Source organism: Rana temporaria, chromosome 2 (assembly GCF_905171775.1).
Source record: "Rana temporaria chromosome 2, aRanTem1.1, whole genome shotgun sequence".
In the NCBI taxonomy this organism is placed as follows: domain Eukaryota; kingdom Metazoa; phylum Chordata; class Amphibia; order Anura; family Ranidae; genus Rana; species Rana temporaria.
In genome coordinates this window covers 488,840,449-489,993,881 of record NC_053490.1, presented here as the reverse complement: position 1 = coordinate 489,993,881, position 1,153,433 = coordinate 488,840,449, and the positions used below count along the sequence as shown (strand labels likewise).

General features: G+C 42.4%; 3 protein-coding genes across 5 annotated transcripts; 2 read left to right on the top strand and 1 right to left on the bottom strand.

Annotated features, from left to right (window-relative positions):
• The first annotated feature begins 312,354 nt into the window (after positions 1-312,354).
• On the top strand, positions 312,355-312,796 carry LOC120928687 (protein FAM32A-like). The gene has a single exon (XM_040339683.1). The coding sequence runs from the start codon at positions 312,375-312,377 to the stop codon at positions 312,711-312,713; it is 339 nt and encodes a 112-aa protein (XP_040195617.1). The 5' UTR covers positions 312,355-312,374; the 3' UTR covers positions 312,714-312,796.
• Positions 312,797-370,125: 57,329 nt separating this feature from the next.
• On the top strand, positions 370,126-875,379 carry TMPRSS15 (transmembrane serine protease 15). Its single transcript, XM_040338815.1, has 25 exons — positions 370,126-370,480; positions 415,217-415,335; positions 415,414-415,481; positions 446,276-446,427; positions 448,845-448,940; positions 476,106-476,225; positions 521,580-521,688; positions 538,593-538,702; positions 548,223-548,366; positions 563,842-564,000; positions 572,565-572,667; positions 575,342-575,492; positions 578,603-578,744; positions 604,211-604,300; positions 614,299-614,424; positions 631,015-631,155; positions 674,128-674,238; positions 675,698-675,824; positions 743,614-743,709; positions 797,688-797,737; positions 805,484-805,649; positions 814,649-814,830; positions 854,175-854,270; positions 863,939-864,078; positions 874,864-875,379. The coding sequence occupies exons 1-25, from the start codon at positions 370,348-370,350 to the stop codon at positions 875,017-875,019; spliced, it is 3,087 nt and encodes a 1,028-aa protein (XP_040194749.1). The 5' UTR covers positions 370,126-370,347; the 3' UTR covers positions 875,020-875,379.
• Positions 875,380-931,106: 55,727 nt separating this feature from the next.
• On the bottom strand, positions 931,107-1,062,421 carry CHODL (chondrolectin). 3 transcript variants are annotated; one of them, XM_040338812.1, is made up of 7 exons: positions 1,061,994-1,062,414; positions 955,853-956,165; positions 948,835-948,992; positions 943,978-944,025; positions 940,199-940,282; positions 939,749-939,851; positions 931,107-931,645 (listed from the first exon to the last, which is right to left on the bottom strand). In XM_040338812.1, exons 1-7 carry the CDS (start codon positions 1,062,082-1,062,084, stop codon positions 931,561-931,563), a joined length of 882 nt encoding a protein of 293 aa, XP_040194746.1. In that variant the 5' UTR covers positions 1,062,085-1,062,414; the 3' UTR covers positions 931,107-931,560. The 3 variants fall into 3 exon arrangements, with proteins under 3 accessions (XP_040194746.1, XP_040194748.1, XP_040194747.1); XM_040338813.1 differs by lacking the exon at positions 931,107-931,645 and adding an exon at positions 939,322-939,453 and having other exon boundaries at positions 1,061,994-1,062,421; XM_040338814.1 differs by lacking the exon at positions 943,978-944,025 and having other exon boundaries at positions 1,061,994-1,062,413.
• Positions 1,062,422-1,153,433: the final 91,012 nt, after the last annotated feature.

Below are 1,153,433 nucleotides of genomic sequence, written 5' to 3'. Positions count from 1 at the left end.
AATGTCAGAAATGACATTAGACCAACGCCTCCTCTTTGAGGGCCTCCTCATCACCCTGGCAAATCAGGGGGTGAGGGGTCTTCTCACAGAGGACACTGTGATTTGCCGCCATCCCCATCCTCACACACCACATAACTCACAACCTCCCCCACCTTCTTCTTCTTCTCATGCTCCTTCTCAAGCTCCCCCACCTTCTTCTTCTTCTTCTTCTCATGCTCCTTCTCAAGCTCCCCCACCTTCTTCTTCTTCTCATGCTCCTTCTCAAGCTCCCCCACCTTCTTCTTCTTCTTCTCCTGCTCCTTCTCAAGCTCCCCCACCTTCTTCTTCTTCTTCTCCTGCTCCTTCTGAACATTCTTCTTCCTCTTCTTCTCCTGCTCCATCTGAACATTCTTCTTCCTCTTCTTCTCCTGCTCCATCTGAACATTCTTCTTCCTCTTCTTCTCCTGCTCCATCTGAACATTCTGCTTCCTCTTCTTCTTCTACTACTCCTCCTCCTTCTACTGCTCCTCCTCCTTCTACTCCTCCTCCTTCTACTGCTCCTCCTCCTTCTACTGCTCCTCCTCCTTCTACTGCTCCTCCTTCTACTCCTCCTCCTTCTACTCCTCCTCCTTCTACTCCTCCTCCTTCTACTGCTCCTCCTCCTTCTACTGCTCCTCCTCCTTCTACTGCTCCTCCTCCTTCTACTCCTCCTCCTTCTACTGCTCCTCCTCCTTCTACTCCTCCTTCTACTGCTCCTCCTCCTTCTACTGCTCCTCCTTCTCCTCCACCTCCTCCTCCACCACCGTCGGCTACTCATCCTCCACCACCTTCGTCTACTCCTCCTCCTGGCATGAGTACTACCCCTGTGGCACCACCTCCAGCCAGGCATAAGAGGAAGGCTGCTGAGAAGGCTGCAGAGAAGGTGAAAGAGCAGGCTGCAGGGAAGCCACCAAGGAAGGCCTTGAAGAAATCAAGAAAGTGACTCCCTTACTTCCATGTGGTGTACCAGAGTTCAGGCTGCTGTAGTACCACAACCTGGTGACATCTGCCTGCCCTGCTCCAGTTTCTGACCTCGGGGAGTCCAAGACCTTGATGCGTGACTTCCTGAATGAACCTCTCAAGTCCCCATTTTGGCCTCCAACTGATCACCAGTCACATCAGGCCACACCTGGCTGTGCACAAATGGCAGCAAGCTCTCCAGTGCTGACTTTTGCATATCAAATTTTTTTTTATTACCAAAATAAATGGTACATTTTTTTTTTACTGTTCATACTTGTCCTTGTATTTTTTTACATTTCAATTTTGCAAGTGAGAAGGCAGGTTCTTATTTTGTAAAAATTGGATATAAGGTGTAATTTGAAAGGGACACATGAGATAAGACAAAGCAATAAGGTTTCTATGGGGGGAACTTGACATTACAAAAAATAAAAGGATTAGCATTTTCTAAAAATTTAGAAATAAGGTGATTAAAAGCAGGATTTAAAACACACGACCAAAATAAGGTGACAATAAAAAAAAAAAAAAATATTGAGTCCAGTAAGAAAAAGGTTCCACCTAATTTTAAGGAACTCTGTGTGAATATCGTAAAAAAAAAATTAGTATATTGCAGTTTTGTGCCCTTAGGAAAAATTGTGTAAAGCGCTGCAAATAAACGATTAAATAATGTTGGAAGCGACACGAATGTGCTATCTCCAATCCAAACGCTAGTTTTACCTATGTTGGTCTCCAGTGTCAAGTTTTTGACAAGTTTCTTAGCATACACACGACCGAGTTTCTCGTTTAAAAAACAGCCCGATGAAGAACTCGTCGAGCCAAAATCCACTGCCATCGAGAAAATAGAGAACCTGCTCTCTATTTGCTCGACGAGTTCCTCGGCGGCTCCATCGGGCCAAAAATGTACACACGACCGAGTTTCTCGACAGAATCCGGCTCTTCACCGAGATTCTCGACGAATTCTGCCGAGAAACTCTGTCGTGTGTACGAGGCCTCATAGGTAGGAGGAGAACCAGGAAAGAGCAATGTCTTTGAGGCCAAGCGAATGGGCTTTTTTTAGCAGGTGTAGTCAACAAGATTAAAGGCAACAGAAAGGTCAAGTATTATGATTATGGAGTAGTGGATCTTCATTTAAGCAGTTAGTAAATCATTAGTGAGTTTTGGTAGAGTTGTTTCTTTGGCATGTAGCTAGTGAAAGCCAGACTGTAAGGGGTCAAGAAGGTTGTTGTCAGTTACATAGAAGCACAGACTATTGTAGACTAGGGGCCAGATTCTCGTAGGGAGCGTGTACTTGCGAGCGGGCGTAACGTATCCTATTTATGCTACGCCTCTGAAACTTTGACAGGCAAGTGCAGTATTCTCAAAGCAAAGTTGCGGCGGCGTAGCGTAAATAGGCCGGCGTAAGCCCGCCTAATTCAAATATGGAACATGTGGGCGTGTTTTATGTCAATGTATTGTGACCCCACGTAAATGACGCTTTTTACGAACGGCGCATGCGCCGTCCGTGAAAGTATCCCAGTGCGCATGTTCCAAATTAACCCGCAAAAAGCCAATGCTTTCGACGTGAACGTAAATGACGCACAGCCCTATTCGCGAACGACTTATGCAAATGACGTAATCGATGGAAAATTCAACGCTGGCCCGACGTCCATACTTAACATTGGCTGCACCTCATATAGCAGGGGTAACTTTAAGCTGGAAAAAGCCTAACGTAAATGGTGTATCTGTAATGCGACGGACGGGAGTACGTTCGTGAATTGGCGTATCTACCTGATTTACATATTCTAGGCGTAAATCAGCGTACACGCCCCTAGCGGCCAGCGTAAATATGCAGTTAAGATACGACGGCGTAGGCAAATTATGCTGGTCGTATCTTAGAAAAATTCTGGCATATCTGATTCTTTGAATCAGGTGCCAAGATACTCAGAGGTACGACGGCGTATCTGGAGATATGCCGTTGTATCTCCTACGTGAATCTGGGCCTAGGTGTTCTGAAAGTTTAGAGGTAAATGGGAGAAAATAAATGGGTCTTCACTTGTCCCGGCTGGTGGAGTCCAGTAAGGGCTTTTTAAGTATGGGGTTGATCAGCACATGCTTTAGAGCAGCCTTTTTCAACCAGGGTGCCCAGGCAAAATTCAGGTTTCTCCAGGGGTGCCTTGGCAAATGCCTAAAAATTTTAAAAAAGACAGAAGGTGGATCAAGCCTGCCTTTTAGTTACACAAAGCCACATGTTTTCATTGTGCAACATCACAATCTTGTAGTCGATGGTGTCCTAACAATCATTGATATCATTGGTTAAAGGGGGGAGGTTAGGAACCTGCACTACATCCTTGTTTGCCCCTCCCCTTCCCCTGTCCATCAGCATTGGGGTTCCATTAGCTGAGTGAGGGAGAGAAACTTAGAGAGAAGAGAAACACTGGAATACTAGTCAGTACCAGTATACAAAGGTGTATTTGCCTTGGAAAAATAAATCACCTCTAACGTAGGATGTCCTACATGTGCGTGGATGTTGCTATTAGTTTGCTATTAAACTAACTATTAGTTTGGTATTTTACATATTAGGATGGTTGCCGCAAGATTGACTTGACTGAAAAAAGGTTGAGAAACACTGCTTTAGGGGGGAAGGAAAGGTGCCAGTAAAGAGGAAGAAATTTAAGATGCAAGTGAGGAAGCATAGGATAGAGCATGATAGGGACTATAGTAGTTGTGAGGGAACAGTATCCAGCATACAAAGTGGTAGGCAGGCTTCTAAGAAAAGTTTTGGCAATCTCTTCTGAAGTACCAAGGCCAAAGGGGGGAACTATTGAATGTGGTTTTGTGCAGGGTATGTTTACCACTTAAGGACCGCCTCCTGCACATATACGTTGACAGAATTGACGATCAATGATGTCACACGTCCAGCCCTGCCCCCCTACAGTTAGAAACACATATGAGGTCACACATGACCCCTACAGCCCTCCCTAGTGGTTAACTCCTAAACTGCAATTGTCATTTTCACAGTAATCAATGCATTTTTATAGCATTTTTTCTGTGAAAATGACAATGGTCTAAAAAATGTGTCAAAATTGTCCGATGTGTCCGCCATAATTTGGCAGTCACGAAAAAAATCGCCATTAGTAGTAAAAAAAAAATTATTAATAAAAAAAGGCCATAAAACTATCCCCTATTTTGTAAACACTATAAATTTTGCGCAAAGCAAACGTTAAACGCTTATTGCGATTTTTTTTACTAAAAATAGGTAGAAGAATACGTATTGGCCTAAACTTTTTTGGGGATATTTATTATAGCAAAATGTAAAAAATATTGCATTTTTTTCAAAATTGTCGCTTTATTTTTGTTTATAGCGCAAAAAATAAAAACCGCAGAGGTGATCAAATACCACCAAAAGGAAGCTCTATTTGTGGGAAAAAAAGGACGCCAATTTTGTTTGGGAGCCACGACGCACGACCGCGCAATTGTCAGTTAAAACAATGCAGTGCCGAATCACAAAAAGGGGCAAGGTCCTTAGCCTGCATATTGGTTCGGGTCTTAAGTAGTATAGATAACTGTGCAGTGGAGATGTCCCCACAAGTTACATCAATATTGTTTTTTAAGTGATTGGAAAGCTCCTGGCAGTCAGTTATTTACTGGGTGAAGGTGGTGGTGGACAAAGTACAGAGGTAAAGGTAGAAAAGAGCTGAGGAGGACTGGATGCTAGAGTTCTAATGAGAGTGAAATAGACGTCCCATGGCTCAATTCCAGGGCATATCCTAGTCTGCCTCTGAACCAAATTCATGGCAAAGTAAGTCTGTAGACTATAGACAATATTTCAGACCACAGACCTCCATGCCTTCCAACCCACAAAGAGGCCGAACTTTATTGGTATCACAGCTTTATAGACAAAGTGACATAAGCAAGCATCATCATATGGGTGCATCCGATTGGCTCATTCATATAGTCTTCTCTCGTTACATCCCCTCCTTGCCACAAGGCTTTACACTCAGTTGCCATATTGCTTTGGTCGGGGGGGGGGGTTGAACATCTGCTTTCAGTTTTCAATTCCGGGCTGAGATTTAACTCTATAATGACTCTATTCAAGGAAAACAACAGTGTCCTCTCACAGAATACTGAAACATGCGTGCATATATATATATATATATATATATATATATATACACATATATATATATATATATACACATACATACATACATACATACATACATACATACATACATACATACATACATACATACATACATACATACATATCAAGAAAAAAAAGAAACAAAACAATATAAGAAAAGAAAGCAATATTTGAGTGGTTAGGAGAAAGAGAACATAAACACAAAATAATCATTTTATCAACTCCATCACAGTCCCCCCTTAAAATTACTTTTTATCAGTACTGTCCCTATGCGGTTTGTCCCTATGCCTGGCCCCCCTATCAGGATCTTTTTTTGCATTTCGCTTAGCGATCGGACAGGGCTTGTCTGTAGTCTTTACCAATGAAAAAGTCAGGAGGCGGTCAAGCACTATTCTTTCCCTCATCATTTGAGAATGTTGTATGTGTTTTTTTAACAGGTAAGGACTGCAATGGAGGATACGGTCCCTCTTCTTCCTCCTTTATTGGATCTCTAATATCACCGAAATTCAAAAAGTAGGAGTTACCTCTTCAGCTGCCTTTCCTAACAGCTTCTTTATGCAGGGCAGAATACAACAAACCATTATCGTAAATAATATAAGCAGAAACAAAATTGCTATACCCATCTGAGTACAAATGTGTTGTCACCCACAATACTGGTCCCAAGTAACATTTTACATACACCCCCCTTTTCAGCTAAAATCATGTCTAGGGCCATACGATTTCACAAAGTCACTTGTGAAGTGGCCTCTAGTTGTTCAGCTAAACCTTGGAGTGCATCCCTGGTATCGTTTTTTTTTTCAATTGTATTTTGTGCGTGTACTCGAGAGAGGAGCTGGACTGCAGGAGTTGGGAGTAGGCAGGCCTCCCCCAGAGGCAATCTGCCACCTTTCTCCATGCCCCGGGTGGCAATGGCGGGTGTGTGAGGGGGTCCTCCCACACAACCCGCCCTACCTGCTCCGCTTTAAAGCCCAACGGGGCAGAGGGACTCCCTATAAGGGAGTGAGAGGATCTAGCCCGCTCAACCAGCCCCATTAGTCCTTCGCCTCTCTTTTTAGAGACCGCGTGGTCAAAGTGCGTGCATGTTAACCCAATTTCTCCAATCCCTGGTATAGTTAACAAACTTCTGTTGGTTATAGTAGATATAATTAATCCAATCTACATTCTTATTTGAAACCTCTTTATCCCATGACTAAATTACATTTTGTAAAAGCAACAATCTTACCAGATTACTGTATTTCTTCTTTTTACTATACATTCAATTATAACTGTTTTAATTTTGCAAAAGAACATTATTTATATTGGGCTTTCCTAAATATTCTATTTCAGAAAGAAACTTAATCATGTTGAATTACACTTTTTTTCAGAACCAATCATACAGTATGATTGAATGAACCACATATGCTCTGTCACACTATCACTGTTAAACAAACACATGGCAGTCTTAGTTCATCCTTCAGTGTAGACAAACATACAGAAAGTTCCACTGTGCTATTATATGGATCCATTTATAAAAGCACAATATTCCTTCCCAATAAATACATCCGTCAACTAAAAGCTTGAAAAAGTTACTTTTGAATACACAACTGTGGTTCTATCACACTGCATCATTTATTCATAATGTATCTATATCCCACTTCAAAAAGGGAGAGTATAGCCTCAATTAAGACTGATAAATAATATATCAATGTGCCATCATCCAGAATATACAATTGAAAAAATGAGACCAAATGAGTATAGGGTAAAGGCTGCTTGAGACCTATTTCCTATCATTAGTCACAGGTCAAAAAGGTGTTGGCTAGGATTTTCAAGGCACTGATAACATGACCATAGAATAATATAAAATAATATTTATTAACATAAAACAATATACAATTTTAGAAGCATTAGGGACAGGCCCCACAGATCAGAAAGGCAATGTAATGAAACAAGACCGTAAAGTATCTGATGGGTAGAGCCAGCCAGCGACCTCGACCGGTTTAGTTTTGCGGTAATACCGCTTTCTTCAGGAGGGTCTATAGAATACATGAAAATTGTACAATAGAAACAAGCATATTAAGTACATGTCAAAATAGAATAACAGAAAAGCAGTGTATTGTCAAAGGGAGTTGAGTTCGCTCACCTAAACTGGTTCATTGATCAGGTTTGGGCTCAGATACCCCCCATGGCGCACGAGGGGGAATAATGTGACAGGGTCTAATGAAAATAAATAAAGACTTTTAATGATTTTGTTAATGATGTGTGCGTGACAAGGGAGAGGACCACCGAGTGAAAGAGTGAAGTGCTGGATGTGGGAATAGAAAGGTGATAAAAAGGTAGTAAGGGAAGACTAAGAAAAAGGAGGAGGGGGAGGAAGGGGAAGGAAGGGAAAAAGAGGGAGGGGAGAAAAAGGGGAGGGGAAAATGGAGGGGGGAGGAGGCAAGAGAATGAGAGAAAGACAAGGGAGACAGAAGGAGGGAAAATTGCAAAGGGGAGGAGGAGGGGATGGGGGGGAAGGGAAGGGGAAGGAAGGGAAGTAGAGGGGGTTGAAAAGCAAGGAAAATGGGAAGGGAAAAGAAGGGAGGGCAAGGTGGAGGAGACAACAAAATTGGGGGGGGAAGACAGATAATTGAGGAGAAAGTAAAGAAGAACGGGGGAAGAATAAAAGGAGGGAGGGAAGGGGGAGGCAAGGGGAGGGGGGAAGAGACGAGGGGGAGGGGGGGTTTAGGGGGAAAGGGGGGGAGGAGGGAGGGGGAAGAGGAAATTGAGGGGGAAGAGTGAATGTGGGGGTAAGGGCAAGCAAGGGGATTGAAACTAAGAAAGAGAGGGAGGGTGCAACCAAACCCCATATTGTCAAACAGTCAAGAGCGTCATGTGAAATGAAGCTCCTTACCACAGAAGCCTGTTGAGGACTAGTAGAGCTGGGGCGAACAGAAAATGGGTGTGTTAGCTCTGAAGGAGTTAAGTCATTATTAGGGAGTGATTCTTACTGTTAGGGGGCATGGCTACACGTGACAGACACCATAAGCCTTCAATGACAGATTCAACGTTTATATGTTTTTCGCTGCTTCGTCGAATCTTCCTCGTTCATGTTGAATGGTCTACCCCAACACGTTCTCTATGGTGTCGAATCTTTTCTCTTTATGTCGAATCTTTCCTCTCTTTGTAGAATAATCTTGGATTATTAGAGTTAAGGTTAGGCACATTCGACCGCAGGTTCGATAGATACAGATTGTTATTGTCAGCATCATGTCGAATCTCCTATCTATATCGAACTGTTGTAGCAACGAAAATAAAACATTTTTGTATGTCGGATCTTTCGGATTCTGCACGTTTATTTTCATTTGTTAAAACGATAACAAAAATACCTGAAAATCGGACGAAAATGCATTCGGACGAAAACAAATGCATATGTCTAGTTAGCATGCGGGTTAAGTATTTTCAGGAGATGATCAATGCAGTAGTAATGAGATAGTAGGAATGAGGCTGATGTATGTAAGCTATGGGGTGGAGAAAAGGAGTAAAGTATTAAAAATGTGAAAACTTATAACACAAGATTTGTACTTGGATTATCATATTCATTCAATAAAATACTTTGACAAGGAAGAATTTGAAAACCGGGGATACTAGTGTGAGAAAGAAGAGTAGAGAGAGCATATTAAACAGTAGAGGGAGTAGGAATCAAACTTGTAAGAGAAGATTTACAAAATGATTGTTTGCTTGCAGTCAGTCCGGAGCAGAGCATAGTTATTTTTTCTTCTTACTGCTTTAGTTAAACTGCTTTGTTCACCTTCTTAACACCCATCAAAAAAATTCCTGACTGTGATATATACATTTATAGGTAGATGGTGCAGGCAAGGATCCATCAATTGATCAATTAGGAACTGATAAAACACACTTAAATGGAAGAGGAAATTATCAAAAACCAGACCAACCACAGACACAGGCCAAAGTCATAAAATATAGTTAATTCTTTGATCTCAAAAGGCAAAAGGAAGTGAGAATTGTTCACCAAAAAAATGGAAACGTTTAAAAGTAGCTTAGATAATTTATCATAATGATTGCAAAATGTCAGTACATATCATGGAGGTCGTTAAACATGGATTTTGAAGCAGCATTTACCATAATGATTGCAAAGTGTCAGTAGAAGCTGTGCTCATCTCAACACTAATGCAAAAAACACTCAGGCAAAAAATGCACTAAATGTGACTCTCTCTGTCTGTATACAGTTGTGAATTCCCTTTTAGTACGTCAGGCACATTATGTACGCTTAATATTCAGCAGAACAAATTAGGGAACTGTGTTTGCTTAGTATGTGAAGGTCTGTGGACTTGTTATGTATACTTGGAGGCCCATTGATAATAGTGAGCTGTAATTGCTCACAGATATCACACTGTTACTCCACATTTCACTCTGCATGATATGCTTCATTCAAAAATGCAGAACACAGTGATTAGTGGAGAGGCCGCTTACAGGTTATGTGATGCTGCTTTATAAATTAGGGCTCTTGGTGTATCTATCTTTATATGGAAAGTTGAAGTTGCTTTAAAGGGGTTGTAAAGGTAAACAAGTAATGCAAGGCTTTCTCCCTGGTGTGGAGTGTCGTGCTTGCCCCCTCCTTTGGACTACGGGAGAGTCAGGATGCCCACAAACACACAGGAGGGGGCGAGCACCGAAGGGGGGGTGGTGGTATGGGTCGGAACAATACCACCACCCCCCCTTCGGTTCCAATGGAGCTTCTCTGAAGCCCAAATAATGAAACACAATATCCATTACCACTTTCTTTCTCTTTTTTTCTTTTTCTTTTTCATAGGGGTTATATGCTCTCTCTCACAGCATACATCATAATTACACCCTCCCTAACCCACGACACCATTCCTAGCTCCGTTTCACACATATTTTGATACACACACAAAGGATTATTGTTTCCATCGGTTTCACATCCTAATGGCCTTCTGGAGAGTCATGATCGAGTTTTTTGACAAACCGACTATTTACGGTGTCCTACAGTGTCATATCACTGCTGACATAATGTCTATACACACCAATTTTGTATTTGATGGACATATTTATATATTAGATCATGATCCCCATCAGGCTATGGTTGCGATTATCATTGGTCGCAAACAATTATCAACCGTTGGACACAGGGGTTTTTGCTATACTCTCAGGATGTTCTTTTTTTGGCAAGCCCTCGGGTTTGTTCTACACTCATCCGGATGTATATATACAAAAGGCTATTGATTATATTAGGTTTTCACCTCTACGGCCTTTGGAGAGTCATGCGTTTGTTCCCCGATAATTATCTCCTGCACTAGATAGTCATGTTTTTGTTTCCCGATAATTAACCCTTGCATTACACGATTACCATGCTTCCAATTTTCGGCCCATGATTAGATACATAGAGGCCGATATATATATATCTTGATAGCGGCCTTTTGGCAATCTTAAGATATTTACAACACTCATTTGAAGCATATGTTTAATGCATTTTTTGGGCTAATCATACAAACTGGATATTTAATTATATTATATTCTATGTCCATGACCCTATATTTACTGCAGTGTCTGGACTGCTACAGACATAAAGTTGACATACATACCTTGTGTTTGATATCAAATTTTTGTTCTAAATCACGACCTCCACTATGTTTGTTAGCACTAAGTCACACTTGATAAACCATATAAAAATAAAATTATAAAAATAAAATATTGAAGTCAACACAAAGACACAAGAATTAATATTTTCTATTATAAACAATTTTTATATTTATGATTTTATTAATTTTCTATTTTAGAAAAGCATATATAGTAAAACACAAGATAAATATAAAATAAAAAATAAAAAATAAAAAATACAGAAAATATAATGTTAAAAATACAGATTTACAAGCACCTTAATATTTATTCCCATGTTCGGGTTCGATGGGGAATTTCACATTATTACACAGGAGTGCTTACATCTTTATAATAGTTGTTTTTTTCTACAATGCACGAAAACTCCATTTCTATTTCTATTTTTATTTTTTATTTTTATTTTTAATTTTATTTATTTTTAACGTTTTAATATACTTAGAATACGCACACAAAATGCAACTTTATGTGGAGTCACACATAGGTCACAATGGCTACGCTATAAATTCGGAAGCTTTAAGGGTTATATAGGTGTTTTCTTTGTTATTCACATGTTTTATTTATATGCATGTTCTTTAGATCTTTTTTCCTACTTTAACATGTTAATTGTAAAAGAGGTCATATCACCTGCTTTATATGATTTGGATTGAATATGTATGCAATTAACTGTCTAATTATTTGATTGGTCTAGCTTCGCCATTGGCGAATGTTTTCTCACATGATGGTGGTATAGGTATATATGTTATTTTAGTGTGAACCTGTGTTAGCCATGACTAAGCGCTAATTTGCAGCGTGAAACGCGTCGGCCATTCTGTACTCGTTGTTTGCAGTGTCTGCATGTACTTTTTACAATAAAAGACCAACTTTATTTTAAAGTCATTTTGGAGTGTGGCTATCCAGAGTTTTTTTCGTCTATGTGCTACAATCAGCATTGCCGGCACCCTGGTGATTCAACAACCCTTGATGATCCACGAGGCTCACCTGGAGCGGTGAAAGAATTGTCTATTTTCTTTTTCTGATTTCTCATAAACAAGGTCTTCTACCCACTTTATTAATCGTGCTGTCCTTCTCTGAACGCTCTCCTGTTCAAGGATATATTTCCTGAGGATTGGTGAATGGTGACCTAAACTGAACATTATACTCAAGATGAAGCAGAACCATAGTTTTGTAAAGTTGTAGATGTCTATTTTAATCTTTTGGGTAAAGTCTTTATAATGCATGATAGTAGTCTGTTTGCCTTGCTAGTTGAATTACATGCTATTTTCAAGTTTTTGGTCTACCACAACCCCCATTTTTCATCCTCAATTTTCCTAGAGGATCTCTCACTAAGGAGTAAATTTCAAGCCTCCAAGTGCATACATATAAATGTTTCAATATTAAATCATATCTGCCATCTATCTGCCCACCCGTATATTTAATTGAGGTATTCTTGTAAAATTGCTATATCCTGTGGTCAAGTTATTGTCCTGCAAAGCTTGGCATTAACAGATAACACTGAGATTATACTTTTTATTCCAATTTCTATATAATTTATAAACAAGGTGAACAGAACTGGTTACAGCACTCACAACTCTAGACCGTTTGGAAACAGAGGCGTTTATCACCACTCTTTGGACATGCTCTTGTAACCAGTTTTCTATCCATGTGCATGCATTTTTTTCAATGTCAATAGACCTTATTTGTAACTTAAGCATTGTGGGTTACTATATGGAATAATTTAGCAAAATCCAAGTAGACTACATCTATTGGCCTTACTCTATCAAAATTACTGCTCACTTGCCCAAAGAATGGTAAAAGATTGGTCATTCTTTCAAAAATCTATTTTGATTGCTACAGATAATACAATTTTTACTGCAAATTCTTGGATTTTGTCCCTTACCATCCCTTCAAATATTTTACATACTATTGATCTTAGGCTGACTGGTCTGCAGATTCCTGGTACTTATCTTGATTTCCTTTTTGAATATTGGTACCACATGTGCTTTTCATCAATCTATTGGTATTATGCCAGTCATTCTAGTCAGTAAGGTGTCCTTAAAAGTTATGGACAATGGTCTTAAAGGGGTTGTAAAGGTAAAAAAAAATAATCCTTCGATTTTGCTTTTAAATGTCCTTATTTCTTCTGAGAAATCCTCACTTCCTGGTCTTCTGTCTGTAACTACACACAGTAATGCAAGACTTTCTCCCTGGTGTGGACAAAGCCTCTTGAGGGGGGAGCGGGCAAGCAGGAGTGTCAGGATGCCCACTAACACAAAGCTCCTTTCTCTAGCTGCAACGTAGATAGCGTCCTGACCCTCCTGCTCGCCCCCTCAAGAGGCTTTCTCCACACCAGGCAGAAGGTGTTGCATTACTGTGTGCAGTTACAGACAGAAGAACAGGAAGTGAGGATTTCTCAGAAGAAATAAGGACATTTAAAAGCAAAATCGAAGGAAGAGGTAAGTAAAGGAGGACTGCACTAAGATAAAGGAAGCTATTTAGGGAAAAAAAATACCTTTACAACCCCTTTTAACGTTGCTAAGATCTTTTTAAAAAAAATATACATGCATGAAGTGCTATAAGTAACAAGAAGAGAAAAGTGTACAAAAAGTGTTGGTACACAATGCAACATTGCTAAGCTCTTTGGGGATTCTTGGGTGTTTTTTTGTCTTTCTTGGACATATATTTAAAGAGTGCACTAGCGCACAAGTGTCTTCCAGAGCCTCCCAAGCAGTTGAAGAGACCACCAACGCCCCCTGGCATACTCAGTTCAAAAATTCAAGAGAATGTCCAGCACTTCGGGAACAATTCTAAAAGGTGACCCTTTTATCCTCCAAATAACTTTCCAAGCCTTTTACCAGATTTCCAATTTAAGTACAAAAGTGGCGGGTTGAACACTTTATCACTGGTGGTGCACTTATGTTGGTATATTCACATGTGAGCACAATATAGAAATGTTTGTTTCTATTTATTTATAAATTACTACTCTATATAAGTTTCTTTTGAGTTACACATGTTATGCTTTGAAGATATTTAGGAAGCAACGGTGAATAAAGGAAAAGTCACACAGTTGGTGATTTTGACAGTTTATTAGACTCATTTGGCATAAGTAGAATGGTACTGTAAGAGAAATCTGGTAAGAGGATTGGAAAGTTATGTGCAGGATAACGCTCACCTTTTATAATTGTTTCTTGAACACATACAGTAGTTCTTTATGCAACAGAGGTATGTTCAATATAGTATGTTTATGCTTGTTTTTTTGATATATTTGAGGATTTTATTTTCAGTTTTCTTTACCTACTGCAGCAGCATGATTTAGATGCCTTGATCACACTTTTGCATTTTTTTAGCAGTTTTGAAATGCAGAAGGTGACCCTAGAATTTGGCCAATTTATCCACCTGTTGCCTTTTTTCTTTTATATTTGTTGCCCAATGGAGTACACTGGTTAATACTATCACATAATATGTCCTTAAAACACTCCTATTTGACTTCTTTATTATGAAAATATGGTCCTATTTAGTATCATACAGTAATCCCCGGTTCACGCCAGGTGTGGCTTTGAAGTTGTGCTACTTCAGACTTCATGTGCAGCTTGCCGACATCTGTGCAACTTCATACACAGATGTCAATGCAAGTCGTACATGAAATCAAAAATAGTGTAGGAAAAAAAATTCTCTGTGACCTATGGCGCACTGATTTGAACGGTTCAATGGCAACAAATTGGGCACAATTTGTCATGTGACTTTGATTTGTCAAGTTGCATGACAAGTAACACCCAGTGTGAATAGGGGCTTAAAGCGGTTGTAAACCCATTTTTTTTAAAACCTGAAAGACAAAGGCATAATGAGCTAGTATCACTAGCATACTAGCTCATTATGCATTACTTACCTTAGATCAAAGCCCCCGAAGCCATCCTTGTCTCCCCCTCCGGCCGCAGACATCTCTCCGGATGGTTACTTCCGGGTGATTCTGTGATTGGCTGGAGCGGCGATGTCGTCACTCTGCGCATGTGAGTGGGAGCGGTCAAATCACATTGAGAAAACTGGCATTCTCAGTGCGCCTGTGCCGTTGTCTACAGCGCGCATGCGCCGTAGACAACTGTGTATTCTTTTTGGCAAATATCTACTAAACCGTGTAGGTTTAGGAGATATTATAAACACCTACAGGTAAGCCTTAATCTAGGCTTACCTGTACATGCAACTTGGCAGAGAGGGTTTAAAACCACTTTAAGAACACAAAGGTGTAGGCTCTTTTGAAATGTAGTGTTATTGTCATACCCACATGTCTATCTTTCCTGTAATTTATTGTGAATGTAATTACTCTGCGATCACTGTTACATAAACTATCCCTATTTTTCACATCTGCGTTCAGCTGTGCGTTGCTTAACCACTTCCGGTCACGCTAATGCCGATATACGTTGGCACTTTGAAGAGGGATATTGTTGTTATGGCAGCAGCTAGCTACCATAACCCCAGTATCTTCTTCTTCTTCTTCTTCAGTGAGCGATCCGGTTTCAGATAAAAGTGGATTCGCTGCAAGATCACTTTAATTGGTGGCAGGGGAGGGCCCTCCGTGCTCCAGAGGCGTCTGCAGCTGCGGAGGCGATTGGATCCTTCTTCCTGCTTGACATGGAGCTGAGTGAGGGGAAGATGTCTCCCACCCAGCTCCATACCATTGCAGGACGGAAGCGACGTCAAAACATTACTTCCGCTCATAGCTCTAAGGCCTCGTACAGACGAGCGGACATGTCCGATGAAAACGGTCCGCGGACCGTTTTCATTGGGCATGTCCGCTGGGATTATTTGGTCTGATGGCTGTACACACCATCAGACCAAATTCCCCGCGGACAGATGACACGGTGATGACGCGGTGATGTGGCGGCGACGATGACGCGGCGACGTGCGCGAACCCGGAAGTTCAATGCTTCCACGCATGCGTCTAATCACTTTGACGCCATGCGCGGGTTCTCGGGCCAGCGGACATGTCCGATGAGTCGTACTGACCATCGGACATGTCCGACTGACAGGCTTCCAGCGGACATGTTTCTTAGCATGCTAAGAAACATTTGTCCACCGGAAACCTGTCCGCTAGGCCTTAAAACTGTCCAGTCGGCCCTACACACGGTCGGACATGTCCGCGGAAACTGGTTCGACGGACCAGTTTCAGCGGACATGTTCGGTCATGTGTACAAGGCCTCAAAGGGGCATTTTTTATTTTTCAATTGACAATTTTTTTTTATTGAATTTTAGTGTAAATATGAGATCTGTTGTCTTTTTGACCCCAGATCTCATATTTAAGAGGTCCTGTCATGCTTTTTTCTATCACAAGGGATGCTTGCATTCCTTGTAATAGGAATACAAGTGACACATTTAAAAAAAAAGAAAAAAGTTAAATAAATAAGAAAAAAATGTTGTTTAACCTGCCCCATCCCACCTAGCTTGCGTGGAGAAGCGAACGCATACATGAGTATCGTCCGCATATGAAAACGGTGTTCAAACCACACAAGTGAGGTGACACTGTGATCGTTAGAGCGAGAACAATCATTTTAGCACTAGACCTTCGCTGTAACTCAAAACATGCAACCTGTAGAATTTTTTAAACATTGCCTATGGAGATTTTTAAGGGTAAAAGTTTGTTGCCATTCCACAAGCGGGCGCATTTTTGAAGCATGACATGTTTTGTATCAATTTACTCAGCGTAAAATCATCTTTCCCAATGTATAAAAAAATAGGCTAACTTTAATGTCTTATTATTTAATTCAAAAAAGTAAAAAAGTGTATTTTTTCCCAAAAAAGTGCACTTGTAAGACTGCTGTGAAAATACGCTGTGACAGAAAGTATTGCAATGACCGCTATTTTATTCTCTAGAAATAAAAAAAATATATAATGTTGGGGGTTCTAAGTAATTTTCTAGCAAAAAAAAAAAAGATTTAAACCAAATCTCAGAAAGAGGCTCAGTCCTAAAAAAAACAGTACAACATTATTTCTAGATGGGTCTTCCCCCATTTGACCCAATAAATTGCCCTGCACTACATTCAAGAAATTATAGGCTTTAGAGGTTGATTTACTAAAACTAGAGAGTGAACAATTTGGTGCAGCTCTGCATGGTAGACAATCAGCTTCCAACTTCAGCTTAGTAAAGCTTTTACAATAAAACCTGGAAGTCTATTGGTTTCTCTGCAGAGCTGCACCAGATATGGCACTATCCAGTTTTAGTAAATCAACCCCACAGTGTGCAGTTCCATTTGTCCAATCAACATCAGGATAATTGAAGTTCCCATAGGTATAATATTTCCCTGCTTCTCTCCTGCCATTTCTAACTGTGAAAGGAAAAGTATATTTTCCTCATTCATGAGGAAAAAGGGCCTATAACATACATCCATTAGATTGTAATCTGTCGTAAATGTACAGTATGCATGTAAAGCACTGCATAAATTGTTGGGGCTATATACAATAAATACTGTATTTTCCGGCGTATAAGATGACCTTTTGTACATAAAAATATCCCCCAATAATCTGGGGTCATCTTATATGCCGGTACCTTTATGCAGAGTCCGATTTTGGGTGTCCATTGTTCAAAAGCCGCGCCTCCTTCTTGTCCTATCATGGACGTCCTCTTGTCTGAGGCCGAGGACGAGAGGACATCCGTGATACGCGGAACACTAAACACAGGCTCTGCTTGGAAACTCAGTGTTCCGCCTATCACGGAACAGGACAAGGAGGAGGCGCGGCTTTTGAACAATGGACACCCAAAGTCTGACTCTGCATACAGGGATAAGGTATGGAGATGGGCCCAGTGAGGTAGGCAATGGACACAGTGAGGTAGGCAATGGACACAGTGAGGTAGGCAATGGGCACAGTGAGGTAGGCAATGGGCACAGTGAGGTAGGCAATGGGCACAGTGAGGTAGGCAATGGGCACAGTGAGGTATGCAATGGGCACAGTGAGGTGACTCTGAAGGGGGTCATCTTATAAGGTGAGTATATCCCAAAACCAACCTTTTAGCTGGAAAAGTAGAGGGTCGTCTTATACGCCCAGTCGTCTTATACGCTGGCAAATACGGTATTTGTAATTAGTTAGTTAAAGGGACCACGGCTGTATGTTATATCCAAAACCATTGAAAACTGGATGTTTTCCAACTCTGCTTTAATTTGTAAATTTAAAATGTTAGGAAACATTCAGTATAGGTCAAAAAACATATTAAATGTGTACTTAAAATTTCAGCGTACTGTAAGCTTTTGACTGCTGTCAACATTTGTATTTCAAAATGTTAGAAATGTCCTTTTACCGTTCTTCTATATAAGAACGGGTTTTAGAAATCAAATAGTTTTATCTTCCAATAAATATATTGGAGATTTACTCTAATTAAAATATGTTAATGTTGACCTTGACTGAATTAAAAGAAAAATATTTTGAAATCCATACCAGGCTTTTAATAATAACTGCTGCTATACAGGGGAATACAAATGGCTAAACAGACAGGTTAAGATATTTATTTTATCTCTAAGTAATTTAATTATTCTTAATGGTTATGTAACTGGATTAATGAGCGTTTTGGCCTTCTGAAGTTCAGATTTAAAGTGACTGGCCCAGATTCAGGTAGATTCACGCAATATTTGCGTGGGCAAAGGGCAACGATTTTGCCCTGCGCCCACGCAAATATTTTGAAATGCCCGCGATTCACGGAGCAGTAGCTCCGTAAATTGCGCGGGCGATATGCTAAATAGCCGGGCGTAAGGCTGCCTAATGTAAATGATCCCGCCGGGGGCGGGAATCATTTAAATTAGGCGCGCTCCCGCGCCGAGCGAACAGCGCATGCTCCGTCGGGAAACTTTCCCGACGTGCATTGCGGCAAATGACGTCGCAAGGACGTCATTTGCTTCTAAGTGAACGTGAATGGCGTCCAGCGCCATTCACGAATCACTTACGTAAACGACGTGAAATTTAAATTTCACGAGCGGGAAGCGCAGCTATACTTTAGCATTGGTTGCCCCTGCTATTAGCAGGAGCAACCTTGTGCTAAAGTCGCCGTACGGAAACTCCGTACCTTGCGTGCGCAGGGCCCGCGCAACTTTTGTGAATCGGTGGTAGTATGCAATTTGCATACTATACGCCGATCACAATGGCCGCGCCCCCTAGCGGCCAACGCAAGAATGCAGCCTGAGATATGAAGGCATAAGGAGGCTTATGTCTGTCATATCCTAGGCTGCAGTCGGTGTAACGAGGTTCCTGAATCAGGAGCACTCGTTACACCGGAGCAAGTAAGCACTTGCGCCGCGCAACCTATGGTTGCACGGGCGCAAGTGCTTCTTGAATCTGGGCCACTGTGTACATGTCTGCAGCATTAAATTATAGCTAAAGCCAACATTTTTAGAGGGAAGGTTTAAGATCACTGCCAGTCTTTGTTTTTGGCATCTATGGTCTGTGTTGCTTAGGGAGATTTCCCTTCCCTAGATTTCACAGGAAGTGAGGGAAAATCCTTCTTATACAATTTTCAGAGAAACGTTCCCCCCCCCCCCTTCCTGGAATATTTCTAATTCTGTATTATTTTTCTGGTGCTGACTTTCATTTCTAGTGACATGGTTGATCAGGACAATTATAAAGAATGAATCTCCCTAAGTGGGATGCAGACAGCAATAAAAACCTTACAGCGATACATACACGTCCCCACTCAATTCAGACCTAAAAAAAACATATAGTGTAATTGCTTACTGCACATGTAATTGTCAGGCCAATCTTAGTCTGGTACACGTAAGCTGAACATTGGCTGGTAATGTCTTTCTGTTGAATGGGCATGCTTGCAAACCAGCATTCGATCGGGAGCCGATCAGTGCTGGCAGCCAATGGCTGAAAGTGCTGTCCTGTGTGTTTTGGCATGGAGCAGTCCCCCTGTCAGAATGCAATATCTCAGTGGGGAGACCACTGTACTGACATTGGAAAATTAGTACAGCCCGTTCCTCCCAGCCTGCTCAGTTTTTTTTTTTTTCGTTCAGCCCACTGGGTTAAAGGAAAAAAAACGCTGATACTGTATACTAGGCATTAAAGTGGAAGCATAGGCTTAGGTTCAATCAACTTCCCACAACATACGTTTATATTCACAACTTTTTATATCTGTGTGTTTGCACCTTTTTTTCATTATAATGCATTGCAGTCACATAACTGCAATGCCTCTTGGTTCATACAACTAGGGCAGCTGGTGGGAGTGTCTCTTTTCTCATGTTCCTCCACTCAGAGCACTCTCATGAATAAGGGAGTTCATTAACGAGAATGTATGACATTATAGATTACAATAGTGCATAATATAAAAGTTTTACATAGTATACATACAAATAAATTGTAGTTTTTCATTCTTAACTGGAATTCCACTTTAGCTAGTAAAATACTGGCACCACCTTGTAATGAAGCTTGCCCACCCCTCCTAACTCATTCCTATTGGTCAGTGAGGCAGTCCATCATTGCAAAATGCCACTAGAAAAGTATGTGCGTGGGTGTGAGAGGAATCAGCATTACATTTGATTGTTATGTGTAGGCTGCTGCAGTAGCCTGCACGTTATACTGGCTAGTGGGGATTGGCGAACGAGCATGACTTTGGGCCAAACATTTGCCTGTTCTGCTGTTCGCCGAACACCTGAATTTGCAGGGTGTTCACTGGGTGTTTGCCCCAAGGAACCCCCTGCAATTAACTGAGCACTTACCCAATCAGGGCTCAGTGTAAGCTGGTTGTTAAGGAGTGGGGCCGGGAAGCCGGCTTTGGCGTCCTTAACAACTGACGAGTCATCAGCTGTTAATAGGTTTCTTTGGTGAAAGCTGAACAATAAAAAAAAAATGTGCCGGTAAAAAAAAAAAATGAAAAAAAAGTCATGAGGTCCCCCCCAGTTCACACCAGACTCTTCGGGTCTGGTATGGATTGGGGGAACCCCATGCCAAAATAAAAAAAATGGCGTGGGGTCCCCCAAAATCCATACCAGATTCTTATCTGGGCATGCAGCCTGGCAGGTCAGGAAAGGTAGGAGACGAGCGAGCCCTCTTTAACAAGGGGTCCCCCAGATCCTGCCCCTCCCCCACCTGAATGGGTGTAGGGTACATCATACCCCTACCAATTCACCAAAAAAGTAATAAACACAAGAGACAGTTTTTGACAAATCCTTTATTAAAAAAGAAGAACAATAGTGCCCCAATGTAAATCCATCGCCAATCATGTCACCCACCATATCCAAAAAATGTTTTAAATCAAAAGTGATCTCGCCTCCTGTGAGTCCTCCTGTCAAATGCCTCCTCTGCACTTTGACATTTTTTATATAGGAGAAGGGTGGGGCCACCTGGCTACATCACCTGGTAGACCACCCCTTCTGACATCACATGCCCAGCATGCACCAGTCCGTGACGCCAGGTGGCCTTGCCCCTTACCTACTGTATGTAGGAAATGTCAAAGCTACTACGTACCTGATACCCATTCACATGGGGGGGATCTGGGGGCCCTGGGGGCTTGTCAAAGGGGGCTTCCAGATTCCAATAAGCCCCCCGCCCACAGACCCCCTACAACCACAGCCAACGGTTGTTGAGAAGAGACCCTTTCCCCCTGCCGCAAAGCACCACCCCATGTTGAGGGCATGTGGCCTCGTATGATTCAGGGGGGCAACACTGAAGAAATGGCAGCACTCCAACATCCATCAAAATTATTGTTTAATAAACGAACATCCCAAGTGTTACAAACAGTTCAAATGGCAGATGTGTTTCACACACTAACAGGTGTGCTTATTTCTTAGAAAGATAAGTCAGCATTATTCTCCTTATATAAACCTATCCAATATAGCAAAAGGTGATACAAATCATATAAATTGCAGACATCTTTCTAGCCAAATCTGATTCACATAAACATTAATGAGAAATAAAAAGACATAGAAAAACTTGCACATATTTGGATATCCATTCATAAATAAACTTAAAAAGGGTCACTAAAGGAAAAACATTTTTTCCTTTAACCACTTAACTCCCGGACCATATTGCTGGTCAAAGACTAGGCCACTTTTTGCGATTCGGGACTGCTGCGTTTTAACTGGCAATTGCGCGGTCGTGCGACATGGCTCCCAAACAAAATTGGCGTCCTTTTTTTCCCACAAATAGAACTTTCTTTTGGTGGTATTTGATCACCTCTGCGGTATTTAGTTTTTGCGCTATAAACAAAAATAGAGCGACAATTTGGAAAAAAATGAATATTTTTTACTTTTTGCTATAATAAATATCTCCCAAATATATAAAAAAAAAGTTTTTTTTCCTCAGTTTAGGCCAAAACGGGTGCCCGGCGGTGATCGCGACCGCCGGGCATGCGCGTCGGCGTCAGGGGCGAGCGAGGCGCCCCTATTGGCTGCTGGAAGAGGTGACGTATAGCTACGTGCTCTCACCCAGCAGAGCCGACTGAGTTATACGGCGGCTGGTCGGCAAGCAGTTAAAATAACAAACATGTTATACTTACCTCCACTGTGCAGTTAGTTTTGCACAGAGTGGCCCAGATCCATGCCTTCTGGGGTCCCTCGGTGGCTGTCTCTGTCCTCCCCGCAATTACTCACCACAGTCATGCAAGAGCACGCATGGTGGTCAGTAATTGTGGGCGCGCTCCCGTGATACAGCGAGCGGCCATAGCCGCTCACTGTATCACTCGGCCCTGCCCCTCGGCGCGCCGCATCACTGGATGTGATTGACAGCAGCGCCAGCCAATGGCTGCGCTGCTCTCAATCCATCCACTCTAGCCAATCAGTGGCCAGGCTGAGCGACGAAGAGGATATCGGGACCGCGCGGGACTTTCGACGGGTCAGATAAGTAAAACGGGGACTCGGGGGGGGGGGGGCGGCAACACCAGATGTTTTTTCACCTTAATGCATAGATTGCATTACCCCCCTGGTGGTATTCCCGAGTCTGACTTGGGGTGAGATTTTTTGGCTATGAACGGCAACCCCGAGTCAGAATCGGGCTCGCCTCGCTGAATCCACAGGCTTGGTTTACTTACCTTGTCCCTGGATCCAGCGATGCCACCGCGCTGTGTGAGCGAGCGGGACCTCGCTCGATTCACACAGTGTCCTCCTGTGCCGCCGATCTCCGTTCCCTGCAACGTTACGACGCACGGGAGCAGAGATGGGCACCAAATTCAAAAAGGTAAACAAACACAATACATACAGTATACTGTAATCTTTTAGATAATAAAAACTTCTTTCTGACTGCAAACTGTAGATTGTCCATAGCAACCAAAAGCGTCCCTTTATGTTGAAAATGGTTTTAGAGCAGCTAGAAAACAGCGATAATAAATTATAATCACTTGCAGAATTGTGCCATAGCGATTTGTGGGGAAATTCGTCATAAACAAATAAAAGTAATGACAGCGACAATTCTGCAACTGAGCAAATTTCTGTGATTTTGAGTTGATTACATTATTGAATAATTGTTATTATAATTATATTATTATTTGTTATAATTATTTATAATTATTTATTATATTATTTATAATTTTGTTTTTAAAAAAATGTCATACCCGGGATGCCTACTAGACTCTTGTTTGGTCAGATTTAAATGAGTTATTCCTAAGAATTACAGGCCTACAGTATAAAATGCCAAATTTCCTTGCAAATAATGGTACCGCTTTCAGCACCTTTTTTCTGAAATAATCATACCGCCAGGGAGGTTAAGGTGAAAAAAAAAATCATTTACAACTCCTTGAATAGTAGTGGTAAGGATGTGCCAATATAGACATTGCATGTGCTATGCAAAAACCTGGAAAAATGTACCTATGAAGTATGTATAGATGTGTATAGATGTGTATATAGAAGAGAGAAAACATCCAAATTTAAAAACATTATAACCTATTTATATCCCAATGGTTTAAGATGAATATACTGTATGTTTACTATGCTCCATTGAACCTGAGTAAATACAGTATATATGTAAATACATATGAATATATTTAGCTAGCCCCACAATAAAAACATTAATCAAAAGCATGGGGAAGCTATCAAGGTATAAGGACAGAAAGATTATCTGTTCCATGTGACATCAGTACCATGTTCGGTCCTAATGTGGTAGAGATTTTTCAAATCCATATTTATAAGATTTGTAGTATGAAGATGTATATGTCTTTCTTTTACAAGGCTTTATTATTAATGTGACCGGAATTTGTCTTTAGATGACTCTGTCATCTGAGGAGCATGTTTTTGGAGTCAACAGCTTGCCCAGCTGTGGAAGTTCACCTAACAAAAGGTTCTTTTGACCATATGTTGGCATAGGGATGTTACCTCAATGGGGGGGGGGGTGTGATAGGAAATGCCCCCTCATGGTATTAAAAGAAGTTCCTGTTATCTGTCTGATTCAAAAACACATTTAGATTGACTGTGTTAATTAGACAAAAATGTCAGGTGTGTGTGTGTATAGAGATTGGCCAGACAGGAAATATCCATTTAGCCAGGTGTCTTGTGATATGCTAATTGTGGGAACTGGACGAGGTAGTGTTCACAAGACAAGTTTTGTTGTTGATAAATATGCAAACTCCAAGACAGTTCTTATGTCAAGAGGATGTGACAACAGGGGGTTACTGGGGGGGTCCTTATGTGTCATTCTGAAAAGACACATATTCAACCAATCATATCAGAGGTTTTTTAATTCTTAGAGCGGGAAAATTAAATCTGAGGGGTATAAAAAAACAGTCCTAGCTTGACTGGGGAGTAAACTAAATCATCAGTGTATGATGTCCTAATCAAGCAGACTGAATCATGATGGATGAGCTGACCTAGACATGGTGATGTGATGTAATCTCTCTCCCTCTCTCCCTCTCTCTCTCTGTCTCTCTGTCTCTCTGTCTCTCTGTCTCTCTGTCTCTCTGTCTCTCTGTCTCTCTGTCTCTCTGTCTCTCTGTCTCTCTGTCTCTCTGTCTCTCTGTCTCTCTGTCTCTCTGTCTCTCTGTCTCTCTGTCTCTCTGTCTCTCTGTGTCTCTGTGTCTCTGTCTCTGTCTCTCTCTACAACTTATCATTATTTATTGTTGAATCCTCTATAGCCATATTCTTATTAATATCATGTATGTTGTATCAGTATTCAGCAGTATCCTCTCTGTTTTAAAAAGTGATATCATTTATGTTATGGTTGTAAATATTGGATTAATACAAGTGTCTTCTCTGTATCAATAAATGTAATAATTTTTCTCTTTTTCACACCCCTATCGTTTGCTTTAATTTTTATATAGACAAAATGTTTTTTATAGCTTATTTTAATTATTTACGTGCAATATTAATATTTCTATAACACTAACTAGATAGATAAATTCATATATGGTATATAAATTTGTATACATATATATGGAACAATATGAGCGTTAAAACACAGCCCAAATTTTAGATGGTCCCTATGCCTTATTCAATCTATGGGAGAGACTCATGTTTAATGATTCTCGCTCGCCCCCCCCCCCCTTCCTGACCTACCAGGCTGCATGTACGAATAAGGGTCTGGTGTGGATTTTGGGGGGACTCTACATAGTTTTTTTTTTAATTATGCCTTTGGGTTTCCCTCCAAATTCAAACCAAAGGGTCAGCACCCCCCCCCCCATTTTCCTAGCTATATTAATTGGGATTTGACTTTTTCTTTCCTTCGGAATGTCATTTAAGCTGATGCATGTCATATACAAGCTACAGATGTGCCACTTTACAGACACATTAAGGGGATCCCCCCAAGGCACTATATTTAATTGTTGTAATTATTGTTATTTAAAGCAGAGGTTCACCCTAAATACTAAATACAGCTCATCGAGACCAGCTAATTATGTACATGAACATTTGGCTATTAAAAAATGTATAGTGCATTCAAATACCGTGAATCTGTTGTCTTCAGGAGACACTTCCTGGTCTCCCTCCCGCAGCAGTGGGCGTGTCTCCTCTCTTCCCCAGCGCCCCAGTGTTTGCTGGGAGTTGATCGCAATTTCTCCTGGGAGCACAGTGTCGTGCTTTCCAGGAGACAATTCATAACGCTAAACAACGAAATCTTGCGGGATTTCACTCGTCATGTGACTCAAGAAGCAGGTCACATGACGAGGGCGGATCTAATTCCGCCATTTTAATTAATGGCAAATGGGTAAATCCGTCAACACTGCTCATGCGCGGGATAGAGCGGCGAATGCTGGGATATCAGCATTCACCGCTTCCCGGAAGTATTTGCTTGTGGGCTTCACAATGCCCACAAGTAAGATGGAACATTCCAGGAGGAATTTTTATAAAGTATTATCTACGGCTGATTGACAGTGCGGGGAAATAGAAACATAAGACAAGTGAGTACAAGCTTGACAAACCTAAATCCCGTAGATGCACATAAAAAAAAAACTATGTCCCACAGAACCCCCGCTTTAAATTACGTCTCCTGAAAAAAATATTGTTTCTTTATCGTTACATCACGGGACACAGAGCGGCATTCATTACTATATGGGTTATATGGAGTACCTTCAGGTGATGGACACTGGCAATCTCAAACAGGAAATGCCCCTCCCTATATAACCCCCTCCCATAGGAGGAGTACCTCAGTTTTTACGCCAGTGTCTTAGGTGTTGGTCATGGTTTAGCTTGCCTCCGCATCCTTGGGATTAGGTGAGCTAACCGGTTCTGTCCAAAGGCCTCAGCGCTAAAGTGGTCAGTAACCGGACCCCAAACCCTTGGGGTATAGCCCATAATGCTTTTTTTTTTAGAGAGCTGGACCCTGGGCCCAGAACTTAGAAACCTTTGGGTGCCTAATGTTTCTGTTGCCAGAGTGCTATATGGGCCCAGGACAGTGGATCCTTCATAGGAACCCAGGGCCTGAAGGTCTAGACATCCCCACGGAGATGGGGGAAGATTGGGCCTCTTGCTTGGCAAAGTCCTGCGGCATGGAGCAGGTAAGTGAGGGGAAAACTTGCGGAACTTGGTTCTTAGCAGGTTTTTTCTGGGGGGTCACAGGGGACATGCCTAAAGTTATGCGCTGCATCTGGCAAACTAGTCACATATCTTAATGATAGGATGGCTCTATGTGTATTTTTTCCCCATAAGAAGTGACCTCCCTTGTAGTGTTGGAAAAGCATTTGAGTAGGGCCTGTGTAATATAAAGTGTATGTGTGTGTCAGAGAGCTATGCTTACCTGCAAGCCTCCAGGCGATGCTCCATCAGTCTTCCTCCTCAGAGCCTGCAAAGCAGGCAAAACGCTGACCTCCTCGTGGTTCCAGCTGGAGCAGAGAGGCTCCCTTCCCCCCAACCCCCCCCCCTATCGGCGCGCGCGCGTTCACGTGTTATAGGCGCAATTCGCGCCGTTTAGCTGAGGGGGGAAGGGCGGGTCAGTGGTTTAAGGAAGGGGCGGCCCTTCCTTTTCGTTCCAAACAGCATTCGATACATTGGAACTGGGGAGGAAAGACCAGAGCGGCAGCACGGGGCGCCGAGGACACACAGTGGCCAAAAAGAATATTGCAGTCTTCAGAAGACTGTTTTCAAGCCTAGAAATAGGCTGTTTCTTTCTATCTCATAGTTTTTCTTGCAATACTACTCAGGGGGACAGAATGATTTTTCTTTCCTGGATTTGAAACAAAAAACAAAAAAAAAAAAAAAAAAAAAGTCATCTAGGGGAGAGGAAGCATTTTTTATCCCCCAAACAGGTGTTTGGGCAATTAACTTTTTTATAGTTCCAAGTACCAATAGGTAGCAGGTGTACCTCGGTATTGTACCATGGCATCCGGGTCAGAGGGTACAAGAGGTGGGGATTCCCCCAGAGAGTCTGAGGTCTCGGACAAAGCTATGCCGCTGCTTTCCCCACAGGGAGCCTTGGGGCCATCGGGATCTGGGGCTGGAGCTGGCGCGGGTCAGTCCAACCCTAAGATGGTCACGGACGAGGTATTACTCACCTCTTTAAGAGAGATGGAGAAAAGAATGGGAAAAATGATAGCCACAGCTATGCGGGGCAGTAAACGGATTAGATCTCCGTCGCCCGAGCGTGGACCCTCAGAAGAGGAGGTCCTTTCCTCAGGGGAATTGGACGATCTCTTGGACAAGGACCAAGTAGGTTCAGGGATCGAAGATCCGGATACAGAGGAGTCTGGAGCAGTCTCCCAAGGGGAGGGCTGGTGGATTCAAGCCTTAACGGACTTGGTCCATAATGCATTCAACTTGCCAGTACCAGATCTCCAGGTATAGACGGTTTCAGCTTTGGGCTCACTGAGGGCGCCTCAAAGCAATGCAGTGTTTCCGATCCACCCTCTATTAGAGGGAGTTTTGTTCCAAGATTGGAACAAGCCAGATAAAATCTTCTTACCACCTAAAAGATTCTCTGCCCTATATCCTATGGAAGATAAATTTTCCAAGAAATGGGCTACTCCTGCAGTGGACGCAGCCATCTCATGTGTTAACAAGTCGTTAACATGCCCTGTAGAAAACATACAGGTATTCAAGGATCCAGTTGATAAACGCTTGGAAGCACTACTTAAGAACTCCTTCACTACGGCAGGGGCAGTAGTACAGCCAGCGGTGGCTGCGATTGGGGTTGCTCAAGCATTATCGGATCAAATTAAGCAGATGCTTAAACTTATTCCTGCCCAGCAGGCAGAAGAATTTTCGGATGTCCCTAGGGCCATATGTTTTACAGTAGACGCAATTAAGGATTCTATCCAGCAAGCGTCATGTTTATCGTTATCCCTTATCCATATGAGAAGACTCTTATGGTTAAAGAGCTGGGAGGCCGAGCCCCCATGCAAGAAGCTCCTGGTAGGGTTTCCCTTCTATGGAGAACGACTCTTCGGAGAAGACCTAGATAAATACATTCAGACCATTTCAAACGGCAAAAGTACTCTCTTGCCAACTAAAAAGAAGTTTCAGGGGCCTGCGTTTAAACGACAGTACTCCCCTGGGCAGGGGCCCTCTAATGCCAAACAGTATCGACGGCCTCCTGCGAAAGCAAACTTCGGCTTCAACAGCAAGTCTCAAGGACAGGCTGCTAGAGGCAGAAAGCAGTGGTTTCGCAAACCAGCAAAACCAGCCCCCAAGCCCTTATGAAGGGGCGCCCCCACCCACGAAGGTGGGGGGAAGGCTGCGACTCTTTTCAGAGGTTTGGGAAGCCAGCATTCCCGACGAGTGGGTACGGTCTTCCGTGGCCACGGGCTACAAATTAGATTTCCTAAAGTTTCCTCCTCCTCATTTCCAGGAGTCGAGGATTCCAAACGATCCGGAGAAGGGAGCCGCATTAATGTCGGCATTAAATCATCTACTTTCCCAGGAAGTAATAGTAGAGGTACCAGTCCTGGAACAGGGACTAGGTTTCTACTCCAACCTATTCATCATCCCGAAGTCCAATGGAGATGTCAGGCCAATTTTGGACCTAAAGCTGGTAAATGCATACCTAAAGATCCGCTCATTTCGGATGGAATCCGTGCGGTCAGCAGCTGCCACACTCCAAAAGGACGACTTCATGGCGTCCATAGACATAAAGGATGCCTACCTTCATGTTCCAATTTATCAGCCACATCAAAAATATCTACGCTTCATGGTGGCTTCGCGTCACTTCCAATTCGTGGCGCTTCCCTTCGGGTTGGCTACGGCCCCCCGGGTGTTCACGAAGGTCCTAGCTCCAATCCTAGCCAAACTAAGGATCCAAGGGGTCACGATCCTAGCATACCTGGACGACCTCCTAGTCATAGATCACTCGTCTCCCGGCTTGGAGCGAGCAGTGGCCCTCACGGGCCAATACCTCGAGAAGTTCGGCTGGGTCCTAAATCGAGAAAAGTCAGCTTTCCTGCCCACAAGGCAGTTGGAATATCTCGGCATGAGATTAGACACAGAACAACAAAGAGTGTTTCTACCTCTGAGGAAGGTCAAAGCCATCAAGGAATTAATCCTACTGGTTCTAAGCAAAAAGGAACCGACTATTCGCCTATGTATGAGGTTACTAGGCAAGATGGTGGCCACATTCGAGGCGGTACCATACGCCCAGAGTCACACTCGCATCCTGCAGGCAGCCATCCTGTCAGCATGGAGCAGAAGGCCACAGGCCTTGGATATCCCGTTGCCGCGCTCATCAAGAGTCCGACAAAGTCTGTGTTGGTGGTTAGATCCTCAGAACCTACTGAAGGGGAGATCTTTCAGCCCAGTGGCTTGGAAGATAGTGACCACAGACGCCAGCCTGACAGGCTGGGGAGCAATTTTGGATGGTTGCACTCGCCAAGTACTTGGGCAAAGCTAGAGGAGCAGTTGCCCATCAACATCTTGGAGCTCAGAGCTGCTCGACTAGCCCTCAGGGCTTGGACGTCAAAATTGCAGGGGTTCCCGGTGAGAATTCAATCAGACAATGCCACGGCCGTGGCATACATAAATCACCAAGGGGGAACCAGGAGTCAAGCCGCTCAGAGAGAGGTAAGCTTGATTCTCCTATGGGCAGAGGCTCATGTGCCCTGCATATCGGCAATATTCATTCCCGGAGTGGACAACTTTCAGGCGGACTTCTTAAGCCGCCAGACTCTATGGCCGGGGGAATGGTCTCTGCATCCACAAATCTTTCAAGCACTCTGCCAAAGATGGGGAGTGCCGGACGTGGATGTCATGGCATCGAGACTCAACAAGAAGCTAGACAGGTTCATGTCCCGCTCAAGGGATCCGATGGCCTGCGGAACCGATGCGCTGGTTTGCCCTTGGCATCAGTTCAAACTTCTTTATGCGTTTCCCCCGCTTCAGTTACTACCCCGCCTGCTGCGCAGGATCAGGGTGGAGCACATACCAGTCATCCTGGTAGCTCCAGCATGGCCCAGAAGGGCATGGTACTCACTAATCTTAAAGATGGTAGTGGGAGACCCTTGGACTCTTCCTCTACGGCCAGACCTGCTATCGCAAGGTCCGATCCTCCACCCTGCCTTACGGCATCTAAATTTGACGGCCTGGAAGCTGAATCCCTGATTCTCAGGGGTAGAGGTCTGTCTCAGAAAGTAATCTCTACCCTAATCAGAGCCAGGAAACCGGTCTCTAGGGTGATTTATCACAGGGTCTGGAAGGCCTATGTAGGCTGGTGTGAGTCCAAGCTATGGCTTCCTCGCAAATTCACCATTGATAGAGTTTTAAGTTTTCTCCAGCTAGGAGTGGATAAAGGATTGGCATTGAGCACAATCAAAGGACAGATTTCTGCTCTGTCAGTGTGGTTTCAGCGGCCGCTGGCCACCCACTCGCTGGTTAAGACCTTCCCTCAAGGGGTCTTACGTATTAAACCTCCAGTTAAATCCCCGCTTTGCCCGTGGGATTTAAACCTTGTTCTGTCAACTTTACAGAAACAACCGTTTGAGCCGTTGGCTGAAATTCCTTTGGTTTTACTGACAAGGAAGTTAGTATTTTTGGTCGCCATAGTTTCCGCAAGAAGAGTATCGGAACTGGCGGCCTTATCCTGTAAGGAACCATATCTTATTTTTCATAAGGACAGGGTCGTTCTCCGCCCTCATCCTTCCTTCCTACCGAAGGTTATATCCAGTTTTCATTTGAACCAGGATTTGGTATTACCATCCTTCTTCCCTAAACCTACTTCCAGAAAGGAAAGGTTGCTGCATACCTTGGATATCGTCAGGGCCATGAAGGCCTATCTTAAAGCTACAAAGAAGATCCGGAAAACAGATGTGCTGTTCATATTACCGGATGGGCCCAAGAAGGGGCAGGCAGCTGCAAAGTCCACCATTTCTAGGTTGCCAGGGTTGCCTCCTCCGTTATCATTAAAGGCTCATTCTACTAGGGCCATGGGCGCCTCCTGGGCAGCACACCACCAGATCTCTATGGCTCAAGTTTGCAAGGCGGCAACCTGGTCCTCTGTCCACACGTTTACAAAATTCTACCAGTTGGACGTAAGAAGGAATTCTGATACAGCCTTTGGGCAGGCAGTGCTGCAGGCTGCAGTTTGAGACCCTCGGATTCCGGGGGCTCCTCTTTTTTGAGTTAAATTTAAAATTTAAGATTATTTTTCTCAACTAAGTTGGATTTATTATGATTTGAGTATTCTCTAAATTAAATCCTTTTGTCTTGGAGATGTTCTCCCTCCCCTCATTGTAAGCATTGCTTTGGGACATCCCATATAGTAATGAATGCCGCTCTGTGTCCCGTGATGTAACGATAAAGAAAAAGAGATTTTTAATACAGCTTACCTGTAAAATCTTTTTCTTGGAGTACATCACGGGACACAGAGCTCCCACCCCTCTTTTGAGGACCATTTTGGGAGGCATACTGCTTGCTACAAAACTGAGGTACACCTCCTATGGGAGGGGGTTATATAGGGAGGGGCATTTCCTGTTTGAGATTGCCAGTGTCCATCACCTGAAGGTACTCCATATAACCCATATAGTAATGAATGCCGCTCTGTGTCCCGTGATGTACTCCAAGAAAAAGATTTTACAGGTAAGCTGTATTAAAAATCTCTTTTTTTAAATATTTTTTTTATTGATACATGTTTCCCTGGACAGTACCCAGACCCTCATATCCCTTCTATGTCCAATTACTTGCATAAAAGCCTTCAAAGTTGGCACTTTTGATTTTTCCTGTTCGGTTCCCATAAACTTCAATGGGGTTCACCGTTTTAGAACAGTTGACCGGGTGTTCGACCCATCCTAACTGGTTAGCTTTATTTTTCTTTTTAAAGTGACTGAGTCTCTTTAACATAAACCTGTACTTTGCCAATACGGAGCAAATCAAGTGCAAGTTTAATGTAATACTGACCATTGCTGCTCATAATTTACTCATTCAATACTTGTTTTGCCTGAGGAAGCAAATCACATGCCTGGTACTTTCTTTTATGAGATAAAATGTAATTCCCCTTTCTCCTATTGTAAATGCCAGAGATGGTGATTCAGCATGACAGTAAGTTAGAATAACTCTCTCCCCATATGGCAAGAAAACCCAACAGGAGTTCTAATCCTTAACAATCCCCTTGACTCCCCCCCCCCCCTCCAACCTCATCTGTGAGAATTTTTTTATGGGGGGAGCACGTACCTAGTTTTGAAAGGTGCCCACTTCCAAATCTAGTCAGATCACCATAGTGGATCCACCAGAAGTTTTACTCCCCCCTTCCCTGCCTGAAACCTTCGAGACATGCCACAGGTCCCTGAAGGCTGCAAGAACATTTTATAATAAGTCACAGCCAGTTGCCCACAGTTAACATGCCGGTGTCGGGAACCCAAAGACCTGTGAAGAACTGGTGCTGGATCAGGTGAATCAGGTGAAGATGGTGCTGGATCCTTTGATTAACCACTTCAGTCCCAGAAGGATTTACCCCCTTCCTGACCAAGCCATTTTTTTGCGATACGGCACTGCGCCGCTGTACCCAAACAAAATTGATGTTTTTTATTTCCCCACAAATAGAGCTTTCCTTTGATGGTATTTGATCACCTCTGTTTTTTTTTTGCACTATAAACAAAAATATAGTGTCAATTTTGAGAAAAAAATGCAATATGTTTTACTTTTAATAAATATCCCCCAAAAATATATATAAAAAAAATATGTCTCAGTTTAGGCTAATATGTATTCTTCTACATATTTTTGGTAAAGAAAATGCAATTAGCGTATATTGATCGGTTTGCGCAAAAGTTAATGTGTCTACAAGATAGGGGATAGATTTATGGCATTTTTATTTAATTTTTTTATTAGTAATGCCCCGATCTGCGATTTTTATCATGACTGCAACATTGCAGCGGACAGATCGGACACTTTTGACACTATTTTTGGACCATTGACATCTGTACAGCGATTAGTGCTATAAAAATGCACTGATTACTGTGTAGATGTCACTGGCAGCAAAGGGTTTAAACACTAGGGGGTAATCAAGGGGTGAACTGTGTTCCCTCAGAGTGTTCCAACTGTAGGGGGATGGGCTCACTAGAACATGACAGCAATCACTGCTCCCGATAACTGGGAGCAGTAGATCCCTGTCATGTTGTTAAGCAGAACAGGGAAATGGCTTGTTTACATAGGCATCTCCCCATCCTGCTTCTCTGTGCCATGATCATGGGTCACCGGCTGACATCGAGTCCACGGGACCTGCAGGCATACACCCTCGCGAATGTCGTTTTGCGCACCCGTGCCACTTTGCCAGCGTATATTGGCGTGGGCTGCTCAAAACATTTTTTTTTATTGTTAAGAAATGTGCCACTATAACAGTAGCAATCCTATTTTCTATGACTTACACTGCCAAAGACCAAGCACCAGGAATACAAATTGCAACATGTTACCATATCTTGCTGCAGCTATCGACATAAAGTAAAACAGTTGTACTATAAGGCAGTGTTTACAATCAAGGCCATCTTTTTCAACAAGCTAAAAATAAACAAAAAACAGAGAGAGAGAAAACCAAGGGTAGGAGGCATCCAATAGAGGGGAACCAGCCAAACCAGACTTCCAGATTTATAGAAAAGAGAAAAAAAGAGACATATACATATATACAGTATCTCACAAAAGTGAGTACACCCCTCACACTCTTTTCATGTAACAACACTGAAGAAATTACCTTTGCTACAATGTAAAGTAGTGAGTGTACAGCTTGTATAACAGTGTAAATTTGCTGTCCCCTCAAAATAACTCAACACACAGCCATTAATGTCTAAACCGCTGGCAACAAAAGTGAGTACACCCCTAAGTAAAAATGTCCTAATTGGGGCCAAAGTGTCACAATTTTTTGAGGCCACCATTATTTTCCAGCACTGTCTTAACCCTCTTGGGGATGGAGTTCACCAGAGCTTCACAGATTGCCACTGGAATGCTCTTCCACTCCTCTATTATGACATCACTGAGCTGGTGGATGTTAGAGACCTTGCACTCCTCCACCTTCTGTCTGAGGATGCCCCACAAATGTTTAATAGGGTTTAGATCTGGAGAGATGTTTGGCCAGTCCATGACCTTTACCCTCAGCTTCTTTAGCAAAGTAGTGGTCATCTTGGAGGTGTTTGGGGTCGTTATCATGTTGGAATATTGCCAGGGCTGTCTTTAATGTTGATTGGATCCTGGGGAAAACAATTCTAGCCCCCCCCCCCATGCAACTTTGCTCTCCACCTGCTCTGAGACATACAATAAATATCAGCTTCCGCTAGACATAAAATCAGTTTACTGTATCAGATCAGGCAGTGATTGTGATTGGTTGACAGAGGTTACAGCATATCATTACCACTTACTGACTGGTTTCTCGAGGTTACAGCACACATTACGGCTCATAACCTCTAGCAACTGATTAGTTGCTAGAGGTTACAGCACATGATTTCTTCTTGTTGATTGGTTGCTAGAGATTACTGTACTACTGTACAGTAATCTCTAGCAACCAATCAACAAGAAGAAATCATGTAAATTTGCTGTCCCCTCAAAATAACTCAACACACAGCCATTAATGTCTAAACCGCTGGCAACAAAAGTGAGTACACCCCTAAGTAAAAATGTCCTAATTGGGGCCAAAGTGTCACAATTTTTTGAGGCCACCATTATTTTCCAGCACTGTCTTAACCCTCTTGGGGATGGAGTTCACCAAAGCTTCACAGATTGCCACTGGAATGCTCTTCCACTCCTCTATTATGACATCACTGAGCTGGTGGATGTTAGAGACCTTGCACTCCTCCACCTTCCGTCTGAGGATGCCCCACAAATGTTTAATAGGGTTCAGCTTCTTTAGCAAAGTAGTGGTCATCTTGGAGGTGTTTGGGGTCGTTATCATGTTGGACCCTGTGTTTACATGTAAATAACTACCATTCATATGTAGCATCTGGGTTCATATGTAAATACCTGAGGACGGCAGCATTCATATGTAAATAAAGGCGGCATTCATATGTATATCATGCCCCTCTGCAGTGAAGAGATGATGTGCTGTAACCTCTAGCAATCAATCGGTGAGCAGTATTACTATACTGCTCACCGATTGATTGCTAGAGGTTACAGCACATCATCTCTTCACTGCAGAGGGGCATGATATACATATGAATGCCGCTTTTATTTACATATGAATTCTGCCGTCCTCAGGTATTTACATATGAACCCAGATGCTACATATGAATGGTAGTTATTTACATGTAAACACAGGGTCTGCCGGTGAGTCATCTGTACACAACAATAGTGCAGAACCGGGCAGCAATAGTACCATGACTTTACACTGAGATATCAGGACACAGCACAGCACTAAAACTTCAAGGGACAAGGGAATTTAAACTGGGATAGTTGGCAAGTATGAGGCAGCTGCTTTGGGCTCCACAAAAATGACATGGCCCAGGGCAGCTTCCCCTTTTGCCCTGCCTTAAAGACAGCCCTGAATATTACCCTGTGGCCCAGTCTCTGAAGGGAGGGTATCATGCTCTGCTTCAGTATATCACAGTAGATGTTGGCATTCATGGTTTCCTCAATGAACATCGATGGACTCTAGGACAGGTAAGTGTCATAATGTTAAAAGTCAGCAGCTACAGTATGTATAGCTGCTTACTTTTCTTTTTTTAAGGGGTGGGTGGAACTCCGCTTTAACTAACGAATTTATAAAAAAACTTTACATTTTTATTTATTTTTTTCATTCCAAAACGGCGTTTCCAAAAGAAAATCAGGTACAGGCAAACAGCTTTTCACTTGATATTGTGTATTTATTACAGATTTTTCTGTTTGCCCTGTAGTTTTCCTTCAGTTTAATTTCATAAAAATAAATAAATAAAAAACTTTAGCTATGAGCGATGTCAGTAAAGTCTGTAAGTGACTTAAAATGTTGCATCTTTTTTATGTCACTTTTATGAAACTTTTCCCCCCAGAGGCACAGTTTGTTTCTGTCATTTGTCAAAACACACACACAAAAAAAATTGCTATCTAAATTCACAATATTTGTAGTTTACGAGTAGCCTAAATTTTACTGCTAACAGAAACATTGTATATCGTTCAGAAGACAGAAGTCATAAACATATAAAAAGTCCAAAACTGTAAAAATTATACACTTGACAAGAATTATCCATCTATATGTTGTGTAAATATATATTTTTTGTTTTTTCTCTGTTTGCATTTTTAATTATCACCTATTAGGTTTATTTTTTTTATATTGTACAACATGAGAACCAGATGTAGAGAAACAGATGGCAGAGAACATTACCAATATTCATTGCACAGCTTTCCTGAGGGCCTTTGGCTAAGACATTTTTCATATTCATGCTTTGATGACAAAATACTCATGTCCTGTCCTTCATAATATTCCGTATAGCGTGTATATATTTAAATTTTATATCAAAGTGTACTGTTTTATAAATGTAATTCGATGATTGTCTAGCTCGGTGGGTGCAGATATGGGTTAGTTAATATTTTCTTGGTAGGAAGGAGAGGGGCATGGCATTGAGGGTTCAAAGTTCATCAGGATGTATTACTGGGAAGAGGCATAATAATAAAAAAAAACATTTGAGTAGTTTTGATGGGTCAAATCCTACAGTCATGTGTCTACATAGCAGTGAACAAATGGGTGCAAAAAAACATAAAACCCAACAGGACATGGGTGTGAGACTACTACTAATTATACACCATAATATACATTTCAAAAAACAGTCCATCATGAATGTGCATGTGTATAGACAATAAAAAATTATGATGAGGTTCTTCAATGCAGTTTATCTCCAACACCGTGCCTCATATAGTGCAATATGCTTATATCAAACTGCTCCACCCGAAGTGATATATTTATATGTGCTCACCAGATGTCACTGGCCACAGAGTGACCACCAGGCATATAATATAGGGACTCCTTCCTCATTAGGCTCAATCCTTCCAAATCGCATGTGATTCCAATGAACAATCTCCCAAATCAATCGGATTCCCACTTGATCATAAATGTAAATGATACTCCTCCAAGTATTTCACTCTCAAGTGCATATCCACAGTTCCTTTCAAGTAATCTGTAAGGTTGGACTCCCCAAAAACAAGCCACAGAAAGGCAATATAGTGTAGTGTTGTCTTTATTAAAAGCACTTACATGCATATAAAAGATGCCAAAGATAGCAACACAACTGTGTGATGAGGCAGGGGCCAGTCCGTCACTTCATGGGTGATACAGGAAGCACAGAGTGCATCTCAGTTGAGAAGTTAAAGTGATTGTAAACCCTCTCCGACAACTTTTACCTATAGGTAAGCCTAGATTAAGGCTTACCTGTAGGTGTGCATACTAGCTCATTATGCCTTTCTCTTGCAGGGTTTTTTTTTGTGGAAAATTTCTATAGGGTTTACTTCCTCTTTAACAAAAAAAGAGGAAAGCTCCAATGTCAGGCGAATGCAGGCTTCAATTTCAAATCCAACACCCACATGTCTACATAGCATCAGCTTCATGACACACTTCCCTTAACCACTTAAGGACCCCTTCACGCCGATATACACCGGCAGAATGGCACGGCTGGGCACAATCACGTAGCTGTACGTGTCTCTTTAAGCCCAGTCATGGGGTCGCGAGCACGCCGCCAGTGGCGTGCTCACGGCCTGGTCCGAAGATAAATGACCGCGCCCGCGGGACCCACGGACACGATCACCGCTGGTGTCCTGCGATCAGTGACTGGAGTTGAAGAACGGGGAGAGGTGTGTGTAAACACACCTTCCCCGTTCTTCATTGTGGCAGTGTCAGTGATCGTCTGTTCCCTGATATAGGGAAAGATGATCACTGACATCACACGTCCAACCCCACCCCCCTACAGTTAGAAACACATACGAGGTCACACTTAAACCCTACAGTGCCCCCTAGTGGTTAACTCCTAAACTGCAATTGTCATTTTCACAGTAAACAGTGCATTTTTATAGCACGTTTTGCTGTGAAAATGACAATGGTCCCAAAAATGTGTCAAAATTGTCCGATGTGTCCGCCATAATGTCGCAGTCATTAATAGTAAAAAAAAAAAGCATTCTCCCAGCTGACTGTAAGTTAGCTTCTTTGAAGGGTGGATGGTTCTCTTCCCCTTCTCTTCTTGCTCAGACGCATAGAGTTCAGCTTCTACTTCTGGAACGTCTTCTTCTTCTTCTTCTAGAGCATCTTCCTCAGGAACAGTTTCTTCTTCTGGAATGTCTTCCTTTGGAACATCTTCCTCTGGAACATCTTCCTCTGGAACATCTTCCTCTGAGGCTTTTTCTTCTGGAACTTCTTCTTCTTCTTGTGGAGCATCTTCCTCCTCATCAGAAATTCCTTCGCCAAGCCACAAAGTCTCCTCAAGAAGCGTGGCAGGAGGCACAAATTCGGGAGCTTCAGGACGAAGAGCGCCATTGTCAACCATGTCAGTGGAAGATGGAGTGGGGTCTACGGTCTCTTGAGACAACCATAACCAGTCTGATTCCATCCCTTCCTCTTCTGGGTCTTCATGTTCATGATCTTGAGAAGACTGAGATCTGGTGACTGGTCGTGACCCTCGGGAGGTCGACGGGGTCAGTGGTGAATCAAACATGGGAGGTAGATGAAATGCTTCAGAAAGAGGCAACAGGTGGTTTTGGTGCCACGTCTTGAGCGGTCCAGTGCTACCTTCTGGTCTGACCTGGTATACTGGGAGACCGGGTAACTGTTTGCAGATAGTGTATGGCTGAGATTTCCAACCGTCCGCCAGTTTGTGTTTCCCTGGTACACCTAAGTTCCTCAACAAAACCCTATCTCCCAGCTGCAGATCTTGAACCCTGACTTTTAATTCATAACTCCGTTTATTCCTCTGCCCCCTTTGGTCTGAGGTATCTCAAGCCTTTTCATAGGCCAATTTCAGGCTTCTTCTTAGTCTGTCAACATACCCCTTATGGGAGGTGGCTGAAGCATTGTCCAAGGAGACACCGAATGCCAGATCCACTGGAAGCTGAGCTTCTCTTCCAAACATCACTATCAAGGGGGAGATTCCTTGCGCTAAGGAAAATTAAGTGAACTTAATCAAGTAAATAAATAATTAGATAAATAAATAAATCAAGTGAATAAATAAATAAGTAAATTAATAAAAAAAAATCCAGCAGCAACACTAAACATGTGATATACACGTAATGTACAAATAAAGAAAAAAAGGTCAGTTGCGCTCAGAATCACAACATGATGTTGTGAATTAATGTATGAACCAAGTGCAAGTGCATTTAGAAAAAATCTGTGAGGATACCCAAATAATATGTGAAAACCTTTAGGAGTAATCTAAATAACATGCTAGCATAGATCAAGCACTTGAATGAAAAAAAGTCTCTGTTGGTCCGTTAAGGATGCATTTATGCCTAGGAACACAAAAATATAGTCCCAATGCGAGAAAAAAACAAGAAACAAAAACACATAAATTGTCCAATTAATGAACAGAGGCAATTGCAGAATACAGATATATCCAGGGACTGATCCGCCACCGATCTCTGATTAGAGGAATCACACAATCCCACCGAAGGTAAGTAAAGATGTACTCTTACCAGATCCAGGGTTAAATCAGGCATATCAATCCACTTGGGCCATGGAGAAGAGGGACAGACTCGACTACTGCTGACAGGTAAGGGTCTCCACTGGAAATTTCTCCATTACGCTTGTGACTCCACATCCCATTCGAGGAACCAAGGAAGGAACAAGGCTCAAATAGTGAAGTACCATCAAAACGTTTTATTTAAAAATATGTGCAACATATACACACACAGTGGTAAAATTTTAAAAATTGCCGGCTAAACCAAGCAAATAGCAGTAGCAACGTGCGCCCATGCTTCCGGGGTCACGTAAACGCGGTGTCGTTTAGTGCGTGGCTCCACCCTGACCGGTTTTATCACATATGACGTTGTCAAAGTGCCCTTTGACAAGAGTACATCTTTACTTACCTTCAGTTTTTTCTAAATGCACTTGCACTTGGTTCATACATTAATTCACAACATCATGTTGTGATTCTGAGCGCAACTCACCTTTTTTTCTTCCAAACATCAGCCGGTAGGGGGAGTATCCTGTTGCATCACTGGTGGTGCTATTGTAGGCATGCACAATAGCAGCTATGTGCTTACTCCACTGTTGCTTCTTTTCTACACTCAAGGTTCCGAGCATGTCCATAAGAGTGCAATTAAAGTGCTTCGGCTGAGCATCCCCCTGGGAGGTGGTAAGGGGTAGTCCTGTTTATTTTTTATACCCAGCAAATCCAACAGCTTCCTAATGAGGTTACTCTCAAAGTCTCTTCCCTGGTTGGAATGTATGTGTATGTGTAATCCATAATGGACGAAAAACGTTTCCACTAATACCTTCGCCACTGTTGAAGCTTGTTGATCCTTGGTTGGAAATGCTTGGGTATATCGGGTAAAATGATCAGTTATCACCAAGACATACCCCAATCCACTCAGATCAGGCTCTAGGCAAAGGAAATCAATGCACACCAGCTCCATGGGTCCTTGGCTTTGCAGGTGGCCCATTGGGGCAGCCCGCTGTGGCAAGGTCTTCCTTTGGATCCCCTGCATGCAGGAGTGGCAATACCCTTCGACTTAAGCCCGCATGTGGGGGCCAGTAGAACCTGTCTCTGACTAACTGAAAGGTTCTCTCAGATCCTAGATGGCTGTGGTTTTTATGAAGGGTGTTCAATACCATCTCTCTATATTTGGTGGGGAGAAACAGCTGCCATCTCTCTTCCGAACCATCAGAGGGGCCCCTTCGGTAGACCACCCCCTGATGTAACTGCAACCGGTCCCATTCTCTATGTACCAGTCAAGCCTCCTTAGGTGAGTCTGTGAGAAGTACTTCTGGGCATTTCTCCTCTAGAGCTTTTAAGATTAATCTTCCCAGGGTGTCTTCCTGTTGGTCCATCTTCAGCTCTTTTTTTGATAGCTTCAGGAGACCCTCCTCTCTTACTTGAGTTACTTTACAATAGCGCTTGGGTACTCCAACAGGTGATACTCTTATCTCCTCAGCCATGGACCCTCCTCTGGCCTTGAGTTCCACCCCTTGATATAGGGCCATACTCTTTCTGGGGTTAATTGAGTCCACTCTTCAGTGGAACCTTCAGGGCCCTGAGGTCTTCTGGATAGGGCATCTGCATCTCTGTTTCCAGCACCTGGTCGATACTTCAGACTAAAGGCAAACCCTGAGGGCTGCCAGCCACCGATGTCCTGTAGCATCCAGCTTGGTGGTAGTGGGGAGATAGGTGAGCGGGTTGTTGTCGGTTCTCACTACAAATTCGGCCCCATACAGATAGTCCTTCAGTTTATCCACAACGGCCCACTTGAGAGCCAGAAATTCAAGTTTATGTGTCGGGTAATTTTTCTCTGCTGGGACCAGACTCCTGCTTACATATGCGACTTGACGCAGGTGACCGTCGCACTCTTGGTATAACACCCCTCCCAATTCATCTCGGCTGGCATCAACATGCAGTTCGTATGGTCTTTTGGGGTCTGCATAGGCCAGGACAGGGGCCGTGGTCAGGCTGTTTTTCAACTGGATAAAAGCCTCTTCACATTAAGGCCCCATACTCACGACCAAACATGTCTGCTGAAACTGGTCCGCAGACCAGTTTCAGCAGACATGTTTGGCCGTGTGTTGGCCCGAGCGGACCATTTTGGGACGGATCGGACAGGTTTCCAGCGGACAACTGTTTCCCGGACTTGTTTTAAAACAGTCCGCTGGAAACCTGTCCGCCCGGACATGTACGGTCGTCTGTACAGACCTACCGTACATGTCCTGCCGCCCGCATCCCTCGCATGCGTCGAATGACTTCGACGCATGCGTGGAAGCATTTTTAAGGCGGCCCGCCCACGTCGCCGCGTCATTGTCGCGGCGACACCGCGTCATCGACGCGGCGACACCGCGGACACGCCCCGCGTAATGTTTACGCGCGGGCTTCTGTTCGATGGTGTGTATAGCCATCGAACAGAAGTCCCCGGGCAGTCCCCGGCCAGACATGTCCGATGGAAACGGTCTGCAGACCGTTTTCATCGGACATGTCCTGCCGTGAGTACTCGGCCTTAGGGTTCCACTGATCCTGGATCGATTCCTTGGATTTCCTGGGCCTCAAAGTGGGCTTCACAGACTTAACCGCCTCTGGGGTTTCATCTGCTTCTTCTATTTTCAGCAATTCATTCAGGGGCCTGGCTATCTTGGCAAATCCCTCCACAAACCTTCTGTAATAAGAGCAAAAACACAGGAATGATCGGAGTTTGGTTACATTAGTAGGCCTCGGCCAGGCGGTAACAGCTTCCAGCTTACCCGGATCCATAGCCACTCCTTCAGCAGTCACAATGTGACCCAGATAGTGGACTGAAGACTGGTAGAATTGACCCTTCTCCGGAGACAGCTTCAATCCTTCCTTATGCAGTCTCTTCAAGACCTTCTCCAGCCTTTCTTCATGCTCTTCCAGGGTTCTTCCAAATACAATAACGTCATCCAAGTACACCAGAACTTCTATCAGATTCATGTCACCCACTGTCCTCTCCATCAGTCTTTGGAAAGTGGCTGGAGCTCCTGATGCATGCGGTTAAACTCGAAGAATCCCACAGGGGTAATAAAGGCCGTCTTCTCCCTGTCCTCAGGATGCATGGGGATTTGGTAATACCCACTCTTCAAGTCCATCACACTGAACCATTTGGCCCCAAAAAAATCTGTAAGGCATCTTCTATCCTGGGGTTAGTATACTGATCAGGGACAGTTCTTCGGTTCAACGTTCGGTAGCCGATGCACAATCTTAAGGACCCATTCTTTTTCCGAACCACCATGATCGGGGAAGCATAAGGGCTTCTAGATTCCCAAATTATTACAGTCCTCTTGAGCTCTGCCAGTTGCTCACGCAAATCTTCCAAATCTCCTAGAGGGACTCGTCTGACTCTTTTCCTAAATGGCTTGTCTTCCTCTAAGCAGGTTGTGTGAGTGGCACTCTTCGCACACCCCATGTCATATTCATTCTTAGAAAATATTTTCTGCCATCTGGCCAACTGAGCTATGGCCCTCTCTTTCCACTCTGGCGGAAGAGCCATGACCCCTGTGCAGAGCTTCTCTAGCATTCCTTCTCCCCTTCCTCTGTTTTCCATTCAGATGGGGCGATTGGGGTGGCTGAGTTTACTTGACCCAGCAACATACTGGCCGGTACCTTCACTGCGGTCATAGTTTCTGATGCTCACCGAGACCTTCCCATGATTCCTCCGTAGGGCCTTCAAAGGGACCACTTCAGGGACCACTTCTATACCCTTACTGTTCTGTGGGTCAGCTTCTAGAACAACAAAGGGGCCTGGTTGTCTCCAGCTGAGCTTGACAGAAGCCTTTAAGCAAGTCACCTCTCCTGGCTGCAGCATCCTTTTGCTTCTTCCCAGTCTCCAGATCCTTCCGACTCCTTCTTTGGGAGCCTTCTTTTCCAGAACAAGGCGCTGGTAGGCCTGTCTCAACATTGCAGGTGGAGTATCTTGCTCTTGAGCTAGAGGTGCCAGGATCCTCTGCACCAAGTCGGTGTTAGTCCCTATGATAAGAGAACTCTTTTCAGCCCCTGGTGGGTGGGGGCAAACTATCGCCAGTGTGTCGAAAGTCTCGGCTTTTCCAGCCACTGAGGGGTCAAAAGTCAATTTGATTGGCAAATATCCATCATAGGGGAAATTTTGGGTGCCGACGCCCCAGATCTCCAACTCTTCCAGCTTGCGTAGAGGCAGGTGCTTGAGGTGTTTGTCATAGAAATTCCTATATAGGAGAGTCACTTGGGCTCCAGTATCAAGGAGACCCTTGGCGTAGATTCCTTCTATTTGAATGGAAACTATTGGGGAAGGCCCCACTAATTTGGCAGGAAACATCCTTCTTGACGCCTTCTTACTTGACTGCCATCTGTGCCTTTACTTCTTTCTTCTGTGGATTCCTATTAGGTTTGAACCCTTGCTGGACCTGGCGTGCATTGATCTCCTGCCTTTTGGCAGCTTGTGACGTGGGAGGGAAAATATTTGACTGCCCTGAAACAACAACAGGGGAGCTTGGCGGGGGCTTGTACCTCCGACGCTGCCTTCTTTTTTTAGAGGATGTCTTGGAGTCAACTGAGACCCGCGGACACCCGGGTGACTCCTTTACCGGGGTCCTCTGAAGTTTTCCGCCGGGTGGTGGTGGTACTGAGCTGCGGCCTTCTCAGGACTTGGGCATACTTCCATGATATGTCCTACTCCTCCACAATTGAAGCAAACTAGTAACTTCCAGTGTTTCCTTAGGGAATCGTTATTGGAACAAATAGGTTTCCTTGATTCTGATGAAGCATCCCTACTCGGGTCTTAGTTGTTTGACTTGTCAGGGTAGTCACCAATTCTATCAACTGAGACACTTGGGCCTTCAAGTGTTCCACCTGATTGTCCCCTTCTTTGGCACCAATGGTTCTGACTTTAGCAGTGGGTTCGGGCTTCTGGGGCTCCCTCTTATTATCCAGCATAATTTCTTCTTCTCTAACTAGCCGGATAAGGTCAGGGTGTTCCAATACACTTCCCGCTGGGCGGGTCCGCAGAACAAGGACAATGGGGTCTAAAGGCTAAGACCCCCATATAACTTGCTCCGTACGGACCTCATCAACCTTTTTCGGATCCATTCCCTTCTTCAATAAGATCTGGTATATGATCCGGTCCACCTGTCTTATGAACTCAGACATTTTCTCCCCTTCCTTCTGGTAACAGTGTTCCAACTGATAGAGGAGTTCAGTGGCCCTTTCAGTCCGCCAATACACATCTTGCAGTGCACTCAGGTAATCTTGAGCTGTACAGTTTTTTTTACTGAGTTTGAGATTTCGCATGATCTCTAAAGCGGGGCCCCTTAAGCTCTCTGTGACCCTTTTGTCCAACCATTCCTCAAACCCATCTTCCGCTGAGGGCACCGGCTGTCTACCTTAGAAGACCCTAAGCTTCCGGTATCCAGCCATCACATAGTCCGATGGATCTTTCTTGCACTTGGCTATGATTTCTCCAAAGACAGCATACAGCTCTGGGTTAAGAGAGGCTAAAGATGGGAATTTGGTTCCCACACTTGAACTGGGAGTGGCTTGGCTAGTGGATGTGGAGCTCCCTCCTGATAGATCTGGATGTATGAGAAAAAGTTCAGTCTGATCAGGTGCCTCCACACTTGGATCCTTAAATTGGTCAGGGATCCCTTTTTTCCATTCACACAAGGCATAGGTGGGACTTGGGTGTTTGTCCTTACATCAATCACCCAAGGCTTTCAATCTGGTCATAGAAATGTCATGTTGAGATTGATGTACGATCGCGCCACAAACAAAAATGTTGTGATTGAACAACTAAATTATGTGATTAGTGAAAAAACACAAACTAGAAGCAGCCTCCCTAAAACAGTATCTGAACAGTTATATATGGATAGGTAGGGTAGGGGGCGCTAGGTGCAAAAATATGTATGTTAACCCTTGATAACAATTGAATAAATAATTAAATGATACACTTAACAAATTTAAATGTTATACCCATGCATAACATGTGCAATCCATGCAATAAGCAAAAAGTGTAAAAAACAAAACAAAAATACAGTCCCAACAGAAGTGCATTCGATGCTTTCCAATTTTCACACTTGTGATAGGCTTATTATCCTGTTGCTCAATACGGTACCGAGGCTGTCTGTGATTCGCCGCTTCATCCGTCACTCCTACACGGTTACTGGGTATTTAAAGCACCTAACGACGTGAGTGGGTACGCTTCCTGATGATGTAATCCATACGAAACGTACGTCGAGGCGTACACCACTCATGTTACCACGCTCTTCCGAGTCTTGCTGGTTGTCGGGACCTACACGCTGACACGCACGCCATACGTACGGATTGTCACTGTATGACCGCAACGGAGATCCTCTCATTCCACTGATCCATGCCCACAGCCTCAGTGCCGGGATTGTGGCACCACTTCTAGTAAGAGGCCATCTGGCTAGTTTTTTTATATTTATGGAATATGAAGTTTTAATCAATTAAAAAGGTATCACACTATTGTGGTCTCTCTTCTGGTTTATGCATCTCCTAACATCTGACCTCGTGGGACAGGGTTCCCCCAAAAGCTCATTTGACTTCTTTTTAGTTAAAGAGTCAACGGGAGTTGGTAAGGAGCCACCTTTATTCAATCACGTTGGGTGTCATACATAATGTTATGGTGAAGGCTATGTAAACACGGATCACACTTCTCAGCAATCAAACAATTTTTTGGCACATATTTAAGTGTGAAAATTGGAAAGCATCGAATGCACTTCTGTTGGGACTGTATTTTTGTTTTGTTTTTTACACTTTTTGCTTATTGCATGGATTGCACATGTTATGCATGGGTATAACATTTAAATTTGTTAAGTGTATCATTTAATTATTTATTCAATTGTTATCAAGGGTTAACATACATATTTTTGCACCTAGCGCCCCCTACCCTACCTATCCATATATAACTGTTCAGATACTGTTTTAGGGAGGCTGCTTCTAATTTGTGTTTTTTCACTAATCACATAATTTAGTTGTTCAATCACAACATTTTTGTTTGTGGCGCGATCGTACATCAATCTCAACTATCTAGAACTATTTATAGTTTTTTTATACGCTGCCATGGACGTTTTTAATTTCATGCAAGGTCGTGAGATCAATGTCGATGACATTTTTCAACAACAGCCCAGTCCAAATTTGGATTTGGATAGAGGTTTTAAAAAATTACAATATGATCTAGAAAAACAAATTCGTCTTTGGTGGGACATAGCTTCCTTCCAGATGTACATCTCAAAAAATCTTACACCCAGAAGATTGAGATGGGATGTGCATCCTAGTGATGGGATCGAAGATCTTACACAGACTGACGAGTGGTTTCAATTTTTTAACGCCTGTGAGCAAAAGCTTTTACAACTAATGATCAGAAGGCGAAAATCCAAAAATGTGCTGTTGGAGGCCAATATAGTGGATTTAAGGGAGCAGATGCGACCGCACATGGGCACCCAAGAATTTCTGGATAGGTCAAAAACGTTGCAGGTTCATCTGTCCAAGTATGATGGAGAAATTAAACAAAAAAAGTTGAAAAAATACCAGAGAGACATTTTAGATTATAATGAACATAACGTTTATAAATGGCAGTCTGATTTGGACCCAGAGGGATCTAAATCGACACCAGTGGAAAGAGAAAAAGAAGTGCGTAATTTGGTCACCCAAGTAACCAATAAGCAAACCAACAAAAATAGCACCCCAAAAAAATCAAATAAAGGTCCATCAAAACCTAAGGGTTCATACCCCCAAGGAGGTAATAGTATGCCACCATATAACCAGACCCCCAAACGTCCTCCATCACAGGACTATTATCCTGTACCATATGGGGTTGCCACCTATAATAGGTTTGGTCCATTAGATGAAAGGGGAGGAGATGGTAATTATTATTATCATAATCAGGGCCCTAATTATTATGTGCCTAGACCTCCACGAGGGCACTATAGAGGTAACCATAGAGGGCGGTCATCACATTATCAAAATAACCAACAACCGGGGGGGGGGGGAATGGAGGGGATGGAAGGAGCCCTACAAAATCCCAGCCCCAATAGTCCATTACCCCACAAAAAACCTAGACAACGAGGTAAGAGAGGGGGAGCCCGAAAGAAAAAGGCCGCAAGACGATTAAATGAAGGTATTTACAACCTAGCGGGAGTCGATTTCTCTAATGCAGAACTGGAGGTCCTCTCGAGAGGTATGAAATTTGCCCCTGACAAGAACATCAACAAATTCGAGGTTTTTGTGGATGTTGAAAAATTTGTCAGAAAATTAAATATTAAAAAGCATTTTGCACAACAAGATCCATATCCCATTTCTGCTGACACTACTGGGTTTCAGCATACCAATCTCAAAAATAATTCAACCTTTAACCCCAAAAAAGGTTCTCACCATCATGTTGAAGTTTTTAAGAATATGGTCCAGGAAGAAATTAAATCTTTGGAGCCAAAAAATTCCCATACTAATAGATCATTAAAAGAAGGCATAAAACAACTGGAAAAAAATAAAAACATTGTCATCCGCACTGCGGACAAAGGGGGTGGGGTGGTGGTCCTCTCTAGAGAGAACTATTACAAAGAGGTACAATGACTTTTGGAAGACACCAGTACCTATGCACCACTTAGAGGGGACCCATTGGTTAAATTAAACGAGGAACTATCAGTGTGGGTAGAGGAGGGAGCTTCCAAATCCATACTTACCTCTAAAGAAGCACTCTATCTGGTGCCAAAAGTTCAGAGGACACCTGTATTATATATCATACCAAAAATACATAAAAACAAAGAAAACCCCCCCGGCCGCCCTATAATTAGTGGCATCGGTGCTCTATATTCTAGGGTCGGCGAGTACTTGGATGTCTTTTTACAACCGTTGGTGATTCAAGGTAAATCATTAGTGTTGAGCAGAATACGCCATATTCGATTTCGCGATATATCTCGAATATATAGTCGAATATTCGAGATATATTCGCTAAATTCGAATATTCGTGATATTTTATCGAAATGAAATGATTGCGAATTTTCGCTATTGCGAATGCGAAAATAATTGCGATTTTTCGATAACTGCGGTAGGAGCACTCTAATTGGCTCAGAATATTCGTGATATTTTATCGAAATTTCGCAAAATGCGAATGCGATATTGATGGCCAAATTTCGACAACAGCGCTAGGAGCACTCTGATTGGCTCAGAATATTCGTGATATTTTACAATACAAAATAATTGCGAATATTCGGCAAATGCGGAAGGAGCACTCTGATTGGCTCAGAATATTCGTGATATTTTACAATACAAAATAATTGCGAATATTCGGCAAATGCGGAAGGAGCACTCTGATTGGCTCAGAATATTCTTGATATTTTACAATACAAAATAATTGCGAATATTCAGCAAATGCGGAAGGAGCACTCTGATTGGCTCAGAATATTCTTGATATTTTACAATACAAAATAATTGCGAATATTCAGCAAATGCGGAAGGAGCACTCTGATTGGCTCAGAATATTCTTGATATTTTACAATACAAAATAATTGCGAATATTCAGCAAATGCGGAAGGAGCACTCTGATTGGCTCAGAATATTCTTGATATTTTACAATAGAAAATAAAAAGTGTTTTGCATTGGTGGTGATTCTTTACTCTATCCAGCCGTTTGTCAATCAAACACCTTGAAGATTGAACACGTTCATGCTGCATGCTTTGGACTTTTTTTCACTTCACATATCAAAGACATTTTTATGAAAGATTATTTTTCTATTATTGGGACTATATTTCTTTATATATTTGTTTCACTGTGTATTTCACAAGTTATTTGCGCTTGCTTATTTTATAATTTGCCCACATGTCTTGTCACTAGACATATTTTTTATTCTTGTAGAGCGACTCCATTTTCTGTCTTGTATTAATTTATGTTGTATAACATTTTTGAGTTGCTGCTGTATTCTCCCCTTTTTTTAAGGTATGCGCAATTTTTTCCTTCTTACAAAAAATAATATCAAACATACAAATAGTCATAACAGAAACATACACAAAGCCCCCCCCCCCCCTTTGCATCAGAGACAATCAGAGTTCTCCTACCACAGTTATCGAAAATTCGCAATCATTTTCGCATTCGCATTAGCGAAAATTCGCAATTTTTTTTTTTTTTTTTTAATATTCGGCAACATAAAAGGATCGCCTCAGCTTAGCTACTCGGCCCAGGGTCTCTAATCATACCAGCAATGCTTTTAGACGTCGATAGGATGTGATCTGTTTTAAAAATAAAATTGAAAAAATGCGAATATTCGGAATTGCGAATATTCACCGCGAAATTTGAAATATATCGCGAATACTCGAATATGCCATATTCGAGCCGAATATTCGCAATACGAATATTCGTGAGCAACACTATAAATCATATTTAAAAGACAGTACTCAGTTGATTAATGATTTATCCACTGTGACGACCACAGCCAATACATGGTTGGTCACAGTGGACATGGAATCATTATATACCAACATAAGGCAATCAGATGCCATTGTAGCAGTGACTTGTGCCCTGCAAGAAGGTACCAGTTTACAAGCCCTTCAAATTAAATTTATAATTGATGGTCTAAGAATAGCAATGGGGAACAACTATTTTTGGGCACAAGACAGTTTCTATAACCAAATAAAAGGTGTTGCCATGGGGGCAAGGTATGCACCTAGTGTGGCAAACCTTGTCCTCAATAAGTGGGAAAGTGAGACAATATATAAGAATACCCAACCGGCCCTCCTATACTATAAGAGGTACATCGACGACATCATACTGTTATGGGAGGGGCCTCAAGCAACTTTGTTAAATTTCCTTTTTGAATTAAATGAGAACCAATATGGACTAAAATTCACAGCAGAAATGGATCTATTAAATATCAATTATCTTGACCTTACACTAACAAAAAAGGATAATAATATTAGTACAAAAACATTTTTTAAGGCAACAGACCGTAATGGTTTTGTACCTTTGTCGAGTTGCCACCACCCAAAATGGCTGGGGGCCATACCAAGGGGCAATTCATGCGTTTACGTCAAAATTGTGACCAGCTTGCTGAATTCGACCTACAGGCAAATGTACTAATGGAAAAATTTAAGGAAAAGGGTTATAAACCAGTACATCTGAAAGCCTCCAAGGATTCAGTCTATGGTATGGATAGACAGAGCTTATTGGTTCCAAAACCCCAAATTCCTTACCAAGGTGAGATATCTTGTGTATATGGGTTTCACCGACAGTACAAAAGTGTCGAAAAAATCTTCAAACAATTTTGGCCTATTCTGTTAAAAGATCCTGACCTGTCAACAGTGTTACCAGCCAAACCCAAATTTCTGTACAAAAGGGCTCCTGGGTTGAGGAATATGGTAGCACCCAATGTACCGGACCCCCCCCCAAGAAACCTCTTACCTTTCTAGATGGATCTGGGTTCCATTATTGTATGAGGTGTAGATCCTGTAAAGTCACCAACAGACAGGGAAAGAAAAAACTAAAATTCAAATCTAATGTGACCCAGCAAGAATTCAATATCAGGCCATTGATTACTTGTCATTCTAGATTTGTCACCTACGTTTTGGAATGCCCATGCTCGTTGCAGTATGTGGGGCGCACCACTAGAGAGCTAAAAATTTGAATCAACGAGCATGTGGCCAACATACTAAAAGGGTATCCCAATCATAGTGTGTCTAGGCACTTTGATCTTTGCCATAATAGGGACCCCAAATGAATGACATTTTATGGGATTAATAAAATTATGAATCATTGGAGAGGTACTGACCTCACCAAATCTGTATCCCAAAACGAGACCCAATGGCTGTACCGTTTGCATACTATGCAGCCCCAGGGCCTCAATATTGAGCTGGACCTCAATTGCTTTCTTACTAACAACTAAATGGAGTTTGCTTATATTAATATCACATGGAAGTTATTCAGTTAATTGTGATTTTAAACATATTGTATATATTTTAAATAAAACATTTTTTTATACGTTAGGTATTTATTATTGATTGGTATGTAGTCTGTTTAATTAAGGCTGTGACATGTTGGATGTCTATCCGAATGTCCAGTAATCCAGAAAAATACCACTATTAATATATATTTTTTATCTATTATGATCGTGATAAAAGAAGTTTGGCCTCCTTAGTCATAATGTAATGTCCTATCGAATTTTGCAGTATTGTTAAAATACGTCAAATGTTATCGGAGTGTAACAACAATTGTGATAGGCTTATTATCCTGTTGCTCAATACGGTACTGAGGCTGTCTGTGATTCGCCGCTTCATCCGTCACTCCTACATGGTTACTGGGTATTTAAAGCACCTAACGACGTGAGTGGGTACGCTTCCTGATGACGTAATCCATATGAAACGTACGTCGAGGCGTACACCACTCACGTTACCACGCTCTTCCGGGTCGTGCTCGTTGTCGGGACCTACACGCTGACACGCACGCCATACTGCCGGCCAGATTGTCACTGTATGACCGCAACGGAGATCCTCTCATTCCACTGATCCATTCCCACAGCCTCAGTGCCGGGATTGTGGCACCACTTCTAGTAAGAGGCCATCTGGCTAGTTTTTTTATATTTATGGAATATGAAGTTTTAATCAATTAAAAAGGTATCACACTATTGTGGTCTCTCTTCTGGTTTATGCATCTCCTAACAAATTGACTGCGAGACCGACATCTGACCTCATGGGACAGGGTTCCCCAAAAGCTCATTTGACTTCTTTTTAGTTAAAGAGTCAACGAGAGTTGATAAGGAGCCACCTTTATTCAATCACGTTGGGTGTCATACATAACGTTATGGTGAAGGCTATGTAAACACGGATCACTCTTCTCAGCAATCAAACAATTTTTTGGCACATATTTAAGTGTGAAAATTGGAAAGCATCGAATGCACTTCTGTTGGGACTGTATTTTTGTTTTGTTTTTTTACACGTTTTGCTTATTGCATGGATTGCACATGTTATGCATGGGTATAATGTTTAAATTTGTTAAGTGTATCATTTAATTATTTATTCAATTGTTATCAAGGGTTAACATACATATTTTTGCACCCCCTACCCTACCTATCCATAGAAATGTCATGCTCATAGAAATTGTGCAAGTGCTCGCGCATCATCTGTTGCTCACATGCACTCATCTGTTGCTCGCATTGGCACAAAGCGGGCTATTTAAACCAAACCTGTGCTATGCTTCAGTGGTGTCTTTCCTGCAGCATTCCTGTACTTAACTGCAACCTGTTACTCTTCATCTGACTGGAGTGAGCAGAGGGGCACCAGACTAAGTGCAGCATTTAAAACCAATGATTTAAGAAAAACAACAAATGGCAACTCACAAGATGGCTGAGTTATACAAACGAACATATTCGCCAGCACACGTGGATCGTTGATTACGTCCAAAAGTTTAATGCAAAACAAACATCACAATAGTGCAATAGTCGCACTATTGTGATGTTTGTTTTGCATTAAACTTTTGGACGTAATCAACGATCCATGGTGTGCTGGTGAATATGTTTGTTTGTTTGATGGTTCCAGTGCCCAGCTGGTGATCGTTTCAGCACTGACCTTTCTTCTATGAGATGTTTTCCAGGAACGCGTGCGATTGGAATATTGACTAGGCTGAGTGATACAGGTGTTGTATATGTAAAGTAAGAATGTTCATATGAGAGCCTCTTTGAGTCGTCCTGATGCCACTGCAGCCTTGGACACAAAGGGCCAGATTCACAAAGGTTAGCGGATCTTTAGATCCGTGTAACCTATGTGTTTTAAGATCCGCCCTCGCAAGTTTGTGAGGAAAGTGTCAAATTCACAACACACTTACCTCCAAACTTGCGACGGCGGATCCTAACTCCCCCGGCGGAATTCTAATTCCGCGGCTGGGGGAATGTACTATTTAAATCAGGCGCGCTCCCGCGCCGATTTAAATACGCATGCGCCATCCGGGGAATTTCCCGGCGTGCATTGCTCCCACTGACGTCAATAGGACGTCAGTGGTTGCGACGTGAGCGGGACTTGCGACGCGCGTGTTCGTGAATCGGCGTACGCAAACGACGTAGGAAATTTCAAATTCGACGCGGGAACGACGGCCATACTTAACAATACTTACCCCTGCTTTTAGCAGGGATAAGTATACGACGGGTACCGCGCTACGGAAACGACGTAAGAACACAGCGTCGGGTCCGCGTACGTTCGTGAATTTCGCGTATCTCGCTGATTTACATATTATTCAGTGTAAATCAGCGGGAACGCCCCCGGCGCCATTTTTAAATAAAAAAAAAGATCCGACAGTGTAACACAGTGTGACACTGTCGGATCTCAGCCCTATCTATGCGTAACTGGTTCTATGAATCAGGTGCATAGATAGGACCAGTAAAAATCAGAGATACGATGGTGTATCTGTAGATACACCGTCGTATCTCTTTGTGAATCTGGCCCAAACTGTGCTTCTGGATGGAAGTAGGAAGTGGCTAAACGCCACCGTAACCAGCATAGAATGAAAGATGGCGACAGGCTGAACATGTCACACGGAGGGTCTGCTGATCTGGAATGGGTGATAACGTCTTTCGAAGCTACAGCTTCTTCTTTAGCTGAATAATTAGGCCTTTGCTTTAAAACAAAATATATAGGCCCGGATTCACAAAGTACTTGCACCGACGTATCTCGAGATACGCCGCGTAAGTGCAAATATGCACCGTCGTATCTGTTGCGCCTGAATCAGAAATTAAGATATGCCTGAAAATAGGCTTCATCCGACCAACATAACTTGCCTACGCCAGCATAGAGTGGATGCATATTTACGCTGGTCGTATTTGGCGCTCCCATTGATTTTCTATTCACATATGCAAATGGGGGAGATACGCCGATTCACGAACGTTTGTACGTCCGACACAGTGTGTGTAAAGGAGGTGTAACTCAGCAGCATCCATGCAAAGGGTACACAAGCCGTCGTATTTTACGTAGTTTACGTAGGACGTGAATATGACTAGGCGTAGGTTACGTTCACGCTGCAGGCAGTGATCCGGCATATCTTAGGGAGTAGTTCCGACGTTATTGTGAGCATGCGCACTGGTATGCACCCACGGGACAGCGCATGTGCAGTTGGCGATTTGTATCTGTCTGGCGCTCGGCCCATCATTTGCATGGGGTCACGCCTCATTTGCATGGCTCACGCCCACTTCCACATACGACGGCTTACGCCTAGGAAACCCAGCGCAGATTTGGCAGCACTGGCTTTGTGAATCCAGTGCTTGCCTCTCTGTGCTGCGTCGGAGTAGCGTAAAGGAGATACGCTACAGCGGCATATATATGCGCCGCTATATGTGAATACGGGCCATAATGTTTTCTATGAAAAAGAAACAAAACCAGTTTTACATATAAACAAAAAGTGCCAGAAAATTCCTGATTTTCAAGTGGTTAAAGCTCTCTTAAGAATTTGTAATAATATACAGTATATACAGTATTCATAGTATAGATTTGGGTTGATCTTCTAACAAAAGTGAAGATACTGTTTTGGTTTATAGTTATATAGATTATTAAAAAACTTTTCTATAACCTTTTTTGAAGATCTACATACTAGATTCTGGATTAGGTATTGACACATTGGCAAAATTATGAAGCTCAGGAACAACATAAGGATAGAAGTACTGAAACAGGAGATTTAAGCAACAATGAAAAATGTGATCGGAATGCTATTTACAGATAAAAGAGCCTACTTTGTGTAGAATGTTTCTGAATTATGAAATCATTTATATGTTAATGAGAACAATTTACATGTAATTCTTCATGAGTTTGTAAGTCCAAGAACAGACTGGATTAATAAAAAAGTAGAGAAGGATTTGGAACGACTTGTGTATGAGTATTTATGTGTTTCATCTCTACCTTTCTTATACCTTTTATAACTTTAGAGAAGTGTTAGAACTACAATTTTAGGAAATGCTTATTTTTAAAATGTTTATTTGCCTTTGAGATTTTTAACTTCCATATTCTTCCATAGTTTTATCATTTTAGTTTTAGGTTAAGCTACAGATCTGTAGGTTATATATTACCTGGCTACCTGCAAGTTATACGGGTGTGATTAGCACTCTTGCTGCTGAAATAAAATTAATGGCGGATTAAAAGGACTGTACTCATTTACCAAGTAAGATATCACAATATTTTGTGTTGAAAGTATGGTTTCCCCATAAACATTTGTTAGTGAAAACAATATAAAAAAAAAACCAATGCGTACGCATAACAGGTCATTTGTAATAAGCCGATCATACTAATGTATAGGTGTCAATATTGTATCATAATTAACCACTTCAAAAACCTCCTTCTTGCTAAGGTTAATTTTCAGATTCCAGCACTGTCACACTTGAATGCCAATTACTCAGTCATGCAACACTGTACAAAAAAATTATGACAGAGCTTTCTTTTGGTGGTATTTAGTCATCACTGGCCCGGATTCAGGTAGATCTGCGCATTTTTTACGGAGGCGCAGGGCAACGTTTTTGCCCTGCGCCCCCGCAAATTTACTGCGCTGCCCTTGATTCACGGAGCAGTAGCTCCGTAAATTGCGTGGGCGCACCAGCAAAATGCCCGGCGTAAGCGTGCACAATTTAAATGATCCCGTAGGGGGCGGGAATCATTTAAATTAGGCGCGTTCCCGCGCCGATCGTAGAGCGCATGCTCCGTCGGGAAACTTTCCCAACGTGCATTGCGGCAAATGACGTCGCAAGGACGTCATTTGCTTCAAAGTGAACGTGAATGGCGTCCAGCGCCATTCTCGAATCACTTACGCAAACTACGTAAATTTGAAATTTTGCAACGCGGGAACGACGGGTATATGTAACATTGGCTGCCCCTGCTAATAGCAGGGGCAGCCTTACGTGAAAAACGCCGTACGGAAACAACGTAAACTGCGTACGCAGGGCTCGCGTAACGTTGTGAATTGGCGTTAGTATGCAATTTGCATACTATACGCTGAGCACAACGGGAACGCCACCTAGCGGCCATCGCAAGAATGCAGCCTAAGATATGCGGGCATAAGAGCCTTATGCCGCGCATATCTTAGGCTGCAGTCGGCGTAACAAGGTTCCTGAATCAGGAGCATTCGTTACGCCGGGGCAAGTAAGCAATTGCGCTGTGTAACTATGGTTACACAGGCGCAATTGCTTCTTGAATCCGGGCCACTGAGTTTTAATTTTTTTGCTATATAAACAAAAAATACAAACTAAACTAAAAATGTTGCAAATAAATAAACGTTCTTCATAAATGTAGGTAAAATTTCAGCAAACATAACCCAAATCAGTATATATTATTTATTCTATCTTAAAGTTATAGGCCCGGATTCAGAAACAATTTCCGTTGGCGTATCTATTGATACGCCGCGTAAATTCTAGCATGCACCGGCGTATCTTCTTTCTGTATTCAGAAAGCAAGATACGCCGAAATTTGGCTAAGATACGACTGACGTAAGTCTCTTACGCCATCGTATCTTAGTTGCATATTTACGCTGGCCGCTAGGTGGCGCTTCCGGAGATTTACGTGCAGAATATGCAAATTAGGTAGATACGCTGATTCAGAAATGTACATCCGCCCTGCGCATTTTTTTACGTCGTTTAAGTAAGACTTTTTCCGGCGTAAAGTTACCCCTGCTATATGAGGCGTAGCCAATGTTAAGTATGGACGTCGGACCAGCGGCGAATTTTGCGTCGTTTACGTCATTTGCGTAAGTCGTTTGCGAATAGGGCTTTGCGTAAGTTACGTTCACGTCGAAACCAATGAGGCTTTGTGGCGTAATTTGGAGCATGCGCACTGGGATACGTCCACGGACGGCGCATGCGCCGTTCGTAAAAAACATCATTTACGTGGGGTCACACTGAATTACCATAAAACACGCCCACATCTTCCTATTTTGAATTAGGCGGGCTTACGCCCGCCCTCATACGCTACGCTGCCGTAACTTAGGGCGCAGGTTCTTTCTGAATACAGAACCTGCCTCACTAGGTTACGGCGACTGAAAGGAAGTGAGCACTGAGTGTGTGCACTTCCTGTCAGTCCGGCCGGGAACAGGAAACTGAATCTCCTGTACCATGCGGTTACGGTACCTGGCCGGACTGCAGGAGGAATTTGGAAAAGAGCTCGGCCACGCTACAGGCTGCAGCATTTATAGAAAGCGGCGGCGGCGGTGGCGCTCTGCTGGGGCCCCAGGCCAGCTCGGGGCCCCAAGCAGTTGCTTGTTTTGCCTGTCCTGTTCCGACGGGTCTGACTGTTGTGCACTGGTAGGTTGCACTGACAGGTGGCACATGACATATAAGCTGGCGGCAGCTCTCCCTGATCGGGACCAATGTCCCTCTGTTAGCCGCCGGTGATTGGCTTTTTTTTCTCCTCACGCTATAAGCGTGAAGAGAAAAAATAGCCGATAACCACCTCTGTTTACATCACATGATCAGCTGTCATTGGTGCATCTGTAGCATGCATAGATCATGCTGCAGCAAAAATGACAATTCTAAAGAAAAAAAAAGAGTCAAATCACATATAAAGTGTCTCAAGGTTGCAATAGCCGGCACCCGGCTATTGAAAAAAAAAGAAAGAAAAAAACAGCATCCCCCCCAGCCCAGATTTTAAGGGGAACTTCAAACCCCCAAAAATGGCATGAGACCCCCCAAAATCCACACCAGACCCATATCCGGGAATATCGGCCTGGCAGGTTAGGAAAAGAATGAGCGCCCCCCCTTCTGATCCATACCAGGCTATATGTCCTCAACATGCGGAGGTGGCAAGGTCACCTGGTGACACTGCCCCCCTTGTGATGTCACGGATTGGTACAGACCCTTTAGGTCTGGTATGGACTAGGGGGGACCCAATGCCTTTTTGTCAGCAGGGAAGCCCATTAACAGCTGATGACTCGTCAGTTGTTAAGGATGCTGTGTCTGGCTTCCTGGCCCCACTACTTAACAGCAAGCAGTGAGACCACGGGAAATACTGATGACTAGTTTGTTTCCCTCTGCATGCTTTTTTTCGGGGGGAACAACTTCTAGAATTAATTTTATGTTTAATAAGGCGTTCCCTTTATTCAGTGGATAAATCAAACATTTATCAAGTTATTCCAGTACCATTCCAAGTCCCTAAGACAGCATGTCATTGCCAAAAAAAGGCTTGTCTCAGACACTGAGCCATTCTGTCCATTTTGCAGCTGACTGCCCCAGATTATAATAAGGAAATTGTCTTTGTACATAGTAAGGATGTTGTATTACTATAACATTTTCACTTCAATATAGGGTCTGCAAACAGTCAAAGGACCGTGGGGAAAAATTAGCAAATGATCTCTGTTTAGAGCGTGCTGTAAGATTAAAAACAAAAATTCCACCTTGCCAAATGAAAGAATTGGTTCTAGCAATGTAGGAGTTAAACAAAGAATTATGAATGTTAACTTGCAATGAAACAGGAATTCAAGAATATTTAAACAAACTCTGAACCTTCTGGATCATTGTTCCTTTCTCCTCACAGAAAAGGGCATGGCATTTGTATTGTAAATAAGTAAATCAGGGCTTTTTTTTCTGATGGAACATGCTCAAATGCTGTTCCGCCATCTCCAGCATCCCTCAGACTGTCACATAACACAGAAGTCAGTACAGGAAGTTTTCCATACCATTAATTTCCTCCACCGGCTTCTGTATGTTAGAGCTGGCATCCAGGGCATGTGCCTTATGGGTGCCCTGGAAACAGGTCCAGATGCCTCAAATGGGGATTCCAGAGGCAGCTATCCCTGTATTTTGCCCATCAGATCTGTGTAGCATGGAGCTGAGAGAAGTGCTCTAAAACTCTTCCTCGGTTCCATGCTACACTGATCTGACAGGTGGAGCTGCACAGAGGAGACTGAGGAAAAAAGCCTGATGTGCCAAATAGAACTGAGTCAGCTGCACTGCTAAATGTCAATGCAAGTGAGAGCTGCAGAGGGAAAGGGGAGAAAGGGGGGCTGGTTGTGCAGAGAGAGTAGAGACTGTGAAGTTGTGGATGTTCTGCAGAGGTCAGAGCTGGGAAGGAGGGTAGAGATTGTGTAAAGTGAGAGCTCTGGGTAGGGGGATGTGTACAAAGTTAAGAGAGCTGGAGGGGGTGTTAGCTTGGGGTGCAGAGATGTAAAATGGGGGGTTGTAGAGGTTTAGAGCTGAGGATTGGGGTGAGCTGTAGATGAGCTGTGGAGAGGAGGGGAGAGGGAGATTTGGGGAATGAGAGTAGAGAAGGTGAACTATAGATGGGGAGGTGAGCTGTGGACGGGGGGAGAAGGTAAGCTTTGACTACATCCATTATTTGGCAACACTTTTTACTTTTCTTTCCAGAGGAATGACAGGAATGGGGGCCAGAAGGGGGTGGAGGTGGGGGCAGGGAGTTGACTGGGGTGGTGGGCTCCTGCACCTATGCTCTGAGTAAAATTATTAATTACCCAAGCTAAAGAAAAATCTATGACTTTTCAAACTTTAGCTAATCCCCCCTGACCCCCCCCCCCCCATGCCGGGAGCGTATTCTTACATTGATCCAGTAGCCACAGCCTACATGTGTTTGTTTATTGTTCTAAAAGCCTTCTGTCGATTACCCATATTTTCTATGGAGCCAAGTCTGCAGATGATACAGTTGTGTAAAAATGGTTTAATAGCAGCACAATAGTAATAAACCAGACTGGGCACAAATTTACGAGACAAAAAGCACAGGCAGGGGTTTTACTACAAGAATGAAGATACCACATACTGTAGGATAAAGCAGTGCAAAACTGGCCAGTGTATCCTTGTTATTTTTATGAATGAGCATAGGGAGGTGCAGTACATGTTAGTGATATAATTTGAGGTGTTTTTTTTTGCTTCAAACAGAAGGCAGCTGCAACAATAGATGATCAGTAGGGATGAGCAGAACTCCCTCAGTTAGGGTTCGTAGCAGAAAATGCGAAAAGGCCAAAAATTTGTGTAAACACCGTTAAAGTCTATGGGACACGAACATGCTAATTTTAAAGGTTATTGCCGTTATTGCTATAACTGCAATAACGGCTGTTTTTACAGGAGCAGTGATTTAAATAATGCTTAAAGTGAAGCACATTTAGTTTAAAATAGCTTGAGGCTGTAATGTATTGCCGGATGTATTAATGTGTTAACAATTTTAAAACATTTTTGTAATAAAAGTTATTTAATATTATTATGTCTCGATTGTCCTTCACTGGTACCAGTAAAGTCCGCTCAGTTTGTCCAATTTCTAAAACAATTTTCCCATGGATGTAGTACCCCCATAGCCTATATAATCTTCATTTATATATATTATATAAAAACATTTAATTACATGCCCCTGTTAAACAAGGGAAGACAAATTGGGCCTTTGGTTTTGAAGGTGACACCACACTGTAACCCCTCACAGTTACTCTTGTTGGGTGGAGGAATGGGCCCTGCTGTTAAATATTATATTAACAATTGTAATTACATGACCCTGTTAACAGGGGCAGAAAAATTGGGCCTTCTGTGGTGGTGGTGCCCTAAACCAAAAATATTGTTGAAAGCTAGCATCATCATGATTGAGGAGGAATAGGATAGTCAGTACAGGCTTCAAGAGATACCAGATCCATATCAAATTCAATGAGTTACAACAGCATCAGGTGCTTGATAGCTGCTGATCCAGGAATGAATCATCTTTATAAATGTGAGCCTATCAACAGAGTCTGTTGACAGGTGCACTCTTTGATCCGCTACAAGCCCTCCAGCAGCACTGAATGTGCGCTCAGAAAGCATGATGGATGCAGGACAGGCCAGTAGCTTGATTGCATATTGAGCAAGTTCTGGCCCGTGGTCCATTTTCAAGACCCAGTAACCCAGTGGATGCTCTGTTGGAAAGGTCTCTAAGGCCCCATACACACGATAGAATCCATCCGCTGAAAAATCCCAGCGAATGGGTTTCAGCGAATAGATCCTATGGTGTGTACACTCCAGCGGATCTTTTTCCGCGGATATTTATCCCCTGGGATGGATTCCAGCAGATAAATATTTGCTGACGTGCTAAACAAATCTATCCGCTGGAATCCATCCCAACGGATGTATCCGCTGGTCTGTATAGACTCACCGGATCCATCCGTCCGAAGGGATCCCCCGCATGCATCGTAATGATTCGACGCATGCGTGGAATTCCTTATATGTCAGCGTCGCGCACGTCGCCGCGTCATAATCGCGGCGATGGCGCTACACGTCATCGCCAGAGGATTTCGGCGTGGATTTCAATGCGATGGTGAGTACACTCCATCGCATGGAAATCCGCACAAATCCTCGAGAGGATTTATCCGCGGAAACGGTCCGCTGGACCGTATTCGTGGATAAATCCTCTCGTGTGTATGGGGCCTAAGTCTGCCCCTGGAAATTTCTGCACCATATAATGTGAGCTGGAATGGCCTTACATGAAAATAAATGGCGTTTTGTAACCTGCCACTGTGGTACAGCACATTCCACAAATTTACAAAAGGGGGCAGAGTCTACCAGCTGTAAAGGCAGCAGTTGCAGTGCTAGCAATTTAGCCAAGCTAGCGTTTAGATGCTGAGCATGTGGATGGCTTGGACTGAATTTCTTTTTAAAGTTCAGCAACTGGGGTAGGGAAATTAGCCTGCTGAAATCAATTGGTGGTGTACTGCTAGCAGATTGGCTGCAAGCACTTGTGGCACCTATTGCTATACCTTCATTCCTCTCAGTGCAGGTTTTTGAGAGGACTGAAGGTATAGTAGGGTTGGGGATCCCAGATGAGGAGCAAGGAGAAGTCTGCCTTTTTCTATGATGTCGGTGTTTTAAGTGCTGTTGTCAACGGAATTTACCAAGGAACTTTTAAAAGTTAGCAGGGAGTCAGCCGCACCCTGGACATGCAGAGCTCTGCGGTGTGATGCAATAAAGTGGCTGCCCTTAAGCTTCCCCCTGGAGGACATCCTGCCTCATTGAAGTTGTGCCTCCTCCTCACTTTCCTCCTCCTCTTCTCTCAGGCACTCAAGGACAGTCTGTGACCTCATCAACCTCCTCTTCACTGGAGAAAACTTGGCAGTATGCTGCAGCTGGGGGAACATGACTGACAGTTTCTTGTCCTTCTGTGGCACCCCCTCTCTCTAGGTTCACGTTACTCTCTTCCTCAACCTGAGAACCAACATCGGAGCCCTCAAAATTCTGTGCATCCTCCAGCAGCATGTAACCAATACTGTGGTTGAATAATTCTGGGGACTCCTTCACGCATGATGGTGGGGCTACGGAAGGAGAGACTTTGGACAAGGAGTCGGTGGAATAGGCCACTTTGACAGTTGCGTTGACAGACAAACTACTCTGAGCCTGGGTGACAGAGGATGAGGACAGCTTTGTTATCCAATCCACCAACTCTTCTGCATGTTTGTGGCTCAATAACATGGCCAGCAGCAGAAAAAAAAGAACAATCATGTCCCAGGGCTACCTGCAGAGGATGCACCATGTCCACGACCACCACTGTTGACTGTAGACACAGACTCTTTTAGTAGCCTGTGAGCGTATGCCTCTCCTTGGTGGCCTTCCGGACATGTTTTTTTTGTAACACCACACTACACTGTATTATATACTGTGTACACCGCCTTAAGTGTATTAGAAACATTACACCACCGAATGCACTGTGTATATATAGGCTACACTGGATGAAGAGTGTGTATGTATATATATATATATATATATATACATACAGTGCCTTTCAAAAGTATTCATCCCTCTTGGCATTTTTCGTGTTTTGTTGCCGCACAACCTGGAATTAACATGGATTGTTTGAGGATTTGCATAATTTAATTTACAGAACATGCCCACAACTTTAAAGATGTGTTTTTTTTTGTATTATTATTGAGAAGCAAACCACAAATGGGAAGAAATAACAGAAACAGTCAATGTGCATAACTATTCACCCCCTAAAGTCAATACTTTGTAGAGCCACCTTTTGCGGCTATCACAGCTCCAAATGAATGTGGATAAGTCTCTATGAGTTTGCCACATCTTACCACTGGGATTTTTGCCCATTCCTCCTTGCATAACTGCTCTAGCTCCTTCAAGTTGGATGGTTTGCACTTGTGAACAGCAACCTGACCACAGATTTTCTATTGGATTGAGGTCTGGGCTTTGACTAGGCCATTCCAACACATTTACATGTTTCCACTTAAACCACTCAAGTGTTGCTTTAGCAGTGAGTTTGGGGTCATTGTCCTGCTGGAAGGTGAACCTCTGTCCTAGCCTCAAATCACACACAGAGTGGTAGAGTATTTGCTCAAGAATATCCCTATATTTAGCACCATCCATCTTTCTTTCAACTCTCCCAGTCCCGACTGCTGAAAAATATGATGCTGCCACCACCATGTTTCACTGTGGGCACTGTTCACATTGGGGATGGTGTTCTTTGGGTGATGTGATGTGTTGGGTTTGCGCCAGACATAGTATTTTCTTTGATGGCCAAAAAGTTCAATTTTAATCTCATCAGACCAGAGCACCTTCCTCCATACATTTTGGGAGTCTCCCATGTGCCTTTTTGCAAACTCAAAATGTGCCATTTTGTTTTTTTGCTGAAAGTAATGACTTTCTTCTGGCCACTCTGATATGAAGTCCAACTCCTATAGTGTATACGGCTTATTGTTGTCCTATGTACAGATACTCCAGTCTCTACTGTGGAACTCTGCAGCTTCTCCAGGGTTTCCTTAGGTCTCTGTGCTGCCTCTCTGATTAATGCCCTCCTTGCCCGGTTCATGAGTTTTGGTGCACGGTCGTCTCTTGGTCAGGTTTGCTGCTGTGCCATGTTCTTTCCATTTGGTTATGATATATTTGATGGTTCTCCTAGGGATCTTCAAAGATTTGGATATTTTTTTTTAAACCTAACCCTGACTTGTACTTCTCAACAAAATTGTCCCTTAAGTGTTTGGTCAGTTCCTTGGTCTTCATGGCAGTGTTTGGTTAGTGGTGCCTCTTGCTTAGGTGTTGCAGCCTCTGGGTCCTTTCAAAAAGGTGTGTATATGACAGATCATGTGACACTTAGATTGCACACAGGTGGACATCATTTCACTAATTATGTGACGTCTGAAGGTAATTGGTTGCAACAGAGCTTTTTATGGGCTTCATAACAAAGGGGGTGAATACATACGCACATGCCAATTATCCTTTTTTTATTTCTGAAAAATTGTTTTCTGTATATATTTTTCTAATTATTACCAACTTAGGCCTAGTACACACAAGAGGATCGATCCGCGGAAACGTGTCGCGCCGTCGCCGCCATGATGACGCGGCGACATGCGCGACGCTGTAATATAAGGACTTCCACGCATGCGTCGAATCATTACGACGCATGCGAGGGATGGATTCGGACGGATTGATCCGGTGAGTCTGTACAGACCATCGGATCAATCCGCTGGACTGGATTCCAGCAGATCGATTTCTTAGCATGTTAAGAAATTTTGATCCGCTGGAAATCCATCACCGGGAAAAATATCAGCGGAAAAATATCTGCTGGATCGTACACACCAGGGGATCTATCCGCTGAAACTGGTCCGCGGATAAATTCCAGCGGATAGATCCTCTCGTGTGTACGGGGCCTTAGACTATTGTGTTCTGATCCATCACATATAATTCAGATAAAAAAAAGTAAAGGCTGTAATAGGTAACAAAATAGGTAAAAAGCCAAGGAGGGTGAATACTTTTGCAAGACACTGTGTATATATATATATATATATATATATATATATATTTATTCACACACACACACCTCCTATATATATATACAGGAATGGGTGCTCACTATGAACACACGCAAGGTGCTTTCTGTTGCTACTTATGTGTAAAAACCGAAATAGATTCCAAAATATAAATTTGTTTTATGCATACATGGCATCAGGTTATGCAAATAAAGTGTGCTTGCCTGGAAACTCACAAAACATGTCTTGGGTCTACATTGCATTAACTTCAAATCTTTAGTAAAGACACACTTTAAAAATGTTTAACAGTATTTAGACATCAAAATGAACAAGATTTTGCAACTGCAATTTGCATATTAAATATGCTGCACAGGGATATTTCCTATTCTTATATATTTACTTGCACAATTTGATATTGGCCTTTGGCAACTAAAACCTGTAATTTTTCATTCACTTGAAAGTGCAGAACTGGGCATAAATAGTAATTTTATTGTCTATTATATAATTTGCATGCTATTATAGCCTACAGTTGGATTGTTGGCACATTGATACAATTTCATTTGTAGTAAATCCTAAGTTTTTATTGCTGCCTATTGTTTATATTTTGTGAACCATAATGTGGAAATGAAATGAGATATACACCTGCAATTATACTTTTTTAAACACGCATTTTAGCAAAAATCTCTTTTTAATTAAAATTACACTTTCATAATAGCATTCAGAGTACACGCCTCTCTCTGCTATAGTATTATGCACTGCAATGTGATTTCAGCAATGCTACCTATAATAACATACTGCAGGGACGCATTAAGCAATATGAAGAAATAATGAGTAAAATGTCCTGTCTTTCAGGCACAGTGATTCTCATGCACACAAAAATGCAAGCTGTATAGCTACAGTATGAGATCATTTATGGCACTGCTGCCTCTGACTGCTAATTGCTGAGCACGATTTGATGTCACTACTGTGCTGTTCACTGTTCTCCTTGCTGAAGAAGAAGATGGAAACTTGCAGTGCAAGGATCTCCTTGCTTCTGCTTTATCCATTCTGTGAACATGTGCGTTCTGCAACTCTCCGCCTGTTTTCTTGATATTTTCCCCATGAGTCCACCAGTCATGAGGGAGGCAGCTCTGAAATGGAGAGGCAAAAACCTCCCTCGACAAAGATGGCCCCCTCCACACAGTGACAGTACAGAACAAGTCAGCAAAAGGAAAAAGATCATTTATTTATTTTTTTAGACGCAGCTTTCTCCGTTAAGGGGCCTTTTTTGATAATTAACTAGAGTTTGTATAAAGATGTGTCCAAGGATCAATATAAAATAATTTCTCAGATTAACCGCATTTATTGCATTTACTATGTGCTTATTGCCCTGATTTGCCCAATCACTAACTTTATTAAGTGCTAGGAAATCTGAGCCTCAGTGGAATCCAAATGTCTTTGTATATCTACCATCTTGGTGACATAACTTTACCACTTAAGCACCAATTCTTATATAACTATCCGCAGTGTCCAAGGTTCATCCTGCACCCAAACTTCTCCTCTATATGTAATGAAGCTCTTTTACTTAAAGTGTTACTAAACCCACAATAGTAAAATCAGTATATGTATATGCAGTAAAGCATACTTGTTATACTCTGTTGAACTCAAGGGGTTAATACTCTGCATTGTGTAAAAAGGTTGTTTGATCCTCCCCTTTTGTTTTACTGTTCCCAATCAATCTACTGATAGTACAGAGCCTTGGGGGCACGCTGCACATGCTCAGTTTGGTGTCTATTGCAAGAGAGTTTTTTTTTTCTTGGGAGGGTGCATGTGATCAGCACAGGGCCAATCAGCATTGTCCAGACAGAGGATAGGGTGTCCTGCAGCCTCATAGGACAATCAGGGGAGAATGAAAACTCCTTCTACAAACTTTAACCAGCGCTTGGCCGGACACTGATAGAAGTCACAAGCCTGATATATACTGCTGAAGACAAAAAGGTATTTAACAGTTTATATTTACGAAAAAAAATTACATTTCCATATAATCGAGAGGGGGGAGTTTGGGACTTTAAATGAGGCACAATAAATGTACCTCCATCCCTGGTTCAAGTACGTAGGAAAGGAATGTGGGAATTTAAATGAGGCAATTGACTTGTGGAGGTAGAGTGGTTAGTAAACATTATTTATTTGTGGTGAGTAATTAGTGCAGCGCTGATGATCAACAATATAGAAAGTGCACACTGGAACTAACACAATGTGAATTGTGAAATGTAAAAACAAATTTGAGTAATATAAACTAATAATAAAAGTTCAGAGAAGCGAGTAAGCTTCAAATAACAATGTGAGAGAAGTCCATGTGAAAAAAAACAAAATGAAGGAAAATTATTCCCATTTAGATGACTCAGAGTGAGAGGAAAATGAGTTGTCTGCAGTTGCTCTCAAAATCTTCAAAACATGTACAGATTAGGTAATGGGGTGGACACATCTGTTATACAACAGTGGGTCATACAGGCTTGTGATTCCAAATGGTCTGGATCAGTGTTAGATGGATCCTTGCGGTCCCCAGAGGCCTGAATCAATCCTGGATAGAAATGGTGGTCCAGCAGGTTGAGGTATGGAGTTGACACTCTTGCACTGACAGATGAATACCAGGGTAATTCCATGCGAACTCCAAAAAAAAAAAGGAAATAGAAAGAGATGCTCCCAATGGTGCAGGTCAAACCATGTTTGGTTTATTTATAAAAATGTCATACATGAATGACAAATAAATAGTGATCACAATAAAACATAAAAAGCAATGTGGGGGGCAGTAATTCTCGTCTGACGCGTTTCGACTTTAGCGGTCTTCAACTGGGGCATTTATTTGTAACAATGGTATGAAGCAGGTAAAAAAGTATTTTCATATATATATATATATATATATATATATATATATATATATATATATATATAATATATATACATACACACGGTATAAACATAATGGATACATATATGTCAGCTTGGCAGCACATGGGAGATAGTGAATATTGATAAAATGTAATGAAAGGTATTGGCACGCATTGGTACACCATATGCAAAAGAGCTGCTGTAAGATAGATACTCATACACATTAATAGTTGCATAGTACTCAATTCATTTTTAATGTATAAAAGATAAATATGGACCAGTGAATAGGTAATGAGCCAGACTTGACTGAGCACCCCATGGAAACTTGACGCGTTTCATGGCTATATGCCATTCATCAGGAGTTGGGTACAGAAATAAACTGTAAATACAAATGCATATGTAGTATTAGTTCATTTGTTCTTCCCCTAAGGGGAGAAAAGACCTCATGGGGAGAAAGAAATCTATACTGACAGGTCGGCTAGAGCAGTGTTCCAACTCCAGTTCTCAAGGCACACCAACAGGTCATGTTTTCAGGCTTTCCATTATTTTGCACAGGTGATTTGATCAGTTTCACTGCCTTAGTAATTACCACAGCCGTTTCATCTGAGGGAAATCCTGAAAACATGACCTGTTGGTGTGCCTTGAGGACTGGAGTTGGGAAACACTGGGCTAGAGCACTGTGCTTGGCTAGCATCGAGGCAGATGGGACCACAAATGGTTGTCAGTTCCGGAGCTGAGGCAAGCAAACCCACCCCCGCCAAGAAAACATCCACATAGCATGCTCTATTGCGACAACACATTCCACATGTGTGGAGATGATTGCAAGTATGGTGTTCTGAAATAAAATGATTAAGATATGTGAAAAATATGTATGGAAAAAGTAAAAAAAAGTGAGAAAATGTGAAAAGTGAAAAAACATGAAGAGTGTTTGGGATTGAGAAGAAAAGGGGGAAGAAAAAATAAAATAAAATGGTATATTTTAATGAGTGTTATGTATATATATATATATATATATATATATATATACACACACACGCCAATATAAATGGGTATGCTGCGTGTGACAAAAAAAAAAGGCGGAGAAAAATGTGCATAACTTAAGTGTGTATCCAAAGAATGGGCTGTGTGTGCTACCTCTCTGGTGTCAAACATGTAGTGAAATGATAAGGCAATCAAGCTCACCTGCTTATGTAATCCAGGTGTGGGGCGGGTCCCCGGCCAACGTCATGCACAACGTCAAATGAGAATAGGAGTTGGCAGTCGAATCCACCACCGGCGCAAGTGCCAAAGTGGAACATTTCCATGTTTTCAGTACTGTGGGAGACCAGATATAGTGAATGCAGGGTCCTGGGTTTTGAAACACTTTAATCCTAACACCATAAAGAACCTGTGCGATATTTCCCCTTAAACATCATTCAGATTTTTTATTTTCTGATGAAAAGAGCGTAATTAGATATTTTCGAGTACTGCCCTTTCCTTGCATTGCTATTTAATGATGTTCACTCTTGCCTGCTTTTGTCTGGATAGCACCAATATTCTTACATACCTCAGTATGGATTAATTTCTGCTTAATCTATAAAAATGAGTGGATCAGTTCATGTTTCAAAAATAGGTTTTGGAACCACTTCCCAATTTACAGAACAACTGATTAAGTTATCCCCATTAAAATGAAAAACAACTTCAGAACAGCCATGAAGACTTCTCAGATTTTTTTCTCAGCCACTGCTGTCATAAGTGGCAGTCGCAGCACAAATAACATCATCAGCGTTATCTTCAGCATCCTTGACTGCTGGAACATGCAAAATAGCATAGCTTATTTCTCTATAAACACAGACAGTGGTGTCAGACCAGGGTCATAGATGGTAGATGGACAGTATGGTCCTGGCTATTCTCAATGCTCCAAATACCTAAATCTGAAATGATGACCCTGTAAACTATTGAGTCTGAAGGCTAGACCAGTAGGACAAATCCACTCCATATGCTATAATATTTGGGGCAGCAAGTGGCATTTTTGTAGGTTTTTAGCTGATGCAACATGCAAAAGAGGGCATGCAAAATACACTATATTACAAAAAGTATTGAGACACCTGCCTTACTTTAAATGCATCCCAGTCTGTCCACAAGGTTTACGAGTGTGTCTATGGGAATGTTTGACCATTCTTCCAGAAGCGCATTTGTGAGGTCCTACACTGATGCTCGATGAGAAGGCCTGGCTGGCAGTATCCGTTATAATTCATCCCAAAGGTATTCTATTGGGTTGAGGTCAGAACTTTGTGCAGGTCAGTCAAGTTCCTCCACCCCAAACTCACTCCATGTCTTTTTGGACCTTGCTTTGTGCTCTGGTCCAAATTATTTGATGGAGGGGGATTATGGTGGGTTGGGCTTGTCCCCTTAGTTCCAGTGAATGGAACTCTGAGGCCCCGTACACACGGTCGGTTTGGTTCGATGAGAATGAATCGAAGTTCATTTTCATCGGACCAAACCGACCGTGTGTATAGGCTATCGGTCTGGTTTCCTTCGGTCCAAAATTTCTAAACATGCTTCAAAACCGAACCGATGGACCACTGCCCCATCAGACCAAACCGATGGTTAGTACAGAAAAGCATCGGTTTAAAACCCGCGCATTCTCAGAATCAAGTCGATGCATGCTTGGAAGCATTGAACTTCATTTTATTCAGCACGTCATTTGTTTGACGTCACCGCGTTCTGACCCGATCGGATTTTGAACTGATGGTGTGTACGCATATCAGGCCATACGGCCACTTCAGAGGTGAACCGATGAAAACGGTCCGACGGGCCTGTCTCATCGGTTTGGTCCGACCGTGTGTACGGGGCCTAAGGCTGGGTTCATACTAGTGTGAATTGGATGCAGGTTTTCTTGCAACCAATTCACATGACAGGAGATTGTGACCGGTTCTCTATGGAGCCGGTTCACATATCTCTGTTGTGACTGAAGAGCGGATTGCACAAAAGTCCTGTGCATCTTTGGCTCCATTTCAGGGCCAAATTCAGACAAAAAGTTGTCCCTGATTCGTCTATGAAACTGAGAACAAGAACACACAAGCCCCTGCTGTGTGCCACATCTGGCAGCAGTGTAAACCCAGCCTTAAGGCGTCAACATACCAAGACACTTTGGACAATTTCATGCTCCCAACTTTGTTTGGGGATGGCCTCTTCTTGTTCCAACATGACTGTGCACCAGTGCACAGTGCACAAACCAGTCCATAAAAACATGGATAAGTGAATTTGGGGTGGAGGATTTTAAGTGGCCTGCACAGAGTCCTGACCTCAACCCAATAGAACACCTTTGGGATGAATTAGAGTGAAGACGGTGAGCCAGGCCTTCTCATCCAACATCAATGCCTGACCTCACAAATGCGCTTTTGGAAGAATGGTCAAACATTCCCATAGACACACTTCTAAACCTTGTGGACAGCCTTCCCAGAAGAGTTTAAGCTGTTAGAGCTGCAAAGGGCGGGCCAACTCAATATTGAATCCTACAGGCTAAGACTGGGATGCCATTAAAGTTTAATATAGTCTATTTGACAGAGTAATGTCCCATACACACGAATGGATATTCTATCGGACTTTTGCTGTCGGAATTTCCGCCAACAAAAGATTGAGAGCTGGTTCCCAAATTTTCAGACGGAAAAAATTCCTATCGGAAAATCTGATTGTCTGTAACAATTCCGATGTGCAAAATTCCTACGCATGCTCGGAAACAATTAGACGCATGCTCAGAAGCATTAAACTTCATTTTCTCGGCTTGTCGTAGTGTTGTACGTCACCTCGTTCTTGGCGGTCGAAAGTTCAGAGATTTTTTTGGTGACCATGTGTATGCAAGCCAAGCTTGAGCAGAATTCCGTCGGAAAAACCTCCCAAGGTTTTCTCAGACGGAAAATCCGATCGTGTGTACGCAGCATTAGGGTTCATGTTGATCAGCATTCTTATCAAACTAGGTCTGTGTTGAAATGGAAAACACAGCATTTGAAAAGAAAAAGGCTAAAGTTGTCTTGCTTTTCCTGCGGTTTAAATGCACTTCAACAGGACATATTGCAGAGAAACATAACACAATGCAAAGCAAGTTAAAAGCAACCTCTGAACTGTCATGTACTGTATATTGCTTAAAGGGGTTGTAAAGGTACAATTTTTTTTTTCCAAATAGCTTTCTTTACCTTAGTGCAGTCCTCCTTCACTTACCTCATCCTTTGATTTTGCTTTTAAATGTCCTTATTTCTTGTAAAAAATCCTCACTTCCTGTTCTTCTGTCTGTAACTCCACACAGTAATGCAAGGCTTTCTCCCTGGTGTGGAGTGTCGTGCTCGCCCCCTCCCTTGGACTACCAGAGAGTTAGGACGCCCACTAACACACATCTCTTTTCTCTATCTGCAACGTAGAGAGCGTCCCGACTCTCCCGTAGTCCAAGGGAGGGGGCGAGCATGACACTCCACACCACGGAGAAAGCCTCACATTACTGTGTGTAGTTACAGAAATAAGGACATTTAAAAGGAAAATCGAAGGATGAGGTAAGTGAAGGAGGACTGCACTAAAGTTAAGGAAGCTATTTAGGAAAAAACAATTGTACCTTTACAACCCCTTTAATTGAAGTCAATGAGAATTTTTCTAACCTGCATGTTCCATACCTTTATTTCTAAAAAGAAAACTACATTTAAAATGTATATTAGTTCCATATTTTTATTTTTTTGTTATTTAACCACTTAAGGACCGCCTAACACCGATATACATAGGCAGAATGGCACGGCTGGGCACAGGCATGTACCTATACGTCGCCTTCAAGAGGCCAGCCGTGGGTCGAACGCGACTCGAAGCTCCGTGACCACACCCGCTGGACCCTCGGACCCAATCGCCGGCTATGTCCCGCGATCGGGTAACAGGAGCTGAAGAATGGGGAGAGGTGTGTGTAAACACACCTTCCCTGTTCTTCTGTGTGGAAGTGACACTGATCGTCTGTTCTCTGATATAGGGAACGACGATCAGTGACGTCACGCCTACAGCCACCCCCCCTACAGTAAGAATCACTCCCCTAGGGCACACTTAAACCCTTAGCGCCCCCTAGTGGTTAACCCCTTCACTGCCATTTTCACAGTAAACAGTGCATTTTTATAGCATTTTTCACTATGAAAATGACAATGGTCCCAAAAATGTGTCAAAAGTGTCCGATGTGTCCGCCATAATGTCGCAGTCATGAAAAAAATCGCTGATCGCCACCATTACTAGTAAGAAAAAAAATTATTAATAAAAATGCCATAAAACTATCCCTTATTTTGTAAACGCTATAACTTTTGCGCAAACCAATCAATAAACGCTTATTGCGATTTTTTTTTACCAAATATAAGTAGAAGAATACGTGTCGGCCTAAACTGAGGAAAAAAAATGTTTTTTTTATATAATTTTTTGGGGATATTTATTATAGCAAAAAGTAAAAAATATTGATTTTTTTTTGAAAATTGACGCTTTATTTTTGTTTATAGCGCAAAAAATAAAAACTGCAGAGGTGATCAAATACCACCAAAAGAAAGCTCTATTTGTAGGAAAAAAAGGACGCCAATTTTGTTTGGGAGCCACATCGCACGACCGCGCAATTGTCAGTTAAAGCGACGCAGTGCAGAATCGCAAAAAGGGGCCAGGTCCTTTACCTGCATAATGGTCCGGGTCTTAAGTGGTTAATAACAATTTATGCCAATATGAGCTTTTTCCATTCACCCCTTTAACCCTGAATCATGTTCTAGTCTTGTCCAAAATAACATGAAATTCCGTTTTTCTTGTTCTCTCTGTATGTTGCTTTGATCGAGTGAATAGGGTGTGTTGTTTTCCCTTTTTTACTAAAAGTACAGCAATTAAAGGGCATTGATTTTTGGTTATCTTGGAACATTTTGTACAGTTATTATCTCTGAGAGGCTTGACACGGTTTGAATATTAATTTCAGGTGCTCCTAAGCAACGGCACAGAAGCTTTTAATTGAAATATTACAATCATTGTTTCTATAATGGCTTCAGTAGACTCTCTTTTATTCCTGCTTGGTTGGAGGGATTTCAAAAATTATAGTGTGAGCATTTTCTTTCAAAGCCGAGAAACATATATTAGTCCATGTACTTGAAGTACACAGAAGCCCAGTCAATAAAATCTCATATAACCTTTAACATTGTTATGTTAGTTCAAAAATAATTTCAATTATAATTAAACCCTGGGATCCATCCATGAAGATCCTTCTCCAGATGCTTGCTGTTACTGGGGAAAATGTTCTGTTACTGTCTCCCAATTGTGCTTTTAACCTTGTCAACTAGTCAAATGGTCTTCTGATGAGAAGTACAAAGGGCCATTTTAATGCACAATTAGCAGGCATTATCCACTGTTGTTATCATGACATAACCTACCCTGAGAAATACATTTTTTTCTGGACTGCATATAAACATGAAATTGGCTACACAGAGGCTAAAGAAGACAAAAAACATTGGGGCAAATCCACAGACATGCAGCCTAACTTAACTTTTCAGAGTTAAGTTACACTGCCGCAATTTTCCGAAGTTAAGTACCGATCCTCAGAGCACTTACCCGGAAAATTGCGGCAGCGCAACTTAACTCCGTCCATCGTAAGGCGTTCCTAGTTTAAATGGGCGATTCCCATTTAAATTAGGTGTGCTCCCGCGCCGGACGTACTGCGCATGCGTGTGACGTCATTTTTCCCGACGTGCAGCGCGCGAACGTAATTTACGCCGGGCTTTGTGGATTGCGACGGGACAATAAAGTTGCGACGGGTGAAAAAAAATTTACGCGCCGGGAAAAAAAATTCAAATTTAAAAAAAAATCGCGGCGATCGAAAAAAAGGTCTGGTTTTACATGGTGTACTAACTTTACACATTGTAAAACCAGCCCTAATTTTACGCGTGCAAATCGTAACTTACGCAGAAAACACAAAGCTTAAAAGCTTTGTGGATCTGCTTAAGTACTCATTTGCATACGCTAGGCGGCATTTCGACTCGAAATGCCCCCAGCGGCGGATGCGGTACTGCATCTTAAGATCTGACAGTGTAAGTGTCTTACAGATGTCAGATCTTCTGCCTAACTTTGGAAAAATCCTTTTGAGGATCGTTTCCAAAGTTAGGCACAGAGATACGCAGGCTGAACAGCAGTTCCGCCTGCGTATCTCTTTTGTGGATTTGGCCCACTGAGATGCAACAAAGGATGACAATTTTTTTTTATTTTTTTTTATTAAAATATAATGTAAAACATAAAATGCAGTGCTTTCCATGAAAGATGTACAAAGCAAAATTAAGTCCTTTTTTTACCTAAGAGAGGTGACAGCTTAACCACTTCAAGCCCCAGAGGATTTGGCTGCCCAATGACCAGACCATTTTTTGCAATTGGGGACTGTGTCGATTTAACTGACAATTGCGCGGTCGTGCGACATGGCTCCCATACAAAATGTACGTCCTTTTTTTCCCACAAATAGAGCTTTCTTTTGGTGGTATTTGATCACCTCTGCGGTTTATATTTGTTTTGCTCTAAACAAAAAAAGAGTGTCAAGTTTGAAAAAAAAATGCAATATTTTTTACATTTTGCTATAATAAAAATCCCTAAAAAATATATAAAAAAAAATGTTTTCCTCAGTTTAGCCTGATATATATTCTTCTACATATTTAAAAAAAAATCACAATAAGAGTACCTTGTTTGGTTTGCGCAAAAGTTATAGCGTCTACTCAATAGAGGATAGCTTTATGGCATTTTTATTATTAAGTTTTTTTTATTAGTAATGGGGGCGATCAGCGATTTTTATCGTGACTGAGACATTATGGCAGACACATCGGACACGTTTGACGCTATTTTGCGACCATTGTCATTTATAGAGCGACCAGTGCTATAAAAATGCACTGATTACTGTGTAAATTATACTGACAGGGAAGGGGTTAACCACTAGTGTGTCCTAGGGAGTGATTCTAACTGTGTGGGGGCTGGGCTCCCAGTGACACAACACTCATTACTGCTCCCGATGACAGGGAGCAGTAGATTAGTGTCCTGTCACAAGGCAGAACAGGGAAATGCCTTGTTTACACAGGCATCCCCCTGTTCTGCAGCACAGTGACACAATCGTGGGACACCAGCGGACATGGAGCCCGCAGGTTTTGCAGGCACGGTCACGGAGCTCATGGCAGGGATGCATGTGCCCCAGCGGTGGCAAGCGTGCACCCACGCGACGTGAAATTCAAAGCAACGTATACATACACGTTGCTTTACGCAGCTGTGCCATTCTGACGATGTATATCGGCGTGACATGCTCGGCAAGCGGTTTACATGGTAATGTGAATGTAGCGCTAGTGGTACTGAAAAAACCTCACTAAGTGAGTGTGAACGTTAAGTGTACACAATAAAACATAAACAATGAAATAACGTGAATATAAATATAAGTCCACGTGGAAGGAAAATTGTGATAAGCAAATGTCCATCAACATAACATGTCAAATGATGGCAGAAGATGAACGTGTAACCATAAGGATCACCCAGTGGAACTTTCTCTCAAAAGGGTAAGAAAAGATGGAATACGCTTACCGGAACCAATAGATCTATCTGTCAGCATCAGCAGATCATTCGGGCATGAAAAATCCCAGCAGGGAATAGGCTCAACTTGTTTGAAGACTCTGGATAACAGGAACCACGGACACAACCACTGGGCCAGATGATCCACAGCTTGATAAATGGTATCCTGGAATGTAGAAAAGGCTCAGAGCTCACAGGGTATCCACCCTGTTACCAACGAATGTTGAGACATAGGAAAAACCCTTGTAGGGGTCAGATGAAGGGCATGATGGAACAACTTGAAAAGAACTTAATCCGCCAAAATATGGAAGGAAAAAGGAAAAAAGGGCTCCAATGGTGCAGGTCAAAATGATATGAAAATGGTTTTATTGAAATAAAACCAAGAATACATTAAAAGTGATCCCAAAGAACAATATAAAAGGCAATATGGGGAGTAGTGTCCCAAGCCCTACGTGTTTCGTCCGACTAGGACATTTGCCTAGAGAGAGTTTCCAACCGAAAAGATGACAGCGCTCCGCTTTGTTACTGGTGCCCGCTGAGCTGCAATCTCGCTTAAAGATCGAAGGTTACATGCTTTATTCTATCTATTATACTTTAGTTTGTGTTTACCATGTTAAGCTGTCACCTCTCTTAGGGGAAAAGGACTTGGTTTTGCATTGTACAAACTTTTTTTTGAAAAGCGCTGCATTTTATGTTTTCATATAGATTTTTTTTGTGACCAGCAAATGTGCTAGCGGCTTTCTAGCATTTTCCAGTTAGTCTAAGCGCGGATATTTTAGTGTTTTAATTAAAATATAATGGCAATTGTTTATGTTACACAGTGCTTTAAAAAACAAACATGCAATACTTTGCGTACTGTGTATATTGTTGTAAATCATTTCTGGCTAATTTTATAAAAAGCAGTACGCTTCAGAAACTGCTTAGTGGCTAACCCTTTCATGATCTGGTGGCCAGTGAATCCTCAATGCCTAGGTCAAATTTAGCTGCATTTTATATATATATATATATATATATATATATATATATACAGAGAGAGAGATAGATAGATAGATAGATAGATAGATAGATAGATAGATAGATAGATAGATAGATAGATAGATAGATAGATAGATAGATAGATAGATAGATAGATAGATAGATAGATAGATAGATGGTGGGGGTTATTTACTAAAAGCAAATCCACTTTGCACTATAAGTGCTCTTGGAAGTGTAGTGACTGTAGATCTGAGGGGGACATGCAAAGAAAATAAAAAACAACATTTTAGCTTGCACATGATTGGATGATAAAATCAGCAGAGCTTCCCCTCATTTCAGTTCTTCCCCGCAGATCAAGTACACTTGTAGTGCAGAGTGGATTTTCCTTTAGTAAATTAACCCCAGTATCTCACAAAAGTGAGTACACCCCTCACGTTTTTGCAAATATTTTATTATATCTTTTAATGTGACAACACAAGAAATTACACGTTGCTACAATGTAAAGTAGCAAGTGTACAGCTTGTATAATAGTGTAAATGTGTTGTCCCCTCAAAATAACTCAACACACAGCCATTATTGTCTAAACCGCTGGCAACAAAAGTGAGTACACCCCTAAGTGAAAATGTCCAAATTGGGTCCAAAGTGCCAATATTTTGTGTGGCCACCATTATTTTTCAGCTCTGCCTTCACCCTTTGGGGCATGGAGTTCACCAGAGTTGCACATGTTACCACTGTTACCATGTCTTCTTCTACTCCTCCATGATGACATCACAGAGCTGGTGGATGTTAGAGACCTTGCACTCTTCCACCTTCTATTTGAGGATTCCCCACAGATGCTCAATATGGTTTAGGTCTGGACAGGGCCGCTGATAGGCCAGTACAACTGGCCCTGTTGTACCGGGCCCGACCAGCAGGGGGGCCCAGGCAACCTGAACAGAGAACTAATTAATGCGAAAAAAGAAATCCTCCAGCCACCATGACTGAACATTGTGACTACTGGGTACGTGCTTGCTTGGGGGGGATTCAAGATCTACTACTACTGCAGCAGCATCTATACATTATGGCATTGGCGGCATGGGTGGCACTGTATGCAGGTAGCACATGAGTTATGGCCCAGACAGTGCCACCCATGCTGCCAATGCCATATTGTGCTGCAGACAGTGCCACCCATGCTGCCAATGGTATTATGCCATTAGTGGCATGGGTGGCACTGTCGCCCGGCAACACATGCGTTATGGCATTAGTGTCATGGGTGGCACTGTTTGCAGCACAATATGGCATTGGCGGCATGGGTGGCACCGTCTGGCCCATAACGCATGTGCTGCCTGCAGAGACAGTGCCACCCATGCCACCAATGCCGTAATGTGCTGCAAAGATAGTTTCAAGGCGGGGTCTGGGGAGGGGCTGAAGGAGGGACCAAGGGCAGGACCAGGGGTGGAGCTGAAGGGGGCCCCTTCAGGTAGGCTGTACGGGGCCCCATGATTTCTATCAGCGGCCTTGGGTCTGGAGACATGCTTGGCCAGTCCTTCACATTTACCCTCAGCTTCTTTAGAAAGGCAGTGGTCTTCTTGGAGGTGTGTTTGGAGTCATTATCATGTTGAAATACTGCCCTGCGGCCCATATATATATATATATATATATATACACATATATATATATATATATATATATATATATATATATATATATATATATACACACAGTATATATATATACACACACTCCTTCTCAGTTAACCTCTGCACACTGTGTCTGTGTCTGGCTATACACCCTAAAGTACCTCTTTCACACTTATGCATAAAAACATGGGTTTTTTATTTCCAATTATTGTAATATATGTTCAAGTTGGCCAACTGCACTAACTGGCCAGTTCCTTCAAATCGCAAAATGCCAAATACTTACCTGAACATAATATACTTTAACCACTTCAGCTCCGGAAGGTTTTAGCCACTTCTTGACCAGTCAATTTTTTTTTTTTTTGTGATACGGCACTGCATGGATTTAATTGACAATTGCACGGTCGTATAACGCTGTACCCAAAGAAAATTGATGTCTTTTTTTCCCCACAAATAGAGCTTTCTTTTGGTGGTATTTGATCACCTGCAATTTTAATTTTTTGTGCTATAAAACATACCCAATAAAATAATCAGTTTAGTCCAATATGCATTCTGCTACATATTTTTGGTAAATAAAACCCAATAAGCGTATTTTAATTGTCTCGCACAAAAGTTATTGCATCTACAAACTATGGGATAGATTTATGGCATTTTCTTTTTCTACTAGTAATGGTGGCGATTAGAAACTTTTAGCGGGAATGCGACATTGCGGCAAACAAATTGTACACTAAGTGCCACTTTTTGGGGACAAGTGACACCAATACAGTGATCAGTGCTAAAAAATACACTGTAACAGTATAAATGACACTGGCAGGGAAGGAGTTAACACCGGGTGCAATCAAAGGGTTAAGTGTCCCTGGGAGGTGCTTACTAACTGTGTGGGGGACGGATACACTGGAGGAAAAGAGAGATCCATGTTTCAACTTAGCTGAAACACACAATCTCTCTTTTGCTCCTTGACAGATCAGCGGTTTGCCTTGTTTACATGCTCCATCTCTTCACTGAAAGATCGGCGGGTCATGGCGGCCATCGTGTCCAATCACAGGTGGAGCGGCGCTCCTGGGGTGCGCATGCGCCCCCTAAACCAAGTACAGGTTAGGGCTGGGAAAAAAATTTATTTGAATCTAGAATTGAGTTGAGAGGTCAAATCGATTCAGATTTTCAGCAAATTGATTTTTTAGATTTTGTTTTCACCAGGCGCGAGGCCAGACACCGCGGACTAGGCCGAAGCTGTGGCCTTGCATAAAAACTCCTGCCCGCAGCTCCTCAAGACCGGCACGGTGTCCATTAAAAAAAATCTTGATTCGAATCGTGAATCAAGTTTTTAAAAAAAAATCTCATAGTGATTTTTTTTTAGAAAATCGCCCAACTCTAGTAGAGGTACATCATTTTGCACAGCCAGGCTGCCTTGCGGTGTGGTGGGTGGTCCAGAGGCAGTTAATGATCATATAGTGCTAATATTGGGTAAACTGATTCTGATGGATTAGATCTACAGTCGCAGGCCTGTACCCTAAACATGTATAGCAATATATGAGGGTAAGGGTATCAATAGCACACTACAGAAATAACATATTCTGAACATGCCATTTCTAGTAAAAATTTATATAGAATAAAATGCCATAAATCTATCCCCTATATTGTAGACGCTATAACTTTTGCGCAAAGCAATCAATATACGCTTTTGCGATTTTTATTACCAAAAATATGTAGAAGAATACATATTGGTCTAAACTGTGGAAAAAAAAAAAGTTTTTTTTAAATAATTGGGGCTATTTATTACAGCAAAAAGTACAAAATACTGTGTTTTTTTTTTAATTTACACTCTTTTTTTGTTTATAGAGCAAACAATAAAAACTGCAGAGGTGATCAAATACCACCAAAAGAAAGCTTTATTTGTGGGAAAAAAAGGACCTAAATTTTGTTTGGGTACTACATTGCACGACCGTGCAATTGTCAGTTAAAGCGACACATATCGCAAAAAATGGCCTGGTCATTGTGCAGCCAATTCTTCCAGGGCTGAAGTGGTTAAACTTCCATTTTATAGAAAAAAAATCATATATTTTATAGATCTATAACCAATTATTAGTGGATCTCAAACTTTTCAGAGAGATAAACTTGGACTGTGCTGGATAAAGTCAAGCAGCTCCAGGGCTTCAGTAGCCAAGGTGTTCATAGCGAGGGGAACAGGTGAGAAATACAAATACATTTAGAAATTTCCACCCAAGTCTCGAAATGAACTGTGAAAAAGAAACCCTTTAAACAGAGCTTTACTTTTTAAAACATGCTGGAGCAGCACAATAAATCATTTTCAGATAGCACTGCAAAGTTCACAGAGGTCCAGATCAAATTAATCCTGGCAAAGCAATTTAATTAAACCCATCAGCATATTTTAAAATAAGATAATGGCTAGTATGAAAGCCACAAATTTCATTGTTTTAGGAATTGTATTCTAGCTGCAAACTATAAATATAAACAGTTGAGGTGAGCCCTGTAAACATGAATTAACTTAGAAACATAAATAGGAATTTGTATGGAAACACTCATGTGTGTATATAAATAATATATATGGACAGAACTGCACCAGGGATTCTGATTACATCAAACTCAGTGCAAATTTAAAAAGGAAATTTATGGAAAAACAGAGAGAACTTGGCCAACGCAGCACATGAGTTTTATCTCCATGGAAAGCCACCAAAACTCGACCAACCCACACATGACTGCTCAACCAGATTCTTAACCACCTTTCATTCCAAACATAAGAACATGGAAAAAATACTATATCTAAACATTGGAACATACTTCAACAGGACCCTCACCTCAAATCCGGACTACCATCCCATCTACCGGAGGGCTCCCAATTTGAATAATTTAAAATCGCCCCTAGCAAACTGAAGCCTATTTCCATACCACCCTCTGTGCCCATTCTCATACCGATTACAGGTATGTACCAATGCCGTAAACCATTGTGCAAACCATGCAAATTTGTTCAACACGGTCAGAAAACTTTCAACACAAAAGGAAAAACGTACGAGCTGAAGGAATTCTTCAACTGCTCATTTGACTTTGTAGTGTACGGCCTTAGTTGCCCATGCTGCCTTATGTATGTAGGCCGCACTATACGACCTCTGAGACAAAGATTCTGGGAACACAGAAGATATATAGAGGCCGGTACAGACCCTCACAGTGTCCCCACAGTGTCCCCAGACACTTTACAACGGTACACAAAAAATCTACCATAGGACTCCAGGTGTGGGTCATCGAACAAATCGATAGATCCCTCCCGGCAGCCGAAATATTTAAGAAACTTTGCGCCAGAGAGACTTACTGGATCTATAGTTCTGGATCTATAGTTTAGATGTACTCTCACCTGGAGGCATCAATGAGAGTTTCGATATCCATAACATCTTATAATACATTTTATCTTTAATTATTGATTTCCAATAATTAATTTACATTTTTATCTTTAGTATCTAGTGCTATATGCATTTATATATATATATATATATATATATATATATATATATATATATATATATATATATGTGTGTGTGTGTATATGTACAGTCGACGTATGCTTGGAAGCATTGAATTTCACACATCAGCACATCGTTGTGTTTTACACCACCGCGTTCTGACACAATCGGTTATTTAACCTATGGTGTGTACGCACGACGGACCATCAGTCAGCTTCATAGGTTAACCTAGGACAACCGTCCTTCAGACTATTTTCATCGGATGGACTGATCGTTTGTACGGCCAAATGCCCCCCGCCCCTAAAGAGGAGCTCCAGTCTCCCCCCCAAAAAAGTCAGCATCTATACAAATACTGTAGCTGTTGACGCTTAATTAAGGACACTTACCTGTCCAGGAATCCAGTGATGTCAGCACCAGAGCTGATTCTTTAATCGGCTTTGGGGGCATCTTGACTAAGGTAAACTGGGCATGAAGCCTTTCGGCGTAGCCGACAGTTTTCTTCTGCTTATAAGCAAGTCGGCTGTGCTTTGTAAATGGTCCTGCAATCTTCTGTGTGTTTCAGAAGGCTGTAGGGGGAGGGGCCAAACAGCTTTGTATATTTCCACGGCGAGCTTACCCAGAAGTGGGAGTTGGTACCTGTCAAGACCAGATACCTGCTCCCCCCTCCCCCCAAAAGGTGCCAAACGAGGCAGTGGAGTGGGGGAGGGAGCAAACAAGTGGAGCTTCCCCTTTTGGGTGGAGCTCCGCTTTAAACTGTAACAAGCAGTGGACAGGGTGCTGATGCTGCAATGCTTTGCACCCACAGCAAACTGGACCCAACTTGTAGCAATGTCTTCCACCGAACACTAGACATTCATGTCAAGGGGATGCACCGCAAACTCCCCGCAACCTTGTGAAATGTATGTGGTTGCGGTACATTTGTTGGTAAAATGGCGCTAAGGTTGGCTGTGAGGAGGCGTCACAATGCTTCCTCACCGCCTGTCAGTAGCCTCTGAAGCTCGATCCAAATGTGGATTGGGCTTCAGAGACTAGGGAGATTTAGACACATGTCTAAATCTACCCTTAGGCTACTTTCACACTGAGGCGTTTTACAGGCATTTTTGTGCTAAAAAGCACCTGAAAACTGCCTCTTCTGCAGCACCAATGTGAAAGCCTGAGTGCTTCCAAACTGGGACGGTGCACTTGCAGGATAGGAAAAAAATTCCTGAAAGTAGAATCTTTGGGGCAGTGCAGGAACACTGCCCCTCCCATCCCATTGGAATCAATGGGCACCGCTCCCAAAGCACCTGCAAATGGCTTATTTTTGGCTCACTTTTCTGGCACTTTTAACAATTTCCTCGGCCACTAGCGGGGGTTAAAAGCTCCCCGCTAGCGGCCAAAAGGCATAGCTATAACAGCTGAAACAAAGTATTAAACTGGTTAAGAAGAAATTAAAAATAAAATGGCGTGGGGGTCCCCCGAAAATCCATACCAGGCCCTTGTCCAAGCAAGCAGCCATGGCAGGCCAGGAAGGGGGGAGAGCGAGATCCCCCCCTCCTAAACCATACCAGGCCGCTTGCCCTCAACAATATTTTTTTTTTTTTAGCTGAAGTGCTGTAATAAACATCGGAAAGATGCACTACTTTACAGGCAGACTAAGGGAACATTTTTATTGTTTCTCTTTAATCATTATTAAACTCACTGCTCCTGAAAAAAATGTTATTTTAAAAAAAAAATTGCATGGATACATGTCCCCTGAGGCAGTACCCATGTCCCCATTCTCTTTTTATGGCAATACCTTGCATATAAGCCTTTAAAATAAGCACTTTTGATGTTTAATGTTCGTGTCCTATAGACTTTAACAGTGTTCACAGTTCGCCCAATTTTTTGTCTGTTCGCATGTTCTGGTGCGAACCGAACAGGAGGGTGTTTGGCTCATCCCTAGCTGTGCTCAATCACAGCTGATCATGGATGTAAATAGAAGCCAGTTATTGGCAGAAGAGAGCTGAAAACCAGCTTCTCTAAAAGGGACATGTACACTGATAATCATTATCAGTGCAGTATAAACAGCGACCACCAGTGCTGCCAATCATTGCCTCCTCATCAGTGCTGCCTATCAGTGCCCATCAGTGCAGCCTATTAGTGCTGCCTATTATTGTTGCCCATCAGTGCCCCCTATCAGTGCTGAATATTAGGGCTGACTATCAGTGCAGCCTATCAGTGTCCCCTCATCAGTGGCTATCAGTGACAGAGAAAAATTACCTGTTTCCAAAATTTTATAACAAACTATGAAAGTTGTTGTTTGTTTTCTCTGAATTTTTGGACCTTATTCATTTATTTAGCAAAAAATAAAAAACCCAGTAGTAAAAAGGTTTGCTTTGGTATATGCCCTCCTGACAATGCCTAGTAGACATGTGCACAACAAAAAAGGTTTTTTTATTCTTTTAGTTTCGTCTTGTTCTGTAGATTCGTAATTTTGTAAGATGCAAGTTTTCCTATTCGGACCCGTTCGTATTTTCATAACAGTTTTATTTTCGTTGATACTGAATGATTCGTAATTCTGTCTAATTTATTTACGTTGATTCGAAATTCGTAATTTTGTTAGATAATAATTTTCGTTTAATGGATTCGTAATTTTGTACTTTCGTAAATACATTGTGGCACGGTTATCAATCTCGTATTTTAGTTTCAGTTTCAACACACGGCGAAACCATATTAAGATAGACTTTCTCTTAAGCCCCGTACACACGGTCTGACTTTTTGCCAACAAACTTCAAAATGAGCACGTTTTCCAAAAAATCGAGGCTTTACACTGTCCAATGTGACTCAGCACAAAAGAGATAAGCTGAATAGCTAAGATATTAAGTAAGATACATCACTCACCAACTACACTGCCCAGTGCCCATTCGAAAGAACGATTCGAATACACAAATTTACGAACAGACAAAGAAACGGATTTACAAAACACACAAATAAAAATACGAACATACGAATGAAAATAAGAATATACGAAATTACGAACAAAGGATTTAAAATACGGAATGCAAATTGTTCGTTATAGATGTCATTTTCGTTCTTTTGCTGTTTCGGTGTTTCGCATTTTAGTAAGTTTGTCCAATCGTACGTTCGTATTTTTGCTTGTTCGTTATTTTTCTTATTCGTAATTCTGTAATTTTCGTATTTTGGTACTTTCAGCTATTCGGATGTTCGAATTGATCCGAAAGTACAAATACTAAAAAATGTGTACGAAAATCCATTCGTTACGAACGGAATCGCACATGTCTAATGCCTAGCTCCCAATGCCATGTTTGACAATCCCTTCCCCAACAGTTATGTAGAAAATAGAATTTGCCTCCCATTGCTTTTAATTGGGCTTGCAATAAAGTAAAAAATTTGCTGATATTTGGGCGTGTTCACCGAACCCATCCTTAAATTGAACTCAGGTAGATGACTATTCAGTACTTTGGTTGTTTCCACAAATCCTTTCCCCTTTTAAGGACAGGAAATTAATTTGGACCAGACAAATGTTATGCACAAACTGATTCAATGTTCACACATAGAATTTGTGTTCTTAATGCCAAAAGTTATTTGTATAAAGGTGATGTGACATCTGAATCAGCACAATCTTAAAAAGGTCAATAAGAATGTTTTAAAAAGTATATATATATATATTTAATTTTTATGTGCATATTATCAATCATAATTTCTTAAAAGGGAAGCAAAAGCCACTTAGGGCCAGATCCACAGCGGCCGAGCTCAACTTAACTTTTCAGAGTTAAGTTACACTGCCGCAAATCTCCCAAGTTAGGTGCCGATCCACAAAGCACTTACCTGGAAATTTGCGGCGGTGTAACTTAACTCCGTCCGGCGCAAGGCGTTCCTAATACAAATGGGCGATTCCCATTTAAATTAGGCGCGCTCCCGCGCCGGACGTGCTGCGCATGCTCCGTCGGGTAACTTACCCGACGTGCATTGCGCTAACTGACGTCACTCCGACGTCATTTGCTTAGACGTTAACGTAAATGGCGTCCAGAGCCATTCACGAACGTCTTATGCAAACGACGTAGAGTTTAAAATTTCGACGCGGGAACGACGGCCATACTTAATAGGGCTTAGTCAAATAGGACTCAGCCCTATTTTTACGCGGCGTAACTTGACGTAAACGACGTAGATTTAGCGCGACGGGCCCGTCGGAACGTTCGTGGATCGCCGTAAGTGTTCATTTGCATATTCTAGGCCGGCTGCAATGGCCTCGCCACCTAGCGGCCGGCCTAGAATTGCATCCTTAAGATCCGACAGTGTAATTCAATTACACATGTCGGATCTTCTGCCTATCTATGGTAAACTGATTCTGTGGATCAGTTCCATAGATAGAAACAGGCATACGACGGCGTATCAGTAGATACGCGGGCGTATCCCTTTTGTGGATTACCCCCTTAATACAGGTACCCGGAGAAGGCTACATAACAGTGAATCTGTTGGTTTTCTCTGCCCTGGCAAATTACATATTTACTTGAAAGTATATTGAACCCCAAAAAAAATTATTTATTAGTTTTGAATAAAGTATTGTTTTATTGTTTTTACTTATGTAATGGTAGAAATAGATAAAATATAGGAAAAGATGAAATATATATATTTCTGTCCATTGATATTTGCTGCTCTTTGCTCGGGCCAAGCTCCCTGCAGATAATTCCTAAGTTGGAAATGTGAATATTGTCTTTTTCTATGAACGTCCATAACAGTAATAATAATTAATCCAGAGAGCTCTAGAACTCACTGAGTGCTGCATTACTTCCCATAGGCTATAATTAGTGCTTATTGACTCTGCTGGAAAAATTATTACAGCCATAAGCCCACAGTCATCGGTTTTATTATTGTCGCATGTCATCTTAATGTACCAGCAAAGAGCATGGGCTTCTTAGAAAGTCCAAAATAACAAAAGTGACCAAGGAAGGTATAATTTATCTAAGTGCTAGCACTAAATTCATGGTCTTCATATGCATGCTTTAATAAGTATATAAATGGGCATTCATGTACTGCACATAATTACTATTTGCCCATACAGTAGTTAACATTATAATATATATTTTTCAATCAAATGAGAGCTGGATCAAAAATAATAAGTGAAAACGGCATAATTATAAAATAAGGATTCCATGCAATAAAGCACACTTATATTCGGTAATGCACCCAAAGAAAAGTACCATTTGTCAAATGTCATTTTTAGGTTTACAGTATATTAATATGAACGGCACTGTGCAAGAAGAAAGAAATACAGGATATATATATAATGCAAAATCCACAACACAATTCTAAAAATAAAAAGTAATAACAAATCTAAGGCCCCATACACACGATAGAATCCATCCGCTGAAAAATCCCAGCGAATGGGTTTCAGCGGATAGATCCTATGGTGTGTACACTCCAGCGGATCTTTTTCCGCGGATATTTATCCCCTGGGATGGATTCCAGCAGATAAATATTTGCTGACATGCTAAACAAATCTATCCGCTGGAATCCATCCCAACGGATGGATCCGCTGGTCTGTATAGACTCACCGGATCCATCCGTCCGAAGAGATCCCCCGCATGCGTCGTAATGATTCGACGCATGCGTGGAATTCCTTATATGACAGCGTCGCGCATGTCGCCGCTTCATAATCGCGGCGACGGCGCGACACGTCATCGCCAGAGGATTTTGGCGCGGATTTCAATGCGATGGTGAGTACACTCCATCGCATGGAAATCCGCACAAATCCTCGAGAGGATTTATCCGCGGAAACGGTCCGCTGGACCGTATTCGCGGATAAATCCTCTCATGTGTATGGGGCCTAAGGGAGGGAACTGATGAGATTTTACCAAATATAAAAGACAAGGGGCCAGATTCTCAAATGAGATACAATGGCGTATCTCCAGATACACCATCATATCTCTGAGTCTGGCCTGTCGTATCTATGCGCCTGATTCTTAGAATCAGTTACGCATAGATTTCTATTAGATCCGACCTGCGTAAGTCTCTTACGCCGTCGGATCGTAACTGCATATTTACGCTGGCCACTAGGGGCGTGTACGCTGATTTACCCGTCGAAATATGTAAATCAGCTAGATACGCGAATTCACGAACGTACGCCCGGCCGACGCAGTACAGATACGCCGTTTACGTTAGGCTTTTCCCAGAATGGGACTGGAAGTGAATGGGGCTGGACGTCATTTACGTTCACGTCAAAACCAATACGTCCTTGCGGCGTATTAGGAGCAAAGCACACTGGGAGATTTCCATGGACGGCGCATTTGCGCCCTTCGTGAAAAACGTCAATCACGTCGGGTCACAGAACATTTACATAAAACACGCCCCCCTGTTCCAAATTTGAATTAGGCGGGCTTACGCCAGCCTATTTACGCTACGCCGTCGCAACTTACGGAGCAAGTGCTTTGAGAATACAGCACGTGCCCGTCTAATTTGCGGAGACGTAACGTAAATAGGTTACGTTACGCCTGCAGAAAGTTACGCCAAACTACGAGAATCTGGCCCATGACATTTAAGGCAAAAAAAATACAAAAACAGCTCCAGCAGCGGAAGGGTTAACATACCAAGATGTCCACCAAAGGTGTCAGTTAAAGGGTTGAGACATAACATTTAACCTTTACAGGGGTGCTTTTAATGGTCAACTTTTGTTCATATACAGTAGGTAAAACCTTTAACCCTAAAAGGAAAAATAAATTTTAACTGCTTAATACATGTTATCAGGAGTTCAGCTTTAAAGGCTAAATTCACCATTTTTTTTTCTAAATAGATAAATTTTGAATCATGGATGGAGGACAGTAAGGTACGTGTCTGTAGTTTGTATGGAAAACATTGATATTTTCTCAAAAAAAGTACATGAATGCTACATAGGGGTGCTGGAATTTAGAAAAAAAAGGTGAACTTAGCCTTTAAATCATTAGTCACTTATATAAAATCTACTAGTCCATCTAACAAAGCCCTCTCCACTGATTGGCAATGCCCCTGTCCAACAGTCGCTATGTTGCTCCACAAATACATGGCGATACCTACATCTGTGGACTCTTCTATCTGGACGATCCTTGTTTCTACTTTTATCTTTGATGGGTCATAATTTGTGTCCTTCTCTGACACCTGTTGTGCTTTAAAACTTTAGTGTTCTCGCCTCTAAGAAGCCTGTTATGATTAGCTTCTTTCTACTGATTAATTTATGCTCGGTATAGCCATTGCCGTTAGTATTTATAAATACCCTGGATTGCCTGCCAGATGGTAACGTGCTATCATTAAAGCATACTTTAAGGCTATAATCGAAGGTTCCCATCCCACACTACAATTAAAATATGTTCAGTCTCTAAACATTACTTCTTTTGGATAAGAAATTACGCTAGCTCCTGAAGAAGCGATTCTCGCAAAACATGTAAAGCTAAAACGTCCTACATCTTAGTCCGGTTATACATATTTGTGTTTTGACCTCTATGACCAATTTTGGAGGGTTTTAATTGTCACACTGCAGTTTTTAAGTATGTAATTATATAATCCAGACATATGAATGATTAAGAGTACAAAAAATGAACAGTCACATTTTTAGCAGGGAACATACAAGTTTGGTCGCATACAAGGTAGTTATACCATAAGATAGAAAATAAGTAATGGGTTCAACATGACTCTGCTGGGCAGAAGCATACATCAACAGTCTATCACCTATATGAAGAGACTCATATTATACAAATATGTAGGGACATGGACAATGGGTAAGCAATTATGGTGGGGTGGAATGAGGCTCTGTGTTAAAATCAGAAGAGTCCCACTTCTCCCAAATAGCTTCAGATTTGGGTAGAGAATCGTCTATTACAGCTGTAAGATGTTCCATCCTTCAAATATCAGCAATTGTCGATAAAAATTGTGTAAAAGTGGGAGGAGAGGTAGCTCTCCAGCATTGAGGTATGACACGTTTGGCTGCCAGTAAAAGAAAAGCCATCAGTTTGCGAAGATTTTTGGAGATTTTCGGGAGAGGTATGCCTAATAACATATATAGAGGTTGAAAGGGGACGCTTATCTCTAGGGTCTTTTCCAGGAGATCATGGACCTGTGACCAAAAGGGAGTTATTACAGGCAATCCCAAAAGATGAAAATGAGTACCCACAGAGGAGCCACATCTCCAACATGTTGGGTCAATTTATGCGGTGCTAGAAATTCGGGGGTTCTGTACCAGAACATAAGTATTTTATACGTAGTTTCTTTCTGGGCCACACACCTACAAACCCCAGAGGCAGCGTCCCAAATTTGTCTCCAATCTCCCAATGAGATGGGATTATGCAATATGTAGGACCACTTCCTCATGTATGAACAGGTATATTAGGAGAGGGGAGAAGCTAAATGTAAGATTTTGTAGATAGTGGAAATCTGGTGGAGTTCGTGAACTGCAGTTTTTAATTTATTGTTCTTTTTTGTGTTTTTTTTTTTTAAACCACTTCCAGACCTGCGCACGACGATGTACGTCCTATTTTTAAAGATTGATATCTCGGTAACGGCAGCAGCTGCTGCCACAACCGAGGTATCGATCTTTAGTGTGCGCGGTCTGGTACACGATAACGGCGGTCTCCATGGCGGATTTGCCGTGAGATCGCCGTTATTGGTGGCGGGAGAGGGGCCCCCCCTGCCGCCGCTCTCCCGCGCCCTCCGCCTCTTACCGGAGCCATCGGTAGCGGCGGAGGAGATCGGGACCATTCAGCAGCTGAGCGGGGACGAGACTGAAGGAAAAAATCTCCTTCGCCCGTCCCCATAGCTCTGCTGGGCGGAAGTGACGTCAAAACGTCAGTCCCGCCCAGCCTCTTAAAGAGACAATTTTTTTTTTGTCATTTGAAAAAATGACAGTTTCAATTTTTTTTTTTTTTTTTTTGCATTTTAGTCTAAGTATGAGATGTGAGGTCTTTTTGACCCCAGATCTCATATTTTGAGGACCTCTCATGCTTTTTTCTATTATAAGGGATGTTTACATTCCTTATAATAGGAATAAAAGTGATACATTTTTTATTTTTATTTTTTTCAGTGTAAAAAGTAATAAAATAAATAAAAATAAATAAGAAAACCTCAAAAAAAAATTTTAAAGCGCCCCGTCCCGACGAGCTCGCGCGCAGAAGCGAACGCATACGCGAGTAGCACGTGCATATGAAAACGGTGTTCAAATCACACAAGTGAGGTATCGCCGTGATCATTAGAGCGAGAGCAATAATTCTAGCCCTAGGCCTTCTCTGTAGCTCAAAAAATGCAATCTCTACAATTTTTTAAACATCGCCTATCGAGATTTTTAAGGGTAAAAGTTTGACGCCATGCCACGAGCGGGCGCAATTTTTAAGCGTGACATGCTGGGTATCATTTTACTCGGCGTAACATTATATTTCACAATATATAAAAAAATTGGGCCAAATTTATTGTTGTCTTATTTTTTAATTCAAAAAAGTGAATTTTTTCCAAAAAAAGTGTGCTTGTAAGACCGCTGCGCAAATACGGTGTGACAAAAAGTATTGGAATGACCACTATTTTATTCTCTAGGGTGTTAGAAAAAATATATATAATGTTTGGGGGTTTTAAGTAATTTTCTAGCAGAAAAAACTGTTTTAGTCTTGCAAACACCAAATCTGAAAAACACCTAAGGTCTGGAAGTGGTTAATGATATTTTTGTATCAAATTTATAATACAATTTTTTACCTTTATGTAATTGATGGCTAAAAAAATTTTTTCACTTCCAATATTTAACCAACTAACGTTAAGGACGCAGCACTGCTTTACCTTAGGCACCCACAGTTCCATCCTGTGTTGGTGGTTTGAGAACTTTTAGCTCCACAAATACAATCGAGGAATGAATGTAGTCATCATAAGTCAGGAGTTGTGTAACTGGCTAATCACCAGATAAAAATAAACAAATATACGTAAAATAAAAAAAGAAAATTAATAGAGCCACCACATTAAACGATTGGTAAGCTACAACATATTTTTTTTTGTTGGGTTTAATTACTCTTTAAAACAATTTGGGTGAAGTGTGAAATTCTGTTTTAGTCCACCAGCATCTACCAAAAGGTAACATGAACTTTAGTAAGGTAACTCTCTTAATCTGTCAGAGAAAATGTACTGTTGGTGTCAAACTTTTTTTTTTTTAAGTAACATATTCTGTTTCCTCATGATACCGATTAGCTGCTGTTTTTAATTTGTACTTTTTATTCACATTTTTACACCTCATCTGCAACTACTGAATTTGTGAACTGCAAGAAATCTGTAGAAATAAACCCAACATTTTGAATACGTTATGAAATGCTTTCCATTAAAAGCAGAATGAATTGCACGCAGCGTAATATTGTGACTGTAATATCCAATATGAAACCGCAGCTGCGTCTAGCTGAACAACTATATCATCTGTTACGAAATCAAATATAGGACTGTCATATTACACATAAAATAGAAAAAACGAATATGTTGACTTCACATCTTATTTGGGCAAAATTTGATTTCTCTATACAATAAAAGCATTTCAAAGCCAAGTAGAATGAAAATGACATGACACCCAAGGTGCTACCACTGGATGCAAATATTACTGTATAGTGATATATATAAATAGATTGAAATTGGATTTAACATACTGGGTTTATACTTTTTGGTAAAATGACTGTCAGATATATTTTATTAGCATCACCCTATTTTATTTTTCTTTCAAATCAGTATGTCGGTCTGATGTATTCACATGAACAAAATGTCAGAGGCTTAAAGGTATTTCTAATTATAAATGGATAAAACCTTTCTCTTCTTGTTTATTTATACAGATAATTTTTTTAACTAATAATCTTTATTATATTTTAATAAAGACAGTACAGATTGATATCAAATTCAGTACAGATGTTTGTCAGAAAAAAATGTTAAGACAGTATAATCATGAATATTATCCTAAAAGAACTTGTATATGTGACACATTGGGCCCAAAGAGAGCAGAGCCCAGTGCTTAGCCACTTAAGCCCTGGACCATTTTGCTGATCAAAGAAGAGGCTAACGTGAGGTTTAAAGTATATCTAAAGCATTTTATATTTTTGATAGAATGGAGAAGAATAGTTATAACCTTTACCCTGTCAAGTTTTTTTTTTTTTTTCAATCAGACTGGTCACCAGGACAAACAGAGAGGGAAACAATAAAAACTTTACAGCGGTTAAAACCTTTCATCGCTTTAATTTTTTTTTAAAAATACGCTTTTTTTTAACCACTTAAGACCCGGACAAATATGCAGGTAAAGGACCATGCCCCTTTTTTCGATTCGGCACTGCGTCACTTTAACTGACAATTGCGAGGTCGTGCGACATGGCTCCCAAACAAAATTAATGTCCTTTTTTTCCCACAGTTAGAGCTTTCATTTGGTGGTATTTGATTACCTCTGCGGTTATATTATATAATAAATAAAGCGACAAATTTAAAGATGGGACGTACAGGTACGTCCATTTGCCTGCCTGTGCCATTGTGTTGGTGTACGGTGGTCGGCAAGTGGTTAATGTAAACTGTTAAAAATAAACAGGAGCATAACCAAGGAAAGGAAGGGGGTGTAGAGTAGATGGGGTAGTAAAAGGGAGGAAGGTTTTGAAGTCAAAAAGAGAGAGTGGGATAAGGCAGAGGAGACACAACCATATAGAGGGCTCAATTTATTCAAATTATTTCCTGTGGGTACATGGTTTAATGCTTACAGTGATGTAAACGGGTCTTAGGGTTTGAAGCCTAGGTCAAAGGTTCCAAAGGGCTCAAGATATGGCCATTCTATTTCCTTCTAGCCAGGTAAGCTTAAAGTCAAATCGATTCGGTTCTTTTATTTAAAGATCAATATTTAAAGACTTTATTTAAATAAAATAAATATTCAAGAAAATATTGAAAATGTAAAGTCTTTATGCTGTGCATAGATCTATTCCTTCCCCCCTTAGCAGATCGCAATCTGATGTAAAGATATTATTTAATAGATAATATAGAGGCATTGAAAGCCTTTCTGTCCTTGGTGGAGTACTCATGAAGCACAAATTTATTTTATATTGCTAAAAATGCTTATTGATGTTTCTATAGACAGGTTAATAACATTATCTTCTGACACAAATGTGTCATTTTGGTCAAGGGATCCGCAGAGAAGAAAGTATTTGCAGTGAGCTAGATAACAACTTGAAATTGAGGTTTTCATCCAACAAAGGCATTTTCAGGGCAGCTATTAATGATTGAGGTTAAATGTTACAATCAAAATATATTTATGGATTTATTCACATATTTACTTTATTTAAAACATTTCTAGAGGTTTCCTTAGACATGCAGAATTTTGTTGATGCAGTGCTTCTAGTGCATACCTATGTAATGCATTAAAATGCATGTGTGTTGGAGCTGCATTGCATTTGTGCATTGGTGTCAGGTCACCTATGGCCAGATGACACGTGCACCCCATTGGGGTCAGGGATGCACCACAGGGTAGTGAACCCTATAGCCGACTGCTGCAATCAGAGAGGAAGCGTGAATCCAAGATTCCCCAGGGCACGGAGTCTAAGACCCAGCTTTGTGTTCACCAGAGCCTCTAGTGGTGAGGATAGCCTTTGCCGCAGCTGGATCCAGGTCACAACCCCTGGGATCCCCTAGGTCACGCTCCACAGGGAGAGAGGGGAAGCAGAAACCAGGACAAGTGATAGTGATGGGTAAGCCGAGGTCAGAGCAACAGGCAGACAAGGGTAACCGTGGGACAGGCAAAAGGTCAGGGTCACAGGCAAACAGGAGAAGTTAGGGACGAGCCAAAAACAGTACACAGGAAGGTAAACGTACCACACTGCAGACAGGAACTTAAGCTAACAACACGGTTGAACAGCAAAGCAGACCTGCAGTGCAACAGTTAATATAGACTTCCTGGTATGGCCTGGGGTGGGGCCATACAGGAAGGAGAGGTAATAAAAAGGCAGCCAGAAGAGAGTCAGGCCTCTGATGGAGACATGAGAAGAAGGTAAGCTGCCAGACATTATTGCATGTCCATGACAATTGAGGTGCCATTTAAAGTAAATAGCACTGCAATGCCCTAACACACATAGGGTTCAATAAAGTATTAATAACACTGTTCTAGTTGTAGAGTCCCTTTAAACCAACTACAGTATTTGAAGCTGTTGACTTTTCTTTTTAATTTAATGGCCATAGTTCCTGTTTGCTTTCTCTACTTTGACTTCAGGTTCAATACTGCCGTTTCAATCATTTATTTTTAATTATTCAAAGATCAAGTAATATACTCTCATCCTCTGGTTCCTATTCCCTCAGTAAAACCCCCTGTTTAATTACCGTGTATACCGAATATAAGCTGAGGCACCAAATTTGACCACAAAAAAATGGGAAAACGTATTGACTCGAGTATAAGCCTAGGGTGTCCATCTGCATGCCTCACTGTGCCTCACTTTGCCTCACTGTGTCCATGTGCATGCCTCACTGTGCCCATGCCTCACTGTACCCATGCCTCACTGTGCCCATGTCTCACTGTGCCCATGCCTCACTGTGTCCATGCCTCACTGTGTCCATGCCTCACTGTGTCCATGACTCACTGTGTCCATGACTAGACTGACGTTTAACATGGGAGTCTATGGAAGGGGTGCCCAGCTTTGAAAAATCGGTGCTCCCCAGCCGTAGGTCCCCCAGACAACAAACATTGCACACTTGTAGAGGAGAAATGGGGCTACATGTGTGCCAAGTTCCGGGTCGGTCCCCAAAGTCTGGGAGATCAGGCGCAAAAAGGTGTCTCGAGTATAGGCCAAGTGGGGCATTTTCAGCACAAAAAATGTGCTGAAAAACTCGTCTTATACTCGAGTATATATGGTAAGTGACAGTCACATAACAAGTAAAAAGTTAAAACTCTTGACAGAGTAAAGAAAGAGAGAAAAATAATGCATAAAATGATCAGTCATAGCAAAGTTTCCTTGTGACTCCCAAGGTATCTCTTTAACCGATCTTAGTCAATGAAAAAACATTTTGCACTTATAAAGATCGTCTTTGATTTTTCCAGGGATCAATAACTGCTCTAACTTGCCTTTATCCATATTATCAGTAAGGTCACCTGCAACATTTTACATAGTGAGTAGCTGACAGAAGCCCCACAGAATTACAGGTAATTGAAGCATAACAGTTCCCAGAACTTTATCCACTGAAATATACAAACTGTAATAATCATACATCATATTCCAGTCACTAGTCACTGAACACCAAAAGAAGACTCGTTCTCTCCAAGGCCTGATTGAGAAATCATTGTAAGAACAGTAATGCCATGCCTGAAAATCATATTTTCAACTAGCAAATGACAAGGAAGGCTAACTTACTTAATGCCAGATGTTAAACCTTGGCCCAGCAATGCTGAAAATGTCTTTCACGTGCAATAGTTAAAACATAATAGAGAATAAAAAGTTTATCTATTATCTTGTGCATTAAGAACTTTTGCATAGCACTTTTTAAACATATTTTAACCACTTCCTGACCGCCGCACGACTATGTATGTCGACAACATGGCACGGGCAGGCAGATTGGCGTACAGGTACGTCCCTTTAAATCTGTCGCCCCTATTCTGCCTAGTGACACTGTCACTGATGACTGTTCCTCGTGATCAGGAACAGTCATCAGTGATGTGTCACATGTAGCCATGCCCCCTAACAGTAAGAATCACTCCCTAGGGAACACTTAACCCCTGCAGCGCCACCCATTGGTTAACCCATTCACTGCCAGTGTCATTTTTACAGTAATCATTGCATTTTTATAGCACTGATCGCTGTAAAAATTACAATGGTCGCAAAATAGTGTTAAAAGTGTCCGATGTGTCCGCCATAATGTCGCAGTCATGATAAAAATTGCTGACTATAGCATAACTAGCAAAAAAATATTAATAAAAATGCCATAAAACAGTCTATGCTATAACTTTTGCGCAAACCAATCAATAAATGCTTATTGCAAATTTTTTACCAAAAATATGTAGAAGAACACGTATCGGTCTAAACTGTGGAAAAAAAAGTTTTTTTTTTAATATATATTTTTTGGGGGTATTTATTATAGCAAAAAGTAAAAAATATTGTATTTTTTCAAAATTGTCGCTCTTTTTTTGTTTATAGCTCCTTTTTTCCCCACAAATAGAGATTTCTTTTGGTGGTATTTAAACACCTCTGCGGTTTTTATTTTTTGCGCTATAAACAAAAATATTTTATACTTTTTGCTATAATAAATACCCCCCAAAAATATATAAAAAAAACTATTGTTTTCCTCAGTTTAGGCCGATACATATTCTTCTACATATTTTTGGTAAAAAAAATCGCAATAAGCGTTTATCGATTGGTTTGCGCAAAATTTATAGCGTTTACAAAATAGGGGATAGTTTCATTGCATTTTTATTAATATTTTTTTTTTACTACTAATGGCGGCGATCAGCGATTTTTTTCGTGGCTGCGACATTATGGTCGACACATCGGACAATTTTGACAATTTTTGGAACCATTGTCATTTTCACAGCAAAAAATACTATAAAAGTGCATTGTTTACTGTAAAAATGACAATTGCAGTTTGGGAGTTAACCACTAGGGGGCGCTGAAGGGGTTAAGTTGGACCTCATATGTGTTTCTAACTGTAAGGGGGTGGGGCTGGACGTGTGACGTCATTGATCGCCTTTCCCTATATCTGGGAACAGATGATCAATGACAGCGCCACTGTGAAGAACGGGGAAGTTGTGTTTACACACACCTCCCCCCATTTGATCACCTCTGCGATTTTTTTTTTTTGCGCTATAAACAAGAAATGAAAAGGAGATGTTTGGTACATATGGCATAAGGAATTATAACATTTGCCCAACATGGCCTAACAGATCATGAGATAACATGTGATTTGTCAATAGGAAACAGCATAGATAATGCATTTAAATTTGTATAAGAGCATTTCATCAACAAACAACCTTAATTCTATTATGTTTCAAGATAATTCAGGATGGGTCAGAGATGAGTATGGGATTATTACCCACAAGCTTTCGGTTAGAATTGGAGAGGGGGATGAGATGAAGTTTCCCCTAGCACCCCTAAAGGGATCATGCTGTGGAAGGGGGGGCTCCCCCTACCCCTGACTCCCCCAATTTTAGACCCTGTTCACCACCCAGGAGAGTGAGTACTCACTATTTAGAAATATTGGAGCAACCAAAACTGGTTAATAGACTAATGGCAAAACCGGACCTGGAACTTGAATGGTAGGAGCAGGGCCAAAGGGAACTTTGAAGGTGATTTGGAGAATACGAGTTCCAGTGATATTTAGCTCTGATGTTGCTGCTCCGTGTACATTAATACATATAAGAGAAGTCAGGATCGGCTTTGCTTTGAATGCATTGACATAAGTCAGGGGGAGGACAAAGGGTGGAATAAAGATAAGGAAAGGGAAGGGAGCAAGAAGAAGGTGGTGAGTCAAGATGGGATAAAATGGGGGGTTCAGTAGGGTCAATCAGAGCAATATCTTTCAAAAGGGGACAACACCTGGGCTAAGGGATATATTACAGAAATTGGCCCATTGTTCCCAAATACGTTCAAATATACGGGGGCTATCTTAAATAATGCCTACTATTTTTTCCTGTGCCATGATCCAGGAAAATGTATGCTTCACCGCTGTAATCGGAACCAAAGTTTTTTCAATGGGCAGCTATTGTAATTGCGGTGCCCAACAGGATGAAGAACATCAATGCTTGGGTATATTTGTCTACATTATTCACTTTAAGGTTAAGGAGTGCTATGTCTGGTGTTTGGGGGACCTGTGCTGACGTCACTCTGTGGATCAAAGGAAAAACGTTGTTATGCATGGGCAAGATCACCAGATATGTGACATTGTTCCTATGTGGTTATATTTTCGAAAACACAGTGGAGAAGCATCCGGGTAGATCCTGGCAAGGGGGCGGGAACCCTGTACTCACAAATACTTTTTCAAGGCACTATATATATATATATATATATATATATATATATATATATATATATATATATACACACACACACACACTGTATAACTAGCAGATATTGCCTCTGATTTATAAAATGCTGTATATATCAATATAAATGATCTATATTAGTTCTGATTGTGAATTAAAACATAAAAAAACATTAAAACATAAATTACAAAACAAAACATTAAAACATAAATTACATTTAATTATGTAATAATCATTAATGATATGGAAATATACTGTAAACATATATACAGTATATATATATATATATATATATATATATATATATATATATATATATATATATATATATATATATATATATATATATATATATATATATATTTACAGTAGTGATTATATATATATATATATATATATATATATATATATATATATATATATATATATATATATATAGTGCATACAAAAAAGGACATAGGTACCCCCTACCCCAAATCAGTTTTGAAATAGTATTTAATTAGCCAAGGACATTTTAAAAAGAAGCAAAGTGAATGTAATTTCTCAAATTACCATAATTTCTTAATGGTTGCCACATACAAAACCGTCACAAAGTGCCAATCATAACTCACAGTATGGAGGGAGAACACTCAAAGTCAACACCTTCCTTTTAAATAATCTTCACCTTTATCTTCCAAATAATAGCATTGATTATAATTGTCTGAAGTTCATAATCCATCTTCATGGGGACGGGACTAAGAAGACAGAACGTAAAACCGCTGTCAGCAGCTTCACCCAAGCTGAACTTAAGTGTCGGCATCTCAAATCTGTGTTCGTATTTTAGCAGCTGATTAATTATTTCTCAGGCAGTCAGTTTAATAGATCTCCAGTGGAGAATTTAGATCTTTAATTTAATATTCACAGAAGGGCAAGGAGGAGTCATGAATATCAGCAGGTTATTAATTAAGATATAATCAGAGGGAAGGAAACATTTCTTGTTTGAGGAGGTGTTCATATGGATTTGGTGGTGGAAAAAAAATTAGGCTGTTTTAGAAAATCTTGGTTGCATCTTTATAAATCCATCTGTGTGTTTCTCTTGTGGTAATATGCTGCTTTTGCAGCAGAAATACAGTTTTGTATCACGTGAAGTATGCTTAGGATATCTATGATTTAGAAATTAGATTTTTTAATTACAATTCAAAGAACCAGTTTGTTACCTCACTCAAGATTCAATTGGACAGATTTATGAAAGCCCAAATATAAATTAATATTAACTGATGTGCCAGGTAAAATGATTCACTGCTTGGTGGAAAACTGGGCAGGGAATATTTTGGATTCCCTATGAGTTCATCCCATGCTTGTTTACCTTGTGTACTGGTCCAAAGTAAATGGCAGTTGTCCATCCTTGCCTACCTAAAGCATCTACAGTTTGTGCAGTTTTCCAAAAAGTTATTTTTTAGTGGGACAGTCCATATTTTGGACCCCACTAGCCAGACTAAAGAATATATCTATTTTTTTTTTCAAACATGAGAACAGATTGTTAGAGGCTTACTGAGGTTGGGACTAAAGTCTTGGGGCCAAATTCTCAAAAGAGATACGCAGACTTAACTCCATTTTTCTAATTTTACACGGCGCGTATATTTGCGCGCGATCGTCAAAACGACTTAAGCAAAGATTTCCGTATTTTCAGCCGTACTTAAATTAGTTACACCTGCGCATTCCCGGGCGCAAATTACGCTAGGCTCGCCGCTGTTTTTGATAGGCAAAGATGCAAATGAGGGAGTTAGGGCGATTCTCAGAATTAAGTGTGTGTGCCGTATTTTCCGCCCTGTGCGCACCTGTTAGTTTTTCTGACTAAATTTCCACATTATAAAACCAGCCCTAATTTTACACATGCTGTGGAAGGGTTTGCAGAAGGAAGTGACTAGAGGTTACAGCTCTAGTTGTGAAGGTTGTTTTTGAAAAATGCCAGGACCAGCAATGATTTTGACGGCACTTGCTGCCTTACAGGCACAAAGGAGGAGGAGGGCACAGAGGAGGAGGATGAGGGCACAGGCGCGTGTTTATCGGCCACGCCGTGATATTTGGCAAATGCCAGTTTATGAGGTCATTGGCAACTACCGATTTGATAGGGAGGCCATCCTGGAGATCACCCAACTCCTTCATGAGGATCTAATCGCCCCAACCCTACGTTCCCATGCCCTGACACCTCTTGAAAAAGTTATGGCAACCCTCCATTTTCTATCGAGTGGCTCATTCCAGCGAGCATCTGGAGGTGTGGCTGGGATGGTGCAGTCAACCATGAGTAAATGCCTACATCAGGTGGTCCCTGCCATACTGCGGCGCATTAGCCACCAGTTTGTCATGCCCACCCAGGAGGACCAGCGTGTGCAAGCAATGACAGACTTTTACAATATTGCTGGCTTTCCTAAGATAATCGGGGCGATTGACTGCACCCATGTGGCACTCCAGCCCCCCCATGATACTGAACACCTGTTCAGAAACAGGAAAGGCTGGCATTCAATCAATGTCCAGATGATCGTAGATGCACATGGCCTCATCTGGCACGTTTGTGCCAAGTTTCCCGGCTCGTGCCATGATAGTTTCATACTAAGGCAGACCAAGATCTACAGAGACTTTGAGATGAACGTGTATGGAGACAGCTGGCTGATTGGTGAGTGACATTGGTGTCAGGTATGCCCCCCCCATGATGGAGACATCACAAGGGGCACATGCATGACTAATATCCTCCTGTCTTTTCCCTTACAGGTGACTCAGGATATGCATTGGGACCCCACCTGATGACCCCCTTTAGGAACCCCCAAACACCCGGAGAACGAAAATACAATGAGGTGCACAGCCAGACCCGGGCTATAGTAGAGCGGACTTTTGGCATGCTAAAGTCACGATTCAGATGCCTGGACAAGACTGGGGGTACACTATTGTATTCCCCAGACTTTGTATGCAAAATTATTGGTGCATGTTGCATACTGCACAATTTTGCATTAAGAAGGGGCATGCATGTGGAGATATCTCCTGACCTAACCCCCCACCCAGGCAACCCCCCCCCCCCAAACCCCTCTACCCGGTCTGCTGAGGGCCAGGCAATCAGGAGACAACTGTCTGAAGGCATCTTTGCCCAGTAAATGCATCCTAATACTATTTTTGTTTTTGATTTGCCAAGACCAAATCACAGAGATTATGTGACCTTTAAATCTTTATTTTGGTAAATAAATGCACATTACTTATATGCCAAAGAGAATGTTTATTTTTATTTACAAAACGCACATTAATTATCTCACAATGAGAATGCATGAATGCACGTCACTGTGGTCCCTAGCACAGACACATCACATGCACATCGAATTGGATTAGATCCAAGTACCCCCCCCCCCCTTTGGTACTTGGGAGCAGTAACGCCCCGCCACGGCTCCAATTATGTCACTGTGCATTCATACACCATTCAGGAACCTAGGATGACTTCTCCCTGGTCCTGGGGATCCCTACTCCACCAAAACTGAGGGTGACACCCTTATGTTTTCAGGAATGCCATCCCCCCACATTCACACATCATTCACACACATATACCAAATCATAAGTACAGTGTAAAAAAAAAAAAAAAAAAGTACCCCTGCAAATTAGGGATGTTGCCGAGTGCTCCTTCTGGGCTGCCCACGGGCACGGGCACGGTCACGGGGACGGGCACGGGGACGGCCACGGGGACGGCCACGGCCAACTGGGGGATCTTCACGGGGGGGGTCTGTGCAGGGGAGGGAGTATTTTCAGGGGGGGGGGGACTGTGCAGGGGAGGGAGTATTTTCAGGGGGGGGGACTGTGCAGGGGAGGGAGTATTTTCAGGGCGGGGGGACTGTACAGGGGAGGAAGCAGCCTCCCCTGGTGTCTGTCCTCCTGCTGGCCTTCCCTCCAAGGCAACGGCTATCCTTGTCAGACAGGAAGTTATGTCAGCCGTATTGGCCTGCACAGCCCGGGTATTGGCCTGCACAGCCTGGGTGAGGGCAGTCACCTCCTGGGCCACACCTGTTGTGGCGTTCCTCAGGTCCCACAAACAGGTGATGACCCCCACGGAGTTGGTGGCCACGTCACCCAGTGACTCCCTCATTGCACCCAGGCTGCGCTCCACCTTGCTCATAGTTTTTTGTATTGCAGACAGACTGCGGGTCTGCCGGACATTGTCCCTCAACAGACTGACCGGCAGACGCACCAACCCCCCCCTGTTTTCAGGGGTCGGCATCCTACTTGCCCCTGAGGCTTGTGGCCTTGGAGGAGGAGTTGGAGTGAGCCATGGGTGCTGCTGCATGTTGGAGGAGGGTTGGAAGGGGCGACCCATGATGGTGGCCTGACTTCTGGGCGCCTGTGGGGTTCCCTCAGGGGATGATTCAAAGGTCATATCTTGGCCCATCATTATTTCCTGCCCAATCAGAATATTGTCATCTTCCTCCCCCTCATCCTCCTCCCACTCAACATCCAAATTAGGGGAGTTGTGGGCACTCCCCTCCCATGGCGAATCCTGCCCTTCTTGGGACTCTGCATGAGCCTGTCTTGGGGGTGGTGCAGCAGCCTGCCCTGATGGGCCTGCAACCTCCTGACCTGATGGGCCAGCAACCTCGTGACCTGATGGGGCTGCCACCTCCTGGGCTGATGGGGCTGCCACCTCCTGGGCTGATGGGGCTGCCACCTCCTGGGCTGATGGGGCTGCCACCTCCTGGGCTGATGGGGCTGCCACCTCCTGGGCTGATGGGGCTGCCACCTCCTGGCCATCTGGGGAGGACACAAAACAATCACAGGTTGTTGGATCCATACACTTGGCACATCTTCCCTTCCCCCACCCACACATGCTAATCACCAGATAGAAATTCCTAAAAATTACCTGTCCTCATAAGAGGATCATTGTCAAAGCCAGGCAGGCCCACCACCTGCTGTGGGTGGAAACACTGGGCCACTGCCCATTCCTCCTCACTCATCCTGACTGGGCAGGGTCCCCCTCCTCCAGTGCCCCTGGTATGGGCATGCAGCGTTGCCAGCTTGTTCCGGGACACGCTCCTCAAGTCATTTATTTTTTTTTGAACTCCAGCGATGGTCCTGGTCTCCCCCCCCCCCCGCCGCATTGATCCGATCGGTGATCTTTTGAAGGATCTCCTTCCTCCTGGCCGGGGTGGTGGTGTGGCTCTCAGGGCCATGGAGAAATCGCCCAAATTTAATGACGCCCTGAGCAAGTATATGCTTCTCTGCCGGAGAAAAATTTAGCTTCCTGCGCTTGGGAGCCATGACAGACAACACCCAGCAACAGGGAACTCAGCCAACAAACAAACAACAATACACACACACACCAAAGAAAATACAAACAAGCCAAAATAAAAAATAGACAGACAGCTACTATTAATTCGAAAACAAACAGGCAAAAAAGGAAAACAAAAAATATAAACAAAACCCAAAAAAAACTATTAGGAAAAACAAACAGGCAAACAATCAAAACAAAAAACAAATTAGCAAAAACAAACACCAACTATACCCTCCAACTCCACAAACACTTTTCTCACTAAACAATCTTTCCAACAAACACTGACAAACGTTCAAAGCAGAAGCAACTTGCTTTAGGAAGGGAACACAGGGAAATACTTTTGCAATTGAAGTGTGTTTGACTGGGGCTATTTAGACACAGGGCGATCTTCAAACTAAGTACGCTTGGCCTTTTACCTATCTCACTGATTGCGCTGACCAAAGTTCTGCACATGCGCATTGAGGTCCAGATTCGTGCGCGCATGCGCAGTACGGCCGGCACTTCATTTGCATGGGGTCACGGCTCATTACAATGAAGCACGCCCACTTCATTCCCACTTGCCATAACCACGCCTTAGGCATTGAAACTTAAGTTAAGGATGGCGCAGTTTTGTGCGCAAATGCACTGAGAATACGGTAGTTACGACACCAACTTAGGGCGCCGTAACTTAAATGACATAAGTTAGATAATCCTAAATTTACACATGGTTTTGAGAATTTGGCCCTTGATTTGTGTTTGTAAGTAGAGACAAGTGAAACAAAGAGTTTATATTTCTTCCCAAATTTTGTAAAAAATTATAAGATTTTGGTAAAATTTCACAATTTTTTCAAAATGTATTTGCCGAAATTCATGCAAAATCCATGTGACAGGCGGAGATAGTGACTTTTGATAGTTTTTCTTTCAAAATATTTTATTTTCAGAAAATGAATATTACAATTCAGTACATTACGGTACATCTTGTTATGCATAAAATCTGGTAGATGATCTCTTAGAATAAATACTACTATTTTGTAGATAAATAAAGTCATATAATTAAAACGACAGATGTGGATTTATCATGTTAAATAATTAATATGAAGAATTTAAATAAGAGTTTCTCCTATACAGTATAGGCCAACTGATAAACTGAGACATTTCTGTCTTCCTGGTGCCCCTTATCGGGAACTAACTGCACCAGGGGAGGAACTTTGATAGTATTTATGGGTATAATGATTTAATAACTCTTGGTGGCTACAGATGCTCCTTTCAAATATCCAAGACCAGTTCTTGTGTGCCTCAGCCTCATTGTGTCAAATGATCTCACAGAAAGAAATAAAAACATTTAAAGAGACGTCATACAACTAACACTAAAATACATAAAAAAAGGGAGCAACAATTGCATATGTAAACAAATGCAAAGAACTCCTGAATAAAATATATTAACTTCCTTAATGAAATTGAGAGTTTGCACTTCTTTGTTGATGGTAGAATAAGTTATTTTATAGCCAAATCAATTTAGCCAAAACCACTATACCCATCCCTTATTGTAAGAATCAGACTGAATGATGTTGCCTGGACAGCAATATGAGGAAAGGAGCAGAGAAGCGAGAGAGAGAGAGAGAAAGAGAGAGAGAAACAGCTTGAATTATGATCCCCTCTTGCTCCCAGACCCCACAGCTGCCTACAGAAGTGGCCTTGCATTGGCCATAGACAGATCCAAATTTGGCTGGTTTAGCAGGGACTAAATTTCAGTCAGTATGTGGCTCTCCCTATTCAACAGAGATTGGTGTTTAGACCAATTTCTGTTGAATGGACAAGCTGGAATATTTTTGCAGATCAGTGGCTGCAGCCGCTGATTTGTATGTTCTGACAGTGGGTGCAGCTGTCAGAATACAATGTCCCGTCAGAAGGGATTCCTAAATCCACCTCATTTATGTTAATGGAAGGATATGTTCATTTTTCTTTCATTCAACCCGCTGGCTGCTTAAAAAAAAAGAGCCGTCAATGGCTAGCCTAAGTTGTATTTCCCTTAAGGTGCCACTAGGTATTTTAAAAGGCATCTATTTGACTGTCAGAACAGTCAGCAGCGTATGTATCCTCCTTCTATTGTTTTCCTACACGTAGAATAGACTGAAAAAAAATACAGAGCAGCCACTTTATAATAACTTATGTCATCATTCTTCAAGCTCTGTAAAATCATGCTGTATTTTGCATTGTTTTGTTAAAGGGTTCAGTGCTTTTTTATCATAGTACAGACAGGTTTGCAGGTTGATATATTTAGCATAGTTTAATCTGACAGTTATATTTGCAAATACGACTACCTGGGAGTCATTTCATTTTATTTCTGCTGCGGGATAAATCATATTAAGATTATTAATTAACAGTAAATCATCCGAATTGAGTTCTTTGAGCTTTAAAGTTCGATTAGTTTCCTTTTGTGGTTCATTACTTTCATGATGTTTATTAATGACTAGACAATTAGGCATAATAATCACATTACATTTGCTGATTTTACAAAAAGTATAGCAGTTAATCCTCGTGGTAATACAAATCCAAAGTCACCGATAAGTCCTACAAAGAATTTTAAAGCTTTTCTCCAGAATATGACCTTTAAATTATAAATGATAAAAAAATATATAATTTTTTTTAGGGGGGAAAAAGTTTGGAACAAAAATAAAATGAACATGCATCAAAAAAATCTATATTATTAATATTATTAATACTACTACTACTACTAATACTACTACTACTACTACTACTATTTAGTTATGCTTAACCAGTTATACTGAGGCAGACTGGCTCCCCTGGGCCAATAGTCGTAGCTGTACGTCGGCCGCTTTAAGAGCTCTAGGGGGCGCGTGCGCCCCTGGTGCGCCGACTAAGCCAATGCGCGTGCCCAGTGGCTGTGATGTTTGCTGGGCACCTGTTATTGCTTCTGAGAGAGATAGAACAGAGATCTGTCAATTTAAACAGAAATAATTCTGTTCTGTCAGGAGAGAGGAGACAGATCTCCTGTTAATACTGGTTATGAACAGTGAATGTTTTCCTCCTCCAGGCAGGTCTATACCCCCACAGTTAGAAACACTCCCTAGGACACACATTTAACTTCTTGATCTCCTCCTAGTTTTAACCCATTCACTGCCAATGACATTTATACAGTAATCAGTGGCTATTTTTACCTCTGATCACTGTATAAATGTCAATGGTCCCAAAAAAGTCAAGAGTCCGATCTGTCCATCGCAATGTCACAGTCCCACTAAAAATCGCTGATCATCGCCATTACTAGTAAACAAATAATTATTAACAAAAAATGCCATAAATCTATCCCATAGTTTGTTGGTGTATAACTTTTGTGCAAATCAATCAATATACGATTCTTACAATGTTTTACCAAAAATATGTAGAATACATATCGGCCTAAACTGAGGAAGATTTTTTTTTTTTTTTTGGATATTTATTATAGTAAAAAATATATATTTTTTTTCCAAATTGTTGTGTTTTTCTTTTGTTTATAGTGCAAACAGCAGAGGTGATCTAATCCCACCAAAATAAAGCTCTATTTGTGGGAAAAAAGGACTTAAATTTTGTTTGGGTACAGCATCAGATGAGTGCGCAATTGTCAGTTAACCACTTAAGACACATCGGACAATTTTGACACATTTTTGGGACCATTATCATTTTCACAGCAAAAAGTGCTATAAAAATGCATTGATTACTGTGAAAATTACAATTGCAGTTTAGGAGTTAACCTCTAGGGGGCGCTGTATGGGTTATGTGCGACCTCATATGTGTTTCTAACTGTAGGGGGGCGGGGCTGGACTTGTGACATCATTGATCGTCTTTCCCTATATCAGGGAACAGACGATCAATGACAGCGCCACTGTGAAGAACGGGGAAGGTGTGTTTACACACACCTCTCCCCATTCTGCTCCTGTGACCTCTCCCCGTTCTTCTGCTCCTGTGACCGATCGCAGGACACCGGCGGCGATCGAGTCCGTGGGTCCCGCGGCCGCGGTCACGGAGCTTCAGACTGGGTCACGTGCGATTCTGCCGACATATATGTGCAAGAGGCGGTCCTTATGTAGTTAAAGCGACGCAGTGCCGTATCGCAAAAAATGGCATGGTCATTAAGGAGGCAAATCCTTCCGGTCCTCAAGTGGTTAAAGATAGGGAGGGGGGTGTTCGACTCATCCTTAGTTAAAGACATATGTAAAGACGAATGCTAAAAGACAACATACAGAAGATTGCTTCTACTGTTGTTTTCTTTTAGGTCTCATTTGTGCAGCCTGGATTCAAACTGCATTCAGAGCTGCTCATCTATAACTAATCACATGTAACCAGTCAGATGTGTCGTTACATATGTACAGTGGGGTATCTGTCAGTCATTGATTTGTACAGACAGCTGGCCAAAGCTGAACACAAACACCTATGGACCTGGACTGCACAAAGATGCTAATTCCTGACAGTGTTCTGCCCTTTGTGCCTATGTGAATTAGACCTTAAGAATTGATAACACTCAGTCTGTGGGTCTTTGTATTCTTTTATGATTGTTTCTCTTCAGTCTGGCTGCCTTCTGGTATTGCCACATCAATCAACAATACTTGTTTCTTCACAACGCTTGTTATATCAGAACTGTTATATTGTAGATGTCATCTATCTCGAGGCAGAAATCCTATACTTCTATTATTTGATTCTCGATTACTTTCTCTGTTTAGTGATCCTGACATTTTTTTGTGACCAAATATGATAATATTTGTAGATGCTTTAGAGCAGTGGTCTCCAAACTTTTCTTGCTTTTATCCAGTCCTTGGGGCTCTATGATACCAACAATGGGGCAAAATTCACCCCACTGACACCATTTCCTCCCAATGACACCAATAATGGGATGCAATCAGGGCTGGACTGGGACAAAAATTTGGCCCTGGACTTCATCCAGACTGGCCCACTTTGACAGGTCTCTCCCATGGCAACTCCCACACCCCCCCGGCCACCCAAGCCCCCTCTCCCCCTTTACTAGCCACTAGTCGTTCTACTTTATTAGAGTAGAACGGCTGGTACTGGTACTTTTATAGGCAGTACCAGTGGGGAAGCTAGACATTATTTCACCCGGGGAAAATAATCAGTTTGGTGCCCCCCCTTATAGGACAAGATTAGGCAGAAGTGAGAAACTCCCAGGCCATAGCTGTTGAGTCAGCTGTCTGTCCCCTCCCCCATGCTCCTCTGGTCCTCCCCCTGCTTGTCTGTTCCCCCCAGGTGAGCGCTGCGGGGAGGGAGAGACAGAGGAGCAGAGGGGGGCGGCGGTCTGCTGTCACTGAAGACGGCCCACTGAGCCATCGGCCCACCGGGAAACTCCCTGTAGTCCCAATGGTCAGTCCATCCCTGGATGCAATTATTCCCACTATTACTCCCATTATTTTTTCCCCACTGACGTCAGCAGGACCTTTTCTACTCCCACTGGCCACAGTCCGGCCCCCCTTTCATTAGAAAGTTTGGAGATCCCTGTTTTGGAGTATGATTGTCACCACCTTGTCTTGCTGCTTCTTATAGCCCATCTGCACAATCATTCTTCTTTGTATAATCAGAATTTGAGTTTGTATGTATTTTCCTGGATTTGCTTTGATTCATTGAAATTAAACACTTATGAAATAGCTGATTTTTGATATGTCCTTTAATGCCACTGCTGTACACACTTTGTAGAATGACTTGGACCTCTTTATAGTAAAAGGTGCACAAAATGTTAGTGAGAAGTTAGTAATAACATGTGCAATAGTTTATATTTATAATTTATATACTTGCCGTATAACACGCACAGGCGTATAACACGCACCCTAACTTTAAGGCCACGTACACACGGTCGGTCCATCCAATGAGAACGGTCCGAAGGACCGTTCTCATCGGTTAACTGATGAAGCTGACTGATGGTCTGATGTGCCTACACACCATCAGTTAAAAAAACGATCGAGTCCAACGCGGTGACGTAAAACACTACGTCGTGCAGAGAAAAATTAAGTTCAATGCTTCCAAGCATGCGTCCACTTGATTCTGAGCATGCGCAGGTTTTTAACCAATGCTTTAGCATACTAACCATCATTTTTGACCTATCGGTTAGGCGTCCATCGGTTCAATTTTAAAGCAAGTTCTAAAATTTTTGACCGAAGGATAACTGACCAATGGGGCCCACACACGAAATGAAATGGTCCTTCAGTCCGTTTTCATCGGTTTGGACCGACCCTTCTAAGAGGGAAGTTTCAGGAAAAAATCTTTCCACAGCCCCCTGCGTATAACAAGCAGGCACAGTTTACCCTCTATTTTCAGGGTAAAAAGTGAGTGTTATACGCCAATAAATACAGTATTCATTACAGGTACTTATACACGTAGCTCCGTCAATTTACACAGTGCTTTACATATGTATTGTACATTCACATCAGTCCCTGCCTTCAAGGAGCTTACAATCTAAGACCCCTAACTCACATTCATACATATTGTATACATACTAGGACCAATTTTGAGAGGAGCCAGTTAACCTACCAGCATGTTTTTGTGTTATTGGAGGAAACCGGAGTACTCAGATGAAGGAGAAGGGGGGCCGAACTTCCAAGAGAATGCCATCTCCGGAAGTGGGGAAGGGTACATGTCAAAAACAAACAGGTATCCATTCCCCCCTCCAACCTGAAAGGTGCAAAATGTGGCACAGGAGGGGGGGAGACGGATAAGCGGAAGTTCCACTTTTAAGTGGAACTCCGCTTTAATGGTATATTGGTACCTGGAATTTAGGAAAAAAATATTGTTAGCTCTCAAAGTAGTTGTAAACCCTAAAATACAGTGGGGGTTATTTACAAAAGACAAATCCACTTTGCACTACAAGTGCACTTGAAAGTGCAGTCACTGTAGATTTGAGGGGGACATGCAAGGAAAATAAAAAACAGCATTTTAGTGTTTTTTTTTTTTGCATGCTAATCTCAGGTCGAATCTGATGAGTTTACTAAAGTCACGAAAATTCTCTTCTGACAGAATAAAAATGCGGAAGTGATGTCACGTGTTAATGCATTTGTATTGCATTTTTGAATGACAGCTGTACTGAGTAAACAAAAATCGTACGATCTGGCATCGTACAAAAAAATTTTTTGTGCATGTGCGATAGAATAATATCAGATGAACTGTCATGATCGGCTCTGGAAAGCTCTGTACTAACGATCCGATTATCATAGGATCACTTCGAAAACAAAATTTTTCGATTTTCGGATCGTGTGTATTACCTTGCGACTTGCCAGGGCAGGACATCGAATGGAACGATCACCCAGTTGAAGACTGAGGAAAAGCTTCCTGTTGTCTATAGCAGACTGATGATACAATTGATTCCTGGATACCCCTCTTAGGCAGACCTTTACAAACTTTGCCTATATGCTCAATAATTGCTTTTAACCACTTGGACTGACCGCCCCAATTTACTGCTACAGGGTGGCCGCGCTGCGCAGGATCTTGTATTAAAATATATATATATATATATATATATATATATATATATATATATTTATATATATATGTGATCCTGTATTTCCGGGTATTGGGTGCGCATGCACACCACGGGAGGCTCGCTCCCGCTTTGATGTGCACAGCGAAAGCCAATGTCCACCGACACCCGGTGATAATTCCACAGGCAGAAAGACAGTCTGCCCATGTAAAAAAGGCAGATTGTCATTTTGTCAGTATGGAAGGCATTGATCTTGTGTTTCTGCAAAGCAGGAACACAGATCTTTCCATTCCACTAGTGCAAGCACCTCCCCCACAGTAGTAAAACACATTTAATCCTTTGATCGCCCCTGATGTTAACCCCCAATTTGTCCGCCACAATATTGCAAACCCGCTATAAGATGCTGATCACTGCCATTACTAGTAAAAAATTTAATAAAATAAAAAAACATTTTATAAATAAATTACATAGTTTGTAGACACTATAACTTCTGCGCAAACCAATCAATATACGCGTATTGGGATTTTTTTACCAAAAAGATGTAGCAGAATACATATTGGCCTACATTGATGAAGAATTTTTTTTTTATTTATATAGCAGAAAGTAAAATAATTATATATATATATTTTTCAAAATTGTCGGCCTTTTTTTGTTTATAGCACAAAATAAAAACCGCAGAGGTGATCAAATACCACCAAAAGAAAGCTCTATTTGTGGGGAAAAAAGGACATAATTTGTATTTGGGTAAAGCGTCACAAGATGGTGTAGTTGTCAGTTAAAGTAACGCAGTGTGGTATTGCAAAAAAATGGCCTGGTCAGGAAGGGGGGTAAATCTTGCGGAGGGCAATAATAAAAAATAATACTCTTTAAGAAATAGAAAACCTAATTACTGCTCTTACAAAACTCAAGCTGAATACTGTATATCATGTTGCCTGGTCCATGTTATATTTAGCACTGGGTGCCTTCATACTCTCAGGAAACAAAATTAGGTAATTTTACTGAGTGTTCCATTATTGCATTATTAGTTGAGAAAACCACACTGATCCAAAGTGCTGAAATAGTGCATTAGTGTAAAATAGGCTCCAAATAAGAACCAGTTATATCTGAAAGAGAATACATGCCTGCATTGTCTAAGCAGACTTGAGGGTGTTAAAGGGTCACTAAAGGAATTTTTTTTTTTAGCTGAAATGACTGTTTACAGGGCATAGAGACATGATAGTTAACTGATTCCCTTTAAAAATGATTAAAAATAGATAAAAAAACAATCATATAATGTGCCTGCAGTGTAGTTTCGTTTTTGCTGTTGTTTCCTGGTTCTCTGATGTACAGAGAGCCACTAGAGGGCAGTCAGCCAATAGAGAGCAGTGATACTTTGTCTAAAACTCCTCAGCACCAATCCAGTTTCATTTTACACACAATAATCACAACTCCTTGATTAGTGACCACCGTGAGAAATCTCCCAGCACTGTGGTTATCAGGAAACAGGCAACCAGGAAGTGTCCAGAACAGAGAGGATTTACAGCAACATGAAAGCAAAAAACGAACAATGAGGACATGAAACCAGGACTGCAGTAAGGTAAAGGAAGCTATTTAGCTAAAAAAAAAAATTCCTTTAGTGACCCTTTAAGGATAAATACACCTCAGGAACCAATGTTAGCCCTTGCCTATAAAAAATTAAATAAAAAATGATTGCAGCGTCTTGCTCTTTCAGATTCACACATTTAGATCTCTAAAGCCCTGTACACACGATCGGTTTGTCTGATGAAAACAGACCGTTTTCATTGGACAAACCGATCGTGTGTGGGCCCCATCAGTTTGTTTTCCCATTGGTGAAAAAAAATAGAACATGTTTTAAAATTTTCTTATGGATAAAAAACCGATCGTCTGTGTAGAAGTACATCGGTTAAAAATCCACGCATGCTCAGAATCAAGTCGATGCATGCTCGGAAGCATCGAACTTCATTTTTCTCAGTACGTCGTAGTGTTTTACGTCACCGCGTTTGGACATGGTCGGATTTTTGACCGATGGTGTGTAGGCAAGACTGATGAAAGACAGCTTCATCGGATATCCGACGAAAAAATCCATTGGATTAGATTCCATCAGATATCCGATCGTGTGTACAGGGCTTTAGAAAGCTCTAGACAGTTATTGTTTTAAAAGACTAATAGCCAGATTCAGGTAGAGTTACGCTGGTGTATCAGTAGATACGCCATCGTAACTCTGAATCTGCGCCGTCGTATATTTAAGTGTATTCTCAAATTGAGATACACTTAAATCTAGCTAAGATACGACCGCCGGCGCCGTCGTATCTTAGCTGTCTATTTAGGCCGGCCGCTAGGGGCGTGTACGCTGATTTATGCCTAGAATGCGTAAATCAGCGAGATACGCCTATTCACAAACGTACACTTGCCCGTCGCAGTAAAGATACGCCATTTACGTAAGGCGGCACGTAAGGCGTTTTCAGGCCTAAAGATATTCCACCAAGAAGATGGCGCAGCCAATGTTAAGTATGGACGTCGGAACCGCGTTAAATTTTGAAATTTTTACGTTGTTTGCGTAAGTCGTCCGTGAATGGGGCTGAGCGTAATTTACGTTCACGTCGAAACCAATAAGTCTTTGCGGCGTAATTTGGAGCATGTGCACTGGGATATGTCCACGGACGGCACATGCGCCGTTCGTTCAAAACGTCAATCACGTCGGGTCACGATTCATTAGCATAAAACACGCCCACCTCTTCACAATTTGAATTAGGCGCGCTTAGGCCGGCACATTTACGCTATGCCGCCGTAACTTAGGACGCAAGTGCTTTGTGAATACAGCACTTGCCTCTCTAACTTACGGCGGCGTGGCGTATATGAGATACGCTACGCCTGCCTAACGTTAGGCACGGATACCTGAATCCAGCTATAAGTCAGGATTTAAAGTGTTTGTTACACCAGTATTTCATATTCCTGATATGTTCCTGCTGTACCATGTACCATGTACTTGTATGACATATTATCCTGTTCTCTTTGTATTGCTTCCTTTGTGTGAAATCCCTGATGTTCCTGCTATCCTCCTCTTACAAACTGACCACGCTAAGCACCAAAGCACACCATGGTCAGTTCTCTAGCTATGCCATATTTGTTTTGGATCCATCATAAGGTAATAAGGATCTAGCATCTGGTATATTTTTTTTTAGTTTATTTACTTTAACACTTTGCCTCCAGGTGAATGGGTAGGGGTACGATGTACCCCATATTCATTCACTTAGGGAGGGGGGCCGGTTTCTGGGGGCCCCCTTATTTGAGGGGGCTCCCAGATTCCGATAAGCCCCCCGCCCGCAGACCCCGACAACCAACTGCCAGGGTTGTCGGGAAGAGGCCCTGTCCTTATCAACATGGGGACAGGGTGCTCTGGGGTGGGGGGGTCCCACAGTGTGCCCCCTGCCCCAGAGCACCCAATCCCCCCATGTTGAGGGCATGCGGCCTGGTACGGCTCAGGAGGGGGGGCGCTCGCTCGTCCCCACTCTTTCCTGGCTGGCCGGGTAGCGTGCTTTGGATACGGGTCTGGTATGGATTGTAGGGGACCCCCTACGCCGTTTTTTCGGCGTAGGGGGGTCTCCTTACAACCCATACCAGACCTAAGGGCCTGGTATGCTCCTGGGGGGGGAACCCATGTCGGTTTTTTATTTAAAAATTGGCGTGGAGTTCTCCCTCTCAGGAATGCATACCAAATACCGCAGCTAGAATTGGCGGGAATCCAAGTCGGATCCCCGTCGCTTCTATGACGCGCTCGCTGGAATGTGCTTTGTCTATTCCAGCGAGTGCGAGATGTCGGCACCATGTCGCCGAGAATCAGAGATGCTGTCGTGCTAGAAACACATTCTCGGCAACATGTACTGTACCTTTCTATATTCTTGCCATCTTCTTATACTCATTCTTGCCCATAACCATTGAGTGCACATATCCTTTTTAACACTAGGCAGGGGGTGATTAGAGAGCTGAATGCATGGCTAAAGACCTGGTGTAGGAAGGAGGGATTTGGGTTTCTAGAGCACTGGGCTGACTTTTCATTGGGGTGCAACCTATATGCTAAAGACGGTTTGCACTTGAATGGAAGGGGGTCTGCTGTGCTGGGGGAGAGGTTTATGGGAATGCTGGAGGAGTATTTAAACTAGGATTGAGGGGGGAGGGTGAATTAGAATTACATCGAGCAGACAGGTCAGTTAGTGGTCAGACATTAATGGAGAGTGGAATGGGGATAGATGGGGGAAGGGTTATGGCAGGTGACAAGAAAGTTCCCATGTTGCAAACAGCCATTGGAAATAATAGTGCCATTTGTACTACTATAAATTATATGAAAAACACCAGAGAAAAAAAATGTAACAATACATTTAAGTGTTTGTTCACCAATGCCAGAAGTCTGCCAAGCAAAACAGGTGAGCTGGAAGCTCTGGTGCATGAGGAGAGCTATGATGTAATCGGTATTGCTGAAACTTGGCTTCAATCTTCACATGACTGGGCTATTAATATTCCTGGCTATGCTCTCTTTCGGAAAGACAGGGTAAAAAGGAAAGGTGGAGGGGTCTGTCTCTATGTGAGAAGTGACCTCAAAGCAAGCGTGAAAGAGAACCTGGTTGATGGAGAGTGTGATGAGGCTGAAGCATTATGGGTGGAACTGCATACAGATGTGCGTAGTTCAAAATTAATCATTGGAGTTTGTTATAAACCACCCAATGTTAATGAGGAGGTGGAGACTCAGCTCCTTGCACAGATGGAAAGGGCTGCAAGGTCTGGGACGGTGATAATAATGGGGGATTTTAACTACCCAGAAATTGACTGGATTAATGGCACTTCTGGGACAGTTAAAGGACAAAAATTTAAAAACCTATTGCAGGACAATTTTATGGTGCAGTTTATTGAGGCCCCAACTAGGAATGATGCCCTGTTGGACCTGATAATCTCAAACCATGCAGAGCTTATTACTAATGTTCAGATAAAGGAACACCTGGGTAGCAGTGATCATAACATGATTTCATTTAATATTAACTATAAGCAAGAAATACATACAGGAAATATTAAAACACTAAATTTTAAGAGAGCAAATTTTCCAAGGATGAGGGCTGCTCTCCAGGACTTGGACTGGGAGGGACTATTGGCACAGCTGAACACAGAACAGAAATGGGAATTCTTCAAAAAGACTGTGTGGAACCTCACTGCAAAGTATGTTCCCATGGGCAATAAGTTTAAAAGGCTAAAAATAAAACCTATGTGGCTCACGGTCAAAGTTAAAAAAGCTATAAACAAAAAGAAAGCAGCTTTTAAAAAATATAAAAATGAAGGAACACTAGTGTTGTTTAAATGTTACAAAGAATATAACAGGATATGCAAAAAGGAAATCAAGGAAGCAAAAATTCAAAACGAACGACAGATTGCAAAAGATAGTAGGACAAACCCCAAAAAATTCTTTAAATATATTAATAGTAAAAAGGTGAAGTCTGAGCATGTAGGCCCCTTACAAAATAATCTAGAGTGGGTGACTGGGGACAAAGAGAAGGCAAATTTATTAAATGTTTTCTTCAGCTCTGTGTATACAATGGAGCATGGGGGAGCTCATGTCCAAAATGGGGGTGGGAGTGACACAGCCTCAAATCCACAATGGCTCAAAAGTGATATGGTCCAGAAATATTTAGACAGAATAAAGGTGGATAAAGCACCTGGACCTGATGGCATCCATCCACGGATCCTAGGTGAGTTGAGCTCTGTCATTTCAAAGCCACTGTATCTAATATTTAGGGACTCATTAAAGACAGGAATAGTACCACTGGATTGGCGCAGGGCCAATGTGGTGCCCATATTTAAAAAGGGAACAAAGTCTTTACCAAGTAACTATAGACCTGTTAGTCTAACTTCTATAGTTGGGAAGATACTGGAACGTTTAATAAAAGACCACATGGATGAGTTCTTGCAGGAAAAAAACTATTTAAGCAGCAGACAACATGGATTCATGAAAGACAGAAGTTGTCAGACAAACCTGATTTCCTTTTATGAAGAGGTAAGTAAAACCCTGGACAGAGGGGTGGCTGTGGACGTGATATATTTGGATTTTGCAAAAGCGTTCGATACAGTTCCGCACACACGGCTCATGTGTAAGGTAAGGTCTACAGGATTGGATATATCAGTTTGTAAATGGATAGAAAATTGGCTGAAAGACAGAATTCAGAGAGTCGTGGTTAATGATTCTTACTCTGAATGGTCCAATGTTATCAGTGGTGTACCCCAAGGTTCAGTGCTGGGACCCTTACTTTTCAATATATTTATAAATGATATTGGGTCTGAGATCAAAAGTAACATTTCTGTCTTTGCAGACGACACCAAGCTATGCAGTGGAATAACGTCCTTGCAGGATGTCTCCAATTTACAAGCCGACCTCAATGCTCTGTCTAATTGGGCGACTAAGTGGCAGATGAGGTTTAATGTAGATAAATGTAAAGTTATGCACTTGGGGGCTAAGAATATGCATGCATCATACATACTAGGGGGAGTACAACTGGGGGGATCTGTAGTGGAGAAGGATCTGGGGGTTTTAGTTGATCATAAGCTCAATAATGGCATGCAATGCCAAGCTGCGGTTTCCAAAGCGAGCAAAGTCCTTTCTTGTATTAAGAGAGGTATGGACTCCAGAGACAGAGATATAATTTTGCCCCTGTACAAATCATTAGTAAGACCTCATCTGGAATATGCAGTTCAGTTTTGGGCACCAGTTCTCAAAAAGGACATTGGTGAACTGGAGAAAGTGCAGAGAAGGGCAACCAAACTGATAAGAGGCATGGAGGAGCTCAGCTATGAGGAAAGATTAGAGGAACTGAATTTATTCACTCTTGAGAAGAGGAGAATAAGGGGGGATATGATCAACATGTACAAATATATAAGAGGTCCATACAGTGAACTTGGTGTTGAGTTATTCACTTTACGGTCAACACTGAGGACAAGGGGGCACTCTTTACGTCTAGAGGAAAAGAGATTTCACCTCCAAATACGGAAAGGTTTCTTCACAGTAAGAGCTGTGAAAATGTGGAACAGACTCCCTCCAGAGGTGGTTCTGGCCAGCTCAGTAGATTGCTTTAAGAAAGGCCTGGATTCTTTCCTAAATGTACAGAATATAACTTGAGTATTAAGATTTGTAGGTAAAGTTGATCCAGGGTAAATCCGATTGCCTCTCGGGGGATCAGGAAGGAATTTTTTCCCCTGCTGTAGCAAATTGGATCATGCTCTGCTGGGGTTTTTTGCCTTCCTCTGGATCAACTGTGGGAATGGAGTTGGGTGTATAGGATTTTACTGTGTTTTTTATTTTTGTTTTTTTATTTTTTGTGGTTGAACTGGATGGACTTGTGTCTTTTTTCAACCTGACTAACTATGTAACTATGTAACTATATTCTGCAGGCATACCCGCAGCCGCTCAGTCCATCCATGATACAGGAATTCCTGTCAGCTCCCCACGTCTCAACCACAAGAGGCTACACACAGATTTTCTGTCATATATTTCCATTTGGAAGTTTGTAATAAAGGATTCTCCACAAGCGACTTGTTTTGCATGGCACATTATCTGCGTTTTGCCGCATTGCTTCCTGGACGATCTGTTTTTATACCACATTTGTATGTATGCTGTGTATGTTATTTGTTTAACGTTTGTCCGTGTCTGATGCTCTACCACCTAGGCACCTCAGTAGTGCCAATTAACCATCCAATTTGACTGTTTATTCTATTGTTGATAGCAGTATTGTCATGTGTTTTTTTTAACTGCCTGGTTCTAAGGAAGAAGGTAATCCTTTGAAACGCATCAGTCAGCAGTGATTCGCACGTCCTGTCTCTAGGATCTGGAGACTGCTATCAGTAGACGGATTGTCATAAGCCAAAGACTGTTACATTGTGGTTTTCTTTCCATGCTTGTGGAGTCTTTTTTATTACTTTCTCTTTTAATAAATATATCAAAGGATAATGCACAAGGCTAGTGCGCCCTCTTTTTTTTATTTTATTTTTTGACTGCTAGGATATCCCTATCCTGGAGCGCAGCAAGCCTGAGATATTATCCAATCTGAACTTTGGATAGCCTGGTCAACACATTTGTGCGCACGGTTATTTGTTTTGCTGCTATTTATTTTTTTAAACTGACTTATTCCAATTAATCATACCTATTTTTCTACATATGCTTTATTATGATCCTTGTCTCACCAATAGTAACCCCTGTTGTTATCTTACCAGGGGGGTCTTTTGTCTTTTTGCATTCATTGTTGCTTACAGTGACAACGCCAAGATTGGTGAGTGATCTATGAGTATGAATAATTTATGGCATATTTTTTCCTTATACACCCGTGTTAATTGAGCAACTTGTAGCTCCTTGTTGTGAAGCAAAACATGTAGTGAAACAGATTGTACTTATCCTCTGTGGCTACTACTTCCAGCACCATTTCTGGCACCTCCAACTCACCTGGTTGCAGCTGCCCCTTTCACTAGCCCTCCAGTCTAACTCTCAGGAGATCTCTCAGGGAAAGAATGAAGACTTAAGCACACTCCTGTCTTCAGGGACACTGACTAAATATGACAGTCTCCCCCCTTGTTAGTTCCCAAGAGTGTTGTTACTCACTCTGTCCTCTCTTGCTCCTGTGCCTCTAGGAAAGCCTACTCCTCTGTATTGTAGAAGGATTTTTCCAGCACCCAACCATTGGCTTAAGGCAGGACACACTAGGGGGTACCCCTAAGGGCCAATGACAGCCTCCTCAACACTGCATCTTCCACCTGAATGCCCCTGTTGGCATGGCCCATGTCTATTTATGGAGTGGTCTCAGCCCCCTGCCAGTCTATCTCTGAGGATTGGCTGAGGTTCCATAAATATTCAAGGCAACTCCTCCTAAACTCCACCCACTAATTCTAGAAGATTCTCCAACCTTCTAGACCAGGGGGGAGGCACCAGAGATCTGCCAGGATGAGTCACCCAGCCCTGAACTTTACTGAACCCTGACTCAGATTCCATGGCTCAGTCTTAACTATATTTTACCTACTCTATATTCTCACATACCCTGTACTAACTTCTAGCACACACTAGAGGGTGCTACACATGCATGATGCGAAATTGAAGTTTTGGACTTTTTTACCTAAAGTGAATAGCCATTTTAAATCTTCATCCAGTGTTAACTTGGGCACCTATAAACATGCACTTTGTATTCAGTTTCCATAAAGTATTTATATGCATGAGAATACATTGACAGGTAATGTCTAGGAGGACTATGCTTTGGTTGTCACGGCTGGCATTCCTTACAATTAATCAGCTGCTGAAATGTCTATCATTAATTCAATGCTCAGTATTCAGTAATAGGATGGTTATTAAAAGGAGGCCGAGACTGGTCTGGTTTGAAGGCAATTTTCTTACCAATGTACTCTTCGAGTGAAAAATTGTAAGTCATTATGAGATCGAGCCTGTTCCATCTATCCTTAGTTGAATGTATTTTAGATGTTATATAAATTGTCAGAGCATTACAACCCATACGGTGTTCAATCATATGGCTGTCATAAGCATAGAATGCCACAAAAATGGAAAATTAGCAATAATTGCAAAAATTGAGAGCATTTTGTATAGTTCGATTTCACTAAGCTGAAGAGTAGAAAGGAAAGGAGTTTGCAAAGATTAGTGTACTCAGTGCAGAATATTTAATTGGCTGCATTAAGAATTTGATATAATGCTTTTAAGGTGTGCTCTCAAAAATGATATAGGGGAAATACAATACTTATTATTGTTTAAGTTATATGCCAAGGTAGCTTCCACACAGAAGTTTTTATGCAGCTAAATGATGTTTCTAGCTTTTTTTTTAGAAATTGAGCATATAGAACAAGTGCAGACGAGCCATGTTTGAATTCTAATGCCATAGCGATGAAATATGCATATTCATAATCAGTGCTGGGACAAGGTCTTCTAGAGACAAGGGCAAACATGCCAAACATGCCCCCCCCAGTGAACGATATTGGCCTATGTAACCCCCAAGATTTATCAGCATTATGTATCAGCAAAAATCCCCCCACAAAAACACTGAGCACTAATATTCATGGTTACCCCCTAAGCATAAATCCCCCTCTTCCCAGTACAAATCTGCCCCATGTGGAAATCCCCCCTCTCATAACTATGACTAAGCACTAGTTTCAGTGTGAAACGCATCTGCAGTCGGGTTTTTATTTTATTTTGCTGTGACTTGTAGTGATGTCCTTCTTTAAATAAAGGCTACAATTTGTTCAAAGTGCGGCTGTCCAGAGACAATTTTTGTTCCTGCCTCAGAAATCCCCCCTCTCATAACAATCTTTGGCCCCCTCAACCATAAATACCCCCAGCTCAAAAGCCCCCCCCCAAAAAAAATCCATCCCTTCTAGCAGAAATACTTTTCCCTTAAAATGTCCCCTCATAGTACACATATGCACCCCATTTTTCCGTTTTCAACACAAATCTCCTCCCTTCAATCACCTTGTGGTGCCCCCCACCTCACATGATACCACAGTGCCCAGGGCAGCCTTCTCTCCTGCCCACCCCTTGTCCCAGCCCTGTTTATAATATACACATGTAGAGAGGACTTCAATCAGAATTTCTCTTTAGTCTGCAGAGATGTCAAGGCAGACAGACTGGAGACGAGTCCTTTATTTGGATGAAGTTGATGATCTCATTGGTCAGGGACTTTCATGGGTAGTGTTAAAGTTAAATGGTGTGACGGGATGGTTTGATAAATAATATTGCACAGTTTGATGTTGCAAATAAATGGCAAGTATCACAAACAAAAATGTGTTTTCAGGTCCTAGAGTTCCAGATCTGTTAAATGATAATGATGCATTTAACTGACACCTACAATGAATAGAGTGAGTCCCTGTGTACCAGTGTGGATTTATTTGCAATGAGAGTTAGTGGAATCCAAACTTGGTGGAAAATACTTTTTTTTTTTAGGAACATGGTTACCGTATTTATCGGCGTATACCGCGCACTATTTTGCCCTGAAAATCAGGGCAAAATCGCGGGTGTGCGATATATGCCCATACCCGCTTTCCCGCGCCGAGTTTGAATACTGCGCCGGCATATACCGAGCGCAGTACACTCGTGTATAGTAGGCAGTCTCGGCTACACTCGCGCTCACGTCCTGTACGTCCAGGACGTCAGCGCGAGAGTAGCCGAGCATTGCCGACTATACGCTCGGTATATGCCGACGCAGTATTCAAACTCGGCGCGGGAAAGTGGGAAACGAGCGGGGAGGACGCCGCAGAAGGACGCCGGACCCGATGAAGAGGACACCCGAAGCCGCAGACGGACGCCGGACCCGACGAGGCCGCCGATGGACGCCGTGCAAGACACCAAACTGTAAGTACAAAAATCTTTTTTTCACAGGAATTTCTGGGCAAATTTAGGGGTGCGCACTATACCCCAATAAATACGGTATATAGTTCAGATAGATGAACCTTGACAGCAAACTATGCTTCATTGAAATGATCATTACTGCATAATTGCAGCATACAGTGCCTTGAAAAGGTATTCATACCCCTTGACATTTTCCACATTTTGTCATGTTACAACCAAAAACATGTGAAACGCATCTGCAGTCGGGTTTTTATTTTATTTTGCTGTGACTTGTAGTGATGTCCTTCTTTAAATAAAGGCTACAATTTGTTCAAAGTGCGGCTGTCCAGAGACAATTTTTGTTCCTGCCTCAGAAATCCCCCCTCTCATAACAATCTTTGGCCCCCTCAACCATAAATACCCCCAGCTCAAAAGCCCCCCCCCCCAAAAAAAATCCATCCCTTCTAGCAGAAATACTTTTCCCTTAAAATGTCCCCTCATAGTACACATATGCATCCCAATTTTCCGTTTTCAACACAAATCTCCTCCCTTCAATCACCTTGTGGTGCCCCCCACCTCACATGATACCACAGTGCCCAGGGCAGCCTTCTCTCCTGCCCACCCCTTGTCCCAGCCCTGTTTATAATATACACATGTAGAGAGGACTTCAATCAGAATTTCTCTTTAGTCTGCAGAGATGTCAAGGCAGACAGACTGGAGACGAGTCCTTTATTTGGATGAAGTTGATGATCTCATTGGTCAGGGACTTTCATGGGTAGTGTTAAAGTTAAATGGTGTGACGGGATGGTTTAATAAATAATATTGCACCGTTTGATGTTGCAAATAAATGGCAAGTATCACAAACAAAAATGTGTTTTCAGGTCCTAGAGTTCCAGATCTGTTAAATGATAATGATGCATTTAACTGACACCTACAATGATTAGAGTGAGTCCCTGTGTACCAGTGTGGATTTATTTGCAATGAGAGTTAGTGGAATCCAAACTTGGTGGAAAATACCTTTTTTTTTTTAGGAACATGGTTACCGTATTTATCGGCGTATACCGCGCACTATTTTGCCCTGAAAATCAGGGCAAAATCGCGGGTGTGCGATATATGCCCATACCCGCTTTCCCGCGCCGAGTTTGAATACTGCGCCGGCATATACCGAGCGCAGTACACTCGTGTATAGTAGGCAGTCTCGGCTACACTCCAGGACGTCAGCGCGAGAGTAGCCGAGCATTGCCGACTATACGCTCGGTATATGCCGACGCAGTATTCAAACTCGGCGCGGGAAAGTGGGAAACGAGCGGGGAGGACGCCGCAGAAGGACGCCGGACCCGATGAAGAGGACAACCGAAGCCGCAGACGGACGCCGGACCCGACGAGGCCGCCGATGGACGCCGTGCAAGACACCAAACTGTAAGTACAAAAATCTTTTTTTCACAGGAATTTCTGGGCAAATTTAGGGGTGCGCACTATACCCCAATAAATACGGTATATAGTTCAGATAGATGAACCTTGACAGCAAACTATGCTTCATTGAAATGATCATTACTGCATAATTGCAGCATACAGTGCCTTGAAAAGGTATTCATACCCCTTGACATTTTCCACATTTTGTCATGTTACAACCAAAAACATAAATGTATTTTATTGGGATTTAGACCAACACAAAGTGGCACATAATTGTGAAGGGAAAGGAAAATGATAAATGGTTTTCATTTGTTTTTACAAATAAATATGTGAAAAGTGTGGTGTGCATTTGTATTCAGCCCTCCTGAGTCAATACTTTGTAGAATCACCTTTTGCTGCAATTAGAGCTGCAAGTCTTTTTGGAGATGTCTCTACCAGCTTTGCACATCTAGAGAGTGACATGTGTGCTCATTCTTTGCAAAATATCTTAAGCAGGTTTGCAGTTGTGCCATACTCTTTCCTTTTTCAGATGAAAGGTTGAACAGTGCTCTGTGAGATGTTCAACGCTTTAAACTTCTCCACAACTTTATCCCTGACCTGTCTAATGTGTTCCTAGGCCTTCATGATGCTGATTGTTCACTAAGGTCTTCTAAAAAACCTCAGAGGGTTTCACAGAACAGCTGTATTTATATTGAGAATACATTGCACATAGGTGGACTGTATTCACTAATAAGATGACTTCTGAAGGCAATTGATTCCACTCAATTTTAGTTAGGGGTTTCACAGTAAAGGGGGCTGAATACAAATGCACACCACACTTTTCAGATATTTATTTGTAAAAAAAAAACATTGAAACCCATTTATAATTTTCCCTCCACTTCACAATTTGCCATTTTGTGTTGGTCTATCACATAAAATCCCATAACAATACATTTGTGATTTTGGTTGTAACATGACAACATTTCAAGGAGTATGAATACTTCTTCAAGGCACTGTACATCCGCCTAAGTTTACACACTTCACAATATCTGCAGAGTAAAAATAAAATCAGTATTTTTACTAGAAAAAAGTGTGTTCGGTCGAATCCAATGACTCAATGATACAAAATAAATATGGATGTGCTGAACACAAAGAATACCAGGGTAGTTGCATATTCTTAGGTACCCACATCCCCAGATAAACCCAAATGGATATTGTGGGTGGGACATTATAAGGGAGGTTAGAGCTTTGTATTTTCATGTGTGTGTTCCAGAGTTCAGCACACACATGAAAATACAAAACTCTAACCTCCAACCCTCTAAAGTCCCACCCACAATATCCATTAGGGTTTTGTTATGTGGGGATGTTGGTACTCAAGAATATGCAACTACCCTGCTATGTTTTGTGTTCAGCACACCCATATTTATTTTGTAGAGTCAATGGATTCGACTGAACAGACTTTTTTTTTTCAGTAAAAATGGGAAAAACCAAGTAAAACAGTTAGCATTAGCATTAGCATTATTTTATTACTTCAATACAGGGCTTTAAAACTCACCTCCGTACCGGGCCTATTCTGGCACTTCTCTCCTACATGTACAAATCATCATTGTTTTGCTAGAAAATTAATCAGAACCCCCAAACATTATATATGTTTTTTTAGCAGACACCCTAGGAAATAAAATGACGGTCATTGCAACTTTTTATCTTGCACGGTATTTGCGCAATATTTTTTCAAACGCCTTTTTTTTGTAAAACAAATGGTTTCATGAATTAAAAAATAACAAAACAGTAAAGTTAGCCCAATTTTTTTGTAAAATATGAAAGATGATGTTACGCCAAATAAATAGACACCTAACATGTCATGCTTTAAAATTGCGCACACTCATGGAATGGCGCCAAACTTTGTTACTTAAAAATCTCCATAGGCGACACTTACATTTTTTTACAGGTTAGCAGTTTAGAGTTACAGAGGAGGTCTAGAGTTAGAATTGTTGCACACGCTCTAATGCACGCGGTGACACCTCAATGTGTGGTTTGAACGACGTTTATATACGTGAGCGGGACTTACGCGTGCGTTCGCTTCTGAGCGCGAGCTACCATGGACAGGGGCGTTTTAATTTTTTTTTTTTTTTACTTATTTATTTATTTTTTACACTTTTTTTAAATTTTTATTCCGATCACTTTTATTCTTATTACAAGGAATGTAAACATCCCTTGTAATGGGAATAGTGTGTGACAGGTCCTCTTTAAGGGGAGATGCGGGGTCAACAGCTCCCTTCCCACACTGACCCCCTCGGAAGCGTGAGGCCACTTACCTCTAACTCTGGCTCTAACATGAATGCAGCACACACCTGCATCATTAGTGTGCTTGCTTCCCAGACCCCCATTTTAACCAGTGGCATGGGCTTGACCTGCCACAATAATTACAATGATACTAATCAAGCAATAAGCAAAAAGGATGTTCCTCAACAGATATACTGTAGGTGAAACTGAAAATAATATGAGTCTGAGAAGCATCTAACAAACCACAAAGAAAACAGGAGCTTCATCTATTTTGCTATAAGCATTGTAGGAGCAACATAGAAACATATAGCAGTGTATAACAAAAAAAAGGCAAGAATGTAGATACTATACTTATCCAGGGAGGTCTAAAGATAGTGAAGGACTGCAATTTTCTCAAAAATATAGTCATATAGAAATGGGCAGTGTCAGTACACTCACTGACATAAAACTTTGTTAAACTGCTTGTTAAATCTAAATGATCTTGTTTGGTTGTACTTCTCTTATGGATCACAGGAGTGCAGTTCGTTTTGCACTCCTGTGAGCCATTTTCATGTGAAGTCCACTCTCTGCTGACATCTCGGATGTCAGTACAGGCACCGCGTCATCTTGACAATAAAGTCTGTATCTGCCAGATGCCTGGACTGACACCCAGCTCAGCCTCTCAGTGAGCCGCTGAGAGCCTGAGCTGGCCATCCCCACCCCCTCCACAGCTCAGCGCTCTAATGACCGAGGAGGAGGTAGAGCAGGAGAGCTGTGACTGACAGTCTGCATATCTCTGCTCAGGGATCTTTCAGTGTGGAGGCGCCGGTGGACAGATGCACTTACAGAAGAATGATTCTAAAAAAAATTAATAAATCTTTTACTTCTCTTTTAAGCACACAACTTCCCAACCCGGTCCTTAACAGCCAGCTATTCTTCACACAGAATTTGAATCAGTCGAAAATTTGGAATTTGTTAGAAAATAAAGGAACCAAATGAAACTAAACACATTTTTTTCATTCTGCACATGTCTATCGACTTTGTGGAGAATAAACAAAATAATCACATTGGTCAAATCCAAAGTCGTGACAAAGTCGCACTCATTCAAATGTGCGATACAATCACATAAAAGTCACATCCAAGTCCCATCAAGTCGCAAGGAAAATCACCCAATTTCTAAGTTGCACAATTGTGAATGGACTCTAGGTTGCTGTCTGGTAGAAAAGCACTGTGATGGTCTGTGTCTGACTGCAAGGATCATGAAAATATTATATGAATCCCCACTTAAAATACATTAAGGTCAATTTACAAAACTGCATGTGATATTTTTAACTTTGTTCGTTATGCCATTTAGTGATATTTAACATAATTTGCATTTGATTATTTTTTCTCATGAAACAGTATTTTTTTTTTCATGAAATACAATTTTATCTGAAAAAATGCTTTCTGCTCCCCTTTTAGAACCTCACAATTCATGCCAGAAGGTATAATGGTTGCAATACAGTTTATGGGGCAGATCCACAAAAGAATTACGCCAGCGTATCTATTGATACGCCGCGTAATTTTAAAGTTCCTGCGTCGTATCTTTGTTTTGTATCTACAAAACAAGATACGACTGCATTTGGGATCGATCCGACAGGCGTACGTCTTAGTACGCCGTCGGATCTTAGGTGAATTTTTCCGCCGGCCGCTAGGTGGCGTTTCCGTCGAATTCCGCGTCGAGTATGCAAATTAGCTAGTTACGGCGATCCACCAACGTACGTCTGGCCGGCGCATTTTTTTACGTCGTTTGCGTTCGGCTTTTTCCGGCGTATAGTTAAAGCTGCTATATGGTGGCATACTCAATGTTAAGTATGGCCGTCGTTCCCGTGTTGAAATTTGAATTTTTTACTTTGTTTGCGTAAGTCGTTCGCGAATAGGGATTTGCGTAGAATGACGTCACCGTTGTAAGCATTGACTTGTTCCGGTTTAATTTCAAGCATGCGCACTGGGATACCCCCATGGACGGCGCATGCGCAGTTAAAAAAAAACGTAATTTACGTTGGGTCACAACATATTTACATAAAACACGCCCACATCACAACGATTTGAATTGCGCCCTTACGCCGCCAAAGATAAACTACACTGCCGTAACTTACGGCGCGGATTTTTTGAGGATTCAGGAAAAAAAATAAGTTACGGCGGCGTAGTGTATCTTAGTTACGCTACGCCCGGCGGAATAATGCGCCGCTGACTGTGGATCTACCCCTATGAGTTTACTTTTACATGCATAATATTGCACAAAATCATAACAATTTCAAGTAATCAGTGTAATAAATCCTGAAAACATATATTTTTTTTAATAATAATTAGGAAGTAATGCACAGTAATCACATGTTGCATGTTGTTTGATTTTGCAAACTGATCCTATTGTGACTGATTAAATACAATTTAAGAAAAAAAATATATTGCCTTTAGTGACCAATCATAGTTCTTTCGTTTTTTAACGAAAGAAAAGGGAAAACCTAACTGGTGGCTATTGAAAAAACAGCACTTTGTACTGATTGTATTTCCTTTGTTTTTTTTTTTTCTCAATCAGACTTAAAGTAGAACAATGGCCTTAAAAAATTATGTTCTGCAGCATTTAATTATAAATTTATCTTCACTTATAGTTTTCCCATAGCCCCCTGCAAAGTCCCAAATATATATGTTGAGACAACCAATTAAGTCCACCTATGGCAGTTTCCTATGATGTGGCGAAAACAATGCTGCACTGATTTTAAATTCAGAGCAGAGTTGTCACTCTTGTGTAGGCTATACCTGCTTGCACTACATTAAACTGGGGGCATTGCAAAGTGCATGACTATCAGCATTGTCATAGTTAATTCACAAACCCATAGCTTGTCAATCAGTCCTGGACACACCTAGTTCTGTCCACTCCTTTCTGGATTGACAAGTTGTAACTGAATTAGGCACTTGTTTATATTCTCATATAGGAGCCTTTAGTTTAATGAGAGCACTTTTAAACTTGATTATAGGCAACATTTTCCAGATTGCCAAAAATGTCCACAGAAGCTAAACTTTAAATATTTACATTGACTGCAGTCTACCTACCCAGGCATAAATGTCCACCAAAATCTTGACAAATGTGCTATTTCCATTACGAACACTACTTTTAACGAAGGTGCCCTCCCGTCTCATACTTTATTCTGAGCATGCGCGGGTTTCTAAGCATACACAAGAACGTGTTTCTTGTCATAAACCTGCCTGACGAGAACCACGATGAGAAAATTGAGACTCCCGACGAGAAAAAAGAGAGCATGTTCTCTTTTTTTCTCGTCGAGATCCACGACAGTTTTTGTGACGAAAAACATACACACAACCGTTTTTCTCTGCAAAAAAAAGCTCTGCCAGCATTTTTCTTGATGGTTTTTGCCAAGGAAAATGGTCGTGTGTACGAGGCTTCAGGGTCCAAACTTTTGCAATGTTTTATAGTTCCGCCGCTAACCGAACCAAACCTGGGGTTGTTCGGCCCAACTCTAATGCCTGATATACCAAAAGGTTGGAGACCACTAATAAAATCACTGAATACAATAACTAATATAGAATCACCCAGAATGGTTATATTTAAAGTACTATAACCTAGAATAAAGGAAAAAAGCATTACAGAGGATAACATGCTATTTATAACATTACTATAAATGTTGTTATAAGACATTGACATTATAGAATACTGCAGTAAAATTAACCACCAACAACACAAATTGCTGAGTTACATAAGCTTTGTGTAGTCCTATTTATGCTATAACACAAATGTATAAATGATTGGGCAATGATTGAGGTGTACTGGACATTTTTGAGGTTGAGGAGGTTATCTTCACAGATTAACAGTGGGCATTGAGTGAGAGAGGTAACCAGGTACTGACACTAGAGAATAGGCAGGATTAGAGTAAAGCATGGGTGAAGATGGCCATAGTCGCAGTAAGAGCAGTATAACTATAATAACTTATGCAAACTACATTGGCTTGTGGAAACATATCAGTGGTGGTAGAATGGTGTTAATAGAAAAAAAGAAGGAAGATCATAAAACTACCTGTGGAGGCAGAAGAAATGGGAATTGAACATTAAAAAATGAGAATGAAATCTGTGCTTATGCACTAACAACCTCAAAAATTCAAGTCTATTGGATATTAAAGGCAAGAGCAGTTAGCTTGGCTCTAATCCTTATTGGTCACACTGTAGACAGTGGGGGGGGGGGGGGAAACTGCCTTTTGAGGTAGTAAGTAAGCACATAGGGCAGGACTGGTCTTTCAGGCATGGTGGGGATCTTTGGTGTGGGGGTTTTATAAAATTAGTACTTTTGTACTTTAAAGGCATGGCCTTCACGTAATGAGAGTTCTCTAAATAGTTATTAGTATTATGATTAGTATTATTATACAGGATTTATAAAGCACCATTCTGGAAATGATTTTGAAGATAACATCTACAGAAGTACATTTTCAATAAATTCGGATAACAAGTATGTTAAAAAGTGTATTCATCTCAAAATCGGGTGCTACAGGTTTAAAACATGTATTTTTAATGAACATCTTTAAATAATTGCACCAAGATAAAAATAAAGATTGTCTGAAAATAATGATTTGTTTTCGAAGCTCTGATGAAAGGGTTTTAATCTGAGCTGAAAAGATGAGTCTTTAGCTAATCATCATAAAAAAAAAAAAAACTTTCCTCTTGTAGCATCCAATTACTTTTACTTTTGAGTGCTACTCAGTTTAAATAAACTAAACAAATGATATTTAAAATAAATCTGTGCTTTTGAATTGTAAGTATCAAAAGAAAACAAATATGCATTTGATAACTTTGCAGACACCAATTAGCAACGTATTTTTAAGCAAACTCTATAAACCTATGGTGTTACATTCACTATACATATTTTACTTTCCCCATCCAATTAAAGATACACAGCAGTTAAAACTGAAATGTAAAACTTAGCATGCATACAGAGAGCACAGCCCATCTGCTCAGTACTTCAGCCTTCCATGCAAGTATACATTCTATCCTGCTTCTTTGCCTTTTGTTGGTAACCATGTGAAGAAGAGATAAAACATGCAATGCTTCTAGACATACAATCCTTATCGGGCTGTGAGTACAAATAATTGTTTTAAAGTCAGCAGATACGGTACATTTTAAGCCCTGATGAAGGTGATATTGTGTGGTTCGTGAAACACATTGGCTGTAATACGTATTTTATGTTTGGAATAAAACCTAAAAAAAAAAATGTACAGTCTGAGGTTACTGCTCCAGTTCCTTGGTTCATGAGAGCAGCCTACTCAGATGCCCCATTGGGATACCACCAGCACATTTATTTCAATAGTTCTAAAGTATATTTACTTATGGATCCAGTGTCATTAATCTTTTACTTTAAGCATATGATAATGGCAGTTTTTAGGTTCCATCATTAAGTTGCTTGATTATTGGATTCAGTTGATGCCTGAATTTGCTCTGATGCGGCGTACACACAACCGTTTTTCATGACGTGAATTTTTTTTTTTTTTAATGTCATTAACCACTTAACCACTTACCCCCCGGACCATATTGCTGGTCAAAGACCAGAGCACTTTTTGCGATTCGGGACTGCGTCGCTTTAACTGACAATTGCGCGGTCGTGCGATGTGGCTCCCAAACAAAATTGGCGTCCTTTTGTTCCCACAAAAAAGAGCTTTCTTTTGGAGGTATTTGATCACCTCTGCGGTTTTAATTTTTTGCGCTATAAACAAAAATAGAGCGACAATTTTGAAAAAAATGAATATTTTTTACTTTTTGCTGTAATAAATATCCCCCCAAAATATCTAAAAAAACATTTTTTTTCCTCAGTTTAGGCCGAGACGTATTCTTTTACGTATTTTTCGTAAAATAAAATCGCAATAAGCGTTTATTGATTGGTTTGCGCAAAAGTTATAGCGTTTACAAAATAGGGGGTATTTTTATGTCATTTTTATTAATATATTTTTTTTACTAGTAATGGCGGCGATCAGCGATTTTTTTCGGTACTGCGACATTATGGTGGACACTTCGGACACTTTTGACACATTTTTGGGACCAGTGGCATTTTTATAGCGATCAGTGCTATAAAAATGCATTGGATTACTATAAAAATTCCACTGGCAGTGAAGGGGTTAACACTAGGGGGAGGGGAAGGGGTTAAGTATGTCCCTGGGTGTGTTCTTACTGTGGGGGGGGTGGCCTCACTAGGGGAAACACTGATCCTCTGTTCATACATTGTATGAACAGAAGATCAGCATTTCCCCCGCTGACAGGACCGAGAGCTGTGTGTTTACACACACAGCTCCCGTTCCCCGCTCTGTAACGAGCGATCGCGTGTGCCCGGTGGCGATTGCACCCGCCGGGCACACGCACGGGAGTCGGGAGCGAGCGGGGGGCGCACGCACCCCTAGTGGCCGCTCTAAGAGCTGATGTCATACTACGTGCTCTCACCCAGGACAGCCGACCTGCCTCCGTACATTGACGGCGGCTGGTCGGCAAGTAGTTAAGGACCGCCTCCTGCACATATACGTTGGCAGAATGGCACGGCTGGGCACAGGCACGTACAGGTACGTTGCCTTTAAAGCGGGGGTTCACCCTAGAAAAAATTCTAACATTACATTGAGCTGACTTCTGACACTGACAGTATGCTGATCTTTTTTTTTTTTTTTCGTACATACCGTTTTATCGCTATTTTTCACCCCGGCTTCTGGGTAGTGAATCCTGCGGGAGTGGGCATTCCTATTCACAGGCTAAGTGATTGACGTGATGAGAAAAGCTTCCCACCGGCACATACGGCCACGTCACGAGTTGCCGAAAGAAGCCGAACGTCGGTGCGCAGGCGCCGTATAGCGCTGTATAGAGCCGACTCGCAGTCCTGCTTCTTTCGGCAACTCGTGACGCGGCCGTATGCACCGGTGGGAAGCTTTTCTCATCACGTCAATCACTTAGCCTGTGAATAGGAACACCCACTACCCAGAAGCCAGGGTGAAAAATAGCGATAAAACGGTATGTAGGAAAAAAAGAAAAATCAGCATACTGTCTTATACGCTTATTGTGATTTTAACAAAAATAGGTAGAAGAATGCGTATCGGCCTAAACTGAGGAAAAAAAATTATATATTTTTTGGGGATATTTATTATAGCAAAAAGTAAAAAATATTGCATTTTTTTCAAAATTGTCGCTCTATTTTTGTTTATAGCGCAAAAAATAAAAACCGCAGTGGTGATCAAATACCACCAATGAAAGCTCTATTTGTGGGAAAAAAAGGACGCCAATTTTGTTTGGGAGCCATGTCGCACGACCGCGCAATTGTCAGTTAAAGTGACGCAGTGCCGAATCGCAGAAAGGGGCAAGGTCCTTAACCTGCATATTGGTCCGGGTCTTAAGTGGTTAAAAACGACCATGTGTGGGCTCCAGAGCATTTTTCATGATGTGAAAAATGGGCATTAATTTAGAACAGGCATTCAATTTAGAACATGCTCTATTTTTTTGCGTCGTTTTTCATGTTGTCGTTTTTCACGTCGTGAAAAACGGTCGTGTGTCGGCTTTAACGACGTGAAAAAGAAGCAAGTTATGAGACTAGCGTTCGTAATGGAGATAGCACATTCGTCACGCTGTAACAAACTGAAAAGCGCGAAGACTGAAAAGCGCGAATCGTCTCTCACCAAACTTTTAATAACACAAAATCAGCAAAAGCAGCCTCAAGGGTGGCACCATCCGAATAGAACATCCCCTTTATAGTGCCATTGTACGTGTTGTACATCACCACGCTTTGCTAGAGCATTTTTTTTTACGATCTTGTTTAGGCAAGGCAGGCTTGACAAGAATCTGGTTGAAAAAAAATTGTTTTTTCTAGACTATTAAAAATGGTCGTGTGTGCGCGGCATTACACATTATAAAATTTTTGGTGTTTTACTTTATATGCTCAATATATGCATAGCATAAGTAGAATATGCAGGTGTTCTTGATTTGGAAGGACTGTCCCCTTATTGGGTCAAAGTCGCAATGTCTTCTTTCCTCCTCATTTGTACCTCATTTTGGTAAAAAAAAAATTGTAAATTCCAGAAAACAATATAAAGGACTAGTAGTGGTAAAATATAAAAAAAAAACTTTTTTTGTGTGTATTAAAAGGGTTGTAAAGGTTTGTTTTTTTATTTTCTAAATAGGTTCCTTTAAGCTAGTGCATTGTTGATTCACTTACCCTTTCCTTCAATTTCCCTTCTAAATGTTTTTTTTCTTTGTCTGAATTTCTCACTTCCTGTTTCTCCTCAGTATGCTTTCCACTATCATCCGAGCGGTGGAAAGTCAGCCAAAACAGCTTACTGAACACCTTACTGAGGAGGAACAGGAAGTGAGAAATTCAGACAAAGAAAACAAAGACAAAAAACATTTAGAAGGGAAATCAAAAGAAAAGGTAAGTGAACCAACAAGGCACTAGCCTAAAGGAACCTATTTAGAAAAAAAAAAACCTTTACAACCCCTTTAATTCTCCACATAACAGGAGTTTCGTAGGGGTGAGTCCTTTGCCTAGATTTTTTTGCTAATAGGTATTCCATCTTTCTGGGTCTGTATATGGAATAAGTTAAAATATTGTTAATTTTTATCTGGATTACACCAATAATGTTAACATGAACCTGTCAGTTATTTTAGATGTGTACATTACAAGTCTTCTGTAAAAGCAGGAAGGACAAAGTGAACATAAAAGTCATAAATAAAGTCATAAATAAATAAAAGTCTGTGCTCCCCTATAATCTTAGTTTCACATTGGTACCAAGGGACAACTGCCCTAACTTCATGACTTGCTCCTTCAACTAAGGCTGGGCATATACTGTACATCCCAACTTTTGGCCTTTTAGCTGACAAGAGACAAAGAGATAATCACTTTAAAAACATGGATGGACGGACTTTCATTATGTTCATGTGTCCACAGCACCTACAATATACTGCTGGTCTGAACTACACTGGTGAACAGTGACTACATCTGATAGGATGCTGTCACTGTTTGAACAATAATTTCCCACCTGGCTGAGTAAATTTTTAAACTAACTTTGGTAGAACCAGGTAGTGCTTGCAGGGCCATCCAACACTTAAATTGTGTCTGAAGCAGCAGTAATCACCTATGCCTAACTTAAAGAGGAAGTAAACCTCCATCACTAAATTGTACCTATAGGTAAGCCTATAATAAGGCTTACCAATAGGTAGTGTAAATATTTCCTAAACGTGTACTGTTTTGGAGATATTTACTGTACATGCAACGAGTGACATCACTATCGCGTGAACTCTAATGGAACGGCAACTGTTTATTTAGAGCCTTGTGCCATGATGGCGGCTCCTGCACATATGCGCAGGAGTGACATCATCGCGGCTTCGGCCAGTCACAGAACCGGAGTCCACGAACCTGGAAGCAAGACAGGTGAAGATGAAAGCTGCCTCCAGTGATGACATTGCATCGCTGGGAGGCTTCATTTTCAGGTAGGTTTCACATTGTGCGCTAATATGCGATGCATACTAGCACAAAAATGCCTTTACATTGCAGGTAAGAAAGAAAAAAAAATTGTAAAGCAGTTTACAACCGCTTCAGGGCCCACCCATATACCATGCTCTCAGTCAAGCTTGAGCTTTCTAGTGTATATTACCTCTTCAGCCCCAGAAGATTTTACCCCCTTCCTGACCAGAGCACTTTTTACTTTAACTGAAAATTGCGCAGTCGTGCGACGCTGTACCCAAACAAAATGTGTGTCTTTTTTCCCCATAAATAGAGCTTTCTTTTGGTGGTATTTGATCACATCTGCGTTTTTTTTTTTGCACTATAAACAAAAGAGCGACAATTTTGAAAAAAAAAACACAATATCTTTTACTTTTTGCTTTAATAAATATCCCAATTTTTTCCTCAGATTAGGTCGATATGCATTCTTCTACCAATTTTTGGTAAAAAAAATTGCAATAAGCATATATTGATTGGTTTGTGCATAACTTTTGAATAACTTTTGTGCAAACTCATCAATATACACTTATTGCACTTTTTTTGTGAGACCATTGACAATTTAACAGTGTTTAGTGCTATAAAAATGCACTGATTACTGTAAAAATTTCACTGGCAGAGAAGGAGTTAACACTAGGGGGCGATCAAGGGTATTAAATGTGTTCCCTCTCTGTGTTCTAGCTGAAGGGGTATGGGACTGACTAGGGGAAATGACAGATCGCTGCTCATACTTAGTATGAACAGTCAATCAGTCATTTCTCCACTGAGAGAACTGGAATCTGTCACACACAGATCCCGGTTCTCGCTGTGTCATGAGTGATCGCGGGTGCCTGGTGGTCATCGCACCTGCCGGGCACTTGCATCGGCTCCAGGGGCGAGCAGCGGGCACCCGCGCCTCTAGTGGCCACAGGGCGAAGCGACGTAACATAACGTTGTTTCGCCCAGCCGAGCAATGCTGCTGCAGCAAAACTGGCCGGCAAGTGGTTAAAGGGGTTGTAAAGGAACATTTTTTTTCATAATAAGCATCCTTTACCTGCAGACATTCCTCTTTTCACTTCCTCATTGTTCGTTTTTGCTCAGAAGTTGCTCTATTTCTTCTCTGTTCTGTTCACTTTCTGCTTGTCTGATTTTACAGACCACCGTGATGGGAGGCTTTACTGCGGTGGTCAGTAACGTGCTCGCCCCCTCCTGGGAACTACATCTGTGTGGCAGGATGCTCTCTACATGTTAGAGACTTCAAGGAGGTATGAATTACTGGGCGTGCGGCAATTCATACTGGGAAATGTAGTTCTAAGGCCCCATACTCACGACCAAACATGTCTGCTGAAACTGGCCCGCGGACCAGTTTCAGCAGACATGTTTGGTCGTGTGTAGTTACGAGCGTACAGAATTTCACCGTACATTTGCCCGCCGGGCCGTTTTTCAGCAGACATTTATTTGCAAACTTGTTTTAAAACCGTCCGCTCAAATCCTGTCCGAACGGACATGTTTGGTGGTGAGTACACAAAACCAACGTACAAAAACCCCGCGCATGCTCAGACTAAATGAGGCCACGGGAGCGCTCGTTCAGGTAAAACTCACGTTTGTTTGGGATATGGCACATTCGTCAATAGAAAGATTAATTCTAGCAATAGAACACTGAAGCAAACCACACAATAAACAACGCTTGATGCCGTCGTTTTATTCATTCTTCTCTTGCTATAAATAATCAGTTATTTAGCTCATGTTATTTCAACTGAGTTGTTCCATACTGAAAAGTGACATTTGTTAGCTGTGATGTAGTAAGATTTTAGCAATCTTTTCTTGGCCCGACGTATCATATTTTTAGTGGTCCTCCACATGTCTAATTTTTTGCTTTTAATGTTTAATGTTTATCTTTCCCACTTTATTTATGTGTTTATAGTTATGTCACCATTTAGAATATTTTAATAGGAAATAGTTTTGATTTTGCTTTTGTTTGTATATTTAACTGGATTATTTTGAAGGTTGTTTAAATTGTCTACCATGTTGGCACACCAAATGCCCCCCCCCCCCCATGAGTTAGTGAATATTTTAGATTAAACATTTTATTTGTTTGTAATGTTTGATGCCTAAAATAATACCCACAGTATTACAAACAATAGGCACGTTTTTCAAATCAACAAAAAGGCTTTTATTTTAGCAAATGATAAAAAGGAACAGAAACAGAATGGCAGCACTTGAACAGCTAGCAAAATACATGCAAACTTGCATTTCAAACATGGTGAAGGCTAAACTAGCCAACCTCAGGAGGCACACAAACTAAAATCTGAAGCAGCAGCACATAACCAAAGGAACCCAAGCTGTGGTAGTCCAAACAAGATGCCATTTGTGGGGGATCAAATGGAAGGCAGGGCATCAACGTCTCCTCTTCCTTGCAACCTTCCTTCCAGGCTGCCTTACAGCGGGTCTTCCCTGGGCCCTTGCAGGTGGGGATGATGTGGCAGCAGGAGTATGATGTTCAGCAAGCCGGGCCGGGTCACATAGCCCAGTGTCTGGGGTCAGCAGCTCCCTCTGCATCCACCAAAGGGCCTGGTTGATGATGCCCTTGGCCAATTGCCTCTGCTCCTCCGTGCCTTTATTGAGATCATGTGCCACGGAGGCACTGTAGGCCTCAGTGGGGTTGAGGGGGGCCCTCATGATGGCACTCGCCTCCCTAATCATTTGGAGGCTGGCTTCCTCCACTGCCCCCAATTTCTTCTTACGGCCTGGTGGCCTAATATAAAGGGGAGGAGCCTGGCTGGTGGTGCTTGTCCTGGGGAGCTGCTCAACGCCACTGGGCCCGGCCTCCTCCTGGCTGCCACTGACCCCTTCGGCCTGGCTGTCAGTGAGGAGAGGATCTGCCACCTCCTGGCTGGTCTCTTCTTCCTGTGTAAAAAAAAGGGACATGTTGTAATATATTTAGGAATATAATCACTCACATTTTCATGCTTGAATCTTATTTTTTGCCTTGAATTTAAACTTGAAAACAGACTCACCCTCTGACCCCTGCAGTTGTCATCCCTGACACCTATTTGTTTGCCCACGACTTTAGATTTTTACTTCCCAGCTTGTATTTTATTAACCAATATCAAGTCAAGAATCAAACAATAATTAATATTATTACATAAATAGTTATGAAACTACTATACCTCATCATTGTAGAGGCGCAGATCTGCCTCTCTGTCAGCCAGGCCCTCTTCATCCGACTCTGCAGGGCTGTGGTGATCTGGGGAAGTCCCGCTGGGAGGTAGCGTAGAGGGAAGGTTGGGATTCAGACTTGACATTGATGGCCTGCCTTCCAGTTGATCCCGCAAAAATGACATCTGGTTGTAATACCACAGCTTTGGTTCCTTTGGTGGTCTTGCTGCTGCTCCAGATCTTAGCTGCTTTTGGTGAGCTTTGTACGCTCTCCTATATGTGCCCCTGAGGTTGGCAAGTTTATCCTTCACCATGTTGGCACTGCATTCTGGCACCCATGTTCTCATGTATGCTGCTAGCTGCTCAAGTGCTGCCGCTCGTAGGTCCTTGTTGTGGTAGGTGGGCTGCGTGGAATCCCACAGGATGGGCATTTCCCTAAATTTATCCAGCAAGTGCTGGATAATCTCTTGGGTCTGCAGGAGATCCATTGGGAAATGATGATTTAGTGATTTTTATTCTAGATTGAAAAAATAAAAAGAAACCAAAAACACAATTAAAAAAAGCCTCAGCATTTACATTGATAGAATATGTTGTTTAAAAAGTAGTACCTATATAGAAATACAAACACAGTGTCTCTTGTTTAGAAAATGCTGGCCAGCTTGGCCCCATTGGTTGGTTGTAGCTAACATTATTTTTATACATGCCGCCCCTTTGGTTACATTGCAGTAAATAATTGAAATCTAGAACCATACACAATTATTACAAATGACAGCATTCATCAAGGCACTATTGCATGTGTAGATATCCTGCCCCTCAGCATTGATTACATGAAAGAAACTTCCTAATGACCTCTGTCCAACCAACACAGAACAATACTTGGCCTGATCTGAATACACCCTACATAATTGATAATGAGTCACAGCATTTTTGACCTCTCTATTTTGTGATGTCTACAAAAGCATTTGGGTACGAAAATCACATTCTGGTATCCAAGAGACATAATAGCTTAATAAAACTGTGCAACCAACAGACCAAACCCCCATCCCATGGCTCTACATTTTATAGCCCGCTGCTGATCCCATGTTTAAATTTCTTACCTGCCTCTCTCAAAATCCTCATTTGCTCGCTGAATTAACACGTAACCTACGTAATCACGTCAAGCGCCTTTTATCCACTCCGCGTATGTATGAAACGCCGCCCTCGTCACCTTTGCCATGCCCCTAATCAATTGAAAAAGTAAATATGGCGTTAACTGTGTAGGTTCTGGAATCGCGCGAATATTCTCCGCGTAACCTACGTCAATACGTTGTTGGCATTCGCGACACTCCGCATATGCAAGAATCCCTGCCCTCATCTCCGCCCCTGACGGGACATTTCCTCGTTTCCACGCCCCTAATCTCTGTGGGAAGGAAAGATGGCGATGTCACACGAGCGGGCACGGAGCTCTCATGGCGCAAGTGAAGGGACAGAGGCAGGACCGTCCCGATCCAGGCCTAAAAGATATAAAGCCACTAATATGGCGTTTGAAGAAATGGTGGAGTTGGTTTACATCATGAGGAGGAAGGATTATGATGGTGAATGTGGGCCCTACAAAACACCGAACCGTAGAAAGTCACACATAATGGACAAGGTGGCAAGGAGAATGAGGAGAATGTTTGGTGTCACCAGGTCAAAGGAGCAACTCCGGAAGCGTTGGTCCGATTTAAAATTGAGGGAGCCACATCACATGAAGAAGATCCTCAAAATTCTGCGTAAAAGTAAGTCCATATTATTTAAGGGGGGGGGGGAATGTCTGCAATAATGTGTTGACATGTATTTTTTCACATCTGCCTCCTTGGCCTGCTTGTACTTTTGAACACGTGTAGATACTGTATTGTGTTTATGTCAAATAACAACCCTTACCAAATTTCGTGAAATAGTAAACACGCGTAATATGACATTGTTAAGCAAAAATGCGACGTTACTCCAGGAACAACACACCTGGACATGGCTGACTGGCCCCAAACTTGGTTTTCCAACATTGTTGAATAGCAAAATCACAGAAATTAAATTGAGTGCATGTGACAGGCAAACAAGATTCATTCTCCAAAATGCAAATAAAGCTGATGTTTTAACATCTGGAAATGCAAAGCACCTGTGTCTCAATAATCAAAGTATATTTATTTGGAGGGTCGACGAGAATTAATGTTTTGGGGGGACATCCATGTGTGTCACTTCTTTGCAAAAAAGGGGCAGGATCAGAGCTTGGCCTAGAACTACGCCAAAAATGGAGGATTGCTGAAAGAATAAACAAACAAAAATCATCATAAATGTATCGTCTATGCAATGTGTGCGATTTATGATATCCAATATCAGTGTGCTGATGAGTATACCTTTTGTTTTTTCTTATTTCTTATAGGGGAAAGAAGACGCCAGCAATTGGAGGAGGCAGAGAGGGCCAGACACCCACAAAATCAAACACCTCCACATGTTGAGGAGGAGGAGGCTGTGGAAGGAAGAGAGGAGGATGTGGAAGGAGAAGAGGATGTGGAAGGAGAAGAGGATGTGGAAGGAGAAGAGGATGTGGAAGGAGAAGAGGATGTGGAAGGAGAAGAGGAAGGAAGAAAGGAGGAAGGAAGAGAGGAGGAAGAAGTAATTTTGGACTTAGAATTTATAGCAGATGAAGGGCAAGTGGCGGAAGAACAATTTGGCGAATTGAAAGAAGGTGGATTGATGGATGAAGGAGGAGTCGAAGATGATGGGGAGGTGGTGGAAGAAGGAGGAGTGATAGAAGATGATGGGGAGGTGGTGGAAGAAGGAGGAGTGATAGAAGATGAAGAAATTGGGGATGTGGAAATTATCAGGCCATCAGGTCAGTGTCACCCCTATATTAATAGGGCCAAACATATGCAGATAGGCTGGAAACTATTTACATATTTTGAATGCCAATTTGTTTCTTTTTAGGGGATGAAGATGGTGTAGCACATTTTTCACGTGCAAGTGCTTCTATAATTGTACAGCAAGTAATGGAGTGCAGCACGGAAATGGACAATATGCGGGAAAGGATGCTAGTCATGGAGCAGAATGTGCGAAATGTCATTTCAGAGTGTAGCACGGAAATGGACAACATGCGCCAAAGGATGCTAGTCATCGAACAGAATTACAAAAATATCATTGACATGATGGGCCGTGTCAAAGACTGAACCACAGAAGCCCATCCCCCGCCCATCCCCCGCCCACAAAACCCTTTTTAATTTTTGTACTTTATAATACGCTAAAATTTCTAAATGCACACACAGTGTGCCAATATGTGCTATCTGCCATCACAGACTATCTATTGTCTGTGCTTTGTGGGTACAAACCCCTCCTCGATCCTCAAGTAGTTGAGAGGAAGAAGGGTTTGCTCCCACAAAACACAGACATTGATCACCCATGATGTCAGATAGCACATGTGGCCATTTGTCTGTTTAACCAATGACATTTGGCAAGTTTTCACTGAATGTGTGCATTTAGAAATTTTGGCGTGTTCCAGTGTGAAAGCACACCATCCATGACTGACTGCTGTTCTTTTTTTAAATTTTTGTTTGGTGTTGATCTTTTTTGGTTTGTAAATGTTTACAGTTTCAGATCACAAAACGAACAAGAAATCTCACCTAAAGAAATAAGTTAACGAATTTTATTTAAAAAAAAAAAAATCTTTTTGTTGTGTTAAAATCTTGTTGAAAAAATTATACACAAACAAATACAAAGCCAAAAAATGTTTTGTAGAAAAACAATACCCAAACATTTCTAAATGTAAATAAATGTCTTCGAAACAAATACAAAAAAAAAAAAAAAACATTAAAAAATAACCAAAACAATTTCTACATAAATTATTCTGGGTTATTGAAAACCAAACTAAATAATAACTTTAATTTTGAACCAAAGTCTAAAAAACTTATGTTTAGAAGTGTGTATATATATATATATATATATATATATATATATATATATATATATATATATATATATATATATATATATATATATATATATATATATATATATATATATATATATATATATATATATATATATATATATATATATCTATCTCTAGAGATAGATATATAGGAGACAAGCCCAAAAATTCTGGCGTATAGTTTCAGTGAAATTATTCTTACATTGTGTTTCGATCAGTATTATTGCTAATCACTGTCAATAAAGACAAAAAAAATAATAATTCAAAGCCAATATTTTGTACCAAAAATTTGCAGGAAATGTTTTCTGCAAAAAAATACACATTTCTTGTTGAAAAATGACTAAAATAAAAAAATTTAATTGTGACATCAAAAGCAGCAAAATGAGTGGCTTCTTATTTCTAGACTGAATACCCAGTTAGTAGATGAGTGAATAATGTGCAAATGTGGTTAGTTAATACATCTGAGTAAGTAAATTTGGCACTAGAAGTGCACTATTTTTGGAGAGAACCTGGAAGACAGAAAAATAGAGAAAAAGCAGTAATGACAAACAACTGTATAAAGTCCAATGGTCTAATTATTTATTAGTTGTGAGAATATTCCTTTCTTTGGGGGGCCGAATTAGAAAGAAATATGATCTGGCATAGCAATGGCCCCCCGACCCATGAAGTACTCAACATATTTGTCGCGTACCTCACGAGCAGATTGGGGGGCCAAGCCAGCGCGACCAGTGTCCAGGCCAGGAATGTTCTCTGAGGGTAGTCCTGCCTCAGAGCCCATGGAGGCTAGGTACGTCTGGGAGTGCCTGCATAGAAAATTGTGCAAAATGCAGCAGGCAAATATAATGGTGTTCAATTTATATTCCGCCAAATGTATCGATGTCAGGAACAGGCGGAACCGGTTGCTGAGGATCCCAAAGGCATTCTCGACTACCCTCCGAGCCCTGGACAACCGAAAATTGAACACCTTCCTCTCTAAGGTGAGGGTCCTCTGGGGAAAAGGCCGCATTAGGTGAGGTCCAAGGCCGAAAGCCTCGTCCGCTAGGAACACAAACGGAAGTCCTTCCACATTATCTTCATCTGGTGGCAATGCCAGACCACCAGTTTGGAGACGATCATAGAAATCAGTCCGTGAGAACACTCCCCCATCTGACATCCGGCCGTTCTTCCCCATGTCCACATATAGAAACTCATACTGTGCCGACACCACCGCCATCAACACAATACTATGATAACCCTTGTAATTATAATAGTAGGACCCCGAGTGGGGTGGGGGCACCATGCGGACGTGTTTCCCATCTATTGCTCCACCGCAGTTAGGAAAATCCCACCGCTCTGCAAATTGGGAAGCCACAGACTGCCATTCCTGTGGTGTGGAGGGTAGCTGTGGGGACAAACAAAAAAAGAGATTTAGTACTTTGGCACATAAACATTGCAAACATAATCCTACAAGCATCCTTGTGCAACTTTACATTTTTAAAATAGCATTTTCAAATTATGAAGGGAGAATTTCGGGGCACAAATATATAGGCCCACTTAATTAATAAGAGACTCCACAGCCCTCTGATGGGGACAAAAACACTTTGAAGGGGGGGTGGGGGGTGTTTAAACTGTTTTTAGAAAAAAAAAAAAAAAAAAAAAGTGGCAAGGTGGGGGTTGGCCCGAAGATAGCATGCTGGACAGGTTAATATTGGGTAAGATCAAAATATGCAGGTAGGCCAAAATAAAAAGAACATGTAAAAGCTGATATCAACATGCATAGGGAGAAAAGGGAACGTTAGTTAAACACACAGCATATCTGGGAAATAAAATAAAAAGTTAGTTTGCCACATTATTAAAGACACATTGTGAGGTTAAAATGAGGAAACTTACCTTCATATACTCCTCGTGCATAACTTTAATGATGGCAGCACACGTGTCCGGTATGATGACCCCAAGCGCCTGCGGAGAGATGCCTGTCGAGAACTTGAGGTCCTGCAGGCTCCTCCCAGTCGCCAGGTACCGCAACGTGGCAATAAGCCTCTGCTCGGCCGTGATGGCTTGGCGCATCACAGTGTCCTGCCTCGTGATATAGGGGGACAGAAGATCCAGCAGACTGTTGAATACGGGGTCCGTCATGCGGAGAAAATTCCTATAGTCATTAGGATTATTCTCCTGGATTTCCCTAAGCAGAGGCATATGAGAGAACTGGTCACGCTGGCGCAACCAATTCTTGGTCCAGAAACGCCTCCGCCCCCTGTTTCTGGCCAAAGTACTGGAATAATGAACATATCCAGCAGCCATCCCATAAACAGCACCAACTCGCGAAAATTGACGCTGCTGCTCCATCATGGCTTCAAACCGGCCGGCTGGTCAGTCAAGAACACACTCCAACAGAAAGCACAATCAAATCCAGCGGTACCTGCAAAGAACGCACGACACACAGATACGAACGCACAGTACGAATCTGCAAAGCAGAACGAACTGCACGCCTGTACCCGAATGCCAACTACGTACCCACAAGCACACGCACTGAACGAGAAAATACTACCTGCTAAAGCCTGGAGACCGAGAAGCGCGAATCAGCTCTAACCAAACCTTCACTAACACGAGCAAAGCCGTAACTAGCAAAAGCGGAACAGAGGGCGTCGCCATTGACTTTGGCCTTTCCCTTTATAGTGACGTCAAACGTGGATTACGTGCACGCGTTCAGGTCCGCAGGGAAATATGGTCCGCTGGTGTGTACAAGCCAGCGGGCCAAATGAAAAAACAGCCTTGTACGCCGGAAACAGCCCGTCGGACATTTCGAGCGAACATGTTTGGTCGTGAGTACTCGGCCTCACATGAACGAACGATGCAACCAGGAAGTGAATGAGAGAACAGAAACTAGAACGCCGAAGGTGATATAGATGAAGGAATTTAATAGGTATTTACTCGTTTTTTAACAGAATCATTACACTATTCTGTCTGTCTACCTTGCAGACATTAATTTTAGGCAAAAAATGTTTTTCCTTTAGTGACCCTTTTGTAGAAAATAAAAGCATTAACAGAGAAGCATACAAACTATGATTTTCTAGATAAAAATGGTAATATACAGTATTTTTCGCTCCATAAGATGCACCTGACCATAAGACGCACCTAGATTTTAGAGGAGGAAAATATGAAAAAAAATTAAAATATCCTGAACCAAATGGTGTACTAAAATATTTAATAAAATATAACAGAATAATATTTCTACACTGACAACCAATGCAAGGGGGCACCCTACACTGATCCCCAATGTACCTGAGACATTTACATGACCACAACAGGAGTATTTGCATCAAGCACCAATGTATTGAGACATTTTCACTGACCAGTGATGTAACAGGTGTATCTACAGAACCCATCTCTCTACTAATCTCTGTATTCTTATCTCCCTCTCAGTACAACTCTGCCCCTCTAACTCATCTTCTAACCTCTGTCCCCCAAACCCCTCATCTTCTAACTTCTGCACTCCAACCCCTCCTTCCCATTCAACACTGCACCTCTGCACACCTCCTCTGCTCACCTCAAACCCCCCCTCTTTGATCACTTCTACATGCCCCCTATGCTCACCTGCATGTTGTTTACATCTTCTTGGTGGGCGGCATACAGAGGTGTGACCGTAATTTGCATATAAATCATTAACCCAACAATGTCCGCACAATTTACATATTAATGCCGATCCTGTGGGGGTTAAATAAAGAACAATACCCTTTTGTTTCCCTCCCTGTAGCAGCTGAAGGCAGGGGAGAAACAGGATTTAGCTGGGGCAGAGAGATGCATAGGGCATCGTTCTGCCGTTGAAACGTACCCCTTATCAGCAACTCTCCTGGTCAGTATTCGCTCCATAAGACGCATACACATTTCCCCCCGTTTTTTGCATCTTATGGAGCAAAAAATACAGTAAATTTGTTGTCTCTAATCTTGGGGGAGAACTTTTCCTGAACTCTAAGCAAATGAAAAAGCCACAGATTAATGCAGCTAACAAATATAACATAATTTACATTTATTTTTAAATGCAGTAGTGTAATTATCTGAATTATTTTGCAGTCCATGTACAGCTGGGGTTGGAGTGTAAGAGAAAGAAGCAGTAAAACATATCAGTTCATGTGCTGACAAGAAGCATGCTGATAGGAAGAGATAGAGAGATGGGGTGGATTGGGCACCATCTGGAAATGGATTAGACGATGATGTGGCTACCAAAAAGGGGACAACTAGCAGCAAAAAAGTACTGCAGGAGAAAGACCTAGAATGAATATCACAGCAAAAACTGTGATGTGCTTTTATATTTTAATTTTGGCTGGATTTCTGCCTTAAATTTTTTAACTAGATGACCAATTTGCAGACCTTTCATTATGATCCCCAAAAAATAACTATCCTTTCACATCCTATCCATTTTCATTAAAATGAATATAGCTACTTGACAAATTAGCTATTTGTACTGTATACATCTTTACATATTTCACATTCTTTCCTTCATCTGTTTCATTTGTTTTGGAGCTGTCTTCCCTGATTCTCAAGTCTGATGATAATATTTCAAGACAAACACGGAGAACTGGATAAGAAGGAAGGAGATTAATGACATCACATAACCAGCAAGCCAAGAGCTCTGCCAAACCGAATCCTCAACCAATTCTTCACATCAAACGCATAACACAGGAAGCTTTTTTCACATTTAAATTATATAAAAAAAATCTTTATGAACACAATAGGTCATATTAAAACAATGTAATTTGACATGCCAGGTCTGCACTGTCCCCTAGATTTGATGTGGCTTAGTCCATTAAGTTCCATTTATTACAAATAATGTAAAACACAGTTTTAACTTTTTTTGGCAAAGGTACATTTTGCAAAGCAGGATGGTAAAATAATACATTTTTGGAGTACTATTCGCTTTTTTTTTTGTATAGGCGGTAGTATTTAATAAAAATACAGTCATATTTTGATGGTCTGTATACACCCATTTTCTGCTATCTATATAATGCTATATACAATATCTCCAGTTCTACAGTTGCTATGTTCTACAATTGCTAAACCCAAAAGTAAATACTTTTAACTATTTACAATGGTTAAGTATCATATATTTAAGGAGTATATATTTAAAAAAAGGGAATGAGACATTCACCAAACATTCACTGCACATCATTGTACATGTGTTTTAACAATTTCCCATCCACCATATAGCCAAATGACGTGCGCAAAGTGGTTTAGGTATCCTGACTGAACGTCATATGACGTGATTAGGATAACGAACCGGCGTGCACCCGCAGGCGGGGAACTCAAGGAAATCAGTGGTGCGGTGTGTCAGTCTGACACATCACAACTCTCATCTAGGTAAAGAGTCTCTGATGGAGACTCTTTACCACATGATCAGCTGTGTTCAATCACAGCTGATCATGATGTAATCAGAAAAAGCGGAGTATCAGCTTTTCCTCACTCACATCTGTCAGGCGCGAGTAGAGGAGAGCTGTTCAGCTGCTCCTCTGACAAGGGGGGGGTCTGCGCTGATTGATTATCAGTGCAGCCACCCCAAGGATGCCCACCCAGGACCACCAGGGATGCCCACCACTTGTGACCACCAGGTATGCCACCCATGGCCACCAGGGATGCCAATCAGTGCCAACAATTGATGCCAAGCAGTGCCCACAATTGATGTCAAGCTTTGCCCATCACTAATGCCTGCCAATGCCTCCTTATCAGTAAAGCCCATCAGTGCCATCTATCAGTATACATCAGTGTCCATCAGTGCCCCCTATCGGTGCCCATCCATGCCCATCAGTGCCATCTATCAGGGGCAATCAGTGCTGGCTATCAGTGTCCATCAGTGCCACCATTATGTGCACATCAGTGTCACATATTAGTGCCCATCAGTGCCACCTATGAGTGCCCATCAGTTTCACTTATCAATGCCCATCAGTGCTGCATATCAGTGCCCATCAGTTCCGCCTATCAGTGCCCATCAGTGCCACCTCATTGGTGCCAACTCATCAGTGCCCATCAATGAAGGAGAAAATCTACTTGTTTACAAAGTTTTGTAACAGAAACAAAGACATTTTTTTTTTCAAAATATTTGATCTTTTTTTTTATTTGTTTAGCAGAAAATAAAAATCCCAGAGGTGATCAATTGCCACCAAAAGAAAGCTCTATTTGTGGGAACAAAATGATAAAAAAAATTGTTTGGTTACAGTGTAGCATGACCGCACAATTGTCATTTAAAAAGCTACAGCGATGAAAACTGAAAATTTGCTTGGGCAGGAAGGGGGGAAAGTGCCCGGTATTGAAGTGGTTAAATTACATTAATTTGCCTGCAGTGACTGCTTTGTGAATGTCACATTTACTGGTCTATAAGTATACAAGTCTGTGTAAGTCATAAGAGAACAATCCAGGGAAAAAATGTAGGCTGGTAAATGCAAGCTGATAAATCTCTCTGGGTAAATCATACAACCTGAGATGCTGAAGGGCTTTTTGCTTGTTTTTTTTTTACAGGCACTAGATACCTTAATGTATCTACATATATCACCAATCTTATCAGGACAATAGATTAGCACCTTCAACCATTATTCGTGTGAAATTACATTGCCTGGAATTCATAAAGACTGGAACAGACAGATTTAGCAAAAAGTGTCTCATGCATTCTAAAAGTGGTGACGAATGTGCCAAATTCATGTACCTGTCTAGAACTTGTTCTAGAAATTTGGCTCATGCTGTGCCACTTTTGAAATTCATGTGAGACACTTTTGCAAAATCCGTCTAAGCCAATTTTCTCTCTGTACACCAAAAGAGGGTTGGTCTTAATTAGCTCCACTTTTACATTTAGTGCATTCAAGAAAACACAATGTAAAGCTTCACATTCAATGCAACACAATGTAAAAGTAGAACATTTTAGAACTATCTGATATTGGTGCAGAATTCGCTGTCAAAACCAAAAATGTCACAAATGCTTCAATAATTTAGCTCAATATATTACCAATAGGGATTAATGTCAGAAAAGTGGCGCAGCAGCTTTACTGAATTCCCCAAAATGTACTTAAGCTGATAACACATAAACAATTCTAATTTCATGTGTCTTTATAGAACACACAAATTAAACATTCACAGTGCTGGAAGAAAAGTAAGTGAACCCATAGGCTCCTAACCCTTTTGTATTGAATTGTATTGTTTCTTTATTGTCTCCCTTTATATTGTAAAGCGCTTCGCAAACTGTTGGCACTATATAAATCTTGTATAATAACAATAGGCTAATTACATCCACGAAAGCTCATTGAAGTCAGTAGTTTAAATACCTGAAGTTAATGAAATGAGTTTGGACGTGTGGCTTAGGGTTTACTTTTATTGTTAAAAGACACTCATACATTTTAGGATTGCTTTTCATATGAAACATGAGTTGATGTGAATAAAGCCTTGCAAAAACTGAGTTGTCTGAAGACATACAATCAAGAGTAGCTGATCTGCATAAGGCTCGGAATAGAAAGAAATCTCAAAATGTTTAAGCCCCCATCAGTCGACATTTAAAAAATTGTCTATACTGTACATGGAGACAGTTTAGTATTGTGGCTACTATTCCTTGAAGTAGGCATCCAACCAAAATGACTCCCAAGGCATAATGCAAAATTCTCAATGAGGTAAAGAACCTTCAAGTAACAGCTAAATGCTTGTAGACATCACTGGAACTGTCAATCAACCCTGTTTATGATTCTACATTCTTCAAAGTCTTTAAACAGGCAGGGGGGCATGGCAGAGCACCAAAAAAATGTGATGATAACCTGGAGTTTGGTTAAAAGCAACTTGACAAATTGCAACACTGCTGGGAGAATATTTTGTAGACCAATGAAACAAAAGTGAATTGTTTGGAAAGAATACTCAGCACGTAGAGTGCAAAAAAGGCACAGCTTACCAACATCAAAATATCTCAACAGTGAAGTATGGTGGAGGGAACATCATTATTTTGGCTTGCTTTGCTGCCTCAGGACCTGGACCACTTGCCATCATTGAGGAGAAAATTAATTCCTACAGGAAATCTTACAGGATAATGTCAGGGCTAATCAAAGAGAAAAAAAAATACAGACCTATCTATCTATCTATCTATCTATCTATCTATCTATCTATCTATCTATCTATCTATCTATCTATCTATCTATCTATCTATCTATCTATCTATCTATCTATCTATCTATCTATCTATCTATCTCTCTATCTTTCTACAATAAAGCCACACATGCTTTCCACAGTGTTTTTATTTTATTTTTTTAAGCAAGTAAATTGCTATGAATTAATGGTTTTCATTATTTCAGGATAATAAACCTTGAATAAAATATATTGAATGATTTTATTTTGTAGTCCTATTTTTTCTAGATATGAACTAGCTCTTCTCCTACCATACAATTAAGTTTAAAGAAATTAGTACTATTCTCCTGATTAAACTACTTGAATTAATGAGATATTTTGTCTTAATTTTATTTTTCCAAGTAATGGCAATTTCAGCTATAATGCTAGCACATGGACCCCAGGGGGAGCCAGAGATCAGAAAAAAATGGGTAATTTTATACTGACAATTGATCCATCGTACATATTTTATTGTTATAACAATCATATAGCACACACATTACTGAAAGTCCTTTTTTTTTTTTTTTAAAGATACAGTTTTTGGCATTTGTGGCATGTCTGGAATACTAGCAATTGTTTGTTCAAATATTTGCTTCAACTTTAAACTTGCTTAACGTGTGAATTTTAATTTACTTAAAAGCTCAAAGTCCAAGTTTACCAATTCGTACTAAAATGCAGGAAAACAAAAGCTAAATTGTAATCATTAGTCATTTGGAGCATTTCTTCTATTGTGAAAGCTCTCTAGCATGCAAAGTAGCAATTCACTTTTCTAATTTGCAGAAAACCCTGATTGATTAATGTCAGAGTAACCTTGAAGATCTAATTATTACCTAAATTAATTCCATTCCTTGCTTTGTTACCATTTGTTCATTATTTTCTTTCTTTCAGTAATTGGTATCTTTCGAGTAAACAACATCTTTGCCACCAAAGTTTATTGATTTACACAATTGCTCGTTCTGGTAATGTACAGACATTGTCTAGAAAACTATTTCAGCTCAAGTAAGTGGTCATTTATTTGATAGAATTTTTTAAAACAAACTCTAGAATTTCACAACCTCTATATGTGTCAATTTCAGATGACAAGGAGTTATTGTTCTAATTGCAAAATATCAACTATATAAACAGTACAAAAACAATTACCCGGAAAGATTGCAATTCACAGTATAAAATATATATGTATTTTTATATGAGAACTAAACAATTCTTAAATGCATTTAATAATAACATGACACACCTGCACCCTAACAACATCTATTAAAAATTGAATGAAAATCCACAATTCTAAATATCCACATTTTATAGTAGCAGCTAAGCCTCCAAAAGCTTAGCTGCCCTCATGAGATGTGAATATTTTATGTTGTGAATTGCAATCTTCCCTGATAATATTTTTGTGTTATTTATAAAATTGATAAACTGGGATTACAATTATATATCACACCTTGTAGCCTGTAGTAGATACATTTAGAGATCATTCATTTTAAGAGTTTGTTTAAAGAGTACTTTCTCCCGGAGACTCCACATGTTAGTTTAAGCAACAAGTCACATTCTATTTGCCGTCACATTCTATTTGGTGTTTTTTTTTTTTTAGAAAGAACACATAAAATAAAATAAAATACTTTACTGGTACCAGAGAAACTGCAACAGTTAAAATTACAAATAATTTATTAAATGATAACATTTCACGGGGTGCAAATACCATGGTATAACATATCCCTAGTATAAAGTCACATCTCTCATATTAACAATATGTAATATAGATAATTCAAAACATAACTTTATAAAATGGCGGTCCAAGAAAAGCATTTTGCATAGATGCTTCCTCATGAGGGAGTGACCCATCTAAGAAAATATATGTTAGATATTCAACTTACAACTGATGTTCATTTAAATCAATTATCAATATCTATAAACAATGATCAATTATCAGACTTACAGGTCACCCTAGGACCAAACCCAGGGGTGGCATCTGACAACAGCCAGCAAAAGCTCATATTAATGAAGAATAATGGCAACCCAAATCCCATCAGGGCAATCAACAGAGGCTTTCCCATTGTATTCTTATATGTTATCATTTAATAAAGTATGTGTATTTTAATGCTGCTATACATACATACATACATATATATATATATATATATATATATATATATATATATATATACATATATGTGTGTGTATATATATATATATATATATATATATATATATATATACTGTATATTTAATATAAAATCCATTTTCTTTAAAGGAGTTGTAAACCCTCATGTTTTTTCACTTAATGCATTCTATGCATTAAGATGAAAAACCTCCTGTGCTGCAGCTGCCCCCAGAGCCCCCCTTTTTCTTACCTGAACCTGATCATTCCAGCGACAGGGATGAGCACAGCACCTTCCGCCTCTCTCTCGGGTCCTCATTGGATAGATGGGCTCCTGCTGCTGTCAATCAAATCCAGTGACACAGAATTTGGGGGTGGGGCAGAGTCCTGCTGTCTGTGTCAAAGGACGCAGCAGAATGCCCGCACAAGTGCCCCCATGGAAAGTGTCTCTCCGTGGGGGCACTCAATGAGGAGGAGGAGCCAGGAGCGTCTAAAAAATAGGAGATAGTTTTATGGCATTTTTATTAATATTTTATTTTTTACTCGTAATGGCGGCGATCAGCGATTTTTATCGGTACTGCGACCTTATGGCGGACACTTCGGACACTTTTGACCCATTTTTGGGACCATTGTCATTTTTATAGCGATCAGTGCTATAAAAATGCATTGATTACTATAAAAATGCCACTGGCAGGGAAGGGGTTAACACTAGGGGGCGAGGAAGGGGTTAATTATGTTCCCTAGGTGTGTTCTAACTGAAGGGGGTGGGACTGACTGGGGGAAATGACAGATCGCTGTTCATACATTATATGAACAGACGAACAGTCATTTCTCCCCCTGACAGGACCGGGAGCTGTGTGTTTACACACACAGCTCCAGGTTCTCGCTCTGTAACGAGCGATCGCGGGTGCCCGGCGGTGTCCAGGGGCCGGATTCAGAAAGAGATACGACGGCGTATCTCCTGATACGCCGTCGTATCTCTGAGTGCGCTCGGTCGTATCTATGTGACTGATTCAGAGAATCAGTTACGCATAGATATCCCTAAGATCCGACAGGTGTAAGTGTCTTACACCGTTGTATCTTAGGCTGCAATTTCAGGCTGGCCGCTAGGTGGCGCTTCCGTATTTTTACACTAGGAATATGCAAATTAGTATTTACGCAGATTCAGAAACGAGCGACCGCCCGGCGCTTTTTTTTTTTTTTTTTTTTAATTTTTACGTCGTTTGCGTAAGTCATTTGTGAATATGGCTGGACGTAATTTACGTTCACGTCGAAAGCAATGACGTTTTGCGGCGGATTTTCGAGCATGCGCACTGGGATGTTTTCACGAACGGCGCATGCGCCGTTGAAAGAAAAACGTAAAATACGCAGGGTCAAGCAAAACTTTAATAAAACACGCCCCCCACATCCCCATTTGAATTAGGCGGGCTTGCGCCGGCCCACATACGTTATGCCGCCGTAACTTAGGGCGCAAGTTCTATCTAGGATACGTTACACCGGCCAGAGACATACGCACAGGTATCTGAATCCGGCCCCAGGAGTCCACAGGGATATCATGTGAGTGCAGCTCAGTACAGAAGGTACCACCAATGTTAAGGAATTGGAAGAAAGAAAGGAAGGAGCCATAAGTTCACTGAACCAGCCTATTTACTTTGAGATTTAGGTATGCATAAGGCCTTTAAGATAAAATGGTGCGAAAAAAAAGTTGACATGGGGTGGTGAGCTTTTCCTTTTCTTTTTATTTATTTTTATAAACAAAAGTGTAGCGTTAAATGTTGCATTTGGGTGGAATTTACATTTTTAAAATGTCTTAACTAAACATTTATAAAATACATCTTTCCTGTTAGCCTAAGCAGGCCCCTCAATGCAGTCTCTGTTACAAAATATAATTCCAGTAATGCAAGAAATGGGGGGGGGTTATGAGCATGGACAGAATCCTGTGATATCCTGGAAGATCTATTTCATTGTCATCATATGACAGTAAGACCCCAGCAACATGGACAGCAAGGAAAAGCAAATCTATTCTGAATGGCAAGGAATATGATTTTGTCTTCTGTTGATCAGCTTTCTCCCCAACCATGAGAAAATGAAGACAACATTTGTTTAGACAGCAGCTCAGTCATTTAGCCTGCACGTGAGGCAGGCAGCTGAATCAGCAAGTTTGATCAAGAAAATGGTATATAAAATGATTCAACCTTTCCCATCTAACAAAAACTTTAGTGTTGTGATCCATCAATTTCCTCTGTTTGTTATATGGATTTCATTTTTCTGAATTAATGTCTGGTCTGCAATAATGCTGTAAGTTTTATGAACATTTACAGGTTTTTGTTGCTTTCTTTGTAGTAACATTTTCTCACGTGGCTCTCAAACTAAATTGACGTCCTTTTTTTCCCACAAATAGAGCTTTCTTTTGGTGGTATTTTATCACCTCTGCAGTTTTTATTTTTTGCGCTATAAACAAAAATAGAGCGACAATTAAAAAAAAAATGCAATATTTTTAACTTTTTGCTATAATAAATATCCCCAAAAATATATAGAAAAACATGTTTTTTCCTCAGTTTAGGTCAATACATATTCTTCTACATATTTTTGTTAAAAAAAATCACAATAAGCATGTATTGATTGGTTTGCGCAAAAGTTATAGCGTTTACAAAATAGGGGATAGTTTTATGGCATTTTTATTAATATTATTTTTTTACTATTAATGGCGGCGATGAGTGATTTTTTCCGTGACCTTTTGGTGGACACATCAGACACTTTTTGTGACCATTGTCATTTTCACAGTGAAAAGTGCTATAAAAATGCACTGATTACTGTGAAAATGACAGTGAAGGGGTTAACCAGGAGGGGGCGATGTAGGGGGTAAGTGTGTAAGGGAGTGTTCTTATTGTGGGGGGGGTGTGGCTGTATGTGTGACGTCACTGATCGTCATTCTCTAACACAGGGAACAGACGATCAGTAACAGCCACACTGGGAAGCAAGGGAAGAGGTTTGTTTACACTTACCTTTCCCCGTTCTTCCTCTCTGTGCCCCTTTCGTGGGTTCTGTTGGCACGGTATCGGAGGACAGGACCGGGTCACGAGTGCGCCGCCAGCATACATACCTGTACATCCATATGCCCAGCCGTGCCATTATGACAACGTAAATAGTGATGCGGCGGTCCTTAAGGGGATAAACAGGAATCCTGGGGTCAAGTGTTTCTTAAAGTGATATTAAAGGCAATTCTTAAAAAATTTAAAAATGTACAGTGGTTTTTCACCAAGCAGCCCCAATCCTCCCCTTCTTGTGTCCCCTATTAGCACTCCTGCCCCCCCCCTCCTGCCAAGTGCTCCCAGAGCAAGCAGCTTGATTTGGGGGCACCCAAGCAGGCTCTCTCCTGAGCCACTGGTCTGTGTGTCCATTCACACACAGAGCCGTAGCTTGCCCAATGGCTCCTGCAGCTGTCTCAGCCAATGAGAAGTGAGAGCCCCCACAGAGCCAAGGCTCCCGTGCACATTGCTGGATCGCAATGTGGCTGAGGTAAGTATTGTGGGGATGGGGGGCTGGCACACGGAGAAGGTTTTTGACCTGCTTTAATTGCCAGCAGGAATTAGACAAGGTTTTATAAACTGACCAACTGCTTGGTCCCCAAGATCTATTGACTGGGATTGCATGAGGCTACCCACAGATTTGACAGACAGTTAAAGTGTTAAGTGGCACTTTGGGAGCGGCAAGGGGGAATTACTGATCAAATAATTTAATATATATGGTGGGTCTGGGCCCAATCATCCAAAAAACATTAATATATGAATGCTGAAGAACATAAGATTTTTGTTGGTGCCACAGCCTTTTTGTGTGTGTGTGGGGGGGGGGGGGGGCTTTTTTTTCCAGCAGCAGCAAAAAAATTGCTGTTCCCTTTTCTGAGTCACAGGTGGTCTTCTTTCTGCGTCACCACTGTTATTTTTTTGGCCTTCCTTATTTTATTTTTGTTTTTTTGCAGCAGCAGTAAAAAAAAAATTCCACAATTGCTTGCAAAATGTGTAAATTCAGCGCCAATATACAAAATATAATAATAGTGTCTAAGCTGCTCCTCTGTGTTAGGTGTGGACCATAAATTTGTAAAGGGTGATTGTAGAGGGCGCTAAACCATTGTATCACTTCCTTTTATGTGTTGTGTTGTGTTTTACGTTTGAATTTCCCTCCCAGTTCCGCTCCCATGCACCATTGCTGCTGCAGGGAATGGAACCAGGAAGTCAGATGATGGTCGGACGGAGTGGCGGGGATCTCGCTGGCGATCACAGCAATGGGAGATCATCGCTGGATCGCCAGGAGAAGGTAAGGGAACCCCGCTGCAGGCTCTGCACAGCTACCCCGAGTGTGACTCGGGGTTACCGATCCTAGCAGAAAAAAAAAACACCCCAAGTCACGCTTGGGATTACCACCAAGGAGGTTAAATCCCCTCCTCTCTTCTCTATTCTTTTCACTTTATCTATATACTGTACTTCCCCTCCCTCTCTTTTACTTCTTAGAATATTGAAAAGTAACACATTTTATTATTGTATCTTCCCAGACCCAGGACAATACAAGGTTGCTCTCCTTATTTCTCCTTTTTATTAGTCTACCTTCTCTGTGTGTCTTGGGAAATGTTTGTTTAAGTGTGTTCTTTCAAATGTAGTTATATGTCAAACCTTTTTCAGCAAGTGTTTATTCTGTATGTCATTACTTTGTTTAATAAACAGATGTTAAACAAAAAAAATAAAAGCAAAGCGCCATGTGTGGCAGAAAACTAACACTGCACATCATGTTGTGGGGATTCTTTTCTTCATCAAAGGCAGGGGAACTGGTCAGAGTTGTTGGGAAGATGGATGGAGCCAAAGACAGGGCAATCTTAGAAGAAAAACTGTTATGCCCTGTACACACGATCGGTTCATCTGATGAAAACGGACCGATGGATTTTTTCATCAGATATCTGATGAAGCTGACTTTCATCAGTCGTGCCTACACACCATCAGTTAAAAACTGATCGTGTCAGAACACAGTGACGTACACCACGTTCGACAGCACTATAAAGGGGAAGTTCAAATCCCTTGGGGCTGCTTTTGCTGATTTTGTGTTACTGCGTGTTAGTAAAAGTTTGTTTAGAGCCGATTTGCGCTTTTCAGTCTCTGTGCATTTCAGATCGTTTTCTGGTGTTCAGTTTGTGCTTGTGGGTTCGTATCTGTCTTTCAGTGCGTGCAGTCAGGTCGTATCTGTTTTGCAGTGCGTTCCTGTCCGCTCGTTTTCTGTTTTTCAGGTCGTTCTTTATAGGCCTTGCTGTTCCTAGGTGCGTTCTGTTTAAAGTTCGTTCTGACCAGCCGTCCGGTTTGAAGCCATGTTGGAAGTACGTTCTCATTCTCGAGTTCGTGCTGCGTATGGGCTTGCTTCTGCAGTTTGTACTGTTACCCGATCTGAGGCCGTGAACAGGGCGAGGAGGAGTTCATGGGCCAAGAATTGGTTGCGCCAGCGTGACCAATTCTCTCATATGCCTCTGCTGCGGGAAATCCAGGAGAATAACCCTGATGATTTCAGGAACTTTCTCCGTATGATGGACCCTGTTTTTCAACGTCTGTTGGATTTGTTGTCCCCCTATATCACGAGGCAGGACACTGTGATGCACCAAGCCATCACTGCCGAGCAGAGGCTCATTGCCACATTGAGGTACCTGGCGACTGGGAGAAGCCTGCAGGACCTCAAGTTCTCGACAGGCATCTCCCCCCAGGCGCTTGGGATCATCATCCCCAAGACGTGTTCTGCCATCATCAAAGTAATGCAGAAAGACTATCTTAAGGTAAGTTTTCTCCTTTAACATCACATTCTATGGCCCGGATTCAGAAAGACTTTACGCTGGCGTATCTATTGATACGCCACAAGAGTTTAAAGATGCCCGTCGTATCTCTGCGCAGTATTCTTGAACGTAGATACGCCTGAAATCTGTCTTCAGCCGACCGACGTAAGTCTTAGTATGCCGTCGTATCTTGGGTGCATATTTACGCTGGCCGCTAGGGGCGCTTCCGTTGATTTACTCGTTGAATATGCAAATGACCTAGATACGCCGATTCACAAACGTAGTTCCCTCCGGCACATCTATATACGCCGTTTACATAAGGCGTCAGTCCGGCGTAACTTTTCCCCCTCATAAAGCAGGGGTAAGTCATGTTAAGGTATGGACGTTGAAAACGAACGAACAGCGTCGTATTTTACGTTGTTTGCGTAAGTCGTATGTGAATAGGGCTGGGCGTAGGTTACGTTCACATCGACAAAGCATTGAGCCGACGTATCTTTGGGAGTATTTGCGACGTGACTCTGAGCATGCGCGCGCATGCGCCGTTCGATCCCCAACTCATTTGCATGGGGTCACAGCTCATTTCAATACAACACGCCCACTGCCTGGATCATTTGAATTAGGCGGGTTTGCGCCGGACCATATACGCTACGCCGCCGTAACTTCGTGCGCAAGTTCTTTCTGAATACACTACTCGCCTGACTAAGTTATGGCGATATAGCGCATATGAGATGCGCTACGCCTGCCTAAAGATACGCGCATCTTTCTGAATCCCAGACCAAGTCTTTAATGTATGCTAATGTCTTGAATTTCTTTCATCCTTCCCTAATTACCATGATTGTAATATGCTGTGAATGTCCCCATGCATGCTGTAAGCTTTTAATGCTCCTTTTTTTGCCTACATGCATATTTACCTTCACTAACCTCTCCAGCATGCTATACTTGTTCCAAACACACCTAGCCTAGTCTGTTTGAAAAAAAAATTGTCTGCTCCATTGTAGTTCTGCCCCCCCCCCCTTAAAATATGTCCCAATGTATTGTTTCTCATTCAATTTAGGCAGAGTGCTAGAGGTTTTTTTTGAGGGCCCAAACTCAGCTAGAATTCCCCCCCCTCTTAAAATGTGTCCCAATGTATTGTTTCTCATTCAATTTAGGCAGAGTGCTAGAGGTTTTTTTTTTGAGGGCCCAAACTCAGCTAGAATCCACCCCCCCCCTTTAAATTGTTTAATGGGCCATCAGAGGGGTGAGGAGTCTGATAAGTGGGCCTATTTTATGTTTGGCTTTAAATACTCATTCAAATAAATGTTATACTGATGTTGGACAAGGATGTCTTTTTGTGATCTGATTGCAATGTTTATGTGCAAAAGTACAAATTTTTTTGTTTTGTTTGACTCCACAGTTTCCTTCAACGCCACAGGAATGGCAGACTGTGGCATCCCATTTTTCCCAGTGGTGGGACTTCCCTAACTGCGGAGGGGCAATTGATGGGAAGCACATCTGCATAGTGCCGCCACCCCGTTCGGGGTCATACTATTATAATTATAAAGGTTTTAATAGTATTGTGTTGATGGCGGTGGTGTTGGCACAGTACGAGTTCATGTATGTGGACGTGGGGAAGAATGTCCGGATGTCCGATGGCGGAGTATTCGCTCAAACAGAGTTTGCCCAACGTCTCCAGACTGGTGGCCTGGCACTGCCACCAGATGAAGATAATGTGGAGGGACTACCGTTTGTGTTTGTTGCGGATGAAGCTTTCGGGCTGGGACCACACCTGATGAGGCCGTTTCCCCAGAGAACCCTCACCCCGGAGAGGAGGGTTTTTAATTCCCGGCTGGCCAGAGCCCGGAGGGTTGTAGAGAATGCCTTCAGGATAATGGCCAGCCGGTTCCGCCTGTTCCTGACAGAGATCCACAAATGGCGGAATAAAAACTTAACACCTTTTTTTTGCTGCTGACACTCAGCGCAGACATTCAGTTTCGTATCTTTCTAACCTTGGGCCTGAGGCCGGACTATCCAAAACCCTGACTGGCCTGGACACTGGCCGTACTGGCTTGGCCCCCAAAACTGCCCGTGATGTACGTCAGAAATACGTGGAGTACTTCACGGGTAGGGGTGCCATCGCTATGCCAGACCACATACAAAAAAAAACACCAAATGTAATCTTTGAAAAACCTGTTTTGTCATTCTTGCTTGTGTTTCTTTTATCTGTTTCCCTGGTTCTCCTAGTGCACTTGTAGTGCCAAATGGATTTCTCTGTTTTTAGTAAATAACCACAATTGTCACAGTAATCACTCACTTTTAAATGTAAAAACTGGTATTGAGCATCGAAAGAAGAAGCCACACATTGTTGTATTTTTTTGGAGGGTTTTATTCTGTGCACAACTTGTGCGTTTTTAACATTTTCTTGTAGAAATTTTAATTTTTTATCTTTTTTGGCCTAAAACCAGGCATGGTTAAAACAAGCAAATATCTACAAACAATGGAACTTACAAAGTTCAACCCCTGAACAAGCCAACATTTGAAGATGCTCACAGTTTGTGTGGCAAAATGGGGTTTTGATCCTGATCCCATGCCAAATGTCAACATGTGCTATCTGCCATCATGAGGGATCAATGTGTTTTGGGGGTGCAAACCCTTCCTCTCACCTACTTGAGTAGCGAGGAAGGGGTTGCACCCACAAAGCACAGACATAGATATCCTGTCATGGCAGATAGCACATGTTGACACACTGTGTGAAATTTTGGCTTGTGGATTATTATTATATAGCAAATGTGGGCGCAGAACACAACATATAAAAATGGTGAGGGGGGGTGGGGTCAGTCTACTATTCGCCCCAACATGTCAATGATGTTTTTATATTTTTGTTCAATGACATTCATCCTATTCCTCATAATGTCCATTTCACTACTACATTCCATTATTTCTTGTATCACGATTTTTGCACTTGAGAAAGGAGTAGTAGTAGTTGCTGTGAGACCACCATGTTCATCCCCTAAAATAAAAAAAAGGGTTTATTAGAAATATGCAGGCTTACATCTCTTTACCTGAAGCTGTGGTGACAGACACTGACCTGTTGTGCTGATAATCTCCACCTCTCCTTCTTCCACCTCTCCTTCTTCCACACCTCCTTCTTCCACACCTCCTTCTTCAACCTCTCCTTCTTCAACCTCTCCCTCTTCCACATCTACCTCCTCCACATGCTGATGTTGGTGTTGTTTAGCATGTTTGTGCTTCCTAACCTCCTCTGAATGGTGTCCTCCCAGTCTTCGATCCCCTAAGAAAATCAAACAAAAGGTATACTCAGCACAGATATTGGAGGGCAGAAATAGAAAACATTTCTTGAAAGTGGGGCACAATTGTCTGTTTTGGATCATTCCTAAAATCATCACGTTTTTTATTCGGAGTTTCCCAAAACTGGAATACTGACGCTTTTTGTCAAAGTGACACACATGGAGGCACCCCAAAGTATCCTTTGTGTGAGACCCTAAAAAGGTTGTATTGGTGGACCACACAGGTGCTCCAGAGTACAGATGTGTAACCAGCTGCTTAGTATCCTCTCCTTTACACTGAATGAATCAGGTTTGCATTTCACATTCTAGTAAGTTCGAACAAACACATCATCTTGACAACAATGTTTATAAATGTTGTTTTACGCCAAATAGGCATGACCACGTGTGGTTTTCCTGGATCTGCGGAAAACTTCTGATTTTTGAGGAACGATGTTTACTACGAACGTAAAAATGATACACTTTGTCCACTAACCTGAAAGTTGCCATGTTCAAAAGTACAACCAGGCCAACCAAGCACATGGAGAAAAACATGCAAAAATATAATAAAGAAATTTGCAATAAACACATGAAAAATACGTACTTTTGTCAATAATTTTCTTGATCTTCCTATACTGCTCTGGCTCCTGCAATTTCAGGTCAGACCACCTTTTACGGAGCTGCTCCTTGGATCTCCTGACCCCAAATTTATGGTAAAGACTCCTCGCCACTTTGTCCATTATTTGGGCCTTCCTCAGATTAGGGGTGTGGTATGGCCCATGATCGCCATCGTAATCTTTCCTCCGCAGTATGTCCACCATCTCCACCATCTCTTCAAATGACATATTCGTGGCATTGTATTGTCTGGGCCTGGATCGGGATGTTCCCGCCTCCGGGCTTTCCTCGTCGGTACGGGGTATACCACGCACATGTGACACCGCCATATTGTCGTTTCACACTGAGAAGGGGCGTGGAATAGAGGAAAAAGTCAGTCACGGGCGGGCAAAGAGGAGAAGTCTCTGCAGGTTATCAGGGACGCAGCTGCCATCATGAAAGCCCCCCTTAACCCTGTAGAGGGCTACAGCTGCTACCTGGCAGATCAACTGCAGTGAATGGAGGAGGGACTATGGGCCCTAGCTGAAGAACTATTCGCCTCTGTGATTCACAGGGGAAGAAGGGGCCAGCTGACTGAGGCCACACACCTCAGTGATCTGGCCCATCCTTCTCCTCCTCCTCCTCTCCCTGCTGCCACATTCTCACCACCAGTACCACAGCCTGCAAGGGGGCATGGAGGGAGCCATGGAAGGAACGCTGCAGGGAGCCATGGAAGGAAGGCTTTAAGGAAGACCAGAAAGTGATTCCATGGCTTCAAGCTGATCTGACAGAAAACGGAGGTTGTTGTTGGAGTACCACAGCTTGGGGACATGTATGACATCTGCTGCTGCTCCTGATTTCAGTGAATTGGGGACCAGATTGTGATCCCAATTAGAGGGACTCCTCAGATTATTTATTTTGCTGTTTATCCATGTTGTCTGCCTTTGGGGTCCAAAGTTATGAGGAATGATTACATACTAAACGTATTCTCCTTAGAGAAGAGACTCTTAGTAGGAGATATGATTGCTTTCAATATACAAAACTACAAAAAATGTATAAACTAAATGGAGCAGTTTAACCTTAAACTACGTAGGGGGTTCTTTACTGTTATGCCGTGTACACACAACCATGTTTCGGGTTGTAAAAAATGAAGTTTTTAAGGGTCTAGAAAAAATGTTTTTTTCAACCCGATCATTAAAACGGCCTTGCCTACACACTATCGCGGAAAAAAAAATGCTCTAGCAAAGCGTGGTGACGTATAACACGTAAGACAGCACTATAAAGGGAAAGTTCCATGCGAATGGCGCCACCCTTTGGGTTGCTTTAGCTGATTTTGTGTTAGTAAAAGACAATTCGCACTTTTCAGCCTGTTAAAGCGAGATGAATGTGCTTACTTCATTATGAACGGTAGTTTTACCAGAACGAGCGCTCCCGTCTCATGACTTGCTTCTGAGCATGCGCTATTTTTTCACGTCATTAAAGCCCACACACGACTATTTTTTACAACCTTAAAAACGTTGTGAAAAATTAAAGCATGTTCGAAATTTTTAATGGCCATTTTTTAGATCGTAAAAAATGCTCTGGAGCCCACACACAATCGTTTTTAATGACATTAAAAAAAACTTCATTTTTTAGAACCCGAAAACAGTCGTGTGTACGCGTCATAAGAGTGGTAAGTAACGATGTAGAAATCCCTTCCACAATTGGTGGTGTTAGTGGGAAGGGTCGATAATTTCAACAAACTCTTAGGCCCCGTACACACGACCAGTTTCCTCGGCAGAATTCAGCTTCCGACCGAGTTTCTGGCTGAATTCTGCCGAGAAACCCGGCCGTGTGTACACTTTCAGCCGAGGAAGCCGACGAGGACCTCGGCGAGGAAATAGAGAACATGTTCTCTATTTCCTCGTTGTTCTATGGGAGCTCTCGTCCCGCCGAGCTCCTCGGCGGCTTCAGGGCTGAACTGGCCGAGGAACTCGATGTGTTTGGCACGTCGAGTTCCTCGGCCGTGTGTACGAGGCCTTAGATGATCATCTTAGCAAAGGCAATCTATAGGAATATGGGAAATGGTAGAGAAATAAATACATACACACTCGTACATCTACACCCACAGAGATTGAACTGGGTGGACGGATGTCTTATATATTTTATTTATTTATTTATTTATTAAAATGCTTATTGAGAGCACAGTCTTTACCCAGAGGCCTTACCAACTATGTAACTTTGTAACTTGGTTGTATTTAACAGGTTCCCTGTTCACATCTAAAAAGCTTCCTACAGTATCTAACTTTACCTATGTTAGCTCCTCCAGTAGTAGTAATCCTTACTTTAATAACAAAATGGAGAATGCTGGTATAATGTTTCAGAATAAACAATACAGAGTTAAAATAAGTGGTGCATGAATATAAATGATAACTTGGTGCACAGTGCCATTCTGCAGACAGAGAGAACAAAGTAGACTGTTACATAACACAAAGCTGAATGAAGTCTTTAACTGTGCAGATTTGGATGTATTTATTTAGGACTGCAATGATAATTGCTGAAAAATAAAAGCATTTTACTAACAATTATATCTCATCACTGTACACTGGTGAGGAAGAACGATATTTGTTTCACAGCACACAAATTGAAACAATAATGTTGTAGCTTATTAAAATATCTTTAACTTGTCCCCTAAGGGCTCAAAACTAAAATATAGGTAAAGAAATAAAGTGACTCAAAATCCTTCAAGGGAAAGCTAGCATAATTTACTAACACCTATACCAACAATGGTTTATTTTTTCAACTTGTTAAAGGGTTAGTTTACTCAGTTGTCAGGTTTAGTGGATTGCTCATTTGAAATGTTCTTTTTTTGTGCATTCAAATTGCACAGTGGCACAAAAAGATGATGAATGCTATAAGTGTCATAAAACTAAAGTTAATGTGATTATAAGGGCTTGTTTTTAATTTGTATTTAAAATAACAAACATATCATACTTACCTCCACTGTGCAGCTTGTTTTGCACAGTGTGGCCCTGATCATCCTCTTCTGGGGTCCCTCCATGGCCCTCATGGCTCCTCCTCGCATCAGATAACCCCCTAGGAGAATCGCTTTTCCGGGGTGTTACCTCGCGGGCATGATCCTGAGTCCATAGACACGAATGCCGAACTCGGCCCTGCCCCCAGGGACCCGCATCATTGGATTTGACTGATAGCAGTGCGAGCCAATGTCTGCGCTGCCATCAATCTATCCAATCAAGAGCCGGGACCCTGGGCAGAGAGGGGCAGCTCGTCTCCGCTGAGGGGAAATACGGGGCTCATGTAAGTAAAACGGGGGGCATAAGATGCATTAAGGTGATAAAACACCAGGATTTACAACCCCTTTAATGCAACTCCCTATGAACCAACTAAAATGTAAAAGTGCTTAAAAAATACATACCTGAAACAAAGCATGAAGGACTCTATATAATCTAAGCAATAAAATTAGGAGTTTGACAAAGGTTATGGGTTCTATAGATCCACTCTATTCACATTTAGATCCAGCATATATGCTTGTATATTGAAATGAAGGTGAAAACGAATAGGAGCACAAAGAGTAGCTATGACTGGGTCTCAAAGTCTGTTGGCTTATTTTCCAAAATTCTTAAAATCACACTTTCAAAAAGCTTTAATGGCATTCCTTTGCATTAGACAATTTACTCACCTCTCTTGTGGCCCATGTCTCTTGTCTTAGCTCCATTCAAGTACTGCAACCTCTGTCAGATTATTCCATATTCAACACTTCAGGGAGTGTCTGATCCCTGTACCCACCACCTCATGGTTAGGTTACATCTTCTGACCCCTACATCAGTGCTTCATGTTTTTTTAAAGATATAGGGATTAGATAATGGAACCACAACAAAGAGGTTAGGTAGCCCTACCATCCCACAAGTGGCAATTGCTGAAGAGTCTAATAAAGGGTGCAGTGCTGGAAAAAAGGAGATGTTGAAGACACAAGATGCCACCACGATAAATCGGAAGCGCTGAATGTCAATTTGCCAACCTTGACTTTACAGAGTATCCAGACTCAATTCCCTTTTCAATGGCACCAGACATGCCTTTACCATTTAGGAATCCAACTGACCCACACCATCTCTTTATAAGGCTAATTATCCGACTTTGTTTGCTAAGCTATTAGAAGATGTGCAGGCCTGATCTGATGTTATGGATGAGTAGAATTGCCTCAGTGAAAATGACAGTCCTACCAAGGTTACTATTTTTTTTGTTAAAAAGAAGAAGGTACGGGGCGCTCACTGACTAAATAACTATGGGCCAGATTCACAGCGGAGATACGACGGAGTATCTCAGATACTCCGTCGTATCTCTCAGAGTATCTATGCGACTGATTCATAGAATCAGTTACGCATAGATATCCCTAAGATCCGACAGGTGTAATTGTTTTACACTGTCGGATCTTAGGATGCAGTACCGCGGCCACCGCTGGGGGGAGTTCGCGTCGTATTCCAGCGTCGGGTATGCAAATTAGCAGTTACGGCGATCCACGACAGATTTTCGCGTTCGGTATGTCGTCGCTAGTATAGTTTCCCGTCGCGATTTTAGGTGTCGTTTGACCTGCCCTAACTTTAGACAGCACACGTATGTGCTGTTTAAAGTATGGCCGTCGTTCCGTCGAAATTTTAAACATTTTTTGTCTTGCGTAAAACGTCCAGGAATACGAAATACGCACGTCGTCGCCGTTTGAAAAAATGACGTCACTTCGCGCAAAGCACGGCGGGAATTTCGAAATGGAGCATGCGCAGTAGGTCCGGCGCGGGAGCGCGCCTAATTTAAATGCCACACGCCCATTTGAATTACGTGGGCTTACACCGGAGGCCACCAGCGTAGGTTTTCATTGCAAGTGCTTTGTGAATCAGGCACTTGCGATGAAAACTTGCGGCGGTGTAACGTATCTACGATACGTTACGCCGCCGCTAGTCTACGTGAATCTGGCCCTATGTAACTAAATTGGTGAACACGTGAGGATTGTTCGCTGCTCTGCACAGTGATCCTTTTATTCTTGCTCTTTTCAAAATATTAATAAAAGCGATTGAAACAGAAGACAGGATGACAGACAGGTGAGTATGATAGTTCTACTATTTCAGTGAACTGCCAATACTTTTTTTTTGGTTAACTGACATTATCACTTTAAAGGAATCCTGTGCTGAAAGAAATATGTAGCCAACAATTGCTTATCTCTTTTTAGAAATATTGGTGTCCTACATGGCATGATGATCATTACTTTAGTAACTAACCAAGAACAAGTATACAGATAAGTATATCTCTAGTATATCTCTATTTCACTTGTTGCATACTTATTTCAGGTCCGTGTTTAAGAAAGTACTGATTTTAGGGGCAGACAATATTTTTTAGAAGAAAGTCACATTTGGTAGGCCTCTTATTTCTTCCAGCACAGGTGTCTTTTAAATCTATTCAGTGCGGCTCCCATTTGCAGCTCAAAAGTGAAAAAGCATTAATTTATAACCCACTAAAACATTACATTTAAATTTATGCTTAATTTACAATATTTCTTCTTCTGTATTTTTAAATGACACATGATTAAGTACTATTAAAAGGTTCCTAGATTCAGTTCTCATGTGGAAAGGTTTAATGGAAGTAAGGAAAAAGTGTGCACTACTGTTCTGAGATTAATGTGACTAGTGCTATAGTTGATCATGCATTACTGCACAGGTTAAAGAACTCTCAAAAAGGTTGAAATAAAAAATAAATTGAAAAATTAAAAATGCATAGCATATGTTTTGTGGTGAAGGCATGTAGCACTACCGCCGTAGGAGCCGCTGGTAAAGGTGGGTCCTCTGTTCTTTGCTTAAACCTCTTTGAGAACTTCAGCCCCTCTGACACATTAGCTTGATTGTACAAGCATGCAATACCACAGAAAATTACTAAAAGTAATAATTAGTACCCAGTAGTAATACTTTATCAAAGAAAACTGGCACTGAACCAGCTAGTAAAGTAAAACTTAAAGTGGTTCTATGCATGAAGGAAAAACAACCTTCTGTATGCAGCAGCCCCCCTAATAATTACCTGAGCTCCCCCTTGATCCAGCGATGTGCACGGGATCATCGGCTCTCAGGGGACTCTCCCTCCCCATTTGCTGCTGTCAATCACAGCCAATGAGCCAATAAGGAGACAGAATGGGCAGGTCAAAGTCGCTGCTCCCCATCTGCATGGATAAGCAAAGCAGCAGTTTGGGAGCACACCTCTGTGGGTACCCCCATTGCAAGCTGCTTGCTCTGTGGGCACTTGACAGGAAGAAGGGGTTTTAGGGATCAAGGCTGCTCTGTGCTAAACAACTGCACAGAGCAGGTACTGTAAGTATAAAAAAAAAATGTAATGTTTGCCTTCAATATCACTTTAATATTATATCACCTATAGCCTCGTACACACGGCCGAGGAACTCGACGTGCCAAACACATCGAGTTCCTCGGCCAGTTCAGCACTGAAGCCGCCGAGGAGCTCGGCGGGACGAGAGCTCCCATAGAACAACGAGGAAATAGAGAACATGTTCTCTATTTCCTCGTCGAGCTCCTCGTCGGCTTCCTCGGCTGAAAGTGTACACACGACCAGTTTCCTCGGCAGAATTCAGCCAGAAACTCGGTCGGAAGCTGAATTCTGCCGAGGAAACTGGTCGTGTGTACGGGGCCTGAAAGTAAGAATAAAAATGCATATGGTGTGTAACGAAGTAAGAAAAAAATGGAACAGCATAAACAGTAGCAAGATCACCTAAAGTGCACCAGTGAGCCGTTATAAAGCTTGATTTACTGAACACAGGAACTATACTGCCAAAGTGCATTGATGCACGATGCTAAGCCTAAACTGACTGGGTGTGCACTGTCTATGGAAATTAAAGTGACGGAAACAAGGCGGACTGGCAGGATTGTTTTACAGCAGGGGGCAGTCCTTTACGTTGTTCCCTTCCTGGCTATCGTTTTGGACCTTTTAAGAAGTATTGGTGCAGTTTACAGCAGTTTTAGTAAACGAACAGTCAGTATAGGTATTGCAAAGATGCAGTAAAGTTGTGGTACAGGTGCAGTATAGGTATACTTAAAGTTCTGACTCCAGTAACTCAGTCCCTGCTAGCCGTGTGAACAATGGGCAGTACCTTCTCACTGACAGTGGTACGGCAGGGAACTCTCACTGTAGGAAGAAAGGCCCCTTCAGCCTCTCCACAGGACACCTCCAGAGATTTACCAATGGGAAGTAGAGGGTAAGAGGATGTTCTGGTCTTCCTGCAGCAATATTGCAGATGTGGTTGCTGTGGACTGTGCTGCACTGTTTTGTGTGTCTTCACTGGTCTGGCCTCTCAGCAGTCTGGTCAGGATGCAACAGATGTGCTCTCATTGGTTCCCTTGGCCCTAAGAAGAAGCAATCCTTACAGTAGTCTAGTAAAAATTATTCCACCACTACCTTCCTGCCTCAGGGTGCTGTTGGGAATTGTAGTGCAAATAGTCCATGAGTCCCAATTTATGACTGTTGTTCTGGACTTTAATTCCCATCATCCTCAATATTGTGCAAATAAATCCATAGGCTTTTCTGGCTTTAGTTCTCCCTGACTGCAGTCATATTGAGCATAACAGCAGAAAGTTAAAGTAAACTGATTGTATAGAGGGAAATATCTCCTTCTCCATGCTTCTGTAGTCCAGCACCTGGCTACATGCAAATGTGTAAATAAAAGTGTAGCGCTGTGACTATAGGTAAATCATTATTAGAACAATAAAAATAAATATGATGTGCAAAAACAATGACACACAGAAATGTCAACTATATGCATGATGATCATAGAACAGTGAGTCCATAATAAAGTGCATAAGTGCAAATGTATACAAAAAATCAGCTAATACAAGCTGAATGTGTAGGGAAGTGAATGTCACTGAGTAGTAAATCAAAAAATAAGTTCAATGAAGAACCAAATGACAACAAAATATGCTGAATGATCCACACTGGGAAAATAACTGGTCAGGTGCAATCCAATTCTGAGACGATGACATCCCTATGTCTTACTTACTGGGTCTTGGGGGCAAACTTATGCCAAACAGTCTGGACACCTACTGTAGGCTTGTTTAAGTGACTAGTGGATGATTAGCATACTGTTTATGTTAATGTGATCAAACGCTTACCTGATTTTGTGTGGTATATATTCTGTGTGAATTTACAATAAGTCAGTTCCAGTTTGCACCAAAGCTAGTGTCATCTAGTCCATGGGTGCGATATTCAACTATAACACCTGGTTCCTGGTTCCAGAGTAGAAGAAGCTATATCTTGACGGAGGCATCCAAGCTGTGTCCAATTTCCCGAAATGTGATGACTGTCATATGATTTCCTGTTTTGAATGAACACCAATAAAAAAAGACTTTGGAACACACTACCAAAGCTGTTTAGAGTTAAAGTGTTTGTTAAGAATTTTTTTTCTATAGTTCCCCCTGTTATATTACAGTAAGCTTCCCGGTGATTACTTCAGAGCGTTGTTCTGTGCTCAGCTGACTGCCCATTGGGCTCCTCTCCCGATGTGATAGCTGCAGGGGAAGGTGCTGGGAAACTGGCAGGATCGGGCAGGTATTTCCGGTGATACAGGGGGCCAAATTACACAGCACAGGCACTGTGCTGTATAACATGCTTTAACCTCTTGGCCCCTGACCATTTGGCTGGCCAAAGACCAGAGCACTTTTTGCGATTCGGGACTGTGTCGCTTTAACTGACAATTGCGCGGTTGTGCGATGTAGCTCCAAAACAAAATTGATATCCCATAAATACAGCTTTCTTTTGGTATTATTTGATCACCTCTGCAGGTTTTTTTTTTTGCTCTATAAACAAAAATAGAGGGACAGTTTTGAAAAAAAAGCAATATTTTTTACTTTTTGCTATAATAAATATCCCCAAAAAATAAAAAATAAATGTTTTCCTCATTTTAGGCCGATACCTATTCTTCTACATATTTTTGGTATATTTTTCCTGACCCCTGCACCCAGTATGTTACTTTTTCTTATGCCTGTACTTTGCGTGTTATACACTCCTGACCCCTGCACTCAGTTCATTACACACTCCTGACCCCTACAATCGCACACTACTGTTGCATACTCTGTCACATTCCCCTGATCCCTGCACTCTGTTGTTATTTACTCTTGATCTCTGCTCATATTTTTCTTTACTCCTGAGCACTTTGTGTTACACAGTCCTGATATTATAGTCTACACCACATGTGCCACATCATTTCCCTTCTAATACTGCCTAAGGTATTTCGGGCCAGATTCACAGAAGAGATACGCCGGAGTATCTACTGATACTCCGGCGTATTTTAAAATTTGCCGCGTCGTATCTTAATTTGTGATTCACAAACAAGATACGACGGCTTTTGGCTAAGATTCGACAGGCTTACGGCTTTGTACGCCTTCGGATCTTAGGCTGCAATACTTCGGTCGCCGCTGGGTGGAGTTTGCGTCGTTTTCCTGCGTTGGGTATGCAAATGAGCTTTTACGGCGATCCACAAAGTTTTTCGCGTTCGTTACGTCGTCGCTACTAATTTTTTCCTGTCGCAAAGTTAAGCATGCTTTTACATGGCTTAACTTTAGACGAGCCATGTTAAAGTATGGCCGTCGTTCCCGCGTCAAATTTCACAATTTTTTTTTTGCGTAAGACGTCCGGGAATACGAAAGTACGTTACGCATGTCGCCGTTCAAAAAAATTACATCACTTCGCGCAAAGCACGGCGGGAATTTCAAAACGGAGCATGCCCAAAACGTCCGGCGCGGGAGCGCACCTAATTTAAATGGTACACGCCCCATTTAAATTAGGCGGGCTTGCGCCGGACACCTTTACGTTACACCGCCGTAAGTTTACAGGCAAGTGCTTTGTGAATCAAGCACTTACGCTAAAAACTTGCGGCGGTGTAACGTAAACGGGATACGTTACGCCGCGGCGCAGGTACCTGAATCTGGCCCCTCGTCTTTATACTTATTGCTGCATCTTGCTCCAAAAGCCTGCAACAATTTTTTTCAGGACGCGTTAAAAATGGGATGTGGATAAAAATGTGAATTTTTTGTTTTTCATAAAGTGGTTATAGTGGGCATGATTCCTTAAAAAATGGAGCTATAGCTTTTGTCACAGTACATATTTGCGATTTGCTGATGAATTTAATTGAAATAAATAATTAAATAATGCTTTTGATTTAGAACAGAGTTCTCTTTTTCTGTCTTTTTGGATAAAATACTATGATACCTTGGATCTGTTTTAGAGCTGAATCATTATATGAGACATAACAAATGATAAGGTGTACAATCTAATGAATCCCAATCAATGCTTTTTGTAGAGAGGATGAGTTTTTTTTTTTACTTTAGGCACAAAAGTAGTAGTTGCAGTCAACTGTATAGCAGATTTAGCTCTTCTTTTGTGCCTATTTGGGGAAGAACAGTATGACAAAGAGAAATGTGTTAGTAAAAATGAAATTATAATCATCTCTTCAAAATGGCTAAGGAATATCTGAGAACAGCCAGTCCCCCAATACAATCAAAAACTGACCAAATTTTCCACTGGAGAATAAATCAAGTACAGAATTTCTTTTTATAATTACACCAGATTTCATTTTCATAATGGAAAGTGACATTAAGAAACCATTCAAAGTTTAATAATGAAGCATGGCCTTCCAAGCATTATAGAACAAAATTGATACAAGAACACGTTAATGTCTAAATTCAGCACAATGTTATATTTCATGAAATGCGTATGATTATGTAGAAAAGGCATCAGCAATTTCCAGCATTCCAGCTGTTGAGAAACTAAAGTTAGCTACATACTGTAAGATGGAGCCACCCAAGCAGATTAAGTCAGGGGTTCAAACATCCCACACTCTACAGATTGAACCGCAGGTGCTCATGATGAATTTTTTGCCTTTTAGGTGAACAACAAAATGGAGCAGTTACACAATGGCCAGCTTTATGAGCAATTACTAACAAATATATTTTAATTTATTTTAATGATATGTAAATGTATGTTGATCAAACAAAAGAGTTGTAGCCTCCATTATACATGCCAGACAAATAGTTGGCATCATTTCAAAAACATTTCCAGGGACAATTTATATTTGCTGTGCATACAGCTAGTCGTTGTAAGAGGAGAATAACATTTAAAGAGAGGTGGGTCAGTCATTTACAATGAGTGTTGTTCTATAAGAGACATACTGTATTTTTTACCTATTCTACAATTCAATTTCAAAATACTGTATATATATTTAGGAAGATTTCTCATACTATGGAAAGAAAGAAAACCAAGAGAGTTTTGTTTGTTAATTTAATTGTTTATGTACTTTTTTGTACTTTTTCATCCTAATGCCGCGTACACACGACCGTTTTTCGGGTTGTAAAAAATGACGTTTTTATTTAATGTCATTAAAAACTATTGTGTGTGGGCTCCAGAGCATTTTTCACGATGTAAAAAATGGGCATTAAAAATTTTGAACATGCTTTAATTTTTCACTTCGTTTTTAACGTTGTCGTTTTTAACGTCATAAAAAATGGTCGTGTGTGGGCTTTAACGACGTGAAAAAAACGTGCATGCTCAGGAGCAAGTTATGAGACGGAGCGCTTGTTCTGGTAAAACTAGCGTTCATAATGGGAGTAAGCACATTCATCACGCTGTAACAGACTGAAAAGCGTGAATCGTCTTTTACTAACACAAAATCAGCAAAAGCAGCCCAAAGGGTGGCGCCATCCGAATGGAACTTCCCCTTTATAGTGCCGTCGTACGTGTTGTACGTCACTGCACTTTGCTAGAGCATTTTTTTTTCACGATCGTGTATAGGCAAGGCCGTTTTAACGATCGGCTTGAAAAAAACGTTGTTTTTTCTAGACCAATAAAAATGTCATTTTTTACAACCCGAGAAACGGTTGTGTGTACGCGGCATTACAGTCTATTTAAAGTGCCTCATCCCAACAGCTCTTGTGGGGAATACAATGATAAACATCAACTATACTGCAAACACCTTGGCATAAAATATCTATAAAACATAATTTAACATTGACCTTTCTGCCGGGTGATCTTTCTGCTGAGTACTGCAACAAATGTTGTGGCTGCTGATGTTTTGAAGGTTTTAGTACGTGGAAAATGTCCTGTGTAATAAAACTAGTTAGGACTCTGTCACTCAGCTTATTATAGTGTACAACGTATGGTGAATGAGGCAGAAGCATAAGGTACAACATAGTGAATACAGTGCAGGGGTCAGGAGTATAATGTACAACATAGTTGTCACATACCTTGTGGCAGAGCCTGACATTCTGCTATGGCTCAAAAACCACAGATGTTGTGACAGTGGCCTTGAGAGCGTGGCTAGGTATGAATGCCTGTAGCAAGTCCTGTCAGCCATGGCAATGGGTAACAGGTGCATATCCAGAGACAGGTCAGAATGCTGGAACAGCAGATGGCAGCAGAGACAGGAGACCCAGGACTGGGCAGACAGCAGGCAGCAGGCAGCAAGTGCTTGGAAGGCAGCTAGCAAGTACGGAATGACTGACAGCACTCAGCAGGTAAAGAACAAGCAGGGACTAGGTAGCATGCAGAGCAGGATAAATGGATCACTGGATGCAAGGTCAGACCAGGTCAAGCTGGGTCAGTCACAGGAATCCAAAACAGAAGCAGATACAGGAACTCAGGAATACCTGCAGATCAGACAGTAATTCCCTAGTGTAGCTGATGCACTTATATAGGCCACTTGGCACCAGAATTAGCCAATGTGCGAGCATGTATATGTGCGCGCCTGCACACAATAGTTAAATCACCCACAGGCTCTTTGTGTATGTCTCATAGCTTCACTTGTGCTATGGCCAGCATGTCCCTGACAATAGTAAATACAGTGCAAGAGACCGAACTATAAAATACAAAAATACATTATAGCATACATAAAAACACAATAAAACTGGTGCTGGAGGACTAATGAGCTAAAAAACACTGGGAAAATGTCCATGAAAGTTATTTAAAGTTCATAAAAGTCCATGTAAAATTTGTTAAGCAAATCACATGTAGGTGATAAACACTGAACACCTGCGGCAGCACCCTTAAGAGTGAAGCAGACTCTGCAAAAAAAAAAGCAATAGAAGATGAAAAGGGTGCCAGACTAAGGGCAGTGGTTAAAAAATATGGAATTTATTGAGACACAGTAAAAATTGCCAACTCTAGTTAGATGATACAGCTGGAGTCAAGGATATCCCTGGGATGATGGCATTGGTATCTTGTGGCCAGGATGAGAGTGGAAGCTGTCGGCCATGGTACAACCAGCGTGGAACGCAAAATGGCACCGATACCGGAACTGATGTTAGCGGCGAGCATGATGCCGTGGATAGTGGGTGGTAACATGTTTCAAAACCTCCTGTTTCTTCTTCAGACCTGATTGGATGGATTACTAGACAGTCTAATAAAGGCAAGGAGATAAGGTGGGTTTAGATACAACCAATTGGATCTTGCATCTCTGGTATCCAGGCAACCAGACAACCAGGACTGCAGAGATTGGCAGTGGGCCAACTTAAATGCTGTAGCATAGCTTAAAGTGGCTACTGCCAAAATTCATTGTTCTATCCACAAGTTGATAGGCAGTCCCCTTGAGGGCGTGAATGCGCGCAAAATGCGTCAGAAGGGGCTACACACTGACACCACTGATACTGCGTCCTCATGCTGGGAGTGGTGGCCTTATTTTGTAAGTCTTTTGCTTTTTGTCCATTGTATATAAATATATATATATATATATATATATATATATATATATATATATATATATATATATATATATATATATATATATATATATATATATATATATATATACAGTATATATATATTGCAGTTTTTTAAGTAATCCAATTTTACTAAATACTACACTATGCGAGCATCATTCAGGCTCCCAGAGCTTTTTTTTTGCACAGTGCCCATCTCCCTTGAGGTTCACCTTGCTGATTACAACCCTGAATGAGATGTCACCAGGCTCCAGGATATTAATCCAAGGCTCATAGTGATTTGATATCTGTGCCAGTCTCCTATAAGGTTTGCCCTGCTGATTACAACTCTATATGGGATGTCAGCAGGCTCCAGGATATTGATAAAAAGCTCATAGTGATTTGATATCTGGTGAGTGCATAGAATAATGATGGGATACCACAATTAAGAAGCAGAGAGCAATACTCGGATCTTCAAGTCTATGATTATATGCTGTTTCACATTTTCTCTCTGGTGAGTGTTTAGGTACACTACATGGTCATGACTGATCTTTGGAAACTATTAAGGACTTTCTACATAATTGGATTGATTGCACATGGGACTATAACATTGTACAGCAGGCATATATCAGGAATATATATGAAGTGTTGGGTTTTCTTTAAGTGTCTAGATTTTCCCTCATCCCTACTCCACAATGACTGCAACTACTCAGGTCAGTGAGGGCTAGTTTTAACATATTATTTATTAAAAGTTTAAAAGTATTGGTTTATGAGTCAGGACATAGTAAAGTCAACATATATGAAAACTTTTTTTTTTTTTCTAAATAAAAAACTTTCTCCAGAGATAGGAATGTCTCAAAGTAACCCATTGTTGATCTACAGTATGTTAAGCAGCTGATAATTGATTTTTTGGTGTACATGCTTCAATGAGGAAGCTTAAACATAAAGAACAAGGAGACGTCTTACTAGCTTTGTATTACATCACATCATAAAATGTGTACTTTATGTTTTCATTTTTTGCACTGTTATTAAGTATTCAAATCACTTTAAAATGGAAGAATATTAACTTTTCTCTCTATATATGTCATTAACTGTAATGTCCGGAACTATTCACAACTCTCTGATGTTGGCATTGAAACCTTTGAGAAAATCAGCTCAGATGCCAACTGTTTAGACCTGTTATATATGGCCATACATGGGCATATCACCAAAGACAGGTGGGCTCTTGTCCTTACTTCCTGCATGAGAATTGAAAACACTTTTGAAATTATCTATAATAGACAGTTGCTAGGCAGCAAAGTGCTGAACAAAATTACCTTAAAATCTGCTGTAATTTTTCATCCTTTGTCTAAGTATAATATGGGAATCTAATCCTTTATTTTCATCTTAAATGAAAGAGATACAGAACAGATACAAGATAAACTGGTTGATTCTTAGCCATTGTCAAATCTCTTTGCTTTTGTCTTGTCAGTAGAATTTATGACTTGGTGTCACACAGTGCCGAAGCCATGATCACCTTGGTGTAGGTGTTTAAACAAATCAATTCACTGTCATGTAGTCTAGATTGCATTTAATACTGTACTGAGAAGAATATGAAGATATGTTTTTAAAGTTAAACTACAGGCAGATATAAAAATAGCTAAATATATTTTCAATGCAATTAGTGTAATTGTTTAGATGTGTCTTGATATCATCCTTCTGTAATCTCTGGTACAGCAGGAACTAGGCTGCTAGACATGTAGCAATGAATGGGGGAAATCAGGGTCTGTTACAGTGCACATGTGCTAACAGTGAATGCACTGAAAAAATAAAAGCAGAGTAAGCCAAAGAAATGAACTCAATACTGTGCTGTTGCTGGTTCACTGTCCTATCAGCAAAACTGGAATGCATTTTTGTCAATGCTGTGTTGCAGTGGAGGTCAATGGTCCAGCTGTGCTCTTTGGCAAGTTTTTTTACAGCTGTTATTACATACACTATTTCATCCAAAAGTATTGGGACGCCTGGCTTTACACGTACATGAACTTTAATGGCATCCAAGTCTTAGTCCGTAGGGTTTAATATTGAGTTGGCCCACTTTTTGTTCTATCAGGTTGAGGACAGTCAAGTGTCTCCACCCAAAACTTGCTCATCCATGTCTTAATGGACCTTGCTTTATGCACTGTTCCGAATCATTTGGTGGAGGGGGGGGGGGGGGTTATGCTGTGGGGTTCTTTTTTAGGGGTTGGGCTTGGTCCCTTAGTTACATATAAGACTTATACGTACACACAAGCGGTTTTCCAGTCGGAAAAAAAAAAATTTTGCAACATATTTCTTCTCAAGCCTGCCTTGCATACACACGGTCACACAAAAGTTCAGTGAACTTTTGACTGCCAAGAAGGTGGTCACGTAAAAGACTATGATGAGCCGAGAAAATTGCTTATGAGCATGCGTCGGTTTGTTTCCGAGCAATCGTGTTTTTTTGCGCGCCGGAAAAGCATACACCCGAACGGTTTTCCCACTAAGATTTTTTCCTGAAAATAGAGATCCTGCTCTCTTTTTTTCCAGCAGTTTTCCTGCTGATGGAGCATACACCCGGTTGGGATTCCCGGCCAAAAGCTCTCATCTGACTTTTTCAGATGGGAAAACAGGTCCTGTGTATGGAGCATTAGGGTGTCAGCATACCAAGACCTGTTGGACAATTTCATGCTCCCAACTTTGTGGCAACAGTTTGGGGTTTGGACCAAACCTCCCTCATTACTGGTTTTAGAAGAAACTGTAGCACAGGCCTAAACTAAGGTAGTAAAGAGGTGGGCGGGAGTAATCTCCTAGAGGAGGAGGGCAAGAGTAAGTTGTGTTTTAATGAGATAAGCTGCTGAAGAGCTTTCTCAGTCTACTAACAGCTACGGCGTCCTGCCGGACAGACAAGAGTAGATATGAAAGAGTTTTTTATAAAAGAAAGCAGAGGGCAAGTTGAGGCCTGCTCCAGAACATAAGGACAGCTTTTTCTTTTTAGCAACAGAGGTACAATGATGGCATGTATAACGTACATAGGGAAGTTGTACATTAGAAAAAAAGGCAAACTTAGCCCTTGCCTAGGAGAACAAAAGTGCTTGGATTTAGTCTAGTGTTTCTAACTTACCATGGGAAGCTTTAACTTGGTTGCACTGCAAAGAGGAATTAGAGGATGAATTCACAGAAATGTTGCCATAGATTTTGTGGCAAATTTAGGAAGGTCAGAATTTCAAATTTATTTTATTCCCTGGTCCTAACCATAAGAAACAAAAAGGAGCCTATGTAAAAAACAACTATACATTCCCATTAAGATGGTACTATCATTTTTATTGCACATATGTGACATGCTTCTGGATCCCCACAGTACCACAGTACCACAAACTAAACAAACTTTTGGTGCACATTTTTGTAAGGCTTGTACTATTGATTTTAGTAGCTGATATGTTTAATAAGCTTGTTTTTTAAGGAGTGTTTAGTATTAACAAAACATTTTTAAATTGTTAATTTTTCACTTTTATCATTATTCATCTTGTTTTTCTGGAGTGTGGCCTGCAAACAAAAGAAGCTTAGAATTAATAGTGAAATGGACTCAAATAGAAAATATGAATACGATGTCTATTTTTTCTCACATCAGTTTTCACATTTTCAAAGCAATATACAATATTGTAGTTTCATGTTACTATTTGTCAAGTGCTGCTCTTTCTCTTGCGTGGGCCAAAATTGTATGCAAATACTAACTTTCCAAAAGTGAATATGTCCATAGAAGTCATGCTCTTAGAGCCAGATTTTTAACACTGGGGCTGGTAGGCACCTAGAGCAACAGTCCTTTACTGATATTAAAATGGCATAGTATATTGTGATTAGGGATGAACCCGCAGTTTGAGTCAAATGCAAGTTCAACTCGAACATTGGGTGTTCGTTTGTTCTAAAACGAACTGAACATATGGGGCGTTCGCGTGAAATTCAAACAAAATTGCATGCCCCCCCCCCGAAATCCATACCAGGCCCTTATCCAAGCATTCAACCCGGCAGGCCGCAAGAAAAGGGAAGGACGAGAGAGTGCCCCCCTCCTGACCCATACCAGGCCACATGCCCTCAACGTGGTACTCTCTCGTCCCCCCCCCCCTTTTCCTGGCCAGGTTGCAGGCTGAAGGGGCCTGGTATCGATTTTGGAGGGGACCCTCACCCTTACACCATTTTTTTTAAATTGGGGTGGAGTTTCCCTTAATACCCCTACCAGACCCGAGGGGCCTGGTAATTGACTGGGGGGAACCGTCTTTTTCAATTATTTGTATTAATCATTTTTATTACAAAAATTGCAGCCGTGCGCAATTTGAATTTCCCACAAATAGAGCTTTCTTTTGGTGGTATTTGATCACCTTTGCGTTTTTATTTTTTGCGCTATAAACAAAAAAAGAGCGTCCATTTAGAAAAAAAAGCTGTATTTTTTACTTGTTACTCTAATAAATTTACCCCAAAAATATATATAAAAAAAACTTTTGTTTTCTTTAGTTTAGGCAGATATGTATTCTTCTACATATTTTTGGGGAAAAAACATATATTGATTGGTTTGCCCAAAAGTTATAGCGTCTACAAAACAGGGGCTAGATTTATGGCATTGTTATTAATATTTTTTTTTTAATAGTAATGGCGGCGATCTGCAATTTTTATTGGGACTGCGACATTATGGCGGACACATCGGAGACTTTTGACAATATTTTGGGACCATTGTCATTTATACAGTGATCAGTGCTATAAATAGCCACTGATTACTGTATAAATGACACTGGCAGGGAAGGGGTTAAACACTAGGGGGTGATCAAGGGGTTAAGTGTGTCCTAGGAAGTGATTCTAACTGTGGGGGGATGGGCTACCACTGACATGACATCGATCACTGCTCCCGATGACAGGGATGACAGGGAGACAATTGCCCAGTCGTGCGACGTGGCTCCCAAACAAAATTGGCATCCTTTTTCCCCCACAAATAGAGCTTTATTTTGGTGGTATTTGATCACCTCTGCAGTTTTTATTTTTTGCGCTATAAACAAAAATAGAGCGGCAATTTTGAAAAAAAAATCAATATTTTTTACTTTTTGCCATAATAAATATCCCCAAAAATTTATAAAAAAACATTATTTTTCCTCAGTTTAGGCCGATACGTATTCTTCTACATATTTTTGGTATAAAAATCGCAATAAGCACAAAATTTATAGTGTCTACTTATTAATAATAATTTTTTTCTAGTTATGGTGGTGATCAGCGATTTTTATCGTGGCTGCGACATTATGCGGACACTGTTGACACTATTTTGGGACCATTGTCATTTTTACAGCAAACAGTGCTATAAAAATACACTGGTTATTGTAAAAATGACACTGGCAGTGAAGGGGTTAACCAGGAGGGGGTGCTGTAAGTGTGCCCTAAGGGAGTGATTCTTACTGTGGGGGGGCGTGGCTGTGCGTGTGATGTCACTGATCGTCGTTCCCTATGACAGGAAACAGATGATAAGTTTAAACTTACCTCTCCCCGTTCTTCCTCTCTGTGACCCGATTGCGGGACACCAGCGGCGATTGGGTCCGCTGTTCCAGCGGGGATGGTCATGGAGAAGAGGACCGGGTCGCAAGCATGCCGCCAGATGCGCGCTGCGCGACCAATGGCTGGGCTCTTAAAGGGGATGTGTACGCCCTTGTACCCAGCAGTGCCCAGCAGTGCCATTCTGCAGACATATATCTGCGTGCGGCGGTCCTCAAGTGGTTAAGGGGAACCCCACACCAAAATAAAAAAAATGGCATGGGGTTCCCCCCAAAAGTCCATACCAGACCCTTATCTGAGCACGCAACCTGGCAGGCCGCAGGAAAAGAGGGGGGACAAGAGAGCGCCCCCCCTCCTGAACCGTACCAGGCCACATGCCCTCAGCATGAGGAGGATGTCCCCATGTTGATGGGGACAAGAGCCTCATCCCTACAACCCTTGCACGGTGGTTGTGGGGGTCTGCGGGTGGGGGGCTTATTGGAATCTGGAAGCCCCCTTTAACAAAGGGGACCCCCAGATCCCGTCCCCCCTACGTGAATTGGTAACGGGGTACATTGTACCCCTACCGTTTCACAAAAAAAGTGTGAAAATCTTAAAAATGACAAAAGACGGCTTGGGACAAGTCCTTTATTTAAAAAAAAAACATTCCAGCTATGTAATCCAGTCTGTCCAGCGTTATAATCCATTCTCAATGTCCCGCGATGATCCATTCTCCAGCGATGCTCTCCAGCGAGGAACGAAGCATGATCTTACCTGCACCGGAGGCACCCACCTAATGACGCACAAGCTGTTAGACAGTTCTTTTAAGCACTTCCTTACTGGGCACTTAAACCCCTTCCTGACCAGAGGACTTTTTGCGATTCGGCACTGCGTCGCTTTAACTGACAATTGCGCGGTCGTGCGACGTGGCTCCCAAACAAAATTAACGTCCTTTTTTCCCCACAAATAGAGCTTTCTTTTGGTGGTATTTGATCACCTCTGCGGTTTTTATTTTTTGCGCTATAAACAAAAATAGAGCGACAATTTTGAAAAAAAAAAATAAATTTTACTTGTTGCTATAATAAATAGCTCAATTTTTTTTTACGTTTTTTTTTTTATCCTCAGTCTAGGCCGATACGTATTCTACATATTTTTAGTAAAAAAAAAATCGCAATAAGCGACTGGTTTGCGCAAAAGTTATAGCGCCTACAAAATAAGGAACAGAATTATTATTATTATTATTTTTTTTTTACTAGAAATGGCGGCGATCTGCGATTTTTATTGGGACTGCGACGTTATGGCGGACACATCGGACACTTTTGACACATTTTTGGCGTCATTCACATTTATACTGCAATCAGTGCTATAAATATGCACTAATTACTGTATATTTTTTTTTTTTTACTAGAAATGGCGGCGATCTGCGATTTTTATTGGGACTGCGACGTTATGGCGGACACATCGGACACTTTTGACACATTTTTGGCGTCATTCACACTGCAATCAGTGCTATAAATATGCACTAATTACTGTATAAATGTGACTGGCAGGGAAGGGGTTAACACTAGGGGGTGAGGAAGGGGTTAAATGTGTACCCTGCATTGTGTTCTAACTGTGGGGGAAGGAGGGTGACTGGGGGGGATGACCGATCTGTGTCTCTATGTACAAGAGACACAGATCCGTCTCCTCTCCCCTGACAGCACCGCTGTCTGCGAGAGCCGGGAATGAGAGATGATCTCATATGTAAACATATGAGATCATCTCTCATTGGCCGCACAGATCGCCTAGGAAACGGCCGCTCCGATTGGCCGTTCACGGCGATCTGTGACTGGCTGTGTCCAAGGGACACGGCCAGCACAGCAGTTCCCCGCTGCGCGCTCGGTAGCGCGCGGGGAACGTGCAAAGGGGCGGCCGTAAAAAGACGGCCTGTTAGAGATTGGGAGCCGCGCTGCGGCCGTACAAAGTCGTACGGCCGTCAGCAAGTGGTTAAAACCGAGGGCGGGGCCACCTGTGATGTGGACGGATGACCCGTCCCCTCTAACACATCACGGGGGTTTCCCATAATGCGTTAGAGGGGGCAGGGTCACACGTCACGGGTGGCCCCTCCCTAAGTTATTAAAGAACTGTCAAACGGCTTGCGCATCATTAGGCGGGTGACTAACCACACATTTTTCAGCTGCTTCCACTGATACTCCAATTATGGAGGTTGAATCTTCCATGAAACCTTTAAAACCATCCATGACTTGCTGTGAATGTTTCAGTCGATTCTTCTCCTTTTCTGCACTTTCAAATTCTAAAAAATACTGTGTGCTTTGGTTTGAATCAATAAAAGACTCATGACATTCTTTTTTCTATTTGGTCGTCAATCCCTACCGCCAGCAATTTCTCCAAAATGCAAAAGCACTGAAAATGTATAGGTGTGAATCCAGCCTCTTTCACTCTATCCTTATCCTTTAGGATTATTGAAATGGTAGAATGTGCAAGTTCCAATTCACTTGCTATTTCTTTAACTTTCTTGCCAGCCTCGTATTCCTCATATATACAATGCCTCATATATGATCTTATTTTTCATATCAAGGTCAATAGCTTTTCTTTTTTTCTGAGCACTTTCTGCAGGTGCAGGCGTGCTTTTTCTCTTTGCTGACATGGCGTGGGCAATACCTGTACAGTACACGCACACATTACATTACAGTACTGTAAATAAAGACATAAATCAGTACAGTATAGAGACATAAGAGATAAAACAGTACAGTGCGGTACACAGTAACGACATAAGTCATAAAACAGTAGTGTAGGAGTATTAAGAATGCTGGAAGGGGCATTTACGAGAAGCGAGTACAATACATACCTGTAAAATTGTAGGCCAGGAGTGAGAATGAGGCTGATGCAGAATGATGACATGACGTCCTTTGCGTGGGTCAGGAGATCCAGAGAGTTGGTCATAAATCCAATTGGTTGCGGGTCAGGGAAGCTGGTTGTAAGTCCGAGCAGTCGTCCTGCGTGGGTCGGGAGAGCTGCTCGTAAGTCCGAGTGGTCATTAACTGGTTTGCGTAGATATACAGGGGCAGAATGGCTCCCCTGCTTACAAGTACGGGGGGTTCCTTTAACAGCCGCCAAAGGGCACCCACGCACTGCCAGGTGGTCTTGCGTGCACCCACTGTGCAGCGGGGGACCCGATGTGTGTGGCTGGCGATCGCGTGCACGAGCGCCAGCATGGGGATTTGTGTGTGTAAACACACAAAGCCATGTGCTGTCAGAGGAGAGGAGACATGTCGTTTGTTCCTAGTAAGTAGGAACAGCGAAATGTCTCCTCTCCTACTCATTCCTATCCCCATACAGTTCGAACACAGTGAGGGAACACACATTTAACCTCTTGATCGCCCCCTAGTGTTAACCCCTTCCCTACCAGTGTCATTTACACAATAATCAGAGCATTTTTATAGCACAGATCGCCGTATAAATGTCAATGGTCCCAAAAATGTGTAAAAAATGTTAGCTCTGTCCGCTGCAATGTCGCAATACCGCTAAAAATCAGAGATCACCGCCATTACTAGTAAAAAAATAACAATAAAAAAGCCATAAAAAAGCCATAAATCTTTCCCATAGTTTGTAGACGCTATGGGGTAGATTCAGAAAGAATTTACGCCAGCGTATCTATAGATACGCCGCGTAAATTCAAATCTGCGCTGGCGTATCTTCTTTCTGTATTCAGAAAGCAAGATAAGCCGACATTAGCCTAAGATCCGACTGGCGTAATTCTCTTACATCGTCGTATCTTAGGGTGCATTCTCACGCTGGCTGCTAGTTGGCGCTTCCGTTGTCTTTGTCTGACTACACATGCAATTCCAAAAGTTCCCAGCACCTTAAAGAGGAGGTCCAGCCCCCCCCCCCCCACGAGAAATGTAAAGCCAGCAGCTACAAACACTGACTTTTAGGCTGGATTCACACCTATGCATTTTTTGTGCTTTTTGCATTTTGCAGATTTGCACTACAATCCATTTACCATGGTTTCCTATGGAACACGTTCTGTAGTGCAAATCTGCAAAATGCAAAAAGCACTAAAACTGCCTAGGTGTGAATCCAGCCCTAATATATTGACACTTACCTGTCCAGGGAGCCTGCAATGTCACCGTCATTCCTGTTGCGGGAACCTGGCACAGCCGGTTTCCTACTGCACACGCGCAAAGTGCTCTGTGCTTTCTAATTGGTCCGGTGGCAGAGCAAGGAGAAGGGGGCCGAACTTCTGAGAGAAGGTGTCGCAGGCCCATGTCCTGGAAGTGGGGAACGGTACCTGTCAAAAACAGGTAGCCATTCCCCACTCCCCCCTGAAAGGTGCCAAATGTGGCACCAAAGGGGGGGGTGGATTAGGCGGATTTTTCCATTTTGAGTGGAACTTTGCTTTAAGTATGTTGTTACATAGGATATCAGTTTTTCTACATGGCTGTGCAGTATGTGCCTATTTATGTTACTCTTTTTTTACTGTATTTAGTTAATTCAATTGATAAATCTGAGCAGTGTGACTCTTTAGTGTACATGGAATTTTGGTGGTAATATGTTTAACCACTTGCTTACTGGGCACATATACCCCCTTCCTGCCCAGGTGAAATTTCAGCTTTCAGCACTGTCACACTTTGAATGACAATTGCCTGGTCGTGCGACGTGGCTCCCAAACAAAATTGACACCCTTTTTTTCCCACAAATAGAGCTTTCTTTTGGTGGTATTTGATCACCTCTGCGGTCTTTATTTTTTGCGCTATAAACAAAAATAGAGCGACAATTTTGAAAAAAAATCAAATTTTTACTTTTTGCTATAATAACTATCAAATAAAAAATTTTTTTCTCAGTTTAGTCCGATACGTATTCTTCTACATATTTTTGATAAAAATAAAAATCGCAATAAGCGTATAGTGATTGGTTTGCGCAAACGTTATAGCGTCTACAAAATAGGGGATAGAATTATGACATATTTTTTTTTGTTATTATTTTTTTTGGTAAATGAGCCCCTGAGCGTCAACGGGTTTTGTCGGTCCGCTTCTTTAGGACACACAAAGGAGGGTGCACAAGGAAACGGTCTCACTAGAATAAGAACACGCAACTGGTGTTAACAAAAGAGAGGAATGCACTTTTTCATAAAATAAGAAGCAACCATAAAGTCCTGACAGAGCCAAGGATGGTGTAGAAAATCCATCAAATGTTGATGATACACAGCCAATAGTTAGCCTCTGTCGGGAGGGGGGAGGGGGGTGTAACAACAAAAAGTTCAGGCCATCAAACAATAGACATGTGCATTCGTTTTTGTCCAAATGCCTGGTATTTTCATTATTGTTTTAACAATGGAATGCGCAGAATCCGAAATCCGAAAGATCCGACATAAAAAAATGCTTTTTGTTTTCGTTTTTATTGCTACAACAGTTCGATATAGATAGAAGATTCAACATGACGCTGACAATAGCAATCTGTCTATAGAAAATGTGGTCGAATGTGCCCAACCTTAACTCTATTAATCCAAGATTATTCTACATAGAGAGGAAATATTCGACATAGAGAGAAAAGATTTGACACTATAGAGACTGTGTTGGGGTAGACCATTCGACATGAACAACGAAGATTCGACGAAGCAGCGAAAAACATACAAATGTCAAATCTGTCATTGAAGGCTTACGGTGTCTGTCGAAAGTTCTAAGAAGATTCGACAAGCAGCAAAACTGTCTGACGCCGCAATCGTACATTTCTGGTCAAATGCTCAGCCCATAGGCTATAGAAGAATTCAAATGTTGGTTGACTAGTAATAATAATTTATAAATATAATTATTACTAGTGTCATACAGCATTAGAATTCTTCTATAGCTTGCAGGCGGAACATTCGTCCGTAAATGTACAATTGCGGCATCGTACAGTTTAGCTGCTCCGCCTAATCTTCTTAGAACATTCGACAGACACCATAAGCCTTCAATGACAGATTTAACCTTAACCAGTTCCCGACCGCCGCATGTATATGTACGTCCACAATATGGCACGTACAGGCAAATGGGCGTACAGGTACGTCCTTGCCTTTCCTGGGGTCGGGGGTCCGATCGGGACCCCCTCCGGTAAATGCGACGGCCGGGAACGATGTACGGGAGGTCTGGGATGAGGGGGCGGCTATTGGTTTTCAGCCGTCCCCTCTCGATCTCCCCCGGCGAATCAGCATCCTCCTGAGCCCGACCTGCCTGTGTAACTGTAAACACAGGCAGGGAGGAAGTGACGTTTTCTCCCCTCTGGCGGTCTTTTCGTCCGGTTCCAGAGGAGAGAAGACGTCAGTACTGTGAGTTGCACCAAGCACAACACTAAAACAGCACACATAGGCACATAACCCCCCCCGATCACCCCCCCCAGCACCCCCAGATCACCCCCTGTCACAGTGTCACTGATTGCAGTGATCATTTATTTTCTGATCACTGCTTTTAGTGTCATTTGTGACAGAAAAAAGTGTCAGGGCAGTTAGGTTTAGGCCCCTTTAGGTCCAGGGTAGCCCCCTACCCCCCCAATAAAGGTTTAACCCCTTGATAACTGCCCTAGTTAACCCTTTCACCCCCTATTGCCAGTGTCACTAAGCGATCGGTTTTCTGATCGCTGTATTAGTGTCACTGTTGCCGCTAGGTAGCTAGTTTTTTTTGAGGTTCGCCGCCAGGTTTATATAGCGTTGGTACCCCCATAAATAAAGGTTTTAACCCCTGATTGCCCCTAGAGTTAACCCTTTCACCACTGATCACTGTATAAGTGTCACTGGTGACGCGGTTAGCCAGTTAGTTATTTAGTTATTTTAGGTTCGCCGCCAGGATTTTAGAAAGCGTCAGGTACCCCCATATATTACCTAATAAAGGTTTTAACCCCCTGATTGCCCCCTAGTTAACCCTTTCACCAGTGATCACCGTATAAGTGTTACGGTTGACGCTGGTTGGTTAGTTTGCTGTTTATAGCATCAGGGCACCCGCCGTATATAACCCAATAAAGGTTTAACCCCCTGATCGCCCAGCGGGTGATATAAATTAAATTTTAGCGTCAGTCAGGGTCTGCGTCGCCCCAGGCAGCGTTAGGTTAGTGCCAGTACCGCTTACACCCACTCGCAAAGCATACACCCCCCTTAGTGGTATAGTATCTGAACGGATCGATACCTGATCTGATCAGATCTATACTAGCGTACCCAGCAGTTTAGGGTACCCCAAAAACGCATTGTTAGCGGAATCAGCCCAGATACCCGCTAGCACCTGCGTTTTCCCCCTCTGCCCAGCCCAGCCCACCCAAGTGCAGTATCGATCGATCACTGTCACTTCAAAAACACAACACACAACTGCAGCGTTCGCAGAGACAGGCCTGATCCCTGCGATCGCTAACAGTTTTTTTTAAGCGTTTTCTACATTTGCTTTTCTAGTCAGGTGCTTTTTTTACCTGTGAATCATCACCAGTGTACGACTAAATTTAGAGTCCAAAATGGCAAAGCGAACGTACACTGATGAAGAGGCCTTGTTGTTCATGACCATGTCAGATAGTGAAGAGGAGGTCACGCATCTGTCAGAATCTGGGTCAGAATATGAACCTGTTTATGACAGCGGCTCCATGTCAGATAGCTCGCACGACGAAGTTGAGGTCCCTGCTAAGGCCAGGCGTACCCGATCCCGTTCTCATGTTGTTGAGCAGCAAGAACCACAGGACCCTTGTATGGAGCAGAGAAGTACTAGCGCCGCTATTCCTTCTGGTGGATTGGCAAGCACCAGCGGCCTAGTACACCCTGGTCGTTTATCCAGCACTGCAGTAAGACGTGGTGACGTGGCGAGTCCCATAAGTGCAGTTCAAGCTGGCGAGGTGGCAAGCACGAGTAGTGTCCCGCTGCCACCAAGAAGAAGACAGAGACAGGCCCGTCGTTCCCATAGTGCCCTTCCTGTAGAATTTGCCTATCCTGATTGGGTCCCCACCACTTCTGCAGAACCCGTACTTCCCCCATTCACTGGCCAACCCGGTATTCAGGTGGATACAGCGAATTTTATGCCACTTGAACGAATGAATGAATGAAAAACTTATATAGCGCGGCACATGCGAACTGAATCGCCTCTGGGCGCTTGATGTTTCGTGTCTCATGACATCAAAAGAGCAGAGTTTTAATCCGTCTTCTGAAAGTCAGGTGGTTTTCCTCCAACCGAACGCTGGTTGGTAAAGTGTTCCATAGTCTCGGACCTTGAAAAGCAAACCTTCTTTCTCCTTTGGACTTGTATTTGGTTTTTGGCACCTTGACCAGATTTTGGTCAGTGGATCGCAGAACGCGATTATAATTGTGAGGTTCTATCTTGTCGCAAAGATATTGCGGAGCCTTCCCATGGATGCACTTATGTGTCAGGCAGAGTGCTTTAAATACAATTCTGTCTTTTACTGGCAACCAGTGAAGGGTTCTCAGCGAAGGTGAGATTGATTCCCATGTCCTTTTCCCAGTCACCAGTCTGGCGGCCATATTCTGTACGACTTGCAGACGAGCGATTTGGTACTTTGGGAGCCCGAGGTAAAGGGCATTTGCATAGTCCAGTCTGGAATTCACGATTGTTCCCACCACGACTGCTACGTCTTCTTTGGGGATAAATGGAATAAGTCTGCGTAGTAGGTGCAACAAATGGTGCGATCCGCTGACTACTGACCCTATTTGTGAGTCCATTGTCATGAAGGTGTCAAAAATTACTCCTAGACTTTTGACTTTGGAGCTAGGGGTGATGCTTTGGCCCAGAATGGGCGGCGGTGTCCAGGTTGTTGCCAGTTGACTCTTTCGGCTGGCGTGAAATATAAGAAGTTCTGTTTTGGAACTGTTGAGTTTAAGATAACTCTAAGGCCTTGTACTCACGACCGGATCTGTGCGCTGGAAACTGTCTGCCCGACAGTTTCCGGCGTACAAGGCTGATTTGTGTTTTGTTCCGCTGGCGTGTACACACCAGCGGACCAAATTCCCGTCGTACCGGAACGCGTGCACGTAAACTACGTACGACGTCACTATAAAGGGGAAGACCAAAGTTAATGGCGCCGCCCTCTGTTCCTCTTTTGCTAGTTACGTGTTTGCTCGTGTTAGTGAAGGTTTGGTTAGAGCTGATTCGCGCTTCTCGGTCTCCAGGCTTTGACAGCGTGTATTCACGGGTTCAGTGCGTGTGCTTGCGGTAACGTAGTTGTCATTCGGCTATAGGCAAGCAGGTTGTTTCTGCTTTAGCAGTTGCATCCTGTGCGCTCGTATCTGTTTGTCGCGCGTTTGTCGCAGGTAGTGCTGGATTTGCGAGTGCTTTCTGTTTCAGTGTGTTCTTGACTGACCAGCCGGCCGGTTTGAAGCCATGATGGAGCAGCAGCGTCAATTTTCGCGAGTTGGTGCTGTTTATGGGATGGCTGCTGGATATGTTCATTTGTCCAGTACTTTGGCCAGAAACAGGGGGCGGAGGCGTTTCTGGACCAAGAATTGGTTGCGCCAGCGTGACCAGTTCTCACATATGCCTCTGCTTAGGGAACTCCAGGAGAATAATCCTAATGACTTTAGGAATTTTCTCCGCATGACGGACCCCGTATTCAACCGTCTGCTGGATCTTCTGTCCCCCTATATCACGAGGCAGGACACTGTGATGCGCCAAGCCATCACGGCCGAGCAGAGGCTTATTGCCACGTTGCGGTACCTGGCGACTGGGAGGAGCCTGCAGGACCTCAAGTTCTCGACAGGCATCTCTCCGCAGGCGCTTGGGGTCATCATACCGGACACGTGTGCTGCCATCATCAAAGTTATGCATGAGGAGTATATTAAGGTAAGTTTCCTGGCTCTAATAATGTGGCCAACTAACTTTATTTTTATTTTCCCAGATATGCTGTGTGTTTAACTAACGTTAGCTTTTCTCCCTATGCATGTTGATATCAGCTTTACATGTTTTATTCTTGGCCTACCTGCATATTTGTCCCTTACCCAATATTAACCTGTCCAGCATGCTATCCTAGGGACAAACCCACCTTGCCATTTTTTCAAACAGGACTTTTTGGGGTTTTTCCCCCCCCCCCCCCCCTTCAAACTTTTATTGTCCCCATCAGAGGGCTGTGGAGTCTCTTAATGAAGTGGCCCTATATATTTCATTTTCCAAATTCTCCATGCACATTTTTCTAATGCAATTTTAATACTGTGAACTGTCACAAGGATGCTTGTAGGATGTATTTGTTACAAAGTACTAAATCTCTAATTTTGTTTGTCCCCACAGCTACCCTCCACACCACAGGAATGGCAGTCTGTGGCTTCCCAATTTGCCCAGCGGTGTGATTTTCCAAACTGCGGTGGAGCAATAGATGGGAAACACGTCCGCATTGTGCCCCCACCCCGCTCGGGGTCCTACTATTATAATTACAAGGGTTATCATAGTATTGTGTTGATGGCGGTGGTGTCGGCACAGTATGAGTTTCTATATGTGGACGTGGGGAAGAATGGCCGGATGTCTGATGGGGGAGTGTTCGCACGGACTGATTTCTATGATCGTCTCCAAGCTGGTGGTCTGGCATTGCCACCAGATGAAGATAATGTGGAAGGACTTCCGTTTGTGTTCCTAGCGGACGAGGCTTTCGGGCTTGGTCCTCACCTCATGCGGCCTTTTCCCCAGAGGACCCTCACCTCAGAGAGGAGTGTGTTTAATTTTCGGTTGGCCAGGGCTCGGAGGGTAGTCGAGAATGCCTTTGGGATACTCACCAACCGGTTCCGCCTGTTCAGGACATCGATACATCTGGCGGAATATAAATTGGACACCGTTGTATTTGCCTGCTGCATTTTGCACAACTTTTTACGCAGGCACTCCCAGACGTACCTACCCGACATCGGTTCTGAGGCAAGACTACCCTCAGATCCCCTTCCCGGGCTGGACACTGGTCGCGCTGGCTTGGCCCCCCAATCAGCTCGTGAGGTACGCGACAAATATGTTGAGTACTTCATGGGTCGGGGGGCCATTGCTATGCCAGATCATATTTCTTTCTAATTCGGCCCCCAAAGAAAGGAATATTCTAAAAAATAATAAATAATTAGACCATTGGACTTTATACAGTTGTTTGTCATTAATGCTTTTTCTCTTTTTCTGTCTTCCTGGTTCTCTAACTAACTTCTTCAATTGTAATGCATAATTGATTTCTCCACTTTTAGTAACTAACCACATTTTGCACAGTATTCACTCATCTACAAACAGGGTATTGAGTCTAGAAATAAGAAGCAACTCCATTTGTAAATGTTGAGGTCAATTTTTTTTTATTTTTGCTTGTTCATGACCCCAAAAAAATTTTTTGATTTTTTTCATTACTCCCTGCTTTTGTACTTAGGAGTCTTCAAAATTTTTTAAAAAATTTTTTTTTTTTTCAGGTAATTCAACCAAAAATATTATGCAGATTATACATTTATTAACAAGTTCACTTTTTTTTTCCTCAAATATAGTTAGATTTATTGTTTACATATATATATATATATATAGATTATATTTGGTGGGGTGTTTACCGCCTTAAATTTATTTTTGGCCATATTTTTTAGGCACAAAAAACAATAATTTTGTAACCATTTTTCTTGTTTTTGGTGTGTTTTTCTAAAACAAAATTTTTGGGTGAGAATTTGGAGTCAAATCTCTACTTCACTAAATTCAGTGATTAGAGAGATTTATAATTCTATATATATATTGAAAATAATTTTTGGCGTTGTTTATTCTTTATGGTCTAAACTTTATAGTATCCCAAAATGTTCAACATGGTCAAAAAGTAACAAAATCAAATTCAAAAAAAATAAAAACTCACAACAGCAGTCAGTCATGGTGTGCTTTCACACTGGAACACGCCAAAATTGGAAGATACACACATTCAGTGCAAACTCGCCAAATGTCATTGGTTCAACAGACAAATGGCCACATGTGCTATCTGACATCATGGGTGATCAATGTCTGTGTTTTGTGGGAGCAAACCCTTCCTCTCAACTACTTGAGGATGGAGGAGGGGGTTGGACCCACAAAGCACAGACATTAGATATTCTGTGATGGCAGATAGCACATGTTGGCACACTGTGTGTGTATCTTCAAATTTTGGCGTATTCATTATTCAAACTGTTAAAATGTTTGTGGGGGCGGGGGATGGGCGGGGGGTGTTTCAGTCTTTGACACGGCCCATCATGTCAATAATGTTCTTAAAATTTGCTTCGATTACCATCATTCTTTGCCGCATATTGTCCATTTCCGTGCTGCATTCCAAAAGGACATTTGTTACATTCTGTTCCATGAGAAACATCCTTTCACGCATATTGTGCATTTCAGTGCTGCACTCCATTACCTGCTGAATAATTATAGCAGCACTTGCACGTGAAAATCTTGGCACACCATCCTCCTCCCCTAAACCAACAAAAAAAAAATGGCATTTACAATATTATTTTTCAATGAGGCCTATCTACATATGTTTTTTGGAATCAAGCTAGGGTGACACTGACCTGATGGGCTTCTCCTTTCCACCTCTTCGACATCTTCTATCACTCCTCCTTCTTCCACCACCTCCCCATCATCTTCAATCACTCCTCCTTCTTCCACCACTTCCCCATCATCTTGGACTCCTCCTTCATCCATCAATCCACCTTCTTTCAATTCGCCAAATTGTTCTTCCGCCACTTGCCCTTCATCTGCTATGACTTCTAAGTCCAAAATTACTTCTTCCTCCTCTCTTCCTTCCTCCTTTCTTCCTTCCTCCTCTCCTTCCACATCCTCCTCTCCTTCCACATCCTCCTCTCCTTCCACATCCTCCTCTCCTTCCACATCCTCTTCTCCTTCCACATCCTCCTCCTCCTCCACATGTTGAGATGGCAGATTTTGGCCTTGTCTGGCCCTCTCTGCCTCCTCCAAATGCTGGCGACTTCTTTCCCCTGAAATAAACCAAAAAAAATGTAGACTCATCAGCACACAGATATTGGAGAGCATAAATCGCACACATTGCTTAGAAGATGCTTTCATTTAGTTACTTTTATCTTTCACCAAACCTACATTTTGCAATTACTTCTATATGGCAAGCTCTGATCCTGCCCCTTTTTAGCAAAGTGACACACATGGATGTCCCCCCTAAACTGTATTTCTGGGATACCCTACCAAAACCCATTTTTGATTTGGGGAGACACAGGTGCTCTGCATTGCAGATGTGAAAACATCTGCTTTATTACCACTGTTTTTAGAATGAATCCTGTTTGCCTTTCCCATTCTCCTTCTTTTTTTTTATAGAACTAGCTTTTACACAATGTTTACAAACAAAGTTTTTGGCCAGTGAGCCATGTCCAGGTGTGTTGTTCCTGGAATAACCGAGCCTTTCTGATAAACTATGTGATGTTACGTTGTTTACTAAGAACACTGTTTGTAAATATGTAGTTATTTATGTTCTAAAAAATAAATAACAACATGTCTTTAAAATTACAAGCAGGCCAAGGAGGCAGATGGTGAAATATACATGGCAACACATTATTGCAGACAATCACCACCCCCCCCCCCCCCAAACCCAATATATATTTACTTACTTTTACGCAGAATTTTAAGTATTTTCTTCATCTGATGTGGCTCCCTCAATTTTAAGTCTGACCATCGTTTCCTCAGCTGTTCCTTGGACCTGGTGATCCCAAACATCCTCTGCATTCTCCTCGCCACCTTGTCCATAATATGTGCCTTTCGGCGGTTAGGGGTCTTGTATGGCCCTAATTCACCATCATAGTCCTTTTTTCGCATGATGTAAACTAACTCCACCATTTCCTGGAACCGCATATTAGTGGCTTTATATCTTCTTTTCCTTGATCGGGACGTCCCTGCCTCTGTCCCTTCACTTGTGGCATGAGAGCATCGTGCCCGCTCGTGTGACATCGCCATCTTTCCTTTCCCACAGAGATTATGGGCGTGGAAAAGATGAATTCTTACGCCATGGGCGGAGAAGAGGGCGGCGTTTAATACATACGCGGAGTGTAGAGAATGCAAACAACGTGTTTACGTCCGTTACGCGGAGAATCTTCGAGCGCATCCAGAACATACACAGTTAACGCCATATTTCCTAAAATCATTGATTAGGGGCCTCGCAAAGGTGACGAGGGCGGGGTTTCATAAATACGCGGAGTGTTAAAAAGGTTTACGCCGTGATTACGCATCTTACGCGGTAATTAGGCGAGCGTGAGAAACGAGGAGCGAGAGACAGGAAGGTAAGGAATTTAAAAATGTGATCAGCAGAGGCCTTGAAAATGTAGACACATGGGATGGGGGTTTGGGCTGTTGGTTGCACCCTTTTTAAGCTATTCTGTCTATGGGGTACCACAATGTTATTTTGGTATCCAAATGCTTTTGGACACCTCACAAAATAGAGATGTGAACAATGCTGTACCTCATTGACAAGTTTTTGAATGGTGTATTCAGATCAGGCAAAGTATTGTTCAAGTGTTGGTTGTACAGAGGTCATTAGGAAGTGTCTTTTATGTCATCCATTGTCAGGGGTATGAGATTTACACATGAAAGAGTGCCTAGATGAAAACTGTCATTTGTAAGCATTGTTTAATTTAATATATTTAAAATATTTACTGCAATGTGAACAATGGCTCTGCATCTAGCAAATCAATGTTTGGTACAAGCAATGCGGCCGAGCTGCCAATCATTGTTTAAACAAGAGAGACTGTGTTTGGAATTAGATATAGGTAATAAATTTGAAGACACATATTAGATCAAGGTCAACGCTGATCCTTTTGAATATTTATTTTTCTGTGGTTTATGTTTTTGTAATCTAGACTCAAAAAGAAATATAATTTTTCAAAAATTGCAATGGACCTCCTACAAAGCAAGGAATCTATAGAGGCCTTACTTCAAAAATACCAGGACACGCCCATCCTGTGGAATTCAAAACACTCGTTATATTGCAATAAAGAGGTACGAGCGGCAGCACTAGAAGAGCTAGCAAATTATATGCAAACTTGGGTGCCAGGATGCACTGCCAACATGGTGAAGGATAAACTTGCCAACCTCAGAAGCACATACAGGAGAGCATACAAAGCTAATAAAATCAAAAAATCGGGAGCAGCAGCAAGACAAGCAAAGGAACCCAAACTGTGGTATTATAAACAGATGGCTTTTTTGCGGGACGAAATGGAAGGCAGGAAAACGATGTCCAGTCTTTCTTCCAACCTTTCCTCCATGCTACCTTCCAGCGGACATTCCCCAGATGACCACAGCCCTGCAGAGTCGGAGGAAGAGGGCCTGGCTGACAGAGATGCAGATCTGCCACCCTTCGATGAGGAGGTATAGTAGTTTCCTCTATATTTATGGCCTAAATAATTCTTGGTGGATTAATGATTAGATATTGAAAAAAAAAAACCAAGCTGGAAAAAAACAAACAAAAAGGTGTACAGACAAATAGGTGTCAGGGATGACAACTGCAGGGGTCAGAAGTAGAGTGTATTCAAGTAATAATGAACAGAAAATACTGAACGAAAAACATGAAAATGAGTGTGGTTTTATTTAGCGAAATTGTAAAAAAATTCCTTTTTTTTACACACAGGAAGAAGAGATCAGCCAGGAGGTGGCAGATCCTCAGGTGTCTGTCAGCCAGGAGGAGGCCGGGGTCAGTGGCAGCCAGGAGGAGGCCGGGGTCAGTGGCAGCCAGGAGGAGGCCGGGGTCAGTGGCAGCCAGGAGGAGGCCGGGGTCAGTGGCAGCCAGGAGGAGGCTGGGCCCAGTGGCCTGCAGCAGGTCCACCCGGCCAGGAGAACCACCACCAGCCAGTCTTCTCCCCCCCAGGTGAGGCCATCAGGCCGAAGGAGGCAGTTGAGGCCTGTGGAGGAGGCAAGCCTCCGCATGATCCAGGAGGCAAGCGCCATCATGAGGGCCCCCCTCAACCCCACAGAGGCCTTCAGTGCCTCATTGGCACATGATTTAAATGAAGGGGAGGAGGACCAGAGAAGACTGGCAAAGGCCCTGATGAACCAGGTACTTTGGTGGATGCAGAGGGGCCTGCTGACCCCAGACACTGGGCTATGTGACCCGGCCCGGCTTGCGGAACACCATCCTCCTGCTGCCACATCAACCCCACCTGCAAGACCCCGTGTTCGATCCGCTGGAAGGCTGCCTGGAGGGAAGGCTGGAAAGAGGAGGAAACGTTGATTTTCTGCCTTCCATTTCCTTCCACATAAAGGACATCTTGTTTGTACTACCACAGTTTGGGTTCCTTTGTTTGTGTGCTGCTGCTTAATATTTTTGTGTTTGGCTCCTGAGGCTTGGAAGTTTATCCTTCACCATGTTGGAAATGCAAGTTTGCATATAGTTTGCTATCTATTCTAGTGCTGCCGTTCTTTTTATTTTTTTGTGATGACATTTGCCAGAATAAAAGGCCTTTTGCTTTCATTTGAAAACATGTCTATTGTTTGATATACTGTGGGGATTATTAGGCAGCAAACCTTTAATAAATATACAATGGGTAATTTACAAAGGACACACTCCTTGGGGGGGGGGGGGACATTTGGTGTGCCAACATGGTTTAATATTCTCTAATGAAACACCAAAAAAAAAAAAAAAAAATTAAAAATACATGTAAAAAAAAAATTGTTTAAATGGTGACATAACTAGAAACAAAAAAAGAAATTAAAAAAATGCACATTCCTTTACAAAAATGAATACTCTAAATTATGGAGGACCACCAACCAAAACACACGTCTGGCATAGAAAACATTATTAAAGGATTACATCACAAGCAAGAAATGTGACATTTCAGTATGGGACAACTCTATTGAAATTGCATCAGCAAGAGAACGGGGTTATTCTAGCAAGAGAAGAATTAATCAAACGAGGCTTTAAAATGTGGTTTAGTGCGCCTTTTTAAGACATTGTTCTCTTGCTAGAATAAAAGGTTTCTAATGACGAATGTGCCATATCCCAAAGAAACGCGAGTTTTACCTGAACGAGCGCTCCCGTCTCCTCATTTGGACTGAGCATGCGCGGGGTTTTTGTACGCTGCTTTTGTGTACAGACGACCGAACATGTCTGACGGACACGATTCCAGCAGACTGTTTTAAAGCAAGACCAGGAAACAGTTGTTCGTTGGAAAACGGTCTGGCCGACGATTGTTTGCTGGAATTCTGTACGTTACTGCCTACACACGAACGAACATGTCCGCTGAAACTGGTCCGCGGACCAGTTTCAGCAGACATGTTTGGTCGTGAGTACGAGGCCTAAGTCATCCAGTTTTCTATCGAAGAGAGACATTTCTCTAAACTGAGATGATGATCCTTTTTGTTGCAGATGCGAAAATACAATTGCGTATCGTCTGCATAAGAGTGATAAAGTAGTTCTTGGCTACTGATAATATCAAAGAGAGGGCGAAGATAGATGTTGAACAGTACCGGTGACAGGGGGGATCCTTGGGGGACTCCACATGGCACCGTGCGTTTTTCCGACGTGAAAGATCCCAGTTTCACTGTTTGTGATCGGTTTTCAAGAAAGGAGGAAAACCATGGTAAATCACCTTCTGCGATTCTGGCTACCTCGGCCAGTCGCATCAGTAACATTTTGTGGTCTACTGTGTCAAAGGCTGCGCTTAGGTCCAGCAGAACCAGTAGACAGGATTCTCCCTCGTCTGCGGCCTCGAGGGCATCGTCCCATATTTTGAGTAAGGCCGTTTCTGTCCCGTGTCCGGGACGGAAACCTGATTGAAATGGATCGAGTAGATTGTGGGTATCCAGATGCTGTTGCAGCTGTTGTACCACTATTTTCTCCATTATCTTGGAGAAAATATTTAGGCCTGTTATGGGGCGGCGGTGAGTTGGGTCCTTGGGATCCAAGTTAGGTTTTTTCAAGATGGGCTGGATTGTGCCCTCTTTCAGCAGGGATGGCACTATGCCTTCCTTAAATGACTGATTTATAAGCTGTGTGATGGGAGGCGCCAGAATGTCGGCGCATTCCTTCAGCAGCTTGGTGGGAATGATGTCATTGGGTGCTGTGCTGTTCCGCAACGCACCAATGATATTTTTGGTGGTATCGATGGAGATGGGTTCCAGAGTGAACTTAGTTGATTGTAGAAGGTTTCTGTTGGTGTTTTGTGGTTGTTTGAAGAGGGGGCTGAGGGGGGTATTATTTTGCAGAATACTTACCCGGATTCTTTCGATTTTGTCGATGAAGAAATCCGATAGTTCATTACAGAACTCTTGGGTGTCTGAATTGGGGACTTCAAGACATCCCGGATTCATGGTCTGAGTGACCATCTTGAAGAGTTCTCGGGGGCGGTTCATGGCGCTGTTAATCGTCATAGAAAAATGATGTTTCTTGGCTTTGAAGATTTCTTTATGATATTGTGTTGTTATTGCCTTGTAGATGATGAGGTGATCTTCTGAAGGGCTTCTTTTCCAGGCGGCTTCCGCCCTTCTGCGCTCTTGCTTCAGTAGGGACAGCTGGTTGTTGAACCAGCCGGACTTTTTTTTCCGGATGCAGACTTTGCGTTTCGGTGCTACTAAGTCGGCTGATTGTAGCAGAGCTGCATTTATGGCATCCAGTGTATCTTGATTTTTATTCGCTGTATTTCACAGAAGATCTCTATAGATCTATTGTGGACCAGACTAATTTATATGCTGGTACCTACATCGCCGCTAACCCCCAGTCTGTCCTTGCCAAAGAATGGAAACCTCTCGAGGTTTCCGAATTTAAGACCTTTCTGGCCCTTACCCTCAACATGGGCATACACAAATTTCCGGAATTGCGGATGTATTGGTCCACACATCCCATTCACAATATGCCCATTTTCTCTGCTCACATGGCCAGGAATCGATACGAGGCGATCCTGCGGTTCCTGCATTTCAGTGACAATACACTTTGTCGTCCACGTGGAGACCCTGAATTTGACCGGCTCTACAAAATTCGGCCCCTCATAAACCATTTCAACGAACGTTATGCAGCCTTGTTTAATCCCCAGCAGGTTGTATGCGTTGATGAGTCCCTGGTTAAATTTGCTGGCCGCTTGTCTTTCAAACAGTACCTTCCCAGCAAGCGTGCCAGATACGGGGTCAAGCTCTATAAGCTTTGTGACAGGCTACACATGGAGCTTTAGGGTTTATGAGGGAAAAGATAGTGAGGTAGAGCCGGAAGGATGCCCAGATTACATGGGGAGCGCTGGCAAGATCGTTTGGGACTTGGTGTCACCCTTATTCGGAAAGGGGTACCACTTGTATGTGGACAATTTTTACAGCAGCGTGCCACTTTTTAGTCACTAATTTGATCAACAGATTGGAGCATGTGGCACCGTGCGACCTAATCGCCGGGGCTTCCCCCAGCGGCTTGTAGATGCCCGTATTAGGCTGGAGGCGAGAGCCTGCTGCAGATGTAAAAATTTGCTCGCTGTGAAGTGGCGGGACAATAGGAATGTTTTCGTTCTTACCACCCTTCACGCAGACACGACAGTCCAAATTCGTACGGCGACTGGTGTTGTGGAGAAACCCCTCTGTGTCCACGAATATAACCTTAATATGGGAGGGGTGGACCTCAACGACCAGTTGATGGCGCCGTATCATATTGCCCGTAAGACGAGACGCTGGTACAAAAAAGTGTCTCTACATTTATTTCAATTGACTTTACTGAATGTTTTTGTCTTATACAAAGCTTCAGGACACACTTTATCCTTCCTTCAATTCCAGGAGGATATGATCACAGAACTCCTGTATTCAGGCGGTACTGTACCTCACCAGCCCCTACCAAATGCAGTAAGCCGACTGCATGAGAGGCATTTTTCTTATGCCCTCGAGAGTACCCCTACCCAACGAGCCCCCCAAAGAAAATGTCGTGTCTGTACCAAGCGCGGATTTAGGCGTGACACCCGTTATTTTTGTCCCCAATGTCCTGCCGATCCTGGTCTTTGTATTGGTGAATGTTTTGAACGCTTCCACACACGAGTTAATTATTAGTGTAGGGTAAAAACATTTCACAGGCTAGGCACACTTACACAGGGTCTCCCAAGATGCCATCGCATTTTGAGAGACCCAAACCTGGAACCGAAAAGTTCAACAGTTACTGTTACAAAAAAAAGTGTTAAAAAAAAAAAAAAAAGTAAAAGATAAAAACACAAAAAAAATATAAAATAAAAAAACCAAAAATAGTTGTCATTTTATTGTTCTCTCCCTCTCTATTCTCTCTCTATTGTTTTGCTCTTTTTTACTGTATTCTATTCTGCAAAGTTTTATTGTTGTTATGTTTTTTCATGCTTGCTTTTCAGGTATGTAATTTATTTTACTGTTTTCAGGTACGCCATTCAGCTGTTGCGCGGACTTATTTATCTTGACAGCAACAGTGTTTGCTCCCACGATATATAAAGCCACGACTCCAGTGCTGTAGGAGGTGATTTCACCACCACAGTTAAAAAAAGAGCATATATGCCGAAGCATGGGGGCATTAGGGGCGGAGGAGCCATTTTGCTCCTAATGCCGCGTATATACGGTCGACATTCCTACGGAGGCTTGCCCGTGGAAAAGTCTGACCGTGTGTATGCGGCATAACTTTTTATGCCGCGTACATATGGTCGAAATTCCGACGGAGGGAGGCTTGCCCGTGGAAAAGTCCGACCGTGTGTACGCGGCATAACTTTTTTGCGGGAGCATGCCCCCATGCTTCGGCATATATATATTTTAGGCACAGGTTGCGATAAATGTTTTATTTTTTACTATGTTTATTTTTTGGTATTTGCTTTGCAGGTATGGTATGATCTTACTGTTATACTGTAATGTTACTTTGTTTTAATGTTAACCATCATTTGCTTAGCAGGTACGCCATTCAGTTGCAGCGCAGATTTATTTAGCGTGACAGCAATAGCGTTTGCTCCCACGATATATAAAGCCGCGACTCCAACGCTGTAGGAGGTGATTTCACCACCACAGTTAAAAAAAGAGCATATATGCCGAAGCATGGGGGCATTAGGGGCGAAGGAGCGATTTTGCTCCTAATGCCACGTACGTACGGTTGACATTCCTACGGAGGCTTTCCCGTGGAAAAGTCTGACAATGTGTACACGGCATAGAAAAGTCCGACCGTGTGTACGCGGCATAGAAAAGTCCAACCGTGTGTACGCGGCATAACTTTTTTGCGGGAGGATGCCCCAATGCTTCGGCATATATAAATGGTGCATGTATGCCCATCATTAGAAGTGGGTGGATGAAGGGAGGTATTCTAATGGTGGGCATACCCACCGATCAATCTTTTTTTCGTTCAGCCAACAGGCTGCATGAAAAAAATATTACAATACATGTCCAACAAGAACCATCAACGTACTGGTATGTTGCTGGAATTTGAATGGTTATACCAGAATGATGCCTGCGGGTTTAGGCATCATCTTGGTATCATTCTTTTCAGCCAGCGGTCGGCTTTCATGTAAAAGCAGCTCTTGGGTGTCTGAATTGGGGACTTCAAGACATCCCGGATTCATGGTCTGAGTGACCATCTTGAAGAGTTCTCGGGGGCGGTTCATGGCGCTGTTAATCGTCATAGAAAAATGATGTTTCTTGGCTTTGAAGATTTCTTTATGATATTGTGTTGTTATTGCCTTGTAGATGATGAGGTGATCTTCTGAAGGGCTTCTTTTCCAGGCGGCTTCTGCCCTTCTGCGCTCTTGCTTCAGTAGGGACAGCTGGTTGTTGAACCAGCCGGACTTTTTTTTCCGGATGCGGACTTTGCGTTTCGGTGCTACTAAGTCGGCTGATTGTAGCAGAGCTGCATTTATGGCATCCAGTGTATCTTGATTTTTATTCGCTGTATTTCACAGAAGATCTCTATAGATCTATTGTGGACCAGACTAATTTATATGCTGGTACCTACATCGCCGCTAACCCCCAGTCTGTCCTTGCCAAAGAATGGAAACCTCTCGAGGTTTCCGAATTTAAGACCTTTCTGGCCCTTACCCTCAACATGGGCATACACAAATTTCCGGAATTGCGGATGTATTGGTCCACACATCCCATTCACAATATGCCCATTTTCTCTGCTCACGTGGCCAGGAATCGATACGAGGTGATCCTGCGGTTCCTGCATTTCAGTGACAATACACTTTGTCGTCCACGTGGAGACCCTGAATTTGACCGGCTCTACAAAATTCGGCCCCTCATAAACCATTTTAAAGAACGTTATGCAGCCTTGTTTAATCCCCAGCAGGTTGTATGCGTTGATGAGTCCCTGGTTAAATTTGCTGGCCGCTTGTCTTTCAAACAGTACCTTCCCAGCAAGCGTGCCAGATACGGGGTCAAGCTCTATAAGCTTTGTGACAGGGCAACAGGCTACACATGGAGCTTTAGGGTTTATGAGGGAAAAGATAGTGAGGTAGAGCCGGAAGGATGCCCAGATTACATGGGGAGCGCTGGCAAGATCGTTTGGGACTTGGTGTCACCCTTATTCGGAAAGGGGTACCACTTGTATGTGGACAATCTTTTTTTTGTTCAGCCAACAGGCTGCATGAAAAAAAGATTACAATACATGTCCAACAAGAACCATCAACGTACTGGTATGTTGCTGGAATTTGAATGGTTATACCAGAATGATGCCTGCGGGTTTAGGCATCATCTTGGTATCATTCTTTTCAGCCAGCGGTCGGCTTTCATGTAAAAGCAGCCCTAGCGGCTAATTAGCCTCTAGACTGCTTTTACATTCAGTGGGAGGGAATGTCCCCCCCCCAGATATAAACAGCGCCATTGGGAAAATGGGAAAGCATTTTATCACACCGATCTTGGTGTGGTCAGATGCTTTGAGGGCAGAGGAAAGATCTAGGGTCTAATAGACCCCATTTAAAAAAAAAAGAGTACCTGTCACTAACTATTGCTATCATAAGGGATATTTACATTCCCTGAGATAACAATAAAAATGGTAAAAAATAAATAAAATGGAAGGAACAGTTTACAAATAAAATAAAAAAAGCGAAATAAATATATAAAAAAACAACAAAAAAAAAACAACAAACCTGTCCCCCCCTGCTCTTGCGCAAAGGCGAACGCAAGTGTCGGTCTGAAGTCATATGTAAACAGCAATTGCACCATGCATGTGAGCTATCACCGCGAAGGGCAGATCAAGGGCAGTCATTTTAGCAGTAGACCTACTCTGTAAATCTAATGTGGTAACCTGTAATGGCTTTTAAAGGTTTTTAAAAATGTATGTAGTTTGTCGCCACTGCGCGTTTGTGCGCAATTTTAAAGTATGTCGTGTTTGGTATCCATGTACTCGGCCTAAGATTATAATTTTTATTTCATCAATAATTTGGGCAATATAGTGTGTTTTAGTGCTTTAAAATAAAAAAAAGTGTATTTTCCCCCAAAAAATGCGTTTGAAAAAACGCTGCGCAAATACTGTGTGGAAAAAAAAAATTCAACACCCACCATTTTAATCTGTAGGGCCTTTGCTTTAAAAAAATATATAATGTTTGGGGGTTCAACTTAACTTTCTTGCAAAAAAAAAAAATGTTTTTATGTAAACAAACAGTGTCAGAAAGGGCTTTTTCTTCAAGTGGTTAGACGAGTGGGTGATGGGTGACATAAGCTTCTAAATGTTGTGCATAGAATCCCAGGACAATTCAAAACCCCCCCAAATGACCCCATTTTGGAAAGTAGACACCCCAAGCTATTTGCTGAGAGGCATCTCGAGTCCGTGGAATATTATATATTTTGACCCAAGTTGTGGGAAAACTAAATATTTTTCTTTTTTGCGCAAAGTTGTCACTAAATGATATATTGCTCAAACATGCCATGGGCATATGTGAAATCGCACCCCAAAATACATTCTGCTGCTTCTCCTGAGTACGGGGATACCACATGTGTGAGACTTTTTGGGAGCCTAGCCGCGTACGGGACCCCAAAAACCAATCACCGCCTTCAGGCTTTCTAAGGGTGTAAATTTTTGATTTCACTCCTCACTACCTATCACAGTTTCGAAGGCCATGAAATGCCAAAATAGCACAAAACCCCCCCAAATGACCCCATTTTGGAAAGTAGACACCCCAAGCTATTTGCTGAGAGGCATCTCGAGTCCGTGGAATATTTTATATTTTGACACAAGTTGCGAGAATATGACAAACTGATTTTTTTTTGCACAACGTTGTCACTAAATGATATATTGCTCACACATGCCATGGTTATATGTGGAATTGCACCCCAAAATACATTCTGCTGCTTCTCCTGAGTACGGGGATACCACATGTGTGGGACTTTTTGTGAGCCTAGCCGCGTACGGGGCCCCCGAAAACCAAGCACCGCCTTCAGACTTTCTAAGGGTGTAAATTTTTGATTTCACTCCTCACTACCTATCACAGTTTCGAAGGCCATAAAATGCCAAAATAGCACAAAAAAAAACCAAATTACCCCATTTTGGAAAGAAGACACCCCAAGCTATTTGCCGAGAGGCATGTTGAGTCCATGGAATATTTAATTTTTTGGCACCAAGTGATTGAATAATGACCAAAAAAAAATAATAAAAACTTTTTTACAAAACGTTGTCACTAAATGATATATTTCTCACACATGCCATGGGCATATGTGGAATTACACCCACAAATACATTCTGCTGCTTCTCCTGAGTACGGGAATACCACATGTGTGGGACTTTTTGGGAGCCTAGCCGCGTACGGGACCCCGGAAACCAATCACCACCTTCAAGATTTCTAAGGACATAAATCTTTGATTTCACTCACACAAATCTTGAAGGCGGTGATTGGTTTTCGGGGTCCCGTACGCGGCTAGGCTCCCAAAAAGTCCCACACATGTGGTATCCCCGTACTCAGGAGAAGCAGCAGAATGTATTTTGGGGTGTAATTCCACATATGCCAATGGCATGTTTGAGCAATTTATCATTTAGTGACAATGTTTTGTAAAATTTTTTTTTTGGTCATTATTCAATTACTTGGGGCAAAAAAATTAAATATTCCATGGACTCAACATGCCTCTCAGCAAATAGCTTGGGGTGTCTTCTTTTCAAAATGGTGTCATTTGGGGGGGTTGTGTGCCATCTTGACATTTTATGGCCTTCAAAACTGTGATAGGTAGTGAGTAGTGAAATCAAAAATGTATGCCCTTAGAAATCTTGAAGGCGGTGCTTGGTTTTTGGGGCCCCGTACGCGGCTAGGCTCCCAAAAAGTCCCACACATGTGGTATCCCCGTACTCAGGAGAAGCAGCAGAATGTATTTTGAGGTGTAATTCCACCTATGCCCATGGCATGTTTGAGCAATTTATCATTTAGTGACAACGTTTTGAAAAAAAAATTTATTTTTTATTTTTTGGTCATTATTCAATCACTTGGCGCAAAAAAAAAAAATATTCCATTGACTCAACATGCCTCTCATCAAATAGCTTGGGGTGTCTTCTTTCCAAAATGGGGTCATTTGGGGGGGTTGTGTGCCATCTTGGCATTTTATGGCCTTCAAAACTGTGATAGGTAGTGATAGGTAGTGAGGAGTGAAATCAAAAATGTATGCCCTTAGAAATCCTGAAGGCGGTGCTTGGTTTTCGGGGTCCCGTACGCGGCTAGGCTCCCAAAAAGTCCCACACATGTGGTATCCCCGTATTCAGGAGAAGCAGCAGAATGTATTTTGGGGTGCAATTCCACATATAACCATGGCATGTGTGAGCAATACTGTATATCATTTAGTGACAACTTTGTGCAAAAAAAAATCAGTTTGTCATATTCCCGCAACTTGTGTCAAAATATAAAATATTCCATGGACTCGACATGCCTCTCAACAAATAGCTTGGGGTGTCTACTTTCCAAAATGGGGTCATTTGGGGGGGTTTTGTGCTATTTTGGCATTTTATGGCCTTCGAAACCTTGATAGGTAGTGAGGAGTGAAATCAAAAATTTGTGCCCTTAGAAATGCTGAAGGCGGTGCTTGGTTTTTGGGGCCCCGTACGCGGCTCCCAAAAAGTCCCACACATGTGGTATCCCCGTACTCAGGAGAAGCAGCAGAATGTATTTTTGGGTGCAATTCCACATACAACCATGGCATGTGTGAGCAATATATCATTTAGTGACAACTTTTTGTAATTTTTTATTTTTTTTTGTCATTATTCAATCACTTGGGACAAACAAAAAAAATATTCAATGGACTCAACATGCCTCTCAGCAGTTTCCTTGGGGTGTCTACTTTCCAAAATGGGGTCATTTGGGGGGGGTTTTGTACTGCCCTGCCATTTTAGCACCTCAAGAAATGAGATAGGCAGTCATAAAATAAAAGCTGTGTAAATTCCAGAAAATGTACCCTAGTTTGTAGACGCTATAACTTTTGCGAAAACCAATAAATATACGCTTATTGCGATTTTTTTTACTGAAGACATGTGGCTGAATACATTTTGGCCTAAATGTTTGACTAAAATTTAGTTTATTTGATATTTTTTACTTTTTGTTTTAAGATTTTTTTTTTTTCAAAATTTACGGTCTTTTTCCGTTTATATCGCAAAAAATAAAAATCGAATAGGCAATCAAATCCCATCAAAAGAAAGCTCTATTTGTGGGAAGAAAAGGACGCAAGTTTCGTCTTGGTACAACATTGCATGACCGCGCAATTACCAGTTAAAGCAGCGCAGTGCCAAATTGTAAAAACACCTCTGGGCATTAAGCTGGATATTGGTCCGGGGTCGAAGTGGTTAATTAATTTGGATTTTCGGACAAATGCATTTTTTAACAAAATAAAATAAATAAAAACTAATTTCGGGAGTAACTAAATAAATGTATTTTTTGTCATTTGGGGGGGTTTTGTGCTATTTTGGCATTTTATGGCCTTCGAAACCTTGATATGTAGTGAGGAGTGAAATCAAAAATTTGTGCCCTTAGAAATGCTGAAGGCGGTGCTTGGTTTTTGGGGCCCCGTACGCGGCTAGGCTCCCAAAAAGTCCCACACATGTGGTATCCCCGTACTCAGGAGAAGCAGCAGAATGTATTTTGGGGTGCAATTCCACATACAACCATGGCATGTGTGAGCAATATATCATTTAGTGACAACTTTTTGTAATTTTTTTTTTTTTTTTTTGTCATTATTCAATCACTTGGGACAAAAAAAAAAATATTCAATGGACTCAACATGCCTCTCAGCAGTTTCCTTGGGGTGTCTACTTTCCAAAATTGGGTCATTTGGGGGGGTTTTGTACTGCCCTGCCATTTTAGCACCTCAAGAAATGAGATAGGCAGTCATAAAATAAAAGCTGTGTAAATTCCAGAAAATGTACCCTAGTTTGTAGACGCTATAACTTTTGCGAAAACCAATAAATATACGCTTATTGCGATTTTTTTTACTGAAGACATGTGGCTGAATACATTTTGGCCTAAATGTTTGACTAAAATTTAGTTTATTTGATATTTTTTACTTTTTGTTTTAAGAATTTTTTTTTTCAAAATTTACGGTCTTTTTCCGTTTATATCGCAAAAAATAAAAATCTAATAGGCAATCAAATCCCATCAAAAGAAAGCTCTATTTGTGGGAAGAAAAGGACGCAAGTTTCGTCTCGGTACAACATTGCATGACCGCGCAATTACCAGTTAAAGCAGCGCAGTGCCAAATTGTAAAAACACCTCTGGGCATTAAGCTGGATATTGGTCCGGGGTCGAAGTGGTTAATTAATTTGGATTTTCGGACAAATGCATTTTTTAACAAAACAAAATAAATAAAAACTAATTTCGGGAGTAACTAAATAAATGTATTTTTTTGACGAAAACAAAATTCCGAAACAAAATATTTCAGTGTGCACATGTCTATCAAACAAAGGAGATGGCTAACCCATCCAGTCCTCAGAGGCCAGAGGTTAGAATAGGATGTGTACTCCAGGGAGGCTATATGCAATCACATATTAGTAACTGGGCAAACCTAAAGGTGTGTGTGATCATTCATACCCCATCAAGTTATAACTTTTGTTATGACATGAAGGACACCTAGCCTTATGGTGGGCAAAAATGTAATAGAGAGGTGTCTAAGTGTTTATTTTATTGTGCATTCATATCATGCCATATTTATATTGAATTTAAGATTAGTTGTTCTTTATACATTAACATTAATAAATACAAGGTATTGCCCTGGAGTCTATTGAAAAACAACTTTGTCTACAAAAAAACATCAGCCTCTCTTTTTACTGTACTACTCTTAGTGTAATATTCCCTTGCTGACAAAGATGATACTTCTTTTCTACCTAGTTGGGCGGAATTCTGCTGCAAGAAACATTGGGAAGCACAGCACTTACAAGTCTTGTCCTGCTTCCAAGTTGACATACTGCACAGTAATGCTATGTGAGAACATTGTGCTTTTGCCAGGCCCATCTGAAATGATTTTATAGCTGTACAATATACCACAGGTTGCTCAATGCATTTGACATCTGACAGACGCTCATTCAAAGCTTTTGGAGATAAGAATACAATATCTGCAGCATCAGTGGTATAAAAAAAAACTGACTATTACTAAAAGACAATCCCTCTCTTACTTTCAGCAAGAGATAAGCACTGTCTCTGTGTTTGATTAACAATGGCCAATTATATTAATCAAAGACTGATTCAGGGATTATTTTACCAGGCTTAGAAATGTCATGCAGATTATTATCGTCATTCAGACAATATATTAAAAATATGGTTTATTTCTAGAAAAATAGGAAATAAAAAGCAAAATAATCAAAGTAGCAGACATTGTTTAGGACACATACTTAAACATGTGCATGTTATATTGGTTATAAATTGACAGGTTCATTTAAAACAAATGTCCTTTCTTTGTGCTAAGCCATTAGCATTTGGATGTAAATCGAGCATAAATGAAGTCTTATGACTCTGTCCTGTCTGTTATGAGTGAGAAAACAGATTTCAACAGAACCACTCCAAGCTAATATGGATTCAGTGTATACGGGGTAGGGCTGGTTCCCCTCCCCTCGGCTTGGTTCTCACCTGAACCCGCCAACAGGCAAACCCTATTAAAGTCTATGGGACACAAACATGAACAATCAAAAGTTTTTTCAGGAGCAGTGATTTTAATAAACCTTAAAGTGAAACAATAAAAATGAAAGAGTCCTTTAAATATCGTGCCTGGGGGTCCCCTTAGTCTGCATGTAAAGTGGCGCATCTGTGCAATGTATAGAACAGTGCTGCAGCAAAATGAAATTTCTAAAGGAAAAAATGTAATTCAAACTTGCTTGCAGCTGTAATGTATTGCTAAGTCCCGGCAATATATATAAAAAATCAAAGAAAAAAATGGTGTGAAGCCTCCCCCTTAGTCCATACCAGGGACTTAGGGTCTGGTGTGGATTTTAAGGGAAACTCCATGCCAAAATTCTAAAATAATTGACATGGGGGTCTCCCCAAAAATCCATACCAGACCCTTATCCAAGCATGCAGCCTGGAGGACAGGATAGGGGGGACGGGCGAACCCCCTCCTAAACCATACCAGGCCACAAGCCCTCAATATGGGAAGGGTTCCCTAAAGCACCTTGTCCTCATGTTGATGGGGACAAGAGCCTCTTCCCGACAGCCCTGCCATCGGTTATCGTGGTCTGTGGATGGGGGGCTTATCGGGAAACCTGGAAGCCCCCTTTAACAAGGGGACCCCCCATATTCTGCCCCCCTATGTGAATGGGTATCAGGTACATTCTACCCCTACCCATTCACCAAAAGAAGTGTCAAAAAGTAAAAACCACAATAGACAGTTTTTGACAATTTCTTTATTAAAAAAAAGAAGTGCCCCACGATGTCTATCCATCTTTAATAATGCCGCCCAATCCTGAAAAATCGAAGAAAAAAATAAAAAAACTCTACCTCCATGGGGGCTCCCGCGGACTGCTGTCTTTTTCCTTTGACAGCTCTTTTATAAGCGGATGACCCCGTCTGACGTTGCATGATGTTAGAAGGGGGCAAGGTCAGGCGGTTACGTCACCAGGTGGCCCTGCCCTTGCCTATATAATATCTGTCACAGCCAAGAGTCAGCAGTCACCAGGAGACTTCCCATCACCACTTCAATACACTGTATTATATACTCTGCACTGACTGCATGTATAGAGTATATACTGTACTGTACACTGACTGCACTGTATTATATACTGTACACTGACTGCACTGTATACAGTATATATATATATATATATATATATATATATATATATATATATATATATATATATATTACACTGCCTGCACTGTATATATATTCTACACCGTGTGCATATATATATATATATATATATATATATATATATATATATATATATATATATATATATACTAAACTGCCTGCACGCCACTAACTAACCTGCTAACCTGCCTAATATAACTCAAGTTCTCTCAATCTCCAGGTTACCACACTACATACGGCTGTGAAAGCAGCCTTATATAGCGTGGGGCATGGACTTAGCCCCCTGAGCCATGATTGGCCAAAGGCATGGTGCCTTTGGCCAATCATGGCTTTCACAGCAGATCGCGCTGTGATTGGCCAAAGCATGCAGGTCAGGTGCTAGCTTTGGCCAATCAGCAGCTGTCAATGCACTGCGATCTCACAGTGCATTATTAGGCGCTCCGTGGCACTCTAATTTGCCGCAAACGCCCCATATGAACAAACGAACAGTGGATGTTCCAGTCAAACCTACGTTTGATTGGAACATCCAGACCATCCCTAATAAGGGGATGAGTTTGTACACTCATTGCCATTGCCAGGTGACAAGACTTCACCTCCACCCCAGCCCCTAGGGCCTCTACTGTTCTTGCATATGAACCCAAGAAACAAGACTTCTAATCTCTGACTTTAAGTTAAACAGTCAGTTAAGGAGTGAGTGAATAACTTATATAGCGCTACAAATGCGAACTGAATCGCCTCAAGGCGCTTGGTATCCATTTCCTTCCAATTAGCCTTCAGCCTAAAGGCCAGGTCATTTGCTTCCATTCGAATATTAGTTGGTAGTGCGTTCCACAGTCAAGGTCCTTGGACTGCAAATCTACGTTCTCCTTTGGTCTTGTAGCGGGCCTTGGGGATTTGTAGAAGATTTTGGTTAGTGGACCGAAGAACGCGATTGGTGGTGTGGTGTTTTTTTTTTTCTCGCACAGATATTGGGGGGCGGTTCCTTGTACACATTTGTGCATCAGGCAGAGGGCCTTAAACGTGATTCTGTCCTTTACGGTCAACCAATGGAGGGACCTCGGGGAGGGAGAAATTGACTCCCAGGTTTTTTTCCCATTAGGGGTCGTGCCGCCGTGTTGTGGACGACTTGTAGACGGGCGATCTGGTATTTTGGGAGCCCGAGGTAAAGGGAGTTGGCATAGTCGAGCCTGGAGTTGATTATTGTACCGACCACTACTGCGGTGTCTTTTTCCGGTATGAACGTAACGAGTCTTCGTAGCTGACGGAGAAGATGGTGGGATCCGGTGACTACGGGCCCAATTTGTGCATCCGTTGTCATGTCGGAGTCAAAAATGACTCAGAGACTTTTGACCTGTGCTTGGGGTAATGGTCTGTCCCAATATGGGCGGAGGTGTCCATATTGCCCTAGCAAGTCTCTTTTTGCTTGCGTGGAGCAGAAGTAGTTCTGTTTTTGATCCATTAAGTTTAAGGTGACTTTCTGTCATCCAATTATCTATGAAAGTGAGGCATTTTTCAAGTCCGACGTGTTGGTCCTTTTTGTTGTTTATTCGAAAGTAGAGTTGAGTGTCGTCGGCTTAGGAGTGGTAGAGTAGATCCTGGTTACTGATAATTTTGAGGAGTGGGCAAATATAGATATTGAATAGCACGAGTGACAGGGGGGATCCTTGGGGGACTCCACATATTAGAGTTTGTGCTTCCGAGGTGAATGGTCCCAGATTCACTATCTGGGATCGATTTTCCAGGAATGAAGCGAACCATGGTAGATCGGAATCAGGGACTTTAGCTACTTCTGTGAGCTACGGAATCAAGGACTCTAGCTACTTCTGTGATCTACTGTGTCGAAGGCCGCACTAAGGTCCAGCAGGATAAGAAGACATGATTCTCCTTCATCTGCTGCTTCGAGAGCATCATCCCATATTTTGAGAAGTGCCGTTTCCGTGCCGTAACCTGGACGAAAAAAACTGATTGTAGAGGGTCCAGCAGTTTGTGGGAGTCTAAATATTGTTGTAGCTGTTGTACTACAGCTTTCTCCATAATCTTGGAGAAGACCCTGAGGCAGGTTATAGGTCGACGGTGGTTTGGGTCCTTCGGGTCAAGGTTGTTTTTTTTTTAGAATGGGCTTTATTATGCCTTGTTTTAGGGAGGGCGGTACCGAGCCCTCCTTAAACAATTGGTTTATCAGGTGTGAGATTGAGGGTGCCAAGATCTCGGCAGATTCTTTCAGCAGTTTTGTGGGGATGATGTCATTCTGTGCTGTACTGTCATGCAGGCTACCGATGATATTTTTGGTAGTGTCGATGGAAATTGGCTTCAGTTTAAATTTTATTGATTGAGGCATATTTGTAATAATATTGCCTTTTTGATTTGTGGGGGCAGGGTTCATGATTTTATTTTGCTGAATTGTTTCACAGATTTTTTCAATTTTGTTACTTTGTTCAGCAAGTATGGTAAGCTGTAAGTTCCTGTACTTGTATCTTAGTTGCCTTTGTTCTTTATCTCACTGGCAACATCAGATCTTCCACAGGAGCATTTAAAGTGGTATTTAACTCAAACGCGAAAATGTATTATATTGCAGTTTACCATTTTTTAGATATGATGCACATGAGCTCCGTTTCAACATCTGGCATGGTCCCTGTGTGTATTTTGGTGATTATGCAAAAGCTGAGGAAACCCTATCAGATAAATGTATTCCCCTCTCCTTCCGATTCCGAACGAATTGAAACGCACATGAATTGTCCAGAATTCCAGAATTCTAGCCTTATAACCCCCCCCCCTTTTGTGTTAAAAATTTGATCTCCATGTTTACTCACTTCTCATTGGAAAAAAAAAATGTCCTTGGGGTTTGGATTGAGGTGTCACTTGGTCTGATCTAATGTCTCTAGAGGTAACAGTGAGGAAATTGGGTCCAGAGCTTCTATCAGACCAGTGTTAAAATGGGAGTTAAGCAGTGGGATCTGACCCCTCCTGTCATTCTCATACAGTAATCAGTGCATATTGGGATTTATCTCTATAAGAGCAAAGACGGTAGAGAGGGAGAGCTGTAGATCATCTTTATTTATCTCTAGCATTTGGTGAGAAAAATGTAGGGAAAATCGAACTTACTAGATTTCTTGCAATGCCAGTTCAGAATTCACAATCTCACAGAGAATATATATATATACATATTTTTTTACATTGCATTTACACTGGAAGCTTCATTAGGTAAGCCATACACACACATATTTCACACATTTACATATTTCTCTTGTTCCATTGGGATCCTTCATCCATGTTAAAGTGATTGTAAAGTCTAAAGACAAGTATTTGCACCCACTTCCGGCCACACAGTCAGCGGGTAGACTGCGGGCAGGACATCACCTCCCCCCCCCCTCGTTGTGTTCTGGGAACACTCGGCTCCCAGAACACAGCGGGAGACAATCAGCAGGTGCAGCGCGACTCGCGCATGCGCCGTAGGGAACCGGGCAGTGAAGCCAGAGCGCTTCACTTCCTGGTTCCCTCACCGAGGATGGCAGGGAGGGGCAGCAGAGTGACGAGCGACCTCTGCTGCGGACGGCGCTGGAGTCCGGGACAGGTAAGTGTGCTTATATTAAAAATCAGCCGCTGCAGTATTTGTAGTCGCTGGCTTTTAATATTTTTTTTTCAGCTGACATCCGCTTTAAATACACAAACAGTGACTGTATCTGATAGGATATAGTCAATATTTAGCAGATAATATTCCACTTGACTCTTTCAGCTTTTTTCAATCAACGTTTGCCAAGTCGGTTGGTGTCAACAGGGCAACCAACGATGAGTATTTTGGCTGATTCAGCAGGAAACATCTGAAGTTCAAGACAGCTTTAGTAAAGCCTCATACACACGATCGTACTTCAAACAAACTTTTCCGTGGATTTTTGTCCAAAGGGAGTTTGCCGGGCACAACCATAGCATACACACAGCAGGACTTTTCTGCAAACTTTCCCAAAACATTCCCAACATCACGTGTTTTTTCTGCTCTTTACCGCCACCCTTTGGTCAACTTCTGCTATGGCTGGTTGATTTTAACATTGGTTCTGGACATGCATATTTGCACTTTGTACAAAAGGCTTGCTGTACACGCGGTCGGACTAGGCACTTTTGTTGACCAAAGGGTGACGGTAAAGAGCAAAAAAGAGCTTAAAAATACATGTGATTTTGGGAAAGTTTGCTGAAAAAGTTGTGCCGTGTGTATACTTACCAAGTTAACGGCCAATGCCCTTCAAACAAAAATCCACAGACAAGTTTGTTTGAAGTTCGACCGTGTGTATGAGGCTTAACACTGGTCTGTAGTGCATGTTCATACGTCAATACCATAAATAATAACATATTCGATTTTTTACTCCAGCAGTATATAGGGAGTGTGGAAATTGTAGAGAAATGTTAACTAATGCATTACAATTTAATTACACTCATTAGATTTTAGATGACTAAAATGTACTGGAGATTTAGTCGACTAAATACGACTAAAACTAAAATAATTGCAGAAGACTAAAATGGGACTAAAACTAAAATTACATTTTAGTCTTAAGACTAAAGGCCCGTACACACGGTTGGACTTTTTGCCAACAAACTTCAAAATCTGCAAGTTTTAAAATTTGTCCGATCGTGTGTACGCTCCATCGGGCCAACTTTTTCGGGTTTCATCGGACAAAAAGTTCGGACAAGCTTTACGATGGTGCCTAGTCCGACCGTGTGTACAGCAAGCAATCGGACTTTTGTACAAAGTACAAACGGGCATGCTCAGAAGCAAAGACCATCCGAAAGCGTTCTGTCTGGTAGAACTAGCGTTCGTATTTGAAAGAGCACATTCGTGACGCGGCAAGTTCTGAAATCAAGAAAAGCAGCGCACATTCTCTTCTTCTTTATAATGTGATAATGCTAAAAGCTGCTTTGTTGGTGATACTGACGGAGTAAAAACAAATGTCTTTACTTTGGATTAGTGTATTTTGGTTATATGAATCAAACATATTTTTATATATTTTTTTGTGGGTCAAATTAGCACAACCCCATTGCGCAACATGTCTGCTTGACGAACGGACGTTCAAAAACGAACAAAATTGCACGAAACTGAAAATCGCGAATGCACACAGACGAAACCTCTACTAACTCTCAATTAGCAGAAGGAGCCCAAAGAGTGACGTCGGAGAATTGAACTTCCTCTTTTAAACTCTCGTCAGTACGTTGAAGCGTCACTACGTTTGTGTTTGTTGCCGAAAAAGTCAGAGCATGTGTATGCTATGGGTGTGACCGGACAACTCCCTTCGGACAAAAATCCAAGGGAAAGTTTGTTTGATGTCCGACCGTGTGAACGAGGTTTAAGACTAAAACTATATCAAAATGTTCTGCCAAAATTAACACCGGTGTCTCTTCAAACAAAAATCATATCACAAGAAGAACCTGCAAACTACAGATTAGGACTTGCAGTTCCCTAACAACTGGAACTTTTTTAGAGTGATCATGATGAAACAACATGCAAATTGTTTGAGAAGAGGCATCACCTTGCCATTCTAACTAAGAATTAACAATAACAGTTCTTGTGACTGTCTCTTCTGTAATACATTTGTTTTCACAGTTTTTTTTTTGTTTTAAACACACAAAACAAGCTATATATGACTTCATGTCAATAATTAAAAAAACATACATTGTTATACTTTTAAACATGCTGTATTTACCACACTGTAAGCTACAGCCAAAGTATATGAATAAAAGATGTTTTAGCTATTCCGTGTAATTAAGAGATACAATTATTATTCATTAGGTAGTTTGTCAAATGTATAAAAGTGAATCACAAAAAAGGTGTTTTAAAAATGTACAAAACATGGTGAAAGAACTATAGTGACACTTAGTGGTCACTGCTTTAACTGATTGTTTTAGTTCTCATGTTGATGACATCACGGCTGGTGTTTTGAGGCTCACTTGAATGCTCTGGAGTTTATGGAAGGATATGCTACTTAAAGGGCAATGCCACACAACTGAACACTTACTTGAAACATATTTAGGAGCTGTTTTATCTTCCAAAATATACACTCATGTACCACTTTATTAGGTACACCTTGCTAGTACCGTTTTGGAACCTCTTTTTCTTTAAAGGGGTTGTAAACCCTTGTGCTTTTTCACCTTAATGCATCCTATGCATTAAGGTGAAAAAAACACCTTGCAGTGTCCGGCCAACCCGAGCCCTCGTTTTACTTACCAGAGCCCTAAATTTCCGTGGGCGCTGTGACAGACTCGGACCCTATTATGTCTAAAATCATCCTATGTCCACTAGGGGTATACTGTAGGATGACTGAGAAATTATATCTTGGACTACCTGAGATGGGATTATTATGTAATTTTTATCCACAATATATTCCAGGATATCTGTAAAGAACTGTTGTTGATTCTGAACTCAACGGGTTAATTGTAAGAGTGATTCATTTATACTGTTAAATGCTAATGCCATCTGTCTGTTCTCTGTGCTAATTGACCCTGCTATTGTGTGAAGATGTCCTGTGTTTACACTTATAAAAATGTGTATTGTATAGCAGGTGAGCGAAGACGTGACGTCTACCCTGACAGGTCAAATCTATGAGTCGCCTAGTCTGGGTAAATGATTAGTTAATTAGCTCATGTTAATTTATGTTCTGGTTACCCCCTCTTTAAACTGTATATAAGGTTTTATTTTTGGTTTTATTAAACACTCCATGTTTAGCACACAAACAAGTCTTGTCTCGTTGTGTGTTGAGGGCAGCTGGAATATCTGATATCTATATCCAGACTGATAGGATGCGGTATATGACGGAAGCACTCAAGCGGAATGTGGGACGTTCCGTTACAGGCGCGACCCCGCATTGCTCTCTCAGCTCTTTATTGGATAGATTGATAGCAGCGCAGCCATTGGCTCCCACTGCTGTCAATCAAATCCAATGATGCGGCCGCTGGGGGCAGAGCCGAGTCTTATGGACGCCGAGTGTATGACACGTTAAAAACGAACTGTATGACACGTGCAAAATGAAATGTACAGTGGAGGTGAGTCTGATATGTTTGTTATTTTAAAAAAAAATTAACCTTTACAACCACTTTAACCTCCTGAGCAGTATTCCCAAGTGTGGCTTGGGGTGAAATTTCAGTACTATTAGCGGTAACCCCGAGCCAGACTCGGGATTGCATTGCAGTATCCAGGCATAGTTACTTACCTTGTCCCCTGGATCCTGCGATGTCTTCCCACTGTGTGTGCAAGCCACCATGTCTCGCTCGATTCACACAGTGCCTGTGTGCCGCCGAGCTCCGTTACCTGTGACGTTGCGACGCACGGGGGCGGATTACAGTACTGTATCAAATAATTACACATCCTCTTTGTCCCTAGTGGTTTGCCCAGTGTCCTGCATGCACTTCTATATTATAAATAGGGCTGTTACTGATTAAATTTTTTGTGTAGAAAAAAAGGTTTTGGCTATACATAAGGTGTTATTTACAAAAGCAAATCCACTTTGCACTACAAGTGCACTTGGAAGTGCAGTTGTTCTAAATCTAGATCTGAAATGAGGGGAAGCTCTGATGCTTTTATCATCCAAACATGTGCATGCTAAAATGCTGTTTTTATTTTCCTTGCATGTCCCCCTCACATCTACAGCGACTGCACTTCCAAGTGTACTTTCAGTGCAATCTCAAGTGCATTTTGCACTTGTAGTGCAAAGTGAATTCACCTTTAGTAAATAGCCCCCACAGTGTAAACAGTATATTAGTGTACACTATACAATGTTCCTGCAGCTTGACAAAATGTAGCAATTTTTTCAAAACACTTGTAAATACTATATGAGGTTGGATTACTAAAACTGGAGAATGCAAAATTTTGGTGCAGCTTAAAGAATATGTAAACCCAACATATCATATTCCTTATATGTGCCTGCTGTACCATGTACTTGTATGATAAACTATCCTGTTTTTTTTGTATGTTTTCTTTGTATGAAATCCCTGGTGTTCCTGACAGTCCCTCTGCTTTTCCATTAAAAACCGACTACACTAAGCAGGAGAGCACCACATGGTCAGTTCTCTAGCTGTGCTGGGAACTCAGCCTGCTCTCCTCCAATAATCAGACTTGTCCTGACAGACCCCTCCTGTACAGCCATTCACTGGGAACTTCCAGGAGCTGCTGCTTCTCCTCCCCCCAACTGTTATGCAGCTGAGAACAGATGGAATGTGATCACTTATAAAAAAAAGGAGGAACAAAAAGGTTTGTATAATGTTTTTCTATATCTATACACACATCTTTGCATCTTTCATTTCTATTTAAAACTGAATGGGTTAATTTACAAAGCGACTGTTTACAATCACTTTAATTGAACAAGTTGAAGTTTGAAGCTGATTGGACTCTCCAGTTATAATAAATCAACCCCTATATGTATATAGCTTTCCTATTGGTGGTGTATTTACCTCTTGACCATTTTCCCAAAAGGACATATGTAGTGAGACATGTTTTAAGGATAACTAATCATGCTATATTTGTTTATTAATTATCCTGCACAGGATTTTATGTGTTTGATTTTTTTGTTTTTGTTTTATTAAGTCTAATTTCTATATGTGGCACTCCGCTCTGCAAGTATATTATTATGTTATTTCCTAGGTACAAACACTGATTATTTTTTGAAATTGTAATCTAACTCATTTAATCACACAGGTAATTACGCACGTTTCCCTCCATTGTATTTATTTATGAAGTTTAGTTATATGTATATAAAAAAATTCATGTCCCACTGTAACTCCTTACAGTCACTCTTTTCATCAATTATCACAAATATATTAAATACACAGCAAATTATACATTTTGATGTTCTGAGAAAATAGTTTGTTACCCTTGTTTTTCCTGTATACATTTTTCCAATTTGATTATGGGGGATTCTTTTTCTCATCCAGTTATCAGTCGAATGATTCAATTTAGAGGTTTCTTCACTTGTCAGAGTGAATTTATTACCTACATAGTGAAGTGTCCATGTGGACCTTACGATGTGGGTAAAACCACACAAAGTAGATCTAGACACAAATATTCTATATAAAAAAATCACAGATATAACCGCCTGTTGATAGACACTTTATGGTTTCTCTGCTTACATGATTATAGAGAGCATTGCTAGGCTCAAATGCAGGTATAACTGTGAACTTAAACACTTCAATACCATGCACTTACGATTCGCACTGATTGCCACTTATTGGCACTGACAGGTGGCACTGATGGGCATCACTGATGATGAGGTACTGATAAGTTCTGAGAGGTGTTACTGCTGGGCAGTGATTGGCACTGTGGTGGGCACTGGCAGAATTTTATTTTTGTACATTGCTGGGCACTGGTTGGTAGGTGATTGGTACATTTCAGGGGACTGTGCTGTTAATCAATGTGCTGATATAAGCACAGACCCCCCTCTCTGACAGGGAGAGCCACTGATCAGCTCTCCCAGTCAGCGCAAACCGAGGAATGACGTCTATCGGCACTTCCTGGTTCATGTGATTGGTCACAGCTGATCATTGTGGTAAGAAGCCTCTGACAAAGGCTTCTTATCATGATCGGAGATGCGAGGTGTAAGACTAACACGCTGCATTCGCAATCGCCACACTGTGCACCCCCACGGGCGTGCGCTGGCATGTTATCCTGCAGGACGTCATATGATGCCCAGTCAGAATAACAGAACCACTTCCCAGATGTCAATATGCTATTGATCGGGCAGGAATTGATTAAACAACATGAGATGGAATGCATACATTGACAGGATACTATCCAGCCGGTTGCTTTTGGGGCCGTCACATGCCCCTGCATCGATGTCACATTGGGGGCAGTGGCTGTGTTCAATAAGCAGATGTATTCCAATTGATATCAATGGGACTGCCTGCTCACCCGTACATCCCTGTGCAGGTAAACATGGTCATCCATGGCTGTACAGTTATGTACCCTCATGTGAATGAGACCTAAAAGTGTTAATACAGGCTAGGGGTACTGAATTAAAATTCATGGGGGTTCAGTCAGTAACATTTTCTTTCGTATAGTCCTATGTAAACAATCCTATGCCCACAGTTGATCCAGAGAAAGGAAAAAAACATCAATAAAGCATGATTCAATCTGCTGCAGCAGGGGAAAAAAGTCCTGCCGTGTGTATGCATACTAAGTTCACGGCTAACCCCCATTCGGAGCAAAATCCACGTAAAAGTCTGATGGAAGTCCGATCGTGTGTATGAGGCTTTATGATGATTAACATGCATTACCAATGTTCTTCACATCAGCAATTTTACGTTTTACCAAGTATAACATCTATATGCAGCACTGCTCTGCAAGAATAATAATATAGTTTTCCAGGTACGTACACCACTGATTCACTATCAGATCCGCAGGCTGACACATGGTTTACCATAATAACTAGTTTAAATAAATACATAGTTCCCCTCCATTGTACTTACTGTTTAATTATATATGTAACAAAACGCATGTCCTACCATTACTCTTTACCGTTACTCTTTTCATCACTTATCACAAATATATTTTATATACAGCTGATGATAGTAATTTAAAGAAGCTTTATGTGCTTCTAACACTTACAGGGAGTCCGATTTGAAAAAAAAGGTTGCCCAGAGGGTATTACTATTGATTTTGTGACTTTGCCAGGCGAGAAGAATAAAAAATAATTTACGGTTTGTACAACCTGCAGTATTGTCGCTTTTATGTACATATAAAATTGACCAGAATTGATTGTCATACCATTTAAATTAATAGAACGCCTTCGTGACAAGAGGCAGGTAATTTAATTTTCACCCAGAAGGTATATTATACGTGTGTATGGCGTGAATCTTCCACTAGATAGAAAGATGCCAGAAGAACAAATATCGAACCTTTTATTCGACTTAATTAACCTTAAAATTAAATAATGACAAGTACCAAATTGTTACAGTGTCATGGTGTAAGATCAACAAAACGAATCAAAGAAAGGTCATTGAGTCAAATCTTGATTTCGCTACGGGCGAAGCATATCTAAACATACACAGGCTCATTTAATAAAGCAGTGTAAAGAACAATGGTGTTGGGCAGAGTGCAATAACCCATTGCAAATAGATTTTATTTGTGAACAATTCAGTCAGCAAAAGGCCAATTGAGATAGGTTTTATGGGTTACTGAGCTTTTCGCATTGCTATTTGCCCTGTTAAAGGGGATTCCAATCAAAAATGATAGTTCCATTTTTGGTATCTACTGGAAGGTTAAAGCGGGAGTTCACCCTAAAAAAAATTTTAACATTAGATTGATGCTCATTTTGTCAAGGGGAATCGGCAATTTTTTTAAACATCGAAGCTGTACCGTTTTAGAGAGCGATCTTCTCCGGCGCTTCCGGGTATGGTCTTCGGGACTGGGCGTTCCTATTTTGAGTGACAGTCTTCCGAAAGGCTTCCGACGGTCGCATCCATCGCGTCACGAGTAGCCGAAAGAAGCCGAACGTCGGTGCGGCTCTATACGGCGCCTGCGCACTGACGTTCGGCTACTTTCGGAAAATCGTGACGCGATGGATGCGACCGTCGGAAGACTGTCGGAAGACTGTCAATCAAAATAGGAACGCCCAGTCCCGCAGCCCATACCCGGAAGCGGCAGAGAAGATCGCTCTCTAAAACGGTAAGTACAGCTTCGATTTTAAAAAAAATAGCCGATTCCCCTAGACAAAATGAGCATCAATCTAAGGTTAAAAATGGTCATTTCCGGGTGAACCTCTACTTTAAAGCACCTAATGCCTTTAGTGTCTCGAAAGGGCTCTGGTGGTTCCAGTGTGTGCGTGTTGAAGTCTTTTTTATATTATGACGAATATTATAAAGAATACATAAGTGGGACCACACAATAGCTAGAGGAACCCCCATATCCCCAAGGTGTGTGGGAAAAGTGCTGGGAATTTTTTTTCTTTGAGTTCCTAGGAAATATACAACTCACCAGCCACTTTATTAGGTACAACTTGCTAGTACCGGGTTGGACCCCTTTTGCCTTAATTCTTCATGGCATAGATTCAACAAGGTGTTGGAAACATTCCTCTGAGATTTTGGTCCATATTTACATGATAGCATGCTGCAGATTTGTCGGGTGCACATCAATGATGAGAATCATCCCATTCCACCACATCCCAAAGGTGCTCTATTGGACTGAGGTCTGCTGACTGTGGAGGCCAGTGGAGTACAGAGACCTCATTGTCAAGTTCAAGAAACCAGTTTGAGATGATCTGAGCTTTGTGACATGGTGCATTATCCTGCTGGAAGGAGCCATCAGAAGATGGGGACAATGTAGTTATAAAGGTATGGACATGGTCAGCAACAATACTCAGGAAGGCCATAGGGTTTAAACAATGCTCAATTGGTACTAAGGGGCCCAATGTGTGCCAAGAGAATACCCCCACACCCTTATACCACCATCCTGAACCATTGATACAAGAAAGGATGGATCCATGCTTTCATGTTGTTAACACCAAATTCTAACTATACCATTTGAATTCTGCAGCTGAAATCGAGACTCATGAGACCAGCAAGTCATCTTCACCACATATAGATGCCTAAATGTACTGATTTACTGCCATGTGATTGGCTGATCAGCAATTTGTGTTACCAAGCTATTGAACAGGTGTACCTAATAAAGTGGCCAGTGAGTGTAGGTAACACTGTATAATGCAGCCACAAAAAACTTTAATGCCCCATCTCCTCAGCCTGTCTACACTAGTAATATTTTTTTTTTAAGTGGATGTAAACCCAATTCATGAAATTTGAGCTGGGGACATATATCTGCAGTATTTTGTTATTTCTCTTCAAAGAGCTAAGTCCTGTAGCTCTCTCCTGAACAGTTCCTCTGTTATCAGCCTGATAACTCCTGACAAATTCTATGACACATCAAATAAAAGCAGCCTGACATTTCTGTCCACGGAGGTTGCTATAAATAGATTAGCAGGGAGCTGGCCCTGTTACAAAACACCTCTGAGCTATTTTAGCTATCTTGGCTGTATGCCCAGACATCACACTCTGTGTTAAACAGGAAGATACATTTTCTTAACACGATCTGAGCTTTCTAAACAGGATATAAATGTGAAGAAAGCAAAACTGTTAAACTTAGCAGCTGTCTGTATTGAAGATGCTAGGGAGAAGTTGTTTGGGGTAATTTTCAAAAAAGATGAATTTGTACTTTAAAGAGGCACAGTATAGGGTAATTTTGAATGTTTGGGACCTTTCCCTTTTTTTTTTATGATCAACCTCACTTTAAGTATGAAAACTTCTGCTTCTGTCACATACATAGATGACACATATCTCACAGCCTAAGCAGACAAATAGATGTTACAGATTGGTCAGGAAAGAGGTTAGGAAGCCAGAAATAGGCCTCGTACACACGAACGAGAATCTCGACGTAAAAGAAACATTGTTTTCCTCAACGAGTTTCTTGTCAGGCTTGTCAAGAATCTTGTCAAGCTTTCTTTGCATACACACTGTCAAGACAAAATCTCGTTGTTCTCAAACGCGGTGACGTACAACACGTACAACGGCACTATAAAGGGGAAGTTTGATTCCACTGGCTTTACCCTTGGGGCTGCTTTTGCTAATCTCATGTTACTGCGTGTTAAGTAAAAGTTTGGTGAGAGAGGATTCGCGCTTTTCAGTCTGTTACAGCGTGACAAATGTGCTATCTCAATTCCGAACGCTACTTTTACCGAAGGTGCGCTCCCGGCTCATACTTTATTCTGAGCATGCGCAGGTTTCTAAGCATACACACGATCGCGTTTCTCGTCGTAAACCAGCCGGACGAGAAACACGAAGAGGAAATTGAGACTCCCGACGAGAAAAAAGAGAACATGTTCTCTTTTTTTCTCGTCGAAATCCACGACAGTTTTCGCGACAAAAAACATACACACAACCGTTTTCCTCTGCAAAAAAGCTCTGCCACACATTTTCTTAATGGATTTTGTTGAGGAAAACGGTCGTGTGTAGGAGGCCATACTGTTAATAGTGTTTCAATACCTCAGACTACATGGCTCTGCTTTAAATAGCCAGCACCATGCACATGCACAGGTGTTCAAGCTTGAATCTGGCTGTGCAGGCTGGCACTAGTGATTAGCTGAACTGCCCTGGGTTTGGTTCAGCAGGAATTTGCCAAACCTCAAAGAAGTTGAACCCAACCCCCACTGAAATCAATGGGAGACTAATCTTTCAAATCAAAAATGCATATTTACTGGGCTTTTATGCAAGGGGGTAGGGATGGGCTATCTGTTTGAGTCGAACATGACTTAGACTCGAACATTGCCTGTTCGCCCGGGATGCGTTAGAGGGGGTGGGGTCACCCGTGACCCCACGGGAGACCTCCGGAAACCCCCATTGCTACACGGGAGGTGGGGTCACCCGTCCACATAACGGGTGGCCCCGCCCTCGGTTATATAAGAAATGTCAGACGGGTAGCGCATCATTCGGCTTTTTTGGGTGAAATGGTAGGGGTACAATGTACCCCGTTACCAATTCACATAGGGGGACAGCATCTGGGGTTCCCCCTTGTTAAAGGGGGCTTCCAGATTCCGATAAGCCCCCGCCCGCAGACTCCACAACCATCGGGCAAGGGTTGTGGGGATGAGGACCTTGTCCCCATTAACAAGGGGACATCCTTCCCATGTTGAGGGCATGTGGCCTGGTACAGTTCAGGACAGTTCAGGAGGGGGGATGCTCTCTCATCCCCCCTCTTTTCCTGCGGCCTGCCAGGTTGCGTGCTCGGATAAGGGTCTGGTATGTTTTTTTGTGGGGAACCCCACGACATTTGTTTTTTTAATTTTGGTGCTTGGTTCCCCTTAAAATCTATACCTGTCACGGAAGCATGAATCAGACGTACAACAATAGATAAATGAAATAGGAAGGCTTTATTGAAAACCAAACAGCAAGGTAAAAGTCCAAACGGATGATCAAACAGTGCAGAGTCTTCCACCGGAGCCAGGGATCAGGAGCCAGAAGGATAGTGCGAACGAAGCCAGGGATCAGGAGCCAGAAGGGTAGTCCGAACAAAGCCAGGGATCAGGAGCCAGAAGGGTAGTCCGTGGAAGCCGGGTTGGTAACCAAAAGCAGCAGCACAATCTCAGGAGCATGTGAATACAAGAGGACCAAGCAGGGAAATGAAGCAACAGACCTCCTATATATATGCAAGGCATCCAGCTCCTCCTAGTTGGAAGGAGGAGCCAAAGGGTGTGGTAAGTTATAAGAAGCCCAGAAACCAACATGGCCGCCAGCACATGTCATATGAAAGAAGCCAGCAAGAGGTAAGACCATGACAGTACCTCCCCCTCAAGGGCCCCTCCTCCGCGGCGCAAAAACGGTTTCTGGGGGAAGCACGCGTGGAAGTCTCGGAGCAAGGCAGGAGCATGGACATCTGCGGAGGGAACCCAGGAACACTCCTCTGGACCATAACCACGCCAGTGGACCAAAAACTGCACCCGACCACGGACCAAGCGTGAGTCCAGGATATCGCTCACCTCATATTCCTCATGATCGCCCACCTGGACCGGACGAGGCCGAGGAACCGAGGAGGTGAAGCGATTGCACACCAGTGGTTTCAACAGGGAAACGTGAAACACGTTGGAGATCCGCATGCCAGGTGGGAGCGCAAGGGCATAGGCAACCGGGTTTACCCTGCGAAGCACTCGGAAGGGACCAACAAAGCGAGGAGCCAGCTTGGGAGTGGGCACTCGAAGGTTGAGGTTGCGAGTGGACAACCATACACAGTCTCCGACCTGGTAGGAAGGAGCAGGCGCCCGTCTGCGATCAGCCTGGAGTTTCTGGCGCTGCGCAGAGACCTCAAGGGACCTCTGGATCTGTATCCAAGAAGCACATAGAGCAGAAAGGTGATCCTCCACAGCCGGAATATCTTGGGGAGAGAATGACTCCGGTAACACGGCAGGTTGGAACCCATAATTGGCCATGAAGGGAGACGTCCCAGAGGAAGAGTTCACCGCCGTGTTCCTGGCAAATTCAGCCCAAGGCAGAAGGTCAACCCAATTGTCTTGATGATCGGAGACATAGCAACGAAGGAATTGCTCCAGGGCCTGATTGGATCGTTCTGCGGCCCCATTGGACTGAGGGTGGTAGGCCGAGGAGAAGGAGAGATGAATCCCCAACTGGGAGCAAAAGGCGCGTCAGAACCTGGACACAAACTGACTCCCCCGATCCGACACTATCTCCTTGGGCAGACCGTGCAACCGGAAGACCTCCCTGGCGAAAACCGTGGCCAACTCTTGTGCAGAGGGTAATTTCTTGAGAGGAACACAGTGGCACATTTTGGAAAACCGATCCACAATCATGAGAATGACCGTATGGCCTCGGGATGCAGGAAGGTCCACAATGAAGTCCATCCCAAGGTGTGACCATGGACGCTCCCCGGTAGCGATGGGTTGCAGAAGGCCCAACGGAAGGTGCCGAGGGGATTTACTCTGGGCACAAACAGAGCATGCCGCTACATATGCGGCGATGTCAGAACGTAGAGAAGACCACCAGAACAAACGTGAAACAGCCCAGGACAGCTGATTCTTTCCAGGATGCCCCGCGGTCTTGGAGTTATGGTAGGTTCGCAACAACCGAGTGCGCAACTCCACAGGCACAAAACATCTGCCGTTGGGTCTCCCAGAGGGAGCACCAGATTGGGCCGCCAAAATCTGCTCTCCAAGGGGAGAGGTCAGGCTGGTGCGAATGGCGGCCAGGATCTGATTAGGAGGTATGACCAAAGTCAGTATCGATTCCTCCCTGGACAGCTCGGAGTATTGACGTGATAAGGCATCCGCCCTGACGTTCTTGGAACCGGGTAGGTAAGAGACCACGTAATTAAAACGTGACAGGAACAGAGCCCATCTGGCCTGATGTGGTGTCAATCTCTTGGCCTCAGAAAGGTAAGTCAGATTATTGTGGTCCGTCAGGATGAGAACCGGAACCACCGAACCCTCGAGCAAATGCCTCCACTCCTTGAGAGCCTGCACGATGGCCAACAACTCTCTGTCACCAATCTGGTAGTTGCACTCCGCGGGAGACAGTTTCCGGGAGTAAAACCCACAGGGAAGCAGAGCACCCTCTGGTGTTCGACGCTGAGACAGAAGGGCGCCTACTCCCGTCTCAGACGCGTCCACCTCGAGAACAAAGGGCAACCCAGGGTTGGGATGAGACAGAATTGGAGCTGACACAAAGGCAGATTTTAGAGCCTCAAAAGCCCGGATGGCCTCGGGTGGCCAGACCTGGGAATTACTGCCCTTCCTGGTCAGATCCGTGAGAGGCTTGGCCAGCATGGAGAAGTCCCTGATTAACTTCCGATAATAATTGGCGAAGCCCAAAAAGCTTCGCAGCAGAGGCAGAGCGAGCCGGTACATCGAATACCTTCCGAAGAGAAGCAACAAAACCGGAAAACTCGGCAACCACTGGATTGTTGTTCTCCCATAAAGGGCTGGCCCAGGCCAAGGCCTTGTCCGAGAGCAGCGAGATCAAGAAGCCCACCTTAGATCTCTCAGTAGGAAAGGCATGTGGCAGCAACTCGAAATAAATGCCCACTTGGTTAAGGAAACCTCGGCACTGAGTTGGCTCTCCCCCAAAGCGCTGCAGAAGGGGGGCAGAACCGGTCATACCCCGAGACACCGCAGGCGCAACAGGTGTCGGGGTAGACTCTGGCGCAACAACCGGAGCGGCAGTAGGAGCGGACCCAGGAGCGACAACCGGCCTATCGGCAATGGGAGCGAGATGAGCCGTGCGTGCAAGCAGGGTTTGCAACGCCTGAGCGAACTGACCCAGCAGGTGATCCTGCTGAAGTCTGGCAACCAGCATGGGTAGCGAAGGTGGCCCTGTACCGTCAGAATTCATGGCTTGGTCCTAATGTCACGGAAGCATGAATCAGACGTACAACAATAGATAAATGAAATAGGAAGGCTTTATTGAAAACCAAACAGCAAGGTAAAAGTCCAAACGGATGATCAAACAGTGCAGAGTCTTCCACCGGAGCCAGGGATCAGGAGCCAGAAAGATAGTGCGAACGAAGCCAGGGATCAGGAGCCAGAAGGGTAGTCCGAACGAAGCCAGGGATCAGGAGCCAGAAGGGTAGTCCGTGGAAGCCTGGTTGGTAACCAAAAGCAGCAGCACAATCTCAGGAGCATGTGAATACAAGAGGACCAAGCAGGGAAATGAAGCAACAGACCTCCTATATATATGCAAGGCATCCAGCTCCTCCCAGTGGGAAGGAGGAGCCGCAGGGTGTGGTAAGTTATAAGAAGCCCAGAAACCAACATGGCCGCCAGCACATGTCAGATGAAAGAAGCCAGCAAGAGGTAAGACCATGACAATACCAGACCTGAAGGGTCTGGTATTTATTTTTGGGAGGAACCCCATGCCATTTTTTTTAATTGCTGCAGGGTTCCCCTTAAAATCTATACCAGACCTGAAGGGCCTAATATGGAATTTGGGGGGGACCTGTATTGCCTGTTTGCATGTTCTGGTGCGAACCGAACCGGGGGGGTGTTCGGCCCATCCCTAAAAGGGGGTATCAACAATAGCATGAAGGGTGGGTACTATCCTGTGGAACATGTAATGATGCAATATTTTTTTAATTTCATGTGGCTGGAAGCAGTCATTTTTTAAGCACTGACATTTGCAAAGGAGAACATTTTAAATACAGACAAATGGCATCTCTCTCTTGTTTTTTTTTTTTTTTGTTTTGTTTTGTTTTAAAGGAAAAAATTGCAGAAATGTCCTCAAAATACATAGCAGACCCCAAAGGGATTCTTTCATTGTAAGTGAAGGGACCAGGTCATGTCAGTGGTTGGAAAGGACACATGCTGGCTCATTAGCAACCACTGCAACCACTGCCAATTTCATCCAGGCCAAACACCCTAATCATTTGGATGAATATCCAAACAGCCAGTGTTTAGACTGAACGAATGCCTGGATAAAAACACTAAGCTCATCCCTAGCTGGCACAATCTAACTGACCGCTTCTATATATGTTTCTATTGACAAAAAATTTAGCACATTAATACTCTATTATTTTAATAAAAGCTCTTTTTTTTCTAACCTGACTGTCCTTTCATCTTACTAAATGAAAGAGTAATGCCCTGTACACACGATCGGTTTGTCTGATGAAAACGGTCCGATGGACCGTTTTCATCGGACGAACCGATCGTGTGTGGGCCCCATCGTATTTTTTCCCATCGGTGAAAAAACGTAGAACCTGTTTTAAAATTATCTGATGGTTAAAAAACCAATAGAAAAAAACGATCGTCTGTGGGCAAGTCCATCGGTTAAAAATCCACGCATGCTGAGATTCAAGTCGACGCATGCTCAGAAGCATTAAATTTCCTTTTTTTAGCACGTCGTAGTGTTTTACAACACCGCGTTCTGACACAAACGGATTTTTAACTGATGGTGTGTAGGCAAGACTGATGAAAGTCAGCTTCATCGAATATCTGATGAAAAAATCCATCGGTCCATTTTCATCGGATGAACCGATCGTGTGTACGTAGCATAACAGTTAACAAATATGAACATATCAATATTATTCTTATGATGATACAACAATTAAACAATAATCTGATAATGCAATTACATCCACTCAATTATCTTTAATGTCTTTCTCATTCAATTAATCACACATGCACAGATGCACACCTAAACACACATAAAAACTGTAACAGGATTCTAAGAAGTTAGGGATTACACAGCCTTCATTTCAGTTTCAGAGCAATACAGAAATGTCTTGTCCCCCTATGTTCCTAGGTTGCTGCATGACTTTCCTAGCACTGGCTTCCTGGGATACCAGATTCCTCTACAGGGCCACTGATAGAGGGGGACCATCAGTCCTCCTGTAGGGGGCCCGGACAGCAGAGGGAATCGATGTGGTCGGGCGGAGGGGTCAATTACAGAAGGATGCCCTGTGTGGCTCTCTACAGCAGCTGAAAGACAGTTTATCTCCCTCCCACCAGCTTTCAGCTGCTGCAGAGAGAGACACAGGGCATTGTTCCTGTAATTGCTTCCCCCGCACCAATCCCCCTCGATGTTCTGCCTGAATGTGATCCCCCCTGAGTGCTCCCCTGTCACTGTGCTGCCTCCCCTACAGGGCAGCCAGCTTCTCTGTCCCATAAAGAACTAAATTAAAAAAATAAATAAAATTGTAATAAAGACTTTTTAAAAATTGTAAAATAAAATAATTAAAATAAATTAAACTCAAATTTAATTTTTTTTTTTTTAAATTTAAAAAATGTTTAAAGAATGTAAAAAAACAACAAAAAAAGTGTCTAATTCACATTGTCTATTAAAGTGGTTGTATACCCGCATTTTTTTTTTTTAACCTGTAAGGCAAAAGCCATAATGAGCTAGTATGCTAGTATTTCTAATAGCAGCCCTGTTCCTCTAGGTCTGCTATGAATCATAAGAACAAGCAATCCTCCGGGCCACAAAATAAGATAAAAATGAATAGCCCATTAAAAGATAAAGATAACAAAGCAAAATTCTGCCACTAGATGTCCCCAGTCTGATAGTCAAAACATAGTCTGTGCCCATGTTTTCTTGGACCCGCCCCTAGCCTGTGACCAAGAAGAAAGACAGTATGTAATGAGCTAATTTCTCTTAGCTAGATTCAGAGAGAGTTACGCCGGCGTATCAGTAGATACGCCGACCTAACTCAGAATCTGCACCGTCCTAAGTTTAAGTGTATTCTCAAACTGAGATACACCTAAACCTAGCTAAGATACGACAGCCTGCGCCGTCGTATCATAGGGTGCAATATTTAGGCTGGCCGCTAGGTGGCGCTTCCGTTGAGTTAGACGTAGAATATGTAAATGACTAGATACTCCTATTCACGAACGTACGTTCGCCCGTCACAGTAAAGATACGCCGTTTACGTAAGGCGTTTTCAGGCGTAAAGTTATTCCATCAAATAGCTGGACTAGTCAATGTTAAGTATGGCCGTCGTTCCAGCGTCGAAATTTTTAAATTTTACGTTGTTTGCGTAAGTCGTTTGTGAATAGGGCTGGACGTAATTTACGTTCATGTAGAAACCAATACGTCCTTGCGGCATACTTTGGCGCAATGCGCCGTTCGTAAAAAACATCAATCACGTCAGGTCACCCCCCATTAACATAAAACACGCCCCCTCAGCCTAATTTGAATTAAACGCGCTTACGACGGCCCCATTTACGCTATGCCGCCGTAGTTTAGGAGGCAAGTACTTTGTGAATACAGTACTTGCCTCTCTGACTTAAGGCGGCATAGCGTAAATACGATACGCTACGCCACCTTGAAGTTGCGGTAATCTACCTGAATCCAGCTATCTGTCTACATTTTTTTCTTTCTGTCAGCATTCTTCTGGTCAACACAAGGACTTATTGGTTTATTTGACTTCTTCTACGACATACTATTTCTGTTGTATGGAAACTAACAGGCTCATATCATGTAAAATCCAGGTACATACACTGTTTACATTCAATGAAAACATTTAATTATATATTAATGAATACAGAGATGTATCAATATGTGTCTTTTATATCTTTTTAGAGTTTTGCTTTAAACACTTTCTTGGTTAGCCTAATGCCGCATACACACCATCACTTTATGTGATGAAAAAAAAAGACATTTTCTGTGAAGTAAAAAACGACGTTTTTGAAACTTCAATTTTCAAAGACGAAGTTGCCTACACACCATCGTTTTTCACAATGCTCTAGCAAAGCGAGGTTACGTTCACCACTTTTTTCCATTGAAGCTTGCTTCATAACTAGCTTCTGGGCATGCGCGGGTTGAAAAACGTCATTTTAAACGTCATTTTTTGCTACACACGGTCAATTTTTGTGAAACAAAAAAAGACGTTTTGAAAAACGACACATAAAATTGAAGCATGCTTCAATTTTTTTTGTCGTTTTTCACAAGACATAAAACAACGTTTTCCCCCACACACGGTTATTTAAATTGACGTTTTTAAAAATGTTGTTTTTTTCATCACATAAAGTGATGGTGTGTACGCGGCATTAAAGTGGTTGTAAACCCCAGTCATGGAATTTGAGCAAAGCACATAAATGGTCGTGGGCCACAATGAGCGGAGCGGGTGGGTGGCATGTCCTTGTCTGCTCTGCATATGCAGAGTGGACACTGACACGGTCCACTCTACTTTTTAGCGGATCATATTGGAGGTAGGATGTAAGTTGGTTTATGTCTGCCACTACTTAGAGGTGAATGGAGGGTCCAATTGGTCGGACTTGGGGCCCAATGCTGCTTTCACACTGATGCGCGGTGGGTTTGCCTGCACCGCGGGTGCTATGCAGTGTACCTTTTGGCTTTCCTGCACTTTGCCATAGACTTCTGTTATATTCTGCAGGTTTGTTGCACTTTCAGAAAGCTCACCAAACTCGCAGGTAATAACAAGTCTTTGGCTCAGTGCAGGTAACCCACAGGTAAACTGCTCTGCACCTGCAGATCAGTTTTAAAGCAGCCCAGTAACCACTGCGGAAAAGATAGATAGATGGATATACAGATTTTTAGTAACAAACTGACCTTTAATAACAGAGGTCGCGGGCTACATCAGAGGGCTCCGCTGGTCACATGTGGCCCCCGGGCCACTGGTTGAGCACCCCTGTTTTAGGCCTTTGTACACTGTAGTACACCCTTGTATGCCCCCTGCATGCCCGCATGGGGATGAACAGGTGTTCCATCATCATGTATCCCCATGAATGTAGTCCCAATGATGCATGGGACACCTGTGCATCCATACATTGGTGTATTGCAGTGTATGAAGGCCTAAAAGTTAAATTGCTCCAAATATAAACATTTTTCTTTATGCTTTATGACCAGTTTTGACAGATTTCACTGCTATCCTTCCTGTTGCATTCATTGATTGCACGGACATAGTCTCTGCTCCTAATTTGACATATGTGTGAGTGCAGGTGTGGGCCTGAATGCAGACAGTGTGCACCCACATGGATGTGTGCATGCATCCGTTACATCCCAATTGACATCAATGGGACTAGCTGCTCGTGGATGCACAGAACGCCCCCTTGCATGTAAACATGGCCCTCACATGGGCATATTCTGTGGTATACCCATGTAAATGATGCCTTAAAGTGGATACAAAAGGCATACATACATGAGAGATGAGACTCGGGGAGAGTACACATGCACACTTCATGAAACGGCCCATTTCTGGGATCGTGTGTAAAGGGATCCATTGTTTTAAGAAGTCTATGGTTCAAGCAAGTATTTCTGGCTGAAAGGAAATGTATGAACCCCCTGAAGAAGACCATAACCCCTGAGGTTGAAATGCATCGGGGTATTTCCATACATCGGATGGTGCAATTTTTGACAATGTATCATTTTTGATGTATATATCCATTTCAGCCTTATTAAATCGGACCTAGTGTACACCAGAGCTCATAGTCTAATATCTGTACATCTGTACAATACGTGTTCAAATTATCTTTTTGGACTAATAAACCAGTGATTTTTTACAAAAAACGTTGATTCTTATTTGCTGCTAAAAAGCCCCATGGGAAATTTTCCACTTTTTTTCAAGGAAACACTTAGGCCTAGTACACACGAGAGGATTTATCCGCGGAAACGGTCCGGAGGTCCGTTCCCGCGGATAAATCCTCTGGCGGATTTTGATCTCATGGTTGTACTAACCATGAGATCAAAATCCCTGCAGAATTCCGTCCGCGGTGACGTGTCGCGCCGTCGCCGCGATGATGACGCGGCGACGTACGCGACGCTGTGATATAAGGACTTCCGCGCATGCGTCGAATCATTATGACGCATACGGGGGATGGATTCGGATGGATTGATCCGGTGAGTCTGTACAGACCAGCGGATCAATCCATTGGACTGGATTCCAGCGGATAGATTTCTTAGCATGTCAAGAAATTTTGATCCACTGGAAATCCATCCCCGGGGGAAAAAATCTGCGGAAAATGATCCGCTGGATCGTACACACCAGGGGATCTATCCGCTGAAACCGGTCCGCGGATCAATTCCAGCGGATCTATCCTCTCGTGTGTACGGGGCCTAACATATACCCAGTGAAGTAAACAGCCTCAGATGATACACAGGGATGAAACAAATCTCCCTACATAAGTTTTACATGTGTATCTGCTGTCTTCAGCTTTATATATTCTTTAGAAAGTTCAGATAATTAGGAGATTTTCCCCTTATTTTATTGGGAAAAAAGTGTGCGTATACGCCGATAAATACGGTAAATCCAATATGGTGATAGGAACCTTTTGCTAGTGCTTCTTTCCTCTAATACATTTAATGATCTTTATGCTGACATATACCATACATATATAGATTCAATTACATAATGTAATAATCACTTTAATTATCTGATCCACTACAGATGTTATTTTTTTCAACATCATTTTATTTTTACTATAAATTCTTGATGTGGAAAGAGTTAATTAATGCAGGTGAATTTACTATTTATTTTGCATAACACGTCAGAATTATACTGAAGAAGGATAATGGTCAGTATTGTTATTGAAACGTGCATCCTATGCCTCCAGCTCAATGTGAACACACTGGAAAAACTGTGCCGTGACCTGCCATACATATTAAAAAGAGTGAATCGTTATTATCAAAAGAATGGTTAAAGGCCAAAACTCTAAACACCCTTTTACAATTAATTCCTGTAAGGCAGATGCTTTCTCATAGCTACAAGATATCATTTAAAAACAGAACATGTGCTGCAGAGTAGAGTTTTTCTCTTAATAAAACAGATCTACGCCCAAGTCTTGAGATACTTCATTCAAAAGCCTCAGCTTGGCAAAAGCAAGCCATTCAACTTCCATTGTTAAATTATAAAGAGCAAGCAGGTCACCGAGGTGACTTACAAAAAGGACGAGAAACAGAAAACAAGAATAGCCAAGCTTCTCATAGCGGAATAAAAAAAATCTACCATCTTGCTTGTGGAAGAACTGCAAGACATGAAAGGGAACTGAAATATAACAGTTTCCCTTACTTTAATTTGTTCAGTACAGAAAGTTTTGAAAGAGATAACAAAGCAAAATATTTTTTAGAAGCAGTATCCCTCCTGTGATTAAAGGGAGACTGTGGTGTATTTTACAGACGACTCTGTTCATAGTTACCATTGTAACTTTTAGCTGAAAGTCATTTCTCATCTCAGTTTTATATTGTTAATTTCCTGTTACATAGTTTTGTGATCGAATTTGGAATTTTTGGAGAGTGTCCCTCTAGTGCAGCCTGTTTCAACCTTTTTAGCTCAGAGAAATCCTTGAAATACATTTTAGGTACCTGGGAAACCTTTCTAAAATTAATTTTATCTACAGCTCACAGTGTATTAGAATGGTTAGCAAATTGTAGATATAATAATAAAAAATAAAAAAAACATGCTTTATAGAATCAATAAAATTAAAATATAATGAATAAATAATAAGAAAAAAAGAAAAGACATTAACAATTGTAAAATGTTCTCTTATGTTGAAGGTTACTGGAATAGTACACTGTACAACACTGGTTAGTGGAATGGCATTTCTTACTATGCTGAGATGGCTATTTATGGGCAGTAGTACAGGGATCCTTACACTGATGGACAGTTGGAAGAAGAATGAACTTTACAAACATGGTTACATTAGTGGTTAATCAAAGAACCCCTAGTAACCTTTGGAGGGATCCTGGTTGAAAAATTATAATCTACTGTCTATCTGCATGTAAACGAATGCTAGCAAAGTCCTAAAAGACCCAGAGAAAGTCACAGTGTACATATTGATTTTAGCACATCAGTATTGGGTAAGTCTGTAGACTTGCACTGAGTAAAAAGATCAAGTACATAGTCACTGGGGGATTTTATCAAAACTGGAGCAGCCAGAATCTGAAGCAGTTGTGCATGACAACAATCAGCTCCTATCTTCAGCTTGTTCAAGACAGAAGTTGATTGGTTGCCATGCACAACTGCTTCAGATTCTGGTTGCTTCAGTTTTGATAAATGCCCCTCACTATACTTCATATAAAATTAACACAAGGTTACAGCGCTCAGGTTGTTCATTGAGAATAATCAACATGAGAAATAAAAACAAGGGTATAATGACAGCAGCATTTCATGAATATTAAATATTAAAGTCCATAAAAGTGAGTACAAGAGTCCATGCTGATAAGATGTATTCACGTGATAGATATCAACAGGTAACCAAGGGCTGCTCTCCAAGAGTGAAGTCAACTCGAGCATACATAGAAAAAAAGACAAGAAAAGCGCCTCTAAGTTATCTGGTTTAATTATAGCAATAGGTGCAGGTATCCAACAGGGTTGGCTGACAGGGTTCACAAAGGTACACAGCGCGTTTCAGAGCGTGCGCTGGTCTGTAGAAAGTCCTGCCTGCTCCTTTCTCAAGTGTGTACCTTTGTGAACCCTGTCAGCCACCGTCCCTCTGACGTCACCATCCAGCAGACGAGCGGCTTGTCTAAACAGCGCTCTCATACAACTACAGACTCGGCTCTCCTGGCTTCAGAGCGGAGATCTCTCACAGATTGCAGGCACAGCCCGGCTCCACCTGATCACCATCACTTCTATCCTTGTTCCTGCTAACCTAAATGTAAGTGTTGGATACCTGCACCTGTTACTATAATTAAACCAGACGACTTTTTTTCCGTCTTTTTTTCTATACTTCATATAGGTATTAGCAGAAAGCAAAGTTGTCACAGGCATTACAAAAGTTATTACATTAACATTATTACATGCATACACACCTACTGTATATGCAACAACTTAAATTAGGACCACACAAAAGTAATACTTTGGAGGTATTCCAATAGACCAAATCATCTGTCTTTGTTTTTTTCAGGGACTATGGTAGGAGAAAAAACGTACAAAGTTTTCCATACTGCCTAAAAACCTTACCCAGGCTATGTCAGTAACTAGATTCTTCCAGTGACTTATCTGCACGTAGGCAGGTTGAATAATGTAAGCCAGCAGCTGGACCAGTCTGGGGATAGAGTTAAATGTTTCCAGTTCAGTTCCCAGACTTTTGATCCTAGCCAGCCCACCTGTGCTTATAAAAGGGGGACAGCTGAGGTCCAAAAAGGCAGGTTGAGGTGGGTTCTGAATTGAGAGCATCACCTGTGAACGCGGCCAGTGGTGCTATTCTGGAACCGGGATTTGCGGCGAACATGCAAGCATTGGACAAGGCTATTATGGACTTTCACCTCATGGAAGTATCCCTGGGCCACTACATTATCTTAGTTAGGATCAGGGACAGGTTGTTGTTCTAATTGAACTGTATGTAGCATCACGTTTATTAAAGTTATATTTACCGTTATAAGCCTGGTCTGAAGATATTCAAAGGGGTGCATGTTGGTTCTGGCGTATTCCAAAGAACCTGGGTTTGTAAAGCACACGTGTGGTTTGAAGTAACACTAGTACAAAGTGTTAACATGGCAAGAACAAGAAGAGGAGTGCAGTTTCTATGGGTAACTAAGCAAAGGAACAAGCTTCAAGCAACCAGTTATTAAGCGTGGTACATAAGGTGACAGGTCCTCTGGTAGCAAAGGGGACGTTGTTCTGGCTCCCTCCCTAGTAGTGGGCATCCAGTGGCAACTGGATCTGAGCCCGCATTACTGAGATCTATGGCCTGGTCATGAGGTATAGGAATGAAAGAGTTAAGTGAGAGCACACATGAGGTCCATGCTAGGTGCTTGGAGAGACCCAATTATTGGGATTGAGGTAATAGATGCACACTGGAATGGTGGAGTGGGCACAGGCACAGTGCAGTTACAGTGTGTAGTGACTTGGGGCAAGTCACTTTTCAAAGGAATTCTGTACTGGGTCAATGTGAAATCTGCACTGTTGAAATTCATAGAACACATTTATTTCCATTAATACAAGGCATTTTTTCATAGATCGAGGTGGAGAGGAGGGAAAGTTATGTCATCCAGTCAGAGAGCACCTTTTATTTTAGTATGAATGGTGGCAATGCTGAGAGAGTGACCCACTGTGGTCACCATGCAGTGGGAAAGCCACTTGCACAGATACCAGGAAGAACCCAGAAGATCATAGATATTACTGTAATTTCTAGTATAGTGATTTTGAGCTTCTCCAGTGGCCTATTGGATAAGTGGACTTATGCACACTGTATGCACGCTGTAGCGTGCCAAGCTTGACCAATATAAATATGCAGAAATATCCTTTCTGTATCATTTTGAAAGGGTAAGGTTTAATCCCTAGCATAGGTTGAAGCTGAGAACAATGAAGGAGATACATTTATTCTAGAGTCACCAAGAGGCAAACACTGTTATTTCAGTGTTTCGGATAGATTTTCCCTTTACAGTGACTTCATTTATAATAATATTCATATATCTTCTAATCTATAGATTTCCTTTATTGAAACTCCCTGAGCATGTTATGATATTTTTGCTTGAAACCATTTCTTTAATATAATCCATGAAACACCTGGATCATGACCATTATTCACCTAGCCATAATAGACATGAAATGTACAATAACACATTTTTCAATGGTTTGCTATATTTCTCAGCTTTGGCTCTTATATGAAAAGCCAAGGAATGCCATTTATCTAGATGTGTGTGATGAATGTAATTCTCTCTGTGGATTGTTATTCTGCTTAAATGGACTTCTGCACTCGCCTTCCTCCCTCACCACTACCCTTGGGTGATAGTTGCTAGTTTGTCCGTGCCTGTATGTTTAAAGGGGCTTTCCATCTTTGGATGACATCAATTTATTGGCCTGTGCAATCTATCCTGCATCTTTCATACAACACATTGCCTTTCTTTCTAAATCCTAACTTTACTCTGTAGCTATATATTAATATCCCGAAACACAACATTTATTTGTATTGCCCTGGGATACATATGATGCAAAGCTGGCCACTGGATATTCTGAAAGAATCCCACAGAGCTGAATTGTATCCTAAAATTATGGAAATAGATAATTCTGCCTGAATATAATAAATGTGTAACTAAAAGATAGGAAGAAGCTAGAGAGTAATGCCTTGTACACGCGATCGGAATTTCCGGCGGAATAAAGTCTGACTGACTTTTTCCATTGGATATTCCGATCGTGTGTATGCCCCAACGGAGTTTTTTTATTGGAAATTCCGATTAATTCTATCAGAGTTTACATATAGAACATGTTCTATTTTTCTCCGGGCAATTGCCTGATCGTGTGTACGTGGCATAAGTCAGTGCTTTCAGTTAAAGAGGAGCTCCAGGCTCCTTCAGAAAAAAAAATAAGTCTTTTAGGAGACTGTTAGCCCTCATGGACAATGGGCGTTAGAAAAAATGAGCTGCAAAGCCACTACCAACGCCAGGAAAATGCGACAAAAAAAAGTGCTTTTAGGAGCTTTTTACATTGGCGTTAATGCACCTTTAGTCGCATTAGCAGCTTTTACCAGCGTTTCTCTGCCTCTATTCAAATTCAGTGGTTCTCTATAAAAGCCCATTGATTTTAATAGAAGTCACATGCAAGTCGGATCATGATGATCCAACTTGTGGTGCGACATGTACTCTGAGGATCTTAAAGGAGAACCCCTCGCCAAAATAAAAGAAAAAAACCTGCGTGGGGTCCCCCCCCCAAAACCACACCAGACTGTTCGTTCTGGTATGGATTTTAAGGGGAACTCCCTATACCTGGTATGAACTTGGCAATGAACATGCCAATTTTTTTTTTTCATTTTGGCGAGGGGCTCCACTTCAAGATCCTCAGAGCACAAGTTGCACCACAAGTTGGATGATCCGACTTGGATGTCACTTATATTTAAATCAATGGGTTCTCATAGGGAACCATTGATTATGACATGTCAGCTTGTAAAACCAGCTGTAAACACACCCTGTGTGTATGAGGCCTCAATATTAAGACAGTTACATGTCCAGAAATCCAGCGGTGTCCTCACCCTTGATGATTTTTTCAATCGGGTGCTGCCATCACCGTCTCCAGCTCTCCACTAAAGGAAACCGGCAGTGATGCCTTGTTTCTTCATAGACGGTTCCTTACTGTGCATGTGCAAAGCGTGCTGTGCTCTGTGAATAGACCAGCTGTGGGGGTAGGAGGAGGAGGGCCGAACTACCGGCTGGCGGGCAATGAGGTACCAAGGATCGTCATGGCAAAACCAGGTACCTGCTCCCCCACAAAAGGTGCCAAATGTGGCAGTGGAGGGGGGAAGGAGGCACACAAGCATTGCTCGCCCTTTTCTTTTGGGTGGAGCTCCGCTATAAAGCAAACATGTTCAGATAGACAGTATCAGGTGGTCCAAACTGCAGTTATGTCATGGAATTTGTCTGGACCTCTATTTGTCTTGCCTTTCATGATTTAGCACCACCCTTCCATTTTACAGAGCAGATCTAGAACAGTTACTAGAGGTAAAAAAAAAAAGATCACATTCAAAGGTTTTGTATGTATGAGTGGCAGACTCAGAAAAAAAGTTAAATGCAGTATGCTATATGGCTCCTTCAAGAGCATCTAAACTATGGAAGCTATCCTAAAAAAAAAAAAGAAGCAAGTAAAATCAAAGATCTTGGCACCAGTATTGCCTTTGGTATCTTTTCAGCTGATCTTTTACACATTACTGGCTTTCCATCAGGGGCATTGCTAGGTCTACAAAAGATCCGGGGCTAGAGCCCATAGCAGCGAAGTAAAGAAAGTCATATGCTTGGGGGGCATACACATGTATATAATATACAATAATATATATGTGTGTATATGTATATATATATATATATATATATATATATATATATATATATATATATATATATATATATATATTGCAGCCCTCAAAATTTCCACTCGCCTGCTAGCATTTGGCAAGTGGATTAAAGCTGGGGGCGAGTGATGACAGGGCTGCATGACCAACAGTCCAATCTGTGCCTACACTTAGACCCCGCTGCGATTGGCGGTCGGAGAGGAAAGACAGAGCAGTACACAGGTGCTCTCCTTACAATTCATGGGACCTGACAGTATGACCTCTCTGAGCCCGCCCCCCGACCAATGTAGCTGGAGACTGAGAGCAGGAAGTAATGAGTGAGGTGGAGGATTGCGATGATTACCACTCCGGGTGTCCCAGGTAGGCAGTGCTCACTGAAAGTTGCCCTGACATGAGAGCGGCAGCCTTCCAGTTTGTGCAGTTTTCTTCTCCTTGTGCTCTAAGTGTCCAGAAGTTCAGCCTGAGCACTGCGAGCAGACTGGTCTCAATGTGTGCTGTGCGGTGTCAGTGTGCGCTGTGCTGTGGATCTTGGCGCTGGATTGTACTCCCTCCCGCTGTGCTGCAGCTCCTCTCCTCACTGCCAGCCTGAATGAAAGGGGGAAGTGGGGACATGCAAGCGTGGAGCCGCACACAGGGGCTCCTTATGATGAAATGGATAGGAGAGGGAGAGAGAGAGGAGGATGGATAGGAGTTGCAGAGGAGACAGCAAGAGAATGGGGAAGAGACCCGGTTCTAGTGCCATGTCCCTCTGGTCTTCCCCCAGTGCCCTGTCCCTCTCATCTACCCCAGTGCCCTGTCCCTCTCATCTACCCCAGTGCCCTGTCCCTCTCATCTACCCCAGTGCCCTGTCCCTCTCATCTACCCCAGTGCCCTGTCCCTCTGGTCTTCCCCCAGTGCCCTGTCCCTCTGGTCTGTCCCCAGTGCCATGTCCCTCTGGTCTGTCCCCAGTGCCCTGTCCCTCTGGTCTGTCCCCAGTGCCCTGTCCCCCTGGTCTGTCCCCAGGGCCCTGTCCCATTTTGTTAAAGTTGTAGTTGGTAATATTTAATTGTGTGACTTGATTCTGCATAAAACATTCAACAGTGTGAGTGAGTGAGTGAAAAACTTATATAGCGCAACACATGCGAACTGAATCGCCTCTGATTCGCCTTATCCATGAGACAATCTATAAAGGCATGTTTAGGGGCGCAATTTGGTGCGGGGCATTGTATGGATTAGGTGGGGCAACTGGTGGCGAGTAACTCTTGAGGCCTGGCTAGTAGCTCAGGGCTTGAAATTGTGAGCCCTGTATATTGTATATATATATATATATATATATATATATATATATATATATATATATATATATATATATACAGGGCTTTTATTCAGCGGGAACGCAATTCCAGCACCTCTAGCACTGAATGTATGTAATGGCAATGGGTACTGGGGTATGCTGGCAGGAATCTATTTTTGTGTGGGTCTATTGTTGCTGGGAGAGGAATTGTTGAAGGAGATGTCTATTGTTGCTGGCTTCTGGGAAATTTGTTGTTGTTCCTGGGGGTCTATTGTTGCAGGGGTAGATCTATTGTCATTGGGGTGGTATTTTGTAACAGGCGGCATCTGTTATTGCTGGGGGGATTTATTGTTTCTGGTAAAGGGGATCTATTGTTGCTGGGGGATCTATTGTTGCTGGGGGATTTATTATTGCTAGGGGATCTATTGTTGCTGGGGTGAGTCTAGTGTTTCTGGGGGCATCTATTATTGCTTGTGGATCAATTATTGCTGGAGGGATCTATTGTTGCTGGGGTGGGGTATATTGTTGCTGGCTGCAGAGGATCTTGTTTACTGCTTTTCTTGCTATTATTAACAAACACTATACACTATACTTGGCACCACAGTTGGTTCTGTATTCTCTAAAAGGGCCGGTACTGGGAGATGGGTAAGGGTGAAACCAAGGGACAGTGCTCAGGGGTAGGTAGGGCGCGGAGGCAAGGAGTGACTCAGAAGAGGGGAGTTCCTGCACCTAATCTCTGAGAAAAAAAAGCCCTGTATATATGTATATATATATATATATATATATATATATATATATATATATATTGTATATATATATTGTATATTGTATATGAAGATTTGTTACATATCTGGGTGCAGATTCCCCCCTTACATCAGGGTCCCTGGAGAGCCTCCCTACTTACGTCAGGGTCCCCAGAGCCCTCCCCATTATATCAGGGTCCCCAGAAAGCCCTACCTTACAACAGGGTCCCCAGAGAGCTTCCCTACTTACATCAGGGTCCCCAGAGAGCCCCCCTTACATCAGGGTTCCTCAACCTCACCAGTGCCCAGCAATGTATCCTCACCTGTGCCCAGGAATGCAGCCTCATCTGTACGCATGAATGCAGCCTCACCTGTGCCCACAGTTCAGCCTCACCTGTGCCCATTATTGCAGCCTCAATAATTCTAGCACAAGACATCCTCCATAACACTAAACTGATGACCTATAGGGGGCTTTTGAAGGGTCGCCTATAGAAAATGTAGGGAACTGAAGTTTGTCGCCATTTCAAGGGCGCAGACAAATTTAAGGTTTTGGGTATTTATTAACTCAGTGAAACCTTACCTTTTTAATTTTACCAAAAATTTGGGCAATTTATTATGTTTGTTTGCCTTTGCGGTAATATTATGTGATAAACATTGGAACTACCACTTTTTTATTCTCTATGGTGTTTGCTTTCAGAAAATGTATAATGTTTGGGGGTTTTGTATAATCTTCAGGCCTAACATTATTTTTTAAACATGTGTGCAAAAGAAATGCAAAAATAGCTCTGGCAGCAAAAAGGTTCATTTTTGATGAAGGAGGCATTGTACAAATCACTGAAATAATGAGTTGGATGTTTTTCATCTGCATTTTATGATAAATACAATTGTTCCAGACTCTAAAACTATTTGGCTCTTTTGTCTTAATAATACCTGCTTTTTCAGTCACATTGAACATCGGTGGTCCTGCTCAGTCCTTTTTCTTTAAATTCCTTGTAATAAGAACATATAGGACATTTTGTTATTACCACTGTTAATTAACCACTTAAAGGCCCCCTACCGATGATATACATCGGCAGAATGGCACGGCTGGGCACAATCACGTACCTGTACGTGACTCTTTAAGGCCCAGCCGCGGGGTCGCGAGCGCGCCGCCGGTGGCTCGCTTGCGACTCGGTCCGAAGCTCCGTGACTGCGCCCGCGGGACCCGCGGACCCGATCGACGCCGGTGTCCCGCGATCGGTCACCGGAGCTGAAGAACAGAGAGAGGTGTGTGTAAACACACCTTTCACATTCTTCATTGTGGCAGTGTCAGTGATCGTATGTTCCCTGATATAGGGAAAGATGATCACTGACCAGCCCCGCCCCCCTACAGTTAGAAACACATATGAGGTCACACTTAACCCCTACAGTGCCCCCTAGTGGTTAACTCCTAAACTGCAATTGTCATTTTCACAGTAATCATTGCATTTTTATAGCACTTTTTGCTGTGAAAATGACAATGGTTGCAAAAATGTGTCAAAATTGTCCGATGTGTCCGCCATAATGTCACAGTCACAAAATAATTTGCTGATCGCCTCCATTAGTAGTAAAAAAAAAAATATTAATAAAAATGCAATGAAACTATCCCCTATTTTGTAAACGCTTTACATTTTGTGCAAACCAATCGATAAACGCTTATTGCAATTTTTTTACCAAAAATAGGTAGAAGAATACGTATCGGCCTAAACCGAGGAAAAAATAGTTTTTTTTATATATTTTATAAAGTAAAAAATATTGAATTTTTTTCAAAATTGTCGCTCTATTTTTGTTTATAGTGCAAAAAATAAAAACCGCAGAGGTGATCAAATAGCACTAAAAGAAAGCTCTATTTGTGGGAAAAAAAGGATGCCAATTTTGTTTGGGAGCCACGTCGCACGACTGCAAAATTGTCAGTTAAAGCGACGCAGTGCCGAATCGCAAAAAGGGGCAAGGTCCTTAACCTGCATAATGGTCCGGGTCTTAAGTGGTTAAAGAACACCTTTGTTTCAGTGGCTTCATACAAATAAAATAAAAGACTTGAAATGCATTACTAACCTGCAATAAACTTGAAATCTATGACCATGAAACCCACGTTGCTTAATATATGTGAAGTTTCTTTTGGATATTGAGCTGGCTGTTCCACTGTTATGAATAGAAGTGATGACTTCCCTTCCAGCAAAGACTTTGCTTCAAAAGTACAAGTAATGACTTGGAAAAGTGTAATAGCATTACATAGCACGTAGCAGCAATTCATAATCAGGCTCTAGAGATGTAATTGCCTATGGCACAACCTACTCTAAACGAGGAAAACAGCATGTGATTTAATGTAAAAATTCTAGATAAAATCCTAGTAAAATGCATAAATTAAACATAGGAGTGATAGATGAATAAAAATATATTTGTAAAATTAATATATAGAAGGCTTTGAACTTGATACGTGGACCAAGTCCAGCCAAACATTAAAAAAAGGCATGTTTCAGAGAAATAAGGTAAAAGACTTTAGGTTTTATAGCATGAAAGATTTGTAAAGTTATAACAGCCAACAGCCAGTACTCCATACTCCTTCTACTTGACCTTTCTGCAGTCTTTGATACTGTTGACCACCCGCTCATTCTCAATAAACTCCATTCCCTTGGCCTCCAAGATTCTGCTCTATCCTGGTTCTCTGCCTATCTATCACAGCGCTCCTTCAGTGTTACCTACAACTCTGTCTCCTCCTCTCCATTGCTCCTTTCTGTGGGGGTCCCCCAAGGCTCTGTTCTTGGACCACTTGTCTTCTCTATCTATGCCTCCTCCCTTGGTCACTTGATAACCGCCCACGGCTTTCAATACCACCTATACGCCGATGACACCCAAATCTATCTGTCTACTCCTCACCTCACTCCTCCAGTCTCCTCTCGCATTACTAACTTACTAACTGACATCTCAGCATGGATGTTGCACCACTTCCTTAAACTCAATCTCTATAAAACTGAGTTACTAAAATTCCCCCCTGCCCGTGCCCCCCTCCATGACTTTTCCATCAAAATCAACAATGCAACCATGAGTCTCTCCCCTAATGCCAGGGTACTAGGTGAAATCCTAGACTCTGACTTGTCATTTCAGCCTCAAGTCCAATCGTTGTCAAAGGTTTGTAGAATTCACCTCCGTAACATCTCAAAAATGTGCCCCTTTTTAACAAATGAAACCACCAAACTCCTTATTCACTCCCTTTTTATCTCTCGCCTTGACTATTGCAACTCCCTTCTTATTGGCCTGCCTCTCTATAGGTTATACCCTCTTCAGTCTATCATGAATGCCAGACTTATCCACCTTACCAACCGCTCAGTGTCTGTCAAACCTCTCCTCCAATCCCTACACTGGCTCCTTATCACCCAGTGAATTAAATTCTAAATACTAACCACAACCTACAAAGCCATCCACATCTTTGCCCCAAGCTACATCACCAATCTTGTCTCCAAACATATCCCAAACCGTCCTCTCCACTCTTCTCAAGACCTCCTACTGTCAAGCTCTCTCGTCTCCTCCTCCCATGCTTGTCTCCAGGATTTCTCCAGAGCCTCTCCCATCCTCTGGAACTCACTACCTCAACCTGTCCGGCTATCCCCTACTTTTGCTACCTTCAGGTGATCCTTGAAAACTCATCTCTTCAGGGAAGCCTATCACGTCTCCAACTAATCTTTTACCACTTCCATCATCTCATTCTCCACAGTTACAACCTTTTGTACCACCTGCCCCACCCTATTAGATTGTAAGCTCTTCTGAGCAGGGCCCTCTTAATCCTCTTGTATTTTATTGTATTGTAACTGTATTGTCTTCCTTTGTGTATTGTAAAGCGCTGCGTAAACTGTTGCCGCTATATAAATCCTGTATAATAATAACATAAGTTAAGGAAGGTTCAACACTTTCTCACAGGGTGACCAGACAGATAAGTTCAGAATGGCGCACATATCTCCCCAGTTTCCAGGTACACACTGAAGCAGTGAATCCACCTGTTTCCTATCAGTTAGTAAAGAATCTTGGCTTAGAACCTAGCAGTAGAACCACCATGCTAATGAAGCAACACCAGATAACCAATTTATTATGTGGTGACATACACCATATTTACACCGTTGGCTAAACATCCCACTGGCTCACCTTTGACATAATAGACGGTCTCTAATACTTGGCCTCCATCTGGCTTTTCTATGGTGGTTAAAAAAATTACTTGAGACACACATCAGATATATTGGAAAGGTAAATTTAATCCCTAAGCGGGCAACATTTAGTTTACGAAAGCACTTGGCATCATAAACAATTAACATGTTTTTTTTTTCAACATAAAATAAAATTTTCACCTTATTCTATTATAATATCTTCTTTTGCACCTCATTGTGCCATTCATCGTGGACAGTGTTACTGGGCAGAGGTTGGTGTCAGTAGAGCAGTGGACAGTGTCAGTAGAGCAGTGAGCAGTGTCAGTTAGACAGAGGCGGGTGTCAAAAGGGCAGTGGATGATGTCGGTATTTTTTTATTATTATTTTTGTATTATTATTTTTTACAATGTTTTTTTTTTATTATTATTTACAATTATTTTTTTTATTATTTTTGACAATTTTTTTTAACAGCCCTGTTTTGGTGAAACATCAGGAGTCTAATTTCTCACTTTTGAGAAAAAGAAAGGAGGTTGAGGACTGTGTTCCCAATGTCCATCTCTGCAGGTTTAGCTTCTAGATCTCCTTGTATTCTTTAATTGAAGTAGATTTAAATAGTTGAAAAATAACTTTTACATTAATATTAAAATATTAAAGCTGATATTAGATTTATGGTAATACAAGTTTACTTTATTAACAACCCCGCTAGTAGCGTATACTCATCTACCATTGAATTAGCACTGCTCCATTAATTTGCCACGACCAAGTTAAAAATACATAGTGCTCACCAGTATGGGGCTTCCTCCCACAAAACAGTACAAATGCTTAGCGACTGTGGCATTAGGGTTGGTAGTCCTCAATCCTGTTCAGGCACCGGGGAGTTTATATACTAAAGGCAAATAGGCTGTTCATGGAAAATAAGAAAGGTGGCAGCACATCCAGGAAATGAAATCAGTAACTTTATTGAAGATCCATAAAAAGATGAAACATGACATACATACGGTCCAAGGGTGCTCAGTTGACGTGTTTTACACTGTGAAACACATCTACTGAGAACCCTTGGAACTTATGTGTGTCATGTTTCATCTTTTTATCAATCTTTAACAAAGTTACTGGGTTTTATCACCTGGATGTGCTGCCACCTTTCTTCTTTTCCATGGACTGTTATGGCTGTGGACCAGACAGGCACCTGGTTCTGCACATGAGTGCATGACATCTCACAGACTGCTTAGAGCAGTGTGAACCCAGCTCTCTTTTCCAAATTGGCTGTTCAATTTGCAAGGGAATTTGCCTTAGCTTAGTAAATGTGAAGAAGCTCTGCTGACTTCTTTTTTTTTTTACTTTATATTTTATTGATTTTTATATTGCACATACATGATATAAAACACATTTCTCACCCAAGTGAAAATATACTTTTCCATATTTATCCCTAACTTTTTACTACTCCCCTCCCCCCACCCCCTCTAACATACGCCTCCACCTCTCTATGTTACGCCCCCAATACCCCATTTGACCTCATTGCATACTCTTAATTTCACCATATTTCTTCGTTAGCTATAACTTTTTCCACTCTTCCCATCTTTTTGAAAACCCCTCTCTTGTATCTTCATAGCAATGTCTTAGATATTCCATTTTTTGTGTCTCTTCTATCATATCAAACCATTCGCCTATCTTTGGGCTTTCTACTTCTTTCCAATTTTTTGGTATCAAACTTTTGGCCGCATTGATCATGTGTATTATCATTGAGTTTTTATATTCCTTTATCGGTATGTTTACTAAATGAAATAAACATGTCCAAGGCTCCTCAGGTAAGTCTATCTTAGTAATTTCTTTAATATAACTTAGTACTTCCTTCCAATAAATCGCTATCATGGGACATCCCCACCATATGTGGCCCATAGTTCCCACCGGTCAACACCTCCGCCAACACTCCGTTGTTTGTCCTATTTGGTACTATCCTAGAGTCTCGGGCGTTCTATACCACCTAGATATGCATTTATAGTTCATTTCCATCATCTTGTTGTTTACTGTTGATCTGTGGACAAGTTTCAAGATTTTTCCCAATTCTTGATTCCTTCCTCGTTTCCCCAATTCCTTCTCCCATTTTTTTATGACTGTCGTCACTTCCACCTCTTCCACTTCCCTCAAAATGTTATATATTCAGGATATATTCCCACAATTTTTTTCCATATTACATAGGCGCTCTATTGATGTTAGGTCATCTCCTTCTCTTAACGGATGGGGGAGCGCTGCTATGAAGTGCTTAAAGGAATGTAAAGGAATTTTTTTTTTTGCTGAAATTACTGTTTACAGGGTATAGAGACATAATAGTTAACTGATTCCTTTTAAAATTGATTAAAAATAGATAAAAATCAATCATATAATGTACCTCTAGTTTCGTTTTTGCATCTAGTTTCGTTTTTGCATGTTATCCTGGCTCTGTGCTAGACAGAGCCATAGAGCAGTGATGGTTTGGAAAATGAAACTAGAATCTCCCAGTACTGTGGTCATCAGGAAACAGACAACTAGGAAGTGTCCAGAACAGAGAAGAATTACAGCAACATCAGAGCTAAAATGAACAATGAGGACATGAAACCAGGACTGCAGTAAGGTAAAGGAAGCTATTTAGTGACCCTTTAAGCTGCAAGCACCACCACTCGATTATATCCATCAGATCCTTTTTTATTTTTAGTTCTTGTATGGTACATATGTCCCGTAGCTGTGCGTTTTCTTTTTTAATCCAATTTCCTCATATTGAATTTTTTCCCGGTGCAAAATAGTTATTTTCCTTTAGTGCTATCAATGGTGAATTATATTTCCACGTATTTTTCTTATACACCGTATACCAAGTTTTTAATACTATCTGTGTCAGTGGATGTGTATTATCCCCCAATGACCTATATTGTGGAGGTGCCCCCCTTTACTCTAGGTAAATACATGGAGTGATGGGGGAGCAAGGGGAAGGTATGTACATGCAGAAGGGTGGAGTTGGACATAAAGTGATCCTATTTCTTTATGATTTATACTTAAAGTACATGTTCCATTAAATGGTGAAGTTTACTAGAAATCCATCTCACAGGCTTATCTTTTTCTGCTTAGTAGTGACAGCAGGTGGTACCATCTGTACATGCAGTTATCCTCATCACTGCCACTTCAAGACTGATTTCAACCTTAGCTGGCATGTCTAAAGCCAAATTTTATGTAATTATACTGACACAATTGAAAAAAGTTATTGCATTACTTTTAAAGAAATAAATATGTATTAGAGGAGGCTGTACCATCTATGCATCCTCTTCATCTTTCGTGTAATATTCTAAGAGTAAAAATAACACATACTCTATAGCTCTTCTGTGTCTTCATTTCTGATGAATAAATGAATTCTAATACATTTTGTCACTTGGTTCATATTTTTTCTGGGTTTTAAGTGATTCACGGTTCATTTTACACATCCTTTAGGACAGGGGTATTGAGTTAAAATTGAGGACGGTCTGATCCGTAAAAATTTCTTCCAGCAGAGGTCCGATTCACATGTTTATTCATAATGGCACCTCTGCACATTGAAAAATGTGGCACATTTTTGCTAGCGCTAAACCGCATCATGTGGCTTGGTGTGGCACAATTTAAAAAGGTCAGGGACTTTTCTCTGCATTTCTGCATTTAAGGCAGCCCACCAAAAATGAACAAGCTGCTTACACATAGAATGCAGGACACAATGGTGTGATCCTAGCCACAGATCCTTAACATCACAATCCCATTATCACATCAGTGTTCTCAGTCCCCCCTGCACATCCCCCTCTTTTATGTCACAGTCCACCACTTAATAGTCCCTTTTCACAGCAGTGTCCTCAACCGCCCTTCACATCATACCCCCATTTCACATTACAGTCCTCGGCCCCCCTTTATATCATCCGTCTCCTTCACATTGCAGTCCCCAGCCCTCCTTCATATTCCTGCCCCCCCCCCCTGTTATATTGTCCCACCGCCTCCTTCACATTGAAGTCTTTGGCCCCCTTCTCATCACCCCTGATATCACCCTCATCATTCAAAGCAGTGACATAGCCCTCTTCCCTGTCCTACCTTATACAGGGTGGATGGCAGGAGGAACATCAGTTCTAGAACAGACATCGGGAAACAGGACAGCTCTGAACGAAAGACATTGCACATTTCCTGTTACCAGCTTGTAAAAGGTTGCTAGGATTGGCCTGAATCCTAGCAATTAGTTAACTGGGGCAGCACCTGCCCTCTGTCTAGCATTGTGCTGCCTCCCGATGTCAGCTATTCAAAAAAAACAGTGCTAGCGGTTGCTGAGAGAAGAACTGGCTCCTAAATGGCCCAGATTGGGTCCAGATTGGGCAGTGAGTTGGCCCGGATCTGGACCGCCATTTAGTGATGCATGCTTTGGGAGATATGGTGGGATTGCTATTCCACAGCATGATAAGGCAAAATTCCCCCCTGTATGCCCACTGCTTTGTGGTGGTGTGCAGGAGGTGTGTGGTGAAAAAGGGTACTGCAAGCTGTATTTTTTTTTTTTTTGAGAGAAAATCCACCAGTTCACACTGCACAACGGTCAATTGAACCTTATGAAAAGTCTGCAAGACATTGCAATAAAGTTCATGATAAAAAGTGAACAGTGCAATGTGCTGAGATCAGCGCATCAGCACTACAGTGATCCTGCTTGACCGCACTGCACACAAGCTGCTGCATTGAAACTCAGCGGCTGTTGTGAATTAGCCATAAAGAATCTATAGACTATATAATTGATAAAGTAAAAGTAGAACTATAGGCAAAACCTTTCTTTTTTTCATTTTGGATAGAATGATGGAGGGCTACAACCCCTATGATATTATTTTTTTCGCCATTTCTGTCCCATTGTGGAGATTTCCATTCACTTCCTGTCCCATAGCCTAACAGGAAGTGAGAGGAAATCACAGCAATTTCCTTTTCTTTCTTGGGGTCACCCAGGTCATCAGAACTAGTGTCCCCATTAGAAGATTTTGCCTCTATTACTTTTCTGAGGTCAACCCAAAATTTGAGATTTTCTTTTACTTTTTCTTTTAACGATAATGGTTAACAGGATTAATTGAGAGGGTGAATCTTCTTATTGAGGATACAGACAGCAATGAAAAATTACAAGTGTTTGAATACTTTTGCAATTTCCTATGCAAGTAAGTGAACAGTCAATTTACCTTTAGTATTTACCTTTAGTAAATCAACTCTTTTCACCTCATTGTTTACAGGACTTGAACGATTTTGGCATCAGATACAGCCAGAGTTTGGTTATTCTGACACCTGCCCTGCAGAGAGATTTGTCCATGTGTGCTTTTTAGCATGGATGGGGGGATCTTTTTAGCCATGAATGAGGCCTGATGGTCGAAACGCTTTTGCCTTTTTGACTGTTGTCTACATACAATAATAAAACAATGTTTTAGCTGACTTTCTCCCTTTTTTGCATGGATTACATGGAGGTTTGCAGAGACTTCCCAGGCTGAGCGATGTGTACTTGAGGTTCAACAGGCATTGCACAGGAGGTAGTAGCTCAGATGCACCTGTTCCAGGGGGAGTCTACACAGTACATTACCCCTGTACAGTATGTTTTAAGTCTGTGAGAGTGAGGAAAAAGGTATAGCTGCTTGTTCATCTACCCCTAGACAAATCTAGAATGTAGCCCTTGCAGTGATTAGGGGGCCACTTGCATGGGAAATGTTTTCACTAAACCCGGAGTTCACCCTTAAACTGATCTGTAGCTAAAAACATGTGTGCTCCAGGACTGTTGCTGTTTAATGTGACTGTATTGCAATAATTTCCCTTTGAGATTATTAAAGTGTTCTGAATTTGAATTTTATAGTAAAATACTATGGGGCAGATCCACAAAGAAATTACGCTGGCGTATCTATTGATAGGCTGCATAATTTCAAAGTTCCCACGTCGTATCTTTGTTTTGTATCCACAAAACAAGATACGACGGAATGAGCGATCGATCCGACAGGCGTACGTCTTAGTACGCCGTCGGATCGTAGGTGTAATTTTACGCTGGCCGCTAGGTGGCGTTTCCGTCAAATTCTGCGTCGAGTATGCAAATTAGGTAGATACAGCGATCCACAAACGTACATCCGGGCGGTGCTCTTTTTTATGTCGTTTGAGTTTGGCTTTTTCCGGCGTATAGTTAAAGCTGCTATATAGTGGCGTACTCAATGTTAAGTATGGCCGTCGTACCCGCGTCAAAATTAGAATTTTTCACATCGTTTGCGTAAGTCGTTCGCGATTAGGGATTTGCGTAGAATGACATCACCGTTGTAAGCATTGGCTTGTTCCGGTTTAATTTCGAGCATGCACACTGGGATACCCCCACGGACGACGCATGCGCAGTTAAAAAAAAACGTAGTTTACGTCGGGTCACGATGTATTTACATAAAACACGCCCCCATCACAATGATTTGAATTGCGCGCCCTTACGCAGCCAAAGATACACTACGCCACCGTAACTTAAGGCGCAGATTCTTTGAGGATTTGAAAAAAAAAGTAAGTTACGGCGGTGTAGTGTATCTTAGATACGCTACGCCCGGCGGTAATATGCGCCGCTGTACATGGATCTGCCCCTATGTATGTCTAAAATGTTTGGAGAATAGCCTGATATCTAAATGGCTACAAGGGCCAGGTGCTTTTGCATGCACATGGCCATCCAGAGACGTGGTGAGAAGCACCATCTAGCGTGGAGCACACATGACCATCAGGGTAAACCCGCTGTGGGCAGTCGAACGTAGTCAGTGAACATCAAGTTCTGCCACAAATTAGGGAAAATGATGACGGAGATGTATGAAATATTGGTGCAAGTGTACGGGACAGAAGCTGTGAGCAGATACATGTGTATACCACTGGTTTAAATGTTTTTGTGATGGCAAGTAAACGACTGAAGATGAGCCAATTTTGGGTTGGCCACCAACAAGCAGAACCCAAGACATGAACGAGCGAGTAAAAGTTCGGCCTGAACTTCGCCTGTTTAGGTGTTCTCGGAATATCCACATTTTCTGTGTGTTCACACAATCAATATTTTGTAAAGGAATGGGCCTGGGAATCTTCCTTAACAATGGGTGAGTCGACTGCTGTCAGCAGGCTTCCCTGACAGCTGAAGAGAAAAAATGCTGGTAAAAAATAAAAAATAAACAGTGTGGGGTCCCCCTAGTCCATATTACGCAAAAATGTAAAATAAAAACAGCGTGGGGTCCCCCCTAAATCCATACCAGACCCCTATCCGAGCATGCAGCCTGGCAGCCCCCCCCTCCTTAACGATACCAGGCCACATGCTCTCAGCATGGAGGTGGGTTCTTTTGCGCAGAGGGTGCTCTGGGGACAAGTGCTCCACTGCTCCTTTAAAAATTATTGTTTTAAAAAAATCCTTTGCAGTGATACATGTCCCCCAGGGCAGTATCCGGGCCTCCATACCCTTTTTATTGCCAATTACTTGCATATAAGACTTCCAAATTGGCACTTTTGATTTCTCATGTTCGGCTCCCATAGACTTCAATAGAGTCTGCAGTTCAGGGATGAACTTTTCTGCTGTTTGGGTGTTCTAATGTGAACTGAACAGGAGGGTGTTCGGCCCATCTCTAGTGACAACATTACTATAATTATAGGAGCCTACGGATAAAATTTTCACCCCAATACAGGGGGCACGCTGAAACTGGCAGGGCTAATAGGTATTTTAGATAAATATACTAGTCATAAAAGTTAAGTTGGGCTTTAAAAAAAACTAAATCCTTTCTTGAATGACTCTGTAAATGGATGAAAGATTTCATGCTGATCTAAGTAGATGATTGTAATCAGTTATTCTTCAGTATATTACATTTCAGTTAGGCAAAAGCAAAACAATGTTGATTGCTTGGCCACATGCATGAGCTACAGTATATAGATCCAATAATGGAATGTATAGTACAACAAATTATAAGCCAAGACATGTCTAAACGTGTAAAGTCACTGCATACTGACAAGGCCTATTAGCATGCAGTTGACAAGTGTAAACATTATTAGCTTTTGCTGTAATGATGTTCTCTTAGTTCTTAAAGCTACTAATAGTTTTAGTTGCTAATGAAGGAAATTTTGCACCATTGTAAACAGTTGTTCATTAATAGGCAGGGTGTTCTAATATCAGTAGCAAATAAACAATGAATACAAGGTGCCAGAAAGTGTTATTCATTTTCTAAGGAGAACGCATAGCAGGAGCTGGATACAACAGCTCTAGTCCTCTCTCTCTTTAAAGCTTCAGGAGGATACAAAATACACACATATGTATGTGATAATAAATAATGGACTGAATTTTTTATTGTAAACACTGTAAGCACCTAAATTTGACTTAGTGCAGTGGAGTGGAAGGGAGATCAGTCACCTTGCACAAGGAGAGAGAGAGAGTGTGGCGTTAAGACCCCTTTCACACTGAAGTTTTTTTCAGGCGCTTTGGCGTTAAAAAAAAGCACATGTAAAGCACCTGAAAGAAGCCTCATCTGCAATCCCAATGTGAAAGGGCTCCGCTAAGACTCCTTTTACACTGGGGCATTTTTCAGGCGCTTTGGCATTAAAAAAAAGCACATCAATGGGAAGAGGCACTTTAAAAGCGGTGTAATCACATTGGGATTGCTGGTGCAGCTTCTTTCAGGCGCTTTACATGCTTTTTTTTTTACGCTAAAGTGCCTGAAAAACACCCCAGTGTGAAAGGGGTCTAACTAGTCTTTATTACAAGAAGCTTCTGCAACATTTTAAGCTGGATTACTGCACAGATCTGGAAGAAATACACAAAATCACAGCAAGATTCAAGTACGATGAATAATTAGACAATATTTGCTTATCTTAGAATTCCTAATCCAAAGAGAAACCCAACCACATGGGACCCTACATATGCCTCCAATAGTAAATACACATCAATTAAAAATATATTATTGATTTTTATTGTTACAAGCATTAAAAACATGATGGATACATTCAAATGTGTACTAAAAACAATCCATGTGTTACACACAAGGGGCCGGATTCAGAAAAGAGATACGACAGCGTATCTCCTGATACGCCATTGTATCTCTGAGTGCGGTCGGTCGTATCTATGCGCCTGATTCAGAGAATCAGTTAAGCATAGATATCCCTAAGATCCGACTGGTGTAAGTGTCTTACACCGTCGTATCTTAGGCTGCATAATCATGCTGGCCGCTAGGTGGTGCTTCCGTATAGTTACGCGAGGAATATGCAAATGAGCTAGATACGCCAATTCAGAAACGTACGTCCCGCCGGTGCATTTTTTTACGTTGTTTACGTTCGGCTTTTTTCGGCATATAGTTACCCCTGCTATATATTGTTAAGTATGGCAGTCGTTCCCGCGCCGAGTTTTGAAATTTTTACGTCTTTTGCGTAAGTCGTACGCAAATACGGCATGTACGTCATTTACGTTCACGTCGAATCCAATACGTCCTTGCGACGTAATTTGGAGCAATGCACACTGGGATATTTTACGGATGGCGCATGCGCCGTTCAAAAAAAATTTGAAAACGCGGGTCAAAATTTAAATAAAACACGCCCCCAACATCCCAATTTGAATTAGGCGGGCTTATGCTGCCACACATACGTTACACCACCGTAACTAAGGGCGCAAGTTCTTTCTGAATACAGAACTTGCGCCAAAAGTTACAGCGGCGTAACATATCTGAGATACGCTACGCCGGAAGAAATATACGCTCATCTTTCTGAATCCGGCCCAGTGTCATGATTATAGCATCAACCTAACTTCAACACATCCCGGTTGAAATGTCGGTATGGTAGAAATCACCACCTCAATCTCCCCCACTTACCCACAAATATGTGTTATATTTGTGTGCATTAGAGGTGCTATGAGAGTCATTAAGGTCACTCATCTAGATGTTTTTTAATATGTGTTTGTATACAAAGTTTTTAACTTTATCTAATTAAAATTCTAAGTATTTTTTATCATATTTACGTGTGTGCCTACAAAGTCCATATCTACATTCTATTCTCTTCTAGAGGTACAATTAAGCCCTATTGGGGAGAAACCCGTCAGCGTGAGTGATCTATGGAAGGAATTTTGAGCTGAAGCTGATTCTTGAATGACCTGGTTGACACGTATGACAGGACCCCTCTCAGTGTTTGTTGATGATACAGAGAGTCATGCCGCATACACACGACCGTTTTTCATGTCCTAGAAAAAAAATTGTTTTTCTCTACGTGATTCTTGTCAAGCCTGCCTTGCATACACACGTCGTGATCATGAAAAAAAAAAATGCTGAAGCAAAGCGTGGTGACGTACAACACGTACAACGGCACTATAAAGGGGAATTTCCATTCAGATGGCACCACCCTTTGGGCTGCTTTTGCTGATTTTGTAGTAGTAAAAGTTTGGTGAGAGACGATTCACGCTTTTCAGTCTTCGTGCTTTTCAGTCTGTTACAGCGTGACGAATGTGCTATCTCCATTACAAACGCTAGTTTTACCAGAACGAGTGCTCCCATCTCATAACTTGCTTCTGAGCATGCATGTTTTTTTTCCAGTCGTTAAAGCCTACACACGATAATTTTTCACGACATGAAAAACGACAACGTGAAAAACAACGTGAAAAATTAAAGCATGTTCTAAATTTATAATGGGCATTTTTCACGTCAAGAAAAATGCTTTGGAGCCCACACACGGTCATTTTTTATGACATTTTAAAAAAATAGATTTTTTTACGTCATGAAAAACGGTCGCGTCTACGTGCCATCAGACCTGCTCTGTTGGGGCTTTGGCATTTGGCAGCAGTCTTCTGAGCCAGGGGGTAATTTGTAGGGCTTTTGAACAGTGCTCATATATATGCTTTCACAGGGGGGTGCCAGAAACATGACTTGTATCCAAATTTTTGCAGTGTACAGAATGCCTCCAGGTTTCCATTTTGTGGTGAATTTTGCAGAAAATTACAGCGGCTGCAGATTAAAAATGGAAATGTAATTTCTGAATAATATTATATTACAACATGCTTCATGCAGCAACAGTTTTTGGTATATTATTTGTTTTCGATTTTGCTATATTTTTTCACGAAAGTGGAGTTAGTCTTTATCCCACTCAACCTATTCCGGAAGACATTTTTTTTAAGGCTTGTTTTTCACTATATCTCAATTCATGCCATGTCCAATAACATTTTATGTAAGGTTTTCCAAAACAATCTGGGTCTACATCCCATGGTTTACTTTATGTCTTTGACTGTGTATTTCTCTGAAATTTGGACATTACTCTCTGTGCTGGGAGAACAAGTTGAATCCATGGTAACAGCATCCACTATCACTGCTGTACAAATTGTTGCTAATCATATACGATGTATGGGAACTTTTCTGGCTTTACTAAAGTCTAATCCATAACTACAGAACTAAATACAAATAGTAAAGTTCACATTGATATCAATACCTATTGATATATTGTAAAAGCACAATTTTAAAGCAGTTCTAAAGCCTTTATATTTTTTAACTTAATACATATGCATTAAGGTGAAAAACCTTCGGTGCTGCAGCTCCCCCGCCCCCTTCTGATATCATGTGACAGCATGTGATGTCAGAGGGGGTGGGATCATTTGATCACATCAGCGGGTGGCCCCGCCCTTGCCTCTATAAGAGCTGTCAAAGCGAAAAGACAGCAGTCGCCGGGCGGCCTCCCATAGGGGCGGAGTATTTAAAAAAAATGTGTGGGTCAGTCGGGCAGTGTATTTGGATTTGGATTTACATTGCGGGACTCTTTTTTTTTTTATGACGGAATTGTCAAAAACTATCCCTTGTGGTTTTTCATTTTTTACACTTTTTTTGGTAAGTGGGTAGGGGTACAATGTACCCAATGCCCATTCACATAGGGACGGATCTGGAGGCCCGTTAGATGGTTTCCGATAAGCCCCCCTCCCGCAGACCCCAACAACCACAGGCCAGGGTTGTCAACATGGGGACAAGGTGTTTTGGGGTGGGGGGCACAGAGCCACCCTTCCCCAAAGCATCCACCCTCTCCATGTTGAGGGCATGTTGCCTGGTATGGTTCAGGAGGGGGGCGCATGCTCTTCCCCCCCTATCCTGACCTCCAGGCTGCATGCTCAGATAAGGGTCTGGTATGGATTTTGGGGGGACCCCACGCCATTTTTTTTTAAAAGGGCCTGGTATGGACTAGGGGGACCCACACCATTTTTTCCCTCATTTTTTTACACCTCATTGCAAAGAACTCTCTGAGGATCTGAAAAAAAGAGTTGTAATGTAATGACTTTTTTTACAGAGTTCTGGGTTTGCTGTTAAATACAATCATCACCTGTTAACCTAGAAGAAAATATACATTCTACATTCTATTTTTGGAAGATGTAAAAATAAGATAACAAAGACATGTTTGGTCCCCCAGACCCCCCCCCCCCCCAGAACAAAATTATGTATGCTTTTACTAATGTCTGCCTTACTGCCTAAATATTAGACCCACAACTGAGCTATAAAAATGTTTTGGTAAATATAGCATATACAGATGTGAATGCTGAAATTGCTAATAATGCATGAATTCATTTGATTTGCACTGTATATGAATGCTTTCTTCTATCTCCTTTTCTAGGTGACTTGTAAACCGCAAAGTTATTTTACTTATTTGGGAGATATTCTCCTAGAGCAGTGATGGCAAACCTTGGCACCCCAGATGTTTTGGAACTACATTTTCTATGTTGCTCAACTACACTGGAGAATGCATTCGCATCATGGGAAATGTAGTTCAAAAACACATCTGGGGTGCCAAGATTCGCAGTCACTGGAGGTGACATCCCTAGTGTTCTTGCCCAGGCCAGATGACATGCTCTCTTTCAAATTAAAAAGAGGGTTCCAGAAGCTCATTGCTTAACCACTAGAGTACCAGCCCTTAACCCCCCTGGCGGTATTCCCGAGTCTGACTCGGGGTTACATTTCTGTGCTGCGATCGGTAACCCCGAGTCAGACTCGCCTCGCTGAATCCACAGGCAGTGTTTACTTACCTTGTCCTTGGATCCAGCGATGCCACCGCACTGTGTGAGCGAGCGGGTGCTCGCTCGATTTACAGAGGGCCTCTGTGTGCCGCCGATCTCCGTTCCCTGCGACGTTACGACACACGGGGGCGGAGAACGGCACCAAATTCAAAAAGGTAAACAAACACCTTACATACAGTATACTGTAATCTTATAGATTACAGTACTGTATGTAAAAAATGCACACCCCCTTGTCCCTAGTGGTCTGCCCAGTGCCCTACATGTTCTTTTATATAATAAAAACTGTTCTTTTTGCCTGCAAACTGTAGATTGTCCATAGCAACCAAAAGTGTCCCTTTATGTCAAAAATGGTTTCAGAGCAGCTAGAAAACAGCGATAATAAATTGTAATCACTTGCAGAATTGAGCGATCGTCATAAAAAAATAAAAGTAATGACAGCGACAGTTCTGCAACTGAGCACATTTCAGTGATTTTGAGTTGATTACATTATTGAATAATTTTTATTATAATTATATTATTATTTGTTATAATTATTTATAAATATTTATTATATTATAATTTATAATTTTGTTTTTAAAAACATTTCATACCTGGGATGCCTACTAGACTCTTGTTTGGTCAGATTTAAGTGAGTTATTCCTAAAAATTACAGGCTTACAGTATAAAACGCCAAATGTCCTTGCAAATAATGGTACCGCTTTCAGCACCTAAAATCGGAAATAATCATACCGCTAGGGAGGTTAATACCCATTCATTATAAGGCCATTTCTCAGGTTTTAGCACTGTGACGGTTTGGCTGACAATCATTCCTTTATTCTATTATGTAACCTTGTACTCAAATTAATTTTATATATTTTTTTGAGACAGATAGAGGTTTTTGGTGGCTATTATGAAATATTAAAATATTTCCTTTACTTCCTGTTAAAAATGCTTGAAAGCGATAGTAAACCACAACATTGGTAAAAAAAAAAATCCCCTGCAAGGCAATTACATAATGTTCTAGTATGCATCTCATGAAATACTTACCCACGAATGAAGCCCTCCAGTGTTGCACTGTCACCGCTGACAGGGCTTCCATCTTCACCCGCTCTTGTTTCCGGGTTTGCAGGCTTTGGCAGCTTGAATTGTGAACCACGATGAAGTCACTCTCACGCATGCGTGCGGGGAGTCACAGCTGCGGCACAGCGCTCTGAAGGAACAGCATGTGTATAGATTGCATTAAGGTGAAAAACCTTGAGGGTATATAACCCCTTTAATTTTATAATAAAGCTTAATGGGCCAAATTCTCAAAAAAGCTGCCTAACTTAACTTTCAGCAGTTAAGTTACACAGGCGTTAAATTTCTACCTAAGTGCCCGATCCACAAAGCACTTACCTAGAAATTACACGCCGTGTAACCTAAGTGCCTCCGTCGCAAGGCGGTCGTCTGCTCGAGGGGGCGATTCCAATTCAAATGAGGCGCGCTCCCGCGCTGGACGTTCGGCGCATGCGTGTGACGTCATTTTTCCCGACGTGCATCGCGCGAACGTACTTTACGCCGGGCTTTGTGGATCGCGACGGGACAATAAAGTTGCGTCGGGTAAAAAAAAAATACGCGCCGGGAGAAAAAATTCAAAATTTAAAAAAAAACGCGGCGATCGAAAAAAAGGTTTGTTTTTACAAGGTCTAAACAGTTTAGGCCTTGTAAAAGCAGCCCTAATTTTACGTATGCAAAACGTAACTTACGCAGAAAACACAAAGCTAAAAAGCTTTGTGGATCTGCCTAAGTCCTCATTTGCATACGCAAAGCGGCATTTCGACTCGAAATGCCCCCAGCGGCGGATGCGGTACTGCATCCTAAGATCCGACAGTGTAAGTGTCTTACAGATGTCGGATCTTCTGACTATCTTTGGAAAAATCCTTCTGAGGATCGTTTCCAAAGATAGCCACAGGGATACGCAGGCTGAACAGCAGTTCCGCCTGCGTATCTCCTTTGAAGATTTGGCCCATTATGTTCAGGTAAGTATTTGGCATTTTGCGATTTGAAGGAACTGGCCAGTTAGTGCAGTTGGCCAACTTGAACATATATTACAATAATTGGAAATAAATAACCCATGTTTTTATGCATAAGTGTGAAAGAGGTACTTTAGGGTGTATAGCCAGACACAGACACCGTGGGCCAAATTCTCAAAAAAGCTGCCTAACTTAACTTTCAGCAGTTAAGTTACACAGGCGTTAAATTTCTACCTAAGTGCCCGATCCACAAAACACTTACCTAGAAATTACACGCCGTGTAACCTAAGTGCCTCTGTCGCAAGGCGGTCGTCTGCTCGAGGGGGCGATTCCAATTCAAATGAGGCGCGCTCCCGCGCCGGACATTCGGCACATGCGTGTGACGTCATTTTTCCCGACGTGCATTGCGCGAACGTACTTTACTCCGGGCTTTGTGGATCGCGACGGGACAATAAAGTTGCGTCGGGTAAAAAAAAAAATACGTGCCGGAAAAAAAATTCAAAATTTTAAAAAAAACGCGGCGATCGAAAAAAAGGTTTGTTTTTACAAGGTCTAAACAGTTTAGGCCTTGTAAAAGCAGCCCTAATTTTACATATGCAAAACGTAACTTACGCAGAAAACACAAAGCTAAAAAGCTTTGTGGATCTGCCTAAGTCCTCATTTGCATACGCAAAGCGGCATTTCGACTCAAAATGCCCCCAGCGGCGGATGCGGTACTGCATCCTAAGATCCGACAGTGTAAGTGTCTTACAGATGTCGGATCTTCTGACTATCTTTGGAAAAATCCTTCTGAGGATCGTTTCCAAAGATAGCCACAGGGATACGCAGGCTGAACAGCAGTTCCGCCTGCGTATCTCCTTTGAAAATTTGGCCCAGTGTACCTGTAGGTAAAAATCAAAATGAGGGTTCACTACCACTTTAATTAGATGTAAAGTACCCCACTCAACTGTGCAATTATAAAAAGAAAATCCCCTTTTAGCAAAAATTATGAATTAGCAATTTTATAAAGAAAATCTATTGGGGATCCCAGACGGGAGGTGAAGGGGATGGAAACCACTAGATGACCCGATGTTAACGTGTGAACTGTACCATCTCATTCTAATGGTCAGTGTTTATTTTTTGCACTCAAATATGTACTGGACTATTGTTGGTTGTCCATTCTTGTACTATTGAAAATATTCAATAAAAACAATATAAAAAAAAAAAAATCTATTGGGGTCCTATCATTTACCTCAGCCTGCCTTTACACGCACATGAACTTTAATGCCATTCCAGTCTTAGTCTGTAGAGTTCAATGATGAGTTGGCCAACCCTTTGCAGCTATAACATCTTCAACTCTTCTGTGAAGGCTGTCCACAAGGTTTAGGAGTGTGTCTATGGGAATGTTTGACCATTCTTCCAGAAGCGCATTTGTGAGGTCAGGCACTGATGTTGAACGAGAAGGCCAGTTTTGCAGTCTCCGCTCTAATTCGTCCCAAAGGTGTTCTATTGAGCTGAGGTCAGGACTCTGTGACAGTCAATTTCCTCCACCCCAAACTCGCTCAGCTGTGTCTTTATGGACCTTGCTTTGTGCACTAATGTGCAGTCATATTGGAACAGGAAGGGGCCATCCCTAAACTGTTCTCACAAATTTGGGAGCAGGAAATTGTCCAAAATGTCTTGGTATGCTGACGCCTTAAGATTTCCCTTCACTGGAACTAAGGGGCCAAGCACAACCCCTGAAAAACAACCCCTCATCATAACCCCCCCTCCACGAAATGATTTGAACCAGTGCACAAAGCAAGATCCATAAAGACATGGATGGAGCCAGTTTGGGGTGAAGGAACTTGATTGTCCTGACCTCAAACCGATAGAAAACCTTTGGGATGAATTAAAGAGGAGACTGAGATCCAGTGCTTCTTGTCCAACATCAGTGTCTGACCTCAAAAATGTGCTTCTAGAAGATTGGTCAAACATTCCCATAGACACGCCCCTAAACCTTGTGGATAGCAGAACAGAAGAGTTGAAGCTGTTATAGGTGCATAGGGTGGTGTTAGGAAAATACTTCCCCTGTGATCAGTCAAACTTCAAGTGTTCTAGAAGCAAGGTAATTTATTTCAAATGTACCCGTACAGATGGATGAACTTACATGCTAAGAGAAAAAGCAGAAGTCATACCCAGACACAAGGTGTGATCTTTTTATAGAGTCAACAGGAAGAATACTATTGGCTAAAAGTTCACCGGTGGCTTATGACAAAAAACAGCTTTATTGCCAATCACAGTGCCTTTTTACAATTCGTAGCAAAGCTTGATTTTAAGGAAGTAACACAAACAATAGAAAAATACAAGTTAAAAAAAAACGTGTCTTTAGAAGCCATTACAGAAATTGGAATCCATTTTACATTCCTATAAAAAGTCACACAAAAAACTTTTCCAACAGTGGGCCAACTCAATATTGAACCTTACGGGCTAAGACTGGGATGCCATTAAAGTTCATGTGCGTGTAAAGGAAGGTGTCCCAATACTTTTGGTAATATAGTGTGTATATATATATATATATATATATATATATATATATATATATATATATATGAATCAAAAAAAGTTAAATATACTATTAGTAAATTAGTATATGTATAGGTAGATATATAAAGATATATATCTATATATAACTATGTTTTCATGAGAAAGATACGAGGCAGAGTGTTGGGAATTACTGTTAGAGTAACTTTATTCGTTTATACTTTATGTGCATAAAATATCTAGCCATGGTCAATAATCTTTGCAATTATTGCACTATTCCTAGAGATGTGTAATGACATTTGAGTTTTCAAAGGAAACAGTTTGACCTTTTAAAAAGGCACGTTCTCTAAAGGTTTGAAAGTTATATCTTTCATCAAACCAAACAAATGCAAAAACAACTTCCTGACTTACAGTGCCTTGAAAAAGTATTCATACCCCTTGAAATTTTCCACATTTTGTCATGTTACAACCAAAATGTAAATGTATTTTATTTGGGATTTTATGTGATAGACCAACACAAAGTGGCACATAATTGTGAAGTGGAAGGAAAATTATTAATAGTTTTCAAAATGTTTAACAAATACATATGTGAAAAGTGTGGTGTGCAATGGCTCCCCCCTGAGTCAATACTTTGTAGAACCACCCTTCACTGCAATTACAGCTGAAAGTCTTTTTGGGGATGTCTCTACCAGCTTTGCACATCTAGAGAGTGACATTTATGCCCATTCTTCTTTGCAAATTAGCTCAAGCTCTGTCAGATTGGATGGAGAGCATCTGTCAACAGCAATTTTCAAGTCTTGGCACAGATTCCCAAGTGGATAAAGCATAGCATATACAGTCGAGCAGTTTGATATGTGAACCTATAGCATAATGCATACTGCTCATTAGTGTAAAACATATCAAATATCATGTATAGCACAGAATATAGAGTGATGCTGTCTAGAATGTGCAGCTCAAATAATAACACTCCCATTCGAGTGATGGTATTCACATACTGTATACACTATATTACCAAAAGTATTGGGATGCCTACCTTTACACGCACATGAACTTTAATGGCATCCCAGTCAGTAGGGTTCAATAATGAGTTGGTCCACCTTGCAGCTATAACAGCTTCAGCTCTTCTGGGAAGCATTTCCACAAGGTTTAGAAGTGTGTCTATGGGAATGTTTGACCGTTCTTCCTTCCAGAAGTGCATTTGTAAGGTCAGGCACTGATGTTGGATGAGAAGGCCTGGCTCGCAGTCTCCACTCTAATTTATCCCAAAGTGTGTTCTATTGGGTTGAGGTCAGGACTCTGTACAGGCCAGTCAAGTTCTGCCACCCTAAACTCACTCATCCATGTCTTTATGGACCTTGCTCGTGCACTCCAAATCCCCCTTCCAGCACAAATTTCCCTCCCTCAATCATTCCTACTAGTACAAATCCTCCTACCCCCCCCCCCACCATATTAGCCTTTCTAACACAAACCCCCCAAATCCCCCACCCTAGCACAAATCCTCTTCCCCATCTCGCTTCTTAACACAACCCCCCCCCCAAATCAGCACTCCTAGCACCCCCCTCCCCAAGCTTTCCCTCCTAGAACAATTCTTACCTCTTGCCGCACCCCCAAATTCACCCTCCCAACACAAATCCCCCAATCTCCTTGTGGTGCCCCTGAAGCTCACATGATGCCACAGTGCCCTGGGCATCTGCACCCCCTGACCACCCCTTGTCCTGGCCCTGAGTGACATCACTGAACATCCCTTACAGGATCCAGTGATAGCCCAGGATTCCAAAGCTCACATGTTCCAGCACTGTCTAGGAGTGCATTTTCACAGGGTATGGATTCTCATCTTCTCCTTATCCTGCAAGCAGGCCCAGTGCTGTCATTCGCTCTTAGGTGAGCACATTTGAAGCTAGAGCATACAGTAAGTAATTTTTATATTATGTTTCTCATACTTTCCAAGTTCTGCTTTAACTTACCTAGGGCCTTTTTTTTGTCCTTATCAAGCTCTGGCTAGGGAAAGTAAAGAGTGGAGGGGGTACACATGCCCCAAATAATTTTAACTACTGTAACATTTTAGACCACTCCATTTTAGTGTACCTATTACTTTTTTTCAAAGTAAGTGCTAACTGTGCATTACTGTAATAAGAAATGATGCACAGTTCATATCGTCTTTTTGTAACCAAATAGACATTTTGATTTAAGACTCTCTGAGTACTGTATCTGTACAGGAATAGTTCAACCTAGTGTCCATAATCTTCATAATTATTGCACTCTTCCTAGAAATGTTTCAAGCTTTTTTGAGCTTTTATAGAGAACTGTGTGACCTTTTAAAAAGGCACGTTCTTTGAAAGATGAGAAAGTTCCATCGCTTTCCTTCTCTGGACTACAAATGCAATTGTATAAAAATCAATAAGAAATGAGCAGCCCCAGAATTCCATAGGAATTAGAGTGCCTGCTCTGACTGCTGAACTATCTCAGATTTTACCTACGCTGAATGACTTCCTTTAATGAATCACAAAAGGGTTTCAGAGAATTTCTTTTTTTTTTTTCTGCAATATGTTGTTATATCTAGGCTTATGAGGTCTCTGTTTATTATTGTCTGGTCTCCAAGACAACAGAAACACTAAGCAACAGTAAGGGGGCCACATAAATCAATAAATCCCAATAGTGTACCCATAATTCATAGGGAAATCGGAATGTAAATCAATACAGTGGCGTTGCATACGCTTTCCACGTTAACAGTTTATAAAAACCATCTCTTCAAACAGTCAAACTTAAAATTGATTGTGCACTAATTACCTTTTATTCTGCTGGTATTTTATTACTTTTCATGTTTTAAAGCCTTGAAGCTTTCCATCCCTACTTGACATCAAAAGTCTTTAGTATCAATACCTTTCTAGAACTAAAGCTTGCCGAGAATATAATCTCTCCAAACAGTTGCAATAGGCTAATTGCTGCTGGGAATTTTATATACTTAAAAGAAGCACATTGTAATAAGATAATTTTAAGCTTTGCTATGAATGAACATTTAGAATAGCAATTTGGCAAAAAGTTCCTTGCATATCATTTAACATGTAGAAAATATTATTCAGGTTTTAAAAATGTGATTAAAATGCACCTTCATATTTGCAATTTTAATAGACGATAATTTGCTTGTCTTGTGAACAAAAACTGCATTTAAAGGAAACCTGTCAATGTTAAAAATGCGTGTGTTGCCATTGCTGACTTTCGTCTGGGAACAAACGGGGGCGTCAGCCTAGGTGCAGCAGATTAAAACAAAGATTTATTCATAAAAGTCAAATGGCTATTGACAAAGGTAGTATATAAATGGGCATATCTCAAAAGAAAAAATAGAAAAATACAGTGCTAAAAATGAATATACCTAACATAAGCAAAAGCTCTACCGTGAGATACACACAGACATAGACCAAAAACAAAAATCTGCACTTAACATATACTAGATAGAAACAATTATTAACCACTTGCCGACCGCGCACCGTCGAAATACGTCCACAAGGTGGCTCTGCTGGGCGAGAGCACGTAATATGACGTCCTCTCTCCCAGCCGCCACTAGGGGCGCGCGCGCGCCCCCCGCTCGCCCCCGACTCCCGTGCGTGTGCCTGGCGGGCGCGATCGCCGCCGGGCACACGCGATCGCTCGGTACAGAGCGGGGACCGGGAGCTGTGTGTGTAAACACACAGCTCCCGGTCCTGTCAGCAGGGGAAATGCTGATCTTCGGTTCATACACTGTATGAACCGAGGATCAGTGTTTCCCCTAGTGAGGCCACCCCCCCCCACAGTAAGAACACACCCAGGCATACTTAACCCCTTCCCCGCCCCCTAGTGTTAACCCCTTCACTGCCAGTGGCATTTTTATAGTAATCCAATGCATTTTTATAGCACTGATCGCTATAAAAATGCCAATGGTCCCAAAAATGTGTCAAAAGTGTCCGAAGTGTCCGCCATAATGTCGCAGTACCGAAAAAAAAAATCGCTGATCGCCGCCATTACTAGTAAAAAAAATATAATAAAAATGACATAAAACTACCCCCTATTTTGTAAACGCTATAACTTTTGCGCAAACCAATCAATAAACGCTTATTGCGATTTTTTTTTACGAAAAATATGTAGAAGAAAACGTATCGGCCTAAACTGAGGAAAAAAAAAGTTTTTTTATATATTTTTGGGGGATATTTATTATAGCAAAATGTAAAAAATATTAATTTTTTTCAAAATTGTCGCTCTATTTTTGTTTATAGCGCAAAAACTAAAAACCGCAGAGGTGATCAAATACCACCAAAAGAAAGCTCTATTTGTGGGAAAAAAAGTACGCCAATTTTGTTTGGGAGCCACGTCGCATGACCGCGCAATTGTCTGTTAAAGTGACAGAGTCCCGAATCGCAAAAAGTACTCTGGTCTTTGGGCAGCAATATGGTCCGGGGGGTAAGTGGTTAAATGCACAGTATAACATTTTTAGTCCATTAACATCTTTCGTAAATGGGAAAGGTGAAAAAGTTGGTGTATCACTTTAAAATCCCTCTTATGACATTGATGGTATTAGTAACTCACACCACGACAAAAAAATGTGCCTCCACCACATAAAAAACACGCTTACCAGATGGCAAGCTTTAGAAGCTTGCAGCTTAATACCCAGCCAGGGCCTTTTTCATCAGAAGGGAAATCCGATGGCAGCTCCCATAGTAACATATTCCACCATGTAATAAAGCAAAGCAGATGATCTTAGCCTTTACCAGGATACAAAGGGTCCAACTCTGTGTTCAATGGATAAACTCACAATAATGACCCAGAAAGAAAAAAATCACCATAGTTTAAAAGCAACTTTACCTTTATTCTAATAAATGACAATGCACTTACATTAAGAAGCAAGTATATGAGCATGTGTTAAAAAAGCCAGCCGGCTTGCAAAAAAACACCTGTCCCTCCGGGATCATAACAACGCGGTGACATCAGCACATCCCTCCACCCGACACGTTTCGTCACAATCTGACGTCGTCCTGGGGCACAGACAGCGTGCTGACTCACCGCTTATTTATACCAAATACAAACCACACCTCGATCTGAGCCTCGGGCGGTCAACCACGGTTCCTCCATAGTTGAAAAACTTGTAATTGCTACTCTATATAATTGAAAGCTGCAGTATAAAAATGAAAGCCCATTACTTATACTTAAATTATAGCTAAAATAACAAGTGGTTAACATTTTTTAAAAAATATTATAAATAGAATAATATATAAAAAAATTCTAAACACTGGGAAGTATCTAAAAAGAGCACTCAGGGGTCACAAGTAGCTGCAAAGTCTAATACCACTCTTCAGCGGTCCCCAGTGGCAAAAACATAAAATAGGATAATACATGTAAATTGGGGTGTGTATCCGAAATGGAAATATTTAAAAACACACATACACCCAAAAATGGGTTTCAAAATTGATAATAATACTTACCATCTAGAGATGGCTAGTAAGTGGGTAAAATATCCAAAATCACAATTTATAATTAGAAAAATAGCATTAAACTATGCGAAAGTCACTGCTACAATAAAAGGCTCACCACGGTCAAAACCTAAAAATAAAAACTTTATGGTAATAAACCGCTGGGCCAAGTCCAGCAGAATTGACCAAAAAGACCCCAGTAGGGTTACCAAAGTAATAAGGGCCTCATAACAACCACAGAAGCCCCCAGGGGCCAAGATAGAAAACATTGCAACAATAGGTACAGGAATATCAGAAGTTTGTTGAATGATATTTCTACTTATAATGAGTATATTTAGCAATTTATTCCAGTAGCTAATGTTATGGTTAAGAATTATACATCTTAAGGTACCAGGGATGCCAACTGAGAGACCAACTGGGATGCCAACTGAGATTTTGTTATTCGTAAGGTAATTGGGATTATAGTTCTTTTTGTTCAAATAATTGGTAAAAATAAAAACAAAATGGGTAAACACAGAAATGATTATGAGTCTAGAATGGTCTATATTGATTAATGAAAATTAATTAAGAAAATATGTAATTTTTTAATAAGAATTACATACTTGTTTTAATTTTATTTTCTAGATATGTGTTTCGTTTCTAAATTTAAATAAAATGATTCGATTATTTTCTGAACTTTCTTTTTTAAATTCTTCCATAACCATGCAACAAGCACAACCAGGGCTTTTTTTCAGGGGGAACTTGGGGGAACTCAGTTCCACCACCTTTGGCTCAGACCCTTTGGTGCCTGCTCACCACAATCACTTGTAAACACAGAAGTCTGGTTTCTGTGTTTACAAGTGACAGCTTTGTAACTCCCTGAACTCTTCACTTTGTATGTAATGCAATTCTGGTATTTAATGCCCCTTCAAGACCCTTCTACTGTTTGTGAAATCTGAACGGGCCGTGGTTGAGTTCCTGCACCTATTTTCTGAGAAAAAAAGCTCCGAGCACAACTAAACTTCTATTTGTTACTACTTCTTGTTTTTCACAATTATTTTATATTATATTCAAGGACGATTGTTTTTGGATGAACTTCAATGATTTATTCATATGGACTTGCATCATAAGTGACATATTGTTTTTTCAATCATTATGTGGGGGGAGTTGGGATGTGATTCTTATATATGAATCCTTTTATGAGTGTTTAGAACTTGAAATTATTATCGTGATGACAAGTTAAAGGAAATATAGAATAAATATAAGTGACTCTCTGTTGACATTAAAATGTGATACTTCCTCCCAGGCCCGGACTGGCCATCGGGCAAACCGGGCATACGCCCGGTGGGCCGCGGCCACCAAGATGCCGCCAGGCACAAGCTGCGCCGCTCATGTAGCCTCTCCGCGGCCGCCCGGGTGGACGTAAACACAGAGGGGGAGGAGCTAGATGAGAAGCCTTCGGCCTCTCCACGGCCGGGGGGTGTGACTGCGAGGGGGAGGAGCCAGAGCCGACACCTGCTGGCTGCTGCTACAACACCGGACCGGATTCCAGAAAACGTGAGTGCAGCCCCCCCCCCCCGCTCCTGTAACCTGGATAGGAGGAGCAGTGGGTGCGGCTGTATATAAAAAATATTTTTCTCAATCTCCCTTCTGCTGTATTGGAATGCCTGAGGCTGCGAGAGGTAGAGGAGAAGCAGGCATTCCAATACTGCAGAAGGGAGACGATGGAGAAAAATATTTTTATATGCAGATGCCCCCACTGCTCCTCCTCCACCTCCCATACTCTTTGCCTCCTCGTGATCTCCACCTCCCCCCAGGGCTCTCTGCCACCCCCCCCAGGGCTCTCCACCTCCCCCCAGGACTCTCTGCCACCCCCAGTGCTCTCACCCTCCCCCCACTGCTCTCACCCTCCCCCCAGGGCTCTCTGCCACCCCCCAGTGCTCTCTGCCACCCCCCAGTGCTCTTTGCCACCCCCCAGTGCTCTCTGACACCCCCAGTGCTCTCTGCCACCCCCCCATGGCTCTCAATCTCCTCCCCAGTGCTCTCCACCTCCCTCCATGCTCTCTGCTACCCCCCCAGTGCTCTCTGCCACCCCTCAGTGCTCTCAACCTCACCCCAGGGCTCTCAGCCACCCCCCGCAGTGCTCTCAGCCACCCCCCCCCAGTGCTCTCTGCCACCCCTCCAGGGTTCTCAACCTCCTCCCAGGGCTCTCCGACTCCCCCAGTGCTCTCTGACAACCCCCCCCTCTTGGCTCTCTGCCACCCCCCCCCCCAGGGTTCTCCACCTCCCCCCAGTGCTCTCAACCTCCCCCCAGGGCTCTCCGCCACCCCCTAGGGCTCTCCACCACCCCCCAGGGCTCTCCGCCACTCCCCATTGCTCTCTGCCACCCCCAGTGCTCTCTGCCACCCCCTAGGGCTCTTTTTCACCACCCCCAGTGCTCTCTGCCACCCCCCCAGTGCTCTCTGCCACCCCCAGTGCTTTCCGCCTCCCACAGTGCTCTTTGCCACCCCCCAGTGCTCTTTGCCACCCCCCCAGTGCTCTCCAACTCCCTCCATGCTCTCTGCCACCCCCCAGTTCTCTCCCCCCCCCCCCCCAGTGCTCTCAACCTCCCCCCAGTGATCTCTGCCACCCCCCAGTGCTCTCCACCTCCCTCCATGCTCTATGCCACCCCCGAGTGCTCTCTGCCACCCCCAGTTCTCTTTGCCACCCCCCAGTGCTCTCTGCCACCCCCCAGTGCTCTCTGCCACCCCCCATGGCTCTCAACCTCCCCCCCAGTGCTCTCCACCTCCTTCCATGCTCTCTGCTACCCCCCCAGTGCTCTCTGCCACCCCTCAGTGCTCTCAACCTCCCCCCAGGGCTCTCCACCACCCCCCAGGGCTCTCCGCCAGCCCCCAGTGCTCTACGCCTCCCACCGTAGTGCTCTCTGCCACCCCCCAGTGCTCTCTGCCACCCTCCAGTGCTCTCAACCTCCCCTCCAGTGCTCTCAACCTCCCCCCAGGGCTCTCTGACTCCTCCAGTGCTCTCTGCCACCCCCCCAGAGCTCTCTGCCACCCCCCAGGGTTCTCCACCTCTCGTCAGTGCTCTCAACCTCCCCCCAGGGCTCTCTGCCACCCCCCAGTGCTCTCCACCTCCCTCCATGCTCTCTGCCACCCCCAGTGCTCTCTGCCACACCCCAGGGCTCTCTGCCACCCCCAGTGCTCTACACCTCCCTCCATGCTCTCTGCTACCACCCCAGTGCTCTCCGCCACCCCCCAGTGCTCTATGCTACCCCCTGCAGTGCTCTCTGCTACCCCCTGCAGTGCTCTCTGCCACCCCCCAGTGCTCTCTGCCACCCTCCAGTGCTCTCAACCTCCCCTCCAGTGCTCTCAACTCCCCCCCAGGGCTCTCTGCTACCCCCCAGTGCTCTCTGCTACCTCCCAGTTCTCTTTGCCACCCCCCAGTGCTCTCTGCCACCCCCCAGGGATCTCAACCTCCCCTAGGGCTCTTTTCCGCTACCCCCAGTGCTCTCTGCCACCTCCCAGTGCTCTCTGCCACCCCCAGTGCTCTCCGCCTCTCCCCATAGTGCTCTCTGCCACCCCCCATTGCTCTCTGCCACCCCCCCAGTGCTCTCAACCTCCCCTCCAGTGCTCTCAACCTCCCCCTAGGGCTCTCCGACTCCCCCAGTGCTCTCTGCAACCCCCCCCCCATGGCTCTATGCCACCCCCCAGGGTTCTCCACCTCTCCCCAGTGCTCTTAACCTCCCCCCAGGGCTCTCTGCCACCCCCCAGTGCTCTCCACTTCCCTCCATGCTCTCTGCCACCCCCCCAGGGCTCTCTGCCACCCCCAGGGTTCTCCACCTCCCCCAGTGCTCTCAACCTCCCCCCAGTGCTCTCTGCCACCCCCCAGTGCTCTCCACCTCCCTCCATGCTCTCTGCCACCCCCCCAGTGCTCTCTGCCACACCCCCCAGTGCTCTCTGCCACCCCCCAGTGCTCTCTGCCACCCTTCAGGGCTCTCTGCCACCCCCCCAGGGCTCTACACCTCCCTCCATGCTCTCTGCTACCACCCCAGTGCTCTCCACCACCCCCCAGTGCTCTCTGCCACCCCCCCGCAGTGCTCTCTGACACCCCCCCGTGCTCTCTGCCACCCCCGCAGTGCTCTCTGCCACCCCCCATTGCTCTCTGCCACCCCCAGTGCTCTACACCTCCCTCCATGCTCTCTGCTACCACCCCAGTGCTCTCCGCCACCCCCCAGTGCTCTCTGCCACCCCCCAGTGCTCTCTGCTACCCCCTGCAGTGCTCTCTGCCACCCCCCCCCCATTGCTCTCTGCCACCCTCCAGTGCTCTCAACCTCCCCTCCAGTGCTCTCAACTTCCCCCCCCCCAGTGCTCTCTGCTACCCCCCCAGTTCTCTTTGCCACCCCCCAGTGCTCTCTGCCACCCCTCAGGGCTCTCAACCCCCCCCAGGGCTCTCAACCTCCCCCCAGGTCTCTTTGCCACCCCCTAGGGCTCTTTTCCGCCACCCCCCAGTGCTCTCTGCCACCCCCCAGTGCTCTCAACCTCCCCCCAGGGCTCTTTGCCACCCCCTAGGGCTCTTTTACGCCACCCCCCAGTGCTCTCTGCCACCCCCCTAGTGCTCTTTGCCACCCCCCTCCAGTGTTATCCACCACCCCCATGCCACCCCCCAGTGCTCTCCAACTCCCTCCATGCTCTCTGCCACCCCCCAGTGCTCTCTGCCACCCCCCCAGTGCTCTCTGCCACCCCCCAGTGCTCTCTGCCACCCCCCCAGTGCTCTCTGCCACCCCTCAGTGCTCTCCAACTCCCTCCATGCTCTCTGCCACCCCCAGTGCTCTCTGCCACCCCCCCCCAGTGCTCTCTGCCCCCCCCAGTGCTCTCTGCCACCCCCCAGTGCTCTCTGCCACCCCCCAGTGCTCCCCAACTCCCTCCATGCTCTCTGCCACCCCCAGTGCTCTCTGCCACCCCCCAGTGCTCTCTGCCACCCCCAGTGTTCTCTGCCACCCCCCAGTGCTCTCCAACTCCCTCCATGCTCTCTGCCACCCCCAGTGCTCTCTGCCACCCCCCATGGCTCTCTGCCATCCTCCAGTGCTCTCAACCTCCCCTCCAGTGCTCTCTTCTACCCCCCCAGTGCTCTCTTCTGCCCCCCCCCCAGTGCTCTCTGCTAACCTTCAGTTCTCTTTGCCACCCCCCAGTGCTCTCTTCCACCCCCCAGGGCTCTCAACCTCCCCCAGGGCTCTCCGCCACCCCCTAGGGCTCTCCGCCACCCCCCAGGGCTCTCCGCCACTCCCCATTGCTCTCTGCCACCCCCCAGTGCTCTCTGCCACCCCCTAGGGCTCTTTTTCACCACCCCCAGTGCTCTCTGCCACCCCCCCAGTGCTCTCTGCCACCCCCCAGTGCTTTCCGCCTCCCCCAGTGCTCTTTGCCACCCCCCAGTGCTCTTTGCCACCCCCCAGTGCTCTCCAACTCCCTCCATGCTCTCTGCCACCCCCCAGTGCTCTCCACTTCCCCCAGTGCTCTCAACCTCCCCCCAGGGCTCTGTGCCTCCCCCTAGGGCTCTTCACCACCCCCAGGGCTCTCTGCCACCCCCCATTGCTCTCTGCCACCCCCCCCTCATTGCTCTCTGCCACCCTCCAGTGCTCTCAACCTCCCCTCCAGTGCTCTCAACTTCCCCCCCCAGTGCTCTCTGCTACCCCCCCAGTTCTCTTTGCCACCCCCCAGTGCTCTCTGCCACCCCTCAGGGCTCTCAACCCCCCCAGGGCTCTCAACCTCCCCCCAGGTCTCTTTGCCACCCCCTAGGGCTCTTTTCCGCCACCCCCCAGTGCTCTCTGCCACCCCCCAGTGCTCTCAACCTCCCCCCAGGGCTCTTTGCCACCCCCTAGGGCTCTTTTACGCCACCCCCCAGTGCTCTCTGCCACCCCCCTAGTGCTCTTTGCCACCCCCCTCCAGTGTTATCCACCACCCCCATGCCACCCCCCAGTGCTCTCCAACTCCCTCCATGCTCTCTGCCACCCCCCAGTGCTCTCTGCCACCCCCCCAGTGCTCTCTGCCACCCCCCAGTGCTCTCTGCCACCCCCCCAGTGCTCTCTGCCACCCCTCAGTGCTCTCCAACTCCCTCCATGCTCTCTGCCACCCCCAGTGCTCTCTGCCACCCCCCCCAGTGCTCTCTGCCCCCCCCCCCAGTGCTCTCTGCCACCCCCCAGTGCTCTCTGCCACCCCCCAGTGCTCTCCAACTCCCTCCATGCTCTCTGCCACCCCCCAGTGCTCTCTGCCACCCCCCAGTGCTCTCTGCCACCCCCAGTGTTCTCTGCCACCCCCCAGTGCTCTCCAACTCCCTCCATGCTCTCTGCCACCCCCAGTGCTCTCTGCCACCCCCCATGGCTCTCTGCCATCCTCCAGTGCTCTCAACCTCCCCTCCAGTGCTCTCTTCTACCCCCCCAGTGCTCTCTTCTACCCCCCCAGTGCTCTCTGCTAACCTTCAGTTCTCTTTGCCACCCCCCAGTGCTCTCTTCCACCCCCCAGGGCTCTCAACCTCCCCCAGGGCTCTCCGCCACCCCCTAGGGCTCTCTGCCACCCCCCAGGGCTCTCCGCCACTCCCCATTGCTCTCTGCCACCCCCCAGTGCTCTCTGCCACCCCCTAGGGCTCTTTTCACCACCCCCAGTGCTCTCTGCCACCCCCCCAGTGCTCTCTGCCACCCCCCAGTGCTTTCCGCCTCCCCCAGTGCTCTTTGCCACCCCCCAGTGCTCTTTGCCACCCCCAGTGCTCTCCAACTCCCTCCATGCTCTCTGCCACCCCCCAGTGCTCTCCACTTCCCCCAGTGCTCTCAACCTCCCCCCAGGGCTCTGTGCCTCCCCCTAGGGCTCTTCACCACCCCCAGGGCTCTCTGCCACCCCCCATTGCTCTCTGCCACCCCCCAGGGCTCTCAACCTCCCCCCAGGGCTCTCCGCCACCCCCTAGGGCTCTTTTTCACCACCCCCAGTGCTCTCTGCCACCCCCCAGTGCTCTCTGCTACCCCCCAGTGCTCTCTGCCACCCCCCAGTGCTCTCTGCCTCCCCCAGTGCTCTTTGCCACCCCCCAGTGCTCTTTGCCACCCCCCCTCCAGTGCTCTCAACCTCCCCTCCAGTGCTCTCAACCTCCCCTCCAGTGCTCTCAACCTTCCCCCCAGTGATCTCCGCCTCCCCCAGTGCTCTCTGCCACGCCCCCCTCCAGTGCTCTCAACCCCCCTCCAGTGCTTTCAACCTCCCCACCAGTGCTCTCTGCCACCCCCCCCCCCCAGTGCTCTCTGCCACCCCCAGGGCTCTCTGCCACCCCCAGGGCTCTCTGCCACCCCCTAGTGCTCCCTGTCACCCCCTAGTGCTCTCCTCCTCCCCCATGCTCTCTGCCACCCCCCTAGTGCTCTTTGCCACCCCCCTCCAGTGTTCTCCACCACCCCCATGCTCTCTGCCACCCCCCCCAGTGCTTTCCAACTCCCTCCATGCTGTCTGCCACCACCCAGTGCTCTCAACCACCCACCAGTGCTCTCCACCTCCCCGCATGTTCTCAGCCGGAGGTGCCGGTTAGCATGTCATGGGCTGCTCAATCAAAAATGCCTGGGCCTATTTTTTGTCCCAGTCCGGGCCTGCTTCCTCCTACACAATCTTTGTTAGTTTAGTAGATCATTGGAAGATTGATATCATAGTAATAACTAATAGTGATCATACTAGCTTAGTTTAGATGATAGTTGTTATATTTAGGTTTCTTAATTCTTTTTTAGGAACACATATTAATACACATAGAATTTATTTTTATTAATTTTGATAGAGCACATAACTTGGGGAAGTTGGATGGATAGTTTGTTATAACAAGGATAAATTGTACATTTGGAGTATTAATATTAGTTAGATTACAAAATGTATCCTAATTTTAAAGGAATAGATTTAGGAATCATACATAACTTATGGATATATACTTCTAGTGAAGAAGGTGCTAATTATATCTAGGGGGGAAACAAAGGGTATAGCTAGAGTACATACAGGCTTGTGTGAAAGAGAAGGATTTGATTTAATGTGTCTAAACAGAATTACTGTTGAATTAAATAATATAAAGTGTTGAAAAAAAACAGGAAATAGAAAAAAAGTTGCTTTGCTGATCATGGATTGTAAAAATGATTTAGTTATTAAAATTTCTTGAAATGGAAGAGATTTTATTTATTAAATAATAATTTATATTATAGTGCAATATAATTTGATATATCAAGGATATTATTTATTTATTCCTTATATCAAAATAATTCTATGATAAGGTCAATGTTATAAGAGTTTTACAAAAACGAAAATAAACGAATGAAGTTGAAGGAAGAACATCTTTGATGATATTACATCATTTGGATGGAGAATTAATTAAAACAAATAAATTATATAATAATTTTATAGTTTCTTGATGGAATGAAATAGTTACATTTTCCACACGAATACATGCTTATGTACAATATATGACACTAGGTTCAGATCTGAGAGCAACTAGGTTCAGATCTGGGGGCCACTGCATAGTGGTAATAGTCTTTGTAGCTACTGGTGACCCCTGCATGCTCTTTTTAGGAACTTCCCTGTGTTAAGACATAGGAATTTTTTATATTTGTATTTATTTATAATATATTTTGAATTAGCAATGTTAACTACTTGCTATTTTTAGCTATGGTTTAAGTAATAGTAATGGTCTTGTATTTTTATAATACAGCTTTCAATTATTTATAGTAGCCATTACAAGTTGTTCAAATTGAATGGGATTCCCTCTTCAAATATGGACAATGCCTGGTTGACTCAGATCGAGGTGTGGTTTGTGTCTGGTATAAATAAAAGGTGAGTCAGCATGCCACCCGTGTCCCAGTACGACATCATATTATGACAAAACAGGAGGAGGGACTTTCTGATGTCACCGCTTTGTTACGATCCTAGGAGGACTGGCGGTTTTATGCAAGCCGGCTTTTACACATGCATATATACTTGCTTCTTATTGTAAGTGAATTACCATTTATTAGAATAAAGGTAAAGTTGGTTTTATACTATGGAAAGTTTTTTCTTTCTGGGTCACGCTTGTGAGTTTATCCATTGAACATGGAGTTGGCCCATTTGGATCCTGCATACAAAAAAGAAATAAGCGCGCAACTCCAAACATTTAAATGTGCAATCACAAGGGAGTGAAATAATGTTATATCAAAACCATAAAGTGATAAAAAAATGATGTGTTGATACACCCTGTACCAGGTGAACAAAAAAGATATAAATAAACCCAAAATTAATAAAAAAAAAGAAGGGGTAATTGAGTGATCAAAGTCCTTTAAAAAAATATATCAAAGAAAATCCTGACCAACAGATACTTCCAAGCAATAGTTCATTAATCGCTGCAGACTTTAACCCAACATCTTGAAGAAACTTGAATCTTTATATTCAGCTGAAGAAATATAAATACTGACTCTTACCCAATCGTTGGACCCCGGTTTTAAGGAGGTCAGATGAGCTTGTGCATTAGCCTGCCAGCCCCAGGTGTATAATCAAATATCTTGGGGAGGAGTGCTTCTATCTTGCAGGAAGGAAGAGAAAAGGCTTCAGCTGTCTTTCCAGGCCGTATGACACAAAAAGAATGGTAGTCAGATTTCAGTTTTCAGCTTGGAAGATGCGGGATAATAAATTCTGAACACGTAGACTCAGTGGAAATGGAGGGAGAAAAAATAGATCCTCATAGTGTAGTATATCCAAAGAATTTATAAAAAAAAAAACACTTTAAAAACTTCACAGCAGGCACCAATCCACTTTTAAAATTCTCACAGCAAGTCACTTCATCATAAAAAATATGTAAAAACTCAGGATAGAAAAGAAAAAAACAGCATCAAAAAAATATATTGTAAATAAATTATACAGCCAAGGAACGAACCAAAGAGCTGGAGTATATGAGTGTGATGGCGTTTTAAGAATAGCTCCACCCGACATGTTTCTCCATAACTGGCTTCAACTGGGAACGTTCCCAGTTGAAGCCAGTTATGGAGAAACATGTCGGGTTGAGCTATTCTTAAAACGTTCCCAGTTGTAAAAGCACCTATTTTTATGAATGGGAGGCAGTTTTCAGGTGCTTTACAGGCGCTACTTCCAGCACTAAAATGCCTGAAAACTGCCTCAGTGAGAGGGGTCTATTTGGAACATCTGACCTTGTTTTGTAGGCTTATACAGCGTCTTCACCAGGAGTCTAAGAGGTTATACCTCTATAAGTAAACACTTGTGATTACAAACATATACATACGGTTATGACCAATAATACCACAAATAGATACATATCACATACAGTCCTTGATCTAGTATAGGGTTTAAATTGTCAACATTAAAACCTTCTTGTGTATAAAATCAATAGCGGTTTGGTTTTATACCGGATTGCTAGTGATGAGCCAAACTGGCCTGGGTCTGGTTCAAGCAGGTTTCAAAGAAGTTCAGATAAAGAACCTGAACCCTATTTAAATCAGTGGCAGCATAATCTATCAAATTAAAAAAATGACAATTTTCTAGCCAAATAGGCAAGGGGCACCAAAAATAGCTTTTGGGGTGGGCACTTTTAAAAACCTAACGTGAAACATTAAAGCAGAGCTCCACCAAAAAGGGGAGGCTCCACTATAAGGCCTCCATCCCCCCTCCTCTTCAACAAATGGTACTTTTTTGCAGGGGTGGGTACCTGGTTTTGACAGGTACCCATTCCCACTTCCATTCCAGGTGATCCAAGTGGAAGTTCTCCTCTCCCCCTCCCTCCCTGCAGTTTTCTGGGATACGGGAAGCCACAAGCTGTCACAGTCAGGTGCCCACAGTTGAAACGCCAGCACTGGCTAGAGTTTGGCCAGACACCTGAACAGCCAAAATTTGGCCTGATCCTAGGTTTGTCTCTTCCTAAAAGACTGTTTAGCCTTGTCTATAAATCTTCCATGGTTTCTGGAATCAGAGTCAACTAATATACAAGGTTTGTGTGCCCTTAATAACAGAAGATTGTCTAGTCTTTCTAGCAGTAGATATAGTCAACTGACTACGAGGACAATCCCCAAGATGTTATAAAATCAGTATTTTTGCTTTTATTTGTAAGATTAAAAAATAATGGTCAACCATTTACTGTAAAATAGTTGCCTGAACCTTGGCTCAGATAAAAATTACTTCTTCTGATGTCTGTGGGCAATAGACCAAAAACAAAATAAAATGAAATGATTCAAAGGGCATATAAACCGTAAGAGTAAGGAATATATTTCAGAATAGTATCAGATGGAATAAAGTAGTGGATAGGCCATGCACAAAAGATGAGAATTTTAAATCACTAAGGTAATAGAGGTGGCTTAACCACTTTAGGTGATCATTCTCAGCCTATAAAAAGTCAGGACCTGGCAGTATTGTCTCTACTATTGTTATTTAATTATATTAGGGATCTAAACAGCTCTGCAAACACAGATATAAAGTGAATTCTTAAAAAAGTTGATTTGTTAAAATGAAATGAATAACCTTTAAAGTTAACTGTATAAGATTGTTTTGCCTTTGAAACCAATATGTAAAGGAGTATTGTATCTAGCTGCATTAGTTTGAAAGGAAAGCTTGGAGCAGATATGTTAATGTTATGCATGGAAGCCTCTCTACACTTTCATTATACTTTCATTATGAGTACAAAGAAATCTTATGTTGTCTTGCTTTACATTTTCTCTACTTGAAATGTACATAATGAATTTTAAGTGTCAGTAAATCAACATTGTTTGCCAATTATTGCACAGAAAATGAAATTGTAGATTTTGGCTTGTTGCTCAGTACACTCCTATTCAGGATATGAAAGATCGTTCCCCAGTGCCTTCTGTCCTGAATATCATTTTGATTTCATTAAAGCAAGCACAACAATCTACAGAGATGTGTATGACTTTTGTGCGGTGCATTTTTTTCTTTTTCAGACTTTTTTTTTACTAACGAATTGTCAAGCATATGCAATAAAGTCTGGCAGCTTACCTGTCTCCATGTGTTCATTAGAGGCCTGACCCTCTTTCTGGCTGTCTTTTATCCTTCCTCCCTGGATGGCTCCACCCCAGGCCATCCCAGGAAGCCTTTATTAACCACTGCACTGCTAGTCTGCAGGGCTGTTCAACTTTGTTTGTAGCGTGTTCCTGTCTGCCATGTGCTAGTTTACCTTTCTGTGTACCAACTTTGGCTCGTCTCTGACTTCTCCTGTTTGCCTGTTTCCCTGACCCTTTGTCTGTTCCTTGATTACCCTTGTCTGCCTGTTGCCCTGACCTCGGCTTACCCATCACTATCACTTGTCCTGGTTGTTGCTTCCCCTCTCTCCCTGCGGAGCGTGACCTTGGGGACCCCAGGAGTCGTGACCTGGATCCAGCTGTGGCGAAGGCCATCCTCACCACCAGAGGCTCTGGTGAACACAAAGCTAGGTCTTAGACTCCACGCCCTGGGGAATCTTGGGCTCACGCTTCCTCTCTGATTGCAGCAGTCGGCTACAGGGTTCACTACCCTGTGGTACATCCCTGACCCTAACAGGGTGCCTTTGTCACCTGGCCACAGGTGACCTGACATGAATGCAGCGTGGCCCAGTGTGAATTTACTCAAAGATATAAACATTGGCCACCTTAGATAAACAAGGGACATTAAAGTTTGAATGCAATGTGAATGTGAATGCAAGTCATGAAAAAAGAAAAGCCACTGCACAATATTAACCTCTTCAGACCCGGGCCATTGTAAAAAGACGGCCACAAGGTGGCTCTACAATGTCGGGAGGCCGTCTCTTTACGGCCTCGGGTCCTCCGGCCACGGGGGTGTGCCGGTGCGTCACTGAGATGCTGATGCGCGTGCCTGGCGGCCGCGACGTCCACCGAGTGCCCGCTATCAGCAGTGACAGAGCAGGGACGTGGGTCTCTGTGTGTAAACACAGAGATCCACGTCCTGTCAGGGAGAGGAGACCGATGCTGTGTTCCTTGTACATAGGGACACAGATCGGTCACCTCCCCCAGTCAGTCCCCTCCCCCCACAGTTAGAATCACCTAGCAGGGTACACATTTAACCCCATTTCTCGCCCCCTAGTGTTAACCCTCTTCCCTGCCAGTCACATTTATACAGTAATCGGTGCATATTTATAGCACTGTTTGCTGTATAAATGTGAATGGTCCCAAAAATGTGTCAAATGTATCCGATGTGTCCGCCATAATATCGCAGATCGCCGCCATTACTAGTAAAAAAAATTAAATTAAAAAAATGTCAGAATTCAATTTTGTAGCCGCTATTACTTTTGCGCAAACCAATCACTATACGCTTATTGAGTTTGTTTACCAAAAATATGTAGAAGAATACGTACTGGCCTAAACTAAAAAAAAAATATTTGGGATATTTATTTTCAAAATTGTCGCTCTTTTTTTTTGCTTATAGCGCAAAAAATAAAAACCGCAGAGGTGATCAAATACTACCAAAAGAAAGCTTTGGGAGCCACGTCGCACGACCACGCAATTTTATTTTAACGCGTGACAGTGCCGAAAGCTGAAATATCGTCTGGACGGGAAGGGGGTATATGTGCCCAGTAAGCAAGTGGTTAATAACATATAGCTCCACTTACATTTAAAAATATATATTTTTTAGTCTTTATTTTGCTGTGATTAGGGCTGCTGATAGGGGGTCCTCCTGTAGGAAGGTCCAGGAACACAGGGGGGCCCAAACAGAAAGAGGAATTGGTGTGGTTGGCAGAGGGGCAATTACAGAAAGATGCCATGTGACTCTCTGCAGCAGCTGAAAGCCAGTTTCTCTCCCTCCTGCAGGCTTTCAGATTAAAAGCTGCAGGGAGTGACACAGACACAGGGCATCATTCCTGTAATTGCTTCTCCATCCCTGTTCTGCCTTCTTTTGATCCCCACATGTGCCCCCCTGTCCCATAAAAAAAAATGGAAAAAAATACATTTTAAACATTATAATAAAAAAATGGAAACATTGTAAAATAAAATAATTAAAACAATTAAAATGTTGTTTTATTATTTATACTGTATTATTTATACTAAAACTATAAAAAAAGGCTAATTCACACAGGTTCTCTGTTATTGTATGTTTGTGCCCGCTAATATTTATGATTTTAGTGTATTTTTTGTGAAAATATTGTTGAGAAATATTGAAGGGACCCTGTCAGGTAGGCTGTACGGGGCCCCGTGATTTCTAACAGCATCCCTGGATGTGATCAAAGGTTCACTTGACCTCATCCTCTTCCATGGGACTAAGGGCAGAGCCTGCAGGAAATGCCTGGTGGCTCCTGTGAGTGTCACACAGACAAGGGGACCTTTAGCTCCATTGAAATGCATAACTCCCAACTGTCCCTGATTTTGAGGGACTGGCCCTCTTTCCTCCTCATTTGTCCCTCATTTTGGTCTGATCTATATAGTTGTATGTAAAATGCACTTTGTATCTTTCAAAAAGTGTTTTCCAGTGCTAAGACCTCTTTTATCCAACTTCTAAATTGCTGCATCTGTAAATTTCAAAAGCCAGTATAAAGGAATAGTAGTGGATAAAAAAAGCACTTGTGGGTTTAACAATTTTTTTTGTATAATTCTCCTAAGGGTGTGTGTCAGGGGGTGTATCCTATATCTACATATTTTTTCTAATACATGTACCTTATTACCATCGCAAAAAAAAATGGGAGGTGTGGAAATGGGACCCACTGAAGTCAGTGCAGCGCTTGCCACTGTCAATTTAGACAAGTTGGCTGTTTTGACAGAACACATACACACATTTTTGCTGATTTAATGACAACTTGCATTGATTTTTGTTGTTTGAAGTCACAAACCACAATGAAATCAGAAGTCCTGAAGTAGTCCAATTTCAAAGCTGCACCTGCGTGAACGGGGGCTTATGCCCATCTAGAAATGTGGCGTGCCGCCAGAAATCGTAGAGCAGTGAAGTGGAGGTGTTTTCAAGGCAATTTGACAAGGGACAAGCTCTTCCATTTGATAAAGTCACAAGTCATGTGACAAAACATTTCAGAGGCAGGTCCAAGTGATGTCATCATGCCCAGAACAAGAAGTAAGCTGCTGTTAAGAACATACACAGGAGTTGATGGTTTTCCTTAAAGGGGCAATGTCCTGTTGTTAAAAGAAGGCCCTATAAGCACTATATGAAAGTGCACTGATTTTTTATTTATTTTTTAAAAGGTTTTTAATAAAGGAATGGCATATTTACAATACTGAACTATGAGAGGCTATATATATCTTTTTTGAGTGATTGTGGTTGGGGAGAGTCATAGGTGTGCTCAGCCTATTGCATTACAGTGTGCACCCTTAAGCTCAAACACACATGCATGTTGCATGTGTATGTGTCTACATATATATATGATGCCGGTACATTGTTCTCTCTGCTGGCACAGTGAAAGGGAAGAGCATAAACACTTCTCTTATGGCAGAGCCGGTAAGAGGGAGATCTTTCCCATGTTCCTGCTGTTACACAGAGCGATAACACTAATGCGCATGGGATGATTAGGGTGTGCCTGGGCACACCTGGCACACCCTGTGCTCACCCCTTTGGAGAGAGAGATCAGAGGAGGGTGATTGATGACCACTGGTTGATAAATCTGGAGATATCCCTGGATCGAATACCAGTGTTGATATAAGGGCAACACGTGTATTGATCTTACTGTTTAGTGGGTCATAGATCTAGGTAAGTAGGTGGTGGTGAACACAATACTGGTGTTGGAAGAAGATATGCTGCATGGATTTGATGGACATTGTAAATTTAATGGAATAAGACAGGTGTCTATCGCCTGATTTTTTTTTGTATGTTTTTGAGTGTCATACGAATACCGTATTTATCGGCGTATAACATGCACAGGCGTATAGCACGTACCCTAACTTTAAAAAGGACGTTTCAGGGATAAAAACGTTCCACAGCCCCCTGCGTATAACACGCAGGCACAGTTTACCCTCTATTTTCAGGGTAAAAAAGGGAGTGTTATACGCCAATAAATACTGTACAGTATTTGAAATAACCACACAGACACTTTTATGTAATATTAAAGGTATTTTATTAAACACATTATTATGGCACATTATTATTTATTTTAAATGTGTGAATCTATTGTTTTTACTGTATCAATCTTTTTTTTTATTATTTTTGTCTTTGTTACCTGTGTCACAATTTAAAGAGCACTAAGGCTTATACATAGAAACATATGTGAATCCTAGATCGATTGTTTCTTTTTATCGATCATTTTTTTCTCGCTTTTGTAATATTTATTGGTGAGTCAGTTTGAATTAGCCCAGAGGCTTACACTTAGATACACATGTGGATTTTATATCGATCCTTTGTAAAGATCAATCGTTTTTGTTGCACTGGACTTTGTTGTTGTGGGAACACATGGCATTGGATTAGCTGCAACTTATATTTGTTTGGTTATTGAACTATTCTGGTAGTGAGTACGTTTTATCCTTGTTTTAATTTGACATGGGTAACATTTTTTTTGCCACCAAAAAGGTAGATCTTCTGCAAATTATTATTCTTGGCAGTGCTGCCCTTTTTTTCTAAGTGGCTCTATGGTAAAGACTTGGTAAAGACTTGGATAATGAGTTTGCATTCTTTCACATTTATTTATATATAAATCGAGGGTCTGCAGGCGGGGGGCTTATCGGAATCTGGAAGACCCCTTTAACAAAGGGGACCCCCATATCCAGCCCCCCCCCATATGTGAATTGGTAATGGGCTACATTGTACCTCTACCATTTCACAAAGAAAGTGTAACAAATTGTAAAAAAACGCACAGACACCATTGGGAAAGTCACTGGCTCCCGCCGCATCATTTTGGTGGAGACAGGATGTGATGCGCTGTGGACATCTCATTGTTGGATCCTGGACCTGGATGAGGAGATCTTCTCATCGCTGGACCCCGGAGAGGAGATCACCCATCGCAGGATACCGACAGCGTTGGAGTGGAGACCGAGAGTGGATTACCACCGCTGGAATCTTTTTTTTATTTTTTTTATCTTTAATAAAGGACTTTCCCAATGGTGTCTGTGTTTGTTTTTTTTTACAATTTGTTACACTTTCTTTGTAAAATGGTAGGGATACAATGTACCCCATTACCAATTCACATAGGGGAGGCCGGGATCTAGGGGTCCCCTTTGTTAAAGAGGTCTTTCAGATTCCGATAAGCCCCCCGCTCGCAGACCCCCACAACCACCAGGCATGGGTTGTGGGGATGAGGCCCTTGTCCCCATCAACATGGGGACATGGTGCTTTGAGGGGTCACAGACCCCCAAAGCATCCTCCTCATGTTGAGGGCATGTGGCCTGGTACGGTTCAGGAGGGGGGGCGCTCTCTCATCCCCCCTCTTTTCCTGCGGCCTGCCTGGTTGCATGCTCGGATAAAGGGTCTGGTATGGGTTTTTGGGTGGAACTCCATGCATTCTCAATTGAATTTGGGGGAACCCCCATGCATTTTTTTTTTATCAATGACTTTCAATGCCTTTTCTCTGTATTGCCGAGAGCCGACAATTCATTATAGTGGTTTTAAATTACTTTTTTTCCTTCAGAAATGACAGTTTGTGCAGGAACAGTTCTAAGCACGGGAAACGAGCGCTGCTTTACAGGCATACTATAGATACCCCCTAGGTACGAAATTTAAAGGAATATTTCACTTTTATTGTTTCACTTTAAGAATTATTAAAATCACTGCTCCCGAAGAAACACTTTTTATGACAATAACTTGCATATTAGCCTTTAAAATTAGCACTTTGGATTTCTCCCATAGACTTTTAAAAGGTGTTCCGCGGATTTTCAAATTTGCCACGAACACCAAAAATTGTTCGCTGTTTGGCGAACACGCAATGTTCGAGTCGAACATGAATTTTCGAAGCTCATCCCTAGTCTTCAACAGGAACGCAGGAGAAAGTCTCTTGTGATGTTAACACGGCCGAAGGCAGAGAGCAAATGAACTGGAAGGCTTTAAGTAGGCAGAGCTGTAGAGCAGGATTATCAACAGGTGGATCACTGTGGAGAGATGGAAGTTGGAAATTAGCTGACAGCTGAGCTGCCAGCACAGAGAAGGAAGGGCTAAGCCCAGCCCTGACACTACACAACCTTTTCTACATGCACCTGCATGCCAGGGAATACACACTGGCAGGGGGGGGCGGAGTGCGAATGGACACATTGTATGCTGGGGGCTGGACTAGGGAGGTCAGCTACACCAGGCGAACAGAGACTGGAGGCTTCTGTCACACACAAACACACTGCATTACCTCACCACTAGGGAGAGTGAGAATGCCACTATGCCACTGTTATTTTTTGGGGATATTTATTATAGCAAAAAATAAAAAATATTGAATTTTTTTCAAAATTGTCGCTCTACTTTTGTTTATAGCGTACAAAATAAAAATTGCAGTGGTAATCAAATACCACCAAAATAAATCTCTATTTGTGGGAAAAAAAGGACGTCAATTTTGTTTGTGAGCCACGTCGCACGACCGCGCAATTGTTAGAGAGACGGCGTGCCGAATTGCAAAAAGTGGCCTGGTATTTGACCAGCCAGGTGGTCCAGAGCTGAAGTGGTTAAGGTGACCCAGTTAAATAAAAAAAAATGATGGGTTTTAACCCTTACCTACTCTATTAAAAAATTATTCTAGTTACACTTTAATTGCATCCAAAAATATAAGATGACCAATGACACCTCATATATGATAGGACTGGAGAGAAATGAAGAGCTTTGTATAGTGAGAATAAGCCCTGCTTATCTCTAACAATTATCTGCCCTCTAGACAGAAGCCACATTTCACGTCTAGTGAACACTGAAGAAAGAAACAGATTCTATTTCACATCTCTTGAGCAGAGAACACGGTACATTCAGGACACAAGGGAAGGCGCTGATGGAAAGAAGTCACACACAAGCTGGAGGAGACACTTCACTTTAAATGTATTTCCATTCATTTAGTGTGGTGCTCATTTATTTACATTGTCATGCTATGGCAGGGAAAATGCGAAACACAAGACAGTTTCATTATATCTGTGTCTCAGTCCCGCTAATCTCTTTCTTCTTATCCTGAGTTATATCAAAATCAATCTTTAAACTGCTTGCCAGATAGGGCTTCGTTCAAGCAATAGGCCATTTTGCTATGTAAAGGTAAGCTTTCCAGTTCCTCAACTTTGTTCATTTTGCAGATAATGACATTTCTCCTTCAGCTCTGATTTCTGTTGCAGGAAATTGCATCTTCGCTGAAGAATGAATCTAGATAGAGTATTGCCTGTCTGTAGTTGAAGACGAGCTTAACTCAATTCATCGTGGGACTGTTCTAGGAGAGTAATGCCTGAAGGAGTACCTGACTCATGCGCATAGTTGAAGTAGCCATTCTGCGCACCAAAGAACATGTTTAAAGCATAACTCCAGGCAAACAGCTAAAAGCACAATTAAAAAACATACAATTGACACTTGAAAAATTAGAATATCGTACAAAAGTTCATTTATTTCACTAATGCAACTTAAAAGGTGAAACTAATACATGAGATAGACTCATTACATGCAAAGCAAGATAGATCAAGCTGTGATTTGTCATAATTGTGATGATTATGGCTTACAGCTCATGAAAACCCCAAATCCACAATCTCAGAAAATTAGAATACTACATGCAATCAATAAAACAAGGATCGTACATAGAACAATATTGGACCTCTGAAAAGTATTAGCATGCATATGTACTCAGTACTTGGTTTGGACTTCTTTTGCAGCAATTACTGCCTCGATTGGGGCGTGGCATGGAAGCCATTAGCATTTGGCACTGGTGTGGTGTTATGGAAGACCAGGATGCATCAATAGCAGCCTTCAGCTCATCTGCATTGATCGGTCTCATGTCTCTCATCTTTCTCTTGGCAATGGCCCTTAGATTCTCAATGGGGTTCAGGTCAGGCGAGTTTGCTGGCCAATCAAGCACAGTAATCCCACGGTCATTGAACCAGGTTTTGGTGCTTTTGGCAGTGTGGGCAGGTGCCGAGTGCTGCTGGAAAATAAAGTCAGCATCTCCATAGAGCTCGTCTGTGGAATGAAGCATAAAGTGCTCCAAAATCTACTGGTAGATGGCTGCGTTGACCTTGGACTTAATGAAGCACAGTGGACAAACACAAGCAGATGACATGGCTCCCCAAATCATCACAGATTGTGGAAACTTCACACTGCACTTCAAGCATCTTGCAGTGTGTGCCTGTCCATTCTTCCTCCATACTCTGTGTCCTTGGTTTCCAAATGAGATGAAAAATTTGCTCTCATCAGAAAAGAGGACTTTGGACCACTGAGCAACAGACCAGGTCTGTTTTTCTTTAGCCCAGGTAAGACGCTTCTGACGTTGTTTGTTGTTCAGGAGTGACTTGACAAGAGGAATATGACATTTGAAGCCCATGTCCAGGATCCGTCTGTGTGTGGTGGCTGCTGATGCACTGACTCCAGCCTCAGTCCACTCCTTGTAAAAGTACCCAACACTTTTGAATGGCCTTTTCCTGACAATCCTCTCCAGGCTGCGGTCATCCCTGCTGCTTGTGCACCTTTTTCTTCCACACTTTTCCCTTCCACATAATTTTCTATTAATGTGCTTTGATACAGCACTTTGGGAACATCCAACTTATTTTGCAATAACCTTTTGGAGGCTTTCCCTCCTTATGGAGGGTGTCAATGATGGTTTTCTGCACAACTGTCAGGTCAGCAGTCTTTCCCATGATTGTGATTCCTAATGAACCAGACTGAGAGGCCCAGGAACCCTTTGCATGTGTTATGGCTTAATAAGCTGATTAGAGTGAGACAATTTGAGCATAGAATATTGCATGTTTTCACAATATTCAAATTTTTCCCGAGATTGTGGATTTGGGGTTTTCATGAGCTGTAAGCCATAATCATCACAATTATGACAAATCACGACTTGAACTATCTTGCTTTGCATGTAATGAGTCTATCTTATATGTTAGTTTCACCCTTTAAGATGCATTAGTGAAATAAATGAACTTTTGCACGATATTCTAATCTTTCCAGTTTCACCTGTATATGTTTACTGTTTTACCTACCGTATGATTTGTAAATTGGTACAGCCAGTCTTGCAATGTATACATGACAGCTGGTACATGTAGTTCTTGATCATAGACCAACTGAATTTTCAGTTTAAATTAGCAGCAAACAAAATACAAGTTAAGTCTTACAATGTATTTTTGTTTTTTAACCACTTCAGCCTCGGAAGAATTGGCTGTATATGACCAGGCCATTTTTTGCGATTCGGCACTGCGTCGCTTTAACTGACATTTGCACGGTTGGGGGAAGCTGTACCCAAACAAAATTGACGTCCTTTTTTCCCCACAAATAGAGCTTTCTTTCGGTGGTAGTTGATCATATCTGCGATTTTTATTTTTTGCGCTATAAACAAACCTCCCCTCTGAGTCGGTATAGTATTGGAGATACGCACATGTGCGTTTTATGCATGCACCTATATGAGCATGTGTGTGTGTGTATGTCTGTGTCATGCTATGGTCCTAGGTTTTACAGGCGTATATGTGTGGTTATATATGTATATATCCATGCACACATATACTGTATACATGATCATGGCCGTGACCAGTGTGAACCACAAGCTGGCGTCGGACCAGATGTGAAGTCACAGGAATCAGATGATAGGCATTTCAAAGATATAAGGGGCGGTAATGCATTTTGAAGCAGAACCTTCTTCTGCAGACCTAAAGGTGCTACTTGGATTTTGGGCCTCCCAATGTGACTAAGCTTTAAAAAAAGTCTTACACATGTGGCATCCCCAGGATTACCAGAATGTGTTTTGGAGTGTGACTGTAAGAATGCCTATGCTGTGTTTGAGAAATATTTTTTTTAAATAACAAATCTGACACCTGTTACAAGGGAGAAGAAGATAGGAGAGGCTCATGTATGCAAATATAGGTAACATGGCCGTAAAGGTGGAACTACTGTAGTCTTTTACCTATTCCGGACCAGCCGCCACAGTTTTACTGTGGCAGGTTGGCTCCCCTGGGCAAAACAATGTTACCTTACATCGCTTCGCCTTTTGGCCACTAGGGGGCACTGCCAGAGCCAATGCAAGTGCCCGCCAGGCTCGATGAACGCCGGGCACCCGCGATCGCTCTTGACAGAGCGAGAACCGGAATCTGTGTGTGTATCCTGGTTCTCTCAGAGGAGAGGAGACTGATCGTGTGTTCATACTGAGTATGAACACCAATCAGTCTCTCCTCCTAGTTAGCACCATCCCCCCACAGTTAGAACACACCTAGGAAACACAGTTAACCCCTTGATCAGCTCCTAGTGTTAACCCCTTCCCTGTCAGTAACATTTATACAGTAATTAATGCATTTTTATAGCACTGATCGCTGTATAATTGTCACTGGTCCCAAAAATTGCTGATCACTGCCATTGCTAGTAAAAAAAATAATAATAATAAAAATGCCATAAATCTATCCCCTATTTTGTAGACACAAAGGCCCAGATTCTCGTAGATGGGCGTAAAACTGCGGCGGCGTAACGTATGTCATTTACGTTACGCCGCCGCAAGTTTTACAGGCAAGTGCTTTATTCACAAAGAACTTGCCTGTAAAGTTGCAGCAGCGTAGCTTAAATCCCCCGGCGCAAGCCCGCCTAATTCAAATGAGCCGGGTAGGGGGCGTAGAGCATTTAAATTAGGCGCGTTCCCGCGCCGAACGTACTGCGCATGCGCCGTCCCTAAAATTTCCCGACGTGCATTGCGCTAAATGACGTTGCAAGGACATCATTGGTTTTGACGTGAATGTAAATGGCGTCCAGTCCCATTCGAACGACTTACACAAACAACGTCAATTTTTAAATTTCGATGCGGGAACGACGGCCATACTTAACATTGGTTGCCCCTCATATAGCAGGGGCAACTTTATGCGTCGCAAATCTAACGTAAACGTCGTAACTTCACTGCGTCGACCACGCGTACGTTCGGGAATTCGCGTATTTTGCTAATTTGCATACTCGACGGGGAAAACGACGGAGGCGACACCTAGCGGCAAAAAAAAAAATGCATTTAAGATCCGACAGCGTAAGAGCCTTACACCTGTCGGATCTAATGGATATCTATGTGTAACTGATTCTAAGAATCAGTTGCATAGATACAAGGCCCAGATTAGGACTTACGACGGCGTACATTGCGTTGCGCCGTCATAAGCCCTTTCAGAATCTGGGACTATAACTTTTGCGCAAACCAATCAATATATGTTTATTGCAATTTATTTATTATATCAAAAAGTAAAGAAAGCTCTTTTTGTAGGGAAAGAAGGACGTTTTGTTTGGGTACAGCATCTCACATCACACAATTGTCAGTTAAATTGACGCAGTGCTGAATCGAAATAAATGGCCTGGTCATTGAGCAGCCAAATCTTCCTAGGCTGAAGTGGTTAAAGTGAACACAGTTTCACCTAATTCGTTAAAGGATAACCAAATCTAAGAATCGAAAAAACTGTTTAGTGCAACTTACAGCCTATAGATGTGATGGATGCAATATTCTAAGAAAAAATATATTTTCAACAAATATAGAAAATAAAATGTAACAAAATGTAAATGGACATCTTCTGTAAACTAGAAATAGTGCTGCATCCTGTAATGGAGATAAAGAGATACAAATATGTTTTTAGTATTTTCCTCCATAGATAACAGTTGAGGGGTAACATAGCAACCCAGGGACAAAACGTTTTTTATTTGCAGGATTGACAGGTAAAAATAAAGCAATATATATATATATATATATATATATATATATATATATATATATATATATATATTTATGGTCGTTACCCTCTGAGAGAGAGATGTGGATCACATAAATACGCAACAAGACTTACAACATAAATAGACCTGAAGTGTGCCTTGGTGGTCTGGTCAGTATGCCAAGAAAAGGGGGCATACCCAAGGTAAGTAATGGGTAGTTAATTGAAGAAGGATATGCTGAGAAGTGCCCTGAAAAAGGGGAGGGCGGGAGGGTGTCGAATGCGATTGAATGCGCAGACTCACGGACATGAGGTGAGCTGGGAAGAGTCGGCCCCGTGACGTGTAGTACCGCATACTGAACCGACAAAGAGCATGTGTGAGTGGGCTGCTTAAATACCCTCCGGGCTCCTCCCATAAACTCAGGCCACCATACTGGCCTTCTTATTTATGGTCGTTACCCTCTGATAGAGAGATGTGGATCACATAAACACGCGACAAGACTTACAACATAAATAGACCTGAAGTGTGCCTTGGTGGTCTGGTCAGTATGCCAAGAAAAGGGGGCAAAAGACTCAGATAGGGAAATAGTTTATATTGATTTCTTGTATTTATTGAGCCAGCTTGGTAAAGGCTTGTGCCATTCCTTCATGAGGATTTGGGATGTATGTGGCAAAACAAGGAGACTTCCATCAGCCTGGTATCTTGATTACGTAGTCTGGTACTCCCTGTTGGGAGGCAACTGAGGCTGCTCTAATTCGGAAAGAATGTCCAGAGAACTGACTGGGGTTTGAAGCCCAAGTTACTTAGGAGGATTCTGACATGCTTGACACACTGGCTGACACTCAGGGAGCTGGTTTAGAAAGGGTAGCAACGAGCTACCATCAGATTGGCTGGGTAGATGGAGCAGTAGTGGGTCGAGCACCGTCACTGGGCCTCAGGCGTTGTCAGTCTGAAACAGGTTGATGTCAACCCCAGGGGCTGGTTTGTTGCGTTTGCAGACTGAGAGTGTAGTGGTTCGAAAGCGAGTCGGGTGGCATCGGAGCAGTGTGTGACTGCCGGAGCCGCTGACTAAATTCACTAGGTTGTAGGGAACCGTAGAAGGCCTGGTAGATGGCTGTTTGGGTGACTAGTCTGGGCAAAGCCCTAAACAGGGAACGAGTAAGGATTTTAGACATGTCCCTAAAGAGGGGACTCTTGAAAGGTAGGCGCTTGCCACTGACTACAGGTTGGTGCTTCTGTATGCCCTGTAGGAGGGACTTGACTGCATGGGCTCGAGAATACTGATGGTTTACTGGGGTCCTGCAGGGACAGGAAATGCTGGATGCCATCTAGATATGGCGTGATAGTATTGAGAAATGGTCAGCTACATGTGGCAATACGATATGAAGGCTAGGATGTGTCCAACGTTGCCTATTGCTGCTCCGGGGCAAGGGGCCAAAAATGTGCGATTAGTGTTCCAAGCAGTGCGATAGGCTTTCAGTGTGTTGCGTGCCAAGGAGTGGTTAATAAGTTGGATTGCGTTGGTGAGATGTGACTTCAGTCCATCGTCAGCAATGTCCATGGTGGGACAGGGATAGCTCTTGCTGGAAAAAACATCCATTCCAAGGTTGGAATAGGAAAGCGCATCAGCTGCTTTTTGCATTTGCCTGGAAAAGGTCTACATAAGATATTAACTGGTGACGGAGTGACAGCTGTGCGAGCCTGCGCAGGAAGTGATGGGGAGTGATTTAGATCTACCTTAATTGATGATGTCGGCTGTGGCCTGATTGTCTGTGGTGAAGAACAGTGTCTGTCCTGTTCAAGTGTGGTCCCAGACCTGGGCAGCTGCCACGATGGGGTGCAGCACAAGGTATGATGAAGACTGGGTGAAGCAAAAATTAAGAGAATTTCTGGGGGCCAAGTTTTGGAGAACCAGTGGCGGCCTAAAAATGGCTGCAAAAGTCTTTGGTGGCTCGGCTGACACTGCCGGGATGAAGATTGAAATGCTGTTCTATCAGGTGGGGAAGTTGTCCCACATAGCTAAGTCTGCTACTGATGCTTGGTCTAGTTTGAGAACTTGGACTGGATCTTGCATTGGTGTGAGAAAATCAAGACAATACACAGGTGCTCAACAAGACGATATACATGCACTCGCAGGCCAACGTGCACTCGCAGGCCAACGTGCACTCGCTGGTGCTGGATGAAAACCTGAACTAACCGCAGGGAAAAAACACAGAGAAAAGATGAGTGGCCCGCGTGCCACTGAAGATGAATGGCCAACTGGGTGCCACTGTGTGTTTGTGTGGCTGATTGTTTGTCACTGAGGTGTGTTTGCAAGTTTAGTTTGTATTCGGGTTTGCACGTAGGTGCCTGCCGCAAAGTGTTTTATACTACTGCAGACAATATTGTGCGGTTGCAAGGGTGTCAGTGAGTGTCAGGTTGCTAGGACGATATTGTGTGGTTGCAGGGGCCTTGAGTATGAAGGTTTGTTTTGAGACGGCATTGCGTGTTTGCAAGGGTCTCAGTCTGGTTTGCTGAGACGATATTACGTGGTTGCGATGATTATGAGGTTTGTTTTGAGATGGCATTGTGTGGTTGCCACGACTTTGTATGGCTGCAAAGGTCTGAATGGGTGTCAGGTTGCTGAGATGAGATTGTGTGGTTGCAAAGGTCTAGACGGGTGTGAGGTACCTGAGATTTAATTTTACATTTAGCAAGGGTCTCAAATGAGTGTCAAGTTGCTGAGACAATATTCCCCTTTATTTTTTTTTTATGAAAACGACTGTGAATGAAACGCTGGTAAACATGAGTTACCGCATCTGGCAGTGTTTACAAGCTGTTACAGGCATTGGCGTTTCGAATGCGTTTCGAATGCCTCTGAACATCCAACTGAACCCATTTTTTTTTTTTTTACCAACAGCAGTGTACATGAGGCCAAAGATGATTTGTCTGGCTGCAAGGGTCTTAATGAATGCCAGGTTGCTGGGGCGAGACTGCATGGTCACAAAGGTATTTGACGAGTGGGAGGTTGCTCAAGACAGTATTGCGTGGTTGCAAGGGTCTCGATGAGTGTGGCGCTGCTGAGACGGTATTGTGTTTGCAAGGGACTCAACAATGGTGTGAGGCTGCTGAGACGGTATTGCGTGGTTGCAAGGGTCTTGATGAGTGTGGGGCTGCTGAGACGGTATTGCGTTTGCAAGGGTCTGAACTATGGTGTGAGACTGCTGAGACGGTATTCCGTGGTTGCACGGGCCTTGATGAGTGTGGGGCTGCTGAGACGGTATTGCATTTGCAAGCGTCTGAACTATGGTGTAAGGCTGCTGAGACAGTATTGCGTGGTTGCAAGGGTCTCGATGAGTGTGGGGCTGCTGAGACGGTATTGCGTTTGCAAGGGTCTGAACTATGGTGTAAGGCTGCTGAGATGGTATTGCGTTTGCAAGGGTCTCAACAATGGTGTGAGGCTGCTGAGACGGTATTGCGTGGTTGCAAGGGTCTTGATGAGTGTAGGGCTGCTGAGATGGTATTGTGTTTGCATGGGTCTCAACAATGGTGTGAGGCTACTGAGATGGTATTGCGTGGTTGCAAGAGTCTTGATGAGTGTAGGGCTGCTGAGACGGTATTGCGTTTGCAAGGGTCTCAACAATGGTGTGAGGCTGCTGAGACGATTTTGCATGGTTGCAATGGTCTCAACAGGTGTCAGGTTGCTGGGCCGAGATTGTGTGGTGACAATTTTTTTTTTGCACTTTTTATATTTCTGTTTGCGTTTTTTTTTTTTTTTTGCGTTTTGTAAGGGTCATGTGTTGCAAGGGTCTTAACAAGGGTGTCAGGCTGCTGAGACAATGTTGTGTGCTTGCAAGAGTCTCCATGAGTGTGGGGCTGCTGAGACGGTATTGCGTTTGCAAGGGTCTCAACAAGGGTGTCAGGCTGCAGAGACGAATTTTGCGTGCTTTCCAAGAGTCTCCATGAGTGTGGGGCTGCTGAGACGGTATTGCGTTTGCAAGGGTCTTAACAAGGGTGTCAGGCTGCTGAGACAATTGTGTGCTTGCAAGAGTCTCCATGAGTGTGGGGCTGCTGAGACGGTATTGCGTTTGCAAGGGTCTCAACAAGGGTGTCAGGCTGCGGAGACTAATTTTGCGTCGTTGCAACGGTCTCAACAGGTGTCAGGTTGCGGGGCTGAGATTGTGTGGTGGCAATTTTTTTTTTCTTTGCACTTTTATTTCTTTTTGCGTTTTTATTTTGCGTTTTTTTTTAAATTTATTTATTTGCGTTTTTTTTTATAATAATTTTTTTTTTTTTTGTAAGGGTCATGTGTTGCAAGGGTCTTAACAAGGGTGTCGGGCTGCTGAGACGATTTTGTGTGGTTGCAAGAGTCTCGATGAGTGTGGGGCTGCTGAGACGGTATTGCGTTTGCAAGGGTCTCAACAAGGGTGTCAGGCTGTGGAGACGAATTTTGCGTCATTGCAACGGTCTCAACAGGTGTCAGGTTGCTGGGCTGAGATTACGTGGCGGCAATTTTTTTTTTTTTTGCGTTTTATATATTTTTTTCCTTTTTGCGTTTTTTTTTGCATTTTGTAAAGGTCATGTGTTGCAAGGGTCTCAGCAAGGGTATCAGACTGCTGAGATGACTTGCATGGTTGCAAGGTCTCAATCAATAAGAATTGGGTTACTGAGAAAGGATAGAAACACCTGGTTTGTTTGTACCTTAAGCAAGCAGTATAAGGTAGAAGGACAACGCCTGTTTGAATCGTAGGTTCCGCAGGGGCCACTAACGAACGATATGGGAGACAACGAATGGTAGCAAATTGATAAGACATAAAGAATGTAATTACAAATCTTACTTGCGACAGTGGGCCATGCGAGTGAGTTTGCGGCGGACTGTGGCTGGAGTGAAACATGTCGGGAACGTGTAGCGTGATGCCGTGCATGGGGCAAAACAACGAGGTTTGGTGTAGAAAATAGAACACAAGAAGTGCGTATCAATGCTTTGTAAGCTCCACTGCTGGAACCAAACATATGGTACAGGTGACACCATGAGTGGCCACGAATTTGACATGACAAATAAGGTAACGAATCCTACCTGGGACAGTGAACGTGTGACTGGGTTTGCTTTGGACTGGAGTGAATGTGCAACACATCCCAAGAGTGTGGTGTGGTGCCATGCATGACGCACAGGCAATAACTTTGGTAAATAAATGAGAGAGAAGAACCGTGAACAAACAACTTGTAAGTTCCGCAGCGGGAACTAAAACACACGACATGGGGGAAACAATGAATGACAACGGTAGAAAGTATGCAATGTATCTGATAAGAAACGGTTGTAAAATGCATGAAATGAATCCGATACAAATTGATAGTAAGAAGTATTGAACAAATCTGATACAGATTGGTTGTAGAGTGTATGCTACCCCTTGCTTTGAAACCGAGCACCTACCAACCACCCATCCCCCCAGGCTAATCAAATGCAGACAAGGCACCATGTGAGTCCAATTACCACCTCAATCTGCCAAAGAACCCATACAAACACATGTCAATCTCCAAATGGATTTACAAATGAATCGTATGTTTGGCAGAAGGAAGTTACAAATGTACCAAGCCTGAGCCGAATGATGTTGGAACATGAGCAAAAGTAACTCAGAGGCAGATTTTTTTCCCAAAAGGGATGCAGGATAGGAAGCATAACGAATTGCAAGATTGCACAAGATACGAAAAGGTTTGAATCATACCTGCGAAGTAAGCGGGAACCGCCGGCGAAGTCCATGAAGGGAGAAGCCGCAAAGCGCTTGCGATGTCGAATGCGATTGAATGCGCAGACTCACGGACATGAGGTGAGCTGGGAAGAGTCGGCCCAGTGACGTGTAGTACCGCATACTGAACCGACAAAGAGCATGTGTGAGTGGGCTGCTTAAATACCCTCCGGGCTTCTCCCATAAACTCAGGCCACCATACTGGCCTTCTTATATATATATATATATATATATATATATATATACATATATATATATATATATATATATATATATATATATATATATAAGATAAAAATGGTTGCCACCAAATCAAGGACTATTAAGCTACAATATATTACATTTTTGGTTCTCAGTTTTAATGCACTTTAAAATTAAATGTTGAAAAATCAACACACACTTTGCTAGGTGAACATACTTTACTCCTTTAGTAAATGAGCCCCTTTATCTTTGTCCATATTCTAGGTAAGAATCCTTTGCTTTATGTCCCATTTGATGCATTAGGTCAATTCTGTATTCAAGCCAGCTCCGTAATCGAATAGAAACTGCAGAAATCTTTCACAGTTATAGATGGAATACCTTTCCGCTATTAGATTGGTATGTATTCATTTGTTTCCAGCTTTTGATTTCAAGTATTTTACATCTATCTGTACAATTTACTTTTAAATTGCTTGTTGGATGCTATTGTCTTTTTACATTTTTAATTAAAAGCAAATAATATACTATGGATAAAAGCAATAGACCTTCATTATTGCTCACTTCTCAAACATGAAAGTGTTTAAAACATATGCCATTTTGTTAATTTATTAATTTACTTAGTCACAGTCAGAACACTTCAAAATCACCACGTCCTCAAACTTTAGAAACAGCAGAAGCTTAATTTAGCTATGCGCTTTGTTCTCTGCCTATTATTTCATGCCGTTCTGAACATAAACGACAATGAAATGTCATTTTCTCTTGTTAAACCTTTTTTGTATTCTGATTTCAGTTTATAGGTGTCTTACACATGGGCAAACAGAGAAAAGTTTCTCTAGTGATGTGCACATAGGGTTTTGCATAACGCAAACATTACTTTTATCTTGAATTGAATATTCAGAGCCTCGTATTTCCAGAATCATGAAAGTGAACATGTACAGAGCTTAATATTGAGGATACCACTACTGACCTCTTGCTCTTTTTTTTGTGTCGATGCTTTGGGAAGGAAAGGGAAACTTTCATAAACTGGGAGGTAGAAGAGTTTCGCTCAGAGTGAGAACATGGGAGTACATCAGCGTCCCTCTCATAAGACAGGATTTTTTTGTCCTCCTACATTTACGTACCAGTTGTGTCCTGAAGAGAAACCAGAAGAGGCTCTGGAGCCTACCAGATGCTGCCCATTTGGCTATAAAATAAGGAAAGGGATATCAGAAGGTAACAGTTGGCTGAAAATGCCACAACAAGCTGCTTCTGTCCCCCTCTTACTATTTGTCATGGCCAGTTATTATGCGAAAGTGTTTCTTCTGACTTAAAGTGGTATTAAACATTTGGCTTAAAAAAAAGTGGTTTTGCACAGAGCAGCCCCTCACCTCTTCTTCTCTGGTCTTGGCTCCTCCCTCTTGACCAGTTCCCCAATAACAAATTGCTTGCTATGGGGGCACTAGCGCATGCTCACTCCCGAGCACTGCTCTTTGCGTCCATAAGATACATAGAGCCTCAGCTCAGTCCCTTGTAAGGGCTGAATGCATATGTAGACAGGTGCAGTTAGCCTCCCCAACTGTAGATGGCCTTGTGCCATTATTGCATGGGAAGAGAAGTCTCATAAGGGAATTGGTCCCTTAGAAATTCTATACAGTGTCATAAGTGTGGAAAGCAATCTAATTGGACACTGAACTCCCATGAGACTTCAGAATCCATCTTGGGTGAGGGAACCTTTTAAATAAGGGACCCCATGTCATTTTGTCATGCTTCTGGCGAGTGTGTGGTAGGGAAAGGAACTGGCTTGTGCGGGACAGTGTTTAGCACAGGGTCAGGTTCTAGATGAGGAGGGATAGTTCAGGGAAAGATATTTTTTACAGTTTTCACTCCAAGAAGCAGTGCAGGACTGGCATAGTTGCCAACACAGGAAGGGATACTACCACTGTAAGGGAAGCCATCCTCTGGTAATATCGCCTGTAAACACTGAAACTGTATGTTCTTTGGATTTTATATGCTGGTGCTAAAGAGCAGTTATCTGTGCTGTTAAAAAATGGTGTCAAATTTATATAAAGACATCCGCGTTGTGTCATGCATGGTGCGTCGTGACATCACGCCAACTGGCGTTGGATGGTGACGACTGTGTTGGGGCCATGTCCTTTCCGGAACGCCGGGACCCTGGGGGTCATTAGACTCATCACCGCTCAGGTACGCCCAATCTTAGTATGACTCATATATAATTAGATGGATTCACTGGGATTTATCTTAGATCCCAGACAGACACCACAACGAACAGACCTTACCGGTATCCAGATGAAAGTAAGCTATGCCTGACATGTTCTAGGGCCTTTTCACTGGAGCTCTGTTTCCTTATATACATGCCTACTCCTTCTACTTTGTTACTTTTTCTCAGAACATCAGGGCTCTGTGTACTCCTTTACTCATTCCCTCATGGATCTACACCTTCACTTATCTTGGATTTGTCCCTCAATCGGGACCTTTCCCAGACAATTTCGCTACTTCTTCACTCAGTAGCCTAATTAGGCTCTTTATTACTTTACTTTCACACTTTTCTTCCCTCATCACTCGCATACACATGTTTCTCTTTTTTTGCATCCTGCTTTATCACACATTTTGGTACACTTAGCACTTTTTTACTACACTACGCAGCTCTCAGTCAACATATTTTATCATACCACATTTTCTCTGGCTATTTAATTTATTATCACTGCTACACTATATGCACCACCGTACATTTCACCCTCTCTCACACATCACACTCACTTATTTATTTATTTATTTATATTGACACCTCATTAGGCATTTTTATTTAATCATATTTACCACTGGCAATTTTCATTCATTGACTCCATTCTTTGTTACGACATTGCATTTCAGTATTAATCACCTATATATTATATATTTTCACATTATATTTTGCATACAGTTCATTTCATTCAAGTATTACGAAACTCAATTACATTCTTCTAACCAATTTTCTTTCATACATTTCTTTACTTTATATCATTTCTACAGCATGGGGTGCCTGCTTTTGGTTCGAGTCCTGTATGGCTTCCAGTCTGGTCCTCTGGGTCCTCTCCTCCGGGGCCTGCCCCCTCGCCTTCACTTTCAGATGCGGGGTATCCATGCGGCCTCTCGTAGGCCCAGAGTCCTTCGGTCCTCCCACCCAGCCGAGCCGTTGTTCATCTGGCTCTCCCTGCCTCCATGTGGATCTCACTATGCATTGGCTGCAACCATAGGGCGCATGGTTAGATTACAGACCCAGCACACGGGAAAGGTCCTTTTTCTTTCCCCTAGCCATTTAAGGGTAAATATATTTATTATGTACAACACTGTCAATACGGTTGATGTCTCTTTGCTGAGAGTGTCTTTGTTTTTTAACAACCTCACCTGTACAACGTATTTTGTTCTAGAGCATCTCCCTTTCACCCCCTGAAGATGACCGCCCTCTACAAGGTCGAAACGCGTCAGGGTTTTATCATCTATCATGCGTATCATGTTTGTATCTTTATAAAACCATACCATGCTTCTGGTGGTTTGCCCTTACGGCCTAATTAATATGCTGTTGATTCATGTATACATGTTTGTATTGTGATTACTTGTTTACTCCTTGATTTTAACACAATAGATATGTTCTCTGTGAGACGTATAAAACACAAATACAACTTTTATAATAATTTAACATTTATTATTATTATTATTATTATTATTATTATTTGCTGCAACACAAAGCCCCCTGGGTAATTTTCCTTTTTCTTCTGCATATTGTACCATTATACTCTTCTGAAATCTAGGTGTCCAAAAATCACTGACAGCAAACTGCCTGATAATTATTCTCAAATCTTACAGCCACATGCAGTATTATCTACATCTTCTTACAGGTTTTAAAGGCAACCCTGGATTCCATGCATTTCTATGTCAGCAGTTCAACACAAGAGATGAGCTTGAGTGTCCTTCAAACTCATCTTTGGCTGAACTCCAAACGTACACACTTTGTTTTACTGCAGTGACATATAGGCTGGGTCTTTAAGCTCACATAGACAATGAGGTAGGCTACAGGATGGGAATGACCCGCAGTTCACTGGAATTAAAGAACAGCTCAAGTTTAGAGGATGGCTAAGCTCATGTCTAAATATTAGAACTTTACTTTATTAATATTATTGAATACTAGGACTTTATAAGTTTATTAGGTGCATTTATAGGCTCCGCAATGGTAAATATGATTAGCTAACTAAGCTGAAGCTTGCTGCATATGTGACAATATTTATCCCCCTTACAGTAGAATAGCAATGCAGCTTCAGCACATTTCCAAGTGAGTGCTTCTTGCTTTAATTCAGTAGTTCCATTTTCAGAAGCACACACCATTCATCGCATCCATCTGCTGTCACGATTCTTTTCCTGGGGACACATTCAAATATGCACCCTGTCTGTGCCTATATAGTACATTGAGGCTTCACTGCAGTGATTTATTTAGGTACAATATGCCAGCACTGCAAGGGTTAATGTAGCTTGCATAGGGAGCTTATGCTCAGTCTTAATGCCCCTTGATCCAATGCCTGCTTAACCAACAGAGACTACTTACACTGCTGTTGTTAATTTTCATGAGGACTTTCTCCCTGGATAGATAAAGAAATATTAAAGTTGATTTCCAGACACTTAAAAAAAACCTTCTTTGTAGTGGAGCTGTGCCTGCACTAAATGGGGTTACCTGCTAGTTTATCATAGAGGAAAGCACTTCTATTTACTCTATCCTCCACCCTCTTGTAGACACTGCTCCCCCATGCACTGGCAGTGGACTGCCCATTTGCATCCTCAGCTATGAACACTGCATTGATCTTAATTAGGGGTCTCCAAAACGGACTGCAGCCATTGGGAGAAGAAATTGTCCAGGTGTCAGTGGGAGTAAACAGTGCATCTTTGACATTTAGGGGAGGAATAGTGCACCCGCCTTTTGGCTCATTCCCTGACTACACTTCTGCTTGATCCCTACCTGTTTTTTTGGGTTAACAAACGCTTTAAATTGACCCAAAGGAAGGAAACAAGGTACTTCTGTGTCCAGAAACATTGTTAGCACCTCACATTTGACTATAATAAAAATAAATTACATATATTAAATTAAAATGGCTGCAATTATAAATGTTTGGCTACATTCATAAATATAATATATACAAGAACAATCTATAAAAAAACATATTTAAAAAAATATATAAAAATGTACACATACCTATATATATATGATTTCCTACACAGGGGATAAATAAATAACATTTATAATTGCAGCCATTTTAATTTAATATATGTAATTTATTTTTATTATAGTCAAATGTGAGGTGCTAACAATGTTTCTGGACACAGAAGTACCTTGTTTCCTTCCTTTGGGTCAACTTCAAGCGTTTGTTAACCCAAAAAAACAAACCAAATAAAACAGATCCTGTTCCCAAGCATGTTATACAGCACAGTGCTTGTGCTGTGTCATTTGGCTCTCTGTATCACTTGTAATACCTGTCTAATCCTGCCAGTTTCTACCCTGCCCCAGTACACTGACTCAGATTTATTAGGGCTGCTGAGCTCTGACATCAGAGTCAGTATGTGCCTCCGTCATCTGCAGCCCTGCTGCTGTCTGTCTCATGTGTCCTCTCTCCTTCCTCCCCTCTCTGCTCATGTCAGTGCCTCCCCCCCGCTCCTGCTGCTCTCATAGTTAACAATAGAAGCCCCCATCCCCTCAGTATTAGAACAAGAAATTCCCCTGTGTCTATGTCATAAACATGCTTATCTGTACCGATAACACAGTGTCTTCCTGCGATCATGTGACTTCTTGTCTCTCTCTCTCTCCTCTCTCATCTCCTCCCAGGCTGACATCAACTGCATTGCCCGGCTCATTTCGCATTTTGCATGTTCTGTGGCAGCCGTCTACTATGGATACCTGTAAGTGAAATAGTTTATATTAAATGCAAACATTTTATGTTTTATTAGGATCTGACATGATCGTCGTTTGGGTGGAGTCCCCTGGATGCTCTGGAGCTGTTCCTGATGTGGTTCCTTTGTACATCCCCTGCTGATGACCCCTACCTGGACATATTTATCAAGCCTGTTTGACCCTTCATAAGAAAGGGTCCAGGCTCTCTGGCAAGAGTCTAACCTATTGTGGTGGTGGCGTGTTCACTTGGTGAAGGGGTTTGATAACCTTATCCACAGTTGAATCATGGAGTTTGCCATTTGACCATTATGCGCAACACACCTTTATTTTGTAACAGGAATTATGCCCCATTGTTGGCGTCAGTGGGAAGAAAAGTGCCCCAAGGGCCAGATAAAGGTCGGCAAAGGGCTGCATCTGGCCAACCTGCCGCAGTTTGTAGACCACTGGTCTTGATGATGTCAGAACTTGAAGCATGGAAGTGGAGGTACTGTGGGGACTGATCTAGCAGTACAGAGGAGCCTCCAGAAGTGGAGGATCAGACTGGTAAATCTATTTTTCCATGCCCCCTACCCCCAAATAAGCAATTACCTCCAAGGTTTCCTGGAATTCGGCTTTAAGCAGGCACTGTATCAAGGAGTGTTAATATTGATCATAAGCACCCTAGCTGATCTTCACTCTTCTTTCACTCTTTTCATATTAAGCTGCCCTGCCTCCTCCCTCCCACTCTCACAAAAAAATAAAAAAAAATCTGTGCGTGCTCTAGGCCCCATTTGAAAATGTTCCTATCTTTGTATGTTCCCAGAAACTCAACTGCACATGTTGAGATGTACCCATGGGCTCTGCCAGGACTCAAAGTGTCAGGAGCCATAATGGTGGTGCCTGAAGGGGTGGAGCCACCTGGGAGCTGGACTTCGTTTTCAGCAAAGTTCTGCTTGAACTCTCCTTGTGCTGTAAATTTGCACCTAGCAATGACTACTGTGATCTTTCTGTGTACTTTAGGGGCACAGACAATACAGTGCCTTGTAAAAGTATTCATACCCCTTAAAATTTTCAACATTTTGTCATGTTACAAAAATGTAAATGTATTTTATTGGGATTTTATGTGATAGGACAACACGAAATGGCACATAATTGGAAGTGGAAGGAAAATTATAAATGTTTTTCATTTTTTTTACAAATAAATATTTGAAAAGTGTGGCATGCATTTGTATTCAGCCCCCTTTATCTGATACCCTTAACTAAAATCTAGTGGAATCTATTGCCTTCAGAAGTTACATAATTAGTAAAAAGAGTCTACCTGTGTGTAATTTAATGTCAGTATAAATACAGCTGTTCTGTGAAGCCCTCAGAGGTTTGTTAGAGAATCTTAGTAAACAAACAGCACCATGAAGGCCAAGGAACACACCAGACTGGTCAGGGATACATTTGTGGAGAGGTTAAAGCAAGATTAGGTTATAAAAAATATCCCAAGCTTTTAACATCTCACGGAACACTGTTAAATCCATCATCCGAAAATGGAAAGAGTATGACACAACTGCAAACATACCAAGACATGGCCGTCCACCTAAATTGACAGACCGGAGAGCATTCTTTATAGAGGCCCATGGTATCTATAAAGGAGCTGCAGAGATCCACAGCTAAGGTGGGAGAGTCTGTCCACAGGACAACTATTGGTCGTGCGCTAAACAAATCTGGCCTTTATGGAAGAGTGGCAAGAAGAAAGCCATTGTTAAAATAAAGTCATAAGAAGTCCTGTTTGCAGTTTGCTAGAAGCTATGTGGAGGATACAGCAAACATGTGGAAGAAGGTGCTCTGGTCAGATGAGACCAAAAATTAACATTTACACACGATAACACTGCACATCACCCTGAACACACCATCCCCACCGTGAAACATGATGTTGTGGGGATGTTTTTTTCAGCAAGGACAGGGAAGCTGGTCAGAGTTGATTGGGAGATGGATGGAGCCAAATACAAATCTTAAAAAAAAAACTGTTAGAGTCTGCAAAAGACTTGAGACTGGGGCAGAGGTTGACCTTTCAGAAGGACAATGACCCTAAACATACATCCAGGGCTACAATGGAATGGTTTAGATCAAAGCATATTCATTTGTTAGAATGGCCCAGTCAAAGTCCAGACCTGAATCCAATTGAGAATCCGTGACAAGACTTGAAAATTGCTGTTCACAGACGCTCTCCATCCAATCTGACAGAGCTTGAGCTATTTTGCAAAGAAGAATGGGCACTCTCTAGATGTGCAAAGCTGGTAGAGACATCCCCAAAAAGACTTTCAGCTGTAATTGCAGTGAAAGGTGGTTCTACAAAGTATTGGCTCAATACAAATGCACGCCACACTTTTTAGATATTTATTTCTAAAAACTTTGGAAAACTATTTATCGTTTTTCTTCCACTTCACAAATATATGCCATTTTGCATTGGTCTATCACATAAAATCCCAATAAAATACATTTACGTTTTTGGTTGTAACCTGATACCTGACATAATGTGGACAATTTCAAGGGGTATGAATACTTTTTTAATGCTCTGTACACATTTTAATATGTGCCTGAGAAATGAATTGTTGCAGTAGACAGTGGCGATAAATGGTGTGTGCACACTTTATGGCTCCTGCAAAGGGAACTGTTGCATTGGGAATGCTTTTAAGTGGTGTTGTTACCCTGCTGTAAGGAAGATAAACAGTGTCACATACAATGCACCCAGAAAGTATTCACAGCACTTAATTTTTTCCACATTTTGTTACGTTGCAGCTTTATTCCAAAATTGATTAAATTCATTATTTTCCTAAAAACTCTACAAACAATGCCTCATAATGACAATGTGAAAGAAGTTTGGGAAAGGACATGTTGGAGTCCTGGCGTACTGTATTCCTAAGAACCTGGGTCTGTAATAGGACTATGGAGTATGAGTAACACCACTACAAGCCTGCAAGGCTAAGAACAGCGTTAGGGTGGTACCTGGTAAGGTGACAGGCCCTTCAGAAGCGAGGGGGTCGATGCTCTGACTTCCTTCTCTGGCTGTCTCCTCTGGTCACCGGGAACAGACTAGCATTACAGAGGTAAAAGATCTGATCACTAGGTATAGGGAACGAAAGAGTTAGCGTAGCAATTTATTTTCTTGGAAATGAGGTAGTAGAGGTACGCTGGACTGCTGGAGTGGGCATTAGACATGTGTGGTCTGTTTCTGTTTCGTTCCAAATTTTTCATTATTTGGAAATGTAGATGTATCAGAAATTCTGAATTACAACAGTTCTGATTTCAAACAAATCCAAAATAATGAGACAAAATTTTTAAATAAATTTGAATTCAAATCGAATTCAAATGAAATTTGAAATGGTTTTGAGTTCAATAAAAATTTCCAAATGGAATATAAAAGAATATAATAGAATAGAAAAAAAAAAAAGGTGTTTTTCAGCTGGCTGGAGGAGACTAAGAGATGTCGGAGTACAGCTTGGCTCAGAAGGGGCCTTTTAAGCTAAAAGGGGCTGGGGAGCTGAGTGTAGGCAAGAAAAAGAAAAAGAAAAACCAAGACAAAAACAAACTCGTACAACAAATGATGACTAGCAAGAAAAATGAGGAGGAAAAAAAGAAGCCGGCTTTAGATACAAGAACACCAGCTCAGATTGCTTTTGAAAAAATGCAGGAAAAAAGACAAATGGAAAGAATTTTGAAGAAAGCTACAAAAACACACAAACAAAGAGTTGAGGACTTTAATCGTCACCTGGACACACTCACGGAGCATTATGACATCCCGAAAGTTAGCTGGACAAAATAAGATTGTTTTTATTTTATTATGTAACTTCTATATTGTATTTACTTTTTACCATTTGCATCCATGTAAATAAAAGAAATTGCGAATAAAAAAAAAAAAAAAGAATAGACTAGAATAGAAAATAAAAATAAAATAATTGAAAATAATAAAATAAAATAGAAAAAAAACAATAGAATAAACCAAAAGCAATATAACCATCTTCCGAAATTCAAATTTAGAATATAATATAATTTTTTTTATAGAATAGAATAGGAAAAAAAAGAAGAAAATAGAAAAAACAATAGAATAAATACAAAGAATATAACCATTTCCCAAATTCTAATTGAATACATTTGAATTAAAATAAAATAGAAAACAATATTGTAGAATAGAGTAGAAAATCATAGCAAAGAATAGAACAGATACAACAATAAAGAAGAATAGAATACAATAAAATAGAAATACTATAACCATCTACCAAAAATTTTAATTCCAGAATAGGAAAGAATATAATAAAATAGAATAGAAAATAAAAGAATAGAATAACATTTTTTTTAAAAATTGAAAAAACTGAAAGAATATAACCTCATTCCAAAATTTGAATTTCAAATAGAATAACTTTGAATTTTGAATAGAAGAAATTTGAAAAGAGTAGAATATAATAAAAAAATAATATAAAATAAAATAATAGAATAAAAAGGAATAGCATAGAATAACAATAGAATAGACTGAATATAACCATATATAAAACAATATAATATAAAATAAAATAGAATATAAAATAATAGAATAAAAAAAATTTTAAGCAAGAATGTGTATGTGCAGAAATACATCAAAATATTTAAATTCAGCCTAATGTGCGCAGATCAGATTTTTTGCTTCTGTTAAAAAAACAAAAAACAAAGTTTAAACATTGACCAAATAATTTATGAAGCTTGAACTTTGTCATCTTATTTTATGATGGCCATAAATCGTAGATAAGCCCACAGATCTCTCTCCTAATAAAGGAGCCTTATCACATAAACAGACTGATTAATGTGGAATAATGATGTTTAAATGTATCTATCACCTTTTACTTAGCTATGTTTGGAAGGTAAATATTTAAATGTATTATTAATGACTGCACTTAAATACTAATTAATATTTTACAGTGCTTAATATGAAGTTTGGAGCCATCAGTACATTTCTGGGCTGGCAGCCTGCCAGTCACGTAAGGGAGAATAGACAAAAATGTCACAAGCCATTGAGACACAAGGCAGGAGGCACAACGGATGGATGAAGAAAACTATTGTTAAATATTAATGTTGTTTTAATATTTTAAGTGTGAACTTATAATAAATAAGATTGGCCACAGACGGGTCAATTACTCATCCTTTTCGACAAAGATTCAGTAAGGCCTTTCATAGCCCAAAAATATTGGCGATTATCTAGGTCAAAGGTCTCCAAATTTGTTTTTACAAAGATCAGTTTACTGTCCTTTAGTCTTTAAAGCGGAGCTCCACCCTAAAGTGGAACTCCCACTGATCGGAACCCTTCCCCCCCTCCGGTGTTACATTTGAAACCTTTCAGGGGGAGGGGGTGCAGAAACCTGTCTAAAGAAAGGTATGTGCACCCATTTCCGGCCACACAATCTCGGCTAAACTGCGGGCATAACATCCCCCCCCCCCCCCCCCCCCCCCGTTGTGTTCTGGGAACACTCGGCTCCTAGAACACAGTAGGAGCCAATCGGCAGGCGTAGCGCGACTCGCGCATGCTCTGTAGGGAACCGGGCAGTGAAGCCGGAGTGCTTCACTGCCCGGTTCCCTCACTGAGGATGGCGGGGGGGCAGCAGAGTGACGAGCGATCGCTCGTCCTCTGCTGCGGACGGCGCTGGACTCCAGGACAGGTAAGTGTGCCAATATTAAAAGTCAGCAGCTGCAGTATTTGTAGCTGCTGGCTTTTAATATTTTTTTTTCAGCGGACATCCGCTTTAAGGGGGCCAGACTGTGGTCAGTGGGAGTAGAACGTGTCTTGGTGTCAGTGGCAGTAAACAATGCCTCATATTTGGTACTAGGGGAGGAATAGTGCCCTATTGCTGGTGTCAGAGGGAGGAAAAGTATACCGTAGTTGGTGTCAGTGGGAGGAATAGTGCTCCATCATTAGTGTCAGTGGTATTGTTGGTGTCACTGGGTGTAGTTTTTGGCGTAAGTAGAATAATGCCCCAAGGGCTAGACAGAGGGAAGTTTGGAGATTACTGATCTAGGTGATACAATGTTGGTACACTATATGACTGATCATTTAAAGACACCAAGATAATTGGAAACTTGGTCATCCCTATGATTGTGCTGTTTGAACTTTCAGGGGTTTCATAGCTATATAGCAGTTGATAACTAGATGTAATCCCTAATTTTGTATGATGTTGAATTTGGATTTAATTTTAATGGCCAGATCCAAATTTAAGTCCCTTTGTTGACTTGACTGTGGGTGCCACCAGAGCCCATCCTTCTATTTTAGCATCCCTGGGGGAATACTTAAAGCTGGGGTACCCAAACTTTTTAAACAAAAGGCTGTTTCACTGTCCATCTGTTTGGGGCTCAACTGTGGTCAATGGGAGTAATAACATGTCTCTGTGTCAGTGATCAGTGTAGTAAAAAGTGAAAGTAGAAATGCCCTTACATCAGTTCTCAGAGGGTGAAAAAAAAACATCCCTGCATCCATGGAAGTAAAAAATGCCTCTGTATGAGTCTGTAAAATAAAAATACCTCTGCCCCAGTAAAACTGTCACTGGTGTCCCTGTGTCAGTGGAAGTTATGGTGCCACTGTATCAGTGGTGCACCTGCTTCAGTGAAAGGAATGGTGCCGCTGTGTCAGTGGTCACTGGGAGGTATGGTGTTCCTGTATCAGTGGTCACTGGGAGGAATGGTGCCCCTGTGTCAGTGGCCATCAGAAGGAATTGTGCCCCTGTGTCAATGGTCATTGGGAGTAATGGCGCCCCTGTATCAGTGGTCACTGGGAGGAAAGGTGCCCCTGTGTCAATGGCCATCAGAAGGAATGTTGCCCCTGTGACAATTGTCATTGGGAGCAATGGTGCCCCTGTATCAGTGGTCATTGGGGGGAATGATGGTGCCCCTGTATCAGTTAGATATGTGCATTCCCGTTCGTACGAATGTTATTTTCGTACGAATGTTATTTTCGTACGAAAATGTTCATTTTCGTACCCGCGGAATAATGTGTACATACGAAAAAATTAAAGCACCAAAATATGAAAACGACGGGATTACGAATGAGCCGCATAACGAACAACCGCAAATACGAACGATCCGACGAAAATACGACAAAACGAAAACGAAAAAAAAACGAAAATGACATCTATAACAAAAGATTTGCATTCTGTATTTTGTTTGAATCCTTTTTCTGTTCGTATTTTCAGTCGTATGTTCATATGACATCTATAACAAAAGATTTGCATTCTGTATTTTGAATTCCTTTTTTCTGTTCGTATTTTGGATTCAAAATACAGAATGCAAATCTTTTGTTATAGATGTCATATGAACATACGACTGAAAATACCAAAAGAAAAAGGATTCAAAATACAGAATGCAAATCTTTTGTTATAGATGTCATTTTCGTTTATTTGAATGGGCAGTGAGTGTAGTTAGTGAAGCAGCTTCTCTTTTGTGCTGAGTAGTACAGTAAAGCCAAATAAACTTTTCTGTGGATTTTCATCTGAAGGGAGATCAGTTGGCCAGACTTTTGAACCCAAAAATGGTTTTCTGATGGAGTTTAAAAACGAACAAATTTTCTGAGAACAAACGGAAAACGATCGTTTTTATGTTTGTTGTTAAAAAGTCTGACCAAGTGTATGGGGCTTAACAATAGATAATATGGATGAGCCGCGTGTTGAAAGTGCGGCGAATCCCGCAATATATTTACGAAAGTACAAAATTACGAAAATACTTTTTCTGTTCGTATTTTCAGTCGCATGTTCATATGACATCTATAACAAATTGTTATAGATGTCATATGAACATACGACTGAAAATACGAACAGAAAAAGGAATTCAAAATACAAAATGCAAATCATTGACGAAAATTCACGAAAATTATTGTCTAACAAGTAACGAACATGAATTAAACAGAATAACGAACCATCCTGCATGTACGAAAATAAAATGGTAACGAACATACGAAACGATCGGAATACGAAAAAATCTCGTCGTACGAAAAACGAACGGGAACGAACAGGAAAATGGGCGTCTTACGAAAAACGAACGGAAACAAACCTACGGAACGATACGAAACGGAACAAAAAAAACGAAAAAAAATTCTGTGCACATGTCTAGTATCAGTGGTCACTGGGAGGAATAGTGCCCCTGTGTTAGTGGCCAGTGGAAGGAATGGTGCCCCTTTGTTAGTGGTTAGTTGGAAGACCCTTACCCGAGCATGCAACCTGGCAGGCCACAGGAAAAGAAGGGGGGGCGAAAGAGCACCCCCTCCAGAACCGTACCAGGCCACATGCCCTCAACATGGGGAGGATGTCCCCATGTTGATAGGGACAAGGGCCTCATCCCCACAACCCTTGCCCAGTGGTTGTGGGGGTCTGCGGGTGGGGGGCTTATCGGAATCTGGAAGCCCCCTTTAACAAATAAAAAAACCCAGATACCGACCCCCCCCATGTGAATTGGTAAGGAGTACCCCTACCATTTCACAAAAAAAAATTTAACATTTTAAAAATCACAGTAGACGGTTTGGGAAAAGTCCTTTGATACATGTCCCCTGGGGCAGGACCCAGGTCCCCAAACACTTTTTATGACAATAACTTGCATATTAACCTTTAAAATTAGCACTTTGGATTTTTCATGTTTGTGTCCCATAGACTTTAACAGTGTTCACACTAATTTTTTGCATGTTCTGGTGCGAACCGAACCAGGGGGGTGTTCGGCTCATCCCTACCATTTGTCACTAGTCAGTGGGAATAATGATTCTCCTGTGTCAGTGGTCACATAGCAGAATGGGGCCCCTGTGTCAATGGTCAGATAGAGGAATGGTGCACCTGTGTCAGTGGTCAGTAGGAGGAATAGTCCCGCGGTGTTAGTGTACAGTGGGGGAAATGGCGACCCTGTTGTCAGTAGTGAGTCGAAATAATGGTGCCCCTGTGTCAGAGGAAAATGTTTCTCTCAGAATTGCATAGCTCCCAACTGCCCTTGATTTTTAGGGACTGCACCTGATTTGGAACAAAGTCCTTCTATCCCTCTTTCCTCCTCATTTGTCCCTCATATTGAGCTGTATATAAAATGCACTTTTTACCTTTCAAAAAGTGTTTCCCAGCACTAAACCTTTCATCCAATTTCTGAATTGCTGCATTTGTAAATTTTAAAAGCCAACATAAAGGAATAGTAGTGGTCAAAAAGAGCACTTGTGGGTTTAACTAATCATTTTTTTTGTATAATTCTCCTTTAAAGTGTCGCAGGGTGTGGGTGTCCTATGCCTACATACATTTATTGGTGTCCCTCGGTCCCTTCTCAAAAAGTTGGGAGGTATGGAATTGCTGTTCAGTGGTACACCTGTGTTCAGGTTTCATTTCCTGCACTGCTCCTCTAGATTATGTCACAGCTCACATTATCTTGCTATAATACTATAAATCATTATAGTTACATTGCCAGGCTCTGAAACGCTCTGAATCCCCAAAGGCCATAGTTTGTGTACCACTGATTTAAAGGAAGTGGCTCAGGCTGTTTTTTGCTCTCTCCATCTCATCAGACAAGGCTGCAAAAATTTGTACTCACTTTTTTGGAGCCTGGTTTAGAAATTCAGTGAAACTTCTGGTTTGAAAATTCAGAATTTCAGAGGTTCACATGTTTGGCCCAACCACAGCTAATGAAACTTTTCGAATGTTTGTTCATCTCTGTTGACAACAATCACTTCTGCTGATTCATAAATCTGAACAATGCCCTTTTTCAAAGTAATTTTGTAATCTACCTATTTCTTCAGTCATTGGTGATAATTTCACTTGTAAAATTGTAACTTGGTGTAAAAAATACATGTCCCCTGGGGCAGGACCCAGGTCCCCAAAAACTTTTTATGACAATAACTTGCATATTAACCTTTAAAATTAGCACTTTGGATTTTTCATGTTCGTGTCCCATAGACTTTAACAGTGTTCACACTAATTTTTTGCATGTTCTGGTGCGAACCGAACCAGGGGGGTGTTCGGCTCATCCCTACCATTTGTCACTAGTCAGTGGGAATAATGATTCTCCTGTGTCAGTGGTCACATAGCAGAATTGGGCCCCTGTGTCAATGGTCAGATAGAGGAATGGTGCACCTGTGTCAGTGGTCAGTAGGAGCAATAGTCCCGCGGTGTTAGTGTACAGTGGGGGAAATGGCGACCCTGTTGTGAGTAGTGAGTCGAAATAATGGTGCCCCTGTGTCAGAGGAAAATGTTTCTCTCAGAATTGCATAGCTCCCAACTGTCCTTGATTTTTAGGGACTGCCCCTGATTTGGAACAAAGTCCTTCTATCCCTCTTTCCTCCTCATTTGTCCCTCATATTGAGCTGTATATAAAATGCACTTTTTACCTTTCAAAAAGTGTTTCCCAGCACTAAACCTTTCATCCAATTTCTGAATTGCTGCATTTGTAAATTTTAAAAGCCAACATAAAGGAATAGTAGTGGTCAAAAAGAGCACTTGTGGGTTTAACTAATCATTTTTTTTGTATAATTCTCCTTTAAAGTGTCGCAGGGTGTGGGTGTCCTATGCCTACATAGGTCCCTTCTCAAAAAGTTGGGAGGTATGGAATTGCTGTTCAGTGGTACACCTGTGTTCAGGTTTCATTTCCTGCACTACTCCTCTAGATTATGTCACAGCTCACATTATCTTGCTATAATACTATAAATCATTATAGTTACATTGCCAGGCTCTGAAACGCTCTGAATCCTCAAAGGCCATAGTTTGTGTACCACTGATTTAAAGGAAGTGGCTCAGGCTGTTTTTTGCTCTCTCCATCTCATCAGACAAGGCTGCAAAAATTTGTACTCACTTTTTTGGAGCCTGGTTTAGAAATTCAGTGAAACTTCTGGTTTGAAAATTCAGAATTTCAGAGGTTCACATGTTTGGCCCAACCACAGCTAATGAAACTTTTTGAATGTTTGTTCATCTCTGTTGACAACAATCACTTCTGCTGATTCATAAATCTGAACAATGCCCTTTTTCAAAGTAATTTTGTAATCTACCTATTTCTTCAGTCATTGGTGATAATTTCACTTGTAAAATTGTAACTTGGTGTAAAAAATAGACCTATAAATTGCTAGACTAAAGACAAAAAACAAACAAAAAATGGTTAGTAACCCACATCAACTTATTAGCAACTAACTTTTAGGCTGGGTTTACACCGCAGCACAGAGCGGCTCACAGCAGGTCTGATTTTGCATTGACCACTTAGTGCCCCTGTTCCTCATTCCAGCACCCGGGTGTTGACTGTTGTTTTTTCTCCTTGTCTGTGTTCACCTGTTAGGTGAGATGAAAGAAAAATCCTGGATCGCCGCACTCCTCAAAAAACAATGTCTTTATTCAAAACATGAAAAAACAACAAAAATTCAAATAAAAAAACAGCCAAAATTCATGCAGTCAAACAAGAAGTGGATTAGGAAAAAATAGCTGACATGTTTCGCATCCTGTGATGCTTACTCGTAGCTGATGAGCGGTATACTTTTCTTCACCTGTTAGGTGATTGATCTGCTCAGTCACCCGATATAAGCAAACCGAACACTCTATCTCTTGCTTGTGATAGAGACAGACTTACCTGTATTGTTCTAAACCAAGCCTTCTGTTAGTCTGCCTTACTTGCTGTTGGATCCCCTGTGTATGACCCAGATAGGACTGGATGATCCCCTGAACGCAGCCTGCCTTTTACCCTGGAATGGATGCTGGATGATCCCTTGAACTCAGCCTGCCTTTACCTGAACTGTCTTTGAACCAAGCTATCTGCTTAAACTGCAAGTAGCTGTTTGCTTTGCTCAGTTCACGTCTGCCCAAGCGTGGTGGCCAGGCCCTATAGCACTGTCTTGGGAGCAACCAAGTACCGATAGGCCTGCTTGTCTTAGACCCCTTTCAGAGAGCTTTCACACTGGAGCGGTGGGCTAGCAGGACCCCTCCAAAAGTCCTGCTAGCAGCATCTTTGGAGCGGTGAGAGGAGCGGTCTGTTTACCACTCCTCCACCGCTCCTTCCCATTAAAAACAATGGGAAACCGTGTCTATACCGCCGACCATTCGCTAGGGACCGAATATCGACGCAATTCTGACGGTATAGTGCTGCTAAAAGTAGCGGCGCTATACCGCCACCGCACCTCCGGCCCCAGTGTGAAAGGGGACTTAAGGGAAAGGGGGTTGCTATAGGTGAAGTGCACAGTAGCCAGCTATAGTGTCTGACCACCTGCATTGGGGTAGACGTGACATTTGTGAAACATTTTGGGCTGAATTCATACCTGAAATGGACCAGAAGGTACACAGGACTCCTGTGCAATTCGCAGCGGAGCTGCTCAGAGATGTGTGAACGGGCTCCATAGAGAGCCAGTCACAATCTCCTGACATGCAAATTGGATGTGAGCAAACCCACATTCAATTCGCACTAGTATGAACCCAGCCTCAATATTTTTCATTATATTGCTCTGTACTTACTAAAAGCCAAACCCAATTACTTTATGTGTGCCCTGAATCATTGATGATGCAAGGTATTATACTATAATATATATATATATATATATATATATATATATATATATATATATATACGCTGTAGTTAGTAGGGAACACTAACACTAAAGTGGTTTGTGCTTTAAAGCCAGGACTCAGGAGTAGAATTAACATATGACACATGCTGACTGCCATGACTTGTGCTGTTATTTCTCTGAATGTGTTGGCAGCTTTAATAATCTCTCCCAAAGGTTAAAGCTCAGCATGAACTTGTGTTTGACAACACAGTCTGAAATAACGCTGGCTAATATTAAGTTGTTGTCAGATTAAACTGTAGGGCACTATCTACTCTATCACCCCATGTACAGGATGCATAGCTTAATTCCCATGTCCACTGTGAGGAATAATAAACTACCATACACACTATAGGAAATGTCTAAGGCCCCATACTCACGAGCAAACATGTCTGCTGAAACTGGCCCGCAGGCCAGTTTCAGCAGACATGTTTGGTCGTGTGTGGGCGCGAGCGGGCCGAATTCCAGCAAACATTTGCCCGCCGGGCCTTTTCCCAGCGGGCAAATATTCCTGGACTTGTTTTAAAACAGCCCGCTGGAATTCAGCCCGCTCGGACATGTACGGTCGTCAGTACAGACCTACCGTACATGTCCAGGCGCCCGCCGTCCCTCGCATGCGTCGAATGACTTCGACGCATGCGTGGAAGCATTTTAAAGGCGGGCCGCCCACGTCGCCGCGTCATTGTCGCGGCGACACCGCGTCATCGACGCGGCGACACCGCGGACACGCCCCGCGTATTGTTTACGCGCGGACTTCTGTACGATGGTGTGTACAACCATCGTACAGAAGCCCTCTGGCAGACATGTATGGTGAAAACGGTCCGACGGACCGCTTTCACCATACATGTTTGTCCGTGTGTACCCGGCCTAACGCTGACAAAAGAAGGAACCATTGGATAATTACAGCCAACAGTAAGCTATGGTTAGTAGATTTTAGCTTGCTATTTAAAACCCATAATAATAAAATGGAGAAAGTTTCAACAATCTCCAGATTTTTATTGCAGTCTTTGCACCATAGGGGGACCCATACAGGGATTCAAATGAATAATAAGTGTTGGGAAATATTTCTAGTAGGAACGCATAGATGAACAAAGACACCATTTTAGTACAATGGGGAAAGAAAAGAACTTGGGCAGTGCTTTAACCACTTAAGCCCCGGACCATTTTGTTGCTAAATGCCCAGGCCAGGTTTTGCGATTCGGGACTGCGTCGCTTTAACAGACAATTGCGTGTTCGTGCGACGTGGCTCTCAAACAAAATTGGCGTCTTTTTTCCCCCACAAATAGAGCTTTCTTTTGGTGGTATTTGATCACCTCTGCAGTTTTTATTTTTTGCGCTATAAACAAAAATAGAGCGACAATTTCGAAAAAAATGCAATATTTTTTACTTTTTGCTATAATAAATATCCACCAAAAACATATATAAAAAAAATGTTTCCCTCAGTTTAGACCGATACGTATTCTTCTACCTATTTTTGGTAAAAAAAAACGCAATAAGTGTTTGTCGATTGGTTTGCGCAAAATTTGTAGCGTTTACAAAATACGGGATAGTTTTATTGCATTTTTATTAATTATTTTTTTTTACTACTAAAGGTGATCAGCGATTTTTTTCATGACTGCGACATTATGGCGGACACTTCGGACAATTTTGACACATTTTTGGGACCACTGTAATTTTCACAGCAAAAAATGCATTTAAATTGCATTGTTTATTGTAAAAATGACAGTTGCAGTTTGGGAGTTAACCACAGGGGGCGCTGTAGGAGTTAGGGTTCACCTAGTGTGTGTTTACAACTGATGGGGGGTGTGGCTGTAGTACTGATGTCATCGATCGAGTCTCCCTATAAAAAGGATCACTCGATCGATGCAGCCGCCACAGTGAAGCACGGGGAAGCCGTGTTTACATACGGCTCTCCCCGTTCTTCAGCTCCAGGGAGCGATCGCGATGGGGCAGCTATAAACGAATAGCCGCACCGTCGTCCCGGATCACTCCACGCGGGTTAACGACCGACGCATGTACCGGGGGGGTCCCGATCGGACCCCTGACCCGCGGAAAGGCGGGGACGTACATGTACGCCCATATGCCTGTACGTGCCTTCCACACCCCCACGTCCTGCTGAATTTATCTTCACTACCACGCTAGCTGATGTGGTTTCCTCAGGGTACTTTGGTTTCCTCACACGCTCCAAAGACATGCTGGTAGGTTAATTGGATGGATCATATCTATTTTTTCTATTATATCTATATTGGCTCTTGTATTTATGAATGTGAGTTAGGGACCTTAGATTGTAAGCTCCTTGAGGGCAGGGACTGATGTGAATGTACAATATACGGTATATGTAATGTACCTTTAATAAATAAATACATTAATACATCAGTCTGGGCATTTAAATATTGTGCTCCTCTGCCCCCATTTTTTTCTGGGGTGGCATCATGGAACAAAGAGGACATACTTGGTCAGTGTGGTCAGGGGCTGTCTCAGGTATGTGGTTACAGCATTTTTTCAAATGCCCAGACCCCGACAACAGCTGGGATGGGCAGCAGAAAAAAATCAAAGCAGTGGGGACCAGGTTATGGGGAGGTGTAGTTAATGAATTTGACCTTTTTGGTGAAAAGGTAATGTAGCGGATGGTTGGTACTAGATACTCTCATCCGCTATATCACCCTGCTGCCAGATCTCCATATATCACTCAGAGACAATGAACAGTAATTTTGCTTTGTTTTGTTTTTGTTTATTTGGGGGACATAACTTGGTTTGGGAAAGGGAATATGGGATGCCCATAGTACAGATCACTTTGCCATCATAGTTTAGAGAATCATTGAATAAATTGAACCTTGAAGAACTGATGGACTCTAACATTCACAGTCTCTTTCCCTGCAACCTGTAGGTTGTCACTCCTCCTCTTTACTGACTCCCGCAGACTACCACTTCCAGGACTCTTCTCCTCTCCAAAACTTCACTGTGCAATGCAAGTTCCTCCGCCCCATCATATTCACATTACACCAGGGATCACTCTGAATAGTCCCTTGCTTACTGAACGTGCTGACTTGTTAATAAGCCAGGGGCCTGCAGTACCCCTTCTTGCGGCCTAGTTGTTTAGCAGTTGTTTAGAGTTAGTTGGTGGACTACTGATCCCAGCTAGCCCTACTTGCAGGCCACATTGATTTGACACAAAACCCCACAGTCTCTCCTCTGGCCTCGCACCCAGCTCCCCTGGCATGCCTCTTCCAGATATCCACTGTCACTCACTCACCGACCTCCTCCTGCCCTGAGTCCATGGTGAAGAACTTATCCAGACATGCATACCAACTGCGTCTCTGGCTCCTCTGTTCCAGGATACCGCCTCCATGACCGTGTAAGGATGAGGCTCTCTTCCAGCCCCCAAGCTCCTCTGCGGAGGCATGTACCCACCCCAGATTGGGATGGGACTCCTACTTGCAATCTAATACTCCCTTTTTCACATCTCCCAGCCGGCAACTCCCCTCCACTGGGCAAGACCTGATCTTATGAAGGAGGCCTGCCCCCTGCCAATTCCAATTCAGGATTGGTCATGGCTCCTCACAAGAGCTCCCTGTCACTCCAATTCCCAGCCATGCCCCTCTTCCAGAACATTCTCCCTGGAAGCAGGAGAGGCGCCCAAGAACTGAAGCACAGGTGGTCACATCCACTGCTACACTAACCACTCTCTGCCCCCAGATCAAAAACAAAAAGGCCTGGTTTGCAGCATAGGTCTTCCTAAATTTACCTGCCGGGCAGCAATCACTGCTATCACAAAAATCCTCACCTCTAGCACCTACCTATGGTAGAGGGTGCTACAGTAAACTAATCATTTAATGTCCTAGCAATCCCTGTTCCACTCATATCCTGTCCTGGTTTCACATGAGTCCCATGAGAGCAAAATTGTGTCCCAATATGCAACAAAAAACCTGATAGAAGTTGTAACCCTTTCCTAATAGACTCTGGAGTTAGGCAATAATGTGTTACTAAACCCAGTAATATGAAAATAGTTCACCCCATACCCTCAACCCCCCCCCCAACCCACAGTGCCCACAGCTTATACATTTTCTTTTTACATAAAATATTGCCACTATATACCTTTTTGAATGATCTGTATACCACAGTTACATCATAAACTGCATAGTTTCTTCAGTGCTGAGAGTTCAGGAAGGTGGAGATTTTCAGCCTGTATACACGCCCACAAGTGTGATGTCAATATAATGTGACCTAGCTATCTCTGATGCCGCGTACACACGACCATTTTTAATGGTCTAGAAAAATCAATGTTTTTTTCAACCCGATTCTTGTTAAGCCTGCCTTGCCTACACACGATCTTAAAAAAAATGCTCTAGCAAAGCACGGTGACGTACAACACGTAAAACGGCACTATAAAGAGGAAGTTCCATTCAGATGGTGCCACCCTTGGGGCTGCTTTTGCTGATTTCATGTTAGTAAAAGTCTGGTGAGAGACGATTTGCGCTTTTCAGTCTTCGTGCTTTTCAGTCTGTTACAGCGTGATGAATGTGCTATCTCCATTACGAACACTAGTTTTACCAGAATGAGCGCTCCCATCTCATAACTTGCTTCTGAGCATGCGCATTTTTTTCACGTCATTAAAGCCTACACACGACCGTTTTTCACGTCGTGAAAAACGACAACGTGAAAAACTATGCGAAAAAATAGAGGATGTTCTAAACTTTTAATGCCCATTTTTCACGTCATGAAAAATGCTCTGGGGCCCACACACAATAGTTTTTAATGACCAATTTAAAAAATTGCATTTTTCACATCATGAAAAACGGTTGTGTGTACGCGACATGAGAACAAGAAACTGTTCTCTCCAGCATAAAATACACAACTGAGCATGTGCAGGTTGAGGTTGGTTACCTTGCCTGTTCTTTCCAAGGTAGACATTGCAGGAGGGGGAGGATCTGTGCATACAGGATAAAACCGCCTTTTTCAGAGGATTAACCCCTAAAGTTCCACAGTGAGTATAACACTCATGCTATTCTGCATATACAGACAGATTTTACTGTTGTGGGTTTAGTAACACTTTAAAGGGGGTTTCTCAAGTATATGCAGATTTTCTAAATGCTCTTGTGGGGCTTGTCCCCACAACTAGTGCTGCGATGTGACTAAATGTGCCCACATATGTATCAAAATGCAGCAATTTCAGCAGGAACCAGACAAATTTTGATCCATCTATGGCCTTTCCCATTTATGAGAAGTTAAATTATTGATCAATTTCTCCATTTGATCAGTGACTGCAGTCAATTAACTGTAGCGCTGATCAGCATATTCTGATGGTGGGGGAATTCCGCTGTCAGATTACAAAGACACCGTGGGGTGGATTCCTGCATTTGCATCGAATGTGTGGGTGGGGAAATGAGGTCATTTTTATTTGTTTCATAAAAGTTTTATTGAAAAATACCAATTGTACAGAAAACATTGTAAAATGCTGAATTTTAGTACAATAGTGATGTACAATAATTCAAGCATTAATCTTCTAAAGAAATCCAAAAATGTGCATCTCTAAAAAGATGGATGTTACAATAGGCTTGCCACTAAAATAAACAAAAGGCCTAGGGGTATGTGCATGAAGGACTGTGGGTTGATGAATATATAAACAAATCTCTACATGTTTGCTTAACCCAATACAAGTATGTGCATCCAAGGATATAGTTTGAACTTTGAATAAAGGAGAACAAACCCCAAAGGGAAAAGAGCGAAAGTGAGGGGAGAAGGGGTGGAGAAGAGAGAGAGAGAGAGAAAATAAGAAGAGAAATTAAGAAAAGGTAGGACTAGTAAGTGTCACCCACTAGTAGCCAGTCAAACAACAGAGGAAGGACCACAAGTGAGTTAAAAGGAGTAAAAGGGTGATACACTTCCACGCACTAACTCCATAAACTCACCCTTGTATTCCTAAATAGGACCCATATTCAGTGGTCTCCTAAGTCCAGCCAACAGTATCATGTATTTGTAAACTAGGACATCCTGTCTTTGTGAAATTTGAATCAGCTCTTCCATCTCCTCCATGGTATTTATCCTGTAAAACCATTTGCATATCGTATTGTAAGACTGTAGTGCACCAATGGTAAGCAATTGGATTAAAAATCCTTATATATTGTAATAGGCTCCACTTACAGTTACCAATGTTTCAGATAAACATAAATTCTCTCAATGTATATGTATGGGGTCCTCTTACGCCTCTCTGTTTTCCTCTACGCGTTTCATGTGATAAATCCACTTCTTCTGTAGGACTTCAAGGATATGTAATAGTCATCAAAAGCAAAAAAACAAACAAAAAAACACATTTTATATACACAACATATAAATCTTTTATAAACATGTACATAAATATTGCTTACTATGCAGTATCTTTGGGTTTGTTCATTCAGTTCAAGCCCATGTACATCTATAAAAGATCTATATGTGTAAAAAAAAATGTTTTGTTTTTTAATGACTATTCCGATTACAAAAACATGTAACTATATTAGAATTAGGTGCTTGACATACTGTTTGCTCTGTGTACCAGATAACTATTCAGCCCACTGGTTGAACAAGAAAAACTGACCCATGTATGGCCAACTTTATGGTTCCTACATGACACAGTGGTACAGTTTAGATATTTGAGGCATGCTACAATGAAACATGTCCAAGTTGTTGCATGCTTTTTATAAAGTGCAGTGATACAGTAGGCATCCTACCTAGATTGCATATTGAAACTGTGGGTCTTTTTAACTGAAGTTTTTAGCACACATCTAAAAAGAGCCTTTCAGCGGTGTTTCACCTCCCCCTTCCAAAAGTTAAAAGTCCGCAGCTACACATACTATAGCTGCTGACTTTTAATAATAGGTAACTTACCTGTCCTGGAATCTAGTGATCTCCCCCCCAAGCCAAAACTTCTATCAGCTGTTGGGTGCTGCCCCTGCCATCGCCAGACAGGGAACCCAGCATTGAAGCCTTGCGACTCCACAGCCGGGTCCCTACTGTGCATGTGTGAAGCATGCTGCGCTCTCTTACTGGACCGACAGCAGGGGAATGAGGAGGGGGGCTGGACTTTTGAGGGATCTCACCGTGGCGAGGTCCGACAGAAGTAAAACATTTACCTGCTCCACCCCCAAAAAATCCCAAATGTGGGGGTCAGATAAGCGGAAGTTCCACTTTTGGGTGGAACACCGCTTTAAGCATAGCACACATTAATGTATTTTAGTGTTATTTTTTATCTTTTTAAAATTGTCCTTGTGCAATTTTAGACACAGTTTCCATCAGATACATCTCCATGGAGATGAAAAGCATATCATTTAAAAACAAAAAATATATATAATGCATAAATTCAATGCAACAAACAAAAAGATGTGAAGGACCCTTAGTAATTTCAACAACTACAAATAATGGTTTCAGGTCTGGAGGGCACTTACTGAAGCTTGACAAGGTGGCATGCACCAATGTCCTCCGATAACTTTACTGATATAAAAACTTCAAAGCAATCATGCCACGCTTTTTGTACTTGTAGTTGTACTTGACCTTGGACGTAGATTTAAGGTCAAAAGCCCTCTGTTACCACTGTTGCCACAGTAAGTGCTTGCTGAAGCTCTCATTATATAAACGAAAACTTCAAATTTATTGAGAAAGAACACATAAGCTATATACAGTTCTGTATATGCAGGAATTTAGCAAATTACTGTATAGAGAAGGGTCATACCTGTTTCTGCCATGAAGATATTGAATTATTTGCCTGACATATCAGCCTGTTAAATTAATGTGATCCTGAGTTACAGACGTAGCAATTTTAAAGATTTGCAATTTTAATTGGTTCTATTGATACAGTGCCTTGAAAAAGTATCCATACACCTTGAAATTTTCCACATTTTGTCATGTTATAACCAAAAAGAAACATTTATTTTATTGGGATTTAGATAGACCAACACAATGTGACACGTAATCGTAACGTGGAAGGAAAATTATAAATGCTTTTCAATTTTTTTTACAAATATTATTATTACTACAGCAGGACTTTTTGGTGTCAGGTGACATGGCGATTTCTCACAGCTGTGAGAGGGTCAGGAGGTATTTTTAGGGATTGTGACCAGTGGTCCTTAGCTCGGTCTCATTTGTATAAGAAGGGAACTATTAGACATGTGCGATTCGTTTCGTACGAATCAAAAATTCGTACACATTTCCGAAAAATTCGTACATTCGGAAGCATCCGAAATACGAATTTCTATTCTTACGAATTTTATACGAAATACAAAATTTCGTTGACAAATTTTACTTCAGGAGTGGGAGACTGCTCAGACTGGTACTGATAGTTGATGAGAGATTCAGAATTGGACAAAATAAGTTAAGATTGTTAATATAGTTTTATTCTTGTCATAATAATTACAATTATTCGTTATGATGAAGTTAAAAACCCAGGAAGTCAGCCCAGCACATGGATGATGGGAGCCCCTCATAATGAGCACAGCAGGGGTACAGCCCCAGGAGGAAGTCAGCTCAGCACAGGGCTGGTGGGAGCCCCTCATAATGAGCACAGCACAGGGATGGTGGGGGCCCCTCATAATGAGCACAGCGGGGGTACAGCCCCAGGAGGAAGTTGGCACAGCACAGGGATGGTGGAGCCCCTCATAATGAGCACAGCACAGGGATGGTGGGAGCCCCTTATAATGAGCACAGCAGGGGTACAGCCCCAGGAGGAAGTTGGCACAGCACAGGGATGGTGGGAGCCCCAAATAATGAGCACAGCACAGGGATGGTGGGAGCCCCTCATAATGAGCACAGCAGAGGTACAGCCCCAGGAGGAAGTCAGCACAGGGATGGTGGGAGCACCTCATAATCATGAACATAATGAGTCAATGACTGCCATATTGAGAAAGCAATTTTTTGCTTTTTAAATTCATCATAACGAATGTTCGTAATTGTTATGAAAAGTTAACGAATCTAACGAAAATTCGTATTTCGTACGAAACAAATTCAAATTGAATTTCAGACACAAATTTCCGTCTAATACGAAACAGAATGGAACGACACAAATTTATTGACGGCGCACATGTCTAGGAACTATTTGTTTTTTGTATATATTTTCTAATAAATTTGTAGCAGTCAGTCTTAATTGGTGTCTTATTTCCATTAATGGCCAAAGTCTGGACATATTAGAACTTTAAAGGGGTTGTATAGGTAAAAAAAAAAAATTCCCTAAATAGCTTCCTTTACCTTAGCGCAGTCCTCCTTCACTTACCTCATCCTTCGATTTTGCTTTTACATTTTTTCTGAGAAATCCTCACTTCCTGTTCTTCTGTCTGTAAGTCCACACAGTAATGCAAGGCTTTCTCCCTGGTGTGGAGTGTCGTGCTCGCCCCCTCCCTTGGACTGAATCTCCTGTAGTCCAAGGGAGGGGGCAAGCACGATACTCCACACCAGGGAGAAAGCCTTGCATTACTGTATGGAGGTACAGACAGAAGAACAGGAAGTGAGGATTTCTCAGAAGAAATAAGGACATTTAAAAGCAAAATCGAAGGATGAGGTAAGTAAAAGAGGACTGCACTAAGGTAAAAGAAGCTATTTAGGAAAAAAAATTGTATCTTTACAACCCCTTTAAGCTTATTGTAGCAGCTCAAGTTCAAAGAACGTTTGCATAAATGACACCCAATAGTTACCTTCTGTTACTCCAAAAAGCATTGCCGAGTTTAGCACGGCTATTGTCAGTGCGCCTGCGCACCGTTGTCTACGGCGCATGCGCCGTAGACAGCGGTCCTGTCATTCGGCGAATATAATGCTAACACCTACAGGTAAGCCTTAATCTAGGCTTACCTGTAGGTGTAACTTGCAAAAGTGGGTTTACAACCACTTTAATTCACTCTATTCTTTATAAATAAATGGCATTTGACCTGGAGAGAAAGGAGCCTAATAACATTGGATTGTGCCACTATTCATACAAAGTGAATGTGCATGCAGTTTTGCAGGATGAGTAGCTTTTCAAATATACTTCCAAGTGTCCCTTTGTACAGAGGAGACAATTTTGCCCAAAAGGAACCTGCATTCTTTTCTGTCACCTTCTCCCAATTTCAATACAAAAAAATAAATAGATAAAATAATGTTCAGTAGCTTATGCAATAAATGTAATTTAGCTAAACTGTGAATATCAACGCAAAGTACAGTGATACTACATGTTCATGGATAGAGTAGCCATTATTTTTAAATGCATTTCAGTATAATTTTTTTAACAACAAAATTACACTTAAACAAAGCTAAAAGCATTATTAAGAAAGACGACCATTAATGTGTCACTTTTGAATTAGGTAATCTAATATAGAAATATCTAGCAGGGAAAATCTGCATTCATTTGCAGATACTTTTCAAGACAGTTACAGTAGTATAAACTTATCAAAAAAATATGAGTTTGTTGTAAAATGTTTTATTAAAGGGCTAGTATAAAATAAACAAACAAACAAAAAAAAAAACGACTTCTAGCGCGACTTTGCGAGACGACTTCAGCGCGACTTCAGAGAGACTTGAAGCTACTTACAACGCGACTTCAAGTTGCCTCCAGGACAGGCGACTTTGCCAGTGGCCAATCAAACAATAATCAGCTCTGTGGGAGGGAGGGGTTTGCCTGAGAAAACGACCGTATTTTCCGGCGTATAAGACGACTTTCTGGATGCAAAAAAATGCATCCAAAGTCGGGGGTCGTCTTATACGCCGGGTACGGTCTCTGCCATCACTCACTTTTTTCCTGAATAGGCGGTGCGGTGCGGGGACGGTCTCCGTGCTGCGAGCGTCAATGATTTAAAAGACGCTCCTTCTTCTCAGCGTGTTCTGTGATAGGTGGAACACAAATCTTCCCAGCAGCGCCTCTGTTCTGTGTTCCTCCTTTCACAGATGCCTTCTCATCCTCGGACGAGATGAGAAGACGTCCCTGATAGGCGGAACACAGAACAGAGGCGCTGCTGGGAAGATTTGTGTTCCGCCTAACACAGGACAGTCTGAGGAGAAGGTGCGTCTTTTAAATCATTGACGCGCGCTGCACGGAGACTGTCACCGCACCGCCTGAAAAAAAAGTGAGTGATGGCACAGTGGGGGCAAGCTCAGGCACAGTGGGGGCAAGCTCAGGCACAGTGGGGGCAAGCTCAGGCACAGTGGGGGCAAGCTCAGGCACAGAGAGGGGGCAAGTGATGGCACAGAGAGGGGGCAAGTGATGGCACAGTGAGGGGGCAAGTGATGTAATGGCACAGTGAGGGGGCAAGTGATGTAATGGCACAGTGAGGGGGCAAGTGATGTAATGGCACAGTGAGGGGGCAAGTGATGTAATGGCACAGTGAGGAATGTAATGTAATGGCACAGTGAGATTTGAAAAAGCCTGTTTCTGTCAGCGGTTCTGGCTACCCCTCGGCTTCCAGAAAGACTAGTAAGAAGGGGGTAGTCTTATATGGCAAGTATATCCCAAAACCAACATTTTTCCTGGAAAATTAGGGGGTCGTCTTATACGCCCAGTCGTCTTATACGCCGGAAAATACAGTATTTTTTCTTCCTGTAAAGTTGCTTCAGTTAAGACAGTGATCCGACTTTGGAGGCAACTTCCATTGAAATCAATGGGTACAAGTTGCCTACAAGTTGCCTAGAAGTCGCCTTGAAGTAGTACAGGAACCTTTTCTGAAGTCGGAGCGACTTCAGTAGTGTGCATTAAGACGGATCTCATTCACTTCAGTGGAATTTTTCATGTCGCGCGACTTGGGGTGACACAAGTCGGATCCCAAGTCGCTGTAGTGTGAACCGGCACTTAAGACAGTTTATGTAACAATCCAGTAAAAGCATTTATGAATACATACAGTATTTAAACATCTCAGGAGCATTGTTGATGGAAGGGGTATTTTTTTTAATTGCACCCTTGCTTCATTCTTGATCTGCTGAGGAAGGAAGATTACTGCCTCCTATGATTGGCTGTGATTGACTTGGCAAAAAGAATAGCGCTAACAATCATGTTCTGTATCCAGTTTTCTGATATAGAGCACTCCTCCTAAAATGTACTGTATATCTAAGCATTATCCAAATCTACCCCCAAAACCTCATTTTCCTCTAAATCATATCCCAATATGTTTTTTTTTTTTTTTTTTTTATTGTTTTGCTGTTCACTTTAATACCCAATAATGCGCAGGTGGTTTATGTATTATTGGATAATTGAGGGAGAATTTTCAACTACTTTAGAAAATCCTCCTAGGACCCATTTCACACTAGGGCAGTTTTCAGGCACTTTAGCGCTGGAAATAGCCTCTGCTAAGTGCCTGAAATCCGCCTTCCATTCTTTCAAGTGTGACTTTTCACACTGGGGCTGGGGCTTGCAAGAACATTCCGAAAAGTCCTGCAAGCAGCATCTTTGAAGCGGTTTGGGAGCGCTGTATTTAGGACTCCCAAAACGCCCTGCCCATTGGAATAAATAGGCAGCGCTTTGGAAACACCTGAAAAGCATTTCGGAAGCGCTTGCAACACGGAAGTTTTTAACCCCTTAACTGGGGTTAAAAGTGCCCACGCTAGCAACCGAAAAGCGCCGCTAAAACGACCGGCACTTTAGCACTAATGCGGCCGCAGCCCCTGTGTGAAAGGGGTCTTAGTGTGTGGGCAGGCTTCAACAAACAAACAAAGGGAGAGCCGGCCACTCTGGAATACCTTCTGAAGTTTATTGAAATATGGTTCAGTAAAAGCAGCTAACATGTTTTGGCAACTCTAGCCTTGATCACAGTCCATTGCGCGTGTGTGTGTGTGTGTATATATATAATCTACAGTAAAACCTTGGTTTGAGAGCGTTTTGCAAGACAAGCAAAATGTTTTAATAAATTCTGACTTGATATACAAGCAATGTCTTGATATACAAGTAGTGTCATGTCACAACTGAGTATAAAAAGGAGAGGAGCCTCTAAGTGTAGCAATATGGTTACATTTAATGAAGGTATGACATTTAGCAACATATTGCTACACTTAGAGGTGCCTCTCTTCTCTTTTTATACCCTGTAAAAAATGCTTTGATATCCAAGTGCTTTGGATTACAAGCATGTTTCTGGACCGAATTATGCTCGCAAACCAAGGTTTTACTGTATAAAAAATATAGTCATCAGAGAGTGACCTCCCATTAATCAATTGGCCTCCTCCCATTAGAGAAAATTGGAAGCACCATTGTGAGTGTGCAGAGTCTGTTTGAGAAATGTTCTCAGAGTACATCACAATTGTTTAAAGTCAATGATCTGGACAATCGATCTAGATGTGGGAACACATGGAAAATTAAATATGAGGTATAGAAGAATAGAATTGAAAATATGTATAAAAAAATACATATATTAAATCAATAGATACATGTGTGTCCCTTCATGTACAATATCTGGTTATTACAGCAAAGAGTAAAAACAGAAATAAAAATGAAAAATGAAAAAAATATATATATATAAAAGTCTATATGAGGTATGTAAAAAAAAAGACACAAGCCAGCAGCAATATTTTGCTGGGCAAGAAGTTAGCTTATGCTTGAGGACTAGGGTGCCAAACTGTGGGGGGCAGGCAGAGTTATGTAGTCCAGCAGGTAGGTCTGACAATGTTGGCTGGGGTTTCAATTCAACAGAGGCACTGTGTTTGTCAACTTATATAATGGAGTAAATATCTGTGCTAATCTAAAACAAACATGGGGTGCTGCAGCTCACAAATAGCCTAAATACTGAAGCTAAAAATGAATGGATAAAATATAAAATGAGCTTGCAACCATTACTAAAGAGTGAGTAAGCGAAAAAAAAAAAAAATGGGGGAATTTGAATTAAACAAAAAAGTATGGTAAGTGAATTATCTCAAAAAAAGGGGAGATTCATATAAATATCAATATACAAGAAAATATATATGAAACAATTAGTAAACTGTTCAATATAAAAAGTGAACACAGAAACTATTGCATATGCCCCCAGAAAAAATTAAATATTGTCCATATAAGTGAAATGACCGAGATATGAGACACTGTATATCTTCCAATATTCTGAAGTCAGGAAATAATATTAATACCGCTTACCAGATTCGTAGGATCTCAAATTATAGGGATCAAAGACACCTGTGCACAAGCCTGCCAGCGGGAATATGATCCTCCTGTGGTTCTTTTCAGGGGAAAATACTTCTTCTGTTGCAGCAGGATATCCGATTTTAGAGAGAAGGCTTCCAGATGAGAGTCATCCTATATTTTCAAACAGTTTTGGATGGTCTCATTAAATAGAGGATAGTAGAAAGGACTTCATGGTGTAGTATGTCCAAAATTAATTTATTTAACCAGTTAATCCCCGGACCATCTGGCAGCCAAATGACCGGGCCACTTTGTGCGACGTGACTCCCAAACTAAATTCACGTTCTTTTTTCCCACAAATAGAGCTTTCTTTTGGTGGTATTTGATCAACTCTGCAGCTTTTATTTATTTATTTATTTTTTGCGCTATAAACAAAAATAGAGCAATATTATGTACTTTTTGCTATAATAAATATCCCCAATTTTTTCTTTTTAAAAAGCTATTTTTTTCTCAGTTTAGGCCAATACGTATTCTTCTACATATTTTTGGCAAAAAAAAATCACAATAAGTGTATATTGATTGGTTTGCGCAAACGTTATAGCGTATACAAAATAGGGGATAGTTATATAGCATTTCTATAATTATTATTTGTTTTACTAGTAATATAAAACAAGTGCAATCAATATTAATGCAACCTGTAAACAAACTACTTGGAGAATACCGGAAGTGTTGTGGAATACGTTTGGCACATGATCTTTACTTTTTTTGTAAGCAATTTTACTATTCTTTATTAAACTTTTATTACATACTTCACTATGGGAAGCCTCTCTTTTATATTTTGAGCACTATCGAGGGCTATACCTTAGCTATAGCTTGTACTGTTGTAACGCAGTCGAAGACTAGGAGACCACTCTAGGAGACATATAGCCGAAACACGCCATTAAAGAAAGTAGTCTAAAGGAGTCATTTTATCTACAAGGAGGTAAGCGCTCTGTGAGCCCACTTTTCTAAAAGAACACTGGAAGAACATCTGTATTTTTATGAAGAACATTGATTATCACTTTGGGACATTTTGTGTCACCATATTGATTATTGCACATTGTCACATTTGTTTACAGGTTGCATTAATATTGATTGCACTTGTGTTTTACCGTATTTCAATTGCGCTTATCATTTTATATTCCATTTATTATTGTGATTTATATTTACACATTTAGATTAAGCAGCAGTTTCACTTCACCTCATTATTTATTTTTACACTTGGAGGCGCGAGAGCCCACTTTAACACTGTGATTTTTATTGTGACTGTGACTTTTTGCTGGACACTTTTGGGACCATTGTAATTTTTACAGTAATCAGTGCTATAAAAATGTACTGATTACTGTAAAAATGACACTGGCAGTGAAGGGGTTAACCACTAGGTGGCGCTGAAGGTGTCAAGTGTGTCCTAGGGAATGATTCTAACTGTTAGGGGGAGGAGTTACCAGTGACACGTCAGCGATCACTGTTCCCGATCACAGGGAACAGTAGTTACCTGACATGTCACTAGGCAGAACAGGGGAATGGCTTGTTGACAAAGGCATCATCCTGTTCTGCCTTTGCCGACTGCAATCACAGGCCGCCCAGGCACATCGAGTTCCCGGGACCCGCGGGCACACTCACGAGGCACATGGCGGGCCCGCACGCCCGCTGGGCGGCAAATTTAAAGGGACGTACAGGTTCACCCGTGCCATTCTGCCGACACATCGCGTTCGGCGGTCAGCAACTGGTTAACCTGCCTGGCGGTCTTCCCGAGTCTGACTCGGGGTTAGATTTTCCTGCTGCGAGCGGAAACCCCGAGTCAGACTCGGGCTTGCCTCGCTAGATCCACAGGCACAAGTTACTTACCTTGTCCCTGGATCCAGCGATGCCACCGCGCTGTGTGAGTGAGTGGGACCTCGCTCGATTCACACAGTGCCTCCGTGTGACGCCGATCTCCGTTCCCTGCGACGTTACGACGCACGGGGACGGAGAACGGCGCCAAATTCAAAAAAGTAAACAAACACCTTACATACAGTATACTGTAATCTTATAGATTACAGTACTGTATGTAAAAAAAACACACCCCCCCTGTCCCTAGTGGTCTGTCCTGTGTCATGCATGTCATTTTATATAATAAAAACGTTTCTTTCTCCCTGCAAACTGTAGATTGTCCATAGCAACCAAAAGTGTCCCTTTATGTCAAAAATAGTTTTAGATCAGCTAAAAAACAGCGATAATAAATTATAATCACTTGCAGAATTGTGCGATAGCGATTTGTGGGGAAATTCGTCATAAAAAAAAAAAAATAATGACAGCAACAATTCTGCAACTGAGCAAATTTCAGTGATTTTGATTTGATTACATTATTGAATAATTTTTATTATAATTATATTATTATTTGTTATAATTATTTATAATTATTTATTATATTATAATTTATAATTTTGTTTTTAAAAAAATGTCATACCTGGGATGCCTATTAGAATCTTGTTTGGTCAGATTTAAGTGAGTTATTTCTAAAAATTACAGACCTACAATATAAAACGCCAAATTTCCTTGCAAATAATGGTACCGCTTTTAGCATGTTTTTTCTGACAGAATCATACCGCCAGGGAGGTTAAAACAATGTAGCAACGCTTACATCCAAGAACGCGGTAAGAAGATTTAAAAAAAACATCCGCGGCTCAAGTCAGCTGACTGTTAGCGTGATGACGTCAAGGGCTAGAGCTCCACCCGATGTGTTTCCCCATACAAAGCATTGACTGGGAACAGAGCTTCAATACCGGACACTATTACCTCCTTCTTAACCAGGCCAATTTTAAGCTTTCAGCGCTGTCACACTTTGAATGACAATTGTGCAGTCATGCAGCACTGTAACCATGGGAACTTTTTTTAACACAATTTGTTTTTCTTTTGGTGGTATTAAATCACCATTGGATTTTTCTTTGCTATATAAATGAAAAAAGACAAACATTTTTGAAGAAAACAAATTTTTCTGTGTTTCTGTTATAACGTTTTGCAAATAAATAATCTTTCTTCGTAAATTTAGGCCAAAATGTACACTGCTACATTTCTTTGGTGAAAATAATCCAAATCAGTGTATATTATTTAGTCCACAAACTATGGTATATACAATATCTGAAAATGTATTATTTCTGATGTACTGACAGCCTCTTGAGGCCGGAAAATGCCAGGATAGTACAAATATCCCCCAAATTAGCCCTTTTTGGAAAGTAGACAGTCCAAGGTACTTAGTAAGAGGCATGGCAAGTTTTTTGAAGTTGTAATTTTTAGTCACCTTTTGGGGAAAATTAAGAAATTCAAATAAATATGTTTTCATGTTTTTTTTTAAATGTTTTACATACTGTCACCAGTACAGTACAGCATCAACATATAACTTGTGATCAGGGACACTGACTGGTGACAGTATGTAAAAAAAATAATCAATTTTTTTCTATTTTTTTTTTTATTTTCTTAAATATTTTTTATTTTTTTAACATACAGTAACCAGAGGAATACAATGTTACGATAGTAACACTGTACTACTCTGTGGAAGTGATCAGGAAGATGGCTTAGAACTGTGAATTTTACAGCAATAAGAAAACAAATTCTAAATGAAAACTATTTATTCAGCATTTACTACTGTGATTTGCAGTGATTGGCCACAGCTAATCATATGGTACATATGGGCTGTGATTAGCCCTGTCTGTACTATGTGATCACTGTATCCAATCACAGAGCTCATCACAATAGTACACATGAAGAGCATGTAACAAAGCCATTCATTGTTTACAATTGCCATGTGATCTGCTGTGATTTGCTACAGCGATCACAAAGTACTGTCAGCGGGCCATGTCTGATGGACACAGCAGGTGACAGATTGCGTCAGAGTGCGGCCCAGGAGTGATCCTAAGAAGATGGCATATGCCGTCCTTCCAGGATAATAGTGCTCGCACCCGGCTGCCATACTACAATAGGCCGGATGGAAGAGGTTAAATACAAAGTTAGAAGAACACTGGATTTTTTGCAGACCCACCATTTTATTGTGCATTTTTCAAACATTTTTAAAAGGATAAAATATGAAGAAATGTTCAGGCATTGCAGAGATGTACAAAATATAGTATGCTATTTTTCCCCCTGATATGTACTTTAATTTTAAAAAAACTGACGTCTACATGTAGCTCATGTCACAAATCAAAAAGGTTGTGTAATGGCGTGTTCTTGCTGCCAATTTACTCTCTGACCAAAGGTCATCAAGGGTGTTTGGGCAATAAATACTTTGTGTGCTATTGGGAGGGTGGGCCCACTTTTTCCGTGTGGAATAGAGCAGTTTAAGCCTTAAAGGATCCAAAATAGCCATTTTTATTCCCTGTGTGGATTAGTAAATTAAAAAAGCAGGCTACATGAACATGTTTGCTATGCTTGCACATCATTGTATTGGAGGCTCTTTTGCTCAAGGCTAAAAATGTACTTTTTAGCCTTGATGGTCCCTTGTAGAGAAGTTCCAGAAGAATCATAAACCGGCTGTTTTTTTTACTTATCTGCGTAGGATTTGATGTAGATTGCCACATCCAGAGTTTTCTCTGCAACAACTGATTTCCCCCAGACTACCAGGTATCAAGCAACAGCCTTGGCCATGGGAATCATTACAATTTAATGGTCAGAATTCAGCTTAGTAAGCAATTAAAACAGCTTCAGGATGGAGGTCTCTCCAATTTCTAGACCAGTGTTTCTCAACTCCAGTCCTCAAGGCACCCCAACAGGTCATGTTTCCAGGCTTTCCATTATTTTGCACAGGTGATTTGATCAGTTTACCTGCCTTAAACTGGCCATACACCTATAGATTATCTGCAGATTGCCTATGGTTAGATGGAAAAAGTGCAACAGATTTCTCCATGTACGCTCTACTGTGTGGATGGAGGAATCTCCCACTGGGCCAAGCTTCAGTATCTTGCTAGTCGGTCCCACTGGTTCTCAACCTAAACAATGCCTCCACCCAATCAGAATGTTCAGCTATTGTAAGAGCCAGCGAGTCCAAGTAGTAAGATATGGAAGCTTGGACCAGTGGGAGATTCTTCCATCCACACAGTTTAGCGTAGATGGAGAAATCTGTTCCACTTTTTCCATCTGACCATAGAAAATCTGCAGATACAGGCATACCCCACTTTTAAGTGCACAGTGGGGTTTATTTACTAAAGTTGAAAAGTGCAAAATCAGGCTCACTTCTGCATAAAAACCAACAAGCTTCCAGGTTTTATTACCAATGCTTAATTGAAAATGCTGGGGTTAGAAGCTCATTGGTTTCTATGCAGAAGTGAGCTTGATTTTGCGCTTTCCATCTTTAGTAAATAAACCCCATTGTGTACTTAAAAGTGGGGTATGCCTGTAATCTATAGGTGTATGGCCAGTCTTAGTAATTACCACAGCCGTTTTGAGGCAGTAAAACTGATTAAATCACCAATGGGAAAGACTGTTTTAGACTACAAGGACTTCTCCATGTTACTTCATAGAAATGTTCCAATCAACCAAAATGTACTGTCTTATCTTGAAAGCCCCATTTTATTTATGTTGGTTTGATGTCCAAGGTTACAATGAATGAATATCAAAAGTGAGCAGTGTAAAAATGTTACAGTGTTTATTATATCATGCAAATGGCTTTGGACAGTTAGCACTAAATGACAGAGGTCATCTTTACTACCCACCACGCAAGCAGAGCAAATCAGATCCAGAATTCCAGCAATGAGCCTAAGCATATCAGGGACATTTGATTAATTTGTTTTTAATCTGTCAACTGTGAAAAGAGGTACCATGGCACCAGCTACTAAGAAGTCAAAGTACAACATTGTTACCACATGTGAAGATTGCATGCGACTGACAAATTCTAGGTAGAAAATAATATCTGAATTTATATTGTGCTATTCCACTGCATTTTAGAGACTGCATTTAGCCATTGAGATCCTGAAAGAGCTCTCAATCAAATGTACCTACTACCTTACTCATATAGTTAGCAGTGCAATTTTCACTTGTGGCTAAAAAAAACTACCTGAAGCAGTCAAAAGAATGCCATGAAAAACCAGTGCATATTTGCCAATTCATCTTTATTTATTCTCTCTCTAATAAAGTTTTCAAAAATCCACTAAAGCCCTGTACACACGATCGAATATCTGATGGAATCCAATCCGATGGATTTTTTCGTCGGCTATCCAATGAAGCTGACTTTCATCAGTCTTGCCTACACACCATCGGTCAAAAATCCGACCGCGTCCAACGCAGTGACGTAAAACACTACGACGTGCTGAGAAAAATTAAGCTCAATGTTTCCGAGCATGCGTCAACTTGATTCTGAGCATGCGTGGATTTTTGACCGATAAACTTCCACACAGACGATCGTTTTTTTCTATAGTTTTTTTATCCATAGGAAAATTTTAAAACATGTTCTACTTTTTTTCACCGATGGAAAACAAACCGATGGGGCCCACACACGATCAGTTTGTCCGATGAAAATGGTCCATCAGACAAACCAATTGTGTGTACAGGGCTTAAGGGGCAGATTTACTAAAACTGGTGCACACATAATCTGGTCCAGCTTTGCATAGTAACCAATCAGCTTCTAACTTCGGCTTCTTCAATTAGGCTTTGACAATGAGCCAAGGTTCACATTGGAGCAATTTGATGTGTGATTTGACATGTCAAATTGCATGCCAAATGTAGGCATGCGATTAACCACTTCAGGACCGCACACTGTATATATACGTCGGCACTTTGAAGATGGATATCTCTGTTATGGCAGCAGAGATATATATCCATCTGGGGTAGATTCGCCGCCAGATCACCGTTTTCGGTGGCGGGAGAGGGTCCCCCTCTCCCGCCACTCTCCTGCACCCTCCACCGCTTACCAGAGCCGTCGGTATTGGTGGAGGTGATTGAGTCCTTCTCCTTCCTGGGTAAGGATACAAGTGAGGGCAAGATGGCCCCTACCCGTCTTTACACCAAAGCAGGGTGGAAACTTCACTTCCGCCCTTAGCTCTTAAAGTGCCATTTTTTTGGTAATTTTAGTCCAAATATGAGATCTGAGCTTTTTTTTACCCCAGATCTCATATTTAAGAGGACCTGTCATTTTTCTATTACAAGGCATGTTTACATGCCTTGTAATAGAAATAAAAGTGTCCCAATTTTAAAAAAAAAGTGTCAAAATCAATAAAATAAAGTCAAATAAATATGTTTTTTTTTTTTTAAAGTGCCCGGCCCCAACAGGCTCTCCCCGCAGAAGCGAACGCATATGAAAATGGTGTTCAAACCATACATGTGAGGTATCACTGAGATCTTTAGAGCGAGAGCAATAATTATAGCCCTAGACCCCCTCTGTAACTCAAAACACGCAACCTGTAGAATTTTTTAAACGTCGCCTATAGAGATTTTTAAGGGTAAAAGTTTGTCGCCATTCAACGAGTGGGCGCAATTTTGAAGCGTGACATGTTGGGTATCAATTTACTCAGCGTAACATTATCTTTCACAATATAAAAAAAATGGGCTAACTTTACTGTTGTCTTATTTTTTTCCAAAAAAAGTGTGCTTGTAAGACTGCTGCGCAAATACGGTGTGGCATAAAGTATTGCAATGACCGTAATTTTATTCTCTAGGGTTTTAGAAAAAATGTAGAATGTTTGGGGGTTCTGAGTAATTTTCTAGCAAAAACAATTGTTTTTAACTTGTAAACACCGAGTCTGAAAAACAGGCTTGGCCCTTAAATGGTTAAGGCACAATTAAGACACCTGCCTACGAGTTTGTTTTGTGAAATAAACAAATCAATGAGTCAGTTGGAAGATTAGCCATGCTAATATGTGCAATAAGATCTAGTATCATGGCCAAATAACTTTGCATGCGTAGGTAAAACTACCATAAATGGGGGGGGGGGGAGCCAATAGCTCCATATTTCCTCCTACAAAGCAGTGATATTTGTGGAACAAATGTATGAATTCTTGCAGGAACATTGTACAATCTGGAAAAAAGTTTAAAATTCATCTCCGCTGTATTGGCATCCACAGAGGAGGTAAAAAAATTGAAAATGTTTATGAATTTGATTTTGTGGTAAGCATGAGAAAAGTTCTTGTAGCTATTTCTCAATATATGGGGAAGATATGGTACTTATTTATAGGGACCTATATTTTAACAAAGATAACATTTGTTTGTTGGGTGGAATCCCAAAAAAACAAATTCAAAATGGACTTAGATCCCTTTATAAGCTTACCCAGACCTTTTGCAAATGAACTCTCTAGTTCCTAGCTCCAGTCAGACATTTGCATGAGAGAGAGAGCTCTTCTGTCCCTTTTATCCTAGTGTGTCATATGGGATTAGCCTATTTATGTTAAAAAATGTAACATTAACATCTTAAATTATCCAATTATTTAATCATCTCTTGTATATACAGCATGTCTCCAGTGGTTTTCTGTAAGACCCCATTCACAGTAGAGTGATTTTTCTTGCACCTGCCTCTGTACTGCAAAGCATGACAATGGAAATCACATTATTTTCTATAGTGCCCATTCACATCAATTTAACATGGAGCAGTGCAAGTTTCGAAAAATGGAGGTGTTTCTTTTGGTGCAGTATTTTTGATTGCATAAACTTCAATGAGAACGCCATTAAACACACATGAATAAAGCATGAAAAACACATGTACATGCATTTGATGCGTTTTTGGGTTATGTGTATAAAAAGCAGTCTCCTAGAAAAAAAAAAGTAGGAAACATGAACATTCATCAAAAATGCATGTAATAATGCACAAACATTTGCTAAAAATATGCACTGAAACATGCATAGTGTGAATATCAATCTGCACAATCTCGTGAAATAAAGTGGTGTAAACATTTTTGGGAATAATTAATAATAGCTGCTATCACTAACAAGTGTTCTCACTTAACTTAAAAGGTGCAAATAATCAATAAACAGTGATGCGCTATAAAAAAAAACATCAATAATAATAAAAGTCTAACTAAAAATGGTAATCAATAAACATATATTGCTAGAAGTTCATATATAGTATCTGTGACTAATTTAAGTGAATTAAAAAAAATCAATACATCAAAGGTGCAAAAGTCCAAAGTGCTCGTGCTTTCCTCCACCAGTCTCACAGACTGCTCACCTCACATCTGAAAAAAATCCTCTGTTCTCCTCTGGGGATAATAGAGAAGGCTGGCATGGTGCTGGTAATCACTTTCCTTCTTCAAACCGCTTTTTCCCATGGGATAAAATCCCAGATCAGCTCACCAGATATGATGGATATGCAAAAGAAGGAAGGAAGAATCTAGTGCTCTCAATTTAAAATGTTTATTTATATGTAAAAAAGGTAAGGTATAAAACTGACAAAGATGGCACTGTAAGGCCTCGTACACACGACCGAGGAACTCGTCGGAAAAGACACATCGTTTTCCTCGACGAGTTCCTTGTTAGGCTTGTCGAGGAACTCGACAAGCTTGCTTTGCGTACACACTGTGAAGACAAAATATCCTCGTTCTCAAACGCGGTGACGTACAACACATACAATGGCAGGGGAAGTTCGATTCCACTGGCACAACCCTTGGGGCTGCTTTTGCTAATCTCATGTTACTGCGTGTTAAGTAAAAGTTTGGTCGGAGACGATTTGCACTTTTCAGTCTCTTACAGCGTGAAAAATGTGTTATCTCCATTACAAATGCTACTTTTACTCCCGTCTCATACTTTATTCTGAGCATGTGCGGGTTTCTTAGCATACACACGCTCGAGTTTCACGTCGAAAACCATCCCGACGAGGAACACAACGAGGAAATTGAGACTCCCGTCGAGGAAAAAGAGAACTTGTTCTCTTTTTTCCTCGTCTAATTCCTCAACGGTTTCCTCGATGAAAAACGTACACACGACTGTTTTCCTCTGCAAAAAAGCTCTCCCACCAAGTTCCTTGATGGATTCTGTCGAGTTGCTCGGTCGTGTGTACGGGGCCTAAGCCATGAAAGCTGAAAACACATTTCAGACACAATGTGGGTTATTTACTAAAGGCAAATCCACTTTGCACTATAAGTGCAAACTACAAGTGAAAGTGCACTTAGAAGTGCAGTCACTGTAGATCCGAGGGGTACATGCAAGGACAATAAAAAACAGCATTTTAGCTTACACATGATTGGATGATAAAATCAGCAGAGCTTCCCCTCATTTCAGATCTACCCCTCAGATTTAAAGCGCCTGCACTTCCAAGTGCACTTTCAGTGAAATTTCAAGTACACTTTGCACTTGTAGTTTGCACTTGCAGTGCAAAGTGGATTTGCCTTTCGTAAATCACGCCCAATGGGCCTCAAGATAACCGCTATGTAACGTCAATATGCAGGCTCCATCCCCTAGACGCGTATCGTCAAAGCATTGACTTCTTCAGTAGGGGAAGTTAATGCTTTGATGATACGCGCCTAGGGGACAGAGCCTACATATTGACGTTACATCGCAACCATCTTGAGACCTATTGTGTCTGAAATGTGTTTTCAGCTTGCACGGCTTACAGTGCCATCTTTGTGAGTTTTATACCTTACCTTTTTTATATATAATTGAACATTTTAAATGAAGAGCACTAGATTCTTCCTTCCTTCTTTTGCATATCCATCATATTTGGTGAGATATGATCTGGGATTTTATCCCATGGTGGGAATAAGCGGTTTGAAGGAGGAAAGTGATTACCAGCACCACGCCAGCCTTCTCTATTATCCCCAGAGGGGAACACTGCTGATTTTATTCAGATGTGAGGTGAACTAGTGGAGTAAAGCACAAGCACTTTGGATTTTTGCAAAGTTGATGTATTGATTTTTTTAATTCACTTCAATCAGTCACAGATACGATATACAGTCATGGCCGAAATTGTTGGCACCCATAAGTGTTTCCAAAAAATCAAATATTTCTCACAGAAAAGTATTGCAGTAACACATTTTTTGCTATACACATGTTTATTCCCTTTGTGTGTATTGGAACAAAACAAAAAAGGGAGGAAAAAAAGCAAATTGGACATAATGTCACACAAAACTCCAAGAATGGGCTGGTCAAAATACTTGGCACCCTTAACTTAATATTTGGTTGCACACCCTTTGGAAAAAATAACTAGACATGTGCACACTGAAATATTTTGTTTCGTAATTTCGTTTTCGTCATAAAAATAAATGTATTTAGTTACTCCCGAAAATCGTTTTGATTTATTTTGTTTTTCGTTGGGAATAGCTTTCGTCCGAAAATCCAAATATACTTGGTTCCTGTCGAATGGTTAAAGAATATTCGACGGAACATCAAAATTTTACGCCGAATCGTACATTTCCGGTCGAATATTCCGCCTACAAGAATTCTAATGTTGTATGACTACTTGAATCTATAATCTCTCTATAATGTGGATGTCGAATCTATTCTCTCTATAATGTCTAATCTATACTCTATAATGTCGAATCTATTTTCTCTAAAATGTCGAAATCTATTCTCTGTAATGTCGAATCTATTCTATAATGTCGAATCTTTTGTCTATAATGTCGAATCTTTTGTCTATAATGTCGAATCTTTTCTCTATAATGTCGAATCTTTTCTCTATAATGTCGAATCTTTTCTCTATGTTGAATCTTTCTTCTATAATGTTGAATCTTTTCTCTATAATGTCGAATCTTTGCTCTATAATGTCGAAAAGTACTGTATGTGTGTAGTAGAATATCAGGTTCGATAGAAAGATTGCTATTCAGTCAGCGTCATGTCGAATCTCCTTCTATATCGAATTGTGGTTATTTGCAATGAAAACGAAAATAACACATTTTTTATTACGGATCTCTAGGTTTTTGTTTTCTGCGCTTTCGTTATCGTTTGTTAAAACGATAACGAAAATACCTGAATTGCGGACGAAAATGCATTCGGACGAAAACGAATGCACATGTCTAAAAATAACTGAAATCAGTCGCTTCCTATAACCATCAATACGCTTCTTACACCTCTCACCCGGAATTTTGGACCACTCTTCCTTTGCAAACTGCTCCAGGTCTCTCTTATTGGAAGGGCGCCTTTTCCCAACAGGATTTAGATCTGGACTCATTGCTGGCCACTTTAGAACTCAACATCACTTTGTTGTCATCCATTTCTGGGTGCTTCTTGACGTATGTTTGGGGTCATTGTCCTGCTGGATAACCAAAGATCTTGGACGCAAACCCAGCTTTATGACACTGGGCTCTACAGTGCGACCCAAAACCCCTTGGTAATCCTCAGATTTCATGATGCCTCACACATTCAAGGCACCCAGTGCCAGAGGCAGCAAAACAAGCCCAAAACATCATTAAACCTCCACCATATTTCACTGTAGGTACTGTGTTCTTTTCTTTGTAGACCTCATTCCGTTTTCGGTAAACAGTAGAATGATGTGCTTTACCAAAAAGCTCTATCTTGGTCTCATGTGTCCACAGGACATTTTTTCAGAAGGATTTCGGCTTACTCAAGTACATTTTGACAAACTGTAGTCTTGATTTTTTATGTCTCTGTGTCAGCAGTGGGGTCCTCCCGGGTCTCCTGCCATAGCGTTTCATTTAATTTAAATGTCGACGGATAGTTGGCGCTGACACTGATGCTCCCTGAGCCTGCAGGACAGCTTGAATTTCTTTGTAACTTGTCTGGGGCTGCTTATTTACCATTCGGACTATCCTGCGTTGCAACCTTTCATCAATTTTTCTCTTCCGTCCACGCCCAGAGAGATTAGCTACAGTGCCATGGGTTGCAAACTTCTTGATAATGTTGTGCAATGTGGACAAAGGAACATCTAGATCTCTGGAGATGGACTTGTAACCTTGAGATTGTTGATATTTTCCCACAATTTTGGTTCTCAAGTCCTCAGACAGCTCTCTTCTCCTCTTTCTGTTGTCCATGCTTAGTGTGGCACACACAGACACACAATGCAAAGACTAAGTGAAAGTCTCTCCTTTTTATCTGCTTTCAGGTGTGATTTTTATATTGCCCACACCTGTTACTTGCCCCAGGTGAGTTTAAAGGAGCATCACATGCTTGAAACAATCTTATTTATCCACAATTTTGAAAGGGTGCCAAGATTTTTGACCAGCCCATTTTTGGAGTTTTGTGTGACATTATGTCCAATTTTCTATTTTTCCTCCCTTTTTTTTGTTTTGTTCCAATACACACAAAAAAAATAGAAAAATGGTTGGGGTGCCAACAATTTCGGCCATGACTGTATAAACTTTCAGCAATATTTGTTTATTGATTACCATTTTTAGTTACACTTCTATTATTATCAATGTGTTTTTTTTTATGGTGCAGCACTGTTTATTGATTATTTGCACTTAAACATGCATGGTTATGCAGCAGCACTAGTGTAAACATATACTAAAGTCTCCAATCTACTGAGTTTGGTAAGTAAATTGGGAATCAGTTTGGATCATTCCTTCTTATACTTGGATCCAATCACAATCAAGTTGCATTATGAACCTCACAGCCTTATGAACTTTCCAGATAGAGGCGAGGGATACTTTGGAAAGAGAATTATCAGAAAAGTACTGTAAACAATAAAATGGTCTAATATTTATTTCTTAATGCTAGGGCTGTGTAATACAATTTTTTCCCGTTTCCATGCATATCTTTTTTTGGTAGGCTGGGTAGGGAGTTAGTGATGGAAACAGATGCATTGTCAAATATCGTGACATGATCAATTTGTCTTTCTGCTGGGTGTAAGGTACTCCAGAGGTATCTATGACCTAAATCTAATGAAGCGTGCATTTAAAGTATTAATACGAGAGGCTGGGTTCCCAACAGATCTTGAAGAGGAATCCATAGATGAATCTTAACAAAACTCCCTCTACCACAAGATGTCCCTCTTTAAACCCCACTTTTCAGTGTATGAGAGAGAAGTAACAAGGGATGTTGATTTTGGGCAGTATACATTTGCAAACATGCAGTCAACATTGTGCAAGGTGCCTTTCAAGAATAAGTACATTCCATCTGGGTCAGTAAGGGTGCATTCTGGACCGTTGAAGTCACAGGGGATAGTGCCACAAGGTAATGTAGCCAGGTGGCCCCTCCCTTACCTATTTAGGAACTGTCAGATGGAAGAGCAGGCAGTTTGCGGTTATCCATCGTCGCGGGTGGAGCTTTTTTATTTTCTGTGGTGCAGCGGGCGGCGTGACTCACGATGGATCTACATCTGGGGACATTGTTTTTTTAAGGAATTGTCAAAAACTGTGTACGTGTTTTTATTTAATTTTGACACTTTTTTGGTGAACGAGCATACACATTGGGGGGGGGTGGCATCTGGGGGTCCTCCTTGTTAAAGGGGGCTTGCAGATTCTGCCTGCAGACCACACAACCCCCACCCAGGGTCCCCATCAACATAAAAAAGTGCTTTAGACTGCAGGGGCCCCAAAGCACCCCTCATGTTGAAGCCATGTGGTCTGGTATGGTTCATGAAGGGGGGCGCTTGCTGGACTGCATGCTCGGATAAGGGTCTGGTATGGATTATGGGGGGGACCCCGCACAATTTTTTAAATAGAATTTAGGATGGGGTTTTCCTTCCAAATCCATACCAGACCCCTGATTTGTCTTTCGTGGCAATTCTTTTTACATTCATCTGTCAACTGATAACTCATCGGTTGTTAAGGACATGGTGGCCGGCTTCACGGGCCCACTCCTTAGCAACCAGTTATACACAGTGGGGTTGATTTTCTAACGGCAAATGAATTGTGCACTTTGCAAAGTGCAGTTGCACTCTTCAAGAGCAGGTTGCTCCAGAGCTTAACAAATTTTCAGAAGCTCTGCTAACCTCCATCATCCAATCATGTGCAAGCAAAAATGCAGTTTTCTTTTTTTCCTGGCACATGATTGGGTATTCTTTGCAAAGTGAAGCTTTACCTCATTTACTAAGCTCTGGAGCAACTGCACTTGCAGAGTGCCTTTAGTAAACAAACCTCATTTTCTTTGACCTGGAGTTAGGTTTTAGTTTTTTTTTTTTACAACAGATATTCCATTAAGTATTACAAATATACTTTTTAGCTCAGATTGCTTTTATATGAAGAATACACTTTAAGCAGATGATGATATAGTGGCTTTCAGTTGTTGGTAATTAATGGTGACTAGATTTGTTGTAACATGCCCTAGGGCAGTGTCCTTTTGGCTGGTATAATGTGTAAAGTATGGGTCACCAGATACATTTCTATCATCTTACAAGATGAAAAGCCTTTTGTATTTTAAAAATGTCTTATAAAGCACTGTAATTAGAATTCTTCTTTTTATCGGGTAGCTGTCAGTGTAGTACCATTATTTACACACTGAAGGCCAAACAGCTAGTGTCCTGTGAGAGCTTTACACACATTGCACAACTCAAGTCACGTAATGGATCATACCGGTGAAAAATTATGACTCTGGTCGCAAGGTGTCAAAAGTACACAAATTCTCTTCCATGCAAAAGCAAATAATCAGGAACCATCAAATAGCACAGATGGAACCGAAGAGCATGAAACTGGGTGGGTGGTTGTCATTTGTATCTCAGTGGCTAAAAATAGCAAGAAAAGTGTTCTACTAGGGTTGAAGCCATCTTTAGCCAGCAACATGTTGATTAAGGTATACCTTAACCTTATTCAATTCAAGATCAAATGTTCTTTCAACAGATTGACTTTTATATTTAACTCTCTGGGGGCATGTGTCCCCTACTTTACCACTATTCCATTGCTGCAGCCATTGTAAGACATTTCAGCATGCTACATGTCTGGGAGTGTCACATACCTGTTACCTCTACCCTGGTTCCATATTCCTACTTGTATCTTACTGCTTAGTGTTGTTGTAATGAAGGGTCAAAGGGTGGAACCACAGTGTGCAGCAGGGTACACAGATATCTGATTCTCCCAGAAGGGGTGAATACCAAAGAGATTTATAGAGACTGCAGCACTGCAACAGAGGGGAGGTAAAAGACACAGGCCATGGGTTGGGTAAGTAGAAATTATTGTGCATTATTGGCCCCGTACACACGACCGAACATGTCTGTTGAAACTGGTCCACGCACCAGTTTCAGCAGACATGTTCGGTCGTGTGTACGGCCGATCGGACAGGATTCCAGTGTACATTTGCCCGCCAGACCGTTTTCGAGCGGGCAAATGTTTCTAAACTTGCTTAGAAACATGCCCGCTGGAATCCTGTCCGTTGGACATGTTCGGTCGTCTGTACAGACTTACCGTACATGTCCGAGCGGCCGCCATCCCTCGCATGCGTCTAATGACTTTGACGCATGCATGGAAGCATTGACCTTTCAGCGTCGCGCACGTCGCCGTGTCATCGTCGCAAACACGTCACCGCGCTGTCTGTCCGCGCGGATTGACTCTCATTTCTGTATGATGGTGTGTACAGCCATCATACAGAAATCTCCGGGCGGGCATGTCCGCTGAAAACGTTCCGGCGGACCGTTTTCATCGTACATGTTTGCCCGTGTGTACAAGGCCTTACACATTTTCTGTCATTCCAGTTGCATTAAAATAATGCCCTTTGTTGCCTCTGCAAAGGGGACAAGCCAGTTACAAATACATATTATTAGAAAATGTTCTATAAATGGCCAATAAGGAAGTAGGGTGGTGATGAGAATACTTTTACTTACCTTTCACTTGATGAAACTGTTTAAAAGGAACTTCTTAACTTTAGCATGACAAGGCAACATAAACAGTTCTCAGCAGCAATTTGTCAAATTTTTCAGCCTTAATCTGCTTGAAATTAGTATATACTGGAGTATGGTCTGGTGGCAGCTGGTTATGTTAATGTGAGCTCCACTCTGCATTCCTGTGCTTTATGCTATCCAACAACACTCTGCATCTGATTTCAGGCTCTCCATCATGGCACGGCAGGAAAGGACACAAGCCTAGTCAAAGCCCTTTTTACAGTAGTGATGGACTGCTCAAGTACACTTTGTCCTTGGAATTGAGTAGATGTCAAGCCCCGTACACACGATCGTACCTTTGTCCGACCAAAATCACATTGGAATTCCGACGGAATTCCATTGGAGCAAAAGAGAACATGTTCTCTATGTAAACTCTGATGGAATTCATTGGTATGGGGCATACACAAGGTCGGAATTTCCGATGGAAAAAGTCCATCTGATTTTTTCCATTGGAAATTCCGATTGTGTGTATAGGGGCTTTAGACACACTCTTGCTCTTACTCACCAGCAACATCAGATAATTCTACTGATTCAGACAATGGAATAAGAATAAGCACATTGGCCCAGAGGCTACTGACCAAATCTGATCTGGCGTAGATGCTGTCTAACCTCAAGCAATCCCTAAAATTCTGTATGCTCTGAGCTACCTTCATTACTGAAGAGGGTCAAAGAGACAGAAGCTTGTTTAGAGCTACACACTAAAGGTATCACTGTCTGAACTCCATGTTCAACAAGACTTGTTCCCAGGTCTGCCTTATATAGAATTAATGATCAAGAAAGCAGAAACTCCTGAAATGAACTCCACATGTGCCAGTTATAAGAGGTTAACTATGATCTGAACTTGCAGATTTGTTAAATGGATTCTTCAACACTGTACTGGGTCAGGACCATAGGTGCCTACTTCACTTAAAAAATTTGACAGGGTTCACTGTACGCTAAGACCATGTGGTGCGATGAGAGACCATCCTAGAACATTGTTATTTAGATTACCCTAATACAAGGGGAAAGCTCTGCACATGTAGAAACTATCCTCAAAAGTGAATTTTATATATTACCGGATCTGGTTATAAAAACGTTAGTTTATAGATATGCATTGGAGCCACACCTAAAGCATTTGAGCCAAAAATATCAAATGCCAGTGGAGTTTTCATACTTGCCTCATTGGCAAATCAATGGCACTTCAGATGTCCTATGGTTCTCTAAGTACTTACAAGATTTCTGCACAAGATTAGACATTATTCCACCTGCACTGGCAGGTTGGTCAGAATGGATGTCCACCTGGTTGGATCTTGCTACAATGCAATGGAAAAGAATGAGTCCTAAACCTAGTACAACCCCATACCCCTATCCTGGCAGTCTTCACCAGTGCTGAGATGTGGATTGTTAATACTTCTCCTACTTTATCAAAAGCAACACACTTGCAATATTTTATCTGAATCTTTTAGATTTTAACATTAGTTTCCATTCAGTTTGTTGATTTTCGTATTTTAATCAGGGTCTATTGTAACAACAACATGTACAGTACCTTGAAAAAGCATTCATGTTCCACACAATTTTCCACATTTTGTCATGTTACAACCAAAAATATAAATGTATGTTATTGGGATTATATGTGATAGATAAACTTTTTGGGAGCAACATGACAAAATGTGGAACATTTCAAGGGGTATGAATATTTTTTCAAGGCAATGTAAGTCAGAGGCCTCGTACACACGAACGTTTTCCTCGACAAAATCCATCAAGAAATTTGGTGGCAGAGCTTTTTTGCAGAGGAAAACGGTCATGTGTATGTTTTTTTTTTTTCGTCGGGAGTCTCAATTTCCTTGTCGTGTTTCTCGTCGGGCTGGTTTACGACGAGAAACACATTTGTGTGTCTGCTTAGAAACCCACGCATGCTCAGAATAAAGTATGAGACGGGAGCGCACCTTCGGTAAAAGTAGCGTTCGTAATGGACATAGGCCCAAAGCTTTTAACTTTTTCACTAATTTGTCAGGAACTACTGTGTTAAATGCAGAGCCAAAATCAATGAATAACATCCTAACATATGTGTTTGAGTGCACAAAATATGTCAAGGCAGTATGCAATGCAATAGCAATTACATCATCTGTGCATCTATTTGAACAATAGGCAAACTGATACTTATCCAGATCAACAGGAAATGCTTGCCTTAAGATGTGATAATACAAGCCTCTCAAAGCATTTCATGATGATAGGAGTTAGGGAAACTGGGCGATAATTATTCAAGCTTGTTATTGCTGATTTTTTTAGGTATTGGGACAATAGTAGTAGATTTAAAACAAGAAGGTACTACAGCCTGCTTCAATGACAAATTAAAAATATCAGTAAAAACACCTGCTAACTGGTCCGCACATCCCCTCAGTATACGGCCTGACACCCCGTCTGGTCCTGCTGCCTTTCTGATGCAGCAGCGCTATGTGATATATCATATATATATATATATATATATATATATATATATATATATATATATATATATATATATATATATATATATATACATATATATATATATATATATATATATATATATATATATATAATTGCTGTGAGCAATATACACGTGAATGTTGAAGCAACTTGAATTCCCAAACAAAGAATAAAACAGTACAAAATATAGAAATTAAATACTTGTTGTCAAGCAACTGCACAGTGAAAAAAATATTGAAGTGAACATCAAAATATCAAAAATTCTTAATTTTAGCAAGTCCACAGTGAGAAAAAATAAAATAAAAATATATAAATAAATTCAGTTCCTCAAATTTTTCCTCATAGCTGAGTTCCTCCATGCCTCTTATCAGTTTGGTTGCCCTTCTCTGCACTTTCTTCAGTTCCTGGATTTCCTTTTTGAGAACTGGGGCCCAAAGCTGAACTGCATATTCCAGATGAGGTCTTACTAATGATTTGAACAGGGGAAAAATTATATCTCTCTCTCTGGAGTCCATACCTCTCTTAACCACTTAAAACCCGGACCAATATGCAGGTAAAGGACCTGGCCCCTTTTTGCGATTCGTCACTGCGTCGCTTTAACTGATAATTGCGCGGTCATGCGACGTGGCTCTCAAACAAAATTGGCGTCCTTTTTTTCCTACAAATAGAGCTTTCTTTTGGTGGTATTTGATCACCTCTGTGGTTTTTATTTTTTGCGCTATAAATGAAAATAGAGCGACAATTAAAAAAAAAAATGCAATATTTTTTTACTTTTTGCTATAATAAATATCCCCCAAAAAATATATATATATATATATATATATATATATAAAAAATCCTCAGTTTAGGCCGGTACATATTCTTCTACATATTTTTGGTAAAAAAAATTGCAATAAGCATTTTACTACTAATGGCGGCAATCAGCAATTTTTTTTCATGACTGTGACATTATGGCGGACACATCGGACACTTTTGACACGTTTTTGGGACCATTGTAATTTTCACAGCGAAAAGTGCTATAAAAATGCACTGTTTACTGTCAAAATGACACTGGCAGTGAAGGGGTTAACCAGGAGTAGAGATGTACAGAACTGTTCGCCGGCGAATAATTTTTGCGCATTCACGTTTGCCGATGCGTGCGAACATATGCGCTGTTCGATCCACCTCCTATTAATTAACATTGAGCAAACTTTGACCCTCTACCTCACAGTCAGCAGACACATTCCAGCCAATCAGCAGCATACCCTCCCTCCCTGACCCTCCCACCTCTCGGACAGCATCCATTTTAGATTCATTCTGAACCTGCATTCTTAGTGAGAGGAGGGAGAGTGTTGCTGCTGCTGAATTTATAGGCAAATCTATAGCTAGGCTAGTGTTTTCAGTGTCCACTCCAGTCCTGAAAGACTCATCTGATCTCTGCTGTAAGGACAGCACCCCAAAAAGCCCTTTTTAGGGCTAGTATATCAGTCTGCTTTTTTTTTCTCTGTAATCTAATTGCAGTTGCCTGCTAGGCAGCGTGTGTGTGTCAGGATCACAGCGTACACTATGCCCAGTGCCACCCACCACTCATCTATCTTGGTGGCACAGTAGATAACATTTAAAAAAAATGTATTACTGCAATAGAATAGTAGTCAGTTGCCTGGCACATATATGTGTCAATTCCCCTTCGTGATCGTTACCTTGTTTTGGTGAAGGGGCTTGCATATCACAATGAAGCGACCACCTCTATGAGTGTGTTGGCAATGGCAATGTTGGCACACCCCAGATGATAAGGTCATTGCTTCATTGTGAACAGACCAAAAGCGATCGGCTGGATAATTTTGCATAGAAAAAACATTAATTTTCTTTGTGATTATTAAAGCCTACTAGGCCAACAATGGGCCCACACTGCAGAATCATTGTTTTCTGGGTCACTTAGCTGTCACTAAACTACCTGAGCATGACCATAGGCTTTGGAAAAACCCCATCGCCTGCAATCTCCAAAACGTTCATTGACGTCAGTGAGGACAAGGAACGGGACATGGCTAGCTTGGTATCCAACCTTGTGTAAATGGGGAGTTTGCGGTTGTGCAAATGGACTGTTTGCAGGTGTTTGCGGTGCGTTAAACGGGGAGTTTGATCTGTCAGCGTTTGGTCTGTCACTGTGAACCCTAACCCTATTATAGACAGGGTTACATATAGGGTTAGGATTAGGGTTACAGATGGGGTTAGGGTTAGGGTTACAGATGGGGTTACAGATAGGGTTAGGGTTAGGGTTACAGATAGGGTTAGGGTTACAGATAGGGTTAGGGTTAGGGTTACAGATATGGTTACAGACAGGGTTAGGATTAGGGTTACAGACTGTAACCCTAACCCTAAACCTGTCTGTAACCCTAACCCTGTCTGTAACCCTAACCCTATCTGTTACCCTAACCCTGTCTGTAAACCTAACCCTAACCCTATCTGTTACCATAACCCTAACCCTATCTGTAACCCTAACCCTAACCCTAAGCCTTACACTACCTGATCGATACAACATCATACCTGATGTTTTAAAGCACGTTATTCCAAACAATTTATGATTGTTAGGTGATTTATGCCCTTTATGGATTAAAAACGGACTCTGCGACAACTACGTAATTTTCCATGGGAGTTTTGCCATGGATCCCCCTCTGGCATGCCACAGTCCAGGTGTTAGTCCCCTTGAAACAACTTTTCCATCACTATTGTGGCCAGAAAGAGTCCCTGTGGGTTTTAAAATTCGCCTGCCCATTGAAGTCTATGGCGGTTCGCCCGTTCGCGAACATATGCGCAAGTTCGCATTCGCCGTTTGCGAACGCGAAATTTTAGGTTCGCGTCATCACTAACCAGGAGGGGGCGCTGTAGGGGTTAAGTGTGTACTAAGGGAGTGTTCTTACTGTGGTGGGCGTGGCTGTGCGTGTGATGTCACTGATCGTCTCTAACACAGGGAACAGGCGATCACTGACAGCCACACTAGGAAGAACGGGGAAGGTTTGTTTACACTCACCTCTCCCCGTTCTTCCTCTCTGTGACCCGATCGCGGGACACTGGCGGCGATCGGGTCCCGCGGGCACAGCCACGGAGGACAGGACCGGGTTGCAAGCCCAAGGCTGGGCATCTTAAAGGGGACGTACCTATATGTCCATGTGCCCAGCCGTGCCATTCTGCCGACGTAAATAGTCAAAAAATCTAAATAGCCTCATCTTATACACAATGCTATAGTGCCTGGCCACCTTGCCAGGGCAGGCATGAACTAAGCAAAGCAAACAGGTGCTTGTGGTATGCAGACAGGTAGCATGGTTATTTGACAGTCCAGGTAAAAGTCAGGTTGAATTCAGGGTATAATAGTCCAAAATCTGATCCAAGGTCATATACAGGAAAATCCAATCTAGCAGAGCAGGGCAAGCAGATGGGGGGCATGATCAGGAATAACACACGTACCACTCTCTATCACAAGCATGAGAGTGAGGGTTCGGCTGGCTTATAACAGGTTTCTGCCCAGAGACTAATCACATTAATCACCTTGCAGGGAGACAGACAGACAAGGAGAGTGCCACAGCCAAAATCCATAGAATAAGGAGTAGTGTAGTGATATAGATCCGGGTCACAGCACCAATGTAGTGATATAGATGTATAGTATGATGACTTATAAATTACGTTGTTTCGCAGCAACACAGGTCCTCCAGAGAACGCAATTTTAATTAACTTCCAATAACATACAAAGTCCAAATCCATAGATGACACAAACAGATCCAACAGAGTAATTCAGAATTCCATCTTTTCCTAGACTTGTGCCATGTTCATATCAGAGAGAATACCGGGAATACATTTTTCTCTGTGACAACCAGAACTCCCAGATTATATCTCCCATTCACTGAATAGCTGAGCAATTTTATTGGTCGTCTTTGATCTAACATCCTGTCATTCAGAGTAGCAGGTAGCCGGAGTCACTAATAAGTATGCATCCTCGCATACTAATAAGCCCCCTCTAATAAGTTATTAGATTGCATGTGACCTGGGTAATTGTTTGTTTGATTGGTTTGATGTGTAAAAACGACTCCATCCTGTCTCTGCCTATTTGACAATAGACAAACCTCGTTTGACTTGTAACATGTAATTACAGGTCTCATGTGTAAACTAGACTTATCATTTAATTTAATTCAACTGATTGAGTAATGGTTTGATGTGTAGAAATAGACCCTTCCTGTCTCCCCATCCACTGACAATGTAAAACCAGACCCATCCTGTATTTTTTGCACATTGACAATAGACAAACCTCTTTTGATGTGTAACATGTAACTACAGGTTACTGAAATGAAAAATAGTGATGTGTTCAATACTTATTTTACCCAATATATATATATATATATATATATATATATATATATATATATATATATATATATATATATATATATATATATATATCAGCTACCTTATTCCCATTGCACAAACCAGCAGCACTGAGATTCTGAAACCAAATGCATCTCATCTAAACATTATGCTTTTGGTATTGATAGAACCAGGCAAAAAGCACATTTTAGATACCATCATATGCTTAAAGAAGGTCAAACCAGGAGCCCTGATTTATATTAGTACTAAAAAGCTAAGGGATCAGATGCAACACTGTGTTCCCAATAGATTTGATGATGCATATGGGAACATATCTGCTTTTTTATTTACAAGCTTCTAAAATCGAAAAATAGAGTGGTACCTGGCTACTCCTGTATGTAAAAGCATGAGTTTGATACTAGAAGAACAGAAATTAATTTGCCATTTCTATAATCAATGTAGAAACAGTTCCTTTTTACTGTATGTGCCTGTATTTTCAGCCATTTAGATGTTAAATAGTTCTTTCTCTAGTTCTTTTCCACAAGACAGAGCACATAAAAATTGTGATGAAGCAAAAGTAATAAAGCATTGATATAGTATAGAATTTTGCCGAAGCCACCAATATTTTTTTAAAGATCACGTTAAAATATGGATCTTCTTGATGATGGGTAAGTGCAAGAAGCAATTAAAAATGTACTATTTGTTTGTAAAGTGGAACTTAATTGTAACTGAGCACCACAAAATGAAAATGGTATTTCATTATTCTTAATGAAAAAAAGTTATAGATTTAAAAATATTGAAATTGACTCTTGACTTGGTAAAAGTAAAGTCAAATAATAAAAATAATATAAGGCTTTCTAACACTAGAACTAAAGTTTTGGTTTTGACTTAGAAATCAAATAAAAGACAATCTTTGAAGTCAAACAACTCCTGGATGAGCTCTAGATTATGTTTATGCCTGGCCATCACAACATTGCAGTGTGGTGCGTTGCACTGCACTAACACACATGCTGTATGCTGCATATTCACATGTGTTGCATTAAGGCAGCCCATTCAAATTGCCACAGCACACCCACAACTGGATAATGGACCTTTTTTGGTAAACACTGCATTTCATCATGCAGATGGTTCTCATCTGTGTGCTAAAACACGTCTTTGGCAAGGGGTGCCATTGAATGTAAATGGCACCACAACGCACTGTACCTTACCTGCAGCAGTGCATGGTAAATGCACATTACCACAATCATAAATTCACATACAGTGTTGCACTAAAAATATTGAGTCAAACACTGGTGTTAAAGATAAGTCCCAATGTAGTGAAAAGGTTTTATTTGACAGCATCCGCACCATCTGCCACCTTTAATTTAGTGATCCTTCGACTATCACTTCAACCATAGGCAAAGTGCTCGCTTACAGCTTGCACAGACCTCCTATTACGGAAGGTCAGTGATACTTGTAGTTCTAAACCAAACAATGGCCTTTACCGTCCAAGGAACCTCTTGGACCCACCATCCAGGTGATGATATCACAGAGGATCCCCAAAATACAAAAAGCTTGCCATAGTATAAAAATCCTTAAAAACTTTATTTAGAACATAAAAGGTTGCACCTACAGCAGGAAGAACATGTGTTTGCATTAAAAACACACAACACAGTGCTGATTATTGAATCCCGGAAGGATGGGTTGCTGTGATCTAGCCACCCGGCTTGTGTGTTTTAAATGCAAATGTATGTTCTTCTTGCTGTAAGTGTCAAAGTATAAAGTTTTTGTTTAGAAACATTTCTAGGGGTTCCAGGGGTTTTGGACGATTTTAAGGAAGAAATGATAGATGCTATTTCTTCCCCTGTGCAAGGAGCATTTAGAATTTGTTGCTGTCCTTCCGTGAGTTGAGGTAGCTAAAGGGCATCTAACCAGGCTTGAGGGGTGGGGCAAGTCTGGGGTGGAGGGGGAGACAGAAGGGTTTGGTAGTAAGAAGGAAAGATCATTAAAATGTCTGTGAGATGAGTGGTGCCATTGCCATCTTTTAATTTGTATGAATGCATAGGTTGGATGGATTGTTTCAACTTTCTGACAAACATAGCCGAAGGCGAATTGTTGTGCAATAGGAATCCCGTAAAGTTGCGGCGCAAATCTCATCTATGTAATTTTGGCTAAAGAATTCAGTGAGGCGTTCAGATAGCTGACTAACTATGGTACGGTCAGTGAGTACAGAGTCATTGAGGCGCCAAGTCCTTGTTGCACTAGGGAGTCCTATCCATGATAGATTGCATGAGACTATGTGGTGATCAGACCAAGGGCATATGTGTATGTCCACAGACGTGGAGTTAGCAACCAGTATAGGGGAGCAGAATATGTGGTCTATTCAGGAATAACTATCGTCGTTATGGGCTCTCCAAGAGTCTATTAGTTGATTTGATCTATGGGAATATTTAGAGCCTATATGGCTTCTATCCAATTTTGAATGGGCCACTAAATTAAAATCCCCTCCTATCAGGAGGTGATGTGAGTGGTATCTGTCAAGCACTTGGAAAATTGCCTTAAAGGAAGCTTGGGATGCATTCAGGGCATTCACTGAGGCTAGGGTGGTCACCTGAAGCGATCCTCTGATTATTACAAAATGGCTATCTGGGTCTTTATAAGCCTGGTGAACATCAAACAGGACAGAATTTGTCATCAGTATAGCTGCCCCTCGTGACCTGGACTCATATGTGGTGAAGTAACACTGTTCAAAGGACTTGTCTAGGTAGGATGGGTGATTGTGTGTGGAAAAATGTGTTTCTTGAAGCAGTAGTATGTCTGCTCCCAAGGTTTTATAAGACCTGAATGTGTTTTCCTTTTGTGCAAGGAATTAAAACCTTTAAGGTTATGAGAAATTACCTTAAGACCCATTTCCTTCTAGGGTGGTGCAGCTAAAGGATCAATAGGAGTCCAGGTTGAGGGGTAAGCTCATAGAACAACTGACAGAACAACTGTTCATGGAGCTCCTAGCCCTTTCTTCCCTCCTGCTTTATGCTGTGCATGCGCCCCCAAAGTGTAACGTTTTTAAGGATTTTTATACTATGGTGAGCTTTTTGTATTTTGGGGATCCCTTGTGATATCGCCACCTGTATGGTAGGTTCACATGCCCTAAGAGATTCCTTGGAAGGTAAAAGCTCCGACTGGGTTTAGAACAACAAGTGTCACTGACCTTCTGTGATAGGAGGTCTGTGCAAGCTGATAAGCGATCACTTTGCCTATGCTGGAGGTGATAGTCAAAGGAACACTTAAAGGTGAAGGATGGTGCAGATGCTGTCAAAGAACCTTTTTTCACCACTTTGGGACTTATCTTTATCACTGGTGTTTGACTCAATATTATTTTTAGCGCAACTCTGTGTATGAATGTATGATTTGGGACTGTGTTATACCTCACAGTAGTAGTGTTGATAGCTGTTGTAGATGTTTTTTTTTTTTTTTAGATTAATTGCACTGTTTTGTCATTGTATTTGACATTACCACAATGCATCCCATACTTTACTGCAACATATGGTATCATGCACCACACTGCAATGGTGTAGTACAAGAAAATGCTTCATATAGTTTATGATCTGTGAATAAAGGGGAAGCCAATGTATGGTAAATAATAGGTGCAGCTGTTATTGGATGGACCTTTAAAAATAGATTAGTTGTGCTATTTGATTTTAAAAATATTTTAGTTTAATTCATATTATGTCCTGCTTTGTCTTAATGGCAGTAACAACCATCACATATATTTATGCCAACAGAAAATTAGAAATATGGTCCACTAAAATAAAAAAATAAAAAAATCTTTTTTTTTTGTTAGCTGTAAAATATAAATGGCTAAAATGATGTTACCTTTAGAATGTAAATTTTAGAAAAATGTACAATATTCTGTTTTTTTTTATTATGTGGAAAACATGTAAACATGTAATATATATATATATATATATATATATATATATATATATATATATATATATATATATATATATATATATATTTTATCATTTCTTTCATTACATGTTAGACTGAATAATATGGAAACACACATATTATCTAAAGAAAAGAAAAAACGCAATACATCAACATTAAAAATAAATAAATAAACCCAATACAAATACAGCAAATTTCTCAGCTGGAAATGCTCTTCACATGATAAATGATATCTTTTGTTCCCATTTCTGTAGTGTGCTCCATTCCATTTGTCACAATTCATCAGAGGAAGCAGATTTCTTCACACCCTGAATAAATAGCCTTATCAGCAAATGTGACTGTTTCCAAAAGACTTTTAATACCAATTATTCAGTATTAATTCACATTTGTGCCTCAAATGTATTTAGTTGAAAGTTAGCATTTTTAGAGGTCAACCTATAAAGGTAGACACAAAAGCTTTTATTGTGAAATTGGACAGATTTTGAAAACATTTTGCCTACTTATGCAATAATTAATGATCTAAATGACACAGGGAAAAAAGGTTTGTGTATTTGTAGAAGAGGAATTGAAAGATTTCTCCAAAATGTGTGCAAAAATAGGGAGATTTTGACATAATGTTAATGTATAGAATTTGGTAGGAAAGGCAAAATCCTCGACCAAAAATATACCCCTCATTAGATTTCCCACTATATTTTATTTTTCACATAAATAAAAAGCAAAACATAATAAAAGTAAAATGTAAAACATTACAGCAACAGTAATGATAAAATACATAAAAAATATGAATAAAAAAACATAATAATAAAAATAAAGTATAAATTATTAGAGCAATAGTACATATACAGTATACTGATCTAGTATTTAAACAAGGAAATACTGAATAACAATGAAGCTACTGTAAACTACTCTAAATACATCAAAAATAAATCACCTCTAAATAAAATAAAAAAGTCTAGAAGTAGCACAATGAGTATAATTGATATTGGCAGCATTGATTTCTAGGTCCGTGTGTATCATGGAACCATCTTAAAGACATCTGGAAATGGGAAAGACATGTATAAAAATCATAATATATAGCCTGTGGAGGCCTACAGGAGTGGGATTAAGGGTGAGGAGGGTTAAGGTAACAGAACTGGGACGATTGAGTTGTAGGGTAAAGGAACTAGAGTTTAGCTCTAACTTTCTCTGAAAGAGTAATGTCACTTTTGTTGAAAACAATATACTCTGGGTGATCAAAGTACCTTGCAAGGATTTTAATAAACATTGTTGTAGATTCCTACCTGCTTCTTCTCTGAAACTAAAGTCCTTTGGATGCTGATTCTAAATGGGACTGATTGCTTCAATAAATTCAGCTGGTGCACTCTTCATGTTCTAATGAGAAGAAAGGTTGCAGTTTCTGCATTAGGCCCCTTTCACAAGGTCGGGCTGTTCAGATCCGTCTGTTAATTTTTTCGGCAGACCTGAACGGCCGCTCCATACGTCTCTATGGAGCGTCGGATGTCATCGGTGACATGTCCGCTGAGATCCGATCCAATCCGCTAAAATCAGACGTATCGCCATCTATCCATGGTGGATCGGATCGGGTGTGATCTGAGAAAAATTTACATGCTGTCCATTTTCGTCCGATCTTTCCATAGGAAACAGCGGTGCTGGACAAGCCCCTCCCTGCTCAGTGAGCAGAGGGGGACCTGTCATCCGCTGGCTCAGCTGAGATCAGTGGAGAGATCTACCGCTGAGCTGGCTGACCGCTGCAAGTGGATCCGTCCCTGTGTGGAAGGGGCCTTACTCTAGATGTATTTAATGTTTGTAGAGTATCTCACCAAAATGTAAATGTCTGTGCCTAAAATTTGACTTGTATCTGAGAGCAGATTTCTGGGAAAATCTGTGAGCCAATCATACAAGCAGGAAATTACATTTCTGGAAGTGTTCTGTACAATTACTGTGTACAAAACACTTCCAGGTAGCCATATTGCATTGCATTTTATAGAAAATTACAGTGGCTACAGACTGAAAAAACATTTTTAATAACATTAAATTAAAACATGGCTTGTGTAGCAATTGTGCATGCTATAATATTTTTTAGTTGCTATATTATTAATGAAAGTGGAATTACCTGCTAAGGTTTTTTGCAATTATTATAGGGAAACAAATACTGTCCATGTTCTTTTATTGTACATAGATTTCTTCTAACACAAAACAGTTTTTTTTGTTTTTTTTTACAATTCTTTAGCAGTATGTCAATATACAGCTACAAAGAGTGGAGCTGATTTACTAAAAGAGAATCAAATGTTCGCTTTGCAAAATTAATTAATTAATTTGCAAAATTAATTACATAACAAGCCGTTTGAGGGACCGCCCGATCCTCTCGTTATCAAGTCCCACCTGTAGGGGCCAGGAGAGCCAGTTTGTTTGTCAGAAAAGCGTATACCTATTCTCGTTTTGTGTGTAGGAACATTGCTTTTATTCTATTTAATTAATAAACATTTTTATATGTGGTAATGCACTAGGTCAGTGCGCCCTCCTTTCTTTCTTTTTCTCTTTAGCCATATGAACACCCATTGTTCTAAGGAGGGCTGCAAGACTTAGATCTTGTCTTAAAGACTGGACTACACTACCCGTGTTTAGCGAAACACCAGAGCGCAGGAGATTTTTGTTCTGTGATAATCCATTTTTGTCAGCTGTTTCAACACATCCGCCATTTTCTTCTTTACAGCATCAACTGACTCAAAATGTGTCCCTTTAAGCACTGATTAAACTTTTGGGAATTCATTCTCACATCCCTCGCTGAATCTTTTGTGCCACTCAAACACACCCGCACGAGACAGGTTGTCATTCCCATAAGCTGTAGTGAGCATTTTAAAACACTCTGTTGGTATTTTGTTAAATTTTACAAAAAAAACAAATTGACACGCTGTTCAACTTTTAAACTTAGCATTTTTTCAGCAAACTACAGAACACACAACCAAACTCAATGGTGACTCACAATCAACTGAATGTCATAGAGTGTTGCTGCTTGTCATGCAGGTTAAAACATGTTCAAGGTCACCATGCATGCAGTTATAATTGGTTCTGACTGCTTTGGTTACTAGGTGGGATCACAGTCTGGTTATTTACCCACTGGAAGGATTTGCCCACCCTTATTACCAGACCATTTTTTGCGATAAGGCACTGCATGGCTTTAACTGAGTAGTCGTGCAACGTTGTACCCATGAGTAAAGCTTTCTTTTGGTGGTATTTGATCACATCTGCGGTTTTATATTTTTCGCACTATAAACAAAAAAAGAGCGACAATTTAAAATATATATATATATATATATATATATATATATATATATTTATATATATATATATATATATATATATTTTTTTTTTTTTTTTTACTTTTTTGCTATGATAAATATCCCAATAAAAAAAATGCATTTCTTCATCAGTTTAGGCCAATATGTATTCTTCTACATATTTTTGGTAAAAAAATGCAATAAGCGTATATTGATTGGTTTGCGCAAAATTAGAGCGTCTACAAAATAGGGGATAAATGGGAGTGACTTTTTCAATATTAATCAGCTGAAGCACTTTTAGTGTTCCAATGAGGAAAATGCTGGCTCTGCATTCCTTTAAAAGTGATGAACCCTTTGGAAGCATCTCACCAAACATTACATTTTTTTTGCAAAGTATGCCTAAAATCTGACTTTAGTGTAGACTGGGAAAATCAGTGAGCCAATCACACAAGCAGGAAATTACATTTGTGGGGGTGTTCTGTACACCCATGGTGTGCAGAACACCTTCAGGTTGCTGTATTGCATTGCATTTTACCAAAAATTACAGCATTGAAGATTAAAAAGGAAAAGTAATTTTTAATAACATTAAATTACAATAGGGCGTCAGTGACAATTGTATATGTTATATTATTTTTTTGTTTTTTATTTGCTGTTTTTTTTTCCCACAAGACATGTTACCCTACCTAAAGTAGAAATTCGATTTGATAAGTGTAATTTTTTCATGCATATGTAATTTTTTTCAAGGAATACATTGGATATTTTTAGTGTGGGTATGTTTATACTTTAATGTATTTAGCTACAAAAAAAATATATATACATAAAAATGTGTGATATTCCATAGAAGCTAATCAGATCCTAGCAGTACATAGGGGGTTATTTACGAGCAAATCCACTTTGCACTACAAGTGCAAACTACAAGTGCAAAGTGCACTTGAAATTGCACTGAAAGTGCACTTGGAAATGCAGTTGTTTTAAATCTGAGGGGTAGATCGGAAATGAGGGGAAGGTCTGATGATTTTATCATCCAATCATGTGCAAGCTAAAATGCTGCTTTTTTAATTTTACTTGCATGTCCACCTCGGATCTACAGTGACTGCACCTCCAAGTGCACTTTCAGTGAAATTTCAAGTGCACTTTGCACTTATAGTTTGCACTTGAAGTGCAAAGTGGATTTGCCATTCGTAAATAACCCCCATAGTTACATAGTTGGTCTGGTTGAAGAAAAACACAAGTCCATCTAGTTAAACCAATAAAAGGGGAAGAAAATACTAAAAAACAAAAATCATGCAATCCTTTATACAAAATGCTTTACGCACAGTTGATCCAGAGGAAGGCAAAAAAAAAAAAAAAAAAAAGCAAAGCATAATCCAATTTGCTCCAGAAGGGGAAAACATTCCTTCCCGATCCCCCAAGAGGCAACAGCATATTCCCTGGGTCAACTTTACCTATGCATGTTAGTATCCAGTCATATTATATACATTTTGGAAAGAATCCAGGTCTTTTTTAAAGCAATCTATTAAGCAGGCCAGAACCAGCTCTTTGCCCAGTAGGGAATCGGGCAGTGAAGCCGCAAGGCTTCACTTCCTGATTTCCTCACGGAGGATGGCAGCGGAAGCAGCCGAGGACAGAGGGATTGCTCAGCCTCGTTGCTGACATCACGGGAAAGCTGGACAGGTACAGTAAGTGTCCATTTTTTAACCACTTGCTGACGGCCGTACGACTTTGTACGGCCGCAGCGCGGCTCCCAATCTCTAACAGGCCGTCTTTTTACGGCCGCCCCTTTGCACGTTCCCCGCGCGCGCTCCCGAGCACGCAGCGGGGAACTGCTGTGCTGGCCGTGTCCCTTGGACACAGCCAGTCACAGATCGCCGTGAACGGCCAATCGGAGCGGCCGTTTCCTAGGCGATCTGTGCGGCCAATGAGAGATGATCTCATATGTTTACATATGAGATCATCTCTCATTCCCGGCTCTCGCAGACAGCGGTGCTGTCAGGGGAGAGAGGAGACGGATCTGTGTCTCTTGTACATAGAGACACAGATCGGTCACCCCCCAGTCACCCCCCTTCCCCCACAGTTAGAACAATATTAGGGTACACATTAACCCCTTCCTCACACCCTAGTGTTAACCCCTTCCCTGCCAGTCACATTTATACAGTAATTAGTGCATATTTATAGCACTGATTGCAGTATAAATGTGAATGGCGCCAAAAATGTGTCTGATGTGTCCGCCATAACGTTGCAGTCCCAATAAAAATCGCAGATCGCCGCCATTTCTAGTAAAAAAATTAATAAATAAATAATAATGATGTCCCTTATTTTGTAGGCGCTATAACTTTTGCGCAAACCAGTCGCTTATTGCGATTTTTTTTTTTTTTTTTTTAACAAATAATATGTAGAATACGTATCGGCCTAGACTGAGGATAAAAAAAAAACGTAAAAAAAAAATTGAGCTATTTATTATAGCAACAAGTAAATTTTTTTTATTTTTTTTCAAAATTGTCGCTCTATTTTTGTTTATAGCGCAAAAAATAAAAACCGCAGAGGTGATCAAATACCACCAAAAGAAAGCTCTATTTGTGGGGAAAAAAGAACGTTAATTTTGTTTGGGAGCCACGTCGCACGACCGCGCAATTGTCAGTTAAAGCAACGCAGTGCCGAATCGCAAAAAGTCCTCTGGTCAGGAAGGGGTTTAAGTGCCCAGTAAGGAAGTGGTTAAAAGTCATCAGCTGCAGTATTTGTAGCTGCTGGCTTTAAAAAAAAAAAACGGGTGTACCTCCGCTTTAACCTTCATAAATTTGCTAGTGCCGGATAAAATACACTAACAAATGTATTTACTAGTAATATATACAATGTATGGACAATAGTCTGTCTTTTTTTTTTTAAGACGCCCAGTAGATATGGGTTGATCCTGTACAAATTTGGGGAGCGGATTTACCAAAGCTAACTTTTCAAGTGCAGTTTTTCCCAGAGCTTAGTAATTGTGGTAATGCTCTGCTGATTTCCATCACATGCAAGCAAAAATACTGTTTTATTATTCTTTCACCTGATTGGGTGTTCTTTACTTTCATAATCACTTTTTCTTTATTAAGACAAATTCCAACTTACAACATAAAGATACACATTGCACAAAATATCTAAATAAATCCTTTCATTGACATACACCACACTAACCATCCCCCAACCCCCCACACCCTGAGAAAACGCACGTGTCCTTGATCATGTCCTCTTCAGAAGAGAAAAGAGAAAAAGAAAAGGCCCACCCACACCTGCTTGACATAACCAAAACGCAATTTGTGCAATACATTTTAATTAAGAAGAGAGCTTTGTAGTGCCCTATTACATGTGTCAAGCAACCAACAGTACAAAAAAAGTAAAAAAAAAAGTATAATATCAAATTACTATTTTCGTGTCCTATTATATTTGGTGTTTTAATTAAATATAGCCTCCCCCTACTATTTAATTTTGTACCTCTCCACCTTTCAATCTACCCTTCTTTATGTGATTCCATTACGTGTTACCCATCCCGTGCCTAATTTACTATTATAAATTATAATAGATTGGGTATTCTTTACAATGTGAAGCTTTGCCACATTTACTAAGCTCTGGGGATAATGAGTGCAACTGTGATTGCAGAGTGCATAATCTTTTTGCCTTTAGTAAATCAATGCCACTGTTTACTTGTCTTAATTTTTATCAACTACAAAAGAGCATGACCATCAATGTAATTTTTTATACAATTAAAACACTTAACAGCTTTCTGTCTGGCAGGATCTCTGAGTATCGTACAAATGTAAGCTGTAAAGTCAGTTATTTAAATGACTTAGACTCATTATTCTGAGCTACTGTTACAGATATGATGTAAGGCTCTCACAATGCAGAGATGTCCCAAAGGTTAATATTTATCTATATGTTAATGGTTCCATTTCCATTTAAATAGCTGCATGACAAAACTTTTTTTTTTTTATACAACCTGCAATTAATGTTTATGGCCCTCAGTGGTTGTTGAAACATTGGACATTTTTCAATACTATTCTAGAACTCCTGTAGAGTGTCCATGAAACATCAGTAAAAATTAATGATTAATAATGAATGAAATCAAACAATTGATTTAAGAAATCATATATATATATAAATGCGTCTATGGATGGTATCACTCGGGTAGCAAAAAAGCAAGTGCCTTCTAGTGACATAAAAACAGAGCTATAAACAATGAAGGGGAAGACCAGGCAGCCTCTCACTAACACAGAAGTTTGGCTTATTACATTGCTAGTATTGTTCATCCTTATCTCTGTTGGACTGGTGGTGTTTGCATGGATTATTGTTAAAGATCTGACTGCCGCAGGTAAGAACTCCAATTGTTTTATTTTTTTGCTATAAATAATGTTTTTTCTCTTTTTTTTTTGTTGGAAGAAAGTAAATGTAGCTAGCTTAACAGACATGCTTACTGCCTTATACTGGTTTACAATTTCTTCTTGAAGTGAATCTAAATCCAATTTGGGAAAGGTTCACTATCTATTTTTGTCCAAGTGCCCAATGTAACTGAGAGTAGCAGATAAATCCCCAAATTTGAGTTGCCACCAGAACAAGAATATAGCGTGAAGATTCCAGTGAGGTGGAAATTGTGTTTTTGTCTTTTTTTCAACCTGCCGGTTCAATGAAAAAAAATGACCCGATTCCCCTTTCCATTTGAGGTGGATGGGGGAATCCTTCAACTGCGCCTTTGTATTTTGAGAGTGGGAAATCTATTAGAATACACAAATAAACACTACAGGTTATAGCCTACAACTATAGCCTGCAACGCTGATCACATGGAATTTTCCAACAGGTTGGTTGAACAGAAGTCAATCAGTGGAACCATTTCTGTTCAGCCACAGTGCCCAGCTTATACAAATTTCAATTAATGTATGGACAGCTTGAGAGAAGATTTCCCTTACTTTGAAAAGATTTTCTTTTACTTCCAGCTGTGTCTATAAGAATGTATACCTTTAAATATACTTTAAGGAACTCAGAGGCATGAGAATTGTTTCCCAATGTAACTGATTATAATATGCATGCATGTATCTTCAGACACCTCTTGGCCCCTTATTCTTGATTATTATTTTTTTTCCAAAAATAACATGGAGCAAGGGGTCCTTTTTTTCTCCCCCTACCTCCGCCATAGTGCATGCTTGGTAGTCTAAGTTTGCATATTTATGGATAGACATTTCATAAAAATCTGAAACCTGTACGTTGCTTTAGTTGGTGATTTCTATGATTTTCTTTGACTGGCCAAATGGGGGTTTCCACTGTCCAAAATACATTTTATAATCCTGGAAATCATGCTAAACACATGCACAAAAAATGTGTCTCAAATACTCCAGCCTAGGTGAATTAGACCCCTGATGAGTTTCATTCTTTTTCAAAAAGAAGACAGAAAATAGGGCATGTCAACTCAAATCTGGGCTAATCCATAATTATTTCTCACTCTACTCAACTACATTTGTCACCATTTTTTGTTACCAATCATCTACAAGTTTACAGACTGTGAAAAATGGAAGCTCATTAAAATGGTTGTAAACCCTATTAAAAAAAAACCTGGTATCGATGATGCAACTCCCGCACATGTGTGAGGGAGCTGCCGGTAACGGCACACTGACTGAAGCAATGGCACATATGTGCCGTTGCTTCAGTTTGCTCTAGTGTGCATGTGCTGATGACATTGGCACATTATTATTATTATTATTATACAGGATTTATATAGCGCCAACAGTTTGCACAGCGCTTTACATCAGGGGAGACAGTACAGTCACAATACAAATCAATACAGGAGGGATCAGAGCGCCCTTCTCGTTAGAGCTTACAATCTAGAAGGGAGGGTCAAGTGGAACAAAGGGTAGTAGCTGTGGGGGATGATCAGATGGACTCAAATAAAAATACAGTTGTTAGGTGTGGGAAGGGTAGGCTTCTCTGAAGAGGAGGATTTTCAGGGACCCTATAAAAGCTAATAGAGAAGGAGATAGGCGGATAGATTGGGGTAAGGAGTTCCATAGGCTTGGAGAGGCTCTAGAAAAGTCCTGAAGATGAGCATGGGAGCAGGTGATGAGAGAGCTAGAGAGTAGGAGGTCTTGAGAAGAATGAAGAGAATGATTAGGTTGGTATTTAGAGACTAGGTCAGTGATGTAGCTGGGGGCAGAGTTGTCGATGGCATTGTAGGTAATTGTAAGTAGTTTTAATTTAATTCGTTGGGTGAGCGGAAGCCGGTGGAATTGACAGAGGGGAGTAGCAGAGACAGAGCGGTTGGTAAGCTGGATGAGTCTGGCAGCAGCATTCATGATGGACTAAAGGGGGGTTAGAGTATGCAGAGGTAAGCCAATGAGGAGGGAGTTGCAGTAATCAAGGCGAGAGATGACCAGGGAGATGATGCACATGCAGGGAACATGGGACAGGGGACAGGGGCTAGCTCCTAAACCGTGCAGGTTTAGGTGATATCCTGGGTAGCTACATGTAAGCCTTTATTTTAGGCTTACCTGTTGAATAAAGTGGTTGTAAAGGGTTTACAACCACTTTAAATATGACTATACAAAAATATTTTTAAACAATATAACAAAATTCTACATTTGAGAATCGTCCAATCACAATTTTTATTATGTATTAATCGCATCCAGCCTAGAAAACTGATTTGGTGGTTGCATGCCAAACAATGGGGAGCTACCTAATTATGATGGTGTACTACCAGCATAACTAGGATATGTTGCTTTTACATTATAGTTTATTGCAGTGTTTCTCAACTGTTTTACCTTGGTGGATCACTTGGCAAAAAGTTTGAGATCTCTGAGAACCCCGGAACATTGGACCTGATCAGCGAGATGTTGATATAACAGTTATTGTAGAAATAACATTAAATCAAGGTTTTTAAACCAGTGTCATGTGAAACCCTTGAGTCCTGCGAGAAGTTCCCAAGGGTTCCGCCGCAAATCATTATTTTGGCGGATGTATAATTTTCTAATATTGTTTTTGGTGTGCACTGACTGTGAGCGTGCATTGATACTGGCTGCCTCCTATGTGATTGTGGCTCCAGTGAACTCAGAGGGAAGTGCCATGAGAAGTAAAGAGAACGGAAGCATGTTCCTGAAGCAGGAAATTACATCCTGTGTATGGCAGTGCCAAATGCACACTGCAGAAAAGGGTAGCAGAGAACAGGTGTACTCAGTTGGATCAGACTGAATGTTTGTGGGGGTGAGATCATAATAGCTTTATGGTATGGCAAACTAAAAAAAAAAGCTAATATGATCTCACCTCCTGCTACATTCAGCCATGTGCTCACCTTCTGTTTCAGCCACGTGCTCCCACTCTCTGCTCACCCTCTCCACTGTCTACATTCAGTGATTCCATTACTCACTGTCAGTACACATTAAAAATAACATTGGGTGGCCATACATCTGCCATAATGTTGATTTGCAGTGAAACCCCGGGGACTTCTTGCAGAACCCCAGTTGAGAGTAATAACATGATATTAAAAATATCAGCTAGGTACAGTATAATTAGAAAATATTCTCTATATATGATACCAGTTGACTGTCTTCCAATGTAATAAAAACATGTCTGCAAAAATGTTGGGAGTTATCCTTATTTTATGGACAGCTAACCACTAATAATACTGTCTCAATGACACTCCTGTCAAGACTCATCTACAAAAAAAGAGGGAGGGTTATCCCAAGCAAGTCACATAAGAGGGGGACAATACAGGGACACCGTGGTCAATTAATACAGCTTTATTAGTCTGATTAGATTACTTAGATTACTGAGGAGGGAGGGGCTCCATGTGGAGTAGGGAGTGAGCAGTTGCCACACCTGTGCACCGTTGAACTCGGAGGAGATGCAGGTGATCAGGGCTGGCGTTTAGCACGTATGGCGTGTTGTGTGCTGATCCAAGAAGGATAACCCGGAGGCTTGTACGGGAGTGCGGGAGCACGGACAGAGCTGGCTCGGGGAAGTCGGGTCAGAGCGATCACTGGAAGTCGGGGGGTGTGAAGCATTGTCCATGACGCCCAGTGATGATCGTGTTACTCATAGCCCGTAGTCCGTAGCAGCGGCACGCCAGCGGTATGCACGCGGTATGCACTCACGGACTCATTGCCCAGGAGCCATTTAGCGGTAGCAACGGATGCTAACGGAGGTCTTCAGGTCCTCGCCCCGTCTTATCCCGTCTCCCCCTCCCCTCCGTCCTACCAGCCTTCCTTACTTTTCCTCACCATTTACCCTGAACCTTGAACCTGCTTCTATCTCTCGCATGTTGGCCCGGTGCTTATGGCTTGAGGTGCTAGAGTAGTGCTGGAGTAGTACAGACGTGGCGCGGTGCACGTTGACAGTCGGGTCTGTCGGGAGGAGAGGAGAGATTGCCGCAGCCTGGAGCAGAGTACAGAGTGAACGCGAGCAGAGGCAGCATTGTGAAGGACCGATTTTTGGATTCCTCCTCGTTACCTGCCACAGACCACAGAGCTAATAGAAGCTAATAGAAGCATACAGAGGACAACAGGATCGGGAAGATTCTAAGTGGCACAGCGTATCCCAGGTTTCGTGAGTAGTAATAGAAGTCACAGAAGTCACAAAGAATAATATACAATATAGGTGTAAACTTGCGTAATATGTAAAATGTTTATAGGTCCTCAAGCATTATAAGGACTCGGAGTGGTGAGTAGAACATTTCAGTCCTTTTTAATAGACGTTGTATTTGCCTGGCAGTCTGTAAAAGTTGAAAAATCGCTGAAAAATCACTGACATAATAACTTTATTGACATAAGGAGCAGTGGGCAGAAAAAATAAATAAATGGGACGGTGATAAACTATGATGGAGATTGTGACCATATTGTGACTATATCATATACATATATCATACGCAGTATAGTGATCATCTTATAGTGCTACAGTTGCATTGAACTGTGGAATTGTGAGAATGCACTAACAGGCACCATAAGAGACATCTGGTTAATGGAATTGATTAGCGATTGAAATAAGAACGAAAATACATGACATTTTTGATACCCTAAAACCTCCCAATACTGCACTTAGTCTGTGTAAAGAAGTGTGTGTAAAGAAGGAAAAGAAGAGAAAACGAAGAGAGACAGGGAGTGACAGAGGAAAAAAAAAAAAAAAAAAGAAAAAAGAAAAGGGGAAATAAAGCATGTACATAATTTATCCCATGGAAAACAGGTCCTTTCCTGTCCAGTCTCGGTAACCCCTTTGATCATTGGGGGAAGAACAAATAGTTTCTAAAAACCAAAGCCAATGACCAGCGGGATTAGCTAAATAGCGGTGATCGACAAGTGGGTTCCGGCCTGCCTAAAGAATTTGGAAGTTTGAAGAAAGGGTTTAGTTGTTAATAAATACTGAAACGGCTTTGATTGCTGAAGGAAAAAGGGAAAGGGAAAAGAAGGGGAAAAGGGGAAAATGTATAGGAGTATTGATAAAATATAAACTCTTTTGGCTGCCCGGCACTCCCGGAATAGATTGGTGGGACTGTTGATCTTCTTGGCACTGTCGGTCTTTTTTGCATGGTCCTTTTTTTTTTTTTTTTTTTTTTTTTTTTTTTTTAACATAAGTTTGGAGTTATGCATGTATAAATAATAGAATGAGGGGTAGATTACCTAGAGGGGCTACAGCAAACCCACCAAAAATAAGTGCAAGCCCAAATTCAATTAAAAAATATATGTTAAAGAACACAGTTAAAGATACACCGGAAAAAATGGCTTCAACAAGAAAAAAAACCACAGAGAATTCGCAGAAAATGGGATTAAGAAGACAATCCCAGGGGTTGGAAGGAGCAAGATCCTCTACTATAGCAGACGAGGAAGACGATGAGGTGGAAGAGAGCGGATTGACAGAAGATCAACTTCCAACCAAAGGAGAAATTGCAAAAATGTTTGCTAGGATGGAAACGGTAATGAACAAAATGGAATCTTCTCTAAAAGGAGAAATGGTACTTATTCATGAAGACATGAACCACATCCTGAGGAGAGTAGAAGAAACAGAGGAGAAAATAGATCTACAGGCAGTAGAAGTCAAGGAACTTAAAGATCAGATGAAAGATATACAGAAAGAACAAAGGTATTTAAAATACAGATTGGAAGAGCAGGAAAATCGAAATAGAAGGAAAAATCTGAAGATTAGGGGACTCCCAGACGAACAAGTTGAAGATCTACAGGGAAAAACTGATAAAATTTTTGGCCAGATGTTGGGTAAAACTGCAACAGAAAAAATAAAAATAGAAAGAATTCATAGAATAAGAAAACCTGTTGGAGTCGCGGATGAATTACCGAGAGATGTAATCGTAAGATTCCACAACTTTCAAGACAAAGAGCGAATCCGACTACATCTGAAAGCCAACGGTCCTGCTAAATTTGAGGAATCAACGTTACAGATTTTCCCTGATCTAGCCCCCGAAACATTGGCAAGGAAAAGAGTGCTAAAACCATTATTGGAACAATTAAAGCGACAAGAAATCCAATATTTTTGGGGCTTCCCAGCATGTTTGGTTGGAAAAAAAGAAGGACGCTCTGCTACATTAAGATTCCCTGAAGACACAATTTCTTTTTGTAAAAAGCTGAATATCCCAGAGACTGAGATACCGGGATGGTGGGAAAAAGCCCAGAGGGGGCCCAATGACGATCAGCAGCCATGGAAACAGATCTTAAGAAAAAACAAATAGTATATTTTATAAATAAAAGGGGGAGATGAAGGGATGGGAGGGAGAGGGGGGCAGTAGATGAGTGGGTGTGGAAAAGATAGAAAGAAGACAACAGGGGGACAGATGAGGGTAGTGGACCTACTGGCCTAGACCATTTTGATAAGAGAAAGGACGATGGTAAAGAAACGAGAAGACGGGGGGCACAGGAACCCCATTAGGGGAGGGCATCTGCTCGCAAACCCGCCTACCTAGAGCTCAACCTCGAGGGGGGAGAACCGTAGGGCCACATGGGTGAGGGCCACGGATCTATAGACCTAGGGAAGGTCATTTTCCCCCAATCTAGGGGGGGTAGAGGGAGGAGGGGAGGGATGGCGGAGGGGGGGATGGGTTGGAGGGAGGAGGAGGGAGGGGTGCTTGGTGGGGGAGGGAGGGGGGGTAGAAGAGAGGGAAGCAGAGGGGCCAGTAAAATTTTTGTAATAAATTATAATTCTATAGTTTCGGATGCCAAAAGTTAATATAATATCATACAATGTTCGAGGGTTAAATGCGCCAAGCAAAAGAGAGAACATACTGAGAGAATTGATATTCCTGAAGGCAGATGTTGTCTTTTTTCAGGAAACCCATCTGACTAGGGACTCCAAGAGTAGGGTCCGATCAGATGAGTTTCCCATGTGGTTCTATGCGGATTCTCCTATAAGTCGTGCCAAAGGTGTAGCTATAGGATTCTCTAGGAATGTTAGATTTGTACTAGAAAAAATGAAGATAGATCAAGAAGGGCGTTTCCTTTTTTTAGGGGGGAATCTGAATGGGGTAAAGGTGTCCCTGGCGAATGTGTATGGCCCGAATAAAAATGCGGTTAAATTCCAGTCAGGAATATTAGACGAGTTTATGAACTTTAAGATAGGAGATGGTATCCTGGGAGGAGACTTCAATACATGGTTAGATCCCAAATTAGATAGTACGTCTCATGCACAGGGCTCCGGAATTAGGGAGAGGAAAAATCTAAAAAGGAAAATGTTCCAACACCAATTGGTTGATGTTTGGAGATCCCAACATATAAGTCAAAAAGACTATACATACCGCTCCCCTGTGCATGGGACGTATACCAGAATAGATTATTTTTTAATAGAACATAAATTACTGGAGGTCGCTGAAGATACAAAGATTGGTATTACAACTTTTTCTGACCATGCACCAATTTTATTACAACTGAAGATAGGAGAGAGGGCTTGTGGGAAAAGAAACTGGAGACTTAATGAAGATTTACTAACGGACGTAGATATAGAGGAGAGATTAAGGAAAGAAATAGAACAGTTTTTTTTAGAAAATAATACAGAAGGAATGTCCGAAGCAATTATATGGGAAACGCATAAAGCATTTGTTAGGGGAATTCTGATTAAGGAAGGAGCAGAAAAGAAGAAAAAAAATCATCAAAAAAAGGTAAAAATAGTTAAAGAAATATTCGACTTAGAACAATTGCATAAAGAAACGAGACAGAGAGATCTCCTGCTGAATCTTAACATTAAAAGGGAGGAATTAAAGGGACTAATCGATCATGAAACCCGAATAGCCTCAAACCTAGTTAAAAAAGAAAGATACCTATGGAGCAATAAGACAGGGAAATACCTGGCAAATTTGCTGAAGAAAAAAAAAATGGCTAATTATATAGAAAAAATACAAACAAATACGGGAGAGATAAGATATAAGACATCAGATATAGTTAAAAGTTTTTTAAAATTTTATGAAAAATTGTACTCAATTAAGGAAAAGAGTAATAAGGAGGAGGATATATTAAAAGAGGAACAAATTAAAACATACTTGAGAAAGGCAGATTTAACAAAGATCGCGCAGAATAAATATAATAATCTTGAGAACCACATAACAGAAGAGGAAATAAGCAAAGCCATTCGAATGTTACCAAATGGGAAAAGCCCTGGCCCGGACGGTTTGACCAGCTCATACTATAAAAAATTTTCAGATATATTAATTCCCAAATTATGCTCTTATTTTAACGGCATTGGCGAAAAATGGGAGATGAGGAAAGAGTCGTTGGAAGCGATTATATCAGTAATCCCCAAAGAGGGCAAGGATGATTCTTTATGCTCCAGTTATAGACCGATCTCCCTTTTAAACATTGATTTAAAAATCTTCTCCAAGATTCTTGCAATAAGGATGGAAAATGTGATGCAGGAAATGATACACACGGACCAGGTGGGATTCATTTTAGGTAGGCAAGGAAGGGACAATGGGATTAGAACCCTATTAGCGATAGAGGAGATTAGGAAAAGTGGAGCCCCAGGTCTACTCCTAGCCATAGATGCCGAAAAGGCCTTTGATAGGGTAGACTGGGGCTTCATGCAAAATACTTTAGAATCAATGGGCTTTGGCCCGAGATTGAGAGGATGGGTAAGAGCTTTATATAACAGACCGACAGCGAGAGTCAAAGTCAATGGGTGTTTATCAGAGCTGTTTGAAATGAAAAATGGCACCCGACAGGGATGCCCTTTATCACCCATGTTATTCACGTTAGCATTAGAACCCCTCCTAAGAACAATAAGACAAAATTCGGATATCGCGGGGTTAATATCCGGGGGCGAGGAACATAAGATTGCTGCTTATGCAGATGACATATTATTTTACGTTATGAACCCCAGGACCACGCTACCTAACCTGATGGAAATAATAAATGAGTATGGTAAATTATCCAATTTCAAAATTAACCCCGCGAAATCAGAAATTTTGAGTATTAACATTCAAAAAAAAGATAGAAGTGCCTTACAAAAAGATTTTAAGTTCGCCTGGAAAGAGGAATTAACATACCTGGGAATTAAGCTAGCAATCTCTAGAGAGAGCTTATATAAAATTAATTTTATGACGTTATTAAACGAGGTTAAAACCGAGTTAAATAGAATTGCTCCGGGGCAATTGTCCTGGACTGGAAGAATAAACATATATAAAATGACAATCTTGCCAAAGATACTTTACAAATTACAGATGCTTCCGATACCAATTCCCCAAACCTATTTTAAAAAATTACAATCACTCCTTGTAAGATTTATTTGGAGGGGGAAAAAACCACGGGTTAAAATGAATATACTGATTAAAGATAAATCACAGGGAGGGTTAGGGGCACCGGATATTAAAAAATATCACCAAGCAATTGTAATAACACGCCTCATGGATTGGGCAAGAAATAATACAGAAAAAAGGTGGGTACATTTAGAAATCACGACGAGTAAACTACCACTGGGAAAACTAATCTGGGTACCGGCACAGTATAGAGGAATTAATTTAGAAACGCACTATATTACGAGATATGCTTTAACTATATGGGATCAAATTCACAAAAAAAATAAATGGGAATATAACTCACCCCTACTCCCTTTAACGGATACACAGTATTTCTTACCAGGAGAAAAAAATAGGTTTGGAAAATGGATATTGCAAGAAAATATAAAACTAAAAGACGTTATGAGGTCTAACAGGCTTTTAACAATTCAGGAACTAAAAAATAAACAGGATATGATTCTTATTAATGAATGGCGCTATATACAATTAAAACATTTTTTTGATAGTCTTCCCCAACCAGTTAGAGCAGAAACAAATTTACTCCCTTTCGAAAATTTATGTGAAGGAAAAACGGAGAAGGGCATCATCTCTAAAATATATCAGATATTAAATGAAACAAAATCACAGAATGCTCTACCATATATCGCGAAGTGGGAGGAAGAGTTGGGATCCCGGGTAAATGATTTTGAGATCAATCAAATAATAACTAGGGTCCATGAAACCTCAATAAATAATGATACCAGGGAACTAAACTATAAATGCTTGGTTCAATGGTACCTTACACCAGATAAATTACATAAAATTTCAAAATCTACCTCACAACAATGTTGGAGAGGGTGTGGTGAAGTGGGCTCAATGGCGCATGTTTGGTGGAAATGCACCAAAATAAAAACATATTGGAGGGAAATAAGGAAAAAGATCCAGGAAATTACAAATAATGACCTCCCAGATGACCCTTGGGTATGCGTATTACATGGATCACGAATTCCCACAAAACAATACTTGAAAACTTTGGTTCCACAACTCTTGAATGCAGCAAAACACCAGATAGCGCGTAATTGGAAGAAAAAAGAGAGCCCTTCCCTGCACGGGTGGTGTAATAGAGTGGAGGAAATTTATAATTTAGAACATCTAAGATTTAAAGATGAGGCGAACTGGGAAGAATTTGTAGAAAAATGGGAAAAATGGAAAAAATTTAAATACACAATAGGTTTCGCTGATGCTATGGATATCCAGTGAACTAGGGGGAGACAGGTATGTTTTATGTTTTTTGATTTTTTTTTTTGATTTTTTTCTTTGGGTTTTTTTTTTTTTTTTTTTTTTTTTTTTTTTTTTTTTTTTTTTTTTTTTTCTTTCTCTCCTTTTTTGGACACGACTTGGATAAGCACGTACTGATAGGATTGATGTGGGAGAGACCATCCGGGCCCAAGAGATTCCGGGAGGCCTCTCGCACACATACAAGCAAGAACCAGGGCGCAAGGGACAGTGATGTAATTAAGAAAGGGAAGCTTGGGTATAATATTGGCTCCGAAACTATCAAATTAATAAATAGATACTGGCAGGGAAAGATGAGGGAGGGGGGAGGGGGGGAGGGTTAGGATGGGTAGTTTTTTCCCATACAGATCTCCAGAGTGATGTAGTTTCTCTGAAAATTAAAGTGGAAATGGAAAGGGAGGGAAAGTAATTTTTTCCTTTTTGAAATATTTAAACGGAAAGAAAAGAAGGAAGGGGAAAAAAAAAAAAAAGAAAAAAAAAGAAGGATAATATATATATATATATATATATATATATATCAAATAAAAGATTACCACCCACTTATGATGCGATACCATAGAGGAGATGATATCGGCATGTGAAATATGGGCCAAGAGTCTGGCCCCCTCCTCGCCTAAAAGATCCTTTTTATCTTTGGTGGAGTCTGAAGTGGGAAGAGAAGAAGGAAGAGGAAGGGAGAAAAAAAAAAAAAAGAAAAAGAAAGAAAAAGAGAAAAAGAAAGAGAAAAAGAAAAGGAAAAAAAAAAAAAAAAAAAAAAAAAAAAAAAAAAAAAAAAATACAGCTTTATTATGAAAATTACATCATACTAATTTCTAGGCACAATAATGAAACTCCACCAATCATAACATTTTTAAAAAGGCAACATTATCTAGCCCGGGATTGTCGCACCTGCACACACACCCATACACACCATCTTACATTCCAATGTAACATATGTGAAGGACCCCTGATGTGGGTAGCAGCAAGTTCACCAAAGTGGATGCTTGTATTGGAATTTTATGCTAGCCAGCCATACTAGTTCCATAAATGCCGCAGATGTCCATCAGAGCTGGTTAGTGTCAATGAGGAGCATGTCAGGTAAAGGCAGGCAATGATGGGAAGGATTTTTCAAAGTGTCACTGCCAGTAACCAAACAGATTAGCAGGATGTAGAGGCAGCTTCCCATTAACTGCCCAACTTCCCACCTCCACTGCACCGTCATTTTCATATTCAATAGTTCATGTTCAGCCAGCCTGCTCTGGCTCCTCCATCCCTGACCCTGTTTCTGAACGCCTTAGGATTCGGTTGGTTAAAGCTCACTGTGCATTCATTGCTAGTCCTTAGGAAGCTGTCTGGGGGAGTGTTATGTGCGTGATGCCGCGTTTCATTAGCCAATGAACGCTAACTTTCTCATCTCATCTATAAGGCTGTTTACATTCTTTTTTTTTCTAAATTTAACCCCAACTACTCTTCTTTGTAAGGTTGGCCTTACAGTAAATGTTCAATTTTCTTGTACAATTTTCTTTTAGATTTACCTTAAACTATGTAGTTCAAGGGCCTGCCATTGGATACAAATGAAAGTTGTTTAGTTTTGACCTCATATTACATGGTTTTTGGTAAATCTAAATGGAAAATTGTACAAGAGAATTGAACTTAGTATTTTAATATAAACATATTCATTATAAGAATTGATAATAATATGTAAACAGTTTTTTTTCCCCGTCAAACCTTATTGAAAATGATGGGCTTACATACAAGGGCTCACCATCAGACTTTCTAGGAAACATGTTTTACAATTTGAGTAACTACAGGGCATTTTGCAGACAGTGGAGTAAAAAGATATATTTTCAGTAAAACAATGCTGGCCATTATTTACTTACATTCTGAAGATCTGCTGTATCAAACTTGATGAGATATTTGACCGTGTATTGACATCATCACTCTCAGTTACATAATACCGTAAAATGGTGAAAGCACTGCTTATGAATTGGTAGGTTATAAAATGCCTGCTGCAGGTCCCCCAATATTATAAAAGTACATTTTTCAAGCCCCATATAGGTATGGGGACTGTTATACCGCATACACACCATCACTTTATGTGATGAAAAAAAAACAACATTTTCTGTGAAGTAAAAAACAACGTTTTTGAAACTTCAATTTTCAAAGACAAAGTTGCCTACACACCATCGTTTTCTCACAATGTTCTAGCAAAGCGAGGTTACGTTCCACCACGTTTTTCCATTGAAGCTCGCTTCATAAGTAGCTTCTGGGCATGCGCGGATGAAAAAACGTCGTTTTAAACGACGTTTTTGCTACACACGGTCAATTTCTGTGAAGTAAAAGTTGACGTTTTGAAAAACGACAGCATGCTTCAATTTTTTTTGGTCGTTTTTTAGAAGACATAAAACAACGTTTTGCCCCACACACGGTCAATTAAAGTGACGTTTTTAAAAACATCATTTTTTTTCATCACATAAAACGACCGTGTGTACGCGGCATTAGATTCATACAATGTAATTTTTTAACAGCCTTTTTGGAAAATAGTGCAACACATATTTTTCTTATTTAAAAAAATAAAAATTAAAAAAGAAAATATTAAACAGAATTAAATTCACTTTTAATATTGAGAAATAGACGTAATAGGATATACTGCCAGAAGCAGCTGATCACACAGGAAATCTGCCACTTAGAAAATAGTATTTGGACATACAGCAATTTATAAATTAGGAAAGTTAATTTGTTTCCGCTGAATCGGACAGTGATTTTGAATAATGTTAAAATACAAATAATAATACATGTAGTGAAACATTTACATTGGGCACAGCCATGTTAAATAGGAATTGGCTGAATTGAGAGATTTAATTTCTCTTAAATTCACTCCAAAAATAAGAGATGTATGTGAAAATGTGTAAGTTCTTAAGGCTTTATGGACTCCAACGAGCTTCTCGAGTTATACAGCTTCTGTAACTCTGAGAAGCTTGTTGGAGTCCATAAAGCCTTAAGAATTTACACGTTTTCACATACATCTCTTATTTTTGGAGTGAATTTAAGAGAAATTAAATCTCTCAATTCAGCCAATTCCTATTTAACATGGCTGTGCCTAATGTAAATGTTTTACTACATGTATTATTATTTGTATTTTAACATTATTAAAGTCACTGTCCGATTCAGCGCAAAAAAAAATATTTTCCTAATTTATAAATTGCTGTATGTCCAAATATATATATATAATAGTTTTTTTCATAGCAAGAAACAAAGAAGCGAAGAGACAGGAAAAAAATAAAATAAAAAATAAATACATTTGAAACACAATTTTTAAATGCCACACATACCAAGAACTATTATGAAACAAACTAGACTATGCTAGCCTCCTGCTACAAAAAAAAAACACCCTTTAAGAAAAAGTAGATTTTTTAAAACGCATTTTATTTAATCAGCTTCATTGCAAAATAGGTAATTTTGTGTTTAAATCAGTTTAGATGAAAGCACTTTTTCTAAACCCTAACCTAGAATCAGCAGCATTCAGGCTTAGAGTAGCATTAAAAGTCCTGATTCTTTGTAGCTTCTTCATGGCAGTTTTACTGAACTGAACAAAAATCAGATTGTTAAAAAAGGTGAAAAAAAAAAAGACAAAATTCCCGCCGCTGATTACTCAGCAATTGCAACATCATTCAAAAAATAAATAAATATACAAATCAATGTTTCATCAGTGTGTCTTGCCTCACATGTGACAGATTTGATTCAATTACATGTAGTACCTTGGTGACTTAAACACAGCAGGATAACCCAGTGACTTACTGCTGTGAATGTAAAGATCATTGTAGATGTTTCTGAATATCTATTCAGCAGAAGAACCCATAGCACCTAATGATTGCCTTCACTGCACGTTGGTGTCTGATACAGAAAAGCAACTATTCAGATTCTCCCTCTAAGCTTTGTCACTGATGGAGACGTGGAAGGTGTGCACCTGACCTTTGTCTCTGACACCTTTATATCTTTGTCAGCATGAAATAGATAAATCACTAGGTACATATTAATCTGGAGCCCATGTTCTTATGCTGAATCTGAGTGAATTATCCACCTCGCGCTGTATGTTATCATGAAGTAGCAAATACAGCTTTACAAGGAACATCATGCAACGCTACTGAAAACACTCACATGAATACTGCAGTTAGTACTGCTTTAATACCTCTTGCACTTAAACTTGTGTTACTACTATGTTTACAACTGCTCTTACTAAAAGTATTAATAATAAGCAGAAGAGGAGCTCTCTAATTCCGACTCCTTTAGGGTATGCTTACACATGTGGCTGTCATTGGCACACTTCTAAAAAGCAATCTATGATTCTTTCCAGAGGCATTTATCACAAGGTAAGGAGGTGATATGTCTCAACCAAGTAAATGCCACACCACCACACCATTGCACATTCTCAAGGATCGGTTGCTATGTGGCCCTATTTGCTTTAAAACCCCCGCCTCGCCACCTTCCACAGCTTTCTTGGGCTCTACTGTTCCTCCGTGAGACCCTGAGCAACCAGCCGGTGCTTCTTCTAGATCAGGGGTCTCCAAACTTTTTACTTCGAGGGCCACATTGTATATTTTACAGATATTCGCGGGCCGAAAAAAAAAAGAAGCTATTTAAAAATGACTCCTCAGCTATGGAATACAGTAGAATTAAAAAAAGGATCCCCCTCACACTTGTGTCCCTCATCAGAGCCCCCTCACACTTGTGTCCCTCATCAGAGCCCCCTCACACTTGTGTCCCTCATCAGAGCCCCCTCACACTTGTGTCCCTCATCAGAGCCCCCTCACACTTGTGTCCCTCATCAGAGCCCCCTCACACTTGTGTCCCTCATCAGAGCCCCTCACATGTGTCCCTCATCAGAGCCCCTCACACTTGTGTCCCTCATCAGAGCCCCTCACACATGTGTCCCTCATCAGAGCCCCTCACACATGTGTCCCTCATCAGAGCCCCTCACACTTGTGTCCCTCATCAGAGCCCCTCACACTTGTGTCCCTCATCAGAGCCCCTCACACATGTGTCCCTCATCAGAGCCCCTCACACATGTGTCCCTCATCAGAGCCCCTCACACATGTGTCCCTCATCAGAGCCCCTCACACTTGTGTCCCTCATCAGAGCCCCCTCACACTTGTGTCCCTCATCAGAGCCCCTCACACATGTGTCCCTCACACATGTGTCCCTCATCAGAGCCCCTCACACACGTGTCCCTCATCAGAGCCCCTCACACATGTGTCCCTCATCAGAGCCCCTCACACACGTGTCCCTCATCAGAGCCCCTCACACATGTGTCCCTCATCAGAGCCCCTCACACATGTGTCCCTCATCAGAGCCCCTCACACATGTGTCCCTCACACGTGTCCCTCATCAGAGCCCCTCACACATGTGTCCCTCATCAGAGCCCCTCACACACGTGTCCCTCATCAGAGCCCCTCACACATGTGTCCCTCATCAGAGCCCCTCGCACATGTGTCCCTCATCAGAGCCCCTCACACATGTGTCCCTCATCAGAGCCCCTCACACATGTGTCCCTCACACGTGTCCCTCATCAGAGCCCCTCACACATGTGTCCCTCATCAGAGCCCCTCACACATGTGTCCCTCATCAGAGCCCCTCACACATGTGTCCCTCATCAGAGCCCCTCACACATGTGTCCCTCATCAGAGCCCCTCACACTTGTGTCCCTCATCAGAGCCCCTCACACATGTGTCCCTCATCAGAGCCCCTCACACATGTGTCCCTCATCAGAGCCCCTCACACTTGTGTCCCTCATCAGAGCCCCCTCACACGTGTCCCTCATCAGAGCCCCTCACACATGTGTCCCTCATCAGAGCCCCTCACACATGTGTCCCTCACACGTGTCCCTCATCAGAGCCCCTCACACATGTGTCCCTCATCAGAGCCCCTCACACACGTGTCCCTCATCAGAGCCCCTCACACATGTGTCCCTCATCAGAGCCCCTCGCACATGTGTCCCTCATCAGAGCCCCTCACACATGTGTCCCTCATCAGAGCCCCTCACACATGTGTCCCTCACACGTGTCCCTCATCAGAGCCCCTCACACATGTGTCCCTCATCAGAGCCCCTCACACATGTGTCCCTCATCAGAGCCCCTCACACATGTGTCCCTCATCAGAGCCCCTCACACATGTGTCCCTCATCAGAGCCCCTCACACATGTGTCCCTCATCAGAGCCCCTCACACATGTGTCCCTCATCAGAGCCCCTCACACATGTGTCCCTCATCAGAGCCCCTCACACTTGTGTCCCTCATCAGAACCCCCTCACACTTGTGTCCCTCATCAGAACCCCCTCACACTTGTGTCCCTCATCAGAGCCCCTCACACACGTGTCCCTCATCAGAGCCCCTCACACACGTGTCCCTCATCAGAGCCCCTCACACATGTGTCCCTCATCAGAGCCCCTCACACATGTGTCCCTCATCAGAGCCCCTCACACTTGTGTCCCTCATCAGAACCCCCTCACACTTGTGTCCCTCATCAGAACCCCCTCACACGTGTGTCCCTCATCAGAACCCCCTCACACTTGTGTCCCTCATCAGAACCCCCTCACACTTGTGTCCCTCATCAGAACCCCCTCACACTTGTGTCCCTCATCAGAACCCCCTCACACTTGTGTCCCTCATCAGAACCCCCTCACACTTGTGTCCCTCATCAGAGCCCCTCACACATGTGTCCCTCATCAGAGCCCCTCACACTTGTGTCCCTCATCAGTACCCCCTCACACTTGTGTCCCTCATCAGAACCCCCTCACACTTGTTGTTATACCTGAAGGGTTTCACATGTACTGGCACTTTAAGGCTGGCTCCACCCAGCAGTGATGACAAGGGTCAAGGGGCATAGTAGCCATCTTAGAGAGACCACATGTAGGAAGCAGAGTGATATGTAATGTCCTGAGATGCATGTTGCAGTGTACAGCCTGTACTGAATAAACATCCATTGTTCCAGCCCAGAGTCTTGTGTCTCCCACAACACAGAGGATATAACAGTGGCGACGAGGATGGGATTTACAAAGTGTCTATCAGTCTGAGAGAGAGACAAAGACATTGTGGATTGTCACCTGGATAAAAGCAATCACAGATCCCAGCAGGAAAATGTCATTAATCGGGACATTAAGTGAGTTTGGAGAACAGACATCCTGGAATTCCTGGGTTGAGAGACTGGAACAGTATTTCAGTGCAAATGCCATCCCAGACAACAGGCAAGTAGCAGTGTTTCTGACAGTGGTTGGGGCCAAGACATATGACACTCTGAGAGATCTGCTTTCCCCTGTAAAACCAGCAGCTAAGACATTGGCAGAGCTGCTGACACTGCTAGAGGATCACTTCCAGCCTAAACCATTAGAGATTGCAGAAAGATTTCGCTTCTATCAGCGGCAGCAACAGACAGGTGAAGAGATTAAAGCTTATGTGCTCGCCCTTCGCAGACTAGCCTCGACCTGTTCTTTTGGGGACTACCTACCTACTGCACTGAGAGATAAGTTTGTCATGGGACTGAATTGTGAGTCAACACAAAAGAGACTGTTAACAGAGAAAGACCTTACCCTTACAAAGGCAATTGAGATAGCTTCAGTGATGGAAATGGCAGTGAAAGATACAGAGGAATTGAACCCCCAGAGCAGAAGGGAAGAGGTGAAGCAGGAAGTTTTCAGGACAGCAGTCAAGCCAACTGCTGCAAACTGGAAATACAGACCCCCACCAAGCCGGGGGTCAGCTTGCTACCGTTGTGGCAATACAGACCATGACCACAAAGTCTGCCGGTTTAAGGATCAGACCTGTCATAATTGCGGTAGGACCGGCCATCTGAAACGAGTTTGCCGTAGCAAGAAGGTGCGAGATAAACAAGCTCTGAACCCCAAGACAAAGACATATATGGTGGGAAGATATACATCATCATCTGAGTCAGAGGATGAGGAAATGCTCCACAGGTTAGACATACATCATATGCATTCAGCACCCTCCGCAATGACTGTAGATGTAACCGTTGAGGGAAAGAAACTCAAGATGGATGTAGACACAGGAGCAGCAGTTTCAGTTATCACCCAGAAACAATGGAGACAACTTCAGACCCGAAAAACTGTCCGCCCAACACCAATCAAACTGCAGACATACTCAAAACAGATACTCCACCCACTGGGTTACGCAAAAGTAAAGGTATTGTACAAGGGTCAGACAAAGAGACTGCCATTATATATCCTAGAAAATGGGGGACCCCCTCTCTTTGGGAGAGACTGGATTGCTCACTTTGGTATGCCAGACATCGCCATAAGTCCCTGTAACACCGTTACCATTCCATTAGGAGATAATGAGGGATGGGTGGTGTCCCTGAAGCAGCGGTTCCCAAAGATTTTTGATGACCAGTTGGGAAAAATAAAGCATGACTGTGTGAGACTCAAGCTGAAACCCAACGCTCAGCCTAAGTTCTTCAAAGCTCGGACAGTACCTTTCGCACTCCGAGCAGGTGTGGAAGCAGAACTAAGTCGGCTGGAGGAACAAGGTGTCATCTCAAAGGTAGAGCACAGTGAGTGGGCATCACCAGTTGTACCAGTAAAGAAATCGAATGGGGACTTGCGCATTTGTGGCGATTTCCGCATGGCACTGAACTCTCAACTGGAAATAGACCAGTATCCCCTACCCAGAGTAGATGACATTTTTGCCTCTCTTGCAGGAGGTCAAAAGTTCACCAAGCTTGATCTCAAACAAGCATATTTACAATTTGAGGTCCATCCTTCTTCCCGTAAGTTTCTGACCATCAACACCCACAAGGGACTGTATCAATATAATCGGATGGTGTTTGGGGTAGCCTCTGCCCCAGCCATTTGGCAACGAAAAATGGATGAGATTTTGGCGGACATTCCTTTCACTCAGTGCCTGCTAGATGACATGCTCATTACAGGACGGACCGACCAGGAACACAAGCAGAATGTGGAGCTTGTGTTGGCGAGACTCCAAGAACAGGGTCTGAAAGTGAACTTAGCAAAATGCCAATTCATGGTGCCTAAATTGGAGTTTTGTGGCCACCTTGTGGATGCAGAAGGTATACACACCACGGAAGCCAAGGTTGATGCTTTAGTCAAAGCTCCAGCCCCAACCAACGTCCAGCAGCTGCGATCATACCTTGGCTTGCTGAACTATTACCACAAATTCCTGCCAGATCTGGCACACACCTTGTTTCCGTTGAACAAGCTTTTGGAGAAACACTCCAGATGGGACTGGTCGGCTGCATGCCAACGTGCTTTTGAAGTTTCTAAGCGGAAGCTGTTGGCGTCACGCATGCTCGTGCACTATGACCTCCAGAAGCCTCTCACCTTGGCTTGTGATGCCTCACCCTATGGTCTGGGGGCGGTACTATCTCACATCTTACCAGATGGGTCAGAAAAACCAGTGGCATTTGCCTCCAGGTCTTTGACAAAAGCAGAAAGCAATTACTCCCACATTGACAAAGAGGCTCTTGCGCTGATATGGGCAATTAAGAAGTTTCATCTTTACCTGTATGGTAGGGAATTCACCATACTGACGGACCATAAACCACTCCTTCAGATCTTTAGCCCTGACAAAGGCATCTCCCAGACTACTGCGGCCCGCCTCCAACGCTATGCCCTATTCTTGGGGGCATACAGCTACAAAATTCAGTATCGTGGTCATGATGCCAATGCTAATGCGGACGCTATGTCCCGACTGACAGGGAGGTCCATGGACTCTTCTCCACCGGTCAAGAGTTGTCGTTACACCAGCCTGTCCTTCTTGTCTTCTGGGGAGATAGCAGCCCATACAAACAAGGATACCTTTCTGAAAACAATACTCTCCTGGGTACGGTCCGGTTGGCCTGCAACTGTCACACAGGAGTATGAACCTTATTTCCGTAGGCGTATGGAATTAACTGTGGCTGGCAACTGTGTTTTATGGGGAGACCGAGTGATCATTCCACAGACCCTCCGGAGACACATTCTGGACTTGCTACATACTGGTCATCCCGGGAGCACACGTATGAAACAAAAGGCCAGAGGCTATGTGTGGTGGCCAAACCTAGACTCAGATATCACAACATATGTGAATGCTTGTGCTGGATGTGCACAAACGGCAAGAGACCCTCCTCGAGGGTGCGTCCAGCCCTGGACTTGGCCCACGGTTCCTTGGTTTCGCCTACACTTGGACTTTGCAGGCCCGATCAGAGGACACACCTTCTTGATCATAGTGGACGCCCATTCAAAGTGGCCTGAGGTCATTCCTGTTACTCAGCCAACGACTAAGGCAACGGTTTCCATACTGTTACATCTCGCTGCTACGTTTGGATACCCCAGAGAAATCGTCACAGACAACGGTACACAATTCACCAGTCAGGAGTTTCAGCGTTTCCTGACTGCCCACAACATCAAGCACAAGTTGACCGCACCTTACCACCCGGCTACAAATGGTCAAGCAGAGCGGTTTGTGCAGACTTTTAAACGCTATTTCAAAGCTACAGTGGCTGCAAGTAAACAACAGTCCCTGTCACCCCAGCAGCTGGACTCCTTCCTTTCTGCTTACAGAAACACACCACATGCAACCACTGGGAAAACTCCAGCAGAACTCCTTCTGGGGCGGCAGCCATGGACTGTTTTGGATATGCTCCGCCCTCAAACAGTCCAGGAACATGTACTACAGTCCCAAGACAAGATGGTCAAACACAACGAGCTCCCCCGATTCACAGCCCAACAAAAGGTATGGGCCCGATCTTATGGGGCTTCCAACACCCGTTGGCTTCCTGCTGTCATTGCAGAGACCTTGGGACCCAAGATGTACAAGGTCCGCCTGGAAGATGGTTCCATTTGCAGACGTCATGCGGACCAACTGCGTCCTCGTTCTCAACTGCCCGAATCCCTGATGCCGGCTGAACCACCAGTATCTCAAGGATCTGCTCCCAGCGAATCAGGATGCACAGAGACTGATGATTGTGGGGACTCTGAACTTTTGAACTCAGCTCCAACAGAGCCCTCCAGCTCTGGTCCGGAGGTCTGTTTACCCTCTGAGCTGGGGGATCCGTTCTTGGCCCCGCCGGTACCCATTCCGGCCAGCCCTGTTTCCTCCGGTCCCGAATCGTTGGATGCCCGGCCTCAACGACACTGTCGCCCTCCTGACCGGTTTCAGTTGCAAGAGCGGTTACGAGACTTTCGACGGGGCCGACGGAAGTGATCCGATGACATATTAACCCTGCAACGGTTCCTGGAAGCTTGAAGTCCCATAATTCTCCCGTGTTTGGAGGACTGTTATTGGACAGCTATCAGTTAATGTTTTGTGCCTGTTATTGTTTTGTTGTGTTTTTTTTTTTTGTTTTTGTTTTTTTTTAGGGATGGATGGAAGGTGTTATACCTGAAGGGTTTCACATGTACTGGCACTTTAAGGCTGGCTCCACCCAGCAGTGATGACAAGGGTCAAGGGGCATAGTAGCCATCTTAGAGAGACCACATGTAGGAAGCAGAGTGATATGTAATGTCCTGAGATGCATGTTGCAGTGTACAGCCTGTACTGAATAAACATCCATTGTTCCAGCCCAGAGTCTTGTGTCTCCCACAAGACTGAGGATATAACACTTGTGTCCCTCATCAGAACCCCCTCACACTTGTGTCCCTCATCAGAGCCCCTCACACATGTGTCCCTCATCAGAGCCCCTCACACATGTGTCCCTCATCAGAGCCCCTCACACATGTGTCCCTCACACGTGTCCCTCATCAGAGCCCCTCACACATGTGTCCCTCATCAGAGCCCCTCACACATGTGTCCCTCATCAGAGCCCCTCACACATGTGTCCCTCATCAGAGCCCCTCACACATGTGTCCCTCATCAGAGCCCCTCACACATGTGTCCCTCATCAGAGCCCCTCACACATGTGTCCCTCATCAGAGCCCCTCACACATGTGTCCCTCATCAGAGCCCCTCACACTTGTGTCCCTCATCAGAACCCCCTCACACTTGTGTCCCTCATCAGAGCCCCCTCACACTTGTGTCCCTCATCAGAGCCCCTCACACACGTGTCCCTCATCAGAGCCCCTCACACACGTGTCCCTCATCAGAGCCCCTCACACATGTGTCCCTCATCAGAGCCCCTCACACATGTGTCCCTCATCAGAGCCCCTCACACATGTGTCCCTCATCAGAGCCCCTCACACATGTGTCCCTCATCAGAGCCCCTCACACATGTGTCCCTCATCAGAGCCCCTCACACATGTGTCCCTCATCAGAGCCCCTCACACATGTGTCCCTCATCAGAGCCCCTCACACTTGTGTCCCTCATCAGAACCCCCTCACACTTGTGTCCCTCATCAGAACCCCCTCACACTTGTGTCCCTCATCAGAGCCCCTCACACACGTGTCCCTCATCAGAGCCCCTCACACACGTGTCCCTCATCAGAGCCCCTCACACATGTGTCCCTCATCAGAGCCCCTCACACATGTGTCCCTCATCAGAGCCCCTCACACTTGTGTCCCTCATCAGAACCCCCTCACACTTGTGTCCCTCATCAGAACCCCCTCACACGTGTGTCCCTCATCAGAACCCCCTCACACTTGTGTCCCTCATCAGAACCCCCTCACACTTGTGTCCCTCATCAGAACCCCCTCACACTTGTGTCCCTCATCAGAACCCCCTCACACTTGTGTCCCTCATCAGAACCCCCTCACACTTGTGTCCCTCATCAGAGCCCCTCACACATGTGTCCCTCATCAGAGCCCCTCACACTTGTGTCCCTCATCAGAACCCCCTCACACTTGTGTCCCTCATCAGAACCCCCTCACACTTGTGTCCCTCATCAGAACCCCCTCACACTTGTGTCCCTCATCAGAGCCCCTCACACATGTGTCCCTCATCAGAGCCCCTCACACATGTGTCCCTCATCAGAGCCCCTCACACATGTGTCCCTCACACGTGTCCCTCATCAGAGCCCCTCACACATGTGTCCCTCATCAGAGCCCCTCACACATGTGTCCCTCATCAGAGCCCCTCACACATGTGTCCCTCATCAGAGCCCCTCACACATGTGTCCCTCATCAGAGCCCCTCACACATGTGTCCCTCATCAGAGCCCCTCACACATGTGTCCCTCATCAGAGCCCCTCACACATGTGTCCCTCATCAGAGCCCCTCACACTTGTGTCCCTCATCAGAACCCCCTCACACTTGTGTCCCTCATCAGAACCCCCTCACACTTGTGTCCCTCATCAGAGCCCCTCACACACGTGTCCCTCATCAGAGCCCCTCACACACGTGTCCCTCATCAGAGCCCCTCACACATGTGTCCCTCATCAGAGCCCCTCACACATGTGTCCCTCATCAGAGCCCCCTCACACTTGTGTCCCTCATCAGAACCCCCTCACACTTGTGTCCCTCATCAGAACCCCCTCACACTTGTGTCCCTCATCAGAGCCCCTCACACGTGTCCCTCATCAGAGCCCCTCACACACGTGTCCCTCATCAGAGCCCCTCACACATGTGTCCCTCATCAGAGCCCCTCACACATGTGTCCCTCATCAGAGCCCCTCACACATGTGTCCCTCATCAGAGCCCCTCACACATGTGTCCCTCATCAGAGCACCTCACACATGTGTCCCTCATCAGAGCCCCTCACACTTGTGTCCCTCATCAGAACCCCCTCACACTTGTGTCCCTCATCAGAACCCCCTCACACGTGTGTCCCTCATCAGAACCCCCTCACACTTGTGTCCCTCATCAGAACCCCCTCACACTTGTGTCCCTCATCAGAACCCCCTCACACTTGTGTCCCTCATCAGAACCCCCTCACACTTGTGTCCCTCATCAGAACCCCCTCACACTTGTGTCCCTCATCAGAGCCCCTCACACATGTGTCCCTCATCAGAGCCCCTCACACTTGTGTCCCTCATCAGAACCCCCTCACACTTGTGTCCCCCATCAGAACCCCCTCACACTTGTGTCCCTCATCAGAACCCCCTCACACTTGTGTCCCTCATCAGAACCCCCTCACACTTGTGTCCCTCATCAGAGCCCCTCACACATGTGTCCCTCATCAGAGCCCCTCACATGTGTCCCTCATCAGAGCCCCTCACACGTGTCCCTCATCAGAACCCCCTCACACTTGTGTCCCTCATCAGAACCCCCTCACACTTGTGTCCCTCATCAGAACCCCCTCACACTTGTGTCCCTCATCAGAGCCCCTCACACTTGTGTCCCTCATCAGAGCCCCCTCACACTTGTGTCCCTCATCAGAACCCCCTCACACTTGTGTCCCTCATCAGAGCCCCCTCACACTTGTGTCCCTCATCAGAACCCCCTCACACTTGTGTCCCTCATCAGAACCCCCTCACACTTGTGTCCCTCATCAGAACCCCCTCACACTTGTGTCCCTCATCAGAACCCCTCACACTTGTGTCCCTCATCAGAACCCCCTCACACTTGTGTCCCTCATCAGAACCCCCTCACACTTGTGTCCCTCATCAGAACCCCCTCACACTTGTGTCCCTCATCAGAGCCCCCTCCACACTTGCGTCCCTCATCAGAGCCCTCTCCACACTTGCGTCCCTCATCAGAGCCCCTCCACACTTGCGTCCCTCATCAGAGCCCCTCCACACTTGCGTCCCTCATCAGAGCCCCCTCCACACTTGCGTCCCTCATCAGAGCCCCTCCACACTTGCGTCCCCCCCATCAGAGTCCCCCCCCCCCCATCAGAGTCCCTGCACACATGTGTCCCCCCCCATCAGAGTCCCTGCACACATGTGTCCCCCCCATCAGAGTCCCTGCACACATGTGTCCCCCCCATCAGAGTCCCTGCACACATGTGTCCCCCCCATCAGAGTCCCTGCACACATGTGTCCCTGCACACATGTGTCCCCCCCATCAGAGTCCCTGCACACATGTGTCCCCCCCATCAGAGTCCCTGCACACATGTGTCCTTGCACACATGTGTCCCCCCCATCAGAGTCCCTGCACACGTGTCTCCCCCATCAGAGTCCCTGCACACATGTCTCCCCCCCATCAGAGTCCCTGCACACGTGTCTCCCCCCCATCAGAGTCCCTGCACACATGTCTCCCCCCCATCAGAGTCCCTGCGCACATGTGTCTCCCCCATCAGAGTCCCTGCACAAATGTGTCTCCCCCATCAGAGTCCCTCCACACCCCCCTGAACATCTACATCCCCATCAGAGCCCCCCTCTTAACTTGTGTGAAGCCCAGCCTCCTCCAGCACATTTTTCTCCCCATCACCTTCTGCTATTCCCCGTAGATCAGTGTGTTCTGTGCTGCTTCTCTGAAGAGCTGGTTTAGAGCAGACACACACTGCACTTGCCGGGTCCCGCCCCTCTTACACGGACAAGCTGTTACAGCAAAAACGAAACTTAATCTAACTCCGGGGGAGGAGCTGGGAGGAGCAGCAGGTCTGCACTGAAACACAGGCTTTGTTGGGACACTCCCTCAATGCCTGTCAGAAGGCAAAGCAAGCCCCGCAATTCGAGCAGACTCCGTTCCTGCAGTGAGTCTGGTGACTGAAGCTGCGGGCCGGACAAAACCTCCTAGCGGGCCGGATGTGGCCCGCGGGCCGTACTTTGGAGACCCCTGTTCTAGATGATCGGAGAGCTAAACAAAGCCAAGGGACGGCTTTCATCGGCTCTTGGCTATGGTAACCCAGAAGCGATGACCTGACATCACTTCCAGGTTTACCCAGACGTCAACAGCGCCATTTTCAAAAATTAAAAGCATTCAAACACAGGGATCTTGGTGAGATCTAATGCTTTTAAGTGCAGAGGAGGGAAAGTATCTGTCACTGCCTATTGCTGTCACAAGGATGGTTACATTCCTTGTGACAGCAATAAAAGAGATACATAAATAATTGAAAGCAACAGTGCAAAAATAAAAAAATAAGCAATGAATTAAAGTTCCCCTGTCTTCTCGTGCTTGCATGCAAAGGCAAACACACAAGTCAGTCCCACGCGAAAACAGCAATCATCCCACACATGTGAGGTATCACTTCGTACGTCAGATCACGGGTAGTAGTTATAGCACTGGACTAAAGTGATAAACCAATAAAGGCTTTTAGAGCTTTGCCTATGGATAGTAACATTTACATTGTTTGTTGTCGTGCACAGGCGTGCGCAATTTTAAAGTGTGACATGTTTGGTATCTATTTACTCGGCGTAACATCATCTTTTATATTTTACTAAAAAATCAATGTATTGTGCTTTGTTGCATTAAAGTGGTAACCTATAAAGGCTTTGCCTATGGATAATAAAGTTTACATTGTTTGTTGTGTGACATGTTTGGTAGCTATTTACGCGTAAGATCATCTGTTATATGTTACTAAAAAATTGGGTTATGTATTGTGACTTTTTAATTAAAATTCAAAAAAAGGATATTTTTCCGAAAAAATAGCATTTTGCAAAACCTACGAATTTTAAACACATCAGTGGGGAATGTTTTATAGTGATATGAGGCATTTCTACAGCATTACATCAGCTGCCTTAGCTGTTAAGGTGGTGGCAGTAAAATGCAGCTCAACTGCATGTTTTTACTTCTTTATCTAATTGTTTCGCAATTCAATCAAAATGATCAAATCTGAAAAGAAATAGAATAGCCTGATCTATTTTGACTCAATTTCAATCATATTCAATCAAATTGAGTCGATTGGCCAGGGCAAAAAACTACCAACTGCATCGATCGCAGCACTGAAATTACTTATACTTACGTATTATGAATAACTTACCTGAGATCGAAGCCCCCGCAGCGACCCTTGTTACTCTCCTCCACAGCAGCCATAATACCTGGAGTAACTTCCGGGTATCGCTGCTCCGGCGCTGTGACTGTCCGGAGCAGCGATGACATCACTCCCGCGCATGCGCGTGGGAGCCATTGGAGACGACACGGTCCCATTCGCTAACGACAAGCTCAGTGTGCCTGTGCCATTGTCTATGGCGCAGTCTTTTCTGAAAAGATCTCCTTAACTGTGTAGGTTAAGGAGATATTTCTTGCACCTACAGGTAAGCCTTAACCATTTAAGACCCGGACCAATATGCAGGTTAAGGACCTTGCCCCTTTTTGCAATTCGGCACTGCGTCGCTTTAAATGACAATTGCGCGGTCGTGCGACGTGGCTCCCAAACAAAATTGGCGACCTTTTTTCCCACAAATAGAGCTTTCTTTTGATGGTATTTGATCATCTGCGGTTTTTATTGTTTGCGCTATAAGCAAAAATAGAGCGTCGATCAGCGATTTTTTCCGTGACTGTGACATTATGGCGGACACATCGGCCACCTTTGACACATTTTTGGGACCATTGTCATTTTCACAGCGAAAGGTGCTATAAAAATGTACTGATTACTGTGAAAATGACAATGGCAGTGAAGGGGTTAACCACTAGGGGGCGCTGTAGGTGTTAAGTGTGACCTCATGTGTGTTTCTAACTGTAGGGGGTGGGGCTGGACGTGTGACGTCAGTGATCGTTGTTCCCTATATCAGGGAACAGACGATCACTGACATTGCCACATAGAAGAACGGGGAAGGTTTGTTTACACTCACCTCTCCCTGTTCTTCAGCTCCTGTGACCCGATCGCGTGACACCCGTGGCGATCGGGTCCACGGGTTTCGCGGTCACGGAAGCTTCGGACCCATGGCTGGGCTCTTAAAGAGGACATATATATACGTCCATGTGCCCAGCCGTGCCATTCTGTCGATGTATATCGTCGTGCGGCAGTCCTTAAGTGGTTAATCTAGGCTTACCTGTAGGGCCAAGTGGTCTGTTAGGCCTCGTACACATGATATGTTAACCAGAGGACAACGGTCTGAAGGACTGTTTTCATCGTTCAAAACCGATCGTGTGTGGGCCCCATAGGTTATTTAACCATAGGTTTAAAAAAGCCAACTTGCTTTAAAATGAACCTATGGATTGGTAACTAATAGGTCAAAACCGATCGTTAGTAGGCACAACCATCGGTTAAAAATCCACGAATGCTCAGAATCAAGTCGACGCATGCTTGAAAGCATTGAACTTTTTTTCAGCACGTTGTTGTGTTTTACGTCACCGCGTTCTGACACAATCGGTTATTTAACCTATGGTGTGTAGGCGTGACGGACCATCAGTCAGCTTCATCGGTTAACCTATGACAACGGTCCTTCAGACCGTTGTCCGCTGGTTAACCTATCGTGTGTACGAAGCTTAAGGGTTTTCAACTGCTTTAATAGCGCTTGTACTTCATCTTGTGTTACTACTATGTTTACAACTGCTCTTACTAGAAGTAATAATAATAAGCAGTGGAGGAGCTCTCTAATTTCAACTCCTGTAGGCTATGCTTACACATGTCACTGAAATATTTGTTTATGAATATGATCATTTTTTGAACAATCAGATTATGAGATTACATGGTGGATACAGAGATGTGATCAATGACTTACAATTGTAAGTTACAACTGTATCTTAGCCATCAATCAAAATCCACTTCCCTGTGTGTGGTATGTTGATCGAATGGGCTGTCAACTATAGATTGATTCAATTCTATTTATTGAAGCATGTACGGCCACCATAATACTGATATCATTTTTTATGTTAATTGCATTCATAATAAGTAAAGTGTTAGACTGGGTTGACATTGTTGAGAAAATGTGCAAAGGTGCATCTATTGTTAAGGACACCCCAATGTACCTTTCCAACACACCTGCATCACAACACACCACAATGCACAGTAATACAATAGCGTTAGGAAAAAAGTGCATACACATTTCTGGTGCATTTTGCTGCATTATGCAATCCAATAAAAATGAATACCTTTGCACAGTGCACTTTAATGCTCAGCATAACGTGCATGCATAACAGGGGTGTGTTACTGTGGCACAACACTGTGAATCCAGCCTAAGAGTAACACGTACAGGTATTTATTACCCCTCACAGAGCTCACTTTACACACCCCTGCTGGTGCCTTTATCCACATTTCTTTTTAGAAGGACAGAGCCAGTCTATGTTCAGACATCATCCAGGCTTTACTTTACGGGATGGAGCTGCTAGAGATGTCACAGTCATGCGAATCCTGGTGCCTGTGCATCTCATTGCTATGAAATGTCTGGCAAAGATTAGCACTTACTGCAAACTCTTACCCTGTGCCTTGCTAGAAAGTTATCACAGTCTGATCACTGGCTGAGGAAATGCTTCCTCCTGCCTGCAGCGGATTGATGACATTAACCACTTCAGCCCTGCCCTATAAAAAACACACACCAGTTCTGGGTTTGCTTTTCACAAGAAGCATTGCCTGATGTGAATGATGCCTTGCACAAAAGAGCTCCCAGAAGACCTACGATTAAGAATTGTTGACTTGCATAAAGCTGGAAAGGGTTATAAAAGTATCTCCAAAAGCCTTGCTGTTCATCAGTCCATGGTAAGACCAATTGTCTATACATGGAGAAAGTTCAGCACTGCTGCCACTCTCCCTAGGAGTGGCCTTCTAGTAAAGATGACTGCAGGAGCACAGCGCAGGCTGCTCAATGAGGTGAAGAAGAATCCTAGAGTGTCAGGTAAAGACTTACAAAAGTCTCTGGCATATGCTAACATCCCTGTTAGCAAATCTACTATACGTAAAACACTAAACAAGAATGGATTTCATGGGAGGATACCACAGAGGAAGCCACTGCTGTCCAAAAAAAACATTGCTGCACGTTTACAGTTTGCACAAGAGCACCTGAATGTTCCACAGCAGTACTGGCAAAATATTCTGTGGACAGATGAAACCAAAGTTGAGTTGTTTGGAAGAAACGAGGCACAGCACACCAACATCAAAACCTCATCCCAACTGTGAAGTATGGTGGTGGGGCATCATGGTTTGGGGCTGCTTTGCTGCGTCAGGGCCTGGAAGAATTGCTATCATCAAAGGAACAATGAATTACCAAGTTTATCAAGACATTTTGCAGGAAAACTTAAAGCGTTGTAAACCCGCGATTAATGAGGCGCACGTGCACCCCCCGCTCTTTTTAAAAAAAAAGTTCGGGTTCGGGAACCCGAACCCGAACCCGACCTCCGAACCCCATTGAAGTCAATGGGACACGGACCTTTAGTAAAAAAAAATAAAAAATGCGTGGAGATCCCCCCAAATTCAATAACCAGACCCTTTAGGTCTGGTATGGATATTAAGGGGAACCCCGCCGTCAATTTAAAAAAAAATGATGTGGGGTTCCCCCTAAATATCCATAACCAGACCCTTCAGGTCTGGTGTGGATTTTAAGGGGAACTCCACCCCAAAATAAAAAAAAATGGCGTGGAGTTCCCCCTAAAATCCACACCAGACCCCTTATCCGAGCATGTTGACGTGGCCGGCCGCAGAAAAGAGGGGGGGACAGAGTGCGCCCCCCCGCCTCTCCTGAACCGCACCAGGCCACATGCCCTCAACATTGGGAGGGTGCTTTGGGGTGCCCCCCAAAGCACCTTGTCCCCATGTTGATGGGGACAAGGGTCTCATCTCCACAACCCTTGCCCGGTGGTTGTGGGGGTATGCGGGCAGGGGGCTTATCAGAATCTGGAAGACCCCTTTAACAAAGGGCACAGTACAACAAGTAAATTATGCGCAAGAGCTCAGAATATTAATATCACAGCAGAATAGTCAGTGTTAACAGCACATAGAACAAATGTCAGGAGTCAGGAGAGGAAGTTCAGGCTGTTGTTGTTGTGGTTGGAAAAGGTGCAGGTTTGCTTTGATAGGGGTATGCTCTCAGGGCTGCCGTCAGTGGGGAACAGAGACCATGTCTCAGATCTAGGAGGACAAGCAAGGAGAGAGGCGCCTCTGGGTGCAATACTTTAAAACTGTTTTTATTTTACAATAGCCAAAGATTAAAAACCACTCACATTTTGGTGTTGAGGAACAGGCATATAGGTGGGATTCTCCAGAAGGGAGAGGTAGATGTCATCTGGTGCGTCTTTTTAAATCCTTCATCAGGTCCCTGGTGTAGCGCTGTGGAATGAGGGGGGATCAGTCCTTCTGCCGCTGCCCAGCATTCGGAAACACGTGGCTTGCCTGGTGATGTCATCACCCATCGCCCGCTGGTATACCCACGCATCCAGTGCCTGTTGAGGACCGTCCCGTCCACCGCAATCACCTGCTACCATCAGCGGCAGAAGGACTGATCTCCCCTCACTCCACAGCGCTACACCAGGGACCTGATGAAGGATTTAAAAAGACGCACCAGATGACATCTACCTCTCCCTTCTGGAGAATCCCACCTATATGCCTGTTCCTCACCACCAAAATGTGAGTGGTTTTTAATCTTTGGCTATTGTAAAATAAAAGCTGTTTTAAAGTATTGCACCCAGAGGCGCCTCTCTCCTTGCTTGTCCTTTAACAAAGGGGACCCCCAGATCCTGGCCCCCCCTGTGTGAAATGGTAATGGGGTACACTGTACCCCTACCATTTCACCAAGGAAGTGTAAATAGTAGTTTTCAGAAAAAAAACACACACACCGTAGAACAAATTACTTTACTAATTAAACCAAATAAAAATCCAGCGGTGAAAAAAAACGATCGGTGCTGTTCCCTGCTCCATCGTTGTCTCTATCCAGCGCCGGGTGATGTCTCCAGCGACGGACGATTGGTCCAGCAATGAGAACATCCATCCATTCAGAGCACAGCTCAGCAAATGACGCACCGATGCTTTGACGTTTCTTTTATAGGGGAGGCGGGCCACGCGTCACGTGACCCCGTCCCCCTCTGACGCACACTCTGCTACGTCACTGGGACAGCCCAGACATGCCCCTTGCGTTTGAGCGGGATAAACACACAGCTCCCGGTCCTGTCAGGGGAGAAATACCTGACTGTCTGTTCATACAATGTATGAACAGCGATCAGTCATTTCCCCTAGTGAGGCCATTCATACAATGTATGAACAGCGATCAGTCATTTCCCCTAGTGAGGCCACCCCCCCTACAGTTAGAACACACCCAGGGAACATACTTAACCCCTTCCCAGCCCCCTAGTGTTAACCCCTTCCCTGCCAGTGGCATTTTTATAGTAACCCAATGCATTTTATAGCACTGATCGCTATAAAAATGCCGATGGTCCAAAAAATGTGTCAAAAGTGTCCGAAGTGTCCGCCCTAATGTTGCAGTACCGAAAAAAATCGCTGATCGCTGCCATTACTAGTAAAAAAAAATATATTAATAAAAATGCCATAAAACTACCCCCTATTTTGTAAACGCTATAAATTTTGCGCAAACCAATCAATAAACGTTTATTGCAATTTTTTCACGAAAAATATGTAGAAGAATACGTATCGCCTAAACTGAGGAAAAAAATCGTTTTTTTATATATTTTTGGGGGATATTTATTATAGCAAAAAGTAAAAAATATATATTTTCTTCAAAATTGACGCTCTATTTTTGTTTATAGCGCAAAAACTAAAAACCGCAGAGGTGATCAAATACCACCAAAAGAAAGCTCTATTTCTGGGAAAAAAAGGACGCCCATTTTGTTTGGGAGCCACGTCACACGACCGTGCAATTGTCAGATAAAGCGACGCAGTGCCGAATCGCAAAAAGTGCTCTGGTCTTTGACCAGCAATATGGTCCGGGGGTTAAGTGGTTATATGGCATTTTTTTATTATTTATTTTTTACTTATAATGGCAGCAATCTGCGATTTTTATTGTGACTGTGCCATTATGTCGGACACATCGGACACTTTTGATGCTATTTTGGGACCATTGTCATTTATACAGCGATCAGTGCTATAACAATGCACTGATTACTGTGTCAATGACATTGGCAGGAAAGGGGTTAACCACTAGGAGCGAGGAAGGGGTTAAATGTGTCCTAAGGAGTGATTCTAACTGTCAGGCCGCGTACACACGGTCGGACAAAACTGATGAGAATGGACCGAGGTTCAGTTTCATCGGTCCAACATCGGTCCAAACCGACCGTGTGTATAGCCCATCGGTCTGTTGTCTTTCAGTCCAAAATTTTAAAACCTGTTTTTCAAAACCCACGCATGCTCAGAATCAAATCGACGCGTGCTTGGAAGCATTGAACTTCGTTTTATTCAGCACGTCGTGTGTTTGACGTCACCGCGTTCTGACCCGATCAGTTTTTGGAACGATGGTTTGTACGCACATCAGACCATCAGGCCACTTCAGCGGTGAACCGATGGAAATGGCCAGTCGGACCATTCTCATCGGTTTGGAACGACCGTGTGTACGCTGTAGATCACTGTCCTGTCACAAAGCAGAACATTGAAATGCCTTGTTCTGTTCTGCCGCTCCATATCATGATCGTGGGCGCCCAGTGGACATCGAGTCTGCGGGACCCATGGTCACACTCGCGGATTTTGCAGCGCAATGCCGCGTCTTAAAGGGGGATGTACGGGTACGTCCATATGCGCAGCCGTGCAATTCTGCCGACATAAATAGTCGTGCAGTAGTCAGCAAGCAGTTAAAGACAGAATTATTTTTTTGGATAGAGTGAAGAAGGATTAGAACACCAGTCAGTTTTTGTTATTGTCTGGGCCTCTGTTAGAGAAATTCACCCTCACTATTTTTGGATTGACATCATGACAGTAAGGGGGAATCCTCCGATGGGGACACTAGTTCTGGTGATCTGCGGGGGCCCCCATGGATTCCCTTAATTTTTTAGGGATCACGTGTGAGGCCCCACCCAACTGGAGCCTCAGATCCCCAGATGTTAACACTTGTTACAGAGAAACATGTTGGGAGGGGCCTAACATGTGATGTTGTTCAATAAGTCGGGGGGACCGTTTGGGCCTGCTGGCAGTTTGTAATACATGCTGTTTTATTCCTTGGAGATTGCAAGTGTAATTTCATTGTTTTATTGAAATGTGGTTCTCCCTCTTTACTTTACTTTCATCCCCTTGATGGAGTCTATTTCAGCTTAGGAGTTCAGGGAGCTTTTGTATTCTGGATTGTGGTGTATGTGGCTGCTATGTTCAGTGATCTCCTTCTGGGACCAGAGCAGCTGGTAAGGAGCTCATTTAACCATTTGTGGTGATTTCTTTTGGATGCACTTTTCATGGTGATGCACATTATAATCTTTTCACTGCAAGAGGGAGGAAATGCTGATGTTTTGGAACTGAGCACCTTTTGCACTATAATACAGTTGCACTATAATTTTTGCACAGTTTTGCACAGTTCTTGCACATTATAAATGGACTTGACTTACAGTACCTTTAAAAAGTATTCATACCCCTTGAAATTTTCCTAATTTTGTCATGTTACAACCAAAAAAGCTACTTAATTTTATTGGGATTTTATGTGATCGACCAACACAAAGGGGGTTATTTACTGAAGGCAAATCCACTTTGCAATACAAGTGCAGTTGCTGTGGATCTGAGAGGGACATGTAAGGATTGTGTATATTGTAAGAAGAACAGGGGTAATATGTCAGGTATTTTTTTTTTTTTTTTTTAGAAATGGTTTTAAATGGCAAGAAAGCATGCTATATATAATATAATATGTCATGTTACACTGCCATTTTCGCTATAGATAGGCTTAATGGAGTTATTTTTTAATTTAATTTTTCTCGAAGTTTCAAAGGTATCTTTCTTTGATTGAATCCAGTATACTGTGGCTGGATTTGGTGTGAGAAGAATTCTTGGAATTCTCTGTTTTGTAACATATCACTCTTCATTTTCGCTCTTCAAGTCGGCAAGCCAGTTCAAGGATTCACTGACACAATTTATCTATTACCTGGACTCTGACCGCTAATGAATGCCATGGCAAACCATCATGAAGAAGGCTTTTCTGTAATGTATGGAAGTGTCATGTTGTTAGGTGTCACAGTGAATAAGAGTACATATTTTCTTGGTTTTATTTCTCTACGTAGAAAACTTAAAGCAAAATTTTATCAAAATTGTATTATCTTGTTTTTTTGTTTGTTTTTTATAAGTGTTTTATTTTGATATCATTTAACTTAGCAGGAAAAAAAATTACAATGCTAACCCAAATCAATAGTATAACCCAAAACAATTTTTTTTAAATAGAGTAGACAAGGGTTAGAATAGAACCCCTATCATGTTCTTATTGATGTCTGTGTCCCCACTAAAAAATAATTTTCACTCTGCCTTGCTGACATTTGTCATGCTGACCACGCTTAGGATGCTAACCAATGTTAATGTGACCAGATCACCGGCTGCTACTGTAAATGATATACATAGGTGTTTTGAGCACTACCTGGTTACATAAAAACAAATCCCCACTTGTGTACTCATGATACATACATTTGCAATATGCAATTAAACCAATTTTGCAATAAACAATTGAAAAACAAATTATGGTTGTTCACCAGTTGCTGTTGGCTCACTTCCTAAATTTAGACCCGCTTACATGAGCCCTCTTATGAGGCATACCCTTGCTATCTGGGATTCCACCAAATATTTTTGTAAATTGCTCTCCCCACACTTAACTCTCTCGCCCAATGTTTCCTGCGGGACTGGAGTCCCCTGGAGCCTTCCATTGATGGCACCTTCATAATTTTGTTGCGCCCATTCTTTTGCTGCGCAATGCATGCTCCATGTTCCAAATTATTACGATTCCTACAAATAAAATATTGTCTCTCCACCATATTCACAAATGAAGCCCTTTAAAATTGGCTATCACTATTTGAGCATATATGTCACCATACACCTCTCTCTCCTAAACTGATCTCTATTCTCTACTCTCAATTGAATAATTCCAACCACCATACAGACCACACTTACGTTTCCAAGTGGGAGACAGATCTCCTGCTCACCAGAGATAGAGCAGACTGGTTGCATATGGGCCATAATAATCTCTTGCACTAATAATGTGGACACTATCAAGTCTGCTTTCAAAACAGTTACCAGGTGGTGCCTTTCAGCATTCTCATACTGGCCTGTGCATTTGTGGCTGTACAACGCCGGGTGAGGTGTTACATACCTGGTAGACTTGTCCTATAGTTATGCGGTTTTTGACTAAGGGTTTTTTAAGCTTATACATTCTTTGTTTGATCGCTCTTTCCCTAGAGATCCTTGGCATGTCTTATTACACCTTAAACCACCTGATTTTACTAAACCCAAAATTAAAGGGGTTGTAAAGGTTCGTTTTTTATTTTCAAAATAGGTTCCTTTAAGCTAGTGCATTGTTGGTTCACTTACCTTTTACTTCAATTTCCCTTCTAAATGTTTTTTTCCTTTGTCTGAATTTCTCATTTCCTGTTCCTCCTCAGTAAGCTGTTATGGCTGACTAAACCCCAGCCAGAACTGCTTGGATGATGGGGGCAAGCTTACTGAGGAGAAACAGGAAGTGAGAAATTCAGACAAAGAAAAAAAACATTTAGAAGGGAAATCGAAGGAAAAGGTAAGTGAACCAAAAATGCACTAGCTTAAAGGAACCTATATAGAAAATAAAAAAACTAACCTTTACAACCCCTTTAAATTGGTGACCTACATTTTGCTAGCGGCAGAACAGACTATTGCTAAAGCCTGGAAGGAACAATTTGTTTCCTTTAAGGAAGTTCGTCGACCGATCGATGGGTTCTTTATTGATGAGAAACTGGCCAGCATCCTGTTGGACACGCAAAATAAATTCTATTGGAATTGGAACCCATGAATACAATATGCCCATCCATCACTTTCTATAGAGAGCTATGCCTCATTATAATATTCCAGCTTTGGGAAACTGGTTTTTGTCATTCCGGGCACTCTCTCCCTCCCCCCTCACTTTACCTCTCTTTCCCAACTTTTCACTTTGAACTTCTTTACTCTATCCTTCTTTCTTATTTCCTTATTGCAGATCCTGCTCCTTATGCAGACTTGATTTTTTGATCTGCTTATTGTTTCTCGGCCTGTGATAAAAATTTACCTGGCTCATTGATATATACTCTAACCTGCCGGCTCCATTTTTTTTTCTATGAATATGCTATTTCTGCTGTTGGATGTTTTTATATTCTTGACAGCTACATTACAGCTGTCTACCATTTTCTTTGCAATTACAAAAAGTTTTGTTATGCTCTGTTTTGAACATTACATTTTCAATAAAAATCTATTAAAAGTGAAAAATAAATTATGTAAAATTCTGTGAAATAAAGAATGGATAAATACATAAATAAAAACGTGTCATTCATAAATTAGTCCATATCATGTATCTTCATACATGCAGAATGTGATCATCAATTGTGCAATTTTTGAAGTGCCAAGTGCTGTCTTTTTGAAGAACACCCTGTGGGAGGGGCAAAATGCATCAGGCAATGGGTTAAGACATAATGTCCGGTCACTGAGACTTCCAGTTCGGCATTTTGTTTGCAATTCTTCATGCATAAGTGAGTGTAACTGCGTTTTAACTTTGTCAATTATTTTAATAAACAGAATTAAGCTATTTGCATTCCTTTTGCCATCCTCTTTATGTCCCCCTATGAGTAAAAATACTGCATTATGGCACGCCTCTGAGGAACATAACCTTTAAGAAAGACTACAAGTTCCAGCATATCCAGGACAATGTAAAATAATATAGGGGTCTACACCAGTCGGTGAGTGAGTGGAGACACTGAAGGAGAGCACCATTTACACTTTATTTAAAGAGACATCACTTGGCACTTCAAAACGATTGATTGTTACATTCTGCATGTATGAAGATGCAAGGATATGGACTAATTTATGAATGACACGTTTATTTATGTGTTTACCCATTCTTTATTTCACATTATTTGTTATTCAATTGTTTATTGCAAAATTTGTTTAATTGCTTATTGCAAATGTATTTAACGTGAGTACACAAGTGGGGATTTTATGTAACCAGGTAGCGCTCAAAATACCTCTGTATGCTGACCAATATCACTTAGAAAAAGGAGTGAAGGGAAAATCCAAAACTTTGACTTGCTGCTAGAATACAAATATAGGGCAAATCTTCCTATGGGGACACTTGTTGTGATGATAACTGTCTGTGAAGAGATTTATCTCACATTTGGGAACTTTGCCCTGATTTCTTGCTGTGAATATAGGGGAAGTGAATTGGAATCTCCCTTCAAAAATAAAGGATGTTTGAGCAATTTCTTGCTAAAATGGAAAAAAAAAAAAACATTTTACTGATGTCTACCATAATCACAGATATTGGTAAACTTTGACTTTGACACTTTTATAGCACAGAACGTGCAATCTTTAAAAAAGGTTCTGGAAAGTCAGTAATGTCATCCCTTGTACATATAGGTCACATATATAGATACAGTACATGTATACCCCAAAGAGCCATACTGTGATTTTGGTGTGGAATTGCATCCCAATGCATTTCAGTGTTTGTTGTCTTCTTCAGAGGATAATGCAAAAAGAGTACATGCCACGAAAAAAAAAAATATGATAACAAAATAGTATAGAATACAAATGCAATTTTTGAGATTTAACATAGTAAAGGATAATGAATAGCGAATGCAAAGTAAATCAGCAATCTTATAATGATGACAAAGGCCAATCCACATAAGGTATATTTACTTTGCATTCACTATTCATTATCCTTTACTAAGTTGAATCGCATATATTGTCGATAGTGTCAAATCCATATGTAGCTGCCTCCACCGTGCTTATATTCTCAAAATTAGATATAACCCAAAGCATTAAAATAAAATTGGTGTGACGCTTAGTATATTACTGACTGTAAATAAATAAATGAATTAATTAATTAATAACTTGGGTACGTTGGGTTTTTGCATATAGTGCCATATACATATGTGGCATCCATCCCATCATGATATTTGCTGTGCATTAGTACATATATTAAAGCAATATGAAGTCTCAAAACATATAGAACGTTTATGTATAAAGTTCAAATAAATACCAATTTTCTAAAAAGTGCAGTATAAAAAGACTGGTGACTGGTATGGCCACTCCTGATGACATCAATGTGATGAAACGCATTGGGTGGGGTCTGCTGCATCACTTCCGCATTTCTGGTTGGTGGAACACAGGTGGTTATAGGAAGTAATATGTGTGCTATATCTTGTATGCAATGCAAGCATTATTACAGAGTACATGGATTTTAAATGTTCCTATGGTTTAATATAAAACATTACACTAATGGAGGCTGTTCTTCGGTTCTTTTCTCCCCTCATTTGCATGCAATGAAGATTGAGATTTTTTAGCACCAGTAACTTTATACAGCACTTTATGAAAATGTTATTTTATTTGTACTTTGCACAGAGACTTTTTATATTTTAAGATACTTCATATTGCTTTTTTTTTAATTACAGGCATACCCCACTTTTAAGTACACAATGGGGTTTATTTACTATCGCTGGGGAGTGCAAAATCAGGCTCACTTCTGCATAGAAACCAACCAGCTTCCAGATTTTATTACCAGGCTTAATTGAACAAGCTGGGGTTAGAAGCTCATTGGTTTCTATGCAGAGGTGAGCCTGATTTTGAACTCTCCAGCTATAGTAAATATACCTCATTGTGTGCTTAAATGTGGGGTATGCCTGTACTAATGCACAGCATACAACATGATGGGACAGTAACACATGCATATATGGCACTATAGATTTAGGTAACACAAGTTATTAATTTATTTATTTACAGTCAGTAATATAATAAGCTCCACAGCTATTTTATTTTAATTCTACTTAAATGATGCTCGAAGTCAGGGGGATCGTAGTGCTGCCAAGGAGATATTAGCAGGGTGGGCTGAATGATGGTTATGTTTGGATTGATTTAGAGGCCAAAGGATCTGCTGTTTTTTTTTTTTTCAAACCTGATCCTCCTATAGTCACACTATTATTGTCACCTTATAAATCACCGCAGTGTACTTTTTGTCCTGCAATTTCCCCCCACAGCAATGCTTCAGAAGGCCTAAGGTTAGCAGCATGGCAAACAATCAGCCTTGTGTGAAAATGTAAAAAAAAAAAATCTTGGTAAACAATAAAATGTTGTAGACTAACCATAGAAAAATAAAGTTAAAACAAAAATATCACTCCAAAGCACCCCTGGGTGTAAATGCTTATTCCTGATCGACTGCTCTCTAAAGAAACTAAAAGCCATTTCTAGAAATAGGTTTGTATGGAACACACATCACACTGATGTCTGCATATACAAGTTTCTAAAGTGTTTTGCAACCTGCTGAGTGTACTACATTCATTATCTGTTATTCATGATTGCATACTGTATATAGCTTTTTCATACATTGCATAAATATAGATAATAAATACAGCTTGCTATATTAATATATATATATATATTTTATTTTAATCATTTATGGAAAGTAAAGAAGTGTTTAGGACAGCTATAAGTATTTTAAAATTATCAACACACTTAAATAGTTTCAGGTTTGGAGCATTTTGCATTGCTCTTCTTGATTGTGTGTACCTGCACCAATTTTTTTCTGCTTTTCCCTAAAAAAAAAAAAGATACAGTTGGTCTGTGATACTTTTTTTTTAAGTCGTAGAAAATGGGAAAATTTGGGACTATGTTGGGGCATGTTGACTATACGACTCCATCCCTAATCCTTATTAAAAGAGGGGTGTTTTTGGGACTTTAGCCTCGTACACATGCTCGGTTTTCTCGGCAAGAACCAGCAAGAAAACTGGTAGCAGAGCTTTCTTGCCGAGTAAACCGAGCATGTGTACGAGGCTTTCAGGTTTCTCGTCTGGAAATCTGGCCAGAATCTCGACGAGAAAAATAGAGATCCTGCTCTCTATTTACTCGTCCAGGTTCTTGACACCCTGTTTCCCAATGAGAAACCCGAGAGTGTGTATACTTACCTGTCGCCATGGAAACTCAAAATGACTTTGACGCATGCGCGGTAGCTTCCACGGCATAGGTAGGGTAAAGCAAGATGGTGGCGATGGCATCGAATGTGATGAGTGCATGCTTGTCGTATGTGATTACATCACCGCGTTCTTGCCATTCAAGAGAACCACAGTTCTTTTGAAAGGTCTGTGTATACACTCGGGCGGCAAGAGATTCTTGCCAAGAATCTTGTCGGAAAAAACAATGTTTTTTTCCTGACGAGATTCTTGCCCGTGTGTACGAGGCCTTAGAGTGAGGCATGTGTGGCATGGAAAAATAGTCAATGTTAAAAACAAGGGGGCAGATTCACAGAGCAAGTACGCCGGCGTATCTACTGATACGCCGGCGTACTTTCAAATTTCCTGCGTCGTATCTTTAGTTTGAATCCTCAAACCAAGATACGACGGCATTTGGGTAAGATGCGACAGGCGTACGGCTTCGTACATCTTCGGATCTTAGATGCAATACTTCGGCGCCCGCTGGGTGGAGTTCACGTCATTTTCAGCGTTGGGTATGCAAATGAGCTTTTTCCGACGATCCACGAACGTACGCGCGGTCGTCGCATTCTCTTACGTCGTCTCTAGTCGGCTTTTTCCGGCGTATAGTTAAAGCTGCTATTTTGTGGTGTATAGATAGACTTGCCATGTTAAAGTATGGCCGTCGTTCCCGTGTCAAATTTTGATTTTTTTTTTGCGTAAGTCGTCCATGATTCACGCCCCCTACCCGCCGAATTGAATTACGCGCCGAGAGATACACTACGCCGCCGTAACTTACGGCGCAAAATCTTCCTGGATTCAACATAAAGCCAGGTAAGATACGGCGGCGTAGCATATCTCTGATACACTGCGCCTTTCTAAATCTATGTGAATCTGCCCCAAGAAGTTTATTCTCTTGGATGATGAATGTATATCAAGTTATAATGTACATTGGTATATAACCATAGACAGCATGTTACAAAAATATATAGAAAAATGTGTATATCCAGGGCGCTCCAAGCATTTGAATCCTGACAGATAAAGTCTGTGTTGGAGAGGGTAGCAGATCTTCACACACTTTAGGCACCTTATTTGTTTTTCTGTTTACAAAAATATATATATACATGGGAACTAAAAGGCATATAATGGTACACAGTCCCGCTATAAGTTGATCACGCCATTACTAGTAAAAAATACATAAATAAATAAAAATATCCCATAGTTTGTAGACGCTGTGGCCCAGATTCTCAAAGGACTTACGATGGCGCAGCGCCATGTACGCCGTCGTAAGTCCTAATCTGACCCGTCGTATCTATGCGACTGATTCTTAGAATTAGTTACGCATAGATATCCATTAGATTCGACAGGCGCCGGATCTAAACTGCATTATTTTTTTTCACCGCTAGGTGGCGTTTCCGTCGAATTCCGCGTCGAGTATGCAAATTAGCTAGATACGCAAATTCTCAAACGTACGCGCGGCTGAGGCAGTAAAGTTACGACATTTACGTTAGGCTTTTCCCGGCGTGTAGTTGCCCCTGCTATATGGTGGCATAAGTGCGGCGCATCAATGTTAAGTATGGCCGTCGTTCCTGCGTCAAAATTTTTAAATTTTGCGTCGTTTGCGTAACTCGTCCGTAAATGGGGCTGGACGTAATTTACGTCCACGTCAAAACCAATACGTCCTTGCAGCGTATTAGGAGCAATGCACACTGGGAGATTTCCACAGACGGCGCCTACGCCGTTCGTGAAAAACGTCAATCACGTTGGGTCATAGTAGATTTACATAAAACACGACCCCCTGATCCAAATTTGAATTAGGCGGGCTTACGCCGGCCGATTTACGCTACGCCGCCGCAACTTACGGAGCAAGTGCTTTGAGAATACAGCACTTGCCCGTGTAAGTTGCGTAGGCGTAACGTAAATCAGATATGTTACGCCTGCCCAAAATTGCGCGAAGATACGAGAATCTGGCCCTGAAACTATTGCGTTTTTTTTTAACGAAAAATATGTAGCAGAATACATATTGGCCTCGATTGATGAAGAAATTAAATTTTTTACATGTGTTTATGTTTTATAGTAAAACAAATATTTTTTCAAAATTGTCAGTCTTTTTTAGTTTATAGCGCAAAAAAAACCCCCACAGGGATTACATTAATTTGAAGCATACCCTTATCTTAGATGAAGGTCTGGTATAGATGTTAATAGGTGACCTCCACACACACAAAAAAAGTAAGAGATCCCCCCTAATATCCTTGCCAGACCCTTATCCAAGGATGCAACCTAGCAGATCAGGAAAGGGGGGAACCAGTGTGCAGCACTGGGAACCCATGATGTCACTGACCTAAAATGGACATGCCCATATATGGTCAGTGCTGTCAACCGGGAGACACCACCCTTTTATATACACTATATTGAGATGCCTGCCTTTACACAAACATAACCTTTAATGTCATCCCAGTCTTAATCTATAGGGTTCAAGATTGTGTTAGCCCACCCTTTGCAGGTATAACAGCTTCAACTCTTCTGGGAAGGCCGTCCACAAGGTTTAGGAGTGTGTCTATGGGAATGTTTGAGCATTCTTCCAGAATTGCATTTGTGAAGTCAGGCACTGAGATTGGATGAAAAGGCCTGGCTTGCAGGCTCTAATTCATTCCAAAGGTGTTCTATCAGGTTGAGGTCAGGATTCTGTGCAGGCCAGTTAAGTTCCTCCACCCCAAACTTACTCATCCATGTCTTGGATGCCATGGATCTTGCTGTGTTGCTTTGTGCAATATATATATATATATATATATATATATATATATATATATATATATATATATATATATATATATATATATATATATATATAGATAGATAGATAGATAGATAGATAGATAGATAGATAGATACACAGATGTGCTGATAAGTTTACATACCCTGGCAAAATGTATGATTGATTGAATGATAACACAAAAACATTTCTTTCACTCATGGTTAGTGTTTGGCTGAAGCCATTTATTATCAATCAATTTTGTTACCTATTAAAGGTAACCATCCTCACATGTGATCAGTTTTCTTCTAATTAGTGTGTGTGTATAATCAATGTAGATCAATGAGTTTCTGGACTCCTGGCAGACCCTTGCATCTTTCCTCCAGTGCTGCACTGACATTTCTGGATTTTGAGTCATGGGGAAAGCAAAAGAATTGTCAAAGTATCTGCGGGAAAATATAGTTGAACTGTATAGAACAGTAAAGGGATACAAAAAATATTCTCTGAAAAAGGCCAAGAAATGGACAAGAAATCATAAATTCTGTATATATAATTATAAAAGTCATAAATATGTATACGGTATATACATATATTTATTTATTTGTTTTTGTATTTTTTTTTTTTTCAGATCAAGTTAATACAGTGCAAGGATCCTTTAAAATAACTTCAGGAGCAACATACACATCTGAATTGCAAGATCCAAGTTCATCAAACTTCAAATCACTGGCTTTTGATGTCCAGAAAATGGTATGTGTTCTTTCAGTTAGTTCTTAATTACTTTTATTTGGCTGTATTAGTGATATGATAATATATTCTTTTTACCAGATCAATGAAATCTTCCAATCTAGTCAGCTGAAGTTTGAATATAGAACATCTGAAATTGTGCAATTCCGGTAAGATTAGAAACAGCAAAAAAAAGAAAAGGATTTATCTGTTTATTTTATTTATACCCAGTCAAAACCTTTTTTCGGTTTAGACAGAATGGGGAAGGATTAGAATCCTTGTAGATTTTTACTTCTATCCGGGGCTTCATTAAAGAGATTACCCCTCATGCTCACCAACTTATATAAAACATGTGATAATATCAAGTAAATGAATGTTGCAGCCAGCCACTGTTATGTGTTCCCATACCACAAATCACAATGTACCACTTGACCTCTAGAAGATTTACCCCCTTTCCTGACTAGCCAATTGTTTTTGCTTTTTGGCACTGCATTATTTTAATTGACCATTGCACAGTCATGCAAAGCTGTACACAAATCAAAATGTATATACATTTTCTTCCCACAAATAGAGCTTTTTTTGTGGTATTTCATCACCACTGTTTTTTTTTATTCTATGTGCTATATACAAAAAAAGGAAAACATTTTGGAAAAAACAACAATATTTTTTTACCTTCTGCTATAAAACATATCCAATAAAAAAATGGCAGCCAATCTGACACTACTTGACACTCTTTGGGAACCAGTGACACTAATACAGTGATCAGTGCTAAAAATATTTACTGTACTAATGACACTGGCTGGGCAGGGGTTAAACATCTAGGGCAATTAAAGGATTACATGTGTGCCTAACCAGTGTTTATGTATGTACTGTGAGGTGCTTTCACTAAGGGATGTGCTTTGCTGGGTAACAAAAATCAACACATCCCCACTGACAGGAGCTCTGTATTGTTTAGTGAGTGAGTGAGTGAGAAACTTGTATAGCACAACACATGCAAACTAAATCGCCTCAGGGCACTTGGTATCCGTTTCAGACTATATTTTGCCTTCAGAATAGATGGGTTTTGAGTTTTTTTTCTGAAGGCCTGGTGATTCACTTACATTTGGATGCTGGTTGGTAAAGCGTTCCACAGTCTAGGTCCTTGGACTGCAAATCTTCATTCTCCTTTAGACTTGTATCTGGCCTTGGGTATCTGGAGTAGATTTTGGTTGGTAGAACGGAGAATGCGATTGGGGTTGTGACATTTTAATTTTTCACATAGATATTGGGGCGCACTTACTTGTACACATTTGTGCGTCAGGCAGAGTGCCTTAAATGTAATTCTGTCTTTTACAAGCAACCAATGAAGGGATCTAAGCGAGGGGGAAATTGATTCCCAGGGTTTTTTACCTGTTACAAGTCATGCCGCCGTATTCTGGACGACTTGTAGATGAGCAATTTGGTACTTTGGTAGTCTGAGGTAAAGGTCGTTTGCATAGTCGAGTCTGGAGTTGAATATCGTTCCCACCAAGACTGCTATGTCTTCTTTTGGGATAAAGGGATTAAGTCTACGTAGCAGGCGCAGCAGATGGTGGGATCCGCTGACTACTGAACTTATTTGTGCATCCATTGTCATGTGGGAGTCAAAAGTGACTCCGAGACTTTTGACTTTGGTGCTAGGGGTGATGGTTTGTCCCAAAATGGGCGGGGGTGTCCATGTTGTCATGGCAAATCTCTTTCGGTTGGCATGGACCAGAAGTTCTGTTTTTGAACCGTTGAGTTTAAGGTAACTCTCCGTCATCCAATCTTCTATCAAAGTAAGGCATTTCTCTAGTCCGAGATAATGATCAATATTTATTGCTGATGCGAAAGTAGAGCTGGGTGTCATCCTTGTAGGAATAGTAGAGTAAATTTTGGTTGCTGATGATTTTGAGGAGAGGGCGAGATAGATATTGAATAGTACAGGTGACAAGGGTGACCCCTGAGGGACTCCGCATGACACGGTATGTTTTTCAGAAGTGAAAGGACCTAGTTTCACTATGTGTGATCGATTTTTCAGAAAGGAGGAGAACCAACGCAGATCGGAGTCTGTCACTCTAGCTACGTCGGCTAGGCGAGATAGCAACAATTTGTGGTCTACTGTATCAAAAGCTGCGCTCAGGTCCAATAGTACCAGAAGACAAGATTCTCCTTTGTCTGCTGCTTCGAGAGCGTCATCCCATATTTTGAGAAGTGCTGTTTCTGTTCCGTGACCAGGACGAAAACCCGATTGAAGTGGATCCAGTAGTTTGTGGTGTCTAAATGATGTTGTAGCTCTGTCCTGTCTTCCTCCTCGCAAATTAGCGGGTGCTGGTAGGCAGTCATCAAGCCTCACATCAAGTGCATACCCCCCCACCCCCACCCGGAAGTGCCGGATCACGTACTAGATAGATAAAAAGTGCAGTGCAAACAATAATAAATCACAAAATGAAAATAAAGCAATGCAAACCTAAAAGATCATAACCTACATAAATATATGTTCAATTCATAATGTATCAAACCATACATCAAACATATATCACCTCCAATCCTTGATTTAATGCAGTGATATAAATCTTCATTAAAGGGTAATGCTCCTTTAACCACTAGCCGACCGCGCACCGTCATTATACGGCGGCAGGTCGGCTCTCCTGGGCGAGAGCCCGTAGCTATACGTCCTATCGTATAGCCGCCACTAGGGGGCGCGTGCGCGCCGCCGGAGGCGCGCGCGCGCTCCCCGCTCGCCCCCGACTCCCGTGCGTGTGCCCGGCGGGCGCGATCGCCGCCGGGCACACCCGATCGCTCGGTACAGAGCGGGGAACGGGAGCTGTGTGTGTAAACACACAGCTCTCGTTCCTGTCAGCAGGGGAAATGCTGATTTTCTGTTCATACAATGTATGAACAGAAAATCAGTGTTTCCCCTAGTGAGGCCACCCCCCCCCCCACAGTAAGAACACACCCAGGCATACTTAACCCCTTCCCCGCCCCCTAGTGTTAACCCCTTCACTGCCAGTGGCATTTTTATAGTAATCTAATGCATTTTTATAGCACTGATCGCTATAAAAATGCCAATGGTCCCAAAAATGTGTCAAAAATGTCCGAAGTGTCCGCCATAATGTCGCAATACCGAAAAAAAAATCGCTGATCGCCGCCATTACTAGTAAAAAAAATATTAATAAAAATGCCATAAAAATACCCCCTATTTTGTAAACGCTATAACTTTTGCGCAAACCAATCAATAAACGCTTATTGCGATTTTTTTTACGAAAAATATGTAGAAGAATACGTATCGGCCTAAACTGAGGAAAAAAAATGTTTTTTTATATATTTTTGGGGGATATTTATTACAGCAAAAAGTAAAAAATATTCATTTTTTTCAAAATTGTCGCTCTATTTTTGTTTATAGCGCAAAAAATAAAAAACGCAGAGGTGATCAAATACCACCAAAAGAAAGCTCTATTTGTGGGAAAAAAAGGACGCCAATTTTGTTTGGGAGCCACGTCGCACGACCGCGCAATTGTCTGTTAAAGCGACGCAGTCCCGAATCGCAAAAAGTACTCTGGTCTTTGGGCAGCAATATGGTCCGGGGGGTAAGTGGTTAAATATTAGTGCAAATGATTATTAAACATTTCTGTCCATCACAGTGCTCCAAATAAAAAAATGTGCTCTAGATAAAAAACTCCTCATAGTGTAGTATTCCCACATAATAAGATTTTATTAATAAAGTAATAAAATATCCACTCTCAAAAAATGTGCACTGAAACCCAGTGCACAAGATGTATTGACTTCTTAAAAATATTTAAACGTTGCCCCCTTAAGGATAGACATCAATGGGAGTGACATCTGTAACATGGCCAACCTCAGACTTCTGGACATGATGACATCACGTAGCCCAGCACTGACGCGTTTTGTCAAGTGGTACAGTGACCTCCTCAAACCTGAATAAAAACATGAAAAAATAGTCTCTATCTTTATGTTCAATCTTGAATATTGAATTAAGTATGCCATGTGTAATCCTCTGGTGGTCTTCTGTGTCAGGTGGGACTTAGAGACACATTGACACATGCAAAGACATTGCACACTGGGATCATGCCTGTGATCCTATAACCTCCCTGGCGGTATGATTATTTCAGATTTTAGGTGCTGAAAGCGGTACTATTATTTTGCAAGGAAATTTGGCGTTTTATATTGTAGGCCTGTAATTCTTAGGAATAACTCACTCACTCATTGTAGGCATCCCGGGTATGAAAAAGTTTGAAAAACAAAATGATAAATTATAATATAATAAATAATTATAAATAAGTATAACAAATAATTATATAATTATAATAAAAATTATTCAATGATGTAATCAACTCAAAAACACAGAAATTTGCTCAGTTGCAGAATTGTCGCTGTCATTACTTTTATTTTATTATGACGAATTTCCCCACAAATCGCTATCGCTCAATTCTGCAAGTGATTATAATTTATTATCGCTGTTTTCTAGCTGCTCTAAAACCACTTTTGACATAAAGGGACACTTTTGGTTGCTATGGACAATCCCCAGTTTCCAGGAAGAAAGAACAGTTTTTATTATACAAAAGTACATGCAGAACACTGGGCAGACCACTAGGGACAAAGGGGGTGTGTATTTTTTACATACAGTACTGTAATCTATAAGATTACAGTATGCTGTATGTAATGTGTTTGTTTACGTTTTTAAATTTGGCGCAGTTCTCCGCCCCTGTGTGTCGTAACGTCGCAGGGAACGGAGATTAGCGGCACACAGGGACACTGTGTGAATCGAGCTAGGACCCGCTCGCTCACACAGCGGGGAGGCATCGCAGGATCCATGGACATGGTAAGTAACTTTGTCTCCTGCTGCTGCGAGGCGGCCCCGAGTCTGGCTCGGGGATACCGCTTTTGGTACAGAAATCTTACCCCGAGCCAGACTCGGGAATACCGCCAGGGGGTTAATAGATTACTTCAACTCTCTATACACATATAATTACCCAATAATGTTGGAGGTACTTATGTCATGTTAGAGTTCATCAGGATTGATAAATTTTCAAATATATATACCATCGTTTATAGACTCTATAACTTCCACAGAGACTAAATAATATATACAGATTTATGTTATTTTATTGTACATAAGAAATGTAGCAGACTACATTTTGGCTTACATTTATGAAGAAAGATTATTTGTTTTTAAAATTGTATTATAAAAATGAAAAAAAAAATAAGCATTTTGTATTTTTTTGTTTACATAGCAAAAAAAAAGAAGAAAAAACCCAGGGGTGATTAAATCGCACCAAAAGAAGGCTCTATTTGTGTGGGAAAAAATATATATGAAAAAAATATATATATAAATTAAATTTGCATGCAGCATTGCATGACTGAGCAATTGGCAGTTAAATTAGCACTGAATAGAAATAAAATGCCAGGTTATGAAGGGGGTAAAACCTACCGAAGGTTAAGTGTTTAAAACAGTATACTTAAAAAATCTACAATATCAACATTCATTAGAACAAACACATAATTGTGAATGAATATACAATCACCAATTACAGAGTGGAATTATGTTCCAAAGGAACACAGGCTCTGGTCATGATATTTACTTTTAATATCCTTATAAGTTATTATAATAGATGCATTATTTTAAATACAATGAAAACTTTTACTGGTAAATAATGTAAAGTGACAAAACCCGATTTAGTACATATAAAAAAAAGCCTGCATTTAGTGTGTTTAAAAAGTATGAATCTGGGTGTACTTTGAAACTACGGTATGCCTTCCTTTAAAAAGCTCTCTCTGCTGCCCAAGGGAGTGCATATATACAATTAGCATGTTCTGTTTCCCTGAAATGACAGCTGAAGCTCAGTGTTAAGGATATTCCAGTCCTCAATGTCAGCTTTTATGTTTCCCCAGCAGCAACAAGATGGCCAAAAAGTAAATGAACTCAAGTTCAATAAGGACACAGGCCTCAGAACAATTGCTAGGCGATAACTGAATAGGTAGCTTTAGACAGTTACCTAAAACAAGCAGCTTCTCTGAATAGTGCAGAGATAAGGTTGGATGCAGTTCATTATATTAGCTTGAAATAGAAGTAGTTAAGGAAAATAGTTTTCTGGAAATATTTTATTATTATCATGAAGATTACGTTTAAATTAGATAAGTGTTATACCCCGTGTTTTTGGTGACATGGTGGTTAGTTTACTAAAGGTAAACAGGTTGTTCACTTTGCAAGGGAAGTTTTACTTTGCAAGGGGATTTTCCCCAGAGCTTAAAGGGGTTGTAAAAGTTAAAGCGGTTGTAAACCCACACACATCAATACTATATTCATAATATTCTGAAAGGCAAATTAAGTATGAATCGAATGACCACTTTGTGTATATATAAAAATGTTAGCTTACAGCATATGTTCTTAATAATCCAAACCTTATTTCAGTATATTCGCCAGCGCCATCTTCACTGTGGTCTTTTGCATCTAAATCTGCTTTGTATTTCCGCCCACAGAACGTCCTTCTCTCGATAATCCCACGCATGCGCACTAGTAAAGAGATATTCCAAGCCTCGTTTCCGGTTACTATGGAAACGTATAGAAAATAAATCACAGCGTGCTTCAGAAAGGAGTGACAATACCTCCGGGAGCACGCTGTGTAAGCACATTCCTCAGACACATTCCACAGACTTTAAAACTGGCTGTCTGTCTGCCATCTGGCTCTCCTGTACCATGTGACGTACAGGTCACATGGCTCTTGTGCATGTAGTATCGCAGGATGTCGGGGCTGACGTCTAAAACAGGAAATGACGCAGCCCCGACATGGACACTGAATCTTTCCGGCCAGGTCTCAGCTGGCCGGAATGAAGGATGACACGGCGCATGCGGGGTATACGTAATGACTCAAGAAAATATCGATAACACGGACAGGAGGCAGGTACAGAAAAAATCACTCATGGCAATTCATTGTTAAAAAAAACTACAAGATGATATGCAAAGATGAAATTTTGGGTTTACAACCACTTTAATTATTTTTTCCTAAATAGCTTCCTTTACCTTAGTGCAGTCCTCCTTCACTTACCTCATCCTTCCATTTTGCTTTTACATGTCCTTATTTCCTCTGAGAAATCCTCACTTCCTGTTCTTCTGTCTGTAACTCCACACAGTAATGCGAGGCTTTCTCCCTGGTGTGGAGTGTCATGCTCGCCCCCTCCCTAACACACAGCTCCTTTCTCTATCTGCAAAGTAGAGAGTTTTCTGACACTCCTTTTTGCCACCTCCCCCCTCAAGAGGCTTTCTCCACACCAGGGAGAAAGCTTTGCATTATAGTGTGGAGTTACAGACAGAAGAACAGGAAGTGAGAATTTCTCAGAAGAAATAAGGACATTTAAAAGCAAAATCGAAGGATGAGGTAAGTGAAGGAGGACTGCACTAAGGTAAAGGAAACTATTTAGGGACATTTTTTTTTTGCCTTTTGAAACCCTTTTAAGGAGGGAGGTGAAGCTCTGCTAACTTCAATCATCCAATGATGTGAAAGGCAAAAATGCTGTTTTCATATATTCATGTGGTTGGATATTCTTTGCAAAGAAAAATTTCACCACATTTATGGAGCTCTGGGAATAATTCACCTCCAAAGTGACCTTCCTTTTCAAAGCGAACAGCATATTTGCTTTTAGGAAATCAACCCCTACAGTAGGTGCCGCCGATTTTGTATATCCAGCGTGATGGGATCGCACTGGATATTGCCGCTGTGAGGCTGTGCTTCTCACCGCCCCCACGAGATGCAGCGCATTCATAGGAATGTATTGCAGGCGGCAAGCAGAAGGAGCGGGGCGATTTTTTACAATATTGTGGTCAGGTACTGTATGTCATAAAAAGGCCACATAGTCTGCATTCAAATAAGGGGTAAAATACTTATCTCTCAGGTAGCTGGCGGTTTGGACATTCACATTTTAAAAGTTGCAGTGGTACTTTGGTACCCAATCGCATGAACATAATAAAGCATAAAAGATGTCTAAAGTCCACCAGGCATCCAATGCACCTTTATGTATTGAAGGCTCTCCAGTCTCTGGAGCTTTTGAAGACTGCAAAGATCTGAGTAACCCCCCACAGGTGAGGTTTTCTTTTCAGCCTTTTTCTTTTTTTATTATGTGAACATGAACTATCCTAAAATATTAAAAGGTGGCAACAGCACTGAAGTACAGGTAGATACATGTGGCAATCATTAAATTGACCACTGTGTCTCTGTGTAACCTGTGGATACTAAGCCAAGGCAGTACATGGGGCCTCATTTTCTGCACAAGTTGAGATTAAAGTGCACCTGTGTCCAGACTATGATCAATAAATCAAACAAGCAGTGCAACAGCTTTTTAAAAAAGCAATCCATTACCTCTATAGCTTTTTTCTCAAAAGAAGTTATGCTTTTCCTGAAAGACCATAACAAAGAATGTAGAATTATGTTTCAGATTGTTTCGAGCAGCCTAGAAACACTTTCTAGTTCTCTACATTAGAAAGCTAGAACAACCCACTGCCTGTGATTTGCATTTTAAAATGTGTTTTCTTCACAGTGCTCATAGATATGGAGACAGATGAGGAATTTTTGAACTGAATTACTTGTTTAAAATATATGTAAGAGCTTTTAGACTTGTACACTTGTAGAGCTGTGTTTGGGGCAGCAATATAAGGAGATGGCAGCACCAAAACACAACATTTACAAATGAAATATTGTGGTAAGAATGTGCAATGGCTGTTCAGAAGCATCCAAAGGCTTGTTGTAGACCAAGAAATGTGAAACCAACTCTCCTTTCTCTAGTTAAAAAAGCTTCTATAGATATATAAATCAGGAAAGAATGCTTTCACCAACAGCATGTTCTAGCATTAGTTTTCACTACAAAACTTTTGTAAAAAAAATCTTTGTTTGTAATGATTATTTATATATGAAATGAGTAGAGGACTTTTAAGAATGCATTAAATATTAAAGTAATAAAGTTTTTTTTTTAGCATTTTCATTGATATTTTGGAGACAGGCTGATTGCAAAACTGTAAATATAATATTGATTTTTGACCCCCAAATACCCCATATATAAAAATATGTAATAATTTGCATAATATCGGTGTCCTTCTCCTCCAGGAACTCTGTACCTTAGATATCATGCACCATAATGCCATGCAGCTCCTCAATATTAATATATATCTATATATATATATATATATATATATATATATATATATATATATATATATATATATATATATATATATATATATATATACACAAAATCCCACCAAAGAAATATAAAAAAGTGCATATATTATGAATTACAAATATGCAAAAACTATTTAACTATTTAACTGCATGCTGGTAATTAACTCTCTTCCTATTCAACATTCATTATATAATAAAATATTATATAATAATATAATAATATAATATAATATATTATATAAGTTTGATAAGGAATACGTTCCCACATACTTTGCATGTATCTGGGATCTGCAGACATAGACACACAGATAGAGACTGGGGCATTGATCTCAAAATTGGGTAACTACCATCATATTAAGGGGGTTAATAAAAAGACACTTACTGGTCCAGGGATCTGGCGCTGTCCTCACCCGGGCCAGTTCTGTGCCGGTCTTCTGGTCCCTGGCACCGGCATGTTTACATTGGGAAGCAGGCTGTGATTCCTTGTGACTTCACAGCTGGCTTCCCACTGAGCATGTATTAGCCGCACTGCACTTTGTGAATGATCCCACAGCCTCCTGGGACCCATAACATCTCCCAGAAGGCTGTGGGAAAAAAGGGGGCATGCTTCTGAGCAGAAGTGGGAGTGGGACCTATTAAAACAAGGTACCCGCTCCCTCGCAAAAAAAAAAAATGTGTCCAAAAGTGGGAGAGAAGGGGATGAGGAGGCAGAAAAGAGTAACTTCCCTGAATGGGCAAAGGTTTCGCTTTGAGTCTATAAAAGGGGAAATATCTAAAGTGGTTCTGAGGATGTTTTGGGAGGGATGAGGTTTTTCTCTACCTAAAGTAGTGCTTCAGATCAAGATAAAGAAACAAACTAATTTTTATTATTTTCAAAAGCCTATCTGGCAAGATTTCTGTGTTATCAGATAACTTGTTGCAAAAGAGAAGTGAGACATCCTAAATTAGAACTCGGCTACGCAGAGAGAAGATATTTATTTTGATTCCAGAATGGTGTTCTTTTTTTCTACTAGATATTAGAATAAAAGAAAATACATTATAACTAGATGTTTTCCTATTAAAGTGATATAGGTTGTGCTGATTGTACTTTAAATAGAAAAAGTAAAACATTAATGTAGAGCACCGAATAGCTACTATTCCTGATCCTGTCCATGTGACAGTCCACTCCTTCAATCTCACAGTGATTCCATTCATCAGATATAGTCTTCAATTGGAAAGCCACTCAGGCCTCGTACAGACGAGGGGTTATCCGCTGGAAACGATCCGCCGGACCGTTTCCAGCGGACATTCCTCCTCCGGATTTTGATCCGATGGCTTGTACACACCATCGGATCAAAATCCGTGCGGAAAACATCCGCGGTCACGTGTCGACGATGAAGCGGCGACGTGCGCGACGCTGGAAGGTAAACACTTCCATGCATGTGTCGAATCATTACGATGCATGCGAGGGATGGGAGCGGACAGACTGATCCGGTGAGTCTGTACAGACGACCGGATCAGTCCGCTGGACTGGATCCCAGCGGATAGATTTTGTAGCAAGCTACAAAATTTTTATCTGCTGGGAATCCGTCGGCTGTATTTTTATCCGCCAGGAAATGTCCGCTCGGACGTACAGATGACCGGATCTATCTGCTGGAACTGATCCGCGGGTCAATCCCAGCGGATAGATCTGGTCGTCTGTACGAGGCCTCACCCTTCTTATCTCCTTCTCATTATCAAAAGGATATTGTGTTCTCCCACAGAGATCTGATAATTGTAGAAAAATGCATTACTTTATGTTAGCCCTACACCTCTAAGCATATACCACTAAGTTAAAGGAGTTGCAAAGGAAATTTTTTTTTGGGCTAAAATTTATGGCTGCAAGGTAGACAGACAGAATAGTGTAATGATTCTGTTAAAAAACGAGTAAATACTTATTAAATTCCTTCATCTATATCACCTTCGGCGTTCTAGTTTCTGTTCTCTCATTCACTTCCTGGTTTGCAGCGCTCGTTCATGTAAGAACTACATTTCCCAGTATGCATTGCGGCACGCCCAGTAATTCGAACCTCCTTGAAGTCTCTAACACGTAAAGAGCGTCCTGCAGCACAGATGTAGTTCCTAGGAGGGGGTGAGCACGTCACTGACCACCGCAGTAAAGCCTCCCATCACTGTGGTGAGTTACAATCAGACAAGCGGGAAGTGAACAGAACAGAGAAGAAATAGAGCAACTTCTGAGCAAAAATGAATAATGAGGAAGTGAAAAGAGGAATGTCTGCAGGTAAAGGATGCTTATTATGAAAAAAAAATTCCTTTACAACCCCTTTAACGCAAAAGCACACAGGACAAATCATCTCCCTATACCAAAAAACATTTATTAAAATGTAATTATATAAATCATTCCACTTACAGTGAGTGTGAGTGCTTCAAAGCACTCTTTTTTAATGGTCATGTTAAACTGACCCCTCTCAGCTTCAAACAGATACATGTTGTAAATTGTACACACTAGATTAATCATGTGGTGCACACAAAGCTCCATATGACGCATTTCATCACTGGGCCTTTGCAAAAAGCTCCTTGTGGGTGGGCGAGCATTATCAAGCTAGGAAGGGAAGTGTGTTACGTATACTCCAATGAGATTGCCAAACAAATGTTAGCGAACGCAATAAACCTTTCCTGCATTCACTAACACAGGTGTAACCTGCCTTCCTGAAAGTGTTCCAAGCAGTAAATCATATATTTATTTGGTATCTGCTTATCAGAGTCTATTTAAGCACAGTCAACATTTTAAGTACTGATAAAGAGGGAGTATGTTTGACTCCTAAAAGTGTTGGCATTATTCTATGAATCCATTTTTTTATATATAAAATTACCTTGGATGTTTGTTTGATGCTCTCTTTGGATTATATGGATTCACAAGTCTGAGTCCTTTTGTGGAGGGCTGTCGAACCAGAACCAGGGTGACTAGTTACCATTTCAGTGGCTCTTAGGAAATCTGAATCTAGTGCCCAATTTGTTCTTGTGTTAAGAACTGTGCTACTGGTAGGACCACCAAGTGAAAATTAAGGAAAAAAAGCTAGAAAAAAATCTTGAAGTGGTTGTAAAGACTGAAGGTTTTTTACCTTCATGCATAAAATGTGTGTAGCTGCTTCCCCCCAGTTCATCCAATCCTTACCTGAGCCCCCTCTGATCCAGCGATGTTCACGATAATCTCGGCTGTATTGGGACTCTTCCTCCTCATTGACCGAGACATTGGCATCCAGCTGTCAATCACAGCCAGTGAGCCAATGAGGAGAGTATCGGGGGGTGGAGCGAGCCACAGCTCTGTATGTCTTAAGGACACATAGAGCAGCATCTCGGGAGTGAGCCAGTGGTTTAGGTTGATCAGAACCACATGTGAAAGTTACATTAATTTACAGGTACCATTTAACCCATGGTTCCCAATTTCTGTCAAAGAATGTGCAAGAGATTGACCTAATGGCTAGGAGTCTTTCATATTGATAGTTGAGAATAACTTGTTCTAAGATCTCTGAAGGGTTTGGGATGAGGTTGCTCCTCCAGTGTCTGGCAATGACCAGTTTGGCAACTGTTAGTATATGTGTAACTACTATCCTATATGGGGGAGGATATTTTTCTATACCTATGTTTGGAATGGCCAGAGCAGGATCTGGCATTGTGAGTATACCGGTGATACTTGAGATGATGCTAAATATCTTCTTCCAATAGCTAGTGAGATTTTTGAAAGCCCAGATTATATGAAGACTGGTACCAGAATGCCCACATTCTTGCCAACATAAGGAAGATTGAGAGGGGTAATATTTTGCCAACTGGAGTTCTTTACCAACGAGCTACTATTTTCTGTGTTAATTCACAGTGATTGATACAGTGGGAAGCTGTGTAATTGTATCTAAAGGCTGTTGTCTACTGTTGGGGTGAAAATATTGTCTTTAGATCTGCTTTCCATGACAATATAGGAGGACATTTGACAAATTTTTGCTCTTGCTGAAGTATGTTGTACAGTAAAGATATGCCTTTATGAGAGGATGATGTATTCGTTCCACACCTGAGAATTAATTTGGATTGAGGGTGGTGGATGTTTAGCCAAAAAGTTAATAATGTGTGTGTGCGTAAATTGAGATGTTTTAGTAAGGTTATATTGTGTTGCCAATGTTGCAAATTATTTGGATGCACCAATTTCCAGTAAATCATCTATCCATTGGATGCCTTTCTATATCCACTGGTTGACTGAAATGTAAGGGCTTAGTATTTCCAGTACTTCTATTGGTAATTTAAGGTTTATACTGATGGGATCCTGTTTAGATTGGTGGAGAATAGTCCTCCAGGCCAGGATTGAAGCTTGCATGGTGGTTTGACAGGATAAGCGGTTTCCTAATGCAGTCATCACATCGAAGAACTGGTAAACTGCAATGTAAAATTTTTGTTTCTGGATTAAGATACTCTTTAATTATTATACACTAAAGACAAGTTTCAGGTTATAGGTAAAATAAATAAATTAGCCTATTGCAGGAAACAATGTCACTACAATCAGCAGAGCCATGCATTCTACCATCAATGTTACCATTATATAACTGCTGATGGTTAAAGCGCCCATAGATTGATCAAAATTCAACTGGTTCAGTAGGAACCTGCAAAAGTTCAATCTTTCTATGGCCAGGCTGGTTGTACTGAAGTCAATCCAGCGAACAACCTCAGTATAACCTGACTGTCAGGCTATAGCAGCCAGCAGTGATCCTTGTATTATGCTGGTGGGGAAGACTTCCTGCCCTCCTTGTTGGCAGAATATATTAGCGCTGTGGGAGGGATTTCCCCATCAACTGCTGCTGTTGGAGGAAACCAGCAATTTAATTTCCTTCACTGTGTGGTTGAGCCCAGGTTCACACTGGGTACGATTTCCTTCGATTTGAGATGCGATTTCACATGTGAAATCGCATCTCAAATCGGCGGCATTTGCCGCCAATTGTCGGCAATGACACTGTCCTAATCGGTGCAAAGCCGCATCTGCGGCGCTGCACCGATTTCAAAAAGTATTTCCTGTACTACTTTTTGCGATTTCGGGCCATGATTTACATAGACATCTGTGCAGAAACCTGCACAGATGTCTCTTAAATCGCGGCCGAAATCGGGACTGCCAGCGAGAGTGAAATCGTGCGAGTTCAGCTGAACTCGCACGGCTTCACTCCCGCAGCCCAGTGTGAACCAGGGCTAAAGGAAAGAAAGTTGCAAAATGTATGGGATGCCTAAGTCTATAGCCAGCCTGGAAATGTCTGTAATGGAACCTCCTTCTCATACTCTAGTACATGTAGAAGAAGCTGCAGTGGGCTATGAGATATAGTAACTCTGGGACCATAGGTGTGCACAGCCTATTGCATTAGGGTGTGCACCCCAAAGCGCAAACACATATGCGTGTGTATATATACTGACGCTGTCATTAGAGCAGGGCACAGTGTCAATAGGGCAGATATTGTTGTCAGTAGGGCAGTGGACAGTGTCGGTTGTTTTTATTTTTATTATTTTATTTGTTATTATTTCTTTACAATTTTATTAGGGGTCTAAGCAGGGGGAATGTGTGCCACATGGGATAATTAGGATGTGCCCAGGCACACCTGGCACACCCTGTGCACATGCCTATGTCTGGGACCATTGAACACTAATATTCTCTCATTTTGCAAGCTTATACGCAGAATTTCTCTAAGAAAAAGAACTCAAGAAACTATAAGTATTATCTAGCATACAACCAGCTGAACAAAATTAATGCCTGGATGAAAATTAAGTGGTAGGTTACTCCCCAGGGTCAGTGTAAATACAGAAATTTCATGTCTGACTGAAACGTACTTCTAAAGCAAGAAAAAAAAGTAAATGTAATGAAATATTTAGCTTAACAAGGCAGTGAAACAGTTTAACATGGCTATCACAAAAACTTGCTAAGGGCTAAGTGGTACATGAATTTTGGTTCTACCCATGTGTGTTAAAGCACACATGCAAAAATGTCTTTAATCAATTCTATAATCTTCATGACCTCCACAACTACATGGCACTTACTTTGCATATATAAAACCACCTTAGTGTTAAAAATACGTACTGCACTGACTCAGAACATCAGCATAATAAGCTACCCTGGGCAGAGATAATGGGCAACGAGAAGTCAAAACTTGCCGAACAGCAGCAAACTATTTGTTCAATAGGCAATGACGCTGCAGGATTTAGCAAACATCAGTAATTTTGGATCACTTCTGTAAATTAGAAGCTGCTTGTATTTGTGCATGCAATGTTCTTTTCCATTCCTTATTACAATTGAATTAATCCAGGCCAGGCTTAATTGCATTTACATTTCTTACATTTGGCAGTCATTACTTCAGAATTCTAACACTTCCTAATATATTTTGGAGAGAAGTTAGTGAACATCTGTACAAGGTAAACACGCAGGGAATTCTTCAGCTTAGAAATGTGTAAAGAAATGTAGTACACAAATGCACTTACAGTCTGAAGGTTTACTTTTTAGAATAATAGGAAAGTATTGTGTTATTGTTGGTATTTTGTTTAGTATGTTTATGTCTAAAAAAAACTAAAATGTTACAATATAACTTGTTTACAGTCAAGTTAATATAAATAACTAATTTCTCTCTTTACCTGTTAAATTTGGGCAAGGTCATATAATGTTTAGGTCCAAGGAAGAGAGCAACCAGCTTTTGCTTTGCTCTCTCTTTAAAAACAAAACATAGTGCTCTGTGACCAGTGTCATTGTAATCCCTGTATTTTATTTTTAATTGTGAAATAAAGATTGGGATACCAAGGAAAGGAAAGTTGGGATACCAAGGAAACTGGTCAGATGCATTTTTTCTCTCCAACTGACCATGTGGTGGTGTTGTTTGTTAGATGGACCAATGCCTTTACACATTAAATTAAGTCTTAAAGCGGTGTTTTGCCCACCACTACAAAAATTAAATGTCAGCAGCTACACATACTGCAGCTGCTGGCTTTTAATAAATGCACACTTACCTGTCCTGGAGTCCAGCGATGTTGGCACCTGACAGCTGATGTTTCCATCTGCTGTCCATCAGCTGACAGCTGATGTTTCCATCAGCTGTCAGGTGCATGCCACCGCCATTGTGGATAAGTGAACCCTACAGTGTAGCATTACGGCCTCAAGCCGCGAACCCTACTGTGCATGCGTGAGGCTCCGCTCTTTTTTCCTAATACCTTGTCAGTCTTTTTTTGTTTATAGAGCAAAACCGCAGAGGTGATCAAATACCAACAAAAGACAGCTCTATTTGTGGGAAAAAAAGGACCTCAATTTTGTTTGGGTACAGCATCGCATGTCAGTTAAAACAAAGCAGTGCCGTATCGCAAGAAAATGGCCTAGTCAGGAAGTGGGTAAATCTTTCTGGGGCTGAAGTGGTTAAAAATATTCCACAAATAAAAAGTTTGTTCGTTAAGAGTCGGTGCCATATAGATATGTAGTCTTTAGTTTTATATTTTGAATTTCCTTGGTAGCCCTGTAAAGTAGATATTTTTATAGTAGTTGTTTCTAGATTTTTTTCTGCTTTAGGCTCCAGATGTGGGTTTAAAAAAGAATTTTTCAGCCTGCCCATACAACAGAACAAAAAGATGATAAGAATATGTTAGTAAAGCAAAGTCTGAAAACTTTGGGACAAGGCCAACCAAATATGAAAAATTGTTCCAGGAATTCTATTCTCTAAAATATAAAAGCGAAGACTTTAGAATACATTTAACTAATAAAATTAGTAGGATGTACCATCTAATCAGTAAGATTTTTTTTTTCTCCTAGGGTCATCAGTAAATATATGGACAGTTTGAAAAAATCAGATTTTTACACTTTCCGCAAATGTCCGTGATGAGCATCGGCATTGGTCCAATTCCAAATTAACCACATAAAGTCGTTTGTTGTTAGATGAAGACAGGCACTGATTAATCACTTCATTACTGGGCACTTACAGTAAACCCCCTTCGTGCCCAGACCAATTTTCAGCTTTCAGCCCTGATGCATTTTGAATGACAATTGCGCGGTCATACAACACTGTACCCAAATTATATTTTTATAGTTTTTTTCCCACAAATAGAGCTTTCTTTTGGTGGTATTTGATCACCTCTATGGTTTTAATTGTTTGCGCTATATACAAAAAAAGACAGAACATTTTGAAAAAAAAACACAATTTTTTACTTTTTGTTAAAATAATATCCCAAATATTTTTTCAAAAAATATTTTTTTCTTTGGTTTAGACTAAAATGTATTCTTCTACATATTTTTGTTAAAAAAACGCAAATAGCGTATATGGATTGGTTTGCGCAAAAGTTATAGCGCCTACAAAATAGGGGATAGATTTATGATTTTTTTTTTTTTTTTTTACTAGTAATGGCGGCGATCTGCAATTTTTTTTGTCAGGCCTGCAATATTGCGGCGGACATATCGGACACTTTTGACACAATTTTGGGACCATTCACATTTATACAGCGATCAGTGCTATATAAATGCACTAATTACTGTATAAATGTGACTGGCAGGGAAGGGGTTAACACTAGGGGATGAGGAAGGTGTTAATATGTATTCCCTGGGTGTGTTCTAACTGTGTGGGGGAGGGGGACTGACTGGGGGAGGTGACCGATGCCGTGTCCCTATGTACAAGGGACACAGATCGGTCTCCTCTCTCCCTGACAGGACGTGGAGCTCTGTGTTTACACACAGAGCTCAACGTCCCTGCTGTCACCGCCGATCGCGGGTACCTGGCGGACATCGCGGCCTCCAGGCACACGCATCGGCTTCCCAGCGATGCGCCAGGCACAGTGTTTCCCCGCTGCGCGCCCCCAGTGGCGCGCATGGGGAATGTAAACAACAGGACGTCCAGGGACGTCCACCCGGCACTTGAGAGCCGCGTTGTGGACGTCTTTCGTCTACAGCGCGGGTCCCAAGTGGTTAAAGGGAAGAGATACCATATGTCTAGATTGCTTATCGAAGTGCTTGATAAAGAGAGATATTTTGGGGTTGATTTACTAAAACTGGAGAGTGCAAAATCTGGTGCAGCTGTGCATGGTAGCCAATCGGCTTCTAACTTCAGCTTGTTCAGTTAAGCTTTGACAAAAAAAAAAAAAAACTTTCTATGCAAAGCGGCACCAGATTGTGCACTTTTCAGTTTTGATAAATCAACTCCCTTTTCTTCATTATCATAGGACATAAGTGCATTCATTAAAAATTAAGAAAAGTAAACTTAGATTTTCTGGACAACTATAGTTTATACCTAATAGTTTATAGCATCTATTGATAAATTACTTTCAGATGTGTATAAGCCTGAGGTTTATTAGTAGACTCTAATTTGTCTACCATTATTTGGAATGGAGGGAGACCTGTAGTGATGTGAGGATTTTGAAGAATAGGAGTAAATGGAGAATGAAAGGATTCGACTTGGGTATAATCAGCCTGCCCATACGATAATTGAATCTCAGGCATTCCCTGCTGAACCAGTTGAATTTTGATCCATGTATAGCTAGCTTTAGAGCAGAAATAAAGAGTACAAATTTAGCTTGGTGGAATTTTGCAGTCTCTTTGTGTATTTTACTGACAGCTCTTCATACAGTGTCATTTTCAGGCACTGGAGGTAGAACTAACATTAAAGCACCTTTCAGACTGCTTAGATGCAAATGCCACAGTCAGAAATATATAGAGGCTTTGTAAGGGAATCCCTGTGAGACGTCTAGTGTGCAGATATGTGCATTTTATGCAAGAATTTGTGTGCATGCACATGCGCAATTGCTGTTGGGGCTATTTAAAGGATACTCATGTCCATGTTTTGTGCTGACTGATCTTCAGCTGTTCCCTGTATCCTTCGTTTATCCTCTATAAGTCCCTTGTTGCTGACCCGGCTTGCTCCTGACATGATCTTGGATTCTGCTTTTGACCTGTCCTTAATTCCTGACCGAGCTCCGTTCCTGACTTCAGCTTTGCTCAAGAGTTTTAGGCAGGTGTGAAGAAATGCTGTAAAGCAAAAATGCTTTCCAAAATAATTATTTTAAATGTTTATTTTTATCAATTTGCAAAATACAAAGTGAGCAAACAGAATATAAGGGTAAATTAAATCCATATTTTTTTGTACACACAATACGGAAATCAGATGGGAAAATTCATAAGACGAGCTGTCTGATGATTTTCGGTTTGTTAGCACGGTGCTTTTCGACAGCTGATTTCACCTTTTCGTCAGACCAAAGCTGGATGTGCAGACTATAACATTTTTGTTGGATGTTGTGAACTCAATGTCCGATTTTTGTTTCATTAGTATGCTTTTCGTACGTAAAAAATTGTAAGAGCAAGACTATGTATGCTCAGAAACTAAAGAATACATACAAAACTATTCAACACATTACGTCACTTCTGACATTGTATTCTGTTGTACAAAAATGTTCATATTGTTAGTAACCTCTTCACTTTCGACAATCAGACTAGCATGCCACAAAAATTGGATGTTCGGTTGCCTGAAAATGTAAGCGTGTGTACGAGGATTTACACTTGCACACATTGTACACTTGCACAAAGTCAGGGATTGTGTAGGAGTCAGGTGTATGTAGGAGTCAGGTGTATGATTAACCAGTTACACCAAGTAGGTGCCAATGATCATCAATTTCTTATGTAGGTTGATACACCTGTGTAGGAGGCTTAAAACTGAGTGAACAACAGCCAAACTCTGTTACTAAGGTGAGGTTGCTGAAGACAGTTTCATATCACAGGTCATACACCATGGCAAGACTGAGCACACAAGGTAGTTATATTTCATATACTGTGCTGCATGTGGTCCCCCAACTCCCTTTATACTTGAACTGCAGTTCTGCAAAAGTTTAAAATTTGTTCAGAATCAATGGAATCTTCAATGCTGGCAGATATTTATCCATCATGCCATACCATTAGGGAGGCGTGTGATTGGCCCCAGATTTATTCTGCAGCAGGACAATGACAACAAACATACAGAAGGGCCAATGTCATTAAAAACTATCATTAGCTTGATGAAAAACAAAGGGCCAAATCCACAAAGATCGTGCCTAACTTAATTTTTTCCATCTAAGTTACACTGCCTTAAAATTTCTACCTAAGTGCCCGATCCACAAAGCACTTACCTAGAAATTTTGGGCTGTGTAACTTAAATTCCGCCGGCACAAGGCGTTCCTATTCAAATGGGGGCGATTCCCATTTAAATTAGGCGCGCTCCCGCGCTGGCCGTACTGCACATGCTCGTGACGTCATTTTCCCGACGTGCATAGCGCGAAATGACGTTACGCCGAGCTTTGTGGATTGCGACGGGTCAATAAAGTTGCGTCGGGAAAAAAAAAAGATACGGCGGGAAAAAAAAATTCAAAATTTAAAAAAAATCGCGTCGCTGGACAGAAAGGTCTGCTTTTACATGGTGTACTAACTTTACACCTTGTAAAAGCAGCCCTAATTTTGCATATGCAAACTAAAACTTACGGAGAAAAAACAAAGCTGAAAAGCTTCGTGGATCTCTGTAAGTGCTAATTTGCATACCCGAGGCGGCATTTCAACACGAAATGCCCCCAGTGGCGAATGCTGTACTGCATCCTAAGATTCGGCAGTGTAAGTCCCTTACACATGCCGGATCTTCTGCCTAACTATGGAAAACTGATTCTGTGGATCAGTTCCATAGTTAGGAACAGGGGGCCAGATCCACAAAAGAGATACGACGGAGTAACTGCTGTTACTCCATCGTATCCCTTGTCCTAACTTTGGAACTGATCCACAGAAGCAGTTTTCCAAAGTTAGGCAGAAGATCCGGCATGTGTAATTGAATTACACTGCCGGATCTTAGAAAGCAGTAACGCATCCGCCGCTGGGGGCATTTCGAGTCGAAATGCCGCTTCTAGTATGCAAATTAGCACTTAGGGCGATCCACAAAGCTTTTCAGCTTCGTTTTTTCGCCGTAAGTTTTAGTTTGCAAGTGTAAAACTAGGGCTGGTTTTACAAAGTGGAAAGTTAGTAACACCATGTAAAAGCCCATTCAAGCGACGGCATTTGGTATGCATTCCTGAGGGAGAACTCCACGGCAATTTGTAAAATCAAAACCGGCATGGGTTCCCCCCCAGGAGCATACCAGGCCCTTAGGTCTGGTATGGGTTGTAAGGAGACCCCCCCTACGCCGAAAAATCAACGTAGGGGGTCCCCCTACAATCCATACCAGACCCGTATCCAAAGCACGCTACCCGGCCAGCCAGGAATGGGAGTGGGGACGAGCGAGCGCCCCCCCTCCTGAGCCGTACCAGGCCGCATGCCCTCAACATGGGGGGGTTGGGTGCTCTGGGGCAGGGGGGCGCACTGCGGGCCCCCCCACCCCAGAGCACCCTGTCCCCATGTTGATGAGGACAGGACCTCTTCCCGACAACCCTGGCCGTTGGTTGTCGGGGTCTGCGGGCGGGGGCTTATCGGAATCTGGGAGTCCCCTCAAATAAGGGGGCCCCCAGATACCGGCCCCCCACCCTAAGTGAATGGATATGGGGTACATCGTACCCCTACCCATTCACCTGGAGGCAAAGTGATAGTTATTAAACACACAACACAAGGGTTTTTAAAATCATTTATTAGTCTGCTGCGGAGGCCCCCCCTGTCTTCTTTAGCTCTAATACCAGGGAGGGCTTCTTCTTACGCTCTCCGGGGGTCTTCTCTGCTCTCCGGGGGGGGTTTCTTCTTCCGCTCTCCGGGGGGGGTCTTCTCCGCTCTCCGGGGGTCTTCTTCTATCTTCGCCGCTCTCCGCTGTTGACTCGGCGCACCCCGATTCTTCTGCAGCTGTCTGTGCCTTCTCCTTCAGCGCTGGCTGCCTGCTATCTTCGTGTGTTAGCTCAATTACTAGCAGGCAGCCAGCGCGGTCTTCTGTGACGTCATCTTCTTCTATTCTCTTCTTCTCCCTTCTTCCGATGTTGACACGTCGCCTCTTCTCACTGCAATGATGGAAGCGCGCCTTGCATCCCATTTATATAGGCATCACCGTCCCATCATGCTCCGGTAGGTACCCACGTGGGTAGGCACCCACCACGTGGGTACCTACCGGAGCATGATGGGACGATGATGCAGAAGATGACGTCACAGAAGACCGCGCTGGCTGCCTGCTAGTAATTGAGCTAACACACAAAGATAGCAGGCAGCCAGCGCTGAAGGAGAAGGCACCGGACAGCTGCAGAAGAACCGGGGTGCGCCGAGTCAACAGCGGAGAGCGGCGAAGATAGAAGAAGACCCCCGGAGAGCGGAGAAGACCCCCCCGGAGAGCGAAAGAAAAAAAACCCCCGGAGAGCGGAGAAGACCCCCGGAGAGCGGAAGAAGAAGCCCTCCCTGGTATTAGAGCTAAAGAAGACAGGGGGGCCTCCGGAGCAGACTAATAAATGATTTTAAAAACCCTTGTGTTGTGTGTTTAATAACTATCACTTTGCCTCCAGGTGAATGGGTAGGGGTACGATGTACCCCATATCCATTCACTTAGGGTGGGGGGCCGGTATCTGGGGGCCCCCTTATTTGAGGGGACTCCCAGATTCCGATAAGCCCCCGCCAGCAGACCCCGACAACCAACGGCCAGGGTTGTCGGGAAGAGGTCCTGTCCTCATCAACATGGGAACAGGGTGCTCTGGGGTGGGGGGGGGCCCGCAGTGCGCCCCCCTGCCCCAGAGCACCCAACCCCCCCATGTTGAGGGCATGCGGCCTGGCTACGGCTCAGGAGGGGGGGGCGCTCGCTCGTCCCCACTCCCATTCCTGGCCGGCCGGGTAGCGTGCTTTGGATACGGGTCTGGTATGGATTGTAGGTGGACACCCTACGTCGATTTTTCGGCGTAGGGGGGGTCTCCTTACAACCCATACCAGACCTAAGGGCCTGGTATGCTCCTGGGGGGGGAACCCATGCCGGTTTTTTATTTGAAAATTGGCATGGAGTTCTCCCTCAGGAATGCATGCCGAGCGACGCTGTCAAATTTTTTTTTTTTCCCGACGCAACTTTTTTAAGCCGGCGCGATCCATAAAACTCGGCGTAACGTAACTTCACGCATGCGCAGTACGGCCGGCGCGGGAGCGCGCCTCATTTAAATGGGACTCGCCCCATTTGAATAGGAACGCCTTGCGCCGGCCGGATTTAAGTTACTCAGCCTGAAATTTCTAGGTAAGTGCTTTGTGGATCGGGCACTTAGGTAGAAATTTTAAGGCAGTGTAACTTAAATGGGATTTTTTAAGTTGCGCCAGGTTTTTGTGGATCTGGCCCAGGGATACGACGGCGTAACAGCAGTTACGCCGTCGTATCCCTTTTGTGGATTTGGCCCAAAGAGTCCCGGAAATGCTGGCTTACTCCCCACAGAGCACTTATTTTAACATCATCGGCCCGGATTCAGAGAGCAGTTACGACGGCGTATCTCCGTATACGCCGTCGTAACTCTGAGTTGCGGGTTAGTATCTATGCGTAGATTTCCCTAAGATCCGACCGGCGTAAGTGTCTTACACCGTCGTATCTTAGGCTGCATATTTACGCTGGCCGCTAGGTGGCGCTTCCGTAGATTTACGCGAGGAATATGCAAATTAGGTAGATACGCCGATTCAGAAACGTACGTCCGCCCGGCGCATTTTTTACGTTAGGCTTTTTCCGGCGTAAAGTTACCCCTGCTATATGAGGCGTAACCTATGTTAAGTATGGACGTCGTTCCCGCGTCAAATTTTTTAAATTTTACGTCGTTTGCGTAAGTCGTTTGCGAATAGGGCTGTACGTAAGTTACGTTCATGTCTAAAGCATTGACGATTTGCGGTGTAATTTCGAGCATGCGCACTGGGATTCTTTCGTGAACGGCGCATGCGCGGTTCGTAAAAAAATGTCAAATACGTGGGGTCACAATTAATTTAGATAAAACACGCCCACATCATCCACATTTGAATTAGGCGGGCTTACGCCGGACCACATACGTTACGCCGCCGTAACTCAGGGCGCAAGTTCTTTCTGAATACGGAACTTGCTCCCTAATTTACGGCAACGTAACGTATCTGAGATACGTTACGCCCGCCGATAGATACACCATTGTATCTGAATCTGGGCCATCAAGTCTGTCTGCAATTACATGAAGAGACAGAAGGATTTGAGGCACATCCACAGAAGATCTGTGGTTATTTCTACACAATTTTTCTAAGAACCCACCCACGAGTTCCTTCAAAAACTGTGTGCAAAGTGTACCTAGAAGAACTGGTGCTGTTTTGAAGGCAAAGGGTGGTCAGACCAAATATTGATTTGATTTGGATTTCTCTTCTGTTCATTTACCTTGTTTGTTTTTTTTTATTTATTTTAGTAGTTGGTGTAAAATAAAAAATTTTGACTTCTATTTCTCAAAGCTTTCTTAATTTACATCATTTTTCACACCTGCTTTAAACTTTTGCATCGTACTTTATATTGATTTTTTTTGAAAACACACCCTCACACAGACAGCCTAAGTGAAGTCTGTAAATATTTGTTCAAAATAATTGTTTTTCTATTCGAGCATTTTACATCAACTGCTGTATCATTCACTGCAAGTTACATGGTGTTCTTCCTGACATTTGTTATGGAAGTAAAGAAAATATTCACAATGTACTGATGTTGAAAACTAAAGGACAAATACAGATGCACAATGTAACCTTCTAACAATGGTTTGTTTCAAATTCATTATGTTGGCATTCACCCAATATCCTGGTTTGATTTGATTTGCCCTGTGGGAGCTTAGTGACTTTAAAATGTATTTATGGTTTTACAGATTTTATAGAGGTGAACCGGCAAAGAGAATCTTCTGAAAACTCGATGCATCCTATTGGTTAATTAGTGTAAATTAGGGATGGGCCGGACACCTACCGTTTTGGATCACAACAAAACATGCGAACAGGCAAGAAATGTGTACGAACATGCAAGCCCTATTAAAGTCTATGGGACACGAATATAAAAAATCATTGATCATTTTAAATTGCTTATATGCAAGTTATTGTCATAAAAAGTGTATGGGACCCGGGTACTGCCCCAGGGGACATGTATTAATGCAAAAAAAAACAAAAAAAACAACAACCGTTTTTTCAGGAGCAGTGATTTTATTAATGTTTAAAGCGAAACAATAAAAATGTAATGTTCCTTTAAATATTGTGCCTGGGGGTCCCCTTAGTCTGCCTGTAAAGTGGGCACATCTGTGTGATGTGTACAACAGTGCCGCAGCCAAATTACATTTCTAAAGGAAAAAATGTCATTTAAACTTGCTGTAATGCTGTAATGTATTGCCAGCTCCCTGCAATATAGATGAAAAATAAAGGATTTTATTTTAAAAGAAAACAGCATGGGTCCCCCCATAATCCATACCAGGCCCTTTGGGTCTGACATAGATTTTAAGGGGAACTCCACGCCAAAATTTTAAAGAAAATGTCCATGGGGTCCCCCCAAAATCCATACTAGACCCTTATATGAGAAAGCAGCCTGGCAGGCCAGGAAAGAGGGGGAAAGCACCCCCCACCTTAAGCCATACCAGGCTGCTTGTCCTCAACATAGGGAGGGTGCTTTGGGGCCCCCCCAAAGCACCTTGTCCCTATGTTGATGGAAACAAGGGATTCATCACCACAACCCTGACCTATATGGCTTATATACAAGTTATTGCCATTAAAAGTATATGGAGACCCAGGTACTGCCCCGGGGGACATGTATCAATGCAAAAAAAATTTTTTAAAGCGGCTGTTTTTTCAGGAGGAGTGATTTTAATAATGCTTAACGTGAAAGAATGAAAATGAAATATTCCTTTAAATATCATGCTTGGGGGGTCCCCTTAGTCTGCCTTTAAGGTCCCCCCCAAGCATATTGATGGGGACAATGGCCTTGTCCCCACAACCCTGGCCCGTTGTTTGGGGTGTTTTCTGGTGGGGGGGATCTGGAAGCCCCTTTACATTTGACTCGCATATCGGGCCCATCCCTGGTGTAAATATGAACCAAAGCTCAGTAATTATTTCTGCAAAAGGCTAGAAAGTATAAATAACTAACTGTTTGCTATGATCTGTAGTGGAATACCAGGGGGGGGGATGATTCCTCGCCTTTATCACTGTACTGATTGAATACAAAAACTCTCTGTTTTCATTATAGACTTTAATTTAGACCCAGTAATGTCATCATTGGGTCTTTGTGCTTCTTGATGGTGGGAAATGACAAAAGGTTGCTGGGTTGCTGAAACCGTCACAGTATCTAACCTCAGTACTCCTCTCAAGAACTCTCATGTCATATGCAAGCAATGAAATAGTCCTTGGAAATGAGTTATAAATAAACTATGAAAAATCAAAATGAATGTCAGTCTCGAGGAATAGAGCTTCCCAAGCCACATTTGCATACAGACTGCCCTAGGTAACATCCACATATGATGCCGAGCCTGCATGATTGAAAGAACTGAAATTAAATGAATGGGAGGTGACAGGGCAGGGATAGTAAGGCTGTGGAAGAAATGGCCATATGATGATGAATGTTTTGCAGTCAGGAAATGTGGTGGGCTCTGTCTGACTTCCTTTAGGTCTGTAAAGATAGATTTTTTTCTAGAAGGTTCTAGATTTCCAAAAATTTAAGAGTGCAAAATCTGGTAGAAATCAATAATTTTCCATATTTATTTTGTCAAAGCTTCATTGAAAAAGCTGAAGTTAGAAGCCGATTGGTTACCTTGCACAGCTGCACCAGATTTTTCACTCTCCAGTTCTAGTAAATCAACCCCGTATTTTGCTTTCTGCTGACTGGCATATTTGTCTGAGAGAAGAGTCTTGTATGCAGCAGACTTTTGGCTAATGATGCTCCAGCAGGAAAGCAGAAGGAGACAAAGGTAATTGTTCAAAGATGTCACATAATATAGTGAATGGTGTACCTAGGAGATATCACCTTTCCTCCTTTGGAAAGAGCTATCCTCGGCAGCATGCAGATCTTGTTTTCTGGCAAGAAGCCAGGTGCTTTATTGGACACACTTCTGTACATTGATGCAGCCTGGTACTGAAATGGCACCTAGTACAAACATGTTTGCTTTTCTGCTTGATAATAGACTGTTGCTGATGAAGAAAATGTTAAAATTTTCATCACTGTGCATGTGTCTTCTGTCATTTAGAGGCATAAAGAAACCTGTGAGAAGGTTGTAGTGGGAAGTCATGAGGGAGTGATGTGACTTGAATGACATGAGGCTGTTGTGGAGTATTGAAGATAATAATATATACTACAAGTGATGGAGGTATCTTTTATGCAAAAAGAAAGGTGCTCTTCCTGGAAAGTATGAGCTCAGGCTGTATAGAAATGGCAGAAAATGTTTGTTAAAGAGTAAGAAGGACAGTGAATGTGAAAACCTGCCCCCCAAGTACAGATGTTGGAATATCCAGAGATTTGGAATTCTGCCAAAGCCATATCAAAGATGCTAGAAGATGTCAGTTTTATAGACATTGATACGGCCTACTGAATTCAGGATGTATCCAGAGGAAAAGCCTAAATTTCCAATTTAATTGGAAAAGCCTGCATCTTTGGCTTTATTTTATGCTTAATATTATTGTATTGTTTTATCTTCATCTTACAGGGATTTTCCCTATACACAACAGGTATACATATATAATAACCATCTGCCAATACTAGTTGAATACATTATAAATTCTTACAGATCTTCAATGCATATCATCTTCATAAAAATAAAAATAAAAAATAAAAACAGAAAAAATTAAAATAAATATCTGATATCTGCTGGCGTCAAAAGGAAATATGCTCCATATCTGGTGGGATTGTCCCCCTGTGAGAAGGTTTTGGAAACAAATCTTTGACCTTTATGGAACATTAGTGGATATAACTATCTGTGCATCACCTAAAGTGGCCCTCTTAAACATGATTTCAGGATCCTTAAAGAAAGCAAAGGAAGATGTGCTCAGATACTTCCTTGCTGCAGCTCGAGCAGTTATCCCTCGATACTGGAAATCAAGGACAGTACCTTCCCTGGGGGAATGGGCAATAGAAATAGACCTTGCTAGAGATTTGGAAGGCCGGCTGGCACGGGAAATGGGAAGAGAAGAGCAGTTTTCCCATACATGGTCCGTATGGTCCGAGTTTAGAAAATCAGATGAATTGCCTATCTGGGTTAAAGGGAATCTTACCATTATGTACATTGGAGGGATCACTAATGTTTTTTGTTTTTCTCCTCTCTTTTTATTGTTTTTTCTGGCTTGGAATGCCGCTTGACGGGTATCCTAGACAAAGGTGGAAAGCCCTTTTCCTCCACTTTTTTTTCTGTTTTTTTTTTCTGTTTTTCTTTTTTCTTTTTCTTTTTATGAAGATGATATGCATTGAAGATCTGTAAGAATTTATAATGTATTCAACTAGTATTGGCTTTATTTTATAGGTGCATTGATGAAAAAAACTGATCAGGGGCTCATTCTGGCTTTACTTGTTGCATGTTTAGTAAGGTGGCTTTCACACTGATCATTTTTTCTTCTGCTTTTCCGCTAAAAAAAGCGGAAGAAAAATACATGATCATGATATCCTGTGGAACTCCTCACACTGGTCAGTTGTGGGTCAATTTTTGGGTCATTTTCTAAAATACTGCTTGCTGCATTTTCAGTGCATGAACCTCCCTCCCCATTGAAATAAATGGAAACAGTGTCAAAAATGCACTGCGATTGTGTTTTTGTCGCCTTTTTTGAGACATGTCGTTTTTTCATAGATGCAGTGGAGCAGTGTGAAACTAGCCCAAGTCTTTTGCAAACTTGAAATATTGGCAAATGCAGCTTTATTTTGGGTGCCTTTAACCACTTCCCGCACGGTCAAGAGCATATTGATGTCTGGGAAGTGATTTCATTATCCTGACTGGATGTCTATTGATGTCTATTGATGTCCTGCAGGATAACAGCCGCCGCGCACCCAAGGGGGCGCGCATCACGGCGATCGGTGGTGTGGTGTGTCAATCTGACATACCGCAACACCGATCTCAGTAAAGAGCCTCCAGCGGAGGCTCTTTACCACGTGATCAGCCATGTCCAATCACGGCTCATCACGATGTAAACAGAAAGAGCCGTTGATGGCTCTTCCTCACTCGCGTCTGACAGACGCGAGTAGAGGAGAGCCGATCGGCGGCTCTCCTGACAGGGGGGGTTTGCACTGATTGTTTATCAGCGCAGCCTCCACTCGGATACCCACACTGGACCACCAGGATGCCGCCCAGGACCACCAGGGAAACACCCAACATGTGGATGGTCAGGTAAGTCCCCATGGCCATTCACATGCACAAACAGAACATATGCCAATCAGTGCCCACAAATGGGCACTGACTGGCACCATCATGGCACAATTTGTTATGCCCCGCAATGCCACCCACCAGTGTCCATCAGTGCCACCCACCTGCCTTTGTTGCACACGATCGTGAAAAAAAAAATTGCGGTGATGTACAACACATACGACGGCACTATAAAGGGAAATTCCATTCGGATGGCGCCACCCTTGGGGCTACTTTTGCTGATTTCGGGTTAGTAAAAGTTTGGTGAGAGACGATTTGCGCTTTTTAGTCTTTGTGCTTTTCAGTCTGTTACAGCATGACAAATGTGCTATCTCCATTACGAATGCTAGTTTTACAAAAAAGAGCGCTCCCGTCTCATAACTTGCTTCTGAGCTTTGCACGTTTTTTTCACATCGTTAAAGCCTACACACGACCGCTTTTCACGACGTGCAAAACGACAACGTGAAAAACGACGCGAAAAAATAGAGCATGTTCTAATTTTTTAATGCCCATTTTTCACGTCATGAAAAATGCTCTGGAGCCCACACACGATTGTTTTTAATGGCATTTAAAAAAAATAGAATTTTTCACGTCATGAAAAACGGCAGTGTGTACGCAGAATTAGGCATGGTATATACATAGTTACATTGGTCCAAAGTGGACCAATTTAAAGCGGAGCTCCACCCTAAAGTGGAACTTCTGCTCATCGGATTCCTCCCCTCTCTGGTGCCACAATTGGCACCTTTCGGGGGGAGGCTGGAGTCTGGCTGCGGCCATGACGCAGCAGTGGCATCACCGCGCGGCTCCCTCATCCTCCTCCCCTGGCCGCCGGGCTAATTGGAGAGAGGATCAGGGCCTCACGCATGCGCAGTAGGGTTCCCGGCCTACTGCCAACATCGCTTAACTCCAGGACAGGTAAGTGTCCATTTATTAAAAGCCAGCAGCTGCAGTATGTGTAGCTGCTGGCTTTTAATATTTTTTCCCGGACCTCCTCTTTAACTACGTATATATCCATTCCTGGGATTCACCTTGCATTTGAGATTGCTTGAGATGATTTAGAGATCCTTCTGAACTCCTTCACAATTGCTTCTGACCTCCTTCTGGCCTACATCAAAGTTGCATCAGGGTGCTTCCAGCTACTTTTGCATTAAAATTTATATCACTTGTATTATGAGAAAACTATTGATGCAAAAAAATGCCCACATACTGTATACATGACCTTAGAATGCTACCTCCCAATAAAAAAGCCCCCGGCCTCTGAGATAAGCTCTGCTTCTCCACAGTGATTTCTGTTTTTCATTGTATATGGAAAGTGAATAAAGTGTAGAGTTGAAGGAGGCAGCTCAATACTACAAGACAAGGCAATACTCTCATGTTCTATTTCCCAGCACAATTTCTGATTGGTTATTGTAATTATTCTCGTTGCAGTACTTGCCCTAAAGTAGGAACAATCCTGCAGCATAAAGATTTTTATCTAATTCCTGATCACTTCAAAAAAGAAATAACCTCATTGACTTTCTTTTCATTGTTTGTCTTAGAAATGGAAGCGTGATCGTGGTTTTCAATGCGCTTTTTGCTCAAATTTTACCAAGCGAAAAGATTCAGACAGAATTGAGAACTGGGATTGAGAATAATAATTCTAATTTTACAAAGTGGTTTGAAATAGATGTCCAAAGTGTCATCATCGCAGGTAAGTACAATATGTTTGAGTTAGAGGGGGGTTTTTTATTTCATGTTTGCTTGCAAGCTATCACTGATTGAGGTCTGCCTCCCATTTGTGCATGCATATTTACTAACCACTTTGCTGGGCACTTTCACCCACTTCCTGCCCAAGCCAATTTTCAGCTGTCAACTTTGAATGACAATTTTTTTTCACACAAATAGATATTTCTTTTGGTGGTATTTAATCACCACTGGGTTTTTTTTTTTTTTTTGCTAAACAAACAAAAAAAAGACCAAAAAAATAATATTTTTTTGGGCACTAATAGGCAGCACTGATAGGTGACAATAATGGGCACTGATTGGCAGCACTGATGGACACTGATTGGCAGCACTGGTGGGCACTGCTGGGACTGCATCGATGATCAGGACACTGTTCATCAGTGCCCTGATTATAAGTGCTGATGTCCTTTTAACACAAGCTGTTTTTTTTGCTAGAAAATTTCTTAGAACATCCCAATATTATATACTAGCACCCTGGAGTTTAGGCAGGGTTGTTCCTAAATGTACCTGCAAGAAATAGCTACCTGGATAATTGTTAGGGAATAGGGATCATCTGATTCTCTTCTGCCACTAGGTTGCCAAGTATCTGGTGGCATTAGAAAAGAGAAAGGCATTGCAAGGTCAAATTATAGATATATGGGGTATCTCAGCCAATGGGCAGGGGTTTTCTTAAATCCCTTTGCCTGCTGGGAGAGCCTATATATTTGGATGGAGTCAGGTGATCGTGTTCGGTGCCACCTGGACGGCTGTCTGGGTGAACGTGTGTTGTATTGCCCGGGCTGCTAGGCCAGAGATTGGGCCTATCCCAGGCACATCTGGCTGCTAGGCTGTCTGAGAGCCTATCCAGAAGCAAGAGAGCAGGGCAGGGTTGGGATTGCGGGTTGCAGTCCAATTAGATATGAAAAGTTCTGCCGGCCGGAGAACCTGTCATGGTCAGAGGTAGAGGGGAAGGTGTCACCACTAATGTACCATCCACCTTATTACCAGGGACCACAGTAAGTAACTCAAGCAAGTACCGGTGTAGTATTCTCACTAACCCGGGACGGTGAAGAAACTGAAAACTTCAGTGGGTATCAAGCCAGGGACCCAGCCAGCAAAGTTGACACTTGCAGAGTAGCCTGTGTGTCAAGCCAGTGACCGAGCAGGCCAGTGGGTTGAAGCTTGAGAAGTATCTTAAGTGCCAAGCTAGGGACCCAGCAGAGAAGTGGGGGTGACGCTTGAGGAAGATACTACAGTGAAGATTGGAGGAGCTCAAGGGATTCAGTAGCAGATAATTGTCTACTATAGTGAGAGAGACTGGGAGCTCAGTAAGCTGAAGAACTACAAGAAGTGATTGTAGTAGAAGTGTAGGAACTGTTACAATTTGTGTTAGGAACTGTTAAAGACTGTTGCCATAGGATACAGTATTCCCACACATGCAGATGTGGCATCTGGCTGGATGCCTTTTCCTGCATGGCTGTCCTCCTGTTGAAGTCTCGGAGTCTGCCAATAAATCTTTCAACTACCTAAGGGGGTCCTGGCCATAACCCTCTCTCCCAAAGTTCTATTAAGAGAAATAAAAATCTATTTTGCATTCAAGAAGTGTCTGGCCCCCAATGCACTATGCCTACACCCAGTGATGACTTCACTTAAAGAAAAAAAAAAGTATGTAATAAAAAGGAAAGGTTTAAAAAATACCATTGTAATGTTGATGAGGGTGAAGGAGGAAACAGGGGTGACCAAATATAAGCAAATTCAACTTTTTTTTATGAAATGTATTTATCTGTTTTCAATGAAGTTAAGCCTTTATGAGCATATACTGTAGCTTGACTAAAAGTTTCACTGTAGTTTTCACTACAAGAACGCTGTGGTCCAAAATAATATAAGTAAAGAACAGCTATATAAAACCTGAAATTGTAGAAGTTCACTAATGCCCTGTACACACAATCGGTTCGTCTGATGAAAACGGACCGTTTTCACCGGACGAACCGATCGTGTGTGGGCCCCATCAGTTTTTTTCCCATCGGTGAAAAAAACTAGAACCTGTTTTAAATTTTTCATATGGTTTAAAAAACGATAGAAAAAAACGATCGTCTGTGGGGAAATCCATTGGTCAAAAATCCACGCATGCTCAGAATCAAGTCGACACATGCTCGGAAGCATTGAACTTCATTGTTCTCTGCACGTCGTTGTGTTTTACGTTACCGTGTTGGACACGATCATATTTTTAACCGATGGTGTGTAGGCAAGACTGATGAAAGTCAGCTTCATCGGATATCTGATGAAAAAATCCATCGGTCCATTTTCATCAGACAAACCGGTCATGTGTGCAGGGCATTAGAAGTAAGAGCATCATGTTTAGCAAAAGAACATGTTTCTAATCAACTTGATTTGTTCTTTTTGTAGATGCACTGTTTATTACCACAGCAAGTCCTTCCACATCAAGTCTAACCACATCAAGATTATCCACACTTGGTAGCAGAGCTACAACAGCAGGTGCAGGTTAGTAAAAAAATATTTAGAAAAAAAAAATGTTTATTGGGGAACCACTTTTTTACTAAAATGAAAGACCAGAAATATTGCTTTTAGAATATATGCAGGAGGAGGTATGATGACACAAAGACTAATGTAGACTTTGGCATTTAAGTCCTCTAGGCTAAGAATGCTGTGGGTGTTATTTATGAAAGGCAAATCCACTTTGCACTACAAGTGCATTGCAAGTGCAACTGAAAGTGCACTTGGAAGTGCAGTCGCTGTATATCTGAAGGGGACATGCAAGGAAAATAAAAAACAGCATTTTTGCTTTCACATGCTTGGATGATAAAATCAGCAGAGCTTCCCCTCATTTCAGAGCCTCCCCTCAGATCTACAGCGATCTACAGCAACTGCACTTACAAGTGCACTTTCAATTGCACTTGTAGTGCACTTGTAGTGCAGAGTGGATTTCCCCTTAGTAAATCAACCCCTATGTGTTCTAGTAAACACATTTCTTAATTCAATTTGATTGACAATAGATTTTTACCGCAACTGTGATATGCTCACCCTGCTTTCAACACTTCTACTCCAGGCCAATTCTGCCACTTCTCACATATATGTAAACATCTACATTTCTTTGCTAGAAAATTTCTTATATATATATATATATATATATATATATATATATATATATATATATATATATCAGCAAATTCCTGTTAGAAGTGGTAAAAGGGACATGATATAGGAGGTGGTCATAGGCTGTGCGGACATGGTGCAGGTGGACATGTCAGCAGCTGTGGACATGGTACAGGAGGACATGTCAGAGGCTGTGTACATGGTACAGGAGGACATGTCAGAGGCTGTGGACATGGTACAGGAGGACATATCAGAGGCTGTGGACATGGTACAGGTGGACATCTAAGAGGCTGTGGACATGGTACAGGAGGACATGTCAGAGGCTGCTGACATGGTACAGGAAGACATGGGAGAGGCTTCGGACATGGTACAGGAGGACGTGTCAGAGGTTACGGACATGGTATAGGAGATGTCAAAGGCTGTGGACATGGTACAGGAGGAGATGTTAGAGGCTGTGGACATGGTACAGGAGGACATATCAGAGGCTGTGGACATGGTACAGGAGGAGATGTTAGAGGCTGTGGACATGGTACAGGAGGACATATCAGAGGCTGTGGACATGGTACAGGAGGAGATGTTAGAGGCTGTGGACATGGTACAGGAGGACATATCAGAGGCTGTGGACATGGCACAGGAGGACATATCAGAGGCTGTGGACATGGTACAGGTGTACATGTCAGAGGCTGTGGACATGGTACAGGAGGACATGTGAGAGGCTTCGGACATGGTACAGGAGGACGTGTCAGAGGCTACGGACATGGTATAGGAGATGTCAGAGGCTGTGGACATGGTGCAGGAGGAGATGTTAAAGGCAGCAGACCTGGTACAGAAGGACATGTCAGAGGCAGTGCGGGCATGGTACTGGAGGACATGTTAGATGCTGCAAACATGGTATCAGAGGCTGCAGGCATGGTATAGAAGATGTCAGAGACTGCGGGCATGGTACAGAAGGAGATGTCAGAGGCTAAGACCTCACAGACAAGTGCCACTGCTCCCTTACATTTAAAAATGGTGCCACCCGGTGCCATTACGTCACTGCGCATGTGCCTATCTGCCCAAAAATGGCACATTGGCAGGCTTTCTCGAGTGGTGGCAGATGTGCAGTTGACATGTTGGCCCAGGCCCGCAGTCAACTTTTTTTACCGGCGCTGTTCCCAAACTCACTCATCCATGTCTTTCTTTATGGACCTTGTTTGTGCACTGGTGTGCAGTCTTGTTGGAACAGGAAGGTGTCATCCCCAAACTTTTCCCACAAAGTTGGGAGCATAAAAGTGTCTAAAATGTCTTGGTATGCTTATGCCTTAAGAATTTCCTTCACTGGAACTAAGAGGCCAAGCCCAACCCCTGAAAAACAACCCCACACCATAAACCCTCCTCTACCAACTGATTTGGACCAGTGCACAAAGCAAGCTCCATAAAGATATGGTTGAGCGAGTTTAGTGTGGTTGAACTTGACTAGTCTGCATAGAGTCCTGACCTCAACCTGATATAACACCTTTGGGATGACTGTGAGCCAGGCCTTCTTGTCCATATCACCTCACAAATGGACTTCTGGAAGAATTGTCAAACCTTCCCAAATACACACTCCTAAACCTTATGTACAGCCTTCCCAGAAGAGTTGAAGCTGTTATAGCTGCACAGGGTGGGCCAACTCAATATTGAACCCTATGGACGAAGAATGGGAAGCCATTAAAGTTCATGTGCATGTATATATATATATATATATATATATATATATATATATATATATATATATATATATATATATACACATACAGTATTGTGAAAAGGTATTTGCCCCTTCCTGTTTTTTTATTTTTGCATATTTCTCACACCTATATTTTAACCACTTCCCTACCGGCCCATAGTAAAATGACGTCCACAAAGAACCTCTGCCGTTCTGAGTGGACGTCATATGACGTCCTGGGTTTTGTGGGGGGATATCTGAATGATGCATGCAGCTAGAGGCATCATTCAGATATCCTTCTAAACTGCCGGCGATTCTGCACAACGTAAGAACGATCATAGCGGCGGTTCCGCCGCTAGATCGTTCTTACAGGCGGCGGGAGGGGACATCCCCCCCCTCCCGCCGCCATCCGGTGCTTCTCCGGGCTCTCCCGTGCCATCGGGGGCCCGGAGAACGAATCGTCCGGCGCGCGCAGGAAGCATATAGATGACTGGTGACCAGATGGTCACCAGTCATCTCTATGACCGTCGGAGGACCCGGGCGCAATGTGATGACGTCACGCCCGGGTCCCCGTAAGTAAACAAAGCCGCGATTGCGGCTGCTAAGCAACAGCAAGCAAGAGATCGGTGAATTTTTTTCACCGATTTCATGCTTTCCAGCCTGGAGGAGAGATGTGGGGTCTTATTGACCCCGCATCTCTCCATAAAGAGTACCTGTCACACACATTCCTATTACAAGGGATGTTTACATTCCTTGTAATAGGAATAAAAGTGATCAAAAAAAAAAAAAAAATTTAAAAAAAAAGTGTAAAAAAAGAAATAAATATATATAAAAAAAAAAAAAAGAAATAAAATTTATTTTTTTAACGCCCCTGTCCCCGGTAGCTTGCGCGCAGAAGCGAACGCACACGCAAGTCCCGCCGACATATGTAAACGCCGTTTAAACCACACATGTGAGGTATCGCCGCGTGCGTTAGAGTGCCAGCAACAATTCTAGCACTAGATCTCCTCTGTAAATCTAAACTGGTAACCTGTAAAAATTTTCAAATCGTTGCCTATGGAGATTTTTAAGTACCGAAGTTTGGCGCCATTCCATGAGTGTGCGCAATTTTAAAGCGTGACATGTTAGGTATCTATTTACTCGGTGTAACATCATCTTTCCTATTTTACAAAAAAATTGGGCTAACTTTACTGTTTTTTAATTTTTTTAATTCATGAAACATTTTTTTTCCAAAAAAAAGGCGTTTGAAAAATTATTGCGCAAATACCGTGCAAGATAAAAGGTTTCAATGACCGTCGTTTTATTCCCTAGGGTGTCTGCTAAAAAAACATATATAATGTTTGGGGGTTCTGCGTAATTTTCTAGCAAAAAAATTATGATTTGTACATGTAGGAGAGAAGTGCCAGAATAGGCCTGGTATGGATGGGTGTATAACTGCCCGGTATGGAAGAGGTTAATATTACGCAATGATAACCAGAGTAAATCCAAGATGCACTGGTTACTGTGAAAATGACACTGGCAGTGAAGGGGTTAACCACTAGGTGACGCTGTAGGGGTTAAGTGTTCCCTGCATTGTGTTTCTTACTGTAGGGGGGATGGGCTCTGTGTCACATGACACTGATCTCCACTCCGAGTACATGGAGCCGAGATCAGTGTCATTCTCACTAGGCAGAGCTGCCGACGTATATATACAGTGGGTGGTCCTTAAGCGGTTAAGTGAATAAAGTTGTTCAAACCTGCCTGGCCCTATGTGAAAAAATAATTGCTCCCTTACATGCTAAATCATGAATGAACTGTGATTAACCACAATTTTTTGGAAAGCTGAGTTAAATTTCACTTGCCACACCCAGGCCTGATTACAATCAAATCAAGATTGGTTTGAACTGATGTGTGTACAAGCTGGTAATGGCTTGTTTACACAAGACTCAAGTGACAAAATCCTTGTTGCTTCCGGTTTCTGACATCACACAGCAGAAGGAACTGCATCCATTCCTCTCACTGTGTCTCAGGAACCAGATGCCACCGGTTGTATCCTTGTCATGCCATGCCATTGCTAATTGCCATCAGTAAAGGCAGCGGCGGGAGGGACCCCTTCCGTTACCTGTAAATGTAATCCAGCAGCTCTTTAGACGCTCAGATTACTTTTATCAGCTTCAGAATTTAATGACAGCCTGCAGCGATGACCGAGATGTCACCCTTCCAATCCAGCATTGTACAGATATGTCGCTGGTCAGCAAGTGGTTAAAGGCAAACAAGTCAAATGGTACGCAGGACTCAGCCATTTGGCCCTATGTACAAATTTCGAAGCCAGAATGCCCTTTTTCTTTGTGCGTTTTTTGCATGTTTCCATATTCCCCAAGGAACTTCCAGAACCTTTTCATGCTTTTTCAGCGCACCTTTTGGCATGTGTCTAGCGTGTTTGCTGAACAGCAAAATGCACAGCAAAATACGCATCTGCCAGGGCCGGACTGGGAATGAAAACCAGCCCTGGAAATAATTTCATACCAGCCCCATAACATTATTATACCAGCCCCACAGCATAACGTCAGAGAGAGAGGGGGGTGCAACAATATGAAAGAGAGAGAGAGATGCAATGCTCTGCAGGACCAAAACAACTATAAATGCACATTTATTTTTACCTGAAAAAAAAATGAATAAAAAATCCACGAGAGAGAGAGAGAGAGAGAGAGAGAGACAGAAAGGGGACTGCAATGGTGAAAGAGAGAATGCAACGGTGTGAGAGAGAGAGAGAATGCAACGGTGTGAGAGAGAGAGAATGCAACGGTGTGAGAGAGAGAGAAAGTGCAACAGTGAGAGAGAGTGAGTGCAACAGTGTGAGAGAGAGGGAGAATGCAACGGTGAGAGAGAGTGCAACAGTGAGAGAGAGAGAGAGTGAGAATGCAACGGTGTGAGAGAGAGAGAGAGAGAGAAAGTGCAACAGTGAGAGAGAGTGCAACGGTGAGAGAGAGGGAGGGTGCAACAGTGAGTGGGAGGGTGCAACAGTGAGAGAGAGTGAGAGTGCAACAGTGAGAGAGAGTGAGAGTGCAACGGTGAGAGAGTGAGAGAGAGAATGCAACGGTGTGAGAGAGTGCAACGGTGAGAGAGAGAGAGAGTGCAATGTTGAGAGAGTGCAACGGTGAGAGAGAGAGAGTGAGAGTGCAACGGTGTGAGAGAGAGAGAGAATGCAACGGTGTGAGAGAGAGAGAGTGCAACGGTGAGAGAGAGAGAGTGCAACGGTCAGAGAGAGTGAGAGAGTGAGAGTGCAACGGTGTGAGAGAGAGAGAATGCAACGGTGAGAGAGAGTGAGAGAGTGCAACAGTGTGAGAGAGAGAGAATGCAACGGTGTGAGAGAGAGAGAGAGAGTGCAACGGTGTGAGAGAGAGAGAATGCAACGGTGTGAGAGAGAGAGAATGCAATGGTGTGAGAGAGAGAGAGTGCAACAGTGAGAGAGAGAGAGAGAGAGAGAGAGTGCAACAGTGAGAGCGAGAGAGAGAGAGAGTGCAACGGTGAGAGAGAGGGAGTGCAACGGTGAGAGAGGGAGTGCAACGGTGAGATAGAGAGAGAGAGAGAGGGTGCAACGGTGAGGGGGAGAGTGGGAGGGTGCAACGGTGAGAGAGAGTGAGAGTGCAACGGTGAGAGAGAGTGAGAGTGCAACGGTGAGAGAGAGTGAGAGAGTGCAACGGTGAGAGAGAGTGAGAGAGTGCAACGGTGAGAGAGTGAGTGCAACGGTGTGAGAGAGAGAGAAAGAGCAACAGTGAGAGAGAGAGAGTGCAACGGTGTGAGAGAGAGAGAGAGTGTGCAACGGTGAGAGAGAGAGAGTGTGCAACGGTGAGAGAGAGTGTGCAACGGTGAGAGAGTGCAACGGTGAGAGAGAGAGAGAGTGCAAAAGTGAGAGAGGGAGTGCAACGGTGAGAGAGGGAGTGCAACGGTGAGAGAGAGAGAGAGAGGGTGCAACGGTGAGGGGGAGAGTGGGAGGGTGCAACGGTGAGAGAGAGTGAGAGTGCAACGGTGAGAGAGAGTGAGAGTGCAACGGTGAGAGAGAGTGAGAGAGTGCAACGGTGAGAGAGAGTGAGAGAGTGCAACGGTGAGAGAGTGAGTGCAACGGTGTGAGAGAGAGAAAGAGCAACAGTGAGAGAGAGAGAGTGCAACGGTGTGAGAGAGAGAGAGAGAGAGAGAGAGAGTGTGCAACGGTGAGAGAGAGAGAGTGTGCAACGGTGAGAGAGAGTGTGCAACGGTGAGAGAGTGCAACGGTGAGAGAGAGAGAGAGAGTGCAAAAGTGAGAGAGAGAGTGCAACGGTGAGAGAGAGAGAGTGAGAGAGTGCAACGGTGAGTGAGTGCAACGATGAGAGAGAGAGAGAAAGTGCAACGATGAGAGAGAGAGAGTGCAACGGTGAGAGAGAGAGAGTGCAACGGTGAGAGAGAGAGTGTGCAACGGTGAGAGAGAGAGAGAGTGCAACGGTGAGAGAGAGAGAGTGCAACGGTGAGAGAGAGAGTGTGCAACGGTGAGAGAGAGAGAGAGTGCAACGGTGAGAGAGAGAGAGTGCGAGAGTGCAACGGCGAGACAGGGGGGTAGCAAAGGTGACGGGGGGGGGTGAACCATGCTATGGTGAGAGTCTGAGATGGTGCACCCCCCCTCTCTCTGTCACCTTTACTGCCCCTGCAAATTGTAATCTGTATAATAATCTCTCTCTCTCTCACCATTGCACCACCCCCCCGAGATTATTGTACAGATTACAATTTGCAGGGGTAGCAAAAGCGACAGAGGGGGGGGCACCATGCAGAGAGGGGGAGGGGGGAACCATGCAATGCCTGGTGAGAGAGAGAGATTGTTATAAAATTAAAATATGCAGGGGCAGCAAAAGTAGGTGACACTATACTGTGATTGCAATGTGTTCACCTGACCTGAGTTCCTGTGCTCCAACTTCGAGGGCGGCCGACGCCATTCACTCCTCCTGTGCCCTCACTTGTGACCTGCCTGCATACAGACATTGTGGGCGGGGCTGGCGCCGCACAGGCAGATGGAACTTGGAAGGGGAGATAGAACAGAAGAACCACAGCGTTCTGACGTTCTCCTGCTCGGCTCCTCCCCGCAAGGGTGACATGATCACGCTGATTCCTCCGCAGGCGTCGGATCCGATGAGAAGGAATATGTGGCGGCGATCATGGCGGCCGCAACCCGCCGGCTCGCCGCTTCTTTTCCTGACATGCATTACAGTGATGACACGCCAATCTATCCCTCCCTGCATAATTTATAAAGTTCGATGGCGGCCTGCGCTGTGGCGATGGCGGCCGCAGCAGCGGCCTGCGCTGTGGCGATGGCGGCCGCAGCAGCGGCCCGCTGCTGTTTTGTATGGGCTGTAAGCGAGACAAAAGCAGCCTCAGGGCACTGAATGCAGGCGGCCTACCGGGAATTTTCCCGGGATCCCGGTAGGCCAGTCCGGCCCTGGCATCTGCTAACCAAGTTAAGGGTACCATTAACAATCAATGGCACCGCAAAGATTATGCTCATTTTCAGCGCATTTCCTGTGTGTTTTATCACTCGTTCAGGAAGTGCTAAGTGTGAATGCAGCCTCTAACATTGCAAAAATAGATAATAAGGCTGCATTCACATCTAAGAGTTGCAGAAACATGTGAAAATGCACTGATACATGATACTTGCTTGCGGTGCCATTATTCCTTTAAGGGCACCTCAAACATGGGTATCAATCCCATGTTTTGTCATGCATTTGCCATGTAACAAAACAAGCGTAAATTTGCAAAAATATAAAATGCTAAACATGCTTGGCTCCGTGTCAACAAAAAGTACTTGAGCTAATTATGATGTATTTTTCACACGTTGTGCACTGTTGGGCTAAAAACTTGACAGAAATATGATTTAAAAAGTGACTCATTGCATCTTTTAGGTTTGAATGCAGCCTATGGGCTGGCTCATACCACAATTTTAGCATTCCAGATGCATCTTTGCATGTGCATTTAGACACGTTTTTTTGTGTTTTTCAAAATGTTCTAGTGCATCTTTCCTCTGTTTTTGGCTTGAAAAATCTGAGAACAATCGTTTCTTGTGTGTTCTGGTGCGTTTACATGTGTTACATAGATACATAGTAGGTGAGGTTGAAAAAAGACACAAGTCCATCAAGTCCAACCTGTGTGTGTGTGCTTTTTATGGAAGTATTACAGTGTATACCCCTGTATGTTGTGGTCGTTCAGGTGCTTATGCAATAGTTTTTGGAAATTATTGATGCTCCCCTCTGAAACCACTGCCTGTGGAAAATAATTCCACATCTTACAGTAAAGAACCCTCTACGCTGTTTAAGGTTAAACTTCTCTTCTAATTTAAGTGAATGGCCACATATCTTTTTAAATTCCCTTCCATGGAAAAGTTGCAGCATTTGTACATTGAAATCATGTTCCCTCTCAAGCGTCTCCTCTCCAGAGAGAACAAGTTCAGTGCTCGTGACATTTTCTCAAAACTAAGGTCCTCCAGTCCCTTTATTAGCTTTGTTGCCCTTCTCCAGTTCCAGCACATCCATCTTGAGGACTGGTGCCCAGAACTGGATGGCATACTCCAGGTGCGGCCGGACCAGAGTCTTGTAGAGTGGGAGAATTATTGTTTTATCTCTGAAGTTAATCCCCGTTTTAATGCATGCCCATATTCTGTTTGCTTTGCTTTCAGCAGCTTGGCATTGCATGCCATTGCTGAGCCTGTCATCTACTAGGACCCCCAGGTCCTTTTTCTTCCTAAATTCCCCCAGAGGTTCTCCCCAAGTGAGTAGATTGCATTCATATTCTTGCCACCCAAGTGCGTTATTTTAAATTTTTCTACATTAAAACTCATTTGCCATGTAGTTGCCCACCACATTAATTTGTTCAGATCTTCTTGTAATATTAATATGTTCCAGGACAAAAAAATGCACCTTGCGAGCTACCAAGTATGTTCACACCTAATTTCAATTCAAATTATAATGAGCTGCTGACACCGGTCACATTCCCATATATATGTGCAAAAAATACAAATCAATACTGTAAGTGTGACGGGCTGTATATGACAATACTAATGTGTATATATACATTAAATCCATGTGCAACAACCAACAATGAACACTGAATAATAATATTGGAAATAATAATCTATACACTACTATGCAGATGTATCAAAGTTATCAAAAATAATAATACTAACATGCAGTGAAAAAGTGCTAAATAAAGTCCATCAAAATGCGAATAAAGTGTCCCCTGTGACTTGACACTTCATGTGAATCACATTTGATTAAACAATACTGCGGTCCAATATAAAGTGCTTCAACAACCGCTGTGCCACCTCACATGCTCCTCCCTATAAAGTGTATCCTCACCTCAGAGCGTGTGACCCCTAAATTAAGTTGAATCATAAAATGCTTGTGAGCCTCTCCAGAGCTCAGTATGGTGGATCTAGATCCGCTGCCTCCTGCACTCTTCCTTATGACAATCTTCCCATCCATGGACAGCATACAAGTAGATGTCAAAAAATCCAACAGTGCTTATGTCATTTAGACATGATATAAATGATATAAGGAATATAGGATATGAGGAAGACACATGACCTTGTGTCGAAACGTGTAGGGGAGGGGTGTGGATGGTGAAGGCAACCGGACCCTTACGAGGAGTATGCTTTCAGCAGGGAGATAGCAGCTTTGGAGGTTTTCTTATATTATATTGCCTAATATAGCCTGGTGCGCTGGAAGCACCAGTTACATGTGACTACCCTGTTTTAGATTGTTTAAATAAACATTCATGTCTGAATGATATAAGCACTATTGGAGTTTTTTTACATCCACATGCACTTGTATGCTGTCCATTGTTGGGGAGATTGTCATAAGGAGTAGCGCAGGAATCAGCGGATAAACCAACACTTTACGTTTTAAAATTGTAGTTTGAAGATGGTCACTTTAACAGAAAAAGATTGCTTATAATTACTAAGTGTTACGGGCCTGAAGAACTTAGATTCAACATAATAAACCTGTTCAGTGAAGTTTTAAGTTAATTAAGTACATTTTTAAATATACTTCATAGCCAAAAGGAATTTTATTTCTCATTTTATGGCATGTTATGTATCACTATCTTGTTATGTAATGTATATATAAAGTAGCGGCAATGAAACTCCAAGATGAATTTCTTCTGTGGCCAACACCAATCTATCATAATATACCAGTCCATTCCTAATAAAAAAAAGAATAAAGTGGAGGGAGATTTAGTAAAACTGGTGCAAATAGAATCTGGTGCAGCTGTGGATAGCAACCAGTCAGCTTCTAAGTTTGCGTTGTTCAATTTAGCTTTTAATAAAACCTAGAAGTTGATTGGTTACGATGCACAGCTACACTCGATTCTAGGTGCACCAGTTTTAGTAAATCCTCCCATCGTGTTTGTACTGCACAAGGGCATCTGTATTGTTGGCCGCACTTACCCTGAACTCTGTATGCCCCACTGGATTATTGCAGTATTTGAATCAAAGGCTAGACTAAAAAAAAAAAAAACACCACCACATCTAAATACTACAGCAATGTGCACCACAAATGTTCCCTCTACTTTTCCTGCTGTGGAACTCTTGAGCAAGTAAAGCCTTTTTTTTTATTAAATGAACGAGAGAAATAGTGCAAAAAGCAGAGGAGCCTTATCAAATAATCAGTTAAAGTAATATGAGTACACCCCCCTTTCACTAAGGCAATATAGCATGTATCTATATTTGCTTAGAGATGTCCATGCTATAACCCCCTTCCCCCCCCAATTCCTATTCCTGGTCAGTAAATAAATGGCACCAGGTGACCTCACTAATTGCCTTAATAACCACTTCTTCTGTGAGGTAGACTGCCTCACAGAAGAAGTCCCATTGGACGGTACATATGTCAGGCTGGCCACGGAGCAGCGGTGATGTCCAAACACGCATGGAGGGTGCTGGACAAACTATTGTTTCCATTTTGAGCCTAATTGTATAGTTTTTGTTTTTCCTTAACTGAAAGCTCACTAATGCACAGATAGACCCTGGAGGGTCTTAAAATCTGGTAAGCAGATATACTTACCCTGTCTATCCTGTGGGGAGCACTGTGTGTCTTCACAAATTGAACATTGGATCAGCACACGTTTTGCGTTCACTTTATGAATGTGGAATTGGGACATTTGGACTATTAATAATAATTTTTATTTTTCCCTTTTTTTCACGTTTTCATCTTTTTTGCATTATATTAGATTTTTTTTGCACTTTAATCATTAAGGTCATGGTTTGACAGCTCTACATGTTTTTGATTTAAATTTTGGTCATGGATCATCCGTGTCACTTGCATAATTTAATTTACTCAATATGCACTTAGCACAATATTGCTTATTTACTACTTAATAACCACTGACAGAAGGGAAGCTGTCGTATTTAGTAGTGGTAAAAGCACTACTATATATGACATTTGGCTCCTGTGAACCAGAAAAAAGTACCATATTTATTTGTGTATAACACACACTTTTTTCCCCTGAAAACAGAGGGTAAACAGTGTCTGCGTGTTAAACGCTGATAATATGTTTTACCAACAGGGGGCGGGGATCAGGGAGTCCACCACGGGAGCCACCCATTGGGAGGGTCAGACTGGGGGTCTCCTGGGAGTGCAGGGGGAGGGAGCTGTATACTGGATGGGGGGCTGTGTATTTTGAAGGGGGCTGTATACTGGATGGTGGGATGTGTATTGTGCAAAGGGCTGTATACTGGATGGGGGGCTGTGTATTGTGCAGGGGGCTGTATAGTGGATGGGGGTTTGTGTATTGTGAAGGGGGCTGTGCACTGAAAGGGGCTATGTAATGGATGGGAGGCCTGGGTATTGTGCAGGGGGCTGTATACAGGATGGGGGCTGTGTATTGTGCCGAATGCTGTATACTGGATGGGGGGGCTGTGTATTGTGCAGGGGGCTGTATACTGGATGGGGGGCTGTGTACTGTGCAGGGGGAGGGGGACTGTGTACTGTAAAGGGGGCTGGGAAAACAATTTTCCTTAAACTTCCCTCTTAAAATTGGGGTGAGTTTTATACACCGATAAATATGGTAATTCATTTGGACGAATGCCTGAACAACCAGACCTTGAGCTGATCACTATTAGTGATGCTTTGCATTGATGTGCCTGTTTTCAATTCAGTTCCTATGGAAGTATCAAGGGATCGCAAAAGATTGAGATTCCGGGTCTAAAAAAAGTATGTATGTATATATATATATATATATATATATATACAGTATATATATAGCGGCCTGCTACTTTTTAGCCAATGCTGCTTTAAACTCAGACTGTATGATTTTTTCCAAATTTGGGCCTCTGTTTCAGCCATGGCTGTACTGTGAGTGACCACTATTGTTGTCTGGGGTGTCGTTATCACCCCAGGCCAAGGGTGGCAGCAGTCAGGTCAAGGTGTTTTGGGTGTTCCCTTTTGGCAGCCAATCAGTGGGGGTTGATCGTCCTGCTGTGCATGCTGGGGAGGAGTACCCTCCGTGTGTGGCCTTCATGGCCAGGGGGTGCGTGTTCAAGTGTTCCTGGCTCTGGGACCACGTTGGTCCGGGGTTGTGATCTACTAAGTAGGCCCGGTAGTCAGACTGGGTCTACGTTTGCAGAGTGGTCCTGTGCTGTCCGTCCTCGAGGGAGGAAGCAACTCGATGAAGAACCTATCTTGGAGAGCACTGAGCATGATGCTGGTATCTCGGGAGAGGCCTTGAACTTCATCGAAGAACACACCATTACTGAAAGGCTGAATGATGGTCGCCTGTCAGTTTTAAGTTTGCAAGAAGTTAATCAGGAGAGATCCGGGTGCTTAACCACTTAAGACCCGGACCAATATGCAGGTTAAGGACCTTGCCCCTTTTTGCTATTCGGCACTGCGTTGTTTTAACTGACAATTGCGCGATCGTGCGACGTGACTCCCAAACACAATTGGCGTCCTTTTTTCCCACAAATAGAGCTTTCTTTTGGTGGTATTTGATCACCTCTGTGGTTTTTATTTTTTGCGCTATAAACAAAAATAGAGCGACAATTTTGAAAAAAATTCAATATTTTTTTACTTTTTGCTATAATAAATATCCCCAAAAAAGATATAAAAAACATTTTTTTTCCTCAGTTTAGGCCGATATGTATTCTTCTACATATCTTTGATAAAAAAAATCGCAATAAGTGTTTAACGATTGGTTTGCGCAAAATTTATAGCGTTTACAAAATAGGGGATAGTTTTATGGCATTTTTATTAATATTTTTTTTTTACTACTAATGGCGGTGATCAGCGATTTTTTTGTGACTGCGACATTATGGCGGACACATGGGACAATTTTGACACATTTTTGGGACCATTGTCATTTTCACAGTGAAAAGTGGTATAAAAATGCACTGATTACTGTGAAAATGACAATTGCAGTTTAGGAGTTAACCAATAGGGGGCGCTGTAGGGGTTAAGTGTGACCTCATATGTGTTTCTAACTGTAGGGGGTGGGGCTGGACGTGTGACGTCAGTGATCGTCTTTACCTATATCAGGGAACAGACGATCACTGCCACTGCCACAATGAAGAACGGGAAAGGTGTGTTTACACACACCTCTCCCCATTCTTCAGCTCCAGTTGCCGATCGCGGGGCACCAGCGGCGATCGGGTCTGCGGTCATGGAGCTTCGGACCGGGCCGCGGACGTACCCTTACGTGATAGTGCCGAGCTGTGCTATTCTGCCGACGTATATCGGCGTTAGGCGGTCCTTAGATGGTTAATCTTGTGTTGAGAGGATTTTGGACCGAACATACCTCTATCTGTTTTGAAGGTCTGTGGCAGAGACTTTACCAAGTTCCCTGCGTCATCCTGGCTGCTAGGCTAGTGAGAGAGGCCTATCCGGGTGCGTAATACCCACTCTGGCTAGAGTGGCAACGAAAGCTGTGTTGCTGGAAGCAGGAGTGTTTCCCGACAGAAGTTGTGCACCTGAACCTATTACCTGTTACCCTTCCACCTCTTCAACTACTTATTTTATTCTTTTACCAAGTTCAGCAAATAAATCAAAGAAAAAGAAGTCTAAAGTGTGGACTTTTTCTCAACTCTCATCTGATACCTTAGACAACGAGGAAATAGAGGTAACATACCACCCAAAACAATCCAGCAGCTCCTCCGGGGGTAGTGATTGATATATATATATATATATATATATATATATATATATATATATATATATATATATATATAATTTGACAAACATTTAGCTGATGATCATAAAACACAATGTTCATCTGAATAGTTGCCAGGATTAAAGGGGTTGTAAAGGTTCAGGTTGTTTTTTTTTTTTAACAAACATGTCATACTTACCTCCGCTGTGCAGTTGGTTATGCACAGAGTGGCCCTTATCCTCCTCTTCTGGGGTCTCTCTGTGGTGTTCCTGGCTCCTCCTCTTCTCGAGTGTCCTGTCAGAGAAGTGCTCTCCTATGGGACACCTGTACGGGTGCGCTCCCGTGTCCTGCTGCTGCATCTGTTGACACAGACAGCAGGACTCCGCTCCGCCCCCTAACACATGCATCATTGGATTTGATTGACAGCAGTGGGAGCCAATGGCTGTGCTGCTATCAATCTATCCAATCAGGACACGAGACACCGGCCAGAGGTGGTGAGCTTGTTCCCATTGCGGGGCTCAGGTAAGTATAAAGGGTCTCGGGGGCGCTGCTTCAGTAAAGAAGGGTTTACAAGGGTTTACAATCCCTTTAAATGAAAAAAATGTCTCTCTCCACATCACCTTAGGACACTCGGCCGGCCCCTTCCACTCCTTTACATTCTACCTGAAGTCCACCTGTGAGAAGGAAGGAAATCTTTTTCAACGATAGCAATGTTTCATTAGAATACTGCAATAGCTTCAAGAACACTTCACAAGCACAATACAAAAATTATAAAAAAAAATCATACTCCATGATACCCAGCCTGTATATGTTTTTTCAACTTCTACCATCATGATTAGGGATGAGCTTCGAGTTTGAGTCCGGACCTCAACCCGAAAAAACACCTTTGTGATGAATTAGAGCAGAGACCACAAGCCAGGCCTTCTTGTCCACATCAGTGCCTGATCTCACAAATGCGCTTCTGGAAGAATGGTCAAACATTCCCATAGACACACTCCTAAACCTTGTGGACAGCCTGACCCAGAGTTGAAGTTGTTATAGCTGTGAATGGGCCAATTCAATATTGAACCCTATGGACTAAGACAGGGCTACCATTAAAGCTCCTGTGCGAGTAAAGGAATGTGTCCCAATACTTTTGGTGTATATAGTGTATATGTCCTTCTTGGATCCTAGACCAAGGTTGCACAGTTGCTAACATTATATGGAGGTTCAGTATGATCCTGTATACCTCACAGCTTTGCCCATACGTGTGTGACCATGTTTTTGAAAGCTTTGGCCACCTACTTTAAAAAAAAAAAATTGGATTCAAAAACCTGACCTGAATCTACCATTGCTTTATAATGTTATGTGTAGCAAGCACTACCCTCGGAGGAGCTGCTGGTTGTTTTGGGTGGCACATTTACCTTGTGGCTCTTCAAAATTCCTAGGGGTGCATGATGCATTTAGTAGAAGTAAAGAAATGTCCGCAACAGGTGCTATTTGCTGTGCTCTTTATTACCCAGCCAGGTAAAAACAGTAAAACTTGTAGTGAGGAAAGTAAAGTTGAAGGAAGAAAGGATTATAGCAAATTCAGGCGTGATGGTAGGGAAACAGTCCTGCTCCCAAGCCTAACACTTCTCTGCGCCACTCTTGCCAGAGTGGGATTGGCGTACCTGGACATGCCTCTCTCACTGACCTGGCAGCCGGAGTTTCACTCGAACATTTGTAGGATAAAGTCCCTGCCACAGACCCTCCTTAGTGAACTTGAACTTGAGGAAAAGTCTCTGCCACAGACCCTCTCTGATTTGTAGTTACGGAGGAGATCCTCCTTGGTGAATTACGCCTGGGTCTCCTTCAACTTGTCGCCCAGGTACCGACTGACAGATGATCAATCCTTCAGTGTCTGGCTACCTTGATCCCGGGTGGTTTGTCCAGGCCCTTTTGTAACGCCAGCCTCTCAGACGGAGCTCCTCAGACGGACACCCCACCGTACAGCACTACCGCTTAGGATCCTCAAAAGTGGGAACCCAGTCACTCACTGGGTCCCCGTTGTTGCTCAAATGTTCCAGGCCAACATGGCTCCGGAACCAGGAACACTGTGTGGCACGCACGCCCCAGGCCAGGTAGGCCATAACGCCAGGGCGCCGTTATGTGGCCACCCTAAAGGTGTGTGCCACAATGGATGAAAGAGAACCCAGAACTAATGACGTCTGCCCCATATACCCTCCCCCAGCATGCACAGCGAGGCCAAACCATCCTGATTGGCTGCTGGGGAAGAGCACCCAAACCTTGACTCCACTGCTGCCACCTACTGCACTGGGGTTGGAAAAACACCCCAGCACAACAGAATAAGCCCACAACACAGCCAAGCCAAGACAGAGACCCTGTATTGCACATAACAGTTTGGATCAGAGTTTAACTACACTCTGATCTCCCTCTAAATTTAAATCGCACCAGTACCTAAAGTAACCAGGCGTTACATATGTTTAGAGAACATATGGTTTAGCAATGTAGAAAAAGAATATTGCTGTTCTGTGTTAAAAATCTTTATGAAAGCTTCATATAATCATTGCGTACTTTCCATTTCTTCTGGTCTCCCTAATATGATGCAAAATATAAAAGTGTCTCATAAAAGCAAAATATACTCACGATGCTGAGCAGAAGAAAGTAAAAACGTTAAATTCTTTAAAAGACACGCAGAAGCTAAATCTATGTATAGATAAATATATAGCCATATAAAATCATAGTTTATATAGCTAGAAATATGTATATTTGTAAAGATATTTTAAAATGACTACTGTGGCAGTTTGGTCTACCAAGTAGCAATATAAACTGACATTTCTTATGTCAGCATAATCCAAAATAAATGGCAAAAAAGTAAAGTATTGAACTAAGATATAATAATTTGGCCTTCCTTGTCATGCTGTAAAATTTATTTTAAAATGGTCACTGAATGTGAAAGGAATGCAGATTTTAACAACTGTGAAATATTACATTTCTCTCTTTTTTTTTTTTTTTTGCTTATTGTGGCTCTTTTTTCTGCTTTTTTCTGTGACTCCTTTTTGCCTGTATATAAATGTAAGCGTTAGAACATTTTTTTTGCTTGAATTTTAGACACATTTGAAGTCTTGACACTATAAATAGAACAGGTCCCTTTTGAATATTGTCTAAGTTTCCTAAGCTTTTGATAGATTTCACCCTGAGATGTGGGCAGCTAAAGCAAGGCTGTATCAAATAATTCTGGCATTCAGGTTTTTGTATAATTAATAAGAAGTAAGTTAGCCAAGGTTACTGGATGTTTAACCCAGGATTTCTTTCTTTCTCTAAGTTTGATATTAGTTTCCACCCTAATGTAACTTAAAGGTACTGTGTAGTGAAAAACTGAATACAATTTGTTAACATATTTGCTAAAGGTCAGTATTGTAGGTGTTGCTGGACACTTCTGTTTCAAGTGCCTGCTACATGTATGCTTGTGGAATTTTCCTTTTAACACCCTTGCATTTATTCGTTCTGCTGAATTTCTGTTCAGTCTTTTCAACGGAAGGTTATGCAGATGCTCCATTGAAAGGTGGAATTTTTATGATCAAGTAACTGAAAATTAGTGATGCCTTTCTGCGACCCTTTGTTAGATTAACCGCTTGCTGGCAGAATCACACGGCTGTGTTAAGCAACGTACAAGTATTTGCTGCCGTGCGGGCATGCGCGCCCCTGCCTCGAGCTCTGTGACCGTGCTTGCGGGACCTACAGACTCGATGTCCGCCAGTGTCCTGCGATCATGTTACAGAGCTGCATCTCCCTGTTCTGCCTTGTGACAGGACACTGATCTACTGCTCCCTGTGATTGGGAGCAGTGCTCAATGCTGTGTCACTGGTAGCCCAGCCCCCTCACAGTTAGAATCACTCCCTAGGACACACTTAACCCCTTCTTCTCCCCCTAGTGGTTAACCCCTTCCCTGCCAGTGTCGTTTACACAGTAATCAGTGCATTTTTATTGCACAAAATGCTGTATAAATGACAATGGTCCCAAAATAGCGTCAAAAGTGTCCGATGTGTCCGCCATAATGTCACAGTCACGACAAAAATCGCAGATCGCCAAAATTACTAATAAAAATAAATTAATAATAAACATGCCATAAAACGATTCCCCAATTTTGTAGACACTATAACTTTTGCGCAAACCAATCAATATACGCTTATTGCTTAGTGCTCTGGTCAGGAAGGGGGTAAATGATTCCGGGGCTGAAGTGGTTAAACCGTGCCCACTCTTATATATTTCAACAGTGTTAGAAACTCTTTTAAATAAACATTTAATGAAAAATAATATGTAGAAGACCATTGCCGTTCTACTCTTTTTTTTAAGAATGCTGGTTGCCTCTGTGTCATGCTGATCCAGGGGCTTCAATACTTCCTGACAAAGTAGTCTGCAAATCAAAGAAGCTTTTAATTCACTCTGGTTTACTAATCTGCATGCTAGGCCTGGATTAATATAATAGACAGGGACAACTAGACATGTATTTTATGTATAAGGGCGCCAGCGATGGCAGCTTCCTCCTTTTTTTTACAGCCATTTTTTTTCAGTTAGCTAATAGCAATCCCCCTTTTGTTAACTACAACCCTGACCTCCCATAGTAAAGTTTCAATGCCCATTTAGTCAAAGAGGTATGAGTAGTTAGGATTACATGCCATATCCCAGGCTTCCAGAGCATTTTCCTCTCCAAATGATCCATGAAGATGCTGATGTGGGATCCAAAGAAAGTTGTTGCTACCACAGATGGTGAGGGATAAGCTAAGTGTTCCTCTCTGTAAACCCCCCTAGGCTAAATGAGCATTAAAGCTTTAATTAATGGAGGGAAAATCGAACAACAGGTGACCTTCACTTTTAGTGCCTATAGGTGGTAAAAAAAAAAGATGTAGCTCCCGTGAACTATTCTTGGCCAGTCAATAGAATCACAGCCATTACCTAAAGGCTTATTTACACATATTCATAAAAAAATAAAATAAAACGAGAACATGTTTGGTATAAAAGAGGGGATCCTTGTAGAAAGGTGTTGTATCTGTTGCCAAATGTTACCTGCCTACAGGCTGCAGTGATGAAAATCTAACCCTATACATTCAACAGATCATTTGTGTCAAGATAAGCTTTGGGATTTTTTTTACTTTAGGTCAGTTATTTTGGAGTTCATTGGAAATGATTTGCAGTTCACGGATTCATTTTGTATGCTGTCTGGTGTTGTAGCTTAAAGCTTAAAGCCCAAGTCACAGAAACAGAAATTTTTTGACAGACATTGTACTAAAAACCTCCATTTTTTTATAGCTTTACCTCCACTTTCTTGTAAGGCTTCTTTCAGACAGGCAGCAATTTGTATCGCTCTTTGAAAAAGCATTTTGGCTTGTGGGGAATTTGGCAGGCGGCGCCGCCTGGCAAGTTCTACGGACCAAGTTAAAAATGCTTTACTTTGTGGCTGCAACATGTGTACAGCCCTGTCAGACTATAACGTCAGCATTTGGGTAGGTGGGCATCCAAAGGGGGGGATCACAGCTTAGCTAGCCTATTTTTACTGCATCCAGCATTTGAAAAGAGTGTGCTGGGTGTCTAAAAATGACTGTGCAGTCCAATAGGCACCAGGTTCAATCAGACTGCCTAGTACACTTTAGAATTTGAAAACCTGGCCTCTCTTTCTCCACACTACACGTCTGCATGAGGTTGCTTGTAATGGGGGTGGCCATTATTTTTTCATGCCGGCATAGGGAGCTGGAGTGGGAGAACAGAAAGTGGAATTCCATGAAGAGAAAGAGGGCATTCTAAGTAAATTCCAAGTAAAAAACTATTAAAATCATAACAAACAGCTGCATTGGACAGTAAAAAGAAAAAGGCGAAAAAAGTTGTGTTTTCAAAAAAAGGCGTGTTTTGTGTATTCACATACATTTAGCAGACATTACAATCTTTCCATAGATGTTTTTTTTTTCAGTTCCTTCTTCACTTTCTATGCTAAAAATTAAGGTCCGGATTCAGAAAAGAGCTACGCCTGATACGCCGTCGTATCTCTGAGTCCGGCCGTCGTATCTATGTGCCTGATTCATAGAATCAGGTTACGCATAGATATCCCTAAGATCCCACAGGTGTAAGATGATCATTGGGACATATGATTTTACTGGGAAATATGTGGGGGACCAGTGTTTTTACTGTGTGGGGACATGTGTGTGGTGATACTATTTTGGTGACATGTGTGCGTTTACACTGTGTGTGGTGACACTGGGTCGGTGATCAGTGTGTAAAAAGCTGTAAAAAACAGCTCATACTCACTGATCACCAGCCGGATGCAACGATCTGCTCTCCTCTCCTCACTGACAACTTCCATGTGAGGAGAGGAGAGCCGATCGCCTAGCAACCAGCTCTCTATTTACATCAAATGATGGGTGTGATTGGACACAGCCATCATGACAGCCATCATGTGATAAGGAGGGCCAATCACAGAGCTCTCCTGCGGATCGGAGATGCGCCGTGTCTGGGTGACGCAAGCACATCGGGAATGTGCCGATGCGTGGGTATGTGCGCGCGATCCTCCTCATTCTGAGGGACGTTCCTGAAAGAGGAAGCACCCACCCGGCCATATATATGTGCAGTGGCCAGGTGGGAGGTGGTTAAAAAAAAATCAAGTCTATTCAAAAAATTTCAGAGTTTCTTCTGAATACCCAAATTCCTTCTGTGACTGGACAGATGTTCTTTGCACTGTCTTATCAGTCAGCAAGTCTTTCCTAGCAGAGCATGGCTTGCTAGTTGCAGTGCTTGTTATCATTTATTAAATAGTTAGTGGTCTTTTATTAATATATGGTGGTTTTGTCAAAAAAAGGATTGTTTAATCAGTATAGCTACTCCATATGTGAATGCTGTATAGTTACCAATACATAGAGACATTAAGGTCGATTTACTAAAGAAGTAGAGTATGTACATGTTTTTTTCATTTAATCTTTAATTAAATGTTATATACAAATAATACAGTTGTTATTCAACTGTCAAGGCTTAAATAGATAGCATTGTTAACACCTATAGTTTTGCAAAATTATAAGAAAATGTTGAGTAAAAATGCTTCATATATGCAATTCCTTCTGTGCCTTACAGCCCCTGAAGGGATGTCATTATATATGTGGTAGAGAGTTTAGACAAAGCCAACGATTCTATTGATATGGAACAGGGGACGTTTAAAGGGCCAACCATTGAGATAAGTTGGAAAGGTTTAAGAGTCTGCTTAAAAGCAAAGCAGCTACCTCTTGAACATTTGGGCGAAGTACCGAGTGTTAAGAGTGAAATATGGGGTCCTACAGTAGAGAGGGAAAAATCAACAGGATGAAGTAAGATAAGGGAGCGAGAGGAAACAGGGTAGAAAGGCAAAAAAGGGGGTTAAGTAACAAGGAAACAGAAGTGGAGAGTGTGGCATTTCCAGACGTTTGAGACAAAAGTCATCTCCAATGTATATTACAAAAACTCAGTGGAAGTGAGGAGAGTTGAAACATCTGAATGTGTGTTCTTCCAAATTTTTACTAAGGGTAGAGGTTAGGTTCTCCATAATCTGTATATCATTGACCCTGGCAAACCATTGACTCAAAGTGGGTGGGTTTGTTTGTTACATGCCCTGGTAACATTAGTGGAATACATCAGTTGTGCTAATAGAATCTATGAGATCATATGTGCAAAAACAAAAATGAACAAAATAAAAAAATATATATATGTTACACTGGTGAATTTTACATGAAAAAGAAAGTGAGTCCTCCATGAATAATAAAGTCCATGTGAGAAATCAAATCCAGTGTAAATAGAGAGGCTCAAACTGTCCAACACTGAGGCCTCGTACACACGACCAGACATGGCCGATGAAAACGGTCCGCGGACCGTTTTCATCGGACATGTCTGCTGGGTGATTTTGGTCTGATGTGTGTACACACCATCAGACCAAATTCCCCGTGGACAGAATACGCGGTGACGTGGCGGCGACGTGGCGGCGATGTGCGTGAACCCGGAAGTTCAATGCTTCCACGCATGCGTCGAATCACTTCGATGCTTGCACGGGATTTCGGGCCAGCAGACATGTCGATGAGTCGTACTGACCATCGGACATGTCCGACGGACAGGCTTCCAGCGGACAAGTTTCTTAGCATGCTAAGAAACTTTTGTCCACTGGAAACCTGTCCGCTAGGCCGGAAAACTGTCCGGTAGGCCCTACACATGGTCGGACATGTTTGCGGAAACTGGTCCGATGTTCGGTCGTGTGTACAAGGCCTAAAGCCTTGTATACACGATAGGTTAAACCAATGAAAACGGCCTGAAGGACCGTTTTCATCAGTCCAAATGGATCGTGTGTAGGCCCCATAGGTTATTTAACCTTAGGTTAAAAACATATGCAAAACCATTGGTTAAAAACCCGCGCATGCTCAGAATCAAGTTGACGAATGCTTGGAAGCATTGAACTTCATTTTTTTCAGCACGTCGTTGTGTTTTACGTCACCGCGTTCTGACACGATCGGTTATTTAACCTATGGTGTGTACGCACGACGGACCATCAGTCAGCTTCATAGGTTAACCTAGGACAACTGTCCTTCAGACCGTTTTCATTGGATGGACTGATCGTGTGTGCGAGGCTTAAGATTTTCAAAAGGGACCACGTGAAGTTACCACCACCAAGAATAGATGTACGCTTACCAGCTGGTTTTGACACTCTGAACAGAGAAGTAAAAATAATGTGCTCCAAAGAGAACTCCTTCCACTTCTAGCATCAGGGGTACTTCAACCCAATGGAAAAAGGATCCAGCAGTATATTATTTGAATCCACATCCATATTGCTATGAAGGAGGTTCTAAAACTCCTATTTTAATGTTAAGTTATACTTTACTTTGAAAGTGAACATGCTCCACTCTGTAGTAATTCAGGGTATCTGTGTTGTGTAATGCCCCTACACACGATCGGAATTTCTGATGGAAAAAGTCAGATGGACTTTTTCCATCAGATTTTCTGATCGTGTGTAGCCCCATCTGAGTTTTTTCATTGGAAATTCCGATGAATTCCATCGGAGTTTAGATATAGAACATGTTCTATTTTTATTACCGATGGAATTCCTGATCGTGCGTACGTGGCATTGGTCTGATGAGTGCACATTTTTATTATTCAATATAAAACAACATTTTAGTAATAAGTAAACACAATCATTAAAGACAAATGCAAACACAACAGCATCATAACCATCAATTGTAATAAATTATGAAGAAAAATCGAATGCTTTGTTATTCCATTTTTTTTATTTATTTTTATTTGAAGTGTTTTTTTTTTCAGAATTGTGTTTTTTCATGCAATTATTTGATGATGGAGCAAAAACTCAAGCTCTTTTTCTCTAATGACTTTAAATGCTGCATGTCTTTAATATAATTGTATGCTTTGTTTGGTTCAATATAATGATTATGTTGTTGAAGATTACATAAATAGTGGAGATGGGTTCCGTTATGTTACCTTTTCATCCCAGGATGTTGTTATGCTCCTTCAGTACTTCAAAGAGTCACTGTACCATTGTTTAAAAACTCTGAAGATGCTCACAATAGATTTTTTTTTTAGATAAAAGCAATATTTCGCAAGGTCTTCAATAGATATTTTGTTCTGTATGGACTAAACACTTTACTGCAGAAAAGTTTCGTTTTTGTTCTGTTGTTAAAGATTAGAGGTTTAAGGGTCATTTCATGAATGTCACATTCAAACAGTGTAATGCACATGGCTTGCTCAGTTTTGTAACACAATTTGAAAGTGCAGTAGAATAAAAACGAATTATCTGCCAACTTTATATTGTTAATTGCAGTTTTGTATATCTATATGCTGAGATGGCCATAAAGGCCACTGGTCAGCTCACCCAGTGGTATGCTATCCCCTTTGCCCTCTCTATGTCATGGATTATGCAGAAAGCTAAATCTCCCCTTAAACTGCCCTTGCCAAAGAAAAACTGGAAAATGCCCAGAATAGGTCCAGAAGCACTGTAAAAAGCCTCTAGGTCTGGTTGCAAGCAATGGCATGCAATGGCATGCAAAAAGTAAAAAAAAAAAGAAGAAAATACAGTAAGAGGTGCGCTACTGCTGAAAAAAAACATATGTATGGAATGTAAATATACAGTATATGATTAAAAAATTGTGCCAAAAGTGTCTGATGTGTCCACCATAATGTCACAGTGACGATAAAAATCGCTGCTCGCCACCATTACTAGTAAAACAAAATATTAATAAAATACCATAAAACTATCCCCTATTTTGTGAATAGGGTAAACTCCTGCGCTGTCTGAAGAGTGAAGGGGAGGGGAAAACTAAAAATACTGCTGCAAATATAAAATTCTACCTCGATAGACTAAGGTGAAACAGAAAAAATTAAATACAATACTTGCGCTGTAAAGTGTGGGACAAAGAGTGAATATTGGGTGATAACGTTTATACAGTGGCTAGTGAGAATAATATTTGGTGAGAATAATATTATAAAGCATATATAGCAATGAAAATAACACAAGGACAGTCCTTAGTAAAAATCTGCACTCTGAAAAAGTCCAGATCCGGCACAGTCCTGCCGTGTATTGGTGTGCTCCAACAGAGATAAATCCTGATCTCCAACGGTGCAGGTGTTGTATAAAAATAAAAATGCAAGAGATACACTTTAGGAGAAGAAACACGAAAAAAGTTCTAAAAGAAATATATATAAAACCCTTGGATCCGGAATATAGGTGGAATAGAATAGTTGAGCCAACACCAAAGTTACATGTATACACCTTTGGTGAACCCAGCTGCTCACCTCAAATTGACCGCAATGTGTCCAGATCAACCTGGTCTAGATGGTTATAGTCCACAAATAGGTAACACACATAAATCTCCGTCCGTTGTTTAACATGAAAAAACAAAGTAAAAAGACAAAAAAAGAGGCTGATGGTGAAATACCGTCACAAGAAGGAGTTGGCAATTGGGATCTTGGCGAGTGGGAGTGCACTCACATGTAGGTGAGAGATCTCAGGCTCATATCCACGAGCACCGCACTCGTCAGTCCCTCTATCTTTCCTCTGCTCTTTCTACTAAATCTCGGAATTCAGAGCCAGCATCTGAATTCCGAGATTTAGTAGAAAGAGCAGAGGAAAGATAGAGGGACTGACGAGTGCGGTGCTCGTGGATATGAGCCTGAGATCTCTCACCTACATGTGAGTGCACTCCCACTCGCCAAGATCCCAATTGCCAACTCCTTCTTGTGACGGTATTTCACCATCAGCCTCTTTTTTTGTCTTTTTACTTTGTTTTTTCATGTTAAACAACGGACGGAGATTTATGTGTGTTACCTATTTGTGGACTATAACCATCTAGACCAGGTTGATCTGGACACATTGCGGTCAATTTGAGGTGAGCAGCTGGGTTCACCAAAGGTGTATACATGTAACTTTGGTGTTGGCTCAACTATTCTATTCCACCTATATTCCGGATCCAAGGGTTTTATATATATTTCTTTTAGAACTTTTTTCGTGTTTCTTCTCCTAAAGTGTATCTCTTGCATTTTTATTTTTATACAACACCTGCACCGTTGGAGATCAGGATTTATCTCTGTTGGAGCACACCAATACACGGCAGGACTGTGCCGGATCTGGACTTTTTCAGAGTGCAGATTTTTACTAAGGACTGTCCTTGTGTTATTTTCATTGCTATATATGCTTTATAATATTATTCTCACCAAATATTATTCTCACTAGCCACTGTATAAACGTTATCACCCAATATTCACTCTTTATCCCCTATTTTGTAGAAGCTATAACTTTTGCACAAACCAATCAATATACGCTTATTGCTATTTTTTTTACCAAAAATATATAGAAGAATATGTATCGGCCTAAACTGAGGAAAAAAATATGTTTTTTTTATATATTTTGGGGGGGGGGGGGGATATCTATTATAGCAAAAAGTAAAAAATATTGCTTTTTTTCCAAAATTGACGCTCTTTTTCTGTTTATAGCGCAAAAAATAAAAACCGTAGAGGTGATCAAATACCACCAAAACAAATCTCCATTTGTGGGGAAAAAAGGACATCAATTTTGTTTGGAAGCCACGTCGCACGACAGCGCAATTTTCAGTTAAAGCGACGCAATGCGGAATCGCAAAAAGTGGTCTGGTCTTTGACCAGCCAAATGGTCCGGGGCTGAAGTGGTTAATATAGTAAGATCCCCATACTGGTCACATTGGAGCAGGTTAAAATGTTGTCAAGGTTGGATATTATCACCAATTCACTGAAGCATTTTCTTCATAGACTAAATATTTTATTTTTGGACATTTGCTGTACACCTTGTTGGAAATTTGATTGTATATATTTATTTGTATGTGTATATTTAAGCATTCATTTTGGTCTACACATTCGTGTGTTTTAACATCCACACCAGTACACAGGTTTGGCAGTGCTGCACTATAGATAATTAATATTTGTTCACATATTGTAACAATAGCCTAATCTTGTTATCTGTCCAAACCTTCCAGACAAAGATAAGATAGAGAGAGCAGGAGTTAATTTCTACTACAATTCACATAAAAATGTGTGTTTTGAGTGACCTTAGCACAACTGCAGTGGTTCCTGGGCTGCCCTTTTGCTGACATGCTCTAACATAGGCTCTTAAGTTTTTCTTCAGAATCTACAGATCTCTTTTGAATATGTTGGTGTCCACAAGAATAATAATACAACTGTAAGTCATGTATAAATTTATTTTTGCTTTACAGCCGCATGTCCCCTCAATGAGAAGTTGTGCGCGGATAATCTTACATGCATACAACAATCCCTGTTTTGTGATGGGATACCAAACTGTCCAGACGGTTCTGATGAATTCACCAAAACATGCGGTAGGATCAACATAATGAATTCAGTCAATATTCTTTTGATCATTCAACATTTTATTTTTTTACATTTTAAGATTTTTATTGAAAGTTTGAAATAAGTACATGGCAGATGCTTAAAAGCATATAAACCAAGTACAACATGGTAAATACAAGGAATTCAAAATTGCGTTAACACAAAATTCAAATTCACAAATCGTAGCACAAACCAATATATTGGTATGACTAAAATGCCACTGGGTCATGTTTCGCTTTTTGACCCAAACTCTACTCTATCTAGGGTTGCCAACCTTTACGTATGTGGAGTATTTGTTCATACTAATAGCATGGGCTTTGTCATAAGAGAAGTTAGTTCTGACTAGGGAGAGGACTTTCAATGGGTTAGGCACAAAGAGAGATTTCCAGTGTCTGACAAGTATAGTTCTGGTTGCCGAAAGAAAATAGGTAATAATTGTATGATATTCTTTCGGCCATTGATCAATGTCTAAATTTAATAATGCTAAGGCAGGGAAAATATGCCACAGTATTCAGGTAATTTCATAGATTATTGTAGATATCTTATGCTAAAAACTGTTTACGCACTTGTATATGATACAGAGAGCCCACCTGCCTGGAATTCCGCCAGCACATAGGTGAACTGGTGATGGGAATTTTGGATATGTGTAGAGGTGTGTAGTACCATCTAGATACAATTTTTTGATGCAACTCCCAATGATTGGCATTGCATGATGCTAAATACAAAGATCAGAATATGACAATCCATTGAGCATTAGAAACCTGTTGGTTGAGATCTGAAGCCACGTACACACGATTGGTTCGTCTGATGAAAACGGACTGTTTTCATCAGACGAACTGATTGTGTGTGCGACCCATCGGTTTGTTGTTCATCGGTAAAAAAACTAGGAACTTGTTTTAAAATTATCTGATGGTTAAAAAAACGATAGAAAAAAAAGAATCGTCTGTGGGCACGTCCATCGGTTAAAAATCCACGCATGCTCAGACTAAATTAGGAGACGGGAGCGCTCGTTCTGGTAAAACTAGCGTTCGTTATGGAGATGGAACATTCTACATTTTTAAAAATCTTGTATCGTTTAATGCAGCGCATTTTTTTCTTCGTTCTAATGCTAGAATAAAGAAGTTGTTTTGCTGATATTATTTAGACAGAGTTCTCACATACTGACTTATTTAAATTTTTGCTTGTGATCTCATGAATAATGTTTTTTTATTTTTTAAAAGCCAGATCTCCATAATAATTTTCTTTACTCCACATCTCAATTTCAGGTGATATATATTTTTTTGTATCAAGTTATCACAACAACATTCCCCCCCCCCCCCAAGGAGGTTGTGTCATTTGTTAATTACATATTGTATTTCTGAAATGTTTTATGGCTATTCCCCAGAAAAACACATAGACAAGTATTTAACTTAAATTTAATCTCCATTCATTCTGGTCCAAAAAATTAAAGATAAAGGGCAACAATTGAACAATCAGCCAAATATATGCAGACTTTGGACCCCAAAGGCAGATTCCACCATGACAAACAACAAAATAAATAACCTGAGGAGTCCATCTAATTGGGATCACAATCTGGTCCCCAAATCACTGAAATCAGGAGCAGCAGCAGATGTCATACATGACCCCAAGCTGTGGTACTCCAACAACAACCTCCGTTTTCTGGCAGATCAGCTTGAAACCAGGGAATCACTTTCTGGTCTTCCTCTAAGCCTTCCTTCCATGGCTCCCTGCAGCGTTCCTTCCACGACTCCCTCCATGCCCCCTTGCAGGCTGTGGTGCTGGTGGTTAGAATGTGGCAGCAGGAGGAGGAGGATAAGGATGGGCCAGCTCACTGAGGTGTGTGGTCTCAGTCAGCAGGCCCCTTCTTCCCCTCTGAATCACAGTGGCAAAAAATTCTTCAGCCAAGGCCCATTGACCCTCCTCCATTTTCTGCAGTTGGTCTGCCAGGTAGCAGCTGTAGCCCTCTACAGGGTTGAGGGGGGCCCTCATGATGGCAGCTGTGTCCCTGATAACCTGCAGAGACTCCTCCAACTGGGACATGCACTTTGGTCTTGTTGGTCTCATCTGGAGGGGACACACCTGTGATTCAGTGCTCCCACTGGGCCTGGGGACCTGCTGACTGCCACTTGGCCCAGCCTCCTCCTGGCTGCCACTCACCCCTTCCTCCTCCTGGCTGCCACATTCCGGAGCCTCCTCCTCTTGGCTGAGCTCTTCCTGTGTATAAAAAAGGGACATGTTTTTTTTTTTTCTTCATCAATCACACACATTTTAAAGCTCATGACTGTTGCAATTAGAATGTTATTATCGAAATTTAACAGACTCTCATTCTGACCCCTGCAGTTGGCATCCCTGTCACACTAATATCTGGCCACATCTTTTTTTTAATGTTTAAATCTTTCATTTTGGTTAAAAAAACATCTTGTTAAACCAACAATAATTCAAGGCCAAGAAATATGTTGTAAACTACTATACCTGACTGAAGATGTTCAGATCTGGCTCTTCGAGCTTAGCCTGCTCCTCAGCACCCTCTGCAGGGGTGGGTGGAACGGTGGAAGGAACACTGGAGGGAACGGTGGAGGGAAGGGTGGAGGGAAGACTGGAAAGTGATTCTCTGGCTTCTATCTGATCGTCCAGAAAACGGAGGTGTTGGTAGTACCACAGCTTGGGCTCATGAACTTTATCTGCTGCTGCTCCTGATCTCCGCGTAGCGCGGAACTCTTTATATTGCTTCTTATAAGCATTCCTCAGGCTATTTATTTTGTTGTTTATCATGGTGGAATCTGCCTCTGGGATCCATGTCTGCATATAAATGGCTAATTGCTCAATTGTTGCCTTTCTTACAACGCTGTTATGATAATGCTTATTCTTTATCTCCCAGAGGTTTCGCATTTCCCTGTATTTGTCAATGAACCTCATCATGTTATCAGGTTGTCTCAATTTATCCATAATAATTGCTAGAAGATCAAACAAAAAACATATAAACACTAGGTCAGCTTAAATTGTCCTAATCTTATCACAATCTTGACCTTTAAACGCAGTGTGTACTGCTGCCACTAAATTATTTTCCAGCTCTGCACCATTGTTGTGTAATGATGATTTACCTGTAGACCCTGGGCCGGATTCAGAAAGAGATACGACGCGTATCTCCTGATACACCGTCGTATCTCTGAATTCCGCCGGTCGTATCTATGCGACTGATTAAGAGAATTAGTTACGCATAGATATCCCTAAGATCCGACAGGTGTAAGTGTCTTACACCGTCGGATCTTAGGCTGCAATTCCAGGCTGGTCGCTAGGTGGCGCTTCCGTATTATTATGCGAGGAATATGCAAATGAGGATTTACGCCGATTCCGAAACGAACGACCGCCCGGCGTTTTTTTTTTTACGTCGTTTGCGTTCGGCTTTTTCCGGCGTATAGTTACCCCTGCTATATGAGGGGTAGCTAATGTTAAGTATGGCCGTCGTTCCCGCACCGAGTTTTGAAATTTTACGTCATTTGCGTAAGTCGAAAGCAATGACGTCCTTGCAAATGGGATATTTTACAGACGGCGCAAGGGGTCAAGTTAGATTTAAATAATACACGCCCCCAACATCCCCATTTGAATTACACGGCCTTGCGCCGCATCACATACGTTACACCGCCGTAATTAAGGGCGCAAGTTCTTTCTGAATAAAGAACTTGCGCCCAAAGTTAGAGTGGCGTAACGTATCAGAGATACGTTACGCGGGCCGGACAGATACGCTCAGACAAAGAAAGATACCCCCAGGAATGGGACTTTAAAGGCCAGACTCAAAAGTACAAAAAGGTTTATTGGATTGACCAGGGAAGATACCGGTTGATGCTTGAAGGCACCCTCTACAAAGGGGCCTTTGAAAAATAAGGACCCCCCGTATTGGGACCTTTGTTTGTTGCGGGAAGGGCTGCACTCGAGGAGACACACCCCGAGCCCACTGACCACTGTCACCCCATAAAGGGACCTCTCTATCCATAGACCAAACGATTGAGAATCTATACACCATACAACTCTCTGGCCCCTGATGATGGTCTTCTGCTTACCCACAAGACCAGAAACGTGTCGGGTATCCTCCACCATCCCTTGGAGAGTTTTTTTTTATTATGTTGTATTATACACTGTTGTGTTGTAAAAAAAAACATTTCTCTCTTTTTCTTTAACACTTGGTGCACTTTTTCATCCCTGGTGTTCTCTATCTGCATACCATTTTGCAAGTGTTTTTATGTAGAATTACCTCGACCTTCAAGGTCTATTGTCAGCAAGCATCAACCAGTATCTTGCCTGGTCCATCCAATAAACCTTTTTGTACTTTTGAGTCTGGCCTTCAAAGTTCCATTCCTGGGGGTATCTTTCTTTGTCTACACATAGCAGGGATGTCGCCATCCTCATACAATATGGATCTGTGAACTCTTCTCCTTTACGACAGATACGCTCAGGTATCTGAATCCGGCCCCCTGTGTTTATATCTAAATAAATTAGCGGCATTCATATGCAAAAGTAATGAGAGCATTCATGAAGGCACCAATTATGTGTATATCATGCCCCTCTGCATTGATGAGATGATACACTGTTTAATCACCTCTGTCCAACAATCACAATCATTGCCTGATCTGATACACAGCAAAATAATCTGTTTTTGAGTCTTGCAGATATATATTGTATATGTCTCAGAGCAGATGGAGAGCAAAATTGCATGGGGGGCCCCAAGATTAATTTGGTCAAGGGTCCAATCAACATAAACCCGACATCCCTGCCTTGATATCATGACTCAAGTAAATATAGGCCACTGCTGGCCCCATTTAAATTTTTACCTTTGTTTCAGTCATTCGGCACTTCCGCTCATTCTTACTCCGCGTACCAAACGTAGTCACGTTGTTCTCATTATATATCCAGCGCATGCGTGAAACGCCGCCCTCTTCACCCGCCCATGACGGACTTTTTCCTCTATTCCACGCCCCTTATCAGTGGAAAACGACAATATGGCGGTGTCACATGAGCGTGGTATATCACGTACCGACGAGGAAAGCCCGGAGGCGGGAACGTCCTGATCCAGGCCCAGACGATACGAAGCCATGAATATGTCACTTGATGAGATAGTGGAGATGGTGGACATACTGCGGAGGAAAGATTACGATGGCGATCATGGCCCATACCACACCCCTAACCTGAGGAAGGCCCAAATAATGGACAAAGTGGCGAAGATTCTTTACCATAAAGTTGGGGTCAGGAGATCCAAGGAGCAGCTCCGTAAAAGGTGGTCTGACCTGAAATTGCGGGAGCCAGAGCAGTATAGGAAGATCAAGAAAATTATTGACAAAAGTATGTATTTTTCATGTGTTTATTGCAAATTTCTTTATTAGATTTTGGCATGTTTTTCTCCATGTGCTTGGTTGGCCTGGTTGAACTTTTGAACATGGCATCTTTCAGGCTAGTGTAGTATTTTTACGTTCGTAGTAAACATCGTTCCTCCAAAATCCGAGGTTTTCTGCAGATTCAGGAACACGTGGTCATGCCTATTTGGCGTAAAACAACGTTTATAAACATTGTTGTCAAGATGATGTGTTTGTTCGAACTTACTAGAATGTGAAATGCAAACCTGATTCATTCAGTGTAAAGGAGAGGATACTAAGCAGCTGGTTACACATCTGTACTCAGGAGCACCTGTGTGGCCCACCAAAACAACCTTTTTAGGGTCTTACACAAAGAATACTTTGGGGTGCCTCCATGTGTGTCACTTTGCCAAAAAGCATCAGTATTCCAGCTTGGGGAAACTCCGAAAAAAAAACGTGATGATTTTAGGAATGATCCAAAACAGACAATTGTACCCCACTTCCAAGCAATGTTTTCTATTTCTGCCCTCCAATATCTGTGTGCTGAGTATACCTTTTGTTTCATTTTATTAGGGGATAGAAGACTGGGAGGACATCATTCGGAGGAGGCAAGGAAGCACAGACATGCAAAACACCACCAGCATGTGGAGGAGGTAGATGTTGAAGAAGGAGGTGTGGAAGAAGGAGGTGTGGAAGAAGGAGGTGTGGAAGGAGAGGTGGAAGAAGGGGAGGTGAAGATTATCAGCACAACAGGTCAGTGTCTGTCACCACAGCTTCAGGTAGAGATGTAGGCCTGCATATTTCTAATAAATCCTTTTTGTTTAATTTTAGGGGATGAACATGGTGGTGTCACAGCAACTACTACTACTCCTTTCTCCAGTGCTAGTGCAAAATTTGTGATACAAGAAATAATGGAATGCAGTAGTGAAATGGACATTATGAGGAATAGGATGAATGTCTTTGAACAAAAATATAAAAACATCATTGACATGATGGGGCGCACAAAGAAACGCCGATCTACGTGTATCTACCCCAAAGTGCCTGAAAAATGCCTCCGCTGCAGCCCCAGTGTGAAAGCCTGAGTGCTTTCACACTAGAGTTGTGCACTTGCAGGACGTTAGAAAACATCCTGCAAGCAGCACCTTTGGAGCAGTGTAGGAGTGGTATATACACAGCGTTGTGACGTCACCCGCAGCCATCATGTTAAGTTTGTTTACATGCTGCATCATCTGGCACCAGATTTGGTGCCTGGTTTGTACGTTTTTTACTATATATTTTTTATTAAATATCATTCATTTTATGCAGAGAGCACTGTGTCCTTGTCCTTTTTATCCGCATGAGCGCATGGTACCTCGGATAACACTACATATTGGCTTATACTCTCTCCTGGTTCCTGATCGTATTTGGATCCATTTAAGTGCCCGCAGAGGAAAGTGTGTTTGACCCTCCATAATTAAAGGGTCCCTTTGGTGAGGTGAGCAGACATTTTTACCATTGATGGAGGTTTATCACACCCACTGAGTCACCTGTATGTCTTTATATGTGTACCAGCATTAAAGACCTCAAGGATGGTGTATTATACATTTATGGACTGTTGTCATTAGCGCTGCACCATCTGCTTTATATTCATCTAAGGGATTTTAATCATTGACCCTGGTGTTCAGCTGCTTTTTTTAGGGTTATTATTAGTCCATTGCGCTGATTTGGTTTCTCTCATACATATACACCGCTCCGCCACTGCCCCTGCCCATTGAAATGAACACTTTTCAAGCGCATTTAACCCTTTCTTCGGCTGAAAAGTGATGCTAAAACATCGGTAAAGTGGCCACGTTGTGCGTGTGAAAGGGCTCTAAACATCTTATTCCGGTGCAGTGCATTGTGGTCGTTCGGCGAGCCGAGCAAACCGTCAAATGCACTGATAATTTGGTTGTTCTGAGAAAACAGCCGAACAGCCAAAGTTTGGCCCGAACTCATGTGCGGGCCGAACCATTCGCCCATCTCTCATGACTGCTCTATCTAATGACTTGCTACATATCATTAATTTCAGTGATGTGATCTACTAGCATGGAGTCTCTCTCTTTCTATGGCAGCAGCATAATTCTTCATAATGTAAAATAAATGAAAATCCAGAGTTCAAAGTTGTTCTCAATGCCGAGATTTCAGCTTCAGGAACAACTTTAAGGTAAAACGTGTTTAGTTATATCCATGACCTTTTACTTGTGCTTACTGCATTACTCTAAAGCTCTCCATACACACAAATATATTTTTTTGTTAAGCCCCAGGGCTGAATTAGAGAAATGTAATTAATTCCTCCATCCATGCTAAACAGAATGGATGGAGAAATGTGCACTACTGGCTAATGTATTCAGACAGATGACACTCATGGCTGTCTGAAAACATGAACAATGATTACATCTGATTGAATACAGTTACTTTTCAGCTGACAATTTTACACCCAGCTCTTTCGATCTGTCAAGCACAGATGGATTTTTAGATGGATTGGATGGATTTTCAGACAATTCCTGCTGAAAGTTGAATGATGCACGGACAGTTTATTGCTATCTACACATGGACTTAGTCTATCTGGCTATTTGCAATAAAAAAATTGAAAAAAGTACTTACAATTGCATAAAAAATGCCATGTATGAAGCCAGCATAGGCAATGCCAAGATTTGTTGGGAGTGGAGGAACCTCACCATTCACACATAGATCACATAGATCATGTCCTTTAGGAACAACCATGTTTCACCAAGCCAAGCAATTACTGCGACATCTTTAGGATAGGTTCACACTAGAGCATGGAGTGACTCGCAGCAAGGGGTCCAGTGCATCTTCATTCACCAGTTCAAGTCCAAATTCAGCCAAAATTTCGGGCTAAATTCAGACCTGAAATGCAACAAAAGACACACTGGACTCCTGTGCAATTTCCCCCGGAGCCACTGTGGGGATATGTGAACCGGCTCTAAAGAGAGCTGATCACAATCTCCTGCTATGAATTGGATATGGAGAAACCCACATTCTATTTGCAATAGGGTGAAGCCAGCCTTAACCCACAGAAATCTATGCTTGCAACAAAGAGGGTAACTTGGCTATGGGTTCCATGTCCTGCTACTTATGGTATATACTGTAGTTGCTGAATTTTCAAGGAAAAATAAGCGTACATCATAGGACCATCCAAGCTTAAATCTACCTTGGGTAGTCTATCTTGCTTCTAAAGCAAAGATAAAATATTAATTTCTGTACATCTTTTAAAAGAAATAATCTATTATTACATTGTTAACATTTAGAAACTGAATACATACATATTTTGTAGATGATACATTTACTCTAGCTTTTTTTTATCCATCATTTTATACTCTAAAATAACCTTGCTTAAAACACTTTCACTGAGACTAATGTTTCCACTTAGTTATGTCTGAAATGCACAAATGAATGAATTTAATGTGCTATAAGTAGTAGTTGAGATGTACAGTTTAAAATATGCCGTATGAAATGTTATTTCCTTCAGAACGGAACAGAAATGTAACTTAGCTACACATTTGAAGTGTACCTGTACTAAAGTAAATTCTTTCAAGTAAAACTACCACAGGTTGGGTAATGCCAACCCGCCAAAGTCTTTGGGTCTTTGGAGGTAATCTAACTTCGTCCTGGGTGGTCTATCCTTCCAGATCGAAGTACGGAAGATAGAGTTCACTATTCTAAAGTTTTTTTAAGGAACAACCACCGGGTGATCGTGAAGACAAAAAAGTACTGTAGTTATGGTATGAGAATCATTTTTATCAGGTTCACTTTGCCCGCCACCGATATGCGGTATGTTGTTGACCCTTTCCCTAAACCTTTGAACTAAGGGTGAGATGTTTAGATGGCTAAAATCCTATGGATTGGAGGTAACCTGGATCCCGAGGTATTTTAAGGATGTTGTAATGAGTATTGGACAGGAAGAGGCCACTGATTTTGTGGCATCCCCATCCAACAGTAGTAAAGCAGATTTTGACCAATTGATATGTAAGCCAGAAAAGGTACCAAATTTTGTTATAGTTGTCATGGCCTCCCACAGGGAAGTGTCAGTATCCCCTAGCATGAGTAAGGTGTTGTAAGCATATAATATCACTTTTTCCTGCGGGGTGCCATAACAAAATCCTGTAATACGTGGGTTAGCCCTGATCTCTATGGCCAAAGGTTCAATAGCCAGTGCGAAGAGAAGAGGGGACAGTGGGCAACTTAGCAAAATTGCAAAATCATGTGACAGACAGCCAAAGGCTAAAGTAAATTCTAGAAGTGTGAATTAAAAAGACGTTAAGTTGTTTTGCATATATTTTCCTTTTTTGTTGTTTGTTTTTGCATTCAGAAATAAAAAATAGAATGATATATATACTGTCCGTATGTATGTATGCATGTATGTATGTATGTATATGTGTGTGTGTATATATAGATATATATATATATATATATATATATATATATATATATATATATATATATATATATATATATATATATATACACAGTTGCAATAAAAAGTATGTGAACCCTTTTGGAATGATATGGATTTCTGCACAAATTGGTCATAAAATGTGATCTGATCTTCATCTAAGTCACAACAATCGACAATCACAGTCTGTTCTCTTCTGTTTAAGCCATTCTGTTGTTGATTTACTTCTATGCTTTGGGTCATTGTCCTGTTGCAACACCCATCTTCTGTTGAGCTTCAGCTGGTGGACAGATGGTCTTAAGTTCTCCGCAAAATGTCTTGATAAACTTGGGAATTAATTTTTCCTTCAATGATAGCAATCGGTCCAGGCCCTGACGCAGCAAAGCAGCCCCAAACTATGATACCCCCACCGCCGTACTTCACAGTTGGGATGAGGTTTTTATGTTGGTGTGCTGTGCCTCTTTTTCTCCACACAGTGTTGTGTGTTTCTTCCAAACCACTCAACTTTGGTTTCATCTGTCCACAGAATATTTTGCCAGTACTGCTATGAAACATCCAGGTGTTCTTGTGCAAACTGTAAACGTGCAGCAATGTTTTTTTTGGACAGCAGTGGCTTCCTCTGTGGTATCCTCCCATGAAATCCATTCTTGTTTAGTGTTTTATGTATCGTAGATTTGCTAATAGGGATGTTAGCATATGCCAGAGACTTTTGTAAGTCTTTAGCTGACACTCTAGGATTCTTCTTCACCTCATTGAGCAGTCTGCGCTGTGCTCTTGCAGTCATCTTTACAGGACGGTCACTCCTAGAGAGAGTAGCAGCAGTGCTGAACTTTCTCCATTTATAGACAATTTGTCTTACTGTGGAATGATGAACAGCAAGGCTTTTGGAGATACTTTTATAACCCTTTCCAGCTTTATGCAAGTCAACAATTCTTAATCGTAGGTATTCTGAGAGCTCTTTTGTGTGAGGCATTATTCACATCAGGCAATGCTTCTTGTGAAAAGCAAACCCAGAGCTGGTGTGGGTTTTTTATAGGGCAGGGCAGCTGTAACCAACACCTCCAATCTTATCGATTGGACTCCAGTTGGCTGACACCTCACTCCAATTAGCTCTTGGAGATCTCATTAGTCTAGGGGTTCACATACTTCTTCCACCTGCACTGTGAATGTTTACATGGTGTGTTCAATTAAAACATGGTAACATTTAATTATTTGTGTGTTATTAGTTTAAGCAGACTGTGATTGTTTATTATTGTGACTTAGATGAAGATCAGATCACATTTTATGATCAATTTGTGCAGAAATCCATATCATTCCAAAAGGGTTCACATACGTTTTATTGCAACTTTATATAAATATAATTAATGTTTACCCTTAAGCATCCCCACAAGTTCAAGGACTTAGCACTATAATATAGCCCCTTAAGGGTCCCTAACTGCAAAAAAACACAAACTGGTCCTGAAAGAATCTAGACTTTACAGATACCTGATGAGACAGTTACCTCAATATATATGCTATTAAAAACATATATTTATTTACATAATCATTAAAAGCATTTTGGTAAAACATATATAGAATTTCATCCACAGTATAGAAAGAACAGAGCCATCCATAAGATGAGAAAACACTTTGGCATGGCGTCATGCAGTTAGACCAAATTGGTCTTCCCAATATCTCAACACCTACACAATAGTATGCAGTAAAGCGTCCCTTCTTCATTTGTCAATGTGTTTTGTGGCTATGCCGCTTCTTAAGGACAGTAGGGTATTATAATTATGCACTAAATACAATAAAGAGAAAGGACAGTATAAGTACTCCTATACAAATTCTGTACTTTACCATACAAAATCAAACAACTTGTATTATTTTATACTCTAACACGGCACATGTGGAGATGACAGAGTTAGGGGCGGACTGACCATTTGGCCACTCGGGCACTGCCCGAGGGCCCCATGCCACTAGGGGGCCCCATCAGGGTTGCCAGCCTCAGGAAAACCAGGGACAGTATGTAAAAATCTGTGTTTTTTTAACAATCCCAAGATTATAGCTGCCCTGCCTGTCCAGTACCTTTTCAGTCTGTGTATGTATACTGTGTGTGTACACTGTATGTGTATACTGTGTGTGTATATTGTGTGTATGTGTGTGTATACTGTGTATGTATACTGTATGTGTGTGTATACTGTGTGGCCCCATAATCTATTGCCTGGGGCCCCATAATCTCCTATTGCCTGGGGGCCCCATAATCTCCTATTGCTCGGGGGCCCTATGAGTTGTCAGTCTGCCCCTGGACAGAGTCCAGTTGTCTCTCTGGGCAGACAAGATGCTGCAGGAGATGCATCACAAACCAATGGCAGAGGAAAATATGGGAGTCACCCACTGCTTGTATCGCTGATAGTAAATAATATACAGTCAGGTCCATAAATATTGGGACATCAACACAATTCTAATCTTTTTGGCTCTATACACCACCACAATGGATTTTAAATGAAACAGTTAGTTAACGCAGTTAGTCTGCGTTAACTGCAGACTTTCAGGTTTAATTTGAGGGTATTTACATCCAAATCAGGTGAACGGTATAGGAATTACAACAGTTTGTATATGTGCCTCCCACTTTTTAAGGGACCAAAAGTAATGTTACAATTGGCTGCTCAGCTGTTCCATGGCCATGTGTGTGTTATTCCCTCTTTATCCCATTTACAAGGAGCAGATAAAGGGTCCAGAGTTCATTTCAAGTGTGCTATTTGCATTTGGAATCTGTTGCTGTCAACTCTCAATATGAGATCCAAAGAGCTGTCGCTATCAGTGAAGCATGCCATCATTAGGCTGAAAAAACAAAACAAACCCATCAGAGAGATAGCAAAAACATTAGGTGTGGCTAAATCAACTATTTGGAATTGGAACATCCTTAAAAAGAAAGAATGGACCAGTGAGCTCAGCAACACCAAAAGACCAGGGAGACCACGGAAAACAACTGTGGTGGATGACCAAAGAATTTTTTCCCTGGTGAAGAAAACACCCTTCACAACAGTTGGCCAGATAAAGAACACTCTCGAGGAGGTAGGTGTATGTGTGTCAAAGTCAACAATCAAGAGAAGACTTCACCAGAGTGAATACAGAGGGTTCACCACAAAATGTGGATGTAAAATCTAAAAAAGCCTTCACGGTTCTGGAACAACATCCTATGGACAGATGAGACCAAGATCAACTTGTACCAGAGTGATGGGACGAGAATATTATGGAGAAGAAAAGGAACTGCTCATGATCCAAAGCATACCACCTCATCAGTGAAGCATGGTGGTGGGTAGTGTCATGGCGTGGGCATATATGCCAATGGAACTGGTTCTCTTGTATTTATTGATTATGTGACTGCTGACAAAAGCAGCAGGATGAAGTCTGAAATGTTTCAGGTAATATTATTTGCTCATATTCAGCCAAATGCTTCAGAACTCATTGGACGGCGCTTCACAGTGCAGATGGACAATGACCCAAAGCATACTGCAAAAGCAACCAAAGAGTTTAAGGGAAAGAAGTGGGATGTTATGCAATGGCCAAGTCAATCACCTGACATGAATCAAATGGAGCATGCAATTCACTTGCTGAAGACAAAACTGAAGGGAAAATGCCTCAAGAACAAGCATCAACTGAAGACAGTTGCAGTAGAGGCTTGGCAGAGCATCACCAGGGATGAAAACCAGCGTCTGGTGATGTCTATGTGTTCCAGACTTTAGGCTGTAATTGACTGCAAAGGATTTGCAACCAAGTATTAAAAAGTGAAAGTTTGATTTACGATTGTTAACCTGTCCCATTACTTTTGGTCCCTTAAAAAGTGGGAGGCACATATACAAACTGTTGTATTTCCTATTGCGTTCACCTGATGTAAATGGATGTAAATACTAGGGATGAGCCGAACATCTCCCCCCCCCGTTCGGTTCGCACCAGAACCTGCAAACAGAATTTTAAAGGCTAATATGAAAGTTTTTGTCCTAAAAAGTGTTTGGGGACCCAGGTCCTGCCCCTGGGGACATGTATCAATGCAAAAAACTGCAGTTTTTTCGGGAGCAGTGATTTTAAGTGACTTTTTATCCTTCAGAAATGACACTTTGTGCAGGGACAGTTCTAAGCACGGGAAACATGCGCTGCTTTACAGGCGTACTTTACACACCCCCTAGGTACGAAATTTAAAGGAATATTTCACTTTTATTGTTTCACTTTAAGCATTATTAAAATCACTGCTAACGAAAAAATGGCAGTTTTTTTTAACTTTTTTTGCATTGATACATGTCCCCTGAGGCAGGACCCAGGTCCCCAAACACTTTTTATGACAATAATTTGCATATAAACCCTTAAAATTAGCACTTTAGATTTCTTCCATAGATTTTTTCAGGGCGTTCTGCGGCTTTTCGAATTTGCCGTGAACCCCAAATTGTTCGCTGCTCAGCGAACAGGCAATGTTAGAGTCGAACATGAGTTTGAATCGAACTCAAAGCTCATCCCTAGTAAATACCCTCAAATGAAAGCTGAAAGTCTGCAGTTAAATCACATCTTGTTTGTTTCATTTCAAATACATTGTGGTGGTGTATAGAGCCAAAACTATTGGAATTGTGTCGATGTCCTAATATTTATGGACCAGACTGTAGGTGATTGACTTCTCAAAATAAAATAGTTTTGGCTGGGATAAAACCTGGGAAAGTTAAATAATCATAATTAGCCACCATTGCATCAAACAATCCAAGGTAAGCCAAGGTATAGAGAATGTATCTTGGGAGAGATCAACCAGACATGGCAAAGTATTGAACTATGGGATGATTAAATATAACTAAGAAAAAAATAGGAACATCAAGCATATAGCAAACAGCAAGATATTCTAATAAAAATATAATTTGGGTTTTACGCATAATACTAACTTTAGAAAATAGACCTTACAAATTGTTTATCGTAAAAAAAAAAAAAAATGTAAAAATAGGTACAAGCACGAAAATATAGAGCAAGGACATAAATGCAACAAACGTGGATAGCTGGTGCAATTTCATCAGAAACATGGAAGCATAGATCTATATTCTTTTCCTTGTAAGAAAACCTTTTTTTTTCCTGATCAGCGGGAAAAGCACTGCCAAGTCCTATATTTACACCAGTGATTGCAATGTAATTTATTATATTACAAATCCATTTACTGCCTTTCTAAATCGGATTTCATGGGGACTTGAAAACATATTGCATGATCCAGGAAGAAGTGGGTTTGTTAAAGTGGCAAAATGTCCACGCAGCATAAGATCAATTGGTCACAGACTGCACAAAATTGTATTCACTCCAAGTGCCAGCTATCCCCAACAGTAATACACAAACTTTCATTTCCAGCACTACATCCTAATAAACTGCAGGATTTGTTCTTTTTACTTTTGAAAAACAGACATGAGCTTAAATTCAGAAATTTTATGAGCAAAAATGTACATAATAATGTTACAAAGCTCTAGGAAAATCATTACACCAAATAAATTCTGTGTGGCCTTCCTATTACTATTACAGTGGTAAAAAAACAAACAAACAAGAATGTATTATATTGAAGCTTACTAATTCTTTGATGTGGTGCTGTATTAGTTTTCTTATTTTCTTTTATTTTCACGTGGTGATCCAGCCAGTAAGATTGTTATGTTAAAGCAGCCTTTCTTTATGTAATACTAAGCACATAGGGCCAGATCCACGAAAGAATTACGCCAGCGTATCTCTTGATACGCCGCGTACTTTCAAATTTTGCGCGTCGTATCTTTGTTTTGTATCTACAAAACAAGATACGACTGCATCTCGGATCGATCCGACAGGCGTACGTCTTAGTACGCCGTCGGATCTTAGGTGCAATTTTTCGGCGGCCGCTAGGTGGCGTTTCCGTCGAATTCCGCATTGAGTATGCAAATTAGCTTGTTACGGCGATCCACGAACGTACGTCCAGCTGGCGCATTTTTTTACGTCGTTTGCGTTCGGCTTTTTCCGGCGTATAATTACCCCTGCTATATGGTGGCGTACTCAATGTTAAGTATGGCCGTCATTCCCGCCTCGCATTTTGAATTTTTTACGTTGTTTGCGTAAGTCGTTCGCGAATAGGGATTTGCGTAGAATGACGTCACCGTCTTAAACATTGGCTTGTTCCGGTTTAATTTCGAGCATGCGCACTGGGATACCCCCATGGACGGCGCATGCGCCGTTAAAAAAAAACGTTGTTTACGTCGGGTCACAACGTATTTACATAAAACATGCCCCTATTACATGCATTTGAATTCCGCGCCCTTACACCGCCAAAGATACACTACGCCGCCGTAACTTACGGCGCAAATTCTTTGAGAATTCGAAAAAAAAAAAAAGTTACTGCGGCGTAGTGTATCTTAAATACGCTGTTCCCGGCGGAAAGATGCGCCGAGGTATGTGAATCTGCCCCATAATGTTTAATTTACATTGTCCCTTCTATTTCTGTATGTGGATGATGGCACTGTAATTATTTTATTTTAAAAAAAAAGTACCCTTTTCATAATCAATATACAGCTGTCACATGACCCAGATCTTTCCCAGCCTGTCTGCAGGGAAACATAAGCAGGAGGAGCTTCTAGTTCTCTGCTGGTGGTCACATGTTAAAAAAAAGACACAGCCTTTGGATCACATAGTAAAAATAAATAAATATTATCAATAAACTGTTTTAAGATGGCATACAAATATATATTTGAAATCAAATATTTATTATTTTGTGGAAATACTGTGATGTTGGTGAATTTCTGCCAGTCACAGGCTGTGTCACGCTGCTCCAGCCTGTGTCTTAGAATAAGAGGGAGGTGAAGCCACCAATAATCTACATGTACAATTCTGCCCCATTGTGTTTAGCTGGTTAGTGGGCATGGAGGAGGAGGGAGGGAGTGGGCTTTCATTTACCACTGTGTATACACCCACATAAGTGACTCTATAGTCACATGGGCTGCTCAGATGTGACATCATTGGCACATGTGCTGTGAAGGAATGGCCACCCGTGGCATTTCTTCTTCAGAACCCTGTGCCATAACCAGCGGCTCTCGAGCTCATGCATCACGTGGCTCTGGCCAGTCACATAGCCGGAGCCTGCGGACCCAGAAGGAAGATGGGCGAAGATGGATGCGGCCTCCAGCGGTGATGATGAGGGCTTTGTTTGCATGTACATTTAACAGAATGTGCTAGTATGAGATGCATACTAGCACATTATGCCTTTACTTTTACAGGTCAGAAAAAAAAACTTCTTTAATATGTTAGCCAAATCCATCTAAATCTGCTAGTGCATCTAAAACTGCCTTCCTCCCAAAATTGACAATGCAGCTTTCCAAAGGTGTTTCCATCCAGAGTGGAGAAGCCCTACCTATGACAGGAAGTATGTTACTGGCCATATCACCAGCTGAAAATAAACACCTATAAAAAGAAAACTAGTGCAGACACAACATTCAGGAATTGGTCTACTATTTAATTTTGTGACAGGACATCAGGAGAATGACTAATAGCATACTGTATCTCCCCCAGATTCCTAGACAAGCCAGTATTTGGAGCACACCCAAGTTTTGAATTTTTCAGTATGTCCAAGTTGGAATAGAGACAAGACTCTCAGAAAACTATTAGCAAGAGGGGTGATTTCTGGTAAACAATTGCCAACCTTTAACCTCCTGGGCGGTGTTCCCGAGTCTGACTCGGGGTGAGATTTTTGGGCTACGATCGGTAACCCCGAGTCAGACTCGGGCTCGCCTCGCTGGATGTACAGGGAATTTTACTTACCTTGTCCCTGGATCCAGCGATGCCACCGCGCTGTGTGAGCGAGCAGGACCTCGCTCGATTCACACAGTGCCTCCGTGTGACGCCGATCTCCGTTCCCTGCGACGTTACGACGCACGGGGACGGAGAACGGCGCCAAATTCAAAAAAGTAAATAAACACCTTACATACAGTATACTGTAATCTTATAGATTACAGTACTGTATGTAAAAAAAACACACCCCCCCTGTCCCTAGTGGTCTGTCCTGTGTCATGCATGTCATTTTATATAATAAAAACGTTTCTTTCTCCCTGCAAACTGTAGATTGTCCATAGCAACCAAAAGTGTCCCTTTATGTCAAAAATAGTTTTAGATCAGCAAAAAAACAGCGATAATAAATTATAATCACTTGCAGAATTGTGCGATAGCGATTTGTGGGGAAATTCGTCATAAAAAAAAAAAAATAATGACAGCGACAATTCTGCAACTGAGCAAATTTCAGTGATTTTGATTTGATTACATTATTGAATAATTTTTATTATAATTATATTATTATTTGTTATAATTATTTATAATTATTTATTATATTATAATTTATAATTTTGTTTTTAAAAAAATGTCATACCCGGGATGCCTATTAGAAGCTTGTTTGGTCAGATTTAAGTGAGTTATTTCTAAAAATGACAGACCTACAATATAAAACGCCAAATTTCCTTGCAAATAATGGTACCGCTTTCAGCATGTTTTTTCTGAAAGAAACATACCGCCAGGGAGGTTAAAAAAAAAAAAAATGTGATTACAAGTTTGCCATGTGCTCCATTTTGTGTGTAGACCTTGCCATTGATAGGAAGGACAACTGTCTACATGATCTAATATTTTATGTACTGAGTAGTATTTTGTTTTTATCTTGTTTTGTTCTGCAAACCTGCATCAACAATGCTTCTTTTAATGCACCCAGTGTATCTGTTCAAATGTCTTCTTCATAGTTCCCTTCATATTTCCTTCATTTGCATGGACTCCTGAGGTACCAGATCCATCTGTCCCTCTTTTCTTCCTGAGTTTCCCTCTTTGTATAGACTTCTATTTTTAAACAAATGACTCCAAACCTTGTATCCAACTTCAAATATATTTAATTGGTTATTAGAGTGGGAGAAATAGAGAAATTGGCTCCTGCTGCTGTCAATCAAATCCAGTGACACAGGAGTCAGGGGCGGGGCTGAGTCTCGCTGTCTGTGTCAATGGACGCAGCAGCAGCAGGATTTGGGAGTGAGCAACTGATGAAGAGGAGGGGTCTGGAGCTCAAGTGGCCAACCCAAGAAGAAGAGGATTGGGGCTGCTCTGTGCAAAACCATTGCACAGAGCAGGTAGGTATAGGCATGTTTGTTATTTTTATAAAAATAAAATCCCAAAGCTTTACAACCACTTTAATTACACTTTTCCCTACTAAACAAGGACAGAGGTCACATTTTTTTACTTACATCTATGCCTACTCCCTCCACAGGTTGATTGGAAATACAGTTTACATACTGTAGAACAGGGGTCCTCAAACTTTTTAAACAGGGGGCCAGTTCACGGTCCCTCAGACTATTGGGGGGCTGGACTATAGTTTAAAAAATATGAACCTATGCACACATCTTATCTGAAGTGCAAAAAAACAGGAAAAACCAATACAATATTTAAAACTATTTTAATCAACATAAACTTATTAGTATTTCACAGACTCCACTCATCACAGAACCCCTCCCCAAAACAGACCCCCCTCATCACGGACCCCCCCCCCATCACAGATTCCTCTCCATCACAGATCCCCCCATTAAAGATTCTACCCACATTAGGCCCCCCATCACAAAGCACCCCAACACAAACTTCTCTCCATCAGCCCCCAATAACTGACCCCCATCACAAAGCCCCCCAACACAAACTCTTCTATATCACAAATCCCCCAATAACAGACCCCCCACCACAAACTCCTCTCCATAAAAAAAACCATAACAGATCGTCCCCATCACAAAGCCCCCCAACACAAACTCCTCTCCATCACAAAGGCCATAATAACAGACCCCCCATCACAGACCCCCATAACAGATCCCCCATCACAGACTCCTCTCCATCACAGATTCCCCCCATCAAAAAGCCCCCATATCAGGTCCCCCCATAGCAGATCCCCCCATCACAGACTCCCCCATCACAATGCCCACCCAACACAAACTCCTGTCCTGACATAGCCCCCCATAACAGACCCCCCATCACACACTATCCCATCACAGATCTCCCCCATCACAGATCTCCCCCCATTACAGATCCCCCCATCAATATTACACTGATGCCCCTTCTATAACATCTCAGCACTCCACCTCTCTGCTACCTCAATCACACAAGATGTGAAGCATGGCAGGTCCGGACAAAGGGCGGGACTTGGCTAGTGAAAGGCAGGTGTTTGATTGCTGAAACTGCCCCACTGCTTAACTCAAAAGTCCCGCCTTTTGTCCAGACCTGTCATGTTTCTCATCTTGTGTCATAAAAAGGTAGCAGAGGGGAGGGGAATTGCTGCGATATTAAAGAGGCAGTCCACGGGCCAGGTAAATCACACTGGCGGGCCGGATTTGGCCCGTGGGCCGTAGTTTGAGGACCCCTGCTGTAGAACAATAAGGTAAGTGTAATCTTTTCTTTTATTTCAGACTTCTTAAGCTCTCTCAGTCTATAAATATGTACACAAAAATCCCACTTTTATACTTTTCTAACACGTAATTGACTGTTAGGGCTATAGGGACCACATACACAGAAAGCACTCTTTTCATAGCGTAGTAGACCTTGAAGACCCCTTTTGTGTCTGCTATTAGCTGCTGGCCATATTTCTATTCACTTTATTTCTAGCCCTCATTATAAGAGTATCCCATTCTGTAACCCTCACCATCCGTCTCCTGCTGGTGCTGACACAGACAAAGAAAAATGTCCGTATTCTCCAGGATAAACAGCCATAATAATTTAGAGGCGAGGGTTGAACTGAGGACTAGCTGTCCATAAAAAAGAATTCGTTGCATTGGCACATTTAGTGGCCCTTATCGCTGGCTCAAAAATTTGAACGATACATTTTCATTTCTAGGGCCTTGTTAAAATTCAGTACTATTTTTGAGCACTTTCTCATTTTCATCCCTCTCGCTGATTATTTGTTCTTCTTTTTTCTGTGTTCTTCACCGCAAGGAAAACTCATCCATATTTATGTGCTCTATCTTTTGCCAGCCCCTTTCATTTGTATTAGGCAGATAAGCCCTACTTAGTGAGTTTGCAATGTGTAAGTCATGGCATTGACGATCATTTCTGACATGCTTACAAATCTTGAGATTTAACCGCTTTGGATGGTTCAGTACGGAAGCCTTTTGTGAGTTTAGCCAGTGGCATCCGATCAGAGCACATCCCTATATATCAACCCCACGTATTCCAGGAAAATGACTTTTTTCCCAAATAACAGTGTTCGCGGAAGCTTTTCAAATTGACATCCTCTCTCTCTCTCTCGCTGACTGCATGTGCCTGGCTTGCAATTGCTACAGGATGTTTTTCCTGTGTTAGGGGAGCTCCGAGATCCTTTACTGATGCATCACATTGTAAAACTAATGACTCGTCCTGGATCTAATGCTTCTCAAGTCAGGGCTGCAGCTTCTGCGAGAGGCAATTTTATTAACTCAAGCCATGCTTAATGCTTGTTTTGCAGACTCGTCACCTTTATCTGTTTTATGCTTGTACAGGGAAGAAAAATAATTTTATTTCAGAAACAGAAAGGTTAAACTGCCCCAATAGTCCAGTTGTATCATTTTTATAAATGAGTTTATGTATGAGAATTCAGTCAAGACAAAAATCACTAGTTGACTCATAAAATATCTGGCTATATTCACTTACGTTTTAAATAGAAACTCCATAATGCCTGGATTGAAGTTTAAGGCTGGATTCACACATGTGCGTTGCGTTTTTGAGCTCCGTTCTCTTTGCCAAGTTCTCAATCAGCTGTTCAGCGGATCCAGTATGTGTTAGCTGCGGATTTGATGACCATGGAGAGAGGAGGGAAGTCTCGATGCTGTTAACATGAGGGGGAACTTCACACCAAATTTCAAATAAAAAACCAGCATGGATTCCCCTCCATGAGCATACCAGGCCCAGGTTTTTTATTTGAAATTTGGCATGGAGTTCCCCCTCATTATCCCTGTTCAGAACGCAACACATGTGTGAATCAGATGCGTGCCCATAAAAGATAATGGGCCTGAATTCGCACCTGAGCCACACCGCAATGCCTAGAAAACGCACACATGTTTTAGGCAATGCGCAGTGCGAATGCATTGCACATATGTGAACCAGCCTCATTGAAAACAATATATTTAGAAATGTTCTGCGAATTGGATGACGTTTAAGCGCAACCAATTCGCATAGGTGTGAACCCGGCCTTAGACTCAAGAAGTTCTCAGTTTTGGCTGCTGTATTGATAACCATTGTTTCTTCAGAGTGGATATATAGTGTGTGGATATCTTCGACTGCTGTATGACTGCCAAGGCCGCCATGTGGGGGGGGGGCAGCCGATACAACTGTAAGGAGTCCCGGGGCCCAAGGGGCCCGCCCCCGCCAGAAGAAGGCAGGAAGGAGAGCTGTGTTGTGCACTATAGAAATGATCTCACAGCTTCTGCTGCTCTGTGTCATCAACCTTTTTACTGCCACCTTACAGGGAGTGGTCAGATGGCTTGTGTGTTTACAGAGTTGTGTTTGTGTGGGGCTGACATATAAACAGATGTGGGGGGGCTGACATATACACAGTTGTGAGGGGTCTGGCATATATACAGGTGTGAGGGGGGCTGACATATATACAGGTGTGAGGGGGGCTGACATATATACAGGTGTGAGGGGGGCTGACATATATACAGGTGGTGGGGGGCTGACACATATACAGGTGTTAAGGGGGCTGGCATATATACAGGTGGGGGCTGACATATATACAGGTGTGAGGGGGATGGCATATATACAGGTGTGGGGGGGCTGACATATATACAAGTGTGGGGGGCTGACATATATACAGGTGTGATGGGGAGGGCTGACATATATACAGGTGTGGTGGTACTGGCATATATACAGGTAGGGGCTGACATATATACACAGGTGTGTGTGTGGGGGGGCTGACATATATACAGGATTGAGGGGGCTGACATATATACAGCATTGAGGGGGCAGAATGCTTACAGGTGAGGTGGATGCTGTGTGGATTCGGTTTGATGGCCCATGGGCAAGCTCTGGGGAATGTTGGTGGTCAGGCTCGGGGGGGCCCAGGCCTAAAGCTGTGCAAGGGGCCCTAAAAATTCTTCATGGCTGCCCTGATGACTGCTAATCATAAACACAGAAATCATTGTGTTACAAGTGTTGTAGTATATGTAGTAATATGTTGGGTGTTATATATATATATTGACCAGGCCAGATTTCAGTAACCTGTAATTACACGTTACAAGGCAAAAGACACTTGTCCATTGTCAATGGATGGGGAGACAGGAAGGGTCTATTTCTACACATCAAACCATTACTCAATCAGTTGAATTAAATTAAATGCAGAGAGACAGGATAAGTCTAGTTTACACATAAAACCTGTAATTACATGTTACAAGTCAAAAGACACTTGTCAATTGTCAAATAGGCAAAGAGACAGGATGGAGTCGATTTTACACATCAAACCATTACTCAGGTCACAGGTAATCTAATTACTTATTAAAAGAGAGCTTATCAGTATGCAAGGATGCATACTAATTGGTGACTCCGGCTACCTGCCACTCTGAATGAAAGGATGTTAGATCAAAGACGACCAATCAAATTGCTCAGCTATTCAGTGAATAGGAGATATAATCTGGGATTTCTGGTTGTCACTCAGAGAATATATTCCCACTATATTCTCTATACGAACATGAAGGCACAGATCTAGAAGTGGAGAGAATATATATTCTCTAAGTTGAGACTTTGAATTACTTTGTTGGACTTTTGTATCATCTGTGGAATTTGGACTTTGTTTGTATTGGAAATTAATTAAAATTGCGTTCTCTGGAGAACTTGTGTTGCTGCGGATCAACCTAGATCACTACAACAAGCAGTCAGAGAGGGGACACAGGGAGCTGCAGCTCGGCTCGGGTACCCCCATAGCAAGTTGCTTGCTGTGAGGGGGCACTGGCCAGGAGGGAGGGGCCAGGAGCAGCGAAGAGGGACCCCATAAGAGGAGGATTCTGGCTGTCCTGTGCAAAACCACTGTGCAGAGCAGGTAATGTGCAATGTGGAAAGCAATGGTAATGTGGAAAGTGCACTGATCATTGGCAACCACTCGGAAACAGTTGCTGATCTGATCTCAGCACAATACAGTTGCTATGGCATCTCTGTACAAGCCTGTTAGTTTTGACCCTGATCCAGCAGGTTCAAAGACAAGAGTGAACTATAAGAGGTTAAAGCTAGGTTAGAGATCAGGTTTGAGTTAGGATTAAATAACATGTTTGTTATTAACCCCCTTGGCGGTAAACCCGAGCGTGACTCTGGGTTGGTTTTCAATGATAGGATCGGTATCCCCGAGTCACGCTCGAGTGTGCAGCGGCGCGGCTTACCTTCTCGCTGGATCCACAGACAGTGTTTACTTACCTTGTTTACTTACCTTGTCCTGGATCCAGCGATGCCACCCTGCTGTGTGAGCGAGCGGGTCCTCCTCGCTCGATTCACAGTGTCTCCGTGTGCCGCCGATCTCCGTTCCCTGCGACGTTACGACGCACGGGAGCGGAGAACGGCGCCAAATTCAAAAAAGTAAACAAACACTTTACATACAGTATACTGTAATCTTATAGATTACAGTACTGTATGTAAAACATACACACCCCCCTTGTCCCTAGTGGTCTGCCCAGTGCCCTGCATGTACTTTTATATAATAAAAAAATGTCTTTCTGCCTAAAAACTGTAGATTGTCCAAAAGTGTCCCTTTATGTCAAAAATGGTTTTAGATCAGCTAGAAAACAGCGATAATAAATTATAATCACATGTGCGATAGCGATTTGTGGGGAAATTCGTCATAAAAAAAATAATAATAATGACAGCGACAATTCTGCAACTGAGCAAATTTCAGTGATTTTGAGTTGATTACATTATTGAATAATTTTTATTATAATTATATTATTATTTGTTATAATTATTTATAATTATTTATTATATTATAATTTATAATTTTGTTTTAAAAAAAAAAATCATACCCGGGATGCCTACAAGACTCTTGCTTGGTCAGATTTAAGTGAGTTATTTCTAAAAATTACAGGCCTACCTACAGTATAAAACGCCAAATTTCCTTGCAAAATAATTGTACTGCTTTTGGTACGTAATTCCAGACAGAATCATACCGCCAGAGAGGTTAAAAAAAAAAAAAAAACAAGACCTTACAATCACTTTAAGGGAATTGACAGGTGCGAGTCATACACAGTCATGGCCAAAAATATTGGCACCCCTTCCTTTCTGTCAGATAATGCACCAATTTGCCCCAAAAAATATTACAATTACAAATGTTTAGGCATTCTAATGTTCATTTATTTTGTTGGTATTATTATGACACAAAAAAGCGGAGAAACAAAAAGCCAAATCTGACACATTCCACGCAAAAATGAACGGACACACGGAGACACACAACAAGAAGGTTGAATCAATTTTCACCATTTTAACTGGATGCTGGTGTGATTTCTATATTGTCAGCACCTTTGAATTGATCCAGGTGAGTTTAATTACAAATTACAGGAGCATCACAAACTTGGAATGCAATTACAGTATTTCTTACAATTTTGAGAAGGTGCCAATAATTTGTCCAGTCCATTTTTGTTTTTTATATAGCTAGATTCAGAAAGAGTTAGGCCGGCGTATCAATAGATACGCTGACCTAACTCGGAATCTGCGCCGTCCTAAGTTTAAGTGTATTCTCAAACTGAGATACACTTAAACCTATCTAAGATACGACGGCTTGCGCCGTCGTATCTTAGGGTGCAATATTTAGGCTGGCCGCTAGGTGGCGCTTCCATTGAGTTCGGCATAGAATATGTAAATGCATAGATACGCCGATTCACAAATGTACGTGTGTCCGTTGCAGTAAAGATACGCCGTTTCCGTAAGAGATACGCCGCGTAAAGATAAAGCTGCCCCCTAGGAGGCGTAGTCAATGTTAAGTATGGCTGTCGTTCCTGCGTCAAAATTTGAAAATTTTACGTCGTTTGCGTAAGTTGTCCGTGAATAGGGCTGGACGTAATTTACGTTCACGTCGAAACCAATACACCCTTGCGGCATAACTTTGCCGCAATGCACACGGACGGCGCATGCGCCGTTCGTAAAAAACGTCAATCACATCAGGTCACCCCCCATTAACATAAAACACGCCCCCTCAGCCTAATTTGAATTAGGCGCACTTACGCTGGCCCCATTTACGCTACGCCGCCGTAACTTAGCAGGCAAGTACTTTGTGAATACAGTACTTGCCTAGCTAACTTACAGCGGCGTCGTTTAAATACGATACGCTACGCCGCAAAGATGCTGCAATGTACCTGAATCCAGCTATTAGAGTTTTGCGTGGAATGTGTCAGATTTGGCTTTTTGTTTCTTCACGTTTTTGTGTCATGCCAATACAAACAAAAGAAATACATACGAGAATGCCTAAACATTTGTAATTGCAACAATTTTCCTGGTGAAGTGGTGCATTCATAAATGCAGGGGTGTCAATATTTTTGGCCATGATTGTACCTCCATTTGTTTAGATATAAAAGACACACCTTAATTATTATTAAGGTACTTATATAGCGTCGTCAATTTACGCAGCGCTTTACATATACATTGTACATTCATATCACTCCCTACCCTCAAGGAGCTTAAATCTAACTCACATTCATATACTAGGGCCAATTTAGACAGAAGCCAATTAACCTACCAGCATGTCTTTGGAGAATGGGAGGAAACCGGAGTACCCGGAGGAAACCCATGCAGGCACAGGGAGAATGCAAACTCCAGGCAGGTAGAGTCGTGGTTGGGATTTGAACCAGCGACCCTTTTTACTGCTAGGCAAGAGGGCTAACCACTACACCACTGTGATGCCCATAATTAATGCAGCTTGATAATCATTAATACATTATTATATAGAGAAAAAAATGCCAAGGGATTGTTAAGTTGGCAGACAGACAATCATGCATTATATAGATAAAAATATATATATTTTTAATATACTATAACACTTTAAAAATATGAAATATAAAAATCCATCAAGAATCATTCAGTATGGTTCACATATGTAGTTACTTCCACTCTACTTATTTTGCCAACCACTGGTTTCTAAATTCCGGTACACTCAGGCCGAATGTTGGGCGGCACCGGCTGGTTTATATTGAATCGGCCAATGCCATCCAACATTCGGTCTGTGTACTGCAGCTGGCAGATCCCCCCTCCCCAAAGCACTTGTCCCACCTCTATCCTGGCCTGCTGGGCTGCATGCTCGGCTAAGGGTCTGGTATGGATTTTGTCATGGGGTTCCCCTTAAAATCCATACCAGACCCGAAGGGACCCCACACCATTTTTTTCATACATTTTTCATTGCAGTCAATTCTTTTTTTTTACATTCAGCTGTCAGTGTGGAAACCCACTGACAGTTGATGAGTCAGTGGGTGGTCAGCTTCCCGTCTCGCTCCTTAACAACCAGCAATTCTTCACACAGAATTCAAATCCGTTGATCATCTTTCGACTGATCCGAATAGTTCTGAAAAGTTGGAGTTCGTTAGAAAACAAATATACAAAACAAAATAAAACAAATTTCAACAAAATTCATCACTATTTTTTTCGGAGATTCAGATACAGAGATTCTGAATCTCTGAAAAAACAAAAATTCATCCTAAATTATATTCGGATTAAAACGAATTGCACATGTGTAATTAATACATCATTAAATGTGTTTTATAAATGCAAGAAGTGAAAATACCCTAGTTTGACCTGGTATCAGCATCTAGCAGTCCCTGTACAGCAGAGCTGGAAGAAAAGTGAAAGGAAGAAAAATGTTGGTAGGAGAAGAAAGCAGAGTGACATACATGAGCTCATCACTCTGCTGCTTCTCATTTCCCTGGTGGGTCAGATGAATTGGGTTAAATGATGTTGACCATCAGATTGAGGACATCCAGTGACGAAAAAAGTATTTCAGAGGAAATACATTGAACCTGCACCCTACATTTTAATCTGTCAAGTACTGTAAAATATAAAATAAAAAACGTATTTCTTTAAGCCCATAACCTTTGACCTTAATCCTAACTCAAACCTGATCTCTAACCTAGCTTTAACCTCTTATAGTTCACTCTTGTCTTTGAACCTGCTGGATCAGGGTCAAAACTAACAGGCTTGTACAGAGATGCCATAGCAACTGTATTGTGCCGAGATCAGATCAGCAACTGTTTCCGAGTGGTTGCCAATAATCAGTGCACTTTCCACATTACCATTGTTCCTTACCCACATTCATAATCACTGAGTTAGGGTATCAAATACACACAGGGCCGATCCTAGGGTCACAGGCGCCTGGGTGCAGAAATATTTCTGGTGCCCCCACATGGGAGTCGTTATTTTACTACATCCTCCCCTTTACAAATGTTTCTATGGCAATGACTAAACCACAGAGATGCTCCCCCAACAAAGTCTTCATTAACCTGGGATCCTTACATGATCTCTTAACAATAAACAAAACACAGGAAGAGAAGCAGAGTACTTTATTGGGACCTGGAGGGGGGCTTCTTTGATGGACACAGAAAGGCCTTTGTTAGAGAGTCTGTTAGATGTTCGGCGCCCCCACCTCTGCAGGCGCCTGGGTGCAATGCACCCTGTGCACCCAGCCTAAGATCGGCCTCAAATACACATGCAAACACTATTCACACCAATAACATAGGCTCTATACACCATGCCATGCCACATTCATATGTGTTGCTCCTTTCAGGGGTGTATTTCCTTTCATGCAGTTTGTTGATTGTGGATCTGTAGTTTTAGATGTCATGGGTGTTCATCTAATCTTATTTAACAAATGTACTTGTTTCTCTTGATTAAATCTATCCTGAGAACCTGACAAGATGGACAGAAATATCCAGCTCCCCTCCCGGAGGAGTGTATTTTCCTGATTCCCAGGACAGATAGGAAGTTAATGGCTTGTACGTGATCCTGATAAAACCTTGAAAAGGGATGATTTAATGTACTGTACAGTCTGAGATGACAAAATAAAATAGGACATTGGATATAAATATGTATTGGCAAGCTTATATTTAAGTATTCTTTACAATGTTAATATGTACCACACTAAGGTAAGTGAAAATTTATTTTCAAACTAAACATGTCCCAATCCTTCAGTAAATCAACAACATTGACCTTGATTTAATTTGCAAAGTGAATTTTCCATTATCTTAGTAATGAAATTTACTTTGCAAAGAATAACCAGCAGTTATGAGCAGGCAAAAAAACTTGAAAGCAGAAAATTCACTATGAAAAAGAACGTGCTCCACACTTTTAGTGAATCAACCACAGTGTGTCTATATTAGGCTTAGGAACTATATGAAGTATTCAGCAAACAGTAGAAACATAGACAAAAATTCCCATATTGAAACAAGTATGTTTAGGGTTTAATAATTTTCTTCACACAAATAGAGCTTTTTTTGGTGGTATTTAATCACTGCTGTGTTTTTTTTTTTAAGACTTTTTTTGACAGTAAATTTTGTAAATCAGTAATTCTACTCCTTCACTGATGTGCGCTGATTAAGCTGCACTGATGGGCAGTGATAGGCTGCACTGATGGATACTGGTGATCTTCACTAATGGGTACTGATGAGGTGACACTTATGGACACTGATTAGGTGGCACTGATATGGGGCACTGATGAGCACTGATAAGAACCACTGATAGGTGGCACCGGTCGGCACTGATAGGTCGCTCAGATAGAATGATGGGCACTGATAGGTGACATGGATAGGCATCACTGATGGGCAGCACTGATGGGCACTGATGGGAGGCACTGATTCGGCATTGATGGGCAGCACTGATGAGCAGAGACTGACTGGCACTGAAAGGCTGCACTGACTGGCATCACTGGCCATCATGGTGGTACTAATGGGCACTGCCGTAGCTTTCCTGTAATCAGGGCACTGATCTCATATCTACACTAAAATGCAAAAAAAAGATTAAAAAAAAAATTGTCATTTGAAAAAAGAAAAAGACTCTTTAAGAGCTATGGGCGGAAGTGACATTTTGACATCGCTTTTGACCTGCTATGGTATGGAAATGGGTGGGGGCCATCTTCCCCTCACTCGTCTCCATACCCAGCCACCAAAAGGACACAGGAGAGTGGCGGGAGGGGGGCCTTCTCCCGTCGCCAACAATGGTGATCTCATGGCAAATCTACTGCAGAGACCACCATTATTGGAAACCGGACCACCCGCTGAAGAAGAGGATACCTGGTTTATGGCAGCTAGCTGCTGCCATAACAGAGATATCCCTCCCCAACAATCTGATGTATATCATCGTGCAGCGGTCCGTAAGTGATTAAGGGGGTTAAGCAGTTACAGCAACAGTTGTTTTTCCTTTTGCAATAAAAGTTTTACTACATACATAAAAGCTGGCCATTGGAAGCACCACTGTCAGTGTTAAATTGTTTGTCTCAACCCTCTAACTGCCACTTTTGCTGGACAGCTTGGTCTGATAAAGGAAGCTAAAAAAACTTCATCCGCCTCAACAGTTAAATAATAAAAAAATAAAATCATAGTTACAAATGGGTTTCAGAAAAACAAAAACTGCTGTGGTAAAGTGGTAGTAAGCTTTGCTATTTACAACCACTGACGGTTACAACCCTCTTCTATACTTAGTGAAGTGAACAGACTCAGATGATACACAGAGACTAAACAAATCTTCCTACATATGTTTTACATGTATACCTGCTGTCTTTCCCTTTCTACATTCTATAGAAAGTACAGATGTTGTTACAAATGTTTCTTCCTGTTTTAGCAGTGGGTATGGAGTCTGGGCATACACCAGTTGTGGATGGTGGACCTCTAGAGGGGTCTTGCGGTCGGTCATCCAGTCCCACATTTAGGTTGCGGGCAGGCAGCGCTCCTGTGGGCGATGGACTGCAGCTGCTATCATGTCTCATTCTCCTCTGCATCACGTCTGATTCCATTGTGTGTGGGTCTCATCCCTCCTCCTCCTTGGTGTCCAATAGGATCACCTGTCCAGCCAATCGGGTGACAGTCTCAGGACCCGCTTCCTGATAAGCCAGGAGGAGGATCAGTGTGGCAATAGCAAATATTAATTTGCTATTATCACACAACTGGGTGGGCTCGGAGCGCAGTGCTTTGCGCCCCGAGTCCATCCTTTTTTTGAAGCCTATTAGAGTCTCTGGTTCTAATCACTGTTTAAAAAAAACACTCCCCCATTGGAATCCATGTGTCCCACGCCCTGCATGTAGATTAGGGGGCCAGATGCATGGATAGGGGGCCTGTGGCCATGTGCCCCTAATGGACAGACCACCACTGACATACACTGTGTGAGAGCTGACTGGAGGAAAGTCACCCCCCCACCCACATAGGCAGATAAACAAAGAAACTTGTAGAGCTGCAGTCTGAATAGACATGCTCTCTGCTTATCTATCACTAAGTTCCCTCCCCCACACAAATTTACAGCTACTTTTGTCTCATGTGTCAGAGAGCTTGTCAGAAGTTATCATGCTGATAACAGGAACAGAGCAGCAGAAAGACATGGCACTCAGAACTTTGGAGAGAGATAAGTAAACACTACAGATATATGTGCCCAGATCAGATTTCATAAATGGGGTCTACAACCACTTTAATGTCATAATGTGCTAATATGCACTACATACTATGCGGCTTCATTCCAGGGAGCACACTCTGGCCATTTGAATGGCCGGGCCGCAATGACGTGACTCCTACGCATATTTCCCGGAGTCACGATCATGGTACAGCACTCTGAATGGCTGTCGCACGCAGTGTGCTTTCCTTTCAAAGTGCAGTGTGCATTCACTGGCGACATCACTGGCTACTACAAATGTGAATATCTCCTAAAGGGTGCACGTTTAAGAGATATTCACTGTACCTACACGTAAGCCTGAAAATGTGGACTTTACCACCACTTTAATGTCAGTGACAGAAGGATACATTTTGCTTTTAGTACCACTTTAACTTTAGACACTTTGTTGCTATTAGGACGTGGAAGAGTTATATAAATCTCTTTACAAAGTTATCACCCAACAAGCAATTTTCTCAGCATTCTCTTAAAATTCTTTAGTCAACAATTACTTTATACCTGTATATCAAGCCAAATTAGTGAACATTCATCCGACCTTCACCCAACCTCAGACATTCAGCAACATTTGTTGTTCAATAGAAAATGAAAATGGTCTTACTGTAACATTCACATGTGAAATAAATATACATTTTCGGTTCATTAACCTGACATTGCTTCAAGCTGTTTCTAACTAGAATTCACCAACTTTTGAAAAATGAGATTTTCACCTAAAATTGCAATTGTCTATGGAAAGTGGTAAACCAGATTCTAATATGGGTTCAGCACTTTTGTGGTTATTTTTATTTCATTTTATATTTTAGTGTACAGAAAACAAACAACCTGGCATCTTTGTTTCCCTTTCCTGAGCAAATTAGCCAGACACACCATGCTTCTATGGTTATTGACTTGTATTCCCATAGTAAGAAAGTGGTGAGCCCGTGTGCCCTTCAACATTGTGAGAAAAGCTTTGAGAGGGGTTCCCAAAAACCAGTAGAGAAGACAACCGTCTACCTGCTTCCCATATGGGGGTCCAGTAGGTGCTTGCCCTTCCCCTGGTAAAATTATTTTAGGATATTAGTATTTTTACCAGTTAATAAGTTCATGTAGGCAAACATGGGACATATAAATACAACAATAGGATGAATGGTAGCAAATATGTTAATACTTGTAATTTTCCTGATACTTTCCTTACAAGTTTCAGTAGTGTCATGGTAGTAGGTCTAACCCAAGGCCAGGAATGTGGAGAAGGAAGAATAGATTTCCTATTTTTACTGGTTAAACTCCAGTTTGAGTAGTGACTGGGTTCCCAACACTGATGTGTTTCAGTTTTCTTGCAAACCTGGCTTGCTAATGGGTCCTGAGGACAAGAGTTGAGAACCACTGGTCTAGAGCAGTGGTTATCAACCCTGTCCTGCAGGGCCCACTAACAGGCCAGGTTTGCAAGATAACTGAAATACATCACAGCTGATATCATTTGCTCCTCAGTGATTGCAGTATTCTAGACTGCATCTCCCCAAGGTAATACATAAAACCTGGCCTGTTAGTGGGCCCTGCAGGACAGGGTTGATGACCACTGGTCTAGAGCAAACAATAGCATATTCACTGGGTAACACAGTGGAAAACAGCACATGTTAAAAGGTGTATGAGCATTACACAATGTTAGGATACAGAAGGTAAACATAGTTAGCCTTGGATAAATACAAAAGAATGGACTCTACCAATGCAACCCAAGGAGTGGAAGCAATGAAATTAGTAACTGAATGTATAGAACAGGCTGCTAAAACATAGCCAGATAACAGAAATAGCCTATAGGCTGAGTACAGCAACATATACTACAGGGAATGTCTAAAAAGGCTAAAGGGGGGGGGAGGCGAAAAGGGCCCATGACCCGCGAATGTCACAGAGTATCCTTGATTTTAAGCTTGCCCAGTGAATTGGGATAGGTCAGCACGTAGGTACCAGTCAGTGTAGCAGAAGGGCTTCATATGTGAGGAGATTTCCTTGGGTGAGAAAGAACATTCCATGAAGCGACGACACCTGGCAATGAAACGCTGCATGGACTTGAAGTTTTGTGTAATAGTGTCCAGTTTCTCCAAGAGGAACAATGATCTGAGTGTGTCACGGTCTGGAGTCAGGCTCAGAGGCCAGTAGCTATAGCAGCAGAACAGGTCACCCTGGCTGATGACACGGGGTCACCTGAGGTGCGGAATCTAAGCGCTAACCGGTATTCACCAGAGCTTCTGAAGGTGAAGATGGATTTTGCTGCGTGTTAGCGCCAGGTCGCGGTCCTCAGGATTGCCCCACCAGGAGGTGAGAAAGCCGGGGTACGATAGCAGATAAGCAGGTGAGGATCAAACAGAAGCGTAGTCGATAACAAGCCAAGTGGTCGGTAACGAGTATTTGTAGGTTGGGATCAGGCAGAAGCGTAGTCGATAACAAGCCAAGTGGTCGGTAACGAGCAGTAGCAAATATGGACGGCAGCAGGGAAGACAGGAGCGAGATATAGGCTGGAGATAGCACAATATTCTGGCAAGGAGGAAGTGCAGAGACATGGCTTATATCAGGAAGTTTGTGGGAGGAGCAAGGGGTTCAAGGTTCAAGACAATCAAGACACAAGGCAGGAATGTTCAATGGATCAGATGGGTTTGTCCAGCAGATCAGACAGGGAGCTGTCCAGCATCCCAGATAGCTCAGTGAGAAGGTTCACTGCCAGACATAGCTGAGGTCCCAGGTTCAAATCCAGGTCCTGACAGTACTCCCCTCCTCCCAGGACGTCCACTGGACGTCTTAGGGCCTGGTTTGTGAGGGAACCTCTGATGGAATTCTCTTGTTAATCTAGGAGCATGAACGTTCTGCTCAGGCTCCCAAGAATTTTCTTCTGTCCCGTATCCTTCCCATTGAACCAGATATTGCAATTCGTTCCTATAGATCCTGGAATCAAGAATTTTCTCCACCACGTATTCTTCCTCACCCTGTACCTCAACAGGTGGAGGGGGTGGAAGTGTTCTTCCAGAAAAAGTATTTTCGTGAAAAGGTTTAAGTAGCGAAATGTGAAACACAGGGTGAATCTTCATACTTGCTGGAAGTTTTAGGCGAAAGGCAACTGGGTTGATCTGGGCCAAGATCTGGAAAGGTCCCACAAACTTTTGTCCCAACTTTGCAGATGGAACATGAACCTTCAGATTTTTAGTAGATAACCAAACTTGATCTCCCACATGAAAGGTAGGAAGTGCTCTGCGATGTCTATCTGCAGCCTTCTTGTAACTTTCCTGAGCTTCCCTCAAAGTCTCGATCAATTTTCCCTGGATCTCCTGTAAAGCAGTTAATCTGTTGGTAACAGCAGGAATTGGAGTTGAGATAGGGAGATCAGGGATAAAAGCTGGATGAAGCCCGGTATTTAGAAAAAAAGGGGTCTGAGAGGTGGAGCTATCACCTTAGAGAAGTTCCTTATAAATTTTCGGTAAAAGTTGGCAAACCCGACAAATCGTTGGATTTCCTTAATGTTTCCGGGGGCAGGCCAATCTACCACTGCTTTAATCTTCTCAGGATCCATGCCCACACCATCTGGAGAAATAATATACCCTAAGAACTGGATCTGGGTTTGTTCAAACTCACATTTCTCCAATTTGATGTAAAGTCGATTCTGCCTTAATCTTTCAAAGACAATGCAAACATGCTTGCGGTGCTCTTCCAGGTTATCAGAAAAGATAAGGATGTCATCCAGATAAGCAATGACAAATTGGTCCAACAGATCTCGAAAAACATCATTTATGAAGTGCTGAAAGGTCGCAGGGGCATTGCAGAGACCAAAAGGCATGACCAAGGACTCAAAATGCCCATATCTGGTTCTAAAGGCGGTTTTCCATTCATCTCCTGAACGAATACGGACCAGGTTATATGCCCCCCGTAGGTCAAGTTTTGTAAACACTTTGGCAGAATGAAGTCTTTCCAACATTTCCGAGATCAAGGGGAGTGGATAACGGTTTTTAATTGTGACCTTATTCATGTGCCTGTAATCAATGCATGGACGCAAGGTGGAGTCTTTCTTTTCAACAAAGAATAGAGCTGCTCCTGCAGGAGATGTTGAGTGTCTAATAAAACCCTTTTCTAAATTTTCATCAAGCCACTCCCTGAGCACTTTTAATTCAGGTTCTGAGAGATTAAAAAGGCGGCCAAAAGGTATTTCGGCCCCTGGAAGCAGCTCAATGGGGAAATCGTATGGGCGATGAGGAGGTAATTGATCTGCATTTTTCTTATCACAGACATCCCGGAATGCATGGTATTGTGGAGGCAAGTCGTCATATGACTGGGTAGTTACCACACCAACTTGCAATTCCTTGACCAGCGGAGAACTTGTTTGATAAGATTCCCTACAGTGTTCCTTGCAGTGGGAGGATGTGAAATCTATGGTCCGTGCTCCCCAGTTGATAGAGGGATTGTGAGTGGAGAACCACGGAATGCCCAAAATGATGGGAAATTTGGGTGATGTGATCAACTGAAAGCTGATGGTCTCACGATGATCCGCCTCAAACTGGATTACCAAAGGAACGGTTTTATGGGTAACAGGTCCTGAGGATAAGGGTGAACCATCAACTGTCTCCATCTCAATAGGAGAAGATGTATTTATGGCTTGAATGTTATTGTGGTGGGCAAACTCTATATCCATAAAGTTTCCTCCAGCCCCAGAGTCCAGCATAGCAGAGCAGGGGATTTCACGGCCCTCAGAAATTAGCTTAATGGGCATGACAAAATGAGTTAATAAAGAATTAACCTTATTTGCTTCCTGAATTAAAGGAGAGACGGACTGAGAAATTGAGTTTATTTGTTCAGATACTGTAATATCTGTTGCTGCAATTGTTCTTTTAAATTTATTGGGACAATTAACTGCGTAATGTCCGGAGTCTCCACAATAAAGACATAAGTTCTCTGAACGTCGTCTTTCTTTCTCCTGAGTAGTAATAGATCTTTTAAGAGCATCCACCTGCATAGGTTCAGGAGTGTCAGAATCAGGAGTAAATCTTGAAACCTTAGGAGGATACTGAGTAGTAGAAAAACGCATGCCACCATTACTGCCTAAGATTCCCAGTCTCTCCTTTCTCCTTTCAGTAAGTCTTTGATCAATTCGAATACACAATTTAATAAAAGCCTCAAGGTCGTCAGGACTTTCTACTCTGGCAAGCTCATCTTTTACTTGTTCCGCGAGTCCTTGACGGAACTGACTCTTTTGTGCTGCTGGATTCCAATTGGTATCTGAGATCCAGCGTCGAAATTCAGTTGTGTACTCTGCAACAGAGCGTCTACCCTGCCGTAAATTGTGCAATTTTGCCTCAGCAGTAGTGCAGCGGTTAGGATCATCGAAAACTTGGTTCATCGCAGTCACAAAAGAATTGAAATCATCTAGGACGACATCATCTTTCTCCACATAAGGGGAGGCCCAGGCTAAAGCTTCCTCAGTCAGGAGGTTGATAATAAACAGCACCTTTTTCCTGTCCGAAGTAAATGCAGCAGGTTGCATCTGAAAGTATATGCGACATTGATTAAGGAACCCTCTATAATGGCGGCGGTCTCCGTTAAACTTAAGTGGTAGGGGCATTCGTGTATTAGTATCTACGGCAGCAGTGTCTCGAGCACGAAAGTCACGCAATTGTTTATTCATATCAAGGATTTCCTCTTGTAGTGCTTTCACTTCAATTTGTAACTCAGAACATTTTTCCTGGTAGTTAACAGCAAACGTCTGCAACTCAGCGATTTGCACCCTGAGAGGAGCTACAGCAGCTGCTACAACGGCCTCCATGTTTTGGGCCAGAATATTCTGTCACGGTCTGGAGTCAGGCTCAGAGGCCAGTAGCTATAGCAGCAGAACAGGTCACCCTGGCTGATGACACGGGGTCACCTGAGGTGCGGAATCTAAGCGCTAACCGGTATTCACCAGAGCTTCTGAAGGTGAAGATGGATTTTGCTGCGTGTTAGCGCCAGGTCACGGTCCTCAGGATTGCCCCACCAGGAGGTGAGAAAGCCGGGGTACGATAGCAGATAAGCAGGTGAGGATCAAACAGAAGCGTAGTCGATAACAAGCCAAGTGGTCGGTAACGAGTATTTGTAGGTTGGGATCAGGCAGAAGCGTAGTCGATAACAAGCCAAGTGGTCGGTAACGAGCAGTAGCAAATATGGACGGCAGCAGGGAAGACAGGAGCGAGATATAGGCTGGAGATAGCACAATATTCTGGCAAGGAGGAAGTGCAGAGACATGGCTTATATCAGGAAGTTCGTGGGAGGAGCAAGGGGTTCAAGGTTCAAGACAATCAAGACACAAGGCAGGAATGTTCAATGGATCAGATGGGTTTGTCCAGCAGATCAGACAGGGAGCTGTCCAGCATCCCAGATAGCTCAGTGAGAAGGTTCACTGCCAGACATAGCTGAGGTCCCAGGTTCAAATCCAGGTCCTGACAGAGTGCCTGCTTCACCGCAAATATTTGTGGTGGAATTGGATAAATCCAGGCTTGCATGAGAGTCCTGCGTGCTGCTAAGATACAGACATGAACCAATTGGGGAAGGTTCTTATAATGTGATGTTGGTGGCGGGTTTGGTGTGTTTTCACGACCGAAGACACAGAGCATGATATCTTTGGGCACGGAGACTTGGCAGATTTGAGTAATGTAGTTGAGGACTTGGTCCCAAAAGAAGGAAGTTGCTTGACAGTCCCACAGGCTGCGGAGAAGGGTCGAATGGGAGGTAGCACCTCAGGGACAGGAATATTGAGATGGGTCTGCAGAACTGTGGCAGGGAGGGTTGTGAGCTTGATGTGCGATCTTCAATTGTGTTTCACGCCAGGTTTCACAGACCACCAGTGAGCGGACCTTTTGCTATCCTGCCAGAATAATTTTAGGTGCATTCTCCTCGCAGAGAACAGACATCCAGGGTTTGAAGGGTGTGAGGCGGTATTTGGAGGCTTGATGGGTGAAGAGATTGGAGAAAAACATCTAAAATTGAACATTGGTCACGACTGAGCAGTGCTTCGATGAATGACCCTTGGAGAGGGTTGTAAAGTGAGCTATAGCAAGTTTTGAGATAGCTGATCAGATGGTGATAATAGAAAGCTTGTGATACAGGGAGAGAGTATTGTGCAGCTACTCTTGAGAAGGATCTGAAGGAGCCGCGGGTACTGTGTGAAAGGAGTATCCTGTGCACATAAAACCATACAAACTTTTATTCCTGTGTGCATCCCATTTTTTTAAATTTTCTCTGTGACACTTGTATAAAAAATAAGAGATGCAGTTGTCACTGTGACAGAAAAGCACAAACAGCAATAAAAAAGTATTCAGATGTTATGATCCTTCCTTGTCTGTGACTTCTTCTGTAGCTATTTCCCATAATTTCCTGTCTCTTTTCAGTAGAGACATACATGGCAAATCAATGTGCCAGGTAGATAGATAGATGGTACCAAAGAAGCATGTAAACCTTTTTTTTTCTTCAAATGTACTAATTTAAAATGCTAATTAGCATTTTCTCAAGCACCTTGCTTTTGATTAGCTGTTATGTATGTTAAATCCTCTTCTTATGTATTTAATTTGTTAAAATATGCATACCTTGTTTATAAACAGATATTTGAAAAAGGTACGAAGTTAGAATGTGATACTATATAATGTATTTTGTATAAGTGTGATTTTATTAGATGTGGTGAAAAATACTTTAAAAAGTAAAAGTATTTAAAAGTTAATATGTTTTTATTGAGCACTGCAATTACTGAAAGTTGCCCAGGACAGTTATCACTGCATTCAACACTTTATATATACGTTCTTTGCAAGCCTATGCTTCCAACGCTTGATTTACTATAAAATATTATTAAAAGGCAGCCTGCATCATGCAAATCACTTGCTCGGTATAACAGATAATTTTATTCCTTAACCATATACACTACATTGGCAAAAGTATTGGGACACCTGCTTTTACACGCACATAAACTTTGTCCTTAGGGTTCAACATTGAGTTGGCCCACCCTTTGCAGCTATAACAGCTTCATCTCTTCTGGGAAGGCTGTCCACAAGGTTTAGGAGTGTGTCTATGGGAATGTTTGACCATTCTTCCAGAAGCGCATTTGTAAATTCAGGCACTTATGTTGGACGAGAAGGGCTGGATTGCAGTCTCCACTCTACTTCATCCCAAAGGTGTTCTATTGAGTTGAGGTTGCCAGACAATCATGAGAGCTGTTGAACCAAGTCTCTGAAATTCCTACAAAATCTAAATCCTTCTCGAACAACAGTAGCTCTAGTTGTCCCATCTTGTCCACCAGACTCCTGGGATTGGTGGACATGCCACGTTGTTTAGACTGGTCGCATACTGACTCCTTATTGGGTGTTCTGAGGTTGCAAATAGGACTTGTTACTATACTTACCTTGGGTCTAGATGCTTTTGTCAACCTACTGCTAATGCCCCAACACTACCCTCTTTGAATATGTTTTGCGCTGACTATCTCTACCTCTGGACCCTCCCCCATCGCCTAGTTTAAAAGCCCCTCTAACTTGTTGGCCATCTTCACTCCCAGAAGATCTGCAACCTCTTCATTTAGGTGCAGTCCGTCCCTTCTAAAGAGCTGGTGACCGACTGAGAAGTCAGCCCAGTTCTCCAGGAACCCAAACCCCTCCTTACTACACCAGCTCACTTGTTTACTTTCCTAACCCCCCTCTGCCTTTCTGGTGTTGCTTGAGATGCCAGTAGTCACTCAACTCCAGCAATGCTGGTCCCTGACTGGTTTCACCAATGTCACTCAATGAGGTGTACCTATTGGGATGTTCCAGCGCAGAACCAGACTCCCTGGCACTTTGCCCTCTACACTTCTTGACTGTCACCCATCTACTCTTCTCTGGTGCCTGCCGGGTACGATTCCAACTCTCCTTTAGTGTGGAGGGTCTTCTCAGTGCTGACAGTTGCTTCGCTAGATTCAGAACCTGTTCTTCCAGGGAAACAATGTGCTTACATTTTTCACATTAGTTTTCACCCTTGATCGGATGATCAAGAAATGCATACATGCCACAAGATGTACACTTGCATCACCACACCCGCCGGACATTGTACCTACTATTTTGATGGGGATTGAGGAGTACAGTACCTGCCCGCGAGAATGTATTTCCAGCATGATACCATTGCGCTGGTGCTCAGCGGTGCAGGCTGTACATCTCGCGCTCGCTGCAATAGGAAAAACACATTTCCTATTGCAGCGTGCGCAAGAAAGAGAGGGGAGTGTCTCTATGGAAGAGACTTGTCGCCTCAATGTCAGCATGCCTTCCCGCTCATTGGGAAAGGAAAAAAATGATTTTTCCTTTCCCGATGAGCGACAGAGCTCGGCGCTGGCTCCCGCAAAGGGGCTCGCAGGTGTCAATTTTGCCGATAACAGAGGCGAGATTGACACAATATCGTGGTCAGATACTGTATACTCTGTCCAAATTAACAACTAGCTTCCTGACACTAATACTTCACAATACACAGGGACTCAACAATACAATACACAGGTACTCACAGCCCATGGGTATCTACAGCCCACATGCACTTACAGTCCATGTACACTCACAGTTCATATGCACTCACAGCCCATGTGCACTCACAGCCCATGTGCACTCACAGCACACATGCACTCACAGTCCTCGTGCACTCACAGTACACGTGCACTCACATTTATAATTATATTAATTTGTCCAATTACATTTGAGCCCCTGAAAATGGGAGGGTTCTGTATAAAAATGGTTGCTGTTCCTAAAATGTGTACTTGATATTTATGTTCAACCCCTTGAATCAAAGCTGAAAGTCTGCACTTCAAAATAATTTGGATGGTTTCACTTTAGTTTTATTCTGGTGGCATACAGAGCCAAAAATATTAAAATTGTGCCTGTGTCCAAATATATGTGGACGTAAAACCCCACACACACATACACACAAAGATGCTAGATATGAAACATAAAAGTCTGCTTATATAAAAATAACAATTCTTTATTAAAAATGCAAATGTGCGAGTACATGGTTAAAACATTACAAGCTGATTTTAGTGCAATGGAGTGTCTGACGTGCCTTTGGTTGCCATAGGTTTCTAAAAGATAGACATGGGTATTAAAGCATGTACAGTAAAGAAAATAAATGATAGGAATGATAGAAAGCAGGTAGGAAAAAACCTCCAGTGAATTGAAAGTCTGAATTACACTATTGTATTTTCCCAGACATAACCATATGGGTTACACAAAAAAAAAACAACAAAACAAATATATATCCCCAGTGAGATCAGCACGCTAACAAACAAACTGTGCAGATGCTACAGGATCATTATTCTGCTATACAATTTCCATTATAAATAAACTGTAGTGAATAATGTAATTAATATAAAGCTAACAGAAAAAGTTGTGGTTACAGAAATGAACTTAAAGGAGTAGTAAAGAAAAAAAAATGTCACCTTAATGCAATCTATGGATTAAGGTGAAACAACATCTGATGACGCCGCCCCCCCCCCCCCCGAGCCCCCGTTTTACTTACCTGACCCCTCGAATGTCCCGCACGCGGTCCCGAGATCCTCTTCGCCGCTAAGCCTGGCCGCTGATTGGCTAGAGAGGATGGATTGAGAGCAGCGCAGCCATTGGCTGGCGCTGCTGTCAATCACATCCAGTGACACGGCGCGCCGAGGGGCGGGGCCAAGTGATACAGTGAGCAGCTTTGGCCGCTCACTGTATCACGGGAGCGCGCCCACAATTACTCACCACCATACGAGCTCTCTCACATGACTGTGGTCAGTACTTGCGGGGAGGACCAGAGACAGCTGCCGAGGGACCCCAGAAGACGGGGATTGGGGCCACTCTGTGCAAAACGAACTGCACAGTGGAGGTAAATATGACATGTTTGTTATTTTAAAGGAAAAACATTTTACTAACCCTTTAAAGGGGTTGTAATCGTACAATTATTTTTCCTAAATAGCTTCCTTTATCTTATTGCAGTCCTCCTTCACTTACCTCTTCCTTCGATTTTGCTTTTAAATGTCTTTATTTCTTCTGAGAAATCCTCACTTCCTGTTCTTCTGTCTGTAACTACACACAAGGCTTTCTCCCTGGTGTGGAGTGTCATGCTCGCCCCCTCCCTTGGACTACAGGAAAGTCAGGACGCCCACCTACACAAAGCTCCTTTATCTATCTGCAACGTAGAGAGCGTCCTGACTCTCCTGTAGTCCAAGGGAGGGGGCAGGAATTACACTCCACACCAGGGAGAAAGCCTCGCATTACTGTGTGGAGTTACAGACATAAGAACAGGAAGTTAGGATTTCTCAGAAGAAATAAGGACATTTAAAAGCAAAATCGAAAGATGATGTAAGTGAAGGAGGACTGCACTAAGGTAAAGGAAGCTATTTAGGGAAAAAAATTGTACCATTACAACCCTTTTAATGTGCTTCTAAAGGCTTTTTTTTTTTTTTTAAGAAATAACAAACATGTCATACTCACCTGCTCTGTGCAGTGGTTTTGCACAGAGCAACTATGATCCTCCTCTTCTTAGATTACTTGCAGCACTCGTGGCTCTTCCCTCTTGCCGTGTGCACGCAGAGCACCACTCTCCTCATTGGCTCCCCGACTTTGATTGACAGCAGTGGGAGACAATGGTGCCCATTGTTGCGTCTCAGCCAATGAGGAGGGAGAGGCCCTGGAGAGCCGAGGCTCTTTTGCGCATTGCTGGATCGAGACGGGGCTCAGGTACGGTAAGTACTAGGTGGGCTGAAGAGGCTACTTCACTGTGGAGAGCCTTGAGCCTTTAGAACCATGTTTTGAAGGTGACACAATGGGGGAGATTTACTAAAACTGAAGAGAGAAAAATCTAGTGCACCTGTGCATGGTAGCCAATCAGCTTCTAACTTTAGCTTGTTCAATTAAGCTTTGGCAATAAAACCTGGAAGCTGATTGGTTTCAATGCAGAGCTGCACCAGATGTTGCACTCTCTAGTTTTAGTAAATCAACCCCAATGTTTTTTATGCATTTAACTTCTGGCCTGCTGTGAATACATTTTTTAAAATTTTGTTAAAACTTTGTGAAACAAACAAAAAAATAATTTGTGGAAGTTGTCTCCAGAATTACCAACAAATGTCTTTGCCTTGCCTGTTTCTGCTGCACCAGATCACAGAATGGCCCCACCTTGCCTGATAATGCAATGATGCTTTTTTGGCTGCCAAAAGTTGCATACCTACAGGCTCCAGTAATGAAAGTCTGAGGCCGCGTACACACGGTCGATCCATCCGATGAGAATGGTCCGACGGACCGTTTTCATTGGTTCACCGCTGAAGCAGACTGATGGTCTGATGTGCGTACACACCATCAGTTTAAAAACCGATCCGGTCAGAACGCGGTGACGTAAGTTCAATGTTTCCAAGCATGCGTCGACTTGATTCTGAGCATGCGCGGGTTTCGAACCGATGCTTTTGTGTACTAACCATCGGTTTTGACCGATGGTCAGCCGTCCATCAGTTTGATTTTAAAGAAAGTTCTCTAATTTTTGTCCGAAGGACAACAGACCGATGGGCCGTACACACAGTCGGTTTGGACCGATGAAACTGGACTTCAGGCCGTTTTCATCGGTTTGGTCCAACCGTGTGTACGCGGCCTAACACTTATCGCATGTACTGGCTTACAAACCTATAACTTAAACGATTCCACTTCACTTCAAACATCTATGCATATTAAGCAAAAGCACAGTTTTTTTAAATGTGTTTTGAAGTAAACATAGATATACAATGGGAGCTAATTATGTAAAAAATATATATATATCATAGCCATTCATCCAATATGTATTTGCTATTTCCCTCTAGTGTTCTCTCTAACTGATACAGTACTGTATCTCCTATGACAAAGATCTATAGGCCAGATTCACAGAAGAGATACGACAGCGTATCTCCTCATACGCTGTCGTATCTCTGTGATCCGCCCGTCCTAACTATGCGACTGATTCATAGAATCAGTTACGCATAGATAGCCATAAGATCCGACAGGTGTAATTGACTTACACCGTCGGATCTTATGATGCAATTCTAGGCCGGCCGCAAGGTGGCGATTCCATTGTGGTCGGCGTAGAATATGCAAATGACTAGTTACGGCGATCCACGAAGATCCGCGCGTTCGTCGCAATCCCGCACGTCGTCACTAGTCGTTTTTACCCGTCACAAAGTTACACCTGCTTTAACATGACTTATATTTAGATCAGCCATGTTAAAGTATGGCCGTCGTTCCCGTGTCGAATTTCAAATTATTTTTTTTTGCGTATGACGTCCGGGAATTCGAAACGCCGTAACGCACGTCGCATTTAAAAAAAAACATTGGGGCGCCGTAACTTCGCGCAATGCACGTCGGGAAATTTGAACACGGAACATGCGCAGAACGTTCGGCACGGGTGCCTGCCCCATTTGAATTAGGTGGGCTTGCGCCGAGCGCATTTACGTTACACCGCCGCAAGTTTACAGGTAAGAGCTTTGTGAATCAGGCACTTACACTGTAAACCTGCGGCGGTGTAACGTAAATGGGATACGTTACGCCGCCGCGGAGTAACGTAAATCTCTGTGAATCTGGCCCTATGTATTTACTGTGCTCCCCAGCTCCATTTAGTGCCCTTTATGTGGTATTTTACTACTGCCTATAATAAAAAGACCTTCATTCGGAAGACAAATTAGCCCAATGAGCACTAGTTTTAGCCCTATTTACACATGCAAATACATTGGCTTCAAATCTACATACCTACAATCTACATATCTACAATCTATTATACATATACATCATAAATTCACCCCTCTTTTTGTAGCTATTGGTTTAGGTTATTTTTCAAACAAGGTATAAAATCCTATAAAAGTGATATCATGCCTAAAGCTAACAGAAAATGGAAATTCTAGATACATTCCAATATTGAGAGGGTTTATTCTCTCCTTATTCTCTGATAGGATTACAAAAGACCAGTTTATATATAAATAAGCAATTGCTACATTTTATTCCCAGGCTCACGCTGTGATGGTCAGTTTCTGTTAACTGGAGATGAAGGAACATTTCATTCTCAAAATTATCCAGAAAATTACGAACCAAATCTATTTTGTCGCTGGATAATAAGGTACGTGCAATTTAATCTTTAAACTGATCGCTACTTATTTGATCATTTTTGTATTTGTATTAAACACTTAAAGCAATTGTGTGCAGTAGCAAACAGAAAATGCACAAATGGTGATATTGCTAAAATTTGTTTTAGAACACTTATCCTTAAAAAGCAAGTCCTTCTTTTCCCAACAAGTTACCTACTCTACTGTCCTCAATGATTTCACATCTTTGCTGTTGGGTCATTGGGGGGCCATACATTCTCTTTACAGACAGTCTTCTGGTTAGTCTGTTCTTGGCCAATAGATTTCTAGTTCTTTCTTCAAGAAGCCTGTCTATAATTGAGATCAACAATAGATTTTTCATAGGAAATTTAAAGTGATTGTAAAGTCTTGTTGAGGCTGGGTTAACACTACTACACTACTTTCATCCTACTTTGCTCTGTGTTCAATGTTTCCCTATGAGAGCGTCTTGTAGCGTCCTACACAAGTCGGTCTGACTTTGAAAATGCTCCCTGTACTACTTTTGGTCCTACATTGATCCTACTTCAGGCCCATTGAATATCATTGAAGTCGGACCAAAGTAGTATCCTGTTCATGAAAGTAGGATGGATGTAGGACCAATGTAGGATAATGTAGGACCAATGTAGCAGAGCAAAGTAGGATGAAAGTAGTGTAGTAGTGTGAACCCAGCCTTAACCTCCCTGGCGATATGATTATTTCAGAAAAAAGGTGCTGAAAGCGGTACCATTATTTGCAAGGAAATTTGGCGTTTTATACTGTAGGCCTGTAATTTTTAGGAATAACTCACAAACAAGAGACTAGTAGGCATCCTGGGTATGACATTTTTTTAAAAACAAAATTATAAATTATAATATAATAAATAATTATAAATAATTATAACAAGTAATAATATAATTATAATACAAATTATTCAATAATGTAATCAACTCAAAATCACTGAAATTTGCTCAGTTGCAGAATTGTCGCTGTCATTACTTTTATTTTTTTATGCCGAATTTCCCCACAAATCGCTATCGCACAATTCTGCAAGTGATTATAATTTATTATCGCTGTTTTCTAGCTGCTCTAAAACCATTTTTGACATAAAGGGACACTTTTGGTTGCTATGGACAATCTACAGTTTGCAGGCAGAAAGAACCGTTTTTATTATATAAAAGTACATGTAGGGCACTGGGCAGACCACTAGGGACAAAGGGGGTGTGTATTTTTTACATACAGTACTGTAATCTATAAGATTACAGTATACTGTATGTAATGTGTTTGTTTACGTTTTTGAATTTGGCGCCGTTCTCCGCTCCCGTGCGTCGTAACGTCGCAGGGAACGGAGATCGGCGGCACAGGAGGACACTGTGTGAATCGAGTGAGGTCCCGCTCGCTCACACAGCACGGTGGCATCGCTGGATCCAGGGACAAGGTAAGTAACTTTGTCTGCTGCTGCAGCGAGGCAAGCCCAAGTCTGACTCGGGGTTACCGCTTTTGGTATAAAAATCTCACCCGAGTCAGACTCGGGAATACCGCTAGGAGGGTTAATTAAAAATAACCAAACATGTTATTCTTACCTCCTCTGTGCAGTGGATTTGCACAGAGCAGCCCGGATTCTCCTCTTCTCGGGTCTGTCTTCGGCTCTCCTGGCTTGCTGTGGGGCCACCGGAGCCAAGTCACAGCTCCCTGTGTCCATTCAGACATGGAGTTTCAGCCTGGCTCTGCCCACTTTCTATTCTCAATAGCTGACTGCCTTTGATTGACAGCAGCGGGAGCCAATGGCGCCACAGTGCTGTCTCAGCCAATGAAGAGGGGAGTCTCCGAGACATTCCTACAATATAGCTGGAGCTAGAGGGACCACAGGTAAGTATTAGGGGGGCTGAGGGGGGTTGCTGCATACAGAAGGCTTTTTATCGTAATGCATAGAATGTATTAAAGCGGTGTTCCACCCAAACAAAAACTTACCAAATACTTACCACTTAAACACTTACCTGTCGATGTAGGCCCCTGCAGCTGATGTTTCCATCAGCCGTCTGGTGCTGCTGCCACCATTGCAGGTTAGGGTACCCAGCAGTGTAGCCATTCGGCTTCATGCCGAGAACCTACTGTGCATGCGCGAGGCCCGCTCCTCTCTCCTACTGGCTCGGCGGCTGGGGGAGGGAGCCCCAGCCATGACGTCAATATCCGTGGCTGAGGCTCCTGGAAGTGGGAAAGGATACCTGTCAAAGACAGGTATCCTATCCCCCCCTCCCCCAAAAGGTGCCAATTGTGGCAACGGAGGGGGGGGGGAATCAGATGAGCGGAAGTTACACTTTAGGATGGAACTCCATATTAAGATAAAAAAAAACTTCTGACTTTACAATCACTTTAACATACAGTATGTGTGGACTAATGATAGTGCCAAGGCTGTCTTAACCACTTGAGACCTGTGCTGTAGATGAAAGACGTCCACAGCGTGCCTCTTAACTGCCGGGTGGACGTCCCTCAACGTCCTTTAATTTGCATTCCCTGTGGGTACCTGGTGATGTCCGCCAGGTACCCGCTATCGGCAGTGACGGCAGGGATGTGTGGCTCTGTGTGTAAACACAGAGCTCCGCGTCCTGTCAGGGAGAGAGGAGACCGATGCTGTGTCTCTTGTACATAGGGACACAGCATCGGTCACCTCCCCCAGTCAGTCCCCTCCACACACACAGTAAGAATCACACCCAGGGAATACATTTAACCCCTTCCTCACCCCTTAGTGTTAACCCCTTCCCTGCCGGTCACATTTATACAGTAAGCAGTGCATTTTTATAGCACTGATCGCTGTATAAATGTGAATGGTCCCAAAATAGTGTCAAAAGTGTCCGATATATCTGCCGAAATATCGCAGGCCTGACAAAAAATTGCAGATCGCCGCCATTGCTAGTAAAAATAAAATCTATCCCCTATTTTGTAGGCGCTATAACTTTTGCGCAAACCAATCAATATACGCTAATTGCGATTACGTATCGGCCTAAACTGAGGGGGGGAAAAATTGGCATATTATTATAACAAAAGGTTAAAAATATTGTGGGGTTTTTTTTCAATTTTTTTTTTCTTTTTTTGTTTATAGCGCAAAAAAATAAAATCACAGAGATGATCAAATGCCACCAAAAGAAAGCTCTATTTCTGGGAAAAAATTATAAAAATATAATTTGGGTACAGTGTTGTATGACCGGGCAATTGTCATTCAAAATGCGTCAGCGCTGAAAGCTGAAAATTGGTCTGGGCAGGAAGGGGGTTTAAGTGCCCAGTAATGAAGTGGTTAAGGAAGGCACATTGTAAACTGGGAGCCTTGTAAATGGAAGACGTTTTATTTGTTGGATGCAAAGTTTATTTTTCTGTTAGAGAGGGACTGGAAAGGGGTTTACAACTTCCCATGGCATTTTTTACTGACAAAACATGGGCAAATTTACTGATGGAGTCCATTTTTAAGGACAATTTGAAAAATATCTGAACTCCTGTTAAAAACTAAGACAATCAATATTTAAACAGAATACACATACTATGGAAATAGTACACATAACACATAACAAGTAATTTGCCTGATTTATACTTATAAAAGTCAACGCATGACAAATTATCAGCCTCTGATATTTACCAACAGTTGTAAAAGTCACAGATTTTTTCAAACTGTCAGTAAATTTACTGACGGTTGGCAGCTCTTGATTGGAACTGTGAACTTGTGCAGAAAGCTTAGGAATTTTTTTCCGTTTGTTTCCCTTTCTGTGGTGGTCGTCAATGTGTATTTGATGCTATAAATTCAATAAAGCTAATTGTCAGCAGTTGAAACCTGAACTGCTGCGTGGACCCTCACTAGTTCTACAAAAACTCCACTGAGGCCGCCTACCCCAGGAGGCAGCGAAAGCTAACCTGCTAAAGGTGCTTTAGAATTCACATATTCTGTTCTAAGTCAGATTGAAAGCTGGTGTAGCATAGTCATAGAATGCATATCTTATAATTGGCTTCTAGGGTCTATTTTTTCACTTCTCTTCTCCAAAAAATGTATGCTTTATTGTTCATTGTACTTCTCTCCCAACTTAAGACAATTAACAAAGACACCTTTTAACACAAACTATGGGGTAGATTCACGTACCTTTAGGCGGGCGTAGCGTATCTCCTATACGCTACGCCGCTGTAACTTTGAGAGGCGAGTTTGGTATTTTCAAAGATTTTGCCGCCAAAGTTACGGTGGCGTAGCGTATTAGGGCCGGCATAAGCCCGCCTAATTCAAATGTTGAAGCTGTGGGCGTGTTTTATGTATATTAACTGTGACCCCACGTAAATGACGTTTCGATCGAACAGCGCATGCGCCGTCCGTGGACGTATCCCAGTGCCCATGTTTCAAATGACGTCGGCAAATCGTCATGCTTTCGACGTGAACGTAAATTAGGGCCAGCCCCATTCACGGACGAGTTACGCAAACGACGTAAAATTATTAAAATTTAACGCGGTTCCGACGTCCATACTTAACATTGACTGCGCCATGTTTTTGGTGGTTTATCTTTACGCCTGAAAACCCCTTACGTAAACGGCGTATCTTTACTGCGACGGTCGGGCGTACATTTGTGAATAGGCGTATCTAGCTAATTTACATATTCTAGGTGTAAATCAGCGCACACGCCCCTAGCAGCCAGCGTAAATATGCAGTTAAGATACGATGGCGTAGGAGACTTACGCCGGTCGTATCTTAGCAATATTTAAGCGTATCTCAGTTTGAGAATACACTTAAATATACGACGGCGGGGATTCGGACTTACGACGGCGTAGCTACTGATACGCCCATCGTAAGTCTTTATGAATCTATCCCTATGTATCTAAAGCAAACATTTCTGCCAGGCCCAACTTAAATTATTAATCAATTACTCGAGTATAAGCTGAGCCGAATATAAGCCACACAATGGAGGTTCTCACCATCATTCCCTATATGGTATATATTTACATACACGCTATATTGTCAAAAGTATTGGGACGCCTGCCTTTACACACACATGAACTTTAATGGCACCCCAGTCCGTGGGGTTCAATATTGAGTTGGCCACCCGTTGCAGCTCTAACAGCTTCAGCTCTTCTGTGAAGGCTGTCCACAAGGTTTAGGAGTGTGTCTATGGGAATATTTGACCATCCTTTCAGAAGCGCATTTGTGAGGTCAGGCACTGATGTTGGATGAGAAGGCTTGGCTCACAGTCTCTGCTCTAATTCATTCCAAAGGTTTATTATCAAGATCCTTCACCCCAAACTCGCCCATCCATGTCTTTATGGACCTTGCTTTGTACACTGGTGCACAGTCATGTTGGAACAGGAAGGGGCCATCCCCAAAGTTGGGCTCATGAAATTGTCCAAAATGTGTTGGTAGGCTGACACCTTAAGAGTTCCCTTCACTAAAACTAATGGGTCAAGCTCAACCCCTGAAAAACAACCCCACACCATAATCCCCTCTCCACCAAATGAGTTGGACCAAGTCAACTGATGTAAGCAATGTATACCATATTGGACAACTTTCCATATCTATGTGTCTCACTAGTATGGCAAATCTAAGGCCCCGTACACACGACCAGTTTCCTCGGCAGAATTCAGCTTCCGACCGAGTTTCTGGCTGAATTCTGCCGAGAAACCCGGCCGTGTGTACACTTTCGGCCGAGGAAGCCGACGAGGAGCTCGGCGAGGAAATAGAGAACATGTTCTCTATTTCCTCGTTGTTCTATGGGAGCTCTCGCCCCGCCGAGCTCCTCGGCGGCTTCAGTGCTGAACTGGCCGAGGAACTCGATGTGTTTGGCACGTCGAGTTCCTCGGCCGTGTGTACGAGGCCTTACTTTCGGGGGAAGATGTTCTTCACCTCACTAAGCAGTTGTGTCTGCTCCATATCCATGTTCAGTGTCTTTTTAGGGTAGCGGTGGGAACTAGTAGGCAGATAACAACAAAACCTGGGGAATGCCCAGGGAAAAACCAAGCCTCCTTACCGACCAACTCGCAGAACAACCAAATTAACCTGTCTAACAGTATGTGTTAAAAACAGGGGTTTTGTCCGCACGCATTTGCAAACGCATGCGTGAGCCAAGGCAACCTGTAATCTGTGGTCCTAACACTAAACAATGAGCGTCCCCACAGTGGAGGCACATGCATTCTAATGGATAGATAGGGTAAGGTCGACTGAAAGGGAGCTTCCCCTCCTTAAAGGTACAGGAGCACACCAAACACCCAGCATATAGCACAATGGCTGCAAAGGTGTTGTAGTAGGCATTCCCACTTTCTCAGAAGACATCCAGTCATATTTTTAATAGTATATGTACACAGCAAGTTGGCTTTATTCTTCAATCCTAACATATTACAGTATTTGGTTGGTCTGAGCTTTTTTTCTTAAACATTGAGAATAGATTTCACTTTTAAATACAAGTTAGTAAAGTGTATATTATGCTGTATGACGCATTTTCTATTATACAACTTCTAAGATTGTAATAATCTTCAGCTTAATTTGCATTAGCCACCATTCAATGAAATACTTGTAATACATCCAATTGTACATTATAATTCCTATATACGTTGGTAACAAGTTTCATGTAGTTTTGTACAGTGTTTTGTTCAGTGCTCCCAGCGAGTATGTCACACAGTGTAAATAAGTAAGTGATCCGGTATAGCATAACATAATACAGTAACACTGAAGAGGCTCTAACAGCTGCTTCTATCTAACCTAGTAATTCCAAATTACAAGCTTTTTATAAAATGCCAATCTTCATTTCTCAAATACTTTATGTTGTAAAAAAGATAAATGCTGTATGCTAGATGTAAAAACTCACATTGTGTTTGAATATTATATAGATATTATTTATAACCACATACCTAGTGTTATTGTGGCAGCCTTTTTTATAGGTCTGCATGCCAAAATTATGGGCCGGATTCACAAAGACTTACGCCGACGTATCTACTGATACGCCGTCGTAAGTCCAAATGTGCGCCGTCTTATCTCTGAGCTGATTCTCTAAATCAGATACGTCTGAATTGTGGCAAGATACGGCCGACGTAAGTCTCCTATGCCGTCGTATCTTGAGTGCATATTTACGCTGGCTGCTAGGGGCGCTTTCGTTGATTTACGCGTCGAATATGTAAATAAGCGAAATATGCTGATTCACAAATGTACTTGCGCCCGTTGCTGTAATCTACGTCGTTTACGTAAGGCGTTTTTCCGGCGTAAAGTTAAACCACCAAAAAGCTGGTTTAAGTCGTTTAGGGTATAGACCTCGGAACTGCCGTCGGATTTTACGTCGTTTGCGTAGGTCGTACGTGATTGGGGCTGGGCGTAGGTTACGTTCACGTCGAAAGCATTGAGCCGACGTATCTTAGGGAGTATTTGCGACGTGATTCTGAGCATGCGCGCGCATGCGCCGTTCGTTCGGCCATGCATTTACATGGGGTCACGCTTCATTATAATACTACACGCCCACTGCCTTGCTACTTTGAATTAGGCGGGCTTACGCTGGCCACTTTACGTTACGCCGGCGCAAGAAAGGGAGCAAGTGCTTTGTGAATACAGTACGAGCCTCTCTATGTTACGTCGGTGTAGCACATATCAGATGCGCTACGCTGCTCTAAAGATACGCCGATCTCTCTGAATCTGGCCCTATGTGAGTAAATTACTTAATATAACTGAACAAACGAAATAACTAAAACTAATAAAACACTATCATGTTAAAGCTGAAGAGATATTAAAGGCATCATCGAATACTGTTATGTATTTATTACAAAAAATAATAAAATGCATTTTGCTGTATATGCAGCTGGTGTAGGCACCTGAAATTAACTTGATTTCTACCTCTATAATTCACTTTAAGATTGGAAAGAGGAGGGCCAATACTTGGGGCCTTCCGGTGTTAGTATATCGACATAACTGTGTTGCTTAATTGCAGAAGAGAAAATTCAGGTTATCGGGCTTTCTGTGTCGTGTAACTGCGTGCTGAATGGCAGTAGAGGAATGGAAGGGATATGGAGATTTAATTAGAGTAGTTTTAAATCTAAAACATGTATTGTTTTACAGGTTGCCAATTCTTAAACGTGGTGGTTGAATTTATTTTCTTTTTTTAGGGTTTCTTTACTTTATTTTCACCCACTGGTCAAGCCAGTGCATATGTTGTTTTATTTTGTTCTGCAAAAATATCAATTAGAGGGTTGAGACAAACCATTTAATACTGACAGGGGTACTTACAACAATTGGCTTTTATTTAGTTATGTAAAATCTTTATCCCCCTTCCAAAAAAACAGTTGTTGTAGTTGCTTATGCAACTGCAGTAAAAGCTGGAGTTTGGCTTCAAATGGTTAGTGTAGCTAAATCCACTCCACTACAGCACTCTAATACAGGAGATGTGTTATTGACAAGATCCCCATGTGAAAACAGAGGAGAAAAAGCCTAGGAAAAAAATGCAGCCACCACCACTAATGGATGGTTAGCATCAATATACAGGCAGTCCCCTACTTACAAACACCTGACTTACAAACGACTCCTACTTACAAAAGGAGGGAGACAACCAGAAGTGAGAGGAAATCTACCCCTAGGAAGGGAAACTCTCTCCTGTAAAAGTTAATATGGAAAAAAGTTGTCTCCACTGATGCTTTATCACCAATCCTTGTTTCACTAATAACCCCAAATTTTCAAAATCCAATTGTCATTGGGACAGAAAGTGAGGTGAAATCTTTCCACACTTAAAGTGTATCTGCATATCTTCATACTATTAGAGCCGGTTCGCACAGGGGCGGCCCGACTTTGGGGGCGACTCGGCAAGGCGATCTTAAGATGACTTCAATACAGAAGTAATTTTGCAAGTCTCCTCTGAAGTCAACGCAAGTCGCCCCGAGTCGCCCTTTAAAGTCGTACAAGAACCTTTTCCTAACTCAGAGCGACTTGAGTCGCTCCTATTAGAACGGTTCTATTGAACAGAACGGGTCACGAAAAAACTTTAGCTGACATTCTGCTTACAAAAATGTTTATGGAATCCAAAGTATTTTTTGTTGAAACCTGTCTGCACACATCAACAGTAGATCGAATGGCCTTTTTATTCCTGGTAAATTTGTGCTTGGTCCCACCCACTAGGGATCTCTGGTCTTTTATGGTGATTTTCACTGCCTGTATCTCTGGATCTACAAATAGGTTTTATTAAAGTCGTTGTAAACCCTTACATTTTATACATCAAATTGTATAGCGCTGTCACTTCATGATAACCTAAAATAAATAAAAAATAAAAAAACTATAAAAAAGAAAGTCTAAAATTTGTGTACAATGACTTCCGTTGTTTCTATCAAAATTTGTGAGCTAACGATCTTATCCACCACGAAAACTTACCTAATGCTTACTCCACCATTAAACCTCTTACCATCCTGAGGTTTTAAAAGCTTGCCCTTCATCAAAGGAGGAGGAATGTGTACAGTAAGTATCCCAGCAGGATCCTCTATTTCTCCATTGGCTTCAGGAACTCAGAGTTGAATTCATATTATTCATTGGAGGAAAAGGTATAAATCGGAGATAGTATCATACCACAATTAGATTAAATTCTTATTATGAACATTAACATACTCACAAAGAATGTGTGTGAATAGTGCAAAATTCCATCCAGAATGCCTGTGCTATTAACTCTATATCACCATGTGGAAATAATGTGATCCATCGTCAATCAAGCTCAATGTGCCGCTTACCAGAAGCTAATACTACTTAATCAAAGGTAGGTTTATTATGCTTGCCACTCATCATAAGAGGGATTATTTGATGCAGATTAATAATTTTCACAATAGCTCCAAACAGTGGTGTCAAGACCCATTCAAGATAAAGAATAAACTGCACATAGCATAATACCTTAAGATTAAAATCCACATATATTCAGCCATAAAAAAAACATGTTCACAAAAGGGTATAATAAAGCCACATATACATCAGCACTGCAAACTGAATATTCACAATGATGTCAGATTGTAAGCACCTCCCTATGCGTTTCATCAGATGTGACGTCTTCGGGGGATTCAGTAACACAATCTGACAGTGATGGAGCACAATGTAAAGCAGATGGTAGAGGAACTTACTTTCTATTGCTATTCACAAATATTAGTAACAAATTACAAAATCCACTTACTAAAAAGGTCTGTAGTGGTACCCTAAGTGAATTATTTTTATGCTAATTCAAATTTGTAATAGAATATGATTATTTTATTTAAAACGGTAATCTTCTGTGGTAACACCATTAAGGAGCAGCATCTAATACTTAAAAATCCCAATTAAACTTCTTGTGCAAATATAGAAAGATAAAAAAAAAATATTCAAAAGTGATTATGGAGACCCAGGATAGTTAAAATATTCCTTATTAAAAAAAAATGCAGCATATGCACAATATATATATATAAAAAAAAATGGTAAAGACCCTAAATAGCAAAAACCAAAGACCCAACTGAAATGGAATAAATTCCTCTTTTACAAACAGGGATTTATATCAATTAATTTGATATCCCAATCCATATTTAAACCGAGGGGATCTGATAAATCAGTTTGGTTTCCATTCCATTCTAGGTATTTCTCTTTAACTGCTCCCTTTCCAGTGGTGGGTGAACTTGTCAATCCCCATGATTTTAAGTCCTGTAAGGTCTTTATGATGTACATAGGTATAATGCCTGGATTGGCTAGGGCCCTAGAACTCTTTCTTTGTGACATGCTCTCTTTTCAGTTTTCTAAATTGCACGTACATTAGTTCTGCCACAAGGGCACTCCAGTAAATAAATTACATTCTGCATATAACATGTGATGAAATCTAAAAACTGGCCCTAGGGTCCTATCATATTTAAGTACATGCCTGTGTTTCTTCTTTGTAGTACTGGGTGGTAATTAAAGGTAAGGTGGTAATTAAAGCCCAGTCAGCATTTTTAGAGAAATCCTTGTCTAGTTCTGTTAGTATTTAAAAATTATGAGAATAGTGCCTATTTCCATTTTTTTGTTTTAACTAATACCTAATTAAAGAAATCAAAATGCTTGAAAGAGTACAATGCCTTTACAACAACCCATTGCTCCAAAATGAAAATAATTTGGACAAAGAGACATCAACTCCAAGCTCCAAGTGTTTCATTAAAAAGTCGTTTTTATGAGGAGATAGTAAAGGTAGCATCACTGAAAGTGTTATATATCCCTAATAATCTTAACTCTTAACTCCATTTTTAATGCTTCAATTGTTAAAGTCCAACTCCAGGCAAAAAAAAGTCACTTGTTGGGTGGTGCCCACACTGCGAGGGTTAGTTGCTCATTCATGCCTAGGGGAACAACAAAAGTGAATATACAGTACTTGCTCCTCTCCACAGCTAGACTGGTCCCCTCAGCTTCTGCACCCTTGAGCCCTAGTGCTCTAGAGTCCTGATCATATCAAGACTAGACCTGACCTTATCAAATCCCTGCTATAGATGTGAGGATGCTGAGAGGCGGTCAACCGCTGAATAGTGGGTGAACGTCATCTGTCTTGTCTATGCCTAGTGACATCACTTTGTCGTAAATATCAGGACACAAGAAAGGCTTAGGTAATTCCATTACTAACAAAACACACAGTGACGTGAGTTTGGCAGTTTTTTAAGGTGATTTTATTGCGTGTGCAGTCCAGCTTTGGTCTCCAATCATCATAAAGGAGGTCCCTGAACTAGAGAGAATCTGGAGAAGGGCAATGAAATGAATGCAGGGCTGTAGGACCTTCGTTATGAGTAATAACTACCAAAATTAACACTATTCTCCCTAGAGAAGGGGCACTTTGGTGGGGATATGATCACACAATGAAGTTGGGTGAAAAGAGGTTTAATCCTAAAATGGGTAAGAAATTCTTTAGTGTTAGATCGGTAAAGATATTGGATTTCCATTCCACAGTTATGCCCTGTACACACGATCGGTTCGTCTGATGAAAACAGACCGATGGACCGTTTTCATCAGACGAACCGATCGTGTGTGGGCCCCATCGTTTTTTTCCCATCGGTGAAAAAAAATAGAACCTGTTTTTAATTTGAAAAAAACAACATTTTTAAAAAACGATCGTCTGTGGGGAAATCCATTGGTCAAATTGGTCAAAAATCCATGCATGCTCAGAATCAAGTCGACGCATGCTCTGAAGCATTGAACTTAATTTTTCTCAGCACATCGTAGTGTTTTACGTCACCGCGTTGGACAAGATCAGATTTTTAACCGATGGTGTGTAGGTAAGACTGATGAAAGTCAGCTTCATCGAATATCTGATGAAAAAATCCATCGGTTTAGATTCCATCAGATATCTGATCGTGTGTACAGGGCATTAGTGGTGTCAGTGGGGAGTGTGGATACATAAAAAAAAATGTTTAGATGAGTTTCTTAGCAAACACAATGTACAGGGATATGGAAAGTGGTAGAAAAATAAACACACTCACACATACAGGTTGAACTGGATAGACCAGTGTCTTTATTCAGTCTTCAATATATATATATATATATACAGTATAGTGCAGCGCTATCAAAAAAAAAAAAAGACAAATACAACATTATTTAAGAAAATAAAATAAAACTTTGTGACAATATTTATGTGACATAGTAAGTACCTAAATTCATCAAAAATGCTATAAAAGTCCAAAAGTAAAAATGAAGAAATCAATAGAATATGAGAATAGATTCCAGTGTCCCAGAAGAGCATATTCCATAGGAAAAGACAGATAACTGCATGCATAGAAGAGCCAGCTTCCACAGCCCCGTGCTAGCAGCTGTTTTATCACTTGTAGGTGTTTTTTTCTTTGTACACATATCTAGCGTGGCTATTTTTTGCATTTTTATTCACTCTTTATTCAGTCTTACCAACTATGCATTTTTTTAAATATGGGAAATCTATATTACTTTTGGGGTAAGGAGTTGTTTTACCACATGGAGTTTGATATGAAGACCTAGTGATCATTGTCTTGTTCATTTAGGATACATTTCTCAGGTGTCTACATAGTTTATTTATTCAACATTTATGCATCGATACATAGACTTTTTTCACTTGCTTTTAAATTATTTATGGCACAGAGAATGTTTTTTTTTTTTTGTTGTTTTGTATTTTAAAATGTGTTTTGCTGCAGTTGATTAGCTCTATTTTATTGGAGATTTTAGTTCTGTGCCTATTTTTGTTTCAAATTTTGTAATCTTATTAGCACAGCAGCTGGTATATTATTCAGGTATTAAAGATTAGCACTACACATATAAATATATCTAGGTTTTCTCAAAACATCACATGTATGAATTCACACTGAGCCTTGTGTATGGAAAGGTGTTTGAGAAGACTCTGTTCTCCATTAAAATTCTTTATTTTATTACTCTGTTGTTCAGCGCAAACAATCAGTATTTTATGTTTTTCTTACTAAGTTCCCCATGTGTTGCCTGAAGCAACCAGTTGTTCACTGTTACCTTAGTAACCAAATATAACTTTCCCTTAAAAGTGGTACACGTCATTTTATTATTTTTATTTGTTATTAAATGAATTATTGCTCAGTGCATGTTGATTACTTGTATGTTATGTATTTTTAATGCTGTATTAATTTTCAAGTTTATATTGTGATCATTTTAGTCCAGTAGTGATACATTGTACAGAAAAAAAAAAAGAAAAAAAAAAGCACAGAATATATACATATATGTATGTATTATAGTATATGTATTTATATAGGGAGATATACAAAGCTTGGCTTTAGATATACCTTATCTGAATCTCACCATTTACCATTTAGCTCATAGTGTCCCTTTAACTCTTGATGAATTACTGAAGCTATAAACCAGACACTGAATAAAGTTCTGAGGGTAAGACAGGCTCATGTGAAAATCTTGTAGAACATAAAATGCCACATTCATCCTACGGTGAATATTCTTTCAAGTGAGAATAGATCCAGTGTCGTGCAGTGTACCTTCTATAGGACTTATTCATCAAAGTATGTAACATATCTCACGGCTTAATGAGTCAGCCCACATAATTACAATGCATGAAATCGATTTACAGGAGTTTCGTCTCGGAAGAAATAGTCCCTTAGATTAATCTGTTCTAACATTTGGCATTATATTTCCTTTACTAATAAAACAAACCTTTATCTTTTCATATTTTAGCCGTCTGAACTACAGTTAAATAAATGGTATTGCAAGCATATATACCAATTTAAGCCTCAAAGAAAGACATTTATCAAAAATATAAATGTAATAGGTCATGTAAAAATAGGTAATGTAAAAAATCACACCATTCAGTCCTGCCACTGCCAGAAAGGCCATTTACTTGACAACCTTTTAAGCCAATGGTTTATGGACTATTTGGAGCAATATACTGCACATGTCAGTGGAAGGGCTATACTTCTGCTTTCAGGAATACTATTTTCCTTTTGTTGTGCTCAAGGCAGGAGGCTTATTTTCTACATATGTTATTATATAGTCCAGGAAATCTTAAGGAAACACAAGCTTTATAAAACGTTTAGGAATATGTATAATAAAACCCTATCTTTGTCATAGTTCATAAATGCATTTCTAAAGCCTAGCTAAGGTTTTATCCTCTAATCTGCAGAGACAATGTGCTCTGTTCTCTTAACATCAGAGTCATAGGATAGTCAGACATCAGTAGACCTGCAGGGATAGGTCCCCATTTTTCTCCAAGGGTCCCTAGGTCCTTGGAAGAACCTTTTCTGGAAAGACTTAGGCCTCGTACACACGACCGAGTTTCTCGGCAAAAACCAGCAAGAAACTTGCTGGGAGATATTTTTTTGCTGAGGAAACCGGTCGTGTGTACATTTTAGCCGAGGAAACTGTCGAGAAACTCGACGAGCCAAAAAGAGAGCATGTTCTCTATTTCCTTGACGGGAATGGAGAAAATTGGCTTGTCGAGTTCCTCGACAGCCTAACAAGGAACCCGACAAGGAAAATGATGTGTTTCGCCCGTCGAGTTCCTCGGTCGTGTGTACGAGGCTTCAGGTCTGTGCAGATTTTAATTGGGCTCATTATACTGACATGTTCCCGCGAACCTCCATAGCTCTACATTGGCTCCTTTAAGCGGGATAGCAGGCAGGGGTGCCAATGCGCGTGGCCGGTGGTCGCGGGCATGAGAGCCAGAACAGGGACGCAAATCCAACTGGCTGGTGTTCCAAATAGCTAGGAACAACAATATGTAATTTCCTTTAGTCTCTTCCATCCCCCTACAGTTAGAAAACTCATGAGGGAACACAGTAACTCCTTGATCACCCCAGAGTGTTAACCCCTTCCCTGCCAGTGACATTTACACAGTAAATCAGTGCATTTTTATAGCACTGATCGCTGTATAGTTGTCAATGGTCCCAAAAATGTGTCAAAAGTGTCTGATCTGTCCATCCTAATTTCATAGTCCCGATAAAAATCGCTGAGCACTGCCATTACTAGTAAAAAAAAATTATAATAAAAAGTGCCATAAATCTTTCCCCTATCTTGTAGACGCTATAGCATTTTTCCCAATCAATATACGCTTATTGCAATTTTTATTACCAAAAATATGTAGAATAAATATCGGCCTAAACTGAGGAAAAAATTAGCTTTTTGGGGATATTTATTATAGCAAAAAGTACAAAATATTGTGTTTTTTCAAAAATGCCTTTCTCTGCAGCCTCAGCGGAACAGGTAGTGAATGAAGTGCTCTGTGCTGAGTAGCTTCATGTTCATTCACAAACTGAAGCATAGTAAAACACAGTTTACTATGCTTCAGTTATGAATGAACACAGTGAGTGAGTGTGTTCACTGTGTTCATTTAGAAGAGGACGGGGCCGGTAAATTACATATTGGGAGTTATTTACTAAAGGAAAATCCATTTTGCACTGCAAGTGCACTGAATGTGCACTTGGAAGTGCAGTCGCTGTAGATCCGAGGGGGTCATGCAAGGAAAATAAAAAACAGCATTTTAGCTTGCACATGATTGTGCACATGATGATTTCAGATCTACCCCTCAGGATTTACAGCGACTGAACTTCCAAGTGCACTTGCAAAGTGGATTTGCCTTTCGTAAATTAACCCCATTGACTAGCCCTTTGCCCTGCTCTCCATCCTGAAACAGCAGTGGAGAGGAGGGGAGGAACACATGGGGGAGCCTGGGCAGTAGTGAGAATTGACACCACCCAGAGTGATTAGGGTGTGTCCATTCATTGAAAAAATTGACATGGGTTCCCCCAGCTCATTACCAGGCCCTTTGGGTCTGGTATGAATATTAAGGGGAACCCCAAATTAAAAATAAAATGCGTGGGGGTCTTCCCAAATTCCATTACCATGCCCTTCAGGTCTGGTATGGATATTAATGGGAACCCTGTGCCAAATTTAAAAAAATGGCGTAGGGGTCCCCCTCAAAATCCATACCAGACCCTTCATATCTGGTATGGGTTTTAAGGGGAACCCTGCACCAAAATAAAAAAAATGGCGTGGGGTTCCCCCCAAAAGTTCATACCTTTTCTGAGCACGCAACTTGTCAGGCCTCAGGAAAAGAGGGGGGACGAGAGAGCACCCCCCCTCCTGAACCGTACCAGGCCACATGCCCTCAACATGGGGAGGATGTCCCCATGTTGATGGGGACAAGGGCCTCATTCCGGGAAACCGCAGGAAACCCCTGTTGCGTCAGAGGGGGGCAGGGTCACCCATCCACGTCACGGGTGGCCCCACCCTTGGCTATTTAAGAGCTGTCAGACGGGTTGCGCGTCATTTGGCCGGGCACCTCCTATGGAGGCTGTATCGTTCGTAGTGGTGGGTCCGGGTCATAGAAGGATTACAGCACTGGAATTTTTTTTTTTATTAAAGGACTTGTCCCAAGCTACGTGTGTTTTTTTTTTTTTTTACCTTTTTTGTCCCTTTTTTGGGTGAAAGTGGTTAATGTTCTTGTTATTTTTCTATTTTCATACAAATTGTTTTCTTTTACAGTGTTAAGAACAGTTTGAACATCGAATTAAAATTTGTGTCTTTTGATATTGAAAATTACGCAGATGTGTTAAGGTTTTACGAAGGCTTTGGACCAAACAAAACCCTGAGAGGTAAGCTTCAATGTTCAGGTATATTTTTAAGAAAAATGTCAGGCATAAGCTACACGTTGGGAAAAAAAAAGATTTACTATGACAGTTTTTTTTATATAGACATCTGCTACGTAAATGGAAGACTTCACCTTGGTGTTACAGTTTGTCTTTTATCTAAAGTTGTTTAACATGTATGCTACGAGTCAGGAAAGAAGCAGATACACTGCTATTGTGAACGATTCTGACACAAAACACAGTTGCGATAAAGTTGGCTGAATTTATGTCTTTGCTAACCCCAAAGTGTAGGAAGATGCAGGAAATTATTAATAAGTATGCTTTTGTATTGTGGAACTGCTGACGCATATTGTTTTCTGAGTAAAAGAACTCCTGATCCTACTGAGAGATTGTAGGCATGAAAAGTCCTGTGCTTGCTCCTTATGTATTTTGTGTTAACACAGTGTTTTGCAGCAACAGCAACATCATTGTAAAAGATTATAATAAGAAGAAGGAGCAGCTCTGCCACAGTATGTCATCTGAAATTGTAAATGTTGCAACCGTGTCAATTCAGTATCATCTGCACATATCCAAAAATGCACACACAAATCTTTAGGATCTTGACATTCAATTCCCGTAGCTGATATTTAGAATGGGACAACAGAATGAAATACATTGGAATCATTATATGAGCATTTTTTTTTAAACCAAATTAGTATTCCATTAGTTGAACATTGTTGATATTACACACACAGAGAAGAGGTATTAAAAAAAAAAAAAATTAGAGTCCCTGTCACCACCTTAAAAAATTGCAGGCAAAAGCACCAAAAAAATAACCTATTTAACCACTTTAGCTCCGGAAGGTTTACGCTTCTTCATGACTAGGCCATTTTTTGCGATACAGCACTGCGTTACTTTAACCACTTCCATACAGGGCACTTTTACACCCTCCTGCCCAGATCAATTTTCAGCTTTTAGCACTCTTGTACTTTGAATGACAATTGCGCGGTCATGCTACACTGTACCCAAACTAAAATGTTATCGTTTTGTTCTCACAAATAGAGCTTTCTTTTGATGGTATTTGATCACCTCTGGGATTTTTATTTTCTCATTAATAAAACTCAAGTGAAAAAAGTGCAAAGTCCATATGAAGGGGTATCGCAAAAAGATGACAGAAAGTTCTCTGAATGGGTGATAAGAGGTCCAAATGCAATCCTGTGAATCAGTACAGCTGATGAGAATAGCCTCCACCACTTAAGTTCTAGCTGCTTACCAGAACGAAGGGTTAATCAGACATGTATGACACACAAGCCAATTTCAGAAATCCAGGATATGCTGACACTCTTTCTCTGTCTCACAGATCTTGCTCATCAGACCAAATTTTCTCCATAAGTGTGACCCAAAAGAAAAGTACTGACATAGCGTGATACCGTTTTCAAGAATTTAATAGTAAAAAGTAGTGCACTCACATGTATGCAGGTAAAAAAGTGCGTGTAATCATAATAGCATAATAACTCTGCTGTCCGCTCGTCCTTCCGGGTAGACAGCGTGGTATAATCCGTGGTGACGTCAGCACGCCGCTCCTCCCTATGCCGTTTCGTCACAACAATGACTTCTTCCAGGGGCACGACGCCCCTGGAAGAAGTCATTGTTGTGACGAAACGGCGTAGGGAGGAGCGGCGTGCTGACGTCACCACGGATTATACCACGCTGTCTACCCGGAAGGACGAGCGGACAGCAGAGCCGGCCGGCTATTATGATTACACGCACTTTTTTACCTGCATACATGTGAGTGCACTACTTTTTACTATTAAATTCTTGAAAACGGTATCACGCTATGTCAGTACTTTTCTTTTGGGTCACACTTATGGAGAAAATTTGGTCTGATGAGCAAGATCTGTGAGACAGAGAAAGAGTGTCAGCATATCCTGGATTTCTGAAATTGGCTTGTGTGTCATACATGTCTGATTAACCCTTTGTTCTGGTAAGCAGCTAGAACTTAAGTGGTGGAGGCTATTCTCATCAGCTGTACTGATTCACAGGATTGCATTTGGACCTCTTATCACCCATTCGGAGAACTTTCTGTCATCTTTTTGCGATACCCCTTCATATGGTCTTTGCACTTTTTTCACTTGAGTTTTATTAATTAGATTGCACTGGTAATTTTGGTGCACCATCTTCAGCATATTGTTATTTTATGTTGGTTTAATTGTATTTGCAGCGCAGCTTCTACTTTTCATATTTGCTATTTTATGTTTTATCTGACATATGAGCTGCAGCAGCCTTTTTTATTTTTATTTTATTTATATTTTTTATTTATTTATTTCCTATTATAGTGTCACACTATTCACGTTTTTTGAGACCTGCGCAGTATTTTTCCTAAACACATTTTTATTTTCTGCTAAAAAAAAAAAAAAATTACAGAAAATTTGGAAAAAAAAAAAAACGTTTATTTTTTTGTTTCAGTTACAAAACATTGTAAACAAGTACATTTTCTCCTTCACTGATGGGCACTGATGGTACTGCACTGACGGACACTGATAAGGCGGTACTGATGGGCACCGATGAGGTAGCACTGATAAGGTGGCATTGATGGGAACTGATGATGGGCACTAATACACGGCACTGATGGGCACTGATAGGTGGCACTGATATGCAGCATGCATGGGCACCGATATGCAGCATGGATGGGCACAGATAGGCGGCATTGATGGGCACAAATAGGCGACACAGAGGGGCACTGATAGGCGGCATGGATGGGCACTGATAGGCGGTATGGATGGGCACTGATAGGTGGCACGGATGGGCATGGATGGGTACTGATAGGTGGCATGGATGGGCACTGATGTACTGTAATGTGTACTAATGGGTGACAAACAATAATGCCTGCCAATCAGTGATGCCCATTGTGGGCACTGATTGGCATCCAGTGTGGGCACTGATTGGCATCCAATACGCATCCATTATTTATTTCTGATTGGCATCTCTGGTGGTCTAGGGTGGCATACCTGTGGTGGGCATCCCTGGTGGTCTGGTGGCATCCCTGGTGGTCCAGTGTGGGCATCCTCGGGGGGGGTGGCTGCATTGATAATCGATCAGCACAAACCCCCCTGTCAGAGGAGCAGCCGATTGGCCCTCCTCTACTCGTGTCTAATATCGTGATCAGCCGTGATTGGACACGGCTGATCACGTGGTAAAGAGTCTCCTTCAGAGACTCTTTACCTAGATCGGTGTTGCGGGGTGTCAGACTGACACCCTGCAACAACGATCGCCATGATGCGCGACCCCGGGGGGCTCAATATCCTGATGACGTCATATGACATCCAGTCAGAATATTGAAACCACTTTGCCGCCGTCATTTTGCTATATGGCGGGCAGCAAGTGGTTAACCTCTTTCAAACCGCCGCCTGTACTTACACATCGGCATAATGGCACGGCTGCGCAAAGCAACGTACCTGTATATTGCTTTGAAATTGCTACCATGTGGGTGTGCGCTCTGTGACCATGCCCACGGGACCCGTGGACTTGATGTCCGCTGGTGTCCTGCGATCGTGTCATGGAGAGGCAGAACAGGGAGATGCCTATGTAAACAAGGCATTTCCCTGTTCTGCCTAGTGACAAGACAGTGATCTACTGCTCCTTGTCATCGGGAGCAGTGATCAGTGTCGTGTCACTGGTAGCCCAGCCCCCACACAGTTATAATCACTCCCTAGGTCACACTTAACCCCTTCCTCGCCCCCTAGTGGTTAACCCCTTCCCTGCCAGTGTCATTTAAACACTAATCAGTGCATTTTATATATAAATGTCTACATGACAATGGTCCCAAAATACCGTCAAAAGTGTCGCCATTACTAGTAAAAAAATAATAATAATAAAAATGTCATAAAATGATCCCCTATTTTGTAGACGCCATAACTTTTGCACAAACCAATCAATATACGTTTATTGCATTTTTTTTTTGCCAATCAGCCTAAATTAAAAAAATAAATTAGATTTTTTTATATATTTGTTGGGGATATTTATTATAGTAAAAAGGAAAAAAATTTCATTTTTTTCTAAATTGTCGCTCTTTTTTTGTTTATAGCGCAAAAAATAAAAACCGCAGGTGAACAAATACCACCAAAAGAAAGATCTATTTGTGGGAAATAAAGGATGTAAATTTTGTTTGAGTGCCACGTCACAAGACCGTTTAATTGCCAGTTAAAGCGATGAAGTGCCGAATGGCAAATCTTGGCCCGGTCGTTGGGCAGCCAAATCCTCCGGGGCTGAAGTGGTTAACTGACAATTGCATGGACATGTAACGCTGTACACAAATAAAATATTTGTCCTTTTTGTCCACAAATACAGCTTTCTTTTGGTGGTTTTTGATCACCTCTGCGTTTTTATTGTTTGCGCTATAAACAAAAAAGCCCGTCAATTTTGAAAAAATCTACATACATTTTTTACTTTCTGCTATAAAACATATCCAAAAAAAAAAAGGAAAAAATGTTTTGCTTCTTCCGTTCATCAGTTTAGGCCAATATGTAGTCTGCTACATATTTTTGGTAAAAAAAAAAATCGCAATAATCAACATTGACTGGTTTGCGCAAAATTTATAGGCCGGGATTCAAAGAGATCGGCGCATCTTTAGTTAGGCGTAGCGCATCTCATATGCGCTACGCCGTCTTAGCATTGAGAGGCAATACAGTATTCACAAAGCACTTGCTCCCATATGTACGCCGGCGTAACGTAACTGGGCCGGCGTAAGCCCGCCTAATTCAAGGTTGTATTATAATTAACCGTGACCCCATGTAAATGCATGCCCGAACGAACGGCGCATGCGCGCGCATGCTCAGAATCACGTCGCAAATACTCCCTAAGATACGTCGGCTCAATGCTTTAGACGTGAACGTAACCTACCCCAGCCCCATTCACGTACGACTTGCGCAAACGACGTAAAATACGACGCTGTTCCCTGCGCCCATACCTTAACATGACTTACCCCTGCTTTATGAGGGGTAAAGTTACGCCGGACGTACGCCTTACACAAACGGCATAGCTTACTGCGACGGGCGCAAGTATGTTCATGAATCGGCGTATCTAGCTCATTCACATATTCAATGCGTAAATCTACGGAAGCGCCCCTAGCGGTCAGCGTAAATATGCACCCAAGATACGACGGCGTAGGAGACTTACGTCGGTCGTATCTTGGCATAGTTCAGGCGTATCTGCTTTCCTGAATAAGCGTATATATACGACGGCGCACATTTGGACCTACGACGGCGTATCTGGAGATACGTCGTCGTAAGTCCTTTCTGAATCCCGGCCATAGTGTCTACAAACTGTGAGTTTTTTTTTTACTTGTAATGGTGGTGATCAGCGACTTATAGCGGGACTGCGATATTGCGGAAATCGGACACCTGACACTTTTGACCAGTAACACTAAAACAGTGATCAGTGCTAAAAAATATGTACTGTCATTGTACTAATGTCACTGCCAGGGAAGAGGTAAACACATTAGGGGTGATCAAAGGGTTAACTGTGTGCCCTGGGAGTGCTTTCTAACTGTGTGAGGGGTGGTTGTATTGTGGGAAGGCAAAATAGGGTTTTGCTGCCAAGATCACTGCCTTGCCCTCCGGTCTACCATTCTGCCTGTCTCCAGAAGGATCTGCGGGTCCAGGTGGACATCCCGTCTGCTGGAACCACTGATTGGCTCTCGCTGTGTCCAATAAAAGTGGGTCGCCAGTAGCGGACGTGCGCGCCACAGACCCAGGAGGGGCCAGATCACGTACCTACTACACGATATGGCTCAGAGCAGCAGCCCTGCCGCAGTATGTCTGTGTGGGGCAGTCAAGAAGAGGTTACAATGCTTACATGCAGTGATTTTCATTTCCATAAATCATTTGTTATTTACTTGCATTGTGCCCCTGAACTTGCTTAAAAAAAGGATCTGCGGGTCCAGGTGGACATCGCGTCTGCTGGAACCGCTGATTGTCTATCGATGTGTCCAATCAAAGTGGGTCGCCGGTAGCGGGCGTGCGCGCCACAGACCCAGGAGGGGCCAGATCATGTACCTACTACACGATCTGGCTTAGAGCAGTGTCAAGAAAGATCTTGTTTATTCCTAATCAATAGCGAGGGGGAATGGAGCTTGGCCAGTACAATGAGTAATTAGACATGTGGTGGCTGCTTTCATTTATCTCTCACTGGAGTTCCAATGTGGTGGTAGTGGAAGCCAAGCAGCCCAATGTATTTAGACGAGGTGTGCAAAGCTGATATAGGAAAATTGTATCCACCACTTGCTGAGATCATCAGCGGCTGGTGATGGAGTGCCTAATCAGTAAGTAAGAGAGAATTTAGACTATGGGCCAGATTCACATAGAGATACGACGGTGTATCTCCTGATACACCGTCGTATCTCTGAGTTTCGTCGGTCGTATCTATGCGACTGATTCATAGAATCAGTTACGCATAGATATGCCTAAGATCCGACAGGTGTAACTATGTTACACCGTCGGATCTTAGGATGCAATTCCAGGCCGGCCGCTAGGTGGCGATTCGGTTTATTTATGTGACGAATATGCAAATGAGGAGATACGCCGATTCAGAAACGAACGACCGCCCAGCGCTTTTTTTTTACGTCGTTTGCGTTAGGCTTTTTCCGGCGCATAGTTACACCTGGGTCTATGAGGCGCAGCCAATGTTAAGTATGGCCGTCGTTCCCGCTTCACGATTTAAAAATTTTACGTTGTTTGCGTAACTCGTCCGTGAATGGGGCTGGACACCATTTACGTTCACGTCAAAACCAATGACGTCATTGCGACGTCATTTAGCGCTATTCGATCGGCGCGGGAATGCGCCTGATTTGAATAGTACACTCCCCCTAGACACCAGGATTTTGAATTCCGCCAGGGAATTTACGATACGCTGCCGCAAGTTTTGAGGTAAGTGCTTTGTGAATTACCCACTTGCCTCAAAAACTTGCGGCGGCGGATCTTAAATCACATAAGTTACGCGGATCTAAAGATCCGCTTACCTATGTGAATCTGGCCCTATGTGTGTGCCACTTTCTAGCTGATAGCTAGTAAAATGTGCCTGGTGAATGAGGAACAGTGCAATGTTGCGTACACGCGGTCGGAATTTCTGACAACAAATGCTTGATGGGAGCTTGTTGTCATAAATTCCGACCATGTGTAGGCTCCATCAGACATTTGCTGTCGGAATTTCCAACAACAAAAATTTGAGAACAAATTCCATTCTCGTAAATTCCGATCGCGTGTGGACAATTCCGACGCACAAAATTCCACGCATGCTCTGAATCAAGTACGAGATGGAAGCGCTCGGTCTGGTAAAACTAGTGTTCATAATGGAGATAGCACATTCTCATTGGTAGTAATACATATAACTAAGATTTTGTAACCATTGTTAAAAATTAGTAACTTTCTCCTTCCTAAGCAATAGGTAGGCATATCTACTAGACCCAATCACACAGTTATCGTAAAATTAAAGGCACAACTTCCTTATTTTGGATAGAGTAAGGGAGAGTTATAACCAAAGTAATAACCCAAGTTTCCTATGAAAAAAAAAAGTATGATGTAAATCCATCATCAATTACATCAGCATGCCTGCTAAACCAAAAATGACCACGCCTGCTCATGGATATGTGTGATTCTTTCATTGCGCTTTGCTTAATGACATCACCACAGACAGCTAAAATGTACACAAACGGACTGAAAAGTGCGAATCGTCTCTCACCAAATTTCTACTAACACGACTGGTATTGAACTTCCCTTTAATAGTGCCATCATACGTCTTGTACGTCACTGCGTTCTTGGCGTTCGGAATTTCTGACAACATTTGTGAGACCGTGTGTATGCAAGACAAGTTTGAGCCAACATCCATCGGAATAAAATCCACGGTTTTGTTGTCGGAATTTCTGCTCGTCTGTATGCTGCATTAGTGTGTGGACATACTCTCCTGTCCCTTAACTCACTTTTGCTTTCCTGACCTTTCATCTCTTCTCCTGTTCGTTTTCCTCCCTTTCCTTTTCTCTCACATCTTCTCTACTCTCCTGTTCTTTTTGCCTCCTCGTCCTTTTCTCTCCCATCATCTTCTCTCCTCTCCTGTCCTTTTTACCCCCTCCTCCTTTTCTCTCCCATCATCTTCTCTCCTCTCCTGTCCTTTTTACCCCCTCTTCCTTTTCTATCCCATCATCTTATCTCCTTTCCTGTCCTTTTTGTCTCCCACTCCTCTTCTATCTCATAATCGTCTTTCCTTTCAACCCATTTACCTCTCCTCCTGTCTCCTTTCATCCTTCTCCTCTTCTGACCTGTCACACCATCTCCTCTTATCATCTGTATCTTAAAGTGGATGTAAACCCACTACTCACCCAGAATAAACTAATGGCACAGTATTAATGTATATATATATATATATATATATATATATATATATATATATATATATATATATATATACACAAGCCTCCTGCATGTATCGCCACCTTGCAAATGTTAATCCCTTTAGCAGTAGGAGCCCCGCAAAACTTTGGAGTCAAGGAGCGGGCCTTTTTGCAAGGGCTTAGTGGGCAAAGTTCTGATATCACAAGACTCCCTGCCCACCTCTACACTCTTCTTCTCTTCAGTCACACTCATCATGCCCCATGATGAGTAACATCCATGTCCAGTCATACTGAGGTGTTGAGCAGCCAATTCTGGGAGATCTGGGGAAGAAAGGAGGGGGGATGTTAAGTTGGAATCGTAACACACACTCTGCCCTCTGCTCGTTCATGGGATAAAGAATCGAGATGTCAGTCACAGCATTGGGGGATATGGCGACACAAACTTATCTGTATGTAGTTTTTTTATCTTACTAAAAAAAAAAGACAAGAGGATTGCTCAGAGCTGGATTAACTCTTCGTGGCAAGACTGGGCACAGGTGACTTGATATCCTCTACTGTACCAGGTAGAAGTCTTCATTAAAAAAGAAAAAAATCAGGTTTACATCCACTTTAAGTATTGCTCTCTTTCACGCATTTCTTTTTATTTTACTTATCATGTAATAATTAGATTCATTCAACACAGCCTAATGAAGCACAACAATGTACAATTCATATCAAATTGAATATAGTCTATATCTATGTGCTGATAAAAGATATCCCAGTAAATTTGGTTTTCATAATATCAAAGCTATTCAACTATTCTAATGCAGTCATGAATTGTATCACACATTAAAATATGTAATATTTGATATTCTTTATCATTTATTCATTCAAGGCAATAAAATTACAAGTGTAAGTGTAGTAATTAGTGCACCGCAACAAGTTAAAAGGACCTTTAATGTATCTCAAAGAGAATGCCATTTTGTATCACTGTAATTGGCTTTTATGAAAAAACTTTGTCAGAGTCTGTATGGTAAACAGGTTAAAGCAATTACAGTACATTTAAATAATTTTTCCATCATGACTATCCTTTGTGTGCAAAATTAACATCAATGTCGTTTTGAACACTGAATACTCAAATGTTTTATCAGTAACATAATGAGTTTTTTGCTCTGCATTTATTTTTAGCTTTTCATGATCGCTCCACAAATCCTGGGATAATTCGGATTTTTTCTGATAAAGCAACAGTAGAATTTGAAACTGATTCGTTTTCTTATGGTCGGCCAGGCTTTTTAGCAATCTACACAACTTTTACCAACAGCAGTATATCCAGTAAGTATATTTTCTTTAACACTATAGAGTGAAAATCTTCTAATGCAGTCATCTGTTAAAGTGACACCTGCCAAAGGTGGGATTTCCCTTCATTTTTGGGAGATTTCCACTCACTTCCCCCAGTGTCTTTAGTACAGGAATGATTAAGTACCCTTACCAGCTATGGTGGACCCAAATCACTGTACGGCGGTGGGTCTGACATGCATGGACAGCCCAATGACTGGTCTGGATGTTGGGGGATCGCGTTTCTTCCTTTCCACTGGGGTACAAATTTCCACTGGGAACAATGGCAGGATCAAATCTGCTTCAATTTCCTTGCCGTGGTGAGATGGATCACTTTTTCATCTGTGCTATATTAGATGGACTCCACACGCAAAAAGAAAATGAAAAAACAAAAGAGGACACCTCCTCATAGTGTAAAAAAAGCTAGAAAATGTATTCCAAAAAATTCCATCAATAAAAAGGAAAAAAAAACTCCATTACTGATTAATGTAGTCTGGAAATCTAAATGTATTAAGTCTTAGGGTGACACAGTAAGCTACAGCCAACATATTTCTGTTTTGCTAAAGTCCCCATTATTAGGGCTTTAAAAGATGTGTAAGACTGAGAAGCAGGGTTCATGGGGAAACAAATAGATTAATCTATGTGATATTAAAGTTCTGCAGCAGTCAAACACTTTGACTTTGTGGAATGTTTTGTGATTATAATTGCCCTAGGGTGGTAATCACACACTCATTAATAAACATGTGCCACACCCTAAAATATATGGATTCCAGAAAAAAACAGAAACCAAGTGGTGTTGTTTTTTTCAAAAAAGATGGACTTTGTAGGCACAAATAGGTAAAATTTGGTAATTTTAATATTGCAACGCAGTACAGGTCTCAAGCTGGGTGGAGTAATGGATACTTTGACTTTGTGTGTAGGACTTCCATTGCTGACCTTCTTTTGAAAATGCTAATTGCCTAGCAACAATATTGTTTTATTTGAGGTATGAAAATCAGGAAGCAGAGAAAACCTAATCCTAATCTGCATACTTGTTAGACATGTGCACACAGAAATATTTTGTTTCGGAATTTCATTTTCGTCCGAAAAATACATTTATTTAGTTACTCCCGAAATTAATTTTTATTTGTTTTGTTTCCTTAAAAAATGATTAGTCAGAAAATCTGAATGAATTAAGGTCAAATCTGTCATTAAAGGCTTATGGTGTCTGTCGAATGTTCTAAGAAGATTTGACAGAGCAGCTAATCTCTACGACGCTGCAATCATACATTTCTAGTTGAATGTTCCGCCTAAGAATTCTAATGTTGTATGACACTAGTAATAATTATATATATAAATTATTATTACTAGTCAACCAACATTCAAATTTTTCTGTAGCCTATGGGCCGAGCATTTGACCAGAAATGTACGATTGCGACGTCGTACAGTTTAGCTGCTTGTCGAATCTTCTTAGAACTTTTGACAGACACCATAAGCCTTCAATGACAGATTTGACATTTGTATGTTTTTTGTTGCTTCATCGAATTTTGGTCGTTCATGTCAAATGGTCTACCCCAACACTATCTCTATAAAGTCAAATATTTTCTCTCAATGTCGAATCTTTCCTCTCTATGTAGAATAATCTTGGACTAATAGAGTTAAGGTTAGGCACATTCGACCACAGGTTCGATAGACACAGATTGCTATTGTCAGCGTCAAGGCGAATCTCCTATCTATATCGAACTGTTGTAGCAACGAAAATTAAAATAAAGCATTTTATTATGTCGGATCTTTCAGATTTCGGATTAAAACGATAACGAAAATACCCGAAATTGGGCCAAAAATGCATTTGTACAAAAACAAATGTACATGTCTAATACTTGTTCAAAGTATTGAAACCAAAAAATCATCATGATAACCAGTTAAGTTAACCTGCTCACACCTGCACTATAGCCCAAAGATGGCTACAGCGTGGGCCTAAATTGCCGGGATGGTGTCCACATACTTCCTCCCGAGCATTTGCTGCCTGTGCACCCCCTGTGGGGCGTATGCGGCGTCCTCTGTGATCAGTGAGTCCATGAGACTTGGCTGATCACAGAGCGGAGAAAAGGGGCCGATCCTGGCCCCTTACCACATGATCAGCTGTCATTGACAATCATTGCCTGAAAAGGGTTGGGCTTGGAGCGCAGAGCACTGCACCCCAAACCCACCCACTAGCGACAATAGCAAATTAATATTCACTATTGTCTTCTGGCTTCCTCTCCAAGCCAATCAGGACAGAAGGCAGACCAGGTTGCCTGAGAGGAGAAGCCGAGGAAGCCATAAAGGGTGAGTGTGGGGGGGGCATCACCCTGGAGGGAGATAATGGGGGGAGTCGTCACTGTGAAGGGGTGAGTGCAGGGGGTGTCACCGTTGAGGGGTGAGTGTGGGGGGGGGCGTCACCGTTGAGGGGTTGAGTGCAACCATCACCATAGAGAGGCTGAGTGCGGGCGGACCTGGGGGGGTTTGTTTGCCCCACCCCCCAAAAAAAAAGTTTAGCACCTGCCGCCACTGCTATTAACCCTTGCGGTTTGGGCCCATCCCCACTGCAAGGGATCATTTTTTGTCTGCACAGGGTTAGGCCCCGTACACACGACCGAGTTTCTCGGCAGAATTCAGCCAGAAACTCGGTTCAGAGCTGAATTCTGCCAAGAAACCCGGCCGTGTGTACACTTTCGGCCGAGGAAGCCGATGAGGACCTCGGCGAGGAAATAGAGAACATGTTCTCTATTTCCTCGTTGTTCTATGGGAGAACTCGGCCCGCCGAGCTCCTCGGCGGCTCCAGGACTGCCGAGGAACTCGATGTGTTTGGCACGTCGAGTTCCTCGGCCGTGTGTACGGGGCCTCAGGCTTTATTGGATCTGACATGTTAACTCGCTTTCATCTTTTAAAATACAACAACATGATATTACTTTAAACATTTGTTGTGCTAATGCTAAAATTTCTATAAGCTTGCATTTAGACTTTGTGCTTATTACTCCTAGTTTCTATGCAGGCAAAATGTGCTGGCTTTGATAAATAAGCAGAAGAATGCTGTTATAGGGTAATGTTCCCCAGAGCCAGTTTTCAACAAGCTTTAGATCAGGACCTGTTGTTCTGGCATTTGCAACTCCTATTTCTAAAATAAGCTTGCCTTCTGTGCTCGCTGAATGGCTTAGCTAGAGAAAGTAAAGCACCTTTCAATATTTCAGCATGTTTTATTTTTGGCTTAGTTTCTGCAGCTCACTAATGAATTTGGCAGAACAAAGGTTTGTTTTGTGCATTTTGGAAAGATGGCAAAGCTAGTTTTCTGATTTAAAATGTGGTACTTGTCAGTAGAAAAAGAGGCAATATTTTTTGAATCTATGTACAAAGAATAAAAATAATATGCTATCGTTTTAAAATGACTTTCAATTAAGGGGCAGACATGCATGAGAGAATGAAAGTAAGCACATTACGTACTTGCATTTGTTTCCCTTGACATGCATTCTGTGGATTTGCATGATCATGTGAAATGCAGGGTCCAACTGAGGTGATCTGATACATTTCACACCATGGGTGGTAGTCTTCAGGGATTTCAGCGCAGGGATTTTAGGTTGAAAAATCCTACATGTCGATCGCAGCAAAATTAACTATAACCTCTAAATGGAAGTCTACAATAGCCCCTACTCTATCTGAAGTTATTTTTTAGAGATAAAGGGGTTGTAAAGGTACAACTTTTTTTTTCCGAAATAGCTTCCTTTACCTTAGTGCAGTCCTCCTTCACTTACCTCATCCTTCCATTTTGCTTTTAAATGTCCTTATTTCTTCTGAGAAATCCTCACTTCCTGTTCTTCTGTCTGTAACTCCACACAGTAATGCAAAGCTTTCTCCCTGGTGTGGAGTGTCATGCTCACCCCCTCCCTTAGACTACAGGAGAGTCAGGATGCCCACTAACACACAGCTCCTTTCTCTATCTGCAACGTAGAGAGCGTCCTGACTCTCCTGTAGTCCAAGGGAGGGGGCGAGCACGACACTCCACACCAGGAAGAAAGCCTTGCATTACTGTGTGGAGTTACAGACAGAAGAACAGGAAGTGAGGATTTCTCAGAAGAAATAAGGACATTTGAAAGCAAAATGGAAGGATGAGGTAAGTGAAGGAGGACTGCACTAAGATAAAGGAAGCTATTTAGGAAAAACAAATTGTACCTTTACAACCCCTTTAAGACACAATACACAATCCCCAGATTTAATTCCTACTGGGAGACAAGGGTTGCGTCATATCCTATTGATGATTAATGATTAATGGTGGCTGACTTACTTCTAGAAGTGGTACATGTGGTGCATGTGAACTGTTTTTTTTTTTTTAATTGTTACATTATTTATGTTAATATTGTTATATTTTTGTCTTTTCCTTCTTTCTGTTTGGAGGGAGTTACGGCTTAATATACACGTGGTCAAAAGGGGAACAAAACATAAAGTGAATGTATTGTGAAAAATAGTTATATGGCAGCATGTATAGCATTATATGAAGGTGCGAGCATGTGGTCTGTGGCACAGTTTGATCCCCATGGGGGTGCCGGGAGCACGGTATCGATACCATACCTAGAATTGATCTAAGGTTAACGTAACCAATTAACCTACAAAACAAAAGAATTCCTTTACTTGCAAATTTACGTGATGTATTATTGTTATCCCTACAGACAGGGCAATGTGTATTTTGCAATATTATGTAACTGTTGTTAAAACACCTAATAAAAACGAATTGAAAAGAAAAATCCTACATGTCACTAAGCTTAAAAGGATCACTGGAAACAAAATGCCCCTTACAGTAAAGTAGAATTAAAGTGGTACAAACCTCTAAAATACAAAATTAACAAAGCATATCCTCCTATAATGGGGTCTATTTACAAAAGGCAACTGCACTACAATCTCATTGGGAAACATGCACAGCTGAGACTGTCAATCACCTGCAGTGTGTTGTGGGAGGGTTGCAGAGAGGGTTGGCAGGGGGAGGGGAATAGCCCAGGATTGTCTGGTACTCTTATATGTGACTCATGCAGATAGCAGAGGAATAAGAGAGGTGACGTAAATCAAGCTAGGTGCTTTGGATAGAGGCAAGTACACAGAGGGGTTGGTTTACTAAAGGAAAATCCACTTTGCATTGCAAGTGCATTTGGAAGTGCAGTTGTGATGGATTAGGTAAAATTCCTATTTTTCTATCTGTATGTGTATGTGTAAAGTTATTTTTTTTCTTATCACCGAACGCTGTATCCAGGCCTAGGCCAACAAGGCCCAGGCCTAGGGCAGCACTTTTCAGGGGAGCAGCACAGAAATAGTCCCCGCCGGCTTGCACTACACTGTTAGTGTAACGCAAACTGCTTCTAATTTTGACTGTCCTATCATCCTGGACCACAAACCTTCCTCACGGTGCTATATGTTTTCTGCTGCACCATTGGCATGGTTACATCTTGTTAGTCCCCTCCATAAAATTATCAGAAATCTGTGCTTAAAGTAGAACTATAGGCAACACATTTTTTTTTTCATTTTGGATAGAGTAAGGGAGGGTTATAGCCCCTGTCAGTTTTTTTTTATCGTACCTGATCCATAGCCAAGCAGGAAGTGAGAGGAAATCTATGCAAATTAAGGGAATCAAATGCCCCCCCCCCAGGCCCTAAGAACTAGTGTCCCCACTCAAACATTTCAGGGCGGGTCTTAAACAGAAAGGGGTGTGGCCTTGACAGGAAGGGGTGGGTCATATCAGCAGCTGCTCTCACTCCCCGTGTGAAGTATCATTTTTCACTGCAGCAGCAGACATTAACTCTTTGCATCCCTGGCTTAGCCTGCATATCAGCCAGCTTTCTTTCACAGCAACAGGCGATTCCAGTTTCACAGCCCCCCAGCAGTACCCCTCCCACCGAATGAAGAATGTGTTCCTAAGATGGCGCCTTCACCTAGGGCTACACCCAACATGTTGATGCCCAGATCCTAGAGGAAGTTCACCTTATATGGACACTACCATTCAGAAGATGCGGGTATCTAGATGACTCTTTGCTTATGATGCACTTGCCCATGACACTCCCCGCTCACCTATAAAACCCCATGTATCCGGAAGCAATAGAAAAAGTATCATCAATCTGAGCACAGTCTCAGTGTGGTTTTTTTCTCGTGCATTCACTAGATCATATAGGCCAGGACGGGGGCAGATACTCACCAGGTGATTAGTCTAATTCAAAACACAGTCACTGTAGATCTCAGGGGGACATGCAAGGAAAATAAAAAACAGCATTTTTGCTTAAACATGATTGGATGATAGAAATCAGCAGAGCTTCCCCTCATTTAAGATCTTCCCCTCAAATGTACAAGACTGCACTTCCAAGTGTACTTGCAGTGCAATGTGGATTTGCCTTTAGTAAACCAACCCCTCTGTGTACTTGCCTCTATCCAAAGCACCTAGTTTGATTTACGTCACCTCTCTTATTCCTGTGCTATCTGTATGAGTCACATATAAGGCCTCGTACACACCAGCGGATCTGTCCGCTGCCGGATTTCTGTCTGATGGTTGTACACACCATCAGACAGAAATCCGTGCGGACACGATACGCGGTGACGTGGCCGCGCCGTCGCCGCGACGATGACGCGGCGACGTGCACGGCCCTGGAAGGTCAATGCTTCCACGCATGCATCGAATCACTTCGACGCATGCGAGGGCTTTCGGCCGATGGGACATGTCCGGTGAGTCTGTACAGACGACCGAACATGTCCGACGGACAGGCTTCCAGCGGACATGTTTCTTCTAAGAAACATTTGTCCGCTGGAAACTGTCCGATCCGCCGGACAATTGTCCGGTCGGCCGTACACACGACCGAACATGTCTGCTGAAACTGGTCCGTCGGACCAGTTTCAGCGGACATGTTCGGTCGTGTGTATGGGGCCTGAGAGTACCAGACAATCCTGGGACATGCCACCCTCCGCTAACCCTCTCTGCCCCCCTCATACAACACACTGCAGGTGATTCACAGTCTCAACTGTGCATGTTTTCCAATGAGATTGTGTAGAGGGGGTGTCACCTTTTCCTCCACTCATGTCTTAGATTATCCTTAGCTCCCTGCTCTATGCTGTGCAGTGAATGACATCAGATCCCCATCCTCTGCCTGCTAAAGCTCACAAATTCTGGAATTTAAAAAGATGTATAAGAGGGGTCCTGCAGATAAACAGGTACAAATTATTTGTTTCATCTCTGTGTATCACCTAAGACAAGTCACTTTACTGGGTATGTTTTTTAGGATTTACAACCACTTTACAAACAATTTTTTTTTTTTTTTTTTTGGATAGCGTAAGTATAACTCCTGTCTTTATATCTGTGTCCCATTGAGGAGATTTCCCTTCACTTTGTGTTCAATTGTCCCATAGCCAAAACAGATAGTGAGAGGAAATACCTCCAAATTGAGGAAATATCTGGGTGTCCCCATTGGAATATTTCCAATTTATTACTATTCTGTTGACAACCCAACATTTGGGATTTTTTTCTTCACTTTTAATGTTAAAAAGGACAAATAGCAAAGGTGAATCACCCTAAGGCCTCGTACACACGATAGGTTAACCAGAGGACAACGGTCTGATGGACCGTTTTCATCGGTCAAACTCGATCGTGTGTGGGCCCCATAGGTTATTTATCCATAGGTTAAAAAAAAGCCAACTTGCTTTAAATTTAACTGATTTCTAACTGATAGGTCAAAACTGATCGTTAGTAGGCACGACCATCGGTTAAAAATCCATGCATGCTCAGAATCAAGTCGACGCATGCTTGGAAGCATTGAACTTCATTTTTTTTAGCACATCGTTGAGTTTTACGTCACCGTGTTCTGACACGATCGGTTTTTTAACCGATGGTGTGTAGGCGCAACGGACCATTAGTCAGCTTCATCGGTTAATCTAGGACAACGGTCCTTCAGACCGTTCTCATCGGATGGACTGATCATGTGTACGAGGCTATATGGGGACACAGACAGCAAGCAAAAAGCTGACAGATGTTCTATCTCCTCTCCATTATATCAAAAAGGAAAAATAGCCTTTAGTTATATTTTACAAACAAGTAAATATTTCATGAGTACAAAACAGTATTGGTAGAAGGTGAGGTCACAATCTCGTGGAGCTGCTTAGAAAATACAGGCTTTCACAGTAGAGGAGAGTGTAAAAAGTTCATCAGATAACAATACAATTGATTGAAGTGCTAAACATCTATATCAACAAGCAGGGCCGTTTTTAATATGGTTTGGGCCCTGGGCAAACATTTTTTTTTGGGCCCCCCTCCAGCTTATTTTGGGCCTGGCTGGTTCACATGTATGTTTTGGCGGTCCTCATTTGTGCAGGCACAGCAGCCCATTGATTTGAATGGGCTGCCATGCCTTTGTTTCCTGCAGAAAAAAGGTGCATTCAGCATTTTAAAAATACAGTTGCCTTGAAATCCATTCTGCTTTTGCACCATGCTACTTACCTGCAGTTCTTGCACACACAAACGCACTGTGTTTTTAAAAGCGTGACCTAAACATCTAAAAATGCAGCAAGTTTGACAGTGCGGCAACTGCAGATAAGTCACAGCAGACATCATAATGGACAGACAGTGTTGTATTTCAGTGCTTGATGGGCATAGGCATGCCGTGTGCGCAGCCTATTACATGAGGCATGCATTTTCTTTGCAGGAAATGCAGGCATGACGGCCCATTCAAATGAATGGGCTGCTGTGCCTGTGCAAATGTGGGCCACCAAAACACATACATGTGAACCAGCCAGGCCCAAAAAAGGCCATCAAGCAGTTAAATACAGACAGTAATGCCATGTGCTCTGAGGCTTTACTCAGCCTGGACTGCAGGTCTGGTCTGTGATTTAAAGAGTTCCTCTATTTTACACATGGCATGGCATGGGGTCCCATGGTGCTAAAGCAGAATGGACAGACGGTGCTGTGACCCCCATGCCATGCCATGTGTAAAATAGAGGAACTTTTTAAAACACTGACCAGACCTGCAGTGAATCATCAAATATTATAAAGACTTTGGGCACACTCTACAGAAAACTTCTATTTACAATATAGATTAGCAAACAGTGACATACCTTGAGGAGCAGGACATGAAGAAGTCAGCCTCGGGAAGAGCAAACTGGGGATGTTATAAAATCACATTCTAATTCACTTTTATATACAAGCAGCACCCAGTGGCAGGAAGGGAGAAGTGCACGTCTAAAGGGAAGCCAGGGGTGCTGTACATTTTAAAACACTGGGAAGGGAAGCAGTACTGTCACTGGCTGCGTGCCGCTGATGATTTTCAGCCTGATTTGTGGCAGCACAGGGGCTTAACAGGCGGCAGGGATCAGGAATTATGAGGGCCACTTACACAGCTTCAGGCATGGGCCCCCTGGAGCAGAGAACCAGGGGGGGGTGCCGCGAATTTAGAAGCGGGGGGCCCTTTACAAAAAAAGAAATAAAGAAAGAAATAAAGAAAAATATATATAAAAAAAGGGGTGTAGCCATCCGGGGCCCTGGGGACCTCTGGGCCCTTTAATAAATATATATATATATATATATATATATATATATATATATATATATATATAAAAAATAAAAAGAAAAAAAAGAAATAAAATAATATGAAAAAAAATGTATAAAAAAAAGGGGGTTGCTATCTGGGGCCCTGGGGACCTCTGGGTCCTTTAATAATAATAATAAAAATAATAATAATATATTATATATATATATATATATATATATATATATATATATATATATATATATATATATATATATATATATATATATATATATATATATGAGAAATAAAGAAATATATAAAAAAAGATTTTTTTAGAAAAAAAGGGGGGTTGTCATCCGGGGCCCTGGGGACCCCCAGACCTCTAAAAAAAAATTGGCCCTTTAATAAAAAATAAAATAAAAATATATTTAAAAAATATTTTTTTTTTATTTAAAAATAAATAAAAAAAGGGGGGTTGCCATCTGGGGCCCTGGGGGCCTCCAGGCCCCTGGGGACCCCTAAAAAAATTGTCCCTTTAAAAAAAAAACCTCTAAAAAAAATGTGGCCCTTTAATAAAAAATAAAATAAAAGTATATTAAAACATTTTTTTTTTATTTAAAAATAAATTAAAAAAAGGGGGGTTGCCATCTGGGGCCCTGGGGGTCTCCGGGCCCCTGGGGACCTCCGGACCACTGTTGGGCCCCCAACAGTGACAGGGCCCTGGGCAGCTTCCCCATTTGCCCTGTGGTAAAGACGGCCCTATTAACAAGTCATATAGTAGGAGCTATCAAACTCCTTTCACTTATTCAACATAGACATTAGTAAAACTATCTTTCTCTATATCATTTAAAACTAAAAATTAAATATATTGAGGTAGAAATCAGGAGCTAGAGAAGAAAGAAAAGCGGAGAGAAGAGACAAACTGGAAGAGGTAGTAGACCTAGGGCTCTCGAAAACCTTAGGAGTAAAACAGAATTGAACCAATGAGTTGGATTTGCAACTTGCTCTTGGAAAAGTAACCCCTTGTTACTACCACCTATAACCACTTCCCGCCCGGCCTATAGCAGATTGACGGCCGGGAAAGTGATTTTGTAATCCTGACTGGGCGTCATATGACATTCAGCAGGATAACATCCCAGTTTGGTGCGCAGCGCGGCGATCGCGAGTGCAGCATGTCAGTCTGAATAGCCGCATCTATAATCGTGGTAAGAAAAGGGCTTCTTACCACGTGATCAGCTGTGACCAATTACAGCTGATTATCGCATGAACCAGGAAATGCTGGTAAATGGCATTCCTCAGTTCGCGCTGACAGGGAGAGCCGATCGGCGAGGAAAAAGAGAACTTGTTCTCTTTTTTTCTCGCCGATTTCCACGACAATTTTTTTGGCAGAAAACATGCACACGACCATTTTCCTCTGCAAAAAAAGCTCTGCCACCAAGTTTCTTGATGGATTCTGTCGAGGAAAACGGTAGTGTGTACGAGGTCTAACTCGTGATATAATGCTGTTGGAGGCTTAAAGTGGTACTAAACCTTTGTGTTTTTAAAAAAAATAACAAACAAATCATACGTACCTCCACTGTGCATTTCGTTTTGCACAGAGTGGCCCGAACGTCCTCTTCTGGGTCCCGCGGCGGCTCTCGCGGCTCCTCCCCGCAAGAACTAACCCCCTCTGGGAAGCTCTAACCCGAGGGGGTTACCTTGCGGCCTCGTGTGATACAGGCGGTGGCCATAGCTACCGATTGTATGATTCGCCCTCACCCCTGACGCGTGGCATCATTGGATTTGATTGACAGCAGCACAAGCCAGGCTGCCCTGCTATCAATCTATCCAATGAAGAGCTGAGAAGAGACGAGAAGCCTGGGCAACGATCGAGCGTGTTCGCGATGTGGGACTTTCCAGGGCTCAACTAAGTAAACTGGGGGCGCTAATCGTCGGATGTTTTTTCACCTTAATGCATAGAATAAATAATAAAAAAAAATATGTACCTTTACAACCCCTTTAAAGCATCTCAAGTCACTCCACCTCTCAGACTGTAAATTTAGGCTAATCAACAGGAGAATCAGGGGTGTAACTATACCTGTATATAATACCTTACAGTATTGATAGTCATGTCTGGGGTACTGAAAAAAAAACAGGAACTTCTAATTCTTTTTTTAAGCGTTCTAAAGATCACTATAAGCTTGCAGTGGGTGAGTATTAACGGAAACCATTTCTTTGGCATGTTGCAGCCATAACACTATTTTTATGACCGTGAAAAGCTGATTATTCTCTTTGATATTCAATTCATATACATTGCAAATTGAGAACAGCATTTTCCGTCCAACATCTATCCTTGCAGCAGCAACATTTTAAGTGCTTACAAGGCAAAACTTTATAGTCACAGTTGAGATTTATCAAAAGTCACTTAAATTGGAGTGATGGCCCTTAGTTCTCTCTTTTTTTATTTATGTTTATTTAAAATTGCTCAAGCCTCAACTCTGCTGAGGCAATATTACCCGGCTATATGATTCCCTGTGATAAAACTATATTGTAGAGTTAATAGAAATTCAAGTTTCAACCTTTTTTATATAGTGGGGCACTAAAGTTGGTATTGGTATACCATCAGTTATCCTCTTTATAGCTCCTAAAGTGCTTTTAAAACAAATACAGCACTGCAGATTTATTCGGAGGAATACCATTACCGTTGAAATATACGTGCTTCCCTGAAAGGTTAAAATAAACACAATTCTGAAGAGAGGAAATTTTGTTCCCACAAGTAAATAGTCCTTCCTTCATTTTATTAGATATTGTATTGTTATAAATATACCTGTATTTACTGTTGTGTGGTTTTGAAGAGGTCCCAGTTCAAAGCTGATCTCTTAGTCTGGTGTGGATTACTATCAGAACAATGGAAATGGATAAAAAAACTCAAATGCAGTTTAGTAGTGGGGGGCACAATGAGGAATGGTCCGGTCTTGTTTTAAAAAACATAAATAAAGAATGATTATATCTTAAGACAATGCCAGTGGATGAGAGTGAAATTGCTCAAGTAGAAAAACATTTTCACAATTTAAGTGAATGTCAAGACAAAATCTTTTTTCCAGCTTCAAAGTGGGCAAGGATTAGAACTCCTGTGAGGTTTTTACTGCTATCCAGAGCTCCATCAGAAGGATTTACCATCAATTTTTTCCTTGCTGACAAAAGTTTTACCAGACAGGAAGTGAGGGAAATGGCCAATCGAGACACAGACAGAAACAAAACTTGGCAGGGGTTCCAGCCCATCCGGACTTTACTAAAGAAAAGTAGTCAGGTAAGTCCCAGGTAGCAGTAAAACCTTAACTGGAGTTCTAACTCCTACCCACTCTATCCAAAAACTAATAAAAAAAATTGGCTGGGCAAATACTTTGATGGGATTTCCCAATTAACAACTTAAATTATTCCAATGGTATTTTCATAAGCATCTACCATAGACCTTGCTCATCCACATGTACAGGAGCATAAACGTGTGTATGTGTATAAATGTGTCAAATTATTTTTCAACCTCTTTAAGTTGCCAGTATTGCAATGTCTCTGTATAAACTGGTGTATACAGGCATACCCCACTTTTAAGTACACAATGGGGTTTATTTACTAAAGCTTGAAAGTGCAAAATAAGGCTCACTTCTGCATAGAAACCAATGAGCTTCTTACCCCAGATTGTTCAATTAAGCTTTGGTTATAAAACCTCGAAGCTTATTGGTTTCTATGCAGAAGTGAGCCTGATTTTGCACATTCCAGCTTTAGTAAATAAACCCTATTGTGTACTTAAAAGTTGTGTATGCCTGTATACGCATATGCACTCAAACATAACATTTTCTATTTTTATTCTTATATTACAGCCTTGTATTCATCATCGTATTACTGATCCTTATGCAGCTGTGTCCGTTTGTTCCATAGACAACACTGCACCTGTGTTCAGATCAGTAAAAAACATGGCATATTTTTTTAATCCAATGTGCAAGAGGCTTAGAAGTTGATTTACTAAAGTCAAATGGGCTGTGCACTTTGCAATGTGCAGTTAGTTGTACTCTGCAAGAGCAGCTGTTCCAGAGCTTAGTAAATGAACAGAAGCTCTGCTGACTTCCATCATTCAATCATGTGCAAGCAATGGTTCTGTTTTTATCCATTTCATTTTCTTGCACGTGATTGAGTATTCTTTGCAAAGTGAAGCTTTGCCTCATTTTCTAAGCTCATTTACTAATCTTATGGAGAGTGCAACTGCACTTTGCAAAGTGCACTGTCTTTTTGCCTTTAGTAAATCAACCTCTTATGCGTCATAAACTCGATCAAAATTTCCGATGGAAAAAGTCAGGCTTACTTTTTCCATCGGAAATTCCGACCGTGTTTATGCCCATCTGAATTTTTCCATCAGATATTCAGATGAATTCCATCAGAGTTTAGATAGAGAACATGTTCTCTTTTACTCCAATGGAATTCCGTCGGAATTCCGATGTGAGTTTGGTCGGACAAAGGTCCGATCGTGTGTACGGGGCTTAAGAATGTAACAAGATTTAGCATTCTAAGTGTAAAGGTCTTTTATTTCTTGTCATTTTTGGGAATGACAACAGACCGCCACAAGTTTCAAAGTATAGACTGTGATGTGGCAAATAGCGTCCATGTGTAATCTTAGTTGATTGTTCCATATTAAAAAAAGATTAATCTGCATGGTAATTATGAATGGGCTATCTGTTCGAGTCGAACATGATTTTGACTTGAACATTGCCTGTTTACCGAACACCGAACAATTTGGGGTGTTCGCGGCATGGATTTTTGGGGGGAACCACACGCCATTTTTTTTAAATGGCGCAGGGTTCCCCTTAATATCCATATCAGACCTGCAGGGCCTGATATGGAATTTGGGGGGGGGCCCACACTTTTTTTCAATGGCTTTTATCTGTATTGCCGGGACCCGACAATTCATTTTAGCCGCGATCAGTTTTAAATGACTTTTTTTCCTTTAGAAATGTCATTTTGTGCAGGGACTTTTCTAAGCACGGAAACATACGCTACTTTACAGGCATACTAGACACCCCCCCAGGTATGAAATTTAAAGGAATATTTCACTTTTATTGTTTCACCTTAAGCATTATTAAAACTGAAGTTTTTAAAACTTTTTTTGCATTGATACATGTCACCTGTTGCAGGACCCGGGTCCCCAAACACTTTTTATGACAATAACTTTTAACCTTTAAAATTAGCACTTTTGATTTTTCATGTTCGTGTCCCATAGACTTTAACAGTGTTCGCGTGTTCGAACAAATGTTTTGCCTGTTCACATGTTCTGCTGTGAACCGAACTGGAGGGGTGTTCAGCTTATCCCTAATGGTAATGTATGTCTGGGGAAAAAAATATCCATTGAAGCTCTGCAAAACATCCATATTTATTTATGGTTTATCCTTTATGAATGCTGTAAATACAGAACAAATCCTGTTGATTCTGCCAGAAATCAAATGAGCTCCTAAACTCCAGTTCTGACAACACTGCCTTTGCTGCACTGCAATTTCAAGCAGTGTTGACAGCCCTGCCTAAGTTCTCCCTTGCTGGACTACAGAATACTTCCCCACTCCATCTCTATAACATAAGGAAAAAGCGTTCTCTATCAACTACAGCTGCTCCTTCAACCACCAATCATAGGCTGATTCTAGTGCCTAACTACAGAGAAAATTCAGGTCAACATATCGACTGAGCTGTATGGCAGGGCTGTATAAATCTCACTGGATAGACAGAAATATAAATCAGTGGCACATAACATAGTTGTATATATTAATACAATTCAACTGTGTAGTTAGCTGTTTCTTCAGTATTACAGCAAAATATTCCTCTGAAACAATTATTGACTTCCATCCAGTGCCGTAGGCTGCCATTGCTGATCTCAAACACAAAGTTAAGTTGCTGTAACCCTAAAAGTTTCCCTTTAAAAAAAATGTTTTTATTGTCTTTTTTTTTACTCCAAGATGAAAAGAAGATAGATTGCACTTTTGAAGATGGATTTTGTTTCTGGATTCAGAATATAAGATTGGATGAAGACTGGATAGAATGGATACGATACAATGGCCCAAGTGGTCTTCCAATAGTTGGTCCTGATGTTGACCATACAATTGGAAATGCATCTGGTAAATTTTCCTATTTTGCTTCCACCTGATTGCAATGTGACTTTCTGATTCAAATTTAACATGTGGTTCCTTGATAATTAGAGGATGCTCAGTGTAACAGCTCAGATGTAGCCTGCATCACCAGTAAAAAGCCTTCTTTTAAAAAAAGTAGTGAAAGCAGAAAGCAGCAGAGTGCTGCAAATTGATGCTTTTGTATTCACCCATGGGCAATGGATTATTGATAAGGTTAATTTTCTGGGATTACTTACAAACAACATTTTATGCTGAGAAACTAGACAAAACTAATGCACCCCATTAATTGGTTGGTGGTTGTACTTGGTGAGATATATTTTTTAACTCTAAAAAGCAAACATCTATGTAATGATACTGGTTTGGTGGCTTATGTGTATCAGTGAAACATTCGTATGTTGGTAATCTATTGCACTAGGGGCAAATTTGTTTAGGAATTAAAGTAGGTATATCTGGGTCACCTACTGTTATGTAAATTGATACACTGAGTACTATTGTCTTCCAGCTACATCAGCTTAAAGTGTTTTCAAGGGCTGGACACTTTTTGCCTTAATGGATTCCCTGCATTAAGGTAAAGAATGTCCTAGTGTTTGTGCCCATCCGCAATGGCGCTGCTCTCTGTTCCTCTCCTCATGGGACACAGACGTAGAAGCAGGAGCCATTTTGCTGTCACTTATATAACGTGAGGAGGGAGCAGTGAGGGTGGTTTGGGACAAAGCCTGCAGCTGTGCCCCCACAGCAAGCATCTTGCTATGGGGGCACACACTGAACAGGAGGAGACAAGAGTTCCAGCTGTGGACCCCAGAAGAGGAAGTCCAGGGCCACTCTACAATACCATTGCACGGAGCAGGTAAGTACAACATGTTTATTGTTTTCCTAACTTGGGCCTAACTGAAAGTACTGATCTAACGCTCCAGAAAGTGAGTCCTTTGGCTGGTAACACTGTATGATGCTGGTGGTAAGGATGTGTGTATGTATATATATATATATATATATATATATATATATATATATATATATATATACAGTACATGTGTGTAAAGGCTGGCCGAAGGCTAGCCTGTGTTTGTGGGAGGAGTCTGCTGAGTACATAATCCTCCTCCCCTGTCGGGTCCTGTGTTGGCGCCTTTTCAGGGTGCCCACCCACCCGTTTCCCCCAGGATTCATACATTCTTTTACTCTTTATACATTTTCTTATTCTTACATTCAGGGTATGCCCTCTTTTCAGGCATACCGACCAGTTAGCCAAAGGCACACCTCAGATCTTGGTTGTTAGGGTTATCGCATTTCTTACTTGAAGACTCTGACTACAAATATATATATATATATATATCTATGTATATATATATATATATATATATATATATATACATAGACTTGTCAGCTCCAACACACACAAACAAAATTACTGCTGTGAGTCCAACCTTTTATAGAAAGGGGGTTGAGGTATTCATTCCCTCAAATTATTGGCTCTTGTGACTCAAATTACTATCAGTAGCTATTTAAGGTATTATAGGCTTTCCTTACTTCTGGTAGTAAATGTGCATAGTTGCTAGCTAAAATCTAGGTTTCACATAGACTTTGATGGAATTTGAAAATGTCACAGGCAGATTAAGCATGAGGTTCTGGTTCACTGCCACCAAGGGTTCATGATGAAACTCCAGAATTGGCAAATTTGATGAGTCAAATTTGCCAATTCTAGAGTTTTATCGTGAAATTTGCTAATGTGATTTGTTAAATTTGAAAATTCCAGAGTTTTAACATGCAGCAAATCAGAACCTCATCCTTAATCTGCCTGTGACATTTCCAGGCTCCATAAAAGTCTATGTGAAATCTAAAAACCTGACAGCAAGAACCATATATCATAAAAAGACTGGATATTTAGCTTGTTTCTCAAGTTGAATCATTTATGTTGTGTGGGTGCTTACCGAATTCTGTCCAGCATTGTAATGGCTTTTTTCCTTGATTAATCGTGGAGCTGGAATAACCAGTTAGTCCACTGAGATGTGGGCCTAAATAGTTTCCCATCAAAACAGTGAGAAAATATAGGATTTATTTCTTAAAGCATATCTCTACTAAAAGTAACATACAGGCTGCCATCGATGCTATGTCCTTCTGAAAATGCTAGTTAAATGACTGTCACTTTAATCCCCATTTCCATACTTTCTACATAGGTAACATTGAATCTTCAGATCAGGAATTCTGACTTGAATAGATAAATGTTTGTTACCGGACAATTACCCAAAGATTATTACAGTTAGAGAAAGCCAAGCACCTAGCATTTTCAAAACAGAGTCAGCTGTGGCATACTAGTCTATTGGAACAGATTTTCTTTACCAGACTGTACTGTAGACATGAATGAGTTGATCTATAGCCATTTACGGAAATTAATAATTATTATATACCTTTATTCTGCTAATAAACACTAATTCACAAAAAAAGGTGGGCATTTAATGGTTCCATGCACCAATGTTACTATATATACCGGTATATATATATATATATATTAGCACTGAATGTAGCATCCTGTGTTCATCAATTTCTTAAAAAAAAAGCTTTTGATAATGGAATCAGCAGAATCTGTGAGCTTCCAGTTTTTGGAGTCTTGAAAATTTTCATACAAATCTGTGCAATATGTAGAAAATCATTGAATTCGGGAAACCTGGTTATTTGGATTTATAAATAGTAAGATTAAAGCCAGACTGCGCAAATCTGAAAAAAAAATACAATACAGTATCAAATTCTCTTCATTTTTAAATTGATCCACATATCATTACCTGAAAAGTAGAGCCAACACTTGCTGAAAATATAGAGGAGGAGGGAGAACCCAATGATTCGGGAGGTTGCAGAAGGTTGCTATCAGTTTTTCAGGCAGTCCAGATCAGACCCTCTAGTCGCCCGCAACCATCCAATCTGATCCTGTCTGCCAAAAACAAACAGGTGGTGGTCCTATTTCCCATCCATCTGGTGGTCCTATTCCCCATCTGTCTGGCAGGTCAGATCAGATGGCATCAGAAATGGACAGACGGTCCGTTTCCATCCAACTGCCCCAAAGTGGAGAGCGGGAATGTGTCTGTGTCCACTCTGCATACTGTAGCTGTTACGTACCTAGTAGGTGAGCACCAAATTGCAAAGGAAGGCCTCTCTTATGCCTCTGACTTAAGACCCATGATAGGGTAACAGGAGGCACAGGAGTGAGATGTGGTATGAGTACCTGGCAGAATCAACAGCCTAATGTCAGTCCAGAAGTTCAAGAGGTTCTTTGCAGGAGGTAGAGGACAGGAACTGGAACAGCAGACTGGTACCCGGAGCAGGATGGATCAGTAGTTAGGTGCAGCAGGCAGGAACAATAACTGCAGACTGGAACCTGAAACAAGATGGATCAGCAGATACAGTAGGCACAGCAGGCTGGACTGGAACAGCGGACTGGAACCAGGAACAAGCTGGATCAGTGGACAGGCACAGCAGGCTGGAAATGGAACAGTGGACTAGACCCAGGAACAGGCTGGATCAGCAAACAGTACATCAAGGCAGACACTGGAACAATGGCCTCAGAGCTGGCAGCAGATTTGGAAGAGGTTTTCGGATGGAAAATTAGGATGGTCAGGCAAGCCGGGTCGGTTATCAGGCGGACAGCAGAAGGACCAGAGGAGCAGGCAGAAAAATAGTCAGACAGGCCCGGGTCAGGTGCAGGCGGTAACAGGGATGGTCACAGGCAAGCCGGATATACACAGGAACAGACTTCAGATAAGCAAGGAACACACAGAACGCTGTAGAGCAGACAGCAAAGTTCACATGTGTCAGTCTGGTTTAAATAGCCCACATGACACTAATAGGTGCGCGCATCCCCGTGCACGCACGCACATACGCATTAGCACCCGCGATCGTGCACCAGTAGGTCTGGATCGCCTGTTGCTGGCAGGAGATTCCTGACAATAGTGAAGCAGACATGAAACTGTCTTCCACCTGCTCAGCAGAGATCCCCTGCTAGGCAAGTGGAGACACCCAGGTGAAAGGGGCATATACAGTGATCAAGTGCTCCTGTTCTGTTCCTCCTCAATCCGTTCAATAATGTGTCAACACAGTGCTCTCATACAGGTGTCTCCATTTGTTTTTTACTTTACAAACACCAAACATTACACTGGTGATATTGTGTTTTAATAATCCTCCACCACCACCACAGAGAACTCACCAGAAACACACGACTACCCTCTACAGGCAAGTCATTCTGTGCTTGTTTTTCCAGGGTTCTATTGGCGCCAGGATAAACCACTCAACTTCTCCTTTATGTTCCTTTCACAGAAAAACTCATGTCATATGGAGGAGGGAATGAAAGGAAATCACCATAACATAAAAATCTTTTTAAAACGCTTTATTTTAAAATCACTCAAATTATTCACAATTCTACTACCACTTAGGTACAGGTGCATGCTGCCCTAACCCCGGCATCTTATTTTCATTCAGGCAGGCGGCATTCATATAAAAGTGGTCCAAGGGGCGGATTCGCTGTAAGATCACTTTTATAGGCAGCGGAAGTTGTGCATCCCCCCCTCCTGTGGCTTCACGGTTGTCTCCGAGCTTACCAGAGCCGTAAAAAAGCCTGGAGCTGATCCGATCCCTCTGATGTGAGGGCAAGATAGCCCCAACTCGGCTCTATGGCTCTATGCCCTTGGACGATCAGAGCGGCGTCTGGCATCACTTCCGTCTCTCAAGCTTAAAGGGATTTTTCCCCTCTTAAAGTCCTTTTTTTTTTTGCTTTCGAAGGTAAATGAAAGATCTGGAGTCTCAATAAAGAGGATCTGTCATGCTTTTGTCTATAAATAAAAATGATAAAAAAAAAATAAAAATCAAAGGGACAGTGTAAAAAAATTATGCCCACATATGTAAACGGTGTTCAAACCACACATGTGAGGTATTGCTGCACTTGTAAGAGCAATAGAAATAAGAGCAAGAGAAATAATTTCAGTGCAAGATCTCCTCTGTGAATGAAATAGATGATGGTGACTGCGCTGTGTGAGGAAGGGTAAAGAGCAGATGCACAAGGAAGTGAGTAGCAAAAACCCACTACTGAGTAATCGCTAGAGCCAGTGAGGGTGGGAGGTCTGTGAGTCAGTAATGGTGAGCATAAATTAAATATTAATCATACACTATAATTAAATTAAATGATGAACATCACAAACATGAGAAGCATGTAAAACCAAACAGCTTAGTTAATGTGAATAGTGCCAAAAAGTTCAAATATAACACAATCCAGATGAGGTCCCAGAAGTCCCAGAAGAGAGAAGATGTGGGACCGTAATAGGTAAAGAAGTCAAATAACAGCTTAGTTGATGTGAATGGTGCCAAATAGTTCAAATATAACACAATCCAAATGGAGTCCCAGAAGTCCCAGAAGAGGGAAGATGTGGGACCACAATGAGGTAAAAACGTCAAATAACACAAATAAAGTCTTAAAGTGCACTGTGAGCGATAATAGAGGCCCAAGGGGGTGCCAAAAAGTTCAAATAAAACACAATCCAAATGGAGTCCCAGAAGTCCCAGACGAGGGAAGATGTGGGACTGTAATGAGGTAAAAACGTCAAATAACACAAATGAAATCTTAAAGTGCACTGTGAACAATAATAGAGGCCCAAGGGGGTATCCCGTGGTTGAAGAGCAGACTTCGGTGCGCACACCTCTAGTGGTATAAAAGGCTCACCTCCAGGCCATAGCACGGACAGCCTAAAACCAATTTACACACTGTATGTTCACAGGCTCAGCAGGGTAGAGGTGACATCAAAATCTCCACATCAAATGGTCATGTTGAAAGTGAAAGACAAGGGCAAATATGGGATAATACTGTGACTGCAGGTGTGGAAGATAATATATCACATGCACGTGCACTCACATGGAGGACTCTAGCAGCGGGCCTATCTCCTACGAACAGCGAGTTCCTGCGATCCGTCTTGATAGGTGTACTTCCTCTATCTTTCGTTACCACCTAGGCATCCACTGGGTATTGGGTGCTCGGAGGGGTATATAAACAAAAGACAAAAGGAAGGCAATGGTGCAGCTCCGCATAAAAAGGTTTAATAAAAGAAAAGTTAAAAACTCACATTTCCAATGGTGAGATGTTTCCAAAAAAAACGAGCGCCGTGCTCGTGTTCCTCCTGTTAGGATGTGTGGGGTCTGGTACTTCCTGTCCCTACGCGTGGCGTCATGTCACATGACTTCATCTGATGAATGATGAACTTTTTGGCACTATTCACATTAACTAAGCTGTTTGGTTTTACATGCTTCTCATGTTTGTGATGTTCATCATTTAATTTAATTATAGTGTATGATTAATATTTAATTTATGCTCACCATTACTGACTCACAGACCTCCCACCCTCACTGGCTCTAGCGATTACTCAGTAGTGGGTTTTTGCTACTCACTTCCTTGTGCATCTGCTCTTTACCCTTCCTCACACAGCGCAGTCACCATCATCTATTTCATTCACACATTTCTGGCCAGGACCGGTTCCAGGTAACTGCAGCAGTGCCCCCCCCCCCCATAGTATTTAGCACCGATAGCGCGAGAGCCCTTCCAAAGATCTCCTCTGTATCTCTATCACGGAGTAACCTGTAAAATAAATTTAAGCGTCACCTCTGGAGATTTTTTGTCGTTTTTTCGCCATTCCACAAGCGTACGCATTTTTAAGGCATGACCTGTTAAGTATCTATTTACTATAAAAGCTGGGCTAATTTTACTGTTTTTTTATTTTTTATTATTATTATTATTCATTAAAGTGTATTTTTTCAAAAAAAGAGTGCATTTGAAAGACCGCTGTGCAAATACGGTGACACATTTACATAAAATATTGTAAAGACCGCCATTTCATTCTCTAGGGTCTCTGCTAAAAACAAGATATATAATGTTTGGGGTTCCAAGTAGCAAAAAATCATGATTTTCACTTATAAGCAACAACTGTCAGAAAAAGGCCTGGTATTAGCTGGTGATCCTACCATGAATGTCCTTATTCATGTGCTTTCTGGTAAAGGAGCACAATCTCTGTCCTAGTCTTACAACTGTGCTCCTGCATTGTCATTCTGCCACAGGGGGTTTCAATTGAGACAAAAGTTGGTTATTTTAACACACATTATGCAGGAATGATCCACTGTTGTTACCATTTGGAAACCCACTATGAGAATTGCCATGCAGACAATAATAGATTGCATGTATTAAGTGACTGCAAAGAAGCTGCAACAGCTCGTAGACAATGCATGGAGGTTGCGTGTTTTATGATGAATGGTACTTTAGTAAACTAAATGTCATTTACCCAGGGTTTAGAGAAATGTTTAAAAAAATGCTTTTTACCCATGTTAACCTGGATTAATGTAAGAATTAAAAAAATACAAAATGTATTCTAGTGGAGGCATAAATTTAAAGTGACTCTGCTATTCCTCTTGCTATGCCATCTAACAATACATGCATGCAAAGGATATTGTAAACTCTTAATTGCTTTCTCTTTTATGTTACATCTCTCAGTTGTGCTATACACTTTAACTATTTTCACTTTATCTTCCTTAATTCCTCCTTTTCCCAATAGCTGCAATTATTTACTTTTCTATTTCTAATAGACATGTGCTTTCTTTTTGTTTTGAATGCATTTTCGTCAGAATTTCGGGGATTTTTGCGTTTAACAAATGATAACGAACGTGCAAAATCTGAAATCCGAAAGATCTGACATAAAAAAATGCTTTATTTTAAATTTGTTGCGATAATAGTTCGATATAGATAGAAGATTCTACATGACGGTGACAATAGCGATCTGTGTCTATCGAACCTGCGGTTTAATGTGCCTAACTTAACTCTATTAGTCCGAGATTATTCGACATATAGAGAAAAGATTCTACATTATAGAGACATAAAGATTCGACTAAGCAGCTAAAAACATACGATCACTGAAAGCGAACATTTATCGTCAAATGCTCCACCCATAGGCTATAGAAGAATTATTTTGTTGATTGACTACTGTAGTAATAATAATTAATAAATATAATTATTACTAGTCATACAACATTAGAATTCTACTATAGCATTCGACCGGAAATTTATGATTGCGACATTGTACAGTTTAGCTGCTTAGTCGAATCTTCTTAGAACATTTGACAGACGCCATAAGCCTTCAATTCACAGATTCAACCTTAATTCGGATTTTCAGACAAATGCATTTTTTTAACGAAACAAAATGAATAAAAACAAATTTCAGGAGTGACTAAATTTTATTTTCTTCGGACGAAAACAAAATTCCGAAACAAAATATTTCAGTCTGCACATGTCTAATTTCTAATGGCTATGAAGAAGCTTGGCAGTAGGTTGGTAGCGAAGACACAATATATTGTCAGAAGTATTGGGACATCTGCCTTTACAGGTATTGGGACCTCTACTTTTGACAATATATTGTATGTTTGTCTGTGATCCAGATGGCAGGGGGGTGGGAGGCATAAGTTAGTACCAAAAAGCAACTACACTTTAAGCATAATTTCAGTTACAGCCTAACTTATATTTGTTATTTGTATGTTGACTTTAGGTTTTTATATAACAACTCCACGAACACCTGGATATGGTTCACAAATTCGCATTTCAAGTCTACCTTTAATTCCAACCTCAGAACCACTCTGTCTTAGTTTTTGGTAAGATGGAACAAAAAAAAACAAAAAAAAATGAATCACTGCGTCTCAAAAAAAGAAAATTATGCTATTCTCTAAAGACACTTAATTAACATTATTTAAAAGGTTAAATAGTTTTCTCAAGCATAAACAGAAAAGTAATTTCACTTAATCATGTAAACCTTTTATTAAAATAATATGATCTGTCACTTCTATTTCTTGTTTTCCTGCATACATAAGCAGTACATAAGCAGTATTAATTAAGGAAATGTAGGACACAGCAAACGACATCAGCAGCTGGATTTAATAAAACCTTGCAAACCGTAGCTGGAAGATTTTGATTTGTGAGTACAGCACTCAATAATTAATGAAGCCTAAGGTCACTTAGCAAACATGCCTCCTGTGTTGAGGTATGCTAACTAAGAGCTAAATGGGATCTTGAACTGATATTAATTTTGACACTATGACTAGCAGGCATTGCTTTTGAATAGTAAGACATGCAAACCACAACAGGTGCAGATGCTGGATAAACTTACCATGAGCCTATCTGCTTGTGCCACTAGGCTATTTTGTATTAATAACAGACAACATTATAAAATACTACAAAGTTGTGCATGTTATGTCACGTGACCACCTAGAACACCTTTACATAGAAGGTGTGGCTTGGACATGACAACACTGTATATATGAAACCAATAAAGTAGCTATAGAGAAACTTGCATTTCCATTGATTACAGTTAAACCTAAGCTGCCATTGCTTTCTGTCCCTAGCCAATGGACCTTGGTTTGAAAGTGCAGATAATTCATGGGAGCTCCTCTTTAAAGTCGTTGAAAAACCCTTTACAACCACTTTTACCTACAGGTAAGCCTAGATTAAGGCTTACCTGTAGGTGCTCGAAATATCTCCTAAACCTCCACGGTTTAGGAGACATTTACAATTGTCTATTACAGTAGACAACGGCGCGGGCGCACTTTAGAAACAGCGATCGTGCCGTAGCTACAGGAGGCTGTGCTGTGACTGGAGGCTCCTGCATGGAGTGACGTCATTGCAGCTCTGGCCAATCACAGCGCTGGAGGCGCGATATCCAGAAGTAACCCCCGGGAGAGATGTCGGCCGCCCGAACGGTGTACGAAGACGGCTGTAGGTGGATATTACATAATGAGCTTTGTCTTGCAGGTGGTGTTTTTTTTTAAAGTGGGTTTACACCCACTTTAAACTCACTTGCATATTTTTTGTACCTAATAAGGAAGGTTTTTTTTTTAGCTTACGTGTTTCCCCTGAAGAGGTCATGTTTCACTGTGGTGCCCTTAACCTCCCTGGCGGTATGATTCTTTCAGAAAAAACATGCTGAAAGCGGTACCATTATTTGCAAGGAAATTTGGCGTTTTATATTGTAGGTCTGTAATTTTTAGAAATAACTCACTTAAATCTGACCAAACAAGATTCTAATAGGCATCCCGGGTATGACATTTTTTTAAAAACAAAATTATAAATTATAATATAATAAATAATTATAAATAATTATAACAAATAATAATATAATTATAATAAAAATTATTCAATAATGTAATCAAATTAAAATCACTGAAATTTGCTCAGTTGCAGAATTGTTGCTGTCATTATTTTTTTTTTTTTATGACAAATTTCCCCACAAATCGATATCGCACAATTCTGCAAGTGATTATAATTTATTATCGCTGTTTTTTAGCTGATCTAAAACTATTTTTGACATAAAGGGACACTTTTGGTTGCTATGGACAATCTACAGTTTGCAGGCAGAAAGAACAGTTTTTATTATATAAAAGTGCATGCAGGGCACTGGGCAGACCACTAGGGACAGGGGGGGTGTGTTTTTTTTACATACAGTACTGTAATCTATAAGATTACAGTATACTGTATGTAAGGTGTTTGTTTACATTTTTGAATTTGGCGCCGTTCTCCGTCCCCGTGCGTCGTAACGTCGCAGGGAACGGAGATCGGCGTCACACGGAGGCACTATGTGAATCGAGCGAGGTCCCGCTCGCTCACACAGCGCGGTGGCATCGCTGGATCCAGGGACAAGGTAAGTAAAAAGTGCCTGTGGATCTAGCGAGGCAAGCCCGAGTCTGACTCGGGGTTACCGATCGTAGCAGGAAAATCTAACCCCGAGTCAGTCTCGGGAACACCGCCAGGCAGGTTAAATCACTTCTTGAAACTTTGGATCTTGGGAATGCACACCTAGGAGAGTGGTGGGAGGGGGTCACAAGTTAGGGCTTGGATGGGAGCTCTGTTGGATTGTGAATTTATCATAATTCAATTCTTTAGACTGGTAATGAGTCCTGTAGCAAAGTGCACTTGAAATTTCACTGAAAGTGCACTTGGAAGTGCAGTTGCCGTAAATCTGAGGGGTAGATCTAAAATGAGAGGAATCTCTGCTGATTTTATTATCCAATCATGTGCAAGCTAAAATGCTGTTTTTTTTATTTTCCTTTCATGTCCCCCTCAGATCTACAGCGACTGCACTTCCAAGTGCATTTTCAGTGCAATTTCAAGTGCACTTTGCACTTGTAGTTTGCACTTGCAGTGCAAAGTGGATTTGCCTTTAGTAAATAACACCCAGCGTGCTTGACCCTGCAATATGAGTTGCTGATACATGTGAAATATTCACTTTGCTGCATTGTAGTTGTGACAATATATTTTATTTTTTATATTTTTTAGGTATTTTATGTATGGCCCCAATGTATTCCATTTCAATGTTCTAAAAATATTTGGAAATGGCTCTGAACAAGTTGTTTTCTCTAAAGAAGGAAACTATGGCATGAACTGGAATCCTGGACAGGTCACCCTAAAGGAAACTTCTGAAATGGTGGTAAGCAATGTTACTGTTTCAGTTTAAATCAATATTAAAGTCTTGTTTAAAAAAAAAAATAATAATAATAATAAACATGTCATCCTTACCTGCTCTGTGTAATGGTTTTGCACAGAGCAGCCCAGATCCTCCTTTTCTTGGGTCTCTCACCAGAGCTCCTGCCCCCCCCCTCCTGCCGAGTGCCCCCCGCAGCAAGCAGCTTTCTATGGGGGGCACCTGAGCCAAGCTGCTGCTCTGTGTGTCCATTCAAACATGAAGCCGTGGCTAGGCCCCACCCCCTCTCTATTCTCATTTGCTCACTGACTTTGATTGACAGCAGCAGGAGCCAATGGAGCCCACTGCTGTGTCTCAGCCAGTCAGGAGAGAGAGTCCTAGAACGCCAAGGCTTTCGTGCAACACCACTGGATCGAGATGGGATTTAGGTAAGTATTAGGGGGGCTAAGGGGGGCTACTGCACACAGAAGTTTTCTTATCTTAACCACTTCACCCCGGAAGGTTTTACCAACTTAATGACCAGGCCATTTTTTGTGATACGGCACTGCATTACTTTAACTGACCATTCTTCCCACAAATAGAGCTTTCTTTTGGTAGTATCTGATCATCTCTGCTGTTTTTATTTTTTGCACTATAAACAAAAAAGATTGAAGATTTTGAAAAAAAAAAATGTAAAGACAAGATCTCTATCTTCTCAACTGTCAGAACGGCGATCTGCCTTGTTTACATAGGCAAATCGCCATTCTCACTCTCGCAGGAAGGAGCGCAAGTAGCCGGCGGACATCGGTTCTGCCGGACCTGTTGATTGACTCCCCCTCTGTCCAATCAGTGCGTGATCACGCCCCGAGGCGGCATGCCCCCTGATGGATAGTGCATTAAATCAAGTACAGGTACATGATTTCGCGGAATAGAGCCAACCTGCCGCAGTACATGTAAATTAGGCAGTCAGCAAGTGGAATGCATTAAGGTAAAAAAAACTTTTGCCTTTAGAACCACTTTAATTTCATAACAATATCATTGACATGTATTCTAAATTTGAATGATCATATTACGATACATTGCCACGTGTCTAGGTGGAAGCAATGGTATACACAAAGCCTCAGTAGACATTTTAGAGAAAAGTGAGGACATAGAAAAAAAGGTTCTAATAAAGTTCATTTATTTTTCTAATTAATAGGTCAAATTAATATGTCAAACACAATATTATAAAGGAACACTGACTCCACCCACAACTACATCCAAGGGAGGGGATCTCTCTAAAAGGGGTCCTAACATCTGCTTACACACTGATTATGAATTCTGCCAACATAGTACAGACAGAGTTAATTATAGAAACAATTCTCTGAGATTAATAAATATTGTTTTAAAGTTATATTACGTAGATGAGCACATGTTACAAATATAAAGTAGGTGTTATCCTATTTTGGCTACAAAAGGGGAAACATACCTTAATCAATTGCTAGGCTTTTAAATTACCTGAACCTAATAGTCCTCCTCACACTCACCATACCACAGTAAGTATACAAACTTAGGTAGTGTAGAAGTGGGCCACCGCACACACTTGTATTGATATTAGCCTAGGTACACTCCAAGACAAAAGTATGTAGAATATGCTACAGAGAGTAGGTGCACTCAGCAAGACTTTCAACAGGAGGAACTTTTGACACCATTTTAATAATGTCAACATTTTTGCGGGTGCAGCCCACCATTCTCAAGACCGACAACCTTGTGTAAACCTAAGATTGGCAGTTACCCAAGTATAAGAGCTGGAACCTATTCCAGCCCAGGCAGTGGTTATGTCCTCTTACAGGCTAGCTGATTTGCAGGGAAGTGCACATGCATGGCCTAGTCTCTATGAGTACTAATAAAAAATCAATTTACTTGTAGGTTTGCAAGCATGGAGAGGCTTATATGCTGTTAAGCCTAAAAGTATAGATATCTTAGTAAAGACTTTTAGTGAATTCTTAACACAGGACGAAACTTGCATGAATGCCACTAAATGTTGTTATATAGTCATGCAGGAATACACAGGCTTGGGTTATTTTACAGTTCCAGTTCCCTGACAGTAATCACAGGAACTGCAGTCTGCTCACACAATTTGTAATAAAATCATCTTTGCCATTGTGAAGCTTCCCTCCAACCACTTTGCATATTATTTTATATACTGTGATTCTGTACTTGCCAAAAAATGCAGAAATCTACCTAAACTGAGTCTGGCTGCAAACATGTTAACTGTGGGCAGCTGAAGCTACTGCCTGTTCACTTCCTGGATTTACACAGAGGCACCCCTCAATCTCTGCAGCCCTGCAGCTCTCATTGGCCATCTTATAACTCACCCCCTTCCCGTCCTAGACAACTCTCATGAGAGTGAAAGACAGAACTGTGCATGATGTCATAAGCCTAGGCTAATAACCAAACAAGAAATAGGAAGTGCTCTATATAAGGTATTTACTAGCAGAATATTTTTTTTTTACTATCCAAAGTTAAAACAACAAGGAGAGATTTAATACATGGGAAGTTAAAAAAAAAATGACTGACGCTTTAAGTTCCCATTAAGGTTATACACTTCAAATAAATAATTTATAAAGTCTGAAAAAATAATATTTAAGTCAGCAGTGCTAAACCACCAGTAGGACATGAACAACATTGTGCCTCACTACTAATTTTTAGTGTGACCATTTTCCACTAAAGGAAAATAAGATACAATTTTAACCTCTTGGCGCCGACATGCATGCAACTATGCATGCAACTATGTGGCCTCTTGGTGGGTGGGACTTAGCGCTGAGTGGCTGCATATTTGTGTACCACATTGCAAACACAGCTGTGCCGAGACCGTGTGCCCTGCATACGCCCGTCAGTTACCGGCGGCAAACAGAAAGTTCATAATCATTTCTTGCAATTGGGAGCTTTCCAATCATGTTACCTCTGCGACATCCAATCACGGTGGCCACATGATCATAAACCCCGCCCTGCCTCTCGGCATTTGAAACCCCTTAAAGCGCAAAGAGGCACCAGCGCCAAGGGGTTAAAGACTATTTATATGCCATTATTTCACAATGTATCAAGTAACAGTTTCACATTTTGAAAAAAACAAGTATTTTTTTAATTTTTTTTAGGTGGCATTTGAAGCCATTACAAATGGATGGTATAGTGACATTGCATTAGATGATCTAAAATTGTCTCTTGGAAAATGCAATGAAAGTATGTATCCCGAACCAACTCGTGTTCCTACTCCGGTTATCACGACCCCTGGTCCATGTGAGTACCATGCCGTCATTTTGATTACATGCTAGATGTTGCTTGTGTGTTTTTGCAGTAATTATGATTTGTTTGTGAATCACGTTAGCTCTCAGGCTTGGCTGCCTATTAGAATCAGTCTTGTTTTAGAAACAATGACTTTGACAGATGGCAAAATCAAGTGCCATGAGAAAGAGTGAATTTATTGGCTATGCTGACTACTATATTCATACAACAAATCTGTTCAGCCACTAGCAATAGTGGAAACTGCACATTTTGTGGCAAGATGGTCTCATTAATTGCTTCACTAGCAATGTTTGTTTCCCATTTGCTCAAGCCTGACATATTCTGTATTTTATCACTGTAAAATTAATGTGCTGTTATAGATCCAGAAAACATAACAAATGTTCATGTATTATCAGTTCTTATGGACTATTAGGTCGTTTATAAATGAAAACAAATTATATAATATAGAGGCTCAGTATAGTTTAGGCCTGAAAAGCAATTCTCATTTCTGTTTTTCTGTAATGGTATAAGTTTTTATTAAAGCGGGAGTTCACCCGAAAATCAATTTTTAACATTAGATTGAGGCTAATTTTGCGAAGCAGAATCTGGTGTTTTTTTTTAAATCAATGCAGTACTTACCGTTTTAGAGATAGATGTTCTCCGCCGCTTCCGGGTATGATCTTCAGGACTGGGCGTTTCTATTTGATTGACAGCCTTCCGACGGTCACATACAGCGCGTCACGAGTTGCCGAACGTCGGTGCGGCTCTATACGGCGCCTGCGCACTGACGTTCGGCTACTTTTGGGAACTAGTGACGCGCTGTATGCGACCGTCGGAAGGCTGTCAATCAAATAGGAACGCCCAGTCCCGCAGCCCATACCCGGAAGCGGCGGAGAAGATCTATCTCTAAAACGGTAAGTACTGCATTGATTTAAAAAAAAAACACCCGATTCTGCTTTGCAAAATTAGCCTCAATCTAATGTTAAAAATTGATTTTTTTGGGTGAACGTCCACTTTAATAATAAAAATTGTGGGCATACTGCAATAAGGGAGGGTACAACATTTAATGGAAATGGTAGAAATTGGCTAAATGTGATGCTATAGTGCAAAAAAAATGGGATTGTTTACTTCAAGTTCTACAGTTAGTACACACTTTCATACAATGAGAGTTATTTGGTATGACTCTTTTCCAACCAGATTCTTCTACAGTCTCCTCTCTGAGGACACCAGGAGACACTCCTGGCTGACCCATTCTGTAGAAAAAAATATATCAAGCAAGTTGTTCCTGACTGATTGCTACTATTTTGTCTTAAAAAAAACAATACCTGGAAGTTCTGTCTGTTCCCCTTCTGTCTCCCCACTCCATAGTCACAAATATGTATGCTAAGTGTACATGGTTGATGTACCGATGTAGGTACATGTTGATGTGCCTACAAGTGAATGGGAAAACCAGTTGTGGGACAAACTTCAGGTTGGTTAGACTGCTTTCGCACATCTGAGCAGCCTCTTAGGTAGGCAGTCACCTTTAGGGTGAGGTAGAGCTATAACTGGCAGAGGAATTGTCTGAATGATCAAACAGAATCCTTACCTTGCCCTATGTACCTTAGTAGTTGCTGTTGCAGGTATTTCAGAAGGAATGAGGAAGGAAGGTCATTATTACAGGGTACAAAACTTGCTCCACTCACCTTCCTTTATAGCATCAATACCAGGTGCTGCTGTTGCACACTCCTATCACCATTGTCTTACATGGTCATTCTATTTCATAGATGTCAAGCGTAACAAGTAAAGAAATTCATTGAATGGTCAGACAGACAGTAGTTTTGAACCCTACTAAGGTGCTGAGAGAAATTAAAACCTAAATCTCTTTTTTCTTTCACATTAAATTGTTTGTTGGCAGGTGTTAGTGTCCTTCTTTTTTTTTTAACAGTAAAGTTTAGTGTCCTTTAATTGTTGCCCCTCCTATAGTGTTGTAATTGGCGGAGATAGTGCAACTTAATATGCCAGCATTGGACACTTTGGGTATAGGAGCAGGACACCCCTGATTACCAAAGATGTATTGCTGTGCTAGAGCTATAGAGATCCCTCCACAGAGCTCAACTGCCAGGGTGGTGAGTAAGGACACTTTGGGAGCAGAAAGAGGACATATTGCGGTTCTGGATTCCAAATTGTAGCTTGCTCTACATGTTTTTGCTCTACCACTTCGTTACCCAAAGTGTCCACAGCTGGCATATTAAGTTGCACTATCTCCATCCTCCTATAGCGATGTAATACTTGGAGATAGTACAACTTAATATGCCAGCTGTGGACACTTTGGGTATGGGAGCAGGGCACCCCTAATTACCAAAGATGTACTGCTGTCCTAGAGCTACAATAGAGAGCCTTCCACATGGCTGAACTGCCAGGGTGGTGAGTAAGAGCACTTTGGGAGTAGAAAGAGGAGATTTGGGGGTTCCAGTTTCCAAATTGTAGCCTACTCTACATGTTTCAAAACTTGGCTTTGCTTCTTCAGGAGTTATATTGGTGCACCGATGTGAAAAGGCAAATTTACATATTAACCACATATACATAGATTCCAAAAACAGTTATTTCCACGAAAAATTATATCAACTTACAATATATATTTAAAATAATCAAAGTAGAGCAAAGGGCAAAGGCTGGCAAAAGTGTTGAATTCAACAGGTGAGCACACCAAGAGGCTATAGGCAGCAATGTATCCTGGTAAGTATACAGCACAAGTCTTTGTATAAACATGATCACCTCTACATAATTACTATCTGTACACCTGAATTGCCTAGACCACAGATGCCACAATCAGTGATGTGAACTTTGTATGAAGACCTCAGGCAATCTTGGATATCAATAACAGTGTATGTACAGTATACCATGTGGGTATTGGGGTTGTGGGTGCCAAAAAATAAGGGAGTCACTGTTGCAGGGATAGTAGGCCACCTGTTTCCCAGTAACAGGTGCTGCTCTCATGCCACTCCCATACAAATTTTCTGACATGGCTAATCCTGGATAAAAAGGCAACAACAACTGGAGAGATTACCATTTTGACATTTGTAATTTGTTTGCCCATTCTGCACTATGCTTCTTTAACTGGAAATGACATGGTCATGCAACGCTGTACCCAAATGAAATGTACCGTATATATTTTCTCTGGGAAAGTGATCAGGATGTCCACTCAGATGAACGAAAAAGAACCTGCCCAGCCATCAATCTGTTATTGGCTGGGCAGGAAGGTGTTTACAAAAGGTAAGTATACAAGAGTATGCAGTATAGATAGGAGTAAGGAAGAGGAAAAGTTGTTAAGAATGGTTAGTGTTAAGCTTTACTACTACGTTAAATTGTGTAACCTACAGTAAATATCAATAAGAGAAGGGGGATCAATATGAAACATCTGCCCTACATGTTTATGATGACATAATAACTCCCATAGGTGCTTTACCCAACCAGATTGTATAAGTTTGATGAAATTTTGTATCTTTGAAAACACAGAAAACCCCCTTAAAGCAAGTGTAACCCTAAAAATAAAACTGCCAAAGGGTACATATATTTTAGTAGAAGAATTTCTACTTTCTTTGCCAGAAAAAGCTAACTTTTTGTTTGTTACTAACAAATTCTTGGGGCCAGATTCACGTAGAATTCCGGCGGCGTAACGTGTTGCATTTACGTTACACCGCCGCAAGTTTTATCGGCAAGTGCTTGATTCACAAAGGCACTTGCCTGTAAACTTACAGCGGCGTAGCATAAATCCGTCCGGCGCAAGCCCGCCTAATTCAAATGGGGCGTGTATCATTTAAATTAGGCGCGTTCCCGCGCCGAACGTACTGCGCATGCTCCGTTTTGAAATTTCCCGCCGTGCTTTGCGCGAAATGACGTCGCACCGACGTCATTTTTTGAACGTCGACGTGAGTTACGTCCTTTTCTATTCACGGACAACTTACGCAAAAAAAAAATTTGAAATTCGACGCGGGAACGACAGCCATACTTTAATTGATTAAAGAAGAACGACGGCCATACTTTAACATGGCAAGTCTAAAGATAGGCCACGAAATACCAGCTTTAACTATACGCTGGGAAAAGTCGACTAGCGACGACGTAAGAGAATGCGACGGCCGCGCGTACCTTCGTGAATCGCCGTAAACAGCTAATTAGCATATCCAACGCGGAAAACGACGCAAACTCCACCCAGCGGGCGCCGAAGTATTACACCTACGATCCGAAGGCGTACGAAGCCAGTCGGATCGAAGCCAGAAGCCGTCGTATCTTGGTTTGAGGATTCAAACTAAAGATACGACGCGGCAAATTTGAAAGTACGCCGGAGTATCAGCAGATACCCCGGCGTACTTCTTCTCTGAATCTGGCCCTTGGCATTTCTGATGGCTGAGGGCAAACGATATGATAAGTATGTCATCTTGCACAGCATACTTTTTTATTATAGCATGAGCCCCCAGCTCTCCAAGGGACTTTAATTACACTGTAAGTAAGATAACATGGGCAGATTGGGGAACATGTATATGTGTCAGTTAAAACTACAGTACATAAAATATGACAATGTGACTTAGGCTGGCCATACATAGGTCGTATTTTGAAAGCATTTTCTTTTGAAAATCTTAACTAAGAATTTCAGTTTGAATTTCACACCATTAGTGGGCTGCAGCAACGGCCGATTTTTGTGCATCCATCTAATTTTGAGTAATCAGGCATGTTGGAAATAAAAATAAAAAAAAACATGCTAATCATTTCTAATCAATGATGAGAGAATCGTGCAAAAAATAAAATTGAAAAAGAAATGCGCATGAGTGCAAAATAAAATTCCCATAAAGACAAGAAGATTCCCAGCCATGAAAATTCTTTTCTGTAGCAACATGAGGTTAAATTGAAGGCTTGGCTGGTCAAATTTCAAAATCAATAGTGACACCATCAGACCACAAAACAAACAACATTTCTGATTTTCGAAAGAAAATTTGTTCGGAATTCGACCCATGTATGGCCTGCATTAGAGCACGCCACTCATGTACTGAGATAAATTACAAATGCTACCATTGCTGACCTGCCTCTGAACATGCTGGTTTGTTGGTTTTTCCCTGAGGTCACTTTTCAACCGCCTTTCTCTCTGATTGCTACAAGTTCCCCTTCAATAAGGAGAAAGTACTCATGATCAGGAGAAGGAATAGGGTTAAGTGTGACTATTGCTAAAGTAAAAAAACAAGATCCTAGCATCTATGGTGAGGGAGATGAAGTTGAAGCCACCATGTTTTAGTAAAACAGCGGTTCATCATTCTAGGGAAACATAGCAACATTAGCCTTGTTCCCCGGGGGAGTATGTGACATCCTTCAAGGAGAATAGTAGGCAGTAGTGATAACATTTGTAGTCCAGTCAAGCCAAACTACACTAGGGAAAGTGTACCTGGCAACAGTATCTGCAGCATTCCAACTCTTTGTACCTTTACTGACTCAGAGAAAACCCTGTTGCTGCAAAAATAAAGGTATCAGTTGGTGTCTAGAGGTAGTAGTATCAGTTAAAGTGCCTTGAAAAAGTATTCATACCCCTGTGAAATTTTACCAATTTTGCCATGTTACAACCAAAAATGTAAATGTATTTTATTGGGCATTATTGTGATAGACCAACACAAATTGGCACATACAGTAATTGTGAAGTGGAAGGAAAATGATTAATCGTTTTCATTTTTTTTTAAGAAATATGTGAAAAGTGTGGTGTGCATTTGTAATCAGCTTGTTTTTGGGGATGTCTCTACCAGCTTTGCACATCTAGAGAGTAAAATTTTTGCCCATTCTTCTTTTCAAAATGACTAAAGCTCTGTCAGATTGGATGGAGAGCGTCTGTGTTGCTACAGATTCTTAATTGGATTTAGTTCTGGACTTTGACAGGACCATTCTAACACATGAAAAGGCTTTGATCTAAACTACTCCATTGTACCTCTGGCTGTATGTTTAGGGTTGTTGTCCTGCTGGAAGGTGAACCTTCACCCCAGTCTCAAGCCTTTTTCCAGACTCTAACAGGTTTTCTTTTAAGATTTCCCTGTATTTAGCTCCATCTACCTGCCCATCAACTCTGACCAGCTTCCCTGTCCCTGCTGAAGAAAAGCATCCCCACAACATCATGCTGCCGCCACCATTTTTCACGGTGGTATGGTGTGTTTTTCTGCCACAGAAAGCATTTTACTTTTAGGCCAAAAAGTTAAATTTTGTTTTTTTCTGACCAGAGCACCTTCTTCCACATGTTTGCTGTGTTCCCCACATGACTTCTCGCAAACTAAAAACCGGACTTCTTGTGGCCTTCTTTCAAGAATGGCTTTCTTCTTGCTACTTTTCCATGAAGGCCAGATTTGTGGAGCGCAGACTTAGACCCCTTTCACACTGCCGAAGCCCATAGCGTCGGCGGTAAAATAGCTGTAAAACACCGCCATTTTACTGTCGGATTTGCGGTGCATTTCGGTCGCTAGCGGGGTGCTTTTAACCCCTGCTAGTGGCCAAAAAAGGGTTAATACCCCCCTGCAATGCACCGCTACAGCAGCGTATTGCCGGCGGTACCGCGCCGCTGCCCATTGATTTCAATGGGCAGAAGCGCATTGGCAGCAGTGAGTTCACCGCTGCTAATGCGCTCCAAAGAAGCTGCTGGCAGGACTTTTTCTGACACCCTGCTAGCTCACCGCTCCAGTGTGAAAGCCAGAGGGCTTTCATACCGGAGTGAATAGAGCAGCAGTTTAAGGACGGTTTGCAGGCGCTATTTTTAACGCTATAGCACCTGCAAAACGCCCTAAGTAGGAAAGGGGTCTTATAGTTTTTCTGTAGACAGATTCTTCTACCTGAGCTATGGATCTCTGCAGCTCCTCCAGAGCTACCTCTTAGCTGCTTCTCTGATTAATGATCTCCTTGACCGGCCTTTCAGTTTAAGTGGATGGCCATGTCTTGATAGGTTTGCAGTTGTGCCATACACTTTCTATTTTCAGATGATGGATTAAACAGTGATATGGAGATGGTCCACTGGACACTGAGATGGTGAAAGCTTGGCATATTTTTTTATAACCTAAACCTGCTTTAAACTTCTCCACAACATTATCCCTGACCTGCCTGGTGTGTTCATTGGCCTTCATGATGCTGTTTTTTTCCACTAAGGTTCTATAACAAATCTGTGAGGGCTTCATAGAACAGCTGTATTTAGACTGAGATTAAATTACATACAGGTGGACTCTATTTACTAATTAGGTGACTTCTGAAGGCAATTGGTTCCACTTGATTTTACTTAGGGGTATCAGAGTAAAGGGAGCTGAATACAAATGCACGCCACACTTTTTACATATTTATTTGTAAGCAATGTTAAAACCATTTATCATTCTCCTTCCACTTCACAATAATGTGCCACTTTGTGTTGTTATATCACATACAATCACAATAAAATACATTCATGGTTTTGGTTGTAACATGACAAAATTTGAAAAATGTCAAGGGGGTATGAATACTTGTTTAATGCACTGTATGTGAGAGTTCTCTGGCCTACAGTTTTGATACTAGACACAAACATTGTCACATGGAAGAAGGTTACATGCCTTACCATACCCAGAAGCATGGGTAAAGCAGGTAGTGGCACGGGATCACTGATATAGTAATATATCAGTGATATATATCAAGGAGAGCCTGTTCAGACATTGGATGAAAAGACTGACAGTATCACTTTAAGCTTCATAAAGGTTCATGTTTAAAACACAAATCCATTACTAAATGCAGAAAAATCCAATAAAAAGTCTTTAAAAGTCAGAAAATTGTATATAAAAAAAAAATCTTTATTAGTAGATGTTTATACTCACAATTACAAACCCCCTGCCAGTTCTATTGATTTCTTGTGGGAAAAAATCTATACCTCCCACCATTTAAGCAAATCAGTTCAAATCATACCATTTGCATTCAAATGAAACGACAAGGTTACGTGAGGTGAGCTGTCAGCACTGCAGTTACAGTTTTATGTGTCAGCATTTATTTATTTATATCTGTTTATTTATGAAACTAAATCAAAGTAATTATAAATAAGGTAAGGTTGTCATGTTTTAACTATCATCTTAAAAAAAAAGATTATCGATCCTCAGTTTCCTGACCTGTAAGGCTGCATGCTCATGTCTGGTATGGATTTTTGGGGGGGAACCCACACTTTTTAAAATTTTGGCTCCCTTTAAAATACATACCAGACCCAAAACACTGTTTTTTTCCTTTATTTTTTATTGTCGGCTATTTTTCGTTTACATTTAGCTGTCAGTGGGGAAACACACTGACAGCTGATGAGTCATGGGTTGTTAAGGACACGGCTTAACAACCAGTTATTCTTCATACAGAGGGGGCATGTCAGACATCAGCAGAGAGATCACTGCTTACACCCAGAGAGCAATGGTCCCACTCTAAAGCCCTGTACACGTGGGCTGAATATATTCAACATAAACTGGCCAAAATTCAGTCCGTGTCTACGGTAGCCTACTCAACCAAAAACATCTGCATCTGATTAGCACTCGCAGCCAATGGCTGCGAACACTGACCGGTGTGTTCTTGCGCGGGTGGGGGGGTCAGTGGTGGGATCACTGTACTAACATCAGATAACCCGCTGGTTAAACAGAAAAAATACTGATAGTATGTACCTAGCCTAAAGCTGCTGGCATGAAAAGCACTTTCTACTAAGGTTGTACCATAGTTGCTTTCCATCGGCCCCTCAAAACAAATAATCAGCTCCAGCATTTTTCCTGCAGACTGACCCCTCCCACTTCTTTTTTAACATCTCCAGGGGTGTTCCAATGGTGGAAGGGGAAACAGGGGAGGGGGGCCTTGGTAAGTTTAGACTTGGACCTCAAAGTCAACATTAATAATATTTTAGACTAATATTTGCTACAGAAAAAAGGAGAATGAGACCCATTCCAGCCTAACAGCATACCAAAAACAGAGAGGTAGTGGAGTTGGGACTTTGAATGAGGTATAAGGGTGTAATAAATGAAATAAATGAAATAACTTGGATGTCATGGTTCCCTACAAATTGGCATGATGCGGTATGAATAAACCAGTAACCACAGTACATTTATGATACAGAAATGTAATAACACAAGAGCAATTCATAATCATCATTAATTTAAAAACACATGATTAGTTAGGGAACATTTAAACTTGGTAATAAATACATCAAGGAATAATAAATAAAGAAACGACATGCTCAACATATGCAGAAATTAATAAATGATGATAAGGGCTTGTGTAGGGCATCCGAGGATGTACACTAGTCAGGAGTTTGGATGCATGAAAAATAATCTACAGTAGTTTGATTCAAAATGGCTGACTTAAAAATGGCCGCCATGGTCACCACCCATCTTGAAAAGTTTCCCCCCTTACATATACTAATGTGCCACAAACAGGAAGTTAATATCACCAACCATTCGCATTTTATTAAGGTGTATCCATATAAATGGCCCACCCGGGTGGATCCATATAAATGGCCCACCCGGGTGGATATATATTAATGGCCCACCCTGTAGAATGAAATGAATGTAGAGATTTGTAGTGGTAGTTTCTGGGGATACACTACTCCCCATAGACAAACCCAATAAAATGACATTTTTGCTACAGCTGCCCATTTATGCTGTATTTACAGTACCTCACAAAAGTGAGTACACCCCTCACATTTTTGAAAATATTTTATTACATCTTTTCATGTGACAACACTGAAGAAATTACACTTTGCTACAATGTAAAGTAGTGAGTGTACAGCTTGTATAACAGTGTAAATTTACCACCCCCTCAAAATAATTCAACACACAGCAATTAATGTCTAAACTGCTGGCAACAAAACTGAGTACACCCCTAAGTGAAAATGTCCAAATTGGGCCCAAAGTGTCAATATTTTGTGTGGTCACCATTAATTCCCAGCACTGCCTTAACCCTCTTGGGTATGGTGTTCAGCAGAGCTTCACAGTTTGCCACTGGAGTCCTCTTCTACTCCTCTATGAAGACATCACAGAGATGGTGGATGTTAGAGACCTTGCGCTCCTCCACCTTCCATTTGAGGATGCCCAACACTATCCACCACCACACTCGACGTGCAGATCCTAATGGTCTTGCGTCCGGTCCAGCCAGCGCTGCTCTTCGAGTGCACACAAACCCACAGGAGCAGGATACAGGGGGGAAAAGAGTGAGGACGTCACACAGTTGCCATGACAACATGCTTTGGAGGCATAGCCTCCTTCCTCAGGTCACCATGGCCAGTTCTGAGTGGAACCTATCCTGTTAAACCGCTGTATGTTCTTGAAAACCGTGCTGCAGCTCAGTTTCAGGGTCTTGGCAATCTTCTTATAGCTTAGGCCATCTTTATGTAGAGCAACAATTTTGTTTTCAGATCCTCAGAGAGTTCTTTGACATGAGGTGCCATGTTGAACTTCCAGTGACCAGTATGGGAGGTGAGAGTGATAACACCAAATTTAACACACCGTCTCCCCATTCACACCTGAGACCTTGTAACACTAACGAGTCACAGGAAAATGGCTAATTGGGCCCAATTTGGACATTTTTACTTGAGGTGTACTCACCTTTGTTGCCAGTGGTTTAGACATCAATGGTTGTGTGAGTTATTTTGAGGGGGCAGCAAATTTACACTGTTATACAAGCTGTAAACTCACTACTTTACATTGTAGCAAAGTGTAATTTCTTCAGTGTTATCACATGGATAATAAAATATATAATATATAATCTATAATAAAATATGTACACAAATGTGAGGGGTAGACTCTCTTTTGTAGGATACTGTAGCTCTTTATAAAGTAAGACTTATATTAATTTGCTTCCTTTGCTAATCATCGCCAAAATTACAGAGTAAGATAACGAATGATGTAGAGATAACTGTGCTGATTGCCTAGCACATGATGTAAGTGCCACAATAATGTAGGAAACATGTGTGTTAACAATAGACTTGATATATCTCTGCCTGTATGTTTGACAGAGAGTACTAAACATGATATTGATTAAATCTTATGTATTCTGTGAAGATTACAATTCGAACATCAGTCATTTTTATGAGATTACGCTTTTTCAATTTTTTCCTGTCATTTTTTTCTCTTTTAACAAACACCTACTCCTTCAGTATGTGTAATCACTAGTTATTATGTGTCATTCATTGTAGGGAATGATATCTGTCTCTTCTCTGCTAATCTCCTCAATTTTATATCCTTTTGTGCCAAGAGACTGAATATTAGGAAATGTTTGTCTGCTAGAAAAGGTCTCGTAACCTTGTAGGAGACTGCTTCTTAATTTGCACAGAAGGATAATAAAATATGTCAGGTCTAAAGTAGTCAGATAGTGATTTGTGGTGGAGAGGTTATATACGTAAAGTTGTTGTGGCAGTTAAAGCTTAGAAGTGAAACTCCGCAAAGAAAAAAATCCCCCACTGTTCTACTATTAACTAGGGCAAGATAGGGGAAGTATCGGGCCCTCGAGCAGATGTGAAAATGTGAGTTTTGCAGTAATTTGAATAAATAGCTGATTCAAAACAACAGTAGCAGAAAGTTAGATATAGAGGCAAGTTTCAAAAGTTGCTTCTTATTAATTGGGTTTGGTTGTGCAAGAAAAATATAGAGCAACAAAATGGTATTGTTACGACAATACAAGAGAAACAACGATACATGAGCAACAAAAGGGCAATTTTGGAAATAGACTAATAACAAATTTGCAAATGTGTCAATAAACATAAAACAAATAGTTACTGATGGCAATACATAGATGATAAAATACAGTGGCAAAATGCATTTGCTCAGTGGTGAAAGGGAGGCACTGGAGGAGGGGAGAGTTTGAAATCACCACTGATGGCCATTTCAAAGTCACCATTAGGTGGTCAAACTCGTAGCAGCACACATATGTATATGTTCATCTTGCTTTATGGCAAAAAATCCTTTGCCTTCGAACAGTAAGGCCCCTTTCACATGTTCGGATCCGGTGAGGATCCGTACATGTGTATCCGCTTGCTCAGCGGGGATCACTCCATTGATCTCCGCTGAGCCGGCAGATAAAAAGGTGGTCCAGACCGCCATGTCAGAACTCCGCTCTCCGTGGATGAACACGGACCGTCTGTAAAGCTTAAAAAACAAATAGGTTTTTAATCCGTCTGCAGAATCGGAGGATTGTGGACACTGATGAGTAGGGATGAGCCGAACACCCCCCTGTTCGGTTCGCACCAGAACCTGCGAACACACCAAATGTTCGTGTGAACTTTAGAACCCCGTTAAAGTCTATGGGACTCAAACATTTGAAATCTAAAGTGCTAATTTTAAAGGCTAATATGCAAGTTATTGTCCTAAAAAGTGTTTGGGGACATGGGTCCTGCCCCAGGGGACATGTATCAATGCAAAAAAAAAGTTTTAAAAACTGACGTTTTTTCGGGAGCAGTGAATTTAATAATGCTAAAAGTGAAACAATAAAAGTGAAATATTCCTTTACATTTCGTACCTCGGTCCCGGCTCCCTGCTCCAACGTTGTCAGTATCCAGCGATGGGTGATCTCCTCTCTGGTCCATCGATGAGAAGATCATCCGGGATCCAGAGCGCAGCATCGCCCGCCTCCTCTCTCCGCCGGACACAGCCCGGCGATTGACGCGGCTGAAGCTGTGACATTTCTTTTATTGGTCAGGCGTCATGTGACCCCGCCCCCTCTGATGCAAGGGGGAAGCCAGGCTTCCCCAGTGACGTAGCAGAGGGTGCATTAGAGGGGGACAGAGTCACATGACGGGTGGCCCCGCCTCACCAATAAAAGAAATGTCACAGCTTCAGCCGTGTCATTCGCCGGGCTGTGTCCGGCAGAGAGAGGAGGCGGGTTCTAAAAAACGGGCAAAACAAATTCGAACACGCTCTATTTTTTAACAACGTTTTTAATGATGTCGCTTTTTGGGTTGTAAAAAATGGTCGTGTGTGGGCTTTAACAACATGAAAAATCTGCGCATGCTCAGAAGCAAGTTATGAGACGGGAGCGCTCATTCTGGTAAAACTACCGTTCGTAATGAAGTAAGCACATTCATCTAGCTGTAACAGACAGAAAATAGCGAATCGTCTTTTACTAACACAAAATCAGCTAAAGCAGCCCAAAGGGTAGCGTCATCCGAATAGAACTTCCCCTTTATAGTGCCGTTGTACGTGTTGTACGTCACGGCGCTTTGCTAGAGCATTTTTTTTCACGATTGTGTGTAGGCAAGGCCGTTTTAATGATCAAGTTGAAAAAATCTTCGTTTTTTCTAGAGCCTGAAAAACTTCGTTTTTTACAACCCGAAAAATCAGATCATGTGTACGCGGCATTACTCTGCCGCGAATAGCCAAGTAAAAGTGCCTCTTTAAAGTTTCCTAATATGAATATGTGTACCCTATAGATGTAAGGATGTATTACTCTTCTATGCACTCATACAATGGAAATATGTTCTAGTAACAGCAAGAGATGTTTGTTCAAGGTATTAACAGACATCAAGATTTCTGGTATGTTGGAAAATGTCTATATTTGCAGTTTTTACATGCATAATTCTGATGAAACATTTAAATGTCTATGGACCATAGCCGTTTTTTGGCCAGGATGGGGTGAGGATCAATGCATGTCTCCATCAAGGACAGGAAGATTTTGGACTATAATATGGTACATATAACCTACATCGGGGATATGCAATTAGCGGACCTCCAGATGTTGCAGAACTACAAATCCCATGAGGCATAGCAAGACTCTCTGACAGCCACAAGCATAACACTCAGAGGCAGAAGCATGATGGGACTTGTAGTTTTGCAACAGCTGGAGGTCCGCTAATTGCATATCCCTGACCTACATCAATGCCATTTTTTGGAGGGCAATTTTTTACTATTGGAAAAGTGTTGGAAAGCTTTTTTTATGCTTTAGAAAAATATTTTAAATAATTGTACACTGCATATTAGCTGAAATACCAGAACCCCATTCAAAAAGTATTAAGCTGTACGACAAACAAACAAATATATTTTCATTATTTTTCACACAAATCCAATTATAGAGGAGAATTGGAAATCACTTAAAAGATAATCAAATTAGTTGAATCACTGAAAGAAGGAATGTTTGCAGAAAGCTTAAACATCAACAATGACCAACGTAATTATAGTGAGGAATATTATCCGTGCTGATTGTTCTAGAAGACAGATTAAAGAAACGCAGTTAAAAAACTAATCGGTAATATTAGCTGTTACATATTGTACTTTTGTGGGCAGGATATGTGCCTGTAAACGCGAATAAGTGCACAATCTAGTCAGGTCATGACTTAATTTACACAATCTCCTATGTGAAATAATGAAGAGTATAATGTATTATATATTGTCTAGATAATTTGGTCGATAAAATGAGACATTTGTTTTAATAGGTACTCTGCTCCCAGCATGACGCAGTTTTCATTCTTTCCAGCTGTTCTCACCAGCTGTTACTTTTCTTGTGTAAACTATTACAGAATGGGAATCTATTTCTTTATGAAAGACTGTAAGGTCTTGGGTGTACAATTGGCCATTCCTAAGAGGAGACCCAAACTGGTCATCAGGCCATTTGGGTATGTATCAGAAGATACATAATGTATACATACAAATAATATATATATATATATATATATATATATATATATATATATATATATATATATATATATATATATATATATATATATGTATATACAGTACAGACCAAAAGTTTGGACACACCTTCTCATTCAAAGAGTTTTCTTTATTTTCATGACTATGAAAATTGTAGATTCACACTGAAGGCATCAAATCTATGAATTAACACATGTGGAATTATACATAACAAAAAAGTGTGAAACAACTGAAAATATATTTCATATTCTAGGTTCTTCAAAGTAGCCACCTTTTGCAGCAGACACATCTCTAGAACTGGTAAGAGGAGACTGTGTGAATCAGGCCTTCATGGTAGAATATCTGCTAGGAAACCACTGCTAAAGAAAGGCAACAAGCAGAAGAGACTTGTTTTGGCTAAAGAACACAAGGAATGGACATTAGACCAGTGGAAATCTGTGCTTTGGTCTGATGAGTCCAAACTTGAGATCTTTGGTTCCAACCCCTGTGTCTTTGTTCGATGTAGAAAAGGTGAACGGATGGACTCTACATGCCTGGTTCCCACCGTGAAGCATGGAGGAGGAGGTGTGATGGTGTGGGGGTGCTTTGCTGGTGACACTGTTGGGGATTTATTCAAAATTGAAGGCATACTGAACCAGCATGGCTACCACAGCATCTTGCAGCGGCATGCTATTCCATCCGGTTTGCATTTAGTTGGACCATCATTTATTTTTCAACAGGACAATGACCCCAAACACACCTCCAGGCAGTGTAAGGGCTATTTGACCAAGAAGGAGAGTGATGGGGTGCTGCGCCAGGTGACTACCTCTTGAAGCTCATCAAGAGAATGCCAAGAGTGTGCAAAGCAGTAATCAAAACAAAAGGTAGCTACTTTGAAAAACCTAGAATATGAAATATATTTTCAGTTATTTCACACTTTTTTGTTATGTATAATTCCACATGTGTTAATTCATAGTTTTGATGCCTTCAGTGTAAATCTACAATTTTCATAGTCATGAAAATAAAGAAAACTATTTGAATGAGAAGGTGTGTCCAAACTTTTGGTCTGTACTGTATATATATATATATATATATATATATATATATATATATATATATGTAGCACTACCCCCGAAGGAGCTGCTGGTTTGATTTGGGTGGCACGTTACCTCTGTTTCCCCGCCGTCTAGGGTACTGGACGAGAGCTGTAATAAAGTCAATGGGCCATATTCTCAGTGAAGTTACGATGGAGTAAGTCAGATACTCCATCGTAACTCCCTTTTTAGGCCAGTGTATCTATGCTCCTGATTCTCAGAATCATTTTTGCATAGATACACTTAAGATCCGCCATCTTACACTGGCGGATCTTAAATGCAATGACGCCGGCCGCCGCTAGATGGCATTTACGTGAAGGAGTCATTTGCATATGCAAATGATCCTTCTACGCCGATTCCCGAACGAGTTTGCGTTGCGTAACCGTCGCTAACGTCGTTTGCGTAAGCGGAAACTTACCCCTGCTATATGAGGGGTAAGTTTCCCCAAGTCTCGCGTAGGCCATGTTACGGATGGCGTCGGGTCAGAGGCGCATGCCCAGTTCTTTTGCATCGGGGGCGCGCTTCATTTGAATAGAAGCCGCCCCCTTGGAGATCCGCCAGGCTACGCCGGGACACTTACACTCCGCTGTCCCAACTTATGGAGCAAGTGGTTGGGGAATACAACACCTGCTCCAGTAAGTTGGGACAGCGGAGTGTAAGTGCCCTAAGCGAAGCAGGCGGAGATTCTTGGAGAATATTGCCCAATGTCTTTTCTGTGCTTTTATTACCCAGCCGGGTAAAAACGATAAGTAGAAATAGGTGAAGGGCAGGGCCGGATTAACATAGGGGCTGATGGAGCTGCAGCTCCAGACCCCTTCCTCAAAATAGGCCCATTTGCCCAAAAAAAAAAGAAAAAAAAAAAAGATCGACTTCGAGGATTGTAGCTCAGCGACCAGGGGTCACAGAGACTACACATTTTGGGGGTATGTACCTGACCCACCCCACAACTGTTCAAAATATAGGGCTGCTATCATTAATGGTTCTGGAGATACGGAGATGCTTGCGCAGCCTGTCAGAAGCTACATACAAAGCGACCAGTTTAAATACAAGCTGACACACTCTGCAGCAGCAGACTGAGAGGATGAGATCACAGGGCTTATAATAATTTTTTGTATATTACGTATGGTAATTAACCCCTTGTCACCCAGGCCGATTCTGACACTTCTCTACTACATCTAAAAATCATCTTTTGTTTTTTGCTAGAAAATTACTCAGAACCCTCAAACATTATATATATATATATATATATATATATATATATATATATATATATATATATATATATATATATATATATATATATATATATATAAAACACGAAAGTTCTCACAATTTTTTTTGTATACTAAGCCAGCGGTCACCAACCCTGTCCACAGGGCCCACTAACAGGCCAGGTTTTATGTATTACCTTGGGGAGATGCAGACTAGAATACTGCAATCACTGAGCAGCAAATTATATCACCTGTGATGTATTTCAGTTATCTTGCAAACCTGGCCAGGGCCGATCCTAGAGTCACAGACGCCTGGGTGCAGAAATATTTCTGCCCCCCCCCCACATGGGCGTGGTTATAACTCCTCCCCTTTACACATGTTCCTATGGCTACGACTCAAACACAGAGATGCTCCCCTAAGAAGTCTTCATTAGTGTCCCCCATCAGAGTCCCCCCCAGCAGGTGTCCCCCATCAGAGCCTCCCAGCAGGTGTGCCCCATCAGAGCCCCCCACATCAGGTCAGATCAGTACTTGTCCAGTAGATCCCTGTAGCTCTGGCGCGCTGGGAGCAGAAGCACATTACAGGGGGCGGGCATACATGCCATCTTTGGTTACTTGGAGGGTGGCACTCGGAGAGCATTTCTAGGAGTGCACTGGATGATTGGCAGCAGCTCCGGCCAACCCAGAAGCCTCTCATCACACCGCCTATGGGAGAAGAGCCAACACACGCAAAGGGGGCGGGGAAGACAGGAGACTGCTCCATGCACACCGGACAGAATTAATTAGTGGAGCCTAGTGCCAGTACATGTTTCTGTAATAGGCTCCGCTGTGGTACCCAGCCCAGATTCCGGGGACATCGGGAGGCATGCGCTCTTGTCAGTTGCCAGCAGAGAGAGCAAGCGGGGTGGGGAACCGCAGCACCCGCTACATGCACTCTGCCTCTAGACACAGACAAGGAGGAGGGAGGGGAGCACTTTGGAGCTTCGGCACCCCCACCTCTGCGGCGCCTGGGTGCGGAGCACCCCGTGCACCCTGCCTAGGATAGGCCCTGAACCTGGCCTGTTAGTGGGACCTGAGGACAGGGTTGATGACCACTGTCCTAAGCGATACTTTAACTTTTTTTACAGGTTACATGTTTAGAGTTACAGAGGAGGTCAAGTGCTAGAATTATTGCTCTCGCTCTAACGATCATGGCGTAGGTAACCTGTGTGTATCTGGCTCTGATACTAGCCAGGGCCTTCTCAGAGACTGACTAGCATCTCTCCCCAGCCTGTCCCCCACACACCCTCTCACCTGCTGACCTATGGATGGGGGAATCACTTCTGCAGTGTTATTGTGTTCTGCCTGTGAATACAATGATCAGTGTTGCTAACTATAGCTGGCAGCACTGATTGTTTTGGGAAAAGTCAGATAATAGACTGACTTGTGTAAAACCAGCTAGCCCATACATAGATCGACTATGGCTGGTCTTTGCTTAATTGGCATCATTTCAATATAGATATAGATTTCAATGTATGTACCGCTGAACCACTACGCATTTCCTAAACATCCTTCCACAAACCTTTACATTTTTCCTTCCCATATTCCTTCATCCTCCTCACCTGTACATACTCTCCACACTTCTCTCCTGTACATACTGCTCACTGTCATACCCTCCAGACTTCTCTTCTATGCATAGTGCCCGCTGTCATACCCTACACACTCCTCTCCTGTACATAGTGCCCACTATCATACACTTCTCTCCTGTACATAGTGCCCACTATCGCACTCTACACATTCCTCTCCTGTACATACTGCTCACTGTCATACCCTCCACACTCCTCTCCTGTACCTAGTGCCTACTATCCCACTCTCCACACTTCTCTCCTATACATAGTGCCCCCTATCGCACTCTCCACACTCCTCTCCTGTACATACTGCTCACTGTCATACCCTACACACTCCTCTCCTATACATAGTGCCCACTGTCATACCCTCCACACTTCTCTCCTATACATAGTGCCCACCGTCATACTCTCCACACTCCTCTCCTGTGCATACTGTTCACTGTCATACCCTCCACACTCCTCTCGTATACATAGTGCCCACTGTCATACCCTCCACACTTCTCTCCTATACATAGTGCCCACCGTCATACTCTCCACACTCCTCTCCTGTGCATACTGTTCACTGTCATACCCTCCACACTCCTCTCGTATACATAGTGCCCACTGTCATACCCTCCACACGTCTCTCCTGTACATACTGCCCACTGTCATATCCTCCCCACTCTTCTTCTGTACATACTGCTCACTGTCTTACCCTCCACACTCATTTAATGTACATACTGCTCAGTATCATACCATCCACACTCCTCTCCTGTACATACTGCTCGCTCTCATACCCTCCACATTCCTCTCCTGTGCATACTGCCTATTGTCATACCCTCCACACTACTCTCCTGTACATACTGCCCACTGTCATACCCTCCACACTCTTCTCCTGTACTTACTGCTCACTGCCTTACCCTCCACACTCATTTAATGTACATACTGCTCAGTATCATACCATCTACACTCCTCTCCTGTACATACCGCCCACTGTCATACCCTCCACACTCCTCTCCTGTACATAGTGCCCACTGTTAGACCCTCCACATTCCTCTCCATCACCTGCACATACTTCCCAGTTTTATACCGTCCCTACTCCTCTCCTACACCTCTTACCCACAAAAACAGTTCTTTAAAATTATACTGAATATCCTTAATATCACCAGCTTTAAAATGGGCACACTTTTGTTAGTTCAACTAAAGGAAATCTTCTCAGTCCTCATATTTGTTCTGCCCATTATTAGTACTCATTTAATTTTGTGATTTCTACTGTGATGTATAGAGGAACATAGGGGATCTCAGCTACTCTAAATATAGCACTTGTAAAAAAAGTGTCCCTTAAAAATATTTTTGAAATGTTGGCAACTATGCACTTAGGCACTGCCCAAGGGCCACCGGGTCAGTAGGGGGCCCCATGAGAGGCTCCTGGGATCCTGTGATAATAAAGCGGTAGTAAACTTTGCTAAGATTACTACTTTTTAGAGGACCTGAGGTAGGTTATGTCATATTGTACAAATATGCACAGAATATTAGCACATTGGGGTACACTTAAATTGTCAGACTGAGCCTTCCAGTGCTTCGATCTGTGATCTGTCCGGCAGGTCCTGGGCGCTTCCATCTTCACCCGGTCTTCCTTCTGGGCTCTCTGCCTTTGGTCACTTGCCTTGGCTGGGCTGCGTTGATGTCATTCCCATACATGCTCATGCGCATCCTCTCTCTCTCATCCCCCATTTCTCTCTCATCCTCCCTCTCTCTCTCTTTCTCATCCTCCCTCTCTCTCTTTAATTTAATTTGTTATAACAAAAAATTGTTTGTATATTTATTATTTATAAAAGGCCCACCAAAATCCTCAGCACCAGGCCCATGATGTTCTTAATCTGGCCCTGGTGAAGGGATAGAAGAAATGGGAATGGCGAATTCAGGGGCATAGTGCATCTGGATAGGCCTCTCTCATCGGTCTAGCAGCCAGAGTGTCACTCGGAAACTTTAGGTTGAAGTCTCTACCACAGACCCTCCTAAAGGTGAAGATAATCTCGGTCCAAAATCCTTCTCAACTGTATTCAGCACCCAGATCTCCGTCAAACAGCTTTAGTTACACCAGGAAACTGATAGGCGACCATTGTCCAGCCTCTCAGATACAAAGTGTCCTTCGATGAGCAAATAGGCCTCTCCTGAGACACCAGCCTCGTGCTCTGTGTTCCCCAGACAGGTTCTCCATCGATCGGCTTCCTCCCACTTTGGACGGACAGCACAGGACCACTTGCAAATTGTAGACTCAGTCTGCCTACCGAGTCTACGAGGTAGCTCAGTGCTCTGGACCAACGTGGTCCCAGAGCCATGAGCACTGCAACCCCCCCCCCCCCGGCCAGGAGGATGACACACGGGGGGTGGTGGGACGACTGCCCAGGTGGAAGGTGGCAGGGTGGTGACCTCGAACCAATGGTGCCTGCCCCCTAAATACCCTGATTTCACTGCTGCCACATACCGTCCGGGGGGCCTGAAGTCCCCAGACATCAGGATAGGCACACAGTTCAGCCAGTACAGCCAGGGCTGGAACAGAGGCCCTAAATGTAGCCAAATAAACCTGGTCAGAGTCAATTAACCCTCTGACCCCCTTCTAAATTTACAACAGCACCTGCTTTTAAAGTAGCTAGGCGCTACATATATATATATATATATATATATATATATATATATATATATATATATATATATATATACAGTATCTCACAAAAGTGAGTACACCCCTCACATTTATGTAAATATTTTATCATATCTTTTCATGTAACAACACTAAAGAAATTACACTTTTCTACAATGTAAGGTAGTGAGTGTACAACTTGTATAACAGTGTACATTTGCTGTCCTCCCAAAAAAACTCAACACACAGTCATTATTGTCTAAACCGCTTGCAACAAAAGTGAGCACACCCCTAAGTGAAAATGTCCAAATTGGGGTCAAAATGTCAATATTTTGTGTCACCACCATTATTTTCCAGCACTGCCTTAAGCCTCTTGGGCATGGCATTCACCAGAGCTTCACAGGTTGGCACTGGAGTCCTCTTCCACTCCTCCATGATGACATCACAGAGCTGGTGGATGTTAGAGACCTTGCGCTCCTCCACCTTCCCTTTGAGGATGCCCCACAGATGCTCAGTAGGGTTTAGGTCTGGAGACATGCTTGGCCAGTCCATCACCGTTACCCTCAGCTTCTTTAGCAAGGCAGTGGTTGTCTTGGAGGAGTGTTTGGGGTCGTTTCCATGTTGGAATACTGCTCTGAGCCCCAATCTCTGAAGGGAGGTGATCATGCTCTGCTTCAGTATGTCACAGTACATGTTGGCATTCATGGTTCCCTCAATGAACTGTAGCTTCCCAGTGCCAGAAGCACACATGCAGCCTTAAGGCAAGACACACTTGTCTTATCACAGTTTCCCAAGTGACTCTTACCACAAGATTCAATAAAACAAAATCAGTAAGTGCTGATGTGGCCTTAGATAGATGAAAGCTGAATGCTGATAACTTAGGGATTTCTTGTCGTCTTGTTTCTTTTGTGACTGACAATTTTTACAAGAGATTTACAAAATTGTATCTCTGACTGTTAAAAAAGCAACAATATTCTTGAATCTTGTAAGTTCCCCAGCCTATATTAGTCATATTCACCAATTATTGCAGCTAACATTTGAAATTTAGTAACAATTATCCTTACTTCATAGCAGTTTTGTAAAAATAGCCAACTGCAGTTAAGATCAGACTCACTACAATAAATCTGAACTCCAACCAAACAGCTAAATACAGTGCTGCCCCAGTAGGAGCCACTGCAATTTAACTGGTTCTTCCCCAAAGTTAGCGAGCAGGTAACATTTCACTCATTCTGGCTCAATTATTAGTCTAGGCCCTAGACCCGTGCCATAGGTTTACCATTACTGGTCTAGGGGATGTATTTTAGGATTGTTATTGCTGAAGTACTTGGGATGGGATGTAAGGTAAAATGGGATACTCCAGATTCCCTGATTCTTCACAGGACGAAGTAATCAGAAACTGCTTCACTGATTACAGAGGAGCCAAAAAAACTACATTTGCCTAGGAGGGTGCTACACACAGATGAAAAGCAGCAAATATGATCAGGCACCTGCTAAAAAGAGCAAACATTAGAGATGGGCAAGAATAGTGTCAATCCTGTAAACTATAGCTGCTAGAAAATACTCCTGAGAAGGAGGGCCATGAAGAAAGCTGCAAAAAGTTCTATAGAAGCGCTTAGATCCAGGTAATGCTATCTTGACTATTTGGATACTACGAGTGAAAGGCATAAATCTGGCAGCATGTCAGTTTCCATTAAGTAAAAATATAATGTTTATTGTAAGAAAGTATAACCCCTTTCACACTGGGTCGCTTTGCAGGCGCTATAACTCTAAAAATAGTGCTGCAAAGCGACCAGAAACAGCCGATGCTGTCTCTCCAGTGTGAAAGCCCAGAGGGATAAAAAAAGGCCTGATAGCAGCATCTTTGGAGTGGTGAAGGAGCGGTGTGTATACCGATCCTCCACCTCTCCCGCCCATTGAAATCAATGGGCACCGCAGCTATACCGCCAGCAAAGCGCCTCTACAGAGGCGCTTTGCAGTGGTTTTAACCCTTTCTCGGCCAAATAGTGTGGCTAGATTGATGGTAAGGCACCGCTAAAAATAGCGTTGCTTTTTCGCCAACTCCGCCCCCGCCCCAGTGTGAAAGGGGCCTAATTAAAAAGCTGTGCAAACCAGTGGTGTCAGATTGATGTATACATTCACCAGTGGCTAGATCTGCTTACTTGTCCTCAGATGGACCATTATGTGCTTTGATGCCTGCAGGCTCCAGCATAGGTGTATAACAGCTGGACTGGGCAGATGGATCAGGGGACAGATGGGAGGCACTGAGGCAGGTGTTGTAAAATGCCATATACCGCACTGGAAAGGTAATGGTTATGAGAAGCTGTAACTGATCTCCCTGCAGAGACACTGTATGAAGGCGGCGGCTAGCAATGACCTCACTCGCTGTGCCAGAGAAACAGAGCAGAAGCTAGTAGAGAGAGGGACACCTGGAGAGCAAGCAGGTAGCATGGTTTTGTCACTATGACAACATGTTTTGCGCGCCTGCGCCTTGTCAAGTCCTGTGACGGGATGGACCAACGTGAATTAAAATTCTGTATCAGGCTAAATACATTATGCACTGGTGATATAATCATACAAGACAAGTTCTATGTATGTTCAGATACAAGATCTTTTTATATAAAATAATTTATTTTTAACACAAAAGATAATACTGTGTCAACATATAAAAGGCATGTGTTTAGTATATTGTATTGTATGTCTTATGACTGTAAGTACCATCTAAAAAGTCCCAGTAGTTGTTATTTTTTCTTTAAAAAATGCTATGGTCCAGATTCAGGTACAATTACGTTACTCCTCGGCGGTGTAACGTATCCCATTTACGTTACACCGCCACAGGTTTACAGCGTAAGTGTCTGATTTACAAAGCTCTTACCTGTAAACTTGCGGCGGTGTAACGTAAATCCGCTCGGCGCAAGCCCGCCTAGTTCAAATGGGGCGGGCACCATTTAAATTAGGCGCGTTCCCGCGCCAAGCGTACTGCGCATGCTCCGTCGGGTAAATTACCCGACGTGCATTGTGCTAAATGACGTCGCAAGGACGTCATTGGTTTCGGCGTTAACGTAAATGGCGTCCAGCGCCATTCACGGACGACTTACGCAAACAACGTGAAATTTTAAATTGACTTAACATTGCTTAGAACACCTAGAAGGTAGCCCTAATTTTACGACGCATATCTCGACGGAAACAATGGAAATTTAGATCGACGGGCATCGCGGACGTTCGTGAATCGCCGTAACTAGTCATTTGCATATTCTACGCCGACTGCAATGGCCTCGCCACCTAGCGGCCGGCCTAGAATTGCATCCTAGGATCCGACGGTGTAAGTCAATTACAACTGTCGGATCTTAGGGCTATCTATGCGTAACTGATTCTATGAATCAGCCGCATAGTTAGGACGGGCGGATCACAGAGATACGACGGCGTATCAGGAGATACGCCGTCGTATCTCTTTTGTGAATCTGGCCCTATGTTCCTTCTCAAGACATTTACATCCAGTCTGAGTGCAGCTGTATAGGCAATTACACTGTATAGGAGATTAATACCAAGCCAAATGGAGGTACCAGATACATTTAAAAAGAATGTTTTATTAATGAACTATTTAAAGGTTTATTAATGAACAGGGAGCTGTAATAATTTGTGCCTTTTTATTATTTTAAAATACATTTAATAATACCGTGCATCGTTTTGTTGACTTGTCGATTTTATATCTACAAGAAGTTCAATTTTAAAAACATAAGGGTGTTATAAAAAAACTATGATTGTTTTATATATACTGTATACAGTGTATACTTTAAATGTCTAAGACCAACTTGGGGGAGATTTACTAAAACTGGTGCACACAGAATCTGGTTCAGATGTTCACAGTAACCAATCCGCTTCTAACTTCAGCTTGTTCAATTAAGCCTTTGACAATAAGCCCTGGTTCACATTGCAGCGATTTGGCATGTGATTTGACATGTCAAATCGCATGCCAAATGGGCGGCTATTGCCAGCAATGGCACCATCCGAGTCGGTGCGACGCCGCATTTGCGACGCCACACTGATTCCCAAAAGTACCACTTTTGGTGACTTTGATGCGACTTCAATGTACATCTGTGCAGAAACCTGCACAGATGTCTCTTATAAATGCACCCAAAGTCAGGACTGACGTGCGGAAATTAAGTTGTGCGAGTTCAGCTGAACTTGCACAATTTCATTCCCGCTGTCAGTGTAATACCTGGGCTAAAAACTGGAAGCTGATTGGTTACTTTGCACAGTTGCACCAGTTTTTGTAAATCACCACTTACATATCCATTAACAAAATACAAGTGAACTATAATATAAACATAATTCATCTTTTCTGTTTTCCATAGATGATTGTGGTGGCCCGGCTGAATTATGGGAAACCAATGGTACCTTTAGCTCTCCAATGTACCCTCAAAACTACCCCAACCTTGCTTCATGTAAGTGATATGGTAGCTGGTATCTTTAACCTTTACATCTACAGTCCAGATATAACATACTGCATATCTGATTAACCTTATGAAAAACGACATTAGTAATTTTTTTTTTTTATTCGGCTTTTAGAAGAAATAGTAAAATAAAGTAATTATGTTAGCAATATCTTGATGTGGCACCCCAAGGATGTTAACGAGATAAATAAATCTTAATTATCTTTATGAAATGTTCCCTATTTCTATAATATACTTTACTCCGTCTTTTCATAAGGGCTCACCAGAGCCTTATAAATACATCAAGAGAGGCTTCTGCTGTGTTGAATTAATTATTATACATATCAAAAGAAGAGAAAGCTAGTTTTACAGCCACACACTATGTGAATGATTTACTATGGATGTTTTAAAAAAAAAGTAACAGTAAAAAGGTATGCTTTATGTGCTTTATGTAGAGAGAGCAAAAGGGGATATGGGTAATTTTCAATGAAGGAACATAATCAGCTAAATAAAGGACATTTTGTTTTTCATTTAGCAGCTGTTACTGCTTTTTGATATCTACATATGCTTTAATAATATTGTGTTTTATTTATTATTAAGATAGTAATACCCAATTAGAGATTTTATTAAACAAATACTGGCCAAAACTAAAAAAAAAAAAAAAAAAATAGTCCAGCTCAGTGGGTATATCTCGGGCTGCTATCTCATCCTTGATGTTACCCGAGAGACCATGAGAAAAAGCAGCCACGAGGGCCTCATTTATCCAAGCTAACTCTGCTGCCAAAGTATGGAATTCAATGGTGTAATCGGCAACAGTTCTCGTTTGATGGATATGAGGCTCTTAGCAGCAGAAGCAGAGCGTGCAGTAACGTCAAATACCCTTTTGAAAGAAGCCACAAATTCTGGGTAACTCAGGACCACAGGTTTTTGTGTCTCCCATAGAGGGTTTGCCCAGGCCAAGGTTCTCTCAGAAAGCAAAGTAATCATGAAACCTAATTTGCTTCTGCCTCAGGAAAATGCCTGGGGCAACATCTCAAAGTATATCTCAAGCTGGTTGAGAAACACTCTGCATTGAACTGGAATGCCCCCAAATCACTGGGGAATCAGAGCGAAACCAGACATACCTCTTATAGAGGAAATACTTGAGGCAGGTGCCTGCACAGAGACCGGAACAGCAGCAGGGATGGCCTGCAACACAGGAGCAGCCACACTGGGACATTCCAAGTGAGCCGTGTGACTCAGGAGCGTTTGTGACGCCATTGCAAACTGATCCAAGCGGTGATACTGGTCATCCAATCTGGAAAAAATATTACCAACGAGTGGATTGATTGCATTTTCTGAATTCACGGTCTACTGTCAGAAACCATGAATCAGACCGGGACAGAAGTACAGTTAAATCACAATTGTTTAATTATAATAAAAAAAAGATAAACAGAGAAAGCATAGTCAAGACATAGCCAGAGTTCAGGAACTGGATCGGATAGTCAGCCAAGCCAAAGCCAGAGAGCCAGAGATATACGTAGTAGAACAGCAAGCAGGATCAGGAGCCAGAAGGAATGTCAGCCGAGCAAAGTCTTTGACAGGAATGCAGGAGAAAGTCTCTGTGAAGTTTGACCAAGGCGAAGGCAGAAAGCAAATGAGCTGGAAGGCTTAAGGAGGCAACTGACGAGCAGGATTATCAACAAGTGAGTCACTGTGGAGAGATAGGAGCTGGCAATTAGCCGACAGCTGAGCAGGCCAGCTCAGAGAAGGAAGCGCTGAGCCCAGCCCTGACAAATACTTACCCTATCTTCAGTACTCTCCCCTGTAGACTCTCTATTCTGAAGTCCAGCACTGGTCCTCTTCCAGGTTGAAGACTAGCATTATTGAATCCACTTCCTTTAAGCCCAGGGTGCTAAGGACATAGCTCCAAGGGTGTATTATGAATCCACCTTGGGCTCACAGGAGAATGCTGAAGAGCATGACACCACATCTTTAAGTGGTGCTGTTCTTAAAAACATTCAGAACCCAACCACTTCCAGGGAAGGAGGATACTGTGCATTATATGACCAGGCCAGAGACACCCACCAAAAAGGTATGTATAAGGATAAGTAAAAAAAAATATATAACATGAGCGCAACTATAATTTCCTCGCCAGGTGGTATTGGTGCCCTACTACCCTGTATAAAATAGACTTGTCCATTCCAAACAGCTGCTGGAGATGTTTTAAGGTCCCAGGCACCATGAAGCATATTTGGAGCACTTGCCCGATCATAACTCTCTGGGACAAAATTTAAAAAAGTCTTCTTCGACACTTCTTGACTTCTGCACAGACTGTTATTGCCAGGAAATGGCGAAAACCACAACCCCTGTCCTTAGAATGGGCCTGTATAATAGATTTTATTTGCCATCTAGAAAATTTGATCTCCTGGGAAACAGATAAAACAGATGGTTACACCTTGACCTAGTCAATCTGAAATCACTTCCAACGTTCCTCTAAATTTGCCTCCTACCTTTGGTCTCCCTGCCATTATACTTGCTATCCTTCTTAGATACACAGTTGTATCTCTCCTCATAGTGCTTGGGTCTTACACCCCCTCCCCCTCCTCCTATTTTTGTTCTTCTACCCATGTTTACTGGTCATTACAACTTTGTTCAGACTTCTACACATTTGGTGTACCATAACCATACTGTTGTTATGTATGCACCTGAGGAGTGTTTTCTTCTTGTTCTCCTCATTAAAAGCCCTCTTCAGATGAAGGTTATTTTAATGTTTCCTATGTTACTGGTACTGGCATACCACTGAAATGTCACGCCATGCACACATTGACTGATTGCCTACCTCACGCCCCCTTACTTAGACGGTTATGCTCCTTTCTTATCTACTTATTGGAGAATTACCATGTTGTACTTTGATTTCACGTATGTACTAGTATGTACTGTACAGCCTACAGTTACTGATGTATGTACTTACTGAATATGGATCTAAACCTGAACCTTATTATCCTTCTCTTTGTTGTTTGCATTCTGCCTGAAAACATACCACATATGCCCATAATGCCCTACAGTCAAAGTCTGTCCTTAGTCTTCCAGGTTCAATAACAATGGTTGTTATGCAACCCATAAAACAGAGGATAATATTTGGAAAGAATAGATGATACTTGCAGGGAACACCTCTAAATTGAAAACTGAGTATTGCAGCCTATGGAGGAATATTTAATAAAAATAGTACCATGTATACTCGAGTATAAGCCAACCCGAATATAAGCCGAGGCACCTAATTTTATCACAAAAAATGGGAAAACGTATTGACTTGAGTATAAGCCCAGGGTGAGAATGCAGCAGCTACTGTAAGTGGAAAAGAGGATCAACAATGCCCATTTATAGCTTCACTGTGCCCATTTGCAGCCTGACCTTACTGTGCCCACTGCCCTCATTGTGCCCATTGCAGCCTACCCTCACTGTGCCCATTGCAGCCTGCCCTCACTGTGCCCACTGCAGCCTTCCCTCACTGTGCCCATTGTAGCCTGACCTCACTGTGCCCATTGCAGCATCATTTTGCTGATCTGTGTACCTGATTTGTTCCGTGATAGGCGGAACACTCAGTTTCCCAGCAGACACTGTGTTCAGTGTTCCACCTATCACGGACATACTCTCGTCTATTACGGACGAGAGGACGTCCATAATAGGTGGAACACTGAACACAGTGTCTGCTGGGAAACTGAGTGTTCCTCCTATCATGGAACAGTACAAGGAGGAGACGCAACTTTTTAACACTGCTCGCTCGCCATCTGAATATACATGTCACGGAAAATCAGGTACACTGACTTGAGTTTAAGCCGGGGGGGGGGGGGCATTTTCAGCCTAAAAAAAAGGGCTGAAAAACTTGGCTTATACTCGAGTATATACGGTAGTTTGGCTTTAAATACTTATAAGTACATATCGTAAAACCTAAATAGAATTTATTTTTTGTAATGGAAACATTAAATCATTTAATGGCATACTTAAAGTTTAAATCAAAAGGTTGGATCTTAGAGGAAGAGAAGTTAAGGAAATTGAAATACCTCACCAAACTAAGTGATAAAATATTGAAAAATATCTTTCAGTACAGCAGCTGCTTATAGAATCACATAATTACAAAACAGACTTCTGGTAATACATTTTCTACACCAGCATGAGAAAAGATACTTTGGGAAAGCTAATTAAATCATATCCATTGCTCTAGGATTCTACCAAAAACCTTTATGTTTTGGCCCAGGAATGCCGTTAAGCATTCCATCAATGTGAACTAATTTATTCTTAACTCTAATGAATTTCCTGGGTGATATAACTTGTTGTCTTCAGGTTGCAGAAATACAGCTTGGTGCTGTCATTAATAAAAGCATTAATAGTTAGACAGTATTTTTTTTTTAAAACTTTGTTTTCTATTGGCAAATGTTTCCTGAAGGTTTAGCTAGTAATAAAAGAACATAGCTTAGTTGCTAACATCAATTATCTTTCCAGCAGAGCTGACAGGCCTTCAGTGGCAGGATTCTATAGAACGGTTTGACAGCATAGAAAGTGTCTTGATGTTGACTAAGCCTTCCTAAAAAAAATTGTACATAGTGCTCCAGCTTTGTAGATAAAGTTGTCATCTTTGTGACAAAATTGTAAAGCATGAAAGTTAAATGATCAACATTGTTAATATTTTATATGCAAGGTTTATATACTGTATAAACATAAGAAAATATCAGAAACTTCTAGATAAAGTAGAGCCCTGGCCTCGACAGAATTATACACCTTGGAACATCAATTGCAATCCAGGTTTTCTTGCCCAACATCAGTACTTGACATAAAAAATTCACTTTTACCTGAATGGGCACACATTCCCAAGGAGACACTTCAAAATCTTGTAGAAAGTTTCAGAACAGTTGAGGATATTATCACCACAAAGGGGAGGAGAGAAAACTCCAAGCTAATTCCCATGGTTTGAGTGGGAATTCCAAAAAGCTCATATAGGTAAGAGAGCCAACTACAGTGGAACCTCGGATTGCAAGTAACGCGGTTAACGAGCGTTTCGCAATACGAGCACTGTATTCAAAAAAATCCTAACTCAGTTTGCGAGTGTTGTCTCGCAAAATGAGCAGGATTCAGGCCAAAGCAGTGTGCAGTACCGTATTTGGCCTGAGGTGGGGGCGCCGGAGCCGAGCGGAGCCGAACAGCGCCAATCGCAGCCGATCGGCGCCATTCAGAAATGCACGGAAAGGCCTGAGGACAGTTGGGCAAACCTTGGGAACGGAGTCTTTTCGAGGTTTGCCGAGGTGTCCTCTGGCCTTTCCGGCCGTTTCTGAGACTCTCCGGTGCCCCACCACCTCTGGCCACATGCAGTATTGCATGCCAATGAAGTCAATGCGGGACAAATCATTTTCGTTTTTATTGACTTCAATGGGAAAACTCGCTTTGATATGCGAGTTCTTTGGATTATGAGCATTCTCCTGGAACGGATTATGCTCGTAATCCAAGGTTCCACTGTATCCACATATGTCTGGCCATATAGTGTATACAGTATATAGAAAGAGATATAACTTGACATTGATTAAAACACCCCTTTAAAAAAATGATATGTAGTGCTCAAGCTTTGTAGATAAATTAATATCTAGAGCAAACCAAAAAAGTTGTTCCATCTCGTGACAAAATGTAAAACAGAACAGTGTGATGATCAACTTTGTTAAGATGGTAGTAAACTCTGCTAACAATGTAAAAAAAGCAGGCCCCCCTGCAGTGTTGTGCCATAATGTGCTAGCATGCACTGCATACTAGAACATTATGGCATTCTTACCTATCAAGCAAAGTCCCCCACAGTTGTGCTGTCTCTGCTCAAGGCGCTTCCATCTTTGCCTGGACTTCTGTCTGAGTCCACACTGTCCAACCATTTAAATGGCCTGGGCCGCATCCGCGCAGGGGGTCACATGTACAGTGATGCAATCAGATCTAGTCGGTGTGAATATCCCTTAAACAACACAAGTTTAGGAGATAATAATTCTACCTACAGGTAAGCCTTATTAAAGCTTATCTGTAGGAATAAGAGAAACATAAGAGTTGAACTACTTGCCAACCAGCTGCCGCAGTTTTACTGTGGCAGAATTGCACGGCTGGGCAAAGTGACATTACCTTGCGTCGCTTCGCCTTTTGGGCACTAGGGCCGCACGCAACAGCGGCTCGCCAACGGAGCAGATACGAGTGTCTGGCAGGCGCAATGACCGCCGGGCACCCGCGATCGCTTGTGACAGAGGAGAAGAGGAGACTGTGTTTTCCTGACGAGAAACCCGAGTGTGTGTATACTTACCTTGTCTCCATGGAAACCCACGCATGCTCGAAATGACTTTGACGCATGCGTGGTAGCTTCCAAGGCATAGGTAGGGTGAAGCAAGATGGCGGCGATGGCATTGAATGTGACGAGCGCAAGCTCATTGTAGTCGATGACGTCACTGCGTTTGTGCCACTCGGCCGGCAAGAGAATCTTGCCAGGAATCTTTTCAGAAAAAACAACGAGCTTGCGCTCGTCACATTCGATGCCGTCGCCACCATCCTGCTTCACCCTACCTATGCCTTGGAAGCTACCATGCATGCGTCAAAGTCATTTCGAGCATGCGCGGGTTTCCATGGAGACAAGGTAAGTATACACACGCTCGGGTTTCTCGGCAGGAAAACACTGCAGAGAATCACGACGAGAAAATAGAGAGCGGGTTCTCTTTTTTATAAATTGGGTTAAGGGATGTTGGCGCTGCTTATGCTTATTGGTAAGTGTCCACAAGATGTCCTATGTATTATAAAATATTTGTAGGGGAGCTTCAATTACTAGGAGAGACCAATGAGGATGGGTCTCCTAGACCTGTGCGTTATTGTATCCAAACGTCCAGGTGCAACCCCCTATTAATGCTTGTAATCAACACTGGTGACCCAATGGTCTGTTGGTTCTTCCAGTGAGAATAATATATATGTATCCAGACGGTAGGGGAGCAGCCGGTATATTAAATTTCTGAGCTAATAATGTCCTATATACTTGATCTGGTTCAAATAATTAATTCAGATTATATTGAAAAAGATTTTTTCGGTGCTTCCAATGTGTAACCCCAAAATAATAATGTGTGCAATGGGTGCACAAATCCAAATGATGGATACAAGATATTGTAGATCTCCACAATTAATATATTAATAAAAGAATAAAGATTGTAATAAATGATTAAGTGTCTCCCAGGACACTGTGCATTGAGTGATGTTCCAAGTATAAACCCTTACTGTATTTAACTAAATAAGTAGGTGTTGTAAAAAAATAACAAAAATATTGAATTAGTAATGCATGGTCCAGGACGCTGTGCAGGCCAGAAGGGTGCTATATGCTTGAAGGCTTCTGTGTAAATCTGCTCTGGCAAAGAGCGTGTTTAAAAAAGTATATGTGTTAGGAAAAAAATTTAAAAGGAAAATGACAGCAATAATTATGACCAACAACCAACGTCGTTAGGTAATGAACCAAAAAATGTGCAAAGCAACAAATGATAAATATATATCTGTGCCGTCCCTATGTAGGGTCCTGAGAAAAATGTGTTTATATATACAACATATATAGGTACTAATATGTAGTGAAGATCCAAAAATAAATGGAAAAAAACAGCATCAATAAACAAATGATCATATAGAAAGTGAAGTAAACCGTGCGGGCTAAGCCATATAAAAATAAAAATAAATGAACTGGGAACCCTCACTGGGTAGTGGCTACAAGTTCTCTTAGTTAGCCAAGGTCTCATGAACCAATCAAAAGTTCAATGTAGAAACAATGTATCACTGATGACAGAGTGCATATAGAAAGAAAAAAATATATAGTGACTTCATGTGGTTTTCTTCTTGATGAATTTTAGCGTGACTTTTGTGCTCCCCCTGCTGGGTCCCCACTCACCAGATGTTGGCACCCCTAAGGGCAAAAGGCAATGGTGGTGGTACCTCGTTGTTTGTTGTTGCGCTGGTTGTTATTTCTATAGCGCAGGAAAATTCCTTCTCACCTCTCCAGAGGGGGGGGGGAGAAAATCCAATCAGCTTCCAGGTGTCCAGAGGATAGCAATCACAAAAGAAAAAAAGGAATCCACATAGTGTGACACTGTGTTTTGCAAAACAAAAGACCACCGTCTTTATTTAAAAAAATATATAATATATATCCATATATCTCTCTGCTGGTTAAAGGTAGTTTAGACAGTTCAACCACCAATCCCAAACATACATGGGTTAGCTAAAGATATCAGCAGGACATAGTTTTTAAAAAACGTATCCAAATAAAAATGTAATTGAAATGAAAAAGTAAAAAAAAGGGACCGTTCAGAGAACAAAGTTACATAAATGGAAATAAAAAAACAAAGTTAAAAAATGAGCCACAAAGGCAAAATTAGCCCTGTTATCCGCTTATGCTCACGAGCTAGTAAGCGATGCCTGTGTCTCACGATGACCGCCGTACATCAGCAAAGGGCGTTCGTGGCTTTCCGTTCAGGCAGATCGCGGCTCGGAGGATAACGCTACAGTCAGCTGGGAGGGCGTGCGTACGTGTGTGCTTGCGTCTGGGTCATCTGACGCGTTTCGTCGTATGACGTTATCCTGATAACGTCATACGACGAAACGCGTCAGCGGATAACAGGGCTAATTGTGCCTTTGTGGCTCATTTTTTAACTTTGTTTTTTTATTTCCATTTATGTAACTTTGTAAGGGTTTATACTTGGAACATCACTCAATGCACAGTGTCCTGGGAGACACTTAATCATTTATTACAATCTTTATTCTTTTATTAATATATTAATTGTGGAGATCTACAATATCTTGTATCCATCATTTGGATTTGTGCACCCATTGCACATTTTGGGGTTACACATTGGAAGCACCGAAAAAATCTTTTTCAATATAATCTGAATTAATTATTTGAACCAGATCAAGTATATAGGACATTATTAGCTCAGAAATTTAATATACCGGCTGCTCCCCTACCGTCTGGATACATATATATTATTCTCACTGGAAGAACCAACAGACCATTGGGTCACCAGTGTTGATTACAAGCATTAATAGGGGGTTGCACCTGGACGTTTGGATACAATAACGCACAGGTCTAGGAGACCCATCCTCATTGGTCTCTCCTAGTAATTGAAGCTCCCCTACAAATATTTTATAATACATAGGACATCTTGTGGACACTTACCAATAAGCATAAGCAGCGCCAACATCCCTTAACCCAATTTATTACTATTTCCAGGTCTCTTTGAGGCTTGTCAGGGAGGCAGCAGCTTAATATTATTTATTCCTAAGCGCGGATCCCTTCCCTTTAGGGTTCTCTTTTTTCTTGTCTAGATTCTGGGCAGTTTTCTTGACGAGAAACCTCAAAGCCTCGTACACACGCACGGTTGTTTATATGAGTTATCATGGGAAAAAGGTGTCACCACTGAAGCTTTATCGCCAATCCTTATTTTTACAACAACCCAAATTTTTCAAAATCCAACTGTCACAGGGCCAGAAAGTGAAGTGGAATCTTCTGAACAGGGGCACAGACAGCAAAACAAATTATCAAGGGGTGTTAACCCTTCCATATGCTATCCAAAAAAAAATAATTGGGCCTGGAGTTACTTAAAAAATGTAATTGTTCCAAATTACAAACAAATTCAACTTAAGAACAAACCTGTAGACCCTATCTTGTTTGTAACCCGGGGACTGCCTGTACTGGAGAAGTTCACAGTGTCAATGGGCTGTCATAAAGGTCCACATTTTAATTGAATTTTACTGTATATGTACATTTCATAATAAACCTATAAATACTTTACAAGCAGCTGATCTGCCAAATGCTATTAGAGTGCCCTTGTATCAGGTTTTTTCACCAAAACCAGATGAACTTGATAATGTTCATTTTAAAATAATTATTTCACTGTAAACACTGACAATGCAATGTTAAAATGATTTTCTTCGTGCTAGCTTCCTTTTCTTTCCTTCAAACTTTGATGTTTCTTTTTCCTCCCTTACTCTAGGTGTATGGTATTTGAACGCAGCTGTAGGAGAAAATATCCAGCTGCATTTTGAAGTGTTTGATCTGGAGTACATATATGATGTTGTTGAAGTTCGAGATGGCAAAGGACCAGAATCATTGTTACTGGGCAAGTATCCATTCTGCTTTAAGATGCACCTTTCAGAAGTTTTCTTGTGTACAGTACATTTTGTGTGAGTGCCATAAATTATTGCAAGGTAGCAGTTAGCTGCTCGATCTCATGCTGTCACCGAGGAAGAACTGAGACAAACCACCAGACACCCAAGTGCAGGCTTTGCGGCTGAACTTCAACTCATAAAAAGCAGGTCACAGAGTTCACAGCTCTTTTGATGCACTAGTTACTCAGAGGCATGCTGGCAAATTATCATGCAGAAGATGTGAGAGTTCCCAATAACCCAACAGGAGGGTGATGTATTGCATGTTAACACTGCAAAAAATACCACCAGAGAAGGACGTATGAACTGTATGTGATTTTTTTTATAAATTTTTTTGTAACCCAAAGTAAATTGAGTGGACTTTGCAGGCATGAGAAAAAAAATTATTACTTTCTTTTCTAAATATATTATTATTATTATTTATTTATGTATAATTGTTATTATTATTATTTTATCAGTAGTAATAGTAGTAGTAGTATTTTACCTCCTTCACTGAAGGGAGTCTAAACCTAATGCCGCATACACACCATCACTTTATGTGATGAAAAAAAACGACATTTTCTGTGAAGTAAAAAACGACGTTTTTGAAACTTCAATTTTCAAAGACGAAGTTGCCTACACACCATCGTTTTTCTCACAATGTTCTAGCAAAGCGAGGTTACGTTCCACCACGTTTTTCCATTGAAGCTCGCTTCATAAGTAGCTTCTGGGCATGCGCGGATGAAAAAACGTCGTTTTAAACAACGTTTTTGCTACACACGGTCAATTTCTGTGAAGTAAAAGTTGACGTTTTGAAAAACGACACATAAAATTGAAGCATGCTTCAATTTTTTTTGGTCGTTTTTTAGAAGACATAAAACGACGTTTTCCCCCACACACGGTCAATTAAAGTGACGTTTTTAAAAACGTTATTTTTTTTCATCACATAAAACGACCGTGTGTACGCGGCATAAGAACTAAAAATGTAATATATTGCAGCTTACCACTCCTGCATTAGTTACCAAAAATAAGTTAAGGAATAGCTCACTATCATAGTTATACACGTTTAAAAAAGGCTGAGTATTTTCATTACAATATTGATTTCAGTAAATCGATCATATATAGTCAAAATTTAATTCAGCAATTGATACATAGAGGTTGATTTACTAGGCTGATTAAGTAAGTAGGAAGTAGGAAAGTTGCATATTCAGAATTATCGTTAGAGCTTAATGAAGTAGGTAACTTTAACTTTAACTTTGCTAAGAATACCCAATGACGTGCAAGGGAAAAAAAAATGCTTGCACATGATTGAATGATGCAAGCCAACAGAGTACCTTATTCACTAAGCTCTAAGGAACATTTGCTTGTACAGTGAACAGTCTATTTACCTTTAATAAATCAACCCCATAGCGTCAACATTATTAATAAAGTACATAAGGATGAATGGGCAGATTACCCTGAAAGAAGCTCTCAGACACAAGGCAGAGTAGGTTGAGGTCTCATAGTTGAACATTTTGAAGTGGAACTCACTCTTTAAAATGGTTGTATCCCCTGCTTAGACATTTTTACCTACAAGTAAGCCTATAATAAGGCTTACATGTAGGTAAAAAGAATATCTCCTAAACCTGCATGGTTTAGGAGATATTGACCTTGCATGCATCAGCTGACATCAGCGTGAATGCGTTCTGCAAGTCCGGTGTATCCTACCAGAACTTTCCAGAATGGAGGGATCCCGTGTCTCAGGCCACTCACAGCGCCGGAGCCAGTGATCCCGGGATAACCGGGTGCTGCTGCAGAGCTTCGTTCTAAGTTCTAAGCTCTCAAATATACTCAGAATGCTGACCATCCAGACATATTCCATGAAATGTTCAGTTTTGCAGCTGTTAAGGATACCATGGGCTGTTTCCATGCATGTGCAATAGCAGGGCTTTTTCTTGAAGAGAATAGGTACAGGAACTCCCCCTCTCCACGTCACCCCTTCTTTTTGCCCCTACCCACTTTTGAGCACCATCCCTTGGTTCCACCACCTACCTATCTCCCAGTTTTACCATTTTTATGGGAAAAGAGAACCAAACATCATTTGTGGTACTAAATAAAGTGTATGGAATTTGTTAATGATAACAAAATAAGCAGTAACATTGATCCCCTGCAGCCAGAAACAACTGATCCACTGGCAACAATAGATCTCCCCCAGTAATAATGGACCACCAGCAACATAAGACCCACCCCAAACAACAATAGATTCCCTACCAGCAACAAACAGACTTTCCCAGCAACAATATACCCACCTGCAAAAAAATAGATCACCTCCAGCAGTAGGTGCACCTCCGACAATAGATCCCCCAGCAGCCAGCATCAACAGAACCTTGACATTACATACATTCAGTGGCAGAGGTGTTGGAACTGCGTCCCCCCACGTTCCCACTGAAAAAAAGCCCTGTGCAATAGTAAATTTGGCCCTGAGGAGAATGAAAAAGATTAGCTTCTGCTTACTCTTAGGCTGGCCATACATTATACAATGTTCTTCTATAGATTTCCTTTAGATTTACCAAAACCATATAATAGGAGGTTAAATCTGAACACTTTCAATTTTTATGCAGGCAGGCTCTTCTACTACACAGTTGAAGGTAAATGTAAAGGAAATTGAATAATAAAATTGTATGGTGTATGGCCAGCTTTAGACACACCTTCTACTGGTGAGTTAAGTAATGCTATTTTTGAGGACTTGGAGACCAAAATTCCTGTAATCTGTCATATCAGCTGGAAGATCTTATTCCAGAATCCCCTGATTCTGGGACAGTCCCACCAGATATTTAACATCAAGCCCAAAAGTTTGAAAGCTCACAAAAAATAGGGGCGAAAGGATAGGTAAAGTTTAGCCAGTCTTAATGGGACTAGATACCAGCTCATCATTACTTTGAGGTTTGCTTCTATCAAGGGGATGTCAAGTATGCCTTTGAAAGGAGTGAAAAAAGGCCCTATGCCAGTTATCCAAGTCCTATACTTTCAACTTATATTTTTCCCAATATAGCATGCAAAGGAGATTGGCTGAATCTGTTGCGAGTGACTAGTAAATCACAGAGATTCCGCCACACCATTGCTCATAGGCTGTGATTCTGGGGGGGAACTTGCTTGTCCACACAAAATAAGAAATTTAAAGAGACCTGAACCTATCCATCAGAGCATGTCCAACTTACTGACACAAAAAATAAGGGAGATCGGGCCCAGAGGACTTAAAAAAATGTCCAATCCTATTCAACCCTTTGTTAGCCACCATTGAAAATCCTTAATGTCCATACCAATGGGGAACTGAGGGCTATAAAATAAACGGGCTAATAGGTGGATATGGGAAACCAGTTCTAGGTGAACCCTAATGCCCCGTACACACGGTCGCTTTATGTGATGTAAAAAAACGACGTTTTTAAAAACGTCATTTTAAATGACCGTGTGTGGGGAAAACGTCGTTTTATGTCTTCTGAAAAACGTTTTTCAAAACGTTGTTTTTTGTGTCATAAAAAATTATCGTGTGTAGGCTAAAACGACATTTAAAACAACGTTTTTAAACCCGCGCAGCATGCTCAGAAGCAAGTTAGGACGTGAGTTTGAATGGAACAGAGTGCCGTCGTATGTGCTAAACGTAACTGCGCTTTGCTAGAGCTTTTGGAAAAAACGATGGTGTGTATGCTACATCGTTTTTGAAAATGAAGTTTGAAAAACTTCTTTTTTTTTCATCACATGAAACGTTGTTTTTTTCTATCACAAAAAACGACCATCTGTACGCGGCATAAGTCCTACAAGGCCACCGAATGTGAACTAGATTTTCTTTGCTAGATTTTTTCCCACAAACGTGGAGTTACCCTTTAACTGTCATCTGATCTATTCCTGCACTCATTTTGGAATATATGGAAGTATGAAAAATTTTAATTGCCTTATTGTTTTCCCCCAGGATGTATGTGCATGTTATAGTATTTTAACCCAATATTATATGGTGTGTTTTTAACTGTATTATTTAGTACGTATAGTATTACCCATACGCAGATCTGTAATATAGTTGGCTTTATTGTCTTTCCACCACAATCCTATAGTTTATGGTTTAAAATGAAAAAAAATTAATGACACAAATCAGTGATTGGATAGGCTGAAATGTTTTGGTTGATTATTATTATCTGCTACTAGTGCTATTATTATTATCAATTTATAGTGCACCATTATTTTCAATTTATGGTGCTCACAATGAGTCTGCTAATTATCTTTTACTAACTTATCTGGCTCCACATTGGATATGATGTTGGGTCGATAAGGCAACATTCAGGGCTTAAAACAAGCTTGCTAGCAAATGATGATATTTCCTTTGTACCAGTTTAGAGCACTAATTAAATGTTCCTAACATATACTTGTCAGTAGAAGCATGAAAGAATCATCTGGTAAAGACTTTATGATCACTGCTTTAGGGTCGGGTCAGCTCTTGCTAAGAATTTTGTTCTATAATCAGCTGCCTGTACCGTGGTAAGATCCAAAGGAAAAGGAAAACCCTAATAATCTTCCACTGTAACTGCATTTATTGTAAAGGTTTCATGAAATGTCAGGTTGTCACAGATTTAATGCGTTTGCACGTTAGCACATAACTGTAAACCATGATTAAGTGGTATTGCGTAAAACGAGCCAAGGCTTTTCTAGCCTGACATTTGATGAGCATTTGCAATAAACACAGTTGAAGTAAAAGATTGTGCAGCTTTACCCTTTTCCTGAACCTTGCTGTGAGGAAGCCAAGAATTGGACTGCAGCCACTAACTTTCTGTACTTCATGTATGGCTTAGCATAGGGGTGGAAGTGATATATGTCTTTGCCATGGCTGTACTGTGAGGCTGAAATTGTATAAGTAGACTTACCAATATATAAAAGGTTTGTTCTCTTTAAAAAGCAGCCACAGCCTAAGTAGAATATCTGGTCCCCCACCGGCATGCTGCAGAGAATGACCCATGGTCTCTGTGTTAAAGCAGTGGTCTCTCTGCAAAGCTCTGACATGCACTGATTTAGAGCCAGGACTCTTCATGGAGTATGAACTTTGCTGATTACCAGTGGCGGCTTTTGGGGGGTGGCAAACAAACAACAACCCCCTACGGCGAGGCAGGAATGAAACAGAACCCCCCATGTGGGTGGTCAGCACTTAGCCACTCATTTTACGGGGCTGTGGTGTCCTCTCCTCCTGAAGTGCGGGCAGCGGCCACGGTGGCTCCGGTGTCCGCTCCTCCAGCTTTCTCCACCGCCATGTGTCTCCTCTTCCACCAAAGCGCTAGGCATCCAATAGATCGCCTGACGCTTTGGCCAATCGGAAAACAGGTCTCACAGACCTGCCTCCTGATTGGCGGGGAGGAACTTTAGTGTGATAATAGCGAAAATTCATTTGCTTATCGTCTCACAACTGGGTGGGCTCGGAGCGCAATGCTTTAATCAGGTGCTTCAAAAAAACACCCAGCTGCATTTTAATCCATGTTCAGATGCCACTGATATGTAGGTCAGGGGGCCGGATGCATGGGTAGGGGGAGGTGGCGCCCATGCGCCCTCTATGGACGGGCCACCACTGCTGATTACAGCGTTAAAGGTCTGACTCAGCGAGTGCATTTGGCCCTCTGCATAGAGACCTCTATGCTACCACAAAGTAAGCAAGGATTCTTTTCTGCAGCATGTTGGCAGGGAAGAGGCTTTTTTTTTTACTCAGGCTATAGCTGCTTTCTAAAGAAAATTAACTGTAAGACTTTGAACCCATTTTTTTTATGTACCTAGAATGTAATTTAGCTGATTAAACTAAAAGTCCAGTTGGGCTTTAACCCCTTCACGCCTAAGCCTTTTTCTGATGTTTGCTGCTTACAAGTTAAAGTCTGTATTTTTTTGCTATAAAATTACTTAGAACCCCCAAACATTATTTATGTTATTAGCAGAGTCCCTAGTGAATAAAATGGCTATTGTTGCAATATTTTATTTCACACCGTATTTAACCACTTTCCCACCGGACCATTTGTCAGCCTTAAGACCAGAGGTGTTTTTACAATTTTCCACTGCGCTGCTTTAACTGGCAATTGCGCGGCCATACAATGTTGTACCCAAACAAAATTTGCGTCCTTTTTTTCCCACAAATAGAGCTTTCTTTTGATGGTATTTGATTGCCTCTGCGATTTTTAATGTTTGCGATATAAACGGAAAAAAGAGCGAAAATTTTGAGAAAAAATGATATTTTCTACTTTTTGTTATAAGAAAAATCGAACAAACTCAATTTTAGTCATACATTTTGGCCAAAATGTATTCAGCCACATGTCTTTAGTAAAAAAAATGCCAATAAGCGTATATTTATTGGTTTGCGCAAAAGTTATAGCATCTACAAACTAGGGTACATTTTCTGGAATTTACACAGCTTTTATTTTATGACTGCCTATCTCAATTCTTGAGGTGCTAAAATAGCAGGGAAGTACAAAACCCCCCCAAATGACCCCATTTTGGAAAGTAGACACCCCAAGGAACCTGCTGAAAGGCATGTTGAGTCCATTGAATATTTTTTTTTTTTTGTAACAAGTGATTGAATAATGACAAAAAAAAAAAAGAAATTACAAAAAGTTGTCACTAAATGATATATTGCTCACACATGCCATAGTTATATGTGGAATTGCACCCCAAAATACATTCTCCTGCTTCTCCTGAGTACGGGGATACCACATGTGTGAGACTTTTTGGGAGCCCAACCACGTACGGGGCCCCGAAAATCAAGCACCGCCTTCAGGATTTCTAAGGGCGCAAATTTTTGATTTCACTTCTCACTACCTAAGACAGTTTTGAAGGCCATAAAATGCCCAAATAGCACAAAATCCCCCCAAATGACCCCATTTTGGAAAGTAGACACCCCAAGGAATCTGCTGAGGGGCATATTGAGCCCACTGAATATTTTTTTTTTTGTACCAAGTGATTGAATAATGACAAAAAAAAAAAAAGAAAAAAGAAATTACAAAAAGTTGTAACTAAATGATATATTGCTCATACATGCCATGGTTATATGTGGAATTGCACCCCAAAATACATTCTGCTGCTTCTCCTGAGTACGGGGATACCACATGTGTGGGACTTTTTGCGAGTCTAGCCGCGTACGGGACCCCGAAAACCAAGCATCGCCTTCAGGATTTCTAAGGGCGCAAATTTTTTATTTCACTCCTCACTACCTATCACAGTTTTGAAGGCCATAAAATGCCCAAATAGCACAACCCCCCCCAAATGACCCCATTTTGGAAAGTAGACACCCCAGGCTATTTGCTGAGAGGCATGTTGAGTCCATGGAATATTTAATATTTTGCCACAAGTTGCGGGAATATGACAATTTTTTTTTTTTTTGCACAAAGTTGTCACTAAATGATATATTGCTCACACATGCCATGGGCATATGTGGAATTACACCCCAAAATACATTCTGCAGCTTCTCCTGAGTACGGGGATACCACATGTGTGGGACTTTTTGGGAGCCTAGCCGCGTACGGGACCCCGAAAACCAAGCACGGCCTTCAGGATTTCTAAGGGCATACATTTTTGATTTCACTCCTCACTACCGATCACTACCTATCACAGTATTGAAGGCCATAAAAGGCCAAGATGGCACACAACCCCCCCAAATGACCCCATTTTGGAAAGTAGACACCCCAAGCTATTTTCTGAGAGGCATTTTGAGTTCATGGAATATTTTATATCTTGCCACCAGTTGCTGGAATATGACAAACTTTTTTTTTTTTTTTTTTTTTTTGCACAAAGTTGTCACTAAATGATATATTGCTCACACATGCCATGGTTATATGTGGAATTGCACCCCAAAATACATTCTGCTGCTTCTCCTGAGTACGGGGATACCACATGTGTGGGACTTTTCGGGAGCCTAGCCGCGTACGGGGCCCCGAAAACCAAGCACCGCCTTCAGGATTTCTAAGGGCGCAAATTTTTGATTTCACTCCTCGCTGCCTATCACAGTTTCGGAGGCCATGGAATTCCCAGATGGCACACAACCCCCCCAAATGACCCCATTTTGGAAAGTAGACACCCCAAGCTATTTGCTGAGAGGCATGGTGAGTATTTTACAGCGCTCATTTATTTTTGAAAATGAAGAAAGATATATATATATATTTTTTTTTCTTTTTTCAATTTTCAAATCTTTGTGACAAAAAGCAAGATCTGCAAAATACTCAACATACCTCTCAGCAAATAGCTTGGGGTGTCTACTTTCCAAAATGGGGTCATTTGGGGGGGTTTTGTGCCATCTGGGCATTCCATGGCCTCCGAAACTGTGATAGGTAGTGAGGAGTGAAATCAAAAATTTACACCCTTAGAAAGCCTGAAGGTGGTGATTGGTTTTTGGGGTCCCGGACGCGGCTAGGCTCCCAAAAAGTCTCACACATGTGGTATCCCCGTACTCAGGAGAAGCAGCAGAATGTATTTTGGGGTGTAATTCCACATATGCCCATGGCATGTTTGAGCAATATATCATTTAGTGACAACTTTGTGCAAAAAAAAATAAAATAAAATAATAATAATTCTCTTTCCTACAACTTGTGTCAAAATATAAAATATTCCATGGACTCGAGATGCCTCTCAGCAAATAGCTTGGGGTGTCTACTTTCCAAAATGGGGTCATTTGGGGGGGTTTTGAACTGTCCTGGCATTTTATGAACAACATTTAGAAGCTTATGTCACACATTACCCACTCTTCTAACCACTTGAAGAAAAAGCCCTTTCTGACACTGTTTGTTTACATAAAAACATATTATTTTTTGCAAGAAAGTTAAGTTGAACCCCCAAACATTATATATTATTTTAAAGCAAAGGCCCTACAGATTAAAATGGTGGGTGTTGCATTTTTTTTTACGTCGCAGTATTTGCGCAGCGATTTTTCAAATGCATTTTTTTGGGCAAAAATACATATTTTTTTATTTTAATGCACTAAAACACACTATATTGCCCAAATGTTTGATGAAATAAAAAAGATGATCTTAGGCCGAGTACATAGATACCAAACACGACATGCTTTAAAATTGCGCACAAATGCGCAGTGGTGACAAACTACATACATTTTTAAAAGCCTTTAAAAGCCTCTACGGGTTACCACATTAGATTTACAGAGGAGGTCTACTGCTAAAATTACTGCCCTCGATCTGACCTTCGCGGTGATACCTCACATGCATGGTACAATTGCTGTTTACATATGACGCCAAACCGACGCTTGCGTTCGCCTTTGCGCAAGAGCAGGGGGGGACAGGGGTGCTTTTTTTTTTTTTTTTTTTTTTCATTATTATTTAATTTGCTTTTTTAATTTTATTTTAAACTGTTCCTTACTTTTTTTTATTATTTTTATAATTTTTATTGCCATCTTAGGGCATGTAAATATCCCCTATGATAGCAATAGTTAGTGACAGGTACTCTTTTTTGAAAAAATTGGGGTCTATTAGACCCTAGATCTTTCCTCTGCCCTTAAAGCATCTGACCACACCAAGATCGGTGTGATAAAATGTTTTCCCACTTTCCCAATGGCGCAGTTTATATCCGGGGAGGGGACATACCCTCCCACTGCTTGTAAAAGCAGTTTAGAGGCTAATTAGCCGCTGGCTGAAAAGAATGATACCAAGATGATACCTAAACCCGCAGGCATCATTCTGGTATAACCATTCAAAGTCCAGCAACATACCATACGTTGATGGTTCTTGTTGGACATGTATTGTAATCTTTTTTTTTTTTCATGCAGCCTGTTGGCTGAACGAAAAAAAGATTGATCGGTGGGTATGCCCACCATTAGAATACCTCCCTTCATCCACCCACTTCTAATGATGGGCATACACGCACCATTTATATATGCCGAAGCATGGGGGCATCCTCCCGCAAAAAAGTTATGCCGCTCACACACGTATGTACGCCGCATAAAAAGTTATGGCGCATACACACGGTCTGACTTTTCCACGGGCAAGCTTCCGACGGAATTTCGACCGTATGTACGCGGCATTAGGAGCAAAATCGCTCCTCCGCCCCTAATGCCCCCATGCTTCGGCATATATGCTCTTTTTTTAACTGTGGTGGTGAAATCACCTCCCACAGTGTTGGAGTCACGGCTTTATGTATCGTGGGAGCAAACGCTGTTGCTGTCACGCTAAATAAATCCGTGCTGCAACTGAATGGCGTACCTGCTAAGCAAATGATGGTTAAACATTATAACAAAGTAACATTACATTTTAACATTAAGATCTTACCATACCATACCTGCAAAGCAAATACCAAAAAAATAAATACAGTAAAAAATAAAAAAAATTTTAACGCAACCTGTGCCTAAAAAATATACATGCCGAAGCATGGGGGCATCCTCCCGCATAAAAAGTTATGCCGCATACACACGGTCGAACTTTTCCATGGGCAAGCCTCCGTCAGAATTTCGACCGTATGTACGCGGCATTAGGAGCAAAATCGCTCCTCCGCCCCTGCTGCCCCCATGCTTCGGCATATATGCTTTTTTTGTAACCGTGGTGGTGAAATCACCTCCTACAGCGTTGGAGTCACAGCTTTATAAATCGTGGGAGCAAACGCTGTTGCTGTCACGCTAAATAAATCCGCGATGCAACTGAATGGCGTACCTGCTAAACAAATAATGGTTAACAATAAAACAAACATTACAGTATAACATACCATACCTGCAAAGCAAATACAATAAAACATTGTAAAAATAGAGAGAATAGATATAGAACAATAGTGAGTGGACAGTAGAGAGTGAACATAAGAGAACAATAAAGAGAGGAGAAAAATACAACCACAACTATTTTTGGATTTTTTATTTTATATTTTTTTTGTGTTTTTGTGTGAGTTTTTTTAATTTTTTTTCCACTTTTTTTCACTTTTATAAAAACTGTAAGAAAACTGTAAACTGAACCTTGCAGATTATGGTCTCTCAAAATGTGATGGCCATCACATATTCCGAGACCCTGTGTTGGTGTGCCTAGGACTGTGTGGTGCTGTACCCTACGCTAAAACTCAATTAGTGTGTGGTAGCGTTTGAAACATACACCAATGCAGAGACCAGGTTGGTCAGGACAGTCGGGACAATAAAAGCGGGTGTCACGCCTAAATCCGAGTTTGCTGCAGACACGACATCTTTTTTGGCGGGTTTTTTGGGTAGGGGTACCAGGGAGGACAAAAGGAAAATGCCTCTCATACAGCCGGCTCACTGCATTTGCGTTGGGAAGGTGGGGCACAGCACCATCTGGAAACAGAAGGGCTTCGACGATCTCTTCCTGGAATTTTAGAAAGGATCCAGTCCGTCCTGAAGCTCTGTATAGCACATGAGCGTTCAGCAAAGCCAATTGAAACAAATACACTGACACTTTTTTGTACCAGCGTTTGGACCTCCGGGCAATTAGGTACGGCGCCAACAACTGGTCATTGAGGTCCACCCCTCCCATGTTAAGGTTGTACTCGTGGATACAGAGGGGTTTCTCCACAACACCAGCCGCCGTAGGAATTTGGACTGCCGTGTCTGCGTGAAGCGTGGACAGAACGAAAACATTCCGTGAATCCCTCCACTTCACTGCTAACAAATTATTACACTGTAAGCAGGCTCTCTCCCCCCGACTAAGACGGGATTCTACAAGCCGTTGGGGGATGCCCCGGCGATTAGGTCGCACGGTGCCACATGCGCCAATTCCATAATCAAAAAGGTGACTAAAAAGTGGCACGCTTGTGTAATAATTGTCCACGTACAAGTGGTACCCCTTTCCGAATAAGGGTGACACCAATTCCCACACTATCTTACCAGCGCTCCCTATGTAATCAGGGCAATTCTCCGGCTCTACGTGACTGTCTTTTCCCTCGTAAACCATAAAGCTAGATGTATAGCCTGTTGCCCTGTCACAGAGCTTATACAACTTGACCCCGTATCTGGCACGCTTGCTGGGAAGGAATTGTTTGAATGACAAGCGGCCAGAAAACTTAACCAGGGACTCATCAACGCAGACAACTTGATGGGGATTATACAAGGCTGCAAACCGTTCGTTGAAGTGGTTTACGAGGGGCCGAATTTTGTAGAGCCGATCGAATTCAGGGTCTCCCCGAGGACGACAGAGTTCATTGTCACTAAAATGCATGAACCGCAAGATCTGCTCGTATCGTGTCCTGGCCATGGAGGCAGAGAAAATGGGCATATGGTGAACTGGGTGCGTGGACCAATACATCCGCAGCTCACTCTTTTTAGTAATGCCCATGATGAGGGAAAGGCCCAGAAAGATCTTAAATTCGGAAACCGTAATTGGCTTCCAATCTCTGGCAAGGGACAGCTGGGGATTAGCGGCGAAGAATTGACCAGCGTACAAATTGCTTTGGTCCACAATAGATCTATAGAGATCTTCGGTGAAAAACAGCGAATAAAAATCCAGTGACGTAAAATCAACTGTATTCACCTGAATTCCGGGTTGGCCAGTGAATGGGGGAAGTACGGGTGCTGCAGAAGTGGTGGGTACCCAATCAGGATTGGCGAATGCAGCAGGAAGGGCACTATGGGGACGGGCCTGTCTTTGTCGTCTTCTTCTTGGTGGCAGCGGGACACTACTCGTGCTTGCCACCTCTCCAGCTTGAACTGCACTTATGGGACTCGCCACGTCACCAAGTGTTACTGCAGTGCTGGATATATGACCAGGATGTACTAGGCCGCTGGTGCTTGCCAGTTCACCAGAAGGAATAGCGGCGCTAGTACTTCTCTCCTCCATACGAGAGCCCTGCGGTTCTTGCACCTCAGCGACAGCAGAAGATCGGGGTCTGGTACGCCTGACCCTAGCAGGGACCACTCCGTCGTCAGAGCTATCTGTCAGGGAGCCACTGTCGTCTACAGGATCGTATTCTGAGCAAGAATTTGACAGATGCGTGACCTCCTCATCACTATCTGTCAGGCTCATAAACAAGTAGGCCTCTTCATCACTGTACCATCGATTTGCCATTTTGGGCTCTAAATTTAGGGGTACAGTGGTGAGATTCACAGGCAAAAAAGCACCTGACCTGTTAGTGACCGAGTCAAGCGCTACCAAAAAAACTGTTAGCGATCGCAGAGATCAGGCCTGACTCTGCGAACGCTGCAGTTATGTGTTTTTGTGTTTTGTGTCAGTGATCGATCGATCGATACTGCACTTTGGTGGGCTGGACTGGGCGAAGGGGCTAAACGCAGGTGCTAGCAGGTATCTGGGCTGATCCCGCTAACCATGCGTTTTTGGGAACCCTAAACTGCAGGGGACGCTAGTATAGATCTGATCAGATCAAGTATCGATCCGATCAGATACTATACCACTAAAGGGAGGCGTATGGTGCGTGCGTGGGTGTTAGCGCTATTGGCCGCTGCCTGGGGCGACGCAGACCCTATCTGGCGCTAAAACCAAACTTTGATCACCCGCCGGGCGATCAGGGGGTTAAAACTTTATAGCAAAAAATATGGCGGGTGCCTTGATGCTATAAAAAATTAACTAGCTAAACTGCGTCACCCGTGACACTTATACTGTGATCACTGGTGACAGGGGGTAATGAAGGGGTTAAACCTTTATTGGGGGGGGTTAGGGGGGGTCCCTAGACTTTTTAGGGCCTAAGACTGATTACCCTAACACTTATTTTTGTCACTAATGACACAAGTACAGCGATCAAAAAAAAATCTGATTGCTGTACTGGGTGACACAGTGACAGGCAGTGAATGGGTTAATTTGGGGGGTGATCGGGGGGTGAATTGTGTGCCTACGTGACCTGGTGTCAGTGTAGTGTTGTGCAACTCACGGTTAGATGCTCTCTCCCTCTCGGTCTGTAACGGAAAGACCGACACGAGGGAGAGAGCAGTACTTCCCCTGCCAATGTTTACAAAACATTGCCAGGGGAAGACAACCATTGGTTAGAGCGATCACCAGGTCCAGGCCAGATTTTATTGGCCTGGACCTGGTGGTTGATCAGTTCTGCATCGAATCTGATCATCGGGAACGGCGGGGGGGCGCGCGCGCGCGCCCAATTTCCGTTCACGCGTCGGACGTCATATTAAGTGATCTCGCCCAGGAGAGCCACCTTGTGGACGTATTTCGACGGTGCGCGGTCGGCAAGTGGTTAAGCAAGAGTCTGTCAAATGCTCACGTTCATAAATAATAAAAAAAAAATAACAGTAAAGTTAGCCCAATTGTTTTGGAAAAAGTGAAAGATGATGTTATGTCGAGTAAATAGATACCTAACATGTCATGCTTTAAAATTGTACACACTCATGAAATGGCAATAAACTACGATACTTAGAAATCCCGATTGGCGACATTTTAACCCCTTCCATATAGGGCATTTTCACCCCCTTCCTGCCCAGACCAATTTTTAGCTTAGTTTTTAGCGCTGTTGCACTTTGAATAACAATTGCGTGGTCATGCAACACTGTACCCAAACTAAATCTTTATGTTTTTTTCCCCCCACAAATAGAGCTTTCGTTTGGTGGTATTTGATCATCTCTGCGGTTTTTATTTTTTGCGCTATTAACAAAAGAAGAGCGACAATTTAAAAAAAACTCAATATTTTTTACTTTTTTATTTAATAAATATCACAATTTAAAAAATATATATATATATTTTTCCTCAGTTTAGGCCGATAAGTATTCTTCTACATATTTTTGTTAAAAAAAAAATCGCAATAATCGTATCTATCACCTACAAAATAGGTGATAGATTTATGGCATTTTTATTTTATAATTTTTTTTACTAGTATTGGCGGCGATTTGCGATTTTTTACTGTGACCGTGACATTGCAACAAACACATCGGACACTTTTGGGACCATTCACATTTATACAGCGATTAATGCTATAAATATGCATTGATTACTGTGTAAATGTGACTGGCAGGGAAGGGGTTAACCACTAGGGGGCGTTGAAGGGGTTAATATGTTCCCTAAGGTGTGTTCTAACTGTAGGGGGGAGGGGACTCTCAAGGGGAGGAGACCGATGTGTGTTCCTCTGTACTGGGAACATACATTGGTCTCCTCACCGCTGACAGGAGGTGGATCTGTGTGTTTACACACACAGATCCACACTCCTGCCGTGATTACCGGCAATCGCGGGCACCCGGCGGCAATCGCGGGCACCCACGCCGGGTCACGAGCGCTGCCGCTGTCACGCGCAAACGCCGCCGCCGGCGCGCGCGCGCCCTACATCGCCGGGAACACAGCACGTCATATGATGTCCACCCGGATCGGCGAGGGGTTCCTGCCATGGAGGGATCTGGGATGGGTTCTATAAAACCCCAAATCCCTCTTTTGCACTTAAAAGCATTCAAATCGCCAAGTTTGGCTGCATTGAGTACTGAAATGTTTTTTTTTACTTTGGTGCCGTTAAGTCTTCAGTAAACTGAAAGTGACATGCCAGCTGGTCGCTTGGTCCTCCCGGTGGGTGGCCCCCGTCCTGCCAAGGTCATGTGCAGAAGTGAACGCATACGTGAGTAGTGCCCGCTTATGAAAACGATGCTTAAACCACACATGTGAGGTATCACTGCAATCGGTAGAGTGAGAGCATAAATTCTAGCCCTAGACCTCCTCTGTAACTCAAAACATGCAACCTGTGGAATTTTTTTCAACGTCGCCTATGGATATTTTTAGGGTAAAAGTTTTTCGTCATTCCACGAGCGGGCACAACTTTGAAGCATGACATGTTGGGTATCAATTTACTAGGCGTAACATCATATTTGACAATATATATATTTTTTTTCCAAAAAAGTGCACTTGTAAGACCGCTGCGCAAATACTGTGTGACAAAAAGTATTGCAACGACCGTCATTTTATTGTCTAGGGTGTTAGAAAAAAAAATATATAATGTTTGGGGGTTCTAAAAAAAGGTTTGCCTTCAGTTCTACTTTAATTTATATATAGTTAATGCAGCTAGTGTATATACCTGAATTTGACTTGATATCAGCCACACAAATCCCTATACAGCAGTTCTAACTAGAAGTTGTAGGAGCAGGACTAGGAACCAGTCAGGTGTCCTGCATGCAAATACAACAAGGAACATGCTGATGAAGGAATATAGGGATGACGTCTTTAATCTGCTGCTCTTTTACTGTGTAATGAAAAGACTAGGGTGGAAAAAGGGATATTACTGTTACTACATTTTAAAACTGTAATAGAATATTCTGCATTATCCTCCTGACTGTGTGAGTGGGTTGTGTAAATCTCAGGACTGGATGGACAGAAATACAAAATATTTGGCAAGTAAAAAAAAAAAACTCCATGATATGTAGTTCATCTGTGCTTTTAATTGTTTGTCTGGGGTTTCACTTTAATCTGCCCTATATTAGTAAATGTAAAAAAAAAAAAAAAAAAGAACACATTTGTGTAAGGATTGCAGTCAGACTTAGAATCTTTTGTTGTGTATGCAAACGCGGAACAGTGAATATTAAACACCACTGCTGATTTTTACATACAGTGCAACAATAACACAAGCAATAAAAATGTCTACATAAATGTCAAGAACTGTAGTTCAAATTCAGTAGCATTAAATGTAAATGTTTTTCTTTTATTCAGCTGTTTATACAGGAGTTAATCCATTGCCTGATGTTTTCTCCACAACCAATCAGATGACAGTGTATTTCACATCAGATTCAACTTCAACAGCAAAAGGATTTCTGGCCAACTTTACCACTGGTTACCACTTAGGCATGCCAGGTAGGTGATTACTTTTAGCTTTAAGTGTTAATAAATAGGAGTGAACCTATCCATGCAGATCAAGATCTAACCTTACTTAAACCAGGTCCGGTGCAAAGATTTGTGTCTATTATCCTCCTCCCACCATCCTCCTGCCACCACCTCCCCCCTAATACCTACCCGAGCCCCATCTGTGTCTAGTGATGTCCACTGCATTATTTTACCTGACAATTGCACGGTCATGCAATGCTGTACCCAAACAAAATGTATTTTTTTCCCGACAAATTGAGCTTTCTTTTGGTGGTATTTGATCATTTGATCATTGATTTCAATTTGTTGTGCTCTAAACAAAAAACCCTGACAATTAAAAAAAAAGAAAAAAACAATGGGCCAAATCCACAAAAGAGATACGCAGGCGGAACTGCTGTTCCGCCTGCGTATCTCTGTGCCTAACTTTGGGAGTGATCCTCAAAAGGATTTTTCCCAAGTTAGGCAGAAGATCCGACATCCGTAATTTAGTTACGCTGTTGAATCTTCGGATGCAGTACCGCATCCGCCGCTGGGGGCATTTCGAGTCGAAATCCCTCCTTGCGTATGCAAATTAGTACTTACGGAGATCCACAAAGCTTTAGGCATTGTGTGATTTGCGTAAGTTACGAATTTGCTTGCGCAAAACTAAGGTTGGTTTTATATGGACTAACTTTAGTAGACCATGCAAAACCATACCTTTTTTTCGATCGCCACGTTTTTTTTTTAAATTAGATTTTTTTTTTTCGTCGCGTAACTTTTGTTTTTCCCGTCGCAACTTTACGAACCCGTCGCTATCCACAAAGCCCGACGTAAACTACGTATGCGCGATGCACGTCGGGAAAAATGACGTCACAAGCATGCGCAGTCCGTCCGGCGCGGGAGCGCGCCCTAATTTAAATGGGAATCGCCCATTTTAATTAGGGATCGCTTAAGATGCAAGGAGATCAGCTACACTGGCGCAATTTTAGAGGTAAGTGCTCTGTGGATCGCTACCTAAAATACTAAAATTGCGCCAGTGTAACTTTCCTGCCTAAAACTAAGATCCGCAATTTCTTTGTGGATTTGGCCCAATATTTTTTACTTTCTGCTATAATACATATCCCCCCAAAAATATTTATTCATCAGTTTAGGCCAATATGTATTATACTACATATTTTTGGTAAAAAAATTGCAATAAGCGCATATTGATTGGTTTTCACAAAAGTTATAGCGTTTACAAAGATTAGCGTTTAAGGAAAGATTTAGAGACTTTATTTTTTATTGTTTTTACTAGTATTGGCGACAATATGCGATTTTTAGTGGGACTGTGACATTGCAGCGGACAAATCTGACCCTAAGGCCCCGTACACACGGTCGGACCGAACTGATGAGAATGAACCGAAGTTCAGTTTCATCGGACCAAACCAACCGTGTGTATAGGCCATCAGTCTGTTTTCCTTCGGTCCAAAATTTTAAAACATGCTTCAAAACCGAACCGATGGCCCGCTGCCCGATCGGACCAAACCGATGGTTAGTACAGAAAAGCATTGGTTCAAAACCTGCGCATGCTCAGAATCAAGTCGACGCATGCTTGGAAGCATTGAACTTTGTTTTTTTCAGCACGTCGTGTGTTTTACGTCACCGCGTTCTGACCTGATCGGTTTTTGAACTGATGGTGTGTACACACATCAGACCATCAGGCCACTTCAGCGGTGAACCGATGAAAACGATCCATCGGACCATTCTCATCGGTTTTGTCCGACCGTGTGTACGGGGCCTTAGTGACACTTTTTGGTGACCAGTGACACCAATACAGTGATCAATGCTATAAAAATGCACTGATACTGTATAAATGGTACTGGCAGCGAAGGGGTTGACACTAGTGGTGATCAAAGGGTTAAGTGTTCCCTAGGGAGGTGCTTTCCAACTGTCAGGGGGATGGGCTCACTGGGAGTAGAGAGAGATCGCTGTTCCTGATCACTAGGAACAACTGATCTCTCCCTCCTCCCATGTCAGAACGGGGATCCGCATTGTTTACAAAGGCAGATCCCCGCAAAAGCCAGTGCACGAACCGATGTACCAGTACATCGTTTCTCACAGCCGAGCCACCTTGCCACAGTATAACTGCGAAGGCTGGTCTGCAACTGTTTAATTTGCAGGGATTTCCTGTTTTGGCTATGAGACAGGAAGTAAAGGGAAATCTCCCCAATAGGAAGCAAATGGCAAAAAAAACTAACATGGGTTATAATGCTCACTTACCCTAACCCAAATGAAAAAAAAATACTTTTGCCTATAGTTCTACTTTAAGTACTGGAATAAAAAATTAAGTTCAAAAGGGGAAAATGGCATTTTGTGTGGATATGAACTCAACAAATAAAATGGTGGTAGCGCATCAAGAGAACCTACAACTAAGTGGATTTTAGGCAGTTTTTTGACTGCTAACTTTTTGGGTAAACAGTATTTAAAAAAAACAAAAGCTAGACAAAAGAAAGCAGCTATTGTTAGCTGTTTAGTTTATTATTTTATTACATTATGCTTTTTTTTCTTTGTATTAATACAAACAAAGGAAAAGAAAGATTCTGAATAATAGCTTTTTGTTGCAACAGATGACTTTTATTTGATACAGCTTCATAGAACATTGATGTATTTGATCTGTAAAACAGTTTTCTGTCATAAAATGAAAACAGAAAAAAAGTTCTGTTAAGAAATTATTTATATTGCAGTGCTTGTGACAAAAATTACAGTCAATTTAACATACAAGGAATAAACAATAAAAAAGTGTGCTCTAGAGTGGCACAAAACAACAAGCTCCTATTGTTACAGTAACTTCTGAAATATTACCCATTTTTTATTTTAATAAAATACAATTTTTATTTGTATTATAGCATAACATAAAAGTTACATCTTGATTGTAGAAAAAGAGTTATCCTTGAAATTTGTGTCTGTAACAAAGTCCACAGAAATGTCTTTATTTGGATCAAATGCTAACAACTTCATTCATTTAATAACTGGGCAGTTCTCACCTATCTTGGTCAAGGTATATTTAGTAGTAGTTAAGCGCATTCAACCATAATTATTCTTTAATGTTGAAGACATTGGATAGATTCAGGCCCGTTTGAATTGCAAAACTCCAAATGGACTTGTATTTCCACCACCAAATGCTAGTGCCTTGGCTACAATAGACGCGTCCTAGTCCCATGGTTGCAAGTCAATAATGCAAGATGTAGCACGACCTCCAAATATTTTTTTTCCTTCAATAAGGTTTATTTTGCAGATGATGGTGCATTATAAATAAAGCTGCCCCCTGCTCCTCCAGATGAGCTTAAAGTGATTGTAAATTATTTATTTATTTTTTACCTCCCTGGCGGTATGATTCTTTCAGATTTTAGGTGCTGAAAGCGGTACATTATTTTGGATGGAAATTTGGCGTTTTATATTGTAGGCCTGCAATTCTTAGGAATAACTCACTTAAATCTGTCCAAACAAGAGTCTAGTAGACATTCCGGGTATGATAAAGTTTGAAACACAAAATCATTAATTATAATATAATAAATAACTATAAATAATTATAACAAATAAGAATATACCGTATTTATCGGCATATACCGTGCACTTTTTTCCCCCTAAAATAAGGGGAAAATCGTGGGTGCGCGATATACGCCGATCCCCTTTTCCGCGCTGTGTTTGAATGCCGCCGCTGACATATACCGAGCGCAGTACACTTGGGTACACTTGGCCAGGCTCGGTTCCCCTCGCGGTCACGCCCTGTGCCGCCTCCTAGCCTTTATGCGAAAGGAGCCGAGCGTGGCCGAGCGTGCCCGAGTGTACTGAGCTCGGTATATGTTGGCGGCGGCGTTCAAACACAGCGCAGGAAGCGGGGATCGACGCAGGAGAAGCGGGGAGGACACCACCAGGGCCACAGATGGATGCCGGAACGGACAAGGCCGCCGATGGATGCCGGGCAAGACACCGACGAGGGGCATTCAAACTGTAAGTATTTTCTTTTTTTCAGGAAATTTCCCTTCCACGTTTGGGGGGTGCGCGCTATACGCCGGGGCGCGCTATACAAAGATAAATATGGTAGAAATAATACAAATTATTACTTTTAGTGTATTTATTTTATGCAGTACTGTAATCTGTAAGATTACAGTATACTGTATGTGTATTGTGTTTTAATTTTTTTTATTTGGCGCCGATCTCCGCCCTGTGCATCGTAACATCGCAGGGAATGGAGCTCGGGAGCACACGGTCACTGTGTGAATCGAGCGAGGAGGCAGCTCGATCACACAGCGGGAGACATCGCAGGATCCAGGGGACAAGGTAAGTAATCTCCGCCTGGATACTGCGATGCAATCCCGAGTCTGGCCCGGGGATTCCGCTTATGGTACTGGATTTCCACCCCGAGCCAGACTCGGGAATACCGCCAGAGTAGTTAAATAACAAACATATCATACTTACCTCCACTGTGCAGTTCGTTTTGCACAGAGTGGCCCCGATCCTCCTGTTCTGGGGTCCCTCGGTGGCTCCTCCCCACAATAGCTAAACCCCTCTGGGAAGCTCTCTCCGGAGGGGGTTAGCTTGTGGGCGCGCTCCCTGTCATACATTCTGCGTCCATAGACACAGAGTGTATGACTCGATCACGCCACCCAGCGTGCATATCCCAAAATTTCAAGGGTTAAAGTGAAATATTTTTTGCAAAGTGAAAATGTACTACCTTTGGTAGGCTCCAGGGCAAATTCCCTTGCAAAGTGAACAGCCTGTGTTCCATTAGTAAACCAGGACTTTCCTAAAGTCACTCGCTCCCTGTCCAAATCCCAAAATACAGAAAAAAAATGCTTATTGATTTAAGTACTACTATTATATCTGAAGAGTATCTAAACTAAAATATATATGTATATATACACAACATACTGGGGTTGATTTATTAAAGGCAAATTGACTGTGCACTTTACAGTTGCTCCAGAGCTAGTAGATGAAGAGAAGCTCTGCTGACTTCCATCATCCAATCCTGTGCGAGCAAAAGTGCAGTTTTTTTTTCTTTGTATGTGATTGTGAATTCTTTGCAAAGTGGAGCTTTATCTAACTTACTAAGCTCTGGTGCAACTGCACAGTCTTTTTGCCTTTAGTAAATCTTCCCCACTGTATATATTTCAGAGTATTAGTCTCTAAGCATTGTGGCTGCTTTGGTTTTCTATTTTTAGTCTACTTTCCTTTATTTTCACTCAGTATTCATAGAACTAACACATTTTCTGTAGCCATGGCTGCCTCCATAGGTACAGTGGAGGAGAGCAACAACAACTCAGCCAGAACTACAGCCATGTCTGCCTTTGCTCATCTCTATTACATGGAGGTAATAATTTACATAAGAAATATATAAAAAAATATAAATGTCCAGTTTAGCTCACAGGAAGTAACAAGTAACACAGCATTTCTGACAACATCAATGTATATACAGTATTACCTTGGATTGCGTATAACACGGTTAACAAGCATTTTGCAATACATGCTATTACTTTTAAAAAATCCTGACTCGGTTTGAGTGTTGTTTCGCAAAATGAGCAGGATTCAAGCCTCTGCGGTGTGCAGTACCACATTTGGCCAGAGGTGCAGGGGTGACACTCTGAGCTGTTCGGATGCACTCGGAAACACTCAGTAACACACGGAAATACTCTGTTCCCGAGTGCATCTGAGCAACTGTGAGCGGTCTAGGGGCCAGATTCTTAAAAGGCTTACGACGGCGCAACGCCATTTGCGCCGTCGTAAGTCCTAATCTGGCCCGGCATATCTATGCGACTGATTCTTAGAATCAGTTACGCATAGATATCCATTAGATCTGACAGGCGTAAGGCTCTTACGCTGTCAGATCTTAAAAGCAATTTTTTCACCCGCCGCTAGGTGTCGCATCGTCGTTTTCCCCGTCGTCTATGCAAATTAGCTATTTACGCAAGATTCCCGAACGTACGCGTGGATGACGCAGTGAATTTACGACATTTGCGTAACCGTAAACTTGCCCCTGCTATATGAGGGGCAAGTTTACGAAGGTCCGTCGTATGCCATGTTAAGTATGGCGTCGGGTCAGCGTCGGCTTTTTCCGTCGTTTACGTTGTTTTCCTAGGTCGTCCGCGAATACGACTTTACGTCAATGACGCTCACGTCGGCGTCATTGACGTTTTCCGTCGTGAGCTGGAGCATGCGCACTGGGCTATTTTTCTGCCCGGCGCATGCGCAGTTCGATCGGCGCGGGGCGCGCTTAATTTAAATACAAGCCGCCCCCTTTGAATTACGCGGCCTTACGCCGGCCCATTTACACTACGCCGCTGCAAATTACGGAGCAAGTGCTTGGAGAATACGGCACTTGCTCCAGTAATTTGCGGCGGCGTAGTGTAAATGGCTTACGCTCCGCGGCCGCGGATTCTACAAGAATCTGGCCCTATGAGTATTTCTCTCCGGCACCCCCACTTCTGGCCAAATGCAATACTGCATGTGGAACAAATTATCTTTGTTTCAATTGACTTCTATGGGGAAACTCGCTTTGATATGCAAGTGCTTTGGATTACAAGTATTGTGCTCATAATCCAAGGTTCCACTGTATTCTGCACTTGCTGAAAAATGTTCTAAGTCTGAAAAGTGAAAATTGATGCAGCCACCATTTCTAAGAACTGATTGCAGCAATATATTTACTTTGGCTTGGGGTTAAATATCAGTACCATTAGCGGTAACCCTGAGCCGCATTGCAGGATCCTGGTGCAGTATACTTACCTTGTCCCCAGTCCCCCGCTGTGTCCGCGGGTTGTGTCCTCCGGCTGATGCCTCTGTGTGCCAGGCTCGGCTCCCTGTGAGCGTTGCGATGTATGGGGGCGGAGCCTGGAGGCAAATTCAAAAAGTACTACATTCATAACACATACAGTACACTGTAATCTGTAAGATTACATTACTGTATGAAATCATTTCACATCCATTTTGTCCCTAATGCTTTGTCCAGTGCCCTGCATGCAGTTTTATATTATATATACTGTCCTTTTTACCTGGAAATTTGAGATTGTCCATGACAACCAAAAAGTGTCCCTTTACGTCAAAAGTGGTTTTAGAACAGCTAGAAAACAGCGATAGTAAATTAGAACACTTACAGAATTGAGCGATAGTGAATCGTAGGTAAATAAATTGTATTATTATATATATTTTTTATAATTATTTATAGTTATTTATTATATTATAATTTATGATTTAGTGTTTCAAACTTTATCGTACTCTGGATGTCTACTAGACTCTTGTTTGGACATTTAGGTAAGTGAGTGAGTAAATTGTATAAGCGCTACAAATGCGAACCAAATGGCCTCAAGGCGCTTTTTGCATCCAGTGTCGGCCTGTGTCTGTAGAAGAGGTGGGTCTTACGTTTTTTCCTGAAGGCCAGATGGTTTTCTTCCATGCGGATGTCCATGGGTAGAGAGTGTTCCATAGCTATGGTCCTTGGACTGCGAATCTTTGTTCTCCTTTTGATTTGTATCGGGTCTTCGGGATGTGGAGGAGGTTTTGGTTAGTTGACTGAAGGGCGCGACTAGGGGTGTAGTGTTTTATTATCTCGCATACTGTAGGTATTGCGGAGCGTTTCCATATGTGCATTTGTGAGTGAGGCAGAGGGTCTTGAATGTAACCCGATCCTTTACAGCTAGCCAATGGAGGGTTCTCAAGGACGGGGTGATTGATTCCCAGAGTTTTTTTCCCGTTATTAGTCTGGCTGCTGTGTTCTGGACGACTTGTAGACATGAAATTTGGTATTTGGGAAGTCCGAGGTAGAGGGTGTTTGTGTAGTCAAGTCGGGAATTGATGATTGTTCCGACTACTACTGCTGTGTCCCCTTCCGGGATGAAGGGGATGAGTCTACGCAACAGGCGAAGAAGGTAGTGAGAACCGACTGATCCTATTTGTGCATCCATAGTCATGTCTGAGTCAAAGATGACTCCGAGGCTTTTGACTTTGGTGCTTGGGGTGATGGTTTGTCCAAGGATGGTGGGTGGTTTGCATGTTGTCCTAGAGTTTTTCTTTCGGTTTGCGTGGAGAATTAGAAGTTCGGTTTTGGATCCATTGAGTTTGAGGGAATTCTCCGTCATCCATTCGTCGATCAATGTGAGGCAATTTTCTAGTGCGTGGTATTGGTCTTTTTTGTTGACTAATATAATTCATCTGAATATGCATTAAATATCCATTTAGAATTACAGAACAGCGTGATAATAAATAAAGTGCATTATGAATAAGAATTACAGGCCTACAATATAAAACGACAAATTTCTATGCAAAACAATTGTACCGCTTTGAGTCGCAAAAATCTAGTCGCAAAAATCTATCATAATCATACCGCCGTGGCTACAACTACTTTATATATAAAGTAATATAAATTACTTTATATTCAGTACACAGGATGGCTACAACACAATTTTACATTTCTCAGAAAGAAAATAGTGGTGTAGGGGAAACATGAAATGGCACCTCTTGATCCCAGGTAAAGAGGTAATATTTTTGTGTTATTACATGGAGGTGTTGAAACTATGGACATTTTTATTTTGCATTTATACTGCAAAACTCTTTTCATGTGGAATATTGGTATACAGTTATAATTTGTTTAGTTCTGGAACAAAGAATAAAAACCTAAAACAAATCATTGTGTTTATGCTTCTATAAACTGTAATTTCAGACCAATATAATTCATCTGAATATGCATTAAATATCCATTTAGAATTACAGAACAGCGTGATAATAAATAATAATAAAGGAAAAGAAATGTACCGAAGCTAGACACCTATAGCACCTTCTGTTCTCACGAGTGAGATCATGCTTCAGTGGGATTCTATTGAGCATAATATCATATGGTATGATCACATTATTGGCAATCCATTAATAATACAGCACTGTGTTGTTTGATTTATGAAGTGGAACTTTGTTTTTAACTAACAAAGATCAGCAATTACAGTCCCAATGAAGTCACCTTTCAAATTAAGTTAAGCACTATAGCATTGAACTGCAATACAAGTTAATTGGCTGTGTGAAATGGACTGTTTCCAGTAGACACTACCAGATAAATGGGAAGCAATAGAGCACGGTGTGTTGTTGTGTTAGTGTACTCTGTGATGCTGGTGGAGCTTTGAGAAAATTAAAAACATACCCATATCTATAGAAAAATAATTTGTGACTAATTCTAGTGTGAACTTTCCAACTCTGAATAGTAATATTAAAACGTAAAATAAGATTCATATTAAGATGACCAGCATTGATTTCTGCAAAATTACCGTAATTTTGCCACAAGTTTCACAGGCTAAAACTTATAATTTTACTCATTGAGCTATTTAGGTAAAATGTGTTTTAATAATAAAAAAAAAAGACTACTTTTATCCCTTCTGGAATAAAAACAGGCCGAGGATAGTTAAAATGAGCTTCCACAACCCTCATAGACAGCAAAAAAAACTGTAGCGCCCCCTTACTTTCAGTATGGGCACTACGCTAAAATTAGTGGGGAATGGGAGAGTTATTTGCTCCCATTCATAATTTGCTGAATTTGGGCTGCTGTCATTCCTGAACTGTCCTGTGGGTTCGTCTGCGCTCCAGGGGTGCCAATTCCACCCCTGGGCGACAGTTGGCGCTAGAGGGGTTCTGGCGGAGCCACTTTTCCCCAGGAGCCAATTAGAGGAGTTTTCCCTCGCGGGGCATGCAGGGGGAGGGTATATCTGTGGCAGACGCCATTTTTGTTGGTTCTTCGCGGGTTCCAGGTGTGGCACCTACCTTTAGGGTGTGCGCATCCAACAGACCCCGGCGATATGGCCTACCAGGGGTCGCATGCTACGCGGAGCTCCATGTTGCTGAAAGGGGCCCCAGTTACTTTGGTGGGGGGTCGGCTTGAGGAGAACCCGGAGGCAGGTTGTCCAATAGGGCTTGAACGAACCATCGAGGATCTGGTGACCGGGACATTGACAGGTACACTTCAACTGTCACCCGGTGACCCTGACTTAATTTACTGGGAGGATTCGCTCAATTTGTTCAGCTCATCCAAGTACTAGGCCTGTGACAGAGGTCCCTAGAGCCAGGTCTGTGGCAGAGACCTGTTCCTCCCAGCAACTTTAAAGTAGCGCTTCAGCTGCCAAACTCGTGGCAGGAGTTTGTCCGGGGGCACTTCACTCACTCTGGCTAGAGTGGCGATGAATTTTATATTTTGGCGACGAACTGTGTTTATTACTACTGAGAGCAGGATTGCTCGCTTCATATCCAGGCCTGATACTGCAAAATTTTCTACCGCTTCATCAACCTTTCCTCTCTACCTCATGTTGATGTTGGTCATGTTGGGCCGAGAATAAAGCATTCAGAAAACCTTTATTTACTGACTGGACATTCGCTCACTAATCTACTCATGAACTTCTCCCCTAGACAACGGTAAGGCCCCGTACACACGACCGAGTTTCTCGGCAGAATTCAGCCAGAAACTCGATCGGAGCTGGATTCTGCCGAGAAACTCGGTCGTGTGTACACTTTTCAGCGAGGAAGCCGACGAGGAACTCGTCTGCCAAATAGAGAACATGTTCTCTATTTCCTCGTTGTTCAATGAGGAAAGTCGGCCCGCCGAGATCCTCGGCGGCTTCAACACTGACCTCGACGAGGAACTCGATGTGTTTGGCACGTCGAGTTCCTCGGACGCGTGTACGGGGCCTAAGAGGTAACTTAGTACGCCGATCCCTAAACAAACAGCGGCTCCTGAGGGGGTAGCGTTTCAACACTTTCATTCTGTTTTACAAATTTAAAATTTTCAATGAAATGTTGGGACAATGAAATATTGGGACTGATCTATAATGATAACAATAATAACACATTGCCTTGCTAGGATCTCCACTACAATCAGACATTATCAGTTTACCCTCAGTGTGTCTCAGTGTATCATGACAGAGAAGGACCCTGACTGTTTTAATGCTTCTCACCTGTCATCAAGATAAATAGACTAGTTGAATACCACAGTACAACAAATCAGAGATTATCTCCTGTGTGACCAGGCTATGGACATAAAAGTATTTATTCTTTAAAAGCCGTATATGAGCTTTAAACAAAGCCCTTGGTTGCACCTGTAGCTGCAAGCACTGTACAACAATTCATCCTTAAATTTTAAAGTTGGAAACACTTTCACTTTCAGCTTGCCCTGCTCCCCTCTGCCAGCAATGACTTAGCAATTCATCCAGCCTTCTAAGCTCCAGTGGAAACATACTTGCTAGTAAAGAGCAGAGTGCTGAGATCCAATCTGAGTGACTTCATTGAGAGCTTGTTATAAAGCTTTAAAGTGTAAAAAAAAGCTTAAGTCTAACTATTCTTAACCACTTCCATACCGGGCCTATTCTGGTACTCTTCTCCTACAGGTAAAGATTTAAAAAACATTTTTTTTATAGAAAACTACTCAGAACCCCCAAACATTATATATGTTTTTTTAACAGAGACCCCAGGGCAGTGGTAGGCAACTTCGGCACTCCAGCTGTGGTGAAACTACAAATCCCATGAATGCCTTGTACACACGATCGGAATTTCCGATGGAAAAAGTCTGACATACTTTTTCCATTGGAAATTCCGACAGTGTGTATGCCCCATCAGAGTAATTCCATTGGAAATTCTGATGAATTCCATTGGAGTTTATTCCGATGGAATTCCGTCGGAATTCCGATGTGATTTTGGTCGGACAAAGGTCTGATCGTGTGTACGGGGCTTAAGAGTCATACATGTGTGTGTCAGGGTCTTGCAATGTCTCATGGAACTTGTAGTTTCAAAACAAATTGTTTGGAGATAAAAAAACAAAAAACAAAAACTCTAAAGTTAGCACAATGTTTTTGAATAATGTGAAAGATGATGTTATGCTGAGTAAATAGATACCTAACATGTCACACTTTAAAACTGCACACAGTCCTGGAATGGTGCCAAAATTCAGTACTTAAAAATCTCCATAGACGCCCACTTAAATTTTTTTACAGGTTACCAGTAGAATTGTAGCTCTCGCTCTAACGTTTGCGGCAATATCTCACATGAGTGTTTTGAGCGCCATTTACATATGTGGGCCCAACAGTTTTTTTTGTATTGTTTATTTTCAGTTTATTTTTTTATGTTTACACTTTCCCTTTAAAAAAATTGATCACTTTTATTCCTATTACAAGGAATCTAAACATCCATTATAATACGAATAGGGCTTGATAGGTCCTATTTATCCTCTAAGCTGGAAAGGCTAAGATAAAAAAAAAACGATCTTGGTCTTTTCAGCTGAGTACACGGCAGTATTTACAACTGCCAGGCCGTACGTCATAACATTGTGCCATTAGAAGCACCAGAGGGTGGCGGGAGGGGGGGCGCACCCTCCCTCCAACTGTAAAAACGATCAAACAGCTGAGCTGCCGCTATGATTGTTCTTACTGTGCAGGGCATTGCCGGCTGAAAAAGATGATATCTGAATGATATTCCCACTCAAAGTCCAGGACATGGACGTCTTGGGCGGGAAGTGGTTAAATGTCCCCTCCTTCCTCTTTCTACCTATCCTGCCTGACCTGACCTGTATGGCCTGACCTGTATAAAAAAGATCTGTGTACTTACCCATTTTTAAAAGACTGGGCCTGAATAGATAAAAGATAGGTAAGTAATGCCCCATACACACGATCGGAATTTCCGATGGCCTAAAATCCGATGGAATTTTTCATCAGAATTCCGTTCAAGCTGTCTTGCATACACACTGTCAGACCAAATTCCGACTGTCCAAAACACGGTGACGTAAAACATTACGATGAGCCGAAAAAAATGAAGTTCAATGCTTCCGAGCATGCGTCGACTTGATTCTGAGAATGCATGTTTTTTTTTTTCTCTGTCGGAGTTGCACACAGACGATAGGAATTTCCTATCGTTTTTTTTTTCCATCCGAAAAAAATAAAACATGTTCTATTTCTAAACACAGGCGGAAACAAGTCTGATGGGGCCCACACACGATCGGAATTTCCAATGAAAAAATCCATCAGACTTTTTTCATTGGAAATTCCGATCAATTGTACGCGGCATAACTCTCACATGGTCGGATCATACCTACACTTCCAACCGCTTTCATATGTTTATGGCCATCCCTAATACATAAGCCTGCATGAAGTCAAGGTTGAGTGAGTTATAATTAGGGTTGTCCAGATACCGATACCAGTATCGGTATCGGGACCGATACCGAGTATTTGCGGGAGTACTCGTACTTGCCCAAATACCCCCGATACCTAAATAGAATACTCCCCCCCCCCCCCGCCGCTCCTGCCGCATCGTGCCGCCGCATCGAGGGACATGGCTAGAGGGACATTGCTGCATATGTGAGGGACATGGCTAGAGGGACATTGCTGCATATGTGAGGGACATTGCTGCATATGTGAGGGACATGGCTAGAGGGACATTGCTGCATATGTGAGGGACATGGCTAGAGGGACATGGCTGCATATGTGAGGGACATGGCTAGAGGGACATGGCTGCATATGTGGGGGACATGGCTGCATATGGGGGGGACATGGCTGCATTTGGGGACACATTTAAAAAAAGTATCGGTATTCGGTATCGGCGACTACTTGAAAAAAAGTATCGGTACTTGTACTCGGTCCTAAAAAAGTGGTATCGGGACAACCCTAGTTATAATACTTTTGACACAAAAATGGGTTAGCAGGTATTCTGTGAATATTTCAGAGTAAATGAAGAACTACTTTAAAATGCAATTTATCCTCAGCCATCACCACAAATAATGGTAAGAATCCAAAGAATAAAATGAAATTAAATATTTCTAATGATCATTTATGCGCACTGGTTGAAGTCGTTTTCCTTTTCATGTCAAGGCATTAAATGTAGCAATCTACTCGGGCTGAAACAAATGTGTCCCTCCAGAGATGTATTCTTTTCAAAAAGACATATTAGGTGTTGCATGACAATATATTTCCTTAATTTGTCCTCCTCTCTTATCTGAATTGCATTTACTTTGTTCAGCCAAAATATGCTTTTCTTTTGTGCTGTTTCAGCTACTTTGTAGTTAATGTTGCTGAGAAAAGTCAAGCTTATTCTTTCTGCTTCATATATCATCAACAACGGTGGCTGGATAGCAGAAATGATTATCAATAGGAGGATGATTATATTTGGTAATGATGTATGAAAAAGCAAAAAATGAAAAAAAAACCTCCACACACAGAGATCCAATAACACTGGATTAGCATACAGTATGTGTGTGCCGTGCCACAAAGAGAAAATAATTGTCTTTTGATTCTGTTTTATCAGCATTTTGTTATTGTTAAAGGGACAGTCAACCAAAAAAATGATAATTTAGTTATACTGTAGGTGGAGCCTGGTGCATTCAGTCAGGATTTGTAATTTGGACCGGTCATTCTTATGATACACACACCTTTGATGGTCAGTAAGCTCAATCTGCTACTACCTAGTTTATCATTGTAGAATCCTTGATCAGATTTAAGGCTTGCAACCCCAATTCAAGTAAAATAGGGAGCACTGCAAACTAGGGTTGTCCCGATACCACTTTTTTAGGACCGAGTACAAGTACCGATACTTTTTTTCATGTACTCGCCGATACCGATACTTTTTTTTAATGTCATGTGGCAATTTGACTGATGGGCACTGATAGGTGGCACTGACTGATGGGGACTGATAGGTGGCACCTATGGGCACTGGCTCTGACAGGTGACTGGCACTGATGGGCGGCACTGACAGCTGGCTCTGATGGCACTGATATGCGGCACTTATGGGCACTGATGGCACTGACAGGTGGCTGGCACTGATAGGCGGCAGTTATGGGCACTGATGGCATTGAGAGGTGGCTGGCACTGTTAGATGGCACTGACAGGTGGCTGGCACTGATAGGGGGCGCTTATGGGCACTGATGGCATGGCGGCGCTTATGGGCACTGATGGCACAGACAGGTGGCTGGCACTGTTAGATGGCACTGACAGGTGGCTGGCGCTGATAGGCAGCACTTATGGGCACTGATGGCACTAACAAGTGGCTGGCACTGATGGGCAGGCACTTATGGGCAAGCACTGAAATGCAGCAATAAATGATATGAGGAAAGGATTTTGAAATGCTATACTTCAGTGCCCATCTTGGTACACCCTGCACTCGGCATTAGTAAGTATCAGCAGACATCTTGTTACACCCAGCCCAAACTGCTTCTGGCATACTGTGGCCAAATGCAGGGTGTGCCAAGATGGGCGTCGGGATGTCCAAGCTCACGCCAACCGAATGTGATGGTCCAGTCACCGATCCTGATGCGGCTGCACCCTGCCAGCTTGCCTAGCTAGTTCTATTGCAGGTGAGGACTTGCTCTTCGGTCCGCTGACTTTGCCCGCTCCACCCACTGAGCTCGCCCGCCCACTCTGCCTACTGACTCTGCCCGATCTGCCTTCTGATCCCGCTCGCCCTCTCCGCCCACTGAGTCCACTCAACCTCTCCGCCCACTGAATCCACCTGCCCTCTCCGCCCACTGAGTCCGCTTGCCCTCTCCGCCCGCCAACCAAGTATCGGGTCAGGCACAAGTACTTGCACAAATGCTCAGTATCAGTCCCGATGCAACGTGCAAAATTGCGTCACAATTGTGCAGAAACTATGGGGTTAAAACAGGCAGTGAGGAGGTGTCACATCACCTCCTACCTGCCTATCAAATGGCAGTATAGGTGAGGAGATGGGTGATGATCTACTGTTCAAAGAGCAGGCTGGAGCCTTACCTAGGAAGCTGTACTGCTTAATCAGGAGGATGAATTGCCTACATATTTTTACCTATTTGGCTATGCAATGTGCTAAATTTGCTTTACAGAATTAATAATCCCTGGGCAGGTTAAAGAGTAAATATACTGTATATGTATTCAGTCCGTGTATTTAGCTGTTTTCCTGGAGTTTCAGTTTTTAACTTTCCAGCATCTAATTGACCCCTTAAAATTACCTTAAAATGATTCTTACAAATGAAGAAAACATTATCCCAAAAATGTCTAATTTGGACGAATCTCTCACTCTCTCCTTTCCTATTTGACAAGAAATTGATAATATAATTGCTACCTCATTACAAGACTATTTGAAATAATTGCAAAGAAAACAAGATTTAGCCTAGCCAACATCTGGAGAGCAGACAGTGGCTTGTGAGGGCTTTAATAATAACCAATGCATGGAGAGGTAACTGACAGGTAGCGTTACTAATAACGATTACAGATAGGGCAAAATGAAATCCAGGAGTGACATTATGACCCCCTTGTTATCAGCCAATACTCTTCTTCTGTTTGCAGCAGTTTGGTAGGGAGCACAAAATTGACAAATACATGGTAGGCCATATTGGCTTCAGAAGATTTGTAAAAGTTTGCAGAGATGGAAATTTGTATTTATTTATTTATTTACATTTGTTTTTCCCTTTTCCTAATATATACCCATGACATCAAATATATATTTATATATTATATCACTTGTAATGAAACTATTACAGCAATCTGTTATTCGTTTCAATGTCAGACGTAGCAGTTACTGTAAAGTCTTCTACTTTTTGAAAGGGGAGGCTAGGGAGGGTAATTCTGCTATATACCACGATGCTGAATCTTGAAAAGAATTTAATTTGGAAATGTACATTATTGCATACATTTTACATAACGTCACAAGATTTACAAAAGGGGCAAATCAAACTGGATGGTCAACATTAGACTGCTCGCCCAACCAAGAAGGGTAAAAGCAAACAGGAACGAGAAATTAATGTAAGCTCTCAATAGTCTGTTATAGAGAGTGGGGTTGATTTACTAACAGTAGAGGCTGCCCAAGTGCCCAATTGGTAAATCAAATAGTTACTTTGAAAACTTTGTGTATGTTCACTTTGCCAAACGAATGATAGTGTGAGCAAAGAATAAAAATAAAAACAGAGGTTTTCATCGCACAACATGTCCAAAAGACACAAGTCCACCTAGTTCAACTTATAGATAAAAAAGAAACACATACGGCCAGATTCAGAAAGGACTTACGCCGACGTATCTTCTGATACGCCGCGTAATTCCACGGATGCGCCGTCGTATCTATGCGCCTTATTCAGCAAACAAGATACGGCTGAATTTTGGCTTGATACGACCGACGTAAGTCTCCTACGCCGTCGTATCTTGGGCACATATTTACGCTGGCCGCAAGGGGCGCTTCCATTGATTTACGCGTCGAATATGTAAATGACCTAGATACGTCGATTCACGAACGTACTTACGCCCGTAGCTGTAATCTACACCATTTACGTAAGGCGTACGTTCGGCGTAAAGTTAAGCCTCATTAAGCAGGGGTAAGTCATGTTAGGGTATGGACATCGGAACAGCCGTCGGATTTTACTTTGTTTGCGTAAGTCGTACATGAATGGGGCTGGGCGTAGGTTACATTCACGTCGAAGGCATTGAGCCGTCGTATCTTAGGGAGTATATACGACGTGATTCTGAGCATGCGCGCACATGCGCCGTTCGTTCGGCCCTTCATTTACATGGGGTCACGCTTCATTTCAATACATCACGCCCACTACCTGCCTACTTTGAATTAGGCTGGCTTACACCGGCCCATTTACGCTACGCCGCCGTAACTTAGGGAGCAAGTGCTTTGTGAATACTGGCCTTGCCTCTCTATGTTACGTCGGCATAGCGCATATGAGATGCGCTACGCCCGCACAAAGATACGCCGCTGTATGTGAATCTGGGCCATAGAAAACATCCATAAAGAATAGTCTCATTTGCTCCTACCTGATCTTCCAAAGACAATCTGATATTCCATAGATCAACTGTGATCTCTGGTTTTATTAACTATAAATATTAATATTATTGATTATAATGATAATAATAATAATATAAAATGTTATACAGCGAAACCTCAGATTGCGAGTAACGCGGTTAACGCGCGTTTTGCAATACAAGCATTTTTTTTTAAATCCTGACTCGGTTTGCAAGTGTTGTCTCGCAAAATGAGCAGGATTCAAGCCTCTGCGGTGTACAGTACCACATTTGGCCAGAGGTGTGGGGGGCGTCGGAGTAGATCAAAGCCGTTCAGGAATTGCTTGTTAACAGTCGGAAATACTCCATTCCCAAGCCTTTCCGAGGGTTTATGTGTACAGCCAAGCTGTCCCTGAGTATTTCGGAGGCTCTCCAGTGCCCCCACCTCTGGCCACATGTGGTATTGCATGCCATAGAAGTCAATGTAGAACACATTATTTTCGTTTCCATTGACTTCTATGGGGAAACTTGCTTTGATATGCGAGTGCTATGGATTACGAACATTCTCCTGGAATGGATTATGCTCGTAATCCAAGGTTCCACTGTATTTTGTGCATTTAGGAATGCATCCAATTATTTTTTTAAACTATCTACTGAGGTGGACAGAACCAGCTCTTTATTTAAAATAAAACTTGATTTTTCTTATCACATTATTGATTGATTAAAATTAACAGAACTTCAACTTATTAATTAGAATCAGTGAACATTCACTTTGCAAAACATATAATCTCTGGTTTTATAGTTGATTAACTCCACTCTATTAGTTAATTACATTTTAGCCTCTTAGTAAAGGACACATAATCTTGTTAGTAATAGTACCATCATCCAAAACATCTATGTTGAATAGAGATAGGGCTTTTAGGTCCCCAAAACCATAAAGACCAAAGGGGAGGGCAATTGGACTATTGTGGTACAAATGAGTAGGTAAACTCAAAAAGGTAAATACATATATGAAAAATTATACATTTTATTAATGTAACATCAGATAGAAACACAAACAAAAATATACAATATAAAAGAACGTCGTGACAAACCATACATGTCACCGAAACTAATGATCCACAAAAGGGGAAAATCGCGGTGGAAGTAGGAGTCACAGGGGAAGTCTCTACTAGTTTTGAATTTTGAAGTTGAAATTAATTGGCATACTGTACAATCAGTGGCTGCAAAAGGTTAAACACGCGTAAAAAAGGCATACAGTCAAACCAAACAGCAAAATGGTACAATATAAACATTGGGGAACAAGGGCTGTGCTGCTTACCTAAAAAGATCCCCATCAGCTCAGGTGCCACAAGCCACCAAGGAGAGTCTCCCGTGGCGGCCAGGGGGGACATGTGTGAAGATGGACCTATCAACTAGATATTTAGAGTAACCATGAGTAGATAAATAACTACATTTTTAAGGGGACAATGTGTGCATGCGTGATACGTGATACATCCAAACTGTGCAAGGTAAATACTGAGTGACAAGTGGGGGAGGAGTGGGGAAAGTGGAGGAAGGTGGGGTGGGAGTGGCAGGAAGGGGGGAAGGGGGGAAGGGAGGAAGGGAGGAAGGGGGAGGGGAGAGGGGGAAGGGCAAGGTGGGTAAAGTGAAAAAAGGGGGGGTAGGGGGCAAGGAAGGGAAAGGCAACACAGGGGGGGAAGAGGGAGGGGAAGAGGGGAGATGTAGAAAAGGAGAGGTGGAAAAGAGGGAGAGAAAAGGGAGGGGGAGAGGGGAGAGGGGCGAGGGGAAGGGGAGAGGGAGCAGGGCCTGAGAACAGGAGAAAGGGGAGGTAATAAACTAGTATACCTATACAAGGTAGAAAACGGCGGTAGGGGTCCCAGGACCAGAGACCCAGTTGGAGCTGGTGCTTCAAAACATGGTCATTGGTAACAGTGATTGCTAATAGTAAGTAGAGGGGTCAATTACAATGTATCCCACTAAAACCTTGCAGAGCAATAGCCAATGGTAACCTAAAGGTACAGAAAGAAAAGGAGGAAAGGGGTACCCTTGTTTAACGGGGCTTGAAATACCAACCACATGACAAGGACATAGCAGCAAGAGTGGATAAACTTACTTGGTGCTCAGTAAAACAAGGGATGTCTTGGGACCCGGCGTCCATCACACCCAAAGCAGGGCTAAGTCCGCTTATATGTCCCCTACTGAGTGACGTCAGCACCTAGCAACAAGCTTTGCTGCGCGGCATCGCTCAGTTTTCCCGCCCAAATGACACAATCGCGACAACGCTACGGCTGAGGCCAAAAGGCCGTGCCAGCACAAGGGCAAGTGAGGCTCGGCCCCGGGGTCGGGGTTAAATGCCTCACCAGGGTGGACACTTGGACGGACGACACTCGTGAAACAACCGGGGCAGGAGGCCTATGAGCTGAAGGGAGGAGAGGCCATGCAGCTAAGCCCAACATTTAATCAATTTACTGCTGTGTATAAAAACCAGTAACATATGGTAACATATGGCATAAATATGAGATACAGAAGAAGTACAAACACATAATGGTATGAATATACAATACAATATATATATATATATATATATATATATATATATATATATATATATATATATATATATATATATATATATACATATATATATATATATATATATATATATATATATATATATATATATATATATATATATATATATATATATATATATATATATATATATATATATATATATATATATATATATATACAGTAAATGGCATAAGCATGCCCTCCCCCTTTGGTCTTTATGGTTTTGGGGACCTAAAAGCCCTATCTCTACTCCACTCTATTAGTGATATTAATAAAGGTTCAAAAGAAACAGCTTCATATTTTTCATGTGATAATTCATAAGATCTTTCAAAACCTTGTTTGCTGTAATGTCTATGGAATATGCATGCATTTTATATGAACAGGTATGCTAGCAATAAATTATTTACTGTGTTAGCAATGGATAGCCATGCGAAAGTGAAATAAAGGAGTAGTTTTCTTGGCTTACTGAATACATTTTATAGCGCCAGCTTTCAAGAAAAGTTCTGTTTCTGTGTTCAGTTCTATTTGCCAGGCATAATGTCATATACATAGCTGAAAAATCAGTGCATGTGCACTGTGGTACCCCCACAAAGCAGGTGTTATGGCTTTATTGCTGTCAGTGTTTTTCTCCACCCTTAATTATATCTATGCACACTTATGCCGCGTACAGACGGTCGTTTTTTGTGATGAAAAAAAACGACGTTTTAAATCATGAAAAAAAAACGACGTTTTTGAAACTTCATTTTCAAAAACGACGTTGCCTACACACCGTCTTTTTTTTTAAAATGCTCTAGCAAAGCGCGGTTACGTTCAGCACTCTTTTCCATTGAAGCTAGCTTCATAACTTGCTTCTGAGCATGTGCGGGTTTTAAACGTTGTTTTTCCCACACACTATCATTTTAAATGACACAAAAAACAACGTTTTGAAAAACGACACAAAAAATTCTTTTTTTGTCGTTTTTCAGAAGACATAAAACGTCGTTTTCCCCACACACGGTCATTTTAAATGACGTTTTCAAAAACAACGTTTTTTTTTTCCATCACAAAAAACGACCGTCTGTACGCGGCATTAAAATGGAACTAAACCGCCGCAAAATACCTCCACCTTCCATATGCCCAGAATTCGGTCATTCTGGGACAGCTGAAGTTTGCCAGGAATGCAAATTTGCAGCTCTTTATGCATTAGATGGAAAACTGCAAATTAGCAACTAAATTTGTATTACTGCAGAAGGAACATGATGTAGCTGCCGTTGTGCTGTTTTAAAAAATGTTGGTTTAGCTTCATTTCAATTAGGTTTTGTTCCAGTATGACAAGTGAATGTTAAATTGCCCCAAAATGTTGTTAGGTATGCCACAATTTAGAAAGCGTACATTTGAACAATGTGCGGGCCACATTTGATAGTGGATTTTATAAATTGTCCGCTGTACACAATATGCATATTTGGGATCACGTTTGTGTTGTTCAGCCTGGTTTGCTGACGCATGGATGCAAAAGCATACGTGCATTCTCCCGGATAGCAGAAAATCATATGTTGTTTGCAGTGTTTATTATTCTTCTTAGATGTTTTTGTGTGTTAGGGGCAGCCAGCCAGAACCAAATGTTTGAATTTAACAAATGCTCTGTTTTAACATATTTGAAATATTTGTATAAGTGCTTGCAATGCTGAAATGTTCCCAAAAAAGTTAGGGCCAGATTCACAGAATAGATACGACGGCGTATCTCCTGATACACCATTGTATCTCTTGTCGTATCTATGCGGCTGATTCATAGAATCAGTTCTGTATAGATAGCCCTAAGATCCGACAGGTGTAATTGACTTACACCGTCGGATCTTAGGATGCAATACTTCGGCCGCCGCTGGGTGGAGTTTGCGTAGTTTTCCAGCGTCGGGTATGCAAATTAGCAGTTACGGCGATCCACAAAGGTTTTCGCGTTCGTTACGTCGGCCCAAGTCTTTTTTTTCCTGTCGCAAAGTTAAGTGTGCTATTAACATGGTTAACATGGTGTAAAATTACTCCACAATGTTAAAGTATGGCCGTCGTTCCCGCCTCGATTTAGATTTTTTTTTTTTTCGGCGTAAGTACGTTACGCCCATCGCGATTCGCAAACACATTGCGCCGCCGTAATCTCGCGCAAAGCACGTCGGGAAAATTGCGAACGGAGCATGCACAGAACGTCCGGCGCGGGAGTGCGCCTAATTTAAATGGTACACACCCCATCTGAATTGGGCGGGCTTGCGCCGGACGTGTTTACGATACACCGCCACAAGTTTGCAGGTAAGTGCATTGTGGATTAGGCCCTTACACTGAAAACTTGCGGCGGTGTAACGTAAACGGTTTACGTTGCGCCGCCGCAATTGTACCTGAATCTGGCCCTTAATGTTTTGATAAGCACTCTGTGTCAAAATGATTTAAGTAAAATATTTCCTTTGTTGTTGGCATAACAAAATTAAATTAGTAATTTCAAACACCTATTTTTGCTTTATGTTTACTAGATATATATTAAATCAATGGCATGCAAACCATTTTTGCATGCCATTGAGAATCAGTTTTTCAATTCTACCTCTTCAAAGTTAACTATGATGGCCAGCTCCACCCTGTGACCCCCCTCCGTATCATAGCAGAAGTCTGAGACCAGCCTGGTCCTCTGTGTTCTTCTTTTATCCTCGCTCCAAGATTTCCCTATCTGTTATTTTCCATATATATGTTTGGACTTGTCTGTCACGTACCTCGTAGCACAGCCTGACGTGTAGAGGGAGACCTCTCGTATAGCCACGACTCAAGGGTCAAGGGTGTCCGCTGAAGTAGCGGATGGCAATAGTAACAGCAGATGCAGGCACATAGCAGATATAGGACCAGCTTCACTAGGTGCTATGCAGAGCAGGACAGACAACTGGATGCAGAATCAGAAAATCCAGGCTAGCAATGGAGGATAAGCATAAACAGCAGACAGAGATTGGTCAAGATGCAGGCAGAGGTTGGCAACAGGTTATCAGGCAGATGGAAGATATAACAAAGTCTTTAAGACAAGCCAAGGTCAGTGTAGGAGGAGAGCAAGCATGGTCAGGATAAGCCGGGTAAAACACAGGAATCAAGCACAGAACACAGGAACAGGTATACGGGGTAAAGCTGCAGATCAGACAGCAATGAACTAGTGCAGCCGCTGCCCTTTAATAGGCCATTTGGCGCCAGCATTAATGGCTAACAGGCGCATGCATTTGCACTCGTCTGTGCATGCTAATATTTACGCGCATGGTCGTTAGCCTATGCCTGGCAAGACGGTTACCTGCAAATGCTTGTCTGTGCAAGCGTATCTGCCTCTGCCTTGAAGATTCGACGCACTATGGCCAGCTCATCCCTGACATCTCCTGTGCTCGAGGGCCCAGGTGTTAGAGTTAAATCCTAGGACATCTGTTGTCCCTGGACATAAATGCTTCTAAAATATTACATATGGCTCAACACTTTTGTACAGTGTACAGAAGCCCTATCCGATTTGGTAGCAGTATGAGTCAGTAATCTTCTGTTGTTGAGCCAGAGATAGTGATTCTTCTGAATATGTGGTAGGAAGGGGAGCAGGTGTTTTCAATGGAGGTAAAAACAGTTAATTGCAGAGACTAATTATTGTGTCTGTCCTACAACTGTGGATTAAAGGCATTGATCAAGAGGTTGTTCAAGATTTGCTCATCTCCTAGTTACTGTACCAAAGGGGATTTCTAGATTATCAGCCTCTTACTGAAGTTCCACAGACATTCAAGATCTTAATATATAGATATAATGGACTTTTAGGGTATCACCAACACCTCAAATCTTTTGCCTGCCCATATTTGGTGCATCTGCTTTGCTGTCTAAGCTGGACTATGATTCATGTTTCAAGAAGATCACTCAGTAGGTCCCACAGAGGTTCAGAGAATGCTTAAGGCCTCGTACACACGACCGAACATGTCCGCTGAAACTGGTCCGTCGGACCAGTTTCAGCAGACATGTTCGGTCATGTGTAGGACCGACCGGACAATTTTACAGCTGACCGGACAGGTTTCCAGCGGACAACTGTTTCTTAGCATGCTAAGAAACATGTCCGCTGGAAGCCTGTCCGCCGGACATGTCCGATGGTCAGTATGACTCATCGGACATGTCCGCTGGCCCGAGAACCCACGCATGACGTCGAAGTGATTCATCGTCATCGTCGCCGCCACGTCACCGCGTCGTAACCGCGTCGTCACCGCGACGTCTGTCCATGGGAAATTTGGTCTGATGGTGTGTACAGCCATCAGACCAAATGATCCCAGCGGACATGTCCGATGAAAACGGTCTGCGGACCGTTTTCATCGGACATGTTGGGTCGTCTGTACGAGGCCTCACAGTCCACAGGAGTCTGAAACTGAGATGTTGGTTCCATATATCTTTGCCTTTACCCAAATTTCTTTACATGTAACTGTAGCAAAGAAGCAGTGGAATGAGTTGAAGAGAAATTGTCCAGATGGATTGTACATAAATATTACAAGAGCTTCAAAAGGTCTACTCCCTCAGTTTTGCTGATGCCAAGATCGGGAGCTTTTAAAAGAGGAGTGGAAGAAAGTGGAGAAGAAATCTGTACTCCAGAATAGATTTACTGAGTTTTACCCCTTCTGATGCTGAAGACTGTCCCTCTGTTACATGTCACCCTGCCCCCTGAAAAACTATGTAGCCTTTAAAAATCTAAGTAAATGCTGAGGGGATGCTGACTTTAAGAAGATTTGTTTTACAGTGGGACTGGCTTCAAGGTCATCAGTGATACTGGGCAGCAAACTGGCATTTCCCCAACATATTCAATAGGATATGTAGGAAGCTTCAGTCACCTTTGCCTTTTAGTATAGCTGTTTTGTCAGTCTCTACTATAGCTCATTAAAATCTTTCAGCAGTGTACCAGTTGTTTGGATTATATTTTCTTTATTTTTCTTTTTTTACCCCTTCTCTTTGACATCGCTAGCTAAATCCCAGGAGTGTGTTGACATGAAGAGGCCAGGAAAACAGAAAAAAAATGTTTTCGGATCATAGAAAGTTTGCTTAGGATCATGCCTACACCAGAGTCTTGTTTTATTCTGGATTTTAAATAATTTTTATTGTCTTGTTTAACTGAATCTGTACACATCAGGTCAGAGGCATAATCTTCTTGCCAGTGATGAACCATTTCTAAACCTTGCAAAGTGTTCACAGCCTGCTAGCAAAGTTTTTAACGTCTATTAAGTTATATAGATGACCTTTTTAAAATATTTTTTTAGCTAGTCAAATCTTTTCTATTTCTTTTATTTTGCTTGTGGTGGTGGGTGGCCCTTACTGCTGCACAGCATGGCACTCATGTAATGACGAAGGAGTATTGTTTCCTGTAGCACTAAAATAAGCCCAGGCTACATCTAGTGATGTAAAGGAATTATTGCAAGGAAGCTCCTAAAGAGAAGGTGAGTATTACAGCAAAAGCTGCTGTTTTTCTTTTTTCTTTTCTTTTAAAAAGGAAAACAAGTTTAAAAATGTGCTAATTATAAGTCACTGAACTAGAATAACCTGAAGGAGGCTCTAATTGGTTACAACTTACCACAAAACAAAAAAAACACTATGTGTTTGAACATAGCTTTCTTTAGTCGTCTTTTTTTCTTTTTTCTTTTAATGAAAATTTCTTTATCTTTATATATAATATAATTTTGTACTGCTCTGACCTATAGTCTGTCAGTCAATTAAGTGAGAAAATTTACATTACAATGGTTCATAATGTATTCCTTAGCGTGTTTTGTTATTGCTATTTCTGCTGATTTTTATTTTTTTCCCTTTTTGTTGTGGTACACTTTTTTTTTAATTCAAAGCATTATTAAGATGTGGCAGCTACAGCCTAGTTGATCCCATCATTCCTTTGTATCTGTGCTTGTGATAGAGTTCTTTTAAATTTAAAATGAGAAAAACAAAAATGGAAATATGGCAATTTTAGAAAAATGTCAAATGTTTTCATTGAGTTAGGAAACAGGAATTGTAAGATACAGTATGCTAATAATTTAGGAGCAACTTCAGATTAGCTCCCATAGTACAATAAGATTTGAAATATTGTGCATTAAAACATTGTCTCAGGTAACCAAGGAAGTTTATGACTTTTTCGCAGTTCAGCAGGACGTGTCTTTTGCATGATGATTTCAAAACACTACATCTGTAACATCAATGTCAGCTGTGCATCTTAGCAGTGTCCATATACTGTACATCAGTGCTTAGGAATGAATGTGTCCAGAACTTTACAAAGCACAGAGTATTTCAATGTACTCAGGTCCTCCCTCTCCCGTATTTCCCTTTGTGTAATAAAGGCTTTGCAATTAAAATTCTCTCCTACACACTGATTCTAAACTTTTGTCCATTTTTGTAACTATTTATTACAGTAAATCTCTTAAAAGTATAATCATTCCTCCTATATACTATCCTAAATGTCCTTACACATCTATACATAAAGGTGGACTATCATCTGTGCAATGTGTGAAGGCACAGAGGGGCATCTGATGTCCTGGGGCCTCTATGGTAAGGACTGCCTATCCTGTAATGGACCCCATGAAGTCCAAGGCCAGCTTTTGCTTTTAATCTCTGAGTTGTATGAGTTTTGATCAGCAGTGGCCATATAGTTACAGCTCCAGTTTCACAAAAAAAATATGTTGGCATCGGTAGTCAGTGCAGCACTTCTTCCATTGACCGCCAAAGTAAAGGGCCCATCTTCCACTGATCACCAATGTAACAAGGCATTCTACAATGAACACAAATGCAAATTAAAATTTCTTCACAGGTCTCTAATGTAATGGAAGTGTGTCTGTTAAATACTGATGAAGAGCATAGGGGTGTGAGCCAGCATTAATATGGTAAAGGAATAAGGTGTTTTACCCTAGTGGTTCTAAAGGCTGAAGGTTTTTTTTTACCTTGCTTTCTCTATTTTAATTTAAAAAAAAGCTTCCCTTCCCAGCCCCCCCCTCTTTATACTTACCTGAACCCAATCCAGCGATGTGCAGAAGAGCAGTGGCTCTCTCAGCTCTCTCCCTCCTCATAGGCTCATAGGGCTGCTGCTGTCGATCACAGCCAGTAAGGAGGGAGCAGGGGTGGGGCCAAGCCGAATTCTGTGTTTCTATCGCTTGCTATGGTGGAAACTCAGCAGAGGGAGAAAACAGGAGTGCCGGCGGGAGACCTGAAAAGAGGATCATTGGGGCTGCTCTGTGCAAAACCATTGAAAAGAGCAGGTAAATAAAAAGGTTTTTGTTATTTAGAAATAACTAATTAAGGGTTTACAATAACGTTCATGCACTTTCTACATCAATATATATATATATATATATATATATATATATATATATATATATATATATATGTATATTGATAAAAGAATCGACGTGTATATGTGTGTGTAAATATGTATTTATATATATATATATATTTAGTTGTCATACTATCCCTCATATGTTTTCTAGTTGAAGTTTGTTACATTATGATTATAGAGTTAAAAAACCCAGGCCAATTAATTTCAGCTACAAAAGGGCTCCCTGAATAACAGGGGGCCGATCTGAGGAAGAAGTCCACGCCCTCCGAAAAAATGTTATCCTGAAAACTACAGCGTCCTCTATCAGTTGGCTTCACCAAAGCTCTCACTAGGACAAGTGGTATAGGCACCCCACAGCCCTTTCCTGACCAGCTGTTCTTCAGTCAGTGAGCGGCTCACTTGTGGCCTGTCGGCAGCTGATGAACCTGTGTCTGTGGAGCCAGCCCATCCAGCCATCCAGCGGTCTTCTCATTCACTGTTTGACGCTGTTTATTCACCTTCACTTGTGAGTGTATTGATTTTATATCCAATAAAAGACGTTATTGCACCATGAGCCTGTGCGCTCATATTCACTTTTGTTTTCACAGTATTCAATTTCTCGTTGATCACTGAGCTGCAAGAAGTATGGTGCTGACCAGATTGTTTCCCATTAAGCATTCTCATTAGGGGTTCCTTGGTCAGTGTGTCATCACTTTGGATTGGACATTGCTAGCGAAAAAATACTATTTCAGTTGTGTTTTCTGTTTCTACATCAAGGTATAAAACCTTCCATGATAAGGTCCCCCCTAGCCCCCTAATTACTGTACTTACCTGAGTCTTATCTCGATCCAGCACTGTGCCTGTCTGCAGCAACTCTTCTCCCCTCTCTTTTTCCTCACAGATTTCAGAGGCAGCAGTGCAAGCCATTGGCTCCTTTTGCTGGCAATCAAATCCTATGTGTGTCTATGGATGTACACAGCCTAACTTGGGATCACTATGGGAACACTCAGAAGGGAGGAGCTGAGAGAGCCAGCGGGGGACCTTATAAGATAATAATAATAATAAATGTTATTTTATATATTGCTTTTAAAGGTAGCTTCTCAAAGCGTTTTACAAGGAAAACATAAGAAAAATACAGGATAACATATATAGGAAAAAGGGACAATGATGTGAAAGCTTGTCAAAAGAAAAAAGTTTTTATATTTGATCTGAATGAGTTTAGAGAACATGACTCTTTGACGTTCTTAGGAAGTGAATTCCAGAGTTTTGGAGCATAGCAGGAGAAGACTCTGTCTCCCATTGAGTATAGGTGAGCAAAGGGGACACACAGAAGACCAGAATTTGAGGAGTGGAGGTTACGAGGGGGTGGGGGGAGGGGGTGTTTATTATATTAGGGAAAAAACTGAAGCTTTACAACCATACATGAGGTTCGGCTCCTGCCAAACAAGTAAATAGTCCGGTATTCGGACAAATGCCCAAACAGTAAAACTGTCCACTCTATTATGCTATTGCATTTGTGTAAAGGCAACTAACTACTGTGTGCTGCCTATGCATGCTATGTTAATGCAGCCCATTCATTTAGGTCTGGTTCACACTAGTACTATTTCAGATGCGACCTACAGAAACCGCATAACAAGCAAAATTACATTGTTTTCAATGGTGCCAATGCACCTCAGCATGAAGCAATTTTAGAAAAGGTTTCTGTACTACTTCAGTGCATTTCGATTGCAATTTTGGCTGTGAAGAATATACAAACCTTATCAAAGCTTCCAAGTAGCCTTACATAATCACACTGGAAGTCGATCAAAATCAATGTGAACCTAGCCTTAAATAGGTGACCAGTACACATAATGGAGATGGCAGTTGTCAGGTTCCCTATAATTGCTGTGGGATCCAAATCCATTTTCAGCCACCAGTGACCCTCATCATCACATTATGGACACTCTCATTCTTGGCAATAACCGGAAATCTTAAAAACCAGGGGAGGAACTCTGAACCCACCCCAGTATATAATACACTATTAGCATGTTCCAGAGTCGGGGCTAAGGCCCCATACACACGGGAGTATTTATCCGCGGATACGGTCCAGCGGACCGTTTCCGCGGATAAATCCTCTCGAGGATTTCAGCAGATTTTAATGCGATGGAGTGTACTCACCATCGCATTGAAATCCGCGCCGAAATCCTCTGGCGATGACGTGTCGCGCCGTCGCTGCGATTATGACGCGTCGACGTGCACGACGCTGTCATATAAGGAATTCCACGCATGCGTTGAATCATTGCGACGCATGCGGGGGATCCCTTCGGACGGATGGATTCGGTGAGTCTGTACAGACCAGCGGATCCATCCGTTGGGATGGATTCCAGCAGATGGATTTGTTCTGCATGTCAGCGAATATCCGATCTGCTGGAATCCATCCCAGTGTACACACCATAGGATCTATCCGCTGAAACCTATTTGCTGGGATTTATCTGCGGATGGATTCTATGGTGTGTATGGGGCCTAAGAGATGCTGTGCAACTGTCTATAGTGCACATTATGTACAAGGAGTTTGTAAATTAAAGTAAGCAGCACTCTTGTTTTCGAGCTGAAAAGACCATGCACTGTGATCATATTAATTTTCATATGTTCATATGTTGATTTTATTTTGTTTTGAATGTTTATTTCTAAATTTAGATTTTGTTTCAGTTGATTAATTTGGCACCTTAAAACTCCAGTTTTCGCACTTTGTTAATGTTTCTATTATGGGGAGGTGGTGCCTTCTGATGAGACCCCCCATCCTTGGATAAAAAAAACTATTGCTCCTTTTAGAAATCTTGTCTTGCTGTGACAAGGAGGAAGAGAATAGGAAAGCGTCCAATATAGTAAGTTAAAGACTTGAAGATTTATTGTGACTTCAAGTATTGATGTTGTGAAAGAATTGTGGTGGTTAACTGAGCTAGAGGGAATTCATAGGAAACACATAGCTATCACGGGTCCCTTTTTCCCACAGAAAAGCAGCTTTTAACAGACACTCACTGACAAGTGGAGCGATATGTATAGTTGCTGTGCTGCATCACTCCCTCTCTCTTTAGCTAGCGTCTATAGTTCTCTTTTAGAAACGATCCTTGAAGTCACAATAGGTCTACATTGACATGGACCATTAGGCTCTTTGACAGCAAGAATCAGGGATTCCTACTGGCTGCATTTTGTGCAAGCAGCTGCAACTGTAGCCAGATACTGTAGATACCCTGTACAAATCAATAACCACCACTGCTGTTCACATGTACCTGCTTATTCAAGCAGGTACATGTGAATAAAGCTTCTTAGCGCCCCTGGGTGCAGACCGTTTGCACCCAAGGACAGCAGTTCTGGCGGCCCATGAACTGGCCACTGCTAATCATCCAGTCCGTATGTGACCCTTCCACAGAGTGCTGCTACATTCAGAGGCAGCATTTAGCTCCATCTGAAGGCTGCAATCCAGTCTCCTCTATCTGCCTGTGCAAATATAGCCCAATTTTTCAAAAGTAACCTGTTATGCCTCATACCCAAGATCAGTTTTCCTGACAAGAAAAGTGCGATGTGAGGTTTTTGTCAGGAAAACCGACCGTGTGTATGCTCCATCACACTTTTTTGGACAGTTTTCCTGCCAAGAAAAGATTGAGAGCAGGATCTAAATTTCCGTGATAGGAAAAAATCCTATCGCGAATCGCGTTCGTCTGTATGCAATTACGACGAGCAAAAAAACACGCACGCTCAGAATCAAGCAGAAGAGCCAAACTGCCTATTGAACTTCATTGATCTCGGCTTATCGTATGTGTTGTACGTCACCGCGTTCTTGATGTTCTGAATTTCAGTGTGAACGTGTGTATGCAAGACAAATTTTAGCTGTTTTCCTGCTGGGAAAAAAAACGCAGTTTTCCTGTCGGAAAAATTGATCGTGTGTACAAGGCATTAGATGGGAACTTTGCTTTGCTCCTGCTCTGCATCCTTTAATTACAGCAAAGGCATGGTTCATCTGCTGTTTACTGAGTCTCTTCTGTGTGCTGCCACTGTGTCTCAGGGGAAAAAATAAAGTTTGTTTCCAAGTTAATGATTAAACAACCCTGATTACTTTTTATGAATTACCATATCTCACTCTTCTCTTTTTTTGTGCTTCTTTTCTTTTTTTATATGTATACTTTAAAAAATTGTCCTATTAAGAAACAATTACATTTAACCACTTCGTTACCGGGCCTATTTTGGCACTGTTCTCCTTTATGTAAAAATCACAATTTTTTTGCTAGAAAATTAATCAGAACCCCCAAACATTATATATTTTTTTTAGCAGACACCCTAGGGAATAAAATGGCGGTCATTGCAACTTTTTTTCTCGCACGGTATTTGCGCAATAATTTTTCAAACGCCTTTTTTTAGGGAAAAAAACAGTTTCATGAATTAAAAAATAACAAAACAGTAAAGTTAGCCCAATTTTTTTGTATAATGTGAAAGACGATGTTACGCCGAGTAAATAGATACCTAACATGTCACGCTTTAAAATTGCGCACACTCATGGAATGGCGCCAAACTTCGGTACTTAAAAATCTCCATAGGCGATGCTTTAAATTTTTTTACAGGTTACTATTTTTGAGTTACAGAGTAGCTCTAGTGATAGAATTGTTGCACATGCTCTAACGCACGCGATGATACCTCACATGTGGGGTTTGAACGGTGTTTACATATGTGGGCGGGACTTGCATGCGCGTTCGCTTCTGCACGTGAGCGACCGGGACAGGGGCGTTTTAAATTTTTTTTTTTATTATTTTATTTTATTTTTTTACTTCTTTTTTTTTATTTTTACACTTTTTTTGACATTTTTTTTTTGATCACTTTTATTCCTATTACAAGGAATGTACACATCCCTTGTAATAGGAATCACTGTGACAGGTCCTCTTTATGGAGAGATGTGGGGTCAATAAGACCCCACATCTCTCCTACAGGCTTACAAGCATGAAATCGGTGAAAAACATTTCACCGATTACATGCCGACAGCCGCGATTGCGGCTTTGTTTACTTCCGGGTACCGGGCGTGACGTCATAACGTCGCGCCCGGCCCTCCGACGGTCATAGAGATGACTGTGACCATCTGGTCACCAGTCATCTCTATGGTTCAGCAACGCGCGCCGGCCGATTCGCTCTCCGGGCCCCCGATGGCACGGGAGAGCCCGGAGAAGCACCGGATGGCGGCGGGAGGGGGGGGACGTCCCCTCCCGCTGCCTAGAAGAACGATCGAGCGGCAGAACCGCCGCTTTGATCGTTCTTCTGGTGCACAGAATTGCCGGCTGAAGACAGAGATATCTGAATGATGCCTGCAGCTGCAGGCATCATTCAGATATCACCACTCAAAGTCCAGGACGTCCCAGGACGTCCTACGGGTCTGAAGTGGTTAATAACTGATAGTTACAGTTTGAAATTAATGAGACTATTTTGTAATTTATTTTTCTCCTGGGCAAACTAACCCATACTTACATATGTTTATTTGATTTTATTTGAATTTGATTGTTTTTTTTTTCTCGCTTATTTGATATATTTTTTAATGTGGCTCTTATGAACATCCTGCTATAAATGCCTTACCAAAGAAATCTTAATACTATGGTAAAATACCTTAGTACATTATTCTTCCATGTTTTGAGACTAAACATAGTAATATCTCCAAAATCAGATATTATTTTGGTCCTCAAAACATTTGAATCGTTAATGTTAACAATATAAGGAAAAAAAAATTGTCCTGGGGCGGAAATATAAACACACTGCAACATTCCTCCCCTAATTCCGCATACACACGACCATTTTTCAGGTTGTAAAAAATGAAGTTTTTTTTTTAATGTCATTAAAAACTATCGTGTATGGGCTTCAGGGCATTTTTCGGGTTCTGAAAAACGGGCAAAAAAATAAATTCGAATATGCTCTATTTTTTAACGACGTTTTTAACGTTGTCGTTTTTCGTGTTGTAAAAAAATGGTCATGTGTGGGCTTTAACGACGTGAAAAATCCACGCATGCTCAGAAGCAAGTTATGAGACGGGAGCGCTCGTTCTGGTAAAACTACCGTTCGTAATGGAGTAAGCACATTCATCACGAAACAGCCAGAAAAGCGCGAATCTTCTTTTACTAACACAAAATCAGCTAAAGCAGCCCAAAGGGTGGCGTCATCCCAATGGAACTTCCCCTTTATAGTGCCGTTGTACGTGTTGTACGTCACCGCGCTTTGCTAGAGCATTTTTTTTTCATGATCGTGTGTAGGTAAGGCCATTTTAATGATCGGGTTAAAAAAAACTTTGTTTTTTCTAGATCTAGAGCCTGAAAAATGTAATTTTTTACAACCTGAAAAATGGTTGTGTGTACACGGCATAACTCTCTTTGGTTTTTAATGGCAATCATTCTAAGGCTTCCATTTCTGCCAACTGCTTCCAGACACTGTGCAGGCCTGGTGTACACCATCACACTGCATAACTGCATGTTGGTGCAACACTCTTCTTTCTGAATAGCAACTCAATGCACCTTGTCAACAGATGTGCATTGCAGCACACCACAATGCACAGTAATGGAGTACTGTATGTGCCCTGTTACAAAAAAATAACATATTTTTTTAGGCCATTGAAATTAATGCAGTTGTGTAAATGTGCCACTAATCGAAAAATTTGGTAAAGCCATTAGCTGCGTTCTGTATAAACCCAATTTTCTCTGGTTAGGTGGCAACATTTTGTGCAGCTGTGCATGGTAGTCAATCAGCTTCTATCTTCAGCTTGTTTAATTCAGTTCCTATGCAGAGCTGCACCAGATTTTGCATTACATAATGCACTTGCATTAATTCAATACAAATTCAGAAGTCAGGACTTTTGAGGCACCAAAGACTGAATATAAAATAAAATCACTTTTATTCTATTACAAAGATTTAAAGGGATATTAAAGTCCTTATTTTTTGTTTTAAAATAACTTGTCATACTTACCTGATCTGTAAGCAGCCCAGATCTTCCTCTTTTTTGGTCCCTTGCCGGCTTTCCTGGCCCCTCCCTCTTGCTGAGTGTCCCCACAGTAAGCAGTTTGCTATGGGGTCACCCAAGTCGAGCCACTGCTCTGTGTGTCCTTTCAGACATGCAGCCATTGCTCGATCCTGCCCCCCTCTCTCCCCTTATTGGCTCCCTTACTTTGACAGCAGCGGGAGAAATTATGTCCACTGCTGTCTGAGCCAATGAGGAGGGAGAGTCCCGGATAGTCAAGGCTGTTTTGCAACATCGCTGGATCAAGATTGGCTGCTGCACATAGAGAGATTTTTTTATCTTAATGCAAAGAATGCATTAGGATAAAAAACATTCTGCCTTTAGAACCACTTTAAGATCAACCAGGTAAAATACACACATTTGAGCAGAATTTGACCTCACAATACACATTTTTTTCCTGTCACCCAGCAATTTTGTAAAGTATTGAACCCCCAAAAAGAGGGGGGATTGTATTTTAAATTCAGTGTAAGGTATCTCAAAAGTTCTGCCTCCTGTATTTTTATTGATTTAACGTCTATAATAAGGAATGTGGCAGTCTAAACAACGACCACCCTCTATAAGACCCCTTTCACACTGAAGCGTTTTTACAGCATTTTAGCGTTAAAAATAGCGCTATTAAAACGCTCATAAAATGCTCTCCATGCATCTCAATAGATTCTTTCACACTGAGTCCTGCAAGCAGCATCTTTGGAGCAGCTTTTGGGCGCTGAAAAAAAACGCTCCAAAAACGCCACTCTCCATTGAAATGAATTGAAAGCGCTGTAAAAACGCCTTGCCCTTTCACACTGAGGCACTGCAAAAACGCCCTAAAACGTAAGGGTCTTAGCGGTGCTTTACCAGCGTTTTTTGGGCGCTGGCAGTGTGAAAGGTCTCTGAAAGCACTCTTCACATTGGGATTGCATATGGGGCTTCTTTTCAGGTGCTTTCAGGCTTTTTTTTAACGCCAAAGCGCCTGAAAAACGCTTGAATAACGGCCAAAAAACACCCCAGTGTGAAAGGGGCCTTACGTTTAGTGCACATGTAGTTGTCAAAGCTAGAGATATTCTTTTTGATTGCTAGAGATATCCTTTTTCATTTTGTCGCTAGCCTGATGGAAGCAAGCAACATATATTCATAAAACCTATTTCCTATCAAAAACTGCATTGACTGACCATGACTTCCATTGTCTGGTAACTGTCATAGGGCAAACATTGTGGAAAGGTTGGACGCCCAATTAACATTATACTCTTCTATTTTTTGTTACTCTGACTTGTGTATACTTCATGTCTAATACTGAAATTAAACAAAAATGACCTCATATTTAATAATACCACATGGATTTCATTTTAGGGAAACTAGTATTTAAAGGCTGTCCAAAAAGTCTTCAATATACTTATTTCCTGTATGATCACAAGTGTTTAATGCCCTTCCAAACATACAAATTCATGCATTATTTTTTAGCTGCTTTTCCTAAGCCCTTGTCTCTTTAACTTATTGCTGTTTATTGGTCCAGCGTCTAGTATTTGGGTAAAATCAAACATTCATTTCATTTACACATCCAAAACTTGAAGCTAAGATGGGATCTCTCAGGCCTCGTACACACGGCCGAGGAACTCGACGTGCCAAACACATCGAGTTCCTCGGCCAGTTCAGCACTGAAGCCGCCGAGGAGCTCGGCGGGGCGAGAGCTCCCATAGAACAACGAGGAAATATAGAACATGTTCTCTATTTCCTCGTCGAGCTCCTCGTCGGCTTCCTCGGCCGAAAGTGTACACACGGCCAGTTTCCTCGGCAGAATTCAGCCATAAACTCGGTCGGAAGCTGAATTCTGCCGAGGAAACTGGTCGTGTGTACGGGGCCTCACTGTTTCCAAGACTCAAAATCACAATAATGCATTCAACACAGCCCATGTAACCACAACACTTTCCTTAACATGTTGGGTATACTGTAATAGCTAGATTCAGGTAGGGCGGCTTAACTCTGTGCGGGCGTAGCGTATGTTATTTACGTTATGCCGCTGCAATTTAGAGAGGCAAGTGCAGTATTCACAAAGCACTTGCTCCGTAAGTTGCGGCAGCGTAGCGTAAATTGGCCGGCGTAAGCCCGCCTAATTCAAATGTGGAAGAGGTGGGCATGTTTTAAATGCGTAAATAACGCTTCGAACGAACGGCGCATGCGCCGTCCGTAGACGTATCCCAGTGTGCATGCTCCAAATCACGTCGTAAATAGTCAATGCTTTCGACGTGAACGTAACTTACGCCCAGCCCCATTCACATACGAGTTACGCAAACGAAGTAAAACCTGAAAAATCCGACGCTGTTCCGACGTCTATACTTAACATTGGCTGCGCCATCTTTTTGGTGTTTTATCTTTACGCCTGAAAACGCCTTACGTAAACGGCGTATCTTTACTGCGACGGGCGTGTGTACGTTCGTGAATAGGCGTATCTTGCTGATTTACATATTCTAGGCGTAAATCAGCGTACACGCCCCTAGCGGCCAGCGTAAATAGACAGCTAAGATACATCGACGTAGGAGACTTACGCCGGTCGTATCTTAGCAACATTTAAGCGTATCTCAGTTTGAGCATACGCTCAAATATACGACGGCGCGGATTCGGAGTTACGACAGCGTATCTACTGATACGCCCGTCGTAACTGTACCTGAATCTAGCTATATATGTTTCCTATTATTCTGAGACCTCTGCAATTGATCTAGAACGTTCAGTTCCCCTTCACAGAACTAAAGAATGCATCTCAGCTCTATTGTTATATTCTAAATGGTGTTATAACGTTCTAACCAGTTTCTACTCTCCAAGATAAGAAATAAATGTATTTCGCTAACATTGGAACATTTCAGTGACTTTCAAATTCAACAAAACTTGTGCTTCAGTTTATCTGCTTAGTTCATTCATTGCATGCAAACATTATTATACAAATTTTACACATTTCTCCTACACTACATATAAACATACAACTAGCTACTGTATGTTTTCTAAACTCTGTTAAATATGTGCAGTGCCGAGCATTGATTGGGGTATTTTTATTTTATTTTTGGTATCTTTTTTGATTGTGGTTGTTTAGGAGTAAGTTAAGACTCTCTACCTTACTACATACTTGAAGTGACTGTCAACCATAGGACTTGAGTCTGTGGTTTACCTTAAAGCCAAGTCACTGCATCAAAATTGGCAAAGATGTTCAGATGAGAGGGAGGAAAAGTGTATGTAGTAATTTGTATTTGCCAGCTGTACAGAGAGACAAGGATTCTGACAGAAGGTGAAAAGCAATCCTTAGGTTTGTAGAAGACATTCCCTTTCAACACATTTGCAAGCAGATAAAATCCATTTAACAAGTATCTTAGACCACATAAATCAAAATAAATCTGTCATTTCAAAGCATGTGTTTAATTAAAAAGCACAGATGTAAAGGACTTAACACAACTGTTAAGCCCTGTACACACAATCGGATATCTGATGGAATCTAATCCGATGGATTTTTTTGTCGGATATCCGATGAAGCTGACTTTCATCAGTCTTGCCTACACACCATTAGGCCTCGTACACACGGCCGAGAAACTCGACGGGTAAAACACATCGTTTTGCTCGTCGAGTTCCTTGTGAAGCCACCGAGGATCTCGGCGAGCCAAATTTCTCCATTGCCGTCGGGAAAAAAGAAGACATGCTTTCTTTTTGGCCCGACGAGATCCTCGGCGGTTTCCTCGTTGAAAAGTGTACACACGGCCGGTTTCCTCGGCAAAAAAACCAAAAAAACAGCAAGCTTCTTGCTGGTTTTTGCCGAGAAACTCGGCCGTGTGTACGCGGCCTCAGTCAAAAATCTGACCGTGCCAAAACGCGGTGATGTAAAACACTTCGACATGCCAAAAAAAATTAAATTCAATGCTTCCGAGCATGCGTCGACTTGATTCTGAGCATGCGTGGATTTTTATCCGATAGAGTTCCACACAGACGATCAGATTTTTCTATCGTTTTTTTATCCATAGTAAAAATGTAAAACATGTTCTATTTTTTAACACCGATGGAAAAAAGACTGATGGGGCCCACACACGATCGGTTTGTCCGATGAAAACAGTCCATCAGTCTGGACAAACCAATCGTGTGTACACGGCTTTAAAGGTCTTATCGACAAATTGACATTCATGTTCATCAAAAATGAGTGAAGCTCCTTTAACCACTTGAGACCCGCGCTATTGACAAAAGACGTCAACAGCGCGGTTCTCAGGTGCCAAGTGGACGTCTTTGGACGTCATTTGAAATGCATTACCTGAGCGCGCCACTGGGGGGCGCGCGGCGGGTAACCACTGTGCCGCCGCATCGCTGGGGACCCGATGCGTGTACCCGGCGGCCGCGATGTCCGCTGGGTACACGCGATCGTTGGGAACACAGCCGGTAACAGCAGGGACGTGGAGCTCTGTGTGTATACACAGAGCTCCACGTGCTGTCAGGCCCCGTACACACGACCGAGTTTCTCGGCAGAATTCAGCCAGAAACTCGGTCGGAGCTGGATTTTGCCGAGAAACTCGGTGGTGTGTACACTTTTCAGTGAGGAACCCGTCGAGGAACTCGTCGGGCCGAAAAGAGAACATGTTCTCTATTTCCTCGTTGTTCAATGAGGAAAGTCAGCCCGCCAAGCTCCTCGGCGGCTTCCACACTGAACTCGCCGAGGAACTCGATGTGTTTGGCACGTCGAGTTCCTCGGTCGTGTGTACGGGGCCTTAGAGGAGAGGAGACCGATCTGTGTCTCTTGTACATAGAGACACAGCATCGGTCACCTCCCCCAGTCACCCCCCTCCCCCCACACAGTTAGAACACACCCAGGCTACACAGTTAACCCCTTCCTCACCCCCTAGTGTTAACCCCTTCCCTGCCAGTCACATTTGTACAGTAATTAGTGCATTTTTATAGCACTGATCGCTGTATAAATGTGAATGGTCCCAAATTTGTGTCGAAAGTGTCCGATACGTCCGTCGAAATATTGCAGTCCCAATAAAAATCGCAGATCGCCGACATTACTAGTAAAAAAAATATTATGAAAAAAAATCATAATTCTGTTCCCCATTTTGTAGGCGCTATAACCAGTCGCTTATTGCGATTTTTTTTTTTTTTTACAAAAATACGTCGAAAAATACGTATCGGCCTTAACCTGCCTGGCGGTGTTCCCGAGTCTGACTCGGGGTTAGATTTTCCTGCTGCGAGCGGTAACCCCGAGTCAGACTCGGGCTTGCCTCGCTAGATCCACAGGCAAAGTTACTTACCTTGTCCCTGGATCCAGCGATGCCACCGCGCTGTGTGAGCGAGCAGGACCTCGCTCGATTCACACAGTGCCTCCGTGTGACGCCGATCTCCGTTCCCTGCGACGTTACGACGCACGGGGACGGAGAACCGGGCCAAATTCAAAAAAGTAAACAAACACCTTACATACAGTATACTGTAATCTTATAGATTACAGTACTGTATGTAAAAAAAACACACCCCCCTTGTCCCTAGTGGTCTGTCCAGTGTCATGCATGTCATTTTATATAATAAAAACGTTTCTTTCTCCCTGCAAACTGTAGATTGTCCATAGCAACCAAAAGTGTCCCTTTATGTCAAAAATTGTTTTAGATCAGCTAAAAAACAGCGATAATAAATTATAATCACTTGCAGAATTGTGCGATAGCGATTTGTGGGGAAATTCGTCATAAAAAAAAAAAAATAATGACAGCAACAATTCTGCAACTTAGCAAATTTCAGTGATTTTGATTTGATTACATTATTGAATAATTTTTATTATAATTATATTATTATTTGTTATAATTATTTATAATTATTTATTATATTATAATTTATAATTTTGTTTTTAAAAAAATGTCATACCCGGGATGTCTATTAGAAGCTTGTTTGGTCAGATTTAAGTGAGTTATTTCTAAAAATGACAGACCTACAATATAAAACGCCAAATTTCCTTGCAAATAATGGTACCGCTTTCAGCATGTTTTTTCTGAAAGAATCATACCGCCAGGGAGGTTAACTGAGAATTTTTTTTTTTTATTTTTTTTTAAATGGGAGATTTATTATAGCAACAAGTAAAAAAAAAATATATTTTTTTTAAATTGTCGCTCTTTTTTTGTTTATAGCGCAAAAAAAAAAACGCAGAGGTGATCAAATACCACCAAAATAAAGCTCTATTTGTGGGGAAAAAAGGACGTCAATTTTGTTTGGGAGCCACGTCGCACGACCGCGCAAATGTCAGTTAAAGCGACGCAGTGCCGGAAGCTCAAATTTTGCCTGGGAACGAAGGGGGTTTATGTGCCCAGTAAGCAAGTGGTTAAACTACTGTCATTACCTGGTTGGCACTCCAAAATCTAATATAGATATATTATTTTTGCATTTGCATAGTGTGGAATAACATTATTTATTAAAGTTTAAAACATAAAGGCATCTATTAATTGGAGGAGCTGGATGCAGCTGGGATTTTTTCTGCAAACACCGTGCAGTGCTGGTCAGGGCTGCACAATGGAGCTCTCCAAAGATTTTGCCGCGATTTGCCGCGATTTCGGCCGCAATTTAATGTAAATCGCGGCCCGAAATCGCAAAAAGTAGTACAGGAACTACTTTTTGAAATCGCAGATGCAGCGTCGCACTGATTAGGACAGTGCCATTGCCGACAATTGCCGCCGATTTGAGATGCGATTTGACATGTCAAATCGCATCTCAAATCGTTCCAAATCGTACCCAGTGTGAACCAGGGCTGAAAGGACAACATCTCAAAGGCTGGTTTCACTGCATCCAATTCGCATGACAAGACAGTGTGACCAGCTCTCAATGGAGCCGGTTCACATATCTTCGGGGTAGCCGCTGACTGCACGTCAGAAAGGTTCTATGTGTCTTTGGATCAGTTTCAGGTCCGAATTCAGGCAAAAAATCAGACCTAATTCGGACCTGAAACGGTGAACGGGGATGCACCAGACCCCCTTCTGTGAGCCGCTCCGCAGATAGTGTGAACACAGCCTTAAGCTTTCCCTTAAGTGTTATGAATCATATCAACTTTAGATTTTATGAAATAATATACAGTATATTTAATATTACATGAAATTAAACAGTAACATTTGATGCATATCGAAAAGAAAGGATACTTTTTCCATACTAAATCTTGTTTATAAAATCTTCAATAGGACCAGTGGCAATTGGTGCTCTAAATTTGTGAGGGGGGCGCAAACAAACTGAAAAATTCAGAAATTCAAAAAAACATCAATTGCAGCCTCACTGTGCCATCAATTGCAGCCACTGTGCCACATATGCAACCTGTGTGCCAATCATATGCAGCTTGTGCCCAGCACCATGTGTAGCCTGTGTGCTCATCATATGTAGCGCCTGTGTGCCCATCATATGCAGCCTGTGTGCCCAGCACCATGTGTAGCATGTGTGCCCATTATATGTCGCCTCTGTGACTAATCATTTGTGCCTCTGTGCCCATCATATGCAGCCGGTGTGCCCATCATATGCAGCCTCTGTGGCTCATCATATGTAGCCTGTGTGCCCATCATATGTAGCCTGTGTGCCCATCATATGTAACCTCTGTGACACATCATATGTAGCCTGTGTGCCCATCATATGTAGCCTGTGTGCCCATCATATGTAGCCTGTGTGACCCCCCCTCCCTGTCTGACTGTCACACACGTACCCCATCCTGGTGGCAGGTGATGGCGGCAAGCAGTGGGACATGCAGCAGGTGACGGCAGCGAGCTCTTGTGTCCTCCATGGCTCTCTGTCCTCTCCTGTTCGTTTCCTCTGCTCTCTCCCATTCAGGACGCCTGTGCCTTCAGCCAATCGGATGATGGGTATTAGATCCATGCCTCAAGATTGGCTGAGAGGCGGTTCAGTGCTAGCAAAGCAAATATTCATTTGCTTTGCTAACCCACCTGGGTGAACTGCAAGCACAATGCTTTGCGTTCGCAGTTCACCTGTTTGAAGCCTAATCAGGTGCATAAAAAAAAACTGCCACTATAATTCAGACGCCCAGTGACTGAAAGGGGCCAGATGCCTGAATAATGGGTTTCTACAGTGGCCATGGATAGATTCATACAATGCATGAACCTATCCTATATACACAGAGGGGTTGGCTGGAGAGAGGGGGCGGCGCCCGTGCGCCCTTATGGACACACCGCCACTGCATAGGGCAAAGTTCAATAACTAAAGCTGGCCATGGATGGATGGAAATTCAATCATTTCAGCAGGAACTGGACAAATTTCAGTCCATCTATGGCAATTCCCATTTGACAGAAGTTAAACTAATGACCAACTTTTCTTAAATGGGACTGTTGTAAAACTTTGATTCATTATGATTCTGCAGCAAATTGGCTTTGTGCATGTGAATATACCGTAAACTTTTTTCATTCCAGCTCCTTGCAATTCAACATCATTTCAGTGTAACAGCGGTGAATGCATTTCACAAAGGAGCGTCTGTGACGGGCACCACGATTGTCCTGATGGGTCAGATGAAAAGGACTGTGGTAAGATATTGCCAATAGATGAATGCTTTTATGGTGCCAATCTATATGTACCTCACCTGTGTTTGCTGACTTTACAAGTAAAATTTCAAAATGTATTGGTAAAATAAACTAATTGTGAGTTTTTTCAAATCGAATGATTGATTTTTGGAGGACCCTGGCTATTCCAACTAGCTACTGGCTTTATTGGTATAATCTTGTCCTGGGGTGATATTCCCTCCCTAAGGCCTCGTACACACGATCAGTCCATCCGATGAGAATGGTCCGAAGGACTGTTGTCATCGGTTAACCGATGAAGCTGACTGATGGTCCGTCGTGCCTACACACCATCGGTTAATTAACCGATCGTGTCAGAACGCGGTGACGTAAAACACAACGACATGCTGAAAAAAATTAGGTTCAATGCTTCCAAGAATGCGTCGACTATATATATATAAATGCATACATCAGTTTAGGCCGATATATATTCTTGTACATATTTTTGGAAAAAAAAAATGCAATATACGTATTTTGATTGGTTTGCGCAAAACTTATCACGTCTAAAAACTGGGGGATAGATTTAGGAACTTTTTTATTATTATTGTTTTTACTAGTAATGGTGGCGATCTGCGATTTTTAGTGGGACTGTGACACTTTTTTGGGGACCGGTGACATTATTACATTGATCAGTGTTATAAAAATGCACTGATCAATGTAAAAATTACACTGGCAGAGAAGGGGTTAACACTAGGGGTGATCAAGGTGTTAACTGTGTTTCTTAGGTGTGTTCTAACTGTAGGGGGTGGGCTGCAAGGGACATGACAGAGATCACTGTTCCCAATCACTGGGAACAGTAGATCTCTGCCGTGTCTGCTGTCAGAATAGAGATCCGTCTTGTTTACAAAGGCAGATCCCCATTCTGCCTCTGTACAAGGCGATTGCGTGTCACCGGCGGACATCAAATCCACCCGACCCACCTGCACGCTCCCCAGCACACAGCAGGCATGCCCACTATTGGGCCTGCGCGAGCCACTGAACAGCTACGGTGATTTGCGCAGGAGAGCCAACCTGTCGCCGTATAACAATGGCGGCTGGTCGGCAAGTGGTTAAACAGATATAACAAAATGCTTTTCTCGGTATACAGCAGATCAAAAATCAGCACATAAGAGAAGTTTGTTGTTGAGGTTTACATTCACATTACCTCTCCAGCAAAAACTGATATAGCTGTATATACAGTACCCCTGAAAGCTGCTCTGTAGGCATAGGTCAAGTTGGGTAACTTTATTATAAACAGATTACTAGCCCAGTCCAAATCTGTTAGAGAGGAAGACATGAGCTTTAAAGAATTGTAATGAAAACATATACTCTTGGAGCACTAGGCACTAACAAATAAACCAGAAATGCAGTAAAAATATATATAAATAGTAATTTATTTTCTCATACACGTAAGTAAAAAAAATTAAATTAATTTTTCTTTTTATAGTGCGTATATCCAACAGCAGTTCAAGTGGATTAGTTGAGTTCAAAGTTGACAATCAATGGCATACAGCATGTTTCGATCTCTGGAATGAAGAGATTTCCAATAATATTTGTCATCAGTTGGGTTTAGGGTAAGTAATCCCCACTGCTCTATGTAAGAAATGTGTATTGTTATCCTTGATGTGTCACCCTTGTCGTGTACAATTCATTTACTGTTACACACCAAATGGTTCTGAACAATGTAAAGCTGTTAATTCTTTACCAGATAATAGAAAGAAACCAAAAAAAAAGAAACCAAAAGAAAAAAACTCGAAAATTTGTGCCGCGTTTAATACATATATTTTTTGTTATTTTGTTCAGTTTTCTGAACGCATACTTTAAAATGTATTCGAACAAATTTTGTGAAAGTGATGTATTTTAAAATCTAGCATGGGGGAAATTAAAATACAGTACATGTACCTGTTATGGCGCGTACACACGATCATTTTTCGGGTTGTAAAAAACAATGTTTTTCAGCCTCTAGAAAAAACAATGTTTTTTTCAACTTCATCATTAAAACAACGTTGCCTACACACGATACTGAAAAAAAAATGCTCTAGCAAAGCAAGGTGACGTACAACACGTATGACGGCACTATAAAGGGGAAGTTACATTCGGATGACGCCACCCTTGGGGCTGCTTTAGCTGATTTTGTGTTAGTAAAAGACGATTTGCGCTTTTCTGTCTGTTACAGCGTGATGAATGTGCCTTCTCCATTACGAACGGTAGTTTTACCAGAACGAGTGCTCCCATCTCATAAGTTGCTTCTGAGCATGCGCGGGTTTTTCACGTCATTAAAGCCCACACACGATTATTTTTTACAACCCGAAAAACGACATTGTTTAAAAACGTGCAGAAAAAATGGAGCATGTTCGAAAAAAAATTTGCCCGTTTTTCAGAACCCGAAAAATGCTCTGAAGCCCACACACGTTCATTTTAAATGACATTTTTAAAAAACGTCATTTTACAACCCAAAAAATTATCGTGTGTACGCGGCATAAGACATATGTTAATACATGATTTTAGGCTGCTTACAAACAGTATCATTACCCTCACATAAACACCCCATACTAAGTAAATCCTTATGTAATGTATATATAAATATTTTTTCATATAACTTCTACATATTTTTTCCCACTCTTCCTCTTTGGTATCATAGTAAGTTCACATCAATGAGTTGTTGAGATTTTACAGCCTAAATGTTTTTCTGGAAATATCTGCAAAAAAAGCCATAGATACAAGACCTGCAAAATTCTACTCTAAAAAAGCTGCTTATTAATCTTACTATTGAAAATGAAAACTTCAAGTGCTAATCAATACCTTCTTTTAGGAATATGCAATGATTATAAATATGAGCTGTTAGATTTTTTTACAGGATAATAAACAATAGGCTAAAAGCAATAATGCAATAATGCAAAAATAGAAATTGTTTGTCATTTATATGATTATGGAATACATACAGTATATGTGATTACTATTTGTGCTGGTTGGACATTAGTGTACTTTACAAACATTGCTATTTAACTGCTTAAGGACCGCCGCACGACTAAATACGTTGGCAGAATGGCATGGCTGGGCATATGGACGTACAGGTATGTCCCCTTTAAGAAGCCCAGCCATGGGTTGTGAACGTGCGAGTGTGGGAAAAAAAGGACGTCAATTTTGTTTGGGAGCCACGTCGCACAACCGCGCAATTGTCAGTTAAAGTGACGCAGTGCCGAATTGCAAAAAAGGGCCTGGTCCTTTAGCTGCATAATGGTCCAGGGCTTAAGTGGTTAAAGAAAACATTAAACAGTACCAAAGGGTAGCCATTGTACTCTATGGGTAAGGTAAATGCTCAGGTGCTCATCCACAAGTGGATAGCCATACAAAAAAAAGAGGTTTAGAGGCACTAATGGGTCTTTCAGAGGAAATAAACCAAAACAACAGCATTTAGTTGTCAACGTTTTAACAGAGCTCAGTCCTGAGAAAGATAGACTGAGTTCTTTCGAAACATTGACAACAAAATGCTGTTTCTTTGATTTCTCATCACTGTAGGAAAAGACAATTTTAGTAAGGTTAAAAAAAATCACCAGATAAGGGATATCACTGAGAGCCGGTTCACACTGGGGCGACTTGGGATCCGACTTGAAGTCGCCTCAAGTCGTCCCAAGTCGCGCTGTCGAGAAAAACAATGCAAGTGAATAAGAGCGGTGTTAATACACACGACTCGAGTCGCTCTGACTTCAAAAGAAGTTCCTGTACTACTTCAATCCGACTTGTAGGCGATTTGTACCCATTGATTTCAATGGAAGTCGCCTCCAAGTCTGATCCAAGTCTGATCACTGTCTTAACTGAAGCAACTTTCCAGGAAGAGAACATACATTTCTCAGGCAAACCTCTCCCTCCCCCTCCATCCCCTAGAGCTGATTGTTGTTTGATTGGCCACTGGAAAGTCTCCTGTCCTGGAGACGACTTCAAGTCGTATTGTAAATCGCCCCAGATCGCCCTGTGGTTCATGCTCAAGTCGTGTCGGAGTCGCCTCTGAAAGTCGCGCTGGAAGTCGTGTCGCCCTAGTGTGAACCGACTCTGAAGGTAATGTTTACTTTGTATTTCATTGCTTTAACCACTTACAGACCGGAAGATTTTCTCCCTTAATTACCAGGTCATTTTTTGCAATACGGCCCTGCGTCGCTTTAACTGACAATTGTGCGGTCGTGCAACGTTGTACCCAAACAAAATTGACGTCCATTTTTTCCTACAAATAGAGCTTTCTTTTGGTAGTATTTGATCACCTCTGCTGTAAAAAAAACACACACACACCGTGGAAAAAAGTACTTTATTTAAATAAAAATAATAATCCAGTGGTGGTAATCCACTCTCGGTCCCCGCTCCCTGCTCCAACGTTGTCGGTATCCAGCGACGGGTGATCTCCTCTCCGCCGGGGTCCAGCGATGAGAAGTTCCATCCATCCAGAACCCAGCATCGCCGGCCACCTGTCTCCACCGGAGACAGCCCGGCGAATGATGTGGCTGAAGCTGTGACATTTCTTATATAGGTGAGGCGGGGCCACCTGTCATGTGACCCTGTCCCCCTCTGACACACCCTCTGCTACGTCACTGGGGAAGCCCAGGCTTCCCCGTGCATCAGAGGGGGGAGGGGTCACGTGACGGATGGCCCCGCCTCACCTATATGAGAAATGTCACTAGCTTCAGTTGCGTCATTCACCGGGCTGTCTCCGGTGGAGACAGGCGGCCGGCGATGCTGCACTCTGGATCCCGGACCTGGATGGACATCTCATTGCTGGACCCCGGCGGAGAGGAGATCACCCCTCGTTGGATACCGACAACGTGGAGAGTGGATTACCACCGCTGGATTTATTTATTTTTTCTTAATAAAGGACATTTTTCCACGGTGTGTGTACTTTTTTACAACTATTTAAACTTCCTTAGTGAAATGGTAGAGGTACAATGTACCCCATTACCAATTCACATAGGGGGGTGGCCAGGATCTGGGGTCCCCTTTGTTAAAGGGATCTTCCAGATTCTGATAAGCCCCCCAACCGCAGACCCCCACAACCACCGGGCAAGGGTTGTGGGGATGAGGCTCTTGTCCCCATCAAAATGGGGACATCCTCCCCATGTTGAGGGCATGTGGCCTGGTATGGTTCAGGAGGGGGGGCACTCTCTCGTCCCCCTTCTTTTCTGCGGCCAGCCAGGTTGCGTGCTCGGATAAGGGGTCTGGTGTGGATTTTTGGGGGAACTCCACGCCATTTTTTTAAAAAATTGGAGGTGGAGTTCCACTTAAAATCAACACCAGACCTGAAGGGTCTGGAATGGATATTTGGGGGGAAACCTACATCATTTTATTTTTAATTTGACGGCGGGGTTCCCCTTAATATCCATATTAGACCTGAAGGGCCTGGTAATTAAATTTGGGGGGACCCCCACGCTTTTTTTTTTTTTTTTATGAATAAATTCTCTCTGAAATAGAAGAGAGATTATATTGCGTTCAGGGGGAGACAGCAGAGGGGGGGAGGGTCGATGTATGTTTTTTTTTTTCTCTCCTTTATTATTGTTATAGTTATATTTAAAAAAAAAATCTTTTTTTTTTTTCTCCCCGGTCTATGGATATCCACGGCCGGAGGAGGAGATGAGGTGGAGATGGGGGTCTAGAGGTGGGGATAATAGGGGAGGGAAAGGAGGGGTTTAAAATGAGGAAGGAAGCGTGACAGGGATACTGAGGGAATTAGTCCATTATATAGAGAATATATGGATAATTAGGGTGGAGAGGGAATACTTGGGGAAGTCGGAAATTTAGTTAAAAGTAGTGAGTATTTTTGTTTATTATATCTCTCTTAGGGGAATGGTCTGAATTTATTAGTGATATAGATATTATAATCTCCTTCGGAAAGTAATTTATGAATAGAAAATAAAGTTGAAGAGAGAGAACAAATGTAATATCCATATATATGTTGATGTATAGGACTTTGCCTAGTCCTTTTCTTATGTTTTCTGTATCGCTTTCTTGCTCTTTGTTTTTGTTTTTGAAAAGAAACAAAATGAAAATAAAAATATAGAATTTAAAAAAAAAAAGAATTCTCTCTGAATTGCTGGGAGCCGACAATTCATTTTAGCCGCGAGTGATTTTTAAATGACTTTTTTTCCTTCAGAAATTACACTTTGTGCAGAGACAGTTCTAAGTACGGGAACCATGCACTATTTCACAGGCATACTTTACAGTTGTTTTTAGCTACTTAGTCGAATCTTCATGTCTCTCTATGTCGAATATTTTCTCTCTATGTCACATCTTTTCTCTTTATGTAGAATAATATTGGACTAATAGAGTTAAGGTTAGGCACATTCGAACGCAACGAAAACGAAAATAAAGCATTTTTTGTTACGGATCTTTCGGTTTTCTTTTTCTGTGCTTTCGTTATCATTTGTTAAAATGATAACGAAAATACCTAAAATTTGGATGAAAATGCAGTCGGACGAAATCGAATGCACATGTCTACTGTACAGTGTCCTCACGTATTTCATTGGTCTTGTCTTTGAAGTGATTGACCATCTCTTGGGCAGTGATTGAGTTAATTGGTAGCGAGGGGGTGGGGACAAAGCAGAGAGTTAAAGGTAGAGAAGAGCCGTAGAAATTAAACTAAGTGGATTGTGGCTGTTGCCAGTGAAGGAAGGGTGGCAGATATGGGGGTTGAGGTTTGAAAATGGAGGGCCAGAATTGAGAAAAATGTCCCATAAGATTAGGAGAAGGAGGGTGAGGAAAGTTCAATGGGAGCTGGATGTGTATGAGCGCACATTTCTCACTGCCCTGGTGTTTAGGTCAACATGTGGATTTCAGTATTTGCAGAAGGTGATGGGTGCATTAACAGGGAGAGGGTGATATGTATAAGCTGTGGGGTAGAGAGGAGGGGTAAAGTAAGGACAATTCGGGAACAGAGAACACTAATGTGAGAAGGAAGAGTAGAGGGAACATATTAGCAGAAAGAGAGTAGGAATCATACTTTATAGGAAATGAAATATCAAATGCTGGTTTGCTTTCCGTCTTTCCAGAGTGGATCAGAGTTCTTGTTGTTTCTTCATATTGCTTTAGTTATCCTGCTTTAGGACCGGCTCATGTACATATACATCGGCACTTTAAAGATGGATATCTCAGTAACGGCAGCAGCTGCTGTCCATCTTCTCCGTGGCCGATCCGGTAAACAATAATGGTGATCTCTGCGGTGCATTCACTGCAAGATCACCGTTATAGGCGGCAGGAGAGGCGATCGGGTCCTTCTCCCTCTGTGTCATGGATACGAGTGAGGGCAAGATGGCCCCCACCCATCTCCATAGCATAGCATGGCGGAAGCGACGTCAAAACGTCACTTCTTAAAGGCACATTTTTGTTGTCATATTTTCAAATGAAAACATTTTCTAGACCTCCTCTGTAACTCAAAAGATGCAATCTATACAGTAGAATTTTTTTAAACGTCGCTTATGGAGATTTTTAAGGGTAAAAGTTTGACCCCATTCCACGAGCGGGTGCAATTTTGAAGTGTGACATGTTGGATATCATTTTACTCTGCTTAACATTATCTTTCACAATATAAAAAAAAATTGGGCTATCTTTACTGTTGTCTTTTTCCCAAAAAAGTGCACTTGTAAGACCGCTACGCAAATACGGTGTGACAAAAAGTATTGCAATGACTGCCATTTTATTCTCTATGGTGTTAGAAAAAAACAATATATAATGTTTGGGGGTTCTAAGTAATTTTCTAGCAAAAAATCCTGTTTTAAACTTGTAAACACCGAATCTGAAAAACAGGCTCGGTCCTTAAAGCGGGGGTTCACCCTTAGAGGGCACTTTTTCCCCTTAGATTCCTGCTCGTTTTCTCTAGGGGAATCGGCTATTTGTTTTAAAATATGTGCAGTACTTACCCGTTTACGAGATGCATCCTCTCCGTCGCTTCCGGGTATGGGCTGCGGGAATGGGCGTTCCTTCTTAATTGACAGTCTTCCGAGAGGCTTCCGACGGTCGCATCCATCGCGTCACGATTTTCCGAAAGAAGCCGAACGTCGGTGCGCAGGCGCAGTATAGAGCCGCACCGACGTTCGGCTTCTTTCGGCTACGAGTGACGCGATGGATGCGACCGTCGGAAGCCTCTCGGAAGACTGTCAATCAAGAAGGAACGCCCGCTCCCGGAGACCCATACCCGGAAGCGACGGAAGAAGATGCAGCTCGAAAACGGGTAAGTACTGCTCATATTTTAATACAAATAGCCGATTCCCCTAGACCGAACGAGCAGGAATCTAAGGGGAGAAAAAAAAAATTAATAAATTAAATTAAGTGGTTAAACTGCTGTGTTGAAACTGCTACGACACGCCTTAAAGAAACACTAAGAAAATAAACATTATTGCCGCGACTGACCCCCTGTCTGAGACTTCCCCAAGAGCTGATCTAAATTTATAGGGAGATGGGGCAGGGAAGTATTAGTCAATTGATCAAATTAGAAACTGATACAATAACAGACACTTGAATGGAAGGGGAACTTGTCAAAAACCCAGACCAGCCACAGACGCTGGCCAAATTCATGAAAGGTAATCAATTTTTTTATCACTAAAGGCAAAAGGAGGTAAGAATCAATCACTAATTATATAGATAAGGATATTGCAAGCATTCATTTATCATTTTGCATAGCAGTGTCAATTATTAGGCCTACATGACAAGGGGATTGTACACAATCTCCTGAACTATAGCGAAAGTGAAATATTTGATATGACCGGTGTGAGAACTCGCTTCAAATTATACAGCTAAGGAAACATCCACTGAATTTTAATTTTTAAGGGCTTTTCTTGACCAGTTTTAGTAAAACAAAGTTCAACACAGTTCCAGAAATCAAAATGAGCCTCCCTTGCAGGGGTTTTCAGCATTGGTCTTCCATCAAATACACAAATGACATTCAGCCTCCTGGCTTACATATTCAACACTACTGCTCTAGCCTTACCCTTTTAAGCCCTTGTCTGTGTCCTCCAGACAATCTTCTCATAAACTCTCTGCACACAACTTGCAGCCGCTTGCTGCTCTGGCTCCTATTGTCAAAAAATCAACTATCGCAACGGAGCATTGGGAGCCAGTCACTGGGGGACCATGTATTAATGCCAAGATTAAAACAAAAAACAACAAAAACTAAAAAACAGCATCTCTACCTACACAGATCTCCACCAGGCACTGACAATATGGCTGCTGTGAGCCCACCTGTTTAACCACTTGTTGCCAACAGTACTCAAATATGCGTCCTCATTGGGCTGGGCTTTTTTTCCATAGGTATTTGTCTTTGTGCTGGGTGTACGCTGTGCACAGAGACCAGTATCTCAGCAGGAGCCCTGGTTTCTGTACTAATGATTGGGAACCGAAACTACTGTTTCTGGGTCACCTGATCGCTGTGGTAGCCTCTGAATGGCTATCACAGTGATCAGTTACTGTAAGGCCTCGTACACACGACCAAACTTGTCTGCTGAAACTGGTCCGCGGACCAGTTTCCGCGGACATGTTCGACCGTGTGTAGGGCCTACCGGACCGGATTCCTGGGCTAGCGGACAGGTTTCCAGCGGACAAAAGTTTCTTAGCATGCTAAGAAACTTGTCCGCTGAAACCATGTCCGTCGGACATGTCCGATGGTCAGTATGACTCATCGGACATGTCCGCTGGTTATGACGTATAACCAGCGGCCCGAAATCCCGCGCATGCGTCGAATTGATTCGACGCATGCGTGGAAGCATTGAACTTCCGCGTCAGAGAACGTCGGTGTCATATACGTCACCGCGTTCTCTGTCCGCAGGGATTTTGGTCTGATGGTGTGTACACACATCAGACCAAAACATCCCAGCAGACATGTCCGATGAAAACGGTCCGCGGACCGTTTTCATCGGACATGTCTGGCCGTGTGTACAAGGCCTGACGCTCGCCCCTGTGTTTCTCTCTCTTGCAGAGTTTAATTTAGTACTTATCTGTTCTTGTCTAATAATCTATATTCCTGGAGCCGCAGGCTCCCCCCCCCCCTGTACTTTTTCCTATACACATTACATGTTCAACATGCTCTCCTACTCAATTTCTGCCTCAGCATGTGTGCCCATAGGTAGCATTGTATTCTGCCATGCAGTGTTATTTTTGTCTTTAGTGCCTGGATAGGTTTATTTCTATTCTGCAGGTACTTCTGTTGTTGTTTTTTGTTCTCCCAAATTTGGAAATTTTTACATGATTGTTTTTAGCTGGAACTTTGACATTTTCACTTGTTAATGTCATCACATGTGGGTGATAATGAGAGGAGGGGTTTTAGGGTGTATATATATATATATATATATATATATATATACACAACTAACACTTGTTGTAGGTAATCCTTGCTAGTACTGGGTTGGACTCCTTTTTGCCTTCAGAACTGCCATAATTCTTCATGCCATAGATTCAACAAGGTGTTGGAAACATTCCTCAGGGATTTTGGTCCATATGGACATGATAGCATTACACAGTTGCTCCAGATCTGTTGGCTGCACACCATAGGTGTGCGCAGCCTATTGCATTAGGGTGTGCACCTCAAAGCATCAACACACATGCATGTGTGACATATTTACTGGCCTCTTCCCTGCTCTCCATCCATGCAGGAGCAAGAGAGCACACAGAGGGACCCGGGCGGGAGAAAGAAGAGAAACAGGGACAGGAGGGGTGGCATATATTGGTAATGTTCACCTTTATTTTCCTCCGGTGGCAGCTGAATTTCAGCAAGAGGGAGAGGAGGAGAAGCCTACTTTCAGCTGCTGCAGGAGAAAAATACAGATCGGTTCCACTAAATTCCATCCTCCACCTCCTCTCCGATCCAGCTTTCGGGGGTCGACAAGGAAAGATCGTTGTTTACCTGCCACCCGTGATCGACAGGTAGATCGCAATTTACAGGTTGTCAACCCCAGGATTAGGGTGTGCCCAGTCACACCTGACACACCCCTTGCGCACACCCATAATGCAAATATCCACCTTCCAAAGATGCTCTATTGAATTAAGATCAGGTGACCTTGGAGGCCAATGGAGTACAGTGACCTAATTTTCCTGTTCAAGAAACCAGTTTGAGATGATTTGAACTTTGTGACATTATCCTGCTGGAAGTAGCAATCAGAAGATGGGTACATTGTAGTCATAAAGGGACTGCCATGGTCAGCAACAAGTGGCATTTAAAACAATGCTCAATTGGTACTAAGGGGCACAAAGTGTGCCAAGAAAATATCCCCCACACCATTACATCACCTCCACTAACCTGAACCGTTGATACAAGGCAGGATGGATCCATGCTTTCAAGTTGTGTATGCCAAATTCTGACTCTACCACGTGAATGTCGCAGCTAAAATTAAGACCTCTGCCCATTCTCCCCTGACCTCTGACATCAAGAAGGCATTTTCATCCACACAACTGCCGCTCTTTGGATTTTTTCCCTTTTTTGGACAATTCTCTGTAAACCCTAGAGATGGTTATACATAAAAATCCCTGTAGATCTGTGCACTGTCAACCATGTCACGTTTAAAGTCACCTAAATTCCCTTTCTTCCCCATTCTGATGCTCAGTTTGAACTTGAGCAAGTCATCTTCACCACATCGAGAGGCCTAAATGCATATATATATATATATATATATATATATATATATATATATATATATATATATATATATACTGTATATACTGTATTACGAAAGTAAGTATTGGGGCACCTGCCTTTACACGCACAGGTGAACCACGCACCAGAGGTGTGGGTATGGTTTGTAGTGCGGGCTGGAGCAATGGGAAGGCCCATGGTCGGGTCCGTCTGCCGTCCCTCCCCAACCGATGGAGCACCAGACGCCACTTCCCAGCACAAAGATATTCCAGCTCGTGGGACCGCAATCTAATTGCCAGCAGCCTGGGAGCGATTGTCACTGGGTTATGTTAATTAGGCAATTAACCTTTTAAACTTTAAACTGCCACCAGATAGGATTGGCCTATCACCCATTCACAATATTAGCAATTAGGGTTCAATATTGAATTGGCCCACCCTATAACAGCTTCAACTCTTCGAAGAAGGCTGTACGCAAGGTTTTAGAGTGTGTCTATGGGAATGTTTGACCATACTTCCAGAAGCGCATTTGTAAGATCAGGCACTGAAGTGGACGAGAAGGCTGGTCTTGCAGTCTTTGCTGTAATTCATCCCAAAGATGTTCTATTGGGTTAAGGTCAGGACTCTGTGCAGGCCAGCCACGCTCCTTCACCCCAAATTTGCTCATCCATGTATATATGGACCTTGCTTTGTGCATTGGTCCAAGAGGCGATTATGGTGTGGGGTTGTTCTTCATCTCAAGAGATTTTGTAAAATGTTGTGCTCCCAACTTTGTGAGAATAGTTTTGGGATGGCACCTTCCTGTTCCAGCATGACTGCACACAAGTGCACAAAGCAAGGTCCATAAATACATGGATATGCAAGTTGGGGGTGCAGGAACTTGACTGGCCAACACAGAGTCCTAACCTTAACCGATAGAACACCTTTGGGATGAATTAGAGCGGAGACTATGAGCAAAGCCTTCTCGGTCAACATCAGTGCCTGACAAATGCGCTTCTGGAAGAATGGTCAAACATTCCTATAGACACACTCATAAACCTTGTGGAAAGCCTTCCCAATAGAGTTGAAACTGATATAACTGCAAAGGGTGGGCCAACTCAATATTGAACCTTAGGGAATAAGACTGGGATGACATTAAAGTTTATATGTGTGTAAAGGCAGGCATCCCAAATTCCTTTTGGTAATATAGTATATAAATTCACATATATAATATACTGTTTTATTAATAAAGAGATACAAAGAGTAAAAGCATATTCAATGCTTCACTGTACCATGAATTGTGCTGAACAACAGCAATGTGTATGTGTATTTTGTTACAGTAAAAGCCATGATGCTGCTTCCTCGATCGGCAGCATAAACGAAGACACCAGGGTATTTAAGCGCATTGTTATGAATTCAAAGAATAGCTAAAATAGATACTTAAAACCATTGTGAAACAATAGGCAGCTCTTATGAGTATAAACAGATAACAGAATACATAAGCACCATGCATGCATTTATCATGCAGAATGTAGCCAGGATCATAAGGGAAGCATTGGTAAATTAGACCTTGGAAAGGTACACAGTCTAGACAATAAATACTGGTTCAAACAAACAACAAAATACATCTTTTCTGAATTGCTACAGACTAGAAGAAGAGCTGCTTATACAAATTACACAGCTAACTGTTGTCCTTAAGAGCACCTGTATATCGTTGTGCTGCAGACATAATAATAGTGAAGAGCGATTTTATTGATTTATTTATGTATTTACGTACAAAAGTTTTATGGGCCTATTTAATAAAGTAGTACACAGAAAAAACTGAAGCACAAAAACCAATATTATCCAAACAGAATTAATTTTACTGATTGAAATGGTTGTACGCATTGGGCCCATGAAAAGCTGTATGCGACATCCATTTTGTTCATGTCTCAGATCATCTCAGCCATGTTGTCATGTGAAGGGCATAAGCACAGTGACCCTTTCTTCTCTCCCCCTCCCTCCTCCTTTCAGTTCACATCTCATGGCCCATAAAATTGCAGAGCTTCCTGCTTGAGTGACGAGAGAGTTAACAGACATTGGGTCATAAATAGCTCAGTTGAAATCCTTACAATACACATATCTGTCTCTTGGTAGAATCTATCATCCCAGTATATTCCATAATTTCCAAAATCATGACAGCACAGCCAGGATATACAATAGACATATGTATCTCCCGCATTTAATTTGTAGCTCTTTGAGCCCAGACATAGCGATGTGAGCCCAAACATCTTTAACCTAGTACCTAGTACCAGGAGCAGAACCAGCCAAATTCATCCCCTAGGCGAACTGGCCATTTCTAAGTTAATTTCATGATGGACAATAATATGCATGCTAGCCAACGGTAGGTATTCAGAGATATGAATACCTATAGAAAACGGCGTCTTGGTCATAAATGCGGTGACATCCCAGCAACCCTCCTCAGACGCTTAATTTGTCACCCCCTCTGTCAACACAAAGAGGGTGTATCAAAGGGGATACCAAAGAAAACAGGAAGACCAACACATTGTGGGAGCTCTTGTGTACCATCAAGCAACTGAAGACCTGTCAAGTTATGATAGCCAATCTTCCACCTTGCTTATTGACTGAAATCTGTTGAAACAGAACGTTCCAAGTATTATTTTAAAATTATTTTTTTATTTCTTCTCTGTTGCTTTATGGTCTCTTTGTTTCTTTCCTAACACTTTCTGTAAATATTTTATTTTCATTACTTTGACCTTTTCCTTATTAAACCCTATTTTGAAAAGTGTTGAAACTTTCTCTAAAGCTTATAATGAAAACTAAAATAATCCCTGTCTCTTGAAGAGTGCTACTGTGTGATAAATCTCTGAACATACCTGTCTGTGGTGACAGTGTGTGCACAGATGTTTATTTTTTATAACTGTTCTTGCTAATATTGTGAACGAGTGATAGGCCAGCCATATCTAGTGGCAGTTTAAAGTTTAAAGGGTTAATTGCTTAATTAACTTAACCCAGTGAAAATCGCTCTCAGGCTGCTGGCACCTAAATTGTGGTCCCGCAAGCTGGAAAATCTCGGGCTGTGGCAGCTGGTGCTCCATCGGTCGGGGAGAATGGCAGATGGACCTGATCATGGACCCCTGTCGCTCCAGGCCGCACCGCGCACCATACCCACAGCTCCCCCACAGTCGTCAGGCTCACTTACCCTGTGCTGTCCCTAGACTGACATGTTGTAGGCTTCCCCCTCCTTCTCCTCCGTGTTCCGCCCTCTGTGTCCCCCCTCCGTCTTCCAGTGGTGGCTGGTGGGTCGGTTGGGCTTCCCCTGGGTCTCCTCCCTCCTCTTCCTCCCTCCTCCTAGGCCAAAAGGATCGCTTATGCTTTTCGTCCAATAGGGAAATGGGTCTCAGGACTCGCTTCCTGATTGGCTGTGAGGAGAATCAGTGTGAAAATAGTGACTATTCATTTGCTATTGTTACACAACTGGGTGATCCCACCCTATTTTGAAGCCACTGGCTCTAATCATGTGCTTCAAAAAAAGTAGATTAGGGGGCCGAACGCATGGATAGGGGGGCGGCGACCCCGCACCCTGCATTACGGGCTGCCATTGGTGCCATGTGCAGCTGAGAGTGGCATTGTTATGTAAGTGGCAGTATTCAACTATGCTTTTGACATTGGAACAATTGAAGCAAATTACAAGTGCATGGTACGTTGGCACTTTACGCCAGAGAGAATGAGTAAAATCCATACAAATAACTCTCCGCTATGCTGGAGGAATTGCAAACAAAAAGGAACGACCATGCATATTTGGTGGGATTGCCCGAGAATACAAGAGTACTGGGAGGAGATACTGGGGTACATAGAAGAAATAACTGGGGAAAAGATCCCACAAAATCCCCTGACATGTCTATTTCATGATACTAATAAAACAAAAAAACAATATGAAAAAACTTTGGTCCCGGTCTTGCTCAATGCGGCAAAGGGATTCATTCCAAAAAAGTGTTTGCACCCAACGAGACTATCTATAAAATAATGGATATATCGAGTGGATCATATAGCAGAAATGGAGTACCTTGGCCACGCTGAGCTAGGGTGGGACGAAAGATATAGTGTAATATGGGATAAATGGAGAGCTTTTAAAACATCAGAGAAATTTGCGCAGGAAATGACTGAAACAGACAGATGAAAAATGTGAAATGTGAAGCTTGAGGTGAGGGAACAGATCAGGGGGGGACGGGGGAGGGGGTGTAGGGGGTGAGGGGCGGGAAGGAGGGCCTTAGCGGGAATTTTCTAAAAAAAAAATATTATTTATGGAAATGTATTTGGCTGTTCCTTAATGGAAGTGAAATGGCCAATACAATTGGAATTTTGATAAAATAAAACAAATAAAGAACAAAAGCAAACCACAAATGATGCGAAACCTGAGAGACGATACAAGCTAAAACCATGAGCAGGTCTCGTGCGCTGGTGGAGTCTGAAGTGGTAAAAAAAGAAAAAAAAAGAGAAAAAAAAAAGTTATGTAAGTGACAGTGTGGTCTCAGATTGGCCAGTCTTTTGTCACGTGTTGGTGAGAAGGGAAGGGGTCTGACATCCGCATTTGTCACACTGATTGCTTTAACATTGTGATGAATATTATAACATGTATAGAGTGTAGTTTAGCATGCAAGTAGCATGTGAGCAGCTGTAAGACTGATTGTAAAGTGGTTGTTTTCCCCACAAATGGGCAAATAGTCTGGCATGCAGGACTACCCATTCCTCAGAATAGTCAGCTACAGGGAGTAGCTGTGTGTGTAGGACTCAGTCTGTGTGTGACAGGCTGAAAGCCTGAGTGTGCCAATATTAACTAGAAGTAGAGATGTACCAAACTGCTCTGGGATTCATTATCAATGTTCGGATGCAAAACCCAACCCCCATTAAAATCAATAAGAGCCGAATCTGTCAAATTGAAATGCCGATTTTCCGGGCTGATATGCAAGGGATTGTAAAACAAATAGAATGTGAGGTGGGCACTGGAAAACTTACCAATGCAAAAACATGAGCACTGATTTTGTAAAGCACTGACATTTACATAGGAAAAACAGTGTTTCAACTTGCCGGCAAATTACATTTCCCTGCTGGCTTTAAAAAAAAAAAAATGGATACCCCATAGGTCCCCCAAAAAACATAGCAGACCTCTAAGACCCCCTGTCATGCTGAGGCAGTTTTCAGGCATTTTAGCACTAGAAATAGCGCCTTTAAAGCCCCTGAAAACTCCCTCCCATGCCGTCCGAATGTGAAAGATTTCATACTGAGGCAGTGCACTTGCGGGATGTTAGAAAAAGTGCTGCATACTGCATATCGCTCCTACACCACTCCTGCCCGTTGCAATGAATGGGCAGTGCTTCTGCTTCTGAAATATAAATATTTCATAGGTACATAATCATTGAACAAATACTTTGCTCTAGTCTGCCCCCAGAGGCCTTACTAGGTGCTGCCATCTTGCCTCTTGCATAGCATAATGAAGGTGAAGCCATTGACAGTTTGTATGTCAAAGAAAACTCCATCCTTTCTTTAACATACATACAGTGCCTTGCGAAAGTATTCGGCCCCCTTGAACTTTGCGACCTTTTGCCACATTTCAGGCTTCAAACATAAAGATATAAAACTGTAATTTTTTTTGAAGAATCAACATCAAGTGGGACACAATCATGAAGTGGAACAAAATTTATTGGATATTTCAAACTTTTTTAACAAATAAAAAATTGGGCATGCAAAATTATTCAGCCCCCTTAAGTTAATACTTTGTAGCGCCACCTTTTGCTGCGATTACAGCTGTAAGTTGCTTGGGGTATGTCTCTATCAGTTTTGCACATCGAGAGACTGAAATTTTTGCCCATTCCTCCTCAAGCTCAGTGAGAGTGGATGGAGAGTGTTTGTGAACAGCAGTTTTCAGTTCTTTTCACAGATTCTCGATTGGATTCAGGTCTGGACTTTGACTTGGCCATTCCTAACACCTGGATATGTTTATTTGTGAACCATTCCATTGTAGATTTTGCTTTCTGTTTTGGACCATTGTCTTGTTGGAAGACAAATCTCTGTCCCAGTCTCAGGTCTTTTGCAGACTCCATCAGGTTTTCTTCCAGAATGGTCCTGCCATCTTCCCATCAATTTTAACAATCTTCCCTGTCCCTGCTGAAGAAAAGCAGGCCCAAACCATGATGCTGCCACCACCATGTTTTACAGTGGGGATGGTGTGTTCAGGGTGATGAGCTGTGTTGCTTTTACGCCAAACATAAAGTTTTACATTGTTGCCAAAAAGTTAGATTTTTGTTTCATCTGACCAGAGCACCTTCTTCCACATGTTTGGTGTGTCTCCCAGGTGGCTTGTGGCAAACTTTAAACAACACTTTTTATGGATATCTTTAAGAAATGGCTTTCTTCTTGCCACTCTTCCATAAAGGCCAGATTTGTGCAGTATACGACTGATTGTTGTCCTATGGACAGAGTCTCCCACCTCAGCTGTAGATCTCTGCAGTTCATCCAGAGTGATCATGGGCCTCTTGGCTGCATCTCTGATCAGTCTTCTCCTTGTATGAGCTGAAAGGGACGGCCAGGTCTTCGTAGATTTGCAGTGGTCTGATACTCCTTACATTTCAATATTATCGCTTGCACAGTGCTCCTTGGGATGTTTAAAGCTTGGGAAATCTTTTTGTATCCAAATCTGGCTTTAAACTTCTCCACAACAGTATCTCGGACCTGCCTGGTGTGTTCCTTGTTCTTCATGATGCTCTCTGTGCTTTAAACGGACCTCTGAGACTATCACAGTGCAGGTGCATTTATACGGAGACTTGATTACACACAGGTGGATTCTATTTATCATCATTAGTCATTTAGGTCAACATTGGATCATTCAGAGATCCTCACGGAACTTCTGGAGAGAATTTGCTGCAGTGAAGGTAAAGGGGCTGAATAATTTTGCACGCCCAATTTTTCATTACTTTATTTGTTAAAAAAGTTTAAAATATCCGATAAATTTTGTTCCACTTCATGATTGTGTCCCACTTGTTGTTGATTCTTCAAAAAAAATTACAGTTTTATATCTTTATGTTTGAAGCCTTAAATGTGGCAAAAGGTCGCAACGTTCAAGGGGGCCGAATACTTTTGCAAGGCACTGTTTGTCACTGATCTCTGCAGACATCAGCATCCATGGGTAGGGGTTAATCGTAATGAGCAGAGTGGTGATTTTTTGCGAATTTTTGCCGAAACAAAAAAAATCCTTTTCCACTGTTTGAGCTTTTTAGGTGAAATTTACTTTGAAAAAAATAAAAAAGAAATATTTATTTAGAAGGGGGTGGAATTTAGGGCATTTAGGATGGTTATGTTAGTTAAAGTCGAGTTCCACCCTTTTTTTCCCCCTAAAAATCTTAAAATAAAAAAATATATATTTTTTATACTCACCTGAAAGGGCGGTTGCTATGCGGAAGTAGCTCTTCTGCCTCTTCTTCCACCGCGGTGGATCTTCTGGCTCGTCCTACGTTGCTGTATCTTCTTGTGAATGAGCAGCGCTGCCTTCTGGAAACTGTGTGTATCCCAGGAGGCAGCCGCCCATTCACAAAGCGTCGTGCGAGTCGTGCATGCGCAGTAGGAAACGGGCAGAAAAGCAGTAAGGCTTCACTATCTGTTTCCCTTAGTAAGGATAGAGGCGCCAGGACCGAGCGATCGCCAGTGTTCTCCGTCGGGGGACCGACGTCGTGGGGGACTAGGACAGGTACGTTTCTTTATTAAAAGTCAGAAGCTACACTGTTAGTAGCTGCTGACTTTAAAAAAATCGCGGATGGAATCCCACTTTAATTTAGTGCTGTGTTTCTGTTTCTTTTTCTTGATCATTATTTTTAGACTTTTTTATTTTAAGTTTTATCAAGTTTTTTTTTCTTTTTGTGAAAGAAAAATAAATATTGAGGTTGATGAGAGAGTGTTTTTTCTCACAAACCCAGGATTATTAACTGCTTCAATACTGCCCTTTTTTACACCCTTCCTGCCCAGATACATTTTTAGTTTTCAGCGCTGTCGCACTTTGAATGACAATTGCGCGGTCATGCAACACTGTATCCAAATGAAACGAATATTTTTGCGCTATAAACAAAAGAAAAGCGACAATTTAAAAAAAAAAAAACAATATTTTTTACTTTTTGATTTAATAAATATAAATAAAAAAAAAAAAAAAACATTTCCTCAGTTTATACCGATACGTATTCTTCTACATATTTTTGGTAAAAAAAAACGCAATGAGCGTTTATTGATTGGTTTGCACAAAAGTTATAGCGTCTACAAAATAAGGGAAAGATTTATTGGATTTTTTTTTTTTTACTAGTAATGGTGGCGATCTGCGATTTTTATTGTGACCGTGACATTGCGACAGACATATCGGACACTTTTAACACGTTTTTGGGACCATTCACATTTATACAGTGATTAGTGCTATAAAACTGCACTGATTACTGTGTAAATGTGACTGGCAGGGAAGGGGTTAACCCTAGGGGGCGATCAAGGGGTTAATATGTTCCCTAGTGAGTGATTCTAACTGTAGGGGGAGGGGATTTACAAGGGGAGGAGACCGATGTGTGTTACTTTGTACTGGTCTCCTCTCCTCTGACAGGACATAGATCTGTCTCCTGTCGTGGTCCTGCTGTGACATCACGGCTGCCGGGCACACGCACCGGGTCCCAAGCGCTGCCGCGAGCGTGCGCCCCCCCTAGCTGCCCAGGAAGCTCAGGATGTTATAAGACGTCCAACCGGAGGGAGGGAGGGTTCCCGCGGACGTCATTTTACAATGACTTGGTAGGGAAGGTGTTAAAATAAGCTTCCATAACCCCCAGGAATCATTTAAAGGCCACTGCATTCTTAAAAGCCAACTCACACCACAATAAGTTTGCTTTCCCTTTGACTGCAAAGCATTTCACCATTATTTAGAAATTTTGCAGAATTCTCCAAATTTTTACAGAAATTTCATGTACCGTATTTATCGGCGTATACCGCACACTTTTTTCCCCTTAAAATAAGGGTAAAATCGTGGGTGCACGATATACCCCGATCCCCGATTCCCGCACTGTGTTTGAACCCTGCCGCCGACATATACCAAGCGCAGTACACTCGGGTACACTTGGCCAGGCTTGGCTCCCCTCGCGGTCACGCCCTGTGCTGCACAGCGAGGGGAGCCGAGCCTGGCCGAGTGTACACGGGAAGCAGGGATCGAACACGGGAGGCGGGGATCGACTCAGAAACAGTGTGGGAGAAGCGGGGAGGGCACCACCAGGGCCGCAGATGGACGCCGGACCGGACAGGGCCGCCGATGGACGCCGGGCAAGACACCGACGAGGGGCATTCAAACTGTGAGTATTTTCTTTTTTTCCTGAAATTTTCCTTCCATGTTGGGGGTGTGCGCTATACGCCGGGGCACGTTATATGAAGATAAATGCGGTAAATGTGTACATGCTTTAAAATTGAAAGGTTCACTTTAAAACAATTTTGCAAGAAAACTTATGACTCTGTTTTATATGGACCCCTCCCCACTGCCTTCTAGCAAATAAAAGTGGGCCTCCAATCCTGATGAACTTACGAAATGAAGTCCAGGCAATGTAAAATACAGTTTTTCAGCAGGAAAGCGGTGCATTTTCTGGTGTTGCTGTAAAACAAGTTTTCATCACTAGGGTAAAACTGTAGTATCTTATCCCTCTCCTTAGAAACCCCAGAATTTAGGAAGAGATGATATTTAGAGGGGTTTTGAACTGACAAGGAAATCCAATTTATTACTTGTTACTGACCTCTTCCAGCCCCAGCCAGACTGCTATTTCGATTACCACAAAGCCTGCAATTATGAAGCCAGTAAGAACAGTTCTCACTAACAGATACTCCAAAGTGAAATACTAAGACAGTTCTCTGCTGCCCAACTGCTGCATTGTATGATGGGGCTAAAGATATCTGGGCTTCATGCTGCTTCCCTGAACCACTAATTATCTGACTTCAGTACACTAAGCTGCGGGAGATAAGTAGAATAATAATCCTGGACTGATCAGTAGTTCCTTGCAATTAATATTATTTTATTACTATTACTATTATTATTATTATTATTATTATTATTATTTCAATTGGGTCATAAGATAATGTATCTCATGGTCATTTTAGTGTCTTAAAGCTGACTTTCTAATTGCCCACATAAGAAAACACTTATCCACCAAGACCAATTAAGAGGCCAATTAAACAGTAATAGTGTCTTTGTAACGTGGGAGGAAACCAGCAAGTTCTAGGTTACTTTTAATGATATTCCCATTCCCCAATAGAACAATTTCACACTGAGTGATGTCAAGTGCGAAAGACACTTCTTTCACATATGTGATAGGGGCTCATCATACTAAAGTTATTTATAGAAGAAATTCACTATGTGTTCTTAAAATAATGTTTTTCTGGAAAGTCATTATAAACAAAAGAGATTTGAAATTTAATTTGTATGTGTTATTTTGTAATATTGATCACACTTACAGTATATGATACCTGTGCAAAAACAGCATTGAAATGACCGAATTACACATTTTCTTATGTCATATAGTAATTGACATTTATCTGTGAAATACATAGTCAAGCCATTATGGTAGTTTAAAACATAGAAAATAAATCAGCAGTTCTTGTAACACAAAGTAGTGCAGGTATTATGGAATATCTATTAAATGTCCCAACTTCAGGTCATTGGGTTATCTAGAATGTTAAGCACTTTCAGAGGGTTATTGTTAATTTTTAAATGTGGATGAATCCTTTATATATTATTGTGTTAAAGTGGAGGTCCACACAAAAATAGAACCTCAGCTGTCTGGATTCCTCCCCCCCCTCCGGTGTCACATTTGGCACCTTTCAGGGGGGAGTGGGGATCAGATACCTGTCTAAGACAGGCATTTGCACCCACGGGCATAGACCCCTGCATTATCTGCCGCAGTCAACGCCACGTCCGGCGCCCCCCCCCCGCTGTCTTCTGGGAGACACAGGGGAGCAGTGGCATTGTGCAACTCAAGCCGCGCATGCGCAGTAGGGAACCAAGAAGTGATACCGCAAGGCTTCGCTTCCTGATTCCCTTACCAAGGATGGCGGCAGCAGCATCCGAGGACCGAGGGACGTCTCGGCCTCGGGTGCCCACATCTCGGGCGCGCTGGACTGGCAAGTGTCCTTATTTTAAAAGTCAGCAGCTGCAGTATTTGTAGCTGCTGACTTTAAAAAGAAAAAAAAAATTGGCGGACCTCCACTTTAATCGGCCCTCGTCCGCCTCCTCCGACGCCGCCATGATACCCGGATGTGACTTCCGGGTATCGTTGCTCCGGCGCTGTGACTAACCGGAGCAGCGATGAATTAACTCCTGTGCATGTGCGCGGGTGCCGCCACTAACGGCATGCTCAGTGCGCCTGCGCCGCACCATAGACATCAGTGCCGCTGTTTTTTGCAAATATCTCCTAAACCTTTTAGGTTTGGGAGATATTTCTTGCACCTACAGGTAAGCCTTAATCTAGGCTTACCTGTAGGTGAAAGTGGTTGTAATGGGTTTGTAAACCACTTTAAGTACAAGGTCTAGCTGAAGGATTTAAGCTTACTTAACATACCTATACATTTTTTTTTGTCTGGTATCATAAAGTATTATTAAATACCAATAATGTTTCTTTTTAGTTTGTTTTGGAGTAATAGATTGGGTCAAAAAGGGGGTCCGTATTCTGAAAAATCTCTGGTCTTGGGTTTATGTTTTACAGAGTCACGCACATCCAAGAACATTCGAGTTTAAGACTTGTTACTGCAAGTCGAATGCTCTTGGATATGCCTGACTCTGTAGAACATAGATACACCCAAGACCAGAGGTTTTTAAGGTCTTCTACGTTAGGTGCAGGTGGCTTTATCCAATTAATATTTTTTTTTTTTCTGTTAGAATGCAGAGATGTTGGATGCTTGTTAGTCTAGGAAAAGCTTTCTCAGCATCATTAATAATGTGAAATAAGGCTTTGGAAAGAGTGACCTTTCTTCCACAACCAGTGCCATGAAATTGATTATATAAGTATATGAGAGCAGAGCCGTAGTAGATGATCTAAACTGCCTGTATGCATTTAGAACGTTTAGTAAGATTTCACTGGTAATCATTTATTTCACTCTTCTTTACCCAATGAACTTTTTGGTACATCTGTCCATTTAGTAATAAAGTCAGACTTGGGAAAATATGTTTTAAAATGGACACAAATCTCTATATTTTTTTAATTAATTGGGTTTGGGTTGTTTGCTTTCAATTTTGGCCTATTAAAACAGTAGAAGAATTGTCTACCCAAGAAAACAGCTCTTCATTTCATCTCAATGAGCCCGACACCGCACACAAACACTAAAACACAGATGCATAGATTGTTCCATGAAAAAAAAAAGTGTGCACACATTCTTTTAATTTCAATAACCATTACACTGCAAAAAAACAACAACTTGCTCAGTAGCTAAGGCAGTGAACAGTGAAGGTTATTTACTTTTTTTTTTTATAAGGAGGAAGGAAAAATGTATGCTTTTTCTTTTTCTTTTTGTGTTACAATAGTTTTTTCATGTAAGGTACGTGGATGATAATAAATGTGTATATGTTTTTATTTCTTTGAGAGGTAATAACTATAATTTTGTGTAAGTGTAGTGCATGCAGTTATTACCTCTCAAATTTCAATCTAAGTTTTCCTCCTGGCAGTATCTTCATGTAGAGACAGGACAGTCTTGTTTTGGTTGGTTGTAGGCTGCCATTGATTTATAATGTCTTTAAAAGAAAGTAGACCTCTTCATCTGTCCTTCTATTCATAACAACTCAAATGAGTATCCAGTGAGGGTTTCTGGACTTGGAGCCATAAAGGCAGCCAATTGATATTAAATAAATGTCTTATGCCCTGTACACACGAGCAGAATTCCTGTCGGAAAAAGTTGGATGGTTTTTCAGACGGAATTCCGCTCAAGCTTGGCTTGCATACACACGGTCACACAAAAGTTCTCTGAACTTTCAAGCGTTAAGAACGCAGTGATGTACAACACTACGATGAGGCGAGAAAAAGAAGTTCAATGCCTCTGAGCATGCGTCAAATTGTTTCCGAGCATGTGTGTTTTTTTGCGCGTTGGAAAAGCATACAGACGATCGGATTTCCTGATAGGAATTTTTTCCGTCGGGAAAATTGAGAACCTCATTTGAGCCCTGGTTCACACTGGGTACGATTTGGAACGATTTGAGATGCGATTTGACATGCCAAATTGCATCTCAAATCGGCGGCATTTGCCGGCAATTGTCGGCAATGGCACTGTCCTAATCAGTGCGACGCCGCATCTGCGATTTCAAAAAGTAGTTCCTGTACTACTTTTTGCGATTTCGGGCCGCGATTTACATTAAATTGCGGCCAAAATCGCGGCAAAATCGCGGCCGCATTTTACCGAGATTTTGAATTCGCAGCAGTGTGAACCTAGGCTCAATCTTTTGCTGGCGGGAATTCCGACAGAAAAAGTCAGATGGAGCATACACACGGTCGGAAATTCCCAGACCAAAAGCTCCCATCTGACTTTTTCTGTCGGGAATTCCGACCGTGTGTACGGGGCTTTAGAAAATAAGTTCAGCAACATTCCTACTGGTTGCCTAGATTTATTAGCATCAAAGCAACACGTTTATTATTAACCATTAACACTTGTACTAGCTTATATACAAACCTTACAGATTTTGTATTGTTGTAAGCAATTCCTTTATTAAAAAATAAAAATAAAAATATACCAGGTGAGGTAGAAATCTGGGGGCCCTTTATTATATTATATTTATTATGTTTATTATAATATTATTACTTCCAGATTCCTATAAGACCCCCCCCACACACACACACACAACTGCCCACATCCTCTTGGATACTATCTGAGGGGAAGAGGTCATTGTCCCATAAAACTTATAAAAGGTGCCTTGCAAGGTGAGAAAAGCCTTAACAGCCCTACCTTACATGACATCCCCTGACATTGGAAGGCATGTGGCCTTATATGTTTGTAGCCCTGCTTCTCCTGGACATGCAGGTTGTATGCTTGGATAACAGCCTGTTTGGAACTCTAAGGAAAATCCCACACCCATTTATTTCTATTTTTTTAAAAGAGATGGTGCTCATTAAAATTAAATGAAAACAATAACAGAATGGGGTTTCCCCTAAAATTTCAACCAGGCCCCTATCCAGGCATGCAGCCTGAGTGGCCAGGACAGAGAGGTCGAGTGTGTGCCCCCCCCCCCGTTTCTCTACCCATCCAGGCTACATGCCTTTTAAACACTGGTGAATACCTTACAAGAGAGGACAGTCAAGGCTTCCATTCTACACACAAGACACCTTGCACCAGTGTTGAGGAATAAGAGATCTCCCCCACACTTGGTCCCCAAGAGAAAGTGAGGCCGGGTACTCACGACCAAACATGTATGGTGAAAGCGGTCCGTCGGACCGTTTCCACCATACATGTCTGCCAGAGGGCTTCTGTACGATGGTTGTACACACCATCGTACAGAAGTCTGCGCGTAAACAATACGCGGGGCGTGTCCGCGGTGTCGCCGCGTCGATGACGCGGTGTCGCCGCGACAATGACGCGGCGACGTGGGCGGCCCGCCTTTAAAATGCTTCCACGCATGCGTCGAAGTCATTCGACGCATGCGAGGGACGGCGGGCGCCTGGACATGTACGGTAGGTCTGTACTGACGACCGTACATGTCCGAGCGGGCAGAATTCCAGCGGACTGTTTTAAAACAAGTCCAGGAATATTTGTCTGCTGGGAAAAGGCCCGGCGGGCAAATGTTTGCTGGAATTCGGCCCGCTCGGGCCCACACACACGACCAAACATGTCTGCTGAAACTGGCCTGCGGGCCAGTTTCAGCAGACATGTTTGCTCGTGAGTATGGGGCCTGAGGGTTTGTGGGGGAAGACTTAAAAAAAATAGAAGTTCCTTTTATATTGAAATAATAATAATAAAAGAGCCCCAAGATATTTGCCACCAGGGAAGTAAGTACAGGGTGAATTGGTAACCATTTCCCACTCCCACTCTCACAAGAAATTAAAAGTAAATTAAGACACCTATCACTGTGAAAAAGTCCAGTGCTGCAGATCCATCATCAGTCAAAATGGCTTAGCACCTGACTATGTTTCCCTGTCTCAATGATGACCTATTGCACAAAGACACAAACAACAGTGTCAAGAATCCTGGGTGACATAATCGACCAAATATGATCATTACCCATTGTGGTCAATTTATTTGCCTTTGTTTACATTGTCTTTGTTTAAATTTTAGCATTGTGGGTTTTGACTGGCTTAAAATGGCCAGCTTGGTGAATAAGTGAACACGTGGGTTTTTCCACTTCGTTAAGACTTCAGTAATGAGTTCTTTCAAAGCTCCTTGCTTTGTTCCCAGTCATTTTGGATCCAACATTTTAATGTACAGGGTTTGTCGCTTGCTCTCACTTCTACAGCTGTATTCTTCGTAACTTAAAATAAATGAAATCCTGCAGGTGTAGACATGGTGACTAAAAGCAAAGGTTTCACCTCCGGAGGCTCTGAGATACATTAGAAACCATTATTCAAGTAATTCAGCTCTCCAACTTCTCCTAAAAAAAAGCAGAAATCCAGCTTGAGGGTTGACCTTTCAAATGAAGTCACTTTACATTTTCTTAAAAAGTGAGAAACTTGGTAATTATTTAAAAGGATTAAAGCAGAACTCCAGACAAAAATGACAATATTGAATAGCCCATTAAAGGATATAATAATAATAATAATAATAATAAAAACATTTTTTTACTTTACTGCAATATTCACCTTTATTTAAGAGAATTCCACTGCAGTACTTTTTCTGATGGTTGATCTCCTCAATCTGATAACCAGCCATTATACCCTTTTCCATGGAGCCCAGTGCACCCGGACCCAACCCAGCTTATCACAGAATAATGAAAGGAGAAGTAGCATAGTGGTGAGCTCATTTCTCTGTAACTCTGCACTGCAGTGATGTATTAATGATTACAGAGCTGCACTCATTTGTGTCTTTGATATCTCCTTAGAGTTCAGCTTAAATTTTAGACTGACTAATTCAATTAAAATTACTTTAAAATGCAGCATTAGTTCATAGATTTTTCTTATCTGTGTTTTTCCCCCTAAATGTAAAACCTTTAAAAATGAGCATATAGAAGCATATGCCTGTACTACTAATCACAGAATCAATAGTCCTTTTGGTGCCTCCAGTTTTAAAGAGCCCTATAAAACGTTATAAATTACATTATTTTACAGATTGGCACAGTTTGGAAAAAATTCTGAGCAAGAAACATGCACTATATTTTTCAAAGTATTGGGACACCTTCCTTGACAAGCACATGAACTTTAATGCCATCCCAGTCTTAGTCTGTAGAGTTTAATATTGAGTTGGCCCACCCTTTGCAGCTATAACAGCTTCAACTCTTCCGGAAGGTTTTCCACAAGGTTTAGGAGTGTGTCTAGGAGGTTAGTGCATTTGTGAGGCCAGGCACTGATGTGGAAGAGAAGGCCTGGCTCACAGTCTCCACTCTAAACAATCCCAAAGGTGTTCTATTGGGTTGGATTCAGGACTCTGTGCAGGCCAGTCAAGTTCCCCAACACCAAACTTGCTTATTCATGTCTTTATGGACCTTGCTTTGTGCACTGGTCCAAATTATTTAGTGGAGGGGGATTATGGTGTAGGGTTGTTTTTTAGGGGTTGGGTTTGGCCCCTTAGTTCTAGTGCAGGGAACTCTTAAGGCGTCAGCATACAAAAAGATTTTAGACAATTGTATGCTCCCAACTTTGTGGGAACAGTTTGGGGATGGCCCCTTCCTGTTCCAACATGACTGCATACCAGGGCACAAAGCAAGGTCCATAAAGACATGGATGAGTGAGTTTGGGGTGGAGTTTGGGTTGGTCCCCTAGGCTTAAATAAGCAATTTAACTTTACAGTGTGGGTGCAACCCAACTGCAAGTGATCATTTTTTTAGTTTCAATGAAGGCAGACTTGTGCTCTATGTAGGCTCTCTGACATTATCCTCCACACCCCTCAAAATGTTTAGGTGCCAGCCCAGCTCATCTAACTGCATGCAGTGTAAAATTCAAATATCCAGATGGCTACACTCTGAAAACCCCCCCAACTTTATTGTAAAGGCAAAAGCATTCTATTAAAGCACCATGACACCGTGGGGGCACACCAAAGTCTACACGTTTAACGCTAGCTCAGCACTTACTGCAATAACACGAAACGTGCAGACTCGACTGTGTCCCCACAGTGTCATGGTGCTTTAATGGAATGATTTTACCTTTGCAATAAAGTTGGGTGGTTTTTCAGAGTGCAGCCATCCATATCTTTGTACACTGCATTAAGTTTCCTGGAATTGGAATATTTATATATATTTTTTCATATAACAGCATTTTCTTTTTAATAGCAAAATATGCTCCAGCAGCTAACATCACTTATACATTATTACCTGGATATTGTAAACCTTCCTTAATATATTCCAAAGCCTTAAATTTTACTTTTTTAAGCCAAATGCTGTAACTTTGTCAGACACACGTTTGCAGAAAAAAAATTGATATTAAACACAATCAGAAGTGCTATTGCTAACAATATTTACAATGCTTAAAGAAAGCTTTAGGGGGAAATGCATGGATATCAGAGATATGGTATGAATGATAGAGTGTATGCATAAATCCAGAGGTGACTGGGCGGGGGGGGGGGGGGGGTAGCCTTCAGAATAACTAGATAAATGCAGCAATGTCCCTCTGAAGCATCTTATCTTACCTTGTGCTTCTGCTGTATTATAATGTAGGTTTTACAGACAAGTAAATAATACTTGTCTATCAAAAAAAAATATTGCTGGCAATTTGTCGGGACAATGGCTGGTGTTGGTGCTTCAATCATCACAGCACCGTGGTTGTATGGTGTCAGGATGATTGAAGCACATTATTTCTATTATTACATTGTAATATAAAATGTAATAGTTCAACTGACTCTAATGCAAAATCAGTGGAAGCCCTAAGTGTGTCACTTGCCACCGTCACCTGCCACCAGATGGGGAATGTCACTTGCTACGTCGCCTGTTATCAGATGCAGATTGTCACTTGCCAGTGGCCAGTGACAGTGGTCCTGTTGTTCCAGAGTGAGGACGGGCGGTGAGAGATAGTGGCTTCTCCAGCTTTCATATTAAGGGGGGCACATGGGGGGACAGGGACAAAGGTAGGGGGACAAATATAAAACACAATTATATATACACATACACAGATATAAATACACAGGGCTAGATTCAGAAAGAATTTACGCCGGCATATCTATTGATATGCCACGTAAATTCAAATCTGCGCCGGCATATCTTCTTTCTGTATTCAGAAAGCAAGATACGCCGAAATTAGCCTAAGATCCGACTGGCGTAAGTCTCTTATGCCGTCGTATCTTAGTTGCATATTTACGCTGGCTGCTAGGTGGCGCTTCCATCGATTTCAGCGTAGAATATGCAAATGAGCAGGATACGCCGATTCAGAAACGTACGTGCGCCCGGCGGTATTTTTTTTTACGTCGTTTGCGTAAGGCTTTTTCCGGCGTAACGTTGCTCCTGCTATATGAGGAGCAACCAATGTCGAATTTTGCGTTGTTCACGTCGTTTGCGTAAGTCGTTCGCGAATAGGGCTTTGCATAAATTACGTTCACGTCTAAAGCATTGACGATTTGCGGCGGAATTTTCGAGCATGCGCATTGGGATTCTTTCACGAACGGCGCATGCGCCGTTCGTAAAAAACATCAAATACATTATCTCTGTCTTTACTCAGCTGATATAAGGAAAATGTTAAATGCTTGTATTATCGAATATGTATGCTATAATACCTTTCAATAAAAATTTATTGAGTAAAAAAAAAAACATCAAATACGTGGGGTCATGTTTTCTTTACATAAAACACGCCCACCTCTTCAGAATTTGAATTCGGCGCGCTTACGCCGGCAGATTTACGCTATGCCGCCGCAACTTATGGAGCAAGTGCATTGTGAATACTGCACTTGCCTCTCTAAATTGCGGCGGCATAGCGTAAATACCATACGCTACGCCCACACAACATTACGCAGGGCTACCTGAATCTAGCCCACAGTGTCTTAAAAAAGTATTGGTGGTGGGGAGGACAGGGTGGATGCAGTCAGGTGGAGGGGAGGACAGGGTGGATGCCACCAGGTGGATGGGAGGACAGAGTGGATGCAGACAGGTGGAGGGGAGGACATGGTGGATGTAGCCAGGTGGAGGGGAGGACATGGTGGATTCAGCCAGGTGGAGGGGAAGACAGAGTGGGAGCAGCCAGGTGGAAGGGAAGACAGGGTGGATGCAGCCAGGTGGAGGGGAGGACAAGGTGGATGCACCCAGGTGGAGGGGAGTACAGGATGGATGCAGCCAGGTGGAGGGGAGGACAGGTTGGGAGCAGCCAGGTTGAGGGAAGGACAGAGTGGAAGCAGCCAGGTGGGAGGAAGGACAGAGTGGGAGCAGCCAGGTAGAAGGGAGGACAGGGTGGATGCAACCAGATGTAGGGGAGGACAGGGTGGATGCAGCCAGGTGGAGGGGAGGACAGGGTGAGAGCAGCCAGGTGGAGGGGAGGACAGGGTGGGAGCATCCAGGTGGAGGTGAGGACAAAGTAGATGCAACCAGGTAAAGGGGAGGACAGAGTGGGAGCAACCAGGTGGAGGGGAGGACAGAGTGGATGCAGCCAGGTGGAGGGGAGGACAGGGTGGGAGCAGCCAGGTGGAGGTGAGGACAGAGTGGATGCAACCAGGTAAGGGGAGGACAGGGTGGGAGCAACCAGGTGGAGGGGAGGACATAGTGGATGCAGCCAGGTGGAGGGGAGGACAGGGTGGGAGCACCCAGTGATAAGGTCCTGTACCTTTATGGAAGCCTGCATCCCCACCCCCCTCATCCCACCACCTGGAGGTAAGTTATTACCTTGGGGGATATAATTATATAGTTACATAGTTAGTCAGGTTGAAAAAAGACACAAGTCCATCCAGTTCAACCACAAAAATAAATAAATAAATAAACAAACAAAATAAAAAACACAATACAATCCCATACACCCAACTCCATACCCACAGTTGATCCAGAGGAAGGCAAAAAACCCCAGCAGAGCATGATCCAATTTGCTACAGCAGGGGAAAAAATTCCTTCCTGATCCCACGAGAGGCAATCAGATTTACCCTGGATCAACTTTACCTATACATGTCAGTACTCAGTTATATTCTGTACATTTAGGAAAGTGTCCAGACCTTTCTTAAAGCAATCTACTGAGCTGGCCAGAACCACGTCTGGAGGGAGTCTGTTCCACATTTTCACAGCTCTTACTGTGAAGAAACCTTTCTGTATTTGGAGATGAAATCTCTTTTCCTCTAGACGTAAAGAGTGCCCCCTTGTCTTCTGTGTTGACCGTAAAGTGAATAACTCAACACCAAGTTCACTATATGGACCCCTTATATATTTGTACATGTTGATCATATCCCCCCTTATTCTCCTCTTCTCAAGAGTGAATAAATTCAGTTCCTCTAATCTTTTCTCATAGCTGAGCTCCTCCATTCCTCTTATCAGTTTGGTTGCCCTTCTCTGCACTTTCTCCAGTTCTCCGATATCCTTTTTGAGAACTGGGGCCCAAAACTGAACTGCATATTCCAGATGAGGTCTTACTAATGATTTGTACAGGGGCAAAATTATATCTCTGTCTCTGGAGTCCATACCTCTCTTAATACAAGAAAGGACTTTGCTCGCTTTGGAAACCGCAGCTTGGCATTGCATGCCATTATTGAGCTTATGATCTACCAAAACCCCAAGATCCTTCTCCACTACAGATCCCCCTAGTTGTACTCCCCCTAGCATGTATGATGCATGCATATTCTTAGCCCCCAAGTGCATAACTTTACATTTATCAACATTAAACCTCATCTGCCACATAGTCGCCCAATCAGACAGAGCATTGAGGTCGGCTTGTAAATTGGAGACATCCTGTAAGGACGTTATTCCACTGCATAGCTTGGTGTCATCTGCAAAGACAGAAATGTTACATTTGATCCCAGACCCAATATCATTTATAAATATATTGAAAAGTAAGGGTCCCAGCACTGAACCTTGGGGTACACCACTGATAACCTTGGACCATTCAGAGTAAGAATCATAGGATATAAGGATATATAGTAGAATCACTGGCACTTTCTCTCTGGTCCCCTCCAACCGACAGTCTCATGGTCCCTCTTTTCTCAAGGTCTTTTCTCCCCTCTTCCTCTCTCCCGTCCTCTTCTCCCTCCCACTTGACATGTTGGGGGCTGCAGTTCACTCTGAGGGAATCGTCCTGGGCCTGCTGGTATCCGGTACTACATGTCCTATAATCCTCTCTTGTCAGTTTTCCAGCCATTGGCCATGAATGTAGCCAATAGGAGTGGGCATTTCTGGGTGAATCAGAGCTGCTCTGCTCAAGGAGGAGAAGGAGGGGTGGAAATCCCCACGCAGCTGTGGCACTGCCTGTGCCCCTTCACAGAGCCTGTCAGTCTTGGTGCCTCTGACCTGTGTTTGGTTGCAGCAACGGCTGATGGGGGTCGGCACCAGCACAGCCTGGTCACTATTTTCTCAGAGGGGCAATTGACCCATTGCCCCCCTGGATCCACCCCTGTCTCCAACAGTGACATACAAAATGTCAGATCCTGGTGGCAAGCTGCAGAGAGAAGTGCTTTTATCTGTGTATGAGCGGTGAGCTCATTGTAGTGGGCCAGTGTAGTGGGCCAACAATCCCCCTGCTGAGCTAAAGCTAGGCTAACAGGAAAGACCATGTTTCCTGCTGATTGGGGAGCTCAAGTTCTGAGACAGCAATGACATGTTGGACCACTGCAGAGAGACCACTGCTCATGCACATAGCAATTGTTCTCTCTTCAGCCTGCTGCTTAGATCTAATGTTTTTCATGCTGCTTTTATATTTTTGCTTGATATGATTGAGCAAAGGAAATCAGAAGAATTACACCTCATTCACTAAGTTAGGGTTAAAATCATTTGCAAATTGAACAGAATAATTGCTTTTATTAAATCAACCCCAGTCCTCCTCTGCTGCATACACAGCATTTTTTTGGGCGCCTTCTTCCAGATTCTGTGGAGGGGATGCTAAAGGGAACGTGTCGCTAGTGAAGTCGACTCACACTATCAGAGCGAATGCTTCCTGGGGCGGGATCTTGTTGGTAAATGAGGGCTTCGATGATTTCTTCGATATACTTGAGGTAGGGGATTTTTGAGTTTTGAGTTGCTTTTTGGTAAGAGACAAACGAATTAAAAAGGGCCATGTGAAACAGGTGAAACGCAACTTTCTTGTGCCAATAACGGGACTTTCTGTTGATAAGTAGGGCTGTAGCATCTGTTCGTTTTAAATCCAACCCCCCCCCCCCATGTACAAATTGTAGTCGTGAACACATTTGGGCTGTCATTGTGGACGGTAGAGAGGATGTGGACATCTTTTTTGTCCCTCCACTTCATGGCCAACACCTCCTCGTTCCTCATGAATGACGATTCTCCAGATTTCAATTTTTTGGTCAACAAATTTTGTGGGAATCCCTTTCAGTTTTTTTAAGGTACCGCAGGCCGGGGTTTGCTTGCTGTAAAGGTAACGAAAAAGGGGCAGGCTGGTATAATAATTATAAACATGTAAATGGTATCCTTTTCCGAACAGGGGGTATGCCAACTCCCAGACAATTTTACCACTGGTTCCAATATATGTGGGGCAATCACGGGGCTGGAGCTGGGAGTCTTTGCCTTCGTAGATCTGGAATGTGAAGACATATCTAGTGGCTCGATCGATAATTTATTTAATTTTAACCCATACCTGGCTCTCTTGCTTGGGATGTACTGCTTGAAGTGTAGTCGGCCAGTGAAATGTATGAGGGAATCGTCCACACAAATGTTTTGGGTTGGGCGTGTATTTCCATTACTCTTCCTAGGGTATGGCGCTGCTGGTGGTGGGCAGATCTCCTGATCTTGGTCCTGATCTTGGTACTGATCTTGGTCCTGATCGCATTCTTTTGGGAGGGACAGTTACCTCTGGTGACTTGGACTCTGAGCCGCTATCCTCCACTGGCTCGTTTTCCGAATCAAAATCAGATGATGGGAGCTCCTTGCTGTTCTCATCATCCGACATGGCAATAATGGCATATTCCTCCTTTAAAAAGCCTTAAAGCCTTTGGGACATTATGGCAGTATGGCAGTACTTATTGGTGGGCCTGTGTAATGGTACTGCTGGTGGTAGTGGTGGGGGCCTGTGTGGTGGTACCGATGAAGGTATTAGTGGCAGACCTGTGTGGTGTTACCGATGGCAGTATGGGTGGTGGTGTTACCGATGGCGGTATGGGTGGTGGTGGTACCGATGGCGGTATGGGTGGGGGTGGTGGTGGTACTGATGGTGGTACAGGTGGTGGTGGTACAGGTGGTGGTGATACGGGTGGTGGTGGTACGGGTGGTGGTGGTACCGATGGCGGTATGGGTGGTGGTGGTACCAATAGCGGTGGTACGGGTGGTGGTGGTGGTACCGATGATGGTACCGATGGTGGTGGTACCGATGGTAGTACCGGTGGTGGTACCGATGGTGGTATGGGTGGTGGCGGTACCGATGGTGGTACGGGTGGTGGTGGTGGTGGTGGTACCGATGGCAGTACAGGTGGTGGTGGTACAAATGGCAGTATGGGTGGTGGTGGTACCGATGGCGGTGGTACAGGTGGTGGTGGTACCGATGGCGGTATGGGTGGTGGCGGTACTGATGGTGGTGCTGGTAGCCTGTGTGGCGGTACCGATGGAGGTGGGCCTGTGACAGATGATTGACAGATGGGCTGAGTGACAGATGGGCTGAGTGACAGATGGGCTGAGTGACAGATGGGCTGATTGACAGGCTGAGTGACAGGTCCTCTTTATTGGTGGGGGGGCCGTGTTGTGCACAGAACAATACAATTGACAAAACTACACTGATCTCGCTTACTGATCCCTGAGAGGAGGGATCAGATAGTAACTGCTTGTTTTTTGTTTACATTTGTGACCGGCTGTGATTGGACAGAGCCGGTCACGTGGTAAACAGCCAATTTCATTGGCTGTTTACCCTGATCGGGGAAGCGCTGTGTCCAAGGGACACGCGCCTTCCCCAATCCCCGCTCTGCAAGTCTCTGGCGGCGCGCACGGAGCGCACTGCCGAGTTTGTTGTGACCGGCTGTGATTGGATACAGCCGGTCACATGGTAAACAGACAATTTAATTCGCTGTTTACCCTGATCGGGAAAGCGATGTGTCCGAGGAACACACGCCGTCCCCAAACACTGCGCTGCGTGACTGCCGCGGACATGTGCTAGGCATTATCCTGCAGGACGTCAATAGACGTCCAGTCAGGATAATGCAACCACTTCCCGGACGTCAATTTGCTATTCCCGGGTGGGAAGTGGTTAAATATAGATTCTAAGACATTATAGCACAAATTCTGACCACCATATGTTATTATCCTAGAGAAAGAATGTTGACATAACCTCTTTGAATATTAGAATGTGTCCTTGTGATATTTTAAATTACATATTTTGCAGAGGGTTAAGGAAATACAGTATGTGTTTTGAATGTGAGGGACACCATGGTTCAAGGTACAGGAGTTTTTATTTAACAAAACAATCAGTGTTCACTGATCAAGGGTGGTGATCATAATCTGGGACATAGTGTGCTGTGTTCTCATATGCTTCACAGCCACCACTGCTGATAGTAGCAGAACTCTTTTTCACATTCAATACATAAATTACGTAATGTAAGTTACTTTACAAAACTCTGGTTTGACACATCTTCATTATGCATTCTAGTTCTGGTCACCGATCCTCAGGAAGGATATTCTTGCACTGGAGAGAGTCCAGAGAAGGACAACAAAGCTAAGGGCTTTAGGACTACAATTATTAAACGTATTCTCCCTGGAGAAGAGACGCTTAACCCCCCTGACGGTAAACCCGAGCGTGACTCGGGGTTGGTTTTACATGTTAGGATCGGTAAACCCGAGTCACGCTCGGGCTGGACGGGCTTACCTTTCGCTGGATCCACAGGCTTGGTTTACTCACCTTGTCCCTGGATCCAGCGATGCCACCCGCTGTGTGAGCGAGCGGGACCTCCTCGCTCGATTCACAGTCCCCGTGTGCCGCCGATCTCCGTTCCCTGCGACGTTACGACGCACGGGGGCGGAGAACGGCGCCAAATTCAAAAAAGTAAACAAACACTTTACATACAGTATACTGTAATCTTATAGATTACAGTACTGTATGTAAAAAATACACACCCCCCTTGTCCCTAGTGGTCTGCCCAGTGTCCTGCATGTACTTTTATATAATAAAAAATGTAATTTCTGCCTAAAAACTGTAGATTGTCCAAAAGTGTCCCTTTATGTCAAAAATGGTTTTAGATCAGCTAGAAAACAGCGATAATAAATTATAATCACTTGCAGAAATGTGCGATAGCGATTTGCGGGGAAATTCGTCATAAAAAAAATAAAATAATGACAGCGACAATTCTGCAACTGCAAATTTCAGTGATTTTGAGTTGATTACATTATTGAATAATTTTTATTATAATTATATTATTATTTGTTATAATTATTTATAATTATTTATTATATTATAATTTATAATTTTGTTTTAAAAAAAAAAATCATACCCGGGATGCCTACAAGACTCTTGCTTGGTCAGATTTAAGTGAGTTATTTCTAAAAATTACAGGCCTACAGTATAAAACGCCAATTTCCTTGCAAAATAAATGTACCGCTTTTGGTACGTAATTCCAGACAGAATCATACCGCCAGGGAGGTTAAGGGGATATGATCGCAATATACAAATCTTTAAATGGTGACTCTAGTAGTGGGAGGAAACTATTTATTCTTAGGTCTCAAAAAGAAGACATGTGGCCACCAGTGGCGGTGCGTCCATAGGGGGCGCAGGAGCACCGCCCCCTCTCTCCTGCACTGCTCTTTCACAATAGATAGATTCATGCATTGCATGAATCTATCTTTTGTCACCGCTAGCCCCCTATTTAGGTGTATTGCCCCTTGTCGGACACCAGGCATATGAACTACAGCGGTGGGGGTGTTTTAGAAAATGCCTGATTAGCGCCGGCTCTAATCGGCGTCCTGATTAGAGCCGTAGGCTCTAATAGGCTTTCAAATTGGCGGAGGGAGGGAGCGTGAAGGACAGCGCCGTGACCCGAGACAGGTAGGTGCCGGGAGGGGGGCACACTGGAAGCATTTGATGGGGCACACTGGCAGAATTTGATGGGGCAGACTGTTGGCAATTGATGAGGCAAACTGGCTGCAATTGATGGGGCACACTGGTGGCAATTGATGGGGCACGCTGGTGGCAATTGATGGGGCACACTGGCAGAAATTGATGGGGCACACTGGTGGCAATTGATGGGGCACACTGTTGGCAATTTATGGGGCACACTGGTGGCAATTGATGGGGCACACTGGCAGAAATTGATGAGGCACACTGGTGGCAATTGAGGAGGCAAACTGGCAGCAATTGATGGAGCACACTGGCTGCAATTGATGGTGCAAACTGGCAGCAATTGATGGGGAAAACTGGCGGCAATTGATGGGGCACACTGGAGGAAATTGATGGGGCACACTGGAGGAAATTGATGGGGCACACTGGAGGAAATTGATGGGGCAAACTGACGGTAATTAATGGGGCACACTGGCAGCAATTGATGGTTACAGTAGCTGAGTTTGATGGCACAGTGGCGGCAATTTATGGGTACAGTGGCTGCATTTGATGGGCACCATGGCTGCATCTGATTGACCCAGTTTTTTTTTTCAGTTTGTTTGTGCCCCCAAAAAAATTTCAGCCACCACTGGTGGCCACACAATAACATTTTATGGAAAGAGATTAAATCATAAACTGAGTAAGGGGTTCTTTACTGTTAGAATGGTAAGGATAAGAAGCTCCCTTCCACAGTTGTTGGTTTTAGTAGAGAGTGTAGGGATATTGAATATGGTAACGACACAGACACTCACACAAGCACACTTTTAGGTTGAACTGGATTGACTATTGTCTTTATTCAACCTTACCAACCATGTAACTATGTGACTATGTAATGAGGACAATCGCCCGGATTCACAAAGCACTTGCGCCGACGTATCTCGAGATACGCCGCGTAAGTGCAAATATGCGCCGTCGTATCTGTGCGCCGTACCCACAAACTAAGATACGCCTAAAAACAGGCTTCATCCGACCGACGTAACTTGCCTACGCCGGTGTAGAGTGGGCGCATATTTACGCTGGACGCATTTGGCGCTCCCATAGATTTTCTATTCAAATATGCAAATGAGGGAGATACGCTGATTCACGATCGTACATGCACCCGACGCAGGTTACGACTGGTGCGCGTAAGTTGTACGTCCAGCGTAAAGTTAAGCTCCATAAAGCAGGTGTAACTCAGCAGCAGACCTGGAAAGGTCTGCACCAGGGAACTCAAGCCCGCGTATTTTACGTATTTTACGTTTGACGTGAATATGACTAGGCGTAGGTTACGTTCACACCGTAGGCAGTGATCCGGCGTATCTTAGGCAGTTGTTCCGACGTGATTGTGAGCATGCGCACTGCGATGCGTCCATGGGACGGCGCATGCGCCGTTCGTTATACGTATCTGTCTGGCGCTCTGCCCATCATTTGCATGGGGTCACGCCTCATTTGCATGGCTCACGCCCACTTCCACTTACGCCGACTTACGCCTTGGAAATCCAGCGCAGTTTTGGGAGCAAGTGCTTTGTGAATTCTGTGCTTACCTTTCTGCGCTGCATCGGCGTAGCATAAAGGAGATACGCTACGGCAGCATAAATGTGCGCCAGCGGCTGTGAATCCGGGCCTAACTTTAGCAAAATCTCCACATTTATTATCAGAAAATAAAGAACATATGTGATTATTAAACAAACCATTTTGTAAATTGGGATTATGAAAACTATACTTTGTATTGCTGTCTGCAGGCTCTATGGTTTTCAAAAACTGTCACATATTCTAATATAATAGAGAAAAAAGGTTGCAGAGCACTGAATCCCATATGTAGGTAGCACAAACAAACAGTAGCAATTGAAAAAGGTTTTAAATAAGCAACTCTAGTGCACAGGGACCATGGGTAGACTGCTAAACCATTGACCGCTACAGGCTTTATGCTCTATATAAAACAATTTCCCAGGACACAAACAAACCCTGATAAAGGGGGGCTCTTCTTAGAGCCCCCAAGATAAATAGTTTTTCTCAATAAGTATTTTGAATAATTCACTTTAAAGTGGTTGTAAAGGCAGAAGGGTTTTTTTTTTTTTATCTTGCATTCTATGCATTAACCACTTAAGGACCTTGCCTGTTTTTCAGATTTGGTGTTTACAAGATTAAAACATGTTTTTTTGCTAGAAAATTACTTAAAACCCACAAACATTATATATATTTTTTTGTTAACACCCTAGAGAATAAAATAGCGGTCATTGCAATACTTTTTGTCACACCGTATTTGCGCAGCGGTCTTACAAGCGCACCTTTTTTGGAAAAAAAATCACTTTTTTAATTAAAAAATAAGACAACAGTAAAGTTAGCCCAATTTTTTTTATTGTGAAAGATAATGTTATGCCAAGTAATATGATACCCAACATGTCATGCTTCAAAATTGCGCCCGCTCGTGGAATGGCGTCAAACTTTTACCCTTAAAAATCACCATAGGCGACGTTTAAAAAATTCTATAGGTTGCATCTTTTGAGTTACAGAATTATTGCTCTCGCTCTAACGATCGCGGTGGTACCTCACTTGTGTGGTTTGAACACCGTTTTCATATGCGGGCGCTACTTACGTATGCGTTTGCTTCTGCGAGCGAGCTCGTCGGGACGGGGAGCTTTAAAAAAAAATATCTTATTTTAAATGTTTTTTAATTCATTTTTACACTAAAAAAAATAATAAAAAAAATGGGTCACTTTTATTCCTATTACAAGGAATGTAAAAATCCTTTGTAATAGAAAAAAAGCATGACAGGTCCTCTTAAATATGAGATCTGAGGGTCAAAAAGAAAAAAAAACAAGAAAATGTCCCTTCAAGAAGCATGGGCAGAAGTGACGTTTTGACATCGCTTCCGCCCTACTATGCTATGGAGACGGGTGGGGGCCATCTTGCCCTCACTCGTATCCCAGCCGAGCAGGGGACAGGACCCGATCGCCTCCGCCACTGCCGACGGCTCCGGTAAGCAGCGGAGGGCGCGGGAGAGCCCCTCCCCTGCCGCCGATAATGGTGATCTTGCAGCGAATCTGCCGCAGAGACCACCGTTATCGTTTACAAGACCGCTCACTGAAAAGATGGATATGTCAGTTGTGGCAGCAGCTGCTGCTGTTACCGAGATATCCATCTTTAAAAAATGACGTATAAAAGTGAGGGGTCCTTAAGTGGTTAAGATAAAATGCGATGTCCACGAGTGTCTCAGCCTTCTGAGATTCTCCCTCCTTATTGGCTGAGACACAGCAGTGGTGCCATTGGCTGCCGATGCCGTCAATCAAAGCTAGCCAATCAGGGGAGAGAGGGGATGAGGCTGGGCTGGGGTTCCATGTCTGAATGGACACAGGGAGCTGTGACTCAGGTCGGGTGCCCCATAGCAAACTGCTTGCTGTGGGGGCACTGAACAGGAGGGAGGGACCAGGAGCACAGAAGAGGGACCAGAGAAGAGGAGGATTTGGGCTGCTCTGTTCAAATCCACTACAAAGTATATATTTTTTTATAGGAAAAAAACAGAGACCTTACAATCACTTATCTGGAGTGTAAAATAGCTCAGTACTCCCTTTCGCTTGTATTTTTTTTTTAACCACTTTAGGACCGGACCAATATGCAGCTAAATGACCCAAGGGGTTTTTACAATTCGGCACTGCGTCGCTTTAACAGACAATTGCGCGGTTGTGCGACGTGGCTCCCAAACAAAATTGGCGTCCTTTTTTCCCCACAAATAGAGCTTTCTTTTGGTGGTATTTGATCACCTCTGCGGTTTTTATTTTTTGCGCTATAAACAAAAATAGAGCGACAATTTTGAAAAAAATGCAATATTTTTTACTTTTTGCTATAATAAATATCCCCCAAAAACATATCTAATTTTTTTTTTCCTCAGTTTAGGCCGATACGTATTCGTCTACCTATTTTTGGTAAAAAAAAATCGCAATAAGAGTTTATCGATTGGTTTTTGCGCAAAATTTATAGCATTTACTAAATAGGGGATAGTTTTATTGCATTTTTATTAACTTTTTTTTTTTACTACTAATGGCGGCGATCAGCGTTTTTTTTCGTGACTGCGACATTATGGCGGACACTTTGGACAATTTTGACACATTTTTGGGACCACTGTCATTTTCACAGCAAAAAATGCATTTAAATTGCATTCTTTATTGTGAAAATGACAGTTGCAGTTTGGGAGTTAACCACAGGGGGGCGCTGAACGTGCTAGGCTTCACCTAGTGTGTGTTTACAACTGTAGGGGGTGTGGCTGTAGGACTGACGTCATCGATTGTGTCTCCCCTATAAAGGGGATGACACGATCGATGCACCACCACAGTGAAGCACGGGGAAGCCGTGTTTACATACGGCTCTCCCCGTTCTTCAGCTCCGGGGAGCGATCGCGACGGAGCGGCTATAAACGAATAGCCGCGCCGTCGTCCCAGATCGCTCCCCGAGGGGATCCGACCGCCGCATGTAGCGGGGGGGGGTCCCGATCGGACCCCCGACCCACGTCTAGGCAGGCACGTACAGGTACGTTGATGTGCCTGTCCGTGCCATTCTGCCGACGTATATCTATATGAGGCGGTCGGGAAGTGGTTAAGAAACAATATGATATTGCTTTTTTACTATTATGACAACATCCCTTGTAATAGGAAAAAAAGTGAGCCAACAATAAAAAAAAAAAAAAAACAGTGTCAAAATCAATAAAATAAAGTAAAATAAATAAGAAAAAATTTAAAAAATTAAAACGTCCCGCACCAAATGGTTGCGCTCAGAAGCAAACTCATATGTGAGCAGCGTCCACATATGAAAAGGGTGTTCAAACCACACATGTGAAGTATCGCCACAATCATTAAAACGAGAGCAATAATTCTAACCCTAGATCTCCTCTGTAACTTAAAACATGCAACCTGTAGAAATTTTTAAACGTCACCTATGGAGATTTTTAAGAGTAAAAGTTTGTCGCCATTCTACGACCGGGCGCAAATTTGAAGTGTGACATGTTGGCTATCAAATTACCCGGCGTAACATTATCTTTCACAATATAAAAAAAATGGGCTAAATTTACTGTTGTCTTATTTTTTAATTAAAAAAAGTATATTTTTTCCAAAAAGAGTGTGCCTGTAAGACCACTGCGCAAATACGGTGTGACATAAAGTATTGCAATGACCGCCATTTTATTCTCTAGGGTATTAGAAAACAAATTATAATGTTTGGGGGTTCTAAGTAATTTTCTAGCAAAAAAACTTGTTTTTAACTTGTAAACACCGAGTCTGAAAAAGAGGCTCGGTCCTTAAGTGGTTAAGGCAGAACCTCCCATAACCAGTCGGTTTGAGAAAAGACAGGATTTCTTCAGAACAGATATAGATGAGAATATACATTATATAGAATTCACCTAGATGAGATGTGTATTATTTCCAATTTGTGGATTTCTCGTTCAAGTTAGATTTGATATGCCACACATACCAAAACATATAGGGCCAGATTCACAGAGAATTCCGTTACGCAGCGGCGGCGTAACGTATTCCATTTACGTTACACCACCGCAAGTTTAGAGCGTAAGTGCCTGATTCACAAAGCACTTACAAAGCACTTACCTGTAAACTTGCGGCGGTGTAACGTAAATCCGCTCAGCGCAAGCCTGCCTAATTCAAATGGGGCAGGAACCATTTAAATTAGGCGCGTTCCCGCGCCGAACGTACTGCGCATGCTCCGTCGGGAAAATTACCCGACGTGCATTGCGCTAAATGACGTTGCAAGGACATCATTGGTTTCGAGCGTCCAGCGCCATTCACGGACGACTTGCCGCAAACGACCTGATTTTTCAAATTACGACGCGGGAACGACGGCCATACTTAACATTGGCTAGTCCACCTAGAGGGCAGCCTTAGTTTTACGTGGCGTATCTCGACGGAAACGACGGAAAGTTAGAGCGATGGGTAAAGCGTACATTCGTGAATCGCCGTAACTAGTCATTTGCATATTCTACGCCGACCGCAATGGAATCGCCACCTAGCGGCCGGCCTAGAATTGCATCCTAAGATCCGACGGTGTAAGTCAATTACACCTGTCGGATCTTAGGGCTATCTATGCGGAACTGATTCTATGAATCAGCCGCATAGATACGACAAGCGTATCTCAGAGATACGACGGCGTATCAGGAGATACGCCATCGTATCTCTTCTGTGAATCTGGCCCATAGTTCACTTATTGAGAAGCGTAACAAACCTGGTGTACAATAACATTACAATATGGACCTGGAAAGCTTTACACAATCCATCCTGTATTAGTAAGTGTCTGTACAAATCTAAAACAAAAATGTGTGTACATATATATATATATATATATATATACATATATACACACAAACACATACTATATACAGTATATCGTCAATGTATTCACAGGAAAATTAATTCTGATAAATACTTTTAGAAATAAAGTTTTTTATTTAGCTCACACTGTAATCAATTGTAAATATTAAATAACATAAGTTCCAATAACATATTTTTTTGTCAAGTTAAACTTTAAGCCTAAACTTAGCCATCCACTTTGTACTTATACCATATTATCTATGGGATACACCTTCAAAGCACTAAGTCTGAAATAAAGATAGTTAAAGTTTAATGAGCAAGGAATTTTTAACACCCGACTTGTTATCATTTTAAATAAGCAGGAAAGTTCAACACAGTTCAACTAATACGAGTACTTTAATATTTTAGAAGTAAAATGTCCAAAAAGTAAAGCAAAAATGATAAACAACCTACATAAAAACCTAAATTTGAGCAATAAAATGTATTAAATAATCATCTGCATTAGTTGAAAATACTTAGATTCCACTTATTTAATAAAAAAAGACCTTTTTCTTGACTCACACATTCGTTTTTATACAAGTATTTTAAACCAGTATTAAAATAACCAAGACCCTTGAGTCATGTAACTTTTTTATTTTATTCCTTTCATCTTTCCTTGTGAGAAAAGTTAAAAATATCAGTAGCAGCCAGTTAGTTTCTTTGGTGTAAGTGGACAGTTTGTAATTAATGGACACATTTAACATATTTCTTGATCTAAATATATAATAAGCTCTTTTTTTTTTCTTTCAATTTTAATATTTAATTACTGTAGAAAAAATAGGGAACTTGAAAGGGAATTAAACATCAGTAAAACTAAAGAACTGTTATAATTCATTAATTGTTAATATTCAAACTAATCTTCCCTATTAGTGAAATGCCTTATGTGAGTTTTCATTATTTGACCTTCAAGATTCATCTTAACATTGTCTTTTTAGAATTTTGTACAGCTCCAAGCCATTTATTTCATTTTTAACCAAGGGAAATCTTTTCCGTTCAGGAGCTAAATTGTAAGGTTTGAAAATCTTTCATGAGTTTCACTGACTTTTTTAATGTTAACTTGTAACATTTATCTCTTTGAAAATGTATTGCAACAGCCATTTATAGGTTAACTCAATGAAGTCAATATCCTTAAAGCTACTAGCCATCATTTAAAATACACTTTTTTAATGTTTAATTTTATATAATCATTACAGCAAAAAAAATAAAATGTATGCCTCCATTAAACATAAAAACACATCAAGCAAATGCAAAAACAGATAACTAGTTCCATAGACTAAAGGGATAAAAAGACCCAAGGGAGCCCTGTTGCTTCCTACCCATGAAATCACATACTTGGATTCTCCCTATCTGAATATCTTTATTGAGAGGTTTATAACATAGTAAAAACGTTTGACAGTGCAAGGAGCCTTGGTATAGACATACAAATGCCAAGACAAAAAAAATGAGGCAAGTGTTTGTGGGAGAAGGAACTCATGAATGAATCAGGTTGTAGGAAACGAGGGATTGGTTGTGCTCCTGCAACAGTGCTCATTGGGGAAAGCAGTAAATTAAAGCCTAAATTTCATGTTTTATTTTTTGGGATACAGCACCATACACATTAGCAATGTGTATTATAATGCTGTTTCAGGTTGGTTTGCAGGCGCTATTTTTTGCGAAATAGCGCCTGCAAACCGCCCCAGTTATTCAGCTAAATGTGAGTGTAGCTTTCCAAAGCTCTTGTTCTATTGTCCCATTGTAGCCAATTTTTTTTTACCAATTTAAAAAGAGAAATTAAAAAACAGGCAATTAAAAAATAATTAAATCTCAACATATAAAATACTATCTAATAAGCATACAAAAAGGAAAATACACAAATAGGAAGAACACTAAAAATGAAATGTTCATAAATACACTCCCTTTCCCAATATATATCAAGCTAAATGTGAGTGTAGCTGTCCAAAGCTCTTGTTCTACTGTCATCTAGCAAATTTACACAATGATGATGTCCTACTTTTTCTTTGAGAATCACTGCATTCGGAGAAGTCATGATATATTTATCCATTATATATGAAGAATATCAGTCTTTGATGTGAGCTTCTATCTGGATAGTACTCCAGGGATTTTTCTCTCAATCAAGATAGATGTGTGTGTTTTTACTTTCTCTTGGCAATCAACTAATTAACCGTTAGGTGAGCAGTACACCCACTAACTGGTGGTGGTGATTATTTGTTCACATATTGGACTTTCACTGCTGCACACCTATTGTTTTTTATGCCTTTGGAATGTGTATAAATTTATGTAATATTGGAAGGTTGATTTTAGCGCATTATTACTTTATTAATATAACTATTATGCATGGTGTATCCAAAGAAAAAAAAAGAAAAAATGTTGCTTTAAATTTACGGGAAGTAACAATTATTGATGAGCTGTACCATTATAGTGATTAGGGATGATCAAAGTGCTACTGGTAGAAATCATTTTGTTAAAAAATCACAGATTTTGCAATCATTCAAATATATTGCTGAAGTTGAAAGTCTCAATTTTGCTCATTGGGCACTTTTTTATGTATGATGTGTTTCCCTACATATATATTTATCGGGAAAGGGAGTGTCTTTATGAACATTTTGTTTTTAGTGTCCTTCCTATTTGTGTATTTTTTCCATTTTGTATGCGTATGTGTAGATAGTATTTTATATGTTGAGATTGAATTCTTTTTTAATTGCCTGTTTTTTCATTTCTTTTTTAAATTGGTAAAAAAAATGCCTAATGAGCGCCATTTAGTTGTCATTTTGACATTTACTTGGCACAAGAACAGGAAGGCACAAGTAAGGAGCTTCTGTAACCCTTAGGGGCCACTTGGCAACTCGAGAAAGACAAAGTCAAAACTAAAAAGTAAAAAAAATAAAAGGTCCCAATTAGATATAGCCTGTGATTGCTCAGTATTAAATTAAAATATATCACAGTTTGGGGTAGTGATTATTTTAGGCTTTTAGACCTATATCAAAAAAGTCTTTGCACTTTAACATTCAACTTTAATGGTCCGTCTGTGTGAAAGGGCCCTTATGCAAAAGCTTTAAGAATCATCACTATGTGAGCCAATGTTACTTTAAGGCCTTGTACACACGACCGGACAGTCCTCTGAAAACGGTCCGCCGGACCGTTTTCATCGGACATGTCCGGTCAGAGATTTCTGTCTGATGGTTGTACACACCATCAGACAGAAATGAGAGACAATCCGCGCGGACAGACAGCGCGGTGATGTGTCCGCGCCGTCGCCGCGACGATGACGCGGCGACGTGCGCGATGCAGGAAGGTCAATGCTTCCACGCATGCGTCGAAGTCATTCGACGCATGCGAGGGATGGCGGCCGCTCGGACATGTACGGTAAGTCTGTACAGACGACCGAACATGTCCGACGGACAGGATTCCAGCGGGCATGTTTCTAAAAAAAAAGGCCCGGCGGGCAAATGTACGCTGGAATCCTGTCCGCTCGGCTGTACAGACGACCGAACATGTCTGCTGAAACTGGTCCGCGGACCAGTTTCAGCAGACATGTTTGGTCGTGTGTATGGGGCCTTATAGTTATAAATTTGTTCCACATGTGTTGATTTTAATAATTTTACCATTATATATATGTGTGTGTGTGTGCTTTTATATTTTGCACAGCCTTGAGGAATGGGGAGTCCTTTGTCCCCCGGAACGTGTTGCCTATATTCTACCATCTGTACTCCATATAAAGCTGATTTATTTTACAACTACTGCATTTCGGCACTCTTTTAAATTCACCTCCATTGAGCACTTTCTAGAAGGAAGAGGAAGGTGACAGTGATGCTACCTGTGAGTCACCCAGCCCTGGCCTAGGTCACTCCCAGCCCAGAATGAAAACAAAAAGGCCTAGCCACCAACTGTCTAAAGTTTCCTACTCTCCAAAAAAATGTCTCTACCTAACTAGAAGGTGCTACACCCTTTTCCTGAGACTAACGCTAGATGACTCAGTAGTTTGTATACAAAAACAGAATGTTATACTTAATTGATTGAGTATTCATTTGCCTTTAAAGGGGTTGTAAACCTATGTGTTTATTCACCTTAATGCATCCTATGAAAAAACACCTTGCAGTTTCCGTGGGCACGTCTCTGCCGTCCTTCTCTCCACAGAGTCCCGGCTTTGATTGGATAGATTGATAGCAGCACAGCCATTGGCTCCCGCTGCTGTCAATCAAATCCAATCACGCGGGCATCGGGGGGCGGGGCCGAGTCATCCACTCGGTGTCTAGGTAACCCAGAGAGAGCTTCCCAAAGGGGGTAATCTAATGCGGAGGGGAGCTGCGAGAGCCACTGTGGGACCCCAGAACAGGTGGATCGGGGCCACTCTGTGCAAAATGAACTGCACAGTGGAGGTAAGTATGACATGTTTGTTATTTAAAAAAAAAACATGAACCTTTAGTGTCACTTTAAGGTCCGAGTAGGATTGTATCCATATTACAGCAAATTGGATACACTTTATAAGGGTTTAGGGCAGTGTTCCTCAACCTTGCATGCACAATCTGGAGGCAACTATTCTAAAATGCAAAAAAGTAAACAGATAGTTTTACATAATGTAGCAGCATTCACACATGTAGGACAACCAACACTAGAGGTGATTTATTTTTACAAAGCAATATTTTTTTGTGCACTGGTACTGACTAGGATTCCAGTGTTTTTCTTCGGAGCAATTTTTAGGCATTTTTTCTGATGATTGATAAAGGCACTCCAGGGTGCCACAGCATCCTGGTTGCAAAAAGCCTGATTTAGTACTCTGAAGATGCAAAGTGGTTGTACTATTTATTTTTCTTTTGTTTGAACTCAGTTGACATGTTTTGCTTTTTCATCCTGAAGTTGCTCAGAACTTTTAATGGAAAAAAATAAAAAGAGCTATTTTTACAAGATATGGCTGCAGATGACAATTAGTATTTCATTGAGTCCTAATACTACATGTAACACAACTACTTAAGTCGGAATCTGTAGGCAGGCATTAACTTTATAAAGATTGTACTCCATAAAGGGTGTCCCTGTATAGAGCACTATAAATATTTTTTGATATTATGATAATATATTGATATTATGATAATTGATTACAAATTTAACCACTTTCTTAGGCCCCGTACACACGGTCGGACCGAACCGATGAGAATGAACCGAAGTTCAGTTTCATCGGACCAAACCGACCGTGTGTATAGCCCATCGGTCTGTTTTCCTTTGGTCCAAAATTTTAAAACATGCTTCAAAACCGAACCGATGGACCGCTGCCCGATCGGACCAAACCGATGGTTAGTACAGAAAAGCATCGGTTCAAAACCCGCGCATGCTCAGAATCAAGTCGACGCATGCTTAGAAGCATTGAACGTTTTTTTCAGCACGTTGTGTGTTTTACGTCACCGCGTTCTGACCCGATCGGATTTTGAACTGATGGTGTGTACACACATCAGACCATCAGGCCACTTTAGCGGTGAACCGATGAAAACGGTCCGTCGGACCATTCTCATCGGTTTTGTCTGACCGTGTGTACGGGGCCTTACTGGGCAGTTAAACCCCCTTCCTGCCCAGACCAATTTTCAGCTTTCAGCGCTGTCACTCTTCGAATGACAATTGCGCAGTCATGCTACAGTGTAGCCAAATTACATTTTTATCATTTTTTTCACGCAGATAGAGCTTTATTTTGGCGGTATTTAATTGCTGCTGTTTTTTTTATAGTTTGATATAAAATTTTGAAAAAATGTGATTTTTTTTCATTCGCTGATGTGCACGGATGAAGCTGCACTGATGGGCACTGATAGGCTTGGCTGATGGACACTGATAGTTGGCATTGATGGGCACTGATAAAATGGCACTAATTGGCTCTGATAGGTGGCACTGATAAGCACTGATGAGGCGGCACTGGGAGGTGGCACTGATGGGTGACACTGATGGTTGGCACTGATGGGTGGCACTAAAGGGCACTGATAGGTGGCACTGAAGGGCACTGATAAGCAGCTATGATAGATGGCACTAATGTGCACTGATGATCACTGATGGGTGGCACTGATGGGCACTGGTATGTGACACTAACAGGCAACACTGATCTGTGGCACTGATTATGAGACATTGATGGGCATTGATTGGCAGCACTGGTGGGCATTGATGGATGGCACTGTGGGCACTGGAAGGTGACACTGTGGGCACTGGCAGCTGATACTGGTGGGCACAGAAAATGCAGCCGCGGCTTTCTGTGTGAGGGACCGATGTCCCTGTGACAGAAGCCGGTGATCGTTTTTTTTTCCTTGTTCTGACAATGTAAGGAAAAAAATACTGATTAGTGAGCTTCCTTTTACATCACATGATCAGCCATCATTGGCTGACAGCAGATCAAGTGGTAAGGGGCCGGGATCGACCCCCTACTCTGATCATTAAGTCTCATAGAGTCTGTGATCACAGAGCACGCCACGCATGACCCACAGGGATGTGCAGACAGCACTTGCTCATGAGGACATCCATGGATGCCTCTGGTGTCCGATCAGCCCCTAACCTGTCCACTTTTATGACATCCCTGAAAACATATTTTTTCAGGGAAACCTATCCCACACCCACCTAACAATTCATTCACAAATCATTCCCCGCATCAATTACCTTTTTTTACCACTACACCCTCCCTTTAGAATGTAAGCTCTACGAGACGGGCCCTTCTTTATTGAACTGTACTGTAATTGTGCTGTGCCCCCTCTACTTTGTAAAGCGCTGTGTAAACTGTTGGCGCTATATAAATCATGTATAATAATAATAATACTAAATCCCCTAGTAATCAAAGGCCTGCACTTGCTTTAATCAATAGGAAAAGAAAAATAAGCTTGAAAAGAAAAAAGTTGCTCAACACAGTGGCAGGCACAACTATATGACCCTTTATAAATGTTGCCAAAACATAGCCTCTCAGAAACTACCCTCAGCTTTCCCTTTAAATTGAAACTGTGGCCAGACTACAGTCATTCACATATTTATAGTCCTATTCATACATTCTGAATAGGCAATAAATAACAATTGATACAAGCACTCACTGACATCTTTAGCCGCAGACATCAATTTTTCTGTAATGAGAAAAAAATGTTCGGCGCTATCTATCTATAATCAAACACTTATATCAAGAATCTAATAATGAATTGCAAACATGAATATTCTTGTTAAAGCACTAATAAAGTCATTACAAAATGTGTGTTTGTATCATTCCATTGAAACCATCACAAGCTCAGGTAATAAGAAATCATAAAGTCTCATACACACTGGATGTTATAAAAACGTCAGTAGCATTCACTGTAGAAAGCTTTAGCTGTAGTTTTTCAGCATTTTTGCAGTAGCGTGTTTTAAGCGTTTTTTTTTTGTGTTTTTTTAGCTGTAGCTTTGTTAGCAAAACTATACGCCATAAAAGCCTATGGCTCAAAAACGCTGATAAACACAGGATAGCCACATTTTTCTGCTTTTTTTTTTTTTTTTTTTTTTTTAGCGTTTTTGAGCTTTTATCAGAGTTAGAGCATTTTTACAGCTGAAGAACTCCTTTCGAAACCCACTAGTTCTGGGGGGGGTTTTTCCAGCAAGAAAACGACCACACAATTGTCAGTTAAAGTGACACAGTGTAAAAATAAATATTGTGCATATCCTGTGAAATAATAATAAAAAAGCAAGCAACTAACTGTGTTATACTACACAAACCAAGAATAAAGAAAAAACAAGCTGCGCCAAATTGAAAAATTGTTAGTGAGAACTAACAAACATGAATACCTGTGTGGTACAAATCTGTGAATAAATAAATAAATAACATTGATCCAAAAAAAAAAAAATTGGACGCAAATAAAGCATATATGGTGATCTTATACAGTCTATGATACTCCAACTAGAAGTCCATATGTATGGTGCCAAACAAGTGGTAAGCAACAGTGTCCAGAAAGAGAAAAAAACAGGAAGTAGGGTTTCCAAACTTCAAGTGGTGAGGAAGTATAAACAACCCGGAAAGTGATAACAGGATAAACACCTCCACCTCAAAAAATGCGGACCCTTACCAGCTGGTGTTGACCCCTTGTTACAGGAGGTCAAATAAAGTGTGTATGTTGATAAAGTATGTACCGCTTCTACCATCGATCAGCAGCCTCAAAGTGACACAGTGCCATATTGCGAAAAATGGCCTGGTCTGTAAGTGGCTACAATTTATGGCAGAAACACATCTAAAAAAAAAAAAAAAAAATGGGACAGGGCAACATAAAGCAAAGTTTCTTACTAAGTTTAGTTTATACTAAGTTTAGTAAGTGGTACCAACAAGGAAAAACTGGAAGGACATATTGCAACTAATTAGGTTAGCTGCTTCCTATGGGGGCACTCGTGCATGCTCGATTCTGAAGTGGGCATTTTGCGTCTATTCAGACATACAACCAATGCCTCCCGCTGCTCTCAGCCAAGCTTGCAAAACAGGGAAGAGGAAAGAGTAGCTACTGCAGACATGCACAACATTGGGCCAAGATCAGGCTCAGGTGAGCATTTTTTTTGGGGGGGGGGGGGGTTGCTTTTAATTTTTTTTTTACCATAATGCAGAAAATGCATTAAAGTAGATGTAAGCCCACTCTCATCCTTTCTAAACTACTGCCATAGTGCTGATATACAGGTCTCCTGCATGTATCCTTACTTGTCAAATGTTTCCCCTCTGTCTGTTATAAGAACTGAAAAACTGCAGATTCTGTGGGAGGATCTGTTGTCTGGAGCTCGGTGGGTGGAGTCGTGATGTCAGTAGACTCCCTGCCCTCCCCTTGTCAACATGCATTTTTTCCTGTGCATTCCTTACACTAAATGCTGCTATGATCACCAACATCCATTCAAAATCCAGAAAAGTAACCACATGACTTCAGAGTGGGGTGGGAATTATTATACAATTAAATTAAATTAAAATAATGCCTGTCTCCAGGCTAGTGCATGAGATATGTGAATAACCTGTCACTCACATCAAGGGGGCGGAACGGACTAAGGGTTTTCTCTTTAAGTCCATTTTATTTCACTGAACAATAAAAGAGGATTGCTCAGAGCTGGATTTACTCTGTTTGGCAAGACTGGGCACAGATGATAGGAAATCGTATACTGTACATTGTGACATAAAAAAAAAAAAATAAATAAAAAACAATTCAGGTTTACATCCACTTTAAGGTTAAAAAAAAAAAAAACTTTTACCTTTATAACCTTTTTAAGTTTTACGTGAATGCATCAGAGATAATTTTACGGAACAAAATATTGTTTAAACAGTAAGCAGGTAAAATAGTGCAAACAAAAATATTTACGGAAAAACGGAAAATTGTATACTCACCTTTCCGTAATTTTCCTTTCCTGACGCATCTTCATGGCAGCACACACTGGGTTGTGACTCCGCCCCCACAACCTGACAGGATTGGTTAGCTATAAATTTGAAGGGGAGACGCCCCGCACCATTCTCTGTATATATCATCATAAAACAGCAGGGCGGGCATCTGTGTGCTGCCATGAAGATGCGTCAGGAAAGGAAAATTACGGAAAGGTGAGTATACAATTTTCCGTTTTCCTGACGCATTCATGGCAGCACACACTGGGAAATAACTCGCCAGTCGGGAGGGTGCAAGAAAACAGTAATATTTATTCTCTATAGCGCTGAGGAATTGGCTCTAAGAACAGATCTGCCAAAGTCGACGGTAGCCAGGAGAGCAGAATCCACTCTGTAGTGAGAAATGAAGATGTGTTGGGAAGACCAAGTTGCTGCTCTGCCTATGGTTTCCGGTGAAATCCCGCAATATGCTGCCCAAGAAGTGGCCACTGCCCCTGTCGAATGAGCCCTAATGCTCTTTAGGAGTCGTAAGTTGCTGGATGGAATAGGTCTCCGTGATAGCCCTAACAACCAAGAGGTAATGATACGGGGAGTAGCTGGCTGACCTCGTCTGCTCCCGTGTGGGATAATTAAGACAGAATCCGTCTTCCTGAGATGTAGCTGTGAAGTAACTGGAGATGGTAGGTTTGACATCCTAGGCATGGGACTCGCCCCTCTCATTAGTAAAAGACGGAAGGACGATGTCCTGGTTATAATGAAGGGAGGAAGTTACCCTTGGATAAAAATGGTCTGAGGGCTTCAGAACCACTCTGTCAGGGGAGAACACTAAATAGGGGTTCCGTAGCCATAAGTGCTTGTATCTCCGACGTCCTCCTAGCTGAGGTGATAGCAATACGGGAAGCCATCTTCAGAGCTAGGTTCCACGGTGAGACTAAGTTGAATGGAGAAAAGGGTGGATTGGACAGGGCCTCGAGTACTACACAGAGATCCCCTGTTGGAAAGGCTGGCCTCCTAGGTGGTCTGATCTTACGCAGGCCCTGAGGAACAGAGTGACCGGATGATGAAGAGCCCATCTAGTACCCGTCATGGCTGAAAGGGCGGATACTTGCACCTTCAGGGTACCCGGGCCCGGGCCCTTGTTAAGCCCTGACTGAAGAAATTCAAGAATTTGAGATGGGATTCCAATCTCTTTGCTGCGACGACACAAACCTCTCCCAGATCCTAGTATAGGTGACATCAGTAGAGCTCCTTAGAGCTTGTAATAAGGTTGATATTACCTCCTGAGAGTATCCTAGTTCCCCTAACCTAGTCCTCTCAACTTCCAAGCTGGCAAATGCAGCTTCTCTGGGCTGGATGGAAGAATTGCCTCTGATGTATGAGATCCCAGGTTACTGGAAGATGTATTGGAGGCCGCGTACCTAGTTGTAGCAGGGTCGTAAACCATGGCCTCCTCGGTCGGAACGGTATTAGTACAATAACCGTGGCTGAGGACCTCCGAAGTCGGGACAGGAATCTTGTAATCCGAGAAGTTGGAAGAAAAATGTACCCCAGCTCGAAGCTCCATGGAAGAACTAGGCAGTTCGTCCCTTCGGCTGATGGAAAGTGGGCTCTGGACAGGAACCTCTGACACTTGGAGTTCTTTGGCGTGGCCGCTAGGTCGACTTCTGGTATTCCACAAGTTTTCGTAAGAATGGAGAATACCTGTTGGTTCAGGGACCATTCGTTGTTTGAAAGTGTCTCTCGGCTTAGGTAGTTGGCCAACGAATTCTGTGTTGCCGGGACGTATACTGCCCATAGATCTAACAGGTGCACTTGTGCCCTTTCCAATATGGGCAAACTTCCTCTTGAAGCGTGCGACTCCTGATGCCCCCCTGTATCTGGATACATGACACCGCTACTTGTTGTGCATCCTGATCAGGACACTCTTCCCCTCTAGAAGAGGCGCAACGGCCAGGAGAGCCTGAAAGGCTGCTCTGAGCTCTAAAATATTTGACACTATGCCCTGAGCCCGAAAGTGCCACTGTCCTTGGGCTACTTGGTCTAGATAGTGTGGACCCCATCCCCCCTGGCTGGCGTCCGATGTTACTACTTCTGGACTTGGGGGAACTATTGGAATGGACTCCCTGAGGTGTTACGGGTGTGTCCACCACCATACTAATTGCTTTACCCAGTTCGGGATGTGAATGGTTTGGAGTATTGACGTTCCATTCCACTGTCTGAGAAAGGAGTTCTGTAAGACTTGCATGTGTCACAGGGGCCACTGTATCAAAGGTATGGATGCTGACATGGACCCCCGGGTACTGAGGCAGGCTCTGACAGTAGACGTCTGGATGATAGCAGATTCTGTACCTTCTGGAGTAAGGGCTTCAGCCTCTCTTGAGGGAGTTGCACCCGGTACAACCTGGTATATTATTCTGCCCCTAGGAACACCTTGACTTTCTGAATGCTCTGGGTGCTGAGGCAATGCCAAATGGGGGGCACCAAAATTGGAAATGAGATTGATAGATTAAGAACCGAAGGGACCTCTGGAAGGCGGGATGATCGGGACGTGAAGGTAAACGTCCGAAAAATCTAGGAGATAGCATTCAGTCTCATACGTCCACTGTCAACAAAATGGACTGAAGGCTTTTCCAATCTGAGGGCCTCTATTTTGATCGTCTGTTGAACCTCTTTAGGTCCAGGACTGGACGTAGATCCCCTGTTTTTTTTTTTTTTTTGTACCAGAAATAAAGGGGAATAAAACCCCCTCCCTTTCTGGTGCGGAGGTACTTGGTAGGCTGGAATGTGTTCCCTGGCAATGTGCCCATGAATTTACAATTGTGACCGGTCTTGATAGAGGATAGTGTCCATGAATCTGTTATACGAGTTGCCCATATCCGAGCGAATCTCTTGAGTCTGGTGCCCACCTGAGCTGGGTGGGCAGACGGACCCTCAAAAAGGACTTCTGCTGTTCCCCGGCTGTGATAGCCTTGGCTTACTGTACCTCCTAAATTCCCTGCCGGGACGGTAGGATCTAGCATCCCTGTACTTGACAGGAAGATCGCGTCTGTAAGCGGGGCCCTTCTGGGGCTCTGGTCTCCTATCGGAGGGAATCAGCCCGGATTTTCCCCCGGTAACCTTGGAGATGGCCAAGTCCATCTTTGTGCCAAATACACTTGAGCCGCCATATGGAGTTTTGCACCAGTTGATTTTGATGCTGCCTCCGCTATCCAGGGTCTCAGCCATAAGGCTCTTCCCAGTCATGAAGTCGCCCCCTCAGGAGCCGTAAGCCAACTTAATTTCCCTGCAGGGAGGAGAATATCTTCCCCTGGTCGGCTCCTTCTAGAATGGAATTCTCAACGTTAGCCGCCCATGCAGCGATAGTTTTAGCTACTGCCGCCATGGTGATAGCCGGCCTACTAGCGTCTCCTGTCGTGGAGCAGGCTTTCTTCAGTTCTATATTGATTTCACGATCAAGAACGTCCCGGTTGGTAACTGCATCTTCAATCAGTAGAGAAACGTCTCTAGCGAGTCGCATTAAAGATGAATCGACCGTAGTTGCATTGATCAAAGAATTGATCCTAGACTCCCACAAGGGGTACAATCTGCAAACTTGTTGCTCATACTGGGCCGCTTATGCGATCTCCCAGTCATCCTTTATAAGGTTTTCATGCTCTTTGATGAAGGGAAATGATTCAGGACCCCCCTTTCAGCACCAGGAAATATTTCTGAACCTTTAGAGGTTCTGCCATAACCCCTTCCCAGCTGATCGCTTCCTCGACTGAATGGGCAAATGGTTCAACTAAAAGAAGAGACAGTCCGACGCCTGCTCACAGTCCTCATTCTTAGAGAGGGTTTTTGCAGCCTGGCATAACGGCCGGGTGCTGGGCGATGTGCTTGGGGAAGGATCGCCCACAATTGATCCCTGTGCGATTCTCCTAGGAGCTCAGTATATACTCTGGCCTCCGAATCCTTGGTTACTTCAATGAAGCACGAGCGGCAGGCCAATTCCCCTGGCAAGGCTGGCGCCCCGCATATTTGGCAAACATTTGCTGTGGTGCGGGTAAGATAGCTCCATCTGGGATGAAGGTAATCGTCTGCGGTGGGACCAACTATGACAAGAGTGGCTGTGACGCGAGCGGCTATGCCTTGATTGAAGAAAGCAAGAGGGTAACCTTGAGTGACTTCTTGCGCCTTCTGCCGGAAGCATGGCTAGAATCTCCCTCTGTGCCGCAAACTTGCGTCTTTTGACCCGACAGGGCTACCAAAACTGTAGCGTCAGTGGCCAAGCTCTCTTTTTTGTCTCTTCTCTACTTACCACCTTCTGGACGGCCTCTATACCTGGTCAGCTGATGGTGGTCTGCGAGGGCAGTGGCCCCCATGAGGATAGCAGGGAGACAGCCCGGAAAGGTGGGAAAAAAGAGAGAAGGGAAAACATTACAATATGTCCCCCCCCAACATTTCTATTTATTAAATATAATGATTTTATATACATTAATTTCTATCCTTATTTTATTTTTATTTTTTTGAATTATATTAATTGTTTAATTATGGATATACTTTCTCCTATAATATGTTATAAATTAATATATAAATGTATTATATCTTCTATCCTATTTGTTCCTATTTTTTTTTTTTTTTTGTGTAATCAATTGGCCCAGGCTGAACTGGGACGAGCCTGCACACACCTGGTGCAATCTTCACTCTGAGAAGAGCAGAGCAGCAGGACTGCAGCCAGAACTACAGAGCGATAGGACTGTTTCCTTTTTTTTTTTTTTTTTTTAAACGGCGCCGCCATTTGGAAGAGGGCAGAGGAGACCGGCGGCATCATCACTGAGCTGCGTGCATGCGCAGAGCGCTGAGGGGTACGCGGCGGTGACCCCGAGAGTATGGGGTGTCAGAGGAACCACAGGGCTCAGCAGAGCTGAGAAAAAAACAACAGGCAGGCAAAGGTACAAAACGGACTAACCTTAGGTGGCAAATGTAATGATACAAATACCTTTGTGGAAGCACACACTGCACTGGAAGGAAAGACAGAGCGAAAGTGGGGGCCACTGCGAGATTTGAAGCTTCTTTAAAGCTTGCTACAAATGCCAGTATAATTCCAGAGCCCCTGAGACCACCAGAACAGGGGTTCCCACCATGAAGCTCATTTAGAGACTGTACAGGAGGGACTTCCAAACAGGAGAGGCTGAACCTGCTGGGGCGATCTGCGGTAAGAGGCATGCTTCTTGCTTGTTCGTCCAATCTGTCAGGTGAGGATAAAAAAAGAGAATGGTGCGGGGCGTCTCCCCTTCAAATTTATAGCTAACCAATCCTGTCAGGTTGTGGGGGCGGAGTCACAACCCAGTGTGTGCTGCCATGAATGCGTCAGGAAAATAGTATTACAAATGAAAAAGAGACAATAATGCAACAGAAAACAGAAAGGTGTTAAGAATGAAAAATACCTAACAAACCTGGCTCACAAAGTCTAATCAATGAGCAAGATCGATCAGTGACTATCATAAGTCTTGGCAGACTTTCCTTGTTTTGATGGTAAAAAGAGAGCTGTAGGCTGTGGATGTAGTCCCCTTTCTCTGGTCTATGCGGGGGATGTTGACAGAAATGATTTGACCAATCAAGAGGTCAATGAAGTGGCGATGTCACAGGTTTATGATACGGGTAAATATGGTCTTTTCTTGGCTGTACGGCTATAATATCAGAAGTTATGAAATATACTGAAGTTTGGATTCTTCAGGATGGGATGAACATAAATTCCCTTAGGAAAGTGATAGCATTCTGGATGTGTTCCATGTATGACCTCAGGCCTCAGTTAGATATTTACAGCTCTGGCAAATGCTGTTTATTAGTTTGCTGCTAAATAAAAATCAACAGGATGGTTTCTGCTATTCCAAAGTCCCTTTGAAATGTCCAGACCCTTAGAAAACTGTTTAATCAAGTTAAATGACTAAGCAAATGCACTCTTGCGACTAAGATATAGCTGACACGTATTGATGTGCCATCCTGGAGAAGTTGGACTGCCTGTGCAACCTTTATAGGGTCCAAGTATCGCCTCGTGCATCCTATGCATTAAGGTGAAAAAACACCTTGCTGTACCTGGCCCCCCCCGAGCCAGCGTTTTATTTACGTGATTCACAAATTTCCATGGCCGCGATCCCGCGTTGCTCTTCATTGGATAGATTGATAGCAGCACAGCCATTGGCTCCCGCTGCTGTCAATCAAATCCAATGAGGTGGCTGCCAGGGGGCGGGGCCAAGTCATACACTCAGCAGCTATGGCCGCCGAGTGTATAACACGGGAGAGCGCACAGCAAGGTAACCCCCTTTTCGAAGAGAGCTTCCCAGAGGGGGTTAGATATTGCGGGGAGGAGCTGCGAGAGCCGCCGTGGGACCCCAGAAGAGGAGGATCGGGGCCACTCGAGGGGTGCGGTCCGCACCGGGTGACACCCGCTAGAGGGGTGACACCATCCCGACGAAGTTATACAGCGATGCGCTCCTGTCCGGCCAGGTTCTCGGCACCCACCTGCACTCTTGCAGCATCGCTCGCTGCCGCCTGTTACACTAAAGCCGGGGAGGAGCCGCCTAGGAAAAGCTTTCCATCCCCGGCTCTAGTGTAACAGGCGGCAGCGAGCGATGCTTCGGGAGTGCGGGTGGGTGCCGAGAACCTGGCCGGACAGGAAGAGCGTGTCTTAAAGGTCAAGAGTAGGAGCCTGGCAGGAGGGGCAGGTCTCACACTGCATTAAACCGCGCTCTATCTGAGGTCTGTGTTCAGAGGGGTGAGTGCTAATTATACAGGAAGGGGGATGGGTGTCTGTGCTGGCCTGGAAAAGGGAAGACCTGCACCCACCTGCACTCCTCTGTACTACCCACCTGCACCCTGAACTCAACTTCATCTAAACTTCATCTACCACCCACATGCACTGTGCACCCATCCCTCTGTACCCCCCTGCACTCTGCACCCTGCAATCTGTACCCACTCAGCACCCTGCACCCACCACCCACCTGCACTCTGTGCCCACCTGCATTCTTCACCCTTCACCCTGTACCCTGCACCCACCACCCACCTGCACTCTGTACCCACCTGCACCCTGAACCCACCTGCACCCTGCACGCTGTACCCACCTGCACCCACCACCTACCTGCACTCTGTAATCACCTGCACTCTGCACCCTGCACTCACCTGAACCCTGCCCTGTGTACCCCCCTGCACCCTACACCAACCTGCACCCTGCATTCTGTACCACCTGCACTCTGCACCCGGCACCCACCACCCACCTGCACCCTGCACTATGTACCTACCTGCACCCTGAACCCACCTGCACTCTGTACCCACCTGCACCCACCACCTACCTGCACTCTGTACCCACCTGCACTCTTCACCCTGCACTCACCTGAACCCTGCCCTCTGTACCCCCCTGCACCCTGCACCAACCTGCACCCTGCATTCTGTACCACCTGCACTCTGCACTCTGTACCCACCTGCACCTACCTGCACTCTGTACCCACCTGCACTCTGTACCCTGCACCCACCTGAACTCTGCACTCTGTATGTAGCACGCTCAACCCACCCCCCTACTTTGGGGGAAGGTGTGGTGCGAGGTTGAGTTCCTGCACCTTTTCCCTAAAAAGAATGCCCTGGGCGACCTGGGGGGGGTGACCATTTGTTTCACCGCACCGGGTGACACCAACCCTAGTGACGCCACTGGAGGAGGTAAGTATAACATATTTGTTGTTGTTTTTTTTTTATTAAAAACTGAACCTTTGCTATCACTTTAAGTCTCCTATGGAAATGAAGACCACCTCATGGTGCAATCCACATGTTCATTGTTAAACAGTTCAAATACAATCCAATAATTTGAAAGCTAATGACTGCACTGATTTATTTTATATATATTTTTTAGCACTTTACTTAGGCACACATGCTTTTACAACAAAATAAAATGATGGCAATAATTTTGTTTCTGCCAAACAGCTGATCCCGAAATATTTTTATTTTTTTAAAGAAATTGCCTACTTATATAAATAATACAGTACATCATGTAAAGTCATATAGCTAAACGCTTCTAAAATCTGTCAATGTGTAATCTCTAAGCCTCAAATCTGACATATTACAGTTTTAGGGTAAATGTCAAGCAGACTTACTGCTTATTAACTAGGAAAAATAGTGGACATTCTATTTGAATCAAACATATTTTTTGTATACCTGAGCTTATGTGCGTCTGGGTGGTATTATCTTCAAGAGCTGCACTGGATCAGGATTAGTGACATGTCAGAGCTCCCAGCCAAATTCCTTTTCTGCGGGAGTGAGATGTTAGTTTGCATAAATTTTACCGCTGGAAAAAAGAAATAGCAGAACTTATGTGGCTTAGCATGGGTTAACTGCTTCTTTTCAGAGCCTGCGTACCTCTTAGCTGAGCCCTCACCATCTGGTAATTAGGAAAACTTTGCTGGAATATTTTTTTAAATACCTTTGAAATGTTAATGAAAACTTTTGCCATGTTAATGGTAAAATATATTTTCAAATTATATTCGGAGTGCAGTTTAATTAGTCTGTAACAAGTCCTAGTTTCTCTGGGACACAAACAGCTATTTCTAAAGGAGCGGGTCAAAAATGTCATTTTCATTTGAGAGATTGAATATCACAGAAATTGTGACTTAGTCATGTTTCTTTTCTACTGTTTTGGTTATAGATCAAGGCAAGGTTAGTGCCTCTGTCAGGGTTTTATTATTGTCTGTCTTCATTTTCTCCTTACGTCATGTCCTTATGACTGCGATAGCTGGGACAGAAAGTCAGAGGGACTACCATCATTGACATAAGAACAGGAAATAAAGGGACATCTCCACCAATGGGGACATAGACAGCATAAATCCTGATAGATGATCTAACCCAGGGGTGTCCAAACTTTTTTCAAAGAGGGCCAGATTTGGTGAAGGGAACGTGCATGAGGGACGACCATTTTGCCTGACATTCTTAGAACCATTACAATTAAATTCAAATTAACGAATACACTGCCAAACAAGAATTCTCTTGCCTTTGTGGCTGTGTGTGGTAAAGAGTCTAAGGATGAGCTTGGGCGTGTTATTTGGATATATGTATTTATTGGCGTATAACACGTACCTTCACTTTAAGAGGGAAGTTTCAGGAAAAAAAATAAAAATTTAAATAAAGAACTGTGAAGCAAAATAAGGGTCAGTGCCCATCAATGCTCGAATGCAGCCTCACCATTGCCATCAGTGCAGCCTGATCCATGCCCATCTGCAGCCTTGGAGAGAACAGGGAGGGGGCGGGACAAGCGCCAACAGATTACATACAGGAGAATCTCCTGTTTACTCAGCGGCCTCTTTAATACCTCTTTAAAGTCCCGCCTCCTTTGATAGACAGAACAGTCCTCCAATGACAGCCCAGGAGATTGGAATTCCTTTTACAGAGGCCGCCGAGTAAACAAGAGATTCTCCTGTATGTAATCTGACGGCACTCATCCCGCCCCCTCCCTGGAACAATAAATACAGTATATAGCAGTGCGCATCACTTGGGGATTCGTTGGGGGCCACAAAGATATACATTTACAAATTACTAGTGGGTCCGCATGAAACCGGACCACGGGCCACAATTGGCCCCCGGGCCGGACTTTGGACATGCCTGATCTAACCCTTTTCATACTATCCAAAGCAAAGAACATGGTTTGATTGAAGTTCAATTTTAAAACAATTTACCCCCTTAATGACCAGGCCATTTTTTTGAGATACGGTACTGCGTCGCTTTAAATGACAATTGCATGGTCATGCAATGTTGTACCCAAACAAAATGTATGTCCTTTTTTTTCCACAACTAGAGCTTTAATTTGGTGTTATTTGATCACCTCTGCAATTTTTATTCTTTGCTCTATAAACAAAAAAAAGCGTCAATTAAAAAAAAAAAAAAAATTTGCAATCATAAATATCCCCAAAAAATTGTAACCTTGTAAAACAACCCATTTATTTTAACCTCTTATGGACCGGTACACACAGATATACTGCGGCCCTCCTGCATGAAATCAAGTACCTGTACGTGATTTTCTGCACTGGGTCTGGGGTGCGCACCATTGGCGACCCGATACCTGCTGGGACCCGGAAGCCCAGAAGCCAAAGAGGTCATATGACGGCGGCCCGGAGGGACAAACTGTTCCTGCCGCCGTCATATGACAATGGGGTGGTAAAGACATGGTTAAGCTCCATGTGCAAAAAGGGATCTTTATTTCTAAGAGTTTTATAGAATAACCACAGAAGTTCATCCCAGCAGAATAAGCTAACTGTTTCAAAGAGGTGTTATAGGTTTAATTTACCTATACCAAAAAACTGCTTATGCAGATAAGGGGAGTCTGTAGAGAAATACAAACTGTGCACATATGACCAAAGTTGAATAATGCCCTTCCTTGGGATAGGTGTATGCTATTTACCTACCTCAGAAGGCTGACCGGAAAACTCCTAATATGTTGCTAAGGTTGTTGCTATCTGACCCTTAACTGTTATTGTTCACCTTCACCATCACAGGCGTGAGTTCTAAAACACAGAGCTCAGAGCTACATCATCAGGGGAGAGAAGGAGCATGTGAGGGGATTTAAATCAGAGAGAGAGCTCACTCCTGTGATGGTGAAGGTGAACAGTAACAGCTGGGAGTCCCTTAGCAACATTCTTAGCAATGTCCTAGGAGTTTTCTAGAGTTGAAATTGAAGCACCACACCACTGCTAAGAGGTCCAGATACAACTTTATTCCATTAAATGTCAGGGGGAGAATTCAAAAGGCATCCAACACATTTCAGGGGTCTAAGTTCCCCCTTCATCTGGACTAGATAGGACATAAGATTGTCATAGCAATCTGATATCAATACAATATAAATAAAAAAACAAACAGAATATTAGTAATGAGAGTTTCAAAATATTTTCACAAAAATTAGAAGATGACTGCTGAACAAATATGATACATTGTGGGTGATATGGTAATCTAATTAAAATGAGAGAAAACATAATTAAAAAATTGGGTAAAAATTCTAGAAACTAGTATGTATATAATTTGAACCATACAGTTTGTGTTAATAGGGGAATCCCTCCCGCTGAACTATTGTTCTCCTGATGGGGAGGCTGTCCCTGACAGGAGAACACACAGTGATTATTGCTAACGGCTGTAGCCGCTGGCAAAAATTGCATAAAAAACCTGTCAGGCAGGTTTTACCCAAGTTGATTGATCGATTAACTTGGGTACAATCAGCCCACCCATAAATGTTTTGGATCTCGGCCTGTCCCTGCTGAACCGGCTGAGATTCAAACCCTCTATGATTGGTTTAAGGTTTGTTCTGCAGTGCTGTCCCTTAATATTAATTATAATGTTTTAGGAACCCTTTGACATACTTCAAATATCTATCTGTAAAACTAAATTGTATAACGTGACTAATAAAACAACTATTAAAAAATACAATAACACAAAGCAGTATTGTTTGTGTCCAGAAAAATTTGATTATTTAGCCCAAACCATGCATCCTTCTAAATAACCATTTCTTTCTCACCCTGATCCTATAAGGGGAAGATTTTTAAAGTGGAATTCCACCCATAAATATAACATTACATCAGTAGTTTTAAAAAAATGTCATTAGTCCTTTAAGAAAAAAAAACATTTTTTTTAGATGCCTTCAAAGTGTTGTTGCTAGGCAGAATAGTTAATCTTCCCACTTCCTGCACCTAGGTGCTTAAGCTTCCTAACCTACACCGCACAGACTCCTGGGAATGTAGTGGGTGTAACTTTCCAGGAGTATGTGCACTCCCCAGTCTCGAAGAATCATGTGACTTGGACAGTACAGGTGCTGAAACCTGATCTGAAACCTATTACACTGCTTGTGCAGCACTGAGCATGTGCGAGATCTGCAAGGCTGAAATCCAGGAAGTCATACAGTCTGGCTTCATGATGCCCACACTTAAGATGGCCCCAGTCAATTTCTATTTTATAAAGTGTCTAAATGCTGTAAAAACCTAACAAAACGGACCTTAGTTTACAGACTTACTTTACTAGAATACATTAAGCTTGTGTATTACAGGGGTATTTATATTTAAAAAGTGAAATTGTGGCCGGAACTCCGCTTTAATATCTGGCTCTACCCACGACAAGTAGGAGGAATCTGCAGGGCTATGTTTCAAAGACATGCCCTACAGAACTAGTGAGGGCTCTGAGGAGGAGACCAGTCACTCAGCACATAGTTTTGACTTGGAGGCAAAGAAGCAGCACAACAATAAACCTGGGACACCTGCTTATTTTCCTTATTATATTTGCCTGGGCAATTTTTTTTAGCATTGTATGAGGCCCAGGCAGGAAAATGTACAAAATAAGTGTCTGTTGTGCCCAAAAGCAAACCTTCTGATGAACTATTCTCCTCTTTATTCGGTTCTAGCAGCATTAAAGCGTATGTTAACCCCCAAAAAAATATGGATTCTGCTCCTTTAAAGCATGTTATATGATACAGTGCTTGTCCTTGACCCAAAAAACCCTGGCTGATCCTGTCAGTTCCTGCCCACCCCTATGTAAACTGATCACGGTAATCATGGCTGCTGAGCCCTGACACTGTGGTCAGTATGCTTGCCTCTGTCATCCGGAGCTCTGCTCTCTCCTTCCTGCTCTTGTGTCCTCCTCCCTCCTCCCCTCCCTGCCTCCTGTGTCAAGGTCCACCCCCCGCCCCACTGCTGCTGTAATAACATGTCATATGTGGGGTGGGGGTACACATGAGATAATTATTACTTCATGAAAGCACCGCCCCTGCAATGTATGGAAATATAAAAGGTAGAGTATGTAGTGGGGCTTTGAGTGTGCCAAGATGGAGAAATTATATAGAAAAAGTTGAATTCACCATCCTTAGATGGAGCTGTTTAAAACAATGAATAGATTACAATAATTGAATTAAAGTTAAAAAATGTTACTATTTCTTTGGTTCAGGGTGTGTGTAGATCCTGGCGGTATATCGTAGAAGAGGCCTACGCGTTTCACGGGTAATCCCGCTTCATCAGGGCCTATTAAGCTGTCACACAGAAAAATCATAATGAATAGATAGTAATGAATAGATAAATGGATAGAACAATATTCAGAAAAATCAGTTTTCAAACATACAGCAATGGTTTTGTTCCTACAATGATCATGCATCAACTAAAGGAATAACACCAATAAAAAACTGCATCCTGTGGGATGCACAGAATGCATAATAAAGATGGCGTAAGCCATTCGCAATATTTCAAGCGTATTACATCATTTGTTATAATCGAACATGTAAAACTACAAAAAGTTTTGCATGGTGCCCAGCTGTGTTTCATATTTTAAAAAATTAATTTAGAAAGAATATGAATAAATGAGTAAATAAATGAATAGAATAGTTACGTGGATAGATTATATATCAGTTTTACCTTGTAAAGTATGAAATTGGTATAGTAGCCCAGGGGGGATTTCAGCGTGTGTGTGTCCCCATGGCTTGTCAGTGGACAGATGAGCTTGCTCCTATCCCTCCGGATCCAGTACTTGATCCACGATCCGTGCCAACCTCAGGGATTCCCTCTCATGTGTCCGACCGGACGAATCAGGAACACTCAAGCCCTATATATTCAGCAAACATTTTCACTCTCATTTCAGTCCATTTCTCTGCACCTCGGGTTTACAGTGCATATTTTTTGCATTGTCTTTGTTTTTTTCTCTTAGACCCGGTAAGAGGTTTGGGGGTTTTTTTTGTGCTAATTTCAGTACTCACCACCTAATTATTATCATATAGAGGGATTTCAGTTTTCCTCTGCTTTCCGGTTCGGACGGGTGAGGCTATCCCCACGGGCTCCCCAGGCTTTATTGTTTCCCCCTAGACTACTATACCAATCACATACTTTACAAGGTAAAACTGATATATAATCTATCCATGCAACTATTCTATTCATTTATTTACAAATTTATTTATATTCTTTCTAAATAAATTTTTGAAAATATGAAACACAGCTTTGCACTATGCAAAACTTTTTGTAATTGTACAAGTTCGATTATAACAAATGATGTAATACGCTTGAAATATTGCGAATGGCTTACGCCATCTTTATTATGCATTCTGCGCATCCCAGAGGATGCAGTTTTTCATTGGTGTTTTTCCTATCGTTGATGTATGATCATTGTAGGAACAAAACCATTACTGTATGTTTGAAAACTGTTTTTTCTGAATATTGTTTTATCCATTTATCTATTCATTACTATCTATTTATTATGATTTTTCTGTGCGACAGCTTAATAGGCCCTGATGAAGTGGGGTTACCCGTGAAACGCGTCGGCCTCTTCTACAGGGCCGGCCCTACCATGGGACCCGATGGTACCATTGTACCAGGCAGCACTTTCAGGGGGGCAGCAAATTTCCTGCCTGCACGCCATCCCATTCCGCCAACTCCACTCTCCACTCCACTGTGGGGCTAATTGCCGCCCAACCGCTCCTCTCGTTCCGCTCTCCGCTCCACTGTGGGGTTAATTGCATGAATAGAGCCATAACGGGTCCTTTTTATACTCCTATATACATGTATAGAGCCATGATAGGCCACTTTAGTTATCATGATATAAAATAATGGATGTGGGGGCATTTTGGTGGGCGTAATTTTTTTTTGGGGGGGCCGCATTTCATTCTTGGTACCAGGCAGCACAATGTCTTGGGCCGGCACTGCTCTTCTACAATATCCCGCCAGGATCTACACACACCCTGGACCAAAGAAATAGTAAAAAATTGTAACTTGCAATTAATTGTGATCTATTCATTGTTTTAAACAGCTCTATCTAAGGATGGTGAATTAAACTTTTTCTATATATTTTTTAAATAAATCCTTGCAAAATGTATTCATTTTGTCTGACTCCATCTTGGCACACTCAAAGCCCCACTCCATACTCTACGTGCTGTAATAACATGATTTATTGTATATAATGTACTCTGTTTTACAATGATATCTCCCCCTGTGTATGTGCTATATACAAATAAAAGCCGTATATCTGTAAGTGCTGATCGGTGGTCACATGACGTGACGCATCTCTCCGACTCTCACCTCCTCACCTCCCCCCCTCCAGATTGACATCACCGGGGGGGGGAATCTCAGCCCCTCCCACTGCAGCTGTGAGATGGAGAGAGGAGAGATGCAGCACATCTCACGTGACCACTGAACAGCACTCACAAATAAGGTATATACAGCTTTTTCTTTTATACAACACACACACACAGGGGAACATATCATTATAAGAGAGTGGATTATATAAAGTACATGTGAGTTAACAAATCCTTTAAATGCTCAATATTTTTACCTTCATGTATTCTATGGAGCTCAGGAGTGAGCCTGCTTGGGTGCCCCCATAGCAATCCACTTGCTATGGGGGCACTCGGCCAGAGGGAGGGGCCAGGTGCGCCGCGGGGGGGTCTGAGAAGAGGAAGATTAGTGCTGCTCTGTGCGATACAATTACACAGAGCAGGTAACAGGTTTGTTTTTTTTTATTTGTTTTTATCTGCCTTTAATATCACTTTAAATTGGGATAAGTGACTATTAGGCAGCACAGACAACTTCTCTAGTAGACCTTGCCCCTCAGTAAGGACCATCTACAATATATCTGTATTATTTCACTAAAATTAGGTTCATTTCCCACTATTCATTGCACCACAGATTAATCATGACCTATCTGTTTTTTTAAAAGAAAATACAATGCATAAGCAGCACCTTCAAATTTCCGAAAATATACCTTAATCGATAATCACTGTGCTGCTTTTTCTCTATTGTTTTGCTTGTTTTTTTTTTTTATGTATTGTATACAATACATCATGTCATAAAAATTATGTTTGTTCTACTCTAGAAATGTGAACGTATCATCACCTGTACTGTCAAGCTCAACTGGGCCATTTGCAATATTAGTGCAAGCTACTGATGGTACTCTGGGTCTTCAGCTAAGGTAAGGACCTTAACAAGTAATAAAATAAAGTCTCATACAATTTCTTATATCAGTAATGTAAGAGCTGCGAATATTACAAAATTCATAACAGTGATTTATTGCATAGATGTGTTTATTCAGTGGTGTGCTCTATTATTATGGGCAAATACACTGCTATCTTTGTATGAGCAGAAATAAGCTATGTGAAGATGTCATTTACTTATTACAAAGACGGTCGATACAGATTTTTACATCGTTTTTCAACAACATGAAAAAAATGTCAGTTTTTGATAACCAGCATGAAAAATATCAGAATAAAATGTGTGCACTTTTCCTAAAAAGTAGAGAAACCCATAAAATGATTATTTTATTATATCTTGTAACTATTTCTATATATCTATAGAGTACATGTCTTCTATTCATCCTTTATATTTCAGCCATTTATCCCTATGTTCTTTCTTTTTTCTTATTCATGACCTATTTTGGGGATATAAGAAGAATCATAATCTAGCAGCCTTTTGAAGCTGATTTTCCCTCCTTTCTAAGTATCTGCTTTAGTAAATTGGCATCCCACGGAATGTATTTAGGAACAATGCTGACTGTCTGTTCCAGTTAATCACGAATAAAGGAATAATACACATCATTCTGAATATTCAGAATTTGCATATTTTATTGCTTGCATATTTTATCTGGAATTGCATTTGACTTACAAATCAAGTAAAAGATATAAATAAATGTATTGCACTTGTAAATTAAATGTTCAGATTTAGTTTTTCTCCATGAGTTATTTTTTTTTTAAATAAGAAAAATTCAAGCGTGCAGTGGACAAAGATATACTGTATATAATCGAGTAAAAGCCGACCCGAATATAAGCTGAGTTTAATTTTAACACCAAAAAATGGGAAAACGTATTAACTCGATTATACTGTAGGACTAGGATGGGAAATGCAGCAGCTACTGTACGTGGAAAAGAGGGTCAACAATGTCCATCTGTCGCCTCCCTGTGCCCATTTGCAGCCTCATTGTCAGGGCCACCATCAGGGGGGTACAGGCATTACACTGGTAACGGGCCTACATCTACCCAGGGGCCCGCAGGAGAGAGGTGTGCTGACACTTGCAGATTTTCGTAGCACCCCCCCATCTCTGCTTGCATCAGGAGAGAGGTGTGCTGACACTTGCAGATTGCACTTGCATCAGGAGAGGAAAGAGAGGTGAGCTGACGCTACTCCAGGGGGGTCATGCCTAAAGCTGTGTAAGGGGCCCCAAAATTGCTGATGGCTGCCCTGCTCACTGTGGCCATTGCATGCCTCACTGTGCCCATTTGCAGCTACACTGTGCCCACTTTCAGCCTCACTGTGCCCATTGTATGCCTCACTGTGCCCACTGCATGCCTCACTGTGCCCATTGTATGCCTCACTGTGCCCATTGCATGTCTCGCTGTGCCGATCTGCATTCCTGATCTCCCGCTGTTTCACGCAGTCAATCTGGAGCTGTCCAGTGTAACAAAGCCCTGCCTCCTCATCTTCATTCGTGATAGGCAGAACACTCAGTTTCCCAGCAGTGAGTCAGTGTTCAGTGTTCCGCCTATCACGGACGAGGACAAGGAGGAGGCAGGGCTTTGTTACATTGAACGGCCGCCGACTGACTGCGCGAAACAGCGGGAGATCAGGTATGCGGATCAGAGAGACTTGACTATAAGCTGAGGGGGGCTTTTTCAGAAAAAAAAAATGATAAAAAACTCGGCTTATACTAGAGTATATACGGTATATATATTTTCTTTTTCAATCAACTGATATCAGAAAGGTGAAATCTATTGGCTACAATAGGTTTCTGCAAATTGTACTTCAGCTTTGCTCTTAGCATTGCTTTACCTGAGCCAGAATCTGTCAGTTTGCCTTTGCAAAACACCACTCATATGCTAAAATAAATTTTGAACTTTTACTAACTGTGGTCATAAATGTCAATTCAGTGGCCTGGTGTCAGGGTCAGGCATAAAGCAGAACTTTTTTGGCAATCCTAAGAATAAATAATAAATGCTTTCTATTGTTGGAATTGCTTATATTTTAGCTTGTTGGAAAATGTCAGAGATCATTGCTCTTAAAGCAGTAGTAAACCGCTGCAATAAATAAAAAAATAAAAAATTTCCCCCTGAAAAATAATAGAATAATGCACTAATATGCATCCCATATTAGCACATTATAAAATACTTACCTTAAAATTAAGCCCTCCAGTGGTATTCTGTGAGGGCTTCCATCTTCCACCGATCTCCCTTCGTCCCGGGTTTGCGGACTCCAGCTGTGTCAGTGGCCAGAGGCATGATGATGTCACCCCCATGCACGATGACGATGGATACGGCACATTATGCTAGACCTTTAGAGCGCATGCGCTGGTGACGTCGCCAGCTGCATTTAGGATGAATGTCTCCTAAACGGTGCATGCTTAGGAGATATTCATTTTACTTACAGGTAAGTCTATATGATAGGCTCACCAGTAGGTCAAAATCACAAAGTGGACCGCTTTAAGGGTTTTAACTGGCCCCAGAATACTCTTGCTTACACCATCTCTTTTTTGTCATCTGCCTGAATTAGTAGATTTCCAGTCCTGGCATGGGAAAACAGGCATTTAAAGACATGTATTAAAAGCAATAGTTATCAAGGATTCTATGTACATGTTTAAATTGTGTGAAAAACCTCTGGTATTGGGATAATATTGGCAACAAAAAACAAATTGTATAGAAAAATATAAATTTATTGTACAAAAACATCATTGTACAAAAACATCATTGCTTCCCCAGTGCTACGTCACTGGGGAAGCCCAGCAAGAGGGAAGACTGGGCTTCCCCAGTGATGTAGCAGATGGTGCGTCAGAGGGGGCGGGGTCACGTGACGGGTGGCCCCGCCTCCCCTATATAAGAAATGTCACAGCTTCAGCTGCGTCATTCGCTGGGCTGTGTCCAGCGGTGAGAGGAGGTTGGCGATGCTGCGCTCTGGATGGATGGATCTTCTCATCGCTGGACCGGAGATCACCCGCACCCGTCGCTGGATACAGACAACGTTGGAGCAGGAAGCCGGGAACGAGTGGATTATCACCGCTGGAGTTTTTTTCTTTTTCTTTTATTAATAAAGGACTTTTTTCTACGGTGTGTGTGTGTGTGTGTGTTTTTTCCAACTATTTACACTTCCTTTGTGAAATGATAGGGGTACAATGTACCCCATTACCAATTCACATAGGGGGGGCAGGATCTGGGGGTCCCCTTTGTTAAAGGGGTCTTCCAGATTCTGATAAGCCCCCGCCCGCAGACCCCCACAACCATCGGGCAAGGGTTGTGGGGATGAGGCCCTTGTCCCCATCAACATGGGGACATCCTCCCCATGTTGAGGGCATGTGGCCTGGGTCTGGAATTGATATTTGGGGGGAACCCCACGTAATTTTTTTTTAAATTGACGGCGGGGTTCCCCTTAATATCCATTCCAGACCTGAAGGGCCTGATAATGGAATTTGGGGGGACCCCCACGCTATTTTTTTTTTTTTTTTTAATGAATGAATTCGCTCTGAATTGCCAGAGCCGACAATTCATTATAGCCTCAAGTCCGGTTTTAAAAGACTTTTTTTCCTTTCAGAAATGACACTTTGTGCAGGGACAGTTCTATGTACTGGAAACATGCGCTATTTCACATGCTAACTTCCCCCCCCCCCCCTAGCTACGAAATTTAAAGTAATATTTCACTTTTATTGTTTCACTTTTAGCATTATTAAATTCACTGCTCCCGAAAAAAAAGCAATTTTTAAAAAAATGTTTGCATTGATACATGTCCCCTGGGACAGGACCCAGGTCCCCAAACACTTTTTAGGACAATAACTTGCATATTAGCCTTTAAAATTAGCACTTTAGATTTCTCCCATAGACTTTAACAGGGTGTTCCGCGGCTTTTCAAATTGTTCGTTGTTCGCCGAACAGGCAATGTTCGAGTCGAACATGAAGCTCATCCCTATTCCGCAACAGCTGGAGAGCCATAGTTTGAGGATCCCTGTACCAATCCTTACACATTAATAACCATACATTATAAATCCAGCAAATGCATGGATATCAGTATGATTATCTCCCAACATCATGATTGTTGATATGAATTTATCAGTCCATACAATAAAAGACCATAGATCTTGTATTTATCTACATAAAACTAACTTACCAGATCCTAATGCCGCGTACACGCGATCAGTCTATCCAATGAGAACGGACCAATGGACCGTTTTCATTGGTTAACCGATGAAGCTGACTGATGGTCCGTCGCGCCTACACACCATCGGTTAAAAAAACGATTGTGTCAGAATGCGGTGACGTAAAACACAACGACGTGCTGAAAGAAACGAAGTTCAATGCTTCCAAGTATGCGTTGACTTGATTCTGAGCATGCGTGGATTTTTAACCGATGGTTGTGCCTACTAACAATTGTTTTTTTCCCGTCGGTTAGGAATCCATCGGTTAAATTTAAAAAAAGTTGGCTTTTTTTTAACCGATGGTTAAATAACAGATGGCGCCCACACACGATCGGTTTTGACCGATTAAAATGGTCCATCAGACCATTCTCATCGGTTTAACCGATCGTGTGTACACGGCATTATTGTCCACTTATTGCTATGTTTTGTCAAAATGCACCTGAAACATATCCAGTGGAGACTGAGCTTAAGAAGGGACTTCTCTTGCACCTCTTATACAGCATCCCTGGAGGTGGAGACAGGGAACATTGTTCATATTCATGATTTTCATACTGATATTCATGATTTTGTGCTTGATGGGTTATTAATGTGTATTCATTGGCATATGTATTAATTTGTATAATAATTTATTGTTATCACACAGGGTGTTGAGTAACACACACATCATTAGGAACACAATCACAGTACAAACAGTACAAACAATCACAATTATTTTATTTTATTTTTTTATTTTGCTGAAACACTTGTAGCATTGAAAGAAAATATATTCTATTATCCAAGGGGATAATAACAGCAAAGCCACAGCAACTCTCTTTATATTTTTTCTATACATAGATATGGAGGATAGTGTTTAATTCATTCTATGAACCATTAGATCTCCATTCAAGCAGTGTCTACAAGCAAGCCCAATATACTTGAATAAAAACTCAAGGAACATTTTCCTTGTCAGTCATTTCAATATAAACAGGTGTAACTGAGTACTGCAGAAAAAAAAATATCCCTCTGACCTAAGAAGCTGCTTATTGCCCCCTTTAGTAGAAGTTTCTAAATGTATGGAAAAAAAAAACCTCTGGTTTTATCCATTTTGAGATGTTGATTTTTTTTTTCATGTGCTGAATAGGCAGACATGTAGAGTTCATCCCAAACTACACATGTTCACATCCCACCCATCCAACCCTTCCACTGAACCTCCAGCTGATGCATTTTGAAGTCATTTATTTAGTGACAATATCACTACCACCACTAACTCACAACAACTTCCAGCTCATTGGCTGCTAGGACAATGGCGTTCACTTGAATCCTACCAACTAATGCACTGTGCAAGCCAGCTTCCTGAATCCTAGCCACCAATAATATCATTGGTTGCCAGGTTGTAGGTGGCTAACTTGTACTTCGATGACAAAGGTACTAATGATGCTGTGCAAGAAATAAATTAACTAAGTATAGCAGACCCTTATCCTATACTGGGGTCTGATATATGGATTTTGAAGGGGAACCCTCATCCTACACAAATGTTGTGGGGTTCCCTCTTAAAATCCATACCAGGCCCTAATCCTTGATGAGCAGTAAGCTTATGCCCACCCCCCGAACCACAGCACAGATATATACTGTAGGTATATACCACCCTATTTTCTGGAAGTGAGACCTTTGGGAGCCAAGGTAAGGGTACATTGTGCAATCTTTGTCCCATTGGGGAGATTTACCTTCACTTCCTGTGCCATAGCCAAAGAGAACGTGAGAGAATTAGAGGAAATCCCTGCAAATTAAGTGAATCTCTAAATTCCTCTCTATTACTAATCCAGGGGACAACCCACATTTTTAGATTTTCCTTTATTAATTTCCAATGATAAACAGGACAAACAGAGAAGGCGAATCTCCCCTAACAGGGGCAGAGGTACTGTAGCAATACAAACCTGAAAGGTATTCTAATCTACCCCCACTCTGTAAAATATAAAAATAAAAATAAAGTTTTGTCCTAAGTTTGATTTTACTAAATTAAAAGGTGAAAAGGAAATAGGAAGAAAGGATGATCTCAGATGGACAGGATTAACATCAATCCCTGTATGGCTGGGAAAGATGGCTGATTAGGTACGCTTAAAGCTACAATGTTTTTTTACTTTTGTTTACTCTGTGGGCATATTATGCAGCAAGTAAGAGCTGGTTCACGACTTCGGGGGCGACTCTGCAAGTCATCCTGAAGACGACTTCAGAGGCGACCCGCAAAATGACTTCTGTATAGAAGTCAATGCAGGTCGCCCCGAGCCGCCCCCGACTTGCGTCGCTCCTATTAGAACGGTTCCATTGCATTGAATGGGATGCGACTCGTCAGGCCCAGTGTGAACTGGCTCTAAGCCAATAACGTTTGTTTTTAGAACTTTACTAATTTGCCATAAAAAGTACTGTTCATGTCTATTTTCATGCAGCTATTTTCATGAAGACAAGCCTGCTAAAGTCACAATAAAGACAATGTTTGTGACAAACATTTTGGTGTCTTGTGTCCCAGCTAGTCCCCTAAATGTTGTAATTTTCAGTTTTAGTTGTGAACAATTTTAGTCCAAGACAGGGCTGAAGCTTGAGGGATCTCAGTCAAACTTGTTATGACTAGATGCATTTGAGTCAAAGTTGAGACAAATAGCTAGATTCAGGTACATTTGCTTAACTTTGTGGCGGCGTAGCTTAAGGAATTTAAGCTACGCCGCCGTAAGTTAGCAAGGCAAGTACATGATTCACAATGTACTTACCTGCTAAGTTACGGCGGCATAGCCTAAATCGGCGGGCGTAAGGGCGCCTAATTCAAATGTGTTTTAGGGGGGCGTGTTGTATGTTAATGGGGCTTGACCTTAAGTTTTTTATGTATTTTGCGAACTGCGCATGCGACGGGCGCCTACATTTCCCAGTGTGCATTGCGGCTAAGTACGCTGCACGGGCCTATTGATTTCGACGTGGACGTAAACAATGTAAATCCCGATTCACGGACGACTTACGCAAACAACGTAAAAAATTTGAATTTCGACGCGGGAACGGCGGCCATACTTGACATTACTATTCCAATAGGGCCTAGCTCTAACTTTACGCGGCCTATCTCTTACGTAAACGGCGTAAAAGTACTGCATCGACCGGGCGTACGTTCGTGAATCGGCGTATCTACTCATTTACATATTCTACGCCGACCACAATGGAAGCGCCACCTAGCGGCCATCCGAAATATTGCAATCTAAGATAGGACGGCGCAAGCTGTCGTATCTTAGATATGTTTAAGCGTATCTCTGTTTGAGCATACGCTTAAACATAAGTCGGTGTAGATTCTGAGTTAGGTCGGCTTATCTACTGATAAGCTGGCCTAACTCTTACTGAATCTACCTAATAGTGTAGAAGAGTTATGTTGTTGGTTAAGATGAGCCTTGGATGAGAACAAGGGAATATTAGCATGTTTCAAAACATCCCCCCTACAAAAGCATTTTGGAGTATGTCTACCAAATGCAGTAAGGGATTAAAAAGGTGATGCCTTTGGTTAAGGAACACCTGCAAAATGCACAGGAGGCACAACACTGGGTCTGCAATGGTTCGCTGAAAATAAGACCCTTCCAGGTAGGAGATTTAGTGGCAGTAATGATCACCGCTGTAAATAGTAAGTTCTGAGCCAGAAGGCAAGGCCCTTTTGAGGTAATTGAAAAAGTTAAAGAGGTGATTTATATTATATATAAATGAAATAGCGACCGTGATGACGTGGTGCACGTGAAGCACGCACGTCGGAGGGAGGAGCTGCAAGCGCCACGGATCTGACCCAGGAAAGGATGCGAGGGATGGAGGGACCTAGACCCGGAGGTGTGCCAGCGACGGTGGATGCGTCGCAGGGAAGGTGGACACCGAGCGGCTAGTCCGTCCACCCCGTAGACCGCACTAACTCCCTCCGCTCTCCGGGAATCTTTCATCCTCCGGCCCCCCCACGTCCCCCCCCCCCGGCAGCAGGTGAAGCATAACATGAGGGAATAGCTGGGAGGCTTCCCTCCGGGGCACGTTGCTTGTCCGCCCGCCCCCCCCCTCCTTGCGTGGAGCAAATCCCGGGAAATTTCTGAATATTTCTGTACCAGGTGAAAAAAGAAGGGGGAAAATCAAATTTTCTTTGGCAAGAAGATCAACGAATGAGGTAACATTAACCCTTTTTTATTGGTAAAAGATCCTATGAATGCAGTATGTGGATTTGGAGTCCTAGTCCAAGCAGCTGAGACAGGGTAAGAAAGTGGAGCTTATCCATTCATCTTTTTTTGTACTTTAAACGTTATAAAGGTGCCTTGCAAAAACGTGGCTTTTCCTTATCTTTCCTCAATATATCTCTTCAATATATCCACTAAGAGTTTAAACATTGATGGTCTGAAGGTTTACAATCACAGCTCTGTTCGATAGGGACTTTAATATGGACACTTAGTGTATAAATATCAGATTCCCTGGAGTCACGGTACCTACCTCTAAGGTGGAAGAGAGGAGGGGAAGGGGAAAGAAAAGAAAAAAGGGAAAGAAAGGGAATATATAGGTGGATTAAGGAGAGGGGCTCTGTATTGGAAACAGCTGGCAAATATCAGAGGCATACACTAAATATATTAAAGATGCATCACTCTGTTGATTAAGTTTGGCTGTTTATACAAAACAACAGATTAAGGCAAAGAAAACTTGCCTTACTCAAGAAGGATAAGCATGTATGGCCTATAGGTTTTTATGCTACACGCCCTGTAGGAATCACCACTAAGGTACAGCTGGCAAGTACCTGTCACCTAAGAGTCATTTTTCTTGCCTCAGCAGAGTTAGTGGAATTGCTGGGGGCCTTGACCGGAATATTAGATACAACGTCAGAGAATTTTTACCCCCCTACCGGGCCTGGCCCGGAGTGTTGGATGGACGTGTTATAAAGCCTTCGGGGCATTTAGAAACCCAGGAGCAGAGGGAAACAACAGGGCGCAACAGCCCAATTGGTTTCGAGGCTGCCGGCCATCACAGAGGGGGAAGGGAAGGGGTGTAGAGAGAGGAAAGAAGAGGAAAGAAAAGGGGAAATAAGTGGCATATAAGGGGGAGATATAAGGGGGGGGGTGGGTAGACAGGCCCCCTACTCTGCCCGTTGTGACTGGAAGATTGTTGGACCCCCAATGCAGACGCCCCCCCAGTAGGGCTGGTTTAAACGGGGGTGGTTTTGCCTTTGAGGTAGAGCGTACGCTACCCTTCTCCCATGAGCTCACCCTAACGTATGGGGTAATTTATGGATATATACAACTCTTAAAGTGGTTCGGAAATACCCGGCACAAAACATCCTTTTTTCTTTTCCTTTTTTTTTTCTTTTTTTCCTCCCAAACTGGGGAAACGCATCAGACAGACCAAAAAATATAATATGAACAGGTCAACTAGGGGGGCGGCCCCGAAAATCCCTAAAGAGACTTCCTCTACAAGCACGATCAGACACTATATGACCCCGGACGGGAGTACCAAGAGCCCAGGTCAGATAAAAAAAGTGGAAAAAACGGGGACAACGAAAAAGGGGGCGGGGGAGGCGGCCACCCCAATTGCTGACATTTCAATTGTATCCGAAACCGCCGCCAGTCAAATGCACGACATTAGCCGGGAGTCCCACGTTCCCACCATGGGAGAAATGGAGGCCATGTTAAAGAGGTTGGAGAATGTAATAAAAGAGGAAATCGGCACATTAAGAATGGATTTACATCATGTGTTAGAACGAGTAGAGGAAGTCGAGAAAAAGATTGAAAAGCAGGACCTTGACCTTATTGAAATAAAAAACCAACATCTGTCGCTGAAACAAAACCAGAGGTGGTTGCAATATCGAATAGAAGATCAAGAGAACCGTAACAGAAGGCAGAACTTAAGAATACGCTCTATTAGGGAGGAGAAGGGCGAAGACCTGAGAAAAATTCTCAATGACCTGCTCCTCCCCCTCCTCGACAAAGCCTCGGAGGGTCCCCTCAAAATAGAACGGGTCCATAGGGTGGGAAAGATCAGAGAGGGAGGAGGCAATTGGCATAGGGATATTATTGTTAGGTTCAGACATTTTGAACATAAAGAGGAGATTTGGCGAAAATTGAGAAATAAACCGCCGCTATCCTATGCTGGGACTGAGATTCAGATCTTCTCGGACCTGGCCGGGGAAACCCTGGCCAGAAGAAGACACCAAAAACCCTTATTGGAACAGATGCGCTTACTTAATATTAATTACCAGTGGGGTTTCCCGGCCTGCTTGATAGGCCATAAGGAAGGGGTGTCAGCAAAATTAATATTCCCAGAGGACCTGGTGGGATTTTGCCGCAAATTCGATATGCCTGTGGTGGATTTGCCCGGATGGGAGGAATAGCTTGTTGAAAGATGCTTGACCCCCAGGGTGGTCCTGGGGGATAGGTCCCGGGGGATACTATCCGGTATTGGGGGGAAGGGGTGGGGGAGGGGGGGGATGAGCGGAGGGAGGAGGGGGGAGGGCAGATCTGTTACCCCACCCACTAAAGATCAAGTCCCCGGAATTTCGGGAGAAAAAGAGGGTGGGAGGGGCGTAGAGGAGCTCCACCTCAGCCATAAGAGCCGATGGGTAGGGGGTACCAAGGATCCCTACGGTTCAGAGGCGAGGCAGTGGCCCGGGCAGGGGGGGAGGGAGAGGGGGAGAGGAGGGTGGGGGATGGGGAAGGGAAAAGGGAACTTGGCTCCCATGGAATCTCATGGACAGTTCATTAAGAAATGATCCAGCCATAGAATAATGACTGAAGTAAAATTTCTATCGTACAATGTTAAGGGTTTGAATTCAGCCGTTAAAAGACTCAAGGTCCTCACAGAGATCGAACAACTTAAAGCGGATGTCGTGTTTATTCAGGAATCTCACTTAACCATAGAGGCGAATATTAAGCTTTTTTCACCCGCTTATCCCACTTGGTTTTACGGGGATTCTATCTCGAAACGCGCTAGGGGCGTGGCAATTGGGTTCTCAAGGGGGTTTGGATTTACCCTAGAGGCAAGGAAGACAGACCCAGAAGGGAGATTTATTTTCCTTAGGGTAAGGATTGACAACATTGTCTATACCTTAGCAAATATCTACGCCCCAAATGTTCATCAAACCCAATACTTAGGGAAAATTCTGGGAAAGTTAAAAGACTTCGCCGAGGGCTATACGATCCTGATGGGGGACTTTAATTTTGTCCTGGACCCGAAAGAGGATAGTACGTTCCGTGGGAGGGTGACAAAAAATGGGCTTCTACAAAGAATTAAACAAAAGATTCATGACCACCAATTAGTCGATGCCTGGCGGATTTTTCATCCTAAAGAACATGACTACACGTTTTACTCCCCCCCCCACGGAACGTACTCCAGAATCGACTACATCTTGGCGGACCACAGGCTTCTGGACTCTATAACGGAAACGGACATAGGAATAATGACGGTGTCAGATCACGCTCCAATCTCTATGAAAATTAAACTGTCCATACAAAAGAGACAGAGGCCGGTGTGGCGCCTGGATGATAGCCTGATACGCGATGAAGGAGGGGCAAGCAGGGTGGAGGAGGAATTAAAACAATTCTTCCTCATCAACGATACAGAAGGGATAACCAGCGCAACCCTTTGGGAGACACACAAAGCCTACATCAGAGGAATTTTAATTGCGGAGGGCGTAAAAAAAAAAAAAGAGTTGAAAAGTAAAGCAAACACCCTGAATAAAGAGATAGAGACCTTAGAACGCGAACATAAAGCGCAGGGATCAAAAGAAACATACCTTAACCTAACAATAAAGAGAGACGCCCTCAAGGAGACCATGGAACAGGAAGCGAGAAATAAACTTAACTGTATCTCTAAAGAGAGATACGTATGGGGCAACAAACCAAGCAAGCAACTAGCTAAAATGGCTCAAAAAAAGAAAGCTAGAAACTATATCGATAAAATAAAAAGGAAAGACGGGAACATGGTTTACGCAAATAGAGAAATAGCGGATACTTTTAAAAATTACTACGAGGAACTTTATACTCTAAAAAATCCAGGGTGGCAGGCAGGGGAAAGGGAGGGGAAGATCCGAGAATTTCTAGACAGGGCAGGACTTCCTAGTTTAGAGGAGATGGAAAGTTTAAATATGGACCGCCCCATAACTGAAGAAGAAATAAAAGAAGCTCTAAATTCCACCGTGGGGGGTAAAAGCCCGGGGCCAGATGGGTTTACCCCCCAGTACTATAAGAGATTCAGCAACATTTTGATCCCAAAGATGTGCAAATACTTCAACGGGCTAGGGTCTGAATTTGAAATCAGCAGGGAAGCTACTGCGGCCACGGTTGCAATAATTTTAAAGGAAGGGAAAGATAGCTCTCTCTGTTCGGCGTACAGACCTATCTCTCTGTTAAATACAGACACTAAGCTCTTTGCCAAGATTCTGGCAGGGCGATTAAAAGGGGCTATGCACGTTTTGATTCACCCCGACCAGGTAGGATTTGTGCCCAACAGAGAGGGCAAAGACAATAGTCTCAGGGCTATCCTCCTGCTTCAGACCATAAGGCAGAATGGGCCCCCAGGTCTATTCCTGTCAGTTGATGCTGAAAAAGCTTTTGACAGGGTAGACTGGGGGCTCATGATGGAGACTCTCAATGCCATGGGAATAGGAAAAAGGATGTCTCGCTGGATTAAAACACTCTACCATCACCCTTCAGCAAAAATAAAAATCAATGGGACACTATCGGACCCCTTCGAGATGAAAAATGGGACAAGGCAGGGATGCCCCCTGTCCCCCCTTCTTTTTATTCTTTCTTTAGAGCCTCTGTTGTCTACCATTCGTAACGACCCCGACATTAATGGAGTCAGAGTAGAAGGGGAGGAACATAAATTATCGGCGTTTGCCGATGATATTTTGTTCTATCTAACCAATCCGGCCAAATCTATCCCAAAGCTCTCCAAAGTGTTGCAACAATATGGGGCCATTTCTAATTTTAAAATTAACGAAACTAAATCTGAAATTCTGAACATTAATTTAAACAAAAAGGAGGTGGGTCGGGTCAAGGAGATCTGTGTGTTCCCCTGGACTAAAGAATTAAAGTATCTAGGAGTCAAACTGGCCAATACAATCCAGAAGATGTATAAAATAAATTATATTCCCCTACTAAATGAGATCAAGAGCGAATTAAAAAGAACGGTTAATAAACCCATTTCATGGATCGGACGCATTAATATGCTAAAGATGGTTGTAGTCCCAAAAATTCTTTATAAATTTTTATTACTCCCAATAGCACTCCCTCAGCAATATTTGAGAATTCTTAATTCCTTGTTACTAAACTATGTTTGGAAAAATAAGAAGCATAGAATATCCCTCTCTATCCTAAAACAGGGTAAGCCATTCGGCGGTCTGGCAGTTCCGGATATTAAAAGTTACTATAAGGCGGCGGTTTTAGCACGTGCGGTAGAATGGGCACGGGATAGGAAGGACAAAAGGTGGGTGCAAATTGAGAAAGCACTAACTAGTAAACATTTGAATAATATTATTTGGATTCCTGCACAACACAGAGTACTAGACCACAAAACACATGATCTAACACGGGATACTTTAAGAATGTGGGACAAGACCCTGACACAAATAGAGGGTAAATTTAATTCCCCATTAATGAACCTTAAAGAAAATCCTTATTTTGCACCAGGGGAAAATAAAATTGGAGGGAATTGGATTAAGGTAGACACGGTATATTTAGGGGATATTATTAAAGAGGGAGAGATAATGACCTATGAAGATTTGAGATCCAAAACGGATTTTTGGAACTTGGATAGGTGGCATTACTCCCAATTGCATCACTTTGTGAGGCACCTCCCCCGTCCATTACGGACGGAGGCGGAGCTAACTCCACTCGAGAAGATTTGTAAATCTAAGAATACAAAGGGCACTATCACTAAATTATATGGATTATTGGTAAAGATAGGTTCACGGAGCGAAGCACCCTTCATAGGTAAATGGGAAAGAGAATTAGGAACCACAAGAGGGACAAACAGTTATAAGAGGATTATGCATCTTACCCATTCATCCGCAATTGACGTACGAACCGCCGAAACAAACTATAAGTGTATCTCAGGGTGGTATATTACACCAGACAAAGCAAATAAATATAAAGCAGATCAGACCGCAGAGTGTTGGCGGGGCTGCTCTGAAAGAGGCACGATGGCCCACCTTTGGTGGTTATGCCCAAAAATACAAACTTACTGGGACATAATTTTGAGTCAAATTAAAGTTATTACGGGCAAAGACTTAAAGAAAGACCCCTGGGTCGTGCTCTTTCATTGTAGCCAAGAGGGGAAAAAAAAATATAAGCAGTCTTTAATTCCTCATCTCCTAAACGCCGCAAAGAAACTTATACCCAAAAAGTGGCAGGAGACGGAAAGTCCACACGTTTGGAACTGGATAGATGAAGTGGAGGAAACGTACAGGCTGGAAGAGTTAAAGGATAGGCACCTGGAGACGAGCGGCGGACATGGGGAAAAATGGGAAAAATGGCGGGAGTATAAAAAAACATGGAGTTATGCAGAAAGAGTTAGGGTATGCTACTAACAAGCCATACGTCGGCAACATGGAAATTATAACATTTCCCAGGCTAGGGTCCTTCCCTAGAGTGAGTCACATATTATTCATGATCAATGAACGTTAAAGATTGTTTTAGCTTGCGAAGGAAAACTTAGGAGATTCCGGGGAGCCAAGAGGGGGGCGGGGGGGGTGTTAATCAATATAGAGCCACAATGGTAAGCTATTGTTACAATCTATTACCATCATTATTATAGTGTTGGCCTATATTTATTAAAAAAAAAAAAAAAAAAAAACATAAGGAGCATAGTAAATATACCACACATGATGCAAACCACAAAACGAGACGTAAGACGCATCAAACCATGAGCCGGTCTCAAGGATTTGGTAAAAGCTGAGGTGGTAAAAAAAAAAAAAAAAAAAGAGGTGATTTATAAAAATGTACCAACTGAATAAAAAAAAAAAAAAAATTCCAGCTATACCATGTGAATCTTCCTGAAGCCCTGGAGAGGCAGGAAACCAGTGGCTGCTGTGGCAGATGAGAGGTTTGAGCCTCGGGTTTGCATTGACAATGTCTAGTTGGGAATTTCACAAAGGGATTTTGGGAAATACCCCTCACCAAGGCCACCAGGGATAAAACTGCATTCTCCAATACAGACTGATATTTTCAATATACATTGGCCTCCATGCAGCTCCTGCCACATTTCATTGGGCACTGGATAAGTGATGCACCCCAATTTGAGGTAATCCTCTGTGTACTTAGATGGCATTGTCATATTTAGTGAAGATTGGGGGTCTCACCTGCCTATAATGTAGTCTGAAATCAGAAGAGGCAGAGGGGTGGGTGTAGGCTATCCTGGGTATAGTTTCTATATAGCTGGGTGAGATGGCTGATTCTACCCATTGTATTTGAACTTTGCTCTATGGACATTATAAAGTAAGCCAGTATATTTTGTGTTTAGGACTTTATTGCATTGCCATAACAAGCACTTTTGGTGACTTGCATCCCAGTTAATCCCGGAATACCCAATTTGCAGTTTTAGAGTTGAAACCATTTAATTATAGTCTAAGACAGGGCTGAGGCTTGAGGATCTCAAACAAAATAAATGTAATGGAGACAAAGGGGTTTACGTACTTAGGCTCATTAAGTAAGCTGTTCACTTTGCAAGTGTAACCCAGTGTGCTGTCGGGTGCATGTGCCTCTCTGCTTTCACATCCCTCTCCCCAATCCCTGTGCTGCAGCAGCTGCCTCTCGCTCTGACCTTCCGTGTTGTGTGAGCATTGGAATAATTATTTGTGATTTCCAGCTCAGGCCTAGTACAAACGAGAGGATTTATCCGCGGATACGGTCCACCGGACCGTTTCCGCGGATAAATCCTCGAGAGGATTTCCGCGGATTTGGATCCGATGGAGTGTACCATCAGATCGAAATCCCCCCCGAAATCCCATCGCGATGACGTGTCGCGCCGTCGCCGCGATGATTACGCGGCGACGTGCGCGACGCTGTCATATAAGGAATTTCACGCATGCGTCGAATCATTACGACGCATGCGGGGGATCCATTCGGACGTATTGATCCGGTGAGTCTGTACAGACCAGCGGATCAATCCGTTGGGATGGATTCAAGCGGATAGATTTTAAAGCATGTCTTCAAATTTGTATCCACTTGAAATCCATCCCAGGGGATAAAAATCCGCGGAAACAGATCCGCTGGATTGTACACACCAGGGGATCTATCCGCTGGAGCCGGTCCGCGGATCAATTCCAGCGGATGGATCCTCTCGTGTGTACGGGGCCTCACTCTCCTTTTCCCCCACCTGCAGTGAACCTGAACCAATCAGATGCAGAGAAGGGGCTTGCTCTGCAAACACTGTGGATCATGGAGAATGTAGTCTAAAAGAGGCACTGTACAATACAAGTGAATGGAGGGGGACCTTATATAGACAGGTGTGTTCCTTCCAAATCATGTCCAATCAACTGAATTTACCACAGGTGAACTCCAATCAAGTTGTAGAAACATCTGAAGGATGATCACTGGAATCAGGAGGCACCTGAGCTCAATTTTGAGTGTCATGGCAAAGGCTGTGAATACTTAGGCCCCCTTTTCACATTGAAAAATCATGCCCCATAGTGTTCAATGTGAAAGCCCGATGGCTTTTACACTGAAGCGATGTGCTAGCAGGAGCGCTCCAAAAGTCCTGCTAGCCGCATCTTTACCGCGGTATAGGAGCGGTGTGTTCAACGCTCCTATACCGCGCCTTCCCATTGAAATCAATGGGAAAGCGCGGTATTAACCCTTTTTCGCCCGCTAGCGGGGGTTAAAACCTTACCGCTAGCGCCCGAATATCGCGGTAAATACGACGGTATAGCCGCACTACAAATAGCACGGCTATACCGTCACCGCGGCTGCACGCCTCTGTGTGAAAGAGGCCTTACATTATGTACATGTGATTTTTAATAAATTTGCAAAGATTTCAAGCACACTTCTTTCACGCTGCCATTATGGGGTATTGTTTGTAGAATTTTGAGGAAAATAATGAATTTAATCCATTTTGAAATAAGGCTGTAACATAACAAAATGGGGAACACGTTAAGATCTATGAACACTTTCCAGATGCACTGTAGTATAGTATAAAACAAAGTACTGTATATGCAGTAGGTATTATACAGTACACGGTGATATATAAAAACCTTTGGCAGCTCCCATTTATCTTCCAGCTCAGTGTAAGTCTGTTAGCATGCCGCTTTTTATCTTTTCCTTCTTTAGTAATTTAATCTATCAATTGTTCAAAGGATAAGCATTTTTAAAAAGTCTACTTAGGCTTGATAAGGATACATTCTTTTTTTATCTGTATCCATGGTAACCACCCTGTCCACATCAGTGTGACAAACTTGTCGAATTTCGATTTAGAATCCATTGTTCCCAGAGATCTGTTGACTTTCTCATGGCAGTGTTACGGAAAAAGCAAGTACTACTTTTATTACAAAATTGATTTTGTTAAGATGATGTGTGTATTAAGTTTAGGAGCTGTGATGCTATTTTCACTTAGCTCAATTATGTGCTGATAAGAGAGAAAAAAGGAGGAGATTAACACAACAAACTGTGTTAGCGAAATCAAATTCCCAAACTAATGGCTTGCTGTTAGCTGCACTGCCTTCCAGTATGTTCTTCTTTGTGGCTGTATTATCAAAGCCCCAGAGCTGCAATGTGGCAGAAATTCCACCTGTTGGTCAAAAGCAACTTGAAACTTTGAATTCTTTTATGTTGAAGATAATTTTCGATACAAAATAATCAGCGATAATGATTGCTTTGTATAAAGAGCAGTTCCATTCTGAAAGGATATCTGTTTCTGTTTAACCATTTCAGCCCCGGAGGATTTGGCTGCCAAATGAGCGATTTTTTGCGATTCGGCACTGCGCCGCTTTAACTGACAATTGCGCGGTCGTGCGACGGGGCTCCCAAACAAAACTGACATCCTTTTTCCCAAAAATAGAGCTTTCTTTTGGTGGTATTTGATCACCTCTGCGGTTTTTATTTTTTGCGCCATAAACAAAAAGAGCGTAAATTTCGAAAAAAAGCAATATTTTTTACATTTTGCCCTAATAAATATCCCCCAAAAATATATAAAAAAAATAATGTTTTCCCTCATTTTAGGCCAATGTGTATTCTTCTAAATATTTTTGGTAAAAAATGGTAATAAGCATATATTGATTGGTTTGCGCAAAAGTTATAGCGTCTAACAAAATAGGGGATAGTTTTATGGCATTTTTATTATTAATATTTTTTTTTTACTAGTAATGGTGCCGATCTGCGATTTTTATTGTGACTGCGATATTGCGGCTGACACATTCATGCTATTTTGCGACCATTGTAAAACCCTGCAATAATTACCGGGAGAGGCAGAACAGTGGTTTGTCTGTGTAAACAAGTCAGATTGTCATTCTGTGAGAGGGGGAGATGGAGATCTTGGGCCAGATTCACGTATCTGGGTGCATCTTTGTGCGGGCGTAGCGTATCCTATTTATGCTACGCTGCCGCAACTTAGACAGGCAAGTGTAGTATTCACAAAGCACTTGCTCCGTAAGTTTCGGCGGCGTAGCGTAAATGGGCAGCGTAAGCCCGCGTAATTCAAAGTAGGGGGCGTGTTGTATGGAAATGAATCGTGACCCCACGTAAATGACGTGCCTAACGAACGGCGCATGCGCGCATATGCTCAGTATCACGTCAAATTTACGGAAGCGCCCCTAGCGGTCAGCGTAAATATGCACCCAAGATACGACAGCGTAGGAGACTTACGTCGGTCGTATCTTGGCAACAGTGAGGCGTATCTGATTCTATGAATCAGTCGCATAGATTCGACAGCGCACTTTCGGACTTACGACGGCGTACATGGAGATACGCCGTCGTAAGTCCTTTGTGAATCTGGCCCCTTGTGTTTCTGCTAAGCAGGAACATGGATCTCTGTCTTCTCCTAGTCAAATCACCTCCCCCACAGTTAAATATCTCAGGGAACACATTTAACCCTCCCCATCGCCCCTGATGTTCACCCCTTCCCTGCCAGGGTCATTAGTACAGTGACAGTACATATTTTTTTAGCAGTTACATAGTTGTTGAGGTTGAAAAAAAGACACAAACCCATCAAGTCCAACCTGTGTGTGCTTTTATGTTAGTATTACATTGTATATCCCTGTATGTTGTGGTCATTCAGGTGCCTATCTTATGCCCCGTACACATTTTTAAAAATGTCATTTAAAATGATCGTGTGTGGGCTAAACATTGTTTTCCATCTTCTGAAAAACGACAAAAAAAAATTTGAACATGCTTAAATTTTTTAGGGCATTTTTGAAAATGTCATTTTTTGTGTTGTAAAAAATGATTGTGTGTGGGCTAAAACGACGTTTTAAACCCGGACATGCCCATAAGCAAGTTATGAGATGGGAGGTAAAACTACCATTCATAATGGAATAAGCACATTCATCACGCTGTAACAGACAAAAAAGCACTAATTGGCTTTTACTAACAAGTAACCAGCTAAAAGCAGCCTCAAGGCGAATAGAACTTCCCCTTTAGAGTGCCGTCACTTTGTTCATAATTTTTCAAAAACAATGGTGTGTGGGCAACATCATTTTTAATGATGAAGTTGGAAAAATTTTGTTTTTTTTTTAATGATGAAAAATGTCATTTTTTTTCAAGACAAAAAGTGATCGTGTGTACGGGGCATAATAGTTTTCTTTATTTATCTATGTTCCCTGCTGAAAACATTGTCTGTGAAAGAGAATTCCACATCCTTACCGCTCTTACAGTAAAGAACCCTCTACACGGGGGGCGTGACCGGGATGGAGAACTGAGCCGACGTGTCTCGAGAGCTCTCCTGGAGTGTGATCCGATTACTAATCCGTTTTCAATGAGTAGATCGAAGGGATCCTGGCACCTCTGAATGCCTTCTAAATCCTCTGGGAATCAAAGGAGGAGCAGGTGGATAAAATTCCCCCCCGTGTGACTCTGTGGAGGTTACTCCGATCTCCTGCGGCCTGAGGCCTACTGCGCGCCTTTGCAATATGGCCTCCTAGACCGACCATGAGGAGATCTCTCCCCCGGCGCCTCCGGGTATTCCGGTTATGGCAGCTATTACCTCCTGCCAGACTGCTCTCACCTCTAAGATCGAGGAGGTGCAGTTGAATGTGGGCCTGATTCGTCAGGACTTAGACAAGATCCCTTCCCCAGGGGGGCTGAAGCTGCTTAGGGCTGCTTGTGCGGCCGGAGAGTTACCATACCGCAATGGCAGACTCCTGATGTTACCCGACTACACGATGGAAACCCAGTGACAGAGCTGGTCCTTTCATGGTGTCAAGGCTGCACTACGTTCTAAGGGCATCAAATACAGCGCACAGTTCCCGGCTAAGTTGCGGGTAGAGGATGGAGAGACTGTCCACTTTTTTACTACCCCCAAGCATGCTGCGGCCTGGCTGGGAGCACTGCCACCATAATATAGTGTTCCTGCCGCGTGTTGCTGTACTTTCCATGGATGGTCACCGGTTGATGCTGTGGTGTGGGTGAGCATGTTTCTGTCTTTTACTGGCTCCCTTGAATCCCCCCTTCCCTTTTTTCTGTTTTCCTGCCTCGCTGTGTGGAGGACGGTGATGTTGCCCATCGTATTATGGTGGGCTTCCCAGCTCACCGTGTCACCTGCTTACCGTGCCTACCCGGATGACTGTATGCTCTTCTCCCTCCCGATTCGGCTCCTGCTGGATATAGTAAATTTTTGTGTTCTCCCCTCTGGATTTGTTTTTCTTTTTGTTGTGCACATTATTGACATTCTTTTTATTCATTCGGAGGCTGCCTTCCTGCAACTGACTCTAAGCGTGTGCCCCTGCTCAGTCAGGTGAAAGTAGTTTTCCTACATCTTCAACTCCACTTGAAGGGTTCTGAGACTGACTTTTAGTGTTACCCTCTACAGGCCCTTGTTTTTTCTCTGTTTTGTTTTTTAAGGCGGTGTATGGGTTATGTCTTGTTCTGGTAACACTTCCCTGACCTGAGGGTATAGTTCTGGACTAAGAGTGTTATGGGACTTAAGTGCACCTCTCCTTTTAATGGTGCATGGGGTGGGGGGTGGGGATGGTTGGCCGTTGCTGATCGGGGTTGTTGTTGCTTTTCGTTTTTATGTTTTTTTTCTTCCCTTTTTACTGTTCACCAGGTTGTGTTGGTCTATTGGACGAGCTGTACATCTCTATTGGCGTCTTGACTTTTTTTACGCTACCCTGGATATGGCTAAGTGCTTGATCGTATCCTGGAACGTGTGGGGGCTCAACTCGGCCGTTAAGCGTTCCTTGGTACTCAACTACTTGCGAAAGCTCCACCCACAAATTTGTATCTTGCAAGAGACACATCTCATGGACTCAAGGGTTCTGAGTTTGAAGAGGGCCTGGGTTGGTGCCCACTATCATGCATCATGTGGAGGCTGTCCAGGTACTGGATTGTGGACCCTCACATTAAAGAAGTCTTACCAGAAGCTTTGTGTAATTTTTGGATTGATAATGCGGATTCCGTAGAACCTGTATTGCTCTGGGATTAGTTTAAGGCTTGGCTCGGTGGAATTTGCTGCCCGCATAGCTCAGCGGAAAAGACATTCTGTGCAGTCCCTGAGGCAACTGGAGGAACAGACGAAGCTGCGAGAGGCCGAGTTTGTGCGATCCCCGAGCAGGATAAGTATATAGTCTGGCAGGACACGTTGAGGGACCTTTCCCTACTTAGGATAGACCTCACTAAGAAATCTATGCTAGACGGTTCTCAAAGGGTATTTGAATTTGGGGACAAAAATGGCAGAATGTTGGCCTGGTTGGCCAGGGGACAGCAAGCGATGACTCATATTGGTCGCCTGAGGGATTCCAATGGGCGTCTGTTGACACTACAAACCGACATTAGCGAGAGATTCCTGGATTTTTATCGGGCCCTGTACTCCTCTGGGGTCTCCTATAGCGGATCAGAGCTTTATCAGTACTTGGAACCGGTTCCTCTCCCCTCTCTAGACGCAGCTAAAAGTGGGAAACTTGATGAGGATATTTCCCTGCAGGAGGTGCTAGGATCTATGCAGGCTAGGAAGGCTCCGGGGCCGGATGGGATCCACATAGAATTGTACTCTACCTTTTAGGAGCTGCTGGTCCCTAGACTCACTGCATTATTGAAACAGTTTGATACGCTGGGCTCTCTCCCTAACTCTTTGTATGACGCGACAGTGGTTTTGGTGCCCAAACCTGGTAAGGACCCTGAGGAGTGTGCCTCCTACAGGCCAATCTCGCTGATAAATGCTGATGCCAAATTGCTGGTGAAAATACTGGCCATCCGGCTCGGGAAGGTGATGAATGACCTTGTCCATGTGGACCAGATGGGGTAAATGGCTGGAAAGGGCACTGATATCAACATCCGTTGTTTATTTCTCAATCTCGCTACTACCCAAATTAATAGTGATACAAGAGTCATAGCCTCTCTGGATGCGGAGAAGGCTTTTGACTCCATAGAGTGGGAGTACTTATGGGAGGTTCTGCAGAGATTTGGGGTTGGCCCAAGGTTGGATTCGGGTGAACAATTCTCTTTCGGATTGCTTTCTCCTCCAGAGGGGGACCCGCCAGGGGTGCCCACTCTCGCCTTGTTTATTTGCATTGGCACTGGAGCCCCTGGTGGTTTTGGTTAGGGAATCTAGCCGTATTGTGGGTCTACGTGTGGGCCCTCTGGAGGAGAAGATATCCTTGTATGCAGACGACACCTTGTTGTACCTGCATGATGCAGGCTCCTCGCTGAGTGTGGCTTTAGAGACCTTGGATGAATTTGGGAGGTTCTTGGGGATTTGCATCAATTGGGCTAAATCTGCCCTGTTCCCCTTAGATGAGAGGGCTAGGGATTCTGGGAAACAGACTCAGTTGCAATGGGTGGAGGAATTTGTCTACCTTGGGATCAGGGTGTCGAGAGACTTGCAGTCCTTTCAGCGCCTCAACCTCCAGCCCGTAGTTCGTCGGCTGAAGGATCATTGTTCCCGATGGGCTAATCTCCCACTTAATCTCTTGGGGCGTATTAATATTTTAAAGATGATCTATCTTCCCAAATGTACCTATATTTTCAGGAACTGCCCTGTGTGGATACTCCCGTCCTTCTTCAAGGATTTAGACAGTTGCATTGGCTCTTTTTTATGGTGGGGGTCTTCCCCCGGTTGGCTAGACAGACTCATCAGGTCCCTGTGAGCTGTGACGGCCTCGCCCTCCCCAACCTGTTGGTATACTACTGGGCGGCTATACTTGTTACAGTGAGGTGGTGGTTTCAGTAGTCCAGGGCCATGAACAAAGTGTGATGACGTACAACACGTACGACGGCACTCTGAAGGGGAAGTTCTATTCGCCTTTGGGCTGCTTTTAGCTGATTCCTTGTTAGTAAAAGACGATTCGTGCTTTTTTGTCTGCTACAGCGTGATGAATGTACTTACTCCATTATGAATGGTAGTTTTACCAGAACGAGCGATCCCTTCTCATAACTTGCTTCTGGGCATCCGCGGGTTTAAAACATCGTTTTAGCCCACACACACATTTTTTACAACCCGAAAAACGACGTTAAAAAATGCAGCATGTTCGAATTTTTTTTTGTAGTTTTTCAGAAGCTGAAAAACAATGTGAATCCCACACACGATCATTTTAAATAACGTTTTTAAAAACGACGTTTTTTTTTCATGCAGAAAAACGACTGTGTGTATGCGGCATAAGAGTTTTAATTTGTATGCAATCAGGCAGGCCCTTGCACTACATGGTTTTGGTAAACCTGAAGAGAAAAACCTGCAGGAAAACTGATAGTGTGTATGGGGCTTTATTATTCAGGTAAGCAACTGCTAACATGGTGATCACATAACATGGTTAACCTGGTGATCACATAACATTATTAACCTGGTGATCACATAACATTATTAACCTGGTGATCACATAACATTATTAACATGGTGATCACATAACATTATTAACATGGTGATCACATAACTTTATTAACATGGTGATCACATAACATGGTTACATGGTGATCACATAACATGGTTAACATAGTGATCATATAACATGGAAACATGGTGATCACATAACATGGTTAACATAGTGATCAAATAACAACATGGTTAACATGGTGATCACATAACATTATTAACATGGTGATCACATAACATGGTTAACATAGTGATCATATAACATGGTTAACATGGTGATCATATAACATGGTAACATCGTGATCACATAATATGGTTACATGGTGATCATATAACATGGTAACATGGTGGTCACATAACATGGTTAACATGGTGATCACCAGTGTACATTTTGGCAGCAAATTTCAATTTCGTTTTAGTCTAATGCCACGTACACACGATCATTTTTCGGCATGAAGAAAACGTTGTTTTTCAAAAACTTCATTCAAAATGATCATGTGTGTGATACACATCATTTTTCAGGTTCTGAAAAACGACAAAAAAAATTCGAACATGCTGCATTTTTAAGCGTCGTTTTAAACTATGTCGTTTTTCGAGTTGTAAAAAATGATCGTGTGTGGGCTAAAACGATGTAAAAAACCCACGCATGCTCAGAAGCAAGTTATGAGATGGGAGCGCTCATTCTGGTAAAACTACCGTTCGTAATGGAGTAAGCACATTCATCACGCTGTAACAGACAGAAAAGCGTGAATCGTCTTTTACTAACACAGAATCAGCTAAAGCAGACCAAAGGCGAATGGAACTACCCCTTTATAGTGCCGTTGTACGTGTTGTACGTCACCGCGCTTTGCTAGATCATTTTTTTTAAAACAATGGTGTGAAGGCAATGTCGTTTTAATGATGAAGTTGGAAAAACGTTGTTTTTTGGACATGCTGAAAAATGATCGTGTGTACGCGGCATTAGTCTTAGGACTAAAATGGCATTTTAGTTTTAGTCCCATTTTAGTCTTCTGCAATTGTTTTAGTTTTAGTTGTATTTAGTCAACTAAATCTCCAGCACATCTCCAGGACTTCTTTTAGTTGAGTGTAATTAAATTGTAATGCATTAGTTAACGATTCTCTACCATTTCCAAACTCATTATATACTGCTGGAGTGGAAAATCTCATATGTTATTATTTAAGTTATTGAGGTATGAACATGCACTACAGACCAATGTTCATTTTGAAGTCAAATTTCAATTCAGTTTTAGTCTTATGCCGTGTACACACGATCAGATTTTCCGTCGGAAAAACCTTGGGTGGTTTTTCGGACAGAATTCTGCTCAAGCTTGTCTTGCATACACACGGTCACACAAAAGTTCTCTGAACTTTCGACCGTCAAGAACGTGGTGACGTACAACACTACGACGAGGCGAGAAAATGAAGTTCAATGCTTCTGAGCATGCGTCGAATTGTTTCCGAGCATGCGTCGGAATTTTGCGCATCGGAATTGCTTCAGACGATCGGATTTTCGGAAAATTTGAGAACCAGCTCTCAGGCCGGATTCACACTTGTGCGATGCGAATTTCAGCTCTCTTATCTCTTCAGAGAGATAAGAGAACTGTTCAGCAGATCAGCTCCATTTTAGCTGTGAATTTAGAGACCTGGGAGAGGGGAAGGGGAGGGGGGAAGTGTATTGAGCTGAATGAGAGAAATCCTGAAGAGAAATTAACACATCTGCGAACCAGATGCATTCCCATAGAAGATAATGGGCCTACATTCGCACCTGAGCCGCACCGCAATGCCTAGAAAACGCACACGTATTTTCGGCAATGTGCAGTGCAAATGCATCGCGCATATGTGAACCAGCCTCACTGAAAACAATGAGCTAGATTCACGTAGCTCGGCGTATATTTTGGCCGGCGTAGCGCATCTCATATGCGCTACGCCGACGTAAAATAGGGCGCCCAGACCAGTATTCACAAAGATCTGGCGCAGTACGTTGCGCCGGCGTAGTGTAAATAAGCAGGCGTAAGCCCGCCTAATTTAAATGTGGATGGTAGTGGGCGTGTTGTAAACAAATTAGCCGTGACCTCATGCAAATGTTTTCACGAACGAACGGCGCATGCGCGCGCTAGCTCAGAGTCACGTCGCATATACTCCCTAAGATATGTCGGCTCAATGCTTTCAACGTGAATGTAACCTACGCACAGCCCCATTCACGTACCACTTACATAAATGACGTAAAATTTGACGGCTGTTCCAACGTCCATACCTTAACATTGGCTGCGCCTCATATAGCAGGGGTAACGTTACGCCGGACATAAGCCTTACGTAAACGGCGTAGTGGGCGCAAGTATGTTCGTGAATCGGCGTATCTAGGTAATTTACATATTCTACGTGTAAATCTACGGAAGTGCCCCTAGCGACCAGCGTAAATATGCACCCTAGATACGACGGCGTACTAACACTTACGTCGGTCGGAGGAAGCTGTAATTCAGGCGTATCTAGTTCCCAGAATGGCACGCATAGATACGACGGCGCATCTTTCTACTTACGCGGCTCATCTATAGATACGCCAAAGTAAAGCAATGCTGAATCTAGCTTAATGTATTTAGAAATGTTCTGCGAATTGGATGTGGTTTAAGCCGCACTCAATTTGCATAGGTGTGAACCCGGCCTTAATCTTTTTTTGGCATAATTTCCGACAGCAAAAGTCTGATGGAGCATACACGCGGTCGTAATTTCTGTTCAAAAGCTCACATTGGACTTTTGCTGTCGGAATTTCCGATCGTGTGTGTGGGGCATTAGTCTTTTGACTAAAAAGCCATTTTAGTTTTAGTCCCATTTTACTCTTTTGACTAAAATGCAATTTTAGTTTTAGTCATATTTTAGTCATCTCAATTGTTTTAGTTTTAGTCATATTTTAGTTGACTAAAATAGTATTCATTTAGTTGACTAACATTTTTTAGTAATTTTAGTCACAAAATTAACACTGTTGATCACATAACATGGTAACATGGTGATCACATAACATGGTAACATGGTGATCACATAACATGGCTAATTTGGCTATGTTTGAAAACATGCTCCCTTTTCCCCACCACTTTCCTTAGGTCCAGTTCACACCAGATGCAGTTCCGTACAGTTTTGTGTGCATTTTTTCTGCACAAAATGCATGCACAGTGTTTTCCATGTATTCCATGGCTCTAGTTCACACCATGCAGTCAGTTTCCAGTGTAGAAGAAAAAATAAAGTGTAGCGCTAGAAGAAAAAACCCTGTTAAGGGGTCTTTATATAATGCAAAATATCAAATGTCCATATAAACGGTAACAATTTAAATAAATTAAGAGTCCATGACGAACTTCAATTCACCAAAGGTAGTGATGTTATATGTGTAGTCTACCAACGCGTTTCTTTCTCTTGAACGTCATTTGGGCCCCAGATGACGTTCAAGAGAACGAAACGCGAGACTACACTGACCCCACTGCTGAATTTGTTTCTAAGCGCTTGTTTTATTCTTCTTAAATGTGAGTGTAAAACTTTTTTTTTTAATTAAATACCATTTTGTATCAAATACAGAATCACGCTATGTGCACTTTTATTTTTATTTTTTCCTTACCTGCACAAATGTGATACCTTTGGATGGTGCAAATCATCACTTGAGAACATATACTAGTACCATTCAATTGGTCTTTGTGAAATCACTTCATTATCTATAAGGATGTCCCGGGAGGTCTACTGACTATTCAGCATTTGAAGTACATCTTGATCCTTGGCATCATTTAAGCTTGAACGACCTGAAAAGTATATGCTTACTTGGGTCTGTTCCCTCCGGTAAGCCTCATCATTTTCACTAATTGGTGGCGGATCATCTATCAATCACTGTGTCATAATTAACATCACTACCTTTGGTGAATTGAAGTTCGTCATGGACTCTTAATTTATTTTAATGTTTACCGTTTATATGGACATTTGATATTTTGCATTATATAAAGACCCCTTAGCAGGGTTTTTTTCTTCTAGCGCTACACTTTATTTTTTCTTTTCCGTTTTTTCAAAATTTATCTATTTTGTGGTGTTGGCTGCTATTTTCACGTTACTGAACAGCGCAGTGACATATGTACATTTGTATATATATTTCCTTGGACTTGAGTTTCCAGTGTAGAAACTGACCAGAAACTGACTGCACGGTGTGAACTAGAGCCAACTAGAGCCATTTTGAATACATGGAAATCCCTGTGCATGCATTTTGTGCAGAAAAAAAGCACACAGAACGGAACTGCGTCTGGTGTGAACTGGGCCTTACTGTGATGCTTGGGTGACCTGCATTACCCCAGGGACGGTGGAGGACCATGATCATTTCTATACTGAGAATACTGACTATGTTGATTTATAAATACATACTAGGCAAGGGCTCGGGACTGGAAACAGGTGAACATAAAAGCTTATGCTGGCAGATGTAAGCTTACCGGTATGTGTTTTTCCCAAAATAAACTGGCTGCAGATATCAGAGAATTGTAACATCTGAAAGAATACTTCAAAGGTAATGAAGCGTTGGCCATAAACAGGAATGATCAGGTCATATGTTCATTTCTGGAACAAATATTTTTAGAAGACCTAGCAATTTATTCTCACACTATATAAGGGGCTTCACTTCAAACAGCTCTATTTTAGTAATATCTGAATTCAGGAGAAAACAATTGTGACTCTTGTTAAATGGTAAATAATGCTTGGGAAGTTTTTTTACTCTATAATCTAAGGGTTTGAGGACCTATTGTTAATATTACTGGCTAGCACTCAAATGCTTCTCCTGGATGGAATTATTGTATTTTTTAGGCAATTTTCTTCCATGTATCAGTTCTGTTTTAGCTCCGTGCAGATCATTAATGTTAGACACTTCCATTTCAACAATGTTACAAATCAATAGACATGTGCACACTGAAATATTTTGTTTCGTAATTTTTTTTTCGTCCGAAAAATACATTTATTTAGTTACTCCCGAAATTTGTTTTTATTTATTTTGTTTTTCGTAAAAAAAACACATTTGTCCGAAAATCCAAATTAAGGTCGAATCTGTCATTGAAGGCTTATGGTGTCTGTCGATTGTTCTAAGAAAAAAAAAAAAAAAGATGATTCGACAGAATCTTTAAAAAAAATAAAAAAAATTTAGACTCTTCATATCTCTCTATGTCGAATTTACATGTCTCTCTATGTGGAATCTTTTCTCTCTATGTCGAATCTTTTCTCTCTATGTCGACTCTTCTTCATGTCTCTATAATGTCGAATCTTTTCTCTCTATGTCGAATCTTTTCTCTCTATGTCGAATCTTTTCTCTCTATGTCGACTCTTCTTCATGTCTCTATAATGTCGAATCTTTTCTCTCTATGTCAAATCTTTTCTCTCTATGTCAACTCTTCTTCATGTCTCTATAATGTTGAATCTTTTCTCTTTATGTAGAATAATATTGGACTAATAGAGTTACGGTTAGGCACATTCGACTGCAACGAAAACGAAAATAAAGCATTTGTTTATGACGGATCTTTTGGTTATCATTTTCTGTGCTTTCGTTATCGTTTGTTAATATCAGATGAAGCTGACTTTCATCAGTCTTGCCTACACACCATCAGTTAAAAATCTGTTTGTGTCAGAACACGGTGACGTAAAACACTACGATGTGCTGAGAAAAATTATGTTTAATGTTTCCGAGCATGCGTCGACTTGATTCTGAGCATACGTGGATTTTTAACCGATGGACTTGCCCACAGACGATAGTTTTTTTCTATTGTTTTTTTAACCATCGGATCATTTTTAAACACGTTCTAAGTTTTTTCACCGATGGGAAAAAAAACGATGGGGCCCACACACGATCGGTTCGTCCGATGAAAACGGTCCATCGGACCGTTTTCATCAGACGAACCGATCGTGTGTACAGGGCATAACAGACAGAAAAGCGCGAAATGTCTTTTACAAACACAAAATCAGCCAAAGCAGCCCCAAGGGTGGCGTCGTCCGCATGGAACCTCCCCTTTATAGTGCCATCGTACGTGTTGTACATCATCGCGCTTTGCTAGAGCATTTTTTTCACTATCGTGTGTAGGCAACATCATTTTAATGATGAAGTTGAGAAAAAAAAAGTTTTTTCTAGAGGCTGAAAAACTTCGTTTTTTACAAGCCGAAAAATTATTGTGTGTACGCGGCATTATTGTTGCCATTCTTCTACAGCCTGTGTAATTTCATTGGTAGGATTGTGTAATTTGTACTCAGAATTCACCTATTCTGGGTCTATACTTACAACCAAACTGCTAAAAGAGCAGGGCAATAGTTTTTTATACTCTTCTAATCCTTGGTTTTAAGTGTGTAGGGTGTACTTGGTAGAAAAACGATGGCTTAGTTGTAAAAATGTTGAACTTTCTTCTGGAAAATTTGGTTTAACTTCCTGAACCAACATTTTGCTTTAGGACAGGAGTAGGCAACCTTTCAGAGGTGAAAATCTATGGTTTGGCACCATTTGTTTATATATGCAAATGACTACTTACAGCGATCCACGAAGATATGCGTGTTCATCGCAATCGTTTACGTCGTCGCTAGTCGGTTTTTACCGTCGCAAACTTAGGCCTGCTTTATCATGGCTTATCTTTAGAACAGCCATGTTAAAGTATTGCCGTCGTTTAAAATCTATGGTTTGGCACCATTTGTTTAAAAAAAATTACTTAGCAAGGCCTAACTAAATAGTGAGGAAAATCTTTATATAAAATACAAAAAAAATAAAAAATGTCGCTGTAAAAATAAAAACTTAGCCAATCTTTAAAGTGGACAGTGTCAGTAGGGCTCAGGTTGGTGTTAATAGGGCAGAGAATGATCAGGTCATTTGAAAAAAAAATAAACATTTATACTCATCTATACAGTATCAATCCGATGCTGCATCTGTTCCCCGCCAGCTGTGCACTAAGAACTGAGCGATCAAAGACCACTGTTTTGAGCAGTTCTCAGCATTCTGTGAGCAGAGGGGCATGTACTGTCAGTCTCCTACTCTCTGCCCTTTCTCTCCTGCACTCTCTGGAGAGCTGTGCTGGGGACGGGGTGGGATTCACTGGCTCAGAATCGCTGAGTGGCTTAGCTAGCTGCCGGTCCGGGCTTCTAAGCAGATTTTTTTTAGAGCCTGGACCAGCTCTGTGACTGTTGGATGACGGATCACAACAGTGCAGAACAAACTACACTTCTGTGATCCATAGTAGAAGTATAATCCCTCCACTGGCTTCCGCTCACCCACCAAATTAAATAAAAAATACTGACAATTACTTGCAAAGCCATCCACAACTTAGCCCCCAGCTACATCACTTGCCTAGTCTCGAAATACCAACCTAATCGTTTTTTTCTTTCCTCTCAAGACCTCCTGCTCTCTAGCTCCCTCGTCACCTCCTCCCATGCTTACCTCCAGGATTTCTCCAGAGCCTCTCCAAACCTATGGAACTCATTACCATAATCTGTCTGATTATCTCCTACTCTATTAGCTTTTAGACAGTCCCTGAAAACTCTTCTTTTCAGAGAAGTCTACCCTACCTACACCTAACAACTGTATGTCTATTTTGTCCATCAGTTCATCCCCACATGTTTTACCTTTGGTTTCACTTGACCCTCCCTTTCTATATTGTAAGCTCTAACAAGCAGGGCCCTCTGATTTCTCCTGTATTGAATTGTATTGTAACTGTACTGTCTGCCCCCATGTTGTAAAGCGCTGCGTGAACTGTTGGCACTATATAAATCGTGTATAATAATAATATAATAATAATAATATAACCAAAATAGCTTGGCTATACATCTCTTAAAAACACTAGATCCAGTCATCAATTGAGGATCCAAAAGTAAGAGTAATGGATTCAACTGTTCTCTGCATAGACTCCAAGCACTGATTCTTTACACCTAGCAGGTGAACGTAAAAAAAGACCCAAATATTAAAAATTCTGCCATATTCTACTATGCTAACAAGTTAAAGCGGATGTGCCATTAAAAAAAAATATTAAAAGCCAGCAGATACAAATACTGCAGCTGCTGACTTTTAATATTAGGACACTTACCTGTCCTGGAGTCCAGCGCCGTCCGCAGCAGAGGATGAGCGATCGCTCGTCTCTCTGCTGCTCCCCCCGCCATCCTCAGTGAGGGAACCAGGAAGTGAAGCGCTCCGGCTTCACTACCCGGTTCCCTACGGCGCATGTGCGAGTCGCGCTGCGCCCGCCGATTGGCTCACACGCTGTGTGCTGGGAGCCGAGTGTTCCCAGCACACAACGGGCGACAGACGGGAAGTCAGAAAAACCCGTCTTTTGCCCGTAGCGTGTGGCCGGAAGTGGGTGCAAATACCTGCACCCCCCTCCCCCCTGAAAGGTGTCAAATGTGACACCGGAGGGGGGGCGGGTTCCGATCAGCGGGACTACACTTTAGGGTGGAGATCCGCTTTAAGCTAGCACAGGTGAAGTCTAACATGTCATCTTTGCACAACCAATGCTCTTTCAAGAAGTTCTACACTGTAGGATATGGAAGTTATGGGTTATTAAATTTTTCAGAATTTTAAAGATTGAAATACAGAAGTTAGGTGAGAATGTTTACCTCTAGACTCTGCTAATTAGGATGCAGACACATTGGCTGGTGTCCATTGAGGAGCAGAATGCTGTGCATGCAAACTAATCAAACATTTGGCCTCTCCCCAATACTGTATCGTTACTAGAATGCTCTGCATATTCTGAATGAACACTCACCACTCTATTGGTAAAATGATTGTAAACTTGTACTGTATTTAGAAGTGAAAATATAATCCAGACCTACTCACTCCAGGCTGTATCATGACTTCAATGGACTTCTGTCTTCTTTTTAACCAATGGATCTGTACAAGTTATTCAAAATCCATCTGCTTGCAAGCCTTCAACTGGACTGGTCCTCCGGTAGAGTTTGTTTAAAAGAAAATCAGTACCACGCAACCCGCTAGATCACTTTAGGATTGAAGTGCCACCCTGCCTGGTGTAGAACAAGCTCACTAATCTGAGCTCTGTATTAGAGAATACACATCACCTGGGTAGGGTGAGGGAGGAGGGGAAGGGCACATTTTAGGATACATTTTATAATTTTCTTTAGGCTACTTTCACACTGAAGCACTTTACGGGTGCTATAGTGCTAACAATAGCGTCTGCAAAGCGCCTGTAAAGAGACTCTCCTCTCACTCCAGTGTGAAAGCCTGAGGGCTTTCACACTGGAGCGGTGCGCTGGCAGGACGGTAAAAAAAGTCCTTCATGCTGCATCTTTGAGGCACTGTAGGAGCGAAGTATACACCGCTCCTACAGTGCCCCTGCCTATTGAAATCAATGGGCAGCGCCACTGAAGCGCCAGCAAAGCGCCGCTGCAGCGCAACTTTGCGGGCACTATTTACCCTGGTCTGGTCATTAGCAGGGGTTAAAGGCGCCCTGCTAGCGTGTAGCCTATTCACACCTATGTATTTTTTGTGCTTTTTGCATTTTGCTGACTTGCACTACAGCTAATTTAACATGGTTCCCTATGGAACACGGGGCCAAATTCTCAAAAGAGATACGCAGACTTAACTGCTGTTCAGCCTGCGTATCCCTGTGCCTAACTTTGGAAACGATTCTCAAAAGGCTTTTTCCAAAGTTAGGCAGAAAATCTGACATGTGTAAGACACTTACACGGTCAGATTTTAGGATGCAGTACCGCATCCGCCACTGGGGGCATTTCTCATTGAAATGCAGCTTTGCGTATGCAAATGAGGACTTAAGCAGATTTTCAAAGCATTTCAGCACTTTGATTTCTGCCTAAGTTCCGAATTTGCCGGCGCAAAACTAGGGCTGGTTTTATAATGTGGAAAGTTAGCCAAACCTTGTAAAGGCCCATTCCAGCGACGGCATTTGGTATGCATTCCTGAGGGAGAACTCCACGGCAATTTTTAAATTCAAAACCGGCATGGGTTCCCCCCCAGGAGCATACCAGGCCCTTAGGTCTGGCATGGGTTGTAAGGAGACCCCCCCACGCCGAAAAATCGACGTAGGGGGTCCCCCTACAATCCATACCAGACCCGTATCCAAAGCACGCTACCCGGCCGGCCAGGAATGGGAGTGGGGACGAGCGAGCGTCCCCCCCCCCTCCTGAGCCATGCCAGGCCGCATGCCCTCAACATGGGGGGGTTGGGTGCTCTGGGGCAGGGGGGCGCACTGCGGGCCCCCCCACCCCAGAGCACCCTGTCCCCATGTCGATGAGGACAGGACCTCTTCCCGACAACCCTTGCCATTGGTTGTCGGGGTCTGCGGGCGGAGGCTTATCGGAATCTGGGAGTCCCCTCAAATAAGGGGGCCCCCAGATACCGGCCCCCCACCCTAAGTGAATGGATATGGGGTACATCGTACCCCTATCCATTCACCTGTAGGCAAAAAGTAAAATTTAGTAAACACACAACACAAGGCTTTTTAAAATATTTTATTATTCTGCTCCGGATGCCCCCCCTGTCTTCGTTATTAGCTCAATTAGCAGGGGGGGCTTCTTCTTCCACTCTCCGGGGGTCTTCCACTCTCCGGGGGTCTTCCGCTCTCCGGGGGTCTTCTCCGCTCTCCGGGGGGGGCTTCTCCGGACTCCGGGGGGCTTCTTCCATCTTCTCCCCTCTTCCGCTGTTGACTCGGCGAACCCCGGTTCTTCTGCAGCTCTCCGGTGCCTTCTTCTTCAGCGCTGGCTGCCTGCTATGTTTGTGTGTTAGCTCGATTTCAAACAGGCAGCCAGCGTGGTCTTCTGTGGCGTCAGGGTCTTCTCTTCCTTTCTTCCGATGTTGCCTCGTCGCCTGTTGTCGCTGTAATGATGGAAGCGCGCCTTGCATCACATTTATATAGGCATCACCGTCCCATCATGCTCCGGCAGGTACCCACGTGGTGGGTGCACGTGGGTAGGCACCCACCACGTGGGTACCTACCGGAGCATGATGGGACGGTGATGCCTATATAAATGTGATGCAAGGCGCGCTTCCATCATTACAGCGACAACAGGCGACGAGTCAACATCGGAAGAAGGGAAGAGAAGACCCTGACGTCACAGAAGACCGCGCCGGCTGCCTGTTTGAAATCGAGCTAACACACAAACATAGCAGGCAGCCAGCGCTGAAGAAGAAGGCACCGGAGAGCTGCAGAAGAACCGGGGTTCGCCGAGTCAACAGCGGAAGAGGGGAGAAGATGGAAGAAGCCCCCCGGAGTCCGGAGAAGCCCCCCCCGGAGAGCGGAGAAGACCCCCGGAGAGCGGAAGACCCCCGGAGAGTGGAAGACCCCCGGAGAGCGGAAGAAGAAGCCCCCCCTGCTAATTGAGCTAATAACGAAGACAGGGGGGGCATCCGGAGCAGAATAATAAAATATTTTAAAAAGCCTTGTGTTGTGTGTTTACTAAATTTTACTTTTTGCCTCCAGGTGAATGGATAGGGGTACGATGTACCCCATATCCATTCACTTAGGGTGGGGGGCCGGTATCTGGGGGCCCCCTTATTTGAGGGGACTCCCAGATTCCGATAAGCCTCCGCACGCAGACCCCGACAACCAATGGCAAGGGTTGTCGGGAAGAGGTCCTGTCCTCATCGACATGGGGACAGGGTGCTCTGGGGTGGGGGGGCCCGCAGTGCGCCCCCCTGCCCCAGAGCACCCAACCCCCCCATGTTGAGGGCATGCGGCCTGGCACGGCTCAGGAGGGGGGGGACGCTCGCTCGTCCCCACTCCCATTCCTGGCCGGCCGGGTAGCGTGCTTTGGATACGGGTCTGGTATGGATTGTAGGGGGACCCCCTACGTCAATTTTTCGGCGTGGGGGGGTCTCCTTACAACCCATACCAGACCTAAGGGCCTGGTATGCTCCTGGGGGGGGAACCCATGCCGTTTTTTTCTTTGAAAATTGGCATGGAGTTCTCCCTCTCAGGAATGCATACTGAGCGACGCTGACATTTTTTTTTATAATTATTTGTTTTCCCGGCGCGTCTTTTTTTTTCACCCGTCGCAACTTTAGTGTCCCGTCGAAATTCTCGAAGCCGACCGGCGTTAATTACGTTCGCGCGCTGCACGTCGGGAAAATGACGTCACACGCATGCGCAGTACGGCCGGCGCGGGAGCGCGCCTCATTTAAATTTTAAAATGCCCCCAGGAGAGGAGGACCGCCTTACGACGGCGGCACTTAAGTTACACAGCGTGTAATTTCTACCTAAGTGCTTTGACGATCAGGCACTTAGGTAGAAATTTTAAGTCAGTGTAACTTAACTGCTGAAATTTAAGTTACGCAGAGTTTTTGAGAATTTGGCCCACAGTCTTTAGTGCAAATCTGCGATATGCAAAAATCACAAAAATGCATAGGTGTGAATCCTTAGGGAACGGCATGTGTGATCGCTGCACACTTCTGGCCCTACTTGCCACTAGGCAGGAGTCATTTTTGCTAAATGGACAATTGCAAAGTAAACAAAAACACCATTTATTGTGGCAGTAAATGACATTTCCATGCCAGTTTTTTTTGTACAACGATGTAAAAAAATGGCATGGCAACCCAAAAAAAAAGGACTGGCTGCCTTACAACCAACCTTAACGGGAATCTGTCCCCATTGGCAGTGCTATTAACCTGTTTCTGACCCTGCGCAAATTGCCGTAGCTGTACGGTGGGCACTTTAAGGGGAATAGGGGGCGTGCGCGCATGGCCGCTGCATGACATAGAAGTTAATGTACGTGCCCGGCGGCCGCGATGTCTACCGGGCACCCGTGATCGCTCCTGAGAGAGACAAAACGAAGGTCTGTCAATGTAAACAGACAGATCTCCGTTCTGTCAGGGGAGAGGAGACAGATCTGCTGTTCATACTGATTATGAACAGCAATTGGTTTCCTCCACCAGTCAGTCCCATTCCCCCCCACATTTAGAATATACACTGAGGGAACACATTGAACCCCTTGATCGCCCCCTAGTGTTAACCCCTTCCCTTCCAGTGACATTTATACAGTGATCAGTGGCTATTTTTAGCTCTGATCGCTGTATTAATGTCAATGGTCCCCAAAAAAGTGTCAAAAGTGTCCGATCTGTCTGCCCCAATGTTGCAGTCCCGCTAAAAACCACAGATCACCAATATTACTAGTAAAAAAAAAGAAAAAAATGCAATAAAACTATTTTGTAGACGCTATAACATTTGCGCAAACCAATCAATAAACGCTTATTGCGATTTTTCTTTCCAAAAATATGTAGAAGAATACATTTTGGCCTAAACTGATGAAGAAATTAGATTATTTTATTTTTTTTGGATGTTTATTATTGCAAAAAGTTAAAAATATTGTGTTTTTTTTTTAAATTGTTTTTTTTTTGTTTATAGCGCAAAAAATTAAAACCGCAGAGGTGATCAAATACCACCAAAGACATCTCTATTTGTGGGAAAAAAAAGGACATCAATTTTTATTTGGGTACAGTGTCGCATGACTGCGCAGTGCCGTATTGCAAAAAATGGTCTAGTCATTAAGGGGGCAAATCCTTTCCGGGGCTGAAGTGGTTAATACTGCTGCTAAATGTGTAACTTCTTTCTGCAGCCAGACGTTTGACTTGGTGGGTGGAGAAACACAATTAGTTTTCCTAATGTCAAAACAGGCAAAATACAGATTGAACTCTACTTTGGTGAGAATTTAACCACTCTACTACCGGCCGCCATCAATTGACGGCGGCCGGTAGTAGAGTGGTTAAATTCTCACCAAAGGTCAAAGATCCATGGTCCTGCTCAGTTACTGGGCAACGCGGGCACGCGCATCGGGTTCCCAGTAACGCGCCGGGTGCGTGCGCTGCGCTGGTGACGCTCGAGCGCCCCTAGTGGCCCTGCAAGACGAGGACGTCATATGACGTCCTCTCAGAACAACAGAGCTATCGTGCCGCCGTCAATTGACACCCCCCGCCGCGTTACTGGGAACCCGATGCGTGTGCCTGGCGGCCGCGATGGCCGAGTAACTGAGCAGGACCGTAGATCTCTGTGTGTAAACACAGAGATCCACGTCCTGTCAGGGAGAGGAGACCGATGCTGTGTCCCTTGTACATAGGGACGCAGATCGGTCACCTCCCCCAGTCAGTACTCTTCCCCCACAGTTAGAATCACTAGTAGGGAACACATTTAACCCCTTCCTCGCCCCCTAGTGTTAACCCCTTCCCTGTCAGTCACATTTATACAGTAATCAGTGCATATTTATAGCACTGATCGCTGTATAAATGTGAATGGTCCCAAAAATGTGTTAAAAGTGTCCGATGTGTCCGACATAATGTCGCAGTCCCAATAAAAATCGCAGATCGCCGCCATTACTAGTAAATAAAAAAAATCATAATTATGTCCCCTATTTTGTAGGTGCTATAACTTTTGCGCAAACCAGTCACTACCAGTTTTTAGCAAAAATATGTAGAAGAATACGTATCGGCCTAAACTGAGAAAAAAAAATGGGATATTTATTATAGCAAAAAGTAAAAAATATTTTTCAAAATTATCGCTCTTTTTTCGTTTATAGCACAAAAAATAAAAACCGCAGAGATGATCAAATACCACCAAACGAAAGCTCTATTTGTGGGGAAAAGAGGAAATCAATTTTGTTTGAGAGCCACGTCGCACGACCGCGCAATTGTCAGTTAAATCGACGCAGTGCCGGAAGCTGAAATTTCGCCTGGGCAGGAAGGGGGTATATGTGGTTTCAGCTCATCCCTACTCATTATATCAGCGGCTAGCATTGAGGTTCCTGCCACACATTACAATCTAGGTTAGCAATGAAAATCCTGACTCCTATTTCATCCTAGGTTAATAATCCTGCAAAGAAACTGCCCAGAGAGAAGAGACCACAAATAATTGCTTCTGTTCCTTGTATCACTTACAAATGTGAATGGTGTGCACACAGCAAATGCAATCAAAGAGTTAAATGTTACAGAACAGTTGTAATAAATTATTCGTATAACTGATTATGTTTTTTAATATATTATTATACCTCTGCTTTATCTTCCTGATCCTCTTATAATGAGAAAACATTCCCGAGCAGTGTTTCTTGTGTATGTGTGAACAGCCTATTGATTACTGTTGCTTTCTTTTCGCCTCCTGCGTTTATTTCTATTCTGCAATAACATTGCAGCATTTTCAATACATGCGGGAATACAATACATGCTTTGCATTGTGCTGGCGTTTAACCTCTCTGCAAGCTATTCTAATATCCGCCTATTACACAGGCAATTCTTGAGGATCTACTGATCTCTAGTGGCCGCTGTAATAAAATATTTCAAGTGTGAAGATGTCTGGAAGGAGCCTTGTACTCATAGCCTGCATTGGGCTTCCCATACATTATATGACAAATGATTTTGTAGAAGTGTGATGCTTCCTCCAGTACAATGGTTCTGCTAGGTCAATATGTGTTTTCTAAAATACGATGAAGAATGACAGGTAAAGACAAGACTCAAAAGTAAATGACTGCCTTAATGTAAATTCAATCACTGAAATCTCATATAAACTTTAACATGTTCCTCTCGTTACAAAATGTATTTTCAATGTTATTAAATCTGCAGCTTTCACTAAAATAATAACCGTGACCCTGCATTGGCACCGCTTGTTCAGGTACTTTCCAGTTTATAGTGCCAACAATTTATCCCTGCCTCCTGTTTGTGTCCCTGAGTTGTCATACACGTTTCTAATGCAGATTCAAGTGGCTTTATTAACACATTAACCACTTAAGACCCAGACCTTTAGGCAGCTAAAGGACCCGGCCAGTTTTTGCGATTCAGCACTGACAATTGCGCGGTCGTGCGACGTGGCTCCCAAACAAAATTGGCGTCCTTTTTTCCCACAAATAGAGCTTTCTTTTGGTGGTATTTGATCACCTCTGTGGTTTTTATTTCTTGCCCTATAAACAAAAATAGAGCGACAATTTTGAAAAAAAATCTATATTTTTTACTTTTTGCTATAATAAATATCCCCCAAAAATATATAAAAAAAAATGTTTTTTCCTCAGTTTAGGCCGATACGTATTCTTCTACCTATTTTTGGTAAAAAAAATCGCAATAAGCTTTTATCGGTTGGTTTGCGCAAAATTTATAGCGTTTACAAAATAGGGGATAGTTTTATGCATTTTTATAAAAAAAAAATGTTATTACTAATGGCGGCGATCAGCGATTTTTTTTGTGACTGCGACATAATGGCGGACACTTCGGAGAATATTGACACATTTTTGGTACCATTGTCATTTTCACAGCAAAAATGCATTTAAAATGCATTTTTTACTGTGAAAATGACAATTGCAGTTTGGGAGTTAACCACAAGGGGGCGCTGATGGGGTTATGTGTGACCTCATGTCTGTTTCTAACTGTAGGGGGGGTGTGGCTGTAGGTGTGATGTCATCGATTGTGATTCCCTATATAAGGGAACACACAATCTATCACGGCGCCACAGTGAAGATCGGGGAAGCTGTGTTTACACACAGCTCTCCCCGTTCTTCAGCTCCGGGGACCGATCGCGGGACTCCAGCGGCGATCGGGTCCACGAGTCCCGCGGCCGTGGTCACGGAGCTTCGGACCGGGTCATGTGCACGCGACCCCACTGTTAGGCTTAAAGGGCAACGTACATATACGTTGATGTGCCCAGCCGTGCCATTCTGCCGACGTAAATCTGCGTGAAGGGGTCCTTAAGTGGTTAAAGTGTTATAAAGGCTTTTTTTTCTTAAAGCGGAGGTCCGGTTTAAAAAAATAAATAAAAAAAAAGTCAGCATTTACAAACACTGTAGCTGCTGACTTAATAGAGAGACTTACCTGTCCAGCGCGCCCGCGATGACGGCAGCCGAAGCCGAGCAAACGCTCGGGTCTCGGCTGCCCCGCCGCCATCCTCGGTGAGGGAATCAGGAAGTGAAGCCTTGCGGCTTCACCGCCCAATTCCCTAATGCGCATGCGCGAGCCGCGCGGCGCGACATGAATGGGTGATGTCTCCTGAGACACCGCTCCCCCATTCCACAGGAGGCAGTCGAGGAGGAGAAGAAAGAAGACAGACCGCAGATCAAGAAGTGGCAGATTAGGACGATCTGCCTAGCAACAGGCACTTCAGGTATGTATAAAAAAAAAAAACATTTTTTTTTTACAGCATTATGGATTTTTTTTTTTTTTTGGTGGAGCTCCGCTTTAATGTATTTTATGCATTAAGGTAAAAAGCCTTTTGTGTGCAGTAGCTCCCCTAATACTTACCTGAGCCTCCTCCAAACCAGCGAGAGAGCAGGAGAGACTTAGCTGGCTGGGACTCTTCCTTCTTATTGGCTGAGACAGCAGTGCAGCGCCATTGGCTCCCATTTCTGTGAATCAAAGTCAGTGAGCCAATGAGGAGAGAGAGGAGGTGGGGCCGAACCATGGCTCCGTGTCTGAATGGACACATAGAGCAGCAACTCGGCTCGGGTGCCCCCTAGGGTTGCCACCTGTCCGGGATTGACCCGGAGAGTTCGGATTTTGAATCATGTGTTCGGGTTTCAGTCCAACTGATTCCAGGTCAGACAGAAATGTGACTCAGAACAGGGCCTGACAGGAGGGTGAGGGGACACTCTGCACGCCACATTACTATTCAATTTGGAGCATGCAAAGGTGTCAGATGTCTGTTACAAACCTATAGTGTATGCTAAAAAAAAATGCTGTTCGCCGGTAAAGTGTTTGTGTTTGGCTTCAAGAAAAGGTGTCAACCCTAGTGCCCCCATAGCAAGCAGCTTGTTGTGGGGGCACTCAGGAGAAGGGAGGAGCCTGGAGCGCTGGCGAAGGACCCAAGAAGAGTAGGGTCTGGGCTGCTCTGTGCAAAACCACTGCACAGAGCAGGTAAGCTTAACATTTGTTATTTTTAAATGAAAAAAGAGAGACTTTACAATCACTTTAAGGGCAAATCAAAAGGTTTGCTCTATTTGCACAATAACCACTTTAGTGCCACACTATAGCCGAAAGACTGCTACAGCGCAGCTCTCTAGTTCTGAGAGGGCATCATACATGGACACCCTTCCAGAACCCCACCCTCTGCGCACCCCCAAGACACAGCTGATCACATGTAGCGGTAAAGGGTCAATCACAGTGGCCCTTTACCATGTGATCAGCTATGTCCAATCACAGCTGATTACATGTAAACAGACTTGCCAGTTATTCCAAGTGTCTGTGTGAGGAAATGAGACCCTCTAACCGGCAAGGCTCTCGGTACATTCTTTACTGATCATCAGTGCCCTGACTATGGGTGCAGCCCCATTAGTGCCAATCACAGCCAATCAGTGCAGCTTATCAGTGCCCATAAGTGCAGTCTATCAGTGCCTCCCCATCAGCTTTATCAGTGCCTCCTCATCAGTGCCCATCAGTGCAGCCTATCAGTGCCAATCAGGGCAGCCTCATTAACACACATTAGTTAAGAAGACAAATTACTTATTTGCAAAATTTTATAACAGAAACTACGAATTTTTTTTCACGATTTTCATTTGTTTAGCAAAAAATAAAAAATCCATTGGTGATTAAATACTCCAATGATAAAAATGTAATATGGGTACAATGTTGCATGGCCGCACAATTGTCATTTAAAGTGTGACAGCACTGAAAGCTGAAAATTGGCCTGGGCAGGAAGGGGGGGGAGGGAGTGGCCAGTATTGAAGTAGTTAAATACCCAACATATACCCCCTTAGCCAAAACATTATAACAACCCACCATAACCACCCAATTAATATTGATTATACCCCCCTTTTGGAACCAAAATAGCCCTGACCCATCTAGGCATGGACTCCACTAGACTCCATTAGACCTCTGAAGGTATGCTGCAGTATCTGGCTACAAACAGGCAGTTACTTTAGGTCCTGTAATTTGGGAGGTGGGGCCTCCATGGATCAGACATGTTTTTCCAAGACATCCCACATATGCTTGATTAGATTGTGATCTGGAAAGTTTAGATGCCAAGTCAACACCTCAAAGACACCATCTTTTATTGCTAAGGTCAGCACAGGTCAGCATTGACACCCTGACCAGTAAATGGCTGCACAGTCCCATATGCAGAAATCTGTAATACACTGTGTTCTGACACTTTCCTATCTGAACCAGCAATGATTCTAAAGGTTGAAGCTTTTTTAATGCTTTTTTCAAATACCTTCAGTATGCACTTGACACTGTTGTGACCTTTAAAGATTATTTTTTTCCATAATACCTATAGCTACAGAACGAGGACTTGATTTAAAGTGATTTCACTGCTAATTCAGAATATTTAAATACTTTAATGTGCATATTGTTGGCACAAGTTTGCTTTAGCAACCATGTGCAGTAGATCTACAGAATTTTCACAAAAGGTGGTACATTTCCTAGTTTATATCTAGGTAGGATAACTGCTGCCATCCACCTTTTAAGTGTAAGAAACTCCAATAAAAAAAATCTACCTAGGAGAAAAATTAGTTGGATCTCAGTTTATTTATTTGTGTATTTAGATGGGGGGGAGCCTCCGCCTCTGATGACGTCACGTTCTTCCTCTTTGTGGAATAAATATGATTTACTTGGTCAATATGATAGGATTTTTGTTTGTAATAGTATGTAGTGGTAAAGGTATGTGACTTAAATGTCATTGTTTATTTTTGCTTGCTTATTTATGAAAGTTAAACAATAAAAAATGTTACGGCGCTAAACATATATATTGAATAAACAAGTGTCCATAAAGTGTGAACAACTAGTGCTGTTCTAAACAGTGAAGATGAATTCCTTGATGAACATCTAGTAACAATGAGTATAATTGATGTGCGTTTTGATCACCCAAGTGCACCTCCACCGATAATGATATAAAATGCCCATGCCCCAGAGGACGTTAATCCTAACAAAACGCATTGGGTGGAGGCCATGTCCGTGAGGTACCTCGTATGCCAATCCTGTATACTGATAGATCGACTTCTAGGCTGTCTTGGATCTATTAATGCTCGTTTTATACCAAATTTCTGCCCTACTAAGTAAACTTTACCATCAGCCATCAGTACCACCACCCACAATATAATAGAGGAAGCTGATTGAATCTTCTATACTTGCATATCACGCCTGTCTAGACTCTTATAATGTGGATATTCATCAAGGAATTAATTTGCTTTATTAAGAACAGCACTAGTTGCTCACACTTTATGTACACTTGTTTATTCAATATCTTTGTTTAGCGCGGCAACATTTTTTATTGTTTCATGTTTATCTCAATTGGTCCTGTTGTGTTGTTGCCAGCACCTTGCACTTTTATATTTAGCCTGTATACCTGAGCAGTAATTTTTATTTTATTTATAAAAGTTGTCATTTTTTTTAAATGAATAATAAAAAAAAAAATCTTAACCACATGCCGACCAGTCGCCGATGCTCGTGACCAGTGGTCATGATGACCGCCATTGTTTGTGAGCGATTGTGGGCACAAGAGGTGGAACATGTTCTGGAACAAATCCCTGTTCTGTGAGTAGAGACAGATCGTGAGTTCCTAATAGATAGGAACCACGATCTGTAATTTTCTCTAGGCCAGTCCCCTCCACCCACAGTTAGAAACACACCTAGGGATTAGGAACACAATTAACCACTTGATCGCCCCCTAGTGTTAACTCCTTCCCAGCCAGTGACATTTTTACAGTAATCAGTGTATTTTTATAGCACTAATCGCTGTATTAATGCCAATGGTCCCAAAAACGTGTCAAACGCCACCATTACTAGTAAAAAAAAAAAATAATAATAAAAATATTATAAATCTATTCCCTATTTGGAAGACGCTATAACTTCTCCGCAAACCTATTAATATACGCTTATTGCAATTTTTATTATCAAAAATATGTAGAAGAATACATATCGACCTAAACTGAGGAAAAATGGGGATATTTATTATAGCAAAAAGTACAAAATATTGTTTTTTTCTCAATATTTTTGCTCTCTTTTTGTTTATAGCGCTAAAAATCGCAGAGATAATCAAATATCACCAAAAGAAAGCTCTATTTGTGGGGAAAAAAAGGACCTCAATTTTGTTTGGGTACGAAGTGCCGAATCAAAAATAATGGTCTGTCCATTAAGCAGCCAATTCTTTCGCGACTGAAGTGGTTAAAATGACAGTAAAAATATTCAAGGACAAATTGCTGAAAAACATATTATGTGCATAAATAATTCACATGTTTTTTGCTGTGTGTTATTGTAACGGAGTGCATTTAGTAAAATTTGCAGGTATAATGATTTAAAAATGTAGAACCTTTCCATATAAGTGCAGAGAAGAGAAATTCCTATCAAGATCTTTGCCACTCTTGTGTTGTGGGTTTGCTTTGGAATGTAGAAGGTTGCACACCCAGCAAACGCATTTCTCTTAACCTGTCTGATAGAGCTGCACAATTAATTGTTAAAGAATCGAGATTGCGATTCTACCCCTCACACAATCTTAACATAGCATTTCCTTGATTCGGTGCAGAGAGTTCTCTGCTCAAGCCGACAGCTGTCAAAAAAAAAAAAACAGGTAGCCTGCCAAGTTTATCACAACATCATCAGGTGAGATAACAAGAAACATTGTAACATGTCCTTCTTTTAGGCCAGTGGTTCTCAACTCCTGTCCTCGAGACCCATTAACAGGCCAGATTTTAAGTATCACATTGGGGAGATGCAGACTAGAATACTGCAATCACTGAGCAGAAAATTATATCACCTATGGTGTATTTCAGTTATCTTGCAAACCTGGCCTGTTAGTGGGCCCTGAGGGCAGGAGTTGAGCACAACTGTTTTAGATCAAAGGAATTAACTTCTGTCTGTAAATGAGGTCAGTTTAAACACTTAAAGACTAAGGGGCAGATCCACAGAGAGAGTACGCGGGCGTATCTACTGATACGCCGGCGTACTTTCAAATTTCCCGCGTCGTATCGTAGTTTTGAATCCTCAAAACAAGATACGACGGCATCTGGGTTAGATCCGACAGGCGTGCGTCTTCGTACGCCTTCGGATCTAAGATGCAATTCTTCGGCGTCCGCTAGGTGGCGTTCATGTCGTTTTCTGCGTTGAGTATGCAAATTAGCTATTTCCGACGATCCACGAATGTACGAGCGGCCGTCGCATTCTTTTACGTCGTCTCTAGTCGGCTTTTTCCGGCGTATAGTTAAAGCTGCTGTTTCGTGGCGTATAGTTAGACCTGCCATGTTAAGTATGGCCGTCGTTCCCGCGTTTATTTTGAATTTTTTGTTTTTGTTTGCGTAAGTCGTCCGTGAATCGGGATGGACGTAATTCACGTCTATGTTAAAAAAAAATGACGTCCTTGCGACGTCATTTAGCGCAATGTACGGCGGGAAATTTAGGGACGGCGCATGCGCAGTTCATTCGCTGCGGGGACGCGCTTCATTTAAATGAAACACGCCCGCTAATCGCCGATTTGAATTACGCGCCGTTACGCCGCCAGAGATAAACTACGCCACCGTAACTTACGGCGCAAAATCTTTATGGATTCGAACCAAGGACAAGTAAGTTACGGCGGCGTAGCGTATCTCTGATACGCTGCGCGGGTGCAGATCTCTGTGGATCTAACCCTCTACCTTTTTCTGACGCTTGTTGCTTACGAGTTGAAATCAGTATTTTTTAATTAGAAAATTACTTAGAACCCCCAAACATTATATATATATATATATATATATATATATATATATTCTTTAGCAGAGACCCTAGAGAATAAAATGGGGGTTGTTGCAATATTATATGTTACACTGTATTGGCGCAGCGGTCTTTCAAACACAATATACACTTTAATGAAAATGTAATACACTTTAATGAAAAAAATACCAGTAAAGTTAGTCCAATTTTTTTGTATAATGTGAAAGATGATGTTATGCCGCGAGAAGTGTGATCTTTATTCTAAGCAAAAAAATGGTGATTCTCATTTTATCCAGAATCGTGCAGCTCCACTGTCTGATATAGAGTTCAGTTCTGCTTACTGCATACATTGCAGTTCCCACACAAAGTGTCAAGTGGACATTGAAAAATGCTGATTTTGTGCCTTGTATGCAGATATGGTGCCCCAAGCAATGTGTGTTTAATTTCTGTATTAAAAGCTCAAAAAATTATAATGCGACAAGAAATGTAACTGCTCACTGAACTATGAAAGGAGCAGATGCAAAAAAATCTGCACACTGTGCTCTCAGAGCAAATAAGGCATCGCAAGTATGTGGATTTTTCATCACAACATGCATTCTCAAATAGCTGCATAGTAAAATTGTGTGCGTGGACAGAATGTATGTGTTTGCATACTGTGATTCACCTGCAAAGCATGCACCATGGCAGTTTTACCTCCAGATTTTTTTACAGCCACCTTTAGGGCTCATTTAGACTTCAGTGCTGCATTGCGATGCATTAATGCACATTATGTCAGACATTAGTGTGCATGGCATTAAGCACCACAACGTAGCCAAAAATATACATGTACCTTGTTATAAATCATGGGGTCCCATTCTGCTTACCTGACATGGCCCCGCTCCCTCCCCCACCCCCAGAAAATATCAAATTATATTTTCTCTAAAAATACACTTAGGCCCCATACACACGAGAGGATTTATCCGCGGATACGGTCCAGCGGACCGTATCCGCGGTTAAATCCTCTCGAGGATTTGCGCGGATTTCCATGCGATGGAGTGTACTCACCATCGAATCGAAATCCGCGCCGAAATCCTCTGGCGATGACGTGTCGCGCCGTCGCCGCGATTATGACGCGGCGACGTGCGCGACGCTGTCATATAAGGAATTCCACGCATGCGTCGTATCATTACGACGCATGCGGGGATCCCTTCGGACGGATGGATCCGGTGAGTCTGTACAGACCAGCGGATCCATCCGTTGGGATGGATTCCAGCGGATAGATTTGATAGCATGTCATCAAATATTTATCCGCTGGAAATCCATCCCAGGGGATAAATATCCGCGGAAACAGATCCGCTGGAGTGTACACACCATAGGATCTATCCGCTGAAACCCATTCGCTGGGATTTTTCAGCGGATGGATTCTATCGTGTGTATGGGGCCTAAGGCTCCGTTCACATCTAGAAGTTTTTGGGTGATTTTCTGCTCTAATGCCGCGTACATACAATTGTTATTCATGTCATAGAAAAAAACAATGTTTTTCTCGACGTGATTCCTCTCAAGCCTGCCTTGCATACACACGATCGTGAAAACAAATCTCAAGCAAAGCACGGTGACGTACTACAGGGAAGTTCCATTTGAATGGCGCCACCCTTTGGGCTGCTTAAGCTAATTTCCCCGTCTTACGTAGTACTACGTGAATAGGGCTGGGCGTAGGTTACGTTCAGTGATTCAACATATCTTAGGTGTTCATTCCGACGTGATTCTGAGCATGCGCACTGGAAAGCGTCCACGGGACGGCGCATGCGCCATTCGTTCGGCCCATCATTTGCATGGGGTCACCGTTGGTGGGAATCCTTCTAGAATCCCCTTCTCTCCCTGCGTTTGTTTTTTCCTCTTTTTCTTTTCTCTCTCTTTATTGGGGGTGGGGGTCTATATTTCAAAACGGGGGTAATATACACAATAGGGGGAAATTATAGCCCCTATAACAGAATGTTCTTTTTGCCTTTATTTTTTTTTTGTTTCCCTCACAACATAGGGGTAATTGTTTTATTCCCCCTCTGACTAGGGGGTTTGTTTTGGGGTTTTTTTTTTTTTTTTCTCCCTCTCTCTTTTCTTTTTTCCTTTATATCTTTAGTACACTTAAGTAAATACACAATAAGGAGAATTAACCCCTACACTTTTTCACTATATTCAAGATGGACTCAGTGTCTTTCTTCTTTTTTTTTTACAACTCCCCTCCTGGCTTTGTACACTCATGTAAATACACAATAAGGGGAATTAACCCCCTATATTTCTCACTATATTCTAGTAGGACTTAGTGTCTTTTTTTCTTTTTTTTTTTTTTTTTTCCACAACTCCTTCTCGTTTTCATATACTTAAGTAAATACACAATTAGGGGAAATAACCCCTATATTTTTCACTATATTGTAGGGGGACTTAGTGTGTTTTTTTTTTTTTTTTTTTTTTTTTTTTTTACAACCCCTTCTTGGTTTTGCACACACAAGTAAATACACAATAAGGGGAATTAACCCCTACACTTTTCACTATATTCTAGTAGGACCTAGTGTTTTTCTTGTCCCTTTTTTTTTTTTTTTTTTTTTCTCTTTCACAACACAGGGGAAAGTGTCGCCTTTTTTCTTTTTCTTTCCTTTCACAACATAGGAGAAATGGTTTTTAGTTTTTATTCTCCTTTATAAGGGGTAGTTCAATTTTTTTTTTTTTTTCCCCTCTCTCCTCTCTCTCTCTCTCTCTCTCTCTCTCTCTCTCTCTTTTATATGTCCTCCCCCCTCCACTCACTGTAGGTATAGGTAGTACAGCCCTATCTCTGGGTATCTCCCAAGGAGAGTGGAAAGGGAAGGATTGGCCCTGGGGTGGAATGACGGAGAAATACAGGAGCAGTACGTAGTATTGGTAGAAGAAGATATAGTTTTTTTAAGGTCTTTTCAATGAAAAGGGTACTTCTTGAGACCATATATGTCAGTCTGTATATTGATTTTATGTTGTATTAAGTGTATTGTTTTGTAAAAAAATGAATAAAAGATTTAAACGGGAAATGGATCACGCCTACTTTCACCTACTTTGAATTAGGCGGGCTTACGCCAACAATTTTACGTTACGCCTGCGCAACGTTGGGAGCATTTGCATTGTGAATTGGGTGCTTGCCTCTCTGCTTTACGTCGGCGTAGCGCATATGAGATGCGATACGCCCGCCTAAAAATGCGCCAATCTACCTGAATCCGGCCCTATGTGTACAGAACAACTCCAGGTAGCCATATTGCATTCTCAGAAAATGACAGTGGCTGCAAATTAAAAAGGAAAGGTCATTTTTAATAACATTCAATTACAATACGATTAGTGTCGCAATTATATGCGCCATATTATTTTTTCTTTATTTACTAAAGTGGAGTTACCCTTTAAGCAAAACGTCTGTCGCTTAAAAAGCTTAATTTTTGGCATATTACAGCCATTTTACTGATTTTTATTGGTGACTTATCAACTTCAAAATGCCTGTACAAAAACGATGCAAAAACACGCAAAAAAATTCCCATAAAATAGCAACACCCAGATGTGAATGGAGCCATAATAATCATTATTGTATGACAAATTTCCCGGCCCCTTCCACCGCTCTCCAACCTGAAACATCCCCTTGTGTGCCCCCAGCAGCTGCCAGTGGGAGAGGAGAGTAGGGAAGCTGACAACACTGCAGGGAAAAGGGGGCATACAGGGGGGCCCAAAAAGCAGAAGGATGGGGTCACAGGTGCTGGAAATTATCCCCTTTGGCAGCCCTTCAAGGGGGAGGCAGAAGAGGATCAGTGTCTGCTGTAAGGCAGTAAAGCTGGCCCTCCTGCTCAGTAGATATTGAAAAAACAAGTGTCTATAAAGTGTGAACTAGTGCTGTTCTAAATAGTGCAGATGAATTCCTTGATGAACATCCATTAACAATGAGTATAATTGATGTGTGTTTTGATCACCCAAGTGCATCTCCACAGATATGGATATAAAATGCCCATGCCCCAGAGAACGTTTATTCAAACGAAACACATCGGGTGGAGTCCATGTCCGTGAGCTATCACGTACGCCAATCCTGTATACTGGTCGATCGACTTCTAAGATGTCTTGGATCTATAATGCTTGTTTTATACCAAATTTCTGCCCTACTAAGTAAACTTTACCATCAGATATGCCAGTACCACCAACCGCAATATAATAGATGAAGCTGATTTGATCTTCTATACTTGCATATAACGCCTGTCTAGAATCTTATAATTTGCAGTCTAGGCCTCTGGGCCATGGGAATTTTATACACTCCACTTTAGTGTGTGCCCCCAGCAGCTGCCAGTGGGAGAGGGGAGTAGAGAATCTGACAACACTGCAGGGAAAAGGGGGCATACAGGGGGGCCCAAAAAGCAGAAGGATGGGGTCACAGATACTGGAATTGATCCCCTTTGGCAGCCCTTCAGGGAGAGGTAGAAGAGGATCAGTGTCTGCTGTAAGGCAGTAAAGCCGGCCCTCCTGCTCAGTAGATAACGTGGCCCCCATTTTGAACTGATGGGCCCCGGGCCCAGGCCCAGCACAGGAGGGCTGGCTGTACTGCCTTATCAGTGGCCCTAAACGTGCGTCAACACACTGTGTGATATCAGTGCACACTTCATGCAGGATTATGGCTTGATATTCTATTGCAAAATAGCTAAAATATTTTAGAGGAAACATTAGAGAAAATCCCATTTTATTTTTGGTATGACACACTAGCTCGCTTACATCCTTCCTTACACTGGGGAATACGCTGCTGAGCAAACCGCACTTGTTAGTGAAGAAGACATACAGTACGTAGACTATCATAATTAGGAATATTTCTGTGAGTTTCACTGGCAAGTAGTAAATACTTAGGATGTTCAGCTGGGTTTATAGGTGGAATGATGTGACAGCTTACAATGTTTTTCTCTTTCGGAAATCAGACCTAATGTATGAACAACATATACATTTTGTAGCCTTATAATAAGCATAAGCAGGAGAATATTTTAGCATTGTATCTGAAATCAAAAAGTTTTGCTAATTAATAGTCATTATTAAAAATACTTTTTTTTTATAGCATACTATGAAAAAATAATAATATGTTCCCACAAAAATGCATTTTTTTGTTACTTCATAAAATTATTAGCCTAACTGAACTTTAATTAAATCAGCTAAATGCCTTTGGGTGCGACAAGGTGTTAAAAGTCTTAAGCCTCGTACACACGACCGAGGAAATCGACGGGCGAAACACATCGTTTTCCTCGTCGAGTTCCTTGTCAGGCTGTCGAGGAACTCAACAAGCCAATTTTCTCCATTCCCGTGAAGGAAATAGAGAACTTGCTCTCTTTTTGGCTTGTCGAGTTTCTCAACAGTTTCCTCAACGAAAATGTACACACGACCGGTTTCCTCGGCAAAAAATATCTCCCAGCAAGTTTCTTGCTGGTTTTTGCCGAGAAACTTGGTCGTGTGTACAAGGCTTTAGGGCTCATTCAAGGTAAAATAGGTAGTTGCAATGTGCTTTTACTGCCCCTACCAACCACCCTTGATTTCTCCCCAATAAAGCTCCATGTAGCTTTTGCCATTTTTTGCCAAAGCTCCTAAACTCGACTCCATGTACACATAGGTTTTTAGGATCGTTTAGGACAGGGGTCAGCAACCTTTTTCCACTTAAGGGCTGAATTCAATGTATGTGAATGCATAAAAGGCCGCATTCACCTGCTAATAAATGAAGATAATAATAAGATACCTGACATGCCATGCTTTAAAATTGCGCACACTCCTGGAATGGCGAAAAATCTCCTCAGGCGACACTTTAAACATTTCTACAGATTACCAGTTTAGAGTTACAGAGGTCTAGTACTAGAATTATTGCACTTACTCTAATGATCGCGGCGATACCTCACATGTGTGGTTTGAACACTGTTTACATTAGCGGGTGTGACTTACGTATGCCTTTGCTTCTGCGAGCGAGCACAGAGGGATTGCATACCTCCCAACATTCTGAGATGGGAATGAGGGACACCTATCAGCAAAAGTATGCAGGCATAGGACAAACCCATTGCAATGCCCCCTTAAAGGAGAATTGTACAAAAAAACAAGATTGGTTAAACCCACAAGTGCTTTTTTTACTGCTACTATTCCTTTATATTGGCTTTTCGAATTTACAAATGCAGCATTTTATGAAACAGATGAAAGGTTTAGCACTGGAAAACACCTTTTGATAGATAAAAAATTCATTTTATATACAACTTTATATATCAGACCAAAATGAGGGACAAATGAGGAGGAATGAGGGACAGAGGGACAGAGGGACATTGCCCCAAATCAGGGACAGTCCCTCGAAATCAGGGACAGTTGGGAGCTATGGGATTGGGTGCTTTAAAATTTTGCTGTCACAAGGAGTGTAAACATCCCTTGTGACAGTAATAGGCTTAGGCAGTGACAGGTACTCTTTAAGGAGGGACATGGGGGCTTTGCTTTTCGTAAATAACCCCCAGTGTCTGCTGGGAAACTGAGTCAGAGGATGAGAGAACGTCCGTGATAGGTGGAACTGTGTCTGCTGAGAAACGCCTATCACGGAAGGGACCAGGAGGAGACCTTGACTTATAAACAATGGACGCCCGTAGCCTGTCAATAATTTCAGGTACACTGACTCGAATATAAGCAGAGGGGGGTATTTTTAGCCTTAAAAAAAGGGCTGAAAACTAGGCTTGAGACTCGAGTATATACGGTAAGTTTATTTTATTGCAGAAAAAACATTGTGTATCTCTTTTGCAATAAAAAATAAATAAAAATCTGCCTCTTCATAGTTTTTGTATAATTTTTGTATTTAGTTCTGCTTTAAATTGGGCTTTTATTGTTATTTTCATTGTATATACATATCCTAAAATCCCAAAATGTGCTCCAGTCTGAAAAATATTAATAGTCCCAGTCAAAAAAGGAATTAAATGAAAGAAGCCCTTTAATTGCTTATTTACATGTTGCATGTTTTCTTTAGCTTTTTTCTTACAATAATTATGTTTAATCTCCATTGTATGAGAAACAAGCAACGTGAGTAAATACCTAACAACCGCCGGTCTGCTAAACAATTCTGCCTAGCCACTATTGTCAACAAGAATGCATTTAGCTCACGATGACATCAAGCAGTAAATAAAGGTCTTCATTAAAAGCTCTAATTTACAAGCAGTAAAAGAGTTTGCTCCTACTAAAAACTTGTGAGTGAAATATTTTTTTTTTCTTGCAGTAATCAGTGTGCCAATCAGAATGTTATTTATATTGGATGCAACCCCAGAGGTAAGTTGTTTCTCCTAATGACGCATGACGTTTTTATATTATATTCAGTGTAGAGACATATAGGCCCGGATTCTCGTACGAGTTACGCCGGCGTATCTCCAGATACGCCGTCGTAACTCTGAGTCCAAGCCGTCGTATCTTGGCGCCTGATTCAAAGAATCAGATACGCCAGCATTTGTATAAGATACGACCAGCGTAAGTCTCTTACGCCGTCGTATCTTAACTGCATATTTACGCTGGCCGCTAGGGGCGTGTACGCTGATTTACGTCTAGAAATATGTAAATCAGCTAGATATGCCAATTCACGAATGTGCCCGGCCGTCGCAGTACAGATACGCCATTTACGTTAGGCTTTTCCCGGCGTAAAGTTACCCCTGCTATATGAGGCGTAGATGAGGCGTACCAATGTTAAGTATTAACGTTGGGCCAGCGTCAAATTTTTCACGTTTTACGTCGTTTGCATAAGTCGTTCGCGAATAGGGCTGGGCGTCATTTACGTTCACGTCGAAAGCATTGGCTTCTTGCGGGTTAATTTGGAGCATGTGCACTGGGATACTTTCACAGACGGCGCATGTGCCGTTCATAAAAAGCGTAATTTACACGGGGTCACATTAAATTTACATAACACACGCCCACATCTACCACATTTGAATTAGGCGGGCTTACGCCGGCCTATTTACGCTACGCCGCCGCAACTTTGGTTTGAGAATACGGCACTTGCCTGTCAAAGTTGCGGAGGCGTAACGTAAATAGGATACGTTACGCCCGCACAAAGATACGCGCTTCTACGTGAATCCGGGCCAGAATGTGTACAAATAACAAAATATCTAGAAATTGTATTATATAGCGAGAGAAATAACAAGCAATGCGTGTGGAATCATAAAGCTTCTTATCAATGTTATACCTACTAAAATATAATTTATTCTAAAGCTGTCTTCTTTTTTTAGCATATAAAATGTGTCAATAAACCACATTTCTTACTATTAAAGTGTTACTAAGTCCCCTTTCACACTTGTGCGACTTTTCCTGCGACTTTGGACATCAGCGTCGCATGACAAGTCGTACCCCATGATTCCCAAGGATAACCATTCAAATGTTTGTGGGTTCAAGTCGCACCGACTTCAAAGTAGTCCCTGTACCACTTTGGTCCGAATGTGATGCGCGTTGAGGTCCATAAACCTCAAATGTACACACGCATTCCCTAAAATCACAGCAAAATTGCGCAACTTTGTGAAAGGGGCCTAAACCCACAACAGTAAAATCAGTCTGTATATGCAGTAAAGCATGGTTGTTATAATCACTGTGGAACCTAATGGGTTAATTCTCCACATTGTGTAAAAAGGCTGTTTGATTCTGTCTTCTCTGATTCTCACCTTCTTCCACAGTCTACAATCCATCTGCTTATAGTTCAGAGCCTTGGAGGCACTCTGGACATGCTCAGTTTGCTGTGTATTGCTAGAGAGTTTTTTTAATTGGGGGGGGGGTGCATGTCATCAGCACAGGGCCAATCAACACTGTCCAGAGGGACAGAGGGTCAGGGGTCATGCAGCCTCATAGGACAGTCAAGGGAGAATGAAAACTCCTCCTACAAGCTTTAACCAGTGCTCGGCTCAACACTGATAGAAGTCACAAGATGGGAAAAGGTATTTAGCAGTTTATATTTATTTTAAAAAATGCATTTCCATGTTCTGTGTACTGTAGGAGACCAGATATAGTGAATCCTGGGTTTAGAAACACTTTAGGTATCTATCCACAATTGTCAACCCTATACTTAAGCGGAGTTACACCCATGTAAAAGTCAGCAGCTACAAAAAGTCACCCGAAGCCTTGCTTTTCTCCCTCTTCCCTCTGCGGCGATGGCATTGCAAGTGTGGGCGCCTGACTGTGGCTTCATGCTTCATTCGTATGCGCGAGCCGCACTGCGCATTATAAATGGCCAGGCAATCTTCTGGGACCTGTGACGAGGGGGTAAAGGTGAACTTCCTTCCAGCGCCGCGGCGCCATGAGAGGAGGTGAGAGCTGGGTACCTGTGAAAACGAGGTACCCGCTTCCCCCCCCAAAAAAAAATTACATGCCAAATGTGGCATGTAAGGGGGACACGAGTACCTAAAGCGGATATTCTATTTTTGGGTGGAAGTGTTACAACCCCGAAACCTGCATTCACTATATCTGGTCTCCCACAGTACACAGAACATGGAAATGCAATCATTTTAGTAAATGTAAACAGATCAATAGCTTTTCGATTCAGCAATATAGAGCATCCTTGTGACTTATATCAGTTCCTAGTAAAGCTTGTAGGAGGAGTTTTCATTCCCCACTGATCCTCTGTCTGGACATGTCTGGACATTGCTGATTGGCCCTGTGCTGATCACATGCCACTCTCCCAAGAAAAAAAAAACCTCTCTAGCAATACACACCAAACTGAGCATGTGCAGCCTGTCCGCTTGGCTCTGTAAATAACAGGTTATTTTTTGGACAGTGAAAGATGCGGAGGATCAGAGAGACAGAATCAAGCAGCCTTTATACACAATGCAGAGGATTAACCCCTTAGGTTCCACAGTGAGTAAACCAAGCATGCTTTACTGCATATACAAAGCATATGCAAAGACTGATTTTACTGTTGTGGGTTTAGTAACACTTTAAGCACCATTTTTTGCCTTTCATTAAAGTGCACCTGTACTACAGACTCTGTCACTTTGGTCATTCAGGGAAGGCTGACAGGGGGGGACTAAAACTGGTGCACTCAGAATCTGATACAGCTGTACATGATAGCCAATCAGATTCTAACTTGTTCAATTAAGCGTTGGCAATAAAACCCTGAAAGTGGATTGGTTTCTATGCAGAGCTGCACCAGATTTAGCATGATCCAATTTTAGTAAATCCAATAACCCCAAAAATGTCTTGCTAGTCTACCCTCTGACCTACTTTCGCCTCACCTTTGCAGTGCCCCCTTACAGCTCTTTTTTTTCATCAAAGACACCGTAAATTTGTTGGGCTTAGGGACAAGCAAGTGCTCTTCTCCCATAATAAGGTGCTGCCATTTGCCAGGCCCAAATAATGTCAAATGACATTGACATCATTAATATTGCTAAGCTTTGACATGGAACTTACACAGAGTATTGTGTGGGAAATGCAACGGAGTAAAGAAGGTGGAGGAGCAGCGCAAAGATGGGAATAGTTGGCTCATAGGATGGGCTTTCAAGAGCCTTTATCATTCTCTCCCAAATGGGCTTTTTTTTTATTAATCCAAAAGAGTATTTATTGGTCATGAAAAGGGCATATGTTAACAGCATCAATGCATACAAAGACACACACCTAAATTGAACATATTTCATTAAACAGGCCATATAAGGTTTGAATCCCAGCCGGTTAACCACTTAAGCCCCGGACCAATATGCTGCCTAAAGACCCAAGGGGTTTTTACAGTTCGGGACTGCGTCGCTTTAACAGACAAATGCGCGGTCGTGCGACGTGGCTCCCAAACAAAATTGGCGTCCTTTTTTCCCCACAAATAGAGCTTTCTTTTGGTGGTATTTGATCACCTCTGCGGTTTTTATTTTTTGCGCTATAAACAAAAATAGAGCGACAATTTTGAAAAAAATGCAATATTTTTTACTTTTTGCTATAATAAATATCCCCCAAAAACATATATCTAAAAAAAAAAATGTTTCCTCAGTTTAGGCCGATACGTATTCTTCTACCTATTTTTGGTAAAAAAAAATCGCAATAATCGTTTATTGGTTGGTTTGCGCAAAATTTATAGCGTTTACAAAATAGGGGATAGTTTTATTGCATTTTTTTTTTTTTTACTACTAATGGCGGCGATCAGCGATTTTTTTCGTGACTGCGACATTATGGCGGACACTTCGGACAATTTTGACACATTTTTGGGACAGTTGTCATTTTCACAGCAAAAAATGCATTAAAATTGCATTCTTTATTGTGAAAATGACAGTTGCAGTTTGGGAGTTAAACACAGGGGGCGCTGTAACATTTAGGGTTCAGTGTGTGTGTGTTTACAACAGTAGGGGGGTGTGGCTGTAGGATTGACATCATCGATCGAGTCTCCCTAATAAAAGGGATCACTCGATCGGTGCGCCGCCATAGTGAAGCACGGGGAAGCCGTGTTTACACACGGCTCTCCCCGTTCTTCAGCTCCGGGGAGCGATCGCGACGGAGCGGCTATAAACGAATAGCCGCGCCGTCGTCCCGGATCGCTCCCCGAGGCTTGCCGACCGCCGCATGTATCGGGGGGGGTCCCGATCGGACCCCCCACCCGCGTCAAGCAGAGGACGTATAGGTACGTTGATGTGCCTGTCCGTGCCATTCTGCTGACGTATATTTACATGAGGAGGTCGGCAAGTGGTTAAGCAGGAACCAGCCGAGATTCAAGTCAGGAGAAGATAATGGCCCAGCAGGAGGGATTCCCACATCAACACTGTCTGAGAAAATTTGTTTCCTTCAACCTGTGTATGGCCAGCCTTAGGCCCCTTTCACACGGATAGAATGGTGCTTTTAGCTACGGATTTTCTACTTTTCTACCACAGCTAACAGCACACTATGGCCCCATTCATACACATCGTTTAGCTGCGTTTTCTTTACGTTAGAATTGAATGCGTCCAAGAGCGATTACCATTACCATGCACATTACCCGCAGGTAATCGCAGTCTTTTGTGTCAACTGCGGATAGCAGCGTGAGAAAAAAAAAAAGAACAGGAAGCACATCATAATCAAAAATAAAAATAAAAAGGGTTGCTATGGGAATGACTACCGCAGCTAAACGCAGCCGCATGTAACCGCACGTAATCGCAATGTACAAATGCAGCTAATCGCAGTGCCTGGAGCCTAGAATTTCACAGAACATTATGCTTTTAACTGCGGCAAAACAGCTGTTCGTGTGAAACTCACCCTAAAGTAATAAGCAGCACAAGATCTGTTCGATATAACACATACTGTGCATGACAAATATGTGATACAGACGATTGGTAAGGAAGCAAGTCATTAGAGACAGATGAAATAAGAAACCCCATTACAGACTGTACACAGAAGTGCAAGCTAGTATACCAGAGCCCATATGAATAAAACTGGTTACAGAAACAACAAAAACTAGAGCCAAATGTGTAATTTGCCACCTCTTAACCACTTCAGCCCGGAGGATTTGGCTGCCCAATGACAGAATAATTTTTTGCGATTCTGCACTGCGTTGCTTTTAACTGACTATTGCACAGCCGTGTGACGTTGCACCCAAACAAAATTGACGTCCTTTTTCCCCACAAATAGAGCTTTCTTTTGGTGGTATTTAATCACCTCCTGCGGTTTTTTATTTTTTGCGCTATAAACAAAAATAGATTAAAAAAAAGCAATATTTTTTACTTTTTGCTATAATAAATATTTGCAAAAAATATATATATAGAAAAACTAATTTTTATCTCAGTTTAGGCCGATATGTATTATTCTACATATTTTTGGTAAAAAAACGCAATAAGCATATATTTATTGGTTTGCGCAAAAGTTATAGCGTCTATAAAATAGGGGATCGTTTTATGGCATTTTTATTAATATTTTTTTTTTTTACTAGTAATGGCGGTGATCTGCGACTGCAACATTATGGCGGACACATCGGACACTTTTGACGGCAGTGGCACGCACACACATGCACGGCCGCAATTTCAAAGCAACGTACATGTAGGTTGTTTTGCGCAGCCGTGCCATTCTGACGACGTATAAGTACAGGCGACGGTCGGTAAGCGGTTAAAGAAGAACGTCTGAAACTCAGTAGTTCTTATAAACATAACAGAGCAAGGAAGAGTGTGTGGCACTGAAAATTAAAAACGTTATCAGACCTAAACACGTGGAGGAAGCCGTCCTTTCAGCCACTGAATGGTCTCTTTTAAGCAAAAAAAGAGTTGCCTGCATGTTCCTTTGATTTTCTTCTCGTACTGCAAGCTCTGTTTTACTTTACCATAGGTTGTTCAATGCAATGGGCAGCCTCAATGACCAAAAGGGAGGTAGAGGAGCGTGCCAGAGTTCTGACTTTGAAGCTGGAGGTAGACGATTGCAGGCTGAGCTCTTGAAGGTTTTACTGATTCTACATTTGTGACATGTTTAGTTGAAGCTTAAAGTATATGTTTACCTTTTCCAAAAATAGCCTATGCAGTCAAGGGGCCACAGTAGGTATTAAAAAACTGTTCAGCTTTGTAAAATGTTCATTCATTTTTTTCATACCTGTAGGTCAGTTGGGGCTCTCTGGAAGCCTGACTAGAAAACTCCAAGTCCCGTTGGTTTTTGCACCTGTAATGATGGGCAGGGCTGTCTTAATGAGAGGGCACACCTGGGCACTGCCCAGGGGCCCCGGCTGCATGGGGGCCCCTGCACTTTCCCCAAAGCAGCTGGTCCTTGAGCCCACGCTGCCCCGAAATTGGGGGCCCCATGATGGCACTGAGATTGATAGATACACAAGGTAGGCATTCTGCCTCCTACCTACCGTATTTATCAGCGTATACCGCGCACTTTTTTGCCCTGAAAATCAGGGCAAAATCGTGGGTGCGCGATATACGCCGATACACGCTTTCCCATGCCGAGTTTGAATACTGCGCCGGCATATACCGAGCGCAGTACACTTGTGTATAGTCTGGCAGTCTCGGCTCCTCTCGCGCTCACGTCCTGGACGTACAGGACGTGAGCGCGAGAGGAGCCGAACCTGCCCGACTATACACGAGTGTACTGCGCCGGCATATATTGAGTGCAGTACATTTGTGTATAGTCGGGCAGGCTCGGCTCCTCTCGCGCTCACGTCCTGGACGTACAGGACGTGAGCGCGAGAGTAGCCGAGCCTGCCCGACTATACACGAATGTGCTGCGCTCGGTATATGCCGGCGCAGTATTCAAACTCGGCACGGGAAAGTGGGAAACGAGCAGGGAGGACACCGCAGAAGGACGTCGGACCCGACGAAGAGGACATCCGAAGCCGCAGACGGACGTCGGACCCGACGAAGAGGACCCCCGAAACCGCAGAAGGACGTCGGACCCGACGAAGAGGACACCCAAAGCCGCAGACGGACGTCGGACCCGACAAAGAGGACACCCGAAGCCGCAGACGGACGCCGGACCCGACGAGGCCGCCGATGGACGCCGCGCAAGACACCAAAACTGTAAGTACAAAAATATTTTTCCCACAGGAATGCGGGTCCACTTTAGGGGTGCGCGCTATACGCTGGAGCGCGCAATACCCCGATAAATATGGTACTTGATGTCTGTTTACCTTCACTGTCATCATTGTAGGGGCCCCAGAGCATTACTTTGCCCAGGGGCCCATGCTGCTATTAAGACGGCCCTGATGCTGAGAGTGAGCATGCACCAATTTTCAGCCTAAATGCAGGGCACGGTGGTTGCTAAATGGTAGTTTTATTGCCAGGTTTCCATGGGGACCCAATAGCCTACATGTATGAAAATAAAATGAATGAACACTGTACAAAGCTGCACAGTTTTTCAATATCTACTCGGACCCCTTGACTGCACAGTGTATATTATGGTAACAGTGAAGCTAGCTTTTAAGATTTAAATGAATGTATCACAAATGTTTCATATTTACGGGTCCTCTTGTCTTCATAGCTTATTTCATAGAATAATGAGAATGTGTAACAAAATGTTTCATATTTACGGGGCCTCTTCATAGCTTATTTAATGGAATAATAAGCCTTTAAAGTACAATATATTGCATTCTTTATTGTGTATGTTTCTAATCAGAATGTGGAAAGAGAGTCTTGGACAGCTCAAGAATAGTTGGTGGAACGGATGCGGCAGTAGGTGCATGGCCTTGGATCGTCTCTCTGTATTACAATGAAAGACAAGTATGTGGAGCATCTCTGGTGAACAATGAGTGGTTGGTGTCAGCAGCTCACTGTGTCTACGGGTATGTGTCTGTTATTTTATATTTTATTAATGTCTAGCAAATTCTATTCTTTAGAAAGCTCATTCAACATGTTTTATATAATTTATCCAATAAGATATCTTGAATAGAGACCTGACGGATCAGCCCACTCATTCAGGACTGCACAGCGGAAACTCTAACAATGCAGTCTTCCTAATTAGGTGGTGGTCTCTGCACTCCGCATACATAGAACTGAATGAATTAAATGTGTTTTTAATGGATGTGTAATTCTCACATTTAACCTAATCTTCATTAGTAAATGGAGGAAATGTTTTATTGCATCTTTGAAGAGTAATTGCCCTTTAGGAAATTGCAGAGTAAAAATGAGGGTGAAAAATGAAACAGTCGCACACAACAGATGGGAGGTAGGCCTCGTACACACGACCGAGAAACTCGACGGGCGAAACACATCGCTTTGCTTGTCGAGTTCCTTGTGAAGCCGTCGAGAAACTCGACAAGCCAATTTTCTCCATTCCCGTCAAGGAAATAGAGAACATGCTGTCTTTTTGGCTCGTCGAGTTTCTGGACAGTTTCCTCGACGAAAATGTACACACGACCGGTTTCCTCGGCCAAAAAATTTCTCCCAGCAAGGTTCTTGCTGTTTTTTGCCGAGAAACTCGGTCGTGTGTACGAGGCCGTAGTCTTTACTCAATTTTAAACAATGCATTAAATGTATTTTCTTGTTCAGTGTTGGATCCATAATCTTACCTTCACCTAGTGGTGGGCTTGGAACCTTGCAGTGAACCCCCTACAGACAGCTGCCTCCATCTTCAAAAAATGGGAGCAAATCATATGAATGCAGTGTCAATCCCAGTCCACGATTATTCTTGATTTCATTATTCTGGTGGAATACCTGTGGGTGGAGATGGAAATTCTACTCTGCTTTGGAGCAGTAGTATTTTTGGGCCAGATTCACAGCGGAGATACGACGGAGTATCTCAGATACTCGGTCGTATCTCTCAGGCCCCGTACACACGACCGAGTTTCTCGGCAGAATTCAGCCAGAAACTCGGTCGGAGCTGAATTCTGCCGAGAAACCCGGCCGTGTGTACACTTTCGGCCGAGGAAGCGACGAGGACCTCGGCGAGGAAATAGAGAACATGTTCTCTATTTCCTCGTTGTTCAATGGGAAATTTCGGCTCGCCGAGGTCCTCGGCGGCTTCACAAGGAACTCGACGGACAAAACAATGTGTTTTGCCCGTCGAGTTCCTCGGACGTGTGTACGGGGCCTCAGAGTATCTATGCGACTGATTCATAGAATCAGTTACGCATAGATATCCATAAGATCCGACAGGTGTAATTGTTTTACACTGTCGGATCTCAGGATGCAGTACCGCGGCCGCCGCTGGGGGGAGTTTGCGTCGTAAACCAGCGTCGGGTATGCAAATTAGGAGTTACGGCGATCCACGACGGTTTTTCGCGTTCGATACGTCGCTGCTAGTCTAGTTTCCCGTCGCAAAGTTAGTCGTCGTTTTGGGTGCCTTAACTTTACACAGCACACGTATGTGCTGTATAAAGTATGGCCGTCGTTCCCGCGTCGAAATTTAAAAATTCATGTCGTTTGCGTAAGACGTCCGGGAATACAGAAGTACGCTACGCACGTCGCCGTTCAAAAAAATTACGTCACTTCGCGCAAAGCATGGCGGGAATTTCGAAACGGAGCATGCGCAGTAGGTCCGGCGCAGGAGCGCGCCTAATTTAAATGGCACACGCCCATTTAAATTACGCTGGCTTACGCCAGAGGCCGCCAGCGTAGGTTTTCATTGCAAGTGCTTTGTGAATCAGGCACTTGCGATGAAAACTTGCGGCGGTGTAACGTATCTACGATACGTTACGCCGCCGCTAGTCTACGTGAATCTGGCCCCTAGTTACTTATCCGTTCACAGTCAGAATAATGAAACAATCGAGTAGTGCAGTCTGAACTGGACATACAGTACAAGGTGTGTCTACAAAGTTTGGTGAATGGTATCAGAGAACAAACAAAAGAGAAGATGCAAACAAATTACCTTTATTGGTCTTTAACCACTTCAATGCCATGCATTTTTTAACCCCCTTCCTGCCCAAGCCAATTTTCAGCTTTCAGCACTGTCACACTTTGAATGACAATTGCGCGGTCGTACGACATGGCTCCCAAACAAAATTAACGTTCTTTTTTTCCCCTTTTGGTGGTATTTGATTATCTCTGTGGTTTTTATTTTTTGCGCTACAAACAAAAAAAGACTGACAATTTAGAAAAAAACACAATGGGGTTGATTTACTAAAGGCAAATCCACTTTGCACTAAAAGTGAACTTGGGAGTGCAGTCGCTAGACATGTGCACAGAATTTTTTTTCGTATTATTTTGTTCCGTTTCGTATCGTTCCGTAGGTTCGTTTCCGTTTGTTTTTCGTAAGACGCCCGTTTTCCTGTTCGTTCCCATTCGTTTTTCGTACGACGCGATTTTTTCATATTCCGATCGTTTTGTATTTTGGTTACCGTTTTATTTTCGTACATGCGGGATGGTTCATTATTCTGTTTAATTCATGTTCGTTACTTGTTAGACAATAATTTTCGTGAATTTTTGTCATTTTGTACTTTCGTAAATATATCGCGGGATTCGCGGCACTTTCAACACGCGGCTCATCCATATTAACTATTGTTAAGCCCCATACACTTGGTCAGACTTTTTTAACAACAAACATAAAAACGATCGTTTTCCCGAACATTCTTTCGTTTTTAAACTCCATCAGAAAACCATTTTTGGGTTCCAGGTTCAAAAGTCTGGCCAACTGATCTCCGTTCAGACGAAAATCCACAGAAAAGTTTATTTGGCTTTACTGTACTACTGTACTCAGCACAAAAGAGAAGCTGCTTCACTAACTAACTACACTCACTGTCCATTCAAAAAAAACGAAAATTACATCTATAACAAAAGATTTGCATTCTGTATTTTTTTTTTATCCTTTTTCTGTTCGTATGTTCATATGAAATCTATAACAACAGATTTGCATTCTGTATTTTGAAACCAAATTACGAACAGAAAAAAGGAATTTCAAAATACAGAATGCAAATCTTTTGTTATAGATGTTATATGAACATACAAATGAAAATATAAACAGAAAAAGGATTCAAACAAAATACAGAATGCAAATCTTTTGTTAGATGTCATATGAACATACGACTGAATACGAACAGAAAAAGAATTCAAACAAAATACAGAATGCAAATCTTTTGTTATAGATGTCATTTTCGTTCTTTTGCCGTTTTCGTTTTTGTCGTATTTTCGTCGGATCGTTAGTTCGTACTTGCGGTTGTTCGTTATGCAGCTCATTCGTAATCCCATCGTTTTCGTATTTTGGTGCTTTAATTTTTTCGTATATACACATTATTCTGCAGGTACGAAAATGAACATTTTCGTACGAAAATGACATTCGTACGAACGGGAATGCACATATCTAGCAGTCGCTGTAGATCTGAGGGGCACATAAAAGGAAAATAAAAAACAGCATTTTAGCTTGCACATGATTGGATGATAACATCAGCAGAGCTTCCCCTCATTTCAGAGCTTCCCCTCAGATCTACAGCGACTGCACTTCCAAGTGGACTTGTAGTGCAAAGTGGATTTCCCTTTGGTAAATCAACCCCAATATGTTTTACTTTTTGCTATAATAAATATCCCATTTTTTTTAAATATATTTTTTTTCTCAGCTCTTCTACATATTTTTGGTAAAAAAAAATTGCAATAAGCGTACAGTGATTGGTTTGTTATAGCGCCTACAAAATAGGGGATAGATTTATCTTTGTTAGGACTGCGATAATGCGGCGGACAGATCGGACCCTTTTGACACTATTTTGGGACCATTCACATTTATACAGCGAACAGTGCTATAAATATGCACTGATTACTGTATAAATGTGACTGTCAGGGAAGGGGTTGACACTAGGGGGCGATCAAGGGGTTAAATGTGTGCCTCAGGGAGTGATTCTAACTGTAGAGGGAGGGGACTGACTGGAGAGGTGACCAATAGGTGTCCCTATGTACAAGGGACACACCATCGGTCTCCTCTCCCTGACAGGACATGGATCTCTGTGTTTACACACAGAGATCCACGTTCCTGGCTCTATAACTGCCGATCGTGGGTACCTGGCACACATCACGGCTGCCAGGCACGCACATCGGCAACCAAGTGATGTGGCGGACACGAGGACTGAGGACATCATATGACGTCCACCCAGGATGGCAGAGCCGGGATGGGAAGTGGTTAAAATAATTCCCATCCTTCACAACACACTTTTGGCCACGCTCATGAACCTTCTGGAAACAGTCAGCAAAGGATTCTTTATGAATTGGTCGCAGAACCGATGTCACACATTCTTGGATTGCCGCCACATCTGCAAAAAGTGTACCTTTCATAATGTTCTTCAGGTGGGGAAACAGAAGTCTGCAGGCGACTGATCAGGGGAGTACAGTGGAAGATCAAGAACAGGTATTCTGCGCTGAGCCAAGAATTGGCACACACGGATCGCGCAGTGCACAGGCATGTTATCGTGCAGTAACATCCAAAGCAGATGTGCTGTAGCAACCATTTCAAAACTTCCTCGTAGAATGCGGCGTTCACGGTTTTACCCGCAGGATTCAATTTCTAATGGATGATGCCATCATTGTCGAAGAAGGCGATCAACATTGTCTTGCCCTTGGACTTTTGCAGGCCACTCTTTTTAAGTCTCGGGGAAGACAGTGAATGCAATTCCATTGATTGCTGCTTCGATTCCAGATCAAAATGGAAGCACCAGGTCTCATCCCCTGTGACGATAGTTCGCAGAAAGGATTGATCCAGGTCAGACATGGTAATGAAATCCCCAGAGGTTTCCATCTGTTTTGCTTTCTGATCAGATCCTCAAAGGGAGAAAAGCCAGCTGCCCAGGAAATCCTCCAATCCTCCAATCCTCCACAAAAGAAGTAGCAGCCCTTCCACTCAGAAATCCGTAGGTCCCCAGAACAGAAACAGACTATAGCGTGATACCGTTTGGGGGTGTTTATTTTGATATAAAAAGTTGTACTTACAATTTACACGAAATCGTAAAGCATTAAAAACATATGCCGGCCGGCAAAAGAACCCTTCCTCATTCGAAATGAGCGCGGTAGCGTCACTGAGTGCACATCCCAGACGCGTTTCGTCACAGGTTGACGTTATCAATGGGGAAAGTAAAGATTGGTGGCCCAGGTAGCAGGAGAGATGAAAAGTCACTTTAAGGCTGGGTTCACATCATCGCATGCGGTTCCCAGCAGGAGTCCAGTGCATCCCTGTTCAACATTTCAGGTTAGATTTTAGCCCAATTTTTGGGCTGAATTCGGACCTGAAATGGACCAAAAGACGCACAGGGCTCCTGTGCAAATTCACACCGGAGCCGCATTGGAGATATGTGAACCGGCTCCATAAAGAGTCGGTCAAAATCTCCTGCTATTGCGAATTGGATGCAGAGAACCACATCCAATTCGCAATGGTGTGAACCCAGACTTAAAGAGTTATTCCACATATAATTGATGCCTTTTACTTTATCTCATGGTATCTTGACATACCTTGTTGGTAAAACTGGTCCTATGCTAGTAAAGTTTTCATCAAAATATTTTGTTTCAAGAACGTTTATTCAATTTTCTAATCTTTAGTGGGGCAAATTAACCTTAATTTTCGTACATAGTGACAAAGGAACAGGGTGGAAATAATTTCTTGAACATTTCTTGAATGTTTTTTTTTGTTCAGGAAATTACATTCATTCCAAAACTGTATGCTAAAAGCAAACTAAGTTTAGAAGTACCTTTTGAGTGGCATTTGTCATGTAATCAAATGAACATTGATTCTAAAATCTTCTAGTGTATGGCCAGCCAGTGATACTAAACCCACGACAGTAAAATCAGACTGTTTGTGCAGTAAAGCATGCTTGTTATATTCACTGTGGAACCTAAGGGGTTAATCTAACACATTGTGTAAAAAGACAGTTTGATCCTGTCTCCCCTGTTCCTCCCCTTCTTTTAATGTCACCAATTAATCTGATAGAATATAGCCTGGGAGGCACTCTGCACATGCTCAGTTTGGTGTGTATTTGTAGAGAGGTTTTTTTCTTGGAAGGGTGCATGTGATCAGCACAGGATCAATCAGCACTGCCCAGACAGAGGGTTAGGGGTCCTGCAGCCTCATAGGACAATCATGGGAGAACAAAATCTCCTCCTAAAAGCTTTAACCAGTGCAAGGCCAGACACAGACAGAAGTCACAAGATTGCCATAAACCGCTGATGAGAAAAGGTATTTAGCAGTTCATATTTACTAAAATAATTGCATTTCCATGTTCTGTTTTCCTTTGGGAGACCAGATATAGTAAATTTAGGCTCCTGGGTTTAGTAACACTTTAACCACTAGCCGACTGCTGCACGCCGATTATACATTGGCAGAATGGCAGCGGTAGGCAAATGGATGTACCTGTACGTCTCCTTTAAGAAGCCGCGTGGCCTCCGCACTCTCCGTGACCATGGGCCCCGCAAACTCAATGTTCGCTGGCGGCCTGCAATCGTGTCACGGAGAGGCAGAGCCAAAATAGCGTCTAAAGTGTCCCATGTGTTCCCCATAATGTCACAGTCATGATAAAAAGCATAGATCGCTGCCATAACTAGTAACAAAAAAAAAAAACAATAACAATGCCATAAAACTACCCCCTATTTGGAGTCGCAATAACTTTTGCGCAAACCAATCAAAATACATTTATTAGAATTTATTTTTTACCAAAAATATGTACTGTAGAAGAATACATATCAGCCTAAACTGAGGAAAAAAAATGTTTTTATATATATTTTTTGGGGGATATTTATTAAAGCAAAAGGTAAAAAATATATTTTTTTCAAAATTGTCACTCTTTTTTTGTTTATAGTGCAAAAAATAAAAACCGCAGAGGTGATTCAATACCACTAAAAGAAAGCTCTATTTGTGGGGAAAAAAGGACATCAATTTCGTTTGGGTGCAATGTCGCATGACTGCCCAATTTTCAGCTAAAGTGACACAGTGCTGAATCGCAAAAAATGGCCCGGTCAAGTGGTTAAGCCTCAACAGTCGAATATAGCCTCACCTCCTGCAGCAAAGGGTCCTCAAGTTTCTTCCTACATTCTTCATCATTTTAAACCAATTAGAGTTCCTTGTTAGGCTTGTCGAGAAACTTGACAAGCTTTCTTTGAGTACACACGGTCAAGACCAAATCTCCTCGTTCTCAAACGCGGTGACGTACAACACATACAATGGCAGGGGAAGTTCGATTCCACTGGCACAACCCTTGGGGCTGCTTTTGCTAATCTCATGTTACTGCGTGTTAGGTAAAAGTTTGGTAAGAGACGATTTGCACTTTTCAGACTGTTACAGCGTGACAAATGTGCTATCTCCATTACAAACGCTACTTTTACAGAAGGTGCGCTCCCGTCTCATATTTTATTCTGAGCATGCGCGGGTTTCTTAGAATACACATGATCGTGTTTCTCGTCGAAAACCAGCCCGACGAGGAACATGACGAGGAAATTGAGCCCTGGTTCACACTGGGCTGCGGGAGTGAAGCCGTGCGAGTTCAGCTGAACTCGCACGATTTCACTCCCACTGGCAGTCCCGATTTCGGCCGCGATTTAAGAGACATCTGTGCAGGTTTCTGCACAGATGTCTATGTAAATCGCGGCCCTAAATTGCAAAAAGTAGTACAGGAACTACTTTTTGAAATCGGTGCAGAGCCGCAGATGCAGCGTCGCACCGATTAGGACGGTGTCATTGCCGACAATTGCCGGCAAATGCCGCCGATTTGAGATGCGATTTCACAAGTGAAATCGCATCTCAAATCGAACCAAATCGTACCCAGTGTGAACCTGGGCTGAGACTCCCGTCGAGGAAAAAGAGAACTTGTTCTCTTTTTTTCCTCGTCTAGTTCCTCGACAGGTTTCTCGATGAAAAACACACACACGACCGTTTTCCTCGGCAAAAAAGCTCTGCCACCAAGTTTCTTGATTGATTCTGTCGAGGAAAACGGTCGTGTGTACGAGGCCTTACTCATTATCATCATTATCTATCAGGAAGAAAGGCACTCCTGGCCATTGCAGTTTGGCAAGTAAAACAAGGGGACAATTGGTATGGGGATAACATCCAAAAAAAGTGGGAAATTCATCTTCAAAAAATATTAGTTTGGGTGATGGCGAAAAAGGACATTTCTAGTTAAACAAAACAATGTTAAATCATGTTTGAATTAAACACCTATTTGTCTGGACAGAAATCATATCTAAATGTATTTTGGTGCACTCCTTCCTCCTTTAGTATTGTCATTGTTTGACAGCCTATCCTTGTTCACATTTCCAAAATGAAAAATCAATATTAAAACAGCTGCTGTTGCAACCAGCCACAGCCCAAGTTATTTATATTCATATGTTTGGTTAACATATAATATCGACTTGCAGGAAATGTGCGGTTCACAGATAAAGCCTTTAGCGATATGTAAATGATGTCCCAGTTGGTTGTAAGGCAGATCTCATCTGCACTGCTTACTGCTTTTTAGCCCCTCTCCATGCAGAGTGGAGGTGCCAAGAAACTGGTCTCTCAAACCAATCGTTTCTCAACCCAAGCATACTACTAATCATTTGCATCAGGAGGCTGATGACTAATTGGCGTGAGATTTTTAACTTAGCTGTTTTTAATAATTCAATTATTAACACCTTTTATAACTGCTTTGTTTTTGCCGCTACTGTTATAATTTATTGCTTTCTGGCTGTAATCAAGGGATCTGATGATAATTGTGTTAGGGAACTTGTGTCCCGTGGAGCAGTCAGAAAACATTAAGTGCTTTCCAATTATAATAAACTATCTCACTTAATCCGATACAAAGCTTGAATTATGTGTACTGCAAAAGAGGTCAAAGATTAACACAGAACATAGAGATGGAAGCATTCAGCCGTTTGCAATTCTAAACTTTTTCTTTGTGATTTGCAGGAGGAACTTGGTACCATCCAAATGGAAAGCCAATCTAGGAATGCATAACAGTGCTAATCTCGGCTACCCGCAAACGGAAACCAGATGGATTGACCAGATCATCATAAACCCACATTACAACAAACGCACAAAAAACAGCGACATAGTCATGATGCATCTAAATGTTAAGGTTAATTATACAGGTAAGGAGATAATAGTATAGTGCCAGGCAACACTAGAAACAAATTAGTGAACTGCTAATGCCATCCAGCAAATGCTTAGCCAACTCAGAGTATGCTATATAAGAATTATCAATTTACCTTAAAGTAAGGTGACCAGATTTTTAAAATTAAATCCGGGGACATATTTTTTTTTTACTAGCAATAGCGGAATTAAAGCGACTCTCTGCCTATCGCAGCCCGCCTCATAAACCTTTAAGTCTTACTCTTCGGGCCCTGGCTACTAATGGGTGGGGTGCGGAGGAAGATCACTTTGCCAGGGAAGGCAAGGAGATAAGCAGGCAGGCGGCTGGCCGGGACTTGAGCCAAGGCAGAAGAACATGCGAGCGGAGCTGAATGGGCATGCACCTGAAACTGAAGAAATATTCCCTCCACTCTGACCAGCACATGATCATTGGAAAGGGGCACAGATAATGGAACAAAATACACCCTACTAGGAGTGGCGGAGCGGGAGGGGGGTGTAATTCTGATTTTTTTTTTTTTATTCTGCTCTGACTGTCTTAAATTGCCCCAGCCCCTGTTCAAATCCAATCCGGGGACAAAACCGGGGACAGAGTTGGTCTGGGGACAGTATCCTCAATCCAGGGACTGTCTGGTCACCCTACCTTAAAGTGACACTAAACTTGGGTTTTAAAAAAAAAGAATTTGAGACAAGTATGTATTCTTAAATAAAAAGAGTACCTTCTTTTGCTCTCAGACTACTCTAAATCTTCAAATTAATTTTTGCTGCTATGATCCAACTTCCTGTTAGAGGATGGCTACATTTATTCCTTATGGTCCCACTGTATGTAAGAATGTAGCCACCCTCTCTTGCTCACTCCCAAGATGGACTATGGGATTTGTTAGTGTGCATAGAGCAGTGTACATGACTGCAACTAAGGTGCACCCCATGCTCCAAATAAATAGAAGTGAGGGCCAATAAAAGAGAAGCAATGGAATTTGGAATTTGCACATTCATAATTACCTAGGTGGATGCAGCATTGGTCCGATGCTGCACCTGTCCCTTGGCGCCTCTACACTGAGAACCAAGCAATTGAACACAGCAGATTGCTCGGTTTTCAGACCTCTGTAAGCAGAGAACTGTAGAATGTCAGTCACAGCTCTCTGCTCTTCTCCCTCCTCGCTCACTGGAGTGCTGGGCTGTGGAGGGGGCAGAGTGGCCAGCTCAGGCTCTCATTGGCTCGCTGAGAGGTTGAGCTGGGTGTCAGTACAGGCACCTGACGGATCCAGACTCTGTGGTCGGGATGACATGGCGCCTGGACTGACATTGATGACGTCACATTGACATTGGTGACGCAAAACAAATTATATTTCTGAGATCCATAAGAGAAGTACAGCCAAACAAGCTTTGGCTATACTTCTCCTTTAAGTAGTGGATGTGTATGGATAATTTTTGGAGAATAAGGATATCTTCTAGTATCACTTAAATTCATATAAGAGCTGTTTTACCATTAAAGTGTTCCCCTAGAGGCTGTGACGTTTATTACAGGCATACCCCACTTTTAAGTACACAATGAGGTTTGTTTACTAAAGCTGGAAAGCGCAAAACCAGGCTCATTTCTACATAGAAACCAATGAGCTTCCAACCACAGCTTGTTCAATTAAGCTTTGGTAATAAAACCTGGAAGCTCATTGGTTTTTATGCAGAAGTGAGCCTGATTTTGCACTTTCTAGCTTTAGTAAATAAACCCCATTGTGCACTTTCAAAGTGGGGTATGCCTGCATTACAACTTAAAGGCTAGTTTACACTTGCTTCAAAACATGGCTTCGGACACGCTTTCTTAAAGCTCTCCTGTCAAAGGTCCTGTCACTAAATAAAATGGTTAGATTACAGTACTGTTTACACCTTACTTTTGCTTGGTGCTTCGATAAGGGTTTGTTGAGTCTTTGGTAGGGCTTTAATGAGGTTTTGGTGGGGCTTTGGTGGGGCTTCAGTGATGCTTCAGTGGGGCTTCAGTGATGCTTCAGTGGGGCTTCAAGTGAGCTTTGCCATAGACTTCTTTGGAGGCTTTGAAGATGCCTTAAGCACCACTACAGCTACATGGGGTATCATTTTTGAAGCAAAGCAAAGCAAAGCAAAAGCAAGGTGTAAACAGGACTATAAGTCAACCATTTTATTTAGTGACAGGAGCTTTGACTAGCATTCAGAGCGCTTTAACAAAGCATGTCCGAAGCCTTGTTTTGAAACAAGTGTAAACTAGCCGTTAATGTGTGTTGAAGCCGAAGCAAGTGTAAATGAGCCCTAATAGTGATACAAGTGGTTAGCTGGCCAACTGATGATAGATTACCAAGTTAGTTCTGACTTCAATAACCTATAGATTTAGGACGGAAGACTCACTGACAAGGAAGAATGATACACCCTGCAAAAAATACCTCTGTCTTCCACCATGTATGTAAATATGTACACTTTTAGTTGAGCATTCATATCTATGTAGCACAGACTCCAAACCGGACTGGCTGTATTATCCCAGGTTCCATTCTTAGTAGGGCCCATGCCAGCCAGACACACAGTAGTTCAAAGTCATTTAATTCAGGAAACAGGTGGTGTATGTTTTTATTAGTGCTGTCAATCGATTACAATTTTTAATCGCGATTAATCGCATTAATGTCATAGTTAACTCACGATTAATCGCGCCATTAAGGAGGTTTACCCTTTAAAAAAAAATGTTTTTGTTTTCTTATTTATTTTTTATAATATTAAATTGTGTTTTTTATTTTTTTTACATTTTGATCACTTTTATTGCTGTCACAAGGAATGTAAACATCCCTTGTGACAGCAATAGGTGGTGACAGGTACTCTTTATGGAGGGATCGGGGGTCTAAAAGACCTCCGAGCCCTCCTTTGCACTTCAAAGTATTCAACTGACAGCACTAGTTTTTATGCAGTTTATTTGCTGATTTAAACATGGGTAGGGTGTGGGTAAGCCTTGGGATACTCCAAACTAGCATAAATACGATGGAGGACACCTGTAACTGATTTGTTTCTTCAGGGTGCAAGCACCCTCTTGTATTGAGTCTTTGATGAACTATAACTCAATTGATCCCTTTGCGAAGGAACAGCCTGAGTCAGCAAACTGGAGAGTTCTCCCAAAAGTGACAAGGACAGTCTCTAGGATCTTTACTGCTTGTACTCAATGGCTATGGGTCCTTAATGCTCTCATGTAGTACCAGCCAGCCTCTTTACAGAATGCCTCCAGGTCAGATCCTCTATGGACCTCCTGTACTCATTTTAGGAATCCAGATATGGGTTGCCTAGCTCTAACTGGAGCCAACGCGCCTGCAGTGTGAAAGTAGCCTTAATGCAAGGTATGCGTTAAGGTAAAATGCATTTAGGTACTAGGTAAACTCCTGCGCTGTATGGGATATAGGTGAGGGGGAGTGGGCCAGAGAAGGGGCAGTGGGTGGGGTGGGCGTGAATACTGCAGCAAACAACAGGAATGTTGTCCTCTTAAGACAAAAAAATGGTAATGTGTAAAATGTGAAAGTGTCTGCGCTGTAAAAAACCTGGAATGGGGGAGGGAAAAGGGAAGGGGTGAGTGGACAGAATTCCGTGGACCAGTGAGATAGTAGGTGTATTAACACAATGGAAGTGACCCACAATGGAAAATAAAATAGGTGTGGTCTAGCCTAAACTGTGTAACAGAAAACACATAAAAAATCTTCAAAATATCAAAGGTGAATGATGGAAATAAGTATATATAAAATTGGCAAGATTTAAATAAAAGGTGGAATCTTGTAGACAATATTGGAGTGCAGTCCAAAAAAACAAACAAATAAAAAGTGACTGGTAGGTAAATGAGTGATTGAGTATAGGAAATGCCAAACTCAGGTGAATGAAGGTGTGTGATCAGGTAGGTCCACACACCGTGCACCCTTCACCGATAGTGAATCAAATGGCTTACCTCTCTACTCACATACAGACCCAAATCAGTCACTGTACCAGCTGGCTGTTAAATGGATATCTGCTTGTCTCAATCGTGGTGCATACCTCAGAGTATAAGATCCCCATGTCCACAGCGCTTCTTCGGTTTCTGGGTCAGAGGTCCTTCCAGTTATATGGATCTCCTCAAGTGGCCATCAACTCATGTAAACATCGCTTCTCTGTCCTTCCACAGGTATGCTGCTACTTTACACAGCCACCTAAAACTGATTGATTGCTCTGTCAATGATCGGCTGCTGCTATTCACCACCTGAAAGGTGGTGAATAGCAGCAGCCGATCATTGACAGAGCAATCAATCAGTTTTAGGTGGCTGTGTAAAGTAGCAGCATACCTGTGGAAGGACAGAGAAGCGATGTTTACATGAGTTGATGGCCACTTGAGGAGATCCATATAACTGGAAGGACCTCTGACCCAGAAACCGAAGAAGCGCTGTGGACATGGGGATCTTATACTCTGAGGTATGCACCACGATTGAGACAAGCAGATATCCATTTAACAGCCAGCTGGTACAGTGACTGATTTGGGTCTGTATGTGAGTAGAGAGGTAAGCCATTTGATTCACTATCGGTGAAGGGTGCACGGTGTGTGGACCTACCTGATCACACACCTTCATTCACCTGAGTTTGGCATTTCCTATACTCAATCACTCATTTACCTACCAGTCACTTTTTATTTGTTTGTTTTTTTGGACTGCACTCCAATATTGTCTACAAGATTCCACCTTTTATTTAAATCTTGCCAATTTTATATATACTTATTTCCATCATTCACCTTTGATATTTTGAAGATTTTTTATGTGTTTTCTGTTACACAGTTTAGGCTAGACCACACCTATTTTATTTTCCATTGTGGGTCACTTCCATTGTGTTAATACACCTACTATCTCACTGGTCCACGGAATTCTGTCCACTCACCCCTTCCCCTTTCCCTCCCCCATTCCAGGTTTTTTACAGCGCAGACACTTTCACATTTTACACATAAAATGCATTTAGGCTTTACAGCCACTTTATGTAGCACTACCCCAGAAGGAGCTGCTGGTTTCATTTTGGGCCTGCCGTTACCTTACTGTTCACACTCATCCTAGGGGTCCCTCCTGAAAAGTTATTCAAAAAGAATGTCCGCACCAACACTTCGGTTTCTTTACCTCTTCAAGAGTTTTATTAAACAGGTTCTCCAACAGAGGGATAGAGGGATAGGGAAAATTGAGGTACCTTGCTTTGCAGATCACGGGTACAGTCTTAGATCCAGAGGACAAATCGGTCCCACACTGGATTTAGCCACTATCGGATAGGCCCACTCTCACTGACCTAGCAGCCGGTGCGAAGCTTGTTCAAAGTCTCTGCCACAGACTTGATGAGTTTTGTTGAGTCGTTACACAATCATCTGCCACAGGATCGTGCAACCACACACACACTTAGCGAAATTTCAAAGAAAGTACACAGCTCACGGTACCAGGATCTTTCAGCCAGGCTGGCAGCACGGTGAGACAAGTTGGTCCGGATGCGTCCTTTAATTATGTCCCCAATTGCTCGGCTTCTTCCCGCAGGCAAGACAGCACAGTACCAGCCCTGGACCAGTAGGCCCCAGAAACTTCAGGGCCCACTCTCAGTTGTGAAGCCTCGGACCAGCAGGCCCCGAGACTGGAAAAACTGTCAGCGCATCCCTGAGGCCAGGAGGGCCATCAGGTCAGGATCGGAAGAACCCGCCAGAACGGTGTCTGTCCCTTAAGTACCCTCCCCCAGAATGCAGAGCGGGTTGACCACACCCACTGGGCTGCTTCTGGGAAGAAGGCACCCAATGCACCCAGCCAATTGCATTTCCAACCTTGACTCCCAGTGACAGCGACACCTGCAGGCAAGGGGAACATGTGCAACACAGCTGGACTGGAACAGAAACCCACAATTTGGTATAATCCTCTGAGCTAAACTACAGCTCAGGTAACTACATTTACAAAATAGCGCCTACTCAACAGGAGCAGGGTGCTACATTTAATAGTGACCACACACTCTTTGTTAAATGATGAATTTATTCTCTGATTGACCTCTTCCGACAGGAATAATCAATCAACAGTTGCCAACACAATTGATCAATATGCCACACATTACAAAATGTAATTTGATCAATAGCTGTAAGCTATGATCCTAAATTATCCATTGGATCTCTTTCCACTGGGCAACCTCATAGTGCAATCGATCAAATATGATTACATTTCTGACAGAATTTATTTCTGATTCAAACTTATTGATAGTTTTCCATTTTGCTCAAATCTGAACTAAACAGAACACAGTAAAAGTGTGGCGCTAAAATAAAATTAAAAGTCTAATAGCAAAAGTCCATATGGTAAGGCAGTTTCAAAGTGATGAAATAAACCACAGTCCACGATACAATCCTAACCCTTGAAGGAACGGACGGTCAATGAGCAATGCAAAATCCTTGACAGTGGAAATGGAAATAAAGATCTGCTTACCAGATGATGAGACCCGATTAGGTGTATACCTATCAAGTCTTGCAGGCTTGTGGGGTATCAGGGAACCCCGTAACATCCGTTGAAGGAAAGAAACATATGCTGCACAGATCCTTGCTTCTATGTAGAGCCGATTGAACAGTGCTGGTAAAAGTTCTCAGGTTCAGGATGGAAATGGTTACCAGGGAAGAATTGAAAATTGAAACACACATAGCGTGATATTGTATGTGAATCAATAATTTATTATACAAGGGGAAAGATTGCACTCACATGTGACTGGAGTTAAAAAAGTGCTTGAACATAAAACTGGCAGAAAGGTCAGTGTCTTCTCCCGACGCGTTTCGTTCTGAACTAAACCAAGTCTAAATAAACTGGAAGAGTCAAAGGACGCAGCAGCGGGGCTCAGGAGTGAGCACACATGAGTGCACCCATGGGAAGCCGCTTCCCTTTGGGGCACTGGACAGAGGGGAGGGGCCAGGAGCGCCAGGACCAAAAAGAGGAAGTTTGTGGTTGTTCTGTGCAATTACATTGCACAGAGCAGGTAAGTATAGACATGTTTGTTGTTTTTTTTATTAAAGTTACCTTTACAATAACTTTAAACTCTAAATAATATCTGAACAGGTAAGACTGTTTAGAATATGGTGATCATTTAACACAGCTCAAAAGCACATGCTCTAAAGATAGAATTTAAATAAATAAAAGAAAACACACAATCACACTATCTATATTCAGCAAAATAATGCTGAGCTGTTTGTGAGATTCACAGATTTCCCTTCACTATAACAATCCTTCACTGACATTTGTGCTAACCAGCATCTCTAATACCAGATAAACTATTACATCTTCACACCTGCGAGTATTTATCACCAGAAATGGGAGGCCAGGTTCACAAGCCAGATGTGAATGGCTGCAGTGTGAAAGCTAAAAGCAATTCTCGCACAAAGCCATAATGATGGAAGATCTGGAATCTCACCCACTGTCTTAAAGAGTTGCTAGCAAGTTAAGAAAAGGAATGCATTGTTTTATATATACTGTAAGTTTTATATTAACCATTTGCCGGCTGCCTAACGCACATATACATTGGCAGAATGGCACGGGCAGGCAAAGCAATGTACAGGTACGTTACTTTGAATCTGCCGGGCCCGCGGGACCCACGGAGTCGATGTCCGCCGGTGTCCCGTGATCATGGCATGGAGAGGCAGAATGGGGGGGATGCCTTTGTAAACAAGGCATTTCCCTGTTCTGCCTAGTGACAGGACACTGATCTACTGCTCCCTGTAATCGGGAGCAGTGATCAGTATCATGTCACATGTAGCCCAGACCCCTCACAGTTAGAATCACTCCCTAGGACACACTTAACCTCTTCCTAGCCCCCTACTGGTTAACCCCTTCACTGCAAGTGTCATTTACACAGTAATCAGTGCATTTTTATAGCACTGATCGCTGTATAAATGACAATGGTCCCAAAATAGCGTCAAAAGTGTCTGATGTGTTCGCCATAATGTCACAGTCACAATAAGAACGCCGCCATAACTAGTAAAAAAAAAACAATTAATAATAAAAATGCCATAAAACTACCCCCTATTTGTAAGACACTATAACTTTTGTGAAAACTAATCAATAACCTTATTGAATTTTTTTTACCATATGTAGAAGAATACGTATCGCCCTAAACTGAGGAAAAAAATCGTTTTTTTATATATTTTTGGGAATATTTATTATAGCAAAAAGTAAAAAATATTGCTTTTTTTTTTTTTTTAATCGCTCTTTTTTCGTTTATAGCGCACAAAATAAAAACCACAGAGGCGATCATATATCACAAAAAGAAATCTCTATTTGTGGGAAAAAAAAGGACGTCAATTTTGTTTATGTGACACGTCGCACGACCGCACAATTGTCAGTTAAACCAATGCAGTGCCGAATCACAAAAAAATCCCCGGTCTTTGGGCAGCCAAATCCTCCGGGGCTGAAGTGGTTAAAGTATAACTAAAGGCAAAACTTAATTTTTCCATCTCATAGCGTGGAGCGGGATTAAAGCACCTGTCAGTTTTCATTGCTTTTCATTCTCCCGTGAAGGAGATTCACCCTCTCTATTTGTCCTGTTTATCATTATCAGTGAAAGTTAAAGAAAATACAACATTTTGGGTTGTCTCCAGAAAAGTAATAGAGGGGAAATCTTCCAATGGGGACACTAGTTCTAATTACCTGGGGGTCCCCAAGGAATTCCCTTAGTTTGTAGAGATTTCCTCTCACTTTCTGTCTGGCTATGGGACAGGAAGTGAGGGAAAATCTCTTCAGTGGGACACAGATGGAGAAAAAAAACTGACATGGGTTCTAACCCTCTCTTAGCCCAGGTTCACACTGGGCTGAGGGAGTGAAGCCGTGCGAGTTCAGCTGAACTCGCACAATTTCACTCCCACTTGTCAGTCCCGATTTCGGGTTTGCGATTTCAGAGACATCTGTTCAGGTTTCTACACAGATGTCAATGTAAATCGCAAAAAGTAGAACAGGAACTACTTTTTGAAATTAGTGCAGCACCGCAGATGCGGCGTTGCACCGATTAGGACGGTGCCATTGCCAACAATTGCCGGGAAATGCCGCCGATTTGAGATGCGATTTGACATGTCAAATCGCATCTCAAATCGTACCAGTGTGAACCAGGGCTAAAAGTGATACTAGAGGTTCAGTTTTTTTTTTAAATAACAAACATGTTATACTTACCTCCACTGTGCAGTTTGTTTTGCACAGTGTGGCCCCCGATCGACCCTTTCTGGGGTCCCACAGCAGCTATTTCGGCAGCTCCCCGCATTAGATAACCCCCTCTGGGAAGCTCTATCCCGAGGGGGTTACCTTGCGGGCATGCTCCTGTGTTATACACTCAGCCTCCATAGCCGCCAAGTGTATGACTCAGCCCCTTCCCCCAGCGGCCGCTTGATTGGATTTGATTGATAGCAGCAGAAGCCAATGGCTGCACTGCTATCAATCTATCCAATGAAGAGCCAAGAAGCCATGAGGACAGCGACGTGGGATCGCAGTTACGGAAATTCGGGGCTCAGGTAAGTAAAACTTGGGGGCCGGACACAGCAAGGTGTTTTTTCACCTTAATGCATAGGACCCCTTTAAGCCTAGTACACATAGGCCGAATGTCACCATGTCAGGTGGCATTGGCCGGTTCAATAGAAACATCCAACATTCTGTGTACTGGAGTCGGTTCGACAGAATCTGTCAGCTCTACTAGTGTGTACGACTCGTATAAGGTTGTTAGACCCGTTCTAGGGACAACTGATCACATCCACAACCCTGTAGAGTGTATTGGAAAATAATTAGGAGAACCCACTCTCCCATAGGGTAATGGGACTTTAAAGGATGTGAAGTTGTCACTGAGGTAAGCACACAATAATATAGTGGTAAACATGTTTAATTTTATTACAGATTACTTTTACAGACGCGTTTCGCAGAACAATGGGTCTGCTTCTTCTTGGCAACTCTTCATGCACCTAAATTTGTCAATCAGATTACAGAAAACATCATTATAATCACATTAATATTGTTTTCATATCACTTTTTTCACATTTCTCAAAATACATATGATAACATTAACATAGGTGCTCACCAATTACATAAATGTAACTGTGTGTGGCCCACAGCATCGCAATGAAAATAAGACCATCATCCAAATGGTCAACAGTGTCAGAGTTATTGACCTAGTCTGGTGGACATCGGATCATGGCCAAGGCAAGGGGCATATGCCCCCCGGTAAACTACCTACAATAACAAAATGATGTACTAAGATGCAGGAATTACACCATCATATATTCTAATGGTCTATAATGGCTTAAATCAGCATATAACCAATGTATATATTTACTTAAAGAATCAATGGGCAGCCAAATCCAAAGGGACAACTATGGGAGCATACACGCCTACATATGCCATGCATAAACCTTAGATGTACCAAGCCAGTGTCAAAGCAGTCCAACCGCAAGACCATATCTATACCAACATCCACACCATTCTTGCAGGTGGACCGCTTTGGAAACTGGCTTGGTACACCCAAGAGTTATGCATGGCATATGTAGGCATGTATGCTTCAGCCTAGGCAACGGATATCATCAGCCTAGGCAACGTTACTGGAAAGGAGCTTAAAGCAGAGCTCTAGGTAAATCTTTTTTTTTGGATAGAGTAAGGGAGGGTTTAAACACCTGTCAGTTTTTTTTTTTTTTTTTTGCACCTGTTTTTCATTGGGGGGAATTCACTTCTTCTCCCATAGCCTAAACATTAAAAATAGAGGAAATCCCTTTAAAGAGGAAATCTCTGGTTGAGATTGTCCCCAGTGGACGGTTTCCCTCTATTACTGTTCTGGGGACAACCAAAAACTCAAGGTTTCTCACCTTAATGCATTCTTTTAACTTTTGGTGATAACAGGACAGATAGAGACCCTAGCAGGGTCCAGAGGTGTAACTAGAACCTTAAGGGCTCCAGGTGCAAGAAGCCATGATGGGACTCCCTGCCCCACTTCCATCCTAGCCCTGGGCTTCCAATTTTGGGAGGGTGCCCATGGACATCCTCTCAGAACCCTGCTTCTCACCTGCCCCCTGGGGCGTGCATCCAGCGCAATCACAGCGGCCCTTTACCATGTGATGAGCTGATCACATGTAAACAGACTTGCCGGTTATCTGCAGCCTTTTCCTCCCATGTTGTGTCTGTGGGAGGAAAGGACTGCCATTAATCATCAAGAATGTCAGTAAATTGTTTACACTGATAATCAGTGCCCCAATCTTCAATCTTCACCTATCAGTGCTCATCAATGCTACCTATTAGTGCTCATCAGTGCTGCCTATCAGTGCTCATCAATGCCACCTATCAGTGCTGCCTATTAGTGCCCATCAATTCCGCCTACAAGTGTTACCTATCAGTGCTCATCAATGCTGCCTAACAGCGTCCATCAGTGCCACCTATCAGTTCTCTTCAATGCTACCCATCAGTGCCATCTATCAGTGCTCATCAATGCTGCCTTTCAGCATCTATCAGTGTTCATCAATGCTGCCTATCAGTGCTCATCAGTGCCACCTATTAGTGCTCATCAATGCCACCTATCAGTATCTATCAGTGCCACCTATCAGTGCTCAATGCCCATCAGTGCTCATCAATGCTGTGTATGAGTTCTGACTATCAGTGATCATCAGTGCCCCACAGTGCCACCTGTCAGTGCCCATCAATGCCACCTATCAGTGCTCATTAGTACATCCTATCAGTGAACATTAGTGCTGCCTATCAGTGCCCATCAATGCAGCCTATCTGTGCCAATCAGTGCCTCCTATCAGTGCTCATCAGTGCCTCCTATCAGTGTCCATCAATGCCTCCTATCAGTGCTCATCAGTGCCTCCTATAAGTGGCCATCAGTGCCTCCTATCAGTGCTCATCAGTGCCTCCTATCAGTGCCATCTATCAGTGCCCATCAATGCCTCCTATCAGAGCTCATCAATGCCTCCTATCAGTACTCATCAATGCCTCCTATCAGTACTCATCAGTGCCATCTGCCTTCTCAGCACAGTTCTGAACTGACAGTGTCTCTCTCATGGAACATCACACAGGAGAGGGGAGGGGGGAGAAGATTGGCTGTGTCCTCTCTCATCCCGGGCAAGAGGGGAAGGAGAGGGAGATAGAACTGTCAAAGCCGGCTCTGTGCTGTTCCATGAGATAGACACTCTTAGCTCAGAGCTGTGCGACTAGCAACCCACTCGGGCTCCCCTCGCAGTGGCGGAATTCCAGGGCCCCGTTGCAAGTGTAACTGTTGCGAGCCTGGTTGTTCCACCACTGATGGGGTCACAGACAGCAATACAAATGTGAGGCCTCGTACACACGACAGAGTTTCTCGGCAGAATTCACAGAGAAACTCGGTCAAAACCCGGATTCTGCCGAGAAACTCTGTCGTCTGTACAGTTTTGGCTCGATGGAGCCGCCGAGGAACTCGACGAGAAAATAGAGAACATGTTCTCTATTTTCTCGTTGTCCTCGTTCTTCTATGGGAGAAGCCGGCCCGCCGAGCTCCTCGGCGGCTTCATCCCAAAACTCGACGAGGAACTCGACGTGCCAAGCACGTCGAGTTCCTCTGTCGTGTGTACGGGGCCTGACAGGTGTTCTTATCCCTCTCCATTCTATCCAAAATTAAAATAAAACGGTTTGCCTTTAGTTATACTTTAAACACTGCTTTTAATAATAAAACATGCAGCTTTTTTTTTATGTACAAATATTGTTCCATGTATTGTAACATGTCAGGCATGCATTTACAGTATGCAGACTAGTAAAGTTACTGAGATAGGTGCTGCACAAGAAGCAAAAAGAAAAAACATCCCTTTTGAGTTAAATATTTTTTTCCCTAATATTCCTTGATGAAAGGGAGGATGATAGCTGGTTTGGTCAAGGGCCATTAATGCCATTAGGAATTATTAGATTTTTATTTCTGTCAAAGCTCTCTAGGGACAGCATTGAATTACAAGCTCACCTCCTCCTCTGTTCCCCTGGACATCAGGCAAACAGTGGTTTGGAAGCATTATGTGCATCATGCGTGTGTTTGAACAGGAGTAACATTAACCTTGTAAAACAGAGACGCTAACATAAAGGGGATGTCATAGCATTTTCAGTATTCTTTTAGATATACAAATAAAGGAGGTATGCTTGAAGAAAGCAATCTTTCAATATGATCTAATGTTTTTAAATCTTTTTTTTTGTTTCTCTGCATACAGTGATTTGCAATTACTATATGTACATAAGGGCAGGCTTATGTTCTCATTATACACACATAGGTAGATTCAGGTACGTTGGCGTAACTTTGCTGCGGTGTAGCTAAAGGAATTTAAGCTACGCCGCCGTAAGTTAGCGAGGCAAGTACATGATTCACAATGTACTTGCCTGCTAAGTTACGTCGGCGTAGCCTAAATCGGCGGGCGTAAGGGCGCCTAATTCAAATGTGTTTGAGGGGGGCGTGTTTTATGTTAATAGCGCTTGACCTCACGTTTTTTACATTTTTTTTACTGCGCAAGAGCCGGGCGCCTATATTTCCCAGTGTGCATTGCGGCTAAGTACGCCGCACGGGCCTATTGATTTTGACGTGGACGTAAACTACGTAAATCCCGATTCACAGACGACTTACGCAAACAATGTAAAAAATTTGATTTTCGATGCGGGAACGGCGGCAATACTTGACATTACTACCAATAGGGCCTAGCTCTAACTTTACGCGGCCTATCTCTTACGTAAACCACGTAAAAGTACTGCGTCAGCCGGGCGTACGTTCGTGAATCGGCGTATCTTCTCATTTCTCATCTTCTCATTTACATATTCTACGCCGACCGCAATGGAAGCGCCACCTAGCGGCCATCCAAAATATTGCAATCTAAGGTAGGACGGCGCAAGCCGTCGTATCTTAGATATGTTTAAGCGTATCTCTGTTTGAGCATACGCTTAAACATAAGTCGGCGTAGATTCTGAGTTAGGTCGGCTTATCTACTGATAAGTCGGCCTAACTCTTACTGAATCTACCTAACAGACTCTTGGGTAGAAGTCACTTTCAGTTTTTATGGGTTTTTTTGCCCAATAGACACTGGAAATAAAAGAATTACTAGCGCCAATTAAGGTTGTTGTTGGTCCTTCAGGAACATCCAAACAAATTCTAGTGACCCTATGAGAGCAATCACTCTTTGTTTAGTATGCCACTATAGATTTTCTCATTCTCTATGTAGACTCTGGGCCCTTGGGAGCAATCACAAATAACTTATGAGCACTGAAAACGTCTTGCAATGTCCACTGCCAACAACTTCTACCCAGCTTCTACCCTTTAGCACAGAAGCCTCCTCCTGAAATTGTTCCATTCAAGCAGCTGGGATAAGGTACCTTGCAGGAGGGGAATGCATTGCCACCACCCCCTTTAAAGATGTCCCCCAATGTTGAAAGGCTTGCAACCTGGTATGGGTGAAGGAAATGGGGTGGTCACATGCCCACTGCTCTCCCTTTAGGCTGCATGCCTGTCTAGAGTGGTTATGTTGTGCATTTGTATGGCTCTTTTCCATTGTTCTCAACTTTCCCTGATTTTGAGGGACTGTCCCTGATTTGGAGCAATGTCCCTCTTTCCTCCTCATTTGTCCCTCATTTTGGTCTGATCCATATAGTTGTATATAAAATGCACTTTTTCTCTTTCAAAAAGAGTTTCCCAGTGCTAAACTTTTCATCCAAATTCTAAATTGCTGCATTTCCAAATTTTAAAAGCCAATATAAAGGAATAGTAGTGGTAAAAAAAAAGCACTTGTAGATTTAATTAATATTTTTCTTGGTTAATTCTCCTTTAAGGAGGTGTGTCATATGCCTACATTTGTTTGCTAGTAGGTGTCCCTCATTCCCATCTCAAAATGTTGGGAGGTATGCTTGTCTGCATGTGCCAGTTTACTTCTACAATCCTAAAACATCCTAGTAGGTTAAAGCGGAGGTCCACCCAAAAGTGAACCTCCGCTTTTCGGAACCCTCCCCCCTCCAGTGGCACCTTTCGGGGGGAGGGGTGCAGATACCTGTATAAAACAGGTCTTTTTACCACTTCTGGGTATAGACTCCCGCGGGAGTCCCGCCCCTTTGTGTCACCCCCCCCCCCCGTTATGTTCTGGGAAACACACGGCTCCCAGAACACAGCGGGGACCAGTGAGGACGGCACAGCGCAAATCGTGCATGCGCAGTAGGGGACCGGGCAGTGAAGCCGCAGCGCTTCACTTCCAGATTCCCTCACCGAGGATGGCAGTGGGGGAAGCCGAGAGCTGAGCGGTAGCTCGGCTTCGGCGGGCGACGTCTCGAGCGACCTGGACAGGTAAGTGTCCATTTTTTAAAAGTCAGCAGCTGCAGTATTTGTAGCTGCTGGCTTTTAAAAAAAAAATCTGGTGAGCCTCCGCTTTAAAGCCCAGCTGCTATAGCCTCAAACTTCTCTGCACTTCTCACACTGTTCCCTTTATAGTTCTTTTCCTTCATATGGTATGATTTGTGGTAGATTTTTGCTTGGAAATGCTTTAAATACGGTTTCTCTCCCAAAACAAATGTAGCTTCCTACCCTTTCCTCTAGTGCTTTGTTTAGGCATAGCTGTCGTCAAACAAATTTGCATTGTGTAGAAAGTTGGGGGGAGGGGGCGAGCACGACACTCCACACCAGGGAGAAAGCCTTGCATTACTGTGTGGAGTTACAGACAGAAGAACAGGAAGTGAGGATTTCTCAGAAGAAATAAGGACATGTAAAAGCAAAATGGAAGGATGAGGTAAGTGAAGGAGGACTGCACTAAGGTAAAGGAAGATATTTAGTTTTTTTTTTTTTTACCTTTACAACCCCTTTAATGCATAGAGTGCATTAAAGTGATACTAAAGTCTTGTTTTGTTTTAGTTAAAAATAGCACACATATTATACTTACCTGCTTCGTGCAGTGGTTTTGCACAAAGCAGGCCAGATCCTCCTCTTCTCAGGTCCCTCTTCAGCTCTCCTGGCCCCTCCCTCCTGTTGAGTGCCTCCACAGCAAGCAGCTTGCTATGGGGGCATTTGAGCCAAGTCACAGCTCCCTGTGTCTATTCAGATACAGAGATGGGGCCTTGCCTTCTCTTTTTCTCTCCTCGTTGGCTTACTGACTTTGAATGGCAGCAGTGGGAGCCAGTGGTGCCACGCTTCTGTCCCAGCCAATAAGAAGGGGAGACCAGGACAGCCGAGTCTCTCGTGCAACATCACTGGATCTAAATGGACCTCGGGTAAGTATTTGGGTGCACTGAGGGGTCTGCTGCACACAGGAGGCTTTTTATCTTAATGGACAAAAACCTTCTGCCTTTACAACCACTTTGAACCACTTGGAAGGAAAACTAAACTTTTTTCCGGTATAGAAATAGTTCCTCCTCTATGTACACATTTATTATTACAGTGTAATAATTGTGTGCCCAATGAAGTCACAAATCCCAGAGTTTCTTCTCTGCTAAAACCTTAGGGGACAGCCGATGGTTGTAATTCTACAAAAACATTAAAGTAGGGTCATAAGATTATTGGGCCAGATCCACAAAAGGGATACGACGGCGTATCTGCTGATACGCCGTCGTATCCCTGTTTCTATCTATGCGACTGATCCACAGAATCAGTTACGCATAGATAGGCAGAAGATCCGACAGGTGTAATAGTTTTACACTGTCGGATCTTAGGATGCAGTACCTCGGCCGCCGCTGGGGGCATTTCTCGACGAAATTCCGCGTCGGGTATGCAAATTAGCACTTACGGAGATCCACAAAGCTTTCCCTTCGTTTTTTTCCGGAAGTGTTAGTTTGCCGTCGCAAAATTAGGGCTGCTTTTACAAAGTGTAAACTTAGCACACCATGTAAAAGTAGACCCTTCTTTCCCGCGTCGCTGTCAAATTTTTTAAAATTTTTTTTTTCCCGCCGCAACTCTTTTTTTTTCTTTTACCCCCTGTCGCGATTCTCAAAACTCGGCGCAACGTAAATCCGCGCAAAGCACGTCGGGAAAAAAGCGTCGGGAGCATGCGCAGTACGTCCGGCGTGGGAGCGCGCCTAATTTAAATGGGACTCGCCCCATTAGATTGGGCACGCCTTGCACCGGCCGGATTTAAGTTACACCGCAGAAAATTTCTAGGTAAGTGCTTTGTGGATCGGGCACTTAGGTAGAAATTTTCCGGCGGTGTAACTTAAATCCGAATATCCGTAGTTACACCCGCTGGCTGTGGATCTGGCCCATTGTGTGCAAAAGTGTTAACATTTCTGGCATAAAATAGACTTCTTAATGGCCATTATTATTATTTCTACTATAACTTTTTTTCCAGGGTCCCTAGTAGTCTTGCCTTGCTAAGCTTACATCTCCCTGATTTAGCAACACTTTAGGTTAAGATCAATAACACAATTTGGCTGCTACTACAGAAAAACTTCACCATGGGGGCCCCTCAAAATTTTGCAATGGGGCCCCACGGTTCTAATTTACACCCCAACAATATTTTGTTACTTTTTTTGTACGGTAATTTCGTGAGCAGTGCATAGGTGAGTTTTTGAATTAGCCATCACTTTGAAATGATTGTAATGTATGCCTCTCTGTATTTTTATTTCATTCATTTTATAGCTTCCTAAACTGGTTTGTTTTTAGCACATGCAGTATATTGTGAGAGAACTCGTTTTTACTGCCTTTGTCACCAGTATTATAGAATAAATTCTGCAGATATTTCTATGACAAGAGCACAAAGAAGACACTGCAGTATGTTGTCAGACGGAACGCTCACAGCATGATACAGTTTATTCAAATGCTCACTGGCAAGCTTATATATTTCAGACCAAGATGGAATTATGAACATAATTTTCTTTTCAAAAAAGATTTATTATTTTATTAAATTTGATACATTTGTATAACATTTTTTTATTACAGCCAAGCTTGCTTTAAATGATTTTAGTTTTTTTTTTTTGTACTGATTGCCTACACCTCATATACAGCTATGGGCAAACAAATTCACATCTGCATCTGAAATTATGTTACTTTCCTATCTGTGAGACAACATCATCATTAAAAGAAAAATTATATCACAATGCATTAAAAACCTATGGCCATTATTACAGTGCATGCAAGAGGTTTACAGTGACTCCTGCTGGTTTAAGCACACCTAATGCGACAGTCAGGGTCATGGTAAGTATATACTTATACACAGGCTCAGTGCTTCCATAAGATTAAAGCGGAGTTCCGGCCACAATTTCACTTTTCACTTTTTAAATATAAATACCCCTGTAATACACAAGCTTAATGTATTCTAGTAAAGTTAGTCTGTAAACTAAGGTCCATTTTGTTAGGTTGTTACAGCATTTAGACACTTTATAAAATAGAAATTGACTGGGGCCATCTTAAGTGTGGGCATCATGAAGCCAGACTGTATGACTTCCTGGATTTCAGCCTTGCAGATCTCGCACATGCTCAGTGCTGCACAAGCAGTGTAATAGGTTTCAGATCAGGTTTCAGCACCTGTACTGTCCAAGTCACATGATTCTTCAAGACTGGGGAGTGCGCAGACTCCTGGAAAGTTACACCCACTACATTCCCAGGAGTCTGTGCGGTGTAGGTTAAGCACCTAGGTGCAGGAAGAGGGAAGATTAACTATTCTGCCTAGCAACAACACTTTGAAGACATTTTTTTAAAACTACTGATGTAATGTTATATTTATGGGTGGAACTCCACTTTAAGAGAGCAGTTTGCCTGAACTAGTGTCCCACAAGAATGTCATTAAACAAGGCTTTAAAATTGCCCTCTGGCTCACTTTCTGCCTTAAAGCGTATCTAAATATGAGAACAAAAAAAATGTGTGCGTGTGTATATATATATATATATATATATATATATATATATATATATATATATAAATGAAAGAATACAAACACTAAAAAGAGCATATCTCATTAAATCGCAAGTAATAAAATTAAGGTGGATGACAAAAGATAGAAAAAACTGTTTCCAGGGTGTACTATGTATGATGATTGAATACACCAAAGCTTAATAGAGAGTGTGGTTATATTTTTGTCAAAAGGAGAGATGGGAGGTGGTGGGGTTCTAGTTTAAGTGGTGTCAGAGGTACACCAAAGATGTAAATTGGTCCCATGTTTCCCTGAAAATAAGCCCAGGTCTTATATTCATTTTGGCAACCAAAAACACAGTAGGGCTTATTTTCGGAGTAGGGCTTGCTATTTAATGTGCTGTCTTCTCTACCCCTCTCCCTCCCTGCCTGACAGGATTCCCCTGTGTGAAGTGAAATAAGTAAAGTAAAGTAAAGTGGTTGTGGGCTGTTAGATCCCCCTCTTTTACAGTAGTATATAAGGGGAAAGGTGTGTTTCTGTAATCTATTGTTTCAGGTACCTTAGTATAGCGCTGATCTGGTCTTCCATAGCCTGCCTGAGCTTGCTTCCACGATCCGAGCATTGCAGAGGGAGGGGGCCCGAGATCCCCCACTGACAGGCAGCAGACGGAGATCTGAGTGTCGCTCTGGGCTCCCCACTAACAGGCAGGAGAAGAGGAGGAGACAACTAGTTCAAACTAGGTCTTATTTTCAGGATAGGGCTTATATTGCAGCCCTCCCGGAAAACCAAGGTAGGTCTTATTTTCAGGGTAGGTCTTACTTTTGGGGAAACATGGTATGTATGTCTACAACCTGGTGGATCATGGGTTGGTAACAAGGGAGGAGGGGGAAGTGGGGGCTGGATGAAGAGCCTTGGAAGAGCATACATAGTGCAATTAAAAATAATTATAAAGAGTGGGACACAGGAAAACATGGGGAAGGGATGGTAGAGACCCTCTCTCTCTCTCTCTCTCTATATGAAAGGTTAAACTATTGGCTAAGCCAGCCCAGGGGGTAGTTATAGTAATATAATGTAAGGACCTGGACCACAGCGGGTTGATAAAATCAATCCATAGCTGTCAAACCATTTGATATTTCTCATAGACATGCTGGTAGGTTAATTGGATCCTGACCAAATTAGCCCAGTATATATGTGTGTATGACTGTGTGTCCCAAGCGTGTTGAGATACTACGGGGTAAATGACCGCACCAGCCAGGAAGACACTGGCTGCAAAAAGCGCCTAGATGCGATTTAGTTTGCATGTGTAGCGCTATACAAGTCACTCATTTATTCATATCTATCCAAGAGTATGACTGCAAGTTTTTCATTTATGAAAATATCTTGTAATCTGGTCCAACCTTTTGAAAGCAAAAAGTAGGAGACTCCCTTGTTCTGGTTTTATTTGGTCACACTAAATGTGGGTATTCAGGAGTTGTGGATTTTTTTGGAACATTTGCTGGGATTTAAAAGAGGATGGCTTTCCAAGGATAATTTGGGAACATCAATGCGTAGAGTTATGTTGTGATACTGTATATTCTTATCTATAAACGCTAGGCTTTGAGATATGTCCACCAGATATGAAGCATGGTTCTAGGAGTTTGGTATTTTTGGAAAATATGTACATTTTTGCTTTTCTAGCAGGGGTCAAGTACCAATAAAACAGTACTTATTAGGAGTTTTTAGAGAGGTGATATTGATGGAGTTCTTTGCAATAAAGGACTATGATTCTTCCCACACTTCTTTAGTCAGATAAGCTTCAAAATCTCTCTTCCAGGCATGGACTTATGAGGGAACAGCTGTATTAGATATAAGGAAGTAGAGATGTGTAAATAGATAAGATAATGAGTCAGGCCTCGTACACACAACCGTTTTCCTCGATAGAATCAATCAAGAAACTTGGTGGGAGAGCTTTTTTGCCGAGGAAACCGGTCGTGTGTACATTTTTCATCGAGGAAACTGTCGAGGAACTCGACGAGGAAAAAAGAAAAGTTATTTTTTTCCTTGACAGGAGTCTCAATTTCCTTGCCGTGTTCCTCGTCGGGCAGGTTTTCGACGAGAAATACAATCGTGTGTATGCTAAGAAACACGTGCATGCTCAGAATGAAGTATGAGACGGGAGCGCACCTTCGGTAAAAGTAGCGTTTGTAATGCAGATAACACATTTTTCACACTGTAACAGACTGAAAAGTGCAAATCGTCTCTTACCAAACTTTTACTTAACACGCAGTAACATGAGATTAGCAAAAGCAGCCCCAAGGGTTGTGCCAGTGGAATCGAACTTCCCCTGCCATTGTATGTGTTGTACGTCACCGCGTTTGAGAACGAGGAGATTTTTTCTTGACCGTGTGTACGCAAAGCAAGCTTGTCGAGTTCCTCGACAAGCCTAACAAGGAACTCGTCGAGGAAAACAATGTGTCTTTTCCGACGAGTTCCTCAGTCGTGTGTACAAGGCCTCAAAGTTATCCTGACAGTTAGGCCTTGTACACACACACGGTTTTCTCGCCAAGAAAGTTTCTGGGAGAGCTTTTTGCCGAGAAAACCGTGCGTGTGTATGGTTTCTCGTCTGGAAATCTGCCGGGAATCTCGACGAGAAAAATAGAGAACCTGCTCTCTATTTTCTCGTCTGGATTCTCAGCAGTGTTTTCCTGCCGAGAAAACCAATCGTGTGGATACGCTTATCTGTCCCCGGTAAGCCCGCTTATGCTCGATGAGACTTTGACGCATGTGCGGTAGCTTACAAGGGCAGTGTAGGGTGTAGCAAGATGGCGGCGATGGCATCAAATGTGAGGAGCGCATGCTCATCACAATTGATGACCTCACTGCGTTCTTTCCATTCATAAGAACGGCGGTTCTTTTGAATGGCCCGTGTGTATACTCGTCGAGCAAGGAAAGCTTGCAAGGAATCTCGTCAGGGAAACCAATGTTTTTCTCCTGACGAGATACCCGGCCGTGTGTACAGGGCTTGAGGCTTAAAGTTTGTAAGTGATAGTAGGGAGATCTTTCCATGTATCAGGAAATCATCAAAAATCATCAAAATGAGCAGAATCCTTTTTTTCCCACAATGTGTCTTTTCCATTTTATCATTAAAATGTCCTAGATGGAGATAGGAAAATATTTTCTTGTTTGGCATATGTTTATGAATCCTGCAATCAGTCAAAAGTGATTATACCAACAAGATTAAGCTGAGAATAAACATTATAGAATCTGTTGCATGGTTATGTTGAGAAGCGGGTGGGTCCTTCAATTCCTGATGGAAACAAGGGACAACCTAATAAATTGTAAGGCGGAGATAAGTTTACCAGAATATCTCACTAAGTTTCAGATCTGAAGTTTTAAAATAGGGGCTACCTATTACCTTTACGAGACCTTTAGTAGACTGGTATTCACAGTGAGGGAGCTAACGCCTCATGTACACTGTTGCTGGTAAACAGACGTTTAGTAGGAGTTGGGTATTGTTTTCAACTGCTCTGGAACTCTCCTCTATGTTATCTTATTAGTACACAGGGTCGTTTATAGTCGTTTCTAGGCAGTTGAGTTTAGAGGCTTTTTCTGAAAACCAAAAAAATTCGTTCAGAAGCTGTGTTTTAGAGGCATTTCAAGCGCCAAACGCTGCTAAACGCGGTAACTCGCGTTTCCCCCCCCCCCAAATGCTTCTAGACGCAATCGCAGGCATTTAAACGTGACATTTAAACGCGGCTAAGTGGCCATTTTTAGATGCTGGTTTCTAGCTGTCAAGTTAAATCGTTTAGGAGAGGTTGAACAACGTCCCGTGTACATGAAGCCTAAAGAGATGGGCTGGCAGTCCAAAATATCTAATACTATCCATAATAGTGCATTGGAGGGTATAGTTTTATTAGAGAGGCTATTTGGACCATGGTCTAGTTACGTGGATAGATGTAGGACCCCAGGGACACCTTGTCATTTTTGCCTAAATATATTTATTAACGTGGGTTCTGCCAAAGCCCCAAACACATTTTAAGACTTTCTTTTGTATGATACAGAAGATAGATAAGTAATTTTTATGACATTAATCTGACAAAGCAGGAGCTATTGATAGAGCACCAGAAAACCAACAGATTGTCAAGAGATTTCAAGATATAGAGATAAATGACTTGGTAAAGAGAGTCAAGGTAAGATGGATGCCTAAACATGGGAGTATAGTGACCTGTTGAAATGTGATATTGGATTGTAATAGCGAAAGGGTCTGAAGGGTCACTCGAAATGTTTAGAGAAAAATACTTGGATTTCTTGTTGAAGAGTTCTAAAATTCTAGCAAATTCTTTCTTTCCTTTTCTTTATTATTTAAGTGAATTGCATCTGAGCCTACAAACTAAAAACACAATTTAATTAATTTTTAAGCATTTGCCAACCCACTCACAGTAAATCTACTGAACGTGGCACAGCCAGGCATGTGCAGACCTCCTTGCTGACCCATGCTGTGACACAGCACAAGTGTTTCAGCAGACTGCAGCCAATGATTTTGGCTGAAACCAGCTGATTGGCTGTTGCCAATCACAGCACAGTGTTGACAAACACATAGAACTATGTGCGCAGACAGCGGTCTGTCTTTTTCTTCTTCCTGAAATCAACTCTGATTTCAGGGAGAAAAATAAGAAAGATCTGTTCGTAAAAGCAGCACATATTACACACATTACACCTGTTGGGCACACATTCACCCCTTCATTGCCCTTTGCTGTTAACCCCTTCCAGACCAGTGGCTTTAGTACAGTATACAGTATTATATCCGATCACTGCCTTAGTGTCACTAGTGACAGCATTGCCAGTCAGTTAGGGTCATTTCCACCCAGTGTCAGTTAGTGTTAGATTGTCCGCCACACTATCACAATCACACTATTATTCGCTGATCACCGACATTACTAGTATAGTGTCTGTACAGATCAGTATCTTGATATCGATCCAAACTATACTAGTGCCCACAATAGTATAGTGTCCTTAAGGGCTAGTTTACACTTGCTTCAAAACATGGCTTAGGACTCGCTTTGTTAAAGCTCTCTGATCCCCAATCAATCACTAAAAAAAATAGTTAGCTTACAGTCCTGTTTACACTTGCTTTTGCTTGGTGCTTCGCTGAGGCTTCGTGGGGCTTTGGAGGAGCCTCCATAAGGCTTCGATGAGGCTTTGGTGGGGTTTTTGGTGGAGCTTCGATGGGGCTTCAATGGGGCTTCGGTGAGGCTTTAGTGGGGCTTTAGTGGGGCTTCAATGGGGCATCGGTGAGGCTTTGGTGAGGCTTCAGTGAGGCTTTGGTGAGACTTCAGTGAGGTTTCAAGTGAGCTTTGCCAAAGACTTCTATAGAGGCTTTGAAGATGCTTTGAAGCACCACTACATGGGGTATAATTTTTGAAGCAAAGCCAAAGCAAAGCAAAAGCAGGTGTATGCAGGACTGTAAGATAACCATTTTATTTAGTGACAGGGACTTTGACTAGTGTTCAGAGAGCTTTTCCAAAGCCTGTCCGAAGCTTTGTTGAAGCCTTGTTGAACCCAAAGCCAGTGTAAATGAGCCCTAAAAATGCAGATTGTTTTTTACCAAAAATATGTAACAGAAAACACTTTAGCCTAAATTTATGAAGAAACCTTATTTATTTTAATTAAGAGAAATTAGAAAATAAAATGTTTTCAAAATCGTTGGTATCATTTAATTTATATAATAATAATAATAATAATAATAATAATAATAATAATAAAAAAAAAAACACCAAAAGAAAGCTCTATTTATGAGGAAAAGTTATATACGGTAACTTGAATTTGCGTACAGTCTTGCATATGATATACTTTCCTATCTATTTCCTAAATGCTAGCACCATTAGGATTGAAAATAATCAAAGTTGCTTGAGAGAGTGAAATCCCCTTTTAGGTCAATGACAGGGCCACTTTAAGCTTGGGATGTAACCTGCTAGACCAGAGCATCTGTCAAGCCTACAGCTTTAGTTACAGTACCAACCTGTAAATGAAGTACTGTATGGCCCCGTACACACGGTCGGACAAAACCGATGAGAATGGTCCGACGGACCGTTTTCATCGGTTCACCTCTGAAGTGGCCGTGCGGCCTGATGTGTGTACACACCATCAGTTCAAAATCCGATCGGGTCAGAACGCGGTGACGTAAAACACACGACTTTCTGAATAAAACGAAGTTCAATGCTTCCAAGCATGCGTCGACTTGATTCTGAGCATGCGCGGGTTTTGAACCAATGCTTCGGTTCATTCTCATCGGACCAAACCGTCCGTGTGTACAGGGCCTATAGGTTTCCAGGAAGAACTGCCTATCCCTGCTCTTTTCCTAATCATATGGAACATCTCCCTGCCACTAATATTCTTCCTGACAGACAGGTGACCTGCCCCTACACTGCCCACACAAAACCTGGGAGCTATGGTCTTAAATAGACTCTGTCTGACCAAAGATGGCTGCCGGAGTCACATGGGATGGCAGCTCCTCCAGTGACCCAGGAAACCATAGAGGAACCATGTTCCTCTTGACTTTCCCTCCAACTGAAATGCTACTGCAGTTGAGCGCCACCTACCGTGGAGAAAGTAGACTGCACATGCCTACATGCATGTTGAGTCCTGTGCAATTCACTGCAGGCTCCCTGCTTTCTTTCACACAGAGACATACAGGGGAACTGCACGTCATGTAATTAGGTAATTTTACATGGAAACCAACAGTTGGAAACCTTTTTGCAGTTCAAGGGCTGACTTCCTCTGTTGCCTACTTTAACTTTTTAATATAGCACCTCGGAAAGCAACGGAAACCTTTAGATTACACTTTTCATCCATTCAAAGCAGTCAAACTTGGGACGTTTGGTTGCTCACTATGGGTTACTGCACTTTGCACATTGCTTATGGTCTTAATAAATAAGTCCGTGTTTTAGAAGAGATACAATGTCTGGCTATGAAGCGGATTGCGATCCCAACATACTGAATCAGAATAGTTCACAGGCCATGCTGAAAAAAAATCCATAGACCTTCAAATTGTTTTGTGGAAGCTGGTTTATGTCTGTAGCACTGCATGAAGCTGGAATTCGTTTTTCTACTCGATATATATGCTATTTATGGTGTCAGAAGGTCATGAAAGATATTTCTATTTGACAGGTTTTAGCAAAGAACTTTTACTACAATTTTAGCCAACATTCTGAGTCTATGCATGCTAATAACTCCTACTCCTGTGCAATGTGCTAGACTACTGGATGAGCATCATTTCAAAGCCTTTAATTTTTTAATGGTATAGGGTTATGATTTTATTTAAGAAGGGTTTGTTTAATTTTACATATGAAATGGAGAACAAAACAAAATATGGAAAAACAATATAATTTATTTAAAAAAAACGCTCTACAACCTAAAATTGACTACAAATAAAAACTACGGGCCAGATCCAGAGAGAGAGAGTACGCCGGCGTATCAGCTGATACGCCGGCGTACTTTTAAAATTCCCGCGTCGTATCTTTGGTTTGAATCCTCAAACCAAGATACGACGGCATCTGGGTTCGATCCAACAGGCGTACGGCTTCGTACGCCTTCGGATCGTAGATGCAATACTTCGGCGTCCGCTGGGTGGAGTTCGCGTCGTTTCCGCGTCAAGTATGCAAATTAGCTTTTTCCGACGATCCACGAACGTACGCGTGACCGTCGCATTCTCTTACATCGTCTCTAGTCGGCTTTTTCCGGCGTATAGTTAAAGCTGGTATTTTGCGGCGTATAGATAGACTTGCCATGTTAAGTATGGCCGTCGTTCCCGGGTCGAATTTTTTTTTTTTGCGTAAGTCGTCCGTGAATAGGGATGGACGTAATTCACGTCTAAGTTAAAAAAATGACGTAGTTGCGACGTCATTTAGAGCAATGCACGGCGGGAAATTTAGGGACAGCGCATGCGCAGTTCATTCGGCGCGGGGACGCGCTTCATTTAAATGAAACACGCCCCCTACTCGCCGATTTGAATTACGCGCCAGTGGTGACAATTGATGGCATAGTGGCGACAATTGATGGTACAGTGGCGACAATTGATGGGCACAGTGGTGAAAATTTATGGCATGGCACAGTGGCTGCATTTGATGCCACAGTGGCAACAATTGATGGCACAGTGGTGACAATTGATGGCATGGCACAGTGTCGACAATATGATTAAGCACTAGTTTCAGTGTGAAACACATCAGTGGCCAGGTTTTATTTTCATTTTTGCTGTGACTTGTAGTGCTGTCCTTGTTTAAAAAAAGGCTACCATTTTTTCAGAGCGCGGCTGTCCAGAAACACCTTTGCCTGCACCTGAGTTATCTGTTCATTTGGGTTCCCACCTGGATCGGCTACTCCCTCCTTAATTGCTGGGCACAGTGGCTGCGTTTGATGGCACAGTGGCGACAATTGATGGGCACAGTGGCGACAATTAATGGGCACAGTGGCGACAATTGATGGGCACAGTGGCTGCGTTTGATGGGCACAGTGGCTGCGTTTGATGGGCACAGTGGTGGCAATTGATGGGCACAGTAGCTGCGTTTAATGGGCACAGTGAGGCTGCAATTGATGTTTTTTTTTTTTTTTTTTCGTTTGTTTGCACCCCCCAAAAAAATGTTGAGCACCAGCCGCCACTGGTTAGTGCTATATAAATCCTGTATGATAATAATAATACCTAAAGGAGCAACCACCAGCACAAGGGACACTTTAATAGTAAGTACTGTTCCTGGTGCTGATTAAAAAATAAATGTTTGAGTAAACTTAAGCTTTAGAAGTTTAAATTATTAAAGATTAATTTGCGATGCATACTCACAAGCCTTTTAGAACCAGTTTAAACAAGTAAGTTGATGATGATGTATATTGCATTCAACTATTACTGCAAGAAAAGTGCTATAAAAATGTGGAAGAGACTCCCTTATGAACTGGCCAGCTCAGTAAATTGTTTTATAAAAGAGCTGGATGCATTCCTAAGTACACAGGATATAATGGGATACTAATATTTATAGGTAGTAACACCAGAGATTTTTCATCTAGGGAATATTTGATTGCCTTTAGGGCTGGAGCAAAAAAGAACATGCTGTATAGGGGGGTTTCTTCTTCTGGATCAACTGTTGATAAAGGTTTCTGTATATGGAAGTTTCTATTTATTTACTTTATCTGTTGGTTGAACAAGATGAACGTATGTCTTTTTTTAACTTGTCTGACTATGTAACTGTGTACTATATGACTATATTTCATGGCTTTTAGTGGCAATGTGCAGCAGTAGAGCATATCCAATCAGAGCAGTAAATCGTCTGATAGCAGATGATGAACACAATTGTGTTTTTTAACTATAGTTTGTATCCAGCACAAAAATACATTCACAGCAGGAAAATAACAAACTTCTAAAAATCTGCTTCACTAGCAATGTGCGCAATTCAATTCTGCAGTCTCATATGCATTAGCAACTTGGACTTTTACAGGGTTCAGAAAAAAAGTATTATTTATATATATATATATATATATATATATATATATATATATATATATATATATATATAAACATTTTTTCTTAAAAGCAGGGAAAAAATGCTTCCTACTGAGTGACCGACAGCATGCATGGCAAATTGACTTTATGATTGATGGAGACAGGGAGGCTTACTGCATGGCGAAAACCGGCAGAGAATTATTTCTGTCAGTGACATGAAAGTCAGCTTTATAAATGTACGGATTTAATAGGCTGCTTATGTTAGTCTAAATGATTTTATATAAACTCTTCACATGATTAGTATTTGTCCTTAATTGAACATAGAAATGATTTATTATGGTACAAGCCAATCAAAACATATATCTTGTATAGAAGATTCTTAATTATTATATATATTATTCACTTAAAACCTTAAAATATTAAAAGATGCCTACAGTACATTCCTCATACAGTAAGTAAATAGCATAACCTATATTGAATAATAAAAACCACTAAGCGTAGTTGATAACAAGCATATAACAAGTGGTTTCTACAAAGGCGTTTTTACGATCAGCTTCTTCAAAAAGAGTTATTAGTTGATAAAGTTAAAATACGACCATTTAATATGAACGCATGTCATCAATGATCACAGGACTGGAGCGGCCACAACCACTACCCAGGTGGGGGCAGAAGTAGATCACAGGAGGCGTTAACAAGGACAAAGTACCTCCTTGTTAAAATCAGACAAGTGAAAACCTGGTAGGTGGCTTCCTAGCTTCCAAGAGAACCAATCCAGGCCTTCAGGCCTAATACAGGCTGATGCCTCCAGAACAGCTGCACAGTCCATGAGCTGCCTACAGTAACGGCAGCAGCTCCTCAGGCTTTGGAACCCTTAAAGTGTTACTAGATATTGGCATCACACATGTGGGCGTGTATACAGGCTGCAGTGTAAATCTCCACCTTCCTGAATTCTCAGCAATGGAGAATTGTGCCATTTATCATGTGACCGTGGTATACAGATCAGCCAAAAAGGTATATCGTGGCAATATTTTTATGTAAAAAGAACATTTATAAGCTGTGGGCACTGTGTGGGGGAGTGGCATATATGAACTATTTTCATATAACTGGGTTTAGTAACACTTTAAGGGAAGAAGGAACACATCTCTCCAGTATTTTAGACTATTTATCACCTTTCCAGTCCCCTTCTGAAGACACCCTTCTCCGGGGAGTGATTTGAGCATGATAAATATTGAAGTTGGTTATTTGAATCACCATCCCTAAACTGTGGAAGCTTTTTCCATAGACAGGGGTAAGCAGTCAAACTCTCATCCTGTGAATCCCTGAACAGACCAGGACAAACAAGTACCACTCCAATGACTACAGAAGAAGCCAAAACTAAATTTACCTAGAATCCTATGCTAGGAGGGTGTCAGGCCTCGTACACACGACCGAGAAAAACGGTCGTGTGTACATTTTCGTCGAGGAAACTGTCGAGAAACTCGACGAGCCAAAAAGAAAGCATGTTCTCTATTTCCTTGACGGGAATGGAAAATTCCTTGTGAAGCCGGGACGGCTTCACAAGGAACTCGATGAGCAATACAATGTGTTTCGCCCGTCGAGTTTCTCGGCCGTGTGTACGAGGCCTAATAGGTTGCTTGCAGGAACCACACTCGTCTACATACCCGGAAGTGTGTAATCTCTGCTGAAGAACGAAGTTGTACTAAATGACATAAAGACATGTAAAATAAAATTTTCTTACAAGTTAGTGACTTTTTCATTTTATTTTGTTGACCCCTAATGGGGTCTCTTGAAAGGAAGTTTTTGAAGCTTACCGTTTGATGCATCAGCCTTTTGTTTGTGAATACTTTTCTTGCATTACAATCAGTTAAGCAAAATAGGTACTCAAACCAGATTACCAGCAAATAGAACTGTAATAGACTGGTGAGAGTCAAAAAACATTGGATGGAGACTCAAAGGAGTGCACAGGGCTGGGTTTCCTGTGCTATTTCTGGGCTTCCTTTTTTATATTGATTGACATGTACATTTAATATAATTAGCAAGTGGTGAGCTATCTATGCCTTCCCTGCTATTCTGAGGTGGAGAAGGATCCACACAAGTGCCTATTGTTTCAGATTTTATACTTGCATCCTGGCGCATGGATAACAACATTTTTCTGGAATTGCATAGAGATTAAAGCCTCGTGCACACGACCGAGGAACTCGACGGGCGAAACACATCGTTTTCCTAGTCGAGTTCCTTGATAGGCTGTCGAGGAACTCGACAAGCCAATTTTCTCCATTTCCCGTCAAGGAAATAGAGAACATGCTCTCTTTTTGTCTCGTCGAGTTTCTCGACAGTTTCCTCGACGAAAATGTACACACGACCGGTTTCCTCTGCAAAAAAATATCTCCCAGCAAGGTTCTTGCTGGTTTTTGCCGAGAAACTTGGTCGTGTGTACGAGGCCTTAGGTGAAAGTTCAACCTAAAACTAACTATCTGTAAATCTAGTCCTAGCCACATACTAAGACTAAACTATCTAGCAATGTAAAGCAAAGATCACTATACATGCCTTTTCTGAAGCCGATCCTGTCCAGTCTCCAGCGGAGGATGATGTGTGGAGGGGACAGCCGACAATGGCTGGACCCATAGACATATTATGGGGCTTCCGTTGTTGGCTGCCTCTTCTGCACACTCCCACACAGCTCAGCATGGGACCGGACCAGAGCAGCTTCAGAAAAAGTATGTATAGCGATTCTTTCTTTACAGGGTTAGCTAGGTTAGTCTTTTGCCAGGTACACATGATCGGTTCATCCGATGAAAACGGACCGATGGATTTTTTCATCAGATATCCGATGAAGCTGACTTTCATCAGTCGTGCCTACACACCATCAGTTAAAAATCCGATCGTGTCCAACGCGGTGACGTAAAACACAACGATGTGCAGAGAAAAATTAAGTTCAATGCTTCCGAGCATGCATCGACTTGATTCTGAGCATGCGTGGATTTTGACCAATGGATTTCCTCACAGAAGATCGTTTTTTTCTATCAATTTTTAAGCATCAGAAAATTTTAAAACAGGTTCTATTTTTTTTCACCAATGGGAAAAAAAACGATGGGGCCCACACACCATCGGATCGTCCGATGAAAATGGTCCATCAGACCGTTTTCATCAGACGAACCGATCGTGTGTACAGGGCATAAGATTGTGTCTGCCAGTTAGTTAGTTTCAAGCTGAACTTCTACTTTAACCTCTTGCCGCCCTCATTATACTGCGGCAAGTCGGCTCTGCTCTCCTGCACAAACCGCAGTAGGTGTATGTCGGTCTGTGCTAGGAAAATAGCGGGCGAGTGCACGCCTGCCACGCATCGCGAGAGAATGCCCACCGGTCCCAGGAAATCGATGTTCACCGGCAACCTGCAATCGCTGTGTACAGAGACAGAATGGGGAAATGTAAAGAAGACAATTCCCCGTTTTGCCTAATTACATGTCAGAGATCTTCTGTTCCCAGTGATCGGGAACAGTGATCCCGGTCATGACCCAGCGAGCCCACCCCCCCTACAGTTAGAACACACCCAGGGAACACACTTAACTCCTTGATCGCCCCCTAGTGTTAACCCCTTTCTTGCCAGTGTAATTTTTACATTGATCAGTGCATTTTTATAGCACTGATCAATGTAATAATGTCACTGGCCCCCAAAAAGTGTAATTTGGAGTCAAATTTGTCCGCCGCAATCACAGATTGGCACCATTACCAGTAAAAACAATAAAAAAAAGTCCCTGAATCTATCCCGTAGTTTATAGAAGTGATAACTTTTGCTCAAACCAATCGAAAATACACCTATTGTGATTTTTTTTACCAAAAATATGTAGAAGAATACATATCGGCTCAAACTGATGAATACATTCATTTTTTTTATTCAACGTTGCACGACCACGCAATTGTCAGTTAAAGTGACGCAGTGCCATATCACAAAAAATGGCCTGGTCACTAAGAGGGCAAATCCTTCTGGGGCTGAAGTGGTTAACCAGCCCTGGAAGAATTTGCCCCTTTCCTGACCAGAGCACTTTTTGCGAATCGGCACTGCATCGCTTTAACTGAAAATTGTGTGGTCGTACGACGTGGTACAGAAAAGAAAATTGACGTCCTTTTTTCCCACAAATAGAGCTTTTTTGGGGTGGTCTTTGATCACCTCTGTGGCTTTCATTTTGTGCGCTATAAACAAAAAATATATATAAAAAAATAATAATTTCTTTCTCAGTTTAGGCCGATATGAATTCTTCTACATATTTTTGGTAAAAACAATTGCAATAAGCATATATTGATTGGTTTGCACAAAAGTTATAGGGGATAGTTTTATGGCATTTTTATTATTATTTTTTTTATTAGTAATGGCAGCGATCTGCCATTTTTATCGTGACTGCAACATTATGGCAGACATATCAGACACTTTTGATGCTATTTTGGGACCATTTTTATTTATACAGCGATCAGTGCTTTAAAAATGCACTTATTACTGTGTAAATGACACTGGCAGGGAAGGGATTAACCACTAGGGGCGAGGAAGAGGTTACGTGTGTCCTAGGGAGTGATTCTAACTGTGTGGGTGCTGGGCTACCAGTGACATAGCATTGATCACTGTGGTTAAAGTCCAATAATGTCAAAATATATTTCATTTTAGTGCAAGGAATGGTTAGAAAATATGATTTTTTTTTTTTTTCAATGCTGTCTGTGTCCCTGCTGAAGAGATTTTTCTTTCATCTTCAAAACATGAAGTGATGAAAAAAGTCTTTCCAACAAGAACATAAACAAAAAAAATGGTTTAGAACATATGACAGACAGTTGTTTTATTGCTAGCCCTGCCTACTTACCAATGGCGTCTCCCCCCATTTTTTTGAGAAATAAAAATGTATGTTAATGCTTCCCTAATCAATCCAAAACGTAAAAAAAAGATTTGGCGAGTGTAAAGCTTTTACAGCTCGCAGCTTTTTAAATAAAAATACATGATAACATTTATTCAGCTCATTATGTTATCACAGTAGAAGTGTTTTAGGCTTCTTATGCACAATGTGCAGCAAGTGCAACTGCTTCTGTTTAGGGGGGTGGGGATGGTGTTTGTGTTGGCTACATCACACCCATCTATAAATGAGTATGACACATTATTGTTGTTTATTATAATCACAGCCTGTTGTACACACTGTTAAGGGTGTTAATTAAATGTATCATACATGTGAAAACGTACAATGTAAAGCCTTTATTTCTCAGGTATATTTTAAACCTGAGCTCTAGGCACACAGGGCCAGATCCTCAAAAGAGATACGCAGACTTAACTGCTGTTCAGTCTGTGTCTAACTTTGGAAACGATCCTCAAAAGGCTTTTTCCAAAGTTAGGCAGAAGATCAGGCATGTGTAATTGAATTACACTGCCGAATCTTAGGATGCAGTACCGCATCCGCCGCTGGGGGCATTTCGAGTCGAAATGCCGTTGCTAGTATGCAAATTAGCACTTAAGGCGATCCACAAAGCTTTCCAGCTTAGTTTTTTCGCCGTAAGTGTTATTTTGCAAGTGTAAAACTAGGGCTGATGTTACAAAGTGTAAACTAGTCACACCATGTAAAAGCCCATTCCAGCGACGGCATTTGGTATGCATTCCCGAGGGAGAACTCCACGGCAATTTGTAAAGACAAAACCGGCATGGGTTCCCCCCCAGGAGCATACCAGGCCCTTAGGTCTGGTATGGGTTGTAAGGGGACCCCCCTACGCCGAAAAATCGACGTAGGGGGTCCCCCTACAATCCATACCAGACCCGTATCCAAAGCACGCTACCCGGCCGGTCAGGAAGGGAGTGGGGACGAGCGAGCGGCCCCCCCCTCCTGAGCCGTGCCAGGCCGCATTCCCTCAACATGGGGGGGTTGGGTGCTCTGGGGCAGGGGGGCGCACTACGGGCCCCCCCACCTCAGAGCACCCTGTCCCCATGTTGATGAGGACAGGGCCCCTTCCCGACAACCCTTGCCATTGGTTGTCGGGGTCTGCGGGCGGGGGCTTATCGGAATCTGGGAGTCCCCTCAAATAAGGGGGCCCCCAGATACCGGCCCCCCACCCTAAGTGAATGGATATGGGGTAAACACACAACACAAGGCCTTTTAAAATAATTTATTATTCTGCTCCGGATGCCCCCCTGTCTTCTTTATTAGCTCTATTAGCAGGGGGGGCTTCTTCTTCCACTCTCCGGGGGTCTTCCGCTCTCCGGGGGTCTTCTCCGCTCTCCGGGGGGGCTTCTCCGGACTCCGGGGGGCTTCTTCCATCTTCTCCCCTCTTCCGCTGTTGACTCGGCGAACCCCGGTTCTTCTGCAGATGTCCGGTGCCTTCTTCTTCAGCGCTGGCTGCCTGCTATGTTTGTGTGTTAGCTCGATTTCAAACAGGCAGCCGGCGCGGTCTTCTGTGACGTCAGGGTCTTCTGTTCTTCTCCCCTCTTCCGATGTTGACTCGTCGCATCTTGTCGCTGTAATGATGGAAGCGCGCCTTGCATCCCATTTATATAGGCATCACCGTCCCATCATGCTCCGGCAGGTACCCACGTGGTGGGTGCCTACCCACGTGCATATCCATTCACTTAGGGTGGGGGGCCGGTATCTGGGGGCCCCCTTATTTGAGGGGACTCCCAGATTCCGATAAGCCCCCGCCCGCAGACCCCGACAACCAATGGCAAGGGTTGTCGGGAAGAGGTCCTGTCCTCATCAACATGGGGACAGGGTGCTCTGAGGTGGGGGGGCCCACAGTGCGCCCCCCTGCCCCAGAGCACCCAACCCCCCCATGTTGAGGGCATGCGGCCTGGCATGGCTCAGGAGGGGGGGGGCGCTCGCTCGTCCCCACTCCCTTCCTGACCGGCCGGGTAGCGTGCTTTGGATACGGGTCTGGTATGGATTGTAGGGGGACCCCCTACGTCGATTTTTCGGCGTAGGGGGGTCTCCTTACAACCCATACCAGACCTAAGGGCCTGGTATGCTCCTGGGGGGTGAACCCATGCCGGTTTTTTCTTTGAAAATTGGCATGGAGTTCTCCCTCAGGAATGCATGCCGAGCGACGCTGTCATTTTTTAAGCCGTCGCGATCCTCAAAACTCGGCGTAACGTAAATTCGCGCATGCGCAGTACGGCCGGCGCGGGAGCGCGCCTCATTTAAATGGGACTCGCCCCATTTGAATAGGAACGCCTTGCGCCGGCGGAATTTTAGTTACACAGCCTGAAATTTCTAGATAAGTGCTTTGTGGATCGGGCACTTAGGTAGAAACTTTAAGGCATTGTAACTTAAATGGGATTTTTTAAGTTACGCCAGGTTTTTGTGGATCTGGCCCACAATGTGATTTAAATGTCTTTATTTATAACCACAAAGGATATAAATCCACTTTGTCTGCACATCAGTGGCATACCCATGGTTGTACAGTACACATAGCCTGTGCAGGGAGCAGAGACTGTGGGATGGACCCAACAGGCTCCACCCACTACAGGCTGCCTGCAGAAAACTACAGAAAGGGGCGGAGACAAGACCAGTACCCTGCACAAGAATACAGAGCAGGAATGACTGGTCTTGATTGCAGGAAGCTCGTGCAAGGTGTTGCCTGACTGGATGAGGTGCAAAGACAGGGTGGTGATGTCACAATCTCCACTGTGTCCAATCAGAGAACACTTCACGTTCATTGAGAAAATATAGGGCATTCTGTAAATTTCACACATCCACCTGTGTCCACTATGCAGCTGCCCGTCAGGGATCTAGAAAATAGTGATCTCTGTAGGAGCGTTAACTCCTACAGTAATTCTACATTTCCATAGGAATCCCCCTGGTATGACATATACATACTTGAAGCTGGACCAATGTCATTATATTAGGGATGTGTAACTAACAGTTAGCATTATAATTTGTTGGTGGTGCTGGGCTACCTTTGGCATGCCTGCCATTCTATGATTTTATTGGGTTTGCCAAAAAAAACCTGGCTATGCCTATGGTGTGGGAATCACAAGAGTAGCAAAACAAATTCTTTGGCAGGCAAAATAAAATTCTCCTGTACTAATGCAAGCTGTGTTTATAGCTGTTCGGCTGGATTTCTGCTTTGAAGTATACAGGTGAAACTCGAAAAATTTGAGTATCGTGCAAAATTTCACAAATGCAACTTAAGGCCTCGTACACACGAGTCCGTGGACCAGTTTCAGCAGACATGTTCGGTCGTGTGTACGGCCGACCGGACAAATGTCCGGCGGATCGGACAGGTTTCCAGCGGACAAATGTTTCTTAGCATGCTAAGAAACATGTACACTGGAAGCCTGTCCGTCGGACATGTTCGGTCGTCTGTACGACTTATCGGACAAGTCCGCTGGGCCGCCATCCCTCGCATGCATCGAAGTGATTCAATGCATCCGTGGAAGCATTGACCTTCCAGGGTCGCGCACGTCGCCGCGTCATCATTTTTGCGGCGACGGCGCGGCCACGCTGTCTGTCCGCGCGGATTTCAGTTTGATGGTGTTTACAACCATTAGACCGAAATCTCCAAGCGGACATGTCCGATGAAAACGGTCCGGCGGACTGTCCGCTCGTCTGTACGGGGCCTCAAAGGTGAAACTAATATATGAGATAGTTCAAGCCGTGATTTGTCATAATTGTGATGATTACGACTTACAGCTCATGAAAACCCCAAATCCACAATCTCAGAAAATTAGAATATTGCATGCAATCAATAAAACAAGGATTGTACATAGAACAATATTGGACCTCTGAAAAGTAGAAGCATGCATGTACTCAGTACTTGGTTTGGGCTTCTTTTGCAGCAATTACTGCCTCAATGCAGCGTGGCATGGAAGCCATCAGCCTGTTGCACTGCTGAGGTGTTATGGAAGACCAGGATGCTTCAATAGCGGCCTTCAGCTCTTCTGCATTGTTCAGTCTCATGTCTTTCATCTTTCTCTTGGCAATGCCCCATAGATTCTCTATGGGATTCAGGTCAGGCGCGTTTGCTGGCCAATCAAGCACAGTAATCCCACGGTCATTGGACCAGGTTTTGGTGCTTTTGGCAGTGTGGTCAGGTGCCAAGTCCTGCTGGAAAATGAAGTCAGCATCCCCATAGAGCTCGTCTGTGGAAGGAAGCATGAAGTGCTCCAAAATCTCCTGGTAGACGGCTGCTGAACCCTGGATTTAATGACGCTCAGTGAACCAACACCAGCAGATGACATGGCTCCCCAAATCATCACAGACTGTGGAAACTTCACACTGGACTTCAAGCATCTTGCAGTGTGTGCCTCTATGTTCTTCCTCCATACTCTGTTTCCTTGGATTCCAAATGAGATGCAAAATTTGCTCTCATCAGAAAAGGGGACTTTGGACCACTGAGCAACAGACCAGGTCTGTTTTTCTTTAGCCCAGGTAAGACGCTTCTGACAGTGTTTGTTGTCAGGAGTGGCTTGACAAGAGGAATATGACATTTGAAGCCCCTGTCCAGGATCTGTCTGTGTGGTGGCTCTTGATGCACTGACTCCAGCCTCAGTCCACTCCTTGTGAAAGTACCCAACACTTTTGAATGGCCTTTTCCTGACAATCCTCTCCAGGCTGCGGTCATTCCTGCTGCTTGTGCACCTTTTTCTTCCACACTTTTCCCTTCCACATAACTTTCTATTAATGTGCTTTGATACAGCACTTTGGGAACATTCAACTTATTTTGCAATAACCTTTTGAGGCTTTCCATCCTTATGGAGGGTGTCAATGATGCACAACTGTCAGGTCAGCAGTCTTTCCCATGATTGTGATTTCTACTGAACCAGACTGAGAGACCATTTAAAGCAGGGGTCTCAAACTGGTGGCCCTCCAGCTGTTGTCCCATCATACCTCTGCCTGTGGGAGTCACGCTTGTAACTGTCAGCCTTGCAATGCCTCATGGGAATTGTAGTTTCGCAACAGTTGGAGGGCCGCCAGTTTGAGACCCCTGATTTAAAGGCTCAGGAACCCTTTGCAGGTGTTATGGCTTAATTAGCTGATTAGAGTGGGACACTTTGGGCTAGATTCACATAGATCAGCGGATCTTTAGATCCGCGTAATCTATGTGATTTAAGACACGCTGCCGCAAGTTTGAGAGGCAAGTGGGTAATTCACAAACCACTTACCTCCAAACTTGCGGCGGCGGATCGTAAAACCCCCGGCGGAATTCAAATTCCGCGGCTAGGGGGAGTGTACTATTTAAATCAGGCGCGTCCCCGCGCCAATTTAAATGAGCATGCGCCGTCCGCAAAATTTCCCGGCGTGCATTGCTCCCACTGATGTCGCTAGGACGTCAGTGGTTTCGGCGTGAGCGTAACTTGCGGCGCGCAGGTTTCTGAATCGGCGTACACAAACGACGTAAAAAAATTCAAAATCGACGCGGGAACGACGGCTATACTTAACATTGGCTGCGCCTCATAGAAGCAGGGGTAAGTATACACCGGGAAAACCGCTACGGAAACGTCGTAACAACACTGCGTCGGGTCCGCGTATGTTCGTGAATTTTCGTATCTCGCTGATTTACATATTTCTCAGTGTAAATCAGCGAGAACGCCCCCCGCGCCATTTTTAAATTGCAGGTAAGATCCGACGGTGTAACACAGTTACACCTGTCGGATCTTAGGCATATCTATGCGTAACTGATTCTATGAATCAGGCACATAGATACGACCAGCCTAACTCTGAGATACGACGGTGTATCAGGAGATACACCATCGTATCTCTCTCTGAATCTGGCCCTTTGAGTCTAGAATAATGCACCTTTTCACAATATTCTAATTTTCTGAGATTGTGGATTTGGGGTTTTCATGAGCTTTAAGCCATAATCATCACAATTATGACAAATCACGGCTTATATATTAGTTTTACTTTTTTAAGTTGCATTAGTGAAATAAATGAACTTTTGCACAATATTTAAATTTTTCAAGTTTCACCTCTAGAAAGGAAAAGTGGCCTCTTAGCTTCTAACTTCACTAAAATCAGACCTAGTTGTCTTAGTGCCAGCTTTAGTTCAAAATGCATAACTAGTTCATGTTTTTTTTATGCCTATATAACATTTTGTACAAGTAGTAACATATATTAACCTTTTTACTTGCCTGTTACCAGATTACATCCAGCCTGTGTGTTTACCAGAGAACCTGCAAGATTTTCCATCTGGACTGAATTGTTCCATTGCTGGGTGGGGACGAACCCAAAGTCAAGGTACGTTAAATATAGTATTACTGCTGCATTATTCCAGAGCAATACTTAAAGTGGAGGTTCACCCGGAAATGACAATTTTTAAGATTAGATTCATGCTCATTTTGTCTAGGGGAATCGGGTAGTTTTTTTTAAATCGAAGCCGTACTTACAGTTTTAGAGATACATCTTCTCTGCCGCTTCTGGGTATGGGCTGCGGGACTGGGCTTCCTTCTTGATTGACAGTCTTCCGACAGGCTTCCAACGGTCGCATCTATCGCGTCACGATTTTCCGAAAGTAGCCGAACGTCGGTGCGCAGGCGCCGTATAGAGCCGCACCGACATTCGGCTTCTTTCGGCTACTCGTGACGCGATGGATGCGACCGTCGGAAACCTTTCGGAAGACTGTCAATCAAGAAGGAATGCCCAGTCCCGAAGACCATACCCGGAAGCGGCGGAGAAGATCGCTCTCTAAAACGATAAGTACTGCTTGGATTTTAAAAAAACTAGCTGATTCCCCTAGACAAAATGAGCATGAATCTAATGTTAAACTTTAACTTTACCTAAAAGGGTAGGCAGCTGGTTCTAGAAGCTCCTATGCAATTCTACCGTCTGAAACATTCTAATTCATTCCTCCCCAATCAGTTCTGATTCTTTCTGAATCTCTACCTATTTTTTTGTGAGTTTTAAAGAAGAACTCCATTCTAACTCAATGTGGAAGTTGTTGATATTGCTGACACTGGCTGTAATAAATTAACGCTACCTTCCAGACACTTTTCCAACTGATCACACTGAATCAATTAGTAGCTGAAAAGTGTTAAAGTGGTCTTCAAAGACTGCTAATGCTTTGTTATTGCTGATAATGAGACAAAAGTAGTTTTCTCCTGTAATTTGCATCCCTTTTTCTTAGAATACTTTGGTAATGCATAGTGGAAGTGGCCACTACAAAAGATTGGCAGCTGGTTAGCTTCTAACAAATATGTCAGCCATTACTCCTAAGTTGTGTGTCTGTACCTATCCACTCCATTACATCAGGTTATACTGATTTCTGAAGTATGGGCCGGATTCACAAAGAGTTACGCCGGTGTATCAGTAGATACGCAGATGTAACTCGGAATCTAAGCCCGTCTCAAACTGAAATACACTTAAACCTAGCTAAACCTGCGCCGTCGTATCTTAGCGTGCAATTTTTCCGCTGGCCGCTAGGTGGCGCTTCCATTGATTTTGGCGTAGAGTATGTAAATGACTAGATACGCCGATTCACAAACGTATGCTTGCCCTTCGCAGTAAAGATACTCTGTTTCCGTAAGAGATACGCCGTGTAAAGATAAGGCTGCCCCCTAGGTGGTGTAGCCAATGTTAAGTATGGCTGTCGTTCCCGCGTCAAAATTTGAACATTTTACGTTGTTTGCATAAGTCGTCCGTGAATGGGGCTGGACGTAATTTACGTTCACGTCAAAACCAATACGTCCTTGCGGCGTACTTTGGAGCAATGCACACTGGGATATGTACACGGACGGCACATGCGCCGTTCGTAAAAAACTTCAATCACGTCAGGTCACCAATAATTTACATTAAACACGCCACTCATCCTCATTTGAATTAGGCGCGCTTACGCTGGCCCCATTTACCCTACGCCGCCGTAACTTAGGATGCAAGTGCTTTGTGAATACAGCACTTGCCTCTCTGACTTACGGCGGCGTAGCGTAAATACGATATGCTACGCCGCCGTAAAAATGCGCGGATCTACGTGAATCCGGGCCAATGTGTCCAAACCAATCTATCCGAATCCATCAGTTTACACTGACTCCTGAGGTATGTATCTACCGTATTTATCGGCGTATAACACACACAGGCGTATAACACGCACCCTAACTTTAAGAGGGAAGTTTCAGGAAAAAAACTTTCCACAGCCCCCTGCGTATAACACGCAGGCACAGTTTACCCTCTATTTTCAGGGTAAAAAAATGAGTGTTATACGCCAATAAATACAGTATATCTATCCACTCCATTACATCAGTTTATATTGACCCCTGAGGTATGTATTTGTATCCTTCTATTCCATTTTATCAGTCTATACTGACTCCAGATGTATGTGTCTATACCTAGCTATCTAATCCATTATATTTGTATACTGTATATCCATAATAAAGGAAAGGGATGGTCGGCACTCAGAATAACATCCAAAATAGTATTTCCTTATTAAACGCATGTACAAAGCTTTAAAACATCCTACGTGTTTAGGACATGAGCCCTTAGTCTGTATATCCTTACCAATCTGTCCCATTACACACCAGTTTCTGACCTGTGCACTGGACTGCACTTGGCATTCTTGCCCAATGCACTACCAATGAATAGACTGCCAATTATAAACTTTTGCCTTCCCAAAGGGTTCTGATAGACATTAAAGCGGAGGTTCCGACGTTTTTTTTTTTTTTAAAGTCAGCAGCTACAAATACGGCAGCTGCTGACTTTTAAAAAATGGACACTTCCCTGTCCAGCGCTCCTGCGATGTCAGCAGCCGAGGCAGAGCAATCGCTCAGTCCTCGGCTGCTTCCGCCGCCATCCTCGGTGAAGGGAATCAGGAAGTTAAGCCTGACGGCTTCACTGCCCAATTCCCTACTGCGCATGCGTGAGGATCGCGGCGCGCCGTCACTGGTCCCCGCTCTCTCCTGGGAACAGTGTCTCCCAGAAGACAGCGGGGGGGGAGTGATGTCACAGGCTGGATTCCCCGCGGGGATCAGACTCAGAAGTGGTGCAAATACCTATCTGCACACCCCTCCCCCTGAAAGGTGCCAAATGTGTCACCGGAGGGGGGAAGGGATCCAAAAAGTGGAGGTTCACTTTTTGTGTGAACCTCCGCTTTAAGGACTTTCAAACTTCATAAGGTATCACTTCCTCATGGGGCAAGAGAGAGCACCAGTGCACAACAGAAGGACACTTTAAAGAACTTGTGGCAACTGCCAAATGTGCCAACTGGCTTAATTGTTCAAATCTTTAACTGGTTTAGTAACAAGCTTTGATGTGATTTAATATCCCTGGTCACTAAAGGCGTACATGTATGATGTATCCAAAGAACAGGGCTTACCAAGGAGACCAGACAGGATAGAGAAGATACAAAGGTCTTATGAGCAGAAAAGCCATCCTAAGGTTGCTATATTGCCATTGCTAATAGCCAACAGCCAACAAGTCAGAAAGTGGGTGACATGGCAAGTGTGATGGAGACTAGTAGGTAGTGAAGGGGTTTGATGCTTGACTCCTTCGCTAGTGATCAGTTCCCCACATACTGGATCCAACCTCAAAGCAGGTACCCTAGGGACCTATTCTGGAAGTCACAAAGGGAGATGAAATAAGGCCTTTGGGAGTAAAACAATCATGGATTTAAGAAAAAGTGAGCTTCTTGTATCCAATAGGAACATATGGATCAATGTCACTGGGAGTGAGATGATAGGACTACTGAGTTGGTGGAGACTGGTAGAACTTCAGCAGTACTGGCTCAGAAATGTTGCACAAGAGTAAGTAAGAGGAATTTTCTGAAGTGTAAAAGAGGAACTGTGTCCATAGGAAATTATGGAAAGTGTTGCAAGAGGTGGCCACAGATTACAAAGGGTTAACAGTGTTAACAGAAATGTTGCTTTTGATTTAGTGCACTGCCTTAAAGAGGAGGTCCAGCTTGGGTAAAAAAAAAAAAAAGTCAGCAGCTATAGATACTGTAGCTACTAACTTTTAATATTGGGACAGTTACCTATCCAAGGACCCCATGATGTTGGCACCCCAGCCGCCATTCCTGGTAAGGGAATCAGGCAGTGAAGCCTTTCAGCTTCACTGCTGGTTCCCTACTGTACATGCATGCAGTAGGGAACCGCAGTCCCGGCGGGGGACGGAGGAGGGGTGCCGACCTTCCCGGAGATCACGGAAGTAGGGAAGGGGACCTGTCAAAAACGGGTCCCCGTTCCCCCCTGAAATGTGCCAAATGTGACACCATAGGGGGGGGATGAAGCATAAAAGCGGAAGTCCCACTTTTGGGTGGAACTCTGCTTAAACTCTGATTTCATGTGACCGCAGTCTCTGGGGACACTAGTGAGAACTCGCTCCTGGTTCCCCAACTGGGTGTATTAAGCCCCACTGACACACCTCCTGTCTATATGCACTCACGCCAGCACTGGCTGCACATAATTACACTGGACAAGCTTCCTGTTAGGGACCTGTTAGGGACAACAGTGGATTTAGCTTGTAGACTTTACCAGGGGCGCATGTAAAAAAGTGACAATGCAATTGTATATTTGGGAAGCATTTTTCATCCCATAAGAGGAAGTACCTGGACAAGGACATTCATGGCAGGATCACAAGTTATTATTTTAACAAAAGCTGGAGATTTAAACACAACCATGTTAAAGACTGAGAGGGCCTGCATTAGGATCCAATTTACCAGATCTTTGTACGGACCTTAGATTTGCTTATGTTTAATGAAGTCTCGTCAAGTCATCTCTTTTCCAAACATTTCCAACATTTAGGCTACTTTCACACTGAGGCGCTGGAAGCGCTGGGGGTAAAGTGCCGCCATTTTTAGTTTTTGTTTGCCGTGATTTTCGTCTGCTAGCGTTGCGGTTTTAACCCCCGCTAGCAGCTGAAAAAGGGTTAAAAACACCCACTTTGCAGCGTTTTGTGGGTGGGTTGGAGGTGCCACACATCATTTGATTTAAAGGGTTTGTAAAGGATTTTTTTTTTATCTTAATAGCTTCCTTTACCTTAATGCAGTGCTGTTTTATTTTTAATGTCCTCATTGTTCGTTTTTGCTCTCAAGTTGCTGTAATTCTTCTCTGATCTCCACACTTTCTGGTTGTCTGTTTCCTGATAACCACAGTACTGGGAGCTTTCTCCCTGTGGTCACTAATCAAGGAGGTGTGATTACTGTGGGCCAGATTCTGGTACATCTGGCGTATCTCCGCGGCGGCGTAACGTATGTCATTTACGTTACGCTGCCGCAAGTTTTTCATGCAAGTGCTTTTTTCACAAAGCACTTGCGTGTAAAGTTGCGGCGGCATAGCGTAAATCACCCAGCGTAAGCCCGCCTAATTCAAAATAGGCGGGTAGGGGGCATGTAGCATTTAAATGAAGCGCGTTCCCGCGCTGAACGTACTGCGCATGAGTCGGCCGTAAAATATCCCAGCGTGCATTGCTCCAAATGACGTCGCAAGGACGTCATTGGTTTCGACGTGAACGTAAATGGTGTCCAGCCCCATTCACGGACGACTTACGCAAACAACGTAAATGTATAAATTTCGACGCGGGAACGACGGCCATACTTAACATTGGTTGCGCCTCATATAGCAGGGGCAACTTTACGCTGGGAAAAGCCTAACGTAAACGTTGTAACTTTACTGTGTCGGCCACGCGTACGTTCGGGAATTTGCGTATCTAGCTAATTTGCATACTCGACGGGGAAAACGACGGAGGCGCCACCTAGCGGGCAAAAAAAAATTGAAGTTAAGATCCGACGGCGTAAGAGCCTTACGCCTGTCGGATCTAATGGATATCTATGCGTAACTGATTCTAAGAATCAGTCGCATAGATACGATGGCCCAGATTAGGACTTACTATGGCGTACATGGCATTGCGCCGTCGTAAGCCCTTTGAGAATCTGGGCCTGTGTTTCTAAAACCCCTCAGCACCAATCAGTTTCGTTTTCCAAACCATCACTGCCCTGTATTGGCTCTGTATGCTCTGTACAGCAGAGAAGCAGGAAACATGCAAAAACGAAACTAGAAACTACAGGTACATTATATGATTGATTTTTATCTATTTTTAATTGTTTTTAAAAGGAATCAGTTAACTATTTTGTCTCTATACCCTGTAAACAGTCATTTCAGAAAAAAAAAAAAAAAATTTGATTTACAACTCCTTTAATTTATTTTCCCACCTTGGAACCCTCTCCAAAATGATTTAATCATTATTATACATAAGCTTTACAAATATAAGAATTTACTATTTACTTTCATGGAGGGTTGTGGAAAATGTTTTTATCTGTATTTTTTTTTTTGGTAAGTTCTGTGAATAAACATCTATGAACATTTTATGAATTTCTGACATCCTAAATGTATTTATTTTCCCCGCCACTGACATTATTTTGAAGTGATGTTGTAGAGATTCAGCAGAGGTGAGGAGGGTTCCTCTGCAATGCAGCAGATACACAGCCATTGTCCTAATTCTATTTCCTGACATTAAGGCTGCAAACACTGCGAGTCAACAAACAAAAAAAAATGAAAGTTAAAAAAAAAAATACTCCTACTAACAATCTCATCAACATGGCAATCGAGTTTATTATGCTGTATTTCTAAATCAAAATTTATGTGAGGAAATCATTTTAATAACCCCATAAACTGGCACTGTTTATTACATCCATGATAATAAAATGCTAGTAATTACTGACCTGCTTTGCAATCAGGCCACCAATTTAAAAGCACAACCGCTGGGAAATGCTGATTCAATGGATATGTTGTGTAAAAACGGACAGCTTGAAATTAAATTATCTGCATTGCCAGCAGTGATACATGTGACTGGGCCGTCCACCTTCCAGTTTATGGCTTAGAAATTCAATGTTTAACCACTTAAGCCCCGGACCATTAGGCAGCTAAATGCCCAGGCCAGGTTTTGCGATTCGGCACTGCGTCGCTTTAACAGACAATTGCGCGGTAGTGCGACGTGGCTACCAAACAAAATTGGCGTCCTTTTTTCCCCACAAATAGAGCTTTCTTTTGGTGGTATTAGATCCTCTTTGCGGATTTTATTTTTTACGCTATAAACAAAAATATAGCGACAATTTTGAAAAAAATTCAATATTTTTTACTTTTTGCTATAATAAATATCCCCCAAAAACACATATAATTATTTTTTTTTTCCTCAGCTTAGGCCGATATGTATTCTTCTACCTATTTTTGGTAAAAAAAATCGCAATAAGTGTTTATCGATTGGTTTGCGCAAAATGTATAGCGTTTACAAAATAGGGGATAGTTTTATTGCATTTTTATTATTTTTTTTTTTACTACTCAGCGTTTTTTTTCATGACTGCGACATTATGGCGGACATTTCGGACAATTTTGACACATTTTGAGACCATTGTCATTTTCACAGCAAAAAATGCATTTAAATTGCATTGTTTATTGTGAAAATGACAGTTGCAGTTTGAGAGTTAACCACAGGCTGTAGGAGTTAGTGTTCACCTAGTGTGTGTTTACAACTGTAGGGGGGTGTGGCTGTAGGACTGACGTCATCGATCGAGTCTCCCTATAAAAGGGATCACTCGATCGATGCAGCCGCTACAGTGAAGCACGGGGAAGCCGTGTTTACATACGGCTCTCCCCGTTCTTCAGCTCCAGGGATCGATCGCGAGGGGGCGGTTAGAAACGAATAGCCGCGCCCTCGTCCCGGAACGCTCCCCGCGGGTTACCGACCGCCGCGTGTTCCGGGGGGGTCCCAATCGGACCCCCGACCCGTGGAAAGGCGGGGAGGTACCTGTACGCCCATGTGCCTGTACGTGCCATTCTGTGGACGTACATGTACATGCGGCGGTCGGCAACCGGCTAGCCTGACCCCGGCTGGATTCCTGCTGCTGTGTGTACTATTGCCATCCAGATGACAGCCTCAGTGGGTTAGGTCTTTATGACAGGTGCTTGTATTTTTGCATGTGAGTTGTCAATTTTATTTTTTATTCATAAATATTTTTTTTACTACACGTAGATAGTGCCCTCTGCTGTTTCTTTTCTGTTGCTGCAGAGATCCCTTAAGTGTCTTGAGGAGCTGCACTAAGACCCCTTTCACACTGAGGAGTTTTTCAGGTGGTACAGCGCTAAAAATAGAGCCTAAATACCGCCTGAAAAACTCCAGCCCAGCCTTCTCAATGTGAAAGCCCGAGGGCTTTCACACTGAGGCGATGCGCTGGCAGGAGAGAAAAAAATCTCCTGCAAGCAGCATCTTTGGAGCGGTGAGAGGAGCGGTATGCATACCACTCCTTCCCATTTAAAACAATGGGAAACCGCGGTAATACCGCCCGCAATGCGCCTCTGCAGAGGCGCATTGCGGGCGGTATTAACCCTTTATTGGCCGCTACCGGGGGTTAATACCGCACCGCTAGCGGTCGAATCCCGCGGCAATTCCGATGGTATATTGCCGCTATTTTTAGAGTTAACCCCTAATATGCCTAATATGGATCTTATGAACTTCTAGCTGTGCATCCAGTGTAGACAAGGCCGATGCAACCACTAGGCAAACTAGGCAGCCGCCTAGGGCGCACTGCTGCCTAGGGTGCCCAGCCGCTGTTGTTCCTACTCTCTTCTCTGCAGCAAGCAACTAAGTCTCAGCATCAGCAGGCAGCCACCACTCCTTTCGCACATAGGGCCAGATTCATGTAGATTTGCGGCGGCGTATCGTATCCCGTTTATGTTACGCCGCCGTAAGTTTCCAGCGTAAGTGCTTGATTCACAAAGCACTTGCGTGTAAACTTTCGGCGGCGTAGCGTAAAGCCATCCGGCGCAGGCCCGCCTAATTCAAATGGGGCGTGTAACATTTAAATTAGGCGCGTTCCCGCGCCGAACGTTCTGCGCATGCTCCGTTTGGAAATTTCCCGCCGTGCTTTGCGCGAAATTACGGCGCCCCGACGTGTTTTTTGAACGGCGACGTGCGTAACGTACTTTCGTATTCCCGGACGTCTTACGCACAAAAAAAAAGTTTAAAATTTGACGTGCAAACGACGGCCATACTTTAACATGGATGGTGTAATTTAACACCATCTAAATAGCACACTTAACTTTACGACAGGAAAAACCAACGTAAGAGAATGCGACGAATGCGCTTACCTTCGTGGATCGCCGTAAACAGCTAATTTGCATACCCGACGCTGGAAAACGACGCAAACTCCACCCAGCGGCCGCCGGAGAATTACACGTACGATCCGAAGGCGTACGAAGCCGTACGCCTGTCGGATATATGCCAAAAGCCGTCGTATCTTGGTTTGAGGATTCCAAATCAAGATACGACACAGCAAATTTGAAAATACGCCGGTGTATCAGTAGATACGCCGGCGTATTTCTGCTGTGAATCTGGCCCATAGAGTCAGAGGTGCAGCGGCGGTGGAAGACTGTGTCTGTGTCCCAACTCCCAAATAAATGGAAGCAAGCAAACATGCATTGATGGGTGCTGGTAGGCTGCATTGATGGGCACTGGTGAGGCTGCATTGGTGGGCACTGGTGAGGCTGCATTTGATGGGCGCTGGTGAGACTGCATTTGATGTGCGCTGGTGGGCTGCATGTGATAAGCGCTGGTGGGTTGAATATTATGGGTGCTTCATTAAAAAGGTGGGGTATACATGGGCAGGGCAAATAGGGTGGAGTCAGGGGTGGAGCCAAAGGGGGCAGCAAAATTAGGTTTCGCCTAAGGTGTCAAAGATCCCTGCACCAGCCCTGAGTATAGAGGAGCTACTATTTCCCATCTTGTGCCATAATGTAATATGTTTTTTCATAGAGTCTGCTATAGGCAAAGACCACGTCTGCAGTGTCTGATTTGTGGGCGATCCAACCCAATAAAAAATCTTTTTTTTTTCCCCCTTGAAAGCGTTTTCCTATAACACTGCCTGTAATTTATTTAAACTGGGAAATTATCTTAAATATTCTTAACTACTTCCCTGCTTTTTTTTTCAGGTCCTATTCCTAACATATTGCAAGAAGCCCAGGTACCTCTGATAACCAATGAGAAATGCCAACAGCAAATGCCTGAGTATAATATAACCAACAAAATGATCTGCGCTGGATATAATGAAGGAGGGATCGACACATGTCAGGTGGGAAGTGATAGTTGTAGAATACCAGAAAATTCAAGAAAAATAAAATATTCTTTATTTTTTTGTTATTAATATTATATGGCTATTTTTTTTGTTGCAACTACACTGTAAACAGTAATTTGCATTTACAACTCCATTTTAATTCTAGAGTTGATTTTGTACATCGGTGCAATTAAACAACTATAAGGCTTCATTCGCAGAGGCAGTGACAAGCGTGATTATAGGACATTTCTAAACACATATAAATGCATGTAATGATTTTAGATGGTATCATTTAGTTTTTATGTGTTTTAGTGGAAATAGAAATCTGTGCATTCAGAGGCAGATTGGATACTCTGAACACATCTAAAGCCATGTAAACGCACATAAAAGCAGGCACATTTAAATGCTGGAGAAAGTGAAATTCGATCAATGTCATTGTTTTTAAAGAAAACAAATGCAGAAGGCTCGTGTGAATGGAGCCAAAAAGTTGCATTTCTTATCATTGTCTTATTTCCAAGTTTTGACTTTTTTATAGATTGAAATCAGTAAGTTATCACAGAGACAGAGAATAACGGGAAGTCCCTCCAGTGGGGTTGCAGACAGTAACAAAAACACGGGGAGGGAAAGAACATTTGTCAAATTTTTGTTATTGTCTGTGCTTTGTCTGAAGTTGGAAGATAAACCCCAAAGGAACATACAGCTGGATTCAGAGAGAGCGCCGCAACTTTAAGGCGGCGTAGCGTATCGTATTTACGCTACCCTGCCTTAAGTCAGAGAGGCAAGTCCTGTATTCACAAAGTACTTGCCTCCTAACTTACGGCGGCGTAGCGTAAATGGAGCCGGCGTAAGCGCGCCTAATTCAGATTAGGATGAGGGGGCGTGTTTTATGTTAATGGGGGGTGACCCGACGTGATTGGCGTTTTTTACGCATGCGCCGTCCGTGTACATATCCCAGTGTGCATTGCTCCAAAGTACGCCGCAAGGACGTATTGGTTTCGACGTGAACGTAAATTACATCCAGCCCTATTCATGGACGACTTACGCAAATTTTCAAATTTCGACGCGGAAACGACGGCCATACTTAACATTGACTAGTCCACCTATTTGATGGAATAACTTTACGCCTGAAAACGCCTTACGTAAACGGCGTATCTTTACTGCGACTGGCGCACGTACGTTCATGAATAGGCGTATCTAGTAATTTACATATTCTACGCCAAACTCAACGGAAGCGTTACCTAGCGGCCAGCCTAAATATTGCACCCTAAGATACGACGGCGCAGGCTGTCGTATCTTAGCTAGGTTTAAGTGCATCTCAGTTTGAGAATACACTTAAACTTACGACGGCGCAGATTCAGAGTTACGTCGGCGTATCTACTGATACGCCGGCGTAACTCTCTCTGAATCTGGCCAATACAGTTTAAATTAGCTAATACATTCCGGGAGCATCGAAACAAAAGGTGTTCAAAGTCCTCAGGTTGCTTTCAATAAAAATAAGAAATTTTCCATGTAGAAAAGCCTTCTCCCAGCCGAGTGGGACCCTTGCTCTCTGTATGGAAGCAGTAGTCTCTCTGCAGAGGTCAAACACTCTCCTTGCTGAGTAAGAGCCAGAGATCTCCAATCAGCTGGATGCATGAACAAGGGCGTACTTACAGGGGTTGCCATTGGGCCTGGCACCCTGCTCCAGGGGGACCCATGCAGCTCCCCTTTACACCTGGATAGGAGGGTGCAGGGGCGGCGGGATGTAGAGAAATCAATCCCTCCATAGAGCTGCCAAACACTCATTCCCGCAGACATTCAGCAGCTGCAGGAGGTAAATGGATGACATTGTCTCCTCCACATGTTGCTCCCACCACCTCCCAAAGCCTGTCCTTCTGCCCCGGGACTCCTGTGTTCTTCCTTGGGGCCCCCACTCGCCCCCCTGCAGAGCTGCCAGGTTTTCCCCTCCCATCTCCGGCTGTGGGTGATACTATTAGGATAAAGTATGGGAAAGAAGCCGGTAAATGTGTCATTTACTAGCCACTTTCTTTTTTTTCTTTTTTTTTTTATTCGTTCATAACTGGGGCATAGTAAACTGTGTTTATGTCTCAGTTTATGGATGGTTGTACATAGCTTTTCCTGTTCATTCATTCTGTGCAGCTGAGGCTCCAGAGAAAAGGACTAATGAAGTGAAAAGTGAGACATTAGGGGTCTAGACCACTAATATTTCAACAAAGCCCCCCAATGAGGGTCCTAAGAAATGTGAAAAGAAAAATAATAAGAAATAAAATTATAGAAAAAATAATTAGTTAAATGGTAAAAAATGATAAAAAAAATAATAATACTGACACCAGTGGCAGAACTACCAAGGCTGCACTTGCGACTGGGTGCTCCGCCACCATGGGGGAACACTAAGATGGCAGGAAGGTGGACTGCTCTGGGACTGTAATAAAGAGCCACAATGGGAGTAACGGGGTCAGTGAGGGAGGGCAGGGGGGCCAGCGGGGCCCTTCATGATTTCTTGTACCAGGGCCATAAAGGTTCTAGGTAAGCCTCTGTGCATGAGCTATAAACCTGATTCAGTATGAGGTGTGTCAGACCTCTACCAGGAGAGTGCTGCTTCCACACAGAGAACAAGGGTCTTACACTGCAGCTGCTGGCAGGGGGAAGGCTTTTCTACTCAGGCTGTGGCTACTTTATAAAGAAAACAAACTGTAAGACACTGCACATCTTTTGTTGTAACATACCTGGAATATATTTAACTGATGCTGAAGATTATTTGCCTGATAAAGCTCTCCAAAACAGCAAATATTGGGACTGAGTATTATTTTTACTCTTCTTACTTTCTTTTTTAAGCCACCAAAGTCTTTGGAGTCTATTTATAAAACATTTGTTTTGTAAGTTGAATGAAATGTCCCATACTTTTTCTAAGTAATTAATGTCTGTATCAACAGCTCCATCTAGCAGCCAAAATGTGGAATAGTTTTCTCATTGAGGTATTTCAGAAAACAATACCGCATGTTGGCCACTAGCTGGAGCTGATGATACAGGCATTAATCTCTTAGGAAAAATACGGGACATTTTGTTCAACGTACATGAATGCTTCTGACATTCGTGAAACAAATGTTTTTTTTTTAAACTTCTTTTTATTAGTGTTTTCATATGCAAGTAAAAAAACAGAAAACAGTCAACAGTGTTCAGCACTACTATGCATTGGAACCAGTAAGCAATGCAGCTCTTAAGTAGAAAAGTGACATAACCACTGAAGGAAACAGCAACACATTGGGGTTTATTTACTAAAGCCAAAGGGCCAGATTCTTAAAAGGCTTACGACAGCGCAACGCCATTTGCGCCGTCGTAAGTCCTAATCTGGCCCGGCGTATCTATGCGACTGATTCTTATAATCAGTTACGCATAGATACCCATTAGATCTGACAGGCGTAAGGCTCTTACGCTGTCAGATCTTAAATGCAATTTTTTTTTCCGCCACTAGGTGTTGCATCGTCGTTTTCCCCATCGTCTATACAAATTAGCTAGTTACGCGAGATTCCCGAACGTACGCGCGGACGACGCAGTGATTTTACGACGTTTCTGTAAGCGTAAACTTGCCCCTGCTATATGAGGGGCAAGTTTACGAAGGTCCGTCGTATGCCATGTTAAGTATGGTGTCTGGTCAGCGTCGGCTTTTTCCGTTGTTCACGTCGTTTTCGTAAGTCGTTCGCGAATACGACTTTACGTCAATGACGCTCACGTCGGCGTCATTGACGTTTTCCGTCGTGAGCTGGAGCATGCGCACTGGGCTATTTTTATGTCCGGCGCATGCGCAGTTCGATCGTCGCGGGGGCGCACTTAATTTAAATACAAGCCGCCCCCTTTGAATTACGCGGCCTTACGCCGGGCCATTTACACTACGCCGCCGCAAATTACGGAGCAAGTGCTTGGAGAATACGGCACTTGCTCCAGTAATTTGCTGCGGCGTAGTGTAAATGGCTTACGCTACGCCGCCGCGGAATATACAAGAATCTGGCCCAAAGAGTACAAAATCAGGCTCACTTCTGCGTGGAAACCAATCAGCTTCTAACTTCAGCTTGTTCAATTGAGCTTTGGGAATAGAACCTGGAAGCTGATTGGTTTCTATGCAGAAGTGAGCCTGATTTTGCACTTTCAAGTTTTAATAAATAAACCCCATTATGTTATAGACAGCTGTGAATCCGAATAGTCAAACCTCAGAGGGACAGAGAGCAAATGTACTATATATGCACAGGGACCCTCAAACGCCAGTACCGTACCGTATATAGACAATCAGTCAGATACAGTTGAGTTATTATTTATCCAACCTCCCCACACCTTGTCGAATTTATTGGGTACACCTTTATTGGTGTATGTAGCCTTATACAAGGAAAATGCTTTATTTATCAACGACTTCCATCCCAATATGTTAGGGGGCAAAGGTTTTTTCCCAAGAAAGAATTTTTTTTTCGTGCATAATAAAAAAGTTAAGTAAGGTAGCTCCTAGCGGATCAATCAGTTTGAGGATTGTATGGGCAAAAATCTTGCTATTTTGGCAGGAGTAAAAAATATTCTACGAAGGAATTTACAACAAATGTTTTATAAACAGACCCCTTTGTGACCTATTGGCTGGGTGGTAAGTACTCCAGCAATGTTCAGTGAAGCTACAGGTATGTCTGCATGGAGATTGCATGTTCCTATATTTTTTTTTTGTTGTTGTTTTCTCCTAAAATGCTTATAAGTTAATTAGTTCTTATTCAAAATGTAAGTCCTATGTAAATAGGTGTTAGGGATATTAGCCTTTAACCACTTCCTTACTGGGCACTTAAACCCCCTTCCTGCCCAGAGGACTTTTTGCGATTCGGCACTGCGACGCTTTAACTGACAATTGCGCGGTCGTGCGATGTGGCTCCCAAACAAAATTGACGTCCTTTTTTCCCCACAAATAGAGCTTTCTTTTGGTGGTATTTGATCACCTATGCGTTTTTTATTTTTTGCACTATAAACAAAAAAAGAGCGACAATTTTGAAAAAAAAATTTGTACTTGTTGCTGTAATAAATGGCTCAATTTTTTTTTTCAAAACATTTTTTATCCTCAGTCTAGGCCGATACGTATTCTACATATTTTTAGTAAAAAAATAAATAAATCGCAATAAGCGACTGGTTTGCGCAAAAATTATAGCGCCTACAAAATAAGGGACAGAATTATTTTTTTTATTATTTTTTTTATTATTTTTATTTTTACTAGTAATGACGGCGATCTGCGATTTTTATTGCGACTGTGACATTATGGCGGACACATCGGACACTTTTGACACCATTCACATTTATACTGCAATCAGTGCTATAAATATGCACTAATTACTGTATACATGTTACTGGCAGGGAAGGGGTTAACACTAGGGGGTGAGGGGTTAAATGTGTACCCTAATTAGTGTTCTAACTGTGCGGACGTCAATTGACAGCGCCTCAGAGAAGTAGAACCACCCTGCGGCCGTCAATAGTCGTACGGCTGTCGGGAAGTGGGGTTTCACCCCCAAAATTTTTTTTTAACATTACATTCAGCCGAGTTGTCAGAATGACAATCGGCTGTTTTTTTTTATTTTATCCCCGTACATACCGTAATTAAACCGCCGCTTCCGGGTATGTCTTCTGCAGGACTGGGCGTTCCTAATTGATTGACAGGCTTCCGACCGTCGCATACTGCACGTCACGAGTTGCCGAAAGAAGCCGAACGTCAGGGTGCAGGCGCCGTATAGAGCCGACTCGCAGTCCGGCTTCTTTCGGCAACTCGTGACGTGCAGTATGCGACGGTCGGAAGCCTGTTAATCAATTAGGAACGCCCAGTCCCGCAGAAGACATACCCGGAAGCGGCAGTGAAAATAATGTATGAACGGGGATAAAATTGAAAAAAACAGCCGATTGTCATTCTGACAACTCGGCTGAATGTAATGTTAAAACATTTTTTTTTGCGTGAACCCCCGCTTTAAGCTCTCCTGGACAGGGTTAGGTGCTCATTGATTTATATACTTACTGCAAAAAATGTTATAGCCATATAAATCAAACAAACCAATAATAATAATAATAATAGGCCCAGCAGTGTTGTTGAATTTCAAAGTAGCCTTTTACAATTTACAATAAATTAGTGTCTCGAAAACCAATTAAGATTCATTCCAGCCTTCAGCTATATGCATTGGATTGGGGGCCTGCATGCCGATAAAAATTTATTTCAGCTTGGGAATACAGCAGCTGAAAACCTACAGTGCATAGCATTGACTGAGAATTAGCATACCTTACTGTGATATACTCTATCAAGCTGGGTTTATGATATGCTTTGCTAACCTTTCTGACAATGACAGCACAGTAGTCACAAGCTGAATGCTTCATTCTGTAGTGAGGCTTTCTAAGAATGCGTTGGCATGTTTAAAAAAAAATAATAATACAAAGGACAAAAAAAACAACTAACACCACTTTTTATGGCAGCCTTATGCATTGAAGAAACCTCCTGTCTGTATTATTGCTACAACCTTACAATCACAGATTGCTTAGATAAAGAACATTTTAGCATTATAGCTGCTTGTCTGGGTTTATAAATATATTATTTTCCTGATCAGCTGAAAAAATATAGAATTTAATGTGACAGACATTCCGTATAAAACACTTCTCACTTCTGCTCTGCTCTAAAAACACTGGGTAAAACAGAGCAATAGGAGACAAACTATGAACTATGTGACGCAATAATGATAATGGAAGGAAGCAAAAGAAGGTGGAATGGGTGATTTACAAAGATGATATGATTTTTACATCTGATACAGGGTTCAATCTTTATAATCTGACCTCCATTCTCATCAGATGACACTTAATGTATAAAGAGCCTGGTGCTTTAGCTTGGAACTTGTTACATGCTAGTTACAAGTTATTGTTACGTATTTGAAGCAGGTCATGTTATGGCTAGTAGTAATTAGCTATTGAGTCTGGACAGAGCAATTGGTCATTTATTTATTATAGGAACTTACATAGTGCTGTCAAGGGTAGGGTTATGGTTAGGGTTAGAGTTAGGGTTTCCCATAGAAGAATAAGGCTAGGACTCAGGAATTAGAACAGGGACCTCCCCAGAGGTCAAAGGTCAGAAGGCAGGTTCACAGAGGTCAAAGGTCATGGGTGCGTGGCTGACCCACCTCCACCAAAGTGTGCTGCCTACCCCAACTAAGTCGGGGAATGAACAAGTCGGGGAATGAACAAGTCGGGGGAATCCGGAGTACCCCCACACAGGCACAGGGAGAACATGCAAACTCCACACAGTTAGTGCCATGGTTGGGATTCAAATCAACTCCCCTAGTGCTGCTAGGTGGAAGAGCTAACCACTTAGCCATTGTGCTGCACTCTAGACCAGCCTTTTTCAACCTTTTTACCCAAGAGGAACCCTTATGCTGCACACGATTGGAAATTCCAACAACAAAACCGTGGATTTTTTTTACGACGGAATGTTGGTTCAAACTTGTGTTGCATACACACGGTCACACAAATGTTGTCTGAAATTCCCAACGTCAAGAACGTGGTGACGTACAACAGGGACGACGAGCCGAGAAAAAAGTTCAATAGTTAGTGCGGCTCTTCTGCTTGATTCCGGGCATGCATGTTTTTTTGTGGGTCGGAATTGCATACAGACAATCGGAATTTCCGATTGGAAAAATTGAGAACCAGCTCCCAAATTTTTGTTGTCAAAAATTCCGACAGAAAATGTCCAATGCGCCTACACGCAGTCGGAATTTCCGACCAAAAGCTCACATCGAACATTTATTTCGGAATATCCGATCATGTGTACGCAGCATAAAAGTAATTTTCAGGTCTTGGGAAACCATTTTTAAAACCAATTCATTGGAAACCAGTTGGAAAGTGCCCTTTATATTGCTGATTAAAGGGAATAATACCTCCCATAGAGCTCAATCTCACCTTCAAAATGCCACACCACCACTTCACAATGGCAATTCACTTGAATTGGTTACGTTTGGCAGCAGTACCATTTGCCATATGCGACATGCCACTTAACTTTTGCCGTGGCCACAAAGCAAAGCATTGAAGCTGTGGCACTGGTATAGAGCAGTGGTTCTTAACCTCAGTTCTCAAGTGCCCACAACAGGTCATGTTTTGGGAATTTTGGGAATTTCTCTTAGATAAAATAGCTGTCCAAAATACAAAGCCATTGACTGATTTAAAGCACCTGTGCAATTAAACAGAAAACCTGCAAACATGGCCTGTTGGGGGTACTTGAGGACTGAGGTTGAGAACCACTGGTTTAGAGTGACTGAATTGTTTTGTTAAGGTGGACAGTTAGGAGGGCAGTAGAACTGGAACTCAACCACCTGCTTTTGTGACTCCCCCTGGCTGTCCATGTGAATAAGCCCTTACAGTGAATGCCCCTCTTACAGGCAGAAAAAATTATCATTGGTCTTATGCCACTGGCTCTGCCAATTGGCGTTGGCCCCTGGAGCTATTTAGGCACCACTAGATAGGTGGTCACAGCTCAAGGAACCCCTAGACCACTCTGAAAGAACCCTAGTGTTCCACAGAACCCTTGTTGAGAATGGATGCTCTAGACCAGTGGTTCTCAACCTTTCTAGTGCCGTGACCCCTTGATAAAATGTCCTAAGTTGTGGGGACCCCTACCAGTAAAATTATTTTTGTAGCGTGGGTTGTCAGCACCCAAGGCAAGGCAAGTAATTTGCGGCCCTAACCCAAGGACATTTATTGCTCCCTGAGTCTCTTCCACTCATACAGTATTGAACCCCTTTATGGTACATGCATCTCTATAGGACACTCACTGTCTCCGACTTTGTGGTGTTTCATAGCACTGACACCTATGCCAGAATCAGGAGATAGGGTCTCCTCCAGCCCCTCCCACTTCACATTCCTCACCAGTCAGCTGACCTCTAGTCTCTGCCTCCCCCCAGCCATGCCGTGAACTGAATGGACGGCTGCTGAGCGGGTGGCCGCTGGTTTCAGGGACAGCCTTGCTGAGCGGCCTCAATAAGACTGGGAGAGCGGTGCAGGCTTCAAGAACAGCTCAGGATTTGGTGACCCCTGGCAAATCATCATTTGACCCCCGAGGGGGTCCCGACCCCCAGGTTGAGAACCACTGCTCTAGACAGTATTTTCCTGAGAGAACTCATTTATAAACAATAAAACTCAAAGAAAGGGAATGTGGCGCTGTTCTACAAGACTACAATCTAATGAAAAATATATGTAAATAATAATAGTAATATGTGTAAAAACCTGAAGTGTAATACGTCCAGCAAAAAAAAATGAAAAAATGTATATATACAAGTGCGATAAAACGTATGTACAAAAATAAATGTCCAATGAAAAGATAAAAATTAAATTATTGCATGTCCAAAAATCAATCTCCCAAAAAGTGACAAGTGCAGACTCAAGAAGTTTTTCTTGACAAAAAATCTATATATTGTGACTTTGCGGTGCTCTCCTCTCGTGAATATACTCACCAGAGTGCCTTACCCCTGCTTGGTTAAAAGGCGTGTAAAGGATTGAACTCGTATTCTTAGTATCCTATGAGCCGGAATCCACTCCTCCTCCACTGCCTGATTAAGGTGATCGGATATCCACCTGTAAGCTTGATCCCACCTGGGATATATAGTGAACTTGTGCTCAGGCTACTACTCCTCCACTAGTAAGAATATCCTCCTAAGGTAAACTCCAATTGCTGGTTGCCAAGGGATCTCTCAGGAACAACCTCCAGATCCAGCATTGGCTCAGGACGGGGAGGTACCAGCTGTCAGCTTAGATCCAGACTGTTAACACAGCTTTTTACCTTCTTCTCCCGGTCACTGCTGAAAAACCTTGGTTGTTCCTGAGAGATCCCTTGGCATATATTTACAAGAGGGGAGCACCGCAAAGTCACAATATATATATTTTTTGTCACTGGAATCTTCTTCAGCTGGCCATACAAGGTTCGAATTTCAAAATAATTTTCTTTCGAAAATCGTATCAAAGAATTTTCGGACAAATTTTGCACCGTTAGTGGGCTGCAGCAGCAGCCGATTTTCTTGCGGCAATCAAATTTGAGGAATCGAACATGTTGGATTTTTTGTTTTTAAAACTAATGATTTTTGAATCAATGATGGGAGAATCGCGTGAGAAATGTAATAGAAAAAAAATGTGCATGTGCAAGAAAAGAAAATTCCTGGAGAGTAAAGAATATTCCCGGCCACGAAAATAATTTTCTGTAGCAACATTAAGGCTTGATTGGCCATATTTCGAAAATCAATGGTGGCATCATCGGATCACAAAAAAAAAAAAACGTTCTTAATTTGAAAAGAAAATTTGTTCGAAATTCGACCGTGTATCGCCTGCTTCTCAAAACTTCTTGAGTCTGCACTTGTCACTTTTTGGGAGTTTGATTTTTGGACACGCAATAATTTAATAATTTTATTTGATCTTTTCATTGGACATTTATATACATAATTTATTGGACTTTTTTGCACTTTTAAGTATTTTTGTACATATGTTTTATTGCACTTGTATATATACATTTTGTTTCTGTTTTTTTTGCTGGACTTATTACACTTCAGGTTTTTACCTGCCCAATCAGGGCACCTATTACTATTATTATTTACATATTTTTTTCATTAGATTGTAGTCTTGTAGAACAGCACCACATTCCCTTTCTTTGAGTTTTATTTTTTGGATTTCACTAATGTGAATTTTAATATAGGGAGGCAGCAGTTCACATTAATCCTAAGCGCGAAATTCTCTAGAAATTTTCATTCATAAACAATGTTATTTTTCTGAATACTATAGGGAGACTCTGGTGGCCCGCTGATGTGTCGGCAGGAAAACCGATGGTACCTGGTGGGAGTGACTTCATTTGGATATGGATGTGCCCAACCAGAAAGACCTGGCGTTTATGCACGAGTGACAACTTTTACAGAATGGATTCAAAGCTTTCTGATTTAGAGAATACCTTCAACAAAGCCTCATATCTTTTTTACACAATGCTTTGCACAATTTAAAATGTGAACAAAATGCTAATGTTTAATAAATTGTGTGTTATTACTTAGTGCTTTTGTATCACAATATTTAATTACCTCATACCATTGTAAAAATGTTAGAACCACTTTTGTGATTTGCTAACAAAAACAGTTTAGGTGAAACAATTATTTTAGCCATTGATGTGCATTTTACATAGACATAGTAGTTATTCTGCATAATTTTCATTTTGCAAAATGTTATATTTAAAGTAAATATAGTATATTTGTAGTGAGTGCATTTTGAGCTTTTCTTGCAGTGTTTACATTAAAGTAATTTCTAATATGACTTTCATGTTTAGCCTATCTTTCTACATTTTACCACTACAATGAAGTAGCTCAGTAAAGTCACTGTAACACTGGAAAGTCGGAGGCTGCACAGATAATGATGATATATTGCTGCCTTTACTTAAAGGGGTTGTAAAGGTACAATTTGTTTTCCTAAATAGCTTCCTTTACCTTAGTGCAGGCCTCCTTCACTTACCTCATCCTTTGATTTTGCTTTAAATGTCCTTATTTCTTCTGAGAAATCCTCACTTCCTGTTCTTCTGTCTGTAACTCCACATAGTAATGCACGGATTTCTCCCTGGTGTCGTGCTCGCCCCCTCCCTTGAGGTTGAAAAAGGACACAAATTCATCAAGTTCAACCAAAAAAATAAAAATAAATACAGTGCATCAGGAAAGTCTTGTATTTATCGGCGTATAACGCACTTTTTCCCCCTTAAAAGCAGGGGAAAATCGTAGGTGCGTGTTATACGCCGATCCCTGCCAAAAGAGGAGCAAGCACTGCTGAATAACATAGAGCCACAATCTCCTGTTTGCCCGGCACTCTGTCACGCACAGCCACGCCTCCTGGTTCTGCATTGGGCCACTGTTCTGTCTATCATATGAGCAGGGCCAGGAGGCGTGGCTGTGAGTGACGGAGCACCGGGTACACAGGAGGCTCTGTAATTCAGCGGCGCTCGCTCCTCCTCTTCCCTTGGAGACAGCAGGGATAATCTGACACTGGCGAGGCTGCAATGATGGCAGGTCAGTGTTTCCAAGATATGACCACCAATGCTATAATTGTACTATTCCATGGATAGAGCAGACACCAGCTCTTTATAAATCCAAGCATAATCTTCAATTCTCTGTCCTGCTCCCATTGTATTGGAGGATCTTTTCAGCTTTGGTGATAGGGTGAAAGAGAGACAGGGAAGAGATTTTTTAAATGTAGGAAATATATTTTCACGCCAAAAATAATTGAATGTGGAACATAAATCATAAATAATAAAATAGAGCTGCTCCCCTAAAAATAAAAAGGTGATACCTCATATATTTTAGTGAAATAGTGATTGGTAGGGGGCGCTAGTGTAAAAGGAATATGGAGACCTTTTAGTATATAGCAAAAATAATTAGTAATTACTGAAAAAATCTAGTTAATTAATGAATGAGCAATTACAAAATTCATGTGATATATATAAAAATATTAACAATCAAAATACATCAACCAGTGACAGATTCCAGACGGAATTTGATAGTGTCAAATATATAGAAAAAAAGAAGAAGAAACACAGAGATTTTTTAAGTTTCTCGGCTTCTTTCATAAGTTATAGGATGGAAAGTAGAAGCTAGAAACAATTCAGGGTGTTTTTCAGCTCCAGGGAGCGATCGCGACGGAGCGGCTATAAACAAATAGCCGCGCCGTCGTCCCGGATCGCTCCCCGAGGGAACCCGACCGCCGCATGTAGCGAGGGGGGGGTCCCGATCGGACCCCCGACCCACGTCTAGGCAGGCACGTACAGGTACGTTGATGTGCCTGTCCATGCCATTCTGCCGACGTATATCTACATGCGGCGGTCGGGAAGTGGTTAATGACGTTAAAAAAATAATTTTTTACATCCCGAAAAACGGTCGTGTGTACGTGGCATTATTCCAAAAAAGATTAAATTAATTATTTTCCTCAAAATTCTACAAACAATACCCCACAATGACAGTGTGAAAGAAGTTTGTTTGAATTCTTTATTTGTAAAAAAAAATGAAAAAAATCACATGTACATATGTATTCACAGCCTTTGCCATGACACTCAAAATTGAGGTCAGATGCATCCCGTTTCCACTGATCATCCTTCAGATGTTTCTAAAATAAGATTGGAGCCCACCTTTGCTAATTTCAGTTGATTGGACATGATTTGGAACGGCACACATCTCTCTGAATAAGATCCCACAGTTAACAGTGCATGTCAGAGCACAAACCAAGCCATGAAGTCCAAGGAATTGTCTGTAGACCTCCGAGACAGAATTGTATGGAGGCACAGATCTGTGGAAGGGGACAGAAAAACTTCTGCAGCATTGAAGGTCCCAATGAGCTCAGTGGTCTCCATCATCCGTAAATCGTAAATAGAAGAAGTTTAGAACCACCAGGACTCTTCTTAGAGCGGGCCGCCAGGGCCAAAATGAGTGATTAGGGGAAAAGAACCTTAGTTAGGGAGGTGAGTTAGGACCCGATGGTCATTTTGACAGAGCTCCAGTGTTTCTCTGTGGAAAGAAGAGAACCTTCTAGAATAACAACCCTCTCTGCAGCACCCCACTAATGAGGCCTGTATGGTAAAGTGGCCAGATGGAAGCCGCTCCTCAGTAAAAGGTACATGCCAGCCCACCATTCCTACAGTGAAGCATGGTGGTGACAGCACCATGCTGTGGGGATGTTTTTCAGTGGCAGAGACTAGTCAGAATCGAGGGAAAGATGAATGCAGCAATGTACAGAGACATCCTTGATGAAAACCTGCTCCAGAGCGCCCTGGACCTCAGACTTCAGAGAAGGTTCATCTTTCAACAGGACAACGACCCTAAGAACACAGCTAGATAACAAAGGAATGGCTATGTGACAACTCTGTGACTGTCCTTGAGTGGCCCAGCCAGAGCCCAGACTTGAACCTGATTAAACATCTCTGGAGAGATCTGAAAATGGCTGTGCACCAATGCTCCCCATCCAACCTGATGGAGCTTGAGAGGTCCTGCAGAGAAGAATGGGAGAAACTACCCAAGAATAGGTTTGCCGAGCTTGTAGCTTCATACGCAAAAAGACTTGAGGCTGCAATTGGTGCCAAATGTGCTTCAACAAAGTATTGCGCAAAGGCTTATATAGATGTATTTTTTTTCCTTTTTTTTTTATAAATTTGCAAAGATTACAAACAAACTTCTTTCATGTTGTCATTATGGGGTATTGTTTGTAGAATTTTGAGGAAAATAATGAATTGAATCCATTTTGGAATAAGGCTGAATAAGGCTGGAACAAGCCCTGTGAATACTTTCCGGATGCACTTTAGCTTGAGCTATTAAGCTTGTAAACAGTAGGCTTCTTTAACAGAAAATAAACAAACAGGGAGGGTAATGTGAAAAATAAAGATTGTTATACGTTTTGTACTCCTGGCTAGAATAAAGAACTATACAAAAAACTATTATATATTATATAAGTTCAATCTGTCATAGCAAACTCTTATAAAAAGGAGAATTCTTAAAGTTATTGTAAAGTCTTTTTTTTTTTTTTTTATTCAATAAAAATAACAAACATGTTATATTTACCTGCTTTGTTGCAGTGGATTTGCACAGAGCAGCCCAGATCCTCCTCTTCTCAGATCCCTCTTCTGTGCTCCCGGCCCATCCCTCCCGTCGCGTGCCCCCACAGCAAGCAGCCACGGAGCTGTGGCCCGACCCCGCTCCCCTCTCTCCTGATTGGTTAATTGACTTTAATTGACAGCATCGAGAGCCAGTGGCATCGCTGCTGTGTCTCAGCAAATCAGGAGGGAGCGTCTCAGACGGCTGAGACCCTCATGGACATCACTGGATGGAGATGGGGCTCAGGTAAGTATTGGGGGAGCTGGAGGGAGGGGGGAGCATACTGCACACAGAAGTTTTTTTATCTTATTGCAAAGAATGCATTAAGATAAAAAACCTTCTGATTTACAACCCCTTTAAAAAAGGGGCATTTATAAGCAAGAGTTTATAAAGCATGAATGTGTTAATACGTGGCTACCTTTCCTTAGTATCTCATGTGTTGTATATATGGAAGTTTTTTTTGTTTAAATCTGATTCTCATACCTCCATTCCCACTGCATAGTGCAGGTTATAAATAAAAATTCACAGTGGTGCCTGAAGCTACTGTATTCTTTGATATTAGACATGCTTACTGTGCTGCACCCCCTTGCATTTATTTATGTACCGTATGTACAGGTGCATCTCAAAAAATTTGAATATCATTAAAAAGATTATTTATTTCAGTAATTCAATTCAAAAAGTGAAACTCATATATTATATACACTATATTACCAAAAGTATTGGGAGGCCTGCCTTTACACGTACATGAACTTTGATTGCATCCCTGGCTTAGTCCGTAGGAACAAAAGAATGGCATACAGCATTCCAACAATCCGTGGTGAAAGTACAAATAAGTAACATATTTTGTGGAGTCGGTAAGACATAGTACATCACGAATGAAAAAATAAATGTTATGAAGAGCTAAGAAAAGGATTGGATGCATCTAATAGCTTAACACAACAATAGACTGTAGAATGGTCATAGAGTAACAAAAAGCTTAAGAGGGTTATATACAACAGCCTAAAGCAGCTCCAGGCATCCGCACCAGTCATATCAGCATTGTCTGAGCATACCATAGAACCTTTTACAATTTTATGAAAGGAAAAACACAAGAAAGAAGGATGAGATCTGAAAAGGTCACTGCCCTTTCTTGACTATTCAAAATGTTATTAATGTTGGGAGGTAATGGTTTGCCTAAATAATAAATTAGGAAGTAGAAATGGCGCTACCTTAATAAAATCATAAATAATAGTGAAAAAAAAATGGTGATATTAATGAATAAATATCTAAATATGAATTAAATAAACCAATTATCCAATGCGTGCAATAAAAGTGATATTATGTAAATGAAAATTAAAAGCGATAATTAATAATGACTTAAATCCAATTGTGCACAAGTGAATACTATATATGAAAGTCCATATGTGGCTCTGAACTCTGTATCAAAGTGCTGAATTTCAAAAAGTGCCTTGTGCCAAGTGCAGCTCTGTTAGCGTATTCCACACAGTGACCCCTCCAGCTGTGCTCTTATGTGGCCCGCATTCACCAGATCTTCCACCCCCTCTTGGGGTGAAAAGCTTTCACAGTGTATGCCCCTGTGCGGCACTCTGGCAATATTTCGTCCCCCTGTGTTCCTGGTGATGTTTCCAGTGTTTAGCTTGTATGCAAGAGAGAAGGAATCCCAATAGTGTGATACTGTTTTAAAACGTTTTCCTTTATTAGTAAAACTAGGTACTCACATTTAGGCAGAATCAGCAAAGCATTTTTTTTAAATAAATAAAAAAAAGCAATTTTCGGAAGTGCGGATTCGTCGAACTGACGTCATCTGGAGCGCCCAGAGCGTCACTATCACTTCCTTTTTATCATAAGATTGCATCCTAATCTTACTACGGCCGACATGTTGCGTATGATATTGAGGACCGAAGCCCATGTAGACTAGTGTATGCGAACGGCGGCCATCTTTGGTGTGGTTTTGAAGACCGAAGCCTGATACAGTCTCCGCCGCCATTTTGTGTAGGATATTGAAGACTGTAGCCTCAGCCGACTAGTAAATGGATTGTGTTCTAGCCATACAGATATAGGACGTAATGTGATTACATTCCCTTTGATTTCAAACTTATCAATAAAAACGATATAAGACACACATTTAAAATGAAGATGGGGAAGTAAACTGAACGCTAATACAGCTTAGAATACCTATTTCAGAGATAATGGTGGCAATGTGTTGAAGATCATATAAAAACATATATAAATATGATGGAAATTAACTATATATATATATATATATATATATATATATATATATATATATATATATATATATATATATATATATATACAGGAGGAAATAAGACTAATGGTATATATAATTAAATATTACAAAAATTATAAAAATGATATACTAGAGGAAAGAAATATATATGTATTAAACCATATATGCATATATGTACACATGTACACACACACATATATATATATATATAATATTTTTGGCATAAAGGGGAATACTTCACCCAAACTAAGGGCGTAGCAATGGGGGCTAAATATGCCCCCAGTGTAGCTAACATTTTCTTAAATCATTGGGAGGCAGAACAAATATACAGCATCCAAAGGACAAACCTCAAATTGTACCGTAGGTACAATGATGATATTTTAATCATCTGGAGAGGTACAGAAGAGGAACTACAACTTTTCTTTGATGAAATTAACCACAACGCCTATGGGATTACTTTTTCAGGCATTTGGAACAAACAGACAAGTGACTATTTAGACTTACAATTGTTTAAGGAGAATGGACGTATGAACACCAGAACTTTCTTAAAAAAAAACGGATAGGAATGGCTACATCCCAACTAATAGCTGCCACCACAAACAATGGATAAGCAACATCCCAAAGGGACAGCTAATGAGAATTTACAGAAACTGTAGCAACACCATCAATTATGAAACCCAAGCAAACTCGATTATAAATAAGTTTGTGGAAAAACGGTATAACAAGAAAGATATGGTGGCACTCAAAGAGAAGGTAAAGAAAATAAATAGATAACTTATGACAACAGAAGTACCGAAAAAGAAAAAGAAAAAATCCATGGATATGGCCTTTCTAATAGGATATAATATACAGCACAAAACCCTTGAAACTATAATAAAAAAGCTCTGGCCTATCCTATCACACTATTGGGATTCCTTCTCTCTTGCATACGAGCTAAACACTGGAAACATCACCAGGAACACATGAGGACGAAATATTGCCAGAGTGCCGCACAGGGGCATACACTGTGAAAGCTTTTCACCCCAAGAGGGGGTGGAAGATCTGGTGAGTGCGGGCCACATAAGAGCACAGCTGGAGGGGGTCACTGTGTGGAATACGCTAACAGAGCTGCACTTGGCACAAGGCACTTTTTGAAATTCAGCACTTTGATACAGAAATTGTAGTATTCACTTGTGCACAATTGAATTTAAGTCATTATTAATTATCGCTTTTAATTTTCATTTACATAATATCACTTTTATTGCACGCATTGGATAATTTATTTATTTAATTCATATTTAGATATTTATTCATTAATATCACAATTTTTTTTCACTATTATTTATGATTTTATTAAGGTAGCGCCATTTCTACTTCCAAATGTATTATTCCACCTAGGTGGAATAAACACGTAGAGGCAGCTCCTTTATAAAATTCTTGGTAGGGCGTCAAACCCCACACACATTTATATTTATATTCTTTCACTGGGACTACACTGGCAATATATTTTCTGTTTCTATTGCGCGGATTCATTTATTACCTCTCAATGCTTTGCATATACCTCTGGTACTGTAACAGGAGAGCTATGACTCTTTCCTACACACAAACCATACTTTTTCCCCATTCACAGAACGCTTTGTATTTTGTTAATTTTTCACAGAATACAAGGAATTCTGTGAAAGGACACAGGAGAATATGGGCAGACAAAAGGCAGTACAGCTTCTAAGGCCCCATACACACGAGAGGATTTATCCGCGGATACGGTCCAGCGGACCGTATCCGCGGATAAATCCTCTCGAGGATTTCAGCAGATTTCTATGCGATGGCGTGTACACACCATCGCATTGAAATCCGCGCGGAAATCCTCTGGCGATGACGCGTCGCGCCGTCGCCCGTGATTATGACGCGGCGACGGGCGCGACGCTGTCATATAAGGAATTCCACGCATGCGTCAAATCATTACGACGCGTGCGGGGAATCCCTTTGGACGGATGGATCCGGTGAGTCTGTACAGACGAGCGGATCCATCCGTTGGGATGGATTCCAGCAGATGGATTTGTTGAGCATGTCAGCAAATATCCATCTGCTGGAAATCCATCCCAGGGGAGATTTATCCGCGGATAAATATCCGACGGAGTGTACACACCATAGAATCTATCCGCAGAAACCCATTTGATGGGATTTATCTGCGGATAGATTCTATGGTGTGTATGGGGCCTTAGAGCTGTACAGCTTAGAGCAGTAGCTCTCCTGTTGCAGTGCCAGAAATATATAGAGAAAGCTATACTTACCAATAGCAATAATATTGAAAATAATCAAGGCAGGTCAACAACTCAGGAGGTTGCATACATACACCCTCAGCCTGCTGCAAACAGGACAGAGAGCGGGAGTCTTTTCATATTAAAAAGCCAGGTAATCACCCACTTGTTAACATGATAACTTGAGCAGTTCCTTCCCCTCAATCCTGATCTTCAGCTCCTCCCACTCCCCGCCCACTGTGAGGATGACATCGGTGGCCAGGCTGGAGGTCCAGGAGAGGACACCCCAGGATGATTCAAAGCTACCCTAGGACTGTATAGGGGAGGCTTGCATTAAACTATGCACTGCGTAGTGTAATGGGGTTGTAAAGGGGCTCTGTGTGGTGTAAAGGGGCACTGTGTGGTGTAAAGGGTCATTGAGTGGTGTAAAGGTGCACTGCATGGTGTAACAGGGGTGTAAGGGACGCTGCGTGGTGTAAAGGGCACTACAATGTAAAGGGTGCAGTATTGTGAACTGAAACTGAGGACACTGTGGGACTGCTTTAGAGGGGACTGTGATGTAAAGAGGACTACCATGTGAAAGGTACGCTGAAGATGATGATGTTTGGTGGGGCCATGATGTGTTATAGTGCTAGCGAGATTTGGACCTGTCCTGGAAGGAAATTTTGCTGACCAGACCACCGTAAATTTAAATTCAAGACCTTTGCTTTAGAGGCTCCAGAAACAAAGAATAATAAATGCACATTTTTTTACCTACAAAAAAATGTGCATTTATTATTTTTGGATAAAAAAGTGAAATCATCCTCAGGGGCGTACCTAGAGCATTTGGCACCTGGGGCGGATCCAATATCTGGCACCCCCCCACCACGTTAAAATGTAAAAACACCCCACTGTGCCCCCTGCATACCTCTGCATCCTTCAATATCTTTTTGTTACTACTGTGTACCCCTCTCCACAACTGCACCTCTGGACCACTTTACATTGCACAGCACCCCGCACCTCTGGACCACTTTACATTGCACAGCACCCTGCATCACTGGACCCCTTTACATTACACAGCACCTTGCACCTCTGGACCTCTTTACATTACACAGCCCCCTGCATCACTGGACCCCTTTAAAAATTACACAGTACCCTGCATCACTGGACCCCTTTAAAATTACACAGCACCCTGCATCACTGGACCCCTTTACTTCTCACAGCCCCCTTCACCTCTGGACCCTTTTACATTACACAGCACCCTGCACCTCTGGGCCCCTTTACATTGCACAACACCCTGCACCTCTTTACATTACACAGTCCCTGCACCACTGGACCCCTTTACATCACATAGCCCCCTGCACCTCTGGACCCCTTTACATTACACAGCACCCTGCACCTCTGGACCCCTTTACATTACACAGCACCCTGCATCACTGGACCCCTTTACATTACACAGCACCCTGCATCACTGGACCCCTTTACATCTCATAGCACCCTGCTTCGCTGGACCCTTTTACATTGCACAGCACCCTGCATCACTGCACCCCTTTTACATTACACAGCCGCCTGCACCTCTGCACCCCTTTACATCACATAGCCCCCTGCACCTCTGGACCCTTTTACACTACACAGCCCTCTGCACCCCTTTACATTACACAGCACCCTGCATCACTGCACCCCTTTTACATTACACAGCCACCTGCACCTCTGGACCCCTGCATGTTACACAGACCCCCCTTCAGTGCAGACACCCCCCCTCAGTGCAACCCCCCCTCAGTGCAAACCCCCCTTAGTGAAAACCCCCTCAGTGCAAACACCCCCTTAGTACATCCCCCCCCACCCCTTCAGTGAAATCCCCCCAGGTGCAAACACCCCCCTCCCCATTCAGTACCTCAGATCATCGCAGGCAGCGCCACGGCACATGGACAGAAGGTCCTCTCGGCCCCTCTCCCTCTGTACACACAAACAGAGAGGAGGGGGCTGTGCCTGTGTGCCGACTGCCGACCACCGCTAACAGCCCGTGGCTGTGAGAGGAGGGGATGGATGGTGCTGCGGTGTCACCCCGCAACCCCCCTCCTCTTGTACCGCGGCGCTCGGCGCTCCGATTCCGCGGCGCTCATCGCTGCAGTCACGGGGGGAGCCGCCCCCCCCACCCACATGTCAGCTAAAAAAAAATAAAAAAATTTAAATCGGGATGGTGTCACCCCTCTAGCGGGTGTCACCCGGGGCGGACCGCACCCCCTGCACCCCCCTAGGAACGCCTCTGCTCATCCTTTAACCACCTCCTGCCCGCCATATAGTAATATGACAGACGCAATCTGGCTCTCTCGTACTGGGATGAGGTCATATGATGTTGTCCCACTCTCTCTGCGCTTGCGCTCCCTTGGGGGCATACAGGGATTGGCAACGCGCTGTGTCCCTAGGACACGTTGCAACCCCAATCACAGTAAAGAGCCGGTGACAAAGCTCTTTACCCATCTGAGCAGCTGTGTCCAATCACAGTTAATTATGTGTAAACAAGGAGATGTCGGTTATCAGCCATCCTCTGGATTTCCTCACAACGGAGACCTGTACAGATAATCAGGGCACTGAAGTAATGCCAATCAGTGCCCATTAGTGATGCCAATCAGTGGCCATCAGTAATATCAGTCAGTGCTGTCCATCAGTCCTGTCCATCTGTGCAGCCAATCAGTGCCCATCAGTACTGCATATCCGTGGCGCCTATCAGTGCCACCTATCAGTGCCCATGAATGCCGCCTATCAGTACCCATTAGTGCTACATATTAGTGCCCATCGGTGTCACCCTTCAGTGCTGTCTCATCAGTGCCTATCAGTGCCCATAAGTGCAACCTTATCAGCACACATCAGTGAAAAATAAAAATTACTTATTTACAAGATCTTCTGACAGAAACTAAGAAAACCTTTTTTTTTTTCAAAACTTTCAGTCTTTTTCAAACAAACCCAGTGGTGATTAAATACCACCAAAAGAAATCTCTATTTGTCTCAAAAGAATATCAAAATTTAATTTGGGTACAGCATTGCATGACCGCTCAATTGTCATTTAAAGTGCGACAGCGCTGAAAGCTGAACATTGTCCTGGGCAGGGAAGGTGGTGAAAGTGCTTAGTATTGACGCGATTAAAGCTGAACTAAAGGCAATTATAAAAGGCACAAATTAATACAGATCTGTATTCATAGTCTATGCTAGAGCTGCACGATTCTGGCCAAAATGAGAATTACGATATTTTTGGTTAGAATTAAGATCACGATTCTCTCACGATTCTCACGGCGTAAAATCTTTTACATTTATACAAAAAAATTGGGCTAACTTTACTGGTTAGTTTTTAATTCATTTTTAAGTCATGTTTTCCCAAAAAATTGCAGTTGAAAGACCGCTGCGCAAATACAGTGCGACATAAAATATTGCAACAACTGACATTTTATTCTCTAGGGTCTCTACTAAAATATATATATATATATATATATATATATATATATATATATATATATATATATATATATATATATATATATATAATGTTTGGGGGTTCTAAGTAACTTTCAAGCAAAAAAAAAATAGATTTTAACTTGAAAAGAGCTGCCAGAAAAAGGTTTGGGGGCAGATCCTCGTACATTGCATGGGCGCAGCGTATGTGAGATACGCTATGCCGCTGTAACTTACTTTTTTAATCTTTTAATCCACAAATAATTTTTGCCGCAAGTTACGGCGGCGTAGTGTATCTCTTGCGGCGTAACGGCGCGTAATTCAAATCGGCGAGTAGGGGGCGTGTTTCATTTGAATAAAGCGCGTCCCCGCGCTGAACAAACTGCGCATGCGCCGTCCCTAAATTTCCCGCCGTGCATTGCGCTAAATGACGTCGCAAGGACGTCATTGTTTTGACGTGGACGTAAATTACGTCCAGCCCCATTCACGGACGACTTACGCAAACAAAATAAAATATTTTCAAATTCGACGCGGGAACGACGGCCATACTTAACATTGCATACGCCACCAAATAGCAGCTTTAACTATACGCCGAAAAAAGCCGAACGGAAACGACGTTAAAGAATGCGACGGCCACTCGTACGTTCGTGGATTGTCGGAAATAGCTAATTTGCATACTCGTTGCGGAATACGACGGGAACGCCACCCAGCGGACGCCGAAGAATTGCATCTAAGATCTGAAGGCATACCAAGACGTACGCCTGTCGGATCTTACCCAGATGCCGTTGTATCTTGTTTTGAGGATTCAAAACAAAGATACGACGCAGGAAATTTGAAAGTACGCCGGCGTATCACTAGATATGCCGGCGTACTCTCTTTGTGGATCTGCCCCTTGGTGTTTAAGTTAAACGTTCCCAATTTACATACAGAAGTCTATTCCTTTGATGTAAAAGTCAAATTGATACAATGTTTAGACTTAACATTCCACTGATAGAATGTTTTCAAAACTTTGAGCAGACTTTGACTTTTGGCTGAGAGCAGAGAGGACATTCTTTGCATACCAAAGATCGTGAAATCCTGTGTCAAGATCACAACGGAAAAAGATTGCGATAACGATTCTTGACGATTAATCGTGCAGCTCTAGTCTATGCCATCATTTATTTTTTAAATGCAAGCAATGTAAATACCTGAATTTTGTCCGATATCAGCCTCTTGCAGTGGAAAGAGTAAAATGAAAAGTAGCAGACTGATCTCAATATATAAATCATTTGTTAGGTAACAGTTCCCTTATATGTATTTTATGTGTGTATTTAGCCATTTGCCTGGAGGTCAGCTTAAGGGCTAATCAGGTTGGCATGATAAAAAAACATGGAAAGAGTCTTCGGTCTTGAGAATTTTATCTGCACTTGCTGCATCAGCACCAAAGTCTCCAGTCGTATTGCGTCTCACTTCCAATTTCTGAGTACAAAGACTCCTTTTTCTTTTGTATATTTCTGAAGAATATTTTGGCAATCTCTAAATAAATATTTGAAAATTGTCAGTTGGATCAGAGGCATGTTTTTCCTTTGTTAAGCCTCAATTTGAGACTTGACTATGATTGATATGACTGTGAAGTCCTGTCAGTTCTGAATAAAAGACGAAGAACATTGCCAATTTGTGAAAAAATAATAATTTGGCAAAATACGTCTGTATAATGGCAGGAGAATTGTGTCTTTTCTCTTTGTAGAAAAATAGTCATTGTTCTAGTGTATGTAGATGGACCATTAATATTTCAAAATGCATATCATGGAATAACAAATTAAAAATAATTGTACTTGTCATAAAGCTGATCCCTTACTATGGGTTCTTTTATTTAAAGCTGTCATTTGAATATGAATAAGCTTAACAAAGTAGAGAAATACAGATAGAAAATAAATGTTTTTTTTTCTTCAAAGCAAACATGTGGTGCAAATGAAAAAATTGAACACCTACGTTGTTTTGTAGACATTTTTAGAATCCAACACAACTGGTCTGTTCTTCTCGAGAGAGTTCCTGGATTCACAAATAGCAGAGTGTCGTAATTGCCAACATCAATCAAATTACGTAATTGCTGGCTCTGGTCCTCCCTCTCTCTGATTGGCAGTTAGAGAGACCACCCATCACATTGGTCAGAAAGTTGATGCCTTTCAGCACTTGTGATTGTCTTTTGTTGTTGTTGCAAAATGCAACAAACGTAAAGTTCCGCTATTAAGAACCCTCCTCTAACCATACTGGCAGTTTATTTGGGGGGGGGGTACATCATTTTGGCAGGTACCCACTTCCTCTTGAATTGCCTGCCCACAACTTTCTGGGGTACATCACAGGTCCCAAGAGGCTGCTGGACCATTCACAAAGCCCAGAGTGATTTGCGTATGCATTGTGGGCTGTGAGGCCACAAGGAGTCATTGCTGGCTTCCCACAGTAAACCTGCTGGTGCCAGGGACTCGAACATGGGTGAGGACAGTGCTGTATCCTGGACAGGTAAGGCATTGAATGGTCCGATGGACCGTTTTCATCGGTTCACCTCTGAAGTGGCCGTACGGCCTGATGTGTGTACACACCATCAGTTCAAAATCCGATCGGGTCAGAACGCGGTGACGTAAAACACACGACGTTCTGAATAAAACAAAGTTTAATGCTTCCAAGCATGCGTCGACTTGATTTTGACCATGCGCGGGTTTTGAACCGATGCTTTTCTGTACTAACCATCGGTTTGGTCCGATGGAGCAGCGGTCCATCGGTTCGGTTTTGAAGCATGTTTTAAAATTTTGGACTGAAGGAAAACAGACCGATAGCCTATACACACAGTCGGTTTGGTCCGATGAAAATGAACTTCGGTTCTGTACAGACACAGCGGATCAATCCGTCCGATTACATCCCTCGCATGCGTCGTAATGATTCGACGAATGCGTGGAATTCCTTATATTACAGCGTCGCGCACGTCGCCGCGTCATCATCGCGGCGACGGCGCGACACGATACCGCGGAGGGAATTCCGCGGGGATTTTGATCTCATGGTTAGTACAACCATGAGATCAAAATCCGCCAGAGGATTTATCCGCGGAAACGGTCCGGAGGACCATTTCCGCAGATCGATCCTCTCGTGTGTACTAGGCCTAGGTGTCCTTTAATTCAAAGTCAGCAACTACATATCTGTAGCTGCTGACTTCTAATTTTTTTTTTTTTCTAGTGGCTGAAGATCCAAATGAAGCTGGGTACACAGAAATTCTAGCTGGTTCAGCAGGGACCAGCTGAATTTTTATCTGTGTGTGGCCTCCCTGTCCAAAAGAATTTGATCAGTAGATTGACTTCTGGCGAATGGAACTGCTGAAAAACTTTCATTCGATCAGCCACTGCGGCGAACCAGCTGCAGCACTGATCCATGTATTCTGACAGTGGATGAGTCCTGCTCTCAATATACAATAGCACAGCATGGATGATATTTTCATCCCCCTCGCAGCACAATGGAAAAAATAAATAAAAATAAGTGTGTATACCCATCTTTAGTCTCTTGGTAAGAAAGTCACTCTAATGCCTCGTACACACGATCGGACTTCCATCCAACTTTTCCATGGATTTTGGTCTGAAGGGTGTTGGCCGTGAACTTGTTCTGCATACAGACGGCCCAACATTTTCAGCCAACATTCACCAAATCACGTGATTTTTCAGCTTTTTACCGCCACCCTTTGTCTGATGTTTAGCATTTGTTCTGAGCATGCGTGTTTGCACTTTGGATTTTAGTTGGACGGACTTGCGTACAGCTATGAGGAAAGATTAGAAGAACTGAATTTATTCACTCTTGAGAAGAGGAGATTAAGGGGGGATATAATCAACATGTACAAATATATAAGGGGTCCATATAGTGAACTTGGTGTTGAGTTATTCACTTTACGGTCAACACAAAGGACAAGGGGGCACTCTTTACGTCTAGAGGAAAAGAGATTTCACCTCCAAGTACGGAAAGGTTTCTTCACAGTAAGAGCTGTGAAAATGTGGAATAGACTCCCTCCAGAGGTGGTTCTGGCCAGCTCAGTAGATTGCTTTAAGAAAGGCCTGGATACTTTCCTAAATATACATAATATAACTGGGTACTAACATTTATAGGTAAAGTTGATCCAGGGAATATCGGATTGCCTCATGGGGGATCAGGAAGAAATTTGTTCCCCTGCTGTAGCAAATTGGATCATGCTCTGCTGGGTTTTTTTTGCCTTCCTCTGGATGAACTGTGGGTATAGAATTGGGAATATGTGATTGTACGATATTATTATTTTTTTATTTCTTGTGGTTGAACTTGATGGACTTGGCTTTTTTCAACCTGACTAACTATGTAACTATGTACACACGATCGGATAAATCGACGTAACAGATTTATTGCCCAACAATTGGTGAGCATGAACAGCCAACTTTTGTTGTCGTTAATTCAGCCAACAATTGTCTGATGAAGCATACACATGGTCAGATTATCCGACACAACACATCCATCAGACAATTATGGCCAAAAAAGTGGGATCGTGTGTACGAGCCTAAAGTGAACCTAGAAATGTTAATTGCGCCTAAAAATGTACTATTGAAAAATAATAGACTACTACCGGTATCTGAGGGTGCCTAGGCCGTACAGGCACACATTTCTAGTGAAAGTTTATATGAAGGTAAACCTGCCATTTAACATAGATCAGTAGGGCTCATGAAAGCATTACCAAATCCCATTATTAGAAAATTGTGTCTGTGAAGGTTCTCATCTACCCAGGTCATGGTAACTAGTGGTAGCTAGTCATATTCAACTGGACTTGTTCTGCAACGTTAAAGATGTTTCAGTGGTTATCAAGCTACTTCTTCAGTTCCATTGCATGTCAGGGAGATCCCCGGCATTTATAGCCATGCATTAAGACACCTAATATACCGTATATACTCGAGTATAAGCCAAGTTTTTCAGCAAATTTTTTTGTGTGCTAAAAATGCCCCCTCGGCTTGTACTCGAGTCTCCTTTTTGCGCCTGATCTACCAGATTTTGGGAACCCGGTACTGGCCAGTCGTAGGTCCCCTGGACCCCAAACTTGGTACACATGTAGCCCCACTCTTCCTGTACAAGTCTACAAAGTTTGTTGTCCGGGGGACCTACGGCCAGGTATAAACTGATTTTTCAAAGCCGGACACCCCTTCTATAGACTCTCATGTTAAACAGTCATTTCTCCGGTGATTTTGGGGACCCGGTACCGGACGGTCGTAGGTCCCCTGGACCCGGAACTTGGCACACACGTAGCCCCATTTCTTCTCTACAAGTGTGCAAAGTTGGGAGACTGGGAGACCTACAGCTGGGGAGCACCTTTTTCAAAGCTGGGCACTCCTTCTATAGACTCCCATGTTAAACGTCAGTCTAGTCATGGACACAGTGAGGCATGGGCATAGTGAGGCATGGGCACAGTGAGACATGGGCACAGTGAGGCATGGGCACAATGAGGCATGGGCACAGTGAGGCATGCACAAATTTGTTGTTCCATTCGTTGTACATTTTCTGTGATTTTCATCATTTCCTGTAAAGCTCCTGAAGAAGCTTGTCGCGAGCGAAACATGTTGAGCGATTGCATTGCAGGCTTCTCACGCTCACGGTTTGAGCATTTTGTATCTTTAATGGATGGTTTTATATTTGTTTGATTTTCTATTCTATTTTGTTAAATAAAATCCCCAATTTTTTTTTTCACTACCTGTTGCATTATTAGCATATGTATTGACACTGTTTAAAGTCCCATGGTTTAGTAACCCCAGTCCTACCACAAATTCTTAATCAGCCCCAATTAACTCCTTTTCCCTTCTTCTCACGTGCAGTTAATTTTATATTTTTAATGTACACTATATTGTCAAAAGTATTGGGACACTTGCTTTTACACGCACATGAGCTTTATTGGCATCCCAGTCTTCGTCCGTAGGGTTCAATATTGAGTCAGCCCACCCTTTGCAGTTATAACAGCTTCAACTCTTCTGAGAAGGCTGTCCACAAGGTTTAGAAGTGTGTCTATGGATGGGAATGTTTGACCATTGACCAGCGCATTTGTGAGGTCAGGCACTAATGCGGACGAGAAGGCCTGACTTGCAGTTTCCACTCAAATTCATCCCAAAGGTGCTCTATTGGGTTGAGGTCAGGACTCTGTGCAGGCAAGTCTATTTCCTCCACCCCAAACTCGCTCTTGACAATAAAGTGTATATTCTTTTAAATCATAAACATGTTCACGTTTTTCATTTTTCATGAATTTTGTTTGTTACTTTTAGTATCAAATAAAAAAATAAAAAAGACAATATTCTTGCAATGTGCTTTGTACTAAAAATCTAGTGGGCTATTTATAATAAATAATATATATAATAAACAATAAACTGTGTATAAACAGTGTGCCAATACCGGCGGGAGTGACGTCATTGTGGCTCCGGCCAATCACAGCACCGGAGCCCGCGATACCCGGAAGTAACTCCTGGAGCTATGTCGCCGATCCGGAGAAGTGTATGGGGACTGCTACGGGGACTTCAACCTAAGTATTTCATAATGAGCTAGTATGTACTATGCATACTAGCTCAATATACCTTTGTTTAGCGTTTTTTTTTTTTCTTTTTATTTGGGTTTACAACCACTTTAATGTCAAGACAAATAATAGCATAAAATGTATACTTTTTATCAATAGTAGCATTTTTTTTTTTAAGCGGTTGTATACCCCAAACAATAAAAAAAAAAAAAACCTGCAAGGCAAAGGCATAATGAGCTAGTATGACTAGCATACTAGTTCATTATCAATTACTTACCCTAGTTCGAAGCCCCCGCAGCGGTCCTCAGACACGTCCTCCGTCGCCGCTATGATACCCGGAGTGACTTCCGAGTATTGCCACTCTGGCGCTGTGACTGGCCGGAGCAGTGGTGACGTCACTCCCGTGCATGCACGCGGAACGATCCCTGCGCATTCGCACATATCCGGCACTTCAAGAGCCGCCGCGCTCAGTGTGCCTGTCCTAATGTAGACTTACCTGTAGGTGCAAGTGGGCAGAGAAGGTATACAACCGCTTTAACTAACAGTGGTCAAAAGAGAAAAAAATATATTTTTTTAAACTTATTTTTTTATAGGTTGTGTAGAAATTAAAAACAGGCCCAGAAGTGGTTAATATTTAAAAACATATATAGAAAGGACGTTTTTGACTTTCACCTTCTACTTTTTTTTTCGCAACCACACAGAAACACACATCAATTTATATACAGTATTTTATGTATTCATACATATTTATAAGGCATTTGGAAAGTATGTTGTATGTGGGTGGTCTAAAATAAATAGGTCTGACAGAGAAGCTTGATGTATGATCAGAGCAGTACTGTGCTGTGCCACTAATGGGTGCCAGGGCATGCATATGTATTAAAATGAGATATAGAGTGGAGAAGGTTTAGAGCCCTTTTCAAGCTTCTATTGTCTGTGCTCCCTCTATTTGTCCTAATGACCGTTGTCACCGAAAGACGTGAGGTAACATTTCCAACTGGGACACCTGTTTTAGTGACAACTGAATGTCCCTCACTTTATTGACATTTTCTCTTACTTCCCCTGGTATCTCCAGGACAGAAATTGAAGGGAAAACTTCCCTACTGGAGGATAAATACAGTAAAAAGTCCATTTAGAAAAAAAAACATTGGCCCGAATTCACATACAATGGCGCATAGTTATGCCGGCGTAGCGTATTGAATATATGCTACGCCAATGTAGCGCAGAGCGGCGAGCACAGTATTCACAAAGCAAATGCTCCCAACGTTGCGCCGGCGTAACGTAAATTCGTAGGCGTAAGCCGGCCTAATTCAAAGTAGGTGGAAGTGGGCGTGATCCATTTAAATGAAGCGTGACCCCATGCAAATGATGGGCCGAACGAACGGCGCATGCGCCGTCCCGTGGACGCAAACCAGTGCGCATGCTCAGAATCACGTCGGAAATACTCCCTAAGATACGTCTAATCACTGCCTACGATGTGAACGTAACCTACGCCCATCCCTATTCACATACTACTACGTAAACGATGTAAAATACGACGACTGTTCCCTGGTCCATACCTTTGCATGAGTTGCGCCTCATAGATGGGGAATAACTATACGCCGGACGTAAGCTTACGTAAACCGCATATATTAATGCGCTGGGCGCAAATACATTCGAGAATCGGCGTATCTCACTCATTTGCATATTCGAATCGTAAATCAATGGGAGCGCCCCTTGCGCCTAGGATACGACGGCGTAGGAAAGTTACGTCGGTCGGATGAAGCCTATTTTCAGGCGTATCTGGTTCTGTGGGTACGGCGCACAGATATGACGGCGCACATTTACACTTACGCGGCGTATCTCGATATACGTCGGCGTAAGTGCTTTGTGAATCCGGGCCATTGTCTATATATATATATATATATATATATATATATTATATACATTGGAACCTTAGTTTATGAGTTACTTGGTTAACGAGCATTTTGAAAGACGAGCAACTTTAAAAAAGGAAAATCTGACTCGGTTTGCGAGTGTTCTCTTGCAAAACTAGCAGAATTCAAGCTAATGGGTTGTGCAGTACCACATTTGACCGGAGGTGCGGGGCTGCCATTGACACTCGGAATGGTTCAGAGCCGTTCGGAAATACTCAGAATCACTTGGAAATACTCAGTCCCGGGGTGCTTCTGAACTTTTTCAGCCGAGCTGTCCCCAAGCATTTCCGAGACTCTCTGGGGCCGCCCCCCCCCCACCTTTGGCCAATGCGGAACAAATTATTTTTGTTTTCATTGACTTCTATGGGGAAACTCGCTTTGATATGCGAGTGCTTTGGATTACGAACATTCTCCTGGAACAGTCTATGCCCGTAATCCAAGGTTCCACTGTATACAGTATATATATATATATATATATATATTGGGGTCCTCAACATTCACACAGCCTTTGCAAATAATTTTTTACATAAAAAGGATCAACTCATGTAGGGCGGCATGTGGTTGCCATCATCCCTTAGTTGCTGAACAATTGAAAAAAACTCAAAGGATTGGGATTGTGGAGGCAACACATAGAAACTTCAAAAATTTACAAAAAGTATACAAATTTATTACAAAATATAAATATTACAAAATTGATAAACACAAAAAATGATAAAGAAAGATCAATGTGATATGAATACTATCCGTCATGAGGTACCATCACCAAGTTGGGGCGGTTATCCGCCCCAACTTGCCATCAATCATCTGGTGATGGTACCTCATGACGGACAGTATTCATATCACATTGATCTTTCTTTATCATTTTTTGTGTTTATCAATTTTGTAATATTTATATTTTGTAATAAATTTGTATACTTTTTGTAAATTTTTGAAGTTTCTATTTGTTGCCTCCACAATCCCAATCCTTTGAGGTTTTTTCAATTGTTCAATAATTTTTTACATTTCTCCAATTGCTTCCTGGTTTCTGGCCTAGGCCAAATATTATGACTACTACAGTGATTCTCTGCTTCTACAGTGATCCCACAGGTATGGCACATGCAAAGTTACAGTACATTGGTCCAAGCTGGACCAGTGTTACTATGCAAAAAAATGGAGTGCTGAGGAGGCTGTCGGTGGTCCTTTGATTGTGCCCCCTAGTCCGAGGGGGGGGGTGACCTTGGGCCTGGGTGCTGGAAGATTCCTACCAAAAAAACAAGGAGGAAGCCCTTCCTGGAGGCATGGGAGCAAGGAGAGAGGACAGCAAGAGCAGGTCAGCACGTCTGGGAGATCTCCTAATGCTGCGTACAGGCAATCGGACATTCCGACAACAAAACCGTGGATTTTTTTTCGATGGATGTTGTCTCAAACTTGTCTGGCATACACACGGTCGCACAAATGTTGTCAGAAATTCCGAATGCCAAGAACACGGTCACGTACAACACATTCAACGGCACTATTAAAGGGAAGTTCAATACCAGTCGTCTTAGTAGAAGTTTAGTGAGAGACAATTTGCGCTTTTCAGCCTTGTGCTTTTCAGTGCTTTTGTGACAAATGTGCTCTCTCCATTATGAACGCTAGTTTTACCAGACCGAGTGCTTCCATCTCATACTTGATTCAGAGCATGCATGGAATTTTGTGTGTCGGAATTGGCTACACATGATTGGAATTTACGAGAACGGATTTTGTTATCGGAAAATTTGAGAACCAGCTCCACATTTGTTGTCGGAAATTCCGAACGTGTGTACGCAGCATAACAGTCACCTGGGAGGGCTGGTGAGTGTCAGCTTGGAAGACTGTGGTAGAAGTTAGCCTGGAGTGCTAGTGAAAAGGGCAGCTGCAGCCAGGTGGGTTGGCAATGCTTGAAGAGGTGGTGCTGGGATCAGTAGCCACAGGAGGGATGCAAGCTGCACACTAAAATTCTACTACACACCTAAGGGGCCTCGGGGTTCCTGCCTGTAATGGGTCATTACTTCATCTGACTGAGTGATTGTCAGGTATTCACAGTGTTGCAGCTGGGTTCTGCAAGCAAGTGTGCGCTGGAGTGAAGAAGAGGAGCTGTATATAGAGACTGTATATTGGAAGAGTTGTCCCTGAAGTTGTTGTTGAAGTCAAAGTCAAATGGGCATCCAGGGGCAGACTGACAACTCATGGGGCCCCTGAGCAATAGGAGATTATGGGGCTCCCGGGCAATAGGAGATTATGGGGCCCCCAGGCAATAGATTATGGGGCCACACAGTATACACATACACACATACAGTATACATACACATGGGTAGATTCAGGTAGGGGCGCGCTAATTTGCGGCGGCGTAGCCTAGCGTGTTTACACCACGCCGCCTTAAGTAAGAGAGGCAAGTACATGATTCTCAAAGCACTTGCCTCCTTACTTAGGGCGGCGTAGTGTAAATGTGGTGGGTGTAAGGGCCCCATAGTTCAAATGGGTTGGAAGGGGGCGTGTTTAATGGTAATGAGGCTTGACCTCACGTTTTTTTATGGCTACTGCGCATGCGCCGGGCGCCTACATTTCCCAGTGCGCATTGCGGCTAAGTACGCCGTACGGGCCTATTGATTTTGACGTGGACGTAAACGACATAACTCCCGATTCGCGGACGACTTACGCAAACGACGTAAAAAATTCGAACCTCGCGGCGGGAACGGCGGCCATACTTTAACATTGTTATTCCACTTAATAGGTGGAATAACTTTAGGCCGCCTAAGGCCTTACGGAAACGGCGTAAATCGACTGCGGCGGCCGGGCGTACGTTCGTGAATCGGCGTAGAAACTCATTTACATATTCTACGCCGGCCGCAATGGAAGCGCCACCTAGCGGCCATCCGAAAAATTGCAATCTAAGATAGGACGGCGCAAGCCGTCCTATCTTAGATATGTTTAAGCGTGTGTCTGTTTGAGCATACGCTTAAACATAGGTCGGCGTAGATTCTGAGTTAGGTCGACTTATCTACTAATGTACAAATTCATGGATATTTTCAGAAATAAAAATGAAAAAAAAGACATTTAATACGTGTCTGGAGTTTAGCTTTAAATCTTGTTTTAGAGTGCAACATCTAGAAATATATTAACCCCAACAACACTTATTATATTTCAAAGTCTTCATAACTGTAACAATGGTCACTGTTATCTGATTCATTGATGTTTCATTCAATATATAACATATTTCCAACTTATCACTTCATAAAGACACTTCGCCCCAGTTTTTACAGTCATTTAATCATCCTGTCAGTTGACTGAACGCACTGTTATAGATCAATTATATGTTCTGCTGCTCATATATTTTATGTAGCATAAACGTATATCTTTCTGACATGAGTGAGTAATGAGATAGATAATGAATGATAGACTTTTGTGATAATAATAATAATAAACGATGGGGCCCCAGAGAAAAACCGTCATAGAAACCCTTGCATCCCCATCCACCACCATGGTTGTCTGGTGGGCCTGGTTCACCAACCACAACTGTTTTATCTAAAATAAGACATATGCAGGTGCATCCTTGCCCAAAAAATGGGTATGAATTTACAGCCCAAAAAGATCCTTGCAATGACAGGCAGTTCTACCACCACAATGAAAACTGAGTAACACAGTACCATATCAACTGTTTTTGTACCATACCTACCTATACCTTGTGTCTGCACTGGGAATATTCTGGTACTGTCTGGTTTGTTTTAGTGTGTCTGTTGGTGTCATGCCCCGTACACATGACCGGATGTCCCGTCGGAAAAAAGTTGGATGGTTTTTACGGCGGAATTCCGCTCAAGCTTGCCATTTTTTGGGCAAGGCTGCACCTGCATATGTCTTATTTTAGATAAAACAGTTGTGGTTGGTGAACCAGGCCCACCAGACAACCATTTTGGTGGATGGGGATGCAAGGGTTTCTATGACGGTTTTGCCCTGGGGCCCCATTGTTTATTATTATTATTATTATTATTATCACAAAAGTCTATCATTCATTATTCGGGTTCTGAAAAAGCGGGCAAAAATTTTTTTTCGAACATACTCTATTTTTTAGGGAGTACAGGTATTAGGAGGAGGGAGGGGACAGTTTTAACCCCCCTGGCGGTATTCCCGAGTCTGACTCGGGGTTAAATTTCTGTGCTGCGATCGGTAACCCCGAGTCAGACTCGGGCTCGCCTCGCTGAATCCACAGGCTTGGTTTACTTACCTTGTCCCTGGATCCAGCGATACCACCGCGCTGTGAGAGCGAGCGGGACCTCGCTCGATTCACACAGTGCCTCTGTATGCCGCCGATCTCCGTTCCCTGCGACGTTACGATGCACAGGGGCGGAGAACGGTGCCAAATTCAAAAAGGTAAACAAACACCTTACATACAGTATACTGTAATCTTATAGATTACAGTACTGTATGTAAAAAATACACACCCCCCTTGTCCCTAGTGGTCTGCCCAGTGTCCTACATGTTCTTTTATATAATAAAACTGTTCTTTCTCCCTGCAAACTGTATATTGTCCATAGCAACCAAAAGTGTCTTTTTATGTCAAAAATTGTTTTAGAGCAGCTAGAAAACAGCGATAATAAATTATAATCACTTGCGGAATAGTGCGATAGCGATTTGTGGGGAAATTCGTCATAAAAAAATAAAAGTAATGACAGCGACAATTCTGCAACTGAGCAAATTTCAGTGATTTTGAGTTGATTACATTATTGAATCATTTTTATTATAATTATATTATTATTTGTTATAATTATTTATAATTATTTATTATATTATAATTTATAATTTTTGCTTTTAAAAAAAATTCATACCCGGGATGCCTACTAGACTCTTGTTTGGTCAGATTTAAGTGAGTTATTCCTAAGAATTACAGGCCTACAGTAAGGGTGGTTAAGGGTAGCTAAGGCTTATCTTAGAACTCCATTTTAGTCGATTGCCTAGCTATCTCTGGGTATGTGTAGATACTGTAAATCCAATAAAATATTAAATAAAAGTACAGTAGTTCTCCATGTTTTTTACATCGATATATTCATGTTTTAGTTTGGGCCCAGAGCCGTACAACATATGTCAGGAGCAATGGTAATGCAATAGTAATGCAGCATAGCATCAAACTGTAGATGCCTGTGAGATATGGAGAATATTCAATTATTTGAATACTACTGCCTAATGCATTTCAGTGTAGACCCGCTTTAGACATATTATTTACATATTTATTTATAGTACTATAGTATACAATTTGAAGCTGAAATCACCACTACAAAGAGTGTTATATCTGTCTGCAAACCTAGCTTTATAATGACAGATCCCCAGAGCTCTCTCCATACAATTTTATACAGTATGAGCAGAAGCATCAGAAAAAGAAGTAAGTCATATATTTGACTCAGTCACCTCTGACAGCAATTCACTTTGAAGTAAATGTTCTTGGACCTAAACGGTGGAGAAGTCACTTCAAAGAAGTAGACTGCACTAAAGTTCATTTGGTCCCAAATTGAGTAGGAATAGCTACAAATGAGCATGATTTGTTCTATCCATCTTGTACCATTATCTCACGGCAATCAAATAGGTGCAATTGACAGAAATGAGAATTCCTGCTGAAATACATATTTCAAGACACAAACTGTACTTGTAATGAATGTTTGTGCTAAGATACACCGAAAAAATAAATGCTGAATAAAGAAATAGAGATGAATATGAGATAGATAGGTAGACAGATAGATAGATACAGTAAAATCATAAAATTAAGTAAACCCCTCACATATAAATATTTTATTCTATCTTTTCATGTGACAACACTGAAGAAATTACACTTGTAATAAACAGTGTAAATTTGTTGTCCGCTCAAAATAACTCAACACACAGCCATTAATGTCTAAACTGCGGGCATCAAAAGTGAGTATACCCCTAAGTCAAAATGGCCAGATTGGGCCCAATTAGCCATTTTCCCTCCCCGGTGTCATGTGACCCGTTAGTGTTACAAGGTCTCAGGTTTGAATGGGGAGCAGGTGTGTTAAATCTGGTGTTATCGCTCTCAGTCTCTCATACTGTTTACTGGAAGTTAAACATGGCATCTCATGGCAAAGAACTCTCTGAGGATCTGAAAAAAAAATCGTTGCTCTACATAAAGATGGTCTGGGCTATAAGAAGATTGGGGTGGGGGGGTCAGCCTGTCAGTGCTCAAACCATATCCCGCACACTGCATCAAATTGGTCTGCATGGCTGTCATCCCAGAAGGAAGCCTCTTCTAAAGTTCATGCACAAGAAAGCCCACAGTTTGCTGAAGGCAAGCAGACTAAGAACATGGATTACTGGTACCATGTCCTGTGGTCTGATGAGACCAAGATAAACATATTTGGTTCAGACGGTGTCATGTGTTTGTGGTGGCAACCAGGTGAGGAGTACAAAGACAAGTGTGTCTTGCCTACAGTCAAGCATGGTGGTAGGAGTGTCATGGTCTGGGGTTGCATGAGTGCTGGGGAGCTGGGGAGCTACAGTTCATTGAGTGAACCATAAATGGCAACATGTACTGTGACATACTGAAGAAGAGCATGATCCCCTCCCTTCGGAGACTGGGCAGCAGGGCAGTATTCCAACATGATAATGACCCCAAACACACCTCCAAGATGACCACTGTCTTGTTAAAGAAGCGGAGGGTCAAGGTGATGAACTGGCCAAAGCATGTCTCCAGACCTAAAACATATTGAGCATCTGTGGAGCATCCTCAAATGGAAGGTGGAGGAGCGCAAGGTCTCTAACATCCACCAGCTCAGTGATGTGATGTGGAGGAGTGGAAAAGGATTCCAGTGGCAACCTGTGAAGCTCTGGTGAACTCAAAAGTTAAGGCAGTGCTGGAAAATAATGTTGGCCACACAAAATATTGACACTTTGGGCCCAATTTGGACATTTTAACTTAGGGGTGTACTCACTTTTGTTGCCAGTGGTTTAGACATTACTGGCTGTGTGTTGAGTTATTTTGAGGGGACATAAAATGTAAACTGTTATACAAGCTGTACACTCACTACTTTACATTGTAGCAAAGTATAATTTCTTCAGTGTTGTCACATGAATATGTAGAATAAAATGTTTACAAAAATGTGAGGGGTGTACTCACTTTTGAAAGATACTGTAGATAGATATATAGATAGGAAAAGTAAGGAAGAAACACCAGCCAATCAAGTTTTAACTTTGCATACAATCAGCTCTTCCAGGTTAAAGCAGATACAGCAATAACCCCCCCCCCCCCTCCTAATATCTGTAAAGTCAGCCCTTTTTTACCTTTGTTTAGGGGGTTCTCCCAACCTGTCTCCAATGTCTCCAATTTCCCTAAACAAGAATGATATAAGACCTGCTCCAGCAGCCTCCTGGGATATCTACTTTAGATTCCAGCAGTCATTAGCTTCTATTCAGAGGCTGGAGAGAGTAGGTCCTGGTGGCAAGTCAGCAGAAGGTCAACTGAAAGAACACATACAAGGTAAACGGCTACCAGGTGCATAAGAAAAACAAATGGTGGGGCAGGACCCAGTGTGTGGTCCCAGATTGGTGGATCAGAGAAGTACAATGTAGATCTGCTGGGTGTGTGTGTGTGTGTGCTGGGTGTGTGAGCATAACCTGGAAAAGAAGTAGGGTGTTCAAATCAAAATGAACCCTGGATTGTTGGGGGGGGGGTGAAGTTCCTCTTCAAAGTGGCACAATACTCGTGTTTTGGAGGGGTGTAAAAGACAGTCCCCTCCCCATTACCCAGCCCCCCCCCCCCCCCAGTGCTTGTTTTCTCAGGGGGGGGGTTCCTTTCTCTCTCTTTCCTCATCGCTCCTTTTTTTCAGACGCTCAGAGACTATTGACCTCGCATTGACCACGTGTTAAGTGCTTCCTCTAATCTACTCCACCTTCTCTCACCCACATGACAGTCTTTTTTACTCATGTACAGATCCCATTCCTCACCTGATATGCAACCGGATTATCCCCCCCTTGAAAATTACATTATTCTAATTATGTCTAGGCAACTAGATCTAGTAGGCTTATACGTGGAACTGGCTATTTCAGAACTGCGCTAAGTTCACCCTTCAGGCCTACTGGCCTATTGGCCCCAGGTATAATCAGAATTAGGTCCCCTTACCAAAGAATTAAGTGGCCTCTATAAATGATATTTACCAAACAGGAAGCACCCTTCTCATTTTGTTGTTTATTGTTTGTGTTCTAAATCTACATCTAGATCTCTCTCTCTCGCAGAGATGAGATCAGCTTTAGATATCTATGTTCAGTTAATTGGTTCATTTCAGCTTTGATGTTTTTACATAATGATCTTTGTACCTTTCTGCATGATCATTGTTTGTATGTAATGTATACTTCACAATCTTTCGAAATAAATATTTTATGAGAAAAAAAAAGTGGCACCTGAGACCAGTTTAGAGTGAGGGAATTTTAGAACGTAGCAGGGGAAACCTCCACAATGCCACGCATTACGGAGGTTTCCCCTTACTTCATCTTTAGGTTTCCACACAAGAAGATAATGGAAACACAAACAACAATAAAGGCCAGTCTTTAATGACTGCTTGTGTAGCACCTATTACCTTTTGGTAGGTGCTAAAATAGGATTTTTGTGTCTCAGGTTCTAGTATAGGCAAATTTAGGCAGGCTTGTGCATTAAACTAGGCCTGTTTGTTTTGATCTGGGACTGGGAGTGTTCTAGTGCAGCAGTGAGTGTGGCAACTTTTGCTCAGACTCAGAGACACCTCCCCTGGTTTCCAGTAGTAAGTTCTGGAAAAGGGGTTGGACTTGAGGTTCTGAGTGACAGGCAGCTTGTGTAGGATCTCTGCCCAATCCCCAACTAGGATTGGCAGGGGGCGGGCCTCCTATATGAGGTAACATGCCACTGGGGGAAGTCTTGGGGAGTTTTGAGAGGAAAGAAGATGTAGCGGTAGTGTTTTTTGTGTGCAGGCCCCAGGCTTGGGGCCTGGGGCCTACCAGGTGCTGAGGAGAAAGTTCTAGAGGAGAGCCATTCTTCTTCAACACCGCAGAGGAGGAATTCAGAGTTAAGAGAAAGGAGGATTGGGACTGTTACTGCTGGACTGTGCAGTTTAACCACGTTTCTTCTATGGACTTGGGGATCATGAAGAAGGTCAGTGGGTACACTTCAGCAAGTGATGGGACTGGAGGAAAAAGTCAGGAAGCTTGTGAATATCTGCTGTTGCCCCTAGTAACTGAACGCAACAAGGGGGTATCTTTGACGGGATGTTGCACGGTCAGTCCCACTCAGTAGGATGTTATAAGGATCGACTTTAACTGCTTGCCGACCAGCCGTCAGTTATACGGCGGCAGGTCGGCTCTGCTGGGCGAGATCACGTAGCTATACGTCACCTCGCTGAGCAGCCAATAGGGGCATGCACGCACAACCAGAGGCACACACGCGCTCCCCCCGCTCGCCCCTGACCCCGACGCGTGTGCCCGGCGGTCGCGATCACCGCCGGGCAACCGCGATCGCTCGTTACAGAGCGCGAACCGGGAGCTGTGTGTGTAAACACTCAGCTCCCGGTCCTGTCATGGAGGGAAATTACCTATCGTCTGTTCACACAATATATAAAAAGGCGATTTGTCATTTCCCCATGTCAGTCCACCCCCCCCTTCAGTTAGAACACACCCATGGAACATGATTAACCCCTTCCTCGCCCCCTAGTGTTAACCCCTTCACTGTCAGTGGCATTTTTATAGTAATCAATGCATTTTTATAGCACTGATCGCTCTAAAAATGCCAATGGTCCCAAAAATGTGTCAAAAGTGTCCGAAGTGTCCGCCATAATGTTGCAGTACCGATAAAAATCGCTGATCGCCCGCCATTACTAGTAAAAAAAAATATTAATAAAGATGCCATAAAACTATCCACTATTTTGTAAACGCTATAACTTTTGCGCAAACCAATCAATAAACGCTTATTGCGATTTTTTTTGACGAAAAATATGTAGATGAATACGTATCGGCCTAAACTGAGGAAAAAAAAAAGTTTTTTTATATATTTTTGGGGGATATTTATTATAGCAAAAAGTAAAAAATATTATTTTTTTTCAAAATTGTCGCTCTATTTTTGTTTATAGCGCAAAAACTAAAAACCGCAGAGGTGATCAAATACCACCAAAAGAAAGCTATATTTGTAGGAAAAAAAGGATGCCAATTTTGTTTGGGAGCCACTTTGCACGACCGCGCAATTGTCAGTTAAAGCGACGCAGTGCCGAATCACAAAAAGTGGCCTGGTCTTTGACCAGCAATATGGTCCGGGGGTTAAGTGGTTAAGCTTATTGCGGATGACTGTAACCGGGGAACAGTCTCCACAAAATTTGGACTATCTGGGCCTAGTAGTCCACCAGTTGCTATATGTTGTTAAGGTACTCAGTCATCAGGGGGAGGTGTGTGGCGACATCGCTGACACAGTACCAGCATTTTAGTAACTGTCCATGTGCTAAAGAGTTAGACCCCTTTCACATTGTTTTTCAGGCGGTACATCGCTAAAAATAGCGCCACTATCCCGCCTGAAAAACTCCTTCACTGCAGACTCAATGTGAAAGCCCGAGGGCTTTCACACTGAGGCGATGCGCTGGCGGGAGACAAAAAAATCTCCTGTCAGCAGCATCTTTGTAGCGGTGAGAGGAGCGGCGTGTATACCGCTCCTTCACCGCTTCTTCCCATTGAAAACAATGGGAAACCGCTGCAATACCGCCCGCAATGCGCCTCTATAGAGACACATTGCGGGCGGTATTAACCCTTTATCTGCCGCTAGCGGGGGCTAATACCGCACCGCTAGCGGCTGATTCCCGCGGCAATCCCGGCGGTATAGCGCCGCTATTTTTAGCGGCGATATACCGCCACCGCGGCTACAGGTCCAATGTGAAAGGGGCCTTATTCAGAGTGGCTCTTTACCGGGGGGAAGCATGAAACTCAGGAACAATTTATAGCCAAGGCTTTACTCAGGAATAATTAAGTAATATTCTGCAGGGGACATCGCAGCAGTCAATGAGCAATAGTCTGCAGTGACGCAGAACCATTGACTGTTGATCTTTATGTGCCCTATCTTCAGAACTTAAACTACTAAATGTGCGAAGTTGTATGGCCATCCCATGTCATATTATCCTTTCCAACTCTACCCAAGTTACCTTTCACTAAAAATATCGCAAGGTAAAGCAAGTGACTTTTCATTGTGCTTCAAGAAATGGATGAATGGATGGTCAGACAGTGGGGTCATGTGTGGATCTTTTATACTTGTGCGCAAGTGCACCGCTACTCTTGTATGGTGTGAAAACCCCAATAAACATATTTAGTAAAAAATATCCCTTCTCTGCCCCTTCAAAAAAATAAAAAATGTACAGTTTTATTGAAAGCCAACTTGAGAAACTGAGATGAAATGGTCCATGCACTATATTTAGAGATCTAAACATATTTACTATTAGAAGCCATGGACACAACTTTTTAGACAGTTCTTGTTTAAGTCATACCCGGGAAGAAAGGGAAAGAGGGAACCTGTTTCTGAAAGTTGAGAGGAGATGAGGACAGTATAGGGAGTGATCCTGGCAATGGGATGACAGGGATGGTTAATTACTTTTATGTTGCAGAGATGATAATTGGTTTCAGGAGAGAAGGGAAAGAATAAAGCGTTTAGCCATCATGTGACAATTCTAGCAGATGCAGGTGAAGGAGACGGCTTTGTTCTCCCTGACATTTATATTGATCCAGAATGCCTTTTTGTGAAACAGCCTTTCTCAGCGAGAGACTCTTTTCTGTCATTGTTTCAGTTAAACATCTGAATTAATTGAAGTAACTTCTGAACAGTAACAGTCACCCCATCATTTGTTTTTCTTGATTATTTTCTTGCGATGACGTTTTCTTGTACTGCATTACTGAGACAAAATGATTTCTCAATTTCCCTCTTAAAGGAAAACTCCACTCCCCTCTTCACCCATTTGTTCACCACCTGTACGGCACCCCTGAACCCATCGGAAAAAAAAGAGGGTAGATCCACAAAGAAAGTACGCGGGAATTTTGAAATTACGCCGGTGTAGATACGCCGGCGTAATTTCAAAATTCCCGCATCGTATCTTTGTTTTGAATTCTCAAAACAAGATACGACGGCATCTGGGTGAGATCCGACAGGCGTACGTCTTCGTACGCCTTCGGATCTTAGATGAAATTGTTCGGCGTCCGCTAGGTGGCGTTCCCGTCGTAATCCGCGTTGAGTATGCAAATGAGCTATTTCCGACGATCCACGAACGTACGACCTGCCGTCGCATTTTTTTACGTCGTTTACGTTCGGCTTTTTCCGGCGTATAGTTAAAGCTGCTTTCTGGTGGCGTACTCAATGTTAAGTATGGCCGTCGTTCCCGCGTATAATTTTGAAAAATGTACGTTGTTTGCGCAATTCGTCCGTGAATGGGGCTGGACGCCATTAGGGTACACGTCGAAAACAATGACATCCTAGCGACGTCATTTGGAGCAATGCACCCTGGGAGTTTTGACGGACAGGGCATGCGCAGTTCGTTCGGTGCAGGGACGCGCTTCATTTAAATGAAACACGCCCCCTACCCGCCCAATTTGAATTCCGCGCCCTTACGCCGCGAGAGATACACTACACCGCCGTAACTTACGGCACAAATTCTTTCAGGATTTAAAGAAAAGAAAAGTAAGTTACAGCGGCGTAGCGTATCTCACATACGCTGTGCCCACGCAGATGTATGTGGATCAGCCCCAAGGTGTCTTCAACCAGGACAGATTATGTCAAAGTTCTCCTCATGTCCTCTTTTTCTGATGATCGGTGCATCCTAAATTCAACAAAGAACGGGATCACGTCTTGTAGGGGGAGGAGCCTTGACACCATGGGCTCATAGGAAGTGGCAGGTTACTGTAAATTATGCTGGGCATTGGCTGGTGCTGCTGTCAATCAAATCCAATGACGCGGCCACTGGGGGCGGGACCGAGACATACACGCTGTGTTTATGGACACCGAATGTATGACACGGGAGCGCGCCCGCAAGGTAACCCCCTCGGGAGAGAGCTTCCTGAGGGGGTTTGCTATTGCTGTGAGGAGCCAAGACAGCTACCGAGGGACCCCAGAAAAGGAGGATAGGGGCCACTCTGTACAAAACAAACTGCACAGTGGAGGTAAGTATGATATGTTTGTATTTTTTAAGAAAAAAAAAGGAAGTTTTACAACTCCTTTAATAAATTAAAGAAGAACTCTCAGCAGGAATACAATTTTACCTTCTGACCCAGTAATTCATGCAAGAAAAAATTATCTGCACTAAACAAACCATATGCAAAACAATTTGGCTGGAAAGAATTTCTTTATGTCTTGTATTTTTGTCAGGGAACCCCAACCCTGTGTGAAGCATTATGTGTGGGAGTTCCAGCAAAGTCCAGTAGCTACTATACCTTCCCGGCATTGTTCTCCCCTGACACCTCTATTCAATCCTCTGGCCTCCCACAACCATTTCTCTCCCCCCACCTATCAATGTAAATCTTGTTCCCCTCCTCTTGTCTGTGCACGTTTGTGGGGTTGCTGATTCCATCATTAAGGTGATGGATACCAGAGAGGTCATTGATAACAGCGAAGTGATGCTGTCTGCCAAAAAGCTCACAGAAAGTATGGGGGTAAATTACAAAAGGCAAATCCACTTTGCACTACAAGTGCAAATTACAAGTACAAAGTGCACTAGGAAGTGCAGTTGCTGTAAATCTGAGGGGTAGATCTAAAATGAGGGGAAGCTCTGCTGATTTTATTATCCAATCATGTTCAAGCTAAAATGCTGTTATTTCCCTTGCATGTCCCCCTCGGATCTACACCGACTGCACTCCCAAGTGGACTTGTAGTGCAAAGTGGATTTGCCTTTAGTAAATAACCCCTATGTGTTAGACATTCTAAAGAGAGCCTGGTCCAATCGCTGATACCTATAACTTAGTATAAATACAGTCATCTCCTAGTGAGCAGTGTGGCACATTATTGGCCACACTAGCTCAGCATACACACCATCTAGAAAAAGCACTTTGTTCTCTGGAGCACAGGAGTAGCTAATGAAAGTTTGGTGTGACTTATTTGAAAAGCAAAAAAAAAAAAACACCCTAAAAAAGTACTCTCTGCTTTTGTAAAAGTTGCAAATTCAAACTATTGATTTACATGCAAGGTACATTTATTCAGATGGCAACCTTCAAGAAATGGCAACATTATTCAAGGAAACCTTTAGTTTGGAATTTAACTTTCTTTTTATGGCTTACATGAAAGTGGAGCAACAAACCAAGTTATTATGCAGAGTACTCTTTTTTTCACACAACTGATTTCACACACACTGTATACTGTATATGTATATGTATAATGTCACAAAGTTTTTTTTGTTAGCAAAAAAAGGGAGAAAATTTAAGGGTTTCCTCGAGAAACTAAGCAAGTGCTATTTATGAAAGGAGGTGACAGGGCCTCTTTACATGCATATCGCCTCGTTTCCACTGAGCGGATCGGTTCGGTACGGTTCGGTACGGTACACTATTTTGGGTGTTTCCATTATAAAAGTGTGCCATTAAACCGAACAGTACCGGACCATTCTGGGTCCTGCTTCAGATGTGGGGCCACGGTTCCATTAGGGCGGAGATACAATACATTCCACTGATTGGTGGACGCGCTAGGCATTTTTTCTAAACACTGAATGGTCCCTGACGGTTCGATTTGCAGTGGAAATGCTCACGAGAATAGACCGGTCCCATTCTAACCGCTCCAAATTTACTGACCCGAACCGTTACGTTCAGTGGAAACAAGGCATTAGTGAACCAGTGGGTGCAAAGCACACCCATAATTCCTCAGGAATCCGTTTAATATAAAATCAGTGAATAAACGAATAAACATAATAAAATGCTTGAAATATTTTCTGAACATCAGTAGCAGTATCTAAATGTTACAAAGGAAGTATCTGAATTCATTTCCATGGTATGGGAAATAATTATTGGATTACACTGCCTAGAGTGCAATAGTTAATTATACAATACAGAATAAGGAACATGCAAGAGAAAAATTGCATCTTGTGATATAAAGGAACTGAATTTGGGGATTTTGGTGTACAGTGGCTTGACTGATATGGTATTCTGCAGGTGAAGATGAACATATCAATGAGCAAGAGCACTGGGTTTATTGAGGTTACTGACAATTAAAGGGGTTATAACGGTAAAAAAAAATCCCCTAAATAGCTTCCTTTACCTTAGTGCAGTCCTCCTTTACTTACCTCATCCTTTGATTTTGCTTTTAAATGTCCTTATTTCTTCTGAGAAATCCTCACTTCCTGTTCTTCTGTCTGTAACTCTACACAGTAATGCAAGGCTTTCTCCCTGGTGTGGAGTGTCGTGCTTGCCCCCTCCCTTGAGGGGGGAGGGGGCGAGCAGTAGAGTCAGGACTCTCCTGCTGGCAGTTTACACAGAAGGCAGCAGCTGTTAGTGTTTCCACTAAGCCAATGCATTTGGACAAAGCTACTATACTGTATATGTACCTGATACCCTCCATAAAGCCTGAGTGTAAAGGATTGCTTTGTATGTGAAATAAGACCTGTATAATAACTAGACGTTTTATGGAGTTTCTCGGTATACTTCGAGGTGGTTTCTCTTCTTACTGTCCAAACATCTTCTCATGCAAAAAAAAAGTTCTATTGAATTTTACAAGGTGATCCATTTAAAGATACCCATTCCAGAGGTCTTATCCTTTCTCTGTCTTTGTTATCTGGTAAGTCACTACTCTGTAACTCATCTCTCTTGCCTTGACTATTGCAAGTTTGCAACTCCCTTCTCATAGGCCTCTTCATAGGCTATCCCCTCTTCAGTCTATCATGAATACTACTGCCAGACTCATCTACCCTACCAACCGCTCAGTTTCGGCCACCTCTCTCTGCCAATCCCTACACTGGCTTCCGATTGTCCAGCAAATTAAATTTAAAATACTAACTACAACATACGAAGTCATTCACAACTCTGCCCCAATCTACATCACTACAATCTTGTCTCCAAATATCACCCAAAACGTCCTCTCCACTCCTCTAGAAACCTCCTTCTCTCAAGCTCCATTGTCACCTCCTCCTATGCTCATCTCCAGGACTTCACCAAAACCTTTCCCATCCTCTGGAACTCACTATCTCAATCTGCTATCTCCAACTCTGGATGCCTTTAGGCCAGGAGTGCCCAACCAGTGGCCCGTGGAGCTCTCTGATGTGGCCCGTGACCACCTGCTCTGGGATGGAATAGAATAGAATACTGTTATTAAAGTTCAGTTTATTACTAAAATCACGTTCTGTATCTGTTCTGCAGTGGTTACTGGGCTGCTTTCAAACTGATCCGCAGGTGCAGAGCAGTTTACCTGCGGGTAACCTGCACTGAGCCATAGACTTCTGTTACTACCTGCGAGTTTAGTGAGCTTTCTGAAAGTGCAGCAAACCTGCAGAATATAATAGAAGTCTATTGCAAAGTGCAGGAAAGCGAAAAGTTACACTGTGTTGTACCCACAGTGAGGGTAAACCGCAGCACATCAGTGTGAAAGCAGCCTTGGGGTCCCTTTCACATGGTCAATCCGACAGTCCAGTCCGACCAATTGGACCCTCTATTCACCTCTAAGTAGTGGGAGACATAAACAGAATTGTGTCCTACCTCTAATTCGGTCCGCTAAAAAGTATAGTGGGCTGTGTACTTGTCCACTCTGTGTACGCAGAGCAGACACGGACCGGCCATCCACCCGCTCATTGTGGCCTGCGACCGGTTACCAAGTCGCTTAAGTGGCCCTCGCTCTTCAAAAGGTTGGACAACCCTGCTTTAGGCGATCTCTGAAAACTCATTTTATCAAGAAAGCCTATCACGTCTCCAACTAATCTTTTATCACTTCCATCAGCTCACCCCCCACAGTTACTGTATAACCTTTTGTACCACTTGCCCCACTCTCTTAGATTGTAAGCTCTTTTGAGCAGAGCCCTCTTAACCCTTTTGTATTTCATTGTATTGTAACTGTACTATCCCCCTTTTATATTGTAAAGCGCTACGTAAACTGTTGGCGCTATATAAATCTTTATAATTATAATAACATAACTGTAGCTTACAGTATCTACAGTCTCTGACTATCTCTTGTGGTATTTCCACAGACAGGCTTCTGTAGTCTTACTTATAATAAACATTATGTGTGGCCCTTGTAGCGATGCCAGGGGCTGCAATGAAGGCCCCCTCTACCTGGTAAGCTAAGGACGGAAGCCCATGGGCCTGCATCTTATCAATGGCAGCTTCTAAATTTCTCTCTGCAATAGTTCACTTTAAATTAAAGTTTAAAAAAATTCCAAATATTCTAGTGTATTGGTAGACTTGTGCTATCGGTAAGATCTGTGCAGGGAAGTTTTACCTTGAACAGGTCACCCTAAGAACATTTTTTTTTTTTTAGAATAGTCTTTTACAATATGCACAATTTTAGCCATTGTAATACCTTCATTGACATGTACTACATTAAGTATGGTGTGCTTTTGTAAAAGTCGCAAATTCAAGCTATTCATTTATATGCAAAGTACATTTGTTCAGACGGAACAGTGTTCAAGGAAACCTTCAAAACGGAATAAAGCTTTCTGTCTATGACTTACATGAATGTGAACACCAGACCAAGGTAATATGCACAATACTCTGGTCTTTTTTTTTTTTTTTTTTTTTTTTTTTTAGGCAACTGATTTTACACATATAACACAATGGGCCAGATTCTCAAAGGCGTTACGACGGCGCAACACCATTAGCGCCGTCGTAACACCTCATCTGGCCCCGGGTATCTATGCGACTGATTCTCAGAATCAGTTGCGCATAGGTACCCATTAGATCTGACAAGCGTAAGGCTGTTACGCTGTCAGATCTTAAAAGTAATTTTTTTTCCCGCCGCTAGGTGTCGCATCGTCGCTTTTCCCCGTCGTCTATGCAAATGAGGTAAGTACGGCGATTCCCGAACATACGCGAGGTAGACGCAGCGAATTAACGTCGTTTGCGTAGCGTACCCGACGCGTAAGGTTGCCCCTGCTAATTAGCAGGCGCAACCAATGTTAACTATGGCCGTCGTTCGCTTGCGCCGAGCAATCTAACGCTACACCGCCGCAAGTTTACAGGTAAGTGTTCTGAGAATCAGGATGTAAACCTGTAGACCTGCGGTGGTGTAACGTAGAGCTCATATATTACGCTGCCCAGGAGCAGCGCGAATGTATGAGAATCTGGGCCAATGTTTTTTCCACACACAAAAAAAGATAAAAGTGTTTCTTTAAGAAACCAAGCAAGCGCTAGTTATTTAAGGAGGTGACAGGGTCTCTTTGCAAACCCATGTAACCAGTGGATGCAGAGCACCCCCATAATTCCTTAGGAATCTATTCAATTAGTGAATAAACATTCATATAGTATTAGCAAATTACATATGTTTGAATCATTTCTGAATGTGAACTGTAGCAGTGTAAAATTACAAATGACTGTATTTGCATAGGGTAGGGAAAAATTGTCAGATTATACTTCTAATGCCCCGTACACACGTGCGGGATTTCCGACGGGAAAAGTTCCAGTCGGAAATCACGAGGGGAATGGCAAAAACCTGCTTGGTCAGTCTTTCCCCCTACACACGGCAGGTTTTCCCGACAGGAAAACTGCAATGGAGATTTGGTCGGGAATCCCGGCCATGTGTATGCTCCATCGCAGTTTTCCCCAAAGAGTGCTTTTTTTGTCTGGTGGTTTTTGGCCAGTTTTCCCATTGGAAAAACTGCAAATGAGCATACACACGGCCAGGATTCCCGGCCAAAAGCTCTCCTCACAGTTTTTCCACCGGGAAGGTGCAAGGCTTCACTTCCTGATTCTCTTGCCAAAGATGGCTGCGGCAGCACCCGAGAGCCGAGGGAGAGTTTGGCTTTGGGTGCCGACAACGCGGGTGCCCAGGACAGGTAAGTGTCCAAATATTAAAAGTCAGCAGCTACAGGATTTGTAGCTGCTGACTTTTAATATATATTTAAATAATTTAAAGTGTTACTAAACCCAGGACCCTGCATTCGCTATATCTAGTCTCCCACAGTACACAGAATATGGAAATGCAAAGATTTTAGTAAATATAAACTGATACATATCTTTTCTCATTAGCAGTATATAGCAGTCTTATGACTTTTATCAGTGTCTGGTTAAAGTTTGTTGGAGTGGGTAGCCACTTTCCAGCTGATCAATCAAATCTTTGGTCTAGTTAACCCATTATCAGCAGGGACAGCCTTATTCTCTTTAGACTTAAGCCTCGTACACACGATACAATTGTTGGTCAACTAAGCGTCTGATTTTTGTCAAAAGGGCGTGTGGCAGGATCTTCAGGAATTTCAGCTCTTGCGCGTCCCTTTGGTGAGCATTGATTCTGAGCATGTGTGTTTGTACTTTAGACTTTTGTGTGATGGATTTGTGTACTGACCATACGAAAATCTGACATCAAACCGTTGTCCGCCGAAAATTTACTAGCATGTCATCCAACATTTGTTGGCCAAAAGTTGGACGACAATTGTCAAAAGGAGTGTACTAACGTTAAGAATTTAGGACAACTGTCTGTCAACAGACGATCCCCTGCCAACAATCATATCCTGTGAACGAGGCTTAAGACTTGGTACTGCATAACCTAAGGAATCCAGTAACTCATATTTTTCTAGTAACTCATCCCTCACTGGTAAGACACTGAAAAGATTCCCACCCACCATCTGTAATTGAAATAATCCAAACAACACATACACATGCAACCTATGAATTACTGTTCACACCTTCTACTCGAAGATAACAAGATACCATCTCATCATAAAAAATGTGGTTTGACTATTACGCCAAAACCATAAGCCATGATACTTGTTAAATGGTTGAAGATAATTCTTCTTGACTGTATTTTTTCATTGTTCAGTTCTTTTTTAGTTTAATTTATTTCAAGTTGCTGAAATTGTATCTAACATTTGCACTGATGGAACATATTTGTGATTCAACTGTTGAACCTTTGATAATTTTTGATTCCACCTAGACAGCATATCTTGTATGGTTATGTCTTTGTTCTATGCCTAATGGCGCTTTGTTTGTCAAATGTCATTTTTATATAACCTTAATAAAAACTTATTGAAAAAAAAAAAAACTTTTAGGAGGAGTTTTTATTCTCCCCTGATTGTCCTATGAGACTGCAGGACCCCTGACCCTCTGTTTGGACAGTGCTGAATTGGTATTGTGCTGATCACATGAGCACTCCAAAGAAAAAACAAAACTCTCAAGCCTCGTACACACGACCGAGGATCACGACGGGCGAAACACATCGTTTTGCTCGTCGAGTTCCTTGTTAGGCTGTCGAGGAACTCGACAAGCCAATTTTCTCCATTCCCGTCGAGGAAAAAGAGAACATGCTCTCTTTTTGGCTCGTCGAGTTCCTCGACAGTTTCCTCGTCGAAAAATGTACACACGACCGGTTTCCTCAGCAAAAAAAAAAAAACAGCAAGTTTCTTGCTGGTTTTTGCCGAGAAACTCGGTCGTGTGTACGAGGCTTCAGGGCCAGTTCACACCAGATGCAGTTCCGTCCACTTTTTTTTCAGCACTAAAAATGCATGCACAGTGTTTTCCATGTATTCCAATGGCTCTAGTTCACCCCAATGCAGTCAGTTCATGTTCAGTTTCCAGTGCAGAAACTGACTGGAACTGACTGCACTGGTGTGAACTAGAGCCAATGAAATACATGGAAAACACAGTGCATGCATGCACTCCGGATACGTTCCAGATCAGTTCACACCACATGCAGTTCCAACGCAGTTGCGTTTTTTATATAAAATAAGTTCTCAGCTGTATAAGAGCAGGGGGAGAGCTAAAGCTAAAGCAAAGCAAGCCCATAGACTTCTATGCAGACGCTGAGAGTCATGGGAGCTGTAGTTTGAGAAGGCAGCCATGTGATGTCTACACTATAATGATTACACTACAGATCCAAAGAAACAATGCGCAGTAGGAGTGGAGAAAATATTTTTATTAAACTGCCCTGGAAAGTTCTTCCTCTTGACCCCAAGGGAGCTAGAGAGAGCACCTCTGTCTGAATATGTGTCTTCTAGCTGGAGACTATGCCAGCGTAGATCTGAGCCTTAGACTGGGAGTGGGGACACCCGGGCACATCGCAGCACTGCCCAGATCACAGCACCTGCACCACTTCAGCAGGGAAACTTGAGTGTCCACTCACCTTCTGCTTCCCACCACTTATCATCGGAGGCTTTCAGGAAGACATGAGGGGGCTTCCCACTACAGCAAGAGCTCACTGCAACAACCCCCGGGGACTGGTGAGAGGGCTATTTCTCTATTACTGATACTGCTAGAAGGGACTGAGCTGTTGAGAGCAGGACACCAGGTGTACTTAATTCATACTGAACCCATGGGCATAGGAACCGGGGGGGACGGGGGGGACGCATCCCCCCCAGGAAATAATGCAGGGGGGACAGGTATAGTAAAATCCCCCCCAGGTTAGGAGGACTTGGAGCACTGCTGATCAGAGGTGTACTAACTAAGGGACGGACCGCACCAGGTGCCACACATTTAGGGGGGTGTCAGGCGGCTCCCCCATCCTCCCCTGTATGAAACAGTGAGAGCAGGCTTGGTAGTGCATCGGCGATGTGATATGCTGAGAGCGCAGGGAGAGCTCAGGCAGACTGACACACTACTGTGCACCTCACTCTCTGTTAAATTCTAACAGCTCTGTGAGTACAGCTCCCCCCCCCCTCTCTACAGGAATGGAAGAGTCTGCATGAGCTCTGCCTCCTCCCTCCCCTCTGTGTCCTCCATGCTCCGTGCAGCCCGTGCTCAGCTGTGTCTGAAAGGAACGTGTGGGCGGGAACACTCAAACAAGTAGCTGACAGCTAAAGAGCCACCGACTGAACGAGTGTGAGACTGGGGGCATCCTGGGAACATAAAGTGAGTTATCAGCACTGTCACTGTGTCCAGACTCTGCCCTCTCCCAAATCCTTCACTCCCCCTCTTTCCTCTGTTGTCCTCTAGCAAAGCCTTTCATTAACTCTATGCTGATAGGCGGCCACATCATGTCCCTTTTAGCCAGGCTTTTCACTAGTGTAATCATAGACATTGCATGTGATTCGCACTGCATTTCTGTGCAGATCACATGCGATGTCTGTGCGTTGCGAATTCAGCCATACAAACTGTATGGCTAAAATCACATTTGCACCAAAACCTTTTTTTGGTCTGCGCTGGAATCGGATTGGATGGGTGTTTATACCTATGCAATCCGATTCCTGCACCATTTCACAGTTCTCACTGTGATCTGCCAACCAATCTGGGGGTGTCATTAATTTACATTGACACCCGTAGCAGTTTGCAAAGGACAGCGTGAATGGTCGACAAGCAAAATGCAATGCAGGAATCGCACTGATTCCTGCATCGCATATATATGAACCAGCACTCAAGTGGGATAACACTGATGCACTGCGGTTCAGTTGCAGTGCCAGTGTATACACAGTTTTCCTGCTTTTTCTTCAATTTTCACTACAGTCCCACAGACTTCTATTGGGATACACATTTTTGAAACATTTTCTGAAAGCGCACCAACTGTCCTCCTTACTGCGTCTTTGGTGAGCTTTCAGAAAACACAGTAAAATTACACAAGCTAATAGAAGTCTGTGGGGCTGCAGCTAAAAATGGGGATAAAATGCAGAAAAACTGCGTATACCCCAGCACTGCGACAAACTCCAGGACACCAGTGTGAACCCAAAGATTTCAGGGTGCTGTGTAATGTAAAGGGGCCCAGAGGTGCAGAGTGCTGTGTAATGTAAAGGGATCCAGAGATTCAGGGTGCTGTGTATTGTAAAGGGGTCCAGAGATTCAGGGTGCTGTGTAATGTAAAGGGGTCCAGAGATTCAGGGGGCTGTGTAATGTAAAGGGGTCCAGAGGTGCAGGGCGCTGTGTAATGTAAAGGGGTCCAGAGGTGCAGGGTGTTGTGTAATGTAAAGGGGTCCAGAGGTGCAGGGTGCTGTGTAATGTAAAGGGGTCCAGAGGTGCAGGGTGCTGTGTAATGTAAAGGTATCCAGAGATTCAGGGTGATGTGTAGTGTAAAGGGGTCCAGGAGGTGCATGGTGCTGTTTAATGTAAAGGGGTCCAGGGTTTTTTGTAATGTAAAGGGGTCCAGAGGGTTTAGTAATGTAAAGGAGTCCAGAGTTGCAGTGTGCTGTGTAATGTAAAGGGATCAAGGAGGTGCAGGGTGCTGTGTAATGTAAAGGAGTCCAGAGGTGCAGGGTGCTGTGTAATGTAAAGGGGTCCAGAGGTGCAGGGTGCTGTGTAATGTAAAGGGGTCCAGGGGGTTTAGTAATGTAAAGGAGTCCAGAGTTGCAGGGTGCTGTGTAATGTAAAGGGATCCGGGAGGTGCAGGGTGCTGTGTAATGTAAAGGGGTACAGAGTTGCAGGGTGCTGTGTAATTTAAAGGGGTCCAGGAGGTTTAGGGGGGGTTTGTAATGTAAAGGGGTCCAGAGGTGCTGGGTGCTGTGTAATGTAAAGGGGCCCAGAGGGTTTAGTAATGTAAATGGGTCCAGAGGGTTTAGTAATGTAAAGGATTCCAGAGTTGCAGGGTGCTGTGTAATGTAAAGGGGTCCAAGAGGTGCTGTGTAATGTAAGGGGGTCCAGAAGGTGCAGGGTGCTGTGTAATGTAAAGGGGTCCAGGAGGTGCAGGGTGCTGTGTAATGTTAAGGGGTCCAGAGGGTTTTGTAATGTAAAGGGGTCCAGAGGTGCAGAGTGCTGTGTAATGTAAAGGGGTCCAGAGGTGCAGGGGGATGTGTAATGGAAAGGGGTCCAGGAGGTGCAGGGGGTTTTGTAATGTAAAGGGGTCCAGAGGTGCTGGGTGCTGTGTAATGTAAAGGGGTCCAGAGGGTTTAGTAATGTAAAGGGGTCCAAAGGTGCAGGGGCTGTGTAATGTAAAGGGGTCCAGTTGTGGAGAGGGGTTACACAGTAGTGACAGAGAGACTGAAGGGTGCAGAGGTATGCAGGGGGCACAGTGGGGTGTTTTTACATTTTAAAGTTGGGGGTGCCAGATATAGGAGTCGCCCCGGGTGCCAAATGCTCTAGGTACGCCCCTGCTGCTGATTACGCTGAAAAATGTCGGCGCATTCAGCTTCCGAACACCTACTTCAAAATAACATACACGTTATAAACAACTCCCAGTTTACTGAATAAGAATATACCTGGCGAGTAAAAATGCTGTCCCCCCCAGATTTGTAAGGGTTCCTACACCCATGACTGAACCCTATACTGCACCCTATACTGCACATATTCCAAACCTACACTGCACCTATAGCAACCTTATACTGCATTTTACTGGCCCTTTACAAAACCTGAACCACATCTACCTTGCACCTGTCGCTGAGACTGTATCGTACCTATACTGCATGCAAGTTAACTGGGACTTTTGTTATATGCTCTTAAAGGGCCACAATGATAGCTCCCAAAGGAACATCTAAAGGGACTGCCCATCCTGTTATAATTCTTCTGCAAGCCTCCATTGTTCCCCTGCTCTCTCCACTACCATCCTCCTTTTCTTTTGGACAGTGCATACCCAGTCAGCCTAGGACTAGTATCGTGACCATCAATGTGCTCTGGCTGTATATTTACAGCTCTCTGTGGAATAAGCTTTACTACTACTCACTGTTGGACTTGAGATGGCCTTGTTACTGTGTTCATGCTGATCTGGATGCCAAATGTCATCATATGTATAGTCCTTACTGTTAATCAGTTTGTATGCTAAACTGTGTTATTACCATTGTTAATCCATGTTATGTTTGCCTAGTTATCAACCAAACTGGGTGGCAATATATTAAGCTTGCCTTGCCTTTGCTAAACTGTGTTATTACCATTGTTAATCCATGTTATGTTTGCCTAGTTATCAACCAAACTGGGTGGCAATATATTAAGCTTTCCTTGCCTTTTTTTTCTTTGATATAGCCCTACTATTGGGTACTAAGTAGTACTTTCAGTGATTTTTTGTAATAGTTTGTACAAAAAAACCTGGTATGTCAGGGGCTGAGGTTCCTGAGAAGGTCAAGGTAAAATAACTAAAAGACCCAGCCTAACCAGCCTGATATGAAATTATCAAATGTGTTCTGTTAGACAGTTAAAAGGCTTTTGTTGGTTGGACTCATACCTCTTCTAACTTCAAGATGAAGACATCATCTGAAAATGGACGGTGCTGGGTGGGTCTGCTATCAGGGTCTATTGCCATCAGAGCTGAGGAAAGTATGGGACAAACTGATAATTGGTGCTGGTTAGGCCAGGCTGGAAGCCTCACAGTGTGTGTTTGTGCATTGGCACGTTCCAAGGGGTATCCTGAAACGTTCCAATGTACTCTGTTATGTCCAGGCAGAAATGTGTTGAAGAGTTCACATGCTCCCCCACCACTTAGTTACAGTACACATGGAGGACATGCAGTGCAACATGTAGTATCCAGCTTTACAACTGCAACACCATCTTACCCTTACTTTGTACACATATGTGTTTTTCTTAGCATTTAAAGAAACACAGTGAAATGTTTAACAAGACTGAAAAAAGACAACAAATGTTAATTGGCAGAATTAATTATTGACTTCTTATATTGCCAAAACTGTACTGTGGTGAACGGGGAGGGTGAGCCCCACGGCCACACACATGCGCTTGATGGTTAGCTACTTGGTTCTTGGGGCTAGGAGCCCAGGGTCAGGTGGTATTAACCCTTAGTGAGGGCCAGATGGTATTAACCCTCTCTGTCACGTGATGCCACTGTAGTCTTGGAATACCCCGGGAAACTACAGCTCCGGGGGCCTCCGTATCCTCGCTAGTTAGGATGGTAATAACACAGTCCACAACAGGGGTTAAAACAACGAAGGCTTTACTGGCATGAAGGCAGGTGTCAAAATCTTCACAGCGTTTAAACAGAGTGACAAAATGTTCTGCAGGCAGTCTCTGGATCACACAGCTGATAATGCTTGAGCTTAGATGATCATACTGTATATATATACTCGGCTGCAAAAGCCGGATTAGTAATTCAGGGCCTATGCTTAACTAGGCTGAAAAATAGATACATTTACTGAAGTGTCTGTAGACTTGAGGCTTTTCGCCGGAATAACGGATTGATCCGATAAATGAGCTGAAGTACTGGTTCTGTAATGTTTAGGGATACTCCACTCTTTGCTGTATTTTCTCCTGAACTGGAGGCTTCTGGCCTGCACTGCTTCTCTGACTGTGTTTTGCTCTGCTCTGCCAGGAACTGTGTGTAGTCTAGACTGGCTTAAACAGGAAGTACAATCCCTTATAAGGGCCTGTTTAGACTGAAGCCTATTGGTTGAGAGCTGTGGATCATAGAGACTGACCTGTAGTATAACACAACACAATAAGGTATTGTCTAGCATTTAGTCCTCCCGACTCTAATACACTCTGACTGAACATGAGATGGTAATACACTCTGACTGAACATGAGATGGTTGACTAAACCCCTTAAAGCTATACACACACCTAATAAACGTATTATCAACCATAACAGTATAAATCACATCATAACTAGCTGAGTCCCTGCAGGGGAGACCCCACAAGCCGAGGGCCTCAATCTGACAGGGCCTACAGCAGATACCTGTACTGGGACACCACAGTACTACCTTTAGCCTTATTAAATTCACAGCAATGTAGAATGAATGGAATTAACTTCCATGTAAATGCATCAGAAAGTAGGTTTAGCTGAGGATTCAAGTACATAAATACATAGTGAAAGCTTATGCCGCGTATACACGATGGGAAATTCCGACAAGAAAAACTTGTTTTTTTTATGACGGAATGTTGGCTCAAACTTGTGTTGCATACACACGGTTACACAAATCTTGTCGGAAATTGCGATCATGTGTACGCAGCATACGACAATATTAGCACCTTCTTCACCAGTATGAGCAATTATAAAATTTGAAAGAGATGCTGACCTCGATAGGGTGGTAAGGTAGCTTAGTCACAACCACTAGTTGCATCAGGACACTGTCTATAACATTCCTGTCTCCCAATGCTTCATGTCTACCAATGGTGAGATCCAGTATAGCAGGGGGGCAAAGGTGGATCAGCTTTATAGTTTCAGCCTGCCGCTGCTCAAATAGTGGAACACTTTTGACTTATCCCTACTCTATACATTAGCATTATAACATTCCTTGAATAAAGCCCTCTTATATGGTGTACAAATACAAGGAAATGTTTGCATTATTGATATTAAATCATTTATCACATACAAAGCCCTTTCGCCACATGAAAGTGCGACGAGCTTCTTTCATTTTCTCAGTTTCTAGCAGGCTTCAATAGAAATTTAAAATGAAAAGTAAATGCATAAATCCCCAGCCCTCCTGGTTTATCCGTAATCAATATTCCTCCTGTTGTCTTTCTCCCTAGGAAATGCAGTTCCCAAATCAGCTTAACAGACTTTAGGCAAATACAGGCACAGGAGAAGCATGCTTTGTATGACTAATGGAATACTAATGTCCATAATAACATTGCGTGCAAGAATGTGGAGATGCTTGTGGATGGCCGCCATTTCACAGACCAGGCCACCAGCAATGCTAGTATCTGTTATCCAGGTCATAGCCAGGAAATCACTTGACAAATTAATAAGGCTTTGAATTCAATTGATGTAGCGCCTGACCTTTTGTCTACACATCGTAATTCCCTCATTGCTGATAGGTGGAATTGAGTTATGACTCGCTGTGAAGTGTGTTTGCTGAAGTGTGTAGGAGCATTTAACTTGGACATATTCGTATAATTGCTGAAGGTCAAAAATTCAAAAGCACCGCAAAGGTCCAAAGCTATAATGTGTAATAGACTTTCAGCTTAGGAGCTCACACTTGGCTGTGTTTGTCTTACAACATAGTTACATAGTTAGGTTGTTCAGAAAAATACACAAGTCCATCTAGTTCAACCATAAAAAAAAAATATATATCGTACAATCCCATATACCCAATTCTATACCTATAGTTCATCCATAGGAAGGCAAAAAAAACAGAAGAACATGATCCAATTTGCTACAGCATCGGAAAAAAATCCTTCCTGATCCTCCGAGAGGCAATCGGATATTCCCTGGATCAACTTTCCCTATAAATGTTAGTACCCAGTTATATTATGTACATTTAGGAAAGTATCCAGACCTTTCTTAAAGTGGAGTTCCACCCACAACATTTTTTTTAGCCCAAAAATCCCCCAAAATATAGAAAAAAAATAGAAAAAAAATTATACTCACTCGAAATACCTGTTGCTATGCGGAAGTCAGTAATCTGCCTCTTCCGTAGATCGTAGATTTGCCTGTTTGACCATCCAGGCAAAAAGTAAGTAAAAAATCCTAAAAGTGGAGACAAACAACAACCAAGGAACTCCTTTTAGTAGAGGGAGAGAGTTAGAACCTCTGTCAACCTCTGTTTCATTGCTGTCAGCAGGCCCGTCGGAACACGACAGGCAAACCAAACAACTGCTTGGGGCCCCGAGCTGGCCTGGGGCCCCAGCAGGGCGGGCCCTTGCCGCACCGGCCGGACTAACAGGAAGTGCACACACTGAGTGTTCACTTCCTTTCAGTCCGGCCCGGGAACAGCAAACTGAATCTCCTGCCGCGCGGACGCCAACATATGCCGGCGTGTGGAATTCAGTCTTGTGAGACTCTGTGGAGGATAGAGGTTGAGTGTCTTGTGCGGAGGTATAGCGGTATCCTGGATGGTGGGGAGAGGAGTCCTGCCCATACACGTGTATGCAGGCTAGAGATTGTAAGATATCCTAACAAATTAAGTAATGTTTTCGGGAGCAATCCCCCCCCAGGCCTTAACTTAATAAAATTCAGTAAGCCCCCCCCCCCCCCCCGCTTCTCAACTTGAAAATGTCATACATTTTTTTTCTATGCTTGGGGCCCCCAAATTCCTTCAAACGGCCCTGGCTGTCAGTCTACCTTTTAAGGACTTTTGCCACATACTTTCTTTGTGGTCAGCAGGAATGGAAGGAAGGAAGGAGAAATATCTGCAGGGGGGAATTTCCCCAGCAATACCAAAATGATAGAGTTATTAATCCATCCCCACTTTATCCAAAACATAAAGTGGACCTAGTGGACAGTGTGAGGCAAGTCAGCTGTTAGTTATAAAATACTTACAGGGGTTGATTGACTAAATGCAAATAGCCTGTTCATTTCACGGGGGAAGTTGGCTTGATTCACACCTATGCATTTTTTGTGCATTTTGCATTTTGCAGATTTGCTCTACAGAACGTGTTCCATAGCAAGTCATGTTAAATGGGCTGTAGCGCAAATCTGCAAAATGCAAAAAGCACTAAAAATGCATAGGTGTGAATCAGGCCTAACAAGGGAATTATCTCCACAGCTCAGTGAATGAGTTGAAGCTTTGGTGACTACTTTCATTCAAACACGAGTAAGCAAAAATATATATATATTTTTTTCTATGCACGAGAATTTATATTTTTTGCAAAGTGAAAATGCACCACATTCACTAAGCTTTGGAAAAAAAAGTTTCTTGCATAGTGCAACTCCCCCTGCAAAGCGAACAGCCTATCTGTCATTGGCAAATCAAACCCACCGTGGTCTGCAGCGTTCTTTTTCCCACTTTTTCATCCGTTGTAGAGTATCTCTGTGGTTCTCGCCCCCTGATGATGTTATATATTCACATTTCCGTCGCTCCCCACCATTCTTTATTCTGCCTTTCGCTTCTATAAATATAATATTTTTTTTCATACTTCTCTTTTGAGAAAACATATTTTGGCCTGCATTTAAAGTACATGCCTGGGAAGAGTAATAATATTCAGTCAATCTTTGTGATACATGCACCTTTCCCCATGTTTTATCGCTTTGAAAATGCTGCAAGTACAAAAAAAAATAGTAATTGATATGCCAAAAATCCAGTGTGCCTCTAACTTCATACTTCCTTTAAAGTACATTTATTTCAGCAAGAAGTAATGAGCAATTTTTACCTCTATTTCTTATGCCTCGTGCACACTGGGCATGGCTTTTTTTCCTGGCAAGAGAAAAGCAGCTTAAAAAAACATGCTTAATCACTTAAGACCCGGACCATTATGCAGGTTATGGACCTTGCCCCTTCAAACGATTCGGCACTGCGTCGCTTTAACTGACCATTGAGCGGTCGTGCGACGTGGCACACAAACAAAATTGTTGTCCTTTTTTTCCCACAAATAGAGATTTATTTTGGTGCTGTTTGATCACCTCTGAGGTTTTTATTTTTTGCGCTATAAACAAAAATAGAGCAACAATTTTTAAAACAATTCTATATTTTTTACTTTTTGCTATAAAATATATAAAAAAAACTTTTTTTCCCTCAGTTTAGGCCAATACGTATTCATATTTTTGGTAAAAAATCGAAATAAGTGTTTATCGATTGGTTTGCGCCAAATTTATAGCGTTTACAAAATAGGGGATAGTTTTATTGCATTTTTATTAATATTTTTTTGTTTACTACTAATGGCGGCGATCAGCGTTTTTTTTCATGACTGTGACATTATGGCGGACACATCGGACAATTTTGACAAATTTTTTGGACCATTGTCATTTTCACAGCAAAAAGTGCTATAAAAATGCACTGTTTACTGTGAAAATGACAATTGCAGTTTAGGAGTTAACCACTAGGGGGCACTGTAGGGGTTAAGTGTGACCTTATATGTGTTTCTAACTGTAGGAGGGTGGGGCTGGACGTGTGACGTCATTGATCGTCTTTCCCTATATCAGGGAACAGACGATCAATGACACTGCCACAGTGAAGAACAGGGAAGGTGTTTACACACACCTCTCCCCGTTCTTCATCTCCGGTGACCGATCGCGGGCATGGTCACGGAACTACGGCTGGGCTTAAAGAGACACGTACAGGTACGTGATTGTGCCCAGCCGTGCCTTTCTGCCGACCTATATCGGCGTGAAGGGGTCCTTAAAGGATCACTAAAGGAATTTTTTTTTTTAGCTAAATAGCTTCCTTTACCTTACTGCAGTACTGGTTTCATGTCCTCATTGTTCGTTTTTGCTTTGAAGTAGCTGTAATTCTGCTGTGATCTCCACACTTCCTGGTTGCCTGTTTCCTTATAACCATGGTACTGGGAGATTTTCACGGTGGTCTAAGCTGTCATTACTGTGTGTCTAAAACTCCTCAGAACCAATCAGATTCATTTTAAAAGCAAAACACTGCCCTGGATTTGCTTGTTTTTGTTCTGTGAGTCTTCCCGACTCACCTCTCACCCGGAACTTCATGTATGTACCTTTAAAACCGAAAGTGAAACTAGATGCACATTATATGATAGATTAAATTCAATTTTTAATCATTTTTAAAATGAATCAGTTAACTTTTATGTCTCTATACCCAATAAACAGTCATTTCAGCAAAAATTTTTTTTTCCTTTAGTGACCCTTTAAGTGGTTAAAGCTGTGTTTGCAAACATGATTAGGCGTTTTTAGGCACATTTAGGAGCATCACGCATACAATTGTGGCACACGTCAAAATATAATTGAATGTTATTAAAAAATACCTTTCCTTTTCAATCTGCCTTTGCTGTAATTTTCTGAAAATGCAATGCAATATGGCTACCTGGAGGTGTTCTGTACACAGAAACATAATTTCCTGCTTGTGTGATTGGCTCACTGATTTTCCCAGATGTCTGCACTAAGATGCAAGTCAGATCTCAGGCATCCCCTGCAACAAAAATGCAATTTTTGGGGAGATAATAGGAACACATCTAAGGGATACAGGCCCAGCAGCTTTGCTCATTAGTGTCTTGCAAGTGCACAGCTGATTGATAATTATGAAATCACTCCCATTAGACTCACTTCACCACATGGACACAGACAAACACAGTGGGATTTCTTCAGAATAACAAAAGGTAGGAATCTGCAGGTTTGTTAAAATACTTGCAATGTACATCGATCACCCAGGGGGGATGTTTTTTTCTCAACAAAAGTGGAGTTACACTTTAACTGAACTCAACAGTTCTTCAAAAATGAGTGGGCAAATATTGCAAAGTCTAGGGGCCAGATTCAGGTAGATCAGCGGATCTTTAGATCCGCGTGATCTATCTGATTTAAGATACCCTGCCGCAAGTTTGAGAGGCAAGTGGGTAATTCACAAACCACTTACCTCCAAACTTGCGGCGGCATATCGCAAATCCCCCGGCGGAATCCAAATTCCGCGGCTAGGGGGAGTGTACTATTTAAATCAGGCGCGTCCCCGCACCGATTAAAATGAGCATGCGCAGTCCGTGAATTTTCCCGGCGTGCATTGCTCCCACTGACGTCACTAGGACGTCAGTGGTTTCGAAAATTACGTAAACGACGTCCATCCGTATTAAAGAACGATTTACACAAACAACGTTAAAAAATTCAAAATCGACGCGGGAACGACGGCTATACTTAACATTGGCTGCGACTCATAGAAGCAGGGATAAGTATACGCCGGGAAAGCTGCTACGGAAACGTCGTAACAACACTGCGTCGGGTCCGCGTACGTTCGTGAATTTGCGTATCTCGCTGATTTACATATTATTCAACGTAAATCAGCGGGAACGCCCCCCGCGCCATTTTTAAATTACAAATAAGATCCGACGGTGTAACACAGTTACACCTGTCGGATCTTAGCCATATCTATGCGTAACTGATTCTATGAATCAGTCGCATAGATAAGACCGGCCTAAGTCAGAGATACGACGGCGTAACAGGAGATACACTGTCGTATCTCTTTGTGAATCTGGCCCTAGATGTGCAAAGTTAATACAGATAAATCCCAACAGACTAAAGGCTGCAATTAAAGCAAAATGTGGTCCAACAAAATACTGACATAAGGGGAGTGATCCTTTTTCCAACTTTTTTTTCTTAAATGCCGGTGTCATATCTTTCACTTGGATGTCATAAGTTGCACTAGTAAAAACAGCTGGATAAAACTAAAACTGTCTGTCTTCATTTTAGGCTGATCCTCTAACATAATGAATGAATGAAAACTTATATAGCGCAACACATGCAAACTTAATCGCCTCTGGGCGATATTTATGTAAATATCAGTGGGTTGCCACATTGTTTGAGGTGGGCTAGTTAATTGATTATTATCAAGGAGGAAATCAAGACAAAATGAAATCTCCAATGCCCCGTACACACGATCGGTTTTCCCGTTGGAAAAAGTCAGATGAGAGCTTTTGGTCGGGAATCCCAACTGTGTGTATGCTCCATCAGACTTTTTCAAACGGAAAAACTGCTGGAAAGAGATAGAGAGCAGGTTCTCTTTTTTCCCACCAGGAAAACAATCGGAATTTACTATCGTGTGTACAAATTCCAACGCGCAAAATTCCGACGCATGCTCGAAAACAAATCGACGCATGCTCAGAAGCATAGAACTTCATTTTCTCGGCTCGTCGTAGTCTTTTACGTCACCGCGTTTTTGACAGTCAAAAGTTGACCGAACTTTTGTGTGACCGTGTGTATGCAAGGCAGGCTTTTTTCCAACTTTTTTCCAACAGGAATTCCGCTCATGTGTACCGGGCAAAAGTCTGTGGCTTAGTCACATTTTGAGTTCAGGACCTTTTTAACCCCTAACAATAAACTAAGAGTGCCTCTTCATTTTTGTTTGTTTAACACCTTTAACAATAGATAGTAAATAGAACACTTGTATAGATAATCAGTGCCATGAAAAAGTATTCATACCCCTTTGACATTTTCCACATTTTGTCATGTTGCAGCCAAAAACGTAAATGTATTTTATTGGGATTTTTTTTGTGATAGACCAACACAAAATGGCACATAATTGTGAAGTGGAAGGAAAATGATAAATGGTTTTCAGCATTTTTACAAATAAATATGGGAAAAGTGTGGTGTGCATTTGTATTCAGCCCCCTTTACTTTGATACCCCTAACTAAAATCTAGTGGAACCAATTGCCTTCAGAAGTCAACAAATTAGTAAATAGAGTCCACCTCTGTATAATTTAATCTCAATATAAATACAGCTGTACTATGAAGCCCTCAGAGGTTTGTTAGAGAACCTTAGTGAACAAACAGCATAATGAAGGTCAACACATCAGACAGGTCAGGGATAAAGTTGTGGAGAAGATTAAATCAGGGTTAGGTTATGAAAAAATATCCCAAGATTTGAACATCTCACGGAGCACTGTTCAATCTCTCATCCGAAAATGGAAAGAGTATGGCACAACTGCAAACCTATCAAGAGATGGCCGTCCACCTAAACTGACAGGCCCGGCAAGGAGAGCATTAATCATAGATGCAGCCAAGAGGCCCATGGTAACTCTGGAGGAGCTGCAGAGACCCACAGCTTAGGTGGGAGAATCTGTCCACAGGACAACTATTAGTCGTGCACTCCACAAATCTGGCCTTTATGGAAGAGTGGCAAAAAGAAAGCCATTGTTGAAAAAAAACATAATAAGTCATGTTTGCAGTTTGTAAGAACCCATGTGGGGGACACAACAAACATGTGGAAGAAGGTGCTCTGGTCAAATGAGACCAAAATTAGAACTTTTTCGCCTAAAACCAAAATGCTATGTGTGGCGGAAAATGAACACTGCACAGCACCCTGAACACACCATCCCGACAGGAGAGCTGGTCAGAGGTGATGGGAAGATGGATGGAGCCAAATACAAGGCAATCTTAGAAGAAAACCCGTTGGAGTCTGCATAAGGCAGAGGTTCATCTTCCAGCAGGACAACAATCATAAACATACAGCCAGAGCTACAATGGAATGGTTTAGGTCAAAGCATATTCATGTGTTAGAATGGCCCCGGTCAAAGTCCAGACCTAAATCCACTTGAGAATCTGTGACAAGACTTGAAAATTGCTGTTCATAGACGCTCTCCATCCAATCTGACAGATCTTGAACTATTTTGAAAAGAAGAATGGGCAAAAATGTCACTCTCTAGATGTGCAAAGCTGGTAGAGAAATCCCCAAAAAGACTTAGGCCTCGTACACACGACCGAGGAACTCATCGGAAAATACATATCGTTTTGCTTGACGAGTTCCTTGTTAGGCTTGTCGAGGAACTCGACAAGCTTGCTTTGCGTACACACGGTCAAGACAAAATCTCCTCGTTCTCAAACGCGGTGACGTACAACACATACAATGGCAAGGGAAGTTCCATTCCACTGGCACAACCCTGGGGGCTGCTTTTGCTAATCTCATGTTACTGCGTGTTAAGTAAAAGTTTGCTAAGAAGACGATTTGCACTTTTCAGTCTGTTACAGCGTGAAAAATGTGTTATCTCCATTACAAATGCTACTTTTACTCCCGTCTCATACTTTATTCTGAGCATGCGTGGGTTTCTTAGCATACACACGCTCGAGTTTCTCATGGAAAACCAGCCCGACGAGGAACACGATGAGGAAATTGAGACTCCCGTCGAGGAAAAAGAGAACTTGTACTCTTTTTTTCTCGTTGAGTTCCTCGACAGTTTCCTCAATGAAAAACGTACACACGACCGTTTTCCTCGACAAAAAAGCTCTCCCACCAAGTTTCTTGATGGATTCTGTAGAGTTTCTCGGTCGTGTGTACGAGGCCTCACAGCTGTAATTGCAGTGAAAGGTGATTCTACAAAGTATTGACTCAGGGGAGCTGAATAAAAATGCACACCACACTTTTCAGATATTAATTCGAAAAACATTTTGAAAACTATTTATAATTTTCCTTCCACTTCACAATTATGTGCCACTTTGTGTTGGTCTATTACTTAAAACCCCAATAAAATAGATTTACGTTTTTTGGTTATAACATGACAAAATGTGGAAAATTTCAAGGGGTATGAATACTTTATCAAGGCGCTGTAAAACCATAAAAAGGTTCAGTGATTACAGTAGCATTAAATGTACCTGCAGATGCTATTTGCCTTTAAAAGCACCACAAGCCTTCCAAAACTCAGCAACATATTTTATCAGCATATGTGCATTCTGCCTTTAATCCTTTTTAACACAAAACAACGTTATAAAGACAGGCAAGAAACCAAAACAGAATCATCTTTTTTTTTTATATCAAACCTTTATGCAAAGATAAATTATTTTTTAACAATACACATTCATAGCAATACACTTTAATGTAAGTCAAAAAAGTACAATATAGAAGGGAAATAAAATAATAAATCAAACACCCTTATTGCAAACAATGTCAAACATACATAACATCTCTCAGTATAAATCTGAAAAGGAATTGTCCATTTCCTCAACCGCGTGATAACAGAACAGTTTCAAATGCCAAAAAAAGCAATAGATTGTCTGGGTTTTTTTTTTTTTTCTAATGTAGCAAGACAAGGATTCCAGTTTGCTTATGAATGAAACATGAGTATTATAAAAGTGTTCTTAAAATGTGCCTCAAGGGGGAGCCGTTAGTTCTTCTTGCTGAACAGAATACTGATGCCGAGATAGAAAGTCATTCCAAGCCAGTGCTTTAAAGTTTAGTGATGCAGAAAATAAATTGGGATATATATATATTCTTTTTTCTTGCGTTATGGTGGTACAAGTTATTGTTATATCTATACCTCCATGTTGATCTCATTCCTTGGGGCTTTTGAAATCCACAAAGTAGACTGGGTCGGGCTGGTCTTTGTTCGTTCTTTGCTGCAAATAATAGGACAGAGATTTAAAGCAAATGAGAAAAATAGCGTAAGAATTATAGACACCAGTATAATTAGAATTATACACTCCTTGTATATTAAGAGCTGTCGGAGTTGTTCTTTTCCAACTGGTTATAGCACACTAAGATAACTCCTAATATCAGTGTGAGCTGACAAAGTGCTCCCAACTAGCATCAAGACCCCATACAAACTTTAATGGCAAAGTTGGGTGGCCCTAAGTCTGACCATTGAAAGGGATTTGGGCAAACATAGTCTGGGGAATTCAATAAAACATTTACAACACTTTTCTGCTTCCAATTAAGACAAGCATTTGCAACAGTTTTGGTAACAGTAAACACCTGCAACAAGTCCACCCGCTCCTTGGTAATAAATGGCAATATATTTGAGGAGTTGCTGTCAATACTGTCCCAACTGGGGGGGGGGGGGCAGGTTGAGAATAGGTTAATGACACCGTAAAGGGTTAGTAAAGGTTTTTTTTTTTTTTTTTTTTTTTTTTAACAACAAACATGTCATACTTACCTCCACTTTGCAGTTTGTTTTGCGCAGAGTGACCCCGATCCTTGTCTTCTGGGGTCCCTCGGCGGCTGTCTCGGCTCCTCCCAGCAAGAGCTAACCCACTTCTGGGAAGCGCTCTCCCAAGGGGGTTAGCTTGTGGGCGCGCTCCCGTGTAATACAGTGGCGGCCATAGCCGCCAAGTGTACCACGTCAGACCCGTAAGCAGGGCTGGACTGGGACAAAAACTTGGCCCTGGACTTCATCCAGACTGGCCCACTTTGACATGTCTTTCCCATGACGGCTGGACAACTCCCGCAACCCCCCTCCCCCCCCGGCCACCCAAGCCCCCTTTCCCCCTTCACTAGCCACTAGCCGTTCTACTTTATTAGAGTATAACGGCTGGTACTGGTACTTTTATATGCAGTACCAGTGGGGAAGCTCGGTGCTCCCCCTTATGGGACAAGATTAGGCAGAAGTGAGAAACTCCCAGGCCATAGCTGTTGAGTCAGCTGTCTGTCCCCTTCCCCATGCTCCTCTGTCGTCCCCCCTGCTCCTCTGCGCCTCCTCCTGCTTCTATGTTCCCCCCAGGTGAGTGCTGCGGGGAGGGAGAGGAGGTGAGCGCTGCAGGAAGGGAGAGACAGAGGAGCGGAGGGGGGCAGTGGTCTGCTGTCACTGAACCCGGCCCACTGAGCCATCGGCCCACCGGGAAACTCCCTGTAGTCCCAATGGCCAGTCCATCCCTGCCCGTAAGTGTCAGATCATGTACTAGGTACGTGATCTGGCACAGAAAAGCTGCCCTGCCACAGTATATCTACAGTGGGAGATCTGCAAGCGGTAAAGCTGAACTCCAGAAATTCTGCAACTTTGCAAAAAGTTCACACTATGAGTTAAGTCCAAATAGGTGCATGTCACCACCGAGACTTAGTGGTCACTCCCAGTGGACACAACTCTGGCTGTGAGAGGAGAAAGAACACACACAAGCTATGCGAATGTGAATGACGGAGGGGAGGGGAGGAGTGGGTATAGCAGTTCCAGCGACTCTGCTCTTGAAGGAACTGAGACCACAGTGAGGATCTACCTCCAGAAATTATCTTCCTGAGGCACAATAAACCTGTCAGATGTGACTAGTAGAGATAAATCCAAAGGCAGAAAGTACAGGTACTTTGTAAAGTAGGGTACACACTATAAGAAAATCGGAAGAAAAATTCCATACTAGGAACTAGGGATGAGCCGAACACCCCCCTGTTCGGTTCGCACCAGAACCTGCGAACACACCAAACGTTTGAACTTTAGAACCCCGTTAAAGTCGAACGCTTGAAATCTAAAGTGATAATTTTGAAGGCTAAAAAGTGTTTGGGGACCTGGGTTCAGTTTGAAAAATGGCTGTTTTTTTCCGGAGCAGTTAATTTAATAATGCTTAAAGTGAAACAATAAAAGTGAAATATTCCTTTAAACAGGCGGCCGGCAATGCTGCGCTCTGGATCCCGGACGATCTTCTCATCGCTGGACCGGAGAGGAGATCACCTGTCGCTGGATACCGACAATGTTGGAGTGGGGAGCCGGGACCGAGAGTGGATTACCACCGCTGGATTTATTTTTTTATTTTTTAATAAAGGACTTTTTTCCACGGTGTGTGTGTGTGTGTGTTTTTACAACTATTTACACTTCCTTTGTGAAATAGTAGGGGTACAATGTACCCCATTACCAATTCACATAGGGGGGACAGGATCTGGGGGTCCCCTTTGTTAAAGGGGTCTTCCAGATTCTGATAAGCCCCCCGCCCGCAGACTCCCACAACCACCAGGCAAGGGTTGTGGGGATGAGGCCCTCCTCCCCATGTTGAGGGCATGTGGCCTGGTACGGTTCAGGAGGGGGGGCGCTCTCTCATCCCCCCCTCTTTTCTGCGGCTGGCCAGGTTACGTGCTCGGATAAGGGGTCTGGTGTGGAATTTTGGGGGAACTCCACGCTATTTTTTTTTTAAATTTGGGGTGGAGTTCCCCTTAAAATCCACACCAGACCTGAAGGGTCTGGAATGGATATTTGGGGGGAACCCCATATCATTTTTTTTTTAAATTGACGGCGGGGTTCCCCCTTAATATCCATACCAGACCTTTTTTTATGAATGAATTCTCTCTGAATTCCCGGGAGCCAACAATTCATTATAGCCACGAGTCAGTTTTAAATGACTTTTTTTCCTTCAAAAATGACACTTTGCGCAGAGACAGTTCTAAGTACGGAAAACATGCGATATTTCACATGCTTACTTTAACCCCCCCCCCCCAGGTACGAAACTTAAAGGAATATTTCACTTTTATTGTTTCACTTTAAGCATTATTAAATTCACTGCTCCCGAAAAAACGGCCACTTTTAAAACTTTTTTTTGCATTGATGCATGTCCCCTGGGGCTGGACACCGGTCCTCAAACACTTTTTAGGACAATAACTTGCATATTAGCCTTTAAATTTAGCACTTTAGGTTTCTCCCATAGACTTTAACAGGGTGTTCCGCGGCTTTTCGAATTTGCCGCAAACACCCCAAAATGGTCGTTGTTCGCCGAACAGGCGAATAGGCAATGCTCGAGTCAAACATGAGTTTGACTCGAACTCGAAGCTCATCCCTACTAGGAACAATCCTTTGATTTTCGTGTAGTGGGTACACAACTTATGATATCTGATTCAGACTTTTCAAACAGAAATTTCCAAAGGGACAAACTCCAAAGTTTTTCTTGTACATGAACAGACGTAACAATTTTTGTTTAATTTAATAAAATCAGATACGAAAGACTGCACAAAAATAGAAACAATTAGCAACAAAAAAAGCCTTTGTCGTACAAGAATTTGTGGTTAACCCCTTCACTGCCATTGTAATTTTTACAGTAACCGGTGCCTTTTTATAGCACTTTTCGCTGTGAAAATGACAATGGTCCCAAAAATGTGTCAAAAATGTCCGATGTGTCCTCCATAATGTCGCATTCAAAAAAAAAAAATCGCTGATCGCCGCCATTACTAAAAAAAAATATTAATAAAAATGCCATAAAACTATCCCCTATTTTGTAAACGCTATAACTTTTGCGCAAACCAATCAATAAACGCTTATTGCGATTTTTTTTTACCAAAAATAAGTATACGTATAGGCCTAAACTGAGGAAAAAAAAAATGTTTTAGATATTTTTGGGGGATATTTATTATAGCAAAAAGTTAAAAATATTGAATTATTTTTCAAAATTGTCGCTCTATATTTGTTTATAGCGCAAAAAATAAAAACCGCAGAGGTGATCAAATACCACCAAAAGAAAGCTCTTTTTGTGGGGAAAAAAGGACGCCAATTTTGTTTGGGAGCCACGCGCAATTGTCATTTAAAGCGTGACAGTGCTGAAAGCTGAAATTTCACCTGAGCAGGAAGGGGGTGTATGTGCCCAGTAAGCAAGTGGTTAAAGGAACCTATTTAGAAAATAAACACAAACCTTTATAACCCATTTAAGGTAAAAAACAAACACGCCAATTTTGTTTGGGAGCCACGCCGCACGACTGGGCAATTGTCCGTTAAAGCGACGCAGTGCGGAATCGCAAAAAGGGGCAAGGTCCTTAACCTGCATAATGGTCCGGGTCTTAAGTGAATTTCTGCCAGTTTGCAAATTAGGAAACTAGCGGTAAATAGGATCAAATACGAGTTGGCATACAGAGGTAAAGCTTTTTCAGTTTGCAAATTAGGAAACCAGCAGTAATTAAGATCAGCTTCCTCTGGTGAGACTCCGCTGTATGGGGGTGTAACACAGTAGTGGAAAGGAAGATTGGAAAGATCACTGCTTGATTTTAAGATTGCACTTGCACATTTATGTGAGAACAATAATTTGAGGTTTATTGATTTATTTATTGCACCATGATTGTTTTTTTTTTTTGTCTTCTATACACTTATCAGAGGAATTAAAAAGTGAAGGATCTTGGTTGCTTTGTTGATGAAGAGGGAAAGTGACACTTTGTGGTCATTTGCATAGTTACACAAGTAATTGGCCTGATGTGACCTATTTGTTTATGAGGATCTAACATTTTAGTTGCTATAAAAGTACTTAGAACGCCCCCAAAAATTAAATATATATATATATATATCAGAGGCCCTAGAGAATAAAATGGTGGGTTTTGCAATTTTTTTATGCCACATGGTATTTGCGCAGCGTTTTTTTTTAACACAAATTTTGTCTTTAGTGAATGCACACAGACAAAATATAATACCCAATTTTTGGGTAAAACATGAAATATGGTGTTACACCGAGTAAATAGATACCTACCGGGTCACGCTTTACAATTGCACATTCTCGTGGAATGGTGACAGACTACGTTGCCATAGGCGACGCTTTAAAAGCCTTTAGGGGTAGATTCACAGAGAAGATACGACGGCGTATCTCCAGATACGCCGTCTTATCTCTGAGTGTGCGGGGTCGTATCTTTGCGCCTGATTCATAGAATCAGTTACGCATAGATTTCCCTAAGATCCGACCGGCGTAAGTGTCTTACACCGTCGTATCTTAGGCTGCATATTTACGCTGGCTGCTAGGTGGCGCTTCCGTATATTTACGCGAGGAATATGCAAATGAGCTAGATACGCCGATTCAGAAACATACGTCCGGTCGTCGCATTTTTTTACGTCGTTTACGTTAGGCTTTTTTCGGCGTATAGTTACCCCTGCTATATGAGGCATATCCTATGTTAAGTATGGCCGTCGTTCCCGCGTCGAGTTTTGAAAATTTTACGTCGTTTGCGTAAGTCGTTCGCGAATAGGGCTGGACGTAATTTACGTTCACGTCGAAAGCAATGACGATTTGCGGCGGAATTTTGAGCATGCGCACTGGGATTTTTTCACAACGGCGCATGCGCCGTTCGTAAAAAACTTCAAATACGCGGGGTCACAGTTAATATACATAAAACACGCCCACATCATCCACATTTGAATTAGGCGGGCTTACGCGGACACAGATACATTACGCCGCCGTAACTAAGGGCGCAAGTTGTTTCTGATTACAGAACTTGCGCCCTTAATTACGGCGGCGTAACGTATCTGAGATACGTTACGCCGGGCGGATAGATACACCATTGTATCTGAATCCAGCCCTTACAGTTTACTAGTTTAGAGTTGCAAAGGAGGTCTGGTGCTAGAATTATTGCTCTGACGTTTGAAGTAATACCGCACATGTGTTGTGCAATTGCCGTTTATGTATGCGTGCGGGACCAAAGTGTGCATTGCCCCAAGCATGGAGAAACAGGGGTGCTTTAAAGAAAATATTTTTTTTTTTTTACTTTTGTTATCACTTTTATTGCTGTCACAGGGAATCTAAACATCCCTTGTGACCACAATAGGGTCTATTAGACCCCAGGTGTCTTCACTGCCCTTAAAAGTATGTGATCACAGCAAGATTGCTGTGATCAGATACTTTCCAAATTTAAAAATGGTGCTGTTTTTTTAATCTGGGAAACTGGAAGTGATGAAAATGCTTGTTGCTTCTGGTTTCCTATACCATAGAGATCTTTGGGGACCTTCCTGTTTTCGACAAGCTCTGTGGTAAGCCCATAGAATCAGACGGTTAAGCCTGGAGTGGCTCCAGCAGGCAGACCCCTCACACCCCACCACCTGTAAAAGCCAGCCTCCGGCAGAAAAAAAAAATACCGGGATAATGCCTGAAGCTGTAGGCATCATCCGGGTACAACCATGGCGTGGCGTTTAGTGGATAATTTTTTGACGCACTGCCCAGGAGATGATATACAGATTGAGTTAGGGGACACTCTAAACTCTAAGAATATATTGTTTTCATCTCTAACATAACCTTAAACCAAATGAACAACAAAAACTATACTATAACTAGATCTATCTGACTGATATTTATTTTAACTGTTTCCAGACTTGATAATGCTAGGTCAAAATTGTGGTTATTATAGCTAATAATTCATTGCAAAGTTCGGTAATCTGCAGCAACAAATCAGATTTCACTTAAATCTGTAACTTAGCTCATTTTGGGGACACCTCCCCTGCTACCGATATTTTCCTCCTCCTTATGCTCCTTCCGCTATCCTATTTGCCTGCTGGAGTAAAAAACCCAGTATATGCTCAGTGCTGATACGTATCAGGCCCCGTACACACGGCCGAGGAACTCGACGTGCTTGGCACGTCGAGTTCCTCGTCGAGTTCTGGGATGAAGCCGCCGAGGAGCTCGGCGGGCCGCCTTCTCCCATAGAACAACGAGAAAATAGAGAACATGTTCTCTAATTTCTCGTCGAGCTCCTCGGCGGCTCCATCGAGCCAAAACTGTACAGACGACAGAGTTTCTCGGCAGAATCCGGGTTTTGACCGAGTTTCTCGGTGAATTCTGCCGAGAAACTCTGTCGTGTGTACGGGGCCTCAGAGCTTTAGCAGGACTAAGGACTCAATTTTTGTCACTTGACAGTGTTTGGGCCTGGCAATTGGCCACTTTGGGTCAAAGCATTGCTTTGTGGTCCAAAAGGGAAACAGTCAGAGGTGGGTCACATGCTCCCCTAAAATTTGGACTTTAAATGGTGGTTAGAGGGGCACTGGGAATGTAAGTATCTATGACAGAGGTTTCAGACTATCATGTTAACCACTGACTTTGCTCTGAAAGATTAAACATGAACCCCAGGCTGATATAAAAAAAAGTGAGCCTTATGGAGCGTCTTATGGAGCGAAAAAAGTGTGTCTTATGGAGCGAAAAATACGGCAATTTAGCTTTCCTGTGGAACCCATTGGTTTTAAATAGGAATAGTTCATTTTCATTGTTTCAATGTAAGCATTATTAAATCACTGCTCCTGAAAAAATGGTTATTTTAAAAACGTTTTTTTTTTTGCATGGATACATGTCCCCTGGGGCAGCACCCAGGTCCCCAAACACTTTTATGGCAATAACTTGCATATAAGCCTTTAAAATGAGCACTTTTGATTTTTCATATTCGTGTCCCATAGACTTTAATAGGGTTCGCATGTTTGCTAGGACTTTTTGCCTGTTCGTGGGGTTCTAGTGCAAACCGAACCGGGGGTGGGTCTTCGGCCAATCCCTACTCAGTAACAGGGATATACAGGCACTACTAAGCTTATGCAAGAATAAAAATGTTCAGTCTAAAATTATAATAATTGCTCAGGCTTTATGAAGGATTTCTACTTGCCTTTTATTTTGCTTTTTATGCTTTGTCTGAGCCTAACACTTTAACTTGATTGTAAGAAGTTGTTTGAAGTCTGATAGTTGCTGACAGTCACGGTTTCCTAGTTCCTGAGGGGGCTGTAGCCGAATTAGTGCACCTGTTACAAAAACAATTGAGTACAGTCCATGATGCTGTATTGGGAACTTCCCAACAAAGGAGTGCCCCTGTGTGGCCCATCTAATACTATAAGCCAATGTTGAGATGAGCCGTGAAGACAAAAGATAAGTCAAAAGACAGCCAAAGAGTTGACAAGCGCTGCTAGTTATCAATGACATATGGAAGTTCCCAGCAAAACAACCCTGATAACCATTAGTGGGAGATACACAGGTTTCCCATCTGTCTCTGAAAATAGAAAACCTCTCTAACGCTTTAAATGCATTGGAAATGTTTACCTTTTATTTAACATTTGGAAACAGCAGGTTCCGAAAGCCACCAGTATCAGCAATAGCAAAGGGATGGTCGGTATAATGACGTAGATTAAATTTGGCATTATTCCTAGAAAATAACAAACAGGAAAATATGAGCGCTCTCGTTTTCCACCCCATTAAGTATTACATGCCACAGATTGCTTCACGTATCGAATGTTTTTTTGCTTAAACGGCAACACAATTCTATTTATTTCAGCTTTTAAGTGTATTGATAATTAATTAATAATCAGCTGCTATCACAGTTTTAATTACTGCTTTAGGAAACAGCCTGCTCTGCGAGATTCCTTTAGGCTGACAAATATATTATGGGACTATTTACTGCATGCTGCAGCTCTTATTGGAAAATGAAGTAAGCATTTCCCCCACACAATTGAATTTTAGCTGAGCTGTCTAAAAATAACAGAAACAAATCACCTGTTTCTACTGCAGTAACATGAGAAGAGTCATCCGGCCTGTCAGTTACATAGGTTCTTTCCGTTGTCACAGGGGATTGTGGGTCTGAAAATCACAAATTGTAGTAATAATAATTATTATTGTTGTTGTAATTATTACTTGTAACGCATTATAAATAACTAGAACAATACACCCTTTGGCCTAGTGCAAAAAAATGTGATCGTAGGCCCTACAATATTTCCTTGTTATTGATAAGCCCAAGAGAATATGCAAACGCCTTAGACAATAAGAAATATTATGAAGAAAGATTTTTCTACCAAATTAACACAATAATATAAATGTTTATATTGGTACAATGCAGAGGAGAAATGGGCAGAAGGGCATTTACCCCCAGGCATAGGCATGCTCACAGGGTGTGCCTAATGTGCCTGGGCACACCCTATTCACCCCATGTGCATTAGTATTAATATGCCAGGTGGAAGGTGCTATAAGAAAAGTGTTTGCACTCTTCTATTTTGTTGTGCCGGTAGGGAGATCAATGTGTCGGGCCATATATATGTAGACACATACACACACATGTGTTTGAGCTTAAGGGTACACACCCTAATGCAAAGGTGCCCAACCAGTGGCCCGGTAGCCACATGTGGCCCGCGACCTCCTGCTTTTGGATAGCAGGTTTGCAAGCCCAGATCGCGGGTTACCGACCCGCCATCCCAGAGCATCAGTGTTCTGAAAGAAGCCAGCAGTAGAGAAAGCAAGCGGTTGTGGAGGGAGCCGATGCTTCCTGTATATCGCCGGCTCCTGTCACAAGCGGAGTGATACCAAATGCGCTCTGCCTGGGACTGCAACATCTGCTGATACCTGAATAGAAGATTGTTATTAAAGGGAAGTTTATTACTAAAACGTGTATATATATATATCTGTTCTGCAGTGGTTACTGGGCTGCTTTCAAACTGATCCGCAGGTACAGCGCAGTGTACCTGAGGGTTACCTGCACTTATAGTTAATACCTGCAAGTTTTGTGCGCCTTCAGAAAGTGCGCCACACCTGCAGTATATGTGCAGCTAACCCAGGAAAAAAACAGGTCCGCTGTGCTGCACCCGCAAAGCAGGTAAACTGCAGCACATCAGTGTAAAAGCAGCCTTAGGCCCCTTTCACATGATCGATTCAACCCACACGGACACTCCATTCACCTCTATGGAACGGCAGATGTAAACGGACTTGTGGCCATTTGCATCCACCTACCTCCAACTGTCCCCTTCCATCTGGTTGGATAAGATGGCAGAGCCCACAGAGTAGAGTGTGCTGTGTCCATGTCCCCTTTGCATATACAGAGTGGACACAGATCTGTCATCCGTCCGCTCCACTCATTGTGGCCTGTGACCAGTTACAAAGTTGCTTAAGTGGCCCCCGCTCTTTAAAAGGCTGGGCACCCCTTCCCTAATGCAATTGGCTGCGCACACCTACAATAGGCACCCCTGCCCTAATGCAATAGGCACGCACAAAGATTTGCAGTCCAAGTAACACAGCTATGAAATGCTCTACCCACGAACATCCGCATGGAAGAAGACCATCAGGCCTTCAGGAAAAAACATAAGACCCACCTCTTCTGAAGGATCAGGACGACACTGGATGCAAAGTGCCTTGAGGCGATTTAGTTTGCATTTGTAGTGCTATGCAAGTTACTCACTCACTCACTCACTCACTCACTCACTCACTCACTCACACTTATGCCCCAAACAAGTACAAATAATGTATATGTTGGGCTGGTGTTCTTGATTGGAAACACTTCACCAGGCAGACCTCAATCGAAGCAGGACCCATGGTCAGTGACAGTTGATATTATCTGCTATCTGTTCTGCCCTGCAACTACAGCGTCTGGCCGGGGGAAGTCTTCTGTTACAAAAAATATGTATTCTTTAAGGCAGGGGTGCCCAACCAGTGCCCCAGTGTGAAAGGGGCCTTAGGGTAGCTCCTCTATCTAGGTAACGACAACAGAGACACCCTTGAACAGCAGCAATGTCTAAAGAGGGTAGTGTTAGACTAGTAGATTCACATGGACTTTAGATATGTGACTAAGAAATCAATGTCTAACTTCAGTGAACACATTTTAAGCATTTACAGAAATACTTTTCCTTTTTGAAATTAAGGGAGGACTCAGAAAAACAAAGCCTGCTTTATTAGTGCTGTTGCTGTGTGACCCTTGGTCCGACACTTCTCTATCTGGTGGAAGGGACTGGGCAATTATTGTTGCTGCTGTCTTACACACTTTCTCTCTTCCCCTCTGACCACTGCAAGGCCAGAAGAGAGACTGTGAGGAGAGATAGAAAGAGGACATTGATCTCTGTTGGGCTGTGGAGAGACAGAGAGCTGGGGGGAAGCCTCGCTCACCACCGGAGAACACAGAGAAAGTAGATATGGTCTGTTGTGCATCTTCTGTGCTGGAAGGAACTGGGACATCTGGCGGGACATGGTGCCAGGCTGACTGAGTCTGTATTTTAGATTGGCACTGAAACTACATATCCCAGCATTACCGCAGGCTTGGTGGAGAGGAAAAGGAAGGACTGTTCCTGGGCTAGGGGCAGTCTGAAGAAGAATATTGTGGAAGACACAAAGTAGCAGACTGCTGTCAGAACATTTTACCATTGTGCTGGGGGTGCAAAGAGATTGAGTAATGGACATCTCCTGGTTTCTGTAAACGCCACTATTAAGCCTGGTGTTGTTGTCTGATCGTTGGAAGGACGTCACTGTGACTGCAAGTGACTTTGCTGAGCTTTGGGCAGACAGAGGGAGAAGTCATGTAATCACACTAGGAGTCACTGGCCATACCATTCCACACCCTACCTAAGGAACAGTATTACCTAATGGGATGTCATTCTGGCACCTATACCTGACTTTGGAGGGGCTTAATCATTCAGTGCAATGCTGGCTTTGGAACTCAACATACTGGCCAGTAGGGAAGGACTTGATAAAGGCTGCTGGACCATTGTCATAGACAATGCCCCTTAGACAAGACTTTCCCCAGTATAGGCTTTAGGGATCATTCTATGTTGGGCTTGCTTATTACCAATTATATTCTTTATTTTGCAACAGTTTCACCTGCCTGTTCAAGTGATTTCTGCCATTTCCATTTCTTTGCTGATCGTATAATTTGAACCATCTATGACTGGTCTGAGTAAGTGAAATCGTATTATTTATTATAAGACTCCTCTGTGATGTCATTGACCTACTGTCATAGGTTGTGCTCTAATAATGACATCTTTATTAAAGAGTTTCTTTCGATATAAACTTTTGCACCCAAAACAACTGTCAGAAGAAGACGTCTACTTAAATACCCACCAAATGAAGTTTAAGTGAAAAGGATACCTTTAAATAAGTCTGTATGTGGGTGTAAGAGAAGTGCATTGGGGGGATGAAGATCATGTTATTCGTTAACGTGAATCATATTCCATCTGTACAACCAGCTAGTTTCTGTGACTTGTATTCTTTATTTAGGCATCTGTTTGGCACATACAATTGTTTTAGTGTCTTTATTCCCTCAAGCCTGGCTATATAAACTAGATGTGAAAATCTGCGTTTGAGCTATGTCTCTGCTAACATTACATCAAATCTGGAAATTGGATCACAATAATACAGAAGGGAACATTTGAAAAACATGGACAATTATTCTTTTCTACTTGATTGCCTTTCCATCTTTATATGCAACCATAAATGTGTCCTTTATTATTGAGTTATCCTCTTTCTTGGTGAATCACTAGACACTTGCCTCCCGCGTTGGAAGGCTTTTTTAAGTTTCTTACCATAGTCTGGCTCTGCTCTGTCTCCTAATTCTTTTTCTAGAATATTTTCTGTTAAAGAAAAGAAAATAGCCCAAGAGGTGTAGAAATCCATTAGCTTGCTGTAACAAACAGTCATTTATTTTACATCATGCCAAATAAACTGCTACAAACACCAAAAAGCTTCAGATAACCTTGAGCTTATTCGATATAATACATTGAATAAAGGCATGTTGCTCGGTTAAGGACCTGTTGACATCCCAGTTAGGCACATTTCTTTTGGCATCTAAAGTGCAAACAGAGTGCTGTGCCATTGTTTTTACCTATACACACTTTTACAATGCAAATTTAAAGCAGATCTAAACCTTAAAGAGATACTGAATTCTGCAAGTTTTATTAAAAAGGGCAGGTAGAGGACAAAGGACCAGTCACCGGTATTGCCCATGGTCTTCCTGCCGCTGATCTTTACCCATTACTGACTTAACATGCCTTTCTCTGTATCATAAACAATGATATATATTTTTTTATATATATATAGACTTGCTGTCTACATGAAATCATTTAAGTATCAGCAGCACCATTGCTCACAAATTGCTTCCTGATACTAAAAACAGTGGACAATGCTTGCATAATATGATTGGCACAGCCACTGGTGGTCCCCATCATGGTAACACCATGGATCACCAATAATTCTTCTAATGAAAGCTGCAGATTTCCAAGATTTCAGCCTATCATCTGAAGACATCTTGGTGCTGATGAAATGCATCAGGGAGTGGCCTACAAGTGACGATATCGCGCACGCCCACTTACTAACCAGCAGTAGTGTTCAAAGCTGTTTATTATAAAAAACAATTGCTGTCTATGTTTTGTATGAAGGTAATTGTAGCCATTTTTTTTAAATTAAACTCTTTTACATCATGATGAGCTTCACTATGGAAGTTTTCCTTTTTTTTTTTTTTTGAGTCTCCTCTATATGATCTGTGATCCATGCGATGGTTACCCTCCTGGATTAACTTGCTGCTACAGTACTTGTTTGACCATTATAATTTGTGATCCTGGACATCTGGTAAGAAGAATAGAAAAAAGAGGGCACACCAACCTTGTGCATTATCCTTAGATATATTTTATTAAAAGAGTAAACTAAAAACTACTCTCAAACACGTGAAAAAAAAAAACGCAATATGAAATAGCCTTCAGCTGATGGCAATCGGTCTGACGACAACAGTATCTAGATGGTAATGGAGAAGACTTTAAGGCCACTACCGGCACAAGGTTGGTGTGCCCTCTTTTTTCTATTTCTCTTTTGACTGCTTTCCTTGAGGGCTGCAAGGCCTTTATGCCGCGTACACACGACCGTTTTTCACGATGTGAAAAATTTAATTTTTTGTGTCATTAAAAACGATCGTGTGTGGGCTCCAGAGCATTTTTCGAGACGTTAAAAATGGGCATTAAAAATTTAGAACATGCTCTAAATTTTCGCGTTGTTTTTCACGTTGTCGTTTTTCACGTCGTAAAAATGGTTGTGTGTAGGCTTTAACGACGTGAAAAAAACGTGCATGCTCAGAAGCAAGTTATGAGATGGGAGAACTCCTTCTGGTAAAACTAGCGTTCGTAATGGAGATAGCACATTCATCACGCTGTAACAGACTGAAAAGTACGAATCGTCTCTCACCAAACTTTTACTAACACGAAATCAGCAAAAGCAGCCCCAAGGGTGGCGCCATCCGAATGGTACTTCCCCTTTATAGTGCCGTCCTACGTGTTGTACGTCACCGCGCTTTGCTCAAGCATTTTTTTTTTCACGATCGTGTGTAGGCAAGGCAGGCTTAACAAGAATCGGGTTGAAAAAAACGTTGTTTTTTCTAGACCATTAAAAATGGTCGTGTGTACGCGGCATTAGGCATCGTCCACTATGAACTTTAGTCCACCTGGTTAACACACTTGTGCTCAAGAGTATTTGTTGTCTGCTATCAAAAAACATCTGGTAAGAAGCCCGAGTGTAAGGGTGTTGCTGGTGACGGATACTTTCACTCTGCATGGATCATTCCTTCATTGGAATGTTTTGCACTTATGGACTGTTTATGATTTTTTTGGTGTTACATTATTAAAATTTAGTTCTATTTTGCACATGGACACTTTTTTATTTTTTTAGGACAACTGTTATATATTGTTGCATTATTTGGAGCACTGCTTTTTTTCTCTATATTATTTATCAACTAGTATCACAGTTTGTAAAGTGGTTGCTACTTTTCCTTATTTACACTGAGCCCGGTTTTTAAGCTCTTTTATATTTCCCAGATTGCACTACAAAGTATTAGCATGTCATAGTAGATCTGAATTTTTAATTATTGGGTTTGGAGCTGTTTTAAAGGATCCTGCCTATTGTAGGTTATCTTCAGTTTTAAGAAGGTGTATCTTCTTCATGAAATATGGGTAGCATGTAATAAACATTTTGATGTACAAAGCTCCCCTGTCCTTGGATACCATATACAGAAAAAGCCTTTTTAAAAAGGTATACTTAAAAAGTACATGTGGTGTTAAAGATGGAAAAGAGACCTTAATTTGTCCATAGACATTAGAAGGTGGTTAGATACATCAACACCTTGCAAATTTAATGCGAGCCTAATCGTAAAATCTTACTGATTGCTTTGGGGTTCCTATTGCTGTCTATAAACACTCACATAAGGATCATTGCAGATAGCAGCACACGTTATGTCTTTCTAATGTGTGTAAGAGTCAACACTCTACAGCCAGCCATTAAGCTCAGCACTTTAATTGGGGTTGCTGAAGTTCACACAGAGCTTATCAATGTTCTAGCAGTGAATTGAAGAACAAAAGTTACAGGTTTTGCCTGTCTACAGTACTCAAGTTTACATTTCCAGTCCAGAATTTCTTCCAGATAATGAAGTAATCTCAACTTGGAAGTTTCAATCCCTCAAAGATCGCACCATTACACTTGACCTGAGCTTTACCTTTATCGAGAAAATTATAGATTTCAGACTTAACCACAGATTGCCTGGTAAATTCTCTTGGAAAAGGTTGGTGTTTTGGGTAGAGCACCTTCATCATGTCGCTAAATTCCTAGCCTTAAAGGGGACCAGAGCCAACCTGTCTATATCTTTTATGATTTCTCTCTAATTAGCTCGGGGCAGCCCCTTTTTTTTAAAGGAAAGCCAACAGTAATCACTGCTCTCAACGTACCACTAGCTCCATGACTCTGTATGTAAGTTTTAGTAGTCACACAACTGGAGACATCTCCATGACTTCCTTCTGCAGCCAAAAGCCTGAAACTATAAGCTGGCCTGCTAACATAACAGCAAAACTCACAGGTTACGATATCAGTCAATTATTTATAATATATTCTATACTGAGTCGGTTCACACAGCAGCGGCACGACTTCGGGGGCGACTTTGCAAGTCGTCCTGAGGATGACTTCAGAGGCGATTTGCAAAACGACTTCTGTATAGAAGTCAATGCAGGTCGCCCCGAGCCGCCCCCAAAGTCGTACAGAAACCTTTTTCTAAGTCGGAGCGACTTGCGTCGCTCCTATTAGAACGGTTCCATTGCATTGAATGGGATGCGACACATCAGGCGGCTGAGCCGCCTGTCGTGTCGCCCCACTGTGAACCGGGTCTAAAGGGTACTCAAAATTTGTAAAATGTAGACATACAAACAACAAAAAATAATTTGACACAGTTTTTTTGAAATTATCATAGAAGAGTTTTATGATGGATTAAAGGGTCACTAAAGGAAAAACTTTTTTTAGCTGAAATGACTGTTTACAGGGCATAGAGACATAATAGTTAACTGATTCCTTTTAAAAATGATTAAAAATAGATAAAAAAACAATCATATAATGTGCCTGCAGTGTAGTTTCGTTTTTGCTGTTGTTTGCTGGTTCTCTGATGTACAGAGAGCCACTAGAGGGCAGTCAGCCAATAGAGAGCAGTGATACTTTGTCTAAAACTCCTCAGCACCAATCCAGTTTCGTTTTACACACAGTAATCACACCTCCTTGATTAGTGACCACCGTGGGAAATCTCCCAGTACTGTGGTTATCAGGAAACAGGCAACCAGGAAGTGTCCAGAACAGAGAGGATTTACAGCAACATGAAAGCAAAAACGAACAATGAGGACATGAAACCAGGACTGCAGTAAGGTAAAGGAAGCTATTTAGCTAAAAAAAAAAATTCCTTTAGTGACTCTTTAAAATAAAACTCTTGTTTTTTTTGTTTCTTTTTTACTGTACATGTGTATTTGCACACATAAACATTATTTATGCTCGTTTGACAAAATGATCTTTTATCTGTGTTCTCCCAGGCAGAACAGTCTTACTCTGTGTCTGGATCCTGTTGACATTTGACGTAACCACGCTGACATTGATTGTAGCAAGAGATACATATGTATGGTCTTTTGATGTTACTCATATTTCTTCACAGACATTAACCAGAAGATATCTTCATTAAGCTGCAGGGTTGTATGTGTACTGTCTTGGCTGAGCTAAATTAATGCTGTGTTTTAAGAGATCAAAGGGAGCAATGGGGGGGGGGGGGGGGGGGGCTAAGCAAGCATTGTCTGTTATCACATATATGGATCTATGTGACAAATACATCATCAAGTACAGATTTTTATTAAAACAGGCAGCAGATATGGAACTGAACTTAATAGGTATCTATGGTGAAGTTCCTGGAAACAGTCAGTCTTTGCATGGCTGCTTTGGCATGGGGGTTTAGGCTTCACTGACAGCTCTCCACTGGAGGTTAATATGCTGAAGGCTATAAATCACTCAACATTTTTTTTTCTCAGAAGTAAGAAAGAATTTTTTTTTTGTTGTAGAGGACATCTTTTAGAATAGGCAGGAAATTATTGTATTCCACCTACCTGGTGGGTATTTGCATATAAAATTGTGCTTCATGTTGCACCGGTCATCATTCCACTGATACATATACGGTCCTCCTATTCCAGGATTAGCAGTCGGCTGATGGTACATGACCACACATGCTTCACTACCACATGATGGTTCGTCTGCATACCAGTTCCTGTCAAAGTGCATAAACAGGTTATTATCTTTGGTTTTAACATTGTAAAGACCAATATTCAAAGCAGAATAACCTATACCAGCCAATCAGCAATCATATGGCATTATGCTCTTATCTCTAAATTTACAAAAAAGGTGACATCTTATTATTTATATATAACACTCTGTCTTGTTTTACTGGAAAAAACTCTCTGGTGCCTCCCCCTGGTTCTAGAAATTTGGAGAACATTCTAGAGACTAGAAGGCGGAGGTTAGGAGGGGTGTTCTGCATATTTAGAGGAGCTTAACCAATCCCCAGGTGGTGGGCCTAGCAGGGTACTAAGTGAGCCCTTAAATACATATGAGTCATGCTGGCAGGGGAGTCAGGTGGAAGATGGTGATGCAGTGCTGAGGAGGCTGTTGGTGGCCCTAAGGCGAACCCCTTAGTCTGGGGTGGGGGTGCTCTGCCTCGGGCCATGGCTTGGGAGCTGGCCTGGGTTGATCCTAACAACAGGAGACCCTTGGAGAGAGTCCTTCCTGAGAGGCAGCAGGAGGAGAGTGAGTACTACAGCACGGTGCAGGAACTTACAAGGGGAAAGTGGCACATGTAGCAGGTCTCTTATGAAGAGTCTTCTTTAAACCTTGCTCTTGGAGATCTCCAGAGAGTCAGTCGGGTAGACTGGTGAAGCAAATTAGCCAGGTGGGTTGGTGAAGAGGCAGCCAGGTTGACTGGTGAAGAGGCAGCCAGGTGGACTAGCATTTCCTGCAGTGGTAGAGCGCAGACCAGTGTCTACAGGGGAGTTGGAGGTGCTCCAGGATGCAGTTTACAACACATGGTGCTACTTTCTAAAGAGACTGAGGCCTTGTACACACGACCGAACAGACCAGTTTCAGCAGACAGATCCGACCGTGTGTACAGTCTAGCAGACAGGTTTCCAGCAGACAAAAGTTTTAAAGCATGCTTTAAAACTTGTCTGCTGGAAACCCGTCCGTCCGACACCTAACCAGCGGACAGAAATCTCCCGCATGCGTCGAATGGATTCGACGCATACGTGGAAGTATTTTCCTTCCTGGTATGGTGACGTGGCGGCATCAACGTCATCGCCACGTCACCACGCTGTCTGTCCGCAGGGATTTCGGTTTGATGGTGTGTACAGCCATCAGACCAAAATCTCCCAGCGGACATGTCCGATGAAAACGGTCCGCGGACCGTTTTCATCGGACATGTTCTATCGTGTGTACAGGGCCTGAGAGTTCTTAGCCTGTAAGGGACTGTTTCTGATCTAACAGAGACTGTTAGCTGTACAGAGAATTCAATTGAAGCTATACAGAGTATCAGGTGAAGCTGTATACTGGGAGGAATTTGTCCTTGATTTTGTCACCATCAAGTTGGGCGTCCTCCTTATAAAAACACAAAACAAAGCTCAAGGACTGTTCACTGTGTCTGGATGAAAGTTGGAAATGTTATGTGCCTGGCTGTGCAGCAGTGGGGAACCTTGTAACCTGCAACCTCTATGGGGATAGTGCTACACGTACATAAGTACAGCCATGTTTGCTCATTACATACACTTTTTTCCTGCTTTCCAATACTGCAGAATGGTTGTGGTTAGGCTGATATCCTATCTCAAAACCAGTGAAGCAGTTATGCCGCGTACACACCATCACTTTATGTGATGAAAAAAAACGACATTTTCTGTGAAGTAAAAAATGACGTTTTTGAAACTTCAATTTTCAAAGACGAAGTTGCCTACACACCATCGTTTTTCTCACAATGTTCTAGCAAAGCGAGGTTACGTTCCACCACTTTTTCCATTGAAGCTTGCTTCATAAGTAGCTTCTGGGCATGCGCGGGTGAAAAAACGTTGTTTTAAACTACGTTTTTTACTACACACGGTCAATTTCTGTGAAGTAAAAGTTGACGTTTTGAAAAACGACACATAAAATTGAAGCATGCTTCAATTTTTTTTGGTCGTTTTTTAGAAGACATAAAACGATGTTTTCCCCCACACACGGTCAATTAAAGTGACGTTTTTAAAAACGTCATTTTTTTCATCACATAAAGTGATGGTGTGTACGCGGCATTAGGCAGAGCTAGTATAGTAGCTAATCTAACCCGCCACTAGTGGCTAATAATCGAATAACAAAAAAAAATAAAAGAAGAAGGATGGAAAATGCAGAATCAATTCAAAAATTTATTTCAGGATAACACTGCAATAATAACTTAAAGTATGTGCTCATTTAAAATGCGCTGTCATTTTTTCTTCAGCTACAGCTTTTCCATGGACTCCAGCTTAAACCAAAAAAATAGCCCAGTGATAATAAAAATAAAAATCAGCTTTTGATTTGCTGAATAATTCATTTGTTAGTTGTCTGGATCAAAAGATGGTCAGCATCATTCAAACTAGGCTGTTATAAAACAAGGCCCTGGCAGCATCATCATGTAGCCAGAGTATAACAGCACTTAAAGTGATTGTAAAGTCTCTTTTTTTTTTCTATAAAGATAAAAAACATGTTATACTTACCTGCTCTGTGTAGTGGTTTTGCACAAAGCAGCCCAAATCCTCCTCTTCTAGTGTCACTCTTCGCCCTCCTGGCCCCTCCCTCCTGTCGAGTGCCCCATAGTAAGCAGTTTGCTATGGGGCACCTAAGCTGAGCTGCAGCTCTGTGTGTCCATTCATACACAGAGCCCTGGTTTGGCCCCGCCTCCTCTCTCTCCTGATTGGCTAACTAACTTTTATTGCCAGCAGTGGGAGCTAATGCTGCCGATGCATTGTCTCAGCCAATCGTAAGGAAGAGTCACGGATGGCCGAGGCACTCGTGGACATTGCTGCATAGAGATGGGACTCAGATAAGTATTAGGGGGTGCTGGGATGGCTGCTACATAACGGAGACTTTTTAACCTAATGCATAGGATGCATTAAGATAAAAAAAAACTTCTGCTTTTACACCCCCTTTAATGCAGCTTACGTGTCATTATTTAAGGACTATTCAGTGCGTGTGCCCGGCGGTGAAGCCCCCCCGGTAGAGCGGAAGAAGAAACCCCCCCCGGAGAGTGGAAGAAGACCCCCGGAGAGTGGAAGAAGACCCCCGGAGAGTGGAAGAAGAAGCCCCCCCTGGAAATAGAGCTAATAAAGAAGACAGGGGGGGCCTCCGGAGCAGAATAATAAATTATTTTAAAAACCCTTGTGTTGTGTGTTTACTAACTTTTACTTTTTGCCTCCAGGTGAATGGGTAGGGGTACGATGTACCCCATATCCATTCACTTAGGGTGGGGGGCCGGTATCTGGGGGCCCCCTTATTTGAGGGGACTCCCAGATTCCGATAAGCCCCCGCCCGCAGACCCCGACAACCAACGGCAAGGGTTGTCGGGAAGAGGTCCTGTCCTCATCAACATGGGGACAGGGTGCTCTGGGGTGGGGGGGGCCGGCAGTGCGCCCCCCTGCCCCAGAGCACCCAACCCCCCCATGTTGAGGGCATGCGGCCTGGCACGGCTCAGGAGGGGGGGGCGCTCGCTCGTCCCCACTCCCTTCCTGACCGGCCGGGTAGCGTGCTTTGGATACGGGTCTGGTATGGATTGTAGGGGGACCCCCTACGTCGAATTTTCGGCGTAGGGGGGGTCTCCTTACAACCCATACCAGACCTAAGGGCCTGGTATGCTCCTGGGGGGGAACCCATGCCGGTTTTGTTTTTACAAATTGCCGTGGAGTTCTCCCTCGGGAATGCATACCAAATGCCGTCGCTGGAATGGGCTTTTACATGGTGTTACTAGTTTACACTTTGTAACACCAGCCCTAGTTTTACACTTGCAAACTAAAACTTACGGCGAAAAAACGAAGCTGGAAAGCTTTGTGGATCGCCTTAAGTGCTAATTTGCATACTAGAAGCGGCATTTCGACTCGAAATGCCCCCAGCGGTGGATGCGGTACTGCATCCTAAGATTCGGCAGTGTAATTCAATTACACATGCCGGATCTTCTGCCTAACTTTGGAAAACTGCTTCTGTGGATCAGTTCCAAAGTTAGGACAAGGGATACGATGGAGTAACAGCAGTTACTCCGTCGTATCTCTTTTGTGGATCTGGCCCATAGCGTTTACAAAATAGGGGGTATTTTTATATCATTTTTATTACTTATTTTTTTTACTAGTAATGGCGGCGATCAGCGTTTTTTTTTTTTTTGGTACTGCGACATTATGGCGGACACTTGGGACACTTTTGACACATTTTTGGGACCATTGGCATTTTTATAGCGATCAGTGCTATAAAAATGCATTGGATTACTATAAAAATGCCACTGGCAGTGAAGGGGTTAACACTAGGGGGCGGGGAAGGGGTTAAGTATGCCTGGGTGTGTTCTTACTGTGGGGGGGGGGTGGCCTCACTAGGGGAAACACTGATCCTTGGTTCATACATTGTATGAACCGAAGATCAGCATCGGATGGGATTTTTTAAGTTACGCCAGGTTTTTGTGGATCTGGCCCTTTAACTTTTGCGCAAACCAATCAATAAACGCCTATTGCGATTTTTTTTTATGAAAAATATGTAGAAGAAATCGTATCGGCCTAAACTGAGGAAAAAAAACGTTTTTTTATATATTTTTGGGGGATATTTGTTATAGCAAAATGTAAAAAATATTCATTTTTTTCAAAATTGTCGCTCTATTTTTGTTTATAGCGCAAAAACTAAAAACCGCAGAGGTGATCAAATACTACCAAAAGAAAGCTCTATTTGTGGGAAAAAAAGGACGCCAATTTTGTTTGGACCGCGCAATTGTCTGTTAAAGCGACGCAGTCCCGAATCGCAAAAAGTACTCTGGTCTTTGGGCAGCAATATGGTCCGGGGGGTAAGTGGTTAATTTCTACATTGTAGTTCAATTATTTCAAGCCTACCCCTTTTAATCTGAATGATCTGGAAGTTTGTAAACTTACTTTGATGAAAACCTTCACACATTTACTTATTTGAATTCTGTGAACATATGTCCACTTTGCCCTGTGAGTAGTCACTGCTGTGTCACAGATTTCATGGAGCCTGCATTGTGATCTACAGAGTTGCTGAGAGGAGGCGGAGTCAGTACATAAATCATTTCAGGCAGAAAGGTACCATGGGATATATAGTCCTTAGAAATTGAAAGTAAACAGGAGAGGAGAAGCTGAAAAGCATGTGGGGAATCCACCAAGTTGTGAAATAAGACAACCAGCAACAACGTGAAAGGAGATTTTAAAACTAAGCTTATATTGGATTGACAGTAATAACTATTGCTTGTATTGTTGCTGATGTTATAAAATGAAAATGCCAGCTGTGATCATTCCTTTAAGCATTTGGTTACATTAACTTTATAGATATATACACTCTTTCCTCCCCAAAACCAATGAGTTGCTATTAGTCTAAAAGGGGAACTATTTTCTTTATAGTTCATTGTTTAAACATACAAAAGATAGAGTTCAACTTAGGCAGGCCATACCCCACTCGGTGTTGATGGGGAAATCCCAGAACGCCATTGTGTTCTGCTGGCAGGAAGCCTTCCCCGTCGGCAGAAAACGATGATCATTGTTACCAGCTATAGCCAACGGCACTGATTGTTCATGAAAAACCTGACAGGCTAGCTGTACACCAGTCGATCAGCTAGCCCATACTTTGATCAACTAGCCATTACATGGATGAAAATTGGCCCAGTCCTTGCTGAACTGGCCGAAATTTGGATCCATGTATGGCCAGCTTTAGTCAAACCTTTTCTGTGTATTGTGTGTTATCATCTACATGCAGGGCTCAAGTCCTGCGGGAACGCGTGGGAACGGAGTTCCTGCACTTTTTTCACAGCAGGAACGCAGTTCCCTTTGCAGGACTAGAGCAGCCAAGAGCAGTCGAGCTGCCCGAGCCGATCCTTCACTAAGCGGCGATGCCCAGCTCGAGTCACTGTCAGGGGCAGGCGAACCTTAGTAATCCTTTATGTTACTGGCCGCTTCCTGTATATGGATTCATCAGGTAGTGTGCGGGTATTCCGTCACTTCCTCGATGCCGCAATATCTCCTGGGAGCTTTTGTCATTGTTCCCAGGAGACATTGCAGAGATCTGCCTTGAGTTATCGTGGGATTTAGAAAGAACTTAGTAGTTTAGTTTAGTTTAGTAGTTATGCATATCAGCGTATAATTTTATTTTTTTTGGTGGGGGAGTGGATCTTGGGTGGGAGTTCCCACACTTTTTTCCCCAGGACTTGACCCCTGTCTACATGCATAGAAAACGTCTTTTTGATTTTTGTGATTTTTGGATCGCAATAGTCATAGAAAAAAATAAACTCTCTGCAGATGTGATCCAGATGTGTCAGCCAGAGACCATGTGATCCAGACTTTTTGATTTAGAACCCTGAGAGCTTTTTTACAGAATAGTAATGTGATTTGGTAACAGTGACATATGACCTGTTAATTTGTATGGTGTGAATTTTATTCATAGGTCCACCTGAAAATTCACTTTGCAAATATAAGGTTTGTTAACTAGGTTAAAACTTGCAGTATTACATACATCTAGTATACAGAAAAATCGATATACACTCTAGAGTAACTTTTATATTGATGTTCATGTTACCATTTAGCAAGCGCATAAAATTAACAATATAATCCTTGGATTTCTTTTAATTTCTTTATCATTTTTCAGACTGGCTTGGTAATAACCTTACGGTAAAATGAGAAAATGGACGTTTGCGAGATTATACTAAAAATAGAGAGGTGTGTTATGCATTATCTCAGAATGAGTCAACTTAATTGGCTTTTGAGAGTATCCAGAGACATTCAATGAAATTGTTATTCTATTAGCATTTTATAATAAACTGAATTAAGTTATTGCTTTATGCTAAATTCATTTGGAGCTTATGGGGATCATTAATAATTATACCTGAACAGCGCAGTACTCCCATCAGCCCACTTGTAAAGGTCTGGACAGCCTCCTGAAGTCGCCATGGATTCCATGTTCCGTGACAGCCCAATCCAAAAGTCCCCGTCAGACTTTCCAGATCCTGAGTTCGTCAGATTCTGCAACATTCTCTCAATTAGTTTTTGTTCTGCTTCATTTTCAATGCTTAAAAGATGGCCTCCTTCCCCACTGCAAACATGATGAGCATGATGGTAGCCAACTCGTGCAGTTAAGTCTTGAAAGTAAGCAATTTTATAACAAGGATGTTTGTAGCCTGCGTAACAAATCTTCCGGCCTGTAATAAAAACACACAAATAGAAGGATGCAAGAGCTTGGAAAGGATAACAAGTAATTGCTTTATAATGACCATCAAGATGCCGTGAAAACATAAATCCGTATATCAAAGGCTAAAGCTACCAAAATAAACATTATTTCAATTCTGCATGAACGGTAGTTGAATCAGCTAATAGCACTTGAAGGTTTTGATTTGAGCCCTCACCATCACCCTTGCCATAGAAAAGTAAAGAAAGAATTTATCCCACTTTCTGCATCATCTCTAACTTTAAAATAGACAATTCAGCAATGGGAACAACATCCCATATAATGAGGGAATGAATTAAAGGAGTTGCAAAGTAAAAAAAATGTTTTCACCTTATTGCAATCTATGCATTAAGGTGAAAAAACATCTGTTGCTGCCGCCCCCCCCCCCCCCTGAGCCCCCGTTATACTAACCTGACCCCTCAAAAGTCCCATGCTCGGTCCCAAGATCCTCTTTGCTGCTCAACCTGGCCGCTGATTGGCTAGAGCAGATGGATTGAGAGCAGCGCAGCCATTGGCTGGAGTTGCTGTCAATCACATCGAGTAACGTGGCGTGCCGAGGGGCGGGGCCGAGTGATACAGTGAGCGGCTATGGCCGCTCGCTGTATCACAGGAGCGTGCCCGCAATTACTCACCACCATGCGAGCTCTCTCACATGACTGTGGTCATTACTTGCGGGGAGGACCAGAGACAGCTGCCGAGGGACCCCAGAAGACATGGATAGGGGCCACTCTGTGCAAAACGAACTGCACAGTGGAGGTAAGTATAACATGTTTGTTATTTTAAAGGAAAAAAAAAATTCCTTTACCAACCCTTTAAGCAGAGCTGTTGATAAAAATATATGGAATATAGAAAATTATAGAGTGAGCTGTACAGGCGGTCCCCGGGTTACAAACAAGATAGGGACTGTAGGCTTGTTCTTAAGTTGAATCTGTACATTTTTTAAGTGTAGCTCCCGCCAAAAAATCTATTTTTATACTTTTTGGATAGCATAGGGAAGGGTTATCACCCCTGTAACATTTGTTTTGCTGTCTGTGCCTCTGTTCAAAAGATTTCACCTCACTTTCTGTCCCAATGACAATTGAATTTAGAAAATTTGGGGTTATTAGGGAAACAAGGATTGGTGATAAAGCATCAGTGGTGACACCTTTTTCCCATATTAACTCCTACAGGAGAGAATTTCCCTATCTAGGGGTAGATTTTCTCTCACTTCCTGTTTTCTCCCTCCATTTGTAAGTAGGAGTCGTTTGTAAGTCAGGTGTTTGTAAGTAGGGGACCGTCTGTATATCCTTGCAAATGGTAAAGTCACAAGCAAAGATTACAATTGCCTAGCAAAACTGTTTACTAATGGAGTTCTGGCTAAATCACTGATCCCTACTGTAAGTACTGGCAAACCAACAATGTACCTTCAAAAAAGGCCAATTTTCAGCTTTCAGCGCTGTCACTCTTTAAATGACTATTGTGCGGTCATGCTGCACAGTACCCAGATGAAATGTTTATAACTATTTTCCCACAAATAGAGCTTTCTTTTGGTGGTATTTAATCACCACTGGGTTTTTATTTTTTTGCTAAAAATAAATAAATAAAATGTCTGAAAATTAAAAAAAAAAAAAAAACAGTTTCATAGTTTATTATAAAATCTTGAAAGCGCAGTAGGGTACTGGCAGTGAAGCGGTAAGGCTTCACTGCCAGTTTCCCTTAACACAAATGGCAGCGTAAGCACCCGAGAGCCGATGGAAACATCGGCTGAGGTGTAAACATCGCTGGATTCCAGGACAGGTAAGTGTTTCAAAAACAGTTAGGCCCCGTACACACAAGAGGATATCCGCTGGTAACGGTCCGCCGGACCGTTTCCAGCGGAAAAATCTTCTGGCGGATTTGGATCTGATGGCTGTACACACCATCAGATCGAAATCCGCGCGGAATACATCCGCGGTGACATGTCGCGCCATCGCCGCAACGATGAAGCGGCGACGTGCGTGACTCTGAAGGTAAATACTTCCACGCATGTGTCGAATCATTACGACGCATGCGAGGGAGGGGAGCGGACGGACTGATCCGGTGAGTCTGTACAGACGACCGGATCAGTCCGCTGGACTGGATTCCAGCGGATAGATTTCTTAGCATGCTAAGACATTTTTATCCGCTGGGAATCCGTCGGCTGGATTTTTATCCACCGGGAAATGTCCGCTCAGACGTACACACGACCGGATCTGTCTGCTGGAACTGATCCGCGGATCAATCCCAGCGGATAGATCCGGTCGTCTGTACGAGGCCTTACATTCCCAGAATGCCAGGAATGTCACTGTCACATCATCAAATTTCTGATGACATAACTGTTCACATGCGTAGCATCATGGCAGTTGATGATCAAACAGCGGCTAAGATGGCAGCTTCCTTGGCTGAAAACAATAGGTTAGTTTAGTTCTGCTTTAAATTGATGTGTTTAGTTCCCCATTGAGGCAGAACTAAACCCATCACAGCTTGTACTGTGGACTGCAGAACTTCATATTGTTTTTTACTTGACTAAGGCATACCAGAGGTAGTGCTAGATGTGCTTCTATAGACCCCTGCAGTCCAGTGAACCCCACTTTCCAGTTATCACTAAAATGATACAACTGAAAAAAAAGTTTTATAACTGGTGCGATAAACCAATGGCCCCCCAAAACGTCAGATTGAAGCGGGGTGTCATATACCTTCTTCCACATATACTGCGCTTCTCTAGAGACTTTTGACACAGGGTCATTTAAAAAATGACAGGCATAGGAAGAGGCAGGCCCTTCCGCAGGGGTGGTAGGGGTAGGGGTTGGTCGGAGCCAAGGTGGGAAGTGGCACAAGGTGCGTTCGATTACGTCAAAGGACACACAAGACTTGGTTGAGTGGCTTACCACCACCATATACCCTCCGCTTGAGTCACAGTAATTATTTTCCGATCCATCAGAAGACATTTCAGATGCGCAGCCATTCTTGTCATTGGATCAGGAAGAGGAGGTATACAACAGCCGCCACTCAGCAGTCTGGCGACAGTACCCAGATCAGTCCCCGTTGTTGCTGCCTACTCCGAGATCTCTAATGTTAGTGGTGGGGAAGGTGACATCGATGATGATGTGTCTACAGACGTCACATGGGTGCCCGCAAGAGAGAAAGAGGAGGGGAGTTCAGAGGGAGAGATGGACCAGCAGATAGGGAGGAGAAGCAGGCCGAACTTACATTGCACAGGATGGACAAACCAGACTGCTAATGTATCAGGAGCGAGCCATCAACCATGTATGGTCACATCTGGCGCTCCCAGGACGCCGGCCCATGGATCCGCAGTGTGGGCTTTTTTTAATGTGTCTGCTGCTGACAAAAGTGTTGCCATCTGCAGCCTTTGCAGTCAACGCATAGGTCGCGGTAAGCCCAACACTCACCTAGGGACGACCGCCTTAAGAAGGCACCTGGACTCTCATTACCGAGCAAAGTGGGAGTGAATGCCTAATGTACCCCCAGCCACAGAATACAAAGTTGTTTGCTGTTAGTTACTTTACTGCTGCTGCATGCATCATTCACCCCTAGAGGTAAATCTGCCATCCCATCTATTCTCAGCGGCTCCTTCGGGGGTGAGCGCTACACATTTTTTTGCTTAATACTTCTGGTAGGTCAGTGTCCATGTTGTGGGACTATTTGTGCACAGCTAGTAAGTATTTTGTGGCTGCAAATATGACCTGCAGGTTTTTAATGTTCGTCTACCATTAAAGTCAATGGGGCCCGCCCCGAACTTGCGGTTCACAAACATTTGAGAACGTTTTCTTGGCTGCAAAAAAAACCTGCAAAGGAATTTTCCATTTTGTATTGTAATCTTCTTTGGAGCAGCAATCTGGGGAAAAGATAAGTAGCTCTAAGAGACTGTATTGCATTGCAAACTGCTGTTCATTTAGCTTGAAAATCATGCTAAAAGGAGAGTAGGGTGATTATCTTTTTAGGTTAGCACTTCTAGTTAGCAGCACTAGGGTTATCGGTTTGAACCTCAATAACGGCACCACCTGCACAGAGCTTGCATGTTCCCTCTGTGCCTGCGTGGCACACAGTCTACCCTTAAATTGCCTCTAGATGTTAAAGGGGTTGTAAAAGTTTGTTTTTTATATTCTAAATAGGTTCCTTTAAGGTAGTGCATTGTTGCTTCACTTACCTTTTCCTTCAATTTCCCTTCTAAATGTTTTTTTTCTTTGTCTGAATTTCTCACTTCCTGTTCCTCCTCAGTAAGCTTGCCCCCATCATCTGAGCCATTCTGGCTGGGGGTTAGTCAGTGTGCTCGCCCCCTCCCATGGGACTATATCCCTGCGGGGAGACACTGTGAACACTGTATTAGTGTCACTAGTAATGTTGGTGTCAATTAGACAGTTCCCATCTAGCATAAGTTATGCCACGTACACACAACCGGAAATTCCGACAAGAAAAGTCCGATGTGAGCTTTTGGCCGGAAATTCCGACCGTGTGCATGCTCCATTGGACTTTTGCAGTCTGAATTTTCACCAACAAAAGATTAAGAGCTGGTTCTCTATTTTTCAGCCACAAAAAAATCCTATCGGAAAATACGCTTGTCTGTATGCAGTTCCAATGCACAAAAAACATGCATGCTCAGAATCAAGCAGAAGAGCCAAACTCCCTATTGAACTTCATTGATCTCGGCTCGTCGTACGTCTTGTACATCATCGCGTTCTTGACGGTCAGAATTTTCGACAAGATTTGTGTGACCGTGTGTATGCAACACAAGTTTGAGCCAACATTCCGTCAGCTTCCTAAGTTTGTATAACTTTCATAACTTTCACGAAAATATATATATATATATATGTATTTTTTTTATTTATTTTTTACCACAGACCATGTTTGCCTAAATTTATGAAGAATTTAGGGTCAGATTCACAGATCAGATACGACGGCGTATCTCCTGATACGCCGTCGTATCTGTTGTTCTATCTATGCGACTGATTCATAGAATCAGTTACGCATAGAAAGCCAGAAGATCCGACAGGTGTAATTGTTTTACACTGTCGGATCTTAAAATGCAATACCGCGGCCGCCGCTGGGGGGAGTTTGCGTCGTAAACCAGCGTCGGGTATGCAAATTAGGAGTTACGGCGATCCACGACGGTTTTTCGCGTTCGCTACGTCGCCGCTAGTCTAGTTTCCCGTCGCAAAGTTGGTAGTTTTTTTTCCTGCCTTAACTTTACACAGCAATCGTATTGCTGTATAAAGTATAGCCGTCGTTCCCGCGTCGAAATTGAAAAAATAACGTTGTTTGCGTAAGCCGTCCGGGAATACGGAATTATGCTACGCGCGTCGCCGTTCGAAAAAATTACGTCACGTCGCGCAAAGCACGGCGGGAGTTCGGAAACGGAGCATGCGCGGTAGGTCCGGCACAGGAGCGCGCCTTAATTTAAATGCCACACGCCCATTTGAATTGGCCCGCCTTGCGCCGGAGGCCGCCGGCGTAGATTTTCATCGCAAGTGCTTGCTGAATCAGGCACTTGCGATAAAAAATTGCGGCGGTGTAACGTATTTAGGATACGTTATGCCGCCGCGATTCTACGTGAATCTGGCCCTTAGATTTTTAAAATCAATCTTTTGTTTTTCAACATTTTCACTATTTCTTCTTTTTATAATAAAAAAAAAAAAACAACCCAGTGGTGATCAAATACCACCAGAAGGAAGCTCTATTTGTGTGAAAAAAAATGATATAAATTTTGCTTTGGCACAGCCTTGCATGACCACACAATTACCAGTTAAAGTAGTGCAGTGCTAAATAGCAAAACATGGCCTGGTCACGAAGGGGGTAAAAATTTCCAGAGCTGATGTAGTTATTGGTTGTGAGCCAAGTTGTCATTGCATGGATGTCTCAGTTCATAGACATTTTGTAGAGAGGCAATCTGAGTGGGGCTATACCATGTGATCACTGTGATGAGCAATCTTTGAGGGAAGCAAAAAACACTGAAGGTATTTCTCGTGGCAAAGACTCATTTATTTTTAATTTACCCACTGCAGAAAGAGAACACACCAACAATCGTTTGTTATTATGGACAATAGCTCTATATTTTTTCTCTTGTTTTAATAAGTAAACCCCCAAACCAAACCAAACTAAATTCACACTATAAAAACAATATTGCCAGTGCCTTTCCAGGAGAAAACAAAATATCCACTGCACCTTTAATGACATCCATAAGCTTTAGAAAGCCCACTAGCATACTCATCTTCAGTACATAAAATATTTCTTATATCTATATAATTCTTTAAAATTTCATGTAAATGTGACATACATAATTCATGGGATGCTGTTTTGCTAGATGCTGTTGAGAAGCGCAAGCGGCATGATATCTGTGATTCTCTGATAGTTTGTCTTCTATCTGACAAATATCAAAGTCTTTGATACACTTTTTTGAGAGCATAAACCTAAACAACAAGAGATCTTGCATCTCACAAATATACTATACATGCTGAGATTCTACTCAGGATAGTCTATATGGATTTCAGCTATGAGGGATTGAATTGAAAGCTGTCAAAGATAATATATACTTGTGGGGGATTTAATGGACTGATTTTAAGAAAAGCAATGCATTTTGTTCTTGTTATGCTTTCCTTTATTTATCGAGACCAGCAAATAGGTGGTAAAATGCATCATAAATAAGTGATTTTATATTCTAATAAGTTGAGGGTTACAATAAAAAAGGGGACATGATATTGCTGCAAAATAAGAATATTAGAGAAAAACATTGGTAGAAATCAACTGCTGAAGACATAATTTGATTTCTTAGCTGTTTAACCACTTTACCCCCCGGAAGAATTGACTGCCCAATGACCGGGCCATTTTTTGAGATTCGGCACTGCGTCGCTTTAACTGACAATTGCGCGGTCGTGCGACATTGCACCCAAACAAAATCAATGTTCTTTTTTCCCCCACAAATAGAGCTTTATTTTGGTGGTATTTTATCACCTCTGCGGTTTTTATTTTTTTGCGCTATAAACAAAAAAAACAGCGCCAATTTTGAAAAAAAGCAATATTTTTAACTTTTTTGCTATAATAAATATCCCCCCAAAAAATATAAAAATTGTAAAAATAAATACATTTTTCCTCAGTTTAGATCGATATATATTCTTCTACATATTAAGAAAAAATCGCAATAAGCGTATATAGATTGGTTATAGCGTCTACAAAATAGGGGATAGTTTTATGGCATTTATTTTTAATTTTTTTACTAGTAATGGCGGCGATCAGCGATTATAAAAATGCACTGATTACTGTGTAAATGACAGTGGCAGGGAAGGGGTTAACCACTAGGGGGTAATGAAGGGGTTAAGTGTGTCCTAGGGAGTGATTCTAACTGTGAGGGGGCTGGGCTACAAGTGACATGACAGTGATCACTGCTCCCAATGACAGGGAGCAGTAGATCAGTGTCCTGTTACTAGGCAGAACAGGGAAATGCCTTGTTTACACAGGCATCTCCCTGTTCTGTCGCTCTGTGACACGATCGCAGGACACCGGCGGACATTGAGTCCGCAGTTCCCGCAGGCATGGTCAGGGAGCTTGCGGTGGGCGCCCGTGCGCCCGCTAGGCAATAGATTCAAAGCAGCGTACAGATACGTTGCTTTGCCTGCCGTGCCATTCTGCCGACGTAAATGTATGTTAGGCAGTCTGCAAGTGGTTAATTAGTTAGTCGTCCCCAAAATTGATATTTTAGCTTTTTGGACATACTGAAGATTTAAGACACCTGACATTTTATATCACTGAGGGATTATATTGATCTTTATGCGTATATCCCCAGCTCTACCACATGCCTAGGCCTCTATGAGGCTTTCCCACTCTCCCTTCTAAATGTTCCCAATATTATTTACATTCTGGAGAATGTAACAAGAGGTGCTGGATGGGAACACCCAAAAGCTCAAGGTGACCAGTTCACCTCATTTTCAGTGCACTATTCACCTCTAACTCTGTGGCGTATTGTATGTGGTGAAGGTGCTGATGGATGGAACCACAGCAAACAGCGGGGAACCAGGCATTCAATACTCCCTTAAATATGTAAGATAGGATACTTAAGCAAGCTTAGCTCTGTAAATCAGCAGAGTGAGCATCAAGACAGGTAAGTAGTAATTATTTTATTTTCAAGCAGGGCTTTAATTAAAAGACTTCGGGCCAGATTCACAAAAGGGATACAACGGCGTTTCTCCTGATACGCCGTCGTATCCCTGTTTCTATCTATGCGACTGATTCATAGATCTTAAGATGCAGTACCGCGGCCGCCGCTGGGGGGAGTTTGCGTCGTAAACCAGCTTCGGCTATGCAAATTAGGAGTTACGGCGATTCCCGGCGGTTTTTCGCGTTCGCTACGTCGCCGCTAGTCTAGTTTCCCGTCGCAAAGTTAGTTGTTTTTTTTGGTGCCTTAACTTTACACAGCAATCGTATTGCTGTATAAAGTATGGCCGTCGTTCCCGCGTCAAAATTTAAAAAATAACGTTGTTTGCGTAAGCCGTCCGGGAATACGGAATTACGCTACGCGCGTCGCCGTTCGAAAAAATTACATCACTTCGCGCAAAGCACGGCGGGAGTTAGGAAACGGAGCATGCGCGGTAGGTCCGGCGCGGGAGTGCGCCTAATTTAAATGGCACACGCCCATTTAAATTGGTCCGCCTTCCGCCGGAGGCCGCCGGCGTAGTTTTTCATCGCAAGTGCTTGGTGAATCAGGCACTTGCGATGAAAAATTGCGGCGGTATAACGTATCTATGATACGTTACGCCGCCGCTCATCTACGTGAATCTGGCCCTGAATGTCCAGAATGAGGGTTCTCTCCAGACTAAGAACTGTTAAGCCTCGTTCACACACTCGTTTTTCTCGACGGTAAAAAGTGTGCCAAGAAAACGAGGGAAAAGCCGAGAACCCGGCAGGAAAACTGCCATGGAGCTTTGGCTGGGAATCCCGGCAGTGTGTATGCTTCATCGGCACTGCCTTGCAGTGTTTCCCATAGGTAAGTAGTAGATCTGGTGGGAAAAAAAACTACGGGAATCCGACGGGAAAATAGAGAGCAGGTTCTCTATTTTCCCGCTGGGATTCTTGGCTGTTTTCCTGACGGGAAAGCATACACACGTCCAGTTTTCATGGCCAAAAGCTCTCCTGCCAGTTTTCCTGCCTGGAAAACCGGTCATGTGTACGAGGCTTTAGAGTGAAAGAGTCCTGTAAATGAGAAAACTGTAAAAGGAATTAAGAACCTTTGCTGCAAAACATCACAATATTAAGGCTTCATTTCCACTGGCGTTTTTACAGACACTTTTCTGAGCATTTTTTACAGCTTAAAAACATCTGTCCATGTTTATTTTGTAAAAAAAAAATTTTTGTGAGCTGCAGCTTTAAAAATGCCGCGGTCGCGTTGTGTTTTTGAGCGTTATCGCGTGTTTTTGAGCGTTTTTTAACGTCTGGCGTTTTTACAGCTCTACTCTGGAGCTTCAGAACGCCCTGGTCCTGCGTTTTTTTTACAGCTCAAAAACGCCTATGTGGGTATGATGCCATAGAATAACATGGACAGGCGTTTTTAAGCTGTAAAAAACGCTCAGAAAAGTGGCTGTAAAAACGCCAGTGGAAATGAAGCCTTAAAGTGTAAGTTCAGCTTTATAAACCCCAAAAGGGCAGCTGTAAATTTAAAAGGTTCTTTCCCAAAAGGGTTCAGAGGCAGCAAGGCACACAGCAAAAGTCCATTCACTCTGGCTCAGTAAACAATCTAGGGTAGGGGATATTACTTTGTAGCACAAGTAGACAAACTGGAGCAGCCCACACATTGACTGAAGACCATGAATAGAATACGGCACAGGTATTAGACTCTACTCACAGATTCCATAGTCCATAGGCCCCGTCTGTAAGAGAGTAGTCCAGCAGCCTGTCCAGTAGTGCTCCAGGGGCAAACAGCCCCCTGAAGCTCGAAGATCTGTCCCCTCTCAGGGAAAGATAATCTGACCAGGGCTCTAGCCAATTTATCACCTCTCTGACCACCTGCTGGACACACCTTCCCAGGGATTAGCCAGAGAATGACAAATATTCAGCCTAGGCATTAGAATTTTCCAGCCTAAACTGTGGAAGGTTCTTCACACAGGTAGGTAAACCAATCAAATCCCCAGGTGGAGGAGCTATGAACAGACCTGGGCAATCAATCTCAGCTCCTCTGATTGCAGAGCAGGCCAACTAAATTTTCCTAGCATCCTACCCTAGGAGGAAAAATAGTCACACTATGCTGTCCCTTATAAGTATAAATGCATAGTGTGCTACTCCTTACAACCACCCAGTATTTAAACAGTGAAGTCTATATCCGAATTAAGAATTACTTTCCTCTGCATCCAACTGGCTTCCTTACCAGTTATTGCTGGGACCAGCAACCCCTAGTGCCATGCTCTGTGCTGGAATATTGTAAGGTAAAGAGCACCTGTTGGAACCACACAACCTAGTGCCACCAGAGGTAGCACAATCCTATTCTTTTCGGTCGCACATGTGCACTGTTTACTCTGTTCCGTTGCAGCCACTGAGCTCACTGAGCAACATTAGAGAGTACACACTGTACATGTGCGCAGGGCCGGCCTTAGGTGTTCAGGCGCCCTGTGCGAGCTAATCCTGTGCCCCCCCCCCCATCTTCACCCGTCGCCCCCAAGACATTGTGCAATTTGCCGCCCCCTGAAAGTGCCGCCTGGTACATTGGTACCATCGGTTACCATGTGATCATGTGAGTAACTGACTGCGACTTACATTCTGCAAGTTGTGATGGCCGCACAGCGCCCCTGTTGCCCATGGCGCCCTGTGCGGCCGCACAGCTTGCACACCCCAAAGGCCGGCCCTGCATGTGCGGCCCAAAAGAGCAGGACAGCACTCTGGTGGCACTAAGGGGTGATGGTTCCAATGGCTTCTTCTACAATAACCCTGGATGGAGTTATCACTGGGTGCTGAGGTTTTTAAGAAACGTCTTCTAAATGCAGTTTTGTACTTCATTGATTAAACCGAAGGCTGGTTGGTAGGTTTAGTACAGTATGCTGCTATATGCAAATGGGACAGCATAGTGTGCTTTTTTTATAAGGCTAGACTTACAATTCAAACTTTAAAATGGTAATAAAATAACAGTTCCAATTTAAAAAAAAAAAAGTTCATAGTGCACAACGATTACTTTAATAGACCACATACTATCAGATTTATAGTGAGCCCACCATGTAAGCCTTTTAAAGCAAAATATAAAACTTTCTACTGACTTCATGTGGAGGTATATTGTATAGGAGGGTAGTGGTCACTTTTTGTCAGACATATCAGGGAGATCATTAACTTTAATTGCACTCCCCCTTACTTCTGTGTCTCATAATTATTAACACCAGTGCCATAAAAACCCAACAGTTATGAATTGCTATTATGTTCCCTGGTAATGTGCCAGACTAATGGATGAGATATAGTATTTCAAATCAAAGTTGTTATTAGCGCTAATACACTGCTGGTTACATCGCTCTTTGAGCCATATAGCTTTCATTATGGCGTTCCATCAATTATAGATGTCATAGTAAAGTAAGCAAAAAGGCATTTCAGATTGTATAAATGATTTCAGGAAGTCAATGGCACAGTGGACCAATCTACATTTATTTCTTACTATAGAAGGAGACTTCTAGCAAAAGACTTTGTAAAACAAAACTGTGATTTGCCCATTCAGAGCAAAATCATAGATTGGCTTTGTTCACAGGGGAGTATTTAGGCATATCTGTGCTTTGCCTGCACGGTGGCAAACAAAGTGGCAAGGGAGTGAATGGACAGTAAGTATATACATCTATGGAAGTCTGCACTTCCTGAGTGAGAAAAGCGCAAATGTACTTTAAAGACTCAACTCCAAATAAAACTTTTTTTAAGAGGGGAAGAATGTGGAAAGGTTAGGTAATATTCAATTGGCTTCTGTGTCACCATTTAGAACCCATTCACACAAGCGCTGAGATCCATAGCCTGTGAATGGAGAGAAGGAGAGAGAGTGGCGCCACTCTGAGTGTAGCATCTAAGAATCATCAAGTTTTATTCAACTCACATTTGAGTAGACGTAAGCAAACATGTGTATTATCATCAGTTTGTGGGGGTCACTTCTGTCCAGCTGGGCAGGGGTGATCAACAGTCCCGGCCGCTCCGGTGGTTTCCAAGGCTCTGAGGCTGGATGAGATCAGCACAGCAAGCACATCAGCTGTGATGGACAAGGGGCGTGGTTAAGCTCGCGTTTAGAGCATGCATGCTCATTTGCAAAGGAGCATGCATGCACCGAACGCAAGCTCAACTATGTCCCTTGCCCATCACGGCTGACGTGCTTGCTGTGCTGATCTCATCCAGCCTTGGAAAAAAAACATGAAACGGGTTCTGTTACAGTGACATCCCCTCAGTGCCGCTAATCAGTGCCAACCAGTGCCACCTACTAGTGTCCATCTGTACAGCCAATTAGTGCCCATCAGTGGCTCTTTATCAGTGTTGCCCATCAGTGCCATGTACCAGTGCCCATCAGTGCCACCATCAGTGCCCACCAGTGCCACCTATTAGTTCCCATCAGTGCCCATCAGTGTTGCCTATTAATGCCACCTCTCAGTGCCCATCAGTGCAGCCTCATCAGTGCCACCTGATCAGTGCTTACCAGTGCTGCCTTATTAGTGCCCATCAGTGCCACCTATCATTGCCCATCAGGTACACCTATCAGTGCCCATCAGTGTCTACCAGTAGCACCCCATCAGTGCCACCTATCATTGCCCATCAGTGCCACCTATCATTGCCCATCAGTGCCACCTATCAGTGCCCATCAGTGCCCATCAGTGCAACCTATCAGTGTAGCCTATCAGCACACATCAGTAAAGGAGAAAAATTACCTGTTTGCAAAATTTTCTAACACACTATAAAAACGTTTTGTTTATTTTTTTGTTTTCTTAGCAAAAAATAAAACAACTCAGTGGGGATTAAATACTACCAAAAGAAAACTCTATATTTGAGTGAAAAAAAATGTTAACAAATATATATGGGTACAGCGTTGCATGACTGCGCAAATTGTCGTTCAAAGTGAGACAGTACTGAAAGCTGAAAACTGGCCTTAGCAGGAAGTGGGTGACAGAGCTCAGTAAGCAAAGAGTTAGCAGACTACATGCCTCGGCATGTCAGGGCACAGACCTTTTCACGGTCACATTCCCCAGCTGGTTCTGGGTAGAATCGAACCTGGGACTTCTTCGTTTTCAGGTCCGGCTCTTTGTCTCTGAGCCACTGCTCAGTTCTATTCTGTGTGCTGTCCATTGGAGCCTGGTTCTGAAACCTGTACTTCTGTGGACCAATCAGTGGCCAGTGCGGCCTATTTAAGCCAGCCCCTTCCCCTTTGCTAATTGCTGGTTCGTTGTCAGCTTTACCCTGTGAGAGAACCTTGAAACCTGAATACCCTGACCTGTTTGACCCGGATTGGACCTTGACTATTCTCTGCCGTCTCCTACACTTGACCCCTGCCTGCTTATCGGATTTGCTGTTGTCTCCTGCCCCTTGACCTTGGCTTGCTCTCACGGACTTCCTCTGATCTCCCCAACTCCTGACCCACGGCCTGTGACCCGGATTTGCCTTGTTTCCTGTTGGTCCCTTCTGGACTTACCTGCCTGTTCCTGCCTGATCAACGACTGTCTCCAGTCCTCTGCACCTGCCCTGTTTTCGTCAGCTGCACCAAGTCTGCCTACCGGTTCCTGGCACTGGTGCCTCCTTGTGCCGTCCCTCCTCTGTTCTAACTCCAGGGAGTGGTCTGCACAGGGTCGCAAAGGTGAGCCGCCCTCAGCATCTCGGCCTCGGTGAGTACTTACCTTAACGGTCCTGACACGGCACCTATGTGAATGTGGCTTTGTGGGCTATCCTTTCCTGTTTAACAGGATGTAAAGGGAAATCTCCCAACTTCCCATCTATTTCATGTGTTAGAACATAGTTTCTGTCTTTTTGAGTGGTGTCAAACTGAACAGGGTAAATACCCCAATAGAAACACAGGTAGAAATAAATAAATGTTCTGAGTTAAAGCGGATGTGCCAGTATAAAAAAATATTAAAAGCCAGCAGTTACAAATACTGCAGCTGCTGACTTTTAATATTAGGACACTTACCTGTCCTGGAGTCCAGCGATGTCCGCAGCAGAGGATGAGCGATCGCTCGTCTCTCTGCTGCTCCCCCCGCCATCCTCAGTGAGGGAACCAGGAAGTGAAGCGCTCCGGCTTCACTACCCGGTTCCCTACGGCGCATGCGCGAGTCGCGCTGCGCCCGCCGATTGGCTCACACGCTGTGTGCTGGGAGCCGAGTGTTCCCAGCACACAACGGGCGACAGACGGGAAGTCAGAAAAACCCGTCTTTTGCCCGTAGCGTGTGGCCGGAAGTGGGTGCAAATACCTGTCTTTAGACAAGTATCTGCACCCCCCTCCCCCCTGAAAGGTGTCAAATGTGACACCGGAGGGGGGGCGGGTGCCGATCAGCGTGAGTTCCACTTTAGGGTGGAGCTCCGCTTTAAAAAGGTTTAGAACCTCTGTTAGTATTTTATTGCTTCTCTTTTTTTGTCCCGCAGTTTTTGGGCAGTTTTCCCATCATAAAAACTGCGAGGAGCATACACACGGCTGGGATTCCTGGCCAAAAGCTCTCCTCACAGTTTTCCCATCTGGAGAACTGATCGTGTGTACGAGGCTTTAGCCACTTAAAGGGTCACTAAAGGAAAAACATTTTTTTTGCTGAAATGACTGTTTACAGGGTATAGAGACATAAAAGTTAACTAATTCCTTTTAAAAATGATTAAAAATAGATTAAATTCAATCATATAATGTGCCTCTAGTTTCACTTTCGGTTTTAAACTGGTGTCATGTTTCTGTGAAGTAAAGAGACCCACAGAACAAAAAGAAACAAATCCAGGGCAGTGTTTTGTTTTTAAAATGAATCTGATTGGTTCTGTTAAGTTTTAGACACACAGTAATGACAGCTTAGACCACTGTGAAAATCTCCCAGTACGATGGTTATAAGGAGCCAGACAAGCAGGAAGTGTGGAGATCACAGCAGAATTACAGCTACTTCAAAGCAAAAACAAACAGTGAGGACATGAAACCAGTACTGCAGTGAGGTAAAGGAAGCTATTTAGCTAAAAAAAAAAAAATCCTTTAGTGACCCTTTAAGACCTGGAAGGATTTGCCCCCTAATGACCAGGCCATGTTTTGCGATACGGCACTGCGTCAGTTTAACTGACAATTGCGCGGTCGTGCAACGTTGTCCCCAAACAAAATTGATGTCCTTTTTTCCCCACAAATAGAGTTTTCTTTTGGTAGGATTTGATCACCTCTGCGGTTTTTATTTTTTGTGCTATAAACAAAAATACCATCAATTTTGAGAGAAAAAAAAATACTTTTTGCTATAATAAAAATGTCTTCCTTAGTTTAGGCCGATACGTATTCTTCAACATATTTTTGGTAAAAAAATCGCAATAGGCGTATATTGATTGGTTTGCGCAAAAGTAATAATGTCTACAAAATAGCGGATAGATTTTTTGCATTTTTAGTATAATTTTATTTTTACTAGTAATGGCGCTGATCAGAGATTTTTAGTAGGACTGCAACAGTGCGGCACTTTTTTTGGGACCATTGACATTTATACAGCGATCAGAGCTAAAAAATTGCCACTGATTACTGTATAAATGTCATTGGCAGGGAAGGGGTTAACACTAGGGGGCAATCAAGGGGTGAAATGTGTATCCTAGGGAGTGTTTCCAACTGTGGGGGATGGGACTGCCTGGAGGAGGAGACCGATTGCTGTTCCTAAGCTGTAGGAACAACAGATCTGTCTCCACTCTCCTGACAGAACAGAGATCTGTCTGTTTACATTGATAGATCTCTGTTCTGTCTCTCTCAGAAGTGTTCGCGGGTGCCCAGCGGACATCGTGGCCACCGGGCACATGCATCGGCCCTGTCGTCGCACCCCCTAGAGCTCTTAAAGCAGCCGACCATAACTGCGGCCGCTGGTCCTTAAAGAGGAGTTCCACCCCAAAAAAATTTTTTGAGGGGGGGCTTCAGGAGAAGGGGACTTCCTGTCCCACTTCCTCCTTCCGCCGAGGGGCTGCAAAGGCAATACGTCATATCGCCTTTTGGCAGCCCCTCCCTGTAGGCGATCGCCTGGGACACGTGACAGGTCCCAGGCGATCGCCTGTCCAATCAAACAGGGCAGCGCCGCGCACGCATGCGCAGTGGGTGCCCGGCCGTGAAGCCGAAAGCTGTCACGGCCGGGTGCCCACAGTGACAATGAAGACGCCGGCCGGGGAGGGGGGCAGAGGAGCGGACCCCCGGCCGGCGCGTCGCTGGAACGCTGGAGCAGGTAAGTGTCAGTTTATTAGAAGCCAGCAGCTACACTTTTTGTGGCTTTCTCTGGGTGCACTGCTCGAGGGGGAGGAGTCAGGAGCACCGGGAGGGGACCTGAAAAGAAGAGGATCTGGGCTACTCTGTGCAAAACAACTGCACAGGGAAGGTAAGTATAACATGTTTGTTATTTAGAAAACATGCAAGCAAGGGATCATGGGTAATTTTACACTTTAAAGAGGAGTTCCACCCAAAAATGGAACTTCCTCTTAACCCACTCCTCTCCCCCTTACATGCCACATTTGCATGTAATTTTTTTGGGGGGGGGAGTGGGGGCTTCAGGAGAAGGGGACTTCCTGTCCCACTTCCTCCTTCCGCCGAGGGGCTGCAAAGGCGTTTAAGCTTAATCGCCTTTTGACAGCCCCTCCCTGTAGGCGATCGCCTAGGACACGTCAGGTCCTAGGCGATCGCCTGTCCAATCAAACAGCGCAGAGCCGGGCCGCGGCGCATGCGCAGTGCCGCTCGCGCATGCGCAGTGGGTACCCGGCCGTGAAGCCGAAAGCTGTTACGGCCGGGTGCCCACAGTGACAATGAAGACGCTGGTCGGGGAGGGGGGGAGAGGAGCGGACCCCCGGCCGGCGCGTCGCTGGAACGCCGGAGCAGGTAAGTGTCAGTTTATTAAAAGCCAGCAGCTACACTTTTTGTAGCTGCTGACTTTTAATAAACTTAAAAAATGGGTGAAAAACCCCTTTAATAAAGGGTATTTTAGCTGACTTTCTGGAGATAGTTTTAATGTTTCCTGGATATAAATGATCAGATTAGAGAATAAAGTTTCCCTGGCATTGCTCTTTAAATCATTTTCATGTAAATGAACATGGCTCCGTTACAGAAATGTATTTGTGTTTTAGAAATTTCATCAAGTCAGTTTTAGCATTATACGCTAAGGACCATTGTCCACCCCTGCATAAACTGTCTTTACTGTCAGAATTACTTTAACCAATAAACCGAGAAGAGATCTCCAGAGCCTTATCAAATATAAATGGTTTCGTTTCTGGCCAAGCACCAAACCACTACACGGCCTTGAGAGAAATGCACTTGAAAATGAGATCTGAAAACAATGGAATTCTTCTAACATTTCACAAATCAATTAGAATACCGGAGCTCCATGCGGGCAGCCAATTCACTGCGTAACCGATAACCTTATAACTCTTCATGGCTTGTTCCAAAACATGCAGATGTTATTTCACAATGAAACTAATTTACTATTTAGAGAACTCCACTAAATACGTATTACAGTTCATTTTCATCATAATATAACCCCAATGTAATTTCAGAAAAATAATAGGACATTGAGGGGTTTGATAGAACTGCTATTCATTCTGTATGAATTAACACACCGGGCCAGATTCACAGAAGAGATACGACGGCGTATCTCCTGATACGCCGTCGTATCTCCTGATACGCCGTCGTATCTCCTGATACGCCGTCGTATCTCCTGATACGCCGTCGTATCTCTGATCCGCCCGTCCTAACTATGCGGCTGATTCATAGAATCAGTTCCGCATAGATAGCCCTAAGATCCGACAGGTGTAATTGACTTACACCGTCTGATCTTAGGATGCAATTTTAGGCCAGCCGCTAGGTGGCGATTCCATTGCGGTCGGCGTAGAATATGCAAATGACTAGTTACGGCGATCCACGAAGATCCACGCGTTCGTCGCAATCTCGTACGTCGTCGCTAGTCGGTTTTTCCCGTCGCAAAGTTACACCTGCTTTAACATGGCTTATCTTTAGATCAGCCATGTTAAAGTATGGCCGCCGTTCCCGCGTCGAATTTTCGATTTTTTATTTTTTTTTGCGTAAGACATCCGGGAATACGAAACGCCGTAACGCACGTCGCCGTTCAAAAAAAACGTCGGGGCGCCGTAATTTCGCGCAAAGCACGCCGGGAAATTTTAACACGGAGCATGCGCAGAACGTTCGGCGCGGGAACGCGCCTAATTTAAATGGTGCCCGCCCCATTTGAATTAGGCGGGCTTGCGCCGAGCGGATTTACGTTACACCGCCGCAAGTTTACAGGTAAGAGCTTTGTGAATCGGGCACTTACTCGTAAATCAGATACGTTACGCCGCGGGGGAGCAACGTATTTGTCTGTGAATCTGGCCCACCATTTTTAGTGATTTTTTACACAATATATACAGCTATGACTGTTTTGTAAATGGGGCAAATCAGATGTTCCCAACGTATTTTCTCTACTGGTCTAATGTTCTCAGGCTATTATTCAAGGCTATATCTGGTCAAATGCTGTGAAGATACTGGCCCAGATTCTCATAGGAGTTACGCCGGCGTATCTCCAGATACGCCGTCGTAACTCTGAGTTTGAGGTGTCATATCTATGCGCCTGATTCTTGGAATAGATTTGTCTTAGATCTGACCGGCGTAGGTCTCTCATTTTTTTGGGGCATAAAGTTACCCCTGCTCTATGAGGCGTAGATGAGGCGTACCAATGTTAGGTATGGACGTCGGAACAGCGTCAAATTTTTCACGTTTTACGTCGTTTGCGTAAGTCGTCTGTGAATGGGGATGGATGTAAGTTACGTTCACGTCGACTAGGCATTGAGCAGGCACAATTTAATTTGAAAATTCGATGTGATACTGAGCATGCGCGCGAATGCGCCCTTTCGAAAAAAGCATCAATTACGTGGGGTCACGATTAATTTCCATAAAACACGCCCACCACTTCCACATTTGAATTAGGCGGGCTTACACCGGCCCAGTTACACTATATTGGCATAACTTAAAGCGCAAGTTCTTTGAGAATACGGGACATGCCGCTCTAAGTTACGACGGCGTAGTGTATCTCAGATGCGCTACGCCCGCCTAAAGATAGGCGATTCTACGAGAATCTGGGCCATTGTTTTAGGCTATTTTCTCTTCTGGTCGAACAATTTTAGTCTGTTGTTTTAGGCAATTTTGGTTTAGGCTGCATTCACACCTGAGCGTAGCATTTTGCGGCGTTTTTTACCGCGATTTGCCGCGACAAAACGCTGTGTTTTTTACCGCGATTTGCCGCGACAAAATGCTGCGTTTTTTACCGCAATTTTGTACAGGTCTGGGGTCACCAATGTAAAACGCCCAAACGCCCAAATTCGAGCGACAATAGCGTAAATAGGGTTGAGTTTCCTTTAATATTATCATCAAATGTTTTCTTCTCTCTTTCTAATCCTATAACAATAAAGGTCCTGTTTGTATGCCTCATCATTAGCTACAGACATGTCACTGTAATTCAGCTTCAGATGTCATAAGCATCTAAGTAGATGTAGCTAATTACATTAATTCATAGGCTAATGACAGCAGCATAACTTATCATATCAGAACATTAAGCTATATTGCATTTCCTTTGTATGTATTAGTGCAGCATTATCATTATTTTCTGTTTATTACAGGAAATACTAAATCATTGTTTGCAGAATGAATGATATTGATGACCAGTAGAAGATCAAAGAAATAAGTTAAGTCAACCATGAAGATGATAAAATCCAATCAATTTACCTTTAAGCTGAGTCTTATGTGTAAAAAAGGAATGTTATGGTGACCCAAGAAGGCAGTAGAAGATGCCCAAATTCATGCTCAAACGGGTAGATTTATAATCATCATCTACATGTGAGTTGGTTAATGAAGCCAATAACAGTGACAAATTGACATCATTTTTCATGCTTATATACCTATTTTTATATAACACATCTCATCGTGCTCACTGATACGTCCTATGACTAGTGTTGATCCTGAAATTAGGATGTCATTAGATCATGAATTTTGATGTCCCAGGCCAAATCAGAATTTCAGTATTATTTTTGCCAGTTTAAATCCCCAAAAGGCCTTAAAGGGGTTGTAAAGGTACGATTTTTTCCCTAAATAGCTTCCTTTACCTTAGTGCAGTCCTCCACCACTTACCTCATCCTTCCATTTTGCTTTTAAATGTCCTTATTTCTTGTGAGAAATCCTCACTTCCTGTTCTTCTGTCTGTAACTACACACAGTAATGTGAGGCTTTCTCCCTGGTGTGGAGTGTCGTGCTCGCCCCCTCCCTTGAACTACAGAAGAATCAGGACGCCCACTAACACACAACTCCTTTCTCTATCTGCAACGTAGAGAGCGTCCTGACTCTCTTGTAGTCCAAGGGAGGGGGTGAGCACAACACTCCACACCAGCCTTGCATTACTGTGTGGAGTTACAGACAGAAGAGCAGGAAGTGAGGATTTCTCAGAAGAAATAAGGACATTTAAAAGCAAAATGGAAGGATGAGGTAAGTGAAGGAGGACTGCACTAAGGTAAAGGAAGCTACAGTATTTAGGGGAAACATTTTTTACCTTTACAACCCCTTTAATTTGCCAGAATTTCCTCTCACTTCCTGTTTGGCTATGTGACAGGAAGTGAAGGGACATTTTTACAATGGGACTGCACTAAGGTAAAGGAAGCTATTTAGGGAAAAAAAATTACCTTTACAACCCCTTTAAAGGAGAAAGGGACCAAAGGCTACTTCAAATGCTGTTTCTGCCTAATATCTGATTTTGCTTTTACCTGGGCACCTTTAGTTTGACTGCTAGGGTACCATCCTTCTATCCTGTTATCCCTGGGAATTTTTTTATGGAAGAAGTTGAGGTGAATTTTGGTCCAATCATCACAGGCAGGGCTGCCATGAGCTTCCCTGACCATTCTAAACAATTTGGTATAACTTGCTGTTCTGATTTGCACAGTTTTTTGGAGCCTGGTTGAGATTCCCATTGATCGCAATTGAAATTCTAGTTTGGAGATTCTGAATTTTGAAAGTTTGGAAATTTAAAAAAACTTTTGCCAAACAGCAACTGATCATTCATCTTTACCTATGACAATTGCCTTGTAATTTTATGACTTCCCCTACACCTTTAAAATAATAGTAGTGATACACTATGTCCTATAATCTTGATTCACATTTCAACAACCATAACAGAACTTGCAAACAATACATGTCTACGATGTGATTACAGCATGATTCCTGCTCATAACTTATTAACATTGTGTATTTCCTTTAGGTCAGGGGTGTCCAAATTTTTGATCTTCATGGGACACATTGGAAGAAGAGGAATAGTCTTGGGCCCCTCAAAAAAATATATTAGCAATAAGCTGATGAGCAGGAAAAAGTCCGGATAATTCACTTATCTGAGTAATAAAATGGATGTACAGTGGAACCTCGGATTGCGAGTAACGCGGTTAACGAGTGTTTCGCAATACGAGCACTGTATTTTTAAAAATACTAACTCTGTTTGCGAGTGTTGTCTGGCAAAACAAGCAAGAGGCCAATGCGGTGTGCAGTACCACGTTTGGTCTGAGGTGGGGGGCGCCGGAGCCGAGCCGAATGGGGCCGGTCCCAGTCGATTGGCGCCGTTCAGAAATGCTCGGAAAGACATAGAAATACTCTGTTCCCGAGCCTTTCTGAGGTGTCGCCGAGGTCAGCCGAGCTGTCCTCTGGCTTTTCCGGCTATTTCCGAGGCTCTTCGGTGCCCCCCACCTCTGGCCACACCTCTGGGAACAAATTCATTTAGTTTCCATTCACTTCAATGGGGAAACTCGCTTTGATATTCTCCTGGAACAGATTATGCTCTTAATCCGAGGTTCCACTTCTCAAGGTGTTCATCAGATATTTTGGTTATTGTTGCTCTTTGTGTGCTCCCTCCTTGAAATTGTTGCTCACAAATATAGGTGCTGTTGAAAACTGATGACATGAATAAGGCCTGATTGTGAAGAGTGGGATATTATTCTTTGGGAAGATAAAACTTATAAAAGTCCAATAAAGACACTGTCAACATTTACTGCACGTGTTTGCTAAGTATAAATGCATTTTTACGAATAAAATCCCCAAAAATTAAAATTTTTAAGTATGTTTTTGTATTGAGCCGCATTCTTAGCCAGCTTGGGCCGCATGTGGCCCATGGCCCACAGGTTGGACACCCCTGCTTTGGGCCATCAGAAATAGACCAAAAAACTAGGAACTATTTAAAACCTTCCAGCCCTTTTCATAATACTAATTTCCCAAAATTCCACAGTTTCATCCAAGAACACCTAAGTCCATTCAATTTACACGTCTTCTGAGTTTAGCTTGCCTTCCGAAAACTCTCACGTGAGCTGGTGAGCAAAACAGGAATCTACGGCACTATACGGCGCCTGCGCACCGACGTTCGGCATTTTTCGGAAACTGGTGACGCGCCTTTTGCGCTGGGGTGAAGCTTTTGTCATACGTCAATCACTTAGTCTCTGAATAGGAACGCCCACTCCTGCGGGATTCACAACCCGGAAGCCGGGGGAAAATACCTATACTGCGGTATGTAAACCGAAAAAAAAACAAAAAAAACAGCATACTGTACATGTCGGCAGTATGCTGGATTGAATGGTATATACTTGTTTTTAGGGTGAACCTCCGCTTTAAGTGGTTAAAGTATAACTAAAAGCAATTTATTAAAATTTTTGGATAGAGTGGAAAGGGATTAGAACACCTGTCAATTTTTTGTCTGTGCCCCTGTCAGGGAGATTCCCCCTCTCTATTTGTCCTGTTTACCATTATCATTGAAAGTGAAAGTAAAAGAAAATCCAAATTTCGGGTTGTCCTCAGAAAAGTAATAGAGGGCAAATCTTCAAATGGGGACACTAGTTCTAGTGACCTGGAACGTCCCCAAGGAATTTCCTTAAAGGGGTTGTAAGGGTAAAACAAATAATCCCTAAATAGCTTATTTTACCTTAGTGCAGTCCTCCTTCACTTACCTCATCCTTCCATTTTGCTTTTAAATGTCCTCATTTCTTCTGAGAAATCCTCACTTCCTATTCTTCTGTCTGTAACTACACACCGTAATGCAAGGCTTTCTCCCTGGTGTGGAGGAAGCCTCTTGAGGGGGAGAGCAGGAGTGTCAGGACGCCCACTAACACACAGCTCCTTTCTCTACCTGCAAAGTAGAGAGCGTCCTGACCCTCCTGATCGCCCCCTCAAGAGGCTTTCTCCACACCAGGGAGAAAGCCTTGCATTACTGTGTGGAGTTACAGACAGAAAAACAGGAAGTCAGGATTTCTCAGAAGAAATAAGGACATTTAAGGCCCCGTACACACGAGAGGATTTTCCACTTGAAACGGTCCTCCGGACCGTTCCCGCAGATAAATCCTCTGGCGGATTTTGATCTGAGGGTTGTACTAACCATCAGATCGAAATCCGCGCGGAATGCATCCGCGGTGACGTGTCGCGCTGTCGCCGCGATGATGACGCGGCGACGTGCGCGACGCTGTAAGATAAAGACTTCCACGCATGCGTCGAATCATTACGACGCATGCGAGGGAGAGGAGCGGACGGATTGATCGGGTGAGTCTGTACAGACCACCGGATCAATCCGCTGGACAGGATTCCAGCGGATAGATTTCTTAGCATGCTAAGAAATTTTTATCCGCTGGAAATCCATCGGCCGGAAATATATCCCCGAAAAAATATCCGCTCGGACGTACACACCACCGGATCTATCCGCTGGAACTGATCTGCGGATAAATCCCAGCGGATAGATCCGGTGGTGTGTACGAGGCCTAAAAGCAAAATTTAAGGATGAGGTAAGTGAAGGAGGACTGCACTAAGGTAAAGGAAGTTATTTAGGGAAAAAAAATGTTTTACCTTTACAACCCCTTTAATTTGCCAGGATTTCCTCTCACTTCCTGTTTGGCTATGTGACAGGAAGTGAAGGGAAATTTTCAATGGAGTAAAAAAAAATCTGACATGCGTTATAAACCTCACTTGCTCTATCCAAAATGAAAGAAAACGTTTTGCCTATAGTTCTACTTTAAAGTAAATAAAGATTGATTAATGTAAGAACACACTGCAGGAAGATCTTTGAGAAAAAATTGCCTGGCACTGGACAGACATTACAGCTGAGCTCAATAGAGGAAAGAATTGCAGGTAACTCCTCTCTTTTTATAACATTATCTATGTGGCAGGGAGCCCAACAGAGATGACCTGGTACAGTACAACTATGTATGGATGAAAGACAATCAATCAGCATATAATAAGACTGTGTCCCTTCTATGAATTTTGAGGGTTTGTTTTCAAATCTGAACGCTGTCTGCTTTAGAATGACTTTGATAGAGAATTATTTTCTATCTTTTTATGTTGTGTAACAGTAATAACTGCAGCAGTCACAAAAGCTACTGAATTCAATAGGCTAAATAGTACAAGAGCCCTAGCAGCTCGTACATTCATTTTTAGTACCACGGTAGAAACCAGCACAAGACATTTGGTATACAGTAGGTCCTTAACCACTTCCATACAGGGCACGTATACACTGTCGCACTTTGAATGGCAATTGCGCAGTCATGCTACACTGTACCCAAACAAAATTGGCGTCCTTTTTTCCCCACAAATAGAGCTTTCTTTTAGTGGCATTTGATCACCTCTGCGATTTTTTTTTTTTTGCGCAACAATGAAAAAAAGACTGAAAATTTTGAAAAAAAATACGTTTTTATTTTTTTCTGTTACATTTTTTGTAAATAAGTAAGTTTTCTCTTTCAATTACGGGCACTGATATGGCGGCACTGATGGGCACCGATGAGATGGCACTGATGGACATCGATGAGGTAGTACTGACGGGCACAGATGAGGTGGCACTGATTGGCGGCGCTTGTATGCGGCACTGATGGGCACACATAGGCGGCACTAATGGACACACATAGGCGGCACTGATGGGCACACATAGGCGGCACTAATGGACACACATAGGCGGCACTGATGGGCACACATAGGCGGCACTAATGGGCACACATAGGCGGCACTGATGGGCACACATAGGTGGCACTGGGCACTCATAGGCGGCACAGATGGGCACTCATGGGTGGCACTTATGGGTGGCACTGATGGCTACTTATGGGTGGCACAGATGGGCACTGATAGGTGGGCACTGGGCATGGATGGGCACTGTGGGGTGGCACTGATGGACACTGTAGGGTGGCACTGATGGACACTGGGGCGGCACTGATTAACCTATGTTGCCAGTCAGTGCCCATTTGTGGGCACTGAGTGGCATCTTTTTTTTTTAATGCTTTTTTTTTTTTACAGCCTTTTTTTTTACAGCCTTTTTTTTTTACAGCCTTTTTTTTTTTTTTTTAGCCTTTTTTTGGGGGATCTGCCCTTCCCAGGGTGGGCTTCCCTGGTGGTCCATGTGGCGATCCGAGGGGGGGCTGCGCTGATAAACAATCAGCGCGAACCCCCCCTGTCAGGAGAGCAGCCGTTCGGCTCTCCTCTAATCGCGTCTGTCAGACGCGAGTGAGGAAGAGCCGTCAATGGCTCTTCCTGTTTACATCGTGATCAGCCGTGATTCGACACGGCTGATCACGTGGTAAAGAGTCTCCGCGAGAGACTCTTTACCGAGATCGGTGTTGCGGGGTGTCAGCGCAGCGGCTCAGAATCCTGAGGACGTCATATGACGTCCGGTCAGGATTCTACAACCACTTTGCCGCCGTCAATCTGTCATTGGCGGGCGGCAAGTGGTTAAGCATATTTCACATTAACCACTTCAGCCCCAAAAAGATTTGCCCCTTAATGACTGGGCCATTTTTTGCGATTCGGCACTGCGTCGCTTTAATTGACAATTGCGCTGTCGTGCAACGTTGCACCCAAACAAAATTGACATCATTTGTTTCCCGCAAATAGAGCTTTCTTTTGGTGGTATTTGATCACCTCTGCAGTTAGAATTTTTTGTGCTATAAACAAAAAAAGAGTGACAGTTTTGAAAACACAGCAATATTTTTGACTTTTTGCTATAATAAATATCCCCAAAAATGTTTTTAAAAAACACATTTCTTCATCAGTTAAGGCCGATATATACTCTTCTACATATTTTTGGTAAAAAAAATTACAATAAGCGTATATTTGCGATACAAGTGTTGCTGGCGCAACTGGAATGCCCCTCATGGTGTAGTACGTAAAAAATGTATTGGTTTCTTAAATAAAAGTAAGTATTACACTCACATTTGGTTGTGCCCGTATGCCGGCACCAAGCTTCTCCAGCCGTGTATGCAAAAACAGTTGAAGGATAAAGCCGTTCCTTTCATGTTCCCCCTATGCCTATCTCGTGATCAGCGCGTGGTTCAGTAGATGTCAGAGGAGGTAATATGTATTGGGGTTAATAATCAAAAATATTACCCAGAAGTAGGTGGGGATAGATTAACCACCAGGGGAGCGCAATCCACATGTCACATTTATTTAATAAGCGAATATTGATTGGTTTGCGCAAAAGTTATATCATCTACAAACGATGGGAAAGATTTATGGCATGTTTATTATTTATTTTGTTACTAGTAATGGCGATTATCTGCGATTTTTAGCGGTACTGCGACATTGCGGCGGACAGATTGGACACTTTTGATACATTTTTGGGACCAGAGATCAGTGCTATAAAAATGCACTGATTACTGTATAAATGTCACTGCTAGGGAAGAGGTTAACACTAGGGGGGTGTTAAATGTGTTCCCTCGCGTCTGTTACTAACTGTATAGGGATGGACCTTACTACATACCTGCGGGGAGACGCTGTGTTCACATGGGATGTAGTCCCAAGGGAAGGTACGAGCACGCTGACTAACCCTCAACCAGAATGGCTCGGATGATGGGGGCAAGCGTACTGAGAAGGAACAGGAAGTGAGAAATTCAGACAAAGCAAAAAAACATTTAGAAGGGAAATCGAAGGAAAAGGTTAGTGAACCAACAATGCACTACCTTAACCACTCCTCACCTGCCCGTCGACTTTTTAGGGCCACAATGTGGCTCTTAATTGCCGGGAGGCCATCTATATACAGCCTCCGGCCTCCAAGTCACTGGGGGGCGCTAAGGTGCCGATGCGCTGCCAGGCACCCGCGATCGGCAGTCACAGAGACAGGGACATGGATCTCTGTGTGTAAACACAGAGATCCACGTCCTGTCAGGGAGAGGAGACCAATGGTGTGTCCCTTGTATATAGGGATAACTATTGGTCACCTCCCCCAGTCAGTCCCCTCCCCCCACAGTAAGAATCACCTAGCAGGGCACACATTAACCCCTTCCTCGCCCCCTAGTGTTAACCCTTCCCTGCCAGTCACATTTATACAGTAATCAGTGCATATTTATAGCACTGTTCGCTGTATAAATGTGAATGGTCCCAAAAATGTGTCAAAAGTGTCCGATGTGTCCGCCGTAATATCGCAGTCCTGACAAAAATCACAGATCACTGCCATTACTAGTAAAATCAAAACAATAAAAAAAAAATGTCATAATTCTATCCCCTATTTTGTAGGCGCTATAACGTTTGTGCAAACCAATCACTATACGCTTATTGCGATTTTTATTTTTACCAAAAATATGTAGAAGAATACGTATCGGCCTAAACTTTTTTTTTTTTAAATTGGATATTTATTATAGCAAAAAGTAAAAATTTTTGTTTTTTTTCAATATTGTCGCTCTATTTTTTTTATATCGCAAATAATAAAAACCGCAGAGATGATCAAATACCACCAAAATAATTTTTTTTTTTTCGGAAAAAAGGACGGCAATTTTGTTTGGGAGCCACGTCGCACGACCGCGCAATTGTTATTCAAAGCGTGACAGTGCTGAAAGCTGAAAATTCGCCTGGGCAGGAAGGGGGTATATGTGCCCAGTAAGCAAGTGGTTAAAGGAACCTATTTAGAAAATAAAAACAAACCTTTACAACCCCTTTAAGGTAAAAAAAAAAAAACCTTCAGCCTTTAGAATAACTAAAGGCTGAACAAAATACAAGGCTTCCTGTGCATGGCTGAGAAGCACTCCCTTTGACTTGATTCTGGCAGCAGACGGGATGTCTCCAGAATGTAGCAATATATACTGTATGATACAGTCTACTCAAGCATACAACAATCAGCTGCTGTATCAGGTATGCATGTCTGCAAGTGCAGTGCAGCGGGAAGCTCCTGTCAGCTCCAAGCATATATGAATGAACTAGTGTGTCCAGCACCTGCTGGAGCTCATGTAATACTTTATTTCACTAGAAGGAATGCAACATATAGTGCTCCAGGCTCATGTGTTCCGACCATCAGTGGGTCTTAATCATAGCTTATAATTAAGACCCACTGAGGGTCAGAACGCGTGAGCATGGAGGACTATACAGGGAGTGCAGAATTATTAGGCAAGTTGTATTTTTGAGGATTAATTTTATTATTGAACAACAACCATGTTCTTAATGAACCCAAAAAACTCATTAATATCAAAGCTGAATATTTTTGGAAGTAGTTTTTAGTTTGTTTTTAGTGTTAGCTATTTTAGGGGGATATCTGTGTGTGCAGGTGACTATTACTGTGCATAATTATTAGGCAACTTAACAAAAAACAAATATATACCCATTTCAATTATTTATTTTTACCAGTGAAACCAATATAACATCTCAACATTCACAAATATACATTTATGACATTCAAAAACAAAACAAAAACAAATCAGTGACCAATATAGCCACCTTTCTTTGCAAGGACACTCAAAAGCCTGACATCCATGGATTCTGTCAGTGTTTTGATCTGTTCACCATCAACATTGCGTGCAGCAGCAACCACAGCCTCCCAGACACTGTTCAGAGAGGTGTACTGTTTTCTCTCCTTGTAAATCTCACATTTGATGATGGACCACAGGTTCTCAATGGGGTTCAGATCAGGTGAACAAGGAGGCCATGTCATTAGTTTTTCTTCTTTTATACCCTTTCTTGCCAGCCACGCTGTGGAGTACTTGGACGCGTGTGATGGAGCATTGTCCTGCATGAAAATCATGTTTTTCTTGAAGGATGCAGACTTCTTCCTGTACCACTGCTTGAAGAAGGTGTCTTCCAGAAACTGGCAGTAGGACTGGGAGTTGAGCTTGACTCCATCCTCAACCCGAAAAGGCCCCAAAAGCTCATCTTTGATGATACCAGCCCAAACCAGTACTCCACCTCCACCTTGCTGGCGTCTGAGTCGGACTGGAGCTCTCTGCCCTTTACCAATCCAGCCACGGGCCCATCCATCTGGCCCATCAAGACTCACTCTCATTTCATCAGTCCATAAAACCTTAGAAAAATCAGTCTTGAGATATTTCTTGGCCCAGTCTTGACGTTTCAGCTTGTGTGTCTTGTTCAGTGGTGGTCGTCTTTCAGCCTTTCTTACCTTGGCCATGTCTCTGAGTATTGCACACCTTGTGCTTTTGGGCACTCCAGTGATGTTGCAGTTTTGAAATATGGCCAAACTGGTGGCAAGTGGCATCTTGGCAGCTGCACGCTTGACTTTTCTCAGTTCATGGGCAGTTATTTTGCGCCTTGGTTTTCCCACACGCTTCTTGCGACCCTGTTGACTATTTTGAATGAAACGCTTGATTGTTCGATGATCACGCTTCAGAAGCTTTGCAATTTTAAGAGTGCTGCATCCCTCTGCAAGATATCTCACTATTTTTGACTTTTCTGAGCCTGTCAAGTCCTTCTTTTGACCCATTTTGCCAAAGGAAAGGAAGTTGCCTAATAATTATGCACACCTGATATAGGGTGTTGATGTCATTAGACCACACCCCTTCTCATTACAGAGATGCACATCACCTAATATGCTTAATTGGTAGTAGGCTTTCGAGCCTATACAGCTTGGAGTAGGACAACATGCATAAAGAGGATGATGTGGTCAAAATACTCATTTGCCTAATAATTCTGCACTCCCTGTATGTTGCATTCCTTCTAGTGAAATTAAGTACCGTATTTTTCGCTTCATAAGGTGTACCTGACCATAAGGCCCCATACACACGGGAGGATTTATCCGCGGATACGGTCCAGCGGACCGTTTCCGCGGATAAATCCTCTCGAGTATTTCAGCAGATTTCTTTGCGATGGAGTGTACTCACCATCGCATTGAAATCCGCGCCGAAATCCTCTGGCGATGACGTGTCGCGCCGTCGCCGCGATTATGACGCGGCGGCGTGCGTGACGCTGTCATATAAGGAATTCCACGCATGCGTCGAATCATTACGACGCATGCGGGGGATCCCTTCGGACGGATAGATCCGGTGAGTCTGTACAGACCAGCGGATGCATCTGTTGGGATGGACTCCAGCAGATGGATATGTTCTGCATGTCAGCAAATATCCGATCTGCTGGAATCCATCCCAGGGGAGATATATCCGCGGAAAAAGATCCGCTGGCGTGTACACACCATAGGATCTATCCGCTGAAACCCATTTGCTGGGATTTATCTGCGGATGGATTCTATGGTGTGTACGGGGCCTAAGACGCACCTAGGTTTTAGAAGAGGAAAACAATAAAAACAATTCTAGCATATTTTTAGACATCAGCTTTGGTTGGTTGTGTAAGTTACAAATTATAGTATATTAATTGGGGATGTGGGCATCTTCTCCTATGCTCCAAATCAGCAGCATTTGGTGCAGATTTTTTTTTATTAGAAACAGAAAATCGCGCTCAACCCTAAACAATATTAAAATGTTTTGGCAAAATTGAACCAGAAGGCTGCAGTAAACGGTGTGAACACACAAAGAATACAAGAAAAGAGAAAAAACTGCACCAACACTAATCAACTAGCACTCATGCTAGATATAAATGACATGAATAAACATATAAATCAATCATGTGAAAAATGTCCCAAAAGGTGAAGAATCTTGTTGATATTAACATCCAAGACGAACAGCACCACAGTGAACGTTTAAACCATCCGTGAGAACCGCCACCACATGGAAAGCCTTTTACCAGAATGATAAGTAAAAACAGCCTCAAGCAGATATAGTTTCTATCAGTAGGTTAAACGAAGGGTCCGGGAACCACAAGATCGAATCTTCCAATGAGAGATCGCTACCTCCTTCACCAGAATGGTCCGTGGATCATAGATGAACAATCAATTTTTCACTTAATGGGTGTTGAGGTGAGGAGAGGTGATTGGGCGCCTCCCCCTCCTACTTTAAACAATTTCATTATTCCCCCCGTTTTTTTCCGGTTAAGGGGTCCATTTAATATAATATATGTTCACATTTTCACCGATTCACGGGATAGATATCGGTGTTTAGCAATTATTTGTTTAATACCAACACCGGTTTAATTGGTTTAGTTTATATATTGGTATTATTCACTATTATTAACATTTTGGTGAATACCGGTATATTGTATGATAGGTATTATGTTCGGAATTATGGTATCATACCGGCATTTAGTTTAATATTTTTGGTCATATAGGATTTTAAATAGGTTTCTTTATGAGATCTGTTTGTTTTTTAATTTAATAGTAACGCCTTTCTAACTTCATTGTTCTTTGGGACTAAGTGTGCTCCTTATTGGCATGGTGCGTGCCTGTTTTGAAAGGGCTAGCTATCCCAGGGCCATTATGGGTATTATTGCTAGTTTTCCCTTAGTTAAGATGGCGTTTTTTCGCTGGCCATTTCCTTGCAAGTCAGAACGAGGTTTGGCTATTTATTGCGGTGAGTCAGTGTATAGCCCATCCCCATTGAAAACATCAACCTATGACGAAACGCGTCTGGGACGGCGTACAGTGACGTCACTGTGCTCAATGTGAAGAAGGAAGGGCTCCTCTAGTGCTGGCCGGCATCTTTTTACATGCTTTTATGAACTATTTGTTTGTAAGTACAATCTTGTATACTAAATAAAACGTTTTAGACGGTATTATGCTATGGTCCGTTCTTTCATCTATGATCCACGGAGGTAGCGATCTCTCATTGGAAGATTCGATCTTGTGGTTCCCGGACCCTTTGTTTAACCTTATGACGGAAACTATATCTGCTTGAGGCTGTTTTTACTTATCATTCTGGTAAGAGGCTTTCCATGTGGTGGCGGTTCTCACGGATGGTTTAAACGTTCACTGTGGTGCTGTTCATCTTGGATGTTAATATCAACAAGATTCTTCACCTTTTGGGACATTTTTCACATGATTGATTTATATGTTTATTCATGTCATTTATATCTAGCATGAGTGCTAGTTGATTAGTGTTGGTGCAGTTTTTTCTCTTTTCTTGTATTCTTTGTGTGTTCACACCGTTTACTGCAGCCTTCTGGTTCAATTTTGCCAAAACATTTTAATATTGTTTAGGGTTGAGTGCGATTTTTTGTTTCTAATTAAAAAAAATCTGCACCAAATGCTGCTGATTTGGAGCATAGGAGAAGATGCCCACATCCCCAATTAATATACTATAATTTGTAACTTACACAACCAACCAAAGCTGATGTCTAAAAATATATCAAGTGTGGCAGGCAGCAAAGAAATATCGCCCTGTCACCAAATTTAGTCTTTATACAATTCATAGGAAATATTATCATCGTATAACAAATTCGTCATGCAGGCTGTGAGCACAGCACTACAGGTGAAGTCTGAAGAAGAAAGACCTGAGAATGACCTGTCTCCATGTACACATATCACATGGTCAGATGACACGCTGGAGATGCCGGCCTCTTGTATCCCCCGCTTGATAGGCGTCTGACGTTACCGATCGAGCAGGGATGAAGAATTGTCACTGCGCGTGTGCCAGTGACATGAACCTCAGCCAGCCTACATGACTCAGAAGGCACAGCGGGGAAAGAAGAGGGGAAGTGCCTGATATTGTAACATGGTGGCGGCTGGTCAGTATTCGCTCCATAAGACGCACAGGCATTTCCCCTTTTTTTTTTGGGGGGGGGAAAGTGCATCTTATGGATCGAAAAATACGGTATTACATTATCTACAGAAGGTGCTGGACACACATGTGACAGTCCATACAGCACTGACAGCAGCCACATTTATTAGTAATAAAAATAGTTTCTTTGGGCCAGTCCAAATGAACTATTTAAAGTAATGCTAAACCTGGAGTAAGGCTTCATTCAGTCACTACGGAGTCCGCCAGCTCAGCGGTAGATCTCTCCGTTGATCTCTGCTGAGCCAGCAGATGACAGGTCCCTCTCTGCTCACTGAGCGGAAAGGGGCTTGTCCAGCGCCGCTGTCTCCTATGGAGACATCGGACAAAAACGGACAGCATGTCCGTTTTCATCAGATCTTACCCAATCCAATCCGCCATAGACGGATGGCGACGTATAGCCATACATCTGATTTTAGCGGATCAGATTGGATCAAGAGTGGACCTGTCACCGCTGACATCTAATGCTCCACAGAGATGTATGGAGCGGCCGTTCAGGTCTGCCAAAATAACTGACAGGGGGACCATGTGAAAGGGGCTAAGGCTCTTGATGCATTGTGCAACAGTGGGAAATACACTCACTGGCCACTTATTAGGTACACCTTGCTAGTACCAGGTTGGACCCTCTTTTGCCTTTAGAACTGCCTTAAAAGAGAAGTATTTTTTTTTTTATTATTTACCCATTATACTTACCTAGGTGGATGCAGCATCTGACTGATGCTGCATCTGTCCCCTGATGCCTCTACACTGAGAACCGAGCCACCGAACACTGCTCCCCGAGCGGATTTCTCACAGCTCCCCGAGCGGAGTGCTGCTGCCTGTCAGTCAGCAGCTCTCCCGCTCTGCTCCTCCACACTCACTGGAGCACTGAGCTGTGGAGAGGCGGAAGGTGCTCTATTGGATGGAGATCTGATGACTGTGGAGGCCATTGGCGTACAGTGACCTCATTGTCATGTTCAAGAAACCAGTGGTGAGATGATTTGAGTGACATGGTGCATTATCCTGCTGGAAGGAGCCATCAGAAGATGGGGACACTGTAGTCATAAAGGGATGGAAATGGTCAGCAACAATACTCAGGTAGGCCGTGGTGTTTAACCACTTCCATACAGGGCACGTATACACCTTCCCGCCCAAGCCAATTTTCAGCTTTCCGCACTGTCGCACTTTGAATGGCAATTGCGCGGTCGTGCTACACTGTACCCAAACAAAATTGGCGTCCTTTTTCCCCACAAATAGAGCTTTATTTTGGTGGTATTTGATCACCTCTGCGGTTTTTATTTTTTGCGCAACAACTAAAAAAAGACTGGAAATTTTGAAAAAAAATTACGTTTTAATTTTTTTCTGTAATTTTTTTTGTAAATAAGTAAGTTTTCTCTTTCAATTACGGGCACTGATATGGCGGCACTGATGGGCACAGATGAGATGGCACTGATGGACATCGATGAGGTAGTACTGACGGGCACAGATGAGGTGGTACTGATTGGCGGCGCTGGTATGCGGCACTGATGGGCGCTGATATGCGGCACTGATGGGCACTCATAGGCGGCACTGATGGGCACATGGGCGGCACTGATGGGCACACATAGGCGGCACTGATGGGCACATGGGCGGCACTGATGGGCACTCATGGGTGGCACTGATGGGCACTCATGGGCGGCACTGATGGGCACTGTGGGGTGGCACAGATGGGCACTGTGGGGTGGCACTGATGGGCACTGTGGGGTGGCACTGATGGACACTGTGGGGTGGCACTGATGGACACTGTGGGGCGGCACTGATGGACACTGTGGGGCGGCACTGTTTTCCTTTTGTTGCCAGTCAGTGCCCATTTGTGGGCACTGATTGGCATCTTTATTTTTTTTTTCCAGACTTTTTTTTTTTTTTTTTTCAAACTTTTTTTTTTTTTTCAAACTTTTTTTTTTTTTTTTAGACTTTTTTTTTGCCCCGTTTTTTTTTCTTCCTGCCCTTCCCTGGTGGTCCAGGGTGGGCTTCCCTGGTGGTCCATGTGGCGATCTGAGGGGGGGCTGCGCTGATAAACAATCAGCGCGACCCCCCCCCCCTGTCAGGAGAGCCGCAGATCGGCTCTCCTCTACTCGCGTCTGTCAGACGCGAGTGAGGAAGAGCCATCGACGGCTCTTCCTGTTTACATCGTGATCAGCCGTGATTCGACACGGCTGATCACGTGGTAAAGAGTCTCCGTGAGAGACTCTTTACCGAGATCGGTGTTGCGGGGTGTCTGACTGACACCCCGCAACAAGGATCGCCGCGATGCGCGCCCCCGGGGGCGCGCAGCGGCTCAGAATCCTGAGGACGTCATATGACGTCCGGTCAGGATTCTACAACCACTTTGCCGCCGTCAATATGTCATTGGCGGGCGGCAAGTGGTTAAACAATGCTCAGTTGGTACTAAGGAGCCCAACGTGTACCAAGAAAATATCCCCCACACTATTACACCACCACCAGCCTGAACGTTGATAGAAGGGAGGATGGATCTATGCTTTCATGTTGTTTACACCAAATTCTGACACTCATCAGACCAGGCAACATTTTTCCAAACTTATATTGTCAGATTTTGGTGAGCGTGTGAATTGTAGCCTCAGTTTCCTGTTCTTAGCTGACAGGAGTGGCACCCGGTGTGGTCTTCTGCTTCTGTAGCCTATCTGCTTCAACATCCAATGTGTTGTACATGGTTATTTGAGTTACTGTTGCCTTGCTATCATCTTGAACCAGTCTGCCCATTCTCCTCTGACCTCTGACATCAACCAGGCATTTTCGTTCACACAACTGCCGCTCAATGGATATTTTCTCTATTTTGGACCATTCTCTGTAAACCCGAGAGATGGTCATGGTTAAAAAACCCCAGTAGATCAGCAGTTTTTGAAATACTTAAACCAGCCCGTCTGGCACCAACAATCATACCACGTTCAAAGTCCCTTTAGGCCTGGTTCACACTGGTACGATTTGAGATGCGATTTGAGATGGAAAATCGCATCTCAAATCGGCAATGACACCGTCCTAATCGGTGCGATCCCGCATCTGCGGCGCTGCACCAATTTCAAAAAGTAGTTCCTGTACTACTTTTTGCGATTTCGGGCCGCGATTTACATTGACATCTGTGCAGAAATCGGGACTGACAAGTGGGAGTGAAATTGTGCGAGTTCAGCTGCACTTGCACGGCTTCACTCCCGCAGCCCAGTGTGAACCTGGGCTAAATACCCTTTCTTCCCTCTTCTGATGCTCGGTTTTCTATCACGTCTAGATGTCTAACTGCATTGAGTTGCTGATTTGTGATTGGCTGATTAGCAATTTGTGTTACCAAGCAATTAATCAGGTGTACCTAATAGATTGGCCGGTGGGTGTATATTGGCTAACCACAGAGAAACCTAATTTTTTAAGCTTTTTTTTGCTTTTGTTAAAATTTGCATTGCAATGGAACTTTCTGATACATCTCAACACAAAGGATATTTGATGGAATTTGTAACGCGTTTGCATAACAAATGCTATTGTTGTACCCTTCTGTTGTGCTGTGACTTCCTGCTGGTCACTGTAGTCCTGCCAGCAAACATGAAATAATTCCACGCCTGTCAGCTCCTGGAGTTTATTCTATGATACTGAATGTGCTTCAGGTGGTGATGAATCTTTGCTGCTGTCAAGCTCATATCAATACACAGTAGAAGTGTTGAAGGCGAGCAAATGTTCATACATAATGAAATTTCATGTAGTATGAATGAGGATTAAATTGGTAAAGCCTGTTGAAAATAGGTAACAGAGGGGTGGATAGGGAATGCTTCTCGCTATGCATATCATTAGTGTGGACTTATCATCAAATAAATGTGTTTGTGTTAACTGCATGCCTGTTTAATAATGTGTAAATGTAACACTTACAGATATTTAATACCTCTAATAAAAATTACAGCACTTCCCTGACAATGTTTTCATCTGCTTTTAACTTCAGAATATGACACCATCTTTGTTCAAGTATCATCGAGGACAGCATCTATTTTCTGAGAGGCCAGTGATGACACAATCCTGTAAATCCCAAATTTCCGACACAGAACAGCCCCCGTTGAACCCAGGGACGTGCCGTCAGGGGAGGCAGGTGAGGCTCTGAACATACAAAAAACGAGGGTCATAGCTCAGAGACCAGGGGGTCATAGAATGGGGGGGGGGGGGGTAGCTGAAGTTCTACCCCACCACTGGTCAAAATTTGGGGCTCCTACGACATATGGCTCCAGAGATACAGGGCTCCTTGTGCAGCCTGTCAGAAGCTACATACAGAGCGGCCAGTTTAAATACAAGCTGGCACACTCTATCTCCCCTCTGGGCCTTATGCATGCTTTCCTTGTTTTGATGTCCTTGGTGGTTCTCTGTTTCACTTGCATGTCCTGTTCGGATTTATGGTGCTTTAATGCACGCAGTACATCAAATGTTTATATATAAACAAATATATCTTTGTTTTTGTTTGTTTTTATTTTATGCATTGTTATATTTTAAACCAATAATTGGTCTGTTTTTTCTTAGAAACATTACTAGCTCCCGAAGAAGCTGTCTCCGCGAAACATGTCGAGCTAACCTTCCTATTACCATGTATTATAGTCATGCATATCTTTTGTGAGATTTGATGACTTGTCTTTAATCATCATTGGAATCATTTGTTGTCAGCGCAGGTGTTCTGCGGTTCCTCTTTTTTTTCTTTTTAAAGCTTGTACTGTTTTTTTTCTTGTCTTGTCCAACACCCTTTTGGGTTTTGTGTCAATAAATGTATTTTGTACTTTTATAATTGGTGCCTAGAAAGTCCATTCTTCTATACCTTTAACATTTGTTGTCTCAATATAACTAGGACGTGGCACTGTTTAATTTTAGATACCCACAGCCCATCCTGTGTTTGGTGATCTAGTCCCTGAGAGGATGAGCTCACAGTGCCTCTTATTACTTCTTGTCAGAGGCACTGAGCTCAATGGATAGCATGGAGTCTTGGACCAATGGTAAAGTACCATTAGTCCAAGCTGTCCAATAAAAATGCTGCAGTGGAGGCACGTCTCTCACTGCAGTGTCATAGAAGGGGCATGTGTCTAAAAGACACATGCTCCCTTCCAGCCCAGCCCTCTTAAAGTGAAGTACCACCCAAAAATCAAGGTATCAGGTATTTGCTCCCACTTCCGGGCATAGATCACCTTGGTGATTGAGGTGACCTACGGAACACTTCCGGCGCCTACCGACACAGGTCCCAGAAGACAGCGGGGACCAGTGAGGACGTGCATCGCGACTCGCGCATGTGCAGTAGGGAACCAGGAAGTGAAGCCGCAAGGTTTCACTTCCTGGATCTCTTACCGAGGATGGGGGCGGCAGCAGCCAAGAGCCAAGAGTGAGATCGGCTTCGGCTTCCAACATCTTGGGCACCCTGGACAGGTAAGTGTCCATATATTAAAAGTCAAAAGCTGCAGTATTTGTAGTTATTGGTTTTTAATATTTTTTTAGGCGGACCTCCGCTTTAACTACAAGGAGAAAACGCGTTTATGGGTTTAAGATTTACCGACAATCCCATGTTTTTCTCACACAGTTAAGAGGAAGAATGAGAATCTGCTGCTGCTGAAAAGGTACAAGCTAAATCATATATTATTATGCTATATGTTAAAAGATAATAATTTATTATTTATCTATTTACTGTGAAATTACTGGTTGGAAGTTATAACTTCAGGAATTTGTCCATTAAGCCACCTGCTTGAGTACAGTTTTTGAAAATATTGTAAATTACCTTAAAAACAATATATAATAATAATAATTTGTATATTACTCATGGTAATTAACCCCTTGCCACCCAGGCCATTTCAGACACTTCTCTCCTACATGTAAAAAATATAATTTTTTTGCTAGAAATTACTCAGAACACCCAAACATTATATATATATTGTTTTAGCAGACACCTTATAATAAAAATAAGTGGTCATTGCTATACATGTGCATTCATCCGAATGCATTTTCGTCCAAATTTTGGGTATTTTTGTTATCGTTTTAACAAACTAAAACAAACACGCATAATCCGAAAGATCCGACATAAAAAATGCTTTATTTTAGTTTTCATTGCTACAACAGTTCGATATAGATAGGAGATTCGACATGACGCTGACAATAGCAATCTGTGTCTATCGAACCTGTGGTCGATTGTGCCTAACCTTAACGCTATTAGTCCAAGATTATTCTACATAGAGAGGAAAGATTTGACATAGAGAGAAAAGATTCAACATTATAGAGACAGTGTTGGGGTAGACCACTCGACACGAACGATGAAGATTCAACGAAGCAGCGAAAAACATACAAACGTCGAATCTGTCATTGAAGGCTTATGGTGTCTGTCGAAAGTTCTAAGAAGATTCAACAAGCAGCTAAACTGTACGACGTCGCAATCGTACATTTCCGGTCAAATGCTCCGCCCATAGGCTATAGAAGTATTCGAATGTTGGTTGACTAGTAATAATAATTTATAAATATAATTATTACTAGCGTCATACAGCATTAGAATTCTTCTATAGCTTGTAGGCGGAACATTCGACCGGAAATGTACGATTGCGGCGTCGTACAGTTTAGCTGTTCCGTCAAATCTTCTTAGAACATTCGACAGACACCATAAGCCTTCAATGACAGGTTAGACCTTAATTCATTCAGATTTTCGGAGAAATGCATTTTTTAAGGAAACAAAATAAATAAAAACTAATTTCGGGAGTAACTAAATAAATGTATTTTTCAGACGAAAACGAAATTCCGAAACAAAATATTTTGGTGTGCACATGTCTAGTCTTTGCAACTTTTTATGTTACACAGTATTTGCGCAGCAATTTTTCAAAGGCATTGTTTGGGGGGAAATAAACTGTTTTATGAATAATAATAATAATTAAAAAATGTATGCTATAAAAGATGATGTTAAGCCGAGTTAATGGATACCTAACATGTCATGCTTTAAAATTGTGCACATTTGTGGAAAATGTTGTACTTAAAAATCTCATGACCTCTCGGTCATCAACAGGCCACTCTTATTAAGACATGCAGCCCTGTGGCCCCCGGCCCACCAGGGCAAATGCCTGGTGTGCTTTATGGCCAGTCCAGGCCTGCGTAGATTGTAGGAAAGATGGGAGACTAAAGCCGGCTCAAGCCGGCCACAGATCAAAATTTGGCTACATTTCAATACATCTATGACCAGGCTGGTTGTACTAAAGTCGATTTATCTATCAACTTCAGTACAACCCGGCTCTCGTTTTTTTTTTTTTTTTTTGTAAGATAACTATAACCATTTCCAGTGATCATTCTATTCTGACGGTGGGGAAACCTCCCGCTGTCAGAATACAATAGTGAGGAAGGAGAAATTTCCCCAACAACACTATGTTGATGGGGAAATCGAGCAGTTTTCTTTTCTTCAACCTCTGGTTGAAGGAAATTAAATTGCATAATGTGTGGCCAGCGTAAGAAATGCATCATATGAGGTTGGACTCCAAGAAACAAAAGACAGCCACATACATAGCATTCATTTTAAACTATTGTTTCAGAGCTTTGTGCTTTGCCTTTTCTCCTTTAAGATCAATTGGTACAGCAAACAAATCCTGAACTGCACTTTGTAGAGCCATACATAAATCGGAGTGATGATGATGTGATGTTAGACAGATAGATGCATCTGGTGTTGGGTAAAGCCGCTGAGCTCAGCACTTTTTTCTGCCAATTATTGGTAATATAGCTAGAACAGCCATAAGCTTCTGTATTTTTGCAAATTAGGTAGTATATTTGTAGCCAAATTTCTCTATCTGGGAATAGATCTTAAATGTGTTATATGACAAAACGTTTCCCAGCCAAGTGCCTGAGTCATGGCAGTTTTACAGTAGCTTTTAAGTGGAAAAACGTACAGATCGCTGGCGTCTCTTCCATACTGTATATTAAACATTGATCTTTACAAATGGATTCTGCACTGTAATTTAGCTGCTTTTCCAATTACTCCCTTTTTATTTAATCTGGCCTTTTCAGATCCTTTCCTTGTGTTTTATTAGCTCTCAATAAATGCATCCTCTTTGTGTTTACTTTTTTTTCCTAATGAACTTTATGACTCAGCTTGATTGTGACAGAGTGCTCGCCGAAGGCAACTGAGTATGAAGCAACGGTGGCTTATCATGCGCCACTGAAGTTGGGGGGGGGGGGGGGGGGCTGTAAAATAAATGACTCAAGCTGGTACTATGGCTTCTCGAGGTGAGGTTGAACATTACCTTATGAAATTTAATGGGTAACACTACATTAATATAGGATTGAGCACAGCTGTGACTAATCACCTTAGAAGGAAGTTAATGGAGGTTGCTGAAAAGGATTTACATAAATGGAAATTCAAAATGTCTAGCAGGAAGTAATGAAGTTAGATTACAAATCAGATAAGAGGCAGTTTAGGTTAAAGTAAAAAAAAAAAAAAAATACACATAAGGATGTCAAAGAACAAAACTTCTATATATCAAGAACCCTTCTCCCTGGGAGACTGGGAGATATAGAACTATTTGGTCTACCTTGGAGATAGTTCCAACACAAGGCTACCTGTAATGATGGTTCCTGCCCTCAACAAAGTGATGTCTACATGGGATGCTTGACGTCCACCAGGATGATACCATATTCCTAAGGCCCCATGCACACGAGACGCTATTACAAACGCCTCTAATCTCAGCTTTTCAAAGGCAAAAACCGGCATTTAAAACGCCTGTTTTTGCCGCGAATTGCGCAGTGTTTTGCCGCGATTTGCGGCGTTTTACCGCGATTTGCGGCTGTCAGCGTTTATCCCCAAAACACTGTAGACCCTCCCCAAGCTCAGAATCAAACTATTTGTGCCGTGTTTTGCCGCGTTTAGCGGCGTTTTGCCGCGATTTGCGTCTAAAACGCAAAAGCTGAAAGCTTCTGAACCCAAAATTTTGGGTTTGGAAAAACGGCCCTAAACCCAACTGCTTTGAAACGCCAAAAAACGTGATCGTGTGCATGGACACATAGGATAACATTAAATGTGTTCAGGGGCAGTTGAAAAAAATGCCCAAATGCCTCTGAACTCGAGTTTAGCAGCGTCTCGTGTGCATGGGGCCTAACTTATCAGAAAACTCTTCCACAAACAGAATAATGCAATGGTAGCCTGATTACTGCACTTGCTTCTTGCTAGAAAACCTGTGCCACGATCTGTAAGATGAGCAGATACCATGTAGCTAGGCTATTCCAGCAAAAGGTAGCCAACCCCTAAGTACCCCACAGTCACATTCTAAGACTTATCTATCTAACCCTGTAAAGTCAAAAATCACTCTACATACCTTTTCTGCAGCAGATCCGGTCCAGTCTCCAGCGGCGGATGCTGTATGGAAAAAACTGCCGACAACAGCTGGGAAATGCCTGGAAAATGACGTCACCCATAGACTTGTGTAGCAAGCTGCTCATATTGATCAGGCGCTATGCTAAATTTAGTGGTGTCTGGGCCGATAGTTGGCTCAGACTTTAATGATTATTGCTAAATCAGCCTATGTACTGGCTGTGGCTGTGTCTGAAAGGATTTTCCTACTGTTGCCTGTAGGTGGCGATACCACCACAGGCCAATGTTGGAACACGGGCAGGCTATGGTGTATTGGGTGCCTTTTCCCGGGAACAGCCAAGTGGGAGTGGTCTTCCCGCTGGGCATGCCGGGAAAGGGTACTTAAGGGGCAGACGTAAATTTTTGGGGTCATTCGCCTCGTGGCCCTCCTGGCGCGAGGTACGTGTCATTGTGATTTTCAGTCTCGGGGCCCCGTTGGCCCGAGGCTGCCTTTCTACCAAGTCGGCCCAACTATCCTGGCTGGGGCCTACAATTGCAAAGAGATCCCAATCTGTCCGTCTACTAGAGGAAGCAAATTAATGGAGGAAACCAGGGGAGGACCTGCCCAGGAGGAGACCAAGCGGAAGGCTAATGTCTCGGGATAGGCCTGGTGACGCTATAAAGGGGGGATCTACAGCTCAAGTTACCCTACAATTTCACCGGGTCGGCTTAAAGGCTCTTTAACTGTATGGCTGGAAGTTCGGGTGTTAAAATCCTGTGGCAGAGGATTCCAGACTGTTCGTTTTGCTCATAACCAGTCTGTGGCAGAAATTGTTGCTGATTATTGTCCGTGCATCATTCCGGCTGCTAGGCCAGGTGAGAGGGGCCTATCCGGGTGAGCAATACCCACTTGAGAGGAAGTGGTGAATGACTATTGGGACTTAGAAGTTTTTCTTCAGTGATCTGTATTGCGCACCTGAACCTTCCCCTTCCCCCTTTATCCTTCTACTTTACTTCAATTTAAGAGAAAAATAAAAAATAACAGCTTATGGTTTTATGTCCCGTGTGGACATTGGAGTTCTTTAAAGATTTTCTTCCCCTAAACGATGAATATTGAGGTAACGTGAAGACCCAAAACAAACCAGCAGCTCCTACGGGGGTAGTGCTACACTTGCTATGGGGCTTCTGTTGTTGGCTGCCTCCCCTGAACCCGCCCACACAGAGAAGCCAAATCTTACAGTTCAGCATGGGACCGGACCAGATCAGCTCCAGAAATAGTGGGGGTTATTTACGAAAGGCAAATCCACTTTGCACTACAAGTGCACTTTCAAGTGCAGTAGCCGTAGATCTGAGGCAGACATGCAAGGAAAATAAAAACCAACATTTTAGTTTGCACATGATTGGATGATAAAATCAGCAGAGCTTCCCCTCATTTCAGATCTTCCCCTCAGATCTAAAGCGACTGCACTTCCAAGTGTACTTGTAGTGCAAAGTAGATTTCCCTTTCGTAAATTGTAAATAACCCCCAGTATGTATAGTGATTTTTTCTTTACAGGGTTAGATAGATTCTTAGAATGTGGCTGCCAGTAGATTGAGAGTTAGTTTGTTTTTGATTGAGCTTCCACTTTAAGTACTGTGAAGCCCAGCCTGTTTTATGATGCACTGCTGGGATGTCTGTGTCATTCTGCCCAAAGAGGACTGGTGGCGCTGGACAGAGGAGAAGGTTAAATGGATGAGATCGTAAGTAAAGCTTGGAAACTGTTTTTAATACAGGGAGGAGACTGAAAAATAATTAAAAAAAGATGTTGGAATTAAACAAGTTAAGTGGAACTAAATCCATTGGTTTAAAGTGGTTGTAAACCTTTATTATACTTAGTGAAGTGACTGGCCTCAGGTGATACACAGAGATTAAACAAATCCTCTCAAATAAGATGTACATGTTTACATGTACATGTAGTTCTCTTCTCTACAGCTCTTCAAGGTGCATAATTTATAAAGCCTGTCTGAACGTTCAGAAAGCACTGGGCAGGGAATTGAAGTTACACTCTTCAGAGCTCATTGAGAGCTGATTGGAGGGAAGAAACACCTCCCTTCACACAGCATGCATGAACAGAGGCTGTCAATCAGCTGGAGGTCCTTCCCCTTCCTTGCCATTTTTTTTCTTGGTGTCAGGAAAACTTGGCAGAAGTGACAGCGAAAGAGTGAAGCAGCAGACAGAAATTGACATGTATTACTCTTAATTGAGACAAGTACACATTATAGAGGAATGTGTTGTGTTCAATTTTCATGTGTTGCCACTTTTTTCATGTTTCATGTTTTCGTGTTTCATGTCGTGCCACTTTAACTGTTTTCCAAAACAGTTATAATCATGGCATGCCCTGAATAATATCATTCACAGTTGTAGGTGCTCTCAACCTAAGGCAGCACATAGATAAGTACCATATTTATCTGCGTATACCGCGCGCCGGCGTATAATGCGCACCCCAAGCTTAAGACAAGTTTTAAGGAAAAAAAAACTTACCGGTACATTTTGAATGCTCGTCGGTGCGGCCTTGTCGATGTCCGTCTGCTGTCTTGCCCGGCGTCCATCGGCGGCCTTGTTCAGCATCCATCTGCGGACTTGCGCGGAGTCCATCCAGCCTTGTGGGTGTCCATCTGCGGCTTGCCTGTCTCCTCTCGGCGGCCTTGTCTGGCGTCCATCGGCGGCCTTGTCTGGCATCTGTCTGCGGACTTGCTTGAAGGTGTCCATCTGCTGTCTTGCCCGGCGTGAATTTTTGAGTTTGGCGCCTCAGCCGAGCTGTACAGAGCCAGATTTCCTGTCTGTTCGGCTCTTCTCGGCTTCTCTTGGCTTCTCTCGTGGTCCTGCGGCTCGGTCTATTTTGGCCGCGCCCAGAGACGGCAGGATCGGCGCACCCACGATTTTCCCCTGATTTTAAGGGGAAAAAAGTGTGCGTTATACGCCGATAAATACGGTAATTTTTATTTTTGGTCAATCAGCGGGTTGACCCAAAGAAACAAATGACTTGGTTCCGCCGACCACACACTCTAGGTGGAAGAGGGAATTCTCCCCACTTAGCTTTTATATTCTGACAGCAAGGCAGATGTCCAACCATCAGAATACACTGATCAGTGCTGCTGGCTATAGCAAAGCATAGTGAGGAAAATCAGACAAGGCAGTTGCACAGAAATCGATCGGTAGATCAAATGTACAACTTCGCTGCCCATACATGGATCAAAATTAGGCCAGTCCATGCTAAACTGGGCAAATTTCAATCCATGAATGGCAAGCTTAACTTTGAAGCCATCAGATGGCTGGTGTAATAACTGATCATGTATTCAGCACTTTGGCAACTGCAGATCAAACATAGGCTAAAGCTCAGTACACACGTATAGAAAGTTGGCCAGTTCAGCAGGAACCAGCCGATGTTCAGTACATGTGAACCGCTGTCTGTTCAACGACCAGCTTCTGTCGAACGGTCTTGCTGGAAAACAAGCATTTGATCTTGCAACCAATGGGGTGCTCTAGGAGCTTCAGCTACTCTCTTCGTCCTTCACCTCACTGACAGGAATGACTGCAGTGTCACTTCTGTCAATAGGGCTATTTTTTAGCTGGAAGTCTGCGATATTCCGGCACTGGCCCTTTGCTCACCACTGTCACATGTTGTAAACACAGATACAAGAAGAGGGAGCTCCTCTCTTGGTCTCACACAAAGTACTCCCTGCACTGCAGCATGACAGCATATCCCAGCCTCCTGGCAGCCATTTTTCCTGCATTGAGGACTATGTAAGTAGCTGGGGGTGTTGGTAGAAGAGCTACAGTATGTACTGGGAGGGAATGGGTGAACAACTTTGTAGTGGGGGGTTGGGGGTGAGGGTCTGTACTGGAATACAGGTAGAGCATGGTAGCTGGAACACTTGCAGGGGCACTTTGATAGCAGCATGTGACTTCTACATATATTCAAAAAGTATGAAACTAAAACCTCTGGCCCAGATTCTCAAAGGCGTTACGACGGCGCAACACCATTTGCGCCGTTGTAACTCCTCATCTGGCCCCGGGTATCTATGCGACTGATTCTTAGAATCAGTTACGCATAGATACCCATTAGATCTGACAGGCGTAAGGCTCTTACGCTGTCAGATCTTAAAAGCAATTTTTTTTCCCGCCGCTGGGTGTCGCATCGTCGTTTTCCCCGTCGTCTATGCAAATGAGATAAGTACACGAGATTCCCGAACATACGCGTGGTCGACGCTGAAAATTTACGTCGTTTCCGTAGCGTACGCGACGCGTAAGGTTGCCCCTGCTATTATGAGGGGCAACCAATGTTAAGTATGGCCGTCGTTCCCGCATCGAATTTAAAAAAAATTACGTCGTTTGCGTAAGACGTCCGTGAATGGCGCTGGACGCCATTTACGTAAACGTCTAAGCAAATGACGTCGGGGCGACGTCATTTAGCGCAATGCACGTCGGGTAATTTACCCGACGGAGCATGCGCAGTACGCTCGGCACGGGAGCGCGCCTAATTTAAATGGTGCCCGCCCCAAGCGATTTAACGATACACCGCCGCAAGTTTACAGGTAAGTGTTCTGAGAATCAGGATGTAAACCTGTAAACCTGCGGCGGTGTAACGTAAATCACATACGTTACGCTGCCCAGGAGCAACGTAAATGTATGAGAATCTGGCCCTCTGTTTTTATTACTTTGAAATCCACATGCATCTAGTGTTGCCACCTTTCTGTCAAGCCAAACCCGAACACTTTAGCGGCGCACAGCAATTTTTTTCGTAAGGGGGAACACTGTGAACTCTGGTGTAAGGGGGTTGCTGCTCACCAAAACTCCCACATACATCAGAGTTCCCAGCATCCCCCAACATCAGAGCCTACAGCGCACCCCTTATACCTCAGTCCCCTTTACCTTAGTGTACTCACTTGCTCAGAGCCAAGAAAAAGGGAAGGTGGGGAGAGACTTCAGTCACAGACAGTGGATGTTGTGCTAACTCACCCGAAGTTGGAGGCTTAGGCAATTGGCATCTTTCATCCGCAATGTATCATGGGAGGGAGGGTCCCCCTGGCAGCAGGGGGGATCTGGGTAATTAGGGTAACTGGCACACCCCCTGCACACGCCTATGGGTACTCGGTTACTTAGGGAGCCACATTTCAGTCTTAATAGTGTGTCCGGGTTTCAGGTGGTCTGAAACCCCGGACACATATTTCAAAACCCAGACTGTCCGGGTGAATCATGACCATGGATGTTAAAGAGGGCAGAAAATAGTAGTCTAGATGATGCAGAGAGAAGTATAGTAATTGAGATATATACCAATTGGATGCTTTTTATTTGTAGGCCTTAGCATGCCTAAGGTTTGGTCTTATCTTGATTCTGACAGCTGTGACAAAGTAGCTCACCTATAAATAGAGTTTCCTACAAGCCTGGATTTGAGGATAGAAAGGTGTTTTAATCTTCTCTGACCAGGCCAACTAGAGTATTCCTGAGAGATTGTAGAAAAATATAACTGGCTGATTAAAACAAATAACACCACAGCCTGGTCAGAACGAATAGGCGGCCTGTTCTGAAAGACTGTCAGTTCATTTGTCCTGATATCCAGTTTGTAACATACAGGTCTATTCCCCGTGGACAATACTCCTTGCCAAAGACATCCATTAATAAGTGAATGATGGATTATTCGGCAAATAAATTGCCACCACCACACAGTTATTAAGTCTTGTTTGTAAGACAGCAGAGGCTATGTTCCTATTAAGAGCAAAATACGTGTGATCCTTGTACAGAGATACAATTGGACATTTACAGAAATAGCCACTATTGCCTGCAACAAGGAGCGTTTACGCATTTATTTTGAAGTCCATCTTATCTTCCACCTTACCAAAATACTTCCTGTCATCCTTTAAAAAATAAGTAAACCCTAGGCAAAAAGTTCTTGCCTAGGATTTAATATTGTTCATTGCAAACCACTTACACATGTACATATATTTGTATGAGCACGCTAATTCACACATGTGTGCCTAATTTCAGACTTGGTGCTAGACAACCTATTTAAGAAGCATTGCTAAAATGGGCAGTTGCTGGGTAATCTTCAGCTGTTATTATGCGATTTGAACCTGGACTTGTTTCTGGGATCTGCATTCTGCTGCTGACCCAGCATGCTTTTGGACTTGTCTCTGCTCTGCCTTCCTGCTATTGATGTTGGCTAGCTTCTAACCATGGCTTATCTCTGCCAATTACCAGTGGGACCTTAGCTAGTTCCTGACCACAGATTGCCCCTGCTTATTCCCAGTATGAACTTGGCTAATTTCCATCCTTGATTTATCTCTGCTGACTTTTCGATGTGACCTCAGCCTGCCTCCTGACCACGACTCTGCTTTCTACCCATGCCTGCTGTCTGACTTCTAGGCTGCTAGCTATTGCCTGTCCCAGTCTCTTCTCTCAGCCTATCATGTGTTCCAGTATTTCTCCAGCTGCTTTTAAGCCTGCTTCACCTTGCTTCTCAAGCAACCCGCATTCAAGTCTTCCTCTAGAAGGTGGTTTCTGTGAACTGGACACCTTGCACCCATGCCACTCTGTGCCCTCTCACTACATGTACTCCACTCCAGGAGTGTCTGGAAGATGTAAGGAAGACCCTCTTGTCATTTTGTCCTCTAACCAGGTACGTGAGGAAAGAGAAACTGGGAACCTTTGGCTTGGGGAAAAAAAACAAAAACAACAACTACCTTTCATGGTTTCCTCTGGGCTAAGGAACGTGTACCACTTTGGCCTGATGGGCAGGAAGTCAAGTGAGGGCATGCTTGCCCCCACTCGACTCTACTTTTTTATATAAATATATATACTGTATATACAGGGCAGGACTTGGGGTGGTGGGGGCCTCTGGGCTTGAGTCACTTTCGGCCCTACCTTCTATACAATACGAAAAATGGGCGTGATTCATGCAAAATAGTGTGCGTGGCTCAAATGGGCAATAGCTCAGGGCGGGCGCTACCTATTTACGTCACGTGTATGGAGAAGGACACGAGGGGGAGGCCGGGGGCCCCGAGTACATTGCGGGGGCCCTAAGCAGCTTGCGTAGCAAGCGTATAGGGCGGATCGACCCTGGGAACGGCACACACAGAGCGTGCCGTGACTCAGTGGACAGGAAGCGCATGCACTGGAGAAATAATCAAAGAAAAAAGTAAGGAGACTTTAATAGGCAGGGGCCCCCTATTGGACGGGGCCCATGGGCTTGAGCCCAGTCAAGCCCAATGGTAAGTCCAGCCCTGTATATATATATATATATATATATATATATATTGCTTTTAAATGTAAATGTGAGATTGGAGGTTTTCTGTCCCCAGATCTCACATTAAAGAGGTCCTGTAATGCTTTTTTTTTTCTATTACAAGGGATGTTTACATTACTTGTAATAGAATTAAAAGTGATCGATCCATTAAAAAAAAAAAAAAAAAGTAAAATAAATAAGAAAAAAAAAAAATGTAACCGTCCCTCCGTGCTCACGTGCAGAAGCATGCGTAGGTTGCGCCCACATATGTAAATGGTGTTCAAACCACACATGTGAGGTATCGCCATGATTGTTAGAGCAAGAGCAATAATTCTAGCAAAATACCTCCTCTGTAAATCTATACTGGTAAGCTGTAGACATTTTTAAACGTAGCCTATGGAGATTTTTAAGTGTCAAATTTTGTCACCATTCCACGAGTGGTCGCAATTTTGAAGCATGACATGTTGGGTATCAATTTACTCGGCGTAACATTATCTTTCACAATATTGAAACAAATTGGGCAAACTACTGTTTTTCTTATTTTTTTATTTAAAACAGTGTACCCCAAAAAAATTGTGTTTGTAAGACTGCTGGGCAAATACGGTATAAAATAAAGTATTGCAATTACCACCATTTTATTCTCTAGGGTGTATGAAAAAATATATATACTGTTTGGGGGTTCTAAGTAATTTTCTAGCAAAAAAAAAAGATTTTAACTTGTAAACAATTGTAAAAAAATAGTCCTTGGTCCTTAAAAGTGGATGTAAACCTGATTCATGAAATTTGAGCTGGGCACATATATCTGCAATGTTTTCTTATCTCTCTCCAAAGTACTATGTTTCGTGACTTTCTCCTGGCCTTCTGACCTATTCACAAAACAGCTCTGCAAATCTCTGCCTATGTGGAGGGGGGGTGTCTTTCTTTGGGGGGTGTCCCCCAGTCCCGCTACAAATCGAAGGGAGGATGAAGATTTTCAGTTCAAGGACCACGGCTATGGAACGCTCTATCCACAAACATCCGCATGAAGAAAACCATCGGGCCTTCAGGAAAACAATTAAGACCCGCCTCTTCTGAAGGATCAGGACGACACTGGACGGAAATAAGCGCCTTGAGGCGTTTTAGTTCGCATTTCCAGCGCTATACAAGTCATTCACTCACTCACTCACTCACTCACTCAATCAGCTGTCTTGGATGTATGCCTAGACTTCACTCCCAGTGCTGAACAGGAAGAGAAAATCTGTAGCATGATCTGCACTTTCTAAAGAATATAGAAAGATGAAGACCACATGTAAAACTTATGTAGGAGGATTTGTTATATCTCTGTGTATCATCTTAAGGCTTTTTACTTCACTGGGTATATGTGAGGGTATACATCCACTTTAAGTTGCACGAATATAAACATACAGTGTGTGTTCCTGTTTGCATAAAATATCTCTAAAAACTTTATATTGGTGGTTTTATCCCTATTTGAACTTGATGCAGTTACATTCGTATCTCGCGTGTATGAAGTTTCTAACAAGAAAATGCTTGTGCTGCCTATAGCAACTAATAAGGCGGCTTTCAAGTATATGTCAGTAAATGCTCAAAAACCTCTCCTTTAAAATTTTTATTTTAAACAATCTGGCTTGGGGAATGAAAGAATGAGACAGTATTTCTGGGAAATCATATATTTTAAATGCCATTCAAAGTCTACCAAGAATTCAAAAAGGAAGAAGCACATACTCAGCCCTGTCAAACGTGGGAGATGATTTATACATCATAAAGTAATTTATTCATAGTGATCATCCATGAAATCAAGACATGCTCCATACACATTACTCAAAGCCATTTGACAGAAGCTATTTCTGTCAAACTGACAAAAATGCTTAGTACCTTGTGTAAAAAACAGCGTTGTTCAGTTGTCATTGTTGTGTAGTTCGTGTCCTTTTGTGCAGTTGCCTGTTGCACGCTATACATAATGATTCAACAAGCAGTATGCATAGACTTCTCTAAACCCATTGAGGTGTGTTTGATACCTACAGTCTCCATGTTTGCCAATCATCACGCATTAAATGTATTTCTTGCAATGCATCAGAATAAAAACGTTTTAAGAAAACAAATATCCATGAAAAATTAATACGCTAAAACCATGATAAGGTATGTGTGTAATAATTGATTTGTATGCACATACAAAAGTTAAACAAACTTTTTCTTCAAACTTTTCTATGGATTTTACACAATTTCTTATGCTTTTCATTGCGCAACAAGAGATTCTAGATTATCCAGGGGTGCTTTTTTAATGGCATAATTTTGGAAAGACTGATCACCAGTCTAGCGGCCAAATTTAAAGTGATTATAAATCTTTGTTTAAAAAATAGATAAAAAATAAATAACAAACATGCCACACTTACCTGCTCTGTGCAATGGTTTTGCACAGAGTAGCCCTGATCTTTTTGGAAAAACAAAACAAAATGATTTACTTTCTACTATAAAACATTTCCCCCCCAAAAATTAAAAAAAAACAAATGTATTCATCAGTTTAGGCCAATATGTATTCTTCTACACATTTTTGATTGGTTTGCGCAAAAGTTATAGCATCTACAAGATAGGGGATAGATTTATGGCATTTTTATTATTATTTTTTTAACTATTAATGGCGGCGATCAGCAAGTTTTTTAGCGGGACTGCAACCTTGTGGTATACAAATCGGACACCTAACTGACATTTTTGATACTTTTTTGGAGAACCAGTGACATTATTACAGTAATCAGTGCTAAAAATATGCACTGTTATTGTACTGATGACACTGGCATGAAAGGGATTAACATCAGGGGTGATCAGGGGTTAAATGTGTTCCCTGTTTGTGTTTTCTAACTGTATGGGGGACTGTGTGACTGGGGAAATACACATATTCATCCTCCTGCAGAGCAGAAATACAGGATCTGTGTGATGTGCCCTGTCAGAACGGAGATTTACCTTGTTTACACAGGCAGATCCCCGTTCTGTCACTGCGGGGAACGATCGTGGATGGCCAGCGAACATTGAGTCTGCCAAACCGGCTCATTGGCTTCCCTGCTGGCCAATGGGAGTGCGTGCGTACCTCCGGCGGCACTCGTGCCCACAAATCACTATGTACGAGCCGACATACACCTACAGCGATTCACGGGATCGAGACACATTGTCGCAGTATAATGACGGTGGCTGGTTCTTAAAGGGGTTGTAAAGGATTGTTTTTAATTTTCTAAATAGGTTCCTTTAAGCTAGTACATTGTTGGTTCACTTACCTTTTCCTTCGATTTCCCTTCTAAATGTTTTTTTTCTTTGTCTGAATTTCTCACTTCCTGTTCCTCCTCAGTAAGCTTGCCCCAATAATCCGAGGCGTTCTGGCTGGGGGTTAGTCGGCGTGCTTGCCCCCTCCCTTGGGACTACATCCCTGCGGGGAGACGCTGTGAACGTTTCACATCGTCTCCCTGCAGGAATGTAGTCCCAAGGGAGGGAGCGAGCATGCTGACTAACCCCCAGCCAGGATGGCTCAGATGATGGGGGCAAGCTTACCGAGGAACAGGAAGTGAGAAATTCAGACAAAAAAAAAAAAACATTTAGAAGGGAAATCGAAGGAAAAGGTAAGTGAACCAACAATGCACTAGCTTAAAGGAACCTATTTATTAAAAAAAAACCTTTACAACCCCTTTAAGTGGTTAATGCAAAGAATGCATTAAGGTAAAAAACCTTGAGGCTTTAGAACCACTTTAAGTCAGGACATTCCAGGGGTCAACACGTTCCGGAGCTACAATGCTACGGTTGGAGATGACTGAAACAATAAATGTCCAATCATTTCCTGTTTCTGTTAACTAATGTGAAAATAGGTTAAAGTATATCCATAGCCAAAAATGTTCTATTGAGAACATTGAGTGAGAAAAGCTTACCTCTATTTAGTTCTTGCAGATCTAATGGGTGTCCTAACTCTTTTACTGCTGCCTTTATGGGTATTACGGTGTGGCAGCATCAGAATTTAAGCAAACTTGTGACTGCAATAGAAGACTAATGTAGTCACCACATCCAAGGAGTTTGGGTTGACCATATACTGTACGTTCAATCTGAAATTTTAACTGTTCTCAGTTTGGGAAATGAGATATTGTGATATTTTTCTGCCATAGCAACCATTACCAATCATGCACTTTCTGGCCTTTGGACTGCAGTCAGGTGGTTTGGGCCAATCGTGGCGATTTTTTAACATGCCAGGCCCCTCTCTATAAAAGTCAGGGTTCCCAAGTCTTTGGTTCATTGTGTGTTGCAATAGGTGGAGTAGTTAAGAGAAGCTTACATAAGGTAAGGACAGTTAGGTGTTCATGCTTGAACTCATGCTTGTGCTAATTGCAAAAAAAAAGTCTCTCTATCTCTCAATCTCTCTATGCGTAACCTGCAGTCACATACATAATCAGAGTTTATTTACACATTATAGATAGAATTTTCAGAGTGTTATCAGGTATAATTACATGCTGGTGGTCATTGCAGAAATTGTCCATATTTACAGCACATTAAAGTACTTTTCCTGGCTGACAGCGACAGTGCGTCCATAGTGGGCGCAGAAGTGCCACCCCCTCTCTCCCCTGCGCCGTCAGGTGTATAAAACAAAGAGATTCATGCAATGCCCCCTGGTGAGCGCCGGCCATCTGAATAACAGCAGTTTGTTGGTGTTTGGAAGTGCCTATCAGAGCCAGCGGTTACCAGTAACCTGATTGGCTGAAGCGACATCGAGGGCGGGACTTGGGAGAAGACATCGAGGGAGCGTGGCTGACCTGAGAAAGGTAAGTGCTGGGGGACGGGGAAGCAATCTGGCGCCAATTGCTGGGCACAGTGGTGACAATTGATGGGCACAGTGGTGACAATTGCTGGGCACAGTGCAGTGATGACAATTGCTGGGCACAGTGGTGACAATTACTGGGCACAGTGGTGGCAATTGCTGGGCACAGTGCAGTGGTGACAATTGCTGGGAACAGTGTTGGCAATTGCTGGGCACAGTGCAGTAATGACAATTACTGGGCACAGTGGCTGCGTTTGATGGCACAGTGAGGCTGCAATTGATGTGTTTTTTTTTGTTTGTTTGATTGCGCCCCCCAAAAATTTTGAGCACCAGCCGCCACTGCTGGCTGATATACCTTTTTGTGTGTGTCACGGGAACAATAGTTGCTGTCTGGTGCCTCCAGATATTTAGGTGGGAAGCTTCCTCTTTTTTTCATGTTTTTATTCTTTCAGTTACTGTAGTATTGTTTTTTTTTTGTCAGTAAAATATATACCGTATTTTTCACTCCATAAGACGCACCTAGGTTTTAGAGGAGGAAAACAAGAAAAAAAACAAATGGTGCCAATAAAATGCAGCCCGATCAATGCCATGAAATGCAGCCTGAAATGTTCCAATAATGCAACCTGATCAACGCCAATAAATGCAGTCTAAAATGTGCCAATAATGCAGATGATCAATGCCATTAAATGCAGCCTGAAATGTTCCAATAAAATACAGCCTGATCAATGCCATGAAATGCAGCCTGTGCCACCTCCACCTCGCACAGACTGACACATCCGCCTGTCACTCAGAAGACTGAATAGTCCGAACGGCCATACTCCATTCGGCCGCTCGTTCTGCTATGTCTTCTGTAAATGAGTGAGTTACAGGCCCAGCGGGAGATTGTCCGGCGCTTGCAGGAGATGGCCGTGCCGCCCCTGCCGGCCCGGTATTGTAACATGACGGTGGCAACGACGATGGGAGGGGGGTTCGTGCCTGGTCAGTATTCACTCCATAAGACGCAGAGACATTTTACCCCCTCCTTTAAGGTTGAGCCTGTCCATGGGGATTTGGTACAATTTCTAGATAAATCCCAAATCCCCATGGACAAGCTCATTTTCAATATCCTTAATGCCCCTATGATGCCAGATGAAATCTCTTTATTGCTTGCTAAAACTCTTAATAATAAATCACCAGGCTTATTCAGACTACCATTGGGGGGTATACAAAATGTATGATGCAATCCTATACTATTCAAATCTTATAATGCAGCAGAAGACATGGTAGATTGCCCGAAGTTCAATAAAACACTGTAGCAGCGCTATTTCCAGACCAGCGTCTGAAACACTTCTATATGTCCATATTAATATAGGAAATCGGATGATAGTGCTGATAGATAGACAGAAAGAAAATCTTCAATTAGTGCTCCTTTCACCAGAGGGGGCGTTCACCACGTGGGGGGATAAACCCCTTATGGGGATGCACTCACCACAAATATGTAAAAGTAAAGCCTTGAGCATGTATCTCTGTGTATCTCCTGGATGCTGCACTCTCCACCAGCCAATGTGTTTGTATTCATTCAAATCGCCATCACATGGAAACAGAGGGAACTCAAATAGTGTGATATTGTTTTTTAAACACAGGTTTATTGAGCCCCAAAACACATCCTCTAATACATTATGCGTACCATAAGTATACAAGTGACAAGCAAAGAAAATAATTGATGCCAGTACTGTGCCTGTATGCCTCTCCTGGCCGGACAGTGTAGTTGCTGAGAGCAGACTCTTTTCCTGTTCCTGGTTCGGGGGCTGAACAGAGTGTCAGGTCACTGGATTAGCGTCATGCCCTGACGCGTTTCGTCATTGGTTGACTTCTTCCATGACCTTCTATATATATCCACCCGTGGCACGCATCTCTGCGCTCATTGGTTCATCGCGGTCACGTGTGCGGACACTTCAAGGCATATACCACATAGTCTGTATTGCAGGTCATAAATTGTTCTATTTTGAATTCAAAATAGAACAATTTATGACCTGCAATACAGACTATGTGGTATATGCCTTGAAGTGTCCATGCGACCTCCTTTATATTGGTCGCACCAAAAGAAAATTGAAAGTGCGCATTTTAGAACACATCAATAACATCCGGTTAGGCTATAAGGACCATAACGTGTCGTGGCACTTTAAGCTTAAACACAATCAGGACCCTTCTGGGCTCCAATTTTGGGGTGTAGAGCACCTTGAAAAAAACTGGAGAGGTTCACACAGGGTACGCGAACTGTCTAAACGCGAAACACGATGGATTTTTTCTACGGATGTTTTAGCGCCCAAAGGCCTCAACATTGAACTGGATATTAATTGTTTTATCAAGGTTCAGGTTTATTCTTTTATCCCTGGTTTTAGTGCACATTATGCACGGTCCTCCTATACACACTGTTTTTATTTACATCTTAATCTATAAGCTATATGGGTCCAGTATTTTTAACCTTTAAGGATTATAAGGTCATTTTATAGATACAGTTTTTATCAATATTATGCTTTCATACGATTTTAGAGAATGGAGGCTGTATTTAGTGACCCAGTTTATTTTATTTTATTTTACTGACAATGTTTGGTGTTGGTGTAGTACTATTGCTGGGTCAGCTATATTATGCACAATATATTTCAGGGCATCTTATGCTAGAGGTCACCTGACTCGCCTTGGGCCGGGCATTACTTTAGTGGAGGCTTCAGGACCCATTCGGGAGATTTATAATATTAATTATGCATTTCTAACATGCCCAACTCTAATGAACGTAACATGTTCTCTCGCTGATATTGTATATCCTGTATATTATTTTAAAGTATTATTTTAATGTATTATTTTAATGTGCTGTTTAACATAACTGTACCTAGGATATCTTAACCATGATGCTGCTTGTTGTATGCGCATTATGGTATATAGGTATCATGTCTAATAACACATCTGCTTACCAGCAGTAAGTGAGCTTTATCAATGGTGTAATTTATCACTTGTAGATATAGCCATGCTCTTCCACGGTCTATCAGCATTGTGATATATTCATTAATGTATTGGCTACGCTTGAGCGGCTAGTGGAGCGCCTCCACTGTCTTGATTATTGCTCCAGCCGTGAGTGCGCATGCGCGGCGTGACGCGCTCACGTGACTGGAGCTGGCCAATGGGCGGGAAGAGGCGCTCCACGCGCTGACACTCCATTTCCACCTTGTCTTTTGCTCCAGCTGTGGGTGCGCATGCGCGGCATGACGCGCTCACGTGACTGGAGCTGGCCAATGAGCAGGGAGATGCGTTCCACCCGCTGATATAATGTTTCCTTCCACCCAGGTTATCCTTGCGGATCGCGGGTGCGCATGCGCGGCATGACGCGCACACGTGACCGCGATGAACCAATGAGCGCAGAGATGCGCGCCACGGGCGGATATATATAGAAGGTCATGGATTAGCTTAGTCACGCCCTCAGAAGAAGTCAACCAATGACGAAACGCGTCAGGGCATGACGCTAATCCAGTGACCTGACACTCTGTTCAGCCCCCGAACCAGGAACATGAAAAGAGTCTGCTCTCAGCAACTACACTGTCCGGCCAGGAGAGGCATACAGGCACAGTACTGGCATCAATTATTTTCTTTGCTTGTCACTTGTATACTTATGGTACGCATAATGTATTAGGGGATGTGTTTTGGGGCTCAATAAACCTGTGTTTAAAAAACAATATCACACTATTTGAGTTCCCTCTGTTTCCATGTGATGGCGATTTGAATGAATACAAACACATTGGCTGGTGGAGAGTGCAGCATCCAGGAGATACACAGAGATACATGCTCAAGGCTTTACTTTTACATATTTGTGGTGAGTGCATCCCCATAAGGGGTTTATCCCCCCACGTGGTGAACGCCCCCTCTGGTGAAAGGAGCACTAATTGAAGATTTTCTTTCTGTCTATCTATCAGCACTATCATCCGATTTCCTATATTAATATGGACATATAGAAGTGTTTCAGACGCTGGTCTGGAAATAGCGCTGCTACAGTGTTTTATTGAACTTTGGACTTTCGAGTTTTAGAAGTTTTATATTTACTGTGTATTTTACCACTGCTCCCCCTTTTTAAGCAGCAGCTTTTATCTTGTTTTATCTAAGAATCTGTGTCTAAGATTACCCCAGCTTGCATCCTAAGCGCTGAGCTGTGCTGCAACTTGGAAGGAAGGGCGACATCAGCAATTTTTTGATGGTAGATTGCCCACCTCTACAAACAAGATGATCATAATAGTGCTTCCTAAGCCTGGCAAGGACAGACTTTTGCCTGACTATTATAGACCTATGGCTTACTGAATACCGATAGCCCATATTTTGACATCTAGACTAGCTGGTATTATTCCTAGACAAATACACAGAAATCAATCTGGATTTGTTACCTCAAAGTCTACAGCCCTCAGCATTACACAGTTATTTTTGAATCTCCAACTCCCAGTGGATTATCCAGGTAATAGTGCAGTTTTCTCTCTTTATGCTGCCACGGGCTTTGACAGCATTGAATGGCCTTCTCTATGGTAGGTCCATGCTAGCTTTGAGCTGGGAGACAAGTTTATCAGATGGATACAGATAGCGTATGCAGATATGGTGCCTAGAATCAAAAGCCTTTTGTCCGCCCTGTTTTTTGCCCTAGCACTAGAACTGTTGGTAGCTCTAGTCAGATACTCAATATTAAAGGCTTCAGGAGGGGCACTGTGGAGGATAAAATATCCCTTTATGCAGATGACACCTTGTATCTGGGGGACGAGACAGACCCCCTACAAGCCACAATCTTGCTTATTGGTTTGGTACTTTTTCAGAGTTTACTATCAACAGTTGCCGGTGTGTGCTTCACTAATGAAAGTCGTTCAATCCTTCAGATATCTGGGAGTCAACATTATTCCAGATCCACAGGAATATTAGGATTTGCACCTGCAGAATTATCCTACAATCATTTAAAAAAAATGCTTAAGCTGCTGCAAACTGCCGTTTTCCATAATTGGAAGAGTTAACCCAATTAATATGGGCCCCACAATTACTTTATAGACTCCATAAGTCTCCTGCGTGGATTTCTAGAAAATAATTTACCGGCATAGATACCCAGTTTTGGGAGTTAATTTGAAAAAAAATGATTGCTAGAATTACATTTTCAACCTTACAATACTGTAAAGATCAGGGAGGATTGGCAGTCCAGGATCCCAAGGTTTATCTTCTCACTGCTCAACTCCAGCAGATAACAGTATAGGACTTAATGGATTTTTAGATTATTAACACATCCAGGCACAGATTGAACAGCACAGTTGCACCTGGAATTGGGCATCCCAAATGTACCATCTCACTTCCCCACAGTGTTCTTGCTGAAAATAGTTAACAAATCCCTAAAAACAAGTCAGTGGGCCTCAGGCTACCTCAAAAGTATGCCTATATGCCATAACAAGAACTTTACGGAACTTGCTTAACTGACAGAGTTCGGTTATAGCCCAAATATATTCTGCAAATATATTGAATTCATGCTTTGACATGCTTCACTCGGAGTTTGATATCCCTTGGCAACAGTCTTATAAGTGTTTACAGTTGCACTATGTGGTTCAAGCTGAAAAACAACAATCTGCCTTACGCCACTTTCACACTACCGCTACCTCAAAGTCGTGAGATTTTGCTGCGATGTTACCGCAAATTTCGCGGACCCGATTTTGACGCAATTTCAGGGAGACTTGAAGTCTATGAACCTGAACTCACATCAAAGTCGGACCAAAGTAGTGCAGGGACTACTTTGAATTCGGCACCACTTGAAGTCATACTAATATTAATGGTTGTCATTGGAAATCATGGGGAATGACTTGTCATGTGACTTTGCAGTCCCAAGTCGTAAGACAAGTCGTACAAAGGGGGATTGGAAGAACTGATACATGACACAATGACTGAGGCTAGTAAAAAGAAAAAGATCTTGTACATCTTTTCTAATCTTTTATTGATGTGTCAAGATCCTGCCCGTGTGTCTAGCAGACACTGTGCAAAATGGGGAAAGTCCTCAGGATCATATGAGTTCTTGTATCCTGGATTCCTCACGATTGGAAGTGTATGGTACCACCTGCTGGATTGTTTCCATTGAGCTTGTATAGACCTCATAAAATCTAGAGTTCTTTATTGAATTGGGCAGATATACAGTATAAGAAAGCACGGTTTGGCTGTAGTATACACTATATTATTAAAAGTATTGGGACACCAGCCTTTACACGCACATGAACTTTAATGGCATCCCAATCTTAGTCCGTAGGGTTCAATATTAAGTTGGCCAACCCTTTGCAGCTATAACAGCTTCAACTCTTCTGGGAAGGCTGTCCATGAGGTTTAGGAGTGTGTCTATGGGAATGTTTGACTATTCTTCTAGAAGCGTAATTTTGAGGTCAGGCACTGAGGATGGACGAGAAGCCCTGGCTTGCAGTTTCCGCTCTAATTTATCCCAAAGGTGTTCTAATGGAGAAACATTCCCATAGACACACTCCTAAATCTTCAGGACAACCTTCCCAGAAGAGTTGAAGCTGTTATAGCTGCAAAGGGAGGGCCAACTCAATATTGAACCCTATAGACTAAGACTGGAATGCCATTAAAGTTCATGTGCGTGTAAAGGCAGGCGTCCCAATACCTTTGGTAATATTGTGCATTTTTGGGAAAGTGGTATATTGAAGAGAAGTGTTCACATTACATTGTTTTCTTTCACTGAACTGTTTGACTGGCACACATTTATATTTGGATGATTTCACATGATGCACATGGGACTTTGAATTTAATCGTGTCGGTTCTTTTTTTTATACAGTATGTACAGATAATTGTGATATTTGTATTTTCACTAATGAATAATCCAAAACACCACAATGTAAAAAATCCCTACAAAATGCTGGTAAAATGTTTTAACTATACTTTGAGTATTCTTTCAAGTGCTGAAAGTGTGAACAGGCCACGAGGGATGAATGCTGAGTAAAGGCTTGTCAAAAATCATTAGAGACAATACATGAGTGATGACTGAAAATTGACAAGTGAGGATTGATGCATCACTCAATGCTTAGTGACATGTTACTGATCAAACACATTTACGTTGATGAATGATTACATCTGACTTTGATGAATCATAATATTCACTGTGTCTGTAGTATTTTGCAATTATGTATGCTGATGCTCAGAAATGGACATTACTGACATTGTGTTTCTGCAGCAGTTTGAAAAATGGTTCACAACAACCCTAGCTGCTGTTAAAATTAATGACTGAATAATTGCAGAATCAGGGAAATTTATTATTTCATAAATTATAACAACTAATGGCTTCTCATAATGGGGAGTTTTGATAGCTTGAATTTCCATGCCGGCACTTTTGCCCTAGTGCACTCTTTGTTGGCTTTTTAATTTATTTTTAATATGGAAACTGCAAAAGGCTGTGATACCACAAGAAATACTCCAAAATTGGAGGTGACATGACAAATGCAAGATGGGCAGTGACAGATCCAGGAATATTAGCGTATGGCTTTACTGCCAGAAACCGCTAAAGAAACCAATGAGTGCCTCAGCCCACCAGATTCAATGTACAACAGAAATAACATTTTTGGGTGGACTTACTCTTCTAAATTCAAAAAAACTCTTTGCACAGAAGAAAACATTTTGAATAGTAATTGAATCCTCCTGTTTTACCTTGCCTGTGATATGATTAGATTTGATCAAAATGATAAAAAAATGGGAAGTTGGGACTTTAACCACTTGCTGACGGCCGTACGACTTTGTACGGCCGCAGCGCGGCTCCCAATCCCTAACAGGCCGTCTTTTTACGGCCGCCCCTTTGCACGTTCCCCGCACGCGCTCCCGAGCGCGCAGCGGGGAACTGCTGTGCTGGCCGTGTCCCTTGGACACAGCCAGTCACAGATCGCCGTGAACGGCCAATCGGAGCGGCCGTTTCTTAGGCGATCTGTGCGGCCAATGAGAGATGATCTCATATGTTTACATATGAGATCATCTCTCATTCCCGGCTCTCGCAGACAGCGGTGCTGTCAGGGGAGAGAGGAGACGGATCTGTGTCTCTTGTACATAGAGACACAGATCGGTCACCTCCCCCAGTCACCCCCCTTCCCCCACAGTTAGAACACTAATTAGGGTACATATTTAACCCCTTCTTCACCCCCTAGTGTTAACCCCTTCCCTGCCAGTCACATTTATACTGTAATTAGTGCATATTTATAGCACTGATTGCAGTATAAATGTGAATGGCGCCAAAAATGTGTCAAAAGTGTCCGATGTGTCCGCCATAATGTCGCAGTCCCAATAAAAATCGCAGATCGCTGCCATTTCTAGTAAAAAAAAAGAAAAAAAAAATTCTGTCCCTTATTTTGTAGGCGCTATAACTTTTGCGCAAACCAGTCGCTTATTGCGATTTTTTTTTTTTTTTTTTTTTTTACTAAAAATATATAGAATACGTATCGGCCTAGACTGAGGATAAAAAAAAACGTAAAAAAAAAATTGAGCTATTTATTGCAGCAACAAGTAAAAAAATGTTGTTTTTTTTTAAAATTGTCACTCTATTTTTGTTTATAGCGCAAAAAATAAAAACCGCAGAGGTGATCAAATACCACCAAAAGAAAGCTCTATTCGTGGGGAAAAAAAGGACGTTAATTTTGTTTGGGAGCCACGTCGCACGACCGCGCAATTGTCAGTTAAAGCGACGCAGTGCCGAATCGCAAAAAGTCCTCTGGTCAGGAAGGGGTTTAAGTGCCCAGTAAGGAAGTGGTTAAATGAAGCACCTGTGAAACGGTGCCTCAGTCCCTGTTTGCAATAAAGAGGAGAATTTTGGGACTTTAAATGAGGCACATGAAAGGAACTGGATATTGGATCAAAAGTATTTTTTATTAAATTAGTACATATGGCACAGCACATCCAATTAGTACATACATCAATGTGAATAGTTCGTTAGTATACACACCCATGGCCCATTAAAATAAATTTATATATCAGGGTATCAACATGACACTATGTAGTATGTAAATTGATTGAAAGTGTAGGATTGGCGCTAATTAAAGTTCATGAATCTTGCCTGTCTCTAAATTAAAGTGCAAAAGTGAACATAAATAAATACTGATAAATTCCAGCTACCATATACCACTGTATAGTGCCTGTGCGAAAGTGCAATAATTATATACAGTCCTGGACAAGGATTATGTGCAAATTAGCAATGGTACCAGAATTAATAAATACAAATAAACACTGCATGCAAAAAAAAGTCCTGCAAGTGTTCATTAAAGTGCAATGGAAAAACATGAAAAAATGAAGAACGCTGCATGCAGCAAAGGCCCTGCAAGTATTCAATAAAGTGCAATAAAAAACATGCAAAATTGAGGATCAGACAATATGGATGTTCATATATGTAGATCGATATGATCTTGTAATCTCAGGTGCTAGGTGCTCAGTGCCTGGTGATATGGCCGTTATTGCATTCCAGAATGGTAATCACAGCAGACCGTGCTCTGATAAAGCCCACACTCACCAGATGTTCGCCCCCTCTTGGGGTGAAAAGTGATCACAGTGTATGCCCCTGTGTAGCACTCTGACGGTATCTCGTCTCACTGATCTCCTGGTAATGCTGGTAGAGGCCAAGCTAATGAGAGGTACCGTCACTACACCCAATGGTCCATTCACTCACGCAGTGAGTTTTGTACCACCTTCCTTTCTGTTTAGTTTCCACAGTGCAGACATCATCACCCCATTACATTTTCACTTTTTTCTGGCAAGGACAGACTACCAGGTGTTTGCAGCAGTGCCCCCTAGCTGCAGTCCCCAATAGCACAGGAGCCTTCTCTATACATTTCTATATGTATTAGAGGGAGGCAGATTTTTCTTGTATAGTTATTAATAGTGAATTATGTCAGTACAAATGGGTTAGTTGTATAGCACCCTCCTCGTTTTTAGGTGAGGTAGGTTTAGTTTGGGGCCTCTGTAGGCAGAGAAGCAGGGGTACATTTGTTTTTAGAACTGTGCAGTGCTATGGCTCTGTTACCTCCCGCTGGCTTCTAGGACTTACTGTATAGTTCTATAACTTAGAGGGTGGAGGCTTAATATTTATGGAGCAAGGGTCAGTAGAACCCATAAAACCCATAAATAGTCAGAAGGCTGGCATTTAGGAGAGCAGAGTCCAGGGTCCAGTCGCCTGAAGGGGACCCCTGTGCTGTGGGTCTCTGCCCCTGAGCAGAAGGAAAGCCAGGGGAAGGAGAGAGAGCGAGAAGAAGAGAGAAGGAGCAGCTGTGAGTCTGACACCCTTTACTAACCTCAGCTAGGCTTAGCTGAAGCCATCCCTGGGGCAGGACCTGACCTGTATAGCAGTGTGCCCAGGAAAAATGTAAAAGGACTGAGTAAGTAACTCCATTCCAACCTACTCCAAGCCTGTGTGGAGAAGACAGCAAGACTGCAATACTTTACATATCTAGGGGACCAGAGGACAGCTTAAAGATAGTGCAAAGCAGTCAGAACTACTACCCCCCCCCCCCATCTCTAGCTCAGGACAGCAGTAGGCTAGGTGCTTTAATATTTCTGCAAGAAGCAGCACCTGTATTGTTGCCTTTTATTTGCTGTCTTAGCTGCACCATCACTCCCACGGGTGGACAGCATTGTTGAAACCAGTTCTTAGTAGCCAGAGATATTAGCAAGTCCTAAAGAGTTGATTCAAGTTTTTCAGTCATCCCTATCCCCTATCTAAGTTAAATCCTTAAAAAAAAAAAAAAAAACACTAGACTGTTTATTAATCTTGTGAAGAAAGTGTGAATATTCATGTTGCCTGTCTGGGGGAAAGACCCAAAAATCCAGCGGCCCTTACAGTAGTGAGCACTACACTTGTAAAAAATTATATATATATATATATATATATATATATATATATATATATATATATATATATATATATATATATATATATATATATATATATATATATATATATATATATATATTACATTGCTCTAAGTAAGGTTAGCACCATGAAAGTAAATGTTTTTTTGTAAAATAATTAATGCTAGTAAAGTTGTGTTCCTAGAGGCTCCAGTTTCTAAAATCTAACCCTGAGTGCAATATTCTCTGGGATGGGGGAACTCAAAAAGCGGATATAAGGCAACATTTTACCTGAAGACCACCCTTGCTCTGGAGAGCAGAGCAAGGGTGGGCCATACAGGAGATTTTTTTTAAAGATGACCTCCAGGCAACACCAGTCAAATCTTGCAAAGCTGTATTCTCATCCCCCTATAAAGTATTATCATCATCGGTGTGCGCTGCCTACTGCATTAAGGTGTGCACCCCAAAGTTCAAACACATATGCGTGTGTGTATACTGTATATGGGCAGTAGGGCAATGAGCGGTGTCAGTAGGGCAGTGGATGATGTCAGTAGGGCAGTGGATAATGTCAGTAGGGCAGTGGTCAATGTCAGTAGGGCAGTGGATGATGTCAGTAGGGCAGTGGACAATGTCAGTAAGGCAGTGGACAATGTCAGTAGGGCAGTGAACAATGTCAGTAGGGCAGTGAATAATGTCAGTAGGGCAGTGGACGATGTCAGTAGGGCAGTGGACAATGTCAGTAGGGCAGTGGACAATGTCAGTAGGGCAGTGGACAATGTCAGTAGGGCAGTGGATTATGCCAGTAGGGCAGAGATTGGTGTCAGTAGTTTTTTTTAATTATACCTTTTGTCCCACCTTTGAGACAGGGAAAGGGACCGAGGACAGAGCTTCCCCTGTCTCTTTCTCTTCATCTAAGCGGCAGGGGAAATCTTTACATTACAACATGATTAGGGTGTGCCCAGGCACACCTGGCACACCCTGTGCGCACACCTATGATTATCATTTTTTTTCAATGCAGAGTGGCAATGCCTCCTGAAGGCCCCTCCACCCTTCCCCCAGGAAGATATAATCATTCAGTCATACTCCCGACTGCCCTTGTCTGTTGCAGAAGTCATACCAGAGTAAACTCTGGTGTCAGATGGGGATGGAACTTACCTGGATTGATGTCACTGTTCTCTCCACTTGATAGTGTTTGTTGATGGCGACAGGCCACCTAGGCTCGAAATGATCACATAGGAGAGATTCCATATCCCCCCTTACCCAGCAGCCCCAACTCCATAAGAATAATGGAGAAAGGTCTCTGGCAGAGTGGGGAGGTTTTAATTGTCAGAATAGAAGAGCTTACAGTTTAACATTCCTGTTATGGTAATGCACATGCTCAGTTAGACCTGTTTGGTCTGAACATTAATAACCTACCTGCTACATTGGAATGTGGTAGGGAACAGGTACAATCAGAAGGAGCCTACGCAAACATGGAAAGAAGATGAAAGCTGTATGTCTAGAGTTCTCTGGAAATAAAACCCAGAAATCCAGCACTACAAACCAAAACCTCTTACACACAGCTCTACCCCAGACAGGGCATATTCAAATTTGACATGTTTGAAGGACAGATGAATTTCATATCTGAACTATCTTGTATTATTTATTTTCTTTACATTTTTTACATCCTTTGCAATATTAAATACTCAGCTTCTTTTGATTGCTTAAGATCTGTCAGCCAAAACAGAGAAATTAAAGTCTAATTTATTATGACTACCTAAGTCTATGGGCAGAAATCTAACATAAATCAATGTGTAAAATGCCTGTAAGCATTTTCTCAGTAAGAAACTGGCAGCCTTGCCAGCTTCACCCATTATTATTACTACTTCCACCACTTCCAATATTTCACTTGGTCAGAAACTGCAAATCATTCCTCTGCTGCATACAAAGCTTTTCACCTACACAGGAATTAAACAGCAAACTTCACCTGGAAAATGCTAGCTACATTTATTAAAGAGGTCTTGGGGCTGACTATAAACCATATCACGGGCAATGATGTGTCTATATCTGAGATTTATACAACGCTGACATACACTAAATTACCAAAGGTTTGTGGACACCTGATCATCACACCAATATGAGCTTGTTGTTGTTGGGCATCCCATTTCAAAGCTGTGGCTATTGGTATTGAGTTACATCCATTCCCTGCCGTCTATTTAGCTATAACAACCTCCACTCTTCCAAGAAAACTCTCCACAAGATTTTGAAGTGTGTCTTTGGGAATTTGTGAAAGAAAGAAAGTTACTGCTCCAGGTGGATTGTGTTAGGATGATCAGTATGGTCTCAGAAGATCAAGGGTGCTGACAATGCACAAGGCAACAAATTGAAAAAGAAAATATGGACAGCCACACTCCAAAAAAACTTGATGGTTGTATTTATTTAAAAAAGGAAAAATGCACTACAAGTCACAGCACGCAACACGGGAGTAAAACCCCAGACGCGTTTCACACTATAAATTAGTGCTTAATCATAGTTTGGGAATTTGTGCCCATTCGGGAAAAAAGGTATTTGCAAGGTCAATTACGAATTTGCGCTTCACATACTGTATGTCAAGGCAGGATTGGATTTGTATTACCGGAGCCTGTAGACACACAACTCTCAGCACCCAAAGATCTGTGTCAACTGCCACTTTATGCACTGACATACCTTCATAGATCTCGAGATTTCTAGATCTGTCCAGACAGTATAACTCTCTAATAATGCTGGGCATAAATGGATTGAAATTCAAACAGTTTATCAGGGATTGAATTTCGATCTGTGTGTGGCCCTCCCTGTTTGACAAAAGTCGATCTAACGATGGGTGGGATTCCACCTTGCTTGTGTGGATAGAGGAATCTGTTGTCCTCTTGTTTGTTTTTTCATTCAGCTCACTGGCTAAACGAAAAAAAAAAAATGAAATCTAAAATAACCGCCTATGCCCAGCTTAAATGTAGAAGTAGTGCTGCACTGTGCATAAATATGTGATAAAGTGCAAATGTGACAGGTACACTTGAAAGGCAATAAATGAAAGGTCAAAATAGCAACAATAAAATATAAATAATCAGCTGCGACAGTATAAACAATGGACTGATAAGACCCGGTTCACACTGGATCGACTCGTCAGGCGACGCACCCGCCTGACAAGTCGCATCCCATTCTAGTGAATAGAACCGTTCTAATAGGAGCGACGCAAGTCGCTGCGACTTAGAAAAAGGTTCTTGTACGACTTCGGGGGGCGACTCGGGGCGACCTGCATTGACTTCTATACAGAAGTCATTTTGCAAGTCGCCTTAGATGTCGTCTTCATGTCGCCTGGCCGAGTCGCCCCCGAAGTCGTGCCGCCCCTGTGTGAACCGGCTCTTATTGTCCAAATACTGTGAAAAAAAATCCAAAATAGATGTGAGTATAAACTCATAAAATCTTTAAAATGGCATCATCATGTGACATGTGCAACCATAAATAAATATATTCACACTAAAATTCCATAAAATGAAATAAAATAAATTTCAAAAAAACGAATTTCAAAAAAACGCAGTGCAGATAATGCAAGCTGGATGGATGGCTGTGTGTGCACAGTGATCAGGGTGAAGGTGCTGGTGCTAGTAGTCAATCTCTGGTATGGAGTGCTAACGATAGGTGGTTGCTGGTTCTCCGTGCAACTTAGGGTATAGGTGTCCTCTTACCTTACCGCTGTATGGTAACAGCGTATGAGTGTGTCAACAGTCACATAACTGTGTCAACAGTCACGTAACTTCCCCTGATGAAGTTACGTGACTGTAACAAACACGTGCGGGAACTGATATTGGACGAGTTTGCGACGTGTTTTTATATGCCCGTCTGATACTTCACATTCTGAGTACCTGTTTTTATTATTGCTGCTGATTCCAATAAATGTTTTAAATACTACACTATCGAGCATCCCTCTCTACATCCCCCCATGCCCCAATGTGAGGCGATCTGATACAGATACACCAGGGACACTGAGGCCGCGTACACACGGTCGGACCAAACCGATGAAAACGGACTGAAGTTCAGTTTCATCGGTCCAAACCGCCCATGTGTACGCCCCATCGGTCTGTTGTCCTTCGGTCCAAAAAAAGAGAACTTGCTTTAAAATCGAACCAGCTGACCGATAGGTCAAAACCGATGGTTAGTACGCAAAAGCATCGGTTCAAAACCCGCGCATGCTCAGAATCACGTTGACACATGCTTGGAAGCATTGAACTTCGTTTTTTTAGCACGTCGTGTGTTTTACGTCACCGCGTTCTGACCCGATCAGACCATCAGTCTGCTTCAGCAGCGAACCGATGAAAACGGTCCGTCGGACCATTCTCATCGGATGGACTGATCGTGTGTATGCGGCCTAAAAGGGCACTTTGATGCCAAAGTAAAGATACATACCAGCGGAGCCTGAGACGTCAGGAGCCACCAGGAGATTGAAAGACACACTCATACGCTGTTACCTTACAGCGGTAAGGTAAGAGGACACCTATACCCTAAGTTGCAAGGAGAACCAGCAACCACCTATCGGTAGCACTCCATACCAGAGATTGACTACTAGCACCAGCACCTTCACCCTGATCACTGTGCACACACAGCCATCCATCCAGCTTGCACCTTATGGACATTATCTGCACTGCGTTTATTTGAAATTCTTTTTTTTGAAATTCATTTTATTTCATTTTATGGAATTTTAGTGTGAATATATTTATTTATGGTTGCACATGTCACATGATGATGCCATTTTAAAGATTTTATGAGTTTATTTTCACATCTATTTTGTGGTACACTTTTCACGGTACTTGGACATTTATAGCCTTTCAAGTGTACCTGTCACGTGAACACATTTGCACTTTATCACATATTTTTCACCCCAAATTTTTTTTCATGCTCATTTTGTCAAGGGGAATCGGGTAGTTTTTTTAAAAACGAAGCAGTACTTACTGTTTTAGAGAGCGATCTTCTCCGCCGCTTCCGGGTATGGTCTTCGGGACTGGGCGTTCCTATTTGATTGACAGTCTTCCGACAGGCTTCCGACGGTTGCGTACATCGCGTCACGAGTAGCCGAAAGAAGCCGAACGTCGGTGCGGCTCTATACGGCACCTGCGCACCGACGTTCGGCTACAGTACTTTCGGAAAATCGTGACGCGATAGATGCGACCGTCGGAAGCCTGTCGGAAGACTGTCAATCAAATAGGAACGCCCAGTCCCGCAGCCCATACCCGGAAGCGGCGGAGAAGATCGCTCTCTAAAACGGTAAGTACTGCTTCGTTTTTAAAAAAACTACCCGATTCCCCTTGACAAAATGAGCCTCAATCTAATGTTAAAAATTAACATTTCCGGGTGAACCTCCACTTTAAGACACAGATTTTAAGTCCAATGAAATTTTACTTCACAAACTACATTAAAGTGCATGTTTTTCCCAATGTTGAAAGTGTAAGAAGACAATGGCCCAGATTCTCAAAGGGCTTACGACGGCGCAACGCCATGTACGCCGTCGTAAGTCCTAATCTGGGCCGTCGTATCTATGCGACTGATTCTTAGAATCAGTTACGCATAGATAACCACTAGATCTGACAGGCGTAAGGCTCTTACGCCGTCGGATCTTAAATGCAATTTTTTTTTTGGCCGCTAGGTGTCGCCTCCGTCGTTTTCCCCGTCGAGTATGCAAATTAGCTAGATACGCGAATTCCCGAACGTACGCGCGGCGGACGCAGTAAAGTTACGACGTTTACGTTAGGCTTGTCCCGGCGTAAAGTTGCCCCTGGTACATGAGGCGCAATCAATGTTAGGTATGGCCGTCGTTCCCGCGTCAAAATTTATAAATGTACGTTGTTTGCGTAAGTCGTCCGTGAATGGGGCTGGACGCCATTTACGTTCACGTCGAAACCAATGACGTCTTTGCGACGTCATTTGGAGCAATGCACCCTGGGATATTTTATGGACGGCGCATGCGCAGTACGTTCGGCGCGGGAACGCGCTTAATTTAAATGATACACGCCCCCTACCCGCCTAATTTGAATTAGGCGGGCTTGCGCCGGGTGATTTACGCTACGCCGCCGCAGCTTTACACGCAAGTGCTTTGTGAAAAAAGCACTTGCATGAAAAACTTGCGGCGGCATAACGTAAATGAGATACGTTACGCTCGCCCAAAATTGCTCCATTCTATGAGAATCTGGGCCAATGACTTTCTAAGCGTTGTGTTTGCAATAAAAACTGAAACCAAGCTAAAAGAACATTAGAGAAGAGAGGTTCTAACCAAAAACCTAACCAATCAGCCCAAAAAAGAAAGTACATAATTTTCAATAAAAATGCAGCGCAAGCTAATACAACAGCATTAAAACATAATGGGTGGAACACAACACTCCCAACCAAACATTTTTAGATTTCACAGATAAACTCAACGGGCCAGATTCACGTACGACTTACGCCGACGTATCTTCTGATACGCCACGTAAGTTCTAGGATGCGCTGTCGTATCTATGCGCCGTATTCTTGAAACAAGATACGCCTGAATTTTGGCTTGATCCGACCGACGTAAGTCTCCTACGCTGTCGTATCTTGGGTGCATATTTACGCTGGCCGCTAGGGGCGCTTCCATTGATTTACGCGTCGAATATGTAAATGACCTAGATACGCCGATTCACAAACTTACTTGCGCCCGTTGCAGTAAGCTACGCCATTTACGTAAGGCGTACGTCCGGCGTAAAGTTATCCCACCTAAAGCAGGGGTAAGTCATGTTAGGGTATGGACGTCGGAACAGCCGTCGTATGTTACGTTGTTTTATGTAAGTTGTACGTGAATGGGGCTGGGCGTAGGTTACGTTTACGTCGTACGCATTGAGCCGTTGTATCTTAGGGAGTATATGTGACGTGATTCTGAGCATGCGCGCGCATGCGCCGTTCGTTCGGCCATTCATTTACATGGGGTCACGGTTAATTTTAATACAACACGCCCACTACCTTCCTAATTTGAATTAGCAAACTAGATAAATGATGATAAGCGCTCCAGGTATGTGATGAATCACAATACAGTGTATAAACAAATGAATAAAACACAATCAAAATAAAAGGGAGTGAGTGACCAAACTCAAAATGTGCTGTGCGTGTCCAAATGAACACTAGAATTATCTGAAAAGAAGTCTGTGTAAGGACACCGTGAAACTCTTTGGGGGTGTCGCGTCCCCTGTGAGTCAAGAGTCACTAAAATGTGCACATATGTATATAAATAATGTGAAAAAAATTATTATATATAATAGTGATAGGTGATCTCTAAATAGATCTAGAACAGGCAGCAATAGTGATGGTGATATTGCTGCCTGTTCTAGATCTATTTAGAGATCACCTATCACTATTATATATAATAATTTTTTTCACATTATTTATATACATATGTGCACATTTTAGTGACTCTTGACTCACAGGGGACGCGACACCCCCAAAGAGTTTCACGGTGTCCTTACACAGACTTCTTTTCAGATAATTCATTTGGACACGCACAGCACATTTTGAGTTTGGTCACTCACTCCCTTTTATTTTGATTGTGTTTTATTCATTTGTTTATACACTGTATTGTGATTCATCACATACCTGGAGCGCTTATCATCATTTATCTAGTTTGTTTTTTCTCATTGTGTTATGTGAACACTTTTAGATATAGCTGCCTCAGGTATTATTTGTACACCACTTTTTCATTATTCTGTTTACTCACAGTAGCGCAGTGGAATTTATTATCTATTACTAATTTGAATTAGGCGGGCTTACGCCGGCCCATTTACACTACGCCGCCGTAACTTAGGGAGCAAGTGCTTTGTGAATACTGGTCTTGCCTCTCTATGTTACGTCGGCGAAGCGCATATGAGATGCGCTACGCCCGCTCAAAGATACGCCGCTGTACGTTTTTCTGGCCCAACATGATTAGAGTTAATGAGTCGATTGTTTGTAGAAGTCTCTGATGATTTCCTTGAAGAAACCATCATTCAAGTCACAGAGGCCACAGCATGTAGAACTTCAGTTGATTCAAGTTGTCAGATAAACTGGATAGACCCAAGTTATCCAGCTGAGTAAACTTTGAAAACATATACACAAGTACAGGAGCAGGAGAAAAAAATTCAAAATGAGCAGGATGGAATTTTTTTCTAAAAGGATTGAATTTCTGACAGTGTATGTGATTTCAGTCGGTAAAGTCAATTTATTCCAAAATCGATTGATAAAAGCAAACAACATCTTGAACTACTTTCAAACAACATTTAAATGTATTGAACAATTTTCTATGACCTTTCCTAAGAATTTTGGTACAAATGTTTATTTGAAATTCTACCACATGTGTAACCAGCTTGAGAGGATGCCTCTTCTCAGGAGGAAGTTAATTTTGGCATTTGTCGTGAGATGCAGTCAGCTAAATGGTTTAGATTGGATTGAGAAAGTGTGTCTTTTGGTTTAGGGTTTCCCTGTCATTATGTCTGCATAGAGTGAATTGACTCTGTGACATCATCCAACAGCAGGCTAAAGTCCACTGTTGGCTGAATCTGTCTCTCCTCTAAACTAGCAACATGTTTACAGCTAATTGTTAGGGATGCACATTGGATTTGGGCCAAGTCCATGTGCAGTCCAAATTCTACCTGTTCAAAGTTTGCTCCTGAACCACCAGCTGTGCAGAAAAATAATTTATTACCGCCATTACTACCTCTACCAAATATGAAAGCTTCCACAGGGCACTTGGTTGATAGGGTGCCGGCATCCTCCCAAACAATAATTCCTCCTTCTCTCATTCAGCTGTCAGCCAAGGATACTCAACTGATGACTGAATGCAAACAAAGGGCGTGGGATGTATAGATGACATCCCCAACCAAATATGAACATGACTATGTTTAATCAATGGTCATGGCCATATTTGGTCAGCCACCAGCCCCCTTTCATTAGTGTACATTTTAGCTATCTGTGGGGATGTCATTAAGCGAAGCTCAACAAAAGAATCACACATATCCATAAGGAGGCGTGGTTATTTTTGGTTAAGCAGGCATGCTGATGTGATTGATGATGGAATTACATCATAGTTTTTTTTTTTTATATGAAACTTGGGTCATAACTTAGGTTATAACTCTCCCTTATCCAAATTAAGGAAGTTGTGCCTTTAGTTTTACTTTAACTGTGTGATTAGGTCTAGTAGATATTTTTACCTGTTGCTAAGGAAGGAGAAAGTTACTCAGTTTTAACAATGGATACAAAATCTTAATTGAATGTATTCCTACTAATGAGAAGCAAAAACATGTGTGGCCAGTAACTAAACAGGGAAAAATCTGCCTTTTTGACTGAGCAGCATATAGGCACTAACCTAATGTACGTAATTATAAATCTGACCCTGTGTCCGGGGCAGCATGTTGCCTAATGATAGCCTTGTGAATTATGCATAAGCCTAAGATTTTGCTATTGGTACTCCAGTACGCTTCATCTAAATGAAATTAGGGTATTCCAAATGCTGCCAATTTTGGATGCAGGATTTTGAAATTTTTGTCCATGAAAATATCTCTGGTTTTAAACACCCTAAGCCTCACACTGAAATTTCTGCTAATGTTATAAATGTTACATTCAATTCTTACTATATATTCATACAGCTATGATTATTTTTTTAACATAATTGTATTGCCTAAACAGACACTGACACATTGCTTATTCAGTGCTTCCTAATAGCCCCCCTCCTCCCGATATATTCATGAATTATTCCTTTGTCAATCCCTATTCTTTTAGAGCTCTCCCTTTGTTGATTCCGGATATAGAGAAGCATGTGACCTCCCCATGTGAGAGTACTTAAGCCTGAGTGGACAATCACCAAGCCCAAAGACTGACATGGTGGGGGAGCAGTAATATCACCCAAACAAGTAAACTCCAAAACCAAAGTTTATTCAGGGGGATGCTGATAGGTAGACAGCGGGGGAACAGGAATGGGTAATATCCCTTGCTGGGTGGAAGAGACTGGGGCAGGGGTTATCAGGAGACACTGTAATTTTCTGCAAAACAGGCAGTTGACTGTCTCCTAAAAGGATACACATTCAAACAAGGCCTGATTTTACCACTTGATCCACCTCCTAGTGCACAACCTTTAGTGACTACCCCAGAGGGACTCTGACAACCAAGACTGTGTCATATGAGCCTGAGGTCACATGCACCTCTGCATACTTGGCATCCTAATACTGCATTGGGTGTTCACACCCAGCCTTTGGCTTTTGCCCTAGAACCCTTTGATGCCAACAGCACAGTGATAGATTTCTGAGATTTCAGGAAAATTCTCTTAGATCTGATAACTGCATATATCCCAGCTATATAGACAAAATCACAGCCCTTCTACCTTCTTAATAAACATCCAGGGCTGTAGAAAGAAACTGAAAGCACAGAGATTACATAGTTACATAGTTAGTCAGGTTGAAAAAAGACACAAGTCCATCCAGTTTATCCAAAAAAAAAACATACAATCCCATATACACAATCCTTCACCCACAGTTGATCCAGAGGAAGGCAAAAAAAACAGAAGATCATGATCCAATTTGAGTAGGGGAAAAAATTCCTTCCGTATTCCCCGAGAGGCAATCGGATTTTCGCCGGATCAACTTTACTTATAAATGTTAGTACCCAGTTATATTATGTACATTTAGGAAAGAATCCAGGGCTTTTTTAAAGCAATCTACTGAGCTTGCCAGAACCACCTCTGGAGGGAGTCTATTACAACATTTTCACAGCTTTTACTGTGAAGAAATCCTTTCCATATTTGAAGATTAAATCTTTTTTTCTCTAGATGTAAAGAGTGCCCCCTTGTCCTCTGTGATGATCTTAAAGTGAATAACTCAACACCAAGTTCACTATATGGACCACCATGTATTTTTACATGTTGATCATATCTCCCCTAAATCTCCTCTTCTCAAGAGGAAATAGATTCAGTTCCTCTAATCTTTTTGCATAGCTGAGCTCCTCCATGCCTCTTTGGTTGCCCTTCTCTGCACTTTCTCCAGTTCCCTAACCGCAGCTTGCGAGCTTATGATCTACCAAAACCCCCAGATCCTTCACCATTGATTCCCCCGGTTGTACTCCCCCTAGAATGTATGATACATGCATATTCTTAGCTCCAAAGTGCATAGCTTTACATTTATCAACATTAAACCTCATTTGCTACTTAGTTGCCCAATTAGACAGTGCATTGAGGTTGGCTTGCAAATTGGCGACATCCTGTAAGGACGTTATTCCACTGCATAAATTAATGTCATCTGCAAAGACAAAAATGTTACTTTTAATCCCAGACCCAATATCATTTATAAAGATATTAAAAAGTAAGGGTTGAAACATTGAACCTTGGGGTGCACCACTGATAACCTTAGACCATTCAGAGTAAGAATCATTAACCAATACTCTCTGAATTCTGTCTTTTAGACAGTTTTTCTATCCATTTACAAATTGATCTTTCCAAGCCTGTAGACTTTGCACATGAGCCGTGTGTGGGGAACTGTATCGAACGCTTTTGCAAAATCCAAGTATACCGCTTCCACCACCACACCTCTGTCCAAGGTTTTACTTACCACCTCATAAAAAAAAACAAAAAAACAGGTTTGTTTGACAACTTCTGTCTTTCGTAAATCTATGCTGTCTGTTGCTTAAAATATATTTTTCCAGCAAGAACTCATCCATGTGGTCTTTTATTAAACTCTCCAGTATCTTCCTGACTATAGAAGTTAAAGCGGGGGTTCACCCTATCGACAGTAAAAAAAAAAAAAATTTTTTCTTTTACCTTTAAATCAGGCACTGTAGCGCGAGCTACAGTATGCCTGTCCCGAATTTTTTCCCCCCATACTCACCTTGTAGTCGTCCATCGAAGATACCGGGGAATGGGCGTGCCTCTGGAGACGGAGGATGATTGACGGCCGGCTCTGGCGCGTCACGCTTCTCCGGAAATAGCCGAAATAGGCTTGGTCTTCACGACGCGTGCGCATAGCCTGTGCGCACGCGCCGTGAAGAGCCGAGACCTACTCCGGCTGTCTTCGGGGAGAGTGACGTGCCAGGGCCGGCCGTCAATCATCCTCCCTCTCCATAGGCACGCCCATTCCCCGCGGGAGCCGGAATCTACGATGGACGACTACGAGGTGAGTACGGGGTTAAAAAAATCGGGACAGGCATACTGTAGCTCGCGCTACAATGCCTGTCTCGATGGTAACATCATGGGATTGTGGGTGAACTACCGCTTTAAACTAACAGGTCTATAGTTACTTGGTAGATTGTCTCCACCATGGTAGATAGCAATAAAATATCAGCTTTATTCAAACAACGGTGTGTACAGCACAAGACAGGCAATGTATTTCAGCCAAAAATGGCCTTACTCATGACTCATTTATAAGGGCTGTCACTCTTTTGTAACCAAATCACCTTATTACTATTTCCTCCTCAGTTGCCCCTCTTTTTGATGTAATGTATAGACCTTTATAAAAATGTAATATTTAACTGCCAAGTGTTCTAATATATTTAACTGCCAACTTCTAAAAAATATTGTATTTGTTATTTTTGTAGCACCCTCTAGCTTAGTGTGCTAGAGTAAATAGGTTTTTGGTAGTGTAGGTAAATTGTTAGGCTTGCCTGCCAGCCAAGCCTGTGTTTAATCTGGGTCAGGGTGAGTGATCCAGGGAGGCTGAAATGACTTATCAGGCAGCATCTCTGATACTTCCCCCTACTTGTTGGAACTTTGCAGAAACTTCCAGAAGAATTAAAGGGGGGTTAGGAGGAGCTGCCTGAAGTATTGATGAGGGCCCCAACCAATCCGTGGCCAATAGGCTGGCATGGGGAAGGGGCCTCTGAAATACTTTGGGTCAAGCCAGCAGGGTCAGAGGAGTTTAGTTGGAAGCTGTAGATGGAGTGCTGAGGGGGCTGTCAGAGGCCCTTGAGGGTAACCCTAGTCTGGGGAGGGGTGACCTCCGGCCTTGGGCTCAGGTGCAAGAGGGATCCTTTGAAAACACAAGGAGTCCTGTCCAGTGGCATGGGAGCAGGTGTGAGGACAGCAGGAGCCAGCAAGCACATCCAGGAGATCTCCAGGGACTTATGATCATCTTGTTTGTGGAGATGGGCAATCTACCATGTCTGCTGCTGTATTATAAGTAGTTCTAGTAATAGGATTTCATAATTAGTTTTGCACAGGGCAGCCCAGATCCTCCTCTTCTTGGGTCCCTCTCCGGTGCTCCTGGCCCCTCCCCCTGCTGAGTTCCCCCCACAGGAAGCAGCTTGCTATTGGGCACCTGAGCCTAGCCCCTCCCCTGATTGGCTCACTGACTTTGATTGACAGCATCGGGAGCCAATGGTATCCGCTGCTGTGCCTCAGCTAATCAGGAGTCCCGGACAGCCGAGGTGTTCGTGCAACATCGCTGGATTAAGATGAGGGCTCAGGTATGTATTCGGGGGGCTGAGACGGGCTGCTGCACATAGACGTTTTTTTGTTATCTTAATGCATAGAATGCTTTAAGATAAAAAAAAAAAAACGTTCTGCCTTTAGAACTACTTTAAACCACACATCAAAGTACAAAAATCGGTTGCAGGTAAAAAAAAATCCTGCAGAATAATACTGAATGTGTTTTCTAGAGTTCTTTTTCCAGCTACATGGCGTGTGTACCATGGCTTACAATTTTGTAATAGGGAAGTAAAAAATATTCTGCAGCACTTCATATAAAACCCTGCCGTATAAAAAAAAAAAATGAAAACAGAATGCAGTAAACAGCAGTCATTAAGGTATAATGGCTATGATTAATACACTGGTTGTTAAATGGTGGGTAACGAGATTAGCTTGCATCTTTCCTGCCCAATATATACTTAAAGTAATTGCATCTCTACAAAGTGCATTATCATCACTTCTCGTTCTTTATGATGTCATGGCACAGCACTGCAGTAGAGCTAGAGGAGCACATTTACATTACTAGCCTACAGCTGTCTTTGGGAGACACCAAAAACTGTTTATCTACAAATCCTAGATTTATTTCCTTTATATATTATTGAAAAGGCAAACAGATTCAATTTGTACAGTGCTTGTAGGAAAGTTGTTTCCAAGTATGTAATTTCTGCTATTAATTTAGGCTGAAAGTACAGGTGAACCTAAGCTATGCTGTAATAGACCTTTGCCAGGATATTTGGAAAGGATCACAGGCCATGGTCTACGGAACCAAAATTGTAAGAGGTGATCATCATACAAAGTAAAAAAAAAAAATCTCTTGTGTTAGTATACAGTATGTGTATGTAATACTGTAAAAAAAAAAAAACTCTTGCCTAAACTGCTGACGGGTTGCAAAAAGGTGCAAACTCTGATGCTCTCCCATTAACTAGATTAATCCATGGCTTAGGGGCATACGATTTTCTTGTATCTTCATGGCATTACTTCTTTAGGTAAGTGTGTTGTTAAATATTTCCCTTAACTGTAGTAATGGGGTCTGTGGGTCTCACTGGGCTAGATTCAGATAGGTTAGCGGATCTTTAGATCCGCTAACCTATCTGATTTACGATCCGCCGGCGCAAGTTTTTGAGGCAAGTGTTTTATTCAGAAAGCACTTGCCTCTAAAGTTGCGCCGGCGGATTGTGAATTCAAATTCCGCGGCTAGGGGGTGTGTAACATTTAAATCAGACGCTTCCCCGCGCCGAACGAACTGCGCATGCGCCGTCCGCTAAATTTCCCAGCGTGAATTGCTCCAAATGACGTCGCTAGGACGTCATTGGTTTCGACGTGAACGTAAATTACGTCCATCTGTATTCGCGAACGACTTACGCAAACGACGTAAAAAATGCAAAATTCAACCCGGGAACGGAGGCCATACTTAACATAGGATACGCCGCATATAGCAGGGGTAACTATACGCCAGAAAAGGCCGAACGCAAACGACGTAAAAAAATGCGCCGGGCGGTCATTCGTTTCTGAATCGGTGGAAATCCTAATTTGCATATTCGTCGCGTAAAAAAAATGAAACGCCATCTAGCAGCCGGCCTCGAATTGCAGCCTAAGATCCGACGGTGTAAGTCACTTACACCTGTCGGATCTTAGGGAGATCTATGCGGAACCTGATTCTATGAATCAGGAGCATAGATACGACGGACGGAACTCAGAGATACAACGGCGTATCAGGAGATATGCCGTTGTATCTCTATCTGAATCTGGCCCACTGTTACCAATGTGCAGGTCCCTTCCTTTTCAGTTATTTATTGTTTGCATACTTGTTCCTGAAGGGCTGCCACCTCAACCCTTTAAAACCAAATAGATATAAATTACATTTGTTTATTCCAGGAAAACAAAGATTTTACATGGGAATCAGCAATACTAAAGCATGCATAAGCAATTGTGCCAAAGTTTGGTGAATACACGTCAGCTGGATAGTATAAATCATGTCTGTAATTGGGCAACAAATAGGCAATTGGAACAGTATGAGGGAAATAAATTGGCAATTGTGACCATTCATGGGCGATATTTGGTGAATAAATGGTCAATTGTGGAAATATATGTTCAACAAATGGTCAATAATGACAATACATGGACACACAAATGTACAATAGTGACAATATGTGGTCAACAGATAGGCATTCATCACAATGGATGGGCAACACATAGGCAATGATGATAATATGTGGGCAATAAATGGACAATTGGGGCAGTATGAGGGAAACAAATTGGTAATTGTGACAATGCATTGGTAATATGTGGTATAGAAACAGTCAATTGTGGAAATATATGTGCAACAAATGGTCAATAATGACAATACATGGACAACAAACAGACATTAGTGACAATATGTGGTCAACAGGTGGTCATTCATCATAATGAATGGGCAACTAATAGGCAATGATGATAATATGTGGGCAACAAATGGGCAAAGTTGACAATACACTGTGGCAGAGCGCTGCCCTGCCAGGGTCTAGAAGGAGGATGTGACCCAGAATTCTTAACCAGACAGGTTGAGGGGCTTCATGGAGCTGGTAACATGAAGAGGAAACTGGCTTTTCAGTTTTCTCCTTTCTTAGAAAGGTCCACTTTGGGACCTGGAACCCAAGGATTTCTGAGAGATCTGGGTGGGATGAAATCCCCAGTCCTGGGTCCTGATTTTGAGAACAGCCAGCATACTGATTGGTCAGGTGTGTGCTGGTCTTTTAGTAGTAACCTGACCATAGTTCTGGGCTCCACAGGAAGTCTGAGTACCAGGAGAGATCCACAGGGGAACCAGTGCAGCAAGAGGCTGCTAGCTGTGTGCATCAAGGTGGTCGGTGAAACAGTCTGTACAAGATAGACAAGGGCAGTGGCGGCCCGTCCATAGGGGGTGCCTGGTATCTATCTATCTATCTATCTATCTATCTATCTATCTATCTATCTATCTATCTATCTATCTATCTATCTATCTATCTATCTATCTATTTATCTATCTATTTGATTATCTATCTATCTATCTATCTATCTATCTATCTATCTATCTATCTATCTATCTATCTATCTATCTATCTATCTATCTATCTATCTACCTAATTATCTCTCTGGGTATCTATCTATCTATCTATCTATCTATCTATCTATCTATCTATCTATCTATCTATCTATCTATCTATTTCTCTGTGTATCTATCTATCTGATTATCTATCTATCTATCTATCTATCTATCTATCTATCTATCTATCTATCTATCTATCTATCTATCTATCTATCTATCTATCTATCTATCTATCTATCTATCTATCTAATTATCTCTCTGGGTATCTATCTATCTATCTAATTATCTCTCTGGGTATCTATCTATCTATCTATCTATCTATCTATCTATCTATCTATCTATCTATCTATCTATCTATCTATCTATCTAATTATCTCTCTGGGTATCTATCTATCTGATTATCTCTCTGGGTATCTATCTATCTGATTATCTATCTATCTATCTATCTATCTATCTATCTATCTATCTATCTATCTATCTATCTATCTATCTATCTATCTATCTAATTATCTATCTATCTATCTATCTATCTATCTATCTATCTATCTATCTATCTATCTATCTATCTATCTATCTATCTATCTATCTAATTATATCTCTGGGTATCTATCTATCTGATTATTTATTTATCTATCTATCTATCTATCTATGCATTGTGAAAACAGGAGGTTGGCCACTGAGCACGGGAGCCATTCAGAGAATGCTTTGCATTTTCTAAATGAATGCAAAGCATTCTCTGATTGGCCAAAGTGGAGAATCTGACATCACAGCCCTGCCTCTCTACCCTGTTCTTTCACAAAATGGTTTGAAAACATTTAGAAAATGCAAAGCATTCTCTAAATGCCAGCCGGCCTCCTGTATCCACTCAGCAAGGGGCCTGGAGCCCCCAACCTTCTGTGTTCCCAATGCAGAAGAGTAGCCACTCGGCATGGAATGGGGAAGATTTCCAGATTCCAGCAGGTATATCATATACTGTACATAGTTACATTGGTGCAAGCTGGACCACTGTAATTGTGTATAACATGCTGATGCCGAGATTTACTCTTTAAAGACATGAGATGGGACTCCTAATTTTATGTTCAAGGCAACCAGTAAAAAAAAGAGGAATCCAGCTCACCCAACATCCGCTTGGTCCAGCTACTCCAGCAGGGTACGAGACTCACATGCCCCTATGGATATCCAATGAATTTTAAAAAGGGGTGCTCAGCAAATTCATGGTTTATTGCATGTTTAAAACTGAACTCCGGGAATTATCTGTATTACACACTTACAGTAGAGTGGCAAGATGTAAGCACATACGTATATCTCACATAGGAAGTTATCATTCGGTGAACAGAACCATCAAGATAAGTTGTGTCCCCCAGCTCCATCAGGTTTTTAAATTTTGCAAGTGGAAGGCATTGTGAATGATGGATCTACAAGAAGGCACATTTTGGGTGGGAATTTATATTTATCTAATAAAAGACAATTTTTAGGTGTCTTTCCTTTATTTTATTTTGTGAATGAGTAGGGGTATTATGTACCCCTTATTTATTTACATAATGGAGGGGGCAGTAAGGCAGGACTGGAGACTAGATAAGCAGTATTAAGTCTATTATTATTATTATTATCATACAGGGTTTATATAGCGCCAACAGTTTAAGCAGCGCTTTACAACTTCAGGGTAGACAGTTCAACAACAATACACTTGAATACAGTAGGAATCAGAGAGCCCTGCTCGTTAGAGCTTACAATCTAAGAAGGAGGTCAAGAGATACAAGAGGTAATGACTGTGGGGGGATGTACTGATGGAGAAAATAAATGTACAGTTGTTTGGGCCAGATAGGCTTCTCAGTTTTTTCAGGAATCGTCTGAAAGTGGACAAAGTAGGAGATAGTCGGACAGATTGGAGTAGAGCATTGCAAAGGATGGGAGAGGCTCCGGAGAAGTCCTGGAGGCGAGCATGGGATTAAATTACAAGAGAGCTAGATAGCAGGAGGTCTTGGGAGGAATGAAGAGGACAATTTGGTTGGTATTTTGAGATTAGGTTAGTGATATAGCTGTGGACCAAGTTGTGGATGGCTTTGCAAGTTGTTGTTAGTATCTTGAATTTAATTTGTTGGCTGAGTGACAGCCAATGGAGGGATTGGCAGAGAGGGGTAGCAGACGCTGAGCGGTTTGAAAGATGGATGAGCCTGATAGCAGCATTCATGACAGACTGAAGGGGGATAGCTTATTTAAAGGTAAGCCAATGAGGAGGGAGTTGCAGTAGTTGAAGTGAGAGATGACCACATCAAGTTTTGTGGTGTCATTGGAGATGTTGCGGAGGTTGAGGCAGCAAGCTTCTGACAGCTATTGGGTATGGGGCTGAAAGGATAGTCCAGAGCCCAGAATGACACCTAGGACCTTGGCACGGGGGGCAGGTTGATAGTTGAAGAGTTGATTTTGACAGAGAAATCAGAGAAAGAGGCACGTGGGGGAGGAAATATCATGAGCTTGGTTTTGGATAGGTTGAGTTTGAGGAAGTGATGTGACATCCAGGCTTAAATGTCTGTTAGTAAGTTGGTGATATGTGAGGAGACTGATGGACTGAGCTGGGGGGATAGAGAGATACATTTGGGTGTCATTCTTTTGACATAGAATTGTAATGAAAGCCATGGGAGGCAATCAACTGACCCAAGGAGGAGGTGTAGATTGAGAAAGTAGAGGTCCAAGAACAGGACATTTGGGGCCCCCGACAGAGAAAGGAAGAGGAGAGGAGGAAGTAGAGTTGTAAGTGACACTGAAGGTGCGGTGGGATAGGTAGGATGAGAACCAGTGAAGCGTACAGTCATGCAGACCAAAGGAGAAGAGTTTTTTGAGGAGGAGGGGTGGTGCAATGTGTCAAAGGCAGCAGAGAGGTCCAGGAGGAGTAGTACTGAATAGTGTCTGTTGGTTTTAGCCATTGGTAGGTCATATGTGAGTTTAAGGAGAGCATTTTCCATGGAGTGTTGAGGGCGAAACCTGGACTGAAGAGGATCAAGAAGTTTGTTCTTAGTCAGATGGTCGCTCAGTCGTTGCAGACCAGTCATTCAAGGAGTTTGGAGGAGAAGGGGAGTAAGGAGATAGGGCATAGGCTGTTAGGATTGGTGGGGTCCAATGAGGTCTTTTTAGGGATAGGGGTGACTAGCACATGTTTTATAGAGTTAGGGAAGATGCCAGAAGAGATGGAGAGGTTGAAGATGTGAGTTAGAGAGTGTAGAATAGAGTCAAAGGGCGAGTGTAGCATTTGCGAGGGAGCAGGATCCAGGGGACAGGTGGTTAGATGGATGTTAGAAGAAAGTTTAGCAACCTTGTTAATACTAGCAGGGCTGAATGAGGGAAGTAATGATTGTACTTGTGGACATGGGGTTTTAAGTGGGTGAGGTATCTGCACATTGTATCAATCTTATTTTTGAGGTGATTGACTATCTCCTGGGCAGTGAGTGAGTTAATGGGTGGAGACAGTGGAGGACAGAGTAGAGAGTTAAAGATTGAGAAGAGTTGACTGGATGAGAATGTGACAATGAGAGTGATAAAATAGGTCTGCTTGGCAGTGAGGAGACAGTAATAGTATTTTTGGAGGGAAGTTTTATATTGGTTGAACTCTTCCTAGGACTCTTACGCCACAGCCGCTCAAGAGCACAGCTAAATTTTCAGAAACTTCTGGTGTCGTCTGTTTGCCAGGGTTGTAGCGGTTGGGGCTTGATTCTGCATGTAGAGAGGGAGGCAAGCTTGTCTAAGACGAATGACAGTGAGCTGTTGTAGACAGAAGTGGCTAGGTTGCGGCACAACAGGGGTGAGATTTTGTCATAGAGGTGGTCAGTAGCAGAGAAGAGAAGGGTTGAGGTAACTGTTAGGCGGTTGGTGGGAGAGGAGGTGGAAGATGAGGAGAGAGCGAAACGAATAAGGTTGTGATCAGAAAGTAGGAGAGAATTGCTGTACCCAAACAAAATTGACGTCCTTTTTTTCCTCACAAATAGAGATTTCTTTTGGTGGTATTTGATCACCTATACGGTTTTAATTTTTTGCTCTATAAACAAAAGAAGAGCGACAATTTTGAAAAAAAACACAATGGCCCAGATTCAGGTACATGTGCGCTTTATTTGCGGAGACACAGGGCAACGATTTTGCCCTGCGCCCCCGCAAATATTTTGCGCTGCCCTCGATTCACGGAGCAGTAGCTCCGTAAATTGCGAGGGCGCGCCGGCAAAATTGCCCAGCATAAGCGCGCGCAATGTAAATGATCCCGCCGGGGGCGGGAATCATATAAATTAGGCACGCTCCCGCGCCGAGCGTAGAGCGCATGCTCCGTCAGGAAACTTTCCCGACGTGCATTGCGGCAAATGACTTCGCAAGGACGTCATTTGCTTCAAAGTGAACGTGAATGGCGTCCAGCGCCATTCACGATTCACTTACGCAAACGACGTAGATTTTAAATATCGCGACGCGGGAACGTGGGTATCCTATAGCATTGACTGCGCCTGCTATTAGGATGTGTAACCTTACGCGAAACCCGACGTACGCAAACTACGTAATTTGCGTACGCAGGGCTCGCGCAACGTTGTGAATCGGTGTTAGTATGCAATTTGCATACTATACACAGATCACAATGGGAGCGCCCCCTAGCGGCCAACGCAAGAATGGAGCCTAAAATCTGCGTGGCATAAGAGCCTTATGCCACGCAGATTTTAAGCTGCAGTCGGCGAAGCGATGTTCCTGAATCAGGAGCATTCGCTACGCCGGAGAAAGTAAGCAATTGCGCTGTGTAACCTATGGTTACACAGGCGCAATTGCTTCTTGAATCTGGCCCAATATCTTTTACTTTTTGCTATAGTAAATATCCAATTAAAAAAAAGAAAAATCTTCCTCAGTTTAGGCCGATATGTATTCTTCTACATATTTTTGGTTAAAAAATTACAATAAGCGTATTTCGATTGGTTTGCGCAAAAGTTATAGCGTCTACAAACTATGGGAAAGATTTATGGCATTTATATGGCGTTTATATTATTTATTTATTTTTTACTGGTAATGCCAGTGATCTGCGATTTTTTGTGGTATTGCAACATTGCGACGGACAGGTCGGACACTTTTGACACATTTTTGGGACCATTGACATTTACAGAGCAATCAGTGCTATAAATGTCACTGGCAGGGAAGGAGTTAACACTAGGGGGCGATCAAGGAGTTAACTGTGTTCCCTATTTGTGTGTTCTAAGGCCCCTTTCAGACTGGGTGGGAGCCGCGGTGGCGGTATAACGCCGCTAAAAATAGCAGCGCTATACCGCCGGGATTGCCGCGGGACTAAGCCGTTAGTGGTGCGGTATTAACCCCCGCTAGCGGCCGATAAAGGGTTAATACCGCCCGTAATGCGCCTATAGAGGCGCAATGCGGGCGGTATTGCCGCGGTTTCCCATTGTTTTCAATGGGAAGGAGCGGTGAAGGAGCGGTATACATGCCGCTCCTCTCACCGCTCCAAAGATGCTGCTGACAGGAGATTTTTTTTGTCTCCCGCCAGCGCATCGCCTCAGTGTGAAAGCCCTCGGGCTTTCACATTGAGTCTGCAGTGAAGGAGTTTTTCAGGCGGGATAGCAGCGCTAAATTTAGCGCTGTACCGCCTGAAAAACTCCTCAATGTGAAAGGGGCCTAACTGTGGAGAAAAAGGACTAACTAGGAGAGATGACAGATCATGGTTTCTACTTAGTAGAAACACACTATCTGTCTTCTCTCCTCTGACAGCACAGGGATTTGTGTGTTTACACACACAAACCCCCATGCTGCTGCTCGTGCATGCGATCGCGTGTGGCCGGCAGCAACCGCGCCCGCCAGCCACGTGCATTGGGTTCCCCGCCGTGCAGTGGGCACATGCCTCCGGCGGGGCTCGCGCGCCCTATGGTAGTTCTCCTGGGCAAAGCCGTATATGCACGGGATTTCCCAGGAGAGCCATTCTGCCGCAGTATATCTGGGAAACGGTTAAAACAGAAGGTGAGGGGAAACTCTCTAATAGGTAGACAGACAGCAATAACAACCTAAAAGAATGGGGAAGGGGTAGAACTTTTACCATGTTTTTAATGCTGCCATCTGCTCTTTTTTCCATCCACTTCATGTCACTGTGACAGTGGTCAGTCACCAGGACAGGAAGTGAAAGGAAACTTCCTTAATGGGCACTCTGAGAGTAACGCAAATATGACAGACATTTTAACCTCTCCACACTCTATTTAAAACAACAAAGAATTTTTGGCTGAAATTCCACTTTAATGGAAGTGCTGGATGTAGATCAGCATTTAGCAGGTTTCAGCAGTTATTCCGCATACTTCAAAAGATCATGTTGTCATACCAGAGAGACAAACAGCCCGATCTATGGACGACCAAGAATCTGTCCCTGCATCTGCTGCACAGAAAATGTTAAAACCCACCCATGCACCTTAGTAGGAGTTCTGGATACTGTTGTTATACCAGTCAAACTTTGTAGCAGGTGCTCAGCTAACTCAGGCTTGGATGCCTCTTATGTTGTCTGAGAAAAATGTAGAGGAAGTCAGATCAGTATGAAACACTTTGGCCCAGATTCACGTAGGGCGGCGTTACATAGAGCGGGCGTAGCGTATCGTATTCACGCTACGCCGCCGCAACTTAGAGAGGCAAGTGCAGTATTCACAAAGCACTTGCGTCCTAAGTTACGGCGGCGTAGCGTAAATGTGCCGGCGTAAGCGTGCGTAATTCAAATGATGAAGAGGTGGGCGTGTTTTATGTAAATTAATCATGACCCCGCGTAAATGACGCTTCGAACGAACGGCGCATGCGCCATCCTTGGACGTATCCCAGTGCGCATGCGTCAGATAGAATGCCTAAGATACGTCGAACACTGCCTATGGCGTGAACGTAACTTACGCACAGCCCTATTCACCTACGACTTACGTAAAAAGATACGCTTGTTCCGACGTCCATACCTTGCATGGGCTGCGCCACCTAGAGACCAGCTTTAACTTTACGCCGGCGTATGTCTTACGTAAATGGCGTAACTAATTGCGACAGGCGTACGTACATTCGTGAATCGGCGTATCTTGCTCATTTACATATTCGACGCGGAAATCAACGGAAGCGCCACCTAGCGGCCAGCGTAAATATGCACCCCAAGATACGACGCGTAGGAGACTTACGCCGCTCGTATCTTGGCCAAATCTATGCGTAACTGATTCTATGAATTGGGCGCATAGATACGACAGCGGCCATTCGGACTTACGACGGCGTATCTGGAGATACGCCATCGTAAGTCTTTAAGAATCTGGGCCTTTGTCATTAGAATTTAGGAACTGCAGATCACTTAAGGACCTTGTCTGTTTTTCAGATTTGGTGTTTACAAGATTAAAACATTTTTTTTTGCTAGAAAATTACTTAAAACCCCCAAACATTCTAAAAAAAATTCTAACACCCTAAAGAATAAAATGGCGGTCATTGCAATACTTTTTGTCACACTGTATTTGCGCAGTGGTCTTACAAGCGCACTTTTTGATTTAAAAAATAAAACAACAGTATAGTTAGCCCAATTTTTTTTTTATATTGTGAAAGATAATGTTACGCTGAGTAAAATGATACCCAACATGATACCCAACATATCACGCTTCAAATTTTTGCCCGCTCGTGGAATGGCGTCAAACTTTTACCCTTAAAAATCTCCATAGGCGACGTTTAAAAAATTCTATAGGTGCATCTTTTGAGTTACAGAGAAGGTCTAGGGCTAGAATTATTGCTCTCGCTCTAACGATCGCGGTGATACCTGTGTGGTTTGAACACCGTTTTCATATGCGGGCGCTACTCACGTATGCGTTCGCTTCTGCGCGCGAGCTCGTAGGGACAGGGCGATTTAAAATTTTTTTTTTGTTATCTTATTTATTTTTATTTAATTTATTAATTTCTACACTAAAAAAAATAAAAATGGGTCACTTTTATTCCTATAAGGAATGTAAACATCCCTTGTAATAGAAAAAAGCATGACAGGTCCTCTTAAATATGAGATCTGGGGTCAAAAAGACTTCAGATCCCATATTTAGACTATGCAAAAAAAAAAATTGTCATTTGAAAAAATGACAACAAGAAAATGTCCCTTTAAGAAGCATGGGCGGAAGTGGCGTTTTGACGTCGCTTCCACCATGCTATGCTATGGAGACGGGTGGGGGCTATCTTGCCCTCACTCGTATCCCAGCCGAGCAGGAGGAAGGACCCGATCGCCTCCGCCGCTGCCGACGGCTCCGGTAAGCGGCGGAGTGCGCGGGAGAGCGGCGGGAGGGGGGGCCCTCTCCCGACGCAGATAATGTCACCTTGCGGCGAATCCACCACAGAGACCACCGTTATCGTTTAGAGGACCGCTCACTGAAAATATGGATATCTCGGTTGTGGCAGCGGCTGCTGCCGTTACCGAGATATCCATCTTTAAAAAAATGACGTATATATACAGTGAGGGGTGCTTAAGTGGTTAAGTTATCCCAGAGATGGAGATAATTTGAATTCCACATTCGCAACCTTTAGGAACGAGATATCTACTGACTGAACTGTACAATGTTAAAGTGAACCTGTGGTTAGTTCAGAACTCTTATGCCCGGTACACACGATCAGATTTTCCGTCGTAAAAACCTTGGATGGATTTTCCCACGGAATTCCGCTCAAGCTTGGCTTGCATACACACGGTCACATAAAATTTCTCTGAGCCTTCGACCGTCAAGAACGCGGTGACGTACAACACTACGACGAGCAGAGAAAATTAAAGGATCACTAAAGGAAACATTTTTTTTTGCTGAAATGACAGTTTACACGGTATAGAGACATACAAGTTAACTGATTCCTTTTAAAAATAGATTAAATTCAATCATATAATGTGCCTACAGTTTCACTTTCGTTTTTAAACTGGTTTCATGTTTCTGTGAAGTAAAGAGACCCACAGAACAAAAACAAACAAATCCAGGGCAGTGTTTTGTTTTAAAATGAATCTGATTGGTTCTGAGGAGCAGTGCCGGCCCAAGACATTGTGCTGCCTGGTACCAAGAATAAAATGCTGCCACCCCCAAAAAAAAAAAATTACGCCCAACAAAATGCCCGCACATCCATTATTTTATATCATGATAACTAAAGTGGACCTATCATGGCTCTATACATGTATATAGGAGTATAAAAAGGACCTGTTATGGCTCATGCAATCAACCCCACAGTGGAGCGAAGAGCGGAATGGGAGGAGCGGTCGGGCGGCAATTAGCCCCACAGTGGAGTGGAGAGTGGAGCTGGTGGAATGGGATGGCGTGCAGGCAGGAAATTTGCTGCCCCCCTGAAAGTGCTGCCTGGTACAATGGTACCATCGGGTCCCATGGTAGGGCCGGCCCTGCTGAGGAGTTTTAGACACACAGCTTGGACCACAGTGAAAAGCTGCCATGAGATTTTTCATAAGGAGCCAGACAAGCAGGAAGTGTGGAGATCACAGCAGAATTACAGCAACTTCAAAGCAAAAACGAACAATAAGGACATGAAACCAGTACTGCAGTGAGGTAAAGGAAGCTATTTAGCTAAAAAAAAAAAATTCCTTTAGTGATCCTTTAAGTTCAATGGGCCAGATTCAGGTACATTTATGTTGCGCAGCGGCGGCGTAACGTATCCCATTTACGTTACACCGCCGCAAGTTTACAGCGTAAGTGCCTGATTCACAAAGCACTTACCTGTAAACGGCGGTGTAACGTAAATCCGCTCGGCGCAAGCCCGCCTAATTCAAATGGGGCGGGCACCATTTAAATTAGGCGCGTTCCCGCGCCGAACGTACTGCGCATGCTCCGTCCGTCAAATTACCTGAGATGCATTGCGCTAAATGACGTCGCAAGGACGACATTGGTTTTGACGTTAACGTAAATGGCGTCCAGCGCCATTCACGGACGACTTACGCAAACAACGTGATTTTTAAAATTTTGACGCTTGAACGACGGCCATACTTAACATTGGCTAGTCCACCTAGAGGGCAGCCTTAGTTTTACGCGGCGTATCTCGACGGAAACAACATAAAGTTAGAGTGACGGGTAAAGCGTACGTTCATGAATCGCTGTAACTAGTCATTTGCATATTCTACGCCGACCACAATGGAATCGCCACCTAGCGGCCGGCTTAGAATTGCATCCTAAGATCCGACGGTGTAAGTCAATTACACCTGTCGGATCTTAGGGCTATCTATGCGGAACTGATTCTATGAATCAGCCGCATAGATACGACAAGCGTATCTCAGAGATACGACGGCGTATCAGGAGATACGCCGTCGTATCTCTTCTGTGAATCTGGCCCAATGCTTCCGAGCATGGGTCGAATTGTTTCTGAGAATGCGTCGGAATTTTTTGCGTTGGAATTGCTACCGATGATCAGAATTTCCGATCGGAATTTTTTCCATCGGAAAAATTGAGAACCAGCTCTCAATCTTTTGTTGCCGGAAATTCCGACAGCAAAAGTCTGATGGAGCATACACACGGTCGGAATTTCCGTTCAAAAGCTCTCATCGTACTTTTGCTGTCAGAAAATCCGATCGTGTGTACGGGACATTACATTTGTCTTCCTTTGGGTCCTTCAGCAACATGATCAAAAGTATGGCATTAGTCTAAGGTCAGCAGTAGAACTTCATTTTGGTAGATGCTGTAAAGCAGGGGGTCATACAGCCTGCTACAAGATTTTATCCAGCCTCAGCTACTGTCCATGAAAATATCCTGGCTGACTGGTAGTGGATGTGTCTATCTGTGTAACATATTCTGGAGACCGCTGCATCCACTGCCAGCCAGCCGTAACCCTTCGGCCCCGTACTCACGACCAGCAGACATGTTTGGCCGTGTGTAGGCCCGAGCGGACCTTTTTCGGGCGGATCGGACAGGTTTCTAGCGGACAACTGTTTCCTGGACTTGCTTTAAAACAGTCCGGAAACATGTCCGCCCGGACATGTACGGTCGTCTGTACAGACCTACCGTACATGTCCTGCCGCCCGCCATCCCTCGCATGCGTCGAATGACTTTGACGCATGCGTGGAAGCATTTTAAAGGCAGGCCGCCCATGTCGCCGCGTCATTGTCGCGGCGACACCGCGTCATCGACGCGGCGACACCGCGGACACGCCCCGCGTATTGTTTACGCGCGGACCTCTGTTCGATGGTGTGTACAGCCATCGAACAGAAGTCCCCGGGCAGTCCCCGGGCAGACATGTCCGATGAAAACGGTCCGCGGACCGGTTTCATCGGACATGTATGCTCGTGAGTACTCGGCCTTCCACAGTCCCCAGTGCAGATCCCTCCTCCCTCATGGTTGGTTGTTAGGACTGTCGTCCTACCCTCAGCGTTTGCAGAGGACTGGACTTCCTCCATTGTTGTTCAGCCTCCTTGATTCCATCTTGCTGCATTGCTGCCCGAAAGGTAAGTGGGAACTCTGCTGGGCACACATGGGTGTAAGATGGGCACTGCTGGGCACACATAGATATAAGGAGGGAATCTGTTGATCACTCCTGGATGTAAAAGAAGACTCTTATGTCTTGTACACATGACTGGTTTTCACGACGAAAAAACTGCCATTTTTTATATTGGTCGTGAAAAACCGGTCGTGTATATGCTCCCGAGCAGTTTTCTCAACAAAAAAACTGCCCGCAACTTTTTTTAAACCAGTTCTCTTTTTTCTCGTCGTGTTCCCCGTCAGTTTTTTTCTCGTTGCGAAAAATGGTTGTGTGTATGCTTTTCCGAGGGGGAAAAAAACGTGCATGCCCAGAATCAAGTATGAGACGAGAGCGATCGTTCTGGTAAAACTAGCGTTCGTAGTGGAGATAGCACATTCGTTACGCTGTAACGGACTGAAAAGCACGAAGACTGAAAAGCGTGAATCGTCTCTCACCAAACTTTTACTAACACGAGGATCAGCAAATCAGCCCAAAGGGTGGTGCCATTTGAAAGGAACTTCCCCTTTATAGTCCCGTCGTACGTGTTGTAAGTCACCACGCTTTGGTCGGACGTTTTTTTGCATGATTGTGTGTATGCAAGTCAGGCTGGAGAGGAATCACGTTGGGAAAAACAACGGCTTTTTGTACGTCAGGAAAAACGATGGTGTGTACAAGGCATCAGGCTGGGTTCACACACATCCAGCTGCAGATTCAGTTTGAAATCCAGTACGATTCTGTTCACTGGTTCAGGTGTAATTCAGGTGCAAACTTTTCAGCCAGGGCATTTAAAATGGGTCATGGATGGATATTCCAGCATGACAATGACCCAAAACACACAGCCAAGGCAACAAAGGAGTGGCTCAAGAAGAAGCACATTAAAGGGGTTGTAAAGGAAAAAAATTCCTTTACCTTAGTACAGTCCTCCTTCACTTACCTCATCCTTCGATTTTGCTTTTAAATGTCCTTATTTCTTATGAGAAATCCTCACTTCCTGTTCTTCTGTCTGTAACTCACCACCATAATGCAAGGCTTTCTCCCTGGTGTGGAGAAAGTCTCTTGAGGGGGGAGGGGGCGAGCAGGCAAGTCAGGACACTCTACTTTGCAGATAGAGAAAGGAGCTGTGTGTTAGTGGGCGTCCTGACACTCCTGCTTGCCCCCTCCCCCCTCAAGAGGCTTTCTCCACACCAGGAAGAAAGCCTTGCATTACGGTGGTGAGTTACAGACAGAAGAACAGGAAGTGAGGATTTCTCAGAAGAAATAAGGACATTTAAAAGCAAAATGGAAGGATGAGGTAAGTGAAGGAGGACTGCACTAAGGTAAAGGAAGCTATTTAGGGGGAAAAAAAAATCCTTTACAACCCCTTTAAAGTCCTAGAGTGGCCTAGCCAGTCTCCAGACTCTATTCCCATAGAAAATATGTGAAGGGAGCTAAAGATTCGAGTTTACAAACATCAGCCTCTAAATCCTAAGGACTTGGAGAGGATCTGCAAAGAGAGGTGGGACAAAATCCCTCCTGAGATGTGTGCAAACCTGGTGGACAACTACAAGAAACATCTTCTAAAATTGCCAACAAGAGTTTTGCCACCAAATACTAAGTCATGTTTTGCAAAGGGATCAAATACTTATTTTACTCATTAAAATTCAAATAAATGTATAACTTTTTTGAAATGAGTTTTTCTGGATACTTTTGTTGTTATTCTGTCTCTCACTGTTAAAATAAACCTACCATTAAAATTATAGACTGATCATTTGTCCGTGGGCACCATACAAAATCAGCAGGGGGTCAACTACGCTTTTCCCCTCGCTGTAGGTAGCGGTACTGCAGTGATCACTGCTAGTTTTGAAGTCCTAAATGGGAGCCATTCACAGAACGCCTTGCATTTTTCTCACAGAATGTGAGGCATTAAGTGATTGCAGAAGATGGAAATTGCAAAATCACTGCCCCACCTCTCCACTTTGTCCAATTTAGAGAACATTTGCAGTCATCAGTCTTAGCACATAAAGAATTACACTGGTCCAAGCTGTATCAATGCAACTATGCAGAAAAAGCCATACATGGAATTTAACTTCAAAGGATAAGTTCACCTTTTTGAACATGTTACATGTTCCACCAGTATTTAGGTACTTAGGGCCTGATTCACATAGAAGAGCGGCGGCGTAACGTATCGTAGATACGTTACACCACCGCAATTTTTCATCGCAAGTGCCTGATTCACCAAGCACTGGCGATGAAAACCTACGCCGGCGGCCTCCGGCGCAAGGCGGGCCAATTTAAATGGGCGCGTGCCATTTAAATTAGGCGCGCTACCACGCCGGACCTACCGCGCAAGCTGCGTTTCCGAACTCCCGTCGTGCATTGCACGCCGTGACGTCATTTTCTCGAACGGCGACACACGTAGCGTAATTTCGTATTCCCGGACGGCTTACGCAAACGACGTTGATTTTTAAATTTCGACGCGGGAACGACGGCCATACTTTAGACAGCAATACGCTTGCTGACTAAAGTTAGGGCACCTAAAACGACGACTAACTTTGCGACGGGAAACTAGACTAGCGGGGACGTAGCGAACGCGAAAATCCGTCGTGAATCGCCACAACTCCTAATTTGCATACCCGACGCTGGTTTACGACGCGAACTCCCGCCAGCGGCGGCCGCGGTATTGCATCCTAAGATCCGACAGTGTAAAACAATTACACCTGTCGGATCTTCTGGCTATCTATGCGTAACTGATTCTATGAATCAGTCGCATAGATAGAAACAGAGATACGACGGCGTATCAGGAGATACGACGGCGTATCAGGAGATACGCCGTCGTATCTCCACTGTGAATCTGGCCCTTAGGGCTGAACATGTATCATGTTCCAGCTCCAGCAGCCAGTTTGCCTGATCTCCCACTCAGTTGTAATAAATTCACAAGCTTTACGGGCTGAAAACTGCAAGGTTCGTCTGAAGAAACTAGACATTGCACCCCTGATCCACTGGTTTGGGGTGTAGATTTGGTGCTAGACTATTTTGCACCCTAGGCAAGACCAACTTCTTGCGACCCCCCCAGCAAGAGCACTCCCAACCTGGAAAAAAAAGACATTCCGGTATTTGATTTTAAAGAAGCGTGTGGTATATGTGCGTGGGGTGGTCCAGGAGTGGATATTTGCAAAAACAGCAGTCTTTTAATTTAATATATTCAAAAGCAGCAGTCTTTTAATTTATTAACACAAGCAGCAGTCTTTTAATATAATAAATAAATAAATAATATTATATTATATATGTTATATATAATATTATATTATATTTACCTGCTGCTTTTGTATATATTATACTGTATATTCCTGCTGATATAATATTGGGAAATGGAACACAAGACTGCTGCTTATATAACAACTCTTCCTATATACAGTCTCTATATACAGCTCCTATTCTTCACTCCAGCACACACTTGCTTGCATAACCCAGCTGGAACACTTTGAATACCTGACAGTCACTCAGTCAGATAAAAGCAATGGGCCATTACAGGCAGGAGCCCAAGACCCCTTGGTGTGTAGCAGAATTTCAGTGTGCAGCTTTCATCACTCTTGTGGCAACTGATCCCAGCACCACCTCTTCAGGCACTGCCAACCCACCTGGCTGCAGCTGCCCTTTTAGCTAGCCCTCCAGCTTAACTTCTCCCCACAGTCCTCCAGACTGACACTCACCAGCCCACCTGACTGACTCTTAGGCCCCGTACACACGAGAGGATCGATCCGCTGAAATTTATCCGCGGACCGGTTTCAGCGGGTAGATCCGCTGGTGTGTACGATCCAGCGGATATTTATCCGCGGATATTTTTCCGGGCGATGGATTTCCAGCGGATCAAAATTTCTTAGCATGCTAAAAAATCGATCCGCTGGAATCCAGTCCAGCGGATTGATCCGATGGTCTGTACAGACTTACCGGATCAATCCGTTCGAATCCATCCCTCGCATGCGTCGTAATGATTCGACGCATGCGTGGAAGTCCTTATATTACAGCGTCGCGCACGTCGCCGCGTCATCATCGCGGCGACGGCGCCACACGTCACCGCGGAGGAATTCCGCGTGGATTTTGATCTCATGGTTAGTACAACCATGAGATCAAAATCCGCCAGTGTGTACTAGGCCTTAAGGGATCTCCCAGACATGCTGACCTGTTCCCACTGTCCCCTCTCCTTGCTCCCAGGCTTCCAGGAAGGGCTTCCTCCATGTGTCTTGGCAGGAACCTTTCAGCACCTGAGCCCCAGGCCTGTGGTAACCCCCCCCCCATAGTAGGGGGCATCCTCAAGGGCCACCAACAGCCTCCTTAGCACTTCAGCTCCATCTTCCACCTGAATGCCCCTCCCTAGCATGATTCATGCCTATTTATGAGGTGGCCTGCCCCCTGCTAGCTCTTTACTGAGGATTGACTGAGGCCCTCATAAATATTACAAGCAGCTCCTCCTAACCTCCTCCCACTATGTCTGGACCATTCTCCGAGGTCCCAGAACCAGCTCTCAAATTTTTGGAGGTCTGTTAGGGCAGGCAAAAGATAGTTAGCTCAGGGCTAAGCCTGAGATACGAATCTGGGTCAGGGTTTAGTGACTATTAGCCAGATTCAGAGAGGTTTACGCCGGCGTATCAGTAGATACGCCGTCGTAACTCTGAATCTGCGCCGTCGTACATTTAAGTGTATTCTCAAATTGAGATACACTTAAATGTAGCTAAGATACGACAGCGGGCGCCGTCGTATCTTACGCAAAAAAGAAAGGAGATCACGCTAAAGTGTAGAAATATAAATATTGCGTGGAAAAAACACATGAATGTTCAAAATAATAAAAATCATAAATTGATAAGTCCGCCAAAAAGGCAAATTCTGTATAAACAATCTCCCAAGTGTATACAGCAAATACACACGAGAAAGTGCTTGAAAGGAAAGAACCTCCACCACAGTCAAATAAAGCCTCTTACCGAATGGAGATGATCTCAAAATTATAAGAGATCAAAAACAGCCTGGTAAGAGACATGGATCGATGGTGTCCGATATGAAACCCAGATGATGGAAACCTGGTAACCCGTATCCTTGGTATGGGTAAATGACTCCCGATATGCCATCCGAGGGTATGTAAGAATAAAAGGGGCTCACATAGTGTAAAACCTTAATTTATTCAGTAAAAATAAGTGAAATTGCACTTACAATTTGTTCAAGTATGCAGAGCATATAAAAGCCGGCCAGCTTAGGAACACACAGCCCGTATCCGGGTAGAGAAAATGTGCGGTGACGTCAGAACGCCGCATCTTAGCTGACTATTTACGCCGGCCGCTAGGGGCGTGTACGCTGATTTATGCCTAGAATGCGTAAATCAGTGAGATACGCCTATTCACGAACGTACGCTTGCCTGTCGCAGTAAAGATACGCCGTTTACGTGAGGCGTTTTCAGGCGTAAAGTTAGTCCAACAAAAAGCTGGCCCAGCCAATGTTAAGTATTGACGTCAGTCCCGTGTCGAATTTTGAAATTTTTACGTTGTTTGCGTAAGTCGTCTGTAAATGGGGCTGGGCGTAATTTACGTTCACGTCGAAACCAATAAGTCTTTGCGGCGTAATTTGGAGCATGCGCAATGGCATATGTCCACGGACGGCGCATGTGCCGTTCGTAAAAAACGTCAATCACGTCGGGTCACGATTCATTAGCATAAAACACGCCCACCTCTTCACAATTTGAATTAGGCGCGCTTAGGCCGGCACATTTACGCTACGCCGCCGTAACTTAGGACGCAAGTGCTTTATGAATACAGCACTTGCCTCTCTAACTTACGGCGGAGTAGCGTATATGCTATACGCTACGCCTGCCTAACGTTAGGCTCTCCTACCTGAATCTAGCTATCAGGCTGGATTCACACCTATGCATTTTTAGTGCTTTTTGCATTTTGCTGATTTGCGCTACAGAATGTGTTCCATAGGAAACAATGTTAAATGGACTGTAGTGCAAATCTGCAAAATGCAAAAAGCACTACAAATGCATAGGTGTGAATCCAGCCTAATATGGAGTTTAAATGTCGGCTGGAGAAATGTTGGATTTTGAGAAAGCTCTTTTCTCCATAGAGAGAGGATCGAGGACAACAAAATGTGACAGAGAAGAACCAGAAACATGGGTCAAAGTTCACCTATGTACCCAAACTCTAAAAATACTCAATTGTGACCCTAATTCCCGGCTTCACTACATGACATATGATCACTGGCAAAATAAAAGCTTACAGTATATCTGTCAAATCAAGGCTCACCAAGAAAAGGAAAAATACTACTAAATTCAATTAGATGGTACAGCTTACACATCAACTAAATGACTAATGCTTGTACACCTCTGGCAATTAGTTAAGTGCAAAGAGCAATAATGCAATCCAGCTGCCAATCAGCTTTAATCAATTTTGAGTCGTCAGAGTAAAGAAAGCTTTTCATGGCAAAAATTCTTTTTTTGTGCATTGTTCTTTGTTTCTTAAAAGAAGACCCAACATCATGACATGATTGAATCCTAATTGCTATGCTTCCCTGAATTATTTGGCAGTGGCTTACTACAGATCTGCAGAATGGACAATTTGGTGAGTAACCCCAGGCACTTCAGCCACTTCATTTAAAGCTATGGCCAGCCGATCGTTACAGTACCTCACTCTTACCTCTCCATTATGCACTGTGGACTTGCCAAACTTATTTTAAAATTGGAACTGACATCACCTGACAGTTTTGCTGTACTCTGCAGTTTATTAATTAAGCAGCTGTTTAAGTCATGAAGATTCTGAAAATGGCTTTTTTTTTTGGCCTGTTCTTTAAATTATTTTAATTGGAAACAGGAGATAACTTTACTGAGAATACAAATGGTTAATTGTATTGGATGAACAGGACTTTTACCAGAAACTTTTCACTACACAACTTGTACAATAACTGTGGATGTAATGGGCCGGATTCACAAAGCACTTGCGCCGGCGTATCTCAAGATACGCCGCATAAGTGCAAATATGCGATGTTGTATCTGTGTGTCGTGCCCACAAAACTAGATACGCCTGAAAATAGGCTTCATCTGACCGACGTAACTTGCCTACGCCGGGGTAGAGTTGGCGCATATTTACGCTGGACGTATTTGGCGCACCCATTGATTTTCTATTCATATATGCAAACGAGGGAGAGACGCCGATTCACGAACGTACGTCCGTCCGACGCAGTGCGCGTAAAGTCATGCGTCCGGCGTAAAGTTATGCCCCATAAAGGAGGTGTAACTCAGCAGCATCCATGCAAAGGTCTGCACCAGGGAACTCAAGCCGGCGTATTTTATGTAGTTTACGTTGGACGTGAATATGGCCGGGCGTAGGTTACGTTCACGCCGTAGGCAGTGATCCGTCGTACCTTAGGGAGTAGATCCGACGTGATTCTGAACATGCGCACTGGGATGTGTCCACGGGACGGCGCATGTGCCGTTCATTATACGTATCTGTCTGAGCCTCAGCCCATCATTTGCATGGGGTCACGCCTCATTTGCATGGCTCATGCCCACTTCCACATACGCCGGCTTACGCCTAGGAAACCCAGCGCAGATTTGGCAGCACTGGCTTTGTGAATCCAGTGCTTGCCTCTCTGCTCTGCGCTGGCGTAGCGTATATTTGATACTGGCCCACTTTAATTTTGCAAACAAGCACAAAAACAGTATATAAACTATGCAATTGTGCAAAAAAACATAAGTAGCATAACATAAGGAGTCCCCACTCACCTCTTTTATTATTTCACTTATTCTCCTCTGTATTTTTCTCATCCTTCCCACATCACTGCATGACGTGGAGGGCGAGCTGCGCAGCCATTACTTTGACAGGCTGTCACTGTAACTGGCCCACTGAGCCATCGGCCCACCGGGAAACTCCCTGTAGTCCCAATGGCCAGTACATGCCTGCAGGTGGGTGTGGGATAGGTTTCCCTGAATAAATTAGTTTTCAGGGATCTCTTAAAGGGGGACAGGGTAGGGGTTGATCGGACATACCGGGGCATACCTGCATGAAGCCAATTATGGGCCAGATTCACAGAAGAAATACGCCGGAGTATCTACTGATACTCCGGCGTATTTTCAAATTTGCCGCGTCGTATCTTTAGTTTGAAACCTCAAACCAAGATACGACGGCTTTTGGCTTCGATCCGACAGGCGTACGGCTTTGTACGCCTTCGGATCGTAGGTGTAATACTTTGGCGCCCGCTGGGTGGAGTTCGCGTCGTTTTCCGCGTTGTGTATGCTAATTAGCTGTTTACGGCGATTCACGAAAGTATGCGCGGCCGTCGCATTCTCTTACATCGTCGCTAGTCGGATTTTCCCGGCGTATAGTTAAAGCTGGTATTTCGTGGCCTATCTTTAGAATTGCCATGTTAAAGTATGGCCGTCGTTCCAGCGTCAAATTTCAATTTTTTTTTTTGCGTAAGTCGTCCGTGAATAGGAAAGGACGTAACTCACGTCGACGTTCAAAAAATGACGTTGGTGCGATGTCATTTCGCGCAAAGCACGGCGGGAAATTTCAAAACGGAGCATGCGCAGTACGTTCGGTGCGGGAATGCGCCTAATTTAAATGATACACGCCCCATTTGAATTAGGCGGGCTTGCGCCGGACGGATTTACGATACGCCGCCGCAAGTTTACAGGCAAGTGCTTTGTGAATCAAGCACTTGCCCATAAAACTTGCGGCGGTGTAACGTAAATGCAATACGTTACGCCGCCGGAATTCTACGTGAATCTGGCCCTATATTTTTAGCTGTCTGTAGGGTTGAATTCTGACCAGCACTGTAAGGGGGATATTCTTCAAACTGACCACCAATTAATTTTACTCACTGACCACTAAAGTTTTGGTTTTATCAACGGTTCCCCAAGACCTGAAAATTATTTCAAGGGTTGTTCTGGGGTAAGGTTGAGAAAGATTGTTTTAGAAGGTATATACTCCATACTCAATACTTCCTTTCCTACATCTGAGCATGTGCAGGTGTTGGGTCATGTGATCTTTATATCAGGTGATGGCTCACTAGGTACTGAAGCTAGGACAAAGATGACAAAACCCTGGAGCGCCTTTAAAAAGAAGCCAGTAAAGGAAACTCCTGTGTGTCTGTCTTGGCAGTTATCTCTAAACTTCTGAGTAGATTTAAAGCTTCCATCAAAATAAAGTGCATGTAATATTTTAGGAAGAATTGTGTAAACTGACGTTCAAATTTTTGTTTATGGTTATTGTTGAATTGCTTTTTATAGCTACATGTTTTACCATATGATACAATACATGTGTATTCATCAAGTTGATGCTTTCTCACTTTTTTAACACAAAGGAACCCTCAACCTTTCAGGTCTTAGGGAACTTGGGGAACCCCTGCCAATTAATACTATACCCAAAGCTCACAGTATATTAGTGTGGTGGTCGGTGTGAAGAATACCCCTTACATTAGTGGCCAATGGGCCCCCTTCAGCTAAAAAGATCTATGGTGTCAATGGTATTGCATCTAAGAAATTTCTGATTGCTCGAGGAACAATTAGCAAACTCTCGAGGAACGCCCAAGGTCAGGGATGGACTGGCCATAGGGACTACAGGGAGTTTCCCGGTGGGCTGATGGCTCAGTGGGCCGTTTTTTAAAACAGAGCTGCTGCTTGGAGGACTTTTTCTAACGCCCTGGCAGCGCCCCAGTGTGAAAGCACTCAGGCTTTCACACTGGGACTGCAGCGGAAGCGCTTTTCAGGCGCTTTACATGCGCTATTTTTAGCCCAAAAGTGCCTAAAAAACGCCTCAGTGTAAAAAGGGGTCCTACACTCACCCCCTCTCTTTTACACTCACTCTCTTTTTCTTACACTCACCCCCCTCTCTCACCCACCCCCTCTCACCCCCTTTCCCTCAACCCTCCCTCTCTCTCTCATTCCCCTCTCTTTCACCCTCTCATGATATACAATAATGGATGTAGGGGCATTTTGGTGGGCGTGATTTTTCGGGGGGGGGGTGGGGGCAGCATTTTATTGAATTAAAGTGGGCTGGTCTGGATGAAGTCCAGGGCCAAATTTTTGTCCCAGTCCAGCCCTGCCCAAGGTTCCACAGGACCCTGGATGAAAAAACACTGATCTAGCCTATCACTATAGAGCAGGGGTGTCAAACTGGCGGCCCTCCAGCTGTTCCGAAACTACAAGTCCCATCATGCCTCTGCCTGTGGGAGTCATGCTTGTAACTGTTAGCCTTGCAATGCCTCATGGGACTTGTAGTTTTGCAACAGCTGGAGAGCAGCCAGTTTGACACCCCTGCTATAGAGCACACGTTTGCAAGAATTTGGTTACCACTTTAACTCAGAAACAAATTGTTTGTGTTACCAAAAGGTCTGGACTCCAGTCTGGTTTGAGAATCTTTTGGGGGTTCCCAGTCTGGTAAGTTAGTTACCCATGGTGACAAGTTAGAAGTTAGCTTTTATTGTTCACCTTTTCTAAGTTAATAAATAAAGACATCGGATTGGTTGTCATAAAACAAGGTGTTCCGTACATTTTTGCCAGCACAACTGTTTTGCACACTAGTACTGGCTAAAGTACACAGAGGCATGATGGGAACAGTAGTTCCGCAACAGCTTGAGGGCCACAGGTTGAGCACCCATGGTCACAGTCTGCTAAGATCCTCTGAAGTTTGACTTCGACTTAATTCATCTTTGAAAAGTTCTCTAAGTTTCCATATCTTATCCTGACCTGCGAAAGCTGCAAATGCTACTATATTTTTTAAGTCTCTTTTCACATCTGGAAGTTAAAGAGCCAGATGATGAGTTTGCCAATCAAGATCTAGTTAGGGCATACTTAAAGATCATTGGGCCCCATAGCAAAATTTTGAGGGCGCCCCTCATGGACCTCTCTACTGCCACAGATGACATAAGGGGGTTATTTACTAAAGCCAAATCCACTTTGCACTACAAGGATTTGCCTTTCGTAAATAACCCCCAAAGTCACATTACCTGCCTGGAGTTTGCATGTTCTCCCTGTGCCAGCGTGGGTTTCCTCCAATTACTCCGGTTTCCTCCCACACTCCAAAGACATGCTGGTAGGTTAATTGGCTTCTGTCTAAATTGGCCCCAGTATATGATTGTGACTTAGGTACATTAGATTGTAAGCTCCTTGAGGGAAGGGAATGATGTGAATGTACAATGTATATGTAAAGCGCTGCGTAAATTGGCGGCGCTATACAAGTACCTTAAATAATACATAATAATAAAGTGCATGCAAATAAAAGACAGGCAGCAGGACAGCTGTTAGCATAGTCAGTACATTGCCAAGGACCCGTGTCTAAGACGGAAGTTATCAGGAAAGAGGGGGCATCAGTGCAAGGAATTAACTTTAACATGAAATTGTTTGTTTCCACCTCTAGGACCCATACTACTATGGCTACTATTATGCCACCAAATCTACTATACATCAGAATTAGTCACATTATTTATTTATTTCAAAATAATATCAGTGCAACAAAGTCGTCATTGATCAACAGAGTTAAAATGAGCTATACATATATATATAAATATAAAATAAATATATAAAATAAATATATATATATATATATATATATATATATATATATATATATATATATATATATATATATATATATATATATATATATATATATATATATAAAGTGCCATTACCAATCAGAGCAACTGATCAGATTTTTTTTTTCCACTAGACAGCTGATCAGTCTTCTATGTGTTGATTGGTTCTTACAGGTAAACTGCACATCAGTGCACATTGTACTGTTAATAAAGTCTGTATACTACAAATAATGCATTAAGTCAACACTTAATTGAACAAAAAACAAGTAAAATGATATGAAATATATACTAAGCTGAAAAATATAAGAATTTAAGATTTAGACAGAAGTTCAGGCACCGCATTTCCAGGTTGTAGACCAGGTACCTTAATAAATATCACAGTGCAACTTACAATCCACTTTGCACTACAAGTGCAAACTACAAGTGCAAAGTGCACTTGAAAGTACATTGAAAGTGCACTTGGAAGTGCAGTCGCTGTAAATCCGAGGGGGGCCATGCATGGAAAATAAAAAAGAGCATTTTAGCTTGCTCATGATTGGATAATAAAATCAGCAGAGCTTCCCCTCATGTCATATCTACCCCTCAGATTTACAGTGACTGCACTTCCAGGTGCACTTTTAGTGCAATTTCAAGTTCACTTTGCACTTGTAGTTTGCACTTATAGCGCAAAGTGGATTTGCCTTTCGCAAATAACCCCCATTACTGCAAATGGAACTTACCTTTTAATATACAGCAATGATATTATCAGATTCTACTTCCCAAAACCTTACACACTTTCAAATGTCAGTTTTAATCAAGGTGTGCATTGCTTGCAGTGCCGGAGGACGGTGTTTTAAAAAAAAAAACAGTCATTTAAATGCAATGTTCAGACGGTATAAACAGTCTAGACAATTTATTCTGTGTACAAAAAGCGCCATAGGCACTTAATAAAGATATAACGGAATTGATCAATGACCACAATCCCTCACCCTCCTACATAAACAATAAATAGAAAGAAGTCTCACTGATCTAAATTTCAGCATCAAAGCCACTGGCAGTTTTATGCGTTAAGTCATCGCACCCACGCCACCGTACAAAGTTTCCTGATCCAAAGTTTGCATGCAGCACTTACCACTCACGACACGTGTGTCTGAACTGCCATGCCCCCAGAGGCTGGCACCAAGCAGCATCAGGAATGCGTTGGAATACAGAATTGGGTACATGATGATTACAGACTCCAGAATATTACTATTATAATAATAATTTATATCTCACAGGAACAACAAAAAAAAAAGCAAAAAAAAACCTGTAAGAAAACAGGCAGTTGTCAATCCCTGTGTTCCTGAATGGGGGTTCTGGTGGCAGTGTGATGTGGCATGTCTCTGTGTTGCTCCTCTTTGCTGTGAATGTTCAGTTTCTGTAGTAAGTCATGATGAGCACAGCCTGCTCTCTCTTAATGAGCAATGTCTCGGAGTGCCTCAAGTATTGTGCTGTAACCAGCTCCATCCCATTGCTATTGATTTCTGTCCGTTTCATTCTGTAGCAGCCAATCCCAAGGCTTCTGGTTTATGCAACAGACCAGTAACAGGTCACTGCAAACTCCAGACTTGGCAAGAAGAGGCAGTGTGTCAGAAGTGTATTCTTTTATTCTTCGCAGAGCTGAATTTCCTACTAAATTACATAAAATCACGTTATATGATAAAGCACTTTTCCTTATGTGTAGACGACTGTATCTGAACCCAATTACCAACATTATATATATTGCAACCTACCAATCCTTAAAGTGGTTCACCTTAATGTTTTTCACCTTAAAGGGGTTGTAAAGATTTGTTTTTTATTTTCTAAATAGGTTACTTTAAAGGGGTGTTCCAGTCAGTTTTCATGTTTATTAAAAGTCAGCAGCTACAAAAAGTGTAGCTGTTGGCTTTTAATAAACAGACACTCACCTGCTCCACGTTCCAGCGGCGCGCCGGCCGGAGCTCCGCTCCTCTCCCCCCCTCTCCGGCCGGCGTCTTCATTCCAAGTGTGGGCACCCGGCTGTGACAGCTTTCGGCTTCACGGCCGGGAACCCACTGCACATGCGCAAGCGGCGCCGCACCATGCAATTGGACAGGCGATCGCCTGGGACCTATCACGTGTTCCAGGTGATCGCCTACAGGGAAGGGGCTGCAGAAAGGCGATTAGGCTTATTCACCTATGGCAGCCCCTCAGCGGAAGGAGGAAGTGGGACAGGAAGTCCCACTCCTCCTGAAGCCCCCCCCCCAAAAAAAAATTACATGAGTAGATTAAGCGGAAGTTCCACTTTTGGGTGGAACTCCGCTTTAGGCTAGTGCATTGTTGGTTCACTTACCTTTTCCTTCAACTTCCCTTCTAAATGTTTTTTTTTCTTTGTTTTCTTTGTCTGAATTTCTCACTTCCTGTTCCTCCTCAATAAGCTGTTCAGTAAGCTGTTCTAAATGACTTTCCACCGCTCGTATGATGGTGGAAAGCTTACTGAGGAGAAACAGGAAGTGAGAAATTCAGACAAAGAAAAAAAAACATTTAGAAGGGAAATCGAAGGAAAAGGTAAGTGAACCAACAATGCACGAGCTTGAAGGAACCTATTTAGAAAATAAAAGACGAACCTTAACATTCTATGCATCAAAGAGGAACTGCAGTCTGCTCACATCATTTGTAATAAAAACATTTTTGCCATTCTGAAGCTTCCCTCCGACCACTTTACATATTATTTTATATATACAGTAAAACCTTGGATTGAGAGTAACTTGGTTTGAGAGCGTTTTGCAAGACAGGCAAAATGTTTTAATAAATTTTGCCTTGATATACAAGCGATGTCTTGATATAAGAGTAGCGTCATGTCACAACTGAGTATAAAAAAGAAGAGAGGAGACTCTAAGTGTAGCAATATGGTTACATTTAACCACTTAAGGACCGCCTAACGCCGATATACGTCGGCAGAATGGCACGGCTGGGCACACGCACGTACCTGTACGTCGCCTTTAACCCCCCTGACGGTATTCTGGCTCGGGGTAAGATTTTTATACCAAAAGCGGTATCCCCGAGTCAGACTCGGGCTTGCCTCGCTGCAGCCACAGACAAAGTTACTTACCTTGTCCCTGGATCCAGCGATGCCACCGCGCTGTGTGAGCGAGCGGGACCTCGCTCGATTCACACAGTGTCCTCCTGTGCCGCCGATCTCCGTTCCCTGCGACGTTACGATGCACGGGGGCGGAGAACGGCGCCAAATTCAAAAAGGTAAACAAACACAATACATACAGTATACTGTAATCTTATAGATTACAGTACTGTATGTAAAAAATACACACACCCCTTGTCCCTAGTGGTCTGCCCAGTGTCCTACATGTACTTTTATATAATAAAACTGTTCTTTCTGCCTGCAAACTGTAGATTGTCCATAGCAACCAAAAGTGTCCCTTTATGTCAAAAATGGTTTTAGAGCAGCTAGAAAATAGCGATAATAAATTATAATCACTTGCAGGATTGTGCGATAGCGATTTGTGGGGAAATTTGTCATAAAAAAATAAAAAAAATTCATACCCGGGATGCCTACTAGACTCTTGTTTGGTCAGATTTAAAGCGGATGTGCCATGGGAAAAAAATATTAAAAGCCAGCAGCTACAAATACTGCAGCTGCTGACTTTTAATATTAGGACACTTACCTGTCCTGGAGTCCAGCGCCGATCGCAGCAGAGGATGAGCGATCGCTCGTCTCTCTGCTGCTCCCCCTGCCATCCACGCTGAGGGAACCAGGAAGTGAAGCGCTGCGGCTTCACTGCCCGGTTCCCTACGGCGCATGCGCGAGTCGCGCTGCGCCCACCGATTGGCTCACACGCTGTGTGCTGGGAGCCGAGTGTTCCCAGCACACAACGGGCGACAGACGGGAAGTCAGAAAAACCCGTCTTTTGCCCGTAGCGTGTGGCCGGAAGTGGGTGCAAATACCTGTCTTTAGACAGGTATCTGCACCCCCCTCCCCCCTAAAAGGTGTCAAATGTGACACCGGAGGGGGGGAGGGTTCCGATCAGCGGGACTCCACTTTAGGGTGGAGAACCGCTTTAAGTGATTTATTCCTAAGAATTACAGGCCTACAGTATAAAACGCCAAATTTCCTTGCAAATAATTGTACCGCTTTCAGCACCTTTTTTCTGAAATAATCATACCGCCAGGGAGGTTAAGAGCCCAGCCGTGGGCCGTGCCCGCGCGCCCGCGACCCGGTCCGAAGCTCCGTGACCGCACCCACGGGACCCGCGGACCCAATCGCCACCGGTGTCCCGCGATCGGGTCACAGGAGCTGAAGAACGGGGAGAGGTGTGTGTAAACATACCTTCCCCGTTCTTCTGTGTGGCAGTGACACTGTCCGTCTGTTCCCTGATATAGGGAACGACGATCAGGGACGCCACACCCCCTACAGTAAGAATCACTCCTTTAGGGCACACTTAACCCATTATCGCCCCCTAGTGGTTAACTCCTTCACTGCCATTGTCATTTTCACAGTGATCAGTGCATTTTTATAGCACTTTTCGCTGTGAAAATTACAATGGTGTCAAAAGTGTCCGATGTGTTCGCCATAATGTCGCAGTCACGAAAAAAATCGCTGATCGCCGCCATTACAAGTAAAAAAAATGTTTTTAATAAAAATGCCATAAAACTATCCCCCCGCTATAACTTTTGCACAAACCAATCAATAAACGCTTATTGCGATTTTTTTTTACCAAAAATAAGTAGAAGAATATGTATCGGCCTAAACTGAGGAAAAAAATGTTTTAATATATATTTTTGGGGGATATTTATTAAAGCAAAAAGTAAAAAATATTGTTTTTTTTTCTAAATTTTGTTTTATTTTTGTTTATAGCACAGAAAATAAAAACCGCAGAGGTGATCAAATACCACCAAAATAAATCTCTATTTGTGGGGGAAAAAAGGACGTCAATTTTGTTTGGGAGCGACGTCGCAAGACCGCGCAATTGACAGTTCAATCGACGCAGTGCAGAATCACAAAAAGGGGCAAGGTCCTTAACCTGCATAATGGTCCGGGTCTTAAGTGGTTAATGAAGGTACAACATTTAGCAACTTATTGCTACACTTAGAGGTGCCTATCTTCTCTTTTATACCCTGTAAAAAAAATGCTTCGATATACAAGTGCTTTGGATTACAAGCATGTTTCTGGAACTAATCATGCTCGCAATCCAAGGTTTTACTGTACTGTTATTATGTATTTCCGAAATATAATGCAGAAATCTCCCTCCATTGAGTCTGGCTGCATCGGTTTTAACTTTGGGCACCTGAAGCTGCTGTCTGTTCACTTCCTGGATTTACACAGACACACAGAGGCACACCCCCAGCTCTGCAGCTCTCATTGGCCCTCTTATGACTCATCACCCCTCCCTGCCTGGCAAACTCTCAGGAGAGTGAGAGAGAGATGTGCCTGATGTCATAAGCACAGTGGTGTAGTGAGTAGCACTCTCGCCTAGCAGTAAAAAGGGTCATTGGTTTGAATCCCGACCGCGACACTACCTGCCTGGAGATTGCATGTTCTCCCTGTGCCTGCGTGGGTTAATCAGCTTCTTCCTAAATTGGCCTTGTATATGAATGTGAGTTAGGGACCTTAGATTGTAAGCTCCTTGAGGGTAGGGACTGATGTGAATGTACAATGTATATGTAAAGCGCTGCGTAAATTGACAGTGCTATATAAGTACCTAAATAATAATAATAATAATAATAATAATAATAATAATAATAATAAGCCTAGGCTTTTTACCAGACAAGAAACAGGAAGTGGGCTGTATAAGGTATTTGCTGGCAGAAAAAAAAAAAGTTTTACTATCAAAAGTAAAAACAACAAAAGCAGAATATTTAATACAGTAGATGGAAAGTTGAAAAAATTACTGAAGGTCTGCTTTAACCACTTGCCGACTAGCTGTCATCATTATACTGCAGCAGGTTGGCACAATCCCGTAGCTGTAGATCAGCACCTTTAAGGGCAATAGCACGTGAACGCCGGGGACCACCCGCAATTTTGGGCACGAGAGACAGAATGGGGATGTGTGTGTGTAAACACACAGATCCACTTTCTGACAGAATAGGAGAGACAGATCTTCTGTTCCTAGTAATTAGGAACAGCGATCTGTCTCCTGCCCCAGTGAGTCACATCCCCATACAGTTAGAAACACACACAAGGGAACACATTTAACCCCTTGATCACCCCCTAGTGTTAAACCCTTCCCCGCCAGTGACATGTATACAGTAATCAGTGCATTTCTATAGCACTAATCGCTGCATAAATGTCACTGGTCCCAAAAAAGTGTCAAAAGTGTCTGATCTGTCCGCCGCAATGTCGCAGTCCCACTAACAATCGCTGATCGCCACTATTACTAGTAAAAAAAATACAATAAATCTATCCCCTATTTTGTATACGCTTTAAATTTTGCACAGACCAATCAATATTCGCTTATTGCAATTTTTTTACCAAAAATGTGTAGAAGAATATATATCGACCTAAACTGATGAAGAAATTCATCTTTTTTTTACTTTTTTTTTTATATTTATTATAGCAAAAAATAAAAACTGCAGTGGTGATCAAATACCAGTAAAAGAAAGCTCTATTTGTAGGAAAAAAGGACATCAATTTTGTTTGGGTACCTCATCGCACGACAGTTGTCAGTTAAAGCGACGCCATGCCGTGTCGCAAAAAAATGGTCCGGTTATTAAGGGGGCAAATCCTTCCTGTCTGTAAGTGGTTAAGGTGAAAAAACCTTTTGTGCTGCAGCTCCCCCCAAACCCCCACGCCCCTTTTTCTTAACTGAGCCCGATCCAATTCAGCAATGTGCATGAGCCCAGAAGCTCCAGGCACTGTCTCTCTCCTCATTGGACAGATTAATAGCAGTGGGAGCAGTTGGCTCCCGCTGCTGTCAATCAAATCCAGTGGCACGAGATCGGGGGCGGGGCAGCGTCCCGCTGTCTGTGTCAATGGACGCAGCAGTGGGACTCGGGAGCGAGCATGCACAGATGTCCCAATAGAAAGCGGCTTTCTGTGGGGGCACCCAATGAAGGGGAGGGGCCAGGAGCACCGTGGGGGTCCCCAGAAGAAGAGGACCAGGGCTGCTCAATGCAAAACCATTGCACAGAGCAGGTAAGTATAGGCATGTTTGTTATTTTTTATGTAAAAAAAGAGGGTTTACAAGCCCTTTATTGCTCTGTTCACACCATGCAGGTGCAAGGGAGTACGCACACATTTCTGTGCATGTAATTTTGATAGTTTGCCCCACGCAAGAGAAATGTGAAAAATAAGTCCCTGTCCCTTTTTTAAAATCATGCCGAATGTGCAAATCGCTAACGTTAGCATATGCATGGGGGTGCCCTTAAGAATTAAGAGCACCGCCATGCATCTGCTAAAGGACAGCGTGTTTCTGTGCACATTCTCCAACACGCACAAATGTGGAACTAGGCTACATGAGGTGGCTGCATTAGTTTTCTTTTTTATGCTTTTTCCTTTATTGTCACCTGGCTATTCTGCCAGCACCACACTTCCTGGGCTACAAGGACTACAGAACAACTCCTCCTATCACTATCTGCAGGGCAGGCTTCAGTCACTTTCGGGCCCTACCTTGTATACATTACTTTAAATAGAACAAAATGATACATACACAAGCTATGTATTGGGGATCTGGGGGTCCCCTTTGTTAAAGGGGTCTTCCAGATTCTGATAAGCCCCCCGCCCGCAGACCCCCACAACCACCGGGCAAGGGTTGTGGGGATGAGGCCCTTGTCCCCATCAACATGGGGACATCCTCCCCATGTTGAGGGCATGTGGCCTGGTACGGTTCAGGAGAGGGGGGGCCGCAATCTGTCCCCCCTCTTTTCTGCGGCCGGTCAGGACGTGCTCGGATAAGGGTGTGGTGTGGATTTTGGGGGGAACTCCACGCCATTTTTTTTTAATTTGGGATGGAGTTCCCCTTAAAATCCACACCAGACCTGAAGGGTCTGGAATTGATATTTGGGGGGAACCCCGCGTCATTTTTTTTTTTAAATTGATGGTGGGGTTCCCCTTAATATCCATTCCAGACCTGAAAGGCCTGGTAATTAAATTTGGGGAAGCTGGTTTTAAATTACTTTTTTTCCTTTCAGAAATTACACTTTGCGCAGGGACAGTTCTAAGTTTATTTTTATGTGGTTCGGGTTCGGGTCAAGTTCGGGTCCCGAACCCGGACTTTTTTCCGAAGTTCGGCCGAACCCGCCGAACCCGAACATCCAGGTGTCTGCTCAACTCTACTCAAGACCAAGATAGAAGAGACCACCACAAAAGAAGAATTACTGAATCTAAAGGAACACTGAACCTAAATCGGCGAGAGGCTGTGAAACCACAAACTCATCAAAACAGGTAGAACAGCATAACTACCTGATGAAGGAAGAAACTGATCCACAGCATAACTTTGGTTAACAGAAACAGAAAAAAAAATACTGGAGGAAGCCCCAAGGATAATAAGTCCCCCAGAAGTAACAAAACCAGATCCACAAGAAAAGACCAAAAGTATAAATAGGAAGGTCCAAGCCTTGCACTCCCAACCCTAATGATTCAGGGGAGGAAATTTGCAGAGCCAGACAATCAATCTCGCCAAACAACATATCCAAAATATGTTAGAATCAGCTCAGAGCAATATCCCATATGGATTAAAACTGACCCCTTAAACCACTAGAGGGTTCTTAAAGTCAGACTACCTGAAAGGGGTAGGGTACATGAGAGTCACTCCTTCAAGGGTAAGTAGAGATTAAACATTATACCACAGCTCCAGACCGGTGAAAGGGGCATCAGAATAAAAAAAAAGGTGGACATAATCATTCACTTTAAAAAAGGAGAACTCTGCAGGACCTGCCCAATATTGAACATAGAACATGATTCTAGGGATCTCCTAATTAGGGATGAATTTTTAGTTTGGTCTCAGCTCTATGTTCGGTCAGGAAGTCTGCTTGCTCAGGCGTTTGTCCAAAAGCTGTACATTTAGCTAATTCAGAACAGCCACAGAGGATTCTTCTGAGGAAGGGAGTGAGAGTTTGTATGGAATACAACTTCAAAATCAAAAGTTTTGGATAAGGGCAAGGAGTCCCAAAATATAGGGGACACCTAAAGACAAAGAAAGATACATTGTCTTAGTAAGCAGTGTAGCACTACCCCCGAAGGAGCTACTGGTTTGATTTGGGTGGCACGTTACCTCTTTTTCCTCCGCCGTCTAGGGTATTGAATGAGAGCTGTAATAAAGTCAATGTCCACACCTTGGGTATCTTTTCTGTGCTTTTATTACCCAACAGGGTAAAACTGGTAGAAATGGTAGTGGTAGTAGTTAAGAGGATAGAAGAAGTAGTAGGCAGTGGATTCAGGCATACAACTGGGTTCCGAAAACAGTCCTGTTTCCAACGACAACTTTTGTCGCCACTCTAGCCAGAGTGGGTATAGTGCACCTGGACAGGCCTCTCTCACCAACCTAGCAGGGTGTCACTCAGAACTTTAACAAAGTCTCTTCACAGACTTTCCCAAAGATGGAGACATTCTCAGTCCAAAATCCTTCTCAACGCTGGATTAAGCACCCGGATCTCCCTTTGAACAGCTTTAATGATTTCGGTACTGACAAGCGACCATCATTCAGCGTCTCAGAAATGAAGCGTCCTTCGATGAAGCAGCAGGCCTCTCTTGAGATACCAGCCTCGTGCTTGGTATTCCCCCAGGAAGGTTCTTCATCGGTTCGGCTTCCTCCCTCGGGATGGACACCACGGGACCACTTGCAAATTGCAGACCCAGTCTACCCGATGAGCCTACAAGGTAGATCATCTGCTCCGGACCAACTCTCTAACACACACCCCGGCCATGAGGGCCAGGAGGGCCACACACAGGGGTGGTGGGACGACTGCCCAGCCAGATGGCGGCGAAGACAACCCCGAACCAATGGCGTCTGCCCCCTAAATAGCCCTCCCCAGCATGCACAGCAAGGCGATCAACCCTCTTGATTGGCTGCCGAGAAAAAATATCCACACTACCCTGACTTTACTGCTGCCACCTGTCGGTCTGGGGTGTGAGGCCCCCCCAGACAGCAACAGTGGACAAACAGCACAGCCAAAGCTGGTACAGAGGCCCTCAAATTTAGCCAAATAAACATGGTCAGAGGCAACTAACTGTCTGGCCACCCTCTAAATTTACAGTAGCACCTGCTATGAAAGTAGCCAGGCGCTACAGGAGCAACTGCAGAAGGTGCCAGGAACAGGTGCCTGTGGGCTAAACAGAGTGTCCTCATCACTCAGATGCCAGAGAGACAACTACCCAAGGATCTGTCCAGATGCATAAGCAGTCCCCCATTAGTAGAAATGAAGGTGCACCTTCATGCAGAAGGTATAAAAGTCTTAAATAACAAGTGGAATGAAAGGTCTTTGTAGGAGCCCTGAAAGACCCAAGGACTGGAACATCAAGCTGATCCTCCAGGTGCAGTGTACTGTAGAACACATACATCAATAAAGTCTGAAACAACCACCTGCAAATCTGAGGCAATGGCAGGACATTTAAAAGAGAGTCTCTTAAGAGAATGACTGTTAAGACTCTGAATCTTAGTCAGAGATGGTGAGAGGGACCAAAGCCCGGGCTGATCTAGGGCATCTGGAGGAACAGTGAGAGACTCTGCATAGAAAGGGACTTGATTGTGTTAGATCCTTTGTAGGCGGTGTGCCCTAATAATTAAACACATACAGCTAAAAAGTCTTGTGTAACGACTAGGAATGAGCTTCGAGTTCGAGTCAAACTCATGTTCGACTCGAACATTGCCTGTTCGCCTGTTCGGCGAACAACGAACAATTAGGGGTGTTCGCGGCAAATTCGAAAAGCCACGGAAAACACCCTGTTAAAGTCTATGGGAGAAATCTAAAGTGCTAATTTTAAAGGCTAATATGCAATTTATTGTCCTAAAAAGTGTTTGGGGACCTGGGTCCTGTCCCAGGGGACATGTATCAATGCAAAAAAAGTTTTAAAGACGTTTTTTTGGGAGCAGTGAATTTAATAATGCTAAAAGTGAAACAATAAAAGTGAAATATTACTTTCAATTTCGTACCTAGGGGGGGTGTAAAGTTAGCATGTGAAATAGCGCATGTTTCCAGTACATATAACTGTCCCTGCACAAAGTGTCATTTCTAAAAGGAAAAAAAGTCTTTTAAAACCGGTCTTGCGGCTATAATGAATTGTAATAAATAAATAGCGTGGGGTCCCCCCCAAATTCCATTACCGGGCCCTTCAGGTCTGGAATGGATATTAAGGGGAACCCCGCCATCAATTTTAAAAAAAAATGATGTGGGGTTCCCCCCAAATATCCATTCCAGACCCTTAAGTTCTGCTGTGGATTTTAAGGGGAACTCCACCCCAAATTTAAAAAAAAAATGGTGTGGAGTTCCCCCAAAAATTCACACCAGAGCCCTTATCCGAGCACATTAACCTGGCCGGCCGCAGAAAAGATGGGGGAAAGAGTGCGACCACACCTGAAGGGTCTGGAATGGATATTTGGGGGGAACCCCACGTCATTTTTTTTTAAATTGACGGCGGGGTTTCCCTTAATATCCATTCCAGACCTGAAGGGCCTGGTAATGGAATTTGGGGGGACCCCCACGCTATTTTTTTTTATTTTTTATGAATGAATCCTCTTTGAATTGCCAGAGCCGACAATTCATTATAGCCGCAAGTCCGGTTTTAAAATACTTTTTTTCCTTTCAGAAATGACACTTTGTGCAGAGACAGTTCTATGTACTGGAAACATGCGCTATTTCACATGCTAACTTTACACCCCCCCAGGTATGAAATTTAAAGTAATATTTCACTTTTATTGTTTCACTTTTAGCATTATTAAATTCACTGCTCCCAAAAAAACGGCCGTTTTTAAAACGTTTTTTTTTGCATTGATACATGTCCCCTGGGAAAGGTCCCAGGTCCCCAAACACTTTTTAGGACAATAACTTGCATATTAGCCTTTAAAATTAGCACTTTAGATTTCAAATGTTCGAGTCCCATAGACTTTAACGGGGTTCTAAAGTTCACACGAACATTTGGTGTTCGGCTCAGGGGGGTGTTCGACTCTAGTAACGACTGGTGCATCTGGATAGTCTTTTCAAGCTTCTTTAGTTCTAAAGTTCGGTGACATTACTTCAAAGGCGAGCCTCCCTCTTCTGCACAACCTCTCCCCTTCCCCTTCCCTCCCCCTCTTTTTCCTTCTCTCTTTATTTCTTTACTTTTATTCAATTATTTACCTTTTCACTCCTCCTTGCATCTTTCATCCCCCGGTCCTTTTCATTTCCCATTCCTGTAACAGCTGTGAGAAGGAATGATGCCTAGTACGGTAATCACAGATCCTCTCAGCCAGAACTCATGAACATGCTTTCAGTCCACTACACACTCCAAGATCAACGAGAGGATGTTGGCAACAAACCAATTGGAGGCCTGAGTGCATGATAGTTGTGTTAAAATTGGGTATCTTCTGCCTTTAAATAACACCATGATATTCTCTTCATGTTGAGAAACACTTATGTATCGGTGAATGATTGTTCTCACCTACAATATTTATAATGTATCTGCCAATTGATCTGCTTTGACTGTTTTATGTATCTATCTGTATCTAGTTTTGGAAAATGATAAATTTGTATTATTTGAAAGAAAAAAAGTTTTCAGTGGATATGAAGTTCCCTGTGAACATGGGGAGGACTGGGCCTCACTCAATAGAACCAGGGCTGTCTTAATGAGTGGGCACACCTGGGCACTGCCCAGGGGCCCCAGCTACATGGGGTGGCCACTGCACTTTCCTGGTCCTTTGGCCCAAGCTGCCCGGAATGGCACTGAGAGTGATGGATGCACAGGGGAGGCAGGCTGGCAGCGGTGTGCCATGCTATGCAGAACGATACCTATTATTTCACAGCCAGCAGGGAGCGCCCGTGATACTCTGACCCCACCCCATGCAGCTTGAATTCTTGGAACTGGAGCTGGAGTGGGAACTGCTGAGTCAGCAGCACTGAGAGCCCACCTGTGGAAGGAGCATTGTGGATGGTGTCATGGTGAGTCCAGCTGTCCAGCACTGTTTGCACCAAAGGGCTTGGAATGGCAGGAGGGATGCTCCCTCCTCCGCCCCTTCTTCTGCCTGCTTGATTGGTATAGGTGAGTCAAGTGCTGGAGGTGGGCACATAGCCAAAGTTCACATGCACTGTATCTCCACTGGAAAAGGGGGTACTACATGGATGGAATAATGGTGCTGGAGGATATCAAGGGTGTATGGGGGAAAACAATGCTGAGGGGGGATCTGGGGTGCATAGGGGTAGCAATGCTTGGAGTATCTTGGGTGTCTATAGTGCTAGAGGTATCAGGGATGTAGAGAGGCCACAGTGTAGGGGGTATCAGGGATGTAGTGGGGTCACAGTACCAAGGGTATCTTATGGTATATGGAAACTGTGCTGGGGGGAATATTTGGGGCGTAGAGGGATCACAGTGCTGGGGGGATATCTGTGGTGTAGAGGGATAAGAGTGCTGGGGGGATATCTAGGGGGGAGAGGGGTCAGAGTGCTGGGGGGATAACTAGGGCGTGGAGGGGCCATAGTGCTGGGGAGGCATCAATCTAGCAGATATATTATATGCACAGGACAGCTTTGTTACTTTATGTATGTAGTATTTAGTATGTAGTATTTTCCCACTGTTTCTTTGCTGTACAGAATGATTATTCATGTAGTTAATGTGGAGCTCCACCCAAATGGGGAAGCTCCACTTGTCTGCCTCCTACCTACTTGATGTCTGTTTACCTATGCTGCTTCCATTGTAGGGGCTCCAGAGCATTACTTTGCCCAGGGGACCATGATGCTATTAAAGCGGCCCTGAATAGAGCTGAGGAAGTCTCTGATGATGATGGCATCTTATAACAAGGAGGGTCTCAGGTTTCAGATCACAGGCAATGAATCCTTCAGCAAATGCCCTATCAACCACTAGGGGAGTATGGTTTGTAGGGACTGTGAGTGAGTGAGAAACTTGTATAGCGCAACACATGTGAACTGAATCGCCTCAGGGCGCTTGGTATCCGGTTCCTACTATATTTTTGCCTTCAGAATAGATGGGTTTTGAGTTTTTTTCTGAAGGCCTGGTGATTCACTTCCGTTCGGATGCTGGTTGGTAAAGCGTTCCATAGTCTTGGTCCTTGGACCGCAAATCTTCGTTCTCCTTTGGACTTGTATCTGGCCTTGGGTATCTGGAGTAGGTTTTGGTTAGTAGAACGGAGAACGTGATTGGGGTTGTGACATTTTAATTTTTCACATAGATATTGGGGAGCGCTTCCTTGTACACATCTGTGCGTCAGGCAGAGTGCTTTAAACGTAATTCTGTATTTTACGGGCAACCAGTGAAGGGATCTAAGGGAGGGGGAAATTGATTCCCAGGGTTTTTTACCTGTTACAAGTCGTGCCGCCGTATTCTGAACGACTTGTAGACGAGCAATTTGGAACTTTGGTAATCCGAGGTAAACTGTCCTCTCGTCCTTTCTGTGTCTGATGTTAGTCAGGATCTTTCTTTTTTTTAATTTGTCCAGTCTTGTCCAATTTTTATACAGCACTGATGAGTAAATCTACAGCTAAATTTATTGTAGGTCACACTCTATACTCCAAAAAATATGTGACTCAAGAATGACTATGCACTCCAAAAAGTGGTGGGTGTGGAAATTTAGCTCTTAGCAATGCTCTGGATGTCACAAACATAGGATGTGAGGGGAAATCTGCCCAATGGCGACACAGGTGGCTATAGAAACTCAACACAGTATCTAACCGTATTCCCCTTTTTATTAAAAACAAAATACACACAGTATACATTACTTCCAAGTCATTAAAAGACCTGCTATCATAATGAGGTGTTTATATATTATAAATGTATGGTTCGCTGGCATCTGACCCCTGAGAGAATGAATACAATTCATCCAAATAACGCTGCGTGGTGTTGGAGGGAATGTAATCAAGTAGGAACCACAATGCATGTTTGGTGGAACTGCCCGGGAATACAAGAGTACTGGAAAGAAGTCCTAGAATATATAGAGGAAATTACAGGCGAAAAGATCCTACGAAATCCCTTGACCTGTTTGTTCCACGGAACGGACAGGTCAAAAAAAACAGTATGGAGCGACTTTGGTTCCAGGGTTGCTGAATGCAGCAAAGGGCCTAATCCCAAAAAATTGGCTACATCCACAGAGGCCATCCATAAAAGAATGGATACACCAAGTTGATTACATATCAGAAATTGAATATCTGGGATGAGGAGAAATGGGAGGAGAGGCTAGAAGCAGAACAGTCTGGGAGAAATGGAGAGCATTTAAAACATCAGAAAAATGTGTACAGGCAATAATAGAAATAGACAGGTGAGACCTAGGTATAAACAGAGAAATTAAACCTAAACAGTGTCCGACAGAACCGAAGGGAGGTTGGGGGGGGGGGTTAAAAAAAAGAAAAGGGACAAAAATATGAAAGAAGAGTAGTAATTCAGGGGCGGGACTTTCTCCATGGAATGATGGCCATAACTAATAACGTTCATTCAAGAGTGATTTCTCTTGGTATATATCAGAAAGAAAAGAAGTATATAATATAAATATAAAAAAAAAATAGGTAAATTAATGGATAAACCACATGTGATGCGAGACCACAGAAGAGACGTGAAGGGCGGAATTACCGTGAGCATGTCTCGCTGTCCTGCTTTTTGGTTGAGTCTGATGTGGAGGAAAAAAAATGAGGTGTTTAGGAGAAATCACAGTCTGGTTTTGTGATTCTTTCATTTTCCAGCTGCTGCATTCTAGAAGTATGCTAGTAATTAGTATGTGGTTACATATAAAGTGTTACCACAATGATATTCAGCTAAAAATCTTTCATATCATATATGCTGTAATTTGTGAAAGCCATCAAAGTTATAACAGCATTACTGCTGTTCCAAGTTTTGGAGTGATAACAGCATTCCTGCAATGCTCTCCTTTAATTGCATCCAAATTCATCCTCAAGGGTCATTAAAAGTTACGATTTTTAGGCAACACCCAAATTTTCCCTGTGGATATGTGCAGGTGTCAGCGGCTTGATGGCCAGTCCGTGGTACGGAACTGATAAAATTCTGGCAGAATATTACTGCTTAGGAGATGCAGTTGGATAACATTAGATTGTTGTAAAGATCAAGTCAGTGTACGGTAATGTCAGTCGTGTCCATTTTCCTTCATTTCAACAATATGTTTTTATTTTTATGCACAATAGTTGTTGTATCTTATGTCCTGTAAATGTTTCAGTTTACTATGATCCCATAACAAATATGTTTAAGTTAATGAATTAAAGCTGAATTTTAGGGATCCAGTTATAAACCCAAATGAAATAGTCAAGCTGTTGTATCTGTTAACAGATTTTGATTTCTGTCCACAAAGTTCTAATGTTTACATGGCTCTGCCATACAGCACAACTATGTCGAGTTAGTTAGTTACATACATAGTCAGGTTGAAAAAAGACTTAAGTCCATCTAGTTCAACCAAAAAAATAAAAAATAAATACAATCCCATATACACAATTCTTCACCCACAGTTGATCCAGAGGAAGGTGAAAACCCCCAGCAGAGCATGATCCAATTTGCTCCAGCAGGGGAAAAAATTCCTTCCTGATCCCCTGAGAGGCAATCGGATTTTCCCTGGATAAACTTTACCTATAAATGTCAGTACCCAGTTATATTATGTACATTTAAGAAAGAATCCAAGCCTTTTTTAAAGCGGATGTGCCACTAAAAAACTATATTAAAAGCAAGCAGCTACAAATACTGCAGCTGCTGACTTTTAATATAAGGACACTTACCTGTCCTGGAGTCCAGCGGTGATCGCAGCAGATGACGAGCCGATCGCTCGTCACCCTGCTGCTCCCCCCTCCATCCACGGTGAGGGAACCAGGAAGTGAAGCGCTCCGGCTTCACTGCCCGGTTCCCTACGGCGCATGCGCGAGTCGCGCTGCGCCCACCGATTGGCTCCCGCTGTGTGCTGGGAGCCGAGTGTTCCCAGCATACAACGGGGGGGCGACGGGAAGCGGAGAAAAAACCCGTCCTTTGCCCGTATCGTAGGGCCGGAAGTGGGTGCAGATACCTGTCTGTAGGTATGCTCAGAATCAAGTCGACTCATGCTTGGAATCATTGAACTTAATTTTTATCGGCTCATCGTAGTATTGTATGTTACCGTGTTCTTGACAGTCGGAATTTTGTGTGACCGTATGTACGCAACACAAGTTTGAGCCAAAATTCAATCGGAAAAAAATCCACGGTTTTCTTGTCGGAATTTCCGATCATGTGTACGCGGCATTACTGTGAAGAAACCTTTCCATATTTGGAGATGAAATCTTTTTTCTTCTAGACGTAAAGTTTGTCCCCATGTCCACTGTGATGATCTTAAAGTGAATAACTCAACACCAAGTTCACTATATGGTCCACTTATGTATTTGTAATTGTTGATTATATCCCCCCTTATTCTCCTCTTCTCAAGAGAGAATAAATTCAGTTCCTCTAATCGTTTCTTATAGCTGAGCTCCTCCATGCCTCTTATCAGTTTGGTTGCCCTTCTCTGCACTTTCTCCAGTTCCCTGATATCCTGTTTGAGAACTGGTGCCCAAAACTGAACTGCATATTCCAGATGAGGTCTTACTAATGATTTGTACAGGGGCAAAATTATATAGGGAAGGAGATCTGATTGAGGCACTCAGCAAGAGGGAGGGACCAGGAGTGCTGGCAAGAAAAGGAGGGTCGGGGCTGTTCTGTTCACAAAACAGGTATGTATAACATGTTTGTTACTTTTAAAAACAATAACATGAGTCCTTAATATCCCTTAAAGGGGTTGTAAAGTTAATTAAAAAAAAATTAAAATAACAAACATGTTATACTTACCTCCACTGTGCAGCTCGTTTTGCACAGAGTGGCCCTGAACCTGGTCTTCTGGGTTCTCTCAGCGGCTGTCTCGTCTCCTCCCCACAACAACTAACCCCCTTCATGTGAGCTCTCTCCCATGGGGCTTAGTTCTTGTGGGCTAACTCCCATGATACAGCAGGTGGCCATAGCCGCCGACTGTATCACTCTGCCCCGCCCCCCGGGGCCGCGTCATTGGATGTGATTGACAGCAGTGCGAGCCAATGGCTGCGCTGCTTTCAATCAAATAATGAATGAGCCGAGAGGCCAGGGCATTCATGGCGCAGGACTTTCGAGGGGTCAGGTAAGTAAGAGGGGGGGGCTGGGGGGCCGCTAATCCTCGGATGTTTTTTCACCTTAATGCATAGAATGCATTAAGGTGAAAAAACGTGTGCCTTTACAACTCCTTTAATATGTAAAAAAAAAAGCTGTACATTCTACTATGTCCTTGGAAGAATAATTCCTGAATTTGAGTGTCTGTGTTCTATATAATCTATGTATCAGCTGATGCACTTGCAGAGAGGTGCTTAAAATGTGATTTGTATTTTAGTGCAGATTTCTGGAAGCTTAGAGGGAGATTAGCAGGGAGTTAGTCTATTCACAATACAGCGCTTCATTTTTCTTCATTACTCTGCCTATGAGGGGGGGGGGGGGGTTTCCTCCAATCAGCTCACACACTGTGTAAGCCCAGACTCCCCACCCACTGCTTAAAGATGAAGAAAGAGTTCTAACACGGTCTGCACTTTCCAAAGAGTGTAGAAAAGGAGAGACAGCAGATATTTAAGTAAAACTTGGGACATGTAGGGAGATTTGTTTCATCTCTGTGTGTCATCTGGTGGAGGTTCCTTTTAAGTTTGGGGCTGCACCTCTTCAAATGGAGTTGGAGAATTGGTCAGGATCAATGATGTCCTCAATGCTGAGAAATACAGGCAGATACTTATCCATCATGCCATACCACCAGGGAGGCATGTGATTGGCCCTAAATGTAATCTGCAGCAGCACAAAAACCCCAAACATACAGCCAATGTCATTAAGAACTATCTTCAGCATAAAGAAGAACAATGAGTCCTGGAAGTGATGATTTAGCCCCCACAGAGCCCTGATCTCAGCATCATCAAGTCTGTCTGGGATTACATGAAGAGACAGAAGGATATGAGACATCCTACATCCACAGAAGATATGTGGTTAGTTCTCCAAGATGTTTGGAACAACCTATCCTCTGAGTTCCTTCAAAAACTGTGTACCTAGAAGAATTAATGCTGATTTGAAGGCAAAGATTGGTCACACCAAATATTGCTTTGATTTGGATTTCTCTTCTTTTCATTTACTTTCCCTTTTAGTTAATTGATTAAAAAAAAAAAAAAACGATTACCACTTGTATTTCTGAAAGCATTTTTAATTTAGAGCATTATTTTTTTACAGGTGCTTAAAACTTTTTCACAGTAGTGTGTATATAAACTTATACTGCATATCCAAGACAATAAGTTAAGTGACAGGAAATATCTCTGAGGCCCCGTACACACGGTCGAACATGTCCGCTGAAACTGGTCCGCGGACCAGTTTCCGCGGACATGTCCGACCGTGTGTACAGCCTAGCGGACAGGTTTCCAGCGGACAAAAGTTTCTTAGCAAGCTAAGAAACTTGTCTGCTGGAAACATGTCCGTCGGACATGTCCGATGGTTAGTACACCTAATCGGACATGTCCGCTGGTTATGACGTGTAACCAGCATCCCGAAATCCCGCGCATGCGTCAAATTGATTCGACGCATGCGTGGAAGCATTGCACTTCCGTGTTTGAGAACGTCGGTGTCTTCTACGTCACCGCATTCTCTGTCCGCTGGGATTTTGGTCTGATGGTGTGTACACACATCAGACCAAAAGCTCCCAGGAGACATGTCCGATGAAAACGGTCCACGGACCGTTTTCATCGGACATGTCTCCTTGTGTGTACGGGGCCTTAAAGTATTGTTTTGTATTAAAATATTTTGCAAATAAAGAGCAAATGGTTGATTGGTCCAACTGCATGCTTTCCTTAGGATCCCCCTTGCACTTTTTGAGGTACCCTAGGGTTGACATACTACTGGATAGTAAACAATGCATTCATTTAAAGGTTATTGTGGACAATTATCTTCATTCAATTGCTATTAAAATGACTTGTCTTTAAAGATAGTTTTGCTGTATTTGCATTACCTCAAAACTGTCCTCTTCCCCGAAATTGTACAGTACCATGGGAGTGTTGGAGCTATGTAAATCAACAATAATAGTAATTTTCCTATATTTTATTTTGGTGGAATAGATGAGTGTGAGAGACCTACTAATTACAAATATATATATATATATATATATATATATATATATATATATATATATATATATATATATATATATATATATATATATAACCATTCTAACTATGATATACTTCGGTTTTCAGAAGGGAGGGATGGAAGGAAATCACAAACCTTATGTCAAATAGATAACCTCTTGTTGGATCTTAAAGATATATTATGTAATAAAATAAAAATAATAGTAATAATTTTAATTTAATCTAAGAAAGACATCAGAATAGGTGATGTACGTTTACCAATAATGCTGACAGTGGAAAAAGATAAGAAAAGGATATTGAAGTCAAATTGAGCTGTCAAGCTTTGAAATGTTAGAGCTGTAATAATGAATAAAAGAAAATGGCCATACAGAACATGAACTCAAAGTAGAAGACAAAAACAAAAATTGTTGGCCGAATAGCACCTTTATCCGATCACAGTAGCCACAGAGGGAAATTCATCCATTTGTGTTGTTTAACATGGATGGAGAAATCTGATTTATTTTGTTCAGCCTTACAGGATGTTTGTTAGCTTAGGCAAACTTCTTTACCTACTTTAGTACATGGCACATTCACCCTCTTCCTGCCCAGGCCATTTTTCAGCTTTTTTTCATTCTACAATGTACCCAAATGAACAGGAGGCAAATGAACCACTGCAACACCAAGGACGTCTGTTGGAGAACAATCAAAATAGTATGGGCCAAAAAGTTCCACAGATTTGGTTTTACAACGAAATTACACTTGATCCCATGGTTTCTTTGAAGGCACAGCAGGGGGCCTGGCTCAGATGTGTAAGACAATACCCTACAAGCCAGCTGAAGGAAGACTGCCCTCTGAACAAGGATTGGTCCAAAGGCAAATGGAAGGGAGTTTGAATGAGTAATGAGTGAGGTTTTGTAAAAAGTTTTTGAAAGACAGAGCTCAGTCTATTCTCTTGGGAGCAAGCTTGCAGTGAGGTTGTGGCTCTGTTGTCTGAAGGCCTATACTGAAGCCACATGGACCAGGCCTCATGGAAGCCTGGTTGCCATCTTTGGGCCTAAGACATGTGGTCAAGGCCTAGCTCTTTACATCTGAGCATAACCAAGCAAGGACTCTAGCCGAAAGGAAGTGTTAAGTATCTTTCAGTATTATCACCAGTATTGTTATTTAGGCGGTATTGATATGTGTTGTTAGAATGTGATATTCCTACTTTGAAGGAAATAAATGTAACTGTTTTACTCAAATGCGTCTGTCTTTATAACTAGCATTATAGCCTTAAGCCTAACACACACCATTAGAGGATATTAGCAAACAAGGGACACATACACATTAATACAGATGCAACAGTTATGTATTATAGGTTATCGTAGAGGGAATATATAGAGCATATATATATTATTGCATGATTTTACAACGTCCATTTATGTACGTTGGGCAGTGGTTAACTAAACAAGCTGAAGTTAGAAACTGAATGGCTATTATTTATAGCTGCACCAGATTTTCCACTCTCCAGTTTTAGTAAATCAACCCCTATGTTTGTTTAATGTATTTTGTTAAGGTTATTTACCTGAAAAAAAGCCATTCTTGTAAAAGACTTTCTAAAAGCCCTGAGAGTTCTGCTAGGAGCCGCCTCCTGACATTGTGATGTCAGCAGCCCCAACAGACTCAGGCCTCGTACACACGATCGGTTAACCAGAGGACAACGGTCTGATGTTTTCGTTTTCATCGGTCAAAACCGATCGTGTGTGGGCCCCATAGGTTATTTAACCATCAGTTAAAAAAAAAGCCAACTTGCTTTAAATTTAAACAATGGATTCCTAACCGATAGGTCAAAACCGATCATTAGTAGGCACGACCATCGGTTAAAAATCCAAGCATGCTCAGAATCAAGTCGACGCATGCTTGGAAGCATTGAACTTAATTTTTTCAGCACGTCGTTGAGTTTTACGCCACCGCGTTCTGACACGATCAGTTATTTAACCGATGGTGTGTGGGAGTGACGGACCATCAGTCAGCTTCAGACCGTTCTCATCTGATGGACTGATCGTGTGTACGAGGCTTCAGAGCTGTCACTCATGTGACACTCTATGGTATTTTCTTCTCCCCACCCCCTTATGTAGGTAGGTGAAAGGATGGGTGGAGGAGATTAGCCAGCACAGAAAGCAATTAAACACTCCCAGAAGAGGGGAGGGCTATGATATGCAATGAAGAGGGAGCTAACTTTTCCTGGAAAAGTCAATTTTTTTTTTGCAGTTTCAAAGGCACAGCACAGGTGAATAAAAAAAATGATGGCATGGAAAAATGCTGCAAGTAAACAAGAAGCTTTTTGGGCAGCACAGTTCAGCCACATTTTGGGAGTATCAGCTCCAAGAGCCCTGGACATGCACATCCAGTACATCCCCTGAGTTTCTGTTTCAGACACCGTGATTGACTTCTAGGGGTTGATTTACTAAAGGCAAGTAGACTGCAGTTGTACTTTATGAGTGCTGTTGCTGCAGAGCTTAGTAAGTGAGGTAAAGCTTCATTTTGCAAAGAATACCCAATCACATGCAAGGAAAAAAAACAAATGTTTGCTTGCACTTGATTGGATGATGGAAGTCAGCAGAGCTTCTGCTCATTTACTAAGCTCTGGGGAAACTGCACTTTGCAAATTTCCCAGTCATTTGTCTTTAGTAAATCAACCCCATAGTGCCTTGAAGAAGTATTTATACACCATGAAATTCTCCACATTTTGTCATGTTACAACCAAAAACGTGAATGTATTTTATTGGGATTTTATGTAATAGACCAACACAAAGTGACACATAATTCAAATGTGAAAAGTGTGGTGTGCATTTGTATTCAGCCCCTTTACTCTAAGCTAAACTCTAGTGAAACAAATTGCCTTCAGAAGTCACCTAATTAGTAAATAGAGTCCATCTATGTGTAATTTAATCTCAGTATAAATACAGCTGTTCTGTAAAGCCCTCAGGGGTTTGTTAGAGAACATTAGTGTACAAACAGCATCATGAAGGCCAAGGGACACACCAGACAGGTCAAGGATAAAGTTGTGGAGACATTTGAAGCAGGATTAGGTTATAAAAAAATATCCCAAGCTTTGAACATCTCACAGAGCACTGTTCAATCCATCGTCTGAAAATGGAAAGAATATGGCACAACTGCAAAGCTACCAAGACATGGCCGTCCACCTAAACTGACAAGAGAGCATTACTCAGAGAAGCAGCCAAGAGGCCCATGGTAACTCTGGAGGAGCTGCAGAGACCCACAGCTCAGGTGGGAGAATCTGTCCACAGGACAACTATTAGTTGTGCACTCCGCAAATCTGGTCTTTATGGAACAGTGGCAAGAAGAAAGCCATTGTTGAAAGAATGACATAAGAAGTCCTGTTTGCAGTTTGTGAGAAGCCATGTGGGGGACACAACAAACATGTGGAAGGTGCTCTGGTCAGCTGAGACCAAAATTTTACTTTTTTGGCCTAAAAGCAAAATGCTATGTGTGGTGGAAAACTGACACTGTACATCACCCTGAACACACCATCCTTCCTGACCGTGAAACATGGTGGTGGCAGCATCATGTTGTGGGGATGCTTTTCTTCAGCGGGGATGGGGAAGCTGTTCAGAGTTGATGGGAAGATGGATGGAGCCAAATACAGGGCAATCTTAGAAGAAAACCTGTTAGAGTCTGCAAAAGACTTGAAACTGGGGCAGAGGTTCACCTTCCAGCAGGAAAACGACTCTAAATATACAGCCAGAGCTACAATGGGATGGTTTAGATCAAAGCATATTTATGTGTTAGAATGACCCAGTCAAAGTCCAGACCTAAATCCAATTAAGAGTCTGTGGCAAGACTTGAAAATTGCTGTTTATAGATGCTCTCCATCCAACCTGACAGAGCTTGAACTATTTTTCAAAGGAGAATGGGAAAACATGTCACTCTCTAGATCTGCAAAGCTGGTAGAGACATCCCCAAAAAGACTTGCAGCTGTAATTGCAGTGAAAGGTGGTTCTCATATATTTATTTGTAAAAAAAAATTGAAAACCATTTATTATTTTCCTTCCACAAGTATGTGAAACGTTGTGTTGATCTATCACATACAATCCCAATAAAATACGTTTATGCTTTTGTTTGTAACATGACAAAATGTGGAAAATGTCAAGGGGTATAAATACTTTTTCAAGGCTCTGTAAGTCACTCCCATTAAGAACCAATGCATCTGTCCTTAAAGTGATATTAAAGGCTGATTAAAAAAAAACAAAAAAAGCATGCCATACTTACCTGCACTGTGCAGTGGATTTGCACAGCGCAACCCATATCCTCCTCTTTTTGGGTCCCTCACCAGTCCTCTTTGCCCTCCCTCCTGCCAAGTGCCACCATAGCAAGCATGGGGGCACCCAAGCAGGCTGGCTCCTGAGCCGCTGCTCTGTCTGTCCATTTAGACACAGAGCGTGGCTCGGCCCCAACTCCGCTCCCTCCTCATTGGCTCATTAGCTGTGATTGACAGTTGCAGGAGCCAATAAATCCCACTGCTGTTTGAGCCAATGAGGAAGAAAAGACCCTGGAGAGCCGTTACTCTTGTGCACATCGCTGGATCAAGATAGGGCTCAGGTAAGTATTTGGAGGGGCTCAGGGGAGGGCTACTAAACACAGAAGGTTTCTTTGCAAATTCTTGAGCCTTTGCAACCCCTTTAATTTGGTTCCTCCATTGTGCTACCTGTTTTGAGTTCTATGGCACCATTCCTAGCGAAAGCTAGCTCTCTCAGTGTCAGTAACCACTTCTTCACAATGACAACTAATCACTGCTCCTCTCACAGCCCATAACCCTAAATGATATAAATTTACTATTACTGACTAGAATTCCAAAAATTATTTGTGACTACAGATTTTGTAACTTTAAAATGAATTTCTATAAAAAAATTGTGAAAAAATAAAAAAGGTCTTTCTGGATCAGTTCGTCAGTGCCATAATACTAACAGTGCTTTAGCATATCTGAAATGACAAGTCACTATCTCATATCCTTCTACAGTGAGAAAAATCAGAGAACCCAGATCTTGCCCTTGTGAAATAGGCAAGACATTGGGGGACTACAAATGAATCGAAAATACCTCATAGAGTGGGATTGTATAGGCAACGAATAATAAAAATTTCAAAAATATATATGAAAAAAATAACAATTTATTACAAAAATAGATACAACATATACAAAAATATCTCGAGCATTATAAGAATATACATAATACAAAACAAAACATGGATGATGCAAATACTGTCCGGCATACGGTACCATCACCCTAAGGGAGGTAAAGGTGTAGCTGAAAAGCCGACGCGTTTCGAATGCTACGCATTCTTCATCATGGCATAAAACAAGTATTGCATCTAGGTTAAAGCAAAAAATATTAAATACATTCACATTAAATCATTGTATTCTCTCCATTGAAGTGCAAAAGCACATACACATCCTCCTCATCAAGTAAGGAAAAGGCATAAATAACAATGAAGAGGACTCACCTATTGCTTAAAAAGCTCCACGCCCAGGAGTGTGGGGCAGAGGGCCCCCGGATATTCAGGGACGCCGATGTCTCCTATGGCAGGTTGCACCATATAAAACAAATCCCCATTTGAATATCACTCATAGAGTGGATAGAACCAATTGGTTCAATTTGGGTGGTGTTTTTGCAGTCCTATATAAAGGAGATATATCAAAAGCTTGTGTCAAAAATAACCCAGCGTTTGAGCATCAATTAACTGGTTGGGAATTGTATTCCAAACCGTTCATGGAAAACTCACCACCAGTAGTTTGAAGTCTTTGTATCCAAAAAAGGGGAGCCGGGTGCAGGTAAATCCTGACAAGATTTGGTTTGCCCAGACAGATTCCCCTTGGAGAGGAAAGACAGCTCCTTGTTCTCCTGCATGTGGAGAGGGAATGACACCACCCAACCCTCTTGGCCCTCCTTAAGTACCTACCTTAACTATATTCAGGTGCTGTAGTCCTCCCCCTCATCACCCATCGATTGAGGCTTGTTATTTTTAAGAAGCCATGTGTGGCTCCTTGTTGTTTTCAAGCAGACCGCCGCTATTGCAAGGCGCATTGTAGCGCCGTCATTGAGTGTATACAGATCCGCGTCATTTCCGGGACCGGAAGTATCGCCGCGGCCATTTTGGTAATGGGACTCGATTGACAATCGATTCTCCGTTGTGAATTGCCATTCGATTGTCACTCGAATGCCACTCCAATGGGAATCAACCGTCAATCGACTCACCGTCGTGAATTGCCATTCGATTGCCATTCGATTGCCACTTGATTCGTCCCCGTAGCCATTTTATTGGTTGGTTGAATCAGGGATGTCTGAAAACCTCTCAGCCGGATCCGGAAATTCCCCGGCGGCCATTTTAAAAAAGGGCATGGACCTGAACTGGACGTCTGGTGTATATCTTAATAGAAAGTAGCAACCTGATTGAAAAGGTGCAACCATAAGGGGTGATAGTAGGAGGATAGAAACGTTCAAAAAAGACCTTGGTCACAGTTTGAAACAGTCATCACAGGGGCAAAGTCAAGCCCAGGTTTGTGTACGTTATGGTAAGGCACTGTTCTCCTGTAGTTCTTGAATGAACCACTGGGAGACCTTTGGGAGAAAAAAGCCACAGCTGCCTTCTATATCTACCCAAGGGGATATAACTATCCCCCTTAAGGTAAATTTTATGACATTTGGGTACAAAAAAATGCATACAATAATAAGAATAAACGAAAAACAAAAAACCCTCCATATTTCTAAGTGTCATATACGTGCTGGGCCCTAATCCTTGCAAAACATTTGGCACCTACCCCTGCGGGACATGTGCCCAATGCCCCGTTATAGGGAGGAGAACCACACTGACACTGCCAAATGGGGATACCTTCTCCCTGAAACATTTTGCGAATTGCAAAACACGGGGAGTGGTATACCTCATGCAGTGTCAGTGTGGTTCTTTCTATGTGGGTAAAACCAAACAAGAACTACACAAGCGAATAGAGAAACATATGCACTCTATGCGCATCTGTAATCTCTATCTCCCATTGGGTCGACACATAGCCAAGCATCATGGCTATCATATGCCTGACCTTAATTTCACTGTGTTGGACCGTATTCACATTCCCCTACGGGGGGGTGATTGGAACAAAACCCTATTGCAGCGCGAAATGCGTTGGATTAGATATCTAAAGGCTACTACACCTCCCGGCCTCAACGAAAGTGAGAGTTTTAGGCCTTTTTTGGAGGGTTTTTCTTCTGGTAAAACAGACTAGGATCTTAATCGGGGATGAAGAATTTCGTCCCCATTTTTGAATCCCTGGTTGACTCTTCCCACAAATTTCCAAACCTTCCCCCTTTCCCCTTCACTGTGAACGTAGTAGACATTTTCAGGTTAGGGCCCAGCACGTATATGACACTTAGAAATATGGAGGGTTTTTTGTTTTTCGTTTATTCTTATTATTGTATGCATTTTTTTGTAATTATAATTGATATGTTGTTTGACTCGACGTTTCCCTTCCACCGTATTCATGCGGACTGATTTGAAGGGATTCTTTGTCATAATTTGGATATTGATATTTGTATTTTGCATTTAACCTAAATTTGCTCTCTTGGTTCTACAGTTCGGAGGTGTGCGACACGGGCCAACCACCCCGGTCGATGGGACATCGATGTCTCTGTGGCTACCCTGCAGGTTGTTTTCCATTTTTCCCCAATTTGTTTGACTCATCAGCTGCCAGGGGAGACTTTGGGCTTTGTACCCAAATGTCATAAAATTTACCTTAAGGGGGATAGTTATATCCCCTTGGGTAGATATAGAAGGCAGCTGTGGCTTTTTTCTCCCAAAGGTCTCCCAGTGGTTCATTCAAGAACTACAGGAGAACAGTGCCTTACCATAACGTACACAAACCTGGGCTTGACTTTGCCCCTGTGATGACTGTTTCAAACTGTGACCAAGGTCTTTTTTGAACGTTTCTATCCTCCTACTATCACCCCTTATGGTTGCACCTTTTCAATCAGGTTGCTACTTTCTATTAAGATATACACCAGACGTCCAGTTCAGGTCCATGCCCTTTTTTAAAATGGCCGCCGGGGAATTTCCGGATCCGGCTGAGAGGTTTTCAGACATCCCTGATTCAACCAACCAATAAAATGGCTACGGGGACGAATCAAGTGGCAATCGAATGGCAATCGAATGGCAATTCACGACGGTGAGTCGATTGACGGTTGATTCCCATTGGAGTGGCATTCGAGTGACAATCGAATGGCAATTCACAACGGAGAATCGATTGTCAATCGAGTCCCATTACCAAAATGGCCGCGGCGATACTTCCGGTCCCGGAAATGACGCGGATCTGTATACACTCAATGACGGCGCTACAATGCGCCTTGCAATAGCGGCGGTCTGCTTGAAAACAACAAGGAGCCACACATGGCTTCTTAAAAATAACAAGCCTCAATCGATGGGTGATGAGGGGGAGGACTACAGCACCTGAATATAGTTAAGGTAGGTACTTAAGGAGGGCCAAGAGGGTTGGGTGGTGTCATTCCCTCTCCACATGCAGGAGAACAAGGAGCTGTCTTTCCTCTCCAAGGGGAATCTGTCTGGGCAAACCAAATCTTGTCAGGATTTACCTGCACCCGGCTCCCCTTTTTTGGATACAAAGACTTCAAACTACTGGTGGTGAGTTTTCCATGAACGGTTTGGAATACAATTCCCAACCAGTTAATTGATGCTCAAACGCTGGGTTATTTTTGACACAAGCTTTTGATATATCTCCTTTATATAGGACTGCAAAAACACCACCCAAATTGAACCAATTGGTTCTATCCACTCTATGAGTGATATTCAAATGGGGATTTGTTTTATATGGTGCAACCTGCCATAGGAGACATCGGCGTCCCTGAATATCCGGGGGCCCTCTGCCCCACACTCCTGGGCGTGGAGCTTTTTAAGCAATAGGTGAGTCCTCTTCATTGTTATTTATGCCTTTTCCTTACTTGATGAGGAGGATGTGTATGTGCTTTTGCACTTCAATGGAGAGAATACAATGATTTAATGTGAATGTATTTAATATTTTTTGCTTTACCCTAGATGCAATACTTGTTTTATGCCATGATGAAGAATGCGTAGCATTCGAAACGCGTCGGCTTTTCAGCTACACCTTTACCTCCCTTAGGGTGATGGTACCGTATGCCGGACAGTATTTGCATCATCCATGTTTTGTTTTGTATTATGTATATTCTTATAATGCTCGAGATATTTTTGTATATGTTGTATCTATTTTTGTAATAAATTGTTATTTTTTTCATATATATTTTTGAAATTTGTATTATTCGTTGCCTATACAATCCCACTCTATGAGGTATTTTCGATTCATTTGTAGTACTATGGGATGATGGCAACTACATGCTATCATATGTGAGTTGGCTCTTTTTTCAGACATTGGGGGACTATCAGAATACCAAGTGCTAGTATTCTTTAATACACACTTGCCAGATATGTATGATCTGCACAGAGATCACCAAGCTCAATGAAAGCAAATGTGGTTTATTAAAGAGGAGCTCCAGTCTAGAAAAAAAAATATGAAATGTCAGCAGCTACAAATACTACAAATACTGTAGCTGCTGACTTTTAATATAAGGACGCTATAAAAAAAGGGGGAGGTTTTGGGACTTTAAATGAGATGAGTTTTTAAAATGCATCTCACTTAAAGTCCCAACACCTCCCCCTTTTTTATACATTTATAGGGATGGAGGCCTATGGTTGTAATTTATCATATGCCTCATGTAAAGTCCCAACTTCCCCACTTTTTCAATATAAGGACGCTTACCTGTAAAGGGATTCAGCGATGTCGGCACCCTGAGCCAATTCTGCAATCCGCTTTGGGTGCAGGCATCGGCATGTTCACTAAGGGAAACCAGAAGTGAGGCCTTCAGGCTTCACAGCAGGTTTCCTACTGCGCATTTGTGCAAGTCACTCTGCACTTTCTGAATGGTCCCGCCATCTTCTGGGACCTGTGTGTCCCCCAGAATGCAGTGTGGGGGAGGGAAGGGCTGGAAAAACCCGGAGATAGCTACAGCAATCTTACCCACAAGTGGAAGCAAGTACCTATCAAAACCTGTCAAAACCAGGTCCCCTTCCCCCCCAAAAAGCACCAAATGTGGCAGTGAAGGGGGGGGGGGGTGCAAACAAGCGGAGCTTCCCCTTTTGGGTGGAGCTCCACTTTAAGAAAACAACACAAATGACAAGTAATAATTATAAGCACACAATACACCAAGGATTTCTCTGTCCAAAACTGTTGGGTTGAATCTACATTTTGTGGAAGTAAAAGCACAAAATAAAAAAAAATGCCATCTATGTCCAGTTTACTTCTTGTCCAATAATAACAACCAAAGTGATAGGAAATTCCTCCAAAGTGAGGGAATCCCTGGTTGTCTTCAGGGCTTCCAGAACTAGTGTCTCATTGGAAGATTTCCCCTCTATTACTTTTCTGGTGACATCACAAATTGGGAAAATTTGGGATTTTCTTTCACTTTCTCTCTTGGTGATAATGATAAACAGGAAAAATAGAGGATGAATCTTCCTAATAGGAGCACATACAGAAATACAAATCCATTGGCTGTTTTAATCCCTCTTTACTCTAATGGAAACCAAAGAAAAAAGAATAAAAATTGCCTTTAGGCCCCGTACACACGACCAAACATGTATGCTGAAACTGGTCTGCGGGCCAGTTTCAGCATACATGTTTGGTCGTGTGTGGGCGTGAGCGGGCCGAATTCCAGCAAACATTTGCCCGCCGGGCCTTTTCCCAGCGGACAAATATTCCTGGACTTGTTTTAAAACCGTCCGCTGGAATCCTGCCCGCTCGGACATGTACGGTCGTCAGTACAGACCTACCGTACATGTCCAGGCGCCCGCCGTCCCTCGCATGCGTCGAATGACTTCGACGCATGCGTGGAAGCCTTTAAATGGCAGGCCCGCCCACGTCTCCGCGTCATCGCCGCGTCATCGTCGCGGCGACGACGCGGACACGCCCCGCGTAATGTTTACGCGCGGACTTCTGTACGATGGTGTGTACAACCATCGTACAGAAGCCCTCTGGCAGACATGTACGGTGAAAACGGTCCGACGGACCGCTTTCACCGTACATGTTTGTTCGTGTGTACCCGGCCTTAGTTGTACTCCATGCTGTCATTAGCAGAGGTGCAATAACACAGTCTGATTTGCAGTCTACAACAGGAACATTCATCAAGGAAGCCCAACCATGACCCTGCATACCGAAGGCTAGAAAATACAGATTGTAAAGAATGTTTTTATTAAATATGTTGTGATGTTATTTCATTCATCTGTTAATGTTTTCTGCTTTCTGTGTAATTCTGAATTGCAAAGCCTGCATATTTCTACATTTGCCTTCATCAAACAAATTTACAATTAATTATTCCATCATATGATAAAAAAACTAAGATAGGTATGAAATTGTGTTCTTAAAAAATAACACTTGAGCAGACTAGCTTGCCATACACAGTATGGTCTGTATGCTATGAAATATATTCATACTATACAATGTTAGTATATCCATTAACTTTGAGCTACTCACAGTGTGCATTCGATGGTTCAATAAGTCGTATAAAGCCAGCTTCATTCCCTGGTTTGGAGATGTAGAGCTGTATTTAAATTGATATTAAAGTCTTATAGCTAGATTCAGGTAGCCCTGCGCAACTTTAAGGCGGCGTAGCGTATCGTATTTACGCTACGCCGCCTTAAGTCAGAGAGGCAAGTACTGTATTCTCAAAGTACTTGCCTCCTAACTTACGGCGGCGTAGCGTAAATGCGGCAGGCGCAAGCGTGCCTAATTCAAAATAGACTGAGGGGGCGTGTTTTATGATAATTTGCTTTGACCTGACGTGATTGACGTTTTTTTGGAACGGCGCATGCGCCGTCCGCCTACATTTCCCAGTGTGCATTGCGGCTAAGTACGCCGCACGGTCCTATTGATTTCAACGTGGACATAAATGACGTAAATCCCTATTCACGGACGACTTACGCAAACGACGTAAAATTTTCGAATTTCGAAGCGGGAACGGCAGCCATACTTTAACATTACTATTCCAACTGTTTGATGAAATAACTTTAGGCCTGATAAAGCGTTACGTAAACGGCGTATATGTATTGCGTCGGCCGGGCGTACGTTTGTGAATAGGCGTACCTAGTGATTTAAATATTCTACGCCGACCGCAATGGAAGCGCCACCTAGCGGACAGCCTAAATATTGCACCTTAAGATAGGACGGCGCAAGCCGTCCTATCTTAGATAGGTTTAAGTGTATCTCTGTTTGAGAATACACTTAAACTTAGGTCGGGGCAGATTCCGGGTTAGGTCAGCGTATCTACTGATACGCCGACCTAACTCTATGTGAATCTAGCTATTAGTTTTTTATTTAAAGACAACAGAAATGTCATACTTGCTCTGTATAATGGTTTTGCACAGATTATCCCAGATCCTCCACTTCTCTGGTCTCCCATTAATACTCCTGACCCCTCCCACCTGCCGAGCGCCCCCACAGCAAGCAGCTTGCTATGGGGGCACCCGAGCCAAGTCGCTGATGTGTGAGTCCATTCAGACATGGAGCCACGGCTTATCCCCACCCCCTCTCTCTCCTCATTGGCTCACTGACTTTTAATGACCCCAGACTGCACCTCTGTGTGGGTAATCAACGTTTGAATTGTCTCCAAACAACACCTTCCTCCACTCACTTTTCAATAATCCATTCCACTTATATTTCCAGGGGTTAAGGACATGAAACAATAAACACAAATACCATAGTGTTCTCTGCTTTTAAATTTATTAAAAAAGCCCCCCTAAAAAGTTACACTTACAAGAAATAACAATAAAAACAGCATGTATCAAATCACCAGCTCATTCACCGCAGATCTAGACTCACGGTTCTTCGCCTGACATCACAGATTCGACTCCTCCCCTCTAAACGCGTGTCAGCCTCTCATTGGCCTTCATCAGTAGGTGGGTGGGCCGAGTTAGGTGAAACCTTTAGCAGGTGGTGGTGTGCACTGAATATTGGTTACATTTTAATACGATTTGACACAGCGGTGACATCTTTGGAAACCTACATATGAACTGTTTTTTTTATTTTTTATAAATTGTTTTATGGAATGTATAATTATTTGTATATATAAGATTTATAGATACGCAGCACTGCACTATTTTCTACAAAATTAACATATGGTTACATTGTTCTCTTTAAGAGCCACTGGAGGCATGGGCACATGCCCACAGCACGGCAGGGAACCCGATGAGCATGACAGGCGGGCGAGATCCCCGCCGGCCAGGCGCAATCGCGGGCACGAGAGCCAGCATGGGGTTTGTGTGTGTAAACACACAAATTCCTGTTCTCTCAGGGGAGAGGAGATCTATCGTTTGTTCCTACTAATTAGGAACAACGATAGGTCTCCTCCCCCTGTCAGTCCTATCACCATACAGTTAGAGCACTTCCAGGGGACACAAATTTAACCCCTTGATCGCCCCCTAGTGTTAACCCCTTCCCTACCACTGACATTTACACAGTAATCAGTGCATTTTTATGGCTCTGTCCAAATATGTGTCAAAAGCGGCTGATCTGTCTGCCGAAATGTTACTGTACTGCTAAAAATCACAGATCAACGATATTACTAGTAAAAAAAAAAATGCCATAAATCTTTCCCATAGTTTGTAGACACTATAACTTTTATTGCGATTTATTTTACCAGAAGAATATATATTGGCCTAAACTGATGAAGAAATGTGTTTTTAAAAAACATTTTTGGGGATATTTATTATAGCAAAAAGTAAAAAATATAGTTTTTTTTTTCAAAATTGTCACACTTTTTTGTTTATAGCTCAAAAAATAAAAACCGCAGAGGTGATCAAATACCACCAAAAGAAAGCTCTATTTGTGGGGAAAGTTTTTGTTTAAGTACAGCATTGCATGACCAAGCAATTGTCAGTTAAAGTGATGCAGTGACAAATTGTAAAAAGTGCTATGGTCGGGAAGGGGGTAAAATCTTCTGGGGCTGAAGTGGTTAAAGTGGTTAAAGTGATGCTAAAGTCAATTTTTTTTTCCTTTAAAAATGACAAACATGGTATACTTACCTGCTCTGTGCAGTGGTTTTGCACAGAGCTGCCCCAATCCTCCTTTTCCCTGGTCCCTTGTCGGAGCTCCTGGCCTCTCCCTCCTGCTGAGTGCCCCCATAACAAGCAGCTTGTTATGGGGGCACCTAAGCCACTGCTCTGTGCGTCCATTCAGACACAGAGCTGCGGTTTGGCCCCATCCCCTCTCTTTTCTCATTGGCTCACTGACTTTGATTGACCTCTTCATTACCTTTAACCATATTTTAGTTAAAAAAGAAAAAAAATCCCTGTTCAGATTGTTTTTCAGAGGAGATTGACAGATGTTGAGGAGGCAATGTGGTGCCTCCTCACCACCTGTTTTAATCCCATTTTAGCCAACAAATGCACCATGACCATGTACATTGCACACAGCTGGGGGGGCTAGAATGGATTGTGTATGGAGGACTTGCCACATGGATAGTTTTTGCCATAAGCGTGAAGTGAAGCGGTGTGAAGGTGGCCATTTGCAGCTCAAGGGGCGCTCAAGTGTGCTCTTTTACTGCCCTCCAAACACACATAAAAACTTAGCCTTCGTGATTAACTTCATCTGACTAAGCCAAATTTAATTTGTGAATACAAAATACAGGTTTTAAATATAAGCTAATTTATTCACACAACTGTCTGCACATTTCTTTGATCCATTCCAAACTGAACAGATTCATTTACATGTCAATTTGTTTTTTTAGTGTTGTTGGCCCTTTTTAGATCATCAAACCTCTGGTCTGCGATAATTTAAACATGCAGTGGAGACTTTCTCAGGCTGTAATTGTTCATATGTTATACATTTTCGGTGTCTGGCTTTACTGATAAATCAGCAGCCCTTATGCTTTCTGCTGTGCCGTCTTGTAGTGTGAATTGAATCCATTTCCCTAGCTTCTCCTCTTATGTTGTATTTTTATTTCCACTCAACTGACAAATGCTTGAATTTAATTGTAACAATGATTCAAGCAGACCACTAAATGCTTCACTTTCCTCTCTCTCTTCATTTGTTTTACATGATGGTAAACAAATATCAGAGATTTAATAGAGACAATCTTGCAGCAAGATAGAGCGCTTACATTGCTACAGGTATTGATTAAGGCGGGTTTGTTCAAAGGCCTTCATAAAATGTCTCCTAGTAATCATATCATTGTTTTTTCTTTCTGCTAAATGTTTATTGTCAGACAATGATATATCATAGCTAAATACACATTCTCATCATGCTTTTACATGAACTGTTCAAGGCTAAAAAAAAAAAAGGACACACCTTGTTGAACTGTATTACAAATATTACAACATTAAACATCTACTTATGTGTATTTAGTTTGAGCATTATTTACAGTGGCAGCTGGTGCTGAAGGATTTTGAGGGTGTGCGGGCGAGCCCCTCCAGGTCCGCACTCAACCTACGGGCAGAGCACTCCAGCTATCACGGCTCCCCTGGTGCCAAGGACAGCGGTTTCTGTCTTGACCCAGTCTTCTTTCCGGGTTCTGGGTCTTCGCACCTACTGTCCTGATTAGCTGGGAAGCCAATGCCAATTCACTGGTATCGCAGGGTAGATGGGTTTGGGGCGCAGTGCTCTGCTCCGTAAGGAAACTATGAAATTGTCCAATTGGGGCCTCCGGGCTGTGGTCACGTGCTTGTGAGAGGGTGACAGACCTGGTAGAGACCTGTTGGTCCAGCTCCCTGTAAAGTGCAAGGCCACACAGATGGTGCAGGCTGGGGGGGGGGGTGCCCCTGCGCCCCTTGTGGACCAGCAGACACTGGTTATTTAGTTCCTCTTTGAACAGGGCGTATAGTACTATAGAAATAATGGTTCTTTACAGGGTAAAAAAAAGGTGCAAGATAAAGTCTAACAATGAAGCCTATCTGTTCTCTTTATTTTGTTAAATATGCAACTGAAAGATGTTTGTTCTAGGAAAGGAAATACATTGTGGCCCCTTTGAATATTACAGTGCTAGAGGAGGTATCATCCCTAATTTAGCAATGCAATACAAAAAAGTGAATGTGAGACTAATATATATATATATATATATATATATATATATATATATATATATATATATATATATATATATATATATACCTCCAAAAGTAATTACACCTTATTTTAAAAGCATTCAATGTTTTATTGTATACAAAAACTATAAAACCATAGTCATTTCATGCATTGTAAAATACATTACATATCGTGTATGCAAGGTCAGCAAATAGTATCAACAAGTCATCTCTGAGAAATCCTCCATAGAATGCTACAAGTATGTTGAGGTGATGTTGACGCGTTTTGCAGAAACAGTGCTTCCTCAGGACCTCTTTGACCTCTCTTGTATCCACATATAACACAATATATAATTAAAACTAGAAATAAACAAAATATCCAAATACATTTAATAAATAATCATAATCATAGAATAGCAATCATGCTCATGGGTTCAATAGGATATAGGAATGGTCACTAATTATGAAATAAGGTGCAGAAGATGTTACCTCTTTCAGGAATACCCACAATGAGATGGGAGGAAGTGCTCTGTTCCAGAAAGTGGGTTCTGGGTGGCCTGTGGGGGAGCCCCACATACACTTTTTTGTATTGCATTGAAAGATGTTTGTTGTGTACAGTATGTCCTGAAGAGAAAAGAAAAAGAAAAGATAAGAAGAGAAGAGGAAATAAAATAAAATTCTTCTTGAACCTGTCAGAAATCTAGTGAACTTCCTGTGTTTTCTCTCTGCTATGCAACAATGCTGTTCCTCCTTTAAAAAACATACAATGAGTAAGCATTGTCACTCTAGGACAGAAAGTATGTTACAGGCAGGATCATCAGACGAAAGGAGAAAAAAAGCCAGAAAAAAATAAAATGTATGTCACCACCACATCTAAGGACTGGTAAGCTGTACTATATTACGTACGATTTATATACGTTATATACGTTTTAATGCTAGTCATTGAGGCAGTAGAAGACCAAAAAATATGAATCATAGGTTAAAAGTTAAGATAAACCGAATACTAGAAGAGTTGAATAACTAAATCAACCTTCCTGTGGATTATCTTGATGTTTATTCAAATATGGAGACTAAAAAATATATTCTGACTCAAAGATTTGTCTAGTCCATCTATGGTGTATGAGAAAAAAAATCCAAATAGACCAGTTAGATTCATATTTGGACATGCTTCCATCTCTATGTAAACGATTGGTCGAGCATCAAGAGATGGAAGTCTGTAATTGAAGAACTTTAGAGGAAATAAACGTTAGTAATGAACCAACAAACAAAGAAAAAACTAACGATTCTATGCAGAATCTGTGTGGATAATTAACCACTAGAACTTGTGGGGTTAAAAGGAAAAGTAACAATGTGGCCTAGGCCATCAGAGAGTGGGAATAATTTGTAGTGGGTAATTACACAGTTCAGCCCGCTTCAACATCTGAGTTATGCCTACTAGACAGAGGTGAGCGAGAGAAACCTTCCTCTTCTGTGCCTTGTGGCTCTATGAGCTGCCAATCTTGCATAAGGCGGAAGCCTTCCTTTTCATTAGATATCACATTGGGTGTGTCGACTTTTGTCACTAGCAATTCAGCAGGGTATAGTCAGCCATAAGTGATATGGTAGATATTCAGAGGTTTTGTGATGGTAGCAAGTTGTCTGTGCTGTTGTAAAGTGAAGGCTGATAGGTCAGCGAAAAATGATAGTTCTTGCAAACTTTGAGGCAAAGTTTCCTTGTGTCTCATGGCTGACATGAACTGATCTTTTATGTGGTAGAAATGAATTCTGACTATAGTATCCCTGGGTAGGTGGGATGGTATATGCTTGGGTCTTGGCAGCCTATGAATGCAATCTATGAGGAGATCTTCTAATGGTGCATCAGGAAGTGCATCTTCAGGTTGGGGAAAAAATCTTTCAGGTCTGGAGGTTCGACAGATTCTGGGACCTCCCAAATTTTGATGTTAATACGTTGCGATCTGTCCTCTAAATCTGCCATTTTCATCCCCATTAGCTCATCATCTCTGTCATTGTGAGCATCAACTAGATTATTAAAGGTAGATGCAAATTCTTTGATTTTTGTCTCAATATGAGAAACTCTTGATTACTACAGAGACTTCTGATTTAAATTGTTGTGCCAGCACTAGTATGTCAGCATGTAAGGTTGATCGCAGTGACACTAACATATCTTTCAATGTGGTGTCCATAACTGTCTGGTTTGTTGTGGGTAATTCTGAGTTGGAGTCTTGTAACTCCCTGGTGTCATCTAGGGATGAATTAACGCATCTTACCTCCAGGTGCATCTCTGGTGAGGTGTTCTTTTTCAGCTTGCTTTTTGCTGGGCTGGAAGAGGATGAAGGTGGCTAAGAGTGTCCTCCTTGTTCCTGACTGTTGCTGTGCACTGGGACCTGCCGGTGAGAGCCGCGTGAGGATCCTGCAGGGCCGCCAGCGCCATTTTGGCTGTTGTAACGGGTCGGCTGCTGGAAGAAGTCAATAATTTCCCCGGCTTTTGCGTTCTTTTCTCTTCCTTAATGACATTGGGATGTGTGCCCGCTGTGTTAAAGCCTGATGGTGGCTCAGTCCAAGGCTTTGTGCTATGTGCCTCTGATAGCCAGCAGTGGAGAGGAGCTGTCTAAGTGTGCAGCCATTCACTCCCCCCAAAATATGTATATTTAAACTTCATTACTACCTAAATATACTTATATCTTTTTTTAGACCTGTAAATAAAAAATAAGAAATACATACATACAAAAACCACAATGTGTTGACTTTAAAGAGACCCTGTCACCACCTAAATCTACAGTAAACGAAGGAGTCAGAGGATAGAACCTCACCACACAGCAGGGAACAAGGCATGCAACACTTCCACAAGTGTAAGATGCAAAAGATTTTTAGCCCCAGCGGCTGCGTCATTGGATTTCATTTACAGCAGTGGGAGCCAATGGCTACGCTGCTATCAATCTTTCCAATGAAGAGCCGGGAAGCTGCGGGGAGAGCGCTGCGGTATCGCACCCATCGAAATTCGGGGCTCAGGTAATTAAAACGGGAGGGCTGGGGGGCCAGGCACAGGAAGGTGTTTTTTCACCTTAATGCATAGGATGCATTAAGGTGAAAAAACATGAGGGTTTACAACCCCTTTAATGAATGATATGTCTTAATGCAAGGCACAATAATGCATGCCGTAGTGCACATTACCGCACCACAAAGGATTGCTTAAATGTGAATGAGTCCTAAAAGTTTCAGCACCTTTTGTATCAGTCTTTTACTGGCCCCTTTTTAATGTTTAATAGTGAGTTGCCAAAAAACCTTAACTAACATTTCCTTCCACTACAATCATCAATCAATTGTTCCAAGACGTTTCAGTCAACACTCCATCTTGTTCCTAATTTAACAAAAAAAGATGAGTACCATACCAAATTATTGTCTAAATGTGATTAAATTGGAACATACTGTTATAGCCAGAGGGATATACAGCGCTTTGTAATTTATGAGCTGTACAATCTGAAATATAATTATAGTCCGTCACTAATTTCAAGAGATTAAACCCCTAAAATAAGTACAGAGACTGCAGTAAATGATTTGTATCTGCAAAAGCTGAAATCTTTTTTCGTTATCTTCTGTAAATTTGGGAAAACGGTGTGATTCCGATAGAGAATACATTAAAGAAAATTAATAATTGTAGAACGTATTAGATTATCTGGAAACTTTTTTTTTTGTCTAAGTTGATGAGTAGAGTAGAGTAATTGGCACACTAACACAGAGCTTTTAACTGTAAGTGTCTGGTTGTAGCCTGACTCTGCATAGATGAGACTGAATATCATTAGCATCTGACAGATGATCAATGACCTGCATGAAATTAGTAAGTGGCTCTTTTCCAAATTTACTAAACTAGTTATCATAGCAGGCAAGGAACCACAATTTAATCACTATTACAGTCCAGAGATGTTAGCATAGGTACCTGGATTATAACTAGGCTTGCAGCATCCAAATGCATAATAGCATAATATTGGCGTGCAAGCATTTTCTCTAAAAAAGATAAGTCAGCACTCAAACTCCCTAGACCAGAACATACATGGTGGTTGAGCTAAGGCAGGTGTATACAATAAGCTTTCATGTGAGTGCACAGCATGCAAGTACGACTGTCTAGCATCCAAAGCCTGCAGTTAAGCCCAACTCTGGGCAATGTACTCATTTCTACCCAGTGTCGCCCCTATAGGTCATATCTTTTGTTTTGTTTAAATATTTACCTTTCCTGAAGTCTTCAGGATGGTCAAATGAAGCTACAGCATCCTCATCATCTTCTCCTCTTCTTGAGGCTGAATGGTCCATACTGATGCAGAGAGCAGAGCTGACGTGGTGATGTCAGAACCACTTTCTGCACCAGTACACTGTGAATAAAGGGCACGTTGGGGGAGGTTCTTTTAGCAGGCAGGGTCATGACGTCATGAATCCTTAGTCTTCCAGGATGAGTAAAGCTGAGTGACATTCAACTTGGAGGGTTGAAGTCATCTTGTGAAACAGTAGGGGGATAGCCGAGGGTTACAACATCTGGGGACCTTTAGGCTGAGTTCCCACTATCGCTGCATGTGGCTCACAGCAGGGGTTCGGTGCATCCCCCTTTACCGTTTCAGGTCTGATTTCAACCCAATTTTTTTGCTGGAAATGGACCAAAAGACGCACAGGACCACTGTGTAAATTTGCATCGGAGCTTCAGCGGAGAGCCGGTTCCTGCTATTGCAAATTGGAACCCGCATTCAATTCTCAATAGTGTGAACCCAGCATTAAAGATAGTAAAAATGTAGGCTTAATTTGGGATTTTAAGGATAAGAGTACTTTTATCAGAGTTATCTTTTAACTGACCCCCCTCCCAGCATCCCCCTAAAATTCTACAGTTACATGTCCCTGCTCCTCATAGACCTTCACTGTTACTCTGCTTCCTCAAGAAAACTTTCCTAGCTGGGCTGCACATTACTGCTAATAATAATGTATTCTCCATTGAAATTAACGGCGGTTTTAAGAGAATGACCATCCCTTTTTGTGAAGAGGCTGTGTGGCTTCCAGCAAGTGTCATATTTGGATGGTATGTTTGGGGGAGCTGTGTAAAAGATATCAGTTATCCTTTAAAACCGGTGATTGGGAAGAATTAGCCCCTTACTAAAAGGGTCAGTGGTGTCATTGGGAACTTATCTGAGAGGCAGAAATTGTTCATTGCTCAAGGAACCCCTAGCAACCTCTGGAGGAACACAAGGGTTCCATGGAAGCCTGATTGAGGAACCCTGGTCTTCGTGCTTATTGTGCAATGTGTTTCTGCACATCTGCTTGTACTACAGCAGGGGCATATGTGACAGTGAAGGTGCACAACTGCAAGACAGGGACAGAGCATTGTTGTCCCATAACAGGAAGTGCCTGAATAAGTTTGCTTATGGAAGATTCACCAGGTATTTTTCAATGACAACTGATGATTTTAATCAATTGGATCTGTTTTTTTAAATTAGATTAACATATTAAAGCTTTTACGAGATGAGATTGGATATAAGATTTAGTGAATAGATTTAGATCTACCTTATGCTGAATTATATACAAGTTTGCTGACATTTTTCCTGTATAGTCATAGCAGTCCACTTACCCTTTCTCAAGTTGCTCTTTAAAGCGATATTATAGAAGACTTATGAGTAATACTCTCGTATTACTGGTTCTTTTTCTTCATTTGTGCATCCCATTAAAGCACCTGCTGTGTGAACATGCAGCACAAAAGATCTGTGTTTAACAATCCATATTCACCATCAGTCAGTAGATTATAATTAGTTGACATGGAGTATGGAAAGGTCTGGTGCTAATTGGCAATAATTGTTGCGTTTAGGTACAAGAAATTCCACGAGGAGCATTTTTTTCTCCCAACAATAATTATTACACAATAACACATTACAAAATAACACAAGACCACTTATGAAAAAAGTAGCCACTGTTTAGTACCAATATATTTTCATTAAGCTATACAGAGCATGAGAAAATTAAGTAGATTAAGGGTAATTATTTTCATGTATCGGGTTTGTCTGGGAATATAAAAACTGAATAATAATTATATTGCAGATTATATACAAACAGAGCAGTAATTACAATAGAGTTGGCTTTATTTCATTACCAGATAATGGTCCTTGCTGCAGACGAATTTGTTAGGTGGCCCTGCCTTAGCTGATCGGACTCTGTAGGCAAACAAGTTGACTGAAGGTCAGGTCATAACAAGCTGGAATTTCTCAGTAGGAGAATCCATTCTATTACACCCATATTAACCACTTCAATACCCACCCATTGTGAAATGACGTCCTGGGTTTGAGTGGGGATATCTGAATGATGCCTGCAGCCACAGGCATCATTCAGATATCCATCTCTTCAGCCGGCGATTCTGTGCACCATAAGAATGATCATAGCGGCGGTTTCGCCGCTTGATCGTTCTTATGGGCGGCGGGAGGGGACGCCCCCCCTCTCGCCGCCATCCGGTGCTTCTCCGGGCTCTCCTTTGCCATCGGAGACCCGGAGAAATGATCCGCCGACGTCTGATGGAAACCATAGAGTAGACTGGTGACCAGATGGTCACCAGTCATCTCTATGATCGTCGGAGGCCCGGGCGCGATGTTATGACGTCACGCCCGGGTCCTGGAATGTAAACACAGCCGCAATCGCGGCTGAAAGAAAGCATGAGATCTGTGAAAAAAAAATTCACGATCTAATGCTTTCCAGCCTGGAGGAGAGATGTGGGGTCTTATTGACCCCGCATCTCTCCATAAAGAGGACCTGTCACGAGCCATTCCTATTACAAGGGATGTTTACATTCCTTGTAATAGGAATAAAAGTGATAAAAAAAAAAAAGTGTAAAAATAAAAGAAATTGAGTAAAATAAATAAAAAAATTATATATTTTTTTATTTTAAACGCCCCTGTCCCCGGTAGCTCGCGCTCAGAAGCGAACACATACGTAAGTCCCGCCCACATATGTAAACGTCGTTCAAACCACACATGTGAGGTATCGCCGCGTGCGTTAGACCTCCTCTGTAACTCTAAAATTGTAACTTGTAAAAAAAAAATAAGCGATGCCTATGGAGATTTTTAAGTACTGACGTTTGGCGACATTCCATGAGTGTGCGCAATTTTAAAGCGTGACATGTTGGGTATTTATTTACTCGGCGTAACTTAATCTTTCACATTATACAAAAAAATTGGGCTAACTTTACTGTTTTGTTATTTTTTAATTCACAAAACCGTTTTTTCCCAAAAAATTATTGCGCAAATACTGTGCGAGATAAAAAGTTGCAATGGCCGGCATTTTATTCCCTAGGGTGTCTGCTAAAAAAAACATATATAATGTTTGGGGGTTCTGAGTAATTTTCTAACAAAAAAATTATGATTTATGCATGTAGGAGAGAAGTGCCAAAATAGGCCCGGTATTGAAGTGGTTAACAATAATCAGATTTTCCTTGATACAGCAGTACAAAAAAAATAAAATAAATTGTGGTGTGCAAAGACCAGTTAGCCAGAACAACCAGATGTTTTTTCTCACCAACTTAAAGCGGGGGTTCACCCGTGCATAACACTTTTTTCCCTTAGCTTCATGCTCATTTTGTCTAGGGGAATCGGCTAGTTGTTTTAAAATATGAGCTGTACTTACCGTTTACGAGATGCATCTTCTCTGCCGCTTCCGGGTATGGGCTGCGGGACTGGGCATTCCTATTTTGATTGACAGTCTTCCGAGAGGCTTCCGACGGTCACGATTTTCCGAAAGAAGCCGAACGTCGGTGCGCAGGCGCAGTATAGAGCCGCACCAACGTTCGGCTTCTTTCGGCTACTAGTGACGCGATGGATGCGACCGTTGGAAGCCTCTCGGAAGACTGTCAATCAAGAAGGAACGCCCGCTCCCGAAGACCCATACCCGGAAGCGACGGAGAAGATGCATCTCGAAAACGGTAAGTACAGCTCATATTTTAAAACAACTAGCCGATTCCCCTAGACAAAATGAGCATGAAGCTAAGGGAAAAAAGTGTTATGCACGGGTGAACCCCCGCTTTAAGTTGGTGAGAAAAAACATCTGGTTGTTCTGGCTAACTGGTCTTTGCACACCACAATTTTTTTTATTTTTTTTGTACTGCTGTATCAAGGAATGAGCATGAGCATCCATCTAAGGGGATTGTTTGAAAAAATTGTTTTATGGGTGAACACCCGCTTTAAAGAAATCAGAGCATTTAAAGAACAGTTCTGTATGAATGAATACATATTTACAACTTTTGACATTTGACATTTTTGACCAAATGTCATCTGCAGAATGGCCATTAAAGTTCCCAGACACAATGCCCTGTGTTGTGAGAATGTAAATTTAAAGCGAAGTTCTACCCAAAAATGGAACTTACGCTTTTCGGAACCCTCCCCCCTCTGGTGTCACATTTGGCACCTTTCAGGGGGTTTAATACAGGTATTTTGCTCCCACTTCCAGGCATAGATAGCCAAGCCACCCGCAGCTATCTACGCTGCCTCCAGTGCCTCCTCCGTCCCCCCACTGTCTTCTGGGAGACACACAGGTCCCAGAAGACAGCAGGGACCAATGGGATTTGCGCAGCGTAAGTTGTGCATGCGCAGTAGGGAACCAGGAAGTGAAGCCGCAAGGCTTCACTTCCTGATTCCCTTACTGAAGATGGCCGCCACAGCACCTGAGAGCTGAGGAATGGATCGGCTTCGGGTGCCGACATCGCGGGCGCCCTGGACAGGTAAGCGTTCTTATTTTAAAAGTCAGCAGCTGCAGTATTTGTAGCTGCTGACTTTAAAAAGAAAAAAAATTGGCGGAACTCCGCTTTAAGTCCTGATGATACAGTAGGAATGCACACCTGAGTTAATTTCTAGTTCTCAGACCCCACTGACAATTGGCAGTTTCAGATCTTCCCTACCAATCAGGAACCAGACAATGTGTAGCAACCCCTAGTGTGTGCTAGATGTAGTTGTCAGTGTAGGAAACTTTAGCACCGTAGCTCAGAGGAGTGGGAGTGGGGACACTCTCAGGAGAAGGTGGAAGTGTTTTCCAAGGTGTTGGATTTACCAGAATCATCTGAAGGTACTGACGGGTCCATATGCAGGCCCTAGTCAGTGTGAGGCAGACATTATACAACAGAACCTCTACTACCCAAACCAGAGCAGCTGACTACATGCAGTGGGTATTTAGGTCACCCAAAGCCTGTGTTCTCCCTAGAAAAGGCAAGCCTTGGGAACTGCCAAGGTTTTTAAGGTTCCAGCGGGAGGTGCAGTGGAGAACAGCTCTGGAGTGTGGTCTGGACTACCCCTATGTTCCCTCAAACATCATGGACGTCATTGAGGACTGCCAGGGAGTGTGGGAGGAGGACATGGTGTGAGATCATATGCATGTCCCCAAATCCTTGATGGGCCCACATTGTGAACAAGCTTGGACCCAGTTTCAGGACATTCATTAGGAATGGTGGCTGGGAAGAGCTATTTACAAAGACAGGGTGATGGTTGTTAAAGCTGGACAGCCCACCAAGAGCCGCTCTGTCACTGTCAGAGGAGCTGATGGCAACCATAGGAGATTGACCAATCCTCGGTAGGGATGAGCTCCGCGTTCGATTCGAACGTATGTTCGACTCGAACATCGGTCGTTCGATCGTTCGTCGAAACTCGAACAAAACGGGTCGTTCGCGCCAAATTCGAGTGACGCAAAACGTCCCATAATTCACTGGGGCGTTGAGCGCTGATGATTGGCCAAGCATGCTGTATGTCCCGCATGCTTGGCCAATCACAGCGCTCAAAAAACGAAGAGCCATAATTGGCCAAAGCCAGGGTGGCTTTGGCCAATTATGGCTCAGGGGGATTAGTACACGCCCCCCACTATAAAAGGCAGCCTGCACGGCTGCCTAGTGTAGTGTGTTGGCGGTTCTAGAGAAGATCAGTCAGTCAGACAGAGAGAGATAGAGAGATAGAGACACAGTGTCTTAACTAGATAGATAGATAGATAGATAGATAGATAGATAGATAGATAGATAGATAGATAGATAGATAGATAGATAGATAGATAGATAGATAGATAGAAAGATAGATAGAGTAGGAAGTGTAGTCAGTATAGTTAAAAGTACAGTTTGTAGAGAATATATTCACATCCTTAGGCGTTGTCAATATATTTATAAACTGTACAGCTCAGCTAGTTTATCTATCAGGCAGGAGATTGTTCTACATGCAGCGCTCTAACGTGTTGTATTGCCTGCATTAGGGATTTACTTTAACCACTTGCTTACTGGGCACATATACCCCCCTCCTGCCCAGGTGAAATTTCAGCTTTCGGCACTGCATCGCTTTAACTAACAATTGCGCGGTCGTGCGACGTGGCTCCCAAACAAAATTGACGTCCTTTTTTCCCCACAAGTAGAGCTTTCTTTTGGTGGTATTTGATCGCCTGTGCGGTTTTTATTTTTTGCGCTATAAACAAAGAAGTGAGACAATTTTGAAAAAAATACAATATTTTTTACTTCTTGCTATAATAAATATCCCAATTTAAAAAAAAAAAAACATTTTTTTTTCTCAGTTTAGGCCGATACGTATTCTTCTACATATTTTTGGTAAAAAAAAAAAAAAAAAAATCGCAATAAGCGACTGGTTTGCGCAAAAGTTATAGCGCTTACAAAATAGGGGACAGAATTATTTTTTTTTAATTATTTTTTTTTTACTAGAAATGGCGGCGATCTGCGATTTTTAATGGGACTGCGACGTTATGGCGGACACATCGGACACATTTTTGGCGCCATTCACATTTATACTGCGATCAGTGCTATAAATATGCACTAATTACAGTATAAATGTGACTGGCATTGAAGGGGTTAACACTAGGGGGTGAGGAAGGGGTTAAATGTATCCCTGCTTAGTGTTCTAACTGTAGGTGGGGGGGGGTGACTGGGGGGGTGACCGATCTGTGTCTCTATGTACAAGAGACACAGATCGGTCTCCTCTCCAGAGACAGCACCGCTGTCTCTGTGTAAAACGGCAATGAGAGATGATCTCATATGTTTACATATGAGATCCTCTCTCATTGGCCGCACAGATCGCCTCGCGAACGGCCACTCTGATTGGCCGTTCGCGGCGATCTGTAATTGGCTGTGTCCGAGGGACACGGCCAACACAGATTTTCCCCGCAGCGCGCTCTGGAGCGCGCGCGGGGAACGCCCAAAGGGGCGGCCGTCAATTGACGGCAGTTTGGAAATTGGGATCCGCACTGTAGCCGTCAATTGAAGTGGTTAAATATAATTATTCTGTGTTATTTAACGTGTGCTAGTTAATTGCACACACAGACGCATTACCTGTTACTGCACGTGTGCAATTTATTTGCACAGAAGCGCAGTCGCTGTTAATGCAACTGGGCTATTGAATTGCACAGAAACGCAGTCGCTATTACTGTGTGCGTGCTGTTTAATAGCAACTAAAGGCAGTTGGTGTCACTGCGTGCGTGCTGTTAAATCGCATTTGACCGCAGTCGCTATTACTGCGTGCGTGCTGTTTAATAGCAACTAAAGGCAGTTGGTGTCACTGCGTGCGTGCTGTTAAATCGCATTTGACCGCAGTCGCTATTACTGCGTGCGTGCTGTTTAATAGCAACTAAAGGCAGTTGGTGTCACTGCGTGCGTGCTGTTAAATCGCATTTGACCGCAGTCGCTATTACTGCGTGCGTGCTGTTTAATAGCAACTAAAGGCAGTTGGTGTCACTGCGTGCGTGCTGTTAAATCGCATTTGACCGCAGTCGCTATTACTGCATGCGTGCTGTTTAATAGCAACTAAAGGCAGTTGGTGTCACTGCGTGCGTGCTGTTAAATCGCATTTGACCGCAGTCGCTATTACTGCATGCGTGCTGTTTAATAGCAACTAAAGGCAGTTGGTGTCACTGCGTGCGTGCTGTGAAATCGCATTTGACCGCAGTCGCTATTACTGCGTGCGTGCTGTTTAATAGCAACTAAAGGCAGTTGGTGTCACTGCGTGCGTGCTGTTAAATCGCATTTGACCGCAGTCGCTATTACTGCGTGCGTGCTGTTTAATAGCAACTAAAGGCAGTTGGTGTCACTGCGTGCGTGCTGTTAAATCGCATTTGACCGCAGTCGCTATTACTGCGTGCGTGCTGTTTAATAGCAACTAAAGGCAGTTGGTGTCACTGCGTGCGTGCTGTTAAATCGCATTTGACCGCAGTCGCTATTACTGCGTGCGTGCTGTTTAATAGCAACTAAAGGCAGTTGGTGTCACTGCGTGCGTGCTGTTAAATCGCATTTGACCGCAGTCGCTATTACTGCGTGCGTGCTGTTTAATAGCAACTAAAGGCAGTTGGTGTCACTGCGTGCGTGCTGTTAAATCGCATTTGACCGCAGTCGCTATTACTGCGTGCGTGCTGTTTAATAGCAACTAAAGGCAGTTGGTGTCACTGCGTGCGTGCTGTTAAATCGCATTTGACCGCAGTCGCTATTACTGCGTGCGTGCTGTTTAATAGCAACTAAAGGCAGTTGGTGTCACTGCGTGCGTGCTGTTAAATCGCATTTGACCGCAGTCGCTATTACTGCATGCGTGCTGTTTAATAGCAACTAAAGGCAGTTGGTGTCACTGCGTGCGTGCTGTTAAATCGCATTTGACCGCAGTCGCTATTACTGCATGCGTGCTGTTTAATAGCAACTAAAGGCAGTTGGTGTCACTGCGTGCGTGCTGTGAAATCGCATTTGACCGCAGTCGCTATTACTGCGTGCGTGCTGTTTAATAGCAACTAAAGGCAGTTGGTGTCACTGCGTGCGTGCTGTTAAATCGCATTTGACCGCAGTCGCTATTACTGCGTGCGTGCTGTTTAATAGCAACTAAAGGCAGTTGGTGTCACTGCGTGCGTGCTGTTAAATCGCATTTGACCGCAGTCGCTATTACTGCGTGCGTGCTGTTTAATAGCAACTAAAGGCAGTTGGTGTCACTGCGTGCGTGCTGTTAAATCGCATTTGACCGCAGTCGCTATTACTGCGTGCGTGCTGTTTAATAGCAACTAAAGGCAGTTGGTGTCACTGCGTGCGTGCTGTTAAATCGCATTTGACCGCAGTCGCTATTACTGCGTGCGTGCTGTTTAATAGCAACTAAAGGCAGTTGGTGTCACTGCGTGCGTGCTGTTAAATCGCATTTGACCGCAGTCGCTATTACTGCGTGCGTGCTGTTTAATAGCAACTAAAGGCAGTTGGTGTCACTGCGTGCGTGCTGTTAAATCGCATTTGACCGCAGTCGCTATTACTGCGTGCGTGCTGTTTAATAGCAACTAAAGGCAGTTGGTGTCACTGTGTGCGTGCTGTTAAATCGCATTTGACCGCAGTCGCTATTACTGCGTGCGTGCTGTTTAATAGCAACTAAAGGCAGTTGGTGTCACTGCGTGCGTGCTGTTAAATCGCATTTGACCGCAGTCGCTATTACTGCGTGCGTGCTGTTTAATAGCAACTAAAGGCAGTTGGTGTCACTGCGTGCGTGCTGTTAAATCGCATTTGACCGCAGTCGCTATTACTGCGTGCATGCTGTTTAATAGCAACTAAAGGCAGTTGGTGTCACTGCGGCTATTTTGTTACTTTACACTTGAGCCAAGTCGCTCTTACTGTGTGGTTGCTGTTTAATACCATCTGAAAGCAGTTGGTGTGACAGCGACTATTTTGTTACTTTACACTTGAACCAAGTCGCTCTTACTGTGTGATTGCTGTTTAATACCATCTGAATGCAGTCGGTGTGACAGCGACTATTTTGTTACTTTACACTTGAGCCAAGTCGCTCTTACTGTGTGGTTGCTGTTTAATACCATCTGAACGCAGTTGGTGTGACAGCGACTATTTTGTTACATAACACCTGAACGCATAACTATGGCTGGAAGGACAAAGAGAGGCAGAGAGTCACGAGGGCAAGCAGGCTCTGCATCTAGAGGTAACGCTGGTGATGGATGTGGTGCATCCTCTTCAGCACGTGGCCGTGGCCGCTCGTCCTTCTTTTCGGGAGCTGGCCGTGTTGAGCCTCAACATGCTGAGAAATTAGTTGAGTGGATGACCAAGCCGTCCTCATCCTCCTCATCCTCTCTCACACAGACTGATTATAGTTTGTCTGGCAAAGCAGCTGCCAAGGCGTCCTCTACCCTCTGCACAATGGGATCACACAATCCTTCCCTAGTCCCACCGTGTCCTCCTGAGGAGTCCCCCGAACTGTTTCAACACAGTGTTGGGTACATGCTAGCTGAAGATGCACAGCGTTTTGAAGACTCCGATGACGGAACACTGATAGAGGAAGGCATTGATGTGAGCCCAGGGAGAGGGGGTGGCCGAGAGGGACAACAATCTGGGAGTGATGTTCCCCCAGCTGGAGCATACTGCCAGGTTGTCGCCAGTGATGATGAGGAGGGAGGGGATGATGAGGTCATTGACTCTGCCTGGGTGCCTGGTAGGAGAGAGGAGGAGGAGGAAGAGGACGAGGCACAGGCACATCTTCAAAGAGGCAGGAAGCCCTCCAGGGGTCAGCTTAAGGGCAGTACACCAACTGCATTACGTGGCGCTGCTGTGTCTCAACGGTACAGCAAAAGTTCTTTGGTGTGGGCCTTTTTTGAAACCTGTCCATCAGATGCTACCTTTGCTGTTTGCAACATATGTCTCAAGCGTATCTCGCGTGGCCAAAACATCACCCGCTTGGGCACCACATGCTTGTCCAGACATATGTCGACCTGCCATGCAGCTCGTTGGCAGGCATACCAGAAAGACCCACACCAAAGACCAAAGCGGTCCTCCCCTTGCCCTTCTGTGACCTCAAACCCCACTAGACCCCTAGTCCTCTCTGCAGCCTGCACCGAAGGTGTAGAAATAGGTGTGTCACAACGTAGTAGTGGTAGTACATCCGGCCAATCTACTGATATTACCAGACAAATTTCCCTGCCCCAGCTGCTGCAGCGCCGAAAGAAGTACGCTCCCAGCCATCCACATGCCCAGCGGTTGAATGCTAGCTTAGCAAAATTGCTAGCACTTCAACTGCTACCTTTTCAGTTGGTAGATTCTGCCCCCTTCCGTGAGTTTGTGGAATGTGCAGTACCTCAGTGGCAAGTACCCAAACGCCACTTTTTTTCACGGAAGGCGATTCCGGCTCTCTACCGGCATGTGGAAGGCAATGTCCATACCTCGCTGGACAGGGCGGTCAGTGGTAAGGTGCATCTTACCGCTGACTCATGGTCCAGCAGGCATGGACAGGGACGTTACCTGTCTTTTACGGCCCATTGGGTGACTCTGCTGGCAGCTGGGAAGGACGCAGGTCAAGGCACAGTAGTTTTGGAGGTTGTTCCACCACCACGCCTCCAAAACACTACAACTGCTTGTGACACACCTCTCTCCTCCACCCCCTCCTCTTCTTCTTCCTCTGTGGCCTCTTCCTGTGGTGATGTTGGCTCAGAACCAGCCGTGCTCCGTAGGCGTACGACGGGCTACGCAGGAATGCAGGCCAAGAGATGCCATGCGGTCCTAGAGCTGGTGTGCTTGGGAGACAGGAGCCACACTGGGGAAGAGGTTCTTTCAGCTCTGCAGGGGCAGGCTCAGAGGTGGTTGACGCCACGCCAGCTGAAGCCTGGAATGGTGGTCAGCGATAATGGCACCAACCTCCTCTCTGCCCTGCGACGTGGAAAACTCACCCATGTGCCCTGTTTTGCGCATGTTCTCAATTTGGTGGTGCAGCGGTTCTTGGGCAGGTACCCTGGCTTACAGGATGTCCTGAGGCAGGCCAGGAAAGTCTGTGTGCATTTCCGGAGGTCATATAATGCCACTGCTCGGCTGACAGACCTCCAGAGGGAATACAACCTGCCCAAGAACCGCCTAATCTGTGACATGCCCACCAGATGGAACTCTACGTTGGCCATGCTGCAGCGGCTGCACACGCAGCAGAGGGCCATCAATGAGTACCTGTGCCAATATGGCAGCAGAACTGGCTCAGGGGAGCTTGGGTTTTTTTCACCACGCCAGTGGGCCTTGATCAGGGATGCATGCACTGTCCTGTCACCATTTGAGGAGGCCACGAGGATGGTGAGCAGTGACAGTGCATGCATCAGTGAGACTGTCCCGCTTATTCACATGTTGGAGCACACCCTACGTGGAATAATGGACAGGGCCCTTGAGGCAGAACAGAGGGAGGAAGAGGAGGACTTCCTTACCTCTCAAGGCCCCCTTTATCCAGACACTGTTCCTGCTTGCCCACCTGGAACACAGGAAGAGGAGGATGAGGAAGAGGAGGAGGAGGAGGATTGTATCAGCAGCATGGAGGTGGAGCCTAGCACTCAGCATCAACAGCAGCAGTCTTCAAGGGATCATTTACAGTCCCAAGGAACACGTGGACTTTTACGTGGCTGGGATGAGGTGGCTGAGGATCCTGTCGTCCTCAGTGACCCAGAGGACTGTGCCCCGAATGCCTCTGCAAACCTACGCTGCATGGCCTCCCTGATTCTGCAAAGCCTGCGTAAGGATCCTCGTGTACGTGCTATCAAGGAGAGGGATCATTACTGGCTGGCAACTCTCCTTGATCCACGTTACAAGAGTAAGGTAACGGATCTTATGTTGCCATCGCAGAGGGAGCAGAAGATGAAACTACTGCGGGAGGCCTTGCAGAAGGGTCTGTGCAATGCGTTCCCAGAACCGGGGGGATTACCAAAACCTGGCCCTGGACAACGTCTTGCTGAGGCTTCGGTGAGTCAGAGAAGGAGCGGTGGAGAAGGTGGCCGTCTGACCGATGCGTTCAGACAATTTTTTAGTCCGCAGCCCCAAGGTCTGACCGGTTCCAGCAACCATCGCCAGCGTCTGGTTTACATGGTCCGGGAATACCTAGCGGCAAGATCCGACTTGGACACCTTCCCCACGGAAAATCCTCTGGCTTACTGGGTCTTGAGGATGGATCACTGGCCAGAGCTTGCACAGTACGCAATTGAGCTACTGGCTTGCCCTGCATCCAGTGTTCTTTCAGAACGTACATTCAGTGCTGCTGGAGGCTTTGTGACCGATCACAGGGTACGCCTCTTCACCGACTCTGTTGATCGACTGACCTTCATCAAAATGAATCAGGCTTGGATCAACACCGGCTACCAAGCACCTGATGCTGATGTTACTGAATAAGAATTTTGTGTTGAAATATCAGATCCCTTTGAGACTGCTGATGCTGAGTGACTGTCCTGTTGTGCTGCTGATGGAATATCCTTCTCCTCCTCACTTTTCATGCTGTTAGCTAGTAAGAAATTTTGTTTTTCTGTGCTCCGCCACCAGTGCCTAAGGCCTAATTTTTCTGCCCCTGTTTAACAGGGGCGCCTAATAACAATTTTTGATGCAATACTTTGCACGTGGCCTAAGGCCTAATTTTTGTGCCCCTGTGTAACAGGGGCGTCTAATAACAATTTTTGATGCAATACTTTGCACGTGGCCTAAGGCCTAATTTTTGTGCCCCTGTGTAACAGGGGCGTATAATAACAATTTTTGATGCAATACTTTGCACGTGGCCTAAGGCCTAATTTTTGTGCCCCTGTGTAACAGGGGCGTCTAATAACAATTTTTGATGCAATACTTTGCACGTGGCCTAAGGCCTAATTTTTGTGCCCCTATGTAACAGGGGCGTCTAATAACAATTTTTGATGCAATACTTTGCACGTGGCCTAAGGCCTAATTTTTGTGCCCCTGTGTAACAGGGGCGTCTAATAACAATTTTTGATGCAATACTTTGCACGTGGCCTAAGGCCTAATTTGTGTGCCCCTGTGTAACAGGGGCGTCTAATAACAATTTTTGATGCAATACTTTGCACATGGCCTAATGCCGCGTACAGACGGTCGTTTTTTGCGATGAAAAAAAAAACGACGTTTTGAAAAACGTCATTTCAAATGACCGTGTGTGGGGAAAACGTTGTTTTATGTCTTGAGAAAAACGACAAAAAAAAAATTCGAACATGCTCGAATTTTTTGTGTCGTTTTTCAAAACGTCGTTTTCTGTGTCAATTAAAATGATAGTGTGTGGGCAAATAATAGAGTGTGGGCAGTAATAGAAATGTCAAAAATAGAGTTACGTACCGTCGTATTTCACGATCGTTTACTTCCGCCTTTTTCCACAGACTGTATACGTCGCTTTCAATGACGTCGGATCCCTTTAAACACTGCGCACGTGTGACGCAACGCACGATACCCCGCCCCTGACGTTCCGTCTCGTCCTTTACACGCCCCTTTCTCGTTCTTTTTTTGTGGGTGTGATTTATGGTGTTGGAAGACAAGCAGCAAAAAATGTCAGGCTCAAGACATGAGGTAGGCCAGGCCCAGGCAACAGGAAGATCCAGGCGGAGGTACAAGGCCAAAAACATGGCATTCCAGGAGATGGTAGAGATGGTCACCATCTTCACTAATGAAGATTATGATGGGAAGCACGGGCCTTACCTGCACCCCAATAAGGTGAAGGCGGACATTACTGATAAAGTAATCAGAAGGCTCCGGCAGAAATTTGGTGAACGCAGGTCAAAAGAACAAATAAGAAAGAGGTGGTCAGACCTGAAACAAAGAGAGCCAGAGCAACTTCGGGCAATAAAAAGATTGATTCGAGCAAAAAGTAAGTGAATTTTATGTTCCCTAATTTTAGGTGTTTGTTCTTTGTGCCATGTGCTTTTCCATTCAGGTTGAAATGTATTTGTGTGGGCACTAAAAATTGTCGTATGTGTTGTCGTTCATTCGTTAATTTAACTAATATTAAACGACGATATTCCCGATAATTTGCAACATGCCTATTTCACATGGACAAATTGTAGTGCAATCACTGTATCAGCCACAAATAAAAACGTATTTGTCTGATTTATGTTATAACGAACGACGACTCATACGACCATTTCCTGTGTTCCCAAATATTCCAGTTTCAAAAAATTTATTGGGTTTCATGTGACATCAATTTGTAAACATTTATGTACATGTTTACCTAATTAGATCTTAATAATTTCGATATAAAATATGCACAAAAAGGACAGTATACTCAGCAGAGGATTTATACACATAGGGATTTATTTGTTTGAAAATTGTGAGTTAAAGTTTCATCTAAAATTTTACCATTGTGTTTTCCCTTTCTTCAATCTCGTAGGGCGAAAGGAAGCATCAAGGCAGGACGCAAGTTCACAAGCCACACCCCCGAGGGATCTTGATGAATGTGAAGCTGCCACCACATCTGGTAAAGTATCATATTCAAAAGATACACAGGTAATGTAGATGTAGGAGAAACATATTTGTAATACATGGTTTGCTTGCACATTTCAGGAGCAACTCGTGCTGGCTCCTCAATTGACAGGGACACTGCCCAGCTCCTCATTGCCGAAATTTGGTCCTGCCGGGAAAAGAATGAAGACCTACAGATAGCAGCCCGGAAAATACTAAAAAATGCGAAAAGTGTTGAGGTCCAGTTGAAAAATTTACTGGATGTTTTGGGTAGGGTGTGAAAAAAACCAAAAAAAATTTAAAAAAATGATTTCATCTCATTCTTGAATTTAAAAAAAAAAAAAAAATGATTTTATATGTTGATTGATCAAAAAAATACAAACAAATGAAAAAATAAGATTTTATATGTTGATTGATCAAAAAAATACAAAAAAATGAAAAAAAAAGATTTTATATGTTTATTGTTCAAAAAAATACAAAAAAATTAAAACATAAGATTTTATATGTTGATTGATCCAAAAAATACAAAAAAATGAAAAAATAAGATTTTATATGTTGATTGATCAAAAAAAATACAAAAAAATGAAAAAAAAAGATTTTATATGTTTATTGATCAAAAAAATACCAAAAAATGAAAAAATTAGATTTTATATGTTGATTGATCAAAAAAAATACAAAAAAATGAAAAAATAAGATTTTATATGTTTATTGATCAAAAAAATACAAAAAAATGAAAAAATAAGATTTTATATGTTTATTGATCAAAAAAATACAAAAAAATGAAAAAATAAGATTTTATATGTTTACTGATCAAAAAAATACAAAAAAATTAGAAATCGGATTTTATATGTTGATTGATCCAAAAAATACAAAAAAATGAAAAAATATGATTTGATATGTTGATTGATCAAAAAAAAAAAAAAAAAAAAAAATATGTGATTTTACTTGTTCGACCAACCAAAAAACACATGTGAGACTGAAAAATTGGTTTCACAAAATTTGTCAAATAAAAATTATGCAGATCAATATATTTGTGGCTTGTTATTTTAGATCAATGATGACATTAAACCTAAAAATAAGTGAAATTTAGGCTGGGAACATAGAACGAGGAAGGATATTTAGTCCATCCAAAACACATGCAACTATGATAACCTAGGAGACAAAGAAAATACACAAACATTCAAAACAATAAGAACAAAAAATACAATGTTTCTTGCATAAAATATTTATTATGTTCATTCACCAAAGATCAGGCATTGGAATGGCCCCCCTACCCATAAAATAGTCAACATATGCCTGGCGCACTGCACGTGCGTTTCGGGGGGCCAAGCCTGGATGGCCTGCCTCATGGGCCGCCTCTGGGACATTAACTCCCTCATCAGGCAATAATGTCAAATAATTTGAAGAATGTCTTCGTAGAAAGTTATGTAATATACAACAACATAAAATAATATTGTTCCACTTATATTCTGCCATGTTTATGGCGGTTATTTCTGCCTTTGTTGTATTTTTCTCACAGGCTAACACCCTGACTACTTTGCTAAACTTGGAGTGGCTCCTCCTACCAAAGACTCTTTGGGAAAAGTGCTGTTATTTGATTCTACCAGAAGGCTTTTAAGCCCCTTGAGAACAGTGACTGATGTAAATTCACAATATACAGTGCCTTGAAAAAGTATACATACCCCTTGAAATTTTCCACATTTTGTCATGTTACAACCAAAAATGTAAATGCATTTTATTGGAATTTTATGTGATAGACCAACACAAAGTGGCACATAATTGTGAAGTGGAAAGAAAATAATAAATAGTTTTGCATTTTTTTACAAATAAATATGTGAAAAGTGTGTCGTGCATTAGTATTCAGCCCCCCTGAGTCAATATTTTGTAGAACCCCCTTTGGCTGCAATTACAGCTGCAAGTCTTTTTGGGGATGTCTTTGCCAGCTTTGCATATCTAGAAAGTGAAATTTTTGCCCTTTCTTCTTTGCAAAATAGCTCAAGCTCTGTCAGATTGGATGGAGAGCGTCTGTGAACAGCAATTTTCAAGTCTTGCCACAGATTCTCAATTGGCTTTAGGTCTGGACTTTGACTGTACACAACAACGTTTTTAATGTCATGGAAAAAACAAAGTTTTTCTCTACGTGATTCTTGTCAAGCTTGCCTTGCATACACACGATCGTGAAAAAAAAAAATGCTCGAGCAAAGCACGGTGACGCACAACACGTACAACGGCACTATAAAGGGGAAGTTCCATTCGATTGGCGACACCCTTTGGGCTGATTATTCAAATTTCTCTTCTCATAACCTGCTCCTGAGCATGCACGTTTTTTTCCCCGTCGTTAAAGCCTACACAGGACCGTTTTTCACAACGTGAAAAACGACGAGAAAAAATAGAGCATGTTCTAAATTTTTAATGCCCATTTTTTCACGTTAAGAAAAATGCTCTGGAGCCCACACACGGTTGTTTTTAATGACCAATTAAAAAAATTGCATTTTTCTCATCATGAAAACGGTCGTGTGTACGCGGCATAACACATACATTTGCTTTGATCTAAACAATTTCATTGTGACTCTGGCTGTATGTTTAGGGTTGTTGTCCTGCTGGAAGTTGAACCTCCCCAGTTTTAAGTCTTTTGCAGACTGACTGATTTTCTTCTAAGACTGCCCTGTATTTGGCTCCATCCATCTTCCCATCAACTCTGATCAGCTTCTCTGTCCCTGTTGAAGAAAGGCATCCCCACAACATGATGTTGTCACCACCATGTTTCACGATGGGGATGGTGTGTTCAGGCCAGGTGATGTGCTGTGTTAGTTTTTCATCACATATAGCATTTTGCTTTTAGGCCAAAAAGTAACATTTTGATCTTATCTGACCAGAGCACCTTCTTTCACATGTTTGCTATGTCCCCTACATGACTTCTCACAAACTGCTAACAGGACTTCTTAAGCCTTTCTTTCATCAATCTGTCCACAGGAAAACTATTAGTCATGCAAGAAAGCTTGCCACTCTTCCATAAAGGCCAGATTTGTGGAGTACAAGACTAATAGTTTTCATGTGGATATATTATTGCACTTGAGCTGTGGATCTCTGCAGCTCCTCCAGTGTTAACTCTTGGCTGCTTCTCTGATTAATGCTCTCCTTGCCCGGCCTGACAGTTTAGGTAAACAGCCATGTGTTGGCAAGTTTGCAGTTGTGCCATACTCTTTCCGTTTTCGGATGAAGGATTGAACAGTGCTCCATGAGATGTTCAGAGCTTGGGATATTTTTTTTATAGCCTAACTCTGCTTTAAAGTTCTCCACAACTTTATCCCTGACCAGTCTGGTGTGTTCCTTGACCTTCGTGATGCTGTTTGTTCACTAAGGTTCTCTAACAAACCTCTGAGGGCTTCACAGAACAACTGTATTTATAATGAGATTAAATTACACACAGGTATACTATTATTACTAGACATGTGCATTCGTTTTCGTTAGAATGCATTTTCGTCCGAAAATCGTGTTTTTTTGTTATCGTTTTAACAAACAATAACGAAAGTGCAAGAAACGAAAACCGAAAGATCCAACATAAAAAATGCTTTATTTTCGTTTTCGTTGCGGTAAAAATTCGATATAGAGAGATTCGACATTATAGGGAAAAGATTCGACATTATAGAGAAAAGATTCGACACTATAGAAATAATAGATTCGACATTACAGAGAATAGATTTCGATTTATGAGAAAATAGATTCGACATTATAGAGAATAGATTCGACATTATTACTAGTCATACAACATTAGAATTCTTGTAGGCGGAATATTCGAACGGAAATGTACGATTCGACGTAAAGATTCGACGTTCCATCGAATATTTTTTTGACCATTAGACAGAAACCAACAAAGATTCGACGTTTCGGCGAATATTCTTTTGACCATTCGACAGAAACCAAGTATTATTGGATTTTCGGACGAAAGCTATTCCCCAACGAAAAACGAAATAAATCAAAACGATTTTCGGGAGTAACTAAATAAATGTATTTTCCAAACGAAAACGAAAAAACGAAACAAAATATTCCAGTCTGCACATGTCTAATATTTACTAATTAGGTGACTTCTGAAGGCAATTGGTTCCACTAGATTGCAGTAATATAAATGCACAACGCACTTTTTACATATTTATTTGTAAATAAAGAAATTGAAAACCATTTATAATTTTTCTTCCACTTCACAATTATGTGCCACTTTGTGTTGGTTTATCACATACATTCCCAATAAAATACATTTACCTATTTGTTTGTAACATGACAAAATGTGGAAAATTTTAAGGGGTATGAATATTTTTGCAAGGCATTGTATATGTAAAGCACTGTGTAAATTGATGGTGCTATATAAATGCCCATATACAAAAATATGCAACAATAAAAAAAAAGGGTTACAGTGGAGCAATGCAGCAGATTTAATCTGCAGTGATTTTCTTATGCTTAAATTTCACAATGTTTTATATACACTAAAATATTTTTTTCTTTTTCGTAGCCCTTTTTTACTACCTCCTTTACAGATGGCGTGCAGTGTGATACTATGACTTGCTAAAACAGAATTCAGCCCAGTCATCCAAAGTTGTGTGCTCAGGTCACAGTGCAACTATATATTTAGTACTTTTACTATAAAAAGAGAATTATTGAGAAGAGCTTGTTCCTTTCTATCGTTATTTACATAAAGTGTATGTTTCCTGGCATTGCCCCCTGGCTTCACAACCTCTCTTTGATTTTAAGGAGATTAAAGTAGGTAAATGGCAATACAGTAAGGTGCAGTAGGTCATTTCTCCCACATTGTTCATTCAAATCGCTAATTCTCAGCTCTTTATTTGCTGGCACAGAGACAATTTCAAACAAAATGTTGGAACTGTGAAAATGTTAAATTAAATATGAGAAAGAATCTTGCATTCAAAGAAGTAAAAGCCTTTAGGACGAGCTTTCCTGCAAACTGCACAAATGGTGCATATTTCATATTTCATATTTTTAACCACTTGCTTACCGGGCACATATACCCCCCTCCTGCCCAGGTGAAATTTCAGCTTCCGGCACTGCGTCGCTTTAACTGACAATTGCGCTGTCGTGCGACATGGCTCCCAAACAAAATTGGCGTCCTTTTTTCCCCACAAATAGAGCTTTCTTTTGGTGGTATTTGATCGCCTGTGCGGTTTTTATTTTTTGCGCTATAAACAAAAAAGAGCGACAATTTTGAAAAAAAATACAATATTTTTTACTTGTTGCTATAATAAATATCCCAGTTTTTTAAAAAAAAAACACATTTTTTTTCTCAGTTTAGGGCGATACGTCTCCTTCTACATATTTTTGGTAAAAAAAAAAAAAAATCGCAATAAGCGACTGGTTTGCGCAAAAGTTATAGCGCCTACAATATAGGGGACAGAATTATTATTTTTTTATTTTATTTTTTTTACTAGAAATGGCGGTCGATCTGCGATTTTTATTGCGACTGCGACGTTATGGCGGACACATCGGACACTTTTGAAACATTTTTGGCGCCATTCACATTTATACTGCGATCAGTGCTATAAAAATGCACTAATTACTGTATAAATGTGACTGGCAGGGAAGGGGTTAACACTAGGGGGTGAGGAAGGGGTTAAATGTGTATACTGCTTAGTGTTCTAACTGTGGGGGGTGACTGGGGGGGTGACCGATCTATGTCCCTATGTACAAGGGACACAGATCGGTCTCCTCTCCAGAGACAGCACCGCTGTCTCTGTGTGAGCCGGCAATGAGAAATGATCTCATATGTTTACATATGAGATCATCTCTCATTGGCCGCACAGATCGCATCGCAAACAGCCACTCTGATTGGCCGTTCGCGGCGATCTGTGATTGGCTGTGTCCAAGTGACACGGCCAACACAGACTTTCCCCGCAGCGCGCTCTGGAGCGCGCGCAGGGAACGCCCAAAGGGGCGGCCGTCAATTGACGGCCTGTTGGATATTCAGATCCGCGCTGAAGCCGTCATTCGGCTATAGCGCGGGTCTGTAGTAGTTAAGCACTTAAAAGAAATGTATAATTATTTCAGTAATTTTTTTAACATGTGTTTTTAGCACCTTACTGACTTTTAAAGCATATGCAACTACCAGGGAATGGGGGGGGCTAACATTTAATATCATGGTCTAGTCCTCGGCAATAGTCCTGAGCACAGATGGGCACCAGTCACTTTTTAGAAACAAGAAATGGTGTTTATGGACTTTCACTCAACAATCCCAGGAAAAAGGGTTAGGACACCCATGGACTAGGTAGACTACAGATGAGGAACAAAGATCAGCCCCGGAGCGGAAAGAACTATAGTGTAGGGGCCGCATGACTGGGGATAGCTGGTTAGGTGCACCAGGAAGTAGCGGGGCAGGAAGTGGGAATCCTTAACTTGTGGAACTCTGGGCGGGCCAGGAGGCTTTTTAGTGCATGAGGATAGAGCGGGGGTGGAGCGTATCATTTGGGAAGAAAACGTGGAAGAGGTAACACGCAAGCTATAGTGTTTTCCCTCCCTCCCTATTGACAGCTGTATGGATGTGTGTGTGTGTGTGTGTGTTTTATTTTTTATGTTTTTGTTGTTTCAGGTGCTATTGGCAGGGGTCTCTGGTTCCTGAAGGTCGGAATGGTGATTTTATATATATATATATATATACTTATATATATATATATATATAATATCTGGTGTGGTACGGGTTGGGACCTATCTTGGTATGGGTACCTTCCCTATCTGGTAATATGGACTATCGGTCATCGAGCTGAAGGTGCAAGAAGGTGAAACATTTGTCCCTGTGCTGGATGGATCGTGGCTAGGGACCAGGATGCTGTGGTGGAGCCGATGAGATAGCAGGACCTTCTTTCAGGAAACTCAGACGTAGCAGTAAAATGTTTTTGGTTATAAATATTTTATTATATATTATATATATATTTGTTTGTGTGTGTATATATATATATATATATATATATATATATATATATATATATATATATATATATATATATATATATATATATTATTATTATTTTTTTTTTTTAAATAAGAAAGTTATTTTTATACAACTTTGTTGTTTTAATTTAATAAAGGGGTCATTGTTGGTCATTTAATCCAGACAGTGTTAGTGTTATGTATTCCATTAGTTGATTACGTTTAAGTAGTGGTGTTTTGAATGGGGTGGTGGTCAGGGCAGCCAACATATCAGCCTTACACCAGTCTTCACAGAGGGCTTGGCCTGTACATTTACAGTCTTCACAGAGGGCTTTTAAGCCAACCTAGCATTCTGTAGAATAGGCTCTTCTCTGCAAGACACTTGTTGGTTCAGCTTGGGGAGTGGCCCCACACTTCACAGCTTCTTCTCATGATTCAGATAGAAGTTCCTCCATGGTGCTTTGATCTCTATGTTCTTCATACTAGGTCCAAAAGAAGACCCTTTTCCAGGCACATTGTCACCTTTCCTTGGGCAGCAGGCCCGGGAGGATCAAACAGTCATACACATCATTCCCCAGGTAGAAGGCCCAGGGAAAAACGGACTTTCCCAGGTCACTCCTAAATACAGTATATTCTGTCCCAACCTGCACCACTGGCAAAAAAAAAACCCCTAGTGTCTGGTCAGGGGAAAATAAATATTCAAAGTTCTGCAACTTCCCACACTATTGTCAGAGAAACTCACCAGCATCAGGCAGAAAAAAACAATTACCTGAGCCCATTAGAAACCCATGAAACCTGAACTACCAATCCGGCTTAGACTGACTACAACCTATCAAACATTAAAGTGTTACTAAGTAAAATCAGTTTGTATATGCAGTAAAGCATGCTTGTAATACTCATTGTCGAACCTAAGCGGTTATTCCTCTGAATTGTTTAAAAAGGCTGTTTGATCTGTTTTCTCTAATTGTCCACTTCTTCCACAGTCCCCAAACTAACTCATGATAGAACAGAACCTTGAGGGCAAGTTGTTCATGCTCCGTTTGGTGTGTATTGCTACTATAGAGAGTTTTTTTTTCTTGGGAGAGTGCATGTGATCAGCACAGGACCAATCAGTACTGTCCAGACAGAGGGTCAGGGGTCCTGCAGCCTCATATGACAATCAAGGGAGAACAAAAACTCCTCCTACAAACATTAACCAGACACTAATAGAAGTCACAAGACTGCTGTAACTGCTGATGAAAAAAGATATTTAGCAGTTTACATTTACTAAAACTATTGCATTTTCATGTTCTTTGTACTGTGGGAGACCAGATATAGTGAATGCAGGGTCCTGGGTTTAGTAACACTTTAAGTTTAAATAGACAGAGAAGAGATCAACTTAACATTAATTTTTTTTATCAATAAGTGTTAATGTTTAATACATCTTGTTTCTATGTATACATATATACATGTTTGTGTGTGCATATACATAAATATAAATATATATTCACACACACACACAGAAGCATCTATAGTTGTCCATTATAAGCTCTTATTCTTGCTTTGGATTGCAGATTATTGACGTTTACTCTAGTGGCTAACCTATATATAGCTATATTTATTACAAAAATATAGAATAGAAAGCATCTAAAATGTGAATGTAGAAGTGTGGATAGGCTGTGAATATTCAAGTGTTTACATATTAATAACAAGCAATAAATAAGCTTTAAAACAAACCCTCACTGACCTATATAGCAGCAGAGCAAGTCATCCTCAAAGTTCATACGGGAGGCAATGAAGCAGTTCAAGTCTGATCTCTGCATTATGTCAGATCTGTGTCCGTTCCAATTGTTATTCTATATTTTGATGGAGAAAAACGGACCCATGCAATCCCTAGGGTATCTGAACTTAAAGGGATTGTAAAGGTTCGTTTTTTATTTTCTAAATAGGTTCCTTTAAGCTAGTGCATTGTTGTTTCACTTACCTTTTCCTTCAATTTCCCTTCTAAATGTTTTTTTTTCTTTGTCTGAATTTCTCACTTCCTGTTCCTCCTCAGTAAGCTTTCCACCATCATCCGAGCGGTGGAAAGTCAGCCATAACAGTTTCCTGAACACCTTACTGAGGAGGAACAGGAAGTGAGAAATTCAGACAAAGAAAACAAAGAAAAAAAATTTAGAAGGGAAATTGAAGGAAAAGGTAAGTGAACCAACAATAAACTAGCACATGAAGCGAAAATGGACTACAGCACTACTAATATCTAATACAAGGAAAAACCATACACAAAAAAAAACAAATCATAAAAGCTGCAATCCAAACGGTGAAACCAAACCAATAGTGAAATTATATAAAGTATTGATGCGCTAATAATAACTAATGTATGGTACAAAGTACAAAGAGTGCAAAATATGAATACACAATATACCAATCCCAAAACAAATAAACACAATAAAAATGTGTGTGTTTGGAAGTCCTGAAAATGAATGGAAATAATCCACAATGCCTCCCCTCTGATCAGTGACGCTCCCAATGCTCCAGCTGTAAGGATCAGGTATGCAGACACCGGTGGTACTCAGGAACAATCATGTGCAAAAAAAGGAAAAGAAAAACCTCATTGCGCAATATATTGTTAGATGGAATATGGACAGAGACTACATCTGTAGTGTGTGCACTCAAGAATCCCCGCTCTGACTCAGACAAGTGGTTCGCCGCTCAGTTTAGACGTCTCCTCACTCGGAACTGACAGACTCGGCATCCGATGGTCCCGTCAATATAGCCTATAGTGACGGGACCATCGGATGCCGAGTCTGTCGGATCCGAGTGAGGAGACGTCTAAACTGAGCGGCGAACCACTTGTCTGAGTCAGAGCGGGGATTCGTGAGTGCACACACTACAGATATAGAGGCAGATCCACGTACATTTAGATAGGCGCAGCGTATCAGAGATACGCTACGCCGCTGTAACTTACTTTTGAATTCTTTGAATCCACAAAAAATTTGCTCCGTAAGTTATGGCGGCGTAGTGTATCTCTCGGCGCGTAAATTCAAATCGGCGGGTAGGGGGCGTGATTCATTTAAATGAAACGCGTCCCCGCGCCGAATGAACTGCACATGCTCCGTTTTAAAATTTCCCGCCGTGCTTTGCGCGAAATGACATTGCAACAACGTCATTTTTTGAACTTAGACGTGAGTTACGTCCATCCCTATTCATGGACGACTTACCCAAAAAAAAAAAAATCTCATTTCGATGCGGGAACGACGGCTATACTTAACATGGCAAGTCTATATATACGCTTATACGTTCGTGGATCGTCGTAAATCGCTAATTTGCATACCCGACGCGGAAAACAACGCAAACTCCACCCAGCGGGCGCCGAAGTATTGCATCTAAGATCAGATGTCGTCGTATCTTGGTTTGAGGATTCAAACTAAAGATACGACGTGGGAAATTTGAAAGTACGCCGGCGTATCAGTAGATACACCGGCGTACTTGCTCTGTGGATCTACCCCGTAGTCTCTGTCCATATTCCATCTAACAATATATTGCGCACTGAGGTTTTTCTTTTCCTTTTTTTGCACATGATTGTTCCTGAGTACCACTGGTGCCTGCATACCTGATCCTTACAGCTGGAGCATTGGGAGCGCCACTGATCAGAGGGGAGGCATTGTGGATTATTTCCATTCATTTTCAGGACTTCCAAACACACACATTTTTATTGTGTTTATTTGTTTTGGGATTGGTATATTGGGTATTCATATTTTGCACTTTTTGTACTTTGTACCATACATTAGTTATTATTAGCGCATCAATACTTTATATAAATGCACTAGCACAGCCCTCAAAAATTCCATTGAAGAAGGCAGAAGCAGCCATTCATTCCAATGGGCAGGGCGTTTTGGGAGCGCTAAATAAAGCGCTCCCAAACCGCCCCAAAGATGCTGCTTGTAGGAACGTCCTCCAAGCGCACCGCCCCAGTGTGAAAAGTCACACATAAATGAATGGGAGGCGGTTTTAAGACGCTTAGCAGAGGCTATTTCCAGCGCTAAAGCACCTTAAATCCCTTCAAAGTAAGGGGTCTTACTTTGAAGGGATTTCTCTCACTTCCTATTTTGGCTAAGACACAGGGATACAGGTGAGAAAAAAAAAAATCTGACGCTTCCTTACGTTTTCCAAAATGAAAAAAAAAAGTTTTGATTTATCTACTTTAATTGTCCATAGCCTGGTTACGGTTTTACTTAAAGGTAAACACTTTGGGCTAGATTCAGATAGCCCTGCGTAATTTTGTGCGGGCGTAACACACAAAACGTAATCTCCGATACGTTACGCCGCCGTAAATTAGGGCGCAATTTCCGTATTCATAAAGAACTTGCGCCCTAAGTTACGGCGGCGTAGCGTATGTGGGCCGGCGTAAGCCCGCCTAATTCAAATGGGGATGATGTGGGCGTGTTTTATTTAAATTAATGGTGACCCCGCGTATTTTAAGTTTTTTACGAATGGCGCATGCGCCGTTCGTGAAATAATCCCAGTGCGCATGCTTGAAATTCCGCCGCAAATCGTCATTGCTTTCGACGTGAACGTAAATTACGTCCAGCCCTATTCGCGAACGACTTACGCAAATGACGTAAAGAATTCAAAATTCGACGCAGGAACGACGTCCATACTTAACTTAGGTTGCTTCTCATATAGCAGGAGCAACGTTACGCCGGAAAAAGCCTTACGCAAACGACGTAAAAAATTCCGCCGGGCGCACGTACGTTGGGGAATCTGCGTATCTAGGTCATTTGCATATTCTACGGCGAAAACGACGGAAGCGCCACCTATCGGCCAGCGTAAATATGCGCCCTAAGATACGACGGCGTAAGAGACTTACGCCAGTCGGATCTTAGCCTAATTTTGGCGTATCTTGCTTTCTGAATACAGAAAGAAGATACGCCGGCGCAGCTTTGAATTTACGCGGCGTATCTATAGATACGCCGGCGTAAATTCTTGCTGAATCTAGCCCTTTAAATACAACGCAAAATATTGGCTCTGAAAATACAATAAAAGTCGTGAATCCTGTTTCCTACAATTCCATTTACAGTTACTTGAATACCTCCCAGGAGATCACTCATTTTTACACAAGCCGCTTATTAAGGGGAATCATCACGGGTCCGGAAAATAAACAGTAGAGTATGTGTAGCATAGTCCCATTACTACCATACTGCAAAAGATATTTTATTGCACAGTACTAATGACAATTTTAATTCAGTCAGTATAAAAATTAATAGTAGACTAGAGTATCAAGTTATGTGCATTTGAAATGTATTTTTTAATTGTAAGCTGAACCAGTGCCCATGCTATTAGTGGCCAGTTCCCAGTAGGGGTAATTAACATTTTCCTCTAGCGCTATTTTGTGAAAGGGATCACTGTTATACTGAACAGCACGGTCTTATATTGTGTCTTTAATGCAGCAGAAACTTCATTGCCTGCTAGAGGCCCATAACTGTCTCTTAATCAGTCAGGAAATTCTGAAAATATTTGCTGCATTTTGTGGAGCTTTGTTCCCGATGTCTACAGTGCTTCAACCATTACTTTCCCTTCCAATTAGTGGTTGTCTTAGATAAGCCCAGTGGCAGCTGGTGGTATATTTTTGGGGGTGAGCAGCAAACAATGCACCCACAGCCACCCTCCCACCGGGTCACCCGCACTTACCCCGTCTAGGGCGCGGGCAGCACTTCCCCCGGGTCGCATTCTCCTCAGCATCACAACAGCTTCCACCGTGCATCTTCTCCCTCCTCCTCCTAGGCGGCCAATAGGATTGCTTCTCTATGGCCAATTGGGTGACGGGTCTGAGGCCGGGAGGAGAATCAGGAAGACAATAGCAAATATTAATTTGCTATTGTCACACAAGTGGGTGGGCTTGGGGCGCAGTACTCTGTGCCCTGAGTCCACCCTTTTTTTAAGCCTATTAGAGCCTCTGGCTCTAATCACATGCTTAACCACATCTATACAAGGCACTTACACACCTTCCCGCCCAAGCCAATTTTCAGCTTTCAGCTCTGTCGCACTTTGAATGGCAATTGCGCGGTCATGCTACACTGTACCCAAACAAAATTGGCGTCCTTTTTTCCCCACAAATAGAGCTTTCTTTTGGTGGTATTTGATCACCTCTGCGATTTTTTTTTTTTGCGCAACAACTAAAAAAAGACTGAAAATTTTGAAAAAAAATATGTTTTTATTTTTTCTGTTAATTTTTTAGTAAATAAGTAAGTTTTCTCTTTCAATTACGGGCACTGATATGGCGGCACTATTGGGCACCGATGAGATGGCACTGATGGACATCGATGAGGTAGTACTGACGGGCACAGATGAGGTGGCACTGATTGGCGGCGCTGGTATGCGGCACTGATGGGCACTCATAGGCGGCACTGATGGGCACACATAGGCGGCACTGATGGGCACACATAGGCGGCACTGATGGGCACACATAGGCGGCACTGATAGGCACACATGGGCGGCACTGATGGGCGACACTGGGCACTCATAGGCGGCACAGATGGGCACTCATGGGCGGCACTTATGGGTGGCACTGATGGATACTTATGGGTGGCACAGATGGGCACTGATAGGTGGGCACTGGGCATGGATGGGCACTGTGGGGTGTCACTGATGGACACTGTGGGGTGGCACTGATGGACACTGTGGGGTGGCACTGATGGACACTGTGGGGCAGCACTGTTGGACACTGTGGGGCAGCACTGATTTACCCATGTTGCCAGTCAGTGCCCATTTGTGGGCACTGATTGGCAACTTTTTTATTTTTTAATGATTTTTTTTTTCAGACTTTTTTTTTTGTCCCCTTTTATTTGTTGTTTGCCCTTCCCTGGTGGTCCAGTGTGGCGATCCGAGGGGGTCTGCGCTGATAAACAATCAGCGCGAACCCCCCCCTGTCAGGAGAGCCGCCGATCGGCTCTCCTCTACTCGCGTCTGTCAGACGCGAGTGAGGAAGAGCCATCAACGGCTCTTCCTGTTTACATCGTGATCAGCCGTGATTGGACACGGCTGATCACGTGGTAAAGGGTCTCCGCCAGAGGCTCATTACCGAGATCGGAGATGCAGGGTGTCAGACTGACACCCCGCATCACTGATCGCCACGATGCGCGCACCCACGGGCACGCGCGGCATGAAATCCTGCAGGACGTCCATGGACGTCCAGTCAGGATTTCAAAACCACTTCCCGGACGTAAATCGCCTATAGGCCGGGTGGGAAGTGGTTAAAAAAAAAATCTATTGGAATCCAATGCGTCTGGCGCTCCGCATGTAGATAAGGGGGCCGGACGCATGGATGGGGGGGCGGCACCCTGCGCCCTGCATTATGGGCCACCACTGGAAGCTGATATACTACGTGACCCAAGTGTGTGGACACCTGACCATTGCACTTCCAATATCTATCCTACAACACTGGACAAACCTAGACATCTATCCATACTGCAAAAGTGAATTGAACACCGTATTGTACCCCAACTTCAGATTTTAACCCCTCTACAGAGAAATGTGAAAATTAGGACCAGCTTACTCTCGAATAGACTATACATGATATGGCTGAATGTTTCTGGACACCTTACCATCACACCTAAAATATATGGTTAAAGTGGGAGTTCACCCAATTCGTTTTTTTTTTCTATCTTCCCCTTAGCTTTATGCTCGTTTTGTCTAGGGGAATCGGCTATTTGTTTTAAAATATGATCCGTACTTACCCGTTTTCCAGATGCATCTTCTCCGTCGCTTCCGGGTATGGGTCTTCGGGAGCGGGCTTTCCTTCTTGATTGACAGTCTTCCGAGAGGCTTCCGACGGTCGCATCCATCGCGTCACTCGTAGCCGAAAGAAGCCGAACGTCGGTGCGGCTCTATACTGCGCCTGCGCACCGACGTTCGGCTTCTTTCGGAAAATCGTGACACGATGGATGCGACCGTCGGAAGCCTCTCGGAAGACTGTCAATCAAAATAGGAACGCCCAGTCCCACAGCCCATACCCGGAAGCGGCGGAGAAGATGCATCTCGAAAACGGGTAAGTACGGATCATATTTTAAAACAAATAGCCGATTCCCCTAGACAAAACGAGCATGAAGCTAAGGGGAAAATGTGTTCTCTATGGGTGAACCTCCGCTTAAAGGTATGTGGACATCTTTCCAACATATTGAGTTTGGGTGTTTCCAGCAAAGGGCACTGTTAATATTGCAGCATATAAAGAGATTTTAGACAATTTGGGGTAAGTGGGTGTTCAATGCCAGGTTCTTAAAGACATTCAAAGGAATGTCTAGGACACTCTTTAGAATTCTAAAGTGCCTCTGCACAACAAATGATGGTGCAGACAACAAATTCACGTAACTGGTAAAAACAGTTACATGAATTTGGGGCACACTCACACCATGTGTGGGGGTGCACTGAGAGCGAAGTGTCCATACAGATGCTCACCCCTCAGTGCAGCTGAATTCTGTTACCCAGGCAATGCAGTGGCTGTTGATTTAAAGGGGTTGTAAAGGTTTGTTTTTATTTTCTAAATAGGTTCCTTTAAGCTGGTACATTGTTGGTTCACTAACCCTTTTCTTTTGATTTCCCTTCTAAATGTTTTTTTTTCTTTGTTTTCGTTGTCTGAATTTCTGAACTTCCTGTTCCTCCTCAGTAAAATGTTCAGTAAGCTGTTCTAAATGACTTTCGGATGATGGTGGAAAGCTTACTGAGGAGAAACAGGAAGTGAGAAATTCAAACAAAGAAAAAAAATATTTAGAAGGGAAATCAAAGGAAACGGTAAGTGAACCAACAATGCACTAGCTTAAAGGAACCAATTTAGAAAATAAAAGACAAACCTTTACAACCCCTTTAAGCTGGGTGGACAGAGCCTGATGGGTATTTACAGACACTAGTTCCCCATCATGTGCATTGCCCTGGTGATTGATTGCAAGCCAATAGAAACCTTGATACTGGCTATAGAATCCACCCACTGCCTGCTGTCCAGCACAATGAGAGAGTGAACCTGATAGGGAACTAGTGTCTGCAGCAAGCCTTTCCCACTGCCAGCATCATTGGTTGCTAGGGGGTTGTTGGCTGTGAAGTCAACAGCATCCTTACCAGCTAGTGGTTAGTGGAGAGAGGAGGAGGGAGTGGCAGCAAGTATGGCAACTGCTACATAGCATACAGAGAAAGGAACTCTGACTGTCTCTGTAAGCCAGCTTAGAGTTGGTCTTAACTACAGCCAGTAGTATTACTTACAAACTGTAGGTAATTTTTTTTTATTGTTTATTTATTCATAACAGGAGACCGGTCCACATGAACCACAGTAATAACAATACAACAGTTGACATCAGCAAACAGATACACAGAAAGGGAAAAATACATGCCAATCTCGGCCAAAGCCGGAGATCAACGTTCTTAGTAATAGCTTCAGTCAAAAGCGGGTACACGGGCACCCAAAGGCGGGTCGTCATCTAACCTCGACTGACCCTTACGTGACAAACACTGTGTCAGGGCAACATGGTCCTGCAGACTCAGCCTTCCTCTTTTTCCATTTTCTAGAGGTAGCGAAGTATAGAGAAAAAATAGCAAGTCTGCATGTGCTGCCCGATAGACAGCCAAGGAGAGAAAAAAGACGAAAGAGTAAAGGAGAAGAAGAAAGAGGGAGAGAAAGAAGAGAAAAAAAGGGGGGGAGGTGGGGGGGTACGCGAGCATGGGCAACCACCGCCGTCCGGCGGAGCACTTCAGGAGACAGACCTATCATTCAATTCAGTTGACCCAAGGGGGGTCGAATCCCATCCGGGAATTCTATCAGTTACCTCTGAGGGCCTGGCCCTCCTCCAAATACTTGAATATATTCCACAGTTGCCAAGTCTGGGAGTAAAGTTCACTCCTGTCTTGCTTTGACATGACTAAATCCTCCATCTTATTAATCTCATCCACCTTCCGCAGCCACATGGCTACTGTCGGCGGATGTGGAGACTTCCAACAAAGTGGGATACATGCCTTGGATGCGTCTAGCAGGTGGCGAACAACTGACTTCTTATATATACGTGCCGGGGTGTCATTCGCGTGCAGAAGAAAGTACGACGGGTCATCCGGGACCATACGGTCTGTGTAATCCGCCTAATCTCCTCCCAATACGACCGAAGACACGGGCAGGACCAGAAAACGTGTAGCAAGGTGCCTTTGTCTGTCTGACACCTCCAACAGAGGTCCGATACAGTCGGGAACAGTTTACTCAATAGGGCCGGGGTCCTGTACCATCTCGTCAGTATTTTGTAGTTGGTCTCTTGGACTCTGGCGCAGATCGACGACTTGTGTGTGAACATGAGGACATGTTGTTTCTTGCTGGCAGGGAATTGGCAGTCCAGGTCCCGCTCCCACTTACCGAGGCTCCACCCTCTGGTGGCGTAATCAGCATTGCGTGCATCAATGACAAGGCGTGGGGTAGTGCACCCGACTCCAGGCACGATGATTCGCAAGAAATGGCCAAGCTGGCATGCTCCCATAAAATCCAACTTATATTGGCCCGACTGGTCCATCAGCTCAGCCGCCGTTTTCCACCGACCCGACTCGCTGAAATGTGAAGCCTGAAAAAATCCAGATTCTCGCAGGGCGGTAAATTTAGCGTCTCTAAGCCTCGGTTCAAAAAGTGGGGTGCCCAGGATCGAGGACAAGTGGGACCGTTCCATTAGCCTAATGCAGACCTTAATGGTGTTTCCTATCAAAGGATGGTGGTGTACATCTTTGTGTTGTAGAGTATGGCACTAAGGGGCTCGTCGTAGCAAAACATTGCATTGCGCCTGCTCCAACTGTGGCCAAAGTTTGGTCTGTCCGTGTTGTCACCAGTCTATTAGGCGGTTTAGCTGCGCCGCCTGATAGTATGTTCGTATATCCGGCATAGCCAAGCCTCCATATTGTTTGGGTAAGGAGAGAATTTTTTTATGTAATCGAGGATGTTTCCCTGCCCACAGGAATGTCCCGAACACGGATTGGACTTGTTTAAAATATTCCGTCTGAATATGTATGGGGAGGGTCTGCAAGAGATATATGAATTTGGGCAAGATGGACATCTTCAATATACTGCATCTGCCAACCATGAATGAAGTCCAGTGGTCCAGCTGTCTAACAACTTTTGATTTGTCTTAAGCAGCGGTGGGAAATTGAGTTTGAAGATACCGGATATTTTTGGTGGGATACGCGTTCCTAGGTACGTCAGTGCTACGTCTGTTCCCTTCAGATTAAAGCTCTGTTTAAGGTGGGTCAGTTGTGGTTGAGGGACCCCCACAACCATCGCCTCGGACTTGGTCAAATTAATTTTCAAGTTGGACAGTCTACCGTAGGAGTCAAATTCCCGCATTAGGCTAGGCAGAGAGACTGATGGATTCGTCAGGGAGAACAACATGTCGTCGGCGTAGGCCGAGACTTTATATTGGCCGTTCCCCACAGGACTTTATATTGGCCGTTGCCCAGGCCCCTGGGGACCTCCGGACCCCTAAAAAATATTTTTTTAAAGGGGGTTGTCATCCGGGCCCCTTACAGGTGTACTGCCTGTACCCCCCTGATGGCGGCCCTGACCCTAGCACTGCCCCTGACTGCTCACCAATTAAAGGGCCCAGAGGTCCCCAGGGCCCCAGATGGAAACCCCCCTTTTAAAAAAAAAATATTTTTTTTTTATTTCTTTTTTTCTTTTTATTAAAGGGCCCAGAGGTCCCCATGGCCCCGGGTGGCTACCGTGGGACCTCTGGGGGGCTATTTTTCTTTATTTCTTCTTTTTTTGTAAAGGGCCCGCCCCCGCTTTTCAATTCGCGGCAGCCCCCCCCGCTTCTCAATTTTTAGGCGGCAGCACACCCCCCCCCCCCCGATTCTCTGCCCCAGGGGGCCCAAGCCTGAAGCTGTGTAAGGGGCCCCATAATTCCTGATGGCGATCCTGGCAGTAAATGAACAGAGGTTAATAAATATCACCAAAAGAAAGCACTATTTGTCAAACATTTTTTATATACGTTTAATTACAGTGTTGCATGAGTAACTGTCAATCAAACTATCACAGTACTGAAAGCTGAAATATGACCTGGACAGAAAGTACATGTAACATGCTGGTATTGAGGCATTTAATGATCACATTCCAAATCTGGTTAAGATTATGGCGGAAAAACAGACAAAATTATATTTACATTTTATTATTCAAGTCGGTTTTGAAGAACTAATTTCCGTAGCCTCTATTAAATCATTCTTACTGTTAAAAAAATAACTCATCTACTTAAAGTTAATAGCATGTGTAAAAAAAAAAAGAAGAAGGGAGGTGGTGCGCGGTTTCATTTTTCCCATTTATACTTGCTGATCATAATACCACATTCAGACAAACACCATCAATCAAACACATTACAATAAACCTGTGTGAAAAGTATAGGAGACAAAATGCTTCCGTAATTACAAATTTAAAATGCACCTGTTTCCTCCAGTCTAAATTTAACCCAAATGTAACATAAAAGGAAGAAGGTTAATTTTTCAAGACAGCACAACAGAAGGGAAACAATTAGTAAAGCAAAACAACTACCTCATTTTAAATGTCACTGACAAATTTTCCTTGACAGGCCAATTCATGTTGTCAGTAAATTTAATTACCAAACCGAGGTTTGTTCTTGGTGTAGCCAAGGAGAAGGTTTGCCTCCGCAGGATTACAAAGACAACAATTATGGGGGATGGATAAATAAAAAGAGTCTGGATTGTGCATTTCTCGTATGTGTACTTTAGTAACCAATGGAAAGGAATATTTAAAGCTGACCTCTAGGCAAATAAATACACAGATGTATTTATACATATACAGTGCATCCGGAAAGTATTTACAGTGCTTCACTTTTTCCACATTTTTTTATGTTGCAGCCTATTCCAAAATTGATTAAATTCATTATTTTCCTTAAAATTCTACAAACAATACCCCATAATAACAACGTGAAAGACGTTTGTTTGAAATCTTTGCAAATTTACTGCATTTATCGGTGTATAACACGCACTGGCGTATAACACGCACCTACATTTTAAGAGGGACATTTAAGGAATTTTTTTTTTTTTAACTAAACAACTTTGAATTAAAATAAGGGGCAGTGCTCATCAATGCAGCCTGTTTAGTGCGCATCTGCAGCCTGATCATTGCCCATCTGCAGCACATCTCACCAATGCAGCCTGATAAATGTGGCATGATCAATGCCCATCCCATCATGCAGCCTTATCAATGCCCATCTCATCATGCATCCTTATCAATGCCCATCTCATCATGCAGCCTTATCAATGCCCATCTCATAATGCAGCCTTATCAATGTCCCTTTTTAGGCTGAATGCAACCTCACCATTAATGCAGCCTGGACAGTGCATGAAATCACAGAGCCGTCATCTCCTGTTCGGCTCTCTCACTCGGCTTTTACTCGGCAGTCACACAGACACACACAGTCCCGCCTCCACCATCGGCATTGGACCAGCTCCTGTGATAGACAGAACACTGGTTCAATGCCAGTGGCGGAGGCGGGACTATGTGTGTGACGTGAGAGCCGAACAGGAGATGACGGCTCGTGAATTCCAGCTGTTCGACTCTCACTCGGCAGTCACACACACAGTCCCGCCTCCGCCATCGACATTGGACCAGCTCCTGTGATAGACAGAACACTGGTGCAATGCCAGTGGCGGAGGCGGGACTGTGTGTTTGACGTGAGAGCCGAGTGAGAGCCGAACAGGAGATGACGGCTTGTGAATTATGGCTGTGTTCATCCCCCTCCTTACCTACCAAGGTACACTACAATTTCCCCCCTATTTTCAGGGGAAAAAAGTGCATGTTATACATCGATAAATACGGTATATAAAAAAATTCCACTTACATAAGTATTTACAGCCTTTGCCATGACACTCAAAATTTAGCTCAGGTGCCTCCTGTTTCCACTGATCATCCTTCAGCTGTTTCTACAACTTGATTGGCGTCCAGTTGATTCAGTTGATTGGACATGATTTGGAAAGGCACACACACACCTGTCAATAGAAGGTCCCACAGTTAACAGTGCATGTCAGAGCACAAACCAAGCCATGAAGTCCAAGGAATTGTCTGTAGACTTCTGAGACAGGATTGTATAGAGGCACAGATCTGGGTAAGGGTAGAGAAAAATTTCCTGCCGCATTGAAGGTCCCAATGAGCAGAGTGGCCTCCATCATCCGTAAATGAAAGAAGTTTGGAACCACAGGACTCTTCGTAGAGCGGGCCGCCGGGGCTAAACTGAACGATCGCGGGAGAAGGACCTTAAAGTGGAGGTTCACCCTAAAAACAAGTATATACCATTCAATTCAGCATACTGCCGACAGCCTGCCTGGAGTTTGTCAAAAGGCACCTGAAGGACTCTCAGACCATGAGGAACAAAATTCTCTGATCTGATAAAAAAAGATTGAACTCTTTGGCCTGAATGGCAACTGTCGCGTCTAGAGGAAACCAGGCATTGCTCATCACCTGGCCAATACCATCCTTACAGGGAAGCATGGTGGTGGCATCATCATGCTGTGGGGATGTTTTTTAGCGGCAGGAACTGGGAGACTAGTCAGGTTCAAGGGAAATATGAATGCACAGAGACATCCTTGATGAAAACCTGCTCAGACTGGGATGAAGGTTCATCTTCCAACAGGGCAATGACCCTAAGCACACAGCCAAGATAACAAAGGAGTGGCTATGGGACAACTCTGTGACTGTCCTTGAGTGGCCGAGCCAGAGCCCAGACTTGAACCTGATTAAACATCTCTGGAGAGATTTGAAAATGGCTGTGCACCGACGCTCCCCTTCCAATTTGATGGAACTTGAGAGGTCCCGCAAAGAAAAATGGGAGAAAGTGCCCAAAAATACAGTAGGTGTGCCAAGCTTGTATTATTATACTCAAAAAGACTTGAGGCTGTAATTGGTGCCAAAGGTGCTTCATTGAGAAAAGGCTGTGAATACTTATGTACATGGGATTTTTTCATTTTCTATTTTTAATAAATTTGCAAAGATTTCAAACAAACTTCTTTAAAGTTGTTATTATGGGGTATTTTCTGTAGAATTTTGAGGAAAATAGTGAATTTAATCCATTTTGGAATAAGGCTGTAACATAACAAAATTTGGAAAAAGTGAAGCGCTGTGATGAATACTTTCCGGATGCACTGTATAAGGGGACATTCTGTTTTGAGAATTATACAGCTCTGCTTCTCCATGCCAATTTGGGGCATAAAGACACAAGGTGGGGGGAGCTACTAGGTTCAAGTCTGGTCACTGACCTGCATTACAACAGAGAAAACATATACCTGTGCTCAAATCCCAATAGCTTGTACATGTATATAAGCTATCGGGTGCTAAAGGGGTTTGACCACTTAATGTTAATTTAGCACCTGATAGTTTAAATACATGTACAAGCTATTGGGATTTGAGCACAGGTATATCTTTTCCCCACTATGATAGCCAATCACAGTGCTCACATGATTAGGTCCCAACAAGCAGAAGGGTAAGGCCCCTTTCACATTGAGGAAGTTTTTTTTTTTTAGGCGGTACATCGCTAAAAATAGCGCTGCTATCCCGCCTGAAAAACTCCTTCACTGCAGACTCAATGTGAAAGCCCGAGGGCTTTCACACTGAGGCGATGCTCTGTCGGGAGACAAAAAAACCTCCTGTCAGCAGCATATTTGGAGCGGTGAGAGGAGCGGCATGTATACCGCTCCTTCCCATTGAAAACAATGGGAAACCACGGCAATACCGCCCGCAATGCGCCTCTATAGAGGCGCATTGCGGGCGGTATTAACCCTTTATCGGCCGCTAGCGGGGGTTAATACTGCACCGCTATCGGCTGATTCACGCGGCAATCCCGGCGGTATAGCGCCGCTATTTTTAGCGGCGTTATACCGCCACCGCGGCTCCCGCCCCAGTCTGAAAGGGGCCTTAGAGTAAAGTGCATTCCACCTTTGCAGCCAAACAAAAACAATGCCTGCTTTTTAATTGGGATATATCCCCATTCAAATAGGATAACTTACAGCTTCCCTTTTTTGGATACTGTATTCTAGACCCCCAGAAAGGAAAAATCCAATGTTCATCTTTTTGTTCATGAGGGTGTTTGCCATAATTAACCCTGTCTGTACTGTGCAGACAGATCTTCGTTATCAATTGTACCTTGATTTGAACAATGTCTGCCCTAACAAAGGGTTAACGGTGTAGAGGCTGGGCATCTTGTGTTGTATGTTAACCATTTCAGATCCGGATCATTTGGCTGCCAAAATGACCAGGCCACTTTTTGCGATTCTGCACTGCGTTGCTTTAACTGATAATTGTACCCAAACAAAATTGACATCCTTTTTTTCCCACAAATAGAGCTTTCTTTTGGTGGTATTTGATCACCTCTGCGGTTTTTATTGTTTGCGCTATAAATAAAAATAGAGCAACAAGTTTGAAGAAAAAAAAAATATTTTTTTACTTTTTGCTATAATAAATCTCCCCAAAAAAATATATATAAAAAATATTTTTTTCCCTCAGTTTGGGCCGATAAGTATTCTTCTACATATTTTTGGTAAAAAAAAAACACAATAAGTGTTTATTGAAAAGTTATAGCATCTACAAAATAGGGCATAGTTTTCTGGCATTTTTATTAATCATTTTTTTTATTAGTCATTGTGGCGATCAGCGATTTTTATCGTGACTGCAACATTATGGCGGACATATCGGACACTTCTGACGCTATTTTGGTACCATTCACATTTATACAGCGATCAGTGCTATAAAAATGAACTGATTACTCTATAAATGTGACTGGCAGTGAAGGGGTTAACAACTAGGGGGCTAGGAAGGTGTTAAGTGTGTCCTAGAGAGTGATTCTAACTGTTAGAGGGCGTTGCTACGAGTGACACGTCAGTGATCGCTGCTCCCGATGAGAGGGAGCATAGATCAGTAAGGATAAAATAGAGAAATACCTACCTAATATAGTACCAAAGAAAAATGTAATGAAAAAAAACATAGCAGCAGCTCTGACATGAGAAAGCACATCAAGAATAAATATAGTAAATATAAGGAGCTGCACATTTTTGGTCTGCTCCAGGCCACCTGTTGATTGCAGTTGATATGAGCCTATCCGGTCCGTTCTCTCTGCTTACCCCTGCGAGTTGATGTTTGATGCAGATCCAGAGTGAGATCACCATACAGGCTTTATATAGCTTGCCTTCTGGTAAGCAGGAAATGTATATGGTGGCGGTACACGGGTTTTGGTGATGTCAATATTGAGTTTTACCCTTTTATCATCTACCATCGATATTGATAAGTGGTGGCCCACACCGAGTTTTCATATTCAATCATATGGACTTTTTGATTATTATTTTTTACATCTTTATTCATTAAGTGGTGTAGGCAATTTTTTATCACTGCCACTGTTTGTTTTTTTTTTTTGTTTTTTTAGCGCAGCTCCTTCTATTTACTATATTTACTCTTGATGAGCATAGATCAGTGTCAGTGTCCCTAGGCAGAACGGGGAGATGCCTTGTTTACACTGGCCTCTCCCCGTTCTGCAGCTCTGTGACCCGATTGCGGGACACCAGCGGACTTCGAGTCCGTGGGTCCTGCGGGCATGGTCACGGAGCTCGCAACAGGAAATTTAAAGTGACGTAAATATAGGTCATTTTTCCCAGCCATGCGATTCTGCCGACGTATATGTGCGTGAGCCAGTCTTTAACTGGTTAATGAGGACAGACTTGGGACAGGCTCACTCTAACATTGTTCAAAAAACATTGCAGTTCATCAATACATCTCTGGGAAACATCTAAAAAGGTAATATATATATATATATATATATATATATATATATATATATATATATATATATATATATATATAAAAGAGGCATGCTGTGTCAATGGGAACACAACAAACCTATAATGGGGCTTTCTCAAATTTGACTGCAAAAGTGGATATATCCTTTACGGTGGCACTTACATTTAGGCCAGGTTCACATATGTGCGGCCCTGGTTTGCGCCATGGTTTGCAGCCCCGGGTCCTGTGCGCTTCCAAAACAGCATCCAATTCGCACATATGTGAACCAGGATTTAAAGTAAACTTATCATAAGGGGAACATGAAAGTTGCCATTGCTTACTTTGTGTAGTTGCCTAGTTGTCAAGCTGATCGTGTTGCTTCAATATTTTGACCTTGCACAGTTAAGAATTTAAGGTCTTCCAATTCTACTCTGACCTTGCTGATCTTATCAGTGCTTCTTGCATAGGCGTGTGCACAGGGTGTGCCTGGGCACACCCTAATCATCCTATGCTGCACAGATTGCCCCTGATGCTTGGCTGCAGAAAAAGGGACTGGGTAATCTCTGTCCTCAGTCGCTTTCTTTTTCTCCAAAGTGAGATATCAGGGGTCTGTTTAGATTCCTGATATTTCACCAGAGCCCCCCAAGTTGGGCTCAGAAAAAAAAAATTATAAAAAGATTGTAAAATAAGAAAAATTGTAAAAAAATAATAAAAAATTTAAATTGTAAAAAAAATTAACTACTCACACCAGTTTCTGCCCTACAGACACCATCCATTGCCTTACTGGCCTATATATATATTTACACACATGCATGTACTGTATGTTTTAGCTTTGGGGTGCTCACCCTAATGCAATAGGCTGCGCACACCTATGGCTTCTTGTAGGTAGATTCACAAAGAGTTGGGCCGGCTTATCAGTAGATAAGCCGACCTAACTCCGAATCTACGCCGCCGTATGTTTAAGCGTATGCTCAAACAGAGATACGCTTAAACAAAGCTAAGATAGGACGGCTTGCGCCATTCTATCTTAGCTTGCAATTTTTAGGATGGCCGCTAGGTGGCGCTTCCATTGCGGCCGGCGTAGATTATGTAAATGAGCTTGTACGCCGATTCCCGAACGTACGTCAGCCCGCCGCAGTCGAATTACGTCGTTTCCGTAAGGCCTTAGGCGGCCTAAAGTTATTCCACCTATGAGGTGGAATAACAATGTTAAAGTATGGCCGCCGTTCCCGCCGCGAGGTTCGAATTTTTTTTTACGTTGTTTGCGTAAGTCGTCCGCGAATCGGGAGTTACGTCGTTTACGTCCACGTCGAAATCAATAGGCCCGTACGGCGTACTTAGCCGCAATGGGCACTGGGAAATGTAGGCGCCCGGCGCATGCGCAGTAGCTAAAAACGTAAAAAAACGTGAGGTCAAGCCTCATTTTCATACAACACGCCCCCCTCCAACCAATTTGAATTAGGCGCCCTTACACCCGCTCGTTTACGCCCGCCGTAGATTAGCAGGTAAGTTGATTTAGAATCATTACTAGCCTAGCTAATTTACGGAAAACAAAAATGTGTAGCGCTACGGTCAAGGCATATATAATAATATGAAATGGTGATTTTTCTTGTAAAAAATAATAAATCACGTGGAAATTTCTGTGTGAAATTTCCTAAATGAAATAGGTGGAAAGAAAAGTCCAATATGTGCAATTAAGTCCATAAAAAACAAATCACCACGTGCAAAGTGGAGCTAATTTATGGCGGCGTAGCCTAAAAAGGCTAAGCTACGCCGCCGCAAGTTTAATCCTATCTACCTGAATCTACCTATTGGTTGGTAACTCAGGAAGTGCCAATGATTAACATAGATGTTTGTGTTATGCTGGAGCCCTTTTGCAGCATCAATCAAATATTGAATGAATATTCAATTGAATAATTACAATTTCTTTGCTGGCATTGTGTTAATAAAATGTAATTCCTTTAAAAGGAAAAACCACAGAAATGTTTTTGTTGTTGTTGCTAAAAAGGAAGAATGTTGTTATAAGAATGAAAAGCTAATTTTCTAAAGACTTACATATGTTCCAATATATTGTTTCTGGTCTTTGTATGCATTGGAAGACTTATCAAAAATGAAGGTGAAAAAGCTGCAGTTAGAGATTAGTCACAGAAAGCAAGACGTAGATACATCAAAGGACTCGCTCTAGTCTGCTAAGCTGAAGGCATGTTTGTACAGGGAGCACATTAAAGGCTAAGTTCACCTTAAACTAAAAAAAGAAATGCATATTTTTTTTGCAGATAAAAAAATGTGCATTTATTATTTATTTTCTTAGAAGCCTTTAAAGCATTGCACTTGTGATCAGCAGACCACAGGTGCAATGCCAGGCTCCTGCAGACACTCCGTACAGCTTTCTGTCCATACCTCCCGGACAGGCAAACAGTTATTGAACTGCAGGAAGAGTAGTGAACTATGAGGGACCCATGGTTTATTAGTGTGCCACTTAGGCTCAATCACTGTGGGGCGTAGGGTGGGTGATGCCACGTCTGGTGCAGGAGTGCCAGCAAGGGATGGAGCTCATCCCAGCTCCTGTAATCACTCTAAGGAAGAGAGGAAAGATTCCTGGTAGAGCACATCCACAGAGTCCTATGGTAGAATAAGAGAGACAACCTCACAGGCTACACCCCGACACGTTTCGCTCTGCCCCTGAAGCTTAGTGACTAAGCTCTGGGGCGGAGTGAAACACGCTAGTGGCATGGCCTGGCTGGAGCTCAGGCTGAGGTTGTTTCTCTTATACCACCAAAGGACTCCATGGATGTGTGGCACCATGGATTTTTCCTCTCTTCCTTCTAGTGAACTATGAGGTCACTTATTGGCTTGCAGTCTTCGCTTTAATTCATCCCAAGGGTGTTCTATCTGGTTGAGGTCAGGACTCTGTGCAGTCCAGTCAAGTTCCTTCACCCCAAATTCACTCATCCATGTCTTTATGGACCTTGCTTTGTGTACTGATCCAAATCATTTGGTGGAGGGGGGATTATGGTGTGGGGTTGTTTTTCAGGGGTCGGGCTTGGCCCCTTAGTTCCAGTGAAGGGAACTCTTAAAGTGTTACTAAACCCAGGAGCCTGCATTCACTATATCTGATTTCCCACAGTACACAGAACATGGAAATGCAATTATTTTAGTAAATATAAACTGCTAAATACCTTTTCTAACCAAAACCTCCTCCACATCCCCAAGACCCGCTACAAATCTAAAGGAGAATGACAATTTGCAGTCCAAGGACCACGGTTATGGAACGCTCTACCCACGGACATCCGCATGGAAGAAAATCATCAGGCCTTCCGGAAAAAAATGTAAGACCCACCTCTTCTGAAGGATCAGGACGACACTGGATGCAAGCACCTTGAGGCGATTTAGTTCGCATTTGTAGCGCTATATAAGTTACTCACTCACTCACTCACTCACTCACTCTCATCAGCAGTATACAGTATGGCAGTCTTGTGACGTCTATAAGTGTAAAGTTAAAGCTTGTAGGAGGAGTTTTCTTTCTTCGCTGACAGACCTATGAGGCTGAAGGACCCCTGACCCTCTGTCTGGACAGTGCTGATTGGCCCTGTGCTGATTACATGCATCCTCCCAAGAAAACAAAAAACTCTCTAGCAATACACACCAAACTGAGCATATGCAGAGTCACTCCAAAGGTTCTGTCTTATCAGGAGGTGCATTGGGGACAGTGTAGGAAGGGGATGATCGGAGAAGAAAGGATCAAACAGCATTTTTACACGATAACCCCTTAGGTTCCACAGTGAGTATAACAAGCATGCTTTATTGCATATACAGATTGATTTCACTGTTGCAGGTTTAGTAACACTTTAAAGCATTAGCATATCAAGATAATTTGGACAATTTCATGCTCTTAACTTTGTGGGAACAGTTTGGGGATGACCAGTGCACAAACAAGGTCCATAAAGACATGGATGAGTGAGTTTGGGGTGGAGGAACTTGACTGGCCTGCACAGAGTCCTGAACTCAACCCAATAGAACACCTTTGGGATGAATTGGAGCAGAAACTGCGAGCCAGGCCTTCTCATCCTCATCAGTGCCTGACCTCACAAATGCGCTTCTGAAAGAATGATCAAACAGGAAAAGAGAGCTCACAAGGTTCACCCCAAATATTTATGCTCTCCCCAACATGCACCAGTGGCAACAAACCTCCTACTTGTTAACTAGACTTGGGAAACATAAAAAAACTCAGTCTTACTGTAGCATGTCACGTTATGGCCAGAGGTACCAGTGACACCTATTGGCAGAATAGAGAAGCAGCAGAAATACTGAGCCTAGGGAAAACCAAACCCAACATGCCTTAATTTAGGATAGTCACTTCTGTTTAGGACACAGGGCCATATTCTCGTAGATTGGTGCATATTTAGTCAGGCGTAGCGCATCTCAGATGCGCGCCGCCGGCTTAACTTGGAGAGAGCCGGACCATATTCCCGGACCACATGCGTCCTACGCTGCGCTCGCGTAACTTAATGTGTCGGCGTAAGCAGGCGCAAGTGACGGTAGGAGGGATGTGGGCGTGAAGCATTCTAATGAACCGTGACCCCATGCAAATGATGTCCAGACTGAACGGAGCATGCGCTGGACGTGCCCCGCCCTCTGCGCATGCGCAAACCAACAATAGGCATAAATCCCCGCTGAGTTGGGCCGGCCCAGTGCATAAAAGCCTCAGCACATCCGCCCAACTAGTGCAAAGTGACTCCATTGGATTTCTGTTGGTGGTTGGAGCTTTCACTTTGCAATGCCTGGACCCAGAAAGGAAAAAAGGAAGAAAAACTACAGCCATGCTGAGAGGGCCATTATAGTCTCAGCCATGGAGAGATTTGATTCTAGACTCCATGGTGCAGATAGTGCCAGCACAAGCAAAATCAAAAAGGAGGAGATCCTTAAAAAAGTTACTGCCCAGGTCAACGCCTTAGGCCATGAGGTCCGGACCCCCCAGGACATTCTGAAGAAAATGAATGACCTGCGTGGTGTGGTCAGGAATAAGATGGCCATCATTTCCAAGCATGCCAGGGGCACTGGAGGTGGGCCACCCTGTACTATCAGGCTCACAGAGAAGGAGGAAGTCATTGCCCGCTGCCTTCGGAGGGAGCAGGTGGAGGGCCTGGAGGGCCACGACTCAAGTGAGCCGCCCATGAGGACAGGTAAGTGTGTTTTATCTTCTATCTGGTGTGTAGCATGTTTGGGGGGGGGGTCATGTGACAAGTGTGTGGGTCCACCAACGTGAATGTTTTGTGTCATCCACAGGTGTGCAGGAGGGAGCTGGGCCGTCTAATGCTGCCAGTGTCCGTCCCACGCCATCATCCCCCGAGCAGCCTGCTTCTGTGGCTGACCCCCTGGGAAGCCAACAGGCCTTGGTGGAGGGGAGTGGGCAGTCCTCTGAGCAGGAGGTGGTTGAGGAGGAGATCGGCCATGAGGAGGTGGTGGTCCATGAAGAGGTGGTCCACAGTGACCAGGAGGTCTTCCTATTTTTAGATGAGTCGCATGTGGTGGCAGGACCATCCCAAAGCCACCGCATCTCCAGCCCCTCAGGATCCTCCAACACCCTCTCTAGTCCCTCCCGTCCCATCCCCCTCATCTCCAGCCCCTCAAGGTCCTCCCCCTATTCAAGGGCCCCAGCCACTCCTGTCCCCAGGAAGGCGACCCACAAAACAAGGGGTGTGGCAGGAGTGCTGCACGAAAAGCTGGCCATGCAGCAGGACCAGCAAAGCCGCCATATGGGGGACATTGTGGAGGAGTTGAGGCGCCTGAACAACAGTCTGTCCTCCTCGGGAGCAGTACCAGATGCTTTACAAGATGTGGCTGGAAACAGCGCAGCCACAATCACCAGCCTGGGTGAGCTGCAGAACACCACGGCAGAACTTGTGGGGGAGGTCAGGTGCCTGCGAATGGCTGTTCAGGCCCAGACTGCTTCCCAGGAGGCCCTGCTCACCCGCATAGCCGTGGCTTTAGAGGGCAGACAGGCAGCCAGGGAGGCACCTGGGGATGCTCCTCTACCCCCAAATGAGGCTCCCCCCAGGCAAGTGAGGGCCAGGAACCTGGGCACCAGGAGCAGCCCGCGGCGGGGCCAGTGATTTTTTGGGTTAATTTTATATTTGCTCTGATTACGAGTTTTTTTATTTTCTGCTCTGGTTAAGAGTTTTTATATTATTTTCTCTGGTTAAGAGTTTTTTTTTTGGGTGCTGCACAAAGTAGTGCAGAGTACAGTGTGAATGGTGTGTGAATGTGGGGGGGTGACACTCCTGCCAGTAAGGGGTGTCACCCTCGAGCGCTGGGGATAAGTTCTCCCCAGGTCCGTGTGAAAGGTGTATGAATGGACAGCAACATCATTGGGGCCTTGACGCGGCGTTGCTGCTCCTTAGTACCGTGCGGTGTACTTCGGTCTAATCCAATGGGATGTGCATGTGGGGTGTGTGTGCTAGGGACCACAGTGGTGTGCATGCATGCATTCTCCTTGTGCCATGTTTAATGTGTGTTTTTAACGTTCAAAGATTCGTTCCACGAGACATCTCCTGATTGCTGATCCCTCAGAAGACGGGGTACCCTCGGTTAGGGGGGGATTGTGTGGTTCGGGGGTCAGGTCATCACGTAGCTCAATCTCCAGGCCCTTTCTCACTGCAAAGTTGTGCAGCACGCAACATGCAGCGATGATCTGACACACGAAGTTTGGGGAATACAACAGGGTACCCCCAGTCTTATCCAGGCATCGGAAACGGGACTTCAGGATGCCAAATGTGCGTTCCACCACTGCACGGGTACGTGCGTGTGCAGCATTGTATCTTTCCTCTCCTGGGGTTTGGGGGTTCCAAAATGGAGTCATGAGATGGGGTCCCAGGGCATATGCAGAGTCACCTGGAAGGGAAAAAACAGGAGGATGTTAGTCATGCATGTGCCCCTCGTGATGTCTGCATCATGGGGGGGACAGTCATACCTGACACCCATGTCACTCACCAACCAGCCAGCTGTCCCCATACACATTCTGTTCAAATTGTCTTGGGATGTCGCTTTGACGGAATATAAAGCTGTCATGGCTGGATCCTGGGTGTTTGGCACGGACGTGCCATATGAGGCCTTGGGCATCCACTATCACCTGAACATTGATTGAATGCCAGTGCTTCCTATTGCGGTAAATGTGCTCTGTCTCATGGGGGGGCTGTAGTGCCACATGGGTGCAATCAATGGCCCCGATGGTGCGTGGGAATCCTGCAATTTGGCAGAACTCACGCATTGCCTTCAGCCGCAGGTCCTCCTGGGTGGGTCTGATGATGTGGTGGGACATGCGTCTGAGGATTGCGGGGACAACCTGGTGCACACATCTGCTCATGGTGGTTTGTGAGATCCCAGCTACGTCTCCACTTGTTCTTTGAAAAGAACCAGTGGCCAGGAAATGCAATGTTGCCAGGACCTTCACCAGTGGCTGCACTGCATGTGAGCGTTGTGTTGGGCTGGTGATGTCATCCTGCAGGGCTCTGGTAATTTCCAGGATGGCATGAGGGGTGAATCTGAAACGGCGATACACCTCCAAATCAGCCATGCCAAAGAGGCTAATGCGCTGTGGGTATACCCTCTCACGTGCCCTCCTACGTGCCCTCCTCCTTCTACGCGCCTCTGCCTCTTCCTCTGCCTCTGCAAACACTAGTAGTGCTAAGACCTCGCCTGCCCCTGGCATGTTGGCATACGAATATGTTGTCCTATAAGTGTGGTTGCTCAGCTCGTCCGGGATGGTGCTGCTGTATTTGCTTTCAAGCTGACTGTAACGGTCACCACCGTTTACGACCTTCCATCCCAGTCACGACAGCTTATCTGACACACAGACAAACCAGCAGGCCTCCCATTTCCCAGAATAACGAGACTTGCTCCGTGTTCTCTGGTTTCAAATGAAGACAATTTTAATGGTTTCTTCTCAGTCTTATATACAGTACAAGGCATTACAGCAACAATGAGATCTCCACCCCCCTAATCACACACTAAGGCTAATTACTAAACATTCCTTAATCAACAGCATAACAAAACACCTTCACCCACTCCGTATCCACATACAACTTGATACCTATTCACACCTCTTGAGCATCACTAGGCTCTAGACAGTGTTATCACACATAAACAGTATTTAGTATGCATAATTAGAGTTCTGGGAGCAGACCTGGGATTAACACCTGTCCGTTACAACACCTTTACACAAGGACAATGGAATGTCTTCCAAGCCCTGATTCAATTAGCATGTCACTAGAAATGAGTCATAGAATATTCTTTGCAGGCATTTAAGGAATATACTGTAAATCACTATCCACGCCAAAACAATCCAACATCTTGCAGTATCTCAAAATCCTGCAATACGAACTATCCGTGATGTCAAATCTCATGTAATACATGAATTATGATTCACTTGCCACTCCATGCCCAAAGGGCACAGAGTGGACTCAGACCCAAGAGTTATCAGTGATGCTGACACAGGAGTATCCTCCATCCTCACAAAGTCTTTGGGTGTCAGGGGTCATTCCGTTACATCTCTCCCCTTTCGGTGGGAGACTGACACAGGAGGAGACCCCGAACGGGTTGACTCCGAAGTCAGTCAGTAGATCCAGTCCTCCAATGCTGGTATCCATACCGTACCCCAAATAAATGGCTCCAAACAGAGCATTACTCACCCTGCCAACCTCTGTCTCTCTCAGAGAATCTGCCTGCCGCTGGGGAGAGGCCTGGACTGGCCCTTCTCCCTGGAGTCCTTTCAGCCGCTGGAGAGAAGACAGGGTGACTGGGCTCAGTTCATCATGCTGCTGGGGATCTGGGCCAACTGTCCACCATTCCTGGGGTATACCAGTGGAGACTGAAGTCCCATCCACTGGTAGGTGAAAATCCCCCGATGCTTGCAAAGCCAAGCCGACATCCTCCTGTCTCGGTGACGCACCATTTTCTGGGGTTGTGTCAGTGGAGACCACAGTCCCATCCACTGCCCCAAGAACTCCCTCTTCCGTTAGTAGAGAGCAGCGGCTTGTGGCACTCTGCTCTGTTGCCAGCTCTTCTGCTGGGTCGCCTTGAGTGGAGACCACAGTCCCATCCACTCCCACAGGAACTCCCTCTCCTGCTAGGTGAGAGCACAGAGTGGACTCAGACCCAAGAGTTATCAGTGACGCTGACACAGGAGTATCCTCCATCCTCACAAAGTCTTTGGGTGTCACGGGTCATTCCGTTACACTGACTTACTCAGGTCTGGAGCAAAGTTATGTACCTGTACGTTGCCTTTAAGAGCCCAGCAGTGGGTCGCGTGCGCGACCCGGTCCGAAGCTACGTAACCAGGCCCTCCGTAACCAGGCCTGGCGATCGGTCACAGGAGCTGAGGAAAGGGGAGAGGTGTGTGTAAACACACCTTTCCCGTTCTTCTCTGTGGCAGTGACACTGATCATCTGTTCCCTGATATAGGGAACGACGATCAGTGACGTCACGCCTACAGCCACACCCCCGTACAGTAAGAATCACTCCCTTAGGGCACACTTAACCCCTTAGCGCCACCTAGTGGTTAACCCATTCACTGCCATTGTAATTTTCACAGTAACAGTGCATTTTTATAGCACTTTTCGCTGTGAAAATGACAATGGTCCCAAAAATGTGTCAAAAGTGTCCGATGTGTCCACCATACTGTCGCAGTCACGAAAAAAATCGCTGATCGCCGCCATTACTAGTAAAAAAAAAAAAATATTAATAAAAATGCCATAAAACTATCCCCTATTTTCTAAACGATTTAACTTTCGCGCAAACCAATCAATAAACGCTTATTGCGATTTTTTTTACCAAAAATAAGTAGAAGAATGCGTATCGGCCTAAACTGAGGAAAAAAATATATTTTTTCATGTTTTTTGGGGATATTTATTATAGAAAAATGTAAAAAATATAGAATTTTTTTCAAAATTGTCACTCTATTTTTGTTTATAGCACAAAAAATAAAAACCGCAGAGGTGATCAAATACCACCAAAAGAAAGCTCTATTTGTGGGAAAAAAGGACGCCAATTTTGTTTGGGAGACACGTCGCACGACCGCGCAATTGTCAGTTAAATCGACCCAGTGCGGAATCGCAAAAAGGGGCAAGGTCCTTAAAGTGGAGGTTCACCCGAAAACTTAATTTTTAACATTAGATTGATGCTCATTTTGTCAAGGGGAATCGGGTAGTTTTTTTAAAATCGAAGCAGTACTTACCATTTTAGAGAGCGATCTTCTCCGCCGCTTCTGGGTATGGGCTGCGGGACTGGGCGTTCCTATTTGATTGACAGGCTTCCGACGGTCGCATACATCGCGTCACGATTTTCCGAAAGTAGCCGAATGTCGGTGCACAGGCGCCGTATAGAGCCGCACCGACGTTCGGCTTCTTTCGGCTACTCGTGACACGATGTATGCGACTGTCGGAAGCCTGTCAATCAAATAAGAACGCCCAGTCCCGAAGACCATACCCGGAAGCGGTGGAGAAGATCGCTCTCTAAAACGGTAAGTACTGCTTCGATTTTAAAAAAACTACCCGATTCCCCTTGACAAAATGAGCATCAATCTAATGTTAAAAAAAAAATTTAACCTGCATAATGGTCCGGGTCTTAAGTGGTTAAGCAGCATCCGTATTTCCCTCGCTAATTTCCAAGATACATTTTTGTGTTAATAACTAGTGCTTCCATTACAGTCACAGCTGCTATATTATCCTAGACTGCGACGTTTTAAATGAACTGATGGTAAGACCCTTGCATTTGCCAGCCAAACTTGGCAGTTTCTTTAGCACATAGCCCTGGCACACATTGGCTGCCATAGGGTTATTTTGCTCAGAACTCCATAGAGTACTGCATTGCTAGCAAGTTAAAGGGGCTGTAAAGCTGCAACCAACTGTTCCACAGTTTGGCATGTATTATTTTAACATTGTGGTATTAAGATCCTATCCTTTTTATCATACCCTCCAACTTTCCTTCCCTGTGCTGCAGTCAAACATTTATTATTCACACAGAATACAGCTCTGTGTATATAATTTTGCATGTCACAAACTGTGCGGGATGGACTACTTTGAAATGTAAAGCTTTGTCAAACTGCAGGTAACAGAGAATGCTTTTCATGTACATTCTTTTAGAGAAGCATTAGTATGAAAAGCGATGTCACACCTGAATAGCGGTTAGAGATGACAAGGGAGGCTGTCTTTCTCAGTTTTGCAGAAAAAGTTCATGTGAAAAAGGTTCCGCACAGCATGTGAAAACCATTGTGAATGACATGATTGGCATTTAAATCTGTTATTTCCTTTATATACAATCTCTTCATAAAAGCCTTTCATATCAGTTTTACCTATGGATCTACAGATGCTGTTGGTACTTTCATTAAAGGACAACTCCAGTTAAAGCGGAGGTCCGCCTAAAAATATATATATCTATTAAAAGCCAGCAGCTACAAATACTGCAGCTGCTGACTTTTAATAAATGGACACTTACCTGTCCAGGAAGCCCGCAATGTCGACAGCCTAAGGCGATCAATTGCTTGGCTCTCGGCTGCCCCCGCCGCCATCCTCGGTGAGGGAATCAGGAAGCGAAGCATCGCGGCTTCACTTCCCGGTTCCCTACTGTGCATGTGTGAGTCGCGCGGCGCGTCCTCACTGGTCCCCGCTGCCTCCTGGGACATGTGCGTTTCCCAGAAGACAGCGGGGGCGTTGCGGGATAGGGTTGTGACTCCTATGTGAGTGTATGCCCTGAAGTGGGTGCAAATACCTGTATTATACAGTTATCTGCACCCCCCTGAAAGGTGCCAAATGTGACACCGGAGGGGGGGCGGGTTGAAAAGCGGAGGTTCCATTTCTGTGTGGACCTCCACTTTAAAGTGTATGTGAGGGCAAACTGCTAAATTTAAAGATAAAATACATAAGCGTGAACTGGCTTAATGGCCAAAAATGTGTAGTTGTGTTTAGTTAGTTTCCTAATCCAGGTATCCTCGTCAAGCAGCACCACCAGAATCTGATATTCGCAAGGAACACCCAAGCCGTGGCCATTCATCTGCACATTTGGATACTTAGGAGTTTCTCCAATGAGTTAAATGTTATTGTGCTTTTCTGTGGGAAGTTGCCAACAACAGCATGAGCATCCTTCTACTCCTCCTTCCCATATGTAGTACCCTCCTAGTTTTGGCTGCTAGGTACATTTTGTTTGGTTCCCCTGTAATCAGTGGAGATGGGGTTGATTATTCAGGTCTGCATAATGTTTCACAGATTGCTGTTCTGTTATTTTCCCCTGTCTTCTAGAGGGAG

Bases quoted from the DNA above. Each gene is read 5' to 3' on its own strand.
- TMPRSS15 (XM_040338815.1), top strand. From the start codon at position 370,348: ATGAAGGGGAAGACCAGGCAGCCTCTCACTAACACAGAAGTTTGGCTT. The intron at 415,482-446,275 runs GTAAGATTAGAA...TGTTTGTCTTAG, and splicing joins TCTGAAATTGTGCAATTCCG to AAATGGAAGCGTGATCGTGG. The intron at 538,703-548,222 runs GTAAGCTTCAAT...ATTTATTTTTAG, and splicing joins ACCAAACAAAACCCTGAGAG to CTTTTCATGATCGCTCCACA.
- LOC120928687 (XM_040339683.1), top strand. From the start codon at position 312,375: ATGTCGGAGTACAGCTTGGCTCAGAAGGGGCCTTTTAAGCTAAAAGGG.
- CHODL (XM_040338812.1), bottom strand. From the start codon at position 1,062,084: ATGTACCCAATTCTGTATTCCAACGCATTCCTGATGCTGCTTGGTGCC. The intron at 944,026-948,834 runs GTAGGTGGAATA...TTTCTTTAACAG, and splicing joins TATATGCAAATACCCACCAG to AAAATATTCTAGAAAAAGAA. The intron at 939,852-940,198 runs GTGATTTGTTTC...GTTATTTTCTAG, and splicing joins TGTTACTGCAGTAGAAACAG to GAATAATGCCAAATTTAATC.